Genomic DNA, 1,153,433 nt, shown 5'->3' on the forward strand with positions numbered 1-1,153,433 from the left:
CTCTGCACTCTGCACCAGAATCTGCACTCAACACCAAACTCTGCACTCGGCACCTAGCCAGCCGTTGGAAAACCCCAACAAAATTTAAAAGAAGCCCCGCCAAAACCTGCCCAGTAGCACAACCTGCTCACCGGAAATCCCACCTACCTATCAATAGCAGCTCGCCCCGTCCACATCTTGTTTCTCCACAGCCAATCAAATGCCTTCACTCCCTATAAAACCCCAGCCCGAGGGAAGTCGGGCATGACTTCTCTGGCCCCTTTCCCCGAGACCACAGAATCTTGCCTGGGAGTTAAATAATTTGACATTTAATTTTCTTGGGCTGGCCTCAGTTTCTTCATTTTAAACTCGGCAATAAATCTCAATCTCACAAGAGAAATAACCCTTACAGTGATGGATAAGCTTTTTGATCTGCTGCTAGATTTGGTTTTCTAGTATTTTATTAAGGATTTTTGCATTGATGTTCATCAGGGATATTGGCCTGAAATTCTCTTTTTTCATTGTGAATCTGCCAGGTTTTGGAATCAGGATGATGATGGCCTCATAAAATGAGTTAGGGAGGAGTCCCTCTTTTTCTGTGTTTGTAATAGTTTCAGAAGAAATGGTACCATCTCCTATTTGTACCTCCAGGAGAATTTGGCTGTGAATCCATCTGGTCCTGGGCTTTGTTTTTGTTGTTGTTGGTAGGTTATTAATTACTGGCTCAATTTCAGAACTTGTTATTGGTCTATTCAGGGATTTGACTTCTTCCTGGTTAGTCTTGGGAGGGTGTATGTGACCCAGCAATTTATCCATTGCATGTAGATTTTCTAATTTATTTGTGTAGAGGTGTTTCTAGTATTCTCTGATGGTAGTTTGTATTTCTGTGGGATAAATGGTGATCTCCCCTTTATCATTTTTTATTGTGTCTATCTGATTCTTTTCTCTTTTCTCCTTCATTAGTCTTGTTAGTGTTCTCTCTATTTTGTTAATCTTTTCAAAAAAAAAAAAAACAACTCCTGGATTCATTGATTTTTTTGAAGGAATTTTGGGTGTCTATCTCCTTCAGTTCTGCCCTGCTCTTAGTTATTTTTTGTTTTCTGCTAGCTTTTGAATTTGTTTGCTCTTGCTTCTCTAGTTTGAATTGTGATGTTAAGGTATCAAATTTAGATCTTTCTTGCTTTCTAATGTGGGCATTTAGTGCTATAAATTTCCCTCTAAACACTGCTTTAGCTGTGTCCCAGAGATTCTGGTACATTGTCTCATTGTTCTCATTATTTCAAAGAACTTCATGATTTCTGTCTTAATTTCATTATTTACCCATAGTCATTCAGGAGCAGGTTGTTCAGTTTCCATGTAGTCATGTGGTTTTGAGTGAGTTTCTAAATCCTGAGTTCTAATTTGACTGCACTGTGGTCTCAGAGGCTGTTTGTTATGATTTCTGTTCTTTTGCATTTGCTGAGGAGTGTTTTACTTCCAATTATGCAGTTGATTTTGGAATAAGTAAGATATGGTGCTGAGAAGAATATGTCTTCTGTTGATTTGGGGTGGAGAGTTCTGTACATATCTATTAGGTCTGCTTGGTCCAGAGCTGAGTTCAAGTGCTGAATATTCTGTTAATTTTCTGTCTCATTGATCTGTCTAATATTGACAGTGGGGTGTTAAAGTCTCCTTCTATTATTGTGTGGGAGTCTAAGTCTCTTTGTAGGTCTTTGAGAACTTGTTTTATGAATCTGGGTGCTCCTATATTGGGTGCATATATATTTAGGATAGTTAGCTCTAATTGTTGCATTGATCCCTTTACCATTATGGAATGCCCTTCTTTGTATTTTTTTTATCTTTGCTGGTTTAAAGTCTGTTTTATCAGAGACTAGGATTGCAACCCCTAGTCTCTCTCTCTTTTTTTTTTTTTGCTTTCCATTTGCTTGGTAAATATTCCTCCATCCAACTTGTCAGTGTGTGTCTTTTAATTGGGGCATTTAGCCCACTTATATTTAAGGTCAATATTGTTATGTGTGAATTTGATCCTGTCATAATCATGATGCTAGCTGTTCATTTTGCACATTAGTTAATGCAGTTTCTTCATAGTGTTGCTGGTCTTTATATTTTAGTGTCTTTTTGCAGTGGCTGGTACTTGTTTTTCCTTTCCATACTTAATGCTTCCTTCAGGAGCTCTTGTAAGGCAGGCCTGATGGTGCAGAATCCCTCAGTATTTACTTGTCTGTGAAGGATTTTATTTCTCCTTCACTTATGAAACTTAGTTTGGCTGGATATGAAATTCTGGGTTGAAAACTCTTTTTGTTAAGAACATTGACTAGTGGGCCCCACTCTCTTCTGACTTGTAGGATTTCTGCAGAGAGATCCACTGTGAGTCTGATGGGCTTCTCTTTGTAGGTAACTTGACCTGTCTCTCTGGTTGCCCTTAACATATTTTCCTTCATTTCAACCTTGGAGAATGTAATTATGTGTCTTGGAGTTGCTCTTCTTGAGGAGTAACTTATTGGTGTTCTATGTATTTCCTGAATTTGAATGTTGGCCTATCTTGCTAGATTGGGATAACACCCTGAAGTGTGTTTTCAAACTTGGTTCCATTCTCCCCATCACTTTCAGGGACCCCAATCAATCACAGGTTTGGTCTTTTCACATAATCCCATATTTCTTGGAGGTTTTGTTTATTCCTTTTCATTCTTTTTTTTCCCTAATCTTGTCTTAACACCTTATTTCATTAAGTTGATCTTCAGTCCCTGATATTCTTTCTTCCACTTGATCAATTCAACTATTGATACTTGTGTATGCTTCATGAAGTTCCCGTGCTGTGTTTTTCAGCTTCATCAGGTCATTTCTGTTCTTCTCTAAACTGATTATTCTAGTTAGCAGTTCCTGTAACCTAAGTTCAAGGTTCTTAGCTTCTTTGCATTGGGTTAGAACATGCTCCTTTAATCAGAGGAGTGTGTTATTACCCACTTTCTGAAGCCTGCTTCTGTCAATTCATCAAACTCATTCTCTGTCCAGTTTTGTGCCCTTAGCTGGAGAGGAGTTGCAAGGATTTAGAGAAGAAGAGGCCTTCTGGTTTTTGGAATTTTCCAGCATTTTTGCACTGGTTTTACCTTATCATCATGGATTTATCTATCTTTGGTTTTTGAGGCTGATGACCTTTGGATGGGGCTTGTGGGGGGAGGGGTTGTTGATGTCGTTGTTATTGTTGCTTTCTGGTTGTTAGTTTTTTTCTAACAGGTCCCTCTTCTGCAGGTCTGCTGCCGTTTGCTGGAGGTCCGCTTCAGACTCTATTTGCCTGAATATAACCAGTGGAGGCTACAGAATAGCAAAGGTTTCTGCCTGCTTCTTCTTCTGGGAGCTTTGTCCCAGAGGGGCACCCACCAGATGCCAGCCAGAGCTCTCCTGTATGAGGTGTCTGATAATCTCTGTTGGGAGGTCTCTTCCAGTCAGGAGGCACGGGGGTCAGAGACTCACTTGAGGAGGCAATCTGTCCCTTAGCAGACAGAGCTTGAGTGCTGTTCTGGGAAAACCCTCTTTGTCAGGATCCACTGCTCTCTTCAGAACTGGCAGGCAGGTCTTCTGAAGGCGAGCCTACAGCTGCCCCTTCCTCCAGGTGCTCTGTCCCAGGGAGATAGGAGTTTTATCTATAAGGCCCTGACTAGAGCTGCTGCCTTTCTTTCAGAGATGTCCTGCTCAGTGAGAGGAATCCAGAGAGGCAGTCTGGCTGCAGCTACTTTGCTGTGCTGTGTTGAGTTCCACCCAGTCCTTAACACTGTGAGGGGAAAACCTCCTACTCAAGCCTCATTTTGGATGTTTCTCCCCAAACCAAGCTCGATAGTCCAGGTCAACTTCAGACTGCTGCATTGGAAGCGAGAATTTCAAGCCATTACTTCTTAACTTGGTGGGCTTGGTGGGAGTGGGACCCACTGAGTGAGACCACTTGGCTCCCTGGTCTCAGACGCCTTTCCAGGTCAGTGAACAGTTCTGTCTTGCTGGGGTTCCAGGTGCCACAGGGGTATGAAAACAAAAACTCCTACAGCTAGCTTGGGGTCTGCCCAAACAGCTACCTAGCTTCGTGCTAGAAACCCAGTGCCCTGGTGGTGTAGGCACCTGAGGGAATCTTCTGGTCTGCAGATTGCAAAAACCATGGGAGAAGCATAGTATCTGGGCCAGCTAGCACAGTCCCTCACCACTTCCCTTGGCTGGGAACAGGAGGCCCCCAGCTCCTTGCACTTCCCAGGTGAAGTGATGCCCCACCCTGCTTCTGCTCACCCTCCTTGGGCGCACCCACTGTCTAACCAGTTCCAATGAGATGAACAGTGTACCTCAGTTGGAAATGCATAAGTCACCCACCTTCTGCACTGGTCTTGCTGGGAGCAGCAGACCGGAGCTCTTCCTATTCAGCCATCTTGCCAGATCTCCCAAGGAAAGAATTTATAATTTGACTTTGGAAAGTTTGTCAAATATCAAATGTTTAAGTGCTTGACATTTTAAAATAGAATTTCAGGTCACCATAAGTCATTCATTTAGCCAAAATGATAACTTAAAAATTCTTGAAAGGCAAAAAATGTTACTCATTAATAAAGGGAAGACTTAGCTTTCCAAGTTTTCTGTCTTTTTCTTCTTTCTTTTTTTCTGCAGTTTATTCAAAATGCAAACAAAAATCTTTCTTTTTTAAATATTACATGAAAATCTTATTCACGAGAGAAAGCCAAAATCTCTTCCTTGCAATAGTGTACGATTGATTTCAAAGCCTACCCAATCTGAGTCCATTTGACCACAAGATAAGATACCATACATAAACCTTTTGTAACCCTTTACAAATTTTGGTTAAAGAGCAGATCAGTGCTCTAAGAAAAACCTGTTGTGCTTTTATTCCAATGTTCAATTTATGGAAAAACTGAATAATACCCCTTTAACTTAAGTCAATAGGTTCACACACAGAATTTCTTTTACAAGATTAATTTTTCAAAACTTGCTCAAAACTTTCAGCTTCATCTTACCTAACTTAAACAAATTCTTTAAACCTTTGATCTGGGCAAGGGTTAATTCCCACATTCCCATGCCGTCTTGTAATCTTTTACCAAAAGTACATTTCCCTTCCCTTATACACTTTGCATGTAAAATTTTTCTTATTTCCCAAAGACTACTTAAGTCACATGAACTAAAAGACATTACATTTTTTACTTTTCTGACAAAATATTTGACTTAAGAACTTATCATTTTTAAACCAATTAATCAAAGCTCTTTCATATTACACACACAACACATATACATACACAGACAGAAGATCCAGTGCTTTAAGATTTTTCATTTGCCAGTTTATTTTTATTTTTATTTTTGACACAGCATCTCGTACTGTCGCTTGGGCTGGAGGGCACTGGCGCTATCTCTGCTACCTGAAACTTCCGCCTCCTGGGTTAAAGTGACTCTCCTGCCTCAGCCTCCTGAGTAGCTGGGATTACAGGTACCCACAACCATAGCCAGCTAATTTTTTGTATTTTTATTAGAGATGGGGTTCACCATGTTAGCCAGACTGGTCTCAAACTCCTGATCTCATGATTCACTCGCCTCAGCCTCCCAAAGTGCTGGGGTTACAGGCATGAGCCACCTTGCCTGCGTTATTTGCCAGTTTCTTAATTGAATTACTGGCTTCAGCGTGAAACCCTTGGAGGAAAAGAGCCAGAAAAGCATGCAGTTTCTATGATCTAATTAGCAGGCACAACAGGAATGCAAAACCATATCCCCAAAATTAAGGGTCTCGTTCTTATACTGGATCCTGGATCCGCCAAAGAGAAATGCTGCGGAACTACAGTGTAGTGATTTTACCATGCATTTCATTGCAAAGCAACCCAGAGCCAATAAGCCCGTTCTATGGTTAGTCCATCCTCCGTGGAAGTCTTATCTCTCAGTGGGGAGTGGGGGATGGAGACATCTCCATAGCTTCCAGGTGGCCAACAGCATGCTTCTCTGATCCAAACATGTAAAGAGCTGAGCATGCACCCATAACTGCCATTAGCTATCCCCCAAACTATATGTATTTCCTACCTAGTTATTAGACACCATAGCTCTATCATAATGTGAAGTAATTTCTGATACCCCCAAATGTCAAAACCATCAGAACAGAACAGAGCCTCAGATTTTCAGAGGGCTCTATCCATTTTTAATTAAGCTGACTCTTAACCATAGCACTCTTTAAAGAAAAATAAATCCTTTCAGATCTCCTTATTATTCATAGACTTTAGCCATGCCAAACTGCCAATATTTCCGATTTTTAAACTTTACCAAAGGTTACCTACCAGGTGAAACCAGTAAGTCTGAACTAAGGTTATGACTTAACCATGCATGTACAAGGTCAAGCTCCCAAGGACATGAAACAAGATGAGAGGGAAGCTTCATCCAGTTCTTTCCATTTGTTTCAGGGACCTCTGACTAGGAGTTTTAACATGTGGTCTCTGGGCAAGATGGTCACCCTGAGTAACAGAAACGATAAGAAAGAGAAAGGAGAGAAAGAGAGAGAAAAGCATTACCTGTGGTGAGGTGGGGAAGGCAAGTAGCTCAGGGAGGCCCGAGAAAGACCCACTCATTGCAGCAACATCGAAAAGTTCAGGTAGCTGCTTGTTAGTCGTGAAGGGATCTTTTCCAGCAGTTCCATCAGCTTTCAAGTTTCCCCTTTTGAAGAAAAAGAAGCTCCCTGTGTCCCATGATCTGGCACATGCCTAATCCTGTCACCCATAGCTGTCAGCAGATTGCAGGGAAATTAACCCAAAGGGAATAATGGTTAACACCCCATAATGCCAAATCCATTTTTAACCAAGAGGGACTTTACCGAAAGGGGTTTCTAATCCTCTAAATCTTAGGAAGGACTGGAACCTTCCTAAGTTGGGCCTTGAACCCAAGTTTGGTTAAGCATCCTTGCCTTTTATTAAGAGGGGCCTTTAACCCACTCTGTCTCAGGAGAGATTCTAACTTCACTAAGTTGGGCCTGTAACCCAATCCCAACCTCTACCCAGGTGCCCCACCACTTACCCAAAGTTGGCCAATCGGTGCCCAAGTCTATTTCCTTTGGGACGAGGCTCTCCTCAGTATCGTCCCTTCATGGTTGCCGGGAAGACATTACTGGAAAAGGGTCCCAATCAGATCCCAAGAGAACGTTCTCGGATCTTATGCAAGAAAGAATTCTAGGTGAATCCATAGAGTAAAGTGAAAGCAAGTTTATTAAGAAAGTAAAGAAATTAAAGAATGGCTACTCCATAGGCAGAGCAGTGGGCTTACATTTTAGAGGAAAGGAAACAGATAATGAGCAAGCAATATTCAATGCTGCAAGGAGATAAAACACGAGTGAAGAGTTGTAATGGAAATGTGTTTTTGCCACCCAGTGTTCTTTCACCTTATTTTTATTACAGCACCCTCATTTCCTTTAGAGAGCTTCCTTCCCCGCCGTGCGCATTGCTGGTAGTCTACTGGGACTAAGGATCTTAAGCAGAGGTACAAGAAGGGAAACAGACCTGAAGCTCATTCATTCTAAAAACAGGGTCCTGAAAAGGTTGTTGAGTAGTGCTGCTACCTGGACCCCTATAGCTGTCCTGGTTTTAGTCTTTCATCTGATCCTTGTTCTCCAGGTTTCCTGATGATCCCTGCTCTGTTTCTTTCTTATTACTTCCTTTTCTGTTTGAGGCAGTCATAGTAGGTTTCAATTGCTAGAAAACAAAGTCATCTAACAGATACATGCACCTGCTGTTCTTTCAGTGAGATTATGATTCATTGAACAGTGTATAAGAGGAGAAGAAATAGAGACAAGTGACAAGGAGAAAGCTAGTCTAATATATTCATAGTGATGTAATCTGTGAGGTGGTGTGGTTTTCTTCCACAGTGCTTAGCAGCATTGAGAAGGCCAGTAAGTATAGCCCAGGGCTAAGGTTTTGCCTGCAAAATTCTGAGTCAGGTTAGTCTTCTACAAGGGGATAGAAGGTGTTGTTTGGGGACGGTGGATGGGAAATGGTTTGGAAGCAACATAGAGAAGGAGAAGGGATATGAAATGAGCAGCAGATCCTTGGGAGGGCTCAGGATGCATCCAGGTTCCCATTAAATCTGGACAGTTTGAATCCTGTTAGACTCTACTCAGGTTTTTGCTTTACCTAATGGTTTTCTGAATTTCTCCTTCACACCATGATGTGGGTGATACATGGATCTCATAGCCTTTATCTTATCCTGTATCTTATCTTAAATTTTTTTTTAAGAGACAGGGTCTCACTGTGATAGCCTGGCTGGATTGCAGGGGCACAATCTCAGCTCACTCCAGCCTCTATCTCTTGGGCTCAAACGATCCTCCCACCTTAGCCTCCTAAGTAGCTGGGACTACAGGCACACACCATCATACCTGGCTAAATTTTATATTTTTAATAGAGACAAGGTTTTGCCATGTTTCCCAGGCTGGTCTTGAACTCCTGGATTCAAGTGGTCCTCCTGCCTTGGCTTTTTAACGTGCTGGGATTACAGGCATGAACCACCATGTCCAGCCTTATCATGTATCTTATCCTATTTCCCTCTCTGCAGATGACCATCTCTTGTTATCCAGTGGAAAGCTTGCCCACTGTATGGCCTTCAGCAAGTTGCTTAACCCTCTAAGCCTCACTTTCCTGACTGGTTAAATGGAAGCCCAAGGTAGGTACCTACCCCAGAGAACTGTTGCAATCACATAAGAAAATGCATGCAAATCACTTAGCAGAGCCCATGCCTGATACACAGAAGATGGTCACTTCACCTCAGCTACTATTAATGAGCTTCTCTGTTGGGGGCTTTGTGATGTAAGAGCCAACTGGCAATTCTGTAATACTCAAGGTCTTTACTCGAGATCATCTCTACTGTTTACTGAGGTCTTCATAGCACTAATAATGAACATTTTGTTTATCTCATGTAAGGGGGTGGGGAAGGAGTCTGTGAGCATCTGACTCACCCAGTTATCTTTTGTCAGCAAACACTGGTCCCCAGCATCCTATCAGCACAGCTTGTGTCCTTCTTACTATTTATCTTCACCTCTTTTAATGGAGATTAGTTTTAGGTCTTCTTTAAATCCACCTTGGATTTGATAGCAGGTACGGAAACGCAGTCACCTCTATATGGACCATTTCCACTCAGCTATTTTAGTCCCTGGCTTGTGGGACTTGGAGGTGAGTGTTGTGGGAGGCATTACTGTGACCACAGCAGCTATATCCCCTCCCTCTAATTGTGTTTTCCTAATTAAATGGCAAATTCTAATTGTTTCTTCCTCTTGAAATGAAGATCTTAGATTTTATAGTCAAGTTCCTAGGCTCACTTTTTATCTTAACTGTTTTTAAAACCTTGCCACAATTAAGTAACCAAGTGGACTTTACACCATAGATAACTTTTGGATACATGATTACCTAATAGTAGATGTATAATTATTACAAAAGGGACAAGAATAATACACTTCCAGGTCACTAGACAAAATGAAATGTGTCCTCTCCTTGTCACCAGCCACAGTGTTTTTCATTTCCATTAAATCTCTAAAATGGAAGAAATTCCATCTGACTTCTATTGACTTAACAGGAGATTAAGAAGATTAATTTAACACTCTTAGACAAAACAAAAATATTATAGTATACATTTTGGCAAGCAAAAGTACCATGTTAATAATATTGTTATTTACAGCATAGGTGTTTCACTTGCTCTGAGGAAGAATGAGTTGAACCATCCACTCTGTCACAGGGCCTCTCCACCCATGGCCCAGCTGCTCAACTTTGAGGCTAATTTGGGAGAAAATAAGAGTTGCACTTAGTTAATGAGGATCAGATTTTAAATACCTTCTTAAGACTTTTCCCCCTTTTCTGAGTTTGTGTTTTTAAAGGAATAGACTAAGAAATCTTATTTATTTATCATCCCTAGGTACTTGGCCTTGAAAACTGGATTATTATTACTATTATTTAATTTTTTTTGGTAGAGTCAGGGTCTTGATATGTTGCCCAGGCTGGTCTTGAACTTCTGGCCTCAGGCAATCTCCCTTCTCAGCCTCTGAAAGTGTTGGGATTGTAGACATTAGCCACGGTGCCCAGATGATAACTGTATTATTAAGGGAATTGGGTATCAGTCATTTATTCAACATATATTTCTTGAGAACTGCCCATGTTACAGACACAATTCTTGATTCTGGAGTTCCAGCAGCAAACAGGGCAGACAAGATTCCTTTCCTGATAGAAAAGGGTAAGAAGTAGAAAACAGACAAGAAAATAAATAAACAAACCAGAAAATATCAGGCCAGGTGTACTAGGTATAGATTTTGCTTAAAAGCAACAGAAACTGACTTCAACAAAAGGCAAAAGAAGGATTTTACTGGGAAGGTAGAATTGTTCATGGAATCAAAGAAAATGCTGAAGAACCAAGATTTGGAACTTCCAAAAACCAGAATAACTTTGGAGATCTAGGAAACTAGAAGTGACTGACTATTTTAGCACCACGGTGGAATCAGTGATCTCCTACTAGTACTTCCTTCTGGGTCAGGATGACAGAGAGAGAAAGAGTGAGCAGTTGGTTGGTCTGGCTTCTGTCATTCGTCCAACTCTTGGCGAGGGTAAGACATACCATGTGCATGAACAGTTTCTCTATCTCCATCTCCAGTGGTGAGAGTGGTAATTCTCCAAAGCCAAATTGTTTCACAGTTGCAGAAGTAGAATAAATGGATACTGAGCAGTCAACAAGGATACATGTTCCCTGATTTTAAGGTAGTTTACATGGAAGAGGCCTTGGGGTTTTAGCTTTTGCAGGTGTTCCAAAAATGGGTGTGATTTGGTTTGCATTAATTAAATTCACCTGGGTTTCAATAAAACGTGAAAAACCTGTAGTTCCCTATAGTGGCAAGAATAGGATTGAGAATTTAAATTTAGCCATTTTGAGAAGGACATTGGTAAATTAAAATTTATCAAGAATAATCAGGCTGGTGAAGGACCTGGAAAACTTCATCTCTGAGGGTAAAGAAGCTGCTTTAAATACTTTGGAGCCCCTAAGAGAAATATTAGCTGTCTCACTATCGTCAGGTATTCTAAACAAGTTAAATAGTAAGTTTCATTCCCTTTTTTTATATAATTTATCATAGAATCTTATTATGTCCAAGTCTTCATTGTAGAAATAACTTTAAAATAGGTATTCCAAACTCTGAAAATTTGCTATTTCTGTGTTTTTGTTTATTCTTCTATAAAATGAATTTGAACCAGATCACCTTTGGAGTCTCTCCTATTTTCAAAATTCTGGGTTCTACAAATCCTATCACTTTTACCAATCTGTTACAAAACAACTATGCTATAACTAACAATATTATTAACATGGAACTTTTGCTTGCCAAAATGTATACTATAATATTTTTGTTTTGTCTAAGAGTGTTAAATTAATCTTCCTAACCTCCTGTTAAGTCAATAGAAGTCAGATGGAATTTCTTCCATTTTAGAGATTTAATGGAAATGAAAAACACTGTGGCTGGTGACAAGGAGAGGACACATTTCATTTTGTCTAGTGACCTGGAAGTGTATTATTCTTGTCCCTTTTGTAATAATTATACATCTACTATTAGGTAATCATGTATCCAAAAGTTATCTATGGTGTAAAGTCCACTTGGTTACTTAGTTGTGGCAAGGTTTTAAAAACGGTTAAGATAAAAAGTGAGCCTAGGAACTTGACTATAAAATCTAAGATCTTCATTTCAAGAGGAAGAAACAATTAGAATTTGCCATTTAATTAGGAAAACACAATTAGAGGGATGCAGCAGCTATTCTCCTGGCGAATATGAAAGCTCAGCACAAAGTAAACCCTTACGTGAAATGTAGTCGTGGCTAATTAGCTGCAGTATGTGGGCTGGAAAAAGTGCCTTGTTCAGGGCTAGACAATGAACTCCTCAGGGGCCAGAGATCAATGATCATTTAGGAAGCAAATGCTTAGAATCACATGGCTTAGAATATGCTCGTCTGTTGCCATGTTTCACAATACATAGTGCATTCCCTATGTTTTCTCTTCACATGTGATATGCAATTGCTAAGAAACATCATATGTTTGGCCTTATTAATGAAGAATTATTGATATGCTAACCCTGAACTGAAACCAAAGCAAAGCTGATTGATCTCTGGAAACAAGCTGAGTGAACTCCCAAGGTGCTGGGCCACTAAGTAGAGTTGCTAGGGACAGTAGGTCTCCTCTGCCGACTCCTGACCTTGAGTATAAAAACTACAAGCTCAGGTTGCAGACCACACGTTCAGAAAAGAATGATCTCTGAAAACAGCACAGGATAAAACTCCAGAGTCTTGGGTCTTTTAGTTTTGGCCCTGCCACTATGAGCTGCGTGACTTTCTGTAAGATTCTTTATATGTATATATAAATATAAATATATATATTTATTTAAATATAGAGATGGGGTGTCACTATGTTGACCAGGCTGGTCTCGAACTCCTGACCTCAGGTGATCCACCCATTTCGGCCTCCCAGAATGCTGGAATTACAGGCATGAGCCATCGCGCCTGGCCAAGATTCTTTACTTCTCTGGGCTTTATGTATTTTACCTGTAAAGAGCATGATGAAGTCCCTCTCTAAAGGTGTTATAAAGATATCACAGATTAGGAGATGGGAAACTATACAGATACTATGTGAAGCTGGCATTCTTTTTGAGGGCAAATCTGCAAACAAATAAAGAGCTTTTTCCTATCCCAGCCACTCAATGACTGACTGACTTAAGTAAGTCCTGCTTGGAAACAGGCCCTGCCCTGGTTCATTCTTGGTGTCATGAGTAGGCACCCTGCCATCAGCCAATAGGTTGTCAAAACATTTATTCTCATTTCAACATCTGAGTGTTTACACATGCTAGCAATTGTTGTAGGAGCTGCAGATAGTCAAGAACAAAAAAAACTCCCCCCACAAGTCCTGCTCCAATGGACATTCTCTTTGTTATTATTACTAGTAGTACTAGTAGCATTTTTGTAGAGACAAGATCTTGCTATGTTTACCAGGCTGATCTGGAACTCCTGACCTCGAGTGATCCTCTTGCCTTGGCCTCCCAAAATGCTGGGATTACAGGCATGAGCCAAGGTGCCTGGCCAGACAGACCAGTCAGAGCAGATAGACCAAAAACAACCAAATAAATACATAAGACATCAGGAACTGGTGATACACGCTGTGAGGAAAAATAAAGCTGGTTAAAGGGTGAGACATGCCTGGAGGGGATTGTTAATTTAGCTGGAGAAAGTCTCCCTGATTTGAATGAAGGGAGGGAGGGACCCTCATAGTCTGTGGGGAAAAGCAGTCCAGGGAAGTGCACAGTTAGGGGCCCCAGGGGAGAGCAAAATCCAGTGTTCCAGGAAGGCAGTGGAGATGGTGGAGATCGGTGTGGGCAGAGCCAGCAGGCAGAGAGGAGATTCTGTTCCTGATGGTAGGGACATCCCGGGGTGTAACAACCCCTTTTCCTCCAGGCAGTGGAAAGCAACCAGGTGACAGCCCAGTCTGGGCTTAGGTGTGTACCAGCTGGTTGGCATTGGTTGGGCTCAGAGAATAACAACACTCTGGACAGGTGTGTGGCGATGCACGCTGGCAGGGAGGGCGCTCTCCCCCCAACACTTGGGCTTTAAGGCTGCGTGGCCACCATCCTGAAATTCTCCACACATTTTCCTTGGCTTGTGTTCTGTAAGTGAAGTCCGGGCAGCGGAACTGGTTCCCCAGGGCCTAGGGGAACATGGCTCCTGTGAGCTCCTGCCTCCTGCCTCCTGCCTCCTGCCTCCCGGAGTTGGGTCTGGGTCGCCTGTTCCTGCTCCTGCTCAGAGCTGCAGCTGCCCCTCATCCTGACAGGCCTCACACGGGGTCTCTGTCGCTTTCCACCCAACGGGTCCAGGCTCGGTGTCCCTGCCGCCCTCCACCAGACGGGCAAGGCAGGGTGGGGCGGGGCCGGGCATGACCCTCTGCAGGCCGAGCCGCAGGGCGGGCCCCTGGTTCCCTGAGGGTCCGTGCCCAACCTGCCAGCATCTCTGTGCCTGAGGGAGTGTGACATTAAATAGCAAACAAAACGCCTGGACAGGTCAAGAGAGACTGCAGAAGAAACGCTTTTTTCCTCCTTTTTTAACAAGGGACCCGCATTTTCATTTTATGATGGCCCCTGCGTGATCTTGGCCAGGAATGGTGTCAGCCACCCCTCGGCCGCTGCTTTCTCTGCGTGGACTTCCGGTGAAGCCGGCTTTTAGAGCGGGTGACTACCCTTCTACTTTCCCGCGGGGCCTGTTGCCCTCTGCTGGGCAAAGCAGGCATTAGCTCTATCTCAAAATCTGGGAAGAAAATGCTCCCAATTCCAGTTTCAAAACCCAATTTGAGACAATGGTTTGATCATCAATTTTCTCCCTCTGCACTTTTGAAGGCTGCTGCAGATTTGAATAGCCAATTCCAAAGTGAATTGCCTTATAGGTAGGTGATTTTCGTTTAAAACCAAGCAATCACAAACGTTAGTATCCAGACCTACTATGTAAGGTACAGCAGAAACACAACTTGTCCAGCAGTTGGTTCCACTGTTCAACTGTATCATCACATAACCTTCCTTACTGTGTATGAAGTATTCTTTATAATCTTTAAAAGTTACTGGAATGGGCCTGCACCTTAATGGTACGTTTGTTCAGGGCTTAAATAACATAAGCACTCCCATTTCTAAGCTCTTGACATCTGGTGACTTTTAGTTTTATTGGACATAGGGAGAATTACCTGGGAAATAGTACTTTAACGGTTTTAAGGCACAAAGAATTTTATATGGAACCATTAAATCACCGCCTCTATGATAGCCTTTTTGGCAGTGATGGTACCAAAACCACAGGAAAATACTCTGTTAAAGCTCGTGGACTTTTGCTGTCTTTCCCTATGTTGTGTGTGTGTGTGAGAGAGTGTGTGTGTGTGTGTGTGAGAGAGAGTGTGTGTGTGTGGGTGTGAGAGAGAGAGAGAGAATTGTAAAGCATAAGTAAAATGTGAAAGATGGCCAGGCAGTTGCTCATGCCTGTAATGCCCGCATTTTTGGAGGCTGAGGCAGGTGGATCACTTGAGCCTCTGGAGTTTGAGGCCAGCCTGGGCAACATGGTGAAACCCCATCACTACAAAAAAATAAGCTGAGCATGGTAATGTGTGCCAACTACTCAGGAGGCTGAGTGGGAGGATCACCTGACCCAGGAAGATTAAGGCTGCAGGGAGCAATGATCATGCCATTGCACTGCAGCCTGGGCACCAGAGGGAGACCCTGCCTAAAAGAAAAGAATGGATGAAAGATGAGCTTCCTCTGTGTATAAGCACAGGAGTGTGATCTACACAACTGAAGTTCCTGTCTAGACTCTACTGTGTGCTAAGCATAGTGGCGTGCACTTCATACATTTGGTCTCATTTAGCACAGCAACATTGCAAGGTAGGTTTTATATTTCCCATAGAAAACTGAGGAACAGTGAATTCAAATAATGTGCCCTACACTGTTAAACTAGAAACTGATATTTTGCCCTCAATGCCAGATCCACCTGACTCACAAAACCTCTGTTTTCCCACTGTGCAGTGTGGTTGTCTAATGGATGATTCTAACCCTGGTTAGTTTTGTAGAGAACTAAAGCCCTAAGCAGGTATTAAGGGGAAGAGCTGAACTTGGACTCCACGTTTTCTACCCTAATCCAGTTTCATATATTGCTAGAATAACTTGGCTTTAGGAACTGGGATGATCCTTTAAAATTCCCCCTTTCTTGTCTCCTATGTGGTGTTTCGGTCTTCCAAAAATTATCTAGATTGAGAGATAGAAAAGAATGACCATTTTACCTGGGAGCGGTGACTCATACCTGTAATCTCAGCACTTTGGGAGGCCAAGGTGGGTGGCTCGATTGAGTCAGGAGTTTGAGACCAGCCTTGGCCACAGGGTGAAACACTGTCTCTACTAAAAATACAAAAGTCAGCTGAGCGTGGTGGTAGGCGCCTGCAATCCAGACTACTCGGGAGGCTGAGCCGGAAGAATCACTTGAACCTGGGAGGCAGAGGTTGCAATGAGCCGAGATCAAGCCACTGCACTACGGCTTGGGTGACAGAGCAAGACTCCATCTCAGAATAAACAAAACTAAACAAAAAAAGAATGACGATTTCAGCAATACTTGAAATGGATTATATGTGATCTTGGTCTAACTGATCTGGAAAACAGAAGCCAAGCAAATAGGCTGCCCACTTCAACATCACCCAGTGTCACCATCCAATGAGTTGATCAATCAATCAATATTTATTGAGCATATTCTATGTAATAAGCACCAAGATAGGTACGAGACAACTAGAAATAAATAAGGTATGAGGTCAGCCAAATGGGATGAACAAACACGTAAACAAAAGTACATTGTAATGCAGGGTCTACACACACACAGCTACAGGACAACAGAAGGAAGAGCTATAGATTCCAGCTGGGAGAATGGGGGAAGGCTCCCCTGAAGGACACTCACCCATGCCAGCATACCTTCAATATGGAGTTTCCATCTGCATGACGTGTTCTAGTTCTTTTAATAATGAAGCGTACATTCTTCCATTCCAGGTTGTACAGACAAGATATTTTATAAGATAATCTATTAACCAGAAATAGTCAAAGTTTTTGAAAGCAAGTTCATTATTTTGGCTAATAAGTAACAGAAATGTGAATTAGTATAAGGTTCTAGTAAATTTAGATTCTCTAGAGAAATTGGGCAGCAAATGAAAGCTTAATTTCAACTTGGTTAAGTACAATGTAATTGGGATAGTTAAATGGGCATGCTAATTTAATTAAAAACTTAAGCCAGGTGCAGTGACTCATGCCTGTAATCCCAGCACTTTGGGAAGCTGAGGCAGGAGAATCACTTAAGCCTCGGAATTTAAGACCAGCCTAGGCAACAAAGTGAGACCCTGTCTCTACAAATAATAATAATAGTAGTAGTAGTTATAAATTAGCTGGGCATGAAACCTGCTGGTTACACTGGAGGCTGAAGTGGGAAGATCACTTGAACTCAGGAGTTCAAGGCTACAGTGAGCAGTGATGATGCCACTGCACTGCAGCCTGGGTGACAGAGTAAGACCCTGTCTCAAAACAACAAAAAACATGAAAACAAACATGTCGATTAGAAGGGTAACTACTTTTATAATCTTAAAGAGTTTTCAATTTAAACATTTTTCTAATTAGAAATAGGATTAATTTTAAGACTTTCATATGTATTACATTTGGAAGACTTCCTAAAAAATGACATAAAGAAAATAAAAGTCAAGCCACATTCAGGAGGACATATTTTAATACATCTCACCAACAAAGGATTAGTATAGTGCATATGGAGTGATCTATACATCTGTAATATATACGACCACACAATTGAAAAATAGGCAAAAGAAATGAACTGGTATTTCACAAAAAAGAAAATATGTATGGCATATAACCATAAGAAGAGATGCTGTGTCTCACTAATAATCAGGGAAATATCAACTAGAACCATAATTTTTTTTTTTTTTTTTTTTTTTTTTTTTGAGATGGAGTTTCACTCTGTCGCCCAGGCTGGAGTGCAGTGGTGTGATCTCAGCTCACTGCAACTTCTGCCTCCTGGGTTCAAGTGATTCTCCCGCTTCAGCTTCTTGAGAAGCTGGGATTACAGGCGCCCGCTGCCATACCCTGCTAATTTTTTTGTGTGTTTTTAGTAGAGACTGGGCTTTACCATGTTGGTCAGGCTGGTCTCAAACTCCTGACCCCGTGATCTAAGTGCCTTGGCCTCCCAAAGTGCTGGGATTACAGGCATGAGCCACTGTGCCTGGCTATAGTTATATATTTTATACCCACTAGATTGCCAAAAACTAACAACTTTACTGTATAAAGTTTTAGAGAGGATGAGAACAAATGGGAAATCTTCTATAGTGCTGGGGAGACAGTATGTTGTACAGCCATATTAGAAAAATATTTGGCATTACTTCAAATACTTTTTGACACACAAAGCGACTTTTACGAGATGTTCATATTGATGCATATTAGCAAAAGCTAGAAATGACCCATCAGGGAAATTACGCAATATTGTGGAGCAGAGGGAATGAGTCGACGTCACTTGTGTGCTGCAGTATACATGGCTCTTAGAAACATTATACTGAGTGAAAATTGCAAGTTGAAGAAACTTATTAAGGACGATAGCATTTCATAAAGCAAAAAAGAAACCTCACAAGATATGATTCAGTTGTACATACATATGAGATAAAATTATTTCAGAAGACAGAAAGAATCGACCTTAAATTCAGGATGAAGGTTATGTTGGGGGGTGGCATGAGGCCAAGGGATAGAGGAGAAGCCATTGAGAGATTTAGGCCTTGGCTTGGGTCATGAGTTCATGTGTTATTTTGTTTTATAATTTTCATATATGTTATGTCAATTTTTCTGTATTTTTCAAAGTTATATTAAAAATATAACAGAATAAATTTATTATGATTTTTATTTATCAAATTTGCAAAAATTTTAAAAGGAGATTAAAATAAAGGTGAAACAAATAGACTTTCCTGTACATTGATGTTAGGAGTACAAATTGGTGGAGTCTTTTTATTTAAAGCTCTCTGTTTACACACACACACACACACATACACACACACACAACTAGGTTGGTGGTGGCAGAGCAGCAGCACAGGGATGAGGAGAAGCTGGGAGGTCCTGAGCCTCTGTTTGTGGACCTGGGTGTGTGTGTGTATGTGTATATGTATGTATATATAATCTATTATATGTAGCCATAAGCATGTTAAAATTTTTCTATCCCAGTAATTCAATTTTAAGGAACTAAAGGCTAAAAAAAACCATGTAGTTAAAAAAGGATACAGTTAGTGAATTCTTTTTCACGTCAGGGATGTGTCAGTTTCCTTCCCTCTGCCTGGAAGACAGAGGGTACAAAGCGACAGTGCAGGTGACTCACATCCAAAGTACACACTCAGTCCCTCCAAGTTTTTATCATAGAATCCTATTTATTTTTTCCATAGTCCTTGCACAATCTGAAATTGCCTAGAATGTGAATTTCCTAAGTACAGAGACCATGGGTGATATGTTTTCTGCTGTTGCACTGTGCTGACACAAAGTAGATGATCAGTGAACACTGAACATTTCTGTTGAGAAATGAATGCCTAGAGAGAAAAAAAAAAAGAAAAATACTTTATTGGATCACACTGGTCAAAATATGGAAGGCCTAAAGAATGTAAGTAATGTGTGTACCAGCATTCTGCAATTTTATAATCATGTTCAGATTTTGGGAGGTCAATATTTACTGCTTGCCAGAGAAATGCTTTTTGAAATCATAGGTAAAATCCTAGGGAATTGTCATTCTGCTAAGAAAGCCTCTTGAAAGGTCTTCTGTGATGAGGTTTTAGATACTTTAGCCTAAATAACAGGTAGGGAAACATTAGAAAAACTGGTTTGAATAGATCAGTTTCCTGAAAAGGATACTTTGTGTGCTTTATAACAAATTTTGTGGTAAAATCCATGTGTACACTTTCCAATAGGCTTTGCCATAATAACTGAAGTTTAATCCACTATAAGTACATAAAACAAGCAAAGGGAAGCAAATAACATGTCTTTTAATATACCAAATTTTAGTTATAGCCCTAAATTAATGTCATATTCCCAAGGGACTCATAATGCATTTGAAATTCAAATAGCACAAAGAGGATTGCAGGCATTTTGCTTCACTCATATTTTCACCATGGCAAACATAACTGCCTGGGAGAATTTACCACAGGTCTAGGGACAGAATTTATGATTTTGTTTCATTTCCCATAATTTTTGCCACTAGTAAGGCAAAGAGCAGAGCAATCTCAAATCTGAGTAAAAACAGACTTTCAAGGCAAACATACCAAAGGAATGTGCATTATTGAGACAAAAACAGTCAACCCACTTTGTGCCTTTTTTTTTTTTTAAGGATGTTAGCTACCATACTCTAAATTGCAACCAGTTTTTAGAAGAATATTCAAGTGCTGCAGCTCTTGAATATTAAAGCCAAGTATAAATCACAGGTCATTTTCAAGAATAGTAAACAACTATGTAATCTGCATTGGAGGAGGCAGTGTTGATGGTGTTTAATAACTGCAGCCAATGCGCCATGAACCCTGCTAAGGGAGGAAACAGTTAAGGTTGGCTTTAGACAACATGGACAGAAGATGGAGTAGTCTGCCCTTGGGCCTTTGGTTATTCGGTTCCATTTTTCCTGCGCAGGGTGAAAGGATCTCCATTCTCCCTCGGACCAGGTTGATGGAGCAGAACAGCAGCACGAGGATGAGGAGAAGCTGGGAGGTCCTGAGACTCCGTACGTGGACCAGAACTTCCGAGGCACAGGTACCCAGGAGCTGGAGAGTGTGTTGAAATGTGAAGGTATGGCTCCCCTGTCACTGGATGGAGATGTCTGCACACGTTTCTCCACGTTGGTCAGGCTTGAACTCCCACCTCAGGTGATCCGCCCACCTCGGCCTCCCAAAGTGCTGGGATTATAGGTGTGATCCACCTTGCCTGGCCTTGTCTTTAGTTTTTTGGGGAAGCTCCACACTGTTTTCTTCAGTGGTACCATCTCATATTCCCACCGCAGTGCACAACAGTTCCATCTACCTTGCTTCTGGTTACATTTTATATGACTGGAACATGACTGATTCATTTTAAAGAATACCTTCACATCTGGTTTACTCTTTTTTCTCTCCTTAAAAACATCCATCTCATGTCATTATTTTTGTTATGAAAAGCCCAAGGCTCAGTGTGGGTTTGTTTTGGGAGTGCAGAGGGCAGCCAGGTTACCCAGAATATGGCTTAATGTTTATAATGATCATAAATTATATATGCATGGCATTTTGCAGTTTATAAAACACATTTGTATTTATTACATCTTTGATTCCTGTCCTACAAGGTAGGTAACACACTTTTTCTTCTTCCCCTTCCTTTTTGGTGGAGAAAATGTGGCTCACAGAAGCTAAGTAAACTGCTCAGGTTTATAGCCAATGTCAGACCAGAAAAAATACCTTCTGCTTTGACATATTTGGTGCTTTTCCCATCCCACTGTGAGACTTCTCCAGCCAGCCCTATAGACACATGCACAGAGACTAGTGTGGTTATTCTCCTTCCAGATATTTGGAGAAACTGCATATTGTAGGGGGAAAAAAAAACAACTCCTGACTCAAATACTTTAAAACACTATAAAGTGTCCAATTAATAGCTGATGAATGCTGCTTGTGAGATCTCTGCAAATTCCCTTGGTCCTGCTGTTTGTTCCAGCTGCTGCTGCAGCAACCAATTTCAAGAAGCTTAGACCAGCCTCATGCCAGTATAACCAGACAGCACTCTTACCTTGATTCTGTCCTGTGCATCTCTTGCTTTCCTCCCTGAAGAATCTCTGGCATCACGGCATGGGGTACCTGCAGACATTGCTCATCTCTCACATGTGCACACCCTAGGGGAGTGGGTGAGTTAAAACTCCTGCACTGCTCTTGACCAACAGGAAATGGAAGCCATACTAAAAGAGTATCTTCCTTTCATCTCCCAGGAGGATATTTCTGAGATGTATTTTATAACATGTTCTTCCAGAGGATCTGGAAAGATCCAATGCCATTCACCTTTCTGGCTGCCACTGTGAATGGAACTATTTTATGGATCGAGTTCAGTAGAAAGTACAAGAGATACGAGTGATGCAGGGAGATTTATCTGTGATGCATTTTATAAGATCCCAGCAAGATCAAGCATGAGTCATCTGGAGCAGTGGCTAACTCGATAATGAATTTTAATATTGGCTTTCCTTCCTTCACTGGTCTCTTTTTGCCATTCCCTGGGATCATTTCCCAAATAAATTACCTGCACATAAAATTTTGTCTCACGGTCTGCATGCAGGAGAACTCAGGCCATAATGACACATTTAAATGCATAGCTAACTTCACAAGAAAGTAAGCCAGGCACTAAGAAAAAGCGAAAGATAATGCCAGAGTGGTAAATAAATGGGTACAGTACTTAATAAACAGATGACCTGTAAACTAGGGTTTTGATGTTTTGGGGGTAGAAGTTTAGATCTTTGGTTTCTACAACGGAAGGTGTTGGAGCTAAAATCTCTGCATAAAGGCTCTAAGGGCTGCATCCCCAGCAAAAGTGTGGATTATAAAAAGATCCATCAATCAGTAAAAGGAATCTAGAAAAAACACAAATATAATCTCTAAATAAATAATTGCAAATGTATTAGGAAATAGCCCACAGTGTGAGAGTCAGCAGAAAAAGTGTTACAAACGAATATGGTTTAGATCTGTGTCCCATTCACCTTATGTCGAATTGTGATCCCTAATGCTGGAAGTGGGTTGGATCGTGGGGGTGGATCCTTCATGAATGCTTCAGCACCACCTCTTTCATGCCGTTCTCATGATAGTGAGTGAGTTCTCACAAGATCTGGCTATTTAAAAGTGCGTAGCACCTCCCCATCACTCTCTTGCTATTTCTCTGGCCATGTGAGATGCTTTACTTCCCCTCTGACTTATACTCTGTTTAGAAGCTTCCTGAGGTTTCCCTAGAAGCAGAAGCTGCTGTGCTTCCTATGCAGCCTGGAGAATGATAAGCCAATGAAACTTCTTTTCTCATAAATTACCCAGTCTCAGGTATTTCTTTATAGCAATGCAAGAATGAACTAACACAGAAAATTGGCACCAAGGAGTAGGGCATTTCTATAAAGACTCCTGTAAATGTGGAAGTGACTTTGGAATTGGGAAACAGGAAGAGGTTGGAAGAGTTTGGAGGGCTCAGAAGAAAACAGGAAGATGAGGGAAAGTTTGGAACTTCCTAGACACTGGCTAAGTGGTGGTGACCAACATGCTGATATAAATATGGACAGGGAAGGCCAAGCTGAGGAGGTGTCACATAAAAACAAGGAACTTGTTGGGAACCAGAGCAAAGGTCGGTTTTGTTATGGCTTAGCCATGAATTTGGCTGCATTGGGACTCTGCCCAAGGGATCTGTAAAACCTTGACCTGGAGAGTGATGACTTAGCCTTCTGGCAGAAGAAATTTCTAAGCAGCAAAGTATTCAAAATTTGACCTGGCTGCTTCTAACAACCTATGCTTATATGCATGAGCAAATAAATGATCTAAAGTTGGAACTTATATTTAAAAAGGAAGCAGAGCATAAAAGTTTGGAAAGTTTGCAGCCTGACCATGTAGAGAAAAGAAAAGCCCATTTTCAGGGGATGAATCCAAGCAGGCTGTGGAGCAACCATTTGCTAAAGAAATTTACAAGACTAAAAAGGCAAGTGCCAACAGCAAAGACAAAGGAAGAAAGGCTTTGAAAGTGTTTAAGAGAACTTTGTGGCAGCCTCTCCCATCACAGGCCCAGAGACCTGGGACAAGAGAATAGTTTAGTGTGCCAGGCCCAGGGACCTGCTACCCTGTGTAGCCTGCTACTATGTGCAGCCTCAGGACACTGCTCTCTATACCTAGACACTCCAGCCGTAACTTTATTTGTGACTCAGAAGGGCCCAGGTGCAGTTTAGACCACTGCTTCAGAGGGTGCAAGCCATAAGCCTTGGTGACTTTCATGCGGTGTTAAGCTGTGGGTGCACAGAATGCAAGAGCTGAAGTTTGGAGCTTCTGCCTAGATTTAAGAGAATTTATGGAAAAGCCTGGATGTTCAGAGAGAAGCCTAATGCGAGGGTGGAGCCCTCATGGAGAACCTCTATTAGGGCAGTGTGAAGGGGAAATGTGGGGTAGGAGCCCTACAGAGAGTCTCCATTGGGACCCTGCCTACTGGAGCTGTGAGAAGATGGCTACCATTCACTAGACCCTGGAATAGTTGATCTATCAAGAGCTTCCACCCTGCACCTGGAAAAGCCACAGATGTTCAGCACTAGCCCATGAGAGCAGCCATGGAGCCTGAACCCTGCAAAGATACAGGGGCAATGCTACCCAAGGCCTTGGAAGCCCCTCTCATACCAGTGTGCAATGGGTGTGAAATATAGAGTCAAGGAGATTTTGGAGTTTTAAGATTTAATGATTGTCCTGGCGGGTTTCAGAGTTGCCTGGGGCCTGTGGCCCCTTTCTTTTGTCAGAGTTCTCCCTTTTGGAATGGGAAGCTTTACTCAACGCTTGTACCGTCATTGCATCTTGGAAGTAACTAACTTGTTTTTGACTTTACAGGCTCATAGGTGGAAGGGACTTGTATCAAGTGAGACTTTGGATTTTTGAGTTAATGCTGGAATGAGATAAGACTCTGAAGGCGTGCTGAGAAGGGATGATTATATTTTGCAATATGAGAAGGACATGAGATTTGGGGATACTGGGTTTGGATCTGTGTTCCCACCCAAATCTCAAGTAAAATTGTAATCCCCAGTGTTGGAGTGGGGCCTGGTGGGAGGTGGCTGGTTCATGGGAGTAGATTTTTCATGTATGGCTCAGCACCATCCTCTTGGTGCTGTTTTCACAATAGTGAGTGAGTTCTCACAAGATCTGGTTGTTTGAAAGTGAGTAGTACCTCCCTCCATACCTCTCTTTCTCCTGCTCCCACCATGTGAGATGCGGAGTGCTCCCCTTTGCTTTCTGCCATGATTGGAAGCTTCCTGAGGCCTCCCCAGAAGCAGAAACCACTACATTTCCTGTATAGCTTGCAGAACCATGAACCAGTTAAACCTCCTTTCTCATAAATTACCCAGTCTCTGGTGTTTCCTTATAGCAATGTGAGAACAGACTAATGCATAGATTGAATGTACTCTTTCAGAATTTATATGTTGACATATAACATCCAATGTGATGGCATTGGGAAATGAGGCCTTTGGAAGATAATAAGGTCATGAAAGTGGACTTTTCATAAATGAGATTTGTGTCCTTATAGGAAGAGACATGAGAGCGACTTCACTCTCTTTCCACCATGTGAGGATATAAGAAAAGACTTCAACCACCTGCAAGCTGAAGAGAACCCTCACCAGAACCTGACCATGCTGGCACCCTGATCTCAGGTTTATAGCTTCCAGAACTGTGAGAAATACATTTCTGTTGTTTACAAGCCATTGAGTTTATGATATTTTATTATGTCAGCCTTAGCTGATTAAAACAGAAAGCAAATACTATTAGACCCTCAAAGACTTCAGGTATTAAACTAATCAAATGTAAAAATTAAAAAAAAATTCTAACAGGTTTGCTGAAATTAAACAGCAATTTCAAAATATGAGAAAAAAGAGACTATAAAATGGACAAGCGTATTTGAAAAAAAACCTGACTGAAATGAAAACAAACTATAAGAAATGAAGAAGAACTAAAGAGAATGTCAACAAAAGTTTAAAATGGGGTAAACTGATGACTAGACATTACAGATTAAAAAAATAGTGAAATAGCCTGGGTGCAGTGGCTCATACCTGTAATCTCAGCACTTTGGGAGGCTGAGGTGGGCGGATCCTTTGAGGTCAGGAGTTTGAGACCAGCCCAACCAATACAGCAAAATCCCATTTCTACTAAAAATCCAAAGATTGGCTGGGTGTGATGGTGTGCATGTCACCACACCCAGCTAATCTTTGGATTTTTAGTAGAGACAGGGTTTCACCATGTTGGCCAGGATGGTCTTGATCTCTTGACATTGTGATCCACCCACCCTGGCCTCCCAAAGTGCTGAGATTACAGGTGCGAGCTACTGTGCTCAGCCTGGGAAAACATTTTCTAAGAGCTGAAAGAAAAGTAATTGTTGACCTAGAATTGTAAATGTAGAACACCATAGTGCAAAAATGAAAATACAAACTGGAGAGCATTTATAATCAATAAACATTCACAAATAAATTTTTGATGATACACTTCCAAAAAAAGGGAAACTGATCCCAGAAGGAAGATCTACGATTTAAGAAGGAATAATGAGAAAACACTCACCATAAAATAATAGCAGTACCTAATTTCCAAGGTAAAAGAACCCCACTAAAATATTTCCTGATACAATATAGAGTAGGCAGGGAATAATTGGTGCATAAGTGCCCAAAAGTTTTTTTTTAATTTTTTTTTTGGGGAGATGCAAGAGCTTTAAAAAATTAGAATTTCCAGTTACTATATGTTACAAGTTTAGACATTACTACTGGAAGAAAAAAATATAGTGTATAATTTTTACAACAGAAAATATAAAACAATGGAAGTTTCCCTCAATCAATTCACGGAAGATAGAAAAGAAGATGCATAGAAAAGCAGGACCAATAGAAAGTACATAATTGTATGGCAGAAATAGGTTCTATTATATAAGTAGTTGAAATGTTTTAAATGGTGTAGATTTACAAATTAAAAGATAAATGTTGTATTGCATAAAAATAACCAGATATTGCAAGGTTATGAGGAACTAAGAAAGCACAGAAAGGTACAATGATGGAAAAAAAATACGAGTCTCTTATTAACCAAAAGGAAGCTTCTGTAGCAACACTTATAGCAGAATAAGATATATTTTAAGGTAAACAGTTTTAAGGAGTCACTACATAATGATAAAATATATTTTACCAAGAATATGCAACATTTCAAAACTTATTTGCCTCTGGTAACATAGCTTCAATACATGTGCAAAGCAGCAGCTCACAGAATTGCAAAGAGAAATTAACAAATTCAGCACCACAATGGGGGATTGTAATACTCTCAGGAATTGATAGCTCATGGAGACAAACTCTTAGAAAAGATAGAATATTTGGACGAAAATATTAAAAAGCTCAATCTGTAAAGTCCAATGTAGACCTCTGCACCTAAATAGAAGATACACATTCTTCTCAAGAACATGGAGTATTTATGAGTAGGCCACAAAGCAAGTCTATATCTATTTTGAAGAATCTGTATCAAACAGACCATGTTTTCTGGCCACGATTAAATTAAATTAAAAATCAGTAGCAAAAAGATATCTAAAACAGCCTCATGCATTTAGAAATTAAAAACACACTTCTGAAATGATTCATGGGTCAAAGAAGAAATCATAATGGAAATTAAGAACTTTCTAATTTAATTGTATTGAAAGTATTGCAGCTACAACTGTGTAGAAAATATGTATGTGCAAAAAAGACTGAAAATTAATGAGCTAAAGTTTCAACTTGAAAGTGAGAAAAAGAATAGAATAAGCCCGAAGAACACAGAATAAAGGAAATAATAAAAATCAGAATAGAAATTAGTACTTTGGGAGGCCGAGGCGGGTGGATCACGAGGTCAAGAGATTGAGACCACCCTGGTCAACATGGTGAAACCCCGTCTCTACTAAAAATACAAAAAATTAGCTGGGCATGGTGGCACGTGCCTGTAATCCCAGCTACTCAGGAGGCTGAGGCAGGAGAATTGCCTGAACCCAGGAGGCGGAGGTTGTGGTGAGCCGAGATTGCGCCATTGCACTCCAGCCCAGGTAATAAGAGCAAAACTCCGTCTCAACAACAAAAAAAAGAATAGAAATTGGTGAACTTGTAAATAAAATACAATAAGGTCAACAAAGTCAAAAACTGGTTCTTTAAAAAGACAAAAAGGAGACAAACTTTAGGTTTAATGAATTATGAAAACAAATAGTAAGAAAAAATCACATATAAACAATATTAGAAAAAAATGGCTATAACTACAGAAGTAGCTGGTATTTAAAATGAGTAAGAAAATACTATAAAGAGAGCACTGCAGTGACGATATATATCAACAACGTCATGCTAGTTGTGGAGGATACAGAACTGTCCCTTCAAGGAAGGACTCACCTCAGTTCTTGGCAATGCTGTGAGCAGATTGTCTTGGGCCATCTAATCCTTGTGTTTACCTCACCTGCAGAGAGCCCCCTCACCCAAGAATACATCTTCCCTGCAGAGTCCATAGCCAATGGTGGATCTGGTAAGGACTTAGAGACCTTAACCATTAGCCCACTCTGGGACAACTCTGAATGGGTCCTACATGCAGCAGTGTGAATGTAAATGTTTAAGACCGGCTCCTTTAAGGAAAACATCCTGATGTGTAGTATTTGCTAATTTCTGTGGTGAAAATACACCCTCCATGGATGATTTCAAGCTACCAAAGCAATATCACTGAATGCAGAGTTGGGAATAGATGCAAAATGGTACACTATCACATAATATTTCCATCACACAGCTGTAACAGTGGTAAATAAACTCAACAGTGGCTGGGGGTGGTGGCTCACACCTGTAATCCCAGCACTTTGGGAGGCACAGGTGAGAGGATTGCTTGACGCCAGGAGTTTGAGAGCAGCCTGGGCAATACAGCAAGACCCAGTCTCCATTAAAAAAAAACAAAAACAAAAAAATCTCAACAGTGTACTTTACTGCTCATGTAGTAATTAGGGGAGAATGAGTTTTGAGTATTAACTTTGTTTTCAATAAATATACATAATTGTAGGTTAATATAATTTAACCCATAATAATGGCTGTTTAGCAACTGATTCACAAAAATTTAACAAATGATGTTCAGGAGCTGGGCGGAGCAGGCCCAGCACACCACTGTATGTGCTCCAGGGCTCCTTGTGGTTAGGATTGCAGCTTTGTCGGACTTGAATCGTGGTTCAATCTCTCTCTCTGTCCAATCCTGACTCCCATCCCTTCCCACAGGCCCTGACCCCTAATACCTAGTCTGCTCTTTGGTAAGCCAATCTGCTGCCCAAGTGTCATTCATGACTCGCAAACGTCACTCTATTCTTTCTTCCTCAGGCTTTTCCCACTGGCATTTTGGCACTTTGGAATTTCACAAGGCAGATGCCTCTGTTCTCCCCACATGCTCCTCAGTCTGGTAAGGAAAAAGAGAAAAGTCTCGAGCAGACACTTATGCTTCCCTGCACATCTCAGCCATAGTTCTGATGGGTGTTTCCTGTGAGTTGACAAGGTCCTATCTCAAGGATGCAGCTATGGGTCACTCTGATTCTCTGCCTAGGGTCTTTTCTAAAGCACTAGGTGCCCTTGGGAGTTAAACCTCCAAAGGCAATTTCAATCAATGAAGAACAGGAGCCAGAAGGTAAACGCTCAGCCCTGTGTTTTTGAAATGACCATAATAAGCTCCTCAGAGTCCAAGTGGTATTCATTGTGTCCTTGTGTGCCTGTTACATAACAGTGGCCTTGAGAATATACTTTTAAGTTGCCTTTCATACTTCTCCGTCTTAACATCTCAATCTCATCACTCCTGGTTCCTGAGATTATCTTAAAAAATAAATGATATGGCTGGGCATGGTGGCTCACTCCTGTAATCCCAGCACTTTGGGAGGCTGAGGTGGGCGGATCATGAGGTCAGGAGTTTGAGACCAGTGTGGCCAACACGGTGAAACTCCATCTACTAAAAATACAAAAATTAACATGGTGGTGAGCACCTGTAATCACAACTACCTGTGAGACTGAGGCAGGAGAATCACTTGAACCCAGGAGGCAGAGGTTGCAGTGAGCCGAGATCGTGCCATTGCACTCCAGCCTGGAGACGGAGCAAGACTCCACCTCAAAATAAATAAATAAAAATAAAATATCTGTGTCCAAGTCATTTTATCAGTTTCTGCTGTGGGAAGGAATGTAAGATACTTGCCAATCACATTTTTTTTTTAATTCAAAAGAACATTCTTCTCTTCCTTTCACAGCTTTTTTCTTTTTTAAATTTAATTTGGCTAGGCACAGTGGCTCATGCCTGTAATCCCAGCACTTTGGAAAGCCGAAGTGGGCGGATCACCTGAGGGCAGGAGTTTGAGACCAGCCTTGCCAACACGGGGAAACCCCATCTCTACTAAAAATTCAAAAAGTAGCTTGGCATAGTGGCATGCATCTATAATCCCAGCTACCCGGGAGGCTGAGACAGGAGAATCACTTGAACCTGGGAGCAGAGTTTGCAGTGAGCCGAGATCATGCCACTGCACTCCAGACTAGGCACCAGAGTGAAACTCCGTCTCAAAAACAAACAAACAAAAAAACCCTTATTTTAGATTTGGTGGGTACATGCACTTGTTTGTTACATAAGCATACCGGAGATTGGGCTTCTAGTGTACCCATTACCCAAACAGTGAACACTGAACCCCAGTGAAAAAGGTGAAAAAGTTGTAATTTTTCAACTTTTGCCCCTGCCCACCCTTCCCTCTTTTGGAGTCCCCAGTGTCTATTATTTCCATCTTTATGTCCATGTGTACTCATTGTTTAGCTCCCACCTATAAGTGAGAATGCATGGTATTTGGTTTTCTGTTTCTGAATTACTTCACTTAGGAGAATGGCCTCCAGTTCCATCCCAAGTCACTGCAAAGGACATGATTTCATTCTTTTTTAAGGCTGCATAATGATGTATTAAGATATGGACTGCATCTTCTTGATCCAGTCAACTGTTGATTGACACTCAAGTTGGTTCCATGATTTTGCCATTGTTCTTTTCACAGTTTCTAAATACAGCATAACCAAATGTTAAAATAAGACTTATCTTGGGATAGTTGCTCGTGGGCCAATAGATGACTATGTCAGTTTGGGACCTCTGAGAAGCAGATGCCAAGATATGATTAGATGTGCCAAAATATTTTAAAGAAAACACCTGTGCAGGATAGTGCAGGAGGGAGAAGGAGTCTGGGATGCAGGTGCCTTCTGACTGCAATGCAGGTCTGACACCTGTGAATGGAGAGAGGGAAAGGAAGAAGATTGGGTAGGAAGAGCTCCAGACTGCAGCACATTCTGAGAAAGGCTGGTAGGGTGATTGATAGAAATTCCTGGGCAAAGGCCACCAATTAGAGGCAGAAAGGGTATAGCTCTAGTGCCCTCACCATGCTCAGTGAGCTGGAAACAGCTGGGGAATGTGAGACCTTGGTGTGAGTTCTGTGGAGGATCCAAATGTGTAACAGTTGCAGGCTGTCAGTTCCTCATGCTCCCAAGAGCTCAGGGGCTCACCTCTATGCCACCACACAGACAGGTGTCCCCACACATAAATAGAATTTTTTGGACCATCTTTGTAGGATTTGCTAAGTAAGGCTTCTGCCACCTTCAGACCAAATTGAAGGAAAGGAGAGAGAAATCAAGGGAGAAGGTTGGTGGTGAGAATGACATGGTTCTGACAGGGAGAAGAAGGAAGACCCACCTACTTCATGCAAAAAAAGGCATGCTTCCAGAGGACTACTCGGAGAGCCTGCATGTGTCACCTGGAGTGTGGGGACATGCATGAATCCAGAGATGGCTGCCTGAGAAGCTTCAAGGGAAGAGGCTGGTTAGAGCTGCCTGTGACCAGAGAATAAGAAGACAGTGCTACAGTGATGGCAGCCTGCATTTCTACAGTTTGATGGGCCAAATACCAGTTGGTGTCCATGGGCCAGCACACACATGGTGGAAAGTAGCTGGGACTGATCTGCAGGGCCTGCATGAAGTAGACCACCAGTGAAGCTGAGGCTGAAGCTGCAGGGTCAGAACCCCACCCTGCCCAACTTCAGGAACCAGTCTTTTTTTTTGACAGAGCCTTGCTCTGTCGCCCAGGCTCGGCTTGCTCTGGTTGACCCAGGTTGGGGTGCAGTAGCCTGATCTCGGCTCATTGCAACTTCTGCCTTCCGGGTTCGAGATTCTCCCGAGTAGCTGGAATTACAGGTGCACGCCACCACACCCAGCTAATTTTTGTATTTTTAGTAGAGACAGGGTTTCACCGCGTTGGCCGGGCTGGTCTCAAACTCCTGACATCAGGTAAGCCACCCACCTGAGCCTCCCAAAGTGCTGGGATTACAGGCATGAGCCACCACACCTGGTGGTGGAATCAGTCTTTACAGAGCTAGCTGGGGAGGACACAGAAGCAGGATGCAAAGGTTGTTTCCCTTCTCCATGCAGGCTTCTGAGTTTGGGTCAAGTTGGGGTCTGGTGGGTGGTTAGAGGCGAGTGGGGAAGGGTTGAATGGATTGCGATTAGAGCTTTGATTTGGATTAGAGTGGACTTTAAAAAAAAATTATACTTTAAGTTCTGGGATACAAGTGCAGGCGTGTAGGTTTGTTACACAGGTATACATGTGCCATGATGGTTTGCTGCACCCATCAACCCGTCATCTACATTAGGTATTTCTCCTAATGCTATTCCTCCCCCACCATCCTCTCCCCCTGCCTGGCTTGGGTTTGTGATGTTCTCCTTCCTGTGTCCATGTGTTCTCATTATTCAACTCCCACCTATGAGTGAGAACATGCGGTATTTGGTTTTCTGTGCTTGTGTTAGTTTGCTGAGAATGATGGTTTTGGACTGGACTTTTTAATATCAGCAAATCCTACTGTTTATGAACACCTGAAAGTGACAGGAAAAGCTATGAAATTTGCCCTAGATTCTTCCAAGGGAGAAGGGAGATCTGATGGAATAATTTTGAAAGACAGCAGTGTGAAAAAAAAAAAGTGCCATTTCATGATTTTCCTTCACCAAATAGTCCAGTTAGTTAAAAAAAAATTAACTGGCGTAAAGTATTGCTTAACACAGTGGTTTGGAAAAAGATATCCCCTAAAAACAAAAAAAGCCAACCTAAATAGTGCAAAACCAGCAACATCGTTTCATCTTTATAATGGTAAATCTTTATTCCATTGCTATTTCAATCAGAGTCTGCAAAAGTCCTCTGATTTCGCTTGCCTTTTCAAACATTCCAGGTGCACGGTGTAGGGGAGCCTGAGCATTTCAGGTAGCACTGGAAAAAGGCCTTTGAAAAATCATTAATTGATCTATTTACCTTATTTGCGGTCGAGGCTCGGTGGAACCCCTCGGACAGTGGGGAGGTACATTTGGAGTTCATTAAACAGAAATAAGCCTGATTTTAGAAAGAAACGCCTGCCTTTTGCGCAAATCTTTTCAGAGACTGGCTTTGGACTACTGTGAATCAGGCAAATTTTAGATTTGGTGGGTACATGCACTTGTTTGTTACATAAGCATACCGGAGATTGGGCTTCTAGTGTACCCATTACCCAAACAGTGAACACTGAACCCCAGTGAAAAAGGTGAAAAAGTTGTAATTTTTCAACTTTTGCCCCTGCCCACCCTTCCCTCTTTTGGAGTCCCCAGTGTCTATTATTTCCATCTTTATGTCCATGTGTACTCATTGTTTAGCTCCCACCTATAAGTGAGAATGCATGGTATTTGGTTTTCTGTTTCTGAATTACTTCACTTAGGAGAATGGCCTCCAGTTCCATCCCAAGTCACTGCAAAGGACATGATTTCATTCTTTTTTAAGGCTGCATAATGATGTATTAAGATATGGACTGCATCTTCTTGATCCAGTCAACTGTTGATTGACACTCAAGTTGGTTCCATGATTTTGCCATTGTTCTTTTCACAGTTTCTAAATACAGCATAACCAAATGTTAAAATAAGACTTATCTTGGGATAGTTGCTCGTGGGCCAATAGATGACTATGTCAGTTTGGGACCTCTGAGAAGCAGATGCCAAGATATGATTAGATGTGCCAAAATATTTTAAAGAAAACACCTGTGCAGGATAGTGCAGGAGGGAGAAGGAGTCTGGGATGCAGGTGCCTTCTGACTGCAATGCAGGTCTGACACCTGTGAATGGAGAGAGGGAAAGGAAGAAGATTGGGTAGGAAGAGCTCCAGACTGCAGCACATTCTGAGAAAGGCTGGTAGGGTGATTGATAGAAATTCCTGGGCAAAGGCCACCAATTAGAGGCAGAAAGGGTATAGCTCTAGTGCCCTCACCATGCTCAGTGAGCTGGAAACAGCTGGGGAATGTGAGACCTTGGTGTGAGTTCTGTGGAGGATCCAAATGTGTAACAGTTGCAGGCTGTCAGTTCCTCATGCTCCCAAGAGCTCAGGGGCTCACCTCTATGCCACCACACAGACAGGTGTCCCCACACATAAATAGAATTTTTTGGACCATCTTTGTAGGATTTGCTAAGTAAGGCTTCTGCCACCTTCAGACCAAATTGAAGGAAAGGAGAGAGAAATCAAGGGAGAAGGTTGGTGGTGAGAATGACATGGTTCTGACAGGGAGAAGAAGGAAGACCCACCTACTTCATGCAAAAAAAGGCATGCTTCCAGAGGACTACTCGGAGAGCCTGCATGTGTCACCTGGAGTGTGGGGACATGCATGAATCCAGAGATGGCTGCCTGAGAAGCTTCAAGGGAAGAGGCTGGTTAGAGCTGCCTGTGACCAGAGAATAAGAAGACAGTGCTACAGTGATGGCAGCCTGCATTTCTACAGTTTGATGGGCCAAATACCAGTTGGTGTCCATGGGCCAGCACACACATGGTGGAAAGTAGCTGGGACTGATCTGCAGGGCCTGCATGAAGTAGACCACCAGTGAAGCTGAGGCTGAAGCTGCAGGGTCAGAACCCCACCCTGCCCAACTTCAGGAACCAGTCTTTTTTTTTGACAGAGCCTTGCTCTGTCGCCCAGGCTCGGCTTGCTCTGGTTGACCCAGGTTGGGGTGCAGTAGCCTGATCTCGGCTCATTGCAACTTCTGCCTTCCGGGTTCGAGATTCTCCCGAGTAGCTGGAATTACAGGTGCACGCCACCACACCCAGCTAATTTTTGTATTTTTAGTAGAGACAGGGTTTCACCGCGTTGGCCGGGCTGGTCTCAAACTCCTGACATCAGGTAAGCCACCCACCTGAGCCTCCCAAAGTGCTGGGATTACAGGCATGAGCCACCACACCTGGTGGTGGAATCAGTCTTTACAGAGCTAGCTGGGGAGGACACAGAAGCAGGATGCAAAGGTTGTTTCCCTTCTCCATGCAGGCTTCTGAGTTTGGGTCAAGTTGGGGTCTGGTGGGTGGTTAGAGGCGAGTGGGGAAGGGTTGAATGGATTGCGATTAGAGCTTTGATTTGGATTAGAGTGGACTTTAAAAAAAAATTATACTTTAAGTTCTGGGATACAAGTGCAGGCGTGTAGGTTTGTTACACAGGTATACATGTGCCATGATGGTTTGCTGCACCCATCAACCCGTCATCTACATTAGGTATTTCTCCTAATGCTATTCCTCCCCCACCATCCTCTCCCCCTGCCTGGCTTGGGTTTGTGATGTTCTCCTTCCTGTGTCCATGTGTTCTCATTATTCAACTCCCACCTATGAGTGAGAACATGCGGTATTTGGTTTTCTGTGCTTGTGTTAGTTTGCTGAGAATGATGGTTTTGGACTGGACTTTTTAATATCAGCAAATCCTACTGTTTATGAACACCTGAAAGTGACAGGAAAAGCTATGAAATTTGCCCTAGATTCTTCCAAGGGAGAAGGGAGATCTGATGGAATAATTTTGAAAGACAGCAGTGTGAAAAAAAAAAAGTGCCATTTCATGATTTTCCTTCACCAAATAGTCCAGTTAGTTAAAAAAAAATTAACTGGCGTAAAGTATTGCTTAACACAGTGGTTTGGAAAAAGATATCCCCTAAAAACAAAAAAAGCCAACCTAAATAGTGCAAAACCAGCAACATCGTTTCATCTTTATAATGGTAAATCTTTATTCCATTGCTATTTCAATCAGAGTCTGCAAAAGTCCTCTGATTTCGCTTGCCTTTTCAAACATTCCAGGTGCACGGTGTAGGGGAGCCTGAGCATTTCAGGTAGCACTGGAAAAAGGCCTTTGAAAAATCATTAATTGATCTATTTACCTTATTTGCGGTCGAGGCTCGGTGGAACCCCTCGGACAGTGGGGAGGTACATTTGGAGTTCATTAAACAGAAATAAGCCTGATTTTAGAAAGAAACGCCTGCCTTTTGCGCAAATCTTTTCAGAGACTGGCTTTGGACTACTGTGAATCAGGCACCCTAGCGTCCACCAAAGTTCTTCCCGATGCTGAACCCCAATGCCTCCTGCAGCCCCTAATTCGAAGCGCCTCCTTCTAAGTGGAAAACAGCAGAACCCATTCCTGGAGGCCTGCCCTGGAGCCGTCAGCTCAGTCTTACTCCTTCCTTCTCCCGAGGTTTCCCTACGCTCGGGCACCTGCGGAGGCTGGGGGCTGGGGGCTGGGGGCTGGGGGCTGGGGGCTGGGGCTGGGGCTGGGGCTGGGGGCTGGGGGCTGGGGCTGGGGCTGGGGCTGGAGCTGGGGCTGGGACGGACAGGTGCGCACGCGGAAGCCGGCGCAGGGGCGGTCGGCAGAGGGCGCTGCGGCTCCCGGCGCGGGGCTGCGACGCGGGGCGCGGAGCGCGGGCCGGGAGGAGGCGCCCGGGTCTCGGCGTGTGCGTCTCCCCGCGGCCGGGAGGGGGTGCGCGCATCAGACGCCCCGCGCCGCCTCCCGCTCAGGCCCGCTAGCCGCCCGGCCGCTGTCACCGCGGACAGCACCTCGCGGGGCGAAGCTCGGGCTGGGCGGCCGCCGGCCCCGCGGCTTCTCCTTTGTCCGGGCGAGGCGGCCGGAGGAGCAGCCGCGGCCGCGGCGGAGACGGGAGCGCCCGGGCGTCGTGCGGGCGGCTCTGGTCCTCGGCTGCGCCCGGCGCTCGAGCGGGGGCGGCGGCCTGGGCGGTGCCTGCGCCGAGGTGAGTGCGGGGGCGCAGAGCGGGGCGCAGCCGCGGCGCGGGCGTGGGCGGGCGGAGGTGACAGCGAGCGTCGGCGGCTCCAGGTGCGGGGGCGCCCCTCGCGTTCCACCTGCGCCGCCGCCGCCGGCTCTGCGGGCAAGTTTGTCTGCCCCCTTCTGCGGAAACCCTTGACCGCTTAGCTGAGTCCAGACCAGTCGGTCAATAGAAAACTGGCGCTGGAGAGGAGGAGGAAGCGTGGCGGAACCTGGATGAGAGTCTCCGTGAGGGCAGTGGTGGCCTCTTGGATGTTACATTTCTTGGCTCTTTACGATCCAGGTGAGCGAATCCTCGGCTGCGCGGTCCGGCGGGGTCGCCTGGCTCTGCTGCCCGCCCTGTGGAGCCGCCGGAGACAGGTGCGCGGAGTTGGGCGGCGCGCAGCTGGTTCGGCTTCTTGTCTCCAGAGCGCCGACGCTTCCTGCCCACATCACCTGCTCTGGCTGGGGGAGTGCAGCTCTTTTGGCACCTTCGCTTGCTGCCAGGTTCAACACCCCCTGCTTTAGACGCGGTGGTAGGTTAGTTAAAGCGAGTTCTCCTTTACCCACCCCCAGCTTTGGATAATTTGGTCTGTGTCTTCGATCTTAATTTAGTATGAGTGTGTTATTTTCTTCAAGCTTTATAATGGTAAAGCAGCGAAGCGGCTTGCTACATCCATTTTTTTTTTTTTTTTCATTTTGAGCCTGTGCACAGAAGGAATTAACAGGCACACAAGTGATGTTACTACTATTCTATTTTAAATACAAACACGGAAAGAAGTACTCTTGGCAGGATACCAAAGGCGCCTGTACTCTGTGTTATATAAGTGCTTAAAAAAATATTTGCTCATTGGCAAAGTTATGTGTGATTACCAGAGCATCCAAGAAGAGTGTCATGCTTTAAGTTTACTTGGTGATGAGCGGTGGTCTTAGCTTGAGATACCCTTTTAAGATAATATAGGACCCTTTAAAAAAAAGTCATTAGGTAGAATTGTAAGGCATTAAAAGTTGGTTTTGTGAAGTGTATTATGAATTGGTGAGAATTCTTATTGATAAAAATATCCCACATATATCCTTTTTAGTTTTCAAACTATTGAATGATTTTTAGTCTCTGATGGAAACTTAGTAGTTATGAGTTGCCAGTTATTAAAGCATCTGTCTCTTTTTCCCTTCCCGTTCCCCACCCCGTAAAACAAGTACTCACTTGTACTCAATTATGGCTATTTTTCCCCCCACTAAAATAGGCAAAAGTAAAAACCATCAGCTATACTGATAGCTGGGAACACCCCTTGGTCCTCCTCCACCCATTATTCTGTTCTAATTGGTTTGGGGTGATGCCTTGACATCTATAATGTTAAAAAGCTTTCCTGGTGATTCTAACATGTAGCCAGGGCAGAGAACCATTGCACAGCATTGTTTTGTCACTTTGTAGGCTAGATGTTGCTACAGTGGTTTAAGGTAAGTCAAAAATATGTTGTTAGGAACATGGGAAGGAAAAAATGGAATTGGAAAGGAGACGTCGAAGAATTACAACATGCAGACTTTTCTGCTTTGTCTAAAAGCTTCCTCTTGATTGTTTTTCCTGCAAAGAGTAGTTGATGTTTATCATGGACCCATAATTCCACGTAGAATACTTATGGGAATCCTAAGTGATACATTTCATTTGCAGAAGTACCAATGAAAGTTGAGTAGTAGTGTCAGGATATTCCTTTATGTTTACATGATAAAGTAAGTCATAGGAAAGATTATTTTCCCTATCAAATTAGAAGCTTATTGTAGCACTATAAACGAGTACATTAAATGCAAAAAGGCTTTTATTATTTTTTAAAGTCAGAAAGAAACCTGACCTCTGAGTCAATGTTTCCTGTCTACCTTATGTAATCCCAAATATCCAAATCTCAGAGCAGATCTTATGGATGGTTTATGAAGGCTTATGTAAGAACTATGACTGTGCTTTTGGTACTCCATTAAACTCCCTGTTTTGGCTATTATATAATTGACACGGAACTAGACTGTTAAAGCCAAAATCCGGGAGGATGCCCAAACCCACGCCGGCATACGTACTTTTATAATGAATTGCTGTTGCCAAATTAGAGGGAACAGCAGGGATGGTGGTTTGCGAAAGAGAGGTAAGAATAGTGTCTCCGGGATTGATGTAATAGAAGACTGTTAGGCTTGGCGATTTTCTGGAGACTTGAATGCTGTGGCAGAAACCTCTCTAGTCCTTTCTGTCTTCTAGCAGAGGCAGATCGACTGGGGAGCTAATGAACCTAAGCCTCAGGCTTCTTTGGAGCCCTCTGGGAGGGGCGCTGGCAGTGTGTTCATGTGGTCATCCCTGAGTTTGTATTTGTACTTTTGGATTCTTTTTTTTTAATAGGGAGAGTACTCTTTTTTTTATTTCTTTTACTTTAAGTTCTGGGGTACATGTGCAGATCTTGCAGGATTGTTACATAGGTATACACATGCCATGGTGGTTTGCTGCCTCCATCCCCCTGTCACCTACATTAGGTATTTCTCCTGACGTTACCCCTCTCCAACCTCCCAACCCCCTGCTGTCCCTCTCCTAGCCCACCAACTCACTAGAGACCCCAGTGTGTGATGTTCCTTTCCCTGTGTCCATGAGTTCTCATTGTTCAGTAGCCACTTATGAGTGAGAACATGTGGTATTTGGTTTTCTGTTCTTGTGTCAGTTTGCTGAGAATGATGCTTTCCAGATTCATCCCTGTCCCTGCAAAGGACATGAACTCACCATTTTTATGGCTGCATAGTATTCCATGGTGTATATGTGCCACATTTTCTTTATCCAGTCTATCCTTGCTGGGCATTTGGGTTGGTTCCAAGTCTTTGCTATTGTAAACAGTGCCACAATAAACATACATGTGCATTTGTCTTTATAGGAGAATGACTTATAATCCTTTGAGTATATACCCAGTAATGGGATTGCTGGGTCAAATGGTATTTCTAGTTCTAGATCCTTGAGGAATCGCCACACTGCCTTCTGCAATAGTTGGACTAATTTACACTCCCACCAACAGTGTAAAAGCATTCCTATTTCTCCACGTCTGGAAGAGTACTCTTTCTGCTCTCCCACTCCCCCAATTATGTAAACCCAAGGTTCCACAAACCCTGAATTTGTCCGTCTCTAACTTATGTTCAAATATTAAATTATAAAGTTGCCTATTCTTCGTTTAATTTTTGTTGTCCGAAAAGATTAAAAAAAAGTCTAGACAATATCATAGTTGACTTGCTGAGAGACTGCAAACTGCTATAACCTAGGGCTGTGTGGAGCCACTGAAATCAGGCACTTACCTGGAGAACCAGCTTTTTGCCTCGTGATCTCACATGCGTGGGACTGTTTTGGTTCAGTGTGTGAACTGGAGATGGAGAAGAATGGAAATGGGGTGGGGAAGGGAGGAAAGTGGGTTAAAGCTCTTCCTCTTCTCAGAGGCAAGATGCCACGGGGAAAGGAAGAAAAAAAAAACTACTGAAAGATGCTTCATTAATAAAATGTTAATTGGAACAGATCGCATCAGCTCCATAGGAGATCCTTCTGTAAGCTTCTTAGGATTGGTCTCTAATACGAATTTTCAACAGTGAGCAAACAAACTCAGTCCTGGAAAATATCCTACAGGAAACAAATGCAGGTTTGGAAGGACTAGATGAATATCAGCTTGTTCCCATTAGCAGTTTTTATGAGCGAGTGGGAGGCTTATAATATCCACCACACACATGTTTGAAATGAGTTGTTGAAAAGAGTCAAGGAGTTTCCCTTTTGCTCTGAAGTGATTTCTACTTCCTGTGTGAATTTGGATGCCTTTCGATCTTATATTCTTGACCCTTCCCACCTCGTCTATCCATCCATCCATCCATCGTCTGTATACCATCTACCCACCCATCCATAGAGACTCTCTTTTTGACCAAACTTTAGTCAGGCTCCCCTGAGCCCTCTTCTCAACTAGGCCTCGGTCTTGGCCTGTAAGAACTGCTGCTTTCAACAAAAACAATTTTATCTGTGCTTCCACCCTCCAAGGGATTTGAAAACACCCTAGCATTGTGTATTAGCCTGTTCTCACCCTGCTAATAAAGACATACCCAAGACTGGGTAATTTATAAAGGAAAGTGGTTTAATTGACTTATAGTTCAGCATGGCTGGGGAGGAAGGAGAAGCAAACACGTCCTTCTTCCTGTGGCAGCAGGAGAGAGAAGAATGAGCAAAAGGGGGAAAAACACCATATAAAATCATCAGATTTCATAAGAACTTAGAGCAGCATGAGGGTAATTGCCTCCATGATTAAATTACCTCCCACCTCGTTCCTCTCATGACACATGGGGATTATGGGGACTACAATTCATGGTGACATTTGTGTGGGGGACAGCCAAACCATATAATGTGGTGTCTAGCACCCTAAGACCATGTTCCTGGGATGACCCAACCTCACTTGCATTCCTACCTAGAAAAGCTCAAGGCTGCCCCAAAGAATTTATCTTTTGTTCTAACTTGTGCAAATGATAATAGGCCCCTGACTTTCCTTTTGTTAGATTATTTATTAAAAACCTGTAATTCTTTCTCTGTGCTTTGAGATGTAATGTGTATCTCCTGCCACCTGAAGTGTCTTCCTCAGTGTCTATGAGCCATTCCTTTGAAATGAAACTATCAGGAAGGATAGGGCTCTGTCCCCTAGTCTCTGTAGGGGGGTAGGAGCCTAACTTGGACAAGTGCATTTCCCAGTCACAGATGGCGTAATCTCATTGGCAAGCCCCCTTGCCTGCTTGCTGGAATGTTCTATATCCTTGACCCTGCTTGAGCTGACACACATTCTCATTTCCCTTCCCTACTTCCTCATTCTCCCTTTAAAACACCCCGTCACCTCTACCTGAATCGGGGTTGATCTCAGTTCTACACTGAAGTCTCTCTTTCTCACTGCAGTAGTACTGGGTAAAATCTGTCTTTACTGCCTTTAACCAGTGTCCAGCTTTTTTTTTTAAGCCACCATCCAACAAAAAAGTTTGAGTGTCTCCACAGGTCAGGCAGTGTCCTATTTATTACGTATGGAGCAGCAGATAAAAACTGTTCCTTGAGGAACGTAAAATGTAATGGAATGAATCAGATGAGATTAAGTAAAGTACTTAATATATCAGGTATGGATAGTGCTATGGAGAAAATAAATCAGAGATGGAGGAGGAGTGAGAGGCGGGGAATTGCTATTTCAAGTAGGGTGGTCAGGGAATGCCTCACTGAGAGGAGATGTTGAGCAGAACCGTAAAGGAGATGGAAGAGTGAGCCACCTGACCGGAGTGCATCTGGCATTTATGGGGAGCACAGGGAGGCAGCTGCAGGCTGCAGTGGGGGAATCTCATGCTCATGGCCAGCTTTTTCGCACAACAGTGGCCCCATCCCCGACTCCAGCCACCTGAGGCTGCCCATGAGCACTGGTGGTGTTCTTAGGGCCTTAGTGGTGTAATGGCTTGGAGCTGAGGGCCTTCCAGGTCATCGGAATCCAGCCTAGACCATACCTGAACAGGAGTAGGAAGGGAGAGTATGTGTCTTCAGTGATGACTCCCACTGGCTTGTCATAGGAAAGGGGCTGGGGACAAGTTCACTTCAGCCTGGAATCCCTTCAGTCACCCTAGAAACAAACAGAAGTGTGATGTGTAAAAGATGTGGACAGTGGTATGCTTGAGGAATGCTCTTGCTTGAGGAATGTCAAGAACCTAGAGCAACTTTCTGAGTGCACCTGAGCCAGAGAGAACCCCTGACTTAAAGGCAACTGGGGTTGGTTAGGGTTTGAGGAGGGGAAATTGCTCAGCCTCTGCATGCCCACATGGCTGTCCTATGTCTGCTAACCAGAACTGCGCCCCACCCTCTCCGCCCCAAACACACACACCATGGACCTGTCAACAGGCTGTCATGGATTTCTCAGTGGAGAAGGTGAAGAAGCCATTGGGGAGCAGCAGCCAGGGGCTGACTGCTGGTTTTTAGTTACAGGCTTCCTGTACTCATGGGGACAGGGATATGGAACCAGGATGGGATAGCTGTTTCCTTTTTTAAGCTGTTAGCTTATAACCATTTTAAACCCTCAACAACCAAAGCAGAAATTTCTCATATAGAAGTTCCTTGGATTGTTTGCTAGTGGGTAGAGAGCAGCACAGCAGCTTGAGTGAGCATATGCAGCTGGCATTAGGGAAGTGGCATTTATAGGAGTCTGATGTTTCAGACTCCTCTCTGTGCCTGTCCTGACTTCATGCTGTCTCTTACTTTGCAAGCTTCTCTCACGTGCCCTATTATGTTTGGAAAATGAGGGACTTAAGGTCATTCCTGGGTATTTGATACTGTTCTTTAGCTTTTGTAAATGGGCCATCTTCCAGTTGTTTGTATATATTCTACATGTTGATTGTATTATATGTAACTAATAATTGATACATAGGAAGCTATTCTAAAATGTAATGTAACCAGGCACTTTTCAAACTCTTAGTGATTATAACCTTGTTATTTTTCTTGGATTTTCTAGATAGATGGTCATATTATCTGCTAAATAAGTAAATAAATCAATAAAAATAAATGGTTTTTAATTTAAAATGAATGATTAGATGAATGAATAGATAAAATAAAAATGATTACTTTGGTTTCTTATTTTTTAAGATGGAGTTTCCCTCTTGTTGCCCAGGCTGGAGTGCAGTGGCACGATCTCGGCTCACCACAACCTCTGCCTCCTGGGTTCAAGCGATTCTCCTGCCTCAGCCTCCCAAGTAGCTGGGATTATAGGCATGCACCACCATGCCCAGCTAATTTTTTATTTTTAGTAGAGATGGGTTTTCTCCATGTTGGTTAGGCTGGTCTTGAACTCCTGATCTCAGGTGATCCACCCGCCTTGGCCTCCTGAAGTGCTGGGATTACAGGTGTGAGCCACGGTGCCTGGCCTGTTCTCTTATTTCTATTTTATATTTTATTATCAGTTAGACTAGATAGAAGAGGAGGAGACATTTTATCTGTTAAGAGATTTAAAACATAAGACTACTGTCTTTCAAGCAAATGTACCTCCCTTGTCCCAGAGAGGATGGGCTGTATGATCTCTGAGGTCCTCTCCTTATTAGTCTTTTTACTCTGTTTACCTTAGATGCATTGAACCAGTAGGTTCAGTTCCCATAGAAAAACAAAACAGAGTGTACACACAGTCATTCTAGTTAAGTCAGCAGTGTATGTGATTAGGGCCAAACCAGTATTGATGACTGACTGATACTGACTTTAGAAAGTCTGACTCAGTTTGGAGAAATGAAAAGCCAACATAGTGCATTAGCATCTATGAAGACAGTAATAATGCAAGTACATTTGTCCAGAAACAGGCTAATATTGCTACGGTGATTTTAAGTGCTTTTTCCTAAAAGTACAATGGAAAAAGCATGGAATATAGAGCCATGGATTATAATAAATGATAATAAAACAGCAGAAGCAAATAATAAACACTTAATAGAGAAGTTTATTTTCCACACTTCCTCAGGTTGCTACTGTAAAGTACTAATGTAAAAACAGTATGAACACTATTTCTGTAAATATGGGAGAAGTAATCTCAAATCATCCAGAATTAATTATCTTTGTCCTAAGCTGTTTGACATTACTCATTCCAAATAGCTTCTCAAGACAGGCAGTATTTTTCTACACACAAATAATTGTGTTCTCAGGTTGCAAATGTTGCCATATATTAAGCCAAACACATTTTTTGCTTCTAATTCTTGTATTACTATTGGTTTACTTCGGGAGAAGTTAATTTGAGAACTGAAATCATGTAGCAGAGTAATTTTGGTTGAAATGGATGTTTCTAAGCCTGATGCATTTTCTATTAGCGTTACATGATATCTTTGGAAGTTTCTACAGTGAACATGCCAAACATTACATTTAATTTTCGGAAGACTCTAGCAAGTATTCTTTTTTTGTTTTTAAAAAAAGATCCACATTGTATCAGTTTAACTGGCAGCTAGTAATTAGTTTTACATTGACTGAGCTAATTTGCCACTACTAGCAGATTTTGAAGTTATTTCAATATAACTGCATTGTCCTCTACCCCCAAACTTTATACTGAATTTTTTATGCTAGGTTTTAGGATTTTAATTTTGATAATAGCCCAAGATACTGGATAAAATGTAAATGTGAGTTAGCATTAATATCAGTTTAGAGAATAATAATGAAAGAAGAAATGTAGCCTGCAACCACATTTCTCCAGGATCAGCACTAGAGAGAGGCAAGTTGAGCACTTGCCTCAGGCACAGAATTTGAGGGACACCAAAACACTCAGTAATACAAATAAAAATTTATGCAGTTTAAAATATCAAAATTAACACAAAAAATCCGTAGTGAACAAAATATCAAAAGTTTAAAGGAAAACGGGATCAGTATTACCGATTTTTCCTTTTGTGTCAGGCTCCAGTTTGGTTTGGAACAGCACTGTTACAGATCCTATCTGTATTTAAAGTTTCAAAATTTTGTTCATCATGGATTTTTTACATTAATTTTGATTTAAAAAAATATTGCATTAATGTATTATTTATCTTGGAAGCACATCTGAATTATTGGAGTAAGGACATTCTGAAAAGTCTCTCATGCACAACAACATTGACAGCACTGGCAAAAATATCAAAATAAGCCATTTTAGAATGGTGGAAATTAACCAAGGGTTTACTACAATCTGAGGACTATTTATTCAAGAAAAAGGACTGAATCTCAGAACAGTCAACTTTGTGATATTTAAACTTACCTTGTTCCCATTCCTTCCTCCCCACCTCCATGGTAGCCTTCAAAATGAACAGCCTAGAAGCCACTGAAAGGAACAAAACAGATTTGAAGCCCTCCAAGATCCACAGTCTCAGAAAATTGTAACTATATGATTGGTCTAGAAGCTTCCTAAAAAAAACTCCATCCTGAAAGCTAGTTTTGCAGAGCCATGGGGCATTTGTGGAAAACAATCAGCAGTAATTATTTCATATCTCAGATGCCTCAGGCAGTGATACCACTTGGGATTAACCAAAAAACTTAAAAGGAAAAATTGGAAAAGGAGATATCTGTGGGGGCTTTAAAAAGCTTTGACATAGTCTTTGGAATCTAGAAGGCCCACGTACATATGTCCAGGAAATACTTAAGGCCCTAATATGTCATCTCAGGCTAACAATAAGGCTTCCGTAAGTAAAGTAGGAAGAGGAGTCTAAGAGTTGTAAACTATCTGCTGGAGTGTTGAAAGCATGTACCCCACTCTGCAACACACAGAACCCCTCAGCAAAGGCTGTTATATATATTGGTTCAAGACATTTAAATAAATCTATCTCATCATCAGCTGATCGCTGAAGCTAGACTTCAGCAGCTGCACATGATAAAGAAAGTAGACTTTACATAATTGGTTTGGGAACTAGACAAACAGCAATAGAAACAATAACAAGTATAACAACAAAACTTTATGTGGGGTGGAATCTTATTTCTAGAGTTACCACATTTAAAAAAATCCAGTTTTCAACATAAAATTTCCACACACACTAACATTTGGGCCATAACAGGAAAAACAATAAAACATATCCCTGAGAAAGTACAGATACTGGACTTATTAGACAAACATTTAAAATTAGCTGTTATAAATGTGTTCAAATAGCTAAAGGAAACCTTGTCTGAAGAATTAACATGTGATGTCTCATCAAATAGAGAATATCAATTTAAAAATGGGAAATTATTAAAAAAGGAATAAAATAGAAATTATGGAATTGAAAAGTACGATTGAATTGAAAAAAATTTACTAGAGAGGCTCATCCACAGATTTGAATTAGCAGAAGCAAGAATTAGTAAACTTTAAATCAATTGAAATTATATACTATGAGGAACAGAAAGTCAAAAGAATGAAGAAAAATGAATAGAACATCAGATATAGGGTACCATTATGAATACCAACATATGTATGATTGAAGTCTCAAAAGGAGAGGAATGAGGAATAGGGGACAGAAAGACTACTTGAGGAAATAATGGAAAAAAACTCAAGTAGCAAGAGAGAAGTAAATAATCATGTAGAGGGATCTTCAGTAAGATTAACAGTTGATTTATCAGAAACTTTGGTGGCTAGAAGATAGTGGAATGATGTATTCAAAATGCTGAAAGGCAAAAATTTGTCTGCCAGTCAAAAATTCTATATCCAGCAAAACTGTTATTCAAAAAAAGAATGAAAAATTAAGATGTATCAGAAAAACAAAAGCAGAGTATTTGCCACCAGCAGACTACCCTACAAGAAATATTAGAGTCTTTCAATTAGTAACTGAAGAACATGAGTCAGTAACACAAATCCACAGGAAAAAATAAAAAGTAGCAGTAAAGGTAATTATATAGGTAAATATAAAAGAGTGCAAACCACGAATAAAATAACTAAAAAATTTATAATAAAAGAAACAGGGAATGAGAATATGCTGAAAAATATCCATTTAACACAAAAGAGTGCAGTAATAGAGAAACAAAAAGACATAAAACATAGCAGACAATAAATAGCAAAATGGCAGATGTAAATCCTGCCATTTCGAGTTACTACATTAAATGAACTAAACACTGGTCAAAAGGCATAGATTGGTAGAATGAATTAAATAAATATGAAATAAACATGACTCAACTATATGCCATTCACCAGACTCACTTTATATATGAAGACACAAATACTTTGAAAGTAAAATAATGGAATAAGATATAACACGAAAATAGCAATAAAAGGAGAGCTGGAATGGGTATACTGAGATGAAGTGAAATAGATTGTTAGTCAAAAGTTATTACAGAAGACAAAGAAGTTCATTACATGTTGTTAAAGGGATCAATTCATCAGGAAGTCAAATATGAACATATGTGTATTTAAGAGTAGATCCCCTAAATATGTGAAGCAGAAACTAATAGAATTGAAAAAAGAAATAGAAAATTCAACAATAATATTTGGATGTTTCAGTATCTCATTTTCTTTTTATTTTGGAGACAGAATCTCACTCTGTTGCTCAGGCCGGAGTACAGTGGTGCCATCTCAGTTCACTGTAATCTCTGCCTCCTGTGTTCAAGCAATTCTCCTGCCTCAGCCTCCCAAGTAGCTGAGACTACAGGTGCATGCTACCGTGCCTGGCTAATTTAGATATATTTTGGTAGAGACAGGGTTTCACTGTGTTGGTCAGGCTTGTCTCAAACTCCTGAACTCAGGCGATCTGCCTGCCTCAGCCTCCTAAAGTGCTGGGATTACAGGTATGAGCCACTGTGTCCGGCCTCAGTACCTCATTTTCAATAATGGGTTGAAACTGAGAAGATCTTATTTTCTTGCTGAAGATCAGCAAGGAAATAAAAGGACTGTATAAACCAACTGGGATTAATAGACACCTAAAGACCACCCGATGGTAACAGAATGTACATTGTTCTTAAATGCCCATAGAAAATTCTTTAAAATAGACTATGTAATAGGTCACAGAACAAGTTTCAATGAAGTTAAAAGAGTGAAATAATACAGAATATGTTCTCTGACCACAGTGGAATGATGTTAGAAATCAAAAGTAGAAGGAAATTTCAGAAACACAGAAAATGTGGAAATTTAAACACTCCTAGTGGGTTAAAGAAGAAATCACAGAGCAAGTTAGAAAATAGTTTGAGATGAATGAAAACAAAAACAGAACATACTGAAACTTCTGAGAGGCAACTAAATCAGTATTTACAGGGATTTTTTTTTTTTTTTGAGACGGAGTTTCGCTCTTGTTACCCAGGCTGGAGTGCAATGGCGCGATCTCGACTCACCGCAACCTCCGCCTCCTGGGTTCAAGCAATTCTCCTGCCTCAGCCTCCCAAGTAGCTGGGACTACAGGTGTGTGCCACCATGCCCAGCTAATTGTTTTGTATTTTTAGTAGAGACGGGGTTTCATCATGTTGACCAGTATGGTCTCGATCTCTTGACCTCGTGATCCACCTGCCTCGGCCTCCCAAACTGCTGGGATTACAGGTGTTACAGGGATTTTTTTAAGCCGTTAATGACTATATTAACAAAAAAAAGATCTCAAACCAACAACCTAACTTTTCACCTTAATAATGTAAAGAAAGAAGAGCAAACTAAGTAAATATATAAATATAAATATATATAATATAAATTATATATTATAGACAAATATAAATATATAATATGTAACAAATATAAATAATAAGTAAACAGAATATAAACTAAATATAGTAAGAACAAGAACAGAAGTAAATTAGAGAATAGAAAAACAATAGAAAAAATTAATAAAAACAAAAAATTGTCTTTTGAAAAGATCAACAAAATCGAGAAACCTTTAATAGAAAAAGAGAGAAGACTCAATGATTAAAATCAGAATAAAGAAGGAGAATCACTACCACTTTAGAGAAATAAAATAAGAACATTATGAGTAAACTTATTTCAATAAACTATATAACCTAAATGAAATGGGTAAATTTCCAGGAAGACATATACTACACCAAACTGACTCAAGAAGAAAGAGCAGATCTGAAGTGACCTGTAATAAGAAAGAAGATTGAGTTAGTAATTGAACATTTTTTCACGAAGAAAAGCCCAGTCTGGGATGGCTTCACTGGTAAATTCTACCAAATGTTTAAAGAAATTACAGCAGTTTTGCCTAATTTTTTTCAAGAAGATAGACGAGGAGGGAACATTTTTGGCTTATTCTTTGAGGCCAGTAGTAGTTTGATACAAAAGCCAAAGACATCACAAGAAAAACATAGGCTGTTATTCTTTATGAATATAGATACAAAAATCTGCAACATATAAAAAGGATTGTATGCCATGAGTAAGTGGGATTTATCTGAGGAAGGCAAGGTTGGCTTAACATCTGAAAATCAATCAATTTATTATATCATATTAAGAGAATAAAATACAGAAACACCCCATAATCATTTTAGTAGAAACAGAAAAAAAAAAAAAACACTTGACAATTTCCAACAGCACTTCATGATAAAGAAACAAAACTAGGAATTGAAGGAAACTTCCTTGACCTCATGAAGGGAATCTATGAAAAACTCACAGCTAACATCATACTTGTGAAAGATTCTTTTTCTTCTAAAATAAGAAGCAGGCAAGGGTGTCTACTCTTTTCACATTTATTCAACATAATACTGAATGTTCTAGCCAAGGCAATGAGGCAAGAAAAAGAAAAGTCATCCAGATTGGAAAGGAAGAAGTAAAATGATCTCTTTGCAGATGACATGATCTTGTATGTAGAAAATTCTAGGTGTTCTATACACAGACTGTGAGCACTAAAAAACAAGTTCAGTAAGGTGGCCATATATAAGATTAATAAAAATCAATGGTATTTATATGCACTTAAAATTAACAACATGAAAATTTCCATTTATAATAGCAAATGGTTACAAAACAGAAGTAGATATTTAGGAATAAAATTAACAAAAGATGTTGAGGACTTGTACACTAAAAACTGCAAAACATTGTTAAAAGGAATTAAAGATAATGTACATAAATGGAAAGACATCCTGTGTTCATGGACTGGAAGACTTAATGTTGTTAAGGTGACAACATTTCCTAAATTGATCTGTAGATTTAATGTAATCTCTATCAAAAACACAGAGGCCTCTTCCCCCTAATAAATTGAAAAGCTGATCCTAAAATTGATATGGAAATGCAAGGGACCCAGAATAGTCAGTGCAATCCTGAAAAGCAGAACAAAGTTGAGGAAATCATATGTCCCGAGTTCAAAACTTAACACAAAGTTAAGGTAATGAAGACAGTGTGGTGTAGGCAAATTATATCATTATAGATCAATGGTATAAGATTGATCTATAAGGCCCAGAAGCAAACCCTTGCATTTATGATTAATTGGTTTTCAAAAGGGTGACAAGATAATGCAAGGAAGAAAGAATGATCTTTTAAATAAACGGTGCTGGAATAAATGGATACCTTTAGGTAAAAGAATGAAGTTATATCCTATTTTATACCATATACAAAAGCAACTCAAAATGGATTATTGACTTTAAAATATAAAACAGCAAGCCTCAGAAAAAAATATATCTTCATGATCTTGGTTTAGGCACTATTTTCTTATATGTGACACCCAAAGCAGGAGTGACGAGTATATAGATTAGTCTTCATAAAAATTATAAATTGTTTCCTTCAGAGGATATCATCAAGAAAAGAGAAAAGGCAACCCAAAGAATGAGATTAAATTTTTGCTAATTATATATCTAAAAGGATCTTGTATCCAGAATATGTTAAAGACGGTTATACTCAATGGTATAACTTTTTTTGGGGTGATAAGGACAAATAACCCCATTAAAAATTGGTCAAAGGGTTTGAGTTGACGTGTTTCCAAAGAAGATATACAAGCAGCCAATAAGCATATGGAAAGGGAGTCCGCGTTAGTCATTAGGGAAGTGCAAATTAAAATCACAATAAGATATCACTACACATCTACAAAGATGGCTAAAATTAAAAAGACAAAGTTAAGTGTGAAGACATGGAAATGTTGGGACCCTGCTACTTGCAGGAGGGTCTGTGAAGTGGTACAGTCATTTTGGGAAACAGTTGATAGTTACTCAAATTATAGGCATGGAGTAACAGTATGACCCAGAAACTATTCCTAAGTATATACTCAAGATAATTGAAAAGTTACATCCACATAAAAGCTTGCACATGAATGTGTACATAATAGCCTCAAACTGGAAACAATCCAAATGTTCATCATCTGATTAATAGTTAAATAAGATGTGGCATATTCATACAACAGAATGTTATTCAGCCATCAAAAGCAGTGAAGTACTGATTCTTGGTACAACATAGCTGAACTTTGAAAGCATTTTGTTAATTGAAAGAAGCCAGACACAAAAGACCACATGTTATATGATTCTATTTATATGAAGTATTCAGAATAGGCAAATTCAAGTGACAGAGTAGATTATTGGTTGTCAAAGAGTGGGCTAAGGAGGACTGTGGAATATCTGCTAATAATATGGGTTTCTTTTGGGGGTGATGAAAATGTTCTGGAATTTGATAGTGACGATGAATGTATGACCTTGTGAATATGATAAAAAAACATTGAATTATACCTTTTAAGATGATGAATTTTATGGTATCTGGGTTACATATCAGTAAAGCTGTTATTTAAGAAATTGTTTATCTTCAGTTTCTGAGTTTTTTAGTTCCCTCTAAGGCAGGTGCTCTGCCTTGCCTTGGTCCTGCCCTGCTTTTCCCTACCAACCTGCTGCCTCAGATTTCAGTAAAATATCTCGATTGGATGATTAGAAACCTGAGGAGTTACATGTGAAGTGCCAGAAGCTGTAGTAGAGAAGGAGCTTAGTGACTTGATAGAACTCTGAAAACAATCTTCTGCGAGCTTGAAGTGGAGGGACAAACTGTGTGTGTTTAGCAGGGCCATGCTCTTCAGCACTGCAGTGCAGTCTTTGATGCTCTGGTTCTATGGCATTAGGAAAGGTTAAATTATGCTTAGCATCATGTCAGTGGATTTATTAATAAGGAAGAGAAAAGGTACACTTTATAGGATATAGTTCTGTTCAATAGAAATATAATGTGAGCTATATATGTAATTTTCTGTTTTCTAGTAACTGCATTTAAAAATCAAAAAGAAACATGGAGTTAATTTTAATATATTTTATATAACCTAAAATACCGTTTTACATTTTTTCATGTTGAATCCTCAAAATAATGTATTTCATACTTAGAGCACATCTCAGTTTAGACACATTCCAAGTGCTCATTGGCCACCCTGACTGAGTGGCTACTATCTTGACAATAAGAGTGATTTTCTTGAAAGTAGATGCAAGGCTTTCAGACACGCAGCATGGTATACTTGTTTTGAGTTGGATCCAGATTCAAATTCTGGCTTTGTCTCTAGCCACGCATTTATTCTTAAAATATTTACTGACATCTGTTCTCAAAAATCATAGTCTGTTTCTGTATAGGGTCAGACATATGAATACTGGAGAGAAGTATCATGTTTTATTGTTCTAATTATTTCAGGACCCAAGGAAGGAAGTGGTCAGTTCTACATTTATTGCAAGACAGAAGTAAATGTTCCCTTCATTGCCCCGTAGACTTGGGCTTGAATCTGGGTGGGGTGCGTTCCTGGCCATGCCTGTCCTGAGCCAGTGGGCAGGTCTTCTGCACGCTTCCTTCTGCATCTTGTTCCTGCATCCATCTGCCCCTGCATCTTGTCTCTTGCTTGCTCTGGCCTGCTTTCCCTTTCACCTACCCCTGTTAGAGATCAGCATGGTCCCCTCATGTTTTTTGTCTTTCAGCCCTCAGCTTTTCTTTTTGTCACATCTGTGCTCTTGGAAAAGAGTCTTATGTTGCAAGGGGGATGCTGAGGGGGTTGGAAGTAAATGGGGACTGGGTGGGAATAAAGAATTGAAAAGATACGCATAAGCCCTTCCACATGCTGGAGGTAATTCCATTCTTATCTTTTAGGTACCATTGCTGATAAGTTGGAATGGAGTCGGTTCATGATATCAAAACCGTTGATGTTGCTCAGAAACATGATGTATGTTGAGCAGTAGATAGTTTAGAAAATTTGATTGTTTCATACTCACTCAGGTTTTCAATCCTGTTTATTTTTTGTTTGGAAAAATTATGAAATTGCCATACGTATAGGTAAAATAATGGTTGAATGTCAGCAATTTTGTATAAGTCAACCTTTGAATAGCAGGTGTTCTGTGGTGTCTATGCCAGTAACATTTCGGAGGAAAATTTGTCTCTGTTCTACCACTGACAATCAATCTTCCTGTTGAACAATTTAGAGAAGAGAGCAAGTTGCTGAGTTTTTGAATTCAAGTGTTCTTAAGGATTTAATTAATATTAATATTGTTAATATTGTAGGATTCATAGTTCATCTGGTTTTTTTATTGCTTCAGAATTAAAAGAAAATAAGCATTACAGTATAAATTTGGCACATGAGAAAATTAAAATCTATAAAATGGACTTGATTATTCATGTATCAGAGATATTCTTACCCTGACAAAAGTCCTGTCTTAAGTCCTTAAGATACTTCATTTATATAGTGTATTTAAGAATCAGTTTTCAGATCATTAACTACTTGAGGGATTAATATAGAAAGAAAATTGAAGTCATGTAATCCAGGAGGATTAATCTGAAAACAAGATTAAGGATCACTAAAATCCTAGACTCAGCCAATGGAAAAGATGGTGAGTTGATGAAGCACCTCCAATTGTGAAGAGTTTATCTGTTGTATAATTATTGTGTAGATTCAAGGACTTCTGAACTAACTTTATGTTTTGGTGAGACGACCTATTATATGAAATTACTTTTTATGCTTTCCTGAATCTTTCTCTTTCTGAATTTTCCTGTATTTTTTTCTTTTTAAGGTTTCCACAGCCGGATTGTTTACTAGGGCCACTTTGTCACCAATGGCAGTAAAACTCATTTTCTGGGGAGCAGGGTGAGTTCATGAAGATTTCTACTTGATTTATTATTCCATTTGATTTATGTCTCTAATTGTCTCTCAAATGTTGTTTACTTCCTGATACTCAAGGTAAATAGCTGGTGGCAGTTTTTTTTTTAAATGATATTATTAAACAAGTCAATGAAAATAAATTGTCATTTGAAAGCTTAATTTTTTTTAAAGCTGTGAGGAATCTAGTTAGATATTGACTGAGTTCAAGTAACATGTTAGTGATTTTAAATTTGTAGAGGTTGTTTAGAATTGGCACCTCTTACTAGTAATTAATCTTCTGTAACAAAGGGTCATGTTATTGTTAACATGTGTTTAGTAATTTTTTTTTTTTTTGAGAGTCTTACTGTTGCCCAGGCTGGAGTGCAGTGGCGTGATCTTAGCTGGCTGCAACCTCTGCCTCCTGGGTTCAAGCAGTTCTCCTGCCTCAGCCTCCCGAGTACCTGGGACTACAGGCACGCACCACCATGCCTGGCAAATTTTTTGTGTTTTTAGTAGATTTGGGATTTCACTGTGTTAGCCAGAATGGTCTTGATATCCTGACCTTGTGATCTTCCTGCCTTGGCCTTCTAAAGTGCTAAGATTACAGAGCCACTGGTGTTTAGTAATACTAATGGATAGTCATGGGACATGAGCTTTTTTTTTTTGAGATGAAGTTTCGCTCTTGTTACCCAGGCTGGAGTGCAATGGCGCAATCTCGGCTCACCGCAACCTCTGCCTCCTGGGTTCAGGCAATTCTTCTGCCTCAGCCTCCCGAGCAGCTGGGATTACAGGCATGCACCACCATGCCCAGCTAATTTTTTTTGTATTTTTAGTAGAGACGGGGTTTCACCATGTTGACCAGGATGGTCTTGATCTCTTGACTTCGTGATCCACCCGCCTTGGCCTCCCAAAGTGCTGGGATTACAGGCTTGAGCCACCGTGCCTGGCCAACATGAGCTTTAAGTAGGGGATATACTTGATAGCTGAAGTTACTGGAGAAAAAGACCAGACTGGGAGGAAAAAAGTGAATGCAGTGCAAACAGTCCATTAAACTAAGCAGAAGCTTTAGTGAACAGCCAAGACCACAGAAAGCTTAAAACGTTTGAGAGAAGCTTTTCTGAGGTCTGCTGCTAGCCCATATGGCGCTTTGTGCAAATTAGACAAAGGCACTCCTCTGTAAGACATTTCACTTCTATCTGATGGGAAATTAGTGAGCTAGAGTAAGACACTTTATTGCCATGTGCTGGGAAATTGTAATATAAATAATCAAATTACCCATCTTTAAATGATCCAAGTTTTAATAAAAATACAAATAGCTTTTAAATGAGTAGAGAGATGCTCACGATGAGACTGATGCCTCCTTAAACGTGATGCTCTTCCGCAGTGCACAACCTGAGCAACTGGCAGTCTGGCTCTGCTTTGTTGAGATTCAACTTATGATAGACTCTAAGAAGGGACACTTTTTATTAAGGTCTAGTCATAGGGGACAGAGGATAGAAACAAGAGTTTTAGGTTTGGCTTTGATTAGAAACTTGGGTGGCTTGAAAGAAACTTATCAGAAGCACAGTAGCTATAGGTTTGGCATCCCAAAGGGGTAGCCTGAGCTTTCTAGGGCAAAAACTAGGAAAGAAACACCCGAAATGTGCTTTAACTAAATTTATGACTGAGTTTCTGCCATGTGGTGATTTATAGTATGTGCTTTCAGATTTGCCCTACTTAAATAATGAAAGCTTCATTCTATAGATCACCACCTGTGTGAAGTTCTTGTTCTCAAAGACAATTTAAACCTGGATTTTTTTTCCCAGTGAAAGAGATTTGCTTTCCGATTGTTGAGTGCATTAGTAATGGATGGTTCTTCATTACTTACAAATTTTTGTAATTAATCTCCTGATGAAACAAAAAGCTATTATGTTGCTGTTAATGTATATCTGTTAGATACTGGTTAACAAATACGGGCTAAGTGGGATGTGGCAATACTTTGGGGCCAGATTTAGGGGCGACAGGTGGAGTATGTGACTGGTCTTTGAAAAGTTATTGAGAGGCCAGGCTCAGTGGCTCACACCTGTAATCCCAGAACTTTGGGAGGCCAAGGCAGGCAGGTCAGGAGTTTGAGACCAACCTGGCCAACATGGTGAAATCCCATTTTCACAAAAATATAAAAATTAGCTGGATGTCATGGCGGGTGCCTGTAATCCCAGCTACACGGGAGGCTGAGGCAGGATAATCACTTGAACCTGGGAAGTGGAGGTTGCTGTGAGCAGAGATTGTGCCATTGCACTCCAGCCTAGGTGATGGAGTGAGACTCTGTTTCAAAAAAAATGTTATTGAGGAAATTAGAACACATATGGGAAAAAGTCATATGCAGTGCGGGTAGGTGGATGTGGTGGTCATGGTAGTTGGGTGATGTAGTGAGTCATGGGTGGAGGTGGTGGAGGTTGTGGGGTGGTGAGGTTGGTGGTGGCTGCTGGAGTGGCTGGATGGTTGGTAGTGGAGGGCTGGCAGCTGCCATCGTGGCACTGAAGACACCTAAGAAGGAAGAGGTGGTAGGTTGAAAAGATGCCGGCTGTGGACACAAAGTATGTGGCCTAAGTAAAAGCTTTCATTTTCTTGGGTGCTGGGGACGAATTGCCCAGAGGGATGTTCAAGGGGCCTCCTCTTTGTGGGATGCAAAGTTTGTTTTCTTATTGTGTCATTTATCCCCTTCGTCCCCATTCCTATCCATGCCTATGGTGGAGGATTTGATACTCTAAATACAGAAGCACAGAAACATGATCGTTTACGGAAACCATTCATGAGATTTAGGGCAAAAGGCCCCAGTGTTACTTACATCTAAAATGACCTCCCTTCTGTTCCCCTAAACACAAATGATCTATGTGTTGAAGAAACAAATGTAGTTTTCTTTTTTTAATGAGTGGAGGAGGCAGAAGGAAAAAGGGAAACCGGATAAGGGAGGCTTAGATCAGTTAATTCCTCCCACCCCATAGTTGTTTAGCTGTCTGTTTTACTTTGTGGATAATATCTTTGCCTGTGGAACACCAAGGGGAGTGAGAATGTGAAGACACTTTGGATCTGATGTTTGGCACCTGTGATACTGAGCTAATAATTTTGTGTTTCATGTTTCCTTATCTTTCAATAGAGAGAATGATATTCCTTCTTAGAGAACACAGAGGGAATATTTGTGAAAACACTGGCTTAATGACTACTAAAATAAAACAGTGTCATAGGTTTGATGACAATCTGGTATTCTCACTGTCCTGAATCTTTTATGATTTTTGGATTGAAATATTTTATCACTGTATGGTCCAAATAGTTGTCCTCATTATTTTAAAGAAGAGATCCTTCATGGTGATTCTGTAAAGATATACATACTCTGCAGCAAGAGAGATTTAGGATAGCACAGCTTTTGAAAGAAGGGAGTTGGTGGGTTATTCTGTGATGGAGGCTGTCAGATTAGGTTATAGAGCACCATGTGCTTGATGCATGCTTAATGGGATGCAATGACTTTACCCTGTGCAGATGCTAATAACAGCCACATACAGTGGGTGCTGCTAGTTCAATACTGTGCTGAGCCTAACACTCATTATCTCACTGGCTCCTTAGAAACCCCTCTGGGGCAGGTGCTGCCATGGCTCTCAGTTTACAGCTCTGAGAGGTGAAGGGTGAAGCTGAAGTTGTAGGGAGACAAGCCTGTCGCCACTAGGCTTTCCTGCCTCCTTGGACCCGGACTGGCTCCACTCTTTAATGTCTTTTTCATTTCTCAAATGTTGTGCATTTCAGTCTAGCTCGTTTCATCCCTCGGAGCTGATTTAAAATATAGCAGATAATTTTATCATTAGAGGACATCAGCTGAACAAGGCCAGGGGAATCCTAGAACTAAATTTGTGCCACATAATAAGATGTGAGGGGATTGTTGGCTGCAATTGGTTTCCCAGAGACCTTAGAGATTTCTATGTTTTTCATTTTTCTACCAGAGAAGGCCCTGTGATTCAGAAGTATCTAAATTACTGAAATATCCTCAGCTTTGGAGAATATGAAGAAACCCAGCAGTGTGTGCATCTTATTTTCTGCTTTAAAATTATCCTCAAGAATAGATTAGAAGCACCAGGGCCTCAGAGTCTGTTTTCTCAGGCAGGGTAAGGTTTATTTTTCCCCCTAATTCATCTTTTTCCTTAAGCAGAAAACACAGGAGGAAAAAAAGAGACTAAACGCATTTTAATATTTAAATTCATAGATCAGGAGAAAAAAAAAGACCAAACACATTTTAATATTTAAATTCATAGATGCAGAGCTCAGAATTTTAGTATATTAGTTATAGGGATAAAGGAGGTGGTTGAGGATTCAGTAAATGTCACATGGGCAATTCTCTTAAAGATGATAGAAACCGTATAAGGCTCTTTGTTGTCCATTTTTAAATGGTGCATAAGACTGCAATTTTCCATGTATCCCTCTCTCGTATGTACTGTTATGTAGCTGCTGTAGCCAGGAATTAAACCTGTGGTCTGTTTGACATGAGGCCAGATTTTATTAAAGTAGGTCATCAGGGCACACAGAGGGGGCTGGGTCACACTGGCACTGTGTCATCTTTGGAGATTAAATGGGTAAGCATGCCAGTAAGCAAACGGAATGGCTTTGCTCCTGCTATTAGAAGCAGATAGCGGGGAGCTGTGTAATATTTGAACATGCATCCAGTTAATGATGAATTACGATGGGAATCCTGGAGAGGTTTCTGCGACGTTCATATTATGTCAAAGGAGTTCATCGTATTTGAAATTATCACAGAAATTACAGAAGAATTCAAAATGAATGGGTAATTATTCAAATGTTGTGTGAGTTATTGCTTCAACTTGCACATTCTTAATACGATGTGAATTTCTGCCCTCTCCTTGTAGAAGCACTGAGAACCTGAGCTGACATCAGCCTTTTGGTTGTGATTTCCTGGGGGCAGAAGCTGGGGACTTTGAGTAGGGAGATCATTTATGGTTCTTTTGAAGGTTGAGTTTTGTTCTGTCTAGGAGATAGGAGAATGAATTAAATGACATTTAAAAAATGGCTTTTTAACAACTGCTTTTGCCTGAAAGGGATTTTGTATTTAATTCTTTGTCATATTTATGTAGTAGTTATTCATTGTAGTTAGTGTCCTGATTTTTTAAAATGCTGTGTGTGTGTGGGGTGGGGGCGTGTATTTAATATTCAGTTGCTAATTGGGGATATTTCTCTTAGATGCCAGGATAGGAGAGTGGCATTTTCAGAGTACTTGTCTACCCCACATGGCTTGGGGAGCAGCTTTGGCATATAGGGAGGGAGGAAGGGCTCTGCAAAATTTTGTGTGTGTGTGTGTGTGTGTGTGTGTGTGTGAGTGAGTGTGTGAGACAGAGCCTCTCTAGCCCAAGCTGGAGTGCAGTGGCACTATCTCGGCTCACTGCAACCTCTGCCTCCTGGGCTCAAGCGATTCTTGTGCCTCAGCCTCCCAAGTAGCTGGGACTACAGGCACCAGGCACATGCCACCACACCTGGCTAATTTTTTTATATTTTAGTAGAGATGGGGTTTCACCATGTTGCCCAGGGTGGTCTTGAGCTCCTGAGCTCAGGTGATCTGCCTGCCTCTGCCTCCCAAAGTGCTAAGATTATTAGCACAAAGTGGCATAAGCCACTGTCCCTGGCCAGAATTTTCTTTTTTAAAATTTTAATTTAATTTAGTTATTAATTAATTTTTTAGAGAACGTATCTCACCTTGTCACCCAGGCTGGAGTGTGATGATGTGATCATAGCTTATTGTAATCTTGAACTCCTGAGCTCAAGCAATCCTCCTACCTTAACCTTTTGAAGCTAAGACTATAGGCATGCATCACCAGCCCTGGCCATTTTTTTAAATTAAATCTTATTTTTTTAAATTTTTGTAGAGATGGGGTCTTGCTGTGTTGTTCAAGCTGATCTCCAGCAACCATCCTTCTGCCTCCAACTCCCAAAGCACTGGGGTAACAAGCGTGAGCCACCGCTCCCAGCCAGTAACATTTTCTAATCTTTCCCCTGTAGATTCCACTTGTCACTAGAATATAAACTTCACAATGGTAGGGATTTTGTTTATTTTTATTTATTTATTTTTATAAAATTTTTGTTGTACTTTAAAAGGTTCAGGGGTACATGTGTAGATCATGCAGGATTGTTGCATAGGTACACACATGGCAATGTGGTTTGCTGCCTCCATCCCCGTCACCTATATCTGTCATTTCTCCCCATGATACCCTTCCTCAACCTCCCTACCCACACTGTTCCTCCCCTAGAGCCCCCCCAATAGACCCCAGTGTGTGATGCTCCCCTCCCTGTGTCCATGTGTTCTCATTGTTCATCACCCATCTATGAGTGAGAACATGTGGTGTTTGATTTTCTGTTCTTTTGTCAGTTTGCTGAGAATGATGGTTTCCAGATTCATCCACGTCCCTACAAAGGACACAAATTCATCATTTTTTATGGCTGCATAGTATTCCATGGTATATATGTGCTACATTTTCCTTGTCCAGTGTATCATCGATGGGCGTTTGGGTTGGTTGCAGATCTTTGCTATTGTAAACAGTGCCACAGTGAGCATACGTGTGCATGTGTCTTTATAATAGAATGATTTATAATTCTTTGGATATAGACCCAGTAATGGAATTGCTGGGTCAAATGGAAGTTCTATTTCTAGGTCCTTGAGGAATTGCCACACTGTCTTCCATAATGGTTGAACTAATTTGCACTCCCACCAACAGTGTAAAAGTGTTCCTATTTTCCACATCCTCTCCAGCATCTGTTTGGAGCACCATATTTTTTAAATGATCATCATTCTAACTAGAGTGAGATGGTATCTCAGTATGGTTTTGATTTGCATTTCTCTAATGACCAGTGATGATGAGCATTTTTTCATGTTTGTTGACCTCGTATATGTATGACCTCTTTTGAAAAGTGTTTGTTCATGTCCTTTGCCCACTTTTGAATCTTTTTTTTTTTTTTTTGTAATTCTGTTTTAGATCTTTGTAGATTCTGGATATTAGCCCTTTGGCAGATAGAATGATTTATAATCCTTGGATATATACCCAGTATTGGGATTGCTGGATCAAGTGGAATTTCTATTACTAGGTCATTGAGGAGTTGCCACACCATCTTGCACAATGGTTGAACTAATTTACACTCCCACCAACAGTGTAAAAGTGTTCCTATTTTCCACATCCTCTCCAGTGTCTGTTGTCTCCAGATTTTTTAATGATTGCAATTCTAACTGGTGTTAGGATTTATGTTTAAGTCTTTAATCCATCTGGACTTAATTTTAGTGTAAGGTGTCAGGAAGTGGTCCAGTTTCTGTTTTCTGCACATGCCTAGTCCGTTTTCCCAACACCATTTATTAAACAGGGAATCCTTTCCCCATTGCTTGTTTTTGTCAGGTTTGTCAAAGATCAGATGGTTGTAGATGTGTGGCATTGCCTCTGAGGCCTCTGTTCTGTTCCATTGGTCTATATGTCAGTTTTAGTATGAGTACCATGCTGTTTTGATTACTGTAGCCTTGTAGTATAGTTTGAAGTTAGGTGTGTGATGCCTCCAGGTTTGTTCTTTTTGCTTAGGATTGTCTTGGCTGTGCAGTCTCTCTTTTTTGGTTCCATATGAAGTTTAGGGTGGTTTTTTCCAGTTTTGTGAAGAGGGTCATAAGTAGCTTGATAGGGTTAGTGTTTAAGCTTGTAGGGTTTCTGCAGAGAGATCTGCTGTGAGTCTGTTGGGTATCCCTTTGTGGGTAACCCAACATTTCTCTCTGGCTGCCCTTAGCATTTTTCCCTTCATTTCAACCCTGGTGAATCTGACGATTATGTGCGTCGGGGTTGCTCTTCTTGAGGAATATCTTTGTGGTGTTCTCTGTATTTCCTGGACTTGAATGTTGGCCTGCCTTGCTAGGTTGGGGAAGTTTTCCTGGATAATATCCTGAAGAGTGTTTTCCAGCTTGGATTCATTCTCCCCATCACACTCAGGTCCACCTATCAAACGTAGATTAGGTCTTTTCACATAATCCCATATTTCTTGGAGGCTTTGTTCATTTCTTTTCACTCTTTTTTTCTCTAATCTTGCCTTCTCATTTATTTCATTGAGTTGATCTTCAATCTCTGATATCCTTTCTCCTGCTTGGTTGATTCGGCTATTGAAACTTGTATGCTTCACGAAGTTCTCATGCTGTGTTTTTCAGCTCCATTAAGTCTTTTATGTTCTTCTCTAAGGTGGTTATTCTAGTGAGCATTTCATCTAACCTTTTTTCAGCGTTCTTAGTTTCTTTGCATTGGGTTAGAACATGTTCTTTTAGCTCTGAGAAGTTTGTTATTCCCACCTTCTGAAGCCTGCTTCTGTCAATTCATCAGAGTCATTCTCCATCCAGCTTTGTTGACTTTCTGGTGAGGAGCTGTGATCCTTTGGAGGAGGAGAGGCATTCTGGTTTTTCATGTTTTCATTCTTTTTGTACTGGTTTCTTCCCATCTTCATGTATTTATCTATCTGTGGTCTTTGTAGATGGTGGTTTTGGATGGGGTTTCTGACTGGATGGCCCTTTTGTTGCTGATAAAGTTATTTCTTTCGGATTTTTAGTTTGTCTTCTAACAATCAGGCCCCTCTGCTGTAGGAGTGCTGGAGGTGCCCTTCAGGCCCTGCTTGTCTAGGGATCACCTGCAGTGGCTGCAGAACAGAAAGGGTTGTTGCTGGTTTCTTTTGTTATCTTTGTCCCAGAAGGGTACCCGCCAGATGTCAGCCTGAGCTCTCCTTTATGAGGTGTTTCTTTGGATATATGGGGGTCTGGAAGCTGCTTGAGGAGACAATCTGTCCCTTATAGGAGCTCAGGTGCTGAGCTGGGAGCTCCGTTGTTCCATTCAGAGCTGCTGGGCAGGTAAGTTTATGTCTGTTGCAGTGGAACTCAAAACCACCTTTTTTCCCAGGTGCTCTGTCCTGGGAAAGTGGGGCTATATTTATAAGTTCCTGACGTGCTGCTGCCTTTTTTTTTCAGAGATGCCCTGCCCAGGAAGGGGGTAGTCTAGTCACAGTCTGCCAGCAGAGGCATTGCTGAGCTACTGTGGGCTCTGCCCAGCTGCTGTGTGAACTTCCTTGCAGTTTTGTTTACAAAGGTACAGTTAGAACTGCCTCAGTAATGGCAGACTGCCTCAGTAATGACGGACTGCCTTGGTAATGGCCGACTGCCTCAGTAATGACAGACTGCCTTGGTAATGGCAGACTGCCTCAGTAAAGGTGGAAAAGGTGGACTGCCTCAGTAATGGCAGACTGCCTTGGTAAAAGCGGAAAGCCTTGGTAAAGGTAGAAAAGGCAGACTGCTCCGGTAGTGACGGACTGCCTCAATAGTGGTGGACTGCCTCTGTAATGGCTGACGCACTTCCCCGCACTGAGCTAGACTGTCCTCGGTCCAGCTGTGCTTGCTGCAAAACTCTTAATCCAGAGGGTTTCAGATTGCTTGTCTTTGTGGGGGTGGGACCCACTGAGCCAGATCACCTGGCTCCCTGTTTCAGCTCTGTCTCCCAGGCATTCCAGGTGCCAGTTGAAATGGCCGCCCAGATTTGTGTGATTTTTTGTGTGGAGACCTGCGGTGCTGGCTGAAACAGTTGTGCTGGAAACTCGTGGTGCTTTTCAGCCCCAGAATCTCTTGGTTTGTGGGCGGTAAAAACTCATTTGGAAATGCGGTGATCACTCACCCTCTGTATTCTCGCTGGGAACTGTGCTGCAGAGCTGTTCCTATTCAGCCATCTTCCCCCACTCTTTTGTCTGTTATTCACTACCATTTTCCTGACACTTTGACCAATAAATGCCTAACGTGTATTGGGCACTCAGGAAATGTTTCTAGAATGGATGAAGCAACTTTGAAGCTGTGTCTCTGCGAAGTAGAATCCTTTTTCTTTCATCTCAAAGGAAAACAAGATTTACCTAGTCTTTTGCTTATTCTTTCAGCAGCACAGAGACATATTGAGAGATCAAGGTAACACTTTGTTTAAGAAATTGGAAGGAAAAAATCCCTTATTTATGGTGTAAAACTTACTCAGTGGAAGGGACTGGCTTTGTGGTAGCAGTCCCTGATACATTTCCTCTCTGTTTTGTTTTGTTTTTTAAACTAGTTGACTTGCTTTACATGTTGCTCAGGATAAAAGGGTACATGAGTCATCAGATAGCCACAAAGAAGACTATGTGGAATTTGGTGACACCTGGCTCATACCTCGGCTCTCGCATTTTTAAATGTGTGACCTTACTTATGTTACAGGTACAGGGATGGTACCTGGCTTGCAGCTCTGTAAGGATTCAATGAAATGAGAAGGGAGAGCACCCAATAATATGACAGTACCTGCCACAAAGTAAATGTTGCTTCTCACTTCCAAATGAAGCCTCATTGATGTCTCCTTTAAGAATTTGACATTAGTAGACCTGCTAATTTAACCGCTTTTCTTTAAAACATATATGCAGGTTTTTTTCTTAAAAAATATATGTTGATTCCTCTTTCAGAATAGGGCATATTAAACAGAGTCCTGTAAGAAAGTAGAGCTGCTCTACTTTATGGTGTAAAACTTATTTAATGGAAGGACTGGCCTTGTGGTAGAGGTCTGTGATTGGTTTGGCACTGTGGGGTGTGTTTAAGAATTTATGTAACTGTGCTGATCTGAACTAGTTTGTTAATGAACGAACATTTCTTAAATATGGAGAGAGACCACAGGGGGGATCTAAACTAAGTTTTTGAGGTCTCCCAATCCAGGTCATCTCTCTCTTCCGAGTTTAATTTAAAGGAATCATCATTCTCTGTAATAAGTAAAGAACATGAAAGAATTATATTGAAAACACTTAGCTCATTATAAGTTCTAAGAGGCATTCCAGTTCACTAAAGCATTTTAACATCCACCAGGACATACAGATAAACTTCTCAGTCCATCAAGTCAAAAACTGTATGTGTCTTTTAAATGTTTTAGTTGTAGTTTCCTTCTTTCCTCTTTAGGAGAAATTAAATGATCAGGGCAGGTTAATCTCCACAGACTATTATAGATGTGCAAATAATATGCCACTTACTGTGCATTTTTAATAGACTGCTTGTCAGAACAACTCATGTTTTCTTTCGTTTCATGTAAAAGCAGTTCTTGTTTATGCATTCAGAAAACAAGGTAGTCTTTCATTTAGTAAGAAAATGCACACTTAACAAAACAATGAATATTAATAGTAAGAAGGTATCAGGACTCATCTTCCTTCTCTGAAGCAAACATAACAAAATTGAATAGTCTATGAAACTCACTAATTTTTCCTAGCTCTGTAGTGATTTTTCATACCTCATGCATCCCTGCACCTTGTGCTGTAGTTATTTGTGAAGAGACATTATTTCCTGATTGGGCTCTATGCTTCTTCAGTGGTGTAATCCATGTCTAATTCATTCCCAGTATTATTTGGCAAAGTGTCTTACACATAATGGGGGTCCACAAGTATTTGGTGGATCAATGAGGGTTTTCTGAGCAAAGTACAGAGGGCTGGATTCATTGTTTTTTTTTTAAGTGACAGATTTTTATTATTTTATGCAAAAGAAATGGCTACTATATAATATTTTACATTATAAATATTTTTTTTTTTGTACTTTAGGTTCTGGGGTACATGTGCAAATCATGCAGGATTGTGGCATAGGTGCACACATGCAAGGTGGTTTGCTGCCTTTATTCTCACATCTCCTCTATCTGCTATTTCTCCCCTCGTTATCCCTCCCCACCCTTCCCACCCCCTGCCGACCCTCCCCTAGCCTCGCCCCCCCCCCACAACTGACCACAGTGTGTGATGCTCTCAGCAAACTGGCACAAGAACAGAAAACCAAACACTGCATATTATCAATCATAGGCAGGTGTTGAACAATTAGAACACGTGGACACAGGGTGTTGAACAATTGGATTCATTGTTTGAGGCTCTCATAGTTTTAATTGGGGATGGTGTGTAAGAGTTCATGTCCTTGTTAGATTCTAGTTGAGCCATTTCCCTGCATTGTATTTAGGATGGCAAGAAAAGCCTGCCAGAAAACCACCTAAGGTAATTTTTTTTTGACCAAGAAGGAAGATATTCAAATAAGCATGAATAATGTAGAGTGTCTGCCAATAAAGTCATCATCACTTGAAGTTTTTCTTTGGCCCCTTTGATTCTTCTTTTGGCTCTAGTGCCAATGAGGTTTGAATGAGGGTGGAGTCTAAGTTTTTGCTTCCCAGATTGAGGGACACAGGGCATAGGATCTTTGATTTTAGGTTCCTCAGTGCAAGGAAGAGTGGTCCAAAGGAAAAGGCAAGAAGATCTCTAGAAGTGGGGTTCAGTGGAATGTCAGGCCTGGATTTGTCTAGAGGACCCACAGGATAACTTTTGAGACTTTTAAGAATTACTATGATTTTATACCTCTCCCCCTTGCCTATGAATTTCTACTGTGTCCGCTGTCTTGTTGTGGCTCTGGCAAACTGATAAGGAGTTGGCAGGGTGGTTTGGCAGGGAAGACCTCATTTCCTTTCCTGCGTGGCCTAGTTCTTCCATCTGTGACTCTTGGTAGCATCTTCCCAGACATTCTTTCATTCTTGGCTTTTTCAACACCTGCCAGGCCCATCTTCTGGCTGGCCTCAGTGTTCTGCTAGGGCACTGTCCAAGGAAACCATGCAGCAGCCCTGAAGACCAATGCCGTCTCAGAGTTATGCTTTCTGATGCTGGATGGACCTCATATAGATGTAGCCTCTGGGTGCCCATCTTAAGCAAGGTTCAGGCTTGGGAGGAGAGTGGGAGGGAGGGAAGTAGTTAGGCCTGTACTCTGTCACAGGTAGCCTTTTCCAGGGCTTTCTGCCTTGGTCAGGCTCAGCCCTCCTGTCATCTGACCTCCCCATACATTTATCTGCAGGTTAATGCCCTGATTTCTTAGCAGGAATATGGGACCCTTCCCACGCTCTGTGTTTTATCCACATTTCCTGTCATACATTCCTTTCCTAGTTCAGGTATATACATTTATTGAATGTCTGCTTTGTGATAGTCACTGTGCCAGATGGTGAGAACGTAAAAGGGAATAAACTTTGGTTTCTGCTTTCCAAGAATTTACTATCTGTTGGGATAGCCCAATATATAAACAACTTAAAAAAAAATAGTTTAAAGGAATGTTAATGGTGAAACATAGAGGTGGGACTCACAAGCCCCTTTTCTCCGTCCTTCCTAAGCCACTCATGGTTCATGTGTATGGGGATCAGTCAACATTGGTTTGATTGTGATGTTTTATTTTATTTTATTTTTTTGTTGCATTTTAGGTTTTGGGGTACATGTGAAGACCATGTAAGATTGTTGCATAGGTACACACATGGCAGTGTGATTTGCTGCCTTCTTCCCCATCACCTATATTTGACATTTTTCCCCTGCTATCTCTCCCAACTCCCCACCCATTGCTGTCCCTTCTCTATTTCCCCCCGACAGACCCCAGTGTGTGATGCTCCCCTCCCTGTGCCCATGTGTTCTCATTGTTCAACACCTGCCTATGAGTGAGAACATGCAGTGTTTGATTTTCTGTTCTTGTGTCAGTTTGCTGGGAATGATGGTTTCCAGATTAATCCATGTCCCTACAAAGGACACGAACTCATTGTTTTTGATGGCTGTGTAATATTCCATGGTGTAGTTGTGCCACATTTTCCCTGTCCAGTCTATCATTGAAGGGCATTTGGGTTGGTTCCAGATCTTTGCTATTGTAAACTGTGCTGCAATGAACATTCATGTGTATATATCCTTATAGTAGAATGATTTATAATCCTTTGGATATATATCCAGTAATGGGATTGCTGAGTCAAATGGAATTTCTATTTCTAGGTCCTTGAGGAATCGCCACACTGTCTTCCACAATGGTTGAACTAATTTACACTCCCACCAACAGTGTAAAAGTGTTCCTATTTCTCCACATCCTCTCCAGTGTCTGTTGTCTCCAGATTTTTTTTATGATCGCCATTCTAACTGGTGTGAGATGGTGTCTCAATGTAGTTTTGAGTTGTATTTCTCTAATGACCAGTGATGATGAGCATTTTTTCATATGTTTGTTGGCCTTATATATGTCTTCTTTTGTAAAGTGTCTGTTCATATCCTTCAAAGGACCTCTTCAAGGAGAACTACAGACCACTGCTCAACAAAATAAGAGAGGATACAAACAGCTGGAGAAACATTCCATGTTTATGATTAGGAAGAATTAATATCATGAAAATGGCCATACTCCCCAAAGTAATTTACAGATTCAACGCTATCCCCATCAAGCTCCCAGTGACCTTCGTCACAGAACTGGAAAAAAACCACCTTAAACTTCATATGGAACCAAAAGAGAGCCCGCATAGCCAAGTCAGTTCTAAGCAAAAAGAACAAAGCAGAGGCATCACACTGCTGGACTTCAAACTATACTACAAGGCTGCAGTAATCAAAACAGCATGGTACTGGTACCAAACCAGAGATACAGACTAATGGAACAGAGCAGAGGCCTCGGAGGCAACACAACACATCTACAACCATCCGATCTTTGACAAACCTGACAAAAACAAGCAATGGGGAAAGGATTCCCTGTTTAATAAGTGGTGTTGGGAAAACTGGCTAGCCATGTGCAGAAAGCAGAAACTGGACCCCTTCCTGACACCTTACACTAGAATTAAGTCCAGATGGATTAAAGACTTAAACATAAGACCTAACACCATAAAAACCCTGGAAGAAAATCTAGGCAAAACCATTCAGGACATAGGCATAGGCGAGGACTTCGTGACCAAAGCACTAAAAGCATTTGCAACAAAAGCCAAAATAGACAAATGGGACCTAATCAAACTCCACAGCTTCTGCACAGCAAAAGAAACAGTGATTAGAGTGAATCGGCAACCAACAGAATGGGAAAAATTTTTTTCACTCTGCCCATATGACAAAGGGCTGATATCCAGAATCTACAAAGAACTAAAAACAGATTTACAAGAGTGTGATGTTTTATATCTGTTGTACTGTATGACAATAATTGCTGTTCTGAAAAATAGTATTAGATACCATAAGAATGATAATAGTCAAAAGAGTTAAATTATACTATTTATCTTATCGATTACATAATAAAAACAAGCTTGTTGTAATGTTAGTGGTACCTTGTGTGTGGATGGTACCTAGTGTGGTAGGAAAAGAGATAAATATTTTGGAGATATTTTCAATAACAAGCGGTGTGATTATTAAGTTTCAAAGAAAATTAACTTAGGAGAGTTTCAGTAAACATTTCTGTTAATTATCACTTTATAATAATAATTGATATTTCTAGCCCCACCCTTTTCCCTGCCAATTCTTCTGCTATTGATGAAGAGATATTTTTGGCCCTAATGGTCTAGATCTCAACCCACAAGGATTTGCCCACTTTCCCAATGGACATGTGGCAATGTCTGGAGACATTTTTGTCAGTCACATCTGGGGACACTGTGTCGCTAGCATCTAACAGGTAAAAGCTAAGGATGCTGCTCATCAATCTGTAATGCACAGGATAGTTCCCCACAAAGGATCTTATGACCACAAATGCCAGTCATGCCAGGGTGGAGAAACCACAGTTTGGATGAATAGTCTGTATTGCTGCATGGTCTTCTTGTAACAGCCTTGTGATGATTTAATCCATCAGATGAATAGTTTTGATTATTGCTTCATATGTTTTGGAGAACTTTGCTAATGTATCCCCAGGGTCTAGCACAGACCCTGTAACCCAGTCAACAGTTCATATGTATTTGTTGGTTGAATGCATAAGTGCACATATTCCTGGAGATTATAGTATTTTATTTGTTTTCCAAGCACGTGTCTTGCACTTTCAGAGTTAGATAAATGGAAAATATGTGCCAGAGTTATGAAAGTCATTTCAAAGATTGAAAGCAAGTGTTAGGTCAGTAAAAATAAGACACCTGGATCTCTGAGAGGGAGAATATAGAAAGTCATCAACTCTAGTATCAGCTTGTTTGCAAAGCTGAATAGGCAAATACATGGCAAAAGTTCATGAAAGCCCAGTTGGTCTAGAGCCACAGAGGAATATGCTATAAGCAAACAGCTGCACCAAAAAGCAAACTCAACATAAACCTGTAATAGGAAAATAAGTGGGCATCATACAGAGTCCTTAGGGGAACTAGAAACCGAGCTTCACAGCAGCCCTACCTGCAGCTAGGGGCACAGACAGATATAATGACAGCCAGCTCAGAAATTACCTTGCACTGCCCTGTGGATGCCATCTGTGCTGGCTCTGCTGGGAAAGCCAAGTGCTTGACTTCCCAGTTTCCCTCTCACCATTTTCCTGGTTGAACCCTTTGCTCCAGCCAGGCTTTCCTGCATATCCTCTAAACATGCCTTGTGCTGCCTCTCTTTAATTGCCCATGACGTTCATCTAGAATGCTGTTGTCCCTCCTCCTTTACCTCTGAGTTTTCTGAGACTCAGCTCAAGTTCATCAGCCTGTACGAAACCCTTCCCAAGATTTTCCCGCATAAAAAGGCTTTAACAACCTGATTTCCCCTCTCTTGCCCGCCCCCAATCCAGGGAACAAGGTGTAGTCATGGCTTATCAGATTCCATTCTATAGAAAGCTCAGGTGTTTCAAAATGATGAATGGGACAAATTCATCTTTTCATAGTTGTTGGAACAGGCAGTAAGGATGGGAGAGCATATCCCTTTGGTTCCTCAGGGCCGATTGGTGGATGCCTGCCAGAGGCTGTACATAGCAGTCTGCCTGTTGGAAGGTGCTGATATTACCTACCTAAGAAAGAAAGGGACCTAAAGGAATACTTTTATATTGTCTGAAAACTCAAGAAGTAGACAAAAATGTAAATGCCATCCTGACATTACACAAAGATACATTCCCCTCTGTATAGGGCCCCATCCCAGTTTTTGGACACAGGTGGAATAAAGCCAGCCCTGTTTTCTTAGGGTTCAGGTACAACATGGAAGGTGTGTGTGTGTGTCTCTTGCTGTGTTCTGATCTTGGCTCACAGCAAGTTCAGGGAGAGGGGCCAAGCTTGGCTAATTGGCCAGCGACAACCCTGCTGGGCTAGGCATTCTGTCAGTCTCACCAGGAACCCTCTCTCTAGATTCAACTCAGAACTTTGCAATATTGTGTAGAATTCTCAGTGGCAGTGGGTTCTGATCAACTCTATTTACAAGAGCAATATTAAAAACATAAATTGCCCAGAGGGTATTCTTAACATTAATGTGTTAAACAGTAGAGGGAGAAGGGACTTGTAAAGATGAAGTTTAATTTTGTTACAGAGAACTTTCATTCTTTGTGCAGAATGTTTTAAGGGTGTCTCTAAACCACCATCCTAGAGACTGGTCTTTAGACAGTTGATTCATTTGATAGCAAAACTCAGATGGATACATTAAAATTAAAATCTCATGCTGGGTATAAAATTTCATTATCATACCTGTTCTTATTGCAGTCACTTGTTTTCTATTCATATGAGATCATGGAGTAGAGAAAATTTACCTTGATTTTTGCATTCAGAATTCAGTTGCCTGTTTACCATGGTTTCATTTATTTTTAGATGAAAATTTCCCTTTTTTGTGTGCAGCTGAGTGTATCTCTCAGTTGCCAGAAAGGAGGGGAATATCGCTGTTTAATGAGGATGATCATTTATTTGCAAGTTAAAACATATTCTGAAAAGGATGGAAGCTTGTTCTGGAGCTTGTTCTGTGAAGCTTTGAGGTGTCTCTGAGGGCTGTTTCTATGCTGTATTTTGTCTTGTTTCTTAGCAGTAAGGCCTTTACTTATGTTGTTATAGAAAATAGAGAAAAGTGATAAAAATATCTGGAGTGGACCTAAGAGAAACAAGAAATCTGTAACATTTGCATAATTCAAATGCAGGCCTGGTGATTCTGAAACATTCTAAATTGTGTTTTTAAATGTCATTATGTAAGCACATACATTTGGCCACTGACCTTGGTGAAATTCATCGTAAGTGACCAGGCGTTCCCGAAGCCTTGGCATTGCTGATAAACAAAGCAAAGAAATCAGAAGACCTGTTTCAAAAATAAATCATCACATTTATATGCTGAACAATTCAGAAAATATGTATTGAGTGACTACAACGTACTGGGCACTATGCAGATGTCATGGATATGAAGGTATATGTGATGTGGTCCTTGCCCTCCAGGCACTTAGAGTTTAAGAGGAAACATAGATCCGGTACTTCTAGTACCTGCTGGAAAGGACTCTGACCAGGGTCCTGAAGCACGTACAGTTTCAGAGGCCCTCCTTAAAAAATACGCAAAATTGGCCGGGCGCAGTGGCTCACACCTGTAATCCCAGCACTTTGGGAGGCTGAAGGTGGGGGGTCGTAAGTTCAAGAGATTGAGACCATCCTGGCCAACATAGTGAAACTCCATCTCTACTAAAAAAATTCAAAAATCAGCTGGGTGTGGTGGTGTGCGCCTATAGTCCCAGCTACTCAGGAGGCTGAGGCAGGAGAATGGCTTGAACCCAGGAGATGGAAGTTGCAGTGAGCTGAGATCACGCCACTGCACTCCAGCCAGGGTGACAGAGCAAGACTCCATCTCAAAACAAAAACAAAAACAAGAAAGAAAACCCAAAAAATAACAAAAAACAGAACAAAACCAAAAGCCTGCAAAATTATTAAGGGAGCACCTGGTAAGAGGTGAATGTGTATCTTGAAGGGGCTTGTGCAAGTGAGGAGCCTCAAAGTTTCAATTTCTGCCCCTGGTGCTATGGGATGTATCTGAGTGGATAGAGCACCCTGAGCAGGACTTAGTGCCCAGCTCTGGGCCTGGGGCAACGCTTCCTGGAGGAGACAGCGCTGTAGGTGTGTGCTGTTTCCACTCTTCCATCCCGAAGTCTACTCTCCACGCAGTAGCCAGCGTGAGTCTTTGAAACCTAAATGAGATGACAGCACTCTCCTGTTCACACATGCTTTCCATCACACTGGGACTCTCCTCCTCCTCCTCGCTCCTGATGCCTCCTGGCTGGTCTTAGAGCCTTCAGTCACCTTCTGTTTCAGGAGTTGCACTTGCCATGCCCTCTGCTTGCAAGATTCCTCTCTCCTATTTAGGACAGGGCTGGCTCCTCTCAACCTGCTCAAATATCCATCCTCAGAGGGGCCTCACCTGATCACACTGGTGCCCCTCTGCATTCCCTGCCCTCTTTATTCTGACTTATTTTCTTCAGAACATTCTCTCTACGTTACATACTTCTTTGTTCATCCATCTCTTTCACTGAAATGGAAGCTCTGGGAAGATTACTGTATGGCTCTTATTCTTCGCTGTTTCCCCACAGCTCGGTTAGGGTCTCGTATACAGGAGGCACTCAGTAAATATCTGTTAGAAGAAAAAATGAGTGAAAGTAATGGAGACATGGTGTGGGGACAGTAGCTGTTGTGTCTGTCTTCAACAGTTTATGAAAAGGGAAGCTAATGATCTTCCAGCTAATGATCTCAAGAGGCTAAAAATGTATTTGTTTCTGAGCAACACTAATTTACAGAATTTCTAAATTCCTTGGAAAAAGGCTGGGCCCAGTGGCTCATGCCTGTAATCCCAGCACTTTGGGAGGCCAAAGCTGGCAGATCACCTGAGGTCAGGAGTTTGAGATCAGCCTGGGTAACATAGTGAAACCCTATCTTCACTAAAAATACAAAAATCAGCCAGGCGTGGTTGTACATGCCTGTAGTTCCAGCTACTCTGGAGGCCGAGGAGGGAGAATCCCTTGAACCCAGGAGGTGGGAGGGGGAATTGCTTGAATCTGGGAGGTGGATTGTGCCATTGCACTCCAGCCTGGGTGACAGAGCGAGACTTTGTCTCAAAATAAATAAATAGATAGAGAGATTGATTGATTGATTCCTTGGAAAAAACTTTTGTGCCACATTCCTATGGATGGATGGCATCTGATGATCTGAAATAGGTCTGAGGTTGTATTCTAATTAACACCTACTTAAATGTTCTGTTGTTTCAAATGCCTTCATTTTAGATCTGGTTGGAAGATATTTAAATCTTGAAAAGTGGGAAAGGTAGGAGACAGTTCAGTGTATGAGTGTGTGGTAGGAGGGGAGTTTAATTTTCAAGAGGTAAAAAGTCCCATCTAAAATGTTTTCTCTGCTGATTATGCATTTGTTAACTTTTTGAAAATGTATTTGGTCCTGAAAGCAGCAGCATGTTGAACTGTGAAGGTGGTCTCTTGTTCTCCATGTTCCTACTGGTTACACATTCCTCTTCTCTAGGATGGCAGTGGCCAGAGTGGATCCTTGGAGGCTCCTAAAATTCTGCAGGGGGTGATGAGTCAGAAACTGAGCTTTTATTATATTTTGCTATAAGGACTGACGCAGATGGCTTTACTTGGTCAATCTGTAAGGTTCTGAACCGAGGTGTTTTGATGCAGCTGGTGGAGGGTCCATTGCATGGAGGCGAAACAGTGACACCTTCATACCCTTGTCCTTTTTTTGTGTGGGTTTAAGTAGATTTTCAAATTACATTATCTATTTATAACCAAATTGACCTTCACAAAATAGAGAAGAGGCTTAAAAACCAGAGATTGACCATCATGTTAGAAAAGGGAAAGTGCAAATGAGCATCAAAGAGATGGCAGAATTGCCATCTCTTCTACTACTGTTCGTGTGAGAATTGCCTTAGCCAAATAAAAACAAATGATAACTTAATCCTACTGGATAAGAATTTGGCCAAAGAATTCAAGGTCATTAGAAGATTATTTGAAATATGGATTCATAGCTATTATTATAACAGTGTATCTTGTGCTATGTGGATAGGATAGCTTGTTACATTCATTACTGGTCAGAATACATGTAATCTACAATGAATGAATAAACAAATGTACGTGTATGGGGGGATGAATGCTCGAAGCTTCTTATAGTTAGGGGTGTCCACTCAAGAAAGCTTAATGTCCACTGCTTGAGATTCTTACTATTCAAAGCATGGTCTGCAAATGAGGCATCAGCTGGGGAACCTTTCAGAAATGCAGACTCTCAAGACTCACCCTAGACCTCTGGAATCAGAATCTGCATCTCAACAAGAATCCCAGGTCATTCATATGCACATTATAGTCTGGGAAACACTCCTTTAGGGAATATTTTATAACATGCTGCTTCTGTGCATTTGAAACCAGCAAGTCATTTCTCTCAAGAAATTGTGGAACTACAGATGTCTGATTTTTAGTTCTGGTTATGTTGCTTACAGTCTTGGCCTTGAGCAGCTTAATGACCTGCTGAGATTCTGTTTCCACACCTGTAAAACAGAGAACAAGCCTTGCCTCCCAGAAGATTTGTAAGGGTCGTCTGAATGTGACCCTCTCAGGAACTGCAGTTCAGTCTCTCCTTTTTGCCTATGCCTTGTTAGTCTGTGAACACATTGAGGGAGGGATAGCTCTTCTCTATCTTTGTACTTCCCAGCACAGATATCTTTAAACTTTTGCTCTTGTACCTCCTAAAATGCCTTAAAAATCTAATATTCCCACCCATTTTTAAAAGTTACATTGGTTCGGCCAGGCATGGTGGCTCACACCTGTAATCCCAGCACTTTGGGAGGCCAAAGAGGGACGATCATGGAGTCAGGAGATCGAGATCATCCTGGCCAACATGGTGAAACCCCGTCTCTACTAAAAATACTGCCCCCCCCCCCACCATAAAAGGAAAAAGGATTAGCTGGGTGTGGTGGCACGTGCCTGTAGTTCCAGCTACTCAGAAGGCTGAGGCAGGAGAATCACTTGAAACTGGGAGACAGAGGTTGCAGTAATCCCTAGGTTATTGTAAATATTGACATTTAAGAAATAAAACTAGTTACATTCCTCTTTTCAGTCTATCCAGTGAAATCCGATCACTGGGTGATTTGAGAGGCTCTCAGTGGGAGGAGCCAGAGGATGTCTTCACCGCCCTTTCCCTGACTTCAGCGGCACTCCAGTAGCCGCTGAGTCTTCTGGCAGATCTAGCCCCCACTGGATGGGCTCACGGTGCTTCCAGTTCCCTCCTGGGGATGCTCTGATGACACATCCCCTCCTTTTGTCCTTTTAGCTCCGAGGTGGTTCTGGCTTCCAGCCATTACTCATCTTCGTGTGTCTCTGAGGTTCCCAGCTGGTTTACCAGCTCTTCCTTCATTGGTTTAATCAGTGCCCTGCAGTAATTCCCTCTGTGCCAAATAAAGTAGATTCTGTCTTTCCTGGTTAGATCCCAGCAGATAAGTATACCAGTCTTTTTTGATATACCAATAGGAATTGTGCTTTTGTCACTAGAAGGTTTTTAATTTTAATGGATTATGCTTTAGTAACACTTCTATCATCCCACAGGCACTAGTATTTTTTAAAAAATTAAATTTTAAGTTCCAGGATACATGTGCGGGATTTGCAGGTTTGTTCCATAAGTAAACGTGTGCCATGGTGGCTTGCTGCACCTGTCAACCCATCACCTGGGTATTAAGCCCACCATGCATTAGCTATTTATCCTGATGCTCCCCCCACCAGCCTGCCCCACCACCAATGTGTGTGGTTCCCCTCCCTGTGTCCATGTGTTCTCATTGTTCAGCTTCCACTTATAAGTGAGAACACGTGGTGTTTGGTTTTCTGTTCCTGCATTAGTTTTCTGAGAATAATCACTTCCAGCTCCATCCATGTCCCTGCAAAGGACATGATCTCATTCTTTTTTATGGCTGCATATATTCCAGGGTGTATATGTACCACATTTTCTTTATCCAGTCTATCACTGATGGTCATTTGGGTTGATTCCATTTTTTTTTGCTACTGTGAATATTGTAATACTGAACATACACATGCATATATCTTTATATCAGAATGATTTCTATTCCTTTGGGTTTATACCCAGCAATGAGATTGCTGGGTCAAATGGTATTTTTGGTTCTAGGTCTTTGAGGAATCACCATCCTGTCTTCCACAATGGTTGAACTAATTTACATTCTCACCAACAGTGTAAAAGTGTTCCTATCATTTCACAGTCCTGCAAGCATCTGCTGTTTCTTGACTTTTTAATAATCACCATCCTGACTGGCGTGAGATGGTATCTCATTGTGGTTTTGATTTGTATATCTCTAATGATTGTACTAGAAGGTTTTGAACCCCCACATTTATGTACTCTGGGAAGATTCAGGATGTGTGAGGGGTGTTCTTCTCTTTAAAAAACAGAAGAAGGGGCTGGGCACGGTGGCTCATGCCTGTAATCCCAGCACTTTGGGAGGCTGAGGCGGGCAGATCACAAGGTCGAGAGATTGAGACCATCCTGGCCAACATGGTGAAACCCCATCTCTACTAAAAATTCCAAAATTAGCTGGGCGTGGTGGCATGTGCTGTAGTCCCAGCTGCTCAGGAGGCTAAGGCAGGAGAATCGCTTGAACCTGTGAGGGGGAGGTTGCAGTGAACCAAGATCACCTGGGAGACAGAGTGAGACTCCATCTCAAAAAAAGAAAAAACAGAAAAAGGCTAGTTGTGAGAGAAAGATGTTCCCAGGTAGAACAATTTTAGGAAAAAGTAAAAATAGAATATAAGGGTCTGTAAACCGATTCCCTTAAAATATGTCTGCGTGCTCCAGTTTGAAGACTGCTGCCTTGCAAAGCCAGACATACTGCACATTGAGGCACACTAAGTATCGTTTGAGTAAGTGGACGGCTGCATATGTAGGGAAGTCCCAGATTGTCCGTAAAATCTCTTTTAGCAGTGGTGAGGCCCAAACGCAGCCAACAAAGTGGGATGCATGCTCTGTCTGACACGTCCTGAGGCTGCAGGTCATACCTGGCCAGACAGGTTGTCTTGAAGGGCCTGGCACTTGCTTGAACAGATAGAGCCACTTTGAAAGCAGGCAGGATCTCAGAAGCCCAAGCAATAAATGGACCATCAGCTGGAAACAGGGCTACTGTTCCCACTTTGCCAGCAGCAACAGCAGTGGTGCTGATGTTTGCAGTTGTGTGCATCTGCAGATTTGCACAACTCAGCCGCTTATCTGGGGAAATCTCTCTGACAAATTTGTTTACAGAATATCAAGTTGTGTATTTATGGCTAGCCAACTCAACTGAAAATGGCCTAAGGAGGATTTTAAAAATGACTGCTTTTCATTGGTCGTAGAACAGAAGCTCCCTCTGCCAAAAAGAGAGCCCTATTTTGCATCATTGTTTGCTTTTTGCTATGATTTTGTTAAGTTACAGTATATCTAAACATCCCTCTCCCACAAGAAACTCCACTAAAACTCCAAATCAAAAAAGCAAGGCATTTGTGTGGAGAGAGGGAGACTCCTGTCATTTATAGCATGCTAACACAACTTCATAGCCACTAAATCAAAACATCTCAGCAGTTGAGCACATTCACCCCAGACTCTCTAAGAAGGTGGGGAGCTGGTGTTTCTTGAAGCAGTTGATTGCCCATTTGCCTGGTTCACCTGGCAGGGGAAGACCTTGACATTGAGTATATTAAGACAGGTTAAATTTAATTTACAGTAGCAATTAATACTATTTCAAAGAGCCATCTTGGGTATAGAATTGGTGGCTTCTTACAGGGAACATTGTACCAACTGAGAATATTTGTGAAGATGATGGTTCTGGAAGACAAAGGCAAGCCTTCTTAGATGTAGAAACTTGACCTTTCAACTAGTGATTTTTCTTTTTAAAAATCTGAAAGGCTAAAGTCATAGAGTCCATGAACTTCCTGGAGAGATGGAAGATCGGAGATCAGTTTTTAGGAAGACACCATGTGGGAAATGGAATAGAGACTGAGATAAGAACAAAGTTGGCTCTTGAAAGAAAAGGCAAAGATACTACACATATGGAGTGAGGTATCTAAGAAGAAAGAGGATTTTCATATCGAGAGGCAGCAAGTACCAGAGAACAGGCTGCCTTTGGGGAAAAGGCAGAAATAGATAATTAATGATTTTGAAAGTCAAAGTACAGAACTTCCCTTTTCGAGTGTTTTAATAAATATGGAAGGGAATGGAAATAAATTTGACATAGTAATATGGAAGCAGTGAAGGACATGTTAATGGAGCTTTGATGATCACTATGTAAGAAAGTGCTTAGGGAATGAGAATATAAACAAATCAAGGTCAAGTTTATGTTCAAGTTTGCTCCAGTGTTCTGCACAGAATCTTACCTTGCAGGTTCACTTCAGTATTTCCAGCATTATTCATTATCATCTATCCATCCATTCATCCATCCACCTTTCCGTTCCTTCCAGAAATCCTCTTGAGCCTCTGCTATATGCCCTGAGCCCTGGACTGGGCACTGAGGACACTGCGGTGTGTAAAGCCATGTGTGGTCCCTGCTGTTTTAAATCTCATTAAAAGCACAAGTGTATGATTGCAGCAGCACTAGGTACCATACAGAAGAGCTGAGTAGTGCTCTGGATATAGAATAGAGGGATCTGACCTAATTAAAAAATGAGAGGGAAAAAGCCTGTGAGTGGGAGTGTGCCTTTCCCTGAGATGCTGGGTCTTCATTTGCTTGGGAGTTTCAGGATTTGTAGATCCTCCCTGAAGTTGACATTATTTTACAGGAACGATTCTTGAGTGAAGGTATCTAGGATACCTTTTCCTACCTTGCATCATATTTTTAGTTTATGTAAATATACTGGGGTTTTGGCTCAGGAATTAAATCCATGGCTAAAGATAAAAGCATTGAATTGCAAATTTGTCTTTTTCACTGACCTGCTGGACAAAGCTATATTAAGACTAAGATTTGCATAGCAATTAATAGTTGGCAGAATTCTTTCATATAGTTGTTTAAACTTGTATCTCTACTGTATCCCTGGCTCTCCTTCCTCCCATTCTTCATCCACTACCTCCCAGGCAGGTAGGACAGACACAATGTCATTGTCATTATCTCCAGCAACATCAAATGTGTTTTGAATATTTGCTGCATTGGAAGCTGACAATAAAATCATAATATGTGCCCTCCATCTATCTGCCACTCTCAAACTTAGCATCGAGAGAGGGGGCATATACTTTAAAATAGAATGCATTAATTTCTCCAGAGGCATGTACAAGGCTTATCAGAATATGAAGGAGGAACCCCTAATTCAGACTGTTGTATGGAGAGGAGGCAGGAGAGTAAGGGTGTATGTTTGTAGGGGACTTTCCTGCAAAATCTGGAAGAACAGAGAAAATGTACCTGGATAAGCAACAGGCTGGGTGGGGATGATGTTCAGTTAGAGGGTGAGCTTTGCCAGATGAGGAGGCAGGACAGCTAGAGTTGAGGCCAAGATCTGTCACTTCCTTCTTAGTTCAGGCACGCTCCCTGAACTGAGCTGCCACTCAGGTGGAGAGAGGAGATGGGAGAAGGTAAAGAGGGCCAACAAGTGGGGTAACCCAGGAAGGGAAGCAGGAGTACTTTGGCAGTAGGAGGCGGCAAGAGTACCCAGGACAGGCTGCATTTTGGAAAAGGGGAAGGAGGTAATTACATGGGAGGCCCTGCACAGTCATCACATTTGCTCTCTCCACAACATCCTGGATTAGGTGTTGCAGTCTGCATTTTACAGAATGAGAAGCTGAGGCCCACTGGGGCTGGAACCAGGTTGCACTTGACCCTGTGTTGCCCTGTTCAGTGGTTGGTACCGTAGGGGTGGCTAGGGCCCAGTGGGAACTGTGGGCTGCCCGTGGCATTGTCCCAGGTTGGATGTCTAAGGCAGTTTCACAGTGGGCAGGCATGGCTGGGTTCTTCAGAGACATAATTAACAAAAGAGCTTTGGGGACTAACACGGGGACCTCATCCTTGCAGTCCAATCACTTATATGGAAAAATGTGTTTACAGCCCCATTCGTAAGCTGGCCCTATCTGAATGCTCCTTTACTTTCTAGGACTGGGGAATTAGATATGTACTGGATGCTTAGGCCCTGTGTGTGTATCTGTCAGCTTTCTAAGCTGCAGTAATAAAAGCTCTCATGAGTTTGCAGAACTGTGTCATATGGAGTAGAAATATCATTATTAGACTTAATGACAAAGGTAAAATGGTATTTTTGCAAAACATAGTGAACTTATGCAGAATGTTGGGGTAGATCAGCCTGTGACTGATTTAAGAAAGGCTGTGTTTATTTAAGGAGCTGCACAGAGAAACATACATGGAGGAAGGCTAGAACATGGGAAATGTGTATGTTCAGGAAGAAAGTTTGTGAGGGATGACCAGGAATCAGAGATGGGAGTGGGTGGAAGCCCTTCCTGTGGCATGTTCCCCTGAGGCCCAACGAGAGAGAGGCAGACTGTTGGGCTTTATTTCAGAATTAATCTTGCTGATCAATACACTCCATCCCACCTATTTTTACTGCAGAACCTTGTGCTTGGGTTGAGGCAGTGTTGGAGGGAGGCATTGATTTAAATTACATTTAATTGTGATCGGTTAGACAAAGTGGTAGATAATCTTTGGCAGGATGGATTTAGAATTTGCTTACTTGCCATGTGCTGTGATGTTCAGCCATCTGTAGGGAGAGCTTCCATTTGGAGATAAGATCAAAATACAATTTCTAGATGTTACTGAGGGTCCTCCTCCCTTAAACAAATACTGTTGTTTCTTTTTTCCTGGTAACTGTTTTCATTTTCTGTGAAAACATGCAAATGACTCAATTGCTAGAGGATAAATGAGGCAGCATTTCTGATAGTTACTCCTTTCCAACTTTTTGCAGGAATCAGGTTGTTTGACTTTCTTCCTCCCAAAAGGATAGCGTCTGAAATGATGTGAGCAGAGAACCCCTGAGACATCAGACACCATCATCAGGCTGGAACGTGGGGTTTGGAAAGGAGACCTAGGTCTTGACTGTTTTAGACTCCTCATGTGAAACTGGTAGAGAAGCCCAGTGTCATGTGGAAAATGTGACTGGGAGGGGCTATCTGGCCTTCAGTCAAGGCAGTGCTGGCAGTAGAGCCCACCTTAGCAAAACATTGCCACGTGCTTCATGTCAGCCTAGGGGGGGATGTGCAAGAGGCGTGTAGCTGGATGTTTAGCATCTGACTGACCACACCCTCCTCGCTCCCATCCCCCTCAGAAGTTTCCCTGTGTGTGCTGGATACTGGGGGAACTAGGATGAGACATTTATACTGCTTTCAGAGAAAGTTAATATATATGTCAACTCTCCTCCTGTCACACTCAGTTTTTGCAAACATTTGTGATTACACGTGGGTACAATGTGACAGCGGTTCAATGTGTGCATCCCTCATTTTGTGTTGTACCTGTTGTAGGGCTGTGCTGGACAGCCCTGGCTTGGCCTGAGAACAGAACCTCACCAGGGTCAGGCAGACAGTCCCTTGCTAGTTACTTCAGTAACAAATGCTGTTCTTACTATGATCGTAGCCAGTTTGTTAGGGAATCTTAGCCTGCTGGGGAGAGCCAGCTGGTAGAGATGGTTAAACATCTGCAGGGCAGGGAGCAAGCTGGTGGAGGGTGGGGCTCCTTACTGGACAGTGTCTCTGTGGGGCCCTTACAGGGGAAGTTTTGTAGTGCTGTGGCATAAGTAGAGAAAGTAGCCCTCTGGAGTTAGGATGGTACATACAATAGGAAGTCCTATGTGGTAGGATGTATGACTTTTAAATTGTTCGTGTGAGAGTATGTAGATTAATTGTCCATTTAACAATGATTGCTGGAGTTAGAGAATGAATCACAGGTAGTCAGCACATCCATGTTAACCTCTGCAAAATTATTGCTCTACATGTAGTCAAAGGCTGTGGGGCCCGACAGGCCTGGTGTGGGTACGATTTTGTCACTTAATGGATCTGTGTAGGTGCGTAGCCCTTCTGAGCCTCTGGTTTTTCTTTTCTTTTTTTTTTTTTTTTACTCTGAATGGTGTTAACACAACCCAAGGGTTGCCTTGAAGATTAAATGAGATGATTTTGCATGTATGTGAATGAAGAAACAAACTGCCTGGCATTTAGCAGGCAATCTGTAGGCAGTAGCTGCGGTTATATTAAGGCCACAATGTAATCTTTGGGAATATTTGCCACCAATCAGGAATCTAGGGTCTTTGTTCAGTGGTGTTTTGCTGAGCCTACGACAGTGCCTGGCACATGGTAGGCACTCAGTTGGTACTTACCGGATGTGTGGAGGAGTTGGGAAAGTGAGGAGGCAGATATTTCCCATGCCCAGCAGCCTGAGGAGTGCCCTTGTGAAAGGGAACTACTCTGGAGCTGTGAGTGGACGTGGTGACTCCATGGGGTGTTTGGGTGAGAAATGTCCTTCTGGGCCTGCTTTCCTGGACATGTCTGTAAAGATTCCCAGGAACCCCCATGTGCTCCTTCCCTTCAGTTTTTCAATCTTCTATCTCATATATACCAACTGCCAAAAATGTGTGGGACAGAAAACCCTTTTTAGTTTTTATCCTTCACATAGGAGAGAGAGGGAAGCTAACATTTATAAAGGAATTCAGAAGCTGACCCTAACACATGCACGTGTATACCCCCTTGTCTGTAGATACCCCCTTGGCCTCACACATGAATAGAAAGTATGTGTAGGACAAAGGAAATAGCACAGATCAATCTGAATGGGCTTATTCAGCAATATTGTCACATGACTGGTTTGAAATTTAGGAAATATTTATGTAAGATGATACCTGATAGGATATACCCAAATTCTGCATGATTACATGGTAAAATAAGAGCAGTAACACAAACATTAGAAAAGCCAGAAAAAAAATAGAATTTAATGTTTATGAAGCTCCTGTATGACAGATGACTTTCAAGCACTAGAAGTGATCAAGGAATTTGGCTACATAAAAGTAAATGTATGTAAACAAAATGTAGCCAGAGTGAGAAATAAATTTGCTGCAAATATTATCAAGTATAATCTATTTGTTATACAAAGAGCTTATTCAGATTGAGAAATGGCACATAAATGGGCAAAAAACATGAATAGACAATGTGGAAGAAAGGTACCGAATAAACATATAGAAATAGACCAGTCTTAATCGAATTGAAAATAAATGTGGCTGGGTGCAGTGGCTCACGCCTGTAATCCCAGTATTTTGGGAGGCTGAGGTGGGTGAATGATGAGGTCAGGAGATTGAGATCATCCTGGCTAAAAAGGTGAAACCCCGTTTCTGCTAAAAATACAAAAAATTAGCCAGGCATGGTGGCATGTGCCTTGGTCCTAGCTACTTGGGAGGCTGAGGCAGGAGAATTGCTTGAACCTGGGAGGTGGTGAGCCGAGATCACCCCACTGTACTACAGCCTGGGTGGCAGAGCTAGACTCCATCTCCGATAAAAAAAAAAAAAAAAAAAAAGGAAAGAAGTTACAGTTTGAAAAGAAATCAATGAGAACAGTATATGGACTGGCAAAGATAGACTCTTCTATTTTTTGGTTTGTATTGTATTTTTAGTTGTATAGTAAGTTAGTTTAAAACTTTGGAAAAGCAGTTTGGCAGGTAATCCAAAGATCAGTAAATATGAAATATCTAATGATTCAGCGTCCCATTTGAAATTTATCCTAAGGCACTAGCACAAGAAAGAAAACCCTCAGCAGGTGCGGCGGCTCATGCCTGTAATCCTCAGCACTTTGGGATGCCAAGGAGGGCAGACTACCTGAGGTTGGGAGTTCAAGACCAGCCTGGCCAATATGGTGAAACGCTGTCTCTACTAAAAATACAAAAAATTAGCTGGGCGTGGTGGTGCACACCTGTAGTCCCAGCTACTTGGGAGATTGAGGTGGGAACATCACTTGAATCCCGGAGGCGGAGATTGCAATTAGTGGAGCTCGCACCACTGCACTCCAGCCTGGGCGTGGCAGAGCAAGACTCTGTCTCAATAATAAAACGAAACCAAACCCTCTACACAAAAGTTGTTGATTGTAGCTTCATTTATAATAGTGGAAAATTGGAAACATCTTATGTGCTCAGAGATTGGGATACATCCGCTTGGTGAATTCTCCAGTCATTAAAAGTGATGATTTTGAAGATTATTGTAACATAAAAAATTGAACATGATAGTAATGGAAAAATAAGAATAAAAATTTTATGTAGAAAATGAATTCAATTAAACATGTATGAAACAGAAGAAATACATCATAATAGGTATTTCCAAGTAGAGTCACAGTTTTGTGAATGATTCTTCCTTTTTTCTATTTCCCAAATGTGCAAACATTTTGTTGTTTTATATTTTCAAACATTATATATTTAAGTGATTACCTTTAGTCTGCTGAGGGAGATCAGAAATAAGAAATTATAGGAAATGCAAACATGTAAAAGTAACTCACATGCTGTCTTGTCTTCTGTTCTAAACATTCCACTGATGTTCAGGAGAGCTTTGTTGATTAAGCTTCATCTTTATCCAGAGAAAGTTAAAACAGAGCCACAAGCTCATCAGCCAAGAACGTTTTTCTGCATTTTTTCCTACTTCCAGCTTTCCTCATGTTTCCTCAGCAGTTGGATTCCAGGGCTCTTAGGAGCTGTTCTCCAGGCTTTGTCCCCCAGAAAATAGATTGTTCCTGATTAAAATCCAGTCCCTTTTCTGTTTCAACCCTTTTAGGTCCTCTACAACCCTCCAACTCAGTTACAATTTGTTGGTTCCCACCTTGAGCCTTTATATAGAAACCCGCAGTGTCATTAAAAGTGTGTCAGGCCTTGTAAACATTCTCATATAGCCCGAGGCTGAGGAATTCTGGCTTTAGACATGAGAGGGTATTAGCAGACACTCTTTCTTCCTGCTCCTTGGCTGCAAGTGTATCGAGTGTATCGTGAGCTTTGTACACCTGTCTTCCTAGGTTGGCCTGGAGTAGGCTTTCCAGTAAGGAAAAAACACATTTTAGCAGAAGAATGTCTCACAGGTGTTGCAAAATGCTTCTACATTCTTCTGATAATAGATGTTTTTAAAATTATTTTTAAAAATTAATTTATATTTTTGTATTTAAAAGCATTTTTAGAGAAAGGGTCTCACTTTGTCACCCAGACTGGAGTGAAGTGGTGTCACCTTTTCTCACAGCAGCTTCAAACCCGAGCCCAAGTGATCCTCCTGCCTTAGCCTCTTGAGTAGCTGGGACTAGAGTCATGGACCACCACACTTGGCTAATTTTTACTTTTTATAGAAATGGTTTCTCATCGTGTTGCCCAGGTTAGTCTTGAGATCCTGGGCTCAAGCAATCCTCCTGCCTCAGCCTCCAAAAATGCTGGCATTACAGGCATGAGCCACTGCACTCAGCCCCAGATCTGTTTTAATATAAGTTGATTTTCAGCCCCCAGCCTCCATGCAGTTCCTTTTCTGGGATTCAGAAGCTATGGGTTAGGAATCACTAATCACATCCCCGCAACTTGGGTTCTCCTCTCCTGCAACTTTGCCTACTTGAAAATCTATGAAGATTCATTCAGGTGAATTTCTAATCATCTGTACCTCCTCCACTACACATTCACAAACACAGGATGCTCCCTTAGAAACATACCAAATGTGATTCACACTATAACAATTGTTAACTACATGCTAATCATAACAGGTATGTTGTAAGGATCCATGAAGGGTAAAAGGAAAGTGGGATTGTTCTCTACACTATTTTATGGGGTAGGCAAGGTTGACCTGATTTCAGATGTCATGTTATCCCATAGTGTGGGAATGTGTTGTGGCAGGAGACTGACACCTGCAGCTCTTGAAATTCTTAGGCCTTCTGGCTCATCATGTCAGTGGGAGAGGAGCAGCTGCTCAAATTTACTAGATTTCTGCTGCTGTTGTAGTTGCTACCTGGTCCTACTGGGTACCTGGTTTGTTTAGTGGAACTGAAAGGCTGAGCAGAGGTGGATGTGGGCACATCCCACTGGTGGAGATATGGGAGGGACTTGAAAGATACGCAGGTGTCTGAGACCCTGACTTCATTTAGTTATTCAGCATATATTTGTTGAGTTCCTATTATTTGTCATTGCTAATGTTGTGTTTCTTTCCCAATATCTCGAACCCAGCTGTCAGCCCAATCATCTAGAGAGGGCACTGGTTAACTTTTGAACTGTATTCAATCCTCATGCAGGCCAGTTTAAAGATGCTGCTCTCTGCTCATAGGGAAGACCAACTTCAGCTTCAGCAGGCTATTTTGCCAATGCCTATGTTGGTCACTAAGAGACCCACATTTGACTGTGGGTGGCTTGGTTCAGTTAATCACTGTTTCTGGAATGCACATTTGAAGTTTCTGTTGCTTTTTTGTCAAGGAAGGGCAGCAGCATGATTTAATATTCTGTATCAGAATATGATGAAATAAGGGCATAACATTCTGTTGGGTTAATTTTTTTTTTTGAGACAGGCTTTTGCTCTTGTTGCCTGGTGTTCAATGGTGCGATCTCAGCTCACTGTAACCTCTGCCACCTGGGTTCAAGCAATTCTCCTGCCTCAGCCTCCTGAGTAGCTGGGATTACAGGCATGATACACCATGTCCTGCTAACTTTGTATTTTTAGTAGAGACGGGGTTTCTCCGTGATGGTCAGGTTGGTCTCGAACTCCCGACCTCAGGTGATCCACCTGCCTTGGCCTCCCAAAATGCTGTGATTACAGGCGTGAGCCACTGCGCCCAGCCTGTTGGGCTCATTTCTATAAGAATGTAGCCTCTCAGTGATTAAAAGCCAGCTGCCTGATGAAGTATTCCATGCAAACACTGAAAAGGATAAGGTCTGCTGTGTCCTCAGAGCTAAACGAGGCCACCTGAGAGCACCAATCATCAGCCTGGCAGAGGTCGTCAGTATGGGAAGGGACATGGAGAGGTGTTCATGTCTTTAAAAGAACTTCTGAAAGTAAAAGCCTGTCCCCTGCAATGCCCTGTGTAGGAGGTCAGGAATTGGAGGAAATGGAATATTCTCGGGGTTCAGGAAAATATTTTGAGCTAAAACAAATCTGAGAGTTCTGGACATTACATGAGCTTATTGTCTATTTGAGGTGACAATATTTATGATGACCTGAGGTAAGATGCCTCAGCTGCTTTTTTGCAAAAACAACAATTATTTATCATTACAATTCAAGGATGTAGATGTGTCAAAATCAATGTACCATGTCCTGTGGAATCCTAGATTGGAGCAGGGAGCGAGAATGTTTTGCAGAAGCTCAACTGATGTTTCAGGATCTACAGCGAGGGGTCCTGAATCCAGTTTCTTAGGGTAAAGCTTAGATTGTTCTGTAATTTACAATCCAGTTTTTGGTTACTTGCAAAGAATTAGGGGACCTTGGTTCTCAGTCTTATTTGAAGAGAGTATTAGTAAGCTGGGGGACAAAAAGGGTTTTTTGTCTTTTCTGTTTTTTTTTAAATTAAGAAATTTCAAACAAGTCATAATTAGTGAAACATAAGTTAAAATACATTAAATTAATAGCTAAAGACCCATGAATTAAAAAACCCTATGATGACAGCTTAACAATGGCCAAGCTAAATTAAGAAGATTAAAAAGGTGTGGGCCTGAGACTGGGCTTGATCAAGAAGTTATAGGGTTTTAAGTTTACTAACAAAAATACCCCACTTAGATTCTTCTCACCTACATGGCTAGGTAGTTACTTAGTGCTGTTGGGCATTTTCACTTCAGTCCTCCCCTGGGGAAAAATTGTGTGATTTCCCAGAGAGGTAGACTCATATATTGGTGACTGGGAAATGTAAACCTTGGTTCCAAGTCTCTGATCAATAACTTAATTTCAAAAAAAAAAATAATAACTTAATTTCATGGGTATTGTCATTTTTTAAAATTTTGCTCACATGTACATAGTTGACAGCTTTCAGAAGTTGATGTTTTTGTTTAGTATAGACATAGCAAGTCTTGAAGGATATGAAACCATATTTGTACTTCTGATGTAAAGTTTGAAATAACATCTAAAATTCTTTCAAGTGAATACAACTGCAAATGTGTGTGTGTGCGCCTGTGTATGTGTGTCTGTATGTATGTGTATATGTAGGTGTGTATGCACACGTGCATGTGTATGTGTGTCTATTCAGCCAATCACCCTGTCTGTGAAGTAGATGACATCTGTAGCTCCTATGACCCTTGAGATTCTGGGTGAGTAGCTCTGGGCTGGGGTTCAGGACTCTGTGTCTCTAACAAGCACGGTTAAAGATTGGGCTGCAGGTGGTGCAGAAGTCTGTGATATAAAGAAACATTGCTTCAGAGTTATGAGCATGGTAATAATGGAGTCCTTTTTATTTTCATGGTGGTTCTAGCTCTACCACAGTTCTTTGGGTCAGGCCTTCATTCATGTCTCAGAGTCAAATTAAAGTGATAAAACACCCAGAAAATATGAAATAGTCATGTTAAGTTGGCAAATGGCCATGCTTTTCTCAGCCACTTGTGCTTCCAAGTGTGACTTTATGATTCCTCTGTAAGTGCTTGATAATGAGAGGCCGAGTTTAGTTATGCAAATTGTTTTAATGTCAAGTATCCATCATTTGCTGCACATTTTAATCAGGGAGAAAATACAACTTGTGCTGTGTAACATTCAGTGCTTTGGCTGTTGGTGGAATCTCTTGCATCATGGATGGATTGTGTCTTGTCTGGGGTATTTCTCTTAAAATTAGCCCATTGATTGAGCCGGCAAAGAAAGAGCAGTATTATTGGGAGCTATTGAGTTTTCTCTGTGGTGAAATTCCGGGTTGACTGGCTACCCTAGAGTGATGGTCTCTTGCAGGCTCAGCTGCTGCAGGTCTTTGTAATTGCTTTTCTCTTGTGATTTCCTTGATGAGTGAGACAGACTGTTCTCTGTAAAACAAAACTAGAATCAAACCATCTGAGGCAGTTGGAGAACTCTGCCTAGAGTTTGGATTTCTACTTTTCTTCATTTCAAAAGTGAATGGAATGTTTTTTGGGTTTCTCACTTGTCTGTAAAAGGCCAAGTATGAACAAGGGGGATGGCTGTTCACTGATGGTGTGTTTAAATTTTCATGAGGACAGGATTTTAGTGCCTCCCCAGGTAGGCAGTTCTGATGCTAATTAGCGAGAAGATGTTTGCTTTCTGCATGGGAGCACATGTGTGCATGAAGCTTATGTCTGTTACAACATGGTGGCACATTTCTGGTGCTGATTACTGCACTATCTCATTGTTTTGACCCTGTGAGCCTAAATGTCAGTTGAACCATGGCTCACCATAAGCTGTGTGGCTTTTTCTTCTCTTTTACAAAATTCAGACGATAAGAGCATCCTTTTCCTGAGCTTCAAGTAGTTAGTAAGCATAAAGGCTCATATAGGTGTGCACGGAGACTATAATAGTAACAAAAAGCTGCGTGCGGCCTCGAGCTTCTTGGTGTGTGGCCTTTATGGTTTTTATTATTGGTCCTTATGGCATCTGTGCTTTTTGGGTGCTGGAAACTATGGGTTAGAAATATTCTGTATCTAAATTCTAAAATGACCGATTCTTAGTTTTAAGTCAGGTTTCAGAAGTTATTCTGAAATGGTTTGAGATAAATGCTTACATTTATTATAAACTCTTTTCATGTAGTTATCTTATTTTAAAGATACCTTTATTTAAGACTTAGAGCATGGTTGCCAAGAATAGGTTTTAGATAAAATATATGTAATTTTCACGTTAACTTGTAGTAGTTTGAATTTAGCTTTTATTTTTGGTTGAGTACTAGACAGGTTCCTCTGTCTTGTATTATTTGATTCAAGGATATCCTTCTGTGTATGTCCTCCATGCCTGCATTTTAAAGTCACTACATCCTCCGTAATATATATATATATTTAATAATTTATTTTGAGGATTGACTCAAATTATAAAATGAATTTAAAAATTCAGATGAAGTTTTTAAGGACAGTAGTAGGATCATGAATAAATCACAGTGCAATGTCTTACACTTGCTACCTCAAGTAAATGTTTAAGTTACATAAATAATTCTTAAATCCCTGCAGAACCATAAAAACATAGGGAAGTTTTAAATCATGCCTTCCCTGTTTCACTGGCAGTTCGTAGACATGGAAGGGTGGAATGATGGTGAGAGAATGTAAGCTGGTCTAATCTTGTGCAAGAGAGTTGCCAAGAATGGCAGCATTTTTAGCTTTTGAGGGACCCTTGCTCTTTAATATTAGGCAAATACTTCTGTCACTCTTATTACGAAACAAAACTTGCTAATGGCTCTAGCCCTTTGGGATATGTAACCAAAGCTCTTTTTTTTCATCTCTGTATTCCCCTCATACCTGACTTAATTTAGACTTTTAAATTTAAGAAAAAAAAATTATAAGAAAAAATATGGAAGAGAAGGCATTGTATTGACTAGCCATACAAAGTGAAATTTCTAGACGCACTGAATGTGTTAGGGGTTTCTGGAGAAGGATAATGTAATTTAGAACTTCAGAAAAATCTCTTGAGCTAAGTTTCACCACTGGCTTTCTTTTCTGCCAAGTATCATTTTGTATTGCTTAAAACATATCCAAGGGAGGGAAAGATTAAAGCTTTTCATATTAGAAGACTTAGATATTTAAATTCTATTACAACTCAATCAGTGAATATGAATTTTCTTCAGTAATAATAAGAAGAACATTGGAAGTAACTGTATCCATCAGAGGTGCAGCATTTGGTTGTAGGTTGTGAGCCCAGGCAGTGTAACTTGGCTCAGCCATCAAGAGGATGTCGGGAGCTTTCACACCTGCATCCCGTACCTACTGTTTGCCAAGTGACTGGCTGTTGGAGCTCCTGTTCTTTTTCCTGAAATACTGTACAAGGATCCAAATGTATTCCTGAGCCTTTTCTGCACAGCCATCATCCCCCAATGTGTGTTTCCTGCTCAGACTCTAGGGCCCTGGTGGGTTGATGTCCTGAGATAGCTGTGATTCTTTGGGAATCCTGAAAAGACCATCACAAATGATTAGACAATTGCATAATTCCTTGCCTGCTTCTAAGGAACTCAGAACACTTTCTGTTCATATCATTCATCTTTATCTGCTTGTAACAAAGATAAAGGTTTTACAGGGCTGCTTTAAAGAAGAAAGTGGGAGGAAACAGATGTCAGAAAGCAGCATTTTCTCACAAATTCAGAACCTAGAGGATTTTAGATGTGCATTTTATCCTATTCAGGTGAAAATTCACATCATGGTATAATAATGTATAATTTATTACTTTATAATGGTGTTATTCTTCCTGGTAGATTTATCCATCTGTTTCTTGCCTTGGAACCTTTATTTCTGTAGTGGTTTAGCTCTCGCCCTGAGTTATCAGAAGTACCATAGTCAGTGGCAACACTGGTGTTTCTTCTTTATAGTAAACTCTCTCTCATCCTGCTGGGTTGGTGCTGCAGCCTCCTTGATATATTGCAGGTTCTGGTCACATCTGCCTAGGGTGTTGCTTTTGTTCAGTTTGTGTCTGTTTATGGTGTTCCTCTTGATGGATTTTCATCAGCAGGAGAATTCAGGCCTTATAGAGGGAAGGATTGGAATAGATTAATGCATCCCTAGATTTTTGTATTTCAGGAACCAGATAGTCCTGGGAAAAGTACCCCAAATTTATTTTGACAACCCAGTGGTTTTAAAATATCCTCAGTATCACTTGCCACCATCAGTGTCATTCTCTCCGTATTTTGTTGCTCATAGAGAGTTCATAAAAGAAAAGACATTTTAACTCCAGAAAAGCAAGAGAACTATAATTTTAGATGATTAGTCTTTTAGAAATGAAATAAATTCAGCTTTATATAAAGGTCCCTATGTGCCATCTTTTTTTAAAAATTTTACTTTAAGTTCTGGTGTACATGTGCACATTTTGCAGGGTTGTTACATAGGTACACACATGCTGTGGTGGTTTGCCTCCTCCATCCCCCCATCACCTAATTAGATATTTCTCCTAATGTTACCCCTTCCCAATCTCCCCACCCCCTGTTATCCCTTCCCTAGCCCCCCATCCCCAACAGACCCCTGTGTGTGATGTTCCCCTCCCTGTGTCCATATGTTCTCATTATTCAACACCCACTTATGAGTGAGAACATGCGGTGTTTGGTTTTCTGTTCTTGTGTCAGTTTGCTGAGAATAATAGTTTCCAGATTCATCCATGTCCTTGCAAAGGACATGAACTCATCCTTTTTTAATGGCTGCATAGTATTCAAGGTATATATGTGCCACATTTTCTTTATCCAGTTTGTCTTTGATGGATATTTGGGTTGGTTCCAGGTCTTTGCTATTGTAAACAGTACTGCAGTGAATGTATGTATGCACGTGTCTTTATAATAGATTGATTTATAATCCTCTGGGTATATACCCCAAAATGGGATTGCTGGGTCAAATGGTACTTCTATTTCTAGATCCTTGAGGAATCACCACACTGGCTTCCACAATGGTTGAATTAATTTACACTCCCACCAACAGTGTATGAGTGTTGCTGTTTCTCTACATCCTCTCCAGCATCTGTTGTCTCTGATTTTTTAATGATCACCATTCTAACTGGCATGAGATGGGATCTCAATGTGGTTTTGATTTGCATTTCTCTAATGACCAGTGATGATGAGCATTTTTCCATATGTTTCTTGGCCACATAAATGTCTTCTTTTGAAAAGTGTCTGTTCATATCTTTTGCCCACTTTTTGATGGGTTGTTTTTTTTCTTGTAAATCTGCTTTAGTTCTTTGCGGATTCTTGAAATTAGCCTTTGTCAGATGGGTAGCTTGCAAAAATTTTTTCCTATTCTGTTGGTTGCTGATTTACTCAATACATAAATTTTTGTTACCTTCAGGCATTTAAATTATTTAAAATGTTATCTTCTAGATGGAAACAGACTCTAATTTCTTTTTTTTTTTGATGTTATGTAGCAATACTATTACTTTATATTTTAACAGCTTTTATGTTCTATAAAATTATTTTGTATGCATTTTCTGTATTTTTAAAATTGACAATAATAATTGCACGTGTTGATGGGTCACACAGTGATGTATCAATACATATCATGTATAGTGATCAGATCATGGTAATTAGCATATCCTTCTCCTCAAACATTTATTGTTTCTTTATATTGGGAACGTCCTATATCCTCCTAGGTATTTGAAACTATATAGTATATTGTTGTTAACTGCCAGACTGATTTTTTAATACATATTAGTAAAAGAAATATGAGATTTAAAATTAATGAAATTTTTACTTTAAAATGTCTAAGATCTTAGGAAGGAATTCAAATGAAATGTCTCTTACTGTTTCAGTAGTAAAACAACAACAATCTTGATATTTTCATTATCCACCTGGCTGGACAAACGGCCTCGCTTGGTAAGGCAGACAGATGATAGAGTATGGGAGAGGGAAGGAGACCCGTTGGAGTGGGACTCCACATCACAGCCTCTCTCATCATTTTTTTCAGTCAAGTTCTCTGCTTGGCCCATTCCCTGTCTCCTCACATTGACTGCCCAGGTTGTGAGTATCTGTGCTTCTGGTGGTTAAGCTTGTTGATTAGTTGAGATTTATTGTGTTTGATTAAATTTGCAGTTGGTCAGGGTGGTCGTTTTGAAAGGAGTTTGCAGGAGCAGGTCCTGAGAGAGATAGGAGGGTGGTTTGAAGCTAGAGACTAACTTGGATAGTCTGGCTGGCAGTGGAAGAACTGCAGAGCTATAATTTGTTTAAGTACAGGAGGCCGGTAAAGTCACTGGACTTGTTGATTTTCTGAGAGGGGAAAGTGGATTGTTTTGAAATTCCCCTCTCTTTCTCCTCACGAATGACACCCAGTTGTTCAGTTTTAGATCTTGGCACAGCTTGCACATGGAAAGAATTCTGCCCTTATTTATAAATTTATGTCATAATTTCAATCATGTTCTAGTTGCTTTTGATAGCAAAGGAGGGAATTTTGATGCATCATTATCAAATTTCAACTGATCTTTTAATAAGTCCAAGGCCTCAGGCTAAGTGTTGGGAATACAAAGGTATGAGAGACGTGCCCCACCTACGTTAATGCTGACATGCCCCATCTACGTTAATGCTGACGTGCCCCACCTACCTACCTTAATGCTGACGCGCCCCACCTACGTTAATGGTTAATGATGTAGTACATGTTTCTTAAGTACTCTCAGAGCTACAACTACTGCCATTTGCTTTATCTTGTGTAGTCCTTATAAATTCATGCCAGATAAGTTAAATAAAATTAATAGGACATAGTATTTATTTATTTTTATTAAAAAATTTTTTAAATACTAATCTCTGGAAGAAGGGACACTGTTGATAGCACTGACCCACAAGCCCTCTGTCTCCTCATATTATTTCAGCTGGAGTGAAATTTTTATGTAAGTGGGAGGGAAAAGAAAAAGCTGAATGGTTTTACTGTGTCCTAGTTATAAGAAGGTCTTCATCTGGGCTGTATTCTGGGTAATAGTGGCTCAGTGAAGGTTTTTAATAGGGGCACATAGTAATTAGCACTTACAAGATGATAATGGATAGGAAAGAAATAGAAGACTGAGAGAGAAATTATAGTAGGTATCTATTTCAATGAGATTTACATTGATTTATCCCATAAATGTTGAGTGCTTACTATATGCCAACCACTCTATTAATCACTCAGGAGATAGTAGTAGGCAAAAAAGACAAAATCCCTGTCCTTGTAGAGCTTATATTTTAGTGGTAGGAGTCAGTCATTAACAAATAATCACATGAAAATATGAAAATATTTTATGTAGTAATAACTACTATTAAGAAAGTACAGCAGGATAAGAAGATAGGATTGCTGAAGTGGGGAGATTACTTTAGAGTGGCTAACGAAGGCTCTCTATACAATTGACATTTGATCAGAGACCTGCGTCATGCAAAAAAGCCCACCATTTCAATATCTCAGGGGAGGAGTGGCCTAGGTAGAGAGAAAAGCAAGTGCAAAAGCCCTGTGGAGGGATTAAGGATCTACAGACAGATGAGTCTGGCCAGACCAGGAAAGATGACACTGAGAGGGAGGCAGGAGGCAAATCACATCAGCTTGGGACCTCATCTAAAGAAAGGAGTTTATTCCACATATGACAGGACGTGGAAGCTTTGTAGGAAGAGAGGGAAGAGTGTGAGCTGATTCATGTTTTAGAAAGATGACCATGGTTATATGTGGGTATTAGACTGTAAGGATCCCAGTTGGGAGGCTCCTGGAGAAGGAGTCTGGGTATGAGACAGTGGTATGGACCTTGGTGCTGGTGGCTCAGTGGAGGAGGGGTGGATGAACTTAGAGTATGTTTTGAAAGATATGTTGATGAATTCATGGGGGTGTGAGGGAAAGAGAGGAATTGAACAGCACTCCTAGGTTTTTGTCCTGAGCATTTGAGTAGATATGATGGCTTTTACTTCATTGGGGGAATACTTGGAGAATAAGTGTTTGGGAAAAAAACAGTTTGGTTTTGGATAGATTGAGATCCATATTAGGTGTCTTGGTTCATTTTGGGTTGCTAAAGGAATACCTAAAGCTAGGTAACTTATAAAGGAAAAAATATTTATTTGGCTCATTATTCGGCTGGATGGAAGATTGGATACCTGGTGAGGGTCTCAGGCGGCTTCTACTCATGGTGGAAGGTGAAGGGGAACTGGCGTGTACAGAGATTGCATGGCAAGAGAGGAAGTAAGAGAGTGGGTTGGGGGAGCTGATTTAGCCATCAGCTCTTGTGGAAATGAGTAGAGTGAGAACCCACTCACACACTGTCTTCTTCCTGCCCAGGGAGGGCATTCATCTATTCATAAGGGATTTGCCTAACATCTCCCATTAGGCTGTACCTCCAACATTAGGGATCACATTTCAACATGAGGTTTGAAGAAGACAAATATTCAAACTGTAGCCATCCAAGGAGAGAGCTCTGGGGCATAAGCAATGTTTGATGAGATAATGGCTGAGAATTTTCCAAATCTAATGAAAGACATCACAGATTCAGGAAAATTACAAACCCCAATACACAATTCCTTTAACAGACTAACAGTAAATCTGACAGCCGACTTCTCAGGAGAAAAAATGAAAGTTAGAAGACAATGAAATGATGTTTTTAAAACTAAAGGAAAGTAACTGCCAAACTAAAGTTCTATAGCCACTGAAAACATTATTCAAGGATAAAGGCAAAATAAATATATTTTCAGACAAATGAAAACTGAAAAGCTGTGTTTCCCACAAACCCAAATGGAAGTACAGAGATGTGGGATTCAATAATATAGTTCAGTGACACATGTTTGAGTTCCTTGAACATACCATGGGGGAAAATTTTCTTCCTGCCAAGATTGAGGCACATTCTGTTTACTCTGTCTGATGTTTTTTCTCACATCTCTTTGAGATGTTAACCCACCCTCATCATTTACATAGAAGCACAAATGCCACTTTCCTGAAGCCTTCTCTGAACCCTGTCTAGTTTAGACCTAAGTCAAGTCTTCTTGTAAAGTGTTTCATAAATATCCAAATATTAATTATTAGAGTGTTACAACATTGAATAGGGCAGTTATGATAATGTGAATATTTGTGAACTGACAGTATAAAGTTAGTTCCCACTCAGACTTTTTGCCTTAATGCTAGTGTTCATCCTGTCACTGTCTTGTATCCATTAATCTCTAGTAGATAGTTGGCTGTTTACAATAATGCAATACAAATTGGTTTAAAAGTAAAATCACACATATTGCCGACTGTAAAGAATTTCTTGAATTTTGATAACAGTGATATTGAACTACTGGAATCACATTCATTGGTAATGACTAGTAAAGATCTGGCAGAGTTATTCATAACTGAAGAAGACAGAACGGATGTTTAATAGACAATAAGTTGGAAATTAAAGAATTACAGAGGATTTTGAGAAAATTGATGATTTTTACAAAAAATACTCCTTTATAGTCCTGTGAAAGTTCCAAGTGCCAATAAGGATTTTGTGTTATACTGTCATTTGGTAATGTTATCCAGCCCGCTAATGAAAACTTGATTAATATTTTTTAAAAATATTCTTAAGTATTAGATGAGATGAACCTAATTTAATTTTAAACAATTTTTTCAAGATAAACCATTCAATGTACTTAATATATGATAAATTATTCAAAAACTTAATGGCTTAAAACTGTCGGAGTTACTTATTGTCTGTCATGGTTTCTGTTAGCCAGGAATTCAGGAAGGACTTGGGTAGGTGGCTCTCTTTTAGGATCTCTCAGACGGTGGTAAACAGCAATCATCTATAGGTGTGATTAGGCTGGAATGGCCCCCTCATATGGCTGTCTGTTGGCCTGGGGCCTCAGTTGCTCCCCATGTGGGTCTTTCTTTGGGGCTGCTTGAGGGTTCTCAGGGCATGGTTGCTGGCTCCCCTGAGAGCAAATCATCCAAGAGGCCAAGGTATAAGCTACAATGGCTTTCATGACCTCGTATCACTTTCACCAACTTCAGTTGACACAGGGAGCAACCCTAGTTCACTGTGGGATGAAGCCACATAAGGACAGGAGTCAAAGATCATTGTGGGTAATCTTGAGGGTTGGCTACCACATAAATTATCCTTTATTTTTCATAATATATTATTAAAATTTTGTTTTGTTTGAAGTAGATTCCCTTTAAGAGCTCTTGATTTGGTATCAGTTGTCATGAGAGAAGTAGGATCTCCCACACCGGGCATTTGTTCATATTCTTACCACAGTTGTAGTTTACCTCTATTGGTGGAGGTCTTTTGTTGTCTCTACTTCAGAACAGTGTTTTATGAAGGTTGGGTCCAAGGCAGTGCCAGATAGCACAGTACTTGGTACATAATGGATGGTCGGTAAAAATGTGTTAAATGAATGAATAAATGAATCTAGTAGTAGATGCTATTTGTTCTTGATTAGAGAAGCTCCAAACTTAGATAAAGTAGATTTTTTGGGTTTCATTTTGTTTATTATCCTGGCTATGCCCTTACATTGCTGTCATAGTCCGTCTCTGTCCTCAGTGTTCTGTATTTTTATGTTAATGTTTATTTTTAAAAGAACTGTTAGTGTGTGCTGTTGTGGAAGGAAAAACAGCCCACATAAGTAAATCTGCACTGTTGAATTGTATGGATTTAGCTTCTTCTCAGGGAGAAAATTATTCAGCTGAATTTTGTAATTGATTATTTGGTATTTCTCAAGAATATTGATGATGATTTTCAGCATCTTGGGGTGAGTAAGGAAGATAAAGTTATATCTTTAAAGAAAAAAATGGTTTCTATTTATTGATATTAAAGATATATGGGTAAGAATTATTCTTATTAAAAAGACAATAATTACTTAAGTGTTCATTTTGTAGGTTTGCTATTTGCAATGTTCTAGAATTGTTTTATTCATGACTTGTTTTGTCTACTAAAACCCATCTAAAATGTTCTTTTAATTTAAACATTGATGAGACTTGGCTGGGTAGTGGAATGCCAGAAAGGACCAAATTCCCACAGCTGCCTGCCCACCATTTTTCTGAAATGCTGCTATTTAAATGGCTTAGCTAATAGCTATGAATGAGGAGGGTGGTAGCCTCTCCAATTTTCTGCCTTGGTCTCTGACTTTCTTTTTTACCTCTTCTTGGAAGCTGTTTTCTGAGTATTAGTCAGTGTACAAGTTCCTTATGGATTCCCAGTTGGAGATGAGGGAATACCCTGGTGAGTTGTCATGACATCACAGAGAGCCTAATACTGAATATCGAGCTGGGGTCTGTGTTCCTCCCTAGATTAGAGATTCTGAAGCAAAGAGATCACGTATGACCTTCAGAGGTTGCTTTCAGATGTTTACACAGCATATCCAGTTAAGATTGATTAAATAATGAGATTAATTGGCACACATAAACATGGACACTGAGAAGTAGGGCCAGGTTCCCGCATGATATCATCTGGTGGGTCCAGATTCATCTCCATGTGACTGTCCAGGCTCTCTTCTCCAGATCCCTAAGCCATCCTAAAGATGGCTGCATCAGTTCCAAAGCTCTCTTCTCAACATACTATCTAGAAGAAGAGAGTTGTTTCTTGAAAGCCACAGAAGATCGAGGAAGATCTTTTCCCAGTGTCCACAAAAGTCATCACACTTGCTGTGGGTCTTTGGCCTAGGTTGGGCCACATTCCTGAACCCGTCACTAGTGATGGGAATGGAATTATCCTTGGATCAGTCAGACCCACCATGGAGTGAGGGGAAGCTCTCGGGAGAGGTGAATCAGGGTTTCATTAAGAAGGAGGGAACACATGCTGCGTAAATGACCAATGTTCTTTATACTCTTTGTTATGTCCCTCATACCTAGAACAATCCCTGGCACGTAATAGGTTGTCAATAAATATGTATTAAATTACTCTTTTATTTTCTCGTTTAATTTATCAACTTATATAATTGCTCTTGTTTCCTGAGAAACATTTATACATTGCTTATTGTCTTTTAGGTGAACTTTAAAAAATAGTTATTTAAGTAGCCTGTTGTTATTTCACAATTAATGGAATTATTAAAAATAATTTATAATTAAAACAACTTGGTAGGTATATATTTAGATAACTTTGCTTGCATATTGCAGTCCAAGGGTTTATCCTTGGGAAAATTAAGAAAGCAAATCTGATTCATTATTTATAACTTGTAAGACAGTAGAAGTATAACCGAGAATGTCATATTATAGTCATGGCATATGGCGGGAGCCATAAAATCTCACATTACTCGTTGAAACTTGTTCAGTTAAAAGAAGTGAATTTGGTGTGAGATTACTATAAATCTTGTGCCTAATGTAGTAATGATGATGCTTTGTTAAGTGTATTCATAAGAAGACACTCAGAAGCTTTCCTGCTGATCCACAGTAATATGGGATATGTATATTTTATCTCTTGATGCCATAATCTGTAATTAAATTCTTCTATTGCTGGTGCCATTGTTGGTTTACTTAAAATAAATTTAGCATCTGGATTCCTTAGCTGATTATCTGCTCTGGTGCTTATTGTTTTGTGGGTAATTCAGACCTCAGAGGTGCTGGTTTCTCTGTTTTATATCTGAAAAATGTGTTCTTTGCATTTGGAAATTAAACTACTGACCTCATGAGTACAGGGCATGGGCTGAGGTATTTTCTTTTGTTATGATGCCAGGTTGATTGATTGAGTAGTGGCTGGTGGATTAGGGTGCATGCTTTGTAGCTCTGTAGCTTTAGTTGAAGTGTGTGAAGATAAAATTTTGGTGACATTTAGTCTAATTTGGTGACATTTAGTCTAATAGCCCAAAATACTTTCAAACATTGAGCTTTGTGGCCTACAAAAGAATATATATATTTGTTGTTGTTATTTGTTTGTTTTTCTTCTTCAACTTTTAAGTCGTGGGGTACATGTGCTGTATGTGCAGGTTTGTTATGTTGGTAAATGCGTGCCATGATGGTTTGCTGCACAAATCAAGCCATCACCTAGGAAGTAAGCTCGGCATGCATTAACTATTCTTACCGATGCTCTCCCTCCTACCACCACACCGACAGGCCCTAGTATTGGTTGTTCCCCTGCCTGTGTCCTTGTGTTCTCATTGTTCAGCTTCCACTTAAGTGAGAACATGTGTTTGGTTTTCTGTTCCTGTGTTAATTTACTGATAACAGTTTCCAGCTCCATTCATGTCCCTCCAAATGATGTGATCTCATTCCTTTTTATGGCTGCATAGTATTCCATGGTGTATATGTACCATATTTTCTTTATCCAGTCTATTATTGATGAGCATTTGGGTTGATTACAGGTCTTCATTATTGTGAATAGTGCTTAAATAAACATATATGTGCATGTGTCTTTGTGATAGAATGATTGCTATTCCCAGAGATGAGATTGCTGGGTCAAATGGTATTTCTGGTTCTAGATCTTTGAAGAATCACCACACTTTCTTCCACAATAGTTGAACTACTTACACTCTCGCCAACAGTGTAAAAGCATTTCTTTTTCTTTGCAACCTCATCAGCATCTGTTGTTTCGTGACTTTTTAATAATTGCCATTCTGACTGGCATGAGACGGCATCTCATTGTGGTTTAGATTTGCATTTCTCTAGTGATCAGTGATGTTGAACTTATTTTCATATGTTTGTTGGCTGCATGAATGTCTTCTTTTGAGAATTGTCTGTTTGTGTTCTTTGCTCACTTTAAATGTTTTTTTTTTTCTTTTAAAAATTATTTAAGTTTCTTGTAGACTCTGGATATCAGACCTTTGTCAGATGGATCGATTGCAAAAAATTTCTTCCATTTTGTAGGTTGTCTGTTCACTCTGTTGATAGTTCAAAAAAGAATATATTTTCCTGAAGTGCCTGATGGTGGACAGGAAAACTCAAGTGGGAATGGCCTTTTCCTCAATCCTTTATGAAATCAGTGGGAAGCAATTTAATTACTACCCTCCTTTAAACTTTTTCCTTATGTTCATGTTCCTTTGTGTTGTTAATCTCAACTAGCATGTTCACATTTTAGAATCTGAATGTAAGGTCATAGTAGGGCAGGGTCTGGGGGGCTCCATTTTACTTTTTAGAATGTGTGTTTTGTTGGTTGCCAAGAGTTCTCCTGACCCATTAATTTGTGAGCTAGTAATACAAACTGTTGATGTTGAAATCTTGACCTGGGGCGGCTTCTTGTTTGGAAACATTCTTGAAACATCATTGCTGTAAATTTGAGAGAATGAATTTCTCCTGAATAGGACATTTTGCTCTATCTGCTTTAAGAGGGAGTTTTAAATGATTTTCATCAAATAATAAAGCCCCTTGATCTAGCAGAGGTTGCAAATTGATGGGAAGGAAAACTCTCTAAAATGAGGTGAAATAATTTCCTTTTAGGGTTGAGTGTCCAACTGATACTGATATTAGAGATGTATCTAAGTGTGATTGGCACAGTTACATGGAGTTCAAGATCAGTGTTTAATGGCCCAGGTAGAGGTGGGTACATTGATCCAGGTCAAGGAGATAAGGAAGCAAGAAATTGAGGGTCTTTGTGCTAATATCTGAAGTCGTGAGGTTGAGGCAAAGAAATAAAGTTAGGAAGGACCTGATATATTGAGAGAAGACAGAGATTCAGCTACTGAAAGACTCTGTTCACCATTTCATTACATATCTTGCCAATTTTTTTTGTTTTTGTTTTTGAAATGGAGTGTTGCTTTGTTGCCCAGGCTGGAGTGCAGTGGTGTGGTCAGCTCACTGCAACCTCCGCATCCCTGGTTCAAGCGATTCTCCTGCCTCAGCCCCCTGAGTAGCTGGCATTACAGGCGCATGCCACCAGGCCTGGCCAATTTTTGTATTTTTAGTAGAGACGGAGTTTCACCGTTAGTCAGGCTGATCTCAAACTCCTGACCACATAATCTTCCCACCACGACCTCCCAAAGTGCTGGGATTACAGGCATGAGTCACTGCACCTGGCAAATCTTGCCAGTGTTTGTTGATACTTCACTTCATCAATATGTGGTCTCACTGTTCTATTCAATGCATTTTGGTTAATAATGTGATTTAAGGAAGAAATCTGTATTCATTGTGCTTGACTCACACCAACTCTCAGAAAAACATGAAAAAGGCGTTTATTGTTGGTGAAGTTGAAATCTCATTTCCTTCCTGTCTACTGGTTATTGTTTCCTATTTGCATATCACTCCAGGCTAATGAGGAAAAAAATAAAATACATTTTATCAAGATCAGAATAAATCAAGCAAGGTCGATTCTTGAATATTTATGAAACACAGCAATAAATGAATAAAGCAATGCATGAATCAAGTTTGTTCTATCTTGGATTTTGTGAAGTGGAAAAGGAAAGTCCAGAACTTGTGGTAAACACTGGTGTATTCATGCTAATGACTTCAATTGTAACACAGCGTTTATTCATCAAAAAGCAAAGGCTAGAATAAAACGAAAATTAAACATTGGAGATCTATGTACTTATAATAAGAAAAAATAAGTCATAATGTAATATATGCATACTCTGGAAAATTTGGGAGACTATAAAAACGAAAAGTAAACCTGGTCATCACTAGTCACACTACTCAGCTGTAACCATGGACAGTATTTTGAGTATACCAGATTTTGTTTTTGCATGTACAAATTATTTTCTTTTTATTAAGTATTAGGGATTATTTTTAGTGAGTTTCTGCTATTCCTGTTACCTGAAAAGATTAGTCAGACACGATTTTACCCATTGTTAACAGTACAGCATGGTCTCTTTTTGAGAGAAATCTTATGAAAGGTGAAGTTCTAGAATAAATTATAGTTAACAATTAGTTTTTATGAGTATTTTCAATAGAACTATGTGTGTAAACAGGAGGTGCTATGGAAACACAGAGGACCTAGAATCACCAAGTTACTTTTGTTTTTATTTCTTTATTTTTAATTTTTAGATTCAGGTGGTACCTCTGCAGGTTTGTTACATGGATATACTGTGTAGTGGTGAGGTTTGGGCTTCTAGTGTACCAACACCCACATGGTGAACATTGTACCCAATAGGTAATTTTTTTAAGCCCTCATTACCCCCCACCAACTTGGAGACTTGAGTGTCTATTGTTGCTATTTGTGTGTACCTATTGTTTAGTTCCCACTTATGAGGACATGTGGTATTTGATTTTCTGTTTATGAGTTATTTCACTTAGGATAATGGCTTCCAGTTGTATTAATGTTGCAGCAAAGGGAATTAGTCCATTCCTTTTTTATGGCTGCATGGTATTCCATGATGTATGTACCACATTTTTTTTTAATCTAGTCATCCATTGATGGACATTTAGGGTGATTCCATGATTTTGCTGTTGTGAATAGTTCTGTGATAAACTATGAATGCAGGTATCTTTCTTTTTGATAAAGTGATTTATTTTCCTTTGGGTAGATGCCAAGTAGTGGGATTGCTGGATCATATGACAGTTCTATTTTTAGCTATTTGAGAAATTTCTATATGGTTTTCCAAACGGGTTATACTAATTTACCTTCCTACCAACAGTGTATGAGCATTCCCTTTTCTCTCCATCCTTCAACATCTGTTGTTTTTTGACTTTTTGATAATAGCCATTCGTTTAAAAATTATATCTCATTGTGGTTTTAATTTGCATTTCTCTGGTGATTAGTAATGTTGAGCATTTTTTCATAAGTTTGTCTGCCACTTGTATATCTCCTTTTAAGAAATAGCCAAGAATGATCCAAGATGGCCAAATAGGAACAGCCCTGGAGCACAGTTCCCAGCGAGAATGCAGAGGGTGAGTGATCACCGCATTTCCAAATGAAATTTTACCACCTACAGACCAGGAAATTCCCTGGTGGAAAAGTGCCATGAGTCTCTAGCACAGCTGTTTCAGCCGGTGCAATGGGTCTCCACACAAAAACTCACACAAATCTGGGCGCTGTTTCAGCTGGTGCCTGGAACACCTGTGAGACAAAGTCACCCATTCAACTGAAAAAGAGGGGGCTGAAATAGGGAGAGAGGTGATCTGGTTTGGCGGGTCCCACCCCCACAAAGACCAGCAATTTGAAATGCTCTGGACTGAGAGTTTCACAGCAAGTACAGCTGGACCTGGAATGGTCCAGCTTTGTGGGAGGAAGGATGTCTGCCATTACCAAGGCAGTCCGCCACCACCGAGGCAGTCCGCCACCACTGAGGCAGTAGGCCACCACCGAGGCAGTCTGCCACCACCGATACAGTCCGCCACTACCGAGGCAGTCCGCCACTACCAAGGCAGTCCACCATTACTGAGGCAGTCTGCCATTGCAGAGACAATCTGCCATTACTGAGGCAGACCACCATTACCGAGGCAGTTCTAACTATACTTCTATAAGCAAAACCTCAAGGAAGTTCACACAGAAGCTGGGCAGAACCCACAGCAGCTCAGCAACACATCTGCTAGTAGACTGTGACTAGGCTACCTCCTTGCTGGGCAGGGCATCTCTGAAAAAGGCAGCAGCATGTCAGGAACTTATAAATACAGCCCTACTGTATGCACAAAAATTACTTCAATTTTTTTCTTTTTTCTTTTTTTTTGTGAGACAAAGTCTTCCTCTGTCCCCCAGGCTGGAGTACACAGCAGCATGTTCTTGGCTCATTGCAACCTTTGCCTCCCAGGTTCAAGTGATGCTCGTGCTTTAGCCTCCTGAGTAACTGGGATTACAGGTGCATGCCACCATACCCGGCTAATTTTTATATTTATAGTAGAGCTGGGGTTTCACCATGTTGGCCAGACTGGTCTCAAACTTCTGACCTTAAGAGATTTGCCTGCCTCAGCCTCCCAAAGTGCTGGGATTACAGGTGTGAGCCACTGTGCCCTGCCAAAAGTTATTTCAAAATTGGTCACGGAATTAAATGTAAGATAACGTCCTAGATATAACATCAAAACCACGGCCCATAAAAGAAAACATGAATAAATTAGACTTTTGGAGTTGGATGCAATGGCTAATACCTGTAATCCCAATAACTAAGGCAGCTGAGCTGGGAGGATTGCTTGAGGACAGGAGTTTGAGACCAGCTGGGGTAACATAGTGAGACTCTGTCTCTACAAACAAAACAAAACATTACCTGGGTGTGGTGACACATTGCTATAGTCCCAACTACTTGGGAGGCTGAGGCGGGAGGCTCGCTTGAGCCTAGGAGTTTGAGGCTGCAGATACTATTGCTAATAAATGTTGTAAAATAGGCAATCAAAACTAAAAATTGCTTTTTAAAAGACATCATAAGAAAATGAAAAGGCAAGCCACAGTTAGAAACTTTTGCTTCAAAAAAGATCCTGTTCAGAGGATGAAAAGACAAGCTACAGACTAGAAGAAAATGTTTGTAATTCATGTATCCAAAATTAGACAGTATCTAGAATATATAAAGAACTTTCAAAACTCAGTAATAAAACAATCCAGTTTGAAAATGGGCAAAGACATGAGTAGACTTTACAGACATTTCAGTGAACAGGATATACAGATGGCAAATAAGACATGAAAAGTTGTTCATATCCTTAGCCATTAGGGAGATACACATTAAAACCACAGTGAAATATCGCTGCACACCTATCAGAACTGCTAAAATAAAAATAGAATACCACATGCTGCTGAGAAATCAGAAATTAATTCTGGATCACTGATATATTTCTGGGGTAATACAAAATAGTACAGCCACCTTGGAATCCAGTTTGGCACTTTCCTGTAAAGCTAAAAATGTACTAACTACACAACTCAGCACTTGCACTATTCAATATTTATTCCAGAGAAATAAAGACTTATGTTCACACATGAACCTGCACAAAAGTGTTCATAGCAGCTTTATTCAGAATAGAAAAATAATGGAAAGTGCCAAAATATCCTTTAATGAGTGGATAAACAACTGTGATACATCCATACCATGGAATACTATGTAACAATGAAAAGGAATGAGCTGTTGACATATGCAGCAACTTGGATGAATCTCAAGGGAATTATGTGGCTTGAAAAATGCCAATATAAAAGGCTAAATACTATATGATTCTATTAACATTACGTTTTTGAAGTAACAAAATTATAGGGACAGAGAACAGATAGTGGTTGCCAAGGGTTTGGAATGGGGGAGGGTGTGGCTGTAAGGGGTAGGAGGACAAGGCAGGAGCTTTGTGATGATGGAGCAGTTCAGTGTCTTGATTGTGGCCATGGTTACCTGATTCTAAACATATTATCAGATTGCACTGAAGAGATGCTTAATATCACTAATCATTAGGAAAATGTAAATCAAAACTGTAGTGAGATACTTTTTGCTACAATTTTCACATCCATTAGGATAGCAATTATCGAAAAAGTTAGGGAAATAACAAGTGTTAGTGAGGGTGTGGGGACACCAGAACTCTTGTGCATTGCTGGTGGGAATGTGAAATGGTGTAACTGCTATGGAAAATGGTATGATGTTTCCTCAAAACTTAGAAGTGGCTGCTATATGATTTAGCAGTTCCACTTCTGTATATATACTCCACTTCTGGATATATAATCTGAGTGGAAAGCAGGGATTCAAATAGATAGTTGTGCACGCATGTTCATAGCAGTATTATTCACTATAGGCAAAGGTGGAAACAGCCCAAATGTCCGTTGGTGGATGGATGGATAAACGAAATATGGTATATACGATGATGGAAGGAAATTCTGACCCACGCGAACGTGTGAATGAACCTCAAGGACCTTGTGCAAAATGAAATTAGCCAGTCACAAATGGACAAATGTTGTATGATACTACTTACAGGACATACCTACATTAGGCAAATTCATAGAGATGGAAAGTAGAATGGTGGTTGCTAGGGGCTGGGTGGAGAGAGGAATGGGTATAGACTTTCAGTTTGGCAAGATGAACCAAGTTCTGGCGATGGATAGTGGTGATGTTTGTACAACAGCATGAATGTACTTAGTGCCACTGAACTGTACACCTAAAATAGTTAAACGGCTTAATTTTATGAGTACTTTACCACAATAAAAATTGCATAGAGCTACACACCCAAGCACATAGGCGCACACACACACACACACACTCACTTGGGGGCAGGGAATGGGAATGAGTGCATTTGAAACTAGTGAAATCTGAATCGAGTCTGTAGATGTACTGATGTAATTTTCTGGTTTGATATTTTACTGTAGTTAAGCAGGGTGTGTTCTCACTGGGAGGAGGTAGGTGAAATGTACGTAGGACCTTGCTGCATTTTTTGTTACTTCCTGTGAATGAATATATAGTTATTTCAAAATTAAATATGTTTTTTTTTTATTTTTTTGAGACAAGCCACAAATTTTTCTGGCATACAGGAAATAGAAAAATCTAACTGCAATTATTGGGAGAGTTTCCTAATTATTGGGAGAGTTTATCATTGTGTTAGAATCTTCATGTGTGTGTGTGTATAAAAATTAATTGCCACCTGTTAATTTTTTTAAGGAAAGGGTCTACTTTTTGAAATTTATCATCAATCATTTTGACTTCCAGTCATTAACCCCCCAAGTAAATAAATTAATTTCTGAATGGTAGCTTTATCTTAACAGATTTGATTTGGGTGTTTTAGGAAAAGCATCATTCATATTTTGCTTTTTATCTTGCTCTGCAGTGATTCTGTTTTGTTTTACACATTATCTGGTAAACATTAGTTAGAAAATTTGGCGAGAATACAGATGTATGTGTTCAACTAGATTAAAAAATGTTTTTGGTAACTGAATGATACCAAGAGGTCAGCAGGGAGGAGTGGCTGGGTAGGGTTACCTCTGTGGGTAAAGGGAAGGAAAAGAAGCTGACATTGATTGTCAACATTTATGAAAGCCTGTTCTGCAACTCCTGTTATACTTTTACACATCTCTTATTTAGGGGGAGTAAGTATTCTTTACAAGGGAAAATTGAAGCCTGGAGACACAGTGCCTTTCCCAAGGTTAGACAGCTGGTGAATGCCCAAGCTAGGTTCCAGACTTACTTTGGAGAGGCAGCTGAGTGTGGAACTATGAGTTCCTGGGGTCAAATTTAGGAAGACACCAATTTTATTACCTTTGTTGATCTTTAGCTCTGAATGGCCCTGGATTATAAGTAGGAAGTGGTTACAACACATGTTTGTATGGATCAGTCTTAAAGATGAATATTAAACACTGTATTTCTCAGAGCAAATAGCTGTTGATTTGATATATATTCAACAAATATTTATTGAGTTCTTAGTTCTTAATTATCCCAGGCAATGTTTTAGGGACTGAGGATATAGTAGTGGACAAAATAGATCAAAACCAAGGAAAACAAGTAAAATACATGTAAGCTAGTGATAAGGACTGTGGGAAAACCTTTAGAAGGGAAGGCTGAGGTTGTATTGCAGTGGGTTGATATTTTGATAAATTGTCAGGAAGAGCCTCTCAGGGTGGGTGACACTGGGCCTCCTGGAGGCAGTGAGGAAGTGAGGCTTGTGGGACACCTGGGGAAGGGCATTCCTGACAGAGGGAATAGGGAGTCTCCAAACCCCAGATGGGAATGTGCCTGGTGTGGCATGGACTAGCAGAGGCCAGTGAATCTGGGCAGAGTCACTGGTGGAGAGAGGGGTGGTCAGGAGTGAGGTCAGAGGGATGTAGGAGCCATACTAGAAAGGGCCTTGTAGGCCATTGTTAGAACTTTTGCTTTTACTTTGTGAGATGAGAAGTGGCTGGAGGGTTTTGAGCAGAGGAGTGCTGTCATCTGACTTAATTATGAAAGGATCACTCAAGGGCTTTGCCAAGAAGGGATGAAAAGGGGCCGAGCAGGGGAGCAGGGAGGCAGGTTAAAAGCCATAGTAGTAATGCAGGCAGCAGATTATAGAGACCTGAGTCAGGGGGTAGTGGCGGAGGTGGGGAGAAGTGGTCGGAATCTGATTTTACTTTCCAGCAGGAGCCCACAGGACTTGCTGATGGATTAGCTATGAGGTATGAGGGGAAGAGAGGCATTAAGAAGGACTGCAAGTTTTTTGGTCTAAGTAGGGAAAGAGATGAAGTTGTGAATGCCATGTGTTGAGATGGGGAAGAGTGTGGGAGGACAGATCAGGGCCTCCGTTATGGATTAAGTATGAGAGTTCTAAAGGGAAATGCCTGTTGCCTATGTGCAAATCATCATGGTAGCACTTCTGAGCAGAGAGAAGTGTAAAAATGCTCTCTAGGAATGTGCTATCCAGAAACTCACGGATAAGTAATGGGAGATAAAGTACTGACAGACTTACAAATACACGACATTTGTGAACGATAAACCATTCATTTTTACCACTGAGACCAAAGCTGCTTCAGCACTTCAGATGCAGAATGATGGCTGCGGATACAGCAGTTTAGGATTAGGTGGACTGTGACGAGCAGCTGGTGCTTTTCATTGGCTTTGAAGTGCTTGTAGGGCTTGGCAGGTTGGAGGTCTGCTCTAGGACTACTTTCTTCTCCCATGCCACTCCCTGGGGCTGTCATCTCTTTCCTTGGTCTCAGCTATCCTCTGGGCAGTTAGTTTCTCTTCTTACCTCCCTCATGACATCTAGACTGCCTCACTGTTCTCTCTCCTTGGAAGTCCCAAAGGCATGATTAACTTCCTGTGTCCTAAACTCAAAGAAGTATCTTCCCACTTGGCCATTTCTACTTTCTTTCAAGCTTTTCTCCTTGTCCCAGGCACATTTTCTACCTGCTGTTGCCTGTGTAGTAGCATAGCTCTAGTGCCACTCTTCTTTGAAACCTTCCCTACCTGTTTATTCTTGCCTGTCTCCCTGGCAGAACAGATTAATCCTGGGACCCTATAAAATGCTGCTAAGGCCAGGCACAGTGGCTCATGCTTATAATCCTAGCACTTTGGGAGGTTGAGGCAGGTGGATCATGAGGTCAAGAGATGGTTGAGGAAGGCTCTGAGTGCTGGTCGACATGGTGAAACCCTGTCTCTAATAAATATAAAATATTAGTTGAATGTGATCGCACGCACCCGTAGTCCCAGCTACTCAGGAGGGTGAGGCAGGAGAATCGGTTGAACCCAGGAGGTGAAGGTTGCAGTGAGCCAAGATTGTGCCACTGCACTCCAGCCTGGTGACAGAGTGAGACTCCATCTGAAAAAACAACAAACAAACAACAACACTGCTCGTTTCTCTCTGTCCACTCTTGGTTTCAACTGCTGACTCTTGTATATTGTCTGAGTTCTTAATGGATTAAATCCTTCTGAACCTTATATTGCTGGTGGGTCTCAGAATATAGCATTTTATGAACATAATGAAAATAACTGTTGAAACACTGGCAAAAAGGTTTTAAGTAGGACAGTGAAAATAGAAAATAGAGTCATGCCTAATACAGAATGTGAATATGTCAGATTGAGAAGACCCATCTATCTGGTTTTCCTCTTGGCATCTTAATCAAGGGATGCTGTTGATTATTATTCTCCCTGCAGACCGCATATTTATCTTGTAAAATCTGAAAAACAAGAGATATTTTAAGAGAGAATTGGTCCTTTGAGATATTACAAGCAACCTTTGGTTGCATCCTTTACATTTAGAATTGCATTGTCAATGGCAAGGGCAAAGGGTAAGGGACAATCCATATCATGTGGAAAGATGAAAGAATAAGAAATAAAATTGTATGTTAACTTGAACCATCCCCTCCACCATCTTCCCAGGAAAAGTGTAATTGATATTGAAGTCCCAACAACCAAGTATGTTCTTGGAAGTAATTAGCATTTACTGAGGGTGCTTCGTATAATCCATTTGTTTTAATTTCTTTTGAATTCCTGGTGATGATGGTGGTGACAGGCTTATTGTTCATTTGTTCTCAGCTGTTGCCTAAAGGCGTAGCTCTTCACCTCCTCCTGGTTCTGTGTGGCAGGCTTCAGAAAAAAAAAGAAAGGATATCCTGTTGGTTCCACTGAAGGGGAAAAAAGGAGGAATTTAGGGGTTCACTTACTTGCAAAGATGATTGAATTGAGATAAGCATTGCCTACCACAGAGTAATTAAGCTCATTTCCACAGTAGCATTTTCTCTTCTGTGCTTGTGTCAGGCTTGCAGGTACATGTTCATTATTTCTGACTTTCTAATTATAGCATTCATCACGATTTTGGTGAGCTACCTTGTTATTAGGTATTAACTCTCTGTATTGTTGGGCTTGCATCTGAAGTTGTGATGAACGGGAAGTGTGCACTGAGCATGGGTGTGTCTTTTTTTTCTAGGATTCCACATGTTCCCTTGGTTTATATACTTCTTGAAAACACTTGTTAAGTATGGAGTGGTGCTTTAGGATGCATGCTGAAATTTGCATTTCAAAAGAAAAGATGAGGGATTTTTTTTCCCCCTCTTAGATAGAGGGATAGTCATGCCTGGGGAAACATGGATAAAACACTAAACTCTGAGATGCTCTAACTTTGTGATTCTAAGTGATTCCATAATAAATAATTAATAGCAATAAGGATAAGTGCCCCTAAGAGTAGCAATTAGAGACCCAGGCATGACCCCCATAAGCTCCCACTTAGTTTATGTGTGTGTTTTCTGCTGTTAAGTGACGTTTGGGCACAAGAAGGCAGATGTATTCCACTATAGTGCAGATGTGTGAGGCTGAGGTGAGGGGATGCAGGATGTGGGGTACCCCAGTGATACTCTGTTAAGGTCTTGGCTACATTTGTCCACACCTGCATTCCAGTGTTTTGGAGGACATAGCAAGAAAGTTTCTATGCAACACAGCAACCTTTTATTAGACTGTAAGGCACAGTGTTGTCCCAGGAGCTTTCTTATTTTGGCAGTGTAGCTTCACTTCTGATGATTTGTACTCCATGCTCATGAATGGCAGAAGTTACAGGAGCTCTCAGTGGTTACATTATAATTCTATAAGATGGAGCGGAAGGGACCTGACTGACACATCTAGACAAGCATGTTTCAAACATCAGTGATTGGAATGCTATAGCCATGCTTTTTGCTATATTCAACAACTACCATTATTATGTTTCTCTGGATTCTATCCTGTGTTTGGCTTAGCCTCATCTGAAGCATACTGTTTGGATTTGATAATGTTGCAACTAGGACTCTCGAGCCAGACTACCTGGGTTCAAACCCTGGCTCTACATCTTCCTGGTGTGGTGACTATGAGCAAGTCACTACGTTTCTTTGTGTCTCTCTTTCCCTGGGTGCAAAATGGAGATGATAATAATCTCTGTCTCATAGTGTTTTTATGATAATTAGATGAAAAAAGGAAGATATTTACATTAGTGCCTAGCACATGTAAGTGTGCACAAAATACTAGCTATTCTTATTCGTTATATATTTATATATATATAAGTATGCATAAAACTAACCATTGAAATAAAAAGTTACTTTTATGCTGCCTACAATTAGATTTTATTAGTGGGACATTTTTATGCTACCTAAAATTAGTTTACATTTTATTAATGGTGTATGGATTTTTCTGTGAGAAGCCCCGATCCTGTCATCTAGTCTCATGGCTTTTTAGTGTTTGTTTCCTACATTTCCCTAGACGGAGGCCACCAGGGATTCCACTTCATTTGAGGCAGCTGTGGCTGTTAGAGCAGCTGACTTCATGGGGCAAGCTCATGGCTTCCTTCCATCCATTGCATTTTGCTTTTGATATCAGAGAGACCAACTCTAATCTCTCTTCTCCATTACAGCCCTTTGCATAATTGAAGAAAGCTGTCATGTTTCCCAGAGTCTTCTCTTCATCAGCCCTACAAAGTGTCAGTTTTCCCGTTTGGACGAGCCCCTGCCTGCCTTGCTTGTCTAAAGTCAGCCCTTTGTGGGGAGTGAAGCTATGGGAGAGGAGATTTGTCTGAGGATGTGTGGGATACATTTGTTTGTACTAATTAGTGCTCATAAATGCTATGAGCATCTGGAAGCAGCCAGTGTCTTCTTAGATGCAAAAGTTGCAGGTTGAAAATGGATCCAGCCAGTATTCCTGTAAAGAGCCAGAAACAGTTATTTAAAGAAGGCTTGGAAAACTAGTGCTTGTGGTCGCCTCTGTGAAAAGGAACTGGGTGGCAGGTGAACTTACTTTTCACCATCTACTCTTTTATCTTCCACATTTTACATCGTACAGTGTATTGCCTATTCAGAAATTCTCTCTCTCTCTTTCACACACACGCGCGGAATCACAGGCTATTGAACTGAAAGGCATTAAAAAATATGAGGGAAGAGCTTTGTAAATGGTAAATTCCTGACTAAGTGAACAAAAAGATAATAGGGGCAGTGTACTGAAAGGAGAAGATGAAATAAATAAGAATAACTACAAACGACAAGATCTTAAATCTAGGCTTTTCCCTTCCCCAGTATACTCCATTTGATCTGGCTAATTCCTACTTCTCCCTTAAGATCCAGCTCAGCTGCTGTCTTCCCCTGGGAAGCTCTCCTTAACCCTCTAACCCTTTCACCAGCCTGTCTCCAGGGCTTCCCTTCCTGTTTTCTCAGCCTCTCGTGCAGCCTTCTAGGCTTGTAAGAGTCTACTTAGTACAGATATCATTATCCATTTACTTCTCAGCCTTTTTCACTCTATACTCCCTGACTCCTGGAGGGATAGACTGTCTCATTAGTATTCATATGCCTTGTGTCATGTCAGTGAGATGCCTAGCATAGTGAATGCATGGGATTTCTCTGTACTGAATGAGTACAGGTGTGCAGCTGGGGCTTAGGGCTATGGGTGAGGTATAGGAAGGCTTCCTGAGGCAGCCAGTGCTGGAGCCATCCTGAGGTCTGGGTAACCATTTGCTAGGCTGAGAAGAAAGAGACAATCCTCTGGGCAAGGTGAACAGCAAGTATGAGGGCAAAGAGGCACGACTGACATTATCCTTTTAGAAGAATACATTCTAAAAGGATACTTTAAGCCAAAACACACCTGACATTTTATAGCAAGACATATGTAATGTTTACCTACATTATTAAAGAAAGTTTGGGGCTGGGCATGGTGGCTCACACCTGTAATCCTAGCACTTTGGGAGGCCGAGGCGGGTGGATCACGAGGTCAAGAGATCGAGACCATCCTGGTCAACATGGTGAAACCCTGTCTCTATTAAAAATACAAAAAATTAGCTGGGTATGGTGGCGCATGCCTGTAATCCCAGCTGCTTGGGAGGCTGAGGCAGGAGAATTGCCTGATCGCAGGAGGTGGAAGTTGTGGTGAGCTGAGATCGCACCATTGCACTCCAGCCTGGGTAACAAGAGTGAAACTTTGTCTCAAAAAAAAAAAAAAAAAGAAGAAAAAGAAAAAAAAAAAAGGAAAGTTTGTGCTTGTGGCTGGCAAGATGGCTGAGTAGGAACAACTGTGGTCTGCAGCTTCCAGTGAGACCAATGCAGTAGGCGGGTGATTGCTGCATTTCCAACTGAGGTACCTGGCTAATCTTATTGGGACTGGTTAGACAGTGGGTGCAGCCCATGGAGGGTAAACAGAAGCAGGGTGAGGTGTCGCCTCACTCAGGAAGCACAAGAGATCAAGGAACTCCCTCCCCTAGCCAAGGGAAGCTGTGAGGGACTATGCCATAAGAAATGGTGCATTCTGGCCCAGATACCATGCTTTTCTCATGGTCTTTGCTACCTCCAGACCAGGAGATTCCCTCAGATGCCTACACCACCAGGGCCTGGTTTCAAGCACAAAACTGGGTGGCTGCTTGGGCAGAAACTGAGCTAGCTGCAGGAGTTTTTTTTTTCATACCCCAGTGGTGCCTGGAATGCCAACAAGACAGAACCATTCACTCTTCTGGAAAGGGGTCTGAAGCTGGTGAGCCAAGTGTTCTAGCTCAGTGGATCCCATCTCCATGGAGCCCAGCAGGCTAAGATCCACTGGCTTGAAATTCTTGCTGTCAGCACAGCAGTCTGAAGTTGACCTGGGATGCTCAAGCTTGGTATGGGGAGGGGTGTCCACCATTACTGAGGCTTGAGTAGGTGATTTTCGTACAGTGTAAACAAAGCTGCTGGGAAGTTCAAACTGGGTGGAACCCACTGAGGTCAGCAAAGCTGCTGCAGCCAGACTGCCTCTCTAGATTCCTCCTCTCTGGTCAGGCCATCTTTGAAAGAAAAGGCAGTGGCCCCAGTCAGGGGCTTATAGATCAAACTCCCATCTCCCTGTAGCAGAGCACCTGGGGAAAGGGGTGGCTGTGTGCACAGCTTCAGCAGACGTAAACGTTCCTACCTGCTGGTTCTGAAGAGAGCAGCAGATCTCATAGCACAGCAGTGAGCTCTCCTAAGGGACAGACTGCCTCCTCCAGTGGGTCCCTGACCCACCTGCCTTCTGAATGACTAGGAGACCCCTCCTGGCAAGGGTCTATAGACATCTCATACAAGAGAGCTCTGGCTGGCATCTGGCAGGTGTTCACCTGAGACAAAACTTCCAGAGGAAGGAATGGGCAACAATCTTTGCTGTTCCTTAGCCTCTGCTGGTGATACCCGGGCAAACAGGGTCTGGAGTGGACCTCCAGCATACTCTAGCAGACCTGCAGCAGAGGGGCCTGTTAGAAGGAAAACTGATGGAAAGGAATGACATCAAGATCAGCAAAAAGGATGTCCACACAAAAACCCCATCCAAAGGTCACCAGCCTCAAAGGCCAAAGGTAGATAAATCCACGATGATGAGGAAAAACCAGTGTGAAAGGCTGAAAATTAAAAAAAACCGGAATGCCTCTTCTTCTCCAAAGGATCACAACTCCTTGCCAGCAAGGGAGAAAATCTGGGTGGAGAATGCATTTGATGAATTAATAGAAGTAGGCTTCCGAAGGAGGGTAAGAAAATCTTCTGAACACAAGGATCATATTCTAACCCAATGCAAGGAAGCTAAGAAGAAAAGGTTAGAGGAATTTCTAGCTAGAATAACCAGTTTAGAGAAGAACATAAATGACCTGATGGAGCTGAAAAACACAGCACGAGCACTTCATGAAGCATACACAAGTATCAATAGCTGAATCGATCAGGCAGAATAAAGGATATCAGAGATTGAAGATCAACTTAATGAAATAAAGCATAAAGACAAGATTAGAGATAAAAGAATGAAAATGAACAAAACCTCCAAGAGATATGGGATGGGACTGTGTGAAAAGACCAAACCTACGTTTGATTGGTGTACCTGAAAGTGACAGGGAGAATGGAACCAAGTTGGAAAACACTCTTCAGGATATTCTCCAGGAGTTTCTCACAAACCTGGCAAGACGGGCCAACATTCAACTTCAGGAAATAGAGACCACCACAAAGATACTCCTCAGGAAGAGCAACCTCAAGACACGTAATCATCAGATTCACCAAAGTTGAAATTAAAAAAAAAAATGTTAAGGGCATCCAGAGAGAAAGGTCGGGTTACCCACAAATGAAAGCCCATCAGACTAACAGCAGATCTCTCTGTAGAAACCTTACCAGCTGGAAGAGAGTGAGGTCCAATATTCAGCATTCTTAAAGGACTTTCAATCCAGAATTTCATATCCAGCCAAACTAAGCTTCGTAAACGAAAGAGAAATAAAATCCTTTACAGACATGCAAATACTGAGAGATTTTGTCACCACCAAGCCTGCCTTACAAGAGCTCCTGAAAGAAGCACTAAATATGGAAAGGAAAAACCAGTACCAGCTACTTTAAAAACATACCAAATTGTAAAGACCATTGACCCTATGAAGAAGCTGCGTCAACCAATGGTCAAAATAACCAGCAAGCATCATAATGAAAGAATCAAATTCACACATAACAATATTAATCATAAATGTAAGCGGGCTAAAGACTCAGACTGGCAAATTAGATAAAGAGTCAAGATCCATTGGTGGGCTGTATTAGGAGACCCATCTCTTATGCAAAGACACATATAGGCTCAAAATAAAGGGATGGAGGAATATTTACCAAGCAAATGGAAAGAAAAGAAAATCAGGGGTTGCAGTCCTAGTCTCTGATAAAACAGACTTTAAATCAACAAAGACCAAAAAGACAAAGAAGGACATTACATAATAGTAAAGGGATCAATGCAACAAGAAGAGCTAACTATCCTAAATATATATGCACCCAATACAGGAGCACCCAGATTCATAAAGCAAGTTCTTAGAGACCTGCAAAGAGACGTAGACTCCCACACAATAATGGTAGGAGGCTTTAACAGCCCACTGTCAATATTAGACAGATCAATGAGACAGATAGTTAACAAGGGTATTGAGGACTTGAACTGAGCTCTGGACCAAGTGGACCTAATAGACACCTACAGAAATCTCCACCCCACATCAATGGAATACACATTCCTCTCAGCAAAATATGGCACTTACTCTAAAATTGACCATATAATTGGAAGTAAAACATTCCTCAGCAAATGCAAAAGAATGGAAATCATAACAGTCTCTCAGATCACAGAGCAATCAAATTAGAACTCAGGATTAAGAAACTCACTCAAAATCACACAACTACATGGAAACTGTACAACCTGCTCCCTTGAATGACAACTAGGTAAATAACAAAATTAAGGCAGAAATAAAGTTCTTTGAAGCCAATGAGAACAAAGACACAACGTACCAGAATCTCTGAGTACACAGCTAAAGCAGTGGTTAGAGAGAAATTTATAGCACTAAGTGCCCACAAGACAAAGCAAGAAAGATCTAAAATTGACAACCTAAAAATCACAATGAGAAGAACTAGAGAAGCAAGAGGAAACAAATTCAAAAGCTAGCAGAAGACAAGAAATAACTAAGATCGGGGGAGGACTCAAGATGGCGCTGTGAGAACAACCCAGGATTGAAGCTCTCACTGGACGCACGGAGAGGGTGAGTCGGGGAAGCATTTCCAGACGGATCTTAGTTGCCCACAGAACGGGGAAATTCCCAGGTATAAAAGAGACGCGGGACGCCAGGCAGAGGTCTCCGCTGGCTAGCCGGCAGCCGGTGTGGCTCTGGCCCGCGCCGGAGCGCAGAGGCGCTCCCCAGCGCTCCATACAAAAGCGCACTGTTACGGGTGCCCTGTTGAACCGGCAAACTAAGACCCGAGAGGGCTGAACTTGAGACTGAATGGGTCTTGAACTGTGACCCAGCCCAGGAAATCCCAGGGACTCAGCGTTTGGGGTAGCGCAGTGCGACAAACAAAACGGCGATTCCAAACGCTCCCGGTGAATAGGTTTTTTTTTTAAAGTGCAGCTCCGCGGGGGAGGGGCGTCAGCCATTACCGAGGCAATCAGCCCCTACTGAGGTACACGCCCATTGCTGACGCAGCCTGCCGCTGCCAAGGCAACCCGGTACAACAGAGAGACTCCGCCCGTAGCCCGAGGCAACAGGGCGGAGACCACAGCAGAAGGGCGGAGCCTGCAGGAAAAGGGCGAACCTCACACCAGCAGGGCGGAGCCTCGGCAGGCAAAAAGTGACTAGACTGCCTCCTAGCTGGGCAGGACAGTGAGGCGGACACTCACAAGGAAAGCCCCAACCCCCCCCCCCCAGACAGAGCATCTGAGGAAAAAAAAGGGGGTTTTTCTTACGAGTTAGGTTGCAGCAGAACTAAACATAGCAGCCTAGCAGCCCTGAATGAACAACAAAGCTCACAGCTCAGCACTTGAGCTCCTACAGACTGTCTCCTCAAGCAACTGCCTGACCCCTCTATATCCATAAGACTGACATTCAGCAGACATCATCCTGGGACAAAGATAGCAGAAAAAGAAACTGGTAGCATCCCTTGCTGTTCTGCAGCCACTACAGGTGCACCCCAGACAAGCAGGGCCTGGAGTGGACCTCAGCAGTCGTACAGTGAAGGGGCTAGACTGGTAGAAGGAAAACCAAGTAACAGAAATACTCCATCATCAACAATCTGGGTGTCCACTCAGAGATCCAATCAAAAAGTCAGTAACTACACAGACGACAGGTGGATAAATCCACAAAGATGGGAAGAAACCAGCGCAAAAAGGAGGAAAACACCCGAAATCAGAACACCTCACCACCTAGAAAGGACCAAAACTCCTCACCAGCAAGGGAACAAAGCTGGACGGAGAATGACTGTGACGAAATGACGGAATTAGACTTCAGAAGGTGGATAATGAGAAACTTTTGTGAGCTAAAAGAACATGTTTTAAATCAACATAAAGAAACTAAGAACCTTGAAAAAAGATTTGAAAAAAGATTTGAGGAAATGATAACAAGAATGGATACCTTAGAGAGGAATATGAATGAATTAAAGGAGCTGAAAAACACAATACGAGAACTTCATGAAACATGCACAAGTTTCAATAGCCGAATTGACCAAGCAGAAGAAAGAATATCAGAAGTCGAGGATCAACTCAATGAAATAAAACGAGAAACCAAGATCAGAGAAAAAAGCGCAAAAAGGAATGAACAAAGTCTCCAAGAAATGTGGGACTATGTGAAGAGACCTAACCTACGTTTGATAGGCGTACCAGAATGTGATGAAGAGAATGAATGCAAGCTGGAAAATACTCTGCAGGACAATATCCAGGAAAATTTCCCCCACCTAGCAAGACAGGCCAACACTCAAATGCAGGAAATACAGAGAACACCACAGAGATATTCCGCAAGAAGAGCAACCCCAAGGCACATAATCGTCAGATTCAACAAGGTTGAAATAAAGGAGAAAATACTAAGGGCAGCCAGAGAGAAAGGTCGGGTCACCCACAAAGGGAAGCCCATCAGACTCACAGCAGATCTCTTGGCAGAAACTCTACAAGCCAGAAGAGAGTGGGGGCCAATATTCAACATCCTTAAAGAAAAGAACTTTCAACCCAGAATTTCATATCCAGCCAAACTGAGCTTCAGAAGTGAAGGAAAAATAAAATCCTTTGCGAACAAGCAAGCACTCAGAGATTTTGTCACCACCAGCCCTGCTTTACAAGAGCTCCTGAAAGAGGCACTACACATAGAAAGGAACAACCAGTACCAGCCATTCCAAAATCACACTAAATGCTAAAGAGCATCAACATAATGAAGAATCTACAACAACTAACGGGCAAAACAGCCAGCTAGCATCAAAATGGCAGTATCAAATCCACACATAACAATATTAACCCTAAATGTAAATGGACTAAATGCACCAATCAAAAGACAAAGACTGGCAAATTGGATAAAAAGCCAAAACCCAGCACTGTGCTGTATCCAGGAAACCCATCTCACATGCAAGGATACACAAAGGCTCAAAATAAAGGGATGGAGGAAGATTTACCAAGCAAATGGAGAGCAAAAGAAAGCAGGGGTTGCAATCCTCATCTCTGATAAAATAGACTTTAAAGCAACAAAGATCAAAAGAGACAAAGAAGGCCATTACATAATGGTAAAAGGATCGATACAACAAGAAGAGCTAACGATCCTAAACATATATGGACCCAATACAGGAGCACCCAGATACATAAGGCAAGTTTTTAACGACTTACAAAGAGACTTAGACTCCCACACAATAATAGTGGGAGACTTTAACACTCCACTGTCAATATTAGACAGATCAACCAGACAGAAAATCAACAAGCATATCCAGGGCTTGAACTCAGACCTGGAGCAAGCAAACCTGATAGACATTTACAGAACTCTCCACCCCAAATCCACAGAATATACATTCTTCTCAGCACCACATCACACCTACTCTAAAATTGACCACATAATTGGAAGTAAAGCACTCCTCAGCAAATGCAAAACAACTGAAATCATAACAAACAGCCTCTCAGACCATAGTGCAATCAAGTTAGAACTCAGAATTCAGAAACCAACCCAGAACCGCACAGCTTCATGGAAACTGAACAACTGGCTCCTGAATGTTGACTGGATAAACAACGAAATGAAGGCAGTAATAAAGAAGTTCTTCGAAACCAATGAGAACGAAGACACCACATGCCAGAATCTCTGGGACACATTTAAAGCAGTCTCTAGAGGAAAGTATATAGCAATAAGTGCCCATATGAGAAGAATGGAGAGATCCAAAATTGACACCCTATCGTCAAAATTGAAAGAGCTAGAGGAGCAAGATCAAAAAAACTCAAAACCCAGCAGAAGACAAGAAATAACTAAGATCAGAGCTGAACTGAAGGAGATTGAGACACGAAAAACCCTCCAAAAAATCAATAAATCCAAGAGCTGGTTTTTTGAAAAGATCAACAAAATAGACAGACCACTAGCCAGACTGATTAAAAAGAAAAGAGAGAACAAGCAAATAGATGCAATAAAAAATGATAAAGGGGAAATCACCACAGATTCCACAGAAATTCAAACCATCATCAGAGAATATTACAAACAACTCTATGCGCATAAACTAGTAAACCTGGAAGAAATGGATAAATTCCTGGACTCCTGTGTCCTCCCAAGCCTAAACCAGGAGGAAGCTGAAACTATGAATAGACCAATAACAAGGTCAGAAGTCGAGGCAGCAATTAAGAGCCTACCACACAAAAAAAGCCCAGGTCCAGACGGGTTCACAGCCGAATTCTACCAGACACACAAAGAGGATCTGGTACCATTTCTTCTGAAACTATTCCAAATAATCCAAAAAGAAGGAATCCTACCCAAATCATTCTACGAGACCAATATCATCCTGATACCAAAACCCGGCAGAGACCCAACAAGAAAAGAAGACTTCAGGCCAATATCCATGATGAACATAGATGCAAAAATCTTCAATAAAATATTGGCAAGCCGATTGCAACAGCAAATCAAAAAACTTATTCATCATGATCAAGTAGGATTCATCCCAGGGATGCAAGGCTGGTTCAACATACGCAAGTCTATAAACGTAATTCACCACATAAACAGAACCAAAAACAAAAACCACATGCTTATCTCAATTGATGCAGAGAAGGCATTTGACAAAATTCAGCAGCCCTTTATGCTAAAAACCCTCAATAAACTCGGTATCGATGGAACGTATCTCAAAGTAATAAAAGCTATTTATGACAAACCAACAGCCAATATCATACTGAATGGGCAAAAACTGGAAGCATTCCCTTTGAAATCCGGCACTAGACAAGGATGCCCTCTGTCACCACTCCTATTCAATATAGTACTGGAAGTTCTAGCCAGAGCAATCAGGCAAGAAAAAGAAATAAAGGGTATTCAAATAGGAAAGGTGGAAGCCAAATTGTCTCTATTTGCAGACGACATGATAGTATACCTAGAAGACCCCATCACCTCAGCCCAAAAACTCCTGAAACTGATAAGCAACTTCAGCAAAGTCTCAGGATATAAAATCAATGTGCAAAAATCACAAGCCTTCCTCTACACCAATAACAGACTTAAAGAGAGCCAAATCAAGAATGAACTGCCATTCACAATTGCTACAAAAAGAATAAAATACCTTGGAATACAACTCACAAGGAACGTAAGGGACCTCTTCAGGGAAAACTACAAACCACTGCTCAACGAAATCAGAGAGGACACAAACAGATGGAGAAACATTCCATGTTCATGGTTAGGAAGAATTAATATCGTGAAAATGGCTATACTGCCCAAAGTAATTTACAGAATCAACGCTATCCCCATCAAGCTACCATTGACTTTCTTCACAGAACTGAAAAAAACCACCATGAACTTCATATGGAACCAAAAGAGAGCCCGCATAGCCAAGTCAGTTGTAAGCAAAAAGAACACAGCGGGGGACATCACACTACCGGATTTCAAACTATAGTATAAGGCTACAGTAATCAAAACAGCATGGTACTGGTACCAAAACAGAGATATAGATCAATGGAACAGAACAGAGGCATCAGAGGCAACACAACATAGCTACAACCATACAATCTTTGATAAACCTGACAAAAACAAGCAATGGGGAAAGGACTCCCTGTTCAACAAATGGTGTTGGGAAAACTGGCTAGCCATGTGTAGAAAGCAGAAACTGGACCCCTTCCTGACACCTTACACCAAAATTAACTCCAGATGGATTAAAGACTTAAACATAAGATCCGGTACCATAAAAACCCTAGAAGGAAATCTAGGCAAAACCATCCAGGACATAGGAGTAGGCAAGGACTTCATGAACAAAACACCAAAAGCATTGGCAACAAAAGCCAAAATAGACAAATAGGACCTAATGAAACTCCACAGCTTCTGCACAGCAAAAGAAACAGTCTCTAGTGTGAATCGGCAACCAACAGAATGGGAAAAAATGTTTGCAGTTTACCCATCTGACAAAGGGCTGATATCCAGAATTTACAAAGAACTCAAACAGATTTACAGGAAAAAAACAAGCCCATTCAAAAGTGGTCAAAGGATATGAACCAACACTTTATGAAAGAAGACATATATGAGGCCAACAATCATATGAAAAAATGCTCATCGTCACTGGTCATCAGAGAGATGCAAATCAAAACCACATTGAGATACCATCTCACGCCAGTTAGAATGGCGATCATTAAAAAATCTGGAGACAACAGATGCTGGAGAGGATGTGGAGAAAAAGGAACACTTTTACACTGTTGGTGGGAGTGTAAATTAGTCCAACCATTGTGGAAGATGGTGTGGCCATTCCTCAAGGCCTTAGAAATAGAAATCCCATTTGACCCAGCAATCCCATTACTGGGTATATATCCAAAGGACTATAAATCGTTCTACTACAAGGACACATGCACACGAATGTTCATTGCAGCACTGTTTACAATAGCAAAGACCTGGAATCAACCCAAATGCCCATCGATGATAGACTGGATTGGGAAAATGTGGCACATATACACCATGGAATATTATGCAGCAATCAGAAATGATGAGTTCGTGTCGTTTATAGGGACATGGATGAATCTGGAGAACATCATTCTCAGCAAACTGACACAAGAACAGAAAATGAAACACTGCATATTCTCACTCATAGGTGGGTGATGAAAAATGAGAACACATGGACACAGAGAGGGGAGTACTAAACACTGGGGTCTATAGGGGGAAAAGGGGAGAGCCAGTGGGAGGGGGAGGTGGGGAGGGATTGCCAGGGGAGAAATACCAAATGTGGGTAAGGGGAGAAAGCAAACAAAACACACTGCCCTGTGTGTACCTATGCAACTGTATTGCATGCTCTGCACATGTACCCCAAAACCTAAAATGCAATAGAAAAACAAAAACAAACAAACAAACAAAAAGAAATAACTAAGATCAGGGCAGAACTGAAGGAGATAGAGACATGAAAACCCTTAAAAATATCAATGACTCCAGGAGCGGATTTTTAAAAAGTAGATCAACAAAATAGACCACTAGCCAGACTAATAAATAAGAAAAGAGAGAAGAATCAAATAGATACACTAAAAATGATAAAGGAAATATCACCATTGATCTCACAGAAATACAAACTACCATCAGAGAATACTATAAACACTTTTCCACAAATAAACTAGAAAATCTAGAAGAAATAGAATAATTTCTGAACACATACACCCTCCCAAGACTAGACCAGGAAGAATTTGAATCCCTGAATAGGCCCATAACAAGTTGTGAATATGGGCAGTAATTAATAGTCTACCAACAAAAAAAGCCCAGGACCAGACAGAGTCACAGCCATATTCTACCAGAGGTACAAATAGGAGCTGGTACCATTTCTTCTTAAACTATTGCAAAGAGTAGAAAAAGAGGGACTCCTCCCTAACTCATTTGATGAGGCCAGCATCATCCTGATACCAAAACCTAGCAGAGGCACAACAACAAAAGAAAATATCAGGCCAATATCCCTGATGAATATCCTTTTGAAAATCGTCAGTAAAATACTGCAAAGTGAGTCCAGCAGCACATCAAAAAGCATATGCACCGTGATCAAGTCGGCTTTATCCCCGGGATGCAAGGCTGGTTCAACATACACCAATCAATAAACATACTCTATCATATAGACAGAACCAATGACAAAAACCACATGATTATCTCAATAGATGCAGAAAACGCCTTCGATAAAATTCAACACCCCTTCATGCTAAAAATCTGAATAAACTAGGTATTGCTGGAACATATCTCAAAATAGTAAGAGCTACTTATGACAAACCCACAGCCAGTATCATACAGAATGAGTAAAAGCTGGAAGCACTCCTTTGAATGCACAAGACAAAGATCCCCTCTCTCATCCCTCACATTCAGCATAGTATTGGAAGTTCTGGCCAGGGCAATCAAGCAAGAGAAAGAAATAAAGGATATTCAAATAGGAAGACAGGAAGTCAAATTGTTTCTGTTTGCAGATGACATGATTGTATATTTAGAATACCCCATCATCCCAGCCCAAAATCTTCTTAAGCTGTTCAGCAACTTCAACAAAGTTTCAGGATACAAAATCATTGTGCAAAAATCCCAAGCATTTCTATACTCCAACAGTGTACAAATAGAGAGCCAAATCATGAGTGAACTCCCATTCACAGCTGCTACAAAGAGAATAAAATACCTAGGAATACAACTTACAATGGATGTGAAAGACCTCTTTGAGGAGAACTACAAACTACTGCTCAAGGAAATAAGAAAGGACACAAACAAATGGAAAAGCATCCCATGCTCATGAATAGGAACCATCACTATCATGAAAATGGCCATACTGTAATTTACAGATTCAGTGCTATCCCCATCAGGCTACCATTGACTTTCTTCACAGAATTAGGAAAACTACTTTAAATTTCATATGGAACCCAAAAAGAGCCTGTATAGCTGAGACAATCCTAAGCAAAAAGAATAAAACTGGAGGCATCACACTGCCTGACTTCAAACTGTACTACAAGGTTATAGTTACCAAAACAGCATGGTACTGGTACCAAAACAGATACATAGACCAAAGGCACAGAACAGAGGCCTCAGAAATACCACCACACATCTACAGCCATCTGATCTTCGACAGACCTGACAAAAACAAGCAACAGGGAAAGGATTCCCTATTTCACAAATGGTGTTGGGAAAACTGGCTAGCCATATGCAGAAACCTGAAACTGGACCCTTTCCTTACAACTTACGAAAATTAACTCAAGATGGATTAAAGACTTAAACATAAAACTGAAAAGCATAAATACCTCAGAAGAAAACCCAGGGAATACCATTTGGGCCATAAGCATGGGCAGACACTTCATGACTGAAACACCAAAAGCAATGGCAACAAAAGCCGAAATTGACATATGGGATCTAATGACATATGGGATCTAATTAAACTAAAGAGCTTCTGCACGCAAAAGAAACTACCATCAGCATGAACAGGCAACCTACAGAATGGGAGATTTTTTTCAATCTATTCATCTGACAAAGGGCTAATATCCAGAATCTACAAAGAACTTAAATTTACAAGAAAAAAACAACCCTATCAAAAAGTGGGTGACATATATGAACAGATGCTTTCAAAAGAAGACATAACCTTGGAGGGTTAATTTTCAGGTGGATATTGAGGTTCTTACTGTGAGGGGAGAAATTTGGACTTTCTTCTCTAGGTAGTCGGGAGCCAGTGGGATTTTTGAGCATGTAGTTGATAAATCAGAGCTGTAGTCAGAGTCAGGTCTCCTAGCCAGACAGAAAAATCAGCTTGAAAAGCTGTCTATTAAACCAGCTGGGAAGAGGTATTCATGGAGGGAAGAGAGCCAACAAAATCAGGAAGGAAAGTAGTTCTGGCACGTGGTGTTTTGAGGAGATATTTAAGGATTCATTCTACCTCCAGTTTAATGCAGAAAGTGGCACAGGGCAAACATAGATTGGAAATGACCAAGGAAACAGTAAGAATGATGTGATCTTTCCCTAAGTGCCAAAGGTAAAGCCATTGGTTAACTGATGTGATTTGTGTTTAGAAGAATCTTGGAGCTGCCAGGTATGGGCTGTCTTACTGGTTCATTAGGTACATTTCTGTTAGGATTGGAATGTGTGGTAATTGTTCTAAGGTTTTGATCATGAGTAATTATGAATTCTGAAATATAGGAACAGAAGCAGACTGAGTATTGAGATACCCTCTAAATGGTTTTTAAAGTTACAGCTGACTAAATGAGAAGACAGGTTAAACAGACATTCCGTATGAATAGAACATGATTATAATGATTCTTATCCTTGAGTTGTGAGGCTTAGTTTCTGTCAAGTGCAGATTTGCAAATTTTTATGACTCAAAGAAATATGTTGTGAAGCTAGGCACCAGATCGACATTGTTTTGGTTTTGTTAAAGATTTGAGATTTTGCATGTACAGCAAGTAAGTCACACTTTCTTTTATAGTATTGGGCAAAAGGCACATAGAGTGAGTTTGTTGTTGAGAACTTAGAGTTGTATCATTTGTCTCTTCAGGGCCTGCCAGGCTGTTCGTTGCTGTTTAACTTTCCTTGTCATTTCCTTTTCTGCTATGGATTGGATTGTGGACCCACTCTATCCCTCACCCCACAATTCATATTTTTAAGTTCTAGCTCCTAACATGATGGTAATGGCGATGAGGCCTTTAGGAAGCAATTAGGTTTGGAAGAGGTCATGTACAGGTGGGGTCCCTGTGATGGGATTAATGTCCTTCTAAGGAGAGAGAGAGAGAGAGAGAGGGAAAGAGAGAACAGAGCTCACTCACTGTCTCTGCTATGTGGGGACATCTGCAAGCCAGGAAGGGGGTATCCTCACTGAAAACAAAATCTACCAGCCCCTTGATCTTGGACTTCCAGCCTCCAGAACTGAGAAAATAAATTTCTGTTGTATGAGCCAGCCAGTCTATGGTGTTTTTCTGTGGCAACCCAGCTGACCAATACAGTGCTACCATGTGCAAAACCTAGGGCAACCAAGGGTTCACGGTCATGTGTTTATTATGTAGAAATGCTATGCCATTCCTTAGACTGTGTTATGTAATGCATTTTGGCATATAAATGTCTGGTAGAGACAGGCCAAGGTGAAAAACTGGGGTGGGTTCGTGTGACAAATTTTGGTAAAGGGTAGGGCACACTTTGTTTAAGAATCCGTAAAATCCTTGCAGCCAGGGATGCTGTAGGCTCTAAGTATGGACTCTTGGAGCCATTCATGTATTTCTTCATGTAGAAATAGAGAAGTTCTTGTATGTATAGTCAGATTAATGAATTGGCTAACTTATGATTAACGTCAATTTTGGGGACCACAATAGCAGTAAAAGAAAGTGCCTAAGATGAAGCAGTTTAAAATAGAAAAAGGATTAAGGAATGTGTTTCAAAGATCTTGAAATTTATCTATTTCAGCTCTCCTAAAAATCGTTCATTCCCAGTGACTGAAGGCCAGCCTCATATATGCCAAGTTATATTTAGAAAAATAAAGGAGGAAGGGGAAGCTCATATCCATTTGTGGAAGTTGTCCCAGCTATGTTTTTATACCTCTTAGATTCAAGATACAGTGGAATCCCTTAGAATGCAGATTCATGGGCCTCTGAGGCAGCATCTGTCTTGGAAGAGAGCATGTCCTCTAAGCCTTTTATTGTACGATACTAACGTAGTGGCAACATTTCATGGGTTTTACTTATTTCTCATGCTAATTTGTATAATAATTAACTGTGCTTGTGATGGACTTTTAGGATATAGAAAGATGGTTTTGAGGAATTCTGTGATTCAAAGAAAATTATAGTTGAGTATTATGAATTTGGAACCACATAACTCTCCAATATTAATTCAGGCAATTAGAGAGTTACATTTATTGTTTTAGATTAAATAGTATTATTAGATAGTGTGTATCTACTGGGGATAGTTCAAGCATTGGGGAGATTTAGTATATAATGTTTTGAAAACTTGTGCCCTTAAAACGTGGTTGACTGTCTATAGGTCCATGAAGTGAGTATTAAGTTCTTGGGAAGTCAGAACAACTGAGTTGTTCATTGTGCACATATCTGCACCAGTGCCATGGAAACTCCAGAGAAGCAGTAGACCTCCAGTGTTGGATATGGTAGCCACTAGCACAAGTGGGGATTTCAATGTAAATGAATTAAAGACAATGCAAAATTCAGTTTCTTAGTTGCCAGCCACATTTCACATACTCATTAGCCAAAACAGCTAGTGGTAATTTTGTGAGATGGTGCAGACGTAGGATATTTCCACTATCGTAGGAAGTTCTATTGGATAATGTGGTGTTGGAACATTTTTTATGTGCCCCTCATTAATTTTAAGTCTGTTTTAAATGTGGGATAGAAAGATGTATAGAAGGAGAGGATAAAAGAAAGCATAACATTTTTATCAGCAGTGCCTCTGGGTAGCATGTGATTGATTATTAGAGTGATTTTATAGATAATGAATAATACAAGATGTTAGACTGAGATGGTTAGGGAAGAGTTGTAATTTTTACTGGATTTTAAATTATCCAGTGGGATTCCAACAGCAGTGATGAAATAGGAGGTATTATATAAGAACAGGTTGAAGTGTTGTTGGGGGAGTGGGCAGCATAAGATTTGTTTGATGCAGGGACAGCTGTATAATTTGGAAGACCCAGTACAAAATAAAAACATGGAGTTTCCTGTTAAAAAAATTCCTAGGTATTTCTAGTCCATGATAGAAGAGCTTTATGCCAAGCACAGCACCCTTTTAAATCATGGGTTGCATGGCATGGTTTTAAGGTTGACGAGTGACCCAAATTGGCTAGATTCTAATGACTTCTAGAGGTGAGTAGTAAGAGATATATGGCCACAAACACCAGCACAACTTAAAAACCCTTCTTGTCTCAGTTTCACCATATAACAGCGTGGTGTGTTTCTCATGGGTTGTTGTTGGGGACCAGAGACCTGCTCTTTAACCAAGGGTTTATCTTTCTGAACATCACACCGAAGATAGCATTGTTTTTCTGAATCCACTGTAAAGCAATAGTGCATGGTGAACTACCCAATCCCTGCTGATAGCAAACATGATCTCTTCAAAGAAAATAAATGACATGGTTGAGAAAGTGCCATCTGAGTCCACACTAGCTGGAGGCTTGGCATTCATTAGTTTGTTAGCTGACAGTTATACTAGAACTTTCTCTTTCATTTAGAATGCCTCAATGGGAATCATTACTGCAAATAAAAAAATAAAATAGAAATCATTGTGGAGGCATTAAATTTTTATTCCAGACATACTTAACAAATAATATTATGTAATGGGCAGGGAATTTTTGGCACTTAAATCCTGATTTCACATGAGCTATGATGTGTGGCTCATCTTTAGTTAAATGTGTGATTGATCCGTGCATAGAGATTTGCCTGCCATATGGGTGCTTAAGGAGAATAAAATAATACAGACTCAATAAAGATGAATACCTTTTATTTGGCAAATAATTCAAATTCCCTTTTCTTCCACTTTTTTTCGGTCCCTCCCACAAGTCACGCTGGCCTGGCAAGGATAATGTCTTAGTTTTTCTTCTTCGGGCAATAAACAGATTTACCCTTGACATTATTTAGTTTTCTGTTTTGAGATAATGGTAGATTCACATGCAGTTGCAAGAAATAATAGCGATCTCATGTACCCTTTATCGAGTTTTCCTGAATAATATCTTGTAAAGCAATAGTAAAATATCACAATGTTAAATCATGTTCAGCTGGAAGCTGCCTCCTTCATATTTTAAGGTCAACCTAAATATTTCTCTGTATATCATGAATTGTAACCTAAATGGACTTGCAACTGTAGATGACTCTTGTGCTAATCACCAGATTTTGGCCAAAGGTGGCCAACTGTTCAAACCGTGTTCAGATAAGGCAAACACTGAGCTGTAAGCAATCCAGCTGGTTTTGTACCTCAGTCCCTTTTCTGTACGTTGCTTTGTTTTCTGTTCATAAATCCTCTTCCACCACGTGGCTGTGCTGGAGTCTCTGAGCCTGCTCATGTTTCGGAGGCTGCCTGGTTCGTGAATTGTTCTTTTCTCAATTAAACTCTTTAAAATTTTATTTTATTTTACTTTTTCTTGAGACGGAGTCTCGCTCCATCAGCCAGGCTGGAGTGCAGTGGCACGATCTTGACTCACTGCAACCTCTGTCTCTAGGGTTCAAGCCATTTTTCTGCCTCAGCCTCCCGAGTAGCTGGGATTAAAGGTGTGAACCACCATGCCTAGCTAATTTTTATATTTTTAGTAGAGGCAGGATTTCACCATATTGGCCAGGCTGGTCTCAAACTCCTAACCTCAAGTGATTTGCTCACTTCATACTCCCAAAGTGCTGGGTTATAGGAGTGAGCCACAGTGCGCAGCCCCAGTTATACTCTTTTGGGTAAAGTTTATCTTTTAACAACCATTAGAATATTCATATTGATACAGTCCATTTATCTTGTTCAGATTCTCCCCAGGTTTTACCTTTAGTTGTGTGTGTGTGTGTGTTTGTATGTGTGTGTGCTCCATGCAATCTAATCAGAGTGTAGGTTCATGTATCACTACCACCGGTGAGATTCTGAATTCCTTCATCACCAGGATCCCTCATGTTGCCCATTTATAACCACAGACGCTGTTCCCCTGACCTGCTCTCTGCTGTCACCCTTAATCCTTGACAACTGCTGTTCTGTTCTCCATTTTTTCTAATGTTTTCATTTCAAGACAAAATAAATGTAATAATACAGTATGTTACCATTAAGACTGACTTTTTCCACTCAGAATAATTTCTGAACATTAATCCAGGTTGTTGTATCAGTAATTTGTTTCCTTTCACCATTGACTAGTATTTATGATATAGAGGTACCACTGTCTGTCTAAAGGACATCTAGGTGGTTTCTAGTTCCAGGCTGTTGCAATAAAGCTGCTATGAACATTCATTGTATTAGCTGGGTAGGCTGGCATCACAGAGCACCACAAACTGGGTTAGACAACAGACATTTAGGAGTTCAGCATATGAGTTTGGAGTGTGAGACTCAACTCAGCACTTAACATTCATGTGCAGGTTTTCTTGTGAATATTGCTTTTCATTTTTCTGGAGTAAATGCCTAAGACTGCAATTTCTCAGTAGTATGGTGATTGCATGTCTATGCTTTTAAACAAGTGCCAAGCTGTGCTAGAGAGCCTGTATGAGTTTACATTCCCACAGTGTACAAGTGAACCTGTTTCTCTGCATCCTCAGCAGCATTAGGTGATGTCGCTACTTCCTGTTTTTGCCATTTTGATAAATGGTATCTTATTGTGATTTTATTTTTTATTATTTACTTTTCGTACTTTAGGTTCTGTGGTACATGTGCAGATCATGCAGGATCGTTGCATAGGTACATACATGGCAAGGTGGTTTGCTGCCTCCATCCCCCTGTCACCTATATCTGGCATTTCTCCCCATGTTATCTCTTCCCAACCTCCCCACCCCCTGCTGTACATCCCCTAGCTCCCTCCACCCAACAGACCCCAGTGTGTGATGCTCCCTTCTTTGTGTCCATGTGTTCTCATTGTTCAGTGCCCATCTATGAGTGAGAACATGGGGTGTTTGATTTTCTGTTCTTGTGTCAGTTTGCTGAGAATGATGGTTTCTAGATTCATCCATGTCCCTACAAAGGACATGAACTCATCATTTTTTATGGCTGCATAGTATTTCATTGTGTATATGTGCCTCATTTTCCTTGTCTAGTCTATCATCAATGGGCATTTGGGTTGGTTGCAGGTCTTTGCTATTGTAAACAGTGCTGCAGTGAACATATGTGTGTATGTGTCTTTATAATAGAATGATTTATAATCCTTTGGGTGTATACCCAGTAATGGGATTGCTGGGTCAAATGGAATTTCTATTCAAGGTCCTTGAGGAATTGCCACATTGTTTTTCACAATAGTTGAACTAATATACACTCCCACCAACAGTGTGAAAGTGTTGCTATTTCTCCACATCCTCTCCAGCATCTGTTGTCTCCAGATTTTTTAATGATCACCATTCTAACTGGTATGAAATGGTGTCTCAATGTGGTTTTGATTTGCATTTCTCTAATGACCAGTGATGATGAGCATTTTTTCATATGTTTGTTGGCCTCATATATGTCTTCTTTTGAAAAGTGTCTGTTCATATCCTTTGCCCACTTTTGAATGGATTTGTTTTTTTTTTTTTTTTTTTTTGTTTTTTCTTGTAAATCTGCTTTAGTTCTTTGTAGATTCTGGGTATTAGCTCTTTGTCAGATGGGTAGATTTCGAAAAATCTTTTCCTATTCTGTTGGTTGCTGATTCACTTTAATGATTGTTTCTTTTGCTCTTAAGTTTAATTAGATCTCGTTTGTCTATTTTGGCTTTCGTTGCCATGCTTTCGGTGTTTTAGTCATGAAGTCCTTGCCCATGCCTATGTCCTGAATGGTTTTGCCTGGGTTTTCTTCTAGGGTTTTTATGGTGCTAGGTCTTATGTTTAAGTCTTTAATCCATCTGGAGTTAATTTTAATGTAAGGTGTCAAGAAGGGGTCAAGTTTCTGCTTTCTGCACATAGCTAGCCAGTTTTCCCAACACCACTTATTAAACAGGGCATCTTTTCCCAGTTGCTTGTGTTTTTCAGGTTTGTTAAAGATCAGATGGCTGTAGATGTGTGGTGTTGCCTCTGCAGCCTCTGTTTTCTTCCATTGGTCTATATCTCTGTTTTGGTACCAGTACCATGCTGTTTTGATTACTGTAGTCTTGTAGTATACTTTGATGTCTGGTGTGATGCCTCCAGCTTTGTTCTTTTTGCTTAGAATTGTCTTGGCTATGTGGGCTCTCTTTAGGTTTCATATGAAGTTTAAGGTGGTTTTATCCCAATTCCATGAAGAAGATCATCGATAGCTTGATAGGGATAATGTTGAATCTATAAATTACTTTGGGCAGTATGGCCATTTTCACGATATTGATTCTTCCTAACCATGAGCATGGAATGTTTTTCCATCTGTGTTATCTCTTACTTCGTTGAGCAGTGGTTTGTAGTTCTCCTTGAAGAGGTCCTTCACGTCCTTTGTTAGTTGTATTCCTAGGTATTTTATTTTCTTTGTAGCAATTGTGAATGGGAGTTTCTCTTGATGTGGCTCTTTTGTAGTCTATTATTGGTGTATAGGAATGCTTTTGATTTCTTTTTTTAAAATTTTACTTTAGGTTCTGGGGTACATTTGTAGATCATGCAGGATTGTTGTATAGGTACATAGGTGGCAAGGTGATTTGCTGCTTTCATCCCCCTCACCTATATCTGGTATTTCTCCCCACATTATCCCTCCCTACCCACTGCTGTCCCTCTCCTAGCCGCCCCCCCAACTGACTGCAGTGTGTGATGCTCCCCTCCCTGTATCCACATGTTCTAATTGTTCAACACCTGCCTATGAGTGAGAACATGTAGTGTTTGGTTTTCTGTTCTTGTGTCAGTTTACCTTATGATGGTGATTTCTGCATGTTGATTTTTGCATCCTGAGAATTTGCTGAAGTTGCTTATCAGTTTCAGGAGATTTTGGGCTGAGAGGAAGGGGTCTTCTAAATATGCAATCATGTCGCCTGCAAATAGAAACAATTTGACTTCTTCCTTTCCTAATTGAATACCCCTTATTTATTTTTCTTGCCTGATTGCTCCAGCTAGAACTTCCAATACTATCTTGAATAGGAGTGGTGAGAGAGGGCATCCTTGTCTACTGCCAGATTTCAAAGGGATTGCTTCCAGTTTTTGTCCATTCAGTGTGATATTGCCTACGGGTTTGTCATAATTAGCTTTTATTATTTTGAGATACGTTCCATCAATACCTAGTTGATTGAGAGTTTTTAGCATAAAGGGCTGTTGAATTTTGTCGAAGGCCTACTCTGCATCTATTGAGACAATCATATAATTTTTGTCTTTGGTTCTGTTTATGTGGTGGATTACGTTTATATACTTGGTATATGTTGAACCAGCCTTGTATCCTTGGGATGAAGCCTACTTGATCATGATGGATAAGCTTTTTGATGTGCTGTTGCATTTGGTTTGCCAGTATTTTATTGAAGATTTTTGCATTTGTGTTCATCATGGATATTGTCCTGAAGTTTTCTTTTTTTTTTTGTTGAGTCTCTGCTGGATGGATTTTGGTATCAGGATGATATTGGTCTCTTAAAATGACTTGGGAAGGATTCCCTATTTTTGTATTTTTTGGAATAGTTTTAGAAGGAGTGGTACCAGCTCCTCTTTGTATGTCTGGTAGAATTTGGCTGTGAACTCATCTGGACCTGGACATTTTTGGTTGGTAGGTTATTAACTGCTGCCTCAACTTCAGCCCTTGTTATTGGTCTATTCAGGGTTTTAACTTCTTCCTGGTTTAGGCTTGGGAGGGTACAAGTGTCCAGGAATTTATCTATTTCTTCCAGGTTTACTGGTTTATGTGCATAGAGTTGTTTGTAGTAATCTCTGATAGCAGTTTGTATTTCTGTGGAATCAGTGGTGATATCCTCTTTATCATTTTTACTGCATCTATTTGATTCTTCTCTCTTTTCATTTTTTTATTAATCTGGCTAGTGGTGTGTCTATTTTGTTGACGTTTTCAGAAAACCAGCTCCTGGATTTATTGATTTTTTTTTGAAGGGGTTTTTGTATCTCTATCTCCTTTAGTTCTTCTCTGATCTTAGTTATTTCTTGTCTTCTGCTAGCTTTTGAGTTTTTTTGATCTTGCTCCTCTAGCTCTTTCAATTTTGTTGATTTTAGATCTTTCCTCTCTTCTCATGTGGGCTTCTATTGGTTTAAATTTCCCTGTAGACACTACTTTAAATGCGTCCCAGAGATTCTGGTACGTTGTGTCTTTGTTCTTGTTGGTTTTGAAGAATGTCTTTATTTCTGCCTTCATTTGATTGTTTATCCAGTCGACATTCAGGAGCCCGTTGTTTGTTTTCCATCAAGTTGTGTGGTTCTGAGTTAGTTTCTTAATCCTGAGTTCTAATTGGATTGCACTGTGGTCTGAGAAACTGTTCGTTATTATCTCTGTTCTTTTGCGTTTGCTGAGGAGTGATTTACTTCCACTTATGTGGTTTATTTTAGAGTAGGTGCATGTGGTGCTCAGAAGCATGTGTGTTCTGTGGATTTGGGGTGGAGAGTTCTGTAGATGTCTATTAGGTCCGCTTGGTCCAGTTCTGAGTTCAAGTCCTGGATATCCTAGTTAATTTTCTGTCTCGTTGATCTAATATTGACAGTGGAGTGTTAAAGTCTCCCACTATTACTGTGTGGGAGTCTAAGTCTCTTTGTAGGTCCTTAAGAACTTGCTTTTTGTGTATATATTTAGTATCATTAGTTCTTCTTGTTGCATTGATCCTTTTATATTATATAATGTCCTTCTTTGTCTCTTTTGATATTTGTTGGTTTAAAGTCCATTTTACCAGAGACTAGGATTGCAACTCCTGCTTTTTTTTTTTTTTTGGAGGGGGGGCTCTCCCTTTGCTTGGGAAATCTTCCTCCATCCTTTTATTTTGAGCCTATGTGTGTCCTTGCACATGAGATGGGTTTCCTGAATACAACACACTGATGGGTCTTGATTTTTTAATCCAGTTTGCCAGTCTGTGTCTTTTGATTGGGCCATTTAGCCCATTTACATTTAAGATTAATATTATTATGTGTGCATTTGATCCTGCCATTTTGATGTCAGCTCATTGTTTTGCCCATTAGTTGATGCAGTTTCTTCATTGTGTTGATGGTCTTTACCATTTGGTATGTTTTGGAGTGGCTGGTACTGGTTGTTCCTTTCCATGTTGCCTTACAAGAGCTCTTTCAGGAGCTCTTGTAAGGCAGACCTGGTAGTGACAAAATCTCTCAGCAATTGCTTGACCATAAAGGATTTTATTTCTCCTTTGCTTATGAAGCTTAGTTTGACTGGATATGAAATTCTTAGTTGAAAGTTCTTTTCTTTATGGATGTTGAATATTGGTCCCACTCTCTTCTGGCTTGTAAGGTTTTTGCTGAGAGATCTGCTGTGAGTCTGATGGGCTTCCTTTTGTGGGTAACCTGACATTTCTCTCTGGCTGCCCATAGCATTTTTTCCTTCATTTTAACCCTTGTGAATTTGACAATTATGTTGGGGTTGCTATTCTTGAGAAATATCTTTGTGGTGGTCTCTGTATTTTCTGGACTTGAATGTTGGCCTGCCTTGCTAGGTTGGGGAAGTTCTCCTGGATAATATCCTGAAGAGTGTTTTCCAGCTTGGATTCATTCTCACCATCACATTCAGGTACACCTATCAAACGTAGATTAGGTCTTTTCACATAATCCCATATTTCTTGGAGGCCTTGTTCATTTCTTTTCACTCCTTTTTCTCTAATCTTGCTTTCTTGTTTTATTTCATTGAGTTGATCTTTAGTCTCTGATGTCCATTCTTCTGCTAGGTTGATTTGGCTGTTGAAACTTGTGTATGCTTCATGAAGTTCTTGTGCTGTGTTTTTCAGCTCCATTAAATCTTTTATGTTCTTCTCCAAGCTGGTTATTCTCACTAGCATTTCATCTTTTTTTTCAAGGTTCTTAGTTTCTTTGCATTGGGTTAGAACATGTTCTTTTAGCTCTGAGAAGTTTGTTATTACCCACCTTCTGAAGCCTGCTTCTGTCAGTTCATTAGATTCATTCTCCCTCCAGCTTTGTTCACTTGCTGGTGAGGAGCTGTGATCCCTTGGAGGAGAGGCATTCTAGTTTTTGGTGTTTTTATCCTTTTTGCATTGGTTTCTCCCCATCTTCGTGGATTTATCTGCCTGTGTTCTTTGTAGTTGGTGATTCAGATGGGGTCTCTGAGTGAATGTCCTTTTTGTTGATGTTGAAGCTATTTGTTTCTGTTTTTTACTTTTCCTTCTAACCATCAGGTCCCTCTGCTGTAGGACTGCTGGAGGTCTACTTCCCTGCTTGCCTGGGAATCACCTGTGGGGGCTGCAGAACAGTAAGGGTTGTTGCCAGTTCCTTCTCCTGTTATCTTTGTCTTAGAAGAGTACCCAGCAGATGTCAGCCAGAGCTCTCCTTTATGAGGTGCCTCTTGGATCTATGGGGTTGGGGATCTATTTGAGGAGATAGTCTGTCCCTTCCGTTTTTCCATTCAGAGCTGCTGGGCAGGTACCTTTAAGTCTGCTGCATTGGAACTCATAACTGCCTCTTTTCCCAGGTGCTCTTTCCTTGGAAGGTGGGGCTTTATTTACCAGTTCCTGACATGCTGCTGTCTTTTTTTCAGAGATGCCCTGTCGAGCACGGAGGTTGTCTAGTCACAGTCCGCCAGCAGAGGCGTTGCTGAGCTGCTGCAGGCTCTGCCCAGCTGCTGTATAACCTTCCTTATGGTTTTGTTTACAGAGGTACAGTTAGAACTGCCTTGATAATGGTGGTTTACCTCAGTAATGGGAGACTCCCTCAGTAATGGCAGACTGCCTTAGTAATGGCAGATTGCCTCAATAATGGTGGACTGCCTCAGTAGTGGTGGACTGCCTCTGTAATGGTGGATGCCCTTTCCCCTGCAGAGCTGGACTGTCCTGGGTCCAGCTTTGCTTTCTGTGAAACTCTGAATTCAGAGTGTTTCGGATTGCTTGTCTTTGTGGGGGTGGGACCTGTGGAGCCAGATCACCTGGCTCTCTGCTTTCAACCCCTTCTTTTTCAGTTGAATGGGTAGCTCTGTCTCCCAGGCATTCCAGGTGCCAGTTGAAACGGTCACCCAGATTTTTGTGAGTTTTCGTGTGGAAACCTGTGGCACTGGCTGAAACAGCTGTGCTGGAAACTCATGGGTCTTTCTGCCTGGGAATCTCCTGGTCTGTGGGTGGTAAAAACTGCATGAGAAACACAGTATCTGAACCAGAATGCTGGAATGGATGGAAAAGCCCCCAATGGCCTCTGTTGGGTAGGGAGGGAGGTCCTCCAGGGATTGCACTTCCCAGGTGAGGCAGTGCCCTACCTTGCCTTGGCTTGTCCTTCTTGGGCTACACCTACTGTGCAAACAGTCCCATTGAGATGCACCTGATACCTAGTTTGTAAATGTGGTGGCAACTCACCCTCTGCATTGCTCTTGCTGGGAACTGCACTCCAGAGCTGTTCCTTTTGGGGCATATTGGATCTCCATTTCTTATTGTGATTTTTTATTTGCATTTCCTGAATGACAGATGATGTTGAGCATCTTTTCTTGTGCTTATTGCATCTGAATATCCTCTTTGGAGAAGAGTCTATTCATGTCTTTTTTCTCATTTTTGGAGTTTTTTTTTTTAACTCTTGACTTTTGGGAATTTTAAAAATATATTCTGGATACGAATTCATTTTCTTTTCTATTTTTTCTTTCTTCTTTTTTGAGACAGAGTCTCACTCTGTTGTCCAGGCTGGAGTGCAGTGGCATGATCTCAGCTCACTGCAACCTCTGCCTCCTGGCTTCAAGTGATTCTCCTGCCTTAGCCTCCTGAGTAGTTGGGACTAAAAGCATATACCACCACACCCAGCTAATTTTTATGTTTTTAGTAGAGATAGGATTTCACCATGTTGGACAGGATGGTCCCGATCTCTTGACCTCACGATCTGCCCGCCTTGGCTTCCCAAAGTGCTGGGATTACAGATGTGAGCCACTATGTCTGGCCTACTAATTCATTTTCAAATATGTGGTTTGCAAATATTTTCTTTCAATATATAGCTTCTCTGTTTATCCTCTTGACAGAGTAATTCACTGAACAAAACTTTTTAATTTCAAAACAGTACAAATTTAATGTTTTCTTCTATGGATTGTGCTTTTGGCATTAAGCTTAGGAACTCTTTGTCTAGCCTTAGATCCCAAAGATTTTCTCCTATTATTTTTTAAATAAATTTTTTAGGTCTTACATGTAAGTCCATGATTTTTTTTTTTTTTTTTTTTTTGAGACAGTTTCGCTCCCGTTACCCAGGATGGAGTGCAATGGCGCCATCTCGGCTCACTGCAGCCTCCGCCTCCTGGGTTCAGGCAATTATTCTGCCTGAGCCTCCTGAGTAGCTGGGATTACAGGCATGTGCCACCATGCCCAGCTAATTTTTTGTATTTTTAGTAGAGACAAGTTTCACCATGTTGACCAGGATGGTCTCAATCTCTTGACCTCGTGATCCACCCACCTCAGCCTCCCAAAGTGCTGGGATTACAGGCTTGAGCCACCGTGCCTGGCCCATGATTTTTTTAAATTTAATTTTTGCAATATGATGTAAGGCTTAGGTTGATGTTCTTTCTTATGCCTATGGATATCCAGTGGCTCCAGCACTGTATGTTGGAAAGGCTCTCCATCTTCCATTGAATTACTTTTGCTCTGTTATCAAATATTGTTTAGGCATATTTTTGTAAATCTATCTCTCAGTTCTCTGCTCAGTTGCATTGATCTGTGTCTCTAAACCTCCACTGATACCATGTAATTTTGATTACTGTAGCAATAAAGTAAGTCTCAGTAATAGGTAGGGTAATTCTTCCTATTGTATTTATTTAAGATTATTTAAGGTATGGTAGGGTTTTTACCTCTTCATATGCATTTTAGAATAAGCTATTTATCTGCAAAGAAACAAAAACCTTGCTGGGATTCTGATGGCAATTGCATTAGATTAGTTTGAGAATAATTGACATCTTTACTAAGTTAAATCTTCTAATCTGTGAAAGTGATTTGTTTTTCTATTTAGCTCTTTGATTTCTTTTATCAGAATTTTAAAATTTTCAGCTTAAGTTTCTGTATGTGTTTTGTTCAGTGCACACTTAAGTATTTCATTTTTTTCTGGAGAGATTTTAAGTCTTATGTTTTTAATTTTGGTTAATACATGTTTTTGTAAGCATATAGAGACATGACTGATATTTATGTGTTGATCTTGTGTGACTTTGCTGAACTTATTATTTCCAGGAGATTTTAAGAAATGGTTTTCTTGGGAAATTCTTTGTGGAAAGTTCTATGCAAACCAGAATAGTTTAACTTTTTGGTTTCTGATCCAGTTGTATTTCTTTTTCTTACCATATTGTGCTGGCTAGAATTCCTAGTTCTATGTTGAATAAAAGTGGTGAGAGTGGATCACCTTAACTTGGTGCTGATCTCAGGGGGAAACATTTAGGCATTAAGAAATGCATTTCACTTAAGTATAATGTCTCCTGTAGGTTTTTTGTAGGTACTCACTTTTGAACAAGTTAAGAAGTTCCCCTCTATTCTGAACCTGCTTAGAGTATTTGTCATGAATGGGTGTTGGATTGTGTTAAAAAATTTTTTTTAACATTGATTGATACAATCTTGCTTCTGTAGCTAATATATATAGTGGATTATATTGATTGATTTTCAAATGTGAAACCAGCCTTGCATACCTGGAATAATCCTATGTGTCATAGTATGTATAATTTTTTATACACTGTTTAACTCATTTGCTAATATGTTTAGAATTTTTTGTGATGAAATTCATTAGAAATACTGATATGTGGACTATTCTATTGTCTTTTTCTGGTTTGTTCAGGGTAATAGTGGCTCCTTATTAAATAAAATGAGTTGGGAAGTGTTTTTTTTTATTTTCGATGTTCTGGAAGATATTATGTAAAATTAGTGCTATTTCTACTTTAAACATTGGTGGAATTCTCCAGTGAAACCAGCTGGGTTTGGAGATTCCTTTTTGAGAGGGTTTTACATGATGAATTAAACTCTTCAATAGTTTATAGGGCTTTTCAGATTATTTATTTCATATGGATTGAGTTGTGGTAATTTGTGGTTTTTGAGAAATTGGACCATTTAATCTAAGATTCCTTCTATTTGAAGAACTTCTTTTAGCTAATCTATAAAGATAGGTCTTTTAGAAATATATTATTTTAGTTTTTCTTCATGTGAGAATGTCTTTATTTCCCTCTGTATTCCTGAATGGTAGTTTTGCTGGATAAATAATTTGCAGTTGACAGTTTTTTTTTCTTTCAGTACTTAAAAAACCATTGTGCCACTTCTTTTTGGTTTTTATGGTTTCAGATGAGTAATCTGAATTGGTGTTTTCCTATGGGCCATCTGTTATTTATCTTCAGCTGCTTTCAAGATTTTTCTTTGTATTTAGTTTTAAGACATTTAATCATGTTGTGTCTTGGTGTGAATTTTGGGGGGTTTCTCCTATTTGGAATTCACCCAATTTCTTGATTCTCTAGATTTCTGTCTTTCACCAAATTTGGCGTATTTTTCAGCAACTGTTTCTTTTTAATTTTTTATTGTTAATTTTTGTGGGTACATAGTAGGTGAATATATTTATGGGTTACATGAGATATTTTGATTCAAGCATGCAATGCATCATAATCACATAACAGAAAATCGGGTATCCATATCTCTTCAAGCATTTATCCTTTGTGTTACAAACAATCCAATTATACTCTAATTTTTAAATGTACAATTAAATTATTATTGACTGTAGTCCCTTTGTTGTGCTATCACATACTAGGTCTTATTCTTTCTATTTTTATTTTGTACCTATTTACAACTCCCACTTCCCTCTATCCCACCCATTACCCTTCCCAGCCTCTGGTAACCATCTTCCATTCTCCATTTGCACAGGTTTAACTGTTTTGATTTTTATCTCCCACAAATAAGCGAGAACATATGAAGTTTCTTTTTCTGTGCCTAACTTATTTCACTTAACATAATGACCTCCAGTTCCATCCTTCCATCCATACTGTTGCAAGTAATATGATCTTATTCTTTTTTTGTTCTTTTTGTCCCCCAACTTTTATTTTAAATTCCAGGAAAGATGTGTGGGACGTGCAGGTTTGTTACATAGGTAAATGTGTGCCACGGTGATTTGCTGCATAGATCAACCTATCACCTAGATATTAAGGCCAGCATTTATTAATTATTCTTTCTCTTCCTGATGCTCTTCCTTCCCCCAGTTCCCCAGCAGGCCCTGGTGTGAGTTGTTCTCTTCCATGTGTCCCATGGTTAAGCTCTTTTAAGTGAAAACATGCTGTGTTTGGTTTTCTGTCCCTGTATGTGTTTGCTGAGGATAACGGCTTCCAGCTCCATCTGTGTCCCTGCAAAGGACATGATCTCATTTCTTTTTATGGCTGCATAATATCACATTTTCTTTATCCAGTCTGTCATTGATGGACATTTAGGTTGATTCCATATCTTTGCTGTTGCGAATAGTATTGCAGTGAACATACACATACATGCATTTTTATAATAGAATAATTTATTTTCCTTTAGGTATATACCCACTAATGGTATTGCTGAGTAAAATGGTATTTCTGCCTCTAGGTTTTTGAGGAATTGCTACAATATCTTCCAAAATGGTTGAACTAATTTACACTTCCATCAACAGAGTAAAAGGTTTCCTTTTTCTTTGCAACCTCCCCAGCATCTGTTGTTTCTTCACTTTTTAATAATTGTCATTCTGACTGGTGTGAGATGGTATTTTATTGTGGTTTTGATTTGTATTTCTTTCTTTCTTTATATATATATATATATATATATATATATATATTTGAGACAGAGTCTCACTCTTGTTACCCAGGCTGGAGTGCAGTGGCGCAATCTTGGCTCACTGCAACCTCCGTCTCCTGAGTTCAGGCAATTCTCCTGCCTCAGCCTCCTGAGCAGCTGGGATTATAGGCATGCGCCACCATGCCCAGCTAATTTTTTGTAATTTTAGTAGAGACGGGGTTTCACCATGTTGACCAGGATGGTCTTGATCTCTTGACCTCATGATCCACCCGCCTTGGCCTCCTGAAGTGCTGGGATTACAGGCTTGAGCCACTGCGCCTGGCCTGATTTGTATTTCTTTATCATCAGTGATGTTGAGCTTTTTTCATATATTTATTCACCACATGAATGTCTTCTTTTGAGAAGTGTCTGTTCATATTCTTTGCCCATTAAAAAAATTTTTTTGTAAATTTATTTATTTTTTTAGTCTCTTGAGAGTAGACCTTTGCCAGATAGACTGCAAAAAGTGTCTTCCATTCTGTAGGTTGTCTATTCACTCTGATGATAGTGTCTCTTGCTGTGCAGAAACCACTTAGTTTAAGTAGATTTCATTTGTCAATTTTTGCTTTCTTTGCAATTGCTTTTAGAGTTTTTGTCATGAAATCTTTGCCCACACCTATGTCCTGAATGGTATTGCCTAGATTTTCTTCCAGGTATTTAAAAAAAATATACTTTTGGGTCTTACATTTAAGATTTTAATCCATCGTCAGTTAATTTTTGTATATGCTGTAAGGAAGGCTTCCAGTTTGTTTTCTTCATATGGCTAGCCAGTTCTCCCAGCACCATTTATTATTTAGGGAATCCTTTCCCCATTGCTTGTTTTTGCCAGGTTTGTAAAAGATCAGATGGCTGTAGGTATGTTGTCTTATTTCTGAGTTCTCTATTCTGTTCTATTAATCTATGTGTCTATTCTTGTACTAGTATCATGCTGTTTTGGTTACTGTGGCCTTGTAGTATTGTTTGAAGTCAGGTAGCATGATACCTCCAACTTTGTTCTTTTTGCTTAGGATTGTCATGGTTATATGGGGTCTTTTATGGTTCCATATAAATTTAAAAACTGTTTTTTCTAATTCTGTGAAGAATGTCAGTGGTAATTTAATGGGAATTCCATTGAATCTTGAAATTACTTTGGGCAGTATGGCCATTTTCATGATACTGAGTCTTCCTATCCATGAGCATGGAATGTTTTTCCATTTGTTTGTGCTCTCTCTGATTTCCTTGAGCAGTGGTTTTTAGTTCTCCTTAAAGAGGGCCTTTACTTTATTAGTAAGTTTTATTACTTTTTATTTATTTCCTTTGTTAGCTATATTCCTAGATATTTTTATTCTTTTTGTAGCAATTGTGAATGGGATTTCATTCATGATTTGGTTCTCTGCTTACCTGTTGTTGGTGTATTGGAATGCTAGTGATTACTGCACATTGATTTTGCATCCTGAGACTTTGCTAAAGTTGCTTATCAGCTTAAGAAGCTTTGGGCTGAGATAATGGGGTTTTCTAGATATAAGATGATGCCATCTGCAAATAAAGGCAATTTAACTTCCTCTCTTCCTATTTAATAACCTTTATTTCTTTCTCTTGACTGATTGCCCTGGCCAGCACTTCCAATACTATGTTGAATAGGAGTGATGAGAGAAGGGATCCTTGTCTTGTGCCAATTTTCAAGGGCAATGCTTCCAGCTTTTGCCCATTCAATATGATATTGGCTGTGGGTTTGTCACATGTGGCTATTGTTATTTTGAGGTATGTTCCTTCAATACCTAGTTTATTGAGAATTTTTAACATGAGGGAATGTTGAATTTTGTCAAAAGCCGTTTCTGTGTCTTTTGAGATAATACTGTGTTTTTTTGTCTTTTATGTGATTAATTACATTTATTAATTTGCATATGTTGAACCAAACTTGCATCATGGGTATGAAGCTAACTTGGTTGTGGTGGCTAAGGTTTTTGATGTGCTGCTGGATTTGGTTTGCCAGTGTTTTATTGAGGATTTTTGCATGGATATTCATCAGGTATATTGGCCCGAAGTTTACTTTTTCTGTGTATGTCTGGTATAAAGTTTGGTATCAGGCTGATGCTGACCTCATAGAATGAATTAGGGGGGAGTACCTCCTTTTCAACTGTTTTTAATAGTTTCAGTAGAACTGGTACCAGCTCTTCTTAGTATGTCAGGTAGAATTCAGTTATAAATTCATCTGGTCCTGGGGTTTTTTTGGTTGGTATTCATTACTACCTCAATTTCAGAACTCATTATTGGTCTATTCAGGGATTTTGTTTCTTCTTGGTTCAGTCTTGGGAGGGTATGTTTGTCTAGGAATTTATCCATTCCTTCTAGATTTTCTAATTTATGTGCATAAAGGAGTTTATAGTATTCTCTGGTAATTGTATTTCTGTGGGATCAGTGGTGATATTCCCTTTATCATTTTTGATTGTGTCTATTTGATTCTTCTCTCTTTTTTTCTTTATTAGTTTAGCTAACAGTCTATTTTATTAATTTTTTCAAATAACCAGCTCCTGGATTTTTTGTTGTTTTTTTGAAGGTTTTTTGTTTTGTTTTGTTTTGTTTTCCATGTCTGTATCTCCTTCATTTCCACTCTGACCTTGGTTATATCTTGTCTTCTCCTAACTTGGAGGTTTGCTCTTGGTTTTCTATTTCTTTTAGCTGTGATGTTAGTTTGAGATATTTCAGCTTTTCAATGTGGGCATTCAGTGGTATACACTTTCCTCTTAACACTGCTTTAGCTATGTCTCAGAGATTCTGGTACATTGTCTCTTTGTTCTCATTAGTTTCACAGAACTTCTTGATGTCTGCTTTAATTTCATTATTTAACCAGGAGTCATTCAGAGGCACGTTATTTAGTTTCCCTGTAGTTTTGTAGTTGTGTGTGAGAGTTTCTTAATCTTGAGTTCTAGTTTGATTGTGCTGTGGTCTGATAAACTGTGATGATTTCAGTTGTTTTGCATTTGCAGGAGTGTTTTGCTTCAATTATGTGATCAATTTTAGAGCAAGTGCCATGTGGGAATGAGAACGATACATATTCTGTTGTTTTTGGGTGGAGAGTTCTGTAGATATTTATCAGGTCCACTTGATCCGTAGCTGAGTTCAGGTCCTGAATATCTTTGTTAATTTTTGGTCTCAGTGATCTGTTCAGTATTTTCAGTTGACTATTAAAGTCTCCCACTATTGTTGCATGGGAGTCTACATCCCTTTGTAGGTCTCTAAGAACTTGCTTTATAAATCTGGATGCTTCTGGATTGGTTGCAAGCATATTTAGGATAGTTGGTTTTTCTTGTTGAATTGAATCCTTTACCATTATATAATATTCTTTTTTTGATCTTTGTTTAAAGCCTGCTTTGTCAGAAACTAGTGTGACCCCTGCTTTTTTCTGCTTTCCATTTGCTAAGTAAATTTCCTCCATCCCTTTATTTTGAGCCTATGTGTATCTATCTATGCATATGAGATGGGTCTCTTGAAGATAGCATACCAATGGGGCTTGACTCTATTCAGCTTGCCATTCTTTGTCCTTTAAATGGGGTATTTAGTCATTTTGCATTTAAGGTTAATATTGTTATATGTGGATTGAGGATCACATTCTTTTTTAATGGCAGAGCAGTACTCCATTTTGTATAGGTGTCATATTTTCTTTATTTATTCATCTGTTGATGGACAGTTATTCAAGAAATTTTGCCCAGGCCAATGTCCTGAAGAGTTTCCCAGATGTTTTCTTGTAGTAGTTTTATAGTTTGAGGTCTTAGATTTCTAAGTCTTTAATCCATTTTCATATGATTTTTGTGTATGATAGGAGATAGGAGTCTAGTTTCATCCACCTGCATATGGATATTCAGTTTTCCCAGCACCATTTATTGTAAAAACTGCTCTTTATTGTATATTCTTGACACCTTTGTGAAAATGGGTTCACTCTAGGTGTTTGAGTTGTTTCTGGGTTCTCTATTCTGTTCCATTATTCTACAAGTCTGTTTTCATGCCAGTACCATACTGTTTTTGTTATGATAGCTCTGTGGTATCAGTCAGGTAAAGTGACTCCTTTAGATTTATTGTTTTTTCCTCAGGATAGCTTTGGTTATTTTGAGTCTTTTGTGATAACATGTACATTTTAGTATTGTTTTTTCCATTTCTGTGAAAAATGTCATTGGTATTTTGATAGTGATTGCATTGAATCTATCAATTGCCTTGTGTAGTACGGACATTTTAACGTTTATTCTTTTAATCCATGAACTTGGAATATCTTTCCATTTTTGCATGCTCTTTTAAATTTCTTTCATCAGTGTTTTATAGTTTTTATTGTAGAGATCTTTTACTTCTTTGATTTAGTTTTTAGATATTTAATTTTATATTTGGCTATTGTAAATCAGATTGCTTTTAAAATTTCTTTTTCAGATTGTTCAACTATTGACAGGTCCTGGTGATATTCCCCTCTCTGTGTCCATGTGTTCTGATTGTTCAACACCCACTTATGAGTGAGAACATGTGGTGTTTGGTTTTCTGTTCTTGTGTTGGTTTGCTGATAATGATGGTTTCTAGCTTCATCCATGTCCCTGCAAGGACATGAACTCATCCAACTTTATGGCTGCATAGTATTCCATGGTGTATATGTGCCACATTTTCTTTATCCTTTCTATCTTTGTTGGGCGTTTGGGTTGGTTCCAGGTCTTTGCTATTGTAAACAGTGCCACAATAAACATACATGTGCATGTGTCTTTATAGTAGAATGACTTATGATCCCTTGGGTATATATCCAGTAATGGGATTGCTGGGTCAAGTGGCATTTCTAGTTCTAGATCCTTGAGGAATCACCACATTGTCCTCCACAGGGGTTGAACTAATTTACACTCCCACCAACAGTGTAATAATGTTCCTATTTCTCCACATCTTCTCCAGCATCTGTTGTTTGCTTTTAATGATCACCATTCTAACTGGCATGAGATGGTGTCTCATTCTGTTTTTGATTGGTAGTTCTCTAATGACCAGTGATGATGAGCATTTTTTCATATGTTAGCCACATAAATGTCTTCTTTTGAGAAGTGTCTGTTCATATCTTTTACCCACTTTTTAATGGGGTTGTTTTTTTCCTGTAAATTTATTTCTTTGTAGATACTGGGTATTAGCCCTTTGTTAGATGCATAGATTGCAAAAGTTTTCTTCCATTCTGTAGGTTGTCTGTTCACTCTGATGATAATTTCTTTTGGTATGCAGAAGCTCTTTAGTTTAATTAGATCCCATATGTCAACTTTGGCTTTTGTTACTATTGCTTCAGTGTTTTAGTCGTGAAGTCCTTGCCTATGCTTATGTTGTGAATGGTTTTGCCTAGGTTTTCTTCTATGGTTTTTATGGTTTTCAGTCATATGTTTAAGTCTTTAATCTATCTTGAGTTAATTTTTGTATAAGGTGTAAGGAAGGGATCCAGTTTCAGCTTTCTGCATATGGCTAGCCAGTTTTCCTAACACTATTTATTAAACAGGGAATTCTTTACTTATTGCTATTTTTTGTCAAGTTTCTCAAAAAATCAGTTAGTTATAGATATGTGCTGTTATTTTTGAGGCCTCTGTTCTGTTCCATTGGTTTATATATCTGTTTTGGTACCATTACCATGCTGTTTTTGTTACTGTAGGCTTGTAGTGTATATAGTTTGAAGTCAGGTAGTGTGATGCCTCCAGCTTTCTTTTTTTGCTTGGGATTGTCTTGGCTATGTGGGCTCTTTTTTGGTTCCATATGAAATTTATTTATTTATTTTTCTTTTTTTTAATTGAATATTAAGGTGTGGGGTACATTGAAGAATAAGCAAGATTGTTGCATAGGTACACACGTGGTAGTGTGATTTGCTGCCTTCCTCCCCTATGAAATTTAAAGTAGTTTTTCCCAATTCTGTGAAGAAAGTCAGTGGTAACTTGATGGGGATAGCACTGAATCTATAAATTACTTTGGGCAGTATGGCCATTTTCATGATATTGATTTTTCCTATTCATGAGCATGGAATGTTTTTCCATTTGTTTGTGTCCTCTCTTATTTTTTTGAACAGTGGTTTGTAGTTCTCCTCAAAGAGGTCCTTTGCGTCCATTGTAAGTTGTATTCCTAGGTATTTTATTCTCTTTGTAGCAGCTGTGAATAGGAGTTTACTCATTATTTGGAACTCTGTTTGTTATTGGTATATAGGAATGCTTATTTTATTCTCTTTGTAGCAGCTGTGAATAGGAGTTTACTCATTATTTGGAACTCTGTTTGTTATTGGTATATAGGAATGCTTGTGATTTTTTCACATTTATTTTGTTCCTGAGATGTTGCTGAAGTTGCTTATCACCTCAAGGAGATTTTGCGCTGAGATGATGGGGTTTTCTAAATACACAATAATGTCATCTGCAAACAGAGACAATTTGACTTCTTAGTTTCCTAATCGAAGACCCTTTCTTTCTCTTGCCTAATTGCCCTGGCCAGAAATTTCAATACTGTGTTCAATAGGAGTGGTGAGAGAGGACATCCTTATCTTGTGCCCGTTTTCAAAGGGAATGCTTCCAGTTTTTACCTATTCAGTATGATGTTGGCTGTGGGTTTATCATAAATATCTCTTATTTTGAGATATGTTCCATCAATACCTAGTTTATTGAGAGTTTTTAGCATGAGGGGCTGTTGAATTTTGTTGAAGGCCTTTTCTGCATCTGTTGAAATAATCATGTGGTTTTTGCCATTGGTTCTGTTATGTGATGGATTACATTTATTGATTTGCATGTTGAATCAGGCTTGCGTCCCAGGAATGAAGCTAACTTGATTGTGGTGGATGAGCTTTTTCATTTGCTGCTGGATTCAGTTTGCCAGTATTTTATTGAGGATTTTCGCATGGTTGTTCATCAGGAATACTGGCCTGAAATTTTCTTTTGTTGTTGTGTCTCTGCCAGGTTGTGGTATCAGAATGATGATGTTGGCCTCATAAAATGAGTTAGGGAGGAGTCCCTCTTTTTCTATTGTTTGGAATAGTTTCAGAAGGAATAGTACTAACTACTCTTTGTATCTTTGGTAGGATTTGGCTGTGAATCCCTCTGGTTCTGGACTTTTATTCGTTGGTAGGCTATTAATTACTGCCTCAATTTCAGAACTTGTTATTGTTCTATTCAGGGATTCAACTTCTTCCTGGTTTAGTCTTGGTAGGGTGTATGTGTCCAGGATTTAAAAAATTTCTTTTAGATTTTTTAGTTTATTTGTGGAGAGGTGTTTGTAGTATTCTCTGTTGGTAATTTGTATTTCTGTGGGATTGGTGGTGTTATCCCCTTTATCATTTTTTATTGTATCCCCTTTATCATTTTTTATTGTATCTATTTGATTCTTCTCTTTTTCTCTTTTTTCTTCTATATTAGTCTGGCTAGTGGTCTATCTATTTTGTTGATTTTTTCAAAAAAAAAAAAAAAGCTCCTGGATTCATTGATTTTTTTGAAGGGTTTTTTGCATCTCTATCTCCTTCAGTTCTGTTCTGATCTTAGTTATTTTTTGTCTTCTGCTAGCTTTTTAATATGTTTGCTCTTGTTTCTCTAGTTCTTTTAACTGTGATTTTAGGATGCCTGTTTTAGATCTTTCCTGCTTTCTCTTGTGGGCATTTAGTGCTATAAATTGTCCTCTACACATTGCTTTGAATGTGTTCCAGAGATTTTGGTTTGCGTCTTTGTTCTCATTGGTTTCAAAGAACATCTTTATTTCTGCTTTAATTTCATTATTTACCCAGTAGTCATTCAGGAGCAGGTTGTTCAGTTTCCATGTTGTGTGGTTTTGAGTGTGTTTCTTAATCCTGAGTTCTAATTTGATTGCACTGTGGTCTGAGAGACTGTTTGTTATGATTTCTATTCTTTGGCATTTGCTGAGGAGTGTTTTACTTCCAATCATGTGGTCAGTTTTGGAAAGTGCCGTGTGGTGCTGAGTAGAAAGCATATTCTGTTGGTTTGGGGTGTAGAGTTCTGTAGATGTCTATTAGGTCCACTTGGTCCAGAGCTGAGTTCAAGCCCTGAATATCCTTGTGAATTTTCTGTATCCTTGTTCTGTCTAATATTCACAGTGAGGTGTTAAGATTTCCCACTATTATTGTGTGGGTGTCTAAGTTTCTTTGTAGGTCTCTAAGAACTTGTTTTATGAATCTTAGTGCTGCCATATAGGGTGCACATAAATTCAGGAGAGTTAGCTATTCTTGTTGCATCAATTCCTTTACTATTATGGAATGCTCCTCTTTGTCTCTTGATCTTTGTTGGTTTAAAATCAGTTTTATCAAAGAGTAGGATTGCAACAACCCTTGCTTATTTTGTACTTTCCATTTGCTTGGTAAATATTTCTCCATCCCTTTAATTTGTGTTTTTGCACGTGAGATGAGTCTCTTGAATACATTACACTGAAGAGTCTTGATTCTGAATCCAATTTGCCAGTCTGTGTCTTTCAAGGCATTTATCCCGTTTACATTTAAGGTTAATATTTTGTGTGAATTTGATTCTGTCATGATACCAGCTAGTTATTTTGGCCATTGTTACAGTTTTTTCATAGTGTTGATGGTCTTTACAATTTGGTATGGTTTTTTTTTTTTTTTTTCTTGAGACAGAATTTCGCTCTTGTTACCCAGGCTGGAGTGCAATGGTATGATCTTGGCTCACCGCAACCTCCGCCTCCTGGGTTCAGGCAATTCTCCTGCCTCAGCCTCCTGAGTAGCTGGGATTACAGGCACGCACCATCATGCCCAGCTAATTTTTTGTATCTTTAGTAGAGACGGGGTTTCACCATGCTGACCAGGATGGTCTCGATATCTTGACCTCGTGATCTATCCACCTTGGCCTCCCAAAGTGCTGGGATTACAGGCTTGAGCCACCGCACCTGGCCTCTTTTTTTTTTTTTTAATTGCATTTTAGGTTTTGTGGTACATGGAACAACATGCAAGATGGTTGCATAGGTACACATGTGGCAGTGTGATTTGCTACCTTCCTCCCCTTCACCTATATCTGGCATTTCTCCCCATGCTATCTCACCCCAACTCCCCACCCGCCTCTGTTCCTCCCCTATTCCCCCAAACAGATCCCAATGTGTAGTGCTCCCCTCCCTGTGTCCATGTGTTCTCATTGTTCAACACCCGCCTATGAGTGAGAACAGGTGGTGTTTCATTTTCTGTTCTTGTGTCAGTTTGCTGAGAATGATGTTCTCCAGGTTCATCCATGTCCCTACAAAGGACACGAACTCATCATTTTTGATGGCTGCATAATATTCCATGGTGTATATGTGCCACATTTTCCCTGTCCAGTCTATCATCGATGGGCATTTGGCTTAATTCCAGGTCTTTGCTATTGTAAACAGTGCTGCAATGAACATTTGTGTGCATGTGTCCTTATAGTAGAACAATTTATAGTCCTTTGGATATATACCCAGTAATGGGATTGCTGGGTCAAATGGAATTTCTATTTCCAGGTTCTTGAGGAATCGCTACACTGTCTTCCACAATGGTTGAACTAATTTACACTTCCACCAGCAGTGTAAAAGTGTTACTATTTCTTCATATCCTCTCCTGCATCTACTGTCTCCAGATTTTTTAATGATCGCCATTCAAACTGGGGTGAGATGGTACTCAATGTAAGTTTGATTTGCATTTCTCTGATGACCAGTGATGATGAGCATTTTTTCATATGTTTGTTGGCCTCATGTATGTCTTCTTTTGTAAAGTGTCTGTTCATATCCTTTGCTCACTTTTGAATGGGCTTGCTTGTTTTTTTCTTGTAAATCTGTTTGAGTTCTTTGTAAATTCTGGATATCAGCCCTTTGTCAGTTGGGTAAACTGCAAAAATTTTTTCCCATTCTGTTGGTTGGTGATTCACTCTAGTGACTCTTTCTTTTACTGTGCAGAAGCTGTGGAGTTTGATTAGGTCCCATTTGTCTATTTTGGCTTTTGTTGCCAATGCTTTTGGTGTTTTGGTCATGAAGTCCTTGTCTACTTCTATGTCCTGAATGGTTTTGCCTAGATTTTCTTCTAGGGTTTTTATGGTGTTAGGTCTTATGTTTAAGTCTTTAATCCATCTAGATTTAATTTTAGTGTAAGGTGTCAGGAAGGGGTTCAGTTTCTGCTTTCTCCATATAGCTAGCCAGTTTTCCCAACACTGTTTATTAAACAGGGAATCCTTTCCCCATTGCTTGTTTTTGTCAGGTTTATCCAAGATTGTATGGTTGTAGATATGTTGTGTTGCCTCTGTTCTGTTCCATTGGTCTATATCTCTGTTTTGGTACCAGTACCATGCTGTTTTGATTACTGTAGCCTTGTAGTATAGTTTGAAGTCTGGTAGTGTGATGCCTCTCGCTGTGTTGTTTTTACTTAGAATCGACTTGGCTATGTGGGCTCTCTTTTGGTTCCATATGAAGTTTAAGGTGGTGTTTTCCCAGTTCTGTGAAGATGGTCATTGGTAGCTTGATGGGGATAGTGTTGAATCTGTAAATTACTTTGGGCAGTCTGGCCATTTTCACGATATTGATTATTCCTAACCATGAACATGGAATGTTTCTCCATCTGTTTGTGTCCTCTCTTATTTTGTTGAGCAGTGGTTTGTAGTTCTCCTTGAAGATGTCCTTTACATTCCTTGTTAGTTGTATTCCTAAGTATTTTATTCTCTTTGTAGCAATTGTGAATGGCAGTTCGTTCTTGATTTGGCTTTCTTTAAGTCTGTTATTGGTGTAGAGGAATGCTTGTGATTTTTTCACATTGATTTCGTATCCTGAGACTTTGCTGAAGTTGCTTATCAGTTTCTGGAGATTTTCGGCTGAGACGATGGGGTCTTCTAGATATACTGTCATGTCGTCTGCAAATAGAGACAATTGGCCTTCTTCTTTTCCTATTTGAATACCCTTTATTTCTTTTTCTTGCCTGATTGCTCTGACTAGAACTTCTAGTACTATATTGAATAGGAGTGGTGAGAGAGGGCATCCTTGTCTAGTGCCAGATTTCAAAGGGAATGCTTCCAGTTTTTGCCTATTCAGTATGATATTGGCTGTTGGTTTGTCGTAAATAGCTTTTATTATTTTGAGATACGTTCCATCAATACTGAGTTTATTGAGGGTTTTTAGCATAATGGGCTGTTGAATATTGTCAAAGGCCTTCTCTGCATCAATTGAGATAATTGTGGTTTTTGTTTTTGGTTCTGTTTATATGGTGAATTACGTTTATAGACTTGTATATGTTGAACCAGCCTTGCATCCCCGGGATGAATCCTACTTGATCATGGTGGATAAGCTTTTTGATGTGCTGCTGCAATTGGATTGCCAGTATTTTATTGAAGATTTTTGCATCTATGTTCATCATGGATATTGGCCTGAAGTTTTCTTTTCTTGTTGAGCCTCTGCCGGGTTTTGGTGTCAGGATGATGTTGGTCTCATAAAATGATTTGGGAAGGATTCCCTCTTTTTGTATTATTTGGAATATTTTTAGAAGGAATGGTAATGGTTCCTCTTTGTGTGTCTGGTAGAATTCGGCTGTGAACCCATATGGACCTGGGCTTTTTTTGTGTGGTAGGCTCTTAATTGCTGCCTCAACTTCAGATCTTGTTATTGGTCTATTCATGGTTTTGACTTCTTCCTGATTTAGGCTTGGGAGGATGCAAGTGTTCAGGAATTTATCCATTTCTTCCAGGTTTACTGGTTTGTGTGCATAGAGTTGTTTGTAATATTCTCTGATGATGGTTTGAATTTCTGTGGGATCTGTGGTGATTTCCCCTTTATCATTTTTTATTGCATCTGTTTGGTTATTCTCTATTTTCTTTTTTATTAATCTGGCTAGTGGTCTGTCTAATTTGTTGATATTTTCGAAAAATCAGCTCCTGGATTTATTGATTTTTTGAAGGCTTTTTTGTGTCTCTATCTCCTTCAGTTCTGCTCTGATCTTAGTTACTTCTTGTCTTCTGCTAGGTTTTGAGTTTTTTTGATCTTGCTCCTGTAGCTCTTTCAATTTTGATGATAGGGTGTCAATTTTCGATCTCTCCACTCTTCTCATGTGGGCACTTATTGCTATATATTTTCCTCTAGAGACTGCTTTAAATGTATCGCAGAGATTCTGGTATGTTGTGTCTTCATTCTCGTTGGTTTTGAAGAACTTCTTTGTTTCTGCCTTCATTTCATTGTTTATCCAGTCAACATTCAAGAGCCAGTTGTTCAGTTTCCATGAAGCTGTGTGGTTCTGAATTAGTTTCTGAATTCTGAGTTCTTACTTGATTGTACTGTGGTCTGAGAGACTGTTATGATTTCCATTCTTTTGCATTTGCTGAGGAGTGCTTTACTTCCAATTATGTGGTCAATTTTCGAGTAGGTGTGATGTGTTGCTGAGAAGAATGTATATTCTGTGGATTTGGGGTGGAGAGTTCTGTAAATGTCTATCAGGTTTGCTTTTTTCAGGTCTGAGTTCAAGTCCTAGATATCCTTGTTAATTTTCTGTCTGGTTGATCTGTCTAATATTGACAGTGGAGTGTTAAAGTCTCCCACTATTATTGTGTGGGAGTCTAAGTCTCTTTGTAAGCCATTAAGAACTTGCCTTATGTATCTGGGTGCTCCTGTATTGGGTTTGTATATATTTAGGATCGTTAGCTCTTCTTTTTGTATCGATCCTTTTACCATTATGTAATATCCTTCTTTGTTTTTTTTGATCTTTGTTGCTTTAAAGTCTATTTTATCAGAGACGAGAATTATAGCTCCTGCTTTTTTTTTGCTCTCCATTTGCTTGGTAAATCTTCCTCCATCCCTTTATTTTGAGCCTTTATGTATCCTTGTATGTGAGATGGGTTTCCTGGATACAGCAAACGAATGGGTTTTGGCTTTTTATCCAATTTGCCAGTCTGTGTCTCTTGATTGGTGCATTTAACCCATTTACATTTAGGGTTAATGTTGTGTGTGTGAATTTGATCCTGCCATTTTGATGCTAGCTGGCTGTTTTGCCTGTTAGTTGATGCAGATTCTTCATTCTGTTGATGCTCTTTACCATTTGGTATGTTTTTGAAGTGGCTGGGTACTGGTTTTTCCTTTCTGTGTGTAGTGCCTCTTTTAGGAGCTCTTGTAAAGCAGGCCTAGTGGTGACAAAATCTTTGAGTACTTGCTTGTTCGTAAAGGATTTTATTTTTCCTTCACTTAGTTTGAAGCTGCATTTTGCTGGATATGAAATTCTGGGTTGAAAGTTCTTTTCTTTAAGGATGTTGAATATTGGCTCCTACTCTCTTCTGGCTTGTAGGGTTTCTGCCAGGAGATCTGCTGGGAGTCTGATAGGCTTCCCTTTGTGGGTAACCCGACCTTTCTTTCTGGCTGCCCTTAGGATTTTCTCCTTCATTTCAACCCTGGTTAATCTGACGATTATGTGCCTTGGGGTGGCTCTTCTTGCAGAATATCTTTGTGGTTCTCTGTATGTCCTGGACTTGAATATTGGCCTGCCTTGCTAGGTTAGGGAAGTTTTTTTGGATAATATCCTGAAGAGTATTTTCCAGCTTGGATTCATTCTCTTCGTCACATTCAGGTACACCTATGAAACGTAGATTAGGTCTCTTCACATAGTCCCATAGTTTTTGGAGAATTTGTTCATTCCTTTTTGCACTTTTTTCTCTAATCTTGCCTTCTCATTTTTTCATTGAGTTGATCTTTGACTTCTGATATCCTTTCTTCTGCTTGGTCAATTCGGCTGTTGAAAGTTGTGCATGCTTCGTGAAGTTCTCCTGTTGTGTTTTTCAGCTCCATCAATTCACTCATATTCCTCTCTAAGTTGTCCATTCTTGTTATCATTTTGTGAAATCTTTTTTCAAGGTTTCTAGTTTTTTTACATTGAGTTAGAACATGTTCTTTTAGCTCACAGAAGTTTCTCATTACCCACCTTCTGAAGTCTGATTATGTCATTTCATCACACTCATTTTCCATGTAGCTTTGTTCCCTTGCTGGTGAGGAGTTGTGATCCCTTGTAGGAGGAGAGGTGTTCTGGTTTCGGGTGTTTTCTTGCTTTTTGCACTGGTTTCTTCCCATCTTTGTGGATTTATCCACCTGTCGTCTGTGTAGTTGCTGATTTTCAGATTGGGTCTCTGAGTGGACGTTCAGATTGTTGATGATGAAGTTATTTCTGTTTCTTAGTTTTCCTTCTAACAGTCTGGCCGCTCTGCTGTAGGACTGCTGAAGTCCACTCCAGGCCCTGCTTGCCTGGGGATCACCTGTAGCAGCTACAGAACAGTAAGGGTTGCTACCAGTTTCTTCTTCTGCTATCATTGTCCCAGAATGATGCCCGCCAAATGTCAGTCTGATCAATCCTTTGTGATGTGACTCTTTGGATATACGGGGGTCAGGGAGCTGCTTGAGGAGACAGTCCGTTCTTTATAGGAGCTCAAGTGCTAAGCTGGGAGCTCCATTATTCATTCAGAGCTGCTAGGCAGGTACGTTTAAGTCTGCTGTAGCAGAACTCATAAACCCCCTTTTTTTCCCCAGGTGCTCTGTCCTAGGGAGTTAGGGCTTTATTTATGAGTATCCGTTGTGCTGCTGCCTTTTTTTTTTCTTTTTCAGGGCTGCCCTGCCTAGCAACGAGGCAGCCTAGTCACTGTCTGCCTGCAGAGGTTTTGCTGAGCTGCTGTGGGCTTTGCCTTGCTGCCATGTGAACTTCTCTGCAATCTTGTTTATATGGGTGTGGTTAGAACTGCCTCGGCAATGGTGGCTCACCTCTGTAATGGTGGCCTCTCTCTGTTATGGTGGGTTACCTAGGCAACAGCAGGCTGCCACAGCAGTGGCAGACTACCTCCTTAGGGGTGGAGTTCCTCGGTAATGTCAGACGCCCCTCCCACACAGAGCTGGACTGTCCCGGGTTTAGCTGTGCTTACCGTGAAACTCTCAACCTCGAGCATTTCCAATTGCTGTTTTTTTTTTCTTTTGTGGGGGTGGGTCCCGCCGAGCCTGATCACCTGACTCCCTGACTCAGAGCTCTTTTTCTTTTTTTTCTTTTTTTAAGTTGAACAGTTGACTCTCTCCCAAGTGTTCCAGTCGTCTGCTGAAAGGGCACCGGGATCTGTGTGATTTCCCATGCGGTGACCCACTGCGCCGGCTGAAACAACAGCGCTGCCTGGGAATCTCCTGGCCTGGCTCCATTTCAGACTCCTCTTTAGTCAGATGAATGGGTGAGTCTGCCTTCTCGGAGCTCCAATTGCCAGCTTAAAAGGGAAACCAGACCAGAGTATTTTGTACAGAGGACTGCCATGCCGGGGTGCAGGGAAAACAGCTACGCCAGCTGAAACAGCTGTGCTGGCGACCCGTGGGGCTCCTCTGCCTGGAAATCTCCTGGCTGTGGGCAATAAAGATCCATCTGGAAATGTGGTGTCCAGTCACCCTCTGCACTTTCACTGGGAGCTGCAGTCCTGAGCTACTCCTAAAGGGCCATCTTGGATTTTCCCCCTGTTTGTTTCTTTTTACTTTTTCCTCTAATCTTGTCTTTTCACTTTATTTCATTAAGTTGAACTTCAGTGTCTGATATTTTTTCTTCTGCTTGATCAATTTGGCTATTGGTATTTGTGTATGTGTAACAAAGTTCTCATGCTGTGTTTTTCAGCTTCATCAGGTCATTTATGTTCTCTAAACTGGTTATTCTATTTAGCAGTTCACCTAATCTTTTTCCTAGGTCCTTAGCTTCTTTGCATTGGGTTAGAACATGCTGTTTTAGCTCAGGGGAGGTTGTTATTACCTACCTTATGAAGCCTCCTTATGTCAATTCATCAAACTCATTCTCTGTTTTTGTTTTCTTGCGGGTGGAGTTGTGATCCTTTGGAAGAGAAGAGAGATGTTCTGGTTTTCAAAATTTCAGCTTTTTTGCACTTGTTTCTTTCCATCTTTGTGTATTTATCTACCTTTGGTTTTTTGATGTTGATGATCTTCAGATGGGTTCTCTGAGTGGATGTACTTTTTATTGATATTGATACTATTCCTTTCTGTTTCTTAGTTTTCTCTCTAACAGGCCCCTCTGCTGCAGGTCTGCTGGAGTTTACTGGAGGTCCACTCCAGACTCTATTTGCATTGGTATCACCCAGTGGAGGCTCCAGAACAGCAAAGATTGTTGCCTGTTCTTTTCTCTGGAAGCTTCGTTCTAGAGGGGCACCTCCCAGATGCCAGCCAGAGTTCTGCTGTATGAGGTGTCTGTCAGCTCCTGCTGGGAAGTATCTCCCAGTCAGCATATACAGGGGTCAGGGACTCATTTGAAGAGGCAGTCTTTTCCTAATCAGAGCTCAAACACTGTGCTGGGAGATCCACTGCTTTCTTCAGAACTTTCAGGCAGGGACATTTAAATCTGCTGAAGCTGTGCCCACAGCCACCCCTTCCCCCAGGTGCTCTGTCCAAGGAGATGGGGGTTTTATCTCTAAGGCCCTAACTGGGCTGCTGCCTTTTTTTTTTTTTTTCAGAGTTGCCCTGCCCAGAGAGGAGAAATCTAGTTAGGCAGTCTGGCTACAGTGGCCTTGCTGTGCTGTGGTGGCTCCACCCAATTCGAGCTTCCTGGTGGTTTTGTTTGCACTGTTAGGAGAAAACCACTTACTCAAGCCTCAGTAATGGTGGACACCCTCCCCATCTAAGCTCAAGCATCTCAGGTTGACCTCAGACAGCTGTGTTGGCAGTAAGAGTTTCAAGCCAGTGGATGTTAGCTTGCTTACTCTGTGGGGGTGGGACCTGCCAAGCCAACAACTTGGCTCCCTCGCTTCAGCCTTCTTTCCAGGGGAGTGAATGGTTCTGTCTCTCTGGCATTCCAGGCACCACTGCGGCATGAAAAAAACAAAAACAAGCAAAAAGAGCTCCTGCAGGTAGCTTGATGTCTGCCCAAATGGCTGCCCAGTTTTGTGCTTGAAACACTTAGGGCCCTGGTGGCATAGGCAGCAGAGGGAATCTCCCGGTTTGCAGGTTGCAAAGACTCTGGGAAAAGTGCAGTATCTGGGCTGGAGTGCACTGTTGCTCATGCTAAAGTTCCCTACTGGCTTTCCTTGACCAGGAAAGGGAGTTTCCTGACCCCTTGCACTTCCTGGGTGAGGCAAGGCCTCACTCTCCTTCAGATTGCCCTCTATGAGCTGCACCCACTATCCAACCAGACCCAGTGAGATGAACTGGTTACTTCAGTTGGAAATGCAGAAATCACTCACCTTCTGTGACAGTCTCTCTGGGAGCCTGCAGACTGGAGTTGTTCCTATTTGGCCATCTTGCCAGCCAACTTAGTCCAATGGTTCTTTGTTGACTTTCTGTCTGGAAGATCTGTTCAGTGCTGAAAGTGGGTTGTTGAAATCTTCCACTAATATTGTATTGAGGTCAATCTCAGTCTTTAGCTCTAATAATGTTAGCTTAATATATCTGGGTGCTGTATCATATATATATGTATTTGTAAATTTTATATACTCTTGCAGAATTTACTGCTTTATCATTATGTAATGACCCTTTTCTTTCAGTTTTTATCTTGAAATCTATTTTGTCTGATATAGCAACTCCTATTTCTTTCTGGTTTCCATGAATATGGAATATCTTTTCCCATCCCTTTATTTTCAGTCTGTGTGTATCTTCATAGGTGAAGTGTGTGTTCTGTGGGCAACAGATCATTGGGTCTTACTTATTTTACATACATTCAGTCACTCTGTCTTTTAATTGGAGAGTTTCATTCGTTGATATTTAATGTTATTATTGTTGATAAAGTAAGGACGTACTCTTGCTATTTTGTTATTTGGTTTTTTATTTTGTGGCTTTCCTTCTTTCCTAACTTCCTGTCTTTTAGTGAAGGTGGTGTTCTTTGGTAGTATGATATAATTTCTTGCTTTTTAATTTGTTTGTATTTGTTATATGTTTTTTGATTTGAAGCTACCATAGGCTTGCAAATAATATCTTAAAACCAGTATTTTAAGCTGCTGACAACTTAACACTGATTGCATAAACAAGCAAAAAAAAAAAAAAACTAATAAAAAACTTCATTTTAACTTAATCCCTCACACTTTTTAAACTTTTTGTTGTTTCTCTTATGACTTACTCTACTACATCTTGAAAAGTTTTTGTAGTTATTATTTTTGATTGGTCCATTGTTTAGTCTTTCTACTTAAGGTAAGAGTAGTTTACACACCACACTTAAAGTGTTATAACATCCTTTGATTTTCTGTGTGCTATTACGAGTGAATTTCATACCTTCAGATGATTTATTCTTGGCCACTAATGTCTTTTTCTTTCAGATTGAATAACCTTCTTTAGCATTTCTTATAGTGTGGTGTTGCTGAAATTGCATAGCTTTTGTTTCTCTGGGAAGGTCTTTATTTCTTCTGCTTTATTGATGGATATTTTTGCCAGATATAATATCCTAGGGTAAAAGATTTTGTTTCTTCAGTACTTTAAATATGTTATGCCACTCTCTTCTGACCTGCAAGGTTTCCACTGAAAAGTCTGCTGGTAGGCATATTGGAGCTCCATTGTATGTTATTTATTTTCCTGCTGCTTTTCAGACTTTTTCTTCATTTTTTACCTTTGGGAATTTGGTTATTAAATGCCTTGAGGTAGCATTCTTTGAGTTAAATCTGCTTGTGTTCTATAACCTTTTTGTACTTGAATATTGACATATTTGTCTAGGTTTGGGAATCTCTCATATTATTAAATGCCTTGAGGTAGCATTCTTTGAGTTAAATCTGCTTGTGTTCTATAACCTTTTTGTACTTGAATATTGACATATTTGTCTAGGTTTGGGAATCTCTCATATTATCCTTTTGAACAAACTTTCTACCCTATCTCTGTCTCTACCTCCTCTTTAAGGCCAATAACTCTTAGATTTGCCATTTTAAGGCTGTTTTCTAGATATTGTAGGCAACTTCGCTGTTTTTTATTATTTTCTCATTTTCTCTGACTGTATTTTCAAGTAGCCTGTCCTCAAGCTTACTAGTTCTTTCTTCTGCATGATCAGTTTTGCTCTTAATCGACTCTGATGCACTCTTCAGTATGTCAGTTGCATTTTCAGCTCTAGAATTCGTGCTTGGTTCTTTTTAATAATTTTGATATCTTGGTCAAATTTATCTGATGGAATTCTGAATTCCTTCTCTGTGTTATCTTGATTTCTTTGAGTTTCCTCAAAGAACTAATTTTAATTCTCTGTCTGAAAGGTCACTATTTCTGTAGGATTGGTCCCTGGTGCCTTATTCAGTTTGCTTGGTGAGGTCAGGTTTTCCTGGATGGTCTTGATGCTTACAGATGTTCATCAATGTCTGGGCATTGAAGAGTTAGGCATTTATTGTAGTTTTCGCAGTCTGGGCTTGTTTGTACCAGTTTTTCTTGGGAAAGCGTTCTAGGTATTGGAAAGGACTTGGGCCTCATACCTAATAACACTGTGGTTCTTGCAGACTCATAGAGGTACTGCCTTGGTGATCTTAGATAAGATCAGAAGAATTATCTGGATTACCAGGCAGAGTCTTGTTTTTATCCCTTGCTTTCTCCCAAACAATCGGAGTCTCTGTGCTGAGTCACCTGGAACTATGGGGGAGGGGACACATGTGCCCCTTTGGCCACCACCACCAGAATTATGTTACTTTAGACCTGAAGCTGGCACAGCACTGGCTCTTTCCCAGGGCCTACTGTAACCACTGCCTGGCTACCACCTGTGTTCACTCAAGGCGCTTTGGCTCTGTGATCAGCAAATGATAAAACCAGCTGAGTTTGTGTCCCTCTTTTCAGAGTGGTGAGTTTCCTAATGCCCTGAGTAGGTCCAGAGATGCTGTCTGGGAGCCAGGAATTAGAGTAAAAAAATCCTAGATATTTAGTTCTATTCTCCTGCAGCTAAGGTAGCACTCAAACCACAAGACAAAATCCTTCCCACTGTTCCCTTCCCTTTCCATAGGCAGAGGAGCCTCCTCTTGTGGCCACCACTGATAAAAACACAAGGGAGTTTCTGCCAGGCCACCACCAATGTTCTCTTAATGCCCAAGGACTCTCCAGTCAGCTTGTGGTGAATGCTTCCAGGTTTGGAACTCACCATTCAGGGCAGTGGGCTCCCCTCTGGCCCAAGGAAGGTCCAGAAATGCTGACCAGGGGCCTAGACATGGATTCAAAGACCCCAAATGCCTGCTTCATGCTCTACCCCGCTGTGACTCAACTGGTACCTCAGGTACAAGACAGAGTCCCCTCTACATTTTCCCCTGTTTTTCTCAGAAGGAGTTTTTCAGCGTAGCTCCCACAGCTGAGAATTTGCTGGATTCCACCTGAAAGCAACACATCTCAGAGCCCAAGTCCCATGGCCTATTGCCTGCGTATTGCCGCTAGGTAGGTAGGGCCCAAGGGCTCTTTAATCAGCAGGTGATAAACCTGCCAGAAGTGGGTCCTTGCCTTCAAGGCAGGGGGTTTTCTTTTGGCCTATCCTGTGTTTAGAAATGTCACCCATGAGCTAGAGCCTCATGACTGCCTGGTGCCCTGTCCTACTGTGGCTGAGCTGGTATACGTGATATAAGGCAAAGTCCTGTGCTCTTCACTTTCCTCTTTTCAAACAGAAGGAACGGGTCTCCTCTGTTGCTATGAGCTGCATTGCCTGGGGTTGAGGGAGGGGTGGTACAATCACTCCCTTAGCTAATCTGTCTAGTGTCTCTTTAGGTCATGTGCCACCCTAGTGTATTGTCTCTAAGCCCAACCCAGCACTAGGCATTTCCTATGAATTGCAGTACTTTTGTCCTAGACTGTCTTTCAACTTTACCTTGGACCTGAGAGCATTTTGGCCTGTGCTAGTGAGGCTTGTTGAGAAACTTAAGTTCCACCTGCTAGGATGTGTGATTCCCCTCTGGCTAAGTCTGGTCCAGATGCTCCCTCTGTGTTTGAGTGCTCCCTGAGCGCAGCATGGCTTTGCTCTCCCCTGTAACAGGACAGCACTGAGATTAAAGTTTCATGATCACTGTGCTCTCCCTCTCCCTAGAGCACAGATTTCTTCACACCATGCAGCTTGTGTCATGGAATTGGGGAGAGGTGGAAAGCACTTCGTTAGTTGCCTGGTTGGTGTCTCAGTAGGTTGTGTGATGTGGTTTAGCTTTGTGTCCCCACCCAAATTTCATGTCAAATTGTAATTTCCACCAGGAGGGACCTTGTGGGAGGGGATTGGATCATGAGAGCAGATTTCCCCTTTGCTGGTTTCATGATAATGAGTGAATTCTTATGAGATCTGGTTGTTTAAAAGTGTGTCACACTTCCCCCTTTGCTCTCTCTCCTGCTGCCATGTGAAGACATGCTTGCTTCCCCTTCACCCCTCTGCCATGGTTGTGTTTCTTGAGGCCTCCCTCCCCATGCCTCCTGTATAGCCTGTGGAACTGTAAGTTAATTAAACCTTTTTTCTTTAAAAGTTATCTAGTCTCAGGTCGTTCTTTGTAGCAGTGTAAGAATGGACTAACGCATCATGTGCCCCTGCCAAGTCCACTGGCTCTGAACCTAGCTCGACACTAAGACTTGCCTGGGAATTGCAGTCCTTGTGACCTAGACTGCCCTTTAAATTTACTTAGGGTTCGAGAGAGAGCCACTTTAGTCTGTACTGTAGAGACTTGCTGGAACTCTGGCTCCATCTGCTGGGATGGGTGATTCCCATCTGGCTAGGGCCGGTCCAAATGCTCCCTCCCTGGGTGGGTATCCACTGGATACAGTCCTGTTATGCTTTCTGCTATGACAAGGGAGCACTGAGTTCAATTCAGTGTCCCTCAGTCATTGCGCTCTTTGTCTTCCAGGTGTAGAGGTTCTTCATACCAGGCAGCCACTGTCAAGAGACGGGGGAAGAGTGGCATTGGCTCATCAAGACTGTCTTTCCTACCCTCTTTCGGTACCTCTTTCAATGATAAGTAGTTAAAACCAGGTACTGTGAGTGCTGATTTTTGGTTGTTGTGACAGTGCTTTTTGTGTAGTTAGTTAAAATATGATGTTTCTGTGGGGGGAACAAATCATGTAGGTTTCTCTTCAGCTGTCTCGCTCTGCTCTACCAACATTTCTTAAAATATTCTTTTAGGCCACTTTCTTTCTCTTTTCTTTCTGAAACTCCTGAGATATTAATGTTGGGTCTTTTTCTCTTGTCCCACAGGCACTCTGTTCATTTTTTCCCCACATTTATCTTTTCCCTATTGTTAAAATTGGGTAAATTTTATTGATTTGTTCTAAAGTTTATGGATTCTTTCTCCTTTGTCATCTCTGCTTCATTATTGAGCCCCTAATTAAAACGAATTCTGCTGTTATGTTTTTCCATTTTATTTGTTTTATTAGAATTTATAATTATTCGTTAAAGCATTTTTATCACGGCTGCTTTAAAACCCTTGTCAGAGAATTCTAATGTCTGATTCATCCCAGTATTGATGTCAGTTGTCTTTTCTCGTTCAAGATGTGATTTTCCTCTTTCTCGCTATGATGAGTGAGTTCTGATTGTGTTTTGGACATTTTGGCTATTCTGTTGAGAGCTTCTGAGTCTTATTTAGATCTTCCATTTTAGAAGGCAGTCACTTTTTTTTTAAATTGTACTTTAAGTTCTAGGGTACATGTACAGATCTTGTGGGATTGTTGCATAGGTACACACATGCCATGGTGGTTGGTTTGTTGTCTCCATCCCCCCATCACCTACATCAGGCATTTCTTCCAGTGTTATCCCTCCCCAACCTCCCTGCCCTCCTGCTGTCCCTCTCCTAGATCCTCACCCTCCAACATACCCCAGTGAGTCACTCTGGTTTAGTAAGCAGGGCCGGGCACGGTAGCTCATGCCTGTAATGCTAGCACTTTGGGAGACTGAGGCAGGAGAATTGCCTGAGCTCAGGAGTTTGAGACCAGCCTGCACAACAAGGTGAAACCCTGTCTGTACTGAAATCCAAGAAAAAAAAAAAAAAAGAAAATTAGCCAGGTGTGGCGGCATGTGCCTGTAATCCCAGCTACTCCGGAGGCAGAGGCAGGAGAATTGCTTTAACCCTGGGAGCCCAAGGTTGTAGTGAGCCGAGATCACCTCGCTGCACCCCAGCCTGGGCAACAGAGCTAGACTCCATCAAAAAACAAACAAGCAATTTAGTATGCTGGTCCTGGCCTACGTTTGTGGGTTGTGATTCCAAAGACAATTGAATCTTTAAGAGTGCTTGGTGTATCTCATGCCATTGAGGCTCCCACTGGTGCTGGTGCTGCCCAACGGGGTGGGAGTAGCTTCACACAGTCCAGGTCACCTTGCCCCTCTAGATGGGGAAGACTGTCTCCTACCTATAGAAGAGTCAGTGAGGCTGCCTGTAATCCCGGCACTTTGGGAGGCTAAGGCGGGTGGATCAAGAGGTAAAGAGATTGAGATCATCCTGGCAAACATGGTGAAACCCTGTCTCTACTAAAAATATAAAAAAATTAACTGGGTGAAGTGGTGCATGCCTGTAGTCCCAGCTACTCAGGAGGCTGAGGCAGGAGAATTTCTTGAACGTGGGAAGTGGAGGTTGCAGTGAGTGGAGATCATGGCTCTGCACTCCAGCCTGGCGATGGGCAAGACTCTATCTCAAAACAATCAAACAAACAAAAAACCAACCAAAAAAGAGTCAGTGACGCTTTCTATGTTCAGCTGCTTGTTGTGTTGGGATCTCCCTTAATGAGTGCTGCTCAGTGCCTCCTGATGGGATGGGGAGTCTTCGGCACCTAGGAACATAGCAGCTTCCCACGCTAGGTCACTTGTCATGAGCTACCCTTACTTAGGGGGACCTACAACACCTTCCAGGCTAGTTACTTGTTGTGGGAGAATCCTCTTGCCTGTGCTTCAGGTCTCCCTGTTGCCTCTAGGCGGGGAGGGGAGTCTTAGGTCGTTAGGGTCAGACCCTGGATACTTTCTGTGGTGGAATTCCCCTTGTCAGAGCTTCCCTTCTCCACCCTCCCCACCGTGATTCTCAGTGGAGGTTATACTTTTTCCCAATTGGGAGCAGAGTGCTTCCCTTAGCCACTTATTGTCTGCCAGAATCACCATCAGTCCCTCTTATGTGGCTTGTGCATATTGTCCCTAGGATTCCAGTTTGTTTCCAGAGGGAATGAGCCACCTTCTGTTGCTTGGTTGAGGATCAGAAAATGCCAGGTGTGGGTAGATTTCTGCTTTTGGAAGGGTCCTAAAGCACTCTACTGCTCATACAGTCCTAGCTAGGTCCCTGTCCATTCCCCCTTTCTTTTTACATCTTTCAGAATCCTCCTTTGGCTAACTTTTGCTTTATTCCCAGGGTTTATAGTTGTACTTAGCATGGAGGAGCAGGGAAAAGTGAGTCTATGCCATTTTATTCAGAAGTATGCATTTATTATTTAGCTTTCATTACCTTTCTGGATTTGTTTTCATCTCCCTTGTCTTGAAAAGTTTTGAGAGTAATCCTGCAGTCAAGCAATATCCCCTGCTCTTGAGTACAGATGCACAGCTCTCTGCTGTGTCTGACCAAGGTCAAAGTCCTAATAGGCTGAATTAACTTTGCTGGTGTGGAGTCACGTCATTCCATTAATATAAAACAAAAGTTTAAGTCCACATGCACAGGGAATAAAGAGAGGGAGCTGCTGCTGCCCCTCTGTGTGGATGATGCACTGAGCTGGCACTGCCCTTTCCTTTCTGGCCATGTGTCTGTGGTCAGTGCTTGTCTTAGCTGATGGGGAGGGCTCTAGTCATCTGGCCTCCCAGTCTCAATCACTTGAAGCAGTGCCCAATACCTTCAGTCAAGGAACTATCTTTGGATTGTCTAGAGGTAATTCCTGTACTTATAGGCACTGAAAAGGAATGGAAAAAGTGTGGAAATCTCTTTAAGATTAGTGACGATAGTAGAGAAGCAGATGAGATCTCTCGGGATGAATGTTTATCCTTTGAAAAAGGGTACACACATTGCCTTCTGCTTGGAAAGATAAACCAGCATCAAATTCATCTTGTCAGGCAAGATATGTTCCATTAGTAAGACTGATTCCATTGTATACTCAATTGCAAAAGAAATAATATAATTCCTGCTCCCTGTCTTAGAATCTTTCTCTAATGCTAAGAGGACAGTAAGATGAGAGATGCCGTGTTTGCCTTTAGGCCGGGGCATGGTTTGGGTCAAGCAAGGCAGTTTTGGATCAATTCAGTTTTGCATTTTACCTAGAATTGGAATGCTGCACTTAATCATCGGACACAAGAAGCTGTTGATCATTTCTACTTTTCAGGGGTCAATGGAGTTTAAGTTTACTTAAAGAATTTGAAACATTGATTCTGGCTCTCCTCATATAATGATTGAACACTTTATGAATTCCTGGTTAAGTTCCTATATTTTCTGTTTTATGTAGGACTAATATTTCATTGAGTACATGAAAACAAATTTGATGCTAATAGATGTGTGAACATATAGTCAATTTAAAGTGTTTTAAATTAATATTTGATTGCCCTTTATGAAGAAATACTAATCATTAGTTACTTTAAAGCTATTTAAATATATACTAAATATCTGGCACTATCTTTTGAAAATCTTAAGTGCCATTTGATTGACTCACTGGGGCTCACATTTCTCTGTGGGTTGGTCATGTTCTTCCCATGCTGAGGACATTGGCAAAGAGAAACTCTACCTCCTGGTGAAGGACCTGGGTTCACGAAGGAACTCAGCATGGAGTATCCTGGCTGTGCCATTTACAAACTTTGGGCCTTGGGCAAGTTAACCTACCTCTGTCATCTCAAATTCCTTTTATGCTCACTGGGGAAATACAGTACTAGTGTATGAGGTATTGTGAGTACTCAGTGGAACAACATATGCAAAGCATTTAGAAATACGTTGCTTATAGCAAACACATAATAGCTGTTAGCTTTTCTTGTGGCGGATGGTTGCTGTTATTGTGACCAAAAGAAAGTAGATATGACTATGGGAATTAGAATACACACTTAAAAATAAAACTACCTTGGCATTGGTATCCATAACCGGGGTCTTGAATACTCTATCCAAATAATAAAAATGCTATGCGCTCATATTTAGCTTGAGGCAACCTTACCCTGTTTGAATGAATAGTACTTTGCTTCTGCCACTTCTGATCACCCCCTCTTTCTTTTTTAATCCCAAGGATGGGAATTTTCCTCAGTGTCTCATTATTATGTTCTTCATAGCAGTCAAATTGGAGACAAGCTATTGAAGGCACAAATCCTAAGCTAATCTGTTTCTAAAAGGTATGGACTTAAAAATAGTGTGCATTTGTGATGGTTAATTTTGTTGTACTTTGTTATTAAGAGAAGATGATGTTAATACCAAATGAGTAATAAAAAATCAATTAAAATCCTTTAGGGAAATTAAAATACTGACAAATTCATAATAGCTTTTCTGGTTGTTAAATGAGATTGACATGGATTAACAATTGGTGTGGACAGAAATGTGCTGAATTTACTGAAGTATATTCCCATTAAAATGACAGCTATGTCTAAGAGCCTGCACGAGGGCATTTAGTTCCAGGACCCATGAGTGTGAAGGAGAGAGCTAATCAAGTAAGACAACTTGTACTTAATTTTAATTAAGTAAATTCCCCATCACATTTTAATCACATAAACTCAGTCAGGGGTACTGCAGGAGCAAGAGGCCAGCCATTTTATTGTCTAACTCTGATTTCTTTTTTAAACATATTTATTAAAAATAAACATACAGGCTTAACTTGGTAGCTGATTGTGCATTCTGAGTTTATCTCTTTATTGAGAGTATTTTATCAGTCATCTTTTCATTATTTGAAAAATTTCCCATAAATCTCCACAAATAATTTTTATAAAAATATATTTAAAATTATATAATATAATTTGTGATGCACTATGTAATTTCATGCAAGGAACTTATGTCAGTGAAGTTGTTTGGTTGCTGAAATAATAATAGTTAAAAATATGAATTTTGAAGACCCATTAAAGCCTTTTTATTTTGGTGTGTGTTTGTTCTTGGATTTTTTTTTTGTAAACGTGGGCATAAATGCATAAACAGGATTCTACTCTTTGTTAGTTTGTTAGATTCTTGCTTCCCTAGGGAGCTGGGTGCAGAAAAATAGCACATCATCCAGATTTTGTTACACTTGTGGGATATACCTAGGTGCTATAGCATTTATAGTAATCAGATTTTCTTTTACTTAAGTGTACAGTGTGTATAGCCTAAAATTACTTTTTGGCTGATGTAAATAGAAGCATAATTTATGAATTTTGCAGCAGCCTATGAGATTTGAATCAATAAACACTTTTTATTCATTGCTGTTTGCAAAATGCTGTGCTCAGCACAAGAAAGATACACAACCAAAATAGTTTGTATTTCCACTGCTTTGGGGGTTTGAGGTGGAAGGATTATTTGAGGTGGAAGGATCATTTGAGGTCAGGAGTTTGAGATCACCCTGGACAATATAGCAGGACCCTGTCTCTAAAAGAAAAGAAAAGAAAAAATTAGCTAGGCATAGTGGCATGCACCTGCAGTTCCAGCTACTCAGGAGGCTGAGGTGGGAGGATGTCTTGAGTCTAGGAGTTGGAGGCTGCAGTGAGCTGTAATTGCATTACTGCATTCCAGCCTGGGTGACAGAATGATACCTGTCTCTTAAAAATATTTTTAAAAAATTAATTACAAACAAAAGGCCTGCTTTTAATTCTCTACAATGGAAGAGACAGACAGATAAGCAATAACCCTAGGAAATCAGTTCTAAGCAGAGATAAAATTATTTCAATTGATATTACACAAAGCAATTTACAGATTCAGTGAAATTCCTATCAAAATAACAGTGACATTCTTCACAGATAGAAAATACAATTAAAAATTTATATTGAACCAAAGAAGACTCTCAACAGCCAAAGCAATCCTGAGCAAAAAGAACAAAGCTGGAGGCATCATATTACCTGACTTGAAAATATACTACAAAGTTTCAGTAACCAAATCAGCATGGTACTGGCATAAAAACAGACACACAGACCAATGGAACAGAATAGAAAAGCCAGAAATAAAACCACACCTTTATAGCCAACTCATTTTTTACAAAGGTGCCAAGAGCATACAATAGGGAAAGGATAGTCTCTTCAATAAATGGTGCTGGGGAAACTGGATATCCATATGCAGAAGAAACTAGGACCCCTATTTCTCACCATATACAGAAAATAGAAAATGGTATAAAGACTTAAATCTAATACCTGAAACTGTGAAACTACTAGATGAAAATGTTGAGAAATACACCAGGACATTGATAGGGGTAAATTTTTATGTGTGTGTGTGTAAGACATCAAAAGCAGAGACAACCAAAGCAAAAATAGACAAATGGGATTATACCAAGCCAAAAGGCTTCTGCATAGCAAGGGAAACAAGCAACACAATGAGTAGACGACCCACAGAATGGGAGAAAATATTTTCAAATTACCTACCTGACAAGGGATAAATAACCAGAATATATAAGGAACTCAGACAATTTAATAGCAAAAACCAAAATCCAATTAAAAATTGGGCAAAAATATAATTAGACATTTCTCAAAAGAAGACATCCAAATGGATATATGAAAATATGGTCAACATCACTAATCATCTGAGAAATGCAAATCAAAACCACAATGAGATACCTCACTTCAGTTAAAGTGGCTTTTATGAAAAAGAAAAATAGTGAATGCTGTGGAGAAGAGGGAACTCTTGTATTCCCTTGGTGGGAATATAAGTTAGTACAGCTACTATGGAAAAGAGTATAGCAATTCCTCAAAAAACTAAAAATAGAACTACTGTATGATCCAGCAGTTCCACTCCTGGGTATATATCCAAAAGAAAGTAAATCAGTATATTGAAGAGATATCTGCATTCCCATGTTTATTGTAGCACGAGACACAATAACCAAAGTGTGAAATCAACCTAATTGGCTATTAATGGATGAATGGATAAAGAAAATATGATATGTATGTATATCACCTGGAGCCCCACAGGTGTGTGTGTGTGTGTGTGTTTGTGTCTGTGTCTAAAATACACGTACAAATACACACATTCACATATGTACACACATTGGTATATTATTCAGTTACAAAAAAGAATGAAATCCTGTTATTTGTGGCAACATGGTTGGAACTGGAGGTCATTCTGCTAAGTGAAATAAGCCAATCACAGACAGGCAGTATCGCATGTTCTCACTCACATGTCAGAACTACATATGCAGATCTCATGAAGGTATACAGTAGATTGGTGGTTACCAGAAGCTGAGAAGGGGTAGGGGAGGGTGGATTGAAGAGAGGTTCATTAATAGGTACAAATATACAGTTAAATGAAAGAAAGACGACCTAGGTGTTTGATAGACCAGTAGGATGACTATAGTTTACTATAATCTATTGTAAATTTCAAGATAGCTAGAAGAGAATAATTTGAATGTTTCTAGCATAAAGAAATACAAGTATTTAAGGTGATAGATATCCCAGTGACACGGATTTGATCTTTACAAATTATATGTATTGAATTATAACATGTACTCTGAAAATATGTACATCTATTATGTATCAATAAAGAAGAGAAAAATATTTCAGTTGAATAATCTGAGAAGGCCTAAAACTTGGCATTTGAACTTGGCCTGAAATATGAAATTTGATGAGTAGGAAGTAGCTGGAACCATCTTTCCAGGCAGAGAGCCAGCTTGAGCACAGGTATGGTGGAGAGAGTCCACATTGCATTCAGGGAATGACTGGAGAACTTTGGCAAAATCCAGGGTAAATGAGGGAGGACTTTATTTAGCAGGGAATGAGTCTGGAAACCTAGATTTATTTACCCAACAGCAAACACTTCTTAGCACCTGCTAAGTGTCAGGTGTGTGCTGCCTGCTCAGTCTACCTTGGTGGTCCAGGCAGTCACAGCCCCTGCTCTCAGCTGTGTAGTTTGTCAGCATTTTTGAGGATGAGAGTTAATAGGATCTGGAAGTGTTTTAAGAAGAAAACTCTGGTGATCTGTGGAGGGGAGGGTTGCATAGAGAAGGTGGGACCAGGGGCAGCAAGGAGGGAAAGAAAGGCCTGAGGAGATGGGGGTGAGCAGGTGAGAAGGAGAGGAGGAGAGGGCAGAATCCCAGATGGCACTGAGATTTATTCCAAAGGTCTGGCTCAGTCATGAGACATCTCTTTTTTATGTGATAATTTTTTCAAGAAAAAAATATTGGCCACACTCTCATTTCCCTTCTTCAGAATAACTTTGTTAGCCTCATGTAGCATAATTATATGTGCTCATAATTGAAATTATCATTTAAATGGAAGATTCTCTATCAGAAAAATGGTGTCATGTTTTCGCCACCAAAATGTAATTGTTCAGGAGTTACTGGTCATCGGCAGTCTCAAGGCAACTTTCCTGCCATTTATCTTAAAGGTAAACCGAGCACCTTCCCCAGAAACTGGGTGGTGGGACCCCTGGGTGCTTATCTCTGAGTTAGCTTGCATGTGGTTGAGTGGAACCCTGCCTGCCTTTCTCTCTTCTTTTGGGCTGGGATGGGAGCCAGGCACTGGTCCTCCATAGCACTTCTCTTTCCTTACTGGGTAGATTTAAAATTGTAGATCCCTCTGTTTTGATGTGAATAGAAGGCAGTGTGAAAGTGTGTAGAACTCAGTGTATAGGGAAATGTTTGGCATTTCAACAAGAAGAACATCTCACATATCTTAAGATTTGCTTAGCTCTTCAGGCACTGATAGGAGGTTTTAATAAGATCAATGATTTTTAGTTTAGTGATTTTTGAATACTTTCCTTGCTTCCCTGGTGGAATTCCACCTGAAACATCTATAGCAGAGTAGAATCTGGAACATTTTTTTCTTGGTCTGATATAATTAATGGTGGTTAGTGTTAGCCCCAGCCCCTGAGAGAGTACATTCCTATTAGTAACCCTGGAGCTGTTACCTTTAGGATTCACAGGGGGTTTGGGATGGGTTGAAGAAAGTACAGGTAATTGCAGTAACTCCTACTAGCGGAGTTGAGAGTCATTGCCCTTTTATAGCTGTTTGTTTTCGAAGGATTAGAATAGTCAGGTGGGCAGCCCTGGAGTCAGGTGGACCTGAGTCCTGGTTTTAGCTAGCCACTCCATGACTTTGGACAGGTTCCCTGTTGTAGATTGAATTATTGAGCCTAGTTTTTCACCCTTTGTTATGGAATTCTACTCTCTGGCCCTGGCCTCATGCTCGTTGGAACACATTTTTTGACTTTGGGCATGGCTACATGACTTGCTTTGGCTAATGAATTATAGCGGGCTCTCTGTATCCTTGGGTTTTGCATTCCTGGATTCAGATGACCACCAATTGAAAATATTTTGGTGGAAAAAATTAGGAATAACAATATAGTGATAAAAATAATAGAAATAAAACAGAAAACAGATGGTACGGTTAGGCTTTGTGTCTCAGCTTGAATTGTAATCCCCAGGTGTTGAGGGATTAACCTGGTGGGAGGTGATTGGCTCATGAGAGCAGTTTCTCCCATGTCATTCTTATATTAGTGAGTGAGTTATCACGAGATCTGATGGTTTTATAAGTGTTTGGCAAGTTCCTCCTTCGCTTGCTCTCTCTCTTGTCTGCTGCTCTCTAAGATGTGCCTGCGTCCCCTTCCACAATGATTGTAAGTTTCCTGAGGCCTCTCTAGTTACGTGGAACTGTGAGTCAATTAAACCTCTTTCCTTTATAAATTTCTTAGTCTCTGGAAGTTCTTTATAGCAGTGTGAAATGGACTAATATAGCATAATAATGACTGTTTACATCATATTAGATATTAGTAGATTAATGTAGAGAGAATTTAAAATATACAGGAGGATGTGTGTAGGTTACATGCAAATACTATACCATTTCATATCAGGGACTTGAGCATCTGTAGATTTTGGTATCTGAGGGGGTCCTGGAACCAATACCCCACAGTCCTAAGGGACGACTATATTAACAAATGTGATGCAAGAGGAGGCTTAATTCTATTTGTGTGCCTGGGCTTGTCCTCAGGTGATTCAGACTGAATAAAAATGTGCCCTGGAGTTGCTGTCCCTTTATCCAGGGCCCCACAGGGTGAGAAACAGGACAGACCTGAACCCACCTCAACCTGGAGCCCTGCAGGTGTGTGCAGCCTGGACCAGCTGAGCTTCAACCCATGTGCAGACTCATATGTGAGAACAACATATGTAGTTATAAGCCACTGAGATTTTGCGTTTGTTCTGTAGCATTGTGGCAATAGAGAACTAACCCTGTGTTTGTCCTTCCTTCTGTAAAACAGGAATCTGAACTTCTTTTCACAGGGGGTTCTGTTCTAAGGCTTAAAATAAAACAATCCTGTTAGTGCATGCTTGACTTATAAAAGATGATATGAAATAAATAAATTGCAGCTATTTTATTAATAAAATATGAGATATACATCCAAAATATTTATTCCTGCACAGAAGGGAATTAGCTGAGTAAAGAGGAGAAAAGGTAAGGTAAGGCTCCCACATTGTGTTGTGTGTCTACTGGAAATTTGTTGTTTCTCTGAGTGCTTTCTGTTTACTTATTCAATGTATGTTTTTTAGTTTAGGTTCTCTGGACAATCAACACACACACACACACACACACACACACACACACACACACACACTGATTAATCTGTCCACCTATCTGTTTATCAGCATTGGCTCACATGATTGTGGGGTCTGGCAAGTCTGAGATTTGTAGGGCAGGCTGGCGGGATTAGAAACTCAGGTAGAGTTGATGTTGTAATCTTCAGTCCACAATCTGCAGGCCAGGGAGGCTGGAAACTCAGTCAGGGTTTCTCTGTTTCAGTAGTGAGGCAGAAATCCTTCCAAATTGGGAAACTTTAGTCTTTGCTCTTGAGGCCTTTCACTGATTGGATAAGGCCAACCCACATTATGCAGAGTCATTAGCTTTACTTAAAGTCAGTTGATCATGTAGTTTGTCCCATTAAAACATACCTTCACAGCAATGTCTTGACTGGTGTTTGGGCACCATAGCCTAACCAAGTTAACACTTAAAATTAACCATCACAACATACATTAATGGGGTTGCCTGCTGTATGATTGGGCAGGCCCACGGTGATAAAATGATACAGAGTTTGCCCTCATGGGGCTTAGCTTCCAGTGACTTTTGTTTTATTTTTACAGAAGCCCTGTAAAAATGTGCCTTCTTTCCCACCATTCATCAGGCAAGGAAACAAAGGCTCAGGGGCCTAAGGTATTTAACTAAGGTCACACAGTTGTTGGTTCCAGGACCTTACTATTTCCATTCTCTGTGCTGCTTCTCAAGGGAGACCATTTCCTAGATGAGACTGGCCATTGGTCAGTGAGATGCAGCTTATATGGGATTCTCTGGCAGAAAATGACTTACGACTCCTTGACTTCATGCTTAGATGGCCGTTAGTCAATTTGGACTAATGAAATGGGAATGTATGTATATAAATTTTAATTGCAACAAATTCTGAAGGATTTTATGTGTGCATACTTTATATTATCAGATCACACTTCCCAGGAATGGAGTTAGCAGAATTAGTTCTCACTCTCCTTCCAACTATCACAATTAAGTGAAGGCTCTTGCCAGAAAATAAAACAAATCTATTGTATATGCTTGTGAACAATAGAATAATTGCATAATGTAACACAAAAGTCAGCCTAATGTTTGTACATAGTGGAGATATTGATTGTTAAAGTTTATTTCATGTATTCCTACTATTGCATTGAGTTTTCATATGTTTCCTTCTTCTTGTGTGTTTATTAATTCATTTTCTATGTCAGTGTTCTTATGTCTGTTTTCCAGTTCATACTACTTCTTTTTTTTTGAGATAGAGTCTCGCTCCGTTGCCCAGGCTGGAGTGCATTGGTGAGATCTTGGCTCACTACAACCTCCACCTCCTGGGTTTAAATGATTCTCCTGCCCCAGCCTCCTGAGTAGCTGAGATTAGAGGTGCATACCACCATGTGTGGCTAATTTTTTTGTATTTTTAATAGAGGCAGGGTTTCACCATGTTGTCCAGGCTGGTCTCAAACTCTTGACCTAGGTGATCCATCCGCCTTGGCCTCCCAAAGTGCTGTGATTACACATGTGAGCCTGTATCCCCGACCCCAGTTCATACTTATAGAGAAAAGTTCACTTTTCTAGATTCACTCACTGTTACCTAAATAAGTGTATAAGGACTTAGATACTGTTTACTTACTGCAGGCTATCTCTGTGGTGAATCTGCTGTGCCATTTGCTTTATTTTTATTTTTATTTTTACCTCTGAGTAGTTTCCAGAATGATTTTACTTATTTTGAAGTTTACTTTTGTATTGAATTATAACTTACATAAAATAAGCATAGACATGTTAAGTGTGTAATCCAATGAAATTTACACACATATAATCCTGTGTAGTCACCATCCGCCTTAAGATATATAATATTTCCAGCACCCCAGCAGCTCCCTGCTATCCCTCCAGCCCACTCCACCTGTAGGTAACCATTTTTCCATCTCCATAGCATTTTGGTTTTTTTCCTGTGCTTGAAGTTTGTGCAGAAGTAATTACTGATCAGGTGCACTTGTGTGTCTGACTTCTTTTGCTGTACACTGTGTCCTCAGCACATGGCATTTTGCAGTTCTTTTTTTCATTGGTTGTGAAGTGTTCTATTGTATGAATAGCCCACACTTTATCCATTTTACTGTTTAGGGACATTTGCATTGTTTCCAGGTTTTTCAGCTGTTCTGCATAATATTGTTATGAACATTTTTGTCCATTTCTTTTGTTATAAACAGGAGTAAAATTGCTGAGTCACAGGGTGTACATATATTGAGCTTTAGGAGAGACTGCCAAACTGTTTTTTAAAGTAGTTGTACCAGTTTATACTGTGAGCAGTGTTTGTGGTTCTGGTTATTCTACATCCTCACCAAAGCCTTTCTTTTTTTTTTTTAATTTTTTATTGGATTTTAGGTTTTGGGGTACATGAGCAGAGCATGCAAGACAGTTGCGTAGGAACACACATGGCAGTGTGCTTTTCTTTCCTTCTCCCCTTCACCCACATTTGGCATTTCTCCCCAGGCTATCCCTCCCCACCTCCCCCTCCCACTGGCCCTCCCCTTTTCCCCCCAATAGACCCCAGTGTTTAGTACTCCCCTTTCTGTGTCCATGTGTTCTCATTTTTCATCACCCGCCTATGAGTGAGAATATGCGGTGTTTCATTTTCTGTTCTTGTGTCAGTTTGCTGAGGATGACGTTCTCCAGATTCATCCATGTCCCTACAAACGACACAAACTCATCATTTCTGATTGCTGCATAATATTCCATGGTGTATATGTGCCACATTTTTCCAATCTAGTCTATTAGCAGTGGGCATTTTGGTTGATTCCAGGTCTTTGCTATTGTAAACAGTGCTGCAATGAACATTCGTGTACATGTGTCCTTATAGTAGAACGATTTATAGTCTTTTGGATATATACCCAGTAATGGGATTGCTGGGTCAAATGGAATTTCTATTTCTAAGGCCTTGAGGAATCGCCACACTGTCTTCCACAATGGTTGAACTAATTTACACTCCCACCAACAGTGTAAAAGTGTTCCTATTTCTCCACAACCTCTCCAGCATCTGTTGTCTCCAGATTTTTTAATGATCACCATTCTAACAGGCGTGAGATGGTATCTCAATGTGGTTTTGATTTGCATCTCTCTGATGACCAGTGACGATGAGCATTTTTTCATATGATTGTTGGCCTCATATATGTCTTCTTTCGTAAAGTGTCTGTTCATATCCTTTGCCCACTTTTGAATGGGCTTGTTTGTTTTTTTCCTGTAAATCCGTTTGAGTTCTTTGTAAATTCTGGATATCAGCCCTTTGTCAGATGGGTAAACTGCAAAAATTTTTTCCCATTCTGTTGGTTGCTGATCCACTCTAGTGACTGTTTCTTTTGCCGTGCAGAAGCTGTGGAGTTTGATTAGGTCCCATTTGTCTATTTTGGCTTTTGTTGCCAATGCTTTTGGTGTTTTGTTCATGAAGTCCTTGCCTACTCCTATGTCCTGGATAGTTTTGCCTAGATTTCCTTCTAGGGTTTTTATGGTGCCAGGTTTTATGTTTAAGTCTTTAATCCATCTGCAGTTAATTTTAGTGTAAGGTGTCAGGAAGGGGTCCAGTTTCTGCTTTCTGCACATGGCTAGCCAGTTTTCCCAACACCATTTGTTAAACAGGGAATCCTTTCCCCATTGCTTGTTTTTGTCAGGTTTATCAAAGATTGTATAGTTGTAGATATGTTGCGTTGCCTCCGGTGCCTCTGTTTTGTTCCATTGGTCTATATCTCTGTTTTGGTACCAGTACCATGCTGTTTTGATTACTGTAGCCTTGTAGTATAGTTTGAAATCCGGTAGTGTGATGCCCCCCGCTGTGTTCTTTTTGCTTAGAATTGACTTGGCTATGCGTGCTCTCTTTTGGTTCCATATGAAGTTCATGGTGGTTTTTTCCAGTTCTGTGAAGAAAGTCAATGGTAGCTTGATGGGGATAGCGTTGATTCTGTAAATTACTTTGGGCAGTATAGCCATTTTCACGATATTAATTCTTCCTAACCATGAACATGGAATGTTTCTCCATCTGTTTGTGTCCTCTCTGATTTCATTGAGCAGTGGTTTGTAGTTCTCCTTGAAGAGGTCCCTTACGTTCCTTGTGAGTTGTATTCCAAGGTATTTTATTCTTTTTGTAGCAATTGTGAATGGCAGTTCGTTCTTGATTTGGCTTTCTTTAAGTCTGTTATTGGTGTAGACGAATGCTTGTGATTTTTGCACATTGATTTTATATCCTGAGACTTTGCTGAAGTTGCTTATCAGTTTCCGGAGTTTTTGGGCTGAGGTGATGGGGTCTTCTAGGTATACTATCACGTCATCTGTAAATAGAGACAATTTGGCTTCCTCCTTTCCTATTTGAATACCCTTTATTTCTTTTTCTTGCCTGATTGCTCTGGCTAGAACTTCCAGAACTATATTGAATAGAAGTGGTGAAAGAGGGCATCCTTGTCTAGTGCCAGATTTCAAAGGGAATGCTTCCAGTTTTTGCCCATTCAGTATGATATTGGCTGTTGGTTTGTCATAAATAGCTTTTATTACTTTGAGATACGTTCCATTGATACCGAGTTTATTGAGGGTTTTTAGCATAAAGGGCTGTTGAATTTTGTCAAATGCCTTCTTTGTATCAATTGAGATAATCATGTGGTTTTTGTTTTTGGTTCTGTTTACGTGGTGAATTACGTTTATAGACTTGCGTATGTTGAACCAGCCTTGCATCCCCGGGATGAATCCTACTTGATCATGGTGAATAAGTTTTTTGATTTGCTGTTGCAGTCAGCTTGCCAATATTTTATTGAAGATTTTTGCATCTATGTTCATCATGGATATTGGCCTGAAGTTTTCTTTTCTTGTTGGGTCTCTGCCGGGTTTTGGTATCAGGATGATGTTGGTCTCGTAAAATGATTTGGGAAGTATTCCCTCTTTTTGGATTGTTTGAAATAGTTTTAGAAGGAATGGTACCAGCTCCTCTTTGTGTGTCTGGTAGAATTCGGCTGTGAACCGGTCTGGACCTGGGCTTTTTTTGAGTGGTAGGCTCTTAATTGCTGCCTCGACTTCTGACCTTGTTATTGGTCTATTCATAGTTTCAGCTTCCTCCTGGTTTAGGCTTGGGAGGACACAGGAGTCCAGGAATTTATCCATTTCTTCCAAGTTTACTAGTTTATGTGCATAGAGTTGTTTGTAATATTCTCTGATGATGGTTTGAATTTCTGTGGAATCTGTGCTGATTTCCCCTTTATCATTTTTTATTGCATCTATTTGGTTGTTCTCTCTTTTATTTTTAATGAATCTGGCTAGTGGTCTGTCTATTTTATTGATCTTTTCAAAAAACCAGCTTTTGGATTTATTGATTTTTTGAAGGGTTTTTCGTGTCTCAATCTCCTTCAGCTCAGCTCTGATCTTAGTTATTTCTTGTCTTCTGCTGGGTTTTGAGTTTTTTTGATCTTGCTCCTCTAGCACTTTCAATTTTGACGATAGGGTGTAAATTTTGGATCTCTCCATTCTCCTCATATGGGCACTTATTGCTATATACTTTCCTCTAGAGACTGCTTTAAATGTGTCCCAGAGGTTGTGGCATGTTGTGTCTTTGTTCTCATTGGTTTCGAAGAACTTCTTTATTTCTGTCTTCATTTCATTGTTTACCCAGTCAACATTCAAGAGCCAGTTATTCAGTTTCCATGAAGCTGTGCGGTTCTGGGTAGGTTTCTGAATTCTGAGTTCTAACTTGATTGCACTATGGTCTGAGAGGCTGTTTGTTATGATTTCAGTTGTTTTGCATTTGTTGAGCAGTGCTTTACTTCCAATTATGTGGTCAATTTTCGAGTAGGTGTGATGTGGTGCTGAGAAGAATGTGTATTCTGTGGATTTGGGGTGGGGAGTTCTGTAAATGTCTATCAGGTTTGCTTGCTCCAGGTCTGAGTTCAAGCCCTGGATATCCTTGTTGATTTTCTGTCTGGTTGATCTGTGTAATATTGACAGTGGAGTGTTAAAGTCTCCCACTATTATTGTGTGGGAGTCTAAGTCTCTTTGTAAGTCCTTAAGAACTTGCCTTATGTATCTGGGTGCTCCTGCATTGGGTCCATATATGTTCAGGATCGTTAGCTCTTCTTGTTGTATCGATCCTTTTACCATTATGTAATGGCCTTCTTTGTCTCTTTTGATCTTTGTTGCTTTAAAGTCTATTTTATCAGAGATGAGAATTGCAACTCCTGCTTTTTTTTTGCTCTCCATTTGCTTGGTAAATCCTCCTCCATCCCTTTATTTTGAGCCTTTGTGTATCCTTGCCTGTGAGATGGGTTTCCTGGATACAGCACACTGATGGGGTTTGGATTTTTATCCAATTTGCCAGTCTGTGTCTTTTGATTGGTGCATTTAGTCCATTTACATTTAGGATTAATATTGTTATGTGTGAATTTGATACTGCCATTTTGATGCTAAGTGGCTGTTTTGCTCGTTAGTTGTTGTAGATTCTTCATTATGTTGATGCTCTTTAGCATTTAGTGTGATTTTGGAATGGCTGGTACTGGTTGTTCCTTTCTATGTGTAGTGCCTCTTTTAGGAGCTCTTGTAAAGCAGGCCTGGTGGTGACAAAATCTCTCAGTGCTTGCTTGTTCACAAAGGATTTTATTTTTCGTTCACTTATGAAGCTCAGTTTCGCTGGAGATGAAATTCTAGGTTGAAAGTTCTTTTCTTTAAGGATGTTGAATATTGGCCCCCACTCTCTTCTGGCTTGTAGTGTTTCTGCTGAGAGATCTGCTGTGAGTCTGATGGGCTTCCCTTTGTGGGTGACCTGACCTTTCTGTCTGGCTGCCCTTAGTATGTTCTCCTTTATTTCAACCTTGTTGAATCTGATGATTATGTGCCTTGGGGTTGCTCTTCTTGCGGAATATCTTTGTGGTGTTCTCTGTATTTCCTGCATTTGAGTGTTGGCCTGTCTTGCTAGGTGGGGGAAATTTTCCTGGATGATGTCCTGAAGAGTATTTTCCAGCTTGGATTCATTCTCTTCGTCCCCTTCTGGTATACCTATCAAACGTAGGTTAGGTCTATTCACATAGTCCCACATTTCTTGGAGACTTTGTTCATTCCTTTTGCGCTTTTTTCTCTAATCTTGGTTTCTCGTTTAATTTCATTGAGTTGGTCTTCGACTTCAGATATTCTTTCTTCTGCTTGGTCAATTCGGCTGTTGAAGCTTGTGCATGCTTCGCGAAGTTCTCGTATTGTGTTTTTCAGCTCCTTTAATTCATTCATATTCGTGTCTAAGTTATCCATTCTTGTTATCATTTCCTCGAATCTTTTTTCAAGGTTCTTAGTTTCTTTGCATTGATTTAGAACATGTTCTTTTAGCTCACAAAAGTTTCTCATTATCCACCTTCTGAAGTCTAATTCCATCATTTCGTCACAGTCATTCTCCGTCCAGCTTTGTTCCCTTGCTGGTGAGGAGTTTTGGTCCTTTCTAGGAGGCGATGTGTTCTGGTTTCGGGTGTTTTCCTCCTTTTTTCGCTGGTTTCTTCCCATCTTTGTGGATTCATCCGCTTGTTGTCTGCGTAGTTGCTGACTTTTCGATTGGGTCTCTGAGTGGACACCCAGATTGTTGATGATGAAGTATTTCTGTTACTTGGTTTTCCTTCTACCAGTCTAGCCCCTTTGCTGTATGACTGCTCAGGTCCACTCCAGGCCCTGCTTGTCTGGGGTGTACCTATAGCAGCTGTGGCACAGTAAGGGATGCTACCAGTTTGTTTTTCTGCTATCTTTGTCCCAGGATGATGCCTGCCAAATGTCAGTCTTTTGGATATAGAGGGGTCAGGGAGCTGCTTGAGGAGACAGTCTGTACTTTATAGGAGCTCAATTTCTGAGCTGTGAGATCTGTTGTTCATTCAGGGCTGTTAGGCTGCTATGTTTGATTCTGCTGCAACAGAGCTTATTAAAAAAACCCTTTTTTTCTCAAATGCTCTGTGTTGGGGGGTTTGGGCTTTATTTTTGGATGTCCGTTGAGGTGTCCTGCCCAGCTAGGCAGCAGACTAGCCACTGTTTGCCTGCCAAGGCTCCGCCCTGCTGTTGTGTGGTTCGCCCTGTTGCTGCAGGCTCTGCTGTTCTGCTGTGGTCTCCGCCACGCCCTGCGGCAAAGTGTCTCTGTTGTAGCGGGTTGCCTCGGCAACAGCTGGCTGTGTCAGCAGTGGGCGTGTATCTCAGTTGGGGCGGGTTGCCTCGGTAATGGTGGATGCCCCTCCCCCACAGAGCGTCTCGGACCGTCTGCACGGGGATCGTTTGAAATCATGGTTTTGTTCGTCTCACTGGGCTACCCCAAACGCTCTGTCTCTGCAATCCCCTGGGCCGGCCCACTGTCCAAGTCTCGTTCAGTCTCAAGTCAAGCCCTCTCAAGTCTCAGGTTGCCGGTTCAACAGGGCACCCAGACAAGCGCGCCCTGTGGGGAGCACTGGGTAGGGTCGGCCGCCGCCACCCCAGCTGCCGGCTTCGCCAGGCAGATGTACTGCCTGGCGTCCCACGTCTCCTTTATACTTGGGAATTTCCCCGTGGGCAACAAAGATCAGTCTGGAAATGCAGCTCCGACTCACCTCTCCGCAGATTCAATGAGCGGATTTCCTAGCTTTCTATCACGACTGTCATCCTGGCACAAAGCCCAGGTTTCTGGCCATTTTGGGGCAGTGCAGGTGGGTCCCATGTGTTCTCAGCGCACAGCCTAGAGTGTCAGAGTGTTTCTGGGTTGGCTGCAGTGGACGTCTTGTTGCCATGGTTTCTTATAAGGGGACAGTGACTGGCTCCTTTCTCAGGTGGGGCCAGTATTTGGGTCAGCTGATCTCTAAGACAAGGAAGACATTGAACCTAATAGGCCAGGTGCTTTGGTCACCTCACTCCTTTAAAAGAAGAGCAACTTACAGAGATGCCTAACCACTGACCCACACTTTACCATTTATCCAGAGGTCCTGCCTGCCCCAGAATGAGGATGCTTTCCTGATCCAATTCCCTGTGCATACATGCCCCTGAGAATATAACAAAATGTCATTTACTGTTAAACATCAATGACTTCATTAAAAATGTCTTGGGGGTACGCAGTGGCTCATGCCTGTAATCCCAGCACTTTGGGAGGCTGAGGTGGGCAGAACTTGAGGTCAGGAGATCGAGACTGTCCTGGCTAACATAGTGAAACCCGTCCCTACTAAAAATACAAAAATTAGATGGGTGTGATGGTCCGCCCCTATAGTCCCAGCTACTTGGGAGGCTGAGGCCAGAGAATTGCTTGAACCAGGGAGGCAGAGAATGCAGTGAGCCAAGATTGTGCCCCTGAACTTAAGCCTGGTGACAGAGTGAGACTCTTTCTCGAAAAAGAAAAAAAGTCTTTTTGATTTCCTAAAGGATTTGCTAAAAAAGAATATATCTGGTTTTCTGTTTATTTTCGTGTTAATCAGAATGATCAAGAATGATTTCTTGCCCTGTTTAAAACCAGTAGTGGATATATATTGCAAAGAAGGTTAGATTTTTTTAGGGGTTACAGTCTGCAGGAAGCAAACACATGTTATATTAAAAATAATTTTTCCTAATTTTTTTTGCTTACTAGCATATGTGGTACCCAACTATGAGATTCCCCCAAATGCTCTTTATGGGGTCTTTAGTTTCAGAAATGGAAAGGAACTACTTATTGGAGAAATTGAGATTCACACAGACACAAAAAGGCCAAATGTTTTACTTTAAGATCAGTCACCTTTCTCATTAAAGACTAAATAAGCCTGTGAGTTAAGTGCTTTGGGCCTACTAAGACTTTCAGTTTAGGACACTGAAAGGCATATGAGATACTTTTGTTTACTTTAAAATGAGAATCCGTAAAAGAGAACATAGTTTTATGCTGTGCTTTTCAAATGAGCTCTCTGCCCTTATTTCATTAGCATAGGTATGTGATAATAGGTAGACTGTGCAATCAGATCTCTACATTTGTAATTCCTTCATTCTGCCTTGCATTTTTAGAATTTTCAGGAATTAACCAAAGTAATCTTATATAGCCCTGTACCACCTTTCTTCTCTTCTTGGTTGAGCAGGCCTATTTTTGTATTTCCATTTCATCTTCCTCTCAGACTTTACAGTGTCTCACTTTTACATTGAGCTTTCATAGTTCTTAAGCTCAGTTTTCTCTTTTGGGCTGGAAATTTGGGTTGCTTCTGCCCAACTGTTCTTCCTTATATTGAAACATTATTTTTCTTTCTGTTGGATGCTAACTTTTAAAAGCCAGTGTCTTTGTAGCCATTGCAGAACTTTTTTAGTTTGGGAGCAACAGATAGCTAAAAACTTGGCATTTTTAACTGGGGAAATAAAAAGCTAAATACTTAAGATCATTTATGTATATTTTGTTTGTAAAATGGAATTTTCATATATCAATTTGTGTAGCATATGTCTCTGGGGCTGAATTGCTTTTTACAATACTAATTGTTTCTGTATTTAGGCCTAAGGAAAGTTTGGGTAATATTTAAAAAGCATCAACAAAACAGTTTCCAAATGTTTACTGTACTGCTTAAAATCGAGCATTTGTATTATGCTTCAAAATTGTCTTTCATTAGTTATTACTTCAGGATCAGTTTTTTGATATTGCAGTTTTTAAATTTTAGTTTTACTAAAATAAAATTTAAATTTCAGTTTTACTTCTGGAGATGGTGGACTGGTTTGTTGCAAACCAATTCATCTGCTGAAGAAAACTAGTAGAGGTTAAAAAATAAAACAAAACTAAAAGAGAACATAAGTGTATTAATCTGTTTTCATGCTGCTAACAAAGACATACCCAAGACTGGATAATATATAAAGGAAAGAGGTTTAATGGACTCACAGTTCCACATGGCTGGGGAGGCCTCACAATCATGGTAGAAGGTGAAGGAGGAGCAAAGTCGTGTCTTACATGGTGGCAGGCAAGAGAGAGAGCATGTGCAGGGGAACTCTCCTTTATTAAACCATCAGCTCTCATGAGACTTACTTTCATGAGAACATAAGAAAGACCTGCCCCCATGATTCGCTTACTGCCCACTGGAACCCTCCCACAACACATGGGAATTATGGGAGCTACAATTTAAGATGAGATTTGGATGAGGACACAGCCAAATCATATCAATAGCCAAAATAACATAAAAACCTGTGTTTGTGCACTCATGCTCACAGCAGAGCTATTAACCACAATGAAAAGGTGGTAACAATTCAAATGTTCATCAACAGAAAAATGGGTAAGTGAACTGTGATATGTACATATGATGGAATATTATTAGCCATAAAAAGGAATGAAGTTTTGATGGTGCTGCAGTGAGTTAACCCGAAGAAGATGCTATGTTGAAAGAAGACAGAAATAAAAGGTCACATGTTGTATGATTTAATTTATATGAAATATACAAAATAGGTAAATCCATACAGACAGCAAATTGGTGGTTATCAGCAATTAGGGGGAGGAGGGGCATGGGAAGTAACTACTTAGAACTACTTAGTGGGTTGGAGGTTACCCTGTTATTGGAGTTATCAAACCCAGACTTTAAAATAACTTGGACTATTATATTCAGGCAATTAAGATGGAGAATTGGACTAGAATAGAACCATAAGAGAGTAGAACCAGAAACTATAAGAAAGTATAAAAAATCTGAATCCAAAAAGTTAACAGAAATTGAGAGCTCAATAGTGGGTTTAAGTACAGATTAGATCTAGCTGAAGAAGGAAACAGCGAACTAGAAAATAGATTAATGTCCATATAAAGCATGGACGTAAAAAGGAATTAGAAAACTATGCCAAACTGAAGTCATGAGAGACACATGGGACATGGTAAGAAAATCTAGGGAAGGTGTATCTAGAGTTCCAGAAAATGATGGGGGGTGGTGGGGATGAAGGCTGGGTGGAGAGAGAGAAATAATGTTTGGACAATGTCTGAAAACATGTACCATAAAAACATTAACCCAAAGAAAGCCAGCATAACTATACTGTTATCTAAGTTAGACTTTAGGCAAGGATCATTACTAGAGATAAAGAGGGAATGATGGCTATACTAAATATATAGGTAACTAATAGATAACTACAAAGCAAAAAATAAAAGAACTAAAAGAAGAAATCAATAAATTCATAATCATAGTTTTAGATTTTAACACCTCCTTTTCAGTCATTGTTAGAACAACTATACCAATAATTCTCCAACTTTTTGGGTCTTGGGTCCCCTATACACTCTTAAACATTTTTGAGGGCTACAAAGATCTTTTGTATATGTGAGTTATATTTATATTTACTGTATTCATAAATGTGGATATATTCTGTATATATTTGCTGCATATCTACTGTATTTACATATGTTCTACATATATTTACTGTATATATTTGTATGTGTTTTCACATATGCTGTAATGTATATGGATAATACGCTATAGAAATTCAGTTAGGAATTTAAAAACATTTATGAATATAATACATACCTATTTAAAACAATAACAGATTATGATATACTCATGTTAATACCTATTTTCTAAACAAACACTTAATGAAAAATATCTTTTTATATTATATTTTTGCAATTTTGCAAAATTTGTCAAAATGTTAATATTTTATATTTTAAAATATTTTTGAAAATTTTAACGCTTAGCTTAACAGAAGATATAGCAATAGAAGACAACATATCTGTTTTGATATGTTATTTTGGTTGAAGTATAATGAAGAAAATTAGCTTCACAAAGGTATATAGCTAGAAAAGGAGGAATGTTTTAATAGCTTCTTCAATAATTGTGAATATTCTTTGGTACATCAAACTTAGCAAGTGGTAGTTTCTTAAGCTTACTTGCAAAGTAGAATATGGAATCATATCGAGTTTTTCATGCTATAGTACATGAAATTCATTGGGCTATCTTGTCCGTTATATTTTACTAATGCATGGTTTTCTAACAGTATGCATTAGTCATTTGGAGGAATTAGTTCATTGAGTTATGAAATATTGAGACATTTCATTGTATGATATAAAAACTCAGGAACATTAGTCTTATCAGAAAATATTGGATTACATTGAAGTGAAGTTCTGTTTATCAGGAAAACATCCCTGAATATGAAATGGCAAGATATTGAGAGATTTTTAATATATGCAAGTAACAAATATCTTACATCCATAATGTTTAAATAAGTCATTTAAAACAGTAACAACTCAATAGAAATATCAGCAAAAGATTTGACATGCCCTTCACAAAAGAAGGTATCCAAATGGCCAATAAATAAATACAAAGATGCTCAACCTCATTAGTTATCAGGGAAATGCAACAAAACCACAATGAGATATCAATACCCTGCTGCTCCTCAAGAATTACTAGAATTAAAAAGATGAAAATAGCAATATTGACAATATTGGAGAATATTATAACTCTCCTACTCTGTTGATGGAATGTATATTTGTACACCAGTTTGTAAAACTGTTAGTTAAAAGCTGATTATTTGCATGCCTTATAGATGTGTAATTACATTTTTAGGAATGTAACTAACAAATATGGCACATATTTGCATCAAAAGACATGTATAAGAATGTTTGTGGCACCATTATTCCTAACAGCTCCAAACTGGAAACAACCCAGATGTCCTTCAGTAATAGAATAGATCAGCAGCCTGTGGTGTATTCTTACAATGGAATCCTATACAGCAATGGGTAGAGCTGTTGTTGCACACAGTGACATGGATACATATCACAGAGTTGAATGAATGAAGGCAGACACAAAAGTGTGTAGTATATGATTTCACTTTTTATCAAGGTCAGAAACAGGCAAAACAACTCTGGTGTGTTGAAGGTGAGGATAGTGGTTATCTGTAGGGAGGATGGTGGGGAGGAGGGAAGGTGGGAGAGCATACCAGGAGGCTTCCAGGATGCTGGTAATGTGCTATTTCCTGATTCAAGTGGTAGTTTCATTGAGATGTGTACTTTGTGTTGATTAATTTTATCATTTAATCACTTTATTTTTTTAATAAAAATTTATGTAACAATATATTAATACTAAGAAAAAGTGTGAATTGGAAAGTTATCATATCTTGATCACAAAAAGCTTGAAAACATAGTTAAAAGAACATAATCCTTCAAGCTGACGTTCCTCTGACATTGTGCTTAGTATCCCTTCCCACACGTTTCCTAAGAATGTGATCCGGGCAAGTTGCTTAGTTCTTTAAGTTCCTCACCAGAAAGCTAGGGATTGTAATAGTGCTTACTTCATATTGCTATTTTTAGAGCTAGTTAGGTAATACTTGTAATGTGCCCAGCATAGTGTTTGGTTCATAATTAACACCTTAAATTATTCATTGGATAAACATTTACTGAGTTTCTGCTCATGTATCTGGCATTGGGCGAGTGATGGTGACACTGGGAAAAATAAGAAAAACTTAGTGAACTCCATCAGGATTACTGTGCTGTCTAACCTGATAGTCCTTAGCTTAATGGTAATTAAATGAAAATTAAATAAATGAAATTTAAAATTAAATTCTTAGTCACACTAACTACATTTCAAGTGCTCCATAGCCACACATGGCTAGGAGGGACATGTTAGACAGCACATTTACAGAACGTTTCCATCATTGCAGCAAGTGCTTCTGGACAGTGTTGGGCAGGGCAAGTGATGGGGTGGCAGCAGTGGGCATTGCAGGGTCCTGGTACAGGTGAGACTTGAGTTGCTCTGAAAGATGAATGTTCAGGTGGAAGAATGAGGAGTTGGCTATTCCACTAGAGTGAAAGCACAATGAGCCAGAGCTTTGAGCTTTGAGTCACCTGGAGATTATAAGCAGTTCAATATGGCAAGAGCATTGAATGCATAGGGAGGAAGCTGGAGACATGGCTGGAAGGTACAGTGGTACTGGGCTCTGGAGGACTGGGAATGCCATGTCGAGGAGCTATTCTAGAGGATGCTCAGGAGTATTTTTATCTATTACTTGCTTGCCTTTTAAGACTTAATGCTTCTTTTTTTAAAAAATCAATTTACTTAACAAAAATAAGACAATCATATTTGCTGAAAATATTTTTTCTAGTCTTTTGTTTGCTTTTTGTCAGTGAATTTGTGTTTGATTTTTATGTAGGCAAGTCTGTGCTTCTTTTCTTTTAGAATTTTAAAGCACAAAAGATGTTACTTCTAGAGACTGACACATTTTCTTTTTTAAAAATATATAACGTACATATTTTGGGGGTACATGTGATAATTTGATACATTCCTATAATAAAATCAGGGTAATTGGGATATCCATCACCTTAAATATTTATCTTTTCTTTATGATAGGAACATTTGAATTATTGTCTTCTAGCTATTCTGAAAGTATGACAGATTGATATAAACTATAGTCACCCGACTGATCTATAGAACATCAGGTCCTATTTCTTCTAAGTGTATAGAGAAACTTTCAATTGTGTTTTATTTTTTCTATGCTTTTATTTTTATATATTTAAATATAAAATGATGTCAAGCTAACTTCTGTGTGCTTCAAATGGGTTGTCTAAATTTCAGATATAGATGTGGCAGATTGCTAGCTAGTAAGTCCCAACCATTTGTTAAATGTTTCCCATTCCTTGTGATGAATCCTTTGTCATATATTATGTTCTTGTATGTAATGATATTTACTTCTGGTTATTAGTTCTAATCTATTGTTCTTATTGTAACATTGCTTATGTACACCAAAATACGTATTAAGTATCTGTGTTTTGTAAATTAAAACTTGTGATTACTTAGTTTCTCTTTTACGTTCTATTTTTATGCATCACAAATTTGAAAATTGGAACTCATCTTGGGCTATGGGAATGGTCTGAACAGGCTAAGTCAGACAGCTTGTTATCAAAGTTGAGGCTAGCACTGTATTTACTACAAACACCATTCATGATAGATACATCCTTTCTCTCTTTTGCTGTTTTTTTCCCCTTTAATTTTGTATTAACTTAAGGGGCACAAGTGCAGTTTTGTTACATGAACATATTACATACTGGTGAAGTCTGGGCTTTTAGTGCAACTGTCACCTGAATAATGTACATTGAATCCATTAAGGAACTTCTCATTCCTCACCCTCTCCCACCCTTAAAACTCTTCTGAAGTTGTTGCCTTCTCTTCCCGGTTCTTCCTGGAGTCGGGAGAAGCTGGGTTGAGATGGCAAAAGAAAAAAACCCTTCTGAGTCTCCAGTGTCTATCATTTCACATTCTGTGTCCATGCATACACATTATTTAGCTCTGACTTATTAGAGAGAAATACAGTAATTAACTTTCTGTTTGAGTTATCTCACTTAAGAAAATGGCCTCCAGTTCCATCTGAGTTGTAAAAGACATGATTTGTTGTTTTTTATGGCTGAGTAGTGTTCCATTGTGTATATATGCCACATTTTCTTTATCCAATCATTTGCTGATGGAAACTTAGGTTGATTCCATATCTTTGCTATTGTGAATAGTGCTACAATAAACATACGAGGGAAGGTGTCTTTTGGATATAGTGATGTTTTTTCCCTTTGGGTTTCTACTCAGTAGTGTGTAGGGTATTTGGGTAGATACCAGTAGTGGAACTGCTGGATCAAATGGCAGTTCTATTTTCAGTTCTTTGAGAAATCTCCCATGCTGTTTTCCATAGAGGTTGTACTGATTTACATTCCCACTGGCAGTGTATAAGTGTTACCCTTTCTCCACATCCTTGCCAACATCTGTTATTTTTTGACATTTTAATAACATCTGACTGGTGTAAGATGATATCTCCATGTCATTTTAATTTGCATTTCTGACTATTAGGGATGTCAAACATTTTTCATGTGCTTGTGGGTCATTTATATGTCTTCTTTTGAAAAATGTCTGTTCATATCCTTTGCCCACTTTTGAAAGGAGTTATTTATGTTTTGTTGTTGTTGTTAAGTTGAGTTCCTTATTGATTCTGGATTTGAATACATAGTTTGTAAATATTTTCTCTTATTCTGTAGGTTGTCTCTTTCTTTTTGCTGTAAGAAGCTTTATCGTTTGTCCCATTTTTCTATTTTGTTTTTGTTGTATTTGCATTTGAGGTTTTAATCATGATTTCTTTGTCTAAGGCAATGTCCAGAAGAGTTTTCTGATAGGTACTCATTTAAAAATGTATGTACTTGTCTTTTAGTACTCTCAAAGTCAGCTTTACGTCATGGACGATGATGTATTCAGTAGTGCATTTAGCTCACAGCTATAGATGTGTAAAAGGGAGCTTGTGTTGCATTGTTGTAATCTTTCAAACTTCACGGTTATATAGTTTAATAATTGAAAAAATTAACAATTGTTAATTGTGCATGCATGTGGTTGCGTGCAAGCGTGCATGCACACACACCTGTTTCCTGCTAAGGAGTGGGATTGGGGGGGTGTGCAAGGGAATAGGACTTTGGCAAGCCGAGGCAATTCACAAATGTAATTTTTCAATAGATATAAGGAAGAAGTCATGGCATGGGTGTTTGAGGGTGATGGCTTGATCAGCATCATAAATGCTCATCAGATATGGCCAATAACAACAACCATTATGTAACATAATCCTAGGGGTTCCTATGATATACCTTAAGGCCATATCATCATCGATAGAACCAAAAGTTGTTTTTCAGAGGTTGCTTTAAAGAATAATTAGTAATTTTCTCAAACAATTTGAAATTCAGATATTATCACAACTTAGATGTACTGGCATTCACAGAAATTAGGCAACAGGTGTTTTTTTTTCTTTTTTGGAGATGGGGTCTCACTATGCTGCCCAGGCTGGTCTTCAATTCTTGGCCTCCAGTGATCTCCTACCTTGGCCTCCTAAATTGCTTGGAATCCAGACGGAGACACCACACCTGGTTAATTACCAGTTTTTAACTCTTGCTATTCATTTGATGTGAACTATTCCCATGTAGAAAATCACTCTGCTTTGTAGAGAGCTTTAGCATTCCCAAAGCACCTTTCACATCTTGTATATGATGCTTACAACATACCTGTGAGGCAGGTATTTACATGAGCTACAGTTTACAAACAGTACAGCCTAGTTGTAGAGAATAAGAAGTGCCCCCAGGAAAGAATAAGTTCCTTTTTCTATCAGATTTGTCAGAGTTCTTCCAGATGTATTCCTCAGGGCTTTCTATAAAATTAAATCACTGTAATTATAATGGCATTCCATCTGCCCATGATTATTCATGTTTATAAAGATTGGTAATATGACTAAGTTTGAAATATGCCCCATTGAGGAATGTTTTTATTTGCTTTAATTAATTATCAGTTATTATACATGCATTTTAAATACGTGACATAATGAAGAATGCTTGAGCCATTCATTTTATTCATATAGAGAATTTTTTTTCCTTTTGAGATCTATCCAGGAAACCAGCTCATGAGTTTAACCATTATATAGTTTTCCTATTGCTGTCTGCCTGTGGGTTAGGTGATTTATTATAGAAAGCAACTTAAAAGGGTCCCATGTCTATTTGACTCAGCCCTACCAAAAAGCACACATAATTTCATAGATCAGGCTGCTCAAGTTCCCTCCTGCCTTTAGAAAATTTCAGGCTACTCTTACTTCTATTACATTTAGCCCCTCTTACTGAATTTCTAGTTTTCATTGGGGCTTTATGGCTGTTTCTCATGCAGCCTAAATATTCACTGACATGACTTTGCTGAGAAATTAGGGAATTTGCTTATGGACTTTGCGAAGTAGGTCTCAAGATGAATTAAGATATTAAAGAGCTCATGAAGATGGACATGTTTTGTTTTTCGCATTTCTGGTGAACATTGGCTTTAAGGTAATGCTTAATGCTAACTTAAAACATAAACGCCAAACAAAATAAGCCCAAGTCCAGATGGGTTCACAGCCAAAGTCTACCATACAGCACAAAGAAGAACTGGTACGACTCCTTCTGAAAATATTCCAAACAATACAAAAAAAGGAATCCTTACCAAATCATTTTATGAGAACAACATCATCCTGATACCAAAACCCGGCAGAAGCTCAACAAGAAAAGAAAACTTCAGACCAATATCCATGATGAATGTAGACACAAAAATCTTCAATAAAATACTGGCAAGCCGATTGCAACAGCACATCAAAAAACTTATCCACCATGATTAAGTAGGCTTCATCCCGGGGATGCAAGGCTGGTTCAACATACGCAAGTCTATAAACGTAATTCACCACATAAACAGAACCAAAGACAAAACCGCATGATTATCTCAGTAGATGCAGAGAAGGCCTTTGACAAAATTCAACAGCCCTTTATGCTAAAAGCTCTCAATAAACTAGGTATCGACGGAACGTATCTCAAAATAATAAGAGCTATTTATGACAAACCCACAGTGAATATCATACTGAATGGGCAAAAACTGGAAGCATTCCCTCTGAAATCTGGCACTAGACAAGGATGTCTTCTCTCACCACTCCTATTCAATATAGTGTTGGAAGTTCTAGCCTGAGCAACCAGACAAGAAAAATAAAGGGTATTTAATTAGGAAAGGAGGAAGTCCAGTTGTCTCTATTTGCAGATGACATGATTGTATATTTAGAAGACCCCATTGTCTCAGCCCAAAATCTCCTGAACCTGATAAGCAACTTCAGCAAAGTCTCAGGATACGAGATCAATGTGCAGAAATCACAAGCATTCCTATATGCCAATAACAGACTTAAATAGAGCCACATCAAGGATGAACTGCCATTCACAATTGCTGCAAAGAGAATAAAATACCTAGGAATACAACTAACAAAGGATGTAAAGGACCTCTTCAAGGAGAACTACAAACCACTGCCCAATGAAATAAGAGAGGACACAAACAGATGGAAAAACATTCCATGCTCATGGTTGGGAAAAATCAATATTGTGAAAATGGCCATACTGCCCAAAGTAATTTATAGATTCAACACTATCCCCATCAAGCTACCTATGACCCTCTTCACAGAACTGGAAAAAAACCACCTTAAACTTCATATGGAACCAAAAGTGAGCCTGCATAGCCAAGACAATTCTAAGCAAAAAGAACAAAGCTGGATGCATCAAGCTACCTGACTTCAAACTATGCTACAAGGCTACAGTAATGAAAACAGCATGGTACTGGTACCAAAACAGAGATATAAACCAATGGAACAGAACAGAGGCCTCGGAGGCAATGGCACACATCTACAACCATCTGATCTTTGACACACCTCACAAAAACAAGCATTGGGGAAAGGATTCCCTGTTTAATAAATGGTGTTGGGAGAACTGGCTAGCCATGTGCAGAAAGCAGAAACTGGACACCTTCCTGACACCTTACACTAAAATTAACTCCAGATGGATTAAAGACTTAAACGTAAGGCCTAATACCATAAAAACCCTAGAAGAAAATCTAGGCATAGGCAGGAACTTCATGACTAAAACACTGAAAGCATTGGCAACAAAAGCCAAAATAGACAAATGGGATCTAATCAAACTCCAGAGCTTCAGTACAGCAAAAGAAATAATCATTAGAGTGAACCAGCAACCAACAGAATGGGAAAAAATTTTTGCAATCCACCCGTCTGACAAAGGGCTAATATCCAGAATCTGCAAAGAACTAAAGCAGAATTACAAGAAAAAAACAAACCCATTCAAAAGTGGGTGAAGGACATAAACAGACACTTTACAAAAGAAGACATTTATGAGGCCAACTAACATGAAAAAATGCTCATCATCACTGGTCATTAGAGACATGCAAATCAAAACCACATTGAGATACCATCTCATGCCAGTTTGAATGGTGATCATTAAAAAATCTGGAAACAACAGATGCTGGAGAGGATGTGGAGAAATAGGAACACTTTTACACTGTTGGTGGGAGTGTAAATTAGTTCAACCATTGTGGAAGACAGTATGGCGATTCCTCAAGGACCTAGAAATAGAAATTCTATTTGACCCAGCAATCCCATTACTGGGTATATACCCAAAGGATTATAAATCGTTCTATTGTAAGGACACATGCACGCATATATTATTGTGGCACTGTTTACAATAGCAAAGACCTGGACCAAACCCAAATGCCCATCGATGATAGACTGGACAAGGAAAATGTGGCACATATACCCCATGGAATACTATGCATCCGTAAAAAATGATGAGTTTGTGTTCTTTATAAGGACATGGATGAATCTGGAAACCATCATTCTCAGCAGACTGACACAAGAACAGAGGGACAAACACCGCATGTTCTCACTTATAGGCAGGTTTCGAACAGTGAGAACACATGGACACAGGGAGGGGAGCATCACACACTGGGGTCTGTTTGTGGGGAATAGGGGAGGGACAGCAGGGGTAGGGAGGTTGGGGAGGGACAACATGGGGAGAAATGCCAGATATAGGCGATGGAGGGATGGAGGCAGCAAGCCACTTTGCCATGTATGTACCTATGCAGCAATCCTGCATGTTTTGCACATGTACCCCAGAACCTAAAGTGCAATTAAAAAAAAACTATATATATATACAGTTTTTATATAAAAACATACATGCAACAACTGTGAAAGAAAATGCATGGCAAGGAGGGAGAGAATAATAAAACACAGTAAAATCTCTTTTAGAAATACATTCTTTTTTTTGTATTGGCATCTTTTGGTCTCCATAAGACCGTTGAGTCTCATTGTGGCAATGGTAAACAAAATAGATCTGGTGAATACGCACTAAGTACCTCATAGTAGAATTGCTGCATTTGTGACTATACGAAGGCAGTTGTAGTTGGGGGAAATTCTTGATGTTTAATCTGATAATTTTACCCTTAGCTTTACATGTTTTATGTGTGTGTGTGTAATAGTTCCCTGATGCTAGGAGATAGCCTTAGACTTTTTGTTTTTTTCTAAGTAGGACCTAGAAAATACTTCTGCTCTACTAAGTAACATCTCAGTTGGCGCAAGCTGGAATAAATAATTCAACTGCTGGGATCTTGATGTCTTAACTTTTTGGTTTCTGTGTATTATTGAATTTCATTTTATCACTGCAATCTGAGATAATGAAAAGTCTTCATAAAGTCCATGCTCATTTGGACTGATGAAAGTAGCTGGATTTCCCAACTCCTGTCAGCATCTCCCTATTCATCATGTTCCCAATGGTTGGATTGAGTGGCTGATTAGTAAGCATTTCATTAATGCAGAAACTTTAGCACATTTTTGTGGAACAAGATAGTCTCTAGAAAGAAACTGTATCAAAGAATTTCCCATCTGCATTTTTACTTAAATATTGTAGCCTACCAAGTTCAGTATCCCTTCCTGAGTAAAGAGAAATACCTGAATGTATGGGGGCCTGTGAATTCACATTACCAATGAGTTTCCAGATGCTGCTGATCTCACGTATCTGGGGGCTGAACTGTGAGAACCACTGGCCTGGGCCACCTCATACTCTCAGTGTCATCCTCTGGAAATAAGCACAAGAATTCCTACCTTAAAGGAAGTTTTTCTGTGAGGTGGGAGATTACTGTATACACTATATCAGGCACTAAGGACTCAATCATGGGTAGCTGCTGCTGCTTTCTGTAATTATTTTTTGCATTATTTTAAACTAAATTTAAATTATTTCAAAAAATATATGAGTAACTCTGATGTCCCACTGCTAGGGGACTAAATGTACTAAAGTATATGAGGAAGTTATTCTTGCCCTCAAGGAGCTTAGAGTCTAGTAAGGGATACAAAAAAATCTATACAAATAAAGCATAGAATATAATAATCACATCTATCTTGGCACTTTCAAAGGCTGAGGCAGGAGGATTGCTTAAGGCCAAGAGTTCAAGACCAGCCTGGGCAACTTAGTGAGACTCTGTCTTCACAAAAGGAAAAAAACAACCAAAAAACCTGTTGCCTAATTTTTGTAAATGCCACTCCATCTAAGTAATGATACCTGAATTTCACATTGTTTGAGAAAATTACTGATTATTCTGTAAAGCATCCTCTGAAAAACTGAAATAATTTTTGGTTCTATCAATGATGATCTGCCTAAAGGAAGATTATAGGAACCCCAAGGAGGATGCTACACAGTAGTTGCTGCTGTTGGCCGTATCTGATGAACACGCATGATGCTGATCAAGCCATCTCCCTCAAACACCCATGCCATTCCTTCTTCTTTGCGGTCGACTGAAATTGAAATACAAGGATTAATTTACCTAGGGGATTGGGAATGCTTCGTGAAAAAACTGCAGTTGTACATTAAGTAATGAGTAGGATTTGGACTTCAGGGTTGAAGAAACAGGTGTTCTTCATGGAGAAAAGGAGGAGGGGTCTGTGGGAATGCTCAGACTGTGATCTGGGCAGAGAAAGAGAGGCTGCATTCTACTGGAGCACAGGAAAACATAGTAGGTATGGACCAGTAAGATTAGAAAGATGGGCTGGACCCAGATCACAGAATCCTTTGGATTCTTTCATTTGCTCCCCCTGACCCCGGACACTTAATAATTAAGGTTCTGGAAAACTTGTAAGTACTATTTTATGTTCTTGACAGACTCTTACTTGATTTCTTAGGTATTATTAGTATGGGGGATTGGTATGCCCTCCGCTGTAGGATTGTTTTCACGATATTGTGGAATGCATTTTAAATGTTACTTCCTTGCTGAGACACAAGGTAGCCTAGCCCTCTGACTTACATGGGTCCTGTGTAGTGATATTCAAGAGTCTGGCTTGCCAAAAAAGGAGATCAGTAGGAACTGGGAAAACAAATATTCTGGGCTAAAGCAGCAGTTGGCAAACTACAACCAGTGGGCCAATTCGGCTCCTCACTTGTTTTTATGTGGGCCATTAGCTGAGAATGGTTTTACATTTTTAAATAGTTGAAAAGAATCAGGAGAACAATATTTCATAACATATGAAAAGAATATACAATTCAAATCTCAGTGTCCATAAAGTTTTATGGGAACACAGCCACGCTCCTTTGTTTACATATATCCATGGCTGCTTTCATAATACAGTGGCAAGTTACAACACAGACCCAGGGCTCCAAAAGCCTAAATTTACTGTCTGGTCCTTCACAGAAAAAGTTGGTCAACTCCTTGTCTGAAGCACTGGATCTCCAAAGCTTCAGAGTACATCAGAATCACCTGTAGGTCTTGTTAAATTGCACACTACATTAGAATCACCTGGAGGTCTTGTTAAAGTGCAGCTTGCTGGGCTCCACCCCAGGTTTGAAATTCAGTAGTGCAGCGTTCAAGAATGTGCATTTCTACCAGATTCCCAGGTGCTGCTGATGCTGCTGGTCCTAGGACCACCCTTTGAGACCTACTGGTTGAACGCAGTGCTGCTCAAACTTTAAGATGCTTGGGACTCAAGTGGAGAGCTTGAGATTAAAATGCAGATTCTGATTCATCAGGTCTGGGTTGTAGCCTGAGAAGTCTGCATGTTTAACAGGCTATGGGCTGAAGCCATGGATCAAGTGTCCACCTGGGATGCACTAGAGTAAGTATGGCTAGCTTGACTTTTTGTGTGTGAGATGTTGATACAGCCAAAAGAATGGACTTCTTTTGAGATAGAAAAAAGCTTTGTGACTAGATTGTGAGCAACTATTTGGGGAAACAAAATTAATTGAAGGCTCTAGGATGGTAAGTATACCTGGGGTCTTTGCAGTTAATTCTCAGCTTATGGAGATATTGAATTGCCTATATACATCTCTAAATAAATAAAAATTAAGGAATATTTTTACTTAACTGTGCTCTTGTGATTCAGGTCATTCTCCTTACTGTGGCTTACATAAGATTTTATATTTATCTGACTGCCTCAATTTGAGTCTTGAATTTGCTAATTACAGTTTTACTGGGCTTTTATGTTTTGGCTGTTAAGAACTGCAGCTGAAAAGAGTGTCTGCTTCCTGAAAGCAGAGGATGCTTTCAAAGGTCTGGTGTTTTAGTAGGTGCTTTGTGATGGCTGTCCAACCTGGAACTGAATTATAGATTAGGGGCTGGACCATTACTTTGGAATGCATGAGCGAGAGTTTATTTTAGAAAAGAATAATGCTTAAGAAAACATTTAAATTGAATTTTATACTTTTGATAGATGTTAACTTTTTTGTATTAATACCTCAATGTGTTTGTGAATGACTTATTCAGTTAGACAGGGGGGGTTCTTCAAAGTATCTACCAAAGCTAAGTGAAATATTTTGTTTTTACCAAAAAAATGCTTATTGCTATTAATAGAAACAAATTTTAAGTGAGCTCCTCTTTTGGACCCAAAGAAGCCTCCAAATTATAGGTGTTGACTTTAGCACACTCAGTATGTAGAGAATCTGACTCTGTAGCACTTGCATCTCCAACGCCTCTCAGGGCTTACCCAGTGCTAGTTAATTCACATTTGAAATGTTACACTTAAGGAAATAATAAGGCATATTTTGGTCTAATTTTACTTTTCATGCCTTTTCTCAAAGAAGGGAAGATAAATAGTTGTGTGCATGCTACTCTTTCTTTAATAAAGATTTGAGGATGCTTTTAGAAATAGACCCCATTAAAACTTTTGTTTTTTGAGACAGAGATTTGCTCTTGTTGCCCGTGCTAGAGTGCAATGACACAATCGCGGCTCACTGCAACCTCTACCTCCTGGGTTCAAGTTATTCTCCTGCCCCAGTCTCCCAAGTAGCTGGGATTACAGGCATGCACCACCACACCCAGCTAATTTTGTATTTTTATTAGAGACAGGGTTTCTCCACGTTGGTCAGGCTGGCCTCGAACTCCCAACCTTAGGTGATCCACCTGGCTCAGCCTTCAAAGTGCTGGGATTACAGGTGTGAGGCACTGTGCCTGGCCAAAACTTTTTAATACATAGGATGTTTGGCCACACGGATATTTTTTATAGTTGTCAATTTCAGTGGCTTGGCTGAGACTTTAATTTGTTTTAAGTATGTTGTTAATGCTTTGAAGGAAATTTTCTTTCATACCAGAATTAACAGGTCATCTTTCTTGTTCAAAGATGACAGATTTTTTTCAGAGCTAGCATTATTTATGCAATCAAAATTTATTGAACACGATGTAGCTATTTCTCACTAGCAAAATAATTTTGCTGTTAATCTGACCTCCAAAATCTAACTCATTCAGGGTAGGAACTTTGTGCCCAAGTGCTCACTAACCAGCTATTTACTCACTTGTGTGACTTCCATGTTCCTCCAAACAAATAATGTTACCTCAGGTGATCGATAGAAGTGTTTTCAAATGATCCTAATCACCTACATAATTTTAAATAATCTCTCAGTTTTAAGAAAATAAGTCTCAGGCCCAAAAGCAGAAGTTACAGGGAGGCGTTTATTGGTTCTGTATAAGAAGGGACTTTGTAACTCTTTAAGGCTGCTCAAAAATAGAATGGGCTATCTTGCTAGGCATTGACATTCTCTGCAATTAGTATTCAAGCAGTTGGCAGGCACCTACCTGTCTGAAATTCTTTGGGTGAGATTCCTCTATTAATTAGAAAATTAGTCTTGTTGATTTCTGAGATTTTCCCCCTTATTCCAATATATCTCATTTCTATTCTCTCATAAAATAGCTGCTTGCAATCTGTTGAAATATCAAAGGAGGCTTAATAACCGTGTTGGCAACATTACAGAGCACTGTGGTGGAGTTATAATGCATAGATTTCGTTATGGTAATATTTGAATTGCTTGTTTCACAGGTATGTGTATGGCAGCAAGGGACTGGGGGTGGGGAAGGGAAACAGCATGTCGTGGGGCCCCATATGGCTGTATATACTATAACAGGCATCCACTCCCCCTGGTATTACAAGCTCAGTTCAGGTGGCTCCTCCCTGCTCCCCTGTTGGATGTCCAGTGGTTTCCCCTTTGGATTTAAGTTTGTCCTTGAAGGGCTACCAATTTGTAAATCTTGGAAGTTGCTTTACATCTCTGAGTTTCATTTTTTCTTTGCCATATCCAGTATATTGTATATGTAGAATATAAAAGGGAACATGTGTATATAGGGGAACATAAATGTTTAAAATTTTTTCCAAATTAAGAAGAAACTTGTTTTTCAATCTTTGTTGTATGGAAAGGGATGATTTTGCTCATTTTGTGGAAGGCTGACCCTCCATAGGATGGAGTATAAACATCCCTTCTCCCATTCATTGAGCCAGGCTTTGACTTTAAGCAACAAGAATTGGTTTTTCTGTTGTATATGGTTTGGGGACCAGATTAATGGGCAGCTAGTTTACCTCAAATGGGAGCCTGTGACCTTCCTTAGGGCTCTAGCTTTTAGAATGCTTTTGGTTTGCTTACTTGTTTTCAGCTTCTCTATGTTTCCAGCACAATTTCTTACCATTGCTTCATTTATCTTGCTATCTTTTAATTATAATATCCAGTTCTCTTAATGTTTTGAAAAAGTTTTAATTGTAAAATACACCTAACATAACATTTATCATCTTAACCATTTTAACTGTACAGTTCAGTAGTGTTAATTAAATTCACAATGTTGTGTAACCAATATCTAGAACTCTTTTATTTTTCATCTTGAAAAACTGAAACTCCATATCTATAAACAACAATGCCTATTTTATCCCGAGCCCCTGGCTAGCACCATTCTACTCTTTGTCTCTATGAATTTGACTTCTCTAGGTACTGTATATAAGTAGAATCATACAATATTGATCCTTTTATGTCTGGCTTATTTAACTTAGCGTAATGTCCTCCAGGTTCATCCATGTTGTAGCATGTGCCAGGATGCCAGCCTTCCTTTTTAAGGCTGAATGATATTTCACTATATAGATACACCACGTTTTGTTTATCTGTTGGTGGACACTTGCACTGCCTCTGCATTTTGGCTATTGTGACTAATGCTGCTGTGAACATGCATATACAAATATTTCTTTAAGACTTTGCTTTCAATTCTTTTGAATATATATCCAACCCAGAAGTCGGATTACTAGGTTATGCAGTAATTCTATTTTAAATTTCTTGAGGAACTGCTATACTGTTTTCCAAAATGGCTGGTCTACTTTGCATTCACAACAGTGCACAAGAGTTCTGATTTTTCCACATTTTTGCCTCCATTTGTTATTGTCTGCTTTTTTTTTTTTTTTGATACTAGCCATCCTTATGGGTATCAGGTAACATTTTATGATTCTGATTTGCAATTTCCTAATGATTAGTGCTTTTCATATTCTTGTTGGCCATTTGTATGTCTTCTTTGGAGAAATTTGTATTCAAGTCCTTTGCTCATTTTTAATCAGGTTATTTATTTTTGTCGTTGAGCTGTAGGAGCTCTAAAGAGCATTCTGGGTGTTAACCCTTTGTCAGATACGTGATTGGCAAATGTTTTTTCCCATTTGATAGGTCACCATTTCACTATGTTCATGATAATTTTTGATACACAGAAGTCTTTTAGTGTAGTCCAGTTTACTTTTACTTTTGTTGCTTGTAATTTTGGCATCTGTCCAATAAATTATTCCAAATCCTGTGTCATGAAACTTTTCTGTTACATTTTAAGACTTTAGCTCTTACATTTAAATCTAATTTCAATATTGTTATGTCTCAGGAAAGAGAGAGAAATATGGGGAATGACTAGTCAGTGGAGCAGTCGGAACACACATTTATCAATTAAGTTTACCATCTTATTTGGACATGGTTCATGGTGCCCCCAAAACAATGATAGTAACATCAAAGATCTCTGATCACAGATCAACATAACAGATATAATAATAATGAAAAAGTTTGAAATATTGTGAGAATTATCACAGTGTGACATGGAGACATGAAGTGAGCACATGCCATTAGAAAAATTACACCGATAGACATGCTTGATGCAGATTGCCATAAACCTTCACTTTGTAAAAACACAAAATCTGTGAAATGCAGTAAAGTGAGACCCAATAAAACAAGGTGTACTTGTAAAAGACATGTGAATTGAGAAGGAAGTAAAATTATCTATTTGCTAATGTGTTGATCTTATATCTAAAAAACCCTAAAAACTCCACTTAAAAATCATTAGAACTAATAAATTTAGCAAAGTACTAGGATGCAAAATAATTACAAAAGTCAGCTGCATTTCTGTATACTAATAATGAACATTAAAAGAAACTAAGGAAATACCATGTATAATAACATAAAAAAATTTAGAAATTAACCAAGAAGGCAGAAGACTTATACACTGAAAACTATTTTGATAGAGATTGCATTAAAGCTGTAGATTACTTTGGGTAGTATTGACATCTTAATAATATTAAGTTTTCCAATCCATGAACATGGAATGCCTTTTCATTTATTTATGTGTTTTAAAATTTCAGCAACTCAGTGTTTCACCACTGAGTATGGTGTTTGCTGTGGGATTTTCATATATGATCTTTATTATACTAAGGCAATTTCCTTCCCCTCCTAGTTTTGTGAGTGCATTCTCTTAATTAAAAAATAAAATTAAACTCTTGTGGCTGGGCACAGTGGCTCACACCTGTAATCCCAACACTTTGGGAGGCCATAGTGGGTGGATCGCTTGAGACCGGGAGTTTGAGACCAGCCTGGGCAACATGGTGAAACCCCATCTCTGCTAAAAAATACAAAAATTAGCCAGGTATGGTGGTGTATGACTATAGTCCTAGCCACCTGGGAGGCTGAGACATGAGAATTGCCAGAATCAAGGTGGAGGTTGCAGTGAGTTAAGGTCACACCATTGCACACTAGCTTGGATGGCACAGTAAGACCCTGTCAGTCAGTCAGTCAGTCAATCAGGAAAGTCTTGCATTAGGAAACCAAGATGAAACATCTGACTTGATACAAGATATCTGTTAGTAGATGATGCCAGGTGACAGAGCATCTGGTACTGGTCAGGGTGGGGTGGCATTTGTTGAAGGGCAGGACTGTTGATAGAGTGCCTTTGTGCAGCATCCCCCTATAACCCATCTTCCGTGTAGAAGTGCACCAGTGGCAAATTCCTGGATGACCTTTGAAAAAAATTTTCATGATGCATTATTTATTTATTTATTATACTTTAAGTTCTGGGGTACATGTGCAGAACATGTAGGTTTGTTAAACAGGTGTTCATGTGCCATGGTGGTTTGCTGAATTCATCACCCCATCATCTACATTAGGTATTTTACCTAATGCTATCCCCCTGCAATCCCCCCACCCCCTGCTGTCCCTCCCCTAGCTCTCCACCCCCTGAAAGGACCTGGTGTGTGATGTTCCCCTCACTGTCCATGTGGTCTCATTGTTTAACTTCCACTTATGAGTGAGAACATGTGGTATTTGGCTTTCTGTTCTTGTGTCAGTTTGCTGAGAACGATGGTATCCAGCTTCATCCATGTCCCTGCAAAGGACATGAACTCATCTTATTTTATGGCTGCATAATATTCCATGGTGTATATGTGCCACATTTTCTTTATCCAGTTTATCATTGATGGGCATTTGGGTTGGTTCCAAGTCTTGGCTGTTGTGTACAGTGAGTGCTGCAGTAAACATACGTGTGCATGTGTCTTGATAATAGAATGATTTATAATCCTTTAGCTATATAACCAGTAATGGGATTGGGTCAAATGGTATTTCTATTTTTAGATCTTTGCGGAATTGCCACACTATCTTCCACAACGGTTGAACTAACCATTTACTCCCAGCAACAGTGTAAAAGCATTCCTGTTTCTCCATATCCTCTCCAGCATCTGTTGTCTCCTAATTATTTTTATTTTTATTTTTAAAAATTTATTTATTATACTTTAAGTTCTGGGGTACATGTGCATATTGTGCAGGTTCATTACATAGGTATACACGTGCTATGGTGGTGGTTTGCTGGATCCACCACCCCGTCATCTACATTAGTTATTTCTCCTAATGCTATCCCTCCCCAATCTCCCCACTCCCTACTGTTCCTCCCCTAGCTCCCTAACTCCCAGGCCCTGGTGTGTAATGTTCATGTGTCCATGTATTCTCATTGTTCAATACCCACTTATGAGTGAGAATATGTGGTGTTTGGTTTTCTGTTCTTATGTCAGTTTGCTGAGAATGATGGTTTCCAGATTCATCCATGTCACTGCAAAGGACAGGAACTCATCCTTTTTTTAATGGCTGCACAGTATTGCATGGTGTATATATACCACGTTATCTTTATTGAGTCTATCACTGATGGGCATTAGGGTTGGTTTCAAGTCTTTGCTGTTGTGAACAGTGCCATGATAAACATATGTGTGCACATGTCTTTATAATAGAACAATTTATAATCCTTTGGGTGTAGACCCAGTAACGAGATTGCTGGGTCAAATGGTGTTTCTAGTTCTAGATCCTTGAGGAATCGCCACACTGTCTTCCACAATGGTTGAACTAATTTACACTCCCACCAACACTGTAAAAGTGTTCTTATTTCTCCACATCCTCTCCAGCATCTGTTGTCTCCAGATTTTTTAATGATTGCCATTCTAACTGGCATGAGATGGTATCTCAATGTGGTTTTGATTTGCATTTCTCTAATGACCAGTGATGATGAGCATTTTTTCATATGTTTGTTGGCTGCATAAATATCTTCTTTTGAAGTGCCTGTTCATATCCTTTGCTCACTTTTTAATGGGATTGTTTTTTTCTTGTAAGTTTGTTTTAGTTCTTTCTAGATTCTGGAAATTAGCCCTTTGTCAGATGGGTAGCTTGCAAAAATATTTTCCCATTCCGTTGGTTGCTGGTTCACTCTAATGATTGTTTCTTTTGCTGTGCAGACATTTAATTAGATTCCATTTATTTATTTTGGCTTTTGTTGCTATTGTTTTTGGTGTTTTAGCTTTCTGCACATGGCTAGCCAGTTTTTCCAACACCATTTATTAAATAGGGAATCCTTTCCTCATTGCTTGTTTTGGTCAGGTTTGTCAAAGATCAGATGATTGTAGATGTGTGTTGTTACTTCCAAGGCCTCTGTTCTGTTCCATTGGTCTATATCTCTGTTTTGGTACCAGTATCATGCTGTTTTAATTACTGTAGTCTTGTAGTATAGTTTGAAGTCAGGTAGCGTGATGCTTCCAGCTTTGTTCTTTTTGCTTAGGATTGTCTTGGCTATTTTTGGTTCCATATGAAGTTAAAGGTGGTTTTTTCCAGTTCTGTGACGAAGATCAGTGCACTTCAGTGTAGGCGACAAAGCAAGAATTCGTTACAAAAACAAAACAAAAGAAAACTAAACTAAAAGTAGAACTACTATTTGATCCAGCAATCCCACTACTGGTTGGCTACCCAGAGGAAAATAAGTCATTATACAGAAAAGATACTTGCACATGCATGTTTATTGTAGCAGAATTCACAATTGCAAAAATACAGAATCAGCCCAGAAACCCATCAATTAATGAGTGGATTAAAAAAAATGTAGTACAAATGTACTGTGGAATACTAATCAGCCTTAAGGAATGAAATAATGGCATTTGGAGCAAGCTGGATGAAGCTGGAGACCATTTTTTTAAGTGAAGTAACTCAGGAATGGAAAGCTAATCATCATATATTCTCACTCATAAGTTGGAGCTAAGCTATGAGGATGCAAAGGGGTAAGAATGATACAATGGACTTTAGGGACTTTAGAAATGGGTGGGAGGTGAGTGAGGGAGGAAAGACTACAATTGGGGACAGTGTGCACTGCTTGGGTAATGAGTGCACTAAACCCTCAGAAATCACCTGCTAAAGAACTTACACGTGTAACCAAACATCCCCCTTTTCCCAAAAACTGCCACTATAATTTTAAATAAATAAATAAAGTGAAAAGAGAAATGACAGTGTTGAGAGACAATCTATTGATGGATGTACAAAGGCTGAAAATTGTGGGAAATCCACATAAAATAAACATTCTAAGTGTTAAAACTTAATGACTCAGTTTTCTTAGGAGCAAAATTACAAAAAGTGACATTAATGTCCATCCTAGAAGAATAAAACACACATCACCTTTACTGATATGAGTAAATTACTTGTTTTTCCTTGAAAGAGTATCCAAGCCTATTGTGTTCATTTTCACACTGATCAAAGAGTGCACCCTTCTGTCAACAGGGATCTGCAGTTTTCAGGACCTGGCAGAAATTCTGTCTTTTCCTTTTTTTTTTTTCCGAGACAGAGTCTAGCTTTGTGGCCCAGGCTGAAGTGCACTGGTGCGATCTTGGCTCACTGTAACCTCCACCTCTCAGGTTCAAGTGATTCTCCTGCCTCAGCCTCCCAAGAGGCATGTTCCACCTTGCCCCCGCTAATTGTTTGTATTTTTAGTAGAGATGAGGTTTCACCATGTAAGCCAAGATGGTCTCGATCTCCTGATCTGGTGATCCGTGTGCCTCGGCCTCCCAAAGTGCTGGGATTATAGGTGTGAACCACCGCGCCTGGCCTTTATCCTCTACCTTTAACAGTCAGGCACAAAAGTAGAGGCAGCGGTTAGGCCCCTCTGCCCAGAGCCAAGTGACTGTCACCATCAGTAGGCAGGATGAAGGCTTGAGCGTCCCTGGTCGCGGAGATCTTCTGGGTGCTGCCCTCCCCCACTGCAGCTACGCCCCACCCCGTAACATCCCAGTGTCCGCGAGACACTGGCCTGATCCGTGCAGGATTCTATGGCCAGCGGCTGCCAGCGCGCGGTGCTTTGTGCGCTTTCTGGCGTCCTGAGGCCAACGGTCACGGGCACCAGGCTCTACACACTTGGTATTGGCTGCAGACTTGGGAAACTTCTGGAAGCTGAATTTCTAAGGAAAAGTCCCGACCACTGCACTGCTGTCATGGGCAGCTATCTGAGCTGGTTCCTGGGCTGGCCCCGAGCCCAGAAGCCCCAGACGCTGAGCTCCAGACCAGTCCTCCGCTCCCAGGTCCAGGACCCCTGCAAAGTCATCTATGTCCATAGGGAGCGCTGGGTCCGCACCCAGCCCCTCCCCACGGCTCCTCCAGCCTGGGACTTTGCCCGCATCCGGAGGTGCTTTCCCAACAGGCCACAGCTCTTGAGTTTCACTGGGCCAGACTCTTCTGAGGCTCGCCTGGCCTACATGAAGCGATGGCTTTGGAATGCCCGGCACCCGCGGCCCGTCCGCAGCCTAGTGACCGTGAAAATCGCCCCGCCGGAGCACAGAGAGGAGCCTCGACAAGCCTCACCTGCCCTGGAGCGCCCAGATCCCTGTGCCAGGGAGACCGTGCTCAAGGCCCTCAGCCAGTGCAACAAGGGAAACAGGAAATTCACCGAGCCACTCTGGTTTGAGACCCCGGACGTCAAGCGGAGGAAGCAGAGCCCGGTACCCAGGCCTTCTGCCTTCAAGCCCGTCAGGAGACATGGAGAGGTCCCCACCTTTGTGCCCAGGCCTGGGCCCCTGAGAAGCCTCTGCTCTCCCACAGCAGTGTCTTCGGAGAGATTCGGCCTTCCCTCAAGCGCACCACCGGCCCTACCGCAGAAAGTAAGCTGTCCAGAGCCCAGCCGCAGCGGCCACCGCGGGAGCTCTAGGAGCAGGTGCAGCAATGTCTCAGTGTCCTGGGCCTTCCTATCCCCCACGGAGCCGCCCCGGGGTGGGGACCATGCACCTCTGAGCACACCCAGACTGCAGCCCGGCTCAGAGTCAGGGCCCTGCCCCCTTCTCCTGAGCCTCCAGATTCCTTCACCCTACTGACCCCTGTTTCACCCCCACAGGAGCCACTGAGCCCACCGGGGCACTTCCCACCGCTTCAGCTGACCACTCTGCCAGCCCCAGCCCCGCCTCTCCTTAGCCTGCGGAGCCCCCACTGAAGAGACCTTGTTGCTCTTAAAATCCTTCTCTTTTCCTTCCCACCCACTTCTGCCTTCTCCCTGGAACAGGAGGCAGCCATATCCTCTATTTTCCCAGTTTGTATAGTAAATATTTGTTCTTTTAAAAAATAGTGTCTTTATTATTTAAAAAAAAAGTAGAAATCAGTTTCATATCCTTAAGCAGGAAAAGAAAGAAAAATTTAAGCCACACATACACTGTATAGAAAAATTAACTCAAATGGATCATAGACTTAAATGTAAAACCTACAAATTTAAATCTTTCAGAAGAACGGGAAAAAATTTTGTGACTTTGGGTTATGCAAATTTTTCTTTCTTTCTTTTTTTTTTTTTTTTTTTTTGAGACGGAGTTTCGCTTTTGTTACCCAGGCTGGAGTGCAATGGCGCAGTCTCGGCTCACCGCAACCTCCGCCTCCGGGGTTCAGGCAATTCTCCTGCCTCAGCCTCCTGAGTAGCTGGGATTACAGGCACGTGCCACCGTGCCCAGCTAATTTTTTGTAATTTTTAGTAGAGACGGGGTTTCACCATGTTGACCAGGATGGTCTCGATCTGTTGACCTCGTGATCCACCCGCCTCGGCCTCCCAAAGTGCTGGGATTACAGGCTTGAGCCACCGCGCCCGGCCTCTTTCTTTCTTTTTAAATTATACTGTAAGTTCTGGGGTACATGTGCAGATCTTGCAGGGTTGTTGCATAGATACACACATGCCATGGTGGTTTGCTGCCTTTATGCCCCCATCACCTACATCAGGCATTTCTTCCAGTGTTACTCCTCCCCAACCTCCCTGCCTGCCACTCCCAACAGACTAGCTATCCCTCCCCTAGCCCCTCACCCCACAACAGACCCCAGTGTGTGATGTTTGCCTCCTTGTGTCCATGTGTTCTCATTGTGCAATACCCACCTATGAGTGAGAACATGCAATGTTTGGTTTTCTGTTCTTGTGTCAGTTTGCTGAGAATGATGGTCTCCAGATTCATCCATGTCCCTATAAAGGATATGAACTCATTCTTTTTATGGCTGCATAGTATTCCATGGTGTATATGTGTCACATTTTCCTTACGCATTCTGTCATTGATGGGCATTAGGGTTGGTTCCAAGTCTTTGCTATTGTAAGAAGCAGTGCCACAATGAACATGTGTGCAGGTGTCTTTATAATAGAATGATTTATAATCCTTTGGGTATATATCCAGTAATGGGATTGCTGGGTCAAATGGTAGTTCTATTTCTAGATCCTTGAGGAATTGCCACACTGTCTTCCACAATGGTTGAACTAATTTACACTCCCAACAGTGTAAAAATGTTCCTATTTCTCTACATCCTCTCCAGCATCTATTGTCCCCAAATTTTTTAATAATCACCATTCTAACTGGTGTGAGATGGTATCTCAATGTGGTTTTGATTTGCATTTCTCTAATGACCAGTGATGATGAGCATTCTTTCATATGTTTGTTGGCTGCATAAATGTCTTCTTTTGAAAAGTGTTCATATCCTTTGCCCACTTTTGGATGGGTTTTTTTTTTCTTGTAAATATGCTTTAGTTTTTTGTAGATTCTAGAAATCAGCCTTTTGTCAGATGGGTAGCTTGCAAAAATATTTTCCCATTCTGTTGGTTGCTGGTTCATTCTAATCATTGTTTCTTTTGCTGTGCAGAAGCTTTTACATTTAATTAGATCCCATTTGTCAATTTTGGCTTTTGTTGCCATTGCTTTTGGTGTTCTCGTCATGAAGTCATTGCCCATGCTTATGTCCTGAATGGTATTACCTAGGTTTTCTTCCAGAGTTTTTATGGTGTTAGGTCTTATGTTTGAGTCTTTAATCCATCTAGAGTTAAGTTTTGTGTAAGGTGTAAAGAAGGGGTCCAGTTTCAGATTTCTGCACATGGCTAGCCAGTTTTCCCAACATCATTTATTAAACAGGGAATTTTTTCCTCATTGTTTGCTTTTGTTAGGTTTGTCAAAGATCAGATGGTTGCGGATGTGTGGTGTTACTTCCAAGGCCTCTGTTCTGTTCCATTGGTTTATATGCCTGTTTTGGTACCAGTACCATGCTGTTTTGATTACTATGGTCTTGTAGTATAGTTTGAAGTAAGGTAGCGTGATGCCTCCAGCTTTGTTCTTTTTGCTTAGGATTGTCTTGGTTATGTAGGCTCTTTTTTGGTTCCATACAAAGTTTAAGGTGGTTTTTTCCAGTTCTATGAAGAAGGTCAGTGGTAGCTTGATGGAGATAGCATTGAATCTATAAATTACTTTGGGCAGTATGACCATTTTCATGATATTGATTCTAACCATGAGCATGGAATGTTTTTCCATCTGTTTGTGTCCTCTCTTAACTTCCTTGAGCAGTAGTTTGTAGTTCTTTTTGAAGAGGCCCTTCACATCCCTTGTTAGTTGTATTACTAGGTATTTTATTCTCTTTGTAGCAGTTGTGAATGGGAGTTTACTCATGATTTGGCTCTCTGTTTGTCTATTATTAATGTATAGGAATGCTTGTGATCTTTGCACATTGATTTTGTATCCTGAGACTTTGCCGAAGTTGCTTTTCAGCTTAAGGAGATTTTGGGCTGAGACGATGGGGTCTTCTAAATATACAATCATGTTGTCTGCAAATAGAGACGAATTGACTTCCTCTTTCCTAATTGAATACTCTTTATTTCTTTCTCCTCCCATACTATGTTGAATAGAAATGGTGAGAGAAGGCATCCTTGTCTTGTGCCAGTTTTCTAAAGGAATGCTTCCAGTTTTTGACCATTCAGTATGATATTGTCTTCGAATTTGTCATAAATAGCTCTTATTATTTTTAGATACATTTCTTCGATACCTAGTTTATTGAGAATTTTTAGTATAAAGGGCTGTTGAATTTTGTCAAAGGCCTTCTTTGTTGAAATAATCATGTGGTTTTTGTCTTTGGTTCTGTTTATGTGATGAATTATATTTATGGATTTGCAGATGTTAAACCAGCCTTGCATTCTAGGGATGAAGCTGACTTGATTGTGATAGTTCAGCTTTTTGATGTGCTGTTGTAATTGATTTGCCAGTATTTTATTGAGGATTTTTGCATCGGTGTTCATTATGGATATTGGCCTGAAATTTTCTTTTTTAGTTGTGTCTTTGCCAGGTTTTGGATTAGGATGATGTTGGTCTCATAAAATGAGTCAAGGAGGATTCCCTCTTGTTTATCGTTTGGAATAGTTTCTGAAGGAATGGTACCAGCTCCTCCTTGTACCTTTGATGGAATTCGGCTGTGAACCCATCTGGTCATGGAGTTTTTTGGTTGGTAGGGTATTAATTGCTGTCTCAATTTCAGACCTTGTTATTGGTCTGTTTAGGGATTTGACTTCCTCTTTGTTTAGTCTTGGGAGGGTGTAAGTGGCCAGCAATTTATCAGTTTCTTGTAGATTTACTGGTTTATTTGCATAGAGTTGTTTGTAGTAATCTCCAGTGGTAGTTTTTATTTCTGTGGGATCAGTGGTGATATCCCCTTGATCATTTTCTATTGCATCTATTTGATTCTTCTCTCTTTTCTTTTTAATTAGTTTGGCTAGTGGTCTATCTTTTAAAAAAACCAGCTCCTGGATTTATTGACTTTTTTGAAGGGTTTCTTGTGTGTCTGTCTCTTTCAATTCTGCTCTGATCTTAGTTATTTCTTGTCTTCTGCTGACTTTTGAATTTGTTTGATCTTGCTCCTCTAGTTCTTTTAATCTTGACGTTAGGGTGTCAATGTTAGATCTCTCCTCGCTTCTCTTGTGGACGTTTAGTGCTATAAATTTCCCTCTAGACACTGCTTTAAATGTGTCCCAGAGATTCTGGTACATTGTGTGTTCATTCTCATTGGTTTTGAAGAACATCTTTATTTCTGCCTTCATTTTTTATCCAGAGGTCATTCAGGAGGAGATTGTTCACTTTCCATGTAGTTGCACAGTTTTAAGTGAGTCTCTTAATTCTAAGTTCTAATTTGATTGCAGTGTGGTCTGAGATAATGTTATGATTTCTGTTCTTTTGCATTTGCTGTGGAGTGTTTTACTTTTAATTATGTGGTCGATTTTAGAATAAGGATGAGGTGGTGCTGAGAAGACTGTATATTCTATGGATTTGGGGTGGAGTGTTCTGTAGATGTCTGTTAGGCACTTGGTCCAGATCTGAGTTCAAGTCCTGGATATCCTTGTTAATCTCCTGTCTTGTTGACCTGTCTAATATTGACAGTGGCATGTTAAATTTTCCCACCATTATTGTGTGAGAGTCTAGGTCTCTTTTTAAGCCATTAAGAACTTGCTTTACACATCTGGGTGCTCCTGTATTAGGTGCACATAAATTTAGGATAGTTAGCTCTTCTTGTTGCATTGATCCCTTTACCATTATGTAATGCCCTTCTTTGTCTCTTGATCTTTGTGGGCTTAAAGTCTGTTTTATCAGAAACTAGGACTGCAACCCCTGCTTTTTTCCTCTCCATTTGCTTGGTAAATATTCCTTCATCCCATTATTTTGAGCCTATGTGTGCCTTCGCATGTAAGACATGCAAAGTTCACTGAAGTAGAACCGACAACCACCCCTTTTTCCAGGTGTTCTGTTCCAGGAAGGTGGGGCTTTATTTATAAGTCCCTGATGGGCTGCTGCCTTGTTTCCTTTCTGCCAAGCAAGAAGGGAGTTTAGTTGACAGTCTGCCTGCAGAGGCATTGCTGAGCTACTGTGGGCTCTGCCCAGTTGCTGTGTAAACTTCCTTGTGACTTTGTTTACACAGGCAAGGTTAAAACCGCCTAGGCAAACCTCAGCAATGACGGACGCCCCTCCCCCAACAAGCTGTAATGTCCCAAGTCGAGCTCAGACTGCTGTGCTGGCTGCAAGAATTTCAAGCTAGTGGATCTTAGCTTTCTGGTCTTCATGTGGGTGGGACCCGCCCAGCCAGATCACTTGGCTCCCTGGCTTCAGCCCCCTTTCTCAGGGGAATGAGTGGTTCTATCTCGAGGTGTTCTAGATACCACTGGGGTATGAAAATAAAATTGCTGTGGCTAAAATGGCCGCCTATTTTGTGCTGGAAACCCAGGGCACTGGTATGGTAGGTACCAGAGGGAATCTCCTGGTCTACAGGTTGTCAAGGCTGTGGGAATAGCGCAGTATCTGAGCCCGAGTGCCAGAGTGTCAGAAACATCCCTAATGGCGTCCCTTGGCTAGGAGAGGGAGTTATCTGGTCCCTTGCACTTCTGGGGTGAGGTGACACCCCACCCTGCTTTGGTTTGCCCTCCTTGGGCTACACCCACTGTCTAACCAGTCCCAGTGAGATGAACCTGGTACCTAGGTTGGAATTGCGGAGATCACTTGCCTTCTGGATCACTCGCTGGGAACTGTGGACCAAAGCTGTTCCTATTTGGCCATCTTGGTGGAAGTCTCTTGTGATGCATTTCATATTTCCTGTCACCGTTATTTCCATTTTTCTTTTTCTAAAAGAGATTTTTTTTATTTGATAATTTTAGTTATGGAAGTAATATATATTTGCTTTACTAAGTGAAGCAACTTGGTATAAAAATCATATGTAGGTAAAATTAATGATCTAAAGTTCTTTCCAGCACAACTCCATGAGACAGTCAGTGTTAACAGCCTTGTACACATGTTTCCAAAACATTCTTGCTCCATCAAATACCTGAGTTCATTGTACACACACTGGTATTCTATTCTTATTTGAACAGAATAATATTTTTACTCATGATTTTGTAATTTGCCTTTTCAGTTTAACAATAGGTCATGTACATTCCTGCAAATTAGTAGATACAGATCTAACCACATCTCTTTTTTTTAAGTATCATATATGTGGAAATAATATACAGGTTGAGTGTTCTTTGAGGTTCTTTTTCTGTTTTACTTTCTCTCTTGTCATTTTACCTCTTATCATGCTTGGTAACCCATGTGAATTACTTGGTGTGTATCCTTCTATGTTTTCCTCTATGCCCAGATAACTATATGTGAACATATAAACATATAAGGGGTTCAGAACATTTACTAACTTTTATTAAATGATATATTAAACATACTTTTCTGTATCTTAGTTTCTTCATTTAACAAAACTGCATAGAAGCATTTCCAACTCAACTGGTGTAGCTTGCATTTATTCTTTTATGGCCACATACTGTTCCATGATATGGAACTCTCGTTATTTATGAAACTGTCACTTTTTATTTTTTTAATTTTTTGGCATTAGGAATAGTGGTCTAATAAACATATTTGTACATTCTTTTGTATTGGTATTTTTACTTTTAAAAAGTGTTAACAGTGTTTGGGATCTCATTAAAATGTACCTTTAGCAATAGCTATTGCCAGATTGCTTCTAAAATTTTTGTTAACAGTTGCCACTAGCAGCTTGTGAGAGCGCCCCTTTCTTGACATCTCTGTTAGTGGTAAGTGCTAATCTTTATGATTTTTGCATCTGGATGGAAATGTTGAGTTTGAGCAGCTTTCTGATACATTTGGTCTTTTTGTTCTTGACTTGGCTGGGAATTTCCTATTTATTTTGTTTGCACATTTTTCTACTGAGTTGCTTTTTTATTAGTTTGGAGCTCTAGGCCAGGTGCAGTGGCTCACACCTGTAATCCCAGCACTTTGGGAGGCCGAGGCAAGCAGATCGCCTAAGGTCAGGAGTTTGAGACCAGCCTGGCCAACATGGTGAAACCCCATCTCTACTAAAAATACAAAAATGAGCTGGGCATGGTGGTGGCATGGTGGGCACCTGTAATCCCAGCTACATGGGAGGCTGAGACAGGAGAATTTCTTGAAGCCAAGAGGTGGAGGTTGCAGTGAGCCAAGAAGGGACCATTTCACTCTAGGCTGGGCAACAAGAGAGATACTCTGTCTCAAAACAAAATGTATTTTATTTAAAAATGTTTATTGCAAATATTTTTAAGCCTGTTATTTGTCTTTAAACTTTGCTTGTGATAGCTTTTGTTCTTGCAAAATTTTTAAATTTCCATATAGCCAAATATATATCTTTCATATTGTGTTTATATGTTTTGTGGGATAAGATCTTCATGCATTCCTCGGTTGTACACATAGCCCCCTCCCTAGATTTTCTTTTTAAGAGCCTATTGGTTTAATTTTGACATCTAGCTTTTCTTTTTATATGTTTTAGCAAAGTTACTTTATGTAAATTTTGCATATGGGGCAAGTAAGAGGACCAAATTAATTTGTTCCAACTAGACAGCCGAGGGTGTCAGCACCATTTATTCGAGTTCCAAAAAAAATATTGAAGGGGGAGTTGAGGCTTCCCTTATCAGACATTAAAACATACTATAAGGGCTACTATAGTAAAATCAGTGTGATAGACAAATATATCAATGAAACAGAATGGAGACTCCAGAAATAGATCTCAGTATAAGTAAAGTTTTAAGATATGATAATGCAGTATTTATATTCTGTTGGTAAAAGATATATCTACTTTTCAAAAATTTCAGGGGAAAAAAGAATTTGCAGAGTGTGTTCATTTTTACTAACAATGCAGATAAATATTCATGGCATTTGAGAATAAATTCCACAGAAAAATGCAGAATCTTTGCTGAAGAATTTCTCAGTGGCTCATGTTGGGTGTATTTCAGTGACTGACAATGACAGTCATTTCCTGGCCTCATACCATAAGTGCTGACAAGTTTGAGGGAATATCCCAGTGGGTCACTTCTTAATTTCAAGGCACCAGAGATGACACAGATGGTGCAAGATTAATTACCTAAAAACAAAATTGTGACCTTCCATTAGTTTCTTCTGTCATTAGTCTATGCACCCGGGGCATTTCTTGACTGAATGCTGCTGGGCAGAATTAGGAGGGAGGGTGTGTTCCTGTATTCAGGAATGTACTCACAGTGGCCCCTATGGGGAGTGGATGTGGGCAGTGCTAAGAGGTTCTGAGGAGGAAGGTGGTGTTGTAGGAACATTGTTGAAGTGAAGCTGTGAAGCGGAGGTAGGATTTTAACAGGTGGATTGGAAAAGGTGGCCTTCTAAGAATGTGTGTGACATAAGCACACACACACACGTGCAATCATTTGAAGTGGATGTGTAAGGGGAGAGGGAGGAATGATCAGGTTAGGAGTGATCAGCCCTACATGATCAGAGGTGGGGCAGGGGGGACTTAACGTATAGGGCTGAGTTTGTTTTGAAAGGTCACTTCGAGGGGTGGTTGGAGTACAGTCCATTCAGAAGTCTGTTCATAACCATGACCTCATTTGGCCTGTGCTCTGTTGACTGTCCCCAGACAGTTACCATTTACTGAGCAATCCCATGTGACACGGTTCATTAGGCACTTCCCATGGAAGAACCTGTGAAGTCAGCGATAGATCCTGGTCTTATAGGTAAGAAAACTGAGTTACGATTTTCCCAGGGTTATGTTAATTGGCAGAGCTGCTAGTCAGAGTCTGTTTTGATAGGATCTAAAGACTTTGCCCATTCTACCCTATGATGCCATCTTTTGCCCACATGTTACATCTGTGCTCATGCCACCTGCCCACAGTCACACCAGCCTGGCATTGCACAGTTTCTGTGAAGTTTTGCATAACGCAGCTTGCATTATGGTTAATGCAACCCATGCATAATTGAACTGACTTTAAAAAATAAAATATAAATACAAACTAAAAGCAGATTTATAAGTATATAGAGGCAGCTTTTGTGTGGCACAGCATTTAAGGAAAGCCTTTATCTTGTTGTCAGCATACTGCCACATTAGCCAGAACCAGCCAGATGGGAATGTGGTGGCCCACTTAGGTCCTCTTTAATTGCTCACTATAAATAGCTTAATGATGCCACCATAAAAAGCCTCTGATATAAGTGAGGGGCTCAGTGTGACCCATATATGTGATGTTTTTCTAGGTGTCTGTGTCTGGGAAATTGGATGGCTGTGTCTGAGATGGTTTTCACTGCTGAAATGAAAGCTTCATTTCTAAGCCAATCCTTTCTTACTTCCCCTTCCTTTGGATGCCGTTGTTTCCCTCATTCCTTTCTGCCATCATCTGTGGGGAGGTCAAGCTTGACACTTTATCCCTCTCACATGCCAGAGAGAATGCCATCACCCACTCGACCTGGCAGCAGGGAGAAGTGCCTGCCTGAACCAGTCCTGATCTAGAGGGGCCCTGCAGGCCTTCATGGCATGCCCCTTTCTGCTTGGACCATCATGGGCACTTTAGCCACCTTGCTCTGCTCCAGATAAGGATGAATTTTCTTTTTTAAAACATTTCCATGAGTTTTTGGGACACAGGTAATATTTCGTTGCCTGCGTAAGTGTTTTAGTGGTTATTTGTGAGATTTTGGTGCATCCATCACCCAAGCAGTATACATGGCACCATATTTATAGTCTTTTATCTCTCGCCCCCCTCTCATTTTCTCCCCAAAGTCCATTGTATCATTCTTATGCCTTTGTGTCCTCATAGCTTGGCTCCCACATATCAGTGAGAACATATGATGTTTGGTTTTTCATTCCTGAGTTACTTCACTTAGAATAATAGTCTTCGATCTCATAGACATGGATGAATTTTCTTGATTCAGTCACAAGGTCATTTCTTCCATGGTTGTCACTAGCCTTTGTCAGTCCCCGCCCTCCCCCTCACTCCTGTCCCCAGCAACAGGTAGGAATCTCCCTTAAGGTTCTCGCCTGCCACAGGTTGTAGATCAGTATAGTGGTAGCAACCCAGTGCTCCTTCTGGTGGCTCACCTTCGGTTGGCTTCCCCGCTTTGTGTGAAACATCCTATCTATACTTGGTTGGTTTCTTCCCCAAAGCCTCTATCTTCAAAAAGAATAGAATCTAGTAGCATTGGAGAAATGAGAGTTCAGGATGGTTGCACTGAAAGCAGAGGGGTCTAGTGGGTAAAAATTATATAGAATAAAGACCCAAACTTCAGGAAAGTGTGTGTACCTGGAAGAAACAAACAAACAAACAAACAAAAAACACCAATAAAAAAACACTGTAGCTTGGAGGATTAAAAGGAGAGAGAGGGAGTGAGGGAACATGGGAGGCAGTCCTGGGGAGGCTGGATGGATGAGCTGGTGGGAAGGAAGTGTGATGGGGACAGAAGGAAGAAGCCTGCCCCTAGAGGTGGGTGAGCTTGTGGGAAGGAAGTGTGGGAGGGGGACAGAAGGAAGAAGGCTGCCCCTAGAGATGGGTGAGCTGGTGGGAAGGAAGTGTGGCAGGACAGAGGGAAGAAGGCTGCCCCTAGAAATGGATGAGCTGTAGGAAGGGTGGGGGAACAGAAGGAAGAAGGCTTCCCTAGAGATGGATGGGCTTGTGGGAAGGAAGTGTGGCAGAGTCAGAGGGAAGAAGGCTGCCCTAGAGATGGATGAGCTTGTGGGAAGGAAGTGTGGGAAGGGGGACAGAAGAAAGAAGGCTGCCCTAGAGTTGGGTGAGCTGGTGGGAAGGAAGTGTGGGAGGGGGGACAGAAGGAAGAAGGCTGCCCCTAGAGTTGGGTGAGCTGGTGGGAAGGAAGTGTGGGGGGGCGGGGACAGAAGGAAGAAGGCTGCCCTAGAGATGGATGAGCTGTAGGAAGGGTGGGGGGACAGAAGGAAGAAGGCTTCTCCTAGAGATGGGTGAGCTGGTGGGAAGGAAGTGTCGGGGGGCAGAGGGAAGAAGGCTGCCCTAGAGATGGCTGAGCTGGTGGGAAGGAAGTGTGGCAGAGTCAGAGGGAAGAAGGCTGTCCTAAGGATGGGTGAGCTGGTAGGAAGGAAGTGTGGGGGGACAGAGGGAAGAAGGCTGCCCTACAGAAAGAGCAATGCTTTCATGGTTTGGGGCTTGCACCTTCCTTTCCACATGTGCTAAAAGATACATCACAGTGTACAAAGAACGCTGGACATGGAGATAGTGGGTGGTTTCTCACTAGAATAGAAAACAACTTGGTACTTTGGCCTATAGAAGCTAATGACTTGTGGTAGTATCTGGTATCCTTTCTCTTTGTGAAGAGGTGGTCTTTTCCTTACTCATAAAAAAATTAATACCAGTGATGACATTTGCCGTTCAGTGAATACCCATGTTTCCCTTGCACCGGGTCTTCTCTCCAAAGTTTATCATAATTCAGTAAATTGGGGGATCTTTGCTTATTCTATTAGATTAGGAAAATACACTTGGTCCTCTGTATCCTTGGGTTCCACATTAATAGATTCATCCAACTGTGGATTGAAAATATTCAGAAAAAAGGGGGGTTGCATCTATATTGAACATGCACTGACTTTTTTTCTTGTCACTCTTTCTTAAATAATACAGAATAACAGCTGTTTACATAGCATTTATATTATATTAGGTATTACTAGTAATCTAGAGAGAGTTTAAAGTATACAGGAAGGTGTGTTCAGGTTAGATGCAAATACTGTGCCATTTTATGTCAGACACTTGAGCACCCACAGATTGCTGTATCTGTGGGAGAGTCCTGGAAACAGTGCCCTTTGGATACTGGGGGACGACTGTGTTCAGGTAACTTGCCAAGGCCACAGAGGTGAATTTAGAACTCTCTGACTCTAATCCCACTCGTTCCTAGGAACCACGTCTTTTCTCTCAGAAGCATAGATGTGCATGAACCATGCAGTATGATGCCAGGAATTGGTTCTATTTGCTGTGGAATTCAGGAACGTAGTATTCTGTATTTTGTGATATGCATGGGATAGGAGACATGTGACAGAATTGTAAGGTGGGCCTTGAATGAATTACTAGCCTAGGCACCTCGAAAAACCATGTGCCTGGGGCATGGTCTCTGAGCACAGCCCATTTTTCTGAAATGAACAGGTGCTGCAACCCGTTCTGTTGGAATTGTCAGCTTTGGCTGTGCTCTAACAGCAATAAAGTAAGAAAAAATGTCCAAGTGCTTATTAGGCATCTGAATTTAACTTGTGCCTCCTGCTTAATTAGCACAGTAATTCGGAATCCTTAGCTCCCAGCCTATGTGTGATCTCAGGCTTCCCCTGGATAGTGGGTTCATAGAGGCGGAGGGCATTTTCCCAGCTGTCTATACTTGGCATGGGCTGCCTGTTTTCCCACAAGCCTACTGCTTGCTTGATTTATCTTTATTAACGTAAAATGAATCTATAAGTACAGTGGCACTGCATGCTATTTAAAATCATTTATGTCTAACTTCAGCTAACCATGCCATTTTATGTCAGGCACTAGAGCGTCCACAGATTTTTGTATCTGTGGGGGCCACAGAGGTGAATTTAGAACTCTCTGATTCTAAACTCACACTCTTTCTTAGGACCCACACTCCTGCTTAGGAACCATAGCAATAGAAGATGGTGAGGAACCTGTAAGTAAGCCTAAGGGATGTTGGAACAGCCTAAATCAATGTTGGGAGATTTGTATATGAAGTGAAGAGTCTGTTATTCTTAGTCTGTTTACTATTGTTTAAAAATATCTCCAAAAGATTTGACTATCTGGTTTCTCAGGCTGTGCACTGGTAGAATTAGCAGATTAAAAGGTGTGGAAATTCTCTGGGGGCGGCCACATTGACAAGAGCTAGAAGTAGAAAATGGAACAGGCAATTACAGGAGCTTCCAAAATTGGGTCAACAGGTCCCCTTTAACATGACAGCAAATGGAAGAGTGTGCTTCACATAGCAGACTCCAAGTGAATCTTGTGGAATAAGCAAACCTATAGCTGTGGATGTTTGCGTCATTGAGCTTGTCAGCAAGGTTAAATTTATTTCAGTGGCCTGCATTTCAGAAAGATAAGGCAATGCACAGTTCACTTTAAAGCTAGGTCTATGTTTAATATTTAACAAATTTTTAAAAATTTGTATTTTAAAAAAAGCTGGACTTCTGCTTCTGGGAAGATGGTAGGCCTGTGAGAATACAAGTATACTCCTTCTAGGCAGACCAGCTCGAGACCTCAGGACCTGAGGAGGAACACAGTGGTGGGGGTCCCTGGGCTGGCTTCTTCCCTCCTCTGTCTCAGATATGGAGCAGAAGCAGCTGGTAACCAAGAACAGCCCATGGACACAGAGGAAAAATCCCCGACAACAGCCTGCTTTCTCTAGCCAGAAGGCCAGGAAAGGAGCAGTTTAACAAGATAGGAAACTTCTCTGATCACCCCTTGGCTCCAGCTGAACACCATGGAAAAGTGTGCCCCCACTTCCACCTGTGCTAGTAAATGTCACATGGAGAGCCTAGGTTCCCCACCTGAGATTGTAATGAGTGGCTTCAACTGCCCCCACCAGGATGGTGGGAGGAAAGGCTGAGTAAGCAGCTTGGATTTCTATCCCTGCCTGGCAGCACCAAAGGCACCTCGCCTTACCCAGTGCAGTGGGGTCAGAGGAGGCCCAGTGGAGAGGCAGGACTTCATCACCCCAGTAGCAGTGAGGCTGCAATCCCCTTCTGTGGTTCAGTGGAGGCCATATGGAGAGCCTGGACTTCTAGCCCTGTGTTAGTCTGTTTGCATGGCTGTAAATTGGGTAATTTATAAAGAAGGAGGTTTGTCTGGCTCATGGTCTGCAGGTTGTATACAAAGTATAGTGCCAGCATCTGCTTCTGGTGAGGGCCTCAGGAAGCTTCCACTCATGGTAGAAGGAGAAAAGCAGCTGGTCCTGATTCATACTATAACATGGATGAACTCTGAAACATTGTGCTGAGTAAAAGAAACCAGACACAGAAGGTTACATGTTGTATAATTCCACTCATATATGAAATGTGTAGAATGTACAAATCTATAAAGACAGAAAATAGATTAATGGGTTCCAGGGACTGGGGAGAAAGGGAGATGAGGAGTGAATGCTGATGAGTATGGGGTTTTATATTGTGATACAAGTGTTCTGGCATTAGGTAGTGGTAGTTTGTGAATATACTGAAAACCACTGAATCATATACTTTAAAAGGGTGAATTTTATGGCATATGAATTATATCTCAATAAATACAGTGTTTCAAAAGGAAATTACAGGCACACTTGAAACAAAGGAAAGTCTCAACAAAGAAATTGATGATATAAAGAAGAACCAAATGGATATTGTAGAATGGAAAAATATAATAAATAACTCAATGGATGGGCTCAGCAGAGAAAAGAGAGAGGATAGAGAAAGAATCAGTGAGTTGGAACACAGAATAATAGAAAATATCTAAACAATAGAAAGAATGTAAAATAACAAAGCATCAGGAACCTATGGGACGCTAACAAAAGATTTTTGGTGACATTCATGTCGTCATAATCCTGGAAAGAGAGGAGAAAGAGGAGGGACATAAAAAGTACTCAAATAATGGTTGAAAACTTCCTAAATTTGTTCAAGGTAAAAGTTTTCGAGAACTTTAAAATTCAAGAAGCTGAGAGAATCTGGAACAGGATAAATCCAAAGAAATCCACACTAGAACACACTGTAATCAAACTTCTGAAGACAGGCAAAGAAAAAACGTTGAAAGTAGCATGAGAGAAGTGGCACCTTATCTGTAGAGGAAAAACAATTAGAATGACATTGGATTTGTCATCAGAAAGTGTGGAGGTCAGAAGAAAGTGAAACCTAGAGGTATTCTATTTTACTCTATTGTAATCACTTCCATCCTTCTTCCTTTCTACCATTCAGCTACAACTTAAAATTTTAAGTTATAAAACCCTTGATTATGAAAATAAAATTTTATTATTGATTAAATTGCGATTAACATAGAGAAAATGCAAATCACTCATAATCCTACCACCTGGAAATTTTGTTGTTAACTTTTTCATGTGTTTTATATCCAGTCTTTTTGTACACTTTACAAAACTGGAATCATATAAGTTAAGTAGTTTTGCAGCATACCTTTCCATTTGACTTTGGATCACATGAGTTTTTCTACTTTGTTCAGTAGTCTTCAAGGACATGATTTTTCATGGTTCCATAACATTCCATACTCTGAGGGTAAAATGATTTATGTTTGGTTATTTTGGTGGTTTGCAAATTCTTGTTATTTTAAATAACACTCCTATGTCATTCATTGGATATCAATCTTTGGCTATACCTCTGATTATTTCTTAGGATAGGGTTTTGGGCGTAGAATTATTGAATTACAAGAGAATAAATATTAAAAACCTTTTTATGTACATGTATATTTTATATACATATTTATATATATGTAAAGAGATTTTAAAACTCTCTATGTATACATATAAAATAAAAATAATTTAAAAATATATGAAGACTATACATTTTTCATATATTTTTAACAAATTGTTGTCCAGAAAAATTGTACTAGCTTACATACTGGGAAAAGTGTCTATGTGCATATATATAATTCTTACAAAAATATCAAATAATCCAAAAAGAGGGAATCCTTCCCAAATCATTTTATGAGATCAACATCATCCTGATACCAAAACCCAGCAGAGGCTCAACAAGAAAAGAAAACTTCAGGCCAATATCCATGATGAATGTAGACACAAAAATCTTCAATAAAATACTGGCAAGCCGATTGCAACAGCACATCAAAAAGCTTATCCACCATGATCAAGTAGGCTTTATCCTGGGGATGCAAGGCTGGTTCAACATACGCAAGTCTATAAACGTAATTCATCACATACACGGAACCAAAGACCAACCACATGATTATTTCAGTAGATGCAGAGAAGGCCTTTGACAAAATTCAATAGCCCTTTATGCTAAAAGCTCTCAATAAACTAGGTATCGATGGAACGTATCTCAAAATGATTAAAGCTATTTATGACAGACCAACAGCCAATATCATACTGAATGGGCAAAAACTGGAAGCATTCCCTCTGAAATCTGTCACTAGACAAGGATGCCCTCTCTCACCACTCCTATTCAGTATAGTACTGGAAGTTCTAGCCAGAGCAATCAGGCAAGAAAAAGAAATAAAGGGTATTCAAGTAGGAAAGGTGGAAGCCAAACTGTCTCTATTTGCAGATGACATGATAATATATCTAGAAGACCTGATTGTCTCAGCCCAAAATCTCCTGAAACTGATAAGCAACTTCAGCAAAGTCTCAGGATACAAAATCAATATGCAAAAATCACAAGCATTCCTATATGCCAATAACAGACTTAAAGAGAGCCAAATCAAGAATGAACTTCCATTCATAATTGCTACAAAGAGAATAAAATACCAAGGAATACAACTAACAAGGAACGTAAAGGGACCTCTTCAAGGAGAACTACAAACCACTGCTCAACAAAATAAGAATGGACACAAACAGATGGAGAAACATTCCATGTTCATGTTTAGGAACATGGAAGAATCAATATCATGAAAATGGCCACACTGCCCAAAGTAATTTACAGATTCAATGCTATCCCCATCAAGCTACCAGTGACCTTCTTCACAGAACTGGAAAAAACCACCTTAAACTTCATATGGAACCATAAGAGAGCTTACATAGCCAAGTCACTTCTAAGCAAAAAAACACAATGGGAGGCATCACACTACTGGACTTCAAACTATACTACAAGGCTACAGTAATCAAAACAGCATGGTACTGGCACCAAAACAGAGATATAGACAAATGGAACAGAACAGAGGCATCGGAGGCAACACAACATATCTACAACCATACAATCTTTGATAAACCTGACAAAAGCAAGCAATGGGGAAAGGATTCCCTGTTTAATAAATGGCGTTGGGAAAACTGGCTAGCTATGTGCAGAAAGCAGAAACTGGACCCCTTCCTGACTCCTTACACTGAAATTAAATCCAGATGGATTAAAGACTTAAACATAAGACCTAACACCATAAAAACCCTAGAAGAAAATCTAGGCAAAACCATTCAGGACATAGGAGTAGGCAAGGACTTCATGTCCAAAACACCAAAAGCATTGGCAACAAAAGCCAAAATAGACAAATGGGACCTAATCAAACTCCACAGCTTCTGCACGGCAAAAGAAACAGTTACTAGAGTGAACTGGCAACCAACAGAATGGGAAAAAATGTTTGCAGTTTACCCATCTGACAAAGGGCTGATATCCAGAATTTATAAAGAACTAAAACAGATTTACAGGAAAAAAACAAACAAGCCCATTCAAAACTGGGCAAAGGATATGAACAGATACTTTATGAAAGAAGACATATATGAGGCCAACAATCATATGAAAAAATGCTCATCGTCACTGATCATCAGAGAGATGCAAATCAAAACCACATTGAGATACCATCTCACGCCAGTTAGAATGGCGATCATTAAAAAATCTGGAGACAACAGATGCTGGAGAGGATGTGGAGAAAAAGGAACACTTTTACACTGTTGGTGGGAGTGTAAATTAGTCCAACCATTGTGGAAGACGGTGTGGCGATTCCTCAAGGCCTTAGAAATAAAAATTCCATTTGACCCAGCAATCCCATTACTGGGTATATATCCAAAAGACTATAAATCGTTCTGCTATAAGGACCCATGTACACGAATGTTCATTGCAGCACTGTTTACAATAGCAAAGACCTGGAATCAACCCAAATGCCCATTGATAATAGACTGGATTGGAAAAGTGTGGCACATATACACCATGGAATATTATGCAGCAATCAGAAATGATGAGTTTGTGTCGTTTGTAGGGACATGGATGAATCTGGAGAACGTCATCCTCAGCAAACTGACACAAGAACAGAAAATGAAACACCGCATATTCTCACTCATAGGTGGGTAATGAAAAATGAGAACACATGGACACAGAAAGGGGAGTACTAAACACTGTGGTCTATTGGGGGGAAAAGGGGAGGGCCAGTGGGAGGGGGAGGTGGGGAGGGATAGCCTGGGGAGAAAAGCCAAATGTGGGTGAAGGGGAGAAGAAAAGAAAGCACACTGCCATGTGTGTACCTACGCAACTGTCTTGCATGCTCTGCTCATGTACCCCAAAACCTATAATCCAATAAAAAATTAAAAAAAAAAAAATCTGGAGACAACAGATGCTGGAGAGGATGTGGAGAAATAGGAACACTTTTACACTGCTGGTGGAAGTGTAAATTAGTTCAACCATTGTGGAAGACAGTGTGGCAATTCCTCAAGGCCTTAGAAATAGAAATTCCATTTGACCCAGCAATCCCATTACTGGGTGTATATCCAAAGGATTATAAATCGTTCTACTATAAGGACACATGCACACGAATGTTCATTGCAGCACTGTTTACAATAGCAAGGACCTGGAATCAACCCAAATGCCCATGATAGACTGGACAGGGAAAATGTGGCACATAGACACTATGGAATATTATGCAGCAGTAAAAAACAATGAGTTTGTGTTCTTTGTAGGGACATGGATGAACCTGGAGAACATCATTCTCAGCAAATTGACACAAGAACAGAATATGAAATACCACATGTTCTCACTCATAGGTGGGTGTTGAACAATGAGAACACATGGATACAGGGAGGGGAGCACTACACACTGGGGTATGTTGGGGGGAATCGGGGAGGGACAGCCGGGGATGGGGAGTTGGGGAGAGATAGCATGGGTAGAAATGCCAGATATAGGTGAAGGGGAGAAGGCAGCAAATCACACTGCCACGTGTGTACCTATGCAACTATCTTGCATGTTCTGCACATGCACCCCAAAATCTAAAATGCAATAAAAAAATATCAAATGTACTTTTCCACCAGTCAGGTGAAGAGTCTCGATGTGTTTTCATCTCTCTTCTCTCCCCTGTCCCACACTGTTCCTGGCCCCAACTCCTTGATATTTCCCATATTGTAATTTTCTGAAATACGGGTTTTAGAAAGTTTTTACATTTTTTTAAATAATGAAATTCTCTAGACACATGTAAGTTTACGGGTATATTGGCTCTGTTCTCTCTTGAGTTGCAGACTTTAACCATTTGCAGCCTTTTTTTGTTTCATATATCCTCCAGGTATATCATAAACCTAGCTTTGTAGATGGCAGGTCACTCTGAGGAATTAGTGGAAATGAAGCTTCTTTAAAAGAAAACAGAAAAACCAATTTTCTGTTTGCAGCTGGTATATTCCATTGGCTGTCCTAGCTCCTGAAACTCCTGAAAAAAAAAATATATGTTTTTTGCTGGCATTTTTTGGTCTCCTATGCCTTAGTCTTAAATTTATTATTATTGTGTGGGCTTAGTAAACTAAGATTTGGGAAAGTTACAGAGTCCTCTCTACCCAGCACTTGCTCTGGATGTCTCAGAGTTGCTGGATTTAGAGCAGCATCAGAAATTCTAGAGCTTTGTGGTTGCTGGGTCTCTGTATGGTACAGTCAGACCAGCCTTGATCAGTGTCACTTTTGGGACTGCTGGGCCAAGCTTGCAGGACAAATGCCATGGGAATTCCAATGGGTCCTCTTTCCTGCACCATCAGTGTCCCCCTTTCCACTCTATCACTCTATCCAAACAACTCATAATTGAGCATTCCTTCCATTTGTGTGAAAGTTTGTATTTTAAAACTCAGTCTTTTAATAGAAATAGAGTATTTGTATATGTGTAAATAATGCAAACATTTTATAATCAAAAGTAAATATTCCTTTCACACCAGATACTCAGTTCCCTTCTGTGAAGTCAAAGAAATGGTCTGTTTAAACACAGCATAAACGTGTGTGTATATGCACATGCATGCGTATATTTAGTGTGTATCTCTGTGTGTGTGTGTGTGTGTGTGTGAATATATCCTTTCTTAAAAAACAAAACCCAAACCCCTTCCTTGGCTCCAACACTTCTTCCTTGGCTCCACTTCTTGTCCACGGGAAAGAGTTGCCTGCGGACATGTTCTTACCTTCTCCTTCCACTCCAGTCAGGCTTTCATCCCATCACCCCATGGGACTGCTCTTGCCAACTTTACCAGAACTTGCAGTTGGCAACTGCGGTGGTCATGTCAGTAGTCATCTTATCCTTTCAGGATCTTGGCACCATGGCACTCTCCCTCCTCCTTGAAAACGATCTTTCCCATTGCTTGCCACTCCTCTGGCTTCACTGCTTCCCAGGCTCCCCCCAGCTGGACCTTTAAATCTTAGAGTGTCCTGCAGCTCAGCTGTGGACTATTCATCATTCATTTGCACTTCCCCCATACGTGTTCCCCAGGCCCTTGCTATGAAAGTGCTTTTTCCAAAATTCTAACCTCTAGCCCTAACCATCCTACTGAGCTCCAAACTTATTTGGCTAATTGTTTAATTGATACCTGCACTTGGATATCTAATAGAGGTCTCAAAATTAACATTGCCAAAGTAGTTTTCCTAATTCTTTCCTACCTAATCTGTTCCTCCCTGGTCATCTGCATTCTAATAAATTGCGATACTACTGACTTGCTGCTAAGATTGTTAGCAAGTCCCATGACCTCTTCTTTCAGAAACGTCCTCGCTGTCTTTCCTCACTGCTCTTACTTTAGTCCAAGTCACTGTTGCTTCTCCCTGATCCTCTAATCTGGTCTTTATTCTGCGGTTAAGAAAAATTTGAAAATGTAAATTGAATTATGTCATTCCTTGTACCGCTTAGAATAAAATCCCAAATCCTTCACACCACCAGCAGCAGTGCCTCTCTCTATTCCTCAAACCAGGCAGTGTTGTCTTGTTCACTGGCACAACCTCTGTACCTAAATACTGCTTGGCACTTGAGAGGTACTCTGAATTATGAAGGATGGTGATTGCAGGTGTGTCTGCAGAGTTACAAGTGACATTGGGGATGAACAAATCTGTTGCTGCTTTTCAGGCATTGCTTTGGGGACCTCAAGTGAACTGGGTCAGTGTTTCAGTCTGTCTGAGCTTTCATTATGTACAGGAAGTTTTTCTGTGTTTTTAATGTGTGGGTCTTGGGTTAGAAGAACCCTAATGCCTAAAGTCCCATAACTTGTGGTGATGGCTGGCCCTTCTCAGTTGCACATTGCTGAGTAGCATGTCTGTATTCCTGAGCTCAACCCCGCTCATCTTGGCAGGGTCTCCTGCTGTGCATGTATATCTGAGAGTCCCATATGCTTCTTGCTTTGATGGGGCTCCCATTTTAGAAACAAGCGGTTTGTGTGCGATTGCTCCCTTTAGCTGATGAGCGGCACAGTAATTGCAATCACCCTATGGCATATGTGTGTCACTTTCCATTTTTGTAACATAGTGGGAAGAGTCTCTTGTTTTAACCCATGTTGTCATAATGAAGTTCACATGGGCAGTTGTGATTTGTGATCTACTGTCTTCTAGCTCTTCCTGCCAATGGCACATTTCTTTATCATTTACAAAGTTCTTTCAATAGCCTCATCGTATTTAGAGCCTCCTGAGGTAGGCAGGAGCAGTAGCAGGTGCTTCTTTCAACGCCTAGAGAAACTGTGTGGAAACAAGTGGCCTGTAAGTCACTTGTTCAGGTTCCACCATTTATAATCAGTGGGCCTAGATCTTGAATCTTAGTGTTTGGATTCTAAAGGGGGCTTTCTGGCATTTCTCATTCCTGTCTCCCAGTCTTAGTTCTGCAGTGATTCCTGTCTGAAGTATGTAATGGGTTGTAACACTGGTTATGAGAGAGAATTACCTGGAAGCCTCTTTGTATTGAATGTTAACAATTCAGAAATGTACACCTGAGTGATTGGTTGTATTAGAGCTCTTCAGAAAAAGAATCATGGAACAAATAGAATGTATATGTTATACATGTATATATATGCATAGATATAAATATATGTTTGTATGTGTGTGTGTGTGAGGGGGGGAGAGAGAGATTTATTTTAAGGAATTGGCTCATCAACTGTAGGAACTGGCAAGTTCAAAACCTGCAGGGTAGGTGAGCAGGCCAGGGACCAGGGAAGGGCTGATACTGCAACTCAAGTCCCCAGTCAGGCAGAATTTCTCCTTCCTCTGAGGACCTCAGTCTTTCTCTCTGAAGGCAGTAAACCGATTGGATGTGGCTCACCCACGTTATGGAGCCTAGTCGGCTTTTCTCAGACTCTACTAATTTGAATGTTAGTCACATCTAAAAAATACCTTTACAGCAATATCTAGATGGATTTGTCTGAACAACTGAGCACCATGGCCTAGCCAAGTTGAGTATAAAAATTAACCATCACACTGGCTAACCAAACAATGCTCCAAGTGGCATCTTTACAAAGAGATTTCTGGACTATCTGGTAAAAATGAAATGTTTATGTTTTCCCTCCCATCGTTAACCAAATAATAATAGTGAAGTAAAGTAATCATGAAAAGCTAGAGCCTTTAATCATGGGGTTATTTTATGATACCCTCCATATAATACTTAGCAAATTAAGGATATGACCTCCCCCACCTTTTGCATTAGCACCAACATTGTAGAAAGAATGATTAATTCCTAGGAAATTCTATAGCTGCATGTAATAATGGATTCTAATTATCACAGCCTTTTATATTAGAGACTTGTTTAAAGATATTCGGTTTATTTGCACATTCTTTGCTTTGGAAATACTTAGACTTTGCTTAAGTTCTTAGATAATTTTTATTCATGTTTATGTCTAATTCAAGAATTGGCTATTGGCTAGGTGTGGTGACTCATACCTGTAATCCAAACACATTGTTGGGGCTGAGGTGGGAGGATGGCTTGAGCCCAGGAGTACAAGACCAGCCCAGGCAACACAATGAGAACTTTCTCTACAAAAAAGTGAAAAAGCAATTAGCTGGGCATAGTGGCACATGCCTGAAGTCCCAGCTACTTAGGAGGCTGAGGCAGGAGGATGGCTTGAGCCCAGGAGGTTGATGCTGCAGTGAGCCATGATGGTACTTGAGCCTGGGAAACAAAGTAAGACCCTCTTTCAAAACAAGAAAAAAAGGATTATTATTTTTTGAACATTTCTCAAACTCGGAAAGTTTAGCATTGCAAACCTGGGCCTATATCCCATGGAAATATTACCAATTTGAAATATTAAGGAACTTTACAAATTGTACAATGTTTCTTTATTTGAGGAATAATCTTCCTCAGAGGAAATATGTACAGTCTTCCTCAGAGGAAATTGTTACCACGATCTGGCAGTAATAGTACTGCAACAGCAATTTCATACGCTAGACATCATTAACTATCTTATGAAACTATACTTGCAAAATGTGAGTAAGTTCAAATAAGTTCTTACCTTCTTAATTATAACGGGGAGGAGTCATGATGGAATGGTTGGTGGCATTGTTGAAGATGAGTATTATACAAACTAAATTTAACTTATTTTGCTTTGAACATGTAGCATACCCTGAGCCTGACCACTGCATTAATATCCCATGTGCACCGTTTTTCTATTTATATTGCAGGGAGGAGAGGTATTTCTGAAATGATCTACTATCAGGAACTTCCTAGGAAGGTTAAAATTAAAGTGTAATGACAGTTTACTGCATATTGGACTAACAGTGTGTCTTCTACCCCATTTATATCCCTGAAGTTTTACTGATAAGAATAAATAAAAAAGGTCTGGTCTATTTAAGAAACTCTTGATTTACCCAACAGAGGACGTGTTGGAGGGACTAAAGCATCTGTGTCGTTACTGTCATCATTGTCATGAAAAAGCCTCTATTAAGTTGTCGGAGGCCATGCTGAATGTTATTGACTAAAAGTACTGTCTGGTTGGGTCATGGCATTAGACATTGGTGTCAGTGGAGGCAGGATCCTGATTTAGAGCTCTGTGGCCCTTCTCATTGCCCCCTTCTCAAGTCATCCACCTCACACACACACACCTTTGCCACCCAGATGGCATGATCTGTGCAAAAACTCATCATCCCTGGAAAAAGTTGCCTAGTATATGTTCTGGGAGCCATGAGTCTGTATATGTGGAGAGAGCAGTTTGTTTCATAGGGAGTATATGGCTATAGTTCCTGTATGTTATCATACAAAAACATGTATGAATGTGAAAATGTTGGAGACATAGACAGAAGTATACCTCACTCTGTTATTATTTCAGTAGCAATTATTCCTTTTTATAATTCTTTATATAATGATTTATTGTTTACACAATTGAAACATTGGAAAGTAGATTAAAAATTACTCATGATGTCACCATTTAAAGATAAATCTGTTGAGGACTGACTCAAGATGGCACGGTGAGAAAAACCCAGGATTGAAGCTCTTGGTGAACGCGCGGAGGGTGAGTCAGGGCCGCATTTCCAGATGGATCTTTGGTGCCCACAGAATGGGGAAATTGCCAGGTATAAAAGAGACATGGGGCGCCAGCGCAGTGGTTTTGGCTGGTGCAGCTGGTGGCTGGCGCAGCAGTGCAGCGGCGCTCCACAGCGCTCCGCACAAAGCGCATGGGTCCGGGTGCCCTGTTGAACCGGCAATCTGAGTCTTGAGAGGGTAGATTGGCATATCCATCTGATTGAACGGGACTTGGACAGTGAGCCAGGCCAGGAGATTCCAGGGAAATGGCGTTTCGGCCAGCACAGTGGGACAAACAAAATGGCAATTCCAAACGCTCCGGGTGGAGAGTTTCCCTGTGGGCACAGCTGAACCCAGGACGGTGCAGGTCAGTGGGAGAGGGGCGTTCGCCATTACCGAGTCAACCCGCCCCTACTGAGGTACACTCCCATTGTTGACGCAGCCTGCTGTTGCCAAGGCAACCCACCACAACAGAGAGACTCCACCGCAGGGCATAGCCTGTGGTAGCAGGGCGGAGACGGCAGCAGGGCGGAGACCGCAGCAGCAGGGCAGAGCCTGCAGCAACAGGGTGGACCTCACACCAGCAGGGCAGAGCCTCGGCAGGCAAATAGTGACTACACTGCCTTGTAGCTGGGCAGGAGAGCGCAATGGACCCTCATAAAGAAAGCCCCAACCCCCCCGAGACAGAGCATCTGAGAAAAAAAGGGTTTTTTTTTTAAATGAGTTCTGCTGCAGCAGAATTAAACATAGCAGCCTAACAGCCCTGAATGAACAACAGAGCTCACAGCTCAGCACTTGATCTCCTATAAAGTACAGACTGTCTCATCAAGCAGCTCCCTGACCCCTCTATATCCAGAAGACTGACATTTGGCAGGCATCATTCTGGGACAAAGATAGCAGAAAAAGAAACTGGTAGCATCCCTCACTGTTCCACAGCTGCTATAGGTGCACCCCAGACTAGCAGAGCCTGGAGTGGACTTCAGCAGTCATACAGTGGAGGGGCTAGACTGGTAGAAGGAAAACCAAGTAGCAGAAATACTTCATCATCAACAATCTGGGTGTCCACTCAGAGACCCAGTCGAAAAGTCAGCAACTACTCAGACGACAGTTGGATATATCCACAAAGATGGGAAGAAACCAGCGCAAAAAGGAGGAAAACACCCGAAACCAGAACACCTCACCTCCCACAAAGGACCAAAACTCCTCACCAGTGAGGGAACAAAGCTGGACGGAGAATGACTGTGACAAAATGATGGAATTAGACTTCAGAAGGTGGATAATGAGAAACTTTTGTGAGCTAAGAGAACATGTTTTAAATCAATGCAAAGAAACTAAGAACGTTGAAAAAAGATTTGAGGAAATGATAACAAGAATGGATAACTTAGAGAGGAATATGAACGAATTGAAGGAGCTGCAAAACACAACACGAGAACTTCGCGAAGCATGCACAAGTTTCAACAGCCGAATTGACCAAGCAGAAGAAAGAGTATCAGAAGTCGAAGATCAACTCAATGAAATAAAACGAGAAACCAAGATTAGAGAAAAAAGCACAAAAAGGAATGAACAAAGTCTCCAAGAAATGTGGGACTATGTGAAGAGACCTAACCTATGTTTGATAGGCGTACCAGAATGTGACGAAGTGAATGAATCCAAGCTGGAAAATACTCTTCAGGATATTTCCCAGGAAAATTTCCCCCACCTAGCAAGATAGGCCAACACTCAAATGCAGGAAATACAGAGAACACCACAAAGATATTCCACAAGAAGAGCAACCCCAAGGCACATAATCGTCAGATTCACCAGGGTTGAAATAAAGGAGAAAATACTAAGGGCAGCCAGAGAGAAAGGTGGGGTCACCCACAAAGGGAAGCCCATCAGACTCACAGCAGATCTCTCAGCAGAAACTCTACAAGCCAGAAGAGAGTGGGGGCCAATATTCAACATCCTTAAAGAAAAGAACTTTCAGCCCAGAATTTCATATCCAGCCAAACTGAGCTTCATAAGTGAAGGAAAAATAAAATCCTTTGTGAACACGCAAGTACTCAGAGATTTTGTCACAACAAGGCCTGCTTTACAAGAGCTCCTGAAAGAGTCACTACACATAGAAAGGAACAACCAGTACCAGCCATTCCAAAATCACACTAAATGCTAAAGAGCATCAATATAATGAAGAATCTACATCAACTAACAAGTAAAACAGCCAGCCAGCATCAAAATGGCAGTATCAAAATCACACATAACAATATTAACCCTAAATGTAAATGGACTAAATGCAACAATCAAAAGACACAGACTGGCAAATTGGATAAAAATCCAAAACCCATCAGTGTGCTGTATCCAGGAAACCCATCTCACATGCAAGGATACACAAAGACTCAAAATAAAGGGATGGAGGAAGATTTACCAAGCAAATGGAGAGCAAAAAAAAAAGTAGGAGTTGCAATTCTCATCTCTGATAAAATAGACTTTAAAGCAACAAAGATCAAAAGAGACAAAGAAGGCTATTACATAATGGTAAAAGGATCAATACAACAAGAAGAGCTAACGATCCTAAACATATACGGACCCAATACAGGAGCACCCAGATACATAAGGCAAGTTTTTAATGACTTACAAAGAGACTTAGACTCCCACACAATAATAGTGGGAGACTTTAACACTCCACTGGCAATATTAGACAGATCAACCAGACAAAAAATTAACAAGGGTATCCAGGGATAGAACTCAGACCTGGAAGAAGCAAACCTGATAGACATTTAAAGAACTCTCCACCCCAAATCCACAGAATATATGTTCTTCTCAGCACCACATCACACCTACTCTAAAATTGACCACATAATTGGAAGTAAAGCACTCCTCAGCAAATGCAAAACAACTGAAATCATAACAAACAGTCTCTCAGACCATAGTGCAATCAAGTTAGAACTCAGAATTAAGAAACCAACCCAGAACCGCACACCTTCATGGAAACTGAACAACTGGCTCTTGAATGTACTGGGTAAACAATGAAATGAAGGCAGAAATAAAGAAGTTCTTCGAAACCAATGAGAACGAAGACACAACATGCCAGAATCTCTGGGACACATTTAAAGCAGTCTCTACAGGAAAATATATAGCAATGAGTGCCCATATAAGAAGAATGGAGAGATCCAAAATTGACACCCTATCGTCAAAATTGAAAGAGCTAGAGGAGCAAGATCAAAAAAACTTAAAACCTAGCAGAAGACAAGAAATAACTAGGATCATAGCTGCACTGAAGGAGACAGAGACACGAAAAACCCTTCAAAAAATCAATAAATCCAAGAGCTGGTTTTTTTGAAAAGATCAGCAAAATAGACAAACCACTAGCCAGATTGATAAAAAAGAAAAGAGAGAAGAAGCAAATAGATGCAATAAAAAATGATAAAGGGGAAATCACCACAGATTCCACAGAAATTCAAACCATCATCAGAGAATATTACAAACAACTCTATGCACACAAACTTGTAAACCTGGAAGAAATGGATAAATTCCTGGACTCCTGCATCCTCCCAAGCCTAAACCAGGAGGAAACTGAAACTATGAATAGACCAATAACAAGGTTAGAAGTCGAGGCAGCAATTAAGAGCCTACCACACAAAGAAAGCCCAGGTCCAGACGGGTTCACAGCCGAATTCTACCAGACACACAAAGAGGAGCTGGTACCATTCCTTCTGAAACTATTCCAAATAATCCAAAAAGAGGGAATCCTTCCCAAATCATTTTATGAGACCAACATCATCCTGATACCAAAACCTGGCAAAGACCCAACAAGAAAAGAAAACTTCAGGCCAATATCCATGATGAACATAGATGCAAAAATCTTCAATAAAATATTGGCAAGCTGATTGCAACAGCAAATCAAAAAACTTATCCATCATGATCAAGTAGGATTCATCCCAGGGATGCAAGGCTGTTTCAACATACGCAAGTGTATAAACGTAATTCACCACATAAACAGAACCAAAAACAAAAACCACATGATTATCTCAATTGACGTAGAGAAGGCATTCGACAAAATTCAACAGCCCTTTATGCTAAAAACCCTCAATAAACTCGGTATCGATGCAACGTATCTCAAAGTAATAAAAGCTATTTACAACAAACCAACAGCCAATATCATACTGAATTGGCAAAACCTTGAAGCATTCCCTTTGAAATCTGGCACTAGATAAGGATGCCCTCTTTCACCACTTCTATTCAATATAGTACTGGAAGTTCTAGCCAGAGCAATCAGGCAAGAAAAAGAAATAAAGGGTATTCAAATAGGAAAGGTGGAAGCCAAATTGTCTCTATTTGCAGATGACATGATAGTATACCTAGAAGACCCCATCGCCTCAGCCCAAAAACTTCTGAAGCTGATAAGTAACTTCAGCAAAGTCTCAGGATATAAAATCAATGTGCAAAAATCACAAGCATTCCTATACACCAATAACAGACTGAAAGCAAGCCAAATCAAGAATGAACTGCCATTCACAATTGCTACAAAAAGAATAAAATACCAAGGAATACAACTCACAAGGAATGTAAGGGACCTCTTCAAGTAAAACTACAAACCACTGCTCAACGAAATCAGAGAGGACACAAACAGATGGAGAAACATTCCATGTTCATGGTTAGGAAGAATTAATATCATGAAAATGGCTATACTGCCCAAAGTAATTTACAGAATCAACGCTATCCCCATCAAGCTACCATTGACTTTCTTCATAGAACTGGAAAACACCACCATGAACTTCATATGGAACCAAAAGAGAGCCCGCATAGCCAAGTCAATGCTAAGCAAAAAGAACACAGCAGGGGTGGGGGGCATCACAGTACCAGATTTCAAACTATACTACAAGACTACAGTAGTCAAAACAGCGTGGTACTGGTACCAAAACAGAGATATAGACCAATGGAACCAAACAGAGGCATCGGAGGCAACACAACATATCTACAACCATACAATCTTTGATAAACCTGACAAAAACAAGCAACGGGGAAAGGATTCCATGTTTAATAAATGGTGTTGGGAAAACTGGCTAGCCATTTGCAGAAAGCAGAAACTGGACTTTTTCCTGACACCTTACACTAAAATTAACTCCAGATGGATTAAAGACTTAAACATAAGACCTGGCACCATAAAAACCCTAGAAGAAAATCTAGGCAAAACCATTCAGGACATAGGAGTAGGCAAGGAATTCATGAACAAAACACCAAAAGCATTGGCAACAAAAGCCAAAATAGACAAATGGGACCTAATGAAACTCCACAGCTTCTGCACAGCAAAAGAAACAGTCACTAGAGTGAATCGGCAACCAACAGAATGGGAAAAAATTTTTGCAGTGTACCCATCTGACAAAGGGCTGATATCTAGAATTTACAAAGAACTCAAACAGATTTACAGGAAATAAAACAAACAAGCCCGTTCAAAAATGGGCAAAGGATATGAACAGACACTTTACGAAAGAAGACATATATGAGGCCAACAATCATATGAAAAAATGCTCATCATCACTGGTTATTAGAGAGATGCAAATCAAAACCACAGTGAGATACCATCTCACGCCAGTTAGAATGGCGATCATTAAAAAATCTGGAGACAACAGATGCTGGAGAGGATGTGGAGAAATAGGAACACTTTTACACTGTTGGTGGGAGTGTAAATTAGTTCAACCATTGTGGAAGACAGTGTGGCAATTCCTCAAGGCCTTAGAAATAGAAATTCCATTTGACCCAGCAATCCCATAATTGGGTATATATATCCAAAGGATTATAAATTGTTCTGTAAGGACACATGCACACGAATGTTCATTGCAGCACTGTTTACAATAGCAAAGACCTGGAACCAACCCAAATGCCCGTTGATGATAGACTGGATTGGGAAAATGTGGCACATATACACCATGGAATATTATGCAGCAGTCAGAAATGAGTTCATGTCATTTGTAGGGACATGGATGAATCTGGAGAACATCATTCTCAGCAAACTGACACAAGAAAAGAAAATGAAATACTGCATATTCTCACTCATAGGCGGGTGATGAAAAATGAGAACACATGGACACAGGGAGGGGAGTACTAAACACTGGGGTCTACTGGGGGGAAAAGGAGAGGGCCAGCGGGGGGTGGAGGAGGTGGGGAGGGATAGCCTGGGGAGAAATGCCAAATGTGGGTGAAGAGGAGAAAGGAAGCAAAGCACACTGCCATGTGTGTACCTATGCAACTGTCTTGCATGTTCTGCACATGTACCCCCAAACCTAAAATGCAATAAAGAAATATAAATCTGTTAACATTAGACTATAATACCTTCATGTCACTCCAGTTTGCCTTTTGCTGCCTGACTGTATAGAAACTATCTGAAGTAGTGATTCTGATTTTTTGAGGTAACATTGCATTTCATTTTTTCCATAAAAGTCAGTTTTCAAAAATTAATTTTTAATGTTTGAATTTTTTAAGTCATTTGGATGAGTCAAAATATATTTTATACTGTGAGCCTGGGGCAAAGTACAAAATAAAGGCCCACATATCATGCTTAAGTATTTAAAGGTATAAACTGAATTAACAAAGTGTTAAATAAAGTGTGTTCTACTTTCCTACCCTGAAAATGTCATTGCAATAGCAAAATTTTTAAAAAGTGTAGTTATGATTTTTATGAGTGAATGTCAGAAAAATGTCATGATTGAATTTATTTTGCACTGTTATATGCAGAAAAATGGGCCAGTTTTGTAATTAAATCTTGATTTAATAAAAAATCTAAAGTTCCTGGGATTTCATCTTAACAGTTCAGTACTCAGACTGGTTGAGATTCTTTTCTTGTTCATTTTTAGTGCTTTGCTCAGTAATTGTTTGAATAATTTTTCATGTCCTGTTTATGAATTTTATATGATTCGTGCCCTGCTCACTTTTAGTTTTAATATGAAAATTTTTAAGCAAATTGCTTATTTCAAGTTTTTTAACTTTGTAAACTTTCTCTTTTCTGAATTCTACTTTCATAATATCTATTTCTAAAACATTCTTCAGTTATACTCATTGTCATGTGAAGGATTAAAAAGTAGTGAAATTTTATTCAAAGTATACCAAATATAAATATATTTTCACCAAAAATTTAAATAAAAGTAAATTTGAAATTTAAAATAAAAAATTTTTCTTTTCAAAAATATTAAAGTATTATACAGTAAAATTAAAATGCAAAATACAGATTTCAACTGATGATATAAAAATTTTACGTAAAGTTATTTTTATGGAGATGCAATTTTTTGGTATAATTTTATTAAATTTTTATTTAGAGTTCGGATCTTGTTCTGTTGCCCAGGCTAGAGTGCAGTGGCATGATCATGGCATACTTCTGGACTCAGGTGATCCTTCTGCCTTAGTCTCCCAAATAGCTGGGACCACAGGTACAAGCTACCATGCCTGGGTATTTTTTGTAGAGACAGCGTCATGCTATGTTTGTCCAAGCTGGTTGCAAATTATTTTTTTAATTGACCAATAATAATTATATATATTCATGGGATATGAAGTAGTATCTCAACATATGCAGTGTATAGTGATCAGATCAGGGTAATTGGCATATCCATCATCTCAAACACTTACCATTTTTGTGTTGGAAACGTTCAATGTCTTCATTCTACTTATTTGAAATGATGTAATTTATTATTATTGAGATGAAGTTTTCTCTTTTTGCCCAGGCTGGAGTGCAGTGGCAGTCTTGGCTCACTGCAACCTCCGCCTCCCAGGTTTAAGTAATTCTCCTGCCTCAGCCTCCCAAATAGCTGGGATTATAGGCAACTGCAACCCTGCCTGACTAATTTTTGTAATTTTAGTAGAGACAGGGTTTCACCATGTTGCCAGGCTGGCTTGAACTCCTTAGCTCATGACTCATCTCCCTCAGCCTCCCAAAGTGCTAGCATTACAGACATGAACCACTGTGCCCAGCTGGAACCATGTAACATATTATTATTGTCACTTTTGAGACAGTCCACTCTGTTGTCCAGGCAGGAGTGCAATGTGGTAGTCTCGGCTCACTGCAACCTGTGCCTCCTGGGTTCAAGCAACTCTCCTGCCTCTGCCTCCCAAGTGGCTGGTATTACAGTTGTCTACCTCCACGCACAGCTAATTTTTGTATTTTTAGTAGAGATGGGGTTTTACCATGTTGGCCAGGCTGGTGTCTAACTCCTGACCTTTTGATCCACCCGCCTCAGCCTCCCAAAGTGTTGGGATTACAGGCGTGAGCCACCACACCTGGCCTATATTATTATTAACTGTAGCCACCTTACAATTAGGTAGAACACTAGAAGTTTAACAGTTAGAAAATTTAGTTTCATTTTATGAAAATGATTTTTAAAATAATTCCAGTAATACCATTTTCTATTTGTCAATGTAAAAAGTCAGTATTATGCTTCACACATGTTTTGTCTAGATCTTTATATATACAAATATAGAATAATATAAATTGCTAATATTGTAAAATGTTCCTCAGATGCCACTGAAACTTGTGAATAATGTGAGCATTTCTAGAATAGGGGTTGGCAACCTATGGCCCATAGACCACATCTGTCCTGCCACTGTATTTGTGAAGAAAATCTCACTGGAACACAACCACCATCACTCATTCATGCATTGTCTCTGTCTTCACACTACAACAGCAGTTTAATTACAACAGGGGCTGTGTGGCCTGCAAAGCCTGAAATATTCTATGGCTGTTTGTAAAAAGAAAAGTTGCCTCCTTCTGCTCTGGAGCTATGGATTAGAACAGGAAGAAAGTAAGAAAATGAAGGCTTGACCTTACTGTGAAATAATACCTTTTATGCAAGAAATGCTTACATTTGTGCTCTCTGAGAAGAAGGATTTGAAAACTTTTTTCCCTGCCCTCAGATGCCATATTCCCCTCCATCCCCCTCCATAGTGGCAGCAGCACAGCCTGCAGATCTGCACAGTGTTACTTTCACATCAGGGCCATGGGGCAAGAGCTGTAGAAACATGTTTCCCCAGGGCCTGCACATTGTCAGTGACTGGAGGAGAGAAGGCACTGAGGGTTAGGGGCCCACTGTGCTCATGCTGAGGGCAGGATCCAGTGTGACAGAGGCATCCACGTGGCATTTTATCCTGTGGATTTGTGATTTGCAAGGGCGACTAATGCATATAGGTATAAAAGCAGAACTCAATATTTATGTATTAAAACACCTGTTTTAATCTAAACATTGCTCACCAATCAGTATTGTATACCCTTTGTCCCTGGAACACACACGGAAAAGTAGCGCCAGAAAGTAGAGCTTGGTGTTGGATTTGGGATTTTTCAACATACTGTGTGAAAACTTCTTCATTTCAGTAACTTGAAAAAAGTTTTAAAATATCTTGATTTAGAATATTTAAAAAAAATCATAGTATCCTGACTCATTACTAGTAGTGTTGTTCCCTTGATATTGGTGACTTGTAGCCAGATATATGGGTGGGGGCCACTGAAACACAGCAAAATGAGCTGTTTCACAAGGAAAACAAATGGCATGATTTTGATATGGAACTCCATGGTCTGGTGAACCAAGTACCTAGGATATGTCTGAAGGAATCCTCAGGCTCTCATTTTGGGAAATAATCTGAGTATGTGTTCTCTCAAGCTGAAAAAGAAATTGTAATGAAGAATTCAAGTTAATAGGTGAGAGAAATATTAGCTCCATTAGGACTTTAACAATAAGAGCTATATAAAAATGGAATGGGCCACAATGAACAAATATGGAAATAGCAATTTCATTTATGACTTTTATTTGCATTATATAATGGGGTGCAGACATTCCATTCATTGCCATTACCACCAATAACAGCACTACCTTACGTTTTTCTAATGCTTTCTATTTTATACAGGCTTTCCACACACTTGAGCTCATTTACTTCTCATATAAACATGTAACCAAGTGTAGACAAGAAACTGAGTTTGTTGGCCTCATATATGTCTTCTTTTGAAAAAATGCTCATTGTCACTGGTCATTAGAGAAATGCAAAGCAAAACTGCATTGAGATACCGTCTCATGCCAGTTAGAATGGTGGTCATTAAAGAATCTGGCGACAACAGATGCTGGAGAGGATGTGGAGAAACAGGATCACTTTTACACTGTTGGTGGGAGTGTAAATTAGTTCAGCCATTGTGGAAGACAGTGATGATTCCTTAAGGACCTAGAAATAGAAATTCCATTTGACCCAGCAATCCCATTACTGGGTATATATCCAAAGGATTATAAATAGTTCTCTTATAAAGACACATGCACATGTATGTTCACTGTGGCACTGTTTACAATAGCAAAGACCTGGAACCAACCCAGATGCCCATCAATGATAGACTGGACAAGGAAAATGTGGCACATATACACCATGGAATACTATGCAGCCATAAAAAAGATGAGTTCATGTCCTTTGTAGGGACATGGATGAATCCAGAGACCATCATTCTCAGCAAACTGACACAAGAACAGAAAACCAAACACTGCATGTTTTCATTCATAGTTGGGTATTGAAATATGAGAACACATGGACACAGGGAGGGGAGCGTCACACACTGGGGTCTGTTCGGGGGGAATAGGGGAGGGACAGCAGGGGTAGGGAGGTTGAGGAGGGATAACATGGGGAGAAATGCCTGATATAGGTGACAGGGGGATGGAGGCAGCAAACCGCATTGCCATGTATGTACCTATGCAACAATCCTGCATGATCTGCACATGTACCCCAGAACCTAAAGTTCAATAAAAAATACATATATCTGAGTTTCAAAATGGCAATGGCGCTTACCCAAGGTCAGAAAGCTTCCATGTGGCCGGGCGCGGTGGCTCAAGCCTGTAATCCCAGCACTTTGGGAGGCCAAGGCGGGTAGATCATGAGGTCAAGAGATCGAGACCATCCCGGTCAACATGGTGAAACCCCGTCTCTACTAAAAATACAAAAAATTAGCTGGGCGTGGTGGCGCATGCCTGTAATCCCAGCTACTCAGGAGGCTGAGGCAGGAGAATTGCCTGAACCCAGGAGGTGGAGGTTGCGGTAAGCCGAGATCGTGCCATTGCACTCCAGCCTGGGTAACAAGAGCGAAACTCTGTCTCAAAAAAAAAAAAAAAAAAAGAAAGCTTCCATGTGGCCAAAATGGGACACAAATTTTGAGATGTTCACATCTCATTTATCGTGTTCTTTTTGCCATCCCAAAACTTGCCTCGTAAATAAAGTAATGGATGAAATTCGTGTGCTGCATGCAAACAGCCATGCTGGACAATTCATGGTAACACTGATTTCAAGTGCTAATAACCAAGGGTGAAAACAAGCATGTGATTTATGGCTTTAGTGTTAATGAGAACTTTCAAATTTTACAAGATGTAGATGTTATTGAGTCTGGGGTGTTAATACTCTACACGCAGAGCAACTATTGAGAAGAAAGAACTATTTGCCTAGATGAAAGCAATTTTGAATACTTCTTAGCATCTTCGATCTGCACAAATAAAGCTGCATATGGAAGGTGAGGAAGGCGGCAGGGTCTACACCCTGGGTGGGGGAAGATGCAGCCCTTGAGATCACAGCAGTCACAGGTACAATAATGAATGGCTCCTCTGATCAGTGACCCTCCAGTTCTTCCAGGACACTTGACTGCAGAAAATAGTCAGCATTATTAATCTATGAAATAATTGGTCCCCACAATGTCCTTCTGCACTGTGTTAGCAGGTGGCCCTGTGAGGAGTCAGCTAAAATCATGCCTGCTCAGCACCAGGCAGCGTTTTCAACCACCAAAGCTTCAGGAAAACAGTATGCATTTGGGTCTAGGACCTTTTAATATTCAGAAACACAAAACAGTCATAGTTTCTCAAAGGGCCAAATTGTAAGTAATACTGAAAGCACAGCCACTGAGATTAGTTTTACTCTCTGGCCCAAGGTACAGTAAAAGCTAAACACTAACGTCACAGCTCCAAGTTCTGAGAGCTCCAGGATGTTAGAGAATGACTTTCCCGTTCTTCAGCTCAGTTCCCGTCTTCTGGGAGAAAGTGTAGCTTGAAAAGGTAAATTCTTTAAAAGTTACGTGAAATTTTTGTTTTGTGAATTATTTAAATGTAAAAACAAAAGATAATTCACCTTTATGTACATTCACATTTAAGATATGCTGATTTTTTTTGCATTTGCTACAGACTTAAGAGAAATATTTCAGACACAGATAGTTAAGCCTGTATCTTAATCCTTTCCCTATGCCCCTCCCCCCAAAAACTGCTATGCCAAGCAGATGGGAGCATTCCTTGCTTGATTTTATCCTTTAATTATATATGTATATATAAAAATATAGATATAGTTCTATTTTGTATGTTTAAAGTGCACATATGCTTTGAATGCAGCTTTTTTAAGAAAAGAATCCCTAGCATTATTTTTTTAGATTAAAATAGATTTTGTTTATTAACTGCTCTAAATGTATTAACCTGATCTATGATATGAATAGGAAGTGGTTGTAAAATTTAATTTTTCCTGTCGGTGGACAGTGAAATTATTTAAAAATTTTCACTCTTAGCAAGAGTAATGCAGCAGCACTTCTGAGAGGTAACTCCATGGACACATGAGAGGTATCCTCTAGACTAGCGTTTTGAAAACTCTCGTTATTGCACATTATAAGGGTAAGTTTTGTTTAGTTAAACTTTTTTCCATTAGATGTGTATATATGCAAGTGCACTGGGTTGTGATCTAAAATATATTTCATACTGAGAGTCATAGTGAAAAGCTAGAAGCTGCTGTACTAGGGTACGTACCTAAGACCTACTGCTGGATTATAGGATATATGCATCTTCAGCTTTACTGAATGTTGCCAAATTGCTTTTTTTTTTTGAGATGGAGTCTTGTACTGTCACCCAGGCTGGAGTACAGTGGTGTGATCTTGGTTCACTGCAACCTCCGCCTCCTAGGTTCAAGCGATTCTCCCCCTCAGCCTCCTAAGTAGCTGGGATTACAAGTGCCCTGCACCACACCCAGCTAATTTTTTGGATTTTTAGTAGAGACAGGGTTTCACTATGTTGGCCATGCTGGTCTCAAATGCCTGACCTTGTGATCCACCTGCTTCGGCCTCCCAAACTGTTGGGATTACAGGCGTGAGCCATCATGCCCGGCCCCCAAGTTGTTTTTGAAAGTGACTGCATCTTATTTGCAGGGCTCCTTCCTATTTCACCACATTTTAGCACTAGGTTTTTGTGACAAAGGTTTCTAATTGTAATTTTACTTTGCTTTTCCCTGTTGCTGGTGAGGCTGAAAACAAGTCAGTTCTAAGTGTTAGAAATCCATTTATTTGAAGGTTTACATTTTTTAATTTTAGCGCAGTATTGGATAGTCACAAGAAAAAGCATGTGGAAAGGAGAGGCTGTGATCTTTCTAGGTTGATAGGAAGAAGGCAGGCGAGAAATAGCTAATATTTTGATATCTGATGTTACAGACCTCAGCCTTAGCAAAAGACTAAAATTGATGGTGCTCTCTGCTGTCGGGTATGTGATGTGTTGCACTTAGGGAAGAGGGTGAAAATGGAGGTGCCTTCAGCAGCCTGTGTTTTTATGTAAGTGAGTAGAGCGTGCTGGGTGTAACATGTTTGCACATTTAATGCATGGAACAGTTCTTGACTCCTTCAGAAATGTATTCTCTCTGTCTCTCCCCCCCCCCCCCAGTTTTCTTGTTCTACTGCCCTCTTAATCTGTCTTTTATTTTCTGTCTTTGATGCTTGTGCAGATACAAAGAGCTAACTGGACGGTGAGTGGTTTCTTATGTTAAGTTTCCATGTTGGGCTCTGCAGGGGCAGCTGCAGGTCTTCTCTAGGGGAGTTTTGTTTTGTGAGAATTAGAATCCAATGTTGCTAGATATTTTTATGCGTTTTCCAAGAGAAAGTGGAAATATTTTTAAAAATTAATTTGATCTTGTAAAGTCTCTTGATTTGGTTTTTAAAATACTGAGCCACTTTTTAAAAGACAGTTTGGGCCAAACAAACTGTATCTGAATTTAGACTGTGAGCCACTGATTTGAAATTTCTGTGCTAAGGGAACAGAACTATGAAGTGGCTAAGGTTTTAGAAATCATGAACACCAGTGTTGATTCCTTGTGACCTAATTTGTCATTTTGCTTTTTTCCTCCTGGGTGTGTAAATGAGTGTTGAAGGAGCTGTGAAATTTTGAATAATATTCATTTGTCTTTGCTCCTCAGCACCTGGCACAGGGCTTGTTATACAACAGGTTCATAATAAATGTTTGTACAATCAATGAATAAATGAACAATGAAAACATACAGCTCCTGTTCCTTTAGAATTGAAAATCTTAGAGTTAAAAAACTTACTTGCTGTTTACCAGTTTTGTATTATTTTCTCGGGGCTAATAGAGGAAATTTCTGCTGCGCAAGGCTCTTCCACATGTCAAACCCTGACAATTTTACTATTCTCCAAAATGCCATATAGCTAATTCATGATTTATAAAGAAAGCTCCAGCACATTAATAGACTAGATAGTCGGTAGAATGAATAATAAATGGCAAAGCTATGTATACAAAGAAAATATGCATAGCTCTTGGAAATCATATAATGAGGGTTGGTCTATCTGGAGTCTTTGCCTCCCTAGGGGAAATATGAGGACCCAGTGATAATCCTTCAGTTATAAAAGAAGAAAACGAAGTTCCATATGGGCATTTGATCAAGTCCAGGAAATTGCAGTGCTGAAGGAATTCTAGAACAATTAGCACTCTTCTGCACTTAACCCAGTAGGCAGTCCGATCGGATCCATGGCAGCAGGGTGTTATTGAAAATGTTAGTGTGGAGTGGGTAGGAATTGGATCATGATCCTTTCCATCCCTAGCCATCAAAGTCTTATTTTAAGTATCTTGATTCTAAAAATGACTTCAGAGCTGTCCTTAGTTCTCCCAGCTTCCCAACTTGCTTCCACCTGGCATGGGGCCATAGAAGCGTGGCCTGGTCAGTGGGGTCTTTGCCCTGTCCTGAAGTCCTGTTAGAGTTCCCCTGGTCCCCACTCTGACACTCTGCAATGGCTTCTTTAGGCAGTTTTCTCATTGGGAGTCTCCAATCTCACCTGTGGCAGCATTGCCCTCCTCTGAAGCCCCCTCCCTCCTTCAGCACTGTAGGGAAACCCGTCAGAAGACCACCTTGACAGCATGGTCAATCAACCTAACGTCTTTTCTAAATCCTTACTCTCCTTCTGGACATTATGGTAACATCTGTTGAGTGCATTCCGTTTGCCAGACAGTGTTGCAAATGTTTGATGCATTTTATCTCATTTAATCTGTGCCACAAACCACAAGGACAATATCATTAACCCTAATTTTTGTGATGAGGAACTTGAGGCACAGTAACATGTTGATTATCTTTGCCTTTTTGAAACTCAGCTTCTTTTTTGCTTTCCATACCAGTTCATTTCAGTGAACGTATGTGACCTCTACTATAGTTCTGTTATAAAGATGAGGAGGGTAGGATTCCTTTCCTCCCGGAGCTTACAGTAGAGGAGACAAGAAATTCCCCTGTGACAAGCAAGGGAAGACTGGGGTGGGCACAGGCTGCAATGGAAGCTCATTGTCCATTCTGAGGGATAGATACCACTTCCTGGGGGAGGTGGTGGCAGAGCTGTCTTGGAAGCGAAATTAGAAAAAATAGGCAGGTGCAGTGGTATACATTTGTAGTCCCAGCTACTCGGCAAGCTGAGGTGGGAGGATTGATTGAGCTTGGGAGGTTGAGGCAGCAGTGAACTATGATTGCCCCAGTGTACTCCATCCAGCTTAGGTGGCAGAATGAGACCCTGTCTCAAAAAAAAAAAAAAAAATTAGATGAAATAAGATGGGAGGGTATTCCAGGAAGAAAGCACAGCGTGAGCTGAAGCAGCCTAATGCACAAGAACTGCAAACAGTTTGATATTACTAAATTACTGTGACGGCAATGGGTGGGACATTGTAGGAGGCATGTACAATGTGCTAAGGAGCCTGGCTTTCATTGAGTAAGTAGTAGTGGCTGTTTTATTTTAAGTTTGGGACAGGTGTAGACTGGAATATAAATCAGTAGATCGCAGTGCATTTGGGAGGATGAATGGGAGAAAAGATAAGAATCAGGGGAGATCAATTATGTGGCTGTTGTGATAGTCCAGGGAGGGGTCATGAGCTCCAGAATAAAGCCAGTTGGAAGTACAGTAGGAGGAGACGAGAGAGTGGATATGAGAAACATTTAGAAGTTAAAATAAGTAGGATGTCTTTTGTAACAGAGATTGGCAATATCTAAATGGGCTATTGGTGAGGGAATGACTAAACTCTATTATATATATACATATATGCTAGGGTGCAGGATCAGCTGTTAAGCATAAGGCAACTTTATGTAAATGGCATGGATGAATTTGAAACATTGGAAGTGAGTGGGAGGAATAAGATACAAAATAATCTGTGTGCTATGCTAATCATGATTGTACAAAACAAATATGCATAGACTAACTCTGGAAGGATGTGTGAGTTATCTCTGCAGAGGACAATTAGGTGGTTGGGGAAGGGATAGAGACGAGGGGTTTAGGTTTTATGATGTACCCTTCCCCACTTTGTGCCTAATGCACATGGGACTATATGACCTATTTTTATCAAATCTCTGTCTGTGAACTGGATATGGGGACTGAGAGGGAAGAATTAGTTGTACATACCCTGGATTCACAAATACAGGTGAGGGAGTAGGTTTATCTGGTGGGGTTGTTGCGGGGGAGAGGGGATGATGAGTCAGTTGTAGATACTTTTTCACAGTGGTTTTCAGTAAGTATGATTGATAAATCACATCCTGGTGTCTCTTTTTCATTTAAAATTATTAAAACCATTATTTTATGGTATTTCAACCCAGTGGGCCTTTATTTAGACCAATATTGGGACAGTAGGAATTTTAGCTTAGGAGAAGGAAAAGAAAATCTTCTCAATGACCAGAACTCAGCAGTTATAATCAGCTGCTTCAAATGACTTTGGGAAATAAACTGAGAAACTTACTACCTTTTATATTTTTTTATGTGAGAATGTTTTCTCAATTCCCAACAACTTACTCCTAAACTTTCTGTAATATAACCTATGAGGTAATTGGTTTTTTAATGTGCTTCTTATTAAGCAATTATCCAACAGAATAGTTTTGTAACACACATTCATAGGCTGTTAGTAGCTTCACTTGTACATCAATCATCATAATGTTACTTTGCTATATTTTCAGGTGGAGATGAAAGCCTTTATTATAATAAAAATAATCAATTTAAGAAATTTCTCTTCACTGAGGTGTAGACAGAAAAAAAATATTAAAAAGCCAGCACTCTAATAATTTGGTTTTGAGCTGGTGGAATCCAGGATTTATTCATTTATTTTTAATGGGAAGTTCAAGTCTTACTCACTTAGAAAATCATCATCTTTGCTTGTTTAATGTTTTCAGTTTTAAAATACTAATTTACAAACCTAACTTCTCTCAGCATCACACTTTTTTGCCAGCTGTAATACATTTGCTGTCGCTTCCAGACTGCCACAGCACCCTGTAAGAGATTTGTAGCTGTGCTGTGGTCTCGAAGATAGAAAAATGACTTCTAAATTACAGTATTGCACAAAGTAGAAGACATTGCTATTTGAGAGATAGAATTTATCTGCCAAATTAAAGAACTGTATTTTTTCTGCTACGTTTACCTTGCCACAGGTGTTTTTCTTTAGCCACTTTTATTGCACATGACATTCATTAGAATATATTAAGAACATAGAAAGTTAAGTGAAAAAGACAAATGTCTCAGCTACCCAGTGGTGAAAAATTTCCCCCTAGTTTTAAGATCTTCTTACATCAAAAGGATTTTTCTAGTTCTACAAAACAATTCAGTGCAATAGACCAAGCCCTGACCCCTCACTTTGTAGAGACAGTTTTGATGAGCAAATAGAATAGCATATCCAGAGAAGCAGTCAGGAATGTAAACGTTAACTATTGGATTAAGCAACATAAAACAAAGGGCATAAACAACATCATTTGCAGGAAGAATGAGGAGGATGATATTATTTATACATTGATTTCCATTTTAAGATGTAGAAATAATATACCTTTCCTTACGTAAATTCTTACAGTGTTCTTATCTGCTTAGCAGGCCATCTTTTTCATATTTGAACTCAAACAAGATAGTGATCTCTAATTCATTGGAAATTACTGTGATGTAATGGTCATGATTATAGTTTGTTTTAAAATACAGATTTAAATTTATTGCAGGTATATGTGTCTGTAGAGTGTAATTCCTCATGATGACATCCTTTTGTTGTAAGATAGCAGTACATTTCTGGGTCCCAGTGACCTAACAGGCTGCATTAATGGCTCTGTCCTTGTGACAACGGGTCAGTGGACTCTACACCATCTGCCTAGGTCTTGCCAGTGGTGCTATCAAAAGCTGTTATGCTCTGACAGTCGAGATTGGTGGAGGACAACTAACTAGAGATGCTCTTTCCTGGTGTCAACCTCCATATTTCATTCAATATGCCCTTCCCCAAATGATTGCCTGTGCATAGGATTGTGGAAAGCAGCCCCCTGGATCATTCAGAAGAGAGGCAAGTCCCCTTCTACACTCCGCAGAGGCATCTGTAACCTCTGCACTCAGATATTGCAGAGAGTACCAGTGAGCATTTTAGGATAACTACCAGATTCCGAGTGGTTTCAGTTTCGAAGAAAGCTTAATTGAGAGAGACTCATTTGAAGTAGGTAGCATGAACAGCCACAGATGGGGACTTAAACAAAACCCTTTGTTATGTACTCTGCGTTGAGAGGTCCGACTTCCATGGCCAAGTTGTTAAGGATTTCTATTTATGCTTGTAAACTCTACCAGAATGCTGCCCAATTAGAGCTGCTCTATCATTTTTCAAAAACCATTGTTATAAAGAAGAATTATTGAAAATTAAGTGCCTTTTCATCCTAAAAACCATTTTCAGGCCCTTCCCATTTTAAAGAATAAAATTATTAAAATTAAATAATATACTGGATTTCCTTAAGGTATAGAAATCCAGTATATACTTTTTCTTCCTTTTTTCATGTAAAAACAATCCTTTTTTTTTTCTAAAAAGATTTAGTTCGGGCCGGGCGCGGTGGCTCAAGCCTGTAATCCCAGCACTTTGGGAGGCCAAGGCGGGTGGATCACAAGGTCGAGAGATCGAGACCAACCTGGTCAACATGGTGAAACCCCGTCTCTACTAAAATACAAAAAATTAGCTGGGCATGGTGGCGCGTGCCTGTAATCCCGGCTACTCAGGAGGCTGAGGCAGGAGAATTGCCTGAACCCAGGAGGCGGAGGTTGCGGTGAGCCGAGATCGCGCCATTGCACTCCAGCCTGGGTAACAAGAGTGAAACTCCGTCTCAAAAAAAAAAAAAAAAAAAGATTTAGTTCTATTATCTTGAGGAAAAGATTTAGAAATAACAAATTTGAAATTAATAGAAGAGTTTAATGGTAAAACATGCAGTCACCATTAGTTTAGGTTTTCGTTACTATCTCAGAGTCAGTTCCATGAGATCTGAAGTGGTTCCCAGGATCAAAATGGAAGGGGAATCTGGGAGAGTGAGTAAGAGACTCTGATAAGACTCTGAATTTAGTGCCTCAGAAGATGCCCAGTCTCTCAAAATACACTGCAGCATATCTTAATGTTAGCATTAAATGTTAAATGCTTACATTTAATGTACACATTGAAATGATATTATGGTAATGTTTTAAAATTTGGAGCAACCCTTTTTTTTGGGGGGGAGAGGGACTTTACAATGATTCAACTTATTAAAAACCAGTGTTCCTTTAAATGAAGTGAACATAGCACCAAGAAGAGAATTAGGGAAGTACTCTTTTGCTTTTGGGATGACATGTTTAAATTTAAAGCAAATCATTGGAACTTTCTCATGCTTCGGCCAACTACATTATGCATTTTGAAAAGGAAGTATTAGTTGATGAATTTTGAAAAGGAAGTCACCTTCCTGATATTTGAGGCTTTTGAATATATTCATTGTTTAAAAGGTAAATGTATTGATTTTGTTAATATTGAAAATAAATTGATTACAATAGGCCATGCCATTAAACTTGGCAGTTCTTTCCCCAAGAACGTTTCCCCCTAGTTTTTCTTTTTAATTAATTGTTTTTGAATAGGTAATACATTTGTTTACGTTGTTGAAAAAGTTAAGAGAGACATTAGAAGGTATGCCTTAAGAAGTTTTACTTCCAACCCCGTTTTCCATTTGCCCATCCCACCCTTCTGCCCCAAAGGCCGACATGCTAGTTCCTATGTATTTTCTCAGGCTCTTCGGAGGTGGTTCTTTATGCAAATATGTATTGTGCTTCTCCCTATTCCCCTTTTTACACAAAAATAGCATACTATATATGTTGTTCTTCTTTGTTTTCCTCACTTAAGGGTACATCCTAGAGCTGTTTCCATTATCAGAAAATAGGGAGCTGCTTCTTTTAGCTTATGGTGATGGCTACTTAGATTGTTTCCAGTGTTTTTCTTGTACAAACACTGCTATGATGTTGTATAAGCATGTGTAGGAATATCTGTAGGATAAAATCTCAGAAATGAGATTGTTGGATTAAAGAATAAATATATTTGTAATTTTGATAGATGTTATCAGAGTATTCCTGAGTGTTTTTTGTTGTTGTTTGTTTTTTAGAATTTTGCTTTCTCACCAGGAATGTTTGAAGGAAACTATTTTCCTGTGGCAAACACAGCCATGTAATTTATTGTCTGAACCAGGACACTTCTAAGAGTGAAAAGTGATTCTATTAATAACCACACTAGGGCAACAGGCACAAGGGGAGACTTTGCCAGGTAATCTGGGACATGTCTTGACTTACTGTCAGCTTTGCTGACAGAATATGCTGTAAGACTTTCTAATTTTTCTCAGGAAACCTTGAATGGAATTAAAATTCAAAATTAATCCTTTGATGAGGCCAACCTTTAAAAGTGAAGCCACTGATGATGGTTGCATAACAGTATGAAGGTATGTAGTGCCATGGAACTATACACTTAAATGTGATTAAAATGGTAAATTTCATTATGTGTATTTTAACACAATATAAGGCATAAATGTTAAACATACTACTAATACATGAACCCACATGGATTGATCTCAACCAAATTAGACAAAATGAAAAAAGAAAAAAGTCTCAAATGCTGCATATTGTATGATTCTATTCATAAAGATATTCTGGAAAAGGTAAAACTATAGGAACAAAAATGTATAAAATACAAAAAATGTATATAGGTAGTTTCCAGGGGCTGAAGGCATAGGGAGGGTTGACTACCAAGGAGCTGGAGGAAATTTTGGGAGGTTATGGGACTGTTCTATATCTTGATAATGGTGGTGGTTATAGGATTTTATGTGTTTTTCAGAACTCATAGAACTATACACTGAAGGAGTACATTTTACTGTTTGTAAATTATATCTTAATAAAAGAGAAATGAACAAAGATATGGAAAAAACCAGAATTTTCAGCATTGTTTCCCATGAGTTCTGGGAAAGGTGTCATGCCTGGTCTGGATTCTCTTCTGGGCAAGAGCTGCATGACCTGAGTGGTGCTTGCCAATGGGCCTCCTGCTTGGTGACCCTTACATCACTTGCACTTCTCTGCTGTCATTGGTGGCCCTGATGCTTCTGGAAGCTGTGGCACTGTTAGGCTTCATCTGGTCTGTTTTAGGAATCTTGCAGATGCCAAGGTCAGGGGTTCAGGATGAGTGTGGCCCACCGTTGTGTTGCCCCAAGGCTCAAGTGGGTATGAGTAGATGTGGTTTTGTTTTGCCTAAAGGGAATGTGGAAGTTGGAGAATTGCTTCCAGTGCCCCAGCCTTTCTTGCATGCCCTAGGGATTCTCCCTTGTTTCTTTGTGGCATAGGGAAAGGATTCTTAACATGGTGAATCAATCTTGGCTGTGACAGAGGATGCCAGTTAATGGCCAATGTAAATGTCTGCTGTATCTGGACCAAGTAAAAAGAATGTTTAGATGGGCAAGAGCAGAAGTTTACATAGGTAAATACGGTACAGGGTCAGGAAGACAGTGAAGACAGATGGAAAAAGGCACATTCTCTGGGTCCAGGATGGGAGGTGGATGCAAAAGTCAGCAGAGGTCAAGAGTCAAAATCAGAAGAATGCTCAACATCACTAGTTATTAAGGAAATGCAAATCAAAGCACAGTGAGCTACTGCTTCTCACCCATAAGGATGGTTATTATTTACAAAAAATAAAAAACTAGAACATAGCAAGTGTTGGTGAGGATGTAGAGAAATTGAAACAGTTGTACACTATTGGTAGTAATGTAAAATGCTGCTGCTATAGAAAACAGTATGGCAGTTCCTCAAAAAATTAAACATATAATTACCATCTGATCCTGCAATCTTACTTCTGGGTTTATATCCGAAAGCAGGGACCCAAACAGATATTTATAGACCTCTGTTCACAGCAGCCTTATTCACAATAGCCAAGAGATAGAGGCAGCCTAACTGCCCACTGACATGTGGATGAATGGATAAACAAAATGGGGTCTATACATACAGTGGAATATTATTCAACCTTGGGAAAGAAATTCTGACAGATGCTACAGTATGGATGAACCTTGAGCATGTTATGTTAAAGGAAATATGCCAGTCATAAAAAGACAAGTACTATGTGATTCCATTCATATAAAGCACCTAGGGTGGTGAAATTCATAGACAGAAAATAGAAGGGTGGTTGCCAGGGGCTGGGGAGAACAATGTGGGGGGATTGTTCAAAAAGTTTAGAGTTTTAGTTTTGCAAGATGAAAAGAGTTCTGGAGATAGATGGCTGTAATGGTTGCCTAACAGTGTACTTACTGCCGCTGAACTAGTGAATACATTTAAAAATGGTTAAAATGGCAAGTTTTATGTTATGGATATCTTACCATAAAACATAATCTTAAGAAAAGTTCCAGGGGAGTGAACTAAAGCCAGCAAATTTTTACCTGCAAAGCCAGAGCAGGATGGCTGTCAGCACCTTCATGCAGTGGGTGATTGCTCACACAGAGGCCCCTGCTAGGTCCACCTCTCCATTGCTCCAGAGACGCCTGAGTTCCCTCACATACCATGACTTGGGTGACCATCAAGCTAACCTGCCTGCTATACGCATTGTCATTCACACACAGTGGCCATCTTCTGTAACTTCTGTCCACGACATTGGCCAGAAGCCACGTGCGGCTGTTGTGCACTTCCAGTGTGACTCATTCAAATTAAGATGTAGTGTAAATGCAAGATTCACACTGGATTCTGAAGCCTTAATCTGAAAAGGAAATGTAAAATACCTCATTAATAGTTTTATATTGATAGTATGTTGAAATAACATTTATTGGGGTCAATGAAACGTATTATTAAAATTAATCTCACTTGTTTGACTTGACTTTTTTATTGTGGCTACTAGAAAATCTAAAATTTCATTTGTGGCTTTCATTGTATTTCTGTTGACTAGCATTTTTCTGGAGCAGCAGCACCACCTGAGAATGTGTTAGAAATGCAGATTCTTGTGTCCCACCCTAGGCCCTTGGAACCAGAAACTCTGGGGATGAAGCCAGCAATCTGTGTTTTAACATCTGCTCAAGTTTGAGAGCCAGGGCTCTAGAGCACTCTGTGTCAATCAGTTTAACAACTACCAACACTAACAGGCTGCTTTATCACTGCTGCCAGGCACCTTGACCTTTAATCACAGCTTATGGCAGGAAGGACCGACTGCAGGTGCAAATTAGCATGGGCACTCGCAGTTGCGTGGGTGCTCTCTGCTCCAGAACCTCTCCTCATCTTATCTGCCCTCTGCTTATGTGGCTTCTCACCCACTTTATTTTTTTTACCTGTTTCCAGCTTCATGTTCAGTGGACTTGACAACAGATTCCTTGCTCCCTGGGACAAAGGCTTGTGCCCCCCTCTTGCCAGTTTCTGCTACTTGTTGCACTTGAGTTAAGGACGATTGCTGAGTACTCGTGAACTTTGCTGAATTCTGCGTGGTGTCTTCATTCTGCCCAGGCAGGAAGGGAGGGGAAGATGTGAAGAATTAAGGGAAGGGTGCTAAATTATCATTGGTTTTAGAAATCTCATGTAGTTGAGAATCTCTTGGGAAAAATGAGACTCTAAATTTGTTCCTCTCTCCCTTTCTTCCTTATGGGGGAAATTTTGGTTTCTTCCTACTATCAATAAAAGGTGTCTTTATGAGACTTCTGCATCTGGTTTTGATGAAAGCAGATGTGTTTGAACAAATGATTCACCTTCTCAGTGCTTCTAACTCCTGGTTCTCAAGATAGAATTAATGGCTTCCAATGCTGTATCACAGCTTGCAGCCCCCGCTCTGTAACCGCATGAAGATCAGTGTGGACACCATACAGTTGCTCAGAAGCCCTGTTCTGGCCCTGACATCTGACGGAACTGTGTATTTGGGCTCTTTTTGAACCCCTTTGACTTGATTTGTCACATGGGGATAAAGGAGGTCCTCAATACTTTTTATAAGACCCTCTGGGCCAAATATGTGCATGAATTTGCACTTCAGGTTTTTAGATTGTGCCTGGGTTGTATATAACATGACATTCCTAAGGAAGAGTGGGGCAGCACCCTGCGTCAAATACATTATTCCTGAAGTGAAACATGGGCATTGACGCTAAATGGGATTTCTCAAAAAGACTATAAATAGCCTCAAACATTTGGGTTATGTTTTTCTGTCAAATGAGTTATAAAAACAACCTCTCAGCTTTTAGATCTTTTGGCATTCAGAATAGTGGATAAGGGATTGTGGACTTTGGTAGTGCCTGTGTTGTCTGAAATAACAGAAGAAACCCAGATTAGCAGATGTGCGACTTTCGTTTATTTTGGAACGGCTGAGGAATGCCCCAGATTAGGAGAAGATTCCAAAGAGCTGATTCATGTGTCAACCTTTTGGAGTTGGTATGGTTGCCAGCAACCTGAGAGAACTCTATTTTAGTGTCCAGAAATATATATGCACATTCTCATATTGGAGCTTAATGTTATGGTTTTGATTTTTAGACAGAAAAAGATTATCCCAAGTCAGATACATCTTTGAATCTGACTGTATATGCATGCTACACAAAATTTTATTTCTTTGGAAGCAGAACACAAAGTACTTGTGAAAATCCACTACACTGTCACAGGTTCATTGTGATAACTAAATGTGATAGTGTGCTGAAAGCAGTTAGCACTGAGTATGGTCTTTAAAAATTCAAAAAACGGGCCGGGCACGGTGGCTCAAGCCTGTAATCCCAGCAATTTGGGAGGCCGAGGCGGGTGGATCACTAGGTCAAGAGATCGAGATCATCCTGGTCAACATGGTGAAACCCCGTCTCTACTAAAAATACAAAAAGTTAGCCGGGCATGGTGGCGCGTGCCTGTAGTCCCAGCTACTCGGGAGGCTGAGGCAGGAGAATTGTTTGAACTCAGGAAGTGGAGGTTGCAGTGAGCCGAGATCGTGCCATTGTACTCCAGCCTGGGTAACAAGAGCAAAACTCCATCTCAAAAAAAAAAAAAAAAAATTCAGTAAATGATAATTTGGTATATTATTATAACTGCAGATGTTAGTAATTAGCATTGTCTATTCTCATTCCAGATAGAAATGGATTTTATCAAAATTGGTTTCTTATTATAAAATACTTTTAGCAATGGAAGAAATGATATATATTTTTTTAAACAAAAAAAACCCGTATCTTTGTTTTTTCCCTGGCTTTAATTCAGTGCCCTTGTTTAAGTCACTTCAACTCTATGATGGTTAATTTGGTTAACTTGGCTGGGCCATGGTGCCCAGGTATGTGGCCAGATATTATTCTGGATGTTTCTCTTAGAATATTTTTGGATGAGATTAACATTTATTTTATTATTTTTATTTTTTATTTTTTTTTTTCAATAGTGTCTTTTAACTTTTTTATTGCATTTTAGTTTTGGGGTACATGTGAAGAATATGCAAGATAGTTGCATATGTGCACACATGGCAGTGTGGTTTGCTGCCTTCATCCGCATCACCTATATCTGGCATTTCTCCCCATGTTCTCTCTCCCCAACTCCCCACCCCCTGCTGTCCCTCCCCTATTTCCCCCTGACAGACCCCAGTGTGAGATGCTCCCCTCCCTGTGTCCATGTGTTCTCATTGTTCAACACCCGCCTATGAGTGAGAATATGCGGTGTTTGATTTTCTGTTCTTGTGTCAGTTTGCTGAGAATGATGGTTTCCAGGTTCATCCATGTCCCTACGAAGGACATAAACTCATCATTTTTTATGGCTGCATGGTATTCCATGGTGTATATATGCCACATTTTCCCGTCCAGTCTATCATTGATGGGCATTTGGGTTTGTTCTAAGTCTTTGCTATTGTAAACAGTGCCACAGTGAACATTCATGTGCATGTGTCCTTATAATAGAACGATTTATAATCCTTTGGGTATATACCCAGCAATGAGATTGCTGGGTCAAATGGAATTTCTATTTCTAGGTCCTTGAGGAATTGCCACACTGTCTTCCACAATGGTTGAACTAATTTACACTCCCACCAACAGTGTAAAAGTGCTCCTATTTCTCCACACTCCTCCAGCATCTGTTGTCTCCAGATATTTTAATGATCACCATTCTAACTGGCGTGAGATGGTATCTCAGTGTAGTTTTGATTTGCATTTCTCTAATGACCAGTGATGATGAGCATTTTTTCATATGTTTGTTGGCATCATGTATGTCTTCTTTTGTAAAGTGTCTGTTGATGTCTTTTGCCCACTTTTGAATGGGCTTGTTTTTTTCCTTGTAAATCTGTTTGAATTATTTGTAAATTCTGGATATCAGTCCTTTGTCAGATGGGTAGATTGCAAAAATTTTTCCCCATTCTGTTGGTTGCCAATTCCCTCTAATGACTGTTTCTTTTGCTGTGCAGAAGCTGTGGAGTTTGATCAGGTCCCATTTGTCTACTTTGGCTTTTGTTGCCAATGCTTTTGGTGTTTTGGTCATGAAGTCCTTGCCTATGCCTATGTCCATGTCCTGAATGGTTTTGCCTAGATTTTCTTCCAGGGTTTTTATGGTGTTAGGTCTATGTTTAAGTCCTTAATCCATCTGGAGTTAATTTTAGTGTAAGGTGTCAGGAAGGGGTCCAGTTTCTGCTTTCTGCACATAGCTAGCCAGTTTCCCCAACACCATTTATTAAACAGGGGATCCTTTCCTCATTGCTTGTTTTTGTGAGGTTTGTCAAAGATCAGATGGTTATAGATGTGTGGTGTTGCCTCCGAGGCCTCTGTTCTGTTCCATTGGTCTATATCTCTGTTTTGGTACCAGTAGGACTTTGGGTAAAGCAGATTGATCCTCCTTCACATAGGTGGGCCTCATCCAATCAGTTGAAGGTCTGGATAGTCCTCTTCTGAACAAGAGGGAATTCTGCCTGCAGACAGCCTTTGGGCTCCAGCTGTAGCATGAGTGCTGGTTTCCAGCCTGATGGCCCACCCTGCAGCTTTTGGACTTACCAGCTTCCTTATTTGTGTGAGCTAATTCTTTAAAATAAATCTCAATCTCTCAGCCAGGTGCAGTGGCTCACAATCTGTAATCCCAGCACTTTGTGAGACCGAGGCTGATGGATCACCTGAGGTCAGGAGTTTAAGACCAGCCTGACCAACATGGTGAAACCTGTCTCTACTAAATACAAAAAATTAGCCGGGCATGGTGGTGCATGCCTGTAGTCCCAGCTACTTGAGAGGCTGGGGCAGGAGAATTGCTTGAACCTGGGCCAACATGGTGTGACCCCATCTTTACTGAAAATACAAAATTAGCTGGGTGTAGTGGTGCGTGCCTGTAGTCCCAGCTACCTGGGAGGCTGAGGCAGGAGAATCACTTGAACCTGGGAGGCAGAGGTTGCAGTGAGTTGAGGTTGCGCCATTGTACTCCAGCCTGGGCAACAAGAGCAAAACTGTCTCCAGAAAAAAACTCTCTCTCTCCCTCTCTGTACATGTGTGTTCTCTCTCTCTTTCTCACCCTGATGAATGGACCTCTGTTAACCTTACTTGGTTTCTTCATTTATAGGAACAGAACATATGAGATACATCTTCCAAGGTTTCCTTTAAGAGTGTGAGAAGTTATTTTGGTCTAAAGCATCATCTAGGATGTTTCAGTCTTGGCTGATTGGAAGGACGAGGTCAGGAAGGAGAGTGGGCCTTGGGAGTGGGTATAGATGGCAGGCTTAGTTGGGAGCTATTACAGCCTATGGGGGATCCACATGGAGACGTCCAGTACACACCTGGGTGAGAGTTATCTTGAGGCTGATGGCGATTCACAGAGAGGTGTTAACAGACACAGGATGTAAGAACTTGCCTGCTGTGTAGAGCTGAGTCCCTGGTGCATACACTAGGTGGGCACTGGCCTCCTGGCTTTGGAGCTCGGAGGGAAACCCAGCAGCTGGGGTTCCACTTGGTTGTGTTAAAGATGCTACCTCCTGGAGACTGTGGCCGCATGCCTGCTTTCTCACCAGAGGCAAAGAACTAAGACAAAACAACTCCTCAGTGCTCACTGTGGCCCCTCGTGAATTTTGGTTACTCTCCCGGGCATAGACTCCTCTAACAGGACCAGATGTCAAGTTTGCCTGAGATTTGTTCCCACAGAATCCAAGTCTTAGATGGGGGCTTGAGCTGGAAAAGCTTACTATTACTATTCCCTTTGTGAATAGTGACGATATTAACAGCTGTGTCTGCTGATGTGTGTTCAGTGTTTGTCACTTCAGAGCTGTACTTTTCAATAGGGAGCCACTGGTCTTATGTAACTATTTAAATTACAATTAAAATAATTAAATTAAAAATTTAAGTCTTCAGTCACACTAGCCACATTGCAAGTGCATATACGTGATGGCTTCTGTATTAGACAGCACAGATGTGGGACATTTCCATCCTCACAGAAAGTTGGCTGGACAGCCACGCTCTAGTCTAGAGCTTTGTGTACATTGTCATATACTCCCATGGTGTTCTGGAGTGAGAGTTATTATCCCCAGTTTGTAGATGAGGATATTGGGTTGTAGGCTGAATAACTGGCCCCAAATTACAGTTTTAAGTGATAGAGCAGGGAACACAAAGTTGGACCCATTGGACTCTCCTGGAGCCCTGGATTTGTCCACTGAATCTGGACTTGTCAGCCTACAGGTGGTAGTGAGCCTTGAGCATGCAGGAAATCTTCCCTCCCCGTGGCAAGAGGCAACCCTGGGAGGAAAGATGGAGAAGAGTGGAGAGACCCTGAGGGTGTGGGAAGAGGCTCCAGAAGGATGCAGCACATCCAGAGTTTGAGTTGCATTGCACAGTGGCAGAATGAGGCCACTGGTCTTCACAAGGGCTGTTCAGCCTCATAGAGGGGGAGAAAGCTGGATATCAGGGCTTTGAGGAGTAAATGGGAGATGAGGGAGAATGAGATGGAGGATGGGCAACTAGAAAGAGACATGAGATGAAAAGACAGGACACTTTCAGGCTTGAGGAAGCTTGGCTCTGCTAACAGACTAAGGTAAAGACTGTCTGTGGAACCAGGCTGGAAGTAACTTTGGGGTGGACGCCAACCCTGAGACACATGCCCTGCCTGGAGGGGGCTGCCACCATCCTATCCCAGCTGACTGCTGCTGGGAGACTGCTGTTATCAGAGTCTACGCATCTGGATTTTTATGTGAAATGTGCCAAATTATAAACACGTTTAAAATAACATGTGCTTCCATAAAAAGCACACATCTCATTGCAGAACAATGTGAATGTCTTTACTGCTGCAGAACTGTGCACTTAAAAACGGTTAAAATAGTAAAGTTCTTATGTTTTTTTTTAACCAAAAAAACAAACAGAAAGCACATATCACTGGACCATTTAGCACACAAGCTGTGAGTTTGTGACTTCTGGGCTAGGGGGATAGAGCCTGTGTGACTTTCTACCTTGGCTGTCCAATAGCATCCTCAACCACAGGCCATACCCTGGAACAATGAAGTCAGAATGTCTGGAGGAGGGACCCAGGTACCAGAATTGTTTAGTGATCCCATTTTATAGCCAGTGTTGAGAAGGTGAAATAATTAGCAATTAGGATAGAGACAGGAAGAAGCAGCGTAAGAATTCAGATATAGGGAACTTCTGTTTCTGGGAGTGGAGGGACAGAAGCGAGGATGTATATGCATTATGTTAGATTAGGGATGTGAGGATACCATAGCAAGAATGACGGAGAATTTAACGATGTCTAGGACTTGAGCTCAGCTATTCTTTAACTTTTCCAGTTGCAGAATGGGAATGATATATGCACCTGCCTGTCGATGTCATAATGTCTTTGTGTTTCTGAAAATCTGTTTGTTCCCTGAGAATTCATTTTGTACAGATGTATTGTAAGGCAAAAATGTCATACTTGTTAGTGATAATCATTTAGGAATCACTTTACCTTTCCATTTCTATCCCTACTGTAATACTAGAGAAGTTGTTAATGCATTTTGGAGAAAACAGAAATTAGAGAAATGGATTTGTGAACAAACAGATCAGGAAAAACACTGAAATCTAAATATATAGAGCCACTAACAAAGCTTTTAGTCAACTGAATGTACAAAGGGTTCACTGAATATAGACAGTTACTTCAAAAAATGTAATTATCCCTTTTAACACAAAATGTTAGAAGTCCATTAATTACCAAATATTCGAAGAGTTGCCTTTGGAGGAGACAAAGACCTGAGGCATTCTTCAGCGGGAGCATTTTCATTAAAGGGGAGTATATTTATGTACACTAAAGATTAGGGAAGGTTTTGAATAATTCAAGGGGGAAATAAAGTTCTATTTCCCCCCTGAATTTAATGTAGCTTGAAGTGATGTAAGCTCATGTCTAAAATATTAGTTTAATATGAGAACAAGCCTCTTTCCAGCAGGAAGATGTTGCTCATTTAGCTTTCCTTGTAATCAAAAGCAATTGTTTGTAAACCAGCTTGGCTGCACTTTGAGTCAATTGGTTTTGGACTAGCTTCTAATCAAGAGATGCAAATGCTTTTTTGTCAACAGTTTCATTGGCTTAGACCTGTCTGCTGAGGGAGATTTATCTTGATTCCTGGTAACTTAAGATGCTCTGTTGGGCATGCTTTATACAATCTGTGAAGCTGGTGGAGTGATGGGAGCTGAGATTCTGCACACTAGGTCAGCTTTTGGTATGTGAAAGAGCCACAGAGTCCAGGCAGCCTTGGGAAAATGGCTGCTTAGTAATTCGGGCATTTTCAGATGAATTGTCATCTTGTGCAAGAGCCAACCAGTGAAAGGAGCTTATGAAAATGAGGCCAAGATAGTGACACCTTTTTAGATAAGGGATACATGTATGAGGAAATTTTAGGGAAGCTTATATAGTTCAGACATACAGCTAAGACACTGAATAAAAAATTGGCCTCATTAACAAAGTCCCTTGCCAGCTTCCCAAGCCCAGAAAAATATCCCTCAGCAAACTCTAAGAAGGAGGAGGGTGCAGGTATGAAGAGGCTTAGATTTGGCTTGTTGGGGTTGGGAATGGAGGCGTTTATGAATCTGGGTCACAGTTTGATGAGCATTGGGTCTTCTACTCCAGCTGTCCTCTCTACAAGTGTCCACAGGACCCACAGGTGGCTGGCAGGGAGGACAAGGGTGAATGGCAGCCACCTCATGCCTTCTGCTGGGGAGACAGTATGAGGGGTGAGGATGGGGTGAACAGGGAAGCACATGCGACTCCTAAAGAGAGCCAGCTGCTGCGTGGGATTGCAGGGCCACGCTTGCCAGGTTGTCTCATTCTCTAACTTCAGTCAGGCATCGGGCTGTTTTTTTTGACAGAATTCCCTGATTAGTGCGTGTTGATAATGAGTTCAAATCATAACATTGTGAGGGTCAAATAAAATACCTGTGGGGGTCAGATTTGGCCTATGGCCTGGCTTCTCACTCCCCTACTCTACTTTTCCTAACCAGGGGCTTGTATGAAGGAGGTACTGGAATCTTCTGCTGCCTGGGAAGTGTTGTGAACTGACAGGAGGATGTCTTGTGTATTGGGGCTTCACTGAGTGAGTCACTCATTCAACATGTATCTACCAACTACTCTGTGCCAGGCACAAGATGGGTTGGAGGCGTGGGGAATTCCAGGCCAGGGAGATGTTGGAGGCCTGGGACTTTGGAAGGAGCTGATACATTCATGGAGAGACTCTTTTCTATGTGGTTAGCAACAGAGTCCATGTGAGAGGATGGTTGGGGGTGGTACTGGCAAGTTCAATCCTGGTTGGAGAGTGAAGAGCTTTATGGTTGCTCAAGAGTGTGGGTTTTGCTCTAAGAGCAAGAGGGAGCCACTTAGCAGAGAACTGCCATGATCACATTTGCATATTTACAAACTGCTGCTGCTGGGCAGAGGAGCAAGATGAGGCAGGGGACCCAGTGCATGCCTGAGGATTAGACTTTTAAGAACTTTTGCTCATTTAAGACTACTACTGTGTTAAGGTATGCAGTGAGGGTTTGTGATGCTCTTGATCATGGGGATAGAATATGAACAAACATCACAGGGTCACTTGTGTGTAAGTTACACTTGACTTTCCTGTCCAGCTGTTTGTTTTATTTCCATTGAGGTAGTGTACTAGTTATGAAACTCAGCTTTGCCTCTTCATTTTTTAAAATTAATTTAATTAAATTTAGACTGTGAGACTTTTTCCTGCTCTGGGCCAGCAGGAACTTTAAATTTGGCTACTTTTTATTACTTTTTCCTTCCTTCCCCTTTGCGTGAAGGTCCTGGGTTGGAAGGAGCACCCAGGCAGCAGGGGCATCCCTGTAGTCCTGTGTCTCAGGTCCACAGCAGTTACCTCTGAAATATCAAGGGTTTGTTAGGATCGCCCAGTGTGATTCTGTCTCTGTACCTGGAAAATTATGCATCCTGGTGCCCAACCTAGGCTTGGCTGAAGGTGTTCCTCCCTTTCTAGGCTCAGCTGGCTTTGAGAGCAGCCAGCACAGAGCCTGCCTACCTCTAGGAGCCAAAATCAGGAAGGGAAGTGTCTTACCAGCAACTCCTCCTCTGCAGTCATGAAGCTTCCCAGGGACTGGGAATCCTGGAGCCTGCTTGGGTGAGGTAGATGAAGAAAGGGAAAATAGAAGAAAGAAAGAAATTGCTATTTCAACAAATATTTTTCCATGGTGGCAAGTTCATATTACTGTTTGGTTTCAGAGCCAAAAGGAAGAAGATACGAGGGAGGAGGAGGTGAATGAGGGAACTAGGACTTGCCTAGTCTGAGTAGCCTTTCCCAGCTGCTGGGGAAGTGGGTGGGTAAGGGGACATGGTTTTTGATGGCTGCACATGGACTAGAAACAGGGAGATGTTCACAGCATTGCATACTGTGAACACGTCCCACACCTGCATACTTCCAGGAAGGCACTAATGACTGCTTCCTTAACAATTGTATTTTCAGTGGTTCATGGCTGCTTCTAACAGCTTGGGTTATGCCTGACCATTTCTAAGACTCGGTTTGGCCATCCTTCCCGTGCTCCCCTGGGCCTTTGGATAATCCAGTCCTAGTTGCTCATATTTAACTTTTTTTTATTGTGGTAAAATGTACATACGATTTTAAGTGCACATTAAGTACGTTCACATTGTTGTGCAGCTGTCACCACCATCCATTTCCAGAACTCTTTCATCTCGCAAGACTGAAGCTGTTCCCATTAAGCAACTTCCCATCTCTCCCCACAGCCCCTGGCAAGCACCGTTTTCCTTTCAAGGAATTTGACGACTCTAGGTACCTTATGTCCGTGGAATCAGACATTTGTTTTTTCACTGGCTATTTTTCTTAGTGTCATGTCCTCAAAGTTCCATATTTCAGGATGTGTCAGAATTTCCTTCTTTTTTAAGGCTGAATAATATTTCATTGTATGTATATATCTCACTTGTTTATCTGTTAATCCGTAGGGGGACATTTGGGTTGATTTCACATTTTAGCTATTGTGACTAATACTGCTATATAGACAAGTATACCAGTATCTTTTTGAGACTCTGATTTCAATTCTTTTTGTATATACCTAGAAGTGGGATTGCTGGATCATACGGTGATTCTAATTTTATTTTATTTTTTGAGGAATTGCCATACTGTTTTCCCCAGCAGCTGTACCATTTGATAATCCTACCAACAATGCACAAGTGTTTCAGTTTCTTTTCATCTTTGCCAATACCTGTTATTTTATTAATCTCCTATTCTGTTCATTGTCTGTTTACTCTAGTGATAGTTTCTTTTGCTCTGCAGAAGCTCTTTAGTTTAATTAAGTCCATCTTGAGGGACAGAGGATGTTTCCTAGATTTTCTTTTAGGATTCTTAGAGTTTAAGGTCTTACTTTTAAATCTTTAATCCATCTTGAGTTAATTTTTTTTCTTATCTGGAGAAAGGTAGGGGTCCAGTTTCATTTTCCTGCATGTGTCTAGCCAGCTATCCCGGCACCATTTATTGAGTAGAGACTCCTCTCCCCATTGCTTATCTTTGTTGACTTCATTGAAGATCAGATGTACATGTATGGCTTTATTCTCTGTTCCACTGGTTTCTATTTCTGTTTTCGTTCCGTGCATTACTATCTTCTTTTGCGCTTGGTTGATGTTTTTTGTAGTGAAATATTTTAGTTTCACTTCTTCTCATTTTCATTATGTATATTATATAGTTAGTTTCTTTTTGGTTTCCATAGGGCTTACATTTATTTATTTCATTCTTGAAAGTTTTATAAACAATATACACATTTATGGGGTACCATGCGATATTTCAATATGTACATAATTGTGTAATGATCAAATCAGGACAATTAGTCAATACATGACAAACATTGATCATTTTTTTGTAGTGAGAACATTCAAAATTTTCTCTTCTAGCTATTTTGTAATATACACTATATTATTGTTAACTGTGGTCACCCTACTGTGCAATAGGACACCAGAGCTTATTAACTGTAACTTTGTACATGCTGATGAACTTCTCATCCTCTTCTGCCCCCGTTGCCCCAGCCTCTGGTAACAACTATTTTACTCTCTATTGCTATGAGACCAACTTTTTTTAGATTCCATATATAAGTGACATAATGTGGTATTTGTCTTTATGTGTTTGGCTGGCTTTACTTAACATAATGTCCTCCAGGTTCATTCATGTTGTTGCAAATGACAGTATTTCATTCTTTTTAATAGCTGGATAGTATTTCATTGTGTATATCTACCACATTTTCTATATCCATTTATCTTTTGCTGGATACCTAGGTTGATTTCATGCCTTGGTTATGTGAATAGTGCTGCAGTCAATGTGGGAGTGTAGATATCTTTTGACCTATTGCTTTCATCCTTTGGGTGTATACCCAGTAGTAGGATTGGAGGATCATGTGGTAGTTCTATTTCTGGTTTTTTGAGAAATGTTCATACTGGTTTCCATAGCAGTTATACTACTTTTTAGCACTTCTTGCATGGTAGATATAGTGGTAATGAAATTCGTTGACTTTAGTTTATCTGGGAATGTCTCAGTTTTCTTCTCACTTTTGAAGGACAGTTTTGCTGGCTATAGGATTCTTGGTTGACAGGATTTTTCTTTTCATTTTTCTTTTGCTTTGAGATGGAGTTTCACTCTTGTTGCTCAGGCTGGAGTGCAGTGGCATAATCTCAGCTCGCTGCAACCTCCATCCCCAGGATTCAAGTGATTCTCCTACCTCAGCCTCCTAAGTAGCTAGCTGGGATTATAGGTGCATGCCACCACACCTGACTTTTTGTTGTTATTGTTTTTGTATTTTTAGTAGAGATGGGGTTTCTCCATGTGACCATGCTGGTCTTGAACTCCTGACCTCAGGTGATGTATCTGCCTTGGCCTCCCAGTGTTAGGATTACAGGCATGAGCCACTGTGCCCAGCTGACAGTGTTTTTCTTTTAACTCTTTAAATATATCAAGTCCATTCGCTTAAGTCAGGACCTGGATGTCACCCTTGACCTCACATCTGAGCCATCACCAAGTTTTGACACTTCCCCCTCCTAAGTAGCCACAGATATTTTCACTCTCCTATCTTTCTGCTACCATTGTCTTCTCTTTTCTGCACACCTTCAATAGCCTCCCAGTCCTTCTCCTTCCTCCTACCTGGCCCACTCTAACCTGTCCTCAGATGGCAGCCAGAGATCTGTTCCCAAAGTGCAGAGATGGTTGTTCCCCAGTTGTGCTGAATACTTGTCAGAAATTTCTACAGTCCTTAGGATAGGATCAGGCTGTGTAATGTAGGGAGGGTGCCAGCCCTTGCCATATGCACATGCTTATCTCTCATTCCCTCTCACCGTCATTATTTAGGCCACACTGAGTAGCATTCAGTTCCTAGAAAACCACTCTTTCTTGCCTTTTTTGTTGGGATGCTTCTCACAAGTACTTTGGCTTTTATTCTCAGTGAGATGAAGAGCCATCGGAGGGGCTTGAAGAGAGGAGGGATATGATCTAATTTCCATCATTAAAAAGATCCTTCTGGCTACAGGGTTCTTAATAGACCACAGGATGGAATTTGGGGCATTGTTCCAGGGATCCCACTGAGGAAAGATGGTGGCTTTGATGGTGGTGGCTATGGAGGTTGAGGAGAAGTAGTCAGATGCTGGATCTATTTTTAAAAGGATACCTGATAGAACTTGATGACAGGTTGCATGTGGGATGGGAGAGAGAAACAGGAGTCAATGGTGACTCCAGGTTATTTGCCCTGAGCAAATGGAAGGATGAGCTTGCCATCAACTGAAATGCAGGCAGACATGGGTAGAGTAGGTTTGGACAGAGCTGGTGGGAGTGAGTGGAAATAGCAGCAGCTTAGCTTTATGCAAGTCAAGCTTGAGATCTGTTCAACATCTATGCAGATGTGTCAGGCAGAATAATGGCCCCCCAAAATGTCCATGTCCCGGTCCCTGGAACCCATGACTATGTTCCCTCATGTGGCAAAAGGGACTTGACACATGTGATTAAGGTAAGGATATTGAGTTGGAGAGATTATCCAGGATTATCCGAGTAGGTCCAATGAAATCACAAGTGACCTTGTAAGAGGGAGGCAGAAGTGTCAAAGTCAGAGGAGGAGGTGTGATGACCAAAACAGAAGCTGGAATGGCATGCCTTGAAGTTGAAGGAAGGGGCCACAGCTAAGCATGCAGGTGACCTCTGTACACTTTGTGAGATACATTTCTCTAGCTTCTAGCTGGAAGAGGCATGGAAATAGATTCTTCCTGGAGTGTCCGGAAAGAATGTGGCCCTGCCAATGCTGTGATTTTTGTTTTTTATGACCCATGTTGAACTTCTGACCCCCAGAACTGCAAGATAATAAATTTGTGTTGTCTTGAGCCAGTAAGTTGTGCTAATTTAATTTGTTACAGCAGTTATCAGAAATGAATATAGTGAAGATACCGAGTGGGCTATATTATACCTGTGTCTGGGGCTTAGGGAGAACCTACCTTCCTTCACTGCAGCTGTCACCCATCACTCAGCAAAATGACAGTGTTCTTTTGGCAGCCTCAGCTGTTTTAACAGTAAACATCTGGGAACAGTTTTTAGAAGGTAGGCTAAGGGGATTTCCCAAAATGTACAGTGTAAGTTTTCTACTCATGGCTTGTGTTTTCTGCTTACACCACAGTTGATACACTGTATACCCATATATACTATATACTGTATACTTTTTGCTTTATACAGAATTTGAGTATTTATTACAAAGTGATTTTAGATGATAAGAAAATAGGAAAAGTTCTATTCTGAAGCAGAAATACTGATAGTTGCAGGGTGTAACAATTAATAGCAGGGAAAGATACAGGGAAAATTAAAAGTGAGATGCAAGGACTTTGATACAGTCATATTTGAGCAAATAGCTTAGGGACAAACAGATCTTTAAATTATAGCAGTGAATCCCTCTGTTAGATTGTCAGTCTATTACAGCCTGAATTCAGTGACCAGTATTCAAAATGATCACATTAAGTCACCATGAAAATATTAGATTACTTTTGATGCACTCTTTCAGAAAGTAGAACATTGTGCAGTACATTTTAAAAGCTTTCTCTTCACATACATCAAACTTTAAAGTGGATTGGCTCTTAAATATGCTTCGGTTGCTAGAAAATCAGTTTATCTGGTGCGCTTAGTCCCCCAATAATGCTAGATAATAGAGCATCATTGAACTTTAGAAGTGGATAAATTCACAAATAGCAATGTAAGATATTCAAAGATGAGACTCCGATTGTGCACCAACCCTATTGTGAAAGCCTTTCCTTGTAGAACTATAAACAACTAAAAGTACAGTTAAAACCGTTCAGGAAGAGCCACACACTGGGAGTTTACTCCCCAAGTTAGACCTGAAGCAACAGCTTTGTTATAGAGATTCAAATGGACAGGACTTTTTGTTTTTTTGTTAATGTTTTAACTTAAGAAACAGTTACATGGTGCTTACTGTGTACCTAACACTTCTAAGCCTTTTGCATAAATTAACTGATGATGAAGCAACTCTGTGAGTAAAGTACTATCAGTGTTCCCATTTTACAGATGGCAGAACTGAGGGACAGATAGACCAAGTAACCAGCTCAAGTGCATCCAACTGGTAAGTCCGGATTCAAGTCCAGGGAGTCCATACCCTTAGCTGTGCTCTGTGCTAACCTCACTGGATCTTTTCAGCTTATACTCTTGGATTCGCTCTCCTATACACTTCTGCCCCTTTTAAATGTAGTTTATGCATGTTAGAAGGATTCCTCTTGAACACTTTTTGTCCTAATTCAAGTCCTTTCCTTTTGCCTGGTCTGGCCAGCTATTTATTCTGCCCCAACTGTTTCTGATCTCTAATTCAACATATCTAGGATTGCCTCACCAGATGTCATTCTTCTTGTTTAAAAATATGCAACGTTTTCCCATTTCCTACAGAATAGGGGCCAGGCTCCTTAGCATGATATTTTTGGTTGTGAGCAAGAGAAGTCTTCTCTGGTCACTTTGTGCAGGAAAGGAAGGCCATGGATGATTCCTGGGTGGTGGACAAGAGCAAGGGAGCACTGGGCATGGGCAGTGGGAACAAACTAGGCAGAGTGCTCCTGCGGCCCCAGCACAGCCTCCATGGATGGCTCTGCTGACACTCTTGGTTGCAGCTGCTGCCCACAAGTGTGCTGTCTCTCATCTAGTCTCATCATCATCATAGTTTCAGGTCATGTGCTTCAGATTCAAAGACCCCAGGGAGAGCATCCATTTAGCCAACACTGGTCCCCTTCCTAAGGGGGAAGAAAGGGTGAGGAGCTCCCTCGTTTTGCTACTTTAATGGAGTGTAGGTTTCCTTCCTCCGCCAGGACTAACCACACATAATTACGCAAAAGTAGGAAGTTGGTTTGGTTCCTGCCAGCCAAAAACAATGACAAATAACCCTACAATATGACTGTAACATTTCTGTCTGCAACTCAGAAAGGATATATGGGCATGCACATGTATGTGTGCACACAAACATGCACACACACAATGGCAGCATTTAACTGAAAAAGATTTCAGAAAACAATTCTCATCCATGAAAATGTAATAAACTAATAGATTATATGTATTCTCATTTAAAAAAAATACTGGCCATGACTCATTAAATTGATTTAAATTTAAAAATCTTCTCCTACAGCATTCTCTATATAGTATTATGTTTTCAGTGAGTAGCTGTATTAATGAAATGCTTATTTATATAATAGACGAACATTTTTACAATTCCGGTCTTTAAATGAATGTTTATAACCTAGATCCTTGAAGTATGGGATTTATTACCTTGACAACAAAGCAGGCAAAAATGAGAAGGAAATATGGATCTTACATGTAATGAAAAGCAACACTTTGTAGTTTCCAAACAGACTGTCTGCATCATCAGAAGTTGCCCACTCTAATATTTCAGCATGTTATTTTAGCTTGGCAGAAAAATTTAAATCAATAATAGTTTGCTAGAATGTGATGGGTTTTAATTTCTTATGCCTACTAAACAAGCATGTTTCTTTCAGCAAATACGAACTGAGAACCTGCCCCAGGTGAGGCCCTTTGCTGGATGTTATGAAAGATATGGAGGCACACTGGGCTGGGATTCTGGTCCCAAGGAGCTGGAAGCCTAGTACAGAAGAAAAGACAAGCCTGCAGAAAATAGTTGTACAAGGTAGAAAGTGACCAGGGTCATGGGAAGAGAATAAATAAAATGCATAGAAATTCAGAGGAGTGCAGGTGTGCAGTTCTTGATGAGCACGTTCAGTAGAGCAGAGGACTTCAGAGCGACTCTCTAGAGGGACTTCCCCAACACCTCATGCCTGCTAGGGTGCAACCAATGAGGCCATGGGGATCAGCGTGGGCTCACAGACCCCTTTCTGCAGTAGGATTCTTGTGTTAGTGTCTTTGTTCCTACCACCCCAGCTGCCACCAAGTCAATGCTTAATGTGTATAGAGTGAGTGAATGGACCTTGTTGTGGCAGCAGAGCTACCATGGGCAGTGATGAGTGCTCAGCCACCAGCATTGTGGCCGAGGGCCCCATGCAGGCCTCGGTGGGCCAGAGAGGGGCTTGGCCAGCAGCTGGAGAGGGGCAAGGACTCACAAACAGGGCTTTGATCACAGTGTTTGCCCATCTCCAAATCAGAAGTGATGAATTTTATCTATGAACTTGGCAAAGTTCTGTTGAGTGTCTGTTATGTGAAAGTTCTGGTGCAGAAAGGGATCTGCAGATGCTAAATGACAAGGACCCTGCCCTCTAGAGCAGCAAGTCCTGGTAACAAAGTAGGGTGAAGAGGAGTCAGGAGGAAGTGTATACAGAAGTAACCATGGGCAGTAAGGATGGAAAGGGGTAAGTGCTGTAACCGAGGCATCTGCAGGGAAAGTGCAGCTGTAGTTTTGGACACAAGGAAGTAGGGAACTCCATACTGACTGTAGCACATGAGAACCGGGCACGTTTTGGTCTGTTATTCTTCTCTAGTAAGGATATCAGTATCTTGCAAACCTGCTTCTTCCTAACCGAAATTAACCTGGTGTTGTTAACCTAGGACATAGTCTGCACTTCTGTGTCTTGTGAGACTGCTGAACACAGAATCTGTTCTCTAGGAATATGCTCCATGGATGTAACGTTGTAAAGGCATAGTATTGCCATTTGAGTTTTGAAGATGAAATTATTTCCACGTTCTGGCAGATGGCCCATTGAAACAATTCTTTTCTTATCTAATTGTAGCTAGCTCTTTTAAAGATGCAGTTCTGACTCAGGGACACTTTTCCCAGTTACTTACTATGTAGGGACTTGGTTTCTACAACAGAGACTAAATATTTCTCTTGTATGGAGGGACTGTGCAAGTTTCTGGAGAGGGGAGTAGGGCAAAACCAGAGGGTAGGTGGAGTGGGGCAGCTGTAAGCTGAGGTTGAGAGTGGGCAGGTGAAGGGTAAGGTACCAGTGGAGGATCTTCCCAGGTGCTACAGAAGTTTAGTTGCAAGCACATTGCACTCTGCACCAGAGGCTGTTAGAAACACATAAAAGCAAACAGCAGGCTGGACACAGTGGCTCATGCCTGTAATCCCAGCACTTTGGGAGGCCAAGGCAGGTGGATCACCTGAGATCGGGAGTTTGAGACTAGCCTGACCAACATGGAGAGGCCCCATCTCTACTAAAAATACAAAAATTAGCCAAGTGTGGTGGTGCATGCCTATAATCCCAGCTACTTGAGAGGCCAAGGCAGAAGAATTGCTTGAACCCGGGAGCCAGAGCCGAGATTGTGCTATTGGACTCCAGCCTGGGCAATGAGAGTGAAACTCCATCTCAAAAAACAAAAAACAAAACTAGGCATTATTCCTTTCTGTGGCCCAATCAACCAGGTACATAGCACTGAATCTGTACATGTACTTTTTAAATGCAGTGACATGATATGTACTTTATTTAGTAGCCCCCCCCCCCGGAATAAGTATGTTATATACATTTTTTTCTAGTCCTCCCAACAAAGCTACAAACCCCTATATTTGGGTCCATTAGAATGCAGATAAGGACACAGGATGAAATGAGTGAGTTACCACAGAGCCACAGGATGACAGAACCATGATTCAAAGCAGAGGGCGCCACATTCTAACACCTCCGTTGCCTCTGCTTTGTATGGATGGTGGTCATTGTGAAGCTATCTGAGAAGCCTGATAATAGGCAGGGTGTTTTTTTTGTTGTTGTTGTTGGATTTTTTTTTCCTGTATGTCTTTATTAGGAGGGCTATGTCTTCTAGGGAGCATGCTACCTGATAGAATTTTCTGGGTAATTCAGAAACAACCTGACTTACCATTCCACAGGCAACTGGAAAATCTTTAAATCTGTCCTGTGTGTATCAAACTCTGTGCCTCTCTTGTGATATTCTGACTTCCTTTTCATTAAACTAGCTCAGCTTTTCTTTGAAATCCTTCATCTGTTGAACTCAGGGACAGGAGGGGATGCAGTCTCATCTGCCTGCTCAACCCGCGGTGAATCTGGGGTCTGCTGCTCTCTGAACACACAAATACGTGTCTTTCCTCCCACTGATTCAGTTTCAAGTTCAGATGTCCTGTTATATCAGCAGGATCATCCAATCTGTTGTGTTCCTAGACATCCAGTACAGTGATCCTCTTAGATTCCTTAAATTTAAAATTTCAATTTACACTGGAAAATCACAAAGTAGATATTTTTTAATGAGTTTGTAGCCTTGATCCCTCATTAAAATTATCTAAGCCTTCACACTTTGCTGTACTGTTCTTTATGTCATAAGAAAACTGTGGTCTAAATTTTTAAATTTCTATTATAGCGATAAAAGGCTTATTACAAGAAATTACAGTCCTCTGTTTGCCCGCCCCTCCCATTTCAACTCTTACTCCCCAGAGGGAACAGATTTCAAATAACTTCACTGATTCTCCTGATACCCAGGTCCAGCATTCTTAGAAGGTGTTCTGTTTCTGTCTTTTGTTTTCATCAACTTTGGATATTTATCATTACAGTGGTGGAGAATTCAGCTCTTACTGCATATTCTTACTAAATACATCCCTTTCTTAAGACTTCCAACATTTGGGTAAATTAGCAGTAACTATTTAACTTCATAAATTAGAGTAACTATTTAACCTCACATTTGCATTTTCTTCTGCCTCTGCCACTCCTAAGACAAGACCAACCCCTCCTCTTCCTCCTCCTCCTCAGCCTACTCAACATGAAGGTGATGAGAATGAAGACCTTTGTGATGGTCCATTTCCATTTGATGAACAGTAAACATGTTTTTTCTTCCTTGGGATTTTCTTAATAACATTTTCTTTTCCTGTAGCTTTACTTTATTGTAATAATACAGTATATAATACACATATGAAATATATGGTAATCAACTGTTTATGTTATCCATAAGGCTTCTGGTCAGCAGCAGGCTATTAATGGTTAAGTTTGGGAGGGAATCAAGTTATTTGTGGATTTTCAATAGCACAGGGGTTGGCGACCCTAACTCCCATGTTGTTCAACCATATATGATTATTATTTGTAATTTATTGATAGTCTTATTAGCGTACTATGATGATTGGTTTCTTTTCTCATGAAACTCTCCTCCCCACTGAAGTTAGTAAATGCCATATTATGCTGGTATTGCTAATTGCTGTCCAATAGCCATATCCTCTTCCTCACTGCTAGCTGAATTCTGATTTTGTTCTGATGTTCACTCCTTTGCCACTTGATTCAATAACTCCTGATTGTGCCAAGCCAGTCACTAGGACCCCATCTCCTGCCCTGGCAGGGAAAGCCTGCAGGGATTGCCTCTGGAAGGTTTCTTTATCCTAGAGAGACAAACAAGGAAGAAACATCCTCCCTATCACTTAGAGAAGAGTTCCAAAACCCTGTGGAACACTTACTAAATACAAACATCCAATCACAGCAAGACCATCAGTTGCATTTTTCTCACTGGATTTGCTTCCATTGCCTTCTGTCATTCCGTTCCAATCTGAACTGGTTCATCTCTGGCCCTGGCCACCACATATTTCCTTCTGGTTCATCTGTCCTGGCTCCCCTGTCTTCATCATTTACATAGTCATTTTACAGAAGGATATTCTTTAGAGGTTTGGGGAATATGCATGTATTTGAATATTTGCATGTTGGAAAATGTATTTATTCTGTATTCACCCTTGATTTGATAGTTTAGTAAGATATAGAGTTCTAGGTGGAAATTATTTTTTCTTGTGGTGTTACCAAATACTCGCTTTTACTGTTCAGCCAGTGTGATTTCTTTTGTATGTGATTTATTTTAAGTCTTTTGAGGATTTAGGGCTTTTCATTTATTCCTAGGACACTGAAATTACTCGATGCTGTGCTTTGCATATTGCAATTTTTGTTTTCTAGACTTGTGGTGGGCCTTTTAATTGGAAGACTTGTGGTGTTTTTTTTTTTTTTTTTTCTTTTTGAAACGGAGTTTCGCTCTTGTTACCCAGGCTGGAGTACAATGGCGCGATCTCGGCTCACCGCAACCTCCGCCTCCTGGGTTCAGGCAGTTCTCCTTCCTCAGCCTCCTGAGTAGCTGGGATTACAGGCACGCGCCACCATGCCCAGCTAATTTTTTGTATTTTTAGTAGAGACGGGGCTTTCACCATGTTGACCAGGATGGTCTCGATCTCTCGACCTCGTGATCCACCCGTCTCGGCCTCCCAAAGTGCTGGGATTACAGGCTTGAGCCACCGCGCCCGGCCCGACTTGTATTTTTCAGTGTTGAAACTTTCCTTGTTTTGTTTCCTTGGTAATTTTCTGCTTTTCTTTTCTCCATTCTTCTTTTTTCTGCATATCTTATTAGAATTTAGAGCTCCTAGATTGATCCTCTAATTATTTTATCTTTTCTCTGTTAGTTTCTTTTTTTGGAGGGGTTTCTAATTTCTGAGAGATTTCCTTGACTTTAATGCCTTCTTTGATTTTGACATTTTAATTTTCATTTTTAATATTTCTGTAAGTCCCTATTTATTCTTTGACTGTCCCTTCCTATAACATGCTATAGTTGTTTTATGGACACTCTTATCTCTCTGAAAAAATTAATTAGAATTTTAAAATGTCTTTTTCTGACTTTCAACTGGGGAATATACAATCTATGGTACAGCCATTTAATGGAATATTACTCAGCAATAAAGAGGAACAAACTGTTGATCCTTTTTATAATATGGATGAACCTTGAATGTAATATCTATTGTATACCATTACTATTAACTATAATAAATATATCCAACTACTTTTATTAATAATATATCAATTATATAATAATATCTAGGTTTATCTATATTAAAAATGAAAGAAGCTGCACTTAAAAGGCTACATGTTATTTGGTTATATTTATGTGACATTCTGGAAAGGACAAAACTATAGGGATGGAGAATAGGTCGTATTTGCTAGTAGCTCTGGGAGAATAGATGATTACAAAGCAGTAATGTGAGAGAAGTTTTTGGGGTTATCAACTGTTCTGTACCTTAACTGTGTTAATGGTTTCTCTGTGGATTTGTCAAAACTTATAGAACTATAAACCAAAAAGAGTGAATATATTGTATGTGAATAAAAATCTTTTTTAAAACTTTTTAATATTTTCTGTATTTTTGTTTTTTGTTTTTTTTTTTGAGACGGAGTTTCGCTCTTGTTGCCCAGGCTGGAGTGCAATGGCGCGATCTCGGCTCACCGCAACCTCCGCCTCCTGGGTTCAAGCAATTCTCCTGCCTCAGCCTCCTGAGTAGCTGGGATTACAGGCACGCGCCACCATGCCCAGCTAATTTTTTGTATTTTTAGTAGAGACGGGGTTTCACCATGTTGACCAGGATGGTCTGGATCTCTTGACCTCGTGATCCACCCGCCTCGGCCTCCTAAAGTGCTGGGATTACAGGCGTAAGCCACCGCGCCCGGCCGCTATTTTCTGTATTTTTTAATGCCTTTTTTCATTTCAAGCCTTTTTACATATTTGGTTATTTTTTGCTATTCATTCATATTTAAGAATCAGGCATTAAAAAGCTAACTGCACTCTAGGGCCACGTATTACATGTTGTATGGTTTTGCTCTAGTAGATGTTGAGAGAGTGGGGGGATACAAAGCTATAAAATGCTTGCAAACACACAGGCACACTCACAGTCACACATGGAATGCTTCCTCTTCCCTAAATTATCTTTTTCTACTTTAATACCTCTCAGGTTTTCCTATCTTTCTTCATCTCTCTTTTCCTCCAGCCTCCTTAGAACCAAAATCTGGCTTTTGGTGGGGAATGGAGTCTCGGCATCATTTGTCCAGCATTACTTTATTCTTTTCACATTAATCAGAGGACCTGCCATCTCAAGGGTTCCCTTTTCCTCAACACTTTCCTAACACGTCCTTGGCCTATAGGGGTTTGGCCTTTTCTAGGTGAGGACTGCATTCCTTCCTTCCTCTTGGGGTTGAGAAGGCCACCACCTGCAGACCACACTGTCAGCCTGTCCGTCTGCTTGGGAAGCTCTGTCCCACTGATGTGGGGAGGTTTTCTTCAGAGTTACTTGCTCTATCATGATCCCTTTCAACATCAGAGAATGCTCCCATTGAGAGCTGAGTGCTCCTTTCTGTGGCTCAATCAACCAGGTACATAGCAATGGATCTGTACGTATGTTTTTTTAATGTGTTGATCAGAATTCCTGATTTCTTTTCCCCAATAGAGCTGCCCTCACACTTTAGTTAGAAAGAACCCATAACAGTAGACCTGAAACAGATTTCTCTGGTCAGGAAAGGGTTAGTCAGCATATAGCTATGCTAGTCTCAGCAGTCAGATGGTGGAGGACAGTCTGGGCTGCTGCTGCAGTCCTGGAGAGCTTCCCTTGGGAGAGGAACCATCCCTGGGGTCAGGAGCCTCCCTGGAAGCTGTCAGGGAGGACACGTTTGCATCATGCTCCCTCCTCATGCCTCACACTTACACATACATGTCATACATGTAAGAGAATGTGACTGTGAATCACTAAACAGAATTGACTAATTAACCTTTTAACTGTTTTATTTAAAAGACAAGAAGCATGCGACCTATGGAATATCATTGTGAGTCTTTGATTAAAATGGATGTATTTGGGTGTCTCATGTTATTTAACAGTGAATTTCTAAACTGATTTTTAAATATTTAAAACATGCCCATTAAAATTCATGCTTATTCAGGTTTGTGATTCTGAGAATGTTTGATTTTTGTTGCTTTGAGAAATTGTCTAATTCTGATAATGAAGATGTATGAAGCCTAAACCCCATCCTGAAAATGCTGGCAAGACAGTTTTCCACCCTTGCATTATAGATTGGGCGCTATTCAAACACACATCAACATGCTGCTCTTTTAAAAAGCACTCTTAAATTTTGTTGGGGATATAAATATCTTTTACTATTTTCCTTCGATCTTTGGTGAAATGATGGAGGATTACTACAAGTTATCCAAAGCAGTATTATTCATTTCTCTCAGCTGAACGGAAAAACTAGTCATTCTCCCCAGCATGTATCATTTATTTTCTCTTCATGTTTCTGGGCCGAGTTGGTTCCTAAGTGAATAATACGGTTTTTCCTTTTTAATTTATTTTCATTTCCTTATCTCTTTTTAAAAGATATTCCAAGTGTGACGATCCAAAACGCTTTGTTCATTATAAAGTCTAATGAAAATATAGAGTCTTATGATGGGCCCTGGTACATGAAAGTGCGTACCTTTCCATTAGTTGGAGGGTTTTGCACTCACCTGTGCAGTTTATTTAATTGCTTTCTGGTTTTTGAAACTTTTATTTTTATCATGGTGTTACATATTTAGTTTTATCCTTCTAGGGATATAGTTTATTTGACAGAAGAACAGATATGAGCTTCTAATGAAAGATAAAAGAAATTCGCCTTCAGGATAAAAAGGAATTTGAAGGAGCCCTGTGTGAAGTGAACTCGTGTAGGCTTTTGAGCTGGAGGTGAACCTCCCTTCCCTCCTGATGAAGTTAGAATGATTTATTTCTTCCTTTCAGATAGCAAACAATCCCTGCAGTCCTGTAGAGAAGGGAGGGTCATGTGCCACCTCCATCCATTCCGCAGGTATATGGCATATGGAGGAGAGTCAAGAGCATGCAACTAAAGTGTGCCTCCTGCTCTGAAGTAAACCCACTTGGAGAAGCTCAGTGGAGAGTGGCCTAGCAGAGGAGCTCAAGTAACTGTTGGTTCTGTCCTTTCAGTGTGCACCAGCCTGACCCACCATACCTCCCGGGAATCAGCTGCCTGACCTGGAATTAGCTTTTCTCCCAACCTGCTCAGGTGGATTATGAGATACTCTGGCAGCTACTTAGTCCAGCCATGAATAAGGCCATAGGATTTGGGGTAGGAAGGAAGAAAGGGGAGAGGGTTTGTTGGGAATATTCATATAAGGCATTTGTTATTAGAAATGAGGAAGGGAATACATTAGTGAATTATTACAGTGGTATATTAATAGGCAGGTGACTACTTAGAGATAGGCTAAAAGAGTGGGTCCAACCTCAGTTGCCTTCAGGAGCCAGGCATGTAGCAGAGGCTGTGAAGCAACCAGGTTACTAGACCAAGTAGCCACTGCAGAAGGGGAAGGCGTGTGCCTTGAAAACACACATTGGAATTCTGTTTTTTTTTTTTGGAGGTACTCATTATTTTTTTTATTGTAATTTAGGTTCTAGGGTACATGTGCAGATCATGCAGGATTGTTGCATAGGTACATACATGGCAAGGTGGTTTGCTGCCTTCATCCCCCCATCACCTATATCTGGTATTTCTCCTCTCATTATCCCTTCCAACCCTCCCCACCCCTGTTGTCTCTCCCTTAGTCCCCCACTACTGACTGCAGTGTGTGATGCTCCCCTCCCTATGTCCATGTTTTCAAATTGTTCAACACCTGCCTATGAGTGATAATATACAGTATTTGGTTTTCTATTCTTGTGTCAGTTTGTTGAGAATGATGGTTTCCAGATTCATCCATGTTCCTATGAAATCTCTGAGAAATCGCTTGTCCATAAAGGATTTTTATTTCTCCTTTTCTTATTAAGCTTAGTTTGGCTGGATATGAAATTCTAGGTTGAAAGTTCTTTTCTTTAAGGATGTTGAATATTGGCCCCCAGTTTCTTCTGGCTTGTAGGGTTTCTGCTGAGAGATCCACTGTGAGTCTGATAGGCTTCCCTTTTGGGTAACCTGACCTTTTTCTCTGGCTTCCTTTAACATTTTTTCCTTCATTTCAACCCTGGTGAATCTGATAATTATGTGCCTCGGGGTTGCTCTTCTTGAGGGATATCTTTGTGGTGTTCTCTCTATTTCCTGGACTTTAATGGTAGCCTACCTTGCTAGGTTGGTGAAATTCTCCTGGAGGATATCCTGAAGAGTGTTTTCCAGCTTGGATTCATTCTCTCTTATCACATTCAGGTACACCTATCAAACGTAGATTAGTCTTTTCACATAATCCCATATTTCTTGGAGGCTTTGTACATTTCTTCTCACTCTTTTTTTTTTTTACTAATTTTGACTTCTCATTTTATTTCATTGAGTTTATCTTCAATCTCTGATATCCTTTCTTCTGCTTGGTCAATTTAGCTATTGAAACTTGTATATGCTTTGTGAAGTTCTTGTGTTGTGTTTTTCAGCCCCATCAATTCATTTATATTCCTCTCTAAGCTGTTTATTCTCGCTAGCATTTCGTCAAACCTTTTTTCAAGGTTCTTAATTTCTTTGCATTGGGTTAAAACATGTTCTTTTAGCTCAGAGAAGTTTGTTATTACCCACTTTCTGAAGCCTGTTTCCGTCAGTTCATCACACTCATTTTACATCCAGCTTTGTTCCCTTGCTGGTGATGAGTTGTGATTCCTTGGAGGAGGAGAGGTGTTCTGGTTTTGGGTGTTTTCATCCTTTTTTGCACTGGTTTCTTCCCATCTTTGTGGATTTATCTACCGGTGGTCTTTGTAGTTGGTGACTTTCAAATGGGGTCTCTGAGTGGATGTCCTTTTTGTTGATGATGAAGTTATTTCTTTCTGTATTTTAGTTTTCCTCCTAACAGTCAGGCCACTCAGCTGTAGGACTGTTGGAGGTCCACTTTAGACCCTGCTTTCCTGGGGATCACCTGCAGTGGCTGCAGAACAGTAAGGGTTGCTGCCAGTTTCTTCTTCTGGTATCTTTGTCCCAGAAGGATACCTGCCAGATGTCAGCCTGAGCTCTCCTTTATGAGGTATCTCTTTGGATATATGGGGGTTGGGGAGCTGCTTGAGAAGACAGTCTGTCCCTTATAGGAGCTCAAGTGCCGAGCTGTGAGCTCTGTTGTTCCGTTCAGAGCTGCTGGACAGGTACGTTTAAGTCTGCTGCAGTGGAACTCATAACCGCCTTTTTTTCCCAGGTGCTCTGTCCTGGGATGGTGGGGCTTTATTTATAAGTTCCTGATGTGCTGCTGCCTTTTTTCAGAGCTGTACTGCCCAGCAAGGAGGTAGCCTAGTCACAGTCTGCCAGCGGAGGTGTTGCTGAGCTGCCATGTGCTTTGACCAGCTGCTGTGTGAACTCCCTTGTGGGTTTGTTTATAGAGGTATAGTTAGAACTGCTCTGGTAATGGCAGTCTGCCTCGGTAATGGTGGACTGTCTTAGTAATGGTGGACAGCCTTCCCCCACAGAGCTGGACCATCCGGGTATTGAGCTATGCTTTCTGTGAAACTCTCAATCCAGAGCGTTTCAGATTGCTAGTCTTTGTGGGGGTGGGACCCGCCAAGGCAGATCATCTGGCTCCCTGTTTCAGCCCCCATTTTTTCAGTTGAATGGGTGACTCTGCCTCTCAGGTGTTCCAGGTACCAGTTGAAGTGGTCACCCAGATTTCTGTAAGTTTTTGTGTGGAGACCCATTGCACTGGCTGAAACAACCATGCTGGACACTTGTGGTGCTTTTCTGCCTGGGAATCTCCTGGTCAGTAAAAACTGGGAAGTAAAAATCTGTTTGGAAATGTGGTGATCTCTCACCCTTTGTGTTCTCACCGGGAGCTGCACTCCAGAGCTGTTCCTATTTGGCCATCTTGGATCGTATCCCATGGAAGAATTTTTCAAGCAAAGGGATGGAAAAAGCAGTGGGGAAATGGAGGAGTGAAGAGTGGCATGTTTTTCTTTTGAAGGTAGTAGGTATTTATTCAACAAATAATTACAGAGCACTCAATCAGTGCCATGCCCTGCTAGGCACTGGAGAAGCATCTGCAAATGAAACAAAAACCCATGTGGGAGCTTAGAGTTCTGTATGAAGATGCAAATGTGCATACCCTTTAACACAGAGACTCTGCCTTTAGGAATTTATCTGAAGAAAGTAAAGGGGGCCATAAAGTTGTTCGTTCACTGACTTTCTGTGAAAAGTTATTTAACAATGCAAAAACTGAAGACAACCTAAACTCTGACAATAAGGAGAATTGGTGAATAGGTTATAGTACAATTGATAATTAAACATGATAAAATATTTACTACATGTATTTATCTGGGAAGCAGTGCATGGCATGCAAAGTGAAAAATTGGGGTTATAGAATTCATTCCATGTGTGCAAAAATAAAAAATTAAAAATACTACACATTAAATTGTATTTATTGGGGTGAGGTTAGAGAATTTTAGAATATTTTTACTTTTTAAAAAATATATAATGAAGATTAATTTCTTTTATAATTGGCAATGTAAATGGTTCCACTTTGGAAAAAAATCATCCAAGACAAAAACAAAACAAAATAAACTTTAAGCACAATAGGCAAGGAATGAATGCCCTACATTTTCTGGGTGAAATTATCTCCTGGAAAGGACTTATTTTTTTTTTAAGGGTATGCCTGAAATGCTTTTTGTTGGCAAATGTGAGTGAAACTTCTTTTGGAGAAACATGCAGCATTTTTATTGGGGGAGATTTTAAATATCAATGAACATAATATTTTGTTTAAATATCACCTTGGTCTAAACTATGAAAAACCATTAGCTCCTTTCCTGGTCCTCTGTAGAGGAGATATAGCAGCATTTCATTTATGTGTATATTCTTCTTTACTCTTTCTATTCATGGTAAAATAAAAAATAAAATAGCCTCTGCTACCTCAATAAAAAAGATATTCTGAACACAGTCCTGTTTATATATTAGAATAAAATGTGATGTAGTGTCAATGTTATGTACATAAGATAAAGAGAGCAAAGCAGGCTCCAGAGAGCTATTGCATTTTATGTTATGTAACACCATAGATAGCTGCAGAGTCCCTGAATATGTATATTTAACATCTCCCAACCAATAATTCAATTTTTAATCATATTGTAAGGACACTGTACTTGTAAGTTTTATTTATTCTGCTGAGCATCAAGTGTTAGACTATCTAGAATTGTGCCTGTTGAGAGTAAACATGCCCAACATTATGAAATAAGACCAAGAACCTGAATATTCTTAAGTAATTACAACTGCAGAAAACATAGAGGTATTATTACCAGGAGACTTTCATGTGAACATACTGACTTGTACATAAATGTGTAACTACATATACAATTATCCTGTTAAATGTGGCAAAACACTATAGGCACTGAATATATACTCAGTAGAGCTGTCAACTAAAATTTTGAAGCTAGGATTTTGTATTTTCTTGCATTATTACATTTACCCTTGAATTTTGGGCTTATATTGTCATTTTTTTTCTGTATCCTAAAGTTCTACAGGATCAGTTATTGCGTGGCAGGAGCAGTAGTTGGAGCTCCTTTGGTAAATACGTTTTATGAAGTCAGATGAAATTGCATTTACATTCAGAGGCATGGTCGTTGAATGTATATATAAAAATTTACAACCGATAAAGCATCACACAGCAGACCTGGCAGCTAAGGAAAGCTCTACAACCATACTTCTCAATCTTTCAAAACCCATACTTCCATTTAATAACTTAAAAATCTCCCAAACTTTCTTTAGTTTATTTTCAAAGTAAAGTATTTTGACAGATATAAATCAAACCAATGATCAGAATATTGTTCTCTATCTATTCTCACTTGGATATTCTCATTTAGTCCTCTTGGGAGAACGTCTGATCAGTTGCTCAGTGGAGAAGGGTGACTTAACAATCTTCATCTTGAAAGATTGAAAAAAGAGGACTCACGTTGTAGTGAATATTTCACCTTTTTGAGCTCAAGTTGGGATGAGATTACCTCATCTGGAATGCCTACTATGTGCAAAGTGCTGTCCCAGAAATTACATGGGAAGCAGAAGTATCTGTGTAACCTTCAGCCAAGTGAGCTTATAGTTTCATAAAGGGAGTAAGACACACATGTAACAATAATAATGAGTCAGATATCACTGTAATAAAAAGAAACACTTAACTATTTTAGATGTTCATCAAGGATCTAGAAATAGAAATACCATTTGACCCAGCAATTCCATTACTGAATATATACCCAAAGGATTATAAATTGTTCTGTTATAAAGAAACATACATGTGTATGTTCATTGTGGCACTGTTTACAATAGCAAAGACCTGGAACTAACACAGATGCTCATTAGTGATAGACTGAATAAAGAAAATGTGGCACATATATATCGTGGAATACTATGCAGCCATAAAAAAGATGAGTTATGTCCTTTGTAGGGACGTGGATGAATCTGGAAACCATCATTCTCAGCAAACTGATACAAGAACAGAAAACCAAACACTGCATGTTCTCACTCATAGGTGGGTTTTGAACAGTGAGAACACATGGACACAGGGAGGGGAGCATCACACACTGGAGTCTGTTGTGGGATGGGAAGCTAGGGGAGGGATGGTTGGGGGTGGGGAGGTTACAGAGGGATAACATAGGAAGAAATGCCTGATGTAGGTGACGGAGGGGATGGAGGCAGCAAACCACCATGGCATGTGTGTACCTATGCAACAATCCTGCAAGATCTGCACATGTACTCCAGAACTTAAAGTATAATAATAAAAGAAAGAAAAAAGCATGGTATGACAGTTCCAAAAGGAAAGATCTGTGGATTCAGGACACAGAGAGACAATATCTTGTTCCACCTCCACTTTTTCAGTGGGGGAAGGGAGGATAGGAGATAATTTAGGACAGGTTTCATGAAGGAGGTAGTTTTTGAGCTGGACTTTGACACTTAGAGCATGGAGCTCTTGGACAGGAGGATGATTTTATGGGGCAAATGTACTTTAAGTAGAAGAGTAAAGAGGATTAAATCTGGAAACATGTAGGCCCAGGGCTTGCTGGACCTTGAATGTCAAGCTGAGAAGTGTTGCTTTAGTCTGTCATTTGGCTGGGCCGCTCAGGGTGATATTCTTGGAGGGCACCTTGGTGGATCCAGAGTTTCCCTTCATTCAAGAATACCTTCCATGCTGTATTGAACAAAACAAACACAGGACACCAGAAATCACAGCCTAAAATGGATGAAGAAATTCTACATGAGTGTCTAGATGCTGTCATTTCATTTCATGATTTAGAAATGTATGTGCATTTGACCAGGCATGGTGGCTCACGCCTGTAATCCCAGCACTTTGGGAGGCTGAGGCAGGCAGATCACCTGATCAAGAGTTTGAGACTAGCCTGGCCAACATAGTGAAGCCCCAGCTCCACTAAAAATTAGCTGGGCGTGGTGGTATGTGCCTGTAATCCCAGCTACTCGGGAGGCTGAGGTAGGAGAATTGCTTGAGCCCAGAAGGTGGAGGTTGCAGTGAGCTGAGATCGTGCCACTACACTCCAGCCTGTGCAACAGAGTGAGACTTTGTCTTCCCCCCGCCAAAAAAATGAGTGTGCATTCAATTGAAAAAGTTCTAGATGAGGTGGTCAAACCATTATTAGAGATTGTGAGCTCAGGAGAGCTGAAAATGTGCTTGATTATGAAAGATGGGCGGAGACCATTTTGTTTTTGAGCAAAGAGAGCATGTGGTACTCTGGCTTGATGCTAGAAACCCTGATTCTGAGCCCATGTTAGGTTTTTTAAAGCATTGGTAATTGGTGAGTTATGAGTACTAAGACAAATAAGCAGTGTTCCTTACACAATTGTAGGTTACTGTGTAGGACGTCATGGTACTTCAGCCTTATTTTCTTGTCTTTCTTCACTTCCATTTTCTTTCTTTTTCATTAGCAGCAACATTATAATTACTAACATTTCAGCATCATGATTGTGGCTGCAGGGACTGGCGGGCAGAGGGGTGCCTGAGGAGTGCTGATGAGATGAGCATTGTGGAAGCATTGTCAGGTCACAGCCTTGTGGCATCAGGGCTGCTGTTTTTTCCCCTGCTGTGTTCTGGTAATGCTGGTGTCAGTGAATGACACCAATGAGTGATTTATCAGTGAATGATAATATAGAAGAAACTCTTACCTCTTCAACACTGGTATAAAAACAAGAATGGATTGCAAGTATTTTGGATGAAAAATTAAGGATGCACACCACAAGTTTTAAAACAGGATAGAGCAGTGCATCAAGACCAGCAAGATGAAGTTTGAGAAGTATATTTTTATGGTCCCACCCATGGGTGCTAAAGCCAGTTACAAATGGCTCAGATTGAGTCAGTAGAGTTTAGGATAACTTATATGGTACGTTGTTTTAATTAATGATACGGAACTAGAGGGTCATTTGTATGTCCATGAAGAGGTCATTCTTAGAATGTGTGGTAGAAGTATAACTAAGAGAATGAAAACCTAGTTTTCTTGTGACTCTAGATGATGCAGTTAGAACTAAAGTATTGTGCATAGATCTGGGTACCTTGTTTAGGAGGGACTTGAGGTTCCCTGGTGTGCATACTTGGAGGAAAGCCGTTTGGTTGGTGGGAGTTTTCCAAAGGTCATCCCACAGTTGGGACAATCTGAGTTCATTGACAAGGAGTAGAATAGGTTTTGGGGAGATGGGAGCATACAGCTCTCTATAAATACTTGAAAGGTCATCTGGTGGAAGAATTGCCTCATTCTGCCATAGGGAGGCAGGACTTGGCCACCAGAGACCCTGGCCAGAAGAGTGGTGAATTTTCTGGCCTTGGTACCAGGGGAAGCCACTTAGAAGACTATTAAGCATCAGGTAGGTTATAAGCCTAGATCTTTATATTCCCTTTAAACCTAGTACTTAACTGATGGATTTGTTTTTCAGGATAAAATATCACTTACCTCTAAGGCCATCATTCTTAATTTTATAATAATAGAACTGGAGCATATGAAATTTACATCCCTCACCATGGGAAAATGTACCTCACCTGGGAGTTTGTACTGTTGGTTGACCTATTTGCATATTTTATTTAATCACATACAGTCCTGTATTATGAGTTTGAACTTTTATGATCATGTTATATGTTCTGTAAAAACATTTATCTTAGTAGAGGACATTGGATTGAAATTTAGATCCAGAAAAAAATGTGTGTTTATGTTTACTTTGTGGCTGTGAAGCCTCATGAGGAGGAGAGAAGCAGGAAACATAACTTCTTGTGCATAATTTTGCCTCATATAATTGAAGAAAGTTTTTAAAGTTGCTTCTCCTTTAGCAACTCCTTTAGTTTCTTGTGTGAACTTCCACGTGTTGGTTTCTGTTTTTTTTTTTCTATTCTTGTTCTTACACTAGTATGTTTTCCTTTTGTTCTTCCTGTGTGTTCTATGATTCCATTCATGGCAGCTTTTCTTCTTGACAGCATCTGCTTTCCATCTGTCCCAGCTCTGCCACTCATGTGCTGTGTGACCTTGGGAATGTTACCTTCTCTATGCTTTCATTTTCGTACCAGAAGGTGGAAAAATAAAAAGCAAGGGAATGTGAAGACCTGTCTCTGGAGGCTTGCTATAAATATTAGGCAGTCTAACTTAAATTAAAATTGGATATTAAAGACTTGTAATTGTATAATTTTAATTTCAAATTAAAGTATAGGCCAAGTGCTGTGGCTCATGCCTATAATCCTGGTACTTTGGAAGGCCAGTGTGGGAGGATCACTTGAGGCCAGGAGCTTGAGACCAGTCTGGTCAATATAGTGAGACCCTATCTCTACAAATAACTTAAAAAATAGCCAGTTGTAACAGTGTGCACCTATAGTCCCCGCTACTTGGGAGGCTGACGCAAGAGGATCTCTTGAGCCTAGGAGTTCACCATTGTGGTGAGCTATGAATGTCCTGTTGCATTCTAGCTTGGGTAACAGAATGAGATCCTATTTAAATGTTTTTTTTTTTTTTTTTTAGACGGAGTTTCGCTCTTGTTACCCAGGCTGGAGTGCAATGGCGCGATCTCGGCTCACCTCAACCTCTGCCTCCTGGGTTCAGGCAATTCTTCTGCCTCAGCCTCCTGAGTAGCTGGGATTACAGGCTGCACCACTGTGCCCAGCTGATTTTTTGGTATTTTTAATAGAGATGGGGTTTCACCTTGTTGACCAGGATGGTCTCGATCTCGACCTCGTGATCCACCTGCCTCAGCCTCCCAAAGTGCTGGGATTACAGGCATGAGCCACCGCGCCTGGCCGCTTAAAATTTTTTTAAAACAGATTTGTGTAACTGCTGAGAAAATACTGGGCCCCTAGGAGGTTCCAGCTTTCTTTCTGTCCCCTTACCAGTGAGTATGAGTTATTGTTTACTGACAAAGATGAAGAACATTTATGATGTTATTCCTTAAAGGTTAAAACAGAACTTTCTAGCATGACATTGATTTTGTGCTCCTTCGTCGCTTTCTTATAATCATGTTATGGGTTGTGGACTTTGATGCTTTGCTTTTGTTTGTCTCTGCCAAACGAAGTTTCCTTCTTTATCCCAGCCTCGGCAATTCAAACCAATCAGGGCTCCTGGCTGCATATTTATACTTCTGCCCACAGAGAATCAGAGGCACTTCTCTTCCGTGGATGGCCTGTATTTATGAACTTTTGTGCCCTTCTTGACTTTTCAGGATACCTGTTTCTCAACCCAGAGAGCACAGCATTATTTTAAACCACAGTCTTACTGATTTGCCTACCTGCTTTTTGTAGTTGTGCTTAGAGAACATGTATATCTTCAAGGGAAACACTTTTAAAATGGAATAAACAAACAAGGGTTTGTTGAGACTCCCCTCTGTGTCGGGAAGCGAAGACTGGGATCAGGGTATCAACAGCTTGGTAGAGGGCTGTGTTGAGGTCAGGCTGTACCGGGGGTGCTACTGGCTTACTGAAGGTAAGGCTGGAAGGAGAAGGTGGAGAAGAAGAAAAAGAGTGTGAGAGCAGGGAGGATGAGGACAGTGAGCAAGTCGTGGAACGAACAGAAGAGCAGTGCGGTAGGGAAATGAAAGGGCACATGCACATGTATGACTGTGTAATTTCCCATGATCATGCAAACATGGGGAAAGAAATGGAAGGATTTAGATGTTAATGTGTCTTGGGGCGTGGGATAGAAGAGGCAAATTTTTAAAAAACTGAACAAAAACCAGCTTATAGGAAATGATCTTATGTATGTAAAAAGGTTTACCTGCTTACATATAGATGTAGAAGAAAAGAGAGCTCTATCAGAGAAGTGTTCACGAATGGTCATGGTAGGTTGTTAGGTAAAAAGTTTAGTTGGAAACATAGAGGGCTCCAGTAAGGAGGAGTACGTGCTAGGTTGCCAAAGCTGGCTGGCCTTGGACTCCTGGCCTCAAGTGATCCTCCTCCCTCAGGCTCCCAAAGCGTTGGGATTACAGATGTGAGCCACTGTGCTCAGTCCTCATGTTCTTTTTAATATATGAAACAACATATTAACAATGATGAAGGGAGAACAGGTGGGTGGCCACGTTGCCATGTAACCTGTTTCAGGAGAAACCTAATGGCAGCCTCCTGTGTCATGTGCGTGTGTGCTTGCACATCTTGATGAGTAAGGAGGAAAGCGTGGAAGGCTTTGAGTCTCCATTGGGGGAACTGGTGATGGGGCAGAACCTTGTTACTGTTAAACTCCCCTATTCCCAGTGTCTAATTCATAGTACTGATGAAGCAGTGTTAACCTAGAATGTAATGGTTTAGTGTTGATCTGTGAGTCTACTTTAACAGAAAAGCATATTCTATATAGATTTTAAACTCATTGGGGGCAGAAATAACACTGATCTTTCTCATCATTCATTTGATCATTTATTCATTCATTCATGCTACAAATACATACTAAGTACCTAATATGTATGCCAGGTGTTAGACAATATTTATTTTCAGTGTCTAGCAAATCTGAAAGTCTTTTTTTTTAATTCTGCAAATAAAATGTAGGATACTATAAATTCATCATCATAGGATGACCTAGTGGGTCAGGAAGGCTTCCCGGAGGAAGTGGTAGTTATGCTGCATATTGAAGGATGCAAAAGACTTGTAAGATGGGGTTAGGGGAGGATTCCACATTCCATGCAGATGGAAGAGTATGTGCAAAGGCCCTGAGTCAGGGAGGAATGAACTCATACTGTGAGGAATGAGGTCAGTGTGGCTGCAGTCTGCAGAGCAGAGGGTAAGGTGGGAACAAGGCCAGAAAGGTGTTCAGGGCCTGATCATGCAGGTCTCAAAGGCCAGAGTGAAGTGTTTCCCCAAGTTTTTATTTTAGAAAATTTCAAACCTATAGAAGAGTTGCAGATATAGTAGAATTTATTACCTAGATTTTTGTTGACTTTTGCCAGTTTCTCTCTCTTTTACTCTTTCTCTTTTTCACATGCACACACACATACATACACGTGTCTTTCTTGGTTGAATCATTTGAGAATGATTATAGAAATCATGACATACTACCCTTGAATTCTAAAGCATGTATATTTCAAGAACGAAAATAATCTCTGGCATAATTATAGCACAATTACACACCCAAGAAAATTAATTATGAAATACCTATATTTATATACAGTTCATATTTAAATCTCTAATTGTCCTAATAATATTCTTTGCTAATATATTTTGAAAATCCAGGCTCCACGGACATTTTTGGGGACCAGTTAGGCCAGTTATTTTGTAATACATACCTCAATTTAAATTTGTCTGATTATTTTCTCAGGAGTAAATTTTGATTGAACATTAACTGCTATGTAGGTGATGTGTGGCCCTGAGAACTAATATCAGGAGTCTGTAATGTCAGTTTCATTACTAGTGATGTTAAACTTGATCATGTGGTTAATGTGTCTACCAGATTTCTCCATTGTAAAGATAACATTTTCTTTTTGTAAGAAATGAAGTAGCCTGGGAGAAGATACTTTAAGCATCTATAAATATCTTGCTCCCCAACTATCTTTTACCCAATGTTAGTACCTTTGGCATCCCTTGTACAAGATAATTATTAATCTAGTGATTACAAAATAGTGATTTTTCAAATTCTGAAATTTTTTTCTACATTCGTTGATACTCTTCTGTAAAGAAGAGCCTTTACTTCTCCCATACCCTTTTCAACCAGTATCAGACTGGACTTGTGGATGTTTAAAATCTAGATTTAAGATTTCACATGCATTTATAATCCATTTCTAACATTAAACATTTTGATGTTTAATTTTTGCCCATATTTAGCCAGCAGGAGCCCCAGTGAGAAAGGTTTTTGAGAAAACTATTGAGTGGATGACATAATAGCATAGCAGTGATGAATAAATCTGTGTTTACCACTTCTTTTCTCCTGAGACGTTCTATTTGTCAGTCTAATGTGACTATATTTTTATTTGTCTCCAGGTCTCATGGATTAATTGGCTCTCATTCAGCAGGAACCTAGCAGATAAGTCTTCCTGCTATATATCAAGACAATGCTTGGTTTTTAAGCTGTTCTGAGAATGATCAAAGCAGTGTCGCAATGTGACATTGTCAGGGGAGGACCAGCAGCTTGACAATTTCCTATTAATCCAGTTGCAGCTTGAAGGCAGCCCATTTCCATTAAGTAGGACTGCATGGCAAGCAGCCCCACCAAAGGGTTGACAATGAGCGTCCCAGTGGCTCCTAAGAAATCATGTTACACTCAGCTACGGGACAACAGAAATGCAGCAGAAAATAATAATGAGAGTATCCTAAGTCTGGGAGATACGAATGCCAATCAAATCATGTTGGAGGTCACATCCTCTCATGATGAGTCCAAGACATGTGGCCTGGAAGATGAAATTGGAAATACAAATTCCAGTGAGCCAGAAAACCATACCCATTTCCATAAGGAAGGTCACCAACTTCAGGGTTTTGGGAAGGGATCTCAGACTGGCTCCACCAGCCTGAAAGATTTTAGACTTTCTTCAGCTATTCAAAGGGAACTCAGTGAAGAGAACACAATGGAGAGAAGCACAGATAGTCTGCAGACCCCGCGGAGTATTCAGGGACCAAGTCTGTTGAGTTGGAGGAATGTGATGGGTGAGGCCAGTCTAGACGTTTTGGCTAAACGGGATGCTGACATTCCCCGGCATGTTCCCAAGGATAAATTGGCAAAAACCCTCGACAATGAGGAACTGAGGAGGCATTCTTTGGAAAGAGCAAGCAGCTCTGTAGCTGCAGTCAGGAGCCTGACTCTGCAGCATCCGCAGTCTGTGCCCCTGGACTCCCTGGAAGCACGAGGTCAGGTGCCTGGGGGTGGGGAGGGGCCACAGAAGACATTGCCAGACCATGCTCACCCGGCAGCTTTCCCTCCAACTGACAGTACCTCAGAGGGAAAGAGTGTGTGTCATCTTAAACCATCTACCTCAGAAACCAAGCAGAGCGCCCGCTCAGAGACCCAGACAGTGGGGGTACATGTACTGCATGTGTGCAGCGAGCACACATCACGTTCTGCCCATCCAGAGCCTGCCCTGAATTTGACTTTGGCATCGAAGGAAATCCCAAGTAAGCCAGAAGCACAATTGGGTCAGGGAAAGGGAGAGGCTAAGCCGGAGCTGAAATATGTTCCACCCAGGAGGATTGAACAGGAGGGAAAGGCAGCCCAGGAAGGGTATCTGGGATGTCACAAGGAAGAGAATCTGTCAGTCTTGGAGGGAAAGGAGCCATGTGGGGAAGCACACCCAGAAGCCACTGATGCACTTGGCCGTCTGCCCAACAGTGACATCCACCACCTTGGGGTGGGGAGAGGCAACTGTGAAGAAAAGAGAGGAGTCAACCCAGGGGAGCCAGATTCTCTCCACAGCACCCCCAAACAGGGCTCTGCTTACCTAGGTGGGGCCGATAATCAGCCCACTGGCCAAATTTCACCATGTGCAGGTGGGAAGTTGGTTGAAAGGACATCTAGCAACTTTTCACCAGGTGGCAGTCATGTGGCTTGTATTCCTAATCATCAGACTGGCAGCAAGGAGGAAAGGCTGCTGGGCAGTGGGAACGAGGACAGTGTTACGGTTTTGGCATTCAGTCCTTCTGTTGGAGAGAGCAAGACGGAGGTGCTTGAGCCCCTCGATCCTCCAAGTGGCAGCTCAGATGAACGGGAAAGCAAAGAGATCACCACATCTGGTGCTGAAAACAGGAACCTTCCAGCGAACGCAGCTAAGACTGAAAGCACCTCAGCAAGAGCAGATTCAGTTCCTAATATTGCAGGACCCATCCACCCAAAGACAACTGTGAACATGACCCACCAGCCTACAACACCCAGTAGCAGTTTTCAGGATGTTCACGTGTTTGATATGGACGCGGGGTCCCCCTTGGTGCTCCCACCCCCTACTGACAGTGCACGCTTGTTGAACACATCCCCCAAAGTGCCTGACAAGAACACCTGCCCCAGTGGGATCCCCAAGCCTGTCTTCACACATTCCAAGGACACGGTTTCCTTGCAGGAGGGAATGGAGAACCATCAGGTTGAAAAAACAGAGGAGAGGACAGAAACCAAGCCCATCATTATGCCCAAGCCCAAGCATGTGAGGCCCAAGATCATCACCTACATCAGGAGGAATCCCCAGGCCCTGGGCCAGGTGGACACCTCACTGGTTCCCATGGGGCTTCCATATGCCCCGCCTGCATGCACCATGCCTCTTCCCCATGAGGAGAAGACAGCAAGTGGTGACCTGAAGCCATCTGCCAACCTCTATGAGAAATTCAAGCCAGACCTGCAGAAGCCAAGGGTCTTCAGTTCCGGATTGATGGTGTCTGGGATCAAGCCCCCAGGACATCCTTTCAGCCAAATGAGTGAAAAGTTTTTGCAGGAGGTAAGAGAATGTCCTTGTGATAATGGCCTATAAGTTGACCGTTATAAAACGTGTGATGTATTTTCAATGAGTTGTGAAAGTAAAATGTCCTCTTTAAGAGAGCTGCAGATTTTTATGGATACACTTGTGGAGAAATGGGAACTTTGGGCTTGAGGAGATTGTCTTGAGAAATGGCCATTTTAATTAGAAGAGTCTGATTATCTTCATAAGATCTACCCAGTATTGAAGGAGATCCCTTTAACTTTCACATGCAATAATTCATATGAAATTAGATGAATATGCATTAATAGGTTTCCATGTTTAAATAAGGGAATATAATATAAGCCAGGTGAAAGGAAGAAAGAATGCAAAATTAGTATATTCTTCAAATGGATCAGACTCATTTTACAATGGGGAGTATTTTCTACCTGGGAGTATCTCTTATTCATGCATGTGAAGAACAGTGAATGAGCAGAAAATAGTTATAAGTTAGGCATGGACTCTTTCTTTAAAGTAAAAATAATAATTACAACTAACATTAAATTGAAGGCCAGCTCTGCATTGGGCTCATATAATACAGCATTTGATCTCTGTTAATCTTCACTAATCCTTGCAGTAATTCCCTGAGGGTTGGTGTTGCAGTTTTTATCACCGTATAGATGCAGAAACAGAAATAGCTCTAAGTCACCCACCACAAAGGAAGGAGAGCTCTGAGAGTCTCACTCAGGCCTTGCAATTTCAGACTGCACTGTGCTGTCCTTTTGAGTACCAGGGAGCTCTGGTGAGTCATCCTTTGAGACCTCATAACTAAAATTTGTCTCCTGAAGCAATCTCTTCATGGCAGTCAGTGATCAGTTAAAAGTAAGGCAGAGACCAGGCCCAGTAGCTCACGCCTATAATCCCAGCACTTTGGGAAGCTGAGGTAGGTGGATCATGAGGTCAAGAGATCGAGACCACTCTGGCCGACATGGTGAAACCCCATCTCTACTAATGTCACAAAAATCATCTGGGTGTGGTGATGTGTGCCTGTAGTACCAGCTACTCAGGAGGCTGAGGCAGGAGAATCACTTGAACCTGGGAGGCAGAGGTTGCAGTGAGTCAAGATCGCGCCACTCCATCCTGGTGACAGAGCAAGACTCCATCTCAAAGAAAAAAAAAAAAAAAAAAAAGTAAGGCAGGATGAGCTCATCCTGTCTGTAACATCCTCCAGGGCTGCCCAGGTTGCTTGGAACACAAGCTGGAGTAGAATGCTCAGCCTTTAGGATGTGCTCACTGGGGCTCTGTCAGCTACCCCCACCCCACTTCCACTCTCCCTTTCTCACTCTGCTGCTTCAGGACCTTTGCACCTCCCTCTGTTTGGAATGTTCTCCCAGTTTTGCAGATGGCCCTCTCCCTCAGGTTTGTTTTTTTTTTTTTATTTTTCCCTCTGAGTCTCTCTCTCTGTTGCCAGGCTGGAGTGCAGTGGCGCAATCTTGGCTCACTGCAGCCTCCGCCTCCCTAGTTCAAGTGATTCTCTTGCTCAACCTCCTGAGTAGCTGGGGTTACAGGTGCCTGCCAACACGCACTGCTAATTTTTGTATTTTTAGTAGAGACGGGGTTTCACCATTTTGGCCAGGATGGTCTCAATCTCTTGACCTTGTGGTCTGCCCACCTCAGCCTCCCAACGTGCAGGGATTACAGGTGTGAGCCACCGCGCCTGGCCCTCTCCCTCGCTTGTTTTAGGTCTGTACTCCAATGATATCTCCTTGGGAAGGCCACCCATCTTCCCTCTGAATCCCCTTTCTCTGGTTTATTTCTTCCTAGCACCTACCTCCACCTGCCATAAACACCTTTTTAGTTTTTCTGCATTGACTAGAATGTGAGCTCCACGAGGGAAGGGATTATTTTCAAAATGTCATTCCCTGTTGTGTTCCCAGAGTTTTGAATGCTCCTTATTATAAGTATGTGCTCTAAAAATGTTGAATGATAAGTGAATCATGAACTCCATATGTGTTGGAACCAAACAGAAGTGTACCAAGGGTTTCTAGAGACAGAACGATTGAGTGCAAAGTTGCACTCTAGCTTGGATAGATGTATTGGCATATTTAAGAATGTATCAGTCACAGCAGAAATTGTCAGATCTAGCACTGAATTCATTCTCAGTAGTAGTCATTGACCTGGGCAATCACTGACTAGGTGCCCCAACAAGCTAAGCAGCTGTGCTGCCTTGCAGCAGGTCCTCAGCAATCAAATCACATAGCTTGCTCCCTGTGTTCTGACCCTGTGCCTGCCACCAGGCCTCTGACTGTAACTAGCTTCCTACCTCACGTCTCTAGAAAGAGGATTCTGACTGGAGAGTTCAGAGGTCCAGTCAGCTTGGCAGGGGTTTGTCTTGCTGTGTGGGGCTGCATGGCCTCTTGTTGAGAAGTGGCTTCTTACCCTGTGCCCTGCAATGAGAGCATGTTTTGGCCAGAGGACACTTGAGGCAGTGGTCTCACATTAAAAGTGAACAAATTGCCCTTCTGGTTTTATACATCAGTCTCTGAGTTTGGTTATAGTGAGTCATTCTCAAATTTCTAAACACTCATCCACTTGGGCCTCTGAGGCACAGGGTCAGGCTCTGAAGCTGTGCTCTTCTGTAAAGCAGGGAATCACTGGAGAGGTCCGTAAAGACACCTGCCTTATTCTATTTGTGTTGCTATAAAAGAATACTTGAGACTGGGTGAATTATGAGGAAAAGAGGTTTATTTGGCTCATGGTTCTGTAGACTGGACATGAGGCATGGTACCACCATCTGCCTATGGTGAGGCCACAGGCTGCTTCCACTCACGGGGGAAGGGGAAAGGGAACCACGTGTGCATTATCAGGTAATGAGACGAGCAAGAGGGGAGTGAGGGAGGTGCCAGGCCTCTCTTTTATGACCAGCTCTCATGGGAACTAATAAAGCAAGTACTTGCTCATTACCAAAGGAGGGTACCAAGCCATTTATGAGGGGTCTGCTCTCATGGCCTACACACCTCCCCCCAGACCCCACCTCCAACACTGGAGATGACATTTCAACAGAAGAGTTGGCAGACACAAGGGAACCATATCCAAACCATAGCCGGACCCTAGATTTCTTCCCTATAAAAACATACTCATGAGGGAAACTTGATTTGGATATATAGGCCAAAACCCCACATTGTATTTCTTTCTTTGTGGCCTTCTGTAGTTTTCTGTATATTTCTTTTCTGTGTTGTTTCTGCTTCCTCCAGGAATAGTTTCTATATTATATGCATATTTTTCCCCAAACTGTTTTCTCTACTTCGTTATCTAGATACCACCTCAAGACTCAAGGAAATGGGATTGTATGGACGTTGTGTGGCTCTGGCGGTTCTGAGGGCTTCACAGAGACCCCACTGGTGTCTAGAGAGCATCATAGCCTCACGCCTTTAACATCCTGAAGTCATCTTCAAAGAATTTATTTGTTGTTGTGCCTCCACTTTCAAGTTTGTTTGAAATTTTAGTTTCCCTCTTTGTATCTGGGGACCATTCTCTGCCATAATCAGAGCATCTGAGAGACCCAAGCCTGTTCTCAGGCTGCAGGAATGATACCCAGGTGTTGTGCTGGGCTCATTTCTATGGTAACCTTCTTTACTCAAAAGTAGGGAACAGGCTGGTCCTTGGCCACCTGCTATAGCTATGACATGATAGAACCCAGCATGTCCCCTCTTGTGTTTGAGCTCAGTGCAGGGAGATAAAAAGCTGCCTTCTGCCAGTGTGCCCCAAGCTCATCATGGCGTAAACTTCAGTCTGGAAAAGACTCTTGGAAAAGAACACATTTTTGTTAATGTGTTGCAACAGAAGTATTTTTCAGTTATAGAAGCCTGATTTTTTTTTAAAATAAAATGAGAACGTCTTAAAAATCAAAACCCAAACCAGCTTCAGACCCTTCCATCCTTATCAACAGATCCCTGCTGGTTAGATAGCATAGGTGGAAGTGGAGAAATCAAGAGTAAGCACTCTTCTGAGAGAGAAACTCTTTTCCCAGTTGGCAGAAGCAACAGAGGCATTTAAAACTTACAAAGGTGGCTTCTAAGATCACCTGGGATCTAGTTATGTCCAGGTATTAAATATGTTCACCTAAACAGGTGCCCTCTGCCACTGGCTCTCCCTCCAACGACTTGGGATCCATTTTTATTTTTGGTAAAGGAAGGTGGGCAGAAAGGGGCAGGGCTGAGAGGATGGAGTGAGGTGACGTGCATGCAGCATGCAGATGTGTGCTCCCGGGTTGCTCTCCCTCTTCATGTCTGCTGCCACTTGCCTCTGAGCGGCACTGTATCAATCAGTGTTCTCCAGACAAATCTAATAGGTGTGTGTGTGGTGTATCATGTGTGCATGAGTCTATATATGTCTATACTTATGTCTTTCTATTATGTATATAAAACATATGTATTAAAATATATAATATATATTGACAGAGACATAAATATAGATGTATATATAGAGAGGTTACATCACATAATTTATATAGATATATATCTATGTATATAGATAGAGTGATTGAGTGATTTTAAGGAACTGGCTCATTGATTGTGGAGGCTGGCAAGTCAAAATCTGCAGGGCAGGATGGCAGCCTGGAGACTCAGGGTAGAGTTGGTGCTGCAGCTGGGGTCTGAAGGCGATCTACCGTCAGAATCCCCTCTTCTTTAGGAGGAGTTAGTCTGTTTTATTAAAGCCTGTAACTGACTAGATGAGGCTCACCTGGATGCTGAAGGGTCTGCTGCTTTATTCAAGGTCTACTGATTTAAATGTTAATCTAATATAAGAATTACTTTCATGGCAGCATCTAGAATGCTTACTGGTACCAAAACAGAGATATAGACCAATGGAACAGAACAGAGGCATTGGAGGCAGCACAACATATCTACAACCATACAGTCTTTGATAAACCTGACGAAAACAAGCAATGGGGAAAGGATTCTCTGTTTAATAAATGGTGTTGGGAAAACTGGCTAGCCATGTGCAGAAAGCAGAAACTGGACCCCTTCCTGACACCCTTCACTAAAATTAACTCCCAATGGATTAAAGACTTAAACATAAGACCTGGCACCATAAAAACCCTAGAAGAAAATCTAGACAAAACTATTCAGGACGTAGGAGTAGGTAAGGAATTCATGACCAAAACACCAAAAGATTGGCAACAAAAGCCAAAATAGACAAATGGGACCTAATCAAACTCCACAGCTTCTGCACGGCAAAAGAAACAGTCACTAGAGTGAATCGGCAACCAACAGAATGGGAAAAAATTTTTGCAGTTTACCCATCTGACAAAGGGCTGATATCCAGAATTTACAAAGAACTCAAACAGATTTACAGGAGAAAAACAAACAAGCCCATTCAAAAATGGGCAATGGATATGAACAGACACTTTACAAAAGAAGACATACATGAGGCCAACAAACATATGAAAAAATGCTCATCATCACTGGTCATTAGAGAGATGCAAATCAAAACCACATTGAGATACCATCTCACGCCAGTTAGAATGGCGATCATTAAAAAATCTGGAGACAACAGATGCTGGAGAGGTTGTGGAGAAATAGGAACACTTTTACACTGTTGGTGGGAGTGTAAATTAGTTCAACCATTGTGGAAGACAGTGTGGCGATTCCTCAAAGCCTTAGAAATAGAAATTCCATTTGACCCAGTAATCCAATTACTGGGTATATATCCAAAGGACTATAAATCGTTCTACTATAAGGACACATGCACACGAATGTTCATTGCAGCACTGTTTAGAATAGCAAAGACCTGGAACCAACCCAAATGCTCATCGATGATAGACTGGACTGGGAAAATGTGGCACATATACACCATGGAATATTATGCAGCAATAAAAAATGATGAGTTCGTGTCCTTTGTAGGGACATGGATGAATCTGGAGAACATCATTCTCAGCAAACTGACACAAGAATAGAAAATGAAATACCGCATATTCTTACTCATAGGCGGGTGATGAAAAACGAGAGCACATGGACACAGGGAGGGGAGTACTACACACTGAGGTCTATTGGGGGGAATAGGGGAGGGACAGCAGTGGCAGGGAGCTGGGGAGGGATGGCCTGGGGAGAAATGCCAAATGTGGGTGAAGGGGAGGAAGGCAGCAGAACACACTGCCATGTGTGTACCTATGCAACTATCTTGCATGTTCTGCACATGTACTCCAAAACCTAAAATGCAATAAAAAAAAGTTATAATTTTGCCTAGAAAAAAAAAAAGAATGCTTGACCAAATATTTGGGTATTGCAACCCAGCCACATTGAAACATAAAATTAACTATCCCAGACACCCTTCCCCCATTACCATCTCAGTGGCTTTTTAGCAAAGCCTCCACCTGTACCCTCTGTCTCCACGGCACACTATCCCAGTGAGAACAGGGCAGGGTGAATAGGAAGAGGGACAGTCTGGTAAGAATGTATTTGTTTGTATGCCTTGACTTGACGAGTTTGTTAGAAACCATAGGATTCTTTTGTTTGCTTTCAAAGTGAATTTTCTAAAAACCCTCCATTGGGAAGGAGGGAGGGAAATGGCAATGTTTGGGGTTGATCTCTGTATTTATGACAGTGCAGCGTTACCTGCTATATTCTGTCAGTAAAGATGAAGGAAAAGAGTATGAAGCTTTTTCTAGATTTCCTTGTTTAATTAAAAATGCACAGACTAGGCATCAAAGGCATAGTTCTCCCACTTTAAAAGAATTTGTGATCTCACCAGAAACAAATTACCCAACAAATGATAGGCATTGAAGTTACTGAAATCCTTAAGATCATTGCTGAGTGAGAGTGTGGGGAATTTTAAGCCCTAAAAACTGTTCATTTTCAAAGCACGGAGTAACTACTAAGATGAGAATATTGCAGTCCTAAAGGCTGACAGATGCAGTTGGGAAATGATACTAATTTCTTCATAAGAGCACCTGCAGTGGCACCCAAATCTAGAAACTAAAGTAAAAAAAGGATATATATGAGAAAAACCAGAGACTGATAGAGTTTAAGTAGAGAATGGTAAAAAATTTATCAGAGTGCAGATGTAGAATGTCCTTTCATGGGAATATAATTTGCTGTAGCTGAGTACCATCTATCTACTATCACAATCATGCATATTTTACAGTGTGATTATGATAAAACTTTAAAGGCTTAATCTTTTGTTTCTATAATGTCAGTGTGAAGGAGAACTTTGTATGTAGTTCAACATTAAATGAGTATCAGTTTAAGGGTTTATCTCTTCAACAGCTTGGATCAAAGCTTTTATAGCCCCTATGAAAGAATATTGTTAAATGCTTATGATTCCTGGATAGAAGTTTGACACATAAAATGTGCTGTGATTTAGAACAGAGTTAATTAACAGATATATCTTTTCATACAGAGCCCTTAGCACTAATTTTTATTGTGACTTGAAATAGATTATTTAATTCTCTCTCTCTTTTCATGTTTAATATGAAAAAACACTGATAATATGAACAGACTTAGTACAGAGTTGCATATACAAGAGGTACTATTCACAGGTTGTAATCTAGGCCAAACTGCTAACTACGGGAGAAAGTATGGTAATGTTATGTTATTATCAAACTTAAGAAACAATGGAAACATGATTCTTTAATAATATGTATTGACTTTAGCTATGTGCTCAACATTGTTTTTGGTGCTATGAAGTCAGCAGTTGACAAGATTGTGCCTTAGAACTTCCATTCTGATGAAACTTGCTCAAAACTTCCTGGGAGCATCACCTCACCAGGGCAGATGTAAATGCACAGTACAGGTCTGAAAACACATTTTTCATTAACTTCTCTATTTTTCTGAATAACTTTTCCTCCCTTACTAACAATATAATTTTTACTTCCTAAGTAGCCCAGTAAAGACCTAATATAAATTGACACAGTTTATCTAGTCAGTCTAAGCCTAGGTTATCATACACATTATGGCTTTTTTTCCCTATAGGTATAATAAAACTTCTGTAATTTTATGAACGTTTGCTAAATGCTGTCTTTGCTTTACTGGCATTTATAGCTTGGCTACTCATGCAGATTCCAGTGATTTTGTAACAATACAATTAAAAAAATCTTATCCAGTGAGTTCTTTTTAATACCAGTGAACTGCAGATTCATAGTGTAGTAGAACTGGAAGAGACCTGAGAGATCATCCAGGTGTGTTGTCAATCAGGAGATGAAGACACTGTGGCCCAGGGAAGGTAGGGGACCTGCCATCAAGCCTCTCAGTGGGACCAGAGTGGTCACTGGTTCAGCCTTGGTCTCCTGGTCCTGTTTAGAACTCATACTATGATAAATGAACTGACTGAGTTTTTGTTCATTTATCACAGGTTACAGACCACCCTGGAAAAGAAGACTTTTGCTCTCCAACCTATGCTCATTATGAAGTCCCTCCGACTTTCTATCGGTCAGCCATGCTCCTTAAGCCCCAGCTAGGATTGGGTGCAATGTCCCGTTTACCATCTGCAAAGAGCAGGATTCTGATTGCAAGTCAGAGGTCTTCAGCAAGCGCCATCCACCCACCAGGACCCATAACAACAGCCGCCAGTCTCTATAATTCTGATCCTTCAGGTAACTGATCCAACAACTTCTGCCTTCTCCTGCTGTACATTTAGATAGTCATCATGTAAGATGGTGATAGTTGTTTAAAATATGAATGCTTTTTACCCTTTAAGGAGAGCTTTTTTCTATTCTTCCATCTGTCTGTAGATATAGATATTTGTGAAACTCATCTGTGTGCAGCCGTCATCCTTTGTGTCACCTTTAAACTGATGGCCCTTGTTACTACCATCAAGCTTCTCATAGTTTCTTCCTTCTCTAATACTGCCTATAAAACAAGGCTCAGAAGTTGTTTTCTATCAAGGGCCAGAGAGTAAACATTTTGGAGGATATGGGTCCTAAGGGGTCAGTGTCATAACCATTTAGGGCCCTGGACTATTGATGATGAGACAGAGAAGTTCCTGACTTCTCTCTAGTCATGGGCTGCAAGAGAAAAAGCCTTGGAAGAGGATTCCAGGGTTTTTGATGTGAGTACCTAGAAGAATGGAGTTACCACATAGAGAGGTGGGGAGAAGTGTGTTTAGAAAGACAGGTAAGAGCCAGGCATGGTGGCTCACACCTGTAATCCTAGCACTTTTGGAGGCTGAGGAGGCGGATCCTGAGGTCAGGGGTTTGAGACCAGCCTGGCTAACAGTGTGAAACCATGGCTTTACTAAAAACAGGAAAAACTAGCCAGATGTGGTGGCAGACACCTGTAATCTCAGCTACTCGGGTGGCTGAGGCGACAGAATCGCTTGAATCCAGGAGGTGGAGGTTGCGGTGAGCCAAGATCCCGCCACTGCACTCCAGTCTGGGTGACAGTGCAAGACTCCCTCTCTCCCTCTCCCTCTCTCCCTCCCCCTCTCTCCCTCCCCCTCCCCCTCTCCGTCTCCCTCTCCATATTTATTTTTGCATAAACCAAAGTCACAAAAATTGTTCCTTTTTCTTCTTAAAGACATACATTTGTAGGTTTGAGTTAATTTCTGTATATAGTGTGAGGTGTGGCTTGAATTTTTCTTTCTTTTCTTGCTTAAGGATATGCAACTGATTTCTACTATTTTTTTAAATAATAAAGACACTATTGTTTAAAAGAAGAACAAATATTTACTATACAAACTGTGAAAATGGAGGATACAGCTGCCTCCTGTTCCAGGGAGAAGGCAGAAGTGGGTGGGCAGGGGAAAGGAAAGGGTTTTGAGAGCAACAAGGTCTCTTCAGTGGGGGCTCCGCAGGCTAAGGAGAGGCGGGGCTGGGGCTGGCAGAGTGGTCAGCTGAAGCGGTGGGAAGTGCCCCGGTGGGCTCAGTGGCTCCTGTGGGGGTGAAACAGGGGTCAGTAGGGTGAAGGAGTCTGGAGGCTCAGGAGAAGGGGGCAGGGCCCTGACTCTGAGCCGGGCTGCAGTCTGGGTGTGCTCAGAGGTGCATGGTCCCCACCCCGGGGCGGCTCCTTGGGGGATAGGAAGGCCCAAGACACGGAGGCATTGCTGCACCTGCTGCTAGAGCTCCCGTGGTGGCCGCTGCGACTGGGCTCTGGACAGCGTACTTCCTGCAGTAGGGCGGGCGGCGGACTAAGGGAAGGCCGTATCTCCCCAAAGACACTGCTGCGGGAGAGCGGAGGATTCTCAGCGGCCCAGGCCTGGGCACAAAGGCGGGGACCTCTCCTGACGGGCTTGCCTCTCCACGTCTCCTGACGGGCTTGAAGGCAGAAGGCCTGGGTGCCGGGTTCTGCTTCCTCTGCTTGGCGTCCGGGGCCTCAAACCAGAGTGGCTCGGTGAATTTCCTTTTTCCCTTGTTGCACTGGCTGGGGGCCTTGAGCATGGTCCCCCTGGCACAGCGATCTGGGCGCTCCGGGGCAGGTGAGGCTTGTCGAGGCTCCCCTCTGTGCTCCGACGGGGCGATTTTCACGGTCACCAGGCTGGGGAAGGGCCACGGGTGCCGGGCATGCCAAAGCCGCCACTTCATGTAGGCTTGGCCAATATCGGAAGAGCCCGGCACAATGAAGCTCTGGAGCGATGGTCTCTTGGAAAAGTACCTCCAGATGCGGGCATTGTCCCAGCCTGGAGGAGCCTTGGGGAGGGGCCGGGTGCGGACCCAGCGCGGCCTGTGGACATAGACGACTTTGTAGCAGTCCTGGACCTGGGAGCGTCGGAAGGGTCTGGAGTGCAGGGCCGGGGGCTTCTGGGCTTGGGGCGGCACCCTGGCCCAGGGCCAGCCCAGGAATTGGCTCAGACAGCTGCCCATGACAGCAGTGTAGCGGTCGGGACCTTTCCTTAGAAACTCGGCTTCCACAAGTTTCCGAAGTCTGCGGCCGGTGCCAAGTGTGCAGAACTTGGTGACCGTGACCGTTGGCCTCGGGACGTCAGTAAGCGCACAAAGCATCACGCGCTGGCACCTGCTGGCCATAGAATCCTGCACGGGGCAGGCTGGCACCTCGCAGACTCTGGGAGGTCAAGGGGTGCAGCTGCAGCGGGGGAAAGCAGCAGCCAGATGGTCTGGGGGACCAGGGAAGCGCAAGCCTCCGTCCCTCCCACTGATGGTGCCAGTCACTTGGCTCTGGGCAGAGGGGCCTAGCAGCTGCTCATAATTTGTGCCTGATTTTTAAAGGTAGAAGATAGAATTTCTGCCAGGTCCTGAAAACTGCGGCTACCCGTTGCCAGAAGGGTGCTCTCTGTGATCAGTATGAAAATGAACACAATATACTTGGATACTCTTTCAAGGAAAAACAAATCGTTTACTCGTATCAATAATGGTGATATGTGTTTCATTCTTCTAGGATGGACGTTAATGTCACTTTTTGCAATTTTGCTCTTAAGAGAATAGTCATCAGGTTTTGTTTTAGCACTGGTAATGTTGATTTTATGTGGATTTGCTGTAATTTCTGGCCGTCCTACATCCATGAATAAATTGTCTCTCAACACTAAAGTAATTTCTCTCATTTCACTTCTATTTATTTTTTAAAAATTATTCAGTAGTTTTTTGGAAAAGATGATGTTTGGTCACAGGTATAAGTTCTTTAGTGGGTGATTTCTGAGGATTTGGTGCACCCACTACACTGCCCCAATGTGTAGTTTTTCCTCCCTCACTCATATCCCACCCATTCCCCCAAGTCCTCAAAGTCCACTGTATCATTCTTATGCCTTCGTATCCTCATAGCTTAGCTCCCAATTATGAGTGACAGTATATGATGATTACTTTTCCATTCCCAAGTTACTTCACTTAGAATAATGGTCTCCAGCTTCATCCAGGTTGCTGAAAATGCTGTTATTTCATTCCTTTTTAAGGCTGATTAGTATTCCACAGTACGTTTGTACCACATTTTCTTTATCCACTTGTTAACTGATGGCCATTTGGGCTGATTCTGTATTTTTGCAATTGCAAATTTTGCTGCTATAAGCATTCATGTGCAAGTATCTTTTTCATAAAATGACTTGTTTTCCTCTGGGTAGATACCTCGCAGTGGGATTGCTGGATGAAATGGTAGTTCTACTTTTAGTTCTTTAAGGAATTGCCACACTGCTTTCCATAGTGGTTTGTAGTAGTTTACATTCACACCGGCAGTATACAAGTGTTCCCTTTTCCCCAGCTCTACACCAACCTCTATTATTTTTTGAGTTTTTTGATTGTGGCCATTTTTGCAGGAGTAAGGCAATATCGCATTGCAGTTTTGATTTGCTTCTCCCTGATAATTCGTGATGATGAGCATTTTTGCATGTTTGTTGGCTATTTGTATATTTGAGAATTGAGAGTTGTCTATTCATGTCTTTTTGATGGGATTATTTGTTTCTCTCTTACTGATTTGAGTTCCTTGTAGATTTTAGATACTAGTCCATTGTCAGATGCATAGTTTGTGAAGATATTCTCCCACTCTGTGGATTCTCTGTTTACTCTGCTGATTATTGCTTTTACTGTGCAGAAGCTTTATAGTTTAATTAATCCCAGCTTTTTATCTCTTTTTTTAATGCATTTGCTTTTGGGTCATGGTCATACAATCCTTGCCTAAGCCAATGTTCAGAAGAATTTTTCAGATGTTATGTTCTATAATGTTTATGGTTTCAGGTCTTAGATTTCAGTCTTTGCTGCATCTTGAGTTGATTTTTGTATGAGGTAAGAGATGAGGGTCCAGTTTCATTCTTCTGCATATGGCTTGCCAAGTAACACAGCACCATTTGTTGAATACAGTGTCCTTTCTCCACTGTATATTTTTGTTTGCATGGTTATCATCCATTGGCTGTATTTGGCTTCATTTCTGGGTTCTCTATTCTGTTCTATTGGTCTATGAGCCAATTTTCATACCAGTACCATGCTGTTTTGGTGCCTATAGCCTTATAGTATAGTTTGAAGTCAGGTAATGTGATGCCTCCAGGTTCATTCTTTTTGCTTAGCCTTGCTTGGCCTATGCGGACTCTTTCTTGGTTCAATATGAATTTTAGAATTTTTTTTAATTCTGTGAAGAATGATGGTGGTATTTTGATGAGAATTGCATCGAATCTGTAGACTGCTTTTGGCAGTATGGTCATTTTCACAATATTGATTCTGCCCATCCATGAGCATGGGATGTGTTTCCATTTGTTTCGTCATGATTTCTCTTGACAGTGTCTTGTAGTTTTCCATATGGAGGTCTAAGAACCTCTCATTATTGCCTTTGCTTGGCTCCATTGCTTTTAAACCCAAATACCCTTAGCTGCACACAATCAGAAACTTGTTCTTAATGAACTACATCTTGGGAGGATATAAGCCATAGCAAGGTTCTGTTGGGGTTTCCCTTGGTAGGTCTGTAGTTCTCTCTATGACTCCTTTGAGAACCTTCATTAATGAGCACAAAGAATTCCCCCTAAATGCTGGGAGCACAGCTTCACAAAGGCTGTCCTGGCTCAGCTGGGTCTCTTGTCTCTGAGTTCTGTGTTGAGCAGTGGCATGAGATCTGGGCAGAGGAGCTCCAGGAGCCTCTTCTGCTTCTGGAGACTATCCTGGGGAATCTCAGAAGATCCAAATGGTCTAGGGTTCACTCTGATGGTGGACCCTTTATATTGTCATAGTTTCCTTTCCTAGGGAACTAGGGTTCTTGCCTGCCCTCCCTTCTAAATCCTTCCCCTCCATCTTGTCCTTCCTTAATCATCCTCTAATTTGAGTCAGAACTTCCAAAACTCCAGTCATTCCCATACCACCTTTGCAATTTTTGCCACTTCTGCTATTATAGACTGAATATTTAAAAATGAACTTAAATACGTATTTCATAAAGGATTTTATATGACATAAATACACCAGGATCATTTCCCATGAATACAAGGTAATATTAAAATAGATGAAATACTAACAAGACCCTATTAAAGTCCTACTGTATGCCTGGGGCCTACTCTGTCTTTACTGAAAAGCAAGATTAGCAAGTGATAGAGGCATCTTTAAAGAATGGCAGCTTAAATGAAGATGTTCTCTTTGACGAGTCATAAGGATGGAAGGAGGCTTGAAGCAGCAATCAGTGCTCAGGCTGAAGGTCCCTGTTATCCAGTGTAGTTGCTGTTTATTATTCAATGCCAGACTTTGGGAAATACCTCTCTTCCAAACCGGCCTCTGCTTAGAACATACCTTGTACTTTCTTGCCTATTCCAAACTAATCTCTTCCCAGGATTCCTTTTTCCCTGCAGATTTCTGTGGTGGAAAATGCTAACTGTTCCAAGGCTTAAATACGATGGAGTTGAGGTAGAAGAAAGTTTCACCATTTCTGCTTTCCTCATTCCAACCAAAACCATGAATTACCCACCACCTTCTAGTAAAATTCTCCCATGCTTTGAGTCTCATGGCTGAACATTTACCTCTCATCTCACTAATCCCGATGCATGCCTATGATTATTGCCTCTTATTCATCAAAAACATGGGCATCAGGCTCATCTTTTAACACCTCAAACGGAACCTTTTGTAGGATGTTTTCAATCTCCAGATGAATGATACAACCAACACCCTAGCCTAATATTTTCTTTACATCTTCCTGTTAACAGACTTTTACTTTTAATCTTACCTCATTCAATTGTACCCACAGCCAAGCACCGAGCCTTGGAGCTGATCCACATGAGCCTAACTTCCAATAGCATAAGTCAACCATGAGCTCCCATCCTGCCAGTGTGTTCATGCCACTCACCTTACCAGTCTTTCACCTGGATCTCAGTGGCCCATTTAGTCTTCATGCCCTTCATTTCCTCCTAATCAGCCTCCTCTGCCCTCACTTGCTTCTCTCCTTTTCCTTGGATCCATGGTTGAAAACTTCCACTTCCATCAGTGGGATCTTCAGAATCCATCACCCTGTCCTTACTGAGACCCATTCTTGCCAAAACCTCATCATTAGATCATGACTGTAAGTGTCTCTGGAGGAAATGCCTGTTTCAGGTTTTATTTTCACACTGGAAATGCATTAGGACTGTGTGTCCCTAACGACTGGTGGACAATCTGCACGAGCTGACCACTGTTCAACTCCTCACCCAACTCCCTCCAGCACATATTCCAAAGTTTCACCCACTTTCTCAAGCCACGCAGCTCCAACTCCCTTCACCTATTGGCTCCATCTCAAAAAACAAAAACAAAACACAACAAAAAGAGTAGCTGTAACTTGAAATTATGGCCCATTAATTTCTAAATCCACTACCAACTGGCTTCAGACCTTGCCAGTCTTTGAAAGCAAATGTCATCAATAGCCTCCACATTCCCACAGTGAGGAGACACTTTGGTGCCATCTTCCTGGGTCTTTGTGCTGCGTTTGCTGCTTTCCTTGCCTCGCCTGTCTGCCTGTTGGCTGCTGCAGCTCTGCTGTCTTTTGGTTCTCCTCCCAGATCCCCAGTGTTCCTTCTGGGCGTGCATTTGCTAGCTTCCCTGTCCACACTGGTGCTCCCCAAGGATCAACTTCAGCTTTTCTCATTGTACACACTCTCCCTGAGGGTATCTTTACTTGTGACTTTACTCCTCTTACATGCTGATGACAATTTATATTTCTAGCTTTGATGTCATGCCCCAGCTTTAAGTGTGTAGATACAACTACCCATTGAACATTTCTCCTTGAGTGTTCCGTGGTATCTCAAATTCAATCTGTCTCAAACTCTCCTCATATCGTTTCCATTCCTGCCCTTTAATAACTGTTACTGTTTTTCTGAATTTCCTATCTCAGTTACCAGCAATACCATCTACCATCCATCCAGCCTCCTAAACCAACGGAAGTTACTTGGTCAAGTTACTTAACCTCTCTGAAACAGTTTAGCCTGTAAAAGATGACAATGGTATTATCTTCCTCATATGTTATGGTGAGGATTTAAAATGAGATAATACATGTAATGTACTTAGAGCCAATACCTGGCAATAGTAGGTACTCAACAATGTTAGCTGTTATTATTAGACTAAAAGTTCCTCAAAGGGAGGGATGACATCTTATTTATTTTTTCATCTTTAGGACCCAGCACAAAGGTGCTCGAGAAATGTTGATATGAACAAAAATCACACCAGCCTGGCTTTCTAAGGGTTCTCTACACTGGAAATCACCTGTAGATATGCTATGCTGTACCAGGGTGCTGATACCATCCAAACAGATAATTCAGAGGAGATGGGGACACTTAAATAATGAAAGTATACAGTGTATTTGAAATATTTATTACCAAATAATTGGTTTTAAATTATAACATAGTTTTATTAACTCAATAGATAAAATGTAGTATATCCATAAATTGGAATACTACTCAGCAATAAAAAGGAATGAACTAATAATACATGCTACAAGACAGATGAGCCTCAGAAGCATTAGTGATAGATGCTGGGCAAAAGAGACCACATACTGCATGATTCCATTTAGATGAAATTCCTAGAAAAGGCAAATTGATAGAGACAGACAGACAGTAGACTAATAGCTGGGGATAGAAATGGGGATTAACCATAAATGGGTATGAGGGCTTTTACTGAGATGATAAAAATATTCTAAAACTAGATATGGTTATGGTTGAGCCACTCAGTAAATTGACAAAAACTCACTGAATTATACTTCTGAAACTGGCGAATTGTATGAAGTGTAAAATAGACCTCATTATAATAAATAAAAAAATGATAATACAGTCCTATTAGATTACTTTTAAAACTATCTAAACATTTCCTAAACATCAAAATAACATATATCTGGGATGAGTGCTAAGCTGAATGAGATACCAGGGTGAGTGGGCAGGAAATGAGACTGTGGCAGGCAAGGCGGCACACACCGTAACCCAAACTACATCAGACCTCTCAGAACCACAGCCCCCTGCCCACCCGAAAATGGGCAAGGTTCTAAGGTGAACTGGATGGTGTCAGAGCACAAGATACTTCACCTAGCATGTGAGCCCAACCTCCACAATCATGTTTTTCATTCAGTTAGAAATCAGGCATCTACTGTAGACAGAGCACCATCCTAGCTGCTTGGTATACAGAGATAACCAAGACAGGGTTCTTGTCCAAGAAAGGCTTGCAAGAACAAGAAAGACTTAAACAGAACAAATGCAGTCAAATGCAGCATGTGATTTTTGTTTTGTACTGTGTAGGTGAGGGTTTGAAAAGAGACTGAAATGTGAATTCCACCCAGGGGGAGGGGGGCAGCTCCGAAAAAGCTTCCCAGGGGATGTGATTTGGGAAGGATGAGAGAGTCAGTATAGCCTGCTGGCATTGTGCTAGATGCTGGGAATGTGAGTCTCTGTCCCAACAAAGTGAAAAGGTATTACACAAGTAAACAAAAGACGAATGCCTTCTTATAAAGAATATAATTACTGAGAAAGGGAAAGACTAAGAGTTTGGGTAAGGAGGGGTGCTATACTGTGATAGGCATTTGATTTTCACTTAAAGTCTCCATTAAACTGTTCTGTCAATTTTACAGACAAGAAAAGAGAAATGTAACTGAGGGCTAGGCTCTTTCAACTCTGTTGAAGGGTCTTCCCTTTTTCATGATTTCACATTAGGGCAGCCTGTATTTGATACACATTAAATATAAAATTATGTTTTTACTTCCTCTTCTCTTTTTTGTCTGTAATTAATAACATAAAAACAAATATGGATGTCAGTAAAGGAGCTGCTCAGGGCAGAGAAAGGAGGAAGGAGGCGTCTTTTGCCATTTAAAAGAATCATCAGTTTTCTTTCTTACATATTGGATTTTACATATAAAGTTTTCATAGAACTGTTACACCTATTTGACTTTTAACAAAACGAAAAGCAAATCGAAAGTAAAGGGATAGCTTTGAGATAAAAATCAAATGCAGTTCGTTTAAAAATGCTCTTCATAAATAACATTGTAAGAAACAAAAACTCCATTTGTTTGCTCAGAATATGCATCTCACAATCAGAGTTCCACTGTTTAGAAATTTCAATCATATGAGATTATTCAGAACCAAATTACCTACAGATGATAACACACTGAAGTGTTGTTTTTTTTTTTTTTGAGATGGAGTTTCGCTCTTCTTACCCAGGCTGCAGTGCAATGGCGTGATCTCAGCTCACTGCAACCTCCGCCTCCTGGGTTCAGGCAATTCTCCTGCCTCAGCCTCCTAAGCACCTGGGATTACAGGCACATGCTACCATGCCTAGCTAATTTTTTGTATTTTTAGTAGAGACGTTGTTTCACCATGTTGATAAGGATGGTCTTGATCTCTTGACCTCATGATCCACCCGCCTCGGCCTCCCAAAGTCCTGGGATTACAGGCTGAAAATTTTATAGTGCATTGAGAATCCAATTAAAGAAAAAGTAATATTTGACTTTTTATCTTACACTGACAAAAGTAATGTGTTACTATTACAACTGTGATTCACACAGAGTGAAGGCAATTGAAATAACAAAAGTGGGAGTCAACATACTTTACTTCTGTAAACAAGGATCAGATATTTGATTTCACACTGAGTCTTTCCATCATCATTACAATACCACTAAACTTGCAGATGGCTTCTACAGCATCACATCTGTTGGCTGGGGTTTTATACCTTTGAATTCTTACAGTTGGGAGAGATGGCTGCTTAGACCACAGTTGTTGCCATACTCTTACCCATGTGGGGACTGAGTTCATAATATCTTCATCATTTGTTGTATTAATGCTGGTAACCACATTTAGACAGTGCTAGGAAAAGTAAAATGTATCCTGATGAGACAGTGGCCATGTTAACTGATTCTCCTGGCATCTGTGTGTCTGTTTATTGATTGTGTGGTCGAAACAAAATTATTTCTCTTTCCAGAAGAACTTGCAATTAAAGCCTGAACAGGTTTTCGCTTAGATTGACTTCAGCAGTTCCTCACTCAGGAGGTCTACAGAGGGGCTTCAGGAAACCAGAAACCACATGCACAAAGAAGTATTTTTCTGAGAATGGGGCTTATCAGTTTCTCGGTGGTGGTTGTTTTTTTCAGGTTTTCAAAGGGTTCTGTGAGACCTCCAAAACTTGAGAACCACTTAGCCTCATCTGTCCACTCTGGTTTCTACCCCCAGAAGTTAACAAGTAGTCTCACTCCTGGATTACCTCCAGTACAAGACAAAGTGCATATTCTGTCTGTTCTACTGAGCCAGGGGAGCAGGGAAAGAACAGGAGACAGTAAGGACAAAATAAAAGCAACATAAATGGGCAGCACAAAATAGAAAAAGCAGCGATGGCATCTCCCTTATTTCTGATATTTATCATATTTATCAGAAATGCTCTTCCCCACACATGCGTATACATGGTCCTTTACGTCACAGTTCTGTCCGTCCGCCCTTTCAAATAGATCATGAATCCTTGGCAATCAAGACCAACTCTCACAGCATCCAACACAATAACTGCCCTGTGAGACATTCCCAACAAGTGTTTGCTGAATTTAATTGAAGTGAATTAATAGAAGAAGACATATTATGAAAAGGTCATATAATGGTATACAAACTCAGGCCCAGAACTGAACCATTAGCCGTGGCTGTCAATCCAGACTTCCAGGCCCCAGTGCAGACGGAATTGGAACACAGGGACCCTCTCCTCACCTCTGCCCCTTTGTTTCCCAAACATGCAAATTCTGAGTAAAATAGAACAAAATAAATTTTGTTTGGCTTTAGAGAGTTTGCATTCTTTTTCCCCAGCTTTACTGAGGCACCATTGATAAATAAAAATTGTGTATATTTACGGTGTGTGATGTGATGTTTTAATATATGTATACATTGCGAAATAACTACTATAATCACAGGAATTCATACATTCATCACCTCACATAGCTACCATTTCTGTGTGTCTGAGGTAAGAACACTTAGGAAAGATTCTCAGCAAGTTTCAAGTGTGCAATATGGCATTGTTAACTACAGTGACTACGCTGTACATTCTATCTCTAGAACTTATTCATCCTGCACAACTGAAGCTTGCTATCCTTTGACCAACATCTCACCATCTTCCCCACTCCCCAGCCCCTGACAATCAGTATTCCACTCTCTGCTTCTATGAGTTTGACTTTTCACATGCAAGTGAAATCATACATCATTTGTCATGTGGTCTGGCTTATTTTACCCAGCATAGTATCATCCAGGTTCATTTGCTGTGATGGTGAAAACTGAGTGTCAACTTGATTGGACTGAAGGATGCAAAGTATTGCTCTTGGGTGTGTCTGTGAGGGTGTTGCCAAGGGAGATTAACATTTGAGTCAGTGGCCTAGGAGAGGTAGATCCACCCTTAATCTGGGTGGGTCTATCCCCTTGGCTGCCAGCAGGGCTAGAAAAAGCAGGCGGAATGAGCAGACTGGCTGAGTCTTCCAGCCTCCATCTTTCTCCTGTGGTTGGAATATGAATTAGATTAGCCATTATGGAAAACAGTATGGAGGTTCCTCAAACAATCAGAATTACCATATGATTCAGCAATCTCATGATTGGGTATATATCCAAAGGAACTGAACTTTGTATGTTGAAGGGATATCTGCATTCCCACATATTAGAATTACTGTATGATCCAGCAATCTCAAGACTGGGTATATATCCAAAGGAATTGAACTTTAATCATCACGTACCCGTTAAATATTTGTTATTTTCTGTAGTTTTGGTTTTGACACTTCCTGCCCTCGAACACCGCACTCCAGGTTCTTCAGCTTTTGGACTGTTGGACTTACATCAGTGGTTTGCCAGGGGCTCTTGGGCCTTTGGCCACAGACTGAAGACTGTACTGGCTTCCCTAGTTTTGAGGTTTTAGGAGTTGGACTGGCTTCCTTGCTCCTCAGCTTGCAGACGGCCTACTGTGAGACTTCACCTTGTGACCGTGAGTCAATACTCCTTAGTAAACTCCCTTTCATATATACACCTGTCCTATCAGTTCTGTCCCTCTAGAGAACCCTAATACATGTTAACACAAATGACAGGTTCTCCTTTTTTTTTTGAGACAGAGTCTTGCTCCATCGCCAGGTGCCAGGCTGGAGTGTAGTGGTGTGATCTCGGCTCACCTCAACCTCCACCTCCCAGGTTCAAGCAATTCTCCTGCCTCAACCTCCTGAGTGCAGTGCAGCACCACACCCAGCTAATTTTTATATTTTAGTAGAGATGGGGTTTCACCATGTTGGCCAGGATGGTCTTAATCTCTTGACGTTGGGACCCGCCTGCCTTGGCCTCTAAAGGTGCTGGGATTACAGGCATGAGCCTCTGTACCCAGCCAGGTTCTCCTTCCTTTTAAAGGCTGAATAATATTTCATTGCACGCTACATTCTTAAATTCATGTATCTATCAATGTACATTAGGTTGTTTTCATATCTTGGCTGTTGTGAACAATGCTTTGATGAACATGGGAATGCAGGTATCTCTTCAACATCCTAAGTTAAATTCCTTTGGATATATACCCAGTCATGAGATCACTGGATCACATGGCAATTCTAATTTTTTCAGGAACCTCCATACTGTTCTCCATAATGGCTGAACTAATTTATATCCCAACCAACGGTATATATGTTTCTTTTCTTTCTTTTTTCTTTTTTTTTTTTTTTTTTTTTACTTTTTCACAAAAACTTATCTTTGTTTCTTTGAGAATAGCCATCATAATGGGTGTGAGGTGCTATCTTATTCTGGTTTTTATTTGCATTTTCATGATGATTAATGAAGTTGAACACATTTTCATATACGTGTTGGCCATCTGTATGTCTTCTTTTGATAAATGTCTACTCAGGTCATTTGCTTATTTTTTAGCTAAATAATTTTCAATTATATAGTTGTGCTGAAACCAAGAAAGGGAAATCTCCAGGTATGCAAACTCAAGAGAAAACTGAAGTCACAGAAGTAATATCAGAGTAGATGCTGAAGCCAGAATAACATCAGACATACCCTAAGTGTCTGCAGTCTTGATAATCCTGTGGGCACTGGGTCCAGATCACAGACCACAGGGAGCTGGAGAGAGTTACTCATCAAAAATCAGGACATGCAAGTCCTGAAGAATTCTGCCCTCAGCCTGGAGAAGCAGGAGAGAAGCTTGGCATCAGCTTGGGGGCTGCGTGGTAGAATCAGCTGAAGAAACTAGAGTCCTCTTAGCCTGAGACAAGGAGAATGTTGGGACTTAGGAAATCTAGGCTAAGAAATGACCCTAAAAAACCAGGCCCGGAACTAGGGAAAGCTCCTAGGAGCTCTTGCAGGAAAATAAAATCACCTGTAAAGAACAGTTCTCTAGCCCAGAGCACACAGGAGTGTCCTGGAAAGCCACCACATGAACGTGAGCCCATAGGCAAAGGAGTCTAAAGTGTTAAAGAACCCTTTTAAATCACCTCCAGTGACCACATTTCTATATAACCAGATATAAATACCTAAAATAGAAGCGAGCCATATCTGCTGGAAAATTCTAAAATGGTCTTCTGAACAACTCTTGGATTCAGGAAGGCATCAAAACCGCAACGGCAGACAATAAATGTTTAATGGGTACAGATGAAAACAGTTGGCCACTAGCAATAAGTAGATTTTTTCCCTGTGTTTATTTTCCAATCGTTCTCCTGCCCTTTCCAACAGAGAATGGGAATTGATAGAGTTGCTCACATTCCAGGACTCAGATTGGGATATATCTGTTAGAGATCAATATTAAAAACAGACCCATAGGTCTGAATGTTCTGCACTTCCCTTCCGGAAAACTGGGATGACAACAACAGCACCTGTTCCTGGATGGGAGAAGGCAGGAGCATCTCACCTTTCTCTCTCTCTTCCTCCACTGGAGACCCTTCTGTGGCCTAGACCAGGTTGACACCAGACATTCTGTAGTAATGCACTTTTCCTCACTCAGCAATACCTTTCTGTTTCCATTTCTCATGGTGTTGGTGGTCGCGTACTGTAACTATCCTAATATTGAATTGGATTTGGGCTTTCCCATTAGAAGAAGTAAAATAGAGTCTGCACAGCTGCCTTTAATCACAAGCTATTTCAGCCTCTTCTGTCTAGGAAATATTAGTGTTCCACACAGTTCATTCCAGCTTTCTAGGGTCTGGCATAGGTTGCACTGGGGCTTGAGTTTTCAGGAGTTTGTGGGAAAGGTGACTGACTGAGGTCAGATATTGTGTGTCCTGATACTCCCAGAAATAATTTGATTAAAAATGCCAATCTCACCCTAATTATGTAATACAACCTATGAAATACAAAGATAATATTGAGTAAAACATACCTGCAGTGCTAAGAGAGAATAAAATAAATGAAGTAAGTGCTCAACAGAAGAGGCTATAAAGAATCCAAAGAATTGCCCGTGGCAATTGAATGACCCTGATAAGCCAAAAGATAGATTGAAAGATAAAATATAATAGTAAATTAAAGGAAAAAGAGTAGATTAATAGAGTTTTCTTTGAGAAAAAAACCTCAATAACCATATGAACATTTAACTAATTAAGAAAAAATGAAAAAAATATAATATTGGTTATAAGAGGGAAAGACAGAAATTCAGATAAAACTTTAAGAACAATATGTTAATAGAAAACAAGTGAAATGGATAATTTTGTAGAAAAATGTTGTATAAATTAATTGGAACATCTAAATAGGCTAAAAAGCAGAAAAATCATTGAGAAAGTTGCTAGTTATTGATTTATAATAAGCTCTCGGCCAAAACATTCATAAGTGAATCATAAAGAATTAGTATGCAAATAAGCTAAGTTCAGCAGTACAGAGAAAGATAATCCTAGAAAATCTATTTAAATAATTAACTGTAGCAACGAGTCAAGGAGAAAGATCATAGAAATATCTATTATTGGTTTAAACAAACCCTTAACAATTCAACATTTATTCGTGATTGAAAAAAAGTATTGAATAAAATCTGAATTAGGGTAATTCCTTAAAATAAACAAAGCATGTATTTCAGACCACATGTTTAATAGTTTGAACTGAACCAGTAAGATTAACAAATACTAAAAGCATTCCCAATAAAGCCCAAGGTGAGAAAAATCATTGAACATCCCTATTATTGAATATTATTTAGGAAGTACAGTTAAAATGATACATTTTTTAAGGTTTAAATATTAAAAATGTTCAAAATTACCATTATTGGCTGGGCACGGTGGCTCACACCTGGAATCCCAGCACTTTGGGAGGCCAAGGAGGTCGGATTACCTAAGGTTGGGAGTTCAACAGTAGCCTGACCAACATGGATAAACCCTGTCTCTATAAAAATACAAAATTAGCCAGGTGTGGTGGCTCATGCCTGTAATCCCAGCTACTTGAGAGGCTGAGGCAGGAGATTTGCTGGAACCCGGGAGGCAGAGGTTGCGGTGAGCCGAGATCACCTGCCCTCCAGCCTGGGCAACAAGAGCGATATTCCTTCTCAAAAATAAATAAATAAATAAATAATAAATAGTAAAAATTGCTATTATATTACAGATATTAATATACTAAGTCCAAAAACAGTCCACTGAAATTATAAACAGCATGCATTCAATGACCAGTTAACAAGAGCTTAAGAAGAACATTAAACATTTTATTTAATTTACAAATAAATAAAAACTTGTATATAAATTTAACTGAAAATATAAGGGACTAATAAAAAAAAGCACTAAGTCCTATTTTGTGGGGAAGTCACCTTCAAAAACTGATATCCAAACTCCATCTTGAAGAATAAATCTGTGAGAATAACAAGAGGTGAGGGGAGTAGAAGAGGAAGTGTTACGTGGGTGTACCACCAGAGGGCAGATGCTATAGTATTACACGGTGGGAAACAGACAAAGCCATGAAACGAAGGGTGCAGAAGGAGATCTCAGCAGGTGAGAGAAGCGGCGTTATAAATCAGAGAAAAAGGCTTTTCCTATGTGTTTGTACTATTGGTTGGCCATTTGGCTACACATAAGCTTCGTCTCATTTTCAGGCTTTCCACCAAAATAGTTTTTTAAATAGAAGGTAGTTTTACCCGAATAATGGTGGAAACATGCAACTGAATACCAAGTAATCGTTGAAGAGTGTGATGCGTGGCTGCAGTCATCAGGAAAGAATGCCCTGGTGGATAGGTCACAGTATGCTGTAGAACTGCTCATGTAAGATAATCTCTTACAAAATTATCCACAAGTCTGCGTGCATTTACCAATACAATGGGTGGAGGAGTGTTCGGTGGAATCCTCAGGCCTGGTGAGAGAGGGCCCCGAGCACGCCTGTCTGTAGCTGCTGAAGCCCCAACACCCTGCCAGCACAGAACATAGGAGGTGCTTAATAGGTATCTTTGAAATGAAAAATTGGCTGGGCGCGGTGGTTCAAGTCTATAATCCCAGCACTTTGGGAGGCTGAGGCGGGTGGATCACAAGGTCAAGAGATCGAGATCATCCTGGTCAACATGGTGAAACCCCGTCTTTACAAAAAATACAAAAAATTAGCTGGGCACGGTGGCGCGAGCCTGTAATCCCAGCTACTCAGGAGGCTGAGGCTGGAGAATTACCTGAACCCAAGAGGCGGAGGTTGTGGTGAGCCGAGATCGCGCCATTGCACTCCAGCCTGGGTAACAAGCGAAACGCCGTCTCAAAAAAGAAAAATCAAAATCAAATTATGTGTAGTTATTTATATTTTTAACTGTTTTATATTATAAAACAGTTTTATATTATAAAACAGTTTTATATTATCATTATAATGGAAGAAGGACTGCGAGCTATTTTCACTCCAGAACAGCCTAAGTGGGTGGATTGCCTGAGCTCAGGGGTTTGAGACCAGCCTGGGCAACATGGTGAAACCCCGTTTCTACTAAAATACAAAGGAACTTAGCCCGGCGTGTTGGTGTATGCCTGTACTCCCAGCTACTCAGGAGGCTGAGGCAGGGAAACTGGGAGGCAGGTTAAGTGAGGCAAGATTGCACCACTGCACTCCAGCCTGGGCGACAGAGCAAGATGACATCTCTACCAAAAAAAAAAAAAAAATAAGAACATACTTGTGAAATCCATTTCCATACTCCATCCCACAGCCCAGGTCCAGGTCCAGGCCATTCTGCCTCTGTTTTCCTGTGTGCTTGTCTGTTCATTGCCTCCTTTACTCAGTCGTACATCTCATTAAAAAGAACATCCTCTGTGCCTAAGGACAAAACGTAAGCCCCAGTGGAGCTAAGCATCTAAGAAGAAAGATAGTACACATAGAATGTCATTTGAAATTATTCACAATTAGCCATAATTGCAACCCAACCCTCTCATCTTCACCATGGTCCAGCTTCCCTATCTTGTGTTACTTCTTCTCCAGAGCCCATCTCACCTTCTAATACACTATGTCATCGTCAGACTTATTATGTTTACTTATTTACTTAGTCTCGGCTATGGTTTGGCTGTGTGCCCATCTAAATCTCATCTTGAATTCCCACATGTTGTGGGAGGTACCTGGTGGGAGATAAGTGAATCATGGGGGCAGCTCTTTCCCATGCTGTTCTCATGATAGTGAATAAGTCTCACGAAATCTGATGGTTTTAAAAAGAGGAGTTCCCCTGTACAAGCTCCCTCTCTCTTTGCCTGCTGCCATCCACGTAAGATGTGACTTGGGCCTCCTTGCCCGTGGTCATGATTGTGAGGCCTCTCCAGCCATGTGGAACTGTGAGTCTGTTAAACCTCTTTTTCTTTATAAATTACCCAGTCTTAGGTATTTCTTCATAGCAGTATGAAAATGGACTAATACAGTCTACTCCTGTTAGAATATAAGCCCTCCAGGAATTCTCTCTCTTTTATTCACTGATATATCCCATGGAAAAAACTCAATAAAAATTGTCAAATAAATACAGAAATGAATAAAAGAGCTCAGGACAGACACTGAGCTGGAGGTGAGACACTGAGAGTGGCAGCAAATAGCGATGGTATATAAAGCAATAGGGGGGGGACATGATATTTATTGATTGACTGATGGATGGATTGAGATGGAGTCTCACTCTGTCACCCAGGCTGAAGTGCAGTGGCATGATCTTAGTTCACTGCACACTCTGCTGGGTTCAACCGACTCTCCTCTCTCAGCTTTCTGAGTAGCTGGGATTACAGGTGTGTGCCACCACAACTAGCTAATTTTTGTATTTTTAGTAGAGATGGGGTTTCACCGTGTGGGCCAGGCTAGTTTCAAATTCCTGACCTCAAGTGATCTGCCCGCCTCGGCCTCCCAAAGTGCTGAGATTATAGGCATGAGCCACTGAGCCTAGCTGGAGAGAAGAGAAAAGAACCCAGGATGAAGCCCTGAGAAGGAAAAAAAAAAAGACCAAAAAAGTAAAACGATAGGAAAGTCCCAAAGAGACACCTTTAATATAAACATCCCATTCTCTTTTTAGGTTACCCACCCCTGGAAGAATGTTCTCCCTGTTTGTATTAGTCCGTTTTCTCTCTGCTGATAAAAAGATACCAGAGACCAGGTAATAGATAAAGAAAAAGAGGGTTAATGTACTCACAGTTCCATGTGGCTGGGGAGGCCTCACAATCACAGCAGAAGGCAAAAGGCATGTCTTACATGGTGGTAGGCAAGAAAGAATGATGGCCAAGTGAAAGGGGAAACCCCTTATAAAACCATCAGATCTCATGAGACTTATTCACCACCATGAGGAAAGTATGGGGGAAACTGCCCCCACGGTTCAATTATTTCCCACTGGCTTCCTGCCACAACACGTGTGGAAGGCCACAATTCAAGATGAGATTTGGGTGGGGACACAGCCAAACCATATCATTACTTTAGGGCTAGAAATACCAGATGTTGAAAGAAATTTTCTGGCAGCACCTAAAACCATGTGTCCTCTCCTGCCTCCCACCTTTTCTGAACATGCAATCCCTGCAGCAACCCATCACTCACTGTGGCCAGGACACATTTAGTCCTACTCTAGAAAAGGTAAACTATCAGGATGAGGCAAAAGGGGTTATGGGTACATCGTATTATCATTTGGTTACATTATTTGTGGATGAGGCCTAGCTTAATGACTCAGTCAGAAAATATAATGAGTCCATGGAAACAAGTACTTCATGGTCCAACTAGCAGGCATGACTTGTAAGTACCTCTCCATTAATTTGTAGAAAGGGGATTACTATTACCTGTAAAGTTAGTTTGGACAGGAGAAGAGGCCCTGGCATCTAGAGGGCAAATCAGTTTTATTACTATGCCAAGCTTGAGTGCACAGTTCAGAAAGATTCCACATGTTTTGTTCTAATTTCTCACTATGAACTCAAAACAGCATGGTGGTTCCTCCAAAAATTAAACAGAATTACTGTATGATCCAACAATTCCAGTCCTAGGCATATACTCAAAGAACTGAAAGCAGGGACTCAAATAGGTGTTTGTAGACTCATATTCATAGCAACCTTATTAACAATATCCAAAAGGTGGAAGCAACTCAAATGTCCATTGACAGATAAATGGATAAACAAAATGTGGTATATGCATGTAGTAAAATATCATTTAGCCTCAAAAAGAAAGGAAATTCTGACATATGCTACAACATGGATGCATCTTGAAGCTACCCTGCTAAGTGAAATAAGTAACTGCAAAAAGAACAAATACTGTATCATTCCACTCACAGAGGGTACCTAGAGTAGGCAAATTCATAGAGATGAGAAAGCAGTTGCCAGAAGCTGGGAAGAGGGATAAATGGGGAGTCAGTGTTCAATGTATGTTTTTTGAAAAATCACAATTACTTTTTCACCGATCTAACAAAAATGGTCAAAATGACAAGATTAAAAAATGGTTAAAAATGGCTAAAAAACCTCACAGCCATCCAGATGATAGGCATTATTACCACCCCAGTTTCACAGGTGAGAAAGCCAAGGCTGAGTGATATTAAGGGGGTTGCCTATGTAAGTACAGAGTTTGGATTTGAACTCAAAGTTTATAAACCCAAAGCTTGTGCTGTTAATTTTATGCTAAATGATCTTGTTCATACTAACTTGGCCAGAAAATCTTGTATTCACTTAGCAATCTTCACTACAAGCACATTCACAACTTTGTATTATCAATTGCCATCCAGTCAGTTTCTTCTCTTTATACACGTTGAATTCTCAATGAAAAGAGGGGAATCAGTGACTGAATGTCTGACGATCACAAACCCCCTGGGTAATACCTGTTCCTGACACCAGTGTCAGTGCTGCTCTGGTATTTAAAACTTTGGTCAATAGAGGCAGTGTGCTCTGATCTATGGGGACTGCACACCTGAGCACTGAAGACTACTTTTTTCAGGGTAAATTGAAATTATTAGGTTAAAAAAAATAGGAATTCTTGGTATTTAACTAAGAAAATATCCAAACAACCATGTTAAATTTGTAAAGCAGTTTATCCTAAGAGACTAGACGTGACAGTACTAATCAATATTTTTCAAAATGAGAAGTCATATTTAAGCCAAAGTTTCTGAAAACATAAAATCAAAATCATTCCCTCTCCTCCGTGAAACCTGGAGAGTGGAGAAAAAAGTGAGGCCTCTACTTTTACTGTGTGATACTCAGGTCTGCCTTCTCTGCCTCTATGTGTATGTAGTACTTCCCTCTGAAGTGTAGCTCCTGTGAGATGCTCCAAGATGATCTCAGATGCAAACTGAGCCACGCAAGGGAGATGAACTGCCTGTATTAGTTCCAAAGATGAATTAAGACAATGAGGCAGCTCTTCATTTGTCAAGTAAGCAAGATTTATGTTGTTCTGAATGGTCATATTCAATAGCACTGTCCTGAGGCCGTTTAGACGACATGCTGATACTGAAACTCGTGTTCCTGGTTCCAAATCACACAACCCAGCTCCTTGTTATTTTAGTGACCAAATGAAACATGCCCTGGTCACAGGAGAATGACAAGAGCCAGTGACACCACAACATAATCAAAACGTTTCAACTTGAACATTTTATTCCTTCCTTTTCACTGTTTGAGTATTATATGCCCCCTGTTTCTCCTTATCCATTTCAGTTTTTTTAACAAATGATTTAGACTTTATTTAAACTTGTTTTAACTACTTTGAAAATTACAGGGTATCTTTCCCCGTGCAGAAGTTCTTTAGTTTACTTAGATGCCAACTGTCAATTTTAGCTTTTGTTGTTGCAATTGCTTTTGATGATTTCTTCATAAAATCTTTGCTCATGCCTATGTCCTGAATGGTATTGCCTAGGTTTTCTTCTAAGGTTTTTAAGGTTTGGAGTTTTACATCGAAATCTTTCGTTAATTAACTCTTTCATCTTGCGTTAATTTTTGTATAAGGTGTAAGGAAGGGGTTCAGTTTCAGCTTTCTGTATATGCTAGTCAGTTTTCCCAGCACCGTTTATTAAATAGGAAATCCTATCATTAGGCTCAATAGGCAACCTACCGAATGGGAGAAAATTTTTAGAATCTGCCCATCTGACAAAGGTCTAATGTCCAGAATTTACAAAGAACTTAAACAAATTTACAAGAAAAAAAACAACCCCAACAAAAAGTGGGCAAAGAACATGATCAGACATTTCTCAAAAAGACATTTATGCAGCCAACAAGCATATAAAAAAAGCTCAACATCACTGATCATTAGAGAAATGCAAACCCAAATAACAGTGAGATACCATCCCATGCCAACCAGCATGGCAATCATTAAAACATCAAGAAACAATAGATGCTGGTGAGGCTGTGGAGAAACAGGAACAATTTTACACTGTTCGTGGAAATGCAAATTAGTTCAACCATTGCAGAAGACAATACGGTAATTCCTCAAGGATCTAGAACCAGAAATAACATTTGACTCAGGAATCCCATTACTGGTATACCCAAAGGAATAGAAATCATTTTGTTACATATGTTTATTGCAGCACTATTCACAATAACAGATATGGAACCAACTCAAATGCCCATCGATGCTAGACTGGATAAAGAAGACGTGGTACATATACACCATGGAACCCTATGTAGCCATAACAGGTAATGAGATCATGTCCTTTGCAGGAACATAGATGAAGCTGGAAGCCATCATCCTCAGCAAACTAAACAGGAACAGAAAACCAAACACCGCATGTTCTCACTCATAAGTGGGAGCTGAACGATGAGAACACATGGACACAGGGAGGGGAACAGCACACACTGGAGCTTGATACAGGGGAAGGGGAAAAAGAGAATCAGGACAAATAGCTAATGTATGTGGGCTTAAAACCCAGGTGATGGGTTGATAGGTGTAGCAAATCACCATGGCACATGTATACCTATGGAACAAGCCTGTACATTCTGCACATGTATCCTGGAACTTAAAGTAAAATAAAATATACATTTTAAAAAGTTTTTTAAAGATAATTACACGGTATTGTGTACTTTGGATACATGAATTTTTAAAATATTTCAATAGGTTTATGGGGAGCAGGTGGTGGTTGGTTACATGGATAAGTTCTTGTAATTTTCAAGATTTTGGTGTGCCCATTAGCTAAGGAATGTACACTGTATGCAATGTACAGCTTTTTATCCATGACCCTGCACACTTCCCCGTGATTCCCCAAAGTCCACTATATTATTCTTACGCCTTTGCATCCTCATAGTTCGCTCCCACTTATGAGGGAGAACATACGATGATTGGTTTTCCACTCTTGTGCTACTTCACTTAAAATAGTAATCGCCGGTTTCATCCAGGTTGTTGCGAATGTCTGTATTTCATTTCTTTTTATAGATGAGTAGTATTCCATGGCATAGAAATATATCACTTTCACTTGTTAATGATGGGCATTGGGGCTGGTTCTATATTCTTGCAATTGTGAATTGTGCTGCTATAAACATGCATGTGTAAGTGTCTGTTTCATATAGTGACTTCTTTTGCTCTGGGCAGATACTCAGTAATGGGATTGCTGGATCAAATAGACCTACTTTGAGTTCTTTAAGGAATCCCCACACTGTTTTCCATAATGGGTATACTACTTACACTCCCACCAGCAGTATACAAGTGTTCCCTTTTCACACATTCACGTTAACATCTATTGTATTTTGATTATGGCCATTCTCGCAGGAGTAAGGTGCTTATCACCTTATGGCTGTGATTTGCATTTCCCTGATAATTAGTGATGATAAGCATTTTTTCATATGTTTGTGGGTCATTTGCATATCTCTTTTTGAGAACTGTCTTTTTCTTTGCACACTTTTGATGGAATTATTTTTTTCTTGCTGATTTGTTTGAGTTCCTTGTAGATTCTGGTTATTATTCCTTTGTCAGATGCATAGATTGTGAAGATTTTATCCCACTCTGTGGGCTGTTTACTTTGCTGATTATTTCTTTTGCTAGGCAGAAGCTTTTTAGTTTAATTAAGTCCCATCTATTTATCTTTGTTGCATTTGTTTTGGGTTCTTGGTCATAAAGTATTTGCCTAAGCCGGTATCTAAAAGGGTTTTTCAGATGTTCTCTTGTATAATTTTTATGGTTTCAGGTCTTAGATTTAAGTCTTTGATCCATGTTGATTTTTGTATAAGGTGAAAATCCACTTTCACTCTACTGCATGCTGCTTGCCAATTATCCCAGCCCCATTTGTTGACTAGGGTGTCCTTTCCCCACTTTAGTTTTTGTTTGCTTTGTCAAAAATCAGTTGGCTGTACGTATTTGCATTTATTTCTGGGTTTTCTATTCTGTCCCACTGGTCTATGGGCATATTCTCTTTTATTTTTTATTGTTTTTATTTTATGTCTTTTTTTTTTAACTGTACTTTAGGTTCTGGGGGACACGTGCAGATCATGCAGGATTGTTGCACAGATACATACATGGCAAGGTGATTTGCTGCCTCCATCGCCCCATCACCTATATCTGGCATTTCTTTCCATGTTATCCCTCCCCAACCTCCCTACCCTCAGCTGTCCCTCCCCTGGCCCCCCGCCGACAGACCCCAGTGTGTGATGCTCCCCTCCCTGTGTCCATGTGTTCTCATTGTTCAACACCCACCTAGGAGTGAGAACATGTGGTGTTTGATTTTCTGTTCTTGTATAAGTTTGCCGAGAATGATGGTTTCTAGATTCATCCATGTCCCTACAAAAGATACAAACTCCTCATTTTTTATGGCTGCATAGTATTCCATGGCGTATATGTGCCACATTATCCTTGTCCAGTCTGTCATTGATGGGCATTTGGGTTGGTTCCAGGTCTTTGCTATTGTAAACAGTGTATGGGCATATTTTCATACCAGTACCATGCTGTACCATGCATCTGAGCCGGAATGCACGGTTCCTCATGGCACAGTCCCTCAAGACTTCCCTTGGCTATGGGAGGGAGTTCCCCAACTCCTTGTGCTTCTCAGGTGAGGCGACACCCCACCCTCCTTCAGCTTGCCTTCTGTGGGCTGCACCCACTGTCTAACCAGTCTCAATGTGGTGAGCCGGGTACCTCAGTTGAAAATGCAGAAATCACCTGTCTTCTGCGTTGATCTCGCTGGGAGCTGCAGACTGGACCTATAGCTCTTTGGCCATCTTGCCAGCCACCCTACCTTTTCTTTCTATAATTCTTTCATGAGCTACATGGTATGCAATATACCCCACAGCCTAGGGCTTCATTCACATTCTCCTAACAGTACGTTTTGAAGAGGTTATTGTTTTTATTTTTCACGAAGTCGAATTCATAAGTTTTTTCTTTTACACTCTTTTTACTATTATCTAAAGCAAAATATGCATAACCCAGTCACAACAAATTTTTCCTTTCTTTTCTTCTAAAATATATCCACTTGAGTTAATTTCTGTATATAGTGTGAGGTGTGGCTTGAATTTTTCTTTATTTTTTGCTTAAGGATATTCAGCTGATTTCAATTTTTTTAAATAATAAAGACACTATTATTTAAAAGAAGAACAAATATTTACTATACAAACTGAAAATAGAGGATATGGCTGCCTCCTGTTGCAGGGAGAAGGCAGAAGTGGGTGGGCAGGGGAAAGGGAAGGGTTTTGAGAGCAACATGGTCTCTTCAGTGGGGGCTCCGCAGGCTAAGGAGAGGCGGGGCTGGGGCTGGCAGAGTGGTCAGCTGAAGCAGTGGGAAGTGCCCCGGTGGGCTCAGTGGCTCCTGTGGGGGTGAAACGGGTCAGTAGGGTGAAGGAGTCTGGAGGCTCAGGAGAAGGGGGCAGGGCCCTGACTCTGAGCCGGGCTGCAGTCTGGGTGTGCTCAGAGGTGCATGGTCCCCACCCCGGGGCGGCTCCTTGGGGAATAGGAAGGCCCAAGACACGGAGACATTGCTGCACCTGCTCCTAGAGCTCCCGCGGTGGCCGCTGCGGCTGGTCTCTGGACAGCTTACTTTCTGCAGTAGGGCCGGTGGTGGGCTTGAGGGAAGGTCAAATCTCTCCAAAGACACTGCTGCGGGAGAGCGGAGGCTTCTCAGCGGCCCAGGCCTGGGCACAAAGGCGGGGACCTCTCCACGTCTCCTGATGGGCTTGAAGGCAGAAGGCCTGGGTGCCCGGCTCTGCTTCCTCCGCTTGGCGTCCAGGGTCTCGGTGAATTTCCTGTTTCCCTTGTTGCACTTGCTGAGGGCCTTGAGCATGGTCTTCCTGGCACAGGGATCTGGGCGTTCCGGGGCAGGTGAGGCTTGTCGAGGCTCCTCTCTGTGCTTCGGCGGGGCAATTTTCACGGTCACCAGGCTGCGGACGGGCTGCGAGTGCCGGGCGTGCCAAAGCCACCACTTCATGTAGGCCAGGCGAGCCTTGGAAGAGTCTGGCCCAGTGAAGCTCAGGAGCGGTGGCCTGTTGGGAAAGCACCTCCAGATGCGGGCATCGTCCCAGCCTGGAGGAGCCTTGGGGAGGGGTCGGGTGCGGACCCAGCGCGGCCTGTGGACATAGACGACTTTGTAGCAGTCCTGGACCTGGGAGCCTCGGAAGGGTCTGGAGCGCAGGGCCCATGGCTTCTGGGCTTGCGGCGGCAGCCTGGTCCGGGGCTAGACCAGGAACCGGCTCAGATAGCTGCCCATGACAGCAGTGTAGCGGTCGGGACCTTTCCTTAGAAATTCGGCTTCCACAAGTTGCCGAAGTCTGTGACCCGTGCCACCTGTGCAGAGCTTGGTGACTGTGACCTTTGGCCTCGGGACGCCAGAGAGCGCACAAAGCATCACATGCTGGGTACCCGCTGGCCATAGGGTCCCGCACGGGCTAGGCAGGCTCCTCGAGGACTCGGGGATGTCATGGGGCGCAGCTGTAGGGGGTAGGGCAGCACCCAGACGATCTGGGGGACCAGGAAAGCTCAAGCCTTCATCCTTCTCACTGATGGTGTCAGTCACTTGGCTCTGGGCAGAGGAGCCTAGCAGCTCCCTCTACTTTTGTGCCTGAGTTTTAAAGGTAGAGGGTAGAGGCTGGACCGGTGACTCACACCTGTAATCCCAGCAGTTTGGGAGGCTGAGACTCGGGAATCACGAGGTCGGGAGATCGAGACCATCTTGTCTTAGGTGGTGAAACCATCTCTACTAAAAATACAAACAATTACCCGGACATGGTGGCACGTGCCTGTAGTTTCAGGTACTAGGGAGCGTGAGACAGGAGAATCACTTGAACCTGGGAGGAAGAGGTTATAGTGAGCCGAGATCGCTCCACTGAACTCCAGACTGGGCAACAAAGCAAGACTCCATATCAAAAAAAATAAATAAAAGCATTTCTGCCAGGTCCTGAAAACTACAGATCCCCATTGACAGAAGGGTGCTCTCTTTGATTAGTGTGAAGATGAACACTGATTGGATACTCTTTCAAGGAAAAATAAATAATTTACTCATATCAGTAAAGGTGATGTGTGTTTCATTCTTCTAGGATGGACATTAATGTCACTTCTTGCAATTTTGCTCTTAAGAAAGTGGAGTCCTTAGGTTTTGTTTCAGTACATGGAATGTTTATTTTATGTGGATTTCCTATAATTTTCAGCCTTTGTACATCCGTGAATAGATGTCTGTCTCTCAACACTAATGTCATTTCTCTCTTTTCACTTTTGTTTGTTTAAAATTATTGAGGAAGTTTTTTGGGAAAAGGGGATATTTGGTTACATGTATAATTTCTTTAGTGGGTGATTTCTGAGGCTTTAGCACACTCATTACCCCAAGCAGTGTACACTGCACCCAATATGTAGTCTTTCCTCCCTCCCTCACCTCCCACCCATTCCCCAAGTCCCGAGTTCAAGGGAATCTCCTGCCTCAGCCTCCCGAGGAGCTGGGATTACCGATGCATGCCACCACACCCAGCTAATTTTTTGTTGTTTTTAGTAGAGATGGGGTTTCACTATGCTGTCCAGGCTGGTCTTGAACTCCTGATCTCATGATCCACCCACCTCTGCCTTTCAAAGTGCTGGGATTACAGGTGTATGCCACCTCAACTGGCCCTCCTTTTAGTTCTTTAAGGAGTTACCACACTGTTTTTGATAGTGGTCTGTATGTTTACATTCCCACCAGCAGTATGCAAGTGTTCCCTTTTCACCACATCCACACCAACGTTTATTTTTTATTTAATTATTTGATTATGGCCACTTATGCAGGAGTAAGGTGGTGTCGCATTGTATTTTTGATTTGCATCTTCCTGCTAATAAGGGGTGATGAGCATTTTTGCATATGCTTATTGGCTATTTGTATATCTGAGAATTGAGAATTGTCTATTTTTATGTCTTTAGCCCATTTTTGGATTGGATTATTTGTTCTTTTCATGCTGATTTGAGTTCCTTGTAGGTTCCAGAATTAGTCGTTTGTCAGATGCATAGTTTGTGAAGGGTTTCTCCTGCTCTGTGGGTTGTCTGTTTACTCTGCTGATTATTGCTTTTACTGTGCAGAAGCTTTTTATTTTACTTAAGTCCCAGCTATTTTTCTCTGTTTTTATTGCATTTGCGGTCCTAAAATCCTTGCCTAAGCCAGTGTCTGGAAGGGATTTTTTGATGTTATTTTCTATAATTTTTATGGTTTCAGGTCTTAGATTTAAGTCTTTGATCCATCTTGAGTTGATTTTTATATAATGTGATAGATGAGGATCCAGTTTCATTCTTCTGCATGTGACTTGCCAGTTATCCCACCACCATTTGTTTAATAGGGCATCCTTTCTTCACTTTATATTTTTGTTTGCATTGTTGAAGATCCATTGGCTGTATGTATTTGGCTTTAGTTTTGGGTTCTCTATTCTGTTTCATTGGTCTATGAGCCTATTTTCATACCAGTACCATGCTTTTTTGGTGACTATAGCCTTCTAGTATAGTTTGAAGTCAGGTAATGTGATGCCTTCAGATTTTTTCTTTTTGCTTAGCCTCATTTTGGTTTTGCAGACTCTTTTTTCTTTTGGTTTGATATGACTTTTAGAATTTTTTTTTCTCGTTATGTGAAGAACGGTGGTATTTTGATGGCAATCACATTGAATTCTAGACTGCTCTTGGCAGTGTGGTCATTTTCACAATATTGATTCTACCTGTCCATAAGCGGTGTGTGTTTCCATTTGTTTATGTCATCTGTGATGTTTTTTGGCAATGTTTTGTTGTTTTCTTTGTAGAAGTCTTTCACCTCCTCAGTTAGGTGTAATATACTAGTGTGATTTGTTTGTTTGTTTGTTTTGTAGCTATTATGAAAGGGGTTGAGTTCTTGATTTGATTCTCAGCTTGGTTGCTGTTGGTGTATACCAGTGCTACTGATTTGTGTACATTGACTTTGTATCCTGAAACTTTGCTGAATTTATTTATCAGTTCTAGGAACTTTTAGCATTAGGCTTTAGGGTTATCTAGGTGTACCCTTATATCATTGGTGAACAGTGACAGTTTGATTTCCTCTTTACTGATTTGGATGCCCTTCATTTCTTTCTCTTGTCTGATTGCTCTGGCTAGGACTTCCAATACTATGTTGAATAGAAGTGGTGAAAGTGGACATACTTGGCTTGTTCCAGTTCTCAGAGGGAATTCTTTCAGCTTTGCCCCATTCAGTATAATGTTGGCTGTGGGATTGTTTGTCCTAGATGACTTTTATTATCATAAAAGGTCCTTTCTATGCTGATTTTGCTGAGGGTATTAAAAGGATGCTGGATTTTGTTAAATGATTTTTCTGTGTCTATTGAGATGATCATTTTTTTCGTTTTTAATTCTGTTTATGTCATATATCACATTTATTGACTTGCACATGTTAAACCATCCCTTCATCCCTAGTATGAAACCCACTTGGTCATGGTGTATTGTGTTTTATGTATGCTGTTGGATTCCATTAGCTGGTATTTTGTTGAGGATTTTTGCATCTGTGTTCATCAGGGATATTGGTCTGTAATTTTCTTTTTTTGTTATGTTCTTTCCTGGTTTTAGTATTAGGGTAATACTGCCTTCATGGAATGATTTCAGGATGATTCCCTCTTTCTCTGTCTTTTGAAATGGTGTCAATAAGATTGGTACCAATTCTTCTTTGATTGTCTCATAGAATTCAACTTGAACTCATCTGGTCCTGGACTTTTCTTGCTGTCATTTTTTTTTATTACCATTTCAGTCTTGCTGCTTATTACTGGTCTGTTTGGAGTTTCAATTTCTTCCTAGTTTAATCTGGGAAGGTTGTATCTTTTCAGGAATTTATCTGTCTCCTCTAGGTTTTCTACTCTGTGCACGTAAAGGTGTTCATAGTAGCCTGGAATGATCTTTTGTATTTCTGTGGTATCAGTCATAATATCTCCTGTTTTGTTCCTAATGGAGTTTATTTGGATCTTCCCTCTTCTTTTCTCAGTCTCGCTAATGGTCTGTTAATTTTGTTTATCTTTTCAAAGAACCAGCTTTTTGTTTTATTTATATTTTGTATTTTTTTGTCTCTCAATTTTGTTTAGTTCTGCTCTGATCTTTATTATTTCTTTTCTTCCACTGGGTTTGGGTTTGGTTTGTTCTTATTCCTCTAGTTTCTCGAGGTGTGACCTAAGATTATCTATTTGTCCTCTTTCCAACTTTTTGATGCAGGCATTTAATGCTCTGATCTTTCTTTCCTCTTAGCTCTGCTTTTGCTGTATCTTGAAGGTTTTGATAGGATATGTCACTATTATCATTCAGTTCAAGGAACTTTTAAATTTTCATCTTGATTTCATTGTTGACCCAATGATCATTCAAGAGCAGGTTATTTAATTTTGATGTATTTGCATGGTTCTGAGGCCTTTTGGAGTTTATTTCCAGTTTTATTCCACTGTGGTCTGAGAGAGTACCTGATATAATTCAATTTTCTGAAGTTTGTTGAGACTTATTTTGTGGTCTATCATATGGTATATCTTGGAGAATGTTCCATGTGCTAATGAATATATATTCTGCAGTTGTTGGGTAGAATGCTCTGTAAATATCTGTTGAGTCCACTTGCTGTAAGGTATAGTGTAAGTCCATTATTACTTTGTTGACTTCCTGTCCTGGTGACCTGTCTAGAGCTGTCAGTTGGGTACTGAAGTCTCCCACTATTATTGTGTTGCCATCTATCTTGTTTTTTAGGTCTAGTAGAATTGTTTTATAAATCTCGGAGCTCCAGTGTTAGGTGTATGTGTATTTAGGACTGTGATATTTTCCTACTGGACTAGTCCTTTTATCATTATATAATGTTCCTTTTTCTCTTTTTAAACTTTTTTGCTTTAAAGTCTGTTTTGTCTGATATGACACTAGCTACTCCTGCTTACCTTGGGTGTCCATTTGCGTGGATTATCTTTTTTTCTCCCTCTACCTTAAGTTTATGTGAATCCTTGTCTTGTGGATGAGTCTCTTGAAGAGAGCAGATATGTCATTGGTGAATTCTTATCCATTCCGGCATTCTCTTTCTTTTGAGTGGAACATTTAGGCCATTTACATTCAACATCAGTATTGAGATGTGAGGTACTGTTTTACTCATCATACTGGTTGTTGCCTATCTTTTTTTTTTGCATTGTGTTATTGTTTTATAGGTCCTCTGAAATTTTGCTTTAAGGGGGTTCTATTTTGGTGTATTTTGAGGATTTGTTTCAAGATTTACAACTCTTTTTAGCAGCTATTGTAGTGCTGGCTTGATAGTGATAAATTCTCTCAACATTTTGTTTGTCTAAAAAAGACTATCTATTTTTTTCATTTATGAAGCTTAGTTTCACCAGATACAAAACTCTTGGCTGACAGCTGTTTTGTTTAAGGAGGCTAAGGTACGACCCCAGTCCCTTCTGGCTTGTAGGGTTTCTGCTGAGAAGCCTGCTGTTAATCTGATAGGTTTTCCTTTATAAGTTACTTGATACTTTTGCCTCACAGATTTTAAGATTCTTTCATTTGTCTTCATTTTAGATGACTTGATGACTAGGTGTCTAGGCAATGATGTTTTTGAAATAAATTTCCTGGATGTTCTTTGAGCTTCTTGTATTTGGATATCTAGATCTCTAGCAAGGCCAGGAAAGTTTTCCTCAAATATGATTATTTCCTCAAATATGTTTTCCAAACTTTCAGATTTCTTTTCTTTCTCAATTCCAAACTTCTTGGAGGCTTTGTTCATTTTCTAAAATTCTTTTTTCTTTGTCTTTGTTGGATCGTGTTAATTCAAAAGCCTAGTCTTTGAGCTCTGAGTTCTTTCTTCTGCTTGTTTGATTCTGTTTTTGACACTTTGCAGTGTATTTTGAATTTCTCTAAGTGTGTCCTTCATTTTCAGAAGTGGTGACTCCTTTTTATTTATTGATGCTATTTCTCTGAAGATTTTTCTGTCCATGTTCTGTAACCTTTTTATTTTCATTTTTGTAAGTTGGTATTCACCTTTCTCCTTGTGTAGCTTAATACTCAAACAAGATTTCTTCTTGGTTTGGCTCCATTGCTGGTGAGCTAGTGTGATCTTTTTGGGACGGTGAAGAATCTTGTTTTGTCATATTACCAGAGTTGTTTTTCTGGTTCCTTCTTATTTGGATAGCCTATGTCAGAGGAAAATCTAGAGCTCAAGGGCTGTTGTTCAGATTCATTTGTCCTATGGCATACTCCCTTGATGTAGTGTTCTCCTCCCTTCTAGAGATGGAGCTTCCTGAGAGCCAAACTGTAGTGATTGTTATATTTTTTTCTGAATCTAGCCACCCAGCTGAGCTACCAGGCTCCAGTCTGGTACTGGGGAGTGTCTGCAAAGTGTCCTGTGGTATGATGTCTTCAGGTCTCTTAGCTGTGGGTACCAGCACCTGCTCCAGTGGAGGTAGCAGAAGAGTGAAATGGACTCTGAGTGTCCTTGGTTATAGTTTTGTTTAGTGCACTGGCTTAGTGTTGGTTGGCCTCCAGCCAGGAGGTGGCACTTTTAAGAGAGCCTCAGCTGTAGTAGCGTAGGGAGGACAAGCTTCCTGTAACATCACCTGGATAAGTATTTGGTTTCTTTGGTGGTGGGCAAGACCATAGGGCTCCCAAGAGATTATGTTCTTTTTCTTCATCTACCAGGGCAGGCAGACAAAGACAATCGGGTGGGGGCAGGTTTAGGCATGTCTGATCTCAGACTCTCCTTGTGTGGGACTTGCTGTGGCTGCTGTGAAGGATGAGGGTGAAGTTCTCAGGCCAATGGAGTTATGTTCCCAGGGGGATTATGGCTACGTTTGCTGGGTCACACAGGTTGCCAGATGATTGAAGGAAAATGGAGTGACAGGCCTTACCCAATTCCACATAGCCAGCAAGGCCAGTCTCACTCCCACCGGGTGTCCCCAACAGCACGAGAGGGACATGCCCCAGGCTACAGGCCTCCCTGCTGAGAACGTAAGCAGGACTTCCAGGTTTCATGCCTCCTCACCTGCAGCAGCTTCTGTGCTCCTATCTATACTCCCAGATCACCTCCTCCCCAGACTCTGTCCAGGAAACTTCGCAAATTGTTTCAAAGTTCAGCTGGAAGTTTCATTCTCCCTGTGATCATTCTCTAGTTCCACTGGCAGCCATCCCCAAGAACCCTTGAGAGACAGAGTCAGAAATGGCTTCCCTGGGGTCTGAGAGGGCCCACAGGACTCTTCCCACTGCTTCCTCTACCCCTATATTTTGCTCACCTTTCTAAATTTGTCTTAGCTCCCAAGAAGGTCAAATCCTTCTTCCATGATCTGGTTCTTCAGGTTCACCAGTGAAGATGTGTGTATCAGAGCAGACATCTCCCCTTTCACACTTTGGACACCTGTAGTTTCTCAGCTGTGTCATGGAGCCTACAGCAACCAGCCACCTCTTTCAAAGGGTCTGTGGATTCTCTCAGCTTTCCTGGTGTGTTCCTCAGTAGTTCTTGGAGCAAACGTTCACAGTATGTCTCCATAAGCTGCTCTGTCCATCTGAGTGGGAGCTGCAAGTTAGTTCTGCCTCCTGTCTGCCATTTCCCTCACTTTCTGATTTCTATTCTGATTATTACTTTTCTTCTGCTACTGGGTTTAATTAGCTGATGTCATTAGTTGGAGGTCTTTCTTTAATTATGTGTGTGTTTAATACAATAAATTTCTCTGTATGTGTTGCTTTAGTTATAGCCCACAAATTTTGACACATTGTGTTGTCATCTTCATTGAGTTCAAAATATTTTCAAATTTCCCTTTTTGATTTCTTCTTTTATCTATGATTATTTGGAAGTGTATTATTTAGTTTGCACATATTTGGGGACCTCTTAGGGATCTTTCTGTTATTGAGCTCTAATTAGTAATTCCAATGTGGTTGGAGAATATACTTTGGATGATTTAAAAAAAACCTCAAATCGGTATCTCTCCTCACAACACTGTTCTCTGACACCACATGTGTGGGATTTCTACCCAAAGCACTTCTCCACTTCTCTGTGGACACCAACTGAGTGTCCTACAATTCAATCCAAGTGTAATGCTAATTACCCAGAGTTAGCACAGACCACACAGGTTAAGGGCTCAGTCTCACAAGACTGTCCCTCACTTTAGATGCCAACTACAAGGAGTAGGTGTGTATGTCACCCACCCTTCTGTCTAACTTGGCTACAAATTGGAGGTTCTCACAATCTTCTCCTTAAGTTGGACAATTTATTACAACAGCTCATGGAACTCAGGGGAACATTTTGCTTACAGTTACCAGTTTATTATAAAGGATACAGATGAACAGTTAGATGAAGAAGTACATAGAGTCAGGCCCAGAGGGGTCCCGACTGCAGGAGCTTGTGTCCCCACAGAGAGGTGCTGCTCCTCACAACAGAGAGGGGCTGCTCCTTGACACCTGGATGCATTCACCAACCCAGAAGCCCTTCTAATTGTATACTTGAGGAATTTTTATGAGGCTTCATCACATAGGCATGGCTGATTATAACTCAGTCTCCAGCCCCTCTTCTTTCTCTCAAAGAAAGGGGAGAGAGGGAGCTGAAAGTTCCAAGCTTCTAATCATGGCTTGATCTTTCTGGTGACCAGCCCCTATCCCGAAACTATCTAGGAGCCACCAAGAGAGTCTCTCATCAGAGCAAATGATGCTTCTGTTACCCAGGAAATTCCAAGGGATTTAGGAGCTTTGTGTCAGGAACTGGGATCAAAACCAAGTATTAGAACAAAAGATTCTTCTAGCACCCATATCATTCAGGAAATGAGAAGGATTTTAGGAGCTCTGTGTCAGAAATTGGGGGCGGAGATCAAATATATATTTCTTCTTATGTCATAGATGACTTGAATCCTTTTAAATTTATCGAGCCTTGGTTTATGGCGCACAATAAGGTCTATCTTGGTAAACATTTCATGCACATTTAGAAATGGTGTCTACTCTGCTGTTTCTATGTGGAATGTTCTACAAATGTCATAGGTCAAGTTGGTTGATAGCACTGTCAAGTATTTGACACCCTTACTGATTTTCTGTCTACATGTTCTATCAGTAGCTGAGAGAGGGCTTCAGATCTCAGACTATAACTGTAGACTTGTCTGTTTCCTTTGTCAAATTTCTCAGCATTTCCTCCATTTATTCTGAAGCTCTATAAGGTATATACAGTTTTAGTTTATCATTTCAATGAATTGGCCACTTTGTCATTATGAAATGAACTTCTTTATCCCTGGTAATATTCCTTTCCTTGAAATCTTCTTTTTTCATTGTTAATGGAGCCACTGTAGCTTTCTCTTAGTTTCAGCAAGGTATAGTCTTTCCACACTAACCTTTTCATCTATTTATTTTTAAGCAGATTTTTTTATAGGCCATGTATAATTAGATCTCACATTTGTATCCAACCTGAAATCCCTGCCTTTCATATACATTTGATGTTATTACTGATTTGAGATTAAGTGTACCATCTTCCCTTATTTTCTATTCAACCCATATGTTCTTTCTTTTCTTTTTCCTCTTTTACTGCTTTCTTTTGGCATTGAATAGTTTTTTTTTTTTATGATTCCATTTATCTTCTTTGTTCATGCATTAGCTATCTGTCTCTTATTTTTGTGTTCTCAGTGGTTGTTTTAGGGTTCATAACATTAATATAGGTCTTTAGCTTTTAACATTCCAGCTTCAAGAGATATTATATCACTTTGTGTATGGTGCAAGAATCTTACAACAGCCCATTTCCATGTCTCTCCTGGCATTTGAGCTGTGGTGATTAGATATTTTACTTCTACATATACTATGAACCTATACTACATTGTTACTATTATTGATTACCAACACTCAGTTTTCTTTTAAAGAAATTTAAATAAGAAAAAGTCTTTTGAGTTACTTATTTAATTGCCATTGTTAATATTCTTCATTTCTTTGTGTAGATTCTCATTTCTATCTGGTATCATTTTCCTTCTGCCTGAAGGCCTTCCCTTAACATTTATTATAGTGGAGGTTTGCTGGTGTTGAATTCTTTAGATTTTTGTCCACTTATACTTTTGATAAATATTTTTGCTTTGTTCAGGATACAAATTGGCATTTTTTTCCTTAGGTACTTGAAGATGCTGAAATCTGCTGTTGTTCTTAACGTTCAGTCTTTGTACATAATGTGTCTTTTCTCCCTGGCTGCTTTAAAGATGTTCTCATTACCATTGGTTTGAACAGTTTGATTACAGAATGGCTTGATGTTGTTTTCTTCATGTTTTTGTGCTTGAAGTTTGTTGATATTCTTGGATCTGTTTTTATACAGTTTTCATCAAATTTGGAGTGTTTTGCTTATTGTTTCTTCAAATATTTTCAGTCCTTGGAACTGAAAGTTCCAAGCTTCTAATCATGGCTTGATCTCCCACCAACAGTGTAAAAGTGTTCCTATTTCTCCACATCTTCTCCAGCATCTGTTGTCTCCAGATTTTTTAATGATTGCCATTCTAACTGGCGTGAGATGGTATCTCAATGTGGTTTTGATTTGCATCTCTCTAATGACCACTGATGATGAGCATTTTTTCATGTTTGTTGGCCTCATGTATGTCTTCTGTTGTAAAGTGTCTGTTCATATCCTTTGCCCATTTTTGAATGGGCTTGTTTGTTTTTTTCCTGTAAATCTGTTTGAGTTCTTTGTAAATTCTGGATATCAGCCCTTTGTCAGATGGGTAAACTGCAAAAATTTTTTCCCATTCTGTTGGTTGTCGATTCACTCTAGTGAGACTGTTTCCTTTGCTGTGCAGAAGCTGTGGAGTTTGATTAGGTCCCGTTTGTCTATTTTGGCTTTTGTTGCCAATGCTTTTGGTGTTTTGGTCATGAAGTCCTTGCCTACTCCTATGTCCTGAATGGTTTTGCCTAGATTTTCTTCTAGGGTTTTTATGGTGCCAGGTCTTATGTTTAAGTCTTTAATCCATTGGGAGTTAATTTTAGTGTAAGGTGTCAGGAAGGGGTCCAGTTTCTGCTTTCTGCACATGGGGCTAGCCAGTTTTCTATGTCCTGAATGGTTTTGCCTAGGTTTTCTCCTATGGTGTTAGGTCTTTCTGAACATGGCTAGCCATTTTTCCCAATGCCATTTATTAAACAGGGAATCCTTTCCCCGTTGCTTGTTTTTTTCAGGTTTGTCAAAGATCAGATGGTTGTAGATGTGTGGCATTGCCTCCAAGGCCTCTGTTCTGTTTCATTGGTCTATATTTCTGTTTTGGTATCAGTACCATGCTGTTTTGATTACTGTAGCCTTGTAGTATAGTTTGAAATCTGGTAGGATAATGCCTCTGGCTTATTCTTTTTGCTTAGGATTGTCTTGGCTATGCAGGCTCTTTTTTGGTTCCATATGAAGTTTAAGGTATTTTTTTCCAGTTCTGTGAAGAAAGTCATTGGTAGCTTGGTGGGGATAGCATTGAATCTATAAATTACTTTGGGCATTATGGCCATTTTCATGATATTGATTCTTCCTAACCATTAGCATGGAATGCTTCTCCATTTGTTTGTGTCCTCGCTTATTTCCTTGAGCAGTGGTTTGCAGCTCTCCTTGAAGAGGTCCCTTACATCCTTTGTTAGTTTTATTTTTAGGTGTTTTATTCTCTTTGTAGCCATTGTGAATGGGAGTTCACTCATGATTTGGCTCTCTGTTAGTCTGTTATTAGTGTATAGAAATGCTTGTGATTTCTTCACATTGACTTTGTATCCTGAGACTTTGCTGAAGTTGCTTATCAGTTTCAGGAGATTTTGGGCTGAGATGATAGGGTCTTCTAAATATACAATCGTGTCATCTGCAAATAGAGGCAATTTGACTTCCTCCTCTCCTAATTGAATATCCTTTATTTTTTTTCCCTTGCCTGATTGTTCTGACTGGAACTTCCAATACTATATTGAATAGGAGTGGTGAGAGATGGCGTCCTTGTCTAGTGCCAGATTTCAAAGGCAATGCTTCCAGTTTTTGCCCATACAGTATGATATTGGCCATCAGTCTGTTGTAAATAGTTTTTATTATTTTGAGATATGTTTCTTTGAAACCTAGTTTATTGAGAGTTTTTAGCATAAAGGGCTGTTGAATTTTGTCAAAGGCCTTCTCTGCATCTATTGAGATAATCACGTAGTTTTTGTCTTTGGTTCTGTTTATGTGGTGAATTACGTTTATAGACTTTGGTGTGTTGAACCAGCCTTGCATCCCCAAGATGAAGTCTACTTTATCATGATGGATAAGCCTTTTGATGTGCTGTTGCCATTGATTTGCCAGTATTTTATTGAAGATTTTTGCCTCAGTGTTCATCATGGATATTGACCTAAAGTTTTTTTTTTTTTGGTTGTTGAGTCTCTTCCAGATTTTGGTATCAGGATGATGTTGGTCTTACAAAATGATATGGAGAGGATTCCCTCTTTTTGTATTGTTTGGAATAATTTCGGAAGGAATGGTACCAGCTCCTCTTCATAGGTCTGGTAGAATTTGGCTGTGAAAACATCTTGAGCGGGACTTCTTTTGGTTGGTAGGCTATTAATTACTACCTCAACTTCAGCCCTTCTTATGGGTCTGTTCAAGGTTTCAACTTCTTCCTGGTTTAGGTGTGGGAGGGTGCAAGTGTCCAAGAATTTATCCATTTCTTCCAGGTTTAGTGGTTTATGTGCATAGAGTTGTTTGTAATAATCTCTGATGGTAGTTTGTATTTCTGTGGAATCAGTGGTGATATCCGCTTTTTCATTTTTTATTGCATCTATTTGATTTTTCTCCCTTTTTTAGTAATCTGGCTAGCAGTCTATTTTGTTGATCTTTTCAAGATAACAGCTGCTGGATTTATTGATTTTTTGAAGAGTTTTTCGTGTCTCTATCTCCTTCAGTTCTGCTCTGATCTTAGTTATTTCTTGTCTGCTGCTAGCTTTTGAGTTTTTTTGATCTTGCTCCTTACCTTTTCCAATTTTGATGATAGGGTGTTGATTTTAGATCTTTACTCACTTCTCATCTGGGCATTTATTGCTATAAATTTCCCTCTGGACACTGCTTTAAATGTGTCCCAGAGATTCTCGTACGTCGTGTCTTCGTTCTCGTTGGTTTCCAAGAACATCTTTTATTTCTGCCTTCATTTTCATTGTTTATCCAGTCAACATTCAGGAGCAGGCTGTTCAGTTTCCATGAAATTGTGTGGTTCTGATTAAGTTTCTTAATTCTGAGTTCTAATTTGATGGTCTTGTGGTCTGAGAGACTGTTTGTTATGATTTCCATTCTTTTGCATCTGCTGAGGAGTGATTTACTTCCAATTATGTGGTCAATTTTAGAGTAGGTGCAATTCGTTGCTGAGAAGAACGTACATTCTGTGAATTGGGTGTGGGGAGGTCTGTACATGTCTATTAGGCCCGCTTGGTCCAGATCTGAATTCAAGTCCTGGATATCCTCATTAATTTTCTGTCTTGATCTGTCTAATATTGACAGTGGAGTGTTAAAAAAGTCTCCTGGTATTATTTTTTGGGAGTCTACGTCTCTTTGTAGGTTGTTAAGAACTTGCTTTATGTACACAGGTGCTTCTGTATTGGGCACATATATATTTAGGATCATTAGCCCTTCTTGATGCATTGATCCTTTTACCATTATGTAAATGCCCTTCTGTCTCTTTTGATCTTTGTTGGTTTAAAGTCCATTTTATCAGAGACTAGGATTGCAACTCCTGCTTTTTTTTTTTTTTTTTGCTCTCCATTTGCTTAATAACTCTTCCTCCATCCTTTTATTTTGAGCCTCACATTGCATGTGAGATGGGTTTCCTGAATACAGCACACTGATGGGTCTTGACTTTTATCCAATTTGCCAGTCTGTGTCTTTGATTGAGGCATTTAGCCAATTTACATTTAAGGTTAATATTGTTATGTGTGAAGTTGATCCTGCCATTTTTATGCTAGCTGGATATATTGCCTGTTAATTGATGCATTTTCTTCATTGTGTTGATGGTGTTTCCCATTTGGTACATTTTTGTAGTGGCTGGTACTGGTTGTTCCTTTCCTTTTTAAGTGGTTCTTTCAGGAGGTCTTGTAAGGCAGGCCTGGTGATGATGAAATCTCTCAGCAATTGCTTGTCCATAAAGGATTTTATTTCTCCTTCACTTGTGAAGCTTAGTTTGGCTGGATATGAAATTCTAGGTTGAAAGTTCTTTTCTTTACGGATGTTGAATATTGGCTCCAACTTCCTCCTGGCATATGGGGCTTCTGTAGAGAGATCCACTGTGAGCCTGATGGGCTTCCCTTTGTGGGTAACCTGACCTTTCTCTGTGGCTGCCCTTAGCATTTTTTCCTTGATTTCAATGCTGGTGAATCTGACAATTATGTACCTTGGGGTTGCTCTTCTTGAAGAATATCTTTGTGGTGTTCTCTGTATTTCCTGGACTTTAATGTTGGCCTGCGTTGCTAGGTTGGGGAAGTTCTCCTGGAGGATATCCTGAAGAGTGTTTTCCAGCTTGGATTCATCCTCTCTGTCACATTCAGGTACCTATCAAATGTAGATTAGGTCTTTTCACATAATCCCATATTTCTTAGAGGCTTTGTTCATTTGTTTTCACTTTTTTCTCTAATCTTGCCTTCTCATTTTATTTCATTGAGTTGATCTTCAATCTCTGATATCCTTTCTTCTGCTTGGTCATTTTGACTATTGAAACTTGTGTATGCTTCATGAAGTTCTCATGCTGAGTTTTTTTAGCTCTAACAAGTCATTTATATTCTTCTCTATGCTGCTTATTCTAGTTAGCATCTCATCTAACCTTTTTTCTAGGTTCTTAGTTTCTTTGCATTAGGTTAGCACATGTTCTTTTAGCTCTGAGAAGTTTGTTATTGCCCACCTTCTGAAGAATGTTTCTGCCAATTCATCAGATTCATTCTCCATCCATCTTTGATCCCTAGCTGATGAGGAGTTGTGATCCCTTGGAGGAGGAGAGGCATCCTGGTTTCTGGTGTTTTCATCCTTTTTGTGCTGTTTTTTTCCCATCTTAGTGGTTTTGTCTCCCTGTGGTCTTTGTAGTTGGTGGCTTTCAGTTGGGATCTCTGAGTGGATGTCCTTTTTGTTGATGTTGAAGCTATTTCTTTCTGTTCCTTAGTTTTCCTTCTAACAGTCAGGCCCCTCTGCTGCAGGACTGCTGGAGGTCCACTCCAGACCCTGCTTGCTTGGGGATCACCCGTGGGGGCTACAGAACAGTAAGGGTTTCTGTCAGTTTCTTCTTCTGTTATCTTTTCCCAGAAGGGTACTTGCCAGATGTTGGCCTGAGCTATCCTTTGTGAGGTGTCTCTTTGGGTATATGGGGGTTGGGCAGCTGCTTGAGGAGACAGTCTGTCCCTTATAGGATCTCAAGTGCTGTGCTGGGAGTGCCATTGTTCTGTACAGAGCTGCTGGGCAGGCACCTTTAAGTCTGCTGCAGCAGAATTCATAACCTCCTCTTTTCCCAGGTGCTCTGACCTAGGAAGGTCTGCTTTATTTATAAGTTCCTGACATGCTGCTGCCTTTTTTCAGAGATGCTCTGCCCTGCATGGAGTAGTCTAGTCACAGTCTGCTAGCAGAGATGTTGCTGAGCTGCTGCAGCCTCTGCCCAACTGCTGTGTGAACTGCCTTGGTATTGGCGGACTGCCTCAGTAGTGGGGGACACCCTTCCCTCCATTGAGCTGGACCTTCCTGGTTCCAGCTACACTTGTTGTAACACTTTCAATCCAGAGCATTTCAGATTGCTTGTTTTGTGGGATGGTACTCACCAACCCAGATCACTTGGCTCCCTGTCTCAGCCCCCTCCCTTTCAGTTGAATGGGCAGCTTTGTCTCCCAGGTGTTCTAGGTACCAGTTGAAATGGCTGCCCAGATTTGTGTGAGTTTCTTTGCACCAACCTATGGCACTACCTGTGCTGAAAATTTGTAGTGCTTTTCGGCCTGAGATTCTCCTGATCTGTGGGCAGTGAAAACTTGTTTGGAAATGTGGTGAGCACTCACCTTCTGCATTGTTCTTGCTGGGGACTGCACTCCAGAGCTGTTTCTATTTGGCTATCTCCGATCCTCACTTAATCAGTTCATTCACACTATTTGTTTTCTATTTGACCCATTTTCTTTTTATCCCCTTTCACTCTTTTCATTTTGAATAGCTGATGTTTTTTTTGAGATGGAGTCTTGCCCTGTTGTCCAGGCTGGAGTGCAATGGCATGATCTTGGCTTACTGCAACCTCTGCCTCCTGGGTTCAGCCAATTCTGCTGCCTCAGCCTCCTGAGTAGCTGGGATTGTAGGCATGAGCCACCATGCCCAACTAATTTTGTATTTTTAGTAGAGATGGGGTTTTACCATATTGGCTAGGCTGTTCTCAAACCCCTGACCTCTTGTGATCCACCCACCTTGGCCTCCCAGAGTGCTAGGATTACAGGCATGAGCCGCCACATGTGGCCTAGTTGAAGATTCCACCTCTACTTGTTGGCTTATTAGATCTAGTAATTCCTTTTATTTTCTTACAGTAATTTCCCTAGACTGTTGATTGGCATACTCTATCCAGTGGGCTAAATCAGGCCTACTGCTTGTCTCTGTAAATAAAGTTTTATTGGAACACAATCATACGTTTTCATGTATGACTGCTTTTATACTACAATGACAGCTTTGAATAGTTATAATGTAGGTGTTACAGCTCACAAAACCTATGCTATGCACTACCTTGCTCTTTACAGATAATGTTTGTCAGTCCGTGCTCTAGGAGTTTGATATACATCTTTAACTTATCATAGTCTACCCTTAAATAATATTATATCACTTAAGGTATAGTATAAGAACCTCAGTACAGTATGCTTTCATTTCCCTTCTCCTGTTTTTTTTTTTTTTTGAGACTGACTGTTGCTCTTTTGCCATGTTTGAATGCAGTGGCACAATGTTGGTTCACTGCAACCTCCACCTCCCAGGTTCAAGAGATTCCCCTGCCTCAGCCTCCTGAGTAGCTGGGACTATAGGTGTGTACCACCATACCTGGCTTATTTTTTTTTTTTTTTGTATTTTAGAAGAAACAGGGTTTCAACATGTTGGCTAGCATGGTCTCAAACTTCTGACCTTGTCATCTGCCCTCCTTGGCCTCCCAAAGTGCTTGGATTACAGATGTGAGCCACCATGCCTGGCTGGTGATATTTTTTATATATATTTTTTCTACATCTATTACAAACCCTACAATTGTTGTTAATTTTTCTTTAAACAAATGACATAATTTTAAAGGATTTTGAAATGTGGGAAAATACTTTTTACTTTTACCTACATACTTTACTATTTGTGTTGCTCTTCATTCTATTATTCGATCCATATTTTTAACTACTATCATTTTTTATCTGCTAGAAGAGAAGAAATGTCCTTTGACAGTTCTTATACAGGTTCCTGGTATTGAATTCTTTTATTATCTGTAAGCCTAATAAAGCTTTTTTTCACATTCATTTTTAAAACATACTTTTACTGAGTACAGAGATCTGACTTGACATCTTTTCTTTCAACATTTTAAAGGTTCTATACATTGTCCCTTGGTTTGCATAGTTCTGACTAGATGTCTGCTGTATTTCTTTGTCCTGAACTGTTATTAAGATTTTCTCTTTATTACTTGTTTTTAGCAATTTGATTATCATGTGCCTTGGGTTGGTATTTTTATTGTTTAGTCTGTTTGGTGTTTATTGTGTTTCTTTGATATGTGGATGTATAGTTGCCATCAAATGTGGGAATTTTTGCTAGTACTTACTAAAATACATTTTTTGTCTTTATTGCCAGTGTATGTATGTTACCTTGATAAGTCACTAAATTCTGTTAATCTATATTCAGTTTTTTAAAACTCTGTTCTTCATTTTTTATAGCTTTCATTCCTGCATCTTTAAATTCACTGATCTTTTTCTTCTGCAGTGTCTAAGCCACCCCTAATTTCATCCAATCTATTTTGTCCCTAGACATTATATTTAAATCTTTTAAATATATTTCATTTCTCTACTCATCATGTTCAGGTTAGGTCTACCTCTTTGACTATATGGAGCCTAATTGTAGTAACTTTTAGTATCCTTTTCTGTTATCTCATCATCTCTTTTAAAATCCGTTTCTCTTGTTTATAGGTCACATTCTCATGTTTCTTTTTTTTTTTTGAGATGAAGTCTCACTCTGTTAACTAGGCTGGAGTGCAATGGCACGATCTCAGCTTACTGGAACCTCCACTTCCCAGGTTCAAGCAATTTTCTGCCTCAGCCTCCAAAGTAGCTGGGATTGTAGGCATCTGCCACTGCACCCTGCTAAGTTTTGTATTTTTAGTAGAGATGGTGTTTCACCGTGTTGGCCAGGCTGGTTTTGAACTCCTGACCTCATGATCCACCTGCCACAGCCTCCCAAAGTGCTGGAATTACAGGTGTGAGCCACCGTGCCTGGCCATGTTTCTTCTAATTTCTAGTAATTTTGATTGGCTACTGGACATTGTGAATTTTACCTTGTTTGATAGTATACATTGTTTTATTTCCTTAAAGATTATTGAACTAATTCTGGTAGGTAGTTTATTTACTTGTCAATTAGTTTGATTCTTTTAAGGCTTATTCAAAGTTCTTTTAGAATATCTATAAAGTAACCTTTCTTCTAGAGCTGATTTCTGGTGTCTCTGTTGAGTACCTGTGTATTCAGCAAGATGTCACCATTTTGGCTGTAGTGAAGTGGAACAATCACCAGCCTGTGTGAGTTCTGGGAATTGTTTGTCTTACACCTGTCTCATAGCTGTTCTTCCCTCAAAAGTTGTTCTTACTTGGTCTTATGGGGTTTTTATTATTATTATTATTATTATGCATACAGATTGATATTTATCCAAAGGCTTAATAGGACTGTAATGCAGGTTTTTGGATATTTTGTCTACATGTCTCCCTCCTCTCTGTCCCATACATTCTAGCTGCCTTGACCTCCCCAAAGTTTGATCTCTGTATCTTCAGCCTACCATTGATGGACAGCTTCTATTTGAGTTTTTCCTTCCTGTGCTGTGCTGGGAAACTTCCTCTAGGCAGAGAGATAGGGCAATGATTTGGCATATCTTGTTTGTTTTCCTTCTCTGAGGATCACAGCCCTGTGCTGGCTGTTGTATCATTTCTGAAAACATTAGGTTCATATCTTTTGTTTGTTTTCTAACTGTTTGTGGCTATTTCTATATAAGTTAATTCTTCATATGTGAAGTTTCTCTTACATATTCATCAAAGATTATTAGCATCAGATAGTTTTTGTTGTATCTGAAAGGAACTTTAACTTCTGTTTCTATATTTTTAGTTCCAGGCTATTTTTATTATTGTTTTGCTTTGTTGTTATTGTTTTAAGATTGCTTTTTTTTAGTGTTTTAAGATAGGGTTTCCCTCTGTTGCTCAGACTGGAGTGCAGTGGTGCCATCTTGGCTCACTGCAACCTCTGCCTCCAGGGTTCAAGCTATTCTCATGCCTCAGTCTCCCAAGTAGCTGGGACCTCAGGTGTGCATCACCATTCCTGGCTAATTTTTGTATTTTTTGGCAGAGACAGGGTTTCACCATGTTGGCCAGGCTGGTCTTGAACTTCTGAACTCAAGTGTTTCACCTACTTCAGCCTCTTAAAGTACTGGGGTTACAGGCGTGAGCCACCACACCCAGCCTTAAGAATGCTTTAAAAACATGTCAGTATGTGGTTATATATGTATGTTTAGCAGGTGTCACGTACTCAGTGGTTTAGGATTCTCTGTAGGTCTTTATTTTACCTGGTGCTTAGTACTCAAGGCTCTAAGTACTATCACACTACCAAATAAGAGCTGGAGACACTAACAGCCCAGAATGCTGTGCCCTGAAGTTTAACATTTACATATTTTCAACCTCAAGTGATTTTCTTTATTCTGAATTCTAAGACTGGGTTTGATATGTAAATTAAACTTACTGCATTTTAATTTTTTTTTTTTCAGTTCTCAGATACGAAACCTCTTAGGTTAATAACAGGCCAGTGGGCTGTGACTTAGATCTTCAGAATAATTTCTGGTGTTTCCCTCCTGTGTTGACTCTGCACGTATTACTAGGTTTATTGTGGCCCTAAAATGGCCTGAAAGAACTGAGCATGCAAGAAATACATGCTAGTCTACAATGAAGATTCTGTGTCATAAATGAATGATATTTCCTAAGACCCTGACTTCTTACGGATCTTGATGTGACTATATCTTCTGGAGAATAAAAGAATTGAAGCACTTCATTACATCTTATATCATTTTCATGTTTTTGCATCCAGTGCTCTTTGACTTCATAATCATTCTTAAAACGTTGAGGTTGGACTGTCATCCGCCTGGGTATGAAACACAAGATGTTGTTTAGTGCTCAAAAGACAGCAGGACTGTTACCTCCATTTAGGTGAGCATAAAATTTGAATTAGTGAAACCTAAGATCAAGTATTTTTAAAAATTTTTGTTAGAACTCTCATTTCTAAGATTTAGGATCTTAGTTTTCTACACTGCCTTTTTTTTTTTTTAAGCAGATTTATATGTGTTTCATGTTCTTTCTTTGGAAAAACATCCCTAATAGCCTAACACATTATGTAAGAAACATTAACCTGTACAAATGTAATTTGTGCATATGGTAGATGCACCTAAAATAAATATATCCTGTTGTAGCCAAAAGTAATGTTTTTGTGTCAGACAATGCAACCTGAAAGAACTGAAATATTTTTTGAAAGGGGCAGTTGAAGTGTCAGAATAAAAGTTTTTAAAGGAACAGATGAGAGTACTGCATTCTATAAATAACCAGAGAAATTCAATCATGTAAGAAAAGTTGGGACAGTTTTCCTCAACATACATACAGTTTTGTTATGAATTCTGCTTATTAAAATAAATTTCACTTTAGAGTTTGACATACTGTGTAAAGTTTCCTCTTTGGTCATTTTTTAAAATAGGATAAATCTTACCAAGTTATAATATGTAGATTGTCAGATTATTAACAAATCTTAAAGAGCAGATGAACCTGATTGGAACAATCTAAACAAGCACAGTCTGAGCAGCCATGATGATGTTAGACATTTATCAAAGTGTACACATCTGCTCAGTATTTCTGGTATAAGAATTCTGAAAATATGATAGTTTCCTCCCATGACTTTCACCTTTTTGGTAGCAAGGCATATAATAGTTCTGAATCTTTTTATTTATATTAGATGAATAGTTTTAATTTTTAACTAGTGGGCGCAACAGATGTTAACATCAGATCTTATGTACTGTTTTAAGTGGGTGCAATGGTTGTTAACATCATATCCTGTGAGTGCCCTCCAGACAGCAGGAGGGGCTTCTCCACCTCTTCACATTCTAGCAGAGCTCAGTGATAGAAAGTATGAGGCCTGGGGACATATCAATTCATTCTGTTAACCTTGTCCTAATGCTGGCTCTGCACAGAGCAGCACTGGGTTGTGTTGTGGAAAGGTGTTATTAAAGGGGGAAGAATGTTTGGGCGGGGCAGCTTATCCTGTATCAGCGAAGGCTTCACAGAGTGGTAGCATGGGGGCTGGGCCTGGATAATTCATTAGATGGACTAAGTGAAACAGCAAGGTCCATGCGGTAGGAACATGGCAGACGCATGGAGGTTTACAGTTTCTTTAGGAAACAGGGACCAGTATTATGGGTAGATACAGAGTGTGTGGGTTGGTTGTCACTGAAAATAAAGCCAGATGGGTAGGCTGGGGCCAGATTGTGAAGGGATTGTAGTGCCAGTCTAAGTTTGGAGTTTTTTGTTGTTGTTGTTGTTGTTTGATTTTTTTTTTTTTTTACAGAATTCTATATCTTTAGGTTTTAAAATAGAGAATTGACATAATTTTATATTTTGAAATGACAGTTCTGAGTGGCACTGTGGATAAGTAATCTAGGGAGGCCAGTGAGGAAGCTACTATTGTGTAAGCATAAGATAATAATGTTTTTACATTTTCATATTTTCATAATGCTATACATTATTTCTGTGATCACAATATTCTTTTATTTTACTTTTATTTCAGGTTCAGGGATACACATGCAGGTTTGTTATATAGGTTAACTCATGTCGCAGGGGTTTGTTGTACAGATTACTTTGTCACCCAGGTACTAAGCCTAATACCCTACCCAATAGATATTTTTTCTGTTCCTCTCCACCTATCCCTCACCTTCAGGTAGGCTCCAGTGTCTGTTCCTCTCTTCATGTCCATGAGCTCTCATCACTTAGCTGTCACTTTTAAGTAAGAACATGCAGTATTTGTTTTATGTTCCTGTGCTAGTTTGCTAAGGACAGTGACCTGTAGCCCCTTCTGTGTTTCTGCAAAGGGCATGAGCTCATTCATTTTTATGACTGCATAGTATTCCACAGTATGTATATATGTACCACATTTTCTTTATCCTGTCTTCCACTGATGGGCATTTAGATTCATTCCATTTCTTTGCTGTTGTGAATAGTGATGCAGTGAATGTTTGCATACATGTGTCTTTATGACAGAACAATTTCTATTCCTTTGAGTATATACCCAGTAATGAGATTGCTGGGTTGAATGGTATTTCTGATTTTAGCTCTTTGAGGAATCACCACACTGCTTTTCACAGTGGTTGAGCTAATTTACATTCCCACTAACAGAGTGTATAAGTGTTCCTTTTTCTCCACAACCTTTCCAGCATCTGTTATTTTTTGGCTTTTTAGTAATAGCCATTCTGACTGGTGTAAGATGGTATCTCGTTGTAGTTTTGATCTGCATTTCTCTAATTATGAGTGATACTGAGCTTTTCTTCATATGCTTATTGGCCTCATGTAGGTCTTCCTTTGAGAAGTGTTTGTTCATATCCTTTGCCCACTTTTTAATGGGGTTCTTTTTTTTCTTGTAAATCTGTTTCAGTTCCTTATAGATGCTGGATATTAGACCTTTGTCAGATGCATAGTTTTCAAATATTTTCCTCTGTAAATTTGTCTGTTTACATGGGAGAAAATAAAGAGACATTGCCTGTTGTCCGTTTACTCTGTTCATTGATTGTTTTGCAGGATTGCAGTAATTTTTAAGTTGAGCGTTCACAGTGTAGAAGTCAGGAGAACAGATGGAGAAGCTGTGCAGTCTCCTAGTCAGTCCTGGTGCTCTGAGTCTCACCCTAGATTCTCCATTTATTAGTTACTTAATCTGTGCCTCTCTTAGCCTCACTTTCTTTATCTCTAAAAATGAGAACGGTAACAGAACATAAAGCATTTGATTGTTAAAAGTATTGAATGAAAGCTCTTAGAACTGTGCCTGGCATTCAGAATGTAATCAGCAAATTCAAACCCCTCACCTGACCTGCAAAGCCCCCTAGGCCAGGTTTCCTCCTGCCTCCTCCCTTGAGCCTGTTCACATCCCTTTCTGTCTTTTCACTACGCATAACCCACAGTGGCCTCCACTCAGTTCTTCAGGCCTGCCACCTTCTTTCTCACCCAAGGGCCTTTTACTCACCACATCTTCTGGAACGTACTTCAACACTCTCCCAAGCTGGCCCTGTCTCCTCCTTTATGTTTCAACAGAAATGTCTCTGCCTCAGAGGGGCAGGCTGTTCTGATCTGCAATGACCTCTTCCCACCAGATGCTGTGTGACACATCCTGTGTTTTCTTCACTTTCTTTATTGTGTCTATAATTTTCTTTCTTTGCTTTTACATGTTTATTGTCTCTCACCCCACTGCAGCGTATAGTCTGTATAATGGAGGGATTAAAACATCAAGATCTCTTGAATAAATGTTAGTAATAGCAATGCAGTAGTAGTATTGTTGTTTTCCTCATCATTATCAAGAAGCAATAAGGTCCTGAGGTGTTTTGGAGGAGGGGTGGGAAAATTATAGGCCAGATAACAAATATCTGGCCTATGATGCTTTGTGGTCTCTGTGGTAACTGCTCACCTCTGATGTTGTAGTGCAAAGGCAGCCACAGACAGTGTGTACATGAATGACATGGCTGTGTTTCACTAAAGCTCTTTTTACAAAAACAGGTGGCTAGTCCGTGGGCTTGCTTTACTGAATGACCACTGTTTAGAGAATCACCAACCTTCGAGATGATCGTATTCAATCTTTTATTTAGTCAGAGATTTTCTGTGGATTTTTATGGGCCAGATGCTGGTCTATGTATTTAGAATGCACAGATTAAATGCATAGTCCATAACTTAATGGGGATATAAAGAGATAAGTCAGTAATTACAGTATGAAGAGATGAATACTTGATAGAGACATGTGCAGAATACACAGGAGGAGAGGAACCCACTTGCCTTGGGCAGAGATTGGCTATGGAAAGTTTGCTAGGCCAAGTTGCACTGGATTTTGAAGGATAAATAGAATTTTGCCGGGCTGAGCATGGGCAAAGATAGAATATAGATCTGTCAAGGGGAGAGGCTGTCAGTCGGGGTTCTTAGGATCCAGTTACTCAGTAAGGAACACTGGGGCATGTTTTATAGAATTGAGGCTGGTGGAAGAGAGTTAGTGGACACATGCAGAGTTTGAGGTTCCTAAGAGCCATTTAGAAGTATACCAAAATTGGAGCTAAAGAGAAATCTGAGCCAAAGACCCAATGTGGTGTCATTACCCCATGAATGTGAGTTGAAGCCATGGGAATGGGTGAGCAGTTTCAGAGAGAGGTGGGAGGATAGAGTAAGGAGATGGTCAAGAAGAACTTTCTGTCCATATTGAAGGCATACTTGAGGAGAGAAGCCAGCAAGCGACAGAACACTGTAGCGGGGGAGTGGGGGAGACACCAGGAAAATGTAGTGTATGAGTCTAAGGAAGAGGGAGTTTCCAAAGTAGAGAGTGGTCAAGGCTGTCTCATAGATGGGAGGACTAGTAAAAATGTGAAGAGGCTGTTGGGAATGGAAATTAGGAAACAGTTGGTGACCTAGTTTTGAATGAGCAATTTTAGTGAAACATGGGGGTGGAAGTCACATATTAATTAGTAGGTTGAGAGGTGAATGGAAGGTGGGGAAGTGGAAGCAATGAGAATAGATGACTGTTCCCAAAAATGTGCTGATGGAGAAAAGAGCCACGGGTGCTGGCTGGAGGGGGAAGAGGGGTTGAGTTCCGTTTTATGTTTCGGATCATGGTGGGAGAGATGGGAAGGGATCTGAAGTAGAAGTGCTACTGTGGCCTGTGGAGAGAAGCTGGTGAATGGCGTGGGGGTGATAACTGTTAGGCAAGGCCCTCTGGAGGACAGGAAATGAGGATTGAGATCATATGCAGAAGGGTGGATCCTGGAATATAAATGGAACATTGATTCTTCTAAGACCAAACACGGAAAGAATTGCTGAAGAACGGAGTGGGCAAAAATTCCTGGGAGAAGAAGAAAAATGACTGGTGTCACCTCAGTACCACTTCTCTTTTTTAACCGCTGTTTTCCTTAATTTTATAGCTATATTATCTACCAAGGACATTTAAATGAAATGGGAAAATATCCCCATAAGACAAACTAGTGAATTACTGAGATGGTGAAAAAGAGAAGATGGTCTTATTTTAGTTCCTTTGCAGTCTTAATGATACCAATGACCTTGGAACTAATTTTGGAGACTGCAAAGGAACCATTCAATTTGTTCTGGTGTTTATCTAGTGTATATCACAACATTACCCATTTCTATATATTGTTGAAATTGACATTGGCAATGCCTGCGTTTTCACTGTGCATTCAGCAAACAAAATTGTCCTATCTTTGGCTGATTTTCACTGCAACTCAGCATGGGAATAATGTCCTGAAGAAACATACTAAAAACCCAGGTTCCCTTAGTCTACACCCAGAGAATCAGCTTCAGTGGCTCTGGAGTGGAGTACAGGCATAATAAATATTTCTCAATTTATTTGGAGAAACACTGTATCAGTATTTACTGAGCACCTGCTATGCAACACATTTCCTCAGGCACTGAAGACAGAACCATAAACCAGATAGGAGAGGTTCCACCGTCAATTATGATACCATGTAATCGACTGCTGTGGTGGCAAAGTGTCTGATCAGAACATCAGAGATGAATCTAACCCCAAGTTGAAGTCCAGGAAGTTTATCAGGTGTAGTGTGGTATGAAGGGCAAAGGATTTGAGGTGTGAGGGTGAGGAAATGGCAGGAAAGGAAGAAAGGGTGCTTCAGACAGAGGGAATGGTATGTGTAAAGATTGTGGAGTGTTGGGGAAAGATGAGAAAAGGGACTGGAGACACCGCTGTGAGCTGCTGAGGAGTTTGCATTTTATCCTAAGAGCAAGATGGTGCCATTGAAGGGTTTAGACAAGGGATTTATATGATCTTCTTTCTTTTTTAGAATTATTAGTTGGACTGAAGTTTGGAGGATAGGAGTGGAGTGGAGTGGGATAGGAAGGATTAGATATAAAGAGAGCCCTTAGGAGGAGGCTGTTGCAGTATATCAGAAGGAGCAGGCCGGGTGCGGTGGCTCAAGCCTGTAATCCCAACACTTTGGGAGGCCGAGGCGGGTGGATCACGAGGTCAAGAGATCGAGACCATCCTGGTCAACAAGGTGAAACCCTGTCTCTACTAAAAATACAAAAATTAGCTGGGCATGGTAGTGCATACCTGTAACCCAGCTACTCAGGAGGCTGAGGCACGAGAATTGCTTGAACCCAGGAGGCGGAGGTTGCGGTGAGCCGAGATTGCGCCATTGCACTCCAGCCTGGGTAAGAAGAGCGAAACTCCGTCTCAAAAAAAAACAAAAAACAAAAAACAGAAAGAGCAGCCCAGCCTAGGTAGTGGGAGAGTGGGGGATGGAGAGAAGTAGATGGGTTTGAGGAGGTGGATTTAATTAAGTTTCTTTATTAGTCAGGGTTTTTCAGAGAAGCAGAATCAATAGGAAACAAGAGATTTAATGTAAAATATTGGTCCATGTGGTTATGGAGGCTGAGAAATCCCATGATTTGCTGTCTGCAAGGTGAAGACCCAGGAAAGCTAATGGTTCGGTTTGAAGGCCTGGGAAACTTAAGAGCCGGTGGTATAGATTCCAGTCTGAGTCTGCAGCCTGAGAACCAGGAGCATCAAAGGCAGGAAAAGATTTATGTCCTAGTTCAATCGGTCAGATCAGGCAGAGGGTGAACGCAACCTTCTTCTTCCTTTTTGTTCTTTTCAGATTGTCAACAAACTGGATGGTACACACCTACATTGGGGAAGGCCATCTGCTTTCCTCAGTCAACCATTTCAAATGCTAGTATCTTCTAAAAAGATCCTCACAGACACACCCAGAAATTATGTTTAACCAGATATATGAGTATCCCACGTCCTACTCAAGGTGACACATAAAATTATGACACTTCCTGACCCTGTGAGCCACATTCATGTAAGAATAGTTTGGAAGGGAAAAGAATTAAGGAAGAAAAAGCAAGGAGGAGTAATGCCAGCTGTAGCTCAACTCTATTGGCAAAAATCCACTGCTAATTAGAAGAGATTCAGCTGAAGTGTATGGCCTTGCAGTGAGCTGATTCATCTGTAATTGTGTGTGTTTTTTAAAATGGATAGTAAATATGAGGATGAATAATTTAGATTTTTTTTTGTCCTGCTGCTTTTGACCTTTGGTTGATGTAAAATCTCAAGATATCTGTCCTGTTTATCATTGTATATGCGCTCCTAGCACAAAGCTTTTCTTCTGGATTTATAACAAAAAGGGAATGTATCCTATCTTTCTACACTCTTCCCCTTCATTATTCCAAAACTATATAAAAATAACAACTTCAAAGCATAGGCTCAGAAGGTGGAGAGAACTAAGTGATTTAGGTAGGTAGAGTCTGGAGAGAGGGGATGGAATCGTCATAAATATTTACTTGACGCCAGCTGCGTTCTGGGCCTTCCATTCTTTGGATGGCTTTTCCTGTTTCTCCTGGCGCCTGCCTCTGAAATTTTCAGTTCTGCGGTTTGTTTGCCTTCTCAGATATTCCTCTGGAACCTCTACTTACCTTTCTCTTGGGGTTAAGCCATGCATTTCTCCTCTCTGGTTTACTTATTTATTTTGCTGGAGTACATGCTTGGTAATTCCTAAGAAAGAGTTCAAAGAAAGCAAACCTGCAGGATTGTTACATTTTTGAAATTGTTTGTAGTCTGCATTTACTAGGTTAAAAATCATTTGTGGCCGGGCGCGGTGGCTCAAGCCTGTAATCCCAGCACTTTGGGAGGCCGAGGCGGGTGGATCACGAGGTCAAGAGATCGAGACCATCCTGGTCAAAATGGTGAAACCCCATCTCTACTAAAAAAATACAAGAAATTAGCTGGGCATGGTGGCGTGTGCCTGTAATCGCAGCTACTCGGGAGGCTGAGGCAGGAGAATTGCCTGAACCCAGGAGGCGGAGGTTGCAGTGAGCCGAGATTGCGCCATTGCACTCCAGCCTGGGTAACAAGAGCGAAACTCCGTCTCAAAAAAAAAAAAAAAAAAAAATCATTTGCTGGGTTGAAAAGAGTTTTCAAATATAGAGACTTCTAGTGTTATTCAAGAGAAACAATAACACCAGTTGGGTAAATATCCTTTTGTAGGTGATTTGATTTTTCCTTTCTCCTTGAAAGCTTTAGAATCTTCTCTCATCCCTGGTGTTTTTAAACTTCCTAGTGGCATCTGTGTGGTATGTGCGAGAACGTGTGTTAGAAAGAGAAAGAGGTTTGTGTTGCTCAGGACTTGTTAAACTGTTTGAAACTTGTCTCTCCCTTCAGTTTTAAGCAGTCATCTTGTGTTCTTTCTCATTAGTTTCTACCTCTCTGTTTTCTATTTCTTTCTGGAATTTCTGTTATTTGCTTTTGGACTTCGTAAAGTGATTACCTGTATCATTACCTTTTTCTGGCATAATTTCTCTTACCTTATGTTTTCCTTCTGCATTTTAGACAATCTTGACTTAATTTTCTAATCCTTTGGTTGAATTTTTATTTTGCTATTTTTAATTTTTTTTTTTTTTTTGAGATGGAGTCTTGCTCTGTCACCTAAGCTGGAGTGCAGGGGCGTGATCTCTGCTCACTGCAACCTCTGCCTTCTGGATTCAAGTGATCCCGCCTCAGCCTCCTGAGTAGCTGGGATTACAGGTGCCTATCACCATGCCCAGCTAATATTTGTGTTTTTAGTAGAGACAGGGTTTCACCATGTTGGTCAGGCTGGTCTCGATCTCCTGACCTCGTGATCTGCCCGCCTCAGCCTCCCAAAGTGCTGGGATTTCAGGCGTAAGCCACCATGCTCGGCCTCTGATTGCTTGTTTTTATAGTACATTGTTCTTTATTTTATTGTTGCAATATCTTCTCAAATTTCTCTGAAGATACTAATTAGATTTTTTAAAAGATCTCTATCATTGCTTGAATTCTCTTTATGTTCTTCAGGGCGGTTTTTCTTTGCTTTTTGTTTATTTATTTTAGGCTGGAAGGTTTTCTCAAATTCTTTGTGATCTTTTACTCTTATTATTGAGTTGGATGAACTTGGAATTAATTTGTTCAAATTCTTTAGAAGTCTGTTTCCTCCAACTCCAAGGGGTGGCAGGAGGTGGGGGTAAGAGGAAAATGTATGGGTGCTGGGCGCTCACCCCATGCCCAGAAGAGGAGATGATGGGGTGAGGGAACAATTCCTGCCTCATTTCTCAGCTCAGTTCTTGCTCCATCTTCCCTTGGATCTGCATCTTGGAGTTTTTGGGCCTCGAAGCTGGGAGTTCAGCAGGTTCTTCCTCTACTGCAGCATTGCTGTCTCATCGCTGCAGGCTGTGTCTCTTCCTCCGTTCATCAGTCTAGGGCCTCCATCTGTGTCCTGTATTCCAGAAATTGTTGACGTCTCTAGCTCAGTAAGTACTTTCCTCTTTTCTTTTTCTGATCTAGATTTAAATATGTAGAGTGCTTGATAGAAAGCACTCAATAAATGTTGGTTGTTATTTTTAATTCTACCTCTTAGGATTGAATTACTCTCATTTTCAAGCATCTTTGATTAGAGAGGATAAAAATACCTGTGTTCTGTCTCACCTTGAGCTGGCAGTCTCCTGTTCTCTTAAATCTAGTCATTGTCGATGCCCAGCATCTCCGAGGGTGCTTTTCATTCTTGTAAAATGAGTCCATTTCATCTATATTATAAAAGCATGATGAAAATGCATTTTAAGGGCACTCCATGGAAAAGACTTATTATGTCATCATATTATAATTTTCTGAGTTGTTTCCTTAGCAAATAGAATACCTGCTTTAATTTTACTTCCATTTTGAAATGCTAAAGCCATTGATCGGAAAACAGATGAGTCAACTGAATTTTCTCACAAAAATATTGTTTCTTATAATTAGCTTTCGGGCTTCTGATGTTTTGCTTGAAAATCGCTATTACAAAGGATCAAAGAGCTTCAGCAATCCATATTTGTAACATAACAGTTTAGAAGCATTAGTAGATTTAGACTCAGTTAAAAATCATTGACCAACACTTCTAATTCTGAAAGTTAACTCTAGTACAAGGTCACTCTGTATTTGACACTCCTTTTCAAACAATGTCTATTTATAGGCAGATCAGTCCAGCAACAAAGCATAACATTTTCAGTATTTATGTGACTTGTACCTTACCTTCTGCTAATTTCCTTTTGTTGGTAGCGCTTTGTCATGCTCATTCCCAGTCCTCCACTTTCCAGTTCCCTTCTCTGACACTGGGTTAACTCTTTCAGGTGATCATGTCACTAGATGGAAATATGTCACTCGATATTTGTGAATGACTGAGTTAAATGCAGTCACTTTCAATGACATAACACAACCCATACAGAAATGTGAATACGGACACTCAGATCCTGGTTATTCTAATAACCCCAAAATACCCTTACTTTCTTAGGTTGTTAAAAGAAGGTCAACTCAAGATTTGGACCTCCATTAAAAACACACTGCACGAATATGTTTATTTGGTTTTGTAGATTCTTGCTCAGTTAGCCTAGTGTTTTGTTTTTAAACTTAGATTGACCTCTTCACAACTCTAAAAACATTAACAAAATAGAACAAGACAAACAGCTTTGACTAGTTTTTCTTTCTAGCCTGGATATTAAATAATGCAAGGGAGCCACGACTATCTGATAAGTCTCTGTCACTGATCATTCCAAGGTTATGCACACATGTGTAATGAGGTTAGTGAAAACTGTGTGTGTCTCTGTGTGTGTGTGTGTGTGTGTGTGTGTGTGTGTGGTGTTTTGCCCTTTATCTTTTGCTAGATAGATTTTTTAAAATCAAAAGCATGAGGTCTAAGCCTTCCTCCATCTGTTTATAGCCTTGCCTATTCAGGTACCATGTGTACATCCTGCCTTCTTCATTATGCATCTTTCTGGGGGTCACTTTGCTGATCACAGGGTGTAACCCTACAGGCTATCTGACCACACAGAGCCTCCCATAGAGCTTTTCAAACCAAGTTTCCTAAAGTCCCTATAAATGTATTGTCAGATATGCATGCTCTCATTGGGACATGGTTTAACTACAGTCGTTACCTTGGAGATCTTTCAGGTTTGTAGACCTTTCCTCATTTCTATAACAAACAGGATTACTCTTTCCTCACCTCCAACCCTCTCAACTAACCATTCAGCAAGACCTGCTAATTCTGAAACTTAATTCATGCACTCAGCCCCATTCCTGCTCTCAGACCATCAGGACTTCTCTCTTTACTGGCTGCCTCCCAGTGGATTTCCCTGACTTCAGTCTTGCCCCTCTCCAACCCATCCACCACATAGCAAATCACACCCAGATCTTCCTTCTTTAAAATTCTCTGTTGGCTTCACATTGCTGTCAGAAGAAACACCAGACACCTTAATGTCAAGCAAGACTCTTCCAGCCAACCTCTGCAGCTTCTTCTCCCACAAAATGCCCTTTTTCTTCCCTAGTCCTAACTTGACTGGCTCCTTTTTATCCTTTAGGACTCAGGTCAAGTTTACCTCCTCCAGTAACCCATTCATTGCTTGGTCTGGGTGGCACTAGGGATCCCCTCTCCTGTGTGCTCCCACAGTTCTGGGTCCATGCCTCCATTGTGCCACTTAGCACAGTTGGTCATTTTCTGCACTTGTGTGTCTGATAGCAGAACTATGCCTCATTTAAAAAAATTATTTTGTAGGTGCTGTCATGGCACATGGTGTTTGTTCAATGACTTTTTTCCAAAACTCAGCTCAACTGAGTGGAGGAAGGGATATGTCTCCTCTTCCTTCTCCTGCTTCTTCAGTTTTACTCTCCCGGAGTCATTTTCATGATCTAACCCTTTGTGCTCCTCTCAAGTGACTGTGATGCGGACATCACAAGTGCCTCTGTTTTAACCCTCTAGCTTCTGGGTGGAGACGGCTTGATCTAGTCCCAATTTTCTGTATCTTCTGTCTTGCTTCTTTATTTTCCTTTCCTGGAACTAGTTAACTAGCTAGCTAGCTCTAGGGCTCTCTCAGTCTCTGTCTCTGACTTTCTCTCTCTTAAACCACAGTTTTATTGAGATAGAATCAACATGTTTCACGATGTATTTCCAGCATGTAAAGCATAAATTCAAATATTTTCATTATATTCTCAGAGTTGTGCAACCATTACTACAGTAATTTTAGAACATCTCATCACTCTAAAAAGAAACTTATCAATATATTGTCGCTCCAGATTTCTCAAGCCCCAGTCCCTGGCAACTACTAATCTACTTTCTGTCTCTGTAGATTTGCCTATTCTAGACATCTTATATGATGGAATCACACAAAATATATGACCTTTTGTGTCTGGTTTCTTTCACTTGCCTTAAGGTTTTCAAGGTTCATCCAGTTTATAACACACATCAATATTTCATTCCTATATTATTCTACTCAGGCTAAGTGGCTGAGAAATTTATTTCCTCATGGTTCTGGAGGCTAGAAGTCCAAGACCAAGCTGCCAGCATGGTTGGTTTCTGGTGAGACCAAAAGTTAGGAGGAACTACACTGTCTTTTATAATATAGCCTCAGAAGTCTTACACCCTCAGTTATCCTATTAGTAACACGAGTCAGCTCTGACTCACGGTGGGCGGGAATGACACAAGGGTGTGAATACTAGGAAGTGAAGATCATTGTTGAGGGGAGGGTTCAGGAGTATCTTGGAGGCTACCATGGCCTGCTCTCTGGTTTCCAATGATTTATGCCCCTCCCGCCTGCAAAAAAAACACCCACTTTTACCACCTCCGGAAGTCCCAGCATCAACTCAGTGTCCAGAATGTTGTCATCTGAATCAGGTCCAGGTGTGAAGAAAGCTACTTAGTTATAGTTGAGTGTAGCTCCTTCAGTACAGTTACTCTTGAATCAAAAGCCAGTTATCTAAAGAGAGAAATTATCTCATTCCCACCCAATAGAGAGTGGGTGGACAAGCATAGGATAGCTTCAATAGACCGCCCTGCCTCCTATTTGTAAAATAAGCATAATTGGAGGCTCGCAGGACTCTAGCCCAGAGCAGTTCTGAAATGCATCAGGACACAGCGTTGGTAGGGCTGAGTTGTTCCATGGCTCTGACCTCTACCATATGGACTCCTGATTTTTCCCTCTTTGTCTTCCCTCCGTTTTTTGTTTTTTTTTTTTTTTTATAAAAGTTTTAAATCTTAAGGGTGTTCTCAGGCTGTTTTCTGCATGTAGAAGTTTGGTTATCTAAAGACCTCCTTTCAATCAGTATTATCTCTGACTATTTTAGTCTAAGCTGACTGTTTCTGCTAATATAATTCTCTTAAAAAGTTTGTGAGTCTGCTATGCATATTATGGATTCACTCCATTAGCCAAAAGCCACATCCAAAAATCACTTCAAAATAAAGCCTTTCTCTACGTTGGGCTTCTGCTGAGGTTACTGAAGGACAACAACCTATGTTTCCTAGAATCCTATTGATTACCAGTCATTTAAGATACTGCTTTAGATTTTTCTGGTCTTACCACAGGATTTTAGATACACCTTTAGCTTCATCATTAGACTATATTCTCCTGTTAGTATCTGAGTAGGATCATTGCCTAGAAGTCATTCCTTAATTTTTGTTTTATTTACCATGTGGAGATGCTTCAAATTTTGGAAGCTCTAACAAGTCCTACCGCCTTTACATTTAAAACTTCTTTATATTGAAGTCTTTAGCTTATCCTTCTACCCTTACACTTTCCCAGAAGAGTGAGAAGAAGATAGGTAGCATCTTCAAAACTCTACCTGGAAATCTGGAAATCTCCTTTGCTAGATTTCTCAGTTCATTAGTTACAATCTGTACATTTCATTTTATAGCAGGTAACATTGTTAGTCAGTTTTCTGCTATTCATGAACAAGACTTCACTTCCCATTAGTTTCCTCAACTTCCTTTAAGTCTTCACTGACACCTTCAAAAGTCATAAAGCTGCTTCTGGAAGTCCTTAGGCTTCAGTAATACTTTCCTCAAGTTCCTTACAGCTTCCACCCACTGCCTGGCTTCAAAGCCACTCTTACAGGAAAAGTTCTTTATCATGGTGTTAATAGCACCCCTCTTCCAAGTACCAAAATCTACATTAGTTATATGTTGCTGAATAACAAATTATTCTAAAACTTTGATGCTTAAAACTACAACAATCATTTATGATCTAGTGGTTTCTTTGGGTCAGAAATTTGAGAACAGCTTGGCTGAGTGATCCTGGCTTAGAGCCTCTCATGATTTTGCAGTCAGATTTGGTTTGTTCCACAGTCAGCTGAAGGCTCGATGGAGGATGGAGAACCCTTTTCTGAGATGAAGTGGTTATGCACATGGCTGACGAGTTGATGTTTTCTGTTGACAGGCCTCAGTTTCTCCCCATGAGGACCTCTGCATGGGGCTGAGAAATTATTAATCCATTTTGTCTCTTGTTTTTGAGATGGAGTCTTGCTCTGTTGCTAGGCTTAAGTGCAGTGGCACAATCTCGGGTCACTGCAACCTCTGCTTCCTGGGTTCAAGTACTTCTCCTGCCTCAGCCTCTTGAGTAGCTGGGATCACAGGCATGCACCACCACGCCCAGCTAATTTTTGTATTTTTAGTAGAGACAGGATTTCACCATATTGGCCAGGATAGTCTCGATCTCTTGACCTCATGATCTGCCTGCGTGAGCCTCCCAAAGTGCTGGGATTACAGGCATGAGCCATCATGCCCAGCCCTATTCTGGGCATTTCATATAATGGAATCACACAATATGTGGCCTTTCAGACTTCATCCACATTGCAGCATACATCAGTATTTCACTCCTTTTTATAGCTGAAAAACATTCCAGTGTATGGGTAAAGCAATTTGCTTATTCATTCATCAGTTGAAGTCTATCTGCATATTTCCACCTTTTATCTCTATGAATAACATCACATTTATATGCAAGTTTTACATAGACATATATTTTCCTTGGAATATACCTAGAAGGATAATTGCTTGGTCACCTGGCATCTCTGCATTTAACCTCTGAGAAACTGCCGGACTGTTTTCCAAAGTGGCTGTACCATTTTAGATTCTCACCAGCAAGATGTGAGGGCTCCAGTTTCTCCATATTCTCACCAACACTTGTTACTGTCTGTCTTTTTAATTATAGCTGTTTTAGTGAGTGTGTTGAGTGTGTCATGGCATCTGATTGTGGCATTGATTTGCATTTTTTCTGATGGCTAAAGATGCTGTGCATCTTGTCATGTGTTGGCCATTTGTACATGTTATTTGGAGAGCGATCTATTCAGTTTCTTCACTAATTTCAAAATTTGGTTATTTTTCTTTTCATTGTTGTGTTGGAAGTTCTTCATAAATCTTAGATATTAGACACATGATTTACAAATGTTTTATCCCATTCTTAGGGTTTTTTCTTTTTTTTTTTGATAGTGTCCTTTGAAGCATAAAACTTTCAGTTTTGATGAAATTCAACTTACCTATTTTTTTCTTTTGTTGCTTGTGCTTTTCATGTCATAGCTAAGAAAGCATTGGCTAATCTGATGTCATCAAGATTTATACCTATTTTTACCCTGGGGTTTTGTAGTTTTCTTCCACATATTGAAGCTTTTAATTTTTTTTTTAATAGGTGGAGTCTCACTCTGTTACCTAGGCTGGAGTGCAGTGGCACATATGCCTGGCCAATTTTTGTCTTTTTAGTAGAGTTGGGGTTTCGCCATGTTGGCCAGGGTGGTCTTGAACTCTTAACCTCAGGTGATCCACCCACCTCGGCCTTCCAAAGTGCTGGGATTACTGGCATGAACCCAGCCTGAATTTTTAAAATATGGTATGAACATTGGTCTAGCTTTCTTTTGCCTAAGTATATTTAGCATCATGTGTTGGAAAACCTCTCCTTTATCTAATGAATTGTGTTGGCAACCTTGATGAAATTGAGTATATTTCTGGAATGTCAGTTCAGTTTACTTAGCTATATGTCTCTCCTTATGCTAGTATCACACTGTCTTGATTATTGTAGCTTTATACTAAGCTTTGAAATAGGGAGTATAAACCCTCCAACTTTGTTCTTTTTTTCAAGATGATTTTAGCTATTCTTTGTCTTTTAATTTCTATGTAAATTTTAGGATTAGCTTGTTAATTTCTGCAGATAAGCCCTGTGGCATTTTACACAGGAATTGCATTGAATCTGTAGATCAATTTGGGGATTATTGCCATCTTAACAATATTAAGACTTCCACTACATGAACATGGGTTGCTTTCTAGTTATTTATATATTCTTTAATTTTTTTCAACAATATAGTATAGCTTTCAAAATGAAAGTTTTATATTTCTTTTGTTAAATTTATACCTGTTGTAGCCACGCTGAAGATATAGATGGATTCGTACCTCAATTTGGTTTGGATTCTCACTTAGTATTAGGAAAATATTTAGGCAATTTGAATTTATAGTAAAGCAAAGTAAAATATTATAGAGTGGCCTTTTTATGAAGTAGACTTTGGTATAAGTAAAACTAATACAAAGAAAAAGAAACCCAAACTACTCTACTTTGGTTCTTAACATTAACTGGAACTTTAGCAATGAAGCGATAGCATGGTATTAGTCAGGGTTATCTAGAGGGACAGAACTAGTAGGATAGATGTATACGTAAAGGGGAGTTGATTAAGGAGTATTGACTCACACTATCACAAGGTGAAGTCCCACAATAGTCCAGATGCAAGTGGAGAAGGAAGGAAGCCAGTCCATGCCTGAAAGATGAAGAACTTGAGTTTGAGTTCCAGGGCAGGAAGCATCCCGCACAGGAGAAAGATGTAGGTTTGGGGGATAAGCCAGTCTCATCTTTCCTGCTGCCTGCTTTTAATCTGGCTGAACTGGTAGCTGATTAGATTGTGCCCACCCAAGCTGAGGGTGAGTCTACCTTTTCTAGTACACTGACCCAAATGTTAATCTCTCTCTCTTTTTTTCTGAGAGAGTTTCCCACTTGTCACCCAGGCTGGAGTGCAATGTCACAGTCCCAGCTCACTGCAACCTCTGCGTCTCAGGTTCAAGTGATTCTCCTGCCTCAGACTCCTAGGTAGCTGGGATTACAGGTGCCCACCACCATAACCAGCTACTTTTTGTATATTTAGTAGAGATGGGGTTTCTCCATGTTGGCCAGGCTGATCTGGAACTCCTGACCTCAGGTGATCCACCTGCCTCAGCCTCCCAAAGTGCTGGATTGCAGGCATGAGCCACTGCACCTGGCCATAAATGTTAATCTCCTTTGGTGACACCCAGAAACAATACTTTGCATTTTTAAATCAAATCAAGTTGGCACTCAGTATTAACCATCACACCTGGCTATCTCAGATGACAAAATGGAAAGCCATTATTTGCTTCACTCTCCTGGTGGAGGTTGATGATGTCACACACAGGCCTCTCAAGCAGATTGAAAATGGCTGGAGAGAACACTGAAAGGAGATTGGCTTGGAGTTTTTACTGAGGTTGGGGTTAGGGTGGGGCAACGGTTTCTATACATAGACAGGAACTTGCCTGCTTTGACTTTCCCACAAGCACCAGAGGAGGGAGCATCTAGGCTTTCTGATCAGTCCAGATGTAGGCCATAAGGGGAAGCGAGGGCAGTGAGGCTGAAAAAGAGGACGGCTTCAAACATCAAACGTGGGAGTCAGACCATTAGAATTCACCGTGATGTCTCACTGATGACTAAAAGATACTATATATTATTTAATTGATTTTGAGCTTGTTTAGTAAGCCCTTATAGTACTCTATGAGGCTTACAGCCTGAGGCCAATAAGGAAGGCAAACATTCCATTGAATGTCTTGTTCAAGAGCCCAGCATTGTGTGTTCTGGGAAGCAAAGAGTTCCTCGTACTGTCAGTAGTGTCTGGAACTCCAAAGTATTAGGTTGATGTAAAAGTAATTGCAGTTTTTACCATTCAAAGTAATGGAAAAAACTGCAATTACTTTTGTACCAATCTAATGGATAAGGAGTATCTTGATGAGACCTTATATTGTGGCTTGGGTATGTATAGAGACATATGTGGCTTTGATTTATATTTTGGCTATCTATAGGACAAGAGATGACAAGAGGTTTGGTTGTTTTTGTTTTTGTTTTCTTTACCCCAAAGTTGGCAACTTGAACAAGGAATTGTTGTGGCCTTTGACTAGACCAGGCGGTCAGACCTGGCAATGGCCCGAGAACACAAACTTATGCAGATGGAATCAACTTTTGGCCAGAATATCCAGTGTGACACTACTGCCTGAAGTTTGTCCAATTGTGGCGATTGTTGAATTCTGTTATAGACTGACTGTGTCTCCCTAAAATTCCTGTGTTGAAGTTCTAATCCCCAATGTCATAGTATTAAGAGTTGAGCCTCTGGGAAGTGATTCGTTTTAGATGAAGTCATGAGGGTGAAGCCCCGATGGTGGGAGTACAGGAAGAAACATTTGAGCTTCCTCTCTGCTGTGTGAAGACACAGCAAGAAAGCTGTGAAAGCGGGCCCTTACTGGAATCTGACCATGCTGGCACCCTGATATGGGACTTCTAGCCTCCAGCCCTGTGAGAAATAAATGTCTGTTGTTTAAGCCACCCAGGCTGTGGCATTTTGTTATGACAACCTGAGATGACTAAGATAGGTCCCATCTTTTATCAGCAACATATTGATTAGGAGATGAAAAGCAGCAGCTCTCCAGTGAGCTCCATCATGGCTGATGGTGACATTTTCATCTATAAAGCATATGAACTCCCATTGCTATTAATCAGTTGATCACAAGTGGCTCCATAGATAGCCAAGTCTTAAAGTGGAGACCTCCTTCAGCACTGTGGCACCAACTGAAGGTCTGAGGAAAGGGGAGGTCCTCCTTCCATCCCCCCACAACTCGGCAGATATAATATGCCAGAGGGCACAAGTTTGGCCCTGTCCTGTAGCAAGGAGTCCTCAATAGCTATGCCAAGTTTGCAGGATGCCACTTCTGTGACTCAAGGCGTAATGAAGATCTGGGTCTGGAGGGTCACAGATTCAGGGAACAGAAGTTTCTCTTCTCCAGAGAGATAAGCATATGGCTAACATCTGGTATTGTTATTGTATATTGCAGGATTAAGGGCATTCAGTTTCTTATATCAGAAATCCAGGGCAAACTTATAGTCATTATAGGTGATCTGAAGACTCCAGGAAGCATGAGAGGTGGTTACTAAAGCTTTCATAGTGAGGAGTCTCTGAGAGAATTAAAGGAAATGCATGTTGATTGCAATTTGGACAGATTCTAGAGCCATTTGTTGGAGGGAGGCCCATTGAAGATGGGCTTCAGTAAAATTTACAAATGAAGGATACTTTGCTTCCTGAACCTAAAAAAGCCTAAAAGACCCTGGGCTTATTCTAATATTTTTGGTGCTGATATGATCATTAGCTGATTCTTGAGAAAGTCAGGGGGTGGAGTGCCCTGCAATTTACCAAGTAATTTTCAGAAATTGAGCCTGGCGGCAAGACGTTGCACTACGCACAAGGCAATGGCCCCATTTCTTTTTTGTGAACTCTTTGGTGAGTTTTTTTTTTTGTTTGTTTGTTTTTTTGAGACGGAGTTTCACTCTTGTTACCCAGGCTGGAGTGCAATGGTGCAATCTCGGCTCATCGCAGCCTCCGCCTCCTGGGTTCAGGCAATTCTCCTGCCTCAGCCTCCTGAGTAGCTGGGATTACAGGCATGCACCACCATGTCCAGCTAATTTTTTGTATTTTTAGTAGAGATGGGGTTTCACCATGTTGACCAGGATGGTCTCGATCTCTTGACCTCGTGATCCAGCCGCCTCGGCCTCCCAAAGTGCTGAGATTACAGGCGTGAGCCACCATGCCCAGTCCGAGTTTTTATTTGTATGTCCTGAATGAGTGTGTCAAATTAATGCCTTCAGAGGAGAATGTCATCAATATAATGCCATACCTGTGTTCTCTTCTGGGAGAAAGTTGGGTGCAGTTAAGACCTTCCCTGCCAAGGTTTATGATGGCAAAGCTGTTGGGGTACCCTGTGGGTGGCCACCTGTTGTATTCCTTTGGAGGTAAAGGGAAGTTGTGACTTAGAAGCTTTTAAAATAGTAGCTGAATGGAACATATTAGTAAAATCTATAATAGCAAAATATATTGCAATTGCTGTTTAGATGGAGTCAGTCAATTCAATAATATAGTGTCTGGGGGCCTTAATGGACAGCACCATGGCATTAAGGTTATACAGTCCACTGTGAGGTGTCATCAATTCCAGACTTAAGAACAGACCAAATTGGTTGTTAAATGAAGGAACAATAAAGGCATGTGATGGATTTCAGTCCTTGTAAGCTCTGTTTAACTTTACATTGAGCCATACTAGCTAGTTTTACTGGGGATATAGTCCATCAGGATCTCATTTTGTCAAGTCAATTTTGTATATGTCAAAGTCTTAATTACACTTAAATGTATTGATCATTAGGTCAGAGTGTCTATGCTCACAACGGGATATTTTAGGACAATGAATGTTGTGACACTGGAAATTTTAAACGAGACATTAATTCCTTCAGTTAAGGTGAAACATTCTTAATGTGCCCTCTATTTTTTGTTCAGTAACTCCCCTAAGATTATAGCATGTTAATATGTAAAGGAAAGATTTATAAGTTAAATTTATATTATAGATTGTAATTATAGGGGTGGTTTGTTTAAATTTAATGAGATTCCAGGAATAAATGCAGTTTGAGCCTCAATATTAAGGCCATGAAGGTATGCCAGTTGGTACAGTCAAAATGTGTTAAAGTTAATTCAGAGCGTATGTTGGAGAAATGAAAAAGCCAATCAGTACTCTTTTAAATCTTATGTTGTATAAATTCTGTTAGTAAAGTTTGGATTTCAAGTAAATTTTGGGTTCAACTGTGGCCTCTGTTTCAGTTTTTTGTTTCCTGTGCCATATCTGGTTTCTTTCTCCATCTCTTTCTCTTTCCTTCCACCTGCTTTTAAAAAAATTGTTATTGTTACTGAACATTCTCTCTACTTTGCTTAGATTTATAAATTCCTTCCTCCAGAGAGGTTCAAATCAGTACTGTCAGAGTTAGGGGCCTCTTCCATGCAATGGTTATTCATTTATTCATGAGACAGAGCCTTGCTCTGTCACCCAAGTGGGAGTGCTTGAACCCCTCCTGGGTTCAAGCAATTCTCCTGTCTCAGCCTCCCTAGTAGCTGGGATTACAGACAATGTGCCACCACACCCGGCTACTTTTTGTATTTTTAGTAGAGATAGGGTTTTACCATGTTAACCAGGCTGGTCTTGAACTCCTGACCTCAGGTGATCTGACCCCTCAGCCTCTCAAAGTACTGGGATTACAGGTGTGAGTCACTGTGCCCAGCCCGAGCTTTCTTAATTCTTTCTGATCTTTAAATGTTTAATAGAATTCGCTAATGACATCTGTGCCTGGGGTTTTCTTTGTGAGATCTTTTTATTCTAATTCAGCCTCTCTTTTAAGTACATTTAGATTTTCAGTTTCTTCTTGATTCATCTTTTATAGTTTGTGTTTCTGTGGAATTTGTCCATTTCACCGGGTTGTCTCATTTGTTGAAATGCAGTTCTTCAAAGTACAGTATTCCCATATGATCCTGCAAAGTAAGCGGTGATATTCCCTTTTATTCCTGTTAGTAATTCAAGCCTTCTGTTTTTCTTGGCCAGTCCAGCTAAAGATTTGTCAAATTTATTGATAATTCAAAGAACTAAGCTTTTGTTTTCATTGGCTTTCTCTCTTGTTTTTCTATTCTCTGTTTCATTTATTTTCACTGTAATCTTTATTATTTCTTTTCTTCTAAGAATTGCTTTAGTTGCTTCCCATAAGCCTTGGTATGTCATTCATTTTTATTCATCTTAGTATTTTCTAATCCCCTTTGCAGTTTCTTCTTTGACCCAGTGGTTACTTAAGTATGTTCATATATTTGAGAATTCCCCAAATTTCCTTGTTACTGATTTTTAATTTCCTTCTATTATGACCATAGAACATACTTTGTATCATTTCATTCCTGTTTAATTTATGAATGCTTGTGTTATGGCCTAAAGTATAGTTTATCCTGGAGAATATTCTATGTGCACTTGGGAAATTGTGTATTCTGCTGCGCTTGGGTGAAATGTTTTATAGAGGTCTATTAGGTTTAGTTGCTTTATAGTGTTTAGATCTATTTTTTTATTGATCTTCTGCCTCATTGTTCTATTATTAAAAGTAAGGTATTGAAGTTTCCAACTATTATTTCGAATTATTTCTCCTGTTAATTCTATTCATTTATGCTTAATATAATTTGGGTATCTGTTGCTAGGTGCATATACACTTGTAATAATTGTATCTTGAATACAATAATGCATTGACCTTTTCATCCTTATGAACTATCCTACATCTCTTTTTTTAAAACCTACTTTATCTGATACAAGGACGGTCACCCAAGCTTTCGGATGGTTGCTCTTTGCATGGCATATCTTTTTACATCCTCCTACTTTTAACCTATTTATGTATTTGCCCCTAAGTTGTCTCCTATAGACAGCATGAATCATTAAAAAAAATTCAGTCTGACAATCTTTGCTTTATGATTGGATTAATTCATCCTCACTGAATGCTACTATTAGTATAGTTATAGTTACATGTGCCATTTGACTTTTTGTTTTCTGTATGTCATATGTCTTATTTTGATTATCTGCTCCTTATTGGTGCTTTATTTTACATTGTGCATATTTTCTAGTGTAGTGTGTTAATTTCTTTGGTATTTTTTTCCACTATTTTTTTTTGTGTTATTTTCTTATTGTTTGTGGTAGGGCTCACCATATACCATCTCAACTTACCAGAGTCTACTTAAGATTTATACTAACATTAGTAAGATACAGAAATGTTATTCCTATGTAACTCTGTTCCCTCTTCTCCCTCTTTTGTGCTATTATTCTCACATGTATTACATCTGTGTATGTTGCAAACCCAGTGAGAGATATTTTTTGGTTATTCATATAATTTTATGTCTTTTAAAGAAGGAGAGAAATTTATTATTTTTATAATTTGTCATATTAACCTTCTTATTTACTATTTTGGATTTTCTTCATTTCCTCCTGTGACTTTGAGTTACCATATGGTGTCATTTCCATACTATAATATAGCTTTGCCCCCACCACCTCCTCTGTGCTGTTACTGTTAAATATTGTGTTTCAATATATTATAGGCCTAGCAATATGGTTATAGACCTATTGTTTTATACAGTTGCATTTTAAGTTAGTTATGAGAAGAAATATACATAATTATTTTTACCAGTGCCCTTTCCTGTTTTGTGTGGATATATCATGTGATATCACTTAGTTTCAGCCTGAAGGACTTCCTTTAATATTTCTCATCAGGTGGGTCTATAAGCAACAAATCTCCTAGTTTTTGTTTATCTGATGATAATGTCTTTATTTTGGCTTAAATTGTTGAAAGATAGTTTTGCTGGAAATGAGATTCTGGATTGACAATTGTTTTTCCCCTCCAGCAGTTAGAGTATGTCATCTCACTAACTTGTAGCCTGCATTGTTTCTGATAAGACTTTAGCTGTTAAGCTATTGATTTACTTGTACATGATGAGTCATTCTTTTCTTTCTGCTTTCAAGATTTTCTCTTTATACACTTCTTACTATGGTGTGTCTAGATGTGGATCTCTTTCCATTTACCTTATTTGGGTTCCCTGTAGCTTCTGATGTATGCATTAATCATTTCAATAAATTTTGGAAGATTTGGACTATTTGAATTTTTTTTGTTTCTATCTCTGTTTTTTTCCTTCTGAAACATTCATTCTTTGTATGTTGTTGCACTTAATGATGTTTCACATTTCTCTGAGGCTCTGCCTATTTTTCTTCATTTCTTTCCACTGTGTTCCTTGGATTATATAATACCTATTGATCTTCAAGTTCACTGGTTTTTTTTCCTGTGACTTCAAATCTATTGTGTAGACCCTTTAGTTATTTTGCTTTGTTTTTTTTTTTGTTGTTGTTGTTGTTTTTGAGATGGAGTCTTGCTGTGTTGCCACCAGCCTGGAGTACAGTGGCATAATCTTGGCTTGGTGCAATTTCTGCCTCCTGGGTTCAAGCGATTCTCCTGCCTCAGTCTCCCGAGTAGCTGGGACTACAGGCACACTCACCAGCACACCAAGCTAATTTTTGTATTTTTGGTAGAGACGGGATTTCACCATGTTGGCCAGGATGGTCTTGATCTCTTGATCTTGTGATCTGCCAGCCTCAGCCTCCCAAAGTGCTGGGGTTATAGGTGTGAGCCACAGCACCCGACCTATTTTGCTTTTTAACACCAAATATTCCATTTGGTTTTTGTAATTTCTCTCTCTTTATTATTTTCTGTTTGATGAAACATTGTCATCATAGCTTCTTTACTTATTTAAGAATAGTTTCCTTAGTTATTTTATTATAATACCTCTTTTGAAGTTTTTGAATGCTGGGTCCTTTTATAGGCAGTTTCTGTTTCCTGCTTTTTTCTAATATATAAATCACCCTTTTCTGTATGGTTTTGTTTTGAGCGTCTCATTTTATTTCTGTTGTAATGCAACTTTTAGATAATTACTGTAGCACCCTTGGCTACTAATTACCTCTCTTCCTCTCTGGGGCTTATTTGCTTATTTATTTGTTTAGCAACTTGGTTGATCTACTTTAGTGAAGCCTATTTCCCTTGCATTGTGAATTCACTGATATCACTCCACAGAAGGTACAGCCTTGGGCGTGTACATTGACAATGTTTTTGGAGGACTGTCTTTTTCTGATCTGTGTTAGTCTTCCTCCCTTTGGTATCACATTCAGCTGTCAGGTTCTACTAATTACTGACTGATTGCTCTATAATTTTCTACAGTGTCCTGGGGCATACATGATTCCACAGTCTGATCCAGTTAATTTCAAGCTCCTTCTCAAGGGTAGTTTTTTCTTTGTTTCTTTGTTTTTGTTTTCACTGGAGAATTTTACTAGACATTTAAAGATTTAGGACCAATTCTATGCAGTAGATTTCTTCAGATTTTTCTATGTAGACAATTACGTCACCTGCAAACAGAGACAGCTTTGCTTTTTTCTTCCCGTTCTATATCCTTTTCTTGCCTTATTGCATGACTAGAACTTCCAGCACTACATTGAGTTAAGAGTGGGAAGATTAGACATCGTTGCTTTGTTACCAATCTCAAGGGAAAGCATTCAACCTTTCTCCATTAAGTCTGATATGGTTTGGCTGTGTCCCCACCTAAATCTCATCTTGAATTGTAGCTCCCATAATTCCCATGTGTTGTGGGAGGGACCCCACAGTCCTTGTGGCTGGAAGTCTGAGATCAGGGTTGCAGACCACCGTCTTCTCATTATACCTTCACATGGTGGAAACAGAGGGAGCTAGCTCTGCAGCTTCTTTTCATATGGGCACTTGGGCTCTAATCCCATTCACAAGGGCTTCATTCTTGTAACCTAATTACCCCTAAAGGCCCCACCTCTAAATACCACCACATTGCACGTTACGATTTAAACCTGTGATTTGGGGGGGATGGCAGGGAGGGACCTTCAGTTCATAACACTGGACTTGTTTGAGAAATAGTAAGGACTATATAATTTTATAAGGATGTCCCTCTTAGGAGAAACTAAGATTAAGATACATTCAGCCAGAACAGCTGAATGCAGTTATTTCACAGGGTGAGTTGGCATATTCTGTTGAAGTTTTCAAAGATCCAGGGACCACCTGAATCAGAATCACTGAGGTGATTTTTAAAAAATCAGACTTTTGAGCTCTACTCCAGACTAGATCTCATGCAGAGACTAGTAGAGATATTTGACTTATACTGTGGGCTAAATTAGTGTAGTAAAAGCCTGGCTAATGTAAACTTCAACTAAATATTTATTGAATGATACATTGTAGAAACCATTGTGCTAGGAGCTGGTGGTATAAAAAGAATAAGACTTGCTTCTGCAAACCCTGTAGGCATGTATACTACTCATGAGATTAATCTGCTAGAAGGAAAGACCATTATATAGTAACTTAATGTATGATAAAGCTACCATTAAATTTGCAAAAATTGTATGTACAGAGAGTTGAGGGCAAGTATACTTCTGCAAGTCATCTAAACACACACACACAGACACACACACACATGCACACACGAACACAGCCCATATGTGTCTTTATTAAAGTAAAGATCGAGAGTATGGGAAAGGGAAACCTAGAAAACAATTTAGAGACTGGCTTCCTGTGTATCTGGGATCCTGTGCTGCTTGTCCTCCTCCTTTCTGCACGTTCCACTGCTACTTTTCTACTGAGGAAATCCATAATAATGGAATATAAGTAAGTGTAGATAAGATAAATTTCTTTTTGAACATGTTCAGTGGCTTGTCTTATGTAATGATTTAACAAACTAGGTTTTCATTCTTCACTGAATATTAATGCTTACTGCATGCCTAGGTACTCTGTTAGAAATTCTGACTTTAACTTTTTTTTCCCCAAAATACAGTTTGTTTTTCAGAAAAATTATTTTCTTCACATTCTCCTCACTTGCTTTTGCATAAAGTTAATTATTGATTAACCGGGCTAGAAAGGAGGTTATAGATAACTTAGTATCAAAATATAATGAAATTTGAGTGTATTGTTGAAATTAAATCTGATGTTTAGCAACTCTCTTCCTGTTCTAAAGACATCATTCAAAATCTGTTTGGTGTAAACTCACTGTGAAAGTGATGTATATTTAGGGATATTTTCACTGTTCTGGGGACGTCACCTAAAAGTATTCAAAATAATATGAGAACAACAAGGTGAAGTCATTAAACATGGCATAAATTGCTGATTTAAATGGGCCATTCCCAGTTGTTAGACAGCATTGTTTCTACTTTTTCATAGTTGAGGGTTTTGTTTTGTTTTATTTTTTTGGTATGTGTGTGTTTTCTCAAGCACAAGAACAGGCTTGAGTTGGGAATATTTGCAGCCCCAGCTCCTTGCTTCTTTTTCCTTTTGCAATCACTGGATTCCTCCCCATCGTAATCCTGACTAAGGCATCAGGAACCCACAGCTGTGCAGCTTCTGCCTTCATCTGGACTCACAGCTCTCCATAGCCTCACTTTTAGGGGAGCAGCTGGCAGAGGAAGAGGTAATTTTCTGTGCACCATTTAGATCCAGCATATCATCTATTGCTGCTCTCTGTATTTTCACACCTAGATGCTTTATAATATGTGGTTTCTTCATGGGTTTTTTTTTTTTAACAAATGGATCATTTAATCTGAAATCTGGTTTAATCTGAAACCTGATTAATATTTTACTGGATAATAAAGAGTTGACTAGCATAAGAACACCACTGAATTGTCACTATATGAGCACTCATGGTAAATATGCCTGAAGTGAAAGTTGTTAAAGGAATCAGTAAGGACAGTTACACAGCATGTTGGGAAGCTTGGGCCTTTTATATTTCCTATCAAAGAGCATTTGTATGGTGACAATATTCTGATTCTCCCTGGAGCTGGGAGCCTTCTCATAGTTTTGTGATAATCATCGCAGTTGCTATTGCTGGAGCCTGGCTCAGACTTAGTGATGCTGAGATGCTAGATTTATAACTTGATGGTTTATTATTTCAAAACCAGCTGACTTTGCACATATCTGGGAACTAATTTTGAAGTTTGGACTAACATAACAGATAGTGGAAAAAGGAGAAAAGGAATCTAATATCAGTTTGAGCACATATCAAGCTCCTGTGGTACAAGCAGTAATATTTATATTAGATTTGCAAAGTCAGTGTTATTCCCAGTCTTTACATGAAAGGAAACTGTGGCTCTAAGTGTTAGGATGAGTGTTAGGACACGTGTTAGGCTTGAAGTTCCACAGCTCGTCACTGGGAGACCTCACATTCCAGCCTGGCTGCTTCTGCAGTCCACACTGTCTCCTCCTCATTCCTGCAGCCAAAAGAAAGTACAAATTTTTTGTACATGTTGCTTATAAGACTTACTACAAACTGCTTAAAATTACTAGTAAATATTCACCACAGTGGTTCTTTGCCCGTTGTATGTCAAAATGTAAGGTGTATCTCAATTTTAACAAATCTAGGATAACTTGCAACAGTAAGTATTCACTTTCATTCATTGTCCTAAGCACTTGATACCTTTTCTTATGGCCTTAAAATAAAGTTATTTGTCTTCCTCCTCTCGTAGGCCTAAATAGACAGTAAACTTGTCCAGGCTGCGGCTGCACCTCCTTCTCTTTGAGTTCTCTGAGGCACCTGACCTACAATATAAGGGGCCTATCTCTTCCAAAGTCTGTTTTAAATATATTGAATCAAACCCTGCAAGAATAATTTTAGTCTGCTTATGATAGAGCTGGGTTAGAATTCACAATCTGTGGCATTCTTTATCTCATTGTGAACTGAGAATAATTTTTTTTTTTTTTAATTTGGGTTTGTTTTAGCAGATTTAAAGAAAGCTTCCAGTTCAAATGCTGCAAAATCCAATCTCCCGAAATCTGGTCTCCGTCCTCCCGGATACTCGCGTCTCCCAGCAGCCAAGCTGGCGGCGTTTGGCTTTGTACGGAGCTCCAGTGTCTCCTCAGTCTCCAGCACCCAGTCCACGGACAGTGCACAGCCAGAGCAGAGCCGGCCAGCCACCCGTAAGTGGGGTGGGGCAGGGTGGGGCACCTGCACTGAATTAAAACCAGCGCGCCTGTGTAACTGCGTGTCATTTTCTTTGCATGGTAAGTTAAGAATTCGGATCACCTCCTTTAGCTTCCCGTTGTTTTATTCACCGACTGAAGAAAAACAGCCTATTTGACACAGTCAGTTATCGGGAGTTAGTGTGCCAGGAAAAACGATTGTAAAGCTCCTCTTAGGATGTGGGAAATGACTTATCCAGGGACAGATTCCAGCATCCCTTTGCTTTGCAGATCTAGGTAGGGAGTCAAAGAAAGATGCAAGAAAGGTGTTACTACATTGTGCTGTCATAAAACATACTAGATATTTAATATTAGCTGAAAGAATCATTTAGTCACCTGATTACCAACAGTGCCTTCACGCTGCCAGAGCAGTTGACCGGATATCTGAAAGTTAACCAAATGATGTTAAAAGTAGCAAAGCACTGCCGAGCTTCTTCAGGTCTCGCCCCATTCGCTGAGATGTTGCTGTTCCAGGCCCATTTCCTGAGACTGGTGGTGTAGACTGTATTTTAAAGTATGAATTAATAACCTGCAGAGCACATTACAACAGCCACTGTCCCTGAGGAAGAGCTGCAGGCTGCCCATTCAGCTGTGCCTTTGATGACCAGACCCCATCTCAGTCTCCGCTTGAAAGCCAGTGTTATTGGATGGGAAACCATGACATCTCAGATGTTGGTTTCCAAGACCTTGCCAGAGGCCCAGGAAAGTCTTAAAGGTTTCCATGTAGAGAGCTGTTCTGAAGGGGGTATAGAAGTTGAATCAAGTTGGAATAATAAGAAAGAGAGAGAGAAAGACAGAGAGGGAGGGAGGGAAGGAAGAAGAGAGGGAGGGAAGGAAGAAATGGAGGGAGGGGGAGGGAGGGAGAGAGAACAAGAGAGAGAGAGATCAAGAGAGATCAATTGATTGATTCATTATTTTGAATTTCTTCTCCAAGCTTCTTCATTCTCTGTTCTTTCTTGTGTTTACAGAGATGATGTGTGAAACATTTACATAGTTCTAATGTTTGGTCTACCTAGTTAAGTAATACGTTACATTTCCCTTTGTCTTGATGTGTCTGTAAGCAGTTCTTAAGGATGTTTTCTTTGCCCTGCTGGTTCTTTCACACAGGATACCTTTAAGGAATATCACTGTATTGATTACATCATTACACAGTAGTAATCTCAAAATCTGAAACATGAATTTAATGAAGAACTGTTCACAAATGTATAATTCATGTTTTTATATATGCATGTGCATATTAGCAGTCTGGTGATTTTAAACTACAAAAGAAGCTATTTATCATCATTTTTATTAATAAAATTCCCGATGACATGTTTCTCTCTTAGAGAAAATATGAAGGAAAAACTTCTCATATAGTATATATCTTTCCAAAAAAGGAGTTAAGATTTTGGTGTCTTAAAAAAAGATAACCTCAAGGCAAGATGAGCCATGGCCCCATGACAACAGCTTTTGCTGACAGAGACCTGACAGGTATCGACAGAATAATTGCAGGTGGCTTAGGGCATTTCTTCTCACCTCTGCTTCAAAGGATGCTGGAGAAGGATCCCTGAGAACCCAGGGGATAAGAGCTGTGTGTGCCAGAGAAAATAACTCCCAGTTAAAAGACTTTATATTAAAAGTGACATTTTTAAATGAATGTCATCCAGAATTGTTTTCTATTTTTAAAATCGTGTGTTAGAATTAATTTTAATTATCTGCTACCTACTATGTATACAATTTTTACTTCACCGATAAATCACAGAAAAACCTCCCATTCATTTGATTTGATGTCTAAGTGCTACTAATCATTATACCTATGCTTGTTATTAGGTGTAATATCGAGAAACATTTTGTTTCTGTTCTTTAGTGAAGAGATGATGCTTTGATTAGAGGGAATAAATAAAACATGAAGCTCTTGAGAGAGCTGAAAGTCCTTAGATCATATCCTAGGAGCAAAGCTTTGCTGGTTCAGCTCATGGAAACAGCCAATGTGGTAACCGAATTGGTTCCTTTTTTTTTCTTGGAGAGCTGGTCTTTTTGCAGACACTATTTTCACATAGGCTTCATTTAAGGAATTCTGTAATTAGGGATTATGTCATGGCACAGTAGATGTTTTAAAATCTGAAACATGAGCATGGTAAGGATCTATAGTCACACAGTGCTTAATGACGAGGATATGTTCTCAGAAATGTGTTGTTAGGCAATGTTGTCGATGTGCACACATCATAGCATAACCTGCACAAACCTGGATGAGGTAGCCTGCTACATACCCAGGTGATATGGTATAGCCTTGGCTGCTCGGCTACAAACCTGTAGAGCATTTACTGTACTAAGTACTGTAGGCAGTTATAACACAATAGTATAGTATGTAACAATATCTAAACATAGAAAAGGTAGAGTAACACTGTGGTTTAAAAACTATAAATGCTGTTCCTGTATAGAGCACTTAAGCATGAATGAAGCTTGCAGGAGTGGAAGGTGCTCTGGGTGAGTCAGAGAATGAGTGGCGAGTGAATATGAAGGTCTAGGACATTATTGTACACCTTTGTATGATGGCAGTATGTGGGTTTATTTACACCAGCAACACCACAAATGTGAGTAATGTATTGTGCTACGACATTATGATGGCCAAGACATCACGAGGCAATAGGAACTTTTCAACCTATTTATCATCTTACAGGATCACTGTCGTACATGTGTTCTGTTGTTGGCTGAAGTGTCGTTATGTGGTCCATAACGGTATTTGCAAATGTATAATTCATATTTGTAGGTGCTGGTGCATATTAACAGTCTAAACAATGTCCACACTGACTGTGGCATGCTATACTGGGATACTTTTAAGTGGTTCATTATGAATTTATGAGTGTTTCCTAGGCTAGCCTGGCTCTACTGGGACTCTTCCTTGCTGTTTTCCTGGGTCCTGAGGGGCAGGTGATGATGAGTGTGGAAACGGGAGCCCCTTGCATCCCCCTGGACATGAGATGGCAGGACCATCTGGGGGCTCAGCTGTTCCATGTGGAGTCCCCATCTACCCTGGACCCAGGCTCCAGGCCATTAGGCCAACCCCATTGAGCAGAGGCTTTCTAAGTCAGGTGCCCTTCTATGTCTTTTTACCTTTGCCACAAGATTCTGGCAAATGAGACAGGCACAGGGAAATGAATTCTGTTCATAAGTCCTTAGAAGTTGAAGGTATCTTACCATCCATTTTACCATCCGTTTTATAGCTGAGCAAACTGAGATCAGGTTGACTTGCCCTGGGTCCTGGGTTGGTGTTCTTTCTTTTCTATTTCCTTCTTAAAGCTGCCATGTAGAAAGAAGGAAGACATATACATGATTTGAATATCTTTTCTGTCTATTAGGAAAGCAAATCATAGAGTCAGAGCTGACTTGAGAGACCCCTAAGGCTTCCCAGGTTGCCATTCAGCGCCTGCGGGAACACTCTGAGTGCTAGAGAGGATTCTACTTCACACAGAAGCCACCTCTGAGGCTGGGCCGCTCTCATTAGGAAGTGCTCTATATGAGTTCAGGCTGCCTCCTTGTAATCTGCAAGGAGTAGCCACAGTTCCTGCAGGTTCACACAGCATCTGCATGTGTATTGTGCTTCCAGGATAGCCCCAGGCACCTCCCTTCACTCCCTTACCAGTTCATCACATGAAGATTATGAGGTTGGCCCATTTAGGGCCTTGAGTAAAACTACAGATTATATTAGTGACCCATAGATTTTTCAGAATAATATTTAAATTGAAGGAAGGAACATAATTTTCTAACTTAGAACTTAAGCGTAAACTTAACATCCTAAGTCTGACCCAGGGTGTGGCTCCTTGGTTTTTATACAATGTTCAGAGATGAAAAAAGATTCCCAAGTATACTTTAGGTGATAGAAACTTACTGATAAAAATAATGACTGTACTGTAGAATTTAGCATTGGAAACATACTATTGCCTAAAGTATACAGGTTTGTATTCCAAATCAGAAAATCTGAAGTTTGAAATGCTCCAAAATATAAAATTTTTTGAACACTGACATGATGCTCAAGGGAAATAGTCATTGGAGCATTTTGGATTTTGGATTTTTGGGTTTTTGGATTTGAGATGCTTAACTGGTTTCATAAAAATATTCCAAGATCTGAAGAATTCCCAAATTCAAAACAATTCTGGTCCCAAGAATTTTGGATAAGGGATGCTCAACCTGTACTTGGTCATCATATTAATCCGTAATTAGGTATAGACTCGATTTCCCCAGTGGATAGGCAGATGTGACTGAAAGTCAAAATCTCTAGGGACATGTGTAGAGGGAAAATAGAATGACTTAGGTTTCATAAATTAATCATTAATGAAAATCGTATCAGCCAAGGACAGAATAATTTATGTGAAAGATTCTATGTCATTATGTATTCTGAATAGCACTTCATTTACTGGGTGCCCAAGAAACAGAAAATACCTATCAGAGAAGTACATGAAGAATATGATATTTGCAGCTTCCCTTTCCAATGTCTTCTCTTCTTCCTCTCTTTTCAAATACTGCCACATTTTCTCCACAGGGTAACCTAAGAACAGAAATCATGGGGCAGAGAATTTGAAAAAACAAGTTAAAAATAGAAATTTTTCTCCTGTTTTTTTTTTTTCTTCCTGGTGCACAGAAGTATTCAAGTGATGGAGAAGTAGGGATACAGCTGGGGAGGTGGACAGAGAGGCTGGCATTTGCATAATAATCCTGGCAAAGGATGTATGTTTCCAGAGCCTGAAAAGTGGCACGAGGCAGAGGGTTAATTTCTGATGAGGGTGATCAGGTTGTTTCTCAGAAGGGATTGTAAGCCAGGCAGCCCTCTGGAAGGTGGAGATGAACTCTAGGAGATCCTTGATAGGGGAGCGATGCTGTAGGTGGATTCAGAAAACTTCCTGAGTCTGAGGAGCTGCCCTTCCTGGTGCAGGAAGGACCACGTCATCATGGCACTGTTTGTCTCCTAGGTGCTGAGCCCACACGTTTGAGTTCCCCAAGATTTGTTCTCAGAATGTCTCTCTTCAGGTCTCCCTAGTCTTCACCTGGTCATCTTATCCACAGTTTCAGCCCTTAGCAGCCTGTACACTATGCTCACATCTACATCTCTAGCTCCAGTGTCCCTCTACAACAAATGAGCCATCAAATATCTCTAACTGGGTGACCCACCTCACTGCAAACTGAACACTTTTTCAGAAAACAGATTCTTCATTTTCTAATGCAAACCAAAACCTTCTCTGGAAGTTGCTCTATCTTTTAGCGATATTTATGATCTCCTGGCAACCCAGACTGGGAATTTCAAAATTAGCATTATGTCATGCCTGCTTTTTGCCTTCTTTTCTCTTCACTCATCATTTCTGGTGAATTCTTTCTCTCTGGTACTTACCCCATTCTCATTCTTCTGTCTCTTCATCTCTGTTTAAATCTGTGGTAGCCCCTATCTGAGCTATTCTTAGCACACCTTGGCTTTCTGATCTCCAAAGCACATGGTCCTGGGTCATTTCCCCTTTGACCCCGTCTTGCTTGCTGCATGGTGCCCCTATGCTTGCTTCAGATATCAGACTTTCTAGGTCCTCCATGACCTGGCCCCAACTTCCTTTCCACCTTTACTGCATACCATGCTGACATATACTCCCAACTAGCCAAATGTGAGTAACAAAAATGTATTGCTCACATTTTTCTCTGAGGGCTTTGTGCTTTTCTACCTTTTGGTTTTGATTTAAACCATTCATCTCTGTGATACACTTCCCACAGCTTTCTATCACTACCCCTCCACCTCCCATCTCTCTGCAGAGTCTATCACTTTTAAGTACATTTCAATTTTGCTTCCTTTAAAAATCCCTCAATGTGATCTTTTTCCTAGAAATCCCTAGGGCTCTTGGCTTGTATCACTTTTATTACCTACTGACTCTTGTAGGAATTTGTTTTTATGTCCTTTCTCCCCTACAGTCTATAAGCTCTTTGGGGATAGGGGCTATGCCTCCTAATAATTTTAGTATCTCACACTAAAGGACACTGTCCTTTACAATAGTACAATTTTGAGGGAGGCTATTCATGAAAGGATTTCAAAGTTTCTGAACTTAGATGTCTTGATTTGACAAGGTTAGATATTCTCATTAATTGCTTCTTGGCCAAAATTTTGGCTAAGATCAAGCGTAGATATTCTCATTAAATTCCAGAGTTTTATTTCTTGTTTTAATATTTAAAATAAGTACATGTTCTTTTAATTATTGAATAGGATTTCGGTTCTGGGGATAATCTGAAGTGGAAAATTGCTAGCCTTTTGTAAGGTTAATCAATGAAAATGAGGGTTAATATCAAAGCTTTTTGCAATGTTAACTTTAGGGTTTACACTGATGAATACTATAAAATACATTTATATACATAACACATTTGATTTTCCACATCTGACATGCATTTTAAATAAGATCAGGGTTGACAAGAAATGTTATTAATAACTCTTACAACAGCCATTAACATGTCTCATGTTTATCGGCAAAGAGAGAGTCATTTTTTATTCATGGAAAAAGGAGCCACGGGTGGCCTGTGAGGTCAGACTTCAGAGAAGCTATTGCCTATTTCGTATGACTCTTAATGATGTCTTTGTTCATTCCCTTTCAGAAACACTCAGACAATGATGAGTTCCACTCAGAGACAGGATTACATTGTAAGCACATTTTGTTTTATTTTTAAGGATGTTGCCATCTCTGCTTATAAGATAAACTGAAGGTTTAGGGAACATATTTTTATTTACAGTAAAAACAATGTCTAGTTGAACTGCCTCAGTTTTCTTTGCTGGCTTATTTTATGAAGATTAGATGATCTGCTTTCTCTTTCCTGATTCTGCATTCTTTCAGCATCTTCTATGTGGTAAGCACGACCTCAGTGATGGGGCTGCTATGACCCAGCCAAGGGTTAATCCTCACTCACCCTTGCAGGGAGTGGAGAGGCAGGATTGTGCTCATAAAGCCATGCAGGGAAGTGTTAGCATGGCTATGATTGAAGACTGCACAGCAGGTGAGGGAGGAGGCACAGGAAGGGGGAAGCATCCATTCAACCTGAGTGAGGTGAAGAAAGACCTTATGCCCTGCACGATAGGTCCTCTCCAGACCAGCTCAGCGCTACTGCGTTATGTCTTCAGATGGAATTTTTCCACATTGGTTTTAGGTAGTTGAGAACCTTCTGAATTTGTTGTAAATAGTCCATCAAAGGAAAAAAAAAACTAGAGGTCGGGGAGGATAGATGAAAAACAACTGACAAATATTCTAAAATATTTGAAGCTGGATGATGGAACCATGAAGGTTCATTTTACTACTTACTTCGCTTGTTGTGTATGTTTAAGCAGCCCCATAGAAGGTTAAAATCACCTTCTCCCTTTGTTAGTTTTTATTTCTTTTTTGTTTCATTTTATTTTTACATTTAGTGGTCCCTAGAAAGCACTTAGTTTTTTTCTTCTAACCTTTTCGAAGTATAATAGACAAATAAAGAATGTGTATATTTACAGTACGATGTTTTGATATGCATATGCAATGTGAAAAGATTACCACAATCAAGTTAATTAACATATCCATCACCTCACATAGTTACCTCTTCTGTGTCTGTGTGCATGCATGTGTGTGTGTGTGTGTGTGTGTGTGTGGTGAGAACATTTAAGATCTACCTTCTTTGCAGATTTCAAGTACACAATATAGTGTTATTAACAATCAATCCCATGCTGTATATTAGATCTCCAGAACTTACTTCTCCTGAACACCTGAAACTTTGAACCCTTTGACCAATACCTCACCATACTGAAGAGATGATACAGTAGTAGCGAAGAGTACAGACTCTGGAGATACACTGCCTGGGCTCACACCCCACCATTGCTGTTTGCTGGCTTTGTGACTTTGGGCGAGTTGCTTAATTTTTCTGTGCCTCTGTTTCCTCATTGTAAAATAATAATAATAATAATAACTAAAATACATTTAAAAAACCATTCGTAGGGTCTGTGGAGCATCAGATGGAATGAATATCTGCATAGTACTTAGAAAGGGGCTTTGCCCAATAATAATAATTCTTCTATGGGGATTTCCATCCATTGGCTGTGTGCGTAAGGGTGCAGAGGCTCAGTTGGAAGATGACCATGATGGATTAACGTACCAGTCATGCTGTAAAGAAAGTGCTTCTGCTGACATCTGAGTCAGGCAGGCGACATCTATTCCACTTCGGAATTTTTATAATCACCTCACACATATATGGCAAATAGCTTTCTGAGTGTTAAGTTAAAAACATTTCATTTTGAGACATGAAAGTGGAAGTTGATCATTTGATTTTCATGGTAATCTCTTTTGAGTTGTAAACTTGTGGTTGTTTGGATATTTGCAAAATATAGACAAGGACAATCATGCTTTGATTTCTTTATTTACAAGGGCTATGCCATGCCTTTAGCACATTATCATTTTCGTTAATATATTCACTTGGATTCCCTGTAAATGAAATATGCTTATACAGGGTGACTAATACATTAATCTAAGCTGATGGTATTTAAAACCTCTGCTCAAAAATACAAAGTGAGAATTGGATCTGATTTTATTTCTGTGCCTTTTCAGTGTCTGTTGGAAGAATGGGAACATTTGATTTCACAGTACTTAAAGGGCTTTGCACAGCTTCTTATTTAGTAGCTAGAGCCTAATTTCCATTGTACTCGGGCTTACTTTTTGAAACATCTCAACCCAGTTTGGGTGGGTGAAAAAGAGAAGAGTGAGAACAAAAGCCAAAATAAGCTTCTGATTTCCTCTGGAAATGTGGAAGTCAAACAAATATCACTGATGGATTTAAGTATCCAGTTCCCTGGAATTTGTAATTATGAAATTTAAAGTGTTCTTTAAAAGAAAAAAATAGAATAATTTTCACTGAATCTTGCTGTTAATTTTCCCAATTATTCCCACACACTCACTTCTGTCTCTTACCTCTTTTCTTTGCTTCCTTCCCACACATTTACAAAGGAGGACAGTTTTTCTGAGTATTTTTGAGCATTACCTTTAAGTGAAAATATTTTTGTTATTGGTTCAATAACTCCTAGTTTATACACCTTACCTCAGATATCTGGATTAAACTTAGAAATCATATCATTTCTCCAGAGGTTTATCAAGTTTCTAAGTGCCATATTCTAGAATGTTCTAGCTCATTCAAGATGTTTAATGAAGAAAAGATACCTAGAGCTATGAAAATAGTATTTTTGATAAGAAATATGACACATTAGCATGCATAATATGCATAAAACCCAGAATTTACAATAATGGAATGATATTTGGGAAAGTCAGTTAACCTCACTGGACTAAGAATTTTATCACAAAGGTCAGAGGGATTGGATTAAATGAATCGACCAATTTGGGCTCTCAAGAGCTGGTATTCTGTGACTTTTTTCTGTAAAAAAAAATTGGAACCACTTATGGTCTTAAGTAAGTAATAATAGAATCGTATTCAAGAAAAATTAATATGATAATGGTGAGTAAAGTGGTTTGGAGAAGGGAAACTGGGCATGAGACATCTTGGTTCTGTCAAAATTAACGATGCTTTCCCTCTGGGCCAGACTTCGGTTATTTTTTCTCTGCCTTAATAAGATGAGACTCTTATAACAATAACAGAGAACAGTGCAAAGGTTTTTCCTGCCTTGCTTTTCTTCTGTAACATGCAGAGCTACAAGATGCTTGGAAGTTATTTCCTGGCTCTTACCATCTCTCTAATGCTAAGCATCTTGGATTGTTAGTCCAGTACCAGAACAAAGATGAGGAGATGCAAGGAGGCAGTACAGAGGAGGAGGAAACATTTTCATACATTTTATTGCTTTTATCTTAGCAGAAACTCTAGGTCACAGCTCACATTCTGTGATACTCTAATTTCTCTCAGGACTGTGGCAGAGGGAGAATACTGAAAAGCAAGCAAACATAGCTTCTAGATGAATCTTGCTTCTCATGGGAACTTTGCCAACAGTTGTGCTTTCTTGCATTGTTGAAACATGTGTAGGGTGTCTTCTGGGAAGGTTCATAAAGACCCTTGTGGTATTTTTCTGAAGGCAGTAGACAGAGTGAAGATATTGATCATTTCTCCTTTTTTTGCAAGGAGAAAGAAAATAATTTCTATCGATATGTCAGAGGATTCTTTGGGCTCCTGTAACAGGCAGAAATTAACAGGAGAGAGTTAATGGGAGCCTGAACTAGAGGCTCCCCAGTTCAGGAATGGAAAGGAAGGGACAGATAGAGTCAGAAAGTACCGTTCCATACTGTATAGAGGAGGAGAAGCTTGTTTTCGGGGCTTTGATGAGTTTGGGTTTGATCATGGAATGCTTTCTCAGAAACATTCCTATAACTGCCAGCTGATTTGGACTGAAAATAGGGAGAGCAGTCATGGAAAATAAGTGATGTTTGGAATTGTGACTGACATCATTGAGGGAGTGCATGCAGAAGGAAATGGCAAGAGGGATGCTGACACATTGTTCGGGGAATGTCTATCTAGATTGTGGGGTGGGAGATGGGAGACAGCTGGAGAAGGCTTGGTCAGTGAGAAGGAGGAGTGTCAGACACAGTCAGTATCACCAAAGCCATGGGAGAGAGGTTCCCAGAAAGGATGGCTGGTCAAGCCATCTGTGCTGTGAGGCTGAGATGTTTTGATATTGAGGAGAATGGGTAGGCAGACTTTGTGATTAAGATGTCACTGGTAGCTTTGATGTGAGTTTAACAAAATGTATGAAGGCAGAAATCAGGTTCTAAGGGAGTAGGGAAGGTAAGGGTGGAGAGTGTATATTACTGTTGAAAAATTTGGTGAGGAAAAGGGAAAGAACCATAGCAGGGGAAGTTGGTTTGTTAGTTTTTAGTTTTGTGTTTGCTTTTTTTTTCTTAAGCACAGAAGAATGCTTATGCTCTGAGAAGAAAGATCCAGTAGCCAGAGAGAGATTGAAGATGAAAGCAAGTGAGGATAGTAGATGGAGCAATTCCTGGGGCAAATAGGAGAGAATTCTATTAAATATACAAGTGGAGGTACAGCCATGAAGACAGAAACAAAGGCATGAAGGATGAGTGCTGAGAAATTTTGGACAGACAAGAAAAGGCTTCAAGGAGGTCATGTCAGGTTGCCTCATTTGTCCCAGGTAACTAGGAAGTGGAGTTTTTGCAGAGAGAAACCTTGATGGAATTGAACATGGGATTGCATAAAGTGAAGAGGCAGGTAATGGTTCTTTGAGGGGTACCCTGAGTCAGTAAGAGGTGCATGGAGAATTGCAGAGCTGCACAGAAGGCCCATGTGAGGTTGGAAAACATGATTTTATACTAGAAAAAAAATAATATATTTTAGGGCTGTCTCCAGTGATGTGGTGGTAGATCCCACAGCTCTCCAATTTTTGTCCCATGTATGATAATTTATAGCAATTAAAACTCCAAAGTGAATATATAATGTTTCTCAGGAGCTTGGAGTCAAGTGATACGTACCTACAACTCTGTGGAGGCAGAGGTGCTGGTTGAAGAGAGGTGTGTGGAGCCCTGAGCCTGTTCTGTCTGCCTTTCCCTTCCCTGTCCTTGCTTCCTGCACCAGCCACTAAGGGACTCCATGGAGCACAGTTGAAAACTGCTGACTTTAGGGCAGGTATGCCCACTTGCCTCAGGAATTAGAGACAGAATTCACTGCTATAGTCAGATTGCCAAGAAAGGCATTTTCTTACTTGCTGGTTTATAGTAGGGCCCTCTTGTGTCTTTAGAAATTTCTGCAGCATAAGTCTTTGCTCTTGATACAGTAGCCACTAGTCACATGGGGCTAATGAGCCATTGAAATGGGGTTGGTATAACTGAGGAGCTGAATTCTAAATCTTATTTAGTGTTAATGACTTTATGTTGCCATGTGTGGCTAGTAGCTCCCTTATTGGATAATACAGTTCTCGACTGGATTATCAGTTTGGATTTTTTTTTAAGATATAATAATACTTCTGACAGTAGCATCTTTAAGATTCATAATGGCAGTAATTTTCTTCCTTCATGTGGGGCTGCACCACATGAATTTCTAAAGACTTGAGCATTAGGGTCCTGGGTTGGTGATATGGTTTGGATGTGTCCCTAACCAAATCTGATATTGAAATGTAATCCCCAGTGTTGGAGGTGGGGCCTGGTGTGAGATGATTAGCTTATGGGGGTGGTGATGGCACCCCCCCTTGTGACAGTGAGTGAGTTCCCCTGAGGTCTGTTCATTTCAAAGTGTATGGCACCTCCCCACTCTTTCTCTTGCTTCTGCTCCCTCTATGTGAGATATGCTCCCCCATTTACCTTCTGCCATGATTAGAAGTTTCCCGAGGCCTCCCTAGAAGCAGAAGCTACTATGCTTCCTATACAGCTTGTAGAACCATGAGCTGATAAACCTCTTTGTTTTTCTTAAATAAATTACCCAGTCCCAGGTACTACTTACAGCAATGTGAGAACAGACTAATACAGTTGGTGACATAGAGCTAATGAAGATCTCACATTTTTACTTCAAAGCTTTGTGTAGGAGTTGGGACTGGGATACTTTTTTTTAAGACCGTAGATGTTGTCTTTATCCCCAATTGCTTATTTTACAAGTTCATACCACTAATCATAAGATCATAAAAGATAGAATAAATCATCCACTGTGATCAGAGCCATATCCTCATATCTAAGAACAGCAGAGCAGACATAATTTGACATTTTGTTCAAGATAACTTCATAGTGTATAAATATAATAGTTTCACTCTATGTAGGTAAAGTTGGACATCACATCAAAACTAAAAGGAAAAAGTGGGAGGGGGAGAGAAATATCTTAAGTCAAAGGAAAGATGGAGGAGGTGAGGAAGGGAAGTGAAAGGCTGGGGTGCAGATGGTAAGATAGCTGTGGTGGGAGATAACTGCAAAGGGAACAAGGAGCCATGGATGCTCTATAGTCTTCCTCCTGGTTTTCTTTAAGACCTTCTGTCCAGCTGCTCACCTGCCCTGTCCTCCTCAGGCAGGGATGCAGTGAGAGGCAGCACAAAAGACCAGCTTGAGGGTTACTTCTTCCAAGAAGTTCTGAAAGATGACTACAGGTCTTTCTTCTTTTCTGAGAGTATTTCTTTCCTATGTCTGTGATACTTTCTCTAGTTTGAATGCTTGGTTCTCTTTTTGTGTGCTGATGTTCTGTGAGCAAAGAATGAGCTATTTTATAATCCTTTGCTTTCTTAGAGAGCCCCTCAGCTTGGATCTGAGGTTAAGATGGGTGGGTTTCTCTGGATGCTGTAGCCACAGCATTTAGTGTCTCCATCTGCTGCTGTTATATCCAAGCGAATTTAAACAAAATTTTTGAACCCCTGGGGTAATCGGGTCGAAGTAAGCTGGGTAGTGTCTCCTGAGTTTGGATCTGTCCATTTGAAAGCAAAGATTGGCTGGCTGTTAGGAGTCAGAGGGATGGCAAAGGAAGCATCCTTCAAGTCCAAGACAGTGTATACTGTATGGTTTGGCGGGAGTAGGCTGAGGAGGGTGTATGGGTTTGGGACAGTTGGTTGGACAGTGACTGTCTGCTCATTGACCTCCTGTAAATCCTGGACTGGCCAATAGTCATTGGTTCCAGGCTTTTTTATTGGCAGGAATGGAGTATTCCAGGCCAATTTGCACGGTCTTAAAATATCTGCCTGCAGTAGTCACTGTATGTGGGGACTTATGCCTTCTCTGGCCTTTTAACTCATGGGGAACTGTTTTACTTGTATGGGTACAGCCATGGCCTATAGTTCTACAGGGGGATGGTGTTTTGCCAGTCCTGGGGAGTCTGATTCCACCCAAACATGGGGAAACTGGGCCTGCAATTCCAACATAAGGGAGGTGTTTTCCAAGACCACAGTTGGGGAGCTTAGAACCAGGAGATATTCCTCCAACAAGGCGGTTGTTAGTAAGAGGTGGGTGGTTGATGAGTTGTGGTTCTCTGAGGTTAGGTGTGTTCCTTGAGTTAAGAAATAGATAGAGGCTTGCAGTTTATGGAGTAGGTCTCTTTCCATCAGGGGATATGGGCACTCCAGGACTACTAAAAAGGAATGAATTGCCTTTTCATGGCCTAAGTTTACTTCTCGGGTTTGAGTGACTGGGTATTTGCAAATAGTTCCTATGGCTCCTTGAACTGCCACTTTTGTATTGGTGACCTGGCCCTAAGGTGTTTTTAATACTGAGCATTCTGCTCCAGCATCAATTTAAAATTTTACAAGGTGACCCCATACTGTGGTGGTGACCATGGGCTCCCAGGGTTAAGTGAAAATGAGCCCCAGCCCCATCAATCTTCTAGCTCCTCCATGGCCAGGAGTTTCTTTTTATTCTCGGTTTCTTGTCTTTGGGAACATTCGTTTTTCCAGTGCCCTGTTTGTTTACAGTAGGCACACTTATCTCACCATAGGGTTAGGGTTAGGGTTAGGGTAGTGGGGTTTGGGCCCCAACTAATGATGGCCCTTGTCTTTCTTATTGATTTGTTGGGAAGGGGGTCTCCCCCATGTCTCCTGGAGGGCAGCCACCAATATTTTTGCCTGTCTCTTGGAAGCTTTGTCAGTGGGATTTTCTCTATTATCAGACACCTGGGGTATTTCTAAAAGTTGTGTGATGTTCATACCACTAAATCCTTTTAAGTTTTGTAATTTCTTCCAGATGTCTGGGGCTGCCTGAGCCACAAAAGCCAAATTCAAAGCACGGCTATTTTCAGGAGCAGCTGGATCAAATGGGGTGTAAATATGATAGGTCTCCTGGAGACGTTCCAAGAACACCCGAGGAAACTCATCAGCCCCCTGGACCACTTCTGTGGTTTTGGATAAATTCATGGGTTTCCGTGCAGCTCCCTTAATACCCATGAGTAGATGCTGGTGAAAGTTGCCCAAAGCCTGCCTCCCCCTCCAAGGAATTTGGTTCCCAGTTTGGTCTGCTGGTAGGGAAGACTTCCTACCAACTGGTTTGGTCCAACTGGTCTCTGGCCTCCTCTTCAGGCTGACCAGTGGAGGAGAGGAAATGCTTTCACACTTCTCTGTGGATACATTCCCTCTCCTCTATGGTAAAAAGGGTGAGGAGGATTTCCTGACAGTCGTCCCAGGTAGGACAATGACTCTAAAGTATGGATTCCACCACAGAAGTCAGAGCCCGGGGTTTTTCAGAAAATGGCAGATTCTGAGCTTTCCAATTATACAAGTCAGAGGTGGAAAATCGGACATAAACAAAAAATGGGGTTGATCGCTCATCACTAGCTGGAGGTGGTGCTTCTGTTAGGTGGAGGAGGGGGGTAGCCTCCTCTCCCTGTTGTGGTAGGAGTCTGGAAGCCACAGGTGGTGACATGGCAGAGGGAACAGAAGAAGTAATAGCAGACGACCCTGTCAGGGCCAGTGGGTTGTAGGTGGAGGAAGGAGGGGAAAAACTTTGTCCTCCTCAAACGGAGGCAAAACTGGAGGGGCTGAAGCTGAAGAGGGTGGCCACCAAGTGGTGCAGTTAAGGAGTATTTTAGAAGCAGGATCTTGAGCTGTGCAGGATCAGAGCCATGGCAGTGGGTTAAGAACCAAGTTTAGCCACTGATCAATATACGGGAACTGGTCCGGGGGGCCTGAATTTCCTATAACTAATCTCCAAACAGCCCAGATGATGATAGGGTCCAGTAACTCTGTGTCTGGCCACTCCACATTAAAAGTTGGCCATTCCAGTTTACACAGGGTATGGAGTTGGCCCTGGGGTAGGTGAACTCCATAATCACCTGGGAAACCCAGGGAAAAGGTTTTAAGCATACATCGTAAAGGAGTAGGTGGCTGAGGATGGGAATGGGAGGGTGTGTTTCCCATCTTGGCTTTCAAGAGAAAATTATACCCAGCATGGGGAGAAATATTCTCGGCCAGGAGAGGATGGTTGAGAGAACCTACAGCCAGAAGGATTACAACCAAAAACAGAACAAAAAGGGTCAGGGCTAAAGCTGCTTGCCACATGGAAGAATCAGATGAAATACCGGGCCGACACCTGTCTTCCTCTGTGTCTGTAACCAAGGTACCTCTGGTGCCTCCACTCGTTGAAAGCCTCAAGTTCGAATTTGGCCCTCACAGTGAGGGGAGAGAGGAGAGCACTAAGGGCCAGGTTGTGGAGTCTCTGTACCTGGTGAGAATGAGGGATTTCAGTGGTACGGGGCAGAGGACAGGGTCTGGGGGTGTATTTGGTATTAGCTTCTGGGTTCACCAGGAACCAGAGTTCACTGGGAAGGGCTTGGAAGGAGTTTAGAAGAGCAAAAGCTCGCCTTACGTATGACTCAGAAGGCCTGAGTTGGCTGGGGAAAGTGTTTGGGTGGCACAACAGGTGTGCCCACAAGACAGCTGGGTGGCTGTTTTGGATCCACCACCTATTCATGGTGGAGGACAGCCAGATGTTTGGCCGGGAACGGTGACAGTCCACATGCCAGCAGTCTCTATGGTGCCAGAACTTCCAGTCAATAAGGGGGTGAGGGTCACAGTCTAATCTATAGCAGCACTTAATGGTTTTGAAACAGTACATTTTTAAGGGACAATCCTAGACACCAGACAAGAGCTGCCATCCCAGGGGGCAGGAGGTCTGTGCCGATAGTAGAGAAAAAGCTTTTCCCCAGCTGCCTGGGACAATATTGGTGACCAGACATATGACACCAAGACAGGGGACACACAGAAATGGGGAAAGGGATACCCTGTGAGTGACCACTCAGATGGCCCTCCTGGCCACTTCCCTTATGGGAATTTAGGTGCCTCTTAGCATCGGCAGGTCGGTATAAACACACGACAAGGATCGGGCCCGAGTGGAGCCCAATACTGCCCTAAGCCATATGAGGTCACCACAGAACCGCAGCTTTGGGCCCACTCAGACTCCATAGTTGTTCACCTTGGAGCCCTTGGCCTCCTCATTCAATCTATACCTGCACACATACACTCATTCAGAGGCTGTTACAGTTGTTATTACCCAGACAAATTCAGTGACCTGTGATCCTGTCCTCCATCCAGTGTCCTGAATTTTGGACTGTATCATTGAAGGGGTGCCCTCATCAGGGCTTGTCCCTTCCAGAAACCAGAGAGAGCAGAGTCAGATCTGACTTACCTTTCCGGGACCCGAGACAATGGACTCGGGGCCAAATTCTGTGGGCATGGCAGTCGTTGGTTCATTCCTCTCCAGAGACGGTGACCTACGGGGCCCTGGAATGTGTCAGAGGGCACCTCCCCTCTAGTTCGCTGTTTGTCCAGGGAGGTCTGGAGTGAGCCCGGTCCGTGCCTGGTGGTGATACAAAAATCTCACTGTGGCCTCTAAATGTTATACCCGAGCGAGTTTAAACAGAAGCGGCATGATCGGAGTTTTTTGAGAGTCCACTTTAATGCCGGCATCCAAGAGTCAGCTAGAGCTCAAACCTCTCAACCGAGAACAAAGGGTGGTCAATGTTTTTATATCAGTTTAGGGTCGGGGGCTGGAAGCAGATTATTACAGAAGCAGATGGAACAGGTTAGGGGAAGGGGGCGGTGCCTAACAACAAAATTCTATTCGAAGTTGTTTTTCACTCAGGATGTGGGGTAGGCAGTTACACAGCTGCAGGTAGAGGTTGTATGGGCCAGTGGGACCTATTTCTCAGAAAATTGGTTACAAAGATGCCAGGCGTCTCAGACTACAAAGTTCTCGGAACAGAATGCCCTACATAGCTCAGAGTGGGTAAAATGGGGTTGGCAGGATTGTTTAAGATGTATTCACCACAACCAAGGTAGGGAGTTTCACTGTGACCCACATGGACTTCCAGTTAAGCACTCCCTACCCTGGCCTGACCAGGCACTGGACCCCTGTCATTCTTATCACCTGTGCCTGAGGACAGAGGGCCACCAGCAGCTCCAAGAGCTGCCCTCCTCCACGTCTTTTAGTGGCTACCATGCTTGCATTAAGTATTAGCAGTTGCTGGCTCCTCTCCCCACTCACTCTCCTTGGTTTTTAGGGTTGAGTACTGAAAACATGACCACAGTAATGCAGGGCTCCTCCATTTTATTCCTATGCATGTGTGTTTATGCATGGATGTCACTGTGTCTGCATGCACACACTCCCCACCTCTTGCACAAGTAGTATGACAGGAAACTGGCCACCTGAGGATCTCCCACCACAGCAACTGTGACAGAAAGCTGAGGGGTGAATTCTTTTTCTAGCATTATTTATTAGGAACTGTGTGTGGCAAGGAGTTGACACATCAGACAGCTGCAGCTGTCAACTGCCAACACCCATTTATTCTGACCTCTTTGATTAGAAAATGAAAAATGCCACTAAACCTCGGGCCCTGTCAGCCACGAGGTATGCCTCTAAGGTTGGCACCAACACAGGAGGCTTCTGGTGTCACTTAGAAGGTTTGTTAATGAAGGAAATGAGCCAGGGCAGACCCTGTCAAGATGGTTTCGCTGGAGAAACCTGCTAATTAGGCTGGAGGTCAAGGAGCTGCTGCTGTTTTAAGCAGGTGCTATTAGTTTTGTGTGCAACAGTAGCTCTGAAGGTGCATGAAAAATAGACCACGTCTCTGTAGTTTTTATTCAGTTAAGAACAACATGTGTTCTCTGGCTGGAGCCTGGTTGCTCATTGAGGAAATGTAAGTTGTCTTGAGATAGTCCTCTCAGGCTCTCTTCATAGTCATCACTAGCTTCCTTCTTCTCAAGCCCTTGTTTACCATCACTGAAGCCTAGAACAGCGAGGCTGGCACCCTAGGTATTATCCAGGTGATGATGAAAGCAAGTGAGGATAGAAGATGGAGCAATTCCTGGGGCAAATAGGAATTGAAAGTCATTCCGCAGAGGAAGAGATGGATGCCAGGAGAGTTGAGATGACTCTTATCACTCCCAGGGTGAGATTAGTGATGGACACTGGGCTGGAAGCTGGCTCTCTGATGTCCTCATCCCCTGATGCACACCAGGGGGAGGGGCACTGAATATAGCACCATGGCTTATTGGAGGGAGACATCCATGTGTAGCTTGAGTCTGAGGATGAGATTGCATTGTTGGGGCCCTGCAACATACTAATAAATTGGCAGCCAACTAGACTCTTACAGTTTTCTGTCATCTTCCCTCTGCTGAGTGATCATGGGAAGCTTGAGTTCAGCTTTCCCACATACGTCGGAGGCTGTTAGCAGCATGTAGGTACTGGCTGAGGTTCCACGTGAACAATCCCCAGAGAGCAATGCAGGTGGAGTGTGAGTGTGTGTGTGCTGAGCATGGAAATTGGCATGGCCCTGGGTTCCTTCTCAAACACTCAAGAGAGGCAGCACACTGTGCAGGACAGTGACTAGGACTGTAGGAGAATGAGCATCTAGACAATGACTTGCGCTGTCTCCTTGGACAAATCACATAAGCCCTGTGGCTGACCAGTGTCCTCCCTGTGAAGTGAGGGAGTGGATGATGAGTCCTGAGATGCCCTCATGGGTCCCAGTTATCTGGTCCTTTGACTCCAGAGCTGAAGACTTGCAGGATGTTTCAGCCCCCCTAGAACACAAGTTTGCTTCTTCTCATGTTTTTATTCAGAAACTCCAAGGAAAATGCTCCTAATATTTCTTGTACATTTTTCTCTGGTCACAATTGGAGGACATACAAGATATGTTATATCTGTATACTATTTTCAGTAGAAATTCATAATTGCAGAGCTATATACCTAAAACATACACATATTTCAATTTTCCCATTTAAGGAAATCTAAACTCTTACAGTAGTACTATCAGGTAGTAAGTACATAGATATACATCGGGCCAGATTAACTGAGGAATAAATTCTCAACAACTAATTTTTTAACAATCAAAATAGTGGTAAGGTTATATCACTTCCATATAGTTTCTTTTGGTGCTGGACCTTGTGGGCGCTGTGTAACAACAACAAAAAAAGTGATAAATGGCTTAGTAAATAGTGGAAAGCAATCAGAGATCTGTTATGAATTTTTAAATTTGAAAAGCATGTGTGACAAAAGTTTTCATAGATTATGTGATATTTTGAAAATACATATTTTTATTGCATTTTAGGTTTGGGGGTACATGTGAAGAACATGCAAGATTGTTGCATAGGTACACACAAAATTCAGTAACTTAAAAACTTTGGCTCATTAAGTATCATAAGTTTAGTATATATAGATTATCTGATTATGTTTTTTTTTTTTTTTCTTTTGAGACGGAGTTTCACTCTTGTTACCCAGGCTGGAGTGCTATGGTGCAATCTTGGCTCACTGCAACCTCCGCCTCCTGGGTTCAGGCAATTCTCCTGCCTCAGCCTCCTGAGTAGCTGGGAACTACAGGTGTGCACCACCATGCCCAGCTAATTTTTGTATTTTTAGTAGAGACAGGGTTTCACCTTGTTGACCAGGATGGTCTCGATCTCTTGACCTCGTGATCCACCCACCTCGACCTCCCAAAGTACTGGGATTATAGGCTTGAGCCCCCATGCCCAGCCCTGATTATGTTCCTAAGGTAAAAAGTCAACTAAAATTTTCAGGGAAAGATTCCAGTCTGATTCTGAAGGCCTGAGCACCAGGAGTAATGAGGACAGGAAAAGATCCCTGTTCTAGTTCACGGAGTCAGGCAGAGAGCAAATTCAACTTCTTGTAGATGTTTTATTCCTTTCAGGCCCTTAAAGGAATGGATGGTGCCCACCCACATTGGGAGAGGACATCTGCTTTATTCAGTCCACCAATTTAAATCCCAAAACACCCTCACAGACCCACCTAGAAATCATGTTTAATCAGCTATCTGGGCATTCTGTGGACCAGTGAGTTTCACACAAAATTAACAATCACAAGAATATGTAAAGAACTTTTACAAACCAGTAAAAAGAATACATAAAAAGATGTCATGTTCAGTTGCAAAATTGGCATAGGACATAAATGTACATTAGTAAGGAAAGCAAAGCCAATATCCAACAAACTTTTGATAAAATTTTTGCCATTACTATTGATATCATAAAACAAATTAACCACAATATTATGTTTTCTTGCTATATTAGACTGATGAAGATTGAAAAGGATATTAATACATAGGGTGTTGGCGAATATGTGGCAAACTGAGCAGTGTCATACACTGAGGTCAAAATCACAAATATATGTTATATGTAAGGAAGACACTAATATTTAAAAAAGAAAACCTTAAAGGTATTTATGTCATGACCTTTTCTTTCAAGTAATTCCACATAAGGAATTACCTTGAGAAAACCAAACAGATGTATTTAAAACAATGTTCCTCATTCTTGTTATAATAGTAAAATATATTTTCACAAATATCCATGATTATTTAAAAGAAAAAATCAAAACAGTATTATGTATGAGACTGTTTTTATACTTCTATATTGAAATATATAATAAAAGATAAATTTCTAGATTACTTTCTACTTTCATGTTAATAGTTGGGATTCTTGGAGACTTTAAAAAATGTTTATTTGCTTATATTTCCTAAACATGGAGCATGAAGTAAGAAAAGAAAAGAGAATATTTTGGAAATGTATCACCACTTTAAAATAAGAGGCGAATAGAAAGAAACTAAAAAAGGCTAATTGAACCATGGTTACCAGGGGCCGCAGAAGGATTTTGAATTTTGGTATGAAGCAAGGCAGGAACCCTCCACTGAAGGATGGACTGATCCCCCTGGGGTCTGATATGCATTGCAATTCCCTCTATTATTGAATTCAGTTCCTTTTTGCAGTGGAGATCAAAGTCAGGCTGAAACAATCTCTACAACATTCTGAAAAAATTAAAAGATGAAAGAAGGCTGTATAAAATCATTGATACAGCAAGAAAAAGCAGAACCTGTTCATGTTCAGAAAAGATTGTGATAAAAGCCACTTTTATAAGTCATGTCATGTTTTGAAATTGACAATACATGGAACAAAATGCCACAGCACTCCCCTAACAAAGTATAAGAGCATTTGAAATTTTGCTGTCTTCCTGAATTTCTCAAGGGAGTGTTATTTCAGTGGTCATAAAATTCCCCATAAGTCCTTATTACTTTTTTAGAGGTAACAGTATAGACATTTTATGGGACAGATATAAGAAATACCTCTCACTTATCCCTAAGGAAACTACCTTAGGATGAGCTCTACAGATGTCATTAGGCGTGGATGCCTAAAAATGTCTTTGATTGCTCTCATCCTAAAAATAACTATAGAAATATTGATTAAGAGCCCATTACTTTATTGCTTTTATTCTGTGCTGAATACTTGAGTAAGAAGGCAGCAACAAATATGGATGATGAAGGTCTGGGTGTTAAATAGCTTATCTTTATGTTGCTTAAGAAAAAAGACTTCCCTACTTCCCTATATCAAATTAATTTTATATTTTAATGTTTTCATATATATATTTCCTTATATATGTGTATTTCTGTGTGTGTGTGTGTGTGTGTGTGTGTGTGTGATAGAGTGAGCGAGTACGGGCAATGTCATATAGATAGATATGGGGAATTTTAAAAAGATACTTAGTAATGAAATTAAGTTCCATGCAAGGCTTTCTGGCTAATGCCAGGCAGCAAAAAGACCACAGAACTTCTAGGGAGAAGGCCTGAGTTCAAGTCCCTACTCTGCTATTCACTCACACTCTCACTTTTTTACTTTTAAAAACCTTACTTCTCAGTGTATTGTAAGAATAAAAACATGTAATTGAGATTCCTTGTAGGCTAAAGCATATCAAGTGTAGTATAAATAGTTATACTTGTTGTATGACTAAATCCTGAGCAGAAAGTTGTACTCTTTATTTATGCAAAAACAGCCCCTGGATTCATTCCCTTGAGTAGGGATCTGATATCCTAGGTAAGCCATTGAAGCTTTGGGGAGGGAGAAGGGGCTAGGTTGCATTTAGGCCTTAAAAGACAGGAGGCTTTGGGTTGGTGGAAATGATGCTGCGTTGGTATGTTCTCATGCTGCTATGAAGAAATACCCAAGACTGGATAATTTATAAGGAAATAGATATAATTGACTCACAGTTCTGCATGGCTGGGGAGGCCTCAGGAAACTTACAATCATGGTGGAAGGGGAAGGAAGCACATCCTTCTTCACATGGCGGCAGCAAGAAATGCCAAGCAAAGCGGGGAGAACCCCTTATAAAAACATCAAATCTTTTTAGAACTCACTGTCATGACAGCAGCATGAGTGTAACCATCCCCATGATTCAATTACCTCCCATTGGGTCCTTCCCATGACATGTGGGGATTATGAGAACCACAATTCAAGATGAGCTTTGGGTGGGGATACAGCCAAATCATATCAGATGGGGAGAGCATTCCACTGGGACCAAGTCACTAATGCGGAGACCCGTCTAAATCAGCCCTCGCTCTGTGGGTTCTGTCGCCACCTATGACTATTTGATTACCTTTTAGAAGTTCTTACAGGAATTGAAATTTCTACCTACTTAATAATCAGAAACAGCACAAAGACTAAACGATGCTACTTTATTTAAATAAATTCACATCCTCGTCTGCTTCACTGGCTCTCTCCTTCAATCCTTTAAAACTCGGTCAGAAAGATTTATCATATGAGGAGGTAATTTTTAAAATGTAGCTTTTGTGGACAGTTTCTAATGGTCAGCCACTATCTCTGTTGTCCCCAGTGCCTAGTTCCATGCCTACTCTATACTAGGTGCTACAAAGTGTTTAAAAATTGGAAATAATTTTAAAAACTATGGTAAAAAGCAAAATTAAAATTTATAGCATGTTTATTTTTCTTTATCCTTGGTCTTTCAATGCTTCATGTTTTTATAAAGCCTCTGTTTTGCATTAATATTCTATCAATACTTGAAATTTTTATTCATTTACAGTCAGAACTTGTTTTAGTTTCTCTAAAAATTACCTCTTTTGCTTCCTTTCACTGTTCTTTTTAAAAACAATTATGGTTTCCTGTTTATAGTAGCTACTGATTTCATGGTTTTTTTTTTCATTTTCATGGGTGGTTTAAATACTCTGTGATTCATTGTGTTTATAATTTTCATTTAAATTTTTTCTCACTCTGAGAATATAATTTTCATTTACATTTCATCTTTATTTGTTAACTTACCACATTGATATTTTTATTTTAAAATTTAAAAGACAAACATTTGGCCGTGTGTCGTGGTTCACTCCTGTAATCCCAGCACTTTGGAAGGCTGAGGCAAGCAGATTCCAAAGCAGCGCTTTGGAAGGCTCAGGTCAGGAGTTTAAGACCAGCCTGGCCAACATGGTGAAACCTCGTCTCTACTAAAACTACAAAATTACCTGGGCCTTGTGGTTCATGCCTATATTCCCAGCTACTCAGAAGGCTGAGACAGGAGAGTCACTTGAACCCAGGAGTGGAGGAGCCAAGATCATGCCATTACACTCCAGCCTGGGTAACAGAGCAAGACTCGTCTCAAACACACACACACTCACACACACACACACACACACACACACACACTCCCCCTGCTTTCTCTCTTACTTGAAAAATATATTTTTCTGAATGATGTATTGAGACCCTGGATAAATGGGAGTTTCCTGAGAATAAAACCCAAGTGTTCTCAGAACATGGTTGTAGTGTACCTGGGCCTCCTGCCTCATTCCCTAGGTTGGCACCCCCCTCCAGATGCCCACTACCCTCATTCCAGGGGGTATCATGCAGCCAGATAAGTGGACTCTGTGACTATAGGTGCTTAGGTCATTGCACCATTGCCAGATATTTGATGATGTCATCCTTTTACAGATATAACCAATACTTCTCTCCGTTGTCAATAGGGAAAACGCTAGCTTGGCATGCAGGGTCTTCCTCAGTCTACCCTGAACCTCTTACCCAAAGCCTCATTATTTCATTGGTAATGAGGAATGGGACAGATATTCAGGAAACATATATTTTAGGACTAGGCATTTGTTGGATGTCTGCTTGAATTAGAAGGTATTTAAGAGTAAGAAGATTTGGTATTGTAAAGACAATAGATTACTCAGGTCACAAATGAGTGGAGGAAGATATTAATATTCTAATTTAATGTAAATCATTGCAGTATACTGTAATTTAATTTAATGTAAATTATTATAATATAGTGTAATACCTAAAGAAGTAGAGATATGAAAAAGCCCATAAAATCTGTTGCTACTATTTCTTTTTTAAAAAAAGCCCAGAAAATAACAAGTGTTGGTGAGGATGTGGAGAAATTGGAACCCTCATGCATTGCTGATGGGACTAGAATGGCATACTCACTATAGAAAACAAGATGGCAATTCCTTAAAACATTGAAACTAGAACTACTGTGTCATCTGGCAATTCCATTACTGGGGATATGCCCCAAAAATGTGAAAGCAGGCTTGTGAAGAGTTACGTATCTGTGTTCCTAGTTGTATTATTCACAACAGTCGGGGGCAGAAGCAGACCAAGTATCCATTGGTGGATGAATGGATAAACAAAATGTGATTTATTCATACAGCAGAAGGTAATTCAGTCTTAAAAGGAAAATAAATTCTGACACATGCTACAACATGGATGAACCTTGAGGACATTGTGCTGAGTGAAATAAACCAGATACAAAGGACAAATACTGTATTATTCCACTAATATGAGATACCTAGAGTAGTCAATTTCATAGAGACAAAGTAGAATGGTGGTTGTCAGGGGCTAACAGAAAGGAGGAATGGGAAGATACTGTAATAGGTATAGTGTGTCACTTTGGGAAGATGCAAAGATTCTGGAGATGGATGGTTGTAATTCTTGAAGAACAATGTAAATGTACTTGATACCATTGAACTTTACATTAAAAATAGTAAAATTATGTGTATTTTACCACAGTTAGAAAATAAATTTTGAAAGTCCAATGTTAGCCCATTGTTTAGTTAATAATGAAATAGAAAAGTAAATCAAGTGGGCCAAAATGTCACTTTGATAACTATGGGAAATCTTATAGGGCCAATGGGGCATAGATGTCATATCCAATAGTGGTAGCATTTTAGAAATAGATCTGTTGCATCAGTGTGAGCGATTGGGGTATGTGATAGGCATCACATTGATCTTCTTGAACATCTTCATTGGTTGAAAATGAATAGCTACTTGAGTCGTTTGCAATTCAACCTAAGAAACGCTTAAGGTTGCCAAGCAACCTATGATTGCCGTCAACAGAAGCAAGTCTAACATTAATTTTATATCTCCTAAAATGATAGAAGAAACATTGAATCTAAATGTTTTCATTTCTAGCTACTTTATTGAATAATATAAACACTTTGTCAAGAATGTGCCATGCTGTTTCTACAGGAACAGTGTTTCGTGCAGCCACTCCTGTGTTTTGTTTTCTTAGCCAAAGCACCTTAGATCTTTCAAGAGCACAGAGGCAACATACAGATACCTGACACAGGATTTACACTCTGAAGATAATAGCTTTACCTGGGAAGTTCTAAAAATAACTCAGTAAAATGAAGTTGTTAAATGGCAAACTTTATTTCACAATGATTTTTTAAATCTGGAGACCTTCCTTTTGGTTAAGCTTAGCAAACAAAGACAATAGATTACTCAGTTTACTTCCTGCACAGAGCCACAGAACAAACTTAAATGAGAGCTTTCTGTTTGAGGCAGCCCATTACTGAATTCTGTGATCCTCAGAAATAAAGTCAGTAGCAAATGCACAAAATTGAAATGATTCCACTGGATTGGCCAAAGGATAGCCAAAATTGGGGATTCTCTTTTCTTCTGAAGCAAGAGCTGTATTTCTACTCAGATTACTGTGTCCATTGTCTTTAATAGACTCTATCTGGAGTAGACCAGTGAGGAGAGGAATATAGCTAAGTATGTGAAGTATTTTGGCACCATTTTCTTTCTCTAGCATGAGGTTGGTGGGCTATCCCGTCATACCTGGACTTCCTCTTTGCCTTAATTCCTGCCTTCTACTGAGAACCCATGGGCAGGAGGTCTCCTCTACCACACTCTAGAATTCTCATTTAACTGCCACCCACCCCTCTCTCTCTACCTGTCTTCAGCTCTGCTTTCCTGTTTCTATCCAAAGCTAAAGTAATTTCTTCATCTGTGCCCTTTACTTTGAATTTGTCCAAGCTGCAACCCGCCAACTGCATGCAGCCCAGGATGGGTTTGAATGTAACACAACACAAATTTGTAAACTTTTAAAAAACCTTATGAGGTTTTTATTGTAATTAAAAAATTTTTTTGGCTAATCAGCTGTTGTTAATGTTAATGTATTTTATGTGTGGCCCAAGAAAATTCTTTCAGTGTGGCCCAGGGAAGCCAAAATATTGGACACCCTTGCTCTTCGTCTTACAACCTGAAGACCCTTTAGTTAGAATGCCTATGTTGGTGTCCTGCTTCTCTACTCAGGAGCTGGGAGACCTTGGGAAGTTCATTGGCCACTATGTACATCAGCTTCTTATCAACACATGTGGTTAATGGTACCCATATCTCAGGGTGATTGTGAGGATTAAAGAGAAAATACCAGTAAAGCACTCTGGCCAGTGGCGGGCATGTAGTCAGTGCTCAGTCAGTGTTCAGTGCTCTGATCACCAGCCTCTGTCCCTGGTGCTGTCTTGGGTGCCTCCTCCGTCTGGATCCTGGGCTTCTCTTCTTCACCCACATGCTTCTTGCTCACCCGCTCCTGGCCCAGCCATGAAGCTGCTCCCATACCAGTTAACTTGTTCTTCAGCCTTAAAACTTCGGCTTTAGTAGCACTTCCTCCAGAGAGCCTTCCTTGTTAGCATACCCCCTCCCCCAGCCCAAGTGTGATTGAGAGGTCTCTGTCCTGTCCTCCCACAGTTCCTGCATTTCCCCTCTGGGATGGTCAGTTTTCTGTGTCAACATGGCTAGGCCTCAGTACCCAGTTATTACTGGACTCTAATTTAGGCTAGATTACCCAGTTATTCACTTGGACGTGAATCTAGATGTTACAATGGAGGTATGTTGTAGATGTCATTAACATCTGTAATTTGCTGACTTTAAGAAAAGGAAGTTATTCTCTTTAGCCTGGGGGAGCCTCATCCAATCATTTCAAAGGCCTTAGAGAACAAAAATGAGGTTTCCCTGAAGAGAAAGAAAGTGTGCCTCAAGACTGCGACATCAACTCCTGCCCCCAAGTTTCTATGCTGCAGGCTTGCGCTGTGGGTTTGGCCTTGCCAACCCCCTTAATTGGGTAAGCTCATTTTTTTTTTTTTGAGATGGAGTTTTGCTCTTGTTGCCCTGGCTGGAGTGCAGTGGCACAATCTCAGCTCATCGCAACCTCTGCTTCCCAAGTTCAAGTGATTCTTCTCCCTCAGCCTCCCGAGTAGCTGGGATTACAGGCATGCACCACTATGCCTAGCTAATGTTGTATTTTTTAGTAGTAGAGATGGGGTTTCTCCAGGTTGGTCAGGCTGGTCTCAAACTCCCGACCTCAAGTGATCCACCCACCTCAGCCTCCCAAAGTGCTGGGATCATAGGCATGAGCCTATGTCCAGTTGGGTAAGCTCGTTCTTTGGCATCTCTGTGCATGTCTGTATTTCATGTTTCCCTGGTTCTGTCTGGAGAGGGCTGACTGAAGCAACCCCGTACAGCTCACACATGACTGCACTGGGCCCTGCTTGCTCTGATTCTCCTCTGGTCCGATAGCTGCACACTGGCAGGAGCCATATTTTTCCATGTGTTTGTCCCATAGCTTAGTTAATATTGAACAATTCCATTTTTCCTGCTAAGCAGTGTGGTTTTAAAATTAATGTATTCAATAGATGTTTTTTGAATTTTGGGGGTATACCAAATATCTTGCCAAGTGCTGTAGATATAAACCTGAAAAGACCCTATCCCTACTTTTCAAGAGCTGCAGGCTGGTGAGGAGATCAGTGTTGAGGCAAATGTTGATGTGATGCTGAAACGGAGGTGCATACAGAGTGAGTGAATGTATTAGAAAGGTGTCTAAGTTTGGGACATAAAAGAAGGCAGTAGAAGAGACAGACTTGAAGGAACAGATTTTCCTTCTGTTTGCAGGTAGGACAGATAGACAGAACAGCCGTGTGAATTTGTAGAAGAATGGCGTGTTGCAGCAGCAGGATGGGATTAGACCTGCTGGGCCACTGCTGGGTAGGCAGGCCCTTCCTCAGGCCATGAAGACATGCAACGAGACCAGGAAATAAGGTTCAATGAGGAGTGAGTTAGATTTATGAATTAAAGACCACATAACAGGTGGCATAGGGAGTGGGTTAGAGAAGGTGAAACTTCAGGAGAGGAGACTGGTTAGGAATCGCCCAGAGACAGATGATACAGCAGGAAGGAGCGGAGAAAGGATGGGTAAAAGAGGTCTTCAGGATGATCTCACCTTATAAATACCAGAAAATGTAAGGATACAAACAGATGTCAGTGCATGTAAATTAAATGTCAATAGCATGATTTTTAGAGTCTCTGGAAGGTGAATTATATACTGCAATAAAAAGGGAAATAACTGGCAACCTTAGCATGAACAAAGATGAAAAATACAACTTCCCAGTGTCCACAGTGAATATTTCTGAATGGTGGCATTTGGGGTGATTTTAGTTTTTTCTTTTTATCTTATTATTTAAAATTTTTGATGCTAGCCATGTGTTACTCATGTTGTTAATTCAAACATTTTAAAAAAATGCCAGGTTGCCTTCAACTGTATTCCTCACTCTGTGCCTACTTTCAGTTTTGATCTGTGCCTGGGTGTTTTGCTCATATATATAAAACTGAACAAAGTCTAAATGTATTCAGTGATTAAATAAGAAATAAGATAATGAGGAAACACTTCATCTTTGATGCATCAAAGGATGACCCTAGTTTAAAAGGAAATTGTAAATAATAAAACAAAGGTTTAGTTCAAACAATTGCCCTAAATACTGGGCCTTGTCAAACATTTCTTTAGATTTTTCTAAATGTGGTGGCAAGTGCATTTCTGTGGAATCGCGGACACTGTGCATTTTCTCTGGTTTATAAATATTTAGTACCATGATTACTCATAAATCCAGGGATTGCAATGGAAATATTTTCCCCTGGCAGTCTTTTTTTTTCATCCGGAATGACATTCCAGATTCAGAGAGGACTGGCTGTCATTTAGCTCTGTTATTTGGGAGAACTGTAATTCTGTATTTCTCTTAGTGGCCAGCACCTAGATTCTGTATGCTGGTCTTTTTTTAATAATTGGAGTTATAAAACAGAACATTTGGGTTCATGACGGCAACCTCTCCTGAAGGCCGGCTTCTCTATGCGAAGGACTGGAGGGTTATCTTTCCACTTAGAATATATTTCCCAAGAAAAATCTACCTTGTCTTCTTCATATCATCGTTTAAACAAAGAGGTTCAGCCTATTTAGTAAAGATGACTCATTTTTGCTTTGTATTTTTTATTGATATATCGTATTCATATTTATGGGGTACATGTGATATTTTGTTACATGCATGGAATGTGTAATGGAAGGAGGAATACGTTCTAAAGATGACTTTTTGTTAGATGGTGATATGTGATTGTGAGTGAAAGGACAACAAAATGAGCCTTGGCTGGTAAGGAACCGCCCATGCCCAGAATGCTGGCTCTCAGGGGCAGCCTCAGTACTTCAGTATGGTGTGCTGTGTTGGGCTTGGGCTGTCTCTGTGAAGCAGAAAATAGTCTCTCTTCAGAAAAGAATGGTGGGAGTGGGGTGAGGTAAGGGTTCTTGGTCCATTAAGGTCAGAACATTAAGGATTAGTTTTATTTTTTACATTTAGGTGAAACCCTAAGACCTTTCTTGATACTGGGGAGGTCTTACTGCTGTTTGTCAATTGTTGCTGTCATGGAGCCTTCACTCTTTGTGTTTTTTTAGAGTGCTTTATAGCCATGAGCTTTGCTTAGCCACAGGTTGAACGAGCCAGGTTCGGGTCTTGTCTCAGTTATATGGAGGACAAACTGGAGTGAGTCCTAGAAGAGAGACGATTTGGTCATGCCTTGGATGCCCTTACTGAAGGGAGCAAGAATGTGTAGATTTTGAGAATGTTGTTAATTAACACATTTAACTCAGATCAAGTTCCTCTCGACTCCAAAATCTCCAGCTCTTTCTTTGACTCAGAATGAAGCCCAAGTCCTTATTACACTGGCCACCACAGCCCCATGTTATCTGGCCATGTTCTTCCCTGACCCTTCTGCTTCCCCTCCTCACTCTGCTCGAGCCACTCCAGCCTCCTTGCTCTTCCTTCTGCCCACACACCGGGCTTACCCTTGCTTGAGGCTTCAGATGCTTGTCCCAGATAATTCCTCCTTCTAGCCTTTGCCCAATCTCACCTTCCCAGTGAGGCCTGCTCGACCACCCACATTAATGACATGACAACCTTTGCCTTCTGCCCCTGCACACTCAGCCTCTTCTTTTTTTTTTTTTTGTCTTGCACTTTTCACCTCTACCACACTTATTCTTTATGTGTATTCAATTTCTATACATACTTTATTTATTTTTATATGTATTGATTATTATTCATCTCCCTCTTCTCCAGGAAGTGATATATGTTCATCTCTTTAATTCACCAGTGTATCCCAAGTACCCTCAGCTGGGCCTGGAACTTAGGAAGTCCTCACATAGGTGTTAAAGGGAATTGACAGATGATTCAGTGGGTCAGTTTTTCCACTTGTCTAAAATGATATTCCTTGTGTCTATCATGGGAATGCCTTGAAAAGAGAAGCATGATTTTTTTTTTTTGAGACGGAGTCTTGCTCAGTTGCCAGGCTGGAATGCAGTGGCATGATCTCAGCTGACTGCAACCTCTGCCTTCTGGGTTCAAACGATTCTCCTGCTTCAGCCTCCTGAGTAGCTGGGACTACAGTAACATGCCACCACACCTGGCTAATTTTTGAATTTTTAGTAGAGATAGGGTTTCACATGTTGGCCAGGATGGTCTCAATTTCTTGACCTCATGATCCACCTGCCTTAGCCTCCCAAAGTGCTAGGATTACAGGCATGGCCCACTGTGCCTGACCACATGATGATGTTTTAAAGTCCTCTTAGCTTCTTATGACATATCAGGCCTTGAACTAATCTCTTTATGGTCATAGAGGTAGCTATCATCCTTAGTTTGTAATTAAGGGAAGCTGAGCCCTAGAGGTTTTTGTGATTAATAGAACCTGGTTTTGAACCCCAGTCTTGCTGACTCAAAAGCTCATAGTCTTGACCACTATAACACACTGGATATGAGACAGCAGACTTAGAGATGCCCTGCTTACCTCCTGGCTGGAATGATACTACCCCTGAGACGGCAACCAGTGCTGCCAACAGAGCCCAGACAACAGGTGGGGGCTATTGAGGCCCAGCTTAGGAGGACTTGGCATGATTGGACAACTGCCTTCATTATCACCATGGCAGTGGTGGGGCAGAGGCATTGTCTTTTTCCACAAGGAAAAAGGGCAGCTTGAGATATCTGTAGTACAGCATCTAGAGCTGGTCTAAGCTTGCTGAAGGCTACAGGGAGTGATGCTCTGAAAGATGAGAGGCTGCACTCTTTAACTAAAGAAGTCTGGCCTCCCTGCTCACATCCACCTGGCTTAGCTAACCCTCTAGGTGGCTTTAAACAATATTTAGTTTTCTTATTTCATCACAAAAGCAACACATGTTCACTGTGGAGTGTATGGAAAGCACCAGCTTGTGCCCAGCATCAAATGAAAGTCATCCCTAATTCTACCATCTGGAAACATTGATGACGACATGATTATAGGTGATTTTGATTAAATCCTTACGTGTTGTGGGTGCTGCACTAGCATTTAGTGTTGATTTCCCATTTTAAAAATCTTAACGACAAGTCTCTGAGGTAGGTAGTATTTTTTCCATTTTACTGATGAGAAACAGCAGTTAAATGACCTCCCAAAGTGACACTGCTGGTAGGTAGCACAGCCAGGTTTCAACCCAAATATTGACTCCAGAACTCTGGAATTAGTATGTTTCGTGTACTTATGTATGTGTGTGTGTCTGTGTGTATATGCATGTGCATGGTGTATATACACATGCATATACTTTTCTTTTATATGGGGAAAAGTAAAAACTTTATTGAAGGAATAGAAGTTAACTTGGAGAGAGATTTAGGCTGATCCTGGTTGAACAGACAGCATTATAAAGATGTCTGTTTCTTCAGATTCTTCTGTAAATTACTGTCATTGCATTCAAAATCCTAATTAAGCTTCCTATAGCTATTTTCCCCATTTTTTAATTGTGGTAAAATACCACAAAATCTGCCATCTTAACGAGTATGTGCACAGTTCAGTGGCATTAAGTACATTCACACTGTTATGCAACCATCACCACCACCCATCCACAGGACTCTTCATCTCGCAGAACTGAAGCTCTGCACCCATTAAACAACAACTCCTCATTTCCCCTAATCCTTCAGCTCCTGGAAACCACAGTTCTGCTTTTAGTCTCAAAGAATTTGACTACACTTAGGTATCTCATATAATTGGAATCATAGAGTATTTGTTTTTTTATGACTGACTTATTTCACTTATTATGATGTCCTCAGGGTTCATCCATGTTGTGGCATCTGTTAGAATTTCTTTTCTTTTTAAGCCTGAATAATATTCCGTTCTATGCATAGACCATATTTTGTTTATCCATTCATTTGCGAATGGACATTTTGATTACTTCCACATTTTAGCTGCTGTGATTAATACTTCTGTGAATATGGGCATACAAATATCTTTTTAGGACCCTGCTTTCATTTCTTTTGCATATATATCCAGAAGTAGAATTGCTGGATTATATGGTAATTCTATTTTTAATTCATTGAGGAACTGCCATACTGTTTTCCATAGCCGCTGTACTATTTTATATTCCCACGAATGCACAAGGGTTCCAAGTTCTCTATATTCTTGTCAACACTTGTTATTTTCTGTTTATTTTATTTTATTTTATTATTTTAATGGTAACCATACAGATGGTTGGGAGGTGCTATCTAATTATAGTTTGGATTTAATTTCCATTATGATTAGTGACGTTGAGCATCTTTTCATATGATTATTGACCATTTGTATATCTTCTTTGGAGAATTGCCTCCTTCAATTCATTGTCTGTTTTTGAATTGGATTGGATTTTTTTGTTGTTATTTTCAGGAGTTTTCTGTGTATTCTGGATATTAATCCCTTATCAGATATGCAATTTGCCAATATTTTCTCTCATATTATGGGTTGCCTTTTTACTCTGTTGGTAATGGTTTTTGATGTACAAATCTTAAAAAGTTTCAGAAGTCCTTGGGCTGTTTCATTTCTTTCATGGTCTGTGTTATCTGTGTCATATCCAAGAAATCATTGCCATATCCAATGTGGTGAAGCTTTTGTCTTGTTTTCATCTAAGAGCTTTATAGTTTTACATTTAGGTGTTTGATTTATTTTGCATTAATTTTTGTATATGATGTTAGGTAAAGGCCCAACTTCCTTGTTTGCATGGAGATATCCAGTTTTCCAAACATTGTTTGTTGAAATTATTTTCCCCCCATTGACTAGTCATGGCACCCTTGTTAAAATAATTTGACCGTGGAAGTGGGGAAGATGGCCAAAAGGAAGCTTCTCCAGAGTGCAGCTACCACTGAGTGGGACAGAACCAGAGTGATATCTGCATCTCCGGGTGAGGTACTGGTTTTGTTTTAAAGGGACTGGTTGAACAGTGGGATTAACCCCTGAAAAAGGCAGTGAAAGCAGCTCAGAGGCATCCAGCTGAGGCAAGGTGGGGCACGGCCCCACCTGGAAAGTGTATCAGGCACAGAGGATCAGAGGGCATCACCTCCTCAGTTCTCTGAATCAGATACAGCAATTCACTCAAAGACTTTGGCATCACACAGATCAGGAAAATGCTGCCTTGCTGAGAACCACCCAGAGTCACAGACCTGGGCAATAGCCTAGGCCAGCAGCCCTGGCCAGACCCGTGCCTTATTAGCACAGACCAGAGCGGAGATTTGAACTAATACCAAGAAAGCTTGCAAAAAAGAAGTGCCCGTCCCACAGTAAGGAGAGTTGAAAGTGGGGAGGAGGATACCACCAGACAGGCCCCTCCCCCAAAAGATCCAGTGATCCAGTAGCTGGAATCCCTGTCCTAGGAGAGTTTCTCAGTGAACACATCCTCCACCCGAAACAGAAGTCTTGGCAGAGGGAAAGAGCCCACCATTGGGAAGGCGGCGCTAACCCCACCGGTATGGAAACCAGGTGAAGAACAAACAGCAGCCTAGCTGAGACAGAGGCTGCACAGCAGCGCCTCCACAGGTAGACAGAGGATAAACTGTCTCAAGTGGCACACTGACACCTGCATTTTTTTTTTTAAAAAAAAGCCTCATACAGGAGAAATAATCCCAACTTTAACAGAAAGGACATCCAATCAGAGAAGATGGGAAGAAACCAGAGCAAAAAGGATGAAAACATCAAAGTCCATAATGCCTTTCCTCCCCAGAGAGATCACAACGACTCACCAGCATGGCAATAGAGCAGGTCAGAAAATGATTCTGACGAGCTGACAGAAGCAGGCTTCAGGAGATGGGTAATAACAAACTTCTCTGAGCTAAAAGAACATGTTTTAACCCAATGCAAAGAGACGAAGAACCTGGAAAAAAAAAGATTTGATGAAATGCTAACTAGAATAACCAGCTTAGAGAAGAACATAAATGACTTGTGGAGCTGAAAAACGCAGCATGAAAGTCTGTGAAGCACACACAAGTTTCAGTAGCTGAATGGATCAAGCAGAAGAAAGGATATCAGAGATCAAACACCAACTTAACGAAATAAAAAGAGAAGACAAGAAAAGAGAAAAAAAGAGTGAAAAGAAATAAACAAACCCTCCAAGAATATGGGATTATGTGAAAAGACCTAATCTACACTTGATCGGTGTACCTGAAGAGGATGGGGAAAATGAATTTAAGCTGGAAACACTCTTCAAAATATTATCCAGGAGAACTCCTCCAACCTAGCAAAGCAGGCCAACATTCAAATACAGGAAATACAAAGAACACCACAGAGATACTCCTCAAGAAGAGTAACCCCAAGGCACATAATCGTCAGATTCACCAGCGTTGAAATGAAGAAAAAATGCTAAGGGCAGCCAGAGAGAAAGATTGGGTTACCCACAAAGGGAAGCCCATCAGACTCACAGCAGATCTCTTGGCAGAAACCCTACAAGAAGACAATGGGGACCAATATTCAACATCCTTAAAGAAAAGAACTTTCAACCCAGAATCTGATATCCAGGTAAACTAAGCTTCATACGTGAAGGAGAAATAAAATCCTTTACGGAAAAGCAATTACTGAGAGATTTCCTTGCCACCAGACCTGCCCTACAAGAGCTCCTGAAGGAAGCACTAAACACAGAAAAAAACATCCAGTGCCAGCCACTGCAAAAATGAACCAAATGGTAAAGACCAATGATGCAATGAGGAAATTGTGTTGACCAACGGGCAAAACAAGCAACCAGCAACAAAATGGCGGGATCAGATTTACATATAACAATAATAGCATTAAATGTAAATGGCCTAAATGCCCCAATCAAAAGACACAGACTGGCAAACTGGGTAAAAAGTCAAAACTCATTGATATGCTGTATTCAGGAGACCCATTTCACATGCAGAGACACACATAGACTCAAAATAAAAGGATGGAAGAAGATCTCCAAGCAAATGGAGAGCAAAAAAAAGCAGGGGTTGCAATTTTAGCTTCTAATAAAATCAACTTTAAACCAACAAAGATCAGAAGAGAAAAAGAAGGGCATTACATAATGGTAAAAGGATCAATGCAACAAGAAGAGCTAACAATTCTAAATGTATACGCACCCTGTACAGGAGCACCCAGATGCATAACACAAGTTCTTAATGACCTACAGAGACTTAGACTCCCACACAATAATAGTGGGAGACTTTAACACTCCACTGTCAACATTAAACAGATGAACAAGATAGAAAATCAACAAGGATATACAGGACTTGAACACAGAACTGGAACAAGTGGACCATGTAGACATCTACAGAACTCTCCACCCCACAGCCACAAAATATACATTCTTCTCAGCACCACATTGCACTTACTCTAAAATAGACCACATAATTGGAAGTAAATCACTCCTCAGCAAATGCAAAAAATGGAAATCATAACAGTCTCTCAGACCACAGTGCAGTTGAATTAGATTTCAGGATTAAGAAACTAACTCAAACCTGCACAAATTCATGGAAAATGAACAACTGCCTTCTGAATGTTGACTGGATAAACAATGAAATGAAGGCAGAAATAAAGATATTCTTCAAAACTGATGAGAACAAGGACACAATGTACCAGAATCTCTGGGACACATTTAAAGCAGTGTCTAGAGGGAAATATATAGCAATAAATGCCCACATGAGATGAGAGGAAAGATCTAAAATCAACACACTATCATCAAAATTGAAAGAGCCTGGAGGAGCAAGATAAAAAAAACTCAAAAGCTAGCAGAAGACAAGAAATTACTAAGATCAGAGCAGACATGAAGGAGATAGAGGCACACACACAAAAAAACCCTTCAAAAGTATCAATAAATACAGGAGCTGGTTTTTTGAAAAGATCAACAAAATAGACCCCTAGCCAGATTAATAAAAAAGAAAAGAGAGAAGAATCAAATAGATGCAATAAAAAATGATAAAGGGGATATCACCACCAATTTGAAAGAAATACAAACCACCATAAGGGATTACCACAAACAACTCTATGCACATAAACCAGTAAAGAAGAAATGGATAAATTCATGGACACTTGCAATCAACCAAAACTAAACCAGGAAGAAGTTGAAACCCTGAATAGACCAATAACAAGGGCTGAAGTTGAGGCAGCGAGTAACAGCCTACCAACCAAAAAAAGTCCAGATCCAGACAGGTTCATGGCCTAATTTTACCAGATGTACAAAGAAGAACTGGTAACAATTATTCTGAAACTATTTCAAACAATGCAAAAAAGGGAATCCTCCCCAACTAATTTTATGAGACCAACATTATCCTGATACCAAAACCTGGCAGAAACTCAACAAAAAAAGAAAACTTCAGGTCAGTCTCCATGATTAACATAGATGCAAAAATCTTCAATAAAATACTGGCAAACCAATTGCAACAGCACGTCAAAAAGCTTATCCATCACAATCAAGTAGGCTTCTTCCCGGGGATGCAAGGCTGGTTCAACATATGCAAGTCCATAAACGTAATTCATCACATAAATATAACCAAAGACGAAACCACATGATTATCTCGATAGATGCAGAGAAGGCCTTTGACAAAATTCAACAGCCCTTTATGCTAAAAACTCTCAATAAACTAGGTATTGATGGAACCTGTTACAAAATAATAAAAGCTATTTATGACAAACCCACTGCCAATATCATACTGTATGGGCAAAAACTGGAAGCATTCCCTTGAAATCTGGCACTAGACAAGGATGCTCTCTTACTCCACTCTTATTCAATATAGTATTGGAAGTTTTAGCCAGAGCAATCAGGCAAGAAAAAGAAATAAAGGGCATTCAATTAGGAAAGGAGAAAGTCAAATTGTCTCTATTTGCAGACGACATGATTGTATATTTAGAAGATCTCATCGCCTCAGCCCAAATTCTCCTTAAGCTGATAAGCAATTTCAGCAGTCTCAGGATACAAAATCAATGTGCAGAAATCATAAGCATTTCTATATACCAATAACAGACAAACAGAGAGCCAAATCAAGAGCAAACTCCCATTTACAATTGCTACAAAGAGAATAAAATACCTAGGAATACAACTAACAAAGGAGGTAAGGGACTTCTTCAAGGAGAACTACAAACCACTGCTCAAGGAAATAAGAGAAGATACAAACATTTGGAAAAACATTCCATGCTCATGGTTAGGAAGAATCAATATTGTGAAAATGGCTATACTGCCCATAGTAATTTATAGATTTAACACTATCCCCACAAACTACCAATGACCTTTTCATAGAACTGGAAAAAAACACCTTACACTTCATATGGAACCAAAAAAAAAAGCCTGCATAGCCAAGACAATTCTAAGCAAAAAGAACAAAGTTGGCGGCATCACGCTGCCAGACTTCAAGCTATACTACAAGATAACAGTAATCAAAACAGCATGGTACTGTATCAAAACAGAGACATAGACCAATGGAACAGAACAGAGGCCTCCGGAGCAATACCACACATCTACAACTATCTGATCTTTGACAAACCTGACAAAAACAAGCAATGGGGAAAGGATCCCCTGATTAATAAATGGTGTTGGGAAGATTGGCTAGCCATGTGCAGAAAGCAGAAACTGGACCCCTTCCTGACACCTTACACTAAAATTAACTCCAGATGGATTAAGGACTTAAACATAAGACCTAACACCATAAAAACCCAAGAAGAAAACCTAGGCAAAACCATTCAGGACATACACATAGGCAAGGACTTCATGACTAAAACACCAAAAGCAGTTGCAAAAAAAGTCAAAATTGGCAAATGGGATCTAGTTAAACTTCAGAGCTTCTGTACAGGAACTGGCAGCCAACAGAATGGGAAGAAATTTTTGTAATCTACCCATCTGACCAAGGACTAATATCTAGAATCTACAAAGAACTGAAACAGATTTACAAGAAAAAAACCATCCAAAAATGGGTGAAGGATATGAGCAGACAGTTTTCAAAAGAAGACATGAGTGAAGCCAACGAATATATGAAAAAATGCTCATCATCACTGGTCATTAGAGAAATGCAAATCAAAACCACATTGAGATACCATCTCATTCCAGTTAGAATGGCAATCATTAAAAAATCTGGAGACAACAGATGCTGGAGAGGATGTGGAGAAATAGGATCAGTTTTACACTATTGGTGGGAGTGTAAATTAGTTCAGCCATTGTGGAAGACAGTGTGGCGATTCCTTAAGGATCTAGAAATAGAAGTTCCATTCGACTCAGCAATCCCATTACTGGGTATATACCCAAAGGATTATAAATCATTGTATTATAAAGACACATGCACATGTATGTTCATTGTGGCACTGTCAAAGACCTGGAACCAACCCAAATGCCCATCAATGATAGACTAGACAAAGAAAATGTGGCACATATACACCATGGAATACTATGCAATCATAAAAAATGATGAGTTTGTGTCCTTTGTAGGGATATGGATGAACCTGGAAACCATCTTTCTCTGCAAACTGACATAAGAACAGAAAATAAAACACCACGTTTTCACTTATAGGTGTTGAACAATGAGAACACTTGGACACACTGGGGTCCGTTGTGGGGGGCTATGGGAGTTATACTGGGAGGGAGTGTTGGGGAGGGATAACATGAGGAGCAATGTCAGGTACAGGTGATGGGGGGATGCTGGCAACAAAACACCTTGCCATGAATGTACCTGTTCAACAATATTGCATGATCTGCACATGTACCCTGGAATCTGAAGTACAATAAAAAAAGAAAAAATGAAATAATAATTTGACCATAAATGTGAGGGTTTATTTTGGATTATATATTCTACTATATGGGTCTATGTCTGCCTTTTTGTAATACCACACTGATTTGATTACTGGGAATTTGCAGTAAGTCTTGGAATTGGGAAGTGTGTGTCTTCCAGCTAAATGTTTCTTAATCTGTTGATCTTTACAAAGAAACAGCTTTTGGTTTCATTGATTTTCCTTAGTAGCCATCTCAGTTATCACGTTGCAAAAACAGTGGTTTCAGGCATTCACTAGGAAGTTGGAATGTATCCCCCACAAATAAGGGGACACTACTCTAATGTCCTTGTCTCTTATAACTTTTTGACCTAAGGTTTAGTTTATGACAGTATTATAGTCTCCCTTGCTCACTTTTGGTTACTCTTTGCATAGAATATTTCTATCCTTTCACTTTCAACCTATTTTTGTCCTTGGATTTAAAGTGAGTCTCTTATAGACAGCAGATAGTTAGATCATGTTTTTTGTTTTTTATCCATTCTATCAATTTTTTTTGATTGGAGAGTTTAATCCATTGGAATTTAAAGTAATTACTGATAAGGAAGGACTGACTTCTGCCATTTTATTGTTTGATTTTTATATGCCTTATTAGATTTCTGTCCTTCACTTCTTACATTACTATCTTTATATTTAGGTGATTTTTTTGTAGTAAAATATTTTAACTCCCTTCTCATTTCCTTTTGTGTATTTTCTGTAGCACTTTTCTTTGAGTCTGCCATTGGGATTATGTTTACCATCCTAAAGTTATAAGACTAATTTAAGTTCATACTAGTTGAGCTTCAGTAACAAATAAAACCTCTGCTCCTTGAGCAGCTCAGTTCCTACCACTTCCTGTTAATATTGCAAAATTACACCTTTCTATGTTGTGTGTCCAAACACATAAACTAATAATTTTGTGATGTACTAGTTTCTTAAATTATGTAGGAAAAAAATGAGTTACCAACTAAAGTTATAATAAGATTAGCTTTTAGACTAATAATTACTTTTAAAAAATTGTATTAAACTCTTAAGTCCTATAGAAACAAATAGTTGAGTTATGCATCATTGTTACATGAATACTAGCTTTTATGATTGACCATGTTACTACCTCTACTGAGATTTTTATTTCTTCATATGGTTTCAAGTTACTGTCTAGTGTCCTTTCATTTCAACCTGCCCTCCTTTTAGCATATCTTGCAGGGCAGTTCTGTTGATTAGCAACAAATTTCCTCAACTTTTGTTTATTTGGGAATATCTTAATTTCTTCCTTACTTTTAAAGGACAGTTTTGCCAGATATAGAATTGTTATATTGTGAAATATATGTTGGGTCATTGTCCCCATTTCCTGGCATATAGCTCCTAAAATTTTTGGAATCATCTGAGGGATGAGAGTGTTTTCTATACTCTTATGAGATGACAAGCAGTATGTGACTCCTTAGATAGCTTCAGGATGATGACTGGTCACCTGAAAGACCAAGCCTTCATCAGGAGGTTCGGACTTTCATTCCTACCCTCTAGTCTCTGGGCAGGGAATAAGGGCTGAAAGTTGAGTTCATCTCCAATGGCTAATGATTAAATCAGCCTTACTTATGTAATGAAATCTCCATAAAAGTCTAAAAGGAATGGACTCGGAGTTCCTAGACAGCTGAACACATGGAGATGCCTGGAGGTTGGCTGGCCCAAAAAGGATATGGAAGTTCTGCACCCCTTCTCCCATGCCTCACCTTATATATCTCTTCCATCTGGCTATTCATATATAACTTTTGTACTATCCTTTATAATATATGAGTAAATACAAGTTAGGCAAATTAATCAAAACCCAAGGAGGATATTGTGAACCCTCAGTCAGTCAGAAGTACATGTGACAACCTAGTACTTGGCAGCTGGCATCTGATGTGGAAGCCAGTCTTATGGAACTAAGCCTCAACCAGTGGGATGTGATGCTCTTTCCAGGTGGACAGTATTCAGAATGGAATTGAAGGATGCCCATTTAATGTCTGCTGAAGAATTGATTGGTTGCTGGTGGAAGACATCTCCACACAATTTGGTAATCAGAGATGAACTATTCTGTGTTGTGTTGATTGTGAATGATTAAATACAGAGGAAAAACATCTTGTTTTTCCCTCCCATATCCTTATAAGAACTCTTGGTTGAGTTTTTTTTTCTTTTGTCATATTGACTATATCAGCCCACTGCCTTTTGGCCTCCAGTGTTTCTGATGTGAAATCTACTGATAATCTTATTGAGGATCCTTCATATGTAACCATTTATGTCTTACTGCTTTCAAAATTATCTGTCATTTAACAGTTTGATTAAACTGTTTCCTGGTGTGGGTCTCTTTGAGTTCATCCTACTTCCATGCTCATCCTATCTCCATGCTTCTTGGATCTTAATATTCATTTTTTTCATCAAATTTGGGGGATTTGGGGCCATTATTTCTTCATAATTCTCTCTACCTTTTTCCCTCTTCTCCTGGGACTACCACAGTGTACTGTTGGTTGGCTTGATAGCATCCCACAAGTCCCTTAGAGATCTGTTTACTTTTCTTCAGTCTTTTTTTCTTTCTTTCTTTCTTTTTTTTTTTTGAGATGAGCCTTACCCTGTCGCCCAGGCTGGAGTGCAATAGTGTGATCTCGGCTCACTGCAACCTCTGACTCCTGGGTTCAAATGATTCTCCTGCCTCAGCCTCCTGAGAAGCTGAGACTACAGGTGCATGCCACCATGCCTAACTAATTTTTCTTTTTGTATCTTTAGTAGAGATGGGTTTTCACCATGTTGGCCAAGCTGGTCTCGAACTCCTGACCTCGTGATCTGCCCATCTCAGCCTCCCAAAGTGCTGGGCTTACAGGTGTGAACCACCGCTTCCAGCCAGTCTTTTTTCTTTCTATTCCTTAGAGTTAATAATTTCTATTGTCCTGGCTTTGGGTTCACTGATTCTTTTTTCTGCCTGCTTAAATCTGCCTTTGAATCCCTCTAGTGAATTAAAAAATTTTTAAATTTCAGTTATTGTACTTTACAGCTCCAGGATATTTTTTTGATTTCTTTTTAGGTTCTCTATTTCCAATGTTTTCATTTTGTTCATAAATTGTTTCTTGTTGTCAAGAAACAATTTTTCCATGTTGTCCTCTAGTTTTTTGAGCATCTTTAAGACATCTTTTAAAGGTCTTTGTCTAGAAAATCTGCCATCAGGTCTTTTTTAGAGGCAGTTTCTGTTGGTTTAATTTTTCATTTGAATGGGCCATATTTTTCTGTTTTCTTGTGCGCCTTTTTGTAGAAAATTGGACATTTTCATTTAGTAATATGATAATTCTGCAAGTCAGATTCTCTCCCTTCCCTAGGTTTTGCTATTTTTTGTTTGTTTGGTTTTGGTTTATTGACTGTTGCTGGCTGTCTTCATACCAAGGGTCACTCTGAGGTATACACTTAAATAAGGTCTTCTCAGGTCTTTTCTGAACCTGCACCTTCTCTTGAACATGTGCTCTGAATTTCTAATCTACCCCATATATGTAGTTGCAGTTGAATGTCCTAATCTTCATTGTCTACCTCCCAAAAGAGAAAAAAATGAAAGAGGTTAAAAGAGAAAGGCATTGGCCTTTAAATCCTTTGGAAGTTACTTCAGCATGAGTAGGAGCGGGGGAACAAAATTGGGAGGAGGTGGAATATCAGTGGTCACTGCCTCTTCTTCTGTACCTCTATGATCAGAAATAGTAATATGAGTGGAGCACAGATCCTTGACATTTTGAAGAGGGTCCTTTTACCCACTCTGCCTCCCCCAAGTTGTGTTGGGATTGCTCTAGGAATGCGCACAACTTCCTGCTGTGGGGCTGGGGAGTGGGGAATGGGTAGCTGCTATTGTGTTTAGAGGTGAAATTGACCAAAGTTAACTACAGTTTACTAGCCTCACCTTCCCCTGGAAGTTGCAGGACTTCAAGAGACCCCAGAGTTCCAAAATAGTTACATCAGACAGATTCTGCCAGTGTAATTGTTGTCAGGGTGTGGAGGCAGATTTCCTCTACTTCCTACTTTGCCATCTGCTCAGAATCCTCATATGCTTTTATAATAGGAAATATATAAATATTATATATTATTTATTTAAATAAAAGATATATATATAAATTATATTTATAAATACATTTTTTATATTTATGAGTTATGTAAATATAAATTTTATAACAAGTACATTACTGGAAGGACTATATTAAAAATAGATGGATGACTGAGTTGAGAGACTAATGAGTGGAGTTTCTTTTGGAGATGACAAAATGTTCTAAAGTGTGGTGATGGTTGCACAACTCTGTACACATACTAGAAAAAACATTGAATTCTATTCTTTATATCGGTAAAATTTATGATATATAAATTATTTCTTAATAAAGCTGTTTTTTAAAAAAAATGCATTCAAAGTCAACATAAGCCCATTTTAAAATGGCACCGCATAGGCAGTTTCGCTGAAAATGTGCCAATACCATATGAATAATAATTTTAGAATAAGTTGAGTGAAAAATTATCAGTTATTTAATAAGGTATTATTATAGTTAATTTCTGAGTTATTTTAATTTTTTAAGACAAGAAAAGATCTCCCAACTGATTTGGAAGCTGGTTTCTCCCCAGCCACTGCCCTCAGTGATATGGAGTAAGTACCTGTTTATGTTAATATTATTAAGTTTAATTCCCTCCTGTCTTTTTTTTTTCTTTACTAATATGTATTGAGGGTTTCCCATGTTCCCAGCCTTATGCTAGGTACTTTGCATGTATTTACTCATGCACTTATGCATGTCAGCTGCATTCACATATGCGCTGACACACAGACAACCCTAATGAGAGGTTCTTTTATTAAACCCCACCTTACAGTGAGAAAGCATAAGCACAAATTGGTTAACTCAAGCTCATGATTACATAATGGCATATTTTCTTTCTTGGATTTTGCATTGGGATGATGCTCAGAAAGCTCTTCTTTACACTTTCAGAAAGTCATGCATTTCTGTTTTTCTCTGCTTTACATCTTTATATTTAAATCTTTAAGGTATCTAAAATTACTTCAGGGGCACAGTTAGGCAGGACTTTCATTTTAATTTATAATAAATGATTAGGTAGTGTTTCTAAAACAGTATGTAAAACTATTCATTTCCCCCATTTTAGATGTTTATTATGATGCAATATTTTAATATCAAATATAATACTGAATTTAATATCTATGTACTTTGTTCATTTTATTGAGTGAGTCCAATTTGAGACAAAGAATTTTGTACCCTGTTACTATCTTCACTCTTTCATTATCTTCAAATGGCACTGTTTTGCAAAAATATACAGTGAGTATTTAGATTCATATTTGTTTTAACTGGTTTTAACACTTACCACTCATCTTTTTGTGCAATGATTCCTCATTCTTGTGCTCTTAGGCTTCTGGTTGGTGCAGATCCTTGGTCTCTGAGATAGTGGGCAGATGGGCAGAGAGGAATAACTATCCTCCCCTTATTTTGGCACTCTCTCAATCGGCCAGTGTTTCCAGAACTGGTTTTCCTCTGTAAAGCATCACCTGCCCTGTTAGCAACTGTTTTTCCAAACCTTTGACTGAAACACAAGGTTGTGCTTAGTCATGGTTGTCTGTGTTGAGTTTTCTTCTTCCTCTGAGTTTTCATGGATGAAAAACTGCACTGAGGGCTGCTACCCAGATGTCATCTTAAATATTTATTTTAACTTTTCTTCATCAACATAGAGAGATTTAATGTATTTACAAATATATGCATAAAATCTCTCCTGAGTTTTCTTTTTTTAATTTTTAATTTTTTATTTTTTTTATTGCATTTTAAGTTTTGGGGTACATGTGCAGATTATGCAAGATAGTTGCATAGGTACACACATGGCAGTGTGCTTTGCTGCCGTCCTCCCCTTCACCCACATTTGGCATTTCTCCCCAGGCTATCCCTCCCCCTTCCCCCCCCCGCTGTCCCTCCCCTATTCCCCCCAGTAGGCCCCAGTGTGTATTACTCCTTTCCCTGTGTCCATGTGTTCTCTTTTTTTATCACCCGCCTTTGAGCGAGAATATGTGGTATTTCATTTTCTGTTCTTGTGTCAGTTTGCTGAGAATGATGTCCTGCAAATTCATCCATGTCCCTACAAAGGACACAAACTCATCCTTTTTGATTGCTGCATAATATTCCATGGTGTATATGTGCCACATTTTCCCAATCCAGTCTATCATGGATGGGCTTTTGGGTTGGTTCCAGGTCTTTGCTAATGTAAACAGTGCTGCAGTGAACATTCGTGTTCATGTGTCCTTATAGTAGAACAGTTTATAATCCTTTGGATGTATACCCAGTAATGGGATTGCTGGGTCAAATGGATTTTCTATTTCTAAGGCCTTGAGGAATCACCACACTGTCTTCCACAATGGTTGAACTAATTTACACTCCCACCAACGGTGTAAAAGTGTTCCTTTTTCTCCACATCCTCTCCAGCATCTGTTGTCTCCAGATTTTTTAATGATCGCCATTCTAACTGGCGTGAGATGGTATCTCAATGTGGTTTTGATTTGCATCTCTCTAATGACCACTGATGATGAGCATTTTTTCATATGTTTGTTGGCCTCATGTATGTCTTCTTTTGTAAAGTATCTGTTCATATCCTTTGCCCATTTTTGAATGGGCTTGTTTGTTTTTTCCCTGTACATTTGTTTGAGTTCTTTATAAATTCGGAATATCAGCCCTTTGTCAGATGGGTAAACTGCAAAAAATTTTTTCCCATTCTATTGGTTGCCGACTCACTCTAGTGACTGTTTCTTTTGCCGTGCAGAAGCTGTGGAGTTTGATTAGGTCCCATGTGTCAATTTTGGCTTTTGTTGCCAATGCTTTTGGTGTTTTGGTCATGTAGTCCTTGCCTACTCCTATGTCCCAAATGGTTTTGCCTAGATTTTCTTCTAGGGTTTTTATGGTGCCAGGCCTTATATTTAAGTCTTTAATCCATCTGGAGTTAATTTTAGTGTAAGGTGTCAGGAAGGGGTCCAGTTTCGGCTTTCTGTATAAGGTTAGCCAGTTATCACAACACCATTTATTAAACAGGGAGTCCTTTCCCCATTGCTTTTGTTCAGGTTTATCAAAGATTGTATGGTTGTAGATGTGCTGTGTTGCCTCCAATGCCTCTGTTCTGTTCCATTGGTCTATATCTCTGGTTTGGTACCGGTACCATGCTGTTTTGATTACTGTAGCCTTGTAGTATAGTTTGAAATCCAGTAGTGTGATGCCTCCTGCTGTGTTCTTTTTGCTTAGAATTGACTTGGCTATGTGGGCTCTCTTTTGGTTCCATATGAAGTTCATGGTGGTTTTTTCCAGTTCTGTGAAGAAAGTCAATGGTAGCTTGATGGGTATAGCGTTGATTCTGTAAATTACTTTGGGCAGTATAGCCATTTTCACGATATTAATTCTTCCTAACCATGAACATGGAATGTTTCTCCATCTGTTTGTGTCCTCTCTTATTTCGTTGAGCAGTGGTTTGTAGATTTCCTTGAAGAGATCTCTTACGTTCCTTTTGAGTTGTATTCCTAGGTATTTTATTCTTTTTGTAGTAATTGTGAATGGCAGTTCGTTCTTGATTTGGCTCTCTTTCAGTGTGTTATTGGTGTAGACGAATGCTTGTGATTTTTGCACATTGATTTTGTATCCTGAGACTTTGCTGTAGTTGCTTATCATTTTCAGGAGTTTTTGGGATGAGGCGATGGGGTCTTCTAGGTATACTATCATGTCGTCTGCAAATAGAAACAATTTGGCTTCCTCCTTTCCTATTTGAATACCCTTTATTTCTTTTTCTTGCCTGATTGCTCTGGCTAGAACTTCCAGTACTATATTGAATAGGAGTGGTGAAAGAGGGCATCCTTGTCTAGTGCCGGATTTCAAAGGGAATGCTTCCAGTTTTTGCCCATTCAGTATGATATTGGCTGTTGCTTTGTCATAAATAGCTTTTATTACTTTGAGATATGTTCCATCAATACCGAGTTTATTGAGGGTTTTTAGCATAAAGGGCTATTGAATTTTGTCAAAGGCCTTCTCTGTGTCAACTGAGATAATCATGTGATTTTTGTTTTTGTTTCTGTTTATGTGGTGAATTACATTTATAGACTTAGCGTATGTTGAACCAGCCTTGCATCCCTGGGATAAATTCTACTTGATCATTATGGATAAGTTTTTTGATGTGCTGTTGCAATCGGCTTGCCAATATTTTATTGAAGATTTTTGCATCTATGTTCATCATGGATATTGGCCTGAAGTTTTCTTTTCTTGTTGAGTCTCTGCCAGGTTTTGGTATCAGGATGATGTTGGTCTCATAAAATGATTTGGGAAGGATTCCCTCTTTTTGGATTATTTGGAATAGTTTCGGGAGGAATGGTACCAGCTCCTCTTTGTGTGTCTGGTAGAATTCGGCTTTGAATCCATCTGGACCTGGGCTTTTTTTGTGTGTGGTAGGCTATTAGTTGCTGCCTCGACTTCAGACCTTGTTATTGGTGTATTCATAGTTTCAGCTTCCTCCTGGTTTAGGCTTGGGAGGACACAAGTGTCCAGGAATTTATCCATTTCTTTGAGGTTTACTAGTTTATGTGCATAGAGTTGTTTGTAATATTCTCTGATGATGGTTTGAATTTCTGTGGAATCTGTGGTGATTTCCCCTTTATCATTTTTTATTGAATCTATTTGGTTGTTCTCTCTTTTCTTTTTTATCAGTCTGGCTAGTGGTCTGTCTATTTTGTTGATCTTTTCAAGAAACCAGCTCTTGGATTTATTGATTTTTTGAAGGGTTTTTCGTGTCTCTATCTCCTTCAGTTCTGCTCTGATCTTAGTTATTTCTTGCCTCTGCTAGGTTTTGAGTTTTTTTGATCTTACTCCTCTAGCTCTTCCAATTTTTTTTTTAAATATAGCTTTTTTAATTTTTTTTTAAATTTTTTATTGCATTTTAGATTTTGGGGTACATGTGCAGAACATGCAAGACAGTTGCATAGGTACACACATGGCAGTGTGTTTTGCTTCCTTTCTCCCCTTCACCCACATTTGGCATTTCTCCCCAGGCTATCCCTCCCTAGCTCCCCCTCCCGCCTGGCCCTCCCCTTTCCCCGTCAATAGTCCCCAGTGTTTAGTACTTCCCTCCCTGTGTCCATGTGTTCTCATTTTTTATCACCCACCTATGAGTGAGAAATATGTGGTATTTCATTTTCTATTCTTGTGTCAGTTTGCTGAGAATGATGTTCTCCAGATTCATCCATGTCCCTACAAAGGACATGAACTCATTTCTGATTGCTGCATAATATTCCATGGTGTATATGTGCCACATTTTCCCAATCCAGTCTATCATCAATGGGCATTTGGGTTGATTCCAGGTCTTTGCTATTTTAAACAGTGCTGCAGTGAACATTCGTGTTCATGTGTCCTTATAGTAGAACAGTTTATAATCCTTTGGATGTATACCCAGTAATGGGATTGCTGGGTCAAATGGATTTTCTATTTCTAAGGCCTTGAGGAATCACCACACTGTCTTCCACAATGGTTGAACTAATTTACACTCTCACCAACAGTGTAAAAGTGTTCCTTTTTCTCCACATCCTCTCCAGCATCTGTTGTCTCCAGATTTTTTAATGATCGCCATTCTAACTGGCATGAGATGGTATCTCAGTGTGGTTTTGATTTGCATCTCTCTGATGACCAGTGACGATGAGCATTTTTTCATATGATTGTTGGCCTCATGTCTGTCTTCTTTCATAAAGTGTCTGTTCATATCCTTTGCCCACTTTTGAATGGGCTTGTTTGTTTTTCTCCTGTAAATCTGTTTGAGTTCTTTGTAAATTCTGGATATCAGCCCTTTGTCAGATGGGTAAACTGCAAAAATTTTTTCCCATTCTGTTGGTTGCCGATTCACTCTAGTGACTGTTTCTTTTGTTGTGCAGAAGCTGTGGAGTTTGATTAGGTCCTATTTGTCTATTTTGGCTTTTGTTGCCAATGCTTTTGTTGTTTTGGTCATGTAGTCCTTGCCTACTCCTATGTCCCGAATGGTTTTGCCTAGATTTTCTTCTAGGGTTTTTATGGTGCCAGGTCTTATGTTTAAGTCTTTACTCCATCTGGAGTTAATTTTAGTTTAAGGTGTCAGGAAGGGGTCCAGTTTCTGCTTTCTGCACATGGCTAGCCAGTTTTCCCAACACCATTTGTTAAACAGGGAATCCTGTCCCCATTGCTTGTTTTTGACAGGTTTATCAAAGATTGTATGGGTGTAGATATGTTGTGTTGTCTCCAATGCCTCTGTTTTGTTCCATTGGTCTATATCTCTGTTTTGGTATCAATACCATGCTGTTTTGATTACTGTAGCCTTGTAGTATAGTTTGAAATCCGGTAGTGTGATGCCCCCCGCTTTGTTCTTTTTACTTAGAATTGACTTGGCTATGCAGGCTCTCTTTTGGTTCCATATGAAGTTCATGGTGGTTTTTTCCAGTTCTGTGAAGAAAGTCAATGGTAGCTTGATGGGGATAGTGTTGATTCTGTAAATTACTTTGGGCAGTATAGCCATTTTCACAATATTAATTCTTCTTAACCATGAACATGGAATGTTTCTCCATCTGTTTGTGTCCTCTCTGATTTCGTTGAGCAGTGGTTTGTAGTTTTCCTTGAAGAGGTCCCTTACGTTCCTTGTGAGTTGTATTCCTAGGTATTATATTCTTTTTGTAGTAATTGTGAATGGCAGTTCGTTCTTGATTTGGCTTTCTTTAAGCCTGTTATTGGTATATAGGAATGCTTGTGATTTTTGCACATTGATTTTATATCCTGAGACTTTGCTGAAGTTGCTTATCAGTTTCAGGAGTTTTTGGGCTGAGGCGATGGGGTCTTCTAGGTGTACTATCATGTCATCTGCAAATAGAGACAATTTGGCTTCCACCTTTCCTATTTGAATACCCTTTATTTCTTTTTCTTGCCTGATTGCTCTGGCTAGAACTTCCAATACTATATTGAATAGGAGTGGTGAGAGAGGGCATCCTTGTCTAGTGCCGGATTTCAAAGGGAATGCTTCCAGTTTTTGCCCATTCAGTATGATATTGGCTGTTGGTTTGTCATAAATAGCTCTTATTACTTTGAGATACGTTCCATCGATACCGAGTTTATTGAGGGTTTTTAGCATAAAGGGCTGCTGAATTTTGTCGAATGCCTTCTCTGCGTCAATTGAGATAATCATGTGTTTTTTGTTTTTGTTTCTGTTTATGTGGTGAATTACGTTTATACACTTGGCATATGTTGGACCAGCCTTGCATCCCCGGGACAAATCCTACTTGATCATGATGGATAAGTTTTTTGATGTGCTGTTGCAATCGGCTTGCCAATATTTTATTGAAGAGTTTTGCATCTATGTTCATCATGGATATTGGCCTGTTTTCTTGTTGGGTCTCTGCCGGGTTTTGGTATCAGGATGATATTGGTCTCATAAAATGATTTGGGAAGGATTTCCTCTTTTTGGATTATTTGGAACAGTTTCAGAAGGAATGGTACCAGCTCTTCCTTGTGTCTCTGGTAGAATTCGGCTGTGAACCCATCTGGACCTGGGCTTTTTTTGTGTGGTAGGCTCTTAATTGCTGCCTCGACTTCTGACCTTGATATTAGTCTATTCATAGTTTCAGCTTCCTCCTGGTTTAGGCTTGGGAGGACACAGGAGTCCAGGAATTTATCCATTTCTTCCAGGTTTACTCGTTTATGTTCATAGAGTTGTTTGTAATATTCTCTGATGATGGTTTGAATTTCTGTGGAATCTGTGGTGATTTCCCCTTTATCATTTTTTATTGCATCTAGTTGGTTGTTCTCTCTTTTATTTTTAATCAGTCTGGCTAGTGGTCTGTCTATTTTGTTGATCTTTTCAAAAAACCAGCTCTTGGATTTATTGATTTTTTGAAGGGTTTTTTCGTGTTTCTATCTCCTTCAGTTCAGCTCTGATCTTAGTTATTTCTTGTTTTCTGCTGGGTTTTGAGTTTTTTTGATCTTGCTCCTCTAGCTCTTTCAATTTTGACGATAGGTTGTTAATTTTGGATCTCTCCATTCTCCTCATATGGGCACTTATTGCTATATATTTTCCTGTAGAGACTGCTTTAAATATGTCCCAGAGATTCTGGCATGTTGTGTCTTCGTTCTCATTGGTTTCGAAGAACTTCTTTATTTCTGCCTTCATTTCATTGTTTATCCAGTCAATATTCAAGAGCCAGTCGTTCAGTTTCCATGAAGCTGTGCGGTTCTGGGTTGGTTTCTGAATTCTGAGTTCTAACTTGATTGCACTATGGTCTGAGAGGCTGTTTGTTATGATTTCAGTTGTTTTGCATTTGCTGAGGAGTGCTTTACTTCCAATTATGTGGTCAGTTTTAGAGTAGGTGTGATGTGGTGCTGAGAAGAATGTATATTCTGTGGATTTGAGGTGGAGAGTTCTGTAAATGTCTATCAGGTTTGCTTGCTCCAGGTCTGAGTTCAAGCCCTGGATATCCTTGTTGATTTTCTGTCTGGTTGATCTGTCTAATATTGACAGTGGAGTGTTAAAGTCTCCCACTATTATTGTGTGGGAGTCTAAGTCTCTTTGTAAGTCATTAAGAACTTGCCTTATGTATCTGGGTGCTCCTGTATTGGATCCATATATGTTTAGGATCGTTAGCTCTTCTTGTTGTATCGATCCTTTTACCATTATGTAATGGCCTTCTTTGTCTCTTTTGATCTTTGTTGCTTTAAAGTCTATTTTATCAGATATGAGAATTGCAACTCCTGCTTTTTTTTTGCTCTCCATTTCCTTGGTAAATCTTCCTCCATAGCTTTATTTTGAGCCTTTGTGTATCCTTGCATGTGAGATGGGTTTCCTGGATACAGCACACTGATGGGTTTTGGATTTTTATCCAATTTGCCAGTCTGTGTCCCTTGATTGGTGCATTTAGTCCATTTACATTTAGGGTTAATATTGTTATGTGTGAATTTGATACTGCCATTTTGATGCTAGCTGGCTGATTTGCCTATTAATTGTTGTAGATTCTTCATTATGTTGATGCTGTTTAATATTTAGTGTGATTTTGGAATGGCTGGCACTGGTTGTTCCTTTCTATGTGTAGTGCCTCTCTCAGGAGCTCTTGTAAAGAAGGCCTAGTGGTGACAAAATTTCTGAGTACTTGCTTGTTCCCAAAGGATTTTATTTTTCCTTCACTTCTGAAGCTCAGTTTGGCTGGAGATGAAATTCTGGGTTGAAAGTTCTTTTCTTTAAGGATGTTGAATATTGGCCCCCACTCTCTTCTGGCTTGTAGAGTTTCTGCCGAGAGATCTGCTGTGAGTCTGATGGGCTTCCCTTTGTGGGTGACCCGACCTTTCTCTCTGGTTGCCCTTAGTATTTTCTCCTTTATTTCAACCTTGTTGAATCTGACGATTATGTGCCTTGGGGTTGCTCTTCTTGTGCAATATCTTTGTGGTGTTCTCTGTATTTCCTGCATTTGAGTGTTGGCCTGTCTTGCTAGGTGGGGGAAATTTTCCTGGATAATGTCCTGAAGAGTATTTTCCAGCTTGGATTCATTCTCTTCATCCCCTTCTGGTACACCTATCAAACGTAGGTTAGGTCTCTTCACATAGTCCCACATTTCTTGGAGACTTTGTTCATTCCTTTTTGTGTTTTTTTCTTTGATCTTGGTTTCTCGTATTATTTCATTGAGTTCATCTTCAACTTCTGATATTCTTTCTTCTGCTTGGTTAATTTGGCTGTTGAAACTTGTGCATGCTTCGCAAAGTTCTCGTATTGTGTTTTTCAGCTCCTTTAATTCATTCATATTCCTCTCTAAGTTATCCATTCTTGTTATCATTTCCTCAAATGTTTTTTCAAGGTTCTTAGTTTCTTTGCATTGATTTAGAACATGTTCTTTTAGCTCACAGAAGTTTCTCATTATCCACCTTCTGAAGTCTGATTCTGTTATTTCATCACCATCATTCTCCATCCAGCTTTGTTCCCTTGCTGGCGAGGAGTTTTGGTTCTTTGTAGGAGGTGAGGTGTTTTCGTTTTGGGCATTTTCCTCCTTTTTGTGCTGGTTTCTTTCTATCTTTGTGGGTTTATCCTCCTGTGGTCTGAGTAGTTGCTGACTTTTCAGTTGGTTCTCTGAGTGGACGCCCAGATTGTTAATGGTGAAGTATTTCTGTTGCTTAGTTTTCCTTCTAACAGTCTAACCTCTCTGCTGTATGACTGCTGAGGTTCATTCCAGGCCCTGCTTGTCTGGGGTACACCTGTAGCAGCTGCAGAACAGTGAGGGATGCTACCAGTTTCTTCTTCTGCTATCTTTGTCCTGGAATGATGCCCACCAAATGTCAGTCTGATCAGTCCTTTGTGAGGTGACTCTTTGGATATTCAGGGGTCAGGGAGCTTCTTGAGGAGACAGTCTGTACTTTATAGGAGCTCGAGTGCTGAGCTGTGAGCTCCGTTGTTCATTGAGAACTGTTCAGCACATAATTTTAAGTCTGCTGCAGCAGAACTCATAAAACCCTTTTTTTTTTTCCTCAGATGCTCTGTGTCGGGCGTTAGGGCTTTCTTTTTGAGTATCCATTGCACTGTCCTGCCCAGCTAGGGGGCACTCTAGTCACTATTTGCCTGCTGAGGCTCTGCCCTGTTGGTGTTGGGTCCACCCTACTGTGGTGGGCTCTGCTCTGTTGCCTTGGGCTTCGCCCTGCTGTCGTGTGCTCCACTCTGTAGCCTCTGTATTGGTGGAGTCTCTCTGTTATGGTGGGTTGCCTCAGCAATGGCAGGCTGCGACAGCAATGGGAGTATACTTCTGTAGGGGCAGATTTCCTCGGCAATGGGGGATTCCCCTCCCCCACCGAGCTGCGCCGTCCTGGGCTCAGTTGTGTCCGATATGAAACTCTCAACCCAGGGTGGATGGAATGGCTGCCCTGCTTGTCCCTGTGGGGGTGGGACCTGCTGAGCCTGGTCACCTGGCTCGCCGCCTCAGAGCCCCTCTTTTTTTCTTTCCTAAATTGAAAGGTTGACTCTCTCCCAGGTATTTCAGTTGCCTGTTGACTGGGGACTGGGATCTGTGCAATTTCCCGTGCTGCAACCCACTGCACCGGCTCAAATGTTGCCTTCCAGGAATCTCCTGGTCTGGGTCACTGTCCAAGTCCCGTTCAATCAGATGGATATGCTAATCTGCCATCCCAAATCTCAGATTGCTGGTTTAACAGGGCATCCAGACCAGTGCGCCTTGTGTGGAGTGCCGCTGAGCTGCTGCACCCGCCGCAAAGGCAGTGCCGGCCAAAATAGCCGCAGCAGCGTTCCATGTCTCTCCTCCACCTGGTAATCCCCCCGTTCTGTGGGCAACAAAGATCCATCTGAAAATGCGGCTTGAACTCACCCTCTGAGCCTTCACTGAGAGCCGCAACCCTGAGCTGCTGCAACCCCGAGCTGCTCCTCCCCCGCCATCTTGAAGAGTCCCCCTGATTTTTCAAAATAAGCAGTTTCTTAAATAAGGAGAATATCTTCATTTAGGAATAAATGAAGAAAAATGTTAAATTTAGAATCTTCAGACTTTTAGGAATAAGCCATGAAGAGGTGGATGCCCACAGGATGGGAAGGTGATCTTCTCACCCGGGTGACTTGCTCCTGAAGAATCTCGGGGCTAAGCAACACAGTGTTTTCTGGCACTGCTTACAAACTGTTGTGGCCAATGCAAGCATGACTTTCCTGTGAGGTTGGCTTCTCTGCAGTCCCACATCCTGTCAGCATGCCAGAGTAGTGAAGGAGAACAGAAATCAGTCCTAAATGCTGCAGTTATTTCTGAAATGTCTTCCTTTAGTAGGAAACCAAGTGGCTAGTGTTTGGTGGTGTTCTGAACAAACTGTTCCTCATCCTAAGTGATGGTATGAGGCCTTACTGGCCTGGAAGATGATCACCCAAGGGTATTTGTTCATTCATTTGTTTGTTTCGCCTCTGCCTGCCCCAATTCTCTGGTAGGCGATTAGGCCGCACCGATCACTAGAAAATCACCTCTTCCTCTGTTGAGCATGGTGACTACTCATTATACATATTTTCAAGGGAGCTCATCTGGTAGACATTCAAGAAGGCTTCCCTCATGGGAAGCAGGCATATACAAATCTACCCTGTGTCTGCAGGTGATACTTGAAAACACAGCAAAGTATATGCTCATGCTTATCCCATGCCTGGCATTCTATTTCTAGATCACTGGCATACCTGCTGACAAAAATTGGTGTCACTGTATTAGGAGGGGTACAGAAATAGCTTCAAGGGTCTCCTGACCCCTTCAACCAGCAGAGACAAATTTGTGTTCTTATTCTAAACTAAATTTGTCATTAGCTTAAAATATATTCATCTTTGGTTGTTTGAGGAAATTGAAGCATAGAAAATTTAATTATATCTAATACCAAACTTTACCTGCTTATATTTTTTCCAGTCCACAAATGTTGAGCACCAATTGTGTGATAAGCACTGAAATACAGCAGTGAGAACCCTGACTTTTCAATGCAGTGGAGCAGACAGACAGATGGAAATTATTTCAGAATACTGTGTGGTAAGTGCCAGGATCAGGGTAAATAGAGGGTAGCCCCGGAGCACAAGAGAGGAGTGTCTTACTATGTTGGGGATCAAGAAGCTTCCTGAAGATAAGCCTTGAAGGATACACTGGAGATATCCAGGCAGATAGCAAGTAGAGAAGGACATTTTCAGTCAGAAATTACAGCCTAGAGATGCTGTTGGAGAGCTGCAGATAATTGAGTCTGATTGCAGCCTTGTGGTTACAGAGGACATAGAAGCCCCAGGAGGTGGGTCATGGAAGTCTAACCCCACGGAGCCCCATGACAACGAGCTTTGTGTGGGGAACTAATTTAGTCTTCCTAGCCTTCATTAGATCTGCAGATACATCCTTAATAAGAGTAAGAATGCTGTGCTATGCTTACTTTATTTTCTTTGTGCCCCTTTGGTCAAAGGTACTTAAATTAATGTTAATGAGTCAAGATGAGATAAAGAAACATGTGGCATTCAGCCAAGAATGTGTAATGAGCATAAAATTTGTGAAAAACACTGTTCCATGTGTTAGGGGGGTTTAGAAAAACAATAATAATACTAGTTACATTTTATCACATTTCCTGTTATCCAAAACAGCTTGCAGTCTGCATGGGGATCTGAATTTCAAAGTGATTTATTATTTAAGTAATTATATGTGTATATATATTAACATATATTCACATACACTGATCAATCAGGGGTTCTTACATGTTAAAGGGCATTAGAATTACATGATGGATTTGTTTAAACAATTTGAGGGGCCCACCTTCAATACGCCTGATTCAGTGTATTTGGGGTTGAAGCCCAAGAATTTGTGTTTCTAATAAGTTCCTGGGTGATGCTGATGCTGCTGGTCCAGAACCATTGATATGAATGCAAGCAAATTAAAGAAGTTCACGCTGCTGAATGCGGTGGCTCATGCCTGTAATCCCAGCACTTTGGGAGACTGAGGCTGGTGGACCACCTGAGGTCAGAAGTTTGAGACCAGCCTGGCCAACATGGTGAAACCTTGTCTCTGCTAAAAAGTACAAAAATTAGCTGGCTGTGGTAGCAGGCACCTGTAATCCCAGCTACTTGGGAGGCTGAGGCAGGAGAATCACTTAAACCTAGAAGGCAGAGGTTGCAGTGAGCCAAGATCATGCCACTGTACTCCAGCCTGGGTGACAGAGCAAGACTCTGTCTCAAAAAAAGAAAAAAAGAAGTTCAGGCATATGGGAGCCAAAGCATGAAGACCCAGGCAGAGCAGGATAGAATTAATCATGAATGAATGTTGTTCTTGCTTTTAAAGGAGGGTAGAGCAGCTGAGTTGTCAAACATAAGTAAAGATTGCATGTCGACTTGAAGAGGCAACATGTACCAAAAGCAAGGCAGCACGTACAAAAGCGAAGCTGCTTAAGTGGGCAATAAGCTGGTTATCTTAACTTGTATAGAGAATTTCTGGCTATGAAATAAACAAAAACTAGCGAATATTGGATTGGGAAGGAAGGTGAATGAAGTTTCTACCAGGGTCTTTAACAAGGCCAAAATGGTTGTATCTTGAACAATGGGCACAGGGAATTCACTGTAGGATGCTCAGCAGCAATAAAATCGAGTTTAGCAAGGCATTCTCTAAGTCCTGTGCTGGGTAAACAAGGCTGGAATGAGCCCAAGCACTAAGACAAACAGAAACCTATTGTATTTTCCTAGGTGTCAGGTAGTGAAGGCTTAAGCCTAGCTTTTGTATGTGGAAGTACTAGTACAAAAAAATAAAATGGAAAAAAACACAGATAAAACTGTAGGAAACTTTCAGTTTGATAAGGCAGACAAGTCAAATCTGTTTTCATTTTTTTTTTCTAAATATAGTGCTCCATATATTTTCAGTGCTTAATACATTGTTCACAGAACAAATAAATACATTGCTCCAAAAGCATTTTTCTGCCTCAATTTTCTTATCCAAAAAATGGGGGCTATATAGCATGTCTGCCTCTACAGATATACAAATAATTGGTATAAAATACTTTGATCATTCAAAAGTATGAATATGATTATTATTGCTAATTACAGAATGAGAAATCAAGTTCCCATATGGGTTTAATTTGTTCAGAGAAAGGATATTTGTGCACATTTCCTCATAGAATAGGGTTAATGGGGTGCCGCAGGAATTGGTGCCTAGCATATGAAATAATTAGTTGGAGAAAAGTAGCTAGCTCATTGAAGTAACTGAGGACACAAAATTCTGCAGGCTAGTAAAAACCATAGAGAATTCTATGAAATATTCCAGAAGAAGCTAATCAAACAGTATGACCAGAAAATAGGACAGCAATTCCATTTTAATGAAGATAAATGACTTTCTTAGAAAAGGAAATAGTTTTCATTTTCTCAGCGTGTTGATTAACCAAGAGATATTAGAGGGAAAAGCAGTGTGTCATGGTGCTTAACACATTTATTGGAATGCAGAAGTGTCTCGATTCATTCATTCATTCATTCATTCATTCATTCATTTGCTGGACTCTTTATTTAGCACACACCATCTACGTGTCAGACAATTGGGCTAAACGGCAGAGAGAGATGGGAACAAAAATAAATGAAAACATAGTCCCTGCCTTTAAACTAGCTGACAATCCAGAAACAGAGACATAAAGGTAAACAGATATGGCTGTGAAACTGCCAAATAAATAACTGTACTGGTTTTCCCTTGCTGTGTAGCACATTACACAAACTCAGTAGCTTAAAACAACCCATATTTTCTGTTTCTGTGGGTCAGGAATCTGAGCGTGACTTAGAAGAGTTCTCTGTTCAGGGTCTCAGTCAAGGTGTTAGCTGTCTGCATGTTAGCTTGACTTGGGAATAATTTTTTTTTTTTGAGTTGGGGATGTTGCTCTGTCTCTTAGGCTAGTGTGCAGTGGTGCAATCATGGCTCACCACATCCTTGAAGTCCTCAGCTCAAGCAATTCTCCCACCTCAGCCTTCCAGTTTGCTGGGATTACAGGAATGAGCCACCGTGGCCAGCTCAAGAATCCATTTTATATGCTCACTTAATTTATTGGCAGAAGTGATTTCCTTGTGCTGTATAACTGAGGATCCCAGTTTTTTGCTTGCTGTCATCTGGAGGTCACCCTCCGTTCTTAGAGGCTACCCACAATTCCCTGCCATGTGGGCTAGCTCAACAAAACCCCTTATTTCCTCAAGTTAGTAAGAAGAATCTCTCACTCTAATCTAAGATGAAGACTTAAATCAAATAACCTAAACATGGGAGTGATAGCCCATCGTCTTTGCCATATTCTATTAATTATAAATAAGTCACAGGTCCCACTTGCACTCAAGGCAAAGAGGTTACACAGGTCTTAAACAATAAGAGGTAGGTAATATGGCAATGGGGTCGCATCTTACAGTATGTCTGCCACAGTCATATACTAGAGGCTACCTCATGAAGAACACAGCTGAAACAAATTCAGGAAATTATCAGACATGTTATTGATCCATTTCTCTTGGTACTTTTGGCTACATTCTTGAATCATTTAAGGTTGCCAGATGACTTTACAATTGGGCCTGCCAGGACTACCTTTACTAAATTGCCCTTTATTGTGCTATTCACTTTTATGAAAGTTCACATATAATAGCAATAACAAATTACTATTGTGATTATTGGTCAAAAAAGTAAGACAGAAAAGGACAAATTTGCATATATCTTAAATATTTCAGTTTAACCTAATATTCATAAATATGTCTCTGTCAACATTATAAGACCAAAGCCATTTCCAATGTTCAATTTAGGTTTCTTTTTAGCTGATCAAGCTCTTAAAGACATGTGTGAGGTAGCCCAAGTGAAAAATACTCCCTGGAGTGTCACCCCACCCACCCCTGGCACCCCAACATCTTCTAAGATTCCCAGACTTTTTTTTCTGCCGTTTTCCATTATCATATGTTTTTAAAGCCTTCCACCTCTTCATAGAAATATTTCTCTTTGCACACTTGTATTTCAGCTTACAGCATATTTTAATAGAATTGCATAATTGCAATAGCAAGTATGATGAGTGTAAGTAGTTTTGGATGCAAGCACAGCCAATTCATGGAAGCACATAAAACACACCTTCAAATGGTTACAAAAGTAATTTCTTTAAGGGACAACATGAGTGCACCTGACTCAGCCAACACTCTTGCCCACATGTCTACAATTGTCATATGACTTTTTGCTTCTGTATTTGTTGTAAAACTTCTTTTACTGTTCGTGGTGGTGATTCTTTATATATTTTGGATCATAACATAAAGCTCTTTATCAAAACGTATGTTTAAAATAAAGCATCAGATAAAGCTTTACCCTATCCCAAAGAATACCAACACCTTTGTCATAAAGAATATATCATAACTTCTGAGAATCTCTCCTTCACCCTGGCTGGACTAGTGTGTAGGCAAGACGTAAGATACAAATATTCTGGACCTGTCTGTATTTTAGAAATTGAGAATTTAGATGCCTGATTTCTGATACTGATATCTATACATGGCCAGCTTGTTGTTTGATTTAAAATGATACTTTAAGAACAAATTTGATAATTAAATATTTGAGAAGCAGCAACTATAATTTAAAGCAGACTTACACTCCCATTTCTTAATTAAAAGGTTTCAGCTCTTTATACAGATGTTTAGAACAATGTCTCAATAGTCATACTGCAGATTATTAGGCATCCAATTTTAGCAGCTGCCATCATTATTTCATAATTGATAATTTGCCATTTTTAAAACCCAAACCAGACCTCCTTATTAATATTTGGTAAACATGCAAGGAGAAAATTATTTACTTGGAACTTAAATAAATTTTCCAACAAGCAAGGCTACCTAATACCTATGCAAATATGACTAAATGCCAATACAAAGTTTTGTGATAATTGCCTTGTAATCTTCACATTTTCTTGGTGAAGTTGAGTAGAGTATATTAATCCTAGACAGACCTGAGTTAACTGGTCTACCTGTGACCTGGGAGCACAATATGTTGCAGGATTGTTTTAAAGATGAAAGATAATTTATTTAGAGTGCCTAGGATGATATAGGATTTATTAAATATGCACCATGTTTGTTGCATGAATGAATAAGGGAACTCATGGTAATTATTTTGTGGTGCCAATTTTCAATCAGGGTGAAAAAAAAATGAGAATCTCACTAAGGACTAGTGGGAAACAGCAGTTGTTGCACATACTCTTGTGAACTTTAGCAAGGTGGCTCTAATACCCATTGTACATAAAAGAAATTCAAATCAAGTCTGTATGTCATGTTGAAGCCAAATATATTACTCAGTTGATTCTAAGCCACATATTTTTAACCGTCAATGAGGAAAGGAGATAATGTTCATCTCCCAAGGCTCTGACACAAATGAGGTTAAATTCATGGTTGGAACCTCCCAGCATCCACATATCAACTCCTTTCCTTGGAAAACGTCTACAGTTGATAAAATGGAAGCCACCAGCTAGTTGGTTGTATATGATTTTAGCAGTCATACGTATCGTTAGACCCAGGATTTGCAATCAGAAAATTCCTGTATTCATGGTCATAGAGTATTTAAAAGAAGGATTTTGTAGGTGCAATGCTAAAATTCACTATGCCCATTTTAACAAATTTTAGCTTTTCTTTTAGATTGAGGGGGTACATGTGTAGGTTTGTTACATGGGCCTAGTATGTGATGCTGAGGATTGGGGTTTGATTGATCCTGTCACCCAGGTACTAAGTGTAGTACCCAATAGGTAGTTTTTCAACCATTTTTCTTCTCTCTCTCTTTCGCCTGTACTAGTCCCTAGTAGTCTATTGTTCCCCTATATATTTCCATGTGTACCCAGGGTTTAGTTCCCACTTACAAGTGGGAATATACAGTATTTGGTTTTCCATTCTTTCATTAATTCTTTTAGGATAATGGCCTCTGGCTGCCTCCATGTTGCTGCAAAGGACATGATTCTGTTTTTGTTATGGGCTGCTAGTATTCCATGGAGCATATGTACCACATTTTCTTTGTTCAGTTCACCACTGATGGGTACCTAGGTCTTTGCTATTTTGAATAATGCTGCAATAAACATACATGCACATGTATCTTTATAACGATGACTTCTATTCCTTTGGGTATATACCCGGTAATGGGATTGCTGGTTCAGATGGTATTTCTAGTTCTAGGTCTCAGTCATGACATCATCTTCCAAAAATAGTTGAACTAATTTACATTCCCACCAACAGTGTAAAAGCATTCCCATTTCTCCACAGCTTCACCAGCATCTGTTGTTTCTTGACTTTTTAATACTCACCATTCTGACTGGCATGAAATGGAATCTCATTGTGGTTTTGATTTGCATTTCTTTAGTGATCAGTGATATTGAATTTTTCTTCTTATATTTGTTGGCCATATATGTGTCCTCTTTGAGAAGTGTCTGTTCATGTCCTTTGTCCACTTTTAAATGGAGTTTCTTTTTTTTTTTTTTTAAGACAGAATTTCGCTCTTGTTACCCAAGCTGGAGTGCAATGGCACGATCTCGGCTCACCGCAACCTTCGCCTCCTGGGTTCAGGCAATTCTCCTGCCTCAGCCTCCTGAGTAGCTGGGATTACAGGCATGCACCACTCTGCCCAGCTAATTTTTTTGTATTTTTAGTAGAGTCGGGGTTTCACCATGTTGACCAAGTTGGTCTCAATCTCTTGACCTCGTGATCCACCCACCTTGGCCTCCCAAAGTGCTGGGATTACAGGCATGAGCCACCGCGCCTGGCCTGGAGTTGCTTTTTGTTTCTTGTAAATTTGTTTAAATTCCTTGTAGATGCTGCATATTAGGCCTTTGTCAGATGGATAGATTACAAAATTTTTCTCTTCAATACTGTAGGTTGGCTGTCTACTCTGATGATAGTTTCTTTTGCTTTGCAGAAGCTCTTTAGTTTAATTAGATCCCTTTTGTCAATTTTAGCTTTTCTTGCTATTGCTTTTGGCATCTTTGTCATGAAATCTTTGCTTGTACCTTTGACCTGAATGGTATTGCCTAGATTTTCTTCTAGGGTTTTTATAGTTTTGGGTTTTACATTTAAGTCTTTAATCCAACTTGAATTTATTTTTGTATATAGTGTAAGGAAGAGGTCCAGTTTCAATTTTCTGGCTAGCTAGTCCTTCCAGCACCATTTATTAAAAAGGGACTCCTTTCCCTATTGCTTGTTTATGTCAGGTTTTTCAAAGATCAGATGGTTGCAGATGTGGGGTCTTATTTCTGGGTTCTTTATTCTGTTCCACTCATGTGTGTGTCTGTTTTTGTACCAGTACCATGCTGTTTTGGTTACTGTAGACTTGTAGTATAGTTTGAAGTTGGGTAGCATGATGCCTTCAGCTTTGCTCTTTTTTGCCTTGGAAAACAATAGTCAAGGATTGCCTTGGCTACTTGGGCTCTGTTTTGTGTTCATATAAATTGTAAAATAGTTTTGCTAATTCTATGAAGAATGCTAATTCTATTTGCTAATTCTATGAAGAATGCTAATTCTATTGCTAATTCTATGAAGGAGAAAAGCATTGGATCTATAAATTGCTCTGGGCAGTATGGCCATTTTCACTATATTGATTCTTCCTATTCATGAGCATGGAATGTTTTTCCATTTGTTTGGATCCTCTCTGATTTCTTTGAGCAGTGGTTTATAGTTCTTGAAAAGGACCTTCACTTCCCTTGTTAACTGTGTTCCTAGGTATTTTATTCTTTGTGTAGCAATTGTGAGTGGTGGTTCATTCATGATTTGGTTGAGCATTTTCTTCATATGTCTTCTTTTGAGAAGTGTGTATTCATGTACTTTGCCTACCTTTTAATGAAGTTGTCTTTTGCTTACGTTTTTTTATAGATTCTGGACATTAGACCTTTGTCAGATGCATAGTTTGCAAATATTTTTTCTCATTCTGTAAGTTTCTCTTCACACTGTTGATGGTTTCTTTTGCTGTGCAAAACTCTTTAGTTTAGTTAGGTCCCACTTGTAGATTTTCGTTTTGGTTGTAATTGCTTTTAAGGACTTAGTCATAAGTCCTTTGCCAATGCTGGTGTCCAGAAGGATATTTTCTAGGTTTTCTTTTAGAAATTTTATAGTTTACATCTTACATTTGAGTCTTTAATCCATCTTAAGTTAATGTTTATATGTAGTGATAGGTAGTGGTCCAATTTCATTTATGTGCATACGGCTGCCTAGCTATTCCAATACCAATTGCAAAAAATATTTGCAATTATTGAATAGGGAGTCCTTTCCCTATTGCTTAACTTTGTTGACTTTGTCAAAGATCATTTGGTTGTATTAATAGGTGTGCAACTTTATGGTTTCTCTATTGTGTTCCATTGGTCTGTGTGTCTGCTTTTGTACCAGAATCATGCTGTTTTGGTTTCTTTAGTCTTGTATAGTTTGAAGTCAGATATTGTGATATCTGTGGCTTTGTTTCTTTTGCTTAAGATTACTTTGGTTATTTGGGCTCCTTTTTTCCAATTCTGCAAAAAATTTTGTTGGAAGTTTTATGGGAATAGCATTGAATCTACAGATTGCTTTGGGCAGTATAACAATTTTAATGATATTAATTCTTCCAATCCATGAACATGAAATGTTATTGCCTTTGTTGTCATGTATGATTTCTTTCAGCAGTGTTTTGTAGTCTCCTTTTAGAGATCTTTTATATTCTTGGTTAAATATATTTGTAGATATTTTAATTTTTTGTGGCTATTGTAAATGGGATTATATTCTTGATTTGGCTCTCAGCTCAAATGTTGTTGATGTATAGAAATGCCACTGGTTTTTTACATTAATTTTATATTCGGAAACTTTACTGAAGATGTGCATCAGTTCTAGGAGCTTTCTGGAGGAGTGTATAGGGTTTTCAAGGTATAGAATCATATCAGCAAAAAGGGATAATTTGACTTCCTCTCTTCCTATTTGGATGCCTTTATTTCTTTCTCTTGCCTGATTATACTCTGGCTAGGACTTCCAGTAAATGTTGAATAAGAATGATGAGATTAGGCATTCTTATCTTGTTCTAGTTCTTAGTGGGAATACTTCCAGCTTTTGTCCATACAGTATGATGTTGGCAGTGGCCTTGCCATAGATGGCTCTTATTATTTTGAGATATGTTCCTTCAATGCCTAGTTTGCTAAGGGTTTTTATCATAAAGGAATTTTGGATTTTATTGAAAGCTGTAATCCATGTATTGAGATGATCATATGGTTTTTGTTTTTAATTCTGTTTATGTGATGAGTCACATGTATTCATTTGCATATGTTAAGCTAACCTTGCATTCCAGGAGTACAGACTACTTCACAGTGGTTAATTATCTTTTAGATGTGCTGCTGGGTTAGGTTTGCTAGTATTTTGTTGAGAACTTCTGCATCTATGTTAATTTGATATTGACCTGTAGTTTTTTTTTTTTTTGATGTGTCTTTGATAGATTTTGGCATCAGGATGATGGTGGCTTCATAGAATGAGTTAGGGAAGAGTCCTTCCTCCTTGATATATATATTTTTTGGAATAGTTTCAGTAGGATTGGTATCAGCTATTCTTTGTGTGCCTGGTAGAATTCACACTATACCCAAATTAGTAGCATTAATTTGTTTCCAATCAATTTTCCTTTTAAAATAGTACTAAATAATCACCATAATAAATGTCTTCTGAGAAATTAAGATAGAGAGGAGTTCCCTAAATATATGCTAAAGGGTTCTTTCATTTAAAAATAATCTGGAATATTTAATATGTGGAGGGAAAGTACCTGTTAGATTTAGGAGACTAATTGGTGTGTGACTTAGAAAAATCTTTTAGTATCTACTGCTTAGTAACAAGTTAGCCCAAAACTTAGAGGTATAAAACAGCAAATACTTGTTACTTCACACAGTTTCTAGTGCAGCTTTGCTGGCATCCTCTGGCTCAGGGTCTCTATGTGATTGGAAGCTGTCAGTGATCTCCTCTGAAGGCTCCTCTGAAGGGGGACCCTCTTTCAAGTTCACTCACATGGCTATTGGCAGGATTTGGTTCCTTAGGAGTTGCTGGACAAAGACCTCCCTTGGTTTCTAGCTGCATGGACTCTTCTGTAGAGATGCCTTAAGACATGGCTTTCCCCAGAGAGAGAAATCAGAGAGACAGGGCCCCAAAGATGGAAACCACAAGCTCTTATAACCTCATCAGGAATGGCGTCCCATATGTTCTGTTGTTTTCTGCCATATTTGTCAGAAATTGCAATGAGTCCAGCCCACACTCAAGGAAAGTGGATTACACAAGGACATGACTGTCAGGAGATGCAGATACTTGGGGGCAATCTCAGGGGCTGCCTACCACCGACAGGAAGGAGTTTCCTAAAAGTGTGGTAAAGATTTTTTCTTTTTTCTTTCCTGGGAGGCTTAATGTGTGAAAGGAAAGTACTTGATGGACTGAGATGATCCTGTGACCCTGGAGAAATACCCTACCCGCTCTTAACTTCAGGTTTACGTGCACAAAATATGAGTTGTGCCAGATGAACTCTATGATGTATTCAAGTTAAGTAGTCTTGAATTCTGTCTGCAAGCCTGCGGAATTTTGGCAAAACAATGGTTTCTGATGGCTCTTGACACTTTAGTCCAAAGTGAAGCCCAGCTTCCTGGCAAGACAAGACAGTGCAATTCCTGTTTACCTACCATTAGCCTGGAGAGACCTCAGAAGTTAAAAAAGAACTTCACACTCCTCACAGTGATAGACATAACAGAATTTTTAACTACCTACAAATCCACAATGATATATTTCACTTCAAAGTGAATTAGTGAATTCTACTCTCTCCCTCTCCTGACTGCCTGGCACAGCCCCTCCTCTGCCTGTTTCTCAGCATCCCTACCTGAACCTCTTCTCATACAATATTAGAGCTCCAAATGCTTTAAGTGGGGAGGGGGCAGAAACCTCCCAGTTCATGATTCTTTCCCATTGTGTTCTTCCATCTCCAGGAGGGAAAGGATAGCTAGCACTGCCTCCAGCTCTAAGATAACCCTACTGGGTTTGTCTGTCCCCTGCATGCCGTGGGCTCAATTACACACTGCCCATCTCCAATTCTCCCCCTGGCTCTTGCTAAGTGAGCCTCAGTATCCCCAGTCCTCCTCAATTCTCCTCCTGCTGCTTCCTCCTTTTCCTTCCACCCCTCTTTATTTTCCTCTTTTATTCTTCCTATTTAGTTTTATTTGACAATGTTTCACTTAAGCTGAAAAAGCATCAGGTGACACTGTATTTTTTAACATTTTAAAGTCTTCAAGTTTAATTTGGCGGGAAGGATAATACAAGTATGCAGCTATTATATCTACCTCTGTTCTCTCTGTCGCTCCTTCAGGAAGTTTTGAGAGTCAAAAGGGTATTGAGGTGGCTCAGAGAAAAAACAGTCAGGGGCACTCAAAAGAATCGACTTGTCCCTGTTCAGAAGGTTTTGAAGGGTGGCACATAGGGGCACACTGGCTGTTGGAGTTCAGTTCATTGTTACTGCGTTGTTCCAGCCTGAGCCTCACTGTCACATTGCTCACTGGTTGCCAACTAGCAAAATTAGAGAAAGCAAAATGTTACTACATTTCATAGGTTAACTTCACAGAAGGTAAATTTTTAGTTTAGAACGTATAAGATTTATAGGAAAAACTAAGTTTTAAACTCTGGATTTTCATCACGAACCATGTCATTGTGAAATAGCTGAACTCATGCATTTGTTTACTCTTGAATTTGAAAATGGCTTTCAAGTGTTTAAAAGCAACATGAAAGAATCACTTTACATACCTTTATTGTATTATTGCATAAGTTTATAGTCTTACTGGAAATGTAAAGGAATTAAAAGGCCATCATCTCATACATTATTAAACATAACAAATCCTGTTACTGGCTAAATCAATGAATCATTAACCTTCTCACAACACATGTGCCAGGAATCAATTTCATAAAGCATAGACTTTTGCAAGGATAGTGCCAAATGGGATTTCTGCACAGCTGACACTGGAATGCCAGACAGAAAGCCAAAGTGTTGGGACATTACTTGATCCTTCTGCCAGGAGAAGCAATGCAGGAAAAGAATCCAAATTACCTGTCATTGTACAACGGGCTATACCTTTTGTTTATACAATTGTTTGACAGATTTATACCACTTGCAATTATTTCATATGGCTGTCATGTGTTACCTATGACACAGGCAAATGTTCAGTTGTCCTGGTGATTTTGCTTCACAACGTATAACCTCATTAGTTTCACTTATATTTTGAGTTTACAATTTTTTAAGAAACAAGTTACTTCAAAAAAAGAGAGTAAAATAGCTATTGCCACACAGACATAAGTCACAGTAGCATAGTGCCTTTTAACAGGGTAGTGGAAAGGAAGGTAAGTTTAACTGATGCCACCTCCGCTGCTGAAGCAGAATACCATTAGGGCATCCTGAGCACATAGGCATCTATACCAAGAAACTGAGACCTAGTTTTTAATGTTTGTGTTTCATTCCTCTGAATTGTAAGGATGAATTCTCATGGTTAGGAAGGTTGACAAAGATAAAATATAGTACTGTCACAAGGGTTTATATGATTGGAAAGGTTTACCTATGTTTGATGAAACTGGACTCTGTCCGAAAGCACTAAGCATGCTTTCTCAGCCTTGAAGAGATATGTTGGTTTTGTAACATTCCAAATGGGGAAAATAAGACTTGAATGAACTGGGGGATTTCAGAGGATCTGAATTTCATTAAAAGAGGCTGATAGCACTTGATCTTTCCATATCACTGTAAAATTTGCTGTACTTAGAAAACAGAAACTAAGTCCAGTGCATTTGATCATATCACTGAAGACAAAGTGGAGCTATTGTATCTCCTCATTCAACAATGCATCACACTTCACTGCCTCAGCACAGAAGCTATGCCCTCATGGGAAGAGCGGAGTGGAGGGATAGTACAGGAGAGGATCATGAAGAGGCAGGCTCAGGATGGATATGCTCTGAGATGTGCTCTGATATCCCAGTATTCAGTCCGTGAATTAGAAAATCCATATAAGATTGTGGAAAATGTCTGATCTAGAGAGGAAAACACCAGAAATTCTATATTCCTAACTAAATTATATGTGTGTACATATATTTTTATTATATAGAAATTAAATATTACACTATGATTATAGTCATAGAGATATGTATATATACATATATACTCATCTAGATTTTATACGTGTATCTCTATGATTGTTAGTTAATATAATTTAAGTTCGCTTGTTCCTACTTAATGTCCTATCATTACCGGGGTAATCTTAAAAATATTTAACAACTAGTATAGCACAGATATTGACACAGGAGGCATAGGCAGTAGGTAGCTGGTCTGAACGGACACTAACCATAAAGAACCGTGTGCCCAGACCCATGCACACTGGCTAAATATTGACCTTGATTGAAAGTATTCTCACCTGTTGTTGCACCGTCTATGAATAAAGAGGTTAATGACTTCATTAAACACAATTACCTATCTCTTGCCCTACTGCTAATCATTTAGGGTGCTCCCATTTTCTAGTATTATAAATAAGCAATGAACAAATTATGTCATGTTAAGATGTTTGTAAGAATTGAATTATAAGTGATTATAAATCTGATCCTTAGTTCTAAAAACTGGAAAGTTGACAGCAACTCGAAAGAGTAAGTCACAAATGAGTCAAAAGTTCATGGGTGTCAGTATAGATTCAAACACTGCTTTGCTGTGTGAACTTGAATGTGTCACCTATAAAAATAGCTTTATCTGTATTGGTTTTCTATTCTGCCAAGTTAATATCATGCCCACTGTTGACAAAAGGCTCTCAGGGTCATGCAATAAAAAGCCCGGAAATGTTCCATGCAAAGATGTCTGGAAAGATGTTGGTGATGGGAGGAAACTGTCAAATCTGGAGTTTGGGTATGAATCCTGGCTTTGCCTCTTACTTGCTGTGTGATCTTCAGCAAGTCACTAGACTCTGAGCTTTTTCCTTCAAATTGTGGCAACGTATCCCCTGCCTACTTTGGAGTTACTTGGAGGATATGGTGTAGGTGGAGAGTCTCATAAACTCCAAAGCACTTCTGGAATGGGAAGAGTTATTTCTCAGTTTATATGAATAGGTATCTATATTGATATCTTTTAAAGTTATTCTGAAGTTTTCCAAATAATCCAGTACTCAGCACTCAAAAGGAATGAATCTGAATTTTCGCTCCTTTGTTACACTCCCAGTCCACTCCTTGATCCCCTCCCAGAGCCATGTGGAAGTCATATCCATACGCATTGTTTCTGCGGTAAAACTTTTACCATGGAGATAATGTGCATCTGTGAATAATACATAGTATTGTCTTTAGAGCCTTTAAATATTAGATAAAGATATCAAAACTCTCTATATTCTCCTGTAACTCGTTCAACATTTATAAGATTTATCCGTGTTCATATATGCAGCTCTTATTCGTTCATTTTCATTGCTGCCCAAACTCCATTGCATGCATTCTCTTCCATGCTCATGGGTATCTTGGCTTCTTTCCAAAGTAGGCCTATTGCAGACTAACCTGTGAGGAGCATATCTGCATATGTCTGAATGTTTCTCCAGGGCTAGAAGTGGAATTGTTGGGTCATGTACACATCTCTATCACGAGTAGAGTTAGGAAAATGCCCCCAAATTAATGCTAACAATTTCCACTGCTCTCTCCATCAGTGTATGTGAGTTCCCAGTTCTCCACATACTCACCAGCCCTTGGTGTTTTTGACTTTTTAATTTTAATTGTATCTAAATGAATATGAATAAATATTCACATGTCTATGAATAAATATTAGAATTTGATTCAGTTTAGCAAGTGGCAGTAATTTCATTTGTGTCAACATTGACCCATATTAACCAAAGTAAATACCTACCATTAAAAATGGAAAGTACCCAGGACCTTGAGTTCTGAGGCTGAGGGAAACCCCAGCACTGCCTTTCCTAGCTGTGGCTCCCATAGGCTTCCAACACCTCTGTCCTGGAGACACTGAACTTTCAGAAGTCTCAGGAGGAATAAATAAAATACTGTATGTGGCCACAAAGTCAGAATCACCAAAGCTAGAGCCAAGAACCTGCATTTCCAACACACTCCCTGGCAAATTTTCACATCTAAATTAGGATATATATTATCGATCATGATTCATCAAACAAGGTTAGAAAAGCTGGGTTCTGGGCATAGCATCAGTCAAGAATAATGCAAAAAGTTGGTTAATTGGGTCTATGTGACAAAATAGAAATGTGGAGAAAGGAATTCCAAAGAAATATGGAAAATCAGGTGAAATATCTCTGACTTCTAAAAACATAACATTGACTTCTGGCATGAGTGCCTTCTCGGTGTGTTTTACACCATCCTCTCACTGACTGCTGCAAGTAATCTTCACACAGGTACAATCAAAGCCTTTCACTCCAAGGGACTGTCTCTTCTCCCTCAAATGTCTTTGCTTCTGGGATTTTTAGCACGTGGATTTCTGGAAGGAATGTCCTGAGAATAGATTAAAAGATTGCCAGTTCTGGACAACCTACCAAGTGTGGGCACTGAGTGATTTGCATGTACTTTTGTACGTACACCTCACAATTCCACGAGATAGGTCCTTCCCCCATTTTTTTTGCCATTTGCAGGAAATGTCAAACCAGAGCTCGGCCCAGGCCAGTCAGGAACACTTAAGCTCACTCTGTCTCTCCAGAGCCTGGCAGTATCAGGACCACAGTGAGAGCTGGACCCAGAAGACAGACTACAGCTATTCAAGAAAGCTGTTTTTCATAGAGTGAGGAAGACATGGAAGAAAAAATACCTGCTTGGCTTCTGTCACCCTCAGAGAAACTGAAAGGAATAGGGGTTGCAGCAGTTGTTTCTGCCTCTGTGCTCACCCCTCAAGAAAGGGAGACAGGTGGTAGGATGAGAGAAAAACAAATCCTTCTAACTGGATGCCTCTGAAATCTGCCCCGGTGTCTTCCCCCAACCTGCTTTGTTTTTCCCTCTGGCTTTTAGCAAAGGAATTTTGAATTCTTTTAAGATGCTTAGAGAACCCACTGTTCAAGGATAGGAGCAATGAGAAGGAGTGACGATGAGACCAGGGACTGGTCTTCAGAATGTCCAGCTGCCTTCAGGGAAGGCCCACCAGTGGAGACTGGCATAAAGCAGCAGAGCTCAGGAAAGCGAGGGCTCAACTTGATGGAGAAGCAACTTGGAAACAGCTTAATTGGCCACTAAGAGCAGATTTCCTAAACAGGTTGGCATTAGTTGTACAATAAAATACTGTGCTGCTTTAAAGATGATGTGACAGAAAGCTACCATGGACAATGTTTATGACTGGTACTGAAAAATTCAGGTGATATAATACTAATTTGTGTTTTTAAAAAGTTTATATATACATGTGTTATGTGTATGTATGTGTGCATGTACACTTTTAAAATACACATCCATAAGTGTAAACTTTATAAGACAAATCCACATAACAAAGTTAATAGGTGATTTTATAAAAAGTTTTGGACTCATTTAAATATTCTCTCTCTCTATGTGTGTGTGTCTAACTGTGTATATTACTATATATACACATAGACATGTATGTACTCTGGACCTAAATATGAAACATAAAACTTTTAGGAAAAAGAATAGGAGAAAAATCTTCAGGATCTAGGACTAAGCAAAGAATTCTTTGGTTGGATGTTAAAAGCATGATCTAGAAAAAAAATTAATTAGATCTCATCAAAATGAAAAACTTTTGCTTTGCAAAATACCCTAAGAGGATGAAAATATAAGCTACAGACTGATAGAAGATATTTGCAAATCTGACAAAGGACTAATATATATAAAGAACTCTTAAAACTCAGCAGTTAAAAAAAAATTAGAATGTGGGTAAGAGATGAGCAGCCATCTCACTGAAGAAGATGTACAATGGAAAATAAGATATACAGATGTTCAACATCATTAGCCATTTGGGCAATGCAAATTAGAACAACAGTGTGTCACTCTATACACCTATCAGAATGACTAAAATAGAAAATGTCAGCATCACCATATACAGGTGAGAATGTGGAAAAACTGGGCCCCACCTTTGTTGCTGGTGGGAATGTACAATGGTACAGCCACTCTGGAAAGCAGTTTGGCAGTTTCATATTAAACTGAACATTCAGTTACCATGCAGTCCAATGATTGTATTCCCAGGCATTTTTCTCAGAGCAATGAAGACTTATGTTCACACCAAAAATCCTATACACCAATGCTCATGGAGGCTTCTTTTTGTAATAATCCAAAACTGGAAACAATCCAGAAGGCCTTCTGAGGGCACATGATTCGACAATCGTGGGACATCCATGTCACAGTCTACTACTCAGCAGTAATCGGGAACAAACTGCAGCCTTGACATGCACCAGTCCACTTCTACGTGGATTTTCTTCCGCCTCTCCATCCCTGAGACCACAATACCAACCCTCCTCTAATAAGTAGAAATCTTTCTTCTTCCTTGTGACTTCCTTAATATTTTCTTTTCTTTAGCTTATTGTAAGAATACAATATATAATGCATCTAATATACAAAATATGTGTTAATCCACGATTTGTGCCATCAGTAAGGATTCTGGTCAACAGTAGACTATTAGAGATTAAGGCTTCAGGGAGTCAAAAATTATATCTGGATTTTCAACTATGTTGGGGTTGGCATCCCCCACCCCTGCATGGTTCAGGGGTCAACTGTACTGACAAATGCAACAACCTTGGTGACTCTTCAGTGATTGTGTTAAGTGCAAAAAGCCAGTCCCAAAGGCTGCATACTGTATGATTCCATTTATAAAACCTTCTCAAAATAACAGAATTATAGAAATGGAGAAAAGATTGGTAGTTCAAGGGGTTATGGATGAGAGTGGGGTGGGATGGCTGGAGGAAGGCGAGTGAGGTTTTAAAAGGGAAGTGTGAGGGACCCTTGTGGTAAGGGAATTGTTTTGTAACTTGATTGTGGTGGCAGATACCTGAAACTACATGTAATAAAATTGCATAGAACTAAACACACATAGACACACACACACACACACACACACACACACACAAAGGAGATTAGGTAAAAACAAAATTTAACAAGAATAGCAGATTTTATCAATGTCCGTATCCTGATTGTGATACTGTATTATAATTTCCCAAGATGTTAGTACTGGGGGAACTGAGTGTAGGGTATAGAAGGTCGTGCTGTATTATTTCTCAGAATTTCATGTGAGCAATACAATTATATTGAAGTAAAAAATTAATTTAAAAAATTTTTAGATTTGTATAAATTATATAATTCATAATTACATAACATATTATTATAATGTAATATGTAGTATGTATTATAGGTTGGTATGTATAAGAAATAGACAAATTAATTGGTGATACAATCACTGAAGGACTTAACCTGTTTGAAAGTTTTGACTCTTTTCTTGCAAGATAAAATTAATAACTTGCTCCCCTTTTCCATGAAACTCTATGAAAGCGTTGTCTATATTCATTGTACCCAATTCCTCTTCTTCTTCCATTGTCTCTTTAATTCACTTTAATGGGATTTCATCTCCACAGTCTTACCAAAAGATACCAACATCACCAGGATTAACTGCAGCGCCAGTGCTCAGTCCCTGCTCCCTGACCTAGCAGCATCGTCTGTCCTGGCTGGCAGCGTCCCTCTGGCCATGCTTTCTGTGTGTGGCCTCCTGGTTCCCACTCTCTGCCTCACCTCTGACAGCAGAATGCCTGCTCAGTGGCTGGTTCTCTGCCCCAGTCTGTCTGCACATGCTCTTGCGGCTTTAACACCAGCTGTGTGTCTGCTACTCACACTCTGGTATTTTCAGCTCACTCCTTTCTCGTGAACTGTGGATTCATTTATCTAGCTGTACACTTGACATCTACATCTCCATATAGATTCTGCTAGACACTTCAAAATTTAGCATGACTCCAGCCTCTGCCACTGTATTCACACAGGTCCCTTTCTGTGTGTATCTCTGTGTACAGATTTCCCTATTATTATAGGAACAGCAGCCATATTGGCTTCAGGGCCCACAGTAATCCAGTGTGACCTCATCTTAACTTGATAACATCTGCAGAGACCCTATATTCAAATACGGTCACATTCACAGGGTCTGGGTGAACATGAATTTTAGGGGGACACTATTAACTCAGTATACACACTCTATTATATAAGTAATTTGTTTTGTTATTTGTTATTATGTGGCTCCTGGTTCTAGAATGTGATTTTCTTAGAGGCAGGACTCTTGTTTTAGTTCTGAGTATATCCCAAGGTCCTGGTGCTTTGTCTAGCAAATAGCAGAATCTCAATAAGCTAAAGAGTGTGTTTACATATGCAGTGAATTCCAATATGATGGTGCCCTTTTGGGGGTAGTACGTGTAGATGTGCCAGCTTCTTTGACCATGTTTTTGAACAAATTGACAAATACAAAATATCAATTGATCAGTTAAAACAGAGCCTATTTAGCCCTTCAGAATAAACATCATGTCCTCTAATTTATATTCTTTCTATATTTAAGTGAAAATGTTGTTTGATCATATTTCCAGAGATAAGGAACTGCATAAGTCTAATTCAGAGCATCCGTGTACTTGTTAACAACACACTTTTAGTGACTGCTGCTTCATTTCTTGCTTTCTGATGGACTGCTGAGTCACTGGAGCCAGGTCATCCTCTGAGAATCTAAGACTTGGTTGTGCCCGAGGCTTGCTGCTGCTCGTTGGTGCCACCGAGTTTGAGCCTTTTCTGCTGGGGGCTGCAAATGAGCAATGGCCCCAAATGCACCCTGAAAGTCAGGAGAAAATTAACTCTGTGTCTTGTCTCTGAAATTTAGATCTTGTTCAGTTCTAACATGCGTGTGGGCATGCATATGTGTGTGATGTGTGTGCATATATGTGTGTGCTGTGTGTTTGGAGTGTATATCACAAGGTGGAGAAATAGGGTGGGTAAGAGATTTTCACAGCTGGGCCACCAAAAATCTCAGTAATCAAATAATATTTTAATATTCTATTTTTAAAAGTTAAAAATATTAAAATTTGTAACACAAATTATCGAAATTTTAAATAAAAATGGCTGATGTTTATTTTATGACAGTGTATTATAGTCTTCAGGAACAGCCAGTGGGTCCTGGTCTACCTGGCTGGGCTCCCATCCCTCTTTCAGGGCTGACAGTGGTATATGAGCAGATCGAGCCATGTGGGTATTATATGTAGTCATATGTTTTTGTTATAAAGCTTTTATTTACTTTTTCCACTTGGTTCAAAATATAGGAGGATATTCTGACAAGTGCCTTTGGGAACACACATTTTTTCCCTTTGCCTCGTGTTCCATCATGGGTAGGCACACCAGGGTGCATGTGTGTTCACGCATGTGCGTGTATCTGTTGGGTATTCACTTGTCTATTCTAGGGCTTAGCTCTGGAACATCTGTGAGTGGTTAGGTGGTTGTTGGTCAGATTCAGTTAAGAGGATCCCCTACCGTTTGACTTCATTTCACTCCCACTAGCAGGGCAGAGCTATTCTGGCTGACTCCAAGGTGGTCCAGGGCACTCCTGAGCAAGCCCATGTAGAGGTGTGCAGCCGTAGCTCTCCCATTCATCATTAGTGACATTGCAACCTATGCATGAGACAGTTTTTGAAGTTCACAGTGCATGCAGTCATACATGTTAGAAAAAGCCTTTCAAACTAACCTCCATGACCTCTCCTTAGGACTTCAGAAATCCGGAGCCCCGCAGCCTTAACATGGTGAGGACCCTTTTGCTTGACCTTGCATGCCCACAGCTCAAGCGCCCTTTCACTAACTGTTGCTAAAAACTCTGGTACACACCCTTTCTTAACTGGCTAGAAAGTGGGTCAGAAGAGTAGGAGCAAGTCCCTCCTGTTCCTATTGAGAATAGAAGATCCAGAAAGAATCATTGTGCAGTATTTCCCCTTTTCCACACTGTAAAACCTATCCAAACCTGTGTATGGGCAGTTAGGCTAGATGACTAGAAAATCAAACAGTATTGAAACTGTAATACAAGAAGAGTACTGTGATGACTCAGGGACCCATACTAAGCAATGAATGAAATAGTCTCTCCAGAAAGGAGCTGAGCCAACCAGAGAGCTGGAAAGCATACATGTTAAACACACATGATAACACAAAGCGGGAGTGGTGCAGAACACCAGCTACTATATAAATCATGTAAACCTCCTTGGTTAGTGCTGTAGTCTCTAAGCATTGGCCATGTAAATGCCAAGTATGTCTGTACAAAATAAAAACTTGGACCATCTTAAAAAAAGAAAAAAGAAAATCAAACAGTGTGCAGACAGTGCTCTGTAACCCCCACCAGGAGCAGCCCTGTGCCTGCAACAGGCTGCAGAGCTCCCTTCTCCCTCTGCCTTTCCAGGCTACAGTCAGCACCATTTTTGCACTCTGCTCAGGTTGTTTGCATCATTATTTCTGTCTTGAAGTCAGCAGCACTGGGGATTGGGCTTAGATTTTTGACAGTGATTTCGGCAAATGTGCCTACAATGGGAAGACATGTAGGCACTGTACGTATCTTAATGATTTCAATGATTAGCAATGTCTGTGGCACTCAAAGATGACTTTTTAAAGACTGATTATTGACAGGGTTCTTGGGGAAAAGCTTTTCTAGTTTGAGTCTATCATGTAATATGATTTGAGGTATTCTGATCCTTCATCTGGGAATGATGTCTGTGTGAATTACATTCACAGCACTTTTGCACTAGAGTGGGAGCCCACAAAGAGAAAATGACTGAAGAGAAGATCCTTCTTACAGAATATTAAAAATAGTGTGTTTTCAAGGAAAAAATTATGAGTAAATTCTGACACCACAAATAATAATATGTTAGCCATATAAGGTAATTTCAAGTGGGAAATAATTGCTGTCTACTTTAAGTAAAACCATTTTAAAATCAAATGCTCTACTATTAGTAGTAAATGAAAGAAATGATTACATGGGTTTTTTTTCCTGCCTAAGCACTGAAATTATGGGAAAGGGCTTATTTAAGGTAGAGATGTATTATTCTGAAATATTTTTATAAATTCTTAGAAATTCCACTTCAAGAATAGGGATGAATATTTCTCTAGACCCATAAAATGTTGGAAAGCTGGAATCTCAATGTCTTGCTGTGGCCCTTAAAATGGAAACCACACTATTCAGGAGGAGCTGTGGCACTGTGAGTGCTGGCTCCCTCCTGCTCTGGTGTCATCACACACCAGCTCTCCCTCACTGTCTCCACTGAAATGGCCCTGACCAGTTTTTAGGTGCTTGTGTCTGAACGTTCTGTCCTGCCACCGGGCCTTTGCATATTCTATTCTCATCCCAGGGCCATCCTTCCCTCCATTCTTCATACATGTCCGCTAAAGCAACCCATCTTCAGGGAAGCTTCTTGTGACCTTAACTAGATTAACCTTAACCTCCATCTCAACCTCCATCCGTAACACCCTCATCATGTTTCTCTCCATGAGCTCTTATCAGAGCTACATTTCTGTAGTTACATTTGACATCACTTGATTATAACTCTTGACCTCTATGTAGCCGATAGCTGCTTGAGAGCTGAAACTTAAGCCCAGTTTTGCCTATTATGATATCTCTTGTCTTCCCTGACACTTGAATATAAATTTTGGAAGGAAGTGAAGACAATTAATATGAGGCCAGCCCTTCTTTAATGGCTAATTTAGATATAAGGTAAAGAAATGCTTTTTTAAAATTGTACTTTAGGTTCTGGGTACATGTGCAGATGCAACCAGGATTGTTGCATTGGTACACACATGCCATGGTGGTTTGCTGTCTCCATTCCCCCATTACCTACATCAGGCGTTTCTCCCAGTGTTATCCCTCCCCAACCTCCCCGTTCCCTACTGTCTCTCCCCTAGCCCCCCAACCCCCAACATACCCCAGTGTATGTCTTGTTCCCCTCCCTGTGCCCATGTGTTCTCATTGTTCAACACCCGCCTATGAGTGAGAACATGTGGTGTTTCGTTTTCTGTTCTTATGTCAGTTTGCTGAGAATGATGGTTTCCAGATTCATTCATGTCCCTACAAAGGACACAAACCCTTGTCACTTTTTGTGGCTGCATAGTATTCCATGGTGTATGTGTGCCACGTTTTCTTTATCCAGTCTATCATTGATGGGCATTTGCATTGCTTCCAGTTCTTTGCTATTCTGAACAGTGCCTCAGTGAACATACGTGTGCCTGTGTCTTTATAATAGAACCATTTATAATCCTTTGGGTATATACTTAGTAATGGGATTGCTGGGTCAAGGTAATTTCTATTTCTAGATCATTGAGGAATCACTACACTGTCTTCCACAATGGTTGAACTAATTTACATTCCCAACAGTGTAAAAGTGTTCCTACTTCTCCACATCCTCTCCAGCATCTGCTGTTTCTAGATTTTTTAATGATTACCATTCTAACTGGTGTGAAATGGTATCTCAAGGTGGTTTTGATTTGCATTTCTCTAATGACCAGTGATGATGATCATTTTTTCATATATTTGTTAATAGCCTACCAACCAAAAAAAATCCAGGTCCAGACAGGTTGACAGCCAAATTCTACCAGAGGTACCAAGAGGAGCTGGGACCTTTCCTTCTGAAACTATTCCAAACAATATAAAAAGAGGAATCTTCCCTAACTCATTTTATGAGACCAACATCATCCTGATACCAAAACCTGGCAGAGACACAACTAAAAAGGAAAACTTCAGGCCAATATCCATGATGAACATTGATGCAAAAATCTTAAATAAAATACTGGCAAACCGAATGCAACAGCACATCAAAAAGCTTATCCATCACGATCAAGTAGGCTTCATCCTGGGGATGCAAGACTGGTTCAGCATATGCAAGTCTATAAAGGTAATCCACTACATAGACAGAACCAAAGACAAAAACCACGTGATCATCTCAATAGATGCAGAGAAGGCCTTTAATAAAATTCAACAGCCCCTTATGCTAAAAACTCTCAATAAGCTAGGTATTGATGGAACTTATCTCAAAATAATAAAAGCTATTTACAACAAACCCACAGCCAATATCATACCAAATGGGCAAAAAATGGAAGTATTCCCTTTGAAATCTGGCACTAGACAAGGATGCCCTCTCTCACCAATCCTGTTCAATATGGTATTGGAAGTTCTAGCCAGAGCAATCAGGCAAGAAAAAGAAATAAAGATATTAAATTAGGAAAAGAGGAAGTCAAATTGTCTCTATTTGCAGATGCCATGATTGTATAGTTAGAAGACCCCATCATTTCAGCCCCAAATCTCCTTAAGCTGATATGCAACTTCAGTACAGTCTCAGGATACAAAATCAGTGTGCAGAAATCACAAGCATTTCTATGCACCAATAACAACCAGAGAGCCAATTCCTGAGCAAACTCCCATTCACAATTGCTATGAAGAGAATAAAATACCTAGGAATACAACTAACAAGGGATGTGAAGGACTTCGTCAAGGAGAATTACAAACCACTGTTCAAGGAAATTAGAGAGGACAAAAACAGATGGAGAAACATTCCATGCTTATGGTTAGTAAGAATCAATATTATGAAAATGACCATACTGCCCAAGGTAGTTTATAGATTCAGTGCTCTCCCCATCAAGCTACCATTGACCTTCTTCACAGAACTGGAAAAAACCACTTTAAACTTCATATGGAAACAAAAGAGAGCCCACATAGCCAAGATAATCATAAGCAAAAAGACCAAAGCTGGAGGTATCACACTACCTGACTTCAAACTACCTGACTACTACAAGGCTACAGTAATCAAAACAGCGTGGTACTGGTAGCAAAATAGAGTTATAAACCAATGGAAGAAATTCCTTCTAAAACACTTGCTGTGTTCAAATAAGGGTTTTATGTTTTGATGCAGTAGACAATGTCATCAAGAAATTTTCTTCTGTAGTTATTTGGCTAGCATTATAGTTTCCGCTATTAAGGAACAATAACGTGTTCACTGTGTTCTTAGTGGAGTAGAAATGTTTGGGATGCAGTTCTTGTTGCTCTGAAGCTTTTTTTTTTTTGCTGCTGTGGATGGTGGGGAATAATTAAATGCCATGAAAATTGAATTTCCACAAAATTGATGCAGTCAGGAAACATGTCTTTCACCAAATCACTAAAAATGGCAAAAATTATAGAAATGGAGAATAGATGAGCAGTTCAAGGGGTTATGGATGAGGCTGGGTTGGGATTGCTGGAGGAAGGTGAGTGTGGTTTTAAAAGGGAATGTGAGAGACCCTTGTGGAAATGGAATTGTTTTGTAACTTGATTATGGTAGTGACTCATGTTAGGGTGCAGCTACTGGTGAAAACAAAACTATCCTTCCAGTTTGCAAAGGATGGTTTGACCACTCATTCTAATTAGAATGAGGGCACAGGACATTAAGTTTCTTGCAACATCTATTTATGACTCAGATTTTATGTGTATAATATTTAGGTCTGGATTAAAAAACATATGTTACAGGAGCTTTGAAACACTATTTTATTGATCTGTAGACTTTAAGAGGAAAAACAGCCTAACATGGAGAACTGACAGAAGGTTGGAGTAGAATTCCAACTGTGAACCCTCTGACAAAAAGAACCCTTCAACACACCTTCCTGAATGGGCCAGCTCTTAGTCACTAGAACGTGGGTGCTCTTGTTCCAGCAGCTCTAGACAGAATGAGCCATGAGGCTTCCTGCTCTGTGGATGGGCATCAGCCTCAGTCCTGTTATCTGTGTCTGCCTTTTGAATTCTTTAGTAATTTTCAACAACAGATGTTCAGGGTTTAGCTGCATACAGTTTTGTTTCTAGGTTTAGAACATACTTAAATTGATAGATTTTTATTTGCCCTGGGAAGTCAGACTAGTAGCTGTTTGCATTGATAGTCTGTATTTACATTTAGACTTTCAAAATTTAAACGATTGTATATATACATCTTTTTAGACTTTAGCTTCATTAAAAAGTTGAGAATTTTGTATTTAAATACTTGCCAGCAGTAGCCTATCATTGTTAATCATAAAATTTAATCTGTTCTTGAAGTAAAGATTTATTGTCGAAAAAAATTAATTTAGTTTCAAAATAAAATCCAGCTCAATTTATCATTTTTTTAAAGTAAATGAATTTCACGTGCTTTTCAGTATGTTCCTACTAGTTCAGGCTCTTGTGTTCTTAACATATAATTCTCGAATATACTCTAGAACTGATTTTTAGCCTTTAGAAAAATGAAGGATTTCTAATAATGTAACCACTTTTTTCATTCCTTTTTAAAGAAATTACTTTCTAAGTCATTCTAGCTTAGTGCTTCATATAAGTTGAATGCTAATGTAATCCCTTCCAACGTGGAAAGCTAAGAACATCTTGATGGCTTCTAAATTTGACCATTAGAAGATAATTATATTTTTATATTGTCTTATTTAACCAGAAAAGCTAAAATCAAAATACATTTTATGAAAAAAGTCACAGTAAAGGACTTCATAAACTAATACAAATTGATCATTTCAAGTTTGAAAATCTGAAATCCAAAATGCTCTAAAATCAAAAACTCTTTGAGCATCAGCATGATACTGAAAGCAAATGCTCATTGAAGCATTTGGGGTTTTTCAGATTTGGGATGCTCTGTCAGTAAGTATAATGCTGATATTCTCAAATCCTCCAAAATCTGAAATCTGAAACACTTCTGTTGCCAAGCATTTCAGGTAAGGGATACTCAGCCTATATTGTATTGTATATATTATTCATGTACATATAATACTGAAATAAATAGGAGTACAAGAGGAAAGCAAAACTAATGTTTTTATGTCCTTGAAACTAAAGTACAAAAGGAACAAGGTGATATGTATAATTTTGTTGAACTGGCATCATTTTAAATTATATCAGTTTGTTATTTCATGTATCTGTTATGACACGTTTATTTAATGCTTATATTAATTTTGAAACAAGCCAAAATAACTTACTAAATCTCAGAAAATATAGAGGAGGATATATTCTGAACATTATCTGAATGTTTTTATGTTATTCAGATGCCTTCCCTTGATATTAGGTTATTAAACAAGAAACTGCTGACTTTCCTAACACGTTAGCCCTTGAGTATGATTTGTGCTTGTTATGCACGTTGATGATGTTTCAGATTTCAGCTGAGCGCCACCTGCTTATAAAAGCACCTTGTTCCGTAGCCCCTCAATAAATAATTTTAGACAATGGCTCTGTACTTACAAAAAGCTTTGGATTTGACAATCTAGCAGTCAGTGTTCTTTTGTGAATTATCTCTTCGTGCTCTCACAAGGAAGAGAACTGCCATTAGCTTTATCTTAGAGTTGAGTAGATCAAATAACTAACAACTACATAGGCAGCGTCAGAGCAAAGGTCAGCATTCACAGTTCAGAAATCTCTCTCCATGGCTTTGCTTACTTAATTTTACCACATGTCTGCTAATTTCCAGAACAAACAAGGAGGCCCTCATTTTTGGACAGGACGATGGGCTTGGCATTCAAATGTGACGCTACTGACGACTAGAATATTTTATTTCTAGCCTTGCGAACAAATTTGTCCCTTCTTTATTCCACCCTAAGTCCTTAGTACCAATATTCCAGGATCGCTTTGTAAGTTCGAAGGAGGAAGATTTTAAGCCTTGAATTTAAGCCTGGCCTGATGAGGAGAATGCTGCTGTTTTACAGACACTACCACACATATTTGTCTCCTTTCACTTTATGAATCCTTGTGTTTGTGTGAAAGAATATGTTATAATGCCAGTATCATTTCTAGGTCATGTACATGTCAACCCTGCCCTGATAGTCACAGCTGAATCAGATGTTTGGAGTGACCACCAATGAGATGACTTTCCTTTTTAGGTTGTGACCTGCCCAAAAACTTCTGATAGGACCACTGCCTCAGTCTTGATTTCTGTGCCCCAGGCTTGTTGGGGTATAAAAGCAGGAATTGAAATTAGGCCTTGCTAATTTTCATAAACTGCATAGATGTTGAAGAGACTGAAATGTAATACTTGTCATTTTATAAAAGTGAGATTTAATAATAAAGCAGAATATTAGCTGAAGGATAGAGCTGTCTATAGGTTCTCTAGTAAAATACGCTTCTATTCTATAGAATAAAAAGAAGCACATTGGTAGTGTGATTTATGTGTAGGTAAGACAGCTTCTTAGAATTTAAAAGTAAAATAAAAATAGTTGTTTGGAAGAGAAAATGGTCCTGAGTGTGTGATTCATTCTTTTTTATATTGGAATTTAAGAGGTGCTTGTAGCAGTGAGTTCTTAGTAGAAAAATAAGTCTGGCTTTTAATTTACATGTGTGTCAGAGACATTAATCAAGTATTTGCATTATAACACTTCAGACAGATAGATATGATATGTGTGTATATTTTATATATTTAAATATAATGCTGTACTTCATTCTCAGTTTAGAGATATTCCTCCTCTTACCTATGACTTTGCTGTGCAAGTATTTAATATTTCCTTATCCTGCTGAACTTTTATGAACACTAAAGGATATTTCCAGCCAGTTCTCATGTGTTAAGCTTCAGGGTTGCTCTCTTACCTCACGAGGGCTGTGCAGCCACACCTGCAGGATGTAAAGGTGATGCCAAGCGAGTTGCAGAGGGGCCCAGGACAAGGACTTGACATTTTGCATCTGCCTCTCCTGTTGCCTCACCCAGCTAAGTCCCCCAAACTTGGACAGTGACAGATATTCTGCTTTCCATTAAGTGTGTACCTCTTGTTGTGGTTGTTGTTAAGCAATGTTTTTCTTTGAAACAGCTTCCTATATTTAGACATCATTGATAAAAACATCTTTCTAAAATGTGGCAGCCATCCCAGGCTTGATGGCGAGGGAGTATGGCTTACTGTGAGTCCTTGCATCAGGGAATAAGGTGCTCACTGGTGGCGCGACTTAACAGAAATTTGCTGTACCTTTTCCAACTTTGTTTTCTCTGGGTTAACTGCAGATCATTGTGCATATTCTCACAAAGATAACCTGGAAACACAGGATCTCATTTGGCAGGAAGGCTTGGTGAGAGAAAGAATGTGTGTGTGTGTGTGTGTGTGTGTGTCAGGGGGGTGATTGTAGCAAAGTACATTTTCTGATTTATGTAGGGTTAACAAGAACCATTTTTTCAGGTTCTAGTGAAAATCCATTCTTCAATGTTTCATGGTGCTCCATTGCCTTATAAATATAGAACATTGAGCACAATTGAATCCCAATTAGTGAATAAGAATCTAGCAGGACCTGAATACTAGTGGACTTTGTAGGCTGTTAAGCAGAAAGCACAGGTGATCAGGCCAAAATAGGATCTGTACTGGAAATTACTTTTTAAGTCAACAGTAATAAGACCGCACAGATGGGATGGGACAAACAGGGAGTTTGTTCTGATTTATTAGAAGGATAAAGTGGACCTAATATTAATGGTGGTGGAGGTGAGATCTCCAAGTAGATGAAGTCAAGTAAAGGAAAAGATAAGGCATGTAAGTTATATCAGTTAGGGTCAGGTTTATCTGCATGTGACACAAGATTCAAAACAATTTTGGGTTGAACAAGATATAATTTCTTTTTCTATTCTGTAAAATAAATCTGGGAATAGGTAGTCCAGGGCTTATATGACATGGTGTTAGGGACCCAAGCTACTTCTATTATATTTCTGTGCCAACTGTAGTTCAATGTTTCCACCTCATGGTCCAGAATGGCTGCTTGAAATCCAATCATTACATCAGTGTTCCAGACAGTAGGAAAGAAAAGTAGCCAAAGAAGAGCTAGTCCCTTTTCAAATAGTAGTTTCTAAAGGATGCACACCATAGTTCTGCTTATATCTCCTGAGTCAGAACTTAGCCACGTAGTCCCACATAGCTGCAAGGGAGGCTGGGAAAGGTCATGTTTCTTCCAGGGGCCACATGCTCCACTAAAGTAATTGGGTTATATTAAGATGAAAGGAGAGAGTCCACACAGGGAAACATCCAGCAGTCTCGGCCAGGAAGCTTGGAGAGAAAAGATGATTGTGGTGTCATGGAAACAACAACTATTTGCAGGATTGCCTCAGTCTCACCATTTTTAAAGCATGGATGCAGAAATTAACAGTGTCTAAGATCACTCCCCCCTCAAACATGCTGGCTTCTATCCTCCTAAAAGTGGGTTATCAAAACAATACTAAAGTGATTCGTGATTTTGGTTATTTGAGGTTTAGGTACATCAAGGACTAACTCTTGTTCAAGTGACTGCAGTTTGGCCTGTGAGGAGAAAACTTACTCAGCAAATTGAAGCATTTAATAAACTGAATAAAATGGTGTAATGAATTAAAGGATTAGTCAGACCTGATATTTCATGGAGAATTAAATGTTGGCAATATCCAGTTCAATGTCTTCTTCAATTTAGGACTCTGGCTGAAATTAGCATTATAATTTACTATAATAGGATGAAGAGAGACCCAGATGTGAGGATTGTTTATCTCAATTAAAATTTGAGTGATCTACCAAAGGCCAGGAACCATGTAAGAGACAAAGAGACTTTACCAAGCTGCTGCGGAATTACAGACAAGTACACGAAACCACACGGTGTGATCATGCAATGATTAAAACGTGTACAAAGTAAAGAAGGACATTTTAAGAACTTTTGAACAAGGAGTCCTGCATTTTTACTTTATATTGGCCCTGCAAAGTATGTAGTAATCCTAGGTAAAATAAAATTAATCATCAAATCACTTTTTAAACATAGTTTTTCCTCTTCATTCTTTCATTCATTTTTCCATCCAACATATATGTCATGTATCTAGGATGTGCCAGGCACCTTTATATAGGCACTTAATTTTTATGTCTGGGACTTAATTGTGCTGGTTGTAAAATAATTGCATCTTTTTTTATTGTAGACTTTAATAACTAATTTTTCTTTATTGATATTTGGTATGTTAAAATCAATATCTCTATGGCCTCAATTATTTCCTTTTTTGAGTCATCTGTTCTACTCTAAGGATTTGTTTATGTTTGCAAAGAGAAATTGAGAAAAAATGCTGTTATTTGGCAATTTCAAGTCCCAGGATGTGTAAGTAATGAAGCCAAAAGTGCTTGTCGACCTGAATTCTCCAATCACTTGTTTCTATTTTGAAGTCCATTTTGTTCTCTCTTTAGGTTAAATGTTGATGATTTGAAGGAAATAAACTAAAATGCAGAAGTTTGTATGACACTAAACATTTTAGAATTGGTTTCCCTTCGCATTTTAATGTACATATTTGCTTATAAAGTTCCAGTCGTTTGATCTGTTGCCCATCTGTAATTTTCATATGTCAATGGAAGGGTTTACTAATCCAAGATATTGGGACCCTTAGTACTATGTTAAACATCTTTCATTTCCTTAGGAAAAAAATTATAGTTCAGGATGAATGATTAGGGTGGAAATAGCATATTGATTCTCTGCTGGAGAGGGTTAAGATGATGAATTATTTGAACCCTTCTGAGAAGATTATCAGTGAGTCAGTACTACAGTCAGAGAAATTATATGGCTCTTCTTACTTTTATTTTGTACCTTAAATCACCCTGTATTAGAAAAAAACCTTCCCTTGTCTATTTCCTGAAATTAAAATTGCAAAAGCATATCTTTGATAAGAATTAAACTTCTAGGCTTAAACTTAGACTTAACCTGGACTTAAATTCAAATTTTAATTGAGATTTTAAAATCTCTCCTCCCTATATGACTATTTCAACGTTTAGGTGGCATTTTCCTGTTCTATTCTATTCAGGGAATACGGACTTCCACACCCTGTAGAAGACAAACTGTAAACTGTGACATTGTACTTGCAAGGCAGTCTGATTTCATTTTATTTTATATTAATTAGAAGAAGAAAAAAAAGCCTGCAAGTTAACAGTTGTTCCTTCTTAGTTCCTCCTTAAATCAGCCTTTCTGATTTAATGAAGAAAATCTGCTTCATTTATTCCAGATGATTCCATGCTACCTAGAAACACAGCGATATACCTACACCATTTATTTTGCATAATGCAACATATTGCATGTTTGGGTGCACTCTTAATGTATTCTGCTTACCTCTGAGATGATCAAGAAACCAATTTCCTGACCACAAAAGAAGGTCCCCTGGTAGTTCACACGTTTCTATTTACTGTTTTACCCTTGAGAACTCCTTCACACTGTTCAAGCCTCAGCATTTAAAAAGCCAGTGAGCCATCAGAACCAGAAAAGGAGCATGCATGCTCCTCGTTAGTGTTCGTCATGGTTGTCCATAGTGAAATTATGGAATTTGCAAGTATTTTATATCACAGGAACTGGGTCAGGTCTGGACTGTGAGAACAAGTGAGATACAAATAAAAGATCAGTCCAACTACATTCTGTTTTGCATTCTAAAATTACCCTCCATTTGCCTGATAAAGATGTGTTCTCCATTGATTAGGGGCTTTATGTATAATTTAGCTTATGGTAGGGGGTGCGGTTTTCTCATAACACCAACATAGTCCATGCCATGTGGACAAGAATTTCCCCCCTCTGCATAGTATTGTAGCACTCGGGTGGGATAAATGGAAGGGTTTGTCCCTTTATCTCAGCAGGGCAAATGGTGATTATTTATGGCCAGTATTTCATGAAAAATTAAGTTCCTTGAGATTTACATTTTATAAGGATTAACTATTTGCAGAGTAAATGTAAAATGCTTGTGCCTGGCCAACATCTTTCTAGTCTAGAAATGGAAACAGTTCACTCGTCCTTCACTGACAACCATTCAGCCTGTTCGTGCCTCAATTACATTTTCAGCCAATAACACGTTCATAGATCAAATGGATAGTTTGAATCTAAGGGGAATATTTAGGTCTTACTCATAACCAGAATCTCCGAATCTTATTTTTGAGGCTGTTAACATATTGTTTAATTCTGATTTTAGAAAATTTGCATTTTTTGTTACAAGCTGAAAGTAATTTAAAACAGAAAAGCTGACCCTGAAATCCAATATTATTTGTACATCATAAAGTCTAAATTTATTCTTTAATGAAAAATTAAAAAATATGCCTCTTTTGTAATGCAAAGACTAATGGACAATAAAGCATAAATATTTATGGGTGATTATAAAGGTATGAGGTTTCATTCTCTTTACTCCCAGGGGACGGAGATTTGCTGTCCGTCCCTTCATAATCACAGTCATTTCCATCTGAAACATTCACAGGCAGTAACAGAGAAAAAGTAACAATACTCCATGGCAGTAGCCATTAGACAACATGTGTTCTCCACTTATACGTGGGCTAAAAAAATTGCTTTAGGGAGGTAACAAAGAAAGCAGTCTGTGTAGATATTTGTCATTATTGCTTTGTGCTGACCATCAGTGACTTTGGGAAGCACTGTGGCGTGGGAGGGCTGTCGTATTTCCAGTGTTTTGTTAGATTGCTGGACATACTGATCTCACTAATGATTGCTTTTGAGCAAGACAATAGGGCGTTGCTAACAGAAACAGACCTTTGGCCTTACGTGCACATGACCAACAAATGCCTGGTAATATAAGCTGTTATTTAGGGTCTCAACAATAGGTTTCCTTTTTTTTTTCTTTCTAGAAACTCACAGCAGAGGTTTGCTTATATCCCGTTGCTGCTGAGCATTTATTTACATAACATACATTTTAAATTTATAATTTAGTTAAGCATTAAAATACAACTGTAATAGAGACAGGCTGGCCTTGGAGTGAGCTCAATAGCCATAAGTATTTATATGTTCTCTTTATGTATTTAGTGGGTTTGAAATTTACAGTCCCAACTTGGTCATAAAGAGAATTTTTATTTTTTTTCCATAGATAAATTCAACTTGGTCATCAGTCACCATTTCTGTGGGTAAGAGAGAATATGATTTTGCTACTTCAAGGTAGCTCAATTTCTGTAGGGTTGAAAATGTTGTCTTTTGAGTAGATATTTAACAAGTTCATTTATTTTTTCATTTTATTTCTAAGCAGATTTCAAACTCCCTAACTGTACTGTTCTTTTCTGTCAAGTTTTCTCTTCCTTCCTCCCCATTGGCTTTTGGTTAGAAGATAGACTTATGCAGCATCATGATGGAGGGCAAGAGGATCTGGTTCATGTTCTGTCCTCCTGGCCTCACTGCACTGAGAGGTCTCATCCAGCTTAGCGTTTGGTATCAGCCTTTATTGTCCCAGCACTCCCTACTGTGGTGTCCATCATCGGTTCTCTTGGAGCAGCTGGTACCTGGTGCTGCCCACAGAGCCTGGCCAGGGTCTTCATCCACTTGGGCTGCCCTAACCTTAGACTGGGTAATTTGTAAACAATAGAAATTTATTTCTCACAGTTCTAAAGGCTGGGAAGCCCAAGAACAAAGGCTTGCTCTCTGCTTCTTGCACCTCTAGCTATGTCTTCAGATGGTGGAAGGGGAAAACAAGCTCCCTCAGGCCTCTGTTATAAGATCACTGATCCCATTCATGAGGGTTCCACCCTCATGACTTAATCACTCCCCTACAGGCCACACCTCTTAATACTATCACATTGGGGATTAGGTTTCAACATATGAATCTGGGGGCACACCAACATTCAGACCATGACAGCAGCTCTTGGAGAGGGCGTGGCCATCTCCATATCTCTGCCTACATTGGCACTGCAGCCTCCTTGCAATCCTCCTCCTCCTCACTGTGGACATTCACTCCTGAGTTTCCTGCTACGGAGTCCCCAGCAGGAATGGTGGCTCTACTCTCAACTATCTTCTGTTGCCTTAGAGAGATTGTGGCAAGAGTTTCAGGTTTCTTCCATACCAGTACACATGGGTGGGGAGAGGTCGGTCATCTCATTCATCTCTCTTTCTAGACTTGCTCAGCCATCATTTTCACTCTCCTGATGGCCACCCATGTTGGTGCAGAAAACAGATTGGAGGAGGAAATAAGAAGTTCACTTTTGCCTAAGATCTTACATTTGGGATATCGAAGCATACAGTGGAGTAGGCAGTTGCAGATATAATTCTAGAATTTAGGGAAGAGTTCTGAGTTGGAGATAATAATTTAGAAGTCAGTAGCCTTTAAGTCATACTTAAAGCTACGAGACTAGATAAGATTGCAAAGGAGGTGCATATAGATGAAAACTAAGGAGACAAAATGAGTTCATAGAAAAAAACTGAAAAGTTACTGGACATAATAATAATTTAAAGAAAATCATTACAGGTCCTAAGGCAGGGTGGGATATTCAAGTTTTACTCATTTGTGAAAGTTGTGGGGAGTAGATCCAAAGGACAGGCATTTCTACTCATCCCCAGCCTTCCTTAATTGATCTCAGAACCCCACCTTTCACCAAGGCCTGGAATCTCTCACCAGTCTACACAACACTTTCTCAGTAGGTTGAAACTGGAACATGTAACGAAACTTGTATTCCAAACAGATACAGATTTTACGATGAGCAAAGTGGCAGTTGGTTCAAATAAACAGGTAATCCTGTTTACTTCCTGGGAACGTCTTTAAAGCACTCAGCTGTGACCCACAGACTGGAATAGGTCTCCTTCAGTCAAAGATTGGATAAGTTTAACCCTTGGTACAGGACTGCCTGTCGCATCATGGAGAAGCTCCAATATGTGCTCAGATGAGAACCCTGAGCTACACCTTCTATGAAGGAATCTAGAATCAAGGAATGCCACCACTATTATCTCCCAGGATCCCTCAGATTCCCCTGGGCACTCTTGCTTGCTTGCTTTTCCGTGAAGAAAGAAGATACAAAATTTTGAATGTGATGACCATGGGTTTTTTAGGACCCAAGGGTCTTGGCATCACATAAAAGGTCAAGTCCTAGAGCTTCATTGTCTGCAGCACCCAGGTGCTTGGCTGTGGTCCTTCATGAGAGTTCTTTCTACTTCCTTGATTTGTTTAGATGGCCTCGTATTTGTAGAATTTATAATGAACTACTGGGCATTTGGCTTATATGTCTGATCGTATTGAACGCCAAACAATATAAATGCTATAAAATTTAGTTTAAAATTGTTTAATTTGTTTAAAGCATTTGTATTCATGAAACTCAAATTTGTTGGAATTTGTTACTTTGCCAGTTTTTGTTTGGTGATACCCTACTTTCCCAAACGACCACATTGCTTTTTTCTTTCTCCCCAGATTTAAAGTGAATTGTAATGAATTTTTAAAAAGAATTTTGGAATAACCTTTGAAAATCCTAGGAGATATTCTATGAATTGCAAAACCAGAGTTAGGAATTATGGTCTAAAGCAGTTTTTTTAATCCTTGACCCTACTGGAGTTTGGGGCCAGATAATTCTTTGCTCTCTGGAGCTGTCCTGTGAACTGTAGGATGTTTACCAACCTCCCTGGCCAGTACCCTCAGTAGCACTTCAGCCCAGTTGTGACAGTCAAAAATATCTCCAGATGCTGCCAGATGTTGCTTGGGGAAGCAAAATCACTCCCAGTTGAGAATCATAGCCAAAAGGACAATTTTTTCTTGATTGAAATGTATGTAAGACATTCTAATTTATATGTTTATATTTTTAGTCTCTCCAAAACCTTATCATTTTTCCTGTCTTTTGTAGGAGTGTTATGGACTTGAGGGTTTAATTGACCAAATCACACTGGATGTGAAACATGGAGAAAATCTGGTGGCATTTTAGAAGATTTAGTAAGACTACGTAAATTCAAGTGGAGCACCAGAATTTAAATAAATTAGGGCTCAGCCACAGAAGCGGATTTTTGGAGAGATGTAGTGCAGTGATATGTGAGCTTCCAAGTAGAAGCTGCCTTGACTTTCTACCTACCACAGTTTAATTACAGAAAACTGTGCTATTGATTAAGAATCTTTACCAGGCCTTCAGAAATTTCTGTAGAGCACTTTGGTTAACTACTTTGTCTTTGGCTGGTTTCCAAATGAAGATGTTCTTTAAGAAAAGTGATTTTTAACGACTTTGAATATTTCTGTAAATCCCTCTTCGAAGCAGTTGAATGATTTATGCATCTTTAATATTGGAGAGGGAAGTTACTCCTTGAAGGCCAACTTTTCGTAAGCACTTTGTCATGGTTGACTGATCTCTCCACTCAGAACCGGAGGCCTCCATGAAGCGTGCCATCCAGTGGGTCACATAACCCCAGGATCTCTAAAGCACACAAATGGGTCATGAACACTGACATATACACAGTATTAATTTTAATTGCCAAACACAAGTATCATAAATAAACAAGCAACCCTAAGGTAAAGAAAAGTAGAATGTGGGGCAAAGACAGAAGTTATACTTCACTAAAAGCAAATTAATAAGTTGCAAGTCTTACATAGGCAAATCTTAAGATGTTAAGGTCATTCAGTTTGGAAAAGTGCATGAACTTTTTCCTGGGAGAACTGGACATTTATGGGCATATGTGGACGTCTGTCTATACTGTCAGATACATTTGTAATGCGACACAGTGCTTTGTTGATTTTCTGTTTTCTTGAAGTTAAGGTTTATCCAAACTCATTGTTTTGCTCCAGGTCACGTCACTGGCTTATAGGCTTCCCTTGAGTCTGGTGGCCACCTCTGGCCCAGTCAGTTATGAACAGGGAGTCAGAGTTGGTTGCATGATATGGAATTTGGCTCTTGCAAGTGGGACAGCACCCTTGAGAGGGATGTCTGGGAGAGCCTCTGGCCTCATCAGCACTCTCATGCACCTGTCTTCTGAAGCAAATATCATTTTCCACAGTTGTATTCTCTTCAACATAGAAATATTCATAACAGGTTTTTAAAGCCTAACTAAAAAAATGTTCATTTGATTTAAAGTTGTTTCAGAATATCCTGGAAAAAAATGTATCTTGCCTGTGGTAAAGGTGTTGAACTAATTTACAATCTTCCAGATGAAAAAACATGGCAATTCTTCCCCTTTTTTGCCATTTCAAAAGGCTTGGAGGCTGCGTGTCAGGGAGAGAGCTGGTAATGAGTGATGCTGTGAAACCACAGCCATATTCTCTCGATGGGCCTGGGGGTCACAGTGCTGCACTGGAACATCTGTTACCTAGTACTGACTGTGTACCCATGTCAGCCATGGGTGACAACAGGTGTCTGTTATCTCCATAGGTGACAAGAGCAAATGATCCTCCTCAGGGACCCACAGAACTGACAGCCTGGCCACAGTGGCATGAGGGCTGGGTGGGAGCAGCTGCTGCTTGTTTCACCACCCACTAAGGTTCCTGGGGACCCTGAGCCTGCCTGTTGTCACACTGGATACAGCCTGGGTTCAAATAGATTGCAATTGCAGAAAGCTGGTTTCCCGATGCCAGCGCTTCGAGGCATTAGTAGGCAAAGCCTTGCCATTTTTAATCACCGGAGAAATGGTTCTGGGGCAAGAGCACCTCACTTTGCTTGCTTCAGGGTTAGGATTTAGTGGTTTTGAGATTTGTTTAATATGTGTGATTAATGGGTCAAAACAAACTCTAACTCAGTTACCAGGGCTGATTACTGTAATAATAAATTCATATGAGTGATTTTAATAGGTTTTCTAATAAATGATTTTAAAAGGCATTTTGAAATTTCTGTTATATATGGAGCTTTTTCATAAATCATTAAAAACTACTCTCTCTCTCTCTCTCTGTGTGTGTGTGTGTGTGTGTGTGTGTGTGTGTGTGTGTGTGTGTTTGTTTACTGAAGCGTTGGATAGGGACATTTTTGATAAACATTTTTTTCTTGCTGATAATAGAAAATAACTAACAGATATTCTTGTGGTGTGGTTAAATATTCCTAAGAAAGTGCTCTCATATTGTACATGCTTTTATTATACTGTAATGAGTTAAGAAGGATTATAGGGTTGACTTCATTTTTCTCAGCTTCCCTTGGCCCCCGCTTAAGTTAGTTAAATATGTGTACCCTTGGGTGCCCCTCCCTGGTGGCTACTGTTAGAGATATTCTTCCTAGTCCAAGATCTCTGAAAAAGAAGGTTTAAACATCTACAGCTTGGAGTGGACTGAGCCTGAGACTAAGTTCTAAGACAAAAATCTTGGAGTCATCCTTATCTCTCTTTCTCACTCCTGGTGTCCAATCCATGAGGACATGTTGACACTAACTTCAAAATACAGCCAAAATGTGGCTGTTCAGCACCAGTTCTGCTTAGGCCTCTTTATTTTCATCTCTGCAGTCTCCACCGGTGACTGGCGCTTGCAAGAGACTCTCTGTAAAATATGCTTAATGTCGAAGGCATTCATAACTGCATGTGTAACGTGTATGTAGTTTAGTAAAACTGTGTTGCATTACTCATCCTTAAGTCCTCAAGACCATCCCTGGCAAAGTCAGTCATTTCTTCCTCTGCATCACCTTCATACTTCGTGAAATATATCCCTGTTATTCATTCAGCAAACATTTTCTGAGAACCTACTGTGTGCTAGGTTCTTAGCTAGATTCTTATGATACATCAGAGAGAAAAGGGGAAAAATGTTTGCCTTTGTCAAGTTTACTTTTTAGCAGAAGATGACAAATAGTAACAAATATAATAAATAAGTACATGCTAGTGGGTGATAAGTATAAAGGAAAAACCCTGAGAGTATGAGTTCAGGAATACCAGAATAAGTTGGAAATTTCAATTGGGTGAGAAGGTTGAATTAAGTGAAGATTTGGAAAAGGTAAAGGAATAAACTAACAGGCATCTGAGAACAACCACTGTGGGGGACCCTAAGGTAGTGAGTTCCAAGAGTAGCATCAAGGCCAGGGCAGCTGAAGGGGAGAGGGCAGGGTGGGGGGGAGTAGCAGGAGATGAGCTGGCAGATGACGAAGGGAAACAATCTAGGATCTGAGAGCCACAGAAAGCACTTTAGCCTTACTCTGTGCGAAATGAAAAGCCAGTGGAAAGTTTTGAGCAGAGGATGACAGAAGCAGCGTTGTATGTTAATCACATCCATCTGGGTGTTGTCTTCTGTAGGTTTATTGCAATAATACAGGGAAGATGTGAGGATGAGTTGTACAAGGGAAGGTGCAGAGCAGTGCTAAGGAACAGCCAAGTTCTGGCTACAGTTTGAAGTCAGTGCCAACAGGGCATCCTGATTGGATGTTGGGGTGTGTGTGAGAGAGAGAGAGTCAAGGAAGTCAAGGATGATTACCAGGGTTTTGATCTGAACACCTGGAAGGATGGAGTTGTCATCAACGGAGATGAGGAAAACAGCAGGGAAAACAGGAGACGCAGTTAGGGGTAGGGTCAGAAATCAGAAGTTCTGTTTCGGACCTGGCTAATTGGAATTATCTATTAGATTTCCAAACGGAAATATCAAGTAAGGAATCTGGAGTTCAGAGAAGAAAGTTGGGGCTAGAGATATAAAATTGAGAGCTGTGAGCAAATAGATGAAATCTAACACCATGAGACTGAAAAGATCACCAAGAGAATGAGGATAAGAAGAGAGGATGTTCAAGGGATGAGTCCTGGGGACACTCTAATGTGAAGAGGTAAGGAGAAAGAGGAAGAACCAGCAAAGGACACCAAGAAGGAACACACAGTGAAGTTGGAGGGAAACTAGAAGAGTGTAGTGTCTTGGAAGCTAAATGAAAAAAGTTATTTAAAAAATGATCAGTTGGATCAAATAAGTTTGATAGACTGACCTTAAAAATAATGTTATTTAAGTATTCTGCATCCTTACTTTTTTCATATTGTCTTCTAATTTTACTACAAAAAGAATTTTCCAGGTCTGTGTAGTGGAAGATAGTGTCTTTATGACTCTTTCTTCCACAATAGTTTGTTATAAAAATGTTTAAACATAAAATAGTTAAAACAATGGTACAGTTTTTACCTATTTACTTACCATCTAGGTTCAACAATTAACATTGTTCCTTATTTTCTTTATAAGCCATCAAGCCATGTTATTTTTTGCACATTTCAAAGTAAGTTTCAGGCTTTACCCCTAAAACGTTCAGTATGTGTCATGCATATCATTATCTACCATTCAACATTTGTTCACCGTTTTGTTTTTAGGTAAAATTTACTGGTGGCTAAAGGTAAAAATCTCAAGTATGCCATTCAGCTACCTTTGACAAATACATGTAACATATAACCCAGTTCCATTAATAAATAAAACATTATTGTTCCCTACCCTCCCCCAGATGCCTCTCTTATTCCCCACTTTCCAAAGCCAATCACTGTTCTACTGTTCTGATGCTTTTTTTTTTTTAACCAGAAATTAGTCTAGCTTATTCTTAAACGTCATGCTCCTGGAAATCTAAAAGGCCATGCTCATGCCCAGAGCCGTGTGCATTACCAGGGCTATGTTCATGTTCATGGAAGACCTGAAAAAGCCCCAAGCTCTCATTCTGCCCAAACTTTAAGCATTGGGAAAGCAGGACGTGAAAGCTAATGTGGAGTTGTAAACTTCTTGACTGAGTGTTGAAGGCATGCACTAACCACACACACGGCCACTCAGCAGCCTGGGAGGTGTATTAGTTCCAGGTATTTAAGGTAGTCTCTGTCCAATCATTAGCTGTCCTCTAAGCTAATTGGGCATAGATGTTAGTGGCACACATGACAAAAAAAATACAGACTTTACAGAGTTAGTTTAGAAAATTCACTGAACAAACACACAACAAACACAACAACAAACCTTGGGGAATGAGAAAAATCTGATTTTCAAAATGCCAAATCATATCATTTAAAATGTCCACTATTTTAACAAATAATTGATGAGATATATAAAAAATAAAGAAAGTGTGGCCAAAGAAACATGGTGACAGTAGGGAGACAGTCAATAAAAACTTCCTTGAGGAAGGTCATACTAGTTGGACAAACAAAACAATGGCTTTGAAGCAGATGTTTTAAATATGTTCAAATAACTAAAAGAAATCCTGTACATGAAAGAAAAAGTATCAGAACAATGCCCCACCAAATATAAAATATCAAAAAAGATTTAGAAGTTTTTTTCTAAAAAAAGGAATAGAAATTCTGGAGTTGAAAAAAATTCTGTACTTTTTAATAGAGGAGCTCAACAGCAGATTTGAATAAGCAGAAGAATCACCTAAATTGAAGATAGATCAACTGAGATTATTCAGTTAAGGGAACACAAAGAAGAATGAAAAAAGATGAACAGAGCCTCAGAGGTCTGTGAGACACCATCAAGCATACCAACATATGCATAGTGGGAGTCAGACAAGGAAAGGAGAAAAATAAAGAAACAAAAAAAATGCTTGAAGAAATAAGGGTAAAAAACTTCCCAATTTTGGTAAGCATTCATCCACACATTGAAGAAGCTCAGCAAACTCCACATAGGATTAAACCTCAAAGAGAACTGTCTTAAATACGTTGTAATTAAACCATGAAGATCCAAATACAAGGAGAGAATATTGAAAAGAAGCAATTCATCACAAGTGCAAGGGATCCTCAGTAATATTAACAGTTGATCTCTGCCCCCGACAAAAAAATCATGAAGGACAGAAGGTAGTGGGATGACATATTCATATTCAAAGTGCTCAAAGAAAAACCTATCAATCAAGAATTCTATATCCAGCAAAGCTATCCTTTAATAATGAAGGAGAAATTAGGTATTTTCACATTAACAAAAAGTAAATCTGTCACTATCAGATATTTCTTATGAGAAATATTAAAAAGAATCCTTTAAAAAAATGACAATGTATTAATACATTAAACTAGAAAGTATCTAACGCAAAGCAGTTTGTGTTGAATAAAAAGGGTATTATAGAAGGCTGGGCATGGTGGCTCATACCTGTAATCCCAGCACTTTGGGAGGCTGAAGCAAGAGGATCACTTGAGCACAGGAATTTGAGACCAGCCAGGGAAACATAAAAAGACCTCATCTCTACTAAAAGTTAAAAGAAATTTAGCCCGGCATGGTGGCACATGCATGTAGTCCCAGCTACTTAGGAGGCTGAGGTGGAAAGATTGCTTGAGCCAGGGAGATAAAGGCTGCAGTGAGCTATTATCACACCACTGCACTCCAGCCTGGGCAACTGAGTGAGACCCTGTTTCTAAAAGAAATTTTTTTTAAATGTTAAAGATAGAAGAACAAAATGGCAAACATAAATAATCTTATCAATAATTATATTTAATGTAAATGAATTAAACAGTCCATTTAAAAAAGAATTAGGCTGGGCACGGTTGCTCACAACTGTAATCCCAGCACTTTGGGAGGCCAAGCTGGGCAGATCACAAGTTCAAGAGTTCGAGACCAGCCTGGCCAAAATGGTGAAACCTCATCTCTTCTAAAAATACAGAAATTAGCTAGGTATGATGGCAGGTGCCTGTAGTCCCAGCTACTTGGGAGGCTGAGGCAGGAGAATCACTTGAACCTGGGAGGCGGAGGTTGCAGTGAGCTAATATTGTGTCACTGCACTCCAGCCAGGGCAGCAGAGTGAGACTCCATCTCAAAAAAAAAAAGAGTACACTTTAGATCCAATTTGGACACAAATAGGTAAAAGTAAAAAATGGGAAAAACAATGCAAAAAACATGGGAAAAATGCAAACAGTATCCAAAAAATAATTAAAGGGATCATATTAATGTCAGATAAAATAGACTTTAAGACAACAATTGTTATTAGATACAAAGAAGAATAAAATAATAAAAGGTCACTCTTTCAAGAATATGCAACAATTATGAACATTAATGCACCTAACAACTAAGACCCAAAATACATGAAGCAAAAGTTGACATAATTGAAGGAGGAAATAGATAATCCAACAGTAGTAGGTGAAGACTTCAGCACTCCACTTTCAATAATAAAGCACCTAGAATGAAGACCAACAATGAGATAAAAGCTTAGCGACATTATAGATCAGCTAGACTTAATAGATATCTACAGAACATTACACTAAACAGCAACAGAACACACATTATTCTCAAATGCATGTGGAATATTCTTTAGGACAGACTAAAATGTTAGATCATAAAGCATTTAAAATTCAAAAAAAGAATTTAAATTTCTTTTGGAAACAAGGTTTTGCTCAGTTGTCCAGTCTGGAGTTCAGTGGTGTGATAATAGCTCACTGTACCCTTTATCTTCCAGCCTCAGTGAATTTAAACAGATTAAAATTTGGCAAAGTATATTAGTCAATGACAGTGGAATAAAATTAGGAATCAATAAGTGAAAGAAATTTGGGAAATTCACAAAGAGAAATTTAACACATTTATTTTTTTAATTTATATAGATATGTATATTTTATCGCATTTTAGGTTCTGGGGTACATGTAAAGAACATGCAAGATTGTTGCATACATGGTGATGTGGTTTGCTGCCTCCATCCCCATCGCCTATATCTTGCATTTCTCCCCATGTTGTCCCTCCCCAACTCCCTACCCCCGACTGTCCCTCTCCTAGTCCCCCCAACAGACCTCAGTATGTGATGATCCCCTCCCTGTGTCCATGTGTTCTCATTGTTCAGCACCCCCTATGAGTGAGAACATGTGGTGTTTGATTTTCTGTTCTTGTGTCAGTTTGCTGAGAATGATGGTTTCCAAGTTCATCCATGTCCCTACAAAGGACACGAACTCATCACTTTTTATGGCTGCATAGTGTTCCATAATGTATATGTGCCACATTTTTCCTGTCCAGTCTATCATCGATGGGTGTTTGGGATGGTTCCAAGTCTTTACTATTGTAAACAGTGCTGCAATGAACATACATGAGCATGTGTCCTTATAATAGAGCAATTTATAATCCTTTGGATATATACCCAGTAATGGGAGTGCTGGGTCAAATGGAATTTCTATTTTTAGGTCCTTGATGAATTGCCACACTGTCTTCCACAATGGTTAAACTAATTTACATTCCCACCAACAGTGTAAAAGTGTTTCTATTTCTCCACATTGTCTCCAGCATTTGTTGTCTCCAGATTTTTTAATGATCACATTCTAACTGGCTTGAGATGGTATCTCAGTGTAGTTTTGATTGACATTCTCTAATGATCAGTGATGATGAGCATTTTTTCATATCTTTGTTGGCCTTATGTATGCCTTCTTTTGAAAAACTTCTACACAGCAAAAGAAACAATCATTAGAGTGAACTGGCAACCAACAGAATGAGAAAAAAATTTTGCAATCTACCCATCTGGCAAAGGACGTATATCCAAAATCTACAAAGAACTAAAACAGATTTACAAGAAAAAAAAAACGCATTCAAAAGTGGGCAAAGGATATGAACAGAAATTTATCACATTTCTAAATAACCATTGGGTCAAAGAAGAAATCAAAAGGGAAAAATTAGAAAATATTTGAGACAAATGAAAACACAACATACTAAAACTTATGTGATACAGCTAGAGCAGTGCTTAGAGAGATATACCTGTGAATGCAAATATTAAAATACAAAAAAGATTTCAAATCAATAACTTTTCACACTTAGAAATCAGAAAAAAGTGCAAACAAAATCCAAAGCAAGTTGTAGGACGGAAACAAGATTAGAGAGAAAGTAAATGAAATAGAGAATAGAAAAACATTATCGAAAATAAACAAAACCAAAAATTAGTTCTTAGCAAAGATCAACAAAATTAGCAAACTATTAATTGACAGACGAAGGGAAATTAAAGAGAAGACTCAAATGACTGAAATCAGGTGTGAAAGAGGGCATTACTACTGACCTTAGATATATAAGAAGGGTTACAAAGTAATCCTTTGATCAATTTTATACAAAGAAATTAGATAAGTGGACACATTACTAGAAAGAAAACTGTTTTGAGCATTAAATGAGATGTTTGTAAAGCTATTATTGTAGGTAATGATCCATAGTTTTTTATTTTATTTCTGTACATGTATGGAACATGGCAAAAGACCTTGCATTCCAGAATGACACTTTATTTTTGTCATTCTCTTATCACTGGATTTGTCCTTACTTCCTGCCACATGAGTTCAAAATTCTTTCTGATTAACAGAGACTCCGCAGGGTGACTTGAGCCATGCCTGCTTATCCAACCTGATGTCCTCATTGCCTCAGAACATACACCCAGTACAGAGGTCTGGACAGCTTCCTCACTGCCCCGTCAACATTCCGTGTTGATTTCTGGTCCTCTGTCTTCATTCGTTATATTTCCCTTACCCAAACCTCTCCTATCTGTTCCCAAAGTACATTTGCTTTGTTTCAACAATGAAACGACATGGAAAGCTCTTGAAGGTAGAGATAACTTCCACATTTCCCCATGGAAGCCACCAGGACCTTGGCTGCTAGCCTGACTGCTCACCATCTTTAGAATTTTCAAAAATTATATATTATTGATTTTTACCTCCCAGGAATACAGATCTGGTAGGGCTGTTAGGGACCAGAATCTGTAATTTTATCAAACATCTTGATAACTCAAGTGTAGCTTCTGCAGGACTGAGTTAATTAATGTTGAGGCAACAAGGAGGAATGGAATAAACACTAAGAGGTGGTCAGCTCTTCAGACATAAGGACTGAGGTTTAAAGAAATGAAGTGATTCCGCGGCAAAAGAATAGGAAATTACAAGCAGGTCTGTGGGTGAAATGATTTAAATATAAATTATATTATTTGAGAATATACACATGTTGGAGCTTATTTGGCCTGGTAGGCATGTTATATGAATGAGCCTGAAATGGTCTCTATATTTCAATCCCTGAGTTGTTTCTTTTTTACATAGCAGACTGAGATCCATTAGCTTAAAAGCCTACCAGCACTATACTCAAATGTTTGCACATCCAAATCATTTTAAACATAGTTCAAATAAACAGAGTTTTAGCCATTTTGAACCTACCTGCTTTGCATACCCCCAAAACTCTATCTGACATCTATAATCACACATAAGGTAAGCCCCAGGCTTAAAAGACCCTCAGGCCACTGATGTGCTTCAGGGATCTCTGACCAGAGACTCCCTGCTTTGCTGGTATCACTGACACCACATAGAAACATACACATATAAGCTTCCTCTCCCACCCTTCTTTCCCATGAGTTCTCTTGCCTACTTCCCCTCCCCTTCTGAGGAGCCACCCCTCTGCAGTAGCCTCTGGTCAGTCACATGCAGTGAGGGACTCCCCCTGCATGCAAACCAGTCAAAAAGCCTTATCTAGTACAGCCTTGTATGTGTTGCTGCCATTTTGTGGTCATATATTTTTTCCTTGATCAATCCCTAAATTCTTCATATCTCCTACATAGTACCATAGGGATAGATGAACAACATGTAGAGTCTGAAAATCAGAAACAATGAGAATGGGAAGCACCAGTGGCTGGGATAAGAAGTAGATCAGCCATGACCCTGGGGAAGCACCTCTGTGCCCAGTAGGGCAGAGCTCAGGAATTGGGGTGGGACAGAGTTCCTAGAATCACCAGAGACCCTCAAAGAAGCCCAGGCTGCTAGTCTGTTTTGTAAAATATATGTTAATCTCATCCCTAAAAGGTATGGCACACAGGAGGAGAGAAAAGAGAATATTCAGGACTTTTACAAATATTAGCTTCAGGAATTCATACTGAGGAACTTTTGGAAAGTATCTACAGGGGTTAGAAAACCAAAATTAATTTTTGTTGTGGATATCTTTTTTGTTTCTAAGGAAGAGACAGTTATAATGTTTAATATTTATCTTATGTCACAGAGTGATATGCGTCAAAGTCTCATAACAGCTGTTGGTGTTATCCTCACAGTATTAGGGCTGTAAAGCTATCTTTGCTTTAGTTAAGCTGTTAAAACTGGTAATATCTGCCTAGTATAAAAATAATGTTCTCTAGCTCAGGCAAAGGGACAGCAAAAAAAAAAAAAAAAAAAGGGAAGAAAGAAAGAAATTAACCAGCAAAAAAGACACTTTCACTTCTAATTATGCAACTTGCCCATATACTTGACTAATCTCTTGCTCGTTTATACTATTCTACCATTTTTTTGTTTGTTTTATTTTATTTACTTAAAATATAATTTATTTCCCATTGAATTAAACTAGGAAGCTCCAATCTGACAGCTGAGGGGGACTTTAAGAAGTTACTCTTATGGCCTGAAAGTTTCTTCCATGATAAACCTTTGGAAGGTCCACCTGTTTTGTTTTTCCTCACTGTTATGGACTGAATATGTGTCCTTCCACCCCCAAATGTACACATTGAAGCAGTAACTCCCATAGGATATTATTTGGAGGTAGGGCCTTTGGGAAATAATTAGGTTTAAATTAGGAGGTCATGAGGGTAGAGCTCCCACAATGGGATTAGTGTCCTTGGGAGAAGAAGTGATAATAGAGCGCTCTTCCCTTCAGCCATATGAGGACATAGTGAGAAGGTGGCTAGGCTGTCTGCCAGCAAGAGGGCCCTCACCAGAACCCGAATCTGCCAGCACCTTGATCTTGGACTTCCCAGCCTTCAGAACTGTGAGAAAGGAATGTCTATTGTTTAAACCACCAGTCTGTGGTTTATAGTAGCCTAAGCAGACCGAGATACGCATGTACTGTAGTAACAATAAAAATAACATAACTAATACCTAATACTTACATGGCACTTGGAATACTAACAGCTTTTCATGTATTAACCCAATCCTTGAGTTAAGCACTGTTTTAACCCTATGATTCAGATGGAAAAATTAGGTTAAGAAAGCATAAGACACCTGCCCATATTTATAAGGCTGGCAAGTGATGGAGCTGGGATGCACACCCAGGTCGCCTGGCTCTGGAACTGGTGGCCCATGTGCTTAGCCACCTCTTTTTGTTTGTTTTACTTTATTTATTTAAAATATAATTTATTTCCCATTTAATTAAACTAGGGAGCTCCATCTCACAGCTTAGCAATGGAGATAGTTAGAAACCTTGCCTGCCTCCAGATTGGTTTGGCCTCGTGTGGCCTTGGCGGTGATGCCCAGGGGAGCTTCGGGGCCTGTGGTGGTAGGCACAGGTGAGTACAGGGAGCCACACTGTGTCTATGTGGTGCACTGCATAGAGAGAAGAAGTACTCAGCATTTTTCCTAATTATTGCATTGTAATTCTCAAGCTGGTCTATTGCATGTATATAACTTAGGCTCTTTCAGTACTTTCCAGGCAGGATGATGGTATTCTGATCCTCCGTCAAAAGAGGGCTGCTTCCAGGTCTACTAGATTATGAACCTCGGTCACCAGTTGGCCCTGGGACAATCACTGTGACTTACATTACCATAGTAGTGAACTTGGACAACTATGTATTTTTTCCTTTCAACCCAAGCAAGTGATTTACCCTGAGAAGATGCCATACACTTGGCTTGCCAACATAGGGATACTCATTTTAAGAGAGCCTTTTCTGGAACCCTTTGCAGAGAAGAGAGCATCATTACCTTGCAGCTGCTGCACAGCTGTATGGGGGGAGCCCAGGAGGTTTTGGCCATGGCATTATCAGATATACCTCTCAGGTCCCATTCTCCAGAGTCTCATATCACTTCATCTTGTCCAAGTTGTATTTTCAGTCACACTGTCCTTGGAGATTCAGAAATCCAGTTTGAGCTTGACACTGTCTTTTTAGACGATTGCAAGGAATGGAAATGGGAAAATGTCAGAATCTCAGTCTCTTGGTGGCTTCAGCATCCCATCACTGGCACTAGAATTCCTAAGATACCATTTTTTTTACATAATTGGTTCACAGGAAGACTGACACAGGAGGAGTAGGACAGCTATAAAAACAATGATGACAATCAGTTGTGCAGTCAGGCATGTAATAATGAAAGCAGACCTCAGAGCTTGTCTCCCTTGACTCCACATAACTGGGATGCTGACATCCCAGCAGCTGGGTGTGTGCCTGTGTGCTCTGTGCTCTTGGAGTTCTTTTGCCATGTTTGTGAAGGAGAGACACCGAAATGCAAAGATGGGCTGGGGAACATGGGGCTGTATCAAACCCATACTGAATTCCCCCCGGCCTCCTGCCAGATGCTGACCCCTGGAGATCTTGGGTGTGAAACAGCCTGTCAGCCCACTGTTCCCGGGCTCATGACAGCTTTCATAATCAGACCCGAGAAGAAACATAAATAACTCAAAGCATATTCTCCCCAAGTGTCTCTCCCACTATTTTGGATGGTTAAGATTATGTAGTAGTTGGTAATGACTATGAAATTACACAATCATCAATTTCTGTACCTTCTTCTTTACCACAGTAAAGTCTCCATTTACTGTGTAAAATCAGACTTTGTACAGCACCTGCGAAAGGATATTTGTCAGTGATGTGGTGACTACAATGCAGTGAGTTATTTCCCAAGTGGTAAATAAACCTTGGAAGAGATGAACAGTATAGAAGTCCATAAGGATGTCATAAATCTCAAAATTTACTTTGTGCTGAAATATTTTATTACAGCATTGATGGTACATGGGCAAAAATTATTGAGTAGTAAATCATTAAGTAATTTCAGTTTGCGTGTCTGCTGTTCAACTTCATCTAGCTTAAATATTTTGGTTAGGTTTTCTGAGACGTTTTGCTTAGAATTTAGAGAGGACATGTTTTGGAAAAGGTGTGAGTTACTAATGATACAGAACAGTAGGTGCATGACTCTGTTCAAAGCATGAAACTTCTTTGTTCACCAGATATTCTCAATCATATGTGGAAGCTAAAATAAGTTGATCTCATAGAAGTAAAAAGTAGAACAGAAGATACTAGAGGCTGAGAAGGGTTGGGGAAAGAGAAGGATATGGAGCGATTTATCAAAGGATACAAAATTATAGCTAGAGATGAGGAATAAGCTCTAGTGTTCTATAGCACTAAACAATTGGTATAGTTAGCAATAATATACAGTTGCAAATAGCGAGAAGGAGGATAGTAAATTTCCCAACACAAAGAAATGATAAATGTTTGAGATTATATATGTGCTAATTATACTGTGATTACTAAATATGTATTGAAACACCAATATGTACCCCCACAAATATGTCATTATTATGTGTCAATTAAAAATATTGTTTAGAGGGAGGGGACTCAAGATGGCGCTGTGAGAACAACCCAGGATTGGAGCCCGCGTTGAATTCGCAAACGGTGAGTCAGTGCTGCATTTCCAGACTGATCTTTGTTGCCCACAGAACGGGGAAACTCCCAAGTATAAAAAGACACGGGACGCCAGGCAGTAGGTCTGCCTGGCGAAGCCGGCAGCCGGGGCGGTGGCGGCCGGCCCTACCCAGCAATCCCCACAGGGCGCGCTTGTCCGGGTGCCTTGTTGAACCAGCAACCTGAGACTTGAGAGGGCTGGACTTGAGACTGAACGAGACTTGCACAGTAGCCCAGCCCAGGGGATTGCAGGGACAGATCGTTTGGGATACCCAGTGGGACGAACAAAACCGCGATTTCAAACTATCCCGGGCAGACGGTCCGAGACGCTCTGTGGGGGAGGGGCGTCCACCACTACGGAGGCAACCCGCCCCAACTGATATACACGCCCACTGCTGAGGCAGCCAGCCGTTGCCGAGGCAACCCGCCCCAACTGAGATACACGCCCACTGCTGACGCAGCCAGCCGTTGCCGAGGCAACCCGTCCCTACTGAGATACACGCCCACTGCTGACGCAGCCTGCCGTTGCTGAGGCAACACGCTACAACAAAGAGACTCCGCCGCAGGGCGTGGCGGAGACCACAGCAGAGCCGGCAGGAACAGCGCGAATCACACAACAGCAGGGCGGAGCCTCGGCAGCCAAACAGTGGCTAGTCTGCCTTTGAGCTGGGCAGGACACCTGATCGGACATCCAAAAATAAAGCCCAAACCCCTCAACACAGAGCATTTGAGAAAAAAAAAAGGGTTGTTTAATGAGCTGTGTTGCAGCAGAATCAAACATAGCAGCCTAACAGCCCTGAATGAACAACAGAGTGCACAGCTCAGCAATTAAACCCCTATAAAGAACAAACTGTCTCCTCAAGCAGCTCCCTGACCCCTCTATATCCAAAAGACTGTCATTAGGCAGGCATCATCCTGGGACAAAGAGAGCAGAAAAAGAAACTGGTAGCATCCCTCGCTGTGCCACGGCTACTAGAGGTGCACCCCAGACAAGCAGGGTCTGGAGCGGACCTTAAGAGTCGTACAGCGAAGGGGCTAGACTGGTAGAAGGAAAACCAAGCAACAGAAATACTTCATCATCAACATTCTGGGTGTCCACTCAGAGACCCAAACGAAAAGTCAGCAACTACGCAGACGACCAGCGGACAAATCCACAAAGATGGGAAGAAACCAGCGCAAAAAGGAGGAAAACACCCGAAACCAGAACACATCGCCTCCTAGAAAGGACCAAAACTCCTCACCAGCAAGGGAACAAAGCTGGATGGAGAATGACTGTGACGAAATGACGGAATTAGACTTCAGAAGATGGATAATGAGAAACTTTTGTGAGCTAAAAGATCATGTATTAAATCAATGCAAAGAAACTAAGAACCTTGAAAAAAGATTTGAAAAAAGATTCGAGGAAATGATAACAAGAATGGATACCTTAGAGAAGAATATGAATGAATTAAAGGAGCTGAAAAACACAATACGAGAACTTCGCGAAGCAAACGCAAGTTTCAATAGCCGAATTGACCAAGCAGAAGAAAGAATATCTGAAGTCGAAGACCAACTCGATGAAATAAAACGAGAAACCAAGATCAGAGAAAAAAGTGCAAAAAGGAATGAACAAAGTCTCCAAGAAATGTGGGACTATGTGAAAAGACCTAACCTACGTTTGATAGGTGTACCAGAAGGGGACGAAGAGAATGAATCCCAGCTGGAAAATACTCTTCAGGACATCATCCAGGAAAATTTCCCCCACCTAGCAAGACAAGCCAACACTCAATTGCAGGAAATACAGAGAACACCACAAAGATATTCCGCAAGAAGAGCAACCCCAAGGCACATAATCGTCAGATTGAACAGGGTTGAAATAAAGGAGAGAATACTAAGGGCAGCCAGAGAGAAAGGTCGGGTCACCCACAAAGGGAAGCCCATCAGACTCACAGCAGATCTCTCGGCAGAAACACTACAAGCCAGAAGAGAGTGGGGGGCCAATATTCAACATTCTTAAAGAAAAGAACTTTCAACCCAGAATTTCATATCCAGCCAAACTGAGCTTTAGAAGTGAAGGAAGAATAAAATCCTTTGCGAACAAGCAAGTACTCAGAGATTTTGTCACCACCAGGCCTGCTTTACAAGAGCTCCTAAAAGAGGCACTACACATAGAAAGGATCAATCAGTACCAGCCATTCCAAAATCACACTGAATGCTAAAGAGCTTCAACATAATGAAGAATCTACAACAACTAACAGGCAAAACAGCCACTTAGAATCAAAATGGCAGTATCAAATTCACACATAACAATATTAACCCTAAATGTAAATGGACTAAATGCACCAATCAAAAGACACAGACTGGCAAATTGGATAAAAATCCAAAACCCATCAGTGTGCTGTATCCAGGAAACCCATCTCACATGCAAGGATACACAAAGGCTCAAAATAAAGGGATGGAGGAAGATTTACCAAGCTAATGGAAAGCAAAAAAAAGCAGGAGTTGCAATTCTCATCTCTGATAAAATAGACTTTAAAGCAACAAAGATCAAAAGAGACAAAGAAGGCCATTACATAATGGTAAAAGGATCGATACAACAAGAAGAGCTAACGATCCTAAACATGTATGGACCCAACACAGGAGCACCCAGATACATAAGGCAAGTTCTTAATGACTTACAGAAGGACTTAGACTCCCACACAATAATAGTGGGAGACTTTAACACTCCACTGTCAATACTAGACAGATCAACCAGACAGAAAATCAACAAGGATATCCAGGGCTTGAACTCAGACCTGGAGCAAGCAAACCTGGTGGACATTTACAGAACTCTCCACCCCAAATCCACAGAATACACATTCTTCTCAGCACCACATCACACCTACTCTAAAATTGACCACATAATTGGAAGTAAAGCACTGCTCAACAAATGCAAAACAACTGAAATCATAACAAACAGCCTCTCAGACCATAGTGCAATCAAGTTAGAACTCAGAATTCAGAAACCGACCCAGAACCGCACAGCTTCATGGAAACTGAACAACTGGCTCTTGAATGTTGACTGGGTAAACAACGAAATGAAGGCAGAAATAAAGAAGTTCTTCGAAACCAATGAGAATGAAGACACAACGTGCCAGAACCTCTGGGACACATTTAAAGCAGTCTCTAGAGGAAAGTATATAGCAATAAGTGCCCATATGAGGAGAATGGAGAGATCCAAAATTGACACCCTATCGTCAAAATTGAAAGAGCTAGAGGAGCAAGATCAAAAAACTCAAAACCCAGCAGAAGACAAGAAATTACTAAGATCAGAGCTGAGCTGAAGGAGATTGAGACACGAAAAACCCTTCAAAAAATCAATAAATCCAAGAGCTGGTTTTTTGAAAAGATCAACAAAATAGACAGACCACTAGCCAGATTGATTAAAAATAAAAGAGAGAACAACCAAATAGATGCAATAAAAAATGATAAAGGGGAAATCACCACAGATTCCACAGAAATTCAAACCATCATCAGAGAATATTACAAACAACTCTATGCACATAAACTAGTAAACCTGGAAGAAATGGATAAATTCCTGGACTCCTGTGTCCTCCCAAGCCTAAACCAGGAGGAAGCTGAAACTATGAATAGACCAATAACAAGGTCTGAAGTTGACGCAGCAATTAAGAGCCTACCTCACAAAAAAAGCCCAGGTCCAGATGGGTTCACAGCCAAATTCTACCAGACACACAAGGAGGAGTTGGTACCATTCCTTCTAAAACTATTTAAAACAATCCAAAAAGAGGGAATCCTTCCCAAATCATTTTATGAGACCAACATCATCCTGATACCAAAACCCGGCAGAGACCCAATGAGAAAAGAAAACTTCAGGCCAATATCCATGATGAACATAGATGCAAAAATCTTCAATAAAATATTGGCAAGCCGATTGCAACAGCAAATCAAAAAACTTATTCATCATGATCAAGTAGGATTCATCCCAGGGATGCAAGGCTGGTTCAACATACGCAAGTCTATCAACCTAATTCACCACATAAACAGAACCAAAAACAAAAACCACATGATTATCTCAATTGACGCAGAGAAGGCATTTGACAAAATTCAACAGCCCTTTATGCTAAAAACCCTCAATAAACTCGGTATCGATGGAACGTATCTCAAAGTAATAAAAGCTATTTATGACAAACCAACAGCCAATATCATACTGAATGGGCAAAAACTGGAAGCATTCCCTTTGAAATCTGGTACTAGACAAGGATGCCCTCTCTCACCACTCCTATTCAATATAGTACTGGAAGTTCTAGCCAGAGCAATCAGGCAAGAAAAAGAAATAAAGGGTATTCAAATAGGAAAGGTGGAAGCCAAATTGTCTCTATTTGCAGACGACATGATAGTATACCTAGAAGACCCCATCGCCTCAGCCCAAAAACTCCTGAAACTGATAAACAACTTCAGCAAAGTCTCAGGATATAAAATCAATGTGCAAAAATCACAAGCATTCGTCTACACCAATAACAGACTTAAAGAAAGCCAAATCAAGAGCGAACTGCCATTCGCAATTACTACAAAAAGAATAAAATACCTTGGAATACAACTCACAAGGAACGTAAGGGACCTGTTCAAGGAGAACTACAAACCACTGCTCAACGAAATCAGAGAGGACACAAACAGATGGAGAAACATTCCATGTTCATGGTTAGGAAGAATTAATATCGTGAAAATGGCTATACTGCCCAAAGTAATTTACAGAATCAACGCTATCCCCATCAAGCTACCATTGACTTTCTTCACAGAACTGGAAAAAACCACCATGAACTTCATATGGAACCAAAAGAGAGCCCGCATAGCCAAGTCAATTCTAAGCAAAAAGAACACAGCGGGGGGCATCACACTACCGGATTTCAAACTATACTACAAGGCTACAGTAATCAAAACAGCATGGTACTGGTACCAAAACAGAGATATAGACCAATGGAACAAAACAGAGGCATCGGAGGCAACACAACATACATACAACTATACAATCTTTGATAAACCTGACAAAAACAAGCAATGGGGCAAGGATTCCATGTTTAACAAATGGTGTTGGGAAAACTGGCTAGCCATGTGCAGAAAGCAGAAACTGGACCCCTTCCTGACACCTTACACTAAAATTAACTCCAGATGGATTAAAGACTTAAACATAAGACCTGGCACCATAAAAACCCTAGAAGGAAATCTAGGCAAAACTATCCAGGACATAGGAGTAGGCAAGGACTTCATGAACAAAACACCAAGAGCATTGGCAACAAAAGCCAAAATAGACAAATGGGACCTAATGAAACTCCACAGCTTCTGCACGGCAAAAGAAACAGTCACTAGAGTGGATCGGCAACCAACACAATGGGAAAAAATTTTCGCAGTCTACCCATCTGACAAAGGGCTGATATCCAGAATTTACAAACAACTCAAGCAGATTTACAGGAAAAAAACAAACAAGCCCATTCAAAAGTGGGCAAAGGATATGAACAGATACTTTACGAAAGAAGACATATATGAGGCCAACAATCATATGAAAAAATGCTCATCGTCACTGGTCATCAGAGAGATGCAAATCAAAACCACATTGAGATACCATCTCACGCCAGTTAGAATGGCGATCATTAAAAAATCTGGAGACAACAGATGCTGGAGAGGATGTGGAGAAAAAGGAACACTTTTACACTGTTGGTGGGAGTGTAAATTAGTTCAACCATTGTGGAAGACAGTGTGGCGATTCCTCAAGGCCTTAGAAATAGAAATTCCATTTGACCCAGCAATCCCATTACTGGGTATATATCCAAAAGACTATAAATCGTTCTACTATAAGGACACATGTACACGAATGTTCATTGCAGCACTGTTTACAATAGCAAAGACCTGGAATCAACCCAAATGCCCATTGATAATAGACTGGATTGGAAAAATGTGGCACATATACACCATGGAATATTATGCAGCAATCAGAAATGATGAGTTCGTGTCGTTTGTAGGGACATGGATGAATCTGGAAAACATCATCCTCAGCAAACTGACACAAGAACAGAAAATGAAACACCGCATATTCTCACTCATAGGTGGGTGATGAAAAATGAGAACACATGGACACAGAAAGGGGAGTACTACACACTGGGGTCTATTGGGGGGAAAAGGGGAGGGCCAGTGGGAGGGGGAGGTGGGGAGGGATAGCCTGGGGAGAAATGCCAAATGTGGGTGAAGGGGAGAAGAAAAGCAAAGCACACTGCCATGTGTGTACCTACGCAACTGTCTTGCATGCTCTGCTCATGTACCCCAAAACCTATAATCCAATAAAAAATTAAAAAAATAAAAAAAATAAAAAAATATTGTTTAAAGTTAAAAAAAAACAAACTAATGATTTGCCTAAAAAAAAAGAAATCTGTTTGTTAAAAATGCTATCTGGGCTACTTTTCTCATAATCCACTTGAAATTTCAGTAGTTTATTTTTAACCCAAACTGCTGCATTATCTCTTCTGGGCCATGGTCAGGTTGCCTGCGTTATACCTGGGAACAGCACTTTGTGGTTTAATTTAGGTCCAGAGTGGATGAAAAGCAGGGATGGTAATTTGTAAGAGAATGACAATTGGATGCCTAGGGGGTTTGTGGGGGTTGAGAGGGAGGATTCCAAACAATGTATTTTGCATTTTCATCCAAATTAAACTCTGGGGAGACTGAGTCAATACCATACATTTACACTTAGGTCAATGAACAGAATGTTGAAAAAGGATCACTTCCAGCTTTTGACTGTGGAAATCCTGTTAATGCATACCCTGATGTTCTCTCTGTGGTCACTACACAGTGCAGGAGTGGGTGGGAGAGTGACCTCCCATTTTCTGACTGTACTTCTTGTTTTCTTAATACAGTGAGATTGGAGTGCTGAACCAGTTAAAGAGGACTCGAAAGTGGGAAAATAGTAGTAAATATAGAACACACTGTTCAGCTCTGTGAAGTGCCTGTGGGCCAGGCATTGCAATGGGTCTTAAGAGCTACAAGAGTCAGTACATCACAGTCCTTCTGGCTCATGTTGAAAGATGCACAGTGTCAAACATCAAAAGAAAGGAAAGGCAGAGGCCCCGTGAGGGCCAAAGGAAGGGCACCCCGCCCAGACTGGGCCAGTCAGGGAGTTATCCTGGTGAAAGTGAGACTAGAGTTGTTGTTAGAAGAGTGTTTCATGAGGGGAAACAATCTCAGCAGAAACACAGAAGCAAAACCAGTTTGACGTGTGCAAGAGACAAAAAGAAATTGGTATTTTTGGGAGCAGTAAATGATGAGGGGAAACTAGAAAATGAAGCTATATCCAGCCTCATGAATTTCTGGGCTTCATAACAGAAAGCCTGTGTGCCTGCTGTGGAGCCTGAAGCAGGGGCTTTGAAGGATGACTGATGCAATCAGGTTTATGTTTCAAAGAGATCACTCTGGCAGCGGTGGGGAGGATGGATTTGAGAGGTGCAAGCCCAGAATCACAGAGGCTGTCAGAAAAAACAGATCTCAATGATGCAGGACTAAACTACTGCAGACCCTACAGGTCTAGAATGATGTGCAGACTTACATTTTATTAGTTTCTTTAATCTCAGATTTTTAAAAATATGAACCATTTTTCCTCATTTATTTTTACTGTGGTAAAATACATATAACATCAAATTTACTATCTTAACCATTTTTAAGGGTTCAGTAGCTTTAAATGCATTCATAATGTTGTGCTACCGTCACTTTATCATCCACCTCCAGAACTCTTTCCATCTTGCAGAACTGAAACCTCTTCCCCATTAAACACTAACACTCCATTGTCCCCTTCTCCACTCCCTGGCAACCACTATGCTACTTTGTCTTCATGATTTTGACTACTCACAGAGTGGAACATACAGAATTTGTTCCTCATATGTCTGGCTTATTTCATTTAGCATGATATCTCTAAGGTTTATCCAAACTACAGCACATGCCAGGATTTCTGTCCATTTTAAGATTGAATAATATTCAAACGGATGTATATACCACATTTTGCTTATGCATTCATCAGTAGACACTTGAGTTGCTTCCACCTCTTGGTTATTTCACATAAGGCTGCAATGAACACGAATCTGCAAATGTCTGCTCCAGTGCCTGCTTGTATTAATAGTTCTTCGGGGTATATTCCCAGAAGTAGGATTACTGGATTATATGATAGTTCTGTTTTTAATTTTTTGAGCAATCAACATACAATTTTCTATAGTGGCTGTATAATTTTTTAGTATACTTTAAGTATACTAAAAATATTTTAGTATAGAACGTGCAAGTTTGTTACATGGGTATACATGTGCCATGGCACATGGCCATCATCTAGGTTTTGAGCCCTGCATGCATTAGGTATTTGTCCTAACGCTATCCCTCCCCTGGGCCCCATCCCCTAACAGGTCCCAGTGTGTGGTGTTCCCCTCCCTGTATCATATGTTCTTGTTATTCAACTCCCACTTACAAGTGAGAATATGTGGTTTTGGTTTTCTGTTCCTATGTTACTTTGCTGAGAATGATGGTTTTCAGCTTTATCCATGTCCCTGCAAAGGACATGAACTCATCCTTTTTATGGCTGCATAGTATTCCATAGCATATATGTGCCATATTTTCCTTCTCCAGTCTATCATTGATGGATATTTGGGTTGGTTCCAAATCTTTGCTGTTGTAAACAGTGCTGAATAAACATCCATGTGCATATGTCTTTATAGTAGAATGATTTATAATCTTTTGGGTATATACCTAGTAAGGGACTTGCTGGGTCAAATGGTATTTCTGGGTCTAGATGCTTGAGGAATCACCACACTGTCTTCCACCATGGTTGAACTAATTTACACTACCAGCAACAGTGTGAAAGCATTCCTGTTTCTCCACATCCTCTCCAGCATCTGTTGTTTCCTGACTTTTTAATGATTGCCATTCTAACTGGCATGAGATTGTATCTCATTGTGGTTTGATTTGCATTTCTCTAATGATCAATGATGAGCTTTTCTTCATATGTTTGTTGGCTGCATAAATGTCTTCTTTTGAGAAGTTTTGGACACTTTTTGATGGTGTTGTTTTCTTCTTGTAAATTTGTTTAAGTTTCTTGTAGATTCTGGATATTAGACTTTTGTCAGATGGAGGGATTGCAAAAGTTTTCTCCCATTCTGTAGGTTGCCTCTTTGCTCTGATGCTAGTTTCTTTAGCTGTACAAAAGCTCTTTAGTTTAATTAGATCAATTTGTCAATTTTGGCTTTTGTTGCAAATGCTTTTTGGTGTTTTAGTCATGAAGTCTTTGCCCAAGCCTATGTTCTGAATGGAATGTTTGTGATTTTTGAACATTGATTTTGTATCCTGAGACTTTGCTGAAGTTGCTTATCAGCTTAAGGAGATTTTGGGCTGAGATGATGGGGTTTTCTAAATATACAATCATGTCATCTGCAAACAGAAACAATTTGACTCCCTCTTCCTATTTGAGTACAACTAATTTCTTTCCCTTGCCTGATTGTCCTGGCCAGAGCTTCCAATACTATGTTGAATAGGAGTGTTGAGAGAAGGCATCCTTGTCTTGTGCCAGTTTTTGAAGGGAATGCTTCCAGCTTTTGCCCATTTAGTATGATATTGGCTGTGGGTTTGTCATAAATAGCTCTTATTATTTTGAGATACAATCCATCAATATCTAGTTTATTGAGAGTTTTTAGCATGAAGTGATGTTGAATTTTATCGAAGGCCTCTTCTGCATCTATTGAGATAATCATGTGTTTTTTGTCATTGGTTCTGTTTATATGATGGATTACATTTATTGATCTGCGTATGTTGAGCCAGCCTTGTATCCCAGGGATGAAGCTGACTTGATCATGGTGGATAAGCTTTTTGATGTGCTGCTGGATTCAGTTTGGCAGTATTTTATTAAGGTTTTTCTCATAGATGTTAATCAGGGATATTGGCCTGAAATTTTCTTTTTTTGCTATGTCTCTCCCAGATTTTGGTATCAGGATGATGCTGGCCTCATAAAATGAGTTGGGGAGGAGTCCCTCTTTTTCTATTGTTTGGAATAGTTTGATAAGGAATGGTACCAGCTCCTCTTTGTAGCTCTGGTAGAATTTGGCTGTGAATCTGTCTGGACCTGGGCTTTATTGGTTGGTAGGCTATTAATTACTGCCTCAATTTCAGAACTTGCTACTGCTCTATTCAGGGAATTGACTTCTTCCTGGTTTAGTCTTGGGAGGGTGTATGTGTCCAGGAATTTATCCATTTCTTCTAGATTTTCTAGTGTATTTGCATAGAGGTGTTTATAGTATTCTCTGATGGTAGTTTGTATTTCCATAGAGTCAGTGTTGATATTCCCTTTATAATTTTTATTGTGTCTGTTTAATTCTTACTCTTTTCTTTTTTATTAGTCTAGCTAGTGGTCTATCTATTTTGTTAATCTTTTCAAAAAACCAGCTCCTGGATTGATTGATTGATTGAGATGGAGTCTACCTCTGTTACCCAGTGCAGTGGCGTTATCTCAGCTCACTGCAACCTCTGCCTCCCAGGTTCAAGTGATTCTCCTGCCTCAGCCTCCCAAGTAGCTGGGACTACAGTCTCCTGCCTCAGCCTCCCAAGTAGCTGGGACTACAGGCACCAGCCACCATGCCCAGATAATTTTTGTACTATTAGTAGACACAGGGTTTCACTGTGTTGGCCAGACTGGTCTCTAACTCCTCACCTTATGATCTGCCCACCTTGGCCCCTCAAAATGCTGGAATTACAAGCATGAGGCACTGTGCCTGGCCTCATTGCTTTTTTTTTTTTTTTTGAGACGGAGTTTCGCTCTTGTTACCCAGGCTGGAGTGCAATGGCGCTATCCCAGCTCACGGCAACCTCCGTCTCCTGGGTTCAGGCAATTCTCCTGCCTCAGCCTCCCAAGTGGCTGGGATTACAGGCACGCGCCACCATGCTCAGCTAATTTTTTGTATTTTTAGTAGAGACGGGGTTTCACCATGTTGACCAGGTTGGTCTTGATCTCTTGACCGCGTGATCCACCCGCCTCGGCCTCCCAAAGTGCTGGGATTACAGACTTGAGCCACTGCGCCTGGCCTGCTTTTTTTTTTTAAAAGGGTTTTTCCTGTCTCTCTTTCCTTCATTTCTGCTCTGATTTTAGTTATTTCTTGTCTTCTGTTAGCTTCTGAATGTGTTTGCTCTTGCTTCTCTAGTTCTTTTAATTGTAATGTTAGGGTGTTGATTTTAGATCTTTCCTGCTTTATGATGTGGACACTTGGTGCTATAAATTTCCTTCTAAACACTCTTTAGCTGTGTCCCAGAGATTCTACTGCATTGTGTTTTTGTTCTCATTGGTTTCAAAGAACTTATTTATTTCTGCCTTGATTTTGTTATTTACCTAGTAGTCATTCAGGAACAGGTTGCTCAGTTTCCATGTAGTTGTACCATTTTGAGTGAGTTTCTTTTTTTTTTTTAATTTATTTATTTTACTTTAGGTGCATACTATATATGGCATTTCTCCTCATGTTATCCCTCCGCACACTCCCCACCCCTCGCTGTCTCTCCCCTACTACCCCCCCAGCTACCCCCAGTGTGTGATGCTCCTCTCCCTGAGTCCACGTGTACTTGTTCAACACCCATCTATGAGCGAGAACATACAGTGTTTGACTTTCTGTTCTTGTGTCAGTTTGCCGAGAATGATGGTTTCCAGATTCTTCCAAGTCCCTACAAAGGACACGAACTCATCATTTTTTTATGGTTGCATAGTATTCCACGGTGTATATGTACCACATTTTCTTTGTCCAGTCTATCATTGATGGGCATTTGGGTTGGTTCCAGGTATTTGCTATTGTACACAGAGCTGCAATGAACATATGTGTGCATGTATCTTTATAGTAGAACGATTTATAGTTCTTTGGGTATATACCCAGTAGTGGGATTGCTGGGTCAGTCCCGAGTTCTAATTTGATTGCACTGTGGTTGAGAAACTGTTATGATTTCTGCTTTTTTGCATTTGCTGAGGAGTGTTTTACTTCCAACTGTGTAGTCAATTTTAGAACAAGTGTGATGTGGTGCCGAGAAGAATGTATATTCTGCTGATTTGAGGTGGAGAGTTCTGTAGATGTCTGTTAGGTCTGCTTGGTCCAGATCTGAGTTTGGTCCTTAATAGCCTTGCTAATTTTCTGTCTAGTATTAACAGTGGAGTGTTAAAGTCTCCCACTGTTACTGTGTAGAGTCTAAGAGCTTGATTTATGAATCTGGGTGCTCCTGTGTTCAGTGCATATATATTTAGGATAGTTAGTTCTTCTTGTTGCCTTGATCCCTTTACCCTTATGTAATGCCCTTCTTTGTCTTTTTTTATCTTAGTTGGTTTAAAGTCTGTCTTATCAGAGATTAGGATTGTAACCCCTGCTTCCTCTTGCTTTCCATTTGCTTGGTAAATATTCCTCCATCTCTTTATTTCGAACCTATGTTTGTCTTTTCATGTGAGATGGGTCGCCTGAATATAGCACACTCATGGGTCTTGACACCTTATGCAATTTGCCAGTCTGTGTCTTTTAATTGGGACATTTCACCTGTTTACATTTAAGGTTGTTATGTGTGAATTGGATCCTGTCATCATGATGGTAGCTGGTTATTTTGCCCATTAATTGATGCAGTTTCTTCATAGTGTCATTGGTCTTTATACTTTGGTATGTTTTTGGAGTGGCTGGTACTGGTTGTTCCTTTCCATATTTAGTGCTTTTTTCAGAAGCTCTTAAAAGGCAGACCTGGTGGTGACAACATCCCTCAGCCTTTGCCTCTCTGTAAAAGATTTTATTTCTCCTTTGTTTATGAAGCTTAGTTCGGTTGGATATGAAATTCTGGGTTGAAAATTATTTTTTTTTCAAGAATGTTGAATGTTGGCCCCTACTCTATTCTGGCTTGTAGGATTTATGCAGAGAGATCTGCTGGGCTTAGTCTGGTGGGCTTCCCTTTGTGGGTAACCTGACTTTTCTCTCTGGCTGCCCTGAACGTCTTTCCTTCATTTCAACCTTAGTGAATCTGATGACTATTTGTCTTGAGGTTGCTCTTCTTGAGGAGTATCTTGTGGTGTTCTCTGTATTTCCTGAATTTGACTGTGGCCTGTCTTGCTAGTTTGGGGAAGTTCTCCTTGGAAAGTATCCTGAAGTGTATTTTTCAACTTGGTTTCATTCTCCCCATCACTTTCAGGGACATCAGTTGTAGGTTTGGTCTTTTCACATAGCCCCATATTTCCTGGAGGGCTTTGTTCATTCCTTTTAATTCTTTTTCCTCTAATCTTGTCTTCACACTTTATTTCATTAAGTTGATCTTCAGTGTCTGATAGCCTTTCTTCCACTTGATCGATTTGGCTATTGATACTTGTGCATACTTCATGAAGTTCTTGTGTGTGTTTTTCAGCTCCATCAGGTCATTTATGTTCTTCTCTAAACTGGTTATTCTAGTTAGCACTTCCTGTAAGCTTTTATCAAGGTTCTTAGCTTCCTTGCATTGGGTTAGAACATGCTCTTTTAGCTTGGAGGAGATTGTTATTACCCACCTTCTGAAGCCTACTTCTGTCAGCTCATCATTCTCGTTCTCCATCCAGTTTTGTATCCTTGGTGGTGAGGAATTGTGATCCTTTGGAGGAGAAGAGGCATTCTGGTTTTTGAAATTTTCAGCATTTTTGCACTGGTATTTCCTCATCTTTGTGGATTTATCTACCTTTGATCTTTAATGGTGATGGCTTTTAGATGGCGTTTTTGCATAGGCGTACTTTTTGTTGCTGTTGATGTTATTGCTTTCTGTTTGTTAGTTTTCCTTCTAACAGTCAGGCCCATCTTCTGCAGGTCTGCTGGAGTTCACTGGAGTCTACTTCAGACCCTGTTTGCCTGGGTATCACCAGCAGAGGCTGCAGAACAGTAAAGATTGCTGCTTTTTCCTTCCTCTGGAAGCTTTGTCCCAGAGGGGCACCCTCCAGATGCCAGAGCTCTTCTAGATGAGGTGTCTGTTGACCCCTGTTGGGAGATGTCTCCCAGTCAGGAGGCACCTGAGTCAAGGACCCACTTGAGGAGGCAGTCTGTCCCTTAGCAGAGCTCAAGTGCTGTGCTGGGAGATCTGATACTCTCTTCAGAGCTGCCAGGCAGGACCATTTAAGTCTGCTGAAGTTGCACCCAAAGCTACCCCCTTCCCCTGGGTGCCCTGCCCCAGGGAGTGGGAGTTTTATCTATAAGCACCTGACTGGGGCTGCTGCCTTTCTTTCAGAGATGCCATGCCCAGTGAGGAGGAATCTAGAGAGACAGTCATAGTCACTTTGCCATGCTGAGGTGGGTTCTGCCCAGTTTGAACTTCCCGGTGGCTTTGTTTACACCAAGAGGAGAAAACCACCTACTCAAGTCTTGGTAATGGTGGATACCCCTTCCCCTACCAATCTCGAGTGCCCCAGGTTGAGCTCAGACTGCTGTGCTGGCAGCGAGAATTTCAAGCCAGTGGATCTTAGCTTTCTGGGCTCCGTGGAGGTGGGACCTGATGAGCAAGATCACTTGGCTCCATGGCTTCAGCCTCCTTTTCAAGGGATTGAATGGTTCTGTCTCACTGGCATTCCAGGTACCACTGGGGTATGAAAAAAACTCCTGCCCCTAGCTTGGTGTCAGCCCAAATGGCTGCCCAGTTTTGTGCTTGAAACTCAGGGCCCTGGTGGTATAGGCACCTGAGGGAATCTCCTGGTCTGTAGGTTTTAAAAACTATGGGAAAAGCATAGTATCTGAGCTGGATAGCACAGTCCCTCATGACTTTCCTTGGCTATGGGAGGGAGCTCCCCAGCCCCTTGCACTTCTCAGGTGAGATGACACCCCACCCTGCTTCTACCTGCCCTCTGTGGGCTCACTCATTGTCTAACCAGTCCCAATGTGATGAACTGGGTACCTCAGTTGGAAATACAGAAATCACCTGCCTTCTGTGTTGGTCTCACTGGGAGCAGCAGACCAGAACTGTTCCTATTTGGCCATCTTGGAAACACCTCATGGCTCTACAATTTCATAGCTCACCAATTTTACAAATTCCCATCAACAGTGCACAAGAGTTTCAATTTCCCCACACCCCATCTAATATTTTTTGCATTTCTGATAGTGTCCATCTTAATGGGTGTGAGGTGGCATCAGTATGAGCTATTTTAAACAGAAATAATACAAACATCCATGTTTCAACCATGAAGGTTTAACATAATATCTTCCATAATATGATTCTTAAGGAAATAAACATTAATTACCCTTTAGTTGAATTTTCCTGTGGGCCTCTACTCAGCACCAATGTCCTCTTTCATTCTGAATTTGCTGCTTATCAGTTTTGTGCCTGTGTTTTATAATTTTACTATACATATTTGTACTTATACTTAAAATCTAGTATTGTTTTTTATGTATTTAAAATTTTTACAGCAATGGTATTATGTGTAATGTGCAACTTGCTTTCTTCATGATCTATTATTTTTGAAATATATTCATATTGATACATTATTTAGCTTAAGTTTTTTCTAGTAACTATTATATAGGCATACCTTGGAGATACTGCAGATTCTGTTTCAAACCACTCCTATAATGTGAGTCATGGGACATTTTTGTTTCCCAGTGCATATAAAAGTTACGGTTATACTATACTGTAGCCTAATGATTATGCTATAGCATTATATCTAAAAAATATACATACCTTAATTTAAAAATACTTTGTTGCTAAAAATGCTAATGATCACCCGAGCCTTCAGCAAGTCATAATTTTTTTGTAGTAGTGGTTCTTGCTTTGATGGTGGTTGCTGAAGGCTGGAGTGGCTGTGGCAATTTCTAAATTTAAGACAACAATGAAGTTTCCCACATTGACTGACACTTGTTTTCACAAAAGATTTCTCTATACCATATGATGCTGTTTAATAGCATTTTACCAACAGAACTTTTTTTTTTAATGGAGTCAGTCTTCTTAAACCACCGCTGCTGCTGTATCAACCAACTTTAATATTTCAAATTCTTTGCTGTCATTTCAACAGTGTGCACAAGCCGGGTGTGATGGCTCATCCCTGTAATCCCAGAACTTTGAGAGGCTAAGTCAGGAAGAGTACTTGAGATTAGGAGTTGGAGACCAGCCAAGGCAACATAGAAAGACCTGGTCTCTACAAAGAAATTTTAAAAATTAGCTGGACTTGGCAATGCATGCCTGTAGTCCCAGCTATTCAGGCCAAGGCAGGAGTATTGCTTGAGTCCATGAGGTCAAGGCTGCAGTGTTATGATTGTGCTATTGTACTCAGCCTGGGCAACAGAGTGAGAACTTGTCTCAAAGAAAAAAAAGAAAAACAGAAAAAAGAAAAAAAAACCTAAAAATCCCCTCTGTGTTTACAGTATCTTCACCAGGAGTAGATTCCATCTCATGAAACCACTTTCTTTGCTCATCCAGAGGAAGCAACTCCTCATCCATTTAAGTTTTATCATAAGATTGCAGAAATTCAGTCACACTTTCAGGTGCATCTTCTAATTCTTGTTCTTTTTCTATTTCTGCCACACGTGGTAACTTCTTCCACTGAAGTCACGAACCCCTCAAAGTCCTCTATGAGGGTTGGAATCAGTTTCTTTCAAACTCCTGTTAATGTGGATATTTTGACTTCTTCCCATGAAGTACGAATGTTCTTAATGGCATCTAGAAAGGTAAATCCTTTCCAATAGGTTTTCAATTTACTTTGCCTAGATCCATTATAGGAATCATTATCTATGGTGGCTATAGCCCTACAAAATGTATTCCTTAAATAAGGCTTGAAAGTCACAATTACTTGCTTCATTCAAGGGCTACAGAATGGATATTGTGTTAGCATACATGAAAACAACATAAGTGTCCTTGTTTTTCTCCATCAGAGTTCTTGAGTGAGTGACCAAGTGCATTGTCAATGAGCAGTAATATTTTGAGAGGAATCTTTTCTTCCGCGCAGTAGGTCTCAACAGGGGACTTAAAATATAGAGTGAATCATGCTGTAAACAGATGTGCTATCATCGAGACTTTGTTTTTCCATTTCTAGAGCACAGGCATAGATGATTTAGCATAATTAATTAGGACCCTAGGATTTTCAAAAAGGCAAATGAACATTGGCTTTCACTTAAAGTTCACCAAATGCATTCGGTTTTGAGAAGAGAGTTCGCCTGTCCTTCAAAGCTTTGAAGCCAGGCATTGACTTCTCCTCTCTAGTTAGGAAGGTCCTAGATGGCATCTTCTTCTAATGGAAGACTATATTTCATCTACACTTAAAATCTGTTGTTTAGTGTAACCCCCTTAATCAATTATCTTAGCTAATCATCTGGATAACTTGCTGCAGCTTTTCCATCAGTACTTGCTGCTTCACCTTTTACTTTAATGTTGTGGAGATGGTGTCTTTCCTTAAACGTCATGAACCCATCTCTGCCAACTTGGAACTTTCCTTCTGAAACTTCTTTACCTCCCTCAGCCTTCATAAAATTGAAGAGAGCTGGGGTTGTGCTCTGGATTATGCTTTGGCTTACGAGAATGTTGTGGTTGGTTTGATCTTTCATGCAGATCATTCACATTTGTCATATCAGCAATGAAGCTGTTTTACTTTCTTAGCATTCATGTGTTCACTGGAGTGGCACTTTTAATTGCCTTCAAGAACTTTTCCTTTGCACTCATGGCTTGCCTATTTGGTGCATAAGGTCTAGCCTTCAGCTTATCTTGTCTTTTGACATGCCTTCCTCATTAAGCTGAATCATTTCTAGCTTTTGAGTTCCAGTAAGAGATATGTGACTCTTCCTTTCGATTGAACACTTAGAGCCCATGGTAGATTGTTAATTGGCTTAATTTCAATATTGTTGTGTCTCAGGGATATAGGGAAGCCCAAGGAGAGGGAAAGAGACAGGGAAGAGCCTGTCTGTCAATGGAGCAATCAGAACACATACGATGTTTATCTACTTTAGACTATTTCTATCAACAGAGGTGTGAATATCCCTCTACATGGTTCTCTCACAGCCTTCCTCCTCCAGGGTTCTCTAGAAAATTAAACCCTAATGCACCATGTCACCCACTCTCTTTAGGAATTAGCTTCTCACCTGCCTATGCATCGAGAACAGCTATGAACCATTCTTGGGAGATTTGAGAAAAGAATCCTTCAAACCATGTTCTGAGTTTTATGGTTCAGAGGAGACCCACAGATTGAGGAAGGCTCTGAATAGAATTACTGGGTCATAGGGTTTGCATATGGTTCTTGCCTTATGTTTTAAGGCAATGGCCAAATGTCATTCGAAGTTATTTTTCCATTCACATTCTCTAGCACTGTAGAAGTAGTTTATTCTCCATCCTTGGTGATAGTTGTTATTCCCAGACTTTTTTGTGCCAACTGAGCAGTGTAGGTGGTATCTTATCGTTTTAATTTTCATTTTCTGATTATTAGTCTGAGTACCTTTTTAATATATATTTTTGGTGATTGGGATTTCTTTTACAAATTGCTGGTTTATACAATTCCCACATTTTTATTTGGGTTTTGTCTTTTTCTTATTTTAGGCTTCTTTATATATTCTGGTTAACAGTCATTTGTTATGAATAACAAATACATTTTAAATTTACTTGTGTCTTTTTTAGATAGAAGTTTTAAGTTTTATTTTTAATCAAATTTATCATTCTTCATTGTGATTTGTGCTCTTTTTGTTTCTTTAGAAATTCCTAAATTTTTAATCAAATTTACCATTCATTTTCATTATGGTTTGTACCCTTTTTGTTTCTTTAGAAATTCTTCCTTACCTCTGTTTTTCTCCCAGTATATTTTCTGTAAGGTTTCAAGTTTCACTTTTCGTATACTCTAGTTCTTATTTCTCCTGCAACTGATCAACTGATTTTAATGGATAGCATGAGATAGATGTCTCATTTTATTTTATTTTTATAGATAGAGTCTCACTATGTTACCCAGATGGGAGTGCAGTGTCTATTCATAGGCCCCATCATAGCACACTATAGCCTTGAACTCCTGGCTCAAATGATCCTCCTGCCTCAGCCTCCTGAGTAGCTGGGACTACTGGCAGATGACACCATGCTCAGCTTCATTTTATTTCTTACAGAAATAACTGGTGGTCTAGGAACTATTTTTTTTTTTGCACATGTCCATGGTTAACTGTTGCATCATTATTTTTACTTGTATGTAGTCTTGTTTCTGAGCTCTCTACTCTATTGTAGTCTATCTGTTTAACCCTTTACCAGTACTGCACCATTTTAATTTTAATAGTTTTAGCATAAATTTTGAGATCTGGTGTGGAGATTTCTTCCATTGTTTTTTCTTTATGATTATCTTGTCTGTTCTTGGACTTTTGTTCTTATGTATGAATTTTAGGATTAATTTGTGCAGTTGGTAGAACTTACATTAAAATTATTCTTTGAGTTAATAGAATAATTTTGGGAGAACTGATATTTATACTATTTTCTTTTTCATGTCAATCTTTGTGATGGAAGTGGTGGCCCATCTGGAGCAGACACTGCCATGACACCAACTGCAGTGGGGGAGGTGCAGCTGGGGCTGCTTGCTCCACAGAGCAGGCAGGAGTCAGGAATGGGTGAGAACCCCTCCCCTTCCAAGTTGGAGGGAGCAGCCCCACCCTCTTTGGTACAGCTGCAGCTTCCCAGTCACAGCTGTGAACCCAGGCATCTCTGGACTCTCAGGACCCAGGAAGCCCCCCTCCCCTGCAGCCCCTCTCCCCTGCAGACTGTCACTGCCTGGCCTCTCACCTCTCCTGGTACCTGCTCCAATTTCAGAGCAAAGTTGTGGCCAAGTCCTAGTGCTGTCCCAACCCAGCCAGGTGTGTGCATGTTCAGAACAGCACCAACATGCCAGCCCCATGCTGCCTTGGCCCCCTCTGGACTTTGGGCGCCAACAAGCACGGGATGGAGGCCAAGTGGTGGCTAAGGATGACTCAGCATGGGCCTACAGACACCCCTCAACAAAAACAGCCTGGACACTGTGGGCACCATGGACAGCAGGTTAATGGTGGCAGGAGGCAGACAGGCTCCTGGGTAGAACAGGGTGGGTCCCCAGTGAAACCCCACCCTCAGGTCAAAGACAGCCTGAGACCTGGGGGCCCAGACTGCTAGGTCTGTGGACTGGAGTAAAATCTTATGATTTATTTTTCTGAGTATCCTAAATATTCTTATTTTAAAGTATTTGTCAGTCTGGTCAATAAAATTAATTCTTTCATAATAAATTCATGTAGTGCTTTTTGCCATCTATCTTAGCATTGTGTGCATTAATTAGTTTTCTAGCTTTTGTTCACACACAGACTCATTTTGTTGCTGCTGCTGTTTCTCTTTCTCCCATAATGTTTGCCCTCCCTGCTTAGTGGTTATGTCCACCAAGTTCTGGGCCCTCCAGTCCACCAAGTTCCGGAGCCTCTGATCCAGAATAAGGTCTTCACAGGCAACTTGAGCTCCTGTTCCGTGATGATATTATCACTGATCCAATCATTGCACCCAGGTTTAGTGGGAGTTGAGGGGCTGTGGTGATTCCTTGTCACCAGGCTGTGTCTATCTCCTCTACCTTTCCGAGAGCTGCAACCTTTCAGCGGCTGGGACCCAGGCAGCAGTGAGCAGCAGGCTTTGCTCAGCTTCCTTCACAAGACTGGCTCCTTCTCTGCCTGCCCTGGACAGCAGAGCACATCCAGTTCCTGCCTCCTGTAGGAGCCTGCAGCCTGAGAGCTTGGTGGGCTCAAGGCTCAATCCCTCCCCTGTCTTTGTATTCTATTCCAATTCTGATTCACAACTCTTTCTTCATTTGCCAGAGGACCATGGTTTCTTCTATTTATATTTTTAATCTTTCACTGGCATATGTCAGAGCAGAGGATATATGTTACAGTGTGATCATATTTTGCTGTCTCAACTCATCCTCAAATTTGATTAAAAAAATAATTTTCAAAGTTATGCAGTGTTATGCTAACATTTTCTTATACAACAGGGCAATTGTGTTCATTTCAACCCCCTGCTCTCGTCTCTCTTTACAGGATCATAGAATTAAGGGTGACATTCTGTCAGTAAATCATATCATGATACACCAGCTGAAAGACTAATTCAAGGAAGATGATTAGAAAGAGACATCTGAATAGTTTATCTGAGCCATAAGGCATGGACATCAGTGACAGGATTTAAATAGCTGAAATGAATTCTCTTTTTTTCCCCTTGTCTTAACAAATTAGCATCAAAATGTTTTTTACCAGTTTAGGTAAGGTGGTGTCAGAAAATCTGACTGTTGTGCTGCTCGTAAATTATCACTGTGTTCATGTGCTGACCAAAATAATATTTTCTGTTAATAGAACACCAAGTCTGTGTTTTGGAATAAGAATGATAATGTGGTATTAGTATTGTTCTGGGATATACCGTACTCTGTAATTTTTTCCAACAATTTTTCAGCAGTCTAAGTAAATAAGAAATTTTACCTTCAGTTTAGTAAACTGTCTATGTTCATTACTTCAAGCTTATAGAAAAACAATGGTAATCAACCTGGAATTGATATGCCCTTTAGAATTCGGGCTATGTCTCCAAAAATGCCATATTAAATTTTAGTTAGTGGCTGTACTTTCCAGTGTTCTGAGTTAGTATCAGCCAGTATCTCATTATCAGCATTCCATCCGACCTTAAACAATGCCAGGGAAACAGCCTCCCCCAGATTAAAAAGATGGCATTATAGAGTCTTCATGTAAATGTAATTTACATGTAAATTCTTCATTCAGATTTACATTCATGTTAGGTTAAAAGATACATGTTTAAAAGATGAAAATGGAATAAAGATATTTGGAAATAGTTTATTATAGGTTTCACCAAATAATATTTGACATGTATAGTCAAATTTAATTGCTAAACTTAAGTGGCTTTTCATTTTCTCATTTATACTATCAAGAAAAAAAGATGACAGCATTTGACTTAAAATATTAAATATCAAAGCTTTTCAGAAGAATTCAGAGAGCTAGACACTTTCCCTCTATCAGAGGCCACCATCACTTGATACTTCAAGGAAACTTTATTTGCACTCCCAAAACAGGACCTATATTTAGTGTTTTGATATTTTTAAATTTTAAATATTAGATAAATATTAATTTTTTCTCCAAAGCTTTCAAGACTATAAAATTCATTAGGGTTCATCAGAATTCTAAAATGTGGAAATAAATTCTTTAAAACTTGAATTACTCTGTTTTATACTTGAAGCCTCTTTAATATTGAAATTTTTATTGAGGAGAATGAATCTCTCTATGTCTTGGAATAGCCGAAGAAAAAAATTTTTGAATAAATAGAAATAATCAATAACCATACAGATAAGTTTTGTTACTTTTTTTTTTTTTTTTTTTGAGTCAGGGTCTCGCTCTGTTGCCCAGGCTGGAGTGCAGTGACGTGGCGTAATCTCTGCTCACTGCAACCTCTGTCTCCCAGGTTTGAGCAATTCTATGTCTCAGCCTTTTGAGTAGCTGGGATTTCAGGTAGCTGCCACCACGCCTAGCTAATTTTTGTATTTTTGGTAGAGATGGGGTTTCACCATCTTGGCCAGGCTGGTCTTGAACTCCTGACCTCTTGATCTACCTGCCTCGGCCTCCCAACCAGTCAGAGCTTCAGTACTTTTAAAGCTTTACTTAAAAGCAAAAATTAAGCCATTGCGAAGATCATGTTTGATCTCAGAATCTTTTCAAGAAGAGTGATTACAGGTTTCAGAATGATAGCAGGATTCTCAGGTCTTCTCTTTCCTTCTTACATGTGTCCTGGACTCGAATCTGCGTATGGGCTGGGTGCGATGGCTCACACCTGTAATTCTAGCACTTTGGGAGGCGGAGGCAGGTGGATCACCTGAGGTCAGGAATCTGAGACCAGCCTGCCCAACATGGCAAAATCCTGTCTCTACTAAAAATGCAGAAATTTAGCTGGGCATGGTAGTGTAGGTCTGTAATCCGAGCTACTCGGGAGGCTAAGGCAGGAGAATCTCTTGAACCTGGGAGGTGGAGGCTGCAGTGAGCCAAGATTGGGCAACTGCACTCCAACCTGGACAACAGAGTGAGACTCCATCTTAAAAAAAACGTGGGGGGGGGGGGAATCTGCATAGAGACAGCTTCATCCTAAAAAGGAAAATCCATGGGTTTATGTCATGACCAATTGAGAGATTTGCCCCTGATTGTGGGTTTCAGCTATTGATTAAATGTCTCCTATAGATGTGTCTATAGCACTAGGGCAAGTGACCTGAGGGACTCGCTGTCTGAAGCCACATCAAGTGACCTGAGCCCTTTGGGCTCCTTTTCTGCCAGGGAAGAAGCCAAGAATTAAATCAAGGCAATCTCTTGAAGTTCCTTCTAAGACAGCTTTCATACCTTCATACTGAGGAGAATCTGAGGGTTCTCTGGTGCTACATGGGTTGGCATGCTTTCCTCTTGTGGAAAACAAAGGAAGATAAAATTATAGGCAGGAATGCCGTCTCTCTAACCTCTGAGAGAGAAGTGACTTTATCCTTGGAATGGAACTGTGTCAGGCTTTGCTGTTGCACACTGCACCAAACAAGAGAGTCATGTGCTACTCCTAGAAGTTACATACTATCTCTATCATGCAATCTAGGGCCTCTCAAACTTGGCAGTGAAAAGAAAACACATGCCCTAGAGAATATTAAGGAAGTCCCGTGTTTTGTTAAAGTCTTATATGTTTTCCAAACAATTATGTAACTTTTGTATTCTATTTCAAAATGTATCCAGTTTAATATTAATGGAATTATAGTGTTTTTTCTTACATTTGTGAATTGTGCCTTTTTGGAAAGCAATTTGGCAGTATCTGTTATATACGTATGCTTTCACCCAGCAATCTTACCCTAAGAATCTGTCTTGTAGAAATAAAAACATCAATACATGAAGATATATGCATAATATTTATAACCACATGTCATGGCAAAAATTGGAATGAAATGAATGGCATTCAGTAGGGGAGTGGTTGAATACATTAAAAATTGTGGAGCCTCCATGTCATAGAATATTGTATAGAGATTACAGAGAATGAATTGAACATCTGCTAGATGACTTGAAGGGATTCCTGTGAATAAAGTAAAATGCAAGAAAGTATATTTAGGAGCCCATTCCTTTTTTTAGATATGGGATCTCTCTCTGTTGCCCAGGCTGGAGTACAGTGATGTGATCATAGCTCCCTGTAGCCTCAACCTCCTGGGCTTAAGCAGTCCTCCCATCTCAGCCTCCTAAGTAGCTGGAACTTTAGGAGTGTACCACCATACCTGGCTAATATTTTTGTTTAATTTTTAGTAGAGCCTCACTATGTTGCCCACACTGTTCTCCAACTCTGAGCTCAGGCAATCCTGCCTCAGCCTCCCAAATTGTTGGGATTACAGGTGTGAGCCACTAGGCTTGGCCCCGTATGAATACATATATGCTTTGTAACTAATATTAGCATGAGGAACTAAGTAACTCACCAGGTTGTCTTAGGTGGAAGGGGTGCAGGGAGAGTACAGGATGAAGGAAGTAAAAATGAAGAGAAAGCAGAAGGGGGGAAGAAAACATCTCTTTTATGTAATTACGTAGAATTAGATATGTGTGATATATGTAATACAAATTTTAGATAAACACATTTTCTCCCTTCTTGTAACATTGAAAAATGCACAGGTTTTTGCTTTGTATTCTTCTTGTACCATAACAACACAGCTCTGGGAACAGCTATACATTGGCTTGAGAATCGTGGACAGGACAACATCGTTAGGACAAAGAGCCACCCAGGATAAGCCACTGCATTGCCTCCGGCTGCTAGCATGCCTGCATCCTGGAAGGTCCTGTTGATTCTGCCATGAAGTTAATGAGAAGGTCTTCTTCACTGAGGCAGACTGTGATTCTTTTAAAAGTCCCCTAGACTTTGGTACCTTGGTTCTAGGGTTGATTTCTGCTGGCTCCCCCGTCTCTTAAGCATCGCCTCATTTGACCTCTAGTTTTCGGCAGTAATTTTCTTGGTTGTTTCTGCGTTCTGCCTTTGGTCACTGACTTTAATTTTTTCTTGACTTCAAGCTTTTATGTCATTTCTGCATCTGACCCATTAGTTTTATTGTAAAGTACTTTGTTCTCAACATTTTCACTCGTTTTCTTGGCCTTTACTTGGAACAGCCTGTCTTCTTGATCCACTTTATCATGGTTCAGGGTCAAGGGCACTTTTAATATGTACTATAATATGTACTATCTTAAATGCAGATTCCTTTCCCATTGACTTCTTTTTCATGGAGCATTCCAAAACAGCTATATTATGAATAACTGTTATTATATTATCGGTCCAGAGATTCACATGGACCTCTAATGTGTTTCATGCTGCTTAGAAGTATGAATCCTGTAGTTAAATTTGGATGTTTGGGTTGGACTCTGTCTTAATTTACCATTTTAATTTCTATGTCTTAAAAATAAGCTCAAAATCTCAGTTTCAGGAAGAAACCTTAAAGGTATAAAATCCAACTATACCTCAGATACAGGAATCTTTTCTAAAACACTTCCACAAAGTGGTTTGCCAAAATTTCTAAACATTTTCCTGTTACTATAGGAAACTCACTATCCTCAGAGGTGAACCATGTTCATCTGTGTACATTTTTTTCCTTATTTACATTAAGCTTATATCTGGCCAGTTATTTGCTCATACTTTTACTGACAGCCAGATAAAAATTATATTCTTTCTGAATGAAGATCACATCACCAAGAGCCTCTAAAATGTTTTAAACATGATGTCTAGCGTTAGACTTTTTTTAATTACCAGGTATTCCAAGAGCAGGACCAAATAACCAAAAACCAAGAGAGAAGAAACTGATAAAATCACCTCATGAGACTGCTGATAGCTCTAGGTTGCTTTTTTCTTCTCTACCTCAATGTTCTGTGCTATAAGTCAGCTAAGGACCCAAGGAGAAAAATCAGCAGGGAAAGCCTGGCTTTCATCTTTATGTGTTTTGCTTCATGCTGGCATTAACATGCATAAATCCTGGCTGCTGTTACTGCTCTCTAATATTTTCAAGTAGCCTTGTAATTTTTGCTATTTTCAGTGAGAGGGTTGGTCTGATACAAGCAACCTCCTCATGGTCAGAAGCAGGCTGAACATGTGATAATGAGAAATGTCAATTAAGCATTATTTGTTTGTTTTTATAAACTTTGAAATCAGGTAACTGTTTGGAATAAGGCTTCAACTTTACAATTTCGGGACTAGAGTACAGGTCTTTATTTTCATTTCTGGAGACTGATTTCAGTATAGGAAAGTGAGATGCATTATTCATGCCAGATAATCTTACCAGTGAGTTCCTATATTTGTGTTCCATTTGTGAATATCTATGCAGAAGAGTATTTAGGCAGGTTGCAGCATCACACAAGAATGACAAGTCTTTGATCATTTTTTCACCATCAGGATTTTTGCCTGCATTATGAGAAAAAATGATATCTTTCAGTACTTTAGAAAATATCTTTAATACCATAGTCTGATTTTATATAGCATAGCTAAACACCATGTTATACATCTGATCCATCCAGCCAAGCTTGAATTGCTGTGGTTCAAGCCACAGGTGGTTCAGGCCAGCTCACTCATCATTTTGTTATGCCTGTTTTTAAGGTTTAGTACAAGGCATTTCCCAGTGAATGATTGAATGAACCGACATAAATTATTTCTATAAAATGTTGTTATTCAGTGTTATATAACATAAACATGTTCTATTTTATAGCATCTATGAAGTTACCATCTTCAGGAGGACAATTTTAGATATTTACATTAAGCTGCTTTTAAAGAGTTTTTAAAAACTTTTTCTAACACACAAAACTAAATATTTTCCTGCTTCTGTTTCATCAGCACCATGTCCACCATTTCTTCTTCAGTCACATCAAATTTCTCATCACATCACAGATAGATACAGCTTACAATGCTCTCATCAGCTGCAATAGAAAATGTCACAAATGGTTTATATTTTCATGCAACTTATCCTGCCCTTTTAATAGTAATTCTTCAATACCCTGAACAAGTGTTTCAGGACACACTTATATTTACAAAAGCTGATTTCTGTGTGTTCAGAATACATGATTACAGCTACATTCAATAAGCGCTTTTATGAACTCATCACCCCTAAAGCACTTCATCTTCAGCAGTTCATTCACTCATTATTTCATGGTTGCAACAGCTATTTGTTCACATTCAGAAACAAATCTTACTGAAGTTGTAGGGTTTTTCCTCATGTCATTAAGTTTTCATCATAATTTTTCCCTATGCCAGTATTTACTGTGGTTTATTTCAAAATGCCATCTTATGTTGTATGCCTTCAGTGCAGATATGCTTATTTGCATATTAAACACCTAACACATTTTTACATGGAAGTGAAGAAAATTATTTTCTTACATTTGTGTGGCACATTCAGTATTCTGGATCTTTATTTTATTGCTTTAATAGGATATAAGAATTTTTTTGCTTTTATTCAAATGTAAGAAAAATAAAAGTACAATTTGACAACTAATGGTAATTGACATTTGATCTAAGAGTCATAGAGACATTAGAGAGCAGTGGAGACTGTGGCAAAGGAATACATGCCCTGTCTAAAGGTTCAAGTCACTACCCCACTGCTAGGTATCATTTAGTATTTCCAGATCTTCTGTTTTATTAAATTAATAAACGTCAGAAATTGAGATTTTTGTGGGAAATTCCTCAACTTTGAATGTTGTTAATTAATACCATGATTTCCAAAAACAATGTGTTGGCCAAACAGAATATACATATACATACACACGCACGCACGCACACATACACACGCATACATTGGGCTGATTGGGCTTGCAGTTATCAGTTTAAAAAATCAGTTTTATGTAATCAGAAACTTCAAGAGCGTGAGAGCTGGAAGGAACTTTAGAGTGTAGGAAAAATAAATAGCCAGTGAGGGGAAAGACTGAGACCAGATACCGGACTCCTGACTCCCAGTTCAGGACACTCCAGGTTTCTGATCTGTTTTATAGAAAACATTTTTGATCTGCACGGTTGACAATCAAAGCAGAAAGAATTCAAGGAATGATGGTTAGTTGGCTTTAAGTGGCTTATTTAACTGAATTAACCGGGCATTTCTATCTACCTTTTGCTCATTTTTAGCTTAATAGATTTGATTATGTAGAGGGAATGGGGAGTTAGTACTGTCTGGGTTTTCTGACATTACCTATGATTCAGAATTAATTACTGTTTGCTTCCTGCTTTCGTTCGGGTAGGTAGAAAATTCTGTTTTCACAACATGGAGCATTAGCTATTCTCTGTGTCTGTATTAAATGTGGGAGTGAACGCATTCCTCACAAGATTTAAAGTGTTCGAATTTAAAGTTCGGCTGTTTTTTTTCAACTGAATTAGGAGGGATATCACAGTGAGTGTTCCTAAAAATTCAGAGTCTTCTGTCCAAAAAGAAAATGAAAACATTGGGCCTGGATATGAACAAAAAGAACACCAAAATTACTCTGAGGTTGTGTCAGAGCAGAGTTAATAAATACCATGTGAAATTATTCAGTCACGTGTTGGCCTTCCTGTTGCCTTTTTAAAAGTTAGGTTAACAAGCTTTAACCTTTCTTTCCACTCATTCCTCCAACTGTGACGTAGTTGGATGATTGCTTAGTGCCATTTATTGAGGGTTTTGGTTTTTGCATTTTTAAGAAAAACAGAAGTTTGGGGTAATGTAAAAACACTCTGAGCCTAGCATAGTTGGGGATAAGCGACCAAAAAGTGGACTCTGCTTAGGCAATTTGTGAGAACAGACTTGTGATGCCACCAGTGGGATGATCACGCTGACCCCACAGGCATCTTGGGACAAAGTAGGGAAATGTACCCACTGCGAAATCTACCCAGAAAGTAAAACAGTGAAAGTATAGCCAACATTCATGAGGATGTCAGTTTATATTTCCCTTTATATAGGTTTGGGAATCTGAAGCACAAAGCGGAATAGTTTTATTACATTGATAGTTAAGATCTACCTGCTGGAGATGCCAATGACAAGCTGTAATTCAGAACCTCGTGCTGAGAGAAATGTGATTTTGTATTTTCACTCACCCACAGACATTTTATATTTGCAGTGATCCAATCTCAGCTTTTTAATTCTGTCTAAGAAGTCGCTATTTCCAAGGAGACATTTCTGCCATAATTTCGAAAAGGGAGAGGTAAATCTACCATATCACCTGGAGATTGACAGGAAAAGACGGAAAACAACTCTTTTGAATGCTTTTGGAAGAAAAAACTCTGAGCCATTTTCGTCATTCCTATTTCAGAAGGTTATTCTCATCTGAAAAAGACACTTAAAAGGTTAAAATGGAATATTGCCACGGCCATTCCTCACACAGCAAAGGGAAGTAATAGGCAATTATTTTTATAGATGCTTCTCAAAAGAGAAGCTACGTAGAACTAGGCCTACATTTGTAAGAAAAAATGGGAAATTTAGCAGTTACTCCATGAATTTCAGTGTCAAGAGCCAGTCATGATTTTGCCTTGCAGTACATAAATTGGCTTTTCTGGAGTGAAAATAGCTTGCAGTCCCTCTTCCATTATAATGATAATATGGTTTTATAATATAAAACAGTTAAAAAATATAAATAACTACACATAATTTGATTTTGATATTTCATTTTAAAGATACCTATTAAGCACCTCCTATGTTCTGTGCTGGCAGGGTGTTGGGGCTTCAGCAGCTACAGACAGGCGTGCTCGGGGCCCTCTCTCACCAGGCCTGAGGATTCCACCGAACATTCCTCCACCCATTGTATTGGTAAATGCACGCAGACTTGTGGATAATTTTGTAAGAGATTATCTTACATGAGCAGTTCTGCAGCATACTGTGACCTATCCACCAGGGCATTCTTTCCTGATGACTGCAGCCACGCATCACACTCTTCAACGATTACTTGGCATTCAGTTGCATGTTTCCACCATTATTCGGGTAAAACCATCTTCTATTTAAAAAACTATTTTGGTGGAAAGCCTGAAAATGAGACGAAGCTTATGTGTAGCCAAATGGCCAACCAATAGTGCAAACACATAGGAAAAGCCTTTTTCTCTGATTTATAACACCGCTTCTCTCACCTGCTGAGATCTCCTTCTGTACCCTTCGTTTCATGGCTTTGTCTGTTTCCCACCGTGTAATACTATAGCATCAGCCCTCTGGTGGTACACCCACGTAACACTTCCTCTTCTACTCCCCTCACCCCTTGCTATTCTCACAGATTTATTCTTCAAGATGGACTTTGGATATCACTTTTTGAAGGTGACTTCCCCACAAAATAGGACTTAGCGCTTTTTTTTTATTAGTCCCTTATATTTTCAGTTAAATTTATATAAAAGTTTTTATTTATTTATAAATTAAATAAAATGTTTAATGTTCTTTCTTAAGCTCTTGTTAACTGGTCATTTAATGCATATTGTTTATATTTTCAGTGGACTGTGTTTGGACAGTATATTGATATCTGTAATATAATAGCAATTTTTATTATTTTTATTTATTTATTTATGTTTGAGATGGAGTTTTGCTCTTGTTGCCCAGGCTGGAGTGCAATGGGGTTATCTCGTCTCACCGCAAACTCCGCTTCCGGGGTTCAAGCGATTCTCCTGCCTCAGCCTTTCAAGTATCTGGGATTACAGGCATGAGCCAACACACCCGACTAATTTTGTATTTTTATAGAGACAGGGTTTATCCATGTTGGTCAGGCTGCTGTTGAAGGCCCAACCTTAGATAATTCGCCCTCCTTGGCCTCCCAAAGTGCTGGGATTACAGGTGTGAGCCACCGTGCCCAGCCAATAATGGTAATTTTGAACATTTTTAATATTTAAACCTTAAAAAATGTGTCATTTTAACTGTACTTCTTAAATAATATTCAATAATAGGGATGTTCAATGATTTTTCTCACCTTGGGCTTTATTGGGAATGCTTTTAGTATTTGTTAATCTTACTGGTTCAGTTGAAACTATTAAACACGTGGTCTGAAATACATGCTTTGTTTATTTTAAGGAATTACCCTAATTCAGATTTTATTCAATACTTTTTTTCAATCAGGAATAAATGTTGAAATGTTAAGGGTTTGTTTAAACCAATAATAGATATTTCTATGATCTTTCTCCTTGACTCGTTGCTACAGTTACTTATTTAAATAGATTTTCTAGGATTATTTTTCTCTGTACTGCTGAACTTAGCTTATTTGCATACTAATTCTTTATGATTCACTTATGAATGTTTTGGCCGAGAGCTTATTATAAATCAATAACTAGCAACTTTCTCAATGATTTTTCTGCTTTTTAGCCTATTTAGATGTTCCAATTAATTTATACAACATTTTTCTACAAAATTATCCATTTCACTCATTTTCTATTAACATATTGTTCTTAAAGTTTTATCTGAATTTCTGTCTTTCCCTCTTATAACCAATATTATATTTTTTTCATTTTTTCTTAATTAGCTAAATGTTCATATGGTTATTGAGGTTTTTTTCTCAAAGAAAACTCTATTAATCTACTCTTTTTCCTTTAATTTACTATTTATTTTATCTTTCAATCTATCTTTTGGCTTATCAGGGTCATTCAATTGCCATGGGCAATTCTTTGGATTCTTTATAGCCTTTTCTGTTGAGCACTTACTTCATTTGTTTTATTCTTTCTTAGCACTGCAGGTATGTTTTACTCAATATTATCTTTGTATTCTATAGGTTGTATTACATAATTAGGGTGACATTGGCATTTTTTTAATCAAATTATTTCTGGGAGTATCAGGACACACAATTCTGACCTCAGTCAGTCACCTTTCCCACAAACTCCTGAAAACTCAAGCCCCAGTGCAACCTACACCAGACCCTAGAAAGCTGGAATGAACTGTGTGGAACACTAATATTTCCTAGACAGAAGAGGCTGAAATAGCTTGTGATTAAAGGCAGCTGTGCAGACTCTATTTTACTTCTTTTAATGGGAAAGCCCAAATCCAAGTCAATATTAGGATAGTTATAGTACGCGACCGCCAACACCATGAGAAATGGAAACAGAAAGGTATTGCTGAGCAAGGAAAAGTGCATTACTGCAGAATGTCTGGTGTCAAGCTGGTCTAGACCATGGAAGGGTCTCCAGTGGAGGAAGAGAGAGAGAAAGGTGAGATGCTCCTGCCTTCTCCCATCCAGGAACAGGTGCTGTTGTTGTCATCCCAGTTTTCCGGAAGGGAAGTGCAGAACATTCAGACCTATGGGTCTGTTTTTAATATTGATCTCTAACAGATATATCCCAATCTGAGTCCTGGAATGTGAGCAACTCTATCAATTCCCATTCTCTGTTGGAAAGGGCAGGAGAAAGATTGGAAAATAAACACAGGGAAAAAATCTACTTATTCCTAGTGGCCAACTGTTTTCATCTGTACCCATTAAACATTTATTGTCTGCCGTTGCGGTTTTGATGCCTTCCTGAATCCAAGAGTTGTTCAGAAGACCATTTTAGAATTTTCCAGCAGATATGGCTCGCTTCTATTTTAGGTCTTTATATCTGGTTATATAGAAATGTGGTCACTGGAGGTGATTTAAAAGGGTTCTTTAACACTTTAGACTCCTTTGCCTATGGGCTCACGTTCATGTGGTGGCTTTCCAGGACACTCCTGTGTGCTCTGGGCTAGAGAACTGTTCTTTACAGGTGATTTTATTTTCCTGCAAGAGCTCCTAGGAGCTTTCCCTAGTTCCGGGCCTGGTTTTTTAGGGTCATTTCTTAGCCTAGATTTCCTGAGTCCCAACATCCTCCTTGTCTCAGGCTAAGAGGACTCTAGTTTCTTCAGCTGATTCTACCACGCAGCCCCCAAGCTGATGCCAAGCTTCTCTCCTGCTTCTCCAGGCTGAGGGCAGAATTCTCCAGGACTTGCATATCCTGATTTTTGGTGAGTAACTCTCTCCAGCTCCCTGTGGTCTGTGATCTGGACCCAGTGCCCACAGGATTATCAAGACTGCAGACACTTAGGGTATGTCTGATGTTATTCTGGCTTCAGCATCTACTCTGATATTACTTCTGTGACTTCAGTTTTCTCTTGACTTTGCATACCTGGAGATTTCCCTTTCTTGGTTTCAGCACAACTATATAATTGAAAATTATTTAGCTAAAAAATAAGCAAATGACCTGAGTAGACATTTATCAAAAGAAGACATACAGATGGCCAACACGTATATGAAAATGTGTTCAACTTCATTAATCATCATGAAAATGCAAATAAAAACCAGAATAAGATAGCACCTCACACCCATTATGATGGCTATTCTCAAAGAAACAAAGATAAGTTTTTGTGAAAAAGTAAAAAAAAAAAAAAAAAAAGAAAAAAGAAAGAAAAGAAACATATATACCGTTGGTTGGGATATGAGTTAGTTCAGCCATTATGGAGAACAGTATGGAGGTTCCTGAAAAAATTAGAATTGCCATGTGATCTAGCGATCTCATGACTGGGCATATATCCAAGGGAATTGAATTTAGGATGTTGAAGAGATACCTGCATTCCCACGTTCATCACAGCATTGTTCACAACAGCCAAGATATGAAAACAACCTAATGTCCATTGATAGATACATGAATTTAAGAATGTAGCGTGCAGTGGAATATTATTCAGCCTTTAAAAGGAACGAGAACCTGGCCAGGTGTGGAGGCTCATGCCTGTAATCCCAGCACCTTTAGAGGCCAAGGCAGGCGGGTCCCAACGTCAAGAGATTAAGACCATCCTGGCCAACATGGTGAAACCCCATCTCTACTAAAATATAAAAATTAGCTGGGTGTGGTGCTGCACTGCACTCAGGAGGTTGAGGCAGGAGAATTGCTTGAACCTGGGAGGTGGAGGTTGAGGTGAGCCGAGATCACACCACTACACTCCAGCCTGGCACCTCGCGATGGAGCAAGACTCTGTCTCAAAAAAAAAAAGGAGAACCTGTCATTTGTGTTAACATGTATTAGGGTTCTCTAGAGGGACAGAACTGACAGGACAGGTGTATATATGAAAGGGAGTTTACTAAGGAGTATTGACTCACGGTCACAAGGTGAAGTCTCACAGTAGGCCGTCTGCAAGCTGAGGAGCAAGGAAGCCAGTCCAACTCCTAAAACCTCAAAACTAGGGAAGCCAGTACAGTCTTCAGTCTGTGGCCAAAGGCCCAAGAGCCCCTGGCAAACCACTGATGTAAGTCCAACAGTCCAAAAGCTGAAGAACCTGGAGTGCGGTGTTCGAGGGCAGGAAGTGTCAAAACCAAAACTACAGAAAATAACAAATATTTAACGGGTACGTGATGATTAAAGTTCAATTCCTTTGGATATATACCCAGTCTTGAGATTGCTGGATCATACGGTAATTCTAATATGTGGGAATGCAGATATCCCTTCAACATACAAAGTTCAGTTCCTTTGGATATATACCCAATCATGAGATTGCTGAATCATATGGTAATTCTGATTGTTTGAGGAACCTCCATACTGTTTTCCATAATGGCTAATCTAATTCATATTCCAACCACAGGAGAAAGATGGAGGCTGGAAGACTCAGCCAGTCTGCTCATTCCACCTTCTTTTGCCTGCTTTTTTCTAGCCCTGCTGGCAGCCAAGGGGATAGACCCACCCAGATTAAGGGTGGATCTACCTCTCCTAGGCCACTGACTCAAATGTTAATCTCCCTTGGCAACACCCTCACAGACACACCCAAGAGCAATACTTTGCATCCTTCAGTCCAATCAAGTTGACACTCAGTTTTCACCATCACAGCAAATGAACCTGGATGATACTATGCTGGGTAAAATAAGCCAGACCACATGACAAATGACGTATGATTTCACTTGTATGTGAAATTCATAAAAGTCAAACTCATAGAAGCAGAGAGTGGAATACTGATTGTCAGGGGCTGGGGAGTGGGGAAGATGGTGAGATGTTGGTCAAAGGATAGCAAGCTTCAGTTGTGCAGGATGAATAAGTTCTAGAGATAGAATGTACAGCGTAGTCACTGTAGTTAACAATGCCATATTGCACACTTGAAACTTGCTGAGAATCTTTTCTAAGTGTTCTTACCTCAGACACACAGAAGTGGTAGCTATGTGAGGTGAATGTATGAATTACTGTGATTATAGTAGTTATTTCGCAATGTATACATATATTAAAACATCACATCACACACCGTAAATATATACAATTTTTATTTATCAATGGTGCCTCAGTAAAGCTGGGGAAAAAGAATGCAAACTCTCTAAAGCCAAACAAAATGTATTTTGTTCTATTTTACTCAGAATTTGCATGTTCGGGAAACAAAGGGGCAGAGGTGAGGAGAGGGTCCCTGTGTTCCAATTCCGTCTGCACTGGGGCCTGGAAGTCTGGATTGACAGCCACGGCTAATGGTTCAGTTCTGGGCCTCAGTTTGTATACCATTATATAACCTATTCATAATATGTCTTCTTCTATTAATTCACTTCAATTAAATTCAGCAAACACTTGTTGGGAATGTCTCACAGGGCAGTTATTGTGTTGGATGCTGTGAGAGTTGTGGTCTTGATTGCCAAGGATTCATGATCTATTTGAAAGGGCGGACGGACAGAACTGTGACGTAAAGGAGCATGTATACGCATGTGTGGGGAAGAGCATTTCTGATAAATATGATAAATATCAGAAATAAGGGAGATGCCATCGCTGCTTTTTCTATTTTGTGCTGCCCATTTATGTTGATTTTATTTTGTCCTTACTGTCTCCTGTTCTTTCCCTGCTCCCCTGGCTCAGTAGAACAGACAGAATATGCACTTTGTCTTGTACTGGAGGTAATCCAGGAGTGAGACTACTTGTTAACTTCTGGGGGTAGAAACCAGAGTGGACAGATGAGGCTAAGTGGTTCTCAAGTTTTGGAGGTCTCACAGAACCCTTTGAAAACCTGAAAAAAACAACAACCACCGAGAAACTGATAAGCCCCATTCTCAGAAAAAATACTTCTTTGTGCATGTGGTTTCTGGTTTCCTGAAGCCCCTCTGTAGACCTCCTGAGTGAGGAACTGCTGAAGTCAATCTAAGCGAAAACCTGTTCAGGCTTTTATTGCAAGTTCTTCTGGAAAGAGAAATAATTTTGTTTCGACCACACAATCAATAAACAGACACACAGATGCCAGGAGAATCAGTTAACGTGGCCACTGTCTCATCAGGATACATTTTACTTTTCCTAGCACTGTCTAAATGTGGTTACCAGCATTAATACAACAAATGATGAAGATATTATGAACTCAGTCCCCACATGGGTAAGAGTATGGCAACAACTGTGGTCTAAGCAGCCATCTCTCCCAACTGTAAGAATTCAAAGGTATAAAACCCCAGCCAACAGATGTGATGCTGTAGAAGCCATCTGCAAGTTTAGTGGTATTGTAATGATGATGGAAAGACTCAGTGTGAAATCAAATATCTGATCCTTGTTTACGGAAGTAAAGTATGTTGACTCCCACTTTTGTTATTTCAATTGCCTTCACTCTGTGTGAGTCACAGTTGTAATAGTAACACATTACTTTTGTCAGTGTAAGATAAAAAGTCAAATATTACTTTTTCTTTAATTGGATTCTCAATGCACTATAAAAATTTCAGCCTGTAATCCCAGGACTTTGGGAGGCCGAGGCGGGTGGATCATGAGGTCAAGAGATCGAGACCATCCTTATCAACATGGTGAAACCACGTCTCTAGTAAATGTACAAAAAATTAGCTGGGCATGGTGGCATGTGCCCGTAATCCCAGCTACTCAGGAGGCTGAGGCAGGAGAATTGCCTGAACTCAGGAGGCAGAGGTTGCGTTTACTGAGATCGCGCCATTGCACTCCAGCCTGGGTAACAAGAGCCAAACTCCGTCTCAAGAAAAAAAAATTCAGTGTGTTATCATCTGTAGGTAATTTGGTTCTGAATAATCTCATATGATTGAAATTTCTAAACAGTGGAACTCTGATTGTGGGATGCATATTCTGAGCAAACAAATGGAGTTTTTATGTTTCTTACAATGTTATTTATGAAGAACATTTTTTAATGAACTGCATTTGATTTTTATCTCAAAGCTATCCCTTTACTTTCGATTTGCTTTTTTTTTTGTTAAAAGTCAAATATGTGTAACAGTTTTATAAAAACTTTATACCTAAAATCCAATTATATAAAAAAGAAAACTGATGATTCTTTTAAATGGCAAAAGACGCCTCCTTCCTCCTTTCTCTGCCCTGAGCAGCTCCTTTACTGATATCCATATTTGTTTTTATGTTATTAATTACGTACAAAAAAGAGAAGAGAAAGTAAAACATATTTTATATTTAATGTGTATCAAATACAGTCTGCCCTAATGTGAAATTATGAAAAGGGGAAGACCCTTCAACAGAGTTGAAAGAGCCTAGCCCTCAGTTACATTTCTCTTTTCTTGTCTGTAAAATTGACAGAACAGTTTAATGGAGACTTTAAGTGAAAATCAAATGCCCATCACAGTATAGCACCCCTCCTTACCCAAACTCTTAGTCTTTCCCTTTCTCAGTAATTATATTCTTTATAAGAAGGCATTCGTCTTTTGTTTACTTCTCTAATACCTTTTCACTTTGTTGGGAAAGGGACTCACATTCCCAGCGTCTAGCACAATGCCAGCAGGCTATACTGACTCTCTCATCCTTCCCAAGTCACATCCCCTGGGAAGCTTTTTCGGAGCTGCCCCCCACCCCCTGGGTGGAATTGACATTTCAGTCTCTTTTCAAACCCCCACCTACCCAGTACAAAACAAAAATCACGTGCTGCATTTGACTGCATTTGTTCTGTTTAAGTCTTTCTTGTTCTTGCAAGCCTTTCTTGGACAAGAACCCTGTCTTGGTTACCTCTGTATACCAAGCAGCTAGGATGGTGCTCTGTCTACAGTAGATGCCTGATTTCTAACTGAATGAAAAACATGATTGTGGAGGTTGGGCTCACATGCTAGGTGAAGTACCTTGTGCTCTGACACCGTCCAGTTCACCTTAGAGCCTTGCCCATTTCCGGGTGGGCAGGGGAGCTGTGGTTCTGAGAGGTCTGATGTAGTTTGGGTTACGGTGTGTGCCGCCTTGCCTGCCACAGTCCCATTTCCTGCCCACTCACCCTGGTATCTCATTCAGCTTAGCACTCATCCCAGATATATGTTATTTCGATGTTTAGAAAATGTTTAGATAGTTTTAAAAATAATCTAATAGGACTGTATTATCATTTTCTTTATGTATATAATGAGGTCTATTTTACATTTTGCATAATTCACCAGTTTGAGAAGTATAATTCAGTGAGTTTTTGTCAATTTACTGAGTGGCTCAACCATAACCATATCTAGTTTTAGAATATTTTTATCATCTCAGTAAAAGCCCTCATACCCATTAATGGTTAATCCCCATTTCTATCCCCAGCTATTAGTCTACTGTCTGTCTATCTCTATCAATTTGCCTTTTCTAGGAATTTCATCTAAATGGAATCATGCAGTATGTGGTCTCTTTTGTCCAGCATCTTTCACTAATGCTTCTGAGGCTCATCTGTCTTGTAGCATGTATTATTAGTTCGTTCCTTTTTATTGCTGAATAGTATTTCAATTTATGGATATACTACATTTTATCTATTGAGTTAATAGAACTATGTTATAATTTAAAACCAATTATTTGGTAATAAATATTTCAAAAACATTGTATACTTTCATTATTTAAGTGTCCCATCTCCTCTGAATTATCTGTTTGGATGGTATCAGCACCCTGGTACAGCATAGCATGTCTACAGGTGATTTCCAGTGTGGAGAACCCTTAGAAAGCCAGGCTGGTTTGATTTTTGTTCATATCAACATTTCTCGAGCACCTTTGTGCTGGGTTCTAAAGATGAAAAAATAAATAAGATGTCATCCCTCCCTTTGAGGAACTTTTAGTCTAATAATAACAGCTAACATTGTTGAGTACCTACTATTGCCAGGTATCGGCTCTAAGTACATTACATGTATTATCTCATTTTAAATCCTCACCATAACATATGAGGAAGATAGTACCATTGTCATCTTTTACAGGCTAAACTGTTGCAGAGAGGTTAAGTAACTTGACCAAGTAACTTCCGTTGGTTTAGGAGGCTGGATGGATGGTAGATGGTATTGCTGGTAACTGAGATAGGAAATTCAGAAAAACAGTAACAGTTATTAAAGGGCAGGAATGGAAAAGATATGAGGAGAGTTTGAGACAGATTGAATTTGAGATACCACGGAACACTCAAGGAGAAATGTTCAATGGGTATTTGTATCTACACACTTAAAGCTGGGGCATGACATCAAAGCTAGAAATATAAATTGTCATCAGCATGTAAGAGGAGTAAAGTCACAAGTAAAGATACCCTCAGGGAGAGTGTGTAGAATGAGAAAAGCTGAAGTTGATCCTTGGGGAGCACCAGTGTGGACAGGGAAGCTAGCAAATGCACACCCAGAAGGAACACTGGGGATCTGGGAGGAGAACCAAAAGACAGCAGAGCTGCAGCAGCCAACAGGCAGACAGGCGAGGCAAGGAAAGCAGCAAACGCAGCACAAAGACCCAGGAAGATGGCACCAAAGTGTCTCCTCACTGTGGGAATGTGGAGGCTATTGATGACATTTGCTTTCAAAGACTGGCAAGGTCTGAAGCCAGTTGGTAGTGGATTTAGAAATTAATGGGCCATAATTTCAAGTTAGAGCTACTCTTTTTGTTTTGTTTTGTTTTTGTTTTTTGAGATGGAGCCTCCCTTTGTTGCCCAGGCTGTAGTATAGTGGTGCGCTCTCGGCTCACTGTAACTTCTGCCTCCTGGGTTCAAGTGATTCTGCTGCCTCAGCCTCCTGAGTTGCTGGGATTACAGGTGCATGCCACCATGACAGGCTGATTTTTTTGTATCTTTAATAGAGACAGAGTTTCACCAAGTTGGCCAGGCTGATCTCAAACTCCTAATGTCATGATCCACCTGCCCCGGCCTTCCAAAGTGCTGGGATTACAGATGTGAGCCACCATGCCGGCCAGGGCTACTCTTTTGAGAGTTTCAAGAACTAAAGCCTTGAAGCCTTAGAGCATTAAAGGAAGATTTTCTTTTCAATATGACAGACTTGAGAACACTTATACGCTTGGGGCAGTGAGCCCAGATAGGAAAAGAGATGAAAATGTTAATATAAGAGCGTAAGGAAACAGTTCGGTAATTCTCAGCCTTGGCTATATATGAGAACCACCTGGGCTGGGGAAAGCTGTAGCGGATCCTGCTTCAGAACAGAACTCTCATTCAGCTGGTCTTGTAGCAGGGCTCAGGCATCCATAGCATTTGTATAGCTCCCTAGATGATAGTAATGTATAGCCATGGTTGAAAAAGACTCAAATGATTGGTAGAGTGGAATTTCAGAGGAGGTGGGAGCAGATGGGATTAATACCAGCACAGAGGCATTGGCCTTGACCAGGATAACAGGTATCTTAATCTGTGAGACTAGAGGTGAGCATGAGTATATTTATAGGTAAGTTTACAAATATAAAGGTAGGAGGTAAAACTAGCACATGCCAATTTAGCATTCTCAGTTGAAGGGTGAAGCCAATAGGTGAAGGGAGTTGGAGCTGCATGGCTTGAGAAAGTGGGTGAAACTTTGGAATATGTGCTGGAGGGAGTTGGGTGAGGTGTTGAACAGTGGTCAGCTCGTGCAGATTGTCCACCAGTCGTTAGGGACACACAGTCCTAATGCATTTCCAGTGTGAAAATAAAACCTGAAACAAGCATTTCCTCCAGAGACACTTACAGTCATGATCTAATGATGAGGTTTTGGCAAGAATGGGTCTCAGTAAGGACAGGGTGAGGGATTCTGAAGATCCCACTGATGGAAGTGGAAGTTTTCAACCATGGATCCAAGGAAAAGGAGAGAAGCAAGTGAGGGCAGAGGAGGCTGATTAGGAGGAAATGAAGGGCATGAAGACTAAATGGGCCACTGAGATCCAGGTGAAAGACTGGTAAGGTGAGTGGCATGAACACACTGGCAGGATGGGAGCTCATGGTTGACTTATGCTATTGGAAGTTAGGCTCATGTGGATCAGCTCCAAGGCTCGGTGCTTGGCTGTGGGTACAGTTGAATGAGGTAAGATTAAAAGTAAAAGTCTGTTAACAGGAAGATGTAAAGAAAATATTAGGCTAGGGTGTTGGTTGTATCATTCATCTGGAGATTGAAAACATCCTATAAAAGGTTCCGTTTGAGCTGTTAAAAGATGAGCCTGATGCCCATGTTGTTGATGAATAAGAGGCGATAATCATAGGCATGCATCAGGATTAGTGAGATGAGAGGTAAATGTTCAGCCATGAGACTCAAAGCATGGGAGAATTTTACTAGAAGGTGGTGGGTAATTCATGGTTTGGGTTGGAATGAGGAAAGCAGAAATGGTGAAACTTTCTTCCACCTCAACTCCATCGTATTTAAGCCTTGGAACAGTTAGCATTTTCCACCACAGAAATCTGCAGGGAAAAAGGAATCCTGGGAAGAGATTAGTTTGGGATAGGCAAGAAAGTACAAGGTATGTTCTAAGCAGAGGCTGGTTTGGAAGGGAGGTGTTTCCCAAAGTCTGGCATTGAATAATAAACAGCAACTACAGGAGATAACAGGGACCTTCAGCCTGAGCACTGATTGCTGCTTCAAGCCTCCTTCCATCCTTATGACTCGTCAAACAGAACATCTTCATTTAAGCTGCCATTCTTTAAAGATGCCTCTATCACTTGCTAATCTTGCTTTTCAGTAAAGACAGAGTAGGCCTCAGGCATACAGTGGGACTTTAATAGGGTCTTGTTAGTATTTCATCTATTTTAGTATTACCTTGTATTCATGGGAAATGATCCTGGTGTATTTATGTCATATAAAATCCTTTATGAAATATGTATTTAAGTTCATTTTTAAATATTCAGTCTATAATAGCAGAAGTGGCAAAAATAGCAAAGGTGGTATGGGAATGACTGGAGTTTTGGAAGTTGTGACTCAAATTAGAGGATGATTAAGGAAGGACAAGATGGAGGGGAAGGATTTAGAAGGGAGGGCAGGCAAGAACCCTAGTTCCCTAGGAAAGGAAACTGTGACAATATAAAGGGTCCACCATCAGAGTGAACCCTAGACCATTTGGATCTTCTGAGATTCCCCAGGATAGTCTCCAGAAGCAGAAGAGGCTCCTGGAGCTCCTCTGCCCAGATCTCATGCCACTGCTCAACACAGAACTCAGAGACAAGAGACCCAGCTGAGCCAGGACAGCCTTTGTGAAGCTGTGCTCCCAGCAGTTAGGGGGAATTCTTTGTGCTCATTAATGAAGGTTCTCAAAGGAGTCATAGAGAACCACAGACCTACCCAGGGAAACCCCAACAGAACCTTGCTATGGCTTATATCCTCCCAAGATGTAGTTCATTAAGAACAAGTTTCTGATTGTGTGCAGCTAAGGGTACTTGGGTTTTAAGCAATGGAGTCAAGCAAAGGCAATAGTGAGAGGTTCTTAGACCTCCATATGGAAAACTACAAGACACTGTCAAGAGAAATCACGACAAAACAAACGGAAACACATCCTATACTTATGGATGGGCAGAATCAATATTGTGAAAATGACCATACTGCCAAAAGTAGTCTATAGATTTGATGCAATTCTCATCAAAATAGCACCATCATTCTTCACAGAATTTAAAAAAAATTCTAAAATTCATATTGAACCAAGAAAAGGTCTGCATAGGCAAAGCAAGGCTAAGCAAAAAGAATGAACCTGGAGGCATCACATTACCTGACTTCAAACTATACTATAAGGCTATAGTCACCAAAACAGCATGGTACTGGTATGAAAATCAGCTCATAGACCAACGGAACAGAATAGAGAACCCAGAAATGAAGCTAAATACAGCCAATGGATGATAACCATGCAAACAAAAATATAAAGTTGAGAAAGGACACTGTATTCAACAAATGGTGCTGCATTACTTTGCAAGCCACATGCAAAAGAATGAAACTGGACCCTCATCTCTCCCCTTATACAAAAATCAACTCAAGATGGAGTAAAGATTGAAATCTAAGACCTGAAACCATAAGCATTATAGAAGATAACATCCGAAAAATTCTTCTGGACATTGGCTTAGGCAAGAATTTTACGACCACGACCCAAAAGCAAATGCTTTAAAAAAAGAGATAAAGAGCTGGGATTAATTATACTAAAAAGCTTCTGCAAAGTAAAAGCAATAATCAGCAGAGTAAACAGAAAATCCACAGAGTGGGAGAAAGTCTTCACAAACTGTGCATCTGACAATGGACTAGTATCTAAAATCTACAAGGAACTCAAATCAGTAAGAGAGAAACAAATAATCCCATCAAAAAGACATGAATAGACAACTCTCAATTCTCAAATATACAAATAGCCAACAAACATGCAAAAATGCTCATCATCACAAATTATCAGGGAGAAGGAAATCAAAACCGCAATGCGATACTGCCTTACTCCCGCAAGAATGGCCGTAATCAAAAAACTCAAAAAACAATAGATGTTGGTGTGGAGGTAGGGAAAAGGGAACACTTGTATACTGCTGGTGTGAATGTAAACTACTACAAACCACTATGGAAAGCAGTGTGGCAATTCCTTAAAGAACTAAAAGTAGAACTACCATTTCATCCAGCAATCCCACTGCGAGGTATCTACCCAGAGGAAAACAAGTCATTTTATGAAAAAGATACTTGCACATGAATGCTTATAGCAGCAGAATTTGCAATTGCAAACATAATGGAATCAGCCGAAATGGCCATCAGTTAACAAGTGGATAAAGAAAATGTGGTACAAACGTACTGTGGAATACTAATCAGCCTTAAAAGGGAATGAAATAACAGCATTTTCAGCAACCTAGTTGAAGCTGGAGACCATTATTCTAAGTGAAGTAACTTGGGAATGGAAAAGTAATCATCATATACCGTCACTCAGAATTGGGAGCTAAGCTATAAAGATACGAAGGCATAAGAATGATACAGTGGACTTTGAGGACTTGGGGGAATGGGTGGGAGATGAGTGAGGGAGGAAAAACTACACATTGGGGCAGTGTAGTGGGTGCACCAAAACCTCAGGAATCACCCACTAAAGAACTTATACCCATGACCAAACATCATCTTTTCCAAAAAACTACTGAATAATTTTTTAAAAATAAATAAAAGTGAAATGAGAGAAATTAGTGTTGAGAGAGAACTTATTCATGGAGGTAGGAAGGCCGGAAATTAGAGCAAATCCACATAAAATCAACATTACCAGTGCTAAAACAAAACCCGACTCTATTTTCTTAAGAGCAAAATTGTAAAAAGTGACATTAACGTCAATCCTAGAAGAATGAAACACACATCTGCATTATTGATACGAGTAAATGATTTGTTTTTCCTTGAAAGAGTATCCAAGTGTATTGTGTTCATTTTCACACTGATCACAGAGAGCACCCTTCTGGCAACAGGTAGCCGTAGTTTTCAGGACCTGGCAGAAATTCTATCTTCTACCTTTAAAACTCAGGCACAAATTACGGGCAGCTGCTAGGCCCCTCTGCCCAGAGCCAAGTGACTGGCACCATCAGTGGGAGGGACGGAGGCTTGAGCTTCCCTGGTCCCCCAGATCATCTGGCTGCTGCTTTCCCCCGCTGCAGCTGCACCCCTTGACCTCCCAGTCTGTGAGGTGCCAGCCTGCCCCGTGCAGGATTCTATGGCCAGCAGGTGCCAGCGCGTGATGCTTTGTGCGCTTTCTGACGTCCCGAGGCCAACGGTCACGGTCACCAAGTTCTGCACACTTGGCACCGGCCGCAGACTTCGGAAACTTGTGGAAGCCGAGTTTCTAAGGAAAGGTCCCGACCGCTACACTGTTGTCATGGGCAGCTGTCTGAGCCAATTCCTGGGCTGGCCCCGGGCCAAGCTGCCGCCCCAAGCCCAGAAGCCCCGGGCCCTGCGCTCCAGACCCTTCCGACGCTCCCAGGTCCAGGACTGCTACAAAGTCGTCTATGTCCACAGGCCGCGCTGGGTCCGCACCCGGCCCCTCCCCAAGGCTCCTCCAGGCTGGGACAATGCCCGCATCTGGAGGTACTTTTCCAAGAGACCATCGCTCCAGAGCTTCATTGTCCCGGGCTCTTCCGATATCGGCCAGGCCTACGTTAAGTGGCGGCTTTGGCACGCCCGGCACCCGCCGTCTGTCCCCAGCCTGGTGACCGTGAAAATCGCCCCGCCGGAGCACAGAGGGGAGCCTCGACAAGCCTCACCTGCCCCGGAGCGCCCAGATCCCTGTGCCAGGGAGACCATGCTCAAGGCCCTCAGCCAGTGCAACAATGGAAAAAGGAAATTCACCGAACCACTCTGGTTTGAGGCCCCGGACGCCAAGCGGAGGAAGCAGAACCCGGCACCCAGGCCTTCTGCCTTCAAGCCCGTCAGGAGACGTAGAGAGGCAAGCCCGTCAAGAGACAGCCCCATCTTTGTGCCCAGGCCTGGGCCGCTGAGAATCCTCCGAACTCCCGCAGCAGTGTCTTCGGGGAGATTCGGCCTTCCCTTAGTCCACCGCCCGCCCTACTGCAGGAAGTACGCTGTCCAGAGCCCAGTCCCAGCGGCCACCACGGGAGCTCTAGCAGCAGGTGCAGCAATGTCTCCATGTCTTGGGCCTTCCTATCCCCCAAGGAGCCGCTCCGGGGTGGGGACCATGCACCTCTGAGCACACCCAGACTGCAGCCCGGCTCAGAGTCAGGGCCCTGCTCCCTTCTCCTGAGCCTCCAGACTCCTTCACCCTACTGACCCCTGTTTCACCCCCACAGGAGCCACTGAGCCCACCGGGGCACTTCCCACCGCTTCAGCTGACCACTCTGCCAGCCCCAGCCCCGCCTCTCCTTAGCCTGCGGAGCCCCCACTGAAGAGACATCGTTGCTCTCAGAACCCTTCCCTTTCCCCTGCCCACCCACTTCTGCCTTCTCCCTGGAACAGGAGGCAGCCATATCCTCTATTTTCCCAGTTTGTATAGTAAATATTTGTTCTTCTTTTAAATAATAGTGTCTTTATTATTTAAAAAAATTGAAATCAGCTGAATATCCTTAAGCAAAAAATAAAGAAAAATTCAAGCCACACCTCACACTATATACAGAAATTAACTCAAGTGGATCATAGACAAAATGTAAAACCTACAAATGTATATATTTTAGAAGAAAAGAAAGTAAAAATTTGTTGTGACTTTGGGTTATGCATATTTTGCTTTAGATAATAGTAAAAAGAGTGTAAAAGAAAAAACTTATGAATTCGACTTCGTGAAAAATAAAAACAATAACCTCTTCAAAACGTACTGTTAGGAGAATGTGAATGAAGCCCTAGGCTGTGGGGTATGTTGCATACCATGTAGCTCATGAAAGAATTATAGAAAGAAAAGGTAGGGTGGCTGGCAAGATGGCCAAAGAGCTATAGGTCCAGTCTGCAGCTCCCAGCGAGATCAGTGCAGAAGACAGGTGATTTCTGCATTTTCAACTGAGGTACCCGGCTCACCACACTGGGACTGGTTAGACAGTGGGTGCAGCCCACAGAAGGCAAGCTGAAGGAGGGTGGGGTGTCGCCTCACCTGAGAAGCACAAGGAGTTGGGGAACTCCCTCCCATAGCCAAGGGAAGTCTTGAGGGACTGTGCCATGAGGAACCGTGCATTCCAGCTCAGATGCATGGTACAGCATGGTACTGGTATGAAAATATGCCCATACACTGTTTACAACAGCAAAGACCTGGAACCAACCCAAATGCCCATCAATGACAGACTGGACAAGGAAAATGTGGCACATATACACCATGGAATACTATGCAGCCATAAAAAATGAGGAGTTTGTATCTTTTGTAGGGACATGGATGAATCTAGAAACCATCATTCTCGGCAAACTTACACAAGAACAGAAAATCAAATACCACATGTTCTCACTCCTAGGTGGGTGTTGAACAATGAGAACACATGGACACAGGGAGGAGAGCATCACACACTGGGGTCTGTCAGCAGGGGGCCAGGGGAGGGACAGCTTGGGGTAGGGAGGTTGAGGAGGGATAACATGGAAAGAAATGCCAGATATAGGTGATGGGGTGATGGAGGCAGCAAATCACCTTGCCATGTATATATCTATGAAACAATCCTGCATGATCTGCACATGTCCCCCAGAACGTAAAGTACAGTTAAAAAAAAAAAAGACATAAAATAAAAACAATAAAAAATAAAAGAGAATATGCCCATAGACCAGTGGGACAGAATAGAAAACCCAGAAATAAATGCAAATACGTACAGCCAACTGATTTTTGACAAAGCAAACAAAAACTAAAGTGGGGAAAGGACACCCTAGTCAACAAACGGGACTGGGATAATTGGGATGCACCATGCAGTAGAGTGAAAGTGGATTTTCATCTCTCACCTTATACAAAAATCAACATGGATCAAAGACTTAAATCTAAGACCTGAAACCATAAAAATTATACAAGAGAACATCTGAAAAACCCTTTTAGACACTGGCTTAGGCAAATACTTTATGACCAAGAACCCAAAACAAATGCAACAAAGATAAATAGATGGGACTTAATTAAACTAAAAAGCTTCTGCCTAGCAAAAGAAATAATCAGCAAAGTAAACAGCCCACAGAGTGGGAGAAAATCTTCACAATCTATGCATCTGACAAAGGAATAATAACCAGAATCTACAAGGAACTCAAACAAATCAGCAAGAAAAAAATAATTCCATCAAAAGTGTGCAAAGAATATAAAAAGACAGTTCTCAAAAAGAGATATGCAAATGACCCACAAACATATGGAAAAATGCTTATCATCGCTAATTATCAGGGAAATGCAAATCACAGCCATAAGGTGATAAGCACCTTACTCCTGCGAGAATGGCCATAATCAAAATACAATAGATGTTAACGTGAATGTGTGAAAAGGGAACACTTGCATACTGCTGGTGGGAGTGTAAGTAGTATACCCATTATGGAAAACAGTGTGGGGATTCCTTCAAGAACTCAAAGTAGGTCTATTTGATCCAGCAATCCCATTACTGAGTATCTGCCCAGAGCAAAAGAAGTCACTATATGAAACAGACACTTACACATGCATGTTTATAGCAGCACAATTCACAATTGCAAGAATATAGAACCAGCCCCAATGCCCATCATTAACAAGTGAAAGTGATATATTTCTATGCCATGGAATACTACTCATCTATAAAAAGAAATGAAATACGGACATTCACAACAACCTGGATGAAACTGGAGATTACTATTTTAAGTGAAGTAGCACAAGAATGGAAAACCAATCATCATATGTTCTCCCTCATAAGTGGGAGCGAACTATGAGGATGCAAAGGCGTAAGAATAATATAGTGGACTTTGGGGACTCACGGGGAAGTGTGCAGGGTCAGGGATAAAAAGCTGTACATTGCATACAGTGTACATTCCTTAGCTAATGGGCACACCAAAATCTTGAAACTTACAAGAACTTATCCATGTAACCAACCACCACCTGCTCCCCATAAACCTATTGAAATATTTTAAAAATTCATGTATCCAAAGTACACAATACCGTTTAATTATCTTTTAAAAACTTTTTAAAATGTATATTTTATTTTACTTTAAGTTCCAGGATACATGTGCAGAATGTACAGGCTTGTTCCATAGGTATACATGTGCCATGGTGATTTGCTACACCTATCAACCCATCACCTGGGTTTTAAGCCCACATACATTAGCTATTTGTCCTGATTCTCTTTTTCCCCTTCCCCTGTATCAAGCTCCAAGGTGTGCTGTTCCCCTCCCTGTGTCCATGTGTTCTCATCGTTCAGCTCCCACTTATGAGTGAGAACATGCGGTGTTTGGTTTTCTGTTCCTGTTTAGTTTGCTGAGGATGATGGCTTCCAGCTTCATCTATGTTCCTGCAAAGGACATGATCTCATTACCTGTTATGGCTACATAGGGTTCCATGGTGTATATGTACCACGTCTTCTTTATCCAGTCTAGCATCGATGGGCATTTGAGTTGGTTCCATATCTGTTATTGTGAATAGTGCTGCAATAAACATATGTAACAAAATGATTTCTATTCCTTTGGGTATACCAGTAATGGGATTCCTGAGTCAAATGGTATTTCTGGTTCTAGATCCTTGAGGAATTACCGTATTGTCTTCTGCAATGGTTGAACTAATTTGCATTTCCACCAACAGTGTAAAATTGTTCCTGTTTCTCCACAGCCTCACCAGCATCTATTGTTTCTTGATGTTTTAATGATTGCCATGCTGGTTGGCATGGGATGGTATCTCACTGTTATTTGGGTTTGCATTTCTCTAATGATCAGTGATGTTGAGCTTTTTTTATATGCTTGTTGGCTGCATAAATGTCTTTTTGAGAAATGTCTGATCATGTTCTTTGCCCACTTTTTGTTGGGGTTGTTTTTTTTCTTGTAAATTTGTTTAAGTTCTTTGTAAATTCTGGACATTAGACCTTTGTCAGATGGGTAGATTCTAAAAATTTTCTCCCATTCGGTAGGTTGCCTATTGACTCTAATGATAGGATTTCCTATTTAATAAACGGTGCTGGGAAAACTGACTAGCCATATGCAGAAAGCTGAAACTGAACCCCTTCCTTACACCTTATACAAAAATTAACTCAAGATGAATGAAAGATTTCAATGTAAAACTCCAAACCTTAAAAATCTTAGAAGAAAACCTAGGCAATACCATTCAGGACATAGGCATGAGCAAAGATTTTATGAAGAAATCATCAAAAGCAATTGCAACAACAAAAGCTAAAATTGACAGTTGGGATCTAAGTAAACTAAAGAACTTCTGCACAGGGAAAGATACCCTGTAATTTTCAAAGTAGTTAAAACAAGTTTAAATAAAGTCTAAATCATTTGTTAAAGAAACTGAAATGGATAAGAAGAAACAGGCGACATATAATACTCAAACAGTGAAAAGGAAGGAATAAAATGTTCAAGTTGAAACATTTTGATTATGTTGTGGTGTCACTGGCTCTTGTCATTCTCCTGTGACCAGGGCATGTTTCATTTGGTCACCAAAATCCCAAGGAGCTTGGTTGTATGATTTGGAACCAGGAACACGAGTTTCAGTATCAGCATGTCGTCTAAATGGCCTCAGGACAGTGCTATTGATTATGACCATTCGAAACAACATAAATCTTGCTTACTTGACAAATGAAGAGCTGCCTCATTGTCTTAATTCATCTTTGGAACTAATACAGGCAGTTCATCTCCCTTGCATGGCTCAGTTTGCATCTTAGATCATCTTGGAGCATCTCACAGGAGCTACACTTCAGAGGGAAGTACTACATACACATAGAGGCAGAGTAGGCAGACCTGAGTATCACACAGTAAAATAGAAGCCTCACTTTTTTCTTCACTCTCCAGGTTTCACGGGGGAGAGGGAATGATTTTGCTTTTATGTTTTCAGAAACTTTGGCTTAAATATGACTTCTCATTTTGAAAAATATTGATTAGTACTGTCACGTCTAGTCTCTTAGGATAAACGGCTTTACAAATTTAACATGGTTGTTTGGATATTTTCTTAGTTAAATACCAAGAATTCCTATTTTTTTAACCTATTAATTTCAATTTAACCTTAAAAAAGTAATCTTCAGTGCTCAGAAGATGTGCAGTCCCCATAGATCAGAGCAAACTGTCTATATTGACCAAAGTTTTAAATAACAGAGCAGCACTGACACTGCTGTCAGGAACAGGTATCACCCAGGGGGTTTGTGAGTATCAGACATTCAGTCACGGATTCTCTTGCTCCACATGAAATGTTCCCTCTTTTCCTTGAGAATTCAAAGTGTATAAAGAGAAGAAACTGACTGGATGGCAATTGATAATACAAAGTTGTGAATATGGTTGTAGTGAAGATTGCTAAGTGAATACAAGATTTTCTGGCCAAGTTAGTATGAACAAGATCATTTAGCATAAAATTAACAGCACAAGCTTTGGGTTTACAAATTTGAGTTCAAATCCAAACTCTGTACTTACATAGGCAACCCCCTTAATATCACTCAGCGTTGGCTTTCTCACCTGTGAAATTGGGGTGGTAATAATGCCTATCATCTGGATGGGCATGAGGTTTTTTAGCCATTTTTAACCATTTTTTAATCTTATAGTTTTGACCATTTTTGTTAGATCGGTGAAAAAGTAATTGTGATTTTTTCAAAAAACATACATTAAACACTGACTCCCCATTTATCCCTCTTCCCAGCTTCTGGCAACTGCTTTCTCATCTCTATGAATTTGCCTACTCTAGGTACCCTCTGTGAGTGGAATGATACAGTATTTGTTCTTTTCGCAGTTGCTTATTTCACTTAGCAGGGTAGCTTCAAGATGCATCCATGTTGTACCATATGTCAGAATTTCCTTTCTTTTTGAGGCTAAATGATATTTTACTACATGCATATACCACATTTTGTTTATCCATTTATCTGTCAATGGACATTTGAGTTGCTCCCACCTTTTGGATATTGTTAATAAGTTTGCTATGAATATGAGTCTACAAACATCTATTTGAGTCCCTGCTTTCAGTTCTTTGAGTATATTCCTAGGACTGGAATTGTTGGATCATACAGTAATTCTGTTTAATTTTTGAAGGAACCACAATGCTGTTTTGAGTTCATAGTGATAAATTAGAACAAAACATTTGAAATCTTTCTGAACTTTGCACTCAAGCTTGGCATAGTAATAAAACTGATTTGCCCTCTAGATGCCAGGGCCTCTTCTCCTGTCCAAACTAACTTTACAGGTAATAGTAATCCCCTTTCTACAAATTAATGGAGAGGTACTTACAAGTCATGCCTGCTAGTTGGACCATGAAGTACTTGTTTCCATGGACTCATTATATTTTCTGACTGAGTCATTAAGCTAGGCCTCATCCACAAATAATGTAACCAAATGATAATACGATGTACCCATAACCCCTTTTGCCTCATCCTGATAGTTTACCTTTTCTAGAATAGGACTAAATGTGTCCTGGCCACAGTGAGTGAGGGGTTGCTGCAGGGATTTCATGTTCAGAAAAGGTGGGAGGCAGGAGAGGACACATGGTTTTAGGTGCTGCCAGAAAATTTCTTTCAACATCTGGTATTTCTAGCCCTAAAGCAATGATATGGTTTGGCTGTGTCCCCACCCAAATCTCATCTTGAATTGTGGCCTTCCACACGTGTTGTGGCAGGAAGCCAGTGGGAAATAATTGAACCGTGGGGGCAGTTTCCCCCATACTTTCCTCATGGTGGTGAATAAGTCTCATGAGATCTGATGGTTTTATAAGAGGTTTCCCCTTTCACTTGGCCATCATTCTTTCTTGCCTACCACCATGTAAGACATGCCTTTTGCCTTCTGCTGTGATTGTGAGGCCTCCCCAGTCACATGGAACTGTGAGTACATTAACCCTCTTTTTCTTTATCTATTACCTGGTCTCTGGTATGTTTTTATCAGCAGAGAGAAAACGGACTAATACAAACAGGGAGAACATTCTTCCAGGGGTGGGTAACCTAAAAAGAGAATGGGATGTTTATATTAAAGGTGTCTCTTTGGGACGTTCCTAGCGTTTTACTTTTTTGGTCTTTTTTTTTTCCTTCTCAGGGCTTCATCCTGGGTTCTTTTCTCTTCTCTCTCTAAAAGTCACATCCCCAGCTAGGCTCAGTGGCTCATGTCTATAATCTCAGCACTTTGGGAGGCCGAGGCGGGCAGATCACTTGAGGTCAGGAATTCGAAACTAGCCTGGCCCACACGGTGAAACCCCATCTCTACTAAAAATACAAAAATTAGCTAGTTGTGGTGGCACACACCTGTAATCCCAGCTACTCAGAAAGCTGAGAGAGGAGAATCGGTTGAACCCAGCAGAGTGTGCAGTGAACTAAGATCATGCCACTGCACTTCAGCCTGGGTGACAGAGTGAGACTCCATCTCAATCCATCCATCAGTCAATCAATAAATATCATGTCCCCCCCTCTTGCTTTATATACCATCGCTATTTGCTGCCACTCTCAGTATCTCACCTCCAGCTCAGTGTCTAGTCCTGAGCTCTTTTATTCATTTCTGTATTTATTTGACAATTTTTATTGAGTTTTTTCTATGGGATATGTCAGTGAATAAAAGAGAGAGAATTCCTGGAGGGCTTATATTCTAACAGGAGTAGACTGTATTAGTCCATTTTCATACTGCTATGAAGAAATACCTAAGACTGGGTAATTTATAAAGAAAAAGAGGTTTAACAGACTCAGAGTTCCACATGGCTGGAGAGGCCTCACAATCATGACCGCGGGCAAGGAGGCCCAAGTCACATCTTATGTGGATGGCAGCAGGCAAAGAGAGAGGGAGCTTGTACAGGGGAACTCCTCTTTTTAAAACCATCAGATTTCGTGAGACTTATTCACTATCACGAGAACAGCACGGGAAAGAGCTGCCCCCATGATTCACTTATCTCCCACCAGATACCTCCCACAACATGTGGGAATTCAAGATGAGATTTAGATGGGCACACAGCCAAACCATCGCAGAGACTAAGTAAATAAGTAAACATAATAAGTCTGACGATGACATAGTGTATTACAAGGTGAGATGGGCTCTGGAGAAGAAGTAACACAAGATAGGGAAGCTGGACCATGGTGAAGATGAGAGGGTTGGGTTGCAATTATGGCTAATTGTGAATAATTTCAAATGTCATTCTATGTGTAATATCTCTCTTCTTAGATGCTTAGCTCCACTAGGGCTTACGTTGTGTCCTTAGGCACAGAGGATGTTCTTTTTAATAAGATGTACGACTGAGTAAAGGAGGCAATGAACAGACAAGCACACAGGAAGACAGAGGCAGAATGGCCTGGACCTGGACCTGGGCTGTGGGATGAAGTATGGAAATGGATTTCACAAGTATGTTCTTATTTTTTTTTTTTTGGTAGAGATGTCGTCTTGCTCTGTCACCCGGGCTGGAGTGCAGTGGTGCAATCTTGCCTCACTGAACCCGCCTCCCAGGTTCAAGCAGTTCCCCTTCCTCAGCCTCCTGAGTAGCTGGGAGTACAGGCATGCACTAACATGCCGGGCTAAGTTCCTTTGTATTTTAGTAGAAATGGGGTTTCACCATGTTGCCCAGGCTGGTCTCAAACTCCTGAGCTCAGGCAATCTGCTCACTTTGGCATCCCAAAGTACTGGGATTACAGGCATGAACCACCACAGCCAGCCAGGTTTCAGAAACATTTTCTGCAGCAACAGGCAGAGGCATTTGGCAATCAAGTTGACTTGATGGACCTCGGTACAGTACAGCACTAAGTCGTACCAACACTGAGGTTTCTGACTCGGAAGATGTGTGCCACGTGGCCATCTTGCTGTTCTGGGAAAGCTAGATGCCAGAAGCTCTTAGCCTTCTCTGTGTTTCATTTGCATAGGCAGTGGGATTTCCATTGTGAAAACATACCATCAACAAAGAATTTTTCCAGTTCCATCTTGGTTTAAAAGTAATCTCCTCTCCCATCTTCTAAACCTCCAATTTATTTAGCTTTCTGTTTGCACCAATGATTCTTTACTTGTGACAAGAAATAGAGGAGCACTTCACAGAAATATGAAAACACTGCCAGTTCCAATTACATCCGTCTTACCTCATCCTGCAGTATTTCAACTTTTTGTCCTCTTGATCCAAAATATAAAACTGCCGCCATGCTAGTAATCCAGTTCCACAGCTGTGGACCTCTCCCTTTTTTTGCTTTCTCATTCGTCTCTCATCCGGCAGTTTTAAAGTTCTAATTCCCATGCCATTATTTTTTAAAGACTTGTTTCTCTGAGTGGCTTATTTGAATTAAATGCACCTTGTGATTTTTTTCTTGAAAGATGCCAAGTTGTGAATATCCCCTAGCTTATAAGTAAATGGTTTTTCCCAACAGTGCACACGTGCATCAGCAGTAAGTAGCTTCTGGTGAACATTTTCTGAAAGCATTTCATTTTCTCTAATTGCCCCCCCACTTAGCTGGAGGCAAATGTAAGCAGAAGTGGCCAAGGGGGCTGCAGCTCTTGTGTTCTGAGCAGGACAGAGATGGAAGGGTTCAGATAGGGGCATGGTGAAGAAGGGGACTTGATAAACCTTGGCCTTGTTTATGAGATTAATCATAGGGCTTTTCCATTTGAGACAAGATTGAGGAATTCCTCCTCTGTTAGATGAGTTTTCACTGGGATTTCTTAGAGTCCCCTCTGACCCATCTGTCATTCTGTCATTCCAAAATTGACATTTTGACTATTTACACACAAAACTAAAGAACTCACCATATTAAATGTTGGTTCTAAATTTCCTTTGGCTCATTTAGTGGCATTGATCTATGGCAGTTTTACATTTGTCTGGAAAATAAAATCAAAGGCTAAATAACACTGTAAGAAACATATGTGAGGACCAACTTTAAGATCCTAGGATTTGCCCTTTGGGATTTGAGTGCACTTTAATCTTGCATTTTGAGTGGAAGGAGATAGGAGAGCCCAGTTCTGTGGTCTGCTGACTCAACTCATAACTCCTGTCTATGATGCTGAGCTGTTGATCACAGCCTGAGGAGTGGGGAGGAGTGGCTGAAAGCCCATGGAAACTCCAGGAGCTGGGACAGTGATACTTAGGAGGCGAACCCAGAGCTAATGGGCCCAGCCAGTGGAGAGTCAGCATTCAGGAATAGCCTTCAGTTTCTGGGCACGCTGCATTGAATTATTGAAAGCACTCCAGCTTTGGAGTCAGACAGATCTGAATTTGAAGCCTGACCCTGTATTTACTGCCTTTATTATCTGACCTGGTTCAATGACTCAGCCTTGGTGTCTGCTTTTATAAAATGAGAAGATTACATAGACTAAATGAGTTCATCTATGGAGGTGCTTAATAAAAGAGTTTGACAGGCATCCATACTCTGGTCAATGTTAGTTCCTGTTTGTCCCCGGCCTGGGCAGCAGGGCAGTATGACAGTAGCCTTATCTTAGAAGGGCACTGAAATATTAGCACGATACCAAGATGATCAATCAGAAATGAAAATAACTTGTTAGAAATCCCAGCTGTGTTGCTGTGATACAGAGCTTATCCAAATGGCGCTCAGGGCTGTGAACCAAGGGGAGCTCGTGTGCAGTGTGGGCTGTGTCTGCAGGTAGTGACTTAGAGAAAGGAATCTGGTGGCCATGGTGGGACATCTCACCCTGGGCTGGGTCATCGGGGAAGCACAGTGGTCAGGACTGACACTGAAGTGGGCCCAGTGCCACACCCTGTAAGATGAGGTCTGTGAGATGAAGCTCAGAGCCAGAGGGGCCAGAGAGAGGGGCGTGGACTGAGCCCAGAATGGGTGAGGAGGGCAAAGCCTCATGGAGGGACAAGGACAGGGCCTCCTTTAATGTCCAAATCCCTTTAGGGTCTGCACATGTAGATGGGTCTGAGGTCACTGTGAACAGGATAGACTTGTATTTCGTTGGCTAAAAACAGAGGAGAAAAGAAATGGAAAAGTTAGTTCTAGCGTTTGAGAGTGTTTGCCGCTTTGTAAAGACAAACAGCACCTCTTACAATTAAGTCGTTTATAATTGTTGTGGGTTTGCTCTTCATTGATCCTACACCAGCTTCCTCTGCTTTAAATGAACTTTCTTCATACCTCATTCATACCCTCCACGACTTGGAGTTCCTCCTCCAAATCAGGGCTCATTAATGTATCTCAACCATTGAAAGCTTACCCAAGCAGGTATTCTCAAACCAACAATGACTGGTCAATAGTAGAATCAGCTTCTCTCAGCTGCTTCCAGCTACTTCCTCCTGGAAGTTGCCTTCTTCTGGATTGACCTCTATTGTTGCAAAATAGAAGATGGACCCCAGTACTCATCACTATATACATAAATTTACTGTTGCCATCTCTCAGGTGTATTTACCTCCCTGGGATACTGGTTAGCTGGGACCCTTCCTTTGTCTCATCAACCTACTGGACTGGGTTCTCATTGTTTCCTTGCTCTTGGTCTTGCCCTATTCAAATCCATTTTTCCACTCTACAGCCCTGGTCATTTTTCCAAAATGTACACATGACTATGTCAGTCCTTTATTGAAACCCTCCAGGCCGAGTGCAGTGGCTCATGCCTATAATCCCAGCACTTTGGGAGGTCAAGGCTGGCAGATAATGAGGTCAGGAGTTCAAGACCAGCCTGGCCAACATGGTGAAACCCTGTCTCTACTAAAAATATAAAAATTAGCAGGGTGTGGTGGTGTGCACCTGTAGTCCCAGCTACTTGGGAGCCTGAGGCAGAAGAATTGCTTGAATCTGGGAGGCGGAGCTTGCAGTGAGCCGTGATTGTGCCACTGCACTCCAGCCTGGGAAACAGAGTGAGACTTCATCTAAAAAAAAAAAAAAAGAATGAAACCCTGTTGTGGCTTTGTGTTGCCTTCATAATGGAATCCAAACTCCCTAATGCCCCGATGTGGGGCATGCAAATGACATATGCTGTATGTGCAGAGGACTTTGGAACCTCAGAGCAAGATGTTGCCACCATTATCTACAGCCTTCCCAGAATAGTTTCCTGTGGTTGTGATGCCTGAGCTGGGTTTTAGTGAATGGAACAGAGTTCACCTGGCAGGCATGGAATGAGAAAGGCACCCCAGACAGAGCAAGTAAAAAAGCATGGTACATTCACAGCATGATCAACCATCCAGTGTTGTTGGAACTGAATGTGAAGCAGGGAGTGGCTTTCTTTGATCTTAAAAGGAACTTGGATTTTATTTTATAAGAGATGCGGAATCATTGAAAAGTTGTCAACTGGGAATAATTTGTATTTTAGAAAGAGGAGGTTGGCAAAGAGACTGAAGGAAGGAAGGTAACATTCACTGAGCACCTACTGACGTGTCAGGGACTCTGCTGGATATTTTCATTTTTACCAGAACTCATTTTGAAGATGAGGAGAAAACTTACATTCAAACAGATTCTGAAATTTCTCTGACCTCACCTAGCATATAATAGTGGATCTATGTGCTTTCTACCAGGCAGATGGCTTCAGGGGCCAGGGTGGCCTCAAGAGTCCATGGGCCACTGGGCACTGCAGGTTGAGGGTTCATGGTCTATTCCTTCTCCTGCAGATGCTCTTTTCCTGAAGCCACCTCTACTCAGCACTATGTAGGACCAGCACTGGGAAGATTTATCTGGTGGATGTACTAGGAAGTTTTAGGAGTTTTCTATTGCTGCCTAACTAATTAACACACAATTAGCCACTAACAACACCTATTAAATAGCTCACATTACAGAAAATCGGAGTTCTCCGCTCAGAGTCTCAAAGGCTGGAATCAAGGCATTGAGTGGAATGCATTCTCATGTTTAGACTCTGGGGAAGAATCCACTTCCCAGATCATTCCGATCATTGGGAGGATTCGCATCCTTGTGGTTGTAGGGCTGAGGTACCCTTTTCTTGCCAGCTATTGGGGACTGCCTAGAAACTAGAGGCTGCCTGCAGTCCTTGCTGTGTGGTCTCCCACCTTCAAGCCAGCAATAATGTGTTGAATTCTTCTTGTGCTTTGAATCTCCAACTTTGACTTCTGCCTCCAACAGGAAAAAAAAAATGCTATGCTTTTAAAGGGCTCATGTGGTTAGGTCATCTCCCGTTCTTAAAGTCAACCGTGCCACAGAACGTAACCTAATCCCAGGAGTCAAATTCATCACAGTCCTGGATTATGCAGGGTGTGTCCACCAGGGGGATGCCTGTTGGGAGACATCCTAGCATAGGACCTATAACACATGCCTTGATTACATGTATATTCAGAATTTGCCATTATTTAAAATAAACATTTTCTTTTTGGGGGTAGTCCAGGATTTTGTTCTTATCTGCTCCCTAACTTTTATCAGAAGTTTTCTTAGAGAAGATCTTAGCAGATGTTGCATTTCATAAATATTTTAGGAAACAATTTATTTCTCTTCCGCTTAAGTCTGAGGGCTGCAGACTGACCCACTCTTTCCTTTTTATGTATACAGCCTTAGTGAGACACCCTGAATCTCACTGTTCAGAGTGGGAAGGAAGGTTCTGGTTATCGCCCCTCTGATCTACATGGGGCTCAAAGCTACCGCCATTTAGTCAAGGAGAGGTTTTCTCAGAATTCTGTGCCTTTCAGCCATGTGTTCAGATGAATAAAGAATCCAAACTAATAGAAGTCCTGCTATTGATTAAAATGCTTCAGCATATCAACCTTAATTCATGAATTCAATGAATATAGATACTTTTACTTATTTTCCACTTGCAAACATTCTTCAATTGCATGTATTTAAAAAAAAAAAAAAACAGTAACCAAAACAAAAAGTGAAGGAGGAACTATTAGCTCACCACTGCTCAGTGTCGGGGTGGAGAGCGGAGAGAAGGCAGAACGTGTGTGATAGTTCTGCCCCCACACAGCTGGTTGGTCACCCTGCCCTGCAGAAAGACAGGGTGACTGAGGTGTTTGCTTGTGCCTGGGTGGCCCCCTCATGATCAGCCAGCAGGAAATAGGCTTTGTTGGATGACCTCAAGAAGAAAGCCTGCAGAGGGAGAAGCATGTGCAGAAGAATTCAAATTCATGAGAGACAGAACAATATCAAAGAGTCATAAAATTCGGAGGCCAAGAGACACACCTATCTATCTCTTCCCTGCTTAAGACTTTGTGTTGAAGCTGCGGGCATCTTCCTTGGGAAAACTGCCCTAAGGAAAGTGATAAACTTAAGCCTTTGTTTATATCACCCAAATATTTGGAGACTTTAAAAAGATGATAAAGTTTCTTTATTAGCCTGTTTTATGATAATTTGCAAAAACAGTTTGAATACTATTTGCTCAAATGATTTTTATGATAGAGTTTAGGATGTCTGCAGTTTTATTTTGCATGGATAATAGCTGGGACAGCAGACACCCATCAAAGCTTTACCAATAAAAATGAATAAAAGTAGGTCTTTTGATGTTTGACATTTTCTGTTAGAGAAGGCTTTCAAGGAAAAGATCTTCATAAACTTTCAGAGGCCAGGAGAGGGGAGCCTAACCTTTCTTTACCACCATATCACATACTAGACACATGATTTTTCAGTCCCAATGGTGCTTGCTTTTCTGATGTTACAAATGAGAACACAGGTTGAGGCAAGTCAGTGACTCTCCCAGAATTGCTGTGTACCCAGAGGATGCTTTCAGTGAATGAAGTCTCACCACTAAACCGTGATGATTTAAGTTGCTTGAAGGGTAGAACCATCTGTTCCATTGGGCTCCCCGATAGAACACAACACAGTTTCAGTTGAAATCAATTGCTATTTATGTTTTCAAGGTATTTTTTCTTTGGTCTTTAGTACATCTCCTGAAGATTAAGGTTTTGGACCAAGGCTGTCAGAATCAGACAATTTCAGTCCAGTTCCCCAGTTTCTGATTGAGACTGAGCAGAAAATAAATGTGGAAAGCAGAGGCGCCACCACTGAACAGTCATGAACCTGTTTATGCCTAGTTTTCCATTATTGGAACACTAAGCTTGTGGTAGTTATTTATATCCTACTACTCAAGGTCATCACCAGTGTCTGATTTTTCACACAAAAAAATTGACAGCCTCTGACATAAATGGGTTAAAACATGGTTGAATATTGAAAACGCATATCTATATAGTCCCCATGTAGCTGAAGAATTACTACTCACCAACAAAACGAGTGAGTGCTTTTAGCTAGAAAGCTCATTCAGCAGGATTTTTTATGCTACTAGTCTCATTTTACACTGAGACAAGTAAGGACTGTATTTTGGGTAAATCCTTTATTCAACTGGAGCAGTGGTTCTTAATCGGGACAGTGTTCCCCTTGGAAGACATTTGACAAAGTCTGGAGATATGTTTTAATGGTTACAACTTGGGTATGGAGAGAAAAGGAAATTACTACTGGCATCCAGTGGGTAGAGACTGGGGTTGCTGCTAAACCTCTTTTAATACATAGGGTAGCACCACCGCCCCCAGTAAAGAATTATCTGATCCAAGATGTGGGTAATACTGCTGTTGAAAAATTCCAGACTAAAGGGAAAGAGTCGTGCAGCTGTGTCAGGCAATAAAACCAGTGTGCGGAAAGAGAAAAAAGGAAGATTATCATCCACCTGGACCCTGAAAGAAGAGAGGGAGTTCTCTAGCTCCCAGGAGGGGAGAGAAACTAGCTTCAAGTTCAAAGAATAAATATAATTTGACTTACAAGTTGAATACCTCCTTTAAGGCCAATATGCTGTCTATTTCCTAGGAGGTTGTTCAGTTTCTTCTCCTTTAAAGGTTTCGTATTCCCCAGAAGCTAAGTAGAAAAATTCTTTTTAAGAATGAAAGGAATCTCAAGCAGATGGTACAATCTGACTCCTTCTCACAGTCACTGAAGTGCTTATACATATACAGGAAAGGGGTTTAGGGCTCTGGTGCAGTGATCCCCTTTTCAGCATTTGACTTGGTTTCTCAGGGTTTGAACTTGGTTTGCTTTCAAATGTGGCTGACAAAAGCAGTGTTTGACATGTCATAATCCACAAGTCCCTCAGTTGCCTCAAAATAACTAATCAGATCTCTGACACAAAAGTAGACTATTTTAGAACAAAAAAAAATCCAAGCTACAGAAATAGAGCACCTAAACCTTCTTATTGCTCTATTAATAAAAGTTACTATATACGCCCTTGATCATTTCTATAATTTTATACCATATTAATAACTTCAGCAGAATTTAAATTGAGTTCTGATCTCTTATCTCTTAACAACTTCCACACTAGGCGTATAATTAAAATGCTCCAGTTTAAATATTTTCCCCAAGGTATTAACTACTGAAAGATTCAGACAATGATGAACTAAAGTTAGAGTGTTCACGGATGATGGCTCAAGCTTTTAAGCACTTCAGATAGGGAAAGGGATTTATTACAATGGGTCTAACTGATATAAAAGAGGAATGGTAAAAAGTTGCTTTTAATTACTCAAAGGTCACTTGACATATTAGCCTTTGGTCTTTTAAGTAACTAACCTCCGTCAATATTTGTCTAAATTCTCTCCTTGGTGTATGTGACTTGGCAAATATTATAGAAAATTTCCCAAATAAAAAGAAAACTTTAAGCCATTTCTGTGCCAAAAGTTCAGACGTCCTGGGCTGGGTGATGCTGGCTTTGATCTGTGAGGACTTCTGTAACTTTGAGAGAGTCAGCATATGCAACTCCTGGCCTTTACTTCCTTTGGTAACCAGCTCTGTCTTTCTTAAAGTAGTTCTGTTACCCACAGGGAAACAGAATCATAGAGAAGGTGGCATTTAATTGGGCTCTGAAGAACTGCTAGACTTGCCCATGTTTGCAGAATGCCACAACTCTCACATTTGGGCCTCCTTTCTCTTGTACGTGTGTCCCGGCACTATGAGTCTTATTTAACCAGTTCATCTGTACTCACATTTCCCCTATTTTCTGAACAGAAATAAGAAAGATGACTGTTTTTGGCCAGGCGCGGTGGCTCAAGCCTGTAATCCCAGCACTTTGGGAGGCCAAGGTGGGTGGATCACGAGGTCAAGAGATCGAGACCATCCTGGTCAACATGGTGAAACCCCGTCTCTACTAAAAATACAAAAAATTAGCTGGGCATGGTGGCGCATGCCTGTAATCCCAGCTACTCAGGAGGCTGAGGCAGGAGAATTGCCTGAACCCAGAAGGTGGAGGTTGCGGTGAGCCAAGATCACACCATTGAACTCCAGCCTGGGTAACAAGAGCAAAACTCCGTCTCAAAAAAATAAATAAATAAAAGAATGAAAGATGACTCTTTTTGTTATATATTAAAATGGACTCCAGAGGAGTTACAGAAGCTTCTCTGTAGTGCCTGGGTGGTTGAGGGGATGGATAAAGAGCAGGAGAACAACTCCACCCCCCACAATGATTCAGTTGCAATCAGTATCAAAAAAAGTAAGTTTGAAGGAATTATGCCTCTCTCTGGGACACTGAGATACTGAGGTCCTCAGTCAGTCAGGCCCTGGGGACACTACCTCCTGGAGCAGCAGAAGCTTATAAAGGTGGGGTGGACTGTCAGTGTCAATACCTGCCACTTGCACAAATCATTCACTTTAGTTATTCATCTGGTGAACTTAGGGATGACTTGAAGATATTTCCATAGGGCTTGCCATAGGGGCTTGCATGAGACAGGTCTTCTAAACTGTGGTGCCATCTGGGGTCTTGTAGGACAGATGGGAATCTTGAAGAAATGACAGCTGATGAAAGAGAGCTGCTTCTGCTGGTGCTGATACTGATGTAAGCTATCATGTATTTCGTGCCAGGCACTTTGAAAAGTGGTTTATCTGCACTTTCTTATTTAATTGTCAGATAAGTCTAATGACAGAAGATAAACAAAAAGCCACTTAACAAAAGAGGATTAATTTGTTCTTAAAAGAATGTTACTAGTATGATTTGAAAGCCAGAATGGGACTTGGGCAGAGCCTCTGGTGTTTGACTGCACAGTATGGCACTCTTCTCATTATTACTGTTAAATACTTTGCTTTCAAAGCCTGTTCTGAAGAGCTCAGGAGACTAGACCCTATAGCAGGAATCCAGTAAGTTCCTATGGACCTAGAGTTACCATCTTCTTCCTAGAGCCTGACTTATGGAAGTATGTCTTCCTCTTGATCAGGACATTATGTATAGACAAGGGTGTGGTCTCTGGTCTAGGGCTGGAATTCTTTATTGGACTCCTAGAATTTTTTTTTAAATTTTTTATTGGATTTTAGGTTTTGGGGTACATGAGCAGAGCATGTAAGACAGTTGCGTAGGAACACACATGGCAGTGTGCTTTTCTTTCCTTCTCCCCTTCACCCACATTTGGCATTTCTCCCGAGGCTATCCCTCCCCACCTCCCCCTCCCACTGGCTCTCCCCTTTTCCCCCCAATAGACCCCAGTGTTTAGTACTCCCCTTTCTGTGTCCATGTGTTCTCATTTTTCATCACCCACCTATGAGTGAGAATATGCGGTGTTTCATTTTCTGTTCTTGTGTCAGTTTGCTGAGGATGACGTTCTCCAGATTCATCCATGTCCCTACAAACGACACAAACTCATCATTTCTGATTGCTGCATAATATTCCATGGTGTATATGTGCCACATTTTTCCAATCCAGTCTATTATCAATGGGCATTTTGGTTGATTCCAGGTCTTTGCTATTGTAAACAGTGCTGCAATGAACATTCGTGTACATGTGTCCTTATAGTAGAACGATTTATAGTCTTTTGGATATATACCCAGTAATGGGATTATTGGGTCAAATGTAATTTCTATTTCTAAGGCCTTGAGGAATCGCCACACTGTCTTCCACAATGGTTGAACTAATTTACACTCCCACCAACAGTGTAAAAGTGTTCCTTTTTCTCCACATCCTCTCCAGCATCTGTGGTCTCCAGATTTTTTAATGATCGCCATTCTAACTGGCGTGAGATGGTATCTCAATGTGGTTTTGATTTGCATCTCTCTGATGACCAGTGACGATGAGCATTTTTTCATATGATTGTTGGCCTCATATATGTCTTCTTTTGTAAAGTGTCTGTTCATATCCTTTGCCCACTTTTGAATGGGCTTGTTTGTTTTTTTCCTGTAAATCCGTTTGAGTTCTTTGTAAATTCTGGATATCAGCCCTTTGTCAGATGGGTAAACTGCAAAAATATTTTCCCATTCTGTTGGTTGCCGATCCACTCTAGTGACTGTTTCTTTTGCCATGCAGAAGCTGTGGAGTTTGATTAGGTCCCATTTGTCTATTTTGGCTTTTGTTGCCAATGCTTTTGGTGTTTTGTTCATGAATTCCTTGCCTACTCCTATGTCCTGGATAGTTTTGCCTAGATTTCCTTCTAGGGTTTTTATGGTGCCAGGTCTTATGTTTAAGTCTTTAATCCATTTGGAGTTAATTTTAGTGTAAGGTGTCAGGAAGGGGTCCAGTTTCTGCTTTCTGCACATGGCTAGCCAGTTTTCCCAACACCGTTTGTTAAACAGGGAATCCTTTCCCCCTTGCTTGTTTTTGTCAGGTTTATCAAAGATTGTATAGTTGTAGATATGTTGTGTTGCCTCCGGTGCCTCTGTTTTGTTCCATTGGTCTATATCTCTATTTTGGTACCAGTACCATGCTGTTTTGATTACTGTAGCCTTATAGTATAGTTTGAAATCCGGTAGTGTGATGCCCCCCGCTGTGTTCTTTTTGCTTAGAATTGACTTGGCTATGCGGGCTCTCTTTTGGTTCCATATGAAGTTCATGGTGGTTTTTTCCAGTTCTGTGAAGAAAGTCAATGGTAGCTTGATGGGGATAGTGTTGATTCTGTAAATTACTTTGGGCAGTATAGCCATTTTCACGATATTAATTCTTCCTAACCATGAACATGGAATGTTTCTCCATCTGTTTGTGTCCTCTCTGATTTTGTTGAGCAGTGGTTTGTAGTTCTCCTTGAAGAGGTCCCTTACGTTCCTTGTGAGTTGTATTCCAAGGTATTTTATTCTTTTTGTAGCAATTGTGAATGGCAGTTCGTTCTTGATTTGGCTTTCTTTAAGTCTGTTATTGGTGTAGACGAATGCTTGTGATTTTTGCACATTGATTTTATATCCTGAGACTTTGCTGAAGTTGCTTATCAGTTTCAGGAGTTTTTGGGCTGAGGTGATGGGGTCTTCTAGGTATACTATCATGTCGTCTGCAAATAGAGACAATTTGGCTTCCAGCTTTCCTATTTGAATACCCTTTATTTCTTTTTCTTGCCTGATTGCTCTGGCTAGAACTTCCAGAACTATATTGAATAGGAGTGGTGAGAGAGGGCATCCTTGTCTAGTGCCAGATTTCAAAGGGAATGCTTCCAGTTTTTGCCCATTCAGTATGATATTGGCTGTTGGTTTGTCATAAATAGCTTTTATTACTTTGAGATACGTTCCATCGATACCGAGTTTATTGAGGGTTTTTAGCATAAAGGGCTGTTGAATTTTGTCAAATGCCTTCTCTGCATCAATTGAGATAATCATGTGGTTTTTGTTTTTGGTTCTGTTTATGTGGTGAATTACGTTTATAGACTTGCGTATGTTGAACCAGCCTTGCATCCCCGGGATGAATCCTACTTGATCATGGTGAATAAGTTTTTTGATTTGCTGTTGCATTCGGCTTGCCAATATTTTATTGAAGATTTTTGCATCTATGTTCATCATGGATATTGACCTGAAGTTTTCTTTTCTTGTTGGGTCTCTGCCGGGTTTTGGTATCAGGATGATGTTGGTCTCGTAAAATGATTTGGGAAGTATTCCCTCTTTTTGGATTGTTTGAAATAGTTTTAGAAGGAATGGTACCAGCTCCTCTTTGTGTGTCTGGTAGAATTCGGCTGTGAACCCGTCTGGACCTGGGCTTTTTTTGTGTGTTAGGCTCTTAATTGCTGCCTCGACTTCTGACCTTGTTATTGGTCTATTCATAGTTTCAGCTTCCTCCTGGTTTAGGCTTGGGAGGACACAGGAGTCCAGGAATTTATCCATTTCTTCCAGGTTTACTAGTTTATGTGCATAGAGTTGTTTGTAATATTCTCTGATGATGGTTTGAATTTCTGTGGAATCTGTGGTGATTTCCCCTTTATCATTTTTTATTGCATCTATTTGGTTGTTCTCTCTTTTATTTTTAATCAATCTGGCTAGTGGTCTGTCTATTTTGTTGATCTTTTCAAAAAACCAGCTCTTGGATTTATTGATTTTTTTGAAGGGTTTTTCGTGTCTCAATCTCCTTCAGTTCAGCTCTGATCTTAGTTATTTCTTGTCTTCTGCTGTGTTGAGAAAGACCCAAGACCACCTTCTGGCTTAATGAGAAGTTAATATTTTCTCTGGATGAATGGGGAGTAGTGAAATCCATCTGTTAGGCTGTTCTTGCATTGCCATAAATAAATAACTAAGACTGAGGAACGAATAAAGAAAGGGGGTTTAATTGACTCACAGTTCTTGACTAAATTCTCTCCTTGGTGTATGTGACTGGGCAAATATTACAGAACATTTCCCAAATCAAAAGAAAGCTTTAAGCCATTTCTGTGCCAAAAGTTCAGACATCCTGGGCTGGGTGATACTGGCTTTGATCTGTGAGGACTTCTGTAACTTTGAGAGAGTCAGCGTATGCACTCCTGGCCTTTACTTCATTTGGTAACCAGCTCTGTCTTTCTTAAAGTAGTTCTGTTACCCAGAGGGTAACAGACTTTAGAGGAAGCATGACACTGGTATCACCTCATCTTCTCAGGAGGCCTCAGGGAGACTTTACTCATGGTGGAAGACAAAATAGGAGGAGACACATCACATGGCAGAAACAGGAGCAAGAGAGAGAATTGAGGGGGGGGGCAGGTGCCACACACATTTACAAAACCAGATCTCATGAGAACTCACTCACTTATCACCCAGGGGGTGGTCCAAGCCATTCATGAGGGATCTGCCCCCATGATCTAAACACCTTCCACCAGGCCCTACCTCTAACACTGGGGATTACATTTCAACATGAGATTTGGTGGGGACAGATCCAAACCATATCATGCCACCCCTGGCCTTCAAATCTCATGTCCTTCTCACACTGCAAAATATAATTCTCCCCTTACAATAGGCCCCCAAAAGTCTTAACTCATTTTAGCATCACTAAAAAAGTGCAAAGTCCAAAGTCTCATCTGAGACAAGGCAAGTCCCTTCCATTGATGAGCCTATAAAATAAAAAGCTATCTACTTCCAAGATACAATGGTAATTATAGGCACTGAGTAAGCATTCCCATTCCAAAAGGCAGAAATTGACCTAAACAAAAGGGCAATAGGCCCTACACAAGTTCATAACCTAACAGGGCAGTCACTAAATCTTAAAGCTCCAAAATAATCTCTTTTGACTCTATGTCCCACATCCAGGGCACACTAGTGCCAGGGGTGAACTCCCAAGGCCTTAGGCAGCTCCACCCGTGGCTTTGCAGGGTTCAGTCTCTAAGCTGCTTTCATGGGCTAAAGTTGAGTGCCTGTGGCTTTTCTATGCTGAGGGGTGCAAGCTGCCAGTGGATCTACCATTTTAGGGTTTGGAGGATGGTGGTCCCCTTCCCAAAGCTCCACTAGGCAGTTCCCCACTGGGGACCTTGTATGGGGGCTCCAACCCCACATTCCCATTGGCTCTTCCCTAGTAGATGTTCTCTGTGAGGGCTCTGCCACTGCAGCAGGCTCATGCCTGGATAGCCAGGCTTTGCCATGCATCCTTTGAAACCTAGGCAGAGGCTCCCAAGCCTCAACTCTTGCACTGTTCTGTGCACCTGAAGGCTTAACACCACATGGAAACTGCCACGGCTTATACGTTGCACCCTCTGATGCAGTAGCCTGAGCTATACCTGGGGCCCTTTGAGCCAAGATTGGAGCCACAGTGATTGGGATTCAGGGAGCAGTATCCCAAGGTTGCACAGGGCAGCAGGATCCTGGGCCTGGCTGGCAAAACCACTCTTCACTCCTAGGCCTCCGGGCCTGTGATGGGAGGGCTACCATGAAGGTCTCTGAAATGCCTTTGAGGTCTTTTTCCCATTGCCTTGGATATTAGCACTCAGCTCCCTTTTACTTATACAGATATCTCCAGCAAGTGGTTGCTCCATAGTCTGACTGAATTCTTCTCCACTTTTTCTCGGCAACATAGCCAGGCTGCAAATTTTTCAAACTTTTTTTTTTTTTTGAGATGGAATTTCACTCTTGTTACCCAGACTGGAGTACAATGGCGCAATCTCGGCTCACCGCAACCTCCGCCTCCTGGGTTCAAGCAATTCTCCTGCCTCAGCCTCCCAAGTAGCTGAGATTACGGGCATGCGCCACTATGCCCAGCTATTTTTTTGTATTTTTAGTAGAGACGGGGTTTCACCATCTTGACCAGGATGGTCTTGATCTCTTGACCTCATGATCCACCTGCCTTGGCCTCCCCAAGTGCTGGGATTACAGGCTTGAGCCACTGTGCCCGGCCAATTTTTCAAACTTTTATGCTCTGCCTCCCTTTTAAATATGAGTCTTGTCTTGTCTCAACTTAAAGGCATTTAGTTCCTCCCACATCTGAGCATGGGTTGTTAGAAGCAGCCAGGCTACACCTTGGACACTTTGTTATTGAGAAATTTCTTCCACCAGATACTATAAATCATCATTCTTTAGTTCAAACTTCCACACATCCCTAGGGCATGAATAGAATGCAACCAAGTTCTTTGCAAAGTTGTGACATGAATGACCTTTGCTCCAGATTCCAATACATTTTTATCTGGGACCTTGTCAGCCTAGATTTCACTGTCCATATCACTATCAGCATTTTAGGCACAGCTATTTAAAGGGTCTCTAAGAAATTGCAAACTTTCCCTCATCTTCCTGTCTTCTGAGCCTTCCAAAGTCTTTTGACCTCTGCCTGTCAACCAATTTCAAAGCTGCCTCCACATTTTCAGGTATCTATAGCAATGCCACACTCCTCAATACCAATTTTCCATATTCGGTTATTTTTGCATCACCATAAAGAAATACTAGAGACTGGGTAATTTATAAACTTAGAATAAGAGATTGAATAGGCTCATGGTTCTGCAGGCTTTACAGGAAGCATGGCACTGGTATCAGCTCAGCTCCTGGAGAGGCTTTGAGGAGTTTTCACTCATGGCAAAAGGTGAAGTGGAAACAGGAACTTTACATGGTGAAAGCAGGAGCAAGGATGGGGACTGCTAACCACTTTTACAAAACCAGATCTCATGAGTAGTTATCATCAAGGGGGTGGGCTAAGTCATTCATGAGGAATCCACTGCTGTGATTCAAACACCTCCCACCAGGCCCACCTTCAGCACTGGGGATTACATTTCAACATGAGATTTGGTGAGGACACACATCAAAACCAAATCAGCATCCCATATGTTTCTCCCTTTTTCATTAGGACTTAGGCTGCTGAGTAAAGACAGATGGAAAAAGCACCACCGTTCTCTAGGGTTGCCTCTTCAGAGCCAGACCACTGAGAGTGATCATAGTTATTGCCTTGGAAAGATATAAAACCATAGGAGGACCAAGAAGAAAAGGGAAGTCAAAAGACTGATGGGCTTTGACTAAGGCTCCATGTTGTTTTGGTGAAGGTGATATCTGTGGCAGTACTACTGAGTGCTGATATGTTCCAGGATAATATTCTAAGCACTTCATTCTGATAACTCTCTTCATACAGCAATTCCAATAATTAGGCACCACTCTTACCCCCATTTTAAGGATGAAGAAATGAAGCACAGAAGGATTAAGCAACTTTTCCAAAGTCAGACACAAAGGACAGAGCTGAGATCTGAACCCAAGCAGTGCTAACCACTTAACTATTAGCCTTTCAAAGTTTATCAAACCCAGGGATTCATGCTTAAGATGAAGGTAAAGTAAAAACTGAATGATGACAGAAGAAAATTATTCGGTAAATGGCACCCACTCTTGGGGAAACGGGTAGTGGTGCTTTGGCAGAAATTACTCTCACCCTCAAATAAAATCATTAAATTTTGATAATCCCTGATTTTTATTTTTCTGCATAATGTTTTCAAAAAAAATTGGAAAATGATCACAGTAGATTCTAGATGACTCCTAACTTTTAAACTACACATGGCTCACCTCGGTCACACCCACTTTGACTACATTCCCAGGAGCAGTTGTAAAAAGTGTGAAGCTTTTAGAGAGTCTGTGGGTTGAAGAATTGGGAAAAAGTAGTGGCTATGATAGGAAGCAGTGGTCCTATGGGACAGATTTGCAGCCAGTAATTTATTTGCTTGGATAGCTGACATCTCAAGCACAGCCTTGTATGAAGTAAGTAGGACAGGAAGCCACGGGATGGAATCCTACCTGCCTGGGGTTTTACTGTGCCTGATGTGGTAGCAGGAAATCAGATGGGAAAGATTCGGATGCCAGAAAGAACAGTTCAGGCTTTATTTAGAAGACTACATTGAGTCATCTGTGCTTCAGACAGAATGACAGGCACAGGGAGGAGAGGATGAACAGAATGAAGGAGACAGGGAAGAAGAGGAGCTGGTGTCATTGTCTCAGCAAGAGGCACTAAGGGTTAACCAGGTGCCCATCACAGGAGCAGACAGGGATTTATATGTGAGGTCCATAAGGGAAACAAGCATACTGACTTGCATTGGTATATACAAGGGAAAGATATATTCAAGGATGATGCTGATATTTTATTTCTAAGTTTCTATAACAGTGATGTCAATAATGAATAAAAGAGGTGAGTACAGCTGAGAAGAATGTGTTGTAAATGCCAACTCCTCCAAGAGGTCCTCCCAACCCCTTCATCCAAAGTGGGTTTCTCCTTGTCTGCCCTTGAGTGCCTTCTCTAGTTCTGTCCCTTGTGTTTCTTTCATAACATATCACAGCATGTGGTGATTTTATCTGGACTTGTTTGTGGTCTGTCACCCCTGCTGCAATGTAAGTTATGTGAAGACAGGCCTATGTTTTCCCTGTGTCCCCTGTCTAGGGCAGGGCCTGGTCTAGAGCTATCAGCAGTTGTTTATTAAATATATGAATGAATTGAATAAGTAAACATGTAGAGTTTGAAAGTTCACCAGGTTGTTCCAGCGGGCACATTGTAATGTGGGACTGATTCCTTGAAGATGGGCTGGGATTCTATATGACCATATGGGATTCACTTGGGTTCATGGCTGATATCATGAGATCCAAGGGATAAAGCCCCCAAAGGAAAGGGTGTAAGAAAAGAAAAGTCTGTGGACCAGCAGGAAGGCCTACATCCAAGGGCTGTGGGGAGAAAGGACATCCAGTGGGGAGAAAGGACATCCAGTGAATGAGAAAGAAAGAGCGGTGAGAGGCAGGAAGGGACCACTGAGTCAAAGGAAGTGGGGGTGCTTGGAAGCTTCTGGTACTGCAAACCAGAAGGAAAAAACCATAACGAGTCTCCTCACACAGGGCACCAACTGTTGTGGTCTGACAGGCACGCATTGACCCAATGACAGATTAATAAATTCACTCAGACACTGATTTTCAGGGAAAGAGCAGGCTGGGGTGTCCAGGCCATTCATCCAAAGGAGTTAACGGCTACCAGCTCCAACTTGCTGGCCTTCCAAGCCTTTATTCAGCACATATTAAATGACAAAGGCTTTGAGTCAACACCGTTAGAGGGTAAAGATTAAAGGCCAGGTTCTGAGGCCTAATGCCAGCACCATTTGTGGGTAAGAAATGGTTGCCCTCCCCCTGAGAAAGCCGTCCAGCCCATGAATGATTAAAGATTAGCTTTAGGGCCACGTGAGTAAACAATTTATTTAGATAAACTCCCTTACATTCCTTTGTTATTTGCACAAGGAAAGGGGCTTAGGCTACCTTTAGTCATAATCTTCTTCCCAAGGCTTTTGCAAAAACCTTCTGGCCTTCCAAGAAAGTTTGTAACTATTATATTATAATCTCTCACACCATCCTGACTGAACCCCCAAAACACAAGTGAAAAACTTGTATTTGGTAACTAAGAGATCATTAAGAATCCTAAGGAAGGTAATCCAAAGTAGACATCAGATTTAAAGAATGAGTGAGTAGCAAGAATGAGGAAGGGACAGTAATCTCTTTGAAAGTTTTTGTGACATAGAAAAGGGAATGTTTTTTGAGATGGATAGCAGACTTGAGGGAGAGGCCTTTTGAGAAACAGATAAAGGATGCTCAGTTCAGGTTTAGGAAGGAGTCAAGGGACAAGGAGAGACTGAGTGTCAAGTCATGTCTCTCCAATGACTCCCACTTTACTCTGTGTGAAAACCAAGCATTTACAGTGCTCCCTGAGTTCCTCCAAGTCCTCCCCATTAGCATTCAGATCAGATCCTCTGCTCCTCCTCCTGTCAGTGGCAGCCATGCTTACCCCTTTGCTGACCTGAGCCCTGGCCTACAATCCTCTCTTGTCTTCTCCCTCACCTCCTTCCAGTCTTATATTTCCACATCCCACCATGGTGAGGCCTTCCCCAGGTCACAACCCCCACCCCACACTCTGCTCTGTTTTCTTCATGGCATTTTTCACTGTATAGCAAACTATGGAATTTTATTCCATAATTATTCTATTTCTTTCTTGGAGGCAGGGTCTCTCTCTGTTGTCCAGGATCCCAGGCTGCAGTCCAGTTGTGCAATCATAGCTCATTACAGCCTCAAACTCCTGGGCCACAGTGATCCTCTTACCTTAGCCTCCTGAGTAGCTGGGGCTACAGGTGCACCACCATGCCCAGGTTTTTATATTTTTTATTTTTTGTAGAGACAGGGTCTCCCTATATTGCACAGGCTGATCTCACAGCTTTAAGCAGGCCTCCTGCCTTGTCCTCTCTTGGCTCTTTTATTTTATTGTCTATCTCTAGCTAGAGAACATGAGCTCCAGAATTGGAAAGGGACAGAGCAGTGTCTCAGGAACATGCTCAGGAACTACTGTAATATAATATAATTATGAGGATAATCAGGTCAGGATTAAATTTGACAAAACATTAGCTTCACAACTAACAGTCGTTCCCCAGTGCCCATTTGTCCTTAGGTCAGATTCATAGCTCAATCTCTTCCTGGACAAGAATCTGCCTTTCCCTACTGGAGAGAATATAAAAGTCTGCTGATTTGTCTTAAGCCATCATTGCTCTTTCCTAAAAGGCAACTGTGATCTGAGGGACTTAGAATGTAAATCAGGGACAGTTTTATTGGTTTTACATTCCTCAAGTTTCAAAAAAATAAACAGATAAGGAAATCATGGGAAGAAATAACGAAGGTATGAAAATGATAAGAAGCCAGAGGTAACATTAGCACATCAAAAATGAATACCACACCACAAAGAGATACCATTTAACACTTGTTAGGATGGCTCTTATCAAAAAGACAAAAGATAACACATGTTGGTGAAGATGTAGAGAAATGGGAATCTTTGTATACTGTCAGAGTGTAAAGTAGTGTAGCCATTATGGAACAGTTTGCTGTTTCCTTGAAAAATTAACACTAGAACTACCATATGATCCAGCAATCCCACTTCTGGGTATAGACTCAAAAGCGTTGAAATCAGGGTCTCGAAGTGATGTTTGCACTCTCACATTCATTGTGGGATTATTCACAATAGCCAAGATGTAGAAATGAGTGTCTATCAACAGATGAATGGATTTTTTAAAATGTGGTCTCTACATAAGACCAACACCATATGGCCTTTTTAAAAGAAGAAAATTCTGCCATTTTTGACAACATAGATGAATTTTGAGGACATTATGCTGAGTGAAATAAGCCAGTCACAGAAGCACAGATACTGCGTGATCTCACCTTTGTGAGGTATCAAAAAGGCCAAACTTACAGAAGCAGAGAGTGGAATGGTGGTTGCAAGGGGCTGTAGGAAGGGCAGGTGGGGGCTGCTATTCAGTGGGTATAAAGTTTCATGTATGCAGGATGAATACATTCTAGAGAGCTGCTGTATAGCATTGTGCCTAAATTTAACAAAGCAAGTTTACACAGTTACCATTTAAGAGGGCAGATCTGTTATTGAGTGCTTTTACCACCATTTTAAAAATGCATACTACAGGGACCTGCTAGAAGCAGCCAAATCAAAGAGCGAAAAACCATGTGTTGAAAGATTCATGGTGCCCCTGAGGTAAAGCACCCTACTCCGGAGGAGTCTCGCCCCAAAGGGAGCTCTCAGGTATAGTGGACAGAACCCTCCACTGCATGCCTGTCACAAAACACAAGCAAGTTTCTAGCACTGCTTCTTAGAGCCCAGCGAGTCAGAGCCAAGCACAGTTTAGTGACAGCAAATCCCTGAGGGCTAACAGTTCAGCAGAGAGAAAGTCTCTGGGAAAAGGGATGGAGGTGGAGAGGCACTAAATTGGAACTTTCTCTCTTTGGAGTCTGTCCCTGGCATTCTCTGAGTTTCTAGTTCTCTGATGTTTCATCTCTCCCTATGGAGAGGAACAATGTGGACAGGCATGTGGGGCTGGTACCATGCCCCCAAGCATGAGCACACGCTCTCTGTGTAAGGAAGCTCATGGGCTGGCTCTGTGAGCTCTCAGCATCACAAGGCCCTTTCTGTCAAGCAGCTGCTGCTCCTTATCCTGCATCTGGTGGCATCTGATTGCTGTTGAAGCTGGCACGGCCCTCTGACAAGCACAGAGCCACCTGAGCAGATGGCAGGCACGCAAGCCATGTCAGGGAACTGTGGCATGCTCTCAGGGCAAGCCCAGGGATCTCCCTTGTTACCTGTCACTGTCAGCGAGCATCTTCTCTGTTCCTCGTAAATGTTATTGACTTTATCCAACCAAGTTTGTAAACTGAAGAGTTTCAGAGGCATTCTGCTATTGAAAGTAAAGTTAGAAATTTAAAGATATTCTCTTCTTTATTTCAAATTTTTCTGGGGCCTATAACCTTAAGCATCCTTGTAATCTGTGCCTTAAAAAATAGGACTGGAGGTTGGGCGTGGTGGCTCATGCCTGTAATCCCAGCACTTTGGGAGGCTGAGGCGGTCTGAATGCCTGAGGTCAGGAATTGGTGACCAGTCTGGCCAACATGGTGGAACCCTGTGTCTACTAAAAATACAAAAGAATTAGCCAGTCATGGTGGCATGCGCCTGTAGTCCCATCTTCAGGGGGCTGAGGCAGGGGAATTGCTTGAACCAGGGAAGTGGAGGTTGCAGTGAGCCAAGGTTGAACCACTGCACTCCAGCCTGGGCAAGAGCAAGACTCCATCTTAAAAAAAAAAAAAAGGGACTGTAAATAAATATTTGAAATGCATTCTGGCTTCCTGATATCCTAATAAATGATACCTCTTTTCTTGGTTTCTTTCAGCATCCACCATTGGTACTTTCTTCTAATTAGTGCCTAACTTGTACTTTCTGCAATAGCTTCTTAGCGAAGGTGGGTGAGTGAGAGCTTATGAGAGGAGTCTGCTACCATCTTACTCCATCTGTCTGTCTTTCTTAATTTTCCATTTTTCCTCCCACATTTTACTCTTCAACCAAACCAGATTCCTTGCCAATCATGCACTTCCCTAAAGCTGGGTCTTTACACATGCCTTCCCTTCTCTGTCACAGTTTTTCCCTGTCTTTTCTGATCTAAAACCCACCTTAACTGTCTCTGCTACTGCCTTCCCATATCCACCTTGGGCTGAGCTCCTCTCGTTCTTTCTTGGTACTGTTAAGATATGCTCATTTTCTTCCTGTTTATTGGAGTTTGTGTTTCTGTCTTGTTCCTTTATTGGACCAAGCAGCTCATGTATTTATTCATCAGTGATTTGCCAAGTGTGGGAATATAACAATAACATCAGCCAGGATTTGCTCAGTGCTTACTGTGTCTTTCCTATATTTTTGCAAATGGACACACCCACATGAAATATGAACTTGTGGGGATTGTAGACCAGACCCCTCATCTCCTTATCTCTGAGGTTTAGGACAATGCCTGAGACATCAAGGGTGACCAATCAATGTTTCATGGATGGATGGATGTAAGGATTTACATAAGCACCAAAGCTTGCTGTGAGGGTTTATTGGGCTTAAGCCATCTTTTAAAACTTTCCCCTCACTCTTCGTCTTAACACTCCCTCTTTGAAAGAGATCCAGAATTTGAAAACTTTCATAGCTAACCTTTCCTCTGTGGAATCTCAACTTTTCTTAGTCAAATATTTCATTTTGAAAAAAAAATAAATAGCTTTGCTGCCATGGCAAGATCTCAGGTTTACTATAGGGCTTTAATGTGAGAAAGAAAATATACACTTCGCTTAAAATATGCAGAAGGGGGAAATAAAACATTCAGTTGATACTTTAATAATTAAACTAAATATTATCACCAAGTGATAAATACTGCTAAATCAATGAAATATGCATCAGTTAGCTAATCAGGCAGCAAGAACATTATACAATTTGATTGTCTAGGACTGTAAAAAAAATCAGTGAAGAGAGCAGTTTAATGATTATAATATTGATATTCAAAGTCAGTGAAACTTGTTTCTTGGAGTTTGGCTATGATGCCGTTTTCTTATTAATGACTGTTTTGCATTTCTTCTGCAGCCTTCCTCTTCCTTAAGAACCTCATTTTGGCCTGGTCAGTGTTTATACCCCATTGCCATTATTTCTTTTGAGAGTTTAGGGTAAGTTATTGGTATTCCCAATAAATGAAGTAGTGAAAAGAGTACCGAATATGGATCAAGAACCCTAGGTTCTCACTCAACTTCAGCGGTAGTCAATTATCCTTTTGAAGAGGTCAGATAGAAATCACTCATTACTTTGTAGGGGGATGTCAAGTGACCTATAAATCTTCCTTTCTCCTCCCAGTGCCTAAAATTTTACAAGACACTTTTCTTCCCTTAGCACAGGCTTCTCTGGCCTGAAATTGCATGTGTCTTCCTTTTTCAGCAGTTGTCTTAATCTTCTTTGTGCTGCTATAACCAAATACCATAGACATAGACTGGGTAATTAATAAAGAACAGAAACTTACTTTCTCACAGTTCTGGAGGCTGTGAAGTCCAAGATCAAGAGGCTGGCAAGTCTAGTCATCTACTGAGGGCCTCGCCCTCCAAGAGGAGGAACTTTGTGTCCTCATATGGCAGAAGGAATGTGGAAGTAGGGGGGAAGGGCCAGGTGCCAAATGCTATGTGAAGCCCCCGTTTATAAGGGCCTTAATCCCATTCATGAGGGAAAAGCCCTCATGGCCCAATCACCTTAAAGGCCCCGTCTCTTAATATTTTCACATAAGCAACATCTGAATGTTGGAGGAGACACATTCAAACCATAACAGCAGTGTAGGACCAGAGCAACTCAGACCTACACCCAATTCTGCAGGAGTAGATGAGAAAAGTGAAAGGAGTTAGGGAGGAATCGAGTTATCACCCTTCTTCCACAGGAGCTTGGACATTTTGCTTTAATGGATGGGATGCAATAGTAAGTTTTAGGAATGCTTTTTTTAGTGTTATGTAAGAATATATTACCAGAAGACAGAACAACCCTGGGACAGATTGATTGGAATCCATTGTAGTCACAATGCAGGGATGGGGAACAGAGAATAGGAATAATAACCTCACCAGAAAAGAACACTAGGAGTCTCTCACAATTTAAGGAACTTGTGCCAGCCAGGGGATCTGGAGAAAAAAAAATCTTTTGAGAATTTTTTTTGATACATAATTCAAGTACCATAAAAGTCACCTCTTTAAAGTGCATAATAGTGGTTTTCAGTATATTTACAAGGTTATGTGCTGTCACCACATCTAACTCCAGAACATATTTAATCACCCCAGAAAGAAAGAAACCCTGTACCGATTAGCAGTCACTCTGCTTTCCTCCAGCCCCCGAAAGCCACTGATCGACTTTCTCTCTGTCTATTCTGGACATTTCATATAAATGTAATTATATAATGTTTGTCCTTTTGTGAATGTTTTCAGGATTCATGCATGTTATATAACATGTATCTTTACTTAATCTCTTCTTATGGCTGAAAAATGTTCCATGGTATGGATATATGTTTTATATATTCATTCATCAGTTGATGTGGGGGCATTTGGGTTGTTTTCACTTTTTGACTATTATGAATAATGTTGCCATGAACATTCACATACAGTCTTTTATGTGAACACATGTTTTCAGTTTTCTTGGACATATACTTAGGAGCAGAACTGCTAAATCACATGGTAATTCTTTGTTTAACATATTGATGAGCTACCAGTTTTTTTTCCAAAGTGGCTGTGCCATTTTACACACCCACCACAATGCATGAAGATTCCAGTTTCTTCACATCCCTATGAATATGTTTTATTGTCTGTATTTTTATTATAGCTTTCCTTCTGGGTTTGAAGTGGTATCTCATTCAGGTTTTTATCTGTATTTCCCTAATAACAAGTGAACACCTTTTCATGTACGTATTTCTCATTTATATATCTTCTTGGAGAAATGTCTATTCAAATCCCTTTCTCATTTTTAATTGGATTATTTGGATTTTTATTGAGTTTATGAAAATTATTTTTGTTTTGTAGACAGGGTCTCACTTTGTCACCCAGGCTGGAGTGCAGTGGCGTGATTACAACTCACTGCAACCTTGACCTCCTGGGCTCCAGAGATCCTCCTACCCAGCCTCCCAAGTAGCTGGGACTACAGGTGTGTATTACCATGCCCCAGCTAGTATTTTTTTACTTTTTGTGGAGACAGGATCTCACTGTGTTGCCCAGGCTAGTCTTGAACTTTGGCCTCCAGCAATCCTCCTGCCTTGGCCTCCCAAAGTGCTGGGATTACAGGTGTGAACCATCATGCCCAGCCTATAGAAATTCTTTATATATTTTCTCCAATTCTGTGGGTTCTTTTGACTTTTTAAATATTGTCCTCTGAAGCACAAATTTGTTATTTCATTGCAGTCCATTCACTTCTTCTTAAGTTTTTGAGATTTAGAAACTCTTTTTGAATATTTTTATCTTTAATTTTTGTGGATACTTAGTAGGTATATATGTTTATGGGTTACATGAGATATTTTGATACAGGCATGCAATGCATTATAATCAAATCAGGTAAATTGGGTATCCATTACCTCAAACATTTATTCTTTGTGTTATAAACAATCCAGTTATACTCTTTAAGTTATTTTTAAATGTAGAATTAAATTATTTTAATTATAGTCACTCTGTTATCCTAGTAAATACTATGTCTTATTTATTCTATTTTTTTGTTCCCATTAACCATCCCTACTCCTTCTGCTCCCACCCCCAACTACCCTTCCAGCCTCTAGTAACCATCCTTCTTTATAGTGTTCAGTTGTTTTGATTTTTAGCTCCCATAGACAACTGAGAACATGGGAAGTTTGTCTTTCTGTGCCTGGCTTACTTCACTTAATATAATGACCTCCAGTTCCATCGCTGTTGTTGCAAATGACAGGGCCCCATTCTTTTTTTTTAATGACTGAATAGTTCTCCATTGTATAGATGTACCACATTTTCTTTATCCATTCACCTATTGATGGACACTTAGGTTGGTTCCAGATTTTGGCTGCTGTGAATAGTGTTGCAACAAACATGGGAATGCAGAGTTCTCTTCAATACACTGATTTCCTTTATTTTGGGTATGAACTTAGGAGTGGGATATACATCTGCTTCTCAACTTGTTTGAGCTTTAGGTGCTGCATATGAGAAACCATTGCCTAATCCAAGACCGTTCAGATTTACACCTACGTGTTCTTCTAAGAGTTTTATGTTTTTAGCTCTTACATTTAGGTCTAAGATAAATTTTTAATTTGTTTTTACTAATTTAAAACAAATTATGATGTGAGATAGGAGTTCAACTCCATGAGATTTTGATAGACACAATTGATAGCTCAGGGCATCCACACAGTGTGAGGAATGAACTGTAGGAACTGTGTCTGGAGGAAGAATAAGATCACTTTCCCCAAGGATTTGATGCTGAAAGAGCATGTTTGTCCTAACAGTTTAATGAGAAAATTGTAGAGAGATTTGGTTTATGTATTGAACTGGACCCAGATGGATTCTATAATCATGCAGAATGTATAACCTTGCAATTTTTCAGTATAACCTTTTATTGTACTCTAATGAAGGAAATCTTACCTTCCAAATGGTAAGTTGGTGATGTTATGATTCAGATAATCTATACAAGATGACTATTATTGAGAAAAGCAAGAGTCTATAGTCCTTTAGTTCCCATGAACAGTAGAATACCTTCATCCTTTGGGGGAAAACTGTATGATGGAGAGCAGAGGGTCCCACTGCCATGGGCACAGGAAGGGAATTAAGGAGAATGAGCTGGCCACCAACAAGCTCCATATTTAAGAATAGTATAGGGGGCCAAGCACGGTGGTTCATGCCTGTAATCCTAGCACTTTGAGAGGCTGAGGCGGGCAGATCACCTGAGGTCAGGAGTTCAAGACTAGCCTGGCCAATATGGTGAAACCCTGTCTCTACTAAAAATACAAAAATCAGGTGGGTGTGGTGGCGGGTGCCTCTACTCCCAGCTACTTGGGAGGTTGAGACAGGAGAATCACTGGAACTTAGGAGGCAGAGGTTGTAGTGAGCTGAGATCACACCGCTGAACTCCAGCTTGGGTGACAGAGGGAGACTCCATCTCAAAAAAATAAATAAATAAAAATAAGAAAAGAATAGTATAGGGAAATTCTCTCAATGACATATAATTGTTTATTGGAAATGCCTTTTCTCCCTACATCATACCCTTCAGCTGACAGTTATTAACCTCTGTTGTCCATGGTCTTACATTTCTACATGTCTTCTAAACAGAGATATTGACAGCCCCACCCACTAGATGCCAACATTGCCTAGTTGCCTAGTGTAAAATAGTCTCATAAATGTTGATTCCCTGTGGAACAGTGCTGCCCTTCTTTGAAGCCACTTGTTTTGATGTTTATTTTTTCATGATACTAAGCCTTCTTTGTGTCTCTATCATGTAACATGGTCCTAGGGTATAATTATTATTCAGCATGTTTGCTGATTCTGCATCTGTGCTTGCTCTTCTTTCAATTATGTTGCAGTTGGAAAAAGAAGACTTAATTGTGTCCATTGAAAAGGTTGACATTTTCATGGAACTTAACAAGCTGATTCTAGAACTTATGTGCAAAAGTAAAGGGCCAAAGATGGTTAAGACAATTTTTAAAGTAAAAGTTCAAGGTTGGGATATTTGTCTTATACAGGTTTAGTATACCAGGACTGATCTACATCATAGTGAATAAATGCAGTATGGCATTGGCACAGTGATAGACAGATAGACCAATGAAACGGAATAGAGAACTCAGAAATGGAGCCTCAAGTGGCAGACAGTGGAAATTTGCTCATCAAACCACTCCCTTTTCCCCTGGACATAAACTAAACTACATTTCCCAGACTCTCTTGCCGGCTGTTGTGGCTGAGTTCCAGCCAGTAGACTGAAGGCAGAAGTGATACACGCCACTCCCAGGCATGGTCCATGAAATCTTCCTGTGAACGGTTCATTTTCCTCTGTCTACCAGCTGAATGTTAAGTTCTCAAGAGATCCAGAGTAGGGCAAAAGCTCAAGATGAAGAGCGCTTTGGTCCCTGAATTCTCCCAAGGAGAGTGTGCAAGGCAGCAGCCCATCCTGAGCACCTATGGGACATAATTCATGATCACAAATTAAATGGTTGTTAAGTACTGAAATTTTGGGATTGTTTGTGAGTGGGTCTGCCCCAATAAATCAAGTTTGAATGGAAATTGGGTATATAACAGCTGGCTTGGCAGATATTGCAAAGATGTTAGACTGTGTAATATACAGGCCTGGGACAGTGGGCTGCTATATAGAAAATAACACCAACAAATTCAGTCTCTTCCCCATATACCATTCTAGGTGGATTGATGATGTAAATATGAAAACAGAAATTTAAAACTTTTTGAAGTACACAGTAGAACATCTTTATGATTCCAGGAGAGAGAATGAAAGTCTAAGACAAGCAAAGTACAAATCAGGAGGGAAAGACTGATGCAATTCAATTGCATTAAAATGGGAACATTCTGAATAAAGGTACCATAAGGGTGAAGACACGTGAAAGACTGGGAGAGTATTTGAAATATATCAGTATCCAATATACTGATATCCAATATAGAATACAATAAAGAATGTGTCCAGACTCTTTAAAGATGTAAGGCTACCCACCTCAATTATGGGCAAAAGTTATGAGTGGGGATCTTATGGAAGGGAGAAATTTAAGTAGCCAATAACTGTGAAAAGAACTTCAGTCTCACTACCTGTCAGAAACATATAAATTAAAACCAGTTAATAAAATTAAACTAGTTGCCAAAATTAAAATTCAGTGATGCTACATTTACTACCTGTGATTAGTGTAAATTGCAACAAGCAATGTGGCAAAGCAAGTTTGAATATGCAGGAAAGTTGAGCAAACTTCCCTCTGTCCCAGTCATTTTTCACTGTCAATGGAATTGGTGATGTTTTATACTTGTTTAAAATGAAAATGTATTTTAAATATCTTTACATCTTTAATATTATTTATGTTGCCATTCAAGATTTCATTCTATTGAAAAACAACAAAAAATACCCAAACAAACAAACAAGCCTGTTCTTTTATCCTTTCAATTTTTACATTTAGGTTCTCTACATTGTTTATTTAATTTATTCTTAAATATCCTTATATTTTTGCAGCTTTGTGAATAGCCATTTTTAGTATAATTTACGTGTTTATTGTAACTATATATAGAAACTAGATTTAATATATTTCTTCAGATAAATGCACAAGTTATTACACTATTATTAGTGTTAATGTATTTGCTTATTAATTTACAAGTGTTTTTCTAGTTAATCACATTAGCTGGAAATACTGATAAATTTATTTCTTCCTTTCCCATATTTAAACCATTTTATTTTATTATCTTGTTCCATTGCATTGACTAGAACTCCTAGACTAATGTTAAGTAGTAATTACGGTTATTGGTATAATTGTGTAGTCCTGACTTTAATTTCCCATCTTTTTCATGTTAAGAAATAAATCCTCTGTCCTTAGCTTACTAAATTGAGGAGTATTTTAAACACATCAAAAATAGAATGATAGCCTATGTATTTTGTTCCTTATGGGATTATATCATAATTTTTGTCCCTTGACTTTTTTTTAATTGTACTTTAGGTTCTGGGGTACATGTGCAGATCGTGCAGAGTTGTTGCATAGGTACATACATGGCAAAGTGGTTTGCTGCCTCCATCACCCCATCATCTATATCTGGCATTTCTCCCTATGTTAGCCCTCCCCAACCTCCCCACCTCCTGCTGTCCCTCTCATAAACACCCCCAGCAAATCCCAGTGTGTGATGCTCCCCACCTGTGTCCATGTGTTCTCATTGTTCAGCACCCGCCTATGAGTGAGAACATGCGGTGTTTGATTTTTCTGTTCTTATGTCAGTTTGCTGAGAATGATGGTTTCCAGATGCATCCATGTCCCTGCAAAGGACACGAATTCATTGTTTTTATGGCTGCATAGTGTATATGTGTGTATATGTGTCACATTTTCCTTGTCAAGTCTACAATCGATGGGCATTTGGGTTGGTTCCAGGTCTTTGCTATTGTAAACAGTGCCACAGTGAACATACTTGTGCATGTATCTCTACAATAGAATGATTTATAATCCTTTGGGTATATACCCAGTAATGGGATTGCTGAGTCAAATGGAATTTCTATTTCTAGATCCTTGAGGAATTGCCACACTGTCTTCCACAGTGGTTGAACTAATTTAGATGCCCACCAACAGTGTAAAAGTGTTCTTATTTCTCCATATCCTCTCCAGCATCTGTTGTCTCCAGAATTTTTGATGATCACCATTATGTCATGAGGTGGTATCTCAATGTGGTTCTGATTTGCATTTCTCTAATGACCAGTGATTATGAGCATTTTTTCTCTGTTTCTTGGCCTCATGTATGCTTCTTTTGAAAGGTGTCTGTTCATATCCTTCACCCACTTTTGAATGGGTTTGTTTTTTCTTGTAAATCTGCTTTAGTTCTTTGTAGATTCTGGATATTAGCCTTTTGTCAGTTGGGTAGATTGCAAAAATGTTTTCCCATTCTGTTGGTTGCCCATTCACTCTAATGATTGTTTATTTTGCTGTACTGAAGCTCTGGAGTTTAATTAGATCCCATTTGTCTATTTTGGCTTTTGTTGCCAATGCTTTCAGTGTTTTAGTCATAAAGTCCTTGCCCATGCCTATGTCCTGAATGGTTTTGCCTAGGTTTTCTTCTAGGGTTTTTATGGTGTTAGGTCTTATGTTTAAGTCTTTAATCCATGTGGAGTTAATTTTAGTGTAAGGTGTCAGGAAGGGGTCCAGTTTCTGCTTTCTGCATACAGCTAGCCAGTTTTCCCAATACCATTTATTAAACAGGGAATTCTTTCCCCATTGCTTGTTTTTGTCACGTTTATCAAAGATCAGATGGTTGTAGATGTGTGGCGTTCCCTTCAAGGTCTCTGTTCTGTTCCATTGGTCTATGTCTCTGTTTTGATACCAGTACCATGCTGTTTTGATTACTGTAACCTTGTAGTATAGTTTGAAGTCAGGTAGCGTGATGCCTCCAGCTTTGTTCTTTTTGCTTGGATTGTCTTGGCTATGCAGGCTCTCTTTTGGTTCTATATGAAGTTTAAGGTGATTTTTCCAGTTCTGTGAAGAGGTCATTGGTAGCTTGATGGAGATAGCATTGAATCTATATATTACTTTGGGCAGTATGGCCATTTTCACGAGATTGATTTTTCCTAACCATGAGCATGGAATGTTTTTCCATCTGTTTGTATCCTCTCTTATTTCCTTGAGCAGTGGTTTGTAGTTCTCCTTGAAGAGGTCCTTTATATCCTTTGTTAGTTGTATTCCTAGGTATTTTATTCTCTTTGTAGCAATTGTGAATGGGAGCTTGCTCTTGATTTGGCTCTCTGTTTGCCTGTTGTTGGTGTATAGGAATGCTTGTGATTTTGCACATTGATTTTGTATTCTGAGACTTTGCTGAAGTTGCTTATGAGTTTCAGGAGATTTTAGGCTAAGACGATGGGGTCTTCTAAATATACAATCATGTTGTCTCCAAATAGAGACAATTTGACTTCCTCCCTTCTTAATGGAATACCCTTTATTTATTTTTTTTCTTGCCCAATTGCTCTGGCTAGAACTTACAGTACTATACTGAATAGGACTGGTGTGGGAGGGCATCCTTGCCTAGTGCCAGATTTCGAAGAAAATGCTTCCAGTTTTTGCCCATTCAGTATGATATTGGCTGTGGGTTTGTCATAAATAGCTTTTATTATTTTGAGATACATTTCATCTATACCTAGTTCATTGAGAGTGTTTAGCATAAAATGCTATTGAACTCTGTTGAAGGCCTTCTCTGCATCTATTGAGATGATCATGTGGTTTTTGAATTTGCTTCTGTTTATGTGGTGGATTACATTTATAGACTTGCATATGTTGAATCAGCCTTGCATTTCTGGGATGAAGCCTACTTGATCATGGTGGATAAGCTTTTTGATGTGCTGTTACAATTGGTTTGCCAGTATTTTATTGAAGATTTTTGCATCTGTGTTCATCATGGATATTGGCCTGAAGTTTTCTTTTTTTATTGATTCTCTGCCAGGTTTTGGTATCAGGATGATGTTGGTCTCATAAAATGATTTGGGAAGGATTCCCTCTTTTTATATTGTTTGGAATAGCTTCAGAAGGAGTGGTATTAGCTCCTCTTTGTACTTATGGTAGAGTTCGGCTGTGAACCTGTCTGGTCCTGGACTTTTTTTGGTTGGTAGGCTATTAATTGCTGCCTCAACTCTAGCCTTTGTTATTAGTCTATTCAGGATTTCAACTTATTCCTGGTCTTGAGAAGGTGCAAGTGTCCAGGAATTTATCAATTTCTTCCAGGTTTTCTGGTTTATGTGCATCGAGTTGTTTGTAGTAATCTCTGATGGTAGTTTGTATTTCTGTGGAATCGGTGGTGATATCGCCTTTATGGTTTTTTATTACATCTATTTGGTTCTCTCTTTTCTTCTTTATTAAATCAGCTAGAGGTCTATTTTCTTGATCTTTTAAAAAAGACAGCTCCTGGATTTATTGATTTTTCAAAGAGTATTTTTGTGTCTCTGTCTCCTTCAGTTCTGCTGTGATCTTAGTTATTTCTTGTCTTTTGCTAGCTTTTGAGTTTTTTTATCTTGTTCCTCCTCTAGCTCTTTCAATTTTGATATAGAGTGTTGATTTTAGATCTTTCCTCACTTCTCATGTGGGCATTTATTGCTATAAATTTCCCTCTAGACACTGCTTTAAATGTGTCCCAGAGATTCTGGTACGTTGTGTCTTTGTTCTTGTTGGTTTCGGAGAACATCTTTATTTCTGCCTTCATTTCATTGTTTATCCAGTTGACATTCAGGAGCCAGTTGTTCAGTTTCCATGAAGTTGTGTGGTTCTGAGTTAGTTTCTTAGTCCTGAGTTCTAATTTGATTGCACTGTGGTCTGAGACACTGTTTGTTATGATTTTCATTCTTTTGCATTTGCTGAGGAGTGATTTACTTCCAATTATGTGGTCAGTTTTAGAGTAGGTGTGATGTGGTGCTGAGAATATATTTTCTGTGGATTTGGGGTGGAGAGTTCTGTAGATGTCTTTTAGGTATACTTGGTCCAGATCTGATTTCAAGTCTGGATACCCTTGTTAATTTTCTGTCTCATTGATCTGTCCAATATTGACAGTGGAGTGTCAAAGTCTCTCACTATTATTGTGTGGGGGTCTAAGTCATTTTGTCGGTTGTTAGGAACTTGCTTTATATATCTGGGTGTTCCTGTATTAGGTGTGTATATATTTAGGATTGTTAGCTCTTCTTGTTGCATTGATCCTTTTACCATTATGTAATGCCCTTCTTTGTCAATTTTGATATTTGTTGGTTTAAAGTCCACTTTATCAGAGACTAGGATTGCAACACCTGCTTTTTTTTTTCTCTCTCCATTTCCTTGGTAAATCTTCCTCCATCCCTTTATTTTGAGCCTATATTTGTCTTTGCACGTGAGATGTGTTTACTGAATACAGCACACCAATGGGTCTTGACTTTTTATCCAGTTTCCCAGTCTGTGTCTTTTGATTGGGGCATTCAACCCATTTACATTTAAGGTTAACATTGTTATGCATGAATTTCATCCCTCCATTTTGATGCTAGCTGGTTGTTTTGCCCATTAGTTGATGCAGTTTCTTCCTTGTGTCAATTGTCTTTATGTTTGGGACATTTTTGGAGTGGCTGGTACTGGTTGTTCCTTTCCATGCTTAGTGGTTCTTTCAGGAGCTCTTATAAGACAGGCCTGGTGGTGACAAAAATCTCTCAGCATTTGCTTGTCCATAAAGGATTTTATTTCTCCTTCACTTAGGAAGCTTAGTTTGGCTGAATATGAAATTCTAGGTTGAAAGTTCTTTTCTTTAAGGATGTTAAATATTGGCCCCCGCTTTCTACTGGATTGTAGAATCTCTGCCAAGAGATCCACTGTTAGTTTGACAGGCTTCCATTTGAGAAGCCTGGCTGCCCTTAGCATTTTTTCCTTCATTTCAACCCTGGTGAATCTGATGATTATGTGCCTTGGGGTTGCTCTTCTTGAGGACTATCTTTGTGGTGTTCTCTGGATTTCCTGGACTTGAATGTTGGCCTGCCTTGCTAGGTTGGGGAAGTTCTCCTGGATGATATCCTGAAGAGTGTTTTCCATCTTGGAATCATCCTCTCCATCACATTCTATTACACCTATCAAACGTAGATAAGGTCTTTTCACATAATCAATCTTATATTTCTTGGAGGCTTTATTCATTTCTTTTCACTCTTTTTTTTCTCTAATCTTGCCTTCTCGTTTTATTTCATTGAGTTGATCTTCAATCTCTGATATCCTTCTTCTGCTTGGTCAGTTCAGCTGCTGAAACTGTGTATGCTTCACGAAGTTCTCGTGTTGTTTTTCAGCTCCATCAAGTCATTTATATTCTTCTCTAAGCTGTTTATTCTTGTTAGCATTTCATCTAACCTTTTTTCAAGGTTCTTAGTTTCTTTGCATTGGGTTAGAACATGTTCTTTTAGCTCAGAGAAGTTTGTTATTACCTACCTTCTGAAGCCTGCTTCTGTCAATTCATCAGACTCATTCTCCATCCTCTTTGTTCCCTTGCTGGTGAGGAATTGTGATCTCTTGGAGGAGGAGAGGCATTCTGATTTTTGGTGTTTTCATTCTTTTTGCACTGTTTTCTTTCCATCTTTGTGGATTTGTCTACCTGTGGTCTTTGTAGTTGGTGACTTTCTGATGGGGTCTCTGAGTGGATGTACTTTTTGTTGATGTTGAAGCTGTTTCTTTCATTTTTTAGTTTTTCTTCTATCTTTCAGGCCCCTTTGCTTCAGGACTGCTGGAGGTTCACTCCAGTCCTTGCTTGCCTGGAAATCACCCACAGGGGCTGCAGAATAGCAAGGGTTGCAGCCATTTTCTTCTTCTGTTATCTTCGTCCTAGAAGGGTACCCACTAGATGTCAGCTAGAGCTCTCCTTTATGAGGTGCCCCTATGCATATACGGGGGTCAGGGAGGTGCTTGATGAGAACAGTCTGTTTGTTATCAGAGCTCAGATGCTATGCTGGGAGCTCCGTTGTTCCATTCAGAGCTGCTGGCAGGTATATTTAAGTCTGCTGCAGCAGAACTCATAACCACCTTTTTCCCCAGGTAATTTTATACTTCTTAAGCTTGATGGTCAATTGTGTTATTATCCTCACCTCTTTCTATGACTGGAATAGTTTACTATATATTTTTAAGACTCAAACTCTCTCTCTTCTCTTTAGTCTTTCATCCTACAGGTGTTATCAGACTTACCTCAGTCCTCTTCTTTCTTCTCACTTCAAACAGCCCATCTGATATTAATCCTTGAATACTTTCCAAGTGGTTTTTCCACAAAAAAACTGACTTGTTGTAATGACTTAGCCACAGAACTTTAATTAGCACATACATTAGTAACTAACCCATAGAGCATACCGTATATCAGACACTGAGTGTTTTTTCATATCAATTCTTACTTTAACTTTTTAAAACATTTCCTGGCATTCACTCCTTTAATTCCCACAACAGCTCTGTGAGGTAGATTATCATTATCCCTGCTTTTGAATGAAGAAACTGTGATGCAGAGAGGCGAGAGGTAGAGGACATGGTATTCATACCTGGCCATCTTGCTCCCAGATCTGTACCATTAACCACCTTGCTGATGCTTCTGCTGCACTGTGGTCAAGTGGAAGTGTAGGTAAATTTTCTGGGTTGTTTAAGCTGGAGTCGGTTCAGATTGGTTGGGAATGAAAAGACTGAATTAGCCATGTGAACCACTTTACTGGCTGAAGTCTCCAGAACATTTTCTGGCTCACACAAGCAGTTTATTTCCAGTTGTTTTCTTCCTCTCACCAAGCAATGGTTTAATGTTGTCAGCATTATTGTGAAGCACTTGGAACATTTATAGAATTCAGCAGCCATTTCCAAATTCAGAGTACTTTTCATTTACTGAATAATGCGTCTTTAATTACCAGCCAACTTAAGCCAGTTTTCAAAGAGTGGAACTGTTTATTGCCAGCTGTCTCCCACAATAATAGATAAGAATAGTGTTTTATATTATTTTGCTTCTTGATAATTCAAGCCCTCCCTCAGAGGGAAGTACATAGTTTCCTGATACTTGTACTTCAAACAGATGAATTACTTCCCGGCCTGGAGAGCAGCCAAATCTCTAAATTGACGTGTTCACTGAATAATAAATTTCATGTAAGAGAATGATGCCAGATGCAAGAGGATTTGATAAAAGGACATTTGAACTCTACAGATGATACAAAATATTTCTCTTCTTAAGAAATTTTAATAAATTGTTAAATAAAAGACTGTGTGAGGTTCTGTGCTCAATTCAGCTTCTGCTACGCATTTCAGTGAATAGATTATTCTGGCAATGTGTCAGCAGGAGGCTAGATATTAGATAATTACTTGTGAAATATTTCTAGTGGTCGAGCCATGCCCGATGTGAAATATCATTCAGCCCCTGAGAGATTCTCTGAGTTCTAGCACTGGACTGGTGCATCCACTGGATAATTCAGAAGCTCAGGCTCACTGTTTTGCAAGTTCATGGTGTTGCTTTTCCTGGCTAAGTTTGCATCAAACATGCTTTTTAGCTGCATTACTTTTTATCTGACACCCAGGATACAGTGCAGATCCTTTCAGTGGAGTCTCAGTGCATTTGTTCCCTTTGCATACGTCAAATACATTCTCTTAGTTCTATGTAGAACTATTTTAAAAACGGTGCACAACACCTTAAAGGAACTATAGGGCACGGATGCTGTTTTAAGAAATAGTACTTTCTTTGATTCCTTCCTAAATATGCTTTTCTTTGGAAACAACAGAAATCTCCACAATTTTAAACAGAATTTCAGGTGTTAAGAGGGAGAAAAGCAACAATCTCCCACTCTAAATGGTTGGCCAAAATGCCTGGATGTTATGAACACTAAGGCCATTTTAATAATGTTTTCATTTTTATGCAGGCCTTATCCAAATAGAATGTTCAGACTAACCTTTGAAAAGGATACAAACAAAAACTTAATCCTTTACTCAAATGCTGTGTACTTCTTCCAGCTATCATGGCTTATTTTTCATGGTAGATGGTCGTGTTGCTACCACTGGACTGTTTTATTCCAAACAAGTGGTAATCTCTGTACATTTGGGCTCTCTAAATTAATAGATTAGCCTCACAGCTGTACTCAGAAGTATATTTAGAAGACTTACCCTTTAACAGAGAATAGATAGTGATGTCATTGTTTTTAAGAGATTGAAAATGTATTAACCACAAGGTTTAGAAAGATACAGAAGAAAAGTTTAGGCCAAACAACTTTGTGTATTTAAATTTTACACAAACACAATCCCAAAATGCCGTATCTTCAGAGTGTCAGAGCTGTGGATTATAAACAAATAGGCTATTTCTAAATTGACTAGTAAACTGCAATTATCAGTAAATGTTTTCTACCTTGGAAGTACTAGGCTCTAATTCAGGGTCCTCCCAGTTTGGTAAGGCCTCAGCTTTTCAGCTTTTCAGCCAGAAACCTTTCTGGAGTTTCAGAGGGATTCTCTGTTCCCATGCTCCCTAGCCCTCTTCCTTTATCCCTGGCTGCCTCTTCTGCAGGTCAAATGAGCAGCGTTTTTCAGGGAGCTCTGAATAAAATTCTTGAGCTCATGGTACATGTATATATTTCTATTCTCACTTACACTGTATTTCAAAAAAATAGGCCATTTATTCTCTGAGTTATCAAAAGTGTTTATTATATATGCATACATTTACACATACACATAAGCAAACTGTGTGTGTGTGTGTGTGTGTGTGTGTGTGTGTGTGCATGCGTGCATGCATGTAGGCTGCTCCTGGCTTTTGTGGAGCCCCTTTTAGTCCACAGGATTTGTGTGACAGATATTTATGCAGTGACTAAAGGGAGTTCTTTTTCAAATAGGGTTCCAGAAAAATACATTTCAAGGTCACTCACTAAGAATCAGGTCAAGTTCTAAAGCAGATGACAGCAGTAGGATTGGTTGGCTAGTGCAAATGGGATCTAGCACTAGCCAATGGGATGAGGGATCCATCCATTTTTCATGAAGGTATAATTAATATGCTGTCTGCTTCCCACAGGTTCAACCTTTGGGAATGAAGAACAGCCAGTTCTGAAGGCATCTCTGCCTTCTAAGGACACACCCAAGGGGGCCAGTCGGGTGACCCCTCCGGCATCCTCCAGTGTGACAGCACCCCGCAGGAGTTTACTTCCAGCGCCAAAACCCACTTCCACACCCGCTGGTAAGACTTTGTGCCTTGGAGAGGCTCCATGGTGGAGTGCCCTTTCTGCATTGATAAAAAGTCTTTTGAAAGTCCCTGCATACGTCGGTTATTTAGAAGGGATGATTGATTAAATGATAGTTAATAATACCACTGCTTTTAAGGCACTTTCATATATTCATGTTTAAATTCTCATAACTGCCTCTCACTCTTCCCATGACTGGTAACCCTTTGAATCACACAGTTTCCTTTTCAGAAAGCAAGAACCAAGCTATTTTAAGCAAATTGGCATTTGGCTCAGGGAAGTGGGTGCTCACAATATCATTGCAAGGACTGTAGGAGCAAGCTCCAGGCTGTGCCTCCAGGAATGAGCCCCAGAACCCCAGAGAGAAGCACACTGTCTCTGCAACAGTCCAGGAGCTCCATGCCCTGCTGGTTCTAGGCACATATCTCCAAAGCTAGGATCTAGGGATGGATCCACTGCTTCCATGGCAGGGTTGGCTTTAGAGCCATGCTGTGCCTGCAGGGTTCAGGCCAGCAAAACTGATCCCCATGCCCCACCTGTACATACCCACAAAGCTAGTAACTGGACATGCAGAATTCAGCTGATTCCAAGGTGTAACTAGCACAGATGCTTGTCAGCAGAAAGTGTTGAGGCAGCACCCCTGTGACACCTGCTACACTTCTGCTCCCATCCCTCCCACAAGTGCATCTGTTGGCCTGCAGGGCTGTCTGTGCATCTTGTTCCTAGCTTTTCTTTTTCTGCACTGTTGAAGGTGTTGAATGAACATTGGGCCCTAATTCACCATAATGGCTCATCCATATCAGTGTTTATTCCTTCAAATGTTTTCTATGCTTGCATCAGTGTATCATTGTAATCAGTGTCTATACATATGTAAACAAATGGGTTTTATAGGTATTTTTGAATGGGATTGCATTATATCCATTTTTCTACATGTTGCTTTCCTTACTCAATGTAGGTCATAGAAATACCCTTGGCAATGGTAGGGCTCGTTCTTTTTGATGGCTGCATGGTGTGGATATACCGTGAATTATTCAATCATTCCATCACTGGTGGCTATTCACTTTGCAACCAGTAATTTGCCACAACAAACGATGCTGCAATAAACAGCCTTGAGTGGGTGGTATTGTTTCTGTGGGATCAGTTCCCTGGAGTGGTGTTGCATTGTTTGATGCATTCTTAGATGTTGATAGATTGCCTTTCAGAGAGGCTCTGCCCCTAACCCTGCTAGGAATAGATGTTATCCCTTTCTAGAATTTTGGTCCACTTGATGGGAGTAAAGTATTATCCCAGATATTTTACTTTGCATCTCCGTGACCACTAGACTAGCTAGAGGCACTTGCCCTAGTAGCATCTTCCAGTTCCATTTGCTAAGACTTAACTTGGTTCCTTTAGTTTTGTTCTTCCCCAGGGGAAGGCAAGCTTCTGGGGGTGGTGATTGTGTCTATTTTAACACAGCATCCTCATTGCCTGCCACAGTGACAAACTCACAGTAGGTATTTAACATCTATTTGTTAATTATTGAATCAACAAATGAATGGATGGCTATCACATGGCATTTGAATCTTTCAGCTATAATTTATTAATAGTTTGGCCTTGGTTTAATTAGAAAGTAATTAGACAACTCTATGGTAAGTTAAAACACAGTTGTGGAATCAACCCTATAGCCCAGTGTTTCTCAGTGTTTCTTTAGTGTATCAGTGCCACCTGCAGGGTTTGTAAAAACACAGATTACTGGGTCCCATCCCCAGAGTTATTGGTTCAGTAGGTTTGGTTTGGGGATTAAGAATTCACATTTCTAACTAATTCCCAGGTGGTGCCTCTAGACTAGGGATTACACTTTGTGAGCCACTTGTTGAAAAATGGGTTAGGAATTTGAAAAGACAGTTCTTAGAAAAAGAAAGGCAAAGGGCTCTCAGCCATATGAAAGGATAACAGCCTCACAGATAAAAAAAAAAAAAAAAACAAAAACAAGTGAAACTACAATGGATTGCAATACCCTACCAATTAGGAGGAATACCTAATGTCGATAACGGGGCGATGGATGTAGCAAACCACTACCAGGGCATGTGTACACCTTTGTAACAGACCTGCATGATCTGCACATGTGCCCCAGAACTTAAGGTATAGTAAATAAATGAATAAATAAATACCCTACCAATTATGCTGGCAAAAATCCAGAAGTGTGACAACATCCTCTATTTGCGAGGCTACCAGGAAACAGGCATTCTCGTACATTTTTGGTGGGAATATAAAATGGTACAACTAGGGAGAGTTTGGCGGTATCTAACAGAATCATACCTACATTTATTCTTTGACGTAATAGTTTCACCCCGAGGAGTCTTTCCCAAAGGTAGACTGACAAGAATACAGTGCATGAAGTGATTCATTGCAGCGTTGTTTGAAGTAGAAAAAGACAGAAAACAACTCAAAGGTCCATCAATAGGGGGCTTACTGAACAGACGGTGGTATATCCACAGGATGCAGTACTGTGTAGCTGTCATATGAATGGGGAAAGTGCTCTGTGTATTAATATTACTAGCAAGCGATTTCCAGGACGTCATTGAGCAATAAAAGATGGAGAAAAAAATATGTAGTAGACTATGTTTTATCTAAACGATAGGAAAATGTTATATATGAACTTATATTGTTAAAAAGCAATAGAAGAATACACTAAGAATTTTTTATTTTTTTATTTATTTTTTTGAGACGGAGTTTCACTCTCGTTACTCAGGCTGGAGCGCAATGGCGCGATCTCGGCTCACCACAACCTCCGCCTCCTGGGTTCAGGCAATTCTCCTGCCTCAGCCTCCTGAATTTTTTTTTTTTAATTATGGCCTTTAGGATGAAAGAAGGAATAAAAGGAGAGAATAGAGATACAGGCTAATGGTATATCTTGAATACACCTAGTTTTATAGATTTGAAGTCACATAGATATTTTACATAATCATACATTAAATGTTAGCAGATAATATCTAAAACTCAAAAATGAAATTAAACAAATGGAAGCACTTGCATAGCCCATTGATGGCATAACCACACAGAGAAGCACATTCCCAACGGTATATACCCGAGATTCAGAAAGAATTGCAATGAAAACCTGAAATTTTTGGTGGTAGTGTTAGTATTGTGATTCTGCATCTGCTGTTATTCTGAATGTGTGGGATAAATGTGATAGGAGTATTATAGGATAAAGTCAGAACTCATCTGATATTTATCTTTAAAAAAAAATTCCCAGATCTATCCATTGGAAAGTTGTAAGTGGTGACTAAAGCAATCATAATGAGCACTCCTAGAGCCCAGGTTGTGATGTCTGAATGGACTTCCCAGTAAAGGGAGAGAGGGATCCTTGAAGAAGCAGCCATTTCAGGTCTAAGACAGGCAATGTAGATCCTAGAACATCTTGCCATACCAGCTGGCTAAGAAGAATATAAAAACTCTGAGGATTCTGTTGAAAGGACTTAAGGATCAACTGGAATAAGCTCCTACTGGTAAAAAAGACAAAAAAGAGGAAAAACTGAAAAAAAGTTTGAATATCAATATGATTAGTATTTACAATGGATTAATACCCATCAATGAGGACATACGATACAAAACAAAACCAAAAATCTCCAAAACTAGTCACATTGGAGGATGCTAGGAAACGACCTCATAATTTTAAAATATGGTAAATAAAGGAAAAGAAAGGCCTTTTAGTAACTTCTCCTACTCAGTCTGTATCTCAAAATAACCAAATAGCTGGTAAGAGGGAAGTTTCTCTTTATAAAAGTATTCCAGCTAATACAAAAGACACGACAAAACATCCCTTTCTGCAGCTGTCCCGTGGATAAAGGCAATGAGCATCAGTATGAGAGATCACCACACATTATGAACTGTCCTGATGATGGAAATGTATACAAATTACCTGGGAATGGATTTGGTGCAGCCTCTGGATTTAAGTACTGATTTACTAGAAATACAAAGGATGTTAAAACCACCATGCGGACTGAGTCAGCAAACCTAGACTCTAGGAACATCCACTGACGTACTCAGCAAGAGCAGCAACAACACAAAGTGGGACAAATAAAAACCAAACAAAGAGGGAAACAAAGAGGACATGGGAACCTATAGATTACAAGAAACATAAACATATCAGTCAATCGTATGGAGCTAATTTTAGATCCTAATTCAAACAAACATTTGAACAAAAATTTGAAATTCAAATAAAAATTCAAAAAAAATCAAAAATATTGGAAAAATGTGAACACTGGCTATATGATGACATTAAGGAATTGTTAATTTTTTTTTTTTTTTTTAGAGAGTCTTGCTGTGTCTCCCAGGCTGAAGTGTGGTGGCGCAATCTCAGCTCACTGCAATCTCTACCTTCGGGGTTCAAGCGATTCTCTTGCCTTAGTCTCCCAAATAGCTGGTATTACACACATGTTCTATCACACCCAGCTAATTTTTGTATTTTTAGTAGAGATGGGGTTTCACCATGTTGGCCAGGCTGGTCTCAAACTCCTGACCTTGGGTGATCTGCCTGTCTTAGCCTCCCAAAGTGCTGGGATTATAGGTGTGAGCCACCATGCTTGGCCCCAGGAATTATTGTTAGTATTTTGAGTTTGATGATAGTATTTGTGGCTATGTTTTTTTTAAAAGAATCATGTTTTAGAAATTCATTTATATGAAATGCTATCTGGTGTTTCCTTCAAAATAACCTAGGATGGTGGTGAGCAGAGTCTATGATATAAAAGATGAAACAACAATGGCCACACATTGCTCGCTGTTGAAGCTGGGTAATGGAATACAGTAAGTTAACTTCACTAGTCTATCTGTGTTATTGTCTGTTTAAAGAGTTATATGATAGCATGGTAAACTGTGTAGCGAGGATGGCTGTTTTCATGGAAGTGAAGTTAAATGGAAATAAGATATTTCAAATGTTGAGAAAAAGAAAGGCAGGCAGTGTGACTGTAAAACTTTCATTACTTTTCCGAGTGGTTTCTGCTACATAGGGGATTTCTGAAAGCCATGCACTATTTTATGTATGTATGTATGTATTTATTTATTTACAGAGTCTGGCTTTGTTGCCCAGGCTGGAGTGCAGTGGCATGATATCAGCTCACTGCAACCTCCACCTCCCAGGTTCAAGTGACTCTCCTGTCTCAGCCTACTGAGTAGCTGGGATTATAGATGCCCACCACCATACCTGGCTAATTTTTGTATTTTTAGTAGAGATGGGGTTTCATCATGTTATCCAGGCTGGTCTTGAACTCCTGACCTCAGTTGATCCACTCGCCTTGGCCTCCCAAAGTGCTGGAATTATAGGCATGAGCCATCAAATCATGCTCTCTTGATAACAATTTTCTTCTACTTTGTATTCCTAAAACACTAGTATACAGAATCTAATTTGGTTCTCACAAAGACCCTAAGATGTAGGCAGGGAAGTTATTGCAGATGCAGAAAGTGAGCCTCAGAGAGGTGAAACGAGTTGTTCAAGGTTACACAGTGGCATCCAGAAATAAATGGGTGTTGTATATGGTCCCAGTCCTTTTCCTATAATAATAGTATAAATATCCAGCTAAGGACCATCAGAATTCCATCTGCGGGCTGCAGTTTGTCCATTACCAATGGATTGCGTGTGTGTGAATGGGGAATGGTGTTAAGCAGGGTGGTGCCCAGGGCTTTGTGCCTCAGGCCAGGCTGTCTTTGAGATTACCCCGAAGGAGTTCAACTGGGGATGCCTTGACCTCTGCGTGGTCCTTCCTACTCACACTGTGATGGAGCACACCCCACATATTTGCATTTTCCATAAAGTCATGCATTTTTTAGGAGAAGTATGTTTCTTTCCCTAAAAGCTGAAATCACTGCGTGTAAACATTCACCCAGCCCTCCCTAACTGAACACATCTGTGTTATTTTCTCCAGAGGCAAAATTTTAGGTCCATAAACTTGCTTGTTCCTTATGATGAGCTATCCCTTTCTTTGCTGAAAACTCACATTCTTTCAAGCTGTCCTACAGCATCTGATACTTACTAGACTTGCTCTCCTAGGTATAAATTTTTATGAGTGTGATCATTGCTTTTCTCCCTATTCCAGACCAAAGCACATTGAATAGTTGCTCCATATTTACCAATTCAGTGATGTGGTTACTGGGTACCGTGCTGTGGGATAGGATGTTCTGGAGCTATAAAGATGAGTGAGACATGATTTCCTGTCCCCACAGGGTTCACAGGCTGATGGTGAAGCACAAGGAAACAATTATTAAAAGGTTGACCCATGTTTTAATGAGCTATTGTACAGCCTGACACATGTCAGGCCTGGGCAGGAGGCTGCAGGCTCCCTCACTTATGCAGCTGAATGGCTAACATTGCCCTTAGTAACTAGACTGAAGGCAAAAGGAGGGCAAGTGTAGAGGAAAGACAGTAAATTTAGCTTCAGATGAGATGAGTTTGAGGTGTCTGGGAAACCTCTATCTAGCAATGTTCCGTAGGCAGGTGGGATAAGCCAAGAGCTCTTAGCAGAGTTTTGAGTTGGAGATTTCCATGTGGAATTGATGGGCTTATCGTCATGGCTCCAGAAATGGAGGCAATGGGGATGTGAGTTTGCTTGGGAGGACTTGGAAAGTGCAAAGGTAACTACAGTTGCTGCCTTGTTAACACCAAAATGGAAGCAGCAGACAAAGAAGGCTCATCTGGAGAAAGAAGAGCTTTCAGAGCACAGTGAGGGGCAGTGGCTGAGGAAATGGAAGCCATGAGCTTAGACTGTTCTTTGAAGAATGTAAAGGGGAAGGGAAGGGGAATAGGGTGGTAGCTTAAAGGGGAAGTGGGCAAAGGAAGTTCTTGGTTTTTAGAATGAGTGACACTTGCCTCTGTGTATAGAAACATCAAGAAAAGGAGGGAGTGAAGGTGGAAAAAGTAAAGAAGTACTGGACCAGGCCTATGACATGGTGGTGGGAGGGCACTCGGGCAGGAAGCCAGGCCATGCAGCATGGGATGAGGGGCTGATGTTGCAAAGGAGCTGCACCACCTTGTTATTTTTCTAAGGCTGGAGGCTCCACTTGACTTGGGAAATGGATTCTGAGGGAGCTTTGACAATATGGTTAACTCCCATTCTGCCCCTCCAGTACCTACTGGTTCACTAGTGAGAATGTCAGAACAGCAGGGTACTCCCCAGATGCCTATCCACTATCACAGATTAACACCTACTCCTGGTCTCAGCATTTCACCTGCTGCATTTTAAGCAGACTCAGAGGCTGCAGAACAGCCAAATCATCTCTGTCCCAGGGGTTGTTTTGCACCACTACTTTTTCTGGATTGACTTTGTATATTGCAAAAAAAAAAACCCTTTATAAAAAATAAATGTGTCCTCCTGTTTTTGTATAGCAAATTGAAATAGACTTTTTTCCTACCATGTAACTGTAGAAGATTTTGGTTCAAGGTCACTGATGCTCATCAGAGCTTCAGGACTAAGCAGTAATTGAAGCATGTGATATAAACTGCTTTAGCTTTTCAGATACGTGACTAAAAAGCCTCATATCTGTAAAAACAGCAAAGCTCAAGTGTGGACTAAAGGATGGGATGGTAAAATGCCTCACTCCCGCAAAGAGGCTGGGTGAGCACCAGTCCAGCTCTGCCTGTCTTGCCATTTGACTCAGGACAAAGCAACATTAAGAAATCTTTTCATATTTCTCAGTCAGTTAAAAAATGTGTTGGGATAATCGTCCCTACTCTATGGGATTGCTCTGAGAATTAACATAAATGAAAGGACATAGAACAAAGTAGGTATTTCATAAAGGCTGTTTGAGTTTTAGAAGGTGAAGAAATGTTAGAGGGTACAGACCCCTTCCAGTCTCTCATAGGCAGAAGAGGGGTTTTAATAAAACCTACCATGTTCTCTCCAAAATTGGCATTTATTGATGTTTTTCCATTACCTCACCTTGGATTCTACTCTGCCCATGATCAAAATTTCTTTTTCCCCTGGATTTCCCCCTCAAAAACCTGCATTCACTAGTGCAGAGGAAAACCATGTTGCAATAAAAACCTTATCTGTGGTTTCACATATCTTCAGTGAAAGATGTCTGTATAATTCCAAAGTTAGGAGAGGAAAAGTGAGAAGCTCCTGTAATACTTCTGTGCCTTTGCCTACGTGATTATTTTTACTGCTTTTGTCCATAAACCCATAATGTTTGCTCACCTGTTCAAAGACAGCTATCTTTCCTATGTCATGTTCCGTTTAGGTTGGAAGTTGCCTAAAAACAGGCTGCATCTTGGTGGCCCTTTCCTGTCAGTGCCTCTGCTAGGAACATCTCTTAGACCCCATTCCCTCCCACATGACCTGTTCCCTTCTCCTCTCCTTGCTCTGGTAAACACCTGTCTCTCCTTCAGGTCTTGACCTAAATGTTGCCTGTTCAGGGCTCTTCCCCTTGTAGCTCAGCTCGCAAGTGTAGTTGTCTAATGATGTCTGCCCCCACATGTGCAGCCGTGCCTGTTGTGCTCATCCCCAAATTCTTAGTACCAAGAATGTGCCTGGCACAAAAGCAGGCTTTCAACAAATACCTGCCGAATGAATGAAAGTTAGAGTTCCTCTAGTGATTTGGGAGCACTTGTCACAATGAGTGCTCAGAAAGTAGCTATGTCTTGTGGCAGGTGGTCACAAAATGAAGCAATAAGACAAACCAGATTTTTAAGATAAGTGAGAGACACGCCCTTTGCCCTTCTGTTAGTATGGGCTCCAGCAGGTACCCTGAGAACCCACCTGTTCCAAGTCTCTTGTGGAACTGCCCAGAGAAGGTTGGCTTCTATAGCAAATCACAGAGCCCGCCCAGTAGAGGCAGCTCTCAGCCACCCCCAGCACACTCTCCTAGTTTCCTGTCTCCGCTGTTGTTAACCCTGTGGCCACCTCCCCCAGGGGCTATAGTGAGGGGCAGCCCCAGCCACTGGAGAGCCAGTGAGGCATGCCATGGACAGTTCCTGAGTTTTGGCTCAAATCTACCGAGAAACTAATTTCAACGGTGCCTTAAGCCTCTGTTTTTTTGTTATACATTTTTGCATCATTGACTCAGTGTGGAGGTACTAGGGTGTTTTAGAACAAAGATTTGTTTACACAGCAGAGGATCCCATGCCAGCCGCCAGCCACTGTGAGCCAGCCCTCAGCTGTGGCTCCCTGTGAACACAGCAGGCGTCCAGCAACCCCTGGCGGCCTTGCCTTTTCCAGCGTTTGAGCTGAGCTCACAGGTGATCACCTGCCTGGGTCCTGCCGACTTCATGAGGTGGTTGAGGTCATAGGGCTTGCTCATCTGGAATGTTGTGTTCTGCTTTCTTCATTATCAGGAGACTAAGATCCCCGAGGGAGAGACCTCATTTTGTTTCCCAGCTCAGATATGAGGCCACACACATTGCCTAAAAACCCAGAGGAAAAGGAATTGACTAGTCAAGGCAGGACATAGCTGGGAAAACAGAGCAGAAACCTCATTTTAAATGTGACCAGGACTTTCTCTTCTCAGTTTCATCCAACTCTGACTTCTGAGGGCCCCTTGCATTTCAGAATCATTGTTGCTAGAAAGTAAATTTTGTTATAGAATTTTAGCTTTGCATGTATCCCATTGGTTTTAAATAAAGTCCAATTTCTAAAATGAAATCTAGTTTCCCATTACCTTGTTCTGTTATCAAGCTGATTAAAAAGTAGAGGGTAGGCATGCAGACCATTGTTAAATTCCAAATAATTGGATTTCTTGAGACTGCGAGGTGTTTGAGTTATTTTAATTACTGAGGTAACACAAACTCTTGTTGTTTTAACCCTTGTTGGAAACTTGTCTCAGCTGTGATACTTTGCCTCCTTCCCTTGGTGGTTCAAAGCTACTGATGGGTGAGCTCTTGCATGTCAGCATCACCTGCTCTATTACCGTTAACCGGGTTTTCCAGTCAATATGCATTCACAATAGAACGTAACCTGGAAGTACTTGGGCTGTTTCCTTTAACCTAGATTTCTGATCTGAGTTTTTGGTGACTGATTATTTTCTGGTTCACTCATTGAACAAACATCTGAGTGCTTGCTTTAAGGCACAACTGACTTGGATTCAAAGATAGAACAGCCTTAACCCTTGGGGAACTAGTAAGTAAGTAAATGGATTTGTAACCTAGTAATTAGATGAGAGTGAGAGGCCTGTAATCTTATTATCTGGACTCCAGTTAATTTTAGCAGGTCAAGAGTTCATGGTACAATGGATTAAGAAAAGAATGACCTGAAAAAAGTTTAAATTAAATATAATAAGTTTTATTGATGATTTATTTAATCACTTTATTATTTGCTTAATCATTTTCTAATTTATTTGTCACTTAATCATTTTCTTATGTCAGAAAAGATCCAGGGTAGTTTGCCATAAAGGGCACAGGATAATACAAATGTAGAGATAAAAATCTGAGTAATAGAAGAGAGAAAAATGGAACAAAATGAGGCTTGGAGCTTCTTAACTAAGGGTAAAAGAAGAAACACGCTCAAAGAAAAAAAGAGCCTGCTATTGCATCAGGAGAGAGAACCTTATTTCCTGGAACAAATGTTAAAGACTTTGAGTCTGTAAATTTTAAAAAGTTGTATTGAACAACGTAATTGGCAGTTACTTTGTGTGTTTTAATTTGTTTTCTGATGATGAAATAATTAGAAAGTTTAAAATTTGGGGATAAGGAAAGCCCTTTTAGCATGGTGTAAAACCTGGAAACATTTTTAAATGACAGAATTACATATAATTACATAAAAATTTTAAAATTTCTACAATAAGAGACATCATAGAGTTGAGAAAAGATAAACTGACAGAAAGTGCTGCATTAATATACATGCAGTTTTCACCACCCCTGAAAATTACAAGAAAAAAGCAATTCGAAGAACAGGTAAAGGTATGAATGTTTTCTATACTGGAAGTACAAAGTGGTCAGTGGCTATAAACATATGAAAAGGTATTCAAATTTAATAACTAGACACATTCTGTTTTTAAAATGAGATACAGTCTTTTTCATACTGGATTATAAATGCTTAAAAAGATTTATTACATCCAGAGTTGGTAAGGATGTGGTACACAAACACACTCTTGTAGTGTTAGTGAGAACATAAATTGGTACGCTTTTTTGGGAGCAATTTGGGAGTATGTATGAAAATGTAAATGTGTGTGACTTGTAGCGCCCTCTCAGAAAATCCTTGCTCAAGCAACACAGATACACGTGCAGGAACTTTTTATGCAGCATTGGTTATGATGCTAAAAAAGTTGGAAATAATCTAAATATCTGTCAATATGGAAATATGTAAACAATTTATGATACAGCCATTTAATAAATGCTTATGTAGTATTTTTTAAATGAGAGATCTATATGACTTATATGGAAAGATGTGCATAACATATCATTAAAGGGAGAAAACTTAGAACATGATCTCATTTTTCATAAAACCGAAATAAATCATTTTATGTATTCCTTTTTGTAAATTCATAGAAAAGTTAGAAAATATCATTTAAATTGTCAAGAGCCATCATCAGTGTGATGTTCAATTGGAGGAAAAGTTGTAATGGGGAAAAATAACTTTCATTTTTAAATTTTGTTATTTCTGTGTTGTCAGAATTTTTCCAGACGTGTTTCAATTTTTGCTTTAAAATATATAAAGATTGGGAAAATGTGGCACATATACACTATGGAATATTATGCAGCAATCAGAAATGATGAGTTTGTGTCGTTTGTAGGGACATGGATGAATCTGGAGAACATCATTCTCAGCAAACCAACACAAGAACAGAAAATGAAACACAGCATATTCTCACTCATAGGCGGGTGATGAAAAATGAGAACACATGGACACAGGGAGGGGAGTACTAAACACTGGGGTCTATTGGGGGGAAAAGGGGAGGGCCAGCGGGAGGGGGAGGTGGGGAGGGATAGCCTGGGGAGAAATGCCAAATGTGGGTGAAGGGGAGAAAGGAAGCAAAACACACTGCCATGTGTGTACCTATGCGACTGTCTTGCATGTTCTGCACATGTACCCCCAAACCTAAAATGCAATAAAAAATTTAAAAAAAAAGGAAGTAAAGGAAAAAAAATATATATATATATAAAGATAATTGAATAAAAAGGATAATAATTTGTTCTAAGAAAAAAGCATGAAGGATACAGAAAAAAATGAAACAATAAAAATACCTCAAAGCCTCACAGTTTATCATTAGACACTATAGCATATGTTGGCATATTTCCTTCAAGAGTTTTCTTTATATGGGTATGATTTTTGTCATGCCTCAGTTATGCTTTATGTATAGCTCTGTATCCTACTTTTACAGATAACATTATATCTGAACAATTTTCCAATATCATGATACATATGTGAAAATGTTCTTTTTAATGATTTTATAATAGTTTCATATTGATTAACCATAATTTGTAGAACTACTTGTGTCCTGTTTTTTTAGGTTGCTTTCAGCATTTCACTGTCATGAAACAATGAAGTACAATACATTTAATAAATTTATTTCACAAAATCATGTTTTGCCGGAGGTTCTCAAGACTATTCTGAGGCTTGATGATTTCCCTAGAAGGGCTCATAGGACTCAGAAGTTGCTGTATTTATGATTATAATTTATGACATTGAAAGGATACAGAGTAAAATCATCCAAGGGAAAAAGCTCATGGGGCAAAGTTCAAATGACGCCAGGCACAAGTTTCCAAAAGTCCTCTCTCAGTGCAATCACACCAAATGTACTTCATCTTTTCAGCAATGGTGTGTGAAAACATTAACAGATTTTCCCACTGAGATAAAAACATCTGAGCCTGGTTGTCCAGGGTTTTTGTTATGAATCAGTCACACATACACACAGCACCTTTTCTATGTGTAAACTAGGCAAATTGATGCAGTGTGGCTCAAGACCTTGGGCATGTGAAATGCTCTTGTCAGAACATGTAAGATCCTGGCTCTCAGGAGGTGGTCAGTGGCCAGTCATGAAACAGGCCCTTCTTGGAAGTGTTCAGGGTTTAAGCAGTTCAAGCCTGCTTAGTTACTCCTTTCTCACAAAATGAGGCACAAGTTTCATATATGTTCTTAGGATACATTCCTAAAAGTGAAAATGCTGAGTTATATGAAATATGTCTTTGAAAATAGCAGAAATATTTTGGCTGCTTTTTTTATTTGTATTATTTTTAATTCACACATAATTTTAGATATTTATAGGGCACAGTGATATTTTGATACATTATACACTGTAATAATCAAATCAGGGTAGTGTATTAGTCACCTCAAATAAGTGTCATTTCTATATGTTGGAAACATTCAAAATCCACTCATCCAGCTCTTTGAAAATATTCAGAAATTATTATTAATTATAGTCATCTTATAGTACCATAGAGCACTAGAACTTACTCCTCCTATCTGGATATATTTTTGTATCCATTAACCAACTTCTTCCTGTACTTCCCTACCCCTTACCCTTCCCCAGCTGTAGTGACCACTATTTTACTCTCTCCTTCTATGAGATCAACTTTTTTAGCTTCCACATATTAATAAGAACATTTTGTATTTATCATTGTGTGCCTAGCTTATTTCACATAAAATAATGTCCTACAACTTATCCATGTTACTGCTAGTAACAGAATGCGTGTCTTTTTTATGGCTACATAGTATTCCATTTTGTATATATACCTGTATTAGTCCATTTTCACACTGCTATGAAGAAATGCCCGAGATTGGGTAATTTATAAAGAAAAAGAGGTTTGTTTAATGGACTCTCAGTTCCACGTGGTTGGGGAGGCCTCACAATCATGGGGGAAGGTGAAAGAGGAGCAAAGCCATGTCTTACATGGCAACAGGCAAGAGAAGGTGTGCGGGGAAACTGCCTTTTATAAAACCATCAATCTCATGAGACTTGTTCACTATCACAAGAACAGCATGGGAAAAATTTGCCCCCATGATTCAGTTACCTCCCACTGGGTCCCTCCCATAACATGTGGGGATTATGGGAGCTACAATTCAAGATGAGATTTGGGTGAGGACATAGCCAAACCATATCATTGCCACATTTTATCTGCTAAATGAACACTTAGGCTGATTTTATATCTTGGGTCTTGTGACTATTGCTGCTGCCATAAACTTGGGAGTACAGATATCTCTTGAACATAGTGATTTCCTTTCCTTTGGATATATACCCAATAATAGGATTGCCGGATCTTATGGTAGTTCTAGTTTTAGGTTTGTTTGTTTGTTTGTTTTGTGAGGGTCTCATTCTGTCACCTAGGCTGGAATGCAGTGGTGCAATTATGGTTCACTGCAGCCTAGACCTCCCTAGGCTCTGGCGATCCTCCCCCTCAGCTGCCTAAGTGGTTGGGATTACATTCACATATCACCATGCCTGGCTTATAAAAATAATTGTAGCTATGGGGTCTTACTGTGTTGTCCAGGCTGGTCTTGAACTCCTAGGCTCAAGCAGTCCTCCCACCTTGGCCTCCCAAAGTGGCATTAGCCACAACATCCAGCCTATTTTTAGTTTTTGAGAACCTTCTATACTGTTTTCCATAATGGCTATACTAATTTCCATGCCCACCAACAGTTTGTAAAAGTTCCTCATTCTCTGCATTCTCACCAACATTTTTTACTTTTTGTCTTTTTGATGATGGCCATTTTAACTGGGGTGAGGTGACCTCGGTGTGGTTTTGATTTGCATTTCCCTGATGAGTAGTGATCTTGGATATTTTTTATATACCTGGTAGCCATTTGTATATCTTTTTTGAGGGTCGTCTATTCAGCTCATTTGTCCATTTCTTTCTGTTGAATTAAGTTCTTTCTGTATCCTGGATATTAATCTCTTGTTGGATGAATAATTTGCATTTTTTTCTCCCATTCTGTAGGGTGTCTCTTCAGCCTGTTGATTGTTTGATTTGCTGTACAGCAGCTTTAGTTTCATATAATTCTATTTGTGTCTTTTTGCTTTTGATGCCTGTGCTTTTGAGGTATTCTCCATAAAATCTTAGCCCAGACCAATGCCCTGAAGTATTTCTCCTATTTTTTCTTCTAGAATTTTCATAGTTTCAAGTTTTACATTTAGGTCTTTAGTATATTTTGTTGATGTTTGTATATGGTGCCGAGGTCTAGTTTCATTTTTCTGCATATGGATGTACAGTTTCCCATTTGATATTTTTGATATTCTCTCAAATATCATTTATTTGAGAGACTTGTATTTTACCTAATGAATGTCCTCAGCATCTTTGTCTTACATGTAGTATTCTATGTTGACAATTGAAAGAATGCATAAGTGTTTTAGATACCAGACATATAAGTAACAGAAATATTTTATGAAAGTAATTTCTTATTTCTTTTCCTTTTTCAAAAAGGTATGTTTGGACTGGACATGGTGGCTCATGCCTATAATCCCAGCACTTTGGGAGGCTGAGGCAGGTGGATTGCCTGAGGTCAGGAGTTCGAGACCAGCCTGACCAACATAGTGAAACCCCATCTCTACTAAAAGTACAAAAAAATATAGCTGGACATGGTGGCACGCACCTGGAATCCCAGCTACATGGGAGGCTGAGGCAGGGGAATTGCTTGAACCATGAAGGTAGAGGTTGCAGTGAGCCGAGATTGTGCCGCTATACTCCAGCCTGGGCAACAGAGTGAGACTCCATATTTTTTTTTAAAAGATATTTTTGTTAAGAATTCTGTATGTATTATGCAATATTCTTAGGGGGTTATATATTCAATTTCATTTAATGCTCAAGAAAGCTGGAGTTTAGAGAAATTAAGTAACCCCACACCCCCAGTCACACAACTTCTTTGTAGCAGGAATCAACCTAAGCCTATTGACCTTTAAAACCTATAGACCTACCTTCTGCTATTTAAATACTCTTACTTTAATGAAAGCCAATTAATTGCATTTTGTTGAAATTACCTTGATTAAAAAACACAACTTAGAGACTTAGTTCTTCTTGCTCGTTACCTTACATATAGTTTCCTAGCTCCCCTACAGTAATTCTGACGTCTGTTTACACTCCTCCTTCTTAAGGGTTTCAGATGCAGGCTGAGAGCTAATGCACTGTCCTAAACATGTTTGGAGATGTATGATCCACTCCTATAATACTGATTTCCTGTAAGTTGATAATGATCATTGAGATCAGGGTTATGACAATGGAAAGTGTTGTGGATTTACTGCTAATGATTTTATATATATGTGTGTGTGTGTGTGTGTGTGTGTATATATATGTGAGTATATATATCTGTGTGTGTGTGTATATATATACACACACACACATATACACACATACATTTTTACACACTCACAAAACATGCTATTCAGTGCTGTGCAAAAGAAAGGTTCCCAAGTATTCCTGAAACTTACCTTTAGTCATATAGCAGTTCTTCTTCTCAAAATTTTTCTGAAAAGCTTTTCTGCTGTTCATATGTCAAATACAAAATCTCTCCACTGCATTGATTCATATAACTTGACACTAATAGTGGGGCTTTACCTGTTGACTCTTCTAACTGGTTTGCACTGTTGTAGCAAATAGGAAAATACTTCCAGCTGCAAATATTGATCTGAAGATGAATTACTTCTTGTCAGTATGCCTTCAGAGTCTATCATATTGATATGATGCATTACAGAAAATAAAATTTCTTTATTCAGACTAAGATATGGAAGGGTTTCTAGTAGTTGTATAAAAAATGAATAACTGGTATATTACTATTTGAGTTCCTCTCTACTTAAGGAAAAACATCCCCTGGGAATAAAGAGGCTGCTATTCAGTAGACTAAAGAAACTCTACTTGTATCATAAAAATTAATTTTGCTTCTTTAAAAGCAAATAGTTATTGATTTCACAAGTTTAGGAATTTCAGGTCATACTATAATAATATAAGTAGCTTGTCAACATCCTCAAAATGTGTTTGTTGAGCACTTTGATGTGCCCATGTGTCAGGCAGAGCTGCTCTACCAAGTTCTCCCTGCCTTCCTCTAGTCCTCTCAAGCATTATTTTCTTTTTCTGTGCACATCTTCAATGAAGAAAATGGGGAAGACCTTGCTAAAATAAAATATTCAGCTTTAGGAAAAAACAAAGTAAGAAAAAGTTTCACTTGATTGCTATGGAATTGTGGTTCCAGGTAATTTGTGAGCTTATTCTTACTGTAGCATATGATATGAATTTCTTTAATGTAAATAGCTCTAAGAACATATTATTTTCTGCTAATGAAAGAATCATGTCACCTTGTAGGCTCCTGTTGACTTGGGAGTGTTCAAATCTCCCAGATTTGAAACAAGAAGAGGCAAGGTCAAAACAATTAGGCTGTACTGGTATCTTCAGTGAAGATGCTCTTATTGCCCTGTGCTGACTGTGGTCTCCCCAAGGCTAAATCTAGATTGCTGTCACCGTGTCAACTTATTTGTCATTGTGAAGCCAACAGGAAACCAGCAATCAGATTGGGGATAGAAGAGGTTGTAGGAGAATAGAAGTGTTTAAAAAGAATCTTTGTGGGATAAAATTAAAGATAATAAATATGAGTTCCATTTATTTGTATGAGGCCACAGAGACAGGAAAATATAATGGAGATGATGTATTCAATTTCTGGTTAGAGGAGCGCCTACTTTGTCATTTGGAGTGTATTGTCATGAGTGTATGTCTTAGATGGCCTGTCTGCTGTGCTTTCTGGCCAGAAGAAGGAAGGCCAGGAAGCACTGGGAATCACAGGCTGTGACACCAAAGTCAACTCTCAGACATCCAGGGAGTAAGGATCGGTGAACATTTGGATGGGCCTTTGTTTGTTCAACAAATACTGATTGCATACCCTCTTCAAGATGAATGCTTTGTTAGATACCTGGGGAAATCATGGTGAATAAATAGACACAGTCCTTGTCCCTGTGGAGGTGACAGAGTCACAGGACAGCAACATGAAACTTGTACTTACGCATTTAATTATTGACATACATTTATGCTAAGTGCTGTGAAAGGGAAATGAGTGTCCAACAAGGCCATGTGGTGCATGCTGGCAGAGACCTAAAGCTTCCAAGGAAGTGGCCAGTGATTGGCCAGGCACAGTGGCTCATGCCTGTAATCCCAACACTTTGGGAGGCCGAGTTCAGTCAAATTCATTGGAATAATCTGATTTTTTTTCGGGCACTTGATTTTAAAACCCTGATAACCTCATCCTCTATTACAAATTTAGTGGCTTAGGGTGCTGTTTAGCTATTATCATTGAGATGTCACAGAAGAATCTGAATAAGGGAAAAGATCCATTTATCTTTTTCTGTTATGCTTTTCAAATGCTTTCATCAAAACAATAGCAAGAAAAATATTGTAGGTAATTTTGGATAATTTGAAAGGCATTACAGGACATACCCATAGTGCCAGAAGAGAATTTATAACACTCTGTGACCCACCTTAACATTAAGCTGCCTGTAAGCTGATCTGAGACCTTTTGTGCAGGCTCTTCAAAAGGAGGACACTAAAATCCTAATTTTCATTTAAGAGTATATACCCATATTGTATTTAAAAAGTTACACACCTAGTATTTTGCCCACTCTGCTTGTCAGCCTTGAGGAGTTATGGGAGCTTGTCCAACAGTAATTAATGCAAATGGTCTTTTGGAGCTGAGTTTTCCATTGTGATTTTCAACATTTGTATGTTTTAGAAATCTGCCTACTGTACTATAAATGCATTCTTATGCAAATTGCTACCATCATATGGCCCAACTTCTTAGTATGAGGAGCATGAAACTTTTAATTACATGTCACTGTTTTAAAACTTTCCATTTCTTTTCAGATTTATATATTCTGCTAGCTATATTACACTTAAGAAGTACCAAACACTAAGAGTAGTATTTGAAGTGTTTGAAGTGAAGTCTTCATGGGGTGTATCGTTTGAAGACAGTAGTTCTTCACGGGGTGTAGTAAAAGATACAAGAATAAGAAGGAAATAAATGCAACCTCATTCATTCATGGCTGGATACACTAGCACAGAGTTTATCATCCATAGTTTTTATCTTCCTCTGTTCAAGCCACTATTAAAAAAATAGCATATACTGAGTGCCTTATAAACAACAAACATTTATGTCTCACAGTTCTGGAGGTTGGAACATCCAAGATCAAGACACTGGAAGAAGGACACAAATGCCAGTAATCCATTCTATAAGATAACTGGAGAAGAGTTAACATATTTATCTGGCATTGCAAAGCCTTCATGTCTTTCGTCGTTAACTCACCAGTCAGCAAATTTGTGTTGAGAACCACTTTGGGTCCGCACTTTGCTAATCAATAAACACCCAACCAGCCTAGCTGAATGAGGGATGAGGGGAAAGCCCTCCAGCTTGCCCCCATCCCCAACTGTTGGTGGTAGCCTTTCACCTTTCAAATGCCAGCCTGGCCCTGTTATTCCCCTGCTTAGGACCCTGCAGCAGCTCTCATTGCCCTTTGCTGTAGGCCTGGAATTGGGTGATTCTGATGGGGATGGTCCTCTTTACACAGCTGCTGTGGCCCAGGGTCACCCAGCAGAGGCCCACTGCTGCAGCTGCCAGCATGCACTGCTTTATGCCTACAACTGAGAAAAACATGGCAAGTTGTAGACTCTTTTTTAAGACATGTCTACACATTTTTGAGTTAAAATAAAAAAGCCACATTGGACATATTTCTGTCTCTACAAGATTTGCATTCAAAGGAATGGAACAACTTTATTAATAAGCCACAGTGTGAATTAGTTTCTATCACATAGAATGTGGATGGCATGTGAAACAAAGAATGAGCTTTGAAGTTAGACCTTAATTACCACTAATAGCTGTATGGCCTTGATTCAGTTATTTAACTTCTCTGACTCTTGAATTCCTCACTGGAAAAAGAAAAATAACAGCAACCTCATTCATTAATGGCTGGATACACTAGCACAGTGCTTATAATCCATAGGTTTTGTCTTTGTCTGTTCAGGCTGCTTTAATAAAATACCATAAACTGGGTGGCTTATAAGCAACAAACATTTATTTCTAATAATTATGGCTGGGAAGTCCAAGATCAAGGCACTGGAAGATTCAGTATCTGGTAAGAGACCATTCCTCATAGATGGTGCCTTCTTGCTGTGTCTTCACTTGGTAGAAGGTGTAATGAGCTTTTGGGGGCCTATTTTATAAAACCACTAGTCCCATTCATGAGGGCTTAACCCTCATGATTTAATCACCTCTCAAAGAACACACCTACCGTACTATCATATTAGAAATTAGATTTTGGAGATGGATCCAAGTTGGCCAATTAGAAGCAGCCAAGGTCTCTAGCACTCAGAGGAATGAAAAGGGGCAAGTAAATTCAACGTCCTCAATTGAAATATCCAGGTTCTTGCAATGGGGCTGACTTGGCAAACAACACAACCTACAGAGAATGAAGAAAAGCTGGGGCCCACCCAGGAGTGGCACAGAGCCAAAGGAACCCCCATCCCCAGCCAAGGGTACCAGTAAGTGATTGTGCAACCCTGCCTGGAAAACCATGCTTCTCCCATGAGTCTTTGCAACCCACAGATCAGGAGACCCCCTTGTGAGCCTATGCCTTCAGGGCCTTGGGTCCACACACACAGCTGTGTGAAGTTTTGGCAGAGCAACCACTCAAGCACACACAGACACTCTGGCCCTGGGATCCCTGGGAAGATGAGAAATCCACCTATGCATATCCCTAGGAAGGGGCTGAATCCAGGGTGCCAAGCAATGTCATTCTGTGGGCCCCACTTCCACAGTACCTCACAAGTTAAGAATCACTAGCTTGGAATCCCAGTCAACCCAGCACTGGGTTGGAGTCTGCCTGAGGCAGATCCAAGTTCCAGGGGAAGAGACAGCCACCATCTCTGTGGTTGAATTGACTCAGCTATGCCAGCCTGCCAGCTTTGGAGAATACAGGTGGTCCAGATGAGGAAGGGTCCCCACAATGCAGCATGCTTGCTCTACCAAACAGCAGCTTCTTTGGGCAGATCCCTGATCCCAGTCCTCCTGACTGAGTGAGACCTCCCAACCGGGGTCTTCAGCCACCTCCTACAGATACATGCAGGCTGGCAATACAATAGTACCCCCCGGGATGGAGCTTCCAGAGGAAGGAGCTGGCTGCCTTCTTTGCTATTCTGTGCCCTTCACTGATGATAACCAGGTATGGGAGAAACTGAGGCAACTAAGGTCTGGAGCAGACCCTCATAAAACTCTAGTAGCCCTATAGTAGACTGGCATGTTAAAAAAAAAACAAAAACAAAAAAAAACAGAAAACAACAACATCAATAAAAATGACCCTGTAAAAACCTCATTCAAAGGTCAACAGCCTCAAAGATCAAAGGTAGATAAGCCCACAAAGATGAGAAAGGGTCAACGCAAAAATGCTGAAAACTCAAAAAGCCAGAGTGCCTCTTCTCCTCCAAATAACTGCAGCACCTCTCCAGCAAGAGCACAGAACTGGGCTGAGGCTAAGATGGCTGAATTGACAGAAGTAGGCTTCAGAAGGTGAGTAACAACAAACTTAGCTGAACTAAAGCAGCAAGTTGAAACCCAATGCAAAAAACCTAAGAACCATGATTAATACTGGAGCTGGTAACCAGAATAGCCAGTTTAGAGAGGAACGTAACGGGCCCGATGGAGCTGAGAAAATACAACACTAGAAATTAACAGTGCAGTCACAAGTATCAATAGCAGAATAGACAAAGAGGAGGAAGGAATCTCAGAGACTATCTTTCTGAAATAAGACAGGCAGACAAGAATAGAGAAAAAAGAAAGAAAAGCGATGAACAAAACCTCTGAAGAATATAGGATTATGTAAAGAGACCAAACCTGTGACTGACTGAGGTACCTGACAGAGATGGGGAGAATTTCCATTCTCCCCATTCCCAGTTGGAAAACATACTGCAGGATATCATCCAGGAGAACTTCCTCAGCCTAGCAAGACAGGCCAACATTCAAATTCAAGAAATATAGAGAATCCCAGAAAGACACTCCATGAGAAGATCAACCCCAAGACACATAATCATCAAGTTCCAATAAAAAGAATTAAAGAAAAAATATTAAGGGCAGCCAGAAGGAAAGGCCAGGTCACCTACAAAGGGAAACCAGTTAGACTAACAGTAGATTTATCAGTAGAAAACTTACAAGCCAGAAGAGATTGGAGCCAATATTCAGTGTTCTTAAAGAAAAGAATTTCCAACACAGAATTTCAGATCTGGCCAAACTAAGTTTCATAAGCGAAGGAAGACTAAGATCCTTTACAGATAAGCAAATGCTTAGGGAATTTATCACCACCATGCCTGCCTTGCAAGACCTCCTGAAGGAAGCACTAAATATGGAAAGGAAAAACCAATACTAGCCACTAAAAAAACACACCAAAGTACACAGACCAGTGACACTATGAAGCAACCACATAAGCAAGTCTGAAAAATAACTAACTAGCATCATGATGCTAGTTAAGACAGAGGGCATTACATAATGGTAAAGAGGTTAATTCAATCAGAAGAGCTTACTGTTCTAAATATATATGCACCCAATACATGAGCACCCAGATTCATAAAGCAAGTTCTTAGAGACCTGCTAAGGGACTTAGACTCACACACAATAATAGTGGAAGACTTAGCACCCCACTGACAATATTAGATTATTGAGACAGAAAATTAACAAAGATATTCAGGATATGAACTCAGCTTTGGATCAATTGGACCTGATATCTACAGAACTGTGCACCCAAAAACAACAGAATATACATTCTTCTCATCATCACATGGCACTTACTCTAAAATTGATCACATAATCGAAGTAAAACACTCATCAGCAAATATGAAATAAACAAACAAAAGACCTGATATCATAACAGTCTTTCAGACTACAGCACAATCAGACTAGAACACAAGATTAAGAAACTCAAAACCACAAAACAACATGGAAGTTGAACACCCTTCTTCTGAATTACTCAGGTAAAAATGAAATTAAGGAAGAAATCAAGAAGTTATTTGAAACTAATGAAAACAAAGAGACAATGTACCAGAATCTCTGGGGTGCAGCTAAAGCAGTATTAAATGGGAAATTTATAGCACTAAATATCCATGTCAAAAAGCTAGATCTTAAGTTAACAACCTAACCACTCAAATGAACAAACTAGAGAACCAAGAGCAAATAAACCTAGAAGGCAAGAAATAACCAACATCAGAGCAGAACTGAAAGAGATAAAGACATTTTAAAAACCCTTGTTCATTGCAGCACTGTTTACAATAGCAAAGACCTGGAACCAACCCAGATGCCAATCGATGATAGACTGGACTGGGAAATGTGGCACATATACACCATGGAATACTATGCAGCAATCAAAAATGATGAGTTCGCATCCTTTGTAGGGACATGGTCGAATCTGGAGAACAACATCCTCAGCAAACTGAAACAAGAACAGAAAATGAAATACCACATATTCTCACTCATAGGCGGGTGAGGAAAAATGAGAACACATGGACACAGGGAAGGGAGTACTACACATCGGGGTCTATTGGGGGGAATGGGGAGGGACAGCAGGGAGGGGGAGTTGGGGAGGGATAGCCTGGGGAGAAATGCCGAATGTGGGTGAAGGGCAGGAAGGCAGCAAAACACACTGCCATGTGTGTACCTATGCAACTATTTTGCATGTTCTGCATATGTTCCCCAAAACCTAAAATGCAATTAAAAAAAATCAACAAATCCATGAGCTGGTTTTGTGGAAAAAGTAATGTAAAGATAAACTGCTGGCTAGACTAATAAAGAAGGGAAAAGAGAAGCATCAAATAAACACAATTAGAAATAATAAGGGGGATATCACCACTGACCCTACAGAAATATAAAACAACTATCAGAAGATAGTATACATACCTCTATGCATATAAACTAGAAAATCTAGGAGAAATGAATAAATTCCTGGACTCATACACCCTCCCAAGACTGAACTAGGAAGAGATTGAATCCCTGAATAGATCAATAACAAGTAAATTGAGGCAGTAATAAGTAGCCTACCAACCAAAACAATGCCCAGGGCCAGATGGATTAACAGCTAAATTTTACCAGAGGTACAAATAAGAACTGGTAGTATTACTACTGAAACTATTTCAAAAAATTGAAGAGGAGGGACTCCTCCCTAACTTATTTTATGAGGCCAGCATTATCCTGATACCAAAACCTGGCAGAGATACAACAAGGAAAGAAAACTTCAGGCCAATGTCTTGATGAATATTGATGCAAAAATCCTCAATAAAATACTGGCAAACCAAATCCAGCAGCACGTCGAGATGCTTATCCATCATGATCAAGTTGGCTTCACCCAGATATGCAAGGTTGGTTCAACATATGCAAATGAATAAATGTAATTCATCACATCAATGGAACTAAAGACAAAAGCCTCATGATTATCTATAATAGATGCAGAAAAGACCTTTGATAAAATTCAACATACCTTCCTGTTAAAAACTCTCAACAAACTAAATATTGAAGGAACATACCTCAAAATAATAGCCATGTATGACAAACCCACAGTCAATATCCTACTGAATGAGCAAAAGCTAGAAGCATTTCCCTTGAAAACTGTCACAAGACAGGGGTACCCTCTCTCACCTCTCCTATTCAACATAGTATTGGAAGTTCTGGCCAGGGCAATCAGGTAAGAGAAAGAAATAAAGGTTATTCAAATAGGAAGCGAATAAGTGAAATTATCTTTGTTTGCAGATGACATGATCCTAGATCTAGAAACCCCATCGTCTCAGCTTAAAAGTTTCCTAAGCTGATAAGCAACTTCAGTGAAGTCTCAGGATATAAAATCAATCTGCAAAAATTGCTGGCATCCCTATACACCAACAACAGGCAAAGAGAGAGTCAAATCATGAATGAACTGCCATTCACAATTGCTACAAAAAGAATAAAATACCTAGTAATACAGCTAACAAGGAAAGTGAAGGACTTCTTCAAGGAGAACTACAAATCACTGCTCAAGGAAATCAGAGAGGACACAATTGGAAAAACATTCCAGGCTCATGGATAGGAAGAATCAATATCATGAAAATGGTCGTCTCTCAGTTCCTCCTGCTCGACAGACAGCTGCATCTTCTCTTGCATCACTATCCATATCCCTGAGACACCATGGTGAAGGTGAAGGCCAGAGTCAGTGGATTTGGTCATATTGGGTACTTGGTCACCAGGGTTTCTTTTAACTCTGGTAAAGATATTGTCACCATCAGTGACCCCTTCATTGACCTCAACTACATGGTGTACGTGTTCCAGTATGATTCTACCCATGGCAAATTCCATGACACCCTCAAGGCTGAGAATGGGAAGCTTATCATCAATGGAAATATCATCATCTTCCAGGAGTCAGATCCCACCAAAATCGGATGGGGCAGTGCTGGTGCTGAGTACGTTGTGGAATCCACCAGCATCTTCACCACTATAGAGAGGGCTGGGGCTCACTTGAAGGGAGGAGCCAAAAGGGTCATCATCTCTGCCCCCTCTGCTGATGCCCCCATATTCGTGATAGGCATGACCCATGAGAATTATGACCACAGTCTCAAGATCATAAGCATTGCCTCCTGCACCATCAACTTCTTAGTGCCCCTGGCCAAGGTCATCCCTGACAACTTTGGTGTCATGGAAAAACTCATGACCACAGTCCATGCCATCACTGCCACCAAGAATACTGTGGATGGCCCATCCAGGAAACTGTGGCATGACAGCCACAGGGCTCTCCAGAACATCGTCTCTGCTTCTGGTGGTGCTACCAAGGCTGTGGCCAAGGCCTTCCTGAGCTGAACGGGAAGTTTACTGGCATGTCCTTCTGTATCCTCACTGCCACCTTGTCAGTCATGGACGTGACCTGCAATCTCGAGAAACCTGCCAAATATGATGACATCAAGAAGGTGGTGAAGCAAGTGTTGGGAGGGCCCCCTCGAGGGCATCCTGGGCTACACTTGAGTACTAGGTTGTCTCCTCCAACTTCAACAGTGACACCCACCCTTTCACCTTTGATGCTGGAGGCAATGCTAATTGCCCTCAATGACTACTTTGGCAAGCTCATTTCCTGATATGACAGTGAATTTGGCTACAGCAGCAGGATGGTGGACCTCATGGCTCACATGGCCTCCAAACAGTAAGACCCCCCAGACCACCAGTCCTAATGAGAGCACAAGAGTAAGAGAGAGGCCCTCACTGCTGGGGAGTCTCTGCCATACTCAGTCCTCCACCACACTGAGAATCCCCCCTCCTCAGAGTTTTCATGCAGACCCCCTGAAGAAGAAGGGGCCTATGGGGGAGCCCCATCTTGTCATGTACCATCAATGAAGTCCCCTGTGCTCAGTCAAAAAAAAAAAGAAAAGAAAAGAAAGAAAAATGGTCATACTGCCCAAAGTAATGTATAGATTCAGTGCTATTCTCACTCAACTACCACTGATACTCTTCACAGAATGGAACCAAAAAGATCCCAAATAGCCAAGACAATCCTAACCAAAAGAACAGAGCTGGAGGCATCAAACTACCTGACTTCAAACTATACTATAAGGCTACAGTAACCAAAACAGCATGGTACTGGTGCAAGAACAGACACATGGACCAATGAAACAGAATCAAATACTCAGAAATAAGACCACATGCCTCCAACCATCTTGATCTTCAACAAACTTTACAAAAATAAGCAATGGGGAAATGATTCCCTGTTTAATAGATGGTGCTGGGAGTGCTGGCTAGCCATATACAGAAAAATAAAACTGAACCACTTTCTTACACCATATACAATATTAACTCAAGATGGATTAAAGACTTAAATATAAAACCCAAAACTATAGAAACCCAGAAGAAAATCTAAGCAATACTATTCAGGACATAGAGGCAAAGATTTCATGATGAAAACACCAAAAGCAATTGCAACTAAAGCAAAAATTGACAAATGGATCTAATTAAACTGTAGAGCTTCTGTACAGCAAAAGAAACTATCATCAGAGTGAACAGACAACCTACAGAATGGGAGAAAAATTTTGCAATATATCCATCTGACAAAGGTCTAATATCCAGAGTCGACAAGGAACTCAAATAAATTTATAAGAAACAAACAACCCCATTAAAACATGAGCAAAGAACATTCACAGACACTATTTAATAAATGGTGCGTAGTATTCCATGGTATATATGTGCCACATTTTATTTGTCCAGTGTATCATTGATGTAAAGCTTATAAACAGACTTCAGGATATTATTATGGCCGCATATGGAGTGGTAAAGCTATAAGGAAAAGCAAGACATGACTGCAGACATCTTGACTGTTGTTTCCTCGAATGGGAAAGGTGAGGCTGAGACCTGGCATCCTTCTGGCTGCCAGTGATCTACTATTCTCACTCCTCACCTGGGTAGCAATTGCATGGATGTTTGTTTTATAATTATGTGTTAAACTGCACAGATAAGTCTTAAGTATTGTATTTTGCAATAAAAATGTTTAAAACTGTATGATAATTAAGAATATATGAATATATATAATTTGGTTTGAAATAATACATTTCAATGGGTTCATAGTAGTTATGGCTGGTTGAGAATATAATGCAAATGAAGAAAAAGTATTTTTTTTACTTCTCTTTAATGAATATGTGTCCTTTTTCAAGAAAGGTAGTAACTTATTTTAATGCTTATGTACCTTGGATGGCTGAATCTCAATCTGGCACCTTAGCCAGCTAACTTAGTTTCAGCCATAAGCAATAGCAGCCAAAGACAGTTTAACTTTCTGTTTACTTTCTACTTGTTTATTAGTCATTGTTTCCATTCAGTGGCAACTTCCATGACAAAGTTTCCCACTTATAAAAAAGAAGGCAAAAAATGTACAATTAGTATCAAATCAAAGGTAGTCTTATTTCGCCTCCAACTGGAGTTTCCAGGGAGTTCAGAAGCATTGGAGGAAATTGGTCTAGTGAAGTAGGACATAGTAGCGGGCTAGATACAATGTAGACTAGGCTCAAAAACCCTCCAGCCTCGTTCCCTACCCTGTTCTCCCTGACCTGCTGTCCCTTCACCCCTGGTACCTTTGCACATGATCACTGCCCCTACATCCCTCCAACCCCACTGCTCTGCAGTGCCCTTGCCCTCTTGGCAAGTCTCACATACTTCATGTCTCAGCCCAAACATAACCTTCAGTGAAGGCTAACCTGTCTCTTTCTTCACGTTCCCATACAGAAATTTATACCCAAACTTGCTGTATTATCTTGTCATTACTTATTTATATGTCCCACTAATTGGTGAATTCCTAGAGATAAGAATTCTGTCTTTTCGCTTTGAAATCTACAGCAGCTAACACCATATCAAGTACAAGGCATCCAACCAATAAATATATGATAAATGAATGGATAAAGGAAAGCTTGGGCTCTTTCAAGAAAATGATAGTTCCGAAAATTTTTAAAAGGACGAGGCAGGATTTGGAGTAAAACTACAGGATCTAACATGAGGACACTTACTACTACATAGACCATGCTAGAGATTTTTAAATTTATATGGGGAAAATGTTAGCCTTTAAAAAGGCACAATTTTATTGTACTTTTGAATTAATGTGGAAGTAAATCATTGGGTAGAAAGAGGCAAATAATCCAGATCATTTCTTACATTTTGGCTTACCTAGTGAAAACTGCCACAGTGGATAAAACTCAACCATCTACCTGTGACGTTTTCAAAATGCTATTTTTTTTACCACTAGTTACTTATTCACATTCTCAGTACCTAATGGATCATGCAATGTCCTGATTCCTCAGGAGAACTGGATTATTTTCTCCCTAAAAATCCATCATATTCAGAGCTTTACTCATTTTGTTTCAAGCAGTATGTACAATGATTTCTCATTAATCATTTACAACATGCCTGTTTATTATGTGGAGAGAGAGGTACTAGGGAAGAAATGAGAAAGATAAAATAAAAAGCAATTTCAAAATGTCAGGAATTCACCTTATCTCAAGGTTGATTTTATTTTCCATGAAGGAAGAATGTAACTAGTTAGTAATAATAACCAACTCATTTGTTTACAAATAGTTACTGAATGGGCAATACTCGTGAAGTGTATTTTCTAATGGGGAATATGGACCGGTGAGAAGGCATTCCACCCATAGTGTTAGTAAAGCTGTGGCCACAGAGCATTAGAGCAGCAGGCTGAGGTGTGAAGGTTGCGTAGAGGAGCAGAACTCGCTGGAGTCATGAAGAGGTAAAAGGCTGCTGCTGAGCTCCCTCTACAGGAGGCATGGCACTGGTGTAAATTACAACGTTGCCGTGACTATGAAAAAAAGTGGACTAGATTTAAGAGAGACACAAGATGAATATTTCCAAAGATTTGGCATTTTATTGAGCATAAAGAGGTGAGAGAGGGAGGAGGCGAATATGAGATCACTATTTCTGGCTTGGGCAAAAAAGCACATTTACCAAGTTAGGGAAGATAAGAATGAAAAGAGATTTTGTTAGGTGACAGTGAGTTCAATTTTGGACCCATGGAGTGAGATGTGCATGGGAGATATCCAAAGAGAAACATCCATCAATAGGTTGGAGATTATATAGAGAGATAAGATATATAATAAGGTATATATCTACATGTATATGTGCATACACATATATGGAACCCAAATATTAGGGGTTCCATAAAAACAACAGAGAAATCAGAGGAGAGGAAATTAGGAAGCAACATATCAAGAAAATTTCTCAGAACTGCAGAATGAGAGTTTACAGATGAAAAGGGCCACTAAGTGTCCAGCATAATGTATGCAAAAAGATCCATGGCAAGACAACATCAGCATGAAATTTTACAACACTAGGGAATAGGAAAAGACACCAAGAGCTTCCCAAGAGAGCAAACAGATCACACACAAAAGGCTGAGATTTATAATAGCATCAATAGGCTTATCGGCAGCAACCCTGGAAGCTAAAAGAGAAATGCCTTAGCATTTCTGCAGGAAATCACTGCCATGTGCCATGTTAAAATTCCGCAGTAAGCCAAGCCACCAACTGGATGAAGATATCTTCAGCTGTGGAAGCTGTCAGATAATTTACCTCATGTATACCTTTCTCCAGAAACTGAAAAAAAAAAAAATATGCTCTACTAAAGTATGGAAGCAGACAAAAAAAGAGGAAGACATAGGGGTCCAGAAAATAGGAACCTGAAGTAGGAAAAAAGTAAAGGAATTTCCCAGAACGATGATGCAACTCAAATGACATCCATGCCACAGTCTTAGAAATGACTAGTCTAAATGGAGAACTGGGGGCTCCAGGAAGAATGGCCCCAAGAAAATACAACTACAATGAGGTATAACCTTACATGTCATAATTGTGAGGGGAAAGCTATATGCTGACGGAGAACTTGTGGGAGAATAAGCAATATGAACATAGAAAACTAAGCGAACAAAAACCAAGGCAGCTATTAAACCCACGTAAAACAAAAGTCAGACAAGAAGATGGTTCAGTTCTAAATAATATTTATATACAGTTTTAACAAGGTGAACTGAATTTTGACCTAACCAAAAATGGTACAGCTGTATTGCAATGATGGGGGAGGTAGTGTGGAAGGGAGCCTGCAGAGAACAAAATTGTCATTTGCTGTAGTAAGAAGGTACTGAAATAGATCTAAAATGTACATATCAAGAAGTAGCATTATAAACATGTTAATTATATCTATGGAGATAAATAGAAAAAATGGCTTAAATGTCGGAAGTGATGAGTATGAAAGCATATGGAGGGATAAGACAAGATACTACTGGGTGTTTTTTTGGTTTGTTTGTTTTGTTTAAAATCTTGCAGCATGACCTTTCGGAAAGGTGTCAATATAGAACTTTGTTTAAAAAAATAGTTTTCTACCGTATGATCTAGGAGTTCCATTACTGGGCATATATCCAAAGGAAAGGAGATCAGAACATTGAAGAGGTGTCTGCGCTCCCATGTTGATGGTGCAGCACTATTCACAATAGCCAAGATGTGGAATCAGCCTGTGCCCATCGACAGATGAATGAATAAAGAAAATGTGGTACAGATACACAATGGAATACCGTTCATTCATTAAAAAGAATGGAGTTTTATCATTTATGGCAACATGAATGAGCGTGGAGGACCCTATTTAAGTAAAATAAGCCAGGCACTGAAAGAAAAATGTCACATGTTCTCACTCATTTGTGGAATCTAAAAAAGTTGAACTCTTAGAACTAGAGAATAGAATAGTGGTTACTAGAAACTGGGAAGGGTAGGGATAAGGAGAGACAGTAAAAAATTAGTTCATTAATGCAATATTACAGTTAGAATGAATCAGTTCTAGTGTTCTGTAACACTGTAGGGTGACTAGTTAATTATGAGCTATTGCATATTTTCAAGTAGCTAGAAGAGAGGATCTGGCATGGTCCCAACACAAAGAGATGACCAATGTGTGAGGTGGTGGCTTTGCTACTTATCCTGATTGGATCACCACACATCCAATCACTCTGTACCCCATACATATGTACAATTACTATGTGTCAATTAGAATAATAAAAACCATTTTTAAAACGTATGCAAAGGATGAAAGGAAAAATGGAAGCATAAATTGCTGGACTGTGCTGTGGCAACTGTGATAGCTGGTGACTATAAATTCGGTGTCCCCATCTGTGTCACTGTGTGCTCAGCTGGGCTAGAAAAGGATGACAACTGGATTGAGTGAGGGTTGGGTTCTTCAGGCAGTTGTGACCATGGCAGTTTCTGCTGTCTCTGCGAAATGAGAGCAAGCATGGCTAATAAGGTAGTAGAAGTAAAGGACTCTGGGGTAAACTTTAGGTTGGATAAGAAGGGAGGTAAAGACAGAAGGAAACCGATGGTGTGGGGAAAGGTATTATAATCTGAGTTGTAGATATGAATTGATAGAGGCAACAGCATGGTGAGATGGCAGAGGGATAGAAGGTTGTAACCAGAAAGAAGGATATGTGAATTCCAGAGGTGAAGGTTAAGGTGATGACAAGGTCCAGGGTGGTGCCCAGGGTCCTGATTCAAGGTGCCCCTCAGGGGTTGCAAGTGTCAAAGGACTGAAAACTGGGATGCTGGATGGTCACACATTGGGGATTGCCAGTGTCAGGACCTAAGGCTACAGGGGAAGATTGCACCTGGGGGATGTGAGGGGCAGTGACCCTGCTGTTGGAATAGCGTTCAGTTAGCCAGCAAGAACCTTGGAACCTCAAAGGAAAGGTGCTTTACACCTGCGTGGGGCCTCATGTCCTAGCGGGGTATTTGAGAGTTTGAAGACCTCTTGACCAGGACAAAGTTGGATGTGAAGAAAACTGCTCTGAGAGAGACTGAGAACAAAAGTAGGAGATGGAGGTTGCTTACCAAAGGAAGAAGGAGTTTCGCATAGTAGGGAGGAAGCATCAGACGGAGAAAGATTGGGACCAGGAATGGAAAGGACATTGGCATTCGCTGGCCCCCAGCATTTGAAAATGAATGGCTTCAGCCATTTCCTGATCTCCTAGTCACAGCCTACCTGCCCTCTCCCCAACACACCCACTCTCTTCTAAGCTTTGTCACCCCTGATCCTTGCTGCTTTCTTTCAAATGGAATCAGACTCCACCTGGTGCTTGTTTCTTTCAAATGGAATCAGACTCTACCTGGATCCATTGTGCTTCTGCGGGCAGGTGAGCAGGCAGGCCGTAGAACTCCCTACTTCTCAGGACTCACTGAGGCCACTGCAGCGTAGTGAAATGCAGGCTAAGTAGGGCCGGAAATTGCAGGTTCAGCCATGTACTGGTAGATGCAGCTATGTTACAAACTCCATACCTTCAGTTCCTTCATTTGGGAAGCAATAACACCAATAGTAATACCAACAGAGTTTGGACAGGTGTCAGGTAAAGTAACACACACAGAAGCAACTGCAGCCTGGCACCTGGTGTTTGTAAATGCTTATGATAAATATCTCCCCCCAAAGTGTAACTTCAATTACAGCTCATACCTCTGTCTTTCACTAGGACCAAGCCTTATGGGTTCTTGGTGCTTAATAATGAATCGATCAGTGAATTTATTGGGCTGGGGGTTGGCGGGAGGAGTTTACAAAGCTTTTACACATATGAATATTTCAAAAACCACTTCTTCATTCTTCTGTCCTTACCTTTTCATAGTAATCTTCAGAATTCGTTATCACTTAGTCTTATCCAGGTAATGATTATGCCTCCAATGTAGATCTGAGTTTTCTAGGCCTCTATTTGAGTGCAGGGACCTCCCTATTTTCCCTTAAATTCCCAGCTACAACTTCTGCCTTCATGCCTGCAGTACACAGGAGTTGGAATGGAACAAACCTTAAATAGGTTAAAATCCACCTTCCCAATATAGCCCAATATTATGATTGTTTCTCCTGTTTACTGCCTCAGTATCACATATTCCTCTTAATATTTAAAAAATTCCTCTTGGCAGCTGAAAACTGATGATTTCCTTTCTTCCTTTCTTCTAGTCCTTGCATCTAACTGAGTATTCTCTCTCTCTCTCTCTCTCTCTCTCTCTCTCTCTCTCTCTCTCTGTGTGTGTGTGTGTGCGTGTGTGTGTGCGCGCGCGTGTGTCTCTTTAGTTTATAACTCACCCAGGTTTCTCTTTTATTTGGTATATTCTTATCTAGATAATATTTCCTTTCTTCATTCTATTCAATCCCTATAAATCCTACCTTGAAATGTTCCCATTCAATTCATCTTACAAGGGGCATCAGAATCTATATTTTCTGTTTATATCATTCCTGTTTTCTATTCACCTCTTTCCAGTTACACTGGAGCGATAACCATCACTTGCATGTGGCCGCCTTTGCTTTTCCCTTTCCTTGCTCCGCTCCATCTGCATCTGCAATCCTCATGTTCCCTGTGTGGGAGCTGATCTGTGGGGCCAGGGCAGGGTCAGCCCCGTGACATCCGCTTTCATAGGCATGTGGAGGGAGAACCTTAGATACTTGTGGGATAAAATCCCTTGCTGTGTATATTTCTTTATCCTTTCTGTTTCTTATCTTTTCTTACTTATATTGAGATTTACTGGCAGGAATTTACAGCCTATTGTATGTGAGATTAAGAGCCTATAAAAATGTTTTAGGGTTTTTTTTTAAATGTGATTTCTTTTTATTAAAAAGGTATATAGCATTCTTCTAACCATTATCTTGAATCTTTTTTTTTCCCATTTAGATGTGCTCAGCGAAGATCCTGAATTAGCTATTGTCGTTTGTTATTTCTTTTTTCTTGGTTTTTTTTTTTTTTTGAGATGACAGCCTCATCCTCAGAGTGAGCCATTATTCCTTTTTATGTTCAGGGACTCAGGGGACTAATAGAGACCAAGTTGTTAGTGACTTGCTGGTGTGTAAAAAGAGTTTCCTCATTTTTTAACTCTATAATTGACACATTGAGCCATCATTCTTGATGGGGCAGCTTCAGGGCCAAGTCATGTTTTCATGTCTCCTGTGCAAATGGTCTTTGTTTTAAGCATTTGTAATAAACAAATTGTAAGTCACTTTTATGATGTCCAGTTCAGGAATAAAATACACAGTGGTGCTTCTGCCAGCTGCTGTTGAAGCCAACTGATGCCATTGTGGAAGGCCCTTGTCCATGTGAGAAACTGAGCTTTTACACTCTTTTTCTCTTTTCTCAGAAACTCTCTCTGGATTGCTAGGCATCACCCAACCCTGAAGTCTTTTGAGGTGCTCTTGCTACACTACAGTGACACACTATAGGACCATCTGGGTTTGTAGTGATTGTCTGGCATTGGGTGAATGTGATTAATGCCAGTATTTCAAATTAAACTTACGGATTTCTCTTCTGAGAGGAGACTGAGGCTGGCATTTCTTTCCCTCCTGCTGCCTTTCTTCCTCCCCGGCAAAAGCCCCAGTGCTCTGGGGTTTGCATACGAACATTGTTTCATGTCACTCTGAATCTCAATATAGATAAAGTACATGAGGAGCAGTCTTGACCAACATATGGCCCCATGAGAGGAGAGCATGTGCATTTATTTATTAAGGATCTATTTTCTTTGGCTGGTATTGTGTTATTCAGGTCTTGTTTGGTTTCATGTTAGAGAAACCTAATTCAAACTGCCTTAGGCAAGAAGAAAGCAAAAGGGCGATAATCATGGGATTTGGGGCTCACAGAACTAAGAAGTTCCAGGGGTCATGTGACGTGAGGCGTGACTGTCCCCCAGGGGGGACTTCAGCTGCAGCAGCAGGAATGCATTTCCATCTCCTGGCCCCTCGTTCTCCTCTCTTTGCCTCATCCTCAGAAAGGCTCTCCCCACATGGAAACAAAGATGATCAGCAGCTGCTCCAGGCCTACATCCTGCCAGCTTGGCCGTCTATCAGAAAGAGAAGTTTTTTCTAGTAATTCCAGCACAATTCCCAGGGTAGTGCTGTCATCATCACAGCTCACATGTTGTTTCTTTCTCAAGCCAGGAGACTATGTAACACCAGAGCAGTGCAGAGCTCTGATCTGGCAGGCCTACATTGTACGCCCCCTCCAGGCCCTGGTGCATCAGCCCCCTACCCTGACCACATGAAACAAAAGGAGGGAAGGGTTTGTTCCCTAAAGGTCAGCAGGAGTGCCGTTCCAAGGAGCCGCTCAGGCCCAGCACGAGATGCCCACTAGACTAGCAGCACAGTCTACAATGGGGGAAGATCAGGGCAAGCTGAATAGGGTCTAAGGAAATAGCGCTATTCAAGAAGGGTCAAAAACTTCGTAAATAAGTGTCAGGGACTCCAGGAACTAATAGAGACCAAGCAGTTAGTGACGTTTTGGTGAGTAAAAAGGGTTTCCTCATTGAACCATTCGGTTAGACAGGGAAGCTATAGTACGCTGAGTACTGGCCCCCAAATATGTCCATGTATGAATCACCAGAGCCTATCAGTGTTACCTTATAGGGCAAAAAGGACTTTGCATGAAGTTTGGGATGTTGAGGTAGGGAGATTGTCCTGGATTACCCAGGTAGAGGTGATGTCATCACAAGGGTCCTTATAAGAGAGAGGCAGGAGGAGTTAAAGGGGAAGACGTGATGCAGGAAGCAGGGATCGGAGTGATTGTTTTCAAGGTGGAAGAAGGGGCCACCAGCCAAGGAATGAAGGAAGCCATGAGAGGCGAACAAAGCAAGGAAACGGATTCTCCCCTGGAGAGTCTAGACGGTACCAGCCTGGTTGACACCTGGGCCTCAGCCCAGTGAGACTGATTTCAGGCTTCTGACCTCCAGAAATGGAAGAGAATAAACTTGTGTTTTCTTAAACGGCTAAGTAGTAATTTGTTACAGTGGTAATGGGAAACTAACACACCAAAAGAATGGATTTGAGAAGAAGCTAACCAGTTCCATTTCGGGCACAGTAGTTTTTGTCATCCAGTAGCTAAGCAATAATGTCTAGTTGGCGGCTGAGAACAGGTCTGGGTCCCGGGAGAGATGTCTGGGCCCAGCTGGATTGGAAATCACAGATGTTTTGGTTATCAGTGTATGGAAGTTGGTGATGTGAGCCTGTTGAGTGGATACGCTCATCAGAAGACTGGACAGGAGAAGGCTGAGGCCGCACTGGGGGTATGTTGGTCCAGGTCTACAGAAAGGAGACAGAGTGGCCAAGAAGGCTGATGCAGCAGCCTGGGGCAGTAGGAAAACATGAGGTCAAAGACCACACTAGCATTTCTAGACACTCAGAGATCCCATTCAGTGAAACGAAACCTTACCATGTACTTAGAAGACATTTAGGCCGAGTCTAGAGTATAAGAAAATAGCAAGGGCTGTGCACACTGGCTCACACCTGTAATCCCAGCACTCTGGGAGGCCGAGGCAGGTGGATCATGAGGTCAAGAGATCGAGACCATCCTGGTCAACATGGTGAAACCCCGTCTCTACTAAAAATACAAAAAATTAGCTGGGCATGGTGGCACATGCCTGTAATCCCAGCTACTCAGGATGCTGAGGCAGGAGAATTGCCTGAACCCAGGAGGCCGAGGTTGCGGTGAGCCGAGATCGCGCCATTGCACTCTAGTCTGGGTAATAAGAGCAAAACTCCGTCGAAAGAGAGAGAGAGAGAGACAGAGAGAGAGAGAGAGGGAGGGAGGGAGGGAGGGAGGGAGGGAGGAAGGAAGGAAGGAAGGAAGGAAGGAAGGAAGGAAGGAAGGAAGGAAGGAAGGAAGGAAGGAAGGAGAGAGAGAGAGAAAGAAAGAAAGAGAAAGAAAGAAAGAAAAAGAAAGAAAGAAAGGGAGAAATAAAGAAAATAGCAAGAAGAACAGAATGTCTTGACTTATCACTGTAATCCACTGTGCCATGAAGAATTCCCAGACCATGCAAGAGTTCCCCAGGTGGCCATGGTAAAGTTTGCTGGCAAAGGGAGGATGAAACTTTCGATTTGAGTTATTCCCATAGGATTGCTTGGACTAGACTTACCTCTCCTTATCCTTTTATGGATCAGACAAATTATTTTCATTAGTGGTTTAGTATCTCCTTTTCTTTTTGCTTATTAGTTATTATACAAGTAAGTGTGATGATTATAAAATATAGAACTAATGCAAAAGCATATTAAAAAATAAAAGCTCCTAAATCCTACTGCTTAGAAGTAACTAGTATTAAAAGTTTTGTGCCTTTCAGATATTTTTACTTATTTGTAAACATAATACATGTGACATTTTGTGTTATAAAAATGGGATGATACCATGCATGCTGTTCAACTAGCTTTTTAATTTATCATGGACAGTTTTCCATGCCAGTACAACATAGAGCTATAATATCCTTTTTAATGGCTGCATGGTACTCCAAGGTTTGAATATACCACAGTTCATGTAATTTATGTTATATATGTTATAATTTATGTTTTGTAAACTTGTAGAAGTGTTTCAAAGAGAGATTTATAAAAGTAGAATTGCAGGGTCAGACTATTAATATTTGCATTTCTGATAAAATTCAAATTGTAGTCCATGAAAGCTGAATGGAAACACTGAAAGGTTAAATAAATAATTGTATTTCATTTTCCTTTAAACATAAAACATTAGGTTTAGTGCAGATTTGGGGAGTTTAACACTTCCCTTCTCAACTTTCAGGAGTCTCTGTCTTTCCATACGTGTAGATACCTGAAATCAAAGCAGAGTGAGGAACAGAGGGAGAACTTAGCTATATAGTGGGCATCCTGGGGGAGTGCCCATGTCTGGGCAGAGTGCAGTGTCTGGGCTTTCCAGACCTCAAAGATCCAGCCTTCTGTGATCCCTGGGCAGACCTGCTTGGAAAGAAGCCCGAGGGAGGGCAAGGGTTGGAGGGGCACACACTGAGAGCCCACCCCGTCTAGGTCGAAGTGTGTGTTCTGGTGGAGAAGGCAGGCACTAAGCAGATAGGTGAGTATAGCACAGATTGTTGGGCAGTGACAAACATTGTGAGAAAGAATGAAGTGGGAACGAGGAAACTGGCAGGTGGTGAGAGGGCCACATTAGCTGGAGTGCCAGGCATCGTGATGACCTCGCCGTGCCGAGACCTCCTGAATGAATGGATGAACCACGCTTAAGGGCTAGAGGAAGAATATTCTGCGCAGAGGAACTCAAGCATGTTTGATGACCAGCATGGCTGGCATTGTGGTTGGCAGATGTGGGCAGGGACAGTGACACAGCAGTGTGTCTGTGAGGTCATCTGAGGCTGCATCATCTGATATGGTGGCATGTATCAATTAATTAAAAGATTGCTTAATTAAATGAATCGATTAAATGGTTGAGATTTCAATGTCAGGGCATGGGGCATGTTGGAAGAGCTGTTGTCAGACACTGTTTGTTGGGAATATGAATTAGTGGATCCTTTTGTTGGACAGTTGCACTGTGCATAGCAATATTGCAAAAGAGCAGAGTCAGTCCAGCAAAAGCGATTCTGTACATTTGTCCTCTGAAGATCCTGGCGTGTGTATACAAAGAAAGCAGAAGAGTGTTTATTGTAGCACATGTAGCTATTTCAGAAGCTAAACTTGTAACAATCTACATGCTCATCCATAAGATGATGATGAACTGATTATAGCATATCTTTGCCCATTTGTATGATGTGGCTCTTCTTTTTAAAAACCTATAAATACACTGATAAGAAAATGATCTCAAAAAATGTGGGTAAGTAAAAAGAAATTGCAATGTTTGTTTCATATATTGAACTAATAGCTGCATTTGTATATATGTGTATATTGAAAAGTACCTGGAAAAAGATCTGGGAGAATAAACACTAAATTGCTAGCAGCAGTTACCTCTGGAAAGAGGAGAGAGGTCTCAGGGTTTGGGGGTGAACATGGGGGTGACATTCATGGTCTGCATCTAACGAACACCAGCAAGCTTTGGTTTTGAAATGACTTAACAGTGTGCTGAAGCCAAGGCAGGTTTGGGTTAATCTAGGTCTGTGTGATTTCTCGAAGCTCCCATCCGTTGCCCTTTGACTTTCTGACAAAGGTGATGTGGAGGTGAGCACTGTGCCCAGCACACAAAGGAGAAGCTGCACTGTGCCCTGGGTATCGCTGGACACAATGTGAGGAGTTTCTGCTGGACCAGCTCTGGCAGCAAGTTCCACAAAGGCTCAGCTGCATGCAAGAGAGCTAAAGGCTCTCTAGGTCACCTCTGTGGACCTGCTGCATGGAAATTAATTACAGTCAGACCGTGTCCCCTGTTGCTTGGCTCCGGGTGATGCCAAAGTCATTAGCAGCCATGTGCAGCTACACCTTCCTTCCCCGTCTTCTGAAAATTTGTCTCGGCAGAGACCAGCAGGCAGACTAAGTTGGTGACTGAGATTTTAATTTTGGATAGTTTGGTAGGGGTCATTGGGGTGGCAGTGACTTCCAGAGAAGGGGACGTTTTTCATTAAATCAGAGACAGCAGTGTCCTTACTCCTTCCCTGACCACTCAAAACTAAATTCGCTTTCCTATAAACAAGTGTGTCATTCTTCAAGCACAGAGGGTCATGACCATAGCGACAAATCACCCAAATATTTCTTTTGTTGATCTGTTTGACTTTTGTGAAGCCGCCCTTTCCACAATTTATGTTGCCATTTCAATTTTAACTAGCTTGCTTTCTTTCTATTTATCTTTTCAAACTATACATAGGAACAAAGAAAGAAGCTCAGAAAGATCAAGACACTAATAAGCCCGCCGTTTCATCCCCTAAGAGAGTAGCAGCTTCAACCACCAAGCTTCATTCACCAGGTATTTAAGAAATACGATGTGTTACTTGGGGAGATGACTTGGACTTGGTATGTATCTTATTCAGATGTCATTAATGGAGCAATGCCAGCCCATGTGATTTACATGATTGTTCCAGAGTTTGGCATACATATGCTGATGTTTTCTGACGCTAGATGAAATGAACCAGCTGTTGACATCATTTTATCTTAAAAAGGCAAAATGTTATGCTACATTTAAGTGGGAGAATCTTCTCTGTGTAGGGGTATCTGCTATTCCAATAGCATGTTGAAATAATTTACAATTATTGAAAAACAGACTGTAAAGATCTATCCTCAAGAAGTAATATTGACTAAAAGGAAGAAGAACAGAGATAATGGGTATCAAATGATTTGTTAGTCTGTCAGTGAGGAAATGATTTATTTGCATTCAGATATGAATAAACTACATAAGGTTGCTTGAAAGTCAAAATTGTTTATTATGAATATTCCTGGCCAGGCATGGTGGCTTATGCCTGTAATCCCAGCATTCTGGGAGGCCAAGACGGGCAGATCACTTGAGGTCAGGAGTTCGAGACCAGCCTAGCCAATATGGCGAAAACCTATCTCTACTAAAAATACAAAAATTGGTTGGGTATGGTGACTCTCACCTGTAGTCCCAGCTACTTGGGAGGCTGAGGCAGGAGAATCAGTTGAGCCCAAAAGGCAGAGATTGCAGTGAGCCAAGATCATGCCACTGCACTTCAGCCTGTGCAAAAAAGCAAGACTTCATCTCAAAAAAACAAAAAGAATATTCCTATTGTAAGATATTCATGCCATTGTAGGACAGTATGCAACATAATCTGAAAACATTTTTTTTTTTGAGGTGGAGTCTCACTCTGTCACCAGGCTGGAGTGCAGTGGCATGATCTCAGCTCACTGCAACCTCTGCCTCCCAGATTCAAGCAATTCTCTTCCCTCAGCCTCCTGAGTAGCTGGGATTACAGGCATGCACCACCATGCCCAACTAATTTTTATATTTTTAGTATAGACAGGGTTTCGCCATGCTGGTCTTGAACTCCTGACTTCATGATCCACCCACCTCGGCTTTCAAAAGTGCTGGGATTACAGGCATGAGCCACCTCGCCCAGCCAAAACATTTTCTTTAAGCCCCAAAATAGTGGCCATAATAGCAGCTAATGTTTGAGCTCTGATGTATGCCAGGTACTGTCCTATGCTCTTTCAATGCCTTAATTGATTCAATGTCCACAATAACTCTGTGAGACATGTTGTATTATCTCCCCTCTCTTTACATGTGAGGAAACTGAGGCACAGAACATTTCATTAATTTCCCCAAAGTCACAGGTAATAAATAAAAGAGCCTTGGTTTGAACCTAAGCAATCTGTATCCCCAACTTGCATTCTTAGTTGCTACACTGTTAGCCCAAAAGCATGGAGAATAGAGGACTTATTAAAATTTCTGATTAATTAAAAATTTACGGAACATAGGTCAAACCTGCAAGTGTGAAGGGCAGGAGACAAAGCATGGTAACTGAGTAAAAGATCAGATCTGAGGACCCTGCATAAATCTGGAATTTCTAAAGGATAATACCTTGGCCAGATGAAGAAGGAAGGAAATCACCCTGCAGGAGACTGGCTGATTGCAACTCTGGCCCTGAGGGAAGCCACGATGGGGAGTCCTCCCCCAGGAACCTTTGACCACAAGCCAGCCCCACTGCAGTTGAAGAGCTGGAGTCTGTGCTGCCACTGCTCTGAAAATCCAATTTAAATGCTGTAGTGCTTATAGCTACTTAATCGAATTAAATGTGAAATCATTATACACAACAAGAAAGAAGCCACCATAAATAAGGTCCTTATGTTCTAGAGAAAGGATATAAACAATATGTAATTTTAGACTTAACAATGTTAAAATATGTGTTAAAATTTCTAAGATAGCCGATAAAATACATATGTTGTTCTGAACCAGTAGAGGGGAGAATGTTGGAATGAGGGATTTTAAAAACTCAATCAATACAAAGGAAGGAGAAAGGAAAAGAAGGAAGGCCAGGAAGGAGATGGGAGAAATTGAAACCTTACAGTAAGATATTAGAAATGAACTCAAATATGTCATAATGACTATATGTGAACTAAGCTCTAAATTAAAGATTTAGATTACCAGAGCCGGGCGCACTGCCTCACACCTGTAATCCCAGCACTTAGAGAGGCTGAGGCAGGTGGATCACCTGAGGTCAGGTGTTTGAGATTAGCCTGGCCAACATGGTGAAACCCTGTCTCTACTAAAAATACAAAAATTAGCTGGGTGTGGTGTTGAGTGCCTATAACCCCAGCTTCTTGGGAGGCTAAGGCAGGTGAATCACTTGATACTGGGAGGCAGAGGTTGCAGTGAGCCAAGATGGTGTCACTACACTCCAGCCTGAGTGACAGTGAGACTCCATCTCAAAATAAATAAATAAATAAATAAATAAATAAATAAATAAATAAATAAATAAAATAGTTTTTTAAGAAATAGATTACAAGACTGCATTCACTTATTAAACAGTCAAAAAGTATGTTTTAAGTGTATTTTATATGCTGTAAAATCTAGCTTTAGATTGTTTCCAAAATATACTCCTAAAATATAAAAATATTAAAAATGTATAAGGATGGAAATATTAATATTTGTACCAAAAAAACTAAACTGAAAAAAGTTTGTGGCACTATAATTGGGAAACATCTCTATTGTGGAACAATGAACAAATATTAAACTATCCCATGTTTAAAGTATAGAACTTAGTAAGTTTTACATGTGTATGCAGCTGTGGAACCATCACTTCATGCAAGATAACACACATGTCCACCAACCTTCAAAGTTTCCTGGGACTCCTTTGTCATCCCACCTGTCTACCATTCTATACCCTCACCCCAACCCCCAGACAACCACTGATCTGTTCTGCCATTAGAGATTGGTTTGTATTTTCTAAAGTTTTATATAGATGGAATCATTTAACGTGTGTGTATACCAGTTTTCCTGGCTTCTCTCAACGTAATTTAGATTCATCCATCTGGCAATAAACAATTCCATTTTACTGGTGCATAGAATTCTACTACATAAGTATCACTACTACATAAGTATCTACTACATAAGTATCAGTCCTGGTCTTTTTTTGTTGGTAGGCTGTTAATTACTACCTCAATTTCAGAACTTGTTATTGATCTTTTCAGGGAATTGACTTCTTTCTGGTTTAGTCTTGGCAGGGTGTATATGTCCAGGAATTTGTCTATTTTTTCTAGATTTTCTAGTTGATTTGCATAGAGATGTTTATAGTATTCTCTGATGGTAGTTTGTATTTCCATAGTGTCAGTGGTGCTATCTCCTTTATCATTTTATTGTGTCTATTTGATTCTGGTCTCTTTTTTTTTTTTTTTTTTAATCTGGAAGGCAGTCTATCTATTTTGTTAACCTTTTTAAAAAACCAGCTCCTGGATTCATTAATTTTTTTTCGAAGGGTTTTTCATGTCTCTGTCTCCTTCAGTTCTGCTCTGATCTTAGTATTCTCTTGTCTTCTGCTAGCTTTTGAATGTGTTGCTCTTGCTTCTCAGTTTTTTTTAACTGTGATGTTAGCATGTCGATTTTAGATCTTTCCCACTTTCTCCTGAGGGCATTTAGTGCTATACATTTTCCTCTAAACACTGCTATAGCTTTGTCCCAGAGATTCTGGTATGCTGCGTCTTTGTTCTCATTGGTTTCAAACAACTTATTTATTTCTGCCTTAATTTCATTGTTAACCCAGTATTCATTCAGAAGCAGATTGTTCAGCTTCCATGTAGTTGTGTGGTTTTGAGTGACTTTCATTTTTTTTTTCTTTTTTTTAAGACAGAGTTTTTCTCTTGTCTCCTAGGCTGGAGTGCAATGGCATGATCTTGGCTCATTACAACCTCCACCTCCTGGGTTCAAGCAATTCTCCTTCCTCAGCCTCCCAAGTAGCTGGGATTAAAGGCATGTGCCACCACACCTGCCTAATTTTTGATATTTTTAGTAGAGTCAGGGTTCTCCATGTTGGTAAAGCTGGTCTCAAACTCCTGACCTCAGGTGATCCACCTGCCTCAGCCTCCCAAAGTGCTGGGATTACAAGCATGAGCCGCCATGCCTGGCCTTGAGTGAGTTTCTTAATCCTGAGTTCTAATTTGATTGCACTGTAGTCTGAGAGACTGTTATTATTTCCATTCTTTTGCATTTGCTGAGGATCATTTTAATTCCAATTATATGGTTAATTTTAGAATAAGTGTGATGTGATGCTGAGAAGAATGTATATTCTGTTGATTTGGGGTGGAGAGTTCTGTAGATGTCTATTAGATCCGCTTGGTCCAAAGCTGAGTTCAAGTCCTGAATATTCTTGTTAATTTTCTGTCTTGTTCATCTGTCTAATATTAACAGTTGGGGGTTAAAGTCTCCCACTGTTATTGTGTGGGAGTCTAAATCTCTTTGTAGGTCTCTAAGAACTTGCTTTATGAATCTCGGTGCTCCTGTATTGTTTGCATATATATTTAGGATAGTTAGCTCTTCTTGTTGCATTGATCCCTTTACCATTATGTAATGTCCTTTGTCTTTTTTTATCTTTGTTGGTTTAAAGTCTGTTTTATCAGAGACGAGGATTGCAACCCTTGCTTTCTTTGCTTTCCGTTTTCTTGGTAAATATTCCTCCATCCTTTTATTTTGGTGCATCTTTGCACGTGAGATGGGTCTCCTGAGTACAGCATGCCGATGGGTCATAACTCTTTATCCAATTTGCCAATCTGTGTCTCTTGGGGCATTTACCCCATTTACATTTAAGATTAATATTGTTATATGTGATTTTGATCCTTTCATTATGATGCCAGCTGTTTATTTTGCCCGTTAGTTGATGCATTTTCTTTATGGTGTAGATGGTCTTTACAATTTGGTGTGTTTTCACAGTGGCTGGTACCAGTTTATCCTTTCCATATTTAGTGCTTCTTCCAGGAGCTCTTGTAAAGCAGGCCTGGTGGTGACAAAATCCCTCAGCATTTGCTTGTCTGTAAAGGATTTTATTTCTTCTTTGCTTATGAAGTTTAGTTTGGTGGGATATGAAATTCTGGGTTGAAAATTCTTCTTTTAATGAATGTTGAATATTGGCCTCCACTCTCTTCTGGCTTGTAGGGCTTCTGTAGAGTAATCTGTTAGTCTGATGGGCTTCCCTTTGTGATTAACTTGACTTTTCTCTTTGGCTGCCCTTAAAATTTTTTCTTCATTTCAACCTTGGTAAATCTGATGATTATGTGTCTTGGGGTTGCTCTTCTCAAGGAGTATCTTTGTGGTGTTCTCTGTATTTCCTAAATTTGAATGTTTGCCTGTCTCGCTAGGTTGGGGAAGTTCTCTTGGATAATATCTTGAAGAGTGTTTTCCAATTTGGTTGCATTCTCCCTGTCATTTTCAGATAAACCAATCAAACATAGGTTTGGTCTTTTCACATAGTCCCATATTTCTTGGAGGCTTTGTTTGTTCCTTTTTATTCTTTTTTCTCTAATCTTGTCTTCACACTTTATTACATTAAGTTGATTTTCAGTCTCTCATATCCTTTCTTCTACTTGATTGATTTAACTATTGATACTTGTATATGCTTCACAAAGTTCTCATGCTGTGTTTTTCAGCTCCATCGGGTCATTTATGTTCTTCTTTAAAATGGTTATTCTAGTTAGCAGTTCCTGTAAGCTTTTCATAAGGTTCTTAGCTTGATTGCATTGGGTTAGAACATGGTCCTTTAGCTCAGAGGAGCTTGTTATTACCCACCTTCGGAAGCCTACTTCTGTTGATTTGTCAAACTCTTTCTCGGTCCAGTTTTGCTCCCTTGCTGGCAAGGAGTTGTGATCCTTTGGAGGAGAGGAGGCATTCTGGTTTTTGTTAATTTTAGCCTTTTGCGCTGGTTTTTCCTCATCTTTGTGGATTTATCTACCTTTGGTCTTTGATGTTGGTGACCTTCAGATGGGGTTTTCGTGTGGATTTTTTGTTGTTGTTGATGTTGATGCTATTCATTTCTGTTTGCTAGTTTTCCTTCTAACAGTCAGGCTTCTCTGCTGCAGGTGTGCTGGAGTTTGCTGGAAGTCCACTCCAGACCCTGTTTGCCTGGGTATCAGCAGCAGAGGCTGCAAAACAGCAAGGATTGCTGCCTGTTTCTTCCTTTGGAAGCTTTGTCCCAGAGGGGCACCAGCCAGATGCCAGCCAGAGCTCCCCCGTATAAGGTGTCTGTCAACCCCTGCTGGGAAGTGTCTTCCAGGAGGCATGGGGGCCAGGGACCCACTTGAGGAGGCAATCCATCCCTTAGCATAGCTTGAGCAATGTGCTGGGAGATCTGGGTTCTCTTTTCAGAGCTGGTAGGCAGGAACCTTTCAGTCTGCTGAAGCTGTGTCCACAGCCGCCCCATTTCCCAGGTGCTTTGTCCCAGGAAGATGGGAATTTTATCTGTGAGCCCCTGACTGGGGCCACTGCCTTTCTTTCAGACTCCCCTGCCCTGAGAGGAGAAATCTAGAGAAGCAGTGTGGCTACAGCAGCTTCGTGTTGCTGCAGTGGGCTCCACCCAGATGAACTTCCCAGCGGCTTTGTGTACATTGTGAGGGGAAAACCACCTACTCAAGCCTCAGTAATGATGGACGCCTCTCCCTGCACAAAGCCTGAGCATCCTAGGTCAACTTCAGACTGCTGTGGTGGCAGCGAGAATTTCAAGCCAGTGGATCTTAGCTTTCTGGGCTTCACGGGGGTGGGAGCCACTGAGCTAGACCACTTGGCTCCCTGGCTTCAGCCCCCTTTCTAGGGGAGTTAACGGTTCTGTCTCGCTGGCATTCCAGGTGCCACAGGGGTATGAAAAAAAAAAAAACGCCTGCAGCTAGCTTAGTGTCTGTCCAAATGGCCAACCAGTTTTATGCCTGAAACCCAGCGCCCTGGTGGTATAGACACCTGAGGGAATCTCCTTGTCTGTGGGTTGCAAAGACCATGGGAAAGTTTAGTATCTAGGCTGAAATGCACCGTTTGTCCTGAAAGCTCCCTCCAGGCTTCCCTTGGCTAGGAGAGGGAGTTCCTCAACGTCTTGGGCTCCCCAGCTGAGACAACACCCCATCCTGCTTTGGCTTGCCCTCGTGTGCACAACCCACTGACTAACCAGTCCCAGTGAGATGAGCCAGGTACCTCAGTTGGAAATGCAGAAATCACCTGCCTTCTGCTTTCATCACACTGAGAACTGCAGACCAGAGCTGTTATTTGGCCATCTTGTGAACTATCTTTTCTTCCAATAATTCTTTATTATTATTATTATTATTATTATTTGAGACAGAGTCTCGCTCTGTTACCAGGCTGGAGTGCAGTGGCACAATCTCAGCTCACTGCAGCCTCCACCTGCTGGCTTCAAGCAATTCCCCTGCCTCAGCCTCCTGAGTAGCTGGGACTACAGGTGCCTACCACTGCACCCATCTAATTTTTGTATTTTTAGTAAACACGTGGTTTACCTTGTTGGCTGGGATGGTCTGGATCTCTTGACCTTGTGATCTGTCCACCTCGGCCTACCAAAGTGCTGGGATTACAGGCATGGGCCACCGTACCTGGCCTCTATAATTCTGTTATGAGCTACATGATATGCAGTTTCTCCCCACAGCCTAGGCCTTGTTTCCCATTTTCCTAACAGTACATTTTGAAGAGGTTATGTTTTTAATTTTAACAAAATCTAATTCATATTTTTTTCCTTTTATAGACTATTTTTTGAATTATCTAAAAAATATTTTCATAAACCAAAGTCACATACATTTTTCCTTTCTTTTCTTCTAAAAGATATACATTTGTAGGTTTTACATTTAAGTCTGTGATCCACATGAGTTAATTTCTGTATATAGTGTGAGGTGTGGCTTGAATTTTTCTTTATTTTTTGCTTAAGGATATTCAGCTGATTTCTATTATTTTTGAATAATAGATAAAGACACTATTATTTAAAAGAATAACAAATATTTACTATACAAACTGGGGAAATGGAAGATATGGCTGCCTCCTGTTCCAGGGAGAAGGCAGAAGTGGGTGGGCAGGGGAAAGGGAAGGGTTTTGAGAGCAACAAGGTCTCTTCAGTGGGGGCTCCGAAGGCTAAGGAGAGGCGGGGCTGGGGCTGGCAGAGTGGTCAGCTGAAGCGGTGGGAAGTGCCCCGGTGGGCTGAGTGGCTCCTGTGGGGGTGAAACAGGGGTCAGTAGGGTGAAGGAGTCTGGAGGCTCAGGAGAAGGGGTCAGGGCCCTGACTCTGAGCCGGGCTGCAGTCTGGGTGTGCTCAGAGGTGCATGGTCCCCACCCCGGGGCGGCTCCTTGGGGGATAGGAAGGCCCAGGACACGGAGACATTGCTGCACCTGCTCCTAGAGCTCCCACGGTGGCCTCTGCGACTGGGCTCTGGACAGCGTACTTCCTGCAGTAGGGCGGGCGGCGGACTGAGGGAAGGCCGAATCTCCCCGAAGACACTGCTGCGGGAGAGCGGAGGATTCTCAGCGGCCCAGGCCTGGGCACAAAGGCGGGGACCTCTCCGTGTCTCCTGACAGGCTTGAAGGCAGAAGGCTTGGGTGCCCGGCTCTGCTTCCTCCGCTTGGCGTCCAGGGCCTCAAACCAGAGTGGCTCGGTGAATTTCCTTTTTCCCTTGTTGCACTGGCTGAGGGCCTTGAGCACGGTCTCCCTGGCACAGGGATCTGGGCGCTCCGGGGCAGGTGAGGCTTGTCGAGGCTCCCCTCTGTGCTCCGGTGGGGCGATTTTCACGGTCAACGGGCTGCGGACCGGCCGCGGGTGCTGGGCGTGCCAAAGCCACCACTTTATGTAGGCCAGGCGAGCGCCGGAAGAGTCTGACCCAATGAAGCTCTGGAGCGATGGTCTCTTGGAAAAGCACCTCCAGATGCGGGCATCGTCCCAGCCTGGAGGAGCCTTGGGGAGTGGCCGGGTGCGGACCCAGCGCGGCCTGTGGACATAGACGACTTTGTAGCAGTCCTGGACCTGGGAGCGTCGGAAGGGTCTGGAGCGCAGGGCCGGGGGCTTCTGGGCTCGGGGCGGCAGCCTCGCCCGGGGCCAGCCCAGGAACCGGCTCAGATAGCTGCCCATGACAGCAGTGTAGCGGTCGGGACCTTTCCTTAGAAATTCGGCTTCCACAAGTTTCCAAAGTCTGCGGCCGGTGCCAAGTGTGTAGAGCTTGGTGACCGTGACCGTTGGCCTCGGGCCACCGGAAAGAGCACAAAGCATCGCGCTGGGCACCCGCTGACCATAGAGTCCTGCACGGGCCAGGCCGGCACCTTGGGAATTCGGAGACGTTAAGGAGTACAGCAGCAGCGGGGGAGGGAAGCAGCCAGATGATCTGGGGGACCAGGGAAGCTCAAGCCTCCGTCCCTCCCACTGATGGTCCCAGTCATTTGACTCTGGGCAGAGGGGCCTAGCCGCTGCCTGTAATTTTGTGCCTGACTTTTAAAGGTAGAAGATAGAATTTCTGCCAGGTCCTGAAAACTGCAGCTACCTGTTGCCAGAAGGGTGCTCTCTGGGATCAGTGTGAAAATGAACACAATACGCTTGGACACTCTTTCAAGGAAAAACAAATTTACTATATCAGTAAAGGCAATGTGTGTTTCATTCTTTTAGGATGGTCGTTAATGTCACTTTTTTGCAATTTTGCTCTTAAGAAAATAGTCTTGTTTTAGCATTGGCGATGTTGATTTTATGTGGATTTCCTGTCATTTCCAGCCTTTCTACATCCATGAATAGATTATCTTTCAACACTAATGTCATTTATCTCTTAACACTAATGTCATTTATCTGTTTTCACTTTTATTATTTAAATTATTTCAGTAGTTTTTGAGGAAAAGATCATGTCTGGTTACAGGTATAATCTTTAATGGGTGATTTCTGAGGTTTTGGTGCACCCACTACCCAAGCAGTGTATGATTCCCCCTAATGTGTAGTGTTTCCTCCCTCGCTCACCTCCCACCTACTCCCCCAAGTCCCGAAAGTCTATTGTATTGTTCTCTCTTTTTTTTTTTTTTTTTGAGACGGAGTTTCGCTCTTCTTACCCAGGCTGGAGTGCAATAGCGCGACCTCGGCTCACCGCGACCTCCACCTCCTGGGTTCAGGCAATTCTCCTGCCTCAGCCTCCTGAATAGCTGGGATTACAGGCACGCACCACCATGCCCAGCTACTTTTTTGTATTTTTAGTAGAGACGGGGTTTTATTCACCGTCTTGACCAGGATGGTCTCGATCTGTTGACCTCGTGATCCATCCGCCTCAGCCTCCCAAAGTGCTGGGATGAGTGAGAACATACGATGTTTTAGTTTTTCATTCCTGAGTTACTTCACTTAGAATAATGGTCTTTAACTTCATCTAGGTTGCTGTAAATGTAATTACTTCATTCCTTTTTAAGGCTGATTAGTATTCCATAGTACATTTGTACTACATTTTCTTTATCCACCTGTTAATTGATGGGTATTTGGGCTGATTCCTTATTTTTGCCATTGCAAATTCTGCAGCAATAAAGGTGCATGTGCAATTATCTTTTTATGTAATGACTTCGTTTCCTCTGGTTAGATACCCAGTAGTGCAATTGCTGGATCAAATGGTAGTTCTACTTTTATTTCTTTAGAGAGTTGTCACACTGTCTTCCATAGTGGTTTGCACTAGTTTACACTCCCACCAGCAGTATGCAGATGTTCCCTTTCAGCACATCCACACCAAGATCTGTTATTTTTTGTTGTTTGATTATGGCCATTCTTGCAGGAGTAAGGTGGTATTCCATGGTGGTTTTGATTTGCATCTCCCTGGTAATCCGTGATGATGAGCATTTTTTCGTATGTTTGTTGGCTATTTGTATATTTGAGAACTGAGAATTGTCTATTCATGTCTTTAGCCTACTTTTTCATGGGATTATTTGTTGTTTTTTTTTTTTTTTCCTTGCTGATTTGAGTTCATTGTAGATTCTGGATATTAGTTCTTTGTCAGATGCACACTTTCTGAAGATTTTCTCCCACTCAGTGGGCTGTTTACTCTGCTGATCATTGCTTTTACTGTGCAGAAGCTTTTTAGGTTAATTAAGTCCCAGCTATTTCTGTTTTTATTGCATTTGATTTTGGGTTTGTAGTCATAAGATCCTTGTCTAATTCAGTGTCTAGAAGGGTTTTTCTGATGTTATCTTCTAGAATTTTTGAGATTTCAGGTCTTAGATTTAAGTCTTTGATTCATCTTGAGTTGATTTTTATATAAGGTGAGAGATGAGGATCCAGTTTCATTCTGCATGTGGCTTGCCAATTACCCTAGCACCATTTGTTTAATAGGGTGTCCTTTCTCCACTTTATGTTTTTGTTTGCATCGTTGAAGATCAGTTGGCTATAGGTATTTGGCTTTATTTCATAGTTCAGCTGGAAGTTTCCTTCTCCCTGTGATTATTCCCCAATTCTGCTGGTGGCCCTCCCCAAGAACCCCTGAGAGACAAAGTCAGAAATGGCTTCCCTGGGGTCCGAGAGGGCCCACAGGACTCTTCCCACCACTTCCTCTACCCCTATATTTTGCTCAGCTCTTTAAATCTGCCTTAGCTCCCAAGAAGGTCAAATCCTTTTCCCGTGATCTGGTTCTTCAGGTTTGCCAATAAGGATGTGTGTATCAGAGCAGACATCTCCCCTTTCACACTTTGGACACCTGTAGTTTCTCAGCTGTGTCATGGAGCCTACAGTAACAAACCACCTCTTTCAAAGGGTCTGTGGATTCTCTCAGCTTTCCTGGTGTGTTCCTCAGTAGTTCTTGGAGCAAACGTTCACAGTATGTCTCCACAAGCTGCTCTGTCCATCTGAGCGGGAGCAGCAAGTTAGTTCTGCCTCCTGTCTGCCATTTTCCCTCACTTTCTGATTTCTATTCTGATTATTACTTTTCTTCTGCTTATACCGGGTTTAATTAGCTGATGTCATTAGTTGGAGGCCTTTTTTTTTAATTATGTGTGTGTTTACTACAATAAATTTCTCTGTATGTGTTGCTTGAGTTATAGTCCACATTGGATTTTCATCTTGATGGAGTTCAAAATATTTTCAAATGTCCCCTTTGATTTTCTTTTTTTTTTTTTTTTTTTTGAGAGGGAGTCTTGCTCTGTTGTCCAAATTGGAGTACAGTGGTGTGATCTCGGCTCACTGCAAACTCCATCTCCCAGGTTCAAGCAATTTTCTGCCTCACCCGAGAAGCTGGGACTACAGGTGCGTACCACCGTACCAGCTAACTTTTGTATTTTTAGTAGAGACAGGGTTTCACCATACTGGCCAGGCTGGTCTCAGACTCCTGACCTCATGATCTGACTGCCTTGGCCTCCCAAAGTACTGGGATTACAGATGTGAACCACCACACCCAAACAATTTCTTCTTTTATCCAAAACTATTTGGAATTGTATTGTTTAGTTTACACATATTTGGGGACCTCCCAGGGATCTTTCTGTTATTGATCTCTAATTTGTAATTCTGATGTGGTTTTAGAACACACTGAATGATTAAAAAAGAAAACTTACTCCTCACCTCACAACACCTCTGACACCACGTGTGTGGGATTTCCACCCAAAGCACTTCTCCACTTCTCTGTGGACACCAACTGAGTGTCCTACAAGTTGATTCAAGTATAATGCTAATTACCCAGGGTTAGCACAGACCACACAGGTTAAGAACTCAGTCTCACAAGACTGCCCCTCACTTTAGATGCCAACCACAAGTGGTAGGTGTGTATGTCACCCACACTTCTGTCTGACTTGGCTACAAATTGGAGGTTCTCACAATCTTCTCCTTAAGTTGAATAATTTGTTATAACAGCTCACAGAACTCAGGGGAACATATTACTTACATTAACCAGTCAATTATAAAAGCTATAATAAAGGATACAGATGAACAGTTAGATGAAGAGATACCTAGAGTCAGGCCCAGAGGTATCCCAAGTGCAGGAGCTTGTGTCCCCACAGAGAGGGGCTGCTCCTCACAACAGAGAGGGGGGTGCCCTCTTCACACCTGGATGCATTCACCAACCCTGAAGCCCTCCGAATCGTATGCTTAAGGAATTTTTATAAGGCTTCATCACATAGGCATGGCTGATTATTAACTCAGTCTCCAGCCCCTCTTCTTTCTCCCAGACAAAGGGGAGAGAGGCAGCTGAAAGTTCCAAGCTTCTAATCATGGCTTGGTCTTTCTGGTGACCAACCCCTATCCTGAAACTATCCAGGAGCCACCAAGAGAGTCTCTCACTAGAGCAAATGATGCTTCTGTTACCCAGGAAATTCCAAGGGATTTAGGAACTTTGTGTCAGGAACTGGGATCAAAACCAAGTATTAGAACAAAAGATTCTTCTAGCACCCATATCATTCAGGAAATGAGAAGGATTTTAGGAGCTCTGTGTCAGAAATCAGGGGCAGAGATCAAATATATATTTCTTCTTATGTCATAGATGACTGGAATCCTTTTAAATTTATCGAGCCTTGGTTTATGACGCACAACAAGGTCTATCTTGGTAAACATTTTATGCACACTTAGAAATGGTGTCTACTCTGCTGTTTCTTTTTTTTTTTTTTTAATTTTTTATTGGATTATAGGTTTTGGGGTACATGAACAGAGCATGCAAGACAGTTGCGTAGGTACACACATGGCAGTGTGCTTTGCTTTCCTTCTCCCCTTCACCCACATTTGGCATTTCTCCCCAGGCTATCCCTCCCCACCTCCCCCTCCCACTGGCCCTCCCCTTTTCCCCCCAATAGACCCCAGTGTTTAGTACTCCCCTTTCTGTGTCCATGTGTTCTCATTTTTCATCACCCACCTATGAGTGAGAATATGCGGTGTTTCATTTTCTGTTCTTGTGTCAGTTTGCTGAGGATGATGTTTTCCAGATTCATCCATGTCCCTACAAACGACACAAACTCATCATGCTGTTTCTATGTGGAATGTTCTACAAATGTCATAGGTCAAGTTGGTTGATAGCACTGTCAAGTATTTGACACCCTTACTGATTTTCCGTCTACATGTTCTATCAGTAGCTGAGAGAGGGCTTCAGATCTCAGACTATAACTGTAGACTTGTCTGTTTCCTTTGTCAAATTTCTCAGCATTTCCTCCATTTATTCTGAAGCTCTATAAGGTATATACAGTTTTAGTTTATCATTTCAATGAATCGGCCACTTTATCATTATGAAATGGAATTCTTTATCCCTGGTAATATTCCTTCCTTGAAATCTACTTTTTTCATTGTTAATGGAGCCACTGTAGCTTTCTCTTAGTTTCAGCAAGGTATAATCTTTCCACACTAACCTTTTCATCTATTTGTCTATTTATTTTTAAGAAGGTTTTTTATAGGCCACATATAATTAGGTCTTACATTTTTATCCAATCTGAAATCTCTGCCTTTCATATACATTTGATGTTATTACTGATCTGAGATTAAATCTACCATCCTGCCTTTTTTCTATTCAACCCGTATGTTCTTTTTTTCCCCTCTTTTACTGCCTTCTTTTGGCATTGAATAGTATTTTATGATTCCATTTATCTCCATTGTTCATGTGTTAGCTATCTGTCTCTTATGTTTGTGTTCTTGGTGGTGGTTTTAAGTTTCATAATATTAAAATAGGTCTTTAGCTTTTAGCATTCTAGCTTCAAGTGATATTATATCACTTTGTGTATGGTTCAAGAATCTTACAACAGTGCATTTCCATCTCTCTCCTGGCTTTTGTGCTATTGTGATTAGATATTTTACTTCTACATATATTATGAACCTATACTACATTGTTACTATTATTGATTATCAACACTCAGTTTTTTTAAAAAGAAATTTAAATAAGAAAAGCCATTTGAGTTACTTAATTGCCATTGTTAGTATTCTTTATTTCTTTGTGTAGATCTGCATTTCTAGCTGGTATAATTTTTCTTCTGCCTGAAGGACTTCCTTTAACATTTATTGTAGAGGACGTTTGCTGGTGTTGAATTCTTTTGGTTTTTGTTCACCTATACTTTTGATAAATATTTTTACTTTCTTCAGATTCCAAGTTGGCATTTTTTTTTCTTTAAATACTTAAAGATGCTGTTCCAATGATTTCTAGCTTGAATGATTTCCAGTGGAAAATCTGCTGTTATTCTTATCTTTGGGTCTTTGTACACAATTGTTTTTTTTTTCTCTCCTACGGCTTTAAAGATATTCTCCCTCTCATTGGTTTTGAGCAGTTTGATTATGATATGCCTTGATATTGTTTTCTTCATGTCTTTATGCTTGAACTTCCTTGAGATTCTTGAATCTGTTTTTATATGATTTTCATCAAATTTGGGGTGTTTTTGCCCATTGTTTCTTCAAATATTTTCAGTCCTGATTCATCCTCATTAGAGACTCCAATTATACATATATCAGGCCTCCTGAAGTTGCTCCACAGCTCCTGTTCAAAGTCATATTCTGTTCATTTCTTTGTGTATTTCTTCTCTCTCTTTTATTCTGGTTAGTTTCATTCTGCTATATCCTTACTACTTTTCCTTTCCCTTTCTTTTTCTTAAAATAACATTTACTTACCAACTCACAATTCTGTAGATGAGACATCCAGATGTGGCTTAACTTGTATTCTCTGCTCCAGTTATCACAAGGCTGATACAAAGATGTCAGACAGGCTAAGTTCTTGACCGGAGGCTCTGGAGAAATATTTCCCTTTAAAGTGATTTAGGTTGTTGGTAGATTCTAGCCCATGTGCTTGTGGTACTAGAGTCCTTGTTTCCTTGTTGGCTGTCAGTCAGGGACCACCTTCAGCTCATAGGGCCACCCACATTCCTTGCTATGTGCCCCCCTTTATCTTCAAAGCAGTAACGGTGTGTTGAATCCTTTTCAAACTTCAAACCTCTGATGTGCTGCTCTATGACCAGCTGCAGAAAACTCTGCAGACTTTAGCAGACTCACTTGATCTGGCCAGGCTCACCCAAGATAATCTTCCTCTTAATACATAATATAACATAATCATGAGAGTGGTATCTCATCATGTTCCTGGCTTGTTATGCAGTTGTTTTAGTCCACTTGGGCTGCCATAATAAATACCATAGATTGGTGACTTAAACACCAGAATTTTTTTCCTCTTGACTCTGGAGGCCAAGAAATCCAAGATCAAGTGCTGGCTGATTTGGCTTCTGGTGAGGATCCTCTTCTTTGTTTGCAGATGGATGCATTTTTGCTGTCGCCTTACATAGGGGAGAGGTAGATTATTTCTCTCACATTTCTTCCTATAAAAGCACTAATCCCATTCATGAGGACCCCACTCTCAGAACCTAATCACCTCCCAAAGTCTCCACTTACAGATGTCATCACATTGGGAATTATCGCTTCCAAATATAAATCTTGAGAGAACACAAACGTTCAGTTTCTAGCAGCAGAGTATGTACATGAAGGGGCAAATATTGAGGGCAAGTGTAGGGTCTTGTCACCACAGGTGGATTTCAAGCCCTGAAGAACGGCAACCTGGTCATGCTACATCTGGGAGGGACAGTTTTTCTTTTTCCAAGCTCTTCATTTCTTTTTGATGGTGATGCTTCTTTTTACAGAGTACTGAATACCAAATAAAATCAACTGAAATGGTTAGTGCCTCCTTCAGGCCTTTGGGCTTTCAAATGACTTCTGGCCCAGGAAAAGTTTTCTGGGTGGCACATTTAAAGAGGGTTTCTCTCCCCTGCTGGGCTGTAAATTGAATCATGGTAGGAACTGTATTTTCTGTCATCTCTCCTATCCCCAAAACAAAACATACCAGAACACCAAACATCTGCTGACCCTCACATTTCCAACACGTCTTTCTCCATGAGCCACTATGCCTAGCCCCCATAGTATTCTTGAGCTTTTTGCTGGAGTAAAGTTATATAGTCAGAAAGAGTCTGATCATTCTGGATTTTGCTTTTCAGCTTCATTAGGCATGTACTGATCAGCAGTTCTTCCAGGCTAGTTTTTCTATACTGCTGAGTAAAACCCTTCTGAATGCTCTACCTGATGCCCCATGAATTATGAGGTGTTTCATGCTGGCTGCTGGGAACAGGAACTATTCGTGGCCTTCGGTGAACTCTAAGTATTATCCCACTAGTCCTTCACAGGGTTCTGTCCCCAGCCTGAGATTCTCTCCACAGGCAGGCATGCACTGATCAGAACCTGGCTAAAAATTCAAGGTCACTCCTTAGATCTTCAGAATTCTCTCCATGGAGCCAACCCTCTCTGATACCCTGCTTTGTAAGCTCTAACTCCTGACCTCCCTGAGTCCCCAGATCCATTTTCTCAACTCAGAGAAACCTCCAGGCTCCACCTGAGTCCCCCGATACCCTGCACCACAGCTTGAAAAGTCATGCGGTCAATGAGCTTAAGCAACCGAAGGCTCACTTTGTTTTCCGACTCTCAGGGCTCAATGTGCTTCATTGCCTTAAGTTTAATGTCTTGAAAACCATTGTCTTGTATATTTGGGGCATTTTTTTTGCTAGTTTCAGGTAAGTGTGATCCCACTTCATCTTGGCCAGAGGTAGCTATGTTTGAATGTAAAAATGTGGCAACTTCTATGACACTATTAAGCCACTATTTTTCACCCTTGGAAAAAAAGGGATTCAGATTTACCTTGATAAATAGCACCTGTACTTCTTGTAAATAACAGTAAGTTTCCTAAAGATGAAAATACTGTATGCCATGTTTTATCTTATCTAACGAGTGGGTTACATGAAGAAAGTGTTTATTGGTGGATCTGGAAACTCTCACCGTAGCTTCCTGGTTTTTTTTGTTCTTCTTAACATCAGAATACAAAAGAATCCACTCCTGCCTTGGGATGGAAAATATAAACCCCTTCTTTCTACAGGGCGTACTCATGGGATGGCATGGTGCTGCCCAAATTTGTAATTCCTGCCCCCATCTGTACTTAGGACCAGCTAGAAGGAAATCTCCACCCCTATACCGTCAGCTCAGCCTCTCCCCACCACCAACCCACCCCAGGCAAGCCATTGCCAGTACTAAGTAGGAAAACGTCTGAAATAAATTTCGATTGGTTTAATAAAAATAAAGCCTATCCAAGTTCACGAAGAACTCATCACATGTACTCCCTAGGGTGTCCTGCTCTCTGTAACGCAGCTGACCAGACACATGAAGTGCTTTGTCTTCAAGTGGGAAGCTATCAAAGCTTTGTCCTATAATTATTTGCCTTCTTATTTATGGTGTGAAGGTCATGGGCCATCTCTGATGTTATAAATATGCAGGTTCCCATGCTGCACTATCTGTTATTATGTCAGTTAAGCTTTCCAGCTTTAAAATTAAACCAAGCTTCTCCATCCATTACAATCCTCTGGATAGGGACTGGATGGCTGCTGATGAATTTTTAATATTTTCTTTCCATTTTCAAGGGCCGTGTCCTCCCCAGTGCTCAGCCTTTGCACGCAATGCTCAGCCTTTGCACGCAAACTGTTTGCATTCACCTTTGTGCTGTGTAAGGTCACCAGCTTCTCCCTAGAGGCCTCACAGTTGCCAGCAGCCACTGAGATTCAGCATGGATTCTATCCTACCCTAACAGTTATGTAGCCAGTAGGATGGCTACAAAGAAATTATGATTGGGGTAAGATTTAGATGGCAGGACGGTGTTCTAGGTTTAGAGTATGCTCCGAAACCAGAGAGATCTGTCAGAGGTGTTGTAGAGTACCTCAGCAATGTGCTTAAGTGATAAACACATTGGGCAAGGCAGCCAGAAGACCAAGAGCCCAGCTTGGCCTGGTCCCTACGGGACAATGCATTGCCTGAGGACAAGGGCTAGGCTTCATTTCTTTTCATTTCCCACTGTGCTGTGCACAGTCTTATTCACAGAGTAAGTGCTCAATAAAAGGTGTCAAATGTTTTGGTCGCCAAAAACCACATGAGATGAAACATGCATGTGAAGTCAGCTTTGTGTGTAGGTGATGAGAAAACACTAATCTAGGTATTTCTGCTTGTATATTTCATACAGAAAAGACTCATTAACAGTTGGGAAGTGTAGTAGAGCCAGTCAGTAAAAAACTAGCAATCCTACTCTGTTTTCCCTTCATTTAAAGATTCTGAAACCATTGATAAGCCCTGTGTCGAAGGCCTCTATTCACTAATATCCATTTCCTAGTTCACAAGCATGGAAATCAGAAAGACATTGTAGGAGACCAGAGCCTTGCTTCTTTGGAAAGAGTCTAAGTAGATTCTGGCTGCCTGCACAGTGAGGTCAGGGGCATGCCTACCTGCTTTGCTGCTTTCAACCTGAGAGCACCCCAGAAGCAATAGAAATACTGCAAGGAGCAGGGAAGGGGGTGATAATAAAACACTCCAACATCTCAGAGTGTCATGGGGGAACATGACATGTCCCTCTTTTGAAGCCTGCAGGGCAGCTCTTCCTGAGAAATACGGGGAAGAGGTCAGGAGTGGGTCACTACTGCGCCAACACTACTTCTGATCCTTGGCCCACCCTGTGCCCTGTGAGATGCCTGTGATCACCACCCTCCAGAAGTTTGCCATCTAATTGTCCCACGAGCCTGGTAATTCCTAAGGAGATATGCATTGTAGCTTCACTATGTGCTGGCTCTTGAGAGAAAAATGAGAAGCAAACACCTGTTCTGAAACATGCGAAGCTGTTCAACATAACTTCTCCGTCTCCAAGGAAGCAGTGAGCCTGAGCTGCAATCTTTATGCACCGCCTTGGGGACGGTCTGACATGGGTGGACAGGAAAGGAGGTGACAAGACAGTACATCGGGGAATCAGCTATAGAAGTCATAACAAAGATTGACAGCACAAGAAAGAAGACTGTTTCTAGCGAAAACAAAAGACTGCCACTGACAGTACAATGATTATTAGTCCTAGGCAAAGTTACGTGGGGTGTATTTAGAGAATGGCCAGACCCTTTTCAGTTAAAAGCAATAGAGAACTCTACAACCAGCTTGTTTCTCAGCTTTTCCTTCCTAACATCTTAGCACTGGTGCCGGAGCCTTGATCTGCGCTCTGACAGTGATTGAGCGCCACTGGTCCTGAACCAGGATTGGTTACATAAGGTAGTTTGGCATCACAAAGCGGCTAAACTTCCACTTGGTGTGTTGATCCCAAACGTTGGCGTTGTCAGGGAAGCCTCTGTCTTAGCTCAGAACGCCGGCTGTTTGCCGGTCCCAGAAGAGGTGAGCTTTTTGCACTGCTGTTCAGTACAACACCAGAGTTTTGAATAGGTGAGTAAAAGCAATATAATAATAATGACACCAGGATCAAAGTGCCAAGAATAGAATTTCACTGAATCCTTTTATATTGTTCATTTACCACTGAGTATAGTTTCCAACATGATGATGATGATATTATTAGAGGTGGTAGTTCTTAGGGGCTATCCCACCCAGAAATAAATCTAACAGCCAAAAATACATGACGGTGTGAGCACCTGCTAACGTCCATGAGCTCAGAGGTGACTCTCTGTACCAGAGATTACAATTAGCTCTAATTCACTGAGCTGGAAATAGGTTTCACTATTTCCTTTAGATTTCTGAAAGAAGTGCCTTCTATTTTAACAGTGTCAGGCACCTGGTACCTTCAACAAATTAAAGCACTGAAGTGTTTTTTAAAATCACCAGCTACAGCAGTAAAATGGCAAACAGTAATTGTGGGGGAAAAAATCTCTGTCATTGGTCTTAGGCTGTGTCTTAGAGTTTAATGCAGGCTATCTAATCTCTCACCTTTCGTTGCTGATGTTTAGTTGGTAGTTGTATTTGTTTGGTTTTCAGCACTGAGAATGTTGAGAGAAAGTACATCTGCAGGTTGATTTGCCTGCAAGAAGCAAGTGAGTTTTCTGGAATATTATGTACTGTGCTATCATAAAAACAGTTTCTAAGAAGCAGTGATTTCACATTCTGCTATTCCATTAAATCAGAACAATTTAGGATATGCCATATGTGAGGTTACATGGCAGTCTCTGATGAATTTTCAAGAGGAGGAATTAATTAAAATTAGAATGGCTACCCTTATATTAACCACCAGAAGCATTTAGATCAATTAACCACTTTTCCCCTTAAAAGATGAGGCTGCTTACATATTCAAAAGCCCATGGCTCTGCCTTGTCTCAGTATAACAGGTACTGAAGGGGCTACCATTTTCTGGTTTGTTTTATATGTTGCTCCCTGGTATCTTGGAGAGGAATAAAGGACAAGAGGAAGAAAAATTAGCGGATGTGTGATTGTGTTGATCAGTGTCCATGTCATGTCCTCTGGAGTGTGACCTACTAGAGCGAAGGAAAGAATGTGCTTTTTCGATGTAAGCCTGTTGTCAGTGGCAGGGGTTCTGTACTGCCTGTGGGTGCTGGGTCTGTCTGCTCCTCCCACAGAGAGACCCAAGGAAGACACCTGCCCACCCACAGGTCTTGAACTGTGTTGGAGTGCTTTGGACCATGGGGGAGTGCTTTCCTCTGTGCTGTTTTGGGGGACCTTGCCTTTTCATTTTCTGAGCTTCAACCTAAAAATCACCTCTCCTTAGCCCCGCTAGCTCCATCCTCAACCCCAGGCAGAGTTCCTTGCCCCTCTTCTGTGGCTCCACAGCCCCTCACATTCACCTGGAAGGAGCCGAGTCGCAGAGGGCTCTGCAGGCCATGGTAAAGTGTGGACATTCTTTTTACTGTAAGAGAAAGTGAGTAGAGGGGTCCACACAGGTCATGACCTGCCTCACGTGTGCAAAGGTCATTCTGGCTGTGGCGTAGTGAAGGAGGAGAGGAGGACGCAGGGCTTCCATCAGTAAAAGGGGATGGTGGCTCAGGCTATACCTTTAGCCATGGAGGAGGCCTCCAGGCACATTGGAGGGATATGTAGCAGGAGACCTCACAAGACCTTGGTGCTGTAGGAATTTAAAGTCAGGAGTCACTAGAGCCGAGGTGATCAGGGCTGTGACTTGGATTTGACATTGAAGAAAAGGGTCACTAGAGCAGCCTCTAAAGCGAAGAAAGGGGCATCGAGGTGGTATTCTCTGGTGCCCAATTAAAAGGTTGCTAGATGATTATAAATCTACTTCTGTCTGGATTGATTGATTTTCCCATTAGACATTTTCAAAGAGCAATCGCCTTTAAGAAAAAAAAAATGCGCTCTCTCTCTCTCTCTCTCTCTCTCTCTCTGTCTAACAAATCACTTTTCCGCAAAAAAAAAAAAAAAAGTGCGTCTGTCTCTCCAAGCAAGCCTAAAGGAAGTGTCAGAAGCTGGAAGGAATTTGGCAATTTTGTCTATTATCCTTTTTCCAAGCATGAAACCTTCCGATTACAACCACATTAAGGGAACAGTAGTGTTAGTCCCTGTCTGTTTTTTCTTTTCAACCCTTAGAAACGACAAACCGTGGGCAATTTCTTCTCTACCACTTGCTCTTGAAGAACTCCTTGTGTAATAAGAAGCCGTTGTCACATGTGTGCTGAGTGTTTTTTCCCGTTTTCTTTTTCACAGGATACCCAAAGCAGAGGACTGCGGCCGCTCGAAATGGGTTTCCACCCAAGCCGGACCCGCAGGCCCGTGAGGCCGAGCGGCAGCTGGTGCAGCGGCTGAAGGAGCGGTGCGAGCGGCAGGCCAGGCAGCTGGGCATCGCGCAGGGGGAGCTGAAGCGGGCTGTCTGCGGCTTCGATGCCCTCGCTGTGGCCACGCAGCACTTCTTTAGAAAGGTGAGGCGCCATTTGGTGAAGGTCCAAGGGCATTTTGGCTGGGGGAGAGGGTGGTGATGGTGACGGTATTGTACCCCGGGCGAGTCAGAGAATGCACCACACTCTGAGGATGAATTATGAGTCCTTTATTATGCCGGCCACCAAGAGGCGGCTAACGCCCAAAATTCTCTCGGCCCCTAAGACAAAGTTAGGTGGTCTTTTATACCCTAGTTTTAAAAGGGAGGGGGAACATAGCTGAAGCAAACTTTTCACAGAAGCAGAGTAAGCAAAAAGTTAAAAGATAAACCAGTACATGAGAAAACAGTGCCAGGTGGGAGGGGTAAAGCTGTCGTGAAAGACATAAAACTTATAGATGATGGGGGCTCTGGGCACTCGACAGCACCTGCATTCCCAGGCTCTGCTGGTACCACTTACCTCGGCCTCTTATCAGTAAACACATTCCCTGAGGTGCCCGGTGTCAGCCTGCCGCAGCTACATACATAGTTACATACTTAATGGCGGGAAAATAACTAAAATGACGGAGCTAAGATGGAGTCTGTCCGGCTCCAGGAGCTAGCATGAAGCCTGAGCAGCTTTCAGTCTGAGAAAGGGAGAGTCAGGTTTAGCTGGCAAAAAGCAGGTCATCACAATGGTTTTTTCTGTGTGTTGCAGTTTTGGGTGTGAGTTTTGATCAGAGTGGAGTTTGGTTTTTCAGGAGTTCAGGCAGAATCTCCCGAGGCATCCCATCATGTTTTGGGAGCCCCGTTTATCCTTAGGTGTGAAAGAAATGAGTCTGGGAAGAATCATTAATAATCTTCATTCCAAAAGAGGAAATTATTTAAAAGGAAAGGAAAGGATATACAGGACCATTTTTGAATGTGAGATCTTTGAAGCAATGGAGCATGTGGTTGTTTGCATTTTCGAGGGGAGATGGTCACTTTCTGACATTTCTGCTCACAGCACATCAAAGGGAGACAGGACCACTGTACCGTGCACCTCGGCTGTTGATGGGCAGTCGAACGTGTGTGGCCTGGGACTCTTCTCAGGGCCATGCTCATAGTTCCCAGAGCAGCATGGACTGAGGTTCAGATTCTCCCTGTACCCTTCTCGATTGCTCTGAAAATGCAGGGGCGGGTAGTTTCTTCTCAGCAAACGTCTGTATCTCCTAGGGCTGTGTGCGCACTGAATCTGTTATTAACCAGGGAGCAGGTAAGCTTCCCAGCCTCTCCCCAGGGAACAGAGGTGGGAGCCTAGTGTCCCACTGCATTTGTGCTCCACCTTGAAGTCGCCAAGGCATGTTTGGGGGAGAAAGAGCACAAACATTATAAATGCACATTTCTGAGATTCATATGTGGACCTTCTGATATCTATACATGGGAGGAAGTAAAACTGCTGAATATATGCTCTCCAAATAAGAAAGTGAGCTAACAAAATAGCTGGCCACTTTGAAAAGAAAAGCAGAAGAATGTGAAGTGGCTCCACGTCCCTGGCAGCTTTTTTGTTTGTTTGTTTGGCCTTTTATGCCATCCTGCACCTTCTCCTCTATTCCAATATAGAAGCTGAGCTGCTTTTTGTTGTTGTTATTTCTGTTTATTTGTGTAAAGCTTTCAACAGAGAGAGCCATTTATCAGTCTGTTGTAGAAATAAATGATAAGATGAAGGGATAGCATGAAACTTCCATTTTACCAATAGCCTCCTCCTCAGCCAGAACTTTAACCTCAGCAGGAAATGGCCAATGTGAATTTCATACCTTCCTTTCTGGTTTAGTAATGAAGCATGAAGTGACCTCGTAATCTTGCATAAAGTGGCCGAACACCCACCTCTGTAAACTAAAGTTACAAACACATCTTCAAGAAGCCCAAAAGGCCTGACTGGCCGTGGTCAAGATGAGCAATTTTGTAGTAAGGGAAGGTGATTTGTCATATTTCCCATGACTGTCAAGTCGTACACAAAGAGGAAAACAGGGCTTCAAACTTCTTGAAGTTCAGTGATCCTGTTTCTATAGGCACGCTGCCTGCTCTGGGAGTCTGCCTTCCATACATCATCCACAGAGTCAGAACAAGCCCTTTATAAAGGTTTCATATGATGGACAAAACAATAGATATTGATATAACATATTGATAATATGTTTGTTTCAGAAGTTGGATTTTTTTTTTTTTTTTTGAGACAGAGTTTTGCTCTGTCACCAGGCGCCGGGCTGGAGTGCAGTGGCGCGATCTCAGCTCACTGCAACCTCTACCTCCCAGGTTCAAGCAATTCTCCTGCCTCAGCCTCCCAAGTAGCTGGGACTACAGGCACGTGCCACCAAGCCCAGTTCATTTTTGTATTTTTTAGTTGAGAGGGGGTTTCACCATGTTGGCCAGGATGGTTTCCATCTCTTGACCTCATGATCCACCCACCTCGGCCTCCCAAAGTACTGGGATTACAGGCATGAGCCACCGGGCCCAGCCAGAAATCGGAGCTTTTAGGCCCCACTTTTGGGACCATGGCAGGGGAGAGGGTAACTGTGCCAAAATTAGGGGGCAGCTCCCTGTAGTTATGTACCTCCATGCTCCAGGAAAATTCCTTTTTGGCCTGCAGACCGTGAGTTTTACTTCTCTGTAGCGTGCACATGGCTGTCAAATCAAAGACCAGTAGCGACTGGTAGGTGATTTGCAGGCATCTCCATTGGACCTCCCTGCTACTACAGCTGCACTTGGCATGACATTTCAGCAAGACGGATAGTGGACATGAATTTCATTTTCTTTCCAGTAAATCACAACCAGTAACTCCACATAGGCTTCAAAAATGACCGTGGCATTTCACCTCCCACACAATGTGTTTTTTTTCTCTGTCTCTCTGATCTCTACGCTCTCTCTCTCCCTCCAGATAAATGCCAGAAGAAAAAATAGAAGATAAAATGTTTTTTAAAAAAATTAAAAGTCTTAATTGAGCATAATCAGTGGCTTTTATGCAGGCCTTCATGCATGCCATGTAGTTTAAGGTGATGGATTTGAGAATTTGCTAGTAATACCAAATTAGACCAGGAGGTGTGGCATGGGGTGGAAAACCTGGGAGAATTGAGGCAAAGCAGCCTTGGAACCTTCAACAATGGAGCCCTCTGAAGTTACCCAGGCAGGAGAACCCAAAGTGCCCCATGTCACACTTGTGGGAAGCCCATGCACTCATATTGTGAATGAGATTTGGTCCAAGCCAAGCATGGCATCTTTGAGGAAGCATGACCCGTATAGCCTGAAAATGCACAATCTCTTTACTCTACTGGTTAGAAGGCCCTGCCAGAGTTACATCCTGTAAGGAAGGCACATGTATCTTTCGTACACTGAAGCATATTCATCTGCAAAGCATGCTCTGGTGGAGAGAGGGCACAGTGCTAACCCGGAGTCTGTTCCATCTCTGCCTCCATCCAGTGGTGAGACCTTGAGCAAGTTCCTGCCCCTCTGTGCACTTCGTCATCATCACCAGTAGGAGTAACATCCCTGTCCTTGCTCTACTTGCCCCCAGCTGAGTCACCACTGATCAATTAGCTTTGAGTCTCAGTTTTGTTCATTTAAAAAGGGATTCATAGAGTTCATTATAACTCTTCACAAAGTCATTGTGAGAATGTAGTGAATTAATGTGCAAAGGCGGTTTGTAGAAATGGGTCTGGCTATGTTTCCTAGGCTGGTCTCAACTTCTGGCCTCAAGCGATCTTCCTGCCTCAGCCTCCTAAAGCACTGGGATTACAGGCGTGAGCCACTATGCCCAGATGGCAAAGGCCCTTTTTAGACAGAGATTCAATCAAGCATTCTTTTCTGAGTACAACAAAATCTGTCAAGATCTACCTCAAGGATTTTATTCCCAAGTGAAATAAAGTGAAAACACAGTCAAAGCCACTGGCATTTCATTCTATATGTCTATAAAGGGCTTGGCCTGGAATGTACTTTAAAAATAATTTTAGAAATAATTTTCAGTGGCCAGGCTGCTCGAGCCTGGCCAATATGTTGAAACCCCATCTCTATCAAAAATTTAAAAAAAAATACTAAAAAAATATATATAGCCTAGTGTGGTGGCACATGCTTGTAATCCCAGCTACTTGGGAAGCTGAGGCAGGAAAATTGCTTGAACCCAGGAGGCAGAGGTTTCAGTGAGTCCAGATTGCACCACTGTACTCCAGCCTTGGTGACAGAGGGAGACTCCATCTCAAAAAACAATTCTTTAAATTAAAGTGAAAATAATTTTCTAGTATAGCTCTTTAGTTGCTGCTATATATTTTTTCCTGAATGTGCTGATGCCATTAATTTAAGTACATGTTGGAAGTAAGTTTCACCACTAGGAAAAAAAAAAATCGAAGCCCAGATAAGAATCTCCCTTCCCTGCCCTGCGCTTTACAGTTCCTGGCAGAGTAGCTGTGAAAGTTGTAAGCTCTGACACAGCCTCAGCCCAGCGTTCAGGGATTCTGAGATGCCACACTTCGGTGCCAACAGCAGCTTCATGCTTGCGCTGGTTGCAGGCAGCTCTGCCCTTGCAGCAAGGCATGTTCTTCACCAGAGGCCAAACAGATCTCCTAAATCCATGCTCCCAGACCCCCAAGTGGTGTAGTAATGAGTGTGATTCTCAGGGACTCGCGCTTCTCAGGGTCAGGTTGAATGGTGATAGTGCTCTTGCTGTGTGGTTCCCCAGAATGCTACTCTTTAGCATCCCCTGGTGGCTCATCCGTGAAACAGTCCACACGATGGTCCTCACCCTGCAGCATGGAGTTGTATACACATTACCTTTGAGGGTACATGTCTTTTCATGTTACTTTTAATAAGATTTATTAAACTTATTCACTATTTTTCGTATCCTTTTCTTTTCTTGTTGATTTTGTGAATGTGACAGTAGATGATGGTTTTGAATTTTTTTACATGTTATTAAATAGTTTAGGCATAAAAGAAAGATGTGCAAATGAATATGTCAAGTATTTTTGGACTTTCTAAGCTTACTAAAAAATTAATAATGGACCAACCTTCTTCTTCCCAAAGAGAGAGTGTGTGTGTGTGTGTGTGTGTGTGTGTGTGTATAATGGCTTTTATTATTTGACCTTTTATCTAAAATGTTTTTAAATATACAATAGTGGAAAGAATAAAACCTAAATACCCATAATCCATATTTAACATTTATTAACATTTTGTCATATTTGCTTTATCTATGTCTTATTGTTAGTTAGAAGTACGTATATATTTTATATATTTGAATGTCAACCTTTCCCCTTCAGTTCACATATATAAATAGACATTAGCAACCCTGTCTCTAACATATGGGTGGGTAGGCAGGGAGGATTCCAAAACGTAAGAGGTAGAACTTCCAAATAACAATAGAACTCTTATTTATTGACATCTACCATGTTCTGGGCACTTAGTAGACATTATTTTAACCCTCACAACAGCCATAGCTATTGCAAATGTTATCCTCCTATGACAGTTGGGGAAACTGAGGCTTGGGGAGATTGCATAGTCCTCTGAAGATAACATAATTTGAAAGTGACGGAGCCATGATGCAAATACAGGCCAGGCCACGCCCAAACCCATGTTTCTCCGTTATTGGGATACTTCTCCCTCTCCTCACAATCATCAAGGTGCTTTTGTTGTTGTCATGGGAGGAAAGCACAATTGCAAAACAGGGAAACAGTAATCTAAAAGTTAAACACACAGAAAATGGCCTCATGGATTAAGCTGTTGCCATAAAAAAAAAAAAAAAGTGCTGTGTGCTCAAGTGGAAGCCTCATCATTGTAAATGGGAAGGAGACTTGGAAGAGCAGGATCCAGAGAAGAGCAGAGTGTGGGGTGAGTAAAGAGGAAGGAAGAGCGTATGGGGAGGAGAACACCCAACGCCTGCTGTCTGCAGAGCGGCCCCCCTCCCTGCATGTCTTTAAGGCCTTGGTAAATTCGTTAATGGCTTCTGAATGCAGATCTAGGCACTAGGGAACTGTTTTTTAACGTGCAATGATTGCTCAAGCATGGATTGCAAGCTCCTCATAGTGAAGCTGGCCCCAGCTCATCTTGAGTGCTCCATAACAAACACCTGGTTGGGTTCGTGGGGCAGGGCAGGATGTATGTTAAAGGGGAGGAGAGAAGAGACGGAGGTAGAACAACCCCTTTGGAAAATAAAGGCTTGCTAGCTTTATCTATTTAATGCATTTAGATTTTAAATTCAGTGATTCATCAGAATGAATGTTGCCCTTGAGCTCCAAAAGCAGTAGAGAAGCTATTACATCCACCAGCCAAAGGACTTCACATTTCAGAGATTTTCCCACTGAGCAGAGCTCTCAGAGCAGCAATTATACCTGATCAGAATGGAAACAGTAAGCTCTTTGTTGCTTCCTGAATCCAAAACATGGTCATTTAAACATAGTGTTTTGTGCCTCTCCTGCTTATAAACGATACTCTACGATTATCTTCTCTTCCCTTAATTTTATCTTGAATACCCAAAGGCTTAAAGAAAATGCGAGCACGTAGGGTGGCATTTCTAACAGTTATTCAGCATGTAACACAGTAGAGAGTATTAGTGAAGTGGTAAATTCAAGGTAAATTAATGGTTCCTATTGTTGTTCTGAAAGAATGTTATGTGTCACAAAAATAAGTGCTCCCACAGTGCTTTGCTAAAAGAACCATGAACGTCTGTCTGCTTTTACTTGTAGAACTTCAGCTAAAGGAATTTTTTAGCACAATCCCCAAACATCAAAATATTCCCAATATCAAGGGATAGAATCCCCCAGCTATGCCATGCAGCCCTTAGAAGTATTAAGAACCCTTGGCCTGTGGTGTCAATCATATAAAACATCATGGTCAGTGGAAAATAGAACTCAAAATAGCAAAGTTATCTCAATATTTATGGGAAGTCCTTGGCACTGAAGGCTGATAAAACCCAACTCTATTGATGATAATATAAATTTCACAATAAAGTGCAATAAGGTGAGAATAGATCCCCAACCAAGGTAAAAACTAATTCCACCATTCAGTTTATCTCGCTTGTGCTTTGTCATCAATGTATTTTTTTTTGTTTTGGATGTTTTTTTTTTTTTTGGTAATTAAATGACACTCTTTTGAAGGCAGTTAGGTGCTATGGGAGAAGAAAGATGAATTTCAGCCGCTCCTTTGCAGAAGAGGCCTGAGGCTTTCCCCAAACCTGATGGGCAGTTGGTTAAAACTGGTCTGTAGTAAAAGTACATGCCTTTAAGATATTCCGGGATGCGAATTCACCATAGCCTTCCTGCAGGCCAGAGAGGCCATGGAGCAAATGGGACATGGAGTGTCACCCGAGCATACCACCCAACTTTTCTGGACCTATGACCTCTGGCAGATACCAAAGTCTTCACTGAAATGTCACTGGCAACCTAATTTGAAAATAAGTGCTGTAAACTCCCCTCCAACTAAACACAAGTCGAAGCAATGGCAATATTCCCAAAATAATTACTCCCTAACAAGAGGAGATACGGTGTCTTAGCCCCAGAACCTCTTTCCTTTGAGAGATGAGTTTATTAACTTTCCTAGACCTGAGATTTTCTAGAAAATGGAGTTATAAAGGGTCCAATTTCAAGGATAAGACTAGAATGAACGGGCTCTCAGGGGCAGGGTCTGTGGTGTCATTCAGTGCCTCTGACTCTGTGGGGTGTTCTGTTAGTCTCTTTTCATACTGCTGATAAAGATGTACTTGAGACTGGGCAGTTTACAAAAGAAAGAGGTTTAATGAATTCCCAGTTCCATGTGACTGGAGAGGCCTCACAGTCATGGCAGAGGTGAAAGGTACATCTCACATGGTGGCAAACAAGAGAAGAGAACTTGTGCAGGGAAACTTCCCTTTTATAAAACCATCAGATACCGTGAGACTTACTATCACAAGAATGGCATGCAAAAGACCCACCCCTATGATTCAATCACCTTCTCCCAGGTCCCTCCGACAACACATGGGAATTGTGAGAGCTACAGTTCAAGATGAAATTTGGGTGGGGACACAGCCAAACTATATCAGGCGTTATCGTTTAAATACCAGAAAATCATCGCCCACAAACTCAGTTGGTAGAGCATGAGACTTAAGCACCAGAAGATGCTGTGTGGCCTTCCTCGGGGGTAGGTTGTGTCTGTTAATCCATGTGGCCTGCTCTAAGCATAGCTGGTATGGGACCGTCACCATTTTGAAAATACAAGCTAGATTATTCTTTTCAGGAAAAATCATTTAAATAACAAAGTCCTGTGGAGCATGTGAATCATAAGTCTGTCTCTAGCATATTATTTCCTATAATTCCTTGGGGATGCCACCAGTGCAAAGAGAGAGAGGGAGAGAGATCGTCCTCCAATAGTTGGCTGTCGAGGCTGAGCCCCCTCCTTGGTTCCTTTGATGTCTGGTTTCTAGCAGGAGTTAAGAGACCTGGTGGCATTTGTAATGCCTTTCTATGTGGGACTAAAACTGGCACCTCATCGCCTGTAGCAGGTTGTGATGCGAGCCTCCCTCCCTGTGTCTCCATTTCTCTACCTCCTGCTCAATACACACACACTCTGAATCATCTCCAATTCCAAAGATAGGTAATAGTCCATCCTAGCCATTCTGTCTGTGGTCCATCCACTTGGTAAACGGACGACTTGAAAACTACATCTCAGCTCCTGAGTTCCAATTCTGGGGAAGAGATGCTCCCTGAAATCACGGGAGGGCAGAGTAGACTGTGAAGCCTGTCGGGCAGCCAGGTTACCCAGGGCGGAGGCGCCTTGAGGGAGGAGTGTGGCTTGTGAAGAGAGCCAAGAAACAGATCTGATCTCTGCAGGCAAAGGTGGAGGAATTGGGCCTTCCGGGCAGCAGGAAGAACTTGAGCAGAGAGCAGTGCAGCGTGGGGACAGGGCAGGACCACTCTGTGGAAGGTGAAGAGTCGAATCTTCCTAAAGCTTTGGGTGCAGGGCTGATGATGGTGGGGAATGAGGATGAAGAGTTCGGGGCCTTGAATAGCAAATAAAAGAGGAGGCACTTGCAGAGGCAGGCAGGAGGCCCCGAGTTTTGGACAGCAGTTGTAGCACTGTGTCTCAGGCTGTTTTAGGAAAATTAACGCAGTGGCAGGTGTGAGATGGATGGCAGCAAGAAAACACGTAGGAGGCTCTGCCAGGGGAATTAAAATTCAGGCAAGAGGCGAGAAGGGTCAGGAGAACCTGGGGTCCCAATGGAAAGGAGAGGGCAGATACAGAGCCTGAGGATCAGGCTGTGAACCTGACAACTAAGTGGGTTCAAGATGCCCCAGATGATAAATAACAGACCCACCCCACCCCAGCCCCAACAACACCCACGCAGTAATCACAGGCTGCTGAGAACGTAGGAATTATATGCGTATACAGCTCAGAAGTGTTTAAAGGGGTCATGGGTTCCCTTGAAGAAATCTGCTCTGGAACTGTTCATTCTGTACATCAGTGAGCCCTCAAGTCCAGGAAAAGATAAAGCAATGCCAAGGGACCCGTAGTTTTCCTCCCAGAATCTGCTTCTGACCCATGTATCACCTGTCCCACCTCCTAGGGGTACCCTATGTCCCACCCATCCTCTGCATAAACCTTGAGGTGGCTCTGAATTGCTGCTTCCCTTAAGTTAATGCTTACAGTTAGGTAGAATACGTTCTAATGTTTGATAGCATAATAGGGTGGCTGTAGTTAACAATATATTGTTATATTTCAAAATAGCCAGAAGAGAATATTTGAAATGTTTCCAGCACAAGGAAATGATAAATGTTTGAGGTAATGAATATCTTCAGTTCCGTGATTTGATCATTGAACATTCAATGCATGTATCAGAATATCAAATACACCCTACAAATAGGTACAAATAGGTAGCATTTAAAAAAATTCAAAAAATTAACGTACTTTATGGTTCCTACCATCCTGCATCCTTCCAGAGCTGGTGCAGCCCCCTAATTTCCAGAATTCTTTCTGCTTGGTAATGCTGACATCTCCACGAGGGAATTAATCAGAAGTGTGGATGTCAGGAGAGAAAAGGGAGGCTCTAGAGAAGCAAGCTCAGGGTGGTTTACGTACAGTGACGTGAACAGGATGAGATTCACAGGAGGATGTATGCAGAGGAGGGAAGCTCACCTGGGAAGCAGCTTGGGAAATGCCTATGCATCCTTCATGGGACCAGGCGAGGAGCAGGAGGCCAGGCAAGGAGAGAGAGGGGCTGGTGGCTGGTGAGAGGGTTGCTGGAAAGGGAAGAATCCCACCTCACAGAAGCCAAACGGAGAGGGCATCTCTGACAGGTGAGAGTGATTTACAATACCAGGTACCAGGCAGCAGAAGAAAAGGTTACAGAATGAGGAAGTACCCTGGATTTTGGCAGTTTGAGAAGAGTAACTGTAAAGAGATAAGGATAACTGGCTTTCCCTGGCTCCTCTTTGCTAAGTAAGGTTTATTTAGCAAAGTTCTGCCTCGTTTCAGCCTGTAGAGAAACCGCCTCTTCTATCCTGTGAGGAGTGGCAATGGCACCATCTGCAGGACGCTGTCTAGAAATGAAAATCTGTGCCCAGAGAAAAGAACTCATGCCACATGTTACATTAAATTCTGGGGAGTTTTACAAAAAGCAAATGCTGCTCTCCTCCCTTTTGCTCCCTAATGTGTGAACTACAGTCCTGCCTATTCCGCAAACCTGATTGAAACTAGATTTGAAATTAAAAACACACAGCTCAGCTTCTTTCATTTTTCATTTTATGCCTGACAATCAAATTACTAAAACAGCAAGAATAAGATTTATGTGGTACACTACAAGCAGTTTGCCTATGAGATCAGTCATAAAAGCAATTATATATGGCACAAACCTAACAGTGAAAGAGATCCAGTCCCTGGAGAGAGCAAAAACTCGTCACTTCTACCCTCCCAAGAAAAGAAAGAAAAACATTTAAAATCCCAAAATGGTGAAGCTCAATTACATGACTGTATTTTCTTGAGAACAAAGACTTACCATAAGTATTGTGCTGACTAAATAGATGTGAAGTGACGTTATTTCACAAATTCTTCTTCAGTCATGTTTCCCCAATTTTTGTTTCAGGTTGAAAGAAATTCAGGGTCAGAATTCTGTGTTTATTTTAAAAGCACAAAGGAGGAAGAAAAAGAAAGCAAAAAAGAAACAATCAAGCACAATAAATAGAAAATAGTTACAAAGACGGTCAATCAATATTAATTCAAAGATATCCATAATCATTCTCAGTGGGAATGGTATAAACAGCCCCAGTTAAAAGATAGAGATCTGGCTAGGCACCGTGGCTCCTGCCTATAATCCCAGCACTTTCAGAGGCGGAGGTGGGTGAATTGCTTGAGCCCAGGAGTTTGAGATCAGCCTGGGCAACATGGCAAAACCTCATCTCTAAAAGAGAGAGAGAAAATATGGTTTTTTATAAAAATGTGCTATGTGATCAGCACATGTACCCCAGAACTTAAAAGTATAATAAATAAATAAATTTTTTAAAGTGCTATGGTTTGAATGTGTCCCCAAAAAGTTCATGTATTAGAAACTTAATTGTCACTGAAACAGTATTAGGAGGTAGGGTCTTTAAGAGGTGATTAGGCTGGGTGTGGTGGTGTGCACCTGTAGTCACAGCTAATCAGGGGGCTGAGGCAGGAGGGTTACTTGAGCTCAGGAGTTCAAGGATGTAGTGCTCTCTGATTGCACCTATGAATAGCCTCTGCCCTCTGGCCTGGACAACATAGCTGGAGACCTTGTCTTTTGAAGAACAAGAGAAAGAGGTTTTTAGGCTATACCCTCATTAAGGGATTAACGGCATTGTCCTGGAATGGACTCTTGATAAAGGATGTGTTTGGCTCCTATCTTGTCCTTCTGTGTCATGCAGTTACTTTTGCCTTCCATCCTCCCTTCTGCTGTGGAATGGGCTACACCAGATGCCAGTGCCATGCCCTTGGACTTCCCAGCCTCCAGACTGTGAACAAAAGAAACTTCTCTCCTTTATGGGTTACCCAGTCTGTGCTGTTCTGTTTTAGAATCAGAAAATGGACTAAGATAAAACCCAACTATATGTTGTCCACCAAAAAAAAAATACCAATTTGAATATATAGCTCAAATTAGAAGTAAAGGGATGGAGAAATATACACCATACTGACACTAATCAAAAGAAAACTGGAATAGCTCCATTAATTTCAAACAAGGCAGACTGTAGAACAAGATTACCACAGGCAAAGAGGGACACATAATGATAAAGGGGTCTTTTCTTCAAGAAAACATAAGAAACATGAAGGTAACTATTGATATTTCAGGCTGATTCTATTGGGTTCCAGTGACTTGTGTGCTCAGGTGATGTTCAGTTATTGCAGTTCCAAGAGTCCTGTTTCTTCAACCTCAAAAATCTGCTGAAAAGCTTCCAAGATTTAGGGGAAAAAATAATTGTAAACACCTGACGTATTCTGGGCACTGATATCCTTTTTATTTTTTAATGCATATTATTTCATTTAATATCTTTGCTTTAACTTTTTTTTTTTTTTTTTTTTTTTTTTTTTTAAGATGGAGTCTCACTTTTTTGCCCAGGATGGAGTACAATGGTGTGATCTCAGCTCACTGCAACCTCTGCCTACTGGGTTCAAGCAATTCTCCTGCCTCAGCCTCCCCAGTAGCTGGGATTACAAGTGCCCACCACTATGCCTGACTAATTTTTGTATTTTTAGTGGAGACAGGGTTTCACCATATTTGCCAGGCTGGTCTCAAACTTCTTACCTTAGGTGATCTGCCTGCCTCAGCCTCCCAAAGTGCTGGGATTACAGGCATGAGCCACTGTGCCTGGCCTCTTCACATTAACCTTTTGATGTACGTATTTTGATGCCCATGTTATAGATAACTCAGGTTACCTTCATCAAATAATATTTTGTTTATTTTTTTATTCATAAAATGTTTCTCCAAAACCTGATGGGTCTCCAAATAATAGAATGGATATGACATAGGACCTCCCTTTAAGAAAATTCCAACAAAATATTCCCCCTAATTTTTCAAAACACCTCATTTGATCTTCTCAGCATTGCCAAAAGACAGGCAGAAGAATTCTGAGTATTTCTGTTTTCCAGATAAAGAAACAGAGGAAGAGTTGTTCCTTGCCAGAGGTCTCAATGATCAATAAGCTGTAGAATCAAGACTTTATAGTTAATACTTCTGTATTGTACACATGAAATTTGCAAAGAGAGTAGATCTTAAGTGTCCTCACCACTCTCACACACACACAGAGACACACGTACACAGAAGCACAGAAGGTAACTGTGAGGTGATGGATGTGTTAATTAGCTTGATTGATGGGTGTTAATTAGCTTGATTGTGGTAATCATTTCACACTGTATATGCATATCAAAATAGTACATGGTACACCTTAAATTTATAGAATTTTTATTCATTGACTGTACCTCAATAAAACTGGGGACACTTCACGAGGATTTCCTGCTTCCAAATCTAGCGTGTACCTTCCACTCTTCTAACTTTGGTATTCTGTTGACAGACATGAAATTGATTTATCACATCTAGCAGCACCAACAGACCAAAATATCAATGCAAAATAGCATCTTGACTTCATGCTGAGATGTGTCACTTCTGACAATGAAGAACAGCCTTCAGTGTCTGCAATGATAAGCCAAGCTCCATCCAACAATTTACATCATGAGTGAAGGAGCGCTGGTACCTTGTTGGTTTCTTTCTGCCCTAAATTACCAGATCCTGGGTAACAATTATGATATGTTAAGATTAATTGTAAGGTTAGCTAGAAGCTCGGCACTCTGCCCTACACCTGGGGACAAACACCCACCCACAGAAAGCCATACACCATGCCCAGGTAAAGCCATGAAAGAGATCCAGGTGTCACAGCAGATGGCTATTCAGTGAGAGTCACAGGCTGTCATGTTTCCCTCAAAAGTGAAGGCCAAAGCTAGTTTTCACACCTGAGATGACCAGAATTATTTTTCTTCCTTATATAGTGTGGATTTTTTTACTTCTTCAGGCCCATTTGTTTATTATCGGTAATGGAAAGCTCCTCAGAATGACCATTACTTATATGAAGACCCAATATACAAACTAAGCAAGAGATCCAGAAGACCTCAGTTGAGTTCCAGTTCAGGGTAAGATGGAGGAAGCACACTCAACCCTGGTTCTACCAGTAAATGCAGCTGCAACAACTGGACTGAATACCTCAGGCAGCCATATGAGAACTTAAAGGATATGCAGCAGGCAGATTAGAAAGAAGAGTTGAAATGGCAGTATTATAAATTTAGTGTGAATGTACAAGTTTTTCTCTCCAATATTCTCTCACCTGAAGTCAGTTCAGCTTGAAACCTGGAAGTGGGCACCTGGACCTGGACAGAGAGAGCTCCAGGAGAAGCTCTTTAGGTCTGACTCAAGAAGTGGGAAAGGGAGCTTCTAGAACTCAGAGAGAGCTAACGAAGTCTCATTTTTCTTCTTCGTTTTCCCATACCCTAATCTACGTGTAGCCTTGCGGTGGTGCTAGCGTGAACCTACCGAGGGAAACCGTAAGAAAAGGGAACTCTCATCTACTTGCAGGAGCTGTGGTTCCTGTTTTTATTTTCTCTGTGTACACATTCCATCCATCCACAAATAGGAGCACAGTTGTGAAAAGTGCATGGCAGAGCAGGGTAACTAAAGGCCCAGCTTTTTGGCTCAAGGACTAACAAGGGGAGCTCCCAGGGAACTGGAAAGGATAGTGGATATTGAGGGAAAGGAGGAACATGGGAAAGTGACCCTTTAAATTGTTTATGAACCCCCGGGCTCATCCTTGAGCTACATTTATGTGAATCTCATCTGTACAGCATACGCAGACATTGAGAACAGAGCAAACCATCACCAGAGTGCCAGACTGGCCATTGTGGGAGGCACATGTGGTATGGATCCTAATAGCATGTCACAAGCTTTGAAAACGGAGCTAACTTTGGAAGCACAACTTGCAGAAGGCTCGATGGAACTCTGATAACCTGAACTCTACCTCACTGACTGCCTGCTGCCGATTATTCATTAGATTTAAGTGAGGCCCAGGGGAGTTTTATAATATAATATTTATATGCTTAGAACACAATTTAAAACTATTTAGCATTCAAAGAATCAGGAAAACCTCAGTTCATATGGTAAAAGCTAATCAACAAATAAAACCAGTATGACACAGATGTTGCATTTATTTAACAAAAATGTTAAAAATTCGCTATTGCAAAATGCTTCGGGAAGTACATGCATTTTTATTTTTTATTTATCTCGAAATTTATTAAAGAAAGATTTATCGAAGAAAGAGAAGATACACAGAAGAAACAAATGGAAATTTTAGAGCTAAAAAATACAATAAACAAACTCACAAACTTACCAAAATAAGAAACTTACTGGATGGAAATGACAAAGAAAAAAGTCAGTGAACTTGAAGATAGATCAGTAGAAATTGTCCAATCTGAACAACAGAAATACACCATGGAATACTATGCAGCAATCAAAAACGATGAGTTCGTGTCCTTTGTAGGGACATGGATGAATCTGGAGAACATCATTCTCAGCAAAGTGACACAAAAACAGAAAATGAAATACCGCATATTCTCACTCATAGGCGGGTGATGAAAAATGAGAACACATGGACACAGGGAAGGGAGTACTACACACTGGGGTCTGTTGGGGGGAATAGGGGAGGGGCAGCAGGAGGGGGGGAGCTGGGGAGGGATAGCCTGGGGAGAAATGCCAAATGTGGGTGAAGGAGAGGAAGGCAGCAAAACTCACTGCCATGTGTGTACCTATGCAACTATCTTGCATGTTATGCACATGTACCCCAAAACCTAACATGCAATTAAAAAAAATAATTTTAAAAAGACAGAGCCTTAGGAACCCAACAGACAATTTGAAAAAGGTCTAATATTTTTGTAATAGTTCCAGAGAGAAGAAACAATATGGTGCAAGAAAACATTTGAAGAAATAATGGCTGAAAACTTCTCAAAGTTGGTGAAAGAAATAAACCTACACATTCAAGAAGCTCAGTGAACCACAAACAGGATAAGCCCAAGGAAATTAATATCTAGATATATTCTAATTAAACTGCTAAAAACTAAAGGCAAAAAAAATATTGTAAGCAGTCAAAGAAAAATTACACATCACCTATCAGGGAACAACAATTCAAATGACTGCAGATTTCTCGTCATAAATTATGAAGGCCTGAAGATGGTGGCACATTTTTAAAGTACTGAAATGAACATCAAGCCAGAATTCTATATCCAGTGAAAATACACTGTAGCCTTGTGGTATAGTTTGAAATCAGGTAGCGTGATGCCTCCAGCTTTGTTCTTTCTGTTTAGGATTGTCTTGGCTATGCAGGCTCTCTTTAGGTTCCACATGAAGTTTAAGGTGGTTTTTCCCAGTTCTATGTAGAAGGTCATTGGTAGCTTGATGGGGATAGCGTTGAATCTATAAGTTACTTTGGGCAATATAGCCATTTTAACAATATTGATTCTTCTTAACCATGAGCATGAAATATTTCCCCATTTGTTTGTGTCCTCTCTTATTTCCTTGAGCGGTGGTTTGTAGTTCTCCTTGAAGAGGTCCTTTACATCCTTTGTTAGTTGTATTCCTAGGTATTTTATTCTCTTTGTGGCAGTTGTGAATGGGAGTTTGCTCATGATTTGGCTCTCTGTTAGTCTGTTATTGGTGTATAGGAATGCTTGTGATTTTTCACATTGATTTTGAATCCTGAGACTTTGCTGAAGTTACTTACCAGTTTAAGGAGATTTTGGGCTGAGATGATGGGGTCTTCTAAATATACAATCATGTTGTCTGCAGATAGAGACAATTTGACTTCCTCTTTTTCTAATTGAATACCCTTTATTTTTTTTCTTGCCTAATTGCTCTGGCTAGAACTTCCAATACTATATTGAATAGGAGTGGTACAGAAGGCATCCTTGTCTAGTGCTAGATTTCAAAAGGAATGCTTCCAGTTTTTGCCAGTTCAGTATGATATTGGCTGTAGTTTTGTCATAAATAGCTTTTATTATTTTGAGATAATAAAATTCATATGGTTGTTTTCTTATTGTTCTTTGGGTGTTATGGTCTTGATATTTACAGGAACAATAAATATATTTGCTGGGTGGGGTGAAGTTCTCACTTGTTTGTGGGAACTGATTGTGTCTGTAGCAGGCTCGTTTACGGTGCGGATTTGAAGTGATTAACGTTCAGAGCACCCCCTGACATGCTCTTGCACCCCCTGACTTGGCCAGCAGGTACACAAGCACCTCCCCATTGAGACGGCCCAAAGCTTGGCAAAAACTCCTGTTCTCAGCTTCACTCTCAAAAGGCTGAGAAAAAGATTTGAAAAAGGCGGGAAACCTGAGCAGAAATTAATCTTGAGTCTCCCGTTCACCTTTAGTCACATGGAAATGATCCATGCTGGGAAGGGAAATCTCAAGAGTTCCGCATTAGTCTGTTGTACACCTGCCTCAGGCTTAGTCCCAGAGGATTCATTGGAACCTCCATAATTTGAGAGATTCCAGAGTGGTGGGGACCCATGCCTTGCTCACTTCATGATATGATCTGGCTCTGTGTCCCCAGTCAAATAGCATCTTGAATTGTAATCTGAATTGTAATCCCCACGTGCTGAGGGAGGGACCTCATGGGAGGTGATTAGATCGTGGGGGTGGTCCTGACAATGATGTTCTCGGGCTAGTAAGTTCTCATGAGGGCTGATGGTTTTATAAGGGACTTTACTCCACTTTGCTCTGCACTTCTCTTTCCGCCACGTGAAGAAGGATGTGTTTGCTTCCCCTTCCACCATAATTGTAAGTTTCCTGAGGCCTCCCCAGCCCTATGAAATTGTGAGTCAATTAAACCTCTTTCCTTTATAAAGTACCCAGTCTCCGGTATTTCTTCACAGAAGCATGAGAACAGAGTAATACACTTCACTTGGATTGTTGGTGATTATGGATTTTGTTGACTTTTGGTCATAAACCACAGTGGGAGAGTGACAGAGCCAAGGCTGCTGGAGAGTGGAGAGGTAGCAGGAATCTCCTGGAAGACTCAGAAGGTATGGAGAGCTACACCGGTGCCATCCTCATGCCTGGAGAAGGGGCTGGGAAGCCATTAGACCTAGAGAATTATGGGTCAGAACAAGATGGGATGGGACCTACACTGACCTGACAACCGAAGGCCACCACAGGATTCTGTGAGAACACAGCCAGGCACCACGGTTCCCATGGCATGGATGTGCACTGTGGCCACGATGTAAAAGGCAGCTCCTCTGGATCCATCTAGATGAGCAAAATGCAAAGGCTGGCAGCCCCAGGAGGGTGATGGAAAGAGTTCCCTAATACCAGAAGGAACAAGTGCCTGCTCCCACCATCATCATACATGAGTCCTCTTGAGCAAGGAATCCACTCAGAATGGAGGAGGAGAGAAGAAAAAACCCAGGAGGGAGCTTTCAATCTGAAAAGTGGCTGGCTTACATAAGCCCGAATTGAGAAATTATGGCATTTTACTTTTACCTAAAAGCAGAAAGATCATGTTTCCCAGTACTGTAGAGAAACAGACATAAGGGTAGAGATTAAGGGTAGTCAAAGAAGAGGAAAATTATACTTTTGAAGTTATGAAGTTCATGCATGTCACATGCCTTTAAAAAAGATGTTGTAACTGAAAATAGAATAAACTTAGAGGTATGACCTGGTAATGCATTCCAACCTCCAGATGAGGCCCCAGGCTGTAACAGTAACTCTGTGTGTGAGACAGTCTTGCAGATGGAAATTGGAGCTCATTGCACAGCTGATGAGTGGCAGCACCAGGACTGGAAGGCGGCTCTCACCCTGTGCTCCTTCTCCCTCTGTTCCACACTGCTTCTCACACCAAGAAGGAACAACAAGGGTGGTCCAGTCACTCAGTTCTCAGGGTACCCCTTCTCCGTGGCAGGCAGGTGGAAACACCTTCCACTTGGGGAACGCTGGCCCAGAACAGCCAACGCTGACCCTGATGCCAGACAGTCATGAATCTCAGTGACATTAGAGAGCAGTTTCAGACCGTGAACTCCCTTGTGCTACTGTGAGTTTTGTTATTTGAAGCAACATAGGTAAACACTTGCTTCATCTTTAAAGACAAATAGTTTGAAGTGCGGAGGAGTTCCCAGGAAGAGGATTCCTCTGCCCTGCTCATTTCTCTGGGGGTTTGACTTGGCGTATCCAGTAAGTTGTGACATGTTGATTGCCTCATAACTTCTACTTCTAATAGATTGACTTGTTCAGCTAGAAGGAACACACGAGAGGAGATGGGATCATGGATCTGAGCCTTTATCAGTGAAGATGAAAGACGTCAGCTCTGGCTGCTGACTCCCACGCTGGAGGGCAGCTGCAGCTGTTGGTTTGTGCATACCCCTCTAGGAAAATCTACACTGATTTTAGGAGGATGATGTGGTAGTGAGGGAAGAAAGAGGTGGAACAACTCAAATGAGACTCACAGCTGCCCACGGCCCTTTCTACAGGTGGAACCTAAAGCTGGGCTCTTAGGGGCAGATATCTAGGCTTCTTCCCAGACACAGGTGCTCTTCTTGAGGAAGAGAGAGGAAACTGTGTGCCAGGAAAAAATGTAAAACTGATAAGTAGACTAGATAGAGTGAGAAGGAATTTTTCACCTATGGCAAGCAAAGGAGGACAATGCCTAAAGTTCTCAACCCAGTAAAGCAAGAAGTGATATTGTGTAAAATCAGAAGCTACAGTGCTTTTATTTATTTATTTGTTTGTTTGTTTATTTATTATACTTTAAGTTCTGGGGTACATGTGCAGATCATGCAGTTTTGTTACATAGGTATACACGTGCCATGGTGGTGGTTTACTGCATCCATCGCCCCGTCATCTACATTAGGTATTTCTCCTAATGCTATCCTTCCCAATCCCCTTACCCCCGCTATTCCTTCCCTAGCCCCCTACTCCCCAGGCCCCAGTGTGTGATATTCCCCTCCCTGTGTCTGTGTGTTCTCATTGTTCAACACCCACTTATGAGTGAGAACATGTGGTGTTTGGTTTTCTGTTCTTGTGTCAGTTTGCTGAAAATGATGGTTTCTAGTTTCATCCATGTCCCTGCAAAGAACATGAACTCTTCCTGTTTCATGGCTGCATAGTATTCCATGGTGTATATGTGCCACATTTTCTTTATCTTTATCCAGTCTATTATTGATGGGCATTCAGGTTGGTTCCAAGTTGTTGCTATTGTGAACAGTGCTGCAATAAACATACATGTGCATGTGTCTTTATAATGGAATGGTTTATAACCCTTTGGGTATATACCCAGTAATGGGATTGCTGGGTCAAATGGCATTTCTATTTCTAGACTTTGAGGAATCACCACACTGTCTTCCATAATGGTTGAATTAATTTACACTCCCGCCAATACTGTAAAAGCTATTTTACACTATTTCTATTATTTCTATTTCTCCATATCCTCTCTAGCATCTATTGTCTCCTGATTTTTTAATAATCACCATTCTAACTGGTGTGAGATGGTATCTCAATGTGACTTGATTTGCATTTCTCTAATGACCAGTGATGATGAGCTTTTTTTCATGCTTCTTGGCTGCATAAATGTCTTCTTTTGAAAAGGAGGCTTCAGAAGGAATGCCACACAACTACAACTGTGTGATCTTTGACAAACCTGACAAAAACAAACAATGGGAAAAGGATTCCCTATTTAACAAACGGTGTTGGGAAACTGGCTAGCCCTATGCAGAAAGCTGAAACTGGATCCCTTCTGTACACCTTACGCAAAAATTAACCCTAGATGGATTAAAGATTTAAACATGAGAACTAGCACCATGAAAACCTAGGCAATACTATACAGGACACAGGCATGGGCAAGGACTTCCTGACTAAAACACCAAAAGCAATGGCAACAAAAGCCAAAATAGATAAAAGGGATCTAATTAAACTTAAGAGCTTCTGCTCAGCAAAAGATAGTATCAATAGAGTGACCCAACAACCAACAGAATGGGAAAAAATTTTGCAATCTACCTACCAGACAAAAGGCTAATATCCAGAATCTATGGAGAACTTAAACAAATTTGCAAGAAATAAAACAAATAACCCCATCAAAAAGTGGGCAAATAAGCTACAGTGCTTATAGCAGATAGCATAGTTATAGTATGGAAAATAACCTGTCAAAATATACGAATTACTTATGGGTATTGGAACTAAGAGGAACTCATATTCTGTTTATTCATTATTTTTGTTTGCTAATATTTACATATGTTCACTATGTGGAAGCACTGGAGTAGTGCTAACTGCACATTTCTATATTTAATTTTCATGACAGCCTTGTGTAGGCACTGCCATTAGCTTAGAGAGATGAATTACTTTGCCTAAAGTCTCAGGAGTAAATTGGAACAGAACTGGGATCTGAAGGAAGGTTGCTCCAACATCAGAGCCCATGCGTTCATCCTGACGTGCTGCTGCCTCCTAGTCGGTTAGGCTTGGGATGGCACGATCAAGTGAGGAAAAGCAATGTAGAGGAAGCATGGAAACCTGCCTCAACTCTGACTCTCATGCGCACAGACCCTTTCTCTGTTTCATGGAGCCTGAAAAAATGTACAGAACCTTTCCCTATTTTGATTTCCTCATGAGTAAAGTAAAAATATAATGAGGATGACTTGAGATAATATACATGAAAGTTTGAAACACTTTATCACCTTGTGCTGATAACCATCATTCAAGAAATAATCATTGAGTGTCCCCTGGGCTGGAAACTCTGCTCAGGACGGGAATACAGCAGAGAGAAAACACGCTTGCTCTGTGCCCTCACAACACTGGGGGTGTGTTAGAAGAATCAATCAAGTCACCATGAACATAAATATAAAAGGCAGTATCAGGGACCGTGACCCAGTCCAGAAGCTCAGGAAACAATATTGCCAGCAGGTTGGGTGAAGGGAATGGGAGGGACTATTCTGGGGAGTTTGTTGACAGGTCAGGCCTTGCAGCACCTCCTAAGCGGTGGTGGGGACCCTGGCCCTTATCTAAGAGCAAAGAAGGAGCCCCTGAGTTGAGGGTCATCTGAGAAGACTCACATTTGGAGAACAGATAGGCAGGGAGGCAGAAGAGCAGGCTATGCGGTAGTCCACATGGGGAAGGGAGATGGGGTGAAGTCGATGGCTGGTGGGAGAGATAATTGGGAAGTAAGTTGCCTAGAAGTGGTGATGTGTTGGAGTAGGGAGTAGAGAAAAGGTAGCTACAAAGGATGAGGTCTAGGTCTTTGGCCCAGAAGAGTGGAATCTGCAGAAGTTCATGAACTGGGCTCTTAGACTGTACAGTTTGAGGTGCCTTTGAAACATCAAGTGAAGGCGTTAAGTCGGCCAAATAAAACTGGTGCTCTGAAAACCATTGGCCAGCACATTGCATCTGACATTTGCTTTAAGAAGTCACTGAGCACCTGCTGTGAGCCTTTGTACGCTGGTTCCAAAGAGATGCTGCCTTCCTATAAGACACAGCACTTTCCCTTACAGAGACATGACACAATGGGAAGACGCAAGTCAGTGTGTGATTAATTACCAAAGATCACAGTGCTCTGGAAATGAGTGGAGAGGCATCCTGAAAAAAAACGTAGACTCAGATGAGTGAAACGTGGCTGACTAAGGAACAGAGGGGAGGGGAGGGAACGATAGAGCAGCCCAAGCAAAAGAACAGAGTTGGAACAGGAAGTCAGCCGTGAGGGGAAGCAGAGAGCTTGTAGATTGCAGTGCACCTGCTTGATAATACTGGGTCACAGAGTCTAGCCACTTAACACAGACATGTATTTAATGATGGATATATATTCTTTGTATTTTTGGCTGTTTCCTTGGCTTCTTCCAGTCTTGTTAAATGACAGACCAGTTGTGGCAAAAATGGCAAACACAAGTTTAAATGACATGAACATTGAGTATATATGTATAAGTGTATTTTTCTCTTGTAGGTTTTTAGGGAGTATAATGCCTAACGGCCATCTTAGTAAAAATGGTATTTAAAATAGATGTGAAGACTAAAGGTAAAGGAAAAATAGGAAGTCGATTTTAAGTCCGTGGTCATCTCAAGTATGGGGGGGTAGGAGGGTGACCCAGTGAGCTCCTCTGGAGGTCCTGCAGCAAGAGAGAGTGGACACTGTGCCTAGCCAAGGCAGGGGGGTGTTTCTAAGGAAAGGACGACTAAGTGGCTTTTTCCAAATTTTGGTTCACGTGGGAAAATGTCTTCTGATTTGAGTAAAAAGTGCGTCTGTGTAGGGAAGATTTCTCAACGTGCGGCTTTCAGCTTCGCCTTCCTGCCACACCAGGCCTGCCTTCTTCCCTCCCTTTTCGGGGCAGAACCAGCCCTTAGCATGTTAGATCCCATCAGCAGGTACGTGCAGAAGCTGGGCGAGAAGGAATCTCTCTCTGCCAAGGGCACGGACTGTGCCAGGGGAGGAGCAAGCTTTTGAGATCTGCTGGAAAAGGAGATGAAGCACCTGGAGACGCAGCATCTTCCAGGTCCATCTGCTTATTACTGTCCTGGATAACCATCCACAGGCCATTTACACAGAGGAGGCATTTGTCTTTAACTTCTAACTGTCCACTTTTTCTATGCAGAGGAGGCATTTGTCTTTAACTTCTAACTGTCCACTTTTTCTCAGTAATAAGAAAATGTTCTCGTGTAAAACATATGAAGTAGTTCAGGGACAGCCACTTTGGGGCCCATTTAAAATAAGTTGACCCATATAGTATATAATTAAACCTGGAGCGGGGTTGCGATTTGAAAAATACTTTTACGCTAATTAATGCTTTTGCAGTGCACCCAGCAGAATCCCCAAAGGGAGAAAAAAAAACTCTGTAGGTATTTATAAAATATTCTCTTTCTGTGAATATATCTGGAGAAAGGTAGACAATAAAGGGAAATATTACAGCCAAAAGAATAGCCTTCTATGGGAAGAAACTTTTCATCATGCAGCAAAGTAACATTGAGTTTATTTACTTATCCACGCCCAAGGGAAATCCTGTGTCCATTAGATTTCTGATATCCTCTGAACTTTCTGTTAGAATCATCATTATTTATGACCCTTACTCAATTAAAAATACCAGCTTTTTTGAATCCTAGGTCTGACGTATTGCATTCTGTTCAGAGGAAAATAGCCTTAGAAACAGGGCTTTACCTGTGCACGCATTCATGATCTGGACGCTGTTTTGGCATTTAGAAAGGAGACCCAAACCGGCCATGAAAGCTCAGTCCAAGCTGTGATCTGAATTCCCATGTACATTAGCAAAGTCTGGGTCTCTCAAGAGCTAAAGGATTAAGATAAAGGCCTCTGCTGCTCCTGATTACCCGGGACGGTGTTCTGTGTGGTTTGTTCCTCTTATCTGCAATCGTGACAACAGCTTGGGTACATGATACTTGTCTGCGCAGCTGCTGACATCTCCCCAGGGTACACATTGCAGACATCTAATGCTTCAGCAAGACACAGGCTTGCCTGCCAGCCTGGATATCATTCAGACATGGCAGCCCCCAGCCTGGGACTCCGGCCAACATTGCTCGTAGCCTGTCTTATTTTAAACCGCTTACCTTTAACAGTTATTGCTGGCTGAAAACAGACCACAGCTCCTATAAGCCATACTGGTGGCCTAAAAACACCTGGCTATGCTTTGGAAAGTACAGTTGTGAGGACGGCTGTATCAGTTTGTAATGCTAGTGTTGGAATGCAATTTTAATCCCAATCCCATTCACATTTGTCCATTCATTACATTTGTCTTGAGGGTCCAGGGTGGGCAAGCCACTCTGCTGGGCTCCAGAGTTCTGCAGGGAGCAAGACTAACACAGGCTTCCAGGCTCTAGCTGTTGGTACAAGATAAAGTCTCAGAAGCATCATAAGGCTGACTGAAAATGTGCCGACATTTGTGAGAAATACTAGGCCATGCTACCAAAATACTAGCCCAACATGTTCTTTTACGGTCCAACCAGAAGATCATGTCTGATTTCATTGTCCCTGTGGTCCCTAGAGTAGCTCTGTGGCTTGTCTCTGCTCTCTGAAGAGCGATGCTCAGAGTGGCACCAGGTGCTAGGTGTTCTATACCTGTAGATTCCCAAGATGTCCTTGTGACCCAAATGCCCAGGCACAGAGGAGGCCAAAAAGTCGAGATGTTGGATCCACAAGAAAAGGTCCGTGGAAGGAAGCAATTAGAATGCTCCATAGACCTTTTCTTAGGTATCTTCCTCTACTCTTCAGAAAGGATGGAAATGGGGACAGGGAATTCCTTTAGCCTCCCCACCCCATCCCACCCATGCTTAGCAGTTGCCCCATATGCCCCAGCACTGAAGTCTCTAATGCAGGTGTGCCTGTTTCTGCTGCTGCTGGGCCCTTCCTAGTTGTTTTCTGTCCTTTTTCCCCAGCTTAGGGATAAATGAATGGCTGGGTAGAGCTGCTGTGTTCCAAGCCAGTCAGGGGTGGAACCACCCGCACCCAGAACATCATCTCTTCCAGACATGAGCCAAAGTGAGACATTTTCTTGTTTAGCAAAATGGAAGGACTCCAACCCACTGGGAGAAAGATATGACTCATTTTTCTGATCAAACCTTTCCTAACACTGTCCCACATGGGACGAAGTGAACTGTCTCTCTGTCTCAGACAGGGAATCCCAGGGAATTCAGTTCGTATAGCACATTTTATAATGAAGCCTGTAATAGCACAGGGACCCTCAGATTCTTGGGCCCTCAGTAAACGTGGGAAAGATAAAGGAATTACCTACACAGAATGCTCTGAATAAATGAATGATTGAATAGAGAAATTTAAAATTCATTTTGAATAATGCATGGAGAGAATGCATTACTCAATCCATGCAAAATGTCAAGGTATAAGACCCTCATCAGGAAAAATCTTTCCTTTTGTTAGAGAAAAAAGTTATCCTGACACTTGTTAAAATAGTAAGGAAGACTATTCAGGACTGTTGTGATCAGTGTCAAGACTTTTGCAATAGGAGAGAGAGATGGGAGTCAACTCAGAATACTACAAAGGTAGCCATGGGCAGGATGAAAGGTCAGGGGATGGAACATTTCTAAGAGGAGACATCAAGGGTAAGGGATTTGCACTAATCTGACCTGACAGCTTTCTTACTAAAGGCAGGGCAGGGTGATCAGAGACCTAGGTGAGGGCTAAGGACTTTGATCAGCAAAAGAGAGTGATCAGAAGCTGGGGCGTGGGGTGGGAGGGGGATTCTCACTAAACTGAATTAGCCGTATTCTTGCTCCAGTTGGACTGGGCAGGAGGAAGATGTACCTCAAGGAGGAGGCCTGGTTGAAAAGAGGGCTCAGAGGAGCCTAATAATGTTTGTTCATTACTTGCTAACATTTATATGTATTTACTATGTGACAAGCACTGGAGTAGGTGCTAACTGCACATTTCCGTATTTAATTCTCAGGACAGCCTTGTGTAGGCACTGCCATTAGCTTAGATGAATTGTGTGCAGTCACTGCACAGTGACTGGAGAGTTTGCTCAAGGACAGAGTCTTTGTCACTTTGTATTTTTTTAATGAGTTAATTTCTTCTGTATTTATTCATGTACATTATGTGCATTGTTCTAGAGCAGTGAGTCCAACTGCCCAGTTACTCCCCTTAAGGAGTAACTCGAGTAAGCCTACATTCTAAATAGCAGAGATTTTAGAGATGGAAATGCCTGACGGCTCTTCCCTGCTGGGTTTGCAAAGGTCAGAGCTGAGTTGGCAGTGCACTGCAGATCCTGATAGGGCCTGCTCTTCCCCCTCACGGCGGGGAGCTTCAAAGGCGATTCCTCCAGCCTCGCTATTGTGTCTGGGTAGATTTACCACTCCAAGGGTTTAAAGGCATAAAGGCCCAGAATCTCAGAGTTTTCATTTGTTCATTCCACAAATCTTTATTGAGTGCTTACCGTGTGCTAGGCAGGATGCTAGGCACTGAGGAGTGAGTTGGGGGGCAGGGTAGCAGCCCCTGCCCTGACCGGGTTTGCATATAACCTGAAAGATATGTGTACCTTCAGAACTTTGCAGCTATGTGTCCTAAGTGGCTTGGGGAGAGGCCCACCGCACAGTGACTGCTCATGGAAGGCAGAGCTGGCCTTTGAGAGGAGATGAAGGAAACAGTTCTGAAGAAGCGACCATTGAGCCAAGAGCCGAATGATCCGTTGGGCAGGTGCAGAGATAGAATGAGGCAGATTGCAAGTGGAGGGAGCTTCAGCACCAAGCCCCATGGTGGGAGAAGGCCTCTAAGAGCCCAAGCAGGAGGGATGGAGAAGAGACTACCAGGCCAGACTGGGCAGGGGCATAAAAGGTGGGGCAGGTGAGTGAAGGCTTTTCCCCTAAGAACAAGAGAAAGCCGGTTAAGCTATGGGGAGAATGTGTGATGGAAACAGGTGATGATCTGGGTCATGTGCCCATGAAGATCACTCTTGCACAGAACAAAGAAAGGAGGGGAAAGGGGCCAAAGTATAGTGAGGGAGACCCATGAAACGAGGTGAGAGACGATGGCATCCTGGACAAAAGTGAGCAGGAACGAGGCAGGTGATGTTAGGAGACACGCGTGTGATAAAAACCAGCAGGCCTCGGTGAAGGATTACTTATGGGGCATGTTTTGGGAAGGTGTTTAGGTAGACCTTGGCTTCGGATTGCTTATTGGTTACATGGCGAAGCCAATTACTGAGACTGGCAGGCTCTAGTCTACCATCTGGTGATCTGAGGTTCCATGAAAGGCAGTCAGCATGTTACAGTCATGTTAGGCCTGTTTGCAGTTACTCAAAGGAAGACTAGATACTCTGTTAGCCTTTCACAACTAGAAATCCAGCACATATACACAATTGGGTCATTGCTTCACTCTGGACATGTGTTTGCCAGGACACAGAACTTTGTGCTGCAGTAAATGCCTGTTCACCGCCCCATGAGATTGAGGACAGTCCCCCAACTCCAGCCTCCATGGAATTAATCCAGGTGGTTGGGCAGACGACCAGGTTGGGGAGGTTGTAACCATTCCAGGTCTCTTTGACTGAAACCCCGTGTATTTGCCAGAGTTGACATTCAGTTTCGCACCATGACAGGTACCGTGAAGTTGCTAATATCTCCAGTGGGAAAACAAAGATGGAGTCAGGGAGGTTGGCTTTATTCTATTCTAAAAAATGTCAGATCACTTTTTTCGTTTACCTGATTTATTTTGCAGGTAAAATGAGTCATCACTTGATTGAATGTAGCACCTTGAGCGTTCTAAACATAGGAATCCAGCAAAATAGCATCTAGTTGCCTTCCTTTGTAATCGAACTGGGCAGAAAGATTACTGAGACTAAACTTCCTCTCTTCCTTCTCCATACACAAAGAACTTGGATTCATTTCTTGTTTTCTTTTGGTTCCCAACTTATCAAAACAGCTGAAAGTTAACTTTGTTTATAATCGTCAAAGTCAATTTAGACTTTCCTGCTGGGAATTATTTTATTTTAAAACTAAAAATTTTTAAAAGCCATTTTTTAAAAGTAAAAATAATTATGCCAACTTAGAAAGCAGGCATTGTAAGTTGGGTTAAAAAATTGGGAAATGTCTTAAGGTTCATGTTCTATCAATGACTTATATCAGATGATCACCTCTCAGTAGAATTTGAGTTTGGCTCCCTTGGTATATGATTTTTGATGGGCTCATTCTTGACTCTTGTGTCCATTTGAACTGAAAAAGGCATATTTATATTTTATGTCTGATTGTAGTGTATATAGCTTGCCCAGGCTGTTGTCTTGCCACCAGCAGCATTTCCCAATGGAACTGCCATTATAAGGGGCCGCCTACATCAGTCTGCAGGCTGTTGGTGTAACTCAGGTGGGAGGCCTGCTGCTTTGGACCAACGTGTTGTCAGAGGATGCTGTGAAAGATAAAGTTGGGATGTATTTTGAAGATGGAGAACTCAGTGTTGGTGGATTAGATCTTAGGGAGGCAGTAAAGGGAAAGAGGAATTGGAGATGTCACCTTGATTGTGAATTGTGGTGCCATTCTGAGATGTAAAACGAGGGAGATGCCAGTTGAGAAGGTAGGGTCTCCTTGCTGAAAGGGTACCTGCAAAGTCACGGTCAGCGATGGCTGTAATAAGCAGATCTGCTGTACTTCTGCATGGCAAGGCCAGGATTATGAATTGGAATGCCTGAAATCCATATTTCTAATCAGTCCACTAGGCATTGCTGGACTGCAACTCAACAAACCCTTCTGGGGTTCCAACTTGTTTTGCTTAAATGGCTGATATGAGAAGACAAGAGCGTAACTCTTTCTGTCAGAATTCATCAATCTATTCATGATGCTGGGGGCACACTGCCCTGTTAAGCTTTCTGAATATGATATCTTTCTAGTCTTTTTACAAAACTGGTACTCTGCAAGATTTATTATCAGTACACTGAGAAAAGGAAGGAAAAAAATCCTTTTTGCAGTCTCATGCTGTCAGGTTTGAAATGAAATAACATTCAACAGGTACTCCTCTATAGAAACAGGATATAGAGATCTTGGGATCTTGCTTTACAAGCTTCATGAAACAAATCACAGTTAATTGTGGACCAAAAAACTTGTATTTTACCTGTATGTGCTCAGCTGTGTTTAGGATGTCACCAAGTCACTGGCATTTGTTGCACACCCACTGGGGGCAGAATATGGCCATACATGTTGAAAAAAAAAAAGACTTTATAAAAGAATTGTAATTGTCATGTGTTCTGCATCATCTTTATAATCATCTTATAATCCAAAGAGGGAAAGAGTGCACCCTCCCAAGACATGAAAACATTCAAAAGCAGCAACACGCTGAACATATAATCAATATGTAATAACTCCTTGTATATATTTTTTCAGTTCTCTGGCATTTAAATCTGTAGAGGTAAGTGATGTGTTGAAAAAAACATCCCAGAGTCACTATCAGCTGAGCCTAGAGTAGTGCCCTCATATAGTGGGCATTCAGTAATATGTGCTGAATAAATTCATGCCTGGGAAAGAGTGACTGTAATGTACATTCAAAATGCAATATGGCGGGTGGATCATGAGGTCAAGAGATTGAGACCATCCTGGTCAACATGGTGAAACCCTGTCTGTACTAAAAATACAAAAAAAATTAGCTGGGCATGGTGGCACGTGCCTGTATTCCCAGCTACTCAGGAGACTGAGGCAGGAGAATTGCCTGAACTCAGGAGGCAGAGGTTGCGGTAAGCCGAGATCACGCCATTGCACTCCAGCCTGGGTAACAAGAGCGAAACTCCGTCTCAAAAAAAAAAAAAAAAAAAAAAGCAATATTAGAAATTAAGGTTGTAACTATCAGAGTGCTTGGTAGAGACTTGCGTTTTTAATGAAATTAAATTCATTAGGATTTACTGTGTAGCTACCATTCTACCTGCATGGAATATGAGAAGGAATCCAAATCCATCACATTCTTAGCATATAGTGTGGCTTAGGGGGCTTGCAGCACCTCCTGTCAAAAATATTTACTCCAATTATGTAACTACATGTCTTTAGTTCCCTAAATTAAACACTTCTGGGGGGCTGATAAGCCAGTAACAAGGGAGTGGAATGAGATTTTCATCCTTGTTCAGCCCACTGTGAGCCAGGACCGTGGGGCAACCTCATTGTTGCTTTTAAGATCACACAGTCACTGTGTAAGACCCACATCCAGTTAGGATACTTGAGGCCAATGACATTGAGCCATGATCTTCATCCCTGCAGTCCTTGGCCATCAAATAAAAGACAGCCTTCCTCCCTTGCCTATGAGTACCTCATCCCTCTTATGAGCTTGCCTAGAAGCAGAGTCTGAGACAGGGATCTTGAAGCACATGAATTACTGGAGAGTTGGGCTCTGAAAAACCTATAAAGGAGTAAGGTAAGCAGGACAGGAGAATGGCAGGGCTGCTTGGACAAAATCAAAATGACTGTAGGTTTCAGTAAGTTGACAACCCAACCGACAGCTCACAACTGACCCTCCAATCCTGGACCTTCGTAACTCCAGATCCCTTTACAGCTCCACTTGACCAGCCACTCCTGAAGTTGCGGGCTAGATTCTGTCTTAACCCAGACCTCCCCTACAACTCTCTGAGCCATCATGCCTTGCTCTCTACCACTTTTTTTTTCTCCCAGCTCTCATTCCTTCCTCCTGCAGTCCCTCTTCAATGTGTACAGATGAACATCCATTCCTTGGTGCCTCTATTTTATTCTACTGTGCCAAGACCCTTCCTGTCTCACTCCCCCCGTAACCAGTATCACTCCAGGGGGAGTCTGCAGACCAGCAGCATTGGCGGTATGTGGGAACATATTGGAAATGCTTGCTCTCAGGCCCCATCTTAGGCCCAATCAATCAGAATCTGCATTTTAGCAAGAGCCCCAGGTGATTTGTATGTACACTAAATCTGAGAAGCACTGCTGTGAATTACTCTACTGGTAGGTTTCCTAATGTTTTGTCCTTCTTCTGGACCCACAAAGCAGAACCCATCATATGTGGACACTTCAGTGTGGGTAGCCACGATTGCCAGCCATCCCCAGCCTGTGCTTCCAACTGCAGTTGAGCTCTCAGAGCTCTTTATCAGCCTTTTTATTTATTTTTGTCATTTCCTTCCAATTTCTCTCCAAAACCATTCCAAATGCTTCCTTTCTCCTATACATCCTGACTCAAACCACTAATCCTCTTTATATATTAAACCAGGTTTGTTTAATAGATATTAGAGTAAAATCATTATATTCCTTCACATGTCAACCTTTGAACATAATTGCTGTGTTTTATTAATATGAATTGACATGTATGTTTTCCCAAAAAACGGAGAATCATCAAATAATTAGAAATTAGTAAGAAAGAGAATTGTAAACAAATAGAGCAAAAACCATCTGTTTTATCTTGGTATCATAAATACACATATCTGTTATATTATTTACTGTACCTCTCTGTGTGTTTGGTATGACTTATAATTTCAAAATAAAATTTAAAAGGTCATGCTGAAGCAAAGAAAAAGGGCCAGGCCTGATGGCTCACACCTATAATCACAGCACTTTGGGAGGCCAAGGTGGGCAGACCACCTGAGGTCAGGAGTTCAAGACCAGCCTGGCCAACATGGCAGAACCCCATCTCTACTAAAAATACAAAAATTTGCCGGGTGTGGTGGTGGGCACCTGTAATTCCAGCTACTTGGGAGGCTGAGGCAGGGAGAATTGCTTGAACATAGGAGGCAGAGGTTGCAGTGAGCAGAGATCATGCCACTGTCCTCCAGCCTGGGCAACAGAGTCAGACCTTGTCTAAAAAAAAAAAGGAAAAGAAAAGAAAAAGAAAAATTAAGAAGTTTTTCATGATAATCTGTGTCCACTGCCCAGCCCAGATGTCTCTCATTCTACTATTTCCTGGTCTGAAAATCTAAAAGCAAAGAATTTAAATTGGAAATGAACTTGGACCTGAAGTACTACTGCAGAGGGAATAAATTGAAAAGCCCCAGAGGAATGCATTCTCAAACCAGACCTCAAAGGGTTCCCACATATAAAGTGCTGAAAAGAGAAGCACACTTCTTTTTAAATCACAAAACACACACACAAACAGCGCAACATTAGAGTCAGTAGAGGCGACCACAGAACCACGTGCAGAAGACTTCTGAGATTAGAATTATCATAAACAGTACTCAAAAAAGGATCTATAATATGGGTTTGACAAAGAGAAGTGTTACAGGAAAGGCTTCTGGATCCAGACCCCAAGAGAGGGTTCTCAGATATTGCTCAAGAAAGAATCCAGGGTAAGTCCATAGAGTAAAGTGAAAGCAAGTTTATTAAGAAAGCAGAGGAATGAAAGAATGGCTATTCCATAGACTGAGTAGCCCTGGGGGCTGCTGGTTGCTCATTTTTATGGTTATTTCTTGATGATATGCTAAATGAGGAGTGGATTATTCATGCCTCCCCTTTTTAGATCATATAGGGTAACTTCCCGACATTGCTATGGCATTTGTGAACTATCATGACACTGGTGAGCATGTAGCAGTGAGGACAACCAGAGGACACACTCGTCGCCGTCTTGGTTTTGGTGGGTCTTAGCCGGCTTCTTTCCTGCAATCTGTTTTATCAGCAAGATCATTATGACCTGTATCTTCTACTGACCTCCTATCTTGTCCTACGACTTAGAATGCCTTAACCGTCTGGGAATGCAGCCCAGTAGGTCTCAGCCTCATTTTCCCAGCTCCTTTTCAAGATGCCATTGCTCCGGTTCAAACACCTCTGACAGGAGGAATCCAAATTATGTTTCAAAGATTATCAAAAAGTTATCAAAGAATCAAAAATTCAATAACTTGGAAATAGAACTGAAATCAAAACTTAGTAGAAATCAGTTACAGAAGAGATAATTCATGAATTGAAAAATTGAAGAAATTACACAAAGTGTAACCTAGAAAGATAAAGAAAGGAAAAATATCAAAGATGTTAAGAAACTCCAAGGATAGAATGAAGTGGGCCAACATGGGAAAGTTCTAGAGAAAAAGAACAGAGAGAATTGAAAGAGGCATTCTTAAAAACAATAGTGACCCAGAATTTGTCAGAATTAGTAAGTAAAACCCAAAGGAGAACAAATGGTAAATGAATGAAAATGAAAGGCACAGACAAATAAACAGGAAATTAATAAGTAGCATGAATCCTCAGACTTAAAAAGAATAATGAAACAAGGTGAATGAAGAGATATTCATACCTAACTACTGTGTGGCGAAATTGCAGAACATGGAAGACAAACAGAAGGCTTCTTTAGCAATCACAGAAAAAGGAGTGTCTACAAAAGGTGAAACAGGCTGAGAAGGAATGCCTTACCGACAACAGTGGAAGCCAGAGGGTTATGGGGAAAAAATGAAGCCAGACTGGAATAGCACTTCCAGTGAAACCAGCTTTCAAAAGTCAAGAGACTTTTAGACAAAGATTTAAAGATTTACTCACCCACACACTCTCCCTAAAGGAACTTGAAAATGAGGAAAATAATCTCAGAAATAAGGTCCGAGATGAAAGGAATGTTGCATCTGGAAATGGATATATAGCTCCATGTTTAGTTATACTTGTATCTGTATAAGTGGTCAGCACGTATTCAGCTTGCATGAAGAACTCCAGTGACATGGCGGGAGGCAATAAAGAAGAGATGAAGGTGTGACTTTGCCCTCACAGAATTTATAAATCAGTTGAGATCTTAAGAGCATCTCTAAGCAGCACAGAAATTGTGAATTGTTAAAGACCTGAAGTTCTAGAAAAGGTGAGATGGTGTATATACTTACTATGACATTTGCTCAACAACTTGAAAACACCTAATACCTAATCAAAGAAGACAATATTCTGGAATCTCTGACATCTGGCCTTTGTTTCTTTCATGGACTGAACAGAGGGTCATTGGATGTCCCTATGTCAACAGTAGCCAGGGTTAATAACTAATGTGTCATTAGCTATTCATTGTTATGCGTTCAGCAAACCCTCTCTCCAGGAAATATGCTTAGGAGTTCAAGGATACACATGGTAATTTGGCAGAGTGTATACAGGTATACGTCTTCCTGCAGTCATTAGAACCTGTGAAAGTTATAGTTTTTAAGAATGTCAAATCTTAAGCACTGTGCTATTCTTCAAAGTGACAGGGCACTTCCCCACAACCTGCTCATTCTTTCTTCCTTAGGTTGTTCATCTTTCACATATTGATTTGTGAGAGCCTAGTGTTGTGTCTATCATGTGTTGCAAATATTTTCTTTACTTTTTCTTTTCTTTTCTTTTTTTTGAGATGGAGTCTTGCTCTGCCACCCAGGCTGGAGTGCAGTGTTATGATCTTGGCTCACTACAACTTCCACCTCCCAGGTTTAAGCAATTCTTCTGCCTCAGCATCCTGAATACCCGGGACCACAGGCATGTGCTGCTGTGGTTGGCTAATTTTTACATTTTTAGTAGAGACAAGGTCTTGCTATGCTGGCCAGGCTGGTCTCGAACTCCTGGCCTCAGGTGATCCACCTGCCTCAGCCTTCCACAGTGCTGGGATTACAGGCATGAGCCACCACACCCAGCCACAGATATTTTCTTTATAGATTATTTTAGTTTGATTATGCTGTCTTTTAACATATATAAGATTTTACTTTTTATGTAGTGAAATCTGTACTGTTCTCTTTATGTCTCATAGGCTTGATTCATACTTAGGAAGATCCTCCCAAAGATTTTGATAGTCTTAGATGTTTGCCCCTGATACCATGAAAGTTTTCATTTCTGTGTTTACAGTTTAGCTCCATATGAAATGTATTTTGGTGCATGATTTGAGATAGAGGGTTTACCTTTTTTATTCCACAGTAGGTTGCTTTCTCAACACAACTGATTGAATATTCCAGCATCCCCCATGGATTTGAAATGCCCCTTATTATAGTACTAAGTTCCATAATATGAAACTTTCTGTTTCTGGCTTTGTTCCATGGATCAGCTTGTTTGTATCTGTGCCAGAGCCACATCATTTTATTCACTATGGCTTATAACAAAGTTATCTATGTCAAGTATTTTCTCCTTGCCATTGTTGTTTTCGAAACATTTTCATAAATATTCTCATACATTTTCTTCTCTAGTTGAATTGTGAAAATAACCTGTCAAATTTGAAATAAAAGCTTATTGGGATTTAAATTTTAATTGCCCTGGATGCGTGTATTAATTTGGAGGTAATTGGCAGCTTTGGAATATAGGGTTATTGAATCAGGAACAAGAAATGGTATTACCTTATTTACTCAATACTTGTGTGTGTGTGTGTGTGTGTGTGTGTGTGTACACACTTATATACATAATATATTTGGGTGTATATGTACATATTCATACTTTTTTCATATTAGTTCTGCACATTTCTGAATATGAAGTCTATGTATAGATTTGTTACTCCTTTCACTTTCTGCCCACAACTACCTATATAGGAGAGTCACCTGTGATCCTTGAGTGCCCTTTGATTATGTCACTGTGCTTGGTCCCCAGACCCCACCACCCTAGGGCCTACAAAATTGACCAGCAGTTGAGGCAAGAACTCTTTGAAATAGCATGCTCTGTACTGGAGAGGCCCACTTGAACCAAGCACAGCCTCTCTCTTAGGAACTTTGTTTTTCAGATGTAGAGCGTCAGCAGATGGTAGTAGAGCCGGAAGCTGAGAAAGAAAATAGTAAGCAAACGCCAAGAGGCAATAAAATTCATGGTAAGCATAAAACACAAGAGATAAAAGACTACAGAGATAATAGCGGGCAGCAGCCACAGAAAAACAAACAGAAGATACAGGAAGGAGCTGAATCATGTTGATGGCGGAGTTGCAGGGGTGGGAATCAAGGAACACCTGTTGCTGGAGGCGGATGAACTCACCAAGGCCCCCACTTGAATCATTTATATTATTAAGCTGCCAGAGATATTTTGTCTCCTTGTAATATTCCAGTGCTCCATGAGGTTGGTCTGCAGTACTGTTTTTTCACTTCTCTGTATTTCCTTCCAATGAATACTTACGATCTTAAGACTGAACTTCAGGAGGGAAGGAGAGGAGTTAGATGCATATCCTCTGCCCATCTCACTTGCTCTCCTCACTACTTGTCTTAAAGGACAAATAGCCTTCCTCCAATTCAAATTAAGTATAATATCTTCCCCTTGCCCCAGCCCTGTACAAGTAGACCTGTGCCTTGATAAGTATCCCTGGCCACTACTTTTGCGTCCCTGTTCCGTTACCACACCTCTCGTGTGATGCTTCAGCAGCATTTTCCCTCCTGATTCCTTCTCACCCTATAAACCTGCTCCATCCTTGTCTCCCTTCCCTTTCCAGGCCCCTCTCCACCCTGCATCTGAGCTAATCTTTGTATTTTGGCACTGGAGAGATTTCCAATCATTTCTCTTAAGATTTGTCAATCATATTAACAACCTTTTCTTGACCTCTTCACTACTCAAATATGAGGGTTTTTACAAAGTTCATAATTTCTAAATAAGAAGATGAAGTTCAGTACAGTTTCTCATTTATTGTGACAGAAATACAACAGTCACCTAAACTAGGAAACTGGGAATGCTCTGTGATGGCTGATTTTGTGTATTTTGATTAGGCCATGGGTGTCCAGACCTTTGGTCAAGCATTATTCTAGTTGTGTCTATGAGGGCATATCCAGATGAGATGAACATTTGATTTGGTGAGTAAAGCTGAGTGCCCTCCTGAAGGTGAATGGTTCTCATCCAGTTAGTTGAAGGCCCTAAGAAAGCAAAAACGCTGAGAAAGAGAGAACTGCTTCTGACTGACTGCCTGTGAGCTGGGACATTGATTTTTTTTTTTTTTTTTCCTGACTTCGGGCTTATATTGAAACATGGGTTCTTGCTGAGTCTTCAGCATCCAAATTTCAGCCTGGAGCTTTACCATCAGTGCTCTTGGGTCTTCAGCTTACTGACTTCAGATCTTGGAACTTCTCAGCCTCTATAATCATGTGAGCCAATTTCTTATTCTATTATCTATCTATCTATCTATCTATCTATCTATCTATCTATCTATCTATCTGTCATCTGTCTCCCTCCCTATCTATCTATTTGGGTTCTCCTGCTTTCCTTACTCTTCCTCATATTTTTCCCATCTTTGTATAGTTACATATGTATGTATCCTTCTAGGACATTCCATCTATACTGTTTTCTACGTCATTGGTTTCAAGTCTTGGTTGCTTCAGAGCAGGAACTGCCTAAAACATCGATCTGACCATCTCCCTTCCCTTTTAAAAGTCTTCCAGTAATCAGCCTGGCCAGCATGGTGAAACCCCATCTCTACAAAAAAGTACAAAAATCAACTGCACATGATGGTGTATACCTCTAGTCTGAGCTACTTGGGAGGCTGAGGTGGGAGGATCACCTGAGGCTGGAGAGGTTGAGCTGCAGTCTTCTGTGATTGTGCCACTGCACTCCAGTGTGAGCAACAGAGTGAGACCCTGTCTCCAAAAAAAAAAAAAAAAAAAAAGTTAGTTGGGCGTGGTGGTGGGCGCCTGTAATCCCAGCCTCTTGGGAGGCTGAGGCAGGAGAATCACTTGATGCAGCTCGCCAGCGTCACAAGATCAACAGAATAAAGGGCAAGGCCCTTGACTTGAGATTCAAGACTGGTATTTGTCCCCTGTCTTCTACCTAACCTCATCGCTCTCCACAGATACAATTTTAACATTGCTCTTAGAGCCACAGGTGGATTTATGGCTTGTTTTCCTCAAACCGGGGTCACCTAACTGGTCACTTTAGTCCTGAACTCACACCTGAGTCAGCCCCTTGCAGCATCAGCCTTCCTGAATCGCCTCTAGAGATAAAACACAAAGTATACATGACATGAAGAGGCATAAAGGGTAAAGATGTGCCTTATTCCTTAGTCTAGAGAGCTTGGCCTCGTGATAAAATAAATGAGACAAACGTGTTGTTCAGTTGCCAGAAAGAAGATGGGCTCTAAGAAGTATTCTGCGTTAAACCTATAAACTAAACAACAGGAAAGCCGGGTTTCCTTCTGCTCTGCCTGAAAATCATTCTCCTGGGATCCTCACTGTAAACGAAAGGACAAGGGAGACGTGCAATGATGACATCTTCTTTTTTTTTAATTTTAGGGATCGTTAGTAAGACCAGCCTGACCAACAAGGAGAAACCCTGTCTCTACTAAAAATACAAAAATTAGCCAGTCACAGTGGCACATGCCTGTAATCCCTGCTACTCAGCAGGCTGAGGCAGGAGAACCGCTTGAACCCGGGAGGGAGAGGAGGCGGAGGTTGCAGTGAGCTGAGATTGTGCCATTGCACTCCAGCCTGAGCGAAAGAGCGAGGTTCCATCTCAAAAATATAAATAAATAAATTTAAAAATTAAAAAAAGTAAAAAGCCTCAAGAAGTCTTTCTTATTGCTCGCCTTTCCTGTGTTGATTGTAGAGCTAAAAGTATTCCTGATCTTTTTTGAAAATACTGACCAATAAACCTGCTGCTTTCCTATGTCCTGGAAAAGAAAATAATCCCGCAATTCAATGAAAGAGTAAAATCACCTGTTCTTCTGCCACTAAGGAGTAACTTCATGTCCTTGGAGAATTGGCAGCTAATGAATTTCATTTGAATAATCAGCACTTATCGTCATGTTAAATAGCTATGGCTTAAGCATTTTCATTTGCTTCTTAATTAAATCATTTTACCAGAAACTAAACAACATTTTTCAACTTTCAATCATACTGGCAACCTGCTCTTGACTTCTTTACTATCCAAATATGAGGGTTTTTTTAGAAAGTTTACAAGCATCACATTTTTTAAATAAGAAGATGAAGTTCAGTACAGTTTCTCATTTATTGTAACGGAAATCCAAATTAGCATAGCCCACTCAATAAAAGTCGGCTTCTGAAGTTCTATATTTTAATTTAGTGTAAATGACGTAAGAACCCTTTCCGAAAAGACTTGGTGTGTTTGGTAGTGAGAGAACAGAGTCGCCCACTGCATGTTTGCCTGCAACATTTGCAAAGCTCTGATCTTCTGTGTGTGAGATATTCCAAACAGGCATCTATCGCGCAGACTAGAGTACAGTGGCACGATCTCAGCTCACTGCAACCCCTGCCTCCCGGATTTAAGCGATTCTCCTGCCTCTCCCTCTAGAGTAGCTGGAGGTACAGGCATCCGCCATTATGCCTGGCTATTTTTTGTGTTTTCAGTAGAGACAGGGTTTCACCGTGTTGGCCAGGCTGGTCTCAAACTCCTGACCTCATGTGATCCGCCTGCCTTGGCCTCACAAAGTGCTGAGATTACAGGGGTGAGCCACCGCACCTGGCCTTAACTACATTTAATAGGCCTCAACATCTTGCCATATTTGCTTTAGATATTTTGTTTTAAAAATAACATATTTCAGATAGTGGTAAAGTCGGCTGTGCACCTCTCCATGATCCTGTGATCGTCCCTTGCAAGAAGAAACCTACCCTCTGTTACCTATCTATTGTTGCGTAACAAATTACCCTTAAAATATAGCAGCTGAGAACAACAAACACTTATTACCCCACTGAGGGTCAGGTATCTGGGAGACACTTAGCAGGTAGAAGCTGGCAGTTCTGGATCAGGATTGCTCACAAGGGCAGGCTGTTGTCTGAAGCTGCAGTCACATCAGAGCTGGCCCTGGGGCTGGAGAATTCTCCTCCAAGTTCACTCACCTGTTGGCAGACCTCAGATTCTCACTGGCTGTTGACTGGAGGCTTCAATTCCTCACCACATGGGCCTTTCCTTAGAGCTTCCCCCACCCCCACTGCACCCCCAGAAACAGATCAGAGGGAGAATGAGAATGAGATGCTCAGGATGGAAGCCACAAGTCTTTTAACCTAACTTGGAAGTGGCATACCATCACTTCTGCTATATGCTATTGGTGATTCAGACTAACCCTCAAATGGTGTGGGACAGGACCACACCAGGTGTGTTATCGGAAGGTGGGAATCACTGGGGCCATCTTGAAGGCTGGCTGCTGCATTCCCAAGAATGTATTTTTACTGGGTAAATATTGATAACATAAAAGTATAGGTTTTTGCATATTTTAAATCTATATAAATATCATGCTGTAAGTATCATCCTACATACAAACTTATATCTTTGAAATGTTTCCAGGTTGATACATTTAGATCTGATTCATCCACTTTCTCAGCTGTTTGTTCCACTGTATCACTATGCCATAATTTTAGTATCCAGTATTTAATTAAAAGAAATTTAGGCTGGGTGCAGTGACTCACGCCTGTAATCCCAGCACTTTGGGAGCCCGAGGCAGGCGATCACTTGAGGTCAGGCATTTGGGACCAGCCTGGCAAACATATTGAAACCCAGTCTCTACTGAAAATACAAAAATTAGCTAGGCGTGATGGTGGGAGCCTGTAATCCTAGCTACTCTAGAGGCAAAAACAGGAGAATCTCTTGAACATGGGAGGCAGGGGTTGCAGTGAGCTGAGATTGTGCCATGGCACTCCAGCCTGGGAAACAGAATGAGACTGCAACTCAAAAATAAATAAATAAAAGACATTTGGATTGGGTTTTCACTGTTAAAAATGAGCTGAACATTTTTAAACATGTCAAGTTGTGTGCCTGTGCAAAAGTTTCTATCTAAGGTATATAGTTAGACATGGAATTACTGATTCAAAGTGTGCATATATAGCTTCAATTTTCTTATATTACCACTTTATTCTCCAGAATGTATGTATGTATGTATGTATGTATGTATGTACATATGTGTGTGTGTATTTAGATACAGAGTCTTGCTCTGTTGCCCAGGCTGGAGGGCAGTGGCGGGACCTCAGCTGACTGCAACCTCTGCCTTCCAGGTTCAAGCGATTCTCCTGCCTCAGCTTCCCTCATAGCTGGGATTACTGGTGCCCACCACCATGCCCAGCTAACTTGTTTTTTCAGTAGAGATGGGGTTTTACCATGTTGGCCAGGCTGGTCTCAAATTCCTGACCCTGCCTTGGCCTCCCAAAGTGCTGAGGTTACAGGCAAGAGACACCGTGCCCAGGCCTGATTGTGCTGATTTATATTTCTTCTAGCTAGGTATGAATATACCCTTTACTCCACATCCTGGCCAACTGAGAGATCATCAGACCCTAATTCTGGCCAGTCTATTGGTGTGATTTGGTCTATTGGTGGCTTTTATTTGCATTTCACTAATTATTATTTAAGAATAGAGGACCTTTTGTATGTTTATGGATCATTTGCCTTTCTTGCTGAGAATTGCTTTTTCATATCTTTTTTCTTTTTTCTATTGTGTTATCTTTATCTTACCAATTAGTTTTTACATATTCTGGATACTAGTTCATTTGTAGATTATATATATTGCAAACATTTTCTTCCAGTTTGACATTATTACTTCATTTTTAGTGTCTTTTGCTGAACCAGATTTCTAATTCTAATGGGTATCTAATGTATCATTATTTTTCTTTATTGCTTATGCTTTTTTGTGTCTTGATTAAGAAAAAAACAACAAACCCACCTTCCCTAAAAGGGCATATGATTCTTTGTTATAATCTCTTTTAATGTTTTAACATGTTTAATTTCATATTTTAAACATTTTTTTTGAGTCAGGATCTTGCTGAGTTGCCCAAGCTGGGTCACTGTGGCGCAGTCAGCTCTCTGTGGCCTCCATCTCCTGGCTCAAGCAATCCTCTCACCTCAGCCTCCTGAGTAGCTGGGACTATGGTGCCTGCCACCATGCTCAGCTAAATTTTTTTCTATTTGTGGTAGAGATGAGGTCTTGCTATGTTGCCCAGGCTGGTCTTGAACTCTTGAGCTCAGGTGATCCTCCCTCCTTGACCATCCAAAATGCTGGAATTACAGGTGTGAGCCACCACACCCAGCCCATATTTAAGTTTTGTTTTTTTTTCTTTTTTCTTTTTTGAGACAGAGTTTCGCTCGTTACCCAGGCTGGAGTGCAATGGCGCGATCTTGGCTCACCGAAACCTCCGCCTCCTGGGTTCAGGCAATTCTCCTGCCTCAGCCTCCTGAGTAGCTGGGATTACAGGCACGCGCCACCATGCCCAGCTAATTTTTTGTATTTTTAGTAGAGACGGGCTTTCACCATGTTGACCAGGATGGTCTCGATCTCTTGACCTCGTGATCCACCCGCCTTGGCCTCCCAAAATACAACTGGAAATAGTTTCTGTTATGGTATGAGGTGGATCATTACTTTTGTTTTCATATAAATAACCATTGTCCTAGCGTCATTTATTGAATAGTCCATCCTTTTCTCATTTGTATGCAAAGCAATCTGTGTCATTTAGTAAGTTTCTACACATGTGTATTTGTCTACTTGTATATATACTAAAAACATGAATTCATACTGAGACCTTGAATTCTAATTCAGCATCACAGGGTTTATGTAGTGTGTCCCCTCTGCTTATTTGTAAATCAGTCTTCAGCAATGAGAAACGCTTATTTCTCCAACAATGAAAGCATGGCTGTTATTACACACAATATACTTACTTTTTTGCTCTGTCCTAAAGTAAGCACAAAGTAGTTTCAATTGTTCATCCACTTGTGGCTGGGCATGGTGGCTCACACCTGTAATCCCAGCACTTTGGGAGGTTGAGGCAGGCGGATCACTTGAGGTCAGAAGTTCAAGACCAGCCTGGCCAACATGGTAGAACCCTGTCTCTACAAAAAATACAAAAATTAGCCAGGAGCGGTGGTGCCTGTAATCTCAGCTACTCGGGAGGCCGAGGCAGGGGAATCACTTGAACCTGGGAGGTGGAGGTTGTGGTGAGCTGAGATCACACCACTGCACTCCAGCCTGGGGGACAGAGTGAGACTGTCTCAAAACAAAACAAAACAACAAACCAAATTGTTCTCCCATTTGTGTATACTTCTTATTGTCTTTAGCCTTATATGCTATATAGTTAAGACACTATTTTCCAAAGTTACTTAGCTTAATTTTTTTCTTCCCCATTTGCTTCAGTGTCATTAATGTAATTCATTTATTTTTTAAAAATCTCAAAGATTCATTGTATTCGCTTTTGGGTTCCCCAAACATCTGGGTTGATTTTAATGATTACTTTGATGAGATGTGATACACTGGTTTCCCTGTTCTTTCTATTTCGTTCTCACCAACCCCCTTGTAGTGGTGGGACTAGCTGGTCCATCCCTCCTATCCAAAGGAACAGATTCATATTTATTTTCTTACTCTGTTTCTTACATGAACGATAGGACACTGCAATGTAAATATTGTTTGCATCCTGCCTTCTTTGCTTAACAATACACTCTGGAAATCATGCCAAATAAGTTCATGGACATTTTCTTCATTCCTTTTTTTTTTTTTTTCTTTAAACAACCATAATACTCCATCAAGTGACTACACCATAATTTGTTGAACCATTCTCCTAGGAAAGGGCATTTAGGTTGGTTTTTAATATTTTACAATTACAAATAATGCTATAATGAATGACCTTGTGCATTGTTAGAGATATATCTTCATGGTAAAATCCTAGATGTACAATTCCTAGATTAAAAAGAAAGTGTATGTATAGTTTTATTAGATTTTGCAAATTTGCCTACAAAAAACTTGGACCAGTTTGCTTTCACACCAGCAATGTAGAAGAGCCACTGTTTCCTCAAAGCCTTGCCCGTCGAATATGCTGTTATACTTTTTAATTGTAGCCAAATAGGTGACAAATGGTATCTCAATGTTGTTTTACTTGGCATCTTTCTAATTATATGAAACTTAGGGCATGCTGGCTCATGCCTGTAGTCCCAACTCTTTGGGAGGTCGATGTGGGTGGATTGCCTGAGCTCAGGAGTTCAAGACCAGCCTGGGCAACACGGTGAAACCCCATCTCTACTAAAATACAAAAAATTAGCTGGGCGGGGCAGTGTGCGCCTGTAGTCCCAACTACCGGTGAGGCTGAGGCAGGAGAATCCCTGAACCCAGGAGGCAGAGGTTGCAGTGAGCCGAGATTGCACCACTGCAGTCCAGCCTGGGTGACACAGAGACTCTGTCTCCAAATAATAATAATAATAATAATAATGAAACTTAGAACAATTTTCATATGTTTAAGGGCCATTTTATATTTATTGTAAGTTTTTGATTGGAATTTTGATCCTTGGTTTTGTCATTTTGAAGAGGTTTTTATATATTACAGATATTACCTCTTTATCCACATGGTACAAACTTTTTCTCCTAGTTTGTCAGTTATTTTTTGACCATGTCTAGGGTAATTTTCATCATCCAAACTTATAAAAAATCATATAGTCACATTTATTCATTTTTTTATTGCATGTTATTCGTTTTTGTAGTCATAGTTAGAAAGTCTTTCCCACAGTATTTTTTGTTTGTTTGCTTTTTGAGACAGAATGAGAGTCTCATTCTGTTGCCCAGGCTGGAGTGTAATGGCGCCATCTCGGCTCACTGCAGCCTCCACCTCCTGGGTTCAAGCAATCCTCGTGTCTCAGCCTCTGGAGTACCTGGGGTTACAGGCACATACCACTACACCCAGCTAATTTTTGTATATTTAGTAGAGATGGGGTTTTGCTATGTTGTCCAGGCTGGTGTTGAACTCCTGATCTCAGGTGATCCACCTGCCTTGGTCTCCCAAAGTGCTAGGATTACAGGCGTGAGCTACTGCACCCGACCCCACACTATTGTTAAAAGAGAAATTCTCTCATGGTTTGGAGGGGATTTGTTTTGTTTTTGATACTTGTATAGTTTTATTTTAAGATTTAGATCCCTTATCCATTTGGAGTTTGTTCTGGGACACAGGGTGAGATGTAGACCTAATTTTATCTTTATTCAAATGGCTATCTGGCACTACTTATTAAAATTTCTATCTTTGTCTCAGTGATTTAAGATGCAAGCTTTATCTTATAATAAATTTCCATATGTCCTTAGGTCTATTTCTGAGCTTTCTGTGCTATTCCGCCGGTCTATGGTATACACAGAAGCCAGTACCACAGTGTTTCAATTATAGAGGCTTTGTGGTATGTTTTAATGTCTGATAGGTGTGGACCCCTTGCATAAATTTTCCTTTATTTTTCTGAATATTCTTGCACGTGTGTTGTTTTTGCCAAGTGAACTTTAGTATCAATGTGTCTAACTCTGCAAAACATAGATTTGTTGGTGTTTTCGCAGAGATTACATTAAACTTATTTAGCTCAGTGAGAACTGACATCTTTATTTGTGATGCCGAGTCATCCTTCCAAGAACGGGAAATGATTTCCATTCATTTGTCTAAGTCTACTTTTATGTCTTTTCAGACTCATTTAAAGTTTTCCTCAGACATGTTTTGCATATTTTTCATGAGCTTCTTTCTGTGTATTTAATATTCTTTGCGGCTTTTGTAAATTGGACTTTCTCTTCTGTTGTGTTCTCTAAATAGTTCAGTGTGTGCATGTGAAGGCTATTGATGTGTGCTACTTTTATATTTTGCTACCTTATTGAATTATTGTGCTGTTTGAGTCAGTTTTATCATTGACTGTTGGGCTTTCAAGTTACATTATCATATTATGAAAAAATAGAGACTGTTTTACTTTTTTTTAACCAAATCTTTTAATTTATTTCTAATTAATTTCTCTTTTCTAATTACATTGGCTAATACCACTAGTATAACATGAATGGTGGTGGAGACAGTAGGAATCCTTTTGTTTATGATTTGAATGGAAATTCTTCTATCGTTTACACATTCAGTAAAATAGTGGCTTTACAACTAAGGATTTTAATCATATTAAGGTGTTTTATCAAGTTAAAACATCCTTCAATTCCTTTTTTTTTTTTTTTGAGCTGGAGTTTTTCTCTTGTTGCCCAGGCTGGAGTGCAATGGCATGATCTTAGATCACCGCAACCTCCAAATCCCAGGTTCAAGCGATTCTCCTGCCTCAGCTCCCCCAGTAGCTGGGATTACAGACATGCACCACCAAGTCTGGCTAATTTTGTATTTTTAGTAGAGACAGGGTTTCTCCATGTTGATCAGGCTGGTCTCGAACTCCAGACCTCAGGTGATCTGCCCACCTAGGCTTCCCAAAGTGCTGGGATTATAGGTATGAGCCACTGTGCCTAGCTCAATTGCTATTTTCTTGAATGCTGTTTACTGGAATGGATATCAAATTTTTGTTAAAGGCTTTGTCAGCATCTATGAAGATAATATTATTTCCCCTTAGATTTATCAATATTGGTTTTCTAATATGGAACCAACCTTGAATTACTGGCATGAGTCCCAGTTGGTCACAGCATATTATTTCCATTCTGTGGTGTCAGATTATGTGTGCTATTCTATGGTACTTTGCATCTGTATTCATGAGTGATATTGATCTCCAGTTTTCCTTTTTTCTACTCTTTTTGTAGAGTTTCATCAGGTTTAAGTATCAAAATTGGGTCATACTTAATTTACTAAAAGAATAAGGAAGGCCAAGTGCAGTGACTCATACCTGTAATTCTCAGAGCTTTGGGAGGCTGAGACAGGAGGATTGCTTAGGCATTCCTGGGTGAGGAGTTTGAGACCATCCTGGGTAACACAATGAGACCCTGTCTCTTCAAAAAAATTTTTTCAAATTAGTTGGGCATGGTGGCATGTGACTATAGTTCTAGCTACTCAGGGGACTGAGGCAGGAGGATTGCTTAAGCCCAGGAGTTCAAGGTTATGCTGAGCTATGATCGTGTCACTGCACTCCAGCCTGGGCCACAGAGTGAGTACCTGTTTCTATTTAAAAAAAAAAAAAAAGATGAAATAAAAGAATAAGGAAGTTTTTCTTCATTTTTTAATTGTTATTTTGTACTAGTTTCTGTTCGTTGCTATAACAAATCATCACAAACCAGAACACTGGAGGTCAGCAGTACAAAGAGGGTCTCATTGAGCTTAAAACCTGGATATTGGCAGGTTGCATTCTTTTCTGGAGGCTCTGGGGGAATATTTACTTTCTTGTCTTTACTAGCGTCTTCAGGCTACGTATACTTCTGGACTCATGGCCCTCTTCCATCTTCAAAGCCAGCAATGGTTGAGTTTTTCTCATGTTACATGTCTCTGACACTGATTCTTTCCTTCCCTCTTCCATATTTAAGGACTATTCAATTACATGGGGCCCACTTTGTTAATCCAGAATAATCTCCCTAGGTAAATTCAGCTGATTAAGAATCTTAATTGTATCTGCAATCTAAATTCCTCTTTGCTGTACAACATAACATACTTATAGGTTCTGGGGATTCAGACGTGGATATCTTTTAAGGGAAGAGGAACATTGTTTTGCCTTCTGCATTTTTAATGCTCAAGGGCAATTTATAGAACACTGGAACTATCTCATCTTTGAAGGTTTGGTAGAAGACTATGGTGAAAATATTTGGGTCTGATGCTTTTTGTATGCAATCATTGTTTAATAATGGTTTTTGTATATTATGGGAAGTTTGCTCTATTTCAACTTTCTCTAATGGGCTCAATTTTGGGAACCTATATCCTTATCAATTTAATATAGAATTTCAAATATAATATCTTATTATTGTTATTTTCTATTTTCCCTTGTCGTTTATTATTTTGTTATTTGTGTTCTCTCTTTTTCCCTGTTCAGCTTGGTTAGCAGTTGCTATTTTGTTAATGTTTTTCAAGTAAGTCTGTTGGTTTTCTATTCTCTACTTTATTAAGTTCTGCTTTTATATTTATTGTTTCCTTTTAATTGCTTCCTTTTGGTTTATTTTGTTGTATTCTAGTTTTTAAACTAGGTATTTAAGTCATCTGTTTCATATTTTTAAATTATTTACTTATAAAAGTATTTCATCCTATAAATTTTCCTCTGATATATGCTTTAAATGTGTACCATATGTTTGGGTTTGGGGTTTACTTTTTATTTTTACAAATTATTTAATTTCAGTTTGTATTTTCCCTTTCACTCAAGAGTTGTTTAATAGGAGGCTTCCTAAATTTATTAGGTGGAAGACCTTTTTGTTTTTAGCTTTGGTTATTAATTTATTTTTTCCCTTTTTGCGTTGTGCTCAGTGTGTTGTTTGTAATATTTCTAACTCATGGAACTTACTAGTATTTTCTTTGTGATCAATTTTGATAAATGGTTTCAAGGCACTTGATAAACAGGTATTTTCAGTATCATCAAAGTATGAGGTTCAATATATAGCTATAAGATTCACATAATGGATTTTGTTGAAGGTTTTTTAATCCACTTGATCCATTTTGGACTGAGGGTAGGAAAACTCCTTCATAAAGTTGGCTACTGTGTTTTTTGGAGCACAAATATTTATAAGTGTTATATCTTCATTATGATTTTGGCTTTTAGCATTAAAAGGTGCTAATTCTTGTTTAACAGTTTTAGTCTTGAATCCTTATATGTTGGATATCAGATTCCTACCTCTGCCTTCTTGTTGTTTCCATTTTCCTGGAATTTCTTTTTCTCTCCATTTGTAATTTGCCTTCTTAATCACTTTGTTTAATGGATCTTGGGTATTGTATATAGTTGAGTCTTGTACATTGTGAGCTGAACTGAAAATGTGTTTCTTCCCATAGGTGATTTTAGTCCATTAGATTTATTGAGATGGATGATATGTTTGGTCTGAGTCTATCATAATGTTTTATAATTATATATATTATATCACATTTCTTGCATGTCTTTTTCTAAAGACATATACTTTACTCTTCAATTATGAAAAAATAAATTTAAGAAGTTTGTTGTTATTGTTCTACTGGTTATCTTTATATTTCAATATACATTGTCGCATTTTCTTAGTTAACCTCTGACCACCCAGCTTGCCAGATTTGAGTTGATTTGATTAAGATGGAGTTTTACTCTTGTCACCCAGGCTGGAGTACAGTGGCATGATCTCAGCTCAATGCAACCTCCACCTCCTGGGTTCAAGTGATTCTCCTGCCTCAGCCTCCCGAGGAGCTGGGATTACAGGCACTCGCCGCAATACCTGTCTAATTTTGTTTTTTTTTTTTTGTATTTTTAGTAGAGATGGGGTTTCACCATGTTGGCCAGGCTGGGCTTGAACTCTTGACCTCAGGTGATCCACCTTCCTTGGCCTCCCAAAGTACTGGGCTTACAGGCATGAGCCACCGCACCCAGCGGCCAGTTTTTAATTGTATCTTCAACTCCCACCTGTTACCTCTGCAACAACCAGTGAGTTTATTTTACTCTCTTTATTCTCTCTTCCATCCCTTAACCAGTTTTTAGTTACATTATTTCTGTTCGTCAAGACATACAGCATTTGTACATTAGCATTCATTCTGACTCTGTTTTTGTCTTAGATCTACAATTATATATATATATATATATATATATATATATATATATATATATATGCGTGGTATTATCAGTCCCTTTGCTGAAAAACTTCCCATCACCTATCAGGTGAATAAAGCTCATACTCTGTCTATTTCCTCAGGAAAAACTTACAGGTTCAAAATACTCTAGGGCTTTGTGTGTTTTGCAGGTTTTCAATAGCCTTGATACTTGGACAACTTAACTTTATATAAAATGAAGATCCACATTTTCTTTCATTGAGCTGTTTTTCATTTGTCTGTTTGTTTTAAAATACTGCTCTATTGTCTTCCTCTGAATATCTAATACTTTTGCTCTTGTAATTAAGTGATCTTTTTGCCTAGAGGTCTTTATTTATTTATTTATTTTTATTTTTTACAGTCTCTGAATTCTAACAGGTTTAATAGGTCTTAAAGGTGCTAACTCTGGGTTAGCTTTCCCAAGTATCCCATGGGCCCTTTCAATAGTAAGTTTCAATTATCTGAAAAGTTTTCTTACATTATAGTTTTAAGCATTTGTATTGGCCCATTTTGCATTGCTGTAAAGGAATAGCTGAGGCTGGGTAATTTATAATTTAGAGGTTTATGGCTCACAGTTCTGCAGGTGGTACAGGCATGGCACCTGCATCTGTTTGGCTTCGGGTGAGGACCTCAGGAAGCTTACAGTCATGGTGGAAGGTAAAGGGGCGCCAGTGCATCACATGAAGAGAAAGGAGACAAGAGAGAGAAGGGTGAGGTGCAGGCTCCTTAAACAACCAGCTCTCATGGGAATTCCTTACCATGGGAGGGCTCCAAGCCATTCATGAGAGAATCACCTCCATGACCCACACACCTCCCACCAGGCCCCACCTTCAGCACTGGGGACCACATTTCAACAGGAGATTTAGAGGGGACAAAATCCAAGCCATATCATACTTTATTTTTTTTCTCTTCAGATAGTTGAATTATGAGAGTATTAATCCTTCTTTATCTGTTTTCCATTTTCTCTGTTTACCCTATGACCCTTGATATTCTTTTCTTTTTCTCATTTTTATGTTCTTAGTTGTTTTTCCACCTTTTAAAATGACCCTTAATAAATTTTCCTTTTAGTTTACCTTACTTTGGGTACCTTGTAATTTAATCTTCATTTTTGAGATAACTTTGTCCTTTACCTTCTTTGCTTTCCTAAATTAATCAATTCTTTATTTTGGTTTGTTCTCTGTCCATTTCTATTCTTCGTTTTTTTTTATTTTTATTTTTTTTCATATCCCAAATGCTAGTTTAGTATGTTTAGCTCATTTTAAATGTTCTTGCTTCATGGCTGTTTTCTTGGAAGAAGTTTTTAGCAGTCGAGGAGTGTTGGATCTTATTTTCTAATTCTTTATAATAACTCTGTATCTGTTTGTTCAAATTTTTTCTATTTATTCCTCTAGTATCGAGTTGCTTTTTAGGATTCCTAATTTGGTGCCTTTTGTCACGGAACAAAGTTCAGACTTTTTAGTGGAGTTGAGAGGTGGCTGGAACAAGGGATTTGTGTCTTGGCTTTTTGGTACTCTTTTGTCTTGCCTACATTTCCTGACCTGAGCTAAAACTCCATTGCTCACCTGACCTCCATAAGCCCCTGCTCTAACTGGTAGGCCACAGTAATGTTTGGGGTCTCCTGGAATTACTGTCAGTTCAGAGCCGGTGTCCAATAGTCCCTGAAAAATATAATTATTTCTTTTCTCCCAATGAATAATTACCTCGGTAAAAGGCACTGGTCCCTTTGGCAGAGGCTGGAATAAAGATTGTATTTTTCAGTAGGAATTTTCAGTAGTATGTTGGGGACCTTGAGGAAGGGATTTCCTCAAGGATCTCCAGCTTCCCCATCATTCAAAGGGTTCTGAGTCTGTAAACTGACCCAAGTCTGGGAATTGATTGAGTGGCCATGACCCTCTTGTTTTTATGATTAAGGTTAGACTTTGTTCACCTGACCTAGAACTTTTCTACTCATACAGATCATCAAGTAAGAATTTAATCTACTTCCTATCTGTTTCACTTCTAGGAATATCATGATCAGCTAGCCAACTTCCATAGTTCTGCATGAGTTAGACTATTCTGATTGCTGTTTGGACTCTGCTGTCTATGACAGTAACTGTAACCAGGGGGCAGGAGCAGGGCTGCAGAGGCATTCCAGTGACACTCACTGTTCCCTGATCCTATGTGTTTTTTTCCAGATCCTTGGGCTCTCACGAGGGCCACTAAAAAGTCTGAACTTTGTTCCGTGACAAAAGGCACCAAATTAGGAATCCTAAAAAGCAACTCAATACTAGAGAAATAAATAGAAAAAATTTGAACAAACAGATACAGAGTTATTATAAAGAATTAGAAAATAAGATCCAACATTCCTCGACTGCTGAAAACTTCTTCCAAGAAAACAGCCATGAAGCAAGAACATTCAAAATGAGCTAAACATACTAAACTAGCATTCGGGATATGAAAAAAAATAAAAATTAAAAAAAAAATGAAGAATAGAAATGGACAGAGAACAAACCAAAATAAAGAATTGATTAATTTAGGAAAGCAAAGAAGGTAAAGGACAAAGTTATCTCACGAACTCAGGCGGCGTGGTGATATTGTTCAAGTAAATATCGGATCCAAAGAGCTTTGCAGAAAAGTGATTTATTAGGCAGAGAGAGAGAGAGAGAAAGAAAGAGAAAGAGAGAGAGACAGAGACAGAGTGCTCCCACGCTGTCATGGAAGGGGATCCCAGAGAGGGAAATCCGTATAGGTCAGGGAGTAGGAGGAATTTAACCCTGGAATTACTCCTGCTTTATTTAAGTTCTCATCCAGTGTGAGGAGCTTTTCCAAACTTCCTCTGGAGTGATTGATCTTTGACTCTGATGCTGGATTGGCTGCCTGGCTTGCAATAAAACCCCTCCTTCCAAGGCTTTTTTGGGCTTTTTAAACAAAGGAAACTCACCTGGGCAGTGTACCCAGCCCGCCTCGCAAAAGTTCGACAAAGAACTCTAGTCCCCAGATGGGGACGTGAATGAAGGCAGGTTGGGCATGTCGCTGGGAAATTTCTGCCTTTGAAACCACGCCCCTTGTGGACCTGGGAAGAGAAGTTAACGCAGTCCCTCATAACCATACTATCTTGCCTTTAGCAGTTGAGTGCACCACCTGGCCCCTGCTTCCCTCTGGTTCAGTTACCCTGCTGCATTTAGGGTTCCCAGCCCAGTGACTGTGAGGTCTGACCTATGAGGAAGGAAGATCACAGAGCTCTTCTAGGATGCTGGAGCTCCCTTCACAGATTTGTTTCTCATAGTCGTGGTGAAATGTCTGCCTTCTAGACCCTCCCAGTGTGTGTGGGTAGGTCTCAAGTGACAAATCCCCTCTGACATGTCAGTGTCTCTCAGCTTTTGAATCCCTTTCTCTACATTAAACCAAGGCATGGCCAGCATGTTGAGTTCACTCACTAAGGGCTACCTTTTGGTTCATGTTTTGGCCAGCCAAACCATTAGAGCCCTTTTGGGCTCCTCAAGCTGCAACATTAAATGCAGAATCTCTGCTTAGTGAGCCCATGTCAATAAATTCAGCCTCATCCAACTTTATGTTTCTTGCACTATTATTCATCCATCTTTATACATGTCCCTTGGAATTCTGTCTGTATAAATTAGAAAAATCAAGTAGTTCCTTTGAAATGCCATGCCCTTCCTCATGGGTCATACATTGTACCTCATCTTTATGCACCTGCTGGGACTTGAGTCTCATTATAGGTCTAGAAGCAAAGAGGAGGGGTGGGGGCAGATTCTGGGAAGAGTCACCATTGTGTTGCACAGCCCCTGCCTCAAGAGAGGCCATTACAGTTTCCTCAAGTAGTGCAGGGTTAATACCCTCAGAACAGAGGTGAAAAGGCTGGAGATGGAGAGGCCAATACCACTAAAGGTGGGAAGGCCACTTCCTCTGGGGTTAGGGAGGCCACTTCCATTGGAGGTAGGGGACCAATTCTGTCAGGGCTGAGGAGACCTCTTCCACTGGCAAAGAACACTCATCAGAATGTAGGGACTCCATGTCCTCAGTTTCATCAGGGCCTTCCCACATGTCTCCATCCCAGTTCACAGACTCCCATTCTTTCCAAAGCAGTGCTTTCACTTTAACGGTAGACAGTAGCTGCTGTAGCTGGGGTTCAACTTGTGTTGTCATGCAGCCATCACAGGATGAAATTTTTTGTTTGGGTTTCAGCAATGTCAGCCCTGCAGTTAAAAGGATAAGGGTCTTCTTCAGGGCACATGTAGAAGCTCTTAGGTTATTTAGGCAACACTTGAGCTGGAAATATGAATCCCTGAGCTCATCCTTTTCTTGCACTACTGTGTCTAGTGACATTAGGAGCAACCAGCCAACATCATTATGTTCATTCATTTAAAAAAATTTTTCTGGAAGTGTCATATACAGTGGCAGTCTTGCTTCTTGTAAGTGGCTGGTAAGAAATAGCCAATGCTGAAATTTTGCATCTTTCCGTAAACAGTTCAGCCGGAAATAGATAGCATCTTCAAATCTAATCAAATTATAGAACCAATTCCAGAAACCTTATATAGTAGAATAGTTTTATCTCCATCTTATAGAGAAGAAAACTGAGGCTCTGAGAGAGTAAGTGACCCAAAATCACCCAACTGAAATCAATCCCTATGTTGAAACTCTCTCTTTGTCTTCCATTCTTTCTTTCTTTCTTTTTGAGACAGAGTCTTACTCTGTCCCCCAGTCTGGAGTGCAGTGGTTCAATCTCAGCTCACTGCAACCTCTGCCTCCTGGATTCAAGCGATTCTCCTGCCTCTGTCTCCCCAGTAGCTAGGATCAGAGGTACCTGGCACCACACCCAGCTAATTTTTGTATTTTTAGTAGATGGAAGGTTTCACCATGTTGGCCAGGCTGGTCTCCAGCTCCTGACCTCAAGTGATCGCCTACCTCAGCCTACCAAAGTGCTGGGATTACAGGCAGGAGCCACCACACCTGGCCTGCATTCTTTCCTTATAGCAACAGTCACGTCGTTGGTTGATATTCAGCTTATGGTTCATCCTTTCTATCTAATATATGTCAAATAGACAGATGCACTTGGGGGCTCTGCCAGCTGCTTCCCATCCCTCTATCCGAGTCTACCTATCAATTGTCCAATCTTGCCCAACCTATTTATCCAGCTAGTAAATATAATTTCACTTCTCTTTTGAGACTAGTCAGTTCCTCAGCATATAATGCAGAAACTTAAGGTGGCTGCCTCTCCTGCAATCATCCTAGTCACTGACTTAAAATGGAAAAAAAGGGTACTGTCAAAGACTAACAGATGAGAAAAAAAAAAGATTATCTTACATCGGTAGCAACCTTCCTGTCTGGGTGTTATAGGAAAGTGAAATTTTTTTAGTTCTCTTTTGACAGGTATCTGAGAGCATAGAACACAGAAACACATATGCCACTTCTCTCTTCTTTTTTCTTTCTTAATTTTCTAAATCCTGGTTATTACATCAAAGTTGCTTCAGAGCATCTATTGACTGTGCGTAGATGATCGTAACCACCCATCATTCCCAGCTGGAAGATTTCTGTTTTCTGTTTTCCCTTTGCAACCCATTCTCACCTCATTAAAATCTAGATGGATTGTGTTTGGTAAAAGCTGTGCATATTTTCCTGGCCCTGGCAGTCCCCTTTGCTAAGATCCAGCCCTATAGCTCCTGCTATTTTAGATGCATGGAAAAAGGAGGGGCCTGGGTGGAGGAACACAAATAAACAGATGGTTGCCTTGACAATCTGTAAGAGACTCTTTCATGATCATTTTCTCTTGAAATAAATAGTGAGACTGTTATCCAGTTTTCATCTCTTTGACCTCCTGTCAATGGTACCAAGGCTCACAAACTGCACAGGACACCAAAATGCCTCTGCCACAAAGCCACCTTTGGCTTTGACTCCTTCAAGGTCCCATCCTGCATTGCCTCAGGGAATGTTCATGGAGACCTGTCTCAAGGCAGGTCACAGGTGTCCTGGTTTGTGGAAGACAAAGGTAAACAGTCATGATGTCAGGCAGGAAATCCTGGGACAAGAGCATATGGAATCACAGAGAAAGAGGGAATTCACTTCAAACTGGAGGACTGAGCAGAGGCCCTGGAGGAGGTAAGGTGGTGCTAGGGAATACGAGGGAGCAGAATTTAAGCCAAGGAAACTTGAGCCTGACGGGGATGATGCAGGGCAGGGAAGGGAAAGGAATTCCAAATTTAAGGAAGACAAAGAAACATGTTTCTACTATGTCAGGTGTTTGTTTGCTTGTTTGTTTGAGATGAGCCTTGCCCTGCTGCCCAGACTGGAGTGCAATGGTGTGATCTTGGCTCACGGCAACCCCTGCCTCCAGGGTTCCAATGATTCTCCTGCCTAAGCCTCCTGAGTAGCTGGGATTACAGGTGCCTGCCACCACACCCAGCTAAGTTTTGTATTTTTAGAAGAGACAGGGTTTAACTATGTTGGCCAGGCTAGTCTCAAACTCCTGACCTCATGATCTGCCCACCATGGCCCTCCAAAGTGCTGGGATTACAGGTGTAAGCCACCACGCCTGGCTACTATGTCAGTTTTTAGTTATTTGTATATCTGTTTGTAAATGTACTTTTTATAAAGCATTGAAATAGAGGCTTTTGCTGCAAGGCAGAAAAATGTGGGGCAATTCCACTTATGTGTTCCTTTCACATTTGCCTATGTCCAGATTCTCGTCCAGGTTATCATACAAGCCTGCAGTTCTATGGACCATAGAGGTGGAAGGTTTTCAAATTACAATGCAGTTAGTAAAGCACAGTGGCTTAGGACATAAGCTTTAGAGTGTCCATAAAGTTTTCTCCAAGGAGAGCCACCATTAGGCTTTCCTGTGACTTTTCTAAATGTTTGTTGCTACTTCAATGCAAGAAAATATGCCAGGAGTAAAAATCACCTCAAACTTTTTTAAATATCGGGAAACAAAATATCCCAAATTTCATGAGCCTGTGAGGTCATGGTTTCTTTTTCTTTTTAGATGAAGTCTCTAAAAAGAAAGTTTCAGCCTATTTCCCAGGCTGAAGTTCAGTGGCACGATTTCAGCTCAATGCAACCTCCACCTCCTGGGTTCAAGTGATTCTCCTGCCTCAGCTTCCCCAGTACTGGGATCACAGGTGTGCACCACCATGCCTGGCTAATTTTTGTATTTTTAGTAGAGATGGGGGTTTCACCATGTTGGCCAGGCTGGTCTTGAACTCCTGACCTCAGGTGATCCACCTGCCTCGGCCTCCCAAAGTTCTGGAATTACAGGTGTGAGCCACCACGCCCAGCCACTAGTTTTTAATTGTATGATTTCTTTTTATGCTAAATTACAATAGTCTAAGCCCTCATTGTATTTGCCTTCAAGCTTAGTCTTTTTTTCAGCTATGCAACCATTCAGGCGAGTCCCTGGAGAAGTTTTATTCAGAACGGACCTCCCTATCTGGCCCTTAGCTTGCCACCATATTATCAGGACCAGTTTTATCTCTCTCAAAATGAATTTTGCTGAGCATTTTTCATCTACCTGGAATTTAGGCCCTAGCCTCTGAAAGCTCTGAGAGAAGGCATTGCTTTCTTCTCACCCCAGCCCAAGGCCCCATGCTGATTTCAGTGACTTCTTCAAAGGCCATTTTGTCTGTGGGAAGGCTCACTTCCTTCAAAGGAAATCTCGCTTCCTTCATGTGGCTCTCACAAGACAACAAACAGCATCCATTTCTTGTGGTACCTAATTATCATTCCCAGCTAGAAGGAACCAGGGCTCCTATCAAGGATGGATGACTCCACATCTGGAGGAGAAAATACACAAGATGAGCCTAGGATATCTTGTATCAGGAAGCAAGGAAGGGAGATGGTGAGTTGTATCGAAAGGACAGAGGGTCCAAGAAGAAGGGCTGCAGGCCGAGGAGGGGACATACCGTTTTTACTCTGACATCTAAAAATGGTAATTAGTGCAATAGACTCAATCCTATTGTGTAAAAACATGAGTTTATAATTTATAATGATACTTTTAAAAGGTGAGAGAAAAACAACCGACAATCTCAGTAACAACGTCACTGGGTACCATTTCCACACCAAGTCTTCATTCAAGAAATTGGCACTTAAAAGGTAATGATGGCCGGGCACTGTGGCTCACGCCTATGATCCTAGCACTTTGGAAGGCCGAGGCGGGTGGATCACCAGGTCAAGAGATCGAGACCATCCTGATCAACATGGTGAAACCCCGTCTCTACTAAAAATACAAAAATTAGCTGGGCATGGTGGCACGAGCCTGTAGTCCCAGGTACTCAGGAGGCTGAGGCAGGAGAATTGCCTGAACCCAGGAGGCAGAGGTTGCAGTGAGCCGAGATCACACCATTGCACCACTCCAGCCTGGGTAACAAGAGCGAAACTCCATCACCAAAAAAAAAAAAAGGTAATGATTAGGCATTTACCCTGTCCTTCCTATACAAACTGTATTGCAGGAAATTTAAATTGCCCTAGTTGTACAAACAGGTAGTTAGATAGAGTAAGTTCTAGTGTTCGATAGCACAGTAGGGTGACTAGTTAACAGTAATTTTTTGTTTGTTTGTTTGAGATGGAGCCTCGCTCTTATTGCCTGGCTAGAATGCAATGGCATGATCTCAGCTCATTGCAACCTCTGCCTCCTGGGTTCAAGAGATTCTCCTGCCTCAACCTCCTGAATAGCTGGGATTATAAGTACCCACCACCATGCCCGACTAATTTTTTTTTTTTTTTTTTTTTTTTTTTTAGTAAAGATGGGGTTTCACCATGTTGGCCAGGCTGGTCTCAAACTCCTGACCTCAAAGTGATCTGCCCACCTTGGTCTCTCAAAGTGCTGGGATTACAGATGTGAGCCACCATGCCCAGCCAACAATAATTTATTGTATATTTCAAAATAGCTAGAAGAGAAGTTTTAGAATGTTCCCAACATAAAGAAATGATAGATATTTGCAGTGTTGGATATCCTAATTACTCTGATTTGATTATTACATCTTATATGCATGTATCAAAATATAACATGTACTCCATAAATATGTATCAATTTAAAAATGTGTATCAAAGAAAGTCATCCCAGTTGATGAGGAAAAATTCCATCTAATAAATGCAAAAAGACAAAAATAATCAGAACCTTATGTTGCAGTCCCCAGTGAAATAATTGATTCAGGTAATAATTACTAACAAATGAAGCCATTATATGAAAGGGTGATGGGGAATTTTGCAATGGAGGTGAGGCTATCACATCCAGATCCACTCCAGCTCACTAAAATTGGAACACCCAGGTAGGTGCTTCCCCACGGAATGCAACATGATGCTCACGGCATCAGTTAACATCAGTTTTGAGATATTATCCCCAAAATTGAGCTTGAATCTAACCCAGATTTGAGAGCTAAATTTCACTTAAAGGGATGCAGGAACAGGTGAAGTGACATTACAAAGAAACAAAGAGCCAAATCCAGCATGTAGGACATTCTACAGGGTGGCTGACCCAGTTTCTGAACAAGTCAATGGTATGGCGGTGAAAGGAGAGGAGGGGTGGGGATTGCCGTTCATAGAAAACCCAAGAGACTGAAAACCTGATATAATATGTGGGCCTCGTTTGGGTCCTGATTCAAACAAAGAAACCAGAAAAAAAAACTTCTTTTTTTTTAGAAACCAGCCAGATTTTTTTTATAAGCTAGGTATTGGATACCAAGGAATAATTGTCAGTTTTACTGTTTTAATGGCATTGTGGTTATGTAAGAAAATGTTCATAATTTTTAGCAATGCATACTAAAGTATATAGAGCTTTGCTTAGAAATACTTTAACAACAGACCAGGTGTGGTGGCTTACACCTGTAATCGCAGCACTGAGGGAGGCCAAGGTGGGCAGTTCACTTGAGGTTAGGAGTTCGAGAGCAGCCTGGCCAACATGGTAAACCCCCATCTCTACTAAAAATACAAAAATTAGCGGGGCATGTTGGCGAGCTCCTAAGTTACTCAGGAGGCTGAGAGAGGAGAATCGTGTGAACCTAAGAGGCGGAGTTTGCATTGAGCTGAGATGGCAGCACTACACTCCAGCCTGGGTGACAGAGTGCGACTTTGTCTCAACAACAACAAAAAAGAAAGAAAAGGAAAAAATACTTTAAAAAAGAAAGACAAGGGACAAATGAAAATAAGGTAACAGTCTTGGTCATTGCTGAATTGGGGTGAGGGGTATGTGAAGAAAAAGTAAAAAAATAAAAATAAAAAAGGAAAGATGAAACAAGTATGCCAACACCTTGATGACCGTTGAACCTGGAGATAGGAGTATGAAGACCTTTGGTATTTATCTCCATTTTCAGTACGTTTGTAATTTTCATAGCATGTAGAGGAAACAAGGCACAATTCTGAAACACAAATACATTTCTCAAAATCTGGGTCGTGTGCACTGAGATAGTACATGCATTTTCAACCATGTAGGAAGGACTGCACGACGGAAGTGATGTGCCCTTCAGTGCCCTCTGGGCCCCAGAAGAGAAGCTGAAAATCGCCTCTTTTTGTGAAGCTCCTCCAGTCTCACACTTATCTCCTAAGAGCAACTGGTCAGCAAGGCCTCTCCTACATCTCCTAAGAATAAGAAGCAATTTTCTAGTATGGTGCACTCTAAACCATAATTTAGAAAAAAAAAAAAAAAAACGTTTCCTAAGGGGAACTATCTGCAGGAAGATAACTCCGCTGGAAGAAAGCATTTTTTAAATCAATGTAGGGAGCTTCACTTCGCGGGCCTTCCCACCCTGCCTGGCTCCGTCCGTAATGGGGCTTTGCTCTGTCTTGATTCACTCCATACCTGCAGCTCAGGAGCTGTCTGCCTCCAGGTAAATGCAAGCTACCACTTCTCTTTTAGAAAAACTGTGATAAAATATAACAAAAAATTCCCCTTCTTCACTATTTTTGAGTGTACAGTTTAGTATTAAGTACAGATGATCCTCAACTTACAACAGGGTTATGAAAATGCACTTTCAACTGAATGGTATTTTCAATTTTTGAGGGATTTATTCTGCTATAGCCCCATTGTAAATCGAGGGGTGTTCTGAATGTGTCACCATCGTAAAGTGGAAAAGTCATAAATGGAACCATCATAAGTGGGGGACAGTCTGTATATTTGCGTCTCCAGAACTCTTCATCTTCTAAAATGAAAACTCTGTATTCATTGAACAATTCCCTACCTCTCCCTTCCCCCAGCCCCTGGCAACCACCGTTCCACTTTCTGTGTCTGTTAATTTGGCCACTCTAGGAATTTCATATGAGTGGAATCATACACTATTTGTCCTTTTGTGACTGGCTTATTTCACTTAACATGATATCCTCAAGTTTCATCCATGTTGTAACACCTGTCAGCATTTCCTTCCTTTTTAAGGCTCACTAATGTTCCACTGCATGCACACACCACATTTGGTTTATCCATTCATCGGTTGGTGGACATTCTGGTTGCTTCCATCTTTTGGCTAATGCGAATAATGCTGCTGTGAGCGTTGGGGGCTGTACTAAGCCACCACTTTTTGCAACATAAAGTTTTTATCACAGATTTCAAAGCACTAGGAACAGCTTTCAGCCCAGGTTTGAACTCAAGGTCCTGTGAGCTTCTCTCCCTCTGAGAGGTCTGCCCAAGCTCACTGCCAAGGAGCATTAGCCTGAGTGAGCGAGAGGCAGCTCTGGACCTCACAACATCACAGAGTCCAGATGGAGGTCCCTGCCTTTTCCCTGACACATTTTGTTTTAAAACAGTAAGAATAAAATATGCTCATGAGAGGGTAGAAAGTGGAAATTCACGCCCTCCTGTTTTCCATCCCTCAAGGGTCCGCTGCGGTTACATGAATGTGCGTATCTTTCCAAAGCTTTACTTCAAACATACGCAAATGTGTATGTTTGCTTTTTTTTAATATATATAAAAGTTTACTTTCTCAGTCAACAATGTATTATCTTTCCATATAATAGGCATTGAAAATCTAAAATATTCCCCATTTTTATGATCTTACCAACGATACTGAAGACCCTTATGCATACCCACTTGTATATTTATGTGAGTATTATTATGGCATAGATGTGGAAATGTTGGGTCAAGGTGTGCGTACATTTAATATTTTGACAGGTACAGCCAAATCGGCTTCCTGAAGGATTATGCTAATTTACCTGTTAGCTTTAAAGAAAGGCTTCAGTTTATTCCTTCGAGTTTAAGGCAAATATTCCAGTCTGTTCCTATTTGATCACTAAATACTTTCCTTTCTCCAAGCCTATAGTACTTAATTAAAATCTGCTTGGGGGTAAAATCATCTAGTTTTAACAACTATTGTCTGTTTACAGCCTTAGGCAAGGTAGTGGGCAAAAATATAATTGTATATTTGTAAACATGAGAAATGTCAGGATTTCTCCTCTGAGGTATCAGGGCATATACAATCTATCGTGTAAATATTTACTTCTTTTACTTACAGGATTACATAAATATATTTGTAAATACCAAGTCTTTTTTGAGAAAACAAAAACAAACTTTTGCTCCCTGATTCTTTCCCTTTCTGATTTTTAACTGTCTGAAAAACTAGAAAGAGCAAGTCTTTTAAAGTCTTTTATGCCAATTTGCGTAGGAGAAATACCTACCCAAACCCCAATTTTAATTACTCAAGCCAACGGAATGGTGTGTGTATGTCAGCCCAGGCAAGCAATTTCACAGTGATATTTTAAATATGAAGATTTCATCAAATAAGGCAAAAAAAAAATGTTCATGGCATGCAAATTAGAAAATGAGCAATTGGTGGTTCCCATTAGCAACAAATATTCTGAGAAGAGTTTCGTGGGAGAAGAAGCCATATACATCACATTTATAAATATTTTTACTTGCCAGAAAAATAGGAGCTAGGATTGCAGCAGAGCCAAGCCCTGGCAGCCCTTTCGGGCGTCCCCAGGCAGTGCCCTGAAGCCCAGGCTCGCCTTTTGTGCTTGCTGCATCCGCTCCAGGCGTGTCTGCGCTGTGCGGAGGCGCATCCCCGCAAGGGGAGGGCTGGGAGCGTGGCACCCGGTAGAGAGCAGGCTGGCTGTCCTCTTAAGGAGCCAGCATTGGCAAATGCTCTGTTGTTATGCGACTATTGATTTGCCTCACTCCGAGGATTCCAGTGGCAAGGTGACCCTCCCTCCCGCCCGTCCCCTCCCTTCCTCGCTCCCGCCCGCCCTCCCTCCCGCAGCAGCAAGATCCGATTGCTGCTGCCCTGCTCTCCTCGTCCTCTCTTTCCTCTGCTTCCTGGATTCCTGAAGTTTAGGAGAAATAAGGTAGCCGAGGCGACCACATGGAAGTTGTGACAGCTCCCAGCGGCGCGCCCCTTTCCTGTGTGCCAGTACCTCGGCTTAGGAGTTGCCCGCTGACACGTTGAATGAAGGAGGTCCCCTTGCCAGCCAGCCTGCCGGGATGGGCCATTGCTGCTGCAAGCCTTATAACTGCCTTCAGTGCCTGGACAAGACGGTACTTTGCCTTCCCTCTCTCTTCTTCCCCCTCCTCCTTTGCCAGGGCAGAGAGAAAGCCGCGAGCCAGCCACCTCTGCGCCTGTCCCCCTAGCATGCGTGTGCGCTTTGTTGGTGAACAGGAGGCTCCCTTTACTCATTCCAATGTGCTGAATTGTGAGTGGTGTTCACAGAAACATTTGGTCTCACAAACTCTGCAGTGCCTTACATAATTCTGTATTCCTGCAGTCTCAAATGTAACTGTTGCATTTTCCTGAAATAGTAGGATTCTGCTCCAACATCTTGAAATCAAAACTGCCAAGAGATCTGTAGAATATTCTTAATGCATTTTAATATACCTGTGAAACCTAAGACGTTCCATTGGGGATTTTAGATTAGTTAGGCATGTTTTCCTTTGCCAAGTGCTAACTTTGAAAGTTTACCACTCTTTTTTCAAAGCAGCACTCATCCTTGTAATTTATATTCTTCACATCGGAGGAGAAAGCACACAGTATAGTGGTTCTCTCTGTACTTCTTTGCATCTTAGAGAGATGAGTAAACATAGAGGTGAAAACTTAAAAAGCCAGAGAGTCTGAGGGTGTGTTCAAGTCTTCACTGGAAGAAAAATTCAGAGCCAGGGAATTTAAAATAGAGTCTGCGTGAGAATTATACAGCAATTCCAACGCAAAGCTCTTCTTTGCTTTTGACATTTGCCTGCTCTTGTGAGCTAGCAGAGGGATTCAGATATGCTTTTAATTTCATTACTAGAAATCTGTTTGCAAGAATTCTTGTCTCTGTGAGACATTTTATTGTCATGCATATTTGGATTTCTCCAAGATGCATGAAATGGGATTTCACAAGGGGTTGAAATTGCCTTCTTTCTACCCATCTGGGTGTCAGCTATCTAGATAGCTTGAGGTATGTAGTATGTGACCAGGAGAAGGAAAACATATGGCTTAATATACAAGCTCATCAAAAAGCAGTCACTTGTGAACATCTTAGTTACCAGTTCTGCTTATGAACTTTGACCTAAAGTAGGGTCACATACCACCTAGGAAAATTAAACTGTACCTTAAAAGCCACTTACTAGTTTTGCTCTAATAGAAATAACCACTTCAGTGGATTTGACTTTTGCTACCATGAGTATGAACTAAAATATTTATATACACATTTATGTGCTTTGAACAAAATGAAATATAAAGCATTTGCACTCAATTGCACACCTAACATTGAAGTGAATAAGCCTTTTGAGAAGTGATCACAGAACAGTATTGAAGCCTTACAACAATAGTTATAATAGAAGGGAAAGGTTTGCTGTGTGTAAAACAGTATTATAAATTTCATATGTCTAAATTCTAATACAAAAGTTTTAGAAATAGAGGCTGTAATGTGGAGGCCTTTTGGTTTGAGAAAATATGTTTTAAAGGGAAACTGTTCCCTATTTTGTTTTAAATCGAGTTCTTGAAAATGATTATCCCTATGTCATTCTTGAATTCAGAGATTTTGGAAGATAATTCAATATTATTTCATCTCTTTAGCGGTTAATGTTTAAGTAACTTTCCAGTGTTTTATCTTTGACTTCTAGTTCAATACAAATTATTCTTTACTTATGAAAACTTTAAAACTTACACTGCTTTTATCAGCTTTTTCGTTATGTTCACATCTACGTTTCTTGACTTTTCTTTGCTATATTTCAAAATAGTATTCCCATTTGAAGTTTTCTACATGTATTTTCATAGGTGCTCTTTTCATGAATTGAGGACTTTCTTTTTTAATTACAAAACACATTATGTTATGCAGTTGCCCACTTCGCAGGCAGTATGGCAAGATCATCGATTGAATTGACAGTTAGCTATTGGGCCAGGTGTTCTAGACTGGGAGCATAATAGGATTCCATTCCAACTTCAGACTCTGGAAATCAGCACTCCCAAATCCCACAACAAAGTTCTTCAGTCTGTTAATCAGCTCTCATAACCCCAAAGATGTCGATATGCAGTTTAAAAGAGGTCTGGTAAAATTGTTGATAGGTTGCTTCTGGTTACCTTAGCTACTTTAATAAACCTTTAAAAATAAACATTTCCTGAGAACTTCATGTAGATCAAAACAGCAAACTTCATTTTGAGAAATCAAAACAATGTAACAGTTTGATCCTAGTGCAACTAAAGATGTTCTGGAAAACTTGGTGGGACAATTAAAGATGCCTTTAAAGTCATCAGTTTCAGAGATCCGACTAAAAACTGTGAATATCCACTAAAAACTCTGCATATGGATGCTTCTTTAGCATTAATTTATTAGGGGAAACTAGACTCTTGCCTAGATTATACGATAAAAAAGTTGTTAAATGAACAAATTGTTTAAAAACTGTTTGTGCTTATGTATTTCCAACTTACGAAGACCTATCCACTGGAAATATTTATTATTGGTTTACTCTGTGCCTAGTTACTATTGAGACCATCAAATAATTCTTAAAAGGCATGGCTAGCCCTCATGCAGTTTACCAATAACTGGTTTGGTTGTACTTCCATTTTTTCCAGAGAACTGACAAGTGGATAGGCAACAGCAGCACACACAGATCATTTAAACATGAGCACAAGACTGGAGTATAACCGAGTGAAAGTTATGTGGTACTGACCATACCTGTTTCTGGAATTTAGTGAGAGGAGAAGTCAGGCTAGAACCATAGGCAAGGTTTCTTGGAAAAAGTGGAACATGAATTACACTTTGAAGAATGGGGTGGGATTTTATTAAACTAAAGAGAAGAAATGTAATTCCAAGCAAGGAGCATGTAAGGAAAGGTCTATTAGCCTCATTTTATGAAATACGAGAGGGGCAATCTCATGGTAAACACAGTGGGAGATATGGTGCATAGGGACTATGGGGAAATTTCCAGTCTGAAAGCCAGACCCAGGTTTTTTGTTGGCTGATTTGTTTTTTGCTTTGTATTGTTTGAGACAGTGTCTCCCTCTGTCACCAGTCTGGAGTGCAGTGATGTGCTCATGGCTTACTACAAACTTCAACTCCCAGACTCAATCAATCTTCCCACCTCAGCTTTCCAAGTAGCTGGGACCACAGGCATACACCACCATGCTCAGCTTTTTTTTTTTTTTTTTTTTTGGCAGAGCTGGGGTCTCGCTATATTCCCAAGACTTGTCTCAAACCACCCAAAATGTTGGGATAATAGGTGTGAGCCACCATGCCTGGCCAAGGACCCAGGTTTTTAAACTTGAGCTAAATAAAAAGTAGGGATCTATTTTGCGCTTTGGAGCAGAGACTTGTCTACAGGTATTTGAAAGGAATGGTATGACCCAGGTGGATCCCAAAGGGTCCATTCACCTGTGGACTCAATGCAGTCCAGGATGAAGTCAGGGGCTCTGCACAGAAACTCCTTATGTTCCCGAGCTGATAGTTCTTGGAATTACAGAGTTATTAAGAGGAATAACTATATATATAACCTGGAATATCAGCTTCCTTTTAATCATGTGAAATATAACTGACAAGCAAATGATAACAAGCCTGATAAACATGTTATTTCTTTTGAGAGTCAAAAGTCTAGCTCAGAAGAAGCCTTGATGCTAATGGAATCTGAGCCAGCAAGTCATTCTTTAAGAACCCAGTGGCCTCAGAGATTACTGGGGTTCATCTCCCATATCTCTGCTTACCTAAAACGTTCCTGGCCCTGGTGACTGCCTTTCCTAAGCTCCCTTCACTGTCCAATGCCCCTTGTAATGGACTTGTTATTCCTCACACCGCATTATACATTCAGTCCAACAGCAAGACTTGCTGGTTTAGGTACTATCCTGTCCCTTTAGGGTTTAATTTGTATATCTCTACCCTAGCCTTTTATGTGTTGATTCTAATCTCAGAGGCTAGTCTTATTTACCTGGTCTCTAAATTCTTGGCAGGGGTGGGAGTTAGGAGAGGCACCTCACTGTTCCTCCCAGGCGTGCATAGGTGGTCTGACAGTAGTAAATTTCGGAGGGTTAATAGAGCAGATAGAATCCAGAAAGGTCAAGAAACTTCTTAGAATCCAGAAAGGTCAAGAAGCTTCTTAAGTGATACACAAATGGATTAAAACGCAGGGAACTGGCTAATTCTCCTTTCTCCGGCACTTACTCTGAGATCCTGAATTTCCCAGCATTACTTCTTTGGATCAGCATTTCTACTTCTTGGCTCCATTAATCTCTGCCCTTTCCCATTGTTCATTAGTAATCCAGGTATGGTGTGATATTCCCTTATTAACTACAGCCTCTTGGAAAAGCTGGATGTGATTTTACCCAGTGACTCTTCCCCACCTGCACAAAGACAAAGGCTGAAATTATCCATTTATAGTAATTTTGATTTCCTCTAATACAGGGTATGACTTTGCTCATTTTTCATACAAGTAGATACTGAACTGTATTGAAGAGCCTTAAATAAGAAGGATATTTTGTTTCTGAGAAGCCTATACTAAGTTTCATTTCACAGCAGAAAAGCAGATCATTATACAAAAACGAAGAGGCCCTAGTGTTAATTATATGTGAAAGAAATGATACTTATTGATTAACTCAAGGCATAGTATCAGTGCTGCCTTAAAGCTGTAATAACTGAAATGAAAAACAAAAGGTCAGCCCACCTCCCGTGGGATTTTTCCACAGAGCTATTATACGTTATGACTCTGGCCAGTCTTCATAGCATTAATATTGAAAATGAGTGCAATAGCCACAAAAAGTGGTATGAAAACAACTCAGATACTTGTATTTTGTTGCTGTAACTTTGCAGCTGGTTCATTTTGAAATACAAAGGGAATGTTTCCTTATGAAGATGAAGCCCTACCATGTTGATTTTAAACCCGAATGTAAGCTCATGGAGCTCCAGGTGAAAAGCAATAATGTTTCTGAGAAGAGCAAAAACACCTTTAACCTTTTTGCAATTTAGTGTGCACATATGTCACATTTGAATTTTTTAAATTCACAATTTTAAAAGATCTGGATGTTTCCTCAAATACCAGAATTCTATAGATCTCTTTTTTAATTTCCTGTTGTGATTTGATTATTTAGCTTGGGAAAAAATGGCCTAGCTCACAGGGTTGAATTTTCCTGATCTGCATGGATTACAGAGCAGGCTAAAAATATAGGAAAGATTAGTTGGGAGTCTTTGGGCTTACATATATATATTTAAATTTACATATATATGTATTTTCTTTAAAAAAATCAGGTAGAGAAGAAGGAGCTGATGAAAATGCTCAAATCTGCAGTGAATTTTCTGAAATTATCCTCAGTACCCCTGTAGCCAACCAAGAATTCCTGCAGGGAGTTTCATAGACCAGAAGCAGAAAGCTGGAGGGAAAAGGGACCCATCTGATGGGCCAACAGAGGTTCCGAAAAGGCCCCACGTGCTGTTTTGCCTGGGATGCTCTCTCCATATCATGCTGCTCTCAGTTTAAATCTCTAAGACAGCTTTGCCCTGTTGGGTTAGAGCACATTGTTCTGTAACTGTTCATCCATTTACTGACTCTCTGGATGTCAAGCTCCTTGAGAGCAGAAATGTCTGCCAGGCACATAGTAGGCACCCAGTGAGTATGTGTTATTTGGCATACATTTACTATTTCTGGATGAGTTGGGGTGAAACCACCTCAGACTTACCCAGCATTCAGTTTTAATAGTAAATAGCTGTTCTATTGGTTTCTAATTTGAGGAGTGGCACAGGTGGCTGGTGCCCCAGCATAGGATCACACGGATGATGCTAACAGGGACAGGCATTTTCATTTCCCATTACCATCAGGTTCACAGGGTAGCATCCACCATCTGAAGAGATAACGCCCAGTGACCACACATGTTAAAATAACAGAGTATGGCAGGCTTGCCTGGGCGTTGGCCACACATCCCATTGCTTGAAGTTAATGGGGTGATTAGTGGGTTGTCCGCCTTGCCAGGATGCTCTAGCAAGGAAAGGTGAAAGGTAGTATCCCCTGCGAGTATGTGAAAAGTCTTAGATTGGAGCCATGTCTAAAAAGAAGCAGAAGCTTCACTGTAGCAGACTTGCAGGGGTATGTTTAGGGCAAGAGGCACAAAGAGTGAGTTGGATGTTTCATGGGAGTAGCTTGTCTTGCATTCCATCTGTGAATAAGAGATACACCATGCCAGAATGAATGGAGAATTTGGCGTGCCAAGGAGAACAGCGCATGACCAAATAAAAGAGGTGGCTAAGAAGACACAGCTGCTGGTTTGGGGCTTAGATAAATGTTCTCAAAGTGTCAATTTCCAGTTAAGCCTGTCATAGAATAAACAGAAATTTTAGAGGAATGGCCTTGTTAGGCTTTGCAATTTCTGGACTATATCACCAGGATAGTTTGGATGGTTAACACTGCGTTCTATTTTTAACCCTCTTGAGTGCAAATAGGAGCTCATGTACTTGGCACCCGCTGGGAATTTTCCACTTATCTCCCATTTAGAGAGGCACTAATCTAACCCTGGGCCCTCGGAGGAGGCCTTGCTCACATTTCAGTCAACCCACGGTGTCATCACCCAGACCAGGCATAGTTTGGGGAACGGACGGGAATAGTGACTTGAGAGCCTTTCCAAGGGAGTCCTGGGTGTTCAGCAGAACCTAAGGGCCTTGCAAGACCACACTGGATTCTGTTGAATCATGAAAGTTGGAGGAATAATTTTTGAGGCAAGGAACAGTGAATGGAAGATTCCCTTAAGTTCACTCTTGCCTAGGGAACAGTGTTCCTGCAGTCATTGCCATTGACTCATTTCACTGCAGGGCAGCACTGCATCATTCTGGTTTGGCTTGCAGGAAGCGAAAAGTAACTTACTTGATGCAGAGAATTCATAAATTAGAAGAGTTGATATCATTTCAAAAACAGGCACTTGCAGAAGAAGGGCTGTCGCCAGACTGCACAGGCTGGCCTTAGCGAGCCAGAGCTGAGCTGTGCCAGCATCTTCAGCAGCAACATATTCAGAGGTCCTCAGACAGCATCCTTCTAGAGGCTGATGGGGAAAACTAAACAGCTACTCTCTCAGAAGCTATAGCCCAAGTAGGCTATACTGAAGTGGGTCCAGACACTGGAAACAGGCTAACGTGCAACTCACGAATCAACACCCAGGACAAAGACAGGCGTTTCAGGCTGTGGAGTGGGCTGTGAATGCAGCCAGGGTGTTGTTTCATTGGGCAGAGTAGTCAGGAGTGGACCCTGCCTCTCTCCCAGTCAGACATGAAAGGCTTCTTGGTAATAAGTGCTCAGATCCAAGCTGAGGCTCAGTGCAATTTGGATCTTGTTGCATCTGTCTAAGCATGACTAGGAAGGGAAATATTGATGTGCTTGTGTTTGATGAAGAGTGTGGACAATGGGTGGAAAATCCTCCCTTTGCCATTTCCTGGTGGGTTGAGCAGGGGACAGCCACTTCACCATAGAACCCCAGTTTTCTCTTCCATGAAGGGAAATAAGACCCAGGACCCTCTGGACAGTGTCTGGAGGAGTAAATGACATAAAGGGCTTACCTCATATTGTGCCTGGATTACAGAGAGTGTTTGATGCTGGACAGCTTGAATCACCTGTAGTAATTGATAAATAATACTGAGCCAGAACTTGCCAGAGTTCAGTTCTTTTCCTTGACATTTTAGTCATCAACAAACCTTACCAACCCTTCCTTGATAAGCCATGTGATGACTATAGTTTGGAACTGGCTGCTTTAGAGACTGAACTTGCAAAAGGATGGGGATGAGGGTGGATGGGGTCATTTTCATTGGGTCATCGTGATCTGTTTTAATAGCCACTGCTTCCCCAAATAGAAACGGTACAAAGTCTCTAATCTCACTTCTATTTCCTTTCCACTTCCTTGCCTATCTCTCTCTCTCTTCCCATCCCCTTCCTTTCTTTTCTTGCTTTTTTTTTGTTTGTTGGTTTGGTTCTCACTTGGTTTCCATTTCCATCAATCTTATTTGTGTTTCTCCTAAAGCAACAGATGGATGGGGAAGGCCTGGCCCCAGAGCATCAGCATTCGCTTTTCACAAAAGTGATTCAAGTCTGAAGATCTTCCTCAGCAATCTCCCTCACAGTCAGCACCATTCCGCAGAGGCCTGTCCCTCTCATAGGGCCTTCTGGCCACTCCTTCCCCACATGCCTGATTCTTCTGTGACTAGGAGTGTGGACTGATTTTTCTGTGATGTGGGAGTTCCCTAGGGCATGACTCTGTTAACATGCAGCAGGGGCCGTGACAGGGAGGCGAGGGAAACATTGGCTCTGAGTTAGAAATTAGAATTCATTTGTTGTTGTTATGTTCTGATTGCTCCCTGCCTTGCCCAGTCTAAGTCTTTGCAACTCTCATTGCTCTGAGAATGAATGCTGTATAATGCTATTTCTGTACTGATAAGTAGTCTTTCAATTCTCTGGATGTGTTTAGGAATTAGAGAATATGAGTATTCAAAATTATTCTTGACAGTAAAAGCAAGTTAGTTTTTCCACTAGGTTAAGATTATTTCAGGCTCAATACTGAAATTAGCACTCTCCAAAATACCAAATTTGCTTAACCTACAGGAACACGGTTGTCATCTGGCCATATTATGCTGCTGTTAGAATGAGCATATAATCCCTGCAAACTGTCTAATCAGAACATGTTGCCTGTTCTGGCTTCTCCAATCTCTGAACCACATCAAAAATTAAGCAAAATCAGGGCAGACCAGGAAGGTGCTTAGAAAAACAGAGCATAGGCGAGGCACCGTGGCTCACACCTGTAATCCCAGTACCATGGCAGCCACAGATTGGGCAGATTGCTTAAGCCCAGGAGTTTGAGACCAGCCTGAGCAACATGGTAAAACCTTGTCTCTACTAAAAATAAAAAAAATTAGCCAAGCATGGTGGCTACTTGGGAGGCTGAGGTGTGAGGATACCTTGAGCCTGGGAGGTGGAGGTTTGCAGTGAGCCATGATCAGGCCACTGCATTCCAGCCTAGGTGACAAAGTGAGAGCTTGTCTCAAAAACAACAAAAACATAAACAAAAACAGAGCATAAGACTGATAGGCAAATTCTAAATGTATTTAGATAATTAATATGGAAAAGCACCATTTAGATAGTTACAAATGAAATAAAAGGAAACAACAGAAATATGATAACAACTGACACTTGTAAGAGCTTGCTAAGTGCAGGAAACTACCTACATCACATACATGAATGTATTTAATCCTCATGACAACCCCGCACAGAGGGTGTGGCATTAGAGTGGATTGTTGAGATATATGGTAGGATTATGCAAGAAAATACGTGCTCTCAGGTGTAATTGCTAGCTTTGAAAATTGCTATGGGCTGGGATGGAAGGAGAGAACTTCATTAATGAGGTGGGAAGTGTCCATTTTATTCTCGACAGTCTTAGTCTCTTTGGGATACAGTAACAAAATATAAACTGGGTGGTTTATAAACAACAGAGATTTATTTCTCACAATTCTGGAGGCTGGGAAGCCTAACATCTAGGCTCCAGCAGAGTCAGTGTCTGGTGTGGGACACTTTCCTGTAAACAGTGCCTTCTGGCTGTATCCTCACATGGAGGAAGGGGCAAGGCAGCTCCCCTGGGATCCCTCTAATTTTATTCATGAGGGCTCCACCCTCAAGACCTGATCACTTCCCAGAAGCTCCACCTTCTAATATCAGCTTGGAGATGAAGATTTTAACATATGAATTTTAGGGGGACTTAGGGGGATACATACCTTCAGACTATAGCATGGTCCACTGTCCCCCTCAGAGGACAGATCTAGTGGTACATTTCCTTAAGGAAACCATTAGCTCATAATTATTTACTCCCATGATGAAAATAGCTCTCAGCATATTATGAAAACAGAGTTTTATTTTTGGCATGATGAATATTATGACACGGCTTAGCCAATGCCCTTTGGATAACCCGAGACCCTCCCACCAACCCAAAGCAGCACACTTGTTACCCGCGTCTAAAAACAGCACACCAGAAACAAGAACGGTCTGGTCACGTTCAGCACACATCCTTCAGAGGTGCTGAAACCAAAGGCAACAGTGGTTAAGGGAGAAAGAACATTCTCAAGGCCCCGATTATATTCATGTAGGTATTTGGTCCACATTTTAGTCAAAATTCCCTCTCTGGAAATCAGTTTGCTTTGAGAGTTCATTCTGCAGAATGGCGGAGACTTGCTTTGAAGGCCTGTATTTTGGTACCTCTAACTTGAAGAGAATTTATGTAGCACATCTTTTCTGGTTATGATTAGTAATAAAATCATAATACGCTGTTTATGGTGACTCAATAACGCAGATTACAAATTCAGCATATCTTCCACTACGTCCCTACTTTATATCAGAGAGTGTATTTGATTTAAAACAACTTAGCAGTCATTTAGTTATATGTGGCATTTTTTGCACTAAATGGTATTTCAAGTGTGAGATTTTCTCTTTTTTCATCTATTGATGCTGACAGTGGAACAAAAAACTTGGAAACCTTAAATATTGTTGTTGGTCATATTACAAAGAGAAAGGTTTCATGCTAAGCCTGCTGCCCTGATCCGTATTATTGATTAGGTAGCTAATCATGTATGGACAAAAGGCTAAGTTTAAAAAACACCTGGTAAAACAAGCATTTGGCCCTCAGGGAAATATGGGACAGACTTTTTTAATGGTCAAAAATCTCATTGTAGTGATAATCATAAACATTATATAATAATATATGGCAGTAGATTAACACATGGGACATAAATATGCAAAGAATTATTGCAGGATGATATACAAGATTGTAATCTAGATGAAAGCACAACCATGGGTATTATTAATATTCTGATGCAAGCTTTGTCATTTGAATGGGCTACAAATGAATGAGTCAGACTTGACTTTGTAAGTTTTTATATGCTTATATAACGTGAAAATTATCTCCTTAAGGACTGGACTTATAAATAATTGCTTAATATGATTCATTAATTAAACATGTGAAAGTGCTTATCTAGCATAACACTAGGGGACTCCCGGTATCCGTTTTGTTTTTTCAGAATGAAAGTGCCCTTGTGAAAGAAAAAGAGCTGTCAGTCGAACTTGCGAACATCAGGGATGAAGTTGGTAAGTAGGGCGTTGAAAATGAGGAGCATAAAGAATGTCTTTTCCTGATTCCTGTAAATGTGTAACAAAAGCAGTTACGCCTCCTGTAATAAGCCAGTGCAGACCTGCCTAGATGAATGAAGTATTTCACCCAGCACAGTGGTGGGCTGCTGTGGCCTTAGCGGGGCACCATAATTTTCACGTCTCTGTTGTTATGAAGACAGCTCCCTAACAGTTCGCAGTGGAACTCATCAGGCCTTGGCTCTGCTCTTCGCAGACAGCAGCACATGCATCAGTCTGCATTGATCCATCTGGGTCCCCTCTGATAAAAACGAGGTGCTGTCTGCAAGGTGCAGATGTTCCATGGCTTCCTGCTACTGTCTACTCTCTCGCGAAATACTCCGCGATCTAGAACAAGTTCAAAAACACAAATCTGATTGGATTAAAAATATGAGAGTTCATGTTGAAATTTCTAATCTTTGGCTGATGAGACGGTTTGGTTCAGTCTGAACCACAGTGACCTTACAGATAAAATGATCCCCAAACCCTGGGGATGTGGCTTTCACTGTAGGTCAAGGACAGGACCAGGTATTAGCCACGTTCTCATTGCTTGATCCCATTTTCCCTCTTGACCATCTGTTATTCTCTCCCCAGGAATCAGTCATCAAAGCTGAAATACACATGGCTTGTTCCCATTGCCCACTATTCCTCTCCTTACCAGAGAGCACTTCTCCTCCTTCACCTAGTGTGGTCCTGGGAGCAGCCCACCATGTGCAGCTGTGGCTTCCTCTGCAAGTGAAGGGATGGGAGCAATCCCAGGTGTCCTTGGCAGCCATGCAGATAGGCAGAAGGCTGGACTTCCCCAGAGACCACAGGCCCTCAGGTGTGCAGTCGACAGAATAGTGAGATCCAAGCTTAACTTTCCCCAGTCCTTTTTTATTCCTCTCTCCCTTTTAAAAATGTACTTTTTTTCTCCTCTGTGAGTTATGTGACTTCTTTGACATTAAGTCAAGACCGCAATGGTCTCTTCTCCTCTCTAAGGACAGTAGGTGCTTGTGGGAAAGCAGCAAATAACAGGCTCCTTCCCAGCCTTGCTTGTGTGTGATCTGGAGCAGCAGACCAGAGACAGTTTCCATTCTTTCCTAAGGAATGACTCACCATTCTTCACCTATGGAGCCACAGGTCCCATGTGATTGGCTGCCCTCCCGTGCATGCACACATTGCACATGCATGCATGCATGCACCACACACACACACACACACACACACACACTGAGGGCCTTCCTTCTCAGTGACTCCTATGGTCTCTTTAAAAGGTCCTTTCTCCTCCTTCCCCACTGATGGAAACCACCATAACAAAAAGGAGTTCCTCCTTCCTCATCTGATGAACTGCAAAGACCCACCCTCTCCACTCATCCGCTTTAGGGCCTGCCCTCAGTTAGGGGTGACTCTGAGGCCTCTTCTCAGCAAAGCTGCCAAAGAACAGGCTTCACCTCTGCTGACCTTCAGGTCAGTTCCCAGGGGATGTGGAGGTGGAGACAGCTGGCAGACCTTGCCTTGCCCCCTTCTGGAATCCACCCCGCCACCTTGTAGAGGTAGAGACCCTTTGAGATGGCACTGTGGGAGCAGCTCAGAGGCCTAGGCTAGAGGTTCTAAAATCCTCAACTCACAGTGATCACAATGTCTCAGTAATTTTTTTCACAGTCTCAAGGCCAAATAAATACCTCATAGCTCTACTGATTAAGGAGGTAGGTCTAAGCCACAAGTGCGTATGTCCTAACAACTTGGTGGCCATTTGAAAAACTGAACATACGTTGAAAGAAAAAAATATATTTTTGTTTCATTCTTAAGGAACCACAATGACTTGCTTGTGACTGGGTGCACACAGCTTCTCGAACCTTAGCATCTGATTGGATGAGGCCATCCTCGTGTCTTCTTTCACAATGATTTTTACTGCATACTTCTTATCACAGCAGAAGCCAAAACCTCAGCTTCGCAAAGACATGACATCATCAGAGGGAATGAAGTGGGAGCTAATGTTATGCTACCGTCAAAACTCTGAAGCCCCCAACCCAGCAGTTCACATGGTGTCCAGCAGGGAGACAGCATTGGTGTGTTTCCCCTGGAAGTATTAATGGAAGGAGCCCTGCAGTGCCCTGTGAGTTTACTGCAGTGGCCCAGGGTGCCTCAGCACACAGTTTGTGAACCACAGGCTTAGGGACACTTCCCTGCCCTCAGTGGCCAGGAGACTTGAGCGTGAGGAAGGTTGGGTCTGAAGAGGCTCAGGAACTAAAAGATGCTTATGAGATATGGTTCAGCTAGAAACGTGTGCAGTGTTACCCCCTGTAATTTCTAGCTCCTGCCAACTTTCCACCTCTTTTAGCAAGTTATGTTGGTCTTAGTTAAGGGAGCGATACAAAAGCATTGAATTATGTGAGAGCTATCAAGTCTGTAGCCCTGAAATGCTGTGAGCCAATCCCTGAGCATGCTTTTCTGTGAAATAGATGAGTTTCTAGGGGTTTCCAAGGCTTGTCAGTTCTGAGCATGGGCGGAGGCAGTTCAGGAGGGGTGAGCTGGTAGATCTCTCTGTCCCTCAAGTTCCCCCTCATAAAATGGAAAGTCAATTAAAGAAGATAATGCTGATGAAGCACTGTGTGAAGGTGACTCTCATAACTATCCAGTGTGTACCACCTTGAACCCAAAGGTAAAAGATGGAAATTTCCACTCCAGGGTGAATTTCTCCCCAGAGAGACATGTGCACTCCCCATGGGCAAGCTCTGGCTCTGGGGGCCCTGTGCCCCCTGATGCAGTTGTGTTGGGTGCTGGGTGTGCCAAGTACGAGGCTGCTTCTCTCTGTGCTTTCCTGAAGCTTCTAAACGCAGCAGGCGCTACCCAAGGATTACACGGGGTTTTGGGTTTAAGTCTTACTTGATTTCTGCATAAGGGCTAAGAATAGAACCAGAATTATCTGCCAGATGAAAAAGCATCCGGAGGGAGGGAGGAAGGCCTCAGCAGAAGCTCTGCCTGGTCCCTTCAGCCCAGCTCTTATCCCCGCAGACAGTTCCGCAGCAAGCACCCAATCCACAGCGGAGATTGCCTTGGTGAAAAAGAAAGACCAAGGGGAATGGGGGAATCAACTGTCAACTGCAAAGGGCATAAGCTCTGGCGTCTTGACATGCAGTGTCTTCTCTTCCTTGCTGGGAGAAGAGCGTTGAGCATGCAAACCTAGCTTACAGGTGACCCAGAGAGAGGAGTGTGGCCATTCCCTTCCCCTTAGCACCAGTCCTGTCCTAAGTTAAGACTCGTGTCAGCCGAGTCTAATGGGAGCTGGAGGTGGAGGGATGTGGTGGGACGTCGGGGAGATGGAATTCCTTAGGACTCTAAATTCAGCCAAGAAGGAAGGGAAGAAGAAAGTCAGAATAGTTAGGTGAATTTATTACAGATTCCAGAACAGGACTGCCCTGTCTCTCAGATCTAAAAATTGCTGCTTAAACTATTTCATACCCATTAAATTGCTGCCCTAAATTCCACCAATATCTGTTAATAAGTACCCATCCATGGTCCAAACTTTTGAGGTCAGTAAATGCAATCAAAACCTTTGGCATCTGGGCTGGGTACATTGGCTCATGCCTATAATCCCAGCACTTTGGGAGGCCAAAGTGGGTGAATCACCTGAGGTCAGGAGTTCGAGACCAGCCTGGCAAACATGGTGAAACTCTGTCTCTACTAAAAGAATACAAAAAATTAGTCCAGTGTGGTAGTGGGTGCCTGTAATCCCAGCTACTGAGGAGGCTGAGGCAGGAGAATCACTTGAACTCGGAAGGCAGAGGTGGCAGTGAGCAGAGATTGCGCCATTGCACTCCAGCCTGGGCGACAAGAGTAAAACTCCATCTCAAAAAAAAACCTTTAGCATCTGGTCAGAATCAGCTTTGTCTGTGTTTCCAGGCAAGATGCATATTAGAATCATCTGCAGTGCTGCCCTGGGCAACGCAATGAAAATATTTGCCAGTGAGGCCTAGACTATTTTGTTTTAAAGCCCCCAGGTGCTTATTAAGTACAGTGAAGCTGGAGATTCAATGAACTACACTGGAGGAACAAGGAGTTTGATTTGGGCCAGGGACAAGGTTGAGGCAGGGAGTACATACATCATTTGGGATAGGCCCTGGGCAGCAAGGCACGGCCAAGGGAGAGCAGCATAGGTGGGTGGGGAAAGGTGCAGAAAAGGAAAATTGAAAGACAAATCACAGCTGTTTGGAAATTACACAGCGGCTGGTCTGGCTCCTGAGAAATGGCAGAGGATATCCCCTTCCTTCACTCCCGTCTCCTTCCTTCACCTTTTCCTGTCTGCCTGGGGGATTCCGTCTTCTCAAGTCAGCCACCCTTCTGGTTAGATGGGCTTTGGGGAGCTAAGCATGGAAAGTAATCCCCGGTGCATTTGCAGACACTGCCCATTGATACCTCCCCATTTGTGACAACGCTGGTGGTATCACGACCGAATCTTCTATAAGGTCTGTAGTTTGAACAGTGCCCTCTACCAGAGACTTCACCTGTGTCCTCACACACTGGAAGAAAATCTCCAATAGTTTTTCAATAAGAATTTCCTGGCAATGGATTTACAAGTAAACCTTGAGAACATGCCCTAGTGAGTGCTGTTTTCTGATGCCAGGGATATGGCGGGTTTCTCCATACCGATGGCCAATTCTTCCTCTTCAGCGGGTTGTCCAGTGATTCCATTCAGTTCTGACACTACAAGCCTAGGGTTAGTATAGACCCCCAGGTTGAGGGCTCAGTCCCACAAGGCTGCCTCCTCCACCTCAGAAACCAGTCCTAAGTCTCAGCAGCCACCCAAGGTTTTGTCCAATCTGCTATAAACTCGGAGGTTCCCACAACTTCCTTTTCAGGTTTGGTAATTCACTAGAATGATGCATAGAGCAAGCTATATGGCCGGGGGTGGGGTGGGGGTGAAGAGGGGAGTGTCCATGCCCTCTGGGTGCACCATCTTCCCTGCACCTTGGTAAACTCACCAAACCTGAAGCCCTCTGAATCATGTTCAGGAGTTTATATAATTCTGGCATGGCACGGTGGCTCACACCAGTAGTCCCAGCACTTTGGAAGGCCAAGGCAGGTAAATCACTTGAGGTCAGAAGTTCGAGACCATCCTGGCCATGGCGAAACACCATCTCTACTAAAAATACAAAAAAAAAAAAAAAATAGCCAGGCATGGTGGCACATCCTTTAGTCCTGGCTACTTGGGAGGCTGAGGCAGGAAAATTGCTTGAACCTGGGAGGCAGAGGTTGCAGTGAGCCGAGATTGTTTCACTGTACTCCATCCTGGGAAACAGGGCAGGAGAAGTTTATATAATTATATCCCCAGCCTCACTTCCTCTCCCTGGAAGTTGGTGGGTGAGACTGAAAGTTCCAATCCTCTAATGACTTGTTTCTTCTGGTGACCAGCCCCATCCTAAAGTCAAATAGGGACCCTACCCTAAGTCATCATTAGCATAAACTCAGGTGTGATCGAAAGGGGCTCATTTTGAGTCACAAAAGGTAAACCTACCACTCGAAAAACTCTAAGCATTTTAGAGGCTTGTGCCAGAAACTGGGGAGAAAGACAGAACATATTTTCTACCACACCTAGACCAGGTCCTACAGTCATGGGGAATGATTCATTTAGCGAGGTTCTGAGCACCTTGTGTGGAGCAGGCAGGGAAGTCATAGGATTTTAGGACTGGTCCAGACCAGAGTGACAGTGTCCTCTCCATTGCGTTTTAGAGATCAGTCTACAGACGTGTTTCAAAGATCTTGGCTAAAGCTGGGACATGTGCAAAAAGCACCAAAGAGAACTTTGTTCTCTTTAATCTCAGGCCCTTCATGCATCCAACAGCTATTTCTTGAGCACCTGCTTTTGCCAGGCACAGGCTGGTCACCATGGGTGGTGGAGTAGGTTATGCCCTTTAAAGGGGCACCCCTCTGGGTCAGGGCTGAAATGCATCCATATTGCAGCTACTACCAAGCCCTGTGCCACTCAGAGGAAGGGACACTTTTCCCTAAATTGCACAAAGGCTCTGTGTGGGCTAGATTGACCCGATGCTTAGTACCAAAGATTCTGTGGTACATACAACTCAGCTCATCTTCTTAAAGAGTTTACAATCAAAGGCTCTGTGTAGGAAGTGCTATCTGCTGTGGACCTCATATGCTAAGGTATAGTTAGATGCCTATGGGCAGGGGAGGAGAGCACAATCATTGGGCACCTACTAACATCTGCTGCCGCCAGCAAATCTGCCCTGGACCAGTGGTTGCCATGACCACTTCCAGTCACTGCCCATTCTTCACACCTAACAACAGAAAAAGTGTTTCCCTCTTTCTTTTTCTATGTATTAGAGTCTTCATACTTGTCATTTCATGGCCATAAAATGTTCTGTCATGCTGATAAATTACAGTAAGCTCCTTTCGTTTGAACATTTGAATTTTTATCATTTTTTGCTGTTATGTAACAAGTATAGTGTTTGCAAATTACTTTTTACCTCTTTTGTTTTCTTGGAAATACGTTCTCAAAAGCACAGACTGATAATTTTGGGAGGATTTTACATTTGTTCCAAATGTATCTGTAATGCAAAATGTGTTGGATATTTATCCTGTAAATCAAGATAAAAGATTATGGTGGATTTCATCTTAGTGTTGCCAGGGTTGCCTTATAAAGAGGAAATTAAATCTTTTACACACACACACACACACACACACACACACACGCACACGCACGAGAAGAGACACATAATATCCAAGTATGTATCAAGCTGTAGTTTAGGATGGAGCCTTTTGTGGTTCAAGAGCAGAGTCCCTGTGGAGAACTGAGTTTGCTCACATTTGTGTTACATTGTACAGGGTGATTATTCAAAGTTCAGAAATCCAAAATCTGAAATGCTCCAAAATTCAAAAGTTTTTGAGCAGCAACCTGTTGCTCAAAAGAAATGCTGATTGGGTCCTTTTGGATTTCAGATTTTTTTATTATGGGTGCTCAACTAGTAAGTATAATGCAAATATTCCAAAATTTTAAAAAATCAGAAATGTGAAATGCTTTTTGTACCAAGAATTTCAGATAAGGCTGCTCAACGTGTGTTTCCTTGGAGACAGGGCACTCTGTGTCAAAAATGAAATCTGATCAAATTAGAATTTTAAGAGTATATGATGCACACAAAAGAATACATCATGAACTGGGAGTCCTGAAACCAAAAAATGGCACCAAGCCTCAATTTTACAGCAGTTGTAGCACCATTTCTAGAGCATAAAGGGAGGTATTTTGCCTTTTTTCATGATTGGCTGTCATATATTCTTTTTTAAGGCAAATAGAGCTGTTTGAGCTTATTCATCTGTAGCTGATTGATTTGATTTCATTGAATCATGCTTATAAAGAACAAACGCTTTCCTGTGTGTTTTGTTTAGGGTTAGGATAATTACCTGTTTGGGGAAATGAGGATGACTTAAGTTTCGGTTATCTGGCTCTAGGTGGTTTGTCTTGGGGTATCTAAATGGTGGCCTCCATTTTTATTTTTTTTAAATGCTGATCATAAAGGATCTCATCCTCAACTCACCCTCCGTGGTTGATGGCTCTTATCTGTGGGGTTGTCGGGAATTGGGAATGTCCTTGGAAAAGGCTTCCCCAGGTGGTGGTGGTTGTGGGAATGAAAGGGCATTTTGGATCCCCAGGAAACCAAAATCCAGCACCACACCCAGGGAGGAGAAACAGAGATGCTAGAAATAGATTTAATATTTGATTTTTCATTGCATTTTAAAATTTTCCAGAAAATAAAATATGACCCTTGATTTTTCTGTTGGAACACCACATTCTGAATTCCAGAGTCAAATACTGAATCATTGAAGGGCACTGATATATTTTTAAGCACTGAAATTGGTTTATAAGATGCTCTTGCCCAGAAGCACTCTATTTCTAGCAGAGTTTCGCGGGTATTGGACAGAAATCCAAATAGTTAAATCCATGTTTAGATTAAGGTCAGTTTATTGAAATATAGCAAAACAATACCTGCATGTTTTCTATAATATAAAATAAAGATATAGGAAAGAATTTTGAGAACTTGTTGTAAAGGTAAGGTAGGAATCTAAAGGATCATCTCCTTTCAAGATCATATGCCTTAAATTTTGTTTACTGCCATCAGGTGGATGTTTAAGGTTCTCTCCCCAGCCAAGCTGAGAGAGAAAATGACATCACAGTCACATTCTAACTGCCTTATTAGAAAACCTGAGTCTTAAAAATCACTGTGAATTAGACAAACTCCACCAGACAGAAAACATGCAGTGCAGTGGCGATACAGTGGAGCCTTCTGGCTGACAGCCCTCGCTGACCCTGCTGCTCCACCAGGCAGACCTGAAGGCCTGTTGAAATGTACATGGACCAGTGCTGCCTCCCCAGCAAACCTCCCGTCATGCTCTTTTCTGGGGCTGCTGAAAGCTGTGACTATCTGAATGTGGTGTGGAATTGGCTTTTAACTTTGAATTTTTCAATCACCCCAGCTACTGGCTTCACTGGCCAGAACTAAGTCACAAGGCAAATCTAACCACAGTGGAGGTGGAGAAATGTGCTTTTCTTCCCCTTGGTGACCTTGCCTAGATATTGCCCCATTCACCTGCAGCTGCCCTCAGTCCCCAGCACTGCTGGACAAAGCTGCCCTCTTGCTCCTGTGCCCCTTATGGAGCCTCTGTGCCCTCCTGAGCTTGTGACAGCCTCTGTTCTCAGTTCCCCCTCCCAAGCCAGGCCACAGGTTTTCATCTTCCTGCTTGCTTCAGATTTAAGATGGACGTTGCTTTTTTATCTTTACTGAACACTTTAAAAATACTAAAAATGAATTATAGTTGAAAAACAGAATGCTGTATGTAATAAAGCACTTTTCTTTCTTTCTTTTTTTTTTTTTTTTTTTTGAGATGGAGTCTCTGTTGCCCAAGCTGGAGTACAGTGGCACAATCTCGGCTCACTGCAACCTCTGCCTCCTGGGTTCAAGCTATTCTTCTGACTCAGGCTCCGTAGTAGCTAGGATTACAGGTGTGGGCCACCACACCTGGCTAGTTTTTGTATTTTTAGTAGAGATGGAGTTTTGTCATGTTTGCCAGGCTGGTCTCAATCTCCTGACCTTAAGTGATCTACCTGCCTCTACCTCCCAAAGTGCTGGGATTGCAGGTGTGAGCCATCGTACCTGGCCTAAAGCACTCTATTTCTAGCAGAGTTTCACAGGTATTGTGTAGAAATCCAAATAGTTAAATCCATGTTTAGATTAAGGTCAGTTTATTGAAATATAGCAAAACAATACCTGCATGTTTTCTATAATATAAAATAAAGATATAGGAAAGAATTTTGAGAACTTGATGTAAAGGTAAGGTAGGAATCTAGGTTTGTGACAGTGAGCACTGAATTATTATGTTCTTAAGTTATTGACTAGCATGCATTTTTCAAAGTTCTCATTTATAACTAGCAACCCACACATACACATACATACAGTGGAAGGTATTTGTGAGATGATTCACCATTCATGGTTATCCAAAAAAATTATCTTCTGGTCTTAATGATTATAATCCCTTATAGTTACACAGAGCTTAGTACCTCCAAGCTCTTGCATGTGACATGTGTTATTTATTCAAACAGTAAAGTAGGTATTGGTATCCTTATTGTATAGGTAAGAAAACTGAGGGTCAGAAAAAGTAAGTGATTTCCTAACAGCATACAGCCGGTGTGGGAGAAAAGTCTTAAATTCTTCCCACAAATAATATCCAAGTTCATCACAGCATTCCCACCCTGACCACCTAGTGGTTTTTTTTTCCCCAGTTTTTAATTTGGTAAATTAAAAAATAAGATAAACAAAATAAAATAGTTGTCACCCCTAACTTCATATGACTTTCACACAAAACCGTGATGGATGCTAGTATACATCTTCCCAAACATGGATTATAACACAGTGTGATTTAATTGGTCCTAGACTGTATCCATTAGGATTGGGTTCGGGTATGCCGAGCAAAATACCAAAACAATGGTAGCTTAATCAAGGCAGCTGTTCGTTTCTCTCTTACATGAGAGTCAGAAGGTGAGCACTGAGGAGCAGCTGTGGTTCTGCTCCCCTGTCCTTGGGGACCCAGGCTCCTTACAGCCACTGTCCTATGACCCCAAGAAGGAGGGCCATGATGCCCCCTGGGTCATGGTTCAGTGTGACAGTTGGTATGACAGTCATCACATCTATATTCCAGGTGACAGGCTGGAAGAAGGAAATAGAGAGGCAGAGAAGGTGGGTCTGCTGTCTTTGGGGGAAAGTGTCCAGGAACTGCACTTGACTATACATCTCATTGGCTAGAACTAAGTCACAAGGCAAATGTAGCCACAGTGGAGCTGGGGAAATGTGCTTTTCTTCGTCTTGGCGACCTTGCCCAGATATTATTTTATTACTATGGAAGAAGGGGAGAATGTGACTAGCAGCCCACGTCATAGGTCCTCAATTGCCTCAACAGTTAGGTGGAGATGATAGTCCTATCATATGAGGTAGGTGAGAACAAAGGATCTAGCAGAGTGTTTGGAAGAATAGTGGGTGCTCAATATATAATTCCCTTGAATCTCAGATTAGATTCTGCTGTTTTCTCTCTCTCCCAGCTTTAAAGAAGCTGAGTCAAAATTAAGAAACCAAGAAACCAGCAGAAAAAATAACCAGCCTTGGGATTACAAAAAGAATGTACGTTTCCTGATTCATAAAAATATCTGTTCTAAGCACACCAACTAAAAGACGAGTTTGTCAGATTAGATAAAATAAGAAAAGCAAGACTCAGCTACATGCTGCCTAAAAGAAACCCACTTCAAATATAAAGGCATAAATAAGTTAAAAGAGAAAGGATAAAAATATATATATACTATGCATCAATCAAAGGAAATTGGAGTGTCTATATTCATATCACACAAAGTAGACTTCAGACACAGGAATATTGCTAGGAATGAAGATGGCCATTACCGAATGAAAAAGAGGTTGATTTACCGAAAAGACATAGAATACCAAAAAGACAGCAATACCAGATATCGATGTGGTGAAAAATAGAGCTTCAAAACACATGAAGCAAAAATGGACAGAACTCAAAGAAAAAATAGACAAATCTACAATTATGGATGGAGACTCCAGCAATCCCCTGAGTAGCAGTAGAACAAGAAGGCAGAAAATGACTTTAGAGAATCAGTCAGCTGTCTAAGACCTGAACAAAACCATCTACCAACTTGACCTTACTGACATCATAGAATACTCTACCCAACAGCAACAGAATACACATCTTTTTCAAATGTATATGAAACATGTGGCAGCACAAACCATATTCTGAGACATAAAACAAATATAAAAGAATTGAAAGTATACAAAATGTTGTAGACTATAATATAGTCTATAAATCAGTAACATAAAAATATCTGGAAAAAAAACCCTCCACATGTTCAGAAATTAAACAACATCCAAGTAACACATAGGTCAAAGAGGAAACCGCAGGTAAATTGGGAAAATATGTTGAATTAAATAAAAACACAGCATATTGAAATCTGTGAAATGCAAAATTCTCTCTGATCAGCAGAGTTGGATCTTCTGACTCAATTTGTCCAAGAAAATTTAGGGGGCACCCAAAATATGTGCCAAGCTCTTTCCTAGGTAAGCTGATGGTGAGGTGAGGAGTGTTATTTGAAAGAAGGTTTAGATTTAGTAGGTTTAGTGTACTGTCTGAATTTTTTTGGGGGGGAAATGGAGTTTCGCTCTTGTTGCCCAGGCTGGAGTGCAATGGCATGATCTCAGCTCGCTGCAACCTCTGCCTCCCAGGTTCAAGTAATTCTCCTGCCTCAGCCTTCTGAGTAGCTTTGAATACAGGCCTGTGCCACCACGCCCAGCTAATTTTTTCATATTTATAGTAGAGACAGGGTTTCACCATGTTGGCCAGGCTGGTCTCAAACTCCTGACCTCTAGTGATCCGCCCACCTCAGCCTCCCAAAGTGCTGGGATTACAGTCATGAGCCTACTGTCAGAAATTTGAGAGTGACAATATAGCGTCAAATGAATGTGCTGATTTCCTTGCAAGATGGACCGCTCAGCATGACTAGGTCTGGGAATTACCTGCCCCTCTTACAGGAAAATAATATTGGATCTAAGCTGGAAAAATTTGAAACCAGTGATGTCAACTGCCATGATTAGATTTTATTCCAGTAAACGTAATTTTCTAAAGTCATTTTAGTTTCTATCCCAAACAAGTGCTTACTTATGTATAGTAATATTAATACTGCAAACTCCCTTAAACATACCGGGGACGGGGTTTGGTTGCCATGGAAAATACATTATCAACTACAATTTCACAAAACCGCTACACTTTGAGAAAACGATTTTTTCCAGTTGGCAGCAACATATTTTTTGATATTTATAAAATTCTGTTACATCTATATGCATAACACTTTCTGGTTATTTTATGTGGAGGTGTTTGTTTTGTAACCCTTTAAAATGTTTACTCTTTTATGAATAAAGATAAAGATAACTTTTTTCTGATATAAGTTATTTTTTTTCTTTGAGACAGAGCCTTGCCCTGTCACCTAGGCTGGAGTGCGGTGGTGCAATTGTAACTCCTGGGCTCAAGTGATCCTCCTGCCTCAGCCTCCAAAATAGCTGGGACTACAGGTGTATGCTACCACACCCAGCCATATATATATATATCCACTATATATTGTAGAAACAGGGTCTAACCATGTAGCCTAAGCTGTTCTCAAACTCCTGGACTCAAATGATCCTTCTGCCTCAGCCTCCCAAAGCCCTGGGATTACAGATGTGAGGCACTGTGCCTGCTATTGTTAATAGTTTAAAATCTTTGAGTTTAATCATTAACTAACCTGAACTGACTGGCTAGAATAGCTCCAATACCAAGGATGGCCCCTAAATCACCCTGGACACAAGCAGCTTCTGGAAACAGAGTCAGCGGCCTCCACAGATTTGGGTCTCCATAATCTAATATTTATAAGTGGTGTATAGTTTACAAAGCTCTTTCACACGTTATTGCGTTTGTTCCTGACAACAGCAGAAGGAGAAAGGCAAGGGAGATAATACCACCATCAATTTCACAGTAAATACGTCATGGCTGTAGAGAATAGAAGCAAACCCCAAATCACAAACCTATTAAGAACAGAGCTGCGTCCTTATCTCTTCCCATCATAACCGTATCAGGCCACCTTCACTTTGTAAGATCTAAATTGGTGTCTGAGAGAAGATAATAAATAGCATGAAAAAGATATAACGTGTGATGGATTTAACCTGGAAATGGCTGAAGAGCATTTTGCAAAATAGAAGTTGTAAATTACAGACAATCACATGCAAATTATGCAAACATAATTTTATTGAGTTTCTCACGAACAGGGACCTCCTCTTATTTGTCAGGGTATCTTCAGCCTCTGGCCCAGGGCTTAGCACAATGAATGTGGAGAATTCAACTGCTTCATTTTTAAACTTGACTGAACACAGATGTACCCTTTACTGTGCCAGGAGGAAAAGAAAGATATGACCAGGTCTCTGAGGTCCTGAAATGCCTGTGTATTGGAGAGACAGACACATAGCAGGTCATTTAAATACAGTGTAGGGAGCAAGGTGCTGCTCGTCTGGGAGATTAGAGGAGGGTCTGTAACACAGTCAGGGGTCCAGAAAAGGATGTAGGGGGCAAACAGCTGAGCCGAAAAGAAATGTAGGAGTCGGTGAACAAATGATTCTTCTGTACACTTGATCAGTTTCAGAGACAGCATTAATGACACCACTGACTTAATCTCTCTACTGGGAAACAGTGAAGACAGTTCTGTTTCCTTATGGCTATCCCTAAGCAGGAGGAGTAGAGCAAATGAGTTCATGTTTATGAAACTCTTACTATTGCTGCCATAAAAAGCAGGGCCAGTGTCTGGGATATGAGGCTCAAATGATTCTTGGCAGATTTTTTATCATTTGATTTTTTTTGTCATGTCTAAGCCATTATGAATTAGCCTCATTCACTCAAAGAACCACTGATACTACCAGGGCCATGATCAGGTATTCAAAAGTACTATCAGTCTATTTGCTTAATTTGGCAGATGATTTGAACAAATATATAAATTACAGTGTATGTTTATATAATAGATCACTCTTTTTGATAAGAATTGCATGTTTTCAGCCAACAGAAGTTAATTCTGTTGAAGAAGATGATAACTTGACCAATTCTGCATTACAGGTAATCATGTAAAGACCTAACTAGGTCACTACTACTGAAACCAAAGTTTCAGTTTGAATCTGATGAAGATTCAGGGCTCTTCAACACAGCTGTTTCCTTTTTACAAGGTCCTAATGAACAACACAATCAGAGTTTAGCCAATCAGAAAGATGGTTGCAGGTGAGGTGTCATCCAGAGAGACCAGGCTGGCAGCTAAGTGCAGACACTTACTTAGTGGATTTCCTGTGGTCCAGCTTTTAAAACTTGCCTTGTTAGTACACCAGGAATGGTTCTTTCAGGGAAATACATTTAACTAAGTTTACTGGAACATGCTGTAGAAAACCAAATTGCCAATTTATTAATTTACAATGAGAAATATCTCTTTATAGGCAGGTCTACCTGGGAACCAGGTGATGGTTGTCTGGGAGTTTAGAGGAGGGTTCATAACCCAGCCAGGGGTCCAGAAAAGGCTGTAGTGGGGAAGAAGCTGAGCTTTAAGGAAACGTAGGAGTCAGTGAACAAATGATTCTTCCCTGCACCTGATCAATTTTAGAAAGCCAAATTGTAATCAGCGGCTGCTCGGTGAACCAAAGTCAGTTGCGTGCTGTTAAAGTCCTAATGGCATCTTGCCAAAATATCCCTGAAGAGCCAGCTGCATAAGTATTTTTTTCTAGGTCCCCAGTCTTTAGACATCCCCATGGGAGGAGATGGAATTCTATTAGAATCACCTGGAAGCTTTTACCAACTATTCATGCCCTGTCTTCTGCTTCTAACCATAATACCATAACTGGTACTGGCTGTCATGACCACCAGTACACAGCTATAAAACAGACGAAACATGAGGCAACTGTTTCCAGGCACTGCACAGTTAATACCATAGTCTGTAATCCACATGAAAAGGGAAGCACATGAAATTAGTCCCCTGTTAGCCCCAGCTTACTGCCTGGGCACAGGAGGTGTCCAGGTAGTGACTGCCATCTTGCTGGGCCAAAGAGGTAAACACCAGAGTACAGGGCAATTGAAGTGGCTAGGAATTCCACTAGCTACTAGTGGAGTGAGCACTGGACAGGAGTAAGCTGAGCAGAGGGCCCCAGGGATTACATGGAGGGGTTTCCCACGTGATCGTAGGTGAAGGGTAGGCTGCACATATCCAGAGGGCCCGCAGAGGGCAGCTGCAGCAGATCTGAGTGCTAAGTGGAGGTTCCACAGGTTGTACAGTGCTGGGAAATAGGGGAATTCCAGCCCAGTCAGGGTGGGAAGATTCTCGCCAAGTACTGTAAGCAATCAGTTGCCACCTGAGAAAGACCAGTTTCTAGAATGACCATTATCTAGAACAAGTGTCTCTCTAGCGCTAAAGGCAAACTGAAATAGACCTACCCTAAGAAAGAATGAAACCATGTGTGACAGAATCAAAGGAATCCAGTAAGTTAACTGCCTGCCAGAACAACACACTCAATGCCCATTAGTGTAAGACAATGACATACAAACTCCCTGCCATACTTCATCCACAGTGTTGAGCATAAGTAAAAAAAATAGACATACAAGGAAGCAAGGTCTATAATCAAGGAAATAAACAGTCAATAGAAATGGGTATTGAGGGCCAGGTATGTTGGCTTACGCCTATAATCCAAGCACTTTGAGGGGCCAAGGCAGGTAAATTGGTTGAGTTCGAGACCAGCCTTGGCAACATGGCAAAACCCCATCTCCACCAAAAAAAAATACAAAAAAAAAAAAAATTAGCAGGCCATGGTGGTGCACACTTGTAGTCCCAGCTGCTTGGGAGGCTGAGGTGGGAGGACTGCTGGAGCCCATAAGGTTGAGGTTGCAGTGAGCCACAATCATGCCACTGTACTCCAATCTGGGCAACAGAGCAAGACCCTGTCTCAAAATAAAAACAAAAATAAGGTTGTGTTAAATAAAGAGAGAGAGAGAAAGGAAAAATGAGTATTGAAATAACCCAGATGTTGGAATTAGCAGATAAAAAATGTTAAAGCTAAACACTTTCTAGCACTTCCAGGAAAAGGGGAATGTAATGAGTAAATAAGTAGAGAGCACAACAGAGAAATAAAAACTATTATAAAAGAACCAAGTGGAAATGTGAGAACCAAAACGAGAATCTCTGAAATGAATCATTTAACGGATGGACTTTTAAGCAGACTGGAGACTGCAGAAAAGAGTCAGTGAATTGAAGATAGATCAACAGATATTAGCCAATCAGAACAGAGAGGATTTTTTTTTTAAATGGACAGTCCCAGTGATCTGTGGGACTATAGCAAGCAGGTCTAACAGATGTGTAATTGAGTTTTCAGAAGGACAAAAGAGAAGAGATTGAAGGGAAGAAATACTTAAATAATGGGCAGAAATATCCTGAGTTTGATTTTAAAAGAGCAACTTGAAGACCCAAGAAGCTAAGTGAAACCCAAGCGGGATACATGCAAAGAATGCCACACCTAAGCACATCAGGGCCAGGCTGCTGAAAATCAGATAGAAAGAGGAAATATTAAAAAGCATCTAGTAAAGACACACATTACATTAGGGAAGCAAGGATGTAAATGACAGCTAGCCTTGTCAGAAATGAACAGAGCCCAGAAGGCAGTGGAATGACATTTGTATTAAGCACTGAAAGAAAAAAAAAACCTGTCAACCAGAATTCTATATCTAGAGAAAATATCCTTTAAAAATGGTGGAAACTTAGATCTACAGGAAAGAATCAAGATGGCCAAATGGTAAATACGTGGATACATATAAAAGACTATTCTTTTGTTGTTTTGAATTTGTTTTTAAATGTTCAGTTTGATAAGTGTGGGCTATGAATACATCTGTGTAATCACCACCCAAAACAGGATGTTGGAATTAGCATATAAAAAAATGTCAAAGCTATTATAAATATGTTTATAATAGACATTTACATCGCTCCAGAAAGTTCCCTCATGCCTCTTTCCAGCCAAATCCCCCCTTCCTCTAAAGCAAGCACTTCCTTATTTCTATCATCATAGATTAGTTTTACCTGTTCTCAGATTTCATATGAATAGAATGAACAGTATATATTCTTCTGTGCCTGGCTGCTTTTATTCAACATAAGAGATTAATTTACAGTGCTGAGTCTATCTGTGGTTTGCTCCTTTTTATTGTTGACTAGCATTCCATTTGGATGACTATATACCACAAAGCATTTATCCATTCTTCAGCCAGTAGACTTTTGGGTGGTTTCTACTGTCTTGCTATTATAAATAAGCCTGTTATGTATATCCTTATACAAGCCTTTCATGGACCTACACATTCTCATTTCTCAGGTCAGTCCCTACATATAGAATTGCTGGTTATAGGTTGGATGCAAGTTTAACGTTAGGGGAAAATACCAAACAGTTCTCAGAAATGGTTATACCATTTTGCACCCTCCCCAACAATCTTTGAGGGCTCCAGTCCCTCTACATTCTTGCCAACATCTATCAGTAATTTTGTTGTTGTTGTTTTAGCCATTCTAGTAAGTGTGAAAAAGTATCTCATGATGGTTTTAACTTGCATTTCTCTGATCACTAACGATGTTGAGCACTTTTTATGTGCCAACTGGCTATCTGTGTATCTTCTTTTGTGAAGTGTCTGTGGCCCAGTTTCTGTTGAGCTATGTGTCTTATTGAATGGCACCTGCTGCCTTCACCCAGCCCTTGGACTGTCTCAAGGTTGCCACATGTCCCTCTGGCCCACTTTATTCCTTTGTGTTTGTGACCTGTCTTCTAAATCTCAGCACTTAAAGACTGACTCAGAATGGCCTAAGTCTACAGTCAAGAAATGGAAAAATAGAAAGCAAATCTATTGCTAAGATATAAAGTATTTTAAAAGTGCTGTTCTTAAGATAATTTTGAATGTCTGTTCTGCATAAAGATATTCTAGGTGTTTTATTCAGGGATTAGTAAGCTATAATCTATAAAACCAAAGAATTTATAATCAGGTGGGAAAACATACATGCCAGCAAAGGATTATAACATAAAATGAGGTAAGTGCTTTTTCCTTAAAATATTTGTCCTAGATGCTGCCCTAGGCCTCACTTTCCGTGATCTCTCTGATGATCTCATCTACCCCTACAGCTTTAACTACCCCCATCAACCGCTCTCTGCTGCATCTCTAGCCCTAATCTCTCCCTCATGAGCTCACCTCTTGGTGAACCACGGGCAGTACAACTCTCCATAGTCAAAACAGTTTTATTTCCACCCATGGCACACTCCCCACCTCAAAAGAAAACAGAATAAAACAAATCTCTGCTTCTCCTCCTATATGCCTATGTTAGTTCAAGTGCAAATTAAGCTTCTGTAACAGAGACCCCCCAAACACAATGAAATAAATGAGATAGAGGGAGATTTTATTCTGAGGTAATAGTCCAAAGTTGAGAGGCCTAGGGGTGACTGGGCATCTCTGTTCCACAAGGGCATCAAGGACTCCACAAAGACATCAGGGACTCATCGCCACCACCCCTAGGCTGCTGTCCTATCTGGATGGCTGAGAGTGTTGCCACAAAGGGCGTATTTCAACCTAAGTGAAAGAGAAAGAGAAAGAGCCAGAAGTTTCCCTGTGTGATCTAGAAGTTGCACACATCACTTCTTCACATCGTCTAGACCCAAGCAGAGTCATATGCCTGCATGAAGCTTCCAGAGAGATTGGAAAATGGAGCCACTGGTGGGAAAGCCATTTCAGTTAAAACTTGCAGATTATTCACAAAATAAAGAAAGGGAGATGGGGATGGCAGGTTAGGGGGATTTAAAAGTTTAACCACAACTTTGTGGCTCAGTTATTGACGTGCCACAATTCACGGAATAACCTGATACCTGATCAGGGAGTCATCATCAACTCTCTCCCTCCTCTCCTTCATACTTTATATCCAATAGGTCATCAGCTTGTTGAGTATAATTCAGAAGTGCGTTCTAATTCTGCTGCTTCCTCCTCATCATTATAGTGTCTTAGTCTTTCCTATTGCAAAAGCCTCTGCACTAGTCTTTACCCCTTCCTGGCCCCTAAATCTACCCTCCTGACTTCTACCACTGGGGATACATTTGAAATGCAAATCTGACTTCCACTCACTGATTAAAATCTATCGGTAACCGAAAACATGTTTTTCCTCCAGCAGGAAAAGCAGCTCTCTAGATGGAGGATCTGGGGTGAGAGGGAAATTTACTTTTTATTGCATTCACTTGTATAATGCTTGAATCTTTTTTAGCATGCTAAAAATAAAAATCAAACCTCTATGATAAAGAGAGATCCTTCTGTGACTTTCTGTCATTCACAGGTTAGCTAGGATTCAGGCTTTTTAGCACAGCATCCTCAGACTGCTGTCTGCCCACCCAGGCACAACTCCTGCTACTCCCATAAGATAGCCACATGTCCATGGAAGTTCTGCCAACTTCTCCTGTGTCTTCCTAAACTGTTCTGTCCCTCTCTTCACTCCACCAGCCTCCCCAGGCTTCCTGGAAAACTCAACTCCACCATCCCCTCGATCACACCTTATCTGAGCCATTCCTCTTTAGAGGAATTACTGCTCCGTAGCACTTCTCTGCTTCTCTGCTTCCGCAGCATAATTGCAGCACTTGTCACATTGCTGTCTTGGTTCATTTAAAGGGGAGGAACTGTTTAGTGGTCAAGTTTAACTTCCTAATACTTTGTGCAAAAGATTTTTTATTTGAAGAATTTTAGAGCACATGGGGAAAATCATTTGGGGAGATAGACCTTGCAAGGAAAATTATTTAAAATTGTCCTTCAAAATTTTATATATGTATATACACACACACATGCGCACACACACACACACACACACGTATTTGTGTTCATTATGCCATGGTTTAAATGTGTCCCTCAAGTTTCATATGTTGGAAATTTAATCCCCAAGTTAATATGTTGATTGAAAGCGGGACCTTTGGGAAATAGGATTAGATGAGGTCATCATGGTGAGGCTCCCATGATAGGACTGGTGGCTTTTTAAGAAGAGGAAGAGACCTGAGTTGACATACATGCTCTCTCCCTCTTGCCATGTGATGCCCTCCATCATGTTATGATACAGTACAAAAGCCTTTGCTGGAAGCTACTGCCATGCTCTCAGACTTCTCAGCCTCCAGAACCATAAGCCAAATAAATATCTCTTTAAAATAAATTTTATCCGGCCTCAGGTATTCCGTTATAGCAACAGAAAATGGACTAAGACAACTACAATAAAATAATACAGCAGACTAAATGAAAATAATGTCTGTGGCATTTTGCACATTTAAATTAATTCGTATTCCCACCCATTGCTCATGAGAGGTGCTTCAGGTTCTCCTTTCCTTTAATTTTCAGCAAATGCTTACAGACCAAATGTGGATCGTTCATAATCAAAGCTGCCATTTACTGAATGCCAATGAAATACCAAGGAGCATAGATGATGCATGGTTTCTACTTTTCACAGTAGCCCTGCAAGTTAGCTCATGTTATCTCTGTCTTACAGATGAGAATATTGAGGCTCAGAGAAATAATCAGTTGGCTTGCCCAAGGCTAGAAGTCATACAGAACGGGGTTGAATTGAAGGTTATCAGGCTCCAAACCATGCCTGTTTTCCCCGGAAGTGCTCTGCCTCTCATGCATCCTCAGAGTTTTCGTTTTGTTCTAACCTCTGTTTCTCCACTCAAATCATAACGGCTTCTAATATTATGACTGAATTTGTTGGTTCTCCCCCCACTCCGCCCATCACTCCCAGAGACAGTGTCCTAAAGCAACTGGTTCTTGCTTTTCAGCTCTTTCCTCCTGACAGGCTGGGCATTCAAGGTTTAGGTCCAAGTTTACTTTCCTTCACTTCATTCTTCACATCAAAACTTCAATGCAAAAGACTCCATGTCGGCTCTGCCAACCATTTTCTCTCCCTTTTCTATCCCCAAACCCTGTTTTTCCTTCTTAAATCATGGCCAGCAGCAATGAGTTTATGAAGGGCTTCCTCTGTCACACTGAGAAATGTATCCTCTGTTCCCAGATGATGTAAGTCATTAAGGACTTGACTAGACGGGGCCAGATGCAGACACACAGTGCCCAGGAAAGACTAAAAGTGTGGTCCTTCTTCACATTTCCTCAACTTTTTTTAGTAAGATCAGGGGATAGACTGATTTTTTTCTTACTAAAAAATATTCACAGACACATTCATAGACTTAATATAGTCCCACTCCTTGAAGGAAAGTCAACAATCTAAAAAAAGAGTTGGCAAAAGCATTTTGTATTTTTCGGTGGGATTTTTCTGTTTTCTTTAGTGAGTTTCTAAACCAAATAGCTTCTTAGGGGTGTCTCAGTCCACATTTGTTATAACAATGTCTGAGACTGGGTAATTTATAAAGGATGGAGATTTGTTTCTTACAGTTCTGGAGGCTGGGAAGTCCAAGGTTGAGGGGCTGCTTCTGGTAGGGGCCACCTTGCTGTGTCATGCCATGGCAGAAGGCAGGACAAGAGTACAAGAGAGAGAGTGAGAGCAGGAAAGAGAGAGAGAAGGGAAGGGGGTGAACTCATTCTTTTACCAGAAACTCACTCCCGTGATAATCACCCACTCCCATGATGATGACATTAATCTGTTCATGAAGACAGAGCCCTCGTGACTCAATCACCCCTTAAAGATCCCACCTCTCAACACTGTTGCATTGGGGATTAAGCTTCTAATACATGCTTTTTGGGGTGATATATTCAAGCTGTAGCAGGTGGTCATTTAAAGGGTTTTTTTTAGATAACAGATCACTGCATCCCAGGAAGCAACCCCACAGTGTACAGAGATACACACAAATGCCCCACACATAGGCAGGCAAAGTGCGTATCAAAGTACGTTCCACAGAAAGCAGTTCGAATGACAAGAATCTTCTTCCTTTCCACTCCCTGTTCTCACTGGTGGAAACCGGACAATTTGCATGTGGCCACATTTGCAAGGAGTTGTGTGCAGACCCCAGAGTTCACCAGAGTGTCAGGCAGAGTGCTCTCAGTAGGCGGAAACCACACCAGATGTTCTACCAGTGAGAATTTAAAGAATTGTTAATTGGGCATTTGAAAATCTGAAGGAGAATTCTAAGTCATCATGAATGTAGCAACTGTAAGAAGCAGCTGGGGTACTCAGGAAGAGGTTGGAATTATTTAATATTAAAACTTAGAAGCTTGGCTAAGGTGCTCCATGGGCTGAATCTCAGACTGACAAGAGGCACTGGTCTGCTGATGCTCATGTCTCTGAGTCTAGGGGAGGGATTCCTGGGGCTGAGATCCAGACCCAAAGAGGAGTTGGGTGTCTGCTGAGAGAGCTGGGAGAAGGGATTTCTGTGCCAAGAAAATCACAAGTGCAGAGGCCCTGTGGCTCTTAAGTGTCAGAATCACTTGGAGGGTTTGTGAAAATACAGATTACAGGGTCCCACCTCCAGTGTTTCTGATTCAGAGGAAGAGGGTGGAATCCAAGAATTTGCATTTCAACATGCTTTCAAGTGCTGCTAGTGTTGTTGGTCTGGAGATCCGCTTTTAAGAACCATAGGCTTAAAAGTGTTCAAGAAATGGCAAAGAGGCAAGTGTGGCTGGAGCAGAATGTAGAGGAGAGGAGCAACCGAGAAATGAAGTCAGGAGGCCGCAGAGCCCGCATGGTGCAGGACCGGTGTTGAATCTGAGGGGCGTGAGGGCTTTAAGCAAAGCAGCAACATGCTCTATCTATAGTCTTCAGAGTCTCTTTGGCTCCTGTGCTGAGACTAAATGGTATGGCAGGCAGGGACTAGGACAGCGGAGAGAGAACAGTTGGGGCCATTGCAGTTATGTGGGTGAGAGATAGTGGTGGCTGCAGCCAGGGTGGTGGCAGTGAGGAGGGGAGATGTGGGCAAATTGCAGATGTATTGAAAATGCAGAGCTCATGTGGCCTGATCGCAATCTGAAAGCCAGAGGGAGATAGGGCATTGGAGGCAGGGACGGGAGGCCTGTGTTAGTTCTGTAAGGAAGACTATGAAGAGGGAGAGAAACGGAAGGTGGCCACAAAGCTAGAGGACATCATAAGAGGGAAGGCTGTGCTTTTGTGTGGTCTTGTTCTGCTTGGGAGAGAAGAGAGACAACACCATTTGTAGAGGCTGTGTGCATGGAGCCCAAGGGAAACCTCTAGTGTCAGAGGGAATCACAGGGAATGAGGCTCAGGAGAAATTGCGAAGGGGCACCAGACTGACCAACATCCCCAGTTATGTCCTTGTTCCAGTCCTTGTTCCAGTTCCCCTGAGTGTGTGTTACCTCCTGTGGTTAATGGGCTTTGCAGGTATGACTAAGTTAGGCATCTTGAGATGGGAAGTATTCTTTGGGGCCCAATGGAATCATAAGTGTTCTTATAAGAGGGAAGTTATAGGCTCAGAGATGGAGAAAGATGTGAGGATGGAAACAGAGGTCAGAGAGAGAGATTTGCTGATTTTCAGATTCTGCACTGTTGGTGCATCTGATGGAGGAAGGGGCCATAAGCCAAGGAACACAGATGGCCTCGAGGGGCTGGAAAAGGGGAGGAGATGTATCCTCCCAGCAGCCTCCAAAGGGAGCGCAGCCAGCCGACACCTTGATTTGAGCCTAGTGAGACCAGTTCAGGCTTCTGACCTCCAGGACTGTGGGGTCATAAAGTGGAGTTGTTTTAAGCCCCTGAGTTGGTGGGAATTTGTTAGAGTGGCCACAGGAGACTCCTAGAGAGGTCACAGATCCAAGAGTGTGAGAAACGGTCATCAAGGAATAATCACCTTGAATAAGACACTTCTTCTAAAAGGAAGATTATTTTTAGTTTCAGAATGAGGAACAAGAGAGCTTTGTGCCTGTTGACTTTAGTTTTCCCAGCTAAGTAGGCTCCAAGGGCACACACCCTACTGGGGCATTTTATAGCTGAGGAAACTGAGGCCCGGAGCCAGGTCACTTGGCCTAGGTCACATAGCAACTGAAGACTAGAGGCAGATTCAATCCCAAGTCCTCTGACTCCTGAGCCCACACTCTTGACCACTTCAGCACAGTGCCTCTTCTGAGCAAAGAAAGAGGAGCCTTCAAAATGACAGATATGGTAGCTCACGCCTGTAATCCCAACACTTTGGGAGGCTAAGGCAGGTGGATCACTTTTGGTCAGGAGTTCCAGACCGGCCTGGCCAACATGGTGAAACCCTGTCTCTACTAAAAATATAAAAATTTGCCCGGTGTGATGGCACGTGCCTGTAATCCCAGCTACTCAGGAGGCTGAGGCAATCACTTGAACCTGGGAGGCAGAGGTTGCAGTGAGCCGAGGTCACACCACTGAACTCCTACATGAGCAACAATGTAAGACTATGTCTCAAAAAAAAAAAGAAAGAAAGAAATGATAGATGTCGGCTGGTGGAGGCGACATGGTAGAGCCATTCCTGCAGACTCTGAAGGCCAGTGCAGGTCTTGGCTGCCGGCTCTGGACAGGATCTGAAGGTTGTGGTGTTGAGCAGGCCATGCTTGCAGATGTGGAAGGTGCCTGCCAGGAGGCTGGAAACAGGCGTGGAGAGGACGCGTGTGAGCAGGTGCCTCAGAGCAGAAAAGGGGTCACTCTGTGACTCTAAGAGGCTGAAGGCAGGAGCCTCAAAGGAAATTCAGTAACCTGAGACTCAACTAGCCAGGAGGATGCAGCCTCGGGTTCAAGTGTGAACACAGTCCCAGGACCAGGAGTGGGGGCTCAAGCCAGGGAGAGAGAACAAGAAGGTCTAGAATTCAGACAGGTAGAAGGGTCAGAGTGGCAACCCGGGCAGGTCTCTGTAGTCAGTGATAGGACGCCGTCTGCTCTCTGCTCTAAGCAGCCTTCCTGGCACAAGTGATAAAGGCTGTTGGTCTCACACACGCCAGAGCAGGCAGAGCTCTGTGGTCCTGAGTCCTGAGTACAGAGACGTAGGGCCTTGTGATCCCAAGAGTGGTTCCTAGAGCAGCAGGGACACTGTCACCTGGGGGCTTGTTTAAAATGCAGACTCTCAGATTCCACTCCAACTAATTCACAGCCTGAAATAGCATCTGCATTTTAACAGGATCCTCCGATCGTTGGTATTGCAGTTTAAGAGGCACTGTCTTTGCTTCTCAAAGTGTGGTCTCTGGACCAGCAGCATCAGCGTCACCTGCAAACGTGTTAGAAATGCAGATTCTCAGGCCCTGCAGAATCAGAAATTCTGGGTGTAAGGCCTAGAAGTTCGTTTTAAGCAACCACGCTAATTCTAATGCATCCTCCAGTTTGAGAAGCACTGGCTTAGGACAGGATGATGCGGCCTCCTGTCATCAGGAGAATGGGTTTGAGATTCCACAGATTTGGATGGACTTGGTTCTGCCGCTCAGATTCCTCTTATGTAATTTGGGAAAATTAAGCAGGAATCACACCTACTTCACAGAACTTTCGTGATGCTCAATAACCCTCTGTACACAGAGGATGCAGTAGAGCAGCCAGCACAGCGAGGGCTCAGTACCCATTAGCTGTGAAGCCATCAACAGTGAGGGCCTCAGCTGATATTTATTGTATGACTAATAGCAGCCAGGCATGGTGCTGAGCACTTACTATGAGTTATCCCATTTAAACCTCACACTAGCCCTAGGAGAGAAGTCCTGGTGCAATCCCCATGTTACAGATGAGGACACTGAGGCTTAGAGGGCTTAACTCCCTGCACAGGAGCATCAGCTGGTAAGCAGTGAGCAGGCCTCAAGCTCCAGTGCATTGGACACGAAAGCCCATGCTCTTAGACATTTGTGCTTTCCTTACACAGCACTGGGAGAAATGCCATAGCTGGAGGCACCCCTTGTAATGCCTTTCACACCTGGTAGCTGCATAAGCTACCCTTAAAATTATCATCTTTGCACACGAGTACTTCTGCCTTGTTGAGGATTTGCATGTCCAGCCCTGTTTTGTGCCCTGGGGTCTGGGTGATGCATCATCTGGTCCCAATTTGTTTTTATTTTTCCTCTAACTCACTGTTCTTTCTAGCCTCATGTCCTGAAACTCCTCAGCCCCTGCTCCTTCCACTTGACCATCAGTGACCTTGGCGAGGGCCAGAGCGTGCCAGCCGCTGTGGTGGGTGCTTCATGAACATAAATAAATTTAATCCTGGCCTCTGCTCCATGAGGTTGCATTGCCTTCATTTTCTTGTTGAAGGTCACTTCTCTAAATGTCCACTCTGTCTTCGTGACTGTCTAAGTTAGAACAGTGTGCCTGCTGGCAGGAAGCCAGGGCTCCAGGGAGAAACCGCGACCATGGGTGTAGCAGCTCCCATGAAAGCTGTTCTGTTCTAGACACATTCCAGGAGGAGACAATTACCAGCGAAAGGGGATTCATGCCTGCAGTGGGGACACACACCCATTGGCCAGGACATCCAGCATCTGAAGGTGGGACATTGTCCTGGAAGGGGACGTGGCTCTCCAATGCCTGTCTCAGACAGTCCTGCCCCTGGGGAGCAGGCCACCTCCCACCTTGTGAGAACTCTGCAGGAAGGCATCTCCTTGCTTTCTTTCCAGTCAGCACATATTTATGGAAATGTGCCATGTGCCTGGCATTGCACCGAGTGTTGGGAGTCTGTAGGTGAAGGCAGCCCAGCTGAGGTCTAGCCAGGGCTCTGGACAGACATTTTTATCCGCCATTGCCGTCAACACACTCTTGGCCTCTTGGTAACTGCCTGAAAACCTTGCTGCTTCTGTGTCGATGCCTAAAAGTTCCTGGGCAGAAACAATTCAAGGTGATCTCTTTTGTTCCTAGGAATCCATTTGAAGTATTTGTAATCAGGAGAAGCTGGGATGAGTTGAGGAAAATCGTGCCTTTCATGTTTAAAGTTAGATTCTGTAAATTTAAAACATAAATCCATTCCTGTGCAAAATTAAAGGCAATAAACTCATGAATAATAAAGACAATCATACGGCCGGGCGCGGTGGCTCACGCCTATAATTCCAGCAGTTTGGGAGGCCGAGGCAAGTGGATCGCTTGAGCTCAGGAGTTTGAGACCAACCAGCATAGGCAAGATGGTGAAACCCCACCTCTAACAAATTACAAAAAATTAGCCAGGTGTGGTGGTGCATGTGTGTAGTACCAGCTACTAGGAAGGCGGGGGTCGGAAGATCGCTTAAGCCTGGAAGGTGGAATTTGCAGTGAGTGGAGATTGCGCCACTGCACTCCAGCCTCAGTGACAAAGTGCAACCCCACCTCTAAAAACAAAAAGAAAGAAAAGTGCCTCCCACATCCTGTGGAAAATATACTTTGCATTTGACAATCTAAAAAAAAAGGAATAAAAAATTTGAGCCTCTTAGAATCAAATGCATTCAGATTTATTATCTAGCAGCCACTTAGTCTCCTACTCACCTAGGAGCAAATAAGACCACCCAAACTTTGGGATAGCAACAGGCTGTGGAAAGAGGCCCCTCCAAACTGTGAAGCTTATTGAATAATTGGGTCATGGGAGTCCATTTTTTAGAACCCTATAGGGCAGTTCTACACGGCGAAGACGCCTCTGTATAAACATTTTTCAGTAATTGGTTAAAAGCTCTTTCTAAAAGGGATATTCAACTTGGAGGTGATATTACCTTATAATTTATGTAACAAATATTCATTTGAGATGAGATTAAAAGTCATTTTTCAATGCCAGTTTGCACAGGAAAAAAAATTTTAAACTGGTAAATGCTCAACCACTGCAATCACAGGGAGCCATTATCTGCCCTTTCCTATGCCCGAGCTTTCTGGATGGCCCCCTTGGAGTGTATCATATGAACCCGTGCCGTGGAGATCTTTAAAACTCTGCAAGCCCAAATTAACCTGGAGGAGAGGGAGAAAAGGGCTCTCTGCAAAACCGTTTCCTATTAAAGCCATTTCCTTTATGGGCAGTAGGGTTATTAGTTCTCACCTGGGCAGCATTCTTTTTTCTTTACAAAAACTCCTAATTGTAACCGTCCTCTTAAATCCATTTCCTCTTTCTTCCTTTGCCTCCATAAATCATTCTTGTATTTTTCTCCTCTCAGACCAAGAACGTTAGTTATAACCTGCAATTATATTCACACACAGCATCAGTCATTATCTATTTGTTGAAATGCTTATCCTCTAGTTTAAGAATACACAAAATGAGGCCGGGCGTGGTGGCTCACACTGGTAATCCCAGCACTTTGGGAGGCTGAGGCAGGTGAATCATGAGGTCAGGAGATCGAGACCATCCTGGCCATGGTGCAACCCCGTCTCTACTAAAAATACAAAAAAAATAGCCGGGCGTAGTGACACATGCCTGTAGTCTCAGCTACTCAGGAGGCTGGGGCAGGGGAATCGCTTGAACCCGGGAGATGGAGGTTGCAGTGAGCTGAGATCATGCCACTGCACTCCAGCCTGGCAACAGAGCAAGACTCATTACCCCGTAAAAAAAAAAAAAAAAAAAATACACAAAGTGAGGCCGGGCTCAGTGACTCACACCTGTAATCCCAACAATTTGGGAGGGTGAGGCAAGTGGATAGCTTGAGCCAAGGAGTTCAAGACCAGCTGGGCAACATTGAGAAACCCTGCTCTCTACAAGAAATATGAAAATTAGCCAGGTGTGGTGGTGTGCACCCAGCATTGGTGGTGGGGCTGAGGTAGGAGGATCGTGTGAGCCTGGGAGGTGGAGGCTGCAGTGAGCCGTGATCACACCACTGCACTCCAGCCTGGGTGATAGAGGGAGACCCTGCCTCAAAAAACACAAAAAGATCCCCAAAGAATACATAAAATGGCCAAGTGTTTATTACTAAAAAAGAGCTTAACTCGTCAGGAGTTTTGTTCTTTGTTTCCCTTCTTCCAAGGCATATGGCAGAATAACAGTATTATTATTCTTCAAAAGAGCATTATTGAAGTGGGCACAGTGGCTCACGCCTGTAATCAAAGCACTGTGGGAGGCTGAGGCGGGTGGATCACTTGAGGTCAGGAGTTCTAGACAAGCCTAGCCAACATAGTGCAACCCTCTCTTTACTAAAAATACAAAAATTAGCCAGGTATGGTGGGAGGCATCTGTAATCCCAGCTACTCCAGAGGCAGGAGAATTGTTTGAACCTGGGCTGCACAGAGGTTGCAGAGAGCGGAGATTGCATCACTGCACTGCAGCCCCGGTGACAGGGTGAGACCCCGTCTCAAAAAAAAACAAACCAAAACAGATGCATACACACACATTACTGAGATTTGAGCACCTGGACTGAGTCCTGGCTGGTCTCTTTCTAGCTGTGTTAGCTTAGATGAGTCACTGAACCCCTCCAAGCCTCCATTTCTTCTATTAAATCAGAGGATAAATGCCTGCTTCACCCAGCTTTGCAATATGCAGTGAAGGTTAAACAAATTAACATTGTGTGTTAAAGACCTTTATAAACTCTGAAACTCACACAGATGCCAAGCACTGATACTGCTATGAATCTCTCATGTCATTGGCACATGAAGTGACTCTGCAAAAGCACGTTTTTCCTGTAATTTAAGCTTATTTCTCTTTTTTGCTCTTTCTTTTTTTTTTTTTTTGAGACCAAGTCACACTGTGTCACCCAGGCAGGAGTGCAATGGCACAATCTCGGCTCACTGCATCCTCCACCTCCTGGGTTCAAGCGATTCTCCTGCCTCAGCCTCCCGAGTAGCTGGGGTTACAGGTGCCTGCCACCACACCTGGCTAATTTTTGTATTTTTAGTAGAGACAGGGTTTCACCATGTTGGCCAGGCTGGTCTCGAACTCCTGACTTCAGGTGATCCACATGCCTTGGCCTCCCAGAATGCTGGGATTACGGGCGTGAGCCACTGTGCCTGGCCCGAAGCTTCTCTCTTTAGGCGCCCATTTTGGAAGGAAATTACAATAAGCACTGGCACACCTTTCCCTGTTTGCTTTAACAGAAGACAGTGGGTGCAATATATACCGATGCATCATCACAATACCCATAGAATTTTAGGATGCTAGGACAGAAAGGGGCTGGGCTGAATACTGACGGTGTGCAACCTCCTCGTTTGACAGATGAGAATGTCAGGCCCCTGAGAGGCCAGTGCCTTGCTGAAGCTCCCACAGCTGGTGTGCACAGAGCCAGGGCCAGAAGCTCCTGCCCCGCCTCCCCTGCCTGGCTTCTCCTTTGTCCTTCTCTTCCCTCCTCTGACCACTTCCCTTCCTGGACTTTCACTTTTTCCACCTGCCCCTGCTAATCTCTCTTTATCTGGAAACACCGACCTGCAGGATTCAGTGTACAGTAAGTTATTCAAGAAAGCAGGCTAGGTGCAGTGGCTCACACCCATAATCCCAGCAATTTGGGAGGCCAAAGAGGGAGGATCATTTGAGCCCAAGAGTTCCAGGCTGCAGTGAGCCATGATTGCGCCACTGCACTCCAGCCTGGGTGACAGAGCAAGACCCTGTCTCTAAAAAATAATAATAAATATAAATAAAATTTAAAATTTTTAAAGAAAGTAGTAGGGGGTGAGACTTCAGTACAGGACTTCTGACATGGATTTGTGGATCTGGAGGCCTCTGTCATCATCCAGTTTGGGGGCTGCATTCTCAAAGTTTGGCTCACAGGGAGGGAAACATCAGTACACTTTAAAACACCACCTTGTTAAGAAATCTTTCTGTATTTGTTACGTCGCATCCCAAACTCCTAACAGCTACAAAATGCCCTTCTTACTATAGCCAAATCTCAAATATCCCTTCCCAAAGTGTTTACAGACCCTCAGAGAGAAAAAACACAACTGTTCACCTGCCCCACCTCACTGGGGGAAATTAATAGCTAGAGTCCATCGTGAGGCTCCGCACTTTTAATGACTCAATACTGTATAAAATATAGCACAGCCTGTGGACCACGTGATACCATCATTCATCATGAAAGGCTTATCAAAATTTAGCAGTCCTGAATTTTATATTTTTCATACTAATTGGCAACCTTCAACATCCAGAAAGGCCCCTCTGAGTATTGTGACCCAGCGGGGAATTCCCCTGTACGATTCCTGTCTGTCCCTTGTCTCACTTATCTGATCCATGAGCAGTTCAATTTATCTTTTCCTCCCAAATGCATCTCGCATCAATCCATTCCTCCCCTTGCAACAGCCTGAGTCCAGGTCACCATTACCTCTTACCACCTGAGCTCCAAAAACATTCTCCTCACTGATCAACTTTCCTCCATCCTTGCCTCCGACAGTCCATTCTTCATGCAACTACCAGAGGGATTTAAAAGCCTCATTAGTTCCTGTTATCCCCTGTTTGATACTCTACGGGGACTTTCCGTTGTCACCTAAGCATAACCCTGACTCCTTTCAGGGACCACACGCCCTGCATGATGGGACTTTACCTTCCTCTGGAACTTCACCTCCCTCCGCTCTCCTCCACGGACCCTCAGGCCCCACTGGTTGTCTTTCTGTCGGCAGCATGCCAGAGTTGTTCCCGTCTCAAAACCCGGCACCTGCAGTTCCTTCTACCTGGGACTCCCTTCCCCATCTCTCTACATTCTTCTCTTTCATTCAAGTCTGTCTGAATGGCGTCTTCTCTGAACAGCCTTCCTCATCCACTCCGGCTGCTCTTGCCTTCCTCTCTCCCTGGTCTTTCCCTAGCCTTGACCCTGTTTCAGTTTCTTTACTGTGCTTATCTGAAGTTTTCATTATCTGATATTTTGCTTTCTGGTCGGACACAGTGGCTCATGCCTGTGATCCCAGCACTTTGGGAGGCTGAGGCGGGCGGATCACTTGAGGTCAGGAGTTTGAGACCAGCCTGGCCAACATGGTGAAACTCCATCTCTACTAAAAATATAAAAAATAGCCAGGCCTAGTGACAGACACCTGTAATCCCAGCTACTCGGGAGGCTGAGGTAGGAGAATCACTTGAACCTGGGAGGCAGAGATTACTGTGAGCAGAGATCATGCCACTGTACTCCTGCCTGGGCAAGAGTCAGACCCCGTCTCAAAAAAAATAAAATGAAATGAAATTTTGCTTTCTACAGTTTTTGCTCATTTGTTTGCCCGCCATGACAGCGTCTGTTCTCTACCATGCCGAGAACTGTGCTTTCCACACAGGAGGTGACAAAGTCAGTGCCAGTGTATTGACTGTTGGCCTGCCTGTCTGAACACAGATACAAAAATGAGGATAGTGCTGTCCTTGGCCACTGCTGAGGGAGACAGACAGGTAAAGAGATGTGTTACAATTCACAACAATGGGTGTTTTCAGGAAGCTGTGGTGAGGCATCGTCCTCCCTCTCAACAGTCTCACACAGGTGCATCGTGGAGGCCCCCACCAGAGGGGTGGAGAAGAGGAGAGGCCGAGGCATGTGCTCCAGCCTCTGCTTTGCAGGCCTAGACCTCCCACACATTGATCTTAGGTCACTTAGACCCTCCTTCTGAGCCCCTGCCTGCTCTTTGCAAACAAATCAGGCTACTTATAGGACCCCTAGTAGGCTTCCTGTGGGTTAACAGTACCTATTTAGATGAGGCACCCAGGAAGCAATCGCAGATGCCAGCTGTGATTTTCACAGTGCCAGCTCCCTTTTAGTCACCAGACCCTGGAGGTGCAGCAGGGAACTATAGAGGTGACAAGAGCCCCAGTGACTCCTGCTCTTTCACTCTCGGTCCATGAACTTTCTGTGTTGTTGCTGTTGTTTTTGAGATGGAGTCTTGCTCTGTGGCCCAGGCTGGAGTGCAGTGCTGTGATATTGGCTCACTGCAGCCTCTGCCTTCCAAATTCAAGCGATTCTCCTGCCTCAGCCTCCCGAGTAGCTGGTATTACAGGCTCATGCCACCACGCCCGGCTAATTTTTGTATTTTTAGTATGGATGGGCTTTAGCCATGTTGGCCAGGCTGGTCTCCAACTCCTGACCTCAGGTGACCCACTTGCCTTGGCCTCCCAAAGTGCTGGTATTACAGGCATGAACCACCGTGACTGGCCATGGCCCAGAACTTTCATTCTTCATTTTCATCCAGTTCTTTCTCTCTTGTTAACATTGTCATTTAAAAAATCAGTAATTAGACAGAGTAGGGCTCTACAGGGCAGTGTGTCCAGGCTCCCAGGCAGTGTGTTTCACGCAACCCACCCTGACCACCTTGCGGACGTTCCTGTATCTAAGGTTTGGATAAAGACCTTTGCCACCAGAGTGGCACAGTGTAGCGCCGTCTGGTGGTCACAGGTTTGTTAACAAGGATCTCTGCCACCAAAAAAGAAAAAGTATGCGCTGCCTAAAGATATTCATAACATTTAATCTCATGTAATTTTACCCCTGGGATTGTATCCCAATTCAACAAATCAAAATGATATATGAGCAAACATGTTTGTTGCATTGTCTGTAATGGCGAATCTTGGAAACAAACTAATTGTGCAATAATGAGAGGGTTATAAATTGTGTTACATCCACAGGAGAATATAAGGTAGTTGTAAAATGTTGGTAGGAAGACATGGAAGATTCCTAAGAGGATGTTAAGAATTCACTGAAACGTCATGAAGGGATGACACAATTTAAATTTTTATTTTCTTTGTATAGCGACATTACGGGTAATTTTTTTTTATTTTGTCCTTGACAGTTATTTTGTCTTTTCTTTTCAATTAATCGCAATCTCTTGAAGAAACAGCGTAATCTTTCATCTAACTGTGGTATTGACTTTGATCAGTATGTAACGATAGTAACTATTATCCTGACCTATATATATTATATATAATGTGCATGTCAATATATAAATAATATATACTACGTGTGTATATATAATGGTAACATGTATATTATATACTCACAAACTATTGCTTCATTATTTATTTTATAACTATCATATATAAGGCATTCCCTCTGACATAAAAGGCCACATAATATTCTTATTTATGATTTTATTATGAGCTATAGAGCCAGCTAGTTCTCTTTTGTTTCAATCTGGGGCTGTAACCACCAATTTTTGCTGCCTCTTTGGAAAAAATGAAAAGTTACAATTATTCGAAAGACACCTGGGACAGTCATTGAGAGCAAATTGATCTCACTCTCTGAGTGTCCTCCTACTCACTTAATTTATGAACTGCGGCTGAAGTTAAGCTTGTCTTATAAATGCTTCCAACAGCAATTTTACTCTGCTGTTGTCTCAAGGATCACACTACATCTTACTAGTTTACACTCATAAGTTGGTAGAGTGATATCGTTGTATTATATATGTCTGAGGATGTTCCAAATGCAGCTTTAACAGTATTTTAGGTAATTTCATATCAGATGTGTGTGCACTCTTCATTGGCAATAAAAATCAGTTATTAAAACTGTACAACAGATTCTAATCCTACTTTTGCTTTTCAGATTTATGCTTATGAATTAGATATGTTACATTCTCTTGGCCAATCATAATCTGATTACTTGAAAATTTATTTTCTCAGCTCCCTAGATTCTAGGTATTTATGATAGAGGTATCTGTCTTTCACTCAGAGGACTAAATGTTTTCACATGAATAGAAATAATGAAAGTGAGACTCCATGTGTTATCTAATGCTATTAAATTCGCTTACATTAATCTCGGTTTGAAAAGTGCCCAAACAGATTTCTGAAGACTTACTAGAGGCAACAGGATATTTATTTTTTTAGGAACTCTATATTAGGAGCTGTTTCTCCTAGTACCAGCTGCTCTTATTATCCAATATTTTCTGTAGGCCTGGGGCTCACAACAGAGAGCCACTGGAAGAATGTAAGCATCACCTCTCCTATGTAATAGCACCTGGGAATTTGGGGATTGGAGCTGTGTATGCAAAAAGTGATTACTTTGCTACTTTATAGACAGCAAAACTGAGGTCTATCCAGTTTGTGATTTATTTAAGGCAATAGTGCACTTCAGGGACAGCCCTAGACTGAAAACCAATAATTTCTTAGCCCCTAGTAGAGTGCCCGGTCCGTGAATCATCCTACCACTGACATGGCTAAAACTGTAAGTAATGACTACCACTGACCACTGGATACCAGAACTTTTGAAAACCCAGACTTCTCTTAATTATGACAATAATTTTAAAAATCTTTTTCCTTCTAAGTCATGCAAACGATAAGTAGGTTAATAATGAAATATATATCTTTACAGGAAGTCAGTATACAGTGAATCCTGTGCCTTGGTCCCAACCTACCAAAGGAGAAAGAGTAGAACAGTAGACACGTTTTTATCACAAATGGAATTTTGCAATTACACGGTTTTGCATCTTGCCCTTTCTTGGTTAAAAACAGATCACAGAGGTCATTTCATGATACTACAGAAAGGTCTGCCTTATTTTTTTACTGGTTACCCATATCCCATTGGCATAGGATTCAACCTATATGTGTACTGGATTTGTCATAATTTAACCAGCCCCCTACGAGTTCCCTAAGGCAAATTATGCTATAGTGGTTGTCCTCGACCCAATTTTTTATGCACTTGTGAACTTATCGTGTTAAAAGGTAGGTGTCATTTAATTTTTCACCAATGCCAATAACTCGTTTTTATTCATTTACATACTTTCTTCTTTTATTCCATCTACACAAGTCAACTTATTGCTTGTTGCCTTGGTCTTCTGGAGTTAAAGCTTACTGATACGGGCATGGGATAAATGATTTTTTTCAGGCAAAACAGTACTTTCTAAAGACAAATAATTTGCAATGTTGTTATTATTTTCATTTGAGGTTTATGTGCTGAATGCATCTCTAGCTAAGAAGAGGTAAGGATGACTCCTAGGTTCCATGTATGGCCATGCACCACGTAACAACATTGCAGTCAACAACAGATCTCATGTACAAAGGTGATCCCATGAGATTACAATGAAGCTGCCACGTTCCTATTACCTGGTGACGTCAGAGCCTCACTGCCCAGTGCGTTACTCATAGCTTTGAGGCGATGCTGCTATCAACAAACCTAACGAGCTGCCAATTGTATGAGAGTCTAGCACACGCAGTTACGCTCAGTACCTAATACTGGATCATAGCATGACTTTGTTACTGGTTTACGTATTCTCTCTTTTCTTTTTTATTAATCTGGAATTTCTGTGGAATCTGTGGTGATATTCCCTTTATCGTTTTTTATTGCTTCAATTTGGTTATTCTCTCTTTTCTTTTTTATTAATCTGGAATTCCTGTGGAATCTTTACGATGCTATATTTTTTATAATTATTTTAGAGGCTACTCCTTCTGTTTATTATAGAACAAAAGTTTACTGTAAAACAGCCTCAGGCCGATCCTTCAAGCAGTACTGCGGAAGAAGGCATTGTTTCCCTAGGAGATGGCAGCTCCATGGGTGTTACTGCCCCTGAGGACTTTCCAGGGGGACAAGAGGTGAAGTTTGGAAGATGGAGAAAGATAGGGCTGTTGATGGTCCTGAGCCTGTGCAGGCTTAGGCTAATATGTGTATTTGTGTCTTAGTTTTTCACAAAAACGCTTAAAAATTTTAAAAATAGAAAAAAGCCTTTAGAATAATGATATAAAGAAAAAGCATGTTTGAACAGCTTTACAGTATAATTGCATTTAGGCTAAGTGTTATTTAAAAAGTTTGAAAGATGAAAAGGTTATGGTAAGCTAAGGTTAACCTAATAGATCTAGTGTGGCCTCAGAGCACAGGGTTTGTAAAGTCTCCAGTAGCGCCCAGTCATGTCACAGGCCTTCACTCACCACTCACTCACCACTCACCACTCAGCACTCGACTCACCACTCACCACTCACTCACCACTCACCACTCACCACTCACCACTCACTCACCACTCACTCACCACTCACTCACCACTCACTCACTCACCACTCAGCACTCACTCACCACTCACTCACCACTCACCACTCACTCACCACTCACTCACCACTCACCACTCACTCACCACTCACCACTCACCACTCACTCACCACTCACCACTCACCACTCACTCACCACTCACCACTCACCACTCACTCACCACTCACTCACTCACCACTCACCACTCACTCACTCACCACTCAGCACTCACTCACCACTCACTCACCACTCACTCACCACTCACCACTCACCACTCACCACTCACTCACCACTCACCACTCACCACTCACTCACCACTCACCACTCACCACTCACTCACCACTCACCACTCACCACTCACTCACCACTCACTCACTCACCACTCACCACTCACCACTCACCACTCACCACTCACTCACCACTCACCACTCACTCACTCACAACTCACTCACCACTCACTCACCACTCACTCACTCACCACTCACTCACCACTCACCACTCACTCTACCACTCACCACTCACCACTCACCACTCACCACTCACCACTCACCACTCACTCACCACTCACCACTCACCACTCGACTCACTCACCACTCACTCACCACTCACCACTCACCACTCACTCCTCACTCACTCACTCACCACTCACTCCTCACTCACTCACTCACCACTCACTCACCACTCACCACTCACCACTCACTCCTCACTCACTCACACCATTCACTCACCACTCACCACTCACCACTCACTCACTCACCACTCACCACTCACTCACCACTCACTCACTCACCACTCACCACTCACTCACTCACCACTCACCACTCACTCACCATTCACTCACCCCTCACCACTCACTCACCACTTACCACTCACTCACTCACCACTCACTCCTCACTCACTCACTCACCACTCACTCACCAGAGCAGCTTCCAGTCCTGCATGCTTCACTTAGGGTAAGTACCCTGTACAGGTGTTCCGGTTTTTATATTCCATATTTTCACTGTACTGTGTTAATGTATAGGTATGTTTAGATTCACTGTACTGTGTTAATGTGTAGGTATGTTTAGATTCACAAATACTTACCATTATGTTATAACTTCCTACAGTATTGTGTAGGAGGCTGTGCCATCTAGGTGTGTGAGTACTCTCCAAGATATTTGCACAACGATGAGATTTCCTAATAAAGCATCTCTCAGAACATATCCCCATCATTAAGCAATGCATGGCTGTATATCTGTAGGGGTGTGTGTGTGTACAACAGTGTTGTGGTGGTGTTTTCATTGTTTTATTTTGCCAGCATTTATCTTCACCATTATTATAGTTTTAAAATCAGAATATGAACTTTTCTTCTACATCTAAATTTATCCTACATCCAAATTTATCCTCTGAGATATATTCCATGTCTCGTTAGTTTTTTAAAAATGTTCTTCCTCTCTTTTGGCAAAAATTTTATTGAGATATAATTCATCTGCTATATGGTCCACCCAAGTGTACAGTTTGGTGGTTTTCAGCATATTCAGAGTCATGGGAAACTGTCACCACAATCCATTTTAGAGCATTTTCATCATTCCTAAAAGAAACCCATATTCTTTATCTCCCACCTCTAATGCTGCTGTCCCTGTCATTTAAATTTTGAAAGATATCTTTGCCCTCCAAAGTAGCTGTATCAATTACATTTCACCTACAGTCCACTGAGTGACAGTTTCCTCATACTCTTCCTGTGTTAGCAGAACATCTTATCTTTATCAGCCTCGTAGATGAAAAATGATTTCCTGCTTCAATTTGCAAGGGCACTGACCTTTTTTTCATGTTCCTTGGCCGTGTGTGTCACCTCTAAGTGAGCTTCTTGGTAGACCTGAATACAAGCAAACACATCGAGGTCACTGCTTTACTTATCCCATCCATAGGTACGTGATGCATGAGGCAGAGGACACCATGAAGCTAGTTCACACTGAAGTGTAGAGTCAAGAGTGCCTTGCAGATCCGCCCCATGCACTGGGGAGTCCACATGGGGCTCGTTCCCTGGGATGCCCTAGTGGGCAGCAGGGGCTCAAGTTTTTGTCTGTAGGGTGACTCTGTGCTTTCTCCCAAGGTAGATAAAATTTTTGCTTCTCTACTTGACTTAATTTGGCATTGTGTCAATCTGTCAATCACTGTTTCTTAATTGACATTCTATGGTCTTTGTTCTCTTAACACCCATTCATCCCAGGATAAACCTATCTTTACATATGTACCTCTTACCGCTTCTGTGAATCATGAGAGCCTTGTTCGCTAGCTCAATTCCCTGGTGAAATCCTGATCGCCTTTTTTTGGTTGGAGGGTCTTTAGGGAGAGCTGGAGCTGAGTAAGCTGGGGTCTCAGAACTCCCGGGAATAGGCGTGTCCTCACCACCACCACCACCACCCCTGAGCCACATTGCCTATCAGTCATTGTTCATTAAGTTCCTTGTGTGGGGACGGTAGCCTCCAGTGACCAGAGGAAGGGGAGGCCTCTGGGGGTCTCCTGCCGCGACCTCATTACCAGGTACCACAAAGTATCCAACTAAGTTTGCCTTTCATACTAATAATTACTAGCAGGCAAGGAAAATGTCAGCTTCCTCCCTGCGCTCTGAAGCTTGGAGCCTTCCAGCGCTTTGTTCCTTAGAAATACCTCAGGTAAAAGATCTACTTGCAGCAGATGTGGCAGTAATATATATATTCAGGGGCACACCTAATTTTATACCCCAAATGGACCATTTTTAACACCCTGTCTATACCACAAAATTATTTTCAGCATCACCGTGTAATAATCAGTAATACACATTATTTTCCTGACCCACTACACAAAGAATTTAAAAAGAAGAAACTTCCATTTTCAAGATATTATTTAGATGTATTAATTGAGAAGAATTCAGTGCCAGTTCTGTAATATTCCTGCCAAACAGGCGTGAGCTCAATGGAATAGGAAGAAAACATCCGACGCGCTAAATTCAGAGACATTCTACAACACTCCCGGCCAGTTGTCTTTAAAATTCAGGTTCCAAAAGTCAAGGAAAGACTAAGGAACTCTCCCAGCCTGAAGCAGACTAAGGAGACAGGAGCCTCCTTTGGCGCAACTTGTGATTCAGGGCTGAATTCCTTTTCTAGAAAGGACGTCATCAGAACAACCTGTGAAACTTAAGAGGGTCTGAGCATCGGGTGGCACTATTGTGGCAGTGTCTTCCCTGAATTTGATGACAGGGCTGAGGTTGAGTCCGAAAGCTCTTATTTGTAGGGAATGTGCACTGGGAGATGGCTCACATCCAGCAGGTCGGCATCTTACTCTCAAATGGTTCAAGGAAAAAAAAAAGTCCTTTGAAAATCATTTTTATTACATAATAATATCATTATACTGTACTTCTATGTTTTCTCTCTGTTTGTGATTGAAAAAATAAAAAGCTCTCAACAGTTCAAAAACCTGAAAGGTAAGTCACTTTAGAAATTGTTCAGAACTTAGAGCAACAAAAGCTTTTTTGAGGAGGAATATTTTTCCACCAATATTGTTTAGAATTGTTGGTGCAAGGCACTAATCAAAAGCCAGAGGTCTTTTAAAGTCAGTTTGGTTTTCGCCTGTACATTCTCTGCCTACAGTGCCTCTCCTGACTGCCTGCACACAGAATGAGCAGCTCCCACCACCCTGCCCTCGGTGCGCCCTGATGGCATTGGCAGACCAGAGTCCTCCATTAAATGATGGGATGTGGGACACTGGCCCAATAGAAGCCCTTGGGTGGGCTAGGAAGACCACTGGGGACAGTGTTAGGCTGCTGGGCTGGCCAGGTTCTTACACACCCTTCACACAAGGGCAAGATGCCTGTACAGTATCTACCCAATCTACCATTTTTATCTTGTTAAGAAAAAAACGTTAACAACCCTTATGCTAATTAAATTTTTCAGAGCCAAATGTGGCAAAGAAGCCCTTTAATTAGCTGCCTCTCTAGCATGGGACTTCTGATTAGGGTGTTTTAAATGCTATCTAGCAACCTTGGATGTATATTTCTGTCATCACTAACCACCGCTAGGGTGTGGATTACAGTTAATCAGCACCTTTACCTGCTCACTCTATCTTAACGTAAATGTCAATGTCTCCCAGTTTGTAGCACAGAGCAGTGAGCATGGTAGACCTTTGCAGAATGTAAATGATGTCTGTGTACCTTGGCATTTGCATTTGGGTGTGTATATAATCAGCCCCATTTGACCTAGACGTAGTAGATTGTCAAGGTCTTGGAAGCAGGTGTGCAGCTCAGGAAGAGGTCTTTGGAATGGAAGCACTCGGCTTTTGCCCACAGCACAGGGGAGGCACAGACACTGAGACAGAACAGGCTCAGAGTGGGAGCTCAGGCAGGGGCCATGGGGACTGCTGTCATTGCTCCATGCTCTGTTGTCAGCTGGCACACTTGAAGCAAACGACGACTTTGTGGTTAGGGGTGGAGTGCCTATGCCAAAGAAATATCAAGCAGAAAACTTCAGGGTACCTGAAAGGAAACCCCCACACCTTCTTGGAGATTGTCCTGTTTGGCATTTTAGCCAGAAGAGAATAGCCTTAGGTGCCAGGCCCTATTCCTATCCCCAGCTTCCACAGTGGCAGCTCTCAAGCCTTGATGGCCGTAAGAGTCACCCAGGGGCTTTACTAGAAGTTGAGATCCTGAATTCCTGCCTCATGGGCTCTGATTGGTCCAAGGCACATTTCAGCGTCTACATTTTTACCAGATGCTCCATATGTTTCATGTCTGTGGAGACCTTCTGAAAACCTGCCCTTGTGACCTTGCAATCAGAAAGCCCAAATTTGCCTTCCCAGCTCCTTTTCCACCCACTGGATGACCTTGGGCAAGTCTCCAGAGCTCCGTGAGGTTGCAGCTTCTCCTCAACATCCAGGGTCTGTGGTGGTGATCTAATGGGTAGAAAGGACAGCACTTTACAAGGTGCAGCCCTGCAGAAGTCAGAGGACCTCGCCCAATTTATTACACCAGCCTTAATGATCTGACCATGGAGGCTGAGTCCTTCCCATGCTTCCTATCCATTTTTTTAAGAAAGATCTTGTACTTTGCACCCAGCCTTCCATACAGCAAAGTGCGAGAAACTACAAAAGGAGAAGGAGGAGCTGGAGAGGCGGTTTGAGGACGAGGTGAAGAAGCTGGGCTGGCAGCAGCAGGCTGAGCTCCAGGAGCTGGAGGAGCGGCTGCAGCTGCAATTCGAGGCGGAGATGGCGCGCCTGCAGGAGGAGCACCGTGGCCAGCTGCTCAGCATCGGGTGTCAGCACCAAGAGCAGGTCAGTCTGCAGTGCGGCTCGAGCTCTGCCGTCAGGTGATGCGGGCAGCAGGCGGAGGGGAGCCAGTGCCACATTAGCAAGAAGTCCTGGTCAGTAGGTGAGCTTTGAGAACAGTTCACTTTCTGAGCTGCTTTCTCCTTGCCACCCCCTCTTATCTTCTCCTCCAGCCCCTCTCACGTCCTTCACTCTTCCTCAGGGTTTCCACACTTGATGTGCCTTCTGCCTGGGATGCTCTCCCTCTAGACAGTGTATGGTTCCCTCTCACCCTCCCTTCTAGACTTTTCTCCAATGTCACCCTCTCAGTGAGATCTTTATCCAAAATTATCATTCCTCCCTTCACCACATACAATCTCTTTCTGTCCCCTTCCCACTATTATTGTTCTTCGGCACTTATCACTCACACATACATTTTGCTTTTCTACCTTATTTATCATCTTTCTATTCCATGAGGGCAGAAAGAATAACAAGCAAACATGTATCTAGCACTTGTCCTACACCAGACACTGCTCTAAGCCCTTTGCATGAACTGACTCACAGTCCTCATGGTCGCCCTAACGAGGAAGGTATTCTTATTCCCATTTTACAAGGAGAAAGCCAAGCTCCCGTGGTTCAGTAATTTGCCAGAATTCACAGAGCTGCTCACGGAGAAGCCAGGGTTCACTCAGTACTCCCTGCTGTCAACCACTAAGTTAGAATTGCCTGCCAGGTCTCCTGCGGAATCCTGGCACCTGGAACCATGCTGGCAGAGTACCACACAATATCCATGTGCTCAATGAATGCCAACAGTTAACTTTCACCCAGAAACCTTACTGGAGAGGAAAATGCATCCACAGACTAGCTGGAGGACCATTCCCAGGGAGCTTGTAACTATGAAAGCCGGAAGGAGGCAGATGCTCCCACCCCACGGCAGCCGCCCTGTCCATGACTGCTGTTAACGCTGATGAGAGAGGGGCAGATGATTCCATGCACCCACTCTGCTTCCATGAGCACTGCTCCTTTCTTTTCTGTTGCTTCTAAGATCTCCAGCTCCAGTGCCTTCATCCCCACCTTCTTATTGGTGTGTTGCTTTATATAGTGGTCTTATGATGTGCTTAAGGTAAATTGACATTTGTGAAGAGCACCCTTTAAATGTCACTTGACATTCAGGTTAGTGTTGAGTGGCCTTCATTGTCAGAAACTGTTGGGCCACCCTCCTGGGCTGCTTCTAAGTGGATGTCCCAGGCAGCAGTACCCACCCAGCCCTCCCACTGCCCAGAAGAGGCTTGTGACTCTTAGGGGACCTGGGAGGAATTGAAGAGTAATACTAATTACTATCATTGTAATAAAAAACTCTTACTTTATGGCATTTTATTCTATACAGTATCTCAGGTCAGTCATTCTTCTTTCCTAAAGGCCTATAAAAGCCAGACACACCTCCCTCTTTGAGGCAGGTTAGGCCATAGAGACTAGGAAACAGAATAGGTTACAGCTAAAGTTACCTGTTGGTGTTAGGATGAGAAACTGAGCCCCCGGCGTCATGCCTCCCAGGCTGTCTGCATGTCACTCCTGTAGGCTGACATTTGCACGGGCTGCTGTCTACAGCCTTGCTCATTTTACAGCTTCTTTATACATCTCAAACATGGTATGAATACCAACCTGTTCTACGCCTCTGTCTCCACGGACTGTTTGTTCCCAATTTTACACAGAACACGTTTATACCCATGTCTACCAAAGGCTGCTGATCCGAAGGTCTGGGTTGGTTGAGAAGGTGCCAGAAGGTGAGGAGAAGGGGCAAGAGGTGGTCCGCAGCAGGAGACCCTGAACGAAGACTCTCGTGGTGGTACCTGGAGCAGAGGAACTGCTGATGGGAGCGTGTCCACTTGGGGGCCAGGATGCCTCACTAAGGGCTCACCTGCACAGAAGCATGTGCCAAGAGATGTGCTTCATCTCTTTTTAAAACTGGACATGGCAGCCTTTTAGAGATTTCAAACTGGAGTGATGAAAGGAAAGAAGCCCTTGACTTTTCCACATGAAAATGACTTATATAAGCTACCTGGGCATCATTCAAAAATGTTCAGTCGTATGAGAGCTCTGCATTCTGTTTATGATCCTTTATGAAGGCAAAAGCTGTTCATTTATGTACTCATTCACCTGTGCAAAGAATATTTATAGAATGTGCATTGTACATACGCAAAGCACTGTGACAGGATACTGCAAGAGATAGTAAGATTTATAAAATGTGGGCTTGCTTATCTATCCACTGAGGAAGCTTCGAGATAAGTGCCCAAGGAACTGTAATGCGGGTGAGAAATGTACACAGCTTGTTGAGGAACTGAGAATTTCGCATCTCATCCTCGCAGCTGGAAGTGTCAGAAATCACATCTGAATGCTTTACATGTGAGTGACTCTTTCCTACAGAAACCCATTGGTTTGGGGGAACCAGAGTCAAGCCTATGAATTATTCAGGCCCCTGACTCTGCTCCTGCTGCAGAAAGTTGGCTGTTTCCCCAGGCTTCAGCTTCTCTAGCAGAGAACACGCAGGAAGCGAGGAAGATGAAATGCACCCAGGCCAGTAGTCTAACTACCAGATAGAATCAGTGTTCCTGTTTCACGGGAGAGGAGACTCAAGGGGGTGACTGACATGGACACGAGGATGATCTGTGGTTTCAGGCTCCATGCTGGACTCTCCACTCTGGGGGCCTCCTTCTCAGGGACAGTTGCACTGGGCAGTGCTAACCCCACAGACAGTGACATCTGTGTCCTTCTGGAACCTTAAAAATCAGGTTCACGGCTGGGCGCAGTGGCTCATGGCTATGATCCTAGCATTTTGGGAGGCTGAGGCGGGTGGATCACAAGGTCAAAAGTTCAAGACTAGCCTGACCAACATGGTGAAACTCCATCTCTACTAAAAATACAAAAATTAACTGGGTGTGGTGGCAGGCACCTGTAATCCCAGTTACTCAGGAGGCTGAGGGCAGGAGAATCACTTGAACCCGGGAGGCGGAGGTTGCAATGAGCCGAGATCACACCACTGCACTCCAGCCTGGGTGAGATTCCATCTCAATCAATCAATCAATAAAAGTAAAAAATCAGGTTGGCTGGTCTGGTATCTCCTCATGACCCAGCGGCCCCCAACAGCCGGCAGCAGGCGCAGGTGCTGCTTTGGTTCTGACACGCAGGATTTTCTGAGACTGCAAATGTCACTCTACTCAAATTGGGACTCGCTGGCCAGGGCAGGCTGACCTCTGGCTTTGCAGCAGCACCTCCCTCGTGACAAAGCCAGCCAGAGCTGCTTCTTGCTTGGGCCCCCACCATCTCAGGGGGCAGGGGCTGGCTCTCTGCCATGGTGTGTGCTCTGGCTACACCGGTGGGTCACTTAGAGAAATAGCAAAACACCCCTCCTCGGCCTCTGCCCACACTAATTGAATCAGCGTCACTGATGAGGTCTGGCAGCCAGCTGTTTTGGATTCTGCCAGGGAATGTCTGTGTGCAGCCAGGGCCCAGAGCCGCAAGCATGGTGGGAGCTGCAGGACCCCGCTGGCTGGAGTGCTGAGGGAGGCATGGGGGTGGCATTTGCTTCTTGGCTTTCTCAAGTGAGTTTAAAGACAAGGTATAATTTTTATTTTAAAGGCACAATGATAAAGGTGTTTAATGTGTGAAAGTCAGCTCTCCTTCTAAAGCAAGCTGCACGGTAACAGACGCCAAATAGCCACACTCCCTTTATCAAGCCTGCAAAACAGACTGTAAACGCACATGCATTTTTCTTTTTTGCCCCAAACATGTTCAGCCCAGCTTCCAGCCCTGGTTTCTGGGCTGCCTTTGACTGTCTCCACACACAGGCAGCCACAGAGCCTGACATGCAAGGATCAGGCTTGTGACCTTTGACCCATTCCTCTGAGACCCTAAGTTTGTCTGACTCCACGACTTTCTCCAAAGCCACTCGCTGCAGGGACTGCCAGTCTGGATGCATGGTGACTCTCCATCAAGTCTCAGCAGAGATTCCTCCTCCATAGGGAGCAGCAGAGCTCAGCCTTTGGAGTTTACATTTGCCTTGTCTCATAGCCAGGATACACTTTCTGTGCTTTTGTAAGGAAATCATTTTAGACTAAATGACAAGAGGAGCATCCCAGGATGAATTCACGCATAGAGACCACTTTGTCCATCATCTGCATTATGCCTCCTTAACCTTCCTGCAGAGCAGGCTCACAGTTGTGCTGTGTGCAGCAGAAACCACATTCTCTCTAATCAAATAGAAAGAGATCCCAGGGGGCCCTCTGTCTCCCAGCACCAGAGTCTCCCATTACAGCCCAGAGGTTCCATGCTCCGAGAGGAGGCCGTGCAGTGGAGATGGGGCCTCTGTCAACACCTGCCTGTGTGGTGGTGGGCTGCAGAGGGGCAAAGGCACTGCCCGGCATGGGATGACAGCAGACTGCGAGCTCTGGCATGGCTCTGTAAGCAGGGACCAAGTGAAGAAGGGCCCCATAGTTATCTGAAAAGGAAAGCCATTCAGAGAGCATGGGAGAGAGAGGGACTGGGCAGGCTCCCTCTGTCTCCTCCCATGTGGATGGGCACAAATGGAAGTTTAATCTGGTTTGGGTTTAATGGGTGAAGCTGAGACCGTATAAAGTGTACGTTTCTTCATTTGAACTCTAAGTCTTCTCTAAGTGACTTGCCAAAGCCCCAGATTACTACATTTTGTAAATGCTACATCAAGTCAACCCACAGCTGTATTCTTACCTGTCTGAGAGGGTGGCCTTCCAAGCCTGTGCTCTGCTGTCAGTCAGCCCAGCTGAAGAGCAGACAGCTGTGGGAATGGAGTCATGTCACAGGAAGCAGCTGCTTTTCCGGAGAATGAGGACCACCAAATGGCTGTGTTGACAGACGCCTCCATGGCACAGCCCAGAACTCTGTCTCTGTGCAGGGAAGAGGTTGGCCCAGTGGTGATCTAAGGGGCCTCACCAGGGTTCTAAATAGGAGAGAAGGATGCTTCAGCCAGCCTAAGTTTGTCATAGGCCATAATGGTCGAGCACTTTTGTCTTTGATTTGGTGACCTTCAGTGCATACAAAGATCTTGTTCTTTTCTTGGGTTGGCTTATTTCAATCCCCTTCAACACCTTCTGGTTTCAAGGTTGGGAATTCTTACTGGCTGCTTCATAAATGTGAGCCTGTGCTCTAGAAAGAAGCCAGATTTTTGCAAATGGAAGGGGCAGTTTTGTTTTTGTGAAGCTTCGGTTCGGGTGTGGTTGTGTGTAGGTGTGTGCGCTGTGGTACTGTGTACAATGGTCATTTTTACAGTGGGTTGCTGACAGAGAATTTGGATAAACACTGGTGTAGTGAATCCAGGAGAGATTTGAAATCATAGGGAGAGGTCGGTTTAGGCAATTACTCCTGCAAGTCGTACATTCGAAGTTAAAACAATAGCCACAATAACAATAACAGTAAACCTGGTAGGCAGGCAGGTGAGAGGTAGGGAAGGGGGTCCGGAAACGTGAAAGCGAGGAATCCTGGACTGGCTGCACACTGGCGATTAAACTCCTGGAAGTGTTCCTGCAGCTGGGAAGCAGCTCCCTTCCCAGGAGCACCATGTTGCCTGCGCAGGTGGTCCAATCTGGTGGGCAACCTTACATTTAAAAAGAGACTCACAGACCTGCCAGCCTGACCTGGTATTGATGAGAGAATCCTAAGGTGTTCGTTGCTGGTCTTGCTTGGGGGAGACCTAATGCACAAAGCAGTTGTGCGTTAGGAAGAGCTTCACCTTTGGGGTCAGACAGACCTGGGTCCCACTGCTAGCTCTGCCATGTATCAGCCCTTGGGCAAAACATTTCACATTCCTCTGAGCCTCCGTTTCTATGTCTGTCAATCGGGCATAAAAAGGTCTACTTCGTATGGTGGCTGTGAGGGTTAAGTAGAGTGACCTGTCTTGGGCAGCGCAGTAAGTATTAGCTCCCTCACTTACCTTGTGTACTGCAGCTCCCCTGCCACTGGGAAACAGACCTCATAGGGAGGACCCTTTTCTTTCCTTTGCCATCATCGTGGTGCAAGGGGATGGAATAGGAGTGGGAAAGGGATGGTCCAGGAGCCACACTCAGGACCCTAAAGAGGTACCTCAGGCAGCGATCCCCTACCTGGAGTTGGACCCTCCTGCAAAGAGCCAGGTTGTGGCAGTGACCTCCCTGTGACTCCGGGGACTGCCACATCACCACAAAATCCAACTCCCCTGCTTCAGCTCGAGGCTGTGACTTGTCATTGATGTTTTGGGTCACAGACTTTTTCCACTCAGGGAATTCCACTTCTGCTCTCCAAGCAGCAAGGATACTCCCCAGCCCTCTATCTAACCAGTAACTGCAACTCTCCTCCAGGTGGAAGATCTCACCGCCAGCCATGAGGCTGCTCTCCTAGAGATGGAAAATAATCACACGGTTGCCATCGCGATCCTGCAGGATGACCACGACCACAGAGTCCAAGGTAGCTCCCAGCCTTGTGTACAGCAAGCGGGGATGGGTGGTGCAGGCCGAGCCTTCCCGCTGCAGGTGTGTGGAGCCCTCCCTTCCTCTCTTGTCCTTCCTTTCCTGTCTTTCCCTCTTGGTGCATTGTTTTCTGTTGGCTCCTGGGAAAAGAAGAGATAGGAATCAAAGATCCAGGTAGCTACTTCTTTCCTCTAATGCAGTTATCCTCAACCTTGTTGAATACTGGAATTCCTGGTCCCCTGGGGAGCTGTAACCAGCCTCAGTCCCACCCCAGGGATTCTGATGTCCTTGATGGGCAGTGCTGTGTAAGCATCAAGATTTCTTAAGACTCCTTAGGCGATTCTAATTCTAATGTATAGCCACGTTTGAGGGCCACTGTCTAAATTAGGCATGGAAATAGTGTACTTTGTGTTTTGTTTTTTTTTTTGAGATGGAGTCTCGCTCTGTTACCCAGGCTGGCATGCAGTGGTGTGATCTCGGCTCACTGCAACCTCTGCCTCCTGGGTTCAAGCTATCCTCTTGCCTCAACCTCCCAAGTAGCTGGTACTACAGGCGTGTGCCACCACACTCAGCTAATTTTTTGTATTTTCAGTAGAGACGGGATTTCACCATGTTAGCCAGGATGGTTTTGTTTTTTTGTTTGTTTGTTCTTTTTTTTTTTTTGAGATGGAGTTTCGCTCTTGTTACCCAGGCTGGAGTGCAATGGCGCGATCTCGGCCCACCGCAACCTCTGCCTCCTGGATTCAGGCAATTCTCCTGCCTCAACCTCCTGAGTAGCTGGGATACAGGCACGTGCCACCGTGCCCAGCTAATTTTTTGTATTTTTTAGTAGAGACAGGGTTTCACCATGTTGACCAGGATGGTCTCGATCTCTTGACCTCGTGATCCACCCGCCTTGGCCTCCCAAAGTGCTGGGATTACAGACTTGAGCCACCATGCCCGGCCCGCCAGAATGGTTTTGATCTCCCGACCTGAAGTGATCCGTCTGCCTCAGCCTCCCAAAGTGCTGGGATTACAGGCGTGAGCCACCGTGCCCAGCCCAGTTCTTGTTATTGTAAAAATGTTCTCTGTGAACAAGACCCAGTATGCCATAACCAAGGTCCATGTTACTGTCACCCTCAAGCACCACCCCCGCTACCTTGGGAACTAACTATTAGTAAGTGACCAAGCTGGAGGCAAGGGACAGTATTTTCCTGGGGGCTAGTTAAATGGATCGCCTGGCTCCTGGTAGTGTGTCTCTCACTCAGAGTACTGGTCCCCACCCTTGGCTACACATTGGAACCACCTGGAAGTTTTTAAAAATATGCTGATGTGTGGCTCCTACCTCTGAGATTCCAATTTAATTGCTCCAGGGTGCAGCCCAGGCATCAGAAGGTTTTAAAACTTTCTAGGTGATTCTAGTATGAAGGAAAACCTCAGAACCATTGTGTTAAACACCATATTAAGCATGAGACGGAGGTCATGAACTTGAAATAAAGAAATATACGATGAAGACAGATATTAGCAATCACTTTTATCATCTTCAGAATGGATACTGCCTCTTATTTTCCTTTGAGGCACTGGCGTTCTTTGAAAATGTGGTTAAATTTGTCACTGGAGGAAGCTGGTCTCACAGGAGAGAGCGTGAATGGAAACGGTGCAGTGAGCCATGATGTTGCCATTTTTTCTGGATTTTCACATAAATAGATTTGGTAGATTTTTCTAACTAATGAAGTCTCACTCAGCACATTCAAGGGCTTTGAATTATAATATATTTTAAATTATTAAATATTTTTTAAAACCTGAATTATAAATAATGACTTAAAAATAAGGCCAGGTAGGTGTAGGTAATGGTAGCTAAAAAATGTATTATTATGGTCAGGGTGCTGCTCTCGATGACTATGAAACTAATCATTTAGTCAGAGGCAGGCAGACCGGAAAGGTCGGCTGGCTCTCTATCAATGAAATCAACACAAACTTTTCTTTTCCAAATGTAAAGGTCAGCTGGTACAACTGGATTTCTTAGTGACCCTTATCACCGTTAGTTAAAAGATTTGGGTCAATGAAAACCACAAAGTTTTTCCTAATTGCAGCCAGCCAGAATGGTAATCGTCGTTCTGCAGTGCGCTGCCATTCTAAGCATTTGATCCAGGCTGATTAATGAGACCCTCCTCCCTCTCGTTAGAACATGAAAACAAATTGCTTGTGTAGCCAGAATGAGATGGGCTTCACCCAGCTAATAAGACTCTTCCCATCTGGAGGAAAATAGAATCCATTTGCTTAATAACTCTTACATGACATCTCTTTCTGCCTAACTTGCAAATTATTGCTGGGATGACACTTTGCACAGAACAGAATTGTTTCAAACCCTCCAAGAGAAAACAGTCCAATTAGTTCTTCCTTGCATCTGAGTTGTCTTAACTCCAAATCTTTGCAGAGGCAAATCCCAGGGACATGCGGTTCTCAGAGTGCCGCCAAGAGGCTACCAAGGTGTCCGTGTAGACACAGCACTGAGGCTACCTGGCAAGCCTGGCTGGCAGGATGGCTGCTCGCAGCTCTGCTGATCTGGAAACACTGCCTTCCTCAACCGTAGATGGCTGCTTCGAAGGGGGAAGGAAGAATGATCCTGGGAGGGGAAAAAAATGGGATTTAATGTTAATTACCTAGTAGTTATTTTGCCATGAGAACAGTTTAGAGAATCAATGAATAATGTGAACAAAGGATCTGACTTGGGCAGGATGGTGGTACAGCTCAATGTAAAAGAGAGAGAGAGAGAGAGAGTGTGTGTGTGTGTGTGTGTGTGTGTGCATGTGTGTGTGTGTGTGGTGTGGGAGGTATGAGGGGATATGGATGTCTGTAAATATGTGTGTGGTAGGAGGTATGGGGGCTGCAGGTGTGTGTGTATATGGTGGGAAGTATGGGGGGACGTGTGTGTGTGTGGTATGTGCGTGGGTGTTTGTGGTGTGTGCAGTGTGTGAGTATGCATGTGTGTATGTGTGGTGTGTTTGGTGTATGTCATGGGGAGTGTGTTTGTCGTGTGTGTGGTGTGTGTGGTGTATGGTGTGAGGGTTGTGGGTATGTGTTGTGTACAAAGATGGTGCTCTAAGGATGTGGGGAGGCGTGTAAGTGTATGTTTGTGTAAATGTGTATGGATTTGGGGGTGTGTGGGCATTGTGCGTTATGAGAGTGTGATGTGTGTGTGGTGTGTGTGGGTGTGTTATGCATGTGTATGGTGTATATATGTGTGTGGTATGTGTAGTATATGTATGTGGGGGTGTGTGGGAATATGTGTGGTGTGTGTGTGTGTGTAATGGATGTGCAGTGTAGGTTTGTATATGGTATGTATGTGTATGTGGGATGGGTGTGGTGTGTATGTATGTAGGGATGTGGGGGACGTGTGTATGTATATGTATGTGGGGGAGTGTGTGCATGGTTGTGTGTATGTTAGCTGTGTGTGATTGTGTGTCAGGTGTGTATGAGTGTGTGGCATGTAATGTGTGTATGTGATTGTGTGATGTGTATGTGTGTGGTAGGTATGTGTATGTGGCATGTGTGGTATGTGTGGTAATGCATATGTGTGCATGTAGTGTGTGTGTGATGTGTATGGTGTATGTGTTGTATGTGGTGTGTGTATGTGATGTGTGTGGGAGGTGTGTGTGGAGGGTATGTGGTGTGTGTATATGTGATGTCTGTATGGTAGGTATATATGTGTGTATGGTGTGTGGTGTGAATGTATGTAATGTGTGTGGTAGGTGTGTGTGTGGTGTGTGGGTGTGTGTGATAAATGTGTGTGGTGTGTATTGTATGTGGTATGTGTATTGATGTGTGTGGTAGGCATGTGTGTGTATATGATGGATGTGTGGTGTGCATGTATATGATGTGTGTGTGGTGTGTGTGTATGTGATGTGTGTGTGTGGTGTGTGGTATGCATTTATGCGATGTTTGTGTGTGGTGTGTGTATGTGATGTGTGCGTGTGGTGTGTGTATGTGATGTGTGTGTGTGTGTGTGTGTAGTGTGCGCACTCTGTGTGTGCTCTGTCTGTCCATCTTCTCTTTCCCGCCCCTTTCCCCCAGTCCCTTCTTTCTTTCTCTCTCCTGAATACAATCCCAGTCATCACACACAATTTCACACCAGTGGAGGAGCCCCTTAGGCTTGAATCTGCTGCACAGGAGTGATTTATTTACCTGAAGCCTCTGGTCGTAGTCTGCCAGAGAGCCTTGTTTCATCCTTTTCAAAAGAAAGACCAACTTAACAATTTAATGTCTTCTTTCCAGAATTGATGTCCACTCATGAGCTTGAAAAGAAAGAATTAGAAGAAAATTTTGAAAAACTGCGACTGTCATTACAGGTTAGTATTTCTTTAATTTTCTTACCTGATATCGAGATCATCATTCCCACCCACAAACATTCATTCAGCACCTACTGTGTACTAAATCCTGTACTAGACACTGGAATAGAGGTAAATAAGTCATACTCCCTACCCTTAAGACATGTGCTGTCTGCTCAGAGAGCTGTGATGCAAATAGTAACAGACAACCATAGGTAACACATACCATCACCGAATGAATAATGCAGTTAGTGAGCACTACAGACATTCAGAAAGAGTACTCTGCACTTGCTGTGGTCTGGAGTATCCGAGCAGTAACTGAGCTAGGTTCAAAGCAAGAGGCGGACTTGGGGAAGTGAGTGTTTCAGGCAGGGGGAATGGTGCAAGGAGGGCTGTGCAGGTCAGAATTCACAGAACATGCTCTGAGCATCATAAAACGGGCTGCAGTTACCTGGAGGTGGCTGATATGAAAACACCGTCTCTGCTTCTCACTTCCGCCCTTAGGATATGCTGGTCTCAGATGTCAGAGGGGCTTCCTGATGTCCTGCAGGCCCCCAAGGGAGAATGCAGGGTCTCCTTCCCACCTTACAGAGACTCAGGCAGCTGCTTCTGTGAAAAGACATTGACATCCCCCAGCCCTAGAGAGGAGCTGTCTGAGAAGCCAGGGGGACACTGGGGGCCCTGCTTCCCTTTCCAGGTGTAGCAATTCCAATCACAACAAAATTATTTTTTAAATATTAGGCTCACTTCCACCTGGAAATGGTGGAAGTGAATCCCATAGTTGTGATATGTAGGCAGGAATTCTGCTTCTTTGATGACTCACTTTCCTCTGGCAACATACATGGCACTGAGCCTGCCCCACCAAGAAAAGAGTCCAGGATTGTGAAGAGACCCCAGGTCACATTCTCCAGGATACTCTTCAAAGACTGAAATGTGCGATGCCTGCACAGTGCTTGTGTGGTTTGCCCTTGGCCGGTTAACCCCAGACTGCCTTCCTCGTATACACACCGGCAATTCCTTAAAGGAACATGAAAATCCCATCCAATCCCAAACCCAAAGGAATGAGAGTTTTGTCTCATCTGGGAGTCTGTGCCCTGCCACTGACCAAATGGTCCTGAACTGGGCAGTTTTCATTGTGGCTCTCTGTGCAGCAGAATGTATTTGGACTGGAGGTAATTTGGTGCAAGGAGGGTGGAATTGCTCAAGCCAGCCTCCTTGGGCTGCCGGCACCTGGAGAAACAGATTTGGTAGTTGGAGACGAGTTTTCATTTAAATCCCCCCTGTGCTAGCTCTTACTAGCTTTCACATCTTGGAGAGTTACATATCCTCTATAAACCTTAGTTTACTCTTTAAGGATGGTAATACCTTTCTCAAGGTGTGAACAGATGAAGGGAAATAACGTGTGAAAAGTGGATAGCCCTGGGGTGGCTGAGGTCAGCGCTAATAAGTGTCAGCTATTGTAACTGTTATAATAACCACAAGCACTGTTACCTTTATTATGATTGTTGCCATGCTATTTATCGCTTGATTCCCCAGTGACCCATGCTGGGTCAGGCTACCAGCTGTGTCTTTGTGCCTCTTAGCTTGACACAAAGAAGTCAGCCCAAGTTGATTGCAACAGCACATTCTCTCCCTGCAGATGTTTTGAGTGATGGTGACTGAGGCAGAAAAATCACAATTTGGTATTTTAGATCCATCCTATGTTATAATTGCCTGACGAGTTTTCTGTTGTTCTCTTTTTTAATGGAGGGAAAGAGGCTTAAAAGAAATCCTTTCTCTGGCAACACCAAGGTTTGGTGTAGGAGCCAAGGAGCAAAAGGCATTTTTATAGTCAGTGTAGCAGGTGGCGTGTGCTGGGGCCCGGAGGGGCATTTCAGCTCAGGCACGCAAGCTCCCGCCTGCAGCGCACTGCCCTCATGCAGCGGCACTTGCATTTAATGGCACTGTGGGAACTTTCGTTTCTTAAAAATAAAATGGGAGTAGGCTGGGTGCAGTGGCTCACGCTTATAATCCCAGCACTTTGGGAGGCTGAGGGGGGCAGATCACCTGAGGTCAGGAGTTCAAGACCAGCCTGGCCAACATGGTGAAACCCCATCTCTACTAAAAATACAAAAATTCGCTGGGTGTGGTGGTGTATGCCTGTAGTCCCAGCTACTCAGGAGGCTGAGATGGGAGGATCACTTGAGCCTGAGAGGTGGAGGTTGCAGTGAGCCAAGATTGTACCCACTGCACTCCAGCCTGGACGACAGAGTGAGACCCTGTCTCTGTCTCTCATATATGTATGTGTGTGTGTGTGTGTGTGTGTGTGTGTGTGTGTGTGTGTGTGTGTGTATTATATATATGTATATTTTTCTTTGGAAGAATTCACGGGACACCCTAGTTTCCGTGTTTTGATGTTACAGAAATGGTGCTGTAACAGAGCTTTGGACTGGTCTGCATGAGTGAGACACGAAGGGTGAAGCGCTTCTTGGGCATCAGTGGTCCTTTGCCAGCCTGTGGTGTGGGGAGTCATGGGCAGGCTGAGTGGGACAGAGTCAGCGCAGGTGCATCTGCCCTGGGAGCTGGGGAAGGGGCATGGTGTCCCCATAGACACTCCTGCTTTCCTTCAACCTGCAGGTGGAGAGCCGCCAGCTGCCCCCCTAGCTGACGGGCATGGGAAGGCAGAGGGCTGGGAGTGCCAGTCTGGCCAGGGAGCGGGTCTCAGCAGGGAGGAGGAGACTGTGTGGACTCAGCTTCCATGTGAGCTCCTATCAGGGACATGAAACCCAGCTGTCAGGCCAGGAAGGCTGCGTGGGAGCCAGAATGAAGCAGGAGTGAGAGGCAGCTGGCTGGAGGAGGGCACTGCCAGCAGGAGAGCTGGCGTGAGAGGAGAGGGAGGCAGCGAGGCGGGAGGGTGCTGCGTTAGGGAGTGTACACGGCACCTTGAGGGCAGTGGGGTAGGAGGTCGGGGAAGGACAGGTTCCGCTTTGCACATTAGAAAGAGGGCTTGACTGCAGCGTGAGGGTAAAGGAGTGATACTTCAGGAGAAAGAAGAATCGTGTCAGGATGGAGCCAGCCGAGTGGCTGAGCTCAGGGGAGTCTGTGGCTTCTAGGGACATTCAGGAGGCAGGATAGCAGGGCTCGGTGGCCAGAAGGTTTGGTGATGTGAGAGGGATCCCAAGGCAGAGAAAGAAGTGAAGGAGGGTTGGAAGGGTTCTGGATTGAGCTTCATAAATGAGAATGATTCTTTGAAGTACCTTCACTGTGGTCCTTCCCAAAGCCAGGGCTGGGTGCCTCCTGGCCCAGACGCCTCTCCCTGAGGATTGTCTGCTTCTATAGGATCAGATGTTGTGAGATGCCCCCCGGTTCACAGTGTTTTTGTGGTTTCTTCCTGACAAAGAGCCAAGAAGGGCAAGCCACGGGTAGGCGTTGGGGGAAACCATGCCCATCATGTGATTTTGGGGGTCCCCTTGGGCACCTCTTTCTTCAGTCCCAAGGGAGACACTCTAAGGATGCTGAAGAAAGTGGTGGCCTGCTGATTGAAGCTGCCCCAGCTGTGGCAGCGGCAGGCTGTAGCGCCCCCAGCTGGACTCCTCATGTCATTACTCCAGGACCAGGTGGACACGCTGACCTTCCAGAGCCAGTCTCTGCGGGACAGAGCACGCCGCTTCGAAGAGGCCTTGAGGAAGAGCACGGAGGAGCAGCTGGAGGTAGTTTCGGGATTCCAGGCTTCCAGCCCCAGGCCACGGGACTCCCTCAGCAGTCTTGTCCCAAGACAAGGCCTCTCTGTGAATCCCTTGCTGAAGTGACAGCTGGTCACGACCTCCCCTGGATTTGTAAACAATTTCTGTCAGCACATCTCCCCAGAGTCAGACAGCAGCTGTGGATTTCTCCAGCTACGTGTTATTTTTGCCAAATTCCACAGCATTGCCCAGCCGAGGTTCCGGGGCCCCTGTGATCAGCATGGTCCGGCAACCCCCGACCCTTGCCCGACCACCCCTTCCATCTCATTCTCCCCCAGCTTTTTAGGCTGACACGGGCAGCCTTGGCTACAGCAGGAGTTAATAGGTTGAGGGGAATTTTTTTCAGGAAATCTGGCAAAACTCCTTCTCTCTAACGTAGGGTTGCCAAATAAGATACAAGACACGCAGTTAAATTTGAATTACAGGTAAATAAATTTTTGAGTCTAAGTATGTCCCAAGCAATACTTGTGCTCACTTTTTTAAAACGTGCTTTATCTGAAATTTGAATTTAACAGGACATACCATGTTTTAATTTGCTATATCCAGCAGCACTACTGTAATGTGTCTTTTTCCAAAATGGCTTTTCTGCTTCTTAAGCCACTCTGCTCATTTCCTGTGCATGGGCTCTTTATGGGTATAGGTGGGACCCAGAAGAGCCCCAGCTACCAGTCATCCAGGTGAATGTTAAAGGCTAGTGTTGGGTTTACTCTTTCGACCCATGAGTTCCCTGCTGGGCATGGGCTGGCAGCATCCAGCATTTCCGGAATCAAACTTCCCAGTGGACGATGGCTGTGTGTCACCTGCTCCCGCACAGAATGGGTTCCCAGGGGGAAGCAGCAGGACCCCTTCATCAGGGAAGACTGCGAGCATCCTCTGTCTTTGCTGTGCAATTGCTATTGGGGCGTTGGTCCAGAGGCTGGATTTAGCTGGATTAGTGATATTGGTTAATACTGGGTTTTGCCGGGAGCCCCGGTCAACATTTTATGGCTCTCTGCCCCTGTAGATTGCACTGGCTCCTTATCAGCACTTGGAAGAAGACATGAAGAGTCTGAAGCAGGTATTAGAGATGAAGAATCAGCAAATACACGAGCAGGAAAAGAAGATTCTTGAGCTGGAAAAGCTGGTGAGTTGGTCTGTTTGCATGGGAGTGACTAACCTCCATGACGCTCCTCCTGTCGTTCCTGATGTCATTGCTGATGGTGTTCGGCCAGGTGTGTCCCTTACCTGCCCATTGCTTATACCTAAGCAGAAAATCCCATGGCTGGCCTTTCCTGGGAAGCCAGGAGCTCTGATAAGAAATCTTAGAGGTGGCCTCACCTTGTCCAACTCTGAAACCTTCCTGACAGGCGGCCTCTTTCTGCTTCACCCTGGTTTTCTGGCAATTGCACTGTCTCTACACCCTGTCTTGGGGACATGTGGTGACCCAGCAGGATACAGCATCTCCAGTGCCCAGGCACTGCACAGAGCACTTTCCCTGAGTGAGCCTGCTCCTAACTCCGACAGCTGCCTGTGGAGCAGCTGCTGCCATGAGCCGCTTTACAGATGCCGGAGATGGTGCTAAGGAGCCCCTGCCCAGTGCTTCGAGTCCCCACAAGGCAGAAGGGGCCAGGGATCTTCCTGGGGCCCTTTTTATAAGGGTATTAATCCCATTCACAGGGGCTCACCTTCTGGATCTGATCCCCTCCCCAAAGCTCCGCCTCCTTGGGGGTTAGGTTTCAGCACAGGAATTTTGGGGGACACAAACATTCAGCCCAGAACAGCGTCCCTGCTCTCACTGACACTCACCCAGCTCAGCCCACCAGCCTGGCTCCTGCAGAGCTGGCAAAAGTCACCCCCTAGGGGACACAGAACACGCAGGATTTCACCCCCTACGCTGGGGCACAAGCATCCACCCCACCCCCCCATCACCCCCACCCTCCCTGGCCAGGGCTAGAGTCCCAGAAAGGTGTGCAAAGGGAGTGGCAGGGAAGCCTCCTTCCAAGGGCAGCCCATCTTGATCTGGAAGTTGGCCCCAGGATCTCAGATTCTTATTTTTTCCCTTTATTATTATTACTTTAAAAATACACTTTTGATACTACCAAAAATAATATATGTACTTTGGGAAACTATGAAATAAGATAAACCGAAGAAAAGCAGATTATAACATCATATTCCTACCAGTGCTTATACTTTCCAGAACTTTTTCTCTGTAAGGCAGTGTCTGTATGCACACACACACACAGCCCAGGTATTATATCATCTAAGCGTTTTATGTCTTTAATGTGCCATCTCAGGCAGGAACTGATCATCTCATCCAATTTTTAAAGTTCCCTATTTGTGAAATGTTCCTTGCATCTGGTATAACCAAACCAGGGGCTCGTCTAGGACCACACATTGCATTTGGTGGCCGTGTCACCTCTTTCTCTGGAAGCATCCCTTTTGCACATCACTTGCAGTATGGGTGCTTCTCAGTGAATGGGGCAGACCAGGTGATGCTGGATTGTCAAGATTCTGGATTGTCAAGTGAGCAATGCTGGCCACTCTCTACCCTCTAGCAGCCCAGGACTTCCTAGCTCAGGCCAGGCCTAGGGCTGGTGGGGAGCTACAGGACCATGCCTGCCCCAACCGAACCCTGCCTTGCAACCTGGCCAGTGCTGGATCAGCCACTCTGAGAGCAGTCACCTATCCTCCCGCTCCTGGCTGGGCCCTTTGCATTGGGTCACCAGCAAACCTCTGGGTTTACTTGGCTGATTTTAGCTATGCTCCAGGCTTTCTGCCTGCCCATATGACTTCTCATCCCAGAAATCTTTCCAGGCAAAAACGAACCCATTTGATCACTTCAACTCCTGAGAGCAAAAATGAGGGCTGGGTGAGGTGCCTTGCTAAAGAGCAGGGCCAGAGGCCAGTCCTGTGGCTAGGATTCCTAAGCCCTGTTCATGGACAAGGAACCATCCGTGAACAGGGCTTAGGAATCCTAGCCACAGGACTGGCCCCTGGCCCTGTTCTTTGTCAGCATTGCCCAGAATCTTGACAATCCAGCATCACCTGGTCTGCCCCATTCACTGAGAAGCACCCATACTGCAAGTGATGTCTGCAAAAAGGGATGCTTCCAGAGAAAGAGGTGACACGGCCACCAAATGCAATGTGTGATCCTAGACGAGCCCCTCGTTTGGTTATACCAGATACAAGGAACATTTTGCAAATAGGGAACTTTAAAAATCAACTACATTCTTTAAAGATTAACTACAGTGCCAGGTGTGGTGGCTCACACCTGTAATCCCAGCACTTTGGGAGGCCAAGGTGGGTGGATCATGATGTCAGAAGTTCGAGACCAGCCTGGTCAATATGGTGAAACCCTGTATCTACTAAAATACAAAAAATTAGCCGGTTGTGGTGGCGCGTGCCTGTAGTCCCAACTACTCAGGAGTCTGAGGAGTTCAACCAGGGGAATCGCTTGAACCCAGGAGGCAGAGGTTGCAGTGAGCTGAGATTGTGCCACTGCACTCCAGCCTGAAGAAAGAGCAAGACTCTGTCTCAAAAACATAAAAAGATTAACTAGATTAACAGTGAACTTGTCACATTCTTTTCAAAAGATATTTCTAAATTTGTCTTAGACTGGAACTGTACTCAGCTAGGTCTCAGGCCCTCGAGGACATGCTAACAGAGGAAACGGCATCAATTGCGGGGGGTAGCAGCCATGGATGACGGGATTTGGGGTAATGTACCAAGCTGGGCTTGGGCTTTGCATTCCTGGCTGCCCACAGCCTCAACAGGAAAAAGCATGCTTACAGTATGTAGATTTCCATCCCTTCATGGATTCAGAATGTCATGTCACACGCGCACGCTGGCCAGGAATACTGCTGCAGTGTGGTTGACCCTTTGGGAAGAACCATGGGACCATTAGTCAGATGAGGTCCTGATGGGATTCATGGTTTATCTCTGACAATGGCAAGGGCCTGGGGACGGTCACTGTAAGAAATACATTTTATATCACAACCCCCTTCCACACACACACACACACTCTCTCTCTTTCTTTCTCTCACTCACTCACACACTCTATATATATGAAATAAAAAATATCTGAAATTTGCTACATACAGTACACATGGGCATTTTCTGTTCTGTTTCATTTAAAGAAGAAATGCTGGTCACATTCCTGTAACCTGATTTTACAACCCACTAGTGCATTGCAAACTGATATGTGCAAAATGCTGTTCTTGATAATCCTCCAATGCCCAGAGCTGAGGGCACCGGTTTACTCCCTATTTTATGGCCTTGGTAGAACCTCTTAAATACTGTATCCTTTATAGGCAGAAAAGAACATCATCCTAGAAGAAAAGATCCAGATTCTCCAACAGCAGAATGAAGACCTTAAAGCAAGGATCGACCAAAACACAGTTGTCACCAGGTAGGTGGGCGGGGTGTCACCTACGAAGTGGCTTCCTCTTGAGCTTCTTTTTGTCACAATATCCAGTTTCCCTCACTCTGGGCTGCGAGTCTTTCCCCACAGTCTCTTGCTGTTTCCCCCATGACCTGAAGAACAAGAACAGACCCCTGTGGCCACCTTGCCTACACCTGGCCACATATCAGTGGCCCCCACCTTGGGGAGAAAAGAGTGAAATCAGCAGATGTGTGCAGCAGGGTCCTCCTGTAGCACTGGGAGGGGAAGGGGCTGGTTTTTGGAAGAGATTGGGAGAGGGGGGCCAGCTGGGTGTTCCCAGGCTAAAAAGAGAGCCACCACTGGCTGACACCCCGGCTTCCAAAAATTCACCACTTCCTTCCAGGTCTTGCCTGTCTCTGTGGGGCCCTGCTCTGAGGTGCCCCAGCTTCCAAGGAAGCGTGTTCAGGCTCCTTCCTCCCACAGCGCAGTGTGGGGATACAGCAGGGTTTTGGGGGATAGAGCAGGGTTTGGCTTCATCAGCTGCTCTTCCATGAGGGCCGAGCCATCTCAGTGAGACCCAGGCCCACTTTGAGGTCTCTGCCCACTGACCTCAGCTAGGCTCCGCAGCGTTCACCCACGGTGTGTTAGCCTTGCACATACAGCTCATGGACGTGCATACACTCACATGCACTCACATGCACTGCATGCTCGCTCACACACACACTTGCATACTCCCACTCGTGCAAACACTCATATATTCATACAAGCCCTCACACCCATCCACATGCCCTATTTGCACGCTCATCCTTATATGTACATCCTCGCCCACACATGCTCTTGTACACATGCAGGAATGGACACACAGCCATTGCCCCCGTAACTAAGCCTCTACTGCAGGCATTTTGTTCACACCTCAGAGGCACATAGGAAAGTCTGTGCTGGGGTCAGCAGGCTCCTTCACTCCAGAAGCTGCACAGGTGCCCTGTCAGCAGAGCAAGCGCAGACTTTATCCCTGGGAGATAACTTTTCTGGACCTCAGTTTGTCCAGCTTTAAAATGCATCTGCATTTATTCCTGTGAGTTCCTCAAAGGTGCTGTCTTTCTTTAAAATGCAACAAAGCAAGCAACTCAGATTCATTTTTTCACCCACCAGCCTTTATCAGCAAACATTAACTGAGCATCTATTATGTGCCTGGCACCTGCTGGATGCTGGGGTTCAGCAAGCAGAACCTTGGTTTCTGCCCTCCAGAGCTCGCAGTCCAGCAGGCAGACAGACCCACAGAGCAGCATTTCTAGCAAGGGAGGATGCCTGCTGTCCTGGAGGCGCAAGCCTGGGGCAGGGAGGCCAGGAGAAGGCATCCCCAGTTTCCTGGCAGGCTCAGGAAGGCTGGCAGCTTGTCTCTGCCCTTGTGCTGTTGTCATTGTCAATTGCCACCTCTGCAGCTGACTGTCCTCTTGGGGCCTCCTGGCAGCATACCCACTCCAGCTCTCCACTTCCCTCTGTTCAGTCACTGGACCTTTGCTCTTTCCAGTGGATAGACAGAGCAGTGCCTCCCCTGACCGGGCAGAGGGCCTGTGAGATGATGGGTGTTGGCCAGAGAGCCTCTGGGAACAGAAGTGTCATTGGGCCAAGTGGAAATCATGATTCAATCAGTGTTCTTGGTCACGGGGCCGCCCTGGTCCCCGTTCTCCTTGCGGGCATCACAGCCTCCTCTCCTTGCCCTGCACTCATTGTCCCGACCTCAGGTTCAGTGTCCACCAACATGATTGCTACTTGATTGATTGTCGTTGTGCCCATGCAGACAACTGTCGGAGGAAAATGCTAACCTCCAGGAATATGTTGAGAAGGAAACCCAGGAGAAGAAGAGATTGAGCCGAACCAACGAAGAGCTGCTTTGGAAGCTCCAAACCGGAGACCCAACCAGCCCCATTAAACTCTCGCCCACATCTCCCGTTTACCGCGGCTCCTCCTCGGGGCCCTCCTCTCCGGCCAGAGTCAGCATGACTCCCAGATGACGCCACCACGCGGCCTGCGGGAGCTCCGGCTTCTCGCCCTCCTGTCTCCACCCTGAGGGAGCACTGACCCGGTGCTGCCGGAGCTGGCCCTGCACGCATGCTTCAGTAGCTGCAAATGCATCCAAGGCGCGTCCTCCTCTGATCCCCGTGTAAGACTGCCCTGGTGTCAGCACTTAGGAACGTGTAAACGGTAAAGTCTGATGTGCAAACGTTTTACCATAGTTAGAGCCAAAAGAAAGACACTTGCAATTGTTCTTGAGCAATGAACTTTCACTGCAGTATTTCAGGTTAGTTACCAAAAGCTCAGTTTTCAATATACATTGAATAATCTTTGTGTACTGCACCGGTATGTGTGTATATTTAGATACACATATATACACATGCGGCGGTTCCGAATTGCATTTTTTATGAAGTGCTGACATATTTTAGTGAAGGTCAGCAGTTTTCTAACTTGTGCCTAAGAATTATTGGGAAATGAAAATGCATTTCTATCTAGCTTCCCAGGAATATTTCTACCCAAAATAGAAAAAGGAAAAAAAAAAGGATACAGAGAAGAAGCGCCTTTCAACTCACCACCAAGTGGTACTCTCTTTACACGAACACCAGCGATTTGTGAATGGTAACTGCCTTTGGAACAATCAGCTTCTTAGTCAACGTGATGTGAGGTCACCATTCTTCCATTCGCAAGTTTTAATTATTAATACGCCTGCCATGCGTGGATAAGGGAGAGCCGTGGGAAACCCTAAGGGGGATTAGCAGTTTTTCAGATGTGACTTATGACAGTGACTCATCTCCAATAGTCTTGTAAACAAGTTTTGCTTTTTTCCTAAATGGCATCTCAGACTCGGTCATTAAGCTACTGTTGCACCCCTGGGAAAACATGGCAGAGCATGACGTTTGAGTGAGAGTGAGGATGGCCTTGGAGATGACTGCGCCCGTTCACGCTCCATCCTCATGAAGGAAATTGCTGCTAGGGTCTGTATTTTGACCAGGCACAGAGTGGGACCGTCACGCCAGCTTTCCATGTGGTTCGCTCTGATGCAATGCTGTAAATGATCAACTTGTTGAAATATGACCCTCAGGCCCCCACTTCATAGCAGTCCCCTTTTCAATTTGGTTCTACAGCTCAACCCCTTCACTGCACATTGAGGTGGCTCAGGGGTTCTAGCAGGGGCGTCTGGGAAAAACACCATTTTCTGTCCCGGGGGACCAGTTCTGAGCTGTGCTAGATCATCACACCACCACCCAGAAACCCGCTTGCACTTCCTTCTATGTGATCAGGCAATGCTACCGCTGACTGTGCTGCCATCTTAGACCCAGAAGGTTCTCCCAGACAGAGGAGCGCAGTGAAGCAGCCAGCCAGGCGGCACCACATCCTGGACTGGCACCTGTCTCTAAAATGGTAGAATTAGGATGTAAACAGTACTCATGTAGTGGTGTGGAAGATTAGGAGCATGATACACAAAAGGAAGTAGTTTTAACACATATGGTGATGATGATGATGCCCTTGTTTCCTTGTGTATGACAAAGACCCTGCACTATCTCTCTGAGGCCCCCCAGAATTATCCTGAGCACAGGCCTGTCTTTGAGCATGTCCAAGATGAGAAGAACCATGAGAGGGTCCTACAGGGGCTGGAGCCATGGAGCAGGGAAGAAACAGCCCGAGGATGAGGTCGGCTTGTCCAGGGCACGCCTACTCGGCACATGTGTGGCCAGCACAAAGACAGACATGGTCCCTGGCCCTAGCATGAGTCCAAGCTGGGCTCCCGGGCCTCAGGTACATCTCCAGCAAGCCTCCAAGGGTCTTGTTCCTTCTGGGGACATACACAGTAAATCCACATGGAAGCACCATTTCTCTGCTTTAGTGGCTCTGCATGATACTGTGATATTGAGTTGGGCATTCCATTAGAGTAGATCATGCCACATTGACTAAGTACACAATTATTTATTCTTGTAGCAGCCACAACCTGCAAACACAAATTCGGTTACAGCTTAGCTGTCCGAATTAGGAACTGCTTACATAGCCGCACCTGCTAAATGCAGTTACACAGCAATACCGACTTCCGTGTGATGCTAGGACGTGGTACAGTGTGTTAGGCTGCTGTGGTCGGAGTTGTAGCATTGTTAGCACTAAGTAATTCCTCATTAGGTGGACTTTGCTGAGAGCTTTGCCCTAATCCGCCCTGACCTTGGGTACTTGGGCTAATTTCCACATGGCCCTGGCTTCATTTTCGTTTGTTTTTGTGTTTTGTTTTGTTTTTTTTGTCACGGACACCCATCATGTATGGCCCTTCATCTGAGCCATGGGGTGGCAGCTGCTATGCCTCCTCCTCGATTCTTCCATCCCTCCACGCCATCAGGATTAGGATTTCTCTCCACATGGCATCCGCCTCTGTCCCCTTCCAGGCTGGAGTGACGTTTCCACGTTTGGATGCTGCAGCCTCCGCACCTGCCTCAGACAGACCCACCAGATACCACCGGTCTCTTCGTGGCGTTTGGAGATGCGTGGGCGGCCTGCCCCCACCCCTGCCCCTGGCCACCACATGCTGGGACAAGGTTCTGGTCGAATGTCAGAACAGGTGGGGATGGGGGCGGCCCCAACCGTGATTAGTTGAATGAATGGGGTCACAACATCTTTTTTCCTGCCCCTATGGTTTGTGTTGCATATTTGTGTTTAACTCTAAAGCCTATTAAAGTAAACTCGAGGGACTTTCTGTGATACCTGCTTGATGTAACTGGAGACCTGTCCCTCTCATGCTGGGGATTCCAGGCAGGGAGGCAAGTGGGGGTGTTTGCAGGCTGGACTCCTTTTTTGTATGTGCCAGGGTCGAGTGCTCGTCCATGAAAGAAATCTGGAGCTCCCCTTTCCCAGACTCAGCAGGTCCCAGGTCCCTGCACCCACCCTTCCAGCCCAGGGGGCGTGAGCAGCCCCTCCCCGGACTTGGGAGCTCAGTGCCTCTGCTCTGCAAGGCCAGGGTGTGCTGGAGTCAGCTGGAAAGAGGACACGAAAGGTCATTCATTCATTTCAGCCCAAAAGTGCTTGCTCCCTTCATCCCGATGGCCTTCAATTTGGACTACAGCCTGTTTAGCCAGCTGGTCCTTGGAGTGTCCCACAGGTGCCTGGCACTGGTAACAAGGGAGAAGCCTGGGTCCACGGGCTCGGTGCGGTGGGGCACTGGTAACAAGGGAGGAGCCCGGCGGTGGGGCACTACTCCCTGCGGTGGGGCACTGGTAACAAGGGAGGAGCCCAGGTCCGCGGGCTCCCTGCGGTGGGGCACTGGTAACAAGGGAGGAGCCCAGGTCTGCGGGCTCCCTGCGGTGGGGCACTGGTAACAAGGGAGGAGCCTGGGTTCGCAGGTTCCCTGTGGTGGTTTGCAGGGTGTGAGGGAGTGGCTGCTGTTTTAGAGAGTTCTGCAAGTCCCTCCTAAACAAATACTGAACAGACCCTTTGTAGACGACACACAGTTTACTTCTGGACCTCATAGAGAACCCCCCAGGGCCACCTCTGGGTCATCCAGGCCTCCCAGGGTATTGATGGCAATTCTTAATAATCTACCTGGCAACGTGTCCTAACCCATTTGTTTCTTTTGGGGTGTTTTGTGTGCCCTTCACTTTCATCATGGCCTCCTCCCATTGTCCTTAACTCACCACGTGCAGTGAACAAGGCAGGTGGCAGCTACTGGCACAAGCAGGAGGTGAGATTAGAGTCAGCTTTCCACTGTTCATGGAGAGCGGTGTCCCCTTCCACGGCTAATTTGCAGTAGGCAGAGGAGACTCTGCAAGTCAGCTTACTCACTGACCTCCTCTGTGCCAAGGAGCCTTGGAGAGCCTGGCTCTCCCCGTGTGGGAGGCTTGTATCACCCTAGCAAGAAGGGAGTTACAGAGTTAAGCATGGGGGAAGCCAAATGGTTGGACAGCTTTCCACCTGTGACTGGAGTCGAAGGCTGTTCTCAAAACCTTTGCTGCGTCAGTGTGTACGCTTCGAGCAATGACTCTGGGATTGCACCCTCACCTCATCCATGACCACAAGTGGTGAGGCTCCTGCCCACGTGAGAGCCTGTCAAATGCTTCACACACACATACACACACACACACACACACACACACACACCCCAAAGGCTGGTAAGGCATTCTGGTGGCACAGAGTGTGTTAATTCACAATTCACTTACATTTGCTAAATGTTTTTGTTAGCCAGTCTGCATCTCTCAAACCTCTTGCCCCAAAACCAAGACAGACATCTGGTGTTTCTGATTGCCAGGCTTGGGTCATTCTCAATGCAGCGTGATGATGCAGGCCAATCTTCCTCACTCACTAAGTCAGGAATTTTTTTCCAGTGCCAGGACCAGGCAGGGTGGGGATGCCCTGCAGCTCTGAGCTCAGACAGCCCTGCAGTGTGCATGTGTACAGACCTCCTGGGGGCCCATACCTCCTCCCTCTGTGGCACCCACACCACAGGCACCCAGCGAGCCCCTGCCACGCAGCCGCTGCCCCTTCATGCTGCCTTCTCGCATGACTGCACCACCAAATTCAAGTGGCAGGCACTGGGCTTCGTCCCGCCTCCCTCATGGCGGTAACAGCGCTTCTGTACCAGCCGACACTCATCAGGTGCATTGTTTTAAAGAGAATTTAAAAGCATCCCCAGTAAGGTCCCACCCAGCCACAGCTTTTTCTTCCACACACAGTCTGAAATCCACTGGAATTAGGTGCTCCGCCACAATCGAGAGCCAAAAAGCTGTTCCATTAGCAAAGATATTGCCTGTTTCATTCCCAAAGCCTTTTCTTCAAACTGCATTTTTTAAATGGCCATATTTATGGCTGGGTGGACAGGTAAAACTGAACTTCATTTGGTAAAACTGAACTGTTCCCTTTGACCGGGGGCTGATGGGCTTATCTGTAGTTGGTTTCAGCCCATCCCCCGTCCCCGCAAGTCCAGACCCTGCCCAGATCCATGTGGTGTCTGAGCAAGGGTGGGCTGGAAGCTGGGTTTGAAAGGCAGGGCCAGCATCCCAGGTTGTGGCTCCACAGGCTTCCTTGTTGCTGTGAATGCCATTTGGGGGCAGCTTTTGATTAACCAGAGGTGCTTCATAACCAAACTGTACAAGGAAAAACTTTCTCCAGGTGGTGCCTCTCAAGCCTCCAGCCTGGCATCGTCCCACAGGGCCTTGAGGAGTTTTCGAAGAGACGGCTCAAAGACTTGGCATGGCCTTTTCAAGCTGCCTGCGCAGCACCAAGCAGAGCCACTAGGTGGCAGTGTGGCGCTGCGGAAACCTGGGGTTCACCTTGCACTTGGCTCAAAGTCATCCTCAGGGACCAGAGGTCGCCGTCCTACAGGACACCTGCAAAAATCCAGGATCAAGGCATGCTCCATGCTTATTTCCCAATTCTGGAGTCCATCGGGCTCTCTGGGCTGCTTTGGGACGCTGGCGCCTTTTGTGGATCCGGTTCTGCATCAGCAGAACCTCCCGCAGTAATCACACCAGGCCAGAGACCACGCCCACCCCGTGTCCCTGGGACATGCCGCACAGCCTTGCTTCTACACCGCGCAAGCTCTGTAGTCTGGTTTTCTCTGTCTGTGGCCAACAAACACGAACTGTGCAAGGTGCTCTCAGATGCACATGCTCATCACATATTCCAGATCATAGGAAAGCTGGGGTCCAGAGAGCAGCTCACCGGCCCTACTCCCCACACTGCTCCCTGCTCCCTGAGTGTCTGCCTTCAGCACCATCCATCGGCTGACAAAACTCAAAAGGTCAAGCCTCTTGTGGCCAGCAGATCTGCTGGTATAGCTGCTGTGAACCACTGCATCTTACTGTCTGGAAATCAAGGCCCACTTGATGGAATCTGCCTCCTGTGCAAAAAAAAATGGATCCTTTCTCAAGGAAGTTGAGGGACTCAGCAACAATTACCAAAATGGCTACACTCCTCACCCCAGCCCCTCTGCCCTCTGCTCCCTCCAACGGGATAGTGTGTCTGCAGGCCAGCACAGGCTGGGGTGGCAATGGGTAAGAGCGTTTTGCTGCCAGAGACCAAGTCCTTCAGCAAATGCCTGACAACTGGCAGCCTCTGAGTCGCTTTTCCCCAACAGTTTGGTTGGAAGGAAGACCTCTGTGGCCCCAAAGCCAAACAAATCTGGAGATAATCAGAGCATCCAGAATGGGGGCTCAAAGGATTCCCTGATTGAGGCTCAAATTGTTGGAATGAGGATTTCATTTCCAAATGGCAGCAAAGTGAGAAGATGGGACAAAAGTCATGGGCTGTGGGAAGTAGGGTGGGACTGGAACTCTCTATGGGGCACCGCCATGTCTGGGACCCAGCAGAGACCTGCTAAGATTCTTGAGATCACACCGTGCACATGGAAGCCATAGACAGAATTTATTAGAATTTGCGGAAGCATGAGATAATGTACCACAAAATAGTTTGATTTTATAACATAAAGTATGGTAGGAAGCTGTCAATGTACACAGTGATGTCAGCAAAAAGGCGGGGGGTGGGGGGGGCGGGGCACGGGGGGGGCAGTTTCACATTTTTTGAAAGGTGGTGGACGACAACTACACTGTCCTTACAGTAAAATAAAAGCAGGAGAGACCCAGCAGAGGCCAGCCTGATTTGCAGTTAGCATCAGAATCTACGTCTAGTGTCGCAACTTTAAGAAACTATAAGAAAACTATTAGAAAAATAGAACATCAAACAAGAAAAAAAATATACAAATGTACATAATTAAAAAAACACACAACTCTTAATAATGGCTCCATGTTCAGTAGAAGAAAACATTTGCTGGAGAAACCACAGCTATTCAGGTTTGATAATAAACCAATCCTCATTGGTATCATTACCTTTAGTGCTCCTTAAACTCGTTGAAGCTGAAAGGCACAACTTAAGCAGGAAACTTATCTTAAATATATATTATAACTTCTCGAATGGGAAAATAAGTCCCAAACTTAATAGTTTGTCATCAAGAAACATGAACTCATTTGCCTTGTTAATAAATTAGCAGTCTGAATGCGTCTTTCCATCCCTGCTTCCTGACCTGCTGGATACACTGGTAAATACCCTGAGAAAATCTTCTCTAAGTTTGACCAAGGTACTCCATCTCCTGTGGGGTTTTCAGCTGGCACTCAGCACATTTGTAGAGTGATCCAGGAGGGCTCCATGGTAACTGTGTTCCGAGACGCCATGCCCAGCCAGTCCCGATGGCAAGAGAGTGCTGTGGCTCTGAGACGCTGGCACGGAAAGACTGGATGCAAGAGACGATGGTGGGCGTCGGCTGACAGCTTTTGCCTTAAAAATCCATTAGGCATCATTCCTAAGCACGACGACACATGGAGTGTAGCTTCTGGCACCACTGGATCGATAGAGCATTTCATTACTAGGACAGAGTCCACAGGAGCCTGACAGCATGCATGCCTCCCTCTCCCTAAGAGCCTTACATATCTTCCCATGACGATGGCAAACAGATATATCTTAAATTACACATAACAATTATACATGACATATATTCAGATCGGTCTACAGGCGAATTCCGCAACCATTCCACTCACAAGCCTCATGTCACCTCCACCCAGCAATTTCCCCATCCTGGGAACTAGCAGAGGTATGGACACAAACATGCCTCACTTCCACTCCAGAATGCAGCTGTGCTGGGCCTGGGCACAAAGGCCCCTCACTCCTTGTCTTCATGGTGTGGGTTCTTGGCTGCCGACTGAGCTGTCAGCCCTTAAGAAGGAAGGGTCTGTGTAAAAATGGGATGTGTGAATCAGGAGAGAGGGCCCTGGCACAGAGCCAGGCAGGCTTGCTTTAGCGGTAAGTCCTGCGTCACACAGTGCCCAAGACCTTGCCCTGTAAGCCTGGGTGATGCCCATGCCCCCCCACTGGAACTCACTGCTCTGGAGGCCACACGATGTGGGACTGCAAACACCAGCCGGTTAATGCCTGCTCAGCGGCAGGGGCAAGGTGGGGAGGAGCTGGCATCCCCAGCATTTCCACGGGTCTGGACGAAGGTGAGCGGGCCAGGTGCCCCTCCAGCTGTGCACACGGATGTGCTGAAGGGGCAGGAGGGAGTGCATCAGGGCCCTGGCAGCTGGGATGGGTGGAGAAGCCCGCCGCCTCCACCGTCCTGTGGTCACCCCTGGACTTGAATTGGATCCTGGCCACTGTGCTAGAGTCGCAGCACAAGGGACCAGGTGGCTGGTTGCCTGAGAGAGATAAAAGCCGCAGTGGAAAAAGTTTTTGCTGCTGCAAAAACAAAACCAACAGTGGGGGGAGAGCTGAGCAATTCTGACAACAGCATACATTTCGTGATCTTTCTGAAACAGCCTGGGGAAAATGCATCTATCACTGTCCTCTTCATTTGGAAAAAAACATCCAGTACACAAAGCCTCGGCCACAGGGGTGTGAGCAGGTTAAGGAGGGTGGGGACGTGCAGAGGCCTGGTCTCTGGACGGTGCCCCTCCCCACTACAGAGCTGCCCTCCTATAAGCTGGCTCCCTAGTCGGCCACCCACAAGGCCCCGGGTGCCTCTCTGGAGACCCCCTTCGTCCCCATCTTCAGCAGACATCCTGAGGCAGGGGGCCTGGGGATCTGCCGCTTCATGAGCGTGGGCCTTTGGAGGTCATGAGCACATGCAGGGTGGTCAAGGGGGGTGTGGGAGACAGGAAGAGACGTTTACCCATCACAAATGGGTCTTTCCAATGTGGGCATTTGTGGCTGTTGCACAGATAAAAGTAGACACAATACTCCCGTGGCCGGTGTGCCTCTAGTAATGTGGGAGTTCTGACTATGAAGGAAAATCCTGGCCAGCCGTGGAACTAACAATATTCTCGTTTAGGCAAGGGAACTAAGAGATGTGAAACTATCATTTTTTTTCGCTGTGTGTATTTTTATTTCAGGGAAAGAAATGAGGGATGTGATAAGAAAAAGGTCTACTAAAATTGTGAGGCTTACTCCATCACCATGACTTAAGTCACGCCCTCCCAAGCAGCAGAGAAAACCCCTGGCAACTGTACAAAAGAACTTCTCAGAAAAGCATGGTGGCCAGTGAACTGTTTATGCAAGGCACCCCCATGTGTCCTTTCCTAACTAGGAAGCCCGTCCTCTAAGGTGGGGGTGCAGGGGGATCCCATCCCTGCCGAGCTGGGCATGCTTCCGCATCGAGCTTTAAGGCTTCTGCATGAGGAAGGCCACACTCCCAGCTGTCAGCGAGCTCCGGTGATGGGACTCGGAGCAGGGGAGACACGCCCTCTCAATCTACAGAATGATCCATGGCGCCCACTCAAGTGTCAACTCTAAATAGTCTATTGGGTGCTGTCTTGCATGGAAATTTCAGCCAGAAAAAAAAAACTAGAGTTTAAAAAAAAAAAAGTAACTCACTCTCCCACCACTTTAACTTTTCTTGGAAATTCCTTCCCCTGAATTCTCTTTACCTATGTAGAAAATAACAGGAAAAAAAAAACAAGCAAATAACTACCAGGTCCTGCGACAAGAGACAATCAAAACCCCAACAAAATAAGTTAGTATTTATCAAAATATGTTACAGCACCAATCTACATAAATGTCAATCCCTCTCTTTGGAAATCAGAGCTTTGGGCTCTTATGATGCTCCCTCTGGAACTTTCAAAATGAGATCAGAACAAAGCTCCCAGCAAGGTGAGCAGGCCTGATACGGAGGCCCAGCCCAGCCCAAGGCCGCCCACCCGTCCTCCGCTGGCAAGTTCACAAATTCTCATACTTCTCTCTGAGAATCTTCCAGCACAGGGAGAGCATAAGGGCCCTCAATTTATCAGGCTTCTTTCTACCAGATTTGTGTCAAAGGGCAGACTAGGAAGAAATGGAAAGGAAACTGAGCTTTGAAAGCAGGATCTCCATTTCCCCTGGTGTCCAAAATGCCCACCTCCCTCTCCCTCCCTCATCAGCCTTCCGTCTCTTGAATTATACTCTCAATGGAAGTAGGGCTCCACCCGCACCCAGGTTTCCTCTGGCTTCCATCTACAAGGAGTGTGTGAAATGGTGCTGGCTGCAGGCCCTGACCCAGACAGCAGAGGCAGGGGAGATGCTCTGGACCCTTCTACTTGCGGAGGCGTGGGGTCCGCAGCATCCAACACACAGAAGGGACAACAATATGCCTGGAAATCACCTCCCCGACGGCCCAAGCACCTCAGCAATACGCCAACCTCAGGGGGCGATGACATGGCCATTTCCAAGTTAACGTTATACCCTAACTTAATCTGGTGGAGTGATTCACAATTTCATGGGCTGTGGCTTGATTTCAATTTCATCATACATAACAAAGAGGCTGGGCAGCTCATGTCAGGGCCAGAAACACCATGACCCGACATGACATGACCCTGGGCTGAGCTGCCACCCACCTTGAGAACCTCACAAGAGCCAATAGACTGGTTCCAAGCATGGGAGGGTAAGACTGAGTGAGTGGCGGCGACTCACAGGAAAGTTCCCAACTCTGCCTCGAGAGGACAGTCCCGCACAGGTACAGTCTCATGTTCCAGTTACTCAGGACACAGCCGGTTGGGGAGACGGCAGGAGCAGCAAGAACCGGCCCAGGCCTGGAGGGCGTGGGCTGAAGGAGGTCCCTGGTTTACACATGTGCACACACACGGACAAGCAGAGCCGGCCACCCCCCCACCCCAGGCCCTAATGGGAGCAATCCCTTCTTCCTCATTTGAGAGGAACCAGCTGCCCTCAGCCCTGCTGCCCAGCCCCGGGGGGCTGCCGTGGTGTCACAGCAAAGCCCTCAGAAGCTGAGGTGTGGGCCCGGTCCAGTCCTAACGACCCATCTGAACACAACGGGGAAAAACCATAGGCCTGATTTTCCTTTTAACTGTACTATATCGTTTGGCTCTGCGGGCGGGGGGCTGGTGGGGACACAGTTTTGTGGTACTCATCTGGCTTGACTGCTGGGTGTCTGGGGCTGAGCGGGAAGACAGCTGCTAAAGATTGGAGTATGCAGAATTTCAACCCCAGAACAGTCCCCGGGAGGAAGGCCTGGTTCCCAAGATAAGGGGAGAAGGTGACCTCCACTCTGCCTGAGGCTGCAGCAGCTCAGGGCTGAGCTGGTAGGAGAGGACCTACTCTCTTTGTTCAGAGAAGTGAAGAGACACAGTGGCCAGCCGCAGCCCAGTGGCCCTGGCCAGGCAGCTGTCTGGAGGTGACCAGGGCCTGGAGAGCCAGCTGCAGAGCTGAGTGGGCTGGGGCTGCAGTTCAAGTAATTGCACCTTTGGCTACAGTGGGGATGTGGGTGCGGGTGATTCCTGTTGCACTGGAGGGGAGGGTGGGATGCTGCCACCTCCGGGGGGTGGGGCTGTGCGTCACTTGCACTGGTCCAAGTTGCCATCAGGAGTCCTTGCTTGGTCAGCATCCAGGGACGCCTCCTCGCTGTGCCACAGGCCGTAGCCAAAGTAGATGATGAAGCCTGCGGGCCGACAGGAGAGATGGGTGTGAACAGAGTGCTGGCTACACCACCGCGGGCAGGGCTTAGAGCCCAGGGCAGCCCCACAGCAAACCCTCTCAGGCGGCCTGCTCCTGCCTGGCATGAGCCCACAGCCAGCAGCCCTCGGGACCTTTCCACATCTGGAACAGCTGCCACATGAAAACCACTGTCTGCCTCTACATCTGGCAAAGCCCTACATTCCTCCGGATGGCCTCACGCTGCGGCGTTTCCTGAGCAGACAGAGCAGCTGGGCCAGGGCCACCAGAAGCCATTGGGTCCTTCACCTTAACCCCCTAATGCCCCCTGAGGCCACAAGAGTATCAGGGATGTACACTATGGAGACGGGATTTCCCGCAGGTGCTGGAGGTCTCCAGGCTCTCAGCCTGGACAATCCCACTGCCCCGTTTCCTCCATGCAACTGACCATCAGACTGTAAGAGACATCCTGAGCCCTGGGAACGGACTGCAACACACTGAGCCCTGGGAACGGACTTCACGCAGGAGTCCACAGCCTGTTCCTGCATCCAGGACTCGGGTGGGTCCAGGACCTATGCTTCTAACCACCTGCCCGGGGACTGTGGCCAGATGGCCCCAGGGCCACCTTGTGTGGTTGACACAGGAAAGCAGGCCTCAAAGCAAGGACTCAGACACGCAGAACCCAGGAAAGGAGCTCAGGCTCCTGAACACGGGGACTTTACAGGGACGTTGGGAAAAGGTACCCTCTGCCTTCACCAGGCCCTGCGGAAATGACCACAGTGGGCTGTGAGCAGCGTTTTCTCAGAAACGCTCTAGGAGATGTCTAACTAGACATGGGCTGCACTTTGCAGAGAATGAGGACCCACCTTGGTGCCAGCAGAAAATGGGCCGCTAAGTGTTTCCTGGAGGAAAAGCACCCCTCAAGGGTCCTAGGAGATGAGGCAGCAGCCATCTGCCCACAGCATGCATATACGGGTCTGGGAGGCTGTGGGGACATGGTCCTGAGGGGCAATGGCAAGGACCACATCCCTGGCTATCAGCACTACCACTCAGATGCTGAGAGGAAGGAAATGAGTCCCTCCCCTCCAGCCCCTGGGGTGAGATGCCCAGAGGGGTGGGACTCGGCCAGCCCTACAGGCTGCACCCAGCCCTGGTGATCTATCTCACGTGGAAGCCCCTACCCCAGTGGCATGACCCATAGGCTCCAAAGCACCGTCCTTCACAGAGAAGACGCCATCACAGAGGAGCCCATGACAGCCACCCCTGCCTGGGCCTCGTGCCCATACCAATCTGGTGCTGGGCAGGCCAGGGGTCCAAAAGACACAGGCCAGACTTTCCTGTCTGGGGTGAAAATAACTGGTACCTTATCTCTAGCTGACTCCTCACCTTGTTCCTGTTAATATCAAGGTCTTACCCAACAGAATAAAAAGTTTGGGCAAGAGGCAATGGAAACAAAAAGTATCTAACAGGGAGGAGAGGACTCACAACCTACCAGGGATTCAGCATTATCTCTGAGAAAGCTGCTGACTGCATGTGTGTCATTGTGTTATAAATCCTGAAACAAGGGAGGCCCCCAAGAGAAGCCAGGATCGTGGACGTGCTGGCGGCAGCATCACATACCTATCAGCATCCACACGGCAAACCGGACCCAGGTGCCCTGGTCCAGCTGCATCATGAGATAGACGTTCACGAAGATGCTCAGGATGGGGAGCACTGGCAGGAAGGGAACCTGCAGAGACAGGAGGTGGCATCAATCCGCGGCAGTGGCGCCAGTTCCAACAGTTCAGTAACACTGTCTAGCAAAAGGCAGCACACCTGAGAGTGATGGGGACTGTCGGGTGAGCGTGGGGAAGAGAGGGTGCGTGCCCACCACCACACCCCAACACCCCCACTCCACACACAAACCCAAGGGTAAATCCTAGTAGGTGGGGATTTGGTTCTAAGCTCTGAGTGCCAAGTGAGCTCCATTCTGATTTTTCTCTCTTATGATTCTCCCACTAAAGAAAGGACCTAGAAGATGGACCTCCATTTTACCTCTAAGGTCTTTTTTATTATTTGTGTAATCTAAACATGTAGAAGCCTTGCCTGTCTCCAAGGCTTGGAAAAGTGCAATCAACCTGGGCAGGCATTTACAAGAAGCGGCCCACCACCGGAGAGCCAGGGGAGGAGGGTCCAGTCCTCTCGGTGCCTTCAGGGCCCCTGTCCCAGTGCCTGAACTAGCCGGCTAAAACCTTCGTCGGGCACCCGGGCCCAGCTGAGCCTGTGCAGAGCTGGGGTCTGTGTACCAGGGTTCCTTCCCTGCAACAGGCCCACTAGGCCAAGCTGCTCACCTTAAATGAGAGCTTGGTCTTGCTCTCGGGCTGCCTCCAGATGACGACCGTGACCACAGCACAGAGGAGGGCAGACCCTGCCAGCATGAAGACTGCCCACAGCGCCCCTTTGGTGAGAGCCTCCTTTCCAAGCACGGCCACAATGCAGAAGGTGATGATGAGAACAGCTAAGGGGGAAGAAGAGACAGAGCGAGCTGCAACTCAGCCATTTCTCAGTTTCCCACAAGCATGTGCTGCTCTCCCCAAAACTTGGGGAGAGAGAGGCTCCATTTCCGAAGGCATCAACAGCAGTTAGCACAGAGTAACTATGCCTCAGTCCAGGAGCAAGGCAGACGCTCGTCTTCTCTGGCACCCTCCCCCAACTCCAGCTCCACTGCCTAGAAACCACGCAATGCCAGCAAGCAAGGCCCCAGGGAAGGGCTAGCTCTTACCTATGAGGCTCGTTGAAATGTTCACGATTAGCCCAGAGACTTTGGAAGGCTCCACGTTTTTGGGTGAGAGTATGGTTTTCAAGGAGAACATCTCTGCCTCCGGTAAAAAACCCAACTGGGAATCACTGGTGCTAGTCAGCTCATTTTGGTCTGCATGATCTAACTCATCGGAAGTACTGGCCATCTGGTATACCAGGTTAGGTTGCTCTGGCTGATACCTGGGAAGAAATGTATTGTGTGACCAACCATTATCCACTTAGAGCAAAAGGGCAATGCACCAACCCACGTTCTGCAAAGTTAGTTTCTATAAAACTACAAAGTTAGCTGCCTGGGACATGAGGTATGAAATGGGAAGGAGATAGTCAGAGGCTGCACACTGCAGACGAAGAGGAGAGACTGGGAAGGTCACCTCCTGCTCTTGCTTCTGGAGAACACCCTCCGTGGTCTGTTTCCAGGCAACAGGAACTCCGCCATGAGCAACCCCGAGGAATACCCTGAGAGAAGTGGCAGTGGCCCTCAGATGCTAAAGATACTAGGCCACTTCCCACAAAACTACGTATAAGGAGCTAAAAAGAAGGACAGAAATAGAAAGCAGGAACACCAGGATCCTATTTGGCACCAAGAGCCAGAGGAATGTGGCTGCAGGCTGACGGATTTGAGAAATTCTGTTTGTGTGATTTAATTGGATCAATTTATTTTTAAAACTCCAAGCGTCCTGGAGTAAATCATTGTATGTGGCTGGTCGGAGGGCCGAGCCTGCAGCATGGTTTCCAAGACACGAGATACCTGCTAGTGAAGCATCCGTTCTGAATGAGGTTCCTTATCTTCCCACCCAAAACGAACAGAGTGCAAATCCTTTCCACCAGCTTTCAAAAACGGAGTGCTGTATGAATTATTTTGCATATGATCAATTCTAAGAGGGAGTATAAAGATATTAACCATTTTTGCACTGATTCCCTTGTGCAACACCACTCGGTCAATTAAGAAAGTGGGGGACCTCAGAGACTATTCTAGCATTGGGCTCCTTGGGAGGAATAAGGGGCCCCCAAGTCTCAAGGGAATAGTCTCAGAGCTGCTGCTAAGGCTCAGCCTGGGTTTTATGTACATCAGCTGCTGAGCAAGTTGGACATGCAATCAGTGGCCTTGCAGGTGGAGATCCCTGAAGAGAAACAAGGAGGCTCTTGAGGGGAGACCAGTACTGAGTGTCTCCGTGAGCACAGGCTCTCAGGATGAATGCCTCCAGGGCTGTGCTTTGGGGGTGTGTGGTGGGGCAGGTGGGAACACCAAGGCACCAAGCCCAGGCCCAGAGCAGCTTTACTGCAGCTGGAAGAGGCTTGCCTGGCCCCAACCGGGCTACAACAAGCCGACCTCGACAGTGACCCTGAACATCAACCTGGGTACCCATCCCACACAGTGGGATTCATTCGTCCAGCCACAGTGCAACAAAGTTGCAAAAGCATCACACAGACCTGGGTTTCACAGGCCTTGGGTTTTCCTAACTCCTACCAAGGCAGCCCTCAATCCTGTCTGTCTCAAGAATTGGAACCAAGTTGCAATCAGTCTTCAAAAATTCCGATCCCTGGATCCTGGTCTAATACTTGGGCTGAGAAGCTGTCTCTATCCACCCAACATCTAGCCAGAAAAATGAGGGCACATGATAGAGGAGGGTGAGGGGCACCCCAGCTTTTGCCAAGGACATCTTCCTAACTGGGCTGTCAGCCTAGGTCCTACCCTTTCCTTGGCAGCTCCCAGTGGAGCTATCAGCAACCTAAAAGTTTCATAATGTAAACTATAGCTGAACTGTGAAAAGGCTACCAGGTGCCTCCATTCTGCATTTCTGTCACAAAACCCCAAAAAGCCATACATACCGTAAGACCAACACACAGGCAGCCACCAACGAGTAAGCCAGGAGGGTGCCAATGGACATGAGGTCCACCAAGTCCTTCAGGTCAAAGAGGAAGGCCATCACAGCTGGGAAGAGACAGACACCAGAATCTGTGGATGGCCGTCTGGTTGCACTGACAAGCAGGACCACCACCAACCACCATCCAGGGCAGCAAAGGGGGCTGCTTTTACTCCCACCCCCTCCCCAGCCTTCCCATGGAAAGACACAGCTTAAAGGGAAGTCAAGCTCAGGATTAAATCACAGACAGTCCTCAACAGACGGTAATAATCGTTGACATTTGCACAGAGAATACTTTCATTCTTGTGATTTTTATGGAAACTCTGTAAGCCATTCCTACACTACAGATGGAGAAACTAACATTCACACAGGTTAGGAGACTTATCTAAGGTCATACAGCTCATAATCATAGGTATAAGGATGTGAACTAGGTTCTTGCGACTGAGTCCTATGTGTCTATCTTTAGACCATGCTGACTCACAGACTCATGTGCATCCATTTATCATCCATCCCATTGATCCATCCATTCTCTATTAAGCCGTTTATCTGCCCATCTTTCATTCATCCACTCACCATCCATCAATCCATCTCATCCATCTGCCCATCTTCCATCCATCTCATCCACCCATCCATCCATCCATCCCATCCCACCCCATCCACCCATCCATCCATTCAGCATCTATCCTTTCTACCCATCTTCCATCATCCAGCTCCAATCAAGATGTGCCCATCATTGGATTCTAGGTATTCGCCATTGAACAGAGCAGGCCCCAGTGCCCAGCCTTCCTGAGTGTACTCCCTCCCAAGACACAGGCATCAGTGTACAACAGTGGGCGGTAGAGAAGGGGAGGTTCTGGCGCTCTGGGGGCACTCATAGGGGGTCCTAACCCAGGAAGATGAGCAGGAAAGCAGAGTTCTTCACATGTGAAGTCACTTCACATGGAAGAAACCTGAAGAGTTGTTCTCAAACAATATAGGATCAGCCCATTCACCGTGTCCCTTGCCTTTAAAATGTAATTAAAACCTGCACCCTTATTTGAATATCTTTTGTGAGTTTGTGAGAGCATGCCTGTCTATTCATGTGGGTGTGTATGTCAAGTACTCGTTAAAAAACAGCTTGCCTAGATCTGCTTTGGGATATTTTCAAAACACATGGAATCAACACAAGCTAAAAAATAAACACAAAACCATTATTTCTCCACAAATATCTTTCAAGCCCCTCTAGATCACTGCAACTAAAACAAATTTAAATGGAGGATAAAACATAAAATTAAAGAGCAACGAGGGAGGACCTTCTGATAATCAGAACAGCACCCAACTGTGCATGCCACAAATGCCGACGTTCCTACCCACGGGGAACTTGACGCTAATTTCTTCCATGTGAGGTGATTTTACATAACCAAATACTTACTTCACACTGCTGTCAAATGAAAAGGGTAAGCCTGGATTTTGTGAATGGCACGTACTTTACAGTCACTTCAAAGAGCATGGTTTGATCTCCCTCTATCAGCATGGGAAGGAAATCAAGGCCAGCCTTTAATATGATCAAATTCCGGGCAAAGCCTGAAAAAACTGTTTTTTTTTTTTTTTTTTCCAGATCTTTAATCCTGTAAATACACTGGCCACATTCTGATGTATAGTGCCTTTCAATATGACCACCTTCAATATGGTAACTCTCGAGAGCATAGAATCACATATAAGATGTTTCAAAATTTAAAGATTGTTTTATTATATAATATTAATCCACAAAACTAAGCAGAGTTTGCTAAGGGAGTAGGTGGTAATAAAACTTAGCAAATAATTCATTCATGTAAGAAGGTAAGTGCCTTACCAATGGCTACTGGACAAGTCGCTGCAGTGGAAATTGTGACTGATACCACATGCCCTAATTTGCCAAAAAGACCGACTGCTCTACTCAGACCCTGGAAGGAGCTTGGCCACTTTGGCATAAAAACAATCCTAGAATCACAAGGCGGCTCCACCGTCCTGGGTGCACATCCTCATTTCACCTCCCTGGGCCTCCACCTCTACATCTGCCTTTCGGGGCTATGAAATGCAATTGCGAAAGGAGGAAACAAAACCACAGGTACAGTGTGCACGTGAGCTTCCTTTTGGGTGCTCCTTCCCTTCATCTAGGGCCCTGGAACACCCACACAGCTCAGAGAGTTCATCACCCCACTCATTTCATCCAACAAAATGCTGATCTGACAAGATGAAGCTCCACTGTGTCTGCTATTCCGTATCAACTGAGGGGCAGTAGCTTCATCAGCAACACCCTTGATACTCCCTCGGGAAGAGGCAGCACATTTTATAAAACACTGATCATAAGGGACACTTGTTTTCCAGAGAATTCATAACATGGATGCTGAATTTCCAGGTACCGGTGAAGTCTCCCTTGGCCTGTGTCATGCAGGAAGGTGTCAGCCTGACCTTGACAGGGAAACGTCAAGAAATTGGGGGGAAAAGGTTTTGAGGGAATACTGTGTGTTCTAAGATCTGCCCAATGAGATGAAAACCAGAGTGCAAACTCTTTGAAAATTCTATCCCATCCTCTGTCAAACTGCCTCTGACTTTTGTCAAAAGGTCAGTCAACTTTCAATGAACCAGGCTCCAAGTATAAAAACCAGGAGTTAAAAAGACCAGTTAAAATTACTCACAGACCAGAACAATGCAAGATGTCTCCATAGGGATCAATGACCCAATTGTGAAAATATTTCCATGTGAAATGAGTTCTAGTACTCACCAGCAATGGCACCCGAGGCTAACGTGGCGATTATTGGTGTTTTGGTCCTGTCATTGACCTTGGCCAAAAATTTAAATAGCAGTCCATCCTCAGCCATGGCATAGATAACCCGAGGCATAGGAAACATGGAACCTAGAAGACTAGATGGGGAGAGGCAAACCGCGTGAGCAACCCTGGCTCATAAGGGATAAAGGCACCACATCTGGCCATGCTAGGTTTACCGGGAAGGAGGAGTCTGAGCTCACCAAGAGCTGCCATCCCTCCATGCTGGGTGAGGCCTGTGGCTAAAAGACTTGGCATTTAAAAAATCAATCCCAGAAAGAGCACACACTGTGAGTATGGATTAAAGTAAAGAATAGGGAACATCTACCTCACATACACTAGCATGAGACCCAGTACAGTCTTTACGGATGCAAAACTGTATTTATTCCTGCAATTATTTCCAGCTGAATCAAACAGAAAATACAAGCATCACTGCATTCATGAGGATTTCCCTGTGGTAAATCAATATTTACCAAATAGCTCTGTTTACACAGGCTACAAGGAAATACCAGCGGCAAAAAATTTCTCATTAAAAGGCATTTATTCCCTTCTTCAAAGTAGCTTTTGCATTACAGTCAAACTGAGGGCCAAAATATGGTGTTCAAACAGGCGGCCTGGTCCAGGGGCCAGAGTCAGGGACAGAGAGCCAGTCTAAGCAGATGATGCTGAAAAGCCAGCCTCAGGTTCTTCAAATGAAAATCTCAGTAACACAAACACAAGTCCTGGGGTGATGAATACTGACAACAAGGGAAAAGCCACAGGATCAGGGCTGGGTTGGGTCCTGGCTCTATTTCAAGGGTAAAGAATGCTGGCAGCCGACGTGTCTCACATGGCTATACCTGGTCTGATACAGCCTAACCCCTGCTGGTGGTTCCACCCCCAGGAGCAGCCACCACAGAAAGGTGTCTCACCTGGCGGAGAGAGCGCAGAGGGAGCCCACAGCCACCGCGTACTTGGCGCCTTCCCAGCCCACATGCTTAAAGGCGTCAGGCAGGGGGCTGTTATTGTCCAGGCAGAAGTAGGGCATCATGAGTGTGAGGGCGGCCGACACCCCAAAGTAGGCGATAAAGCAGATCAGGAGGGATGCCACGATCCCCACGGGGATGGCCTTCTGTGGGTTCTTTACCTCTTCACCTAGAAGCACCAAGGGGTCAGTGGAGGAGGGCACACAAATAAGAGGCAGGACATCTGCCCACATGACACCCAAGGCTCTCAGTGCCAGGAACCTATGCAACACTGTGAGAAACCTCCCCCCCCAGCGCTCGGCCCTGTGGGCACTGGGGCCTGCGCTTCTGGGAGCGGAAGGGCGTTATGCTGAAAGACACATCAGACAGCCCATGGCCCCGCGACAGTGTTCTGAGCCTGAACGTGGTGGGGCAGCAAAGGAAGAGATTTGTTTCCTTTGGCAGAGAAAATCTGGGAGGTTCACTGAAGCCATTCAGACCACCAGGATGACAATGTTGTGAATGGCCTCATTCCTCTCGGAAGATGCTCAGATATGAAATCAGGCCACAGTCACATGGCTACAATCCCATTCTACCAGCAGAACCTCAGCCTCATTCGAGATGCAGCTTCCATCAGGCATTGACACTTGGGGATGTGATAATGGTTTGGGGGTGGGAGGGGTTGGCAGGAAGCTACAAATCTACACGTTGCCCATGTGTGAAAGAGTGGTGACCAGATCATGCCAGCAAAGAGGGAAATGGCAAGCCGTAAGCAACACTGGCCTGTTTGCCGGGGGTGCGGGAGGACCCAGGACCACGGTGGGCTGGCAGGCATACCTGTGGTGGCGATGCAGTCAAAGCCCACGAAGGCATAGAAGCAAGTTGCTGCCCCTGACAGGACACCAGAGAACCCGAAGGGCATGAATCCACCAACACCGGGCTTCCCTTCTTTTGTATCACTAGAAAAAAGGAAACGAACAAAGGTAACGACACGCGCTGCGCAGTCTGGCATCAGGAGCTGTGCTCACCTCCTGACAGGAGCAGAACCGGGTGGTTAGCCCTCCCTGAGTCCAGTCACGGCATGCCAACTCCGTGAACACAGGCCTCCCTGCTGTTCATGGCCCAGGGCCACAAGGGTACAGAGTATCGCCCTTTCCAGGAGCATTTTCTAAACAATACCTAGGGTGGGGAGAGGTGGGCACTGTGAGGCAGGGGTCCAACAGGAAATGGGGGAGAAACCAGCAGGTGGCCAGTCCCACATCTTCTCCCCAGGGCCCTTGGAGGAAGGCAGCAGAGCCACCAGCCAGTCCCACCCCGGGTCCCATATTTACCAGTAACTCAATCTCAAAAACAATTCCAGAGAAACTAAGGCTAAAATAGAAGCATACTTTGTCAGCAAAGGCATTCCTTAAGTGCCTGTATGCACAGGGTGGAGACCGGGGTCGTGCAGCTTTTGCCAGGTGTGTGGGGCCCAGGAACAGCCAGGCTCTGGCCCATGGGAGGGGCTCAGCGCACCTTTAGTAAACTGATGGACGCTACGGCAAGCACAGTTTCCAGGAGCCCAGAGGAAGCAGGCTGCGTAAACATTCAGAAAATGTCTGACACCCATGCCGAGACCCGATGCCCAGGTGCAGTGTGGCGCTATGGCCCCTCCCAGGGCCCCGTCTAAGGTCCTTCAAGCCCCTGTTCCCCTATGTACAAAGCCCTGGTCTGCCTGACCCCCCCACATGCTGTGTTCCGGGGGTGAACCGTACAGTCAGTGCAGGTAGCTTCCCTGGCCACCATCGCCCGGTTAGGAGGCACACAGGCCCTTCTAGTCACCAAGTCACCCTAAGCCTTCTGCATCCAGCCCTCTGCTGCCACCCGAAAAGCAACTGTACTCCTTGCAGTTCCAAAGGGCAGCCCCTACTCCCACCCCTGCATCTACACCTTTGCCAGCCACAGGGCTGCAGGCTTTCTGCCCTGTTCCGGGGTCCAAGAGGACACTTACCACCCACGTCTATCCCTCCCACTCAACTATACTGCCAGCCGCCCAGCTGCACAGGACAGCCTGTCCTAAACCTCGTCAGCACGAAGAGAGGAGCTCTACAGGATGCTCCCAATCCTATAAACACTGACGTTCCTCAGATTGGGTGGCAGCCCATTTGGTGAACTTTGCTTTCAGTAGGATTTACTGACTGGCTGATAGACAGACACACAGACGGGACGGACCCAGCTCCTTTCTAATGGGGATTAAGCCTTACTAATTCCTAGAGGATCATCACGTCTCGCAGTTATGGAAACTGCCGTGAAGACACTCGAAGTACATGCATGAACAAGCTCATTTAGATGTGGGGTTCACTGTGGTTCCATAACCAGTAATGAGAGGAAACCCCCAGAAATGTAAAAGTGATGGATGTAGGAAAAACAAAATTTTAGTTTGTTGTGTTAGAGTATGACTAAAACTAGCAACCCAAGTTCAAAACCAAGCGGCCCAGGACAAACAAGTGAGCAGGGCCATGGGACAGCAACGTGCTGGAGTGGAGCTGTGCACGCCTCATCCAAACCCGCTCGCCTCCCAGGCCAGAGGCCCTGCTGACTGACAGCTCCCACCCTCGAAAATGGCTGCTGTTATACAGCGGCCTATGCTTAAGACAAAACAGGTGACAACCAAATGGCTCAGGAGGGGGAGGATAAGACCACAGGAGGAGGGGAACTCAAGAGTCAAAATGTCTTCTGGGGCCCCACGTGGGCAGCCAGGGTGACTGGCAGGCAGTGAAAAGTCTCACTGCCTCACTCAGCTCCTATGGCATCGAGAGCTACCAACATGGCCGTGCATTAAAATAAATGCATGTCTACTTTGGGAGGCCGAGAGGGGAGGATCACCTGAGGCCATAAGTTAAGACCAGCCTGGGCAACACAGTGAGACCCCATCAGTACAAAAAAATTTTTTTCCAACTAGCTGGGTATGTTGGCATGTGACTATAGTCCCAGCTACTTGGGAAACTGAGGTGGGAAAATTGCTTGAGCCCAGGAGTTTGAAGTTGCAGTGAGTCAAGATTGTGCCACTGCACCCCAGCCTAAGCAACACAGCAAAATCTTGTCTGTAAAATAAATTTTAAAAATGAATGCTATCATGGATAGATGAGCTTTAGGCAGCCATGAGGCAGAGGCACCCAGAAAGGTCCTGAAACCCCCATTTCAGGGCAAACAGAAAGTGCAGGGAACTGTATACACAATTAAATCAGAAAGAGATGAACTCACAGAGAGGACTAAGAAGGGCTGGAATGTGTCTTCCTCATGCAGACAGGTAAAGCACACACAACGGTAAAAGCATGGAGAGAGGGAAGCAAGGGATATGGGTGAGCACAAAGAGAGGAGGCAAAACAAAAAGCATCCTTGCAGGAGAGACTGGATAACCCTCCAGCTGATGGAACAGGGTGAAGGCAAGTGCTGTGCCGCATCAACTCCAGAGCTGTGTGCAGCCGTGAGCATCTACAAACTGGCCCCGCTGACTGTGACCTGCCACACCTGCTCCTCATACTGCACCACTACAGCCGACCTCAGGAGGGCGCAGGTGCCAAAACCTGGGGCAACCGTAACAACGAACAAGGTTGTAGCTCATATAAAAATATCTGCAGGGTATTCTAGTAAGCAAGAATGCAAGGAGCAGAACAATGTATATGGAATGCCATGTTTTGTGTAACAGAAAAGGACTATACATGGTTGTATTTGCTTGTACTTACACAGAGAGAAACTGGAAGTCTACACACGCGCGAGCACGCACACACACACACACACACACACACACATACCTTAAAAAGTTTACCTGTGGGGTGGGAGATAAGGTGGATGAAGAAAGGGGCACACTGCAAATCTTTTTTTAAAGCATTATGATCTATGAACCATGTAGTATTTTACCTACTCAAAAAATCAAATTCAACCTTTAAGAAAAGTTTGGGTGTTACTGATGCCAGTGGCAGAGTATCAACACAAAATAACCACAGAACCCATTCTACAGAGGCCAACCAAAACATGTAGAAGCATTTCATAATGGTCTCTTTGTAGATAATCAATAATTAACCTGTTACATGCATGTGGTGGTTGTGTTCACTCATCTGGCAACTCACATGTTTAGGAGAGGGGCTACCAAGAGCCCTCACCCAGCAAATGTTACCCCGAGACAAAGTGAGCCTGAGTCCTGGTCTCAGCTCAGTGCTCCCTGCCCTGCAGCCTTTAACCAGCCCTTCTGTGTTCTACTCAGCTGGTCGCTCAGAAGCGGTGAAGACCTTGGCATAGAAAGGGGCCAGGCCCGAGGGTCTCCTACTGCATCTGCAGTGAACATCCTGCAGCAGGGCTCCGCTGCCCGCACTTACACCGGCCACCCTGACATCAACTGCTGGTTGTCCTCAGAAGCCACACTCTCCTGTTCTTCTACGCAGTAATGGAAGCCTTAAGTATTGTAGCTGGCCATACGAGCCTTAAGAATCAGGAGCCTAGAACTGTATGTTTCCCAGAGTTGCTAGCTACAAGGGGTAACCAGCTAGCTAAGTTCTGATGGAGGTTTGAGCAGACATGGTGTCTACATCTCCTGAGAAACAGCCCCCTGCTGTTCCCATGTCCATCCTGCTGGCTGCATGGGAGGAGCCTGGGGCCCTTGGCCTGGATTCCTGGCTGGGTGAAGTGAAATACTGGACTGACCACCCCCAGAGATAAGCAAACCCTTATCTCGTTGAAGCCAATGTTATTTTGGGGCTTCCATCCTAACTGGCAGACACCCATTCAACAAAGCTTTCTGAACAGGCTTCCATTGGGGGTTGATTCACTATTGCTACGTCCACAGAACACTGGATGGGAATGCCAGCAGCAGCATGAGTCAAAGGCATGAGGAGCCATCCAGACCACAAGGTAACACTCCTCTTCACAGACCAACAGACAGACCGAGCCAGCTCCCAGGGGCCTTCCCAGACGGCTAGGAGAGAGCATCCTGAAATCACAAGCCCACGTGGTCGCATGGCCTCCCATGCACGCTGAAGCTCCTGCATGTCATACAGATCGGCTGGGCAGTGCTCTACTATTTCAGAGGAACAAGCAATTTCATGCAAGACTACATGGCTGTGTTGTCAGAAACACAAAGCTGTGGCTGGGGAAAAAAAAGAAAGAAAGATGCTTCAGATATTTTAACAAAACAATAGAGCAGGCAGCGAGGCTTCAGTCCTGCAGAACCCCACCTCCTAACACGACCAATCCCCTGCCATCCCTGTGGGCGGGGGGCTGGGCCCTGGCAGTGAGGCCTCCAGATATAGCTGAGGGGGCCCCAACTGTGACCAGGGGCTAGGACAACAAATGCTGTTTGTCTGGGGGTCAGTACGGCTCATCACTACCAGGGCATCAGTGTGAGGATGACCCGTGAAAGTAAATACCATGGGCTGGCACAAACAAATCTCTTCATAAAAATAACAAAATTAAATCTCGATTGGCAACCAGCTAACAAGAGGTGCCCTTTATAGTTCATTCCTGACCTGAAAATAGCAACCGGTCAAATATGCTCTCAGAGTTTTCAAAGGCTACTATGTTACCTCAAAGCACAGCTGGAATTGGCTTTACTGTACCCTGAACTAATGGGCACCCACAAATTTGGCATAAACATGACTCTGGAAAGCTTGGGGTGACATATTAGAAGTCCTCCTTTCTCTGCTTTGGAGTTTAGGACAGCAAGGGTATTTTTATTAGAACTGCCGGCCGGGTGTGGTGGCTCATGCCTGTAATCCCAGCTACTCAGGAGGCTGAGGCAGAAGAATTGTCTGAACCCAGGAGGCGGAGGTTGCGGTGAGCCGAGATCGCGCCATTGCACTCCAGCCTGGGTAACAAAAGCGAAACTCCGTCTCAAAAAAAAAAAGAACTGCTAACCACACAATATTCGTGTTAGTGAAGTTCCACACACCAAATGCCATAGTTTCCTATCTCCATTCAAGCAGAAACGAGTCACACATCAATGGCTGCCTGCTGGTAACAACGCTGGAGGGCATGGCTGGGCACCTGGCCCTGAACCAGGGACCAACTGGGCATATGTGACTGCTACGATTCCCAATGATAGCGCTGCTCAGCCTCCCTTGCAGCTCAGTGTGGCCTCCAGTGGACTCCTGCCAATGGAACGTCTGTGTGCCATCAGAGTCTGCCCTGAGCAGTCCTGGGCACTCCTCCACACTCTCCCTTCCCTCCTGGGAGAGCTGGGCCACGCATGTGCTTACAGCCAGCTCTGACCAGGCAGACGAGGACAACGTCCTGGGGGAAGACGGGGCAAGACGGAAGCTGTCTGGGTCCCCAGAGGCCTGTGGAAGAGCTGGCCAGCCAACTTGGACTGCTCATTTCAGGACTGGAAACATCTCTTTAAAGCCACTCTATTAACCGGGTACGGTGGCTCACACCTGTAATCCCAGCACTTTGGGAGGCCAAGGCGGGTGGATCACCTGAGTTTGGGAGTTTGAGACCAGCATGACCAACATGGAGAAACCCCATCTCTACTAAAAATACAAAATTAGCCAGCAGTGGTGGTGCATGCCTATAATTTCAGCTACTTGGGAGGCTGAGGCAGGAGAATTGCTGGAGGCCAGGAGGTGGAGATTGTGGTGAGCTGAGAACACGCCATTGCACTCCAGCCTGGGCAACAAGACTGAAACTCCATCTCAAAAAAAGAAAAGAAAAGAAAGCCACCCCATTCTGCCGGGTGGAGGGGGGCGGGCGCCATGGGGAGGGTCTCTTTATCATAGCAGTTTCAACCTTCAGTCTTAATGAAGAATCTCACACAAAATTCAACTCCCCATTCTCCATCTTGGGACCTAAAGTATTACCTGAAGATCTGACAGAAGATTTAGAAAGATATATTATGACTGTTTGGCTTTGTTTCCTAGGTAATCTGAGCTTGTCAGTGGGGGCTGGGTGAGAGGCCTGAGATGGCACAGTGGGGAGCTGTCACCTCCAGCTCCGGGTGTCCACGTCAGAGGCATTGAGGGTGAAGGGGCCACTGTCGTCAGGGCTGGAGCAGCACAAGTCAGATGTCGGAAAAGAGATGGTTGTGCTCACATTCTGACACTTCGGTAATTCTGAAAACCTTCAAAAAAAAGTTCCACATATTCCTCTTCCATCTACGTTATAAACAATAGGAAGGTATGTAAAGGTAAAGGTAGGTCACCATGGCACTGCAGAGAAAAATCCTTTCTGAATATGGAATTCAAAACTTGGCCATCAAACAGAATCTGGGGAAAGAGGGATCATTTAATGAGGTCTGACAAGAATCCTGAAATATACACAATTTGGAATTAGGGGGATGATCTTATTTTCCTCCATCTTCCTTGTCATAAAATAGTCTTTCCATTTCAGGGGAATAAACCTACACACAAACTTGAAACATACAAAATACACTCAGCTACTTTGCTGCAAAAGAAAAAAAATTAACAAAATATACTCAAATAATGTTTTTTTAAAGGCACACACCTTCCTGGCCAGTTACATCCCCCAATACATGTCTGCGTCACTAAATATCAAATAAGAAAAATGGTCAGAAGCAGCAACTCACTTGTTCAAACAGAGACGGCCTGAAGTGTTCCCAAAATTCTCCTCCGTGAGCTGCCAGTTTTTAAGCGATCCTTTCACAAATCCCGACACCATTATGAAGCCCAGGACCAGGACGTTGACACAAGTGAATATTTTGTTGACCATGGCTGACTCCTTCACACCAAGAGTTAAAAGTCCTGAAAAAACGGATAACAGAAAACCCTGTCGGAGTGTTAACCATGAACTAGGAGGTCCTTCCTGGATAGAGAGGAGAAGGTGACTGAAAAAGAATCCAAGTGCATCGAGCCTCTGCAGACCTCTGTGAGCTTCTGGGAATGGGGCGGATTAATGATCTTTCTAGGGGCAAAGAACAGGGGTCTCAATCACTGAGGTTGTGGGGTACTTCCCAGGCTTTCCTAGGTGGCCTTGGGAACTGAGACACCCACCTAAGAGGCCTCAGAGGACTGCAGAGATCTGGAGCATGAGCACCTCTTATAGGGAGTAGAAGGCCTGGACCCACACACCAAGCTGCTCCCTCTCACTAAAAAGATGCGCTGCTGGGAAGCAACCTCCAGGAACAAATCCAGGAGGAAACACTTTGCTCAGTTTCCTGGGAGAATGGGCATTCTGCAGATGAGGAAATTGCTTTGGTTGACTTTGGGTTGTTAGTGGTATCGACAATAACAGCTAGCTGAGGTTCTGGAACCACTAACATACATGGTTCTTCATTGGACTCAGTGCATATAAAATAACATCTGAGCTAGACTAGCTCTAGCTTGCAAACTCACTTTTTTTTTTTTTTTTTTTTTTAAGAAAAGTAAGTAATAAAGATGCCCTGGAACCTCTGGCAGCGCTGCCTTTGAGGTGTATGCCCCAGTACCACCTTATGGTCAAGAGGTCATTCATAGCTGAAAGAGGTAGTTCCACAGCTGAACTCTCTGCTGGTCAAGAAAAGTGGCACAGAAGGGGCCGGTACCACTCAAACACAGCCAGAATTTGAGACCACTGCCCTACTATGGACGCCTCTCATAGTTTTAAAATAAAAACTGGCTGAGTATGGTGGCTCATACCTCTAATCCCAACACTTTGAGAGGCTGAGGCAGGCAGATCATTTGAGGTCAGGAGTTCAAGACCAGCCTGGCCTACATGGTGAAACCTTATCTCTACTAAAAATATAAAAAATTAACTGGGTGTGGTGGTATGTGCCTGCTACTTGGGAGACTGAGGCATGAAAATCGCTTGAACCCAGGAGGCAGAGGTTGCAGTGAGCTGAGATCATGCTACTGCACTCCAGCCTGGGCGACAGAACAAGACTCTGTCTCAAAATAAAATAAAATATATAATAAAATAAAATAAAAACTGCTGTACCTATGAGATTGAATTCTAAAGTACAAATGTAGAAGAGAATTGTGTAATTAATCACAGGGAGAACACCTTGACACGCACCAATATATTTTTTTCTTTAGTGTCCCTCCCTCTCAGGTTTATTAAAATGAAACCTTACTAGTGCAGACTTACTTTCTGATGCATGATTCTGCCAGCTGGACTCGAAATACTGCTGAGACCAGCCTGAGTGAAGTTATTTCAGTTACGTGGTGTGTAAAATATGGCATGTCGTTTTTAAAACTCATCCAAGATTTTCTAATCCCAAATGAGAATTTATCTGCATTTCAGCTTCATGTTTATGGAGTCCCACAGAGCAAAACTCGCATCCCACTGGCCAAGTCACGCACAAATGTCACTAGCAAGAAGGAGCCATGGGCTGTGTTCGGGCAGTCTCTGGGATTTTTCAAATTCTGTAACTACAACTCTATCGTGAAACTTATGTATTCAAAGGGTGTTTTGATGGTTGTTAGGTGTAAAACCATCCAAGTCGTCTTCAGACACCCCAGGCACACATTCGTGTTCCAGACGGGGCTCATTCCTCCACATTTTCCTGGCGGATGAATGACAGCTTTGCTTTCCAAATGGTCATCCACTGAGTCAAAAGAATTTGTATTCCCAGGATACTCACATAAAAAGCCTGCAGTGCTGACAAAATCTTATTCCACAAACGGCTAAACACCTAAGATTCTCTTTTAATGAGATGGCACATAACTCAACAGCTATGAAGCAGTATTCTCTGCTAAATTCATAGTAGATTCATATAGATTCAGCCCTATATGAATCTATAAGAAGCCATGAAGACAGGGACACATAAAGATGCCTGTATGAAGCACAAAAACAAAACAAAGAGAGATGGGGGTTATGGTTAAAGAGACGAGAAAACAAAGGAGCTTAACGGGAGCCTCTCACCGAACCTTTGCCCAACACTCTGACCTCATCTCTTTTTCAGTGTGGTCTTTACCTGTCAAGATAAGAATTATGATCACGGCGAATATGTCGGGGTTTTCGGCCAGCACGCCGGGGACGTTCAGAGCCATGTGTGTCCGCGAGAACTCCCCGATGGGTCTGCCGATCAGCTCATCGAAGGTGGCGCTCCAGGCCCTCGCTACGCTTGAAGTACCTGCCACAAAGCACACACAGCAGAGGGGATGGGAGGACAATGGTTAGGAAGGTATTTGTAGCGGAGCTCCTACAGCATCCTTGCAGGAGTCACAGGCGGCGCACCGGAACCTGGCGGCAGCAGCCAGACCACAGTGCACGCTGAGCCAGAAGTGATGGGTAACTAGTACTAAGTGCGAGAAGGCTTCTAGGGCCTACAGAGGAATGCATTTCACATCCTACTTAATATGCACAGGTGTCTATCAAATATATATATCTGAATAAAAAGTTTGCAAAACGAGCGTTGCCCTTACCATCTGAGAGGCACTCTGATAGTATTTAATGCTACTTATTTTCATCTAAAAAAGTAAATACTGATGACAACACATGAAAAATTGATTTCATAATGCACTCCTGGGGTGCAACTGGCAGTCTGGGCAAACGTTGCTTAGGAAGCCCGTTTTCTAGGAACCCCTCGATAGCAGAGGTGATGGTACCTGCACCCCCAAAACATTGTTCTCCCAGCAAGAAGAGGTCCTTGACCTCTAGAGGTCCTTGAAGGGGCTGAACCCCATCTCAGGGACAAAGCCACTTGCTCACCTCAGAGCAGGCATCAGCCACCTCTGCCACTTTGTGCATGAACCTGACTTGGAGGCCACGGCGTCCCCAGAGTGCAGGACCACAGTCAGAGCCCAGCCCTCCTAATTCTCCCCTCAGCCTATACCCTCCAGCACTGAAGAACACCAACAGGGCAGCACCTGAAATGCCAAAAAGAGGTGGCTGCTCTCTTTCACTCTCTTTAATTATGATGATAGTCAAGAGTGTGCTTCCAATGGTGTTTCTCAGGAAATGGCACTAAAATTCCAGTATATGCATAGAGCACTTTCCTTTATTTTCAAAGGGGGCCCTGTTGGTGACCATGGTCCTAATTACCCACAGCATTTTGTCAGACTGATCTGCAGAGATTCAATTTCACTATTTGGTCTTATGATAAGTATCTTTGCAACAATCAGAAGTTTAACCACAGTTTTTTCTCCTGAGCAGCCAGTCTAATATGAATTCTATAAAAATGGTCTCACCATCTCCCTGTCACCCCCAGAGCGGCTGGCTCACGGCAAATCTGGCACCCAAACCCTGTCCTGCAGGATGAGAGGGGCTACCCAGCCTTTCTTCCCAGCCTACTCCCTTCCAATTTCTAAATCATGCCTTTAACAACAACAACAACAAAAATGATTGCTGGAAAAACTGCCCTTCCCATCAGCTAAGGCTGCAAAGAAATTTTCAGAATGCATGCAAATGGCCTCACACAAGCCAATGGCACTCTGACAGAGCCTTTCATTTGCTGGTCTAGATGCTGCAAGCACTTCATGCTCAATGTGTATTTTATGCTCAGGTCTGGAAACATGACGGTCCATTTGTAATAGCTACATTCCCACTGAGAGACTTCAGCTTGTGAGAACCATGTGTGGTTGTAAGTTTTGATGTGGCACTGAAAGAAAACATTATGAATTTTATTTTAGAATTCAGAAGAGTAAGGTATGTTGGCTCTCGGCAGATACTGCAGCTGCTGGAAAGAAAGAAAAGGTGCTGCTCAGAGAGCGTGAGTGCGTGCCCTCCGCCACTGTCCTGATGAAGGGGCAGTGGTGCCCCCCCACGCAGAGATAGGGCTGTAGGGAGCCCAGGGCAGTGAGGGTCCCGGCAGGCGGCATGCATGGCAGGGAGGGTGGGGTAGGGCCCAGCAGGAGCTGATACAGAAGCAAGGCGGGACCTACATGGTTCAACTTACCAAGTCTTACTATTTTTCACTGTTACCAAAAAGTTTGAGCAAAAAAATAAATGGCATGTCGAGTGGCCATTGGTACCCTTTGCTGCTTCTGAGACTTAGGTGTTTGTTTCTTTTAAGTGGATGTGTTCAATTTTAGTTGTAATCAAAATACAAAAAAAAAAAAAAAAAAGGCATAAAGAGAAGCAAAGCATGTTTACCTGACAAACTGGAAAGATTTTCTGTCTGCTTCTTTATTTGCTGGGTGGTTGTGTTACAGGCCGAAGCCCCGTGCCCACACTGCAGGGAAAGGGGCCCTGGCCACGTGAGGATCACAGCCAGCAAAGGCCTTCAACACATGCACACTCACCGAGAGCCACTCTGCTCCTTAGACAGTTTTAAGGAAAAAAATCATGGCTAAGCCCCAAGACATAAAGTAATTAACTGTGTATAACATCAGCAACAATGTCATGGAAACAATCTGAAAGTCCCATAAAGATAGCCTACACATTACGCTGTGTGTATAAATCTACATGGTAGGCAAGTATTACTATGGCAAAACAGCTAACGATATGAGAAATGTTTCCTATACATTGTTTTATAAAGAGATAGACTGTACAAAAATACACATTTAAGTTCACAAAAAATGTTAATAATAGTTATATCGGTAGACAGTAAACTTCTGAACAGAGACTGTCTTATGCATGGGATTCCCTAGTATCTAGCACAATGCCCGGCACAGAGCTGGTACTCAATAAACATTTATTAAAAGAAAGACTGAAGGAAGGAAGGAATAAGGGAATTGGTTTCTCCAGGTTGTCAGGCAGGGTATTTCTACCTTCTTCTTTGTGCTTTTATTTCCCCAATTTTTCTCTATCAGTGATGCATTTACTCTAGTAATCAAAAAACATACTAAAAGAAACTAAATACTTTTAAATGATTCAGAAACATCCCATTAACTCTGTGACTCTCACGTTAACAAGAATGACTTCCCCATGGGGCATCTGCCCACACTCTGGAGCTGGGAACCAACAGAAAAGTGGCAGAGAGCACAAGCTCCAGGCTCCCTGGGACCTACCGATGATGTAGGAGAGGATTAAGTTCCAGCCAGTGATAAAGGCCCAGAACTCCCCAACGGTGACGTAGCTGTAGAGGTAAGCTGAGCCTGTCTTGGGGACCCGAGCACCAAACTCCCCGTAGCACAGGCCGGCCAGCACCGAGGCCAGTGCAGCGATCAGGAAGGAGATGACAATGGCAGGACCCGCATTCTCACGGGCCACCGCTCCAGCCAGGACGTAGACGCCAGCACCCAGCGTGCTGCCCACCCCAAGGGCCACCAGGTCAAAAGTGTTCAAGCAACGAGAGAGCCGTGTCTCCTCCCGGCTGCAGTCCACCACCTTCCGTCGCAGCATCTGCTGGCCAATGTTGAGCAGCCCTTTGCACCCCATGTTGCTGTTCAGATCTGTTGAAAAAGAACAAAGACGTTTCCTGACTGCTCTTCATTTCACCCATTACTCTCATCTCATCACATTATTGAAGCACACACAGTGATCAGGTCCTTCATAATCATTTCCTGCTAAAATGATTTCATTCGCAGAATCCCACCATCGATTGTCAGAAGCACGCAGACTTCTCCAGTCTCACCGGCCTATACAGAGTTATCTCAGCAGGCCAATAGATGCAGCTGACTTCACTTTGTGGTCTCTGAGCTTCCGCATTTATTTCAGCTCCTCTTAATGGAGACTCTTCCGTGGGTGAAAATGATGTGTAGAGGAAACATGCATTAATGACATTGTTCCTACACTCAGTCATCAGGCGATACCCCAGGAAAAACAAGGTGGTATTTCAAGTATGCTATAATAGAAGGCAAATCAAACCATATCTTAATTTCATTATTAAATTATTAAAACTCACAGGCCCTGAATAGCAATAACAATGCTTTTTTTTGTTTCTTTTTGGTACATTTTTCTAGGATCCCCTGAGGGTAAGGAGCATGTTGCCTCCACTTTTAAGGTAACAAAGAGATAGGTCTAAGCAGAAAACCATTGAGTTATTACAAGTGAGGGCTTTTCATCACCGTTACTCCTCCAGGGAACACTTTTCCTCTGGGCTGGAATGTCAGCCCAATGTGCTCTATGGTACATGAAAGATATGCATGTCTGATATGCTCCTGAGCACTTGTCACAAGAGGACACGTATTCATTCATCCCCACTGTCACATGGAGCATGTCCCATGAGGGTCCACGACATCTTATGTCTTGTGGGATGGCTCCAAGATTGCTTTCCTCCCACCTACAGGCCCACCTTGCCTGGCCAGATGCAATAGGTGAGCCCTCGGCAAGGATAGACCAGCATCCACCCTCAAAAAGGGGGAGCTCTGCTCCCCACGCCTGAAGGGGAGAGACTTCCTTCCACAGAGTCCAGGATGGAAGGGTGGGGGTGGGAGGATATATAAACTCTTCAGTGGGGAAACTGGAGAACCAACACCTGCGGCAGGTGACTGAGGCCAATAGCAGTGACAGACAGGTGGGCATGTGATGTGACGGGCACTTCACCTCCATGGTCTTTCCCCCAAAACGCACGGCCCCAGGCTAACCATGGGAAAATCATCAGGCACATCCCATTCTACAAAATACCTGACTGGTTCCGTCACAGTCCTTAAAAACTAGGAAAGTCTGAGAAATATCAGATCCTAGAGGAGCTAAGGAGATGTGAGGAGTAAATGCAATGCGGGGTCCTGAATCAAATATGGATGACAGTTAGTAATAGCACATCGACACTGATTATAACCAACGTACCCACCAAAGTAAGATACATGTTACTAACGGGAAATGGTGAGGGGCACAACCAAGCTCTGTACTCTTCACAATTCTTCTGTAAATCTAACACTATCCTAAAACAGAGTTTATTTTAAAAATCTAAAAACAGCAGCGTGTGCACAGATAAGCTATCATCGTGACTTTTGACTACTAAGGTACACAGAAAAAGTCACCATTTATTCATGTTGATCATCCATTGCTATTTATTGACCTAACTTAGCTGCAATTAAGTCACTTGAGATGGCAAGTCTAGGAAAATCCGAGCCTAGACACCTGAACGCTTCCCTGCCTGCCCACCCCTTTGCACCCTCAGCTGCTGGGCGGGTGCAATGCAGCAGGGCCTCCCCGGGCTGAGGCTCAGGGCCCCTGGGCAACGGCCACATCACTGACCAGCTCCAGGTCGTGCAGCAACTGAGGGTGGTGCCTGCTCTGTTTTATCTGACGGGCCAAGGGAAGAGGATAATCTCAAGACTCAACATTTTGAGCTAGAATGGGGAATAAAAATCATCTGATCCTATCCCTTTGTTTCATAGATGGGGAAAACAGCTCAGAGAGCCAAGTGTCAAACAGGGTCATGGGCTCTGCAGGCGCAGTCCTCCTATGGGGTTCCGGTGGCATCACAGGTAGGAAGGAAATGATATCATGGTGGAGCAGGTGGGGCAAAAGTAGGGAGGAAATGAGGGAGCACTGCTTGTGGAACAGTGGTGGAGGAGGAACATCAGATCCCAGAGTTGGAGAAGAGCAGGAAAGGGCCTCTGGGGCTGACAAGAGAAGGGCAAGCAGAGAGACGAACGGCTTCCCAGGTTCTTTTCAGCAACGCACGGCACTGCTTCTGCAAGCTCTCGTGCCAGAGCAGTTCTGAGGTGTCTCAGCAAGGCAGGGATCATCGGGGCTGCCCGGGCAGTTACCAGAGAGCCTCCAAGTGGCACTGGGGAGCAGGAACCAAGGACCTGGCGCTGCTGGGACCCCAAGGTCTGCAGAAGGCTCCAATGCTCTACAGTCTTCTCAGGGTGATTTCTCCTGGAAATGCCTTTTTCTTTTCTTCCTTTTGGGGTGTTAACCAGATTTATTCAAGTCAAATTGTAAATCACAACAAAGAATTTAGTAGACAATTGCTTGGATAGTTAAGTTGAAAGGGAAAATGCAACATTTCAAGATAGGCCTTGGCTGAAAAGCCTGTGCGGGAAGATGAGCAAAAAGTGCTGCAAAGTCACTTTTCAATATCCCGTTTGGCAGGGAGGGAAGTATTTTAAGTAGACGGAGGCTTGAAGAGAAACAGGGTGTGAAAGCCTCTTATGACTTGCACTGTTTGGGATCTGGCTGGGAAATGCGGCTGAGGGATGCACCGACCGCACCTGCCTGCCCCCATCCTCTCCCAGATGTCGCTTCTGCTCAAAAATAAGCAGATTTCCTCCGTAAAGCACTAAACGCCAAGCGCAAGGCAAAGACAATGCTGCTCCACAGTATGTTCTTTCCTAGGCTTCACAGGGTCACATAACCTAAACGCCCAGAAAGTGAGACGGGTCGCCCGCCTTTTTCTGTCCTGGGCTCTCCAGGAGGGCTGTTTCCTGGTCTGCACTCCTTTCTCAAAAATGTGCTGTTGTCCTAGGCAGAACCAAAGCCGCAAGAGGAGCCACGTGGATTCTCGGCAAGGAGCACACCAGGGCCCAGACAAACTCCGGTAACAGTTTTGGGCCTCTGTGGAACAGAAGGTGAATGTGAGCCTGCTGATCACATAAGAGGACACATGATACCCGTGGATGTGCATAGATGCAAAGCCCATGTGCACACCTGCACCTGTGTCACCACTGGCAGAGATAACTGCTGCCAGGTGAAAACCCACTCAAACAACCAAGCACCTTATGCTGGAGGGACCTCTGCACCCCTTTCAAAATGAAGGGGCAGGTCATCAAATTATCGTAAGCTTAGAGACAGATAACAGTTTTCCAACATGATGTGAAAAGGGGTTTTCTGGTGAGACAACTGTGCAGAGGTGCAGCTCATTTCCCCTGAATAGGTATGCAGTGGCCTGCTTTCTTCTTGGCCCGTTTCTCCCCTACCAAGCCCAGGGAAGTGCTGGAGGGAAGTGCTTATGTCTCAGTGGGGTGGAATGGACACAGCTGGACCCCTACAGGAGATTACTTTTTACCTTGGTTACTTCTTAAGTATTGCTTGCTATCTAGGGAAAGGGAAAACTCAATTCCTTTGGAAGATGCTGGAACAAAAATGCAGCCAACTGCTGCTGAGAAGCCCATCGCCGATAATCTGGAGAACATAAATGTCTCAGGTTAGGTGTTGATTTCTACTTCCCAGGGTAGGAGAAAACGAGACATTACTATTGTCCTGGGTTTATTTTAAGAAATAGCCTGTCTCCTTGGAAGCCAAGCAAAAGCCTGTGCTCCAAGTGGTTTTATCTGTCAGCATTTTCTACACATTATACCGGCGCTTACATTCAGGCCAGGACTCCAGAGCTGGTTGTTCCACCAACAGCGAGGCTGCACGAAGCTACTCTGCACAAAATGAGTCTGACCATTCCAACCCCCGCAAGCAGTCTGGTTGCTAGAGACTTCCTGCTGTTGGGGTTTACACAGAAAGTTGCCAGAATACTTTGAGAGCATGATCTGGAAATTAGGTGGGGAGGAATTTATATCACAGTCAATGCCTCCTTTTGAGGGTGTGATGGAAATGTTGCAACCCCAAGAGTGTTGGATCTATCTTACTCCCAGTCATTTATTATCAAAGAACGTTTAGAAAAGCAAGTTTCCCACAAGAATTCTAAATCTGCATTCTATTCTAGTAACCACTATGTAACACCAGGAGTAAAATGACCCATTGGGTCAGAATTCGAGATAAAGACTCACTTATGCCCTATTTTAAAGATTTCTGATGTAAGTGAGTGGGGTTGAGTGGTGTGATGTTTTCACCCTTGAATTTAATGGATCATTCCACCACTGATACATTCCAGCTTCATGGCTTCCTTGAGGAACGGGAAGAGTCAAAAGCAAGAGGGAAAACTCAATTCCTTTGGAAGACACTGGAACAAAAATGCAGCCAACTGCTGCTGAGAAGCCCAGCGCTGATGATCTGGAGAACATAAATATCTCATGCCCTTCTTGAAAGAAATGCCCTTCTTTCAAGAAAATCTTTGTCTTGGTAAAAAAACCAATGCTTTTAGCTTGCCCTTTCAGTGGCCTTGAGAATGGCCTGGGCCCAAGTTGACCCCTTTCACCAGGCACCTGGCGGGAGCCATCCAGAGGAAAATCTTTCACCCTCACAGGAAAAAGACTGTGGTCTACATTTGTACCAGGCTAAGGAATCTCTGTCTTTGCTGGGGTGGTAGCACTATTATAGGATATGATTGATGAATGGGCATAGTCCAATGGCATCTTTTCCGTTTTCCTGAACAAGAGCGGCTGGCCAACCTCACGGCTGGCATGTGGGCAGCTGCCCAGCAGTCCCAGAGTGCTCCAGACCAAGTGTGCACAGAGAGGGCAGGGCTCACACAGCTAAGTGAGCTGCAGCCACAGATGGGGGAAGGGGATCCTGGCCAGGGTGGGAGAGGACGTGGAGTCTCGATGACGAAGGCAAAACCTGTGCTGAAGGAAGTGACCTCAAAGCAGGATCCACTTCCCCGCAGATGTTAGGAGGCCCAGGTGCAAGAACTTAAAATTTTAAAAAACAAGTCAGATCAGATGGGACTGGCTGACACGAAGGATGGCGACCGAAGGAGGTAGGCATGGCGTTATAAAAAAAAAGTATGAAAGTGACAGAACTGAACACGGTCTTGAGAAGGAACAATGGAGGTCCCTTAACAGGCAAAAAGACTCCAAACAGAAAAGGAAAGTTAACAGTGGTCAGTGCCTAAGGCCATCAATGGACAGGTCATAACTGACCGAACATGGACTCATGAAGCTCCTGGGTGAACTGAGCCTGGCAAAAAGGTAGATCGGTCTTTCTCCTGTCATCAGAAGCCACTGCCAATTCGGGCATGAGGGGCAGGGAGCAGATAGGAGGATAGATCTTAACAGGTTTAGTACATATCAAAGGGAAAACCCTAATTCATAAAAATTCAATTCACATACAATGCATAGAAGACTGACAAATAGAGAATAGCATTACTGGGAAAATCATGAGTAACCTGCTCACAAACATTGAATACAATTTAAAATTATTCTGGATGTAAACATGATGTCATTCAGGGAAGCAGGAAAAAAATGGGAAAACCCCGTCTTGTCCAAGAGTAGGAAAAGTTATGGATAACTTGTAATAAAATATGACTAAATAATGTAGCCATTAAAAACATCTTTCTAGACTGTATGGACAATGAAGAAATGTTCATGATAGGTTTACAGAAAAATACTACAAAAGTATAAATTTTTGGATAAACAAAATACATATGTATTCTTTAAATGCCAGATAAAAGTATATCAAAATATTAATAGCAGTAACTTTATTATTCACTATCATAATACTTCTCAAAATTCTCTTTTAAAATTCTATTTTATTTTAATCATCAAGAAAAAAACACATACAATCATACAATCTTTCCAAAGTCATTCTGCATTGCAGAAGGCATGTTCACCTACAGGGAGTATAGGCAGAGAATACCTTTCACTGTGCAAAGTGTCACTAAAGACTACATGAGCTCTGCATGGTGGCTCATGCCTGTAATCACAGCACTTTGGGAGGCCAAGGTGGGTCACTTGAGGTCAGGAGTTTGAGACCAGCCTGGCCAACATGGTGAAACCCCATCTCTACTAAAAATACAAAAATTAGCTGGGTGTGGTAGCAGGCGCTTGAAATCTCAGCTACCCAGGAGGCTGAGGCAGGAGAATCGCTTGAACCTGGATGGCGGAGGTTGCAGTGAGCTGAGATTGTGCCATTGTGCCTGGGTGACAAGAGTGAATCTGTCTCAAAAAAAAAAAGAAAAGAAAAAAGACTACATGAGTTCATTCCCAACCAGATTGGGCCACAAGGCAAGACCTCAACTCTACAAAAAATTTAAAAGTAGTTGGGCACTGTGGCATGTATCTGTGGTTCTAGAGACTCAGGAGGCTGAGGCAGGAGACTGGCTTGACCCCAGGAGGTCAAGACTACAGTGAACCATGATCACACATTGCACTCCAGCCTCGGTGACAGAGGGAGACCTTGTCTCAAAAAAAAAAAAAAAAAGACTAAAGGAGACTGCAGTGAACCATAATCACACCACTGCGCTCCAGCCTCGGTGACAGAGGAAAACCTTGTCTCAAAAAAAGGAAAAAAAAGACTAAATAAGCTCCTTAACTATAAGAAAACTGAATTGGAGAGAGTAAATCAGAGAATCAAAAGTATGAGGATGAAAGGAATGGTTCAAAAATTATGCAGCTTGAAAAAAAAACCGTCACAGTGCAGTGGGCAGCACAGACGGCACAGTGCACAGGGCATGGCCCCAGTCTCACCCGGCAGGGCTCTGCCTGCTATGAAGTACAACTTCTGAGCTGGGCCCTTTTAAAGGCCCCAGGGTCTGCATCTGGCTGACCCCAGGCAGCTAGTGACATGCTGAGGATACAACCAAATTCCACCCAAAGTGACTGATCCCATGCCTGTTATGTGCAAAGCACTGTGACAGCTAGGATTTAAGAGAAATGGGCAAACCCCCAGTCCCTCCTCTTGGAAAGTAAAGCGTGGTGGGTTGAGGTTGAAGGGTGTGAACATACACAGCGGCTCCTGGAGCAGCAAGGTCCTGAAGGGGAGTGTAGGACCAGAAACAAGTCTGCCTCAAAAGGCTACTATTTTCATGGGGGAAAAAACATGGCCTTCCATCAAGAAGTACAAAGGCACAGAACCATTTGGGCACTTCCATACATCGAGCTGGAAGCCTTGGTTATAAAGACACTTTACATTCTTCTAAAATCCACAAGCTGCAGGCAACATGACAGCTCGAGTCTGGCACAGTGGGACCCCAGGGCCAGTATGATAGCTGAACCAGGAATTTCAGTCCTTCAGGCCTCGGTGGTGACTTTACAGCCTCGGCCACAATCAGAAAGCCTGAGAGCCCCACCTCCCCGCCACACGTTTCTGCCTACTGACTCAACAGGGCTGATCACAGGACTTCCCAGGGACCTCCGAGGTCCCACACGCAAGGTTTACGGCACATCACTCTACGTCCTACAGCAAAAACAACGTTACATGGAGAGGGGTGGGGAGGAGGCAGGGATCAGAGGTTCCGTAGGAGGATGGAGAGGGCGTGAGGAGGCAGGCATCAGATGTTCCACAGGAGGAGGGAGAGGGTATGGGAGGAGGCAGGCATCAGAAGTTCCACAGGAGGAGGGAGAGTGTATGGGAGGAGGCAGGAATCAGAGGTTCTGCAGGAGGATGGAGAGGGTATGGGAGGAGGCAGGAATCAGAGGTTCTGCAGGAGGATGGAGAGGGTATGGGAGGAGGCAGGAATCAGAGGTTCTGCAGGAGGATGGAGAGGGTATGGGAGGAGGCAGGAATCAGAGGTTCTGCAGGAGGAGAAAGAGGGTATGGGAGGAGGCAGGAATCAGAGGTTCTGCAGGAGGATGGAGAGGGTATGGGAGGAGGCAGGAATCAGAGGTTCTGCAGGAGGAGAAAGAGGGTATGGGAGGAGGCAGGAATCAGAGGTTCTGCAGGAGGAGGGAGAGGGTATGGGAGGAGGCAGGAATCAGAGGTTCTGCAGGAGGATGGAAAGGGTATGGGAGGAGGCAGGAATCAGAGGTTCTGCAGGAGGATGGAGAGGGTATGGGAGGAGGCAGGAATCAGAGGTTCTGCAGGAGGATGGAGAGGGTATGGGAGGAGGCAGGAATCAGAGGTTCTGCAGGAGGATGGAGAGGGTATGGGAGGAGGCAGGAATCAGAGGTTCTGCAGGAGGATGGAGAGGGTATGGGAGGAGGCAGGAATCAGAGGTTCTGCAGGAGGAGGGAGAGGGTATGGGAGGAGGCAGGAATCAGAGGTTCTGCAGGAGGAGGGAGAGGGTATGGGAGGAGGCAGGAACAGAGGTTCTGCAGGAGGAGGGAGAGGGTATGGGAGGAGGCAGGAATCAGAGGTTCTGCAGGAGGATAGAGAGGGTATGGGAGGAGGCAGGAATCAGAGGTTCTGCAGGAGGGAGAGGGTATGGGAGGAGGCAGGAATCAGAGGTTCTGCAGGAAGATGGAGAGGGTTGGTGTGGGGGGGTGCGTGCAGGGAGGGGAGGACCTGAGGCTCTACTGCAGGTGGAGGTCCCTGGGCTGAGCACCCACCAACTGCAGAACAGCTTCCAGGCACAGTGCGGAATTCAGCCAGCCAAGGGACAGCTGCCCATACAGGCCGTAATGCAGGCAAAGACCACACACAGCATCGGGCCTCAGCCAGGTAAAAGTAACTAAGGAGCTCTAGGATCTTACCCACTCATAGCATGCAGAGGCCCAAACAAATAAACAAATAACCTATAGGCCAAAAGAAGATAATGCTGTCCCAGTGAAGGAACCCAGTGAGATCTTTACAGTGTGAATCTGCTGCTGAAATGGTTTGCAGTCCATAAACCATTTAACTTCTAATGTCATGAGAAAACACCAAGTCCGAAAGAACTTCATATAATCCCAATGAGTAAGTATGTGGGTGTAAAATCCTAAAATATTAACTGAGATTATCTTTCAGATTACAGGTATGTTTTTGTTGTTTTCTTCTTTTCTATCATTTACTGTGTTGTCTAGAATGACATTTCACGTTTTCAATGAGAAAACAATAGTCATGACCGAAAAAACCTAACATCCTGGGGCACCAGCCAAATGAGAGTCCTTTACATAGTTTACTTAGTCTTTTCACCCCCTTATCACATAGGCAATACCTTGCATTCTAGAGACAAGGAGACGCAGGCTTGATTACAGCTCAGTTATTCTCAATGCTGGTTGCACATCTGAATGATCTGGGAAGATTTTTTAAAGTAATAATGCCTGGCCCCACCACAAATGAAGTCACTTCTATAATATTCTCCCAAGTAACATCCCCAAGGGCATAGGACCAAGGAAAGCTGCAGCTGGAGCTCAAGTCTCACTGACTCCAAAGCTTTTAACTGTCCTCTGAATTGGATCGACAGATTCTGGGGAATGGCATACTGGGGCAGTGAGGAGAGGGTGTAAAATAAAGAAGAGGCACAGATGGTACCATGCCTGGTGGAGAGGGCACAGGTGACACCGCACCTACCTTGTGTGGCGGGGGGGGCAAGCTCTTCCCCAATGACTCAACTCGACCCCCTCAAGGTGCTCCCCCAGGCCAAGGGCTGCATCCCAATCATCCTTCTATGCCCCTGGCACCCAGCGGGCACCAGAGAGTATTGACAACACAATGCACTAGGAAACACCATGAAAACAGAACTCACTACTCTCCTAATGCAAAGAACCATCATCATCACACCACGGTACTAGTACTCGTACTAACAGCTACCATTAATAGCTATTAATTCCTCATAATAATTTTTTTCTTTTAAATCTCAATAACCCTCTGTTGGTCAGCTGTGTCTGCCTCACCGAAGCAGAGGGCAGACAAGCCCTATCAGCTCAAGGTTCCCGTCACCAGGGTTTCCCTTCATCGAAGCTTTGCCACAGGCACTGTTGATTCCACCTGCTTCACTCAGCTCAAGTCTTCCAGTGCTGTTTACCCAAATCAAACACTGACATAAAAAACGAGACGCCAGTGGAAAAGCTACATCTTCACAAAAACAAGAGAACACCTGAAAAATGTTTCCCCCTGAAGCCAGCGGGGTGAGTGGAGAGTTTATGTCTCTTGAGTTGTTTCCGTCATCACTCGGGAGGGTAGTGCTTCATCAGGAGAGACATCAGACCCTGCGCGCAGAAATGCGTTACGACAAAGACAGGTAGCCTATCCTATAGGAGCCCGGGGCTCCTCGGACACATGCCTTTTCATCACACTTGGGCAGCAAGGAAAGGAAACATTGGTCTACAAACCCTGTGGGCAGGTCTGCAGGGAGACCCTCCGCTGCCTCCCAAGTGCAGCGTCAGTCAGCCAGAAGCAGCAGGGAGCTGGCCCTACACAGAGGGAGCTTCCATGAAACAGGCTGTGCATCTCCTGTGGGCACTGCACTCGGGCCTTGGGAATGGCTATGGAATTGGCTCTCACATCTCAAGATGGAAAAAAGAAATGTTTTAAACAAAGTTCCCCTAGGATTAGAACATTGGCACTTTAATTTTCTGAGCCTCTAAGGTATCCTGAGAGTTAAATTCGTTTTCTTTCACTCCTTCTATAAGTTTCCTTACAAGGAGAATCAGCACTGCAAACGAGAGCAAGGCAGAGGGTTCCATGCCAACCTAACTTAATTTTCACTGGACATTCACAGACTGGTATTTTCCCACTCACTCATGTATCCGTTCAACAAACCTTTAATAAACCCACGCAGTCCTCCAATTCACACACAGGCCTGGCAACACCTTAATTCCAAAACCCCTGGAAATTTTCACTTCTCCCCCAGTCTCCTCATCATCACAAGTAACTTTATTTTTGTGAAAAAACTTGGAACTCCTAGAAAAGTCACTGGTTCAAGAGGAGACAAAGCAACACTATGAACAACAGGGCACAGCCCAGGAAATGACCTGAAGGACAGCCTCGCAGGGAGGGGGCCTGCTAGAAACAGCCAACGTCACACACCACAAGCTCCACGCCACACACCCGCACTGCCGTGTGAAATCCTCCTAAGGAAGCTATCAAGTCACAATGGCTGGTCCTCTTGTAAGAATAAGAACACAGAGTGTAGCAGGCAGGTTATACCGCCTGCCGTCACGTAACTTGTGAGTAGTAAAGCCAGGATTTCAACCAGGTCACCTAATTCCTGAAACCCTATTCCATGCCAGGTGCCAAACTGACTCAACTTTGACCAAGCTCATTCTCCCTGCTGCCTGGTAATTCTTACCCTGTTACCCTGTGTGAAATCCTACAAATATAAAAGTCACAAGTTAAGAGACAACCTCTTCTTGCATGTGATACCCCTGTAAAAATGAAGCCCATTAATACACATGCAGTAGAGTGAATCGATGTAATCCATCCACTTCCCGTAGAGCCAGCTGCTGGCCAAATCCCACGGGCTGTGAGGTAACAGGAACTGTATCTGGGACCGAGTAAAAGTGGGTAATTTTGGCTGTAGGACCCAACCAGGGGCTCCAGTGGAAAGTTGTGGAAAGGATACAGACAGCAGAGGCCTGGAAGGGGTATGTGGAAGGAAGTGGCAGATAAGGCAGATGGATTACATATTATGTTGGAGATATGATGTCCCTGATAAAAATAGGGGGAAAGTGTCAAAACAGCATTATAGCAATCCTTAAAAATCATACCATAAAAGTAAGTGTATACAAAGAATTGCAGTGCAGGAAGAAGTGAGGCAGTTGTCTCTAGACAGAAGCAGATTATGAACGGTTTCTTCCATATTTTGAGTTTTAAAATGTACAGCTTCTGAATTAAGGGAAAGAAAATCTCTTTTAATGAAATCAACAAACATGGAGAACAAAGGAAGGCATGAGGGTCCCACACAAGCCAAGCCCACCTCGAGTCTGTCTAGGAGATGCTGATAAGCGGGAACACGGGGCTGCACTAAGCTTTTCACATTTGTGCACGTTTGAAAATTTCCAAAATTAAGTGTAAATAGGACTTCGTTTGGGGCTGACACAGTAAACATTGAGGAAACTCCACTACCTGCACCAAGCAACCCACTCCACAACCCTAGTGCCAGGACAGCCCCAAAATGCTGTAAGCCGCAGCCACATGTTAACTAGTTAAATGGTCTTTTCATATGGGGTTAGGTTGAGCCCTATGAAACTGTCAATATTCAAGATGTGACCTAGAAAAACAGCCAAGAGTCAAGGATGTATAACAGTTAGACCTGTCCTCACCTCTCCTAGCGGTGTCCTGAGACACTTCTCTGGGCCTAAGTCTGAATCAATGGGAAATGAGACTGAAAAGCAACCCTCTCTCACACTATAGCCTCTACCAGAAAAGCTGATGTGAGTACCACAGAACAGACTTGGGAGTAGTTTACAGGCTACTCAAAAGCTGGCGGCTGTCTAAAACACTCAGCACACACGTTCCAGAGTGATATACTGGAAGGAGCACAAGTGAATTTTGCGGTTCACCCCTTCCTTATCTTTCTACAGGTAACAATCTCGCTGGGGAGATGGATCCCATGCCCGCTGGACAACAGGTGGCATGCCAGTAACTGGGCGAGGCTGGCACGCTGGCCTGTGATCTGTCACTTGGAGCAGGGGCAGGGCAGGGTGGCCCCTTTCGGGGTCTTGAGTAAGGGCCAGCTAAGGGATTTACGCCTTTATTTAAAAGCAAAAGTTTTATGCAAAGGAAGAACATCCACAAAACGTGATTTTGGGCAGACTAATCTGGTCTGTGTAAGAAACGCTGGAAGGAAAAAACTGAGGACGACTTCCAAGTCCTTGACGTCCAGCATTCTCTTGCTTTTTGGTGGCAAATGAATACGCTCGCCTTACAGCATAATATTTTAATCCAACTCATACACACCTTTGCGTAAGCGAATGCTGTGACCTTTCATATTTATCTGCTATTTGTTCCCCGGTCCCTGTTTTATTTTCAAAGAGCCCTGACACACACATAAAACACACACCCGTAGTTACCATGGGGATTATCTATGCAGCACATGTCATACACAAGTAATTCCCACCAGGAAATGCCACATTTTATGGTAGGTCTTCCTGCCCTACTCGCAATCACACTTTTTCACTGGTGACCAGAATTTCAGACACTCACTCCAGAAGGAACACACTTCTAATCTGAAAAGAACGTCACAGTCTCTTGGCCTGGCTGACCACCTTGACTGTCTTCAGTCTTCAACAAATACTGGTTGTACTTTTCTGATGAGGAGGACTTATCATTATGTGGAGCAGATATGCTAGCGGGCATGAAGAGAAGAGCCTCTACCAGAGAAAAGAATGCAATTCAATTTGCCTGAAATTCCTTTCAGGCATCCGGAAAGAAATAGCCAATTGCCCACATTGCTCATCTGAACGATCAAAGGCAGGGAGAAAACAGCACCCACGGACCAGAAGGAAGCCTGCGAAGGACAAGGCAGCTTGAAATAGGGGACCAGTGCCATTCTTTCCCACCATATGAGAGTGCCAGAGGGGTGAAGGGTGGAGTGGCCCTTTTAGCACACCACGTGGTCTATATTTTATCATCCGCCACAGGCAGTGCCACCTGCATTGCTTTCATGGAAGGCACCAGAGCAATACCATGACCACAGATTGTCACTCTGGAGTGCCACACGAACTTGACCCCAGAGCCAGCCCCTCAATATGACAACATTCGACTCGATGTTCCAGACCGTGCACGATCGAAATTCTTCATTTTTTGGTTACAGCTTTTTGACAGTCAGACTCCACGTATTTTCAGAGAATCAGGAGAAAGAGAGAGCACAGATCACATCTATTGTTTGTTTGTTTGTTTTCTGAGATAGAGTCTTGCTCTGCTGCCATGCTGGAGTGCAGGGGCACCATCTCAGCTCACTGCAGCCTCCACCTCCTGGGTTCAAGCAGTCCTTCCACCTCAGCCACCCGAGCAGCTGGGACTATAGGTGTGCATCACCACACCTGGCTAATTTTTGTATTTTTAGTAGAGACAGGGTTTCACCATGTTCGCCAGGCTAGTCTTGAACTCCTGACCTCAAGGGATCCACCCGCCTCGGCCTTGCAAAGCCCTGGGACTCCAGGCGTGAGCCACTGTGCCCAGCCACCTCGATTGTTTTTTAAGAAATTCTTAAAGTCTGAAAAGAGACACTTCAACATATGCCCCAAATAATATTTTCTACAGTCCCCAATGCCTACAGGAAAACACACACACACACACAGAAAAAGAGGTAAGGACCTCTTGCCAGCTGGAAGTTCACTGACATACCAGTCATCTGAGAGCCAGGACCACATTTTCCTATACAAATAACATGACAAAACTGCAGTTAAGTTCCAAGGCAGCTCACAAAAAGCAATTTAGCCCACCTCACTCCTAAAGTAGGACCGGGCACTCCGGAGCCACCCACCAGCCAGCAGGGCCAGTGATGACTCAGGGCGAACATGTTGGCTTCAAGGGAAAATGGGTCCTGTGGGGCCGTGATCCTGTAGAAGGTTTAAAATCAGGGACAAATGCAGGAAAAAAGCAAGGAGTGAAATAATTCCTTATAACAATAGCAGATGGAAAACACTTCCCTACTCCCCCTTTCAAGGAGTAAAGGTGACCTGTACTGGGCTGGCTGGACGAAGCAAGCAGCCCTGCTGGGAAAGCCCCGTGACCACCAACTGCAGGTGGCTTCTGGGAGATGCAGGCAGCCGCTAGGAACTGTGAGTAGCCTCTGCGAGCTGAGAGCAGCCTCTGTGTCAGCCAAAAAGAGGCCAGGACTCAGTCCTACAACTAGAGAACATGAATCCAGCCAACAACCTAAGGGAACGTGGAGGATGACATTTCTCCAGTCAAGCCTCCAGATGAAAACCAAGCCCAGGCCAGCATCCAGACAGCAGCCCTGTGAGACCCCAAGCACAGGCCCCAGCGAGGCCCCGACTCCTGCTGATTCCTAGCCCACAGAAACGTTGAGAAAATGAGTTGTGTGTTATTTTAAGCTGGAGAAAGAGATGACTAATCCATGGTGCAAACACTCTTGCGTGATGATGGGTGCACTGGTGTTCACTGGCTCACGGAATCCTTGGGGAGCTAAGACCAGAGCAGCAACCTTTCTTTAATGCATTGCTGCAATGGTGGGGATAACCATGACTTTGCCTGAGGCTATTTTGGAAGGCTGAATGATTCGAAAGTAATTTTCTCCTCCTGGAAAATGGCATACATTAAATAGCTGCTATTTCCTTTTTTAAAAATGAAGTGATCTGCCTTGGGCCATGGTTATAGGGAGTAATGGGAGCTCTAACGATGAGACCATACATTGTCCCTGCCCTCAGAGTGCAGAGCCTGGAAAGAAGCAAGTAAGTAACAGTTCCCAATGATCCATCCATGCAACAGCTACCTACGACACACCTATTATGTGTCCTCCCTCCTTGCGGAGACGGAGGCAGCAGCAGGGAACAGAACAGAAGGGAGAAGACAGAATGTGATAAACAACAAGCGTGGCCAAGACGGAACGGCCTCCAGGAGACGTGCCACCTACGTTGCCATGTGGCACCTGGCCTGATTCTCTTCAACAGGAAAAGGTGACACCATGGCGGTGCCCAGTAAGCCATAAACTCTCCTGATTCAGACAGGGTTTGGGACTTGTGCCCCAAGACCACCCAAGGGCTTCCCCTCACACCTCGATACTGCACTGCGTAGCCCAAGAAGTGAAGAGTCTGACTTAGGCTATTCACTCAGATGTCTACGCCCAGCCCCAGGGTTAGGTAACACTGGAAGATGTTCTAAAATAGTCCGTGAAGGCAGCAGAAACACATCTGACTGGGGCCATGGAAGGAAGAATGCAGAATGAACTCGCTCTAATTTCAGTTATTTTACTGATTAAGTACCTAAACTGAGCAGGAAAGAAAAGGGTGCTCAAGACTCACACACCCCAGCAAACAGCGGCTTCTGGCCTGTGCAGATTGTCCTCCCACTTCCCTGCTGGCCAGCAGCTAATTTTACCTACTGCCTTTGGGAAGGTGCACTTGGTAATCCTGCACCTTTGTTTCTGACATTTACAAGGCTGTAGCAGCCTCACAAACAAGGTGCTTACTTATAGCCTAATCCTCCCCAGGAACTTGAGGCTTATGGGCAGCCCCTCCTTCCTCCTTAATTCTCATTTCAAGGCAGTCTGCTCAAAGTTGCTTACATGTGGCAAAGGTCACTGGCTATATTCCCCGGAAGTCCTTCTGATTAAGAACTCAGTGTGGCCTGCTGAGTCTGAGTATGTGTGCATTCCTAACATAGCCAAAGTCTTGGAATTAACTCTATGAATGGCCTCAAATGACTAAGAATGTGAGAGAGTGGGAGAGAAGTCAGGTGAGGTTCATTACATACACACACACATGCACACACGCACACACACATGCCCTCAACTGAAAAGCTTTACCTCTATTTTTTTGTGATAAAATAGCAACAATAATGATGAAGCTTCCATTCTCAGTAAACATTTTTATTTTAATAAAAAAATAACCAAGCAGTTAGCTTGAAGTATTTTATAGTGGACCTCTTTTCCCCAAACTACATCCTACGCCAAACCCGAATAGAAGAATCAGATAAAAATGAAGCTACTCGTAGTTAAAGAGAGATAGGGGACAGAGGGCCTCACCGGCCAGCATTTACCGACCCCCTGACCCACCTGGCTCTTATGCCCACTTGGAATTAACTCTCAAGCTGCAAGGAACACCCTGAAATGCCACTGCCCTACAGCAGATGGTTACAGCACCTAAACCAAGAACAAGTCACAGTAGAATTCCTAAGTAAAAGGGAGAGAAGTTAAAGAAAGGAGAAGAGTGAGAAGAATGGGGTCAAGATGAAAAGTTCTGGGGCAGGAAGAAAACTGGAAGCTGCCCTTGCCCTTGAGAAGTGCAAAGGCTCCAGAAGTCATAGACAGAAGCATGGCAGGATGGATCACAGCCGCTGTGCTGCACGCCAGTGTCCAGGAGCCGGGTGGCACAGAGCACGAGACAAAGCACCCAAGGTCCGCGCCAGGGATGACGTGGGACAGCTCCAGGATGATCCTTCCCCAGAGCCTGCCCTGGTGACCAGGCCTCAGGGACGGAAGGCCTGGCCAGCCATGGGATAAGAAGCCGTAGGATAGGACTGAAGGAAATGCAGGAATTTAAGGAACATACTAAAGTGAAAAAATGGGCTTGTTTTCTGCTGAGTCAGTGGGTAGCCACATGAGTCTGAAAAGTACAGCAGTTGGGAATCTAAAACAGAAGACAACTGGGGGTTTTAGTTGTCAGTTAACTTAAAAAGTCAACAGACAACCAGGAGTCTAAATGAATAACAGTCTAGCACAAAACAGAATAGCATATTCTAGCATGCTGGGTCATGCTGACAGGCAGACTATACCTGGAATGTGACGCGAGGCCTCAACACCTTCTCACCAGAGAACAGCCTCGATCTTGAAGCAAAGATGTCTCAAGAGAGGTACAAAGAAGGTTCTGGGACCCTGAAAGGCAAGGAGGAATCATCAGATATGTTCAGATTCGACCCCAGAATGTCCAAGTCTGTGGCTGGTACAGGGAAAACAGATTCAGCTCAGCCCTGGGGCAGGGAGCACATGTCACCTTAACAGCAACTGAAGACAGGGTGGATGGCAAAGGGGCCCACCACAGGACGTCATCGGGGGTGAGGGAATCTGTGGGGATCGCTCCCGTGTGAGGCCCCTAGGAAATGGACCTCGCCATACGGTGATCTTGAGCCCGGACACAGATCCCTGGTTGGGGGAGTCGAGCTGAGGGAAAGCAGGAACCGAAAGAGGGACTATGTTATTCAAAATAATTAACAGACATTACTTTATGGATATTAGGACATGAAAAGCGTTGTGTACACTTTCGGCTTCTTATGGTTTATTGTTTGATTGTGTTCATTTTGGACCCTTGTGACCTTCATTGTAAAATATTAACTTAAGTATCTACACTTGGTAACTTACTTACCGTAGCTTACAGGGCGTAACCATAACTTACTTACCATAGCTTATAGGGCGTAACTGTAACTTACTTACCATAGCTTACAGGGCGTAACTGTAACTTGCTCACAATTGTTAAGCACTTACTGGGCGTTACTTACTTGCTGGGTGTAACCTATTTACTGGGCTTAACTTACTTACTGGGCGTAACTTGCTTACTGCAACTAAGTACGTTGATCTGGAGTAAACAACTTTAACTTCAGAAAAGTATATAATGAGACATATTGCAAAAATAAAATTGCTGCATGGGCATAGCGCATGTAGCCCTCCAGACCTCGCTCTTTTCTATCTCCTTTTTTTCTGGTGCACGCTCTCTTCCAGGTTTGGGACCCTCTCGCTGGACGAGATTCCCGGGCTCGCGTTCAGTTCACAACAAGGGGAATTCTGGGAGAAGATGAGGAGCCAGGCTAGATGCCCTCCACACCAGAGATTCCACCACTTTATCTCTGAAATTAACTCTAACATTTCAAAGAGGAAGATATAAAAGCATCACACGAGTAATCTCCTTTCACAAATCTAGGGCACGGCTGTAGACATGCAAAAGCTCTGAGGCCCTGGTTAGGGGCCACAAAGGCGAGTGAGTCTGCTCCTGATACCGGTAGTGACCAAGAAGGTTATCCTAAATCTGGGATGCAGGACTTTTGTTACCTTAGAGTGGAATCGTGCTGGCCAGTGACTGGGAGTGCCTGGTGTGAATACAGCTTGAGGACACGCTAGGAAGAACCTAGCAGATGCACGGTATATAAAGTCCTTCGTTTTCTAAATCTTACCATTTACACTCTGCACAGATTCTTGCACTCACCCAGGAGCTGAAGAGGTTTAATTAAGCTGTCTGAAATATGATTTGCACCTAATATGAACCCAGTCAAGATTATCATTATACCAAAAATGCACATAAAGATGCTAATCAACAGCTAGAGTTTTATAACTTAGACAGCAGCAAACCAGATTTCCCACAATTGAAATCTTATTCTATTCCACCTACATCATCTTTCATACTTTGATATTTCATCCTACATTGATATTTAATTCCTTTTCACTTTCTATGTTGAAAATGTCAAACCTACAGAAGTTGAATGAATAGTTACTCTTTATCTACACCTCCCAATATTTAACATTTCGCCGTATTTGCTTTATCCCCCTTTAGCCCAATACATGCTTTCCTCATGACCACTGTGATAAGATAGAGCCATCTTGACAACTGATTTCTAAATATGTTGGTAAGTAACTGCTAAGAATGACATTGTCTTATCAAACTAATGCCATGATCACACCAAAGGAACTGAACATTAATTCAATAGTATTTAAAACACAGGCCGCAATCAAATGTCCCTAATTGTCAATTGTTGCTATTTTTTGATGCTCTATCACATACCATGAGAGCACTGAGAACAATGAAGGTTGATAAAGTCAGGTTCATAGCCCAGCAGGGACACAGTATCCTGGTGCCCCACTGCAGGATGGGTGCACCCTACCCTCTGTCCCGGCAGGAAAGAAAGTAGTTGGACACCAGGAAAAGCTTTGGCAATGAAGTGATGTTTGGATGATGAGCTTACCACCCAGAGAAGTGGGGAAGAAAGGAAGCATTCCAGAAAGTGGGCATTGACTGCAAAAATGCAGATTTGACAATGGCCCCCAAAGATGTCCACATCCTAATCCCAGGGAACTGTAACGTCAAGTTACAAGGCCAGCAGAATTCAGATACAGAGGAATGAAGGGTGGGCCCGGAGTGATCATAAGAGTCCTTACCGGATGGAAGAGAGTACAGCAGAGTCAGTGATGGGGGGACACCATGTGAGGTGGCAGCCCTGCTGGCTTTGAATACAAGGGACCACCAGCCAGGAAACGTGGGCAGCCTCAAGGAGCAGGGAGAGGCAAGAAACGGTCCTCCCCTCCCCTTCTCTTCCCTGCAGCCCCCAGATGGGAGTGCCTCCCTGCAGCCCATACCTTGATTTGAGCCCACTCTGGACTTCCCAACCTGTAGCACTGTAAGATAATACATTTATGTTGTTTTAACCCACTAAAAAAATAATGTAGAGGTTTGAGAAAAAAATGGAAATGGCAAGTGTTGCGGGCTGGGGTCAAAGTCACCTGAGTCCTTGTGGCTAAAACAAGGAAACCACACTTTATTTTTGAGGGGAGGGAGGGCAACCATGATTGGGATTCGAAGTTTAGAAAGTTAACTCCTGGAAACCATCGTTCTCAGCAAACTGACACAGGAACAGAAAACCAAACACCGCGTGTTCTCACTCATAGGCAGGTGTTGAACAATGAGAACACATGGACACAGGGAGGGGAGCATCACAACACTGGGGTCTGTGGGGGTGGGTAACTAGGGGAGGGACAGCAGGGGGTGGGGAGTTGGGGAGAGACAACATGGGGAGAAATGCCAGATATAGGTGATGGGGAGGAAGGCAGCAAACCACATTGCCATGTATGTACCTAGGCAACAATCTTGCATGTTCTTCATATGTACCCCAAAACCTAAAACACAATAAAATGTATATATTAAAAAAAAAAAAAAAAAGAAAGTTAACTCTAGGAAAAAAAGAGGCAGAATCTAGAAGGGAAACAACTGACGACATTTGCTGCAAGCAATAATAACATTTGAGCTTTCAAGAAAAATGGGAATTCCAGAAAACTTTTATTCGTTAACAAGATGTGGACAGCTCCCTAAAATCTGAATTTTCTGATGACACTGGGGATGACGTTAACAAATGTGCTGTTTTAAAAATATATGATGAAATGTGCCAGCATTTGGAAGATCTATATAACTCAGTAAAACGGTAATTCAGTAAAACAGAATCATAAATGCATAAAAGACTGATCTGAAGTGTAAGACAGACCTGTATATTTTAGAGTATAAACAGCTTACTAAAATGGCTTCAGATTCCACAGTGGAACCCACTATTGCCCGTGGAGTTTTAATGTAATATCAAGAAGGTATAACCACAATTACCTGAAAAGGCCATTAAAGTGTTCTTCCTTTTCTAGGTACATTCCTGAGAAGCCGTATTTTCTTTGTATACTTCCACTAAAACAGAACGTCCAAACTGACTGAATGCACATATATGCATCCAGCTGCCTTAAATTAAGCTAAACAGAGAGGTTTGTAAATATGTAAAACAACTCTTCTCACCTAATTCATTCTGGAAAACTTATTTTTCATAAAAAAATGTTACTTAACACAAAATGGGTTCATCATTGCTATTTTAGGTAGATGAAGACATTTATTTCAAGTTGTTCTAAATTTTAATATCTTTCTTTCTTTTTCTTCTTTCGAGACAGGGTCTCACTCTGTCACTCAGGTAACAGAATGCAGTGGCATGATCTCAGCTCACTGCTGCCTCAACCTCCCTGGACTCGAGTGATCCTCCCACATCAGCCTCTCAGATAGCTAGGACTACAGGCATGCACCACCAAGCCTGGCTATTTTTTGTATTTTTCGTAGAAATGGTTTTGCCACATTGCCCAGGTTGGTCTCAAATTCCTAAGCTCAAGCAATCCACCTGCCTCAGCCTCCCAAAGTGCTGGGATTATGTGTGCCACTGCACCCAGCCTAAATTTCAATTTCCAATTCATAAATATTGATAGACACAACCCACATAAGCAAAGCTCGTTGGAGTCCTCAATATTCTTTAAGGGTGTCAGAGGGGTTCGAGATCAAACAGTTTGAGAACCACCGCTTGAAAGTTTGCCCAGGGAAATGAACACAGCCAAGCTTAATATATGCTCGACAGGAAGAATGCTGCTCTCCGCTTTTTAGGCATGAATTCAGCAGCCTGCTGCAGTGACACTTGCTCCTATCATGGTAAAAAAGCAGTTAACACTAAATTTGAAAGTCTAAAGGAAGGCATGCCATATGTTAAGCCAGGATGAATTCATCAGGATTAATGGGGCTGGAATGCACAGCAAATAAATGCATTAGTAATGCTTTTCTTTAATCCAAGCATGTTCCAACCAATTTACCGTAATTTCGAGATTTGAAAATTCCTTTGTTAAAAGCAGAGTAATACAGTGCTACACCTCAGATGGAAAGAGACCATTTGCTTCATAAATATAGCAAACAGCATTCCAACCCTACCCTTGATGGGCTTCCAGGAGTACATGGAGACTGTAAAAGTGTGATTGTGACACCATGTGGCTATATTACAGTCATGTGTCACTTACCGACAGGGATATGTTCTGAGAAATGTGTCTTCAGGCGATTTCATCCTTGTGTGAACATCCTGGAGTGTACTTAGAGTGTACCGCCAGGAATCTAGGTGGGACAGCCTACTGCACACCTAGGCTGCACGGTATAGCCTTGGCTTCTAGGCTACAAACCTGTACAGCATGTTACTGTACTCAATACTGCAGGCAACAGTAACACAGTGGTAAGTATCTGTGAATTGAAACATAGAAAAGGGACAGCAAGCATAAGACATAAAAGATAAAAACTGGTACAACCTTATAGGGAGGGCACTTCCCATGAATGAAGCCTGCGGGGCTGGACATTACCCTGAGACTCCATGAGTGAGCGGGGAGCCAATGTGAATGAGTGGGGAGCGAGTGTGGTGGGGGGTGGTGGTGGAGAGAACATGAGGGAGGGTGAGCAAGTGTGAGTGAGTGGGGAGTGAATATGAAGACCTAGGACATGACTACACACTGCTGTAGACTTCAGGAACACTGTACATGAAACTACACTAAATGTGTAAAAAACACTTTTCCTTCTCCAATAATAAATTAGGCTTAGCTTACTGTAATGTTTTCACTTTATGAACTTTTTTGTAGCTCTTTTACTTTTTCACATTAACACAGCTTAAAACGCAAACATTACACAAAAGCATAAAATATTTTTTGGCCTTATTCTATAAGCTTTTTCAACTTTTTTGTTAAAAACCAAGACGCAGACAAACATACATATTAGCTTAGGCCTACACAAAGCCACGATGATCAATGTCACCGTCTCCCGCCCCTGTGTTTTGTCCCACTGGAAGGTCTTCAGGGGACAGGAACACACAAGGAGCTGCTAACAATGCCTTCTTCTGAAAATACTTCCTGAAACACCTGCCCGAGGCAATTTTACAGTTAACTTTTCTTGTAAGTAGGACTATACTGTAAAATAATGAACAAAAGTATGGTGTAGTAAACACATAAGCCAGTAACATAGTCGTTTATTACCTACCCCACCTAAGTGCATGTGCTATACTTTTAGATAACTGGCAATGCACCACCACAAACACGTGAGTGACACGTAGCAGAACAATGTCACAAAAGCTAAGATGTCAGTAAGCAACAGGAATTTTTCAGCTCTGTTACAATCTTATGGAACTACTATCACAGATTTGGTCTATCATCAACCAAAACATCATTACGGGGAGCCAATGTGACTGAGTGGGGACCGAGTGTGGTGGGTTGCGGGGGAGGGACGGAGAGAACATGAGGGAGGGGTGAGCGAATGTGAGTGAGTGGGGAGTGAATGTGAAGGCCTAGGACATGACTGCATACTGCTGTAGACTTCAGGAATATTTGTAGGCTGTATATTTGTAGTGGACACCTGGCACACCACGAGAAAGTCCATGCATAAAATAACCCCAAAATATCAGAAAATGTATCCCACTTAACAATTTAAAAATCAAAAGGAGTCAGGTGTTCTGTTAAGTACATGGATAAGAACCACTAAAAAAATCTTTAAATTTATTTTCTTAAACATAATGCCCAACTTTTTGGCAATTTACATAGCAGTTCCACCTGTTCTTACCCTATTCTTCACTCAACAGTTACGCACTGAGTGCCAGGTAGTTCCAGAAACTGGGGATGCAGCAGTGAACCAACTAGACCAAAATCCCTATCTCTGTGGAGTTAATGTTCTATTAACGGGAATGGCTCTTCAAAAAATAAGAAGGGACCAAACACTAATGAAGGCAGCACACTTATCTCCTAAAGTAACTGCATGAAACAAGGAAAATAGGATGAGCTCCAACTCCACACACGGGTGCGCCTTCCCAGCAGGAGGTCGATGTCACGGTGATTGGTGATATGCTGGGGGGGTGTCAGGAATGAAGCTACAAGAAACCACAGTTCAAGGCGGGGGGACACCTCTGTGAAGTCACCCCCTAGCTCCAACCAATAACTGTGGTGAGAGTCAAGCCCTTTGGGATGGCCAGATTCCTATGGAACAGCCCAGGCAGCTCCCAAGGGGATAGGTTGCGGGTGTCAGAGTCTTAGAAAAAGAGGGTATTTTTAGTTTGAAAAGGCAAACTACAATTGGTTTAATTTTTCCTTTGACATATATTGTTTTGAAATTTCCACAGTTTTTTTATTAAAAGCATTGGGCTAAGAGACTGAAATAACTTTCCTGTTCAAGGACAATGATGGAGGACAGAAATCAAAACCTAATGTGCACGATAAAGGCTTCAGCGTCCCTGGAACCACAAGGGCAGACCCCAGGCATCACTGAAGAATCCAGAACTGTCCTCTGAGGCCCTCACGATCTGAGGCCTTTCTACCCCTTCTGTGATGAGCCCCACACACAGCATGGATTGCGTCAACGGCTGACCGTCCCAGAGGCTGTTCTGCAGACAAGCTAAGAGCTGCGATTCCCAAAGGCTTTTCTAGACCACAGAAATGGGGGCAATCCCCTCTGTCCTGGAGCCTTCCAGTCGTCAGAGTCCAAATCTTAGATTCATCCAGACTCATTAACTACAGCAATACAGAGTACTGGCAAGGAATACAAATGAATGGTACTAGAAACCAAAACCTTCACATATCGCATTCCCCTGCATTCCTGACGGACTGCACGTCCTGACTTCTGTAGCTCCATCACAGCACAGCTTATTCTCAGCCTGCCAATTTCAGTGACCACACCCTGTCCTTTACCTGATGACTATGAATTTTCCAGCTGTTACTCAATGGTCCCCAGGCAAACTCCAGAGAATGGGTTTGCCTCTTCTTGACAATGTCAATAGTGCTCCCCCTAATTTCTTTGTTTGTATGTCATGCTGACAGACAAAACTGTATGTATTTACTATGTACAACATAATGTCTTAAAGTACATATACAAATATCCAAAATCTGAAATGCTCCCGAACCTAAAACTTTGAGCACCACCAGGATGCTCAAAGGAAATGCTCACCGGAGCATCTCCAATTCCAGATATTTTGGATTAGGAATGCCCAATTGGTAAGTATAATGCAAACAATTCAATCTGAAGAAATCCCAAATCCAAAACACGTCCGGTTCCAAGCATTTGGATAAGGCATCCCCACCCCGTACACTGTGAAATGGCCGAACCTGGCGAACTGACATTTGCGTTACCTCGCGTAGTTATCACTGCTGTGGTATTCGCCTAATTTCTAATGTGTGTCGTGGTTCCGCTGTTATCTGGAACCTATACCACTTACTGTCCACTCCCTAAGGCAGCAATAAAATTTCAATGTAAAAGCTGTTGAAAAGACCCCGCAATCTATATAACATTTGTGGTTCTACAACACTTACTAAGGGGTGGGAGATTACAAACTCTAAAGGAAATGTGATCAAGGAAGAAGCAGCAGGACATTTACCCCACCTCCAGCCCTTCAATAATTAAAACCACTTCAGCTCATTTTGCACCCGGGAAAAGACCACTTGGCTCAAAACTGAATGATTCATCCTTCCTTTGAGATGCATCATACTCTGAGAAAAGACTACAAAGTCCTTCTGTGCTGTGCACTGCACCAGGCCAGAGAAAACCGTTCTTACCTACTGATGTAAATCTAACGATGGCTCCAAAAGGGGCAACGAGAGAGGCTGGGGGGACAGAGTCGGGGGTGACTCTGCCCCCTGGAGGACACCTGACAATGTCTGGACACATTTTAGGTTGTCTCAGTGGAAGAAGGACGGTGGTCAACAAGCAGGCAGAGGCTAAGGATGCTGCTAAATCCCACCATGAACAGGGCAGTTCCTCAGCAAAGAGGGATCCATGATGTGCCAAGGCAGAGAAAGCCCACCTCACTGTGTCCAGTGGTGGATGGCAAAGTGTTCTGCAAATTTACATCCTTTTTTTTTTTAGTGTTTCACTATTTAAATTATAACATTAAAAATGACAAATTTGTCTGCAAAATAGGGACAAAGATATTTATAGGAAAGCAAAACTTAGTCATCACATCCTTGGAGAACCCTCGAGGTCCCCAAATCAGACAGAGAATAAGCAGCAGCAGGGGAAGAACAACAGTCGAGGATGAAAAGATGCAGTGTGGATGAAGACAAGCTTCCCGTCAGAATGAATCCAGGCTCTGGTTTCTAAGAGTGAATCTGACAGCCTGTACAACTGTTGGGGAGGCTTTCGCCCTGAAGGCAGCATGGAGAAGATGTGCAGCTTGAAGAGTCGGCACTGCCAGCACCTACCCTGTGCTGTCATGTGTCTCCCAGGATGGGCAGGGACATGCCGTCCCCACTTTATGGATGAGATGCTGATGCTCAGGAAAGGTAGCTCAACACTGAAACTAAGGCACCACTCCCATTTTATTAGACAGTCCTCCAGTTACGAAAAAGACAGGGTTTTGGTGCTCCTGGGGGAAGGCCATCTTTAGCTGCTGAGAGGCAGTTTGCACCATGGGGATGGCAGCTTCTCTCCAAGTGATGCTCTGCTGGCTGATGAGAATTTTAAAACACCAAGTTCTAAGCTCAAAGAGCTGGAAGGACCACCTGGTCACCTAATGCCTAATGCAGAAATCCTCTCAAGATGGTAAAAGGAAAACCACGACTAACACAGGAAAATAGTGGGGAGAAAGAGGAAGGGAGGACAAGGGCTGGAGGGAGGGGTGGTCTGGAAGAATACACTGATTTTCCATCATTTCCCGCCTTCCACTTGATGGGCTCTCACCAACGACCCTGCACAGCCTACCTCTGGCCCAGCCAACAATAAATGCACCCCTCACGTCAGTTTCAGGCCCACTGACAAAGGCTAACACTGCCATTAATTGCCTACGATGCACCAGCGCCCTCTCCTAAGGCACTTCTTCTTAAATGAGTGTGAAATCTCATTTAATACTCAAGCCAAGCCTTTGAAGGTTATACAGCTGCTACACTTGCTTCACATGTGAAAAAACCAGCTGCATAAAGAAGGTTCTATGAAGTGGAATCTCGGCTCAAACCTCAGTTTGTGTGTCTAACTCTAAATCCACTCTGGTGCTCCACTATTTTCAGTGCTACTTGGAACTCTATGCAAGACTTAGAACAGCTCCCCTAGGACAACAGCTGTAATGAAATTACAGTACAAGTTTAATTAGATGCAAGGACATCCTCCCACTTAGCAAATGCAGTCAGACGCAATGTGATGAGGAGGCAAATGTTTTGAGGAAGGCACTGGTATCAATCCCTGCTCAATCACAGACTAGCTGAATAAGCTGGGGCAAATGATTCTGAATCTCAATATCCTCCCTTCTCCAATGAGGAAACTACTGCTAAGCTCACAGAATTATTTAAGAAAATAAATAGAGGTTATGTTTATAAATATATTAAGCACTTTTCAAAATAAATACATTCTTAGATAATTTCTTTCAGTAAATGGCATGCTTCCAGAAATACTTTCTCTTCAATACATTCTGTTCTTCAACTGCACTAGCTTGTAGCTGGCGTTCTGAAATTTCTCTGCCAAATAGCTAAGAAACTACACAAATAGATAAATGCAGCCAGGGGGAGCTGCTATTAAAAGAAACCCTCTAGTTTAAGTTAAGAATTGTTTGATGTGTGAATAATCAGCTCTTAATTACATGGTTTGTCAATATTTTAAGAGAATCATCTCATTAATGAGCTGCCTGGGTAGACTGTGGCAACCATGCTGAATTAGGATATTTGATGTTTCTGTCTGCCAGTGACTTAACCCAAAAGAGCATAAAATACAGACCTTGCCAATGAGGAGATGACATGTTACTGAGAAGGTAAGAGAGCTGCTCATGAAGACCCATGGGTACCATACAAACAAAGGGCAATCTCAAGATGGCCAGCACAGAGAGGAAGGAGGCCTGGGGGGACTTCAGGGCAGGACCAACAGATCCTGGCTGGAGTGGTCAGGAGAGACTGAGGCAGGCATTCCCAGGACAGGCCCTGGAGAAGCACAAAGGGTTCCAGGAGGCATTGGCCTGCTGAGAGGCGGGGCAGAGCGGGCTCAACCCACCTTCTCCGGGACCTCTTCTAGGTCTATGACATCTTCCCTAAACACACCTATACACTTTGGCCCACACTTGGATACTCTCTCATGACTCCGTAAATCTGATCCACAGTCCTTTATACTCAGGATCCCTTTCTGCCATCTGCCAGGGCCCAGGTGGATCTCAGTCCACCATACAAAAAAAAAAAAAAAAAAAAAAGCCTCTGCGCACCTACTGTGGAAAGACAGCGTCCCTCAAACATGCCCAGTGGGCTCCCCCAGGATGCAGACAGTAGCCCACCTTACCATTTCCCTGATCTCATTCTTGGGCTGCCTCTTCAAGTTATCCCCACCCCGCTCCTCTTATCCAAAGCTTCCTAACGCAGCAGCATCTATACAGAGAAGGGATCCTGTGGTTCTAGGCCAAGGAACCACCACCCTATCTAGATTCTCACACTCTCAAAAGGCAGTGAGTTCGATCATTATTAACCCACCTCTTTGCTCAGTGAAAGCCCTAGTTATTTATCCTCTCTGGGGCCTAAGAGATGGTATGGATTGTTTCACCAAAACCCAAGAAAAGGACAGCAGCAGCGAAGGCTGTACAGCAGTGTAAATGTAGTTAATGTGATTGAACTGCACAATTAAAAATGGCTAAGATGGCAAGTTTTGTTATGTGTATTTTCCCACTATTAAAAAATGCTTACAATTCAAAATGGAAAAACAAAACAACGAAGAAGATTGCTCAAAAAGTGCACGGAGGCACAATACAGCAATTCCATCTAGGTCAATGCTCAAGATAAAGGAGTGCAAGTATCTATGTGAAAACTTACACCAAGGTTCACAGCAGGATTATGCATAAAAGCCAAAAAGCAGAAACAGCCCAAATGTCCGTCGACTGCTGAATGGATAAACAGAATGCAGTATATCCAGACAATGGGATATTACTCAGCCATGGAAAGCAATGAGATTCTGACACATGCTGCAACACGGATGGACCTTGAAAACACAAGGCTAAGTGAAAGAAGCCAGACATGAAGGGTCACAGGTCACGTTTCGTGTCATTCATTTATATGAAATGTCCAGAATGGAGATGAAAAGGAAATAAGTGGCCGCGTAGAGCTTGGCTAGGGTGGGAATGACTGTTAATGGCCATCAGTTTCCTTTTAGGGTAACGAAAATGTTCTGAAATTATGGCGATGTTTGCGTAACCCTGTGAATTTGCTAAAATCCACTGAATTTGTACTTTCAATGGGTGAACTTTATAGTATGTAAATCAGATTGATAAAACTGTTTTTTTGGGAAAAAAAAAAAAAAAAGCCAAGAGGAGCTCAATCCAAAGGAACCCCAATTATGGTTTTCCACGAACCATGACAGGCAGATTTGAACTTGAACTTCTATTCAAGTTCAGTTGCTAAGGCAGCACTTTCTCCCACATACTTTAATTCTGCTTCAGGTCAAAACCCTACCACCCGCTCCCTGAAAATCAATCATCATGGCTCCAGTTGCCAGTGGTAAGAGGCTCTCCACTCTACTTGCACAAGCTATTTATTATTATACGTGGCTATCATTCTGCTTTAAGAGTTTCACGACGGCGAAATTAGCTCCTATTTGATAAACTCTCCCTACAACTGCCACCTCATCTTCTGGTGTTCTGTTACACTGCAAATACAAGCTCCTGTTTTAATACACGGCTTAAATATTTCACAGTGACAGGAGCAGAATAATAAAAATGGGGAAGGATGCAGCGTGTTTTGATTTAAATAATGTCATATACATGATTTTTAAGCTTTTAGGTCAAAACAGGGTGTGGCGGGAGGGAACCCCTCTCACTCTGCAAGTCTATATGGTACAAGATCTCAAAAATAATGAGATGGCTTAAAGAGGTAATCAGAAGAGTAAAAGCGCCTCAGACATTCGAAATGAAACAAAGTCTCAGCCCAGCCCAGTATTTCCTGAGGTCACCAAGGCTCACTACCAGGCCAAAAAACTCATCCAGGAGGCTGGGAAAAAACATGCCCAGCTCAGGGAGTGGGAGACAAATCTTGGGATGCTTCCCACACTGAATGTTCAGAATGCTGACAGGGCTTGGCCGCAGCCTTTTCTCTGCCAAGGCACACCTGACAGGTAGACTCCTGCCACACTCCTGGGCGTTTACAAGCTGCCAGGTACAACTCCCTGCAGGCAGGCATTCCTCCACGGAAGCAACACGGAGAGTGTGGTGGTTCTAAAGGAGCCCACACAGACAAATGAGCCTCGGGTGCGGCCAGGAGCTCGTGAGAGCAGCACAGGTTCAGGGACAGGGAGACTGACAGCCAGTAATTACCAAAGGGAATTAAGCAAGCTCTCGCAAGTCTTGGCGCCTGAATTTCTGTACTTTTTAAATGGACTTAATTTGTTCTCCTGGGCCTCAATCACTAGCTGTGTTGCTGGAATTCAGCACAGGAACACAGCTTGGGGCAGGTAATGTACATGCCCTTGAGGGTGAAGTGGCCCTAACTTTGGGGAGGGGTTGAGTCCAAAGAGCTCCCACCCAGGGGACAGCTCTTCACAGAGGGGCAGAGTGGGCGGGCACCCCACATGCCTGGCACCTGTCAGTCAGGACTCCATAAAAAAAAAAAAACAGCAAACAGCTCTGCCCTCTTGTTTCTCTTCTAATCTTACACAGTACTTCTCTAAGTGCTGAGAGCATTTTCATTGGGGTGAAACGGTCCCAACAGGCTACATCTGAAACATGGAATAATCAAGGAATGTGCTGCTGGGGAGGAGTGAGCTGATCTAATCCACTCCACACCATGGTCTCCCCCATAACTCCTCTGCGAGGCTCTGCTCTTTCTGTGTGGCATGGACACTGTCCTTTAGAATATTTCTCCTTAAAGGAATCTATCTTTTACGACTTTGGGCAGATTTTTAAAAAAACATGATGTATTATTCTCATAAATGGAGCACCACCAAAATTACCTGGAATCCAATCTTAAAATTCACATCCACCACCCAACCTGCGAGAGCCAGCTGTTTCCTGAAGAGCCCCATGTGGCTACATATATGGGTAGTGAGCTCTTAAGGTGCTAGTCACCTATTTTTCCTAAAATATATTAGGACTTAACGTACCATTAAAATAAAAACGCTTGTGCCTTCCTTAAAATCACCTTGCATGCAGAAGTGCACAAAGCACATAGGGAGTGACGATCTAGTCCAAGAGCTGACACATAATGGCGTTTGGCCCATTTTTGTATCGACCATGAATTATGAATGATTTGTATTTGTAAAAGATTGTGTTTTTAAAGAAGTGGAGGGAGAAAAAAGAGGAAGGAGAAAAAGGAGATGATGATCGTGCAACCGAGGCCTCGTGTGGCCACAAAGCCTAAACTATGCACCACCTGGCCCTGCAGATGCCCCACTTGTGGAAGCCCTGATAAGTCCGTCCCTTTATTTGACCACAGGGCAACTCAAGTCCTAATACACCGAACATCTCAGAGGCACCTGAACATGTCTCCAGGCTTCTGAGCAAGTGAAGGAAGATTACCCAGAAGCCACCAGCTTACATGCATCAAAACGGGTCTCTGTCCAGTCAGTCTGATTCCATTTTAAGAGCTGACTCTTGCCTACAGCAAACAGAAATGTGGGCTGCACAACTCACCTGACTTGTTTTGTCCTCAGCTCAGCTGAGGGCTCCTGGCTCTGACCTGGCTCTGTGCCCCATGCCTGAAATTGCATCCTGTTTGCCTCCAGGGCCACTCCCTGCTTCTGCCATCCCCACAACAAGGCCCCACTGTGTGCATCCCGAGCTCTCTTGGCACCGGCAGGGAGGAGTGAGGTGAGGGAGGACCCTCTGCCGGCCCTTCACACAGCCAGCTGCAGCCTCAAAACCATCACTTTCCCTCAGGCCGAGGGTGTTAGAAGTGGTCAGGGCCCCCTCACTGCTCCAAGCTGTCAATACCCTGCCTTGCTTTGTAAACAGTCACTTTATTTAAACTCACCTCAAACTGCCCAACCTGAGAATGCACTCTGTTCCCTGCAGGACCCCTGATGACAACAGCCTTAGAGGCAGTGAGCTCCGGATTTCTGTAGCCACCAGGCCCACTGCAAGGGGGAGGGCTTGACCTCATGAGGCGGGGGCTGAAACAATCACATGGTAGCCCTCCTCCTTCTAAATCGAGCTCCTAAGGACACGAGACATCACCACTACCCCATTCTCAAAAGTACCCACATTGAGTCTAATGATCAGTTACAACAACACATTGCACTATCAAGACAGATTTTTTTTTAAAATTCTGCAATGTAACGCAATAACATCTGAGCAGCTGGTATGCAGCAGACACTGTGCTAGGTCTTTCACATGCCTAGAAAAGCAGCCATCAATCCTCATTTCATAAATGAGAACATTGAACCTCAAAGAGTTTCAGCAGTGCTTATCAGAGCTCTAAGTGGCTGAGGCGGGAGTCGCCCCAAAGGCCCCTCGGATCCACCTCCATGGCTGGCCAGGCTCCAACTAGCAAACAAAGCACATGGCTGACAGCTAGTCTGGTCACAGATGTCTTGGTCACATTACACAAATTTAAAAAAAATCAGAACCAGAAACAAAAGTTTCCTAACACAATACAGAAGCTCCCTGAAGGACACATTCACATAATCACATTGCCTGGGTGGGCCACCAGGTGAAATTACCTAGCACTTCCCCACCTGCCTTTGAATCCTGGGGAAGCTCATTCACATGTTCCTCTGGCATCAAATGAATGGCTGCTGTGCTATAAGCACTGGTCCCTCTGCTGAACCTCCTCTACCGCAAACTCAGCATGGAGGAGGAGGCCAAGGCCTGCTATGTGCCTGGATACAAAGGCCTAGCAGCTTGCATCAAGCAATGTTACTGACTTGTCATTGAATAGGAAAATTCTTTCCATATCCCATTTTATATTTCCTCACTAATCTGATGAGGAATCAGAAGGCCTGCTCTCACAGTGTGATCTTTTTTTTTTCTTTTTTAAAGACAGGGTTTCACCATGTTGGCCAGGCTGGTCTTGAACTCCTGACCTCAGGTGATCCACCTGACTCGGCCTCCCAAAGTGCTGAGATTACAGTGTGATCTTGAGCAAGGTATTCTGAGCCGCTGTTTCCATTCTAGCATCTGAAACTGGGATAATGACAGTGTCACCCATACCTGCCCCCCATCTCCACCTTATTCCTACTGTGAGGCTCAAGTGACAGTGAGACAAGACGTAAGTTAAACTCTCAGGTTAAACTGGATTCAAAAAATGATGGGGCCAGGCCCGGTGGCTCATGACTACAATCCCAGCACTTTGGGAGGCCAAGGCAGGCAGATGGACGGCTTCTTGAGTCCCAGAGTTGGAGACCAGCCTGGGCAACATAGCAAAACCACGTATCTACAAAATACAGGGAAAAAAAATTAACCAGGCATGGAGGCTTGTGCTTGTAGCCCCAGAACCAAGGAGGCTGAGATGGGAGGATCACTGGAGCCTAGGGAGGTTGAGGCAGCAGTGGGCCAGGACCATGCCACTGCAGGCAGATCCGGGCAACAAAGCAAGACTTTGTCTCAAAAAAAAAAAAGATGGATAAGTATTTAATTTCTTTGACTTTCCCTTTTCTCCTTTGCAAGATGAAGAGGTTTAAATGAATTTATGTATGAAAAGCACTGCAGAGCACCTGGTGCATGGTATGTGCTGCTATGTTTAACTATATTATTAGTAGTTTCTTAATGTGTAAGATATCTCATTAGTAGCCAACTTATAAAGTGCTGTGAAGATCAGGTACCCAAAATGATAATTGTTTTTGTCATACCATAATGAAGGTATTAGGTTGGTGCAAAAATAATTGCGGTTTTTGCCATTAAAACAGCAAAAATTGTATTTTGTAATCAACAAAATACTATACAAATATACAGTTTAACAAATAAAATAAGGTTATTATTTGACTTATTTCCATCTGCCCTGATTCAGACAGTGGAAGACTTGAGGGTTGTTGCCCAGAAATATTAAAGTTGACTTAAAACTATTAAAAACATGAACAAAATGGGAAAATTCTAAAAGCATAATATAATGACATTTTATGGCTGATTTTAATTTTAAAACGTTCAAATATGTAAAGGTCCCAGTCTCTACAGCACCAACAACCAAAGCCCTTGGCGATGCCCGGATGCAGGGTAGTGGAGGGCAGGCCGTGGCTGTAGCCTTTCTAGATCACAATGAAGTGACCACCACACATCCGCTGGGGGTCTCACTCATGGACGGTCCTGCTCCACCCAGAGGCCTTTTCATCTCAGTTTGGCTTCTGGGCCAAATTTGGAAGCACTACGTTTCATTAAGAAAATGAAAGGCTTTTGCTTTAGCTGTTCCACCAGAGGGGCTGCTTCTCCAGTTTCTTCCACTCCGACCTCAGGCGGAAAAGGATTGCCCAGTCCAGAACCGCTTTCCTCCTTCCAGGAGGTCTGGACACTCACAAAGCCCAGTTATTTGTTTTGCAAACTGTGTATACATTGAATGGAAATGTTTGTTTTCTATGTCCCGCTTTACGTCTCTAAAGACAAATGATTAAAGAATCATTTCAAGGGCATTTTTTGTTTTGCTCATCCCCTCCAACCTGCTTGTATTAAGCAGCCTCACTTCCTGCCTTTTAACTTACATTTCTGTCCACCTATCATCCACTCTTCTTTGTTGACCTTTGCGTGTACAGCATTGCTTCAAATACCTTCAAAGGAAAGGTCAAAGTGAAATGTCACAAGGGAAGTAGGCCCGATGGCCAGTGGCCAAGGAGGCACCAACGCCCAGGTCTGGGGCTGCCTGTGGCATTCATGACACTGCCCCAAAACGCAGGTGGTGGGGCAGCAGCCACCTGTGGGTCCCAAGCATGCCTCCAAGTGCGACACGCTGTCTGGGCCTCCTGGTCCCATGCCAAGTTACACCTGTGCCCTGAGAAGCCCAGTGGACTGGACCAGCGCAGGCTCCCCCAGCCCTCGGGGCAGCACCAAGATGCTTCACACAAGAGTCACTCGCTGGGTTTTCTACTCCATGCACATGCTGTTAGGAATGGCAGGTGCCACCCAAAGGGGCAGGTGCCACTGTAATTTAACGGGGGAGAAAAGGTACAGAGGCCACTCAGGAAGATGCTGGAAAGACAAAAGGTAGGGAGGTGGAAAGAAACATGCAGGACTCAGGGCACCAGGGTGAGGGACTAGAACAAAAAGGAAGAAGACCATGTGAAGGGTAGGGGAGGAAGGACTGGCCAGAATCAGCCCAAGGCAACTCTGAAATCCTGAACTTGGATTTGAAAGCACTGAATCTGAGCTGAGGGTGGCCCTGCCCCTCCGACTCCCCAAGTCACTCTCTGCCCCAGTTTGTAATCTACAAAGCGATCAGAAGCTCACAAAACATGGGCCGGAGCACTACGGTGGACTGGCGCTGGGCAGGGAGGGTGACCCTGGGAAACCTGCATGGAACTGCTCTCAGCACACCAACCACATCACCAGAAGCAGCCAACACACAACCGCAAGAGCAGACTCAACATGGTAACTAACATCTAAAGCTGCACAATTTGGTGGGGAAAAATTTCATTTGGGAGGGATAAGAGGTCCAGAAGAAACAGAGACGGAAGTTGAAAGCCATCAGATATGCCACAGACAAGTGGCTTGTAAATACAAGAAACCTTCTTGAAAATGCAGATAGCGAATAATCTATCCTGGAGAGAATAATGTCATGAAACATGAAAAATTTAAATGGCTTATCTGTGCTCTAAAAATACAGTGATTTAAACTGAAGTTCACTCAGGACAATATTGTTATCAAAAATTCTTCAGTGATGACATACTTCTGATAAAATACTTACATTCATAAATGACAGTCAAAATGTCCTCGGATCAAAAAGCAGTCTTGTCACATGTCCTGTGTCCAGCAGAACAGATAGAACTATCTGGCAAGCAGTTGGGTATGAGAGAATCTGAAACGAGGACCTTTGATGTGGGGCTCACCCAGAGACATGTGTTGCCAGGAGTGAGATCCCTGGGAGAAAAGAAGGCAGCTGTTACCAGAACTGTGGGGAACTCCACACTCTGGGAGCCAAAAAAGGAAGTGGCATACAAATGAGGGGAGGTGCAATTCTAGAGTCCAAAGGCAGACGGACTTCTCTAAAGCCAGGGAGTGTCTGACTCCATGGGTCTGCCTTGAGGCTCACATCCTCCCCTTTCAAAGTGCTTCAGGAGCCAAAAAAGACAATGTGACTCGATGGTAGCTTAGCAGAGAGCTGTCAGATCCAATACAAGACTGCCCAGTTAAGTCTAAATTTCACGTGAACAACAAAAAAACTCATCAATGTAAGTATGCTCCAAATATATCATTATGATGCCCCAAATATATCATAATGATGTCCCAAATACTGCCAACAAATAATTTTTTAATATAAAAAGGTTATACTAAAAAAGGTATCCATTGCTGATCTATAATTCAAATTTAACTGGGCATCCAGTATTTTTATTGCTAAACCTGGTAATCCTAGTTGGTATTGACAGCTCAGGCCTGAACACCTTCCCTGCGCCCAGCACCTTTCTAGCCCCGGACCATGAGCCCTGACTCCCACAGGCTTTGCTGCACACCTAGCTACTAACAAGCAATGACTCTGTTCTTTGACAAGCTCTCTCACATGCTGTACACAAAGAAGGCCTCCTTCCACAGACCCACAAAAAGAGAGAATCTGTAAAAGAAGGGAATGGCCAACAGTATTAAATGTTTCAGAGACACCACTGGGGGTGAGGACTGAGAAGAGATCAGTAGATTGTCTATTTCAAGAGAGAGGCAATTGTGAGCTGTTTGAGTAGAACAGTAAGAGCTTAGTTTACAAAGGGATGAAGATAGATGGTAGGACTGTGACGTTCTCTCTAGCTCACTTAATCATAAAACAGGGTTCCTGGCCAACAGCCTGTGTTATCACTCTATCTGTTGCCAGGGAGCTCTGACCCATAAGGGCAAGAACGTGGGTACGTCAATGCCAGCACCTGTAGGAGCTCACCCGATACCTATGAAATAAATGAATACACAAATGGAGGAAATCTTCTCAAAAAGCCTGTTTTGAAATTTGAAATCTCATCTAAAAATTGAAAGCCAAGGTCTAGGGTAAACCATAACATTTCATAGCACTCACTGGGGCAGCTAATACTCTTTACTCTTTAACCAGTCTGTCAGCAGAGGATTATTTGCAGCACAAAATCTGTGCTGGGCCCAAACCAAAACAAATGAACAGAAACACCTGCCATTCTACCTAATGAAGCACATGTTAAGATTCACGAAACTAAAGCAGAGAAGAAGAGCTGCCACCTTCTAAACTCAAGCTGATCTTTTTCAGAATATGCACTTTTTCTGTGCCCCTCTGGGTAACCACTGCAACTGTTCTTCAGTCACAGCAGCACTTAGTCAAACATCTGAAAACATCGTGATTTTTCTTATTTATATATAAAAGTATTATTCTACCCAGTGCCAGTTTCTCTTGATCTGTGCTGGAAAAATGTCCAAGGAGATCTTATCAAAACAGTAAACTCGAAAAACAAAAAAAAAGAAGACATATAGTTTAAAAAGCCGAGTACTGGGCCAGGCCCAATGGCTCATGCTTATAATCCCAGCACTCTGGGAGGCCGAGACAGGTGGATCAGGAGGTCAGGAGATCGAAACCATCCTGGCTAATAGGGTGAAACCTCGTCTCTACTAAAAATACAAAAATTAGCCAGGCATGGTGGCGCGCGCCTGTATTCCCAGCTACTCGGGAGGCTGAAGGAGGAGAATTGCTTGAACCCGGGAGGCAGAGGTTGCAGTGAGCCAAGATCACGCCACTGCCTCCAGCCTGGGCAACAGAGCAAGACTCCATCTCAAAAAAAAAAAAAATCCAAGTACTGTATACTGCTTCTAATTTATGATAAATCCCCAGTGTATTCTGAATTTTTAAAAAGAAACTTTACTTGTTTTGCTTCTGTAAACTTTCTGTTGTGCTAAAGAACCCAACTAGAATTTACAAACAAATAGGAGTCTGAATAAAAGGTGTATTTAGGTTTTGGATATGCTATTAAATATTACCTGTCATAAAACAAACGTGCCATACTTCTGCCCCTGAATCCCCTAAAATACCTACTTCTAAGTATTTTATGACACAATTAAGAGTTAGCCTAAAAGTAGGTTTATGCACAAACTAAACCAAAGGTTTTTCATACCAATGTCTAAAAAGTCTAGATTCCAAATGTGGTCTATGTTTTCAACATGGTACAAATCTTTCCAAAGCTGGCCCAAAGAAACAGATTTCTGTCCCTGCTTCAGGGACATGACTGCCCACTGTGGTCATTTGCCCCTGCCTTTCAACTTCTGGAAGGGCATACAGAGCTCCCCATTCAGAGCTGAAAATACATTTTGTATTAATTTCCACCAAATATCATTAATGTTTAACGTTGCCTAGTGCTCACATGAACAAGAACATGAACTCCTGGCACTGGCGGAATTCTCAAGAAATTTAGGCCAGGTGCGGTAGCTCATGCCTATAATCCCAGCACTCTGGGAAGCTTAGATAGGAGGATCCCTTGAGGCCAGGAATTTGAGACTAGCTTGGAAAACACAGCAAGGTAGTCTCTACAAAAACTATTTAAAAAAATTAACCAGGTGTGGTGGTATGCACCTGCAGTCCCATTTATTCAGGAGGCTGAGGCAGGAGGACTGCTTTAGCCCGGGATGTGAAGGCTGCAGGGAGCTGTGCTTACGCCATGCACTTCAGCCTGGGCGTCAGTATGGGATCCTGTCTCTAAAAAAAAAGTTAAGAAAACAAAAGAAATTTAAAGCTTTCTGAAGATAGGAAGAACCATACAAACTATATGCAGATAAGACTAAACAAGTTTCTAACAGCAGAGAACTAGGTAATGCAACCGACATGGTGTTCAAAGCGGGCATCAGTTACTTGCACCGTATCACTGTTTCTTAGGGTCATGCATTCTCCCTACGTTCTAAAGGCTGACACCAACAGTACCAACTTCAAATCAAACCTATACTTGGTGGAGCTGCAGAAAGTGAGAGAAGAAGGCGACAGGATGTCCGGGCCATCCCAATGGTCACCTTGGTGTGTCCATTTGCTGAGGAGAAGCCCTGTTCCATGAATGCCCTGTGGGCTTCCAGGACAGCAGATGCACCATCTCTAGCTAAATGAAAGAATGAGGAGGGAAAAAGAAGAAAACTGGTATCTGCTGTCCAACTGATAAATGTACTGCTCTATACTGAGAACTGGCTAGACACTGCCTCGGTTCTCAGACACCCTGGAAGTGGCACTTGATGAGTGGGCACAGGAAGGCCTGGAGCTGGCTCCTACAGCCAGTCAGCACCAGAGACAAGCCTAGAACCCAGGTCTGTCTAGCGCCAACCCCTCTGCTCCTCTCACCTCCAATTCAGGTAGTTCTGGGTCAGAGGGGCCCTGGCCCTAGTCTGTCACCTCTATTGCTGGTTTTCTTTTTTTAATCATCAGATTTAAATGCCAATGCAGAACTTACAAACTGCTTTACACAGAGCGATACACAAGGTCAATTCTAAATTTCAAATGAAATTTGGCGTAAGGTAGTTAGTTGTCTTTTACTGTAGCCTGAATCGGCAAAAGGTACAATGAACTCGATGGTCAGATGGGGCAGGGGCTTCCTCTCCCTGCACCTTGGCAGCCACCTTCTCTCCCAGCCACTCTGTTGCCAGGGACGTCTTGGGCTTTCCTCCATACCTCAAGCTGGTGGCTGGGCTGGCACCCAGCTCTGACTGTGAACTCCCACCCAACTGGGTCAGGGTTAGCCAGAGCCGGGCGCCAGATTCAGCAGGCTCCCACAGTTGGAGCCAAATGCACAAATCAGCTCCAAGCACCTCGTTGCTGGAGAGAGGGGGGTTGATGAGGCTGTGGAGGAAGCTGGGTGCCCAGTGCAGGAGAAATGTCACTAACTGAAGGGTAGCAGTGTCTCCTGGGGTGTGGCTCTGGGAAGTCCCGAGTAAAGGGGAGCAGGTAGAAAACACACTGGAGAGAGCAGGGAAATCTGAAATTTGGCTCCGAGAGGGTTGTGTCCATCCTGGGGCTGCAACTTGCTTGACAATAACCTGCAGAAGGCAAACCAGACAGCTCTGATGGGCCTCTTGGCCACCAAGTTGTCCTGCTCCTCACTGAAATGTCGCATAGCCTGTATTTGGAGAGCCAAGATCACAAGAAATAATATCTTGACCAACCTTAGTCACCTCTGGCAGAGTGGTTCTGTCTTTGGAGGAGCTTGCAAAGCAGGCTTTGTGGGCCAGCATGTCCCATTATAGCATTTGCAAAAGATCTGTGATCGCCCCATGCACCACTAGTGCCCGCATGCTGGGCAACCACAGAGAACCACGTTCTTCTGGAGCCCGCGACCCTCTCTTCCTCCACTCCCTCTGCATGTCACCAGCTATGGAAAGTCCTGTTTGCTTTTCATTTATTCTAAAACATTTGCAAGCTCTGACAAGGAACATGCACTGACTTCCAGAGCTGATCACAAAGTCTGTGGTTCTCCTCGCTGTGGCCCATGGCCATTTGAGACTAATGGCATCTCTTACCCTCACCTTTGGGATCCTTTAGTCAACCCTCTTAGGAAGTCCCTGCCATTCCCAAACAAAAGCCAAAGCTGCTTTGGGGCTGGCAAATGAGATGTTCCCTCTTCTGTAGCACAACCCTTATCAGATTTCTGTCCAGAGAGCAGATATTTAAGACATCTGAACTTGGGCTGCACAAACGAAGTCTTTTTTGCAAATCAAACTCTTTGCCATCCTTTGTCCTACTGTGAACCTTACATGAACTCAGTGGCACAGCTAAATGTGCTCTGTTCAATCCAAGGGCGTGTTATTTTAATACACACACATCTGCAAGTGTAAATAAGAATATCCTGTCATCGGCAGGATCACATCTGCTAAGGCAAACCTAAAGGACCTTGGGCAAATATTGTGAGGCCCAGGAAAGGTGCCAGGTGTCCACTGTCCATCCCCAGCTGAGTCTACCTAGAGTCCAGCCGGGGCCAGAGAGGAACGCAAAGCTGGCACAATCTACTCTGAACTATTTCTTCCTGGAGAGGACACAGTGAGCTTCTAGGTCGACTGGGCACCCCACGTAGCTCTTGCCCGGTGCCTTTTCACTGGGTACTCTGAGAGCTCCAAGCCCACTAAGGATCCACCAATGCTGAAGAAGTGATCCTTCTTGAAGGCAGTACCCAGGCTCCCTGTCATAGCCTGTCAAATGCCACAGACTTTAATGAGTTCTCTTGTTCTCAGACTCGAGGCCTCTTTCCACAGCCCTGACCTTCTCTCTCTACAGGCAGGACCTGGAGGCGGGCAGAACTCTGGCTCTCACACATCTTTTAATATTGCCTTTCTCTTCATTCCGCGGGGGAAACATATGTTTCTCAGGAGGGCAGAAGAGAAACAGATGCAAGTGGTGGCACTGTTAAGGGTTTTTCTAAAAGAAACCTTTAAGGCAGAAGACAGCTCTGGCTAGATATCTCAACACAGAGCTTCGGCCAGGCTGCTGCTGTTGAAATGCTTCACCCTCAATTCAAGCTGGGTCTCCTTCCTTTGATGAAGCCTGTATATATTTTGATGTGTATGGCTCACTAATCCTTTTGAAAAATAATTTCTCTCAGGCTTCCTCCCTGGTGAGATAGTGTGGGAATGAAACTTCTCATGGCCTATCCCGACATTCCAAACTCCACCTGAGACGCCCCGCACAACAGGACACCGCGGCTGGGATCTGACACCAGGAAACGGCTGCCCCTGTCATGAATGGATAAGCATCCACTAGAATTTTTTTTTTTTTTTTTTTGAGATGGAGTCTTGCTCTGTCCCCAGGCTGGAGTGCAGTGGCGCAATCTCGGTTCACTGCAAACTCCGACTCCCGGGTTCAAGTGATTCTCTTTCCTCGGCCTCCCGAGTAGCTGGGACTACAAGTACACACCACCATGCATGGCGAATTCTTTTGTATTTTTAGCAGAGACGGGATTTCGCCATGTTGGCTAGGGTGGTCTCAAACTCCTGGCCTCAGGTGATCCACCTGCCTCGGCCTCCCAAGTGTTGGGATTACAGGCGTGAGCCACCACACCTGGCCAGCATCCAGCAGCTCTTCACCAGACCATGAAATGTTTGGTCCACGACTGCTCACTCTTTCCAGAGTGGCATTGGAAATTCGCTATTCCGAACGGCGGGGCCCACGTTCCTCCAGAGTGTTCCTCTGATGGGGCACAAACCTGGTGGACCACATGGATGCTGGTACCAAGTGCTTTTTATTTTGACAAGAGCCATTCATTCTGCTCCTTCTGGTCGAACTGGTGCCCTGCTCAGTGTTTCTGGGCGAACACAGGCAAAGCGACACTTCTCAGTGAGGTCTTTGTCATCGTCCTACTACTGCCAGACTCTTTGTCCCTACTACATCTGTTCCCTGCTGTTCCCATTCAACATCCACATTCAAGGCATGGCCACCAAACTGCTCAGAGCTCTTTGGTAGATCCATAATCATGGAATGTCACTGACTTTTTCATCGAGGGCTGGAAACTTCACAGAGGGTAGCATTCTAGCACAAACTCTTCAGAACCCCAAGGCAGAAAACCTGGCCTGGAGTGCCTGCCTTTCACCCGGGATCAAGTGAGTCCATGGCTGAGCCGGTAGTGTGGCAGTCTCTCTACCTCCAGGCCATGAGTACTGAGGGGCTGTGCATCTGGGAACCCTCGTGGAGGGCTCTCTATCTTCAGTCCATGGCAACTGAGGGGGTGGTGCATCTGGGAACCGCCTTGCAGGGACAGTGTGATAAGTCCCCAGGAGGACCATGTGGAGGACTCTCCACCTCCAGGCCATGAGTACTGAGGGGGTGGTGCATTCTGGAACTGCCTTGCAGGGAGAGTGTGATAAGTCCCCCCGAGGGCTTCCGAGGCCAGGCAGGAGGGGACCGCAGAGGGGACATCTCTGTGTTCTCAGGGTCCAAGGTACTGTAAGCTCTGTTAAAAGTCTGGGACTCCTACACCATGCTTCCTCTCTGCTTTTCTACTTTTATTTCCCAACGCCTTCATAACTGCCTCCCCTTTTGAGATCTGTCCCATGTTACCCCTTTTTATACCCAGACAATACACAAACACATGTGGAGAACACACCTTCGATGGCTGGCAGAGCCTTCTTCACGGGCCTTCTCCACACCTGGAAACGAGTCTTAATTTCCTCACATAGCTGCTTTGCTAAACAATCAAGACACATCTCCTTAGCTGATAGATTTTCCCTCTCAGCAAGGTGATGAGCGCTAAAAAGCAGAGAGACGATTCCCGGGCCCAACTGCAAACGTTCACCCAGGTAGTATGTTGTTAATTCTAACACTTGCTGAGGCAAATGAATAATGTGCAGGTTTCTAGAGACTGAACAGTGTTAAGAAGGTGATTAAAAGCTTCTCACCACATTCCTGCAAGAGGTACCACAAAAACTAAATCAGATTTCCCTAAAGAAGCAATGCCATGATGGGATTTTCAAAAAGGCAACACACACACGGCTCAAAAATTCAAAAGCTTCCGAAGGTCACAGGGCAAACGGCAAGTGTCCTCCATCCCTTGACCCCGCCCCATTCCCACCACCACCAGAGCCTGCCCGAGAAGGGCCAGTCTTGGCTCCCATTTTACACAAGGGATCCAAGTGATCTCAAGTTCTGAGTTTTTTAAAAAATGTAAATGACATGTTTCTATGCTATTTAACAGAAATAGGATATTTCTAATAAACTTTTTAGCCTTCTAAAGGAGTTTATGAATTAATGAACCAGGCAACAGAGGAGAATAAAAATCACATACAACTCAACTGAAGAACACTCCATTCCCATGGCATCCGTCCCCCCACCCCCACTACTCCCCCTGTGAGAAGGTACAAGAAAATAATTTAGACCAAGGAATGTTCTGGGTGTTTTCATAGGCATCTGCAGTAAAATACAGAGGCTTGGGCCCCCTTCAAAGCCTTCCCAGAGACCGATCTGCTTTGCTCTCTTCTTTCTTACTTTAAATGTCCCTGTGCAAACCCATGTGCTAGGCATAAAGCTCTGAAGTAAACACAGACCAGACCCAGCCAAGGTTTCCCTGAATACTCGTGCCCGGCACCTTTGGGGTGATAGAGATGTGTGGGAGCCATACCCCAGCACTCTGTTACCTTTAGCCAGCCACTTTTAAGACTTTTAAAGAACCAAATATAAGTAAGCTGTAAAGACGCTTAAACACTAGAGCATACATCCAAGTGTTTGTCATCCCCTCTAAGTGGCACTCTGGTTTAAGGTCTTACAGGCAAGGGTCTCTGGAACTTCACCCCTGCATCAGCTCTGGCAGTGCCATGCCTGCCCCTGAAGTGCACCCCTGAGACGGGTTCATCTTCCACCTCACCTGCCTGAGGATGAGGAACAAGTAGCAACCTCTCCTTTGCCCATTTCACCACCCCCAGCCTTCTGGAGGAATCACTTTGCATGTTAATTTACACCTACTCCTTTAGCGGCAAAATACCAACACATTTCTGTGCAACCTCAGGAATGGGATTTTTCTTCTGGGAGAAACCTCCCTGAAGGCTGGGGCTTAACCCTTTACACACCAATCCTAATTACAGCTCACGTTTATTGCACTCTCATGCTGAGCCTGCCAAAGCTCTAAAAGCCTCAGTCCTTAATATAACCTACAAGAGGGGGACCGTAAGTTTCCCCATTTTTCAAATGAGGAAACGGAGGCATAGAGTTGCATGTGGGTGTACAACACAGACCTCCTGAAATGAGAAGGGCCACTTGACACTTGGCTAATCATCCCAGACGGCGGTGGTTACTGAGTTCTTGCGTCTCTTATGTGGGTGTTCTGTCCTTGTCCTCACTGCCAAGCCCTCGGCTATCACTCCTGGAGTGCCTGGAGTCCCCTGTCCTCACTGCCAAGCCCTCGGCTATCACTCCTTGCTAGTGCCAGGAGTCCCCCTCTGCCGCCAAATTCACACTTCCTATCTGCAGACAGCTGTAAAGTGATAACCAGGCTGGGCCGAAATGAGTGCAAAGGCTATGACTGGGCCACCACACTCCTGCCGTTCCAAGGCCACTAAAGTAAATGGGCTCTGGGGCACCAGCTTCTTCCGTTCAGTTGAAAAGATTGTTGTGAGCATCTACTTTATACCAGGCACTGCTCGGGGTACAGGAAGCACAAAAATAAATGCATCCCAGGCCTTCAGGGAGATGTGGTCTCCTGGGCAGCCTGGGTCTCCCTGCAGTCATTCCAGGGTCCAGCAGTTTTGGAGGTGCTTGCTATTTATTCCAAGTGATCCCGAGAGCTGGTTAGAAATGCAAATCTCTCAGAACCCCTCTGTGAGCTACCAAATCAGAACCTGCATTTCAGGGGATCCCCAAGGGAGGATCTGTATGCATGTGCTGGTCTAGACAGTTTAAAGATACCCATGGTGTGACTTTAGGATATGAAACGCACTACTACATTATGCCAAGTACTTAACTCTTAACTTGCATGCTCGCTGAGATGCAAATTCCTTCTCTCTATCCTTGCTGTCTGCCCCTACTGCCACTTCTGCCCAACCCATATGGCCTTGCCTACCTATATGCCATTTAGACAGCAATGAAGGAGTAACAGTCATAATGAGCAGGCATACTACAAAATGCACCCAATGTACACAACTACAATGGAAACATTTCCTGCTTTGTGTGCTACGTTTCCAGAAACAATCTGCTGCAGTTAATTAGTCTTGTCCCCAGGTTTAACTTTTTATTTTACACAGCTTGCATCATTAGGTACAGACCCTTCGTTAGGTCTAGACCCGGCAGGGATGTGGCTCTCAGGCCCCACCCCAGAACCGTGAAGGAGCCCATACCCGTGCCCGCATGCATAGTAAAGTGTGCCATACAGTTCTGTTCCTTCAAGGAAGTCTAGCAACAAGGGCAATTCCAGGAAAATGGAAGAGAACTCAGATGTCTGAGTCACTGTTCATTTGGATTTGGGGCAGTACTGCTTGCTCCCACAAAGCATCCATGTTGAAAAACCCATGCTCTCCCTCTCTCCCTACTTTCAAGTGCCCCCCAGGGCAGAATGGTGCTTTCTTCCTTCACATAACAGGACGATTTGCTGGAAAGAGACCCTTGCTGGGACCTCTGTGGGTCAAGGCCAGCAGCCCCAGTAGGCTTCAACTCTTCCAGCAACTCAAAGGCTACGCAGGGTGACTCAGCAAGAACTCCCTTGCAGGTGCTCCACACAGGACCACTCACAGGCAGCCAGGAGCTGCAGGAAAGTGATTTGGATTTGTGTGGAGAGCTTTCTTCTGCCCTGAGCACTGCCCTACCCAAAATCTCCCATGAGATGGCAGTGCCCTCACCTTGACTCACCTGACCACACAGTCTTTGGGTAATTAGGCCTGAATCCCAGCACAAATTAGATCTGATAATTTTGTAAAATTCTAATTGTATCAAACTCTGAGACCAGCCAGACAGCCATTCTTCCCAGTTCAATAAAATTACTCAAGGAACTAATGAATGCGCTTGCTTAATTTCTCCCACGATTGCCCTCTGGAAAGAAAGCATTCTGAAAAAGAAATGTCTTCCAACAAAAGTTAAAAAAACAAAAACGAAAAAACTAACTGCTAAATATGAGAGGTTAGAGATTTGTGGGGGAAGTGGAGTACACTTGCAATGAAAAGTCATCCCTTATTTCAAACATTAACATATATAATAGCATAAGATCAAGTTCACGAGGTTTCTTCTCAAATACCAACAATGGTGATGGTAATATTTGTAAGTTCTTTTTCGTTTGTTTTTTGAGACGGAGTCTTGCTGTGTTGCCTAGGCTGGAGCACAGTGCCACGATCTTGTCTCACTGCAACCTCCACCTCCTGGGCTCAAGCAATTCTCCTGCCTCAGCCTCCTGAGTAGCTGGGACTACAGCATATACCACTATGCCCAGCTAATTTTGTATTTTTGGTAGAGATGGGGTTTTACCATGTTGGCCAGGCTGGTCTTGAACTCCTGACCTCAGGTGATCTGCCCACCTCAGCCTCCCAAAATGCTGGGATTACAGGTGAGCCACAGTACCTGGCCAATATTTGTAACTTCTATATGAATTTTTAAGAATATTGTAAATTAAGTACTCTGAATTCTCACAACCTATTTATTTTTGTTGAGAACCATAATAAATAAAAGAAACTTACAAAGAACAAGGACAGACCTTTGCACACTGCTTCAATAAACGAGGCAATTTATCTTGTTCTAGTTCTGTTATGTCACTATTCCTTTGTTAGGCGGAGTCAATTCCCTTGATTTACAATTGTTTTATGAATTATATACACTGCCTTGTTACTTAAAGAACATTTATTTTCTAAGAAAAAAAAAACACTCAAGCATTTCTTAAGCAAAAATCCATCCAACCTTTTCAAGAAGAACTATGTAATGGTGTGACTGCTATTATTAATATCATATTTTCAATACTGTTCAATTTAACCCATCAGATGTAGTAAAAAATAATAATAACATTTCTATGAGTATCTCTTCTCACTCTTCTTCCCCAAAATCCTTAACTCCTTCAGATAGGTTCTTCGTCAAATCACACTGAAGAAAATAAACTCAAAGAACATCAGAGCACTGAAAGTAACAGATATATGGCCAATTCCAAAAACTCACACACAATTTGACCAGGCCACCTTTGAGACACCAGCGTGTCAGGTCCGCTAAGGGCAGATACCACAGTTTGCACAGGCAAACCACAATGGGGAATTCACACAGGTCTGCCCTGAAAACCTACTCACCTACTTGGACATCATTACAGAAAATAATGTCCCCTTCAGTCAGAAACTCTCAAATGACCACAAAAAGAAACCTCGACTCCCCAGCTTCCTTTGCCCAAACTGGTCTGGATGGAGAATTGACCACCAACCTGTAGTGTCAGCAGTAAACATGAAACTCAGGACACTGGTGGAGTTGCAGGTGAGGTGTGGCTCGTATGTCCAAACCTAGTGTGTTTTGCAAACTCCAAGTTGCTACCAGGAATTTTTCTTGTAATGAAATAGAAAAGAATACAAATTATCTCAGTGTACCACAGATAGTAAAAATGAGTACTGTTTCATAAAAATTTTCATTTTAATCTATTTATCAATATGTGTACCTCTGTGTATGTGCTTGATCACAATTTAAATTTAGCTCTTATTGTAGATTGTGGTCAAAGAAGTTTAAAAGCTGCCATCCTCAGGAACACGCAGTGAGTACCAGTGTGTGTGGGAAACCAGTAGCCCCATCCCAAATAACCCAGAGAAAGGCTTTCCCAACACCAGGCTTCCAGAACCCTGTGCTAGGCTGACAGTACAGAAGAGGCAGCCAACAGGGCTCTCAATCCTAAGTGCCTGAAGGAGGAATGAAACAATCTCACCAGAGAGGGAAGGACAGCTGTGACAGTCCTTGCAGGGAGTTCAGACTCCCTAAACGAGACCACTGAGACCAGGGATGGACATCTTCCAAGCAAACCTACAGTACAGGTAAGAATGGAAAGCTATGTTTTTAGACAACTATACATTAGAAACCAGGATGACATATGAACAGTGTAACTTGGTAGCCTTGGATGCTCAAGAATAAGAAACCTTGGGTAAATCAGGTAAAAATTCTCAACCACAGGACAGGACAAGCTGGCCCAAAGGTTCCTTAGCTACAGGTAAGAGGAAGCTGTAATTGTACTCCATCTGGGAAGCTACCTAATCACCAACATTAGGAAAAAGGCAACATTCTGATACTGTGATTTCAATCAGACCAGATTCTTCCAAAAATATACATGTTAAAGTCACCCATTTACAGTATAATTTGTACCAAAGTGCAAAGTGGGGTACATATGTGTACAAAGAACAAAATCAACCAGAACTGAGCTGCCAGGGCAAAATTACAACCGAAACTAAAAGTAATATATCGTCCCATCCACCTGCCAAAACATCAGCTCAAAGACATTCCTCCTTTAAATAGTTTACTAATTATTAAAATAATCATTCAATAAGTATTTGTTGAGCACTATTTTAGGTGCCACAAACACTGCAGTGAGAAAAACAAAGTCCAATTTTACCAGTCTTTTCTTTCTGTGCAGATACATATCTCATTAAGATAAGACCAAATATGGAAAATTGCACCCAGATGGTTTCGCTTTTAACACTGAAGTTTCTCCCATAAATTCCAAGTTCTTTGAAAACACCATTCTTACTGGCTACATAATATTCTAACATGGAAATAGGATCATGATTTACTGTTTACCAGGAGACAAAAACACAAAGGAGAGACATGATCAAATAGAACATTAGACCTAGATTCAGGACCTTAAGGAAAAAAAAGAAAAAAAGGCAAATACAATCTTACCAATCTCAGAGACCCCACTGTTTTCCTCCAAAGGGATGAATATTCACATCCACACCAGCGGCCACACCAAGCTCTAATTTGTGCATCTCCCTTTATAAGCCCCACTCCCTCTTTGATCGAAGAGAACATTGTCTACACAGAACAATACGTTTTCATTTCAATTTCCCTTCTTTTCAGGAAAGGAAATGTTTGCACTTCAAAGGGTTTCTTTGAAGAGTAGTCCTTCAGCCCTGGCCCGTCCAGGCTGGGCATTACGTGGACTCAGCAGGGTGTGTGGAGTCTGGGCGGCTGCCCACCGAAGTCACTCTCAAGGCCAGCTCCTTCAAGGAGAGGGTCTGGGGCCGGAGTAGAAAAAACAAACACATGGAAAATGGAAAAATACTCAAGGCTTTTGATCATGACCTTCAGAGGCCCATTTTCACACATAACGTAGATTTACAGCTCAGGAAAACTGAGGTACAAATGATGGGGAGCTGAAGACAATGACGTAGTAGCTTCTAAGAACAAAATCCTTCCAGAAACCAGATTGGCACAGCAAAGACCCATTCTCGGTTACGTCTGTTCTGGCCAAAAGACCACCTAAGCAGACAAAGCCGAGAAGCGAGATCCAAACTTCACTACCTGCACCAGTGTTAAAACCTTTCCCTCGGAACTTTCGAGAAGCACAGTCATTAGCAAATAGCAAACCTCACGTGGTAGAATTTCACATTTTATTTCTTCTATAGCCCACTGGTAGAAGCCAAGAGGCTCATTAAAAGGCAAGTCTAACAACCGCCCGAAGCAGCCAAGAGGTCACTGACTCGGGGCCAGTGATGCTTCTCTCACTCATGCTCCAGGCCCCAGCCTTAACCTCTGCCAAGTCCAGGAAGCAAGAGGTAGAAACTAGACAAGAGTGGGCCTGCAACAGTTCAAGTCTCCAACAAGTTCTGGATATTTAGTAACGATCTCCACCCTTCCCCACCTGGAGGACAGGCACCACCAAGGCACCACCAAGGCACCACCAAGGCACCACCAAGGCTGGTTAAGTCTGCCTGCTTCGTGGGCACCTGCCCAAGGGGCGGGCAGGAGCATGGAAGAATGTCAGCTCCAGACAGGAGCTGGCTCCTCCCACAGCCGCAGGACTCAGCTTCAGGGCTCCTGCCTGGTGTGGGTGATGAAGGGACCACAGGTCTGCACAGCCAGGTCACCAGAGCTGAAGGAGCTGAGAAAGTCTTGCTACCACCTTTCTGCAAGCCATTTACCTGGTCGATCACTCAGCCTCCGAGCTGGAATTACGAATGATTTTTATTTTTTCCTTCTTTTAATTTTCTGTAGTTTCCAAAATTTTCACAATAAGCATTCTAACTTTTAGAAACACTTTTTCTTAAAAAGGCTTATGAGGTAGAAAATTAGACTACGGCCCTTTAGAAAGAACCCCCACACTGCACAACTCCTTCCCAAAAAATATTTAGCTGTAAAGGAGATTATGTGGATGACTGAAGGTTGAACATGGACTGTGAGCTAAATCACATGGTTGTGCCAATGTTCAGTTTCCTGACTTGGCTATCATACTGTGGTTACATGAGAGAAGGTCCTAGTTCTTAGGAAATATACATTGAAGTATACAGAGCAAATAAAACGGTGTGATGTCTTCAGCTTACTCTCAAATGGTTCAGAAAAAATGTGTGTGCCTGTGTGCATATATGAGTTTGTGTGTGGGTGGAGAGAGAACAGAAGGGGGCAAAACATAAACGACTTGTGCATCTGAGAAGAGGGTACTCAGGAGTTGCTTACCCTCCTGCAACTTTTCTTTTTTTTTTTTTGAGACAGTGTCTCACTCTGTCACCCAGGCTGGAGTGCAGTGGCCAACCTCTGCCTCTTGGGTTCAAGTGATTCTTGTGTCTCAGCCTCCCGAGTAGCTGTGACTACCTACTCCTGAGTAGCTGTGCGCCACCAATGCCTGGCTAACTTTTGTATTTTTAGTAGACACAGGTTTCACCATGTTGGCCAGGCTGGTCTCGAACTCTGGCCTCAAGTGATCTGTTTGTCTCAGCCGCCCAAAGTGCTGGGATCACAGGTATGAGCTACTGCACCCGGCCTCTGCAACTTTGAAGTTTGAAATGTTATTCAAAAACTGGTGAAAAAGAAAAGGGGAAAAGGAGAAGGGCAAAAAGGGGTAGGGAAGAGTTTTCCTAACTCTATTATGCAGTCCTTCCCGGGGGCCTTCATGGGGTCTCAGGATGTGCACCTGAACGCCCCCAGCTCCTGGACTGGGCCTCATCTCAAGGGAGAGCAGGAGGTGTCTCTCACCCTGTGGAAAAGCTGCAGGCCAAGAAGACACTCCTGAGTCACTCTGGGGAAGATGGGCCCTTGCTGCAGGCCCTCGTGTGGACAGCTCCCGCCCCAGGCTCTCTGAGAGTGTTAAAGAAGCATCCTCTAAGGAAAGGGGTCACCTCCACAAGATACTGTTAAAATCAGCAAAGCCAAGCCAAGGGCAGGACGACAGCGGCCACTGGCCTTGAGAAGGATGGAATACGGAAAAGGAAGCCGACTTTCCCCTATGAACAGTTTCTGGTTCCCACAAGACCCGCTGTGAAGGGGTCTCCCCAGGTGGAGATGGTGGTGGAGTGTGGGCATGGCTGATGGTGATTAACAACAAGTCTCCCCTGTGGTCTGAGCAAGAGATATTACATCCAGCAAAAGGCTGGTGATGTCAATGCCAAACTACTGACCCAGAAACAATGCGGCCCAGCCTCTGTCACACACACCGGCTCCCGACACTGGCCACGTCCCAGCGCAGCTGCCCCAGGGACCCCAGGGCTCCAGCTGTGCCAGGTGCCGGGACTTGGGAGGGGAAAGACCTGCATTCAGAGACAGCAGAGGGAAATCAGGGCAAAGGGAGGGGAAGCCAGGTGCCAACCAGCGTTCGGGCAGTGGCCAAAGCCAGAACCACCTGGACTCAGCCAGAAACAGAGGGGTGCAGGCAGATGGGCTTCAGATCTGTCTGTGTCCCACTCAGGGTGCACAGGGCAGGCCAGGCCAGGCCCATTCCAAGACAGGCTGGAGCCCAGGTACGGGCAGACATCTGGGTTCCAATCTCCACTCTGCCACTGACTGCCTACCTGTGAGCCCGTGGACCACCTGCCTCCCTCTCCCCATCAGTCAAAGCAGAAGGGCTGACCTCATTGGGTGGTTGGGAGGATTCAAAGGAAACAGATAAAGCAGAGTACACGGTGAGCACTAAGTAAGTGCTTGCAATGATTGATCTTACCTAGCCCCGGAGCCCCTCCCTTCCTTCCTACTTGGCCTAACAGACTTTGGCTAATGACACTCGGTAGGCACACGATGTAGAGAAGGACACTTCCAAGCTGACTGTACCAGACCAACTCCAGCCACTTTATAGGCAGGATAATCCCCTGCCTTCTCACTGCTGCCCCCAGGTGGGTGTTGCCCACCACCCCGCCCTGTATGGCGGCATCCGATCCTATTGACCCCAAGCACGGGATAAGTGAGGTGGGAAACACACGGCCCAGAGTTTCAGCTTTGCTTTTTCCAAAAAACCAAAGGGCTTCAGAGTAATTTGAACAAAATGCTTGGAAATAGGAATGACTATAGCTAGGGCAGTCACTCCCATCCTGCCCCCTACCAAACACACACACACACACACACACACACACACACACACACACAGCAAACACTAAGAACACACACACACACGCACACACAGAGCAAACACTAAGAAAGGGGCTGTGAGCTCTGTTTCCCATGGGTCCAAGGAGTCACCAAGCCCAAGATGTGCGGGTCTGAGACCTAAGCAAACCTGCACCCCATGCCCAGGGAGGCACCAGGATCCCAAAGAGCGATGGCTTCAAGTCCATCCAGGCGGTCAGAGCCAAAACAACCCAGAGACTACTGTTCTTCCCTCAGACCTAGGACCAGACGGGATGGTGAACCTGTCAGCAGATGCCTCAGAGGCCCACAGGCCTCCTCCAGCACACCGGGATTATGTCTGCCCCTTCTAATTTAGATGCAAGCCCAAGGAAAGAGCACAGCATTTTAATGCCTTATAAAATAAGAGAGTGAAATTAAATTGTTATAAAAGTTATTTTTCTCAGGGACAGGTTCAGTGGCTCACGACCATAAACCTAGCATTTTAGGGAAGCAAGGCAGGCGGATCACTTGAAGTCAGGAGTTTGAGACCAGCCTGGGCAACATAATGAGATCCATTCTCTACCAAAAAATAAAAAATAAAAATGAGCCAGGCATGGGGGTGCACACCTGTGGTTCCAGCTACTGGGAAGGCTGAGGTGGCAGGATCGCTTGATCCCAGGAGGTGGAGGCTGCAACAAGCTGTGACTGCACCACTGCACCCCAGCCTGGGTGACAGAGCACAACCCAATCTCGGAAAACAAAAAATCATTTTTCTCCTGCACCTAAATCAAGGAACAGAGCCTTCTTTCCAGTATAATAGCTAACATTTACATTCAAAACTTACTGTGTGCCAAAGGCTGTGTAGCATGGATTATCTCATTTAAATTCTCTCAGTCCTATAAGATAGGCACTAGAAGCCAATTACTATGCAAACAATATGAAAAAGAATTTATATGTGGCTCCGAGAAATATCTCAGAGAAGCCACTTATCCCGTAAGTGGAACCCACTCTGGGGCTCTGCACTTTCTGCCAGTAAGGGTCATGACATCTCCTTTGACCCCACAGTGCAGAGGCCCCACAACCTCAAGTTGCGGAGGCCCCACACCAAGCAGAGGCCACTCCCAGAGTCACCACTGCTAGATGGTCTCTAGGACACACAACTCACTCCAGGACACAGGAGTCTGGGATCCACTTTTAAAGAAACAGGAAAGCAGCCGGCTGTCCTCATGGCCAAGAACCTGATCTGAACAAATATTCTGAAGAAAGCACTGCGGTAGGAACGTGGAAAGCTAGGAAACAAAACTGCTATGCCCTTGTACCCCCAGAAAAGGGAGGGGCAAGGGGACAATCAGAAAAAAATGGAAAGACAACGTAGACAGACATAGTACTACTAGGGTAACAGACATTCTCTCCCACCCCCAGATCAACCCCTAGGTTTCCTTGCACTTGATTTTTTTGTTGCCATGGTCAGAATTGCAGGCTGCTAACAAAAGGACTGATCTCAAGAGAGAAATCTAAATGCATGGACTTGGTACATTTATTCTTTCAAAGAACAACATGGACTCCATGCTTTCTAATTTTGCTACTGTAAGGCTGAGAGGGACAGGCTCTCCCAATATACAGATGGAGCCAGTGTGTAAGGTTCAGGAAGTCTAATTACTTCAGAGAAAAGCAAAGCCAGAATTCCAGAAGCCAGGAGCAGTGCTATTCCCAGTATTGGTCCTAACTCCCCTTGGCTCCTCAAAGCAGCATCCTTCCTTTCAGGGCAGATAATCACCCCATTCCGCACTGAAACTGTGAAGGCCTCTTCCCTCAGTCACATGGCTCTGACTCCAGTTATCCAGTGTGTTCATCAAATAGAATACCTGCCAGACCCCACCATTCCTGACAATAGTGAGAGGGAAAGAGCCGCCGGGTGCGGCAGGAGGGGCAAACCGCACACCAGTCAGAATCCAGTCCAAAGTCCAGAAATGTCTTTTCTGCACCCTGTGTTCCCGGGATGACCAAATCCTGACCAGTGGGCCAAGCAGCCAGCATCCCCTGGGTCTGCCAGCACTGCACATCTCAACGAATGCCTTGGGACAGAAATGAACACGGCTAGCAAGCCACGAAATCATTTTCCCAATTTGCTGCCCATCCTTCCGGCAATTCCATTTGGCAAATCCGCTAAACCTGGCTTGACAGATCATGACCCACATTGAACCACAGGGGTGGTTATTTTCAAGGCTGCACTGTAGTTGGGTACAGGGGTAGGGGAGGAGGCAGATTATGGAGAAACAGAGAGGCCACTAAAGTTTATCACAAGGCAGATAATCTGCCACAAATGAAGCTACTACTCTGTTCCCTCACTGGAGGAGAGGTCTAAACCCTGGGGTGGATAGCAGGTTGGCCAGGGATCTGATGCCCCCTCATCTGAGGCCTGGGAAACCCGAGGAAAGGCAGATGTCCTGAAGATCCAGGAACACCCCAGGACCTTTCTCCATGTTTAGAGGGTCCCCATCTCACAGGACAAGCCCAGCGCTAGGCAGCCCACTGGAGGGTGGCAGGGGAGCAAAGGGAGGCCATGGGCAACAAGGTGACAAAGACTGAAGAGACCCCCAGGTTTGGCGGGAGGAGCCAATAAACACACAGGCAGGCGCCTGAGAGGGGCCCCAAGAGGATAAGTCTTCCAGCCTGACCCTGGGGATGAGAGTTCTAAAAAGCTCAGTTGTGACTTTCAAAAAGTCCCTCTTTCATCCAACACGTTCTTTGCTCAGCCTTCCCATCTCATTAATACGGCACCTCCTCAGTGCTTGCAGTCATGCTTGACCCTTTCTTACCCTCACATGAATCCACTCGCCAACCCCAATGGACCTGCCTTTAAAAAATCTATCTGGGTCTACAGGAGACAACTATACAGATAAACACCAGCATCCCATCGGAAGGTCTTGCTTGGAGTGAGGAGAGCCAGGTGGAGTGACAGGCACCTCTGAGATGCCTCTGGGAGAGATAACCCCAAGACCCAAGTATCTCCACAGTTAGAGGAAAGAAATATTTCTCTCCATAACAAGGATGCACTTACTCACTTTTCAAATTTGTCCCTAGGATTAACAGCAATCACTCCAAATACATGGTTGATAATGAGAAATGATTAATTTAATTGGACATAATTCTGTGCCCTCCGCCATAATTACCTATTTGTAAGGACTATGGTTAAAAGAAACTACAGACTAGAATAATCCATCAACATGTATTTAATTCCATCAAAGAATGAATTCTTCTACCAAACAGAAAATTTAAACTCCTTGAAGTCAACAATTTTGTCTTTCAAGCCTTTTTTTTTTCACCTAAAGCAAATGATAATATGCACAGGAGTACGTGGCGCTAAGATTCAGACCCAAACAAGGGAGTACATTTCTGATCTACTTTTTAAGCCCTGTCCTCTTTACTCAAAACGCCTTTGACATCCTTTGAATTTTACCTCAATAATAATTAAACATGATTTTAATACGCTAAACCTATTTTAAAAACCATTTTAATCTATTGTTGACCTTTCCCCTAACTTTCCATTCTGTTCATGTGACTTAAATAAGATCTTATTTTTCAATAACAGGAGGGTGTGTTCATATAAAAATCATGATAATTTCCACTGAGACCAACTAAAAATATCAGAGGAATAAATGTATCATGGTTTCCTATTATCTGCACCAAACATAAAGGACAAGAAATCTTATAAATACCAAATAAATTATAATTCGAATTAAATACAATTAAGGCATTCAGCCAGAGGCCAACATACACAATTCTACTAGTCGAATGTAAGTCAAAAAGAAACATTTTTTAGGGAGATACACCCGGGATTGCAACCCCAACCATCTGGTAACTATGTCTAGACTAAAACCCAACACATGAGGGCATGGCGGCAATGACGTGGGGACTGGGAAATGTAGGTTTTAGTTTTTTTTTTTTTTTTTCCTGAAGGCACATGTCTGACTATCCTAGTCACACAGGTCAAACACAACTGCTATCTGGTTCCCGCATCCCCTAGAAAGAGTCAGGAGCTGAACCAGAAGGCTTTTGCAGTACTACAGCGCAGCTGCCGCTCTGTGAACACGCAGGTTTCACAATGACTGACCTGCCCGTGCCCAGGAAGTTTTCTACTACGCAGAAAGGAACACCCTGAGAATAGGGTGCCTTTCTAAAAAAGGTGGACGAACTTCCTCTTACTCCGGACCACATGGAGGGCTTGAGGAACCCTGACATTTCAGAAAAGGCCACACTGGGTCACAAGGAAGCCCACCTAGGGGAGACTTCCTAGAAGCAATCTTGGGGACCCTGACTAGAGGTACAGGCGGCGGCACGTCCTGGGGTCTATCGAAAAGCGGAGGGCTGGTCGCCCTAGGTCAGGGCGACCATGGCGCAGGGGTGGCAGCACACTCCCCGGGCTGGCCACCTACCGCGGGACCACCCTCCGGGCAGCCGGCAGGGTCCCACCCACGGCTGATGACACATCCCCGGACCTCGTGGCGGGGCGGGGTGCCAAGCACCGCGCCATGTAAGGGAAGGTCTCGCCGCTAGCGGGCTCCGGATGCCTCCCCGGCCGGCCCCCTCGCCAGCTGCCCGCCTACCCACCCCGACCACCCCGTGCGTCGCGGAGCGCGGGTCCCCGGACACGACCGCGGGGCGGGCATCGCCAGGTCGCCCACGCTTACTCACTTGGTGTTGCATCATGCACCACGCCGCGGCTTCAAGGGAGTCAAAATGGACTCCGTGGAGGAGGCAGCTGCATGGGCACCGGCCCCGCGCGCCCACCCCGGGGCCTGCCCGGCTCTGGTCCTGGCCCTGCCCTCCCCGGAGGATGGCAGCGTCCCCGGCGCGGGGGCCCTGGACACTCCCGCGCCGCCCTCCCGCGGTCCCACGCGGCGCCAGGGCCCCCTCCGAGGTGACCCGGGCCCAAGGAGCTGCCCCAGCGTTGGGGGGGCCGGACACTCACCGAGTCGGCTGCTGCGGGACTCGGGCAGGACCGCGGGCGGAGGACTGACGGACGGTCGGACGCGGTCAAGGACCAACGGACGCTCGGCCGCAGAGACGGGGCGGGGCGGAGGCGCGGCGCGCGGGGAGAGGAGTGGAGGCTGCGGTGAGCGGGAGCCGGCGGCCGCGTGCGCGCCTACCAGGCAGCTGACTCGCCGCTCACACCTGCCCGCGTGGACTGAATGGGCGCCGAGAGCGGGCGGGATCCGGCGCCAGGTTTCATCAGCCAAGAGCCCGGCCCCCGCCCTCCCGCCTGGCGCCCCGCGCCCGCCCCCGGGCCAGGCAGCCCCGGCCCCGCTCGGCCGCGTCAGAGCCGGGCACCAATGGGAACGCGGCGCGGCGGCGGCTGCCAGCCCAGAGGCGGCGGCCGGGACCTACGCGCCTTTGGTGGGCGGGACCTCTGAGTCTTCGCGCGCTCGGCTCCCCAACCTGGGGTTCCCCGGGCTGGCTGGCGGGCGGCGCCTCCGCTCGCCTTTGCAGCCGCCCTGCCGGCGCTTGGCAGTTTCTCCACCAATCCGAGCCCACCGCACTCCAGCATCCTGTGGTCTCCTGCAGCTCTCACAGCACCCGGGCCAGAACTGGTGCCGCAGGCCCTGCCGTGCCAACTCTGTCCCTGTGGGCCCCAGCGAGCTCACACGGAGATCGAGACCAGTTTTCCTTCTCCAAAATAAAAGATTTAGTATGCACTTAAAGGGTTTAAATTGTTTCCTTTTCTTTTTAGAGACAGGATCTTGCTCTGTGACCCAGACTGGAGCGCAGTTCACTGCAACCTGGAAATCCTGGACTCAAGCGATCCTCCTGCCTGGGCCTCCTTCAGGATTACAGGCCTGAAACACTCCAGTGGCCTAAAAATTATTGTAAATCTTCATGTCTTTGTTATTGGATTATTTTACTGCTATTCCCTTGCCCTCGCTAATACCTGATCCTTGCCAGTTGTCAGAAGGGCCCCAAAGCTTGAATCTACCTGTGCCCCTTGGCAGTGGCAAATGCACAAACGGACAAAGAGGCTTACTTCTGCAGTTACCCTCCAGGAGGTGGCAGAAACTTCAGTCCTGAATCACACCGTGCTCACCTCTTAAGCTCCCTCCTTGTCTCCCTTTGCACCGAAAACCAAGCAAGAATCATAATCTTTAAAGATCCAGAGGTCTGGGACTTGGGATAGGTAAGCAGGGCATAAATTAATACTGCCATCCTTCCTCCATCTTGTAGTAAAACAGAAAAATAGTGGACAGTTTCCATGGCCTTCGAATCCTTTCTGCAGGTCCTTCTCAAATGTCAGCTGCTGGATGTTACACTCCCTTGGAATTAGACCAGCAATTTATAAAGTATATAACTGCATGGTGCTAGCGTCAGAAAAAGTGTTTTGTTGTTGTTGCTGTTGTGTGTTTGTTTTTTAGAGACAGGAGTCTCATTCCATCACCCAGGCGGGAATGCAGTGGCGCAATCATAGCTCACTGTAATTTCAAATTCTCAGGCTGAAGCTATCTTCCACCTCAACCTCCCAAGTAGATGGAACTACAGGCTTGTGTCATCATACCTAGTGTGTGTGTGTATATATATATGTACACACACACATCCATATATATATATACACACACATCCATATATATATATACACACACACATACATCCATATATATATACACACACACATACATCCATATATATATATACACACACACACACATACATCCATATATATATACACACACACATCCATCCGTATATATATATACACACACACACATACATCCATATACATATACACACACACATACATCCATATATATACACACATACATCCATATATATATATACACACACATACATCCATATATATATATACACACACATACATCCATATATATATACACACACACACACATCCATATATATATACACACACACATCCATATATATATATACACACACATACATCCATATATATACACACACATACATCCATATATATACACACACACACATCCATATATATATATACACACACATCCATATATATATACACACACACATACATCCATATATATACACACACATACATCCATATATATACACACACACACATACATCCATATATATATATACACACACACACATACATCCATATATATACACACATACATCCATATATATATATACACACACATACATCCATATATATATACACACACACATACATCCATATATATATACACACACATACATCCATATATATATATATACACACACACATACATCCATAATATATACACACACACATACATATATATATATACACACACACATACATACATATATATACACACACAGACATACATCCATATATATATATATATACACACACACACATACATCCATATATATATATATATACACACACATACATCCATATATATATATATACACACACACACATACATCCATATATATACACACACACATACATACATATATATACACACACACATATATATACACACACACACATACATCCATATATATATATATACACACACACACACATACATACATATATATATATATATATATATATATGGAGAGAGAGAGAGTAGTAGTAGTAGTTACTACTATATTGCATAGTCTGGCCTCAAATACCAGCTGTCTAGCTATCACTTTGCCTGAACCTCCCCCAGCAGCTGGGACTACAGGGATAAGCCTCTATGCCCAGCCCTAGAAAAATTTTAATGAACACATTCGGATGGCTTAACAGTTGTAAAATGCATAGTTGTTTTTGCTTGTTTGTTTTCTTTAGCGACTAGGTCTCAATCTGTCACCAGGTTGGAGTTCAGTGGCAACATCATAGCTCACTGTAGCCTTGAACTCCTAGGCTCAAGTGATCCCGTCCCCCACTTTAGCCTCCCCAGTAGCTGGAAATATAGGTTAGCACCACCCTGCCCAGCTTCCTAATGTGCTTTGAAAAGTGCTTGACATCATAATAAACCACCATATATGCTTTGTTTTAAAACAACAAATCTGGCTGGGTGCGGTTGCTCATGCCTGTAATCCCAGCACTTTGGGAGGCCAAGGCAGGCAGATCACAAGATCAAGAGATCAAGACCATCCCGGCCAACATGGTGAAACTCCATCTCTATTAAAAATACAAAAATTAGCTGGGCATGGTGGCATGAACCTATATTCCCATCTACTCAGGAGACTGAGGCAGGAGAATTGCTTGAATCCGGGAGGCGGAGTTTGCAGTGAGCCGAGATTGCGCCACTGCACTCCAGCCTGGTGACTCTGTCTCAATGAATAAATAAATAAATAAAACAATGAATCTTAGTTCAGTTGCACAGTGGTGAAATGATGCCCTTCATTCACAGAAGGAGATCTCTGAGATCCCACGCAGCCTACTCTGCCTGTGAGGCTACAGTAAGCATGTCCCCTTCTCACTTTAAAGACCATCTGCTTTGCCCTTGGCACCACATCAGGATTTGAATCTGAACTCTGCCAGTTCATTTGCTGTGAGAGCTTCTGCAAACTGTTTCACCTCTGGAGCTTTTAAATCTTATATTCCTACCAAAAAAACTAGCCCTTGGTATTTGAAATATGATTGTGGAATTTTCTCTTTCTGTCTATCTGTCTTTCTTTTCCCCTTTGCTGACTTCTGGCAGTAAAACAGAACTTCGTAGATTGTAGAGATGCTCTCCTTGGCAACACAGAGCGCCAACATGAAGTTAATGTTTATAAATTCTGAAAGCAAGTGCTCCAGGCCCTGATGGGAGTATGGGTGAAATTTAACCCAGGAGATTTTTAGCACTGTGCTCAGTTTAGCAATCCCACTCAGCAAGGTCCTGTCTTCGAAAAGACCATAAGACAAGGCCCATGAGCAAGTGACTTCTCAGCAAAAAGGATTCAGTGTGAACCACGGAAAAAATAGTTATGCACAAGATTTCAGCAAAAAAATTAGAGGATGCTGATGAAATGGGCTGAATGTTTTAAGCAAAGCCAGTTTTTAGGCAGATCAGACTCATATTACAGGTTCAGTGGAACCATGAGTGACAGGCAGCCTTGATTACAATCAAAGAGCAGCTGGCCAAGAGTGCAGTGACCATTAAGAAGAGGAGATGCTAGAATTTAGGCCATAGAGAGCAACATCTAAGATTAAGGTTGACATATTAAATCCCTTTCTAGGACCATTAGGCACCATGGGGGCACAGAAAGTGCACAGAATCAGAGCCAGACAGATGTGGGTTTCAATTCTAACTGTACTTCCTATGAGCTGCTGGCCTGGGGAGGGTGGGCTTGTCCACTCTGTGTCTCAGTTTCCTCATTTTCAAAATAAAATTTTTACTACCTGTTGGATACATACGAACTTTATGGAAAGGATGAAAACTACATATAAAGATGAACAGAATATAGAGCTCGGAAATAGACTTAGTTTGTTTTATGTTGCTAGAAAGGAATACTTGAGTCTGGGTAATTTATAAAGAAAAAAAGGTTTATTTGGCTCACAATTCTAATGCCTGGAAAGTTCAAGATTGGTCATCTGCATGTGGAGAGGGCCTCGGGCTGCTTCCACTCACAGCGGAAGATGAAAGGGAGTGTGAGTGTGTGCAGAGATCACATGGCAAGAGTGTAGGCAAGAAGGAGAGGGAAGAAGTGCCAGGCTCTTTTAAATAACCAGCTCTGGAGGGATCTAATAGAGCAAAAATTCATCTCCCCATCCCACCTACCCCCAGGAAGGACATTTCATGAAGGATCCACCCCCATGACCCAAATAACTCCCATTAGGTCCCACCTTCAACATTGGGGATCAAAGTTCAACATGAGATTTGGAAGACACAAACATCCAAACCATAGCAAAGACCCACACAAATAGCTGATCTTTGAAAAAGTGGCTAAGACAAGTCAATAGAAGATAGTCTCCTCAACAAATGGTCCTGGAACAGCTGGACAGCCACATGCAAAAAGTGAATCTAGACAGACTTTAACATCTTATACAACAATTAACTCAAAGCAGATCATAGGCCTAAGTGTAAAACACAAAGCTATAAAATGCTTAGAAGATAGCATAGGAGAAAATCTAGCAATGGCTTTTTAGATACATCACCGAAAGCATTATCTATGAAAGAAATGATTGATAAGTTGACCTTCATTAAAACTAAAACCTTCTGCTCTGCAAAAACAATGTTAAGAGAATGAAAAGACAAGCCACAGGCTGGGAGAAAATCTTTTCAAACTACATATCTGATAAAGGACTGGTATCCAAAGTGCACAAAGGACTCTTAAAACTGAGTAATAAGAAAACACCTCAATTTAAAAATAGGTCTGGGAGCAGTGGCTCATGCATGTAATCCTAACACTTTGGGAGGCTGATGCAGGTGGATCACCTGAAGTCAGGAGTTCGAGATCAGCCTGGCCAACATGGTGAAACCCTATATCTACTAAAAATACCAAAATTAGCTGGGCATGGCGGTGGGCACCTACAATCTCAGCTACTCGGGAGACCGACGCAAGAGAATCACTTGAACTGGAAGGTGGAGGTTGCAGTGAGCCGAGATCACACCATTGCACTCCGGCCTGGGTAACAAGAACAGAACACTGTCTCAAAAATGATTAAATGAATAAATAAAATAAAAATAGTCAAAAGATCTGAATAGATGCCTCACCAAAAATAATTCACATATAACACATAAAAATATGGAAAAATATTTAACATCATATGCTGTTGGAGAAATTGCAAATTAAAGCAATGAGATACTACTATATTTTAGCTATTAAATAGCTAAAATCCAAAACACTGACAGTACCAAATGTGGATGAGGATGTGAAGCAACAGAAAACTCTCATTCATTACCAGTGAGGATGTGAAACAGTACAGCCACTGTGGAAGACAATGTTTCTTACAAAATTAAACATAGTCTCACCATACTATCCAGAAGTCAGGCTCCTGGGTATTTACCCAAATGAGTTGAAAATGTATATCCACACAAAAACCTGTACAGCGATATTTATAGCAGTTTTGTTCCTAATTGCCAAAACTTGGAAGCAACCAAAATGTCCTTCAATAGGTAAATGAACAAACTGTGGTATATCCACATAATGTATTGGGCCAGGAAAGGATGGAGAAAACATACATGTTCCTAAGATCAATGAGCCAATCTGAAAAAGCTACATACTATAGGATTTCAACTATATGATGTTCTAGAAAAGGCAAAATTGTGGAGACAATAAAAAGATCAGTAATTGCTAGGGGCTTGTGAGGGGAAAGGTGAATAGGTAAGGCGCAGGGGATTTTTAGGACAGTATAACTTCTGTATGATACTGTAATGGTGGATACATGTCATCCAGCATTTGTCAAAATCCATAGCACATACAATACAAAAAAAAAAAAACCTTAATGTCAACTCTGAAATTTAGCTAATAATAATGTGTCAGTATTGGCCAGGCAAGCTGGCTGGTGCCTGTAATCTCAGCACTTTGGGAGGCTAAGGTGGGCAGATCACCTGAGGTCAGGAGTTCAAGAGCAGCCTGGCCAACATGGCGAAACCCCATCTCACTAAAATTCGAAAATTAGCCAGGTGTGGTGGGTGTAATCCCAGCTACTCAGGAGGCTAAGGCAGGAGAATCACTTGAACCAGGGAGGTGGAGGTTGCAGTGAGCCAAGATAGTGTCATTGCACTCCAGCCCAGGTGACAAGAGTGAAACTCCATCTCAAAAAAAAAAGTAAAATAAAAAATAATGTATCAGTATTAACCACCAATTGTAATGAATACACCTCACTAATGCAAAATGTTCCTAATACAGGAGAAAGTGGTGGGGAAGGGCTGTGATGAGGGAGTATATGGAAACTTTATGTGCTTTCTGCTCAATATTTGTGTAAACCTAAAACTACTCCTAAAAACCCTATTAAATAAATAAATGTACATATGTGTATGAAGCACCTGGTACAGGTCTATGTATAGAAAGTGCTCAATCAGAAATACTTATTAAGAAGGTTAAGCAAATAGAACCCTCCAATCTCTGGAGTGTTTTAAGGCAGATTGGACAGGTTAAGCATGTGGGCTCTGGAGTTGGAGAACACGTTCAAATCCTGGCCTTGTAATTTCTGAGCCACATATACTTAGGCAATTACTTCACCTTTCTCCAAGGTTCAGTTTGCTCCTCCGTAAGACAGAACTCATAGTTCCTATGATGGATATAAATGACAATATTCAGAGAAAACATTTAGTGCTATGTCTGGCCCATAGCAAATGCCCAGTGAACATGGTTATCATGGGTGCCACTAGACTGATTTGTGGGGTCACATGAAATGCTAAGATGGGAGCTTCCCTTTTTTGCCATAAAGGGATATTCTTCATCCTTCGTAATGAACAACTAGATGCCTTTGCAGGGAACAGCTGTCTGTAGTTAACTCTGCAAGGATTGAATGGTAAAACTTCACCATCCCAGCTTTCTAGGGGCCTAAGTGGGGAGTTAAGGAACACAACTGTCACTGTGTTCTTCGGAGGACCTTAATGTTGACCAGGTAGCTCCCAATTATCCTTCTGGAGCCAGTACTATTTTCTCTTCTGGGAAATTCTGCTCTTGAATTTCCCTGCTAGTGTGACTTCAAGAGGAACTTCCATCTCAGAAAGTCCCATCTTCCAGCATAGAAATTTTGTTGGGGGTGAAAATCCCTGGCTGATCATCCCCTGGCTGTAGGGAGGGCCCTCAGTGTGGACAAAAGCCTTCATTGCCAAGGACTTTCGGAACTGGAATAAGGGAGAAGTCTCTAATTCCTGTGGACAGAGTTGGGCAGATGCTGGCAAGGTGCTGCCAGTGTCCCCGGTTCTGGCTTCATGGAATAAGCCAGTCTGAGAGAATAAAGTGGACACAGACAGAGAAGTCAAACAAGAGCACCAAAGTGAGAATTAATAGCCCTCAATCCCTATTCCAGTGCTCACTGGGGCACACCCTGCTAGAAATACAAGCCAGTTAGGTGTTTGTTTTTTGCTGAAGTCACTTCTTCTTGGGTTCCTGTCACGTACGTCCAAGAGTCCTGATTCACACACCTTTTCCGGGTTAGGAACATTCTACCCTGTTTCAGAGAGGAAGAATTAGCAGTAACTTGAGAAAAGAGTGCCCCAAAAGATTGCAGAATAGACAGAGAGCAATGCCTGACAAACATTTTAAAAAGTGCAGCCATTGGGCTTAGAGGATTTGAGTACTGGTAATTTAGTACAGAACAAAATTTGATACTGCCAAAAGCTCAGGAGACCTTTGAAACCAGCTGCATGCATGCCTGCGGGATGGTTGAAAGTGCTTTCTCTCCAGCATAAATGATGTGCCTACTCTCAAGAGAAGGAGACTTCTGTGGTGGCCCATGCCTGTAATCCCAGCACATAGGGAGGCCAAGGCGAGTGGATGATGAGGTCAGAAGATCAAGACCAGCCTGGTCAATATGGTGAAACCCCATCTCTACTAAAAATACCAAAATTAGCTGAGCGAGGTGGTGGGCACCTATAATCCCAGCTACTCGAGAGACTCAGGCAGAGGTTGCGGTGAGCCGAGATTGTGCCGCTGCACTCCAGCATGGGTGACAGAGCAAGACTCTGTCTCAAAAAAAAAAAAAAAAAAAGGAGGAGGGGACTTCCTCACAATATACATCTTTTAGGGTTCTCCAGAGGGAGAGAACTAATAAGATATATGTACATGTGAAAGGGAGTTTATAAAGGAGAATTGACTCACACTATCACAAGGTGAAGTCCCGTGATAGGCTGATAAGCCATCTGCTAGTTGAGGAGCCAGGAAGCCAGTAGTGGCTCAGTCTGAGTCCCAACGCCTCAAAAATGGGGAAGCCATGGCTGAAGGCCCAAGAGCCCCTGGCAAACCACTGGAGGAAGTCCAAGAGTCCAAAGGTTGAAGAACATGGAGTCTGATGTTTGAGGGCAGGAAGTATCCAGCACAGGAGAAAGATGAGGGCCGGAAGATTCAGCAAGCCAGCTTATCCCACCTTCTGCCTGCTTTTGTTCTAGTTGCAGTGGCAGCTGATTGGATGGTGCCCACCCAGATTGAGGGTGGGTCTTCCTCTCCCTTTCCACTGACTCAGGTGTTAATCTCTCCTGGCAACACCCTCACAAATACACCTAGAAACAATACTTTCCCAGCTATCTAAGCACCCTTTAACCTAACCAAGTTGGCAATATTAACCATCACACGCAGCTATAGGAAAATGATAAGAGATGCTCACAAAGGTTTAGATACCTGTTTGTCTATCATGGGGTAACTTGTCATAGCAAAAGAGGAAATTTCAGAAACCCACAAGTAAAGGGTTGGTTAAATACGTCAAGATGCATTTGTTGCCGGAAAAGTGGTCCTGATCCAACCCCAGGAGAGGGTTCTTGGACAAGGCACAGAGAGAAGTGAGAAGAGGCAGCTTGTTGAAGGCTACTTAGCTACAGAATAGGACATCCTCAGAAAGTGTCTTTGTTTTAAACTCTTCTTATACAGAGGTTTTATCTATGTAAAAGCTGAGTTCCGTCTACCTGTAGATGGCCTGACAATGTGACACATTTTAGTAATTTGTTGATTTTTAAAAAGTTATCTTTGGTATTTTCGTGCGTAAGTACATCAAAGCATGACTGTAATTATTTTAAGAGCATATTTTGTTATGTGATATTAGGACATCTGGGCATTTCGTTGTCGTAGGAGTTTGTCCTCGCGGGCATTATTAAGCTGCTTCCTTAGTTGTAAACATCTTATGACCATCGGTTATGACTGGCAAGGAATGTGCCTTGCTAGTTTTAAGAGTTGATTTGAAAATGCTGTCACCCTGGCTCTCCTATGCTCCTGTCTCCCTACCACCTTCACAAAATGGAATATTAAACAGCCATTAAATATGTTTTCAAGTAGTATTTAAAATTGTGGAAGGGACTCAGAATATATTATGAGAATGGGGTAAAATATTTTGTCTGTAATATACTTCCAATTTTTATATATACATACTCATATGTACATATCCACAAATATAAGCCTACATTATATTTATACGTATATGTAGTATATATAATCAGGGCAGAAACATACAAATGTCCCTACAGGGAGTTGTAATTCTTTTGTATACTTATCTCAATTTTCTACATTGAAAATTTACAATAAGCTCATTAGATGTTATTAAAAAATCAGAATTTTACCAAAACATAAAATTCTTCAGCCTTATCATCTCAAACAAATCTATACAAGCCAAGGAATATCCATTCCTCCCCGCTCAACTCCTGCTGTCCCTTGTGGTTTGTTAGGAAAGGGCTCAGGCCTGGCATCCAACTATTGACAAGATTTTTAGGCCACTTACACTAGGTAACAAGGTAACCAGGGTAACAAGCTCTGAAAAAGGGATAATAGCCTGTCCTCCCCATAAGTAGTTGAAAATAAAAATACAGCTGACCCTTGAACAATACAGGATTGAACTGGGCATGTCCACTCGTACATGGATTTTTAAATATAAAAGTTACACCAAGGGTACCTGCCTCTCCTGCCTCCCCTGCCACCTCCTCCATTTCTTCAGCCTCTGCCAGCCCAGAGAGACCAAGATCAACCCCTCCTCTTCTTCCTCCTCCTCGGCCTACTCAATGTGAAGACGAGGATGATGACCTTGATGATGATCCATTTTCACTTAAAGACTAGTAAATGTATTTTCTGTTCCTTATGATGTTCTTAATGACCTTTTGTCCTTTAGCTTACTCTATTGTAAGAATATACCCTAAAATACAGATAACATACAAAATATGTATTAACCAACTGTTTGTGTCATCAGTAAGGCTTCTGGTCAACAGCATGATCTTAGCAGTTAAGTTTTAAGGGATCATACATGAATTTTCGACTGTACGAGGAGGTGGGACCTCCTAACCCCCACATTGTTCCAGGGTTAACTATATTAAAATAAGTGTGAGACAGTCCAACAAATTGTTTTTCTCCCCAAGTGGCCCTGATTCCCTTCAGTGCTTTTTTCCTTTCACATCACATATTCCAACAAATGTCTTTAGGTTCCCATATATAGCTGGAGATTTAGGCACAGGCAGCTTGCCTTGGAGCCCTGATGGTGACCTCTAACCTGAGCATGGGTCGCCATCATCACCAAGATGAGAATGGGGTAAAATATTTTGTCTGTAATATACTTCCAATTTTTATATATACATACTCATATGTACATATCCACAAATATAAGCCTACATTATATTTATACGTATATGTAGTATATATAATCAGGGCAGAAACATACAAATGTCCCTACAGGGAGTTGTAATTCTTTTGTATACTTATCTCAATTAATGCCATCATCACCAAGACCTCACTCACCTTCCCAGTTTAACTGTCTTTCCAATTTGAAGGTCAAAGGCATGGGTTTCTTTAGTGTTCGGAGTTTTTTTGTATGCCGTGAAACAAGTATTTAATTTCCCACACCTTTGCAATGTTTTTTAACATAAGAATGTTATATCCATTGACATTTAAATTTATGAAGCACATGAGAACATTCTGGAACTTACTGTTGTGGGCTGCACTGCATCATCAAAATCATATCTTGAAGTCCTAATCCCCAATGTCTCTGAATGTAACTATATTTGGGAATGGAACATGTAAAGAGAGACAAGTTGGCTGGGCACGGTGGCTCACGCCTGTAATCCCAGCACTGGAACACGAGGTCAGGAGATCCAGACCATCCTGGCTAACACCGTGAAACCCCGTCTCTACTAAAAATACAAAAAATTAGCTGGGCGTGGAGGCACGCACCTGTAGTCCCAGTTACTCAGGAGGCTGAGGCAGGAGAATCACTTGAACCGAGGAGGTGGAGGTTGCAGCGAGCCGAGATTGCACCACTGCACTCCAGCCTGGGCAACAGAGAGAGACTCCATCTTAAAAAAAAAGACAAGTTAAAATGAGGTCATTAGGGTGGGCCTTAATCCAATCTGACTCCTTATGAGAAGAGATTAGGACAAACAAAGACAGACACCAGGACCACTTACCCACAGACCACGTGAGGACACAAGAAGAAGACAGCTGTCTGCAAGTCAGAGAGAGAGGCCTCGAAAAACCAAAGCTGTAGGCATGTTGCTTTTAGACTTTTATTCTCCACAGTTGTGACATAGTAACTGTCTGTCATTTAAAGCCTTCCAGTGTGTGGTATTGTGTTATGGAAGCCTGAGCAGACTAATATAGTGGAAATCATATTTAAAGAGAAGATTGTCAGAGCTGAAAGTGACAGGGCTGACAATGGCCCAAGCAAACCTTTGGTTTTACAGCTACAGGGGACCAAACAGGACCCTGAGTTCTGAGGTGCCCACCTGGCTCATGCTAGACCCTATGGCCAGCAGGTGCCAGCACGTGATGCTTTGTGCGCTTTCTGGCATCCCGAGACCAACGGTCACGGTCACCAAGTTCTGCACACTTGGCACCGGCTGCAGACTTCGGAAATTTGTGGAAGCCGAATTTCTAAGGAAAGGTCCCGACCGCTACACTGCTGTCATGGGCAGCTGTCTGAGCCGGTTCCTGGGCTGGCCCCGGGCCAGGCTGCCGCCCCGAGCCCAGAAGCCCCGGGCCCTGCGCTCCAGACCCTTCCGACGCTCCCAGGTCCAGGACTGCTACAAAGTCGTCTATGTCCACAGGCCGCGCTGGGTCCGCACCCGGCCCCTCCCCAAGGCTCCTCCAGGCTGGGACAATGCCCGCATCTGGAGGTACTTTTCCAAGAGACCATCGCTCCAGAGCTTCATTGTGCCGGGCTCTTCCGATATCGGCCAGGCCTACGTTAAGTGGCGGCTTTGGCACGCCCGGCACCCGCCGTCTGTCCCCAGCCTGGTGACCGTGAAAATCGCCCCGCCAGAGCACAGAGGGGAGCCTCGACAAGCCTCACCTGCCCTGGAGCGCCCAGATCCCTGTGCCAGGGAGACCATGCTCAAGGCCCTCAGCCAGTGCAACAAGGGAAAAAGGAAATTCACCGAGCCACTCTGGTTTGAGGCCCCGGACGCCAAGCGGAGGAAGCAGAACCCGGCACCCAGGCCTTCTGCCTTCAAGCCCGTCAGGAGATGTAGAGAGGCAAGCCCGTCAGGAGACAGCCCCATCTTTGTGCCCAGGCCTGGGCCGCTAAGACGCCTCCGCTCTCCCGCAGCAGTGTCTTCGGGGAGATTCGGCCTTCCCTCAGTCCGCCGCCCGCCCTACTGCAGGAAGTACGCTGTCCAGAGCCCAGTCGCAGAGGCCACCGTGGGAGCTCTAGGAGCAGGTGCAGCAATGTCTCCGTGTCCTGGGCCTTCCTATCCCCCAAGGAGCCGCCCCGGGGTGGGGACCATGCACCTCTGAGCACACCCAGACTGCAGCCCGGCTCAGAGTCAGGGCCCTGACCCCTTCTCCTGAGCCTGAAGACTCCTTCACCCTACTGACCCCTGTTTCACCCCCACAGGAGCCACTGAGCCCACCGGGGCACTTCCCACCGCTTCAGCTGACCACTCTGCCAGCCCCAGCCCCGCCTCTCCTTAGCCTGCGGAGCCCCCACTGAAGAGACCTTGTTGCTCTCAAAACCCTTCCCTTTCCCCTGCCCACCCACTTCTGCCTTCTCCCTGGAACAGGAGGCAGCCATATCCTCTATTTTCCCAGTTTGTATAGTAAATATTTGTTCTTCTTTTAAATAATAGTGTCTTTATTATTTTAAAAAAATTGAAATCAGCTGAATATCCTTAAGCAAAAAATAAAGAAAAATTCAAGCCACACCTCACACTATATACAGAAATTAACTCAAGTGGATCATAGATTTAAATGTAAAACCTACAAATGTGTATCTTTTAGAAGAAAAGAAAGGAAAAATGTTTGTGTCTTTGGGTTATGAAAGTCTTTTTTAGACAATACTAAAAACAGAGTGTATAAAAGAAAAAAATTATGAATTGAACTTTGTTAAAATTAAGAACATAACATGTACTGTTAGGAGAATGAGGAACAAACCCTAGGTTGTGGGGGAAACTGCACAACTTGTAGCTCATACAGAATTATAGAGGCTGGGCATGGTGGCCCATGTCTGTAATCCCAGCACTTTGGGAGGCTGAGGCAGGCAGATCACAAGGTTGAGAGAGGGAGACCATCCTGGCCAACAAGGTACAACCCTGTCTTTACTGAAAATACAAAAATTAGCGGGTGTGGTTGCAGGTGCCTATAGTCCCAGCTACTCAGGAGGCTGAGGCAGGAGAATCGCTTGAACCCAGGAGGCAGAGGTTGCAGTGAGCCAAAATCACACCACTGCACTCCAGTCTGGCAACAGAGTGAGACTCCATCAAAGAAAACGAAGGGGAGGGGAGGGGAGGGGAGGGGAATCAGTGTCTAGCTATTCTAGTAGAGTTTAATGTGGAAAGAAGCCACGGGAGCAGTGGTATTTATAAACGGCTTTTTATTGTGAACTCATGGCCCACCCCCAAGATGACAAGCCAATAGGACCCTGCCATCAAGATCATCTGGCAAAGGTTTGCTGTGGTTCAGAGCACGGGAAGCTATTGCTTATGCTAAGGGTTTCCCAAGAGGAGAGCTCCTCGAGTTCACTACTAGGAAAATTTGGGCCAGATAATTCTTTGTTGTAGGTGGTTGCCTTGAGACTTGTAGGATAAGTAGCAGGATCCCTGGCCTCTACCCACCAGCTCCCACCAGCAAAAATGCCTTCAGACATCGCCAATGTCCCCTGGAAGGCAAAATCAGCCTCCACTGAGAGCCACTGGTCCAGAGGAATATCTGGTTGTCTCGCAATAGATATTGGATGCTGTGTCTTGGGTCAAAAGAAAATACACGATCCCAAGAAGCAGCGCTGAGAGTTCGTTTATCAGTTGGTGAGCACCAGTTCAACTGAACCATTGCTTATAACTCAGCATCTGTTTTGATTGGTTGATGCCTGTGTCATATTGGTTGTTAAATATGCTTAATATAAATCCTTCATTGTCATGAGCTTTTGGTTGAGATCTCTTTAAGGAAGTAGAGATTAAAGCAGATCTTAGTTGTTCATGTAGCAAAGGCAAAGTGCACTCAAAGAGCAATGTGGTGGCTGAAGGTAGTCAGGTGGTTGTTACTGTACCTGGACGGGGTCCAACAATGCCTCTATATGGTCTTTTCACCCATTGTTATCCCTCCTCCATCTTTCCCAATCATACTTGAGAATGGGATTTCAGATGGCTTGACCCTAATGATGATCAAACTCCTGAGCTCAAGCATTTCCCCACTCCGCCTCCTGAGGAACTGGAACCACAGATGTGTGCCACTGCGCCCAGCTCAGCGCAGGTTTTAGGAGATGCTTACCCTCCGAACGTCTCTGCAAATAGAAATACAGCACTGCTGATCCCATGTCCTTAGGCTCTGGAGTGGCGCGTGCACGCCGTGTTTCTCCACAGCATGGTTCCAGACTTCGGGTCCCAGAGCACCCGCGGTGGGGATGGTGACCTGTTATTAAAATGAAAGACATCCAGAAGTGTAGCCACTGGTGTTTGATCTATGCCCTGAAGAGCACTCCAATAGGAAAAAAAATGAACAAGGAAAGCAAGCAAAAAAAACTCAAGTGACTGGAGTACCGGTGATTTCAGGACCAAGGGAAAGATGGCAGATAAATTAGGTTGGCTGATCTCTCTAAAATTAGCCCACTTGCCAAACAGAGTCACCCAACTGCAGCAAGCAACAACACAATTACTGCAATGTCGTTAAAACCATGGGATTAATGGGTCACACCCGGCAGGCTTTTTCAAAAGACCAGTTTTAATCAAGATATGCTTTTTGATCAGAGCGTTGGGCCACGTTTCTGGAAATGAGCTGGGAATTCAATGCTGCTAATCATCCAGATCCTTGGCGAACTGCATGGGCATATAAGTCTCTGAAAACAATACTCTGAAAGTACAGTCAAGGCAGTGGGGAAATGGGCTCGCTGACATCCCCAATTTGCATAGTTCCTTGTCCTCCCACAGTCCAGGCTGTGTCAGCTCCTCAGTGATTCCTCTGGGTCTGTCCACTTGCTAGTTCTCACCTGGATCATTCTTTCCTCCCACTTATTTTTCCTGACACTCTATTCATTTACTACCTGTAGGCTTTGAATATGTTCTTTAACTTCTCTGTGCCTCAATTTCGTTTTCTTTAAAATGGGCAAAATACTGATTCTGACTTCAGAGGTTGTGGTGAAGATTACGTGAGTTAATATATGTGAAGCACTTTGCCCAGTGCCTGGCACATAGCGAGCATTCAATAAATATTAGCTATTGTTATCAGAATTGAGCCAGGCATGGTGGAGAATGCACCTGTAGTGCCAGCTACTCCAGAGGCTGAGGCAGGAAGATCACTTGAGCCCAGGAGTTTGAGGCTACAGTGAACTATGATTGTGCCACTGCATTCCAGCCTGGGCAGCAAATGAAAGTCTGTCTCTAAAAGGTTAAAAAAAAAAAAAAAAGAAAGAAAGAAAAAGAAAAAAGAATTATTACTCAATCTTCACATCAGCTTCCTCTAAATAAGCCTCTCCTGATGCCCTACAGCAGGACATTTGCTGTTATGTGTTCCCATAGCACATGGTATGAGGTATGCATAATATCTTTAGGGACTTCCCCCAAATCTTCGAGAATACACCTCCTAGATTCTCAGTGCAGCCTCAGGTTGCTCCTGTAAACCAGACAAGCTGCAAACAAAACCTTTAATCTCTGGGCATAATTATTGATCCAGTGGTGGGCATGGACCGACTGAATAACTGAAGGATTGTTATGGAGACTGAGAGAGAGAGGATTTTTTTTTATGAGATCTCAGGATCTTATTATACTTAGAATAATGTATTTCCAGATTGCCAAGGGCTATCTTTGCCAGCAAGAAAGCCTGCCTGAGAATGAAGCAGATGTAGAACAAAGCAGGTGCCAGAGAGACATAGAGATGGGGGTGGAGGGGGACAGGATTACACCATTGGTGTGCTGGATCCAGCCACACCTGAAGACATCTGTACCCAGGGCTATTGTGCAGTCAGTAAGTAGCTTCTTTTTATTTAAGCTAGTTTGAATTTGAATTCTCTCACTTGTTACCAAGAGTTGATTAATACATTATACTGTCTCATTCATAATACATATCACATTTCATCATTAATTGTTTGTCTATCTTCCCCATCTAAGCTATAAATTCCATAAAGGCAGTGTTCTATCTGCCTACCATAGTGTGCCATGCAGAATGCTGGCCTGAGGCAGGTACTCGTACATTCCATGGATGTGTGGACGTTGAATGGCCTAATGAAAATCATAGATTCTACATGAAACAGTGATATAAGGATAAAGCCCTACTGTCTTCTCCCCAGCTCCTCCCCAACTGGATACAGATGGGAAATCTCATTATCCCCAAAGACAGCTCCCATTTCTTCCTTCCTTCCCGTCCTTCCTTCCTTCCCTCTTTCTTTTCTTTTCCTTTCCTTTCCTTTCCTTTCTCTTTCTCTTTCCCTCCCTCCCTCCCTCCCTCCCTCCCTCCCTCCCTCCCTCCCTCCCTCCCTCCCTCCCTCTCTCTCTCCCTTTCTTTCTTTCTTTCTTTCTTTCTTTCTTTCTTTCTTTCTTTCTTTCTTTCTTTCTTTCTTTCTTTCTTTCTTTCTTTCTCTTTCTGAGTCTTTCTCTGTCACCCAGACAGGAGTCCAGTGGCACAATCTCAGCTCACTGCAACCTCCACTTCCTGGGTTCAGCAATTCTCCTGCCTCAGTCTCTCATGTAGCTGGGACTACAGGCATGCACCACCACACCTGGCTAATTTTTGTATTTTTAGTAGAGATGGGGTTTCACCATCTTGGCCAGACTGGTCTCAAACTTCTGACCTCAGATGATCTGCCTACATCAGCCTCCCAATGTGCTAGGATTACAGGCATTAGCCACTGCACCTGGTCCTGTTTCCTTAATCTCTCAGGTAAATGGATGCTCTGAGATCATTGCAGGCTTTTGGAAATCAGGGTCCCCAATCCCCTACTACAAAGCTCCATTCCAGAGAGGAGAGGTATGAGTACTGGAAGAAAGAACTCCTGGGCACATGAGATTAACCAGTCATCATTCTATCAAACCATTAAAAGAATTTTCAGACAAATACTTATGTACATACGAAAAATTTCCCTAGAACAATTGGAGACATTAGATGTGAGACTGAAGAAGGGATGATTTGTTCTGCTTTCTTCCTCTGAGATATGTGTTTCCACAGGTCACAGCTATCCACCATTTCAAACACTGAAAACAGAAACAAGTGATCCTTCCTCTGTGTTAGTCAGGAGTTACTCAATTGAAACTCATCCATAAGATTAAACACGATGTAAAAGAATTTTAGAAATTTTGAAATTTCACTGTTAGGTAACTAAACTGTTCAGGATTTGAACCACATGTATATATGGCTGGGGCCAGGTCCTCGAAATCAGCCTCATTCTCTCCATCTCACAGTTTCCCTGGTGACTGTAGTGATTTTGTGTCAGATCTCTCCACTGGTAGGAAGAATGGTCTTTACAGATTTCATCATAGATGGAGGCCCCTTGCAGCCATCATTTCAGCCCTGCAAAAGGCCTTCGATCAGCTCTGCTAGGGTCTTATGCCCAAGTATATGTACCTCTCATGATTCTGGTAAGAATGGTATTCTCTTGTTGGTTAGCCTGGTCACATACCTATCTCTGTGGAATATGAGGGCTGCTGGGGCTGCGGGAGATTGGCAGCTCCATAAGCAACCAGAGATAGAGGAAGAATCACTCCCAAAGGAAGAAATGTGAGCAGACAAGGAATTATCAGGTATCCACTAGGTATGCCACACCTTCATTCATTCAAACATCTCCCAACGCACTCCTGGAAGGCCCAAGGGGATCTGTACCACATCCACAGTTCAACCCCAGTCATCTCTCCAGCTATGTCTTTCCTGTGCTCTGGTGTTACTCCAGGTAGGGAAGGTAAGCTTCATGTCCAGAGTGGCCAGTTCTGTCACACAGCCACACAACACCACATATCTATGCTGCCTGTGCCCTCACTGCCTGCATAGACTTGTCATGCTTCACTCTCTCATTTTTTTAGTCTCCTCTCCCCATGAGTCCTGGGAACTAGGCTGAAGGACACAGTATGAGCAACCTGGCTATCATCAGAAATGCCCTTCCCCCTTGATGCTAGCCTTGAACTGGACTGTGGACTTGGACTTTTTCCACTAAGGTGCAGTTTCTTCCCAAAGGTTCCTCAGTTTCTACTTCAGGCACACCACCCCCATGCTCTGCATATGTGCTCACTAGATCAGACTCGATCACTCAGCATGGCACAGAGCTGGGATTGCTGCTATGCCTGTTTTAGGAGATTATTTTACTCTTTTTTTTTTTTTTGAAACGGAGTCTCACTTTGTCGCCCAGGCTAGAGTGCAGTGGTGCGATCTCAGCTCACTGCAACCTCTACCTCCTGGGTTCAAGAGATTCTCCTGCCTCAGCCTCCCGAGTAGCTGGGATTATACAGGTGCATGCCACCTCTGCCCGCTAATTTTCGTATTTTTAGTAGAGATGGGATTTCACCATATTGGCCAGTCTGGTCTCAAACTCATATACCTTAAGTGATCTGCCTGCCTCAGCCTCCCAAAGTGCTGGGATTACAGACATGCCCAGCTGAGATTATTTTACTCTTAACTAGACTTCCTGCTTAGGTTTTGACCAAAGAGAGTTATTTGTCAGCTGTCCTGAACAGCATATCATCTCACGATCAACCATCCATCAGGTTGGCTAAGTAAAATTTTGATTGGCTATTGTAAGGACCAAAAATACAAACTTCTCCTCCTGGTTGGTATGTTCTTTCTTTGGAGGCTTTGATTTGCTTATCTCTGTTCTCATGTGAGAAATCTTGAGATTCGTAAAGGTCTGTATATAAAGCATTGATGTAATAGTCAATGTAACTGCTGACCTGCTGACTGATTCTGAGTAGAATTTTAAAACTTGAACAAGAAAGACCCTAACTGACTCTATAGTAACCTAAGTGTGCTTGTAGTGGTTCCTGACCTTCTGTTCATACCAAAAATCTCTTCCCATTCATGAGACACATTGCCAATTAAAAGGAACACTATATGCCAATAGATGTTGGCAGATACCTTGGGCAGCATTTCAACATCTTCTTGGACTCATTCACTCATATGAACATGCAGACTCATGTTATGGCTGGGTTCTCATTCTCTCACTTAGCATGCATCCTTGTCTCCTGCCTTCTAGTATATGTCATCACTACCCCCTAATCTGTACATCTTTCCTACCAGTACACCTCATTCAGTCCTACTCATTTCCAACATTGATTTCTATCTACCCATCACACATAATCTCTCAGGGAACAACTCAGGAGCCATCTGCACCAACAGAGACACTTGTTTCCTCACAATGAGCCAGCCTTTAACAGACTGACATTAGCATTCCAAGCAACATAAAGGAATGAAACAGGTAATTTAGAAACCTTGTTTATCCCTTGCAGTTATGACACTGCTGTTTTTTTGGTGCTAGAATTTATGCACAGACAAAGACCAAGCCCTAAAGGAAACATTTGTCAGATTAAACCAATGACAATTGAGTGAAGAGAACTGGAAGGCTTTAATTCTGACAGTACATCTGTTCTTCTACCTTTTTGTTTTGCTGCAGCTGAATATATTATAATATTGAAATTGCTATTTTTTGCCCATTCTCTTGTGTGCAATACACATTTGATAATAAGGATTAATGAACTGGTTCTCATGCCCACTGGTCAAGAAAGGCAGGCTGTTGATCAGTACTGGCTGGTATATCTGTGTCCACTTGCCTTTGCCAACTACCAGAACCCTGGGGCCCATACTGGGAACTTTTCCTGTGCTTCATTCCTCACACCCAATAAAAGAATATATACGTTTATTTGGGGCTTTGCTGTTTGTCAGGTAATTCAGCAAATGAGTCTTAAGATCTGTTAACAAACAGAGGATAATTAATTATATGTGCATTTTGAGCAAGGCTTCTTGGAGAAATGCTTCAAACAAAAGAATGCCCACCATTTACTTATACCTTCTATGTCTTTTATAAACACCATTGCATTGACCTATTAAAGATTTTAATTTCCTCTCCTGTAGAAGAGAAAACGAAAGTACTGAATGTTTAAATGATTTGATCAGAAGACATTCTAGCCCATAAGAGGGGAGGCATTGTAAAGCCCACATACTTCAGGACACTATGCTGTATAAGGATACATTTATTTCTGTCTGAAAATCACACACAACAAATAAGAAAGAAACAATGGCAAAATTTTTCTGAATTTGATTTTAAAAATCTACTTATAGATCCAAGAAGCTTAGCAAATCAGAAGCGGCACAAATAGAAAGAGAAGCATATCTAAGGGGCCATAGTCAAACTGAAGCACACCAAACAGATATTTTTGAAAACAGACAGGGGGGAAAACGACATGTTATAAACTGCGGGGGAAAAACATTAAAAATGATTTCTGAATTTTCATCAGAAACAGTGAAGGCCAGAACATAACGGAATGACATAAAAAAAAAAACAAAACAAATTCTCAACCCAGAAGTCTATATCCAGAAAAATATCTCAAGAGAGAAATAAAGTCATTTTCAAATAAAGGAGAACTGAGAGATTTGTTGCCAGTGGTCTTGCACTATGATAAATGCTAAAGGGTGTTCTGCAGCCTACAGGAAAATTGTAACAGATCAAAATTGGATCCACGTGAAATAGCAAAAAGCAGCATGTCCTCAAGCTTGTCCAGTTACCTGACATGCTTCTGATACTTGGAGGCAGCATTCTGAGGGTCGTGTAAAAGAGTTTGGTTAAAAAGAATAAATGAAAATATTTTGATGTAATGAAGCAATATCATATGGTATAAGGACAGAGAGAGTGTTTGCTCCTGCCTTTTGATTACATTGTTTAGAATTTTTCCTGAAGTGGGAGACCCATCCCTAGGAGAAAGGGAGAGAATACTACCTCAAGGAAATACCCCATGAGACAGTAAAATCTGAACAACAGCTCTTGAGCCTTAGATCTTCCCTCTGTCATAGTCTACTCAAATAAGAAGGAACCAGAAAAACAATTCTGGTAATATAAGAAAACAAGATTCTTTAACACCCCTAAGAGATCACACTAGCTCGCTAGCAATGGATTCAAACAAAGAAGAAATCTGAATTACCACAAAAAGAATTCAAAAGGTCAATTATTAAGCTACTAAAGGACACCAGAGAAAGTGAACACCAACTTAAATAAATTTTAAAAATGATACATGATGTGGACAGAAAAATACCCAGAGAAATAGATAGCATAAGTAAAGAACAATTACAACTTTTGGAAATGAAAGACATACTTAGACAAATGCAAAATATACTGGAAAAATCTCAGAAATATAATCAGCCAAGTAGAAGAAAGAATTTCAGAACTCCAAGATAAGACTTTTTAATTAACCCAATCTGACAAAGATAAAAAAGAATTTTAGAAAATGAACAAAGCCCCCAAAAGTTTGGGATTATGTTAAATAACCAAGCCTAAGAAAAATTGGTGTTCGCAAAGAAGAGAAATCTAAAAGTTTGGAAAACATTTTTGAAAAATAATTGAGGAAAACATCCCTGATTTTGCTAGAGATCTAGACATCCAAACACAAGAAGCTCAAAGAACACCTAGGAAATTTATCATGAAAAGATCATTACCTAGGCAGACAGTCATCAGAATCTTAAGAGCTGTGAGGCAAAAGCATCAAGTAACCTATAAAAGAAAATCTATCAGATTAACAGCAGATTTCTCAGAAGAAACCCTACGAGCCAGAAGAGATTGGGGTCCTATCTTTAGGACATCCTTAAACAAAACAAATATTAGCCAAGAATTTTGTATCCAGAGAAAGTAAGCTTCATAAATGAAAGAAAGATACAGTATTTTCCAGACAAACAAATGCTGAAAGAATTCACCACTGCCAAATCAACACTATAAGAACAGCTAAAAGGAGTTCTAAATCTTAAAACAAATCTTCAAAATACACCCAAATAGAACCTCCTTAAAGCATAAATATCACAGGACCTCTGTAACATTAACACAATGAAAAAAACAAGACCTTCAGGCAATAAATAGCACAATAAATAGACTAGCACCTCATATCTCAATACTAACATTGAATGTAAATGGCCTAAATGCTTAGGGGCAGAATGACAGAATGGATAAGAATTCACCAACCAAGTTTGTGTGGTATTCAGGAGACTTAACCTAACACATAAGGACTTACATAAACTTAAGGTGGAGGGATGGAAAGGCAATCAGGAGTAGCTATTCTTAAATCAGACAAAACCGACTTTAAAGCAACAACAGTTTAAAAAGACAAAGAGGGACATTATATAATGATAAAAGGACTAGTCCAAAAGGAAAGTATCACAATCCTAAATATATATGCACCAAACACTGGAGCTGCCAAATTTATAAAACAGTTACTACTAGACCGAAGAAATTAGATTGACAGCAACACAATAATTGTGGCAGATGTCAATACTCCACCAATAGCACTAGACAGGCCATTAGGACAGAAAGTCAACAAAGATACAATGGGCTTAAACTATACCCTAGAACAAATTGACTTAATAGATATTTACAGAACTTACTGCTCAACAACTGCAGAATATATGGTCTATTCATCAGCACACGGAACATTCTCCAAGATAGACCACAAAACAGGTTTCAATACATTTAAGAAGATCAAAATTATATCAAGTACTTCTCAGACTACAGTGGAATAGAATTGGAAATCAACTCCAAAAGGAACCCTCAAAACCATGCAAATATGTGAAAATTAAATAGCCTGCTCCTGAATGATTGTTGGGTCAACAATAAAATCAAGATGGAAATTAAAAAATTTCTTTGAACTGAATGACAATAGTGACACAACCTATCAGAACCTCTATGATGCAGCAAAAGCGATGTTAACAGGAAAGTTCATAGCATTGAATGCCGACATCAAAAAGTCTGAAACAGCACAAATAGACAATCTAGGGTTACATCTCAAGGAACTAGAGAAACAGGAACAAACCAAACCAAAACACAACAGAAGAAAAGAAACAACAAAGATTAGAGCAGAAGTAAATGAAATTGAAACAACAAAAAATATATAAGAGATAAATTAAGCAAAAAGCTGGTTCTTTGAAAAGATAAACAAAATTGATAGACCATTAGTAGAATTAACCAAGAAAAGAAGAGAGAAGATCCAAATAAGCTCAATTAGAATTGAAACAGGAAATACTACAACTGATACCATAAAAATGCAAAAGATCATTCAAGGCTACTGTGAACACCTTTACACACACAAACTAGAAAACCTAGAGAAGATGGATAAATTCCTGAAAATATACAAGCCTCCTATATTAAACCAGAAAGAGATGAATACTCTGAACAGACCAATAGCAAGCAGCAAAATTGAAATAGTAATAAAAAAATTGCCAACAAAAATTCTAGGACAAGAAAGCTTCACAACTGAATTCTGTCAGACATTCAAAGAAGAGTTGGTAGCGACATTGACACTATTCTATAATATAGAGAAAGAGGGCATCTTCTTTAAATCATTCTATGAAACCAGTATCACCATAATATAAAAACCAGGAGAGGCCATAACAAAAAAAGAAAATTGCACACCAATATCGCTGATGAACATAGATGCAAAAATCCTTAACAAAATACTGGCTAACTGTACTCAACAGCACATCAAAAAGATAATCCACAATAATCAAGTGGGTTTCATACAAGGGATGCAGGGATGGCTTCACATATGCAGCTCAATACATGTGATGCAACCTATAAACAGAATTATAAGAAAATTACATGATCATCTCAATAGACACAGAAAAAGCATTGGACAAAATCCAACATCACTTTATGATTAAAACCATCAGCAACATTAGCATAGAAGGGACATACTTTAAGGTAATACAAACGTCTATGACAGTCCTATAGCTAACATTATACTGAATGGGGGAGAACTGAATGCATTTCCCCTGAGAACTGAAACAAGTCAAGGATGCCCACTTTTACCACTTCTATTAAACATAGTACTGGAAATCCTAGCCAGAGCAATCAGACAAGAGAAAGAAATAAAGAGCATCCAAATTGGTAAAGAGGAAGTTAAACTGTTGCTATTTGCCAATTATATGATCATATACCTAGAAAACCCTAAAGACTCATCCAAAAAGCTCCTAAATCATAAATGAATTCAGTAAAGTTTCAGGATACACAAATCAATGTACACAAATCACTAGCACTGGTATACACCAACAGTGATCAAACTGAGAATCAAATTTTAAAACTCAACCTCTTTTACAATAGCTGCAAATAAAATAAAATACTTAGGAATATTTCTAGCCAAGGAGGTGAAAGACCTCTGCAAGGAAAACTACAAAATGCTGCTGAAAGAAATTATAAGATGACACAAACAAATGGAAACACATCTCCCACTCATGGAAGGGTAGAATCAATGTGAAAATGCAATTTGCATCAAAATACCACCATCATTTTTCACAGAACTGGAAAAACACAATCCTAAAATTCATATGTAAACAAAAAATAGCCCTCATACCCAAAGCATGACAAAGCAAAGAGAATAAACCTGGAGGCATCACATTACCTGACTTCAAACTATACTATAAAGCTATAGTCACCAAAGCAGCATGGTACTGGTACAAAACCAGACATGCAGACCAATGGAACAGAATAGAGAACGGAGAGATAAGAATACACACACACACACACACACACACATCTGATCTTTGAGAAACCTGACAAAAACAAGCAATGGGAAAAGGATTCACTGTTTAATAAATGGTGCTGGAAGAGCTGACTAGGCTTATGCAGAAACTGGACTCCTTACACCATATACAAATATTAACTGAAGATGGATTAAGGACTTAAATATAAAACCCAAAACTATAAAAACCCTAGAAGAAAATCTAGGCAATACCATTCAAGGCATAGACACAGGCAAAGATTTCATGCCAAAAAACAATTGCAAATAAAGCAAAAAGTGACAAATGGGATGTAACTAAAATAAAGAGCTCTGCACAGCAAAAGAAATTATCATCAGAGTGAACAGACAACCTGCAGAATGGGAGAAAAATTTTGTCAACTATCCATCTGATGAAGGTCTAACCCCATTAAAACGTGGGCAGAGAACACCAACAGACACTTCTAAAAAGAAGACATTTATGCAGCCAACAAACATAAAAAAAAGCTCAACATTACCAATTGTTAAAGAAATGCAAGTCAAAACCACAGTGAGATATCATCTTTTGCCAGTAAGAGGAAATTTTTTTAAGAGATAAATACAATTTATGGATGATACTTTTTTTAAAAAATTATACTTTACGTTCTGGGATACATGTGCAAAACGTGCAGGTTTGTTACATAGATATACACGTGCCATGGTGGTTTGCTGCACCCATCAACCCATCATCTACATTAGTTATTTCTCCTCATGCTATACCTCCTGTAGCCCCTCACTCCCCAACAAGCCCTGGTGTGTGATATTCCCCTCCCTGTATCCATGTGTCCTCATTGTTCAACTCCCACTTATGAGTGAGAACATGCAGTGTTTGCTTTTCTGTTCCTGTGTTAGTTTGCTGAGGATGATGGTTTCCAGCTTAATCCATGTTCCTGCAAAGGGCATGAACTCATGTTTTTTTATGGCTGCATAGTATTCCATAGTGGATATGTGCCACATTTTCTTTATCCCATCTGTCATTGATGGGCATTTGGGTTGATTCCAAGTCTTTGCTATTGTGAACAGTGATGCAATAAACATATGTGTGCATGTGTCTTTCTAGTAGAATGATTTATAATTCTTTGAGTATATACCCAGTAATGAGATTGCTGGATTAAATGGTATTTCTGGTTCTAGATCCTTGAGGAATCACCACACTGTCTTCCATAATGGTTGAACTAATTTACACTCCCACTAACAATATAAAAGCATTCCTATTTTCCATATCCTCCCCAGCATCTGTTGTTTCCTGGCTTTTTAATGATCACCATTCTTTTTTTTTTTTTAAGTCCAGAGGTTTTTAATTTTTTTTAACACCTATTATGCCATGAATTCATAGGGAATAGGTTCCAGCAGCTCAGGCTCCTTCCCATTGGTTCTCACAAAGTGTGCTTCTCTGGGTGGAGCAGGCTGGTGCTTCAGTTGAACCCAGGTACCTTTCTCTTTGGCTTCTTTCTATTTCTGATCATTTTCCTTCACATGTTTCAGGAAGCTCTCTTGGCTCTTAGAGTGCTTAATGTGCTCAATACACACATTAATTCTCTTGGCAAGAATCTTGCCCTTAACTTGTTTGTTTACAACAATGCCAACCACATACTAGGTAACATTGTAGACATTTCCAGTTTTGCTATGATAATATTTATGGGGCATTCCTTTTTGAAGAGTACCCATTCCCTAGATGTCTACAATGTCACCTTTCTTACAGATTCACATATACATGGCCAAAGGAACAACTTCATGTTTTCTAAAAGGCCTAGAACATATATCGAGTGCATCTCCTCTTTCCCTTCGTGTTCATAATTTTGGCGAATTACTGGAAGATGGTGGTTCTGGCTGAAAGGAAGGATCATCATTTTGACTGATGTGAGATGGTATTTCATTGTGGTTTTGATTTGCATATTTTTAATGATCAGTGATGATGAGCTTTTTTCATATATTTATAGCCTGCATACATGTCTTCTTTTGAGAAGTGTTTGTTCATATCCTTTGTCCACTTTTTGATTGGGTCATTTGATTGTTCTTGTAAATTTAAGTTCTTTGTAGATTCTGGATATTAGCCCTTTGTCAGATGGGTAGAAAAATCTTCTCCCATTCTGTAGGTTGTCTGTTCACTCTGATGATAGTTTCTTTTGCTGTGCAGATGTGTTTTAGTTTAATTAGATCCCAATTTTCAATTTTGGCTTTTGTTGCCATTGCTTTTGGTATTTTAGTCATGAAGTCTTTGCCCATGCCTATGTCCTGAATGATATTGCCTAGGTTTTCTTCTAGGATTTTTATGGTTTTAGGTTTTACATTTAAGTATTTAATCCATCTTGAGTTAATTTTTGTATAAGGTGTCAGGAAGGGGTCAAGTTTCAGTTTTCTGCATATGGCTAGCCAGTTTTCCCAACACCATTTGTGAAATAGGGAATCCTTTCCCCATTGCTTGTTTTCATCAGGTTCGTCAAAGATCAGATGGTTGTAGACGTGGGGCATTATTTCTGAGACCTCTGTTCTGTTCCATTGGTCTATATCTCTGTTTTTGTACCAGCACCATGCTGTTTTGGTTAATGTAGACTTGCAATGTAGTTTGACATCAGGTAGTGTGATGTCTCCAGCTTTATTCTTTTTGCTTAGGATTGCCTTGGCTATGTGGGCTCTTTTTTGTTCCATGCGAAATTTAACATAGTTTTTTTCTAATTTTGTGAAGAAAGACAATGGTAGCTTGATGGAGACAAGATAGAATCTATAAATTACTTTAGGCAGTATGGCCATTTTCACAATATTGATTCTTCCTATCCATGAGCATGGAATGTTTTTCCATTTGTTTGTGTCCTCACTTATTTCCTTGAGCAGTGGTTTGCAGTTCTCCTTGAGGAGGTTCTTCACATCCCTTGCAAGTTGTATTCTTAGGTGTTTTATTCTCTTTGTAGTCATTGTGAATGGGAGTTCACTCATGGTTTGGCTGTTTGTCTATTATTGGTGTATAGGAATGCTTGTGATTTTTGCACATTGATTTTGTATCCTGAGACTTTGCTAAAGTTGCTTATCATCTAGATTTTGGGCTGAGACGATAAGGTTTTCTAAATATACAGTCATCTGCAAACAGAGACAATTTAACTTCCTCTCTTTGTATTTGGATACACTTTCTTTCTTTCTGTTGCCTGATTGCCCTGGCCAGAATTTCCAATACTATGTTGAATAGGAGTGGTGAGAGAGGGCATCTTTGTCTTGTGCCAGTTTTCAAAGGGAATGCTTCCAGCTTTTGCCCATTCAGTATGATATTGGCTGGGGGTTTGTCATAAATAGTTATTGTTATTTTGAGATACATTCCATCAATACCTAGTTTATTGAGAGTTTTTTAGCATAAAGGGGTGTTGAATTTTATCAAAGGCCTTTTCTGCATCTATTGAGATAATCATGTGTTTTTTTGTCATTGGTTTTGTTTATGTGATGGATTACGTTTATGTATTTGCCTATGTTGAATCAGCCTTGCATCCCAAGGATGAAGTTGACTTGATTGTGCTCAATAAGTTTTTGATGTGCTGCTGAATTCAGTTTGCCAGTATTTTACTGGGGATTTTTGCATCAATGTTCATCAAGGATATTGGCCTGAAGTTTTGTTTTTTTTTGTTGTGTCTCTGCCAGGTTTTGGTATCAGGATGATGGTGGTCTCATAAAATGAGTTAGGGAGAAGTCCCTCTTTTTCTATTCTTTGGAATAGTTTTGGAAGAAATGGTACCAGCTCCTCTTTGAACCTCTTGTAGAATTTGGCTGTGAATCCATCTGGTCCTGTGCTTTTGTTGGTTGGTAGGCTACTAATTATTGCCTCAATTTCAGAACTTGTTATTGGTCTATTTAGGAATTCGTCTTTTTCCTGGTTTAGTCTTGGGAGGCTGTATGTATCCAAGAATTTCTCCACTTCTAGATTTTCTAGTTTAATTGCATAGAGGTGCTTATAATATTCTCTGTGGTACTTTGATTTCTGTGGGATCAGTAGTGATCTCCCCGTTTTCTTTTTTTTGTCTCCCCTTTTTCATTTTTGTTTTGTGTCTGTTTGATTCTTCTCTCTTTTCTTCCTTATTAGTCTGGCTAATGGTCTATCTATTTTGCTAATCTTTTCAAAAAACCAGCTCCTGGATTCACTGACTTTTTTTAAGGGTTTTTGTGTCTCTATCTCTTTCAGTTCTGCTCTGATCTTAGTTATTTCTTATCTTCTGCTAGTTTTTGAATTTGTTTGCTTTTGCTTCTCTAGTTCTTTAAATTGTGATGTTAGGGTTTCGATTTTATATCTTTCCTGCATTCTCCTGTGTGCATTTAGTCCTCTATATTTTTCTGTAAACACTGTTTTAGCTGTGTCACAGAGATTCTTGTACTTTGTGTCTTTGTTCTCATTAGTTTCAAAGAACTTATGGATTTCTGCCTTGATTTTGTTATTTACCCAGTAGTCATTCAGGAGCTTTGTTCAGTTTCCATGCAGGTGTGCAGTTTTGAGTGAGCTTCTTAATCCTAAATTCTAATTTGATTGCACTGTGGTCTGAGACTGTTACGATTTCCGTTATTTTGCATTTGCTGAGGAATGTTTTACTTCCAATTATGTGGTCAATTTTAGAGTAAGTATGATGTGGAACTGAGAAGAATGTATATTCTGTTAATTTGGGGTGGACAGTTCTGTAGATGTCTATTAGGTCCACTTGGTCCAAAGCTGAGTTCAAGTCCTGAATATCCTTGTTAATTTTAATTTTTTGTCTTTTTGATCTGTCTAATATCAAGAGGGGGGTGTTAAAGTCTCCCACCAATATTGTGCAGGAGTCTAAGTCTTTTTGTAGGTCTCTAAGAACCTCCTTTATGAATCTGAGTGTTTCTGTATTGGGTGCATATACATTTAGGATGGTTAGCTCTTCTTGTTGCATTGTTTCCTTTACCATTATGTAATGCCCTTCTTTGTCTCTTTTGATCTTTGCTGGTTTAAAGTCTATTTTTATCAGAGACTAGGTTGCAAACCCTCCTTTTCTTGCTTTCCATTTGCTTGGTAAATCTTCCTCTATCCCTTTATTTTGAGGCTATGTGTGTCTTTGCATGTGAGATGGGTCTATGTGTGTGTGAGTATAAAATATATGGCTGGGTGCGGTGGCTCAGGCCTATAATCCCAGCACTTTGGGAGGCCAAGGTAGGTAGATCACAGATCACTCAAGATCAGGTGTTCAAGACCAGCCTGGCCAACATGGCTAAACCCCGTCTCTACCAAAATACAAAAATCAGCTGGATGTGGTGGCATGCTCCTGTAATCCTAGCTACTCAGGAGGCTGAGGCAGGAGAATTGCTTGAGCCCAAGAGGCAGAGGTTGTAGTGAGCTACGATGGCCCCACTACACTCTAGCCTGGGCGACAAGAGTGAAACTTCATCTAAAAAAAAAAAAAAAAAAAATATATATATATATATATATATATATATATAGAGAGAGAGAGAGAGAGAGAGAGAGAGAGTTTATATATATATATAGTTTATCTATATACAGTTTATCTATATATAATTTATATAATATATAATAGTTTTATGCATATATTTATGTATATAATTCCCACAGGCCTTGTTACTTCCTAAGTGACTAAAACAATACCCATACCTTTTGTTAAGGTATTCGGCCTCTTGTCCTTGGTTCCTTAAGCAACTTTGAAGTGCCTCCGAGTAATAAAGATGAAAGAGTCTTTTGTTATAATGTTAGGGTGCTTTATGCCTCAGAGGAAGACCTCAGAAAGCAGAATCTCTCTATAACCTTCTCCTGCCCTCCTTTCATTTGTCCTTTCCTTGCTTTACTTCAAGGGAGTAATCATTCCCCACCTTTCTGTCTTGTAGCTGACCATAAAGAAATTCGCTGATCTACCTTGGCTGATTGTGGGTCATAAGAGCCTTATTTCAGAAAGAGTCCTGCCCTATGCCCTGGGGGAAGGAATGCTGCACAGACAGGCCAAGAAGAATCTGAACAGACAGACCTGGTTGGGTTTCCTCACTCAGTCTGTTAGTATTAGATCATACCTTTTTGTTCAACCACATTTCTACCTGGTTGTCTGTGCTCCAATTATGCCTTTCTAATGAAGTCTCCTTAAAAGGCCCAAGGGGACAGAGTATGAGGAGCTTCCAGATAGCTGAACGTATGGAGGTTCCTGGAGAGTGGCGTGCTGGGGGAGGGCACGGAAACTCCACAGCCCTTCCTGTATCTCACTCTGTGCCTCTCTTCATCTGTGTCCTTTATAATCAGTTGGTAAATGAAAATAACCGTTTCCCTGAGTTCTGTGAACCACTTTAGCAAATTAATGAAACCCAAGGATGGAATTATGATAACCCTGATATATAGCAAGTTGGCCAGAAGCACAGGTCAAAAACAACCTGGGACTTGTGATTGGCATCAGAAGTGGAGGGGTGTCCTGTAAAACTGAGGCCTCAACCTGTGGGATCCGATGCTATCTCCAGGCAGATAGTGTCAGAACTGAACGACACCCAGCTGGTGTCTGCAGTAGAACTGATTGAGGTAGAACTCACACTTGGTGTGTGAGGAACAAACTCCACACATTGTTTTATGAGAACAGAGGAAACGCAGTTTGCGTTTTTACCTCACATAAACATTGTGCAAGTCTTTCGTTTTCTTGTTGATCTTCAGCCTAGTTGCTTTATCTGTTATTGAAAAGTGGGTTATTCTAATCTCCAACTGTGATTGTTGAATTGTCTGTTTCTCTATTCAGTTCTATCGATCAGTTTTTACTTCGTGCGTTTTCAGGCTTTGTTGTCAGGTTTTATCTTTGTTTGCGCTGCTATAAAAAAGTTGCACACATTGGATAATTTACAAACAATAGAAATTTATTTCTTACAGTCCCAGAAACTGGAGAATTCTAAGATAAAGGTGCTGAAAGGCTGCAGGTCTGGTGAGAGCTGCTTTCTGCTTCCATGACAGCGCCTTATTGCTGCATCCTCTGGAGGGAATGAATGCTGTGTCCTCCCATTACTCTCTTTATCTTGGATACTGTTTATAATGGTGCTAATCCCACTGGTGAGGGTGGAGGTGGCTTAATCTCCTCCCAAAGGTCACAGTTGTTAATACTGCTGCATTGGAGATTAAGTTTCAACATGAATTTTGAAGGGGACACCACCATTCAAACCGTAGCGGGTGTACATATGTTTTGATTGGTGTATCTTTTTGATGGATTGATCTCTCTTTATTTTGAGGGACAGGGTCTTGGGTCTTGCTCTGTTGTCCAGGCTTGACTTCAGTGGCACAATCATGACTCACTGCAGCCTTGACCTCCTGGGTTTAAGTGATCCTTCCACCTCATTCTCCTGAGTAGCTAGGGCTACAGGCAAACACCACCATGCCCACCACCATTTTAAAATTTGTTTTGCAGGGATGGGGTCTTGCTGTGTTGCCTAGGCTGATCCCAAACTCCTAGGCTCAAGCAAACCTCCTGCCTTGGCTTCCCAAAATGCTGGTGCTGGGATTACAGACATGAACCACCACATCCAGTTGGAATGACTCTTTTAACATTATAAGATGTCTTGTGTTATCTCTAGTGCTAAATTTTGTTTTACAGGTCTGTTTTGTCTCATATTGATAGAGCCACTCCCACGCTCTTTTGGTTATCATTAACTCAGCATATTTTCTTTCATCCTTTTTCTTTCATCCTATTGTGTCTTTAAATCTGAATTTTGTTTCTTGTCAACAGCATATACTAGGATCATATTTGTGCTTTTTTAAATATATAGTTTAAGTTCTGGGGTACATGTGCAGATCTTGCAGGATTGTTATATAGGTACACACATGCCATGGTGGTTTTCTGCCTCCATACCCCCATCACCTACATTAGGTATTTCTCCTAATGTTATCCCTACCAAACCTCCCCACCCCATGCTATTGCTCCCCTAGCCTTCCACCCCACAACAGACCCCAGTGTGTGATGTCCCCCTCCCTGTGTCCATGTGTTCTCATTGCTCAACACCCACTTATGAGGGAGAACATACAGTGTTTGATTTTCTGCTCTTATGTCAGTTTGCTGAGAATCATGGTTTCTGGATTCATCCATGTCCCTGCAAAGGACATCAACTCATCCTTTTTTATGGCTGCATAGTATTCCATGGTGTATATATGCCACATTTTCTTTGTCTTGTCTATTATCAATGGGCATTTAAGTTGGTTCCAAGTCTTTGCTATTGTAAACAGTGCTGCAATGAACATACATGTGCATGTGTCTTTATAACAGAAGGATTTATAATCCTTTGGGTATATACCAAGTAATGTGATTGCTGGGTCAAATGATATTTCTATTTCTAGATCCTTGAGGAATCGCCACACTGTCTTCCACAATGGTTGAACTAATTTTCACCCTCACCAACAGTGTAAAAATGTTCCTATTTCTCCACATCCTCTCTAGCATCTGTTGTTTCCAGATTTTTTAATGATCACCCTTCTAACTGGCATGAGATGGTATCTCAATGTGGTTTTGATTTGCATTTCTCTAATGACCAGTGATGATGAGCATTTTTTCATGTTTGTTGGCTGCATAAATGTCTTCTTTTGAAAAGTGCCTGTTCATATCCTTCACCCACTTTTTGATGGGGTAGTCTGTTTTTCTCTTGTAAATTTGTTTTAGTTCTTTGTAGATTCTGGATACTAGCCCTTTTTCAGATGGGTAGCTTCAAAAAATTTTTCCCATTCTGTTGGTTGTGGCAATACCATTTAGGATGTAGGCATAGGCAACGACTTCATGACTAATACACCAAAAGCAATGGCAACAAAAGCCAAAATAGACAAACGTGATCTAATTAAACTTAAGAGCTTCTGCACAGCAAAAGAAACAATCATATTTGGGTTTTTAAAAAAATCTATTCTTCTAATTTTTACTTTTTGATTGAACTGTTTGGTTCTTTCATTTTTAATGTAATTACTAGTAAGACAGAGTTTTTGACTGCCATTTTAAAATTTATTTTCTTTGTGTTTTGCATCTTTTTTTCTATTTCTCTATCACTAACTTCTTTTGTGTTAAATACATATTCTCTAGTATGCCATTTTAATTATTATTTTTCCCCTGTGTTTTTGAGTTATTTTGTCAGTAGTTGCCCTGAAGATTATAATAAAAATCTTAATTTAGAAGAATCTAATTTGGATTAATATCAACCTAATTTCAGTAGTTTATAAAAATTTTGCTCCATTATGTTACATTTCCTCCTTCCTTTTGTACTTTTGTTGTCATGTAAATGATATATTTGTGAATTATAAGCCTAACAAGATATCTTTATAATTATTGCTTTGTGCATTTATCTTTAAATCAGATAGGAGATAAAACCTTAGACCAAAACATGTTTATACTGTCTTTGCATTATCCATGTAGTGACCTTCTCTGGTGTTCTTCATTTGTTCATTTGGATATTAGTTACTGTCCCATCATTTCATCTTGAGAAACTCCCTCTCGTATTTCTCCTAGGTCAGATTTGCAAATGATGAATTTTCTCATTTTTTATCTCCTTCATTTTTGAAGGACAGATTTTCTGGATATAAAATTCTAAGTTAACATGTTTTTCCTTCAGAAATTTAATATGTCATCCCACTGCCTGCTGGCTTCCACAGTTTCTGCTGAGAAGTTAGTCAATTTATTGAGATCTTTTATACATGAGGATTGCTTTTCTTTTGCTGCTTTCATGAGTCTCTCCTTTTCTTTGACTTTCAACAGTTTGATAGTGATGTTTTTAAGTATGGATCTCTTTGAATTTATCCTAACTGATATTTGTTGTGCTTCCTGAATGTGTAAATGAATATTTTTTAATCAAACTTGAAAAGTTTTGTCCATTATTTCTCCAATTATTGTTTCTTCCCCTTCCTTTCTTTTCTTTTCTTTTTCTGGAACTTCCCTTCTGTGGATGTTGGTATGCTGGTTGATATCCCACAGGTTTTTGAGACTTTGTTCCTTTTTCTTCACATTTTATTTGATTTCTCAGACTGCATAATCTCAATAATCTGTCTTCAAGTCTTCTGAGTCTTTCTTCTGTATGTTGAAATTCTCCCTTGAGCTCCTTTGGTGAATCTTTCATTATAGGAATTGTACTTTCTGACTTCAGAATTTTCATTTTCAAAAGTAATTTCTGTTTTTTTAATATCTTACATTATATTTTATTATTATTTCTTTTATTTTACTTTATTTTTTAATCAGTCCTACAGAAACAGGGCTTCAAAAAACTGGACTAAGACTCAGAATTGTTCCTCTCCATGGAAATGTTTAGTAAAAAGCAAAAGATTTATAAAATTTACAGAGAAATTGGAGTATATCTCTTATATTTTATGACATTATTTTCATACTTTCCTTTAATTTTTTTTTTACATAATTTTATCTATATTGTTGACTTGAAGTCTTTTTCTAATAAGTCCAACGGTGGCTTTCATTAAGGACAGTTTCTTTTGAGTGTTCTTTTTCCTGTACATAAGAGTTTTTTCCTGCTTTTTAATGTCTTTTAATTTTTTGTTAAAAACTGGACATTTTACATAATACAATGTGACAATTCTGGAAGTAAGATTCTCTTTGCTGAGTGTTTTTGTTGTTACTGTTTGCTTATGTATTTAATGGCTTTCCTGGACTACTTCTGTAATGACTCTATTCTTTGTCGTGTGTGTCCACTGAAGTCTCTTTTTAGTTAGCTTAGTGGTCAGCTAATGACTAGACAAAGTTTTCTTTATGTTTTGGACCAATAATTCTTCTATCTTTATCTGGGGCTGTGTGTGTGTGTGTGTGTGTGAAGGGCATGCCTTCAAAACTCCTGCAGGCAGCTTTTAACACTGTCTTACCCTTCACTTCCTTCTTGAGCAGATCCTCAAGGTCAGCTAGAGCTCAAAGTTTAGGGCATTCTCAGTTTTTTTGTGGGCACACATGTAGTACTAGGTATGCAAACAACCCTACACATGCTTTTAGTCTTCTGGATTCCAAGGCATATCTAAGAACATTTGAAAGTCCCTGATGGACTTAGTATTTCCAGATTTCACTTTTAAGCTTTTGGACAGCCTTTTCTTAGCCCCAACCGGTAATGCTTCCTCTAGAAAATGTAATGTTAAACAATTGCTGTGGATTGTTTTGACAAATTTCATGTAGGTTGTGCTATTTGCATAGAGGGTGCCCTGAATCTGTTCAATTAAGAAAAGCCTTAAGGATGGAACTTTTCAGCAAGTTGTTAGCCAGGTCAAAAATAGAGTCAATTCTTTGGGGCTGGCCCTTTTCTGAGCTCTGCACACATTTGCCTCCTCTAGTGGTGGCTAGGCCAATAGTTTTCAGAGCTACTCTCTTGGGGTTTTAAGATTCTGAAGAGCTAAGGAGAGGGATATGTCATTAGAACAACTTGAAATGCACAAAGCTCACTCCTCTTACTTAGGTTCAGCTGTTTTTCTTGAGTTTGTACACATAAAATTTTTGAAGAGTTTAATTTTCAAAGTTCTGAAGAAGTTGATTTTGACATTTTAAGAGTGTTATCATTGTTTCTCTGGAGTAGATTTTTAGAGGTCTTTATTCCACCATTCTGGAAGCTGTACTCACGGTAAGGGAGAGCATCATCTCTGCCAAGCATCTCTGCCAAGCAGTGTCTTTTGGTTGATGACTATTACTAGACTAAAATAAGGACTGCTGTCTATCAAAGACACCACAAAAAGAATAAAAATAGAAACCAAAGAGTGGAAAATATCTGCAGGACATATGACTGACAAAAATGGTCACAAATCAGTTAGATTAAAGAGTAAGTCAGACACAGCTGAATAAAAAATTAATAAACTGAAGGAATTATTTGAAATTCCACCCAAAAGACAGAGATGCAAAATATAAAAGACGCCGAGTAACAAGGAAGTGAGAGTAAGAAGGTCGAGCATGTATCTAATTGGATATAGAGAAAGGAGTAATAGAGAAATAGAGAAGAAAAGGTTTTCAAAGACATATATATGGCTAGGAGCTTTCCAGAAATGTTTCTAGATATCAATTCTCAGTCACAGGGAGCCAAATGAACCTCAAATAGGAACAAAATCTACAACTAGGTGTAACATAGAAAACTATAGGACACAAAAGACAAAAAGAACATCTTAAAAGCCAGATTATCCACAAATAAATGGTAATGAGGGTTAAATCTCACTTTTCAGCAATCATGGTAATTAGAGTTAGCGAATTATTTGCAGTGTGCTAAGAAATCATAAAGAAGTTGCCACAATTCTCTACCCAGTGAGATCATCTTTAAAAGCAAGGATGAAGTAAAAACATGTTTTACTTAAACACGGGACACTCACTAAGGAAGTTAAAAAAAAAAAAAAAAGGCCTGGCATGGTGGCTCACGCCTGTAATCCCAGCAGTTTGGGAGGGTGAGGCGGGCAGATCACTTGAGGTCAGGAGTTTGAGACCAGCCTGGTCAATATGATGAAACCTTGTCTTTACTAAAAATACAAAAATTAGCCAGGCATAGGGGTGCATGTCTGTAATTCCAGCTACTCAGGAGGCTAAGGCAGGAGAATTGCTTGAATCTGGGAAACGGAAGTTGCAGTGAGCCGAGATTGCACCACTATACTCTAGCCTGGGTGACAGAGCAACACTCCGTCTCAAAAAAAAATTATATATCTATACACTTCAGATATAATGTCTGAGAGACAAGAGGAAATTGTGAACAAATATATTGGTAAATATAAATAAATATACATGGTATAAAATAATGAAAGTCATGTCTAATTTATGGGTGGAGGTAATAGACTAGAATCCATTTCCTGAACAAAAGCTAGTCAGGTGATCAGAAGTGAAATGTTCAGTGGTTAAGAGAATGAATGCTAGAACTAGACTGCCTTTATCTTGACTCTGGTCCTTATTATCTGTGTGACTTTGGGCAAGATGTTAATTACCATCTCTCTATGTCTTTACTTCTCTTGATATGGGAACGGTTATAACATTTACCTCATAAGTTACTGTGATGGTTAAATTGGTTTATATGTGTCAAGGGCTTGGATCAGTGCTTGAACATAAAAACTGCTTTAAAATTCTAGCTATGATTCTTCTAAAAGCATTCTAAAGTCCTTATATTGCAGGGTAAAATACTCAAATACGTAATCATGTTAAGAGACTTTAACAAAGCACTTTTGACAGTGATGACTGGCAAAATGAAAACATTATTAACAAGCTTGGTTTAAGTGACTTATATAAATCTTTGTATCAAATTAACTTAAACTACATAGGCTTTTCAAAAATCTGTTTATTAGTCCACAAGATAATTCCCAGATATCAAAATCAAACACTGCTGTTGTCTTCCCAATGTCTACACCACCTTTCTTTTCTTTTCTTTTCTTTTCTTTTTTTTTGAGACAGAGTCTTGCTCCGTAACCCAGGCTGGAGTGCAGTGGTGCAATCTCAGCTCACTACAACCTCCACCACCCGGGTTCAGGTGATTCTTCTGCCTCAGTCTCCCTAGTAGCTGGGATTACAGGTGCACAAGACCATGCCTGGCCAATTTTTTGTATTTTTAGTATACAGGGTTTCACCATGTTGTCCAGGTTGGTCTCAAGCTCCTGACCTCAGGTAATCCACCTGCCTCAGCCTTTCCAAGTGCTGGGATTACAGGCATGAGCCACTGTGCTTGGCCTATGCCACCTTTCTTATGCATAGAACACTGGTTTCCTATAGAGTGGGAGTGTGTCCAGCTAAAACACATTTGCCCAGATGTCCTTACACTTGTGGCCGTATGACTAGTTTTGGTCCCAGAGATGCAAGTGGAAGTCATTGGGTTAGATTTTTGGGAAAGCTTAAAACTCTATGTGCGAATGTGCCTTGAACTGGTGAGTTTCTCATCCTCTGGCTCTGCGTGTATGTTGATACAAGACTTCAAAGCTCCAGAAGCAGTCCACAACTCTGCTTTACCTTTCATTTCTTGATGGCACAGAAGCTCAAGGTCAGCTGGGGGTGAAAGCTAACGGTCCCCTCAGGTCTTTCCGCATGTGAACAGCCCTGGGTGTGCATGTGGCCTTCCAAATTCTCCGTAATATGTAGGAGCTTTTCAATGCCCCCTATGGACTTCCTTCTAAATAATCTACTTATTGGGTGAGACTTCATTAAAAATCTCTATGACTTTAGGCCGGGCACGGTGGCTCAAGCCTGTAATCCCAGCACTTTGGGAGGCCGAGGCGGGTGGATCACGAGGTCGAGAGATCGAGACCATCCTGGTTAACATGGTGAAACCCCGTCTTTACTAAAAATACAAAAAATTAGCTGGGCATGGTGGTACGTGCCTGTAATCCCAGCTACTCGGGAGGCTGAGGCAGGAGAATTGCCTGAACCCAGGAGGCGGAGGTTGCGGTGAGCCGAGATCGCGCCATTGCACTCCAGCCTGGGTAACAAGAGCGAAACTCCATCTCAAAAAAAAAAAAAATTTTCTATGACTTTAAAAATGGACTTTGACAAGCTGAAATTGGCCAAGAAGAACAAAAAGCAGAATTTTCTATGCAAATTATCAAAATACACTGTAAAACTATAGTAACTATAACAGGGTGGCGTGATTGCAGAAATATATTACGTGAGGAAAAAAGTTGAGAATTAGATACACACATACATTTGGTACATGATATAGGTGACATTTTAAATTCATGTGGGAAGGATGAATTATTCCAAAAAGAGATTGGAATGACTGACACTCCATTTAGGAGAAAAATAGGTCCTTACCTCATTCTTACACAAGAATAAATTTCAAATGAATTAAAACCTATATATAAAAAAAAAACAAAGAAAACTTCAAAGTAAATCTTTACACATTTAACTATATTAAACTTAAAAACTTCCTCAGAGTGAAGATCACCACAAATGAAATTGAAGGCAAACAGTAGGCTGAGAGACAATTCTTATAACATATGCAGCAGAATAAGAAAATTCCAACTAAATAACGGTATTCTATTTTTAACCTATTGGAGAGGTTAAAATAAAAGGCAAATAAAATCTTTTAAGAGGTTGATACCACACATTTTTTTTGAGATGAAGTCTCACTTTGTTGTCAAGACTGGAGTGCAGTGGTGTGATCTCAGCTCACTGCAACCTCTGCCTCCTGGGTTCAAGCGATTCTCCTGCCTCAGTCTCTCAAGTAGCTGAGATCACAGATGTGCACCACGACGCCAGGCTAATTTCTGTATTTTTAGTAGAAATGGGGTTCATCATGTTGGCCAGGCTAGTCTAGAATTCCTAACCTCCAGCGATCCATCCGCTTTGGCTTCCCAAAGTGCTCGGATTATAGGCACGAGCCACCGCGCTTGGCCTGATACTACACAGAATTAATGTAGCTGTGAAGACATAGTCACTCTCATTTACTGCTATTGAGAATACAAATTGGTAGAGCTGTTTGGAAGGCAATCCATCAGGATGCAACACGATTTTAAATGCACACCATTCTAATGTAGCATTTTCACTTCTAGAAATGCACGCTACAGAATATTTTCACAAACACAAAAGTACATGCACAAAAGCGTGTATGCTGCTTATTGCAGTACTGCTTGTGAGAATGAAAATCGAGGCACCTGAATGTCCATCAGTAGATAGAGAGGGAGGGGGTGGGAGAGAGAGAGAAAGAGACAGAGAGACACACAGAGAGAGAGAGACAGAGAGACACACAGAGAGAAAGACAGAGAGACACACAGAGAGACAGAGAGAGAGACAGACACACACACACACACACACACACACACACACACATAGAGATTGTATGTGTAAAGAGATTGTACGTGTATGAAGAGAAAAAGAGAAGACTGTAATAATTGGATTCAAATTGCTTTACAATTATTTGGCCAATGACCTTTTTTTTCTTTCTCTTTCTCTCTCCTTCCTTCCTTCCTTCCTTCCTTCCTTCCTTCCTTCCTTCCTTCCTTCCTTCCTTCTTTCTTTCTTTCTTTCTTTCTTTTCTTTCTTTCTTTCCCTCTTTCTTTCTTTTTCTCTGTCTTTCTTTCCTGGTGACAGGACACCAGTGCAATGACAGAATAGCTTGGTTTTGTGGGTAAACATACCACAAGAGGACTTTTACATTTTATAACATATACTTCTATACTGTTTACACTTTTCAAGTCATTTAAAACAACAATAAAAAGCAGGCTGCAGAATTATGTAATATGGTCTTATTTGTGTAAAAGAAGCCTACAACACAAACAGTTACATATTTGTTATATATTATAAACGCCTAATAAAAATAGTGGCTGCCACCTGGAAGTGGTGGGAGAGGAGATGGAGGGATTTTAACTTACCGATTACAGCTCTGTTTGATGTTACAAGCTTGGAGTACATTTTGCAATTTATAAAATGAATAAATGAATAGACATTTGCCAATAAAGGGAATGAGAGAGAAAGGCAGTAGCTTTCAAAGTCAGAAGGGAGAAAGGGAGGTGTTTCCAAGGCTGGCTGGGGTGGTGTGAGCAGACAGAAAAGGAATGGCTTCATGGTGCTGAACAATGCAGGGAATCGATGTTGCTCCATCCTTCAAGGGGGTGCAGGAGAACAGACTCAAATATTCAGTGGAGGAGAGATGTAGGGAACTGAGAGTGGGAAGAAATAATGATTCTGAGACAGGCTGTCTGTGAGAAAGCAGACAAGAGTTGGTTACCAGCTACTAAGAGCAGGAGATATTGATTAAATACTGTAAGAAACTAAAGACATTCTCATTTTTAGATGTGTACTCCTAATCTCTATTGGTGATGGCATTTCTGTGAAAACCAAATTTTTTTTTCAGTTAGCAATATGTTCTTTAAATCAGGGGTCCCCAGCTACCAGTATGGGTCCCTGGCCTGTTAGGAACCAGGCCACACAGCAGGAGGTGAGTGGTTGGCGAGTGAGTAAAGCTTCATCTGTATCCATAGCCACTCCCCATTGCTCACATTACCACTTGAGCTCCACCCCTTGTCACATCAGCAGCATTAGATTCTCAAAGGAGTATGAACCCTATTGTGAACTATGCATGCAAGGGATCTAGGTTGCCTGCTCTTTATGAGAATCTGATGCCTGATGATCTGTCACTGTCTCCTAGTTGCAGGAAAACCAGCTCAGGGCTCCCACTGATTCTACATTATGGTGAATTGTAAAATTATTTCATTATATATTACAATGTAATAATAATAGAAATAAAGTACATAATAAATGTAATGCACTTGAATCATCCTGAAACCATCCTCCCTACCCTATCCATGGAAAAATTGTCTTCCATGAAACAGGTTCCTGGTGCCAAAAAGGTTTGGGACCACTTTAAATTATGGACACAGGCCACCTGTACCTCAGCTACTGCGTTTCATAATGAATAACCCTTCAAAGCAATTTAATCTCTTTATCATTTTATCTTTCTGTAGCAGGGCTTGGGATTAGACCTTGCCATAGAATGGAGAGTATAACAGAGAAAAGAAACTTAAGAGTGATAATCATACAATTTCAATTTTGAGAAGATAGACCCAAGAGAACTGCAGAGGAAGCATGCTATTGGTGTAAGAAATCCTTAAATTCCACACAAAATCTATATAGTCTTCCTGGACATGATGCATAAGGAAATCCTAAGATTGCATGCCGAGTTTAACCAATTAAGCCAGAATAAACTGGAATGAGTTTGCATTTGAGAAGTAAAACACTATCCAAGGGACATAAGAACAGCTGGGCTCCTGCAGAAGGAGACACATATGGTGTTCATTGCAGAGTTTTGCTTCTTATTCCCTTTGAGTAAGAACAAAATGATAACATTTTTTCATCTTCAAAAATCTTCTCTCATTATTTTTCTGGTGTCATTGGCTGGCATATTTTGACCTATAGAAGAAGGAAGCAGAGATGAAGTCTTCCTCTCCTACTGCCTCCGGGCAGAGGTGAAGGACTTTTGAAGGAATGCACCACGAGGTTATGAGACCCACTCAGCTAGATATATTTTTTGGAAGATAAGTGTGTCACAGCAGCTTCTTACGTAACTAACTTGTATCTAAAGCCTTGCACCTTGGAGACCATTCTGTTCTTATGCTTATCTGTTCAACCACAAATAGGCCTAACTTGATTCTCTAAAAAAGTGGACATTTGAGGTTCTAAAATAAGGAGAGACAGGCGAAGTGGCATCCACCAGTAGTCCTAGCTACTTGGGAGACCAAGGTGGGAGGATCATTTGAGTCTAGGAGTTTAAGACTGCTCTAGACAACAAAATGAGACCTCTGTCTCAAAAGTAAATAGGTAAAGTTAAACAAATTTCAATGAGAAGAAATCTGAGTCTCCATTAAGTAAACCTGGATGTCAGTGTCCATGCACGCACTAAATATTTGAAGTGTATCCTGTAGAAACCTAACACATAAAATTAATAATCTGGCCGGGCGCAGTGGCTCAAGCCATCCCAGCACTTTGGGAGGCCTAGGTGGGTGGATCACGAGGTCAAGAGATCGAGACCATCCTGGTCAACATGGTGAAACCCCATCTGTACTAAAAAAAAAATACAAAAAATTAGCTGGGCATGGTGGCACGTGCCTGTAATGCCAGCTACTCAGGAGGCTGAGGCTGGAGAATTGCCTGAACCCGGGAGGCAGAGGTTGTGGTGAGCCGAAATCGTGCCATAGCACTCCAGCCTGGGTAACAAGAGTGAAACAACATCTCAAAAAGAAAAAAATAAATAAAATTAATAATCTGTGTTTTACCTGTTTTTACACTGCTAAGAAGAACTACCTGAGACTGGGTAATTTATGAAGAAAAGAGGTTTAATTGACTCACAGTTCTGTGGGCTTAATAGGAAGCATTACTGGGAGGCCTCAGGAAACTTACAATCATGGAGAGAGGTGAAAGAGGAAGCAAAGACTTCACATGGCGACAGGAGAGAGAGAATAAAGGAGGAAAGTACCACACACTTTTAAACCATAAGATCTCATGAGAACTCAATCACTATCATGAAAACAGCTAGGAGGAAATCCGCCCTCATGATCCAATCACCTCCCACCAGGCCCCTCCTCCAATTCGACATGAGATTTGGTCAGTGACATAAATCATACCACCTTGATATTGAAGACATTATATTGGCCAAAATTTTAGAGTCATACTGGATTATCCTTCCTTTTTTTCCCCCTTTTTTAATGGAGATAGGGTCTCACTCTGTAACCCAGTGCAGTGGCACAAGCTTGGCTCACTGTAACCTCTGCCTCCCAGGCTCAAGCTGGGACTTGAGCCCACCTCATCCTCCCAAGTAGCTGGGACTACAGGTGCAGGCAGCCATACGAGGATAAGTTTTTGTAATTTTTGGTAAAGATGAGATTTTATCATGTTTCCCAGGCTGGTTTCAAATTCCTCGATTCAAGCGATCTGCACTCTTTGGCCTCCCAAGGTGCTGGGATTATAGGCATGAGCCACCATGCCTTGCCTATCTTTCCTTTTAAAAGGTAGATTTTCAGGTAGAACTTTGCTTCTACGAAAGGCTTGAATCTGAAAACTATTCTACCAGTAGATGATCACAGTCTACTTTGAGACTTTGACAGGTCCTCCGACTCTCTAGGCTTCAGTAGTTCCTAATGTTCATTCCAGCTTAAAAATATATTTTATTTCAATAGCTTTTGGGATCCAAATGGTATTTTTACATGGATGAATTATGTAGTGGTGAATTCTGAGATTTTACTGTCCTCCCTGGATAAACTTGATCTTGTTTGTGAGCTGAGCATAGCAAATTAACACAATTTTTTTTTTTTTTTTTTTTTTTTTTGAGATGGAGTTTCGCTCTTGTCACCCAGGCTGGAGTGCAATGGCGCGATCTCGGCTCACCGCAACCTCCGCCTCCTGGGTTCAGGCAATTCTCCTGCCTCAGCCTCCCGAGTAGCTGGGATTACAGGCGCGCGCCACCATGCCCAGCTAATTGTTTGTATTTTTAGTAGAGACGGGGTTTCACCATGTTCACCAGGATGGTCTCGATCTGTTGACCTCGTGATCCACCCGCCTCGGCCTCCCAAAGTGCTGGGATTACAGGCGTGAGCCACCGCGCCCGGCCAATTAACACAATTTTATTCAACAGAATTGTGACAGTGAAAAGTAATACTAGCAAAGGCTCAGTTCTAGAAACATTCTCACGTATTGCTGGTAGATGTTTGAACTGTACAAGCATTTTTGGAAAGCAGTTTGACAGTACTTATTACGTTGATTAAATTGTATGTCATGAAGCAGCAGCACATCAGCGGGTGCAGGCAGAAAGCGCCCCTCCCATGGGCACTTCAAAGCTCTTTTACAGTTTCCATTTTTGCCTCTACCTAAAATCCTAGGCAGGGTATGTAACCTTTCCCATCACTTTCAGGTTTTTAAAAATCATCACTTTTGTTCACAAAACAGTCTCATGTCAACATTTGCAAAGTCCAGTCCTGGCGTAAATGTCAAAACTCTGGGTTCCACTTGCAGCCTCTCCCAGCCCAGGCTGGTGTTGCCGGGAGAGAGGGCGTGGGCTGGCTTCTCTACTCCTGCAGCCTGGCCCAGGTTTCTGATGCCACTGGATTAGGAAGGCAGGAAAGAATTTGCTTGTCTGGGACAGTTATGAGCTGGGGGCAGACACACTTTGGATTCTGTGGGTCTTCAGAGTCAGCTTCACCCCACCCCCCCAAAATGCATTTTCCTTGGGATTTTACCACTGGGAACCCACAGTTGCTGTTTCTGGGATGTGCCAAGTGCTGCCTGCATGGTCACTTTTAATTTCTTCTGCATAGGTGTTTTCCAGAAACACTCCCTTTGGATCCATCCCCCTCTAGGAACTTATATTTTTTAAATTTCCAACTTTTAGTTTAAGTTCCAAGGTACATGTGCAGGATGTGCAGGTTTGTTACATAGGCAAACGTGTGCCGTGGAGGTTTGCTGCACAGATCAACCCATCACCTAGGTATCAAGCCCAGCATCCATTAGCTATTCTTCCTGAGGCTCTCTCCCATTTTTCCAACAGGCCCCTGTGTGTGTTGTTCCCCACCTCCACCACCATGTGTTCTCATCATTCAGCTCCCACATATAAGTGAGAACATGTGGTATTTGGTTTTCTCTTCCTGGGTTAGTTTGCTGCGGATAATGGCTTCCAGCTCCCACCATGTCCCTGCAAAGGAAGTGATATCGCTCCTTTTTATGGCTGCAGAGTATTCCATAGTCTATATGTACCACATTTCCTTTGTCCAATCTATCATTGATGGGCATTTGGGTTGATTCCATGTCTTTGCTGTTGTGAATAGTGCTGCAGTGAACATACTCAAGCATGTATTTTTATAATAGAATTATTTCTATTCCTTTGGGTATATAACCAGTAATGGGATTACTGTGCCTTATGGTATTGCTGCTTCTAGGTCTTTGAGGAATCGCCACACTGTCTTCCACAATGGTTGAACTAATTTACACTCCCACCAACAGTATAAAAACGAGGAACCTCTTGAGTGAGATTCATAATTGCTTCAGGCTATCTCTGTCCTGCTTAGACCACTTCTAGTCCACAGGAAGCACCCACAGCTCCTGTCCCCTACATCAGTGGAAGTACCGTGCAGGTCAATGCAATTTTTTGCTTTGCTGCCTTAGGGGACTGCAGTCAGCCCCTCACCTGGAGGATTATTTTGGGGGCAAGAGTTAGAACCCCTTTATTGTGACCTCTTAACTTCAGGGGACACAGCTGTAGTTCTCCCTGTGGTCTCCTGAAGCTCCTCTTACCAGTTTGAGATGAGGGGAAAGGGCCCTCCTCCCTGCCCTTTGGGACCATGAGAAGGAGACTGCCACAGCCTTCCAGGAACTCCCAAAAAAAACCCTTCCTCAGCCCCAGCCTCTTCTTTCCTTGGACTCTTAAGTGGGTGTTGCCCTCTGGCTTTTCAGACCAGCCCTTGACCCCCCCTTTGCAAGCCTGTTCTGTTGCAGGACCCTGCGGAATGGGAAGAGTACCACAACTTCTGGCCGGGCGCGGTGGCTCGCGCCTGTAATCCCAGCACTTTGGGAGGCCGAGGCGGGTGGATCACGAGGTCAAGAGATCGAGACCATCCTGGTCAACATGGTGAAATCCCGTCTCTACTAAAAATACAAAAAATTAGCTGGGCATGGTGGCGCGTGGGTGTAATCCCAGCTACTCAGGAGGCTGAGGCAGGAGAATTGCCTGAACCCAGGAGGCGGAGGTTGCGGTGAGCCGAGATGGCGCCATTGCACTCCAGCCTGGGTAACAAGAGCGAAACTCCGTCTCAAAAGAAAAAAAAAAAAAAAAAAAAAGAACCACAACTTCTTTACTCAGACTCCTGGAACCTCAGGCTAGAATTAAGACTTGTTTTGCATCTTGTTAATTTACATTCTCCTTAATCAGCCAACCCACTTTTTTCAGAATTTATTTTATAGAAATAAAAGTACTGGTATGCAAAGATATTAACAGAGACAATATTTGTAGCAACAACAACACAAAGGGCTGAGCGTGGTGGCTCATGCCTGTAATAGCACTTCGGGAGGCTGAGGCAGGCAAAGCACTGAGGTCAGGAGTTCACGACCAGCCTGACCAATATGGTGGAACCCCATCTTTACTAAAATTACAAAATTTGCCAGGGGTGGTGGCAGGCACCTGTAGTCCCAGCTACTTGGGAGGCTGAGACAGAAGAATTGCTTGATCCAGGAGGCAGGGATTGTAGTGAGCCAAGATCATGCCACTGCTCCCTAGCCTGGGCGACAGTGAGACCTCCTCTCAAAAGAAAAAGAAAAGAAAGAAAGAAAACCTAACTCTGCATCTGTAGCGGAATGGTGGGTGTGCAGTTAACCCATGGTTTGTTCATACAATGGACTATTGGGCAGCTATTACACACAGCGAGTTACACTGTCTATTACATGGAGGGATATTAATTATATACTAGCTGCAGGGAATAAAAGAAATTGCAGAATGATGTGTATAATGTGATTCATTAAAACACACACACACTTTACTTACTTGTGTATATTTGGGTGAGTGTGGAGCAGGGTGAGGTGGGAAAGAATGCACACAAGGTATCAATACTGGTCATCCTAGTGGGTGGTAACACAGCAAGAACAGAGAGAGCATCTTTACTTTTTAAGTATATTTTAAAGTGCCATGCATATTACTGCGTGCATTTTGGGGGACTAAAGAATAATATAATTTTAGAAAGTAAAGAAAGAAAATGAAATTTGATAAAACTATAAGAAGAAATTGCCCAGAAAGTACTAACAGTTTTTAAAAAATCTTCAAGGAAGATATAATTTCAACATTATAAAAACTATTACAGAGTAGAAAAAAATGGACATCTTCTAACATAATTTTTAGATGCTAGATTTACCATGATACTAAAACTAGAAAGAAAAGCTAGAGGCCTATTTCACTTGCAATTGACTGTTTCTGCAAAAAATCCAGAATAAAACATTAGCAAATTGACTCGGGTTATTAAAAAGATAAGACGAGGTGATCAAATTAAATTATCCAGTAATAGAAGGTAGCTTCACATTAGAAGATCTATTAATATAATCCTAAGCTTAACAGATTAAAGGAGAAACTATACATGCTGAAAAATAATTGTATAAAATTCAATAAATCCTTTTTTATTTTTAAAGACAAATAAAGGCTATTTGGTTATTTGGGAATAGAGAGACCTTTCTTCAACTGATGCACCATACTGGCTGTATTCCCTGGGTCCGTAAGTTCCAGTTCTCACTCATCGGTAGAGACTCTGGCAAAGACTTCTACTCCCCTGGTGTGTCCTGTGGTTTTTCTCTTCAAACTGACTAACGGGAACCTCATCAAGAAGCTGGAGGAAAAAGGAGAGTGGGTGTTTGTCAGGGTGTTTGTTTCTCGGTCTCCTCCCTGCAAGGTCACCTAAGTAGTTGCTGGAGCTCTCGAGGCAGCAGACACCACAGGACTCTTCTCTCTGAGTGCTGGCACCTGCTCCCTCCCCATCCTTTTGCCTTAGAAAGTGCAGCTGCCCTGGGTTGCTGAGCCCTGGGTTGCTGCTCTACCCCTTGTAGTAGGCTTTACCCAAACCTTTGTCAATACAGCAAATTCTTGTTACTGGAGGTAGACCTGTTCTACAAAGTCACCACAAACACTGAACTAACAAATAATGAATCATCATTCCTAGAGGAAATATAAGGTTAGGTACCTGTGAGCCTCTGGTCAAATATTTTCATTAACCAATCCGTATATAACCTTGTTTTCTATGTGTTTCTTACACATTTTTAATCTGTCTCACTGACTTGTTAACATTGAACTTAGAGCTAACAACACTATAACTCATGCCTGAATTAAGCTTCTCCAACACACGTATTTTCTCCATAAGGCACATCATAGCCTTTGAAGACTAAACTCTGATTTTTTTTTTAATCTTGTCCGAATTCCTATCTAAGGAGTCTGGGAAATCATGCCCTACAAACCATAAATTCTCATCAGATGGTTTTTTTTTTTAACCCTGTATCCTGTTGGACTTACTTTCCAGTCTAACTCTGGCATAATGAGGAAGAAAATTGAAATATTCTACCCCATAACGTGTTTCTCTGCCATATCTTAAAATTGTCCTGCAAAGTCTCTTGTGGGGAAAATCCACATTCTATAGAGAATTCCCTTTCCCCTTTGTTTTCCTTCCTTCCTTCCTTTTCAAAGCCAGGAGATAATCAACCAAGGGCCAGACACCCTTTTTAGTCTAATAAGAAACCTTTTGTTACCTGCTTTCTCTGAGGTCTGCTATCTGAGAGCTACCACTGCACAATAAAACTTGGTGTCCACAATCCTTTATCTTAATCTAAACATTTCTTTTCTATTGATTCCAGGTCTTCAAATAAACTCAACCAACTGTCAGAAAATATTTAAATTTACCTATAGCCTGGAAGCCCCCACCTTGAGTTGTCTCACCTTTCTGGACCAAGCAAACATATTCCTTAATGTATTTGATTAATGTCTCATGCCTCCCTAAATATATAAAACCAAGCTGTACCCCGACCACCTTGAGCACATGTTCTCAGGACTCTTGAGGGCTGTGTCACCGGTCATGGTCACTCATATTCGACTCAGAATAAACCTCTAAAAATATTTTACAGGGTTTGACTCTTTTCATCAACACCTTCTTTCACTAAATAGACAACATCCCAGCAATCTGTTTCGGTGCCATTTTAAACAGAAAAATCACAAGAAAAAGTACAGTCATTCAAAAGATGTGGCACTAAATAAACCGCAAAAAAATGCATGCTTACTTAGGAGAGCTCAAACAAGAAGGCAGATGTCACCTTGTTCGACATCAACAGGAAACATGCACATTAGTGACTCCTTTTTTTCACTATTCTGTGAATGATTGCTCATGAATTACTGAGAAAGTAAGGTGATTATCGGTTTTAGGGTTACAAATAAATTTTAACAAGTAGATAAATGTGCACATATAGAGTCATGAAAAATGAGGATTGACTCTTCGTAAACAAACTCTTCTCAGATTGTGCTATTTCAAAATGTTACCAATTTCTTATTGGAAGTCTGATTTAATAGGTGTATATGACAGAAACGTATTGCAAATACCTTAATAAATGATGAAAAGTTATAAGCATTAGTATTAAAATAACAAGAAAAGGCTGCTGAATCATTCATTGTACCACTGTAGCCAGACTGCCTCTTTGGATTCTTCCTCTTAGGGCAGGGCATCTCTGAAAGAAAGGCAGCAGCAAGAATAGACAATTTAAAGAGGAATATAAGTGAATTAATGGAACTGAAGAATACTATACAAGAACTTCGTGAAGTATGCACATGTTTTAACACTCAAATCGATCAAGCAGAAGAAAGGATATCAGAGGTCGAAGACCAACTTAATCAAATGAAACCAGAAGACAAGATTAGAGAAGGAAAAGTGAAAAGGAAGGAGCAAAGTCTCCAAGAAATATGGGACTATGTGAAAAGACCTAATTTACATTTGGTAGGTGTACCTGAATGTCATAAAGAGAATGAATCCAAGCTGGAAAGTATTCTTCAGGTTATTATTCAGGAAAACTTCCCTAACCTAGTAAGGTGGGACAATACTCATCTCCAGGAAATACAGAGAACACCACAAAGATATTCCTCAAGTAGAGCAACCCCAAGACACATAATTGTTAGATTCACCAGGGTTGAAATAAAAGAGAAAATTCTAAGGGCAGCTAGAGAGAAAGGTCAGGTTACCCATAAAGGGAAGCCTATCAGACTTACAGCAGATCTCTCAGCAGAAACCCTACAACCTAGAATAGAGTGGGGGTTAATATTCAATATCCTCAAAAAAAAAAAATTTCAACCCAGAATCTCATATCCAGCCAAACTAAGCTTTATAAATGAAGGAAAAATAAAATTTTTTAAGAAAAAGCAAGCACTCAGAGATTTCATCACCACCAGGCCTGCTTTACAAGAGCTTCTGAAAGAAGCGCTACACACAGAAAGGAACAACCAGTATCAGTCATCCCAAAAACTTACCAAAAGATAAAGAGTATCACCATAATGAAGTATTTATATCAACTAATGGGCAAAATAGCCATCCAGCATTAAATGACAATATTAAACTCACAAATATCAATATTAATCCTGAATTTAAATAGATTAAATGCCCCAATCAAAGACACAGATATGCAAACTGAATAAAAAGTCAAAACACATCGGCACTCTGTATCCAGATCCATCTCATAAGCAAGGACACACAAAGACTCAAAACAAAAGGTTGGAGGAAGACTCACCAATCAAATGGAGAGGAAAGAAAAACAAAACAAACAAACAAACAACAACAAAAAACAGGAGTCATAACTTTCATCTCTGACAAAATAGACTACAATAGTAACCAAGACTAAAAGAAACAAAGAAGGACATTACATAATGATAAAAAGATCAATGCAACAATAGGAGTCAATGATCATAAATATATATGTCCCCAATATAGGGGCACCCAGATATATAAGACAAGTTTTCAATGACTTATAAAGAGACTTGGACTCCCACACTAATAGCAGGAGACTTTGACACCACATTGTTAATATTCGACGGATCAATGAGATAGAAAATTAAGAGAGACATTTATGATTTGAACTCAGACCTGGAACAAGTAAACTCAGTGTCACTATGTATAGAATTCTACACCCCAGGTCCACAGAACACACATTTTTTTTTTTTAGTATCACATTACACCTATTTTGAAAGTGACCACATAAATGGAAGCAAATCACTCTTCAGCATTTGCACAGCATTTCACAGATTTAAACAAAATATTGGTTGGCTAGTTTGTTTGTTATTTTCTTTCCTTATTCCTTCCTGTCTCTGCTGTTAAGCACAATCATCAGCATAAAAGAGCTTCCTAATACCTATTTCTAGATTGCATTCCAGCCTGCGCAATAGAGCAAGACTCCTGTTCTCTCTCCCCCTTTTCTCTTTCTCTTTCTTAAAAAAAAAAAAAAAAAAAGGGCAGAAGCCTGGTCAGGGGCTTATAGATAAAACCCCCATCTCCTTGAGACAGAGCACCTGGGGGAAGAGGCACCAGTGGGCAGCTTCAGCAGACTTAAACGTTTTTGCCTGCTGGCTTTGAATAGAGCAGCAGATCTCCCAGCACAGAGCTCGAGCTCTGCTAAGGGACAGATTGCCTTCTCCCGTAGGTCCCTGCCTCCCATGCCTCCTGACTGCGAGACACCTCCCAACAAGGGTCAACAGACACTTTATACAGGAGAGCTCCCACTGGCATCTAGCAGGTGCCCCTCTGGGACAAAGCTTCCAGAGGAAGGTACAAGCAGCAATCTTTGCAATTCCGAAGCCTTTGCTGGTAATACCTGGGCAAACAGGGTCTGGAGTGGACCTCCAGCAACCTGCGGCACTCCTGCAGCAGGATGGCCTGACTGTTAGAAGAAAAACTAGCAAACAGAAAGCAATAGCATCAACATCAACAAAAAATGACCATGCAAAAACTCCATCTGAATGTCACCAACAGCAAAGACCAAAGGTAGATAAATCCACAAAGATGAGGAAAAACCAGTGCGAAAATGCTGAAAATTCCAAAATCCAGAACGCCTCTTCTCCTACAAAGGATCACAACTCCTTGCCAGCAAGAATACCAAACTTGATGGAGAATGAGTTTGACAAATTGACAGAAGTAGGCTTCAGAAGCTGGGTAACGACAAATTCCTCCAAGCTAAAAGAGCATGTTTCAACCCAATGCAAGGAGGTAAGAATCTTGATAAAATATTAAAGGAATTGCTAACTAGAATAATCAGTTTAGAGAAGAACATAAATGACCTGATGGAAACGAAAAACACAGCATGAGAACTTTGTGAAGCACACACAAGTGTCGATAGCTAAATCAATCAAGTGAAAGAAAGGATATCAGAGATTAGACATCAATTTAATGAAATAAAGCATGAAGACAAGATTAGAGAAAAAGGAATGAAAAGGAACAAGCAAAACTTCCAAGAAATGTGGGACTATGTGAAAAGACCAAACCTACATTTGATTGGTGTACCTGAAAGTGATGGAAAGAATAGAACCAAGTTGGAAAGCATACTTCAGGATATTATCCAGGAGAACTTCCCCAACATAGAAAAACAGGCCAACATTCAAATTCAGCAAATACAGAGAACACTACAAAGATAATCCTTGAAAAGAGCAACCCTAAGACACATAATCATCAGGTTCACCAAGGTTGAAATGAAGGAAAAATCTGTCAGAAGCAGCCAGAGAGAAAGGTCAGGTTATCCACAAAGGGAAGCCCATCAGAATAACAGCAGATCTCTCTGCAAAAATCCTACCAGCCAGAAGAGAGTGGGAGCTGATATTCAACATTCTTAAAAAAAAAAAAAAAGAAATTTCAATCCAGAATTTCATATCCAGCCAAACTAAGCTTCATAAGAAAAGGAGAAATAAAATCCTTTATAGACAAGCAAATGCTGAGAGATTTTGTCATTACCAGGTCTGCCTTACAAGAGCTCCTGAAGGAAGCACTAAATATGGAAAGGAACAACCGGTACCAGCCACTGCAAAGACAAACCAAAATGTTAAGACCATTGACACTATGAAGAAATTGCATCAAATTTAAAGTATAAAAACCAAACAAAACAAAACAAAAAAAGAATACACTCCAAAGTGGTAAGCTGGTGTCACCTGTGGGGAGGTGAATGCAATTGGAAGGTGGTCATGAAACCCTTACCTTATTTTTTATTTTTAAATTTTAAAAAGTTGTGGTAAAAAACACATAAAATTTACTATCTTAATCATTTTCAAGTGTACAGTTCAGTAGTTTTTAGTGTACTCACTTTATTGTACAACAGATCTCCAGACATTTTTCATTTTGCAAAACTGGAACTCTGTGCCCATTGGACAACAAACCCAGGCTGGCTGCAGTGGCTCACCCCTGTAATCCTAACACTTTGGGAGGCTGAGGCAGGGGGATCACCTGAGGTCAGGAGTTTGAGACAGGCCTGGTCAGCACGGTGAAACCCCATCTCTACTAAAAATACAAAAATTAGCCAGGCATGGTAGTGGGCGCCTGTAATCCCAGCTACTCAGAACGCTGAGGCAGGAGAATCGCTTGAATCCAGGATGTGGAGGTTGCAGTGAGCTAAGATCGTTCCACTGCACGCCAGCCTAGGCCACAGAGCAAGACTCTGTCTCTAAATAAATAAATCATAAAAAATAAAAAACAACAAACCCCAATTTCCCCCTTTCTCCAGCTCCTGGTGACCACCATTCTATTTTCCAATTCTACAAATTTGACTGTTTTAGACATCTCATGTAAATGGAATCACATAGTGAAACCTAGACCCCATCCTGAATCTTCCTAAACCATAGTATTTATGGTTTTCTGGATGGAATATTTTACTTAGCATAACGTCTTCAAGATTCATCCACCTTGTAGCATGTGTCAGGATTTCCTCCCTTTTGAAGGCGGAGTAATATTTCATTGTATGGATATACCACATTTCATTTATTCATTCATCTGTCAATGGATACAATAGCCACCCATTGGCTATTGTGAGTAATACCGCTATAACATGGGTGTGCAAATGTAAGTTTGGGATCCTGCTTCCACTTCTCTCGAATCTATAGTAATCCCCGCTTGCTTGTTCCTTATGACACATTGCAAGAGCCCCAGAGGCCTCGTGAAACTGCAGATAGTACCAAACCCTACTGTGTTTTTTTCCTATACATACCTACTTATAATCAAGTTTAATTTATAAATTAGGCACAGTATGTCATTGACAATATAACTCCTAATAAAACAGAAGAGTTATAACCGATATGTTAGTATTACTACTACGGCACTTTGGGGCCATTATTCAGTAAAATAAGGATCACTTAACCACAGCACCCCTGAGATGGCTACTACGTGACTCATGAATGGGGAGTGTAGACACTGGACAAGGAGAGCATTTATGTCCTTGGTGAGTGGGATTCCATCACACCACTCCGAATGGCAAGTGATTTAAAATTTATAAATTGTCTATTTCTGGAATTTCCCATTTAACACGTTCAGACTAAGGTTGGCCATGGGTAGCTGAAACCGCAGAAGAGGGGAAACTGGTGTAACCGATACTGAGATTGCTGGATCATATGACGGTTCTATTTTTAATTTTGTGGAAACCACCGTACTGTTCTTAATTTATTTTTATTGTTTGAATTTTTTAAAACAAAAATATATTCATGCATTATTTATGTAATTAAGGGTAAGGGAAAAAATCGGTCTAGACAGAGGTAGTTCAAAGGTGACTGAGTACAGTGGTTTTGGTGACAGCTAAGAACAGGCAGGTTTGGTGGTCGGTGGTCTGCCGAATGGCCAGGAAACTGGAAGTGTTGAATATTAAAGGCCAAGAATTTAATCAGCATTACTACTTGTTTTGTTATTCACGAGTATCCACTATCGTGCCTGTGGGAGGCTTGTAAGTCCCCACCTAACAGTGGCTTTATGAGTTGCTTTGCAGCAAGACCAAGGAGCCACGACCAGGAGTGCCTTGAGCCCATTCCCGGGCCATGATTTTCATGTCCTCCTTCCTCTCTGCTGAGTTAACCAGGCATGCCCCCCCACACAGGCTGTGATGGCAGTCTGGGCCCAAAGGGAACATGTGTTCAACAGAGCTGCAGCCGAACTTTGACGCACAGGAAGCGTGAATGAGAAATCGAGTTTGGTGGTTGAAAATGGCTGGACTGGCCGGGCATGTTGGCTCATGCCTGTAATCCCAGAACATTGGGAGGCTGACTGGGTGAATCCCTTGAGCTCCAGAGTTTGAGATCAGCCTGGGAAATACGGCAAAACCTTGTCTCTAAAAAAAAAAAGCCACAAAAATTAGCCAGGTGTGGTGGAGCAAACCTGTAGTCCCAGCTATTTGGCTGGCTGAGTCAGGGGCAGCTCTTGAACCTGGGAGGTCAAGGCTGCAGGGAGCCAAGATCATACCCCTGCACTCCAGCCTGGGTGACAAAGTGTCTCAGAAAAAAAAAAGATGAACTTATTTTTTGATACCATAGGACACTCTGGTCGGCCTCATGCAAGCTGTCTACTTGGACCTTCTTATCTACACGAAGACCATGGACTTGGAGTGGGAAGACGGATCTGTAAACCGGAGGCCTCCTCTGCTCCAGGAGCCTTCAGTCTTTTGAAGGTAGGTATAAAACTGCCAACACCATAATACGTCTACATGGCGTTCCAGGGACGGAGCTGCACTGCCCAGGACTCAGCGTCTCAGAAATTATCCAGAGCTCTATCAGCCTGCAAGAGAAAAAGAACATTTCCCTAAACACTCCCTGGTATGTGGAACACTCCCCTGTACGATCATTAGGGCAAGCTTCAGACATAGGAGAAATAGGACTGTTCTAGAGGAGGCTACACCCCATTCTCTCCCATCACAAACCTTCTCGTGTTAAGGCAGAGGAGTAGTAGCTCCGTCTCATGAACTGTCTTCCAAAATGCAGTGTTGAGAGAATTCACCAATGTGTGAGGCTAGAAAGAGCAACCAACCCATTGTCTCCGGAGCAATGGCAGGCACAGCGTGTGGCAGCCACTTGCAGAGTGCCCTCTGTCAGGAGAAGAAGGACAATCAGCTTCGATCTGGTACAGCAATACCTCCCTGCTTTGCTTGCAGAGTTTTGTCGGTTGGCACAAGTCCAATTCAAGGGGAAGGTGAAACTGGGCCCTGAGTTTAAACTTATCCCATGGGAATGGCTAAAAAAATTCCTTTTCTACTCATTTGTTGTCTTAGTATTTTTTTCTTAACCAGAGGACTATGCAAGAAAAGTATTTTAGACAAGCCGTGGTGAAAGAAAACCGAATCATTTCAGAGATTAATCATTGCTGGCCAAAAAAAAACAAAAAAACAGCCTGATGTTAACTCTGTGAAAGCAGGTTTAAAATCAAGGGCATCAGCCTCTCTGGGCCCATGTTTTCATTTTCTGGCCTGTCTCCAGCTGGCCTGAAATGCTGACACAATTGCTGAGAAGCAATGACAAATCCAAACATGGTGCAAATCCATAGGACTCCAGGTTTTCTGGGATTGTGTGAAACAGACATTTGTTGAAGCAAGTGTCAATTCCCAAATCTCGGTAAAAACATTCCAAGAATATAGTTTTACTGTCTCTAATGAAATGTTTGATGGCAGAGCTGAGGCCTATGAAGGCAGTGTTTTCTCCTGACACTCTGTGTCTGTAGGCAGTGGTGGGAGTTCCCCTATGGGCAAGAGTCAACTGGCCCTTCCTTAAAGAACATCGTGCATTCTTCCTTTGAAGACAAGGGTGCTCTAGCAAGGAGAAGGTGCACGGGGGCAAGGCATTCAGAATTCTAGCTCTGACTTCAGCACTGACTAACAGAATCTTGGGCAAGTCATAGCATCTCAGGCCTCATTTCTTCTCTGTATAAAATAAGGGCAAAACAATTATGGCCCATATATTATATTATCTGATCTGTTAGGACAAATGTTATGACCACATCGGCATGAAATGTGGATGAGACTGAGACTGAGAAGTGCATCAGAGACACTTAACCAGGATGGTGAAAGAAGAGAATCATTGGAATTGGGGCAGAAACACCTCACCCCTGGCTCTCCTAGCCAGCCCGTGGGGAGCATGGTGGGGAGCAGAGGTTGGTGGTGGAGCCATTTTGAAGACATAACTGTGGCGGAAATGTATGGTATATTTGGTTATATCTATGTTGACTTTTTAGTAACTTGCATAATATATTATGATATGTATGATACTAGATGCCATATGTTACGATTTTAGATGGATAAAGAATATGTTTCAGTTGTTCTCAATTGATGCTTTTATTGCGTTTAAAAATTTTCAAGTTAGAGAAATCCCGTGGATGGTGTTAAGGAGAAAAACCCAAACTATATGAGTCTGCTTCTGATCTTCTGATTAACGAATCATTTCCAATCTCTACCCTGGTGCCTCAATGGGAGGAGCTGAGGCAATGAGCAGATCTCTCTTTAAACATGGGGAGATAAGAGGCATCATTCTGGCATGGGTTAGCCATCCCTTTGCATGTGAACCTTTTCAAATGGATGCAGAAACCTTTTCAAATGGATGCAGAAACCATTAGCAGAGGGCTGCATCCTTGCCAAGAGAATTTCTGTGCCACTCTAGGTACGACTATAAACTGAAAGGACTCACGTGCCTTCACACCTGGCACCAACGTGCATATATAAACATACTGTGCATTATTTACATTGCATTTTTCCAAGAAAACAATAACAGCAAAAACCTGAAACCAACAATTAGCAAAAACAAAAAACTGTGTACATGTGTGTGGGGAGGTGTGTTTTAGAATAATGGGTCATTGTCATTTGGAAAAATCTTAGTGTGGTCCTTATGCATATCCATTTTTTGTGAGCATTCTTTAGTTTATCTACATAAATTCAACTTGGGAAACATCAACTCTGCTGAAAAAAGAAGATGAAACACGAGCAAGAGATCTGGTGGGGACAGATTTTTTAATTACATCGTTAATTTCCAAAGACGCAGCCATCGTTCTTGAGCTGTGTCAGGTACCAAACATAAAAATGCACTAGAGAAAACATAATTTTGAGTGCTAATAAAAAGAAAACAAAAGGTTTCATTCACCAGCAATCTCTGCTTCCTTTGATTTACAGTTTTCAGAAAGCAACAGTGTCATTAAACTACAGGGTCACAGAGCTGCCTCCCGGTGGAACACTGATTAGATGGCCTTCCCTGACGTACATTCAGTAAATGAATGGATGACAGCCAACTCCTCATCACCCGGCCACAGCAGACCTGGTGATCACGGTAAGCATGTTCTCAGGAAGTAGGGCCAATCATTGCATGGCTGGTGTAGGTCTATTGCACACAGAGCACTTGGCTGGTTTTATTTCAGACATCCTCTCAACTAATACCCTCTTGCCAAAGGAAGAAAGCATTGCCTCAGATAACACAAAATGGTAAATAATCAGCCTGAGGCCTTCCTTAAATCCCTTCTCTCTACTTCCTGAGAGGCATTTTCTGGAATTCCCAATTGCATCACACAGGACAAGTGCTACATTAGTTACTGGGCAGGTCACAGAATGACGAGGGCTAAGTAGTTCTCACTTCTCCTGGAATTATGGAGTAGCCTCCACCAGGGAGGGGTGCGCAGGGCACTGTCACTGTACCGGTGGTGTTTCACAGCTTGAGCTGGGTGACCAGAATATGAGCATCATTCCCTAGCCCTTTTCTTACATATCTTAAATATAGCATAGCATATCATTTCTAAGAAAAGTAGACTCAAATATGAAGGCTTTGGGAACTAATTCAATTCTCATAAATTATTTATGTCCGTATGCCCTTTTTTGCTCCAGACAAGAATTATTTCATGCAATTAAAATTTTCTCCACTCACAGAAGTATTTCTTGCTATTATTTAAATGATAAAGATATGCACAAAAAAGAAATAGATCAAAGCACTATTTGCAGGGAGTGGAGCGGTGGACGTCCCGTTCCAGCCTCAAACCTCTCCTCAAAGATAGCCAATCTCTGGCTGAGTGTATCTTCTTCCAGACCATTTCTGCACCTATAGGTACATACATTTCCACATTGCACTTTCCAATGCAATGTCGGTTTTTAACTCATGTGTCTTGTTCATCTTTTCCGGCCATTGATCACTTAAGGTGGGCAAGAAGCAAGGACCAACGTCCTGGGTTAGAAGGGACAGGAATGTTTGGAAGGAAAAGTTCCATGATTAGAGCGACGACTATGATCCTAATGGACAAATTTTGATGGGAATCATGACGTGTTAAACTTGCCCTAGAATCATGTGCCTAAAGACTTGTGCAAGACATTCCAAGTACGAGAACAGAAGGGCGACAGTCACCAGCTGGGGCCCTTGGGACCTTTTTGTTAGTTACGCCTGGAGAACCAGCAAGTCTCTTGGCTCAAGGGCTGAATGCTGAGACATGGAGCCTAAATGGACCAGGCACAGGTGGGTCAAAACTAAACAAGGGAGCTGGTTTTATGATTTAAGCTGACTGCAAAGAGGCTGCACATGTGGTCTGTTTATAACTGAGATGAAGTAGATTATTCTCAGGGCCATGTATCTCAGAGCATCAGGAGTTCCTGGCTGAGCAGAAGCAGGATCTCACGCGAGGAACAGAGCTGTGGTCCTATGGTCCTGACCTAAAGAAGGGTCCCTTTTAATCCCTTGGATAGTGGTGGAAGATATAAGTATCAAATCTTGGCAAGCCTGCCACTTTGTGGCTGTTTGGGGACAAAAGCTCTTCTTCCTTCAACTCCTTGGGAATGAGAATCTCCAACAGAAAGTGGGACTCATGAGCTGCCCCATTGCATGCATGGACACTTGCTGTGTGCGCACAGCACCCCAAGACTCAGGCTGCCTTCCTCAGGCTGTGATTATCTCCCATCACTTGGTGCTTCCTTACTTTTCCTCTACACTTTTCTTTTCCTTCTTTGTGTATCTCACATGAAATCCTTTTGTGTAGATTTTTTTCTCTTATACACTTTTAAAATTGGGGATAATAATTCGCATGCCATAAAATTCACTGTTTAAAGTAAATAATTCGGCTGGTAGTGCTGGCTCATGCCAGTAATCCCAGTACTTTTGGGAGGCCGAGGTGGGTGGATCGCCTGAGGTCAGGAGTTCGAGACCAGCCTGACCAACATAGTGAAACTGCATTGCTACTAAAAATGTAAAATGAGCAGGGCATGGTGGCAGGCACCTGTAACTTTAGTTACTTGGGAGGCTGAGGCAGGAGAATCGCTTGAACCCCAGAGGTGAAGCTTGCAGTGAGCCGAGATTGTGCCACTACACTCCAGCCTGGGCGACAAGAATGAAACTCTGTCTTGAAAAAAGAGAAAAGGTATATATTTCAGTGACCTTAGAGTAAACACGTTCCTTCAGCAGAGCCTACTTTTCCTCTCAGTGCAGCAGACTGCTCTCTGTCGTGACTCTTTTGGGGTACAGTGTTCTTCCTGCATTTGTTTCCGCCTGACAAAGATGAACTAGAATAAAGCAGGAGGTCTGCTTTCCCCTCCGGCCACCTCCATCCCCACCTGCAGTTGGCATGAATGACCCTGCCTGCAGTCCTTCCATTGATTGGCATCTGACTGCCCACTGGCTCCCCATATGCTAAAAGCACACTCCAGCCTGCCTCGTGATATCTGATAGAGGGAGGGTGCTAATAATTCACACAGACTCCATTGATTTGTGCACCTTCTCAGTTCCTCTTGCTCCCTCTTTTTCCCTAGAGATGCAGTCGGGAAACTAGCAAACAGTCCTTGAAGCCAAGCTGAGCTTCTGAATTTATTGCATTCCTAAAATAGTGGGCAAAAAAAAAAAATCAAGAACTGAGCCTCAAGAAAACCACATAGTAGCAAACTATGTTCCTGTCTGTCTTGTAGAAGAAACTGGGTTCTTGTCACACGACCAGGAAAATGTAGGCATGCCTCGTAGGATGAGTAGGGCAGGGCTTATTGGGTGAAAAGGAAAAAAGAAAAGAACTCTCAGCGAAGTGAGAGTCCTGCTAGCAGGGCCCCACCTTACAGATTGAACCCCAGGCCACCACCCAGGAACCCAAGAGGCCAGCCTTCTCCAGGGCAAACATTCCCTGACTCCTCCTCCTTTCCCCAGTGCACAGGTGGGCATTACTCAGAGAGCATCAGTTGGGAAAGCGCAGGCTTCACCCAGGACCAGCAGTAAACAGTAAACAGCCTTCAGACTGTTTTAGGCTTGAAAGCAGAGTTTCGCTGGAGACCGTGACTGTCTCCTATCTCTATCAATAGTAAAGCAGTCTGGCAAATCCACACCTTCAGGGATATGACATGTACTGAGAAAGGATATTTCCTGATGTTAAGAAAATAATGGGCAGGCTCATACAGTCAGTATCTTTCTGTATGAGACTAGACAGTTCAGGAGACATAGCCAGGGCGCGTCTGGTATTTGTCCAATTTCACCGCACAAAATGATCATCCAATGGCCAGAAATGACTATGGATGCATACGACTTTATGAGAATACAATAAAGAGAATTCTAAACTCACAAAACATTAAGAATTAAGGAGTATTCATTTTCCAAAATCAATGGTGCATTTTCGTGCTGCTGAAATTTCACTGTACTGGATGTGGCTGACAGCAAAGGGGTCAGAGACTGCAGAGATTTCCGTGCTGATAATTTTTACACTGCAATATGGAAACCTCAGAATGTAGAGGAGGATGAACCCTCAGAAACTCAGGACCATATGGATGTGTGATTACCCACGATTATTAGCCAGATCAGAGTGGATATTTGTATTTTAAACTGATGTTGCTGGAGAGTCCCCCCATAAAAGCTAATGAAAACTCTGACTCCTGGAATTCCAGTAACGTTGAGAGGTGAAGAAAGTTGGTAAATTAACTCGACTAGTCTCAGACAGCTGCTTGCCTACCCATGGAACCCTGAAAAACCACCAGGCAGGAGACCTTTGCTCACACAGCTTCGTAAATGACAGCAGTGCTGTGAATCGCCTTCCCCCAGGAGCTTAGGAGACGCAGAGAGGGTGGGTCCCAGGTGGGTCCCACCCTAAGATCATTCAGCAGATCTTGAGCTGGATAGAAGCCTCTGAAATTTCCACAAGCTCCCTGATGATTCTGCAACAGACCAGCATTTCAGAACCTCGAATACAATGAAAACCGTTCACCTTTGAAATCAAGTAGTCATGGGTTCAGATTTAGAGTCCTGCCTTGGGTGACCTTGAGCCAGTTGCATCTCTCTGAGCTTCAGTTTTCTCTGCGTTACTTACGCTGCAGGGCTATTGTGAGGATTCAGTTAACAGATGCAGTAAGTGTTGATCTCAGCGCTTGCCACCTCGTGGATGATTAATAAACATAGCTCCTGTATTAGTCTGCTTGGACTAACTGCTGTGACAAAGTACCACAGAACAGGTGCCTCAAACAAACGCAATTTATTTTCTTATAGCTCTTAAGGCTGAGTGTCCAGGATCAAGATGCTGGCAGGGTGGGCTTCTCCGGACACCTCTCTCCTTGGTTTGCAGATGGCCACCTTCTCGCTGTGTCCTCAAGGGCCTTTTCTCTGTGCCCATACCCGGTATGTCTTCCTCTTCTTATAAGGGAACCAGTCTTATTGTATTAGGGCCCTATCTTAGGACCTCATTTAACGTTAATCCTCTCCTTAAAGGCTCTGTCTCCAAATGAAATCACATGGGGGTTAGAGCTTCAACCTACGAACTGTGGGGGCCACAACTTCATCCATAACACGTTCCTTCACTCTATCCTTTTCCCTGTTCTCCTTCCCTTTCCCATCAGCATCTGCAGTAGTTTATGTATGAACTACCTTTAACTCAAAAGAATACTTTTATGATAATTATTTGATAAGAGCTCTGATAGAAGGTAAGGGTGAGGACAGGGTGGGGATATTTTGCTCAAGGCCTGGGCTTTGTGGAAAGCCAGACCCCCAAGCCCTCCAAGATACTCAACTCTTACCTAAAGGATTTGAATACTCTTGCCAGTTAAATTTCTTTTGAACTAGCCAAAGTTTCTTGTGAACTAAAAAAAATGGAGATGGAGAAGGCACAGAATTCCCCTCTGTCCAAATTCTGAGTCCTTACATTTCCAGATTTTGAAGGTTGGTTTGTTTTACTCTCTTACGATATATCACAGCAGAGTAAAGAAAAGATCTTTCACATTTCCTAAGCGGAAAGCATAACTTTGTGGCATAATATTTCTTGGCAGAGTGGTAACTGAGCACCTATTTTTAGAGGCTAGAATATTCTATTTCAGACATGTGAGTCTCTATCCCAGGCATGCTGCCTCTCTCTTCCCTGTCCCCAAATGTCTCCTTCGTGGTTGCATATAAAGTTCCACAGAGGCTGGCAGCCTCAGAATCGAACCTGGGGGGTGAATTTTGTTCATTCTGATCTTACATGGCAGCACCTTACTGTCTCAGAATCCATTCTTTATGGAACTGGCAATGCACTGAAGTGATTCAGTCTATGAATCACAACCATTGCATTGTTCTTTCATTCATATTAGAATGAATTTAAGTTTTCTGGCTCAGACTATAAATTTTACTGCTTTTCTAATTTCTCACCTTCCTTGGCTGTTTGTTTTTTTCCCCTGAAACTGAAGCAGTCTTCCAGAAATATATGCATTTATCATATATATGTATTCATATTCCTCTGCTTGATTTAAAATGTGCTACTATGATTACTCTGAATTGTAAATGACAAATTGAATAGAGAAGGCTGGGAAGAGTTACTTATTTATAATAATGTAATGTATATTTTTCTTTGATAACTTAGGCAGAGATTAAGGCCCAAGGTATGGCATTAATTAAGGCCTAATCTCTGCCTAAGTAGGAGCATTTCAGATACATTAACATCCAGACAGTTCTAACCACTCCAGTGGCCTGCAGCAGTCAAAATACCCATACTCTTTACCCTCTCATTTCTTGTTTGCCCCATACTTGGTTGGGGAAGGGGTTATACGGTTAAATCCTAGAATGTCAGGGCTCAAAGAGCTCTTAGCATCTCTGAATCCAATCTCCCCTCTTTCCCTCAACTTTTAATTAAACCAAAGTCAAATCACATCATTTTCCAGCACCCCCTGCTGTGAAGCAGGGCACAGTCTACTTCTCCTGGGTTCACCTGTATGACAGGCTTTGGACAATGGGATGTTAACAGATAACATGTGACGAGAATCTTGGGAGATGCTTATGCAACTGGAGTTCTCTCTGGTACTTCCGCTAGTCCAAGGAGAATATGTCTGGGCTAGCTTATAGATTTCAGAGAGGATAAATGAGACATATGAGCAGTATTACCAGCAAAGCTTCCTTAGCCCAAGCCGAGGGTAGACTCCCCAGTTGACCTGCAGATAATTGAGTGAAGCCAGTCAAGATCAGCAGAGCCACCTAGCCCAGGCCAGTCCAGCCAGCCCAGCCCAGCCCAACCATGATCCACCAAACTCCAGGCAACTCACAGATACGTTAGTTATAAAAATAATTGGTCACCATTTATAAGGCATTAACTTTGGGGAGGTTCATGATGCAGTATTTTTGTGGCAATGGCAAATACATTAAGTGTGTCACTTGTTTCTTCTTGTCATCTGCCAGATCTCTTCTTTTGAAAAGTTCTTTTTACACTTTGTAATTTATAAGTAATATGGAGGATGATACTTCTAGACCGTGTATATTAATTCACATTTTGTTCAATTATTTCAGCAGCTATTCATGATCCTTGTCTGAATTAAGTATTACATTGATAATTGCAAACTGCTGATTTTTCTATTATTCCTTCTACATTAATCAGCTAAGTGTGCTTTTATAAAGAGCATTTCCTCACCCACTTCTTATTGTAGTACAAGTAAAATCTTATGCGTTCTCTTTTATTCAATAAGTTATAACCCATTACTGTAATCCATTGTTATTAATCCATTATTCTTTTTGATGCTCAAATTGCATCAAATTTGGCCACTGGGAGCTCCTTCAAGGCAGCTGTTGTGTCCTTTCCACACTTTCCCTTCAGTCTTTAAGCACTTTCTGCCTTTTGGCAATGTGACATATTCTCTATTGCTGGATTTAATTTGCTAATATTTTGTTAAGGATTTTTGTCTTGGTGTTCATGAGAGATGCTGGTCTGTAGTTTTCTTGTAATGTCCTTGTCATGTTTTTGTATCAGGGAATTGGCCTCATGACATGAATTGGGAAGTAGTTCCTTCCTCCTCTATTTTCATAAAGACTTGTGAAGAATTGGTATTATTTCCTCCTCACATATTTGGTGGAATTCATCAGAGAAGTCACCTAGGACCTGGGTGGCTTTTGTAGAGGGTCTTGTCTTTCCAATGCTTTCTCTTTGTAGTCTTCATTTGATATTAAGGACTCAGCCCCCACTCAGTTGTTGCTTATATTTGCACAGTAAATTTTGTCCATCATTTTCCTTTTAACCTTTCCCAAGTTACTTGGTCTAATAATGTATATGGGTAATATATGGTTGTGTTTTATTTTTTACAGGTTTTAACTTCTTGTGTTCTCTGGGACTTTGGCTTCTCTGTCATTGTCTGAGTTCTGTCTTGAAGGCTCATCTATGGTCTTTCCGGATGTGCTAGTTCTTCCAAGCATGCATTCCCAGTCAGAGGTCTTTTCCTCTCTATCCCTGACCACCTCAAATTACCACTACCTCCACCTGCACATGACCCCACTGTTACTAGCTTGTTCAAAATTAATCTCAGAGCCTATGACAGGGCCCAACTCACAGGTGGGTCTTAGTAAAGACTTGTTCATTTTATTTGTTTGAGACAGAGTCTTGCTCTGTCACTAGACTGGAGTGCAGCGGCACAATCTAGGCTCACTGCAACCTCTGCCCCCTTGGGTTCAAGCAATTCTCCTGCCTCAGACCCCTGAATAGCTGGGACAATAAAGATTTACTTAACTAATGGTGATAGGTATGGCATTAGTTAGAATCAGGTTAATTGATTAAAAAAAAAGAAAAAGAAAACCCAAATATCAGTGGCTTAAAAAGGTGATTTATCCCTTTCTTACATAAGAGTCTTTAGGCCTCTAGGCATTTGGTCCAGAGTTTGGTTCTATAAATCCTCAGAGACACAGGCTCCTTCTAAATTATTATTCTGCCATCCCTAGAGTATACATAATTCTCATCCTCATAGTATAAGATGGCCCACATCTGAAGCCACAGGATGGAAGAAGGAATGAAGAACCAGCAGAGGTCATGTTCCAGGAGTCTGTTAGGGAGGGTTCCTGGACTCTGTCACATGCACAGCCCTTCAGCTTAAGTATCCTTAGCCAGAATTTAGTCACATGGCCACACTTTTAATGAGAGAAGGTAGAATGTGTTGTCTTAGTCTGGATATCAATGTGCCCCGCTTAAAGTGTATGAGAAGATGGAGAAACGATTTCCTGGGAAATTTTGGCAAACGGAGAAGACTAAAGCCCTGAAAAGACTTAGCACAGTTGCGGAAACATGACGTGCGATGGAGCGTGTTCATAGCAGGGATGAGGCGACATGGTAGCCTCATCACTAAAAGGAGAGAGGGGGGCTAGACTGGAGCACCTTGGTAAGACTTAGAATTTGGATATTATCCTAAGTGGACTATTATATATATATATATTTTTTTTTTTTTATTGTGTTTTAGGTTTTGGGGTACATGTGAAGAATGTGCAGGATTGTTGCATAGGTACACACGTGGCAGTGTGATTTGCTGCCTTCATCCCCATCACCCATATTTGGCATTTCTCCCCATGCTATCTCTCCCCAACTCCCCAGCCCCTGCTGTCCCTCCCCTAGTCCCCCAACAGACCCCAGTGTGTGATGCTCCCCTCCCTGTTTCCATGTGTTCTCATTGTTCAACACCCGCCTATGAGTGAGAACATGCGGTGTTTGATTTTCTGTTCTTGTGTCAATTTGCTGAGAACAATGGTCTCCAGTTTCATCCATGTCCCTACAAAGGACACAAACTCATCGTCTCTTATGCTTGCATAGTATTCCATGGTGTATATATGCCTGTGGACTATTTTTATCAGTCAAGGTTTTGAAAGAAATAAATGGCACTCTTGAAATGGGTGAAATGTGTTCAGTGAAGAGACTATTTAAAAAGTGGGCAGGATTCAGAAAAATGAGCAAGGGATGTGAAGCTCTCTGGGGCCAGCAGCAGCAGGAAGCTGCCATCCCTGCCAGGACTATCTGGGCACATGAGCAAGCAGTTACTGGAACCCAGCAGCTGTGGTTGTAGGAAATGGGCTTCAGATAAGAGCTGTGCCTTTGAGAGAGCAACATTGTTACTGCAACATGTGCCCTGAAAGCAGAACTGGTGACATAACTTGCAGGGCCCAGTGCAAAATGAAAATAAAGGCCCCTTTTTCAAAACTTCGTCAGAATTCCAAAATGGCAACAGCAGTAGTTAAACCAAGTATGGAGCCTTTCTGAGCATGGGGTCCTAAGCAACGGTACAGACTGAGCACCCATGAAGCTGGCTTGCCTGCCAGGGAAGACGCTGGAGGAAAAACACCCTATACTACACTATCTTCCAGCCCTCTGAGTTTTGCCAATGGTTCCCTTTGCCCATCCCGAAGAAGCAGTTAGAATCGAGGAGGCTGATTGACGCCATCCATGATGGTTAGCTGCCGGACGGGAATGAATAGCGCATCTAAGCTGGGGAGATCTAACTCCACCATAGAGACCCATTAGAAATGTTTAAATGGAAAACCTGTCCAATTTATTTAGAAAGACCTTTTTGGCAGCAGTGTGGAGGAAGGACTGGAGAGCCTGCAGGCAGAAAGACCAGTTAAGAGGCTATTATGATGTTCTGTAGTGTTTATTTTTTAAATCACAACTCACCGTAAGAAATACGTTTTATATTTGTATCTGTAACCAGTGACAGATACCTACATATCAAGTTTATGAAACAACATAAATCATAAACCAAAGTTTATGAAACAACATAAATCTTACTCAATGAAACAATACTTAACCTTAGTAGAAGCAAACTGTTCTGATTTCATTAAAAAATGCTGGTTCCAAACCACAGAATTACTCTGTGAATCAGAGCTTTTGATTTAAAAAATACTGGTCTTAGTAGTACGGTAAGCAGAATAATGCCCTTACTGTTCATGAAGTAATTCTTGGAACTGGGAATATTTGAACAGTATATGGTTGAATTTTATACACATAGCAAGACCCAATAAGTGAAAATGTTACTTCATATGGCAAAGGGATTCAGAAGATTTGATGATGCTAGGACCTTGCCATGGAGGTTACCCTGGATTATCCGGGCAGGGCCAATGTAATCTCAAAGGTTCTTACAGGTGACAGAGGTAGCCAGGAGAGTCAGAGACAAGAAGAGGTGATGAAGCGAGCAGGGTCTGAGTGACACAGCTGGCAAAGGATGACTTGGATGAAGCAGAAGGGGATCGGAAGCCGAGGAAGGCCAGCAACCTCTAGACGGCAGAAGAGGTAAGGGAATGGATTCTCCTCTGGAGACCCCCAAAGGAGCTCAGCCCTGCTAACACCTTGATTTTAGCCTGGTGAGACCCGCAAGACTTCTGACCTCCAGAACTGTGAGATGACAAACAGGAGTTGCTTTAAGCACTCAGCTTTGCAGTGGTATGTCATGGTAGCAATATGAAACTAACACATGCAGGGAGATGGAGACAGCGGGTGAAGGTAGTGTCTGTGTGGGAGGGGCGGAGAGGAGGGGGCCTGAAATTCCAGCAGGACTTTTTTCTTTTGAGAGGTGTAGGGTGAGAGTCTTCTCTTAGGTCAAGAGCCACAGCCCCGAGACAAACCATGGTGCTTCTTCCCTTCAAGTTTTATATTCCTGGGGAAGTTAAAATGAGTATCAAAGACTTGGAAGGGGACAAAAGTCTGTTTTAAAACTGTTTTAGGCTGGGCATGGTGGCTCACGCCTGTAATCCCAGCACTTTGGGAGGCTGAGGCAGGTGGATCACGAGGTCAAGAGATCAAGACCATCCTGGTCAACAAGGTGAAACCCCGTCTCTACTAAAAATACAAAAAATTAGCTGGGCACGGTGGTGCGTGCCTGTAATCCCAGCTACTCAGGAGGCTGAGGCAGGAGAATTGCCTGAACCCAGGGGTCGGAGGTTGCAGTGAGCCGAGATTGCGCCATTGCACTCCAGCCTGGGTAACAAGAGCGAAACTCTGTCTCAAAAAAAAAAAACAAAAAAACTAGTCGCATCTATTGTTGAACGCTGGACAGGCAGATCAATCTGGTACTGGTGTGCTTCTAGTGAGATCACTCATATTTATAAGTGTAATGATCAATTCATAAGTGTACTTGTTTTGAAAGCACAAATCATCTGAAAAACAAAACTGGAAAATATAGTTTAAAATAAGAAACAATTTACAATAGCAAGAGAAAATATAAGGTACTTAAGGGAACAAATCCAAAGATATCCAAGACCTTTACCTAGAAAATTATAAAACTTTATAGAGGCCACGTGCAGTGTCTCACATCTGTAATCCCAGCACTTTAGGAGGCCGAGGTAGGAAGATTGCTTGAAGCCAGGAGTTTCAGACCAGCCTGGGGAACGTGGTAAGACCCATTTTCTACAGAAAAGTTTTTTGAAAGCTAGCCAGGCTTGGTGGCACACACCTGTAGTCCCAGCCCCTTTGAAGGTGAAGGTGAGAGGATCGCTTCAGATCAGGAGGTACAGATGCAGTGAGCCATGTTTGTGCCACTGCCTTTCAGTTTGGGTGACAGAGAAATCTTGTCTCTAAAATTGAAATAAAGAAAGCTTTATAGAAAGACATAGCAAGACCTAATAAATGAAAAGGAAGTTCATGTTCGTGGATGGGATGATTATTTTAAAGATGCCAGATCTCCCACCAAATTATTCTATATGTTCAGTGCAGTAGAAATCATTACTTCAATGAGTGTGAGTGTGTGTGTACTTTAACAAGATGATCCCAGAGTCCACCCAGACCAGGAAAGGTGAAGAATTTCCAGCACTATGGGACGCATTGTCCTTTCTGCCTTATTCTAAGGCTCAGTCAATAGGACCGTGTGGCATGAAAGCAGGAAAAGACACACAGACTCACAGGACAAAGACCAACAAACCACACACCCATGCGACCTTAATCTATGCCAGTGGCACAGAAGTGCCATTACAGCTCAGAAGTAAAGAGCAAATCAGTCAATAAACGGCAATGGGACAACTGACTGTCAACATGAAAAAGCATAACAATAGACCGAAATGTGAAAAGCAAAACTGTAAAACTTTTAGAGGAAGACTGTAGGAAGATATTGTTACAAAATTTAAAACTGAGATATAACAACAACAACAAAATCCATAAATACCACAAAAAGGCCAACCGAGCCTGAGAGAAAAAATTGCAAATACAGACAACTAATCAAGGAGTAGTGCCCAGAATCTATGAGTAACCCTACATGTCAATTCCAGCCAAGCAACCCAACAGGCAAGTGGGCAATGGGTACACACTGGCATGCTCCATTTCCTTAGTAATTGAACAAACAAAAGCAAATAAGAGATGTTACCCCACTTCATCACAGTGGCAAAAAATGTTTAAATGTGACAATATCAAGTGTTGGAGAGAATGTGGGAAACAGAAACTTTCACACTATCCTGGTAGGAATGTAAATTGGTACAAACATTTTGGCAAACAGTATGATGGTATCTAGAGAAGTTGCAGAGGTGCATATTCTACAACTCAGCAACTCCTCTCCTAGAAATGTTCCCTACAGAAACTTAGCATGTGTACAAGGAGACTCATCCTATCCTCATTTCAGCATTGTCTATACTGGAAACAACGAACTATGCATCATTAGGAGAATCAACAGTGATATATTCACCCAAAGAAGTACTATAAGGTAGTCAAAAATGAATTAACTAGGGCCTCGTGTCTTTTTTTGGTAGCGGGGAGACAGAGGCTCACTGCAACCTCTACCTCCCAGGTTCAAGCGATTCTCCTACCTCAGCTCCCAAGTAGCTGGGATGACAGGCGCAGCTAATTTTTATAGTTTTAGTAGAGAAGGGGTTTCACCATGTTGGTCAGGCTGGTCTCAAACTCCTGACCTCACACCACCCACCTCAGCCTCCTGAAGCGCTAGGATTACTGGTGTGAGCCACCATGCCCAGCCTTAACAGTAAGTCTTAAAAAACATAGTGTTGATCAGAAAATAAAGTTGTAGTAAAATATGTATTGTTCATTTAGTGAAATGCATATTAGTAAGATAGCATGCAAAACAATCCTATATTGTTTATGTAAGTAACACGTGTAAAGATTATAAAAAGCATCCATGAGTATGGTAAGACCAAACTCAGAACAGAAGTCAGGTTCAAGAAGGGAGGAGAACGGAATGAAGGTGGGTGGAAATACACAGGAGGCTGATACGTAAGTTTTTGTTTATACTTGATATTTATTATTATATTTTGTACTTGTTACTGATACTTTTTTGTAAGCTTGAACAATTTTATTTTAAAATCTCTAATCCTTCCATGTGGCAACAAAGCCACTCACTATCTTCCCCTCTCTAAGGTGTCTTTGCCAACCTTTGCAGACTCCCACCTACTGTTCCTCATGTACCACTGGGGCGGGGACATACCAAAGTTTTGGGTTGTTTCCTGAATGTGTCCCTTTTCTTTATGCCCTTACTTATTGCTTCCCCTCCCTCTAATGCCTTCCCTCTAAACCCCACCGGGAAAGCTATTCCTCCTTCTAGATTCATTTCATGTATCATTTCTGGAGTGATAGCTGCTTTTTCTTCAATGCCGTGTCTCTTAAATGTGCACAGGACTCATCTGGAAATCTATTAAGGCTGGTTGTGGTGACTCACACCTGTAATCCCAGCATTTTGGGAGGCCAAGGTGATAGGATCGTTTGAACCCACAAGTTCAAGACCAGCTTTGTCAACATAGTGAGAGCCTGTCTCTACAAAAATAAAAATAAAACTAGCCAAGCCTTGTGGCATGTGCCTGCAGTCCTAGCTACAAACAGGAAGATTGCTTGAGCCCAGGAGTTTGAGGCTGCAGTGAGCTATGATTGCCCCACTGCACAGCAGCCTGGGTGACAGATTGAGACCCTATCTCAAAAAACAAAAAACAAACAGAGAGAAAAACACAGGGTCCGATTCAGTAGGTCTAGTTGGGGTCCCTGATTCTGCATTGCTAATGAGCTCTCCGACAGAGCTGATATGACCCCACTGTCTTCCTGGACTCCCATCCCCTGCTCTGTATTTTCTCCTTGCAACATTTATTGTGTTGTTTGGGGTCTGTTTTTGATATCTGTCTTTTTAATGAAACTAGTAAGGATAGTAACTCCAAAGGGTAGCAGTCCTGCCCCGCACCTCACAGTGTTACCAGCACCCAATATTCATTTGTCAAACGTTTGAAACATTCCAGTGTTGAAAGTACAATTGGATTTTGTGCCTCAGGTGAAACCTTATTAAATCTCTTAAAACAGTTCTGCTTAAGTTGTGCGTTATATCCCAGGCCAGTGGGAACAGGTAGGCAGAGCTGTCAATGCATTTTGTCTGCAGATCAGGTCTGAATAAGTTCCTAATTACAGTGCTCAGTGGGAGGGGAGAGCTGGAAAAATGTTTTGAACCCTAGGGCAGAGAAACCTTTGGAGTTCCGGGGGTATTAGTAGGGACTTAGTCACAGGACAGGATTTTGCCGTCAGCACTAAGGGGACTTACAGGAGGTTTGCAGACCTGTAAGAATAGTAAAAATAAATAAATAAATGAATGAATAAAGCAGGCAGAGAGGAAGGGTAGGTGAAGCTGCCTGAAGATGAACTCGAGCGGCCTGGCCAAGGTTCTGCTCCTGCAAGCCCTCTCCGTTGGCTGAGAGACCAGCCAGCTCCACCTGCGAGAGGCGGCACAGCCAGGCAGGGTGGAGCGAAGCGCAGGCTCTCACCTGCCCTCGAGTCCAAGCCTGGCACCGCCACTTGGCAGTCATGACTTCTTGGGCAACTTGCTTCACCTTTCTGGGCCTTCAGGTGCCAGATTTAGAAAATGAAATATTGCATGACACATACACATACTAGAAAAGTGTTACTGGTTTGCCTGAAATGCAAACATAACCAGATATCTTGTATTTTATCTAGCAAGCTTATCTGGACCTCACTCTCTTTGTATCTCAAATGGACATAATAGAGTAGCTACCTCCTAAGGTTGTGAGGATAGAATGATTCTACAGATGTAAAGCGCTTGACATAGAGCATGGCTCCAAAAACTCGCTCAGAAAGGTCACTTTACTACCATTTCCTCACCTTGCAGTCGACATCTGTTGCCAGAATAGTTACTACGAGTTCTAACTATTCACCCTAATTGCAATTCCTCCTCCCTTTCACTTCTTCTCCACACGTCTGCCAGAGATAACATTTGAAAAGATCAATCTGGGCCAGGCGAGGTGGCTCATGCCTGTAATCCCAGCACTTTGGGAGGCCAAGGAGAGTGGATCATGTGAGGTCAGGAGTTCAAGACCAGCCTGAACAACATGGTGAAACCCTGTCTCTACTAAAACTACAAAAAATTGGCCCAGGGTGGTAGCATGCACCTGTAATCCTAACTATTAGAGAGGCTGAGGCAGAAGAATTGCTTGAACCTGGGAGGCAAAGGTTGCAGTGAGCCAAGATCATACCATTGCACTCCAGCCTGGGCAACAGAGTGCAAGGCCTCTCTGTTGGCTGAGAGGAAAAAAAAAACACAACAACTCTGACTCAAAAAACAAAAAAAACATAAAATATCAATCTAGTCATGTACGTTAAATGCTACTCAAAATCTTTGAATGGCCCTTACCCACAGGATCAAATCCACACTTCTCAGTCTTGTACTCCCTCCCCTTTTCAATCTCTCCCTTTAAAATTTTTTTTAGAGATGGGGTTTCATTCTGTCACCTAAGCTGGAGTGCAGCAGCCCAATCACAGCTCACTGCAGCCTGGAACTCCTGGGCTTAAGCGATCCTCCTGCCTCAGCCTCCCAAGTAGCTGGGACTCCATGCTCCTGGCCCCATTCTAATCTCCATGCACACCACCTCTCCCGCTCAGATCCCATGCCATGTCTAACCAACTCTCTCCTGCTCTCTGCCCTTCCTTAGTGGCACCCTGTGCCTGGAATCCCTTTCTGCCCTTGGCCCCTGATAAACATCTGTCCATCCTTTGGAGTTTTGCTTAGATTGGCTCCTCTAGAAGCTTCCCTCACACCATCACTGTGAGCCTCACCAAGTTCCTCATCCAGCTCCACATTTGGATTCTTAGAGTGCTTTTTACAGACATTTGCTCCTATCATCACATTAGAATTATCTTAATGTTTGTGTTATGCTTCTCTAACAGTATAATGTGTGTGTAAATTAATTTTTATCCACAACCTGGAGCTTTTAGTTAGTATTTGAAGTGTCTTAGTCAGGAACTCATATATGAAAGGTGGTTAGTGAACACTGGAACAGCACTCGCAGGAGTCCACAGCCCAGAGGGGCTGCCACAACTTTGATATCCTTATCCAAATCGGCACCAGAGGACCTGTCCTTTGGGTAAGGGATGCGGAAAGTAATTTTCCACTTACAGAATGGGTTTTCCCCTTACATGGTGAGCCAGAAAGACTAATAATACAGGCATCTCTGCCCTTTCATGGGCAGAATAGAGAGCCCCCGAGGTCTCAACCCGGCTCATCCCTGGGCCGCGGGCCTTCCACTTACCAGAGGCTTCTGCCACTGATTAGATGTAGTTGACCTATCATCAAGATACAGTCGCATTTGCCTCCAGTGAAACTTCCCTGCAGGGTGTTTGTTGATTGAGGACATCGCCACAATTACAGAACAGGTTGAGTGGCTGGCTGTTTACCTGCTTCTTAATGAAAGTTGATTCATGTTTCGGAATGGGGCCTGTAATTTGCTCTCATTTTAACGCATTACTCTGTAGGAAGGAGGTCAGATGGAGGCATCTGTGGGGCTCCCCTAGTCACTGAAAACCATCATCATCCACCAAACAAAACCTAACACTCATGAACCGAATTGGTTTAGATCAGTTTCTTTTATCTAAGTAAAGATGAGCTGGAGAGTAGGGGCCTGCGTTAATCACCTTTGTGACTGGCCCATGGCACTGCCCCTGGCCCCCCTGGAGGTTCTTGGCAAGTGCTTGTTGACAGAACAAGGGCACCCTTGAAAGATGGAAGGCCAAAGACTCTTTATTGCTGAGCCAAGCTTTGAAACATTGAGGATAAACTCAGACATCTGATCAGAACCATCAACGATCAGGCTGAAAACTTATAAGATAACAAAGGATACATGAGAAAAGTTCCTTTTGATATCTTTTCATTGAAATTTATTCTGTAAGAAGTAGCTTTCCCTTTGAGAATTCACAATGCATATCATCACATTCGCATTTAAAGGCATTGAGGAATCCTTGAAATAAATCCCTCTCAATTATGTCTCTGGGTGTTCCTCCTCAAAACCCATAATCATAGTCTAATGATGAGAAAATATCAAGCAAACCAAAATTGAGAGATATTCTACAACATACCTGGCCAGCACTGAAAACTGTCAAGGTACTGATAAATAAGGAAAGACTGAGAAGGCTGGAGGAGACTAAGGAGGTATGATGATTTTTTTTTTTTTTTGAGACCGAGTTTCGCTCTTGTTACCCAGGCTGGAGTGCAATGGCGCGATCTCGGCTCACTGCAACCTCCACCTCCTGGGTTCAGGCAATTCTCCTGCCTCAGCCTCCTGAGTAGCTGGGATTACAGGCACGCGCCACCATGCCCAGCTAATTTTTTGTATTTTTAGTAGAGACGGGGTTTCACCATGTTGACCAGGATGGTCTCGATCTCTTGACCTCGTGATCCACCCGTCTCAGCCTCCCAAAGTGCTGGGATTACAGGCTTGAGCCACCGCACCCAGCCGGGCGTGATGATTAAATGCAGCGTGGGACTCTGGATGAAATACTGGAACAGAAAAAGGACGTTAGCAGAAATACTGGCGAAATATAAAGAATGCCCGGAGTTTTGTGGATGATAAGGTAACAATGTTAATTTCTTGTTTTCGAAAAATAAACCATGGTCATGGAAGGTGTTGACATTAGAGGAAACTGCATAGGAGGTATATGGGAGCTGTGTATAGTATACTTGGAACTTTTCTGTAAAATGAAAATTGTTCCAAAGTAAAAAAGTTTATTTAAAAAATAAATATAGTTAAAAATAAAGGCAAATATTTGACTGACTGGATTTATTTTAGAAGTAAAGGGGAATCTTGTTTTTGATAAGAAAGCAGAACATTTAAAGAGGAGGCATGCAGAGAAGAGAACCACTGCCATTGGGAAGCTCAGGTCCGGGCTGGGCCTGCCCCGACCATGCGGACTGCTTGGTTCCTACCAGGCTTTCTGCTAGGAGCCTGTGAAAACTTGGCCTTTCTATCACAATGCCTGGCTTTGCTGAACAGATGGATGACTAGCTGTAGTGTGAAATCAGCTTTGGAGAAATGGAATTATCTCTTTAGGGTTGAGTCTGCAAAACTAACAGCATAGAGAATGGCCAACACCACAGCATCAAACCCTCTCTTTTATTGAACATCAAGGCTTTTCTTGTTCAAGTGCCTACCACAGTATTTGTATGTGGTACTTGGCACGTTTTTTAACTCCAGTTACGTGCCAAGTTCCAGTACTTGGCACGTAACTGGAGTGTCATCAGTGTTTGCTGGACTTTATGGTGCTGTAACCCATTTCACACAGAGTTGCCCAGGCTTCCCTTGATTGGAAAAATACACAACCAAAGTGGATATGAAGCTCAGCTCCTTTTGCTGATGTTAACTTTGGGGTCTTTAAGTCTGAAATGAGGGGACTAACATTTCCCTGTTAACTAGATCATATCCAGTGTAGCTAGTTGTTGATATTTATTGATGAAAACAAATGAAATAGTTGAATGAATATAAATATTAATGAATATGAATATTATAGAATGAGTGTTTACAAGTTATTTTTGTGATTATAAAATTAATAGTGGTCTCTGTGGAAAAGATTGATACTGTAAAATAGAAAGATAAAAATGGACATAGTGGTTCACACCTATAATCCCAGCACTTTGGGAGGCTGAGGCAGTTAGATTACCTGATGTTTGAAGTTCAAGACCAGCCTGGCCAACATGGCAAAACCCCATCTCTACTAAAAATACAAAAATTAGCTGGGCAGTGGTGGTAGGTGCCCATAATTCCAGCTACTTGGGAGGCTGAGGCAGGAGAATTGCTTGAGTCCGGGGGTGGAGGTTGCAGTGAGCCAAGATCACGCCACTTCACTCTAGCCTGGGCGAAAGAGTGAAACTCCGTCTCTAAATAAATAAATAAATAAATAAATAAAAGTCACGCCTTGTAATATCACAGCTCAGAAATAAATACCGTTAACATAATAATGAACTTCTTTGGTATGCATATTCAGATTTTTCTACATAACTGGAATCATACCATATAACTCACTTTTGAATATTTGTTCCATTAATCAGTTCTCTGATTTTATTTTTTTATTTTTTGAGATGGAGTTTCACTCTTGTTGCCCGGGGTTGGAGTGGAATGGCTCAATCTTGGCTCACTGTAACCTCCGCCTCCCAGGTTCAAGCGACTCTCCTGCCTCAGCCTCCCAAGTAGTTGGGATTACAGGCATGTGCCACCAAGCCTGACCAATTTTGTACTCTTAGCAGAGATGGGGTTTTGCCATGTTGGCCAGGCTGGTTTTGAACCCCTGACCTCAGGTGATCCATCCTCCTCGGCCTCCCAAAGTGCTGGGATTACAGGTGTGAGCCACAGCACCCAGTGAGTTCTCTGATTTTATAAGTAATAAATAATAGTAGCTAGTACCTAAGTAGCAGCTTTTAGTGGGCCAGGTGACATTTTAGGGTTTCACATATATTAATTCATTGACTCCTCTTGCCAGTTCTGCAAGGTGGCTACTAATTTCATCCTCCTTTTATAGATGAAGAGAATAAGACACATATTAGTTAAACATGTTATTCGGGAATATATAAATCCTGATATTTGGTAAAACTGTAGTAAGTGGATGACCTAGGATTTGAACTAGGAAGTCTGGCTCCAGAATTCACACCTGTAATCCTGATGCTACATTTCCTGCATTGGTTCATTTACAAAGTTTGATACTGCAGAAGCAGACTCCAAGATGATGCACACCTCTTGGAAATCAATCCCATGTACAGTCCCCTCCCAGGAATTAGGATTAGTCTGTGGATCTCATAGAACACTGTGGAACTAACAATGTGTGACATATGAGGCCAGGTCCTAGAAGGCATTGCAGCTTCCTCCTTGGTTTCCCAGGTAGCATTTGCTCTCAAGAAGTCAGCTGCTGTGTTGTGAAGACACTCCAAGACAACTGTGGAGAGGACCCTCCCTGCAGCCACATGAATGAGACTCCCTGGAAGCAGATTTTCCAGCCCCAGTTGAGCCTTCAAGTGACTGCAACCCTGACACATCTGACTGATGCTCATGAGAAATCTCAAGCTAGAACTATCAGTCCACCTGTTTCCAAAGTCCTGGCCCACAGAAACTGTGACAGAAAAGAAATGTTTATTAGTTATGTAAGTCACTAAATTTGGGGATCATTTGTTACACAACAATTAGATAATGAATACAGAAACAGTAAAGTATCAAAAAAAGACCTCAAATTTTTTAATTCCAAAATAAATGCATTATAACTTGAATATAATCCCTTATTTTAATGCTTAAATGTATTTAAACTATGCCTTTGCATAATTAAAAAAATAAAACTGGGATCATTATATAAGCTCATTTTTATATACTGACTTTTCCCCACTTAGTGTGTAAACAAATTGTAGATAATCCATCCATGTGATTAGAAAATTCTTCAGAAACATAAGTTTAATGGCTCCATAATATACTATATGGATGGTCCACAATTGAGCCCAATTTTTGGACATTTAAATTGTTTCCATATTTGCGCTATTCTAAACATTACCACTAGAAATGCCTTTGAAAGAGGTAATACAGCAAAATGTTGGGAGCATAGGTTGGAAGCCCGTTTTGTATAGGCGTGATCTAATTCTGCCCTCCCTAGCTCCACAGCTTCAAGCAAGTTCCTTGGTATCTGTGCCTTGTTTTCCTCTCCTATAAAATAAGGAATGCAGTACCCTTGATGGCATTTATTATTTTTTGTGGTAAAATTTACATACCATTTTAACCCTTTCTAGTGTACAGTTTAGCGGCATTAAGTACATTTTCATTGTTGTGTAACCATCACCACCATCCATATCAGAACTCTTTCATCATCCCAAACGGAAACTCTGTGCCTGCTAAATAGAAACTCCTCATTCCCTCCTCTACCCAGCCCCTGGTAACCACTATCTTACTTTCTGTCTTTATAAATATGACTACTTTGAGTACACTCTTTGTCCATTTTGATCTGGCTAATTTTACTTAGTATAATGTCATTTTTAAAAGGCTGAACAATATTTTATTATATGTTTTTTCATATATTATAGAACTATGTACATATATAAATTGTATATATTATAAAAATTATATATAAAGAAAAAATTATATATTAAAAATATATAAAATGTGATATATATACACCACTATATAGAGTTATACCACATATATATTTGTACCACATTTTGCATGTATATATATAAAATATATGTGGTATAACAGGACATCTGGATTGAATGCAAAATATATTTTGCATTCAGTAGGACATCTGGATTGTTCCCACCTTTTGGTTATTGTGAATAATGCTATGAACATTGATATACAAATGCCTGTTCAAGCCCCTGCTTTCAATTCTTTGGGGTATAGACCTAGAAGTGGAATTTTTGGATCATATGGTATTTTGTGTGTTTAATTTTTTGAGGTACCATACCGTCTTCCACACTGGTTGCACCATTCCACATTCTGACCAGCAATGCACAGGATCCCAGTCTCCATATCCTTACCAATGCTTGTTATTTTCATTTTAAAATAACTAAATTATTAGAATTTAATAATATCCTAATTCATGTAATATGGTATCTTACTGGGGTTTGATCTGCATTTCTCTAATGATTAGTGATGTTGAGCATCATTTCATGTGCTTATTGGCCATTTGTGTATCTTCTGGGAGAATTGTCTATTCAAGTTGCCTCTTGATCACTACCATTTTCTTGAAACTCTTATCTGCCTTTGCTTCCAACACCCTGATTTTCCCTGATTCTCCCTGCACCCATCTCGGCATGCCCCCTAAACTCTTTCCCTAGTTTCCCCAAGCTTCTCACCATATTGTAATAGAGTTCCCTAGAGTTAGGTCTTCAACTCCCCCTGTGCTGATTTTGTCCATGCCACCTCCTCAGGACATCTCATGGCTGATATGAGGTTTGAGGAACTGATTCCCAATGAATAAATAAAATATTCAATTAACATATTATAAAATGAATAAATGAAACAAAGGCACAGCTAAAAAGCCAATAAAAGAACAAAATTAACACTAAGAAACATTCAGGAAATACAAAGAAGTCAAGCAAGGCAAAAAAAAAGTGAAATTAAATGGGATCAACATAAAAAAATAGGAAGATGTTAGACTGAAACTTAAAGATCTCAATAATTACATTAAATTTAAATGGACTAAATGTTTCAATTAAGAGGAACTGTGAGGCTGAATGAAAGAAACAAGCACAAACTTTATGCTATTTAGAAGACACATATTTTAAATATAAAAACACAAATAAGCTAAACTAGAATTATAGGAAAAGATATACCACACAAACACCAATTATAGGAAACCTGGAGTGCCTATATTATCAGATAAAGTAGACTTCAAGACAAATAATTTTACAAAGGAGAAGAAAAATGAATAGTAATGATAAATGGAAAAATCCATCAAGTAGCTATATACTACTAAATGTATTTGAACCTAGAACTGCAAATTGTATGGGGCAAAATCAGACAGAAAAATAGACAAAAGGAAGAATAGACAAATACACAATTACAGTCAGAGATTTTAACAGGCCTCTCTCAATAACTGATTTAAGTCTTATACAGAAAATCAGTAAAGACAGAAAGGATCCGAATAACACTATCAACATCAACCAACCTAACTGAAATCTATCTGGCATTCTGCCTCAAAACATTCAGAATATGCATTACTTTCAAGTGTACGTGGAACGTTCACAAAGACAGGCTGTACTTTGAGACAAAAACGAAGCTCCGGCTGGGCTCATGCCTGTAATCCCAACACGTTGGGAAGCCGAGGTGGATGGATCATTTGAGGTCAGGAGTTGGAGACCAGCCTGGCCAACATGGCAAAACCTGGCTGTACTAAAAGTACAAAAACATTAGCTGGGCATGGGGCATGGTGGTGGGCACCTATAATCCCAGCTACTTGGGAGGCTGAGGCAGGAGAATCGCTTGAACCTGGGAGGCAGAAATTGCAGTGAGCCGAGACCGCACCACTGTACTCCAGCCTGGGCAATAAGAGCTAGACTCCATCTCGAAAAACAAACACAAACACAAACAAACAAACAAAAGCCAAGTTCCAACAAACTTAAAGGCATTGACACCATAGAGTCAAAATGCATAGGAGGAATATAGGGTCTGTTCCCTGATCAAAATAGAATTAAAGGACTACAAATAAATTAACTAAACACCCACAAATATTTGGAAATTAAATGACATCCTTATTTTTTTAAACCATGAATCAAGAAAAAAATCACAGGGGAATTAAGAAAATGTTTTAATTGAATAATAATGATATTCAACTGAATTGCAACATAAATAATATACATGTCAAAATTTATGGGATGTGACTATATTCATTCTCAGAAGGAAATATATAGCTTTAAATGCTTATTGTAGAAAAATCAGTGACCTAAGTATATATGATGAAAGGCTGAAAAAAGTAACCTCAGAGAAAGTAGAAGAATGGAAGTAATTTATATAAAAGAAGAAATCAATTAAATAGAAAAAAGTCAATGGGAACAATAATGAAAATGAAATGTTCTTTGAAAAGGTTAATAAAATTGTTAAGTTCCTGGCTACACTGATTAACAAGGAAAAGAAAAGTCAAGATTTACCAACATGAGGAAAAAGGAGGTAACACTGCAGGTCCTACAGACAGTGAAAGAGTAACAAGGCAATCTTACGAAGAACTTTACTCCAATAAGTTTGACAAACAAAATGACAAATTCCTTCAAAGACGCTAAGTCCCAAAAACTGATAGAAGAATAGAAAATGTGAAGAAGTCTACCCTTCTCAAATCATCAGATGTGACAATTATACACATATTATGCACATAACAGAGCTCTCAAATACATGAGTAGAAAATATCAGGATTGAAGGGAGAATAGGCAGTTCAACAATAGCCTAAAACAGCCCACTTTTAATGATAAAGAGAACAACTAGACAGATCAAAACACAATAAATACAAAATATGCATTCTTTTTAAGTGTGTATGGAACATTTTCCAGGATAAGCCATATTAGTCCATAAAACATGTTTTAATGAATGTAAGACTATTGAAGTCATACAAAGTGTGCTCTTCAACCATAAGGAAATGAGATTACAAATCAATAACAGGAAATTGGGGAAATTCACAAATATGTGGTAATCAAACAACATAATACTAAATAACCATTAAACAACCACTGGGTCAAAAGGGATATCACCAGGAAAATTTAAAAATACTTTGAGATGAAAAAAGTAAATACGCAACATACCAAAACTTACAGGATTCAGCAAAAGCAGGACTCACAGGAAACTTGATAAATACTATATTAAAAATGATCACCTATCTGAAGATGGCTGACCGCTAACAGCTCAGGATTGTAGCTCCCAGTGAAAGCCCAGAGAACGAGATGACGCCACACTTTTAGACGAATTTTCGTCACTCACCGATCAGCCGATTCCCAGTGGAGGAGCCCCACGGGTCGCCAGCGCGACTCTTGTGGCGGCCGCAGCAGTTTTGCCGGCGTCTCGGTGCAGCAGCTCTTCATGCAGAGCCATCGGGACTGCTTCCCCTACTGACCGGAGTTTGGAGCCCCGGGAAGTCAGAGCCGCTTGTTGCAGACTCAAGAGGGAAGCCAGACCAGAGATTCCCGGCCAGAAGAGCACCATCAGTCTTATCGCTGCTATTTAGGCTGCCACAGTGGGTTGCTTGGATCCCAGCACTGGGAATCAATAAGTTGGATGTCGACTCAGAAACCTAATTAGAAAGGCGGTTCATCTACAATGAAGGGAAAAAAACAGCCTAAGAAGGCCGAGTATACTCAAAATCAGAACCCATCAGCAACGGAACAAGCCCTGATGGAAAAGGACTCATCAGCAACCGAACAAGCCCTGATGGAAAAGGACTCATCAGTAACGGAACAAGCCCTAATGGAAAAGGACTGTGTTCCATTATCTGAAGTAGGCTTTAAAAGGTGGATGATAAGAAACTTCTGGGAGTTAAAGGAACTTGTTCTAACCCAATGTAAAGAAACTAAGAACTTGGAAAAAAGGTTAGATGAAATGTTGAAAAGAATAGACAATATAGAGAGGAATACAAATGAACTTATGGAGTTGAAAAATACAACACGAGAACTTAGTGAAATATGTACAAGCTTAAACAGCCAAATGGATCAAGCAGAAGAAAGGGTATCAGAGGTTGAAGATCAACTTAATGAAACAAAACAACAAGACAAGAATAGAGAAAAAAGGATAAAAAGGAATGAGCAAAGTCTCCAAGCAATATGGGACTATGTGAAAAGACCTAATATACGCTTGATTGGTGTACCTGAATGTGACGGAGAGAATCAATTCAAGCTGGAAAATACTCTCCAGGACATTATCCAGGAACATTTTCCTAATTTAGCAAAGCAGGACACTATTCAACCCCAGGCAATACAGAGAACACCACAAAGATATTCCTCAAGAAGACCAACCCCAAGGCACATAATCGTTAGATTCACCAAGATCGAAATGAAGGAGAAAATATTAAGGGCAGCCAGAGGGAAAGATCAAGTTACCCATAAAGGGAAGCCTATTAGGCTTACAGCAGATCTCTCAACGGAAACCCTACAAGCTAGAAGAGAGTGGGGACCAATATTCAATATACTTAATCAACAGAACTTTCAGCCCAGAATTTCATATCCTGCCAATTTAAGCTTTACATTTGAAGGAAAAATAAAATCTTTTAGGAACAAGCAAGTACTCAGAGATTTTATTACCACCAGGCCTGCTTTACAAGAACTTCTAAAAGAAGCATTATACACAGAAAGGAACAACCAGTATGACCCTTTCTAAAAATACACCAAAAAGTAAAGAGCATTAACATAAAGAAGAATTTTTATCAACGAAAGGACAAAATAGCCAGTTAATATCAAACGGCAGCAACCCTAAATTTAAATCAACCAAATCTCCCAATCAAAAGATACAGACAAAATCTAACGGTATATCCAAAGATATACATAGACTCAAAATAAAGGGTTGGAAAAAAAAAAAAAAAACGTACCAACCAAATGGAGAGCAAAAATAAATAAATAAAAAGCAGGAGTTGCAATTTTCACATTTGACAAAATAGAATTCAAAGCTACAAGGATACAAGGGTAAAAGGATTAATGTAATAATAAGAGATCTTAACACCCAGATACATAAGACCCATAATGAGATTTAGATTCAACGAGACAGAAAATTGATAACGATATCCGGGACTGGAACTAAGATCCAGAACAAATAAACTCAATAGAGCTCTCCATTTTAAACACACAAAATATACATTATCCACAAAATCTAACGATATATCTAAAGATATACAAAGACTCAAAACAAGGGGATGGAAAAAAACTCACCAACCAAATGGAGAGCAAAAATAAATAAATAAAAAGCAGGAGTTGCAATTCTCACACTTAATAAAATAGATTTCAAACTACAAGGAACAATAAGAGATCTTAACACCCAGATACATAAGACACATAATGAGATTTAGATTCAACGAGACAACAAATTGATAACGATATCCAGGACTTGAACTCAGAGCCAGAACAAATAAACACAATAGAGGTCTCCATTTTAAACACATAAAATATGCATTAACCACTTTAAACACTCAAAATATTGATCGGCCATTATTGAAACCCATTTTAGGAATGAAGTAATATTCCTTTTTCCCTCTTTTTCTTTTTTTCCCCTTCTTTTTCTCTCAAAAAAAAAAAAAAAATACCACCCCACCCCAGCACTCCCTACCCCCCAGCAAATAACAGTATATTTTACTTAATTCACTGTGTGAATTAAGTCTTCCCTAAAAAAAAAAAAAAAAAGATCACCTATCTTAAGGACTGGAAAAAGAATAATGATACAAATGCAAAGCAAGCAAAAAATTTAAAAAGGAAATAATAAAGACTACAGTGGAAGTTACTAAACTAGACAATAAAAAAGCAATAGAGAACATCAAGAAAACCAAAAGCTGCTTCCTTCAAAAGGTAGCAAAATTGACAAACCTTTCAATAGAATGACCAAGAAAAAAGAGGGAAGAGTTAAATTACTAAAATTAAAAATGAAAAAGGTGATATTACTACTGACCTTCTGGAAATTAAAAATATGTAATGAAATACTATGGACAATTGGGCTGGGCACAGTGGCTCATGCCTGTAATCCCAGCACTTTGGGAGACCGAGATGGGTGGATCACGAGGTCAGGAGTTCAAGACCAGCCTGGCCAAGATGGTGAAACCCATCTCTATTTAAAAAAAAGAAAAGAAAAAAGAAAAAAGAAATACTGTGGATAATTGTATGCCAACAAATTAGATAACCTAGATGATACAAACAAATTCACAGAAAGGCACAAACTACTGAAATGGACTCAAGAAGAAATAAGAAATCCAAATAAATCTGTAATAATTGAAGAGGTTGAATTAATAATTAAATTTTTTTTTACAAAAGTCTAGATGGCTTTATAAATGAATTCTATCAAACGTTTCAAGAAGAATCAACACCAATTTTTCAAAAACTCTTTCAAAAAATAGAAGAGGGAGAAAATTTTCTAACGTATTCTATGAGACCAGTATTATCCTGATACAAAACTAGACAAATACATTATAAGAAAACTACAGACCAAGATCACTTTTGAATGTAAATGCAAAAATTCCTCAACAAAGTACTAGCAATCGAAATCTGACAACCTATAAAAAGGATTATATACCATGATCCTGTAAAATTTATTCCTGCAATGTTATAGTTTAACATTAAAAAAAAAAATCAGTCAGTGTAATATACCATGTTAACAGAATACATGACAAAACCACAGGACCATCTTAATAAATTAAAAAAAAAAAAAAAAAAAAAAGCATTTGACAAAATCCATCACCCTTTCCCAACAAAGCACTCAACAAACTGAATCAAAGGGAACTTCTTCAGTCTAATAAAGGGCATATATAAAACCTAAAGTCAACATTATACCTAGTGATACAATACTACATGCTTTTCCTGTAAAATCAGGCATAGGACAAGAAATCTGTTCTTGTCACCTTTAGTCAACATTGTGTGGAGGTGCTAGCCAGAGCCATTTGGCAAGAAACAGAAATATGAACCACTCAGCTTGGAAGGAAAGAAATAAAATTGTCTCTATTTGCAGATGGCATAATCTCGTATGTAAAATACCCTCAAGAATCTACAATAAAACTATCAGAGCTGATAAATGAGCCCACCAAGGTTGCAGGATATGAAGCCAATATACAAAAATCAGCTAATATTTCCAAATACTAGCAATGAACAATGCAAAAGTAAAATCAGAAAAATAATTGCATGTACAATAGCATGAAAAACAATAGAATACTTAGGGAAAAAAACCTTAACTGAAGAAATGCAAGACTTGGTGCCGGGCTTTGTGGCTCACGCTAATCCTAGCACTTTGGGAGGCCGAGGTGGGCTGATTGCCTGAGCTCAGGAGTTCAAGACCAGCCTGGGCAACAAGGTGAAACCCCATCTCTAAAAAATTAAAAATTAAAATAAATAAATAAAAATAAAAAAAGAAATGCAAGACTTATACCTGAAAACTACTACAAATCATTGTTGAAAGAAATTAAAGAAGATCTAAATAAATAGAAAGATATTTTGCATCTCTTTTCTATTTTGTTGATTTAAGTTGAAGCAACAAAAATCTTATAGTAATCATCATATTAAGTGATGTAAAAGTGAATACTTCTCCGCTAATAGAGGGCATTAGGCAAGAATTTCCACTCTACTACTTCTATTGACATTGTACTAAAGGGCCTAGACAGTGCAAGAAGAGAAAACATAAGGAGTAGAAAAAAGGCAATAACACTGTCTTTCTTCAGTTAGCATGAGATTGCGCATAGAAAAAAATCCCAAAAAATCAACAAAGAAGTCTACTGGAACTAACAAGCAAATGCAGAATAAAAAGCTAATAAACAGCAATCACGTCTTTTTACATAACAACAATGAACGGTTGGAAAATAAAATTTAATAAAACAACCCTACAATTTGCAATTGCATCAAAAACCAGAATATTGAGAGACAAATATGATAAATATGTTCAAGACTTCAGCGGGGTGAGGTGGCTGACACCTATAATCCCAGCACTTTGAGAGGCCAAGGCAGGCAGATCACCTGAGGTCAGGAGTTCGAGACCAGCCTGGCCAACATGGCGAAACTCCAACTCTACTAAAAATACAAAAATTAGCTGGGCATTTTAGCAGATGCCTGTAATCCCAGCTACTCGGGAGGCTGAGGCAGGAGAATCGCTTGAACCTAGGAGGTGGAGGTGCAGTGAGCCCAAATCGCATCATTGCACTCCAGCCTGGGCAACAAGAGCAAGACTCCATCTTAAAAAAAAAAAAAGACTTCTACATACATGTAGATTGTATGTATAAGTACATACATCTCCAAGAAAAAGTAAAGATCCAAATAAATAAAAAGGTATGCCATGCCCCATGATTGAAAGTCTAGATGCCATTTCTCCTTATTTTTATCTATAGATTCAATGTAATCCCATTCAGTCCAAGAAGGCTTTTACTGTAAAAATTGGCAAGTTCATTTCTAAAATTTAAAAAGAAGTGCAAAGAAAAGCCAAACATTTTGGAACAAGATTTAAAACTTACCATAAGTTAACTTGAAACTATAAAATAATAACAATTTTTAACAAAATATCAAGGTTTACTATAAAGGTACATTAGTAAACAAAAATGGTACTGGCATAAAGATATCCCTTTAGATCAATGCAGTGGAACAGAAAGCCTAGAAACAGACCCATAATTATACAATTAATTTATATTTAATACAGCTGCCAAGGCAATTTAATAGGGGAAAAAATGTTTCATCAAATAGTGCTGGAACAACTGAATGTCCACATAGAATTAAATAAATATTAATACTTGCCTCACACCAATTCTGGCTAAATTACTAACCTACAGGTAAAAGCTAAATCCATAAAGCTTCTAGAAGCATGCATAAGAGAATATCTTTGTAAGTTTAGAGTAGGGGAAAAAAAAAAGATACAGAGAACACTAGCCATAAAAGAAAGCACTGAGAAACTGGACTTCATAAAATTAAAAAGTTTTGCTCACCCACGCACTTGCCTGACCCAGTTCCCACCTGGCTTTGTCCCTCCACCTTCCCTGGTAGCTTAACACAAAGGATACAAATCTTGGGGAGGTTTATGGCTCCACCCACTGCCTGAGACACCAGAGTACCTCTCCTGGGTAACCTAAGGCAAGCACAAATCCTATGACTACCACCACAACTGGAGCTCTTTTGCAAGCACCACCTCTTGGTATAGGCCAACTGACACACTGTATTTCAGCATCCACAGGAAGCATAACACAGCACCCAGGAAGGGCAAATCTTGTGTGTAACCTCAACTATCGCCATTGCCTGCGTCACCCTGACTAACCAGGAGTCCTGAGTCTGTACATGTGACCAGTTCATTTCTACCACAACCAGCATTCAAGAAAGCCAATACACTAAGACTATAACCAAGGAATCTCACAGAGTCTACATCACTCTCCTGCTACCCCTATCAGAGCTGGTGCTGGTACCCACTGTTGGGAGACATGAAGACAGATCACATCTCTGGATCCCTTGCAGGCATTCCCCAACCCCAGCCAGGAGTGTGACAGCCCCACTGAGCAGCTAGACCCAGAGGAGTAGCAACATTCACAGTAGTCTGGCTCCCAGGGATTCCTACTTCTGGAAGAAGAAGGAATGCACCATATCACAGGAGCTACCTGTGGGACAAAATAATTCAGACAGCAGGCCTTAAGTCCCAGAACTTTCCACTTGCCGAAAGTTTCTTTTAGCAGAGGCGCAGGCGCAGTGCTGGGCTCAGTGGGAAAGGTCTGTGATTTTTATCCCAGCAGTCAGGCAGTGAGACTGAATCAGTAATTTTTTAAAAATTGCAAACAAACAGAAGAAAAGCTCAGGTTCAGATGGATTCACAGCCAAATTCTACCAGACTGTCAAAAAGAATTGGTAACAATCCTACTGAAAGTATTCCAAAAGACTGAGAAAGAGGAACTCCTCACTAACTCAGTCTATAAAGCCAGTATCACCCAATACCAAAACAAGGAGAGGACATAACAAAAAAAAGAAAACCACAGGTCAACAACCCTGATGAGCATAGATGCAAAAGTCCTCAACAAAACATGAGCAAACTGCATCCAATAGCAACCAAAAAGACAATGCATCATCATCAAGTAGGTTTCAGCCCAGGGATGCAGTATGATTTAACACACATGACTCAATAAATGAGATACATGACACAAGCAGAATTAAAAACAAAAACCATATGATCCTTTCAATAAGTGCAGAAAAACATTTGATAAAACCCAGCATCCCCTTTATGATAAAAACTCTCAACAAATTAGGCATAGAAGGAACATATCTGAAAACAATGGAAGCTGTATATGACAAACCCACAGCCAACATCATACTAAATGGGGAAAAGTTAAAAGCATTCCCCATAAGAACTGAAACCAGACAAGGATGCCCACTTTCACCACTTCAGTTTGATACAGTACTGGAAGTCCTAGCCAGAACAATTAGACAAAAGAAAGAAAGAAAGGCATCCAGGTTGGAAAAGAGAAAATCAAACTATCCCTGTTTGCCTAATAATATGATCTTATACCTAGAAAACCCTAAGGACTTCTCCAAAAAAATCCTGGATTTAATAAAAGAATTCAGTAAAGTCTCACATTCCAAAATCAATGTACACAAAGCAGTAGCAGTAGCACTGCTGTACACCAACAATAGTCAAGTTGAGAATCAAATCAAGAACTCAAATCCCTTTTACAATAGCTGTAAAAAAAAAAAAAAAAAAAAACCCTGAAATATACTTAACCAAGTAGGTGAAATGTCTCTACAAAGAGAACTACAAAATGCTGCAGTAAATGACGCAAACAAATGGATATATATCTCACACTCACGGCTTGGAGGAATCAATGTTGTGAAAATGACCATACTACCCAAAGCAATCTACAGATTCAATGCAATTCCCATCAAAATATCAGTATTCTTTTTCATGGAATTAGAAAAAACAATCCTAATAGCCAAAGTGATCCTAAGAAAAAAGAACAAATCTGGAAGCATCACATTACCTGACTTCAAATTATACTACAAGGCTATAGTTACCCAAACAGCATGGTATTGGTATAAGAGTACATAACCCAATGGAACAGAATAAAGAACTCAGAAATGAAGCCAAATACTTTGTTGAACTGATCTTCAACAAAGCATACAATGGCATAAATCAGAGAAACGATATCCTATTCAATAAGTGGTGCTGGGAAAACTGGATAGCCACATGCAGAAGAATGAAACTAGATCCCTATATACAAAACTAGATCACTTTATACAACAATCAACTCAAGATGGATCAAAAACTTTAAGACCTGAACCCCTAAAAATTCTTGAAGAAAACCTAAGAAAAACTATTCTGGACATTGGCCTAGGTGAAGAATTTATGACAACAACCCCACAAGCAAATGTGATAAAAACAAACATAATTAAATGGGACCTAATTAAACTAAAAAGCTTCTGCACAGCAAAAGAAGTAATCAGCAGAGTAAACAGACAACCCACTAAATGGGAGAAAATATTTGCAAACTTAGTATCTGACAAAGGACTAGTATCTAGAATCTACAAGGAATTCAAATAAATCAACAAGAAAAAAAACACACAAATAATCCAATAAAGAAGTGGGCAAAGGACGTGAATAGACATTTCCGAAAAGAAGATATACAAATTGCTAATAAACATATGAAAAAATGCTCAACATCACTAATTATTAGGGAAATGCAAATTAAAACCTCAGTGAGATACCACCTTATCACAGCCAGAATGGCCATTACTAAAAAATCAAAAAAACAATAGATGCTGATACAAATATGGTGAAAAACTTGTATACAGATGGTGGGAATGTAAATAAGAACCATATGGAAAATAGAATGAAGATTTCTTAAAGAACTAAAAGTAGATCTACCATTCAATCTAGCAACCCCCACAATGGATATCTATCCAAAGGAAAAGAAGTCATATATCAAAAAGACATCTTCATAATATTAATCACAGCACAATTCACAATAGCAATGATATGGAATCAACCCAAGTACCTATCAACCAATGAGTTGATCAAATGTGGCATATATATACCATGGACTATTTTTAATTTTTCTATTTTTGAGATAGGGTTTCACTCTTTTTTGCCCAGGCTGGGCAATGGCATGATTGTCAGCTCACAGCAACCTCTGCCCTCTGAGTTCAAGTGACTCTCCTGCCCCAGCCTCCTGAGTAGCTGGAATCACAGGTGCACACCACCATGCCCAGCTAATTTTGTATTTTTAGTAGAGACGGCTTCACCATGTTGTCCAAGCTGGCCTTAAATTCCTGACCTCAGGTGATCTGCCCACCTCAACCTCCCAAAGTGCTGGCATTACAGGCATGAGCCATCATGACTGGCCAATGTCATGGTTTATTACTCAGCTATAAAAAGAACAGAATAATGTATTCTGCAGAAACTTGGATAGAACTGGAAGCCATTATTCTAAGTGAAGTAACTCAGAAATGAGAAACCAAAAAGGTTATGTTCTCACTTAAAAGTGGGATCTAAGCTGTGGGTACACAGAGGCACACAGAGCAGTATAGTGTACTTCGGAGACTCAGAAGTGGATGAGGTACAATGTACACCATTGGGGTGACAGGTGCACTAAAATCTCAGACTTCACCACTATGCAATTCACCCATGTAACCAAAAGCCATTTGCATCCCAAAGCTATTGAAATAAAAATATATACATATATAAAAATTTAAAAGTTCTGCTCATCAAAAAGTGCTGTTAAGAAAATTAATAGATAAACCACAAATTGGAGATTTATATGGGACACACACACACACACACACACACACACACACCCTGACAAATGATTCATATATGGAACATATCAAGAACTCTACAACTCAATACGAGAACTATTAACAAGCCAGGCCAGGCATGGTGGCTCACACCTGTAATCCTAGCATTTTGGGAAGCCGAGGCGGGTGGATCACCTGAGGTCGGGAGTTCGAGACCAGCCTGACCAACATGGAGAAACCCTGTCTGTACTAAAAATACAAAATTAGCCGGGCGTGGTGGTGCATGCCTGTAATCCCAACTACTCGGGAGACTGAGGCAGGGGAATTGCTTGAACTGGGGAGGCAGGGGTTGCAGTGAGCCAAGATTGCCCTATCACATTCCAGCCTGGGCAACAAGATGAAACTCCATCTCAAAAACAACAACAACCCAGTAAGTGAATAAGTAACATCATTGTGATCCTGGGCTCAGGTTCAACTTATGTCTCTGGAGACTAAAAAATGAAGGTTGAACTATACTGTAAGAAAATCCACTCCATCATCAGCAAGGCTCTTTAAGGTTTTTCAAAAAACAGCCATCTAAACTCAAAGTACAGAATCGCTATTCCTGAAAAGAAGATAGACAAATTGCCAGCAATCTTTGGTACATTCTGAACAGATCTCCAAAGAACTTTACAGATATTAATCAGATAATTTCCCCCGTTTTCTTAAGAGACAGATGAGGGAGTGAACAGTTCAGCCTAACCCCGTAAAAAGAGAAAACCAAGAAAATGCCCTTTGCTGAGCTGCAGCTGAAGGCAGAGCCAAGAACCCGACTCTTGGCTCCAGGAGGATGGACAAGATGCAATCTGTGAGTTGAGCAATGCTTCAGCACTGTGATTAGGTAAGAGCTGTCCTTCCGCCCTTCCTGATGCATGCACCCAGCCTCTCCCTCTGCAGACAGTTACTAAATGATGCCTCCCTCTCAGGCAGAGTCAGGGCCTGCTTTACTGCGGGCTCTGGCTTAAAAGTTTCGCCCTGCCGACTGCCTCTGGGAGCCTCCAGTGACTCATTTCCTGCTCCTGGGCTTGTGCTGTAGCTCGCAGCGTTGACCCGGGGTCTCCACTCCTTCTCCAGTGTTGTTTCCTGGCCTCCCACCGGCTTCCAGGACTCCACCAAAACCCTCCTGGGCTCATTCCTCATCTTCGTTCCCATCTGCCCTGGGCAGGACTTGAAGTTGCCAGAGCAGTAGCAGTCAAGTCTCACGGCCAAGGCCCGGTGCAGTCCCTCAGCACTGACAGTCTCACCAACATGCTGGCCTCTGAGCCTGGTTTCTGCTGGAACCCTCACCTGGAATATCCTCCCGCTCCTCCTCAGCTCCCCAAGGAACGTCATTCACCGTCATTCACCAGCCTCCGTGTCCAGATCCTCCCTCACCTCTTCCGCCTCCTACAGACTCTTTCTTGACAGCGTGCGTAGCTTAAACGAGCCCTTTTCCCTCCTGGGAAACGAAGCAGACAACAAATTGTAAACATAGAATAAGGCCATATTAAATACACAGACATGCTATGAAGAAAACAAAACAGCCAGACATGGTGGCTCACACCTGTAATCCCAGTACTTTGGGAGGCTGAGGCAGGTGGATCATGAGGTCAGGAGTTCGAGACCAGCCTGACCAACATGGCGAGACCCCATCTCTACTAAAAAATAAAAAAAAATTAGCTGGGCGTGGTGGTGGTTGCCTGTAGTCCTAGCTACTCAGGAGGCTGAGGCAGGAGAATTGCTTGAACTTGGGAGGCAGAGGTTGCGATGAGCTGAGATCATGCCATTGCACTCCAGCCTGGGCAACAGAGTGAGGCTCCATCTCAAAAAACAAAAAAGGAAAGAAAATTTTTAAAAAGGCTCATTGATCAAGGAAGGCAGTGGGAGTATTTATTTAGACCACACAACCTTGGAGGAGGTAACGTTTGAATTGAGTTGAGACTGAGTGAGGAGATGGAGTCAGCCTTGCAAAGGTCTGAGGAAAAGTGTATCTGACAGGAGGCAGAGGTTGTTCAAAGATCCTGGGGTAGAAATAACTTGGCAATGGAGGAAAGGAGGAAAAAAAAACCATCCGATGGGGGAGGAGGTGTCTGAGGGGTGAGTGGGTTAGGGCCAGAGGGTTCATTCAGGACTGAGTGGGAGCTGATGAGAGGCAGGTTCCAACCCAATTGCTTCCTGTTGGTGCAGTGAGGATCAGACAAATACCTCTTGTGCTGGGTCCTGTTAGGCTGCAATAGTCAGGATGTCACTTGGGAGAAGCATTTGGTCCTTTCTTCCCCAGTCCTTGGTTGAGCTCTACTGGCTGGGCCTTCTGTCAAATGTTCCGTGGGCCACACTGGGCTCTTTCATTGGGAAGCAATTATTAATAGCTCCTGTTCAGAGCACTCTGCAAGAGAGTGGCAGATTGAGATGGCAACGTGTAGCTGGAAGCTCTTCCGGACCTCCAGGACTGCTGATAGGAGACAATGGCAGAACCCGTCATCATAACTTCTTTCCTCCCAGCTCCTTAGATCTAGAAAACCAACCTTGCATTATTTTACATGAATTAGATGATCCAGACAAAGTCTCAGTGTCTCTCAGTGACTGAAAATGCAATGACGAGAGAGGTGAGAAAGTAGAGGAGTCCATGGGGTGGAGGTGATTCTTTCACAGTTCTGTTTCCAACCCATTAGCCCAAATGATTTCATGACTTTGAAATCATTTGTTGGGTGAGTTTGTGTGTGTGTGTGTGTGTGTGTGTGTGTGTGTCCCATATATATCTCCATAAAAGGGTGGAATAGACCAATTCCCTTCCTCTTAATAATTGGAATATTCTTAACAATGAATACTTACTGAACACACGCTGAAAGCCAGGCACAGAATGTTTAGCAGTTTACCTGGGAAACTTGTTCAGTCTTCACAACCGCTCACTTTTCACATGAAGCTCAGAGAGATTAAAGAATCTGGCCACTGTCATATCCTTGGCCAGTGCAGCTCCGCGTTCAAACCCAGTCTGAGTCTAGATTCTAAGGCCTGACCCCTGTGTGTCCTGCCGAAAAGTGGCTGTTCTCATTCCTTATTTGGTCCTGGTCACCAGACGCTCCCAGCATGGGCTGAAGCACTTGGAGCTCCTTCCAGGCCTGGCTGTGGCTCTGAGGCTGAGCCTGTCTGTGCAGAGCTGCTGTCCCTCGACGGGCCAACCTGCAGTGTCAGAAGGAAAGCCAGAGGGGAAGGCAAATCTAGGACTGGCAGGGCCAGGACAAGCCCTTTGTATGTTCCCCTTAGGAAAAACATGAGGAAATTGCATTTTTTAATAAATGAGTTTAGCCAAGCCTCTTTTTTCACTCCATACCCAGGAATACCCAATCTACTCTAGAAGCTTCTTGACTACAGAGGGGGAATTTTCCCAGACACTTTCTTAAAGTTGTGCTCCTCAAGGCTGAGCATTTGCTTTGCAGGTGGTGGGGATCAGCTAGGGACACCTTCACAGGTGCCTTTTCACATGTAATGACAGAGCTGAGGTCAGCTTAAAATAAGAGCGCGATGCTACAGCAACGGGCAATCTCGATGAAGGCAGTTTGCCCCGGGACAGTTCCCCGGGTTGGCTGGCCCTGTGAGTGTTCATCCCCCAGAGGCTGGCCCAGCATGGCAGGCCTGGGACCTTGACGTGGGTCAGTGTACTGGGTTTAATCATGGTCCCCAGAAAGATATAACCAAGTCCTAACCTCTAGAACCTGTGACCATGACCTTATTTGGAAAAAGTACTTTTGCAGATGTAATTAAGTTAAGGATCTTGAGATGAAATCATCTTGGGTTTAGGGTGGGCCCTAAGTCCAATGACAGGTGTCCTTATTAAAAGGAAGGTGGGAGGGATCTGATGCACAGGGGAGGAGGCTGCATGACGAAGGAAGCAGAGACTGGAGTGAGGCAGCCACAAGCCAGAGAGCCTGGAGCCACCAGGTCCTGGAGGAGGCAAACAGGGATTATCCCCTAGAAGCTTCAGAGGAAGCGTGGCCCATCTGATACCTTGATTTCCGACTCTTGACTTCCAGAACTGTGAAATAATAAATTTCTATTGTTTTAAGTCACTCGATTTGTGGTCATTTATTACAGTGGTCCCGGAAAACTAATAAAGAGAACACTGCTCTTGTCTCGGGCCTGTTTTACTCTTTATGCTTTCCCCACCCCAGAGTAACAAGTTATGCGCTTACAGTGAGAAACTCCCTGAGAAGGGGAGACCGCCACCTGTTCAGGGCATTCTTCCTCTGCAGACAGTTACAGGGCAGAAAATCAGATGCTAGTGCTGGTCGACATTCAGAATGTTCTCCTGGCTCAGCTGCTGGGAGGGACCTCCTTCCTGACTCTGGGGATGGCCTTGCTGGGTGGCTTCTGAAGGTTTAACCAGCACCCCTGCTCCCTGTGTGTGGGGAGTCAGGGAGGTGAGCCTGGGTTCCCTTTCTCTCTTCTCTCCACGCCTTTGGCCTACAGAGTGAGCCATCCTCACTGCCCTTCTCTAAACAGGGCATGGCTAGGACCACACTTACTCTGTTATCACTATGGGCCACATGTCCTTCTGGAGTCAGCTTGAGTTTTGCAGACGTTTCCAATGTCTTTGGTGACATGTTTATCAATAATTCTTCTTAGTTAATTCTCACAGACAGCTAATCCTTTATGGTTAAATTTTTCTAGTTTCACTCTAAGAACATTTTCCAAGTCCTTGAGAAGCAGGGGAGGCACCCCATGGCCGAGACACACTCACTGGCAAGGGGCTGGTGGTACTCGTGGAAGTCCGCAGCCACAGGGATGGTGGGGCCCCAATGTGAGCTGCAAAGCCGTAAACAAGATGCAAAGGAATGGCCCTTAGTCGGATTTAATATCAGGAAGGCTCATCCTTACCCCTCTCTTTCCTCTGTGTGAGTGTGTGTGTGGTGTGTGTATCGCGGTGTGGGTCAGACACTGGCTGCCACAGTGTTGGGCTTTCCCCAGGCGAAAACATAAGGAGGACCCTTTGAAGGTCTTATTGTTTTTCCTCTTAGTTCTAAAATCCTAAGATCCTATGGAACATGTCCCAGGGAGGATTTAAAACAAAAAATAAGGAGTTCACAAGCACTTTCAACAGCTCACGCATATGCGGGAACTCTAAACCCACAGGAAGAAGAAAGCTTTCAGCTCCTTCTCCTCATCGATTCACTGTTATAACACCCGACCCACTCAGCAGAATGTGCCGCTGTGAGGGCCTCGCACTGGACAACATCATAAGCTCTTTTGGTTTGTTCTTACATTTGTCCTTGAGCAACCTCGCAGGAGGCAAGACTGCTGCCCATCGAACGGGATGCCTGCAGAAGCGTTAGCGTTTCACCGCCAGCCCTGGGTGACACTTGCCAGGCTTCATCCTCTGAAGAAGTACATCCCCTTATTTGTCTGGCTCTTCCATTGATTACTGCCTACCCCCTTTTCCTGCTGATTTCCTTGCACACAAGAGTATTTCCTTGCAATAAAGGGGAAAATAGACAAGGATGTGAAACGCAGAAAACAATATGATGAGCAGCCCAATAGCAGATGCAGTCAGCTCCGTTTCATCCATCCCTGGATTCACCTGGGAGCCCAGCAGCCCCATCTCCACCTCTCAGAATATCAAATGGAAACCCTCACCTGGAGACATGGTGGGCCAAAGTGCTGGCCCTTTGTGGGAGGGTTTTGATCTCATGTTTGCTCTGTTCCTTCTTTGCTTTCTCTCCCCTGTTTGTGGACTTGGTCTGGGGAGTGGGGAGGGTGGTGTGAAGAGGTGCAAGCTCCTGGAAATTGTCCTCTCTGCAAAGCTACTGAGACCTGCTTGGGCCTTGTCAGTACCTTGCTCTGTCCAGCTGAAAGACCAGCCCAGGCACAGAGCTCACTGTGTGGTGCACAGGAGTTCATGCGTAACTCTGGTTTCCAAGACACACTAGGCAAAGGCCAGGGGTAAAGCCTCAGAACTCTGCGGTCCCGCTCCAGTCTGGTTTTCCCAAATTCCCTCCTACTCTTGCCTGCCCTCTCTGTCCAGGCACTGTGTGGGGGCGTCGGGGATAGACTGGTAAGCAAACCCGACAGGGATCCTATCTTCTATCCACTCGAGGGGGTGGTTTTCCTTTTGTAACACTGGGGAAATGCCCAAGCAGGGAAGAGGTTTGTCTCTTCCCTTCCCTGAATGTGTGGATACTGGGGCTCAACTTCTGCCCCGGCTCCACCTCTGTCTGCAATGAGCAGAGACTCCATCACCTTCTCCAGACAGGCCCTGGCCCCAGACCCAGCCTTGTTCCGAAGGTGACTAGCACCCTCTGTTGGTGACCCAGACCAAATGCCCTGGCCTTGGGTTGGGACATAGGCTGCCCCAGGAAACCTTATCAGCTCATCTGAACCCTGTGCGTTGTGTGTCTGTCCAAGCACATGCTGCCGTGCGCCAGACTCTGTCCTAGGGGGTGAGGATCCACAAACGTGTGGGGTAAATATTTAGTCTCCTCACACGTTCCAACTCCCTTCTTTTGAAGGAGGATCCCAGTGCTGGAAGATGGATCAGGAACGGGGCTCATTCTAGGTCCCAGATCCCTTTCAAAGCACTGGGCTGAGAGGTCCAAGCATCAAGAGGCCCCTGAGTGTCTGTCTTCTGTTCCCAAGAGTTCCTGACCTCAGAGGGCAGATCTGGCCCCAGCCCTGTGCTACCTGTGGAATCAGGGGCTCAAATCCCCCAGGGAGAAGGAAACTCCTGTTTCCCCCATGCCTACCTTCACCCTCATCCCACAACTCCTCCCTTCTTCTCCCTAAATGGGAACTCCCTGGCATTGGGCATGATGGGGCAAGGGTGAGTCCCTGTCAGAATCCTCTGCCTTTTTCCATCCAGCTAAGCCATCACTGCTGGGCTCTTTATGTACCTGATGTACCTGCTGGTCCCCCAACCAGCTCCCCTGCCATTTAAAGGCCAATGCACACACCTTGATGTTCAGCAATGACTTTGGGAAACTCACATTTTTTTTCGTGCTCCAATGAGGTCACAAAAATACAGTTGTGTGCAAAGGGGCGGCCCTCCAGACCTCGACATGTGCCACTGCACCCCTCAAATGAATCAGCTCTTTCATGGGGACCCGCCCTGAGAAGGCAGCGTGCTCACGAGCCGAAAGACAGAATGCACGCTTTTTGTTTGTTTGTTTCCCTTTCTGGGATTTATGTAGCTTAACTTTTTTTTGAGATGGAGTTTCGCTCTTGTTACCCAGGCTGGAGTGCAATGGCGCAATCGCGGCTCACCACAACCTCCGCCTCCTGGGTTCAGACAATTCTCCTGCCTCAGCTTCCTGAGTAGCTGGGATTACACGCACGCGCCACCATGCCCAGCTAATTTTTTTTTGCATTTTTAGTAGAGATGGGGTTTCACCATGTTGACCAGGATGGTCTCGATCTCTTGACCTCGTGATCCACCCACGTTGGCCTCCCAAAGTGCTAGGATTACAGGCTTGAGCCACCGCACCCAGCCCTAACATTTTTTTTTAACGTTTGTTTTAATAGAACAGCTTTATTGACCTACAATCTACATGCCATCCAGTTTACCCACTTCACGTGTACTATTCAATTGTTCTTAGCATATTTGCAGAGTCAAGCAGCCACCAGCACATTCAATTTTGGAACGTTTTCCTCACCCCAAAAAGAAATCCCATACCCATTAGCAATCATCTCCCATTTCCCTCAGGTACTTGGCAACCACTAATCCGCTTTCTCCCTCCATGGATTTGCTTATTCTGGACATTTCATATAAATGAGATCACACAACACATGGCCTTTTGTGTCTGGCTTTGTTCACAAAACAAGCTTTTGCTCCTTATTTTATTTGCACTTTAATCAGAGTGACCATATAATTTATCCTCCAAGCTGGGACACTTTTAGAGGGACAGGGATGCTCTTAATACTTATCCTATGACAACCAGCATAAACTGGGGCTGCCCAGGTGCGAACTTCCTTCCTTCAACCAAAATGGTTAATCATCCACACCTCCCACCCACTCTGACGCTACCTGCCTTCCCCTCCCTAAGTCAGAATCACCAAATCACTCCCAGTAACCTCAGGTCTCGCTAATAACGGAAGTTCATGTACTTCCAGAGTGGCTAATGCTCTGTTCACAGCTGAAGTATACTTGTGATTTATGGGAGAAATAAGACTAATTTCCCCCGAAGAGATGAGAACTGGCAGTTTTATTTTTCATTTTGGAAGCATGAAATTTCACTGCATGGGGTGCAAACTGTGAAAGAAAGCAGACGCAGAAAACAAAGCTGTTATGACAAATGTGGGAAGGATGTCATGAACTATGGGCCATCAGAATGAGACTCCAGGAGGCTTAATTGGGTGGGCCACGCATCGTGGCTCTCAAAAGGGCAACGTAATTATTTATTGTGGTGCTGTTAAATGCACCTGGCTCAATGTCACCTCTCACTGCGACTGCCTCTCCCAGGCTCTTCTTGATACTCTTTGAAAATTGCTTCAGTGTTTGCAAGTAAATACTAAATGTATTATTTTTTAATTATAGGTATCTGTTGGGTGCAGATAGAAGTGAAGGCTGCCTGGCAACACCCTCTCTTACTCACTGCCAGCAAATGAGCACGAGAAGCAATTCAGCAGCAGACATTTTTAACTACTGATTCCCTCCTGGCTTGAGCAAATAAGGAAATCTATCACTAAACATACTACTGAGGGCCCACCACATGGAAGATACTCTACCACACCCCGTCAGAACTGCAAACAGAATATATTTAGGCTGCCTTGGAATGGGACTGTGCAAAGGGAAATTTTATATATCGTAACCAAGAAATCATCTTCCCCTAGTCTGTCCCTGATCGGACTCCTGCATCAGCCTTGAGCCTAAATTCTCTAAGAAATCCCCTGATTTTTCTATGAATTTTTCGTGCTCTGAATTCACTAATAAAGCAAATTTGGACTACCTAGCCTAGTGTGGTCAGGGATTTCCCCATGTGGAAGGTGGCTGGGTTCTTGCCGTTCAGGGGCAGGCTGTGTCCTGGGAGCTGGATGCTGGATCTAGACATCTCCAAGCCAAGGAGGCTCCCTCGTGACAGTCCTGTTCTGGACCCCAGATGCAAATGTGCTCTGCTGGTACCCCAAGCAGCCTTTGTTTGTGTGTGTTTTGTGTCTGAGCTCATCCATCTGGCTCCCCTTCTGCCACCTTTTCTTCTGTTTACACCCACCATTCTCAATTTGTCTTCCAGCTCTTTCTGAACCAATTATGCCATAGACAGATTTAGTCAATTTCCAGGCCAGATGCTCAAATACATCCTCTTCTGCATTAAAGATCATCAAAGTGGGTTCCCAGCCAGCCACAGGATTTACAGACACTTGGAATTCCAGGAGAAATCTGGAGAAACTTTTTTGATTCTGGCACTATTCCCAAATTCATTCATCAGGGGAAAAAGCCATTGATTTACTAATAGTGTGGCAAACATCTTAAACGCGGGTCAGAGGAGACAATCTCCCACAGCCAGAAGATCTGACCTAGACTAACTGGTGCAGGTGCGTCCTGATACGATATTCTGCACAAGCTCAGCCATGTACCACTTCTAGGAAGGGTGGGCCAGGTTGGAGAAGAAGCCTCTCAGCAATTGGGCAGACCCACGCCTCCAGCCTGGAAAACAGAATTGTTCTCATCAGCACTGTTTTCCACCTTTTCTTGCTGGTTCAAGTTGTTGATGAAAAAGCCAAACTCTATAAAATAATTTGAAGAGATTATTCTGAGCCAAGTGTGAGGACTATGACCCACGACACAGCTCCAGGCGCTCCTAAGAACATGTGCCTGAAGTGGTTGGGCTCTAGCTTGATTTCATACATTTCAGGGAGAGAGAAGTTACAGGCAGATATCAGTCAATACATGTAAGGCGTACATTGGTTCAGTCTCGAAAGACAGGACAACTTGGAGCAGGGGCTTACAGGTCACAGGCAGATTCAAAGATTTTCCTGATTGGCAATTGGTCGAGAGAATTAAGTCATTATCTGAAGACCTGAAATCAGTAGAAAGGAGCATCTGGGTTAAGATAAAGGGTTGTGGAGACCAAAGTTCTTATTTCGTAAAGTCCATAGGTAACTGCCCTTGGAGGCAATAGATGGCAAATGTTTCCTACTCACACTCTTCAAAGGTGCTAATCTCTTCAGGATCAGAAAAATACCTGTGTAGGGAAGAATGTACATTTCCCCAAAAGACAGCTTTGCGGGGCTGTTTCAAAATATGTCGAAGAAATACATTTAGAGGTAAAACACTGATTTCTTTCAGGGCCTGCTCTCTGTCATGTGTGTTATGCTAGAGTCAGGTTGGAATTTGGTACCTTATTGCTACCAAGAGTCTGTTTTGTTAATCTTAAGATCTCTGTTTTAATTTAATGCTGGTCCGTTGTTCCTGAATTCCAAAGGCAGAAGAGTATAATGAAGCGTGTCTGACCACTGCCCCCCTTCCCATCGCAGCCCAAACTAGATTTTCAGGTTTACTTTGGAATCCACTTGGCTGAGAGGAGTGGTCCATTGAGTCAGTTGCCGGGGGTAGGGGTGGGGAGCTCAGAATTTTATTTTTGGTTTACAGAGTGCTATTTGTTCAGAGTCCTCCGTATTTTCAAGATGTGTAGCATGTTTAAGGCCATTATCTCTTGCCTCATCTTAAAGGTCTAGGAAAGACAGCAGCACCAATGAAACAGGTACGGCATTTTAAGGAGGAAAAGCTGCCCCCTTCACCCTACCAGAGAAGGAGACCAGCACTTTAGCTGGGACTCTAGTGGAGTCCTTACATAGCAGGTGTTCTTGCCACTGGGGCAGAAATGCAAGTGCTCCAGGCTTCCTTGCTCGTGGGAAAGTCACTCATCACCTCCAGAGCCACAGGCAGATACCTCTTTGCCATTCATGCTCCCCCAAAGGCATCCCTGGCTTCCTGCTGAGAAGTTAAGTCTCAAAATTCAGTGTGCAAAAGGGCTCTCTAGGCAAGGTGTTGTGGCTCATGCCTGTAATCCCAGCACTCTGGGAGGCCAAGGCAGGTGGATCACCTGAGGACAGGAATTTGAGACCAGCCTAGCCAACATGGTGAAAACCTGTCTCTCCTAAAAATACAAAAAATAGCCAGGCGTTGTGGTGGGTGTCTGTAATTCCAGCTACTTGGGAGGCTGAGGCAGGAGAATTGCTTGAACTGGGAGAGGTGGGAGGTTGCAGTGAGCTAATATCGCTCCATTGCACTCCAGCCTGGGCAACAGAGCGAGACTCTGTCTTAAACAAAACAAAACAAAAAAGAAAAAAAAAAAAGTCTCTCTAATCCACTACCACAGGTCTTAATTCAATGGGCCCCATAAAGCCAATTTTAAACAAGCACCCAGGTCAGTCACCAACTGCAAAATGCTAGCCATCTGGTGGGACGATCTCCCTTTCTCTCCAGGCTTCTTGGCTCCAAAGACAGGTGCTCTTCATGCTGCCCCATCAGTTGCGTGCAGACTGCTCCACCTGGCTCCCAGGTACGAAGACTACAGTGAAAGTCCAGGGGATAGAGCAGAGGGAGGAGCCATCGAACCTGGGGGCCAGGTGGAGCACTCTGCAGGCAGCCTGTGGGCAGCATGAAGAGCCCCTGGTCCAACCTGAAGGCAGACAGGACAAACCCAGTCTCACCTTGACCCAAGTCACCTCAGAGGAGCCATTGGTTTGAAGGCCTGAGGAGGAGAGGGATCTGATGTCACCAACAATTGTCCCACCACAATTTACCCTGAAGGTGAAGCCTTGTCAAACGCCCTCTGCTTTACTGATGATCAACACGACATTAACTATATTACATACTACACGTATATAACGAGCACAGGGTCAAAAGGAAGCCAGGGTAAACTCGTTCATAAAAAGTGCAATTTCCTCCTCTTTTTCGGGAAACATAGAAAGGTTTTGGTCTGGCTCTGCCAATCCTGGATTTGCCTTCTGCTTTGGCTTTCCTCTGACAGTGCGCGTCCACACCTCAAGGAACATCATATGCATTTGATATTATTTAATGAACTTTTACCCTGTGCCGCATGGTGGGGCCCTCCCTGTGGGAGGCAACTGCATGTGTGAAGCCTGATTAAGAGCGCTCTGATCACTCGCTCCTCAAAGTCTGTGCGGCTATGGGCTAGCAGCATCACCCAGAGCATGTTAGAAATAGAGATTCTCAGCCCTCACCTCCCCAGTCAGAATCTGCGTTTAACAAGATGTCCAGGTGACTGTATGTGCGCATGAAAAATTGAAAGGCACTGCTTTGTTCCTTTCAAAAGGGTTACATAACTTTGTTCCCTCAAAAGGGTTACATAACTTTGGTTCCTAAAGTAATATACTTATGGATTTTGTCTTTATAGTAGTTGTGCCTCAGCCCATGCCTTTTTTTTTTCTTATAAAGACATGAGTACAATTTTCTATTAATAAATGAATTCCAAATTAAAGTGATTTCCGAAGCCAGAGCTGGCTGTACACTGCTGCGCTCTGGTGGGGAAGAGCTGGAATTGCAGGCAAATGCTGATCCCTGTGCCCCCCAGAAGGGATTCTCCTGTTAGGCAAAGGCTCCTGGACTCCTCAAGGGACTTCTTACACCTCTCATGCCTCATTCCTAACCTATGTCTGGGTTAATAAAATGACTTTAAGATCTCAGCTACTTGCTGATCTGTGTTAACTTTGGACGGAAGGAACAGTCCCAGTCAATGTTTCTCACCGCGGTCTTTGGGCACAAGCATTTGGTTCTCTCTGGTTCCTGCCACCTGTGAGAGTGTATGCATGTCTCTGGTGCATCAACCTCTGCTACTGAGAGTCCTCAGCTCCACAGCAAGAGCCACTTGAGAATGACACCTGCATTTTCAGGCTTTGACCATGTTAGAAAGCAAAAGTGGTGGTGCATGTCTGTAGTCCCAGCTACTCGGGATGCTGAGGCAGGAGAATTGCTTGAACACTCCTGAGGCAGGAGGCAGAGGTTGCAGTGAGCCGAGATCGCGCCACTACTGCACTCCAGCCTGGTGACAGAGTAAGACTCTATCTCAAAAAAAAAAAAGAAAAGAAAAATGGTTCTGCCCCACTGCCTGGGCTTGGCTAAAGTGAAGACGACTGCTCAGGCAGCTCAAGGAGACTCCTCAGGGACTCGTTCCCAGGATAATTTTCAATGCCCGCCCCAAGGCCTCCTGGTCACCTCCCCGACCTGCCCAGTCAGAAGCAGCCTCTCCTGTTCCTGAGTACTTGAAGCTCTTTGTCCTCAGCTCCTCGCACCCAGAGTTAGCAGATTTACCAAGGGTAATGCGAGAAGGCAGCAACCATTCCTGCCTTCTGTCCTCTGTTGGGTAGTAAGCCCATGCGGAGCAGGGCGCATCTTTGGTCACTTAGGGCAGGAGTCAATGATGTACAGAATGCTAGAAACACATTTTATAAATGGCCAAGTCTATCCCCTTATTAAACTGCAGCCACCAGCATGCCCAGCCGTAGAACTGTAAGGCCTGTATTCACTGCCATCATGGATGGGGGCCTCCTCTGTGGGGACAACCAGCCCTGTACACAGCTCTAAATGTCTGTGCACCTCCTGCTCAAGGCTGTTAGGGATTGAGTGCCCAGGATGGACCCGCCGGCTGAGCTGTGACAGGATGACAGTCTTCCAGACTTGTGTCCCAATATTTCATCCAGATTAAAGCATATCTGAGTTTTTACTGTCTCCCCTGAAGAACAATCACATTGACTGTGATTGATTGGTTGACGTGCAGCATGGGGCAGTCCTCACATCAGCTTCAGAGCTGTAGCTGTTGGGCCTCAACCATCAGTCCACACTGGTGCCTTTCTCCTGGCCTTCCCATGTGTCCTACCAAAGAATGAAGAAACCTGTGAACTTCCCTCTTCTGGACTCTGGATTTTAAACACCTTCCTGTGGCTTTAAGGAATGTCCTTCAGTCTCAACACAATCTTTCTGGGTCTGGGTTTCTTCTGACTGTGAGCCCTTGGAATCGTGTAGGTCATTTCCAGGAAGCGACAGGGAAGAAAGAGGCTTGTCAACAAAACCATCAGTGTCAGGTGTAGAACCTGCTGTTGTGGGAAGTCAGCCTGGAAGACCTGGTCTTGAGTCCCAGCCTTCTCTGTCTTTTACTAGTGTAAATCCTTGGACAAAGTCCTCAGCCTTCTGTTTCTTCATCTACAAAAGGAAGACAATAGTAACCATCTCACGGGGCTTTTGCAAAGAATAGATGAGAAAACATAAATGACATTGCCTCGTGCACATTAGGTAGATATTTCTAGGATCTGGAATCTGGCTGTTTATCATGGTGTAGAACATGGATAATGACGGATCCATCTTGAAGTCAGTCCCCAAGGGCTGGTTTCCTGGAGCTCTGCGGCGATATCATTTGAAGGCCATTTGACCCACAGGGTGATTGCATTCATACCTATACAGAAGAGTGTGTTCTGATGTCTTTACCAGAGAGTCCTGTGTAAGGCAGAGCAAGACCTCCCTCGGAGAGATTCAGCAGGACACTCATGGAAACTCAAAAGGAGCCATATAAATTCCTTCTTGCCAAGCTTTTTCTGCACAGAACCCGCCTAATAGGTCTGAATCTCATGTAAACTGATAAAAGGCAAACAATTGGTCACGCGCAGCTCTTCGGGTCTCTTTGGTGGGTGGTGCTGGGAGCAGATTAGCACTCCCTGCAGCCTTGCTACCAGGTTTTGCTACTAGCAAATCTCAGATCAAATTCTGCCAGATGTTTGTTTTTTTAAAACCAAACATTTATTTGAAAGGAGGCATAAAAGACTTCATATAATCTGTTTTGTAAGTTTGCTGATGTCTCAGCTCCCTATAGTGCAGGTGGCCCACCTTGTGTGAGAGGACTCCAAGACACACACACCACCACCTGATGCAGGCTCTTGCTTTCATAGCCAGGTCCAGAGACTTTTGAAAGAGCTGCTCCAAAAGCCATGGCTAGACACAGGACTCTTTATGGATCAAGCCTGAATGTCGTCTGTGTCAGCACATGCTACAGATATCACTAGATTTCTATTCTCTGTGCAGGGTAGGGTGGGTCTTTAAAATATTTTCACCAGCTCACACTTCCTGAACGCCTTTATTTTCGTCAATGAGGCCCATTTTTAATATTTATAACATTAATCAATTAGCAACGAATTTTACTCATCAATACTCTTTCAGGCACTTGCCATATTTATTAATGAAGCCTCAAGTATTGCTCAAGAATTGGATATCAGAAGCATTTGTTGCACCTGCTTCTGGAGAGCGTCATTTCTGGAGTATGGATTCTCAACACTAGCAACTGACTTCTTAGCATTGAAGCTTTCACTAACCAGAAACTGCCTATCTCATAGAGTTTATGCTGGAGTGTTTTCATGTTAATTACAGATACCAGAACAAAAGGAAGGATCCCATGATGAACGATGGATTCTATAAAAATACTGAGGACTATTTGTACTTTGTGGCTAGCTCCATGACAAGCATGATGGAACTTAAAAGGAAAGTAAGAATTATTTGCCTTTAAGTCATGTATGAATTAGTTGTGAAGATATATACATCTGAAACAGAAGAATGAGAGAGAGTATAGAAAGCAAATTTCAGAGATAGGGCCATTACTGAAGACCTGGGCAATCAAGAGCAGAGGTCTGGAATTCATCTCGGGTGGTGGACAACCTCTGGATAGGCAGAGGAGGCAAAAGGGAAGATGTCCCACGTTTAATGTATAGATAGACATAGGAGGTCACCCTGCTAGTCTTCCTGTCGGAAGGCATGGTCTAAGGAGGGACCAGCTCTGTGGACAGCTTGAAATTTTCTCATGGTCAGGTTGGTACTACATCCTTGGTTCTTATGCTTTTACAGGGAACAGCTGTCTTCCCGTGACCACCCTCTCCCAAAGTACGAAAGGGCCAGCCACTCCCAAGGCTACTTGGCTCTGCGGGGTTATCAGATAGAGCGAGTGGTGACTGTTTAAGGTAGATAATTTCATTCCCATGATGTATGTGTAAGACTTGCCATTCATCTTGCAAGCATTATTTATTTAGGAAAGTGTCATTTATTAGACAACCAAAGAGCCTACAAAGAAAATTAGGTATATTTTGATTATAAAAGGACTATACAATGTTCAAAGAAATTTAATTAAGTTCTAAAGTCTTTTGGTAAACTAGTAACATAAAATTAATAGATTTAGGCTGGGCGTGGTGGCTCATGCCTGTAGTCCCAGCACTTTGGGAGGCTGAGGAGGGCAGATCACCTGAGGTCAGGAGTTTGAGATCAGCCTGGCCAACATGGTGAAATCCTGTTTCTTCTAAAAATATGAAAAACTAGCTGGGTGTGGTGGCCCGCACCTGTAATCCCAGCTACTCTGGAGGCTGAGGCGGGAGAATCGCTTGAACTCAGGAGGTGGAGGTTGCCGTGAGCTGAGATCGTGCCACTGCACTTCAGCTTGGGAAACAAGAGTGAATCTCCATCTAAAAAAATTAATAGATTTATAAGTAAAATAATAAGATTTAACAAATCTTATTTAAAACTTAAAAACTTGAGAAAACCTAGGTTTTAGAATATGTTGCTTTAAAACACTGAATAATAATTCTTAACACCAAAGCCGTCTTTTCTGTATTCTAAGTCTTCTCTCCCCACAATAACCAAGGTAGACAGAGTAAACCAGGCAACAGACGTCCCTGGGGGAAAACGTTTTTCTCACAGTGCTTCTCTGGGTTGTGTTCTCTCACTGAACCGGGTTCCCCTTTGAAGGAGAGAAGAAAAATTGTGAATTCAGTGTGTTGAGATGGCAGATTTCACACACTGAGCTCTATTTTCCTCGTGGAGATTAATTCCTCCCAGCCTATCTCCTAGTAATAAATGATCTTGTGTCTGATTCTGTCTGGCTGGGATAGTTCATCTGCTCCTGGAGCACAAACCGCCATGACTTCTCTTCCAAACGCCGGAACCCTACATCACCTACTGGAGGTCCCTAGGACAGCCTGCTGTCATCTCAAATTCAGCTCATCCATTATGATCTTCTCCCGGGCTGCCTTCCTCCCTGTTCTTGTCACTTGGCTCGAGACCTCAGGCATCGTCAATGTCTTTGCCACTGTCCCCACCTTCATCTAATAAAGTAGTTCTTCCTTCGTGATTTTCTAAACACTACCTCTATCTTCCGAGATCAGTCTCTGACTTCCAGCTCACAGTAATAACTTTTTGGTGGAAAGCAGAGAGTTTTAAAATTAAGATATAAATCACATGGCATGAAATTTGCTTTTTTGAAGTGTACAATTCAGTGTTTGTCAGTATATCCAGAGGTACCCGAACCATTACCATTATCTGTTTCCAGATTTTCATGGTCTGTAAAAGAAACCCTAAGGAATGGCTTTTTAGTTTGTCTTGTCATTGTGGGTGATCTTTGAACTTGATAAAATATACTGGCCGAGCGCGGTGGCTCAAGCCTGTAATCCCAGCACTTTGGGAGGCTGAGGAGGGCAGATCAAGAGATCAAGAGATCGAGACCATCCTGGTCAACATGGTAAAACCCCATCTCTACTAAAAATACAAAAAATTAGCTGGGCATGGTGGCGCATGCCTGTAATCCCAGCTACTCAGGAGGCTGAGGCAGGAGAATTGCCTGAACCCAGGAGGCGGAGGTTGCGGTGAGCCGAGATCACGCCATTGCACTCCAACCTGGGTAACAAGAGTGAAACTCCGTCTCAAAAAAAAAAAAAAAATATATATATATATATATATATATACACACACTAAGAGACAGCTTGAGTGTTAAGTGCTGCTTGGGCTCAAATCCCGACTGTGACTCATTGTCCTGACAGGAGGCGACCATGCAGTGGTTCAGGAGTCCAAATCCCAGCTCTGCTATTTTTGTGACCTCAACATTGCCAGTGCAATATTTTACAACATCATCATTTGTGAAATAAGACAACATTGGTGCAGGATAAGAGTAAGTAAGCTACAGTGGATGACGTAGCTGGCATAATTGGAACAATCAATAAAGAGAGTTATTATCTTATAAACTTCTAATTCAATTACATAACTAGAACACACCTTTTTAAAGTTTTAATTTTGAGATTGGTGCATGAAGTTGCTGGAAATAAGAGAAAGGCAGCCTTGAGTCCCCTCCAAGCTATCATCTTGCAAAACCATTGAACAGTCTCACAACCAGGATATTGACATCCATGCAGCGAAGACAGGACATGTCCATCACCACAAGGATCCCTTACGTTTGGCTTTTACAGCTCCTACCTGCTCATTAACCCCTGGGGAACTCTAATCCGCTTTCCATTCCCGTAATCTTGTCCTTTCCATAATGTTAAATCAGTGGAATCATACAGTCATTCCCCTCTGGAATTGGCTTTCCTCACTTAGTGAAGTTCGCGTGAGGTTCGTGCTCTCTGGTGTGCATCAGCAGTTCATTTGCTTTCATTGCTGAGTAGAATCCCGTGGTGTGGATGTAACACATTGTGTTTAACCATTCACCCACTGAGGGACGACAGGGTTGTTTCCAGTTTGCGGCTATTCCTAGATTGTGCATTTATTTGGTTTAGAAAGGACTCTTACATAGATCTCACCTCTTCTATACAATAGCTTTTGGGAGACAGGGAATGTAACAGTTGTAAAAAAGGGGATTCCTGATGTCACGTAGGTGGTCTGCAGCACAGCCGGCACTCACATCATCTGAACGAATGCACTTGGCTGCTTTACAACACCCTTCTGCTTCCTCAGGTAAGCTCATTCAACGTCTCCAGGGTATCTGAGCTCTGGGGACACAGAGAATAGGCTGCTGTCCTTCCAGAGCCTCCAGTAGAGTGGGAAGTGAGACATTTGAATAAACATGACAAAGAAATATCATGACTGTCACACTCTGGTGGAACAGAGAGATGTGTTTGGTGTATTTTGGGTGACTGAGCATGGTGCCTGTATGTCCTGGGCACTGGGGAGCTGGGGACAGGCGTGACCACAGTGAAGGGCAGCCGTGTGGGTGCAGTGCTGTGTTGAGCAGCTCTGCTGGGCCCAAACAGATGCAGGCTGGGAACAGGTATCCTCATTTCTGCGACTATTCAGGTCCCAGAGAGAAGCAGAGCCCTGTGTGCAGAGACACGGAGAAATATCGCTTTCCTAAGATGGTCTCTGAAGATAGAGGGAGGAAAAGGTGTTGAGGAGACCCAAGCCTCAGAGGCTGGAGACAAAGGAACTTAAATAAATATGCTGTGGTTTAACTACCAGGCCAAGAGTGCCTGGGAATCATTTCTGAACCCCTGCCCTGGGGTTCAGAATGTCACAAACGTTTGGGAAACAGATGAATCAGCAATGTTTCTGTTGCACACATACACACCATTCAGTGGCCCCCAAATCAAGTGTGTTGGAGAATGCTGGTGTATTACTCCTTAACCCAGGCTTCTCCCAAGCCCCTCTGTGCAAAGCCAAGAAGTGGCCCACATGCCCCAGGAAGGCTACAAGCATTCCGTCCTTGCCCCTGAACGCCCACTGATCCAGCTGGTGCCTCTAGGTCCTGCTCAGTCCCCGGCCAATGCTGCCCCCTCCAGGAGACATGGGTAACAGCCATAAGCCTCCAGCAAGACACGCACACAGAGCTGGCTCACTGCCATGGCGTCCCATGGCAGTCTAGCACCCAGTCAAATGGGAAGGAGCCTGAGTCCTGCACACCTACCATGTCGAGGATCCTGGAGCAGACAAAAGCAAGGAGGGTAAGGAGGCAGCTGTGGCACTTCTCTGAAAGGGGAGAAGATGTCTTTTCCCATAGAATGACTTCTCACTGAGCTCGTGCCAGGGGCCAGGCCCCGTGTAAGCATCCAGCTCCCATGATTTCCCTTCATACAGTACCCTATGCCAGGAGCATTTCAACCAACCTGCACCCCCAATTCGCAGAGGACAAAACTGAGGCTTGGGGAGTTGGGCGGTTGTCAAAGGTCATGTAGCTGGCAAGCAGGAGAGCCAAGATCAGAGCCAGCTAGCTTACCCCAAAGTCCACTTTCTTAACCATGGCTCCATTTCCATTAAGCACTAAACGCCTGCTTGCAAGAATCAGTCCCTCGGCCCGCAGCCACGGAGCACTTCCCTCTGTGGACACAGCCTGGTTGAGGAGCTGCCTCTCTTGGTAGGACTGGAAGCAGATTCCACACAGAGCAGGCACAGTGCACAGGGTGGGGACCCGGCCCAGGCGGACAGTGGGCTCAGGTGAGCCCCAGGCCTTCGGCTTCAGGGCAGAAACCTCAAGGCAGCAGAAATCCCTGCTGTGCACTGCCTGGACCTTGCTTCCGCAGCAGAGGAGCTGAGCTCCTGGCAGCCACACTCACAGCCTTGCTTGTTCACCCTAACCTCCTTCTCTCCCTTTGTCATCCAGAAGAGCAGCAGCAGGAGGGCAACATCTTTCGGAAATGAGTCCAGGTCAGAGTCACTGACCTCCTAACATACCTGTGTGGTGCTGTTGCGGCCACTTTCTGGTCCACCTGAGAGGCAGCATCTGTGCCACCACTGGGACCTTCAGGAAGGCCAGCACAGCACAGCAGATCTGAAGGGCTTGATCCTTGCCATGCTCCAGCTGTGAGAAAGGGGATGTCTGAGGCCAGGAGTACGGGCCTTTGGTGGCCACCATGAGCATTTCTATGTCCTACTGTGACCCTCCAGCCCCCGCCAAAGCTTGGGTGTCAAGTTTGACTGCAAATAGTTTGGAAGGACTGAGCAAAAAGTGCTATTGCTTCTGCTGGGTTAGTGATGGGCGAATGCAGGCAGCTGGGAAGATGGACCCTCAGCCCAGGTCACTGACAGGCTGCGTGCTTTCCCCCAAGCGTGGGCAGTCTGTGGCTGGGTTGGGGAAAGCCCTGGCTGGGTTCCCACAGGTGCCCTGATGCTTTTGGAGGCAGAGGGTGAGCAGTCTCTCCATGCAGGCTCTTCTCTGCTGTTGATGTGGTTCCTACAGGCCGCTGTTCTCCTCCTCCGAGTCCACTCCCCTCCTCCTGCACTTGACCCAGCTGATCACTGTCTGCTCCCCTTTGAATGAACTTTGTTGCCCTGTTCTAGTCAGGGCTTTGCCTTTTGAGTCACTACAAGCTCTGCTCTTAAAAATCAGAGCTTTGGCTATTTCTGTGATCTCTGAAGTTGAAGTCAGTGGTGAAACCTTGACCTGGCTCTGCCTTTGCTTTCTAAGAAAGCGCCATCTTAACTCTCCCCAGCAAGAGATGCTGACTTAAGACTGCAACGGAAGAAAACCCAGCCATGTGTGAAGAGCTTTAAAACATCTCGATGCGCGCCAGTACCCCTGCATCTCTCCCACTTGAAATAGTCCATGGCTTTCCATTGTGCTCAAGATAAAAATACTCAATATGGCCCCAAAGAGCCCGAATGCTCTGGTTTTTGCCTTTCAGTCCACCTAGATATTTGCACTGCAGCCACTGCGGCATGCTTTCTTTACCTCAAGTAAGCCATGCTCTCTCCCGCTGGAATCTCCTCTCCTCTTTCTCCACCCCTAACTCCCTCTTCTCCTTCCTCCGGAAGATACCTCTCAACCCACCCAGCTTCTGTGGTTCCTCCGAGATGAACCCCTGTACGCTGCCTCCCTTTGTCTCAGGCATTTCTTTCGCTTCTTGGGTTAGCTGGTTACTTTCGGTCTCTCCCCATTCTGTAAGCTGCTGGAAAACTGACCTGTATTTCCCTTTTTCACCACTGGGCTTTAGCAAATCAATGAATGGACTAGGTGGGTGAATGGACTGTAGTTCCTCACTGAAAACAAGCTTGCAATATTGAAGTTTGCAGTATTCTGGTGGCTTGATGCCAGACTGTTTTTGAGGCTTTGCCGCAAATAGGGAGAAGATGTTGATCTGTAAAGCAGAGGTTAACTGGCTGGTGACATGAGAATCCATTGGGTCTCAGCCCAGTTTTATTCATCAGTATGATCAGTAGGCAGACACAGCCTTATGAATGGATGGAATAGATAGCCACCCCTGGATAATTTGAGGTAGGAGAATTAACTCTTCCTAAGTCACCTGCTCCTCCCCTCTGGAAATGTTACCACTCATGTGTGCTGCTGTTCAAGAATCTCCCACTAAATTTGAATAATTCTGGGAGGACTCAGTCCTCATCAGCTACACTGTAGGCAGCTGAATGGCAGCTGAGTCCTGGAGATCTGGGGAGCGGGATGGGAAAGCAGGAGTCAGGCGGGAGGAAAGAGAAATGGAGAGGCGGTGGGGAGGCAGGCACTGTGCTTGAGACCCTAACAGGGGAGTCGGGCATCAAAAGCTGTCAGCCTCGCAGATTTGCCACACTCTGGTCCTTTTACTTTCATGCTTCATGATTCAGCAAAAATGTCATTTCACCATTTTGCCTTTGGTTTCCACTTCAAGGAAGAAAGATACAAAAACAAACAGGATACATTTCTTTAGAGGTAAATGGAAGCATCTGGACCTGGAGACAGGGTGTTTGGCATGTGAATATCTCCTCTGGAAAAGATTCATTTATTCATCTATTTATTCCTTCTAGAAATGCTATTGAGTGTCTACCACATACCAGGCACTGTGCAGCCTCCAGAAATAGAGAGTGAACAAAATAGACGGTTGTATGCTGCAGAACTTCCCATGAGGGCTTTGAGAGAAAAAATCATGCATTCTCCTGTGTCTGCCCAGACTCCGATGGCTTGGAACTGCCCGAGCGTGATGGGACATGGGACTTGGGAAATGTTGAGGAATATAGTGTATCGCTGGGAGGCACAGCAAGCATCTGAGTGAAAAGAAAACACTTATTTCCTGTCATGTTTCGGTTTTGGAGAGAGGGCATGAGGAGATGAGGGATGTGAGTTAGATGCTGGATTCCAAGGAATGTCCTCACTCAAGTTTGAATATCCTGACAGCCTGATGCCAGCCCGAGGCTTTGAAGCTTCCCTGCAAATAGGGAAAAGCTGTTGGTTTGCAAAAGAGAGTCTAACTGGCTGGTGATATTAAAATCCATTAAATTTGTGATCTTAGGTTATTTATTTCTTTTTGTTCCTTATATCCAATTTCTACACTTCTTCAGTTATGTAAGAGCTAGAATCCTCACGTCTTGGCATTCTACCCTTAATAAAATTCCTTTTCTTTCCTCACAATTGTTACACATTCTCCCCCTCCCCAGGCCATTATAGTGGGCATGTACCAAATAAAGCTATCCTGCGATTTCAGTAAAAGCCACATAATCTCTTTCTAAAGCACTACTGTGCTTTGAAAAGTCAATATTCTTCCATTGGCAATTTCCCACAGTACGGTTAGTTTAACAAAATAAAATTTGAGAAAACAAAACATTGTGAGAACGATTGTGTTCTTACGAGTTCTCCTTAATTTCCTACTCTAGCATTTCTTAGAATTTGTCATGGCCTCCTCCTTGTTGGCTAAGTGAGAAAGCCCGGAAAAGCCGGCCTCGAGCCTTTTGAGAGGAACGGGTGAATTCCTTAGGGTGTCTTGCTTGTAAGTGATAGAAACTTAATTTGAGTTGGCCAGAGTCTAAACGAGGTGGGGCAGGGGTTGGGGCTCATTAGCAGAAGGAGAGGAGATGAATCCGGGGCAGGAGGATGAACAGGTGTCCACGTAGAGGCCAAAAGCAAGGGGTTTCCTCCCCTTCCCACCCACATCCAGACTATCAGGAGAAAGGTCGGGGGTGGAGGCAGACGGGAGGCTTCTGCCATTGGGAAAAGGTATCCAGGCTGAGGGGTTGACAGTGGTTAATTGGGAAAAGTGATTGTATTCTTTTCCTGGTAGTGTGGAGCTCTGTTCTGCACCCCTTTGCTGGCAAAAAGGGAAACCTCTCCAAAGAGCCGTAGAGCATTCACCCGCCCCGTACATCTACCTCTCCACTGAAGCTGTGCGGGACTAGATCACCAAGAGCCTCCATATCGCCAACTCCCAGGGGCGTTTTGGTCCTTAAGATGCTCTATTGGACATACTCGTCCACTCTTCTTGAAACCTGATTCTTTCTTGGGCGTCTGGGCCTCTCGGCCTCTAAGATCCTGCACTCTCCTGGTTTGCGCCTTCCACCTGACCACTCTCATTCTCCTCTGGGGGCTTCTTTCCCCCCTGCTCCCTAGCTGTTGGGCATCATCAAGACTTGGTCCTGGGTTCTCTTCTGGTCTCTGCTCCCTTTAAGTAGTTTCAGTTATCAACATTTCCATCTAGATGTCTCATAGGCATCTCCAATTCAGACTTGAAAACAGGACCTTTGAAGCCCTTCACGCAGTCCAAATCCGATCCTCCCCACACCTTCTTGTCCCTGTAAGAGGCACGGCCATCCGCTTGGGTACTAACGCTCCTAATTACTGCGCACCATCCCTGACTCATCACATGTCTGTTCTCTAGCCAACCTCTGTCTAACCCAGTGGCAAGTTCTGTTGGCTGCATTTTAAAACATTATCTATCTGGTACAAGTCCATCTCTCTTTACCTCCATCGCAACCATCTGGGTCAAAGTCACAGTCCTATCTCATGCAGCGGATGGCAGCAGCCTCCTCACTGGTCTCCCTGTTTCCTCTTTTGCCGCCTCCCACCATTTTCCACAAAGTGTTCTTTGAAAGGCAGATTATGTCACTTCCCTACTGAAACTCTTTCACTGATGTTCTGTTGCCCTGAAGATAAAGGCCAGCAAGGTTCTGCCTATTCCCGCTCCTCTTAACCTGACAGCCTCATCCCAGGATGGTCTCCTGCTCTTTTGCTCTGTCCGGGTGTTCCTGGTCTACACAAAGCTCTTCCCTGCCCTGGGGTCTTTGCACTCACTCACTCCCCTGCTTGGAAACACTTTTCTCTAATTGTTTAGTTGTTGTTATATTTTTTCTAATCACTTATGATTCAGCCTAAATAGCACCTCCTCAGAAACACAATTGCTTTCCAGCACTCAGCTATTTCTCTCCGAGTACAAATGATCATTTGCAATAATTTATTTGTTTAATAGTTTATTGTGTCTCACATTAGAGAGACTCTAAGGACAGGAATCAAAACATCTGTCATGTTCTCTAGATCTCGTTAATGACCAGCCCAAGACCTGGCAGATATTATGTGCTCAAGGAATGGTTTTTGAATGATAAGTAAAAATAGCATCAAGATAACTAATAGTATGTCAGTCAGGGCTCTAATTTTGAGTGCTGAACTATAAATGTTCTGGGGATGAAACTTTCTTTGAAATATTTAAATGACCTAGAATTAAGATCATGTTATGTCTTAAGATGAATTTGGAGAATTTCATGCTGCATTTATTTATTTTGAGAGAGCGTCTCACTCTGTTGCCCAGACTGGAGTGCAATGGTGCAATCTCTGCCTCCAGGTTCAAGTGATTCTTCTGCCTCAGCCTCTTGAGTAGCTGGGATTACAGGTGTCTGCCACCATGCCCCAATAATTCTTGTATTTTTAATAGAGACAGGGTTTCGTCAGGTTGGCCAGGCAGGTCTTAAACTCCTGACCTCAGGCAATCCACCAGCCTCCCAAAGTGCTGGAATTCCAGGTGTGAACCACGGAGCCCAGCCTGCATGAATATTCAAATAGGACAAAGCTACATTCCTTCGGTAGGTATTAGAGGAGGAAAATTTCTTAGTTCCTAGCAAATAGGATCTAAGCAGAATATTATTCAGGTGGATAGGAAACTGCCCATATGTATCTATATGTCAAAAAAGGAAAAGGGTGAAAATAAAACTGAGATTCTTTTTTGGAAACAAAGCTACAATTTACTGTCAGAAAGTTTCTGTTGCTAACCTACTGACCACCCAACCCTCCCCCCGCCAAAAAAACCAAAAAACCCAAGGAGTTATTGTAAAAGAATCCTTCAGAGTTATCAAGCAGGAGATTTGATTCCTTGAAGCAGGAGTCTAAGGAGATATTCCAAGTTATTTCCTCTCAATGTCTCTAGAGGAAGGGAAGAAAGAGTTTTTCCAATGGTTGCTACATTTTCAACACAAATATATTCACTATTCAACAATGACACCACTGAGACACTCTATTTTTTAAGCTAAATTTATTTTTTTCAGATGAACTTTAAGAAAAGATCAAATTATATTATTTTCAATTATTTTTTATTAAATATCCTTCATTTTATGATTTTTTTACTTATTTTTATTCAAATGTTTAGTCTTTAATAATTTAGTGTTTGATAAAATATAACGATTATAAATGTTGTTCTTGCTGTTTGTAACATGTTTAGAATTTCTCTGATGTGTAAAGTATTAAATATTTGCTTTCACGAATTTTCTTTTTTTTTTTTTTTTTTTTTGTTTTGAGACAAGGTCTCATGCTGTCACCCAGGCTGGAGTGCACTGGCATAGTATCAGCTTGTGGCAACCTCTGTCTCCTGGGCTCAAGCAATCCTCCCCCCTCAGCCTCCAGAGTAGCTGGAACTGTAGTAGGCCTGCTCCACCACTCCCAGCTGATTTTTGTATTTTTTCTAGAGATGGGGTTTCCCCATGTTGCCCAGGCTGGTTTTGAACTCCTGGGCTTAAGCGATCTGCCCACCTCAACCTCTCGGAGTGCTATAACTATAGGCGTGAGCCACTGCACCCCACCGTTTTCATGAATTGTTAAAATAAATTCCACACTCATAAAAATGTCAGTACCAGCACTACTACTTTATTACAAATCTAAACAGAGCAGACAACATGACAGCCTTGTTGTTATGTTCCAGCGCTGCGATCGCCACCCGTGACTGGCGCCTGCAGCCGACAGTGGATGGGGCGCCCTGTCTATCACTGGATGCTTCCTGTTGATCAAGCTTTGAGGATCAAGGTGTTCGCAGATCATCTCCTCTAATCTGGACTGGGCTGATTCAAATATGCCTGATCCAAGCTGAAGTTCTGCGGTTACTCATCCAGGGAGAGGAGGACCCTGCATGGGACACGAGGTGTGTGTCCCTTTAACTGCCACAGTCGTCCTATCGTGTGGCTAGTATTGGTACTCTTTTCAGTTGAGGACCATAGGGTTTAGAGAGGTTAAATGATTTCCCCAGATCCCACAGCTAGTGAGTGTGGGAGCCAAGAGTTGAGCCCAGTCAGACACCAAAGCCTTTCCAATCTGTCTCCCCTTCTGATGCCAGCACTGGAAACTGCACTTTGGCGATAACCAACTCCAACCTCTCTAAGAGACAGGGGCCAGGCGGATTTGTGCTGTACTGGACCTGGAATAGAATCTCAGAACCAAGTTCAGGGTTGCAAAAAGTGATCTCAGCAATGGGCCAGGGAGGGCACCATGCAGAGCTGCCCTGCCTTCTGTCGCTTGCTCCTAGCTGGACAGAAAATGGAGAAGGGTGATCTCTTCCTTGCTCTTGCCCACAAGAGCACTTGACCCACTAGGAGGAGAGAAGAGAACTTTCTTGATGGGAACTTCTATGGAGGCTTTCTCTAAGTTCAAATCCCTGTAAACATCAATAATTCTGTACAATTTCAATTGCAGATGTTTCATTCATTAAATTAGATGATAAGCACTTCTGTTACTGCTATCCTGTTATTGCTATCGGTAATACTACTACTGGTTAACATTGTCAGAAACCTAACTTGACTCTCCTCCACTGCCATTTCTTAGAGAATTCATTATCTGTGGAGAACCTGATGAAGCTTTGGAGGGAGGGAGGGGAGTGTTGATGATGATTGAAAACAAACTTTTACTGGTTTTGTGCACAGAATCCCAAGGTTCACATTTTAATTGATGCTGTACGTATTTGAAAGAATTATCTTTAAATTATTACTTTTTTTTTGAAACGGAGTCTCATTCTGTCACCAAGACTGGAGTGCTATGTCATAATCTCGGCTCACCACAACCTCCGCCTTTTGGGTTCAAGCAATTCTCCTGCCTCAGCCTCCTGAGTAGCTGGAATTACAGGCATGCACCACCATGCCCAGCTAATTTTGTATTTTTAGTAGAGATGGGGTTTCACCACATTGGCCAGGCTGGTCTCGAACTCTTGACCTCATGATCCTCCTGCCTCGCCCTCCCAAAGTGCTGGAATTACAGGCATGAGCCCCTGAGCCTGGCCAATTATTACTATTTTTAGTAAGGTTGTATATTCTAATTGCAATCTAGGTACTTATTAATAATATCAACTTGCATTAGGACATTTTGTATGCTATTTGTCTCAAATTGATTTTGAAATAAAATTCCTAGATTTTTAAACTCAGCACACATCCCACCAGACTAGGCTGTTTGCCTTTGCTTTCTACTTCAAATAAAAGTTGCTCCATGCTAAATTGGATGGATAAAATGTCCAAGTATGAATTGACCAAGCAGTCGTGACTATAGCAGTGTGCTTTATGACGACACACTCAAGCTTACCAGCACAAGTGCATCTGTAGGTACATATTTTGAACTGGCTCAGCATTTGTTCCTGAGTCAGGCACAAGTTGTGCGGTTACATTTATTTCTGGCTTTCACTCTTCTCTATAATCTTGGAAACCAAGATAAAGAGACCAAGACTTTACAGATAAAGTAAAAATCCTTTGGAAATAGATTAAAACAATTGCATGCACCCAAGTATTGTAAAACACTTAGGGTCAGATCTCTCAAAGGTAAAGGCAAATCCAAGGGGTTGTCACATCTAGTATGTCACTCAAAGCCTGAAATAAATTATATCAGCCTTTCTCAAGCCAAGGGTTGATTTCTGTTCAAAATTATTCGGAACCATACTAGGTTACAATAAAATGCAAATAGCCACTGGGCCTTCTACATTCTAAGTATTCTAGCTGAAGACTAAAAATGCAGAGTCGGCCAGGCCTGGTGGCTCATGCCCGTAATCCCAGCATTCTGGGAGGCTGAGGCTGGCAGATCACCTCCTGAGGTCAGGAGTTTGAGACCAGCCTGGCCAACATAGCCGGTCTACTTAAAAAAAAAAAATAGCCAGGCGTGGTGGCATGCGCTCGTAATCCCAGCTACTTTGGAGGCTGAGGCAGGAGAATTGCTTGACCCTGGAAGGCGGAGGTTGCAGTGAGCGGAGATCACACCACTGCACTCCAGCCTGTGCTACAGAGTAAGACTCTGTCTCAAAAATAAAACAAAACATGCAGAGTCCCACCAAGCCTTGCAGGCCACATTTTATCCACGTTTCAGGGAATTCAACACTGAAAAATCAGAAATACATTTGGTTTGCATGTAAGTTCTGTCCTCACACGGCCTTTCCTCTGTACATATGCAGCCCGGGGTCTCCTTTTTCCCTGTGTGTCCTCATCCCCTTTTCTTATAAAGACACAATCATATTCCATTAAGACCCACCCTATATTTTAACTTAAAAGACCTTGTCTCCAAACATGTTGACATTCTGAGTGACTAGGGGCTAGACCTCAGCATAGGAATCTTCGGAGTACAATTCGGACACTAACAGTGTTTCTGTTTTCAGTTCTAACCTGTTTGTGCTCCACAGTGTATTGGTTTTAATGACAACGGTGCAGTCTTGCACTGTAGGTGGGCACCTGACTTTGAAAATGTATTCTCAGAAACTAAATCTTAGATCTGGAAATCCCCCTCAGCGTCACTAGGATACAATGCGAAGGTTGTGCCACTTCTCCAAGCCTCTCCATGCTCGTGTGGAACTTCATTCATATTTCCATTGCCCTGCCTCAACCGTGTCCTGGGTGCCTCCTCTTTCTCTCAACATGCACATGGGTTTGCAACATAGTAGGTATTACGGGTCGAATCATGTCCTACCAAAGTTCATATGCTGAAGAAGTCCTAACCCTAGGACGTCAGAATGTGACCTTATTTGGAAATAGGGTCATTGCTGATGTCATTGGTTAAAATGAGGTGACGCTGGAACAGGGTGGGCCCTAATCCAAGATGATGGTGTTCTTATTTAGAAAAAGGAGGAGATTTGGACTGAGACACATGCAGGGAGAATGCCATGTGAACATGAAATCGGAAACTGGGGTGACGTATCTGTAAGCCGAGGAAAGTCAATATGGCCAGCCAGCCACCAGACACTGGGTGTGGTGGCTCACGCCTGTAATCCCCCCACTTTGGGAGGCCAAGGCAGGTGGATCACTTGAGGTCAAGAGTTTGAGACCAGCCTGGCCAACATGGTGAAACCCTGTCTCTACTAAAAATACAAAGGTTAGCCAAGTATAGTGGTGGGCACCTGTAATCCCAGCTACTAAGGAGGCTAAAAGGAGAATTGCTCGAACTCGGGAAGCAGAGGTTGCAGTGAGCTGAGATCACAGCAATGCACTCCAGCCTGGGTGACAGAGCAAGACTCTGCCTCTTAATAAATAAAAAATAAGTGAAAAGGAGCACCGTTAACAGCTACACTCAGGCATAGACATCACTGGGACATATGGCTCCCCTTCCTACACATTTTGCTGAATTTGATTCTCTTTAGTTTCTTGTCCTTTTTTGCTGTCTCTCCTGATAAGAATGTGCAGGATCTGGGTGACAGGAATAAAGTCTGTTCCTTGCACTGCAGAATGTCCCATTCTACCTCCAACGAATCAAATGTCTTCTTGAGTGCTGCACAAATCGTCATTTGCTTAAAGCAATGCAGACCAGTGAGAAGAGTTCGGATCAGAAGCAGCAAGCTCTATATCGATACACTCAAGCTTACCAGCATAAGCCTATCTGGAGGTGGGTGCGTATTTTGAACTGGCTCAGCATTTGTTCCTGAGTCAGGCACAAGCTGTGCAGTAACATTTGTTTCTAGCTTTCACTCTTGTCTGTGATCTTGGAGACCATTCTCAAACATTTACAGCTACAGTTCTTACTTTTTACTTGGGAGTTCATCTTGGGGATCCCCAGAGCAGTTTTGGGGAACTGAGACCAGGGATCAAATTTGCATCTGTGGCTGGTGCATCCACCCCATCCGGCAGGACTAGGCTCTACCTGTCCTGTTGCTTAAAATTTGGGCATTCTCGCAGCTGTGGATCAGACAACAGAAAACCCCAATTTTAATGTTTATTTTCCTGTTTGGTGTGGATACCCTGCCCATCTCTGCAATGCACTCGTGACCACATAAGCCGCATATAGCTGTGGTGGGTCAGAGGTCAAAGCAGTTCATGAAGATAAGTAAACTTGCTGAGAAATTTCTATAAAAATATTTTGCAATTATGGGATGAGTATAATTATGTCTGATGTTTTCTACCATTCAGGAACTGTGTAATCTCCCTCCCTTGGGAAGTGGGGCCAAGATGATGTGGGTTCAGGTTGTAGGAGGTGTCCAGGAGTAGGGGCAATATGTGGGGTAAGTGGCAATTACTAGAAAAAAAAAAAATCCAAGGCAGTCCCAGGCCAGGGTCAGAATCAACCAGCACAGACCTCCCAGACACATGAGTCTGGGCCAGGGTTTTGTGTGCGTGTGTGTGGGTGCGCGTGCGTGTGCGTGTGTGCGCCTGTGTGTGTGCGTGTGTGTGCCTGTGGGCGTGCGTGTGTGTGTGCGCGTGTGTGTGTGTGAATGCCCCAATGCACTGAAGAGAACAAAGAAGACAGAAATAGGATAAAAGTCTGGAGTCATTCTTGACCCCAAATGAGGCCACTTAAGTGCTTTGTTTGTTTGTTAAAGTAGCATCCATGGCTTCCGAGATGCATATGTAAGGTGTATATGAAGAAGCAGGGGCGGCAGTTTCCTGCTGGTTGTTTTTTATATAGTCCCTTGATCAAGGTAATTCTAGCACTTTGGAAGGCAGAGAGTGGAGAATCACTTGAGCCTAGGAGTTTGGGAACAGCCTGGACTACATAGCGAGACTCCATCTCCCACTGAAAATAAAAGAGTTAGCTGGGCATGGTGGCACACGTGTCCCAGCTACTCAGGAAGCTGAGGTGAGTGAATTGCCGGACCCCAGGAGTTTGAGGCTGCAGTGAGCCACAATCGCACCACTGCACACCAGCCTGGGTGACAGAGGCCCCATTTCTGAAATAAAAAAAAGAATTTAAAAAATAAAGATAACACTGGCTGAGCACAGTGGCTTATGCCTGTAATCCCAGCACTTTGAGAGGCTGAGGCGGGTGGATCATCTGAGGTCAGGAGTTCGAGACCAGCCTGGCCAACATAGTGAAACCCTGTTGCTACTAAAAATACAAAAAACTAGCCTGGCATGGTGCCAGGCACCTGTAATACTAGCTACTTGAGAGGCTGAGGCAGGAGAATTGCTTGAACCTGGGAGGCAGAGTTTGCAGTGAGCCGAGGTGGCAACACTATACTCCAACCTGGGCAAGGAGAACAGAGCTCTATCTCAAAATAAATACATAAAACACTGCAGTGAAGTTCTATGAATGCCTTCCTTGATATGATTCAAGTCATGTGTTATAGGGATGCCGCTCTTAGATAAAGAGTAGGCTAAGAATACTTGGGACAAATGGGAATGAATAGAAACTAGCTGAGCTCTCCCACACCTGGTGAGTGGCAGACCTGCCTAGAGAAACTTCTGGTGTGTTCCTTCCACCAAATGACCATGACAGCCTCTGCAGTGGTGTGGAAATCAGCACATTCTCTTTCTTTACTCCAAAGGAAAAGGCTGGAAATGATCTCACACCAAGACCTAATTGTTCTGCCAAGTCAGTCACCCCCGAGGCTCCAAAGCATTGGCTCCTCAGTGCTGACTTTCGTGGAGCCTCTAATGAAGCCCAGCATGGCCCAGCATCGTGTCCTCTGGGCCTGGTCATCTGCCTTTCTTGGAACCTGGACTGAGAGCTTGTTTTGGATCCTCACCAATCAGGCCTTCGCTATAGCCAGGAGGTCTCAGTAGACAAGCCGGGTAATTGAACATATGCAAGTTGTTTATTTTGTCCATAAAGCAGTGACCACACTCGGAGGAGAAATTGCCTTGTTAAAAAAATGATTCTGTTCCTCATCACTCAATGCCTGGCTCTGCCAGCTGCGGGGACTTTCTTTCCAGCAATTAAAATAAACAATTCCACATGTGCACAGTCAACCTTGCAGAAAAAAGGTGTCAGGAAAAAAGATGTCACAGAATTTGAAATAAAATGTGTTTAAGAACAGCCTGGCTCTCTTGAATTGGAAAGTGGCTTTTCTTGGAACTGTAAGAGTTTTAACAACTTTGGAATTGGAAGAGAATGCAGTATTCATGATGTGGTCCAGCCTCTGTGTTGGATGGCGAAGGAAACTGAGGCCTGGCTTTTCCAGGTTTTCCCAATTGGGCCATGGAAGAGCCTAGACTATAAACCTGCTCTCAACTCTCAGACTGTGCCTTCCTGTCCCTCAGAGATGGTCAGTAGGAACCATGGGGGTTCAAAGAAGGCTCCAGGAGACAGAGCTGGCTCTAGACCTGGCTCCAGTCTGGAATTAGAGGACCCAGTGGAGATCTACAGGGGAGGGGACAAATGAGAAAGGGAGCGAAGACCCAGGGGCAGGAGTGAACAGCATATATTCCTGGAACCAGAGAGGAGATTAGCCTGATAAGATTATTGGGAAAGTGAGGATCACAGTTGGATAGTGGAATAAATACATTGATTGGTCAGAGGCAACAATCGCAGGAACCAGGTGCCAGGCTAGATAGTTAAAGCGGAAAGAATTTAGCAGTACATGTTACTTGGACAATATAAGAAGAAACAAATAGTCTCTAGTCTCTAGGTTAAGCTTCCAAGAACAACTCTTTTTTAAAAAAAACTTTTATTTTTTTAGATGGAGTTTCACTCTTGTTGCCCAGGCTGGAGTGCAATGGTGTAGTCTCAGCTCACTGAAACCTCTACCTCCTGGGTTCAAGTGATTCTCCTGACTCAGCCTCCCAAGTAATTGGGACTACAGGCATGCACCAGCAGCCCAGCTAACTTTTGTATTTTTAGTAGAGATAGGGTTTCATCATGTTGGCCAGGCTGGTCTCGAATTCCTGACCTCTGGCGATGTGCTTTGCCTTGGCCTCCCAAAGTGCTGGGTTGGCCTCCCAAAGTGCTGGGATTACAGGCATAAGCCACCAGGCCCAGCCAACCAAGAATAACTCTTAACCACACAATAGAAGTGGTCACCAGGAAAGCAGAGGACTCTGTCTTGACCAGGCAGCTGCCACAGTAAGAAGCTGTCTCCAGACCAGGAAGCCACTGCCTCCAAACCAGACCCCCTGCCCTTGCCGCAACCCACGCCGGCAAAATGGATGCTTCAGCCCCAGCTCTCTTCCACGTACCTCAGTTTCAAATCAAATCTCACCAAGTGCCTCTGATGGAATCTCCTCATGGCTGGGATTCTAGCTGCAGTAGAGTCAGAAGAATGTAATTTTTAGCTCTCAGTTTGAGCGGCTTATGAAAGGAATGCTGGAAGGGTTTGGAATGGATGCTGAACAAACCACGCCACACTTTTCACTGCACGTGGAGCGCTTGGGTTTGTGTGGTCAGAAGTAAGGAGTTGCTGATAATTTCTTGGCCAGAAGAGAGTCATGAAGAAAGTGATTTTGAAATAATTTCTCTAAAAATATTACCCAGGCTAGACTTGTCACCAGGAATTCTCGGTCAAAGAGGAATGTGTAGGAGGTGATTGCATAATATAGGTAAGAGATAATGAAGGTTTGGAGCAGGCTGACGAGGGTCAAGAAGAAGAGGATAATAACAAATAGCAAATTGAGAAGATCCGATGATCAGTGACATGGGAAGATGAACCATAAACCCCACGAGCAGAGACTATGTCACTACTTGTCCTTTAACTGCGAGTATCTTTCCCAGTGCATCACATATGATACACGCCCAGTGAATGCCTAGCAAATGAATGAGGAGAAGTCAAAGATGGTGGTGATCCCCGAAAGGAAAGTTTTAAAATAACTATTTAACACACAGAGAGTCAATAGACTTTGCTGTTTTCCCCTCTTTGTGACCACCAGCCTGAGAAGTAAATAGAGCACTTTACAAAGAGTCAGGGGAGAGACGGGATCCTGAGGGGCAGAAGGATGGAAGAAATAGGCAAAAGTGAAACATAGAGCAGACTCCCTAGCAGAAAGGAGGGTTCCAGGACTACGCCTAAACCGGGAGAACAACGTGAAGCCCCATGTGGGCATGTCGACACCTGCCATTCCCACACCTCCCCTGCAGCCAGGCAGAGTGATTCCGGGTTCCACACAGCAACACAGCAGCAGAGAGAGGTTCGCAGCTTCTCCAACAGGCTGCACACGGCCACAATGGAGCGTTCTGCCTTTTCCTCCTATTCCCCCACCCACAACACTGTAATTAGACAACAAGAGTGTCAATTTTTTAAAAATCAAAGGACTAGGCTGGGTGCGGTGGCTCACGCCTGTAATCCCAGCACTTTGGGAGGCCGAGGTGGGTGGATCACGAGGTCAAGACCATCCTGGCCAACGTGGTGAAACCCTGTCTCTACTAAAAATACGAAAATTCGCCGGGCATGGTGGTGCGCGCCTGTGGTCCCAGCTACTTGGGAGGCTGAGGCGGAAGAATAGCTTGAACCCAGGAGGCAGAGGTTGCAGTGAGCCGAGATTGCGCTGCTGCACTCCAGCCTGGAGACAGAGCAAGATTCCCTCTCAAAAAAAAGAAAAAAATCAAACGACTAGACACAGCTGAAAACCCAAGCACACTGACATAGAAGAAAGGTTTCCGGTAATCTCAGTGCACACAAATGAAGACAGCAGAAATGTTAAAACAGAGAGGAGAGTGGATATGGTACAGAGGAGAAACCAACATAAGAACACTCCTGTGTTCCTGAAGCAGAAGACTGACAAGGGGTGGAGAAGGTTTACTCAAAGATATCGACATGGGCTCTCCCAGGCAGGAATGAATCTGCAAATTAAAAGCACACCCCGTGTTCTTGGAGATTTTGATACTCCAGGAGGTTCTGTGCCAAAAAATCGCCAGGCATCCAGAAAAACACAAGTCAACTACAACAGACACGAATTAGACCAGCCTGAGAATTCTTCACAGCAATCAAAGCCATAAAACAATGGAGTAATGTCAACAGAGTTCTGAAGGGAAATGTGACCTGAGGCTATATCATACCTTGTCAAAATGCCATCCAAATGGAAAGGCAACAGGCAGACATCTCCACACAACCTCATGGAACTTCTTGAAAAAAATGTTTACAATAAAACATCAGGAGTTTGAGACCAGTTGGGCCAACATGGCACAAAACCCCATCTCTACTAAAATTACAAAAATTAGCTGGGTGTGGTGGCACGTGCCTATAATCCCAGCTACTCAGAAGGCTGAGACACAAGAATTGTTTGAACCCAGGAGGTGGAGGTTATAGGAGGCAAGATCACATCACTGTCCTCCAGCCTGGGTGACAGAGCAAGACTCTATCTCAAAAACAAAAAACAGAAAAAACAAGCAAAAAAGTTACCAACTTTAGGTGAATCATGATTTAAAACGACAAGGAGTAGGGAAGCCCTGATAAAAGACTGGCAAGTAAGTGAAATCCATTTAAATATTGAATTAAAACTGAACAATTAGGAGAACATATAATTATAGAGCATGGTGCAAGTGTTGGAAACATGGACATTTTGAAATAAGCATGTAACCTAAAAAATATGAAGAGGGTTAGGTGGAAGAAGTATTAACATCTTCGTCTTTCATAGCGGGGAGTCAGTACTTTCTGAAATTGATATGTAAAGCATAATACAAATAATAACACCAGCCTCTTCGCTTCTGTTTCCCCATAATTACTCTTTTCTTAATCCTGGACTGATCTTTAAGAAATAATCCTTTGGGTTGGGCATGGTGGCTCATGTCTGTAATCCCAGCACTTTGGGAGGCCAAGGCAGGCAGATCACAAGGTCAGGAGTTTGAGACCAGCCTGGTCAACATGCTGAATTTCCATTTCTACTAAAAAAGTTAAAATAGCCAGGCATGGTGGCATATGCCTATAATTCCAGCTACTCGGGAGGCTGAGGCAGGAGAATTGCTTGAAGTTTGGAGGCATAGGTTGCAGTGAGCCAAGATCACACCACTGCACTCCAGCCTGGGCGACAGAGCAAGACTCGTCTCAAGAAAAAAAAAAAGAGAATAATCTTCTGGTGGCGAAGACATTTATACGTGACAATCAGTGAGTGCTTCAGTTTCACTGTAGTTTCTTTTGTTAAATTTAACTAAAATTAAATACCTAAAATTTTTAAATGGCTTTAATCACATGATATCAAGTTTATAAATGTGATAATCATTTCAATTATCTATATGAAAGAAAAATATTCCGTTAATATTCATACTTAAGAGTGATGGGCCGAGTGCAGTGGCTCATGCCTCTAATCCCAGCACTATGATAGGCCGAGGTGGGAGAATCACTTGAGGCCAGAAGTTGGAGACCAACCTGGGCAACATAGGGAGACCCTGTCTCCTTAAAAAAAAGAAAAAGAAAAGGAAAAGACTGAGGGTCTTGGGGTAATGTGAAATATTTTCATCTCTTCATGTTTAAGACTGTTTAAATTTCTTATAGTAAGCATTTTTTAAACAAAAATGTATAATTTCTTGCAATATAAAAGCTGAAGGGAAATATGCCAAGGTGACAACCAGCGTTCATTCCGCTTGATGTGAATGTGGATGATACTTGTGCAACTGTCTTTGAAAAAAGCCCAAACCCCAAAGTCATTGGCAGGGTTTCCAGGGTTCCTCAGTCATATTCTTTGCTTACTTTTCCAGCTCCCCTTTCTTAATTCCTCTCCATCAAAATCATGCCTTCCATGCTCTAGCCATATGGAGCTGCTTGTAATTTTCTGGCCATTTCACCCTCCCCGACTCTGGGCCTTTGCCCATCTGCTTACCCCACCCTTTTGCCTCCTCCCTCTGACTCTACACCATACTCCTTTTCCTGGTTCTTGCCTACTCTTTTTTTTAAAATTTTATTTTTTATTGTGGAAAAATGCTTATAACAAAATTTACCATTTCAACCATTTTTTTTTTTAAGTGCTGGGATCTTGCTCAGTCACCTAGGCTAGAGTGCAGTGGTGTGATCATGGCTCACTACAGCCCCAAACTCCTGGGCTTGAGTGATCCTCCTGCCTCAGCCTCCTAAGTATCTGGGACTACAGGTATGCACCACCATGCCTGGCTAATTTTTGTGTTTTTTTTGTAGAGACAGGATCTTACTATGTTGCCTGGGCTGCTGGGCTCAAACAAGGTCAGGAGTTTGAGACCAGCCTGGCCAACGTGGTGAACTGCTGGGTTCAAACAATCCTCCGAAAGTGCTGGAATTATAGGCATGAGCCATTTCACCCAGCCCCATTTGAACCAGCTTTAAGTGTGTAATTCAAAGGCATTAAGTACATTCACAATGTTATGCATCCATCCCCACTTTCAATTCCCAGAATTTTCTCACCGTTCTAAAGTGTAACTCTGTACTCAGCAAACAACAACGCCCTATTCTTAGCCCCTGATAACCACCATTCTACTTTCTGTCTTTATGAATTTACCTATTCTTGGGACCACACATGAGCGGGATCATACAGTATTTATCTCTCTATGACTGGTTTATTTTACTTAGCATAATGCTTTCTAGGTTCACACATTTTATAGCACATCAGAGTTTCCTTCCTCACTAAGGCTAATATTCCATTGTATATACTACATTTTGTATATCCATTTGCATTGTGTATATGCTACATTTGGTGTATCCTTTGATGAACATTTGGGTCATTTCCGCCCTCTGGCTGTTGTGAACAATGCTGCTATAAACACGAATGCACAAGTCCGACTCATTTGTAAGGATTCCTGTTGAATATCCTCTTCCGAAAGCCGTTCCCGGTTTTCTTGTTTCGGGTTGTGTACCTACCCATTGTGTTCTTGTGATGTCTTGTGTATACACCATTTTGTTAGGTTATACTACAATTGCTGGTTTGTAAGTTCTGCTTCTTCTCCACTAGACTATGGGCTTCTTGAGAGTAGAGATTACTTCATTTGACTCGGAATTCTTTCTGGCTCACCTGATGCTTAGAACCCAGGCGGCAGTCGATACCATTGCAGAAAGGGTTTTACTTTCCAGTTTTGCAACATGTTCTAGTAATACAGCTGGACCTCTGATGTCAGAGAGCACAAGAATCCCACAAGATAGACATGGTGGCTCATACTTATAGTCCCAGTACTTTGGGAGGTTAAGACAGAGTTCAAGGCCAGCCTGGGCAACACAGACACCCTGTCGTACAAAAATTGTTTTAAAAAATTAACCAGATGTGGTGGAGCAGCCCTGTGATCCCAGCTACTTGGGAGGCTGAGGTGGGAGGATTGCTGGAGCCTGGGAGGTTGAGCCTCCAGTGAGCCGTGATCACACCACTGCACTGCAGCCTGGGTGACAGAGCAAGATTCTGTCTCAAAAGAAAAATAAGAATACCTCAGACAAAGCCAGAAAACCAAATAAACAGGAAGAGTGAGGCAAGATCTCCAAAGATGTCCCATTCTTGGGAGCTATTATGGCAGGAGCCCCCCACCCATGTTGCTGAATGTTTTACCTTTCTTGAGAATTCTCAGTTGCTCAGTGCATTAGTCAGGGTTCTCCAGAGAAGCAAAACCAACAGGATGCATATATAGAGAGAAAGACATTTATTACAAAGCATTGGCTTGCACAGTTATGGAGGCTTGCAAGTCCTAAGCTCTGCAGGGGGAGTTGGCCAGCTGGAGTCCCGGGAGAGCCAGCGGTGCAGTTCCAAATGCTGGCAGGCTTGAGACCCAGAAAGAGCCAACATGTCAGTTCAAGTCCACAGGCAGGGAAAAGCTGATGTCAGGCAGGAAGAATCCTCTCTTACCCTATGGAGAATCAGTCCTTTTGTTCTAGTCTAGCCTTCCACTGATGGGATGAGGCCCACCTGCATGGGAAGGACAATCAGCTCTACTTAGTCCACTGATTCCAACACTAACTGCATCCACAACATCCTCACAAAAGCACCCACCATAATGTTTGACCAAACATCTGGGCACCCTGCAGCATAGTCAAGTCAAACATAAAATTAACCATCATGCATAGCTTCTCAAGTCAACCACATGCCTTTTTCTGATCCAACATGAGGACAAGGCAGAAAATAACATTAAGAGGGTATGAACCTCCAAAGTTTGAGACAGGTCTTAGTTAATTTAGAAAGCTTATTTTGCCAAGGTTGAGGATGAATGCCTGTGACAGCCTCAGGAGGTCCTGACGACATGTGCGCAACGGGCAAAGCTTGGTTTTCTACATTTTAGGGAGAACTGAGACATCAATAAACATATGTAAGATAAACATTGGTTCCATCTAGAAAAGAAGGACAACTGAAAGTGGGGAGGGGGCTACCAGGTCTAGGTAGATAAGAGATAAATAGTTGCATTCTTTTGAGTTTCTGATTAGTCTCTCCCGAAGGAGGCAATTAGATATGTATTTATCTCCATGGGCAGAGGGGTGACTTTGAATAGAATGGGAAACAATTTGCCCTAAGCAGTTCTCAGCTTGATTCTTCTCTTTAGCTCAGTGGTTTGGGGGCCCCATGATATTTTCCTTTCAAAGGGGAAACTACCCTATGTCCCAGGAGGTGGAGGGAGCTGCCTTTGAAAGCATGGGTCCAGGGACTCTACACTCATTGTTGTGGACACAGGCCACCATCATCAGACTTAGAGGCTGAGGATGAATGAGCACAGCTGGCTAGGAAAACACATCTGAAAGTAGGAAACAGGTCAGGCAGGGCGGGGCACGCCAATAATCCCAGCACTTTGGGAGGCTGAGATGGATGAATCACCTAAGATCAAGAGTTTGAGACCAGCCTGGCCAACATGGTGAAACCCCATCTCTACTAAAAATACAAAAATTAACCAGCCATGGTGGCATGTGCCTGTAATCCCAGCTATCATCCCAGCTGCTCAGGAGGCTGAGGCAGGAGAATCACTTGAACCCAGGAGGCAGAGGTTGCAGTGAGCCACGATCACACCATTGCACTCCAGCATGGGTGACAGAGCAAGGCTCTGTCTCAAAAAAAATAAAAAAATAAAAATAGGAAACAGAGTTCCCCAAGCCATGATTACTACTTTGAAATCTTTTTTTGAGAAGACTATATTCTAAAGTTGAGTAAGCAAAACTGGAGAAAAATGAGAATAAAGTAAGACCATGGAATACAAGGAGCCCAGCCTTCTGTATGGAGCCTGGTTCATATACATTTTCTTTCCACAATTTTCCCCCAGTCTTGGCATGTAAGTATTAGAAATAATAAGTTCCTCTCCAAAAGGTTTAATTGTGTAATGTTCTTATCCTTTGTTTAAAAGCCCAACCTCCTTGTACTTTCTTGTTTCCAGCCTGCAAACCACCCTCCCACTCTAGTTGTGGCTGGACATGTCCAGACATGCCTTGTACTATCACAGACAAACCACTCCTACCCCCTCCTTCCCTTACAAACCAAGCATTTAACATATTCAGAAGAGTTTAAGTCTTAGCCAACCAGGATCAGCTTAGATTGTGCAGTCCAACCCTAGCCAGCAGGGGAAGAACACAGGGCCAGGAACTGCATTAAGGATAAAAACCCCTTATCTCCTTTGTTTGCTGTGCTCTTGTGATCATGACTGATGCAGGCAGCAGACTGCTGCAGAAGTAAATTGTCTTGCTGAGAAAACTTTTGCCCGAGTACTTCTTTGCCGGACCAAGCATTGCCCAAGCCTCTATTCTGTAGGAATCTTGGCTTAGAGAATATACTAAGGGATGGTCACATTTTAGTTAAAACATGAAAGTGCTTCTTTGGAGAAACTGATGATGTAAGGAAGTTTTTGTAATTAAGTACAAGTCCCAAGATCATCCTGACTTGGCAAGGAAACACATACTAGAAAGGAGATGGCAGGGAAGGGATGGGCTGCCTAAAGATGAAAATAGCAATGTGTATAGGCAGGAAAATAACACTGAAAAAGGGCAGAAAGGCAGGAACTAATGGCGAAATTAAGGAGGGATGGAATCAGATTTGAAAAGGTGCTTGGATGTAAACTAATTCATCCTTATGTCCAATACACGAATCTCTTCTCAATCCTTCCTACAAGGCCAGGCATTTTTGCTTTTCTGACAGCTTCTGCTTGAACACCTCCTGCAATGGAAACTCACTATCAAAAATAGCTCCTTTCCTTTTTGCACAGTCCTGAGGCAAACTGAAACAAATTTTGTCTACTTGCAAATTCTGCCCATTAGCTCTGTTCTCATCACTGCAGCAACTGTCGATAGATATGAGGCCTTTTGACATAGCAGCCCTTCCAATATCTGAAGTGTCTTTTCTCTGGCTAGGGTTAAACATCTCCGCTTCCTCTGACAGCCCCACCTATGACACCACTTCTAGATCTTTCATGGTCCTGCCTGTCATCGGTGAACACACTTCAGATGTATCAATAACCTTGAAATGTGGAACCTAGAACTGAACACAAACATTCTATGTAATCGATGAAACTGGAGCACAACATCATTGCTCCTATCCTGAGACTTACTGCTCTGTTAATAAAGTCTGAGGTAGAACTTGCTTTTTGGCAGCACTTCAACAACGTTGGGTCACACGGAGCCTAAAATCAGTTTTAAATTACTGCTCTGTCTTCTGATCATATCATCTATTCCAGGAGCTCTCTGATTATTTGGACTTTATTTCAACACTAAAAAAAGTTGAGAGCAACATAGCAGTATGAAAAAAAAAAAGGTTCCAAGGAAGGATATTTTAAAAAGGCAAAAGATTGGAGGAAAATGGTATCTGATGGAAAGTCATACCTAATGTAGAGTTTAAGAACTGGTACATATGTGAGCAAATATAAAAACATTTCAAAAGCCATCTTTTTATTTCTTTAAAAGTTAACTGGCTGTTTAAGATAATCATTATATGTTCTGAGATTTATAACATAGAAAGGCAAAATGTATGGCACAATAGCACAAAAGACAGATGTGGAGAAATGGAAGTAATCTGTTTTCAAGTCTTGAATTCACGTGTAGTATAATGTTATTGAAGGTAGACTGTGAAAACTTAAAATGTATATTGTAAGCCCTAGAACAACCACTAAAAGAAAGGAAATGGTACAGCTATTAAGCCAATTGTAGAGTCAGAATTAAAAATAACTTGACATAAGCTTTCCATTTATAAATTTTTAAAAAAAGAAAAATACTTGATCTAGAAAAAGTCAGGGAAAGACAAGTAATGTTACAAAGAACAGATGAGACGATGTTTAGTCTGTCACAACTGGTTTTCACAATGCCAAGACTTTAAACTGATATGTTTGTAATTACATTAAATACAAGTGGTAAAAAGGTTGGGCGCAGTGGCTCATGCCTGTAATCCCAGCACTTCGGGAGGCCAAGGCAGGTGGATTGCTTGAGGCCAGGAGTTCCAGACCAGCCTAGACAACCTGGTGAAACTCCATCTCTACTAAAAATACAAAAATTAGCTGGGTGTGGAGGCGCATGTCTGTAATCTCCACTACTCGAGAGGCAGAAGCAGGAGAATCACTTGAACCCAGGAGGCAGAGGCTGCAGTGAGCCAAGACCACGCCACTGCGCTCCAGCCTGACAGAGCAATGCTGCCTCAAAAAAAAAAAAAAAGTACATACTAAAAGCACTCCAATTAAAAGGTAGAGATTGGTTTTTGTAAAAAAAATGTAATAACCTACTATACACAGTATGTAAGAAATACACTTTAAAAACATAAATAGGTTAAAAATAAAGAATGAAACAAGATAAACAACGTAAGCTCTAGTCATGAGAAAACGGAAGTGGTGATTTTGTAGCCACCCAATGGTTCACCTTGCCTGCTGCCTAGACAGAGCTGATTTATCAAGACAAGGAATTGCAACAGAGAAAGAGTAATTTATGCAGAGCTGGCTGTGTGAGAGACTGGAGTTTAATTATTATTCAAATCAGTCTCCCTGAAAACTCAGTGATCAGAGTTTTTAAGGATAATTTGGTGGATAGGGGCCGGTGGGTTGGGAGTGCGGATTGGTTGGCTTGGGAATGAAATAATAGGGAGTCAAAGCTGTCCTCTTGCACTGTGTCCATTCCTGGATGGGGTGCACGGGACTGGTTGGCAGATCCAGGCTGGGGACACCCAATTGTCAGAAATGCAGAAACCTGAAAAGACATCTCAGCAGATCAATCTTTCGTTCACAATGCTGACGTTATCTTCAGGAGTAACTGAGGAAGTTGCAAATCTCATGACCTCGGGAATCACGGCTGGTAGTATTAAGAATTCCAGTCCTTACTTTGTGGCTGATGGCATTTCATTTGTTTTGCAAGAATGGTTTAGCTTTTGGGAAGGGCAATTTAAACTTTAAGTTCCTTCCCAAGGCTAGTTTGACCTATAACCAGGAATGGACAAAGACAGTTTAGAGATTAGAAGCAAGACAGAGTTGGTTAGGTCTGATATCTTTCACTGTCATAATTTCCTTAGTTATAATTTTCCAAAGGCAGTTTCAATGTTACTATCAGGGAAAAATAGAATTTAGGAGAAGCAACATTGAAGTAAGAGATGGGGCTCCGACACTGGACCAAAGAGAAGATTAGCTAAAACAGGGACGGGGCAGAAATACCTTTCCATCAAGATTACCAGTATGCCTGTCAGTTTGTCATTGTCATGGCAACACCCAGAACTTGCCATTTGTTTTGCCAATGGCAATGACTCAGCGACAGGAAAGTCGCATAATCTGCCCCATCATTTGCATATAATTAAAAATAAATGTAAATAAATGTAAATGCGTCTACAAAACTGCCTCTAAACTACTACTCTGGACAGTGACTATGGGGTATCCCTCCCTGCTCTGCAAGGAGCAGCCCCTCTGCTGCTACTTCAATAAAAGTTGCTGTCTGACACCACCAGCTCACTGTTATGTTTCTTCCTGGACAAAGCCAAAACCCTTCCCTACTAAGCCTCAATTTTGGGGCTCACTTGCCCTGCATTATCATCAGAAATGAAGATAAATGTAATGATAGAAGGAACAAAGAGATATAGCAATCTTGATTGTGTATGCAACTAATTACACAGTTTCAAATGCATGAAGCAAAAACTGACAAAATAGAAAGCATAATTAGACAAATCCAGATTTATAGTTGGAAATTTCAACAGTTCTCTTGGTAATCGATAGAACAAACAGACAGAAAATCAGTAAGACCTGAGCAACACTATCAACAAGTTTGACCTCATTGAGATTTATAGAAAATAACATTCAACAATAGCAGAGTTCACTTTTAACCAGAATGTACATCCTATTAAAGGGCATGCGGAATTTTTACTAGAGTAGACCCTGTGTTCTGGGTCATGAAGCAAGTTTCAGTACACTTAACTAAAATTAAACAGAAAATATTTTCAGTCCCTAGTGGAAATCATTTGAAAATCAATAATTAAAAAATATCTTTAAAATTCCTGCTTGGAAAGAAAACACATATTGATAAATAACCCATGAATAGAAATCACAAGGGAAATTATAATTTTTTAACTGATTGAAAATGAGAACACAATATAGCCAGGTTTGTAGGATACAGCTTAAGTAGGACTTCCAAGGAAAAAAATTAATCTAAGCTTTCTATCTCAAGAAGCCAGAAAAAGTAAGAGTACATCAAGAATTAGAGAGAGAAAAAAAGAAGTAGAAAGAGAAAATAAAATAACAATGGAGATCAATGAAATAGAAAAAGAAAAAGCAATCTAAAACCAAAAACCATGAAAATAAAATGCTGTTTCTTTGAGAGCAATAAAATATACAAGCCACTAGCTACACTGAAAAAAAAGAGAGAAAAGACAAAAATTACCTGTTATCAGGAATGAAAAAAGAAGATATTGTTAGAGATTCTATGGCATGAAAAGTATAACAAGTAAATTGATTATTAACAATTTTATGTCAATTAGTTTAACACTTGGATGAAATGCGCGCATTTCTCGAAAGACACTAATAACTAAAATTAAAATGTGACGAAATAGAAAATATGAACAGCGATCTGTGATAGGGATTACAAGAGTGTAAATGTAACCGAAGGAGCGTCCCCAGCTCCCAGTTCTGAAGAGGTTCTTGGCTTTTCTAACCCAGAAGAATGGGGAAAGGGATACTGGAGGTGCTGTGAGCTTACCATTCAAATAACTATCGTAGACCCAAAGAGCGATTTATTAGACAGAGAGTGAGAAAGAGAATGAGAGAGATAGCTCCCACGCTGTTGTGGGAGGGGATCCCAAAGCGGGCAATCCCTTCAGGTAAGGAGCAGCTGAATTTTAACATTTGAGTTATTCCCGCCCCATTCGTGTTCTCATCCAATGAGAGGAGTTCTTCCAAACTTCCTCTGGAGTGATTGATCTTTGACTCTGATACCGGATTGGCTACTTGGTCCACATCCCTGAGTTACAGAGCCCCGTCCTCCCGGAGCTTTTGGCGGGATTTTTGGAACAAAGGCGCCCCACTGGCTTTCCCTGCCCTCATGGGCGAAAATCAGACAAAGAACTTTACATTTGAAACCACTCTGGTTCCTAGATGGAGGCGTGGAGCCGGGAAACTCCTGCCTTTGAAACTACGCCCCTCGTGGACCGGGAAGACAAGGCCCTCATAAACATTTGTCAAAAGGCGTGGACTCATATAGTCAAAATAGGTGCGTTTTATTGTATTTACCTCGATAAAACTGACTTTAAAAAGGTAGGTGGCAATAGAAATGTAAGTGGAGAGTAGTATGTACATATGTTCGAATGTATTTGTTTATATGCTAAGGGAAATGCCCTAGTAGAATGGAAAAAGCTTGATGCTACATATGAGATAGAGAATTGCTAACTGTCTTTGAGGGGGTAGAGGGAATAGGGTTGGCCTCAGACAGGAGCATCTAAGAGAGGAGGCAGAGCGTATGTTCACACTTCTGGTAGGTTGTACATATGGCAGAGGAAGAAGGAAGTTGGAAAGTTTCTCTTCTGTTTTCTTCTATTTACTCTGAATTAGAAAGCAGGATGGAGGAGAAGGTATTGGGCATTTGGGAGAAGTGGTGCAAGTGTCATCCGGTGAGGTGAGTGGGAATGGACCAGGAGAAGATAGCATAATTGCTGGGTAGCACTAAAAGCTCTCTTGAGGTTGTTACCCATGTATTTCAAATTAGACCATGCAGTATAGTTTGTATTCTTCTGTAGTCCTACTTGGCTTCACAGATGCAAATGTAGAGTAAGTGAAGAGTTGGATTTAATCAGGCTTAGGATTTTGTCGACAGGCAAAGCAGGAGCAGAACAAGAGAGCTGAGGGTGTGTACAGGCAAAAGGGTGAAGTGCAGTTCAAAGACAGGAGGAGCAGTGGCCAGCTGCCTCAGGGAAAGGTGTCTTTGATGCCAGACAAAGACCCCCAAATCCTGAGGGCATTGTAGGACCTGTGGGTTCTTGATTTCACGCAAGAGAGAATTCAGGAGCGGAACCCAGGTGCAAAGCAAATGTAACATTTGTTGAGAGTATTGCCCCATAGACAGAGGAGCACAATCTCAAAGGAGATGCCTGGGTCTTGGATTGGCAGTTTCATTGATTACATGTAATATATGCAATTAGGGAAGGGATTATTTATTCATAAGTATTTTGGGGAAAGAGGTGGGTATTTCCGGGAACCCAAAACAGCCTCTCTGTCACCATGTAGGGTTTTTTCTGGTGGTTCCCATTGCAAATATACACTGTCATGGGCGATGGGGTATGTTTTTACTATGGAAATGCCTAACAGTGAGCAAATGATGTCCTTCAAGATCTGCTTTCATCCAGACGTCGTTGGCCATCCGGGATCCTGCTGGTTTGAAGTGGTCTCCAGCCCTTTCTTCCCTTTATAGAGTGGTCTTCACGGTCACAGTGTGTTTTCATGCCATGCAGGCAGTCACACAATTTTGTAGCACAAACCCCTGTGAAGTCCCTATCAATACAGGCAATGGGGTGCTGGGTGGAGTGAGCTGGACAAGTGGGAGATGGCGGTTGGACAGCAGGAGGTTTGACGTTGAGCTTATGGAGCAGTTGCTCTTATTGGCAACGAAAAGATCTAGAGAATCAAAATGGAAGCGAATGGTTGAGCAGTGGGGAGGACAGAAGGACACGGTAATGGGAGGATCATCTATGCAGGTTTTGAAATCACCAAGGATTTAAAAGAAGAGGAATCGATTTAAAAGAAACAGGGTTGGAGAGAGACAGTGACAGTGAACCAAGAGCTACAGCAGAAGGAGTAAGGAGTAGCAGGGGTTGGTGGCTGACTACCAGGAGGAGTGACAGACACCCTGTCTGATGACATGCAGTTCAGATCCAGGGGGTCGGGGGAGTGGAGCAAGTTGGCGCAAGAAGCACAGGGATGTGGAATTACAAGACTCAAATCCTCTCAAGAGACTTTGAAAGAAAACTCCAGGGCATTCTCCCAGTGATAAAAGACTGAAGAAACGTAACAAATGATACCTGATTGGGAAAAAACAGAAACGGCTTAAAGAGCATTAATTGAACATTTGGGGAAAATTTAATATTGGCGGTATTGCAGAGAATGTACTTTGAATTGATGTTAAATTTTCTGAGCGTGAAGTGAAAAGGAATGTCCCTAGTCTTAGGAAATATATGCTATAGTATTTAGGGTTCAAGTGTCATGAGATCGGCACTTTGAAAAGACAGCTCTTGCCCCCAAATTCTGTCTCTGTTACATCTTTCTCTGTCTCTCCTTAGCTATATGGAACAAACGTGGCAAATGCTAACCAATGCCAAATATATAGATGAAGGATACCCTTCACATTTTAAAAGTTTTTATTAAGCTATTTTGATAACTTTTCTATAGGTTTAGAAGTTTTCAAACACGAACTTGTAGAGATTTTTACATTTTACATCCTTCGTAGAGTCAAGCATTTGACACATTCCTTTACAATTTCTATTAACTTATATGCAGGAATATTTGAAACAGTCTAGATGTTCAAAATTAAGCTAATGGCTGAGATCAGAGGCGGCCTGGACTGCTGCCAGTGTATTCCTACTGCCTTGTATATTTCCTGGCACATGGTAGGTGCTCATTAAATGTCTTTCTTTTTGCTTTGTTTTGCTGAGATTTAACTTTATACATCCAGAAATTACATACAATAAACTGTACAAATATTAGGAGTACAGCTTTGATATAGTCTGAATATTTGTCCCTACCCAAATCTCATATTGAATTGTGATCCCCAGTGTTGGTGGATGAGGTGGGCCTCATGGGAGGTGTTTGGATCATGGGGGCAGATCCCTCATGGCTCAGTGCTGTCCTCGAGATAAGTGAGCCCACATGAGAGCTGGTCGTTGAAGTGTGTGGCACCTCCCCCACCCCCCTGGTCTCTCTCTTGCTACCACTTCCCCTAACACCATGAGTAAAGCTCCTTGAGGCCTCCTCAGAAGCTGACCAGATGCTGGTACCATGCTTCCTAGACGGCCTGCAGAACCATAAGCTAATTAAACCTCTTTATAAACTACTCAGTCTCAGGTGTTTCTTTATAGCCACGCAAGAATGGCCAAATACCAGTGTGATTCGTTTTGTGTGCGGGAATTAATACCTAGGGAATCACTGTCCATTTCAAGACATACAAGACATTTTCAGCACCCCAGGGAGTCCTCTCATTCTCTCTGCTGGTGAATAGCATCCCCCACAAAAAGTGGCCATTTTCTGGCTTCTATCATCATAGACTAGTTTTGCCTGTTTACGAACTTTATTTAAACGAGCTCATACAGTATGTATTCTGTCTGGCTTCTTCCCTTGATACTGTTTTTTTCATGTAGCAGTAGTGTGCTGTTTTAAGTTGCTTTGTGATATTTAATTGTATGAATACACACCACCATTTAAAAATCCATTCTGTTACTGATGGACGATGTTTTGCTTGTAGTTTCTTAATGAATTGGCTCTCCCGTGCATGTCTCCAATGGACAGACGAACTCTTCCTGCTGGATATTTATTCTGGGGTATAACTTTTTGCATCGGAGGGTATAAATATATATTTAGCTTTTGTAGATACTACAAAAGTTCTGTGAAATGATCGTTCAACTTACATTCCACCTAAGAATATCTGAGCATATTAGTTGCTCTGAACCCTGACACTTGGTGTCATCAGTCCTTTTCATTTTTAGCCATTCTGGCAGGGCTGCAGTGCTATTTCACTTGGTTTTAACATTAAATAGATGAAAATGGCATGCCTATAAAATGGAGTATTATAGAGCTAAAGCAAATGTGTTTTCAATGATTTAATATTCTGAGAATATGCTTGTGATATGTAAAGAGGAAAATTACACACAAACTCTGTATATAGTACTCTTTTATTTTTATTTTAATGTATACATATTAATAAAGAGGACTAGTGGAAATTCATCAAGATAATTAAGAGTTGAGTTTGGATAGTGGGATTCATTTTCTTTACCTCATACTTTTCTGTAATGAGATTACAGTCCTACAATGGAAAAATATCAATTTAAAAAAAACAAAAAAAATCATAAGGCATATTTTTAGGAATAGTCTTTGCCTGGGAAAAATGAAACTTCAATGTTCAAAGAATACACAGTACTTCTCTGGGCCTGTTTTATCATCTGTAAAATGGGCCTATGTCATGAACACAGAACAGTGCTTACCACTAAGTAAACAATAATTAAATGACAGCCTTAAAATACAAAATACGGGATGTCCTGGAGCCACAGGGAGACTCCAGTGAGGACACTGTGAGGTGACGTGGCTGTCTGCAGTACCTTGTGGTCTCAGAGCAGATGATGGTGGTAAGATTGTCAGAGAGTGCCTGGGTCTTGCCCTCCACTTCTGACAATGAAACTGGGAGAGGAACAGGTTACTTGGAGTACAAAAGTTCCTTTAGAACTCGGAAATATAACTGAAATATAACTTATCTGGATCAAGGTAGCTGGGCACCTGCTTCCTGTCTTCGTCACCTCAGTTGGTTTCCAGTTCCACATTAACTGTCCTTGTTCCCAGCTTTACAGTGTGTTCCCTTCTACTTTTGGTATGTATGTGTTTCTGTTCTTAGTAATCTGCAAAAATTAAGACAGCTGCTCCAAGTCACAGGTGTTCAGAATTAATGTGGTTGGTATGAGGCCCAGGCATCAACATTAAAAAGCAAAAAATTATAATTCTCTAAGTGACTCTAATGTACAGCCACAGTTGAGAACCACGGGGTGTATCCCTGCTGTGTTTTTTTGTGTGACTGCAACAAACATGTACTTTTTACTCCTTTTCTGGATACAGGAATGGGCCAAGATTTCATAATTAAGACACCAAAAGCAATCAAAACAAAAACAGAAACTGACAAATGGGATTGAATCAAACTGAAGAGTCTCTGCACAGCAAAACAAACGCCAGCTCATCCCAGCCTTTTCAACTTTATTCTCAGAGGTGTTTGGCACTTACATTCCTCTTTGATTTAAATATCTGAACTCCCATTTTCTGTCTTTTAAAATTGTGAGATTGGAGAGCTGACGTGTAGTCACAATGGTCTCTTCAGATGCCTCTTTTCATCAGAATAATTTGTGACTATACAGCAGTTATTTATTTTTCAGAGACCTGAATACACAGAATCATCTTCTTATTTTCTCTCATCTTTTTATAAGCTAATTTCATAAGGTTTGGAGTAGATGTTGATGCCTAACACTCTCTTTTATGTATATCGTGCTTTGAATTGGAAGGAAAAGCTCCAGTGAACAGATTACTTCTCAAGAAGTACAGAGTATCGGGTTCCACACTGAGCAAAGTCAGCAGCTCCTCCAATGTATAGATTCATTGGTATTCCTATCAAACTACCAGTGACATTCTTCACAGAACCAGAAAAAAACTATTTTAAAAATCATATGGAACCAACAAAGAGCCTCAATAGCCAAGGCAATCCTAATCAAAAAGAACAAAGCTGGAGACATCAGAGGCATCATGCCACCTGACTTTAAACTATACTATGGGGCTACAGTAACCAAAACAGCATGATACTGGTACAAAAACAGGCACATAGACCAATGGAAGAGAATAGAGAGCCCAGAAATGAGACCGCATTCTATGATCATCTGATCTTTGACAAACCTGACAAAAACAAGCAGTGGGGAAAGTTCACCCTATTCAATAAATGGTGCTGGGATAACTGGTTAGCCATATGCAGAAGACTGAAGCTGGATCCCTTCCTTACATCACAAAAAATCAACTCAAGATGGAATAAAGACTTACATGTAAAACCCCAAACTATAAAAATCCTGGAAGACAACCTAGGCAATGCCATTCCGGATATAGGAATGGGCAAAGATTTCATAATGAAGACACCAAAAGCAATCACAACAAAAGCAAAAACCGACAAATGGGATTTAATCAAACTTAAGAGCCTCTGCACAGGAAAACAAACTATGAACAGAGTAAACAGACAACCTACAGAATGGGAGAAAAATTTTGCAAACTATGCATCTGACAAAAGTCTCATATCCAGCAATCTAAAAGGAACTTAAAACAAATTGACAAGAGTCAACAACCCCATTAAAAAATGGGCAAATGACATGAACACTTTTCAAAAGAGAACCTACACGTGGCCAACAAGCATATAATAAAAGCTCATCACTGATCATTAGAGAAATGCAAATCAAAACCACAAGGAGATACCATCTCATACCCGTCAGAATGGCTATTCTTAAAAGTCAAAAAATAGGCTGGGTGTGGTGGATTTTGCCTGTAATCCCAGGTGGACTGCTTGAGCAGAGGAGTTTGAGACCGGCCTGGGCAACACGGAGAAATCTCATCCCTACAAAAAATTAGCCAGGCACAAGCCTGTAGTCCCAGCTACTCACAAGGCTAAGGTGGGAGGATCACTTGAGCCCAGGAGGCAGAGGTTGCAGTGAGCCGAGATCACGCCACTGCACGCCAGCCTGGGCCACAGACTGAGAACCTGTCTCAAAAATAGTAAGTAAATAAAAGTCAAAAAATAAATGCTGGAGAGGCTGTGTAGAAGGGAACACTTATACACTGTTGGTGAGGTGTTAATTAGTTGAACCATTGTGGAAAATAGTGTGACATTTCCTTAAAAACAGAAATATTATTCAACCTAGCAATCCCATTACTGGGTATACACACACAAAGGAATATAAATCATCTATCATAAAGATACATGCATGCATATGTTCAGTACAGCACTATTCCCAATAAAAAGGACATGGAATCAGCCTAAATGCCCATCAGTGGTAGACTGAAAAAAGAAAATGTGGTACGTATGCACCATGGAATACCATCCAGCCATGAAAAAGAATGCGATCATGTCCTTTGCAGGGACATGGATGGAGCTGGAGGTAATTATCCTTAGGAACCTAATGCAGAAACAGAAAACCAAATACTGCATGTTCTTACTTATAAGTAGGAGAGAATTGATGAGAACACATGGACACATAGAGGGGAACAACAGGCACTGGGGTCTACCAGAGGGGTAGCAGGTGGGAGGTAGAGGATCAGGAAAAATAACTAATGAGTACTAGGCTTAACACCTGGGTGATGGAATAATCTGTTTAACAACCCCCTGTGGCACAAGTGTACCTATATAGCAAACCTGTACATGTACACCTGAACTTAAAAGCTAAAAAAAAATCAGCAGCTCTGCAAGGGCGGGTTTTTTCCTTTCTCCTCTACACCTTTAATGTGCTGGCTTTGCCCTAAGTCTAGCTCCCCTCTGAGTACCAATGTGGCTGTAGCAGTTTCAATCATCACATCCAGGCAAAATAATGTCCACAGGCAAAAAGAGTCTCTGGAAAGGTCTCTTGGGAGCGAAGGAACTTTCACCACAAACACACTCAGCAGAGTTCCCTCGTGTCTCCTCTGCCAAGATGGAGTCCCACGGCCACTTCTAAAGCAATTACACCAAAGGTAACAGAGCTGGGAACATCCTACTTTCCTAAGCCACAAGAAGGGAAAGCAAAGTGACCCCTCAATATCCCAGCAAGAAAGAAGCAGGGATGCTGGAGAAGCAATCACCAGTGTCTGCCTTAGTTTCATCATTACTAACATTTGAGTGCACACCTATTTTCACTGTAGAATCCAAACATTTTCTCTAGAATCATTCTTTCCCACTGGGCCAAAATGAATCCCTGAGTTTTCTTTTGTTACTTCTGGTAACCTAATGGGATGGCATGATTGCAAGTCAAGAGTTAATCGGCCTCTTAGGAAACAAGGCACCCAGCAAGGTCTGGTACAGCCAAACTACTGCATCACTACCATGTCTTGTCTCAGTGTTTTCCTGTTGCAGATTCAGAACAGAAATTCACAGCCTTAATCTGACGAAGTACAATATAACCTGACAATCATATTTTTGTCTTTTTTCATTATCCACATACTCCCCATTTAATTACCCTCTCAGGTCTAAGTTCCTTTTGTGTATTCTTGATATATTGTAGTTTTCCAGCTTTATTAGACTAATTTCTTTTCAACAGTAACGTATTTTTGTACCATAGTAACAAACAGCATCTCAGATTTTGACGGTCACGTTTATGTCTTTACATTAACATGTCCAAGCTCTATGACCTGGTACATCACATATATACATCTGAAGCTGAGTCCCTATTTTCCTTCTATTCCAGAGCTTATTTTTGAGATTTCCCCACTCATCTTCCTTTTAAATGAACACAGTATCAACCACATTTTCTCTGGTCTTTTCATAAGTTACCTTCTCAAAGTTTAGAGTATATGTTGGTGCCCAGCACTTGATTTCCAACATAAAGCCTTTTGACAGGTTTGCTAGTTTGTCATGAGTTCTTGGGCAAAGCTGTGTCCTAAATATTTATTTAAAAATAATCCTTACAACAACCCTCTAAACTAGGTGTTATTTTTATTTTATATATGAAAAAGCTGAAGCTCAAATATTAAGTAACTTTTTCAAGGTCACCCAGAGCAAAGCCAGGCTGACTTGAAAGCCCAGCTATTCTTGAGGTTTTCTGAACTCTGAGGACTGAAGAACAGTTATCAGTCAAAGTGCAGATGTGTTAAAATTATCAGACTTAAAAACAATGCTTCTGAGAAACACTGGGGGGGAGTGGCACCCTGACTAATGGAATCCAGGTAAGCGATGCCCAGGGAAAACCATGTGATAAGGAAGGCTATAAGGGGAACCAGGCTTCAGCATGCAGAGAAAAAGAGAAACCATCATCTCATCTGGCAGAAAACTGAGAACTGGCCAACTCCCAGATGTCTTCCTGTATGTTCCTACAAGAATTCTGAGGGTCTTGCTCTGCTACGGTTTGTCCTAGCTCCCCTCTAGGTTCTGCTGCCTCCTTGTATTATTTAACTATAGGTAAGTTTCTCCCACTACCATTGTAAGACTTCCCTTACAACAAATAAGCTTCAAGAACATGTGTAGAAAATAAAAGATACCAAAGAATGTTTGAATGTATAATTACATTCTAAAACCAGCCAGACTCTTGGCCTAAGACTTCTAACAACAAACCACTTCCAGAGCCATTTGAGAAAATGTGTCTACCCAACTCTTTTATTGGTTGACTCATATGAAAGAGATGGGCATTTCCTTTCCCCAAATGGGAATTTACTATGCCCACTCCCTATTTCTTGAAAGCTGTTATTTTAAAAAAGAGGCAGAACAGGAAAAATTAAAAGACCAACATCTGACATCATTGTCGAAGACTACAAAATAATGTAATAAATGAAATTAATTTTCACAGTTTAGTACTGGATTAAACTCTGATATTTAAGAATTAGATGTCTCTCACTTAGTTCTATCCACAATCTCTTTCAGAAGTCAACGTACCGCTTCCTGTGTCAAGGGCTTCATAGAAGCTGCTGTCTTCTGAAGAAAGCACACCAAGTGTAGGGGTCAGGGTAAGCCAGGAGTTACAGCCAACCACCGACTGCTCATGCCCAAGAACCCCACCCTTCTGTGGCCATAAAAGCTGTGCCTAGGCTCCAGCACAGCCTGCAGCTGTGTTTCAATTGTAGCTGTGTTTGTAATTATAGGTCACGTGCCTTCTCTCAAGCCCACCTCCCACCCCAATCATTCTGTTTGGCTAACAAGTGACCACATTACAACACACGCATGAAAAAAACAAAACAAAACTGAATGCTCGCAAAAGTTACAAATAAAGATGGTATTAAGGCATATTGAATTTTGGCTGATACTTCTCTTTGATTTTGCTAAACCATGCAGAGTAAAGGCTAGCCCCATGTTGAATTTTACTGAAGAGTATAATAAACTGACAAAGAAAAAAAGACAAAAATAGTATAGAAATAAAGAATAGGCAAATACACCAGAATTAGGAATAGAAGTTGTTTTAAAGAAGAGAAATATTCTACAACAGATGAAGAAAGTTTTAATTTCTTTGCACATTAAACATTGTTTACCACAATCAGCTAACAGAAATTACTGTAACATTGGTCAAGATGACTTCATAAAACTTAAGATAAATGTTATGACGAAACTTCATTGAATGTGAATGGTAATGTTAGATACTGTATTTTTCATGGTAAAATACAATTTATCTTGAAGAGAAAGCAAATAGTTCAGATCAGGGAGACATGCTAAGGTTTTAATAAAGAAGAAAAGCTTTGCCTTGTCTAGAACACCTGACAACGTTTAGGACAATTTAGGTAAAAGAGATGAGTGAGATACCAGCGTCAGGCAGGGGCACAGGCTCATCCTTCAGGCTTTATGTACATTACTGGATCTGTGCAGCTCTCACCTTTAGATAAGTGAGCTGTATTTTTGGCAGAGGGATATTCAAAAATAGCCTTGGATATAAGTAATCATATTCTAACCATCAGGCCGTCCAAGGAATTATTTTTAAAGGGACAGCTGAGTATTTTCACATATATACTATTAAGGCATCTAAATTTTTGGTGTTTTCAGTATATAATTTTACTGCTACTTTTATTCTTTTTTCATTTTGTACAACTATGATATTAGGTATTAAGCGACACAATTCTTTCTCTACTAGTGAAACAGTTTATCCCACATCAAAAACTCTAAACTGAGGGAAATATATAATCTGAGAGAACACAGAAAAATATATTGAAAAATCGAGAGAATTATTTTTAACCATCATAAAAACAAAATCTTAACTGACAGTCCCTTAAAAAAAAGTAATTAGAATGAAATAGGTATTAAAATTACTAGTTCATTTTACAAAAGAATAGAGCCATAAATTGTTTAATTGCCCAATTAGGCAACTACCAGATTCTTTAGTCAACACTAACAGAATTCACCTTTCCGCTAGTCAACAAAGCATATAAATATTTAACATCTCTTGAATATAACGTTTTAGTGATAACAGAATACATAGTTCTATCCATTGTTGTGACTGTGTACAAATTAACCAGGTTAAATATCAAAGATACACTGGGAATACTCCCCAAACCAAAACAGAATATTAATTAAATGAATTTTAAAAGCTTAAGAAATAAAAGAATGGGACAGTGCTTAAACAGTTATTGACCTAATCAAGACCTTTAAAATTACCACCAAAATACACTATGATTTTTTGTTTTTATTTAGTTTACAGGAAGAATCTATAAGTACAGGTTGCAGAAAGAAAATGTTTAGTGCTATTTACATTTGTTTTAAAACTCTGCTCTATACAAATTTAATTCTGATCATTATGAACAATATTTCTGTAGATCTACTGCATATAAAGCCTTTTCATCAAAGCATTAACAATGAATAAAATAACCTGATTACATTTAAACAATGCTGACCATTTGAAACCATTTACATTTAATGTTTGTAAGGGCTGTTGACAGTAAGTACAGAATGTAATGTCAGCCTGCAACTTCATTTTTATAGAGGCTAGTTATTTATATGGAATATTGTTCTATATACTACACGCCAATCTATATTTAAGTCCTATAGTTAGGTATTTTATAAGTCTTTTATTAAATATATTCTACACATATTTGTAATTTCATCCAGGAAGAATTTCTTCCCAGTGAAAAAATATAAAATCTTTCATATTTTTACAGGTTTAGATGAAACTAGCTCATGCTTTAGTGCTGTGCAAATTGTTTTAGCATATCAATCTTTAAATTATTGGTACAAAGCAAAAGAAAAAGTGGCATTCCTATTTGTGTATGCCATAAAAATCAGCTTTTGATTTTAATACAATTGCAAGCACTAATATCAAATGCAAACTATATAAAGAAACAAAATTAGAACTATGGAGTTTTTTTAAGAATTCATCTGAACTCTCTAAGGAGTAAGCATGACACTGGATGTGGTTCCAAATTAATGATAATTATGGAAAATTCAATTTGCTGATATTCAAATACATAAAATCGATCAATGAGGTTTTCTAATGTTTCTGCTCAATAATGAAAGCCGATGAGTGACTGGAAATACCCTCCCACACATTAAGGCTAGGAGTCGCACTCTCACCTCTTCTTGTGCTGTCTAAACAAGCACTCAGTTACTGTAGGATTCAAGAGTGCATGTCTTAAAGGAAAGAATCAGCCCTCTACTGAGTGCTTTCAACAGGCACATTTTTTCATTTGCTGCAGTGAAAACAGTCACACTCAGTTTAGTATTCTGTGCCGGTGCAGCCACCACGGCTGACTTTGGTAGAATTCACCCAACATTTTAGTTTCTTTTCCATTTTTTCCTCTCAGGTTTGCCCAGTAATTAACTTCATTAATTGCTGAGTGTCTTCTAGTGTGGAATTATATATATATAAGTATTTCTAGGTACCATAAACTGTTATAAATTCTGCTGATGAGGAAAATAATGTCAATCTTTTTTAGTGCAAATTGTATTTGGAATACTTAATTTATTAGTTCTGATGATGAAAATTTTGTGGCAGCAAAATGGTTTCTGCTACGAAAGATAACTTGTTAGTTTTTACCCTGGAGACTGACTGCATTCAAAAACCAATATGTTTTAAAACAGCTCAACATAAAAATATAAGAAATAAAAAATCATAGCGAAAAATGTTCTTGGGTTCTTTTTACTTTCATGAGAAGAGATGACAGTGTTCATGTGGTAAAATTCAGTTCCATGGATTTACAGGCAGACTGTTCTGAACGGTTTCTGAAGCAATGTCGGGTCTTTTCTGTCCCAGCAGCATGAAAGACAAAGACTATATCGCATCACACTAGGCAGACAGTGTTTACAGGATTACACAACAATTACTCTCTCCAGTCTTTTCACGATTCCTCTGACCTAGAGAAAACGAAGAAGAGCCTCATTTATAAAAATTCTAGAACTGGAGGGGAAAGGCGCTAGGCAATCAAGTGTAGATATAGTTTTGGGTTTTTAAAAATGTTTGCATTTTTCAAAATTAGGAAACTGCTATAAATGTTCTTTTAATTTTAGCATGTTTCAAAAATGTCTGGTTACTTGCTTGACAATCTCTATTCATGCAAACTTCCCTTCCCTCCAAATATCCAAGGAAAACCCAGAGGTTTTGAATGCCTGTCTGTGCATCAACTGAGACACTTTCCAGTGCATGGCTTACCTTGAGAGTTTGGCTCTGGCAACGTCTCTCTGGCCACCAAATGCATCACTGTTGTTTTGCCAAAAGGAAGTTTTAATGCTATGTGAAAAGCAAAAGATGATTAGTTACACATATATTGACCTATTAAAATCACTAACCATATTTAAACCCATTTTAAAAATTGATTGCCTTTTTATGACTTCCTCAACAGATTGAACTTCTCAACTCAGAGTACCTTTACAAAATTAAATTATCAGAAAAAACATTTAAAATTTAAAAATTATTCTTCAGAGTTATAGCCATTTGCTTGACACATTTATCTCTATTATTTAAGAAATGATATAAGAAAAAGTATGCAATTGGCTAATATCAGAGACTTTAGAGGAGAAAAAATTGAAAATTTTTTTTAAAGAATACTTGATTAGGGAAAAGTTTAGATTAAGAGATATTCATTTCTAAATCTAATTACTTGTCAATTTTCTAATAAAATTACTGCACTGAACAGGCTACTATGATGTAGAAATGCAAGAAACTAATTTGATTTTAAACATTTATTCTCACTCCTGTATTTGTCCATTAGAATTTTCTTAAAAAGATTAGGTTAAAATAATCACTGTCTTGGCATTATCAATAATCATGGTTTCCTAAACAAGTCTTTATGACTTTTTTTCACTCATATATTTAATAAATTTTATTATGAAATATTTCAGACATATAATACACACCCATGTCCACTAAGGCAAATACAAACACCGAGTTTCATGGTAAATCCCTTTGTTACTCTGTGTATAAAATCAGAAGCAGCTGGTGTATTTAACTTCCAGAACTGTTTCTATAGTTGTGATATTTTAGTTCTGACACCTCAAACTACCTCCTCTTGAAAAACTACAAACTGATGTAAGGCTTTTATGATCATTATTTAGCAAGAATGATCCTCCAGCTGCCTGCTTTTTAAAACTTGCTCTATAGGATGATGGTTAACATGTAGATTTTTTAAGAGAATCATAATTATCTTCAAAACTACTACTATTCCATATGTTCAAGGTGAGTCCTTATTTAAAGTTGGCCAGCCATTATTTGGTCTACACTTTTAACCTCTGATGTTCAAATGAAGCACCAGGGCCCACAAATACATAATAAAAAAAGGGAGGCTTTTAGAATAACTTCCTAGGCCTGACTTAAATCAAAATGTAAATAAGGCTTTATGTTATTAAAATTTTCACTAAATACTTGGGGAAGCCTGATCAACATTTTAAACCTTGAACTGAACTTAAAATGTACACATACCAAGCTGTATATCATTCTCATACCCATCCTCTTGACTCAAATAATAGACAGATCTGGATTCAAAATTTTCATATCTGCTACTTCCAACTGTGTAACTCTCAGATAATTACTTACCCTCTCTCTAAGCTTCTGTTTCCTCAACTGAACTGGAGATACTAATTCTATTACCTGCCCTTTACAGCTGTGTCCATTAAATGAAACAATCCAAGCAAAGTACTTTGCCCAGAGCTTGGCACAAAGAAAGCATTCAGTGTATACTACCGTCATCATTTTGAGATACCAAGGAAAATGTATCTGAGAAAAAAGGTGGGCGAACTGAGATATAAATGTAAAAAAATGTCAGAGTGGCCTAGAGAGCTCCTGAGAGGCTTACCATTTGTACAAATGTAATGCATGGGAGCTGTTATCTTTCTTCTCCATCTGACTAAACTAGAAATAGTAGGTATTGATGTTAATAATATTTAAAAATGTGAAAGAAGAGGAATACCAGAATCTAAAATGCATTCTCTTCCTTTCACTGTGGGTGCTTCTGCTTTCTCCTATGACACTCGTACAATATCCAGAATAGAGGTTTTCAACCTTTAGCATATATAAAAATCACCCAGGAATTCAATTCAGTAGTAAAATTAGGAGATGGGGGTTGGGGACAGAGGGCATGCAGAAATCTGCATTTGAAAATAAGTATCCTAGATGAGTCTCATGCCCACTATTTCAGAACTACGTTTTTGGAAATGCTAATCTGGGACATACTGAATGCCAGAGCTCTAGCTGATCATCATCTTCACCCTCCAATTAACAAGGCTGCTGTCACAGCTTTCCTTTAATGAACTGAAACTCTCTCTGACTTTAAAGGTTCATCTCAAAAGGGGGATTCAATTCAAGAATGGTAGAGAAGGCCCAGGCTTCCTACTGTAACTGCCCGTATAATGGCTGAATTCCACTCATGGCTGCATACCCATTACGTCGTGGTAATTCAGTGAATCCTATAACTAGGATCTCACTAACTGTCCCTGGCAGTCTATTCTTTCTTTAGGTAGTTCAATCTGTTCACATATTCGTTCCTATATTGAATAGAAAACTGTCTTTGATTTCCAGTTATTGATTCTAAGTCTGATTCAAAGGGCTATATAGAGCAAGTTCTAGGGCCATGCAAAGCCTTCTTCCATACCAGCCACTCAAATATTTAAAGACGGTTGCATTTCCCTGTGTGCTATCTTCTTTATTCTTCACATTGAAGGACACAGGGAGGCTAAAAAGAAAATCTGAGACCCAAAAGACAAATAGTTTAATGTTGTTATCTAAACTTGCTCAAACACACAGCTACAATGATTAACGTGGAGGTCCAGGCCATGCTTCTATACTGTCTAAATCACTAAGGCCAGAGATAATTTATTGGTTTTGAAAAGAAGGACAGCAATGCAGAATGACAATAATAATTACATGTCAATCTGTTAATTATTCTAAAACAAATTTCAAAATAAAAAACTGGTAAAAATTTATACTTTAGTGGGAATGAATCAGTAATTTAGATTTTTAACAAATTCTACGATTTTTAATATGAAGTTTAAACTTTGAGGTCACAACAGAAAAGACAATTAAGGAATGCAGTTGGTGGGAAATTGCTCACATAGATCAATACTCAAAGGGATATGAAGCATTTCAAGGTTCATTCACATAATCAATAGATTAAATTCAACCATCATTTACCAATTTTTAATTCACATAAGATCTTGTACGAGCCACAGAGAATTTCACAAAGACTACGACATGGCCCCATCCTTAATGAATGTACAATATAGCCAGGAAGCTTATAGTCATTTCTTAAATTAAGCGCATTAAGAGTTGGTCTATTTACACAAAAGCTATAAAAAGAGCTACAAATTTAAAAAGCTGTATTTTAAAGTACCAGATATCTCTTGGTAGACAGCAGCACTTTTTTTAGACCAGTTATACTTCTACTAGTGAAACTTAGTGTGAGATTATATCCTGAAGTTTTTTACTTATGTGATACTGCCATAAAATCATTTGCATTCATCTATTTTAGCCCTTATTGCCTAGTATTTTTACCAGTGGATTTTATCTGTTTGTGCTGTGTAATACTAGAACATCCTCAAGGGAGAGCTTCTGTCTTATTCAATCCTGTATTCCCAAGTGCTGGGCACAGTGTTGGCACATAAGAATTTAATAAATACATGCTGAATGAATAAATGCAAATATTCTACCTTTAAGGAAAAATAGATTAAATATTAGCTTTAGAGGGGAAAATTCAGACTACATTTAGTGGAATAAATATATATTTAAATAGATCATTTCATTTGCCTATAAATTTCCACTTATCTGAATATATTTGAAATATCTATTTGCAAAACAAAACAAGTCTTGTGGATGGTAGAAAAGGTACCCCATAAGGGGGCACTATTGAGCTAGATTTCTGCAATCATAAATAAAGAACAATAATAGCTAACAATTAAGGTGTTTACTATGTGCCAAGCACAATTTATGCATGCAAACACTTTGAATACATAAACTAATTTACCCTTTCTTAACCTATGAGGTAGGCACTACTGTAATCCCATTTTACTGATGAGGAAACTGGAACACAGGTTGGTTAAGTCATTTGCCCAAGTTTTATACAGCCAGCAAGTAATGAAGCTAACACATAACTTAAACAGTCTAGTTCCAAAATCTGTTCCTTCAGCTACTACACTAAAATGCTGCCCTAATGTCAGCCACTTACTTTTATTCTCACATGATTAGCAATTGTGTCAGACAGAAACATCTGAAAACATCCCTTCATGTATCTGAAAACTATCATAAATTTTTCCTAGTTTGTATGTCCAGTCTTAAGTTTAAAATACTATATCTAAATTACATTATTCAGAAATATAATAACATTATATTCATAAAATAATAGGTGTAGAATCCTACCTATACTGGGATAGAGTTTATTTCACAAGGTAGTAAATACTTATTACAGTCCTAAAATTAAATTTAACAGAATATACAATATGAAGGAGTAGGCATACCAGAAATAGGCAGAATTCAGTTTGAATTTATCCCTTTTTTAAGTAAATTCAAAGACATTAGCATTTAAAACAAATGAATCATGCTACCAAGAGACGGACATTAAATCCCATTACAAAGGTGGCTGTTACCTCCTAAGGTGACATTTCCATGTAGAAATCGTCCTTGATAAATAAGTCGTAGAATATTTGGACTGCTGACCTGCTCTTCTTCCCAGTCTGAAAAGAATCCAGTGAACTGGTTAGGTATATTCTAACAAAATAGTTAGGGTACTAATATATTGTTTTAAAAATTCAGGCCCAAATCAGTTAGAATACAAAGAAGACTCTTGGAGCTTCCAAGTATTCAAAACAGTAACTGTTCATTTTTCACCACAACCTTAGTTCTTGCTTACTCTTCTTGTTAAGTAGCAAGAGCTACAAAAAGACTTGTTTTTGCTTCTTAAAGAATACTAAAATGTACTAAATTGTAGTCCCCAAGTGTACAAAGTTAACACAAATGAGTTGGGAAAGACCTACCGAGTAGTAAAAAACAGCAGGCTTAACAAAGATCTAAAAAACAATTAATATATTGATACTGAGAATAACAAAAAAATTAAGTATTTACTTTTGGATAACGTTGATTTATTATCTTATTGTCTTTTTGAAGTCAGTTAGTAAACATTAGAGAAGACACAACTTTAGTACACCTCACCCAAAATGACTTAGAAGAAACCCAAAAAATAATATATATTAGGAGGTACTGTACAAATATGAAAGCCAGAAAAGTGTACAAAGAAAATCAAAAGACAAATTAGCAGGCAGAATGGGTAACAGAATATTTAACTTCAGCCTATAATTTATATTATAGTAAAATATGGAAACCACTCCATTAAAATAAAGATTTAAGGACACTGGTGTTATGAGAGGGTAAGGGTAATTTTCATGAACTTGTAGATGTAACAATTTAACCCTTGATTCTGTTAATGATATGAGAATTCCTTTGTCTTTTTTGTCAATAATTCTAATATGTTTGTTTCCTATAGAAAGGGATAATGGTCAACACAAAAAATATTCTGAAAAGAGAGAGTGATAGAACAGAAAGGAAGTAATTACAGACTTTTTTTTACTTTTATTTTTTGACTGGTCAAAATGTGAATATGAATTTAATAAAACCACTGATTGCCTCTAGGTGATTTAGGCACAGCAGAAATCGGCAGAGGAGAAATGAATCCCAATCATTTCCTGCCCCTGCCCCATGCCTTTAGTCTGTTTCTCCTTCTCTCTTCAGCAAGCCTTTGTTGCCTTCTAATCCCATTGCTCCCAGGTCCCTCCTATTCTGGAAGAAAGATCAAATGTCTCTAACGCTATAGTATGAACTGCTTTGAATTCATCACTTCCTAAATTATTGTTTAATAGAATATTTCTGGTCAAGATGGAAGTGCTCCATAGATACAAAGGTAAATAACAGTAATTGTTTAATTCACAGGAAACAAAGACTAATATTCTAAAAATACTTGAAAAATTTTTTGGGAATGCAGAAACCTGAAGCCACATGTTTCATTAGCTTATACAGAGTGTCATGATTTCCATGTACACACCCACCAGTGTAATATACTATCTCTCTTCCCCTCTCCAATGATCTGAAATTTAGAGAGACGTTAGAATATAGCTTAAATGAAGAATTTTAGGTGTTATTAACATACCCTAAGTGTAACAGACTTTTTTGAACCTTTGATCCAGTAACAGCTATGTGTCTAACTATTCCACCCGTCAGTAATATTTCCACTAAATAACATAAGGGTAAACTAAGAAAAACTAACTCTTTCAACAAGTAAATTGCACAAAGTATTTTCTTTTATTGATTTAATATTTGCCACACATTTGTTATTAGAATCAATAAGTATTTACATTTGCTGATCTTTATAATGTTATGTGATACAATATAGACTTAGATTTTTAATTTAAATACTTTATATAAAATAAAAATTAAAGTATTTCTCTTTATTCCTTGCAGTATCTAAAACTGCTGAATAGATTTGGCAACCTGAGGAAATACTGGGAATCGGAATCTTTTTTTTTTTTTAAATAAGGGAAAATCCACTGATATAATCAATTTTCAGTACTGGTAGATGGTTTGGTCATTTGGGATTCTATTTATGGCAGACTTATACTTGATTTTTGCTTACCTTTAATCAGGATCTTTTTAAAAAATTTAAACTAATTTTAATATCTAAGTAATTATGAAAGTAAAAATATTTATTTTACCTTGTTATAATATTGCCCAAATAAAATACATTTCAGAGTGATTCCCCTTGTTTGCCTTGTGTTATCTCTTCTGCAATATCCATATGTCAATAGCTATTTCTACAACCACCACCTCCCCCCGAAAAAAAATCTCATAAAAGTAATCTTTTTGTATCTCACTTAGAACAACATCACTCTCAGATATTTTAAAATGCTTCTCATGCTGATAGTTATCTATTCCGGCCTGGCCATAAAGAATAGCCAATATTCTCAGAGCCCAAATTTAGTCTTCTTTAGCTTTTGTAAAATTCCTTCTTAGCTATCACCTTCATAGTTTCAGTATCTCCCTGATTTAGAAACTAGCCCCTTGGTTACTAATGGGAGGAAAGATCCAGTAGTTAAAAGTAGTTGTGTAAATCAGTATTTCTTAAATTTAGGCCTATGAATCCACAAAGACATGTTCTTAGGGTCTAAAAGTCCTCTTCAATAAGTTTTAAATTCTATTTTCATTTTAATTAAAATCTGTAAAATCTGCAATGTTTATGAAATCTGGAAGAGATTATGTAGATGATTTAAATAGTCACTTTATAACCAAGTGCAGCCTTGGGATTTTAGTACTCACGTGTGCATTAAATTTATGATTGTACTGGTGCCAAGCACTCAGTAATCCTTTAATTAAGAGGCTAAAGAGATAAGAACAGAGGTTCACTTAACAGGCAAACAATGCATTCTATCTAAGAGAAAACTGAATGACAACATTATACTGTATAAATAAAGGTTTTATGGTGACTCTACAGGTAACTTGGTCATCAAACACTATGTAGGAACACAGGCATGACAAACTCAACAATATTCATGGGGTAAGCAGTGAGTAGGCTTTGGCAAACATACATCATCCAGCACATTAATGTTGTTAATTTGAACATTACTGGTTTCAGAGTTACATTTGCATTTTCTGAATCCATCTTTATTTTTATGATTATGTATATAAGTTAACAAGAATAAAGAGCTTGGGTTTACATTTCCGCATTTTAAAATATGCATTATAATAAAAATAATTTAAGACAGCACTAGAGATCTATAAGAATTGTCTCCCTCTAGAAAAGTTCAATATATTATTTAAGGTTGAGAAACACTGACCTAATTGATTCATTGTGTATATATACTATGTTGTCAAAACAAGTCTTGTCTTTTAAAAGTTCAAATTGCTTCTGCTAATAAAATTAAGTGAAATCAGCTGAAAAAAATCATTTCACTATGATAATGACATAGGATCAAGATGACATTTAGGGAAGTTCAAAAGGAAGAAAATAAACCACAGATTCATTTGAGGAAGGCAAGTTTTTTTGTTTTGTTTTTTCCCCTTCTTCGAGACAGAGTCTCACTCTGTCGTCACCCAGGTTGGAGTATGCAGAGGTGTGATCTTGGTTCACTGCAACCTCTGCCTCTTGGGTTCAAGAGATTCTCCTGCCTCACCCTCCTGAGCAGCTGGGATTACAGGGGCACACCACCACACCCTGCTAAATTTTCTATTTAGTAGAGACAGCGTTTCTACTAAACCATGTTGGCCAGGCTTGTCTTGAACTCTTTGACCTCAAGTGATCTGCCTGCCTCGGACTCCTAAAGTGCTGGGATTATAGACATTGAGCCACCATGCCCAGCCAACAGTCTTAGCATTATATAAAAAATCAGAGAAAGGAAGAAATAACACACACATTTTATAAGACTATTATGGTTACCGGCTTGAAAATGCAAAGCACAGATGGACATTAATCATCTTGACCTTGTAGTAGTTCAGAGAACATAAGAACTGACATGAATTAGAAGTTAACTTTGTTTCAAACTCAATTTTAAATAGACTAACTAAAGAAGATCATAGAGAATGTATTATCATCTCTTAAAAATAGTGGTTCTTTCCTCTTTGTGTTTTGGTAAAAATGGGTTTATTGATATGAAGGTGTGTGTATATTCACTATTTTGTGTTCTTTCTTTCTTTCTTTCTTTCTTTCTTTCTTTCTTTCTTTCTTTCTTTCTTTCTCTTTCTCTCTTTCTCTCTCTCTCTCTCTCTCTCTCTCTCTCTCTCTCTCTCTCTCTCTCTCTTTTTTTTTTTTTTTTTTTTGACAAGGTCTTGCTCTGTTGCCCAGGCAGGAATGTAGTGGTGTGATAATTGCTCATGCCAGCCTCAAACTCCTGGCCTCAAGTGATCCTCCTGCCTCGGCCTCCCAAGTAGCTGAGACTACAGGCATGTCCTGCCATGCCTGGCTAATTTTTAAATTTTTAGTGGAGAAGATATCTTGCTATGTTGCACAGGCTGGTCGCAAACTCCTAGCTTCAAGCAATCCTCCTGCCTTGGTCTCCCAAAGTGCTGGGATTACAGGTATGAGCCACTATCCCTGGCTGCATTTTTCTTTATTAAAAATATTTTTTGGTTGGCTGTGGTGGTGGCTCATACCTGTAATCCCAGCACTTTGGGAGGCCGAGGCGAGCAGATCACAAGGTCAAGAGATTGAGACCATCCTGGCCAGCATGGTGAAACCCCGTCTCTACTAAAAATACAAAGATTAGCTGGGCTTGGTGGCGTGTGCCTGTAGTCCCAGCTACTCCAGAGGCTGAGGCGGGAGAATCACCTGACCCTGGGAGGCGGAGGTTGCAGTGAGCTGGAGGTTGCAGTGAGCTGAGACGGTGCCACTGCACTCCAGCCTGGCAACAGTATGAGATTCCATCTCAAAAACAAAAACATTTTTTTTAGTGTGTTCACTTACATTAAACAGTTCTAAGGCAGAAGCAGAGCTATTGCATCCTGGGCTCCTTTACCATTTGAGAATGAGACAGCTGAAGAGCAAGATAAGGACGGATACAATGATCCTCTATATCTGAGCCTTATACTCTCAAGTTTTGGTTGTTCTTTTAAAAGTTACATGTTTATAACAGTTTCAAAATGTGTGTGAGACAAGGTAGGGCATAAAGAATCAACATTATTCATGCTCAAAAGAAAAGTATCACTCACCCATTGGCCAATTGTCATATACATGCTTTGCAATGTCAGAAGCAGAATCGTTAGGAGAAAAAAGGAACTCTTTTGTTTTTCCGCTTACCAAAATGAGGCGCAAATTTATCTGAAAGAAGACAATGATTATTTTAGTATACATCTAAAAATTTTTTAAGTTAAAAAGAAGACTCACAGGCTTTTCATTTCAATCACATTCTAAATTATTACCAATGCTATATTGTGCTTTTTATTTGATTAAATTCTATAAAACGTTTTTTAAAAGAATGGGAATTTAATATTTGATTTTATTTCCTATTATTTAAGGTGTGTTTGCGTGTGACATATTTGCCATAATAAATGAACACAGGAAAACCAAAATTCATTATGCTTTTAATTATTCCAACAATGTTCAGAATGGAACTTTTGCAAGTTATCACTATTATTATAGAATATACATTTTTATTCAAAATTAATAAAAATGTTGACACTGCAGATCTCATCACTAACAGAAAAAATTTAGTTAATACTGTACTTTTTTTTCTTTTTTTTGAGACAGAGTTTCACTCTTGTTGCCCAGCCTGGAATGCAATGGATCTCGGCTCACCACAACCTCTGCCTCCTGGGTTCAAGTGATTCTCCTGCCTCACTCAGCCTCCTGAGTAGCTGGGATTATAGGTATGCACCACCACACTCAGTTAATTTTGTATTTTTAGTAGAGACGGGGTTTCTCCATGTTGGTCAGGCTGTTTTTGAACTCCTGACCTCAGGTGATCAATCTACCTTGGCCTCCCAAAGTGTTGGGATTACAGGCATGAGCCACTGTGTCCCACCTGATACTCTACTTCTTAAAAATATTTTAAAAAATAAACCATATATATAACTTTTTATCCTATGAAAATTAAAACCTAAACAAATTAACACTATACATATATATATATATATATATATATTTTTTTTTTTTTTTCCTTCTTTTTTTTTTTTTTGAGACAGTCTCTGCTCTGTCACCTAGGCTGGAGTGTAGTGGTACAGTCTTGGCTCACTGCAACCTCTGCCTCCTGAGCTCAATCAATTCTCCTGCCTCAGCCTCCCAAGTAGCTGGGATTACAGGTACCCACCACCACACCCTGCTAATTTTTGTGTTTTTAGTAGAGATGAGGTTTCACCATGTTGGCCAGGCTGGTCTTGAACTCCTGATCTCAAGTGATCTGCCCACCTCAGCCTCCCAAAGTGTTGGGATTACAGGTGGAAGCCACTGAGCCTGGCCAAGAAACTTTAATTTTAAAGACTTTTATAATAGTTAAAGGAGGAATCAATAATAGTAACTATTTTAGTCCCAACTGCATGCCCATATATTTTTTAGGGGGAGTAGGGTGGGACACATGGGACAAAGGATATAAATTCATCCTCAGTGATAACCCTATGGGGGATAATAGAATTAAAGTGTGTGAGATCTACTGGCTTCACATTTCCAAGTCCATATATATTTGCTTATAACATTGTTAATATACTTCTCAAATGTTTAATTTTTATGTTATAATTAATTTAATATTTTTTAAAAACACCATATCTATGTATTTCCCTGTCAGTCACAGAAATACAAGTATTGTTCCTATTACTCCTGGCTTTTGTTAAAAGAGTAAGATCTACTAAAAGTTGAGTCCAGTCCAGAGCTGAGCCCTGGGATAAGGCAATCTAGCCTACTTTCTCTATATATAAAGAACAGAGAATCTCATTGTACCAGTTTGAATTGTGCCAGGTCCCAGGTTACCCAAGCTCTCCTTTTCAGTTCCTAATATTTTTTCTTATTAAAAATAGCAGAAGGTCTTTAAGATGCTAAAGTCTACAATGAAGGAATTGGTGCCTATTACAGCAGTCACTGATTTTCTATCTTCACTACCACCATGGCCAAAGTCACTCCCAGCACCTCATCAATTTGAAAATTTATTGTTTGAAAATTTTGCTGAAAGCTATAAAATATGTCCCCTATAAAAAGCTGTAAACAGAACTCTGGATTCAGTGGTAACTGAATTTCATATTACATGGAGTGGAAGTAGATTTCACATTAGAACCTGTATTCTATCTACATATTTCAATTAAAGGTTTTTTAAAAGATAAAAGAAAAATAATCTACATTCCAGGTGAAAAGCCCTTTCAAATATGCCCAATAAGAATTTCTTGCTGCTTTTCCTAATTAGAATGAAATTATACCAAATAGCTAAATACAAGAAGAGATCTGATAAAATCATGTTACAGTAAAAAAGTGATCCAAAAACCTTGTTGAGTTCCACTTCAACAAATTCAAGTACTAGTTTGCAAGAATGATCACATTCTACAAAAGAACCACCTTATTTATTTCCCATAGCAAATAAGTAATCAGCAATTCTTCAAGCAAGGAACCTAACATGTATGCAACACAGATACATTACTACTCATGGCTTTCTCTTTAAGTATAAATAATAAATGCATATTACCCTGTGAACTTACATGCAATCTTTATTCAGTCATTAATGGCCAAGAAATTTTATCCCTAATAGTTCAGCCACTTGTATTTAACTAGAAAAAATATAATTAAATTCAAGCTTCCTAATTAAGAGTTGTACAAATCATGTGAACTTACTACTTCTTAAAATTTTTTAAGCTTAAAATTAATTTCCATTGGGCTTTTACTCAAATTACAATATTTTAAAACAACAAAAGGAAACAGATTTAGTCTTTAGGACTGTAAAGGTGACACCAAAGCCTACTTTTGATTTTCCCTGATGTCTATCAATATGGAAATAGGAAAATAAATGATGGTATATCCTTATCATGGAAATCCATGCAGCTGTTAAATGACATGAGATAAAGATCTGTATGATCTGACATGTAAAGAGCCACAGTATATTAAATGAGAGAAAGCAGCCAGGTAAAAAACCGTATTGTAGGAACAAAAGAACACATGCCTATTTGCTGTGGGCTGACCCATGTCTCCCCAGAATCTCTATACTGAAGACTCCCAAAGTGACTGTAGCTGGAGGATAGGGTCTTGCATAGTTCACTAAGGTTAAAGCAAGATCGTAAGGGTGGGATCCTCATCTGTTTAACTGCAGCCTTATAAGAAGAGAAAGAGCGGCCGGGTTCTGTGGTTCACGCCTGTAATCCTAGCACTTTGGGAGGCCAAGGCGGGTGGATCACGAGGTCAAGAGATCGAGACCATCCTGGTCAACTTTGTGAAACCCCATCTCTACTAAAAATATAAAAGATTAGCTGGGCATGGTGGAGCGTGCCTGTAATCCCAGCTACTCAGGAGGCTGAGGCAGGAGAATTGCCTGAACCCAGGAGGCGGAGGTTGCGGTGAGCCAAGATCGCGCCATTGCACTCCAGCCTGGGTAAGAAGAGCGAAACTCCGTCAAAAAAAAAAGAAGATAAAGAGCTTAGCTCCTGTGCTCTCTCCCTCTTTCTTCCTCCCCTTCAAGTGGGGACAGTAGGAAGGCCATGGTATTTTGCCTGTCTACTGTATTTTGCTGTGGCAGCCTAAGTTGAAAATATACTACTCTAACAAAGACAAACATAAAATGAGACATGTGATGCTCCCTTTAAAATGGGAAGCAGCTTTTGATAAAATAGTAACTATGGTGAGAAGATTGACCAAAAAATCAACAGAAACTAAAAACTAAATTACCTGAATGTAAAAACATCTTGCTCGTTCAATTTTTGTGTTATAAAGTCCTTTGCTGTGCTGTAAGAGGCTGGAAAATATAGAATATATTCATGGGTTGCTAAACAAGTAACTTGTTTACTAATAAGGTTGAGAAAAAGTGTAACTAAGATTACATTTAACTATCCTATATTTTCTATCTTCAGTGACAAATTTTTCTACTTTGTTTTCCTGTCATTCCATATAGAAATCAGGACCCTCTTGCTAAAACATTTTATTACAGCAACTTGGTTTCTTGCCTCTCTGGTACAGCAATCTATAAGCTTATAACTTTGAATTAAATAAAAGTGCTAGCCAGGTACGGTGGCTCATGCCTGTAATCTCTGCACTTTGGGAGGTCGAGGTGGGTGGATCACCTGAGGTCAGGAGTTTGAGACCAGTCTGGCCAACCTGGTGAAACCCTGTCTCTAATGAAAATATAAAAAATTAACCGAGAGTGGTGGTGTGCACTTATAATCCCAGCTACTTGGGAGGCTGAGGCAGGAAAATCTCTTGAATCCAGGAGGCAGAGGTTGTAGTGAGCTGAGATCGCACCAATGCACTCCTGCCTGGGCAACAAGAGCGAAACTCTCTAAAATAAATAAATAAATAGTGCTTCTGACAGTTTAAAAACTTGGGCAAGAAGAGTGAAACTGTCTCTACATACATACATAAATACATACATACACACATACATACATACATAGTACTTCTGACAGTTTAAAAACCTAAAACACAAAGCAGAACTTTGTTTACACATCAATAGTACTGATGTATATATCTGACACATATATATGTACAAACTAAAGTCTTGAAGGGTATGTACCAAATATAACTGTATGTATTCTGTCTTTAGTTTCTTCTTTGTGTGAATTTTCTAATTTTTACATTAAGTCTATGTTACTTTTAAAATAGAATAACATTTAATTCAAAGAGCATTTAATCAATTCAGGATATTTGTAATAAACTATTAATATTTTAAAAACATTAAAGCTATCAGTACTGTATTGGTATGGGCTCTCAAAGTAATAGAATTGATTTTCTTAAATAGACATTCCTTTTGAGACTATAAAATAAAAAGTTAATAAGTATATCAATTGTAAAAAATATACCGATCTGGTGGGGGAATGCTAATAATAGGGGAGGCCACGTATGCACGGCGGCGGGGGTGAAGTAAATGGGAAACTGTCACCTTTTCCATTTTGCTGTGAACCTAGAACTGCTCTAAAAAATAAAGTTGGCCAGGTGCATTGGCTCATGACTATAATCCCAGCCCTTTGGGGGACTGAAGCAGGAGGACAGCTTGAGGCCAGGAGTTCAAGACCAGCCTGGGCAACAAAGTACCCTGTTTCTACAAAAAATTTTTTAAAAAATAAGCCAGGTGAGGTACACGCCTACAGTCCTAGCTACTCTGGAGTCTGAGGCAGGAGGATTGCTTGAATCCAGGAGTTTGAGGCTGTGGGGATACAGTGAGCAATGATCATGCCATTGCACTACAGTCTGGGTGACAGAATGAGACCCTGTCTCTAAAAATATAAAATAAAAATAAATCAACAAGTCTACTTTTTATAGAAAACATTAAGCATAGACATATAGAAATACAACATTTAAAAATTAAGTTAAAAGATATTCCTGGATCCTCTGAAGACTAGTTACTGAACCTAAGACCTTTTGTTGTAGATGTCTGGCTGAAGAAATTATCTTTGAACATTCCCAATTTCTTTTTTCCTCTTACAAGCTTAAAAACCAAAACAAGGCAAAACAATACACACATACTGCACTCCATAAATTTAACTGTCTGGGTTCATGCCACAAAATTCTCAGTATTTCCTATTTTAAAACTAACACACGTCAGAGTTGCCAATAAACGGATATTATACTTTCATATTTCAAAAATCAATGGTCTAAAGAGTTCATATTTATCTAGATGTTCAGAATGTTGGCAACTTGTAGCCTCTAAATGTGTCTGAACCAAGTTTAAAAAATATTTCAATGTTTATAGGTAGCTATGAATCTTTGATTTGACACAAACCCTACTACTCCCTCCTGATCCGCCCTGGTCTGCTTCAGACACTCAGGAAACTGCCTAGTTCCAGTTAACATTTGAGTTTAACTCACAGTAGAGTTTGAAAGTGGTTTGGGGTTACAAAATGAGAACAAAAAACAGGGTAAGATTTCAAAATATCCTACTCAGAGGAAACCGAATCACCTTTCCAGGTGGAGAAGGGGGAGAAAATGACAACTGCGTCAATACGGAAGTCTAAACATTTATCAAGTTTTACAGTGAAACTGCTTCAGGAAAGAAGCTTACATCCAAAACTGAAAAAAGCAGCAATAAACCCACAACACTACATTGTTGAGTAAAGTAACGCTTGCCTGAAACATCCAGTGCCTGGATCAGTGTCTGGCAAGTAGTAGGGGCTCAGTCAGGAACTGCTAACTAATATTTCTGGTTTTTTTTTTTTCAGTTTCAAGATGCAAGTGAAAGTGCCAATTAGAAAGGTCAGAGCTGATTCAAACTTAGGTTTCAACATTCTGGCACTGTATCAAATGGGTGGTGTAGTATGTAGAACAGGAATGGATAATAATTTTTTCTGGGTAGTGCTATGATCATGCAGATAGATAAAATGTGTAAACACCCCAATCTTTCATTTGTTTTGGGCTCTGGATCTTTACTGTCAGCAACATACCACAGTTAACATTAGTGCTATCATTTAGTAAGGTATTTTGAAAAGTAAAATTAATTCTAAGCTACCATATTAACATCTGTATTTGGGCCTACTTTTCAAATAAAGATAAAGACTAGGTTAATAGATATGGAAGATTAGCAGATTGGTCTTAACTTGGGCCTATGCGTGTATCTATAAGACAAACTTGCTGCTAGACTAGAGCCATGAATCTGCCTCAGTATGTTGTCAAGTATAAGTTAGGACTGTAAGACAGATGGAGGAAGACACTGGATTCCCGTAATTTCCTTTAGAAGAACTCTTGAAAGCAATCATGCAGATAAACAACTGGAAATCCCAGCTGGTTATTAGTTAACTGTTCTTGTATTATGGTAAGAATCTTCCGGGGCTTATTCAAATAGTGTCAATTGTATCTCCTGTCAGTAAATGTATGACAATTTCTACAAGTGTGAGCTAGTTTCCTTTGAAATATTAAGTACTTATTATTTAAATATTTATTAATGAAAGCCCTTTTTACTTTTTTGAAGCTAAGTCTAAGTATAAAATACACTTAAAAACCTCTGCTTGGGTCGGGCGCGGTGGCTCACGCCTGTAATCCCAGCACTTTGGGAGGCCGAGGCGGGTGGATCACGAGGTCAAGAGATGGAGATCATCCTGGTCAACATGGTGAAACCCCGTCTCTACTAAAAACACAAAAAATTAGCTGGGCATGGTGGTGCGTGCCTGTAATCTTAGCTACTCAGGAGGTTGAGGCAGGAGAATTGCCTGAACCCAGGAGGCGGAGGTTGCGGTGAGCCGAGATCTCGCCGTTGCACTCCAGCCTGGGTAACAAGAGCGAAGCTCCGTCTCAAGAAAAAAAACAAAAAACCTCTGCTTGTAGGGTAGTAGGATCCTTGACACATCAACAATGGGTTAAAAATAAGAATTATTGCCGGCCGGGGGCTGTGGCTCATGCCTACAATGCCAGCACTTTGGGAGGCCGAGGCTGGTGGATCACGAGATCAAGAGATTGAGACCATCCTGGTCATCATGGTGAAACCCCGTCTCTTCTAAAAACATAAAAATTAGCTGGGCATGGTGGCACGCGTCTGTAGTCCCAGCTAGTCGGGAGGCTGAGGCAGGAGAATTGCTTGAACACAGGAGGCGGAGGTTGCGGTGGGCCGAGATCGCGCCATTGCATTCCAGCCTGGGTAACCAGCGAAACCCCGTCTCAAAAAAAAAAAAAAATATTTACAGCTTAAAATGTAATATACATATACTTCGTGTACATTTGTAAAAGGAAACTGGTAATAAGGACTATGACTTGGTATGAAATGGAGCTTTATGTAGTAAAATTCCTGAGAGATGACATTTAGATAATCCAAATGAATTATATATTTTTTATAATTACTTCTGAAGCAAAACAAATCAAAACGAGACTATTAGGCAGAACTACCATGATGATTTCCTGTAAGGCTGATGTATACAACAAGAACCCTTCAATGCATGTAATTTCAAGTTAGAACCACTTGAAATTTAATTTTAGTTAAATTGCCATTTCTATTTGTTAGATACCAATTTGGGGAAATTTCATATAGAAGTTAGTTTATACAATAATGTGTTTTTAATTGGTCAGGATGAAAAAAATGAAACAAAGAGGGAGGATGGAAGATGGAACTGACCAGAACTGCCTTTGGGTATAAAGATAATTATGGAGATGGACCATGTCCTTTAAAAAGACTGTTTTCTACCAAAAGACAAATAGGTTGATCAGAAAAAGAATTCCCACTTCTCCTCTGAGTATCTCTTAAGAATAAAATGAGTACTGGGATACTCTACTTCACATGCCAGTCTTCCTTCGGGAAAACCATCAACAGAAACATCCTTTGCCTTTCTAGTGCTCATTTCTCCCTTCTTTGCTAATTGGCAGCAACAAGCAGGTGGCCAGTAGGAAAGGTATTAGATGCTTTTTGCAAATTTTTTTTTTTCAGTCCCAACTTATATCAAGGGAATTATGCTTAGCGAAAAAAGTCAATTGCAATAAGGTAACATACTACATGATTCCACTTATACAATATTCTTAAAATTACAAAATTATAGAGATGGAGAATGAATTAGTGGTGGCCAGGCTGGAAGTGGGGAGACAGGAAGGGTTACTTTGCCTATAAAAGGGCAGCACAGAGAATGCTTGTGATGGAACTGTCTTGCATTTTGGCTATGGTAGTTGGGACAAAAATCTATCTGTGATAAAACTAAATATATATACACAAATATATAAATGTATATAAAACTGGACAAATATGAATAAAGTCTGAATTTTATCGTTACCAATTTCTTGTGATACTACACAGTGATTATGTAAGATGTTACCATTAGGAAAAACTGGGTGAACAGTATTTGGGATTTCACTGTATTATTTCTGAAAACTGCATGTTAATTTATAATTATCTCAAAACAAAAAGTTTTTTTTTAAAGTGCTCAACTTTCTAATTTGAATTGTGTTTATGTCATTCTCTGGTTATTTTTCTTATTTGCATTTGAAAATGAATAGTGTTTAAAAAAAATAATGTATTAAAACAGCTACTTAATCTAGAAAAAAGATATAAACCTGTCAGTTAACTTATTTTAATATGTAAATTTTAAAGTAAACATTTTCAAGAGTTATGAATTCATAAAGGGCATATTTTGAATTTTTGGTAATTGTACTGTAAAAGAAACAAAGAAGGAGTAAGAGATGTGTTCATTTTCCTATGTAAGACTGATTTGGAATAAAAATTATTCAAACAATTACAGTGCTAAAATATGGTGATTATGTATTTCATAAACTTTCTTTTATTCATTCATTTATTCAAACATTTTCTAAAACAGACACTGTTTAGTACCTGGATTGCAAAAGGTTACTGTGAAATTCCCTGAAAATGTCATAACCTTGAAGCTATGAGAGATATACAAACAGGTAACTATGGGAGGGAGAAGTAGTTAGGATATATAATTTTAAGTGCTGATAAATATTGGCTGGATGAATTTTAAAAATAATAAAAAGGAAGCAGCTATGGGTCTGAGATTCCAAAGTAGGCTATGGAACAGTGAGTTATAAAAAGTAAAAGTAACAGCTTGCCATTTATTGAGTGGGTTAGTATATTTCAGCTACTGCACCTGGTAACTCTACCTAGCCCATCTCTGAAAAAGGTATTACTATCCCATTCTAGAGTCGTGGGATAGAGGTTAGAGAGACTAGTAAGCTGATAAGCTCATACCTGAGTCCAGCTACATCTGAGCTTACAGCACCTGGTTACCTTATCACTCTGCTAAAGACCAGCTGACCCAGCAATTCCTTACCATGGTCCCTATATGGGCCTGCTTATTCTCCAACATCATCTCCACCATTCTTGCCCTCACTAGGCTCCAACCACAGGGGTCTTTTGGTCAAAACTGCTAAGTTCTTCCCTGCCCCAAGGCCTTTACACAGGTTGTTCTTTCTGCCTAGAGTGCTTTGCACCCCTCACACTCTACACTCTAATTCACACACTCTTGCTTATAGATGTTTGAGAGGGAATGGCATTCATAAATCTTTTGGAGTCTAATTATCCTGGATGAAATAATAACCCAATTTTTGAAAAAAAGAGTAGAAAAAGAATTTCTTTCTTTTTTTTTTTTTTTTACAGTGCAATAGAAGTTTATTTCTTTTTGGGGGGGGGAGGAAGGCAGGAAGAGAGGGAAGAAGGATGGTAGGGAGGAAGGAAGGGATGAAGAAGGAAGGAAGGAAGGGAGGAAGCGGGGAGGGAGGGAGGGAGGGAAGGGAGGAAGTGGGGAGGGAGGGAGGGAGGGAAGGAAGGGAAGGAAGGAAATCAAGCAATGAGAGAGACATTGCCGACCTGGATCTAGAGGTTTACAAGTTGATTTCTTTTATTTTTGAGAGAAGGAAAGAAAAAAAAAATAAGTAAAGGAGAAGAAGAAAGAGGAAGAGAAAGAGGGAGAGTAAATGGAAATATTGCTTTATTTTGAAAAAAATTGGGTATTAATAATGGCCAATCAATGTTTCATTTAAACTTATGGGTAGGTGTGATGTGGTATTGACAAGAATGTATATTTTGTGTATTTGAAGTGGAGAGCTCTATAAATATTTATTAAGTTTACTTGTTCTGGATCTGAGTTCGAGTCCTTGATATCCTTATTAATTTTCTGTCTCATTGAATCTAAGTCTTGTATCTGGGTGTTAGGATCGTTAGCTCTTGTTGTTGCATTGATCCTTTTACCACTATATCTTTGTTGCTTTAAAATCTATTTTATCCGATACGAGAATTGCAACTCCTGCTTTTTATTTATTTATTATTTATTTTTGCTCTCCATTTGGTTGGTAAATTTTTCTCCATCCCTTTGTTTTGAGTCTTTGTGTATCCTTGCATGTGAAACAGGTCTGGATGTAACATGCCATTGGGTTTTGACTGTGTCTTTTGATTGGGGGATTTAGTCAATTTATATTTAGGGTTACTGCCATTTGATGTTGACCGGCTGTTTTATCCATTTGTTGGTGTAAATTCTTCTTTATGTTGATGCTCTTTATTTTTTGGTGTATTTTTAGAAAGGCTAATACTGGTTGTTTCTTTCTGTGTGTAATGCTTCTTTCAGAAGCTCTTGTAAAGCAGGCCTGGTGGTAATAAAATCTCTGAGTTCCTGCTTGTTCATAAAAGATTTTATTTTTCCTTCAGTTGTGAAGCTTAGTTTGGCTGGATATGAAATTCTGGGCTGAAGGTTCTGTTCTTTGAGGATGTTGAATATTGGCCCCCACTCTCTTCTGGCTTGTAGAGTTTCTGCTGAGAGATCTGCTGTAAGTCTGATAGGCTTGCCTTTGTGGGTAACCTGACCTCTCTCTCTGGCTGCCCTTAGTATTTTCTCCTTCGTTTCAACCCTGGTGAATCTAATGATTATGTGCCTTGGGGTTGCTCTTCTTGAGGAATATCTTTTTGGTGTTCTCTGTATTACCTGGGGTTGAATGTTGACCTGCTTTGCTAGTTTAGGAAAATTTTCCTGAATAATATCCTGAAGGGTATTTTCCAGCTTGGATTCATTCTCTCCGTCGCATTCAGGTACACCTATCAAACGTAAATTTGGTCTTTTCACATAGTCCCACATTTCTTGGAGACTTTGCTCATTCCTTTTTATCCTTTTTTCTCTAATCTTTTCTTCGTGCTTTATTTCATTAAGTTGGACTTTGACCTCTGATATCCCTTCTTCTGCCTGAACAATTCGAGTGTTTAAACCTGTGCATACTTCTCGGAGTTCCTGTATTGTATTCTTCAGTTCCATTAATTCACTCATACTCCTCTCTAAGTTGTCTATTCTCAATAGGATTTCATCAAACCTTTTTTCAAAGTTCCTAGTTTCTTTACGTTGGGCTACAACATGTTCTTTTAACTCACCGAAGTTTGTTATTATCCATTCCTTGAAGAGTGATTCTGTCATTGGGATGCGCTCGTTCTCCATCAAGCCTTGTTCCATTGTTGATGTGGAACTGTAATCATCTTTAGAGGGAGAGGCACTCTGACTTTGAGTATTCTCAGCTTTTTTACGCTGGTTTCCTCCCGTCATTGTAAATTTATCCTCCTGTCGTCTTTGAAATTACCAACTTTCAGATTAGGTCTCTTGAGTGGACGTCCAGGTTGTTAGTTCCCAGGGCCAGAGCAGCGGCGTTAAAACTGATGGTGCTTTTCTGCCCAGGATTCTCCTGTCTGGCTTCCTTCTTGTGTCTGTAGTAGGCGACTCTGCCTTCCCGGGCCTCCAAACCTCGGTCAGAAGGGGAACTGGTCCCAGTCAGAAGGGGAACCGGTCCCGTTTACTCTGCTCCGAGCGCTGCCGCGCCAAGGTGCCGTCACAGCTGCTGCGCCGGGCTCTGGTGTCCTGCTGGGGACCCGTGCGGGTCCTCCGAACCTGTTTACTCTGCTCCGAGAGCTGCCACGCCCAGATGCCGGTGGAACCGCTGCGCCGGCCACGAGAGTCGCGCTGGCCACCTGTGTGTTTCCTCCACTGGGGGATCTTCTGCTCCGTGAGCGACCAGAATTTGTCTGAAAGTGTGGCGTCCTCTAGTTCTCCGCGCTTTCCCTGAGAGCTGCAATCCCAGGATGTTAGCGATCGGCCATCTTGGATCGTTCTCCGAAAAAGAATTTCAAAATAGAATTGGAGACGTCAAGAAAACATTTTGCTCTCTCACTGAAATGGGACAGCAATCATATATGTGAAGAAGTAATTTCAGCCATCCGTGAAAACAGATTTTAACCTATAAGAAAATGCATCTGGGCAAGGCATGGGGTCGACTGCTGAGGAGAAACCAGGAGCGACCCCAGGCGGCAGCAGTTTTTGGGTCTATCAGCACTGCACTGCAGGAATGGCAGATTTTGGGATTTTTGCTGGCTAGTTTGTGGAAGTGATCTGGGGTAAGTCATCCCCAGTGGAAACTGAAAGATCTGGTGGATAAGCTTCAAGTGTTAACTGGCAATGAAGCCTGCGTGTCTGTGGAAAACATCAACCAGCTATTACAGTCTGCCCACAAGGAATCCAGCTTTGACATTATTCTGTCGGGTTTAGTCCCAGGAAGCACCACTCTGCACAGTGCTGAGCTTTTGGCTGAAATCGCCCAGATCCTTCGGCCTGGTGGATGTCTTTTTCTGAAGGGGCCAGTAGAGACAGCTGTAGATAACAATACCTAAGTGAAGACAGCATCTAAGCTATGTTCAGCCCTGACTCTTTGTGGTCTTGTGGAAGTGAAAGAGGTGCAGCAGGAACCCTTAAGCCCCGAGGAAGTACAGTCTGTTTGAGAACGCCTGGGTCATGAAAGTGACAGCCTACTGTTTGTTCAGATTACAGGCAAAAAACCATACTTTGAAGTGGGTTCTCCTAGTCAGCTTCAGCTTTCCATCACCAAGAAGTCATCTCCTTCAGTGAAGCCTGCTGTGGACCCTGCTGCCAAGCTGGGGACACTCTCAGCCAATGATATGGAGGACGACAGCATGGATCTCACTGACTCAGATGAGCTGCTGGGTCCAGAAGATTTGAAGAGGCCAGATACGGCTTCCCTGCGGGCTGCTGCTTGTGGGGAAGGGAAAAAGAGGAAGGCCTGCAAGAACTGCCCCTGTGGCCTTGCTGAAGAACTGGAAAAAGAGAAGTCAAGGGAATAGATGAGCTCCCAACCCAAGTTGGCTTGTGGAAACTGCTACCTGGGTGATGCCTTCCGCTGTGCCAGCTGCCCCTATCTTGGGGTGCCAGCCTTCAAACCTGGGGAAAAGGTGCTTCTAAGCGATAGCAATCTTCACGATGCCTAGGAGGGACCCAACATGGGACACACCTACTCCTCCAGCCAACTCCTGTCTTTCACATCCCACCACCGTGGCTCCTCCTGCCTCCTCCGGATTTGTTCACTCTGTTTGAGATCCGATTACAGAGTGGGTGCTTAGCAGAGTGAAGCTGGCTTGTGGGCACAGTGGTGTGTAGTGCTGCTGTGTATCAAAACACCAAGGTATTATGGGGCCTGGTTACCCAGAATGGAATGGGTTTCTTCACCTCATGTTAATAGAAGGGAGTGTGTCCTGAAGAAGTCCTTCTTCTGTTAAAATGCTGACCAGAGCACTCTTGAGCCCAGACATCCTTGAGCATTAACACTCTGTGGCAGAGCTCCAGGTCCCTGCCCCAAGTCTCATCTCAGCAGTGCCACCACCTGCTTGTCTTTCAGAGGTGTTAGTTTATTCCATTCTTTGTGACACAAGTCAAGTGTCTCACAACCTCCTCAGGGCCCCAGAGGAGTCACTCACTGGTTGCTGTGATGATACTCAGTGTCCCTTTGCCTGATTCCACCCAAACCCCATTTTACTATAGCACTGCATCTTTGTCTTACTGTCATTTCTGTTAACCTTCAGGTATTAAACTTGCTGCATATCTTGAGATATCTTGAGATAACGCATGTCTTGTAAAGAGAGGGGATGTGCATTTGTGTGTGATGTTGCATAGTCATCCATGCTCACTTTGGACCATTGGAAGAACTTAGTGTCACACACAAATGGGGCTAGTCCTGCGCTTAGAATAGGGCCTGTCTGCCCACTTTAGAAGAGCCCGGGTTGGTGAGCATTTAGAGGGAAGCAGGGCAGAACTCTTAACCAACAATAAGTCTTTCTGAGCAGAGACCCCTTTGTACTTGTTACCCACCTGTACGGACTTGGGATCAATCTTGCCAAGTATTTGGAGAAATTATGTGGATTTAAGAAACCTGGATTTTCATATTTTACTAGTCAAGTGTTCAACTGGTTAAAAAAAAAAAAAAAGAAAATGTATCTGAATTCCTAACTATGAATTTACTTGTATTCAGTAGACTAAGGCAAGATGTTGTCAACTAAGGTACATTTATTTAGATTTGCTAAATGGATGGGAGAAGCTATGGGATCTTTTTCTATATTCTGTTTAGCATTTAGTATGACGTAGATTCTAATATTTATTAAATATTAAAATTAAATCCTTAAAGGTAGAACACTCAGTGTGTACTTGTGGAAACATTTACCTACCCCATGAGGCAGATAAGAGAGGTCAGAGAGTCCTCTAGCTTAAGTTTCCAAATCAAACTTTTACAACATCTCATTTACTTACAATGTGAACTTCCAGAACATTTTAACTCATTTTAAAATGTAGGTGGAAAACTACATTTCAAAGCAACATTTAATAATTTTTGAATTATAGAAACCATTCAACTACTTATTAGTTAAAATATTTTCGGGAGAACACTGAATGAGAACAAAAAGCTGTTGGGCTATAAATGACAGTAATAGTGAATTAGCCTACTTGCTTTCTATGTAAACTGTTTTTTTGTTGTTTTTTTTCCTCATCAGTGAAGAAACAAAGAAAACTTCGGGTTCTTATAAACACATTTTGGAATAAAAGTGTAAAACTCACAATTAATAAAGCATTTAGTACCTAGCACATAAGTCCCTAATAGATATTATCACAAATTATCTATCAAAATCATCATATCCATCATCAGTTTAGTAAACGCTACCTATATAATGTTCTTTCCTTTAGTACTCTAAAATGTACATTTACTTTCAGTTTGGGAAACTTCGATAAAATTAAAATTCCATGAGAAGACCAATAGTATATTTTCTTGAGAATTCTTGCAAATTATTCTTGAAATTTCTTTTCTTTTTTGCAAGTTCAAAATCCTGTAAGCTTACAGAACACATTGATTTTGAAATTAAATTATGGTATCACTTTAAAACTTGACTATAGGATATCCCTTTAACTCTTGCATCTAGGATACAAGGTAACTGCTTTAACCTGATTTCAATGTGCAAAGGTAGCCCTTTAGTTTTCTATACATACTATCAACTAAGTAATATATTTGAATGAATTCAAGAGTATTCTCTCTAGGGCACTGGATTGGTTTCTAGAGAAACCTTTGTTTTGGGGAAGATAACTTTAGGTCACATGGCTCAATAAATTAAGTCAGTACAACTGTCTCTGTCACCCATACACTGAAGATATTAAACTAAGATAGGAGAAAGGGAAATGGTAAAGGCACAACACTAGAGAGGACAGCAGGGAGGGGAAGAGTAGATGTTTTTCCCTATATTCATGATACGGCTTCATATACTTCAGGGAAATGACAATTCCATTTCCTCTGTCCACCTTCCATTAGTGGCGGCATGATGGTGGAAGTTTTTTGGCTAACACAGCACAAAATTATAGGGAAGAGAACTAGTAATCATCAAAGACCAACTAAGCACCAGTTTTCCTTTGAATAGTTCTAGAAGTGCACAGCACATTTCCAGCACCTACTATATAGTACTTTTTCTTCTCTCTTTTTTTTTTGAGATGGAGTTTCGCTCTTGTTACCCAGGCTGGAGTGCAATGGCGCAATCTCGGCTCACCGCAATTCTCCCGCCTCAGCCTCCTGAGTAGCTGGGATTACAGGCACGTGCCACCATGCCCAGCTAATTTTTTTGTATTCTTTTAGTAGAGACGGGGTTTCACCATGTTGACCAGAATGGTCTCGATCTCTTGACGTCGTGATCCACCCGCCTTGGCCTCCCAAAGTGCTGGGATTACAGGCTTGAGCTACCGCGCCCGGCCGTTTTCTTCTCTCTTAACCATCTAGTTACGCCAATAAATCCAGGTATGGTACAGGATAAATCTTTTATGTCTACACTTATTTGTCTTGGCTTTGCCATTATTTGAGCCTTCCACAATATCCTCCCCGCTTTGAGATGTCTGCTCCTTTGTTGTGTCAATTCCCAGATTCCCTCCCTCCACTCTATGCTATTATCAAATTCTCAGTACTACTTTAAATTCTATGCCTCTCACAATATTCCTCAATCATTCAACACAGAACAATTTTTGAACCAGGAGTCTCAGAATTTGTCCAGTTAACAGATAAGGAAAAGATGAGGGCAGAGAGGCCCCCAGAGGGTAGCTAGAACCTGGATTTCTTCCCTCTTAGGTCAGGGCTTGTTCCAGCATAGTTTGTTTGATGCCACCCCAAAACACCCTCTCAAAACTCCTCCTATTTCTTTCTAAATATTCAATTTCTATGTTAGTCAAATAGCCTCTCCAGAAAAGCTTATTTTCTCTTAGGATTTACACAACTTTTGAGACAAAATATTCCTTCATTAATCTGCTACATACTAACAGAAAACTAATCCTGCATTTCTCTGATCCATGGAATTTCTAAGGAATATAAGTAGATGCTAAGAGAAAAACAATTCTTAATTACTGTGAAATAAGTTTGGAAATGGGTTAAAAAATTCAAGCAACGCAGCTGCCAGGGGATGGACGTGGGGCTTAATGAGGAATTATTTGTGTGTGTGTGTGTGCGTGTGTGTGTGTGTGTGTGTGTGTACTGTTGTTTTTTTCCCCCTGAGATAGTCTCGCTTTTCTTGCCCAGGCTGGAGTGCAATGACGAGATTTCGGCTCACTGCAACCTCCACCTCCCGGGTTGAAGCAATTCTTCTGCCTCAGCCTCCCAAGTGGCTAGGATTACAGCTATACACCACCAAGCCCAGTTAATTTTGTATTTTTAGTAGAGGTGGGATTTCACCATGCTGGTCAGGCTGGTCTTGAACTTTTCAACTCAGGTGATCCACCCACCTTGGCCTCCCAAAGTGCTGGGATTATAGGCTTAAGCCATCATGCCTGGTGGGAATTATTGTTTAATGGGCATAGAGTTTCAGTTTTGCAAGATAAAATGTTCTAGAGATTGATGATGGTGATGGTAGCAAAACATCATAAATGTACAATACCACTGAATTGTATTTTAAAATGCACTGAAACCATTTTAAAATGGTAAGATGGTACACTTTATATGTATTTTATCACAATTTAAAAAAAAAGAAAATTTCAATTCAAGTAAGTTTTTTCACTGCAAAATTCAGAATCTTTCATATGCCAAAATCTCTAAAAGGGAAGGAGAGCTATATCTTTATTAGTATGTTCAAGACTGTTCTACTTTCAGCTGATTCTTCAAAAGACTAAACACATGAATGCATGTTAAAAAGGTACTAGGCTAGGCTGGGTGTGGTGGCTCAAGCCTGTAATCCCAGCACTTTGGGAGGCCGAGGCGGGCGGATCACGAGGTCAACAGATCGAGACCATCCTGGTCAACATGGTGAAACCCCGTCTCTACTAAAAATACAAAAAAATTAGCTGGGCATGGTGGCGCGTGCCTGTAATCCCAGCTACTCAGGAGACTGAGGCAGGAGAATTGCCTGAACCCAGGAGGCATAGGTTGCGGTGAGCCGAGATCGCGCCATTGCACTCCAGCCTGGGTAACAAGAGCAAAACTCCATCTCAAAAAATAAAAAAATAAAAATAAAAATAAAGGTACTAGGCTAGATGCACTAGAAAACAGTAGGTACTTTGATCAAATAGATGATCAAACACAGTTGCTAACTTTATAGTACTTTGGGTTTGCTATAAGGCATTCAACCACCTCAGCAGACAGTGTGGGGCCAACACAATTCAAGTTGATTTGCCGATTTTAAATTTGTTGGGCACAATGTATCAATACAGAAACAAAATTTCACTTGTAATGGAAAGTCAGCTAGAAGTCCTATGACAGAGCATTGTTATCTTTTTAAAAGGTTAAATAGCTGTAATTAAGATAATCTACTTATTGTTCAGGAATGTAAAAATGATTCCCCCCTTTGATAGCATAACTATGAATTAAATATTTGTATCATTGTTGCATGAAAGAGCAGAATATACCCAGAGATGGTCTTTATTATTAGAATAAAATTCACTTAAGATGGACACTGTTAAAACACAGATTTTAGAAAGGTGCATCTTTCCCCATACTTTTAAGAAAACATGGGGAAATGGTTTAAAGCTTGATGCCATGGCTAGAAAATAGGATAATTTTAATGTATGACTTTACCCTATGAAAAGGGAAACTAATGGTTCTCAGCGGTATTGTTCCAGATGACTGTTAAAGTTTCTCACTAATATATGAAAATCATTAAGTAAAAAAGAACGTTATTTAGGAATATAATAATCTACATAGGACACACAAACATTTAATAATGACCAATTCATTCCTATCAGTCACGTTATACTTGAATTAATAGAGGTAAAATTACATAAATCCAGTGCCTTCATATCTTAATCATTAACTCTTTATCTTTCATTCCTTTTAAACCTGTGTCTGTTGAAGCCATGTTACTGAACTGTGCTCTTAACAATCACTTATGACTATCTAATGAAAACACCAAAAACCTTCTCATTTCTCATAGTGTCTCTGCAACATTCCACACAATTCAACTCCTTACTTCTTAAACATCTTTCCTCATTAGGTTCCTATAGTTCCCAAAATGTGTTTTCTGGAACACCAACCCCTAAGAGGTATTTTGCTAGAGAAAGGGGTTCTGACGTCAGATAAATCTACAAAACACTACTTCATATGTTTCCTTCTTGGAGATGTGTCACGTAACATATTAACATATTAAAAGGGCACAGAATTCTTGCAGTCAATGAGTATTTAACCACAGAACCAATTTTATTTCCCATATTACCTGTTATCACCTCACAGAACTAGCATTTGGAAAAACATCCTTCAGGAAGCCTTCTTGCTTATTTAATCCTTTGATCCTCTCTTTTAGTTGGGTTTTCTTCCTTTTATACTTCAAATATGGGCTTTTCTGAGGTTCACTCATCAATCAGTCTCTATCCTGGCCCCTGCTCCACCACTGAGAAATCTCATTCACTCCCATGGCTTCAACTGCCACCCATTTGGAACATTCCCAAACTAATTATTCATGAAGTGCCATTTCATTTCTCCAACTGCCAGCTGTCCCTTTCTGATTGGGTAAATAGCCTCCTGTCCCCTCAAAATTGGTATGTTTAAAACTGAACTTATTTCTTAACAACAGATATATTTCCTGACTTATTTCTTCTGAATTCTCCTGGTATCCTAGTCCTTTAGGCTTGAAAGCTCAGTCATCATTTACTCCTGCCCTTTTTTCTCACTTGCCCTTGCCCAATTACTAATTCTTTCAAATTCTGTCTGCCAGTTTATCAGCTCAATCCATCCTGCACTCTCAAAGACATTCTCAAAAGTTTAAAATTCTGTAGGCAGCTAACATTTACTGATCACTTATAAGTGCTGCACATTACTTTCTATGAGGCACACAGTTGAACATCATAGGACCCTATAAGACAGGTATTGTTATCTCCATTTTATAGATGGTAAACTGGGACACTGAGGTTAAGTAATTCTTAGGATCACAAATTTAAAATCCAAACTCTTCAGTCCAACTACTACTAATTCCCTATCCAAATTTCTATTTCAGCCAAAGCAATATATTCATTATAAACCCTATCCTGGCAAGAATCACCAGAATGACTTTCTGATTGTTCTTGTTCAGTTCTGAGGTCACCTTTGAAGCCTAAGTGACCACTCAAACCTACACTATAAATTCTTTCCTCAGTTTCCATCCACTCACTGGCATATCTGATCACTGTCACCATCGGGTCCATGCTTGCCTAGGACAATTCTGATTCATGTTTGTTGTCTCACTATTACCATGAACAGTACCCCCTTTCACTCTCAAACGTACCTCAATTTAGACAATAAATTATAACGTATATAATCACATATATCACATCAGTTACTGTAGCAAGATACCATTTATGTCCATATCTTACCAACTCTCCAATTAAATCATGGTCCTTGAAGGCAGAACATCAATCTTAAAACTTAAACTGGTCTTACTTCTCTTACACCAGGCACATTTATTATGTGTCTGTGGCTACAGAACAATTGTGGAGATGAGGTTCCTTTGGTTGTGTTTTGTTTCTCAACTAAATCCTGCTTTTAAATAAAAAAAGTAAAAATAATTCATTTTAAGTTAATTCATATAGTTAATCTCAGTAACAGTGCTTGAAAAAAGTAGGTATTTAATACTTTGAAAGGATGAATGAATAATGTATGAGAGTATGTATGCCAAGCTATAGCCAACATTACTAAAATATGTCAAAGATATACCTATAACTGGACACTATATGCATCACCAGGAAGAAGGTCTACCAACAGTCACCAAGAAAAATGTTTTCTAATACTTTTTACTGTTATACATAGTTAAGTAATAACAGATTCACTATTTTCCACAACTATTTTGGAATACAAGCTCTGAAACACACCACAGTAATAATAAAAACCAGTTTCCCTGAAGAGGGAAAAAAGAAAAAAAAAGTTTTAAAAAAATCATCCTATTATTTATAGTATGTTGTCAGTCAACTCATTATTCAAAAGTTATAGCAAGCTCTCCTGTTTAAAAAGAATACACTCTGTCTGTCTATGAAGAAAATGATTGTTTCACACTGCCTCTGCTTTGCAGTCCTATTCAGCTCGCACAGACAATTTGCATCAACCTGTGACTAGTGATACTGTCACTTAGTGGTGCCCCAGAGAGCCATGATCTCACGTGCTCTTAATATCGAGGTTCTTATTTACAAATTGATGTCTTGGAATACTCATGAATTCTTACTTGAATACAATGGTGTTTTATTAATAGTTACTAATTAAATTTTAAAATCCTAATACATAATTTATCAATTTACTTAGAATTGGTATGACAAATTATTCAGCAGAACAGCTTTGCATAACAAGTAGGGAAAAAGACTAGCAAAAGTGACAAGTGCATTGCTGTCACTATATAAAATATAGTGCAAAATTCTGCATCTATGCATACTTTCTGAGCTAAGAATGCTAATTCACATTAAGTGCTATTTATTAAAGGGGAAGGCATCATAGTATTTATGCTTTAAAAAAAAACAGAATGCTCATAAACTCTTGTTAGTGAATATAAATCTAGCAGCATCAAAACGCTTCATACTACAATACAGAAAGCAACACAAATGGCAGCAGATGGCTCCAAAGAGGGGAAATAAGAGACCTACAGAATAGTAAAGCACTAATTAAAATTGAAATAAAAAATTTTAAAAAGAAACAGCTAAGGAAAAGAACAGATAAACTCCTGGGGAAAAGTCAACGACTAACAGACAGTAGAAATAATATTCATAAATAGGAAAGATTGGTATGTGCAGATTAGACAATTATCCACAGCCATGGGCATGAAAACAGCAGAATGCATCATTATTAGAGAAACAATTCAAAAACTAATGGATCCCTGGTACTGAGCTAGAAAAGATCACATTACATTTTTTGCAAATTTAGAATCAGGTTCAGAGTTTTTAAAGAATTGCCTAAGGTTATAAGGAAATGAGAAGACAGAATTCTAAATAAATTGGTATAGCTATGGCAACCCTCTGACTTGAACTATTTCTCAGCAATGATCTATCTATCTATCTATCTATCTATCTATCTATCTATCATCTATCTATCATCTATCTAAGTTTTCTTCTTTTTTTATTATTTTAATACACCAAATGTCTTCCTCTTTATAGATTACTAAAATGTTCTATTTTTAATCAATGATACAGCCTATACTCACATCTATTACTTACAATTATCTACTTCTACAATCCTCAAGAATATGTGAAGGGTTCCAGAAGTTGCTACCACAGATCAATGATATCGCAGAGGAACACCACAAAACAGATACAAAGTCTGGAAAAGATTTAAATTAGTCTCTGGACCTCTCATTACAAGAATGACAGTGTTAGTGTCGCTTTCATTTCCTTTCATTTCTTCTATTAGATGTTTCTTCCCCCCCTCCTTTTTTTTGTTTTTGTTTTTGTTTTTGAAACAGTCTTGCACTGTTGCCCAGGTTAGAGTGCAGAGGCACAATCTCGGCTCACTGCAGCCTCCACATCCCAGGTTCAAGAGATTTTCCTGCCTCAGCATCCCAAGTAGCTGGGATCACGGATGTGTGACACCACATCTAGTTAATTTTTTACATTCTTAGTAGTGATAAGGCTTCACCCTGTTGGCCATGCTGGTCTTGAATTCCTGACCTAAAGAGAACCACCCCCTGCAGCCTCCCAAAGTGCTGGGATTATAAGTGTGAGCCACTGCACTTGGCTTATTAGATTTTCTTTGATTTTCAGAATAGTAAAGATGTTAATGTTTGAACCCTTACCAATACTAAAGATATTGTCCTTAAGTTTTACAAAGTATGAATATGCCATAAAAGCTGCTCTCTTAGGAAATATGGTAAAATTATTTTTTTCTCAGTTTTCTTCAATAGCAATTCAACATTATTAAAAGGGAATCTTTACTAGCACTACACACACACACACACATACACACACACACTCACAAACACACCATTACCTATATGCATGCTGACTTTTTCTGGTCTGCTTTAGTTATGTTTGTTAGGTGAAAACTAAGTACCCAGGTATAGGTTAATTGAATTAAGAGAATAATAATGATCCTAGAAGTTAGAAGATATAAAGAACATGGCTGGTAGCAGATATGATTTTAAATCACATTTTAATCACAACTATTTTTATATAGCTACACAGTCAATAGGTTTTATTAATTTTTCTTCTGCCCACGTTTATCCTTTCTTTTTTCTTCCATTCACCTGTCAGCATATTCATTTAGACTCTTATCACTAATGGGTGCTCCTGGGCACTGGGTGCCCTTTAGCCGATGTATCTTGCTCTAGTTAATCTTGTACATTAACTTATCCATGCAGAATGCATTTTTCAGGCACCTACCATACAAATGCTTAAATATTCAAGACCTGCAAAAGCAACAGAAATTAGCAAGTACACTTCAATATGTGCTTCTGAGATCATGAAATTAGCTATATATTTGATTATATTTTCTTGCAGCAAGTACATGAAAAAATTAAATGCATGCATCAATACTATAAAATAACAAAGGCAGAATTCTACTCAAAGTGATTTACAATTATTATGAATTGTAGCCAAAACACTCTTATCTTGACACTCTTAAATAAGATAGCAAACATTGTTTTCAAATTCAAGTACTATTCGCTCATGAATGCGGTTAGTGATTTTGATCACATATATTCATACATAAACTTTCAGGTGCGTAAGAACTAACGCCTTCAAGGAATAACTCTACTACCAGTGGCTTTAATCTAGCAAATACTGAATAATCTGGAGCCTGACCAATGCTGATTTATAAACTTTTATGTCCCAAAGACTTAACTTGTAAATCCATTGTTTGCAATCTGGATTACATTTTCCAAAGGGGAATAAATGGGCTGTATATGGCAGCAAGTATCCTTGGAAACTCCTCAGAATTTAATCTAATAATAAGAATAACATATACCTAATATGCAGTGCAAAGTAGTAACATTATTAATAACTGCTAATACATATAGCTCGATCCTCTGGTAAGGATCTAGTAATATTATTAATAATGTTAGTAACATTATTAGTTGCTAACATCAGTTATATTATTAATTAGCAACAGTAACATTATTTTTTAGCATTAATATTGTAACATTAATAAGTAATAACACTATTAATAATTGCTAATCCATATAACTCTTGCCAGATCCTCTTTTAGGTGTTTATATATTGACTTATTTAATTCTCACAGCAAACCTAAGGAGAGGTGGCAGCTCATGTCTGTAATCCCAGCTACCAGGGAGACTGAGGCAGGAGGATCACTTGAGGCCAGGAGTTCAAGACCAGCCTGGGCAACATAGCAAGGCTTCACTTCAAAAAAAAAAAAAGCGCCATGTGTGGTGGCATGTACCAGCAGTTCCAGTTACTCATGAGGCTGAGGTAAGAGGATCACTGGAGCTTAGAAGTTTGAGGCTACAATGAGCTATGACTATGCCACTGCATTGTATCCTGGGTGGCGGAACAGGACCTTGGTCTTTTTTTTAAAAAAAAAAGGAATTTTAAGTTTTTCTTCATAGTAACATTTTAAAATACTTAGTTCTATTGTTCAGTTCTTATAATTAGAAAGCCTGAAAAGAGAATAGAAGATAAAACTTGAAAGATCTACTGTAAAGGAAAAGTAATGTTAGAGCTGGCCTAATATAAATAATTAGATGATAAAAGTTAAGCCATTTGCTAGAAGGTTGAAGATGTGAGCTGCTTTTGGAGCCCTTGGAGGTGGCTTTTGTGCCAGGAGTAGTTTTTGTGTACAAAAAATAGTATCTAAACATTTTATTTTTTAATTAATATTTGATTTATCAAACTACAAGTTCAAAAAATTAGTCCCAAGTTTTAAAGTTAGCTTTAAGTGTTTACTTAACTTACAAATCTGTCAAAATGATCACTTACCACTGGCTTAATTTAGATTTTAAACTGCAAATTATAAATTGAACAGATTCAATTTCTACTAAGTGCTGGTGGGTCTTCCCAATTATCTATAATTCTTATAAATCTAATAAACTGATAAAAATGGTCAACCTTTAATTCTCATAAATGTTATAGTACTATAAATAAACTTATAAGCCTTTCTCCTAAAAATCAGAAGCAAAATCATTACTCAATTACACATTTTAAATTGGAAGTGACACTGCCCAATAAGCACATGAAAAGATGCTCAGCATCATTTAGTCATTAGGAAAATGAAAATCAAAACCACAGTGAGATACTATCTCCAACCCACTAAGATGGCTATAATCAAAAACACTGACAATCTTTTAGGTGATAAATGATTTAATCTCAGATCTCTCCCATGACTTGGTCTCATTTCCTATCACAACAGTTATGGTCATTCTTCTAAAAGGTATTATTTGGAGATTCTTTCAGTCTTTCACTAGGTACTTTTTAAACTCAGCTGCTGTTCCTCAAGGGGTTCATATTCTAGATTTAGAAAAATAACAGGAAGATTTTAGAAAAAAATTTTAGGTCAGGAAGCATGGATCATATAAAGAGACTGTTGTCTAATGTCTCTTTAACCACTGACATTTCAAATAATTCTGTAAACTGCCATGGAATAAGCAGTTAATGTATTTAGAAATTAACTATTTACAAATTAATCAGTAGAAATGCTTTATTGAAAATATTATCAAACAGGCTCTAAAGAAAAACATTATCAATGTATTCTTCTTACTCATATTTTAGTACCAGCTTTCTGTTGGCTGGTTGGTCTTTGTCTCCTCATTGAAACTGTACATTTCTTCAGGTCAGAAAAGTTAAAAGAGAAACAAAATTACATGCTAGGGGGTACTTTGCTTCCTTGTGAAAGACATGTGGTGTTCACGGTAAAGAAACAGGCGTGGTGAGTAAAATGTGATTTACAGAGTACAGGCAGAATCTTAGAAGTACAGGAACTTAATGTCTCTCTAGAATATTTTACTCAAAATGTGGTTCTCTGGTGAATCCCTCGAATCCTCTTTAAGGTCTGCAAATAACATTTATCTACACTGGCCAAGATAGTGCTGGAGACAGAACCCTTCAAATTCTATACTGACATTCCCCAGTACATTTTTACCAATACATTTTTAAATCTATAATTCGACATTACATACATTATCTACATGCATTTGGGAGGCACATTACATAACTGTTCATTTACCTTTTATGACTACTGCAAAAATCAAATCAAATAAATATGATCGTGTATGTTCTAAGTCTTAAAACTGTTGTTAGTCCTATGTTGATATATAAGGGGTAATTAGATTCAATTGAAGAAAATGGCTGTCCCTGATTTGTCCTTTTCCTAACCTTGCTCAATTATTAATACTTCCTTCCTTATATTAATACATGAAATTTGCCACACATTTAGGTCTGTAAATCCATGAGTATTACTTAAGTATCCTATCAACTAGACTGTAAACTCCTCAAGGGCATGTATCATGATGCCCTCTATTCCTCTGTCTTTGCTTCCTTCTACTTTTTCTTTTCTACCATTAGCCAGTTTTTCACAATTTTTTTTATGGCATATTAAACATCTTTAATGAAGGCATGGTACAAGTACTGTTTATGCTCCCTAAAGTACGTCAATAAAATCATCAGGGGGCCATTAGAAAGAAAAAGAAAAATACCATAATTACCATGATCACAGACAAGATCACATAAGCTTACTAACAATCCTTATTCCAAAGACTCAGGGTCCTCCAAATATGTCCAATCATTCTACAAATTTTTCACAGCATTTAAACCATTATTATTTTGACAATACAAGTATAAATAGTCTGAATCATGTGTAAATAGAAAATACGTGGAAAACAAAAACTTCTAGTCATAACAACAACACAGCTATTTCATAAAGGATATGTGAATTCTTAAATGAGCAAAATTAGCAGAGAAATATAAAAACTATAGATGCTTTTAAGTACCCACCGAACTTTATAATTTTAGTAATTTTTGGTGTGCTTGATATTATTGGTGGTGATAACAGTAAGAACAATATGAATTAACTGCTTACCATGGTCTCAGAAACTGTGCCAACTATACATATATAAAGTAGATATTACTATTTTTATTTTCCAGATAAGGAAACTGAGGCCTGAATGAGGTTAAACATCTTGCCAAAGGTAAGTGGGAAACTGAATACAGCCGTTTCTGAACCCAAGATCTTATGCTAAGATAGAATTTCTCAACTTCCGCACAACTGGTATTTTAGGCGAGATAATTCCATTTGGGAGGGGGCCGGGAGCTGTTTTGTGCATTGCAGGATGTATATCATCTCTTGCTTCTACCCACTAGATATCAGTGGCATTCTCCCCTTGCCATGCACCCCCCCGCCCCCCATAATGTTGTGGCAATAAAAAAACATAAGCAGACACTGCCAAATGTCTCCTAGGGGGAAAATTGCCTTGGTTGAGAATCCTTGCTAAGGCTTTTACTGTGAGGAACCATCAAGAGCACATTCTTGGAGAAATCTAAGACAACAGAATGACTTCACACAGTTTAAACCACTCAGCAAATAGGATATTTCAAATCATTTGAAAACACAACTAACTGAAGATGTTATGTGGTTAAAAATGTCTAAAAGATATCTAAATGCAATAAATTATATGATCATGTATTATTTTCTTTGCTTCCATACACAAAGACTATAAAATTATGAGTCTGTAACAAAAATAGAGCTTTTTTACATGCATATGAGTGGTTCTTCAAAGTGGTCCCTTTGGTCTGGATGTGCACAATTTCTGCCACCGAAGGGAAAAAAAAAGAGTCAAATCCTGTATTTTGGAAGTATTTTGAAATTTAGTTTAGGAGTATTTCCCTTATTGTTCTCTATCACCTCATTTCTACATGGTACTTATTCACTAACCTTGCCTTATTAATTTACAAATCACATTTGGCTTTTTCTTTAAAGCCCAGAATAATATTATGCAGTTTATCACCATTTTATTTTAGACTTTGTTTTGAATGATTTTTGCTTATTTTCAAAATGAGTCCAAACATCAAAGGACAAAATTTGTCATATTTTGGGTATTAAAAAAAAAAAGGGCAAAAAAAAAAAAAAGTCAAAGTATTTTATAGAACCAATGGACTGAGAATAAAATTTCCTAAGATGAGTAGGGCAGAGAGTAGGGGGAAGACTATACTAACATCCAAAGGTTTCGAAAGTTTATTTTAAAATCCAATTCCTGAACAGTAATTTCTTTTCAAGCTTATATTCATGATATAAAGTTTTACTTCCACAAATACCCTGCAGTTAATTCAAATCAATAAATCATTGAATTTTAAAAATATCTTTTGAAATGCTAGTGTTAACATCTTGCTCTGCTGAAAGTATGACAAAAGACACCAACAAAGTAACAAGACTGATAGATTTAAATTTCAGCCTCTTACTTTGCCTCCTAACCCTGCCTGAATGAATAAGTTCTGATGGCCAATGAGTAGACAGATTTGAGGAGAGAGGAGCGCTTGAACAGTGTAAAACCTTTTGAAAAGTCATTTGGCAATTAATACCATAAACTGTAAAAAATATTCCCTCTTTTTAACTGATAGATTCCATTCCTAGAAATTGATTCAATGTAAATAATTCAAAAAAGGCAGAAGAAAAAAAGCTATGACATATAAAAACATTGTCTTCTAAAATCCTAACCATGATAAAGAAAATGTGAATGTTTTAATACATCTAGAAAAACAGAAGATAAAAGAAAAAATATGGCAGACTAACTTGAAAGAACATTATACAGCCATAAAATTTTATAAAATATGGATGGAGTAAGTCAAGCCAACATTTTGGCATGATAGTTACCTGCCAAATCGTTGGAGCAACCTTGTCTTAATGAACAAACACTCAGGCTGGCAGCAGCTTTGCACCTCCCTGGGATGGATCTCCCAGAGGGAGCAGACAGGCTGCCATTTTTGCTGCTCAGCAGTCCTCTTTCCTGTTACCTTCAGGCTCAGAAGGCAGCTTAGTGGCTGGGAACTGACAGGGACCTTGGCAAGGCGCAGCAGCCTTATGAAAAAAGGGCCAGACTGTTTTCCACATGGGTTTTCACCTCTGGGTAGGAGCAGGGTGCCTCTCAACCTGGGCTCCCAGCATATCCACCCTGTCCCTACCCGAACACTTCAGTGGGTGGTGGCTCTGCATTTCTCTGAGGGAAAAATCCCAGAACCCCAGCCCCTCTATCATTGCAGATGCAGTGGTACTGCCCTTGCTACCCTCAAGCTGAGGAATGAACAGAGGGCCTGATCGCAACTCCAGCATACCACAGCCACCATATGGAGAGGAGCCCAGTCTCTCTTCTGAGACCCCACTCCCCATTCTTCACCAGGCACACCTACAGTCGGGGCCATAGAATAGCCATCCTACCCACAGCTGGGCATTCCCACCGCTAGTGACTCTGTGTTTCCCTGGGGAAGGGCTCCCAGATGCAACCAAGAGCAGTGGTTCTGTCCCTGCTGCTCTTGGACTGGAGAAGAAACAAAGAGCCTAAGAGCTTTACTGGCACTTAGAGCATGACAGTCATTGTACAGAGGAGCTCAGCTTCTTCTCACTATGGACCTTCAACCCCCGGATTTTCCAGGAAACAGAGCCCCAAGCTCGAGCTAGCAGCGCAGCCTCCCCAGTCCTTGGCTGAACATTCTCGGTAGCAGTGACCCTGCATTTCTCTCAGGTGAAGAAAACTGAAAGCCCCTCTGCCACTTCAGCTGTACTGCCCTTGCTGCCCTCGGACTAGGGAAGGAGCAAAGACCCCTGAGTGCTTTACCTATATCTTTAGCAAGCCACAGCGGCCCTAAGGAGAAGAGGCCAGACTGTATCCCCTCAAAGTCCTCTTTCTCCACTGCTGTCACGAGGCAGGGTTCTCTGGCTTGAGCCCGCTATACTGCCATCACCCCCAACCCACCCCAGCTCCAGGCAATCATACTGATTGGTAGACGGTCTACATTTCTCTGGGTGGAACTCCAAGAGGCAAGTGAAAGGCCCTCTGCCACAGCCACTGCCAAGGTCCCTTTTCCCCTGCTGCCTTCAAGCTGGAAAAGGAACATAAAGCCTGAGCTCATCCAAGGGCAGCAGTGTACAGCCTGGGAGTGCCAAGGCCAGAAGTGTAGCCAGCACTTAAGTGGGAGAGGACCCCATATTTTCAGAGCATAAAGAGGAAGCACAGCTATAATGGTGAGGAAGCACAGAGGGCCACGCAGTAGAGTAAGAGCCTACCTACTAGCCATTACCCTTAAGCACCATCTCCTGAATCACAGCTTAAACTTCATCACCAAAAATACTTTGCTAAAATACCCTGCTGTGAAACCAAGGACAAGAACTTAGTGACAAAGACCCTGCACAAATAAAAGGCCAAGGCTTTGTGCCTTGGCCTTCTGAAAACATCCAGAAAAGAAGTCAACTGACTGTACTCAAATTATACCACAGTTAAAGGAACATCAGCCCACACAGATGAGAAAGAACCAGTGCATGAACTTTGGCAACCCAAAATGCCAGAGTGTTTTCTTTCTTCCAAATGACCACACTAGTTCCCCAGCAGGGATCCTCCAACCAGGCTGAAATCACAGAAATAGAATTCAGAATATGGCTACAAATGAAGATCACCAAGGTTCAGGAGAAAGCTGAAACTTAATCTAAGAAATCTACGGAATACTATAAAATGACGCAGGAGCTGATCAATGAAATGGTCATTATAAGAAAGAACCAAACTGATCTGACAGAGCTGAAAAAATACACTGAAAGAATTTCATAATGCAATTGCAAGTACTAACAGCAGAATAGACCAAGCTGAGGCAAGACTCTCAGAGCTTGAGGACTGGTTTGCTGAACTCAGTCAGACAAAAACAAACAAACAAAAAAGAGAATAAGAAAGAATGAACAAAACCTCTGAGAAATGGAGGGTTATGTAAAGAGACTAAATCTATGACTAACTGGCATTCCTGAAAGAGGGGAAGTAAGCAACTTGGAAAACCTATTTCAGGATATTGTCCATGAAAATTTCCCCAGCCTCACTAAAGAGACCAACATTCAAATTCAGGAAATGCAGAGAACCCCTGCAAGATACTACATAAGAATACCATCCCCAAGACACACAGTCCTCAGATTCTCCAAGGTCAGAATGAAATAAAAAAAATGTTAAAAGCAGCTAGAGAGAAGAGGCAGGTCACTTACAAAGGGAACCCCTTCAGGCTAAAAGCAGACCTTTCAGCAGAAATCCTACAAGGCAGAAGAGATTAGGGACTTATATTCAGCATTCTTAAAGAAAACAATTTCTAACCAAGAATTTCGCAACCAGCCAAACTAAGTTTCATAAGCAAAGGAGAAATAAGATCCTTTTTAGATAGGAAAATGCTAAGAAAATTTGCTACCACCAGACCTACCTTACCAGAGGTCCTTAAAGGAGTACTAAACATGGAAAGGAAATAAGACCATTACTAGCCACTACAAAAACACACAGAAGTACATACTACAAAAACAAAAGTACATAAATCATTGACACTATAAAAGTATGATGCAAACAAGTCTACATAATAACCAGCTAACAATACAATGACAGGATCAAATCCACACATATCAATGTTAACCTTGAATGTAAATGGGTTAAATGCCCCAATTAAAAGGCATAGAGTGGCAAGCTGGATAAAGAAGTAACACCCATCGGTATGCTGCCTTCAAGAGATCCACCTCATGTACAGTGACACCCAGAGGCTCAAAGTAAAGGATGGAGAAAAATCTACTAAGCAAATGGGAAACAGGGAAAAAAAAAAAAAAAAAAAGAAGGGAGAAGGGGTTTCTATCCTAATTTCAGACAAAACAGACTATAAACCAACAAAGATCAAAAAAGACAAAGGTGGGACATTACTTAATGGTAGAGGGATCAATTCAACAAGATCTAACTATCCTAAACATATATGCACCCAACACAGGAGCACTCAAACTGACAAAACAAGTTCTCAGAGACCTGCAAAGAGACTTAGATTTCCACACGATAACAGTGTGGGACTTCAACATCCCACTGACTATATTAGGCAGATAATCAAGACAGAAAACAAAGATTTTCAAGACCTGAACTTGATACCAAATAGACCTAACAGACATCTACAGAACTCTCCATTCACAAACAACAGAATATACATTCTTCTCATCTGCACATGGTACATCCTTTAAAATAGACCACACAATCAGCCATAAAACAATCCTCAGCTAAATCCTGAAATTATACCAATATACTCTTGGACCATAGCACAATAAAAATAGAAATTAATACTACGAAAATCACTCAAAACCATACAATTACATGTAAATTGAACAACCTACTCCTGAATTACCTTTGGGTAAACAATAAAATTAAGGCAGAAATCAAGAAATGCTTTGAAACTAATGAGAACAAAAATATAACATACCAAAATCCCTAGGACACGGCTAAGGCGGAAGTTTATACCACTAAATAACCATATCAAAAAGTCCAAAAGATCTCAGATTAACAACTTAACATTATACCTAGAATTATAAAAATAAGAGCAAATTAACCCCAAAGCTAGCAGAAGACAAAAAATAACAAAAATTAGAGCTGAACTGAAGGAAACTGAGCTGTGAAAAAACTGTACAAAAGATCAACAAATCCAGGAGTTACTTATTTGAAGATTAAATAAGATAGAACACGAATTAGAAAAAAGGTAGAAGATCCAAATAAACAGAACAAGAAATGACAAAGGTGGCATTAACACCAACCCCGGAGTAATACACATACACAAAAACCCTGAGAGACTACTATGAATATTTCTATGCACACAGTCTAAAAAACCTAGAAGAAATGAATAAACTCCTGGAAACATAGAACCTCCAAAGACTGAACCAGGAAGAAACTAAGTAACACAACAGCTATTATTTCTGAGTGATAGCATAATGACTGATTTCAAATTTCTCCTTTATCTTTTTTCACATTTTTCCAAATTTCCACAATGAACATGATTTATAGCTATAAACAACAGAGATTACAGAAACAGCTTATAGTGCATTCGATCATTCCCACCTTCTAAGGATCTGATCATACACAACACATGTGCATGTGGCCTGAAATACACATGCACATATATATACAACTTGGTAACATATAATTCTATATTTCAGGTAACAGTACTAACTTGAAAGGGCCAGATTATTAAATATCAAAACAGCCATCCGATTCAGAAATATGGGACCATTTAATTAAGCTAAGCCAATGATTTAAATAAAAAACAACTCTCTAAAAAGGCTACTCAATAATTAAAAGGTATTTAAAACCTCTGAAACGCCAAGATTTATGTAAAACATACACCTATAGCAAACTAAGAATGACTGCCATTTTATCACAATGAGTGGATTGGTCTATAGTAGCTTTCCACAGTAATTCTCTCTTGAGAATTCTGTCTGGAAAACAAACTCAATTTTAGAATCTAAATTCTTGAAGTTCCCATATCTCAGCAGTCCTTGAGGGCAAGGTAGATTCAAAATCATCTAGGGTGCTTTTTCAAGTTCTGTTTATTGGCCTGGGACTCCTCTTCCAAGAGTCTGGTATGTCTGTCCTTTGGGACGAAAGCATGGATATCTCTACTTAGAAAATGGTTCTTATACCCCCAATAATACTGCCTTCTCTTTGAGAAATATGACTATATATGCTATATATTTTTTAATAAAAAATAGTCTCCTTAACGTTTGGGGGGAAAATCACTACCTAGAACAACTGGCTTGGCTTAGTTATAACTTGCCCTCCCATATATTTTATTGAATGAATGGTTGAAATATCACAACATTCAAGAAATTGAGATGACAGAACATGATTTCACATATTCATTATATACAATGTCCATGCAATTATCCAACATTACATTATATACAGGTTAGATTTAAAAATAAATTCTTAACAATTCTACCATTTTCTAAAACTCCTAGGGATTTCCAGAAAACTAGGGCATTATAAATGTGATTCTGGAATAAAGTGGTATGCATCCAAAGTAGTACCTTGTGGCTGGATATGGTGGCTTACCCCTGTAATCCTAGCACTTTGGAGGCCAAAGTGGGCAGATCACCTGAAGTCAGGAGTTCGAGACCAGCCTGGCCAGCATAGTAAAACACTATCTCTAGTAAAAATACAAAAAATTAGCTGGGTATGGTAGTGTGTGTGCCTGTAGTTCCAGCTACTTGGGAGGCTGAGGTAGGAGAATAGCTTGACCCCAGGAGGCAGAGGTTGCAGTGAGCCGATTGTACCACTGCACTCCAGCCTAGCAGACAGACCAAGACTCTGTCTCAAAAACAAACAAACAAACAAACAAACCCCACAAAGTAGTGTCTTGTATTTCTATATCAGTAAAATTACTAGCATCCAATTAGATAAAACTGTGCCATAGAGAAAAAAACCTTTCTTACTAGCAATTGAGTAGTTAGCTCTTCTTGTATGGTTACTGATTGACTTACTAACTTTTACATTAGCCTACTTTAGAAAGAAAAATACCCAGAAAACATCTAATGCCAGCCTGGAAAACAAAGTTTATCACTCTTGCCAATAATTTACAGCAGCTGGTGAAAATATACTCCATTAAGAAGGATGTTAAACTCCAGGTTCAGTGTAAAATGAGTTGTTATTAATTATCCATGTCTGTCATGAGTAAAGGTAGGGCTGGGGGGCAGGGAGTATGGTGGGTGCAGTGATGAGGCACAAGGGTGCCATAGATTTACTGACCCTGAGCTAACACCTTCTTAAATTGGACCAAGATCTTTGCTTCATTATAAATACTGAGGTGTTCTTTGGATTAACACAGAAATATTAAAAAGCATTTTCCTCACTCCAAAATTGGCTTCACATGGCCACTACCTGAAGGGATAATATTGGCCATGGCTTTGTCATCTCTCCTGACCCAGTGATACTCATGCCAGCTCATAATTCACTTTACTGTCTTTTGTGATCTGTAATGCTTTCTTCAGTAGCTTTGGTGTCTACGGTGCAATTTTTAGGTTTTATAACACAATAACTTCTATCTTGTTCTTTCCTACTGTGAGATTGTATTTCCAAACTAATATTTAATATATACCATATTATACCATTTCAATTATAATTATCAGTTATTCTAATATGTAGTACACTTCAGAATGATGAAATCACAAAGAAAGAGTAATGATAGCAAAAAGGAATTGGTCAGAATAGAAATTTGGGCATTTGAAGGAAAGTTTCCTATATTTTCTTTCCTTCTCCACAGAGACCCAACTATTGTTAAAGAGAATCTAGGTGCCACAAACTTCATATAAAGTTAATATTTGTAGAATACATTTTCTATAGTGTCAAGCCTAGTTCTTGCTATTTCTTGTAGAGGAAACGAAGATTAAACTGTAAGTCAGGAACCGTGGACTATCCTAGCCCTGGCTTTTACACTAGTTGACTATATAATCTTGGGTAAGTCACTTCACTGCTGAAGGCTCAATTCCCTAGTCCATAAACTGGGGAGATACATAAGAATCCAGACTGCCAGTCCAGCTCCCTTACTGCTGCTCCTCAGTTCTGTGATTCTAGTACCTCAGACTTCAATTCTCATTGCCTTTTATTCCTTTGTTTTCTGCTCTCCACCAAATTACTGACTTCAACCATAATTCTACAACCAGATTTTCCTATTAATTCTAAGAATTTTTTTTTTTTTTTGAGACGGAGTCTTACTCTGTCACCCAGGCTGGAGTGAAGTAGCAGGATCTCGGCTCACTGCAACCTCTGCCTCCCGGGTTCAAGCGATTCTCCTGCCTCAGCTTCCTGAGTAGCTGGGACTACAGGCACTTGCCATCATGCCAGGCTACTTTTTTTTTTGAGATGGAGTCTCGCTCTACTGCCAGGCTGCGGTGCAGTGGTGTAATCTCGGCTCACTGCAACCTCCACCTCCTGGGTTCAAGTGATTCTCCTGCCTTAGCCTCCTGGGTAGTTGGGACTACAGGGCACGCCACCATGCCCAGCCAATTTTTCTATTTTTAGTAAAGACCGGTTTTCACCATGTTGACCAGGATGGTCTCGATCTCCTGACCTTGTAATCCACCTGCCTCGGTCTACCAAAGTGCTGGGATTATACTGGCAGGCGTAAGCCACCGTGCTCAGCCTGATTCTATGAATTTTTAAAGCTCATATTTATTCAGCAGTTAATATTATTTGGTAACTGTTTATACTGCTGTTCAATGAAGTATGACTTATAACTCTAAGTATAGTATCTAGTGTAGTCTTAATAGCACCATTGTTAGATCAAATATAGCCCTCAAGGAAGCAATCAGCTATGACTGCTGTTCTGAAAAAGAAAAAAAAAAGGAATTCTGAAGAAGAGCAGGAAAAAGTTGATTCAAGACTTATCTCTAATAGTTAATTGCAAGATTGGCAAGACAGAAACCAAAATGTTTACACATGCTATCTTTGGGAGGTATGGATGACTTTTTGCTACTTTTTAATATTTCCTACATGAAAAAAAAAGTCTATTGCTACTTAATGGTTAAATGTATTATTATATAATAATACACTATTTTATAAATTCTTTGTAGTGGGTAAAAACCACAATGATTAACAAACATGCATTAAAACAGCTTTCATAGTGCTTCTGAGAGGAATCAGGTGTATATGAGGAAATTCTCAAAGCCGCTGTTTGCTAAAGGAAGAGAAAAATGAAGAAAAAGAAGCTGCTTAAGCACCTTTTATTACAATTTATTCTAGACCATTAAAATCACCTTCCATTTTTCTTCCAACTCTTAAGACGGAAAAAACAATTAAACATTTAATGTATAGCTAGCAAGTTAATTCTTTATCAAATTTATTAAAAGGTGTCATGGCATTCTTATTTGCTCAGTGTATACTTAATGCATACAGTGTATTATGACCATTTAATAAAGCATGACATTACTATTTTAAATTACAAAATTTCAAAACCCAAGCTCCCACTCCCACCATATATATTATTTATGAAGACATTCTAATATGTTACTATTCAACCCTTTGATTTTTCGATTTCACTATACAGCCTGGGTTTGGTTATCAACCCTACCACTTAATCCCTGTGACATCCTAGACATGCCACTTAACTGTTCTGGAAGCTAAGTTTCTTCGTTGTAATATCATTACCACCAATATCTGTTTTGTTTTGTGTAGTTTCCAAAATATTTTCATATATATTAATTCAATGGATACCCACCTCACCATCGTTGTCTCATTTTGCAAATGACTTGCCCCGCAAAGTTACATGCCTGGAAGACCAGTGCTTACGTGAAGTTAAATACCCTAACTACTCAGAAGACTATCGTAAAGCTCAAATGAGACAATATGTATGTATTTTGTAAAAAAATATATAAAGTAGCATATTATATTCTATGTTCCCTTATTAGGGAAGTAATGGTTGCATTCAATGATCTCTGGTTGTGCCCAGGTATAATACTGTGAATTAGAAGAGTTTTTCAGTTTTCTTTAATTGAAAAAAAATTGGATTCCTATTAACTGAAGTGCATTAATATTTTTAACAGAGATCTTTATTTTCCTCCAAATAATATAAGCATTTCTCCAAGGTATTAATCATGAATTCAAAAAAAATTTTTGAGCACCTACCCTAGACACCTACTGGGTACACATGATGTAAAACACAGATGGATCTCTGACAACATGGAGCTAACAGCACAGAGATGAAGGCAGGTAAACAAGCAAACAAAAGACAACTTGTGGGAAAGTGCTATAAAGAAACGACAGAGTCCTAGAATAGGAAACCTGGGGAGAGGGAACTTGAGAAAGTGATGCTTGCACTGAGACCGGACGAAGGAGTCAGAAATGCAAAGAGAAGGTGGTAGAACAGTTTAGGCGGCAGGAACTTCATGCATAAAGACTCCAAAGCAGAAAAGAAAAAGCCTTGGCACATCTGAGGAAAAAATACATAAACTGCAACAGAATGGAAACTGAGGAAGAGAGCCACCAATGAGGTTGAAGAGCAAGCAGGAGTCAGATCTCACACAGCCTGGGGAGGATTTTAAATACTTAAAGTGTTCTGTGAAACCATTCAAAAGTTTTCGGCAGTGGGGCACAATCCAGTTTACACTGAAGGTCATCATGGCTGTTGTACAGATAAAGCATTTTTTCTTTGGGAACAGAAGCTGACAGACCAGTTAGAAGACTTTGCAATAGTTCGGTTGAGAAGACAAAAGCCTAGACAGGGGTGGAGGTAGTGAAGAAAGTATGTTTCCATTAAATATAGTTATCCCTAGGTACTAGTGGCAGCTATGCTCCAGGACCCTGCTCTCTGACCCTTGCCCACAGATAACAAAAACCAAGGATGCTCTAGTTCCTGATCTAAAATAGCACAGTATTTCCATTTAACCTAGTGCATCCTCCTATATATACTTTAAATCGCCTCTAATTACTTTTAATAGCTAATACAAATGACCACATATTACTTCATTTGTGTGGATCCAACATAGTACTCAGACTGCAGAAAATTCAAGTTTTGCTTTTTGAAACTTTGTGAAATTTTTTTCCTGAGTATTTTCAATTCACAGTTGGTTAATCCACAGACACAGAACCTACAAATATGGAAGGCCAAATGTATATTTTAGAGGTAAAAAATACAACTTGCTGAGGTATGTGATGTGAATGATGGAGAAACTGAGGAATTAAGGTTATTCCACATCTGACTAAGCAGCTGGGAGAATGATGATGGCATCAATAGGATCACTTGACATGTCTGTGAGTTTTTGTTTTTTAAGTGGAGATGTAAAAATAACTGGCCAAGTGATTAAGGAATTCAGAGGAGATAGTCTGGGCTAGAAATACAAATTTGGGGCTCATCAGCATTTAAGTGATATTTAGCCTGGGAACTGATCCAATTCTAGAAAAGAGACGAGAGACAGAAGAGAGCACAGACTGAGCTATGAAGGTTAATATTTAAAAAGCAAATAAAGAGTTGGCAAAAGAAACTGAGAGGGTATACAGCAAGAAAATCATGTATATGGGGTCACAGAAACAAAAAGGAGAAAGTGTTTAAAAGAAGGCCAGTTGCTGTACTGTCGTAAGTGCTGCTGAGAGGCCAAGTAAGATGAAGACAAAGAATCTTTTGGATTTGTAAACTGAAGATCAGTGGTATATAGGACATTTTGTGCATTGCCTTTGTAAATATTTAATAACTAGTTAATATCCTACTGAGTGAAAATACAGGTATTTTTAGTGTAAGAGTAGGCTTTCTACATGTGAATTAGATGTTTTAAATTAAGGAACACGATTTGCTTTATTTGAAGCAATGTTGTTTATAATGCAAGCTATGATTGGAAACCAGCACTCTGCTTAGGAAGAAGTAGCTGCACACGCAACAGAGGGACACAAAATGACTTTGTTTGAAAGGCTGGCTACAAGGTGGGAATGTGTTCTTTTGTTCACTGTTAATAATTATGAATTCTGGGCCTTTACAATAAAGACCTGGAAAACATACTCAACTTATATAGCTACGCATAGACCCTTGACATAGTTCAAGTCAATGGTGGTATAGGTTAAAGTACCTGGGGAGGAAGGGTCCTTTCTCAAAGCACTGCTAGGAAAAACCCTTTCGCCCATCCACTTTTTCACCACCCAGAACACAATGTGATCTTTGGAATTATTATACAATAATCTTTGGACCATAAGGAGGAAATCCATAAACTAAGTAGAGCAAGTAGACAGGAGGATACTGGTCCTTTGAAGGCATTTCTCAGGCCACTGTACTGGCCCTGGACTTCCACTTTCCAAATTTCTTGTTGCAGAATCATATCAACTCTTTATTTATTTTGATCCAGTAAGTGTGATTTTACAGTTACTAATAGCTAAACTCAATGTTAACTAATACATGCCATGTTTGTTTCATTCCTTCCTAAGAGTATTTTAAAATGAAGCAATGTTTAACACAGCTAAGAGGACAGTAGAGCTACAGTAAACTCCACTGCAACTAGTACTAGCCATGTGACCTAGTTCTGGACAAAAAGGTATATGGAAGACTGATAGGGGCTTCTAGGAAATTTAATCCTATGCTGAAAATAAGAGCAAGCTGTGGAAGGAAACTGGTAGATGGGCTGTCCCTGCCATGCCCTCCATGTCAGTCCTCATCCCTTGCCCTTCCTGTCTTTGAATTGGTTGTGATACCTAGAGTCACACACACGGCTATCTTGAAACTACTGAGCAAAAAGCACAAAGATAAAAAGCCTATCTCCAACAATGAAAAAGACCTGGCTGCTTGATAACATCACTAAGCTGCTAGACTCGTGAAAAAGGCCAGAATGCCTTTTTCCCAATTTCTTGTTATGTAATTAAATATCTTTAGTGATAAAGTCACTGTTAGTTGGGGTTGTTTGGGGTTGTGTATGTGGTTTTGTTTTTTGTTTTTGTTTGTTTTTTAGTTTTTGGTTAGTTGTTTTTGTAGCTAAAAGCATTCCTAACTGACAAATTCTAACTTCTCTCAAATATCCAAGTATCTTCAGGGTGCCCTTTAAATAAACAACATTCAAAATTTTCTCCTTTACTCTGGCTTTCCATCTCACTTCAAAATTTCCTCTCCAATATAGGTTGAACCTGTACTAATGTTCCTATACTTGGAATGCTCCCCCCATCTAAATCTTACCAATTTGTAAAAGTCCTAGCTTAATTCCTGTATCCTTCAAGAAGCCTCTCCAAAGGGGCCACAGGGTTTATGTCTTCAAGTCCACAATTCTCTGCATTTATTGACAGTCTCACCATTATTTATCCCCCATGTAAACCTTCCCTTTCAAATCAGCACAGGGTTTAGCCAATTCAAAATTCAATTCTAAGAGTTTTCAAGTTGGGAATGTTGAATACCTGTACTTTGGGCTCTTAATGCTGAACTCTTGTACAAAGCCTGGCTGCAAGAACCACTACTCACGGTTACATTAAGTATATGCAGCTCATTTTCTCTTCTGGAGTACTAAATTCTTCTCAGTCAAGTGTATAAATCAGAATGTATCTGGGAAACCTTCCAAAATACATATTCCAAGGCACCACCCCAGATGTACTGAATCATTTCCATGGTCACATATGTTGAAGGTATCAGGTGATTCTGATGTGTACTCCTGGGTTAGATTTTTCTAATTCTAGATATTCTAGAACTGCACTATTCCATATAGTAGTTACTGGCCACATACAGCTATTGAGCACTTGAAGTTAATTTAAATTGAAAAATTGATATCTGAGATTCAGTTACCAGAAAACCTTAAGTGTATTTGGAACTTGGGTATATGAATTTATTTTTTCAACTGTAAATTTTATGAAATATATAGACTATTTCTAATGAAAATCTAAGATCTGAATTCAGATGTACTCCAAGTATAATGCAACTTAGATTCTGAAGACTTAGTATGAAAAAAAGGTAAAACACCATCAATAATTTCATATCAATTATATGTTGAGATTATATTTTGAATGTATCAGGTGAAAATGTTATTAAAATCAATTTCACCTGTGTCTTTTAACTTTAATGTGGCTACTAGAAAATTTAAAATTACATACGTTGTGTTACATTTTTACTAGACAGTGCTGTTTTCTAAAGAGTCATTTTTACCCAATTGTGACTAAGAGTTATGTCACTCAAAATACCTATTACATTTACTTGAAGAAAGCCAGTCAATGTCTCCTTTATAAGGGCCTATGTAAGACACTTCTCTCAGACTTCAGTGTCACAGAAAAAATTCCTTTTCCTAAACAATTGGTATAGTTTTAATTTATGAATGTTATAAATCTTATTATCAATCAGGTATCTCTCTTTGCGTTGCTGAGAGCCAAATTACAGCCAAACTTCAGTAATTGCATAGAGCTTCAGGAAACACTTCTCCAGCTAGCCCAATTATAGTATTCTCCTTTATTTTCTCTTTGCTCAGAAATTAGTTTTCTTCTTGAAAGTCATAAATCTTTTTTTACAATGAGAAAAGAAATTATTTTCAATAAGAACCAAAGTCTGGACAAACACCAAAACAACTTAAGGCAAAGGCAAACTTATTTAAGTAAAATACAAAAAGTTGTAAAGTTGGCTGTATCCTCAAGGCTCTGCATTTGCAGGTTCAACCAACCACAAGTTGAAAATATTTGGAAAAAATAAAAAACACAACAATTAAAAATAATGCAAATAAAAAGCAATACAATACTACAACATTTACATTGTATTAGTGATAAGTAATCTAGAGATAATTTAACATATAGGAAAGGATATGCATAGGTTATATGCAAATACAGCACCATTTTATATCAGGGACTTGAAGCATCTGTGGATTTTGGTATTGGGTGATGGTAGGGTTCTGATCTTTCCCTCATACTGAGAGATGTCTGTATTCAATTCCGCATACTGCTACTTTTAAATTTTACTTTGCATCCTTATTTTCAAGAAATAAATCAACCTTTAAACACCACCACAATACTCTCTCTCTCTCATGTGCTTCGGTAAGAAGAACCAGAGCCACTTTTGAAATAAGATGAAAATCCTTAAAAGAAAAAGATGTCATTAATGAGTATTAGTGACACTGTTCTGGTTATCTAATGAGATAACATTCAGAGTTACAAGAGAAGGAATGCAAATCATGCTTCTTCAATTTATTCAAGACAGTTAATTTCTATTCTGAGTGATTAGGTATAATCCAAGAAGAAACAGTAGTTTTAGGTCCAATTTAGAATCTTTCTTTTTTTTTAAAAGAGTATGTAATGTTACGTTGCTGTATGTTTTGTGAAGTTATATTGCACAGCCAATAGGAATAAATACAGGTTGTTTTTATTACCTCAAATATCAAAAGGCACACAAGGTCGTTCAGCAGTTACAAATTTTACTCATGAGTCCTTAACTAAAACTGAGCCTGCCTACTAGCTTACAGATGTTCTCCAGGAAAACAAATTTATATTCTACCAAACAGAAAATCTACAACAAATTAATGGCAACAACATGAAAACCTGCTGAGAGCTTCTACTGTTATCACAAATAATCATTTAATATATAGAGATACATAACAACTATGTAATAAAAATGTTATTTGAGATGCCAAGCCAAATTTTGTACATGAGTAAAGAGAAAAACTTTAATACTCTTTCAACAAGTCATCAAATAAATATTAACACTCGCTCTTTTCCAAGCTCGGTAATAGGCCCAAAATATAAGGGCCTATTGTAAAGTTGAATAAGATGCCCATATGTCATGCTGTCCTAGCACATGAGCTAGTGAGATAGACCAGAGTTTTATTAAAGAACGACCTAGGTGGGCTGCTGTCTAGAAATACACCACTGGAATATGATGGCCATGTGTTGCAGTCAGCTGAAGTTCCAAAACTGAAAAATACAGCGATTTTTACCAGTATTAATTAAATTTTATTGTGTAATTTTAAATACCCTTTAGAAAGCTGTCTGGTTCAGAAAAATCGTGCAATTAAAAACTAAGAGATTAAAACTACCAAACCTTCAGAAATGTTTTGTCTAACGATTTTTAGAAAACTGACCCTGCATTGGCCAGCAGAAAACAAATTAGTAGGTATTTGTTTCTACATAGAAATGTTACAGAAAGAAAATAATTTTATTTCTCTTCTATTAAATATATGTTGGGCAAATATTTAAAGATTATTACTACTGTGTTAGTTTGCAACTATTAGTTCCCAACCCCTGTGAATTGTCCTAACTCTGGGCAAAACACGGTAGTAATTGAAACGTCAATCCAGTGTGTACTACAACAGAAATCCTGTGTCACTGGGGCACAAAGACTGAGCACCAATACAGATTTACAAGAGTCTGAAACAGCATCCCAGAGAAAGAGACTTAGCGCTGAGATTTCAAAAAGGAGTTAGATGAGTGGGAAATGGGTGTGTGTATTGAGGGGAAATATCTCATATAATAAATATGCTTCAAACTTCTGAGATCCTCTAGTCTGGATACCAAAAAATGATAAATACACACTTTGGGAAATGACCATAAATTACCCACCTACCATAGATCTAAGATATTAACATTAAAATCATTTTATCTGAGTTAGAAATATGTTAATTAACTTCCTGAACAAATTACTTTGTGAGGTCTAGAAGGCGAGGAATATGTATAACCCACAGCTAAACTAAACAAACAAAACCCCATTTTATTCTTGCTCTTCTCAATGCCACTTTATTTCCAAATATGTACTATCTTTCCAATCCAGAACCACAAAATAAAATGTCAGACAATGTTATTGATGTTTTATGGAAATTCTCAGTATGCTTTCTAAATTGCCCAAAAGTCTATCTAAAAGTTACCAGATGAGTCGGTTTCCACACCTATGTCATTCACAAAGTGATTAAACAGAAGCCAGTTCAAACAGAAAAGCACTCAATGAAAGATGTCTAGATAACTTACCTATTCAATGAAGAAACTGAAATCATACAGGCTATCTTAGCTTTATCTTTGAGGGCTACCTCAACTAACGAACAGCTGAATAGTCTACACATTTCTGATGTAGGTAAATTTAGCACCTTTCGATATCTATCAAATAATCAGTTTCTGCATGAAGTCAACATAAATATCATTCATCACATAATAATGCTTTTAGGACATATTATTAGGTAGGTGCTCAGGGCTATTTCCCCTAAACTTTCAGAATGCTATGCTAGGAATTCTGTCAGCTTTGTAGGATTTTTTTTTCCCACTGTCACCAGGATCTGACTAAGAAGAAATAATCTGTTTTTAAATAAGACAATATGAATGAAAGTATTTTAACTGAAAAGCAAAAAGCACTCTGTAAATATATTAGTATTTTATTACTGAATAATATTAATATTATTGTTCCTTTGTGTAGAGTCCCTTCTTCTCAATTAAAGCAATATGGTATTGAAGAAATTGGCTAAATCATGGAATATAACCACAGAGTTTAGGGAGTTTACTTTTAAAACCAAATGATAAGGAATTTTTACCATAAAAGTTAACTGTTTTGACTATCTAAAGCAAATCTCTTGCTATGTGCTGAAATAATAAGTTTTAAACTGTTTACATAATAGCAAATGTATCTAAATAAAAGTAAATGAGCCGGGCACTATGGCTCATGCCTGTAATCCCAGCACTTTGGGAGGATGAGGTAGGAAGATCGAATAAGCCCAGGAGTTTGAGACCAGCCCAGGCAACATGGTGAGATTTTGTATCAACAATAACAACAACAACAACAAAAAACACTGTTGGGCATGGTGGCACATGCCTGTCATCCCAACTACTCAGGAGGCTGAGTGGGGAGGACTGCTTGAGCCCATGAGTTCATGGCTGCGGTAAGATGTGTTTGTGTCACTGCACTCCAGGCTGGATGACAGAGCAAGACCTTGTCTCAAAAACAAAACAAAAAAAGAGCAATGTTCAACTCTGGAAATCTAGGAGTAAAGTTTATTAATTTGGTTCCAAGAATCTGTGTAATATTTTTATTGCTTGGAGATATTTGTTATTTCCATGTTCTTGGATAAACTCTAGGGAGCAGACTGCTATTATCCATAACTTCTATGTAAAATGGAGTTATCTATCATATCTTGATTCAAGATGGGGAACACGAAAGTTATCCTGGCTGCATGCAACAATCCCCCAAAGAAAAAAACTGTGGCAGTATTGCCATGCTGTTTCTTCGTTATTCCTGGACATTTTGTACCAAGAACTGTTTGATTCAAAGTTTCAGAGTGCTAAATACTAAACCCCTCAATCTTTAAGGTCATGTATAGCAGGTAAATACATTAACTTCTTGTCTATTACATTTTATTTATTCTGAAATAAGTAAATAAAAGCATTTTCTAGTTTAGAATCTGAATGTCATTTGGGGAAGTCTACAGTTACCATAGCTCAGTATGCTACACATTTAAGATGAAAACATAAACTGTAATAACTAAATATCAGTTTTTCTTTTTATTTTGCCTCTTACTTGACAGATAAATGGGCAGCAGAACCTTCAAATTTTTTTAATGAATTAAGCTATTCATGTTTGCGCCAATATTTTAATCACTGCTTAGCCCGCCCCCCTCCCCGCTTTACTCAGCAGGGGAGGGGTACAGGGTTATGATGATAAAGTTGGCTGAGGTGACGGAAATAAGAATGGGTCAGGGGAAGAACAAGAAAGGGGCCATAAGCAAAACAGCTGAAATGTATTACAAAGGAAAGGGTTTCTGGAGGTTTTCTGTTTTTTTCAATGTAATCTGTAATCAAACTCTAATAGGAGAATGTAATCATAGATAATTTTTTAAAATTCCATTTAGCAGAAGATCAATGCTAAAATCCAGTTTGTTCAGTGAAATACTTAGGTACAAATTCACATGTACATGTGTGCATGCATGTACAAACTTGTGCGTGTGGCAAATCCCTACTCTAATCCCAAACTGGGTCAGCATTCTGACAGATGGGAGAGCAGGGAGCTCGGGTAAATGGCAACCAGACATAAACAAGCGCTTTCTCTGTAAGCCAGGAATTCCAAATTAGATTTGATCCAAAGAATGTTTTAAACTTTTGCTTTTATTCATTTGAGCTACAGAAAATAACTTATGCTAGCTTGAACTGATAGTAAAAATTTATTTTTAAAATTTGACACAGCTGCTAGGTTAGCAAATTAATGTGTTTCATTCACAAATTGCATTTAGTACCTATTTCAAGTCCCTGGTATGGAACATATTACATGTAAATGTTCTGACCTAGAAGCTGTATTACAGCAGCATCAACTCTGCATTCACCCTTAACTGCACCAAGCAGTGAAAAAAGGAAGTTCAGCAGCAAAAGAAGCTAAAAATAAGAAAACAGTCATATTCTATGTTCACATACACTCATAGGCTTTCTAATTCATGATCAAGAAATCTAAATTTAGACTAAGGAAGAAAGATACTATCATACACATCCTTTTCAGTCAGGAAGAGAAAGTTAATATCTGCAAAGCCTTGAAACCACAGGAATTCAGAGACACTTAACATCAATTATTTAAACAACTACTAATCTTCTAGAGAATAAAGGAAAAGAAAACTGTTTAGGTCACTTGATCAGAGGTACACAAATAACTATTTTCTTTCTTTTTCTTCCAACAAAAAAGGAAGATAGAAACTTAATGATTTCTCAAATTAAGTCCAATTCACCTGATGGATTTTTCTCTAAGAACTATTTTTAAATGTTAAGGCAGTTTCTCTAGGCTTTCAAAAGAGTTCGTTTCCTTATTTTTAAAGTTCTGACTTCACATAATATGCATATCACAAGTGTGCTTGCACTTCACATTAGTGGCCAATGTATAATAGCTTGTACATTTTGATTGCAAAACGGGACTTATTTTAAGACTGAAAAACCCAGAACTCTAAGAATACTGTCTCAGACAGAATTACAAAATAGCTTTCTCCCCTTCTCAATGTTCACAAGACAAAAACCACTTTAACACTAATCATGTTCTGAAATGTTAATTCTTCAATGCCTTCAACTGCTAAAAGATAGCATCTTTACACGCTTTATATCTGTATATTTGATAATATTAGGTAATTGCTGCTAATTTTTAATTAGTATGTGATACAGTATTATGGTTTTAAAAATAATCACCATCTATATGATATATCTGGGAATATTTATGAATGACGTGGAATTTGATTCAAAATAATCTAGAAGGAGCAAGTAGGGCAAGTACAAATACAGATACAACACTACTATCTATGAGGTGATACGGATACATGGAAGTTTTATTATAATATTCCCTCTACTTCCGTATGTTTGAAATGTTTCATGAAAGTTAAAATCCCACCTAAGTGACTCTCTAAATGTTTTATTATCAGAAAGAGTTGGGTTAAACCCCATGTTTACTTTGGGACAGAAAATGAGAACTATGAAGTGTAAAGTGAAAGGGAAAGGCCAAGTAAGATGATTTTGTTGCATTTATTCTTAACCGCATCAAGGGTATCCATATCAGAAATCCTAGGACAAAGAAAGATGCTCAGAGTCCAAAAGAAACAGTTACCTGTGAATACAACATTTGGCCAAGTCCATAAACTAAGGAGGTTACAATGGTACTTCTACAAACCTGGAAAGAAATTAACTTAACCAATCACAGGACTAGAAGATTCAATATAATAAAGCAGCTATACTTTCTGTAATTGAACCTATATAATTACTGCTTACTTATAATAATGAATTAAAATACTAGGATACTGTGAATTATGAAGATTTCTTCTTATGAGCATTTTTCAAAAATAAAATCTTCTACCAGAAAAGACATCACTTTTTTTAAAAGACGGAAAAGTCAGAAAAGAACTGTATTTCCAAGTTGAAGAGAAACAACTTAGAAAGAATCCAAGGAGGACCACCCCCAAGAACAAGCAACATTCATTAATGGCAAGGGGCTGATTTAAAGACCCGAGACCTCTATCACAGGAGATAACTGAAGAACAATAATCCTTTTTCCCCACTCTCTACCCTCAAAACTTTTCTATAGACAACTGCAAGGTTAAAATGTTAACCATTTCAAAAATATAAAAGGTTCTACAAATAAACTTTATAGGAAGACTTATGGTGCTCAGATAAGCCTAACAATCTCTCTTAACTTTTCCCAACACCAACACATGTATTTTTCTTTCTTTTCGGGAAAGCTCCTCTAATGAAGTCCTTAGTAATACTAGTATGCCAATGACCCTGAAAAGAGAGAGGTATCAGAGATTAGGATTCCACTGAGAGGTCTTCATTCTTTTTATAGTAACACAGAATGAATTCTGAGTTTTGGATACTTCCCAGATTCCTTGCGATCCTGGAGTTTATTTTTCACTCATGGTGCCTATATTTGAAATAGTATTAAACATTTAATACTGTTATATCAAGCTTTTTTCCTCCTTGAGTTATCATCCACTTTACTTCTGTTCTTTCATTCTAATGAATTAACTATAGACATTGCTCAAATAAACATATTAGGATCTGGCCATGATAAAAGCAGTAAACATAACTACATGCTAAAGCTACTGAAGTCAACCCTTCAGTTTACTTGCTATTGTTAAATGACTGTTGTCTTTTTGTTCTATAATCTTACCACATGCATATATAAAATGAACTGCCTTATTTCTAGTATATATAGTATTTAATAGCACAGTATACCTTCCCAGGTATCTGGGAATAATAGATTGTCACATAATAGGCTTTGAAAATGGAATGCCAGGGTTTGAATCTTGTCTCCACCAGTTACCAGAAAACTGCTTTAAAATCTCCATGTTTCAGCTTCCTTATCTGTAAATGCAGATAATAGGAATACCTACCTAATAGCATCGTAGGGAAATTCTACTGAGTTAACATGTGTGAAACATAGAATAGTACCGTAGGGAAATTTTACTGAGTTAACATGTGTGAAACATAGAATAGTACCTACCTGGGCACTCAGTACATGCTAGCAACTGGTATTTCATTATTAAAAACGCGCGCACACACACACACACACACACACACACACACACACGAAGAAAGCTTACTGACTTAAGTACCAAAAGAACTTTGTTAAAAAAAAGACTATGAAATCTGAGCAGTATTCAATACATTTATACTTGTTCAACCTACTATTTATAGTTTATATGTGTTTAATACACTAAACTCATCACAAAGAATATAACTTCCTTGTAATATAACAAAGCTATGTATACATAACAGGACTAAACTTAAATTTGTGTTTATTGTTTACAGCTGTACAACGTCATATCATAGTACTCACAATTCTTGGGTAACTAATCAAATTGCTCAGGAAGGCAGATATACCTTTTGCAGCCATTTATTGGTAGATTTAACTTTAAAACCTCTAAAGTAAGATCGGGCTACTATTGCTTTCCAGATACTAAATGTCATTGGAACAAAAAGACACTGTCATTTCCAAAAGAACATGCTAACTTCTTTGGTTGAGCTTTCTCGCACTTTGTATGTGTATCATTTATTCATAACATATGTATTCCACAGGTAGCAAAGTTTAGTTTTTAGCCAATAAAAATCTTTTATTTGCTTTATATTCTCTAGTACAAGACCATACAATTTTTTTGACTAATTTTCTGTAAGTTTACTTTTGCCTCGTTCTATTGATCTCATACAGAAATACAAAATATGAATTATCTGACTGTACACAGATCCCCAAAACAGAATTATCAACACACAGTGGCTCTCAAGGAACGGAGATGAAATTAAGAACAATGTTACGTGTAATTGCTAGGTGACTGAAACTAGTTCTAAAGCTCTTTGTTAAATTACCAAAATTAGAAGATCTAGAAACTTGCTCTCATTCAGGACTTTTGATAAAGTGTTGATGTTCTTAATTCTGATATAATTAACAATACCACCACTGTAATATGTTGCCTTGGTTCAATATATACGGCAGGGAAAATATCTTTGCTTTTTTTTTTTTTTTTTGAGATGGAGTTTTGCTCTTGTTGTGGGGGCTGGCATGCAATGGCACGATCTCGGCTCACCGCAACGTCTGCCTCCCAGGTTCAAGGGTTCAAGCAATTCTTCTGCCTCAGCCTCCTGAGTAGCTGGGATTACAGGCATGCGCCATGACACCCGCCTAATTTTTGTAATTTTTTAGTAGAGATGGGGTTTCACCATGTTGGTCAGGCTGGTCTCGAACTCGTGACCTTGTGATCCGCCCGCCTCAGCCTTCCAAAGTGCTGGGATTGCAGGCTGAGCCACCGCACCCGGCCGGGAAAATCTTATAAATTAGCAGACACTAAACTCAATTAACAAACTTTATGCAAATGTGATTTCTGAAAAGTTAATGTATGTATAAACTTTGTAAACCACACATTTAGAGTTTACTTTATTTACTTTTAGCAGATGAAAGGGGTGTAAATAAAATATAATTAAAATCAAAAGATTCTTTTTAAAAGTCTTATGTACTACAGAAATATATACAGACACCATATATGTATTTCCAGACCTAGCAATCGGATAAAGTACTGACTGTAGGAAAGAACAGTTAAAAACAAGAGATCTTCTGTGAGATCTCAAAGATTTTAAAACAAGCATCCCACAAATCTCAGACATAAACTCAAACCTCTGTTCCTTTGGATTCTACTGAAATAGTCTGGTTTAGGTGAGCTTTAATTTGCTTTCATCTTAGTGAAATTACTGAATTAAAATTAGAAAAGTGTTTCTAGTTATTGGCACAACCATATTACTCTACAGAATCACCTGGGCTGGAGTGCAGTGGTGCAATCACAGCTCACTGCAGTCTCAAACGCCTGGCTCAAGTGGTAGCTGGGATTACAGGCCCAAACCACCACACCTAGCCAAAGACTTTCTTTTAAAAAGGAAAAATGGTACAGCTATGATGTGTTAAAAAGAAGCCTGCTCTATCCTTTGGAAAAACTCAAAGAACTAAATGTTTTCTTTTGAGTGAGTGTAAATTGCCTACACAAAAGGGCACATAAAAGGGCACGTAATTAAATTTGATCTTTAAGACCTCCCCAAATTAGAACATTTCAAAATGAATTATCAACTGTACACACACACACACACACCCATGCATACACACACATCACATCACACAGAATAAATCTGGAGTGTGGAGAGAAAAAACATTAATAGTATTCATCTGTAAGAAGCAGAATTTTACAAATGGCATTATTTTCCTTAAAATGCTTTCTATTTTACAAGTTTTACAATAATCTTATTGCTTTTCTAATTAGTTACAAGATTAGAATGAAAGAACAATAAACAAAACAGTAAATTTGGATTTTTAAGTGCAGACAGATAAACAGAGTATGGCCAAGAAAGGGCAAAACGGGACAAGCCACATAAATACTTCTCTTTAGGAACCACCGGTCAAGTACATTGAGAAATCAGAGAGGATAAATGTCATTAATTTTACTATGAAGGATAAGTTCATCTTATCTATGGCTGAGTGGCAATCACATTAACCTAGCTGACACTGCATAATGATAATTAGCTTTCCTTCTGAAAAGTTGTTGGAAATAGATGCTTGGTGTTGCAAAGAAAAATTAGCATTGAGACAAAGGACTTTTTAGCAATGCAATTTTTACTTCCTGGACCGCAGTAAGGGTACTCTCACTAACCATTCTGCTATAAGAATGCAGTGAACAAAGGAAAAGCAGACAAATTTATATCTTACACATTTGGAGTTGTCCTTACCGCTGTATTTGATTTTTGTTGGCTGGAGCCAAACCTTACTATCTAAATTAAAACCCTGCTGGCTAATAACTTAAAACCTTTCTAAACAGGTGAAAGCAATGGAGAGCTGGGACATGCCTGTGAGCATGTCCAGCATAGATATTTTGGTTAAAGTACAAGGACACAGAATGTACTACAAGCTGTTGAATAAGCACAGCATGTTTAACAGCTACATAGAATAGGGCTTAACCAAGAATTACTAGCATACTTACGATTTATTCTTTAACAAGAAAGGAAACTTTAAAGAAGAACTTTTTTACTTCCCACAAAAGTTAATTATTTTAGTATTATTTTATTAAAATATTTCTATCAATTATTATACATTTATAAGTAATTACTCATTATTTTTAATTAAATTATTTTCTTAAAATATTAAGACAAGAATGATCAATTGGGAAAGTTATTCTTCTAGCTTAAAGTAATCATCTAATGTGACCACATATATACTATGTTTCCAAATAGACTCTAAGTGGGTACACCATTGTTCCTGTCTTTGTAATAATCTGATGTGCCTATTCTGGAAAACCTCCCTTTTGCACTTGTGATTATTTTTGGTGAGTTTTTCAGGTAATTATAAATTATGTAAGTTATTCAAGTCACCTGGGAAATTAAAAAAGGGTTTTATAGTTTCAGAATAGACCCTTTTGTCCATCCTAGGATGGCCACTTGAACTTTTTTTTTTTTTTTTTTTTGAGACAGAGTCTTGCTTTGTTACCCAGGCTGGAATGGTGCAGGGGCACAAACTCAGCTCACCACAACCTCTGTCTCCCAGGTTCAAGCAATTCTCCTGCCTCAGCCTCCCGAGTAGCTGGAACTACAGGCACACACCACCATGCCCAGCTCATTTTTGTATTTTTAGTAGAGACAGTGTTTCACTGTGTTGGCCAGGCTGGTCTCAAACTCCTGACCTGGTGATCCGCCCGCCTCAGCCTCCCAAAATGCTGGCGTGAGACATCACACCCAGCCAGATAGCCACTTGAACTATTTGAGGAAGACTTCAGCTGTCCATCTAGTGGTTCTAATTGAGAAATGAGATATGTAAGCATTTCTTTCAAAAATGACTCATGTGTTGGGATAATGTGAAAAGCAGAAACATAATAAGAAGGTTACATCTGCAGTCTGCAGTACATACAACTTATCAATGAACCCAGAAGAGAGATACGTAGGGAAAATGGTTTCTCAGCTTTTGATTTTTCTTGGCTGCCTGTTCTAAGTCCCAAAGGAATAAGGTAGACAGTACTTTGGGGAATGAAAGAGCCATTTGCTTTCTTCCTATGCCAGCTGGGAATCTGATGTCCCAATTTTTTAGTAATACTGTCTTTCTCTGGGTACAAAGAATTTAACAAGAAACAACATTTCTTATCAAATTCAGCATCAAAGCATGAACTAGATGACTGCTACTGAACCAACAACCTTACTATTCTGTAATAGAAAAATTCACCTGTGTAGAATTAAAAAGAAATTAATTTCAGAGCAAAAAGCAAGTACTATTAATGCCTGTCCTGATTATATGCAGTAGTAAAGCAAAATAGTCTGACAATTAGAAAGTGTTGGGAAAATATAGATACAGGCACAAGAATGGAAAAATTACTTCCACAAAAAAGGACATACTAAATCCTTCTATGCCTAGCATATCAATATGGAAGAAACCTACAAGAATTACATTAAAAACAGTCTTGACCAGATTGAAATACCTGATAATATATTAAGACCCATATAGCTTTCGCCAAATTATACAAAGTGGACTTTAGTCCGTATTCCTCACCTCCCTGCTGTATCTACTTTTGCTGACCACTCTTCCTCCTTGGGTTTCTCCCTAGATGCCTTACGTGATAATCCAGCTTTTTTCTTTTTTCCTGTAACTCTGTTCTTTTTCTCCCTTTTTAAATTCCCTTGTTCCCAAAAAGAGGTATTGTGGCTTCAGGGTATCCTCCCTCCCTCACTTGGCGACTCATCCAATCCCATATTGACACTTTTTCTTCAACTGAATGGTCACACAAATTTCTATTTTTTAACCTTCTCTTCTTTCCTGAGGACAAATTTCAGCTGAGAAGAGGTCAAAATGACTCCCAGATTCCTATACTACTTGCTCTTTTTAAAAAGGTAATTCTACGAGCTTGATTATATGTCTTTCTATATCATAGTTGACTAAAATCAGAAAAGTTAAAAGAAAGGCTGATGACAGCTTACATAATGTTAGAAAGAAAATAAAAAGAATATTGACACGAAGAGACAAAAAAAAAAAGACCCTGAAAATCACAAAAAGTAAAACAAAAAGCTTAGCAATCTGGGACTACTTGGAATACAAAACCAAAACAAAAACCAAAAAAAGTCAAAGATCTTTTTAGTCCACTGAAAGAATTACATAAACCATACAACTGCACTGTCCAATAACAGCAGTCACTAGATACAGGTAGATATTTTCATTAAGATTAAATAGAAGTAAAAATTCAGTTCTTCAGTCACACCAGCAGGAAGTACTCAATAGCCACATGTAGCCAGCAAGTGGCTACCTTATTAGACAACACAATAAAGAACATTTCCATCACTGTGCAAAGTTATATCAGACAGCTGCAGTGCTAACTCAACATTCACTGAGTTTTCCGTACTTCGTAGGCACTGTGCTAAACACAGGGATTTAGAAAGATAAGGCCTCTCTCTGCCCTCAAAGAGTACATAGCCTGTTTAGTGGGAGAAACGCATAAAAATACTCACAATTGCTAAAGCACAGGTAATGAAATTTATGAAAGAGCAACTAATTCTGTGGCCCAGCTCTGAATTTCATACGAATTAGCTAGGATTCCAATCCTTTTATCTAACGTCTATAATCTATCTTCTATGCAGACTTCGCCTTGTTCATCTAGCAGTATGACTATATGACAAATAATGCTGAGACTCACTACTACCTAGAAATCCCTGGGCCATCAGAACCAGAGACACTGACACCTGCATGGGATTTAAGTTAGCAGTGTTCCTCTGGAGTCTATGTTTTACACTGCTGGCAACCCCTGAAGGAAAAAGCTATCTTTCCACTCTGGCTATTTTTCCTTGGTCCCTCCCAGAAGTCAACTTTGTGCCAACTGTCATTTTGAATTTGGAGTTCCCAGCATGTTCTATACAATTTAGAGTTCCCAGCATGTTCTATATTTACAGTGTCTAGCTGCCTGACAAAGTTATAAAACATTACCAAGGAATTAGCACTGCAGTTGAGGACAAGTCTCAGGTACAAATGCAGCAAGATAAAGAGAGTCAACGTCCACTTTAGGCAGAAAGGAAAGGCTCTGCAAGGATGAAAGAAGCCTAGGAGTTAAAGGAAAGATTATGGACAAACAGGTTCATTACAACTCAAACACAGAGTACATACAAGGGGCCAATCGCAGGAGATGAGGCTGGAATGCAACCCAACTGCCAAGACAAGAAACTTAATGCTGTCATGGTAAGGAGGTTGGCCTGGATTAGCATGTGAGTGACAGCCACCCATTAGTAGGCAGTATAGTCAGACACTCAGATCTGTATTTTCCAAAGACAAATCTGGGAGAAGGGTGGAAGGCGGATAGTAGCAGATAACTAAAGTAAAAAGATGCCTGGATGAGATCTGGTTAAAAAGTAGTGGAGATAAAACAAAAACAAAACAAAACAAAAAAGTAGTGGAGATAAAAGAAGAAACTAATTTGAAACACATTAGAGAAAAATTATTGGCTCTGACTATTGACAGGATCTATCTAGGGCACTGGCACCCAAAACCGTTTGCTGCCCAAATTAGTGAGGAAAATAATGAGACCACTTAGATCATACAAGACAGAAAACAAATATCACAAGAAACATAAAAATTACAGGAACTGGCAGAAGACACACTGAGAGATTTAAAAAGAACAAAGACTCCAATGAGGCAATATTCCCTCTGCCTAGAATACAGTTCCCCAAGATAGCTGCATGGCTTGTTCCCCCACCTCCTTTATACGCTTGCATAAATGTCAATATCTTTGTGAGCCCTTCCCCATCCCACTGTTTAAAACTGAATAACACAGACATACTCTTAGCACTTCCCAACCCCCTTTTCTGCTTTATTTTTCCCTGTAATACTTATCACCATCTAATATACAATATACTTCACTTACTTTGTTCAATATCTGTATCTTTACTATTTAAACGCAACATAAACTCTATTGGGAGAAGAATTTGTCTGCTTCACTGACCACTATACACCAGCACCTAAAAGAGCGTCGGCCACATAGGAGGTACTCAACAAATACTTATTGACTGTCTGAATAAATAATGCAGTTGCTCACACCTGTTAATCCCAGGAGTTATTTGGGAGGCCAAGGCGGGCAGATCACAAGGTCAAGAGTTCGAGACCAGCCTGGCCAACACGGTGAAACCCCGTCTCTATTAAGAATACAAAAATCAGCCGGGCATGGTGGTGCGTACCTGTAATCCCAGCTACTCAGGAGGCTGAGGCAGGAGAATCACTTGAACCCAGGAGGAGGAGGCTGCAGTGAGCCAAGATTGAACCACTGCACTCCAGCCTGGGCGACAGAGAAAGACTACGTCTTGAAAAAAAAAAAAAAAAGAAATAAATAAAAAAAACAGAATGATTACATGTAGGCTAGTAAGTAAGCATAAAACTAATACTTAACAGGAAATTCTGTTGATCTTTTTGAATGCTAAAATGAAAAAATATGGATAACTAAATAGTCCTTTAAATATAAAAGGCTCAAAAATGTTTTCTTTAAGTATGATGTAACATACTCAAATATATATAATTATTTTACAGTCACAAAGTAATGAGAAAGATTTTACAGCTGGAAAAATCACTCACAATACTTGATAGCCACATAGCAAATTCCACCACTTAAAGTACTTAAGTCCTATTAAAGACACCAAACTTCGGTTAATGTTTTCTCAAAACTTCAATTCAAATTTCAAATTTATTTTCTGACATTTTGACTTAAACAAATGTTAAAATTCACATTTAAATTATTAAATTACAAGCTAAGCTAAAATGTTAAAAATTAAATGTTAAGCAAAGAGGCAAGAAGCTGAGATTGAAATATCAGAGTATTAGTATAACCATAACCATTGGCTTTAAAATATAGTAAAGAGAATATGACAAAGTGAAGAATGGCCAAAAAGTTAGAAAAGTAAAAAATCCAAGAACATAAAAAAGGCTACCTAGCTAGCTGGCTTCAGGAAAACAATCAAACATTACTAAGCTTCACTTTCTCTATCAGTGAAATGCAGTTAACAGTAGCACCTACTTACCTGATAGGATTGTTTTGAAAGTTTTTTGATGGATTAAATTTGTTTCAAGTAATAAGCTTGGCACAGTGTCTGTAAGCAATCATTTTACTCCTTTAATTCAAAAACATTTAAGAAAACTCTACTATACAAAAGGCACCATCGAAAGTATTTGTTACGGCAGCAAATAAAAAATATATATCCACCCTCCTGGAATCTATGGCCTACAGGGGAGGACAAATAACTAAATTACAAAGTGTGATACGTGCTCCAGAAGAAATCCATAGGGTCTTAAAACAGAAACCAAGGGAGTAAGAGCTCTCAACTTTAGATGACAGGAAAAGTTTCTCTGAAGAAAAAAATACTACCCATGCAGATGAACAGAGGGTATAGAAGTAAAGACTCAGTGATGCAGAGAGGGTACAGAAGTATACTGATGAATATCCAGGCCAGGCGCGGTGGCTCATGCCTGTAATCCCAACACTTTGGGAGGCCAAGGTGGGTGGATCACAAGGTCAAGAGATCAAGACCATCCTGGCCAACATGATGAAACTCCATCTCTACTAAAAATACAAAAATCAGCGGGGCGTGGTAGCACATGCCTGTAATCCCAGCTACTCGGGATGCTGAGGCAGGAGAATCTCTTGAACCCAGAGGCAGAGATTGCAGTTAGGCAAGATCACACACCACTGCACTCCAGCCTGGCAACAGAGTGAGACTCAAGTCTCAAAAAAAAAAAAGGAAGTATTTTCATGAATATCCTAGGCAAAGATTCAGCCTACCTGTGGGATAGGGCTTGCAGGATGTTTGAGGAACTGGGAGGAGCCAATACAAATAAAGCATAAGAAATCAAGTGAGATGAGATAATCATGTTAGGCAGGAGCTAGATCATGCAGGAGAACCCTGAAGTCCCATGGTAAGGATTTGTAATTCTATTCTATGGAATTTATTCTTCAATGGAAAATATTCAAAGTATTTTTGGAAAAGGTACAACAAAGAATGTAAAGGAGAGTAGAAGGATTAGTTCTTAGCAACTAGAAGGAGAGAAGAGAGAGAGGACTGCTGATTCTACAGCGCAAAACAGCAAAAATAAATAAATAAATAAAATAAAACCAGGGTACAAAAAGAAAAGCCAATTAGGCTATCTATGAGAGAATAGCAATACCAGAGCAAATTTCACACTGAAAACAACTATAAAAGCGATACAAAATGTCCCTAAATCCCCAGCTATTTGAAGGCTTAGGGAGAAGAACCAAGAGCCAGGACTTGAGGAGCCAAGAATGCTTAGAGAAGGAAAACACTTTGAAGATGTCACTTCAATTCCCCCTAAGGTACTTGCCAATCAGCACAGAGCAATAGGCCAAGCAGAAAGCAGCATCCCAGAACTTGTGAGTCTCATAGGGCTGGGAAGATAAAAAGTGAATGTCACACCACCAAGGAGCCAGGAATTGAGGATCTCAGGAAAATAAAAAGGAACCTCAAAGAAAGGAGCCCAATATTCTGTTCAACTTTTCTTTTCCAGTTATGTGCTGAATCATAAACAGCATGGATTGAAATTCAGAAAATCCCAGCAAAAAGATGTTGAAAAGAGGTTTAAAAATAGCTTTCATCAGCCTCATCATACTTGAAATTCAGGACTTGCCAAGGAAGAGGTATCTTGGTAAAAACACCAAACTTTCAACTGAGATCTTAGCTAAGGGCTATACACCAGTAGTGAGGCTATCAGTTTCCTGACTGCCCTGAATTCAGGCTCATGTTGTATCAGTCACGTACGAATCAAAGTGATCAATGTTTTTCTAACTACTCACCAGAGGATAGTAAATCCCATCTGGAGAAAGATAACTGTAATTCAGATCCTCTATACTTTTTCATCACAGTGTTAATAAAACATTGCCAGGCACCCAAGGAAAAAGGATCAAATGATCAAAAACAAAACAGAAAAAGGCTCACAGGCAATCTAGATATGATGGTCATCAGACAGAAATTTTGCAACAATAATTAATATACTCAAGAAAACAGATCAAAACATCATAAGAACTTGATTCTATGTAAGTTACAGGATGAAAAATACAAAAACTAAAATTAAAAACTCAATAATTAGAAATAACTGAATACTGGACAGTGAAGATATAAGTGAACATAAAGATAGCTTACTAGAAAATCTCTAGGCTTAGAAGAAGGGGAAAAAAGAATGGAAACAGTGACATGACCTACATGTAACTGTAGTCCCATAAGGAAAGAAGACAGTTGAACAGAAATAATACTTAAAGAATATTAGCTAATTCCTGCAGGCGTGGTGGCTCATCCTATAATCCCAGCACTGTGGGAGGCTGAGGTGGGTGGATTACTTGAGACCAGGAGTTTGAGACCAGCCTGGCCAACATGACAAAACCCCATCTCTACTAAAGTTAAAAAAATTAGCCAGGCATGGTGCTACCTGCCTGTAATCCCAGCTACTAGAGAGGGTGAGGCACTAAAATCACTTGAACCCAGGAGATGGAGATTGCAGGGAACTGAAATCGTGCCACTGCACTCCAGCAAGACACTGTCTCAAAGAAAAAAAAAAAAAAAAAAAAAAAAGAATTTTAGCTAATTCCCAACTGACAAAAGATAGTAAGCCAAAGATTGACTCAATACCTCAAGATACTCTACAAACTTTATGCAGATTACAAAAAGAAAAAAAGAAGCTACACAAGAGCACATCAATAGTAAAATTGGTGAAAACCAAAGACAAGATACAATCTTTAAAACAGCCAAAGGAAAACATATTCACTTCAAAGGAATAACAATAAAACCAAAAGCTTGAGTTGACATAAACAGTGGCAGCCAGAAGATGATAAAACAACATCTAGAAGGTGCATAAAGTAGGGACCCTTTAAAAATGAAGGTAAAATGAATACATTTTCAGGAAAACAAAAACAGAGAATTCATTACCAGAAGACCTGCACTAAACGTTCCTTGGATAAAAGGAAAATTACCCAGACGCACATACTATCAAAATAGAAAGAAATGAAGACCTCCAGAAGGGTAAATGTGAGGACAAAGTTAAATGAGTAATCACTATTTTAACAACAATATTACTCTTATTACCACCGTTACTATTATTTTAACAATAATAATAATAATGACATCTTTGGGGTTGAAAACAAAGCGAAGACTGGAAGAGGGGTAAATGGAATTAAATTAAAAGGCCATTCCATTACCCTGAAGTGGTAAAGGCAAAAATTTATGATTGACAAAAAAGTTAAAGATGTACACTGTAATCTCTAAGCTAATCAGTAAAGATAGTAAAATAATTTATAACAGAGAAGCTAAGAGAAAGGGATATGGAAAACTATTTGATTCATCCAAAAGAAAACAAGAAATGGAAGGTAAAGTTATAAAGAACTGATGATGGAAGTAAAATACCAATTGCAAAATGATAAATTTAAACCCAAATAATGTGGTACAGTAATTACAGTAGAGGTAAAACAGAGATTATCAAACTTAATAAAAAAAAAAAAACCCAACTCTATGATGCTTAAAGAGATTCATCTTATGTATAAGGACAAAGAGAGGTTTAAAGAAAATGAATGAAAAGGAAAACAAAAAGAATGCTATATTAACATCCCCCCTAAAAAAACTTTAAAGCAAAAAATGTTACTAGACATCAAGATGATAAAAAGATCAATCCAACAGGACGATACAACAATCATAAATTTATTTGTAGCTAATAATTTAGCCTCCAAATGTGAGGTACAATTTGAGAGAACTAAAAACATATAGACAAATCTTCACATTTGGCAATTTTAACACAAATTTCTCAACTGAGTGATTTTAAAAAGACAAAAAAGTGAGTAGTAAGATTGAAAATGATTAATAAAGTTGACTTAATTGCTATATGTGACACACTGTCCTCAATTTTCTAAAACTGACCATAAAGCAAGTATCAACAAATTACCCACAAGTGAAATAATAGAATAGCTCCAAATCACAATAGATACCAAACTAGATATCAGTAATAAAAATATAGCTACAAAATCCCCAAATGCTTAGACCACAAGGGAAATTTTTAAATAGGCTTCATTGAATGATAAAAAAAATAATATACATCAAACTTGTAAGATCCATCTAAGTTACATTTAGAGGGGAATTTCATATACATTTTTTAAATTGCAAAAAATACTTAAAAAAAAAAAAAAAACCACAAAGGAGCCAGGCACAGTGGTCTGCACATCTGTACTCCCAGCTACTTGGGAGGCTGAGGAGGAAGGAGCAGTTGAGCCCAGGAGTTCAGAAACCAGCTTCCGCAACACAGTGAGAATCCCCCCATCTCTTAAAAGGATTAAAAAAATAAATAGACAAGCTGACAATTAAGCTTTAGGACCCAACTCAAAAACTTAAAAAAGAACAGAAAGTTATCATTTTTTAAATAGAAGAAATAAAGGTAAAGGCAGAAATCAGTAACAAGTTTGAAACAACATTAAATCTGAAAATGGACTCTGAAAAGATTGAGTACAAAGAGACACAAATTGCCAATCAGGAGATTTTAAAAAGGAGAGATCACAGATACTACAAATATCAAAACAATTATAAAAGGATACACAAAAAACCCTTAAACTGAACTGGAAAATTCAGACAAAATGACAAATCTCTTAAAAAGCAAAACTTGTCAAAATTGAAAAAGAAATAGAAAATGTAAACAGCGTTTTATGTATTGAAGAAACAGAATCAATAATCTTTACAAGAAAACTCCAGATGGCTTCACCAGTGAATTCTTTCAAACATTTATGGATGAAATAAAATCAATCTTCACAAACTCTTCCAGAGAATTAAAAAACATTTCCCAGCTCATCTTATGAGGTCAGCATAACCTTGATATGTAAATCTGTCAGACTTTACAAGAAATTAAAATTGCTAGCCAATTTTTTTTGTGAACAAAAAATTCTAAATAAAGTATTACCTAGCATACAACATTTGAATAATGTATAATGAAAAAGTTAGGTTTATCCAGAAATTCAAAGATACTTTAAAATTAGGAAATAGATATCCTTCTCTTTCCCACTCATACCAAAATAACACTCATTTTTGAGAGAGCAACTATATTACTAAGAGTTTTGTCCCAAGGGAATAATCAGACAAGGCAGAGATATGTTTAAGAATATCCATCATGTCATTGTTTATAACAGTTTCTGAATACTCATGAATATGGAATTAGCTAAATAATTTATATATATCTATCAGAATCAGTTCAAAATTATACTATGGTTCTATACTTATTTGTATAGATAGATGTTCATAATATAGGCTGAACTTAAAATACGTAAGGAGGGAACTTAAAGCTAAACTTGATTTAACATGACTAAATGAAAACAGCAGGATACAAAAGCAAGACTATTTCTAAGCCAAAGAAAAACACTAGTTTTATATGAAAGTAAAGAAAAACATGTATCATAAGAACATTTGTCTAGACACAATAAATTGCCATCTTAAGTACATAAACAAAAATGTTAATGTTAAACTTTAACGATTTTCTTCAGCAGAAAGAATATTTTCTTCTCAAAATCTAGTCAGAAAATTGCCCAAATATATATTTAGTGAGACCAAAAATACTACTAGATTTGACCAATCGAGAATCAATCTCTCTCTCTCTCTCTTTCTCTCTCTCGATATCTATATCTCAATAGAGAATCTCTTCCTCTCCCTCTCCCTCTCTCTCTCTCTCTATATATATATATGTACAGTTAAAAGTATGGAGACAAAAACAAAATGCCCTGAAAGCACTAAATCTTTTACAAGTCAATCTATTTGTTACACATACAAAGCATTCAAAGTGGAACTTTATAAGAAAAATCCACTGTGTAACAAATATATACACAAGAAGACTCAAAGTTCCAAACAAGTTTAAAGGGAACTCCCTTTAATTTGACCAATTAGTAAGACAACCAACTTTAATTAAAATAATTCCCATCCAAAGGTTACACAGTATATTACAAAGATACATAAAATAGGTTTTATTTCTACCAAGCTAGCTCAGACCAATTAGCAGGGACTCCCTGGAGCAAGGTATCAAGGTATCTAAGGCAGTCTTCTTAGGATAATGTGCCTGAGGGATTCGGCGATGTTAGGTCAGTTATGGTTGCGGGGAGGGGTGTAAATCTTTATCACTATTGCCACCAGACCCGAATTCCTATTCTAGCTCAACTTCTTCCTTGCTATATGACTTCAAACAAGTTCCTTTCCCTCTTTGAACCTAGGCTGTAAGAAAGTAAAAATGAGCTTGGTTGATAATCAGACTGTGATATCTGAAAGATACAGAGAAGACCAACAGGTAACAAAGTTTTTCCCACAGCCACACTACAGCTCCAAAATGACTAACAATCTCCCTTTCTGTGATTAGTGCTTTCTCACCAATGACTTCCCAAGTCCCCTTCATTTATCCAATCTCCTAAGCAAAGACTGCGGACAGACCCAATTACTAACCCACCTCCACTTGATGTATGATAGCATTCAATCCAGGAGTACGCCTTCTTCAGCACAGCCCAAACAAACCCTACTGAAAACTCCTCCCATTCTCTCTTTTGAGAAAGAGTCTCACTGTCACCCAGGCTGGAGTGCAGTGGTACTATCTCAGCTCACCGCAGTCTCTGCTCACTGCAACCTCCACATCACGGATTCAGGCAATTCTCTTGCCTCAGCCTCCAGAGTAGCTGTGATTACAGGCGCCTGCCACCACACCTAGCTAAATTTTGTATTTTCAGTAGAGATGGGGGTTTCACCATGTTGGTCAGGCTGCTGTTGAACTCCTAATCTCAACTGTTCCGCCGAACTTAGCCTCCCAAAATGTTGGGATTACTCTTACTCTCTTTTACTGACACTTGGCAGGATTCCTCTAGCATGTGCTCTTCCTAGCTGCAAACCAGTAACCTAACTTGTTTCACTACAGATACATTCCTGGTGGTCTTCACCTGGTGGGCATTAAGAATTTCTTTATCTATATACCAGCTATATTTACCCAGGGTCACTGTAAGGATTAAATTAAATGCTATAATATAAAATGCCATGCATCTGCCTAGTATTAGCGAGTACACAACAAATATTAGTTCTCTCTCCTCTATGAGCTCAAAGTCAAGTTACATACGTAATTTTATTTTTTATCACCTAACCAGTTCTTTACTATCAAGAATCTACATCTCTGCAAAACATAGCGAGCAACCAGAAAATTAGCCCCCAAATAAAGAGAATTCTAAGCAACCAAAACAGATATAATCAAGTCCATGAAATAAAAGATCATGCACTTTACTGTGGGGTTTACTCCTAAAAAATCCTACTCAGACACCATTGGTTCATTTTAAACATATACCATTTTTAATAAACTTGGAAAATATGGTTTCCATACCCATACCAAATTAAAGCCAGCAACTGTAAATAGGAATAAGAAGACAGACTGATCATAGAAAAAACAGCTGCTCAACAAGGCAGGAGACAGAAAACTCATAACTATCAAGCACAAGACACAAATCTTTACCTAATGCAGTGGCTTCTAAATTTTTTTGACTGAAGATCCCAAATATAAAATACTTGAGGCACATACCTAGAGTAAATGTGTATTCATTTATAAACATACATATAGTATAAAACAGAAATTAAAAGATTAAAATTTTGTTTTACTTTTTACTATTTTAACTACCAACTATTTTCAATATTAATTTGTTTTAATCTTCTAATCACTAAAAATACTATTACTATTAACATATTGAGAGCATTATTACCAAATATGTCTCTATTTTTTAAAATCTTAGTTTCTCCATTTGTGAAATTCAATATATTTTGACACTTGGTTTTAAGAGCTGTTGTAAGTCATAACTAAAAAACTTACCTTACAAAGATGAGATCTATATAGAACATGTCACTTACTAACTTACTAAATCATATTACTTTTCCATTCTATCACCAAATATGTAAACGTTTTTATTCAAAGTCAGCTACCTGATATCAATGTCATTAAAATTTTCTTTTTCCTGACTGCAATAAGAGATCTTTACAAACTAAAACGTTTGGCTTTCCAGTAAATTGTCCAAAGTCAATTAAAATTCACTGTAAGGAAGATTTTCAACAGATTGGAAATACCTCAACAGGCTTTCAAAATGTTCTCTCCATAATTTTTCTTTCTTCTATAAAGCAGGTTTTTTTCTCACTTACCGTTTAAAATGTCAATTTTGCCTTGAAGTGACAACTAAGAGACTGTTTTCTCAAAAATATCTGCTGATTTTTATTTTTGGTAGCCTCTTGTCATCATGGATAAGAACAGCATATAGAATTCTCATCTTTTGTAATAAAAATATGTGATTCATCTTAGAGTTCTACAACTCTCTTAAATGCTTTGACAGCAAACCTCTGTTCCTGTCTCCATCTCAATACAAAGTATCATAGATTCTTCTTTATATAACAGAAAAACTGGAAAAACTCTGAGAAACTCATGGTGCTGTTGTTGGCATCTACATTACAGAATTCACACATCTTCCCTCAGCAAACCACACTCTCCATGAGCACCTGAATGTGGGTGGACCTAGGAAAACCTCAGAGCCAATTCACATAGCATGAATACAGAAGCTCAATTCTTCTCCCTTTTGGGGCACAAAATAAACAAATAGAAGTTATCACATTTACTTCTCACACCTCAAAATTTACTTGCTTCACCTTACTTTGTAAATTACTGATCTAGTAAAGGGGCATAAAGCTTCACAATCTATATTAGATGCTCAGGGTATTATAGTTGCAGCTTATACCTGTGAATATTATACCTGTGAATATAGCTTACACCTACTATATTATAGAGACAGGTACCCAATAAACACTGATTGAATGCAATCAATATTATTCAAATTATAGCTCTAAGCCACCAAAAATAAGTTAAATTATGCATAGTACATTTCATTTAAGCAAATACAATGGTAATCCAAAATTGTTAGACTGGGCTATTTTAAAACTCAACCTCCAAGTATTCAGAAAATGTAGTAGTTCAGAACAACTTATTATCAAGGTTTCCAGGTTACCATGAATTCTACAGTCTCACTCCATTTTTCCCTCCCAGAATAAGACTTAGAAAATCAAAGAGCACATTTGCTAAGTGTAAGTTTCAGTCTCCTAAAACACATTTACTGTTGAATATTATGCAAATTATTAGTGTCATCAGTATTTTATCCCCTAATTTAAAATAACTTCAAGCTTTAATACTACAAATACAGTTTTCATATTCCAAGTGATAACAAAAGCAGACATTACAGATTTCATATTTAATACGACTATTAGTATGGAATGATATTTACTTCTTCCATAAGTAAAAAAGACAGTAATACTTTTTGAGCCAAGAAAGTCATTCAACAATTTCTGAATGTCTAAGAACTATCAGAGGTGAAATAAATGTGATATTATATCCATAGAAATTTGATAAGAGGAATGTCAAAAGCACTAAAGGAAAATGGTTTCCAGGAAGGAAAGATCACTGTGGCCTAAAATGAACTAAAGACCATTTCAGATACAAGCTGGGGTAGGATTCAGGGACAGAAAGAAGGAATTCAGAGCTGAAGGAAGCAATGTCATCTTTTTTCTTAATAAAAATGTCTAATTCAAAATACCAAATATGGGATACATTCAAGTAAAAATTTAAAGAAACATTCAATTCTTAATGTATTAGTTATTAAGCTATTCAAGTCACACATATATATAAACGGTACTTATGTAACCTGTGGCTTTATAAAACCCTTCATCTTAAACCTGAAAGAAGAATCTAGGAAAAGAAAGAAAAATAAAAAGGAGCTGTAAGTAAAGAGGAAAAAGTCCTTCGGCATTAAATCTCAGTATACTTTTCTCAATGTTAAAAATTTTCTATTTTCTGGGCCTTTTACTTTCATGGCATTTTCTCCTAGTATATTCAACATTTGTCATTTTACTTTAACTTGGAAAAGTGATAAAAGTTCACTTTGAAAGAAAATACATTTTAGTAATAATTTCCTGTCCACAAGAGGGCTCCAATAATTCTTCCATGAATGGAAGTGATATAACGAGAACTACAATAAAAACATTCATTAAGCACATATAATGTACTGGAAAAAACTAGAATTGTCATTATCTCATTTAACTCTTATTACAAATTGTTTTCTGTTATAATTTCGACATTAACAGTTGTTAAAGATACAGGGCTTTTCTTTAACTGCTTTATCAACTAAAATGTTCCGAATCACAAAATTGCCATTATTCTCACAATGTCAATTTCTCTCTTAAAGTTTTCAATGTAATAGATGCTATAAAGTATAATTTTAGTCCAAAGCTATAAATAGTAGCCTAAATGTTGTATACAATACTCTTATAAAAACAAGAATGTACTTCCTGATAACTTTATCAATCCAGAAAACAAAACTACCATTGCTGCCCAGTTTTAGAACTTATTATTAACACAGGCAGTAATTATTTTCTTGCAGAAAACCTACAGTGGTTAACATAAGTCACACTACAACTATAAATGACGAATATTGCCACATCATGAACTATGATCTTGGCTGAAAAATAAACGAATAATCTAAATATAACATATGATATTCTGTTTAGAGATTTTCAGATTTTTTCACAAATAAGCTACTACACTAGGACGTTATTAAATCTAGTTCAAACTCAATTATTCTTAGCAAAGAAAAACCAATATTTCAAATAAATACACTTGTAATATTTATAGAACATATATATTACAGAATGTAGTAAAAGTACCAACTACAAATTATGTTTTAAAGGGTACAGCAAATCCATTCACTAGGGGTGCCACTCCCTCATCCAAAATATTGACATTTGGATTATTAAAAATGAGACTCCTTATGCTAAACACAAAAATTTATTGAATGTTTAAAAATAAATTTTAAATGTAAGTTTAAGCAAAACAAAAACCAATGCTAAAAAATCAATTTTTAAAGTGAGTCAAAATCATGGCCATAAAAAGACTTTGCCAAAAACCTCGATTTAGCAATTATTGTAGTTCGAGAATAAATTATCTCTATTGAAAATATGACAGAGATTGTAACTTCACCACCCCATCCCATCTCCCCAACAGGATTTTCCTATACATCTGACAAGCACAATTAACACATAAAAGATTAAATAACATTAAAATGACACCTCCAACAAAAAGTAAGAGTGTAACATTTGTTTCTAAATAGCACATACTGTCAACGAAGAGAAAGCTTAACGTTTTACTGCATCTAGCAAAAATGTATTTATTCATCAAGGCAAGTTTAGTGCATTGTAACAGTATATATCCTGATCAATTTAGGGTTATGCTGCAAGGGATATATCCTTAGCTTTGCTTTGCCATGCTAGTGGTGAGAGCTCTTCAAGATTTAGAGTGGTGAATTTGTTCCATCATGAATGTAAACTAAAATCAATTGTCAATTATTAATGGTATAAAGAGTTTAATAATTCTGAAGCATCTAATCTACAACTTCTAACCAATATTTGTCATGTTATAGTTCAAAAAGTTGAGAATTCTAGGCATATAGCAAACGATGACACTTCTTAAGCAAAAATGCAAAGTTAATAAGAAAATGAATGATGATAAGATTTTCACAAAGAAAAAATGTTAATCTCCAACTAGTTGAACAGCTAGAAAACAAGACATAAAACATACTCAGAACAATCAAACCTGTGCTGTACCTCAGAACCCACTCTGAAATAGCATCATCAGGGCATTATATGTTTATTACATAATATTGCTTTGCCCTTGCATATCACCTTTAATCAAGGGATCTCAAAGCACCACAGAATCATCAAGGCCTTAACATACAGCCTAAAACAGACAAATTGTTGTATTTTATAATTGCACATATTAATAAAACCCTGCGCCTACTTCCCAGTCTTCTGATAACATCAGCCTCCAAACCCTCTCTCTGACTTATAAACAGTATTCCCCAAATCATCTCAATCTGTGACTGATGCTACGCACATTTCAGCTTTTCTTCACTGGACCTAAAGGAAGTAGTGGCACTGTTTTAATAATACACATCTATTTCATTCCAACTTCCAGGAGAGAATAGATGGTACTCAGGGTTAACCTATCTTGCACTGTGCTTGAGGATATAAAATGGAGGCTTTCGGGAGAGCAAATCTTTGCTCGAGGCAATGAACCCACAGATCACTCATCAAACAAGGGAAATAGCATTTCCCAGCTCTATCTAGAGACTGCTCCCGGCAACTTCAAGGGTGGTGTGGAGGAAACCTGGTCCGACCGTACCTAACCAGGCAGGAGGCTATTTCATGTGTGCACACCAGGAGACAAGCGAAAACTAAAAGGACAATGCACGAGTTTTAGGACTCAGGAAGCAGAGTGTAAGACTGTTATGAAGACATAACAGAACCCTGTGTTTCACTTTGCATTAAGTGGGAAATTAAACAAGAGCAAGATGCCTTTTAAATCAAGGTCAACGTAAGCTATTTAGAATCATTTAATTTTTGCTATAAAATCCGTATATGAGGTTTGCTCCTATAGAAACATCTGGCGTTTTAAAATTTAATCATCAGCAGGCTGGGCGCAGTGGCTCACGTCTGTAATCACAGCACTCTGGGAGGCCGAGATGGGTGGATCATCTAAGGTTAGGAGTTTGAGACTAGCCTGGCCAACATGGCGAAACCCTGTCTCTACTAAAAATACAAAAAAAAATTTTTTCTTTTAGCCGGGCGTGGTGGTGGGAGCCTGTAATCCCAGCTACTTGGGAGGCTGAGGCAGGAGAATCGCTTGAACCCGGGAGCAGAGGTTGCAGTGAGCCGAGATGGCACTACTGCACTCCAGCCTGGGCAACAAGAGTGAAATTCTGTCTCAAAAAAAAAATTTTTTTTAATGTTTTAAATAAAATAAAATTTAATCATCAGCAAAGTTCAATTTTTTTCCACTGAATACACAAACACTCAATGTTAACATATGTGAGCACAACTACATTCACTTCAATTCTTCCATAAACAGGATTATTCCTCTTCCTGTTAATTAGCTGCATTATGTTTGTCCATAGGACTGCAAAGTGTAATTTCGCACTCACACAAACCAAGCCCCCAGCACTGTAAGGTTACACGGTTACTGTTAAGTCAGTACTCACAATCTTAACCTTTATAAACAAAACAATAAGCGTGAATAAACTACTTTTTGTTTCAAGTTCTCAACACTCGGTGATCGAGGTTCAATACCATGTTTCCTTAGCTTTTTGTCTAATATGGAATCTACTATGAATAAATATTTGGCATTAAAAAGCCCTGGAATACTCATAATAAGTACCAATACAGGGTGAGCCTACGTTTGTGAAAATCCCAAAATATCTTAATATTTCTGTTGCCGTCCGTGTTCCGACATTTCAAAAGGCTCGCAGCAAATTCGAATCCACTTTTTCTTGAAGAGATGTGCATCACTGTTCTTGAAAAATATCAAGTTCGTCCCCACTGCATTGATGATCTCGTCTGTGTCATAAAGCAAGATTCCCGTTTCCCTACCTATTCTCTCGTAGGGACACCCGTCCTCGGCTCTGCCCACTGTCACTGACGTTTTCAGAAACGTTAAAATACTACTGTTGGGAGGCTTCTAGCAAAGAGGGAGATGTTTTGTCCCCTCAAGCTACCATGTTCCCTTTCCCTACTTCTTCACTGTCTTCAATGACTTAGAAAACAATACCAAATGAGAGAACCCATATTAAAAGCAGCACTTTCTAAAAGGAGGAAACCAGAAGCTGCAACTTCTCCAAATCGCTCAGCACGGTGGCTTTTCGACAGTCCCCGGCAAACCTTTGCCCCACGCCTGCCGTCTTTCCGATTAAACAAGATTGGAAACCACAATTAAATCAGAGTGTCATAACTTATCCGTCACTTACCATATCCGCCGGGACATTACTGGACATCTTGCCGTTGGACATATACCCAGATGTTTACGGAAAAAAAAAATACAACAAACAAAAAAGAGCAGAAGTCTTCAAGCTACAGAAATAAACCTTCACGATTCTGACTGGTTCGTGATGTGCTTTCTCCCCCCAAAATAAGTTATTTCGGGGCCAAAGTGCGGGCCAGGCCGAGGTTCTGGTGCGAGAAGGAACAATCCCCAGGAGCTGTGTGGCCGGAGCGGGAGGAAACTCCTGGGACAGCAGCGGCAGCCCCTTTCGTCGTCGTCAGCAGCAGCCGCAGCAGCAGTAGCCCCAGGACCGACCGCGCCAGGTGGACCGAGCCGAGTGACACACGGACATGGAGCGGGGTGGGAGGGGGTTAAATCCGCCTTCCTCTTTCCCAGCCCCGGCAATGATTCACACTCGCTCCCGAGTCAAGTCCTCATTAAGCAGGAGAAAAATGCCCCAGCGTGGATGTACATAGATAACTATGTAGCTACACATCGACGCGTGACCCTTGAGTGGCGGCCGAGCGGTGGCCGGACGCCGGACGCGGACCCTAAGGAGCCACTCTCCGGGCGCCGCGCGGACGGCGCGGGGAAACGGCTCAACTCGCACCGCCGGGGCGGAGAGCCGGGCCGCGGAAACCCGCGCTCAAGGGCATTTAACTAGTTGGGAACCAAAGCGAAAGCCCGGAGGGGGAAGGACCGAAAGCGCGGGGGTGCTTGGGGCCGGTCGGGACACTCCACAGCCCCTCGGGGCTCAGGCCGCGGTCGCCTCCGGGCAGCAACGGGGGTCGGGGCGCATAGTCTCCGGCTTCTCAGCGCTCCTCTTCTGCCTCCGCCTCCCCCGCCGCCGCCTCCCAGGTCTCCGCCTTCCCTCCCCTCCCCGGCCTCGCGAGCTCCGGGCGACGCCGACTTCGGCTGGTCCCCGGAAGAGGCCGGGTCCTCCCTCTCCTCAGCCCGGGAAGGGTTTCCTCTCAGAGCTTTGTTTCTGCTCCTCCTAATTCTCCACTTTTCAGTCCCACACGCCACGGCCGCCTCCTGTCATCGCCTCTCAAACCAACATGGCGGCGGCGGCTGCCACAGCGCCAGTAGGGGAAACGGGGAGAGCACGGACCCCTCCCCCGTGCAGCCACCGCCCCCGTCACCGTCCTCCCTCCGCGGACACCAAGTGCGTCACCACGGAGACCACCCTCGAGCATCACGGGAACTGTAGTCTACGAAGGTGGGGGGAGGGAGCCGCCGAACGCGTTCTAGCCCGGCTCCGAAGCCACTCCCCCCCATAGCAACAGTTGTGAGGAAAGGAAATCTCCCACTTCTCTTGCTTTGAACAAGCTGCTACCAGGGAGTTAGGTGATACCTGCTACCAGGAGTGCTGTGATCATGAGAACTGTTGGGAGAAAATAATTCTGCATAGAAAAATTCCCTTATGCACAATATGCACACAGAGCTAAAATATGCTGTACCTCCAAGCAGAATCATTCATTTTAATTACAGCACACTCCCCACATCCTGCAATCTCAATGCATTTTGTAGAGTGATTTCATCTAGGTCTCCTCAACATTACATGTTGAAGAACAAAAGCAATCATTGATTTCCAATAAGGTCACTGAAGTTCAACAGGAACAAGGATCTCATTAAGCGATGAGAATGTTTGAACATGTGTTTCCTTGAAGACCCAGGGCCATAAAGCTACAATCTATTTAATTCAAATTACCAAAACTCTATTACATACAACAGTGTTATCATATCAAATCTGTATCAGGAAATAGTTGCTAAAAACGACATGGAGATTCACCAGTTTACCCATCTGGACCCTAAATTCTATTCTATGTAACTCATAATGTAATTGAAAACCTATATGCCTTGAAGTGATTAGCGAATAGGAGAAAATAATGCCGTTCCTGAGAGAACATTCAGATGGGCATTTGTGATTTCTGCATTTTGTTCCTAAATCTGAGGCAGACTCCTGAATCTCTATTCATATCTCTCTTAGTCCTTTGACAGAGTACTTGAGAAAGGGCAGTCTCAATATGACACCTATATATAAATCCTAATGGATTTAGAGTCTGAAAACCACCTCTCCAACTTACAGCTATGTGACCTCATCTGTAAAATGGTCTTGCCTACCTTCAGGGGTAAAGTAGGGGTAGTTGTGAGGATGAGGTCATGCATGGGAAATAAATCATTTCGTGAATAATAATGCATCATTTGATAGGAAATGTCACTACTCACTCTGTCATTCAGCAAACAAGTGTGCCAGGCACTCTGCTAGGCACTAGGAGTTTAAAAGTGAGTCACTGTAGCAAATAGCAACACCATGTGGCAGAAATGCCAAGGCCTTGGGTTGGCAATGGGGGTCATTACATCCCTGTCCATAGTGCTGTTGAAAGGGGCAGAATCCAGTCACTGTCCTCAGGGAGCTCATTGTCTAGAAGCCTGTGTCATTCCCCACAGCAATCTCTCCAGTTGGGTTTCTCATCAGATGGAAACTCACAGGACATTTAGAGGACCTGCCTCTTGAGTAGCCTGGCTGGAGAAATTCCCAACACTCCTAAGGGCCAACATCACCCTGAAGAGGATAGATCAAATTCTCCAAAAAACTAAAGGGCAGAAGAGAAGAGAGGCGCAGATCTCACCTCGATTAGGCTTCAGGACTTTGTCGGGATATTTCCGAGTCCGTAGTTACATGATTTTCCATGGCCTTTGTTACTTGGTTGCCCATTTGCCATGTTTAGCAACCAGAGTCCCCCTACCCCTCCACCAGCTTTCCAAGAAATAAGGCCAGGTGAAAATGCTTCAGTTGACCAGTGAGCTCAGAAAGAATATTAGAGCACATTTGGAAAGCTCTAACTCACAGAGTTAGTCCCTCCACCACACCCTTGACTCCAACTTTCATCCAAAGACCTCCCTGGCCATGGCACTGCCAGGCCTAAGTGCTACTGTAAGTAGAAAGGCAAGAAGCATAAGCTGGCAGGATGTATTGAAGCACCAACTCACACTTCCTCTGCCCCTTTTCAACAGCCCTATGGATAGGGATGTAATGACCCCCATTGCCAGCCCAAGGCCTTGGCATTTCTGCCACGTGACGTTGCTATTTGCTACAGGTTACCACTGCCACCTCTACAAAAGTCCAAGTCTTCCAAAAATCGCTGTGTTTCCAATTACTCTTCTAAGAAAGGCTGAGACATTATTCTCAATAAAACTCATTATAACTCATCCCTAACATTGTTAAGGCATGAGCAAACATTATTGGACACAGTTGCAGATTTTTCCACTCTGTCTTTTCTCTCTGCTTCCCAGCTCAGGCGGGTGACACGGAAGGCTGTAGAAAGGAGTTCAGCTGTGTCCAGCAGGAAAGGGTAGCATCTTCTCAACACTATGAATCTATTGTCAGCATCAGCTGGAAGAAAGTGAATGCCACAGCATTTCTGTAAGGGAAAAATAACTTCACAGGAACTCAAAAGACCTGGCTCTGCCACGAATTAGTTATATGACCTTTAGCCTCTCCGAGTCTCAATTTCTTCATCTGAGAAGCTTGAACTAAATCTCTAAGGTCCCTTCTAAGAGTCTGTGAGTGTCAAGTCCTGGAAAAATAGGGCATGACACCCATGTCCTGTTAAAAGTATATTCCCTAAGTGACTGCTTATGGGTAGGAGGGATTTGGGGGGAACAGGGAAGGTGGAATGATGACAACCTAACATCAGATTTTGGCGGTGGTTGTAGAACCCTGTAAATATACTAGAAATCACTGGATTGTATGCTTTAAATGGGTCATTTTTATTTTTTAAATTGCAGCAAAATGCACATAACATAAAATGTAACATCTTAGTCTTTTTTACATTTTCAGTTCAGTGGCATTCTTAACATTCACACTGTGCAACCACCACCAGCATCCATTCACAGAGCTCTTTTCATCTTGCTCTCTGAACCCATCGGGCACTAGCTCCCCTTTCTCTCTCTCCCAACCACCATTCTACTTTCTGTTTCTATGTTTTTTTTTTACTACTCTGAATACTTCATATGAATAGAATCATATGGTATTTGTCTTTCTGTGACCAGCTTATTTTAGTTAGCAAAATGTCTTCAAAATTCATCCCTGTTGTAACATATGTCAGTATTTCCTTCTTTCTTATGGCTGAAATTATTCATTTATCCCTGGATAGACACTTGAATTGTTCTACCATTGGGCTATTGAGAAATTAGTAGATTTTATAATATGTAAATTGTATCTCGTACATTTGTTAACAAATATATCTCTACCATCTACCACGTAAGGGGTCTAAAATGACCCTCATTTTAAGATCATTCCTGAAGGATCCTCTCAAGGAAACTCATCAAGGTAAATTAACTAAATGGAAGGGTTACTTTCTATGAGACCAGTAAGCATTTATCATGTGCTTCTTGCCATCCACTGTCATTTACGAAGGATCAGCAGGTAGGAAAATGCCATAAGAAGCAGAGACAGCCTTTGCCATCTCCATTCAGTTTTGCCCAAGGCTGGCCTGATCTGCAGGTACCCAGAACCCCAGACACAGTCTGGAGTTTCCCATCAAAGAGCAGCTGGAACCCAACGTTTCCTGGTCATGGCCCAGGGGCAGGGGCCTAGTTATGAGGGTCATTACAACTCTAGCAGGTCTAAAGTTCTTCTTTAAGTCTTTTCTTTGGTTCCAGCCAATGTAAGAGTCACTTCAAAGACTTAGTAAAATGCTACTATATTTCCCATGAGAAACCAATGTGAAGCCCTCTAACATAGAAGTGGTCTCAAGAAATGTTGATTCCCACCGGGTGAGGAGGCTCACGCCTGTAATCCCAGCACTTACAGAGGCCGAGATGGGTGGATCACCTGAGGTCAGGAGTTTGAGACCAGCCTAGCCAACATAATGAAACCCTCTCTCTACTAAACATACAAAAACAAAAATTAGCTGGGAGTGGTGGCAAATGCCTGTAATCTCAGCTACTCTGGAGGCTGAGGCAGGAGAATCGCTTGAACCTGGGAGGCAGAGGTTGCAGTAAGCCAAGGTTGTGCCACTGCACTTCAGCCTGGGCAAAAAAAGCAAAACTCTGTCTCCAAAAAAATGAAAAGAAAAAAAGAAATGTTGATTCCCTATCACAATTGGCCAAAGGCTTTCCTCTGAAACTAGAGATAATTTGCTGGCTGGTTTCGTAATGGATTTTCCTCCCTTAGTCTTTGCTCTTGCTGGAGCAGAATGAATGTGTGTGTAGGTTTGGGAGCTGTTCTCTGAAGGAGTTTGCAATATAAAGAATAAAATTAAATCGTGTAAAGCAAGGGAATAGATAAGACAGGCTGGGTAACCTCTTTTCATTTCTATACACATATGGCAGATACCTCCAGCTCTTTAACCCCATACTTTCCTGACCAGAGATTCTCAACTTGCTTCCATAAGAATTGCTGGGATTTCACATATAAGTGAAATCATGCAGTACTTTTGTCTTTCAGTGCCTGGCTTATTTCACTTAATATAATGGCCTCCAGGTTCATCCATGCTATTACAAATGACAGGATTTTAAGGTTGAATAGTATTTCATTGTGTATATATACCACATTTTCTTTATCCATTCACCTGTTAGTAGACATTAAGGTTGATTCAATATCTTAAGGATAATAGTTACCAGAAGTTGAGGGAGTGGGGGTGGGGAGGAATGGAGCGTTGTCGATCAAAGGCTACTAAGTTCCAGTTAGACAGGAGGAGTAAGTTTTGAGAACTGTTGCATAGTCGGAGGACTATAGTCAACAATAATGTAGTGTATGTCTCAAAATCATTGAGTAAGTTTTGGATATCTTACCACAAAAAATAACGACGGAGGTTATGAAAAGGAAGTAACAGCTACACTAACCAGCTTGATGTATTCATTCCGGGTTGTATACACACATCAAAACATCACATTTTACCCCATGAATGTATACATCATGATTTGTCCATTTGAATTTTTTTTTTTTTTTTGAGACGGAGTTTCACTCTTGTTACCCAGGCTGGAGTGCAATGGTACAATCTCGGCTCACTGCAACCTTTGCCTCCTGGGTTCAGGCAATTCTCCTGTCTCAACCTCCTGAGTAGCTCGGATTACAGGTACGCGCCACCGTGCCCAGCTAATTTTTTGTATTTTTAGTAGAGACGGGGTTTCACCATGTTGACCAGGATGGTCTTGATCTCTTGACCTCATGATCCACCTGCCTCGGCCTCCCAAAGTGCTGGGATTACAGGCTTGAGCCACCGCGCCCGGCCTCAAATTATTATTTTTAAAGAAGAATCACTGGGAGTCATTCAAAAAGGCAGATACCTGAGCCCTCCTCCAGACCAACCAAATTAGACAGTACAGGGCTGGGCCTGACTCTGGTGTTTTCCAAAGCTCTGAAGTAATTCTAACGTGCAGTGGAGAAACAATGGATATGCCAGATTCCTTCTGCCCAGCTCCCCTCCTTTTCCCAGTTAGTTTCTCTTATAAGAGTACTCACCTGAAGGTACTGCAATTTGTAAAGGTGACCCATGGCCACAGTCCTGAGCGTTTTGAGGAACAATCGCAGCACACCACCCTCTCCTCCCATTCCCCACACCGCTGTATTCATGCACCAACCTAATAACTAAGACATAGACATTGACCTTTCCCTGATGCAGCCCTAGTCTCTGTCTCAAGATGCTTCCTGCTTCGCTCGGAGTCCAGTAAGAGACACAGACAAGTAAGGTGAAAATTAAAATGCCATGTGATGGGTTGTTAAATGCTACCACAGGAATATGCACTAGGCATTTTGAAAGCACAGAGGAAATAAAGCAAACCAACTCAACCTTGAGGTGTGTGGAGTTTAACCAGGTGAAGGCCGGGTGAACAAGCAGGGTAATCAGGAGAAAACACGTGGGCCTAGACTCAGGCCAGAGTGGGGCAGAGAAGGGAAGTGGCTGAAGCTCAGATGGTTGCTTGGGAATGGAGGCAGGACTGGGGTTAGAGAAGGTCAGGAGAGAGAAACCAGAGGCAAATCACAAAGGCTTTGTAACTTAGGCTGAGCAGTTTGGATTTACTCTGATAGCAAAAGGAAGCCATTGAAAGGTTTTAAGCTGGAGAGTGTTGTGATAAGATTTGTTTTTATAATGGGATAAAAAGAAAAGGCCTCTGAACTCACCAATACTTTTTGTCTGTATGTTTTGGCTCAGTTGTCATGTGCTGTGACCTCTTAGACTCACATAATTTAAAAACTCTTAAGGGCTCTCAGAGATCATCAAATGCCATCTCCTTGTTTTGCAGATTAGGAAACATACCAGTTTCATGGGCTACCAGGGCTGACTCCCAGTGCAGTGTTTTTTTCACTACCCACCTCCTGCCAACACTATAAAAACAAGAAGGACTTTTAGTCATTCTACTGCATAATATACATTTAACCCAATAAAAATGTGTTTCTCTTTTGTTTTTAAAATAAAGAGTAACATCAATATCATAGCAATTCTGAAAATTAGAGGATCTATTATTGGGTTTTGGTATATTTCCTTCCAGGATTGTGTGTGTGTGTGTGTGTGTGTGTGTGTACATATCACACATTTATAGTATACGTAAGTTTTTCTTTCAAATATTAAAAGCAAAGTGTTTTTCTTTTAAATTAAAATGTGCATTTTTACAAATGACTAATGTCATCTTTCAGTTCCTCATGTTCATTTTTAAGAGCCACACACTCTTCCACTGTATATTAATTGGTACATACATAATCATTTTCTGTTTGGCAGGCATAAGATTGCTTGCAATTGTTCACTGTTTGTACATATAAATCTGCATTGAATTACCTGTTTAGGTGAGAGTTCAGAAACTGCTATTACTGGCCACAAAGTCTCTGAGCATTCCCTTAGTGCTTGAATTAAATTACTTTCCAAAAGGGTTTTACCTGCTTAGAATGCTACCTGTGCATGAGAATTCAGATTTCCCACTACTGCCTCCAGCCCTTATATGTGTCTACAGCTGTATCAACATATATATAATATACATGCATAATCTTGATGCAGTGGCAGTGCACAGTGGTGACTGCAGGGAGGTCTTAGCCTCTCAGTATCATCGACTCTCCAGGGCTGGGACTGACATTGGTATTTTCCAAAGTCAACTAACGACTATACTTTAAGTAAAGATACAATCCAAGTAAAAATGAGTGTTTGCTCTACAAGCACAGCTTCAGCAACACCCTCACAGCCCCCACTTCACAGCCTCCCACACCCACACAGCCACACACAAACACATTCCAACTGGATAGGAAAACCCTCCTATTTAGAAAATTTGGAACCGTTCCTGCCTATGCATGCTGATTTATTAGGTTAAAAAATGTACTTTGTGGTTGTCTGTTTTATATTTCGATGATTTCTATCGGACTGAGCCTTTTTCTATGCATAGGAAACAAAGATTTTTGAAAGGTTGATGCTGAGCAAGCAGAAACAGGGCAGCAGGCACAGTTAGTTAGGTTTGGAGCTTGAGTGCAACTCGGCCCCAAAGCCCACATTGCAGCCCATGTGTTCCTCCCTTGTGGGGTGGAGACCAACAGCAGACCAACCACTCCTTATTCTCCAACTGTTCCCCCTAAAAGAGGTTTGAGAGGTTGCTGGAGGACTCTAGACTCATTGTCTTGGCCCTGGAGTAAACCCTTGGTTTTAGAATCACTTTAGTACAAATACCAATCTGTTAAACTTTAGAAATCGTATTCTTATTCATAGGCCATTTACTGCCGTAATTTGGCTCCTGGGCCGCCCATCATGAATGTAGGAAGAGGCAACACCCAAAGCTACCAATTGGCAGCTTCAACATTTCTCTCCCTCTCTCTCTTTTAAAATGACTAGTTATAGCAGCAATAGAATGATATTTGTCTCTTACACCATCATTCATCTTTCCATCAGTTTGTTGCTGGTATCTCCAACTATGTGTACACTCCATAAGGGCTGGAGCTGGGTTTTAGTCATCTTTGTATCCCCAGGGCTTAATCTAGTGAACAGCTCTCAAAAAAATCTTCTAAGTGCATTACAGAGATGAACATGTGATGTCTTAAAATCCTTTCCCAGTTCTGTGATTCTGTAAACTCAGGGATTACCTTCTTAATGTTATCTTCAGACCTAGAGCTGTGTCGGGTTTCCACAGAAATGATATCCACGGCTTAATTCTATGGCTTTCCCATGACTGAAGGAATATGCCAATGGCAAGAGGAATAATTTTCATGTTAAGGTTGAAGAAGTTCACTTTTGAAAAAACAAGAGTTACATTTTTTTTTTTTTTTTTTTTTGAGACGGAGTTTCGCTCTTGTTACCCAGGCTGGAGTGCAATGGCGCGATCTCGGCTCACCACAACCTCCGCCTCCTGGGTTCAGGCAATTCTCCTGCCTCAGCCTCCCGAGTAGCTGGGATTACAGGCACGCACCACCGTGCCCAGCTAATTTTTTGTATTTTTAGTAGAGACGGGGTTTCACCATGTTGACCAGGATGGTCCCGATCTGCTGACCTCGTGATCCACCCGCCTCGGCCTCCCAAAGTGCTGGGATTACAAGGAGTTACATTTTTTAATGGCAACATGTTTTTTGCTATTTTGCAAACAACAGTGTGAGTGGGATAGTCTAAGAATTCATAGGCTAACAGAAAAGGAATCCTCAAATTTTGTGTCATGCTGACGCTCCCCAATGCCTTTCTTGTTGACCTGACCTCACTTTGCTGACACTATGGAGTCATTGAATCACCCAATGCTGGGACTGAAAAATGCTTTGTGATGATATCATCTCCACTTTGTCTTTCCCCCCACAAATGAGGAAATAGAAACTTCTTAAGAAGCAGCCACAATTTCTTTGTAATTTTCAAATGTACATGAGAATGCATTTCCTCTAACTTGTTCCAAGAAATAAAAAGACAAAAAAAATCCTAGTGACATTATGTAATTGTGAATTATTATATAATTTTATGTTAAATCATCTCCAATAAATATAGAATTTATTATCAAATTGATATCATAAAACATAATCATTGTTACTGGTTTTCATTGTCATGGAGATCAACCCATTATTATAGGGTTATTCAACGACAACAATTTTTTTTTTTGAGACAGTGTCTTGCTCTGTTGCCAAAACTGGAGTGCAGTGGTTCAATCTCAGTTCACCGCAACCTCTACCTCCCAGGTTCAAGCGATTCTCCTGCCTCAGCTTCCTGAGTAGCTGGGATTACAGGCATGCACTCCCATGCTCAGCTAATTTTTGTATTTTTAGCAGAGATGGGGTCTCGCCATGTTCGCCAGGCTGGTCTTGAACTCCTGACCTTAAGTGATCCACCTGCCTCAGCCTCCCAAAGTGCTGGCATTACAGGGGTGAGCCACCACACCCAGCCAACAAAAAATGTTTAATGCCAAAAGTAATGAAACTCTATCAAAAAAATTATTTTCCTTAAAGTGGAGGTCTCACCATTTTGCTCAGACTGACCTCAAACTCCTGGATTCAAGTGATCCTCCTGCCCTCAGCCTCCAGAATCTTTTGAGCCAGTCCACCGTACCCGACCCCCGATTTTTTTTCAATCCTATATAAGAATTGTATTTTCTTTGGTGTAGGCAAATGTACTCTTCTTAACATTAATCTTGTGTCACGAACTGTAAATCCTATTTCTCTTGTACCCCAATAACCTCTAGCGTAGTCATGCCACAAAGTTTTGACACTAGTTTTTTATTGATTGCTTGATTGATTGGTTATTCCACACATTCAAATTATGTTGTTTTATATTCACCAAGGGAGATAGTGGCACAGTTTATCAAAAAATGTACTATACATCATATTAATATTCGATAGGGCAAAATAAAGAATCAAGGAGAGGGTTCTCACAAGCCTCACATTTGCTCTTGAAAGCTTTCAAGATTTTCCTTGAAGCCAAGTTACTCAATGAACTTTGTTCAACAGATGTAAGAGGAAAAGTATATTTTGTTGTGTGGGGCAAAATTCTCTTTAATTAAGTCTCGTTTGTTTGTATTCTACAAATCTTTATCTTTCCTAATTTTGATCTACTTGTTTCATACTCTGGAAGAGATATAATAAAAATCTCTTACTTTAACAGTTGAAAAGAAAAGAAAGCTTCCGCAGTAACAGTGGTCACCACAGCTGGAGAATGGTTGCAGCCAGAGAGTGGCCTCTGTCATCACTGATTCAGTTCCTGAGTCAGGCCTATTGGGCAACGCAGCTGAATGTCATGACTGTGTTTCCTAAACTGAACAATCTAGTTAGCATGCACCTCCTCCAGCATGCCCATGAGAGACCTCATGGAAGAGCCAGGGGCCTAACTCTCTTACAGGGCAGCAACAACGTAGAGAACTGATGACCCTGTTTCGCTTGGCATCTGGCCTAGCATGCCAGGAGCCTTCATATCAGATTACTGGCTCATCTTTTTTAGAGGATTCAGACATGATTAATTTATCACAATGACAACCTTTGACTTAATACCACAGATAAAGGAAGACCTGAAATGAACTTAAATAGATTGGAAAGAGAGAGAGAAAAATGACGTATTAGTTGAGTGTGGGCTCTAAATTCAAATCCTTCCTCTGCCATTTATTAGATATGAAAGCTTGAATAAGTTTCTCATCTATTTAAAAAAAGAGGGGCCTGGGTGCAGTGGTCGCAATGGCTCACGCCTGTCACCCCAGCACAGTGAGAGGCCAAGGCAGGAAGTTCTCTTGAGCCCAGGAGCTTAAGACCAGCCTGGACATGTAGTCAAAACCTATCTCTAAAAAAAAAAAAAAAAAAAAAAAAACGATAAATTAGCTGGACATGGTACACATCTGTAGTCCCAGCTATCTGGGAGGCTGAGGTGGGAGGATTACTCGAGCCCAGGAGTTCGAGGTTGTAGTGAGCTGTGATCGTGCCACTGCATTCCAGCTTGGGCAAGACCCTGATTCTAAAAAACGTTTTTAAATAAATAAATAAATAAAAATTTAAAAAGGAATAATAAAATTAAAAGTAGAAGAGTGCATACATTTAGAATATTACATCAAAACATATAAATTTGAAACTCGGAACACTTTCTGGCACAGCATATGCTATTATTAGGATGATTATAATGAAATGGGATACTGCTCTTCACATGTGATGGAAACACTACTAACTTAACTTCTCTAAGAGCATGTGCTTTCAGTTATTTGTTCGTGCTCAGCACAGATCTAGCCGCATCGTCTACCTTTTTATATAGAGACCAGTGGAGCCACATTTATGAAAAGATTGGCCTCATGACTAAGAGTAAAGCAAACTGGGCCTGGGAATTTGAACTCCAAACTGTGACCTTAGGGCCACTTACTTCACAGAGAAAAGGAATCAAGCAAAACATTTCACACATTTTTATCCATTTCCTTACCCCTTGCCGTCCACGCTTACTCTGACCTCATCACCCTCCTGCTTCAGGGAAGCCCTATCCCCCTCCCTTCTAAAACCCTCCACCTGCCCCATAGCCACTCCCTCTGTCTCCAGAATCTTATTCTAACACACAAGCTTTCCATCTCTTATATCTCCTGTCCCCTTCTCCCAGGGTTCTCCTACCTATGGGGGCCATATAATACATTGTCCAAACCAGGAAATATTCGAGGAAAAGGGGCACTGTTAATAATTCCTAGCGACAACAGGTAAGCTGGGGTTACCCCAGGCAAACCAGTCTTCTCTTTATGGAAATAGGGTCAAGCCTCTCCCATCTTGAAAAATGAGGCCTTCTCATTTCTGAGTGCTCTTGCTCTAACTTCTCACCTCTATTGATCTTTCCCTTAACACCACACTTCTTCCGTATGTGGGAGCACCTCCTCTATACTCCATGTAACCTTCAGACAGAGCTGCTACAAAGGGCCAAGCAGACTGCACACCACTAACCCCAGGAGTGGCTCATACTGTGATCGATGTGAATGGAACCCCCTGGAGTTTCACGGGCACATATATCAAGACCACGTATGGTGGCTCTATCCACTTCCATGTGGCATTCCTCCTTCTCACCTTCCTTCACACCTCACTCAGGCCCTCAAGCTAGGATTTCTAACTGCCAAATACCACAGACACATTTCAGGCCTTGTCATTGTTGACCAATGCTCTGATTCCTTGACAAGAGAGGCCACTCCCTCGCCCTTGAATGAGCTCTGGACTCAAACCGCATAGGACAGGATTCCAGCTCTACCACTCACTACCACTGTTTGCATTGCTGACTTCATCTGGGTGAAATGTGAGCATTTCAACTGTAGAAATGGTTAAGAATGGGTTGTTAGGAGAGCCGGTGGAAATAGTTTGTAAAGCAGTTAGCACAGCACCTGCTAGATAGAAGGCATCCTGGAAATGTTCACTGTCATTACCTTTTAAGAAATGGCATGTAGTTTTCTACGGTAACACCCTTTCCAGGTCTTCTGGCTCTCTCTTTGCTCTGTTTCCATCTCCTTCACTGATTTCTGTCTTATATCTGACCCTCAAATGTTGACATTCTCTAGAGTGTCAGTTTTGGTCTCTTTTCCCTCCCCTCTTCCCTTCCCTTCCATCTATCTCCCTCCTTCCCTTCCCTCTGCTCTCTGAGCAGCCTCCACAGTGGTGGGTTCCAATGGGTCACTGAAGCTGGTGATGTTCCATTTCGCATCTCAGGCATCAACTGCTCCAGACTCATAAATCCCAACTTCCCATGAGACCGCTCTACTAGGATGTCCTGCTGGAGCTCCCAAGTTAACACATTACAAATGAAAGTACCACATGCCTACTTACCAAGCCTCCTCCCCTCCTGTGTGGCACCAGCTTCTTCTCGTTGTCCACCCTGGCCTTTTTCCCATCACACATCCCCAACATCCAAGTCCTGCTCATTCTACCTTCCTAATATTTCTTGGGTCAATCACCCACACTTCCATATCCATTTGGATAATCGTAGTTCGTGTGTTCACAAGTTCTTTCTGGGACCAATTGCCATCCACGGTGCCTCCCTATGTCCAGGTTCACACCCTCTATACAATCTGAATATCAGAGCTTCCCAAACACCAATCCTGGATCAAATTTTTGTTAGTCTTGGGGAAAATGTTGAAGAATGCAGTGAGTTTTTCAAAATGTCATTTCTTTTTTCAATTTAAATAAACATTCACCCTTTGTTTGGAGAGAACGTTCTTCCATCCTTTTTGATGATAAAATAATTTATTTTGAAATGGTGATAACAGGTCATTTTTATTATACATACATATTTTAAGTTGGCTTTCCTACATTAGTCACTGAAGGTTTTTAGAAATGTTTTACAAATAGTATACTAAAAAATGTACAGTTTGGCTGGGCACAGTGGCTCACACCAGTAACCCCAACACTTTGGGAGGCCAAGGCAGGAGGACCACTTGAGCCCAGGAATTCAAACCAGCCTGGGCAACAAAGGTAGACCCCATCTTTACAGAAAAAAATTTTTAATTAGTGGGACACACCTGTAGTTTCAGCCACTGGGGAGGCTGAGGTGGGAGGATTGCTTGAGCCCAGGAGGTCAAGCCTGTAGTGAGCTGAGATTGTACCACTGCACTCCAACCTGGGCGACAGAGCAAGACCCTGTCTCAAAAACAAAAAAAAAATTACAGGTTATTGTGCATTAGCTATAATCAATACGTTTTTAAAAAGATTTCCCATCATGAAATCCATACACCCGTCAATGCTTACTATGTACCTATGTCAGAAGGTGTTTCTAAAACAAACTTTTTGTGATATCCCCAATAATAACCCTCCAAACTCAAAGCACTTTCTCATTTTTATGTGCCCATCACAAGGCCAAATAACTGTATACACTGATCTTCACGACACATGTGTGAGGTGGGTTTTGTCATTATCCCCATTTTGAAGAAACAGGTTTAGATAGTAGGGCACACAGCTTATAAGCAGTGGAACTGGGACTTGGACCCAGGTTTGACTGACTCAAAAGCTGTGATTGGTCTTACTGCTGTTTTATGGACTCTTTACTTAGAAATCTTTAAATCACATTCTAAATACCTTAGTTTATCGCCGTCAGTATCTGGTCTCTTCTCTCTCTCTCTCTGTCTCCCTCTTTTTCTCTCCCTCCACTGAATTTTTTACCTCTCTTCAGGCCTTACAAATCTAAGAATGTGATACCTTCTTTCAAGGGAACCATGTATTTGTATGAGCTATTTCCGTTTCCAGCCCGGGTCAGTTAACCCCTCCTTAGGCAACCTGGTGCTTCCCTGCTCCTGGGAGGTCACCATCTTTTTCTTCTTTTTTTTTGGTGGGGGGAGAGTCTTGCTCTGTTACCCAGGCTGGAGTGCGGTGCACGATCTCAGCTCACTGCAACCTCCACCTCCCAGGTTCAAGCAATTCTAGCTGGGACTACAGGCATGCGCTGCCACACCAGCAAACTTTCATATTTTTAGGAGAGATGGGGTTTCACCATGTTGGCCAGGCTGGCCTCGAGCTCCTGACCTCAAGTGATCCACCCGCCTTGGCCTCCCAAAGTGCTGGGATTACAGGCGTGAACTACCGTGCCTGGCAAGGTCAGTATCTTGATCCAAACTTAGTGTAGACACCCAATCGGCATAGCCACTACAGCCCAGAATTTCTGGATACAAGCAATCCTCCAGCCTCATTCTCCCGAGTAGCTGGACTACAGGCGTGTGCCACTGCACCCCGGGCATTAGCTGTTTCCTCTGCCTGGCATATCTTTTCCCTGGTCCATCACTTGGCTAACTCACCTTCTGAAACTCAGTGGCCTCCAGGAAGGAGTCCACAACCTCCCCCACACCTCAACCAATCTCAGTTTCAGCTCTAAAGAACCGAGAGGATTATTGGGGGTATCCCTGGAGTCCAGTGTGGCCTGTGGCAGCCCTTGACTGATAGCACTTTGGCAAGTGTGTCCCGCTTTGGCATCCATTCACAGACCTATGTCAGGCATGATGAGGGCATGGAGCAGGACAGGTGAGGCCCCGCTCTTAGGCAGCCTCTGTTTTCGTTTTGTTTTGTTTTGTTTTTTGAGATGGAGTTTCGCTCTTGTTACCCAGGCTGGAGTGCAATGACGCGATCTCGGCTCACTGCAACCTCCGCCTCCTGGGTTCAGGCAATCCTCCTGCCTCAGCCTCCTGAGTAGCTGGGATTACAGGCACGTGCCACCATGCCCAGCTAATTTTTTGTATTTTAGTAGAAATGGGGTTTCACCATGTTGATCAGGATGGTTTCGATCTCTTGACCTCGTGATCCACCCGCCTCGGCCTCCCAACGTGCTGGGATTATAGGTGTGAGCAGCCTCTGTTTTTATAAGCAGATGGCTAATAAACCCAACAAGTAAATATATGAGTATACAAGATAATTTTAGGTAGCCATAGGTCTATAAATAAAGTAAAATGGGGTAATTAGGTGAAGAGTGACAAGGAGGGTGGTCAACCCAAGGGTGGATGGTCAGAGAAGGCCTTGGAAAAGACAACACTTTAGCAGAGACCTGAATGAAAAGAAGCAGCTAGCCAAGTGAAGCGCTAGGGGCAGAAGTTTCCAGATATTCTTCACTCAAAGGAAGTGTGGTGCATAAACATCTAAGATCCTAACCTTACCTGGCACATCATCAGGGTTCAACTCGTAATAGTTGCCCAATAAATGCTGTGAATTGGATTATTCAGCCAAAGAAACTAGGAAAGCTGTGTAGCTGTGCTTTTTATCTCTTAGGGCTCTCCTAACATCCCCCTGTTGGGGAAATATCACTACTTTACAAGATTCATTGGCTTGTCTTGGGTAAGCAAAGAAAACAGAGTCAGGCGGGAATTGTTATGTTCTGAATTACAAACACAGCCTGCCTCTGGCCCCTGGGTATGCCCAGTTCTGACATTTCCAAAGTTATCTAGCGATTTGGAGAGAAATTTATCATCTTGTCTTTGTGGGTAGGTTTTTCACAAAATGTTCTTCTGTGTATCTCCTGTCGTTATTTTCTCTACTGTCACAATTCCATCCCTGATCTTATACCCAAGTGACATTACGGTGGGACTAGAAGTACTTCAGTGAGACTAGGATTTCATGGAAAAGACAGTGACACAGCAGTTTTAATAATTTTTTTAGAATTCACATTTACTGAATTACTGATATGCTACAACACGAAATTTCTGAATTCCAAATAAATAAATTTCACTTTTTAAACATTTTTTTCTGTTACTTTTTAGCACCAACAGACTTGACAGCAGCCTGCTGCTGACCTGACAATGGGTTGATGACCTTCCCCCACTGGCCGTTCGTTCAATCTACTAAATCACAAGTCCTTTGCTGCTTCTCGTCCTCCCAGGGGATGGCCTACTGCTCTCCTTTCTGCACAACCTGGGCAAGCCGACTGGATGGTAAAGTGGTGCCAATGAAGCAGTCCACACAGCTAGAGAGGCAATTTTCCGTGTGAGAGTCTAGGCAGTTCCTTGGCCTCTCCACACATTTATCCCAGAATAGCTCCAGGAAGCGATGCACCTGTGCTGCCACCCTGCTTCAGCCACCTCGCCCAGCTCTGTCCTTGTCCATGTGAGGCTCAGGACCTCTCATTTTCCTTAAAGCCCCAGGAACACATTTTACTATTGTATTTAGTTGAATGTGTGTCCTAATATATTTAAACAGAATTGAAACAATAAACCACCTGATTTAGTTTGAAAATTAAAACATGCATAGGTCCTAAGCCAGCTTCAGTTGAGAAAGAAGTTACTTCCTACTCATAAAAAATCCTGTATGAGAGATTTCCCTAAAAGACTTTGTTTTGTAACTACTGGAGAACATTGCAGCAATTTGAACGAAGACGTACTGCGTGCTGCTCATGTTGTAGACAATGCTGGTCTGAAGATTTGAATTGTTAACGGAGTTGGAATCTCCGTTATTGATCATGAAACTTGTTGTTTCCCTCAATCCTAGGGAGCTCAGAGCCCCTGAATCCAAAAACATCTGGGTGCTCCATAGAATACAAGTTGAACATTAACAGAAGGGAAGTGGGAGAGAGGGAAGCAGTATACTCATAGATAAAGTTTGCAAAAGGGTGAGCTAACTGAAAAGCAACAGCAACAAGCACAGAGGCCATGCAGGGGAGGGTGTCCACGAGCTCTGGCTGTTCTGCTTCTCCTTGGAGGAGCCCAGGGCAGGTGTTGTTGAACTTCCCCACCCTCATAGCGCTCAACTCTTACATTTGTTTATTATGCCTGAGCTATTTAGTTACCTCGTTCAAGGGGAATTGTACCAATTACAAGGGCATGGAAATAAATGGATTGGTGGAACTCTTTTCCTTGCAATTTTGCAGACTGCATGGGGTTTTCATCAGGCAGCAGAAGGCGAAAGAACATGGAATAGTCCCCACAAGGCTTCATGGGCTCTGCCACACATCTGCTGTATTGAGGATGTAGAAGGTGAGGACAGGACAAAACAAAACAAAACAAAAACCAAGAGGGGGATAGAAAGAAAAAGAAGCAGACACAGAAGGGAAATTGGATGGCCCTGATGGTCCCCAGGTGACCGCCTCGTGTCAGGCAGCATCTGGGTCTATAAATACTTTGGTTTGCCTAATCACTACAACAACCTGTTGCAATGCCCATTTTTACATGTGAAAAAAAGAGACTCAGAAGCTAAATAACTTTCTTGTGGTCACCGGGATTCACACGCATGCCTGTTTCACTCTAAGGATTAAAGAGAAGGGCAAGGGCTGATTAGCAAAGGAACCATGTGACAATTGGCACTAACGCACTAATACAGAGTTAAGATCTCAGAAGAACGTGAGCTTCACTCTCCTTAGCTCATGCATATTCACTTTTCTTCCATAAACAGAAAAAAAAGGTCAGCAGCTTCAGGGACCCAGAAGTAAATGATTGGTTTAATAAAATGCTGGCCTTTGGGTTTACTTTTTTTAAAGACGGAATTTATCCATCAAATCCACTATTGGGTTGTCTTACTCCTGGAAGGGAGTTCCTACCTTCTAAATGTGATTACAGGCAGATCTGCATTGGGAAGCAGGAAAAAAAATGTGAAATCAAATGTTACCATTATTTAAAAACTAACCACACCCTTAACATTTATTAGTATATAACAATGGCAAGCTTAAACACACCTCCCGACACTGGAAAATGCTTAGAGGCCGGAACAGATCTCCTGACTTTTTATCCTTCTTTTTCTTGCCGGGTATGTCCTGTTTGGACACAAGCAAGTGGCCCAAAGCTCTTTTGCTTTTTAAAGGTGTTTAGGGCTGAGCACGGTGGCTCATGTCTGCAATCCCAGCACTTTGGGAGGCTGAGGCGAGCGGATGGCTTGAGTCCAGGAGTCCGGGACCAGCCTGGGATGCACGGCAAGATCCTGTCTCTACAAAAAATACAAACCTTAGCTGGATGTGGTGGCGTGCACCTGTAGACCCAGCTACTTGGGATGCTGAAGCAAGAGGATCACTTAAGCCCAGGAGGCAGAAGTTGCAGTGAGCCAAGATTGCAACACCGCACTCCAGTCTGGGTGTTAGAGTGAGACCCGGTCTCAAAATAACAACAACAGCTACAACGACAACAAAAACAGTGTTCTAAAGATTAAAGATGTGCTGGTCAGGTTTTAAATTCACATTTTCTTTCAGGCTACTTATCGAGGAAAATGGAGGATGATTGTGTTGGAAACCTGAGTCGGTTTCACCCGCCACCTGGTGATTCTTCTGCACTTCACATTGCATGGTAATTAAATTAACACAGTTTACTCTAAATCAGGCTATTTCTTTGGAATATGCCAAATATTGGTTATGAAGATACTCGGGGGAGCATTTTGTTGTTATTGTTGGGGCTGTTCATCTTTTCATGAATGTAAACTCCAATGATATTTGAGTGTGTGGATGCTCTTCACACAGGCATGTGCTAGTTTGTCCCATCCAGGTCTTGTGGTCGTAGAATGTGTGAAAGCTCAAGTTTACAAACAAATCATATTAGTGATGATTCTTATGAGGTTGAAGATGAAATTAAAATTCTTAATTGTAAACCACCAGCATCTCCATTGTCAGGGGCGTGCTGGGATTCTCTGGACACCTTCGCAATGATCCTCTATGCTTCGGTGGCGTTGGCATGCCTTTGAGTTTGTTTCCCATTCACCTTTTATTTATGGCACCATGAGCATGTTTATTCTCATTCTTTTTTTTTTTTTTTTTTTTTTTTTTTTGAGACGGAGTTTCGCTCTTGTTACCCAGGCTGGAGTGCAATGGCGCGATCTCGGCTCACCGCAACCTCCACCCCCTGGGTTCAGGCAATTCTCCTGCCTCAGCCTCCTGAGTAGCTGGGATTACAGGCACGCACCACCGTGCCCAGCTAATTTTTTGTAATTTTTAGTAGAGACGGGGTTTCACCATGTTGACCAGGATGGTCTCGATCTGTTGACCTCGTGATCCACCCGCCTCGGCCTCCCAAAGTGCTGGGATTACAGGCTTGAGCCACCGCGCCCGGCCCTATTCTCATTCTTATAAAAACTTTTCTTCTTTCTCTGACTGCAAGATATGGCAGTGCTTTCATATCAAGGACAGAGACCTCTGATTTTTGGAACAGATCCTACTTTACAGGACAATTCACCACGGACTCTTCAGTTAAAGTAGACGGGCCCTCTTGTTTTTAGCTCTTTTTTTGTTTTAGTTTTTTTTTAATTGTTTGTTAGTTGGTTTTAGCCTTTGTTTTTAGCTCAGCTAACCCAACCAGCTGTGGATCTTGAATTCACTTTATCTGCACAGACAACTGAGGCTAAAGCGTGTTCCTGGATGCAGGGTGACATTTTTAGGTTTTGATTAGCTGCCATATTCTAGTGCCCTGTAGAATCCCAGGACCGTAGATTGGCAAAGCCCTTGAGAGTTAATCCACTCAGTTTCCAGCTTGGGTTTCTTGATGCCAGGGATCTGAAAAGATGGTGACGGGAAAGAGAATAGGCCAGTCTGGGAAACAGAGTCAGACCCCATCTCCACAGAAGACTTAAAAATTAGCTGGGTATTGTGAAGCACGCCTGTAGTCCCAGCTACTCAGGAGGCTGAGGGGGGAGGATTGCTTGGGCCCAGGAGGTCGAGGCTGCAGTGAGCCGTGATCATGCCGCTGCACTCCAGCTTGAGCAACAGAGCAAAACCCTGACACAAACAAACAAACCAACCAAACAGGAAAGAAAAGAGTGTAGGGAGGAATCCAACACTTTTTAAAAGGTAAAAGAAATTGTTTATTTATGACTGACAAGCCTTCCCAGGAGACTTAAATATCGGATTTTTTAGATTTGGGCTGGAATACTACAGCATTGATTATCTCATGGGAAAATCTGTTAGTAAAAACCGAATAAATGCAGTTCAAGAAATAGAAATCTTTGGAAAAATGGGGTACATTGTAGAAAGGTAATAACAATCTCCTGTTAATTGCTTTAGTATAAACCCTCAGCACTGCCTTTGGAAAGCCACAGTGTTGGACATCCGGGCCACAGCAGGAAACAGAAGGCACAAATCCCCTGCTCTTGTGAAGCTGCATTCTGATATGGAAAGACAGAAAAATAAATAAATAAATAAACAGGTAAGCAAACAAGGAAATGAATAGCTGAAATTGATACTGCCACTTGAGATTGTGCTAAGTGCTATGAAGAAAATGGCCCAGGAAGACAAGAATGACGGGACAGGTCAACTTAGATTGAGTGATTACAAAGGCTTCTCTGAGGAGGGATGCTTGTGCTGAGTCCTGAAGGGAAGAAGGACAAGAAAGTCACATAGGGAGCAGGAGGGGAATTGAGGTCCAGCACCTGGATTTTAATAAAGCTTCCCAGGAGATGTCACCCCAGAGGCCTGCAGGGGAGCCAGGCAGCTGTGTCCCTCTCTGGCAAGACCCCTACCCCCACCTTTCTATGCAAGATCTCAATGTGGCTACAAAACACCGTGTTCACTTAGCTTAGCAAAATGTTATGATTTGACAAAGTAATGATATATGATAACTGTATTTAAAAACTTATAGTTAAAAACAAACTATGATAAAAATCAAACTAAAACCAAAAAGAATTTTTCCAGCAGAGGGACTCTCAAGTGCTAAGACACCAAGATGGGAACAGGCTTGATAGGTTCAAGAAACAGGAGAAGATTGGTGTGGTTTGAGCTTGTGAGGGAGACAGTGGCGTGGTATGACCTTAGAGAGGTCAAAGTTAATGTAGCTCATGCAGGTCCCTGGAGATCTGGCAAAGAGTTTGTGTTGCTGCAATGCATGGGGAGAATGTGCAGGGTTGAAGCAGGGCAGGATCAACATCTGATTTACATTTTATATCAATCACTCTCGCTGCTATATGGAGAATGGATTATAGAAGGATGTGAGGAGAGGCAGGGAGATCGTCTGGAGACTTTTACCATCATGTGGGTAAGAAATGGTGATGACTTTTGAACTTACAGAAGCAGAGAGTAGAACAGTGGTTGTCAAAGGCTGGGAGAGCTGGAGGTGTTGCTCAAAGGGTATAAACTTTCAGTTATAAGATGAACAAGTTCCGAAGATTTAAGGTGCAACATGGGTGGTGATGGATCTGTTCATTCATTCTTTTATGGTCATCATTACACAATGAAAATGCATATGAAATCATCACGTTGTACACCTTAAATGTATTTGATCTTTATTTGTATTAAGTTGGTGCAAATGTAATAGCAGTTTTTGCATTGTCAAAATTTGGCATTTGATACTAAAATACATTCTTAAATAAATGTGGTCATGTTATACATCATTTTAACATGATTTCTTGCTGTTTTTTGCTAATGACTTATTTGCTATTTATTTTAGACTATGAAAATGATGTTAGAGAAAATGCAAATTCAAGAGATTTTCTTTTTTGAGTTCAAAATGGGTCTTAAAGCAGCAGAGACAGCTCTCAACACTGACAACGCATTTGGCCCAGGAACTGCTCACAGACTTACCATGCAGTGGTGGTTCAAGAAGTTTTGCAAAGGAGATGAGAGCCTTGAAGATGAGGAGTGTAGTGGCCGGTGCAGAGCTTGACAATGACCAACTGAGAGCAGTCGTCGAAGCTGAGCCTCTTACGTGTTGACCACTCCACAGTCGTTCAGCATTTGAAGCAAATTGGAAAGGTGAAAAAGCTTAGTAAGTGGGTTCCTTGCGAGCTAAGTGAAAATTTAAAATATCGTCATTTTGAAATGTTGTCTTCTTTTATTCTATGCAACGACAAATGTTTTCTTGATTGGATTGTGACGTGCAGCAAAATGTAGATTTTATAGGACAACCAGCTCAGTGGCTGGACTGAGTAGAAGCCCCAGAGCATTTCAAGCTAAACTTGCACCAGAAAAAAGGTCATGGTCACTGTGTGGTGGTCTGCTGCTGGTCTGATCTGCTGCAGCTTTCTGCTGGAACTACTACATCTGAGAGATATGCTCAGCAAATCGACGCGCGTGCTGAAAAGTGCAGCACCTGCGGCACTCGTCGGCGGACAACGCCCAGTCAGTCTCCATGACGACGCACGACTGTATGCTGCACAACCAGCACTTCAAAAGTTGAACGAATCGGCCTACGCAAATCTGCCTCATCTGCATATTCACCTGACCTCTCGCCAACTGACCACCACTTCTTCAAGCATCTCAACAACTTTTTGCAATGAAAATGCTTCCACGACCAGCAAGACGCAGAACATGCTTTCCAAGAGTCTGTCAAATCCCAAAGCATAGATTTTTATGCAACAGGAAATAAACAAACATTTCTTATTGGCAAAACTGTGTTGATTGTAATGGTTCCTACTTTGATTGATAAAGACGCGTTTAAGCCTAGTTATAATGATTTAAAATTCATGGTCCAAAATCGCAATTACTTTTGGACCAATTTAATAAATTTTAAATAAAAAGAAATAATGATGACCTGGACTCTTTGGGTGGGAGGGAGCAGAGGAGGACAAGAGGTTGGATGCTGGGTTCTTTCAAGATGGAGTTGGCAGGACCAGCCAAATCTCCCCCATGCATCAGCCACTGCAGGTGGTCACATAAGAGAAAGGATTACAGAAAACACAGTGATGATATTATAGAGACAAACTTATATATCAAAATATAAACGTTCCCGAGGAGCTATTGCGGTGGTGATAAGGAATGCCAATTTAATTAGCGTCGCGCTTGTGGCAGGTATATCCAGAAGCGTGCTACAGCAGCAAAGAGCCCTGTGCTTTTGCTTTTATCTCCTGGAGGGATTGAAATTCTTCCTGCTTCCCTTCACCAAAGAAGTCTCTCATCCTCCCTGTACTTTCCTCCCTGGAAAGTCATCACCATGATAGCACACACATGCAGGCCAGTCTTTGTGACGGTGGTAACGACAACAACTCTCCCGCGATGGTAACTGACAAGGGTGCAACCTGTCCAGACAGGTGGTTATAGGAAGTAAAAGAAAGTCTAGTTTGGTTCCAGTGACTCAGATCCCAAGGTGTGGAGGACTCTGTCCAGCCTCACACCTCAGGTCTGTTTTTACCCACTGATTTCTGCTGCACAATTGCAAAGTCTGTATTCTTGAGTCCTACTCTTCTTTCCATTTGAAGCCAAGCTATTCTTCCTGAATACCAGAGCAGTGTTTCTGCTGGGCTCTCGATTCTAGTCCCAGCTCTGGCAGAGCTCCCAGTTAAATGTCTCTGACCCAAAAAATAGGTCTCTTCTGATGCTCAGCTTTCACAGAAATAAAAATTAAGTCTCCCTTTTGGAACTGTCCTCTGTTCTCTGCTTGTATTCCCTTTTAAGCTGTTGTTCACTAGATTCTAAGCCATCTGGCTTTTCCTGAAGGAATACAGAGTATCTTTTGTTTACCCATTAAAATATAACCCTTAATAATCAGTGACAGTTATTTAACAGACATACATAATGTACCATGTACCGTGTCTAGATGAAAACCTTCCTACGTATGACATTTGATCCATACTTTCTGTGCAACTGGATGGCAACCACTGTAATTATTGGAGATCTCTATTTATTTTGACAACACCTAGAGGACTTCTTTAACTCCAACCTTTGCAAAAATAACAAAAGGATTAACTTAAAATTACTGGACCTAGAGAAGGCATAGAAATGAATTTTTTAAAAGACTGGGTGAGAAATCACAAATGTAAAGGTAATGCATCCTCACTAGAAAAATGTCAAAAGACATAAAGCCAGAAAAACAAATCCCACTTCTAACCCTAACCCTAACTCCTGCCACCAACCCCCACTCCTGTCAGTATTGTTTTCTACATTTGTTTTAGATACTAGAATTCATACTATATTTAAAATTCAGAATCTCAACATTTTTTTCACTAGTATAAACACTTCACCAACATCACAATTCTTCGTAAATATCAGTGAATGGCTGTGTATTTTTCCACTATAAGGCTATGTCACAACGTGTAGGTTTTTTTTAAAAAAACACTCCACCCATTTAAAATTTTAACCAAGTTGGAATAGGTACTTGAATATGACCTTCTAATTCCCTTTCTTACCAAAGTCAGCTTCTTGGGAAACTGATAAAAGCAATTGTCCAAAGCCCAGGTATATTCAGGAAGGAAAAGAAAAAGCCCATAAATTACGTAAATAATTCTTAGATGCAGTTGAATGTATTTACTAAGAAAGTAAATACTTTTAAGAATTCCAGTTCAATCTAATATCATTTAGACCCCAGGCCTTTGGGCTCTTGGCAATTGACACAAATGTGTATTTTGAATATATATACAATAGAACAAATGCATTTATATAATTGGTGATTTATGCTTCTACCTGTAAAAATCCTTCATGCCATGTATCATTTTTTTCAATTGAAGTGTATTAAACTTGATTCACAGTTGTTTGTTGAAGGAGTTTCACAATATTTTTGAAGTAACGGGAGGCACCCTGGAATATTACAAACCAGGGTCCTGAAACTCTTGTTAGATTGATGTTTATATTACGTTTAACATGTCAGGGACAACATTCCTCTTCTGTTTTGACGGAGCAACAGTTTTGAGGAACCAATAGGGGAAAATGTCATTGTTTGCCTGTCTGATTTGAAAGTCTCTATTTTCATGGCATGAAATCCATTTAAATGTCATTATAAAGCAGTTTTTAATTATTACATTCTAGTGATGGAGGAGTTTGTGATGTATTCATAGAAATAATTAAATGCTCATAATAGTGCTCCTGTTCACGATTTCTGAAAACAGCATTCTTTTAAACTATAAAAGCTCAGAACCCTCCTATTATCTTTGATTGATCCCCTGAAATGCCCTCTCGCTCAATTTCAAGCAGTAAAGCACATTGAGGATTTAGAGAACCCAAAGGAAGGTTCAAAGAGGTTGATTGAGCTGAACAGTTAGAATCGGAGGTATCCTTTTGAAAATGCATCACCTTGAAGAACATTCAGCTAAAAATCTTGAAAAAACATTGAGAGAGCCGGAGAGCCAGAGCATTTAGGTGGGATAGATTTCCCCCCCTAATTTTTACACAGCTTGGCATAGAGTCCCAGGAAGGAACTCTTAAAGCACATAGGGTCGAGGTCACCAAATTAGCACAGTTCCCATCCCCAGAGAGTTGACTTTAAATTTATCCTGTCTTGGTTTCAGGAAGGAAAATTCTTTTCCTGCAAAACCTGCCCCCACTCCCACCATCAGATTTCCTCGATTTGTAGAAACTGTATCAGCGTTTTGTGAAGGAGAAAGAGCTCTGAAACAAAGGGCTACATTTGCTTTGAAGGTCTGGCAGGGACAAAGCAGGATTCTTTTTCTCCCTGGAGGATCAGATGGCAGCAATACAAGATAGAAGCATGTGAGTGAGGGGCACAAAGGATAAATTTAAAGGACACAGTTTAGCCTTTCTCAAGAGGAAGGAGGTCTTATTTTTAGTTTTATATTCTCCAGGTTAGCAAAACATGCTTCTCCTACTGATTTTGTCCTTTTCCATCCTGGTGGTTTTGATTTACAACATCAACTTGGATCCTTGCTTGCTCTGCCTATGTATCTCTGTGCTCGATTCATCCACCCTCGTTGCTACCACTCTGTGAACAGAGGCTGTGGCAGGTTTGTTCTTCTTGTTTCAGCAATGTGGAATATTGGATTTTTAGTTTTCTTAGGGTGTAATCTCCCAAACATCCTGGTAAATTTCAAGAGAAAATCAAATGTAAAGGAGTATTCAAACTGTGGCCATGCTCCAATCTCGACCGCATTGCTTTGAGGCACATTTTGCTCAGTCCATCTCCATTCCTTACATTCCCCTCCACTAACACCAAATTACTCTTTACACATTAATCATCAATGCTGCCAAAATAAGAGTCCAATTAGAGCAACCTTTCTTGATTCTTTTTTTCTTAAAATTAACTCTAAGCCAAAAGACCAACCCTCAGATTAGCAAATAAAGAGCTATCTGCTTTGAGCAAACCTGATGGATTAAATTCCAGATTTGCAAAACCCATGCATTAGGAAGTAATTATTGGCTTTGTAAGAGAATCCTTTACTTTGCAGTGGAGCAACTAGAGGATTTGTTTGAAAGCTCTATTGCATTTAAAATAACTTGGCTTACCTACATTTAATTTATACCAAGAGCCCTTCTACTGTAAAGCCAGCAATGCCCTGCAAATGGCGGAAGGTTCTAACCACTTACTAAAGAAAGTCTGAAAGATACTGTTGCAACTTTTACAGCAATCAATCGGCTGAGCAGCAGCTTCTTTAAGAATTATTGAAAAGCAGACATCTACTACATATGCACTCAAACATCTCACCTTTGGAGACGCAGAATGGTTTATCAGTCAATGAAGACCTGTTTGACATGCGAAGGTAATTATAAATTGCAAACATGAGATTTTGGCCGAAATAATGTGGTTACTAAATGCATTCTAATGCAGAATCTTGAGATAGGTAAGAGTTATAGGGAGGGTCCAGTAGAATCTAAAAATTGAATGTTTTCAAATAGTCCCCAATGTGCATTTAAACTCATTTAAATGAGAAAACACAGGATGAGTGAGTTAATGAAAAACTGAGGATACTCAGTAAACCTGTATCACTGCAGATTACAACTTAATTACACAGTTTTGTTAAAAATAGTGAATCAACATTTTTGATTACTGCATGCCCAGTGTACTGGGCATTTTCTCCCTATTTGATTGAACTCAAGTCATAAATTAATGGATCTGCACAATTTAAACCAACATTTAAAGATAACCCTTACTTAAATATAGAATTAGAAGTAAAATCATACTTCTTTTACACTGGATTTTTCTTCCTGCTGGAAGAATTTTACATTTGCAAAGGGACAAATTATTTTGAACTCATGCATCATTAAATATTGACTTTAGTGCATGTAAATTATTGCTAATTTTATGAAAAGATTAGAATTAGACATTATAGATGCATAATATGGCTTGGAAGTAAGATTAAAACCTCATTTCATGTTCACTTATTTCCCTCTACTAGCGTTTTAGTGGACGTAACTCTCTTTCCTTCCGGTCCGTGCGTCCTGGATTTGGCTGGAGAAGAAGGCACTTGCAGGTCACCCCTATGCTGTAAGCTGAGAGGCTTTCCCACCTTTAGGGAAGTAAGAAGGGGTACACATCAGAGTCCTTTTCCCTTTAACCAGTGCTGAACGCCTCAAAAGTGAGAATTCACAAAAGAACTACAGCAGGATTAAGTTCTGACCTAAATAACTGCTTTTAGCAGCTCTGCACACTCTGAAGTTGGCATGGCTCATGCATCCCCCACTGAACCTGTCCTGTTCTTATATCTCTCTACCCACCTAATTTCTTATTCACCTGAGCTCTATTTTTAGACATGTAGGTCATTATTTCAAGAACTGATTTATAGCGTGACATCACTGTTAATTATCTTCCGTTGGCATCGTTCTGTGATTGTTTCATCCATTCTGCCTTGTCTCCCATAAGACGACCAGTTAATCGTGGCAGTCACGGCATGAGATGCCTTGTCCTCCCTGACAACACCTAGGAGAGGGTTGAGAGCCAACCAGTGTCCTTCTATTTCTCAACTGTGTGTGGGTGCAGGGACTCTGAGCTCAAGGTTCATTCTAATTTGATGAGCTTACTAGGTAAGGGCTTAGAACAACAACCATAATTAAAGTGAAAATAAGAAGAGAGGAAAGTAGCTTAAGACACATATAGAGAGATAGTGTGATACCTTGCTTTTAGTCAGCCGAAATGAACTCTCCTTTTCCTGACTGAAAGCTGGGCAGGCTTTATGTTAGCCTTTTTGAGCTGAACAGACGCCATCTTGGCTTCTGCATTTTAGTATCCTTCTCCCCATTAAGTATGTAACCTTAGTATAAAGCAAGGGCGCACTGACTCTGGGCACCCAGAAATGCAAAGGCATTAATAAGAGGCCAAGGAAAGTGGTATCAGCAGAGCCTGAAAATGCAGCTGCAGTGAGCCCCGGAGCCCCCTTATCTGTAAGTTGTGTGTCTTCCATGACAGCTGCACTCCTCACACTGGCACTGCTTTAGTTCTTAGGGATCAGTTTTTCTTTTTAACTTTTTGCATAATCTGCCTTTGTGAAAACTTTGTTTCAGCGAGCTTCCCCGCTTCCTCTTAAAACTAGTGGATAAAAGACCACCTAACGTTTTCTTCGGGGCCGAGAGAATTTTGGGCATTAGCCACTCTCGGTCGCCGGCTTAATAAAGGACTCATGATTCATTCTCAGAGTGTGGCGCATTCCTTGACTCGCTTGGGTACAGCAATAGATAGATATGTTTTTTATTGTGGGTAACTTAACTTTTTTTTTTTTTTTTCCCCGAGACAGAGTCTTGTTCTGTCGCCAGGCGCCAGGCTGGAGTGCAGTGGCCCGATCTCGCCTTACTGCAACCTCCGCCTCCTGGGTTCAAGCAATTCTCCTGCCTCAGTCTCTCAAGTAGCTGGAACCACAGGCATGCACCACCATGCCCAGCTAATTTTTTTTTTTTTTTTTAGTAGAGACAGGTTTTCACCATGGTCTTGATCTTTGACCTCGTGAGCTGCCCGCCTCGGCCTCACAAAGTGCTGGGATTACAGGCATGAGCCACCGGGCCCTGCCTAACTTTTTTTTTGAGATGGAGTTTTGCTCTTGTTGTCCAGGCTGGAGTGCAACGGTGCGATCTCGGCTCACCACAACCTGCACCTTCCGGTTTCAAGAGAGTCTCCTGCCTCAGTCTCCTGAGTAGCTGTGATAACAGGCGTGCACCACCATACCCGGCTAACTTTGTAGTTTTAGTAGAGATGAGGTTTCTCCATATTGGTCAGGCTGCTTTCAAACTCTTCACCTCAGGTGATCCACCCACCTCGGCCTCCCAAACTACAGGGATTACAAGCGTGAGCCGCCGTGCTCAGCTAACTTATTTTAATTTTTTTTGTAAACACATTTTCTGCCAGGAGTCTATTGTTGTGAATAGCAGTGGCATGAGAGAGAGAGGGAGAAGGAAGAGGATGATAAGATAAGGGGCGCTGAAAGGAAAGATAAAAGGTTTAGCATGAGGTTACTGCTTCCCTGATTTCCAAGGCCAGTCCTGCATTTCAAGGCACTGCTATCTTGAAGGAAGTTGGTTTACAATTACATGTCTTTCATAAGCTGTTGCTTTGGGGTCCAGGACACCGGCTCAAATTACTGTATTTCTACTGAAAGTGAGGCCAATGGGAAGCTAAGCAAAAGTACATATTTATTCAGGCAGTATTTGATGACCCAGGCTGCCTCCTGAGCTTCCTTATTGTTTATTTCCCACCTGTTAGCTGGATCTAAGTTTTAACTTGTTAAAGAAAAGCCCACTAGAATATGCTGCGGAAGTAACAACAAACCGTTACTTTTCACCAATAATTAGTAGATTTGGATTAGTAAGAAATATGAGATCGTGTCAGTCAATGGTAGCCCTGTAATTTCCATATGGAAGGACATTGGGGGCTGGAGGGTCACTATTTCCTTGGAAGGACCAGGAGTCAGGGGAGGTCCATAAGTGGTGTTTTCGTATGGAGCATATCATTTTTACTTAGCCCGTATGCTTATTTGGAGTGATTGAGGGCTAGCTGATGCAGATTATAGGAGGAACCCGATTTTAACACACATTGTTATGTTAGATATGGGGGTCTTTTAAAAACACCCGTTTCTATAGTTTGGTGCAAAAGTAGTCATTTCTATGGAAAGCAAAATTTAAAAATATATCACTTCTGAAAATTTGGAAAGTTTCAAACTGTCAATTTCCATTCTTCCTCTTCTCACCACTCTGCGTGTGTTTTATTTTGAACATCACAGGAATGGTTCTGCACTAGCAAGCAATATAAGGAGAAAGCTAAGTATCTGGAAATCCTAATTGAATCTGACATGCTATGTGTGTAAACCTGGAGCTGCCTGTCTGCAGAACTGTATTTCTTGTATCAAATGTCAATAAGACTGCCTATTTAAAAATACCTCCCATGATTGCCGCTGTTAGAATGCTATGTTGGAATAAGAACACCCATTATTTCCCATTAATAACTTAGTAAACATTTTGTTATCACATTGCCTAGCCCGTCACTGCCAGATCCTGAAAGAACAGGATACAAGATGTGTAAAACTGGAGAGAAGACGAGTGATTAGAAAATTGCAAAACAGTGAGCTGCAAGGGAGGGTACCGGTGTTGAAGGGACAGAGGGCATCAGAGGGTCAGGGGGCTTGGGAGAAGGATCAAAGAAGGGGGCCCGGAAGATGAAAACCAAATTCATTCAGTCACTATTTTGACTATGCTCAGCTCCATGTTTTTAGCATACAGTTAGGATTAAATTTGGCTGAAGCAACATGTAACAGTTCTTCCATAAGCAGGAAAGAATTTTATTCCTCTCTTATGTTCTGTAAGTTCAGAGGCAGTTAGTTTTATACTCCATAGTGGAAGGAGAAGCCAAACTTTGTCAACTTTCTTTTTCCGACTCATGCATAATTTTCATTCTCCAGGCCGTTTCATGGCTCCAGATAGCTGCTGGAGCTCCGGGCATTGCCTTTACATTCTCACCAACAGAAGAGGAGAAGCAGAAACACAACTTCTTGCTTCCATTTCCACTTATGTTCTTACTGGCCAGAACTTCCACTTGTGGTCTTAAATTTAGCTGCAGGAGAAACTGGAAAATGTGGTCTTTATTTTGGGTGGCCATGTGCACAGTTAAATTTGTGGGTTCCATTACTATGGAAAGGGGGAGAAAGGCTACTGGGAGCCATGAGTCTCTACCATGGAATTACAGCTCCCATCTAAGCTAGTCCCACTGTTGGGGACTGCCATGCTTCATCATTTCTACTGATTTTAGCTGGTGTTGGCCAGAAGTCTATGATTGGTGTCACTGGGGAGCAAAACTAGGGAGCCTACGAGTGACTAGCAGAGGTGGCAGGGTGCCAAGGGGGGCCAGGACACACAGGGATGTGGCAATCAGTGGTGGGGAGAGGGCCAGGATCTCCAGGAGACTGAGAAAAGAAGCAACACTGCGGAACCTCCTGGAGTTTGCCTAGGCGGGGATACCCTGGGAACCCAGAAACTTGGGACCAGGAGGGGCACTTTGCTACAGATCAGGATCTACCTCTGACCTCAGGGTAAAAGCAAGTGAAACGCTGGTTCCAGACAGCTAACTTCAACAAGTCTCAATTTAAAGAGAAGTTCTTTACATGCGTTTAGGTATTATTTGGGCAGGATGTAGAGAAGAATCTCATGAGAAAACGTGTCTGTTCTCTGCTTGGGAAACTTGATGGTGGTTTAATTATCCCCAATTGAATATAGGCAGCAGGTGAGGTTTGAACTGGCCCTCTTTTAACTCTGCCAGGTATTAACATCAAAGCCTCCTTGGACTTTGTTACTATGCTCCACATGCTGGCTTTTCCACTACGCTCTCTTTCTTTTCATGCATAAAAACTAAAGGCATGGAGTTATTTCAAAGTTATGATCTAAAAAATTAGCATTCTTATGGTAACAATAATTTATTTCCCCATTTTCTATGTCCTATTCTAAGATTTTGCAATTAGCAGGATAATTGGAAATTTAAAATACCATGGTCAATATGACCAATTTAATGGATTTTTTTAATATGTAAAAACTTAGATGTCCCAATTCTATAGCTTTCAGTTCTTTATAGCTTTGTTATTGCCTTTGCAAGGATTTTGTCTTAATATATATGAGAGTTTATAATAGTCATGCCTACCAACATCAATTTTACTCCTGTCTTACAGTCACAAGCAAGCATTCAAGAGATAAGATTAGCACGTTACAATATACATGATTGAAAGAATGTTGGTGGTGTGAATAATATCATTTGCATTTAATGGCTTTTGTTTCCATTATCAGAGGACATGGATTATTACTTTTGCAGCTGTAGGTAGTGTATTTCTAGTAGGACAGTGCCTTGGGCACAGCGTGTGGTAGGCTGCAGAGTTTGCTAGGCATCTACCCCACTGTCCATTCTAGACTCTTACTTTTGTATCAGAAGCCTGATGGGGAAAGGACGAAATTTCTCAGCCTCTTTTGTAGCTAGGTACAGCCAAGGACTAAATGCTGCCCAGTGAGATTAAGAAGCCTCCTCAATGAGGGAGGGGACCCTCTTCTTTCCTTTTCTTTCTTCCTGTCACCTGGAATGCAGATCTTCGGTCAGGAAGTAAGGCACTAAGGTTGGGGAAACAGCAAAGTGAAAGTAGCCTGGATTCTAGAAGACCAGGAGCTGTCTGTGTTAGTCCTGAAGGCCAACTCCGGCTTTTCATCTGAGAGAAATTGTCTATCTTTTGGAGGCTATTATCTAGGCTTCCCTCAATTACGCCTCCAGGACGAATCCTAACTTGATTGAGAGGGATTCAGGAACTCGGGATGGAGGAAGCACATCACAGAGAGGAGCCAGACATCTTGTATTCTAGAACCTGTGGGTCCATGTGGGAATCGCATAGTGTTAAATCAAACTAAATTTGGGCTTTAGAGGCCTCCGTGGGAGTCCTGTGTAAGGAACTGCAACCTCGCTTAGTTTATACACAAACTGGAAACCTAACTTAGGAGTATATTCTCGTAACAAAGAGCTAAGTCTCAGCCAATCACAGAAGCCAAGCTTCAGTCAATTCCTTGTGGCCAACTGTTCAAACTGGGTTCCAATAAGGCCAATGCCAAGCTGAAACCCGTCCAGCTCTCTCTATACCTCACTTCTGTTTTCTGTACATCATTTCCTTTTTCCTGTCTATAAATGTTATCCAGCCACTCCGCAGTTCTAGAGTGTCACTAAACCTCTCCTGGTTGTAAGAGTTGCCTGATTCTTGAGTTGTCCCTTGCTCAGTTAAACTGTGTTAAATTTAATTTGTCTAAATTTTCCCTTCAACAATGGTCCTCTGCCAAGCTTCTGGATTAAGGGGTATAGTTCAACTTTGTTGAGACTGGACAGTCTCGAGTAGGTACACAAAAGTTGCTGTTGAGTGAATAAATAAGCAAATGAGTAAATAAAATGAAGAAGTTTTGTTTGGGGTGGCAGGTGTGGAAGGAATGATTTTGGCTCATTAAGCCAAAAATGCATGAGAAAACTCACTTTGGGCACTTAAAAATTTATTTTGAATTCATGATGAATGAACATACTGCAGAGTGATTCAAATATATTAGATCCTAATTCTAATGTATTAAAATATTCTTAGAACTGTCTATAATTGAACCCATTAGATATGGTAGTGAGCACTTATGGGCCCAGCACTGTATTGGGTATATAGTGGGTAATATTTAAAAGTAGTTTCTCCTTTACGATATCTGACATATGACAAGAGGCTGCAGAGCCTTATTTCTGCTCCCACACCCAAGGGGTCATGTTGTGCGGGGCTTGGGGAGTAAGCTAAGCACCAGCATCGACAACATGCATCTCTATACTTTATAGATCTCTCTCTCTCTCAAGCTGTCCTAACCAGTATAGTCCATGTACTCTCTCCCACTATGGAGAATAAAGAAGATATCTGTAAGGCTCAAAGGAATAAATCTCTAATGGTGAAATGTTAGGCATGTTGATCAATAAAAGGCACATAAGCAGCAAACTAATGTAGTCTGGCTCTGCCTAAATGGTTAGTAATAAAGTTGGTATTGTACTGTTCCTAGAATGTCTTTTCTGCACTGCTGTGAGCTCCTAAACCTAAATCTTCTTCACTAATGATCCAACTACCTAGTGTCTTTGCAGCTGGAGATAGCCCGAGTGGCGGTTATAGGCATTCAGGAGTCATCTGAAGGAACTCTGAACCACTCCTGGTTCTATCTCAAGAGAATGCTAGCGAGATTGTTTCAGACTTTAGGGATTTCAGTTTTATATGACTTCGATTGAGGGAACTGGGGAAAGATGCTAACATCAAATTGGTCAGCCCATTGGGGTTGGGATGGGACTAAGAGTGTCTCTAAGTCAGTACTGTTCAACAGAACTTTCTGCAATGAAGGGAAGATTCTATAACTGTGCTGTCCGTTGCAAATGGCTATTGAGTACTTGAAATGTGGCTAGTGCAATTGAGGGACTGAATTTTTAAAATTTAACTTAATTTAATTAATTATTTATTTGTTTGTTTTGAGATGGAGTCTCACTTGTGTCACCCAGGCAGGAGTGCAATGGTGCTATCTCAGCTCACTACAACCTCTGCCTCCCGGGCTCAAGCAATTGTCCTGCCCCAGTGCCTCCTAAGTAGCTGGGATCACAGGTGCCCGCCACCTTGCCCAGCTAATTTTCATATTTTTAGTAGAGATGGGGTTTCACCACGTTGGCCAGGCTGGTCTCAAACTTCTGACCTCAGGTGATCTGCCTGCCTCAGCCTCCCAAAGTGCTGGGATTACAGGCATGAACCGCTGCACCTGGCCTATTTAATTTTAGATAATATAAGGAGCGGCATATGACTAATAAGTACTATATTGGATAGCACAGCTCTAGAATTGTTTTATTCCTAGCTATCATTAACACTTCTGGAGAGTGAGTGCTTAAAATCATATCCAAAGGAGAATGCTGAGGTCAGCAAGGAAAAATGCTGCCAACATGAGTGGTCATGCACAAGCAGTGATGGTAAGGAATTTGCTTAGGGCAGAGGGCTGGCTAGAGCCAGAGAGAGACAAGGCCAAACTGAGAAGCTGAGGGCAGAGTCCCTAGTGGGACACACAGGACCACTGTGGATTTTTCATAGCTCCTGACTTATATATAATTGCCTTAAAAGATCTAGCCCTAAGTCCAGAGCAAAGTGAATTCGACTGGAATAGAAAGAGATAATAAGGCCACATGTCAGAATGCCCAGCAGATTATATTACATTGCTAGTTCATCTGCTGATATTTAAATACCAACACACATATTTTAATAAAATTCAGCTTTTTGCTAATATGCCATTTTTTGGTCTTTCCATGGGGTCTTTTTCCACCTGGTATGAGAGTTTTATTTGGCTATGGGAATAAAAAAAACACCAAAAAAGGAAACTTGGAATTAAATCAAAGACATTTTGGTTCAAAGTATTTGTAATTGTACCTAAATATTTATGAGTTAACTTTCCCATCTTTAAAATAACAAAGTGTATGCAACTCTATTTTTAAAAAATTCATCAGAAAGTCCACCTGACTGTGACTGGCATTTTCTGTTGCCATGGAGACAGGCTCAAGACTCTGCTCTATTGTTTCAACTTAATGGGACAGTACAATAGTCTAGTGTCTTTGGGATCCCGCTGTTTCCTGTGTCTTTAAATTTATCACTATAGATACTGGGTACAATTAACAAAGACTTTGGAAGGAGGAATCCTGAGAGCATTTGACATCACTGAATCATGCCTTTCTAGTTTTTCTCAATGTGAGGCTTTCTTTAGAATTGTAGAAAAGAAAAAAAAAAAATCAGGGGAAAATGTAACCACATAGGGAGCTGGTCTTTGAAAATTCTTAAAGTGAAAGGCGTCCTCCATAAGAATTCTTATTTCTCAGCCAAGGCTCAGAGTGGCTACATTACTGGGGATCAGGACTTGGGGAAGAGAAAAAACATCAAGGCTGGGGGCGGTGGCTCACGCCTCTAATCCCAGCACTTTGCCCGGGCCGACACGGGCAGATCACGAGGTCAGCAGATCGAGACCATCCTGACCAACATGGTGAAATCCTGTCTCTACTAAAAATACAAAACATTAGCCGGGCGTGGTGGCACGCACCTGTAGTCCCAGCTGCTCGGGAGGCTGAGGCAGGAAAATCACTTGAACCCGGGAGGTGGAAGTTGCAGTGAGCCGAGATCACATCACTGCACTCCAGCCTGGGCGACAAAGCGAGACTCGGTCTCAAAAGAAAAAAAAAAAAAAAGGCAAAAACAACAACAACAAAACATTGATGCTACTTCGACCTTATACTTGTCAGATCGGAAGTGCTTTTTATCCTTCCCAAAAGACTGGTACTTATGCGTATTGGCCATGTCCACACGTGGTAAGAGAAGAAAGCCTAAGATTGGTTATAAGCGATCATGTCATTGGAGATGGAGTAGAGACAAGAGAGCCAATCCTGTCCATGCACAATGTGATTGGCAGAGAAGTCGGCCTATCCAGCAGGTGTGGAGAAAAACCATTCAGAGGAAGTATTCACCATTGAGGAGAACTCTGATTTTGCTGGCCTATTTTCTGGGTCTTACTATGTAGACCACTTGGGTAATGGACGAATTGAAAGCACGTGAGAAAGAATGGATTGATTTATATATACTGCAAAGGGCAGAGACTCACTCTGTGCTAATCCCCAGCCCTGCTCCCGATACTGTATATTGAATCAGAATCTCTGCAACTGAGGCAAGGCTGTTTTGCATTGAAAGAGCTCCCCAAATGATTATTATATTACTTCCCGGGAAAGGGCCATTGCCCTACTGGATGCAACCATGGAGTAAGTCAGATTCGAAGGTCTATTCAAATAGGCCTTCAAAAGTATGTTTAAGAGAAGGCAGGACAACAGTGTGTATAGGGGTGGGAGGTAAGGGATTTGGCAGTCAGAGAGCACAAAAAGTAGCGGCAGGGGCAGTGGCTCATGACTGGAATCCCAACACTGGGAAGCCCAGAAGGGAGGAACACTTGAGGCCAGAATTTCAACAGCAGCTTGGGCAACGTATTAAAACCCCCATCTCTAAAAAAATTAAAAAAAAGAAAAAATAATTAGCTGGGCACAGGGGTGAGCCCTTATAGTCCCAGCAACTTGGGAGGCTGAGATGGGAGAATTGTTTGAGCTGGACAGGCCCAGTGGTGATCCTGCCACTGCACTCCAGCCTGGGCAACAGAGCAAAACTCTGTCAAAAAAAAAAAATAGCTATAGTGAGATAGGAGTTCAGTAGGACTAGTTTCCCCAGACACAGGTGACAATGCCCCACTGATAAAACAGGATGCGGTAAAGAAGCCAGCTAAACCCACTAAAGCCAAGAGGGCAAGGAAAGCAACCTCGAGTCATCCTCATTGCTCATTATACACTAATTATAATATATTAGCATTCTAAAGGAACCTCCCACCAGCACCAGGACAGTTTCAAATGCCATGGCAACTTCTGGAAGTTACCCTACACGATCCAAGAGGATCTCCCCAGATCCTCAGTTCCAGGATCCCCCACCTTTTCCCCAGGAAACATGAATAATCCACTCCCTGTTTAGCATCTAATCAAGAAATAACCATAAGTAGAGTCAGTCAAGCAGCCCCCAATGTTACTCTGCCTATGGGGCAACCACCCTTTTATTCCTTTACTTTATTACTTTTTTTGAGATAGAGTCTCTCTCTGTTGCCCAGCCTGGAATGCAGTGGCACTATCTTGGCTCACTGCAATCTCTGCCTCCCGGGTTCAAGTGATTCTCCTGCCTCAGCCTCCTGAGTAGCTGGGACTACAGACAGGTACCATCATGTCATGATAATTTTTTGTATTTTTAGTTGAGATGCGGTTTCACTGTGTTAGCTAGGATGGTCTTGATCTCCTGACCTCATGATCCAACCGCCTCGTTCTCCCAAATTGCTGGGATTACAGGCGTGAGCCACGGCACCTGGCCTATTCCTTTACTTTTTAAGAAACTCACGTTCACTTTATGATGTTGGCTCACTCTTGAATTCTTTCCTATGTGAAGCCAAACACCCACGTGGCCTCCTGGACTGAGCCCTAATTTGGGGGTTTGCCCTGTGGCAATAGTATAGAACATCACTATTCTCAGTGGGGTCACTTGGTATCAGAGTTACCTGGGAGCTCATTAAAAAATGCAGAACCCTGGGCCACGTCTCAGACCTGTGGGGTCAGAATCCACATTTCAACAACGGCCCCAGCTGATTCATGACAATGTGCACATTCAAGTTTGAGAAGCAGCAGCCTGGTGGGAAAGGTGGTATAGGACCTTTATTCAAGTTCTGCCTTAGCCAGTTTCTAGTTTCTAGCTGTGGCAGAGACACAGAAGAGGGAAGGCTGTGAGGTCAGGCTGCCCACTTCACACACTACTGGTGCCCCACACATTCAAGCCTATGGTCAAGACATGTGCACTCTCTCAGCTTCCTGCAGACAATAATATGCCTATAACACTGAGTTTCTATGAGAATAAAATAATGAATCCAAATAAAGCACTTACCTGGAAAGTAGCAAGTGCTCAATAAATGCTAGATGCTAGTGATTTTTTCTTTAGATGGTATGACGTTGGACAAGACTCTCAACCTCTCTGGACCTCAGGTTCTGCATCGAGAACATAAGAACAATGATAACTAGTCCCTGGCCTGTGGGGAGGGTTAACAGATGTGGTCTGTAAAACCTCTACAGAGATGATGATGCTGTTAGCAGCAGCCTGTAGAGGAAGAAGGACAGGTGTGAAGGTGACTTGTACAGCCAGTCCTGGCAAGAAGGCAAATCTCCCTATGGTAGGAGGAAGCCCTGACCTGTGCTTGGGCCACTGAGGTTTTTCTGAAGCTCAGTGAAAATCAGACCACCCACAAATACATGGTGAGGTGAAAGGTCAGTGGGCTCATGTCACCCTGTCCTTTGTCTTATTCTCTCCACTTCCACCTACAGACTGGACTAGACCGCCCAGGAAGGGACATTTGCTTAGTGGTTGCTGGGTAAACAACAACTTTACAGGATTCCACCAGTGTGAAGCAAGAGGCAGCAAGGGTTTTCTACCCCGAAGATTGCCTCAGAGCCTCCCGAGACTTCTCTTTTGCTCTTTTGTCTCATTCCTCTCTTCTTCTGACATATCCAGTCCCTTTGTAATCTTGACTTTCCTCTGAGGGTGCCGCCAAGTATATCTGGGATACATTTCATTATTTGCGGGACCAGGAGACACTCACTCCCTGTAGCTTGTTTAGTGCCTGAGGGGCAGAAAAACGGACCCTACATTTACTGCTGCTGAGGGGGAGACTTGGAAGGTTTCTGCAGCAAACATCACCTTTTTGTCGATCACAGTTGTGCTGGACAGAAGCACTGTGAGTCAGCCCTAAGTGCCCTGGCAGGGCCAACACGTAATGCAGCCACTACTGGAGGCCCCGAGAGGCCCCTCAGAAAATCTGCGTAAGAATATGCCTCCGTCTGGAAGGAAAGTGACCCGTGTGGATTCTCACCCCACTAACTGATTTCTTCCTGGTGCTCTGCCACCACCGAGTCCACAGCATCCCTTGTTTTGTCTTCCCGCGCCTCCAAAACAGGATGCGTGTCCCACATCCTCTAAAATTACAGTTGCAAAATTTAAGACTCAGGTCAACACTCAAGAATTGTAAGCTCTGCCCAGCAAGCCTTTGCTTTCCCTTTAATAATTTGTTACCACATCTAGAACCACCCATAAAACCTTTGACAGCAAAATGCCCACCTCATAGAGATACATGTAAAATTTGAGTTTTGGCTAGAGCAGAGATACCAGCCCTGACCCCGATCCCTGGTCAGAGTCATCTGTCTGATGAAGGAGACCCTGAACCCTTGTCCTGCTCTGTTCTATTATTTTTCGAGTTTGGTAAAGGACTCTGCCTCAGGAACGATATTACTTGCTGTTTGGGATAATGCACATTTGTGGTGCTCCAAGATATTAAATAATAATGCCCTGATGCTCTCTGGGAAGACAGAATTCTGAAACTGACTCAGCTATTTACTATTTCATGTGGAGAGGACTAGATTGCTTGGCATATAGAAGTAGCACCCCTCTGGCCTTAGCGACCAGGTGCCAGTAAATTCCTCCCTGCGGGGCAGCTGCAGATCCTCTACCTTTTCAGAAAGCAAGGACTGCACAGCATATTGGAAGAGTTGGTTCTGTAGCAGGCCATCCATTTGCACGTGTAGGTTGGTCTCTCTAGCATCTTCTAAGATGATTCCACGTTAGGAGGTGAGTTATCAGAAGGAAGGAGGGCCCTTCTGACTTCGTGCCCAAACTGATGACGTGGAGCAGCTGACTGGCCCCCATTTTCCAGGGTGGGGCTGGCTTTGGGATTCTTCCCGTGTTGCTGGTGACCCTGGCCCTGGTCAGTCTGGTGGGCAGCCCTGCCATTCTGATCAGCGGGGAGGGGAGGCTCAGGTTCCAGCCCCATGGAGCAGCTCAGGCTGCTCTGAGACAGTTTTGTCCCTCAAAACAAAAGTGTCCCTTGATTTAAAAGAAAATGCTGGTCCCAACTCCTTAGTTTACTCTTTGTGGGTAACAAGCCTCCCATTCACTGTCCAGAGGGTCTCTTTCTCTGGGACCTCAGAGAAGGCCTCATTGTTAGAAGACTAGAAAATGGCAATGTGGGACAGTGAGGCCCCATGCTGCAAGCGCTCATGGCACTTGAATAGTTGGAAACAAGCCCCTCTCTCTCCCCCAATAGAGACTTGCTCAGGTTTGAGATTCAAAGGCTTTTTTTTTTTCTTTTGTCATGTAGACTCTTGACTGTAGACTGTGTCATTAGTGTTTTCTCAGACCAGGTAAAAAATAGCTGCAATAAAAACAAGGCTTGGCTTCCTTTTTTTATGGTATTCCCTTATACCTGGACACAAGCAATTAAGTCTTCAAAACCTTAAGACAGAGTTGCATGAAGAATAGGGAGTCAAGCCAGGTGCAGTAGCTCACACCTATAATCTCAGTCCTTTGGGAGACAAGGTGGGAGGATCACTTGAGCCCAGGAGTTTGAGACTAGCCTGGGCAACATAGTGAGACCCTGTCTCTACAAAAAATAAGAATAAAAAACAGCTGGGCATGGTAGCACATGCCTATATTCCCAGCTATTTAGGAGGCTGAGGCAAGAGGATTGCCTGAACCTGGGAGGTTGAGGCTTCAGTGAGCTATGATTATGCCATTGCAATCCAGCTTGGGCAACAGAGTAAGATCCTGTCTCAAAATAATAATAATAATAATAGGCCGGGCGCGGTGGCTCAAGCCTGTAATCCCAGCACTTTGGGAGGCCGAGGCGGGTGGATCACGAGGTCAAGAGATCGAGACCATCCTGGTCAACATGGTGAAATCCCGTCTCTACTAAAAATACAAAAAAAATTAGCTGGGCATGGTGGCACGTGCCTGTAATCCCAGCTACTCAGGAGGCTGAGGCAGGAGGATTGCCTGAACCCAGGAGGCGGAGGTTGCGGTGAGCCGAGATCACGCCATTGCACTCCAGCCTGGGTAACAACAGCGAGACTCCGTCTCAAAAAAAAATAAAAATAAAAAAAATAATAATAATGATAAATCAGAACAGGGCATCATCTGAAGACAGGTGACAGGTTCCTTAAGACAGCAAATAATGTGTTACTTGGATAAGAATGAAATTTCCATTGGTTTATTTTTGCTGGGGGTGCAGGGAAAGAAGGTTCTGGGCTAAACTGTCCTCAAATCATGATAGCAGACAAGAACTGACATGCAAAGAAATGAATTTTCAAGAGAAATGAAAACACAAACTTTGAACTACACCCTCCCAGTCCTGTCCTTTCAAGTTCCATTTCTCTGTGGGCGACTCTAATATCTGAGTCTCTGGATGCTTCTCTCCAGAGCTCCAGCTCTGCCATCCCAACGTGTGCTGGGTTTGTCCAGCTGTGTATCCTGCTCCCCAAACTGAATGTGGCCCAGACTGGGCTCAGCCCTCTGCTTCAGAATGGCACCTCCTCCTGACTTCCCTATTCCTGTGAAGGGACTCATTGCTAAATGTTTCCAGTTTTGTCTCTTTAGGGTTTCCAGAATCCTCTCTTTCCCCGTGTTTCCACTACGCAAGGTGAGACCTTATTACTGTTTCCCTTGACAATCCCAATAGAATTCTAACTTGTCTTTTCACATCCAGCCTTTTTCTACTGTAGTTCTTTATTTTTATTATTATTCTTCTTTTGAGACAGAGTCCCACTTTGTCACCTACGTTGGAGTGCGGTAATGTGATCACAGCTCACTGCAGCCTTGACTTCCCCATGCGCAATTGATCCTTGCACCTCAGCCTCTGGAGTAGCTGGCACTAAAGGCACACACCACCACACCAGGTTAATTTTTTGTTTTTTTGCAGAGACAGGATTTTGCCGTGTTGCCCAAGCCAGTCTTGAATTCTGGGCCTCCAGTGGTCCTCCTGACTTGGACTCCCAAAGTGCTGGGATTACAGGCATAAACCACTGTACCTGGCCTAGTCCAATCCTTTCTATACAAGTCATTGAAAATTACTTTTCCTAAAGCACAGCTACCGTGGCATCATTGTAGTGGACATTCTTCATTTCTGCATATCTGCAGATGATCTTTGAACATCCGTCAATATTCTGGGTCATGCGTGCCTAAAGCAGAAGCCTCGATTCCCAGAATCCCTTGCAGCGGAGTCTCTGAAACATCATTTCAGTTCTACGAATCATGGTTACCTTGGGCTCCTGCAAAAGATGTGGGACCAACAGTGAGTAATATGAGGGGGGTGCTGTGTATAGGGATCCATTCTTCTGTCAGCTGCAGTGTGTGTGTGTGTGTGTGGGGGGGGGTTTCTGGAGCCTCAGGAGTGTTAGTGAGATGTGTTTTCACTATAGCAGCTCTTTTTACCTAGCTTCAGATCCTGACTGTTTAGCTCACCTGAAGATTCCATAAGCTACCTAATATTGTTTGATAACTTCTCTTTTAGCTTGGACTAGGCAGAGTAGATTCTGTTGTTGGCAGCTAATAAACAAAATATTAAAAAAATAAACACTGAATGGCTCCTCAGTGCCTAGTGAAATAAATACATATTTCCCCAGCCTGGTACCCAAATTTCTCCCTAGGAAGGTCTCAAACCCACAGGCCTTTCAAGGCTCTCATATTTGTTTCTCTGTTTCCTACTGGTGCTGTCTTTCGTATGTGCCTTTCCTTTGACTTCATTATTTCCCCCCTGCCCCGTTCTTAGTTGTTTTTTTTTTTTCATTAGCTTCTACTTTTAACAACTTATTTTCTAAAACAACCACCAGGAACAAGCTTTCCATGATGAGGACATTCCAAACTCCAGTCTGCAGCTCTTTCCTCTTTGATTTTTAAACGTCGAGATCAGCAGCTTCTAAAAGTCAAAAACACGCTAATATATGTCCTATATAAATATGAAACCCATCAAATCTTGCTTGGGAGAAAACTCTAAAATATTAAAGGGGATCTTTATTATCATCAAAAAGCATTTTTGATGATGTATTTTGCACACCTTTCATTTTCTTCTCATATTCTCATATCTGTCACTTTGTCTATAACATCAAACATCTGAATGAAAAGTGAAAAATTAAATCAAAGAAGTTTTTCATGTTATGCAGATAAAACATCTGGAAGACAATTTCTTCTTTTCTCCCGCGTGGTGGGAGCGGTGTAGGCACGGTCTGTGTCTCCCGCGTGGCGGGAGCGGTATAGGCACGGCCTGTGTCTCCCACGTGGCGGAAGCGGTGTAGGCACGGTCTGTGTCTCCCGCGTGGCGGGAGCGGTGCAGGCACGGTCTGTGTCTCCCGCGCGGCGGGAGCGGTGCAGGCACGGTCTGTGTCTCCCGCGCGGCGGGAGCGGTGTAGGCACGGCCTGTGTCTCCCGCGCGGCGGGAGCGGTGTAGGCACGGCCTGTGTCTCCCACGTGGCGGAAGCGGTATAGGCACAGTCTGTGTCTCCCACATGGTGGAAGCGGTATAGGCATAGTCTGTGTCATTTACCAGGATGATAAGAACTTCCTTGCTTCAGTTCACCCTTCACTTTCACATGAATGTTTAAAAATCTTTAATCTTTGAGAAGCTCGTTTTCCATCCTTGAAAGACAAAGGCTTCACGGAACCTTTCAGAACACCAGTGAACACGGACGCACTATTAATTGCAGCTTGCCTCTTCCCAGCGTTGCTTTATTAATATTGGAAATCATGAGGCAGAGGTTTTTCTTCATTCAGAAGAAAAGGGAGTTTGGATCAGAACAGGGTGCTCCAGATTTTGCTAAGCCCGGGGAGTATGGAAGCAATTGCTCAAAATCAGTGCGGATCTCTGGTGAATGTGGGTTATGCAAGGCCTAGATAGGCACCATTGTGCATTGTTTGCCTAAAGAGCCAAATGCTGCCTGTGACTGTGGCCTCGGCCCTGGGTGATGGCACGCTGCTCACGCTGACTCTGAACTGCACTATTCTCATTAGCAGCAACGGGAGGCCCTAGCAGCTGCCATGGTTTCCCAGGTGACTGTAGCAGTACTGCCCCACTCTGTTGATTTTCAACACTCTATATGAGCTCTATTCACAGTTTAATAGCTTCCTTTCTCTTGGCAAGGAAAACATTTTCCTAAGGTCTGCAGTTATCACTGATGCCAAATTCGTTTAAACTCATTATCCGTCGTCTTCACCCATTCTCACTCCCCAGGTCTGCCACAAATATCGCTCTGAACTGGCAGCATCGACAATGAAATTGAAAACCGAAGTGTGCCAGTGATGAACACCAACAACTTTTACCCTATCAGGTGACAGCTTTTTTGGATTGCATTTTTAAAAAGCTTTTAGCCACATCAGTCTTGTTATTTAGGTGGCAAACGCCACAGAGATCTACTGCTAATCTTTTCTATGTTAGGTCTTTATTGATTGAATTTTAAAAAGAAAAGACAACGCTCTTTTAGGTTTATTTCAAATTAATATATGTTTTCTTTTTTCTGCATAGATTAACTGCCATTACCATATATAGACCACTGTTTTTGTCTTCATGAACTTATTGGAAATTCCCATGATAACGCACTGTGTGCATTAAGGGGCTGGCATTTTATACAGATCATATATAATGTGTATATACATAAGATATTATATATGTTATATATTATATACATATATAATATGTGTGTTATATATTATATACATATATAATATGTGTGTTATATATTATATACATATATAATATGTGTGTTATATATTATATACATATATAATGTGTATATTATATGTCATATAAAACATGTATGACATAATTTATAGATATAAAAATAAATATAAAACATTTATATCTATAATATATAAAAAATTAGATATAATATAAACATAGATTATATTAAAACAGATATATTTGTAATATATAATAAAAAGCATTTATATATTAAAATATTTATATTAAATCAATATTACATACATCTGTTTATAGATTAATATATTTAGTTATAAATTAAATGAAATCATTGAGCCTTATGGAACAATTCCTTGTTGGTTAGGAGGGAGTCATGTTTGCATTTACTTCAAACTTTGTTAACTGGCCTCACAATCCCCCATAAGCTGGATATGATAACTCGAGGCCTGATAGAGTGAGTGAGAGTTTACAAAAGAGGCATTCACCATCTCTCAACATGCTTCAGGAATGGTCAAGCTTCCCCATGTGACCTAGATAACAGTGTTGCTGAGGCAGATTCAATTTGTTAACTGGTTAATCATCTACCCCATACATACTTGAACAAAACTGGAAAATGTTGTCATTAGGTTGCCAGATGCTCTAGAAAAAATTGAGATGAAAACACTGAAGTTCAGTTGATACTTTAATAATTTGGGTTTCATTATCTTTCAAAGCTTTCTCAGGGATCAAGTGTGTGTGTGTGTGTGTAAATATACATATATATACATGTTACCTGATTCCCTGTTGGAAAATTTATTAGAACACAACTTCTTTCAGTTTAAACGACTAGAATACTACTCAGTTCTCGCTGTCCCCCTAACCAGGTGTTCTCTGCCTGTGAGTCCATGGCCACACCCCACCCATTCACTGGTCACTTGCATTCTCCCTGGACCCCACGCCTCTGCGTCTTGCCTTTCCCATTTAGTGTCCACATTCCTGCTCCTTTCCCCCTTGGCCCCGAAGGTGCTCCTCTGCTGGTTGCTTTCTCTTGCTTGGCACTTCCTATCCCAGTGTTATCATGGGCAATTGTTGGCCCTGGCTTCCTTCAGGCCGCCTGTGTGCTGCTTGTAGTGCTGGGACACCTGGCCTCATTGGTCCTCAGTGGGTGATCGGGTAGCACCAGGCAGAATGTCAGCTATTAGGCAAGTGTGGTACAGACCTATTGCCCTCCTGGCTGGGTGAGGAAGACAGCACTTCCTGCCACTAGCTTGGTCTCTGCCTGCAGGGAGCACACCAGCCTAGCTACTTGCTGCATGTAAGGAGGCAGCAGAGGGGAAGAAGATGAAATAAAGTTCCAGCTCATGACTGCAGAGTGCCTTGCTTATTCCTGCATTTACCTCCTGGACCATGCAAACTGGGTAGAGGCAGGAGAAGCATAACAGAGAGAACCGTATGCAATAAAGAGGAAAAGGTCTGGGGGCAATGGGTCAACTGATTTTATTTCATATATAGTCACAGCAGCTTTTCTAGGCAAGGCAGAAAAACATCGAATGCAGGAGCAATGTGAGGCAGGGAGCAAATGCAGAGAAATCCAGGCTGGAATAAGAAAATACCTTTTACTAATCTGACCTTTCTTTTCATGAGGGAGTTATGCCCTTGGGTATAATTTCTGGGTATCCTGTTTCAGCACTGTTCTTCAAACTGGGTCCTTACCCATTAGAGGAT

The 1,153,433-nt window shown here is 41.4% G+C and overlaps 8 protein-coding genes, 1 non-coding gene and 2 pseudogenes across 27 annotated transcripts; 5 read left to right on the top strand and 6 right to left on the bottom strand.

Annotated features, from left to right (window-relative positions):
* Positions 1–38,364: 38,364 nt before the first annotated feature.
* MTUS2 (microtubule associated scaffold protein 2) lies at positions 38,365–783,297 on the top strand. 8 transcript variants are annotated; one of them, XM_078375228.1, is made up of 17 exons: positions 38,365–38,484; positions 53,712–53,785; positions 291,901–292,267; positions 295,332–297,760; positions 306,071–306,311; positions 380,915–381,112; positions 580,690–580,851; positions 620,829–620,927; positions 643,332–643,543; positions 717,561–717,627; positions 759,524–759,738; positions 766,077–766,182; positions 770,439–770,512; positions 774,082–774,180; positions 775,217–775,336; positions 778,503–778,600; positions 780,375–783,297. In XM_078375228.1, exons 4-17 carry the CDS (start codon positions 295,544–295,546, stop codon positions 780,586–780,588), a joined length of 4,122 nt encoding a protein of 1,373 aa, XP_078231354.1. In that variant the 5' UTR covers positions 38,365–38,484; positions 53,712–53,785; positions 291,901–292,267; positions 295,332–295,543; the 3' UTR covers positions 780,589–783,297. The 8 variants fall into 8 exon arrangements, with proteins under 8 accessions (XP_078231354.1, XP_078231355.1, XP_054112708.1 ...); XM_078375229.1 differs by lacking the exon at positions 291,901–292,267; XM_054256733.2 differs by lacking the exons at positions 38,365–38,484; positions 291,901–292,267 and adding an exon at positions 158,942–159,107 and having other exon boundaries at positions 53,724–53,785.
* Positions 197,163–211,144, top strand: LOC118154027 (POM121-like protein 2). 2 transcript variants are annotated; one of them, XM_078375232.1, is made up of 2 exons: positions 197,163–210,672; positions 210,850–211,144. In XM_078375232.1, exons 1-2 carry the CDS (start codon positions 209,795–209,797, stop codon positions 210,857–210,859), a joined length of 888 nt encoding a protein of 295 aa, XP_078231358.1. In that variant the 5' UTR covers positions 197,163–209,794; the 3' UTR covers positions 210,860–211,144. The 2 variants fall into 2 exon arrangements, with proteins under 2 accessions (XP_078231358.1, XP_035159258.3); XM_035303367.3 differs by having other exon boundaries at positions 197,163–210,619.
* Positions 307,382–308,697, bottom strand: LOC118154025 (POM121-like protein 12). Its single transcript, XM_035303365.3, has 2 exons — positions 307,766–308,697; positions 307,382–307,588 (listed from the first exon to the last, which is right to left on the bottom strand). The coding sequence occupies exons 1-2, from the start codon at positions 308,676–308,678 to the stop codon at positions 307,512–307,514; spliced, it is 990 nt and encodes a 329-aa protein (XP_035159256.3). The 5' UTR covers positions 308,679–308,697; the 3' UTR covers positions 307,382–307,511.
* On the top strand, positions 531,907–534,896 carry LOC118154026 (POM121-like protein 2). The gene is made up of 2 exons (XM_035303366.3): positions 531,907–534,270; positions 534,448–534,896. The coding sequence occupies exons 1-2, from the start codon at positions 533,358–533,360 to the stop codon at positions 534,522–534,524; spliced, it is 990 nt and encodes a 329-aa protein (XP_035159257.3). The 5' UTR covers positions 531,907–533,357; the 3' UTR covers positions 534,525–534,896.
* LOC144582768 (POM121-like protein 2) lies at positions 628,817–630,163 on the bottom strand. Its single transcript, XM_078375231.1, has 2 exons — positions 629,270–630,163; positions 628,817–629,092 (listed from the first exon to the last, which is right to left on the bottom strand). Exons 1-2 carry the CDS (start codon positions 630,138–630,140, stop codon positions 629,016–629,018), a joined length of 948 nt encoding a protein of 315 aa, XP_078231357.1. The 5' UTR covers positions 630,141–630,163; the 3' UTR covers positions 628,817–629,015.
* A 3,645-nt stretch (positions 783,298–786,942) lies between the features above and the next one.
* Positions 786,943–789,554, bottom strand: LOC103793478 (uncharacterized; annotated as a pseudogene). Its single transcript, XR_620523.5, has one exon. The product of XR_620523.5 is annotated as an uncharacterized LOC103793478 (transcript).
* SLC7A1 (solute carrier family 7 member 1) lies at positions 786,943–872,024 on the bottom strand. 6 transcript variants are annotated; one of them, XM_035303361.3, is made up of 14 exons: positions 871,707–872,024; positions 849,569–849,741; positions 831,007–831,106; positions 813,255–813,638; positions 810,278–810,436; positions 807,953–808,127; positions 801,235–801,356; positions 800,365–800,587; positions 799,412–799,551; positions 796,634–796,736; positions 794,766–794,983; positions 794,335–794,501; positions 793,625–793,733; positions 786,943–792,011 (listed from the first exon to the last, which is right to left on the bottom strand). In XM_035303361.3, the coding sequence occupies exons 4-14, from the start codon at positions 813,622–813,624 to the stop codon at positions 791,908–791,910; spliced, it is 1,890 nt and encodes a 629-aa protein (XP_035159252.1). In that variant the 5' UTR covers positions 813,625–813,638; positions 831,007–831,106; positions 849,569–849,741; positions 871,707–872,024; the 3' UTR covers positions 786,943–791,907. The 6 variants fall into 6 exon arrangements, with proteins under 6 accessions (XP_035159252.1, XP_035159251.1, XP_035159250.1 ...); XM_035303360.3 differs by lacking the exon at positions 871,707–872,024 and adding an exon at positions 863,105–863,172; XM_035303359.3 differs by lacking the exon at positions 849,569–849,741.
* Positions 872,025–884,065: 12,041 nt separating this feature from the next.
* Positions 884,066–885,356, top strand: LOC118153520 (POM121-like protein 2). Its single transcript, XM_035297971.3, has 2 exons — positions 884,066–884,978; positions 885,156–885,356. The coding sequence occupies exons 1-2, from the start codon at positions 884,066–884,068 to the stop codon at positions 885,230–885,232; spliced, it is 990 nt and encodes a 329-aa protein (XP_035153862.2). The 3' UTR covers positions 885,233–885,356.
* A 22,261-nt stretch (positions 885,357–907,617) lies between these two features.
* Positions 907,618–907,733, bottom strand: LOC118154183 (U5 spliceosomal RNA). Its single transcript, XR_004744077.2, has one exon. It is a non-coding gene; the product is annotated as a U5 spliceosomal RNA (small nuclear RNA).
* A 113,933-nt stretch (positions 907,734–1,021,666) lies between these two features.
* On the bottom strand, positions 1,021,667–1,106,764 carry UBL3 (ubiquitin like 3). Of its 5 annotated transcripts, XM_008998073.5 has the most exons (6): positions 1,105,691–1,106,764; positions 1,037,984–1,038,050; positions 1,034,341–1,034,449; positions 1,029,240–1,029,326; positions 1,024,819–1,024,896; positions 1,021,667–1,024,523 (listed from the first exon to the last, which is right to left on the bottom strand). In XM_008998073.5, exons 1-6 carry the CDS (start codon positions 1,105,705–1,105,707, stop codon positions 1,024,471–1,024,473), a joined length of 411 nt encoding a protein of 136 aa, XP_008996321.1. In that variant the 5' UTR covers positions 1,105,708–1,106,764; the 3' UTR covers positions 1,021,667–1,024,470. The 5 variants fall into 5 exon arrangements, with proteins under 5 accessions (XP_008996321.1, XP_002748966.1, XP_078231361.1 ...); XM_002748920.6 differs by lacking the exon at positions 1,037,984–1,038,050; XM_078375235.1 differs by lacking the exons at positions 1,021,667–1,024,523; positions 1,024,819–1,024,896; positions 1,029,240–1,029,326; positions 1,034,341–1,034,449; positions 1,037,984–1,038,050 and adding exons at positions 1,045,224–1,054,999; positions 1,056,658–1,059,897.
* LOC100407920 (anamorsin pseudogene) lies at positions 1,047,047–1,048,191 on the top strand (annotated as a pseudogene).
* Positions 1,106,765–1,153,433: the final 46,669 nt, after the last annotated feature.

Source organism: Callithrix jacchus, chromosome 5, assembly GCF_049354715.1.
Source record: "Callithrix jacchus isolate 240 chromosome 5, calJac240_pri, whole genome shotgun sequence".
NCBI classification, from domain to species: Eukaryota; Metazoa; Chordata; class Mammalia; order Primates; family Cebidae; genus Callithrix; species Callithrix jacchus.

Bases quoted from the DNA above. Each gene is read 5' to 3' on its own strand.
- LOC118154027 (XM_035303367.3), top strand. From the start codon at position 209,795: ATGGCCAGCGGCTGCCAGCGCGCGGTGCTTTGTGCGCTTTCTGGCGTC. The intron at 210,620-210,849 runs GTAAGCTGTCCA...TCACCCCCACAG, and splicing joins CACCGGCCCTACCGCAGAAA to GAGCCACTGAGCCCACCGGG.
- MTUS2 (XM_078375228.1), top strand. From the start codon at position 295,544: ATGGCAAGCAGCCCCACCAAAGGGTTGACAATGAGCGTCCCAGTGGCT. The intron at 306,312-380,914 runs GTAACTGATCCA...GGTTTGTTTTAG, and splicing joins CTATAATTCTGATCCTTCAG to CAGATTTAAAGAAAGCTTCC. The intron at 381,113-580,689 runs GTAAGTGGGGTG...TGCTTCCCACAG, and splicing joins GCAGAGCCGGCCAGCCACCC to GTTCAACCTTTGGGAATGAA.
- LOC118154025 (XM_035303365.3), bottom strand. From the start codon at position 308,678: ATGGCCAGCAGGTGCCAGCGCGTGATGCTTTGTGCGCTTACTGACGTC. The intron at 307,589-307,765 runs GTGCAGCAATGC...TCACCCCCACAG, and splicing joins CACGGGAGCTCTAGCAGCAG to GAGCCACTGAGCCCACCGGG.
- LOC118153520 (XM_035297971.3), top strand. From the start codon at position 884,066: ATGGCCAGCAGGTGCCAGCACGTGATGCTTTGTGCGCTTTCTGGCATC. The intron at 884,979-885,155 runs GTGCAGCAATGT...TCACCCCCACAG, and splicing joins CGTGGGAGCTCTAGGAGCAG to GAGCCACTGAGCCCACCGGG.
- UBL3 (XM_078375235.1), bottom strand. From the start codon at position 1,046,253: ATGACGGGAGGAAACCAGCGTAAAAAAGCTGAGAATACTCAAAGTCAG.
- SLC7A1 (XM_035303363.3), bottom strand. From the start codon at position 813,624: ATGGGGTGCAAAGGGCTGCTCAACATTGGCCAGCAGATGCTGCGACGG. The intron at 800,588-801,234 runs GTATGCCTGCCA...TGGTGCTTCTAG, and splicing joins TGACTGCATCGCCACCACAG to GTGAAGAGGTAAAGAACCCA. The intron at 793,734-794,334 runs GTGAGCAGCTTG...CTGTCTCTGCAG, and splicing joins AGACCAAGCTCTCATTTAAG to GTTCCCTTCCTGCCAGTGCT.
- LOC144582768 (XM_078375231.1), bottom strand. From the start codon at position 630,140: ATGCTTTGTGCTCTTTCCGGTGGCCCGAGGCCAACGGTCACGGTCACC. The intron at 629,093-629,269 runs GTGCAGCAATGT...TCACCCCCACAG, and splicing joins CGTGGGAGCTCTAGGAGCAG to GAGCCACTCAGCCCACCGGG.
- LOC118154026 (XM_035303366.3), top strand. From the start codon at position 533,358: ATGGCCAGCAGGTGCCAGCGCGTGATGCTTTGTGCGCTTTCTGACGTC. The intron at 534,271-534,447 runs GTGCAGCAATGT...TCACCCCCACAG, and splicing joins CACGGGAGCTCTAGCAGCAG to GAGCCACTGAGCCCACCGGG.